Source organism: Camelus dromedarius, chromosome 7, assembly GCF_036321535.1.
Source record: "Camelus dromedarius isolate mCamDro1 chromosome 7, mCamDro1.pat, whole genome shotgun sequence".
Lineage (NCBI taxonomy): Eukaryota > Metazoa > Chordata > Mammalia > Artiodactyla > Camelidae > Camelus > Camelus dromedarius.
This window is the reverse complement of record NC_087442.1, coordinates 26,187,836-27,341,268: the sequence shown is the minus strand read 5'-3', so window position 1 is coordinate 27,341,268 and position 1,153,433 is coordinate 26,187,836. Positions and strand designations below refer to the sequence as shown.

At 37.3% G+C, this 1,153,433-nt stretch overlaps 4 protein-coding genes and 1 non-coding gene across 11 annotated transcripts; 4 read left to right on the top strand and 1 right to left on the bottom strand.

The window, feature by feature from the left end:
- The first annotated feature begins 139,780 nt into the window (after positions 1-139,780).
- Positions 139,781-139,855, top strand: TRNAP-AGG (transfer RNA proline (anticodon AGG)). The gene has a single exon. It is a non-coding gene; the product is annotated as a tRNA-Pro (tRNA).
- A 108,172-nt stretch (positions 139,856-248,027) lies between these two features.
- KCND2 (potassium voltage-gated channel subfamily D member 2) lies at positions 248,028-705,832 on the top strand. The gene is made up of 6 exons (XM_010975585.3): positions 248,028-250,304; positions 690,309-690,471; positions 696,723-696,818; positions 697,712-697,804; positions 700,717-700,964; positions 703,166-705,832. Exons 1-6 carry the CDS (start codon positions 249,190-249,192, stop codon positions 703,341-703,343), a joined length of 1,893 nt encoding a protein of 630 aa, XP_010973887.2. The 5' UTR covers positions 248,028-249,189; the 3' UTR covers positions 703,344-705,832.
- Positions 705,833-731,371: 25,539 nt separating this feature from the next.
- TSPAN12 (tetraspanin 12) lies at positions 731,372-794,210 on the bottom strand. 3 transcript variants are annotated; one of them, XM_064487400.1, is made up of 9 exons: positions 794,046-794,206; positions 792,954-793,089; positions 789,296-789,357; positions 780,197-780,279; positions 778,953-779,088; positions 756,905-756,979; positions 752,591-752,698; positions 748,272-748,415; positions 731,372-732,966 (listed from the first exon to the last, which is right to left on the bottom strand). In XM_064487400.1, the coding sequence occupies exons 2-9, from the start codon at positions 793,045-793,047 to the stop codon at positions 732,661-732,663; spliced, it is 1,008 nt and encodes a 335-aa protein (XP_064343470.1). In that variant the 5' UTR covers positions 793,048-793,089; positions 794,046-794,206; the 3' UTR covers positions 731,372-732,660. The 3 variants fall into 3 exon arrangements, with proteins under 3 accessions (XP_064343470.1, XP_064343471.1, XP_031311122.1); XM_064487401.1 differs by lacking the exon at positions 794,046-794,206 and adding an exon at positions 793,255-793,542; XM_031455262.2 differs by lacking the exon at positions 789,296-789,357 and having other exon boundaries at positions 794,046-794,210.
- A 64,401-nt stretch (positions 794,211-858,611) lies between these two features.
- ING3 (inhibitor of growth family member 3) lies at positions 858,612-880,425 on the top strand. Of its 2 annotated transcripts, XM_010975588.3 has the most exons (12): positions 858,612-858,774; positions 859,030-859,101; positions 861,861-861,961; positions 863,134-863,199; positions 869,524-869,620; positions 871,395-871,466; positions 872,300-872,419; positions 872,677-872,834; positions 873,446-873,639; positions 874,963-875,155; positions 876,379-876,417; positions 877,945-880,425. In XM_010975588.3, exons 1-12 carry the CDS (start codon positions 858,747-858,749, stop codon positions 878,059-878,061), a joined length of 1,257 nt encoding a protein of 418 aa, XP_010973890.2. In that variant the 5' UTR covers positions 858,612-858,746; the 3' UTR covers positions 878,062-880,425. The 2 variants fall into 2 exon arrangements, 1 of the variants encoding a protein (XP_010973890.2); XR_004137903.2 differs by lacking the exons at positions 869,524-869,620; positions 872,677-872,834; positions 873,446-873,639; ... (1 more) ...; positions 876,379-876,417; positions 877,945-880,425 and having other exon boundaries at positions 858,621-858,774.
- An 8,970-nt stretch (positions 880,426-889,395) lies between these two features.
- On the top strand, positions 889,396-1,139,748 carry CPED1 (cadherin like and PC-esterase domain containing 1). 4 transcript variants are annotated; one of them, XR_004137904.2, is made up of 23 exons: positions 889,396-890,514; positions 913,177-913,360; positions 940,910-941,016; positions 946,964-947,039; positions 975,826-975,958; positions 977,270-977,438; positions 1,004,745-1,004,887; positions 1,005,659-1,005,731; positions 1,006,917-1,007,084; positions 1,008,312-1,008,416; positions 1,010,032-1,010,201; positions 1,013,879-1,013,949; positions 1,015,425-1,015,475; positions 1,019,610-1,019,796; positions 1,020,822-1,020,990; positions 1,100,482-1,100,599; positions 1,105,878-1,106,014; positions 1,117,098-1,117,318; positions 1,117,576-1,117,677; positions 1,118,084-1,118,171; positions 1,122,121-1,122,267; positions 1,125,652-1,125,800; positions 1,137,759-1,137,816. XR_004137904.2 is itself a non-coding variant. In XM_031455263.2 (23 exons), exons 2-23 carry the CDS (start codon positions 890,266-890,268, stop codon positions 1,137,978-1,137,980), a joined length of 3,090 nt encoding a protein of 1,029 aa, XP_031311123.1. In that variant the 5' UTR covers positions 889,396-889,562; positions 890,034-890,265; the 3' UTR covers positions 1,137,981-1,139,748. The 4 variants fall into 4 exon arrangements, 3 of the variants coding, with proteins under 3 accessions (XP_031311123.1, XP_064343468.1, XP_064343469.1); XM_031455263.2 differs by lacking the exon at positions 1,125,652-1,125,800 and having other exon boundaries at positions 889,396-889,562; positions 890,034-890,514; positions 1,137,759-1,139,748; XM_064487398.1 differs by lacking the exons at positions 1,125,652-1,125,800; positions 1,137,759-1,137,816 and adding an exon at positions 1,122,836-1,123,993.
- Positions 1,139,749-1,153,433: the final 13,685 nt, after the last annotated feature.

Genomic DNA, 1,153,433 nt, shown 5'->3' with positions numbered 1-1,153,433 from the left:
AAACCTTAAAAAAATTGTACATTGTCTATATTGAAGGATACACATTTGTTAAATTAATATTGCTCGTGTAAATGTACATTTACAGATAAGAATGAGTTATCTATTGCTTGAGCACCACAGCAGTTAAACATCATTATCTTGTGTTTATCTTAAAAATTGTTACTTTCCATTAAAGGTGTTTTAAGTCTTAGGTGAGGAAAAGAAAATAACCTCCGTTTTAAAAAATTACAGATTTAAAGTAAAAATAGACCTCCTTCCCTTCTATTCCTCTTCCCAGATGTTAGATGTTTCAAAGACTCAGTAGTTTTTTTTTTTATTAACAGTCATTACCTTGAATGATCAGTTACCTTAAAACACAGATTATTACAATTAAAAAGACATTCTGATAATCCCAATGTAATACAGCAACACTTTTCCAGTTTCTTAAATAGATTTTTCTTTCTTTGCTAGTATCCAATTAAATTCTTTTTACTCGCACTACTTTATCATACCCATATTTTGACTGTAGAAGCAGTTCACCTCTTATATATATGCCCTAGACAACAAGATGCCAATTTCTTATAATTTTTTATACTTTTGCTTGAATTTTCCCAAAAATCATTTATACCAAAAGTATGTGTATCTTGTTAAATATATGTCTTTATTTCAAAATTGCCTTTTCTGATGTTTTTTCTGCTTTTAAAGATTTCATTTTCTTCACCTTTCACTCCCCAGTTTGTAGAGTCAGAGATTTGAATGTAAATTTAAGGCACTTCAGATGGAATTTTAGAAGGTTATTAGTAAGCCTGACTTGTCCTAGAATGAGGCATTTACCTTATGATATCAACTGTCCTTGAATGGTAGAGTTATTTTTGTTAATATCCTGAGGTTGATGGCGACAAGGCTTTAAAGCATAATTCCAGAAGGAAGATGTATTAATTTATAATGAGAGATACAGTCAAGCTGATCACATGACAGGTCCTGCACATTCTCCCCTCATAGGCAGAGTACATGGGAAACCAAATCATGAGAGTTTTGCTTGACTTATATTGACTCATAACATTATAATTCTATGTAGGACATATTAAATATGCCTTTATAAGTGCCTCTTTTTATACATTGTTAAACACTCCCTCACCTCGTGCAAACATACACAATTTGATGTACACATATATATACACATGCAACATACATATAACATACACATACAATTTGATTTAGTTCTTAAGGTGATGATAGCCTTAGCCTGGAAGTTATTCAAGTTCTGTAAGACGTATTTCTTGCTATAGGCTGAATATTTCTGTGTTCAAAGAATTCATATGTTCAAATCCTAAATCCTAATGTGATGATATTAGAAAGTGGGGCCTTTGGGAGGTGTTTAGGTTGTGAGTATGGAGCCCTCATGAATGGAATTGGTGCTCTTGTAAAAGAGACTGCAGATTTCCCTCAGTCCTCCCCCAGGTGACAATAAAATGAGAATTATGCTGCCTGAAAGAGGGCCTCATATGAACGTGCTGGCCCCCGATCTCAGACTTTTAGCCTCTAGAACCGTGTGAAATAAATTTGTTTTGTGTGTAAGCCACCCAGTTAGTGGTATTTTGTCATAGCAGCCCAAGCAGACTGAGACATTTGCCTCTTTTTGTCTTTAATGCATAAGTATTTTCTCTTGGTCCCAAGATCACGGGGAGTAGCCACCTTAAGGTCACCTCCTCATGACTGCAACAGTTTTTTTGTTTGTTTTTAGATTTTCATTATATTTCAAGTATTGTTTTTTCTCTGTCTACCTTTTTATTTAATTTAATTTATTTACATTGTATTTGTTTATATATATTGTTAATATAACGGTACAATAATATCAGCAACTAAACTGATTTCATGACATTAACTTAATAAAAGCCAAGTACATCTAAATTCTAACTCAGTGACATTCCACCTTCTTAATTGTTATTATTAATTTATCCTAATATTTAGTATTTTAATAGGAGAGAATTTCATAGTGTCCTTTCTCCTTCTACATTTAAAAAATCTATTTAAGGGAAATTTATTTTTCAACCTATTATTATGGGGATAAATGACTATAATTTGGCACAAGGGAGGATTCTCTGGCAGTGGTAATGTTCTATTTCTTTATCTGGAGGATTGCTATGTAGGGGATATTCTTTCAAATTTGCAAATACTCGTGAAGGTTTATAATTAAGATTTGTACATTTTATGCAAATAAGTTATTCTTTAATAAAAAATTATTTGAAAACATTTTGGGGATTATCTGTAATTTATACAGTGAAATCTGCTTGCATGACTAAAGTTTATGAACAGCTTTGTTAATCATGTTTAAAATGTAATTTTTTTCTGGATATTAATAGAAGCAATTATATTTAGACCCATATATTTGCAAAAATTTTAAAGATGGAAAGCAGTGGAATCATCTATTTCAACCCTCAAATTATATAAAAGAGCAAAGGGGACTTATAAAAATTATAGAGTTAATTAGTAGAAGAACTAGAATTAGAAACTAGCTCACTGGATAATATTCTCTTTTGATGTATTTAAAAATAACATCTGGGTCATTCTGTAATTTAACTTTCTCAGGGAAAGAGTAAAAGAGCCATTCCAAAGAGGATAAATAAAAGGTTAGATATGATACAAAGTCTGAAACATCTGTAGTTGTCTAAACCTCATTTTAATTTGTATTTCATAATTACTATATTCTCTATGATGTGGAATTTTTATATCATGGGCTATCATGAGGTATTTATAAACAGTTATGAAGGGGTGCAATGTCATGTTATCAATGTCATGATTATAAATGATATTCTAAAGTTTAGATGACTACCAATTTACTAGGCTTGCTGAAAGGAAATGTACCTTGTGTTGAAAGTACATTTTTGTATGTATATTGGTTATATGTAATCTAATTTTATGTTCATTCCATTGATAAATTTACAGATTTAATTCCCATTCTACTGTCTCGTCTTCTATTATAAGCCATAATCTCTATAATAGGATTAGGAAAACTCAGGCTGACATAAGCTAGCATTTTTTCTTCTGGGACACTCAGAGGTCACTATAATATTGTGATCTTTTATAAAGCAATATATAATTAAACTGAAACTTTTTCCAAAAGGATATTATAAGAGATAAAATACTTAGTAAGTTTCCAAAAATGATTAAACATTTATGAAAGAATAGCATATGCTGAGCTAAAAATAAAGACTATTAATAAAACCTTTTATTCAGTATTACTGTCATCAAATCCATCTGTCCCTGTGAGGACTCAGCATGTTCTTTCTAGTGCCAAGAGAGGTGTCCTGTGTTGCAAGGACTTTGAATGACCTACCACCCATGAATACAGTCATACCTCTATATTCTTTCAGTTGAATGACGAAGGGCAAACAAAAAGGATACTGTTCTTTGAGTCCTGTGATTTTTATTCAGTACCATTTTGCCCCAGTGATTTTTATTGAGGTATAATTAATTTTTAATGTTGTGTTAATTTCTGCTGTACAGCATAGTGATTCAGTTATACATACATATATATATATATATTATATATATGACTTTTCATATTCTTTCTCAATATAGGCTATTACAAGGTATTGAATATAGTTCCCTGTGCTTTGTTAACTTCAATATGTCATCTAATCAGCAAATGCTACCACTTACTCATGTTTATTCATACATGATATATATATGGTCATTTGGAACTCATCCTCCAAAGTGTATTCTATTATTAGCTGCAACTATTAGAAAGGTTGTCTAATATTAAATCAAGATGTGCTTTGTTAATGTTTATATCCAGTAAATAAAATAAAATAAAACAAAAAACAAACAAAAAACCCATGTGTACACATAAACTCTAGGCCACTAGGAAGTAAATATGAGTTGACTTTTTTACAGGTAAAAAGTGATGTATTAAAATTTCTAGCTTATTACCATTTTGACTCAAAAAATTATATTTCTTCCCCATCCTTCTAACATTAAAATTAAAGAGGCTTTTTAATATGAAATAAATTACATAGTAAACATTGTAATTAATTTTAGGAGATTGACTTTATTTTATTGGAGAGACGATTTGTGAGTATTTGATGAATATAAGCCAGTGAAGAATCTGGCATCCAAGTTTCATGCAGAAGTATATGACTGAATGTTCTAACTATCCATCAAATGTGAACTACTTTAAAAAAATAGTGTGAAAGCCACACAATGGAACACCAAGAAACTAATAAAATGAGTAAGGGAATTATGTAAGTTGAAACAGGAAGAATTCCTGGGTGTGAGTCTAGATTTAGAGTTAGAAGAATGCAGAACAATGTGTACTCTTAAGCTCCTGTTTATGTAAGTTTACTGTGTTATGTATTCATATAAATGGTTGTTTGCATTTGGCCAATTTAGAAGTAATGTACAATGTGTTCATGATGGTTTGCTTCTTCTGGTAGGGTAGATGGTGAATTATTTTTTCATTGGATATTATGGTGCCATCAGTCTAATGGCATCTTTTCTACTGCTTACATTTTTACTATGTTAATGTACCCTTTCTGTTTTGTTTTGCTTCTTAATAATATCTTCAGAGAAAACTAATAAAAAAGGCAGAGAGGAGAGAGAAGGAACTGAACTTTTCCATAGGGAACAAATGTGATGGCTGGAGGAACTTGAAGAAGGGTATTTCATGAGAATTTCAGAGTTGCATCATGTTCAATATTATTTCTCTATTTGGACCCACAGACATTGGAAAAATTACCAAAGATTGGATAGCATTGGTATGATTTTATTTCTTTGGAATTTGGACAAACAGCTAATGTTTTGCCTAGATTGATGAGTGAGTGGTGACAGAAACGGGTCCAGTCATGCAAACCAGGGCTACAACAGCTATCTCTATCTCCACAGTGTTTGACTGTTAAAGCCTTAACATCCCAATGCCACCTCCTGCTCAATCACCATTAGAGATGATGGTCACTAGAATATGGTATCAAAAACAGTGTATGTATACTAATAAAAGATAGTTTTCCCTTGATGTCTCTAACATACATTCTATAATGTTTTAGCTTTAAAGAATTATTGGCTGTAATTGACCTTCTCTACTATGTTATTCCATTTTCATTATGCAGAGATGATATTCTCCTAGGTTTTAAATACACTACAACCCTTCCCATAGCTACGTTATTGGAGAAACAAAAGATAAGCAAGAATATGTATAAAGAGAGCATGGCAGAAGGAAGGCTACAAGGGAGAGATAAAGTAACAGAAAATAATTTATAAAATAATACAATTAAATAGATTCTTTATGGGCTCAGTTCACTGTTTTGCAATAATACACGTATGTGCATTTCTTCCCTAGCAGATGATAAAATTCTCCTAGAAGGCGGCACCCTTATCTTAATAGTGTTTGTGTCCTCAGTGTCTGGTAATATTGATACATTCAATTTGTTCAACAAATATTTGTGGAATGGATTCATATAACTTAATATGGACCTTTAAGGAGACATTTTTCAAGACTGTGATAGGTGATTATAGTAGTCTATTTCAGTCAAACTGACTTGGCACATATAGCGCCAAAAAATATAGTAAGATTAGATATTTGGAAATCTAAAGGAAAATCCAATTGCCCAATATATTCCAGATCAATAATATTAGAATAAAGCAAATCATGATATCAATTTTGATTTAGGTTTGAATATGGTTCTACAACTGTTTTGTGTTGCACTTAAGTTGTTATTTTACAGAAATGAAAAATATGTAGATTTGATGAAATGCTTTTTTTTTTTTTAAGAACAAAAGAGTAAGAACAGAGTGGCAGTTCCAGTTAGTACCTTAATTAAAATCCCAAGATAAACCAAAAATAAAATAAGAACCATTGAGAAAAAAATTTTTTTACCCCTTTCTTGTTTCATGTACTTTTTAATCCTGTAGGAATCTGAAAGAACTTAAAGAAACAATGATGTGAAATATCATGTCTTTTGCCATTGGGTGAGGCTAAGATTTGGAGTCAAAGAACTCACAAGAGCCATAAAGATCTGGCTACTCACTTTCTCTCCAGCCTCATCACTCAGCTTTTCCCTTGTGAGTCCTGTTCTCATTTTAGGCTGAATTCCCTACTGCTCCCAGGATGTACCAGGCATTCATCTTGCGTACTGTTCTCTCTAACTTTAATATTCTCCCATTTATCCGCTCTGTGCCCCCAGTTCGAACCCCTATCATTCCCAAACCCCATACATACTTCCCTCTCACGTTCATACTCTTCTTTGCCAAGTGAAATCTGTATTCCCTCTGTAGGTTCAGTTTAAGTGAAACCTTTCATAAAAGCCTCAAGCAGGAGTCATTTACCCACTCTCTGAGCCTGTCCTTTCTATTTAGCACTTATGCTAAATACCGTGATTATTAGCCTGCATCTCCTTCTCATCCACAAGACTTGGACTTAAGAATAAAGAGTGCTGTGTTACTCATCAGTGCTTTCCAGGCCCCGCACAGCATCTGGAACATTGCGGGCATTCGATCAATCGTGAATGACTATGTGAATGACTAAACGGCTAAGCTGAAAACAGGATAGATAAACCTGAAACCTAGATTTAAACAGCATGTAAGCAGTTTAGTAATACAGATATTGCAGCATGTGAAAAGAAAGGGCTTTTAGAAAATGATTGAAAGAAAAACATTAAGAATCACCTAATAGATATTACTAGATTTGCCAGTTGTTAGTGCTTAAGGGAATTGGTATGTGCAGATGAGAGTCAACACATCTGTATTACTCATTTAGTATGTATCTTTATATACCTTCTATTATTAAATGATGTTCTAAGGGCTTTTCTGAAAACATTTTGTAAACTCTTTGAAATCAGTGGATGTTTCTCATCTCGTCCTTCATTTCTGTACTTTCTTAGAATGTGGCTGAACATACGAAAAGTCCTCAGGTCATAATTTTAAGTTCAAGAATGGGCCTGTTTTTCTGAGGAAGTCACTTCAAAATTTTACTGCATTCTAGGAAGTATTATGGGTTGAATTATGTCCCCTCCCCTACTAGATTTATATGCTGAAGTCCGAACCCCAGGTACCTCAGGATATGACCTTATTTAAACATAGGGTCTTTACAGAGGAAATCAAGTTAAAATGAGATCATTAAGGTAGGCCCTAATCCAGTGCGACCAATATCCTTATAAAAGGGAAATCTGGACAGATTTGGAGAGATATGAATGTACAGGAAATAATATGAAGAGACTAGGGAGAAGACAGCTGTCTATAAGCCAGACAGAGAAGGCAGGTTAGGATCTTCCCCTACAGCCCTCAGAGCAACCACTGCTACCTGCACCACGATTGCAGACTTCTGGCTCTCAGAACGGTGACACAAAACACTCCTATTTTTGAAGCTGCCCAGTCTGAGGTAGTTTGTTAAGGTGGCCTTCAAAAGCTGATACAATGAACAATTAGTTAAACATCAAAATGACATAATAAATCCCAAATCTTGTGTCTTGCTTTGTTTTGGTAATGACCTCCCCCTTTAAGTCATCCAGAGTGTACTCTCTTGCATAAATTAAATATCATATAAAGATATTTTTCCTTTGTTTGGGGAATTTTTTTCTCATTTTTCGTGTATAACATGTTGTAAGATTTGATTTGTTGAAACTGTTTCCTATTTAGAAACATGAACTGAATGACCCTGAAACAGCAATGTTTGCAACAAACTTTGTTGAAGATTCTTAAGAAGAAAGGCACTTGAAGAAATCAAGTAGAAGTCAGATATTTGGAGTCCTCAGGGATACTCTGGTGCCTTGTGAAAGCCCAATTATTTCTCCCTCTTTATACTCAGAAAATGGTGAGTTTTATTTTTCCTTTAAATCACATCAATTATTAATTGCAGTGGCATGATGAGTATCTCAAAATTATGACACTGCAAAATTCATTAAAAGAAATTTCTCTGCTTAGTATAGGAGTTGGATTGATAATGAAATAATAAGTTGTATAATGGGATTTACTATAATTGTTACCTAACTTTCACATTTTCCCCAGATACTGAAAAGATACCATGGCAACGATTTATTTATACAGAAACAAAATACAGCAAGTTGAAAATGGCTTTAGATAAAGCAGTTATTTTTGGAAACATCATAAAGTGAGGTAGTAAAGGAGATGAAGTACAAACAATTATTTTTTTCTGAAATCTCTTAAACTTTTAATAATCTATTGATATTACTCCTAAGAATATATATTTCTAAGCTAAAACTTATCTGCAAAAATATAAAAATATACCATCAAGTCAGTTTATTGTCTTTTTAAATTTTTTTTTAGTTTTATTGAGTATTTTATTGAAGAATACAAATCTCATGCCAAAGCACCTGTCTTCATTCCAGATATATGTACAATATGTACAATATAGATCGGTTGAGACAGATTATTGATCTTGAATAAAGTTGATAAACCTCATTAATTTGGCTTTCCATTTTAATGAAAAGGCTGAGAATAGGCAGTGAGTAATTAAAAAAATTAGTCTGAGATATGGTGGTTGTGTTAGTTTGCTAGGGCTGCCATCACAAAATGCCACACACTGGGTAACTTAAACCATATACATTAATTTTCTTCCACTTCTGGAGGCCAGACATCCAAGATGAAGGTGCTAGCATGTTTGGTTTCTTTTAAGGTGTCTTTCCTCGGCTTGCCTGCATTTTAACTGTGTCCTCACATAGCTTTTCCCTGGTATCTCTCTGTGTTCAAATTTCCTCTTCTTATAAAGAAACCAGTCAGATTGGATTAGGGCCCACTCTAATGGCTTTCTTTCAACCTAGTCATCTCTTTAAAGGTCCTATCTCCAAAACAGTCACATTCTGATGTACTTGGTGTTAGGGTTTCAACATATGAATTTGGAGGGTAGACAGTTCAGCTCATAACAGTGGTGAAAGGGATTCTGGATCCTTTCAAATCCTCCTTCTCTCAGATAAAAGGCTGAGTTACTTCTTTAGAAATTCAGGTAGCAATTTACCTGCACATTTAGGTAGAAGGTGCTCAATAACTGAGAAACAAAGTTGTATTAGACTATCATAGTCTTTAGAAAATTCTTCTTACATTCTGGTTCACTACAACTTCTTTTTTTTCCCCATCAGTGAAATTAGGAAGTATTTATCTTCTTCAGTTCTACGCTTCTAACATCTCCTCTTCTCTAAAATCTTTCCTCAGTAGTTCCCTTATACTGAACCATTGTTTCTATAGAATGAAAATGGCCGTTTCTTCATTTATTCATATAAATTAATGAATCTCATATCTGTGACTTATGACAGTTCTTATTAATGAGATTGTATCCCAGATAGACACAGTCTCTGACCTGAGTGCACAGCCTTCTGTAACAGAAAGGCATTATGCAAATTACCAAACAAGCATATCGTTAAAATATATAATAAATGCTATGAAGTAAGCATGCAGGCTGATATGAGAATTATGAGTCAAATGTGCTGAAATTAAAGAATGCTATTTAAAGATATTTATGTAGAAAAAGCATGAAAGACTATTCTAGGTCAAAAGGAATTCAGACACAAATGATTAGGATGGATTAGATGGTGAGACATTAAAGGAAATACTAGATGGTTAGCATGGCTGAAACTGAGAGAGTGTAGAAGAAAGGGTGTAATACGAGGCAGATCGTTTAAAACATGGCAAGGTAATTAATACACACTTGGATAATTCATTAAAGACTCTTTGGAAGATGATGGTCTGTAGGAGTAAGTTGTTTCTGTAAATGATCAGAGATGAACAGACTCAAGACATACTTAGAAGGTAAAATTGATTTGACTAGTTGATTTGACAATTGGACTTATGGTGTGATTATTGTGGATATTTCAAGGGGGACTCTTAGAATTTTGATTTATGAAATGAATAGTATTTAATTCCATTCATTGAGAAAGGAAAGTCCTGAAGAAGATTTATTTTAAAGGGGAAATATTTATGAGTGCTGCTTTGGGTATGCTAAAATTGAGGTGTTCATTAGATATTTAAATATGGAGCTCAAGTAGATAGTTATATAAGTAATTCTTAAGCTCAGAAGAAATGGCTAGGCCCTGAAAGTATAAATTTGGAAACCATTAGCTTGTTGTTAAAGTATATAGTTTGTTGTATGTATGTGTATATATATATAATATATATAAAGTTTAGTGTGTGTGTGTGTGTGTGTATAATCCTCATATAGTTTCTTACATTACACATAGGTGCAAGAAAAAATATTTAAAGATATGGATTGAAAAACTCAACAAGAAAAGTGAACTAGAATGAATTCCAGTAGACCAATAGTTAAAGTACTTTAAAATGATAACTTGAGCTCAATATATCAACATAGTCAAAAAATCATCTTGTTTCATCTGTAAGCTTTTAGGTGGGCAAAGTATTTTTATTCACATTTTACATACAAGTTAATAAAAATCTACATAGATGCTGTGACCTGCCCAAAACCAGATATAATCAGTGGGAAGGGCCTGAAGGAGCAAATAGTGGTTCCAAACCTAAGAACTTCAGCTTCTAATTATCCGCCATGTAAGTAAATTGTAGATTATTATAAATAATAGGATATATCTACTGGTATTATTTTTGCTTGTGGCTAATTCTAATTTATGTAATAAAATTGAATTAATAGATTTAAAACAATTTTAAAACAGGTATTTAATTGCACAGGTGAAAAGGAAAGAATAATAAAAGTGGTCCTGGTTTTGAAAATATTGGAAACATGTTACTGAATTTTTTACATTCTATTTTTATGGAACATTGTAATTTCCTTGGGGACTTAGAAATGGTTCATTTAGTGAGGGTCTTACCAAAAATATAATTATAGTATAGTAAAGAAAACAATGAATTACAATAAACAAAATGTACAATAAAATGGATAGATAAAATAATGTAATGGGAATTTTGAAGGGTTTGTAATTAGAAGAATAAACATAAAAGGATTCACTGTGATTGGCCAATGTATATATTATTGACACCCAACTTTCACATTTCCCTGAGATACTCTGCATCTTAGGAAGGCAAAATAGCTCATACAAAGACATGGAAATGGGAAAGAGCATGATGTTTTCATTAAGAGTAAAGGCAGTAAGATGTGAAATTAAGGAAGTGAGCAGTGGAAAAGTAGCTGGTGATTTCAATTGCAATGAGGCCATATTTTGAAAATTATTTCCATGTGATTTGATACTGAATACTTGGCATCAAGCTTAATTACTTGAAGTAACTGAAGATTCAAATTATGGTTGATTCTATGAAGTTAGTCAGATAAGGGTTTGATGCAGTCACGCTGGTTGCACGTGATGGCCTTGGTCAGACACTTGTTTCCCAGCAACAGTCACCCTTCTCTCCACCCCTCTTTCCACCCCCACCTTCTTTACTCTCAGAACCATAGTATGATTCAGATGTCCCATGGGAAATGCTCATGAAAGGTGAATACAGCCATGGGGTAAATTGTTTTTACTATGAACTAATCATTGTAATAACACACCTGGTTCTCAATGATTAAAGCGATCCAGATTTTAAAGGAAAATGCAGAGGAAAGCATGATCATGAATTTTGGGGGTAAGTTTTTCTCTTTAATTTTGCTAATAAGAGGATCAGATGCACAGTGTGGTACTGCCCTTCCCTTTCTGCTTTTGGGTGTGACTCAGTACAGACATGATGTTGGAGCAGTTATAACCCTCTTGTGATCATGACAAAAGAGTCACTGCCACAATGAGAGAATGGCAGAACAGAAAAAGGGGTCCTGCCTGGGTCCTTGATGACATCACCGAGCCTCTGAACAAAACCTTGAACATATGCTTTCTAATTTATGGCAAATGATTTTAGAAAGGAACTATTATTTAGCGACTTAGAGTATGGGACCTGAAGCCATGTTATTTGAATTTGAAACATAACTCTGACATTTACTAGCTGTATAACCTTAGGTAAGTTACTTAAGCACTCTGCGCTATTGAGAGGAAATAACACAGCCGGTCTGTTTACCTCAGTTCTTGCTCATCTGTTACTGTCATGATGGCCTTGGTCAGACATTGAAAACTAAATTTATGTAATGTTCTCATAATTGCTTAGTAATGATGTGTTTTCTACCCAGTGCTCAGAGCAGTGGGTCATGAAGAACCAGGTTGTTAGCATGTTTAAAGTGAAACATGAAGTTTCATTACATGTACGTATTGGCTGGTTTGGGAGCTTACATAATGGCTGGTGTTGAACTACAAGACTCAAGTAGACTTCCCTGGCAAGGATACCTCACACGTTTTGCTGCAATTAGCAGCTGGAGAGAAAGATGTGTCCATGCAATCCCCAGAGAAAGATAGGAAAGCTCTCTTTTGCCCTGTCTAGCCTCAACCTATGTATATATTTGCCCTGTCTTTCCTATACTCTATTCTTTGCTGTAATAAATCTTAGCCATGAGAATTATTTTATGCTGAGCCATGTGGTTCTTTCCCGTGATTCACTGAGTGGACAGTTGTAGGACTGTGGATGCAGCCCTTGATTCCAACCCTACCGCAGAGCTTTATCTTAATAACTGAAATAATTAATATATTTGAGATGCTTATTAAACAAGTATCAGGCAAATACAGGATAAATAAATGGGTTATTTATCGTTACTTTTCAAAAACTTTTAAAGTGAAATTTAGTGGCCATTCACTTTCTCAGATAGGAAGAATCCTACTGTTTAAGGCTTCCTATTAAAAAATAACAAAAATCTGAGCTTTCTAGATTATTGGCTTAAAAATGTATGGGAAATGGATCCGTTGATGAGAGATGAGCACAAAGGGAAAGAGCTTCAAAGTGTGTTTATAATTACTAGATTTATGTCAGAACTAATTTTTTTTTTAGTGTAGGTTCATTATTGGTTGACAATGTATCAGTGGTTTCACTGTATGCTGCCTACACATGGAGATATATTGCTCCATTAACATTGATAAATTCTGGGTTTGGCCTTATAGCTGTTAGACTGTAACAGTGTATTTTTAATCATTTAATTAAAGAGTAGGAAAAAGTGACATTAACCCTAAAGAAATGAGCAAGTTTATCTTATACCATAGCTAAAAATGCAACTGTTGTAGTGCTGACAAGAGCTGCCTCAATGGAATGAAAACACCATCTGTGCTGAGAAGGCATATACCTGTTTGTATGATTTTCTTCTCAACAGCCCCTTGTTTACAGTGTAAGTGAATTTTATATCGATGTAAAGTGTGAGTTTACTGCTGCAGAAGTCTGTAATGTGGGAAATAGACGTAGTGAAAAACCTAAGATTGATGGTCCTTGTAAAAAGCTTCAACACAGCACGCACCAGTGAATATGCTGAAAAGGACAGAAGAGGTGGAGGCTTACTTACACTCACCAGAGGGTAACTCTTGCGTTATGTGTTCTGGGGGACCTTGTTCAATCACCCTCTATATTAGAAAAGCATAAAGGGCAAAATCTAATAACTGAAGATAAAAATGAGCATTCAATTTTCAAATCTCTGGTAAGACATGAGCCGTCACCCGAAATTAAGTGGATGGCACTTGATCATACAGTGAGAGGAAGCAGTATCTGCATGCAGGTTTACAGTGTATTTTCACTTCCCATGCTTCATTTCAGGGAGATTAAAAATACTACAGTGAGTGGGGTTTTACTACCTACCAGGCACTGCATATTGTACTGGGAGCTTTTCATGATGGTGTTAGTAATGATGATGGTAACAACGAAAACAATAAGCACAGACTCCGACCTGGCACTGGGAGGCATTTAAATACGTTCAGTTGATGACTGTATCATTTCATATTCATAATGTTCCGGAGGACTAGGAAGAATGAGTGTTCCCCAGCTTTGTGGGGTTCCTCTAAGCTCTAGGTTCTGTTAATCCCTACCTCTGCCTCATAGCTCCCCACGCCCTAGAAAGGCTAGCTGCTTCCTGGCGTTATTATCTCTCTACGCTTTCAGCTCTCCAACACCTTGGTACCTAATTTCCTATATGGAATTCCCTCCCTTGACTTCCTAGTGTGGTTTCTGTTTTCCTGCCTGGCCTTTGACCGTCACAATCACACATGATTGAAATCACATATTCCTTCTTCAAATTAAACTCAATTCCATTCAAGAAATATTTATTTGGGGCATAAATTGTCAGGCACTATTACAAAGAAACCACAGTCCTCAAATTCGACAAACTGAAAGCAGGCTCTCCTTGGGAGCCCAGGCAGTCTGCCTGCTCCTCTGTTTATACTTCAAGCTGCACCCCTGGATCATCAGTACCTATAGGAATCCTTTACACCGTTCTGAAGCATAACCGCTAATTATCATCACCCAATGAAAATATTTTAATACTGTTTCTTCTAACCTCATAATCTAATTTTATTCTCTGCTTTTTGAAGATAGATACATGCTTTTCACCTCAACTCCTTTAAGAAAACTATTAAATCTATTTTAGTTGAGAGGTTATCTGTACAAAACAAAAGTAATAAAGGAGTATTAATGGAAGACTTAACAGTCTTTAACCAGGCATAATTAGGGTAAACATATATGTAGATTTAAATAGTTTAGAACTATGGTTCCAACTTAGCATTTGTTAAGATTTCATTATCATTATTAACACTGTATTAAAATAAGTTTCTTTCCCCTGCCATGGTCTGTTCTAATAATAAGTGGAACTATGTGCAGTAAAAGAATTCTTACTTTAATATGTGTGCAAATCTGAAAGATGGCCAGCAAAAGGTACCTCTTTTCTGATTCTCTTCAAGCACAGTTTACTGATAATTACTTTTCAAGTTCAGTGTGCACAGTGCTTGTTGGAAAATGAATTATCTTGGATTCAAATGGCTAGAAACAGCTGTTTCCAGTGTTAGGTGTTAGTAGGTCTATTTGATATTACTTCCCTTCCTGGTTCCTTAGAGTACCAACCACGTGCATCGTGTCATGGCTGGCCAGCTAAGGTTCCATGCAGGCTATTGACATTGTCAATAGGAAACATGGTAAATTATAGGTTGGATCTATTAAAAAATTGTAGGAAATAAATTGATGGTTGTCTGCATGTCCTTGGTACAATGATTTTGTACTTTTGTGTAGAATAAGTCTACTGTTTATTTATGTTATTGTTTGTAAACACTTTAATTTTGCAAGAATACTTTTTTGTAGCAATTACCTCAAAAACAGGAAAGGCATAATTCAATGTAAATTTAAACACCAAGTTCAAATATTCAAGGAGTTTGGTGATGTCCATATGACTTGCACTTATTGGTGTTTACCGTTCTACATGGGCACAGATGATATCATTTATTCATGAAAACCAAATGTCACAAGTCTTCCTGAAAAGCATCACTATTTATTTCATAAGCTTGTAGTCATGTTAAGAAGATAATTTAGCACATGCAGTTGCAGAAGGTTCAATGACATATCACTCTGTGAAGCATTACTTTTCATTTAGATCAAATGGCTTTTCTTCTAAATCAATTTCACTCCTTTCTGATTCCACATTTTCTTGTATATGTAGAAAAGCTGTAAATGTTTTGGCTCCATTAGCTGAGAACCTCATACACAGTTGAATCATGCATTGGATACTTTGAAAAGGAAATAGTTTCTTTGAATAATGTTTTTTCTCTGATGTAATGTAGGCCATAGGATAGAAAAATCCCTGAAGTATAAGCGGGAAGAGAAAAGGGGTGGAAAATACAAACTAGATTATTATTCCAATATATACCTCTCCACATCAAGAATCTTTGGTTTCTCCATTTCACTACTTCTGTCTCAGTTTCCTGATGTTTTATTAACTGCTCAATCCTCTCTGTGTTGTTTCCATTTCAGTATAACTTATGACTTTCACTACCTTAGGCATATGCTATTACAATATCATTCAAACATTCATTCACTATAAATAAAATGGATATAATGTCAAATAAATATGAAGTCAGTGCTTAGAACTGTGCCTGACTCATAATAGATGCTGAGTAAATATTTGGTGAATGAATAAAAGGAGAAGACAGAATGTTGGAGGAAATTAGACTTAAGGACATGCAATCAAGATAAAGCACTTTAGAAAGCACAGTAAGAATCATTGACTTTAGGGCTGAAAGAGATTGTAAATCAATGGAGAAATTTCATATGTGTGCATCACTTTAGGATGACTATAAACCTCAGTTTTCATGAAACAGTTTGAAAACAGGGGCCCATTTTCATATTACAGAACCTGAAATATTGTTCATTGAAATAGTTATTTGCTTCCTATCACATTCATTTTACATTGCTCTAGATTTAGTTCACATAAATATAGTTCAGTTGCTGATTCTCCCTCAGTCTGGTGAGAGAGCTCCTGCTGAAGCTGGGAAGATGGTCTCCTGACACAGCTCCTAAAGTTTTAATAATCCTGTACCAGGTACTAAATCTCACCTCTCACCCTCCATGTTCTAATTAGCAATCCATTATTACTACATATGGCTTTTAATCTTTATGGCCATGCATTGTATTTATTTTCACTGTTAAAACTGATAGCAATGTAAGCTCTTTTGATAGAAGCAATTCATTTAAGTGAACATACACATTCTTGTGCTCTACAATCCCATGCAATAAATTCTGATTCCCTTTGCTTCCCTTTATGTCTGTGGATCTTACAGCAGCATAAAATCACAACCACAGTATCTACTGGCAAGAATAAAGAGAGAGTTGCCAATTTTTCATGATCACAGAGGGAAGGTTATATCCTTCTATTAACTGTTTTGAAATGATCTGGGGGAGGGTCATTATTTCCATAAAGTTTTTACTGACCCCCTAAATCATGAGTAGTATACCCCTTCAAACTTACATGTCTTCCTTTTTCTTTCTGTCTTGAAGAAATATTTTGTATATGTCTCTTTTAAAACAAATTGTAAGTGCTTATTCAATAATTTTAATTAAGTATAGAATACATATATGAAATCCCTTTATTTTCAATTCAGTTGAAAAATAGATGCCTTTAGGACTGAAACTAGGCCCATATATTTATGTTCCTCTCTCCCAACATCTATCAAATAACTTTCACGTGCTAGCTACTGAAAATCTTTCTTGAATTAATAAAGAAATGGGTGAATCTATACTTAAGAAAGACATCTCAGTTTAACAGTATCTATATTACGTAGTAGTTACAACCTGATATGTATTTTTATGGTGCTGTTTATTCTTTCAGCTATCAAGTATGTACTTATTACCTAGTATGTGTTGATTCTGTGGCATTGGTGGTTAAAATACTGAAGAATAACACCAACATTTATTTGATTCAGGCACAGCGAATTCTTCCTGGTTCAGTGACAGCAGTTGTGTGCTGCATTTTAGAGTTCTGTTGATGTAAGACACACTTTGTTTAAATTATTGGGACATATTATTTTTTCTCTTCCTGTCTCATGGTTGTGTCAAACCCTTGTGCAGCTTTTGTGGTGTACCCTGCAACTTGGATCACCAGAACTAATTCCAAACTCCTTCTTTCCTTTTTTTACCCCCTGCTTGGAAGCTGACACTTAAGTACACAATTTCTCAGCATCCCTATGTATCTAAGAGTAGACATGTGACAAAATTTTGAGCAATGGGATATAAACAAATGACTTCGGTGGTAAGTTCTGGGCAAAGTTTCCTTTCCCAACAAAAAGGTAGAGATGCAGCTTAGGTTATCATTTTGACTGTCCATTTTTTAGCCATAAAATGGGATTTCATGATTGAAACTACAAAAGCATCTTGTGACGGTGCAGTCACAGACAGTCATCAGATGGAACTAAAATCCGCAAAAAGCTTCCGTCTCCGATGGCATCATTGAACAGCTGATCCAACATCAACAGCTGCCTCCTTCAGATATCTTGTGATATCTGATAAGGAAAATAAAATCCAATTTAGTTAAGAAGTGAAGGTTAGGTTTTCTTTGACTTGCAGCTCAGTACATTCCTGATTGATTCACAGTATAATTGTATAACTCTTTGTTCTTTTTAATCATTTCACACAGCATTGCACAACCGAAAAGAAATCACTAATTCACTTTGGTAGAAACGATAATTTTGTTCTCTAAGGTGTCTTAGAATTTATAGAGAAGAATTATGTTTTGCATTTTAGATTTATTAGAAATAATTTGGGTCAGAAATATGTTAGTTACAGGCAGCATCCTATAAATAAACTAAAGATACTTTAACTTGGTATTTTTAATGGGGAAGGGGCCAGAAACTTTTTTCTCCTTTAAAAGTACAACACTTATTGAAAAATCACAGGATGTGCAAATACAAAGTGGCTGGTAATACTATTCTCTCCCCCTATAAGCGAAGATGTATGAAGCTGGAAGCCAATTTTTCTTCTGTGCTGAGAAATTGAGACTGGATAGCTAGAGAGGACTGAGCACATTCAGGCAGAATAAAAATGCGATGCCATCAAAAGACTCCCAAATAAAACCTTAGCAAAAGAAAGTGTGCTACAGGCCCAGGGATTTTCAGTACTTAGAGAATTATAAAGAAGCAAAGTGTTAAAATTTATTTTTGGTAGAAGAAGTGGAAAAACAGGAAATAGGAGAAAGATTACATTGTTATCAAGGAATGATATTTGAAATAGTGAAAAGGGACAAGGTTATACCTTGCTATCTGTTCTAATTTAAAACAATTATATGTAATAATTTTTTAAAATATGCTGTTTGCAATTTTGAATACAGTAGACCTCTGATTATGTAGTGACTAGAAATTGGTCATTTAACTTAAAAATTATGTCCCTGTAGTAACTAATAAATACCCATACCTTAAATATTTTTAAACATAAAATATAAAAATACAGGTATCCCCATCTAACATAGGCATATATACCAATTTTTAGAATTAAAAATATATTTTACAGTTTTTACTCATGTTTAATTGGGTAGCAATAGGAGCAAATTATTATTATGAAGTTTTACAAATTATTCAACCCAGTTTTAATATAAAAACTTTTTTCTTTATTCATATTTATCAGTTTGTATGTTCTTTAATTAAAGTACATGACTGCAGTAATAAGTATAACTAGCATAGATAGTGTGGCATGAAAAAGATAGCATTCTAAGTATGTAACTCAACCAGCGGGAGCACTGAGTACATGGACATTAGTAAAGTTATCATTATAAATCATTGTCCCAATTACAAAAGTGAAAGAGGGTATTAATTGGATGGGGCAATGGAAAGCAGATTTAAACTGTGGCAGTCCCAGGCAAACCTGGAGGTATATTCATCCTATTAATTCTGAATCTTTGATGTAGTGAACATCCATTAATCTATTATGGGAGAATGGGGCTGTAGGTCTGTTACAGAAATTAAGAGATGCAGATAAACTGTAATTCATTTTTGGATGTTGTTATTTACTTTCACGTTCATAGACGAAGTTAAATCGAATTACATACTACATTTATATATAGTATGTATTCTGTTCACTCATATGAAGAATTTATGGTGAAATATGAGAAACACAGTCATTTGAATTAGACCACCCTTTTTATTTAATGGCATTGACCTGAAATAAAAACATGTAATTCATACTTCTAAAATGCTACAAAGACCTTTTTAATCACGAAACTCATTCTATCCAGGAGAAGGATCTTGTACCAGATGTTTATCTCTGTCCATCTCTCTAAAAGGCCAGCACAACTGTTACCTAGTCCAGACTTGTTCTGCTCACCATACGGCAGGCCAGTAAATCGGGAGACGAGGTGTTGGTGCAAGGAATAGCGACTTTATTCAGAAAGCCTGCAGACCAAGACGATGGCAGACTAATGTCTTGGAGAACCATCCCCCTTCTCTCCCCCAGTCAGAATACAGGCTCCTTTTATACAAAAAAACATGGGAGGGGGTGTGGTTGATTGTTGCAAACTTCTTGGTGTAGGAACTCTTTGTTCTTGCAGCTGTCCACGTGGGCCAGCTCATGGTGCTCCTGCAAAATCTCCAACAAAACAAATGTTATTCTCAATTCTGCAACTTGTTATCTTTACTTTGAGTGCAGAGCGAGCAAGACCAAGCCTAGAAAACAGGGAAAAGGGTTAAAGCCAAAGGAACAGATCTAATATGGAGTCAGATTTGTTCTTTTCTATTACACAACCATGTTCTTGAACACTATATATGATAGATTAGGTAGACTAGACCAGATTTGTTGGAGTCCATACACAAGCTATAAAACAATTTTATTTTCAGTTGGAGAGAAACACTTCTCTTAGGACTGACTCAAATCAATTTCCCTTGTTTGCCATTTTCATCTACTTTCCACATTTTCACTATTATAGATGTTAAGGTTGATGTATTATAAAATGTAAATTGCACTCTATCAGCTACTACTTTATGTTTCTTTTGGTTCTCACTTGAATAGTGAATGGTTATGAAATGCATGGAAAGTGAATTAAAGATTCATAGAGATAAGAGAAAGATAAAGCAAACTTACTTAATCATCTAATTCTTTCTCCCTAAAAGAATGAAGTTTTCTCCTTAAGGTGTCCTTTAGATTCCCATTTGTGACAATTTAGAGACAAAAATAGGTATACTTTTAGAAATGCACCATTCCAGATTCTTTTCATGTTTTTCCTCCTTCTTATTAAGATTGCATGTCGTTTTCTGGAGAAATCAAAGTATTTAACTTCTCTTCTCTATTTCTTAGATGATGTTTTAGCTGTTCACTATTGCTGTGACAGATAATTCAGAAGAATCATTTTCTTTATAGTTAAATTCCAGTTCTAAAAGAAAGGAGGCATTTGTGTTTTAATTATTTCCATTTTCTTCTCTTAGATTTAATTAGAAGACCCAAAGTACATTTCAAATTTCTTTGTGTAAACTTGACTAGTAATAATTACCCAGACTCCATCTTGTAGAAATATTCCTCTAGAACTAATGAAGCTAGAATATAACATTCTGCAGAATAATTTCAATTAAAAAAAATCAAATATATAATAACCTTCACCTAGATACACCAGTTAAATATGTCTCCCTCTCCCTTCTCTCTCCCTTTCACATTCTTCCCACCTTTTCTTCCTCTTAATGATCACCACTGGAAATTTAACCATGTCACTATTAGTACTTAATATATAGCACAGATTCAAATTTCTAGAAATTGACCCAGAATTCAAAGATTTGTCTCCTTTATTCCAGACCCTCATTTCTTGATATTTCATGGTATTGATATATTTGAAGAACCAAGGCTAGTTGTTTTGCCGAGTGAATCTAAATTAGTGAATCTAAATCTAAATTGTTTCTTCATTATTATATTTGGGTTAAACACTTTTGGCAGGGATTCTACATAAATGGTACAATGTCTTCAATACATCATATTAGAAAAAAAAATTTTTTTGTAGTGGGAACGGTGTTTCCAAAAAATACCAGCATATTAACCAACTTGCTTATTCAAATAGCTTGGTTAAAAAATAGTTTTGTTATTATCAGTCCAATGCTACTAACAACAGCAAAGCTAGTAACTAACTTCAAGATTTAGACTACATCTAGCTAAGAATCTCTAAATTACCATGTTCAAATATATTTGGTTTAATTCTTTTTTCCTTCTTCCACGTGGTTATCAATTTTATATAAGGTTATATTCATTGTTCGGCATGTCTATTCAGTTTTAGTTTTTTTTTTTCCATCCTGTGCATTTAATTTTCCTTTTTAAATATGGAAAATGTTAATATAATTCAGAAGGCAAAAATGATATAGAAAAATATCCTCAAAGGGATTTCATACCCTTTACTGTCCATTACTTATTCCCACCTCCCCATTTGTTGGTAATCATTTATTTCTGTTTCCTTTTTTTCCCCAAAATATCCTTTCTGTTATATAAAATTGTATTATATATATATACATTTTCATTAAAATGTTATTAATTTGTCTGAAGCATCAGACACTAAGGATGACTGAAAAAATTTGAAACAGGTTGCTGTATGAATTTGTGATATTGGTCTTTTTAATCTCTCATAAATTATTCAATGAGGGCTGATGATAAAAATGTTTGCTAAAGAAAATGCAGCATTCTAGTTTTTGTCTATCTGCTAAATAATTTACCAGCAAATTAACTTTCAACTGACATTTGCAGATACCTTAATTGAGGCAACTGTTTTTACTTTTCTGTTTAATGGATTCAGTAATCTGGGCAACTGCATAATCCACTTTTACTTTGCACATTCATATTCAGCACATGTTTGCATACCTACCATGTGCCAAGTTGGAACTGTTTCTACACTATTTTCCTCGTTTAATCTTTCAACGATTCTGGATTTTTCCGATTTCGTAGTTAAGAAAAATAAGTCTCACCTTGGGATGGAGGATTTTATTTTTAGTCAGTGAGTCCTTCTCAATTTTGCCTTTTTTGTACACTGTAAGAAATATTTAAAAAACATGAATATTTGAGGTCGGCTTGTTTTTAAAATGACAATAAAGAAGTTGAACTATGAGTAGTGGGTTCGTGGTAACAAAGTAGTAGTTTGCAAAATAACTGTAAATTGAGATATGGTTCTAAGTGCAATCATAGAAGGAGGGACCTTGAGATGCAGTGCTCCTCACTCAGTTTGTCTTTCTTTTATTTAACTCTGCCAGCGGACTAGCCAAATGAAATGCAAGGGAAGTAATCTCATTAAGACAATACTCCCTTTGATACATAGTCCCATGAAATATATTCTGTGATCAATTAAACTTAAAATGCATTAGAACATATTTTATTCAACTTATACACAAGGAAAAAAATTTGGGGTGGGATTGGAGAGTGAGAAATATTATTTTCTTGTTAGGGAAATTTTTCATTTAAAATGGAGGGAAGAAATATGTAATATCCTACAACTATGATACAGAGATTCCCCTTTTAAGAATCTATCCTCTAGAAGTATATGTGAGCAAAAGTGTTTACTATAAGCTCTCTTTCCATTAAGTTAAGGCAGCCATCATTATTATGTGAATATTCTACTTTTTTAAAACTTTTTTTCTCATTTTCATAAGTGCATATCTTGGGGCATTTTTTTTTCCTGTTTTCATTCTACTACTCCTGCTTCCAAATTATTTCTCCTGTAACTTTTCACTCTGCATGTATGATTTAATTGTTATAAAGTGACTGCTGTGGGTTGATTATGTTTCCCAAAATGATAGGTTGAAGTCCTAACCCCAGGTACCTGGAAATGTGACCTTATTAGGAAATATGGGCTTTGCAGATGTAATCAAGTTAAAATGAGGTCATACTACATTTGGATGCGCCATAAATCGAATGACAGATGCTTTTTTAGGAGAGGGAAACTTGCAGGCCCACAGACGCTCACAGAGGAGAGATGGTTATGTGAAGACAGAATCAGAAATTGGACTGATGCAGCTTAAAGCCAAGGAAAGCCAAGGATGGCCAGCAACCACCAGAAGCCGGGAGATACAAGGAATGATTCTTCCTCAGAGAATTTGAAGGGAGCATGGCCCTTTGCCTTAGGACTTCTAGGCTTCAGAACTGTGAGAGAATCAGTTTCTGTTTTCTGTTGTTTTCATCCACCCAGTATGTGGTACTTTATTACAACAGCCCTAGGAAACTAATACAATGACTAATAGCTTGCTCTTTCTTGCTATCAGATTTTCATATGCACATTCGAAGCACAGCCCAGAATCTCTCTGTTTCTCACACCCCAGGCAGTATTCCCTGTCTGTCCAATCAGGACAGTCTTGGCCAAAAACATTCCTTCCAGAATAACTGACTTAAGTACTGAACTCAGATGAACCAAAAGCATGAAGTTGAATTTTCTTACAGCTTTTCCTCCGGATTCATGGTTCTTGCCTGTACTTCCTGAATTAAACCTTTTTTTAACAGCTTTTTTTAAGGTATAGTTGATATATAAAGAACAGCATATGTATACAATTTTGAAGAGTTTGGATATATGCAAACACCCCTGATACCATTCCAATGATCAAGGTAAAAGATATACTGAACACTTCCCAAAGTTTCCTTGCATCCTTTGTTTTTGTTTTTATTTTTATTTATTTATTTTTTTAGCAGATAAAACTCTCTTTTATTTTGATTTCACCCTGAGACTCTCATTGCATTGAAGGCTCCCCAGAGTTCACAGTCACCAGCATGGAACCCAGGGCCTTTCAGATCCTGTGGGCCTCATTACAGAAAGGTCTTGCCTTCCTGTCAGTGTCAGACTGTGGAATATTGACCCTAAAATCAAAGTGTCTGTCCCACTCAATGCTTTTTGACCATCCTACACACCCAGTGCTAATGAAAATGTTGATTTTCTATTCCTCCTTCCATAATGTGAAATTATAATACAACAGGAATGATCCTTAATTAATAAGTGCATTTTTAAAGTCAGCGCAAATACTGTCCTTACAAGTGCAGTATGTTTAAGGGAAAGATGGATAACTTTCTCTACCAGGGGAAAGCTAAAATTTATAGCACAAAGATAAAATTGAATTAGGTTGACACTATTACAGAGAGAGTATCGGGGCATTGTTTGTCAGTTTCTAAATTATTTTTGCGTGGTGCATTCCTTCAAACATTGGACAACAGCAAATAGGTATGATTCATGACACACCCGAAGGGGCTAGCTATTTTCTACTAAATTAGCCACAACAAATGGAAACGGCAGCAGACTTTCTTCCTACACTGATTCAGGTTTAGAATTAATATCAGTGACACTCATTAAACATACAAAATAAGGTGACTAAGAATGAGAATCTTCTTCGGAAAATTAGCACACTAGACTCATATTTACCGAACCAATTAAAATATTTACCTGGTGTAATTAGGAACACATTTATATTTATATCATTGAATTATGAACCCCACTGGCACTTTATATTTTTCCATTTGTTTCTTTATTTTAGGTGATTATTCTTCTGTATCTCTGTTAGTGAACTTAGATTTCAAGTATACCACAAAAATAACAGACACCACCATTTTAAATGCATCTATCAAATATCATAATACTATGTAAAATAATCAAAGTTAAACTATGATTAGAATTAGGAGACACGCTAAATAGGAGCATTTTGAAAATGAGTGTTCTTAGGGGAGTGCAGTACTCACTGCTTTATTGTTAGTAGCAAACTTCATTCATGACAGATTCATGACAGTCAGCTTCCCCTAGGTTTGTTTCTTACAACAATTTCAGTACATTAGTACCCTACATCCTGTCATAAGAAATGTAATAACATACTGAAATCTCTTCAGTCCCAAATGCATATGGTGACCAGAAACTTTGTGTATATTGAGCAGCACAACTAGCTCTGTGTTCCTGAAAATTGATGAATCAAATGCTGCTTTCTCCAATGCCTTAGCATGTCACTGGGTTTTGAAAAAATTAATATTTTTATTCTATGTGTAAGTGAGGGATGGGGGAGGAGGAAAGTATTTGAATTAATGAAAGCTATGCATTATTAATTATTTAGGGAAGATTAAATTATTTTTCGCTTAATATCATTTAGTAATAGATTGATTATTAACCAGATAAGGTTAAGTAGGGGTCCTGTTGGGTGTACATTAATGGGTAAAATTACTTGTGTTTATTATTATGCAAAATTATATAAAGGAAAGCATTTCGACTATAATATATTTTGTGCATATATTTTTATTTTCACCTTAGAATTATATAAATAAAGTTTGGCTTGTCTCAGTAAAATACACACAGATTCCTCATAACCATGGTTCAATTAATATTAATTTCAAGAATGTTCAGTATATAGTCACTGGAGGCAAAAATTTCTACAAACAACAGTGAGAATATATAGAACATCTAATAAATTAAGGATTAACTTCTTATAGTTTTAGTAAATTTTTCAAAGTTGTAGCAGAAATTAACTTGATTCAAATTTTGGTTAAATTTTTAAGGAGTAATAGAACAATGTTAACTCTTTTATGCCAGAAAACTCTTTCAAATAAATTGTAACTATGTGATAACTCTCTTAAAGTGACATACGGAGAATATTTATGGCCTTTTATTTTATCAGCCAAGTTCATGAGTGCATAGCAAATTATATCACAGTTTGAATTGTTGACCTTCAACTGGCTGGGAAGAAATATTTGAAATGTGATAACAGTCTAGTCAAGACAGAGAAATCAGCATGCAGAGAGACATGGGAAAGAAAAAGGAAATGAATCATTTACAGTCTTTCTAGTCATTTGAGATGGCTATATTGTAGAATGCATGGACAATGTTTTTAAGAAGTGAGCTCAGATTTTGCAAGATCTTAAATGCCAGAGAATTGGCACTTTGTCAAAGTACCTTTATTAAAAGGCTATGAAGAGACTCAAAGCAATTTAAGGAGAAGTAACAGAATCATATTTGCATTTCAGAAACATTATTAAGAGATCTTGATAAGAATGGATGTGAGGAGGGCTTGCTGGTAGGAAGAGGTGGTTTGCAAGTTTGGGGAGGGCAAAACACTTTTTCTCGAGTTATTTTCCCTCCTTGAAAGAATTTGAATCTGGAATAATACTCTCAACTGCTTATTCCCGTATCACAAGTTTCCATGGACTGATTGGATGTTTTCAAGGCTATAGTCAAAGTCTGAAGTCTGAATAAGTATATGATTCACCCGTGTTTTATATACATTCAGGAAACATGGGAGCAAGCATGACTCTATCACTGTCTAGGATCCAAAAAATAAAACTATCATCATCAATTTAGTAAGATTTTAGGAAGAATCACTCAGTTCAAGGGTCTTAAAGTAGCAAGGAAAGTGAATTTGAAGAGATCCACAATTCTGTGACCATCAAAGCTTTGAGGGACCCATTATTGGAGGTTCAGGGACCACTGTCTTTAACCCTAGGCCATGACAGCCGTCCACAGTGCATGCCAAATAAGGCTCGTTGAACTTTTGATATTCTCATACCAATACATGCACACATATATTTATAGTTATTAGTTATATTCCACCTTGGAGTGCAGGAAAAATGGCTGTAAATTTAGGGTGAGGGAAAAAATAGTATTTACTCCAGAAACAAGTTATTGGAAGTCATATAGTGTAATCCAGACCAGGAACAACAAAAGCAGGGAACAAAGATGCTCTCTGAGGAACAGTTTATATACTTTTTTTATACTGTGCTCTTCACATTTTCAATTTCCTGAATATCCCTCTCTCTCTTTTTTATTTTTAACCTTTAGTGTTTAATGATTCTGCCTATGAAAGAAGGATAAACACACGACAAGCAGATATCGTGCTGGTGCCAGGTCTTAGGATGTACACATCACAAATATATGAAAACTCCTGTTGTAAATTAATACCAAAGAGTTAAATCCTAATTCTGTAAGAAAGGAGCAAACCTCTTCTTGATCCCTGCATGAAAGAGAGTAGGATGTCCAGAGGCCAGGGTGTGAGATTCTTCTGTTTCCCGACTTTTGTTAAGGAGTTGTGCTGTGCCACTGGCGTGACCTATAAAGAAAGTTCTGGCAGGACTAGGTTTAGCAGCATGAGAGCTTGCACACGGCACTAACATGAGCAGCGGCAGAAAATACCAGAGTGCCTTGTAGGTTAAATGCTAATTATTCTATGTATGTTTTCTTTCTTTCGCTTAAAGAAAGAAAGAAAGAAAAAAGTGGCATCTGCTGTCATGCAGGATGCCAGAGAATATGATCCTGAGTTCACCCGGCTTCTCAAACCTACATCCAGTGTAGTCTCATTATGGGCTGAATTGTGACCCCTAAAAATTCATGTGTTGACACCCTAACTCCCAGTACATCAGATTATGACTTATTTGGCTATTTTACAGAGATAATCTAATTAAAATGAGATTATTAGCTTGGGCCCTAATCCAGTCAAATTTGTGTCCTTTTTATAAAGAGGGAGAACTTGGACAGAGACGTGCATGGAGAGAACAACAGGAAGGGACATAGGGAGAAGTCAGCCAACAACAAGCAGTGTTTGAACAGAAGCCTGGAGCAGATCCTTCCCTCAAAGCCCTCAGAAGGCGCCCACCCTGTCAAACGCTGATTTTGGACTTCTAGCCTTCAAAGGGTTAGGATTTCTGTTCAAGCCACACAGTCTAAAGTACTTTGTTACAGCAGCTCTAGGAAATAAGTGTAATACCTTTTTTCCTTCTGTTTCATAAGTACCTCCTGGCCTTAGAGGGATTGAACTTAGTCATGACCAATGAGGCTCTAATATCTGAATGCATTTATATATCCTTCTTCATGATTCACTTCATGGCATGCGTATTCGTAAAGGTCTCAGTCAAAACAGACATGGGGATGCACAGAGAAAGGTTAAGATACCTGTGAGTATGCAGTCTAAGAGAGAAAAGACAACAGGTGAATGAGAATCAGGTTGAAAACAAAGAATTTTCCACAATAAAGATTAAACTCTGAGATCAGAGTGACAAATAGTGCATCAGGAAATATATATATATGCACTGAATTTACACAGGACCTATACATATATTTTTATCATTAATCCTTTATTGCAAATCATGCTCTTACAGAGTTATATGTGGATTTATGTGAAAAAAATCAAATGTATTGAAGAATAAAAAATAGACCACAAAAATATAGTACTGTGTTCTAGTATTTGCACTAGAAACAGTGGGATCCCAGGAAAAAGCTCTTCTAAAACAACCTGGCTTGCAAGCTTTTAGAAGCATCATTTAATTATTTGGTTATATAAGCAAATAGTCATGAACTCAAGTATGTAGCTAGTTGTATTTACATATAGAGAGAACAAGGACAGAGGAGAGGAGGGTTAGCATTCATAGCTCAAACCAAATCCTTTTTTTTTTCTTAATGTCAAATGTCCCAGGGAAGTGACTGACCATGAGTAATCGTTAAAAAAAAACTGTATGTTTGAGGGTAATTGTAGATTTTAAACTTGAAATAACAGAATTGCTCCTTAGCACAAGGAGAGCAGAAAGCAGAGGGCAAAACTGCTAATGTATTAGTGAGCAGATTGTGCATGATTATCTACATTTCGTGAAATCTTTTGTGGTTTAAGTGGTTTATTGTAATTATTTTGAACCTTCTCATTTTTTATTCATTTTCTTATTTCACATGTTTTATGTATTGTACTGAACTAGCTGAAAGTACAGAATTATGCAAATAACTTGTAGTATATATCTGTGTTTTCCAAGTATGAGATTTTTATTCCAACCAATTCAACATGTATATTGGCAGTCCACTTCATATCAGAAAATATTGTTGGAGATTGGAATATGGCAGTTGACAAAAAAGACGAAGACCTGTTTCCAAAAAAATAAATATGAAAAGAATTATGTGTCAGAAACTGAATTGAAAAGAGAAACATGTATTTGCTCCCTTTCACTCCAGAGTTTTTAATATTCGTAGAAAACTTATGGATGTTATAAATTCATAGATTAAAATGCAAAACCCAGATGGAACCTGCGACCTGCGTGCCGGGACTGCAGGGTACCAGGCTGTGTTGGGAATTAAGGCCTGGCAGATGACGGATGTTGACAGCATTGTTTCACTTAATGAAGTGGCTATGGAAGCTGAAAAGGGGAAAGATGACAAGGGGGAACTGAGTGCTTTTGTCTGTGGAAGAAATAAAAGCTTTACAACATTATACCAAGAAGAACTGAACTCACTACTTTTTGAACTTCATTAGTCTTTTCTGTGAAAATCTCTCTCTCATTGTCAAGCAGCTCAATAGCTACTTTGGGAAAATGCTTTGCTTCTTCGTAACAGAACCAGTGCCTTCATTGTCCAGAGGCTCCAGGGATGTTCCACCTTCATAGAAATACTAAAGAGATGTGCAGTGCTCTGGAGAGGCCAGTGAAGATGCCAAAATGGTACATCAGAACAGGCAAAACTTGTGCCCCTTGGAGCAGTTTTTCTCTATTAATTTGTTTCTGAGAACAACAACGCAAAGAGGGAAATAGTGTTACTAAGTATCTTCATGCAGAAATGTTTATTCTTAAGTAAAAGAGAGACACTTTTGAAATTATTCTAGTGAATCTTTCCTGTCGGTTGATCTTAAAGATTTAATAGCAGAAACTCGTAACTGTACTCAAAAGGCTGAACTAAATGTCACAAGAAAAAATACATCATGAAAACGTACACTCCTAAAAGCAGTCAAATCATTTTTCAGCCCCAATCCCCAAAGCTTTGCACAGCCCCAATTAGTATATATTTTTATACAATGAAAGCAGGAAAACAGCACATGTGAATTACCCAAGACTCCTTCCTTTGGAAATGCTCAAAGTCCAGCACTATTTCCCCTCTTTTAATATTAAAATATGGACTTTGATTAATAGATAGGCATTTTTCAGATAAGAATATATATACTAGCAATAAAAATATGTTTAAATGAATACTTCATTATTAACCATTGTTTTTCTTCTGAAAACCATTAGGCAGAGTTTTTAGTTGTGAGATGTGGCCAATTAAACCATTCTGGTGTTCTAACATAGCTCACTTGGATCATACTTTGCCTTCACAATGCCTTGATGTTTTGCCTTGAAGACAACTCTATTTCCTTTTTAATCACAGGTACCTATTTTCAGCCTCATTTTCCCCCACTGGTTCCTGCATCTGTGCGGTGGATGGAACTGGCTCTGTATCAGTTCCAACCCTTTAATGATAGGGATCACAGACTAAAAAAACATAGCCTCGAATGCCAGAGGCAGTGTCGGGGAGGCAGAAAATGAAGACAAAGTCTGCTGCTGGCCTAATACTTCGTCTTAAAAAAATGTAGCATGGTGTTCCTGGGGGTTCTTATTCTTCCAGCATTCAAAAGAAAATTTAGAAAATCTGACTTACCATTGCCTTTATTATTTTGATTTCAACTCATACAAAGAATAAGCCAAAATAGAAGCACTACTCACATCGGATTGTAAATGTGAACATACTGAATAAATAAACTAGTAAAATAGATGTTACAAATAAGAAAACAAAAGGAAGAAATGTGTTTTTTAAAAAAAATTTTAACTGTTAGCCATATTTTTCCCCCAAATGTTCTTTGAAATGTAACTGGCAGCAAGAGTAATCCAGGATTTAGTTCTTCGGCTAGTCACACAAGGAAAAAAATTAATCATTAATTACAGAATTTCAATCACAAAGTCATTTGAATCTGATTTTTCTTCAGCTTTCGTCGTTTTACTAAATCAACATGAAAGTACAAGTAACCATACTGTTGACCCAAAGATTCAGGGACTTAAAATTAAGCAGATCTAACATGGGAAATAGATAAAAGTAATTTATAAAAATTTCTTCTTTTATGTCATTTGTCCTTAAAATTTTATTATTTACAAATTTTAAAATCTCTTTGGGGTTTCATTTTCAGCTCTGACATGTTAAGACCTTGGAAATTGTTACTCCCCTCCTTAAACAAGAAAAAAAAAAAAAATCAATGACTCTTCTTGGGCCAGAGAAGAAGTTTCCATAGGCAAATCCAGAAAGGTACAGCTGAGACTTTTTACCTGGAGCAAAAGCTTCTGGAGCTGGAACCATAAACTGGTAAGTACTCTTAAATGGTGATGTTGATGAATTACTAGAGGCTGAACTGCTAGCACGCAACACTTCCCTGGACTTTTTCACCAGGAATCCTACCAGATTCTCAAGGTAAAAATTCAAGAAAGCTCACCCCGTGGCTCTAGCAGGGGAAGAGTGACTACTGTGAAATACCCCTGGAGTCTTCTCTATAACAAAGGTTTATGTCCTGGAAGTGGGTGAGCTGTCATTATCAGAGCCTTGTCCCAGAGCAGTGGAGGAAGGGCATTCTTCCCACTCTTGCCCACTCTGGCCTTCTGTTCTTCCTGAGAGAGGGGAAGCTGCCTAAGAAGAAAACATAGAAGCCTTCTCTCTTAGGCATCTTACCACCATACCAGAGCTCCTGTGCATTAGTGGGTTATAGATACAAGAGCTTCAAGACACAGACTCTGTCTTAGGAGGAGTACTTAGGGAAGCCCTAAACCAAAAGAATTGATGAAGCAAGAATATTAGAATATATATATAGCTATTGCAAACATTGAAGAGTGCCCAAATCCTAGACAGATTAACATAATCATCACACTAATGGCTCATTTACTGCAATTACTCTGACTAAAAAAAATGCCTGGTTTTCAATGTATTACAAGGCAAAAAGGCAAGAAAAGACAAAACTTGTAAAGCCAAACAATCATCAAAACAAGACTTAGATATGACATAGAAGTTGGAATTATCAGAGTGGGAACTTAAAACAACAATCAATATGTTAAGAGCTCTAATGGAGAAAGTAGACAATATGCAAAAACAGATGGGTAATGTAAGCATACACACAGAAATTCAGGAAAAGACTCAAAAAGAAATGATAGAAATAAAAAAAAAAACTCTATTAACAAAGAAAGAATGCTTTTGATAAGCTCACTAACAGACTCAACATGGCCAAGGAAAACAAAGCTTGAAGATATTGCTAATAGAAATTTCACAAATAGAAATGCAAAGAAAAAAAGAATAAAACAGAATATCCAAGTTATCTTCAACAGATAATGTCAAAGTGTAACATATGCACCATTAGAGTACCAGTAGGAGGAGAATGATAGAATGAAGCAGAAGAAATCTTTAAAATAATAATGGCCAAAACATTTAAGGCAGAAATTATACCAGTTCTTAGGGGACAGGGTATAGCTCAAATGGTAGAGCGCATGCTTAACATGCCTGAGGTTCTGGGTTCAATACACAGTGCTCCTCTAAGAATAAATAAATAGTAAATAAACCTAATTATCTCCCCCAACAAAAAAAATTTTTTTTAAAGAAATTATACCAATTCTTTACAATCTCTTTTAGAAAACAGAAGCAGAAAGAGTACTTCCCAGCACATTCCATGAGGCAAGATTTACCCTAATACCGTAATTGGACAAAGACACTACAAGAAAAGAAAACTACAAACCAGTATTTCTCACGAACATAGATACAAAACTGTCAACAAAATATTAGCAAATTGAATTCAACAATGTGTAAAAAGAATTGTACACTATTCCTAATGGGATTTATCCTAAGGTTGGTACAATATTAAAAAAAATCAATTAGTGTAATCCATCAGTCACATCAAATAGATATAAAAAAGGCATCTGACAAAAATCCAACACCCATCATGATTTTAAAAACTCTCAATTAACTATGAATAGAGGAAAACTTTTTCAACTTGATAAAAGACTGTCTGCAACAACCCTACAGCTAACATCATACTTAACGGTGAGAAACTCAAAGCTTTCCCACTAGGAACAGGTACAAGGCAAGGATCTCCACTCTCACAACTCCTTTAAAGCATCAAACTGGAAGTACTAGCTAGCCAAATAAGCCAAGAAAAGGAAATAAAAAGTATTCAGATAGGGAAGGAAGAAATAAATGTCTTTGTTCACAGATGACATTATTGTCTGGGCTGAAAATCTGAAAGAAATGTAAAATGAATTAATTAAAAGGCGTACATACAGAAAAGGAAGAAATGAAACTGCCTTTATTCAAAGATGACATGTTTGGCTATGTATAAAATCCCAAAGAATCAATAAAAAAGGCTTTCTGAAACTAATAAACAATTATAGCAACATTACAGAATACAAGGTTAATATAAAAATTAAATTGCTTTCCAGTATACCAGCAATAAACACTTAGGATTTGAAATTAATAAAATAATATCATCTATAATAACAGAAAACATGAAAGATTTCTAAAGAACCTATATATGAAAAACTACAAAACACTGATTTTAAAAAATCAGTGAAGATCTAAATAAACAGAGAGATGTTCTGTGTTCATGGATTGGGAGACTCAATATTGTTAAGATGCTAATTCTTCCCAATTCGATCTGTAACTTTAATGCAATCTCAATCAAAATCCCAAGAAGCTATTTTATAGATTATCAACAAATTGATTCTCACGTTTACATGGAAAAGCAAAAGACCTAAAATAGCTAATGCAATACTGAAGATGAAGAACATGGATAGAAAACTCACACGATCTAATTTTTAGACATATTGTATGTCTACAGAAATCAAGGCAGCATAATATTATTGAAAATATAGGTAGAAGGCATGGGAAGGAGGCTAGATTTATCTATAGAATATATTAGAGAGCTCAGAAATAGAGACTCACAGAAATATAGTCAAATGATACTTGAATGAGGCAACAATTCAATGTGGAAGGGCTATTCATTTAAAGAAATGGTGCTGAAACTACTGGACACTAATGTGCAAAATAGTGAACCCAGCCACAGACCTCACCCCTTACAGAAATATTAACCAAAATGGGTCTTAGACTGAAACATAAAATGCAAAACTATAAAACCTCTTGAAGAAATTATATGAACTTGAGATTAGTAATGAGCTTTTAAATACAACACCAATAGCACAATTACTGAAAAAAAAAGTTTGACATTATTAAAATGTAATTTTTCTGACACTGTTAAGAGAATGGAAAGACAAGCCACATATTGGGAGAAAATATTTTTAAAACACATATCTGATGAAGTATTGTATCCAAAATATATGAAATACTCTTACAACTGAACAATAAGGAAACACCTGAACTTAAAAATGGAGGCAAGATACAACATTGTAAAATGATTATAAATCAATAAAAAAAATGTTAAAAAAAAATGGGGGCAAGACCTGAACAGACACCTCACCAAAGACAATAAATATACAGATTGCAAATAAATATATAAAAAGATGCTCAACATTGCTTGTTATTAAATTAACTTGTTTGCAAATTTAAACAACAGAGATATTTCCCACACGCCTATAAGAATGGTTGAAGTCCAAAAAAAAAAAAAATTGATAATACCAAGTGCTGGTGAGGATGTGGAGTGTCAGAAAATCTTCAATTGCTGGTAGGAACGCAAAGTGAGATGGCTTCTTTGGAAGACAGTTCAGCAATCTTATAAAACTAAACCATCTTTCCACACACTCATTTTTTTTTTATTTTATTTTTTTAAGCAAATAACAAAGATTCAGTTTAACAGCTTTACATTTTTAAATCTAAGCTTAACATTACATATTTAAACAATTTTCAAAACTTACTAAGTTGCCAGCACTCATGCACAACTAGAAAATATTACCATTAATGTATTAATTACCATTAATGCAATCATGTCTTTCACTACTGAAAATACTGAAAAACACTAAAATTACTTTTGTGGAAGATTCATCCTGGCAATGTCCAGTCATCATGCTCCTAGGTATTTACCCAATTAATTAAAAAAAGTATTATCCATACCTGCATATGGGTATTAAAAGCAGCTTTATACATATTTGCTAAACACTTGAAGCAACCAAGATTTCTTTCAGTGGATTGGAAAATGTGGCACGTATTCAACACAATATTATTAATCAATAAAAAAATGGATTCTTAAGCCACAGAAAGACATTGATTAATCTTAAATGCATGTTGCTATGTGAAAAAGCAACCAGTCTGAAAAAACTAGATACTGTGCAGTTGGATTGCATAATATTGTGGAAAAGGCAAATACTAAAGATGCCCAAGAGATCATTGGTTTCCAGGAGTTGTGTTGGGGGCACTGCAGAGGTTAAGTACAGGAAATTTTAGTGCAGTGAAATCATTCTGTCAAATACTGTGATGGTGAATTTAAGACATTTGTCAAAGTGCTCACAGTGAATAGAACTTTACAGCAAAAATTAAATTTTAATATGTACAATTTAAAAAAATTTACATGTAGAGAATTTCCAGATGCAAAGGAGAACGTGACAAACAAATCTAAATGTACTATAAGAAATGAATCTGTCAGCTTCTGCTCACCTGAAAATATCATTTGTTTTACTTTCTGTCTTGAGAATAGTTTGATCGGTCCACAGCTTTAGACTGATTGAAATTTCTCAACATCATCTTCTGATTTTCAGTATAATACTAAGAATTATAATATCAGCCTACTTATCTCTTTTTGGTACATGATCTTCCCTTATTATTGAATGTCAAAATATCTTATTTGACTTCTGAATTATTGAGCAATTATATATTGTTAACATTAAACATAATTTCTATAACTATCAGTTTACACTTTTGATTAGTTTTTGAAAATTCTTACCATTATGTTTTTAGTTATTGCCTCTTCTCCACACTGTGCTTTTTCTTTCAGGACCTCAGATAATTTGCACATTGATTTTTCTTCTTTCATCTCTTGGTCACTTGTTCACTTAACTTCTCTTTCATATTTTCAACCTCTTTGCACTCTGGTGGTTGCAAGAAAAGACTTAAATCAATTCCAGAGAGAAATAAACAATTTACGTCTGTTAGCCCCGTCCAGTCCTAAATAGATGAGGCTGGCTTTTTATATATAGCAGACAAAGGAGAAGCCTGGCCAGGTTAGTGGGAATGGTCAAGGAAAAGGAGAAACTGATGAAGACATTAATGGTGGTATGGTTCAGCAGAATGTGGAAGAGCATCAAATGTAAAAATGAGTGATTAGGCCTGAAGAGTTGACTCATACAAGGGAGAAAAAAAACAAAAGAATTGCAGGACCCTATACCTTTTTACCTCTCCTTTAATTCTAGGTTCTTGCTGGAAATGAATCCTTAAATGTACTAAAAATGTCTGAATCCTGCAGCTCAGATCTCTTACTTTGAATGCTTACAAGGTCAAAAAGCTTTTGAGGGCATAGAATATTGAAAGTTGGTCTAATCACAGGTGAACTCAATCTAATTGTAGCTCTGGGCGACCACCTGCTTAACACAACTCTAGGAAGAATATGAATAACTAGCCCTTCTCTTCCATCACAATAAATAGGGAAGTGCTTCCAATCTTGAGGAAATCAGCAGAACAAAACCACATAATTATAATTCCTTATTATTGAAAAACCGATATCTGGAATAAAAATTTGAAAATGTTTAAAATGTGCTAAGAAGCATGAACAAGGAAACCTTAATCAACAAAAATAGTAACACTAGAAGCAGACTTACAGACGGACTTTACTTTTGAGCTTATTAGGATTAGCAGACAAGGATATTTAATATACTTATTATAAATTGTATAAAATAACTTAAGGGAAAAGAGAAAAGTAGATGAAGATATGGAGAGGAATAGAAATTCTAAATACAAAAGGGATGGCAATTAAAAACATCAAAACTTAATTGAGTGGTTTAACTACACATTGAACACAACAAAGGAAAGACCAATTTATGAAGATGTAACTTACTTCCAAGGGGAGAGGAGCGAGATGATGGGAAATCACTGGACATTAATGACCCGTATTTTAAAAATTTGATGTAAAACACCAAGCAAAATATCTAAGAAGCTCTACATATCTACAATAGAATGAATACAAAGCAAAAGACATCCAGGCACATCATACTCAAATAGCTGAAAACCAAAATTAAACACACCTGGAGAAAAAAATTATGTAAAAGGTTAACAATAATGATGATGATGACTGACTTTTCTGTAGAAATAATAGAAGCCAACATAAAATGCAGTGAAAGCTTTGAAATGCTAGAAGAAGAATTAAAAGGTCAAATAGAATTAATTGAAAGTTATCTATATTCAGTGAAAATATCCATCAAAAATATGTTTTATTCATCAAAAAGAGGAAGTAGATAAGGCTGTAAATAAGGAAATGGGAAGCCATAGACTAGGAGAAAATATTTTATGAATACTGAAAATATTCACAATTTATATATGTCCATAAAAAATGAAAATATATGGATATGACAAAGAAATTATATTATGAGTATATACACAATTCTTATAACTAATAAACAGTCCCCACATGAGCAAAAACTTGAACAGACATTTCACAAAGGAAGATATGAAAATGGCCATTATTGGCAGAGGAGGTTGCGTATAGTACTAATTAGTAGAGAAATTGAAAATGAAACCATAAGGAGCTACCACTATATACTCCTTGAGAATTAAAATATCCCTAGAATATTAAAAAGCCTGACACACAAAATTGTAGCAGAAGTGTAGAGCCACTGAAACTCTCCAACATAAATGGTAGAAGTATAAAATAATACCACTTTGTAAGACAGCAGTTTCCTTGTAAGACAGCACTTATAGTATAATATGAAAATAATTATAATTTTCTCAAAGTAATCTAAACTTACATATAAAAGAATTTTTCAAAACAGTTTTTCCCTGGATCAACAGGTTGACTTACATGGCACATGAGCTAACAACTGCCAACGCTATTTGAAAAATAGAATAGCACATGCTACCACTCAAAGCAAGATTTTATATAAAGCTGTAATAATTAAGTCATTGTGATATGGTTCCTAGATCAACACATATGTCTAATCAATAAAATATAGGACCTAAAAAGCTACTCCCATGAAAAAACTTATGTGACAGAGACCAGGGAAGAAAATACAGACTTTCCAATAAGTTGTTCAGAGTCACTTGTTTTTCCATGATAAATAAATAGAATCTGATTAAGCAGAAAATATTTTCGGTTGGCAAGTAATTCTAAATTTCAAAAATAAAACTTCACCATTTTTGAAGAAAATGATGTAGAATATCTTTATGACCTAAATGTTTAAAAACATTTAAAAACACAAAATATACAAACCACTTAGAAAAAGACTGATAAATTTAGCCATATTAGTTGTATGAAAAATCTCACGATAAACAATGCACAAATCAAACAGTATACATATGGAAGTTAATTTGCAGTGCATAATTAACTAGCAAAAATTATAGCCGGTATACAAATATACTAATTAATAAAGAAAATATGTTACCTAATAGGAAAATGAAGGAAAACCATGAATCAGCAATTCACAAAAGGAAAACAGAAAGTCAAAATCTATGAGTGATGCTCATAGTCTTCTTATAATCAGTGAAATACAAAATAAATTTTAAATTAAAAATATTTGCAAAAATTTGAGTATGTGACAATAACAAATGAGGCTGAGGTATCAAACAGTGCAAACTTCACATAGCTGTGGAGGAAGTGTAATTTGGTAGAGCCACTTTTGAGAGTAATCTCAACAATAATTAAAAAAACACATAACACCCTAAAATTCTACCTATAATTCTACCTATAGAAATTTAACACCAATGAACAGAAAAAAATTGCAAGAATATTTATTACACTTGTTTGTAAGAGCAGTCACTTGGAAACAACCTAGATTTCTGTCAGTAGGAGTATAGACAAATATTTTGTGGTTTTTACAATGAAATGACAAATAGCAATGAATATGAATGAACTTGAGCTACATACGTGTATCAATGTGAATAAACTGATACAGAATCAAATGTCAGTGAAGCACAGTTCAGAATGATGGCAACACCACAGTATGTGTGTTTTATGGGTATATATATGGTATGTTATGAAAATATTTTGGAACAATGGAATTCAAATTTGGGGGAAATTGATATTTTTATACATAGGTGAAGAAGGGTAAACAGGACTCTTCATATGTATCTGCAATGCATAAATAATACATCAAAATCAGCCATATATAGCAGTAAATGTTAAAGTTAAGTCTGGGTGGGGGGTCTGAGGTGGTTTGTTTTATTTTCTCCAATGGCTCAATGGCTGGTATGTTTAAAATGAGAGGTAGACAGAAACAGAGGGGAAGTGAGGAGGGAGAGAGAGAGTGAGAGGAGAGGAGGAAGAAAAGGAAGAGAAGTAGATATTGATAAAGAGGGATGTGTTGGTAAAATGCATTACGCCACAATACATGTTTTAACTTAAGTCTGTGACAAATATATTGAACAGCTACTTTTGAATCTGGTTTAATCAATTTTTGTTATAAAGTTGATATATCATATTACGTGCGGGAAGTGCCTGTTTTATGTCCAGGTAATCGATTCCAGTGGAAATCTAGCCATGCAATATATTGTTTAGGCTACTTATACCTGAATTTCAATTATCTTACTTTGTCACCCAGCACATTCTCGAGACTTGTTCCCAGTCCGTTCAGCGTTTTTGTTTTCCTAAATTTAACCTTAAATAATTTATATCCTTAATGTTCCCTGGAGTTTGGGGATACAGTATTCTGTGTGTCTCTTGGAACTAAATTAAATATTACTCTGTTCTCAGAATTCTTTGCAAACCTCATCGTTTGGAATTAATATCCAACATAGCATTGCGTTTGTACTTTTATCAAAGCACTTACAATATGTCTGGCATTTAGACACATGTCTATCTCTTGAATTAGTTTATGAACTCATGGAGGACAAAAGCTGCACTTTTTAATTTTACGTCCTCTGTTTTACTTTGCAAGGTGCTTTGTCATGCTGTCTTTACTGGCTTACTGAATAGAGGTCAGGTGTGAAAGTGTTCTGTGCTACCACAAAGGTTTCATTGGTGGTGTATGTGTGTGTGTGTGTGTGTGTGTGTGTTTGTGTTGTTTTTTTTCTTATACACAAAATAGACACATGATAAAACCGAGATTCCATTTTTACATGTGCAAGGGAAAGAATATGTTAAAATAATTTCGTAGAGGAGTAAGTTTGATGTACCGAGACTTTTTCCCCCTCAATTTTTTGTATTCTTAGCTTTTCCTTTACCATTTAGGAAGAAGTGATAACTTTCTATATTCACTTCTTTGAGAGGCAGGGCATATATACTTGAAGTTAAATAACTGGCATCTTAAAAGAAATATATGAAACTTAGAGATAATTGTCTTGAAGGCAACAGTTTTTTTTCTCTATCGAGAGAAATTTTTAAAAAGTGTTTTCCGAGGTCTAAAATTCTGTTCCAAATGTTAAATGCTGAAGTTTAATAAAACAAAAAACTGCACTTTTTAAATAAAAAAATAGTGGGTAATAATATAAAGTGATAAAAGAGCTAGTTCCTGATCACCAAAGGTATATAAGTCACCTGTTGGAGAGAAGCGAAAACGCAAGAAAGGAGAGAGGAACCAGGAAGTGTGAAAGATGTGGCCCGTGTACAGGTGAAGATGATTTCACCAGATAATGACACCGAAACCCCAACTGGATTAAGGGATCTTAGGAAGGTAAAAACATGTACCTCAAGTTCTGGAAGTCATACAATGTGAAACACATTTTTATATTGTTTTAAGTTTTGGATTATCAAGATTCTTTTTGCACATTGCTGCCAAAATCCTTCCAATTATTGGTAACTATGTCCCCCTCCCCTTTCTTCCCCCCAAGAATACAAATTCAAGCCATTAAGAAAGCAGGAAAGGCTGTGAAATGGATTGAAAATGGTTTGGAAAAAATAAACTCCAAACTGTTTTTAGAAACTAATTGTGACATGCTCTGCACTTAAAATTCTGAATGCACGAAATTTTAATTCCCAGAAGTTTTTGAATAGGCTCTTAAGACATTAAGAAAGAAACAAGATCTTGATCAATTTGTTGGATTTGTTACTGACAAATTCAGAAAAAAAGGCAAGTTTGCTATGTGATGAATTTGTTTTTAGTGAAATAATTAGACTGACAGGGCCTTCAGGGAATTGTTATTGGACACTTTATTTTCAGCACATCCGCTGACTTTCACTGATGGAGGATAGGTATGTTGCTGAGTTTCAACATGAATATGGAGCCTCTGTCTGGTGTGGAGTTGAATCTCAATGACAGCCGCAGGAGGCTGGAGAGGGATCTGAGGCGGTGAGCTGCCCAGCTGGAAGAAGGCTCCAGGAGTCGACATAGAGCAAAACAGCACTCTATTGCAGTACAAGTGGGTGGTGCACCCCTCAGGTGTATGCACTTGTCCTTGTATAATGCCCCCTCAGGCGTATTGTTCATAATGCTTAGTCATGCTATTGGCGCATGCGTATTGTTTATAATGCGTACTCATGCGACTAGCGCAGGCATACCCTTTACTTCCTACCTCATATACAAGCCAGTTAGGGTGAACTTTGACCTGGGTCCCACGGCCTAGACTGTCGACACTCATTCTTGTTTTAGTATAAATCTCTCTCATTATTAGCTAAGTTCAGTATCTTAATAATCTCTTTGCCATTTGCTATTTTCTTGGTATGATGAGTGATTTTCAAGTGAAATGCGGACATTTTGGGAATTAGGCTACGAGATGCTTGATCCTATTTAAACATCGTATTAGCTGGTTTGTTTTGACACCACACCGACAGAGAAAGAGGAAGGAATGTGGTCTTTTTGCTGCTGAGTTGGGTAGAAGTCCAGGTTCCCCATCCCGCCTCCAGTAACACTGGTGAGGGAAGAACTCCTCATTACTCCTGGCTGGGAGTGGTTCCAGCTGGTGGTGTCAGGGATGCACTGACAGCACGGGCAAGGCTGCGAGGAAGTGGTGAAAGTCCTATCTCCCCACTAGGCTCCCTCTGGTACCAGCCACAGTGCGGAGGAGGAGGGTTGCTTCATTACTGACAGGTGAGCGTAGAAGGGTACCCACGCCTTGAAGTCAGCACTGACACTTTACTAAAATTCAGTTAGACACTGACATCTATTTTGTGCACCTCTCTATGCATATAGTGCTTTAGTAAGATACGTTATTTTCTTACTACCTGGTGGGCTGAAATTCCCAACTCCTTACTCAGCCTCTGAAAGTTCCACAGAGTGGAAGCCTAGACAACTGTGATGGTTAATTTTATGTGTCAAGGTGGCTGGGCCATGAAATCCAGACCCTTAGTTAAACATTCTGAATGTTTCTGTGAAACAGTTCTGTTGTGTTTTTTAATATGTAAATAGTCGGACTTTGAGTAAAGTAATTCGCCCTTAAGACTGTGGGAGGGCCTCAGCCAATCAGGTGAGGCCTTACTGGAACAAACGCTCATCTCACCCAAGCACGCCGGGATTCTGCCTGCAGACTTGCTTTGGGCTGGAGCTCTTTCCAGCGTCTCCGGCCTGCCAGCCTGCTCCATCAGATTTTGGATGCACCAAGCCTCCACCATTAGGTGAGCCAATTTTTTAAAAAATAAATCTTTCTCTCTCTATATATGTGTGCATCCTGTTGGTTGCGTTTTTCTGGAGAACCCTAGAACAGCGTCCTACCTGCCTTTGCTGGATTGGGTAGGGATGAGGGTATCAACTTTTTTCTATGGTGTTTGGGTGAAGTAGAGTGGTTATTTTCTAAAAGTTTTCTGGCTTACTCCTTGCTCCTTTAATGGTCCTGGCTATAGAGAACAGACTTTGTCGGGAGAGGAAGGTGCTTTTGTTTGTTTGTTTGTTTGTTTTGCCTCTGGGTAAAAAAAAAAAAAAAAAAAGGACACACCTGTGCCGTTTCTGGGTCACTCCGGCCCTCAAGTCAGGGATATAGGAGACAACAGGAAAATGCAGGGAAGTCACCACTGTGTAGTTCCTCTGTTCCCCAGTATCCTGTATTTTGGGTATTTGTCTTTTTTTTTATGATAATTATGATTTTCACCTATTATATTTTCTCTACCCCTTTTTCATTTTTTTTAAATAGTTTTTTAGATTTCTCAGTAGTCTTTATTCTCCGAGTTGGATTTAATCTCCCTTGCACACCTTGTCATGTAATCTTAATTACTGACCATGAGTCTTTCTGGTGTTTTTCTGTTTACTTGGAAATTTCAGTAACCCCTTTCATAATATTTTCCTTTGAGTAGCCATTCATATACTGAGTAATATTTGTTTTGAGATCTTAATGTCACCCAATGCTTGTTTCAGAATATTATGTTGAAGTTTTGCGTTAGTTTTCCTCTGTGATTCAAAGGGATTTTTTCATCACCTCTAGTGCTTTATCATTTTCTGTTTTCTTCCTCTAGTAGCATTTTATGATATTGAATGTTTTTTTATTTTTAAACTTCTAATAAGTTCCTGAAACATCAGTAATAGGTATTTCTGTGTTAGCAGTATGGAAGAATTTGGTCAGCTTCTCAGGTTTCTTAAATCGGTGTGGTGGTTTTCTGTTGTTATAAGTAAGTGCAGTTTCTCTAATGGATGGCATATTTTTGGAGAGAATACTGTTTTCTGATTTTGAGGTACTCTTTTGTTCCTATAGAACTTTAATAGAACCTTAAATGCTCTCCTTCTTGCTTTCTTTCTCTTCACTACCTCCCCCTTCAAAGAAGTTTTTCTTTCCCTGTAACCACTGTCTTCCTTAGATACTGCTTCTGGTCTTTAATTCCCTGAACCCAGTTCTCTCATTCACCAAGATTCAGAGTTTTCCCATTCAAAATAGAACTGTCTCTTACAAGAGTGCTTTTTTTTTAATTGAAGCATAGTTGATTTACAATATATTAGTTTCAGGTGTACAGCAGAGTGATTCAGTTATACATAGATATACATTCTTTTTCAGATTCTTTTCCATCTTAGTTTATTACAAGACACTGATGAATCACAAGAGTGATTTTTATGTTTATCTCCACTTGGCCCCCTTTCCCATCTCTTGTAGTCCAGGCTCCTCCCAGTTGCTTTGGTAAGCTGGAACTCATTTTACAGTTTTGGACATTTATTTACCTGCATCTGTATAGGTTTAATTTCATGGTATTCTTGTAGGTGTGAGTTCTGTGTAATTTTACTTGTTCCCTTTCTTAGTTAATGGTTTAAATATATTAAGAGTTTAATATTTAGGTGCTCATTATGGTTAAAAAAAAAAAAAAAGGAAACCCGGAAGTAAAATGGTTTAAACTGAAGTTGGTAATACTCATTTGGGACATTTTTAAAGGCTTTCTAAAAGCCTAAATTATTCCTTGCCTCCTTCTCAAAAACTAAACAAGCACTGAGACATAATATTTTAAAATATTTCTGGTATCTTTTCCATGGTAAAGTTTAATGCTGTGTACCCCGGTCTGTTGGACCACTTGTAAGAACCAGAGACGCATTTCATCTCTCAGTCTCCTGTCCTTGTAGTTAATTCTGTTCGTACCTTTTCTCGTGGCTTGTATTAGTTTTCTATTGCTGCCATATTTTCTAGAAATTTAGCAGTTTAACATAACTTAATATTAATAGTTCTGTAGGCTCTGGATTGGATAAGCTGTTGGCAGTCTTAAGTGAGTAGGCCGTGGGACTCAGGTCAAAGTTCATAATAACTTGCATGTGTATGAGGTAAGAAGTAAATGTATGCAAGCACGAGTAGCATGAGTGCGCATTTTGAACAGTACGCATGCGCCACTAGCATGAGTAAGCATTTTGAACAGTACGCATGCGCGGGCATAATAAAAGGCCAAGTGCGTGCAGCTGAGCTTGCGCCACCCGCTTGTACTGCAATAAAGTGCTGTTTTGCTCAATGTGGCGGCTCCTCACGCATCTTTCCAGTTGGGCAGCTCACCTCCTCGAACCCCTCTCCATCCTCCCACGGCTGACACTGGTTTCTCTGCTTTGGGTGTCACAAGACCAGCATCATGATGTTGGCCAGTTTCACCATTATGGGGAAGCTGCAAGAGAATTTGTTTGCAAGTTCGTTCAGATTGTTCGTCAAGTCCGATTCTTGGAGGTCTTAGAACTGAAATCCTCATTCTCTTGCTAGCTAGTAGCTGAGTACTGCATTTAGTTTCTAGAGGCCTGTTTTCTTCATTAAACCTAGAACCCTGCATCTCAGAATAGCAGTCATACAACAAATCCTTTTAAGGGTAGGAACCTTCTGACTTGGGCTGCAGCTCTCTTCTGCTTCCAGCTGGAGGCAATTCTGTTCTTAAGGATCAGGCATTATTGGGTCCACCTGGATAATGCAGGCTACTCTCCCTGTTTTAAGGTCTGTAATGGTAAGTATATATGTAAATTCTCTGGCCTTACAGTATAACATTCACCGGCTCCAGGAGACATCTTTGGAGGCCATCTGCCTACCATATAATTACTTTAATTTTAGGCTGCCCATTTAGATAAACATCTTCCCAGTTTCATCATTGAAATCCTTCACTATCCTCTAATAGATACTATTTGATTATACTAAATATTGCCCCAAAAGTCATACATTATCTCCAATCAAGTAGTAGATAATTGCATTCAGAAAATCGTTAGAAAAGTACTTTTTCCATAGTTCAAAAATATTCCTTAAGCTTGTCTCCTTTTTTTCTGGGCAGTGCATTTGAAACTTTAGCTTCTGTAATTACCTAGGTTACTCTTTCCTTATATATAGAAGAAATTTTTTTCAGGGATTTTTACATTCTCATGTGATTTTTATCAAAGTCTTTTCACCTGCCATGTTTCAGTTGATAACCTAATCAGCTCTAATAACACTATTTGTGTAATGCTTTATACTTCATGGGTGCTTAAAATATACAGCCTATTTCAATTCTTAAATTGCTGTTTGCTGGTAAAGAATATTCGGAGATTCAGAGAACTTAATTCTTAACTAAAATCACATGACTCTTAAATACAGCTGAGGCTTAGCCACATATTTGATTTTGCCAAGTTAATTTCTTTAAATTAAAGTGTTACCAAAAATACTTTGCTTCTCTGTCCACTGAAGCCAAATCATCCTTTTGAAGCCAAATCCTTTTTTGCAAAACTTTTTTGTGCTTACTACATTTTATGAAAACTCTGATGCCCATGTATATATTTTACTTAAGATTTCAAATGATTCTTATAGTTCCTGTTGATTATTACTAATTTTACTTTTATGAAAGTACTTACCACAGCTCTTTTCTAAAATTAAATATAGGTGAGGCTGTTATTTGCATCCCCAGTATTATGCACTACTTACAAATTAAGTGAAGTCCAGGATATTTCCCCACTGGGAAGTTTCTTGAACAAATGAAAGTCTTATATCAAGTCAGTTCAATAGCTGTTTATCAACTACCAAGTTCTGTTAAGTCTAAAAACTGGAAGAATTAAAGATGATAGGCATGATCACTGCCTTCAAAAAATGATCTTTGAAGAAACAGATAATTGTAATTCTACCAAAACTTTTTCAAATAGCGGAAAAAGAAGGAACAATTACCATTTCATTCTATTAAGGCCTAATTAGGAAACAAAATTTAATCAAGACACTAAAGGACTATGATAAGTCAATTTTCTTCATGAAATACTGATGCAAAAACCCTAAGCAAAATAATAAAGTTATACCAAGATTAATATATCATGACTCTGTAGGGTTGAGAACAGAAATACAAGGTTGATTTACATTACTGATTATGTAATAAGATTTCCTCTTCCTTACTTTCCAGTAACAATTTCCTCACTTCCTTCTGAAGGCTGTCCAGCAGTATCCTCCAAGTTCAGATTTCTGCTAACAGTCCGTTCAAGGCTGTCTTCTTTATCATGCTCCTCAACATCTGCCAGCCTCTATCCTGTGCATAATTGCAAAGCCATTTTAGATATTTATTACAGTAGCAACCTCACTTCCTGGTATCAGAATTTCCAGTTGGCTTTCTTTTGCTGCTTAACAAATTGCTACCAGCATAGTGGTTTAAAATAGTACACACTGTTTCATTTATTCTGAGAGTCAAGGGTCCCTGCTCAGCTTAGCTGAGTCCTCTGTGTGGGAGTCTCACAAGGGCCACAGCTTCTTGATGACTGTTCATAGAAGCTGCATCCATTTCCTTGCATGTGTCTACCTTCCTAACATGATCTCATCATACCAGCCATGAGAGTTTCTAGCTAGTTGGGTAGCAAAATAAAGCCCTATAGAGTGTAACATAATCTTGAAAGTGACAGCCCATCACCATTGCCCTATTGCGGTTAGAAAGAAATCACAGGTCCTACCTACACTCAAGATAAGGGGATTTCATAACACCTGCACACAGGAATTATCTGGAATCACCTTTTTGTCTGACTGCCATACTCTGTAAAAGGCAATTTTCTGAGAATTTTTAGCTTGAAAAGATATGTTGAATTTTGTCAAAGGCTTTTTGGTACATTTCCTGAATCTTATAATTTTTCTTCTTACTATTAATGTGGAAAATTACATTGATAACTACTGATGTTGAGCAAACTTTACATCGTATGGAAAAGCTCACTTGATCAAGATGTATTTTTATATTTTTAGGGTCTGTTTTGAAAATTTTGTTGAAGCTCTTTGTGTGTTAGCTTCTGAAAATTACTTTTCTCTTATAATATCTTTGTTAGGTTTTAATAACAGTTATGCTCACCTTATAAAATTAAAGTGAGTCAGGATATGTTTCCTTTTTCTCTATATTTAAAAAATTCTATAGGTTTTGCATTAATTCTTATTTTAATTGTTATTGGAATTGACTACTGAAACCCTCCAGTCCTGGAGTTTTCTTAGCGGGAGACTCTTTAAATAGTTTTACATGTATATAAAACTATGCAGGGGTTTGGTTTTTTTTTTTTTTTTTTTTTTTGAGATTCGGAAAGTTGTGCATTTAAAGGAAGTTTTTCATTTCGTCTAGTTGAATTTATTGACATAACATTTCATAATATTCTCTTATTCTTTTCATGTCTGTGAGAATTGCCATGATAAACCCTACTTTCACTTCAAATATTGCTAATTTCTATCTTATTTCTGTTATGGACTGAATGTGTGCCCCCAAAATTCATATGTAAAGCCCTGACTCTCCATCTGTTGATATTAGGATGAGGCCTTTGGGAGGTAATTAGGTTAAGATGAGGGTGGAGCCCCTATAGTGGGCTTAGTTCCTTTAAAGGAAGAGGAAGAAATATCAGAGTACTCTCTCCTCTATATGAGGGCACAGTGCTAAAGGCAGCCCAGCCAAGAAGAGGCTCTTACCAGAACCCAGCTGTGTTTTTTGTTATGGCAGCCCAAGGAGACTAATACAGTTTCTTCTTTTAAGTAGTAGTTCTGTGGTTTTATCAATTTTACTAATCTGTTCACATAACCAATTTCAGCTTTGCCTTTCCCTAATGGTTGTCACTTTTATTTTGGATTTCGCTCTTACCGTATTTTCTACAACTTTCTTTAGGGTTAGTTTTCATTTACTAGCTTAATAGGGTGGACATTTAAACCAGTAGTTTTAAGACTTTCACCCTTGGCAATATTGATGTTTAATTTTATGCATTTTCCTCTAGTCACTGCTTTACTGGGCTCAAATTTTCTTTAGAAATAATGTATTTAAAATCATTTCAAAATTTCTTGTGATTCCTTCTTGCCTCACGTTTCTTTAGATAAGCATTATTTCCCGTGTGTATGGGAGTTTCCATATGTGTAGGGATTATTTTTTTACATGACTTACTGTTACTGGTTTTTAATTTGTATGATTGTGTTCTGGCCAAAAACCCTTTTGAAATCTACTGAGATTTATTTTATACCCCCTGAAAATAGTTTTTGTGAACGTTCCAAGTATACTTAAAAATAACATGTATTCAACAGGCATTGAATATAGTATTTGACAGGTATTGAATATAACAATCAGTAGAAGTCAGTTCAAGGGATTGATAATGGGTTTTTAGAATTTTTGTATAGTTAATCTTTATGGACCAATTAGTGATTAAAAAAGGACTGTGAAATCTTCCATATTATTGTGAATTTGTCTTTTTTCCCTTAGTTCTATCAATTTATGCTTCATGAATTTTTATATTTTAAGAAATACTTAGTCTTCCTAGAAATCGCTCCTATTGTATAATGTTCCTCTTAAGTCTTATAATACATTTTGCTCTGAGGTCACATATATCTGATATTAAAATAGTCTTTTATGCTTGCTTGCTTGTTTGCTAGATGTTTTATGTTCCATTCAGTTATTTTCAACATCTGTGTTTTTACTTTAAACGCTTATTGTATAAATGGCATCTAGTTATGTTTTTTTCATCTAGTTCACAGACTGTAAAATAGGATGTTCAGTCCACTTATGGTTAATTCTTGATTTGTTATTTTAGATTTAACTTTACCATCTTGCTAATTGCTTTTTAATTTTCATTCTGTTTCTGGTCTCTGCTCTTCCATTTCCTGCCTTCTTTTGGGTTATTGAAAATTTTTAGAGTTCCATTTTGTTTCCCCCACAATCTCCTTAGTTGCACTTTTTATTATTTTTAGTTGCTTAGATCTAACAATATGCATCCTTAGCTTCTCAGGTTCAATTTTTGATCAAGTCTTCAAACTTTACACTCCACATCTGGCACTCCACGCTTTTCCACTACACTCTTCCTGTTTCCCACTTCCACTGTCTGTTTCCTGCTTCCACCTTTCCACTTCACAAATTCCATAGTAATTCTGTTTCCATGTCCCACATCCTTTTAGGTATTCTTAACCTCCACATATATTGTAATACCATTTTATTGGGCTTTTACTTCAAATTCTTAATTTTCAAGAAAATTATAAGAAAGTATATTCTTATATAATTGACCAAATATTTATCATTTCTTGTGTTCATTTTTTTTTTCACAGATGAGATTTTTCTGTATGGTGTCGTTAGTCTTTAGCCTGAAAGGCACCCTGTAGGTTTCATCATAGTGTGTTATCTGTGCTTGCAAGGAGTATTCTTACCTTGTGTTGTTTCGATATTTGTTTACAGTCTCACTTTCTTTAAAAAGACTTAATATTGATATATTAGAATTATAGTTAATTTTTTCTTTAAGTCGTTTAAGAGTTTCACTCAGTTGATTTCCCAGGGAAGTCAGCTGTCGTTGTTATCCTCCTTTCCTGGTAGATGATGTCTCTTTCATCTCTGACTGAATTTTTTTTTTCTTTACATTTGGTGTCCAGCTGTATGATTCTGATATGCCTAGATATGATTCTGTTTATACATTTATCCTGTTTAGATAGATAAATCAGTGATAGTCATAAAATTTTGGAAGTGATATGTGATAATATCTTAAAATGATTTTCTAACATTGTTCTTCTTCTGACACTCCAGTTGTATGCAGAACAGACAACTTATTTTGTCCCATGGTTTACAAAGGCACTGTTAACTAATTGGTATGCCTCCTAGTTCTTTGATTATCTTTTACTATTTTCAATCTGATGGTAAGCCCATTGAATACATTTTTCATTTCTGAGATTATATCTTTTGGGTCTAAAATGTCCTGTTGACTTTTTTTTTTTTTTTTTACAATTTTTATTACTCTGCAGATATTCTCTATTTTACTCATTAAGAAGCTATTTTTGTTTTAATACATTTTATATAATCCTTAAAATAAACTTAAAAAATCTTTATCTGCTATATTCACCATCATCTGGTACATCTTATATTCAGTTTCCATTGCCTGTTTATCTTCTTGATTATGAATCATATTTTTGTTTAAATCTATTTTTCGTGAAACATTGGACATATTGGATAAGATAGAAACTGAGTTTTATTCCTTTCATCTGAAGAATCTTAGTTCTTAGAATAGCAAGCAGTTGAAATCGTGGGTGATCAGTTTGGACTTCGGTGGTTTGTTGTAGTTTGTTTCCCAAGCCCCTCTTCGCTCTTGGACCCAACACCACTGTGAGTTTTGTCAGGGCTTTGTTAGGCCTTGTTAGTGCAGGTCTAAAATTTGTTGCTTATTCTTAAGGTTCCTCAGAAGGAAGATAGAGATACTAAGAACATTTACTGTGTTTACTATGATGCCAAATTCTGATTTCTGCATCCTCAGTTCAGTGGTACAGCTGTGCTCTGCTTGGGTTCTATTTCTCTGTGCCACACTGGGAAATTGCCTCAAGCCATGGAACTGTGGTTGTGGGCCCACCTCATTAGTGTCTCTTCTTTCAGACATCACTGTCTCATGCTGCCTATTGTCCATTCTTCTGAACTAATTTCATTAATTTTGAACATTATAGCTGTTGACAGTACATATAACAGTTTTCCCTTCCTCGTTGAAAGCAGAGTTCTTGTTAATCTTGTATACTTACTTGATGAGTCAAAAAAAGTATTACTGTTTTCAGTGACATAAATAAATATTTTAAATTAGTGACAGTAATTATTAATATACTTATCATTTTGTGCCATAGCAGATAGAGAATCACAGTAAAATAGGAAAGATTTTCAAGTATCCCAGTAAGGTCATGATTTTTCTAAGTTGAGAACTGAAAATCTGCTCCCATGACCTACTTCTTAAGACTAACCCAGACCTTAGTTCAGAGAGAGTAAATTGGATTAAATGGCAATTAATTGGCAGTACATGCTGGAGTGCTGTATTGAGGTCACTGAAGAAACATCCAGTGTTATGAGAAGAGTTCATGACTCATTAGCATGAGCCCCAAAGAAAGGTGTTAATACAGAGTAGTAGCATAATTCTTGCATTGCTTATCTACATAAATTATATAGACAAGTCTCAATCATGCTAAGAATACTTAGGGCATATTTTTTTGTAGGAAGATGTGCACCGTTCTATTACTGGATACTATGAACCAATTGTAGAGTACATAATTCTCCCAGTTACAGAAAATCATCTTAAAAGACTGGGAGAATAATCCTTCTTAGAAATAAAAAGGCATCTCAAGCAACATTAAATACAAGCTAATTTCAGGACCTTGGGTTCTGACGAGCGTTATCTCTACCCAACAAAACTCACAGTGTGTTGCATGAATCTTCTTTGCTGCTTTTGTTTGAATCCCGTTAATGCGAATTTGTGTTGGCAGTTACTCATTGGTATGTACACTGATTTTGAACATTGTCAACTACCACACATTTGATGAAATGAGACTAGGATTAGAAAATACTTAGTTTCACAGCTTGTCTAGAACATTTGGTTGACCATGAGAGCCAGCTTAACAGTAAATGTAGCAAAGAACAGAAGAGTCTGATGTTTGTACAGCTTTGTCATTTAAAAATGTATTAATACATATTAATATATTTCAGTTTACATTAATTCTGAGGATAAGTTAGTCAAGAATGATTATTTCCCTTTTACAACTGAAGAGAAGCGAAGTAATTTGCAACAGGTCTCACAGGTGGTAGAGTTCATAGTCAAGATTTCTGAATCCAAATGCAGTGCTCTTTCCTTTCTACTATACCACCCTTTTACTCTAGCGAGTATTTCCTTGCATAGAGAGAGGAAAAAAATCCCTCTGCTATTCAGGTTTATATGGTACTTAACTTTATTTTAGCTGCCATTTTTTTTTTCCTGTTGATTGAAATTTCAACTTGAATGACACTTATGGTCCTACCTTGGTATATTAGAAGAATGCATGATGCCTTACTTCTATTGGATACAGTCTCTGAAAATTGCTCCAACTAAAAAGTTCAATATAAATGTAAAATATCATTACTAGTAGTATTGTGTAATTACTCAATGGTTAATAAACACTTTAAATATTTTTCTCTCTCACGAAGCAGCTCTTATTTGTAACCTATAAGATATTTAAATAGAAGCTATTCCACCTAGTTTCACATTGCAGAGGAAAGCCCTTCCTATCCAAATGTTTGTAGTGTGTTAGGAAATAAGACACTGGTTTAGGGAACAGGCAAGAGAAACGTGATTCCATTAATTATTGTTTAATGGTTGCATCTCCGTGTTGTGATCTGAAGGTTGGTATAAAATACACATTTTTCAGTACTTAAAAAAATTGCAATTAGAGTAACGGCAATTATGTTTACTAAGCTTCTTGAAAAGACAAAACTTTCCTTATGTATACTTTACAGTATTTGGAAACCACAGTATGAAATTTTTCATTATTACTTAAATTACCAAGATTCTAAATGGAAGCATTTTATTACTGTGGTTACTATGTAAATTGAAAGGGATAAAATTTCTCTTTCTTTAAAAATACTATATAGCAGACCCACCAGTATGGTACCTCCCATTAGTAAACTTCCATAGTGCCTCTCTTAGCATTCACAGCATAATTTAACTCTCAAGAATATAAACAATTATTTGAAAGGGCAAAATTAGCCAGTTTGGGGGGCATAGGCATCTATTAAAATCTCAGCTTTGTCACTTAGTATGAGGTGAGGCAAATTATCAAGTCTCTCTGAGGCTCAGTTTCATAATTTTCATTAAAGAAAAATAAGGTTAGCATTTCAGAGTTTAAAATAATACATCACAATGTACAACATAAGCTAAGTACCTCATACAGAGGCACCCAGTTAAACCATGGACATTATAACATTTGTCACCGCTGACTAGTTGTATGACCCTTGGGAAACAAACAAGGTTATGTTTTGCTTGCATTTTCCTGACTATTCAATAAAAGTTGAAACACCACCCACCTCTTTTCTACCTTGAAAAAATGAAAAGATTAGACAAGGTTGCTGGCTTGATGCTTAAACCCTTCACTTTAGTTCACTTGGGAATTAACAACCTTGATATGAAAAGAAAAAAGAAACTATTTTTTTTTACTCTGAAAGAAAGACACTCTAAAACATACAACAGTATACCCTATTCTCTTTACCTGCTATCTGCAGGTAGCTTTTTAACCATGAAGAGTATGCTTTTTATGAAAGAATTTATAACATGTATGCACTACACACATGCAGAAACGCTTTCTTTATGTTACTTTCCTTGAGTTTTCAAAGCAACTACTCATGGGAAAATTAATTGAATGTAGAAATTATTTTTATCTTTTGACAAAAAAACGCACTTTGCTAGCTAAAAGTTAACAAATGCCAAGGCTGATTGAGGAATTCATGTAAAATACCTGCTCAGCTGTATTTTAAATAATATATGTTGTCTTATGTTCCCAAGCAGTGTTTTTATCCAGAGACAAAAAAGTTCTAGAATGCATTCTACAGTTATGACACACATGGGCAATCTGTGTGTTTAACGTAATCTACTCTTTTAAAAATAGTTTATATGAAATATTTTCTTTTCAGCATTCAACTCATTTTTCCCTTGGCTTTATTGATACACAATTTTTAGTCATTAATTATGTATATTTAGGGTGTGCATTTTGATGATTTAATGTATATTTTGTGAAGTAATCCCTATAATAAGGTTATTTAACACTTCCATCACCTCAGTTACCTCTTTTGTGTGTGTGTGATGAGAACCCTTAAGATCTACTCTTAGCATATTTCAAGTATACAATACAGTATTACTAAATATGGTAATCATGATATACATTAGATTCCCCAGAACTTATTAATCTTATAACTGAAATTTTGTACCCTTGGGCCAACATCTCCAATTTCCCACACCCTCCAGCCCATGACAGCTGTATTCTTCACTCTGATTCTATGAGTTCGATGTTTTAGATTCTACATACTAACTAGATCAAGCAGTATTTGTCTTTTTGTGTCTAGCTTATTTCATCGAGCATAGTATTTTCCAGGTTCACTCATGTTCTTGCAAAGGCAGGCTTTCATTTTTTATGGCTGAGTAAGATTTCATTGCATGTAAATATACCTGTACACACACACACACACACACACACACACACACACACACACACCACAATTTCTTTATCCATTCATCCACCTATGGACACTTAAGTTGCTTCCATGTCTTGGCTACTGTAATAAAATGTTACACTGAACATGGAGGTACAGATATCTTTTCTAGTTTATTTCCTATGGATAAATATCCAGAAATGGAATTGCTGAATCATATAGGAGTTCTGTTTTTAGATTTGTGAGGAATCTCCATACTGTTAACCATAGTGGCTGTGCCAAGTTACATTTCCACCAACAGTTCACAAGGATTCCCTATTCTCCACATCCTCCCCAACACTTGTTTGTTTTTTGATGATAGCCATTCTAACAAGTGTGGGATGATCTCTCATTGTGGTTTTGGTTTGTATTTTCCTAATGATCAGTGATGCTGAGCGACTTATGTACCTATTGCCATCTGTTCAGAAAATGGTTTACTTCTTTTGTCCATTTTAAAAATTGGATTGCTTTTTATTCTCTTGAGTTGTATGAGTTTTTAATATGTTTTGGATATTAATCCTTTACCAGATAAATAATTTAGAGGTATTTTCTCCCATTCTATAGGTTGCCTTCTCATGTTGCTGATGATTTTCTTTGGTGTTCAGGAGCTTTTTAGTTTGATGTCATCCCACTTTTTTTGGTTGTTGTTGATTTTGGGGTCAAATCCAGTATATCATCAGCAAGACTGATGTCAGGGAGCTTACTGCCTACGTTTTATTCTAGGAATTTTATTGTATCAGGTCTTATGCCCAAGTCTTTAATTCATTTTGAGTTGATTTTTGTATATAGTGTAACATAGTGGTCCAGTTTCATTCTTCTGTATGTGGCTGTCCATTTTTCCCAACACCATTTGTTGAAGAGAATGTCTTTTCTCCATTGTATATTCTTGGCACCTTTATCATAAATTAATTGACTCTACCTGCATGGGCTAATTTATGGGCTCTTGATTTTATTCCATTGATCTATGTGTCTGTTTTTATGCCAGTATCACACTGTTTTTATTACTATAGCTTTGTAATATAGTTTGAAATCAGGAAGCATGATGCCTCCAGCTTTGTTTTTCTTTCTTAAGATTGCTTTGGATATTTGGGGTCTTTTGTGGTTCTCTACAACTGTAGGATTGTTTGTTCTATTTCTGTGAAAAATGCCATTGGAATTTTGATAGGGATTGCACTCAATCTGTAAACTGCTTTCAGTAGTGTGGAAATTTTAACAATGTTCTTCCAACCCATGAACATGAAATACCTTTCCAATTATTTATGTCTGATTTTTTTCATTAATGTCACAGTTTTCATTGTACAGTTTTTCCCCTCTCTGTGGAGCTGCTTGACTTTGAATTCTTTTCCCCAAGCCAAAAGCTTTTCTGTGCTTCTAAATGCATTGTTTCTGGGGGCCTTACAAGGGATGTGCTTGTTTATAAGAGTCACTGAAAGTCATTGCACTTACATAGTCCCAGACAGTACTGTCCTCCTCAGACTTTTTATTTCATATGTGCTTCCTCCCGTTCCTGATAAAATTGACCAGTCAGGAATCATTCTTATGAAAAGCAATATCGCCTAGTAATTTTGTTCTTAATATTGCCCTTTTGATGGTAAAGAAATAGACATTTAACTGAAGGTCAAATTCTCACACAGAAGGGAAAAGAGACTTTACTAATCCTTGGTTTATAGATTCCCTGTAGATCATATAACAGCTGAGGAAAAAGGATTCCAAGTAGAGACAACAGGCAATGCCAAGAATCTAATTCAAAAATATGTCTGCAATGTTTGAACAGCAGCGAGAAGCCAAGAAGTCAGAACATTAATAAAATGTGGATAGAACTATGATGATATTGTGCCTTATAGAAATTATAAGACTTTGACTTTGACTTTAGAGTGTAAGAAGATAGCAAAAAGGTTAAAAGTATGAGCTGGTATTTGCCATATTCCAAGTAAGATTGTCATGAAGGTAAAAATACAAGGAAATTTTTCTTAAAGGAAAAATGTCTGTTATTTTGCTCTCACCTTAATCATCAGGTGTTGGAATGTTTAGAATTTCTTCAAGTTCCTTCCTGGGTATCTTACTAGCTTCTTTGTTTTATTGTGGTATAATTGATTTACAGTATTATATTAGTTTCAGGTGTACAGCATACTAATTAAATATTTTTATAGATTATACTTTATTTAAAGTTGTTGTAAACTAATGGCTACATATCTCTGTGCTGTGTAATGCATCCTTGTCACTTATTTTATACATAGTTGTTTGTGCTTCTTAATCTCATATACCAATCTCTCTCCTCCCTTTCCCCATCCCCTCCAGGACCCAGTAGATTGTATTCTATATCTGAGTCTGTTTTCTTATATACATTCATTTATTTTATTTTTTAGATTACACACCTTAGTAATAGAGTTGTGATCTTTGTCTGACTTATGTAACTAAGCATAATACCCTCTAGGTTCATCCACGTTGTTGCAAATTGAAGAATTTCATCTTTTATGGCTTAGTAATATTTCATTATATAGATGTATGCCACATCTTTATCCATTGATCTGTTGATGGGCACTTGGGTTGCTTCCATATCTTGGCTATTGTAAATACTGCTATTACGAACTTGCACATTTCTTCACAAATTAGTGGTTTTGTTTTCTTCATGTACATACCCAGCAATGGAATTGCTAGATCATATGGTAGTTTATTTTTAGTTTTTGAGGAATCTCCATACTATTTTCCAGATTGGCTGCAGCAATTTACAATCCTATCATCAGTGTACTGAGGTTCCCTTTTCTCCACATCCTCGCCAACATTTGTTTTTAGACTTTTTGACAATAACGATTTTGATAGATGTGAGGTGATATCTCATGGTTTTGATTTGCATATCTCTGATTAGCAGTGTTGAGCATTTTTCATGTGCCTGTTGGCTAATATATATATCTTCTTTAGGGGAAGAAAGTCTATTCAGGTTGTGTACCCATTTTTTGATTGATTTTTTTGATACTGAGTTGCATGAGCTATATATTGAGTCATATGAGCTGTTTATGTAGTTTGAATATTAACCCCTTTCAGGCCGTATCATTTGCAAAATGTTTTCTCCCATTCAGTAGGTTGTCTTGGTATCTTATTAGCTTTTATTGTCACACTTACTACTTGTTCACATTTGGGCTTTGAGCACCCAAAATTGGTGATTAAGGTTTAGTCACAAACTTTTTTCTTTTTGAAAAGTGGTTTGTTTGGTAATATAGTAGAATCTAGTAACACAGCAAATGTAGTAAAAGCTTAGCAGCCTTCTGATCTATTTGCTTCTGTGAAGATCCATGTTACAATAACATTATTCTCATATCTAAATTATTTACTTGTTGACTGATACCAATTTATCTATTTTATCTTAAATATGCCTCTGTACACAAACTAAAAAAATGTAAAACTATGTAAGCTTGGTGGGGAAGCCACATTAAATTTCAGTCTTTGCCTTAGTTCACAATAACTTTGCCTAACTGAACAGTCTTCATTGGCCTTGGTTGCATAGATATTTTCAGTCTTATTTCCAGAAGTATTGGGGCCAGAAGCAAATTATCTAGAATCTGTTATTTTTGCATATCTGCTTATAACCTTGCCAAATTTTTCTTGAGCTCTTTTTTATTGTAATAATTGCCAGACTTAGTGGGGAACAGTTAACACCCATTAAATTTTTAGATTTTGCCACAAATACTATCACTGGAAGTAAATGCTCAGGAAGAATTTTAAAGTTATCACAGATGACAGTTTACCAAATACATTATGAAAGCCAACAGGGATTACCACCATTTTAGCCTTTACTACATTCTTCCAGGCTGCTTATTTAATATTGTATATTTTAGTATTAGAGGGGTATTTTTTCCAGCAGCTACCCAGAATGCATGTCAAATTCTGAATAATTAAATGTAAAATTCAGCGGATGGGCTATAATAAAATTAGAGCAGGTTAAAGCCAGCAGGAGAAAGTAACATCAAGTAAGTGAAGTAAGTGAGGACACATCATTATTAATTATCCAATCTGGAAAAAAAGAAAGCAAAGGATAAAAAATAAAGAGGATCAGTGAACTGTGGGATATTATTACATGATTCAAAATATGCATAATGGGAGTTCCAGAATAAGAAAAAAAAAAAAAAAGAAGAAAATTCAGCCTACAGTTTTGAGAAGTCTGAAACCCAAGCAGGATAGATGAATGGCAGGTCCAACAGCCAAAAACATGTACAGAGAAAATATCTTAAGCATTGCTAGAGAAAAGAAATACAGATGGGTGGTGAGGGTCGGGGGGAAGACAGCACAAATAATGGATGACTTAAGAACTAAATGGAGCTGGAAGACAGTGGGATGACATGTTTAACTTGCTGAAAGGAGTAAAAATAATCTTTCAGTTCAGCTACCTATAAGCAGCCAACACAGTTCTTCAAAGAAATGAAAGTAAAATATTTTAAAATAACCAAAAGCTGTAAAAAAAAAAAAAATTAAACAGCAGTATATTAAATCCTAAAGATAATACTTTATAGTGAAGGGAAATGATACCATAAGGAAACTGGGATCCTGCAGGAGCCGGGGGAGGGCACCAGAAATAGTAAATACGTGAGTAGTACAAAGGAAGATAGTACTTTCTTTAGTATCTTCTCCTAAACTGACTTGGTCTAGGGCTCATAATGTATATGACATCACTTGCTCTTCGGATGCATGAAACTAAATTAACTTGTTGAAATATTCTCATATTTTGCAGAATATAATAAAGTAAAAGAGCAATATCACTCATTGACATAAAAGCCAAATTTCTTAGCCAATATTAGCAAATTTAATCCACCAATATATAAAAATGATATAGAATGAAGGGGATTATTCCACCAATCTGAGGGTTAATTTTACGTGTTGTTTTGTTTTTTATATTTGAAAATACTTCATATGAACAGGATAAATAATAAAATCCTCAATTAATTTCAATGCATTAGTAACAGCATTTGAAAAAAATCTAACATATACCCATAATAGCTCTAAACTGTCTACCAACAGCAGGGATCTTCATTTAATAAAGAGCAATTACCAAAAGCTCAGGTAACATCATACCTAATGGTGGAATACTGAATTTTTTTCCCATAAATTGTGTTCAAGGCAAGGATGAAACCACTATTCTATTCAGCATTTTAGTCAATACGTCCATTGAAATAGTGATTCTCGTTTTAATAAGATAGAGAATAAGTCAAGGATGTCAGTTCTCATTTCTATTTAATATTTTACTTGAATTCTAGCCAGTGAAGTAATTGAAGATAAAATTAATAAATGACTATTAATTAGGAAGGTACAAGTAAAATTGTCTCTGTGTGATGATAATGTGATTATTTCTTTAGAAATACTAGGTGGCTTTTATATATGTCTGTGTGTATGGATGTATATAATAGATAATCCCTAGAACTAATAAATTTAATTGCTTGATTCAAGGCCAGTGTACCAGTATGTATTGTATGTTTATACATAATTATGGGAGACAATTGGAATATAAAATTATAAATCAATTCCACTGATAATATTTAAAAACCTTTAGAAATACATTTAAGGAAGGTCATGTGAATTATGAAAAAACTTCTGAAATCCTGAAACACTGATAATCTCAAAACATTTAGTAAAATGAAAAACTAAATAAATGGATATTTGCTATGTAATAGATTCAAAAACTCAGTGATGATGATACCATTTCTTCTTTTTGTATGTTGAATGTGGATGTGGACAAAATATCTGCAGAACTCTTTGTGGAAATTAGCAAGCTCATTCTAAAAACAATTTAAACATATAGAAGATCTGGAATAGGAAGCATCAAGGCCTTTCTGATAAACTGACCTTGAGTCCTGATACCAAGAGACGAGTGAACATATCCTCCAACCATTAATTTCCAGTTTTCTTTAACATGCGTGACCTAATAAGTCCTAGTAACATTCCAGTGAGGAATGCATAAACTTGATCTAAATAAGAAAAACTGACCTTTCAACTATATTTGAGGTTTCTGTTGATTATTTTGACAGAGATAGGGACATGTCTTCATTTTCTGTCTTGGAAATTGTAATATCACATTCCTGCACATCTTATTGGACATAAATTAGTGTTCATATCTACCTAAAAAAAAAAAACAAAAACCGGGAAATGTAGTCTTTACATGAGTGTAAGAACTAGTTAATGTAAAGGCTTTATTGCTATAGAAGAGAACAAGAGATATTAGGGGACAAAATCTCTGTTTTTTGTCACATGAACACACAGATAAATTAAAAAATATTAAGTAAACTTCCCAGCCTCCATACTAAAAAGGAGTATAAAAAGTAGCATATTTTTAATTAACTCTATAAAAATTGTTAGGAAATAGTACAACTGAACTTTTGATCTTAAACAAATAAAATACAATTTTATAAAATAAAATACTTAGTAGGCACATGTGTTTTCTTGCCCCTAGAGAAAGAAAGATAAAATTAGTATAATAAGGAAAATTTTCTACAAATTAGACTGGCTGTGTTCACAAAGTCTGAACCAATTTCAGGCCATCAGTTTGGGTCCACCAGAAGCAGCAGTTGAGATGGAGTTTAGGGTACAGGATATTAAATAGGGATCAACATCTCTGAAGAGAAGGGAGCAGAAGCAGAAGGGATCAGAGGATGAAGCCAAGCTATGGTGTGAGCTTGTCAGAGCTTTGACCAGTTGGGTGGAAGATCTGGGCAAGTATTGCCTCCAGAGTTGTCTTGTGTTGATCTGAAATGCCAGGCCTTTCTAGCTCACCTCTCTGTTGCTGGATGTGATCAGCCCTGAGGAAGGGATGACTTGGGCAAAGCCACTTTTGTAGTTGAGGTGCTGGTCATCACATCTGTTGTGTTCTTCCTGTTTCTTTCTCTAGCACCCAGGTGACTGGTCCATGTGACTAATCCTGATCAATCCTTCATGAGATCACTCACTGTGTGTCACTTCTAGGCTGGAGCCATGCATTATGTCAGACCCTCCAGAGCTCTTTTTCTTTCCTCTAGCATAGGATCAGCAGCTTATGAGAGAGTAGTTGCTCAGTAGTCTGGGTATCTGAAGGACCATGCCGAGCAGAGCCCTCTTGCTGATCCATGTTATTCATGCGAATGAACAAGTATACCTTCCACTAGGGCTTTCTTACCCCAACAGAGCTCAGTCCATCCTCACAGATACCCTCATGTTTTCTCTGATAATAGAATTCTTACATTTAGGTAGGCATATTCATATACTTTCTTGCTAAAGTTTATGTCCAGATAGAAGTCATACATGCATAATACATTTTATGCATGTCTAACAAGCAGTGTATACTCTTAAAAATCTAGTCTGATTTTTTTTGGATTTAAAGAAAATTGAGGTATAATTGACATAACATGTTAGTTTCAGACATACAACAATGATTCAATATTTGTATATATTGCAAAACAGTCACTAGTTAACATCTGTAACCATACATAGTTATAATGTTTTTCCTGTGATTCAGACTTTTAAGATTTATTATCTTACCAACTTTTAAATATGCAAAACAGCATTATTGACTATAGTCACCACACTGTATATTACATCTATGTAATATATGACTTACTTATTTTTGAATTGGAAGTTTGTAACGTTTTACCCTCTTCACGTACTCCTACCCCCACTTCTGGCAACTACCAGTCTATTTCCCATATCTATAAACTTGGTTTATGGTTTTTGGTTTAGATTCTACATATAAGTGAGATCATATAGTATTTGTCTGACTTATTTCATTTAGCATAATGCTGTAAATGGTAAAATTTTCTTTTTGTGGCTGAATAATATTCCATTGTATATAGATATATAGATGTCTGTATGTATATAGATAATCAGTTTCTTTGTCCATTCATATGTGGACACTGGTGTTTTCTATATCTTGGCTGTTGTAATTAATGCTGTAATGAACATGAGGTACATACATCCTTTGGAATTAGTGTTGATATTTTCTTTGGGTGAATACTCAGAAGTGGAATTGCTGGATCATATGGTAGTTTTACTTTTAATTTTTTGAGGAACCTCCAAACTGTTTTCCACAGTGGCTACACCAATTTATATTCCTGCCAACAATGCACAGGGATTTCCTTTTCTCCACATCTTCGCCAACACTTGCAATTTCTTGTCTTTTTGATAATGGTTGTTCTGACACATGTGAGGTGATAGATGTTTCCTTGTGGTTTTGATTTGTTTCCCTGATGATCAGTGACGCTGAGCTTCTCTTGATGTGCCTCTTGGCCGTCTGTATGTCTTCCATGAGAAAATACCTAAGTCCTTTGCCCCCTTTTAAAGTGGATTATTTGTTTGTTCTTGAGATGTATGAGTTATTTGTATATTTTGGATATTAACCCCTCATCAGATAAGTCATTTGCAAATGTTTTCTCCCATTCTGTAGGTTGCCTTGGTTTTTGTTTTTGTTTTTTTTTTTTTTTTGGTTTCCTTTTTTTTTAAAGTTTTTCAGTTTGATTTAGTTCTACTTGTTCATTTTTGCTTCTGTTGACTTTGCTTTTGGAGTCAGATTTTTTAAAAATCATCACTAAGACTAATGTCAAGGAGCTTACCACCTATACTTCCTTCTAGGAGTTTCATGGTTTCCGGTGTTATAGTCAAATATTCAAACCATTTTGAGTTGATTTTTGTGTGTGGTGCCAGATAGTGGTCCATTCTCATTGTTTTGCAAGTGACTGTCCAGTTTCCCCAATACCATTTATTGAAAAGACTATATTTTCCCTATTATAAATTCTTGCCTACTTTGCTGTAAATTATTTGACCCTGTATGCTTGGGTTTATTTCTGGACTCCTTTTTCAGTTTCATTGATGTGTCTCTTCTTAGACCAATAATACCATCCTGTGTTGATTATTATTGCATGTAATATTGTTTGAAATCAGGGAGTGTGCTTTCAGCTTTGCTCTTCTTTCTCAAGATTGTTTTGGCTATTTGGGTTGTTTGGTTTTGCTGTGTGTGTGTGTGTGTGTGTGTCTGTGTGTGATTCTCCACAAATACAGGATTATTTGTACTATTTCTATGAATAGTGCTATCACTGGAATTTTGATAGGGATTGCATTGAATCTGTAGATTGCTTTGGATGGTATGGACATTTTAACAATATTAATTTGTCCAAGTCATGAGCATGGAACATCCTTCTATTTATCTGTGTGTTCTTCAGTTTATCAAAGTCTAGTAGATTTCAGTGTAAGGGTCTTTCCCCTCCTTCGTTAAATTTATCCTAGTTATCTTTTTCTTTTGAATGCAACTGTATAAAGGGTTGTTTTCTTAATTTCTGTTTCTGATAGTTTTTGCTTATTTTAGTGTATTAGTCTGATAAACATTTAAGCCAAGTCCTATCTGATTCAAGTGTCAAAGAGTATTAGGAAGCCAATCAGTACAATTCTGAATATATATGATAGTGCACACAGGTCAGCCAGTGACTATATTCATTGTCAGAATGTTTCTGAGAGGAAAGGGGATGGACATTGACACAGCATAGGTACAACAAAATGTACTGGATCTACTGCACAGCACATAATAGACACTGAAATCTGAAACAATTCATTTAACTTTAAAAGCAGAGGAAAAATTGTCAAAGGGAGAGGTAGAAGTTAATAGCTTATATGAGAAGTTAAACCTGGATAGGAAACTGGCGTGAGCATATCAAACCTGCCGTTCCAACTGTTAGCAGAGTTGCCAGAAGCAAGACAGACAGATTTTTCCCTCATTTAAATTCCTACCGTGTATATTGTCTACACCATTCACTTGTCACCCAATCCTGTGCTTTCTGTGAGTTTTCATACTGTCTTTATATGTCATTTATAACATGGATGGCACATTTGTTTTTATTGTCCTTATCTCTTTTTCCTAAATAGGCAGCCATTTAAAAGCAGAAACTCTGTGCATAGTTTGTGTTGCCAAAATGTCCAATATAAAATAACACAGAACCTAGTGATGTATTAGAAACAATTTACTATTGTAAGTCAGTCTTTTTTCTACATTCAGATACTGGCTCCAGTACTCACTCTCTCTGTGATCAGAAGTTACTTAGTCATGTTAACAAGCTGTGTAGACAAAAATGATTAAAATAATGTGCTTTTCCCAGTTACCTTAACAAATGGAGAAGTAGAAATTATCTCATGCCCAAAATTTATCCATAAAGCATGTGTTGTCTTTATCAATATAATCAGATGGCCATTATGTCTAAATATTCATCAGTATGAGTATCTTGATTCTTATATTACCACTGACTTGGATGTACCTGGAAAAGTCACTTAAATTCTGATTCTTATGCATGTGAAAATGACAGGAAACAATATTTTAAGTTTGTACTTTATCATGTCTCCAGTTATTCCTCAGAACAAACCAAAAAGATAAATATACTAAATTTAGTACTACTTTTATTTTTAAGATGAAAAACAAAGGCACTGAAGGTTGTCACCTGCTTATAATAAGTGAGGAAAATGGAATTTGAATTTAGGCTAAATTTTGAATGTCTTGAGTCCTTAAGTTGAATTGTTGTAATGAATGAAATCATCTATAGGCATAAACATAACAGATCAGAAAGTAGAGAAAGGGCCAACATTTAAACAATAATGCCCAAAATAAATTAATTCACTTTTCTCTTTGAAGTTGGGCTAAATCTAAACTTCCTTGTTATAATGCCACCAAGAAAATAGTTCTGTTGGGGCCTAGGGTAGGCTGCCTCAAATGTGCCTCAATGGCGCTTAATTATTTTGAATTAGAGATATGGAATTCACCCGTAGAAGTCTATTTAAACAAACCTGTTACTTCTTGAATTTACTCCCCCAAGCCCAAGCTGTTTAGATTCTTCACTAATTGGGAACCCAAAACCTAAGTTTCTTTGTCTTGTCAATTCCTCACAGATCTATTTCTTTGTCTATAAAGTATAAAAGCTGCCTACTTTGGCCACTTTTTAGGTCCCATAGGGATCTTTAGGGACCTCCATGCACATAAAATTCTTTCTTCTTTTTCTCCTGTTAACTCTTGTGTCAGTTTTGTTATTAGTTCAGCCACAAGAACTCAGGAGTACCACTCTTGAGGATATTTCCCTCTCTCCGACAGTTACCATACAAAATAAGTGTATAGCATTATCTGACTTTAATATGAACTATTTTGAAGAAGCTGACATAATCTAAACTAATGTAATAGAACATAAATCAATCAGTTATATGAAATGAGGTAAGTGATGAAAGATAATCAGAAAAATTCATGATTGGGACTTAAAATAAGCAGTATTATGAATATTTCTAGTTAGCATGCATTCTGTGTTCCAAAAACTTGAACTATGAGGTAATTATAATTCCAACTTGAATTTCTGTTTGAGAATTGCTGGTACTTGAGTGGAGAATAAGAACAGAGCTCGTGTCTTCCTTTATATTGATCCTTATTTTTATATGTAGCTTTGACTTTTTAAAAAACAACTGCCTTTCTTCTTGAGATAAAAATCTGAAATAATGTTCCACTAATTGAAAAAAAAATCTTTATGAATTACTTATTTGGCATAGCTAGCATATGCATATAGGTAATGTGCATAATTTACATGAAAATGCTAAGGATGGTTCATGTCCCGTAAAATATGAGCTTATCTTGGTAGTGTTTTCACCTTACTTTGCAAAGGGAAAACATGTTGTTCTTAGAAAAATGTGATAAATATATTTATTTATTTAAAACTTGTTTTTGAACACATTGTTTTTGAGAAAAAATTAAAAAGTGGAAAACATGTTTTTACCTGGAAAGAGTATAATGTAAATAAGATGTTTGCCTGAGAAAGAAAGCACAGGGAAGCAGTAACAAGGATCTATGCTATGCCCCGCTTTCCCCCAGACCCTTAGTGGAAGTTTTAATATTAAGGCCTGTCCTCTTATACTGCCATTGAGCTTTCAGAAGTAAACATTAACCCCACATGTCTCTCATGGAGAATGAGATATTCTGCAGATAGTGACACTAACTGTGAAGCAATCTCAATGTCCTTTACAGGACAAAAAAAAAAAAAAAAAATCTTGCTAGAACAGTTCTGATTCAAAGGTCACTGTGATTCAAAGGCAATGAGAGGCTGACCATTTCTGATGATGTAGCGTGTCCCTAATACCCTTCCTTCTCCTATGTTAACTACAGCTAGTTGAACAAAAATATATATAAATCTTAAACTAAACAAGTCTGTGCTTGTCATCAGTGACATCTCTGCATGTCATCTGCATTTTTGTGTCCTACGTTTAAGCCTAGAGATTCTATGCAGTGTTGAGAGACAGAAAGGTAGGGAAGAAAATGTGGTAAAATGTAAATGCTTAACTGTCTGCCAGATGATGACCCATATGATCCTAGTTCTATAGATTGCCTGGTATAAAGGATGATGATGATAATGGGTCTCTGACAGCTAGAGCAGTGATTTAAAGAAAAGATTTTAAAACGGAAAGAGTAACATGAATAAATGTCGTAGAAACCAGCTCATAAGTTAGGGGGGACCCACAAAATGAAAGGATTCTGCTGTGAGTCAGGAGCATCAGAAGCTCCATGGTTCCTCCTTATATAAAGGAAGAAGATACTTGCTTCTAGCAGATCAAGAAGTAAAGCAAGAGATGTTAGATATTTTAAAAAATTAAAAGCAATAGTCATGCATAAAAATATTACCAAGTCTTTACTGAGGAATACAAAGAGTGGAATAAATATACTAAGTCTTTACTGAGGAATTACAAAGAATGCAAACTTCAATGGCCTGAACCTAATAAAGCTATGAAAACCCATAATAGCCTGAATTAGTAACCATATTGGAAGAATTAAATGGATATACTGATCACAACCAGAATGGTATAGAGGACTGACCTCTATATATAGAAGGAATAGAATAAACTAAAAAGATAGTATTGAGATCTGCACCACCAACAGAACAAAACTAAATTAAGTATAATTAGAGCTGCTATAGAAAAAAAAAATAGAAGGATTGATAGATGCTTTGAGAATGAGAGAATGTACAGTGTAAATATTATGCTTTAAAAATTAAATATAAAAAATGCATACCCATACACATGTGCACACATGTATGTTCAACCATTATCTATGAGTAAATGTAGAGGGAAAAAAACCCTGAAATTAATAATGGATAGAAACATCCCTAAAGACAAAATATGTTTATTACCTATAGATAGCATGAAAGAGTAAACATTTATCACATTTTCCAATAAAAAAAATAATAATTCAGTGGCAAAAGGGGAATGAAAACAAGAAAATACCCTTAACTGAAAACATTTTATGCCAGTAATACATAAACATTAGTAGAATCCAGATAATTAGAAAAAAACTATGAAAGCCCTGGTAGAAGAACAAAGGATCTCATATTGGAACCAAGACTTGAATTAAAAAACAAAACAAAAACACAGAGGGAAAAAGAAAAAAAAATACTCTAGGCTTCAGAGCTGTAAGTCGCCTAAACCCTTAATTAGGAAATAAATGAGCTTTAGTTATAGTGGTCCCGGATTTTGGTCAGGTCAGTGGAATTGCCTCTACACAACCATAACCATTGCACATAAGTCCCAAAATGATAAAATCAGTGTGATGGGCAGATATGTATAGACCCACAAGTAACAATAATTGTAGGGTATGTTGGTCATTGGGAATGAAAAGAAGAGGTGACAATAAGATTTCCTGAAGAACAATAACCAAATGACAGGAAAGTGAACAATGAAGCCAGTTTTCAAGATATCTATTAAAAAAAAAAAGTTGTAAAAGGACCAATATACCGAAGAATAATAGAAATGGATACTACTGGGAGGAAAGGCTGTGAAGATCAGTGGAAGTTACCCTTTTGTAAGAGAAATTTACATTTATTAGGGAACTCTCCATTTGTATGGGTGTCTCCCTCCCTGTACCAGGAGGAGAAGGATGACTACATCTCTAGAAACTCTTTATCAGTGGAGAAGGGGATGACTTAAGTGTCCACGACTTTATTTACCCTTTGTTTACTACGTTTTTCCTGATTGCCCCCCAATAACTTGCTCCTCTACCCCTAACATTTTCTTTTATCCTTAGCTGGAAATAATATTTAAGGTGGTGGCCTGGGCCATTTCAGCGAGTTACTCTGTCTTCCTAGGTTTCTCTCACGTATAGAGGAGGTATTTATGTTATGAAACTTCTGTTTGTTTTTCTGTTAATCTGTTTGTTTGTTTTTTTATTATTACACAGGGGTCTCAGCCAAGAGACCAGAAGGGTGTAGGGAAAATGATCACCTACCTTTAAATTATGACTTAAATGCTCTCTCTCTAGATTGTTTGCTACTGCCAGACTATTACATATCCTTATGTTAACCTAGTAATTGTATTTAAGTCCCCTTCCTTTGTGAAGGCAAAGTGGGCATGATTTTCTTATGCTACTATTATTGCAAAATCTATACCGTTCAAATGTATGATTGACATGCATTTTTAGGGGCTGTTTGAAGTCTTGTCTAATAATTATATGTGATCCCTGGAAAGATGAGAGCCAGAGTAGTTATCCTCCCAGCCTTGTAAATCTCATTTCTATCTTTTTTAACAATGGAAAAATATAATTTTCTATGAGAAGATGTGAAATAGTCTATATTTTCCAGACAGGTATTTTCTTTTCATTTAAACTGTATTTTCTTTTACAAGCAATAATTTGAAGTTTTATAAGAGTAGTTACAGTAAAAAAAGCTTGCTGTTTCCTAATTGTGAACAGTTGAAAAGTATAAATGATACAGTTAATGTGTAATTGCTAATTTCTGTTTTTTGTTCTAAAACTGGTTATTAAACAATCATGCAGAAGTAAAATACAATGGATGTTTTATTCAAATGAGGTATGTTTTCAAACAATTTTAAATATATGGTTATAGTCAGAAACCAATGTGTAAGCAATTATGAGATTTATGAATCTCCTGATGATCTTTAGCATCAGTTCATGTGTATGGTGATGAAGCTTACTAATGTCTCGGTACAAGTGATTGTGACATTACTTAACGGAAACAACTTGTTTATTACTAAACAGACATCCTGGTATTATTAATTTTTAATCACTTTAGTGATGACTTAAAGTATTTTTAGTCTCTAAAAATGTAGCCAAATACATTACATTATTTCAGGTACTATGTAGAAATGATTGCTCTCTCCCTGGATTAATTTCTGAAATACTGCCATCTTCTGGTGTTCTTCACAGAACCTCGAAGAGTCATAAGGACTTCTGGTGAAAACAAAAATTGTCTTCTAATGAGATAAATATGTAGACCCAAGTGAATAGCCTAGAAACCTGGGGAGTGAAAATAATCTTTATCTTATCAATAATGAAATATTTTAGTATTCATCTAGGTGGGGAATTCTAGTACAGTATTTCAGAAGCAGAAGAGATAGTTTATCATATTTGCCTATGAAAGTCTTAACAGGAAATAATTCAAGGAGAAATTTAATCAAATGCTAACTAATATTCTCTTCAGAGAAAACCTTCTGTTTTTTTCCCAGTCCCATTTACTTCAGTACAACTACTACTTACCGAGTATATATTATATAAGTTTTACCCTTTACTTGGCATACAATCACGGGACAGTGGCTGCTTTCTGATTTCCTTTCGGCTCTGGGTGGCGCTCAGCTTTATTTGCATTGCGATTTGGACTGTCAAGTTCCAGGGGGTGTATTTACATTTTGACGTGGTTGAACTGTTTTGTGCTCCAAGACCATTTAAATTTTCTTTACTCTGTCTAGCCACACCATATAGAAATAAAACTAATACAGAGAAGTAAGTTTTAGCTTACAGTCGAATTTTCCATCTTATCAGTGAAATATAATTATTTTAGTTTAATTGTTCCCTTATTGTTTGACTCTAAACTGAAGCTCAACTGTTTCCAGAAAGCAAAGTTCAAAATTTACCTCCAGTAAAAGCAGGTAAAAAGATCCTCAACATGATTGAAGACCACTCCAAAACTTTTGCATAAGGTCTTAGCAAAATCACGATCTCCAGTGGAGTCTATAAACTCTTAACATGTTAATTCAAATGATCAATTATGTTCGTTTATAGCTTATTTTGTAAGAGTTCTTTGTTACCTAAATATTAAATAAAAATAATAAAAATATTATGAAAATTTAGCTTGAGGAAGGAGAATTTCCCTGGTCTTTTGTACCAAGAAAGTGCCTAGACCTGTAATAATGTACCAATAGCATTTGCTAAATTGAGAGCATAAGAACAATGTCTGTAAACACATTCAAGATCAGATTAGGCTTCCTCCAATAACTAAGCAGAAGGAAGCATCTTCAGAGTAAGGCCAGAGTAAAATGCCCTTAAGTTTTGAGTATTGAGCAGTTTTCGCACAATAAAAGGAAAACTCCTTATGAGGCAACTTTGCCCTTGCTCTCAAGACACTCGTTTATTTTCTGCAGTGCAAATTAATGTGAGCACTATCAATGAACTCAACCTTGTAATAAGCTCTGCTTATGTCTTTGCCAATGTTTTGTGGATCTCTGCAGCCCGTCCGAAAAATTCAAGTGCTTTTACTTTCCACTATGAAACATTAACTTATGGAGAAACCCCAGTATTTTCTTTCAGGATTGAACCTTTGACCCTGAAACATAATCAAGAATATTACTGCTCTTACTTTTCATGTCTTCAAATGCTCGATTTCAAAGTAATCAATTAGGAGGAGAAATCTTACTGGTTTTTAAATAAGTACCACTGCCAATATGGCAAGACCAAAATAATCTATTTTCATATGAATAATGCAGCCTCCACTAATGCTCATTATTGTTAATATTTTAGTTCAAAATAACATTTAGCTATTATCCATGTGAAAGAAAAGCAATGTTTATAGATAAAAATTCAAGCATTATTAGAAATGACAAAATGAATGAGAATCTTGGCAAAATGCCACTTGATAAAAACATAGAATTATTCCAGTTTTACTGAGATATATAATTGACATACAGCACTGTAAAAGTTTAAGGTCTGCAGCATAATGATTTGATATACATACATAATGAAATGATTATCCCAGTAAGTTTAGTGAACATTTGTCATCTCATAGGTACAAAATGAAATAAATGGAAAAGTTTTGTGATCTGAATTCTTGAGATCGACTCTTACCAGCTTCCATATAAATATACAGCAGTGTTAATTATATTTTCATGTTGTACAATTACATCCTTAGTACCTACTTATAACTGCAAGTTTGTACTTTATGACTGTCTTCATCCAGTTCCCCCATCCCTATCCTATGCCTCTGGTAACCACAGATCTGATCTTTCTCTTTGACTTAGTTTTATTTTGAAGTATAATTGACCTACAACAATATGTTAGTTCCTGCTACACAACATAGTGATTGCATATTCCTATACATTTCAAAATGATCACCATGATATGGCTAGTCATAGTTTGTCACCATTCAAAGATATTACATAGTTATTGACTATTCTTCATACTGTACATTTCATGCCTGTGACTCATTTGTTTTGCAGCTGAAAGTTTGTACCTCTTGGTCTCCCTTACCTATTTCTCCTCACCCTCTACCCCAGCCCTCTCCCCTCTGGTAGAGACCTGTTTATTCTCTAATCTATAACTGTGTTTTGTTATGTTTATTCATTTATTTTGATTTTTAGATTCCATATATAAGTGCAATCATACAGTATTTGTCTTATCTCTGACTTATTTCATTGAGCACAAGTGAAATAGGTTCATCCATGTTGTTGCAAATGGCAATATTTCATTCATGTATATGGCTGAGTAATATTCAATTGTATGTGTTTGTGTGTCTTTAGCCATTCATCTATCAATGGGCACTTAGATTGCTTCCATACCTTGGCAGTTGTAAATAATGCTGCTTTTCGGGTGCATATGTATCTTTTCTAATTAGTGTTTTTGTTTTTCTTTGGATAAATACCCAGGAGGGAAATTCTGGATCGTACGGTAGTTCTATTTCTAATTTTTTGAACAATCTCCATACTGTTTTCCATAGTGGCTGCACCAACACCATTTCCACCAGCAGTGCACAGGGGTTCCCTTTTCTCTACATCCTCTCCAATACTTATTATTATTTATTGTCTTTTTGATAATAGCTGTTCTGACAGATGATATCTCATTATTGTGATTTTGATTTGCATTTCCCTGATGATTATTGATGTTGATGATTATTGATGTTGAGCATCTTTCGTGTGCCTGTTAGTCATCCATATGCATCTTTGGAAAAATGTGTATTCAGGGACTCTGCCCATTTTTTTAATCAGGTTTTTTTTTTCATGTTGAGTTCTCTTAATTCTTTGTGTATTTTGAACATTAACCTCTTATTGGGTATATCATTTGTAATATAAAAATGTAATTATTTTTGGAATAGAAAATAATGTGGACACGATATTAAGTATGTATCTTGTGTACCTGATATGACATAAAGAAGGTGCTTTATTATAGTTTGTGTAATGTAAAGGCACATCATACCAGAAAATTGTCTATATTAATTACATTACTATAAAAATATTACAGATTAAGGATAATCAGTATTTTTAGAAAACATGAAAATTTTTAAATAATTGAAACCTCTTCAGTGCAAGTCTTTTTGTAGTAAAGAATACGTATAATTAATACATTGATATTTGAACACAGATGTTGTTATAACTTCTTTAAAAGATACATATGCATATTTTAAACAAGCATTTTGTAGAAGAGAAATCTTCTGAACATAAAACCAAAAAATGCCCCCAAATCACAGGTATTTATTTAAGTCCTTGGACTCAAATGTTCTCTGTTAAAAGATAAACTGAGGCACGTAAAATTTCAAGAGTTCAGCTGTGCGTGCATGGGCTGGAATCCCGCAGTGCCAAACCAAAGATGGTTAAGGTAGCGCCACAGAAGCTAGGAGAGTGGTTTAAATAGAGAAGATCAGGAATTAAAGCCAGGAAATTGATTGGCTGTAGCGTAAACAGTTGGCTTATTTAGTAGAGCCTAGTTGGTTGGTTGTGATTATCCTTAAGTTTTATTTTCTTGGATTCAAGTACATTAACTCTGACATAGGCTTTGTTTTGCTTGGAAAGGCAGTAGAGCCACCTCAGTCTAATGGCCTCTTTGTTTAAATACTTTAACAGAACTTAAATAATTAGGTTGTATTTTATCTTTTCAGACAGGATGGAAAAGTTTTGCTGAAATCTGTCCTTACACTTGTTACTGTTTTGTTTTGTTTTTGGTGTTTTTGTTTTTCATCAACCGAATAGTGAGAAGGAAAATTCTAGTAATTATCCTTGTTCAGAATAAATATGAACATGACCTTCAGTTGTCCCTTCAAGCATACTTACAAAGACATGTAATGATTAATAATCATTTGCAAACAAGTCACTATAGAAAAATAATTGATTCTTTACAAATAATTAGAACTAATCTAAAATAAAATTAATTCGGATTATATAATTATGGAGAAAATATCCACAGTACAAACATAGATTTGTTCAGCCATATTATGTAGTATCAAAGGAAACATTTGAAACCAAAACAAGTTAAACTTTGAGACTGGAAAACCATTCATTGAAGTTCTCTGTATATGGGACCTTTGTTGAGATACTTTTATTACAATATTTTCCAAGTTATTATTTACCCTTGTGAAGGTAAGTTTCAAATGCAGAAGAATTTTTGAAATTTAAGAAATTAGATCAGACTTAGTGAAACTGGCCCACTATTTTAACTTACGCAGTGTTCTAGCCCGCATTTAAGTTTTCAAGTTTCAAATCTTCAGCCTCCTCTCTGGACTGGGATATGTGGAGGTGACAACTGCTTAAAACTATGCTGAGCAGGACGACACATGTTAAATGAGCAATAAATAGTGAAAGAACAGAATTCTAGGAGTTTTTCCTCTACTTGGAATAGTTATTAAGCAAGAATTAAGGATAAAGTCCATAAGAAGAGAAAAATAGTGGTGAATTTGGCAGCGATGTGTTCAGTCAGTCAACTTTTACCTAGTGTCTACTGTGTGCTATGTATTCAGCATTTAGAGAGTTTTGTATCTGGGAGTTTAAATAACATTTAGAGTGTAACTGGAATATATTTTCCCCTCTCTCAAAAATACAAACACTACATTCAGGTCATCAGTATCAATATAATCTTTGGTAAGAACCACAAGCGTGTCCCTGAAATAGAGCAGTAATAATCCTGTTTCCTCATTACGCTTGTTTCAGGGTTTAACAGGATATGAAGGTGGATACAAATGGAGACTAAATTAATTGAAAAAAGAAACATTTTTCTAAAATTCCCTCTATACTTTCCCTGATCTCTGATTTATGACGTTATTATTTGAATTTGCAAATCCTTCTTGTAAATTTAAGAAGCATAAATTAAAAGTGGGGATGGAGACAAGGGATTTAGTTTTTCATGTATTTTTTTTTCACTGTTAACCTGTGTGAAGATTGCTTTAAAGAAAAATATTAATATGCTTGGAAAATTTTCAGCTTTACAGACTATCTCACTTCATATAAATTCAGACTTGTCTAATAAAAGAGTGAAGGAGAAGGAATATAACCATTAATTTCAAAAATTGGGTACTACACAATTTTTCTAAGACCTTCTGATGTAACTATCATTTTCTCTAAAGTATATGTCCAGTCATATTTAATAAATTGTTTTGTAAAGAAAGCTTTATTTCCTAATGCTCATTTAAGTTTGTTAAACTGTTCATTTTCTTTCATTTTGTTCAAGAGACGTATTTTAGAATAATTTATTTTAATGTAATACTTACTCCCATTATTTTATGTATTAGTGATTCCATCTCTTAACACTTTTTTCTCCAAGTACTACCATTAAATATAGCAGGAATATATGGGAGAAGGGAACGTTAGGAAGGCCAGGGAAGACTGCTCATGAGATACAGCTTTTGATCAATATGTTGTGTTTGTTCCTGGCTTGATTTAAATAGTGTTCAATTTTTGTTTGGTAAGGTGTTTTTAGGTGTTAACTTCCATATCTTTTTTCCCCCCACCATCCTAATCTTACCTAAAATAGTATTTTTCAAATGTTGGATTTCTCATTGCCTATAAATCTTTTTTGGACTATTTATTTTTGGCATTTTTGCTTTTTCAGCATACTGATTTTAGTATCGAACTGGGAAGCATGTTGATGTTTCAAATCACAAGTATTTTATTAAACAGATAGTTTGGCATGTGTAATTAATATGGTATACATTTAATTTAACATCATTAATGATGAATTCTAGGTTTCATAATGGTCTTCCATAAGTAAGAAAGAGTTTTTGCATGTTCTGATTATTTATAAGAAAAATGACTATTCTGTTAATGATTCAAAATGTTAACGTTTGTATAAAATTTGCTGTATAGCATAGATTATATTGCACAAAATATAAGTTCATTCACTCATGAATCTAGAAGAATTGCCATTGGAAATTCATCATTATATTGTGCATAAAGAGTGGCTATCATCAGGCATCTGATAAAATTTTTTCACTAATACACTTCACCGCATTTTATTACTTAACAGCAAATAGAACAACCTTGCAAACTTAGTTGAATTTTTGAAGATTTAATCAATTTGAACACATTTGATTTTTGCCTATTCTTTTATTCTGAGTTTCCTTTACTATCCCCCTCAGTTGTTTATTTTTTTCCATCTGCTTGGTGAATGGCCTAGAATATGTTGAAATTTACAATAATTCTATAAACCAATGTATATGACAAGATGTGACATTTTTATTTTAATCTGCCCCAGCAAGAATGACTCATACATGCATGTATATGTTTTTGTTTGTATTTTGTAGTTTTCTGATTATAAGATATCTGGATGAGTTAAAATTGGCTCTCAGCATTATTCGTATAATGAATTTCCATAAAACCAAAATATAGGAGACTTGGGATGTTATAACAAAAGAGTCTTAAATGGATTGCAAAGTACCTGAAACCTAGACCATTCTTAAAATTATCAGAAGCAAATTTAAGGTAAGATTATAAACTAATAAATGAGATTAAAAATTTTTTTAAATCTAAGAAGTGATCTGAAATAAAAAAGATAGATGAGACAATAAACATATGGTTTGAAATAACCCAATGCTTTTAAATAATAAATGGCAGATTTTACATTTTTGAAAACAACCACTAATATTGAAGGCAAAACTGAGAAAGTTTCCTAGAATGAAAAGGCAGAGCAAAATTTAAAAAGTTATAACAGAGATTCAACACATACCAGTACAATGAATAATTGGAACTTTATAGAATAAACATCTTTATTTTTCACCCCTTCAAACAAACTTCCTTGAATATTCATTTCCTGTCTCTTGTCGACACCTTGAGCTTATTCTGCAGCTGTCTATCCATGTTCACTAATAAGAACACTATCCCTCTGGTAATTAAGACTGACTTTGTAATTAAAATGAGTGTACTGCAGTCTAAACCATCACTTCAGTTTATACCAGCTCAGTGCTTTGTCCCTCACTTGATCAGAGACTTGATTTGTGGCCAGTGTACCAGCAATGAGGAGGAGGGTTCATTTCTTCTGTTAGTTCTTTTTTTCACTCCATTTCACACAACCTCTACCTTGTCTTGTTCTTCATTCAGCAAAGAAAAAAACAAGGTGAAAGGAGGTTAAAGAGGCTGATTCCTTTTTTCTGGCAGGCATTCCAGTATTGTCCCCTCAAGGAGCACAGATGTGTTTTTGTCCTGGAGGTTTTCCCCATTGAAGAGTGCTCTGGTATGAAAAATCTTCCCTGGCTATGACTGCTTTCTATGCACAGCCTCCGGGTGTCACTCTCCATGGTACATACCACAGCTTCTGGATACAAGGGACCTTGGCCTAGTGACCAGACTTTGGGATGGAGCATTAACAAGAGAACTCAATCCCAGCTCCTTTCTGTGGCATCCACGTGGTCTGTGGTAAGGTCACATCCATTTGAACTAGGGAGTCCACCTTTGGACCACCATTTCATCCTCTACATTACCCAGGCTCCCAGGGATGTACGTTGGGCTCTTTCCAGAAATCTGTTACCACACTTACCTCCCATGGCAGCTCCACAGGGCCCTATGGGCCAGAGTGAGATGCCTGAAGTTTTGTGGGTATCCTCAGAGCCCATGAACAATTGTTGTGGACTTCTCATGACCTTGCTTAGGAAGGTAAGACCCATTCCTTCATTTAATGATAGGGGATGGGAAGGAAAGCAGAAAAAGAAAAAAAAAAAAAAAAAAAAAGAATCCTAAGTGGAATTAATATTCCTATTCCAGTGTATGAAGTAGAATCTAATTAATGAGCAAATAATGTTCTGGGGGCTTACTAATGCCTAGTACTTATTGCCAAGTATGGTATTGTGTCCGCTGTTCGCACCCCACATTTATATGCTGTTTTCAGTTGATCAAGTACAGTGAGTTATCCCTTGGTATCCACAGGGAATTGGTTCCAGGATTCCTGAGGTTACCAGAACCTGCAGATGCTTTAGTCCCTTGTATAAATTGGCATAGTATTTACATAAAACCTACACACATCCTCCTGCATACTTTAAATCATCTTTAGAATACTTATAATAGCTAATGCGATGTAAGTGCTGTGTAAATAGTCACTGACATGTTGCAAATTCCAGTTCTGTTTTGAGGAGTTTTCTGAAAATTTTTTTTATATTTTGACCCATGGTTGGCTGGATGTGGAACCTACAGCAGTAGAGCACTAATGGTATACTCACTCTCGTGGCTTCATACAAGCTTCAAATAAAACTCTCAGAAGAGGTGTGGAGGTATGGAAGAGGTTTTAAATTTCAGATTTTCAAGTGAGGAAATGGAGGATCAGAGAAGTTAAGTGATTTGCCATGGCTAAACAGCTACTGAGTCAGAAAGCAGGTCTTCTTAAATCATGTCTGCTATCAGTTCCAATTCTCTCTCAGCCCAAATTAGTTATAAATGTGGTTCATATAAAAATAAAGCAATTGGTTATTTTGATCATATTTGGTGAACTTTTGTAATGTTAAGTATTCCAACATTTATGCCATGTATTAATATATAATTTAAGGTGCAGAAGAAAACCAAAAACATTACATACCCATGCTTGATAAATAAGAGACTTGAGGAAGCTTCCTGCTTTATGCAAGCAAAGTTTCATTGCCCCAGCTAAATAGATGCGCTTGACCAAAGGGTTGGAAGCAAGTGGCTCACTTGCTCTTTGCTCGGCATGCTTATGTATATAAGCATGTTTCTCTGCGTGTGGATAGGTAATATTATATTGAAATTCATTTTATTAACATGTAAAAAAACTACATTTGGAAATAGTTATTTTATGTTAATTTAAAATTCTGTCCTTTCAGACAACATTAAAAGAAAAATAATCTGTCACTAAGGACTACAGCCCACTCCTGATGTACAAATCCCATTCCATTTAATTATACTTAAGGGAATCTCAAATATATTTACTAAGTTAATGTAACAAAGAGAAATTCCACTGTTTTTAAAATTCTTAAATCATTGGTAAAACTTAAGTAGAACAAAGCAGAAGTTCAGATTTTCGTAATTCCTGAAGAATATCATCTGGAATGTGTGTTACGTGAATGTCATGTATTTGTAGATCTCAACAGGAAGCTTTATTTAACTATCTGCACATAGCCAGTTTTAAGCAGAAATATAAAATCCATTAGATATTGAATAAGTAAAGCTTAGGAAGGAATAATTAGTTTGCAGTAGAGAGAAGAATTAAATACACTGCCTGCTTTGGCAATCGATGTGTCTCCCCCACCCCATAAGTTAAAGGACAGCTACAACCAAATAGCATATAGGGATTTGTCCATTCATGTAGTAAGTCTGTATGTACTTCTTATGCTTCAGAACAAATGTCCTCAAGTAGTACGTGATAATCAGTTCTTGATCTCTTGCCTGATGAGTTTCTGTGTTAGTTGCCAGAGTAGGACTCTTGGTTTCTTGATACTTAGTCACCTACTGCCTTGCCAGATTTTCCAGTCAACAAAAGCAACCTTGCCATGGGCTTATACCCAGTATGCAGTCTAAGGTTCACGCAGATAAAATAAAGTCCTCACAGTACATCATAAGGAGATGAGTTTTAGTAAAACTAGTAAAGTGAGAAACTTTTGTAAACAAAAGTCTGTGTGTGTGCATGTGTGTGATAGCAAATGCAGTGGAAGTGCTCAAAAACCAAAAATCAAATTTGTGTTCTGCTAGCTGTTCTAGAGAAGGCAAATGAGACAAGCAAGTCAATTAAATTCCTGGACTTTCTCATCCTACAGTTCTATATTCTCTCAAACCATTTCTTATTTAGCTATAGTCCCAGGGGCTGGAAGACTGCCAAAAAGTATGGTTTTTCTTGCTCATGGACCCAGAAAAATTCCCAAATTTTAGAATGTATTGCAAGTTTTTTTATTGTAAACATGAAATTTCATTCACTGTAAAACAAATGGAAATCCAATGAGTTTGAGGGTAAGCATTACTGTTTCCACAGTAGCCATTCGTCAGCTGGAGAGGACATAGTTGTAAGATGAAAGTTAATCATTTGAATATATTGAATAATATTCAAGTAAGCACACAATTTTCATTATGTCCCCTATGAAAATTACAGGAAAAATATATTTTGCCCTCATAGAATATTTATTCTATGTAATAAGAGGAGAACAAGACATCCTTTGTGATTTTTACAGTGTCATTAAGAATTAATATCTTAATCATATATTTTGGGGCTTTGTTATATGGTTGTGTATCGCTGGAGTGAATGGTGAGACCACAGGTAAACGAGCCTATTTCTAGATTATTGTAATTTATTGCTCTTTAGAAGTCTCAGTGACTAAAGAGATTAATCACCAAAAAAGCAAATTAAATTATATATCAAATCATTTTTCTTGCTATTTTAAATTATATTTCCCTAGTAGCTAATCCTGGACATCCAATTCACACTAGTTAGGTCAATAACAGAATTTGATTTCTTCTTACCTAAGAAATGTACAGGTAATGCTGCTTCAAGTAGAGCTGAGTTCTTTGCTTAAACAATACTTGAGAACAGTTTTCTTAATCCTTTAACGTTTCTGTTCAACTGGCTGTACTCTCAGATTCTCCAAAACAGCCTCCATTTTACATCCTGCAATGCAACCAGTAAAAATAAAGGACACTTTAAATAACAGAAGCAAAGAACTACTTAGTTTACACTTTTGATTAACCACATTCATATGCATATATGTATATATCAACATGTATTTCCAGAAGAACATAATAATCTCATATTATCAAAACATCCAGCTTCAAATCCAGGATTTTGAGGGGTTGTTAAGCTCAACTGTAAGTCACCAACATCTGATAATTTATAGTTAAGTTGTATATTTATTCAGTCACAAATGTAATAAACACCCAAAAGAAACAGATAAGGGTAATTTTTTAATTTGAGAGGAGAGCATGGAAAACTTCGTATCACTGTTATTTATTCATAGCACGTGTATCCTAAAATACGGAAGAGGAGGGACTCCCCAAACTGGCAGTGAACTAAGTTTTGTTTTTGTTGCTGTTATTTTGTTTTCTATTTTTACATCCTCTGTACTCCCCTGTTTCTTACCCATCTTGAAAATAAATCTGAGATAAACACGCAGATGGCCTTCCATTCTGCAAAGTGTATTCCTTAGCGGCCAGCATCTTATAAGCATGGCTTAGACGGGCGGGCAGAGAGTAGACTAAGGGTTTTGCTAATACAGATATTTTGTAGATCTTCAAAATATAATTTTCCTAAACTTTTGTCAAAATATAAGTAAGCTTTTTTTTTAAATGATGTTCTTAGATTTGTGGGGTTTTTTTTTTTTTTGAGCCTTTGAAGATTTTTTAAAGAAATTTTTATTGAAATGTAGTTGATTTACAGTGTTAGTTTCAGGTGTACAGCAAAGTGATTCAGTTATACATATACATACATATTTTTTCCTGTCAAATTCTTTTCCATTATATGTTATTATAAGAAATTTAATAGAGTTCCCTGTGCTATACAGTAGGTTCTTGTTGGTTTTTTATATATAGTAATATGTGTCTATTAATCCCCAACCCCTAATTTATCCTACCCCACCCTTTTCCCTTTGGTAACCATAGTTTGTTTTCCATGTCCATGAGTCTGTTTTTGGTTTATATGTAGAATTTGTATGTTTTTTTATTCCACATATAAGTGATATCATATGATATGTGTCTATGTGGTCTATATGTATATATATATATACAGTAGACTATTACTCAGCCATAAAAACAATGAAATAATGCCATTTGCAACAACATGGATAGATCTAGAGATTATCATATTAAGTGAAGAAAGTTAGACAGAGAAAGCTTCTTAGTTTATTTTTATTAAAATCCAGGGTCTATTAAGCAGCACTGGAGATATTGCCCACTTACACTTTCCTGTCTGGAAAGCTCTCTCTATCCAACAGGCACTTGTGCCCTGTTTATCCTGTTAGGATTTAGGTTATAGTTTCCATTTGGACCATTGGCTCCTTCTTGGCCTCTACACTCATCTTAACCTCTGACTTGGGAAATTCAAAATAATGACTGGGTGGGTAATGAGGTACTGGCTGTGCCTCTCCCACAGTGTTAGGCAGAGAGTTTATGAGAGGAGTTATATTAAATAAGTCCAGGAAAATCCAGCTTTTTTCATATTATTATCTTATTATCTTCCCAGACTTGTCTTTTAGTATTATCTTGGTGCCCAGTGTTAGTCTTCTCTAACCCTACCAGTTTCCAGGTTGAATTAAGTAATCTTGGATTGTAGGACACAAGAATAAATGCTCTCTTCTTTTATCTTCTTTATATATTCAGAAAGTTTATTTTCTTAGCTCTGGTCTTCTAAGAAGCAGAATTTGGGAAAAGAATTAAGGTGATAGTATTTCATTAGAGGGGAGTAAGTCCAAAACTATGAGTACAGTGATGAAAAATTGCTTCTCCTCTTTTCTGATACTTTCTTATGTGCACTGTTTTTTATTCTTCAGTAGAAATTTTTTAAAAACAAATCTTTGTAAGATCATCTGATAGATTTGTTTCTTTTTTGACATATAAAGTTTATTGTTCTAATTATTACCCATTATGAGCCTATCCTTAAAGCCTGTACTTAATGCATCACTGTTTTTAATGGTTGCAGTCACAAGAAGGTATAGTCCATTTCCAAAAAGAAGAGCTAAAAGCCAAGTTATAAAGCCAAAATATGAAGTCGAGAAGATGGTTAAGAGTGGCTGTTTGTTTCTTTCTCAATTTGCTTATCAGCACTAACTTTGATGTCCGCCTTCCTTTCTATTTTGCTGCCTTAAAATACTTCAGGTCTTCTAGCCTTCATCTTCCATTGATAAGAAGAGTTGCAAAAATGTATGGTAGTTATTTTTAATCTACCATAGTCTCAAACTAAACTACTCCAAGACAAACTTAATGTGACGATAATGACTTCCCCTTAAAACAGTTTTCTGCTTAAATCTTTTATTTCTTTTGACATCAAAACTCTCATGATTATCTTTGTATTTCAGGTTTTTGCAAGGGTATTGTAATAATTTATGTTACACACGATGATTTCTTTTATTGGAGTAATGACAGTACAGATGGAAGATTTAAGACTTGTTTGGGGTTTAGAATTGATAGGGCTTTATAGTAAGTATGCTAGAGGAATAAAGTTATTAGCTTAAGCTAATTAAAGGGATGGCAGTTTTTTAATTTCCTATGGTATAATCTTATCTGCACACACAGACATCTGTTCCACCATTTCAGTTCTTGATTGTAATGTATTTAGGTTCAATTAATATAGTTGAGTATTTTTATATCAAATAATAATACCCTACATTATCACAACGATTTATTAACATTTTGAAATTTGTTAAAACCTGAGTATTTTTATAGATATTTCTTAGAATGGCATTAACTAACTTGATTAAAAAAATCGTATTAAGATACTTAGTGAATGATGCTAAACCTATAAATTAATACTTGTAAGCAAGAGATATGATTTCCATCTCTAAATTGCTAAAACATTTTTTACATTTCTCAATAATAATTATGTATAAGTCACATACATTTTTTGTTCCTTTAAGAAAAATTGGTACCCCAAGTATTTTCTCTAGTTTATTGTTGAGATAAAGGACTTCTTAAGGAAAAGTGCTAATTTTATTCATTTATAATTTCACAATTTTTTGTACTTTATATTTTCCTCCCCAATAGATATTTTTAATCTGAATCGTCATCTAACTTTTCATGCTTCTAGAAAAATTATTAAATGATAATGATAGTGATAGTTTGTTACCTGTGTTTTTATGTTGAATGAGAATACTTCAGGTATTTCTTAAATTTTTTTGCTATAATCCTTCCTCATTTATGACTGCTCCTAGGGTAGATTTTCAGAAACAATTGAGTTCTCCAAAGGATGAGTACCATTTTGAAGAATATCATTCAAATAAATTTTGTATCATTCAAATACAAGTATTTAACTTTCTCAAATAGTCTCTAGTCTTCCCCAATCTCAGTGCCCAAGTATAGTTGGTATAGTTTGGCCACTGTTTTCAAGGTATGTACCACACCAGATTCTGCATCTGATTGTGCCAGAACCAGAGAACAATTTATCTGGCAGCTGAAACCATTTCAGGCCACACAGATACTTCAGATTACTGGCTGGGAATAAAGAAAAAATAAAGGAGGAATATGGAGTGAGGAATATAAACTACTGAAGTGTGATAATTTAAGTGATGGAGAGGAGTATGTTTACAGACCCACTGAAGTATATTTTCAGGTGTGTTGAAGGAACTCATTTTTGGCTGAGAAGGTTGAAAGAATAGCAATAGAATAGCAAAGGGAATTATTTACAAGATCCCGGAAAGCTAGTGGTTATTCATTTACAAAGCCCAGCAACCTGAAGCAAATAATACAGAATCTCAGCTACAATAGTACTGGAGCTTTTGAATAGAAAAAGAGAAATGTGTGGTGACTTTGCACAGGAATATAAGCTTGGACATTTATAAAAATCATCAGAAGTCAGTGAAATCAGTCATGTGATACCCTTAATTCTTATGGAAAAGATTATATTTGTGAAGGAGGCCTAGATACAGAGAAGGTAGAATTGGTTCTGTGCTTCAGAGCATCATTTTTGTTGCTTAAAAATGATATGATTAAATCGATAAGGATATTTCTATATAAATCCTGAGGGAATTTCCAAAAAAGTATTGAGAAAATCCTTGTATATTTAATTTCATAAATTTGATAATTTTATTTTTCACAAACCTATGTCAAACTCGTTGTTGACTCTATAATAATAAAAAAGATCCATCTTTCATTGCTTCAAACAAGAGGATATTAAAGGACAGAAGTAACATTTTCAAGGTGAAAGGACACCAGAGACTTACCCAAGATCACAAAAAAAGATTTAGAAACTAAAGAAGATACCTTGAAATTTTCCTGGGGTTTGAAATGGAGTAGGAAGAGAGGAAACTGAGTTAAATGTGATATAGTTTTAATTGAGGCAAAATACCAAACACATAAAAACCTTGAAATTAGAATGGCTATACATTTAAAATTGCCAGTGTTTACCTGTGTTTCACATGCTGGCAGTGGTGATCCTAAGTTTTGTGGGAGCTTAAAATAGGCAGTTTGGGAGACATCTTTAGGTAAAAAATAAATACAAAATAATTATTTTTAATCATGTATGGTAAAGAACATTTATTTCAATAGAAAAAATAGATCATAACACTATAAACTTTAAATAGCTGACACATGACACAAACATAATAAAATCCAGAAAAATATTTGTGTTAATTACATAACATACCATACATTGTTTTGTTGGTCATCTTTTAGATACCAGTATTCTATAAACTACCTTTAAAAAGACTATAGAGAGCTTATTCTGTTTCCCCCCTATTTCTTTAGTTAGAATTTGTTTATTAATCATTGTTAAATTTTATTTATCTTCAAAGTTTGTTAATACACTGGTGACCTCAACTTCTGGCCATCATGGAGTAACAGACTTACTCTGTCATCTTAAACGACTAAAGGAGCAGGAAAAAACAGATGAAAAGAATTTTCAAACAGTCGAACATAGTTGGTAAAGACAGTAGTTTCTGAGAGAAAGCAAGCTAACGAGGTTAGCTGTGGATTGTCTCCAGCAGATCACCTGGAGAGAATGTTTAGGCCACAACAAAGGAAGTAGTTTACTGAGTTGTGGAAATGGTCCAGAGTTTAGGGCAACCAAGGTGGCAAGAATTCACAAGGAAGAGCACTGAAGAGAAGAAATCTACACACTCAATCTGGTTGAGTCTTTTGCCAGATACCAAGCAGTGTACACTTGTGAAGAAACCGTCTAAAGCCAAGGCAAGCATTCACACCAACAGCAGGACAAGATTCCCAGAGGTCCGTAGGATTGCCAGAGTGGAGAAACCTACCGAGATGCTGCAAATCATGTAAAGTACACAGAAGCAATTTTGCTTTATCGGTGGGGCCAGCTTACCCCTGGAAAGATTATTCTACTCCCTGGGAGTTGAAACATAGCAAAAGCTAAAATCACACATTGAAAGGATCAGATCATTTTCAAGTAATGTAACTAAATGAAAGAAAAATGCTAAAAATATTTCAAAGAATATTACAATGCTCTCCAATAAATCTAGCACCCAAGTATATAAAAGTTCAAATGCATGATACTTAGTTATTAAACTTATTTGAATTTATGTTTATTTTTTCACAAGAAGCAGAAAAAATAATTGATAATTAGGAGGCAAATCAGTGAATAATTCTACCACTCTTCGTTTTTAAATGGAGGTGCTGGGGATTGAACCCTGGCTATATGATCATACAAAGTAAATTTTAAACTAAAGAATAAAGTCAGGGATTAAGAAGAAAATTTTATAGTGACACAGGAGTTGATTCATCAAAAGAGCATACTTCCATTTCCCCTTATTTTGTGCTTGTCACTGTATTTTACGTCAGTGTATGCTCACATGTCTGTTGTGTAAATACACTGAAATATATGCCTGAATAATGAAATAGATATATGTCTTACTTTTTAGGAAACTTCTTCTGTTTTCCCAATGAATTGTACCATTTTACCTTCTCACCAGAAGCTTACGAGAATTCTAGTTGCTCCAAATCCTTACCAATTCTTGGTATGGTCACTTTTGTTGCTTAATTTTAGCTTTCCTAGTATACATATAGTAGCATACCATGATGTTAAAGTTTTGCATTTCCCAAATAAATAATAATGTTAAGCACCTTGCCATGTGATTATTGCTATCCAATATGAACTACTAGGAATGATAGTGAATTTAGCATAGTCACTGCACATAAAATTGGTATAAAAAATGCAATTGCACTTCTATGTATCAGCAAAAACACACAGGAAAAAATACCATATACAGTGGTATCAAACAAAGAAATAATATTCCATGACAAATAGCTGTAGAATAAGTGTAGGGAAATATATGCAGGGGCTCACTGAAAACTGCAAAAAGTTGACGAGTGAAATTAAAAACAGTAGTTGATTGGATATACTGTGTTCATGGATTAAAATATTGTGGATATGTTAATTATCTCAATTCAATACATTTAGTTAGCACATTCTGAAAATCTCAGCAGATTTTTTTGGGGGGGATGCAAAATTGACAATAGCCATTTGTAAAATTCATATGGAAAGGCCCCAAATTATCCAATAATTTGTCTCCTCTTTTTTCACCTCCAACTTTTCTTACCTCAGCTGAAACATAATGTATTTATGCAGTACAGAAGGAGATGTAATTTGATTCCTTACGGAGTGTTTGGAGATGAGGCACATTGTCTCGAGGTTGATCAGTTCGGTGGTAGTGGACTGTCTGTCCGTCCCTTGGGATATCAGCTGTAATTGTCTTACGTAATTCAGCCCTTTCTCAGAATCACTGCTTTGATTAGTGACTCGAGATTCAAAAATGGTTATTAGAAGGAGAGGAGCTATTTTAAAGTTCTCAGTTATTATCAGCATTTCTCAGCTGTCTGGGATTAAATCTCTTACTTTGTTAAGTGTATTTCTTCCAGGTAGTTCATTGCAAAGTAACTGTATCATAAAACAATCAAAATTATGACTGAATATGTGTCAAAATGAAGTCTAAGGCATTCAGGCACTTACCTGTCAAACAGTTATCACCATTTTTAAATTACTGTTTTTAGAACAAATTTTAATTATCCCTGGTAATTAAAAATTATGCTATCCAGATAAAAAGATGGAAAAAAATTCTGTGGCCTCTGTTTTATGGAAAGCTCCCCCATACCTCCGTTTCATACTAGGTTTGTAGTGATGCACGCATTTCAGCATCATTCCTTGTTATTCTTTGAAGTGCTCCTGGATGTTGATTAATTTTGAGCATTCAGTAAATTTAATAAATAAAAAATATTGAGAGACATAACGCTGTGGTAAGGAAATTTCCTATTTATATACCCATTAACTTGAGTTATGGAGTAATGGACTTTAGTTGGGTTCAAAGGCAAATCAATGTCATACAGAATGGGGTAATAAAATTTTGCCCCGTAAAATCCTTCTTGAATATCATCCAAATCATGGAATATTTGGCAGAATTCCTAGAGTTTTCTTGCAGAATATAATTTTAGAATTTCTTAAAATGCTTATAAGCACGTTTAATGTATATTTTGCTAGTAAACTAGAAAAATGTAATAACTTTTCATTACTTTTATACTCAGAAGCCAGTTGTTATATGTGCCAGTAGCTCAAAATGTTTAAATCAGAAAACAAGCTGAATCTCTTAAAAAACGAAATTATCCATGTCAAGTGAGTGAACTGATGACAATAGAGCCCCAGTGGCCCCTTGAGAAGTTTGAATGGAACATGGGGGTTACTCAAAGCAGTGAGTGGCTAAAACTGAAAAGAAGTGACAAATGGAGTGACAAATGGACATTGAATGGGTATATGTTTAGAACTTGAATCCACGTTTTGCAAATACATTAGACAGGGGAGTGTAGATGAATAGAAGATTCTCACAGGGCATAAAAATCAAAGACATTAAAAAAAGCTTTCAAGAATTTTGAAGAAGACTAGAACAGATACTGCATAGTTGTGCTTAGAGAAAATTACAGGTTTCAAAAATGGAGTCAGGCGGAGCAAATTTCCATGTTCGGAAATGTGGAATTTTAAATTCCACATTTTCCTAGTCAGTTGGAGATACTATCATGATACATCTAGATGTTGTGTGTCTTCATTTAGTCATGCTGCTAAGTGCTAAGCTGACCCTGTTTTTTTTTTTCTTTTTACAGTTTGCCCATTTGATTTTCTGCATTCTCTTTCATTTTTAAAAATACTTCTATTTCTAAGAGTTCCTATTAGGAAAAAAAAAGGTTCGAAATTCTGTACCTCTATATCCATGCCCTGTGCCCCTGGAATGTATCTTCCTTGCCATATATTGATTGACTTTCATACTACCTGTTAGTTAGAAGCAGTCTGTTGCCAAGTGGCAAGTAATTCACTCAGTGCGTCAATCTAAAAAAGAATTTTTGAGCTCATCTAAATGGAAAGTTAAGAGTAGCTCTGACTACAAAATGGACCCGATGCAGCTTCAAAATCCCAGAATGTGTTCTCAAGTGTCTCTTATCTCAGCTAAGCTCTTCTAAGTGTGTCATCTTCCTTCTCAGAAAATATTTCTCCTTGTGATCTCAAGAGGGCAGCAGCAGCAGCTGCTCCAGACCTCCAGGAGACCCAGGAACTGAGAGTGAAGCAGAGGTAGATTTTCAAAAGCAAAGTAAGATGTTATCACAAGATCTAGAGGATACGGGTGCTGGTTTGCAAAGAACAGCCGAACAGCAATAGAAATCACACTGTAATTTGAATGAATTCTTGGGCTCGGGTTTTGCACTTCAGCTCGTGTTGCTAGGCTGCCTGCGGCAGTAACTATTCTCTGGTTTAGGAGGCTTCTCCATACTCCTGAATTTCCTCTGCCACTCGGTCCCCAGTCCCGCTTTTCCTCGAAGTCTCACACTCACTGATCCTGCTACCCCGCTCACAATTTTTAACAAAATGTTAATGTGCCTGGTGGATTCCATTCCAACACTAAACATTGATCCAGATGTTGGCTTGATGATAACTCTCGTACCCGTATCCAGTGTCTTTTGCGTTAGTCTGTTCCTGCTCCTTTGAAGTTGTGCTTTCCTTTTTCATTCAAATCCATGTGTCTTTTCATAAAAATACACCTTTTTTTTTTTAAACATCTTTCAGTTATTTCTAGGGATTTAGGCCAAGATAAAGAGGCTATAGTTCTATCTGCTACTCGGTTTTCACATTTTGCTTCTATCCCTAGGATTAAAATTAACACCATACTCCATTATCATCCATTTCTCCCAAACTGTAGATACTTGATTTTTTTCCCAAAATACCATGGATTTTCCTTTGTTGAGATGAAACTTCTGTTTTCACTTTCTGGTAAGGACCAGTGTTACTAATGGTGAAACTATCTTATCATAACATTCAGCTTATTACCTTAGCATGTGCATTTACTGTTTTTACATCTGTATTTCACTTTGGAATATGGCTTTCATTTATATTGTGGGCTAAAATTATTTCTGTGGGACATTTTAAATTATGGCAAATGTCAAGAAATGTTATTAGATTTAAATTGATATATTTACAAGTTTTCATGAAAGTAGCCATTTTTACAATAAGGAAAATAGTTATATAAATAAAATTGAATTTTTTTCTACTTCGTTATTACTTAAAATATTTCTGTATTAATTGTCATAGATAACACTGAATAATTGCATTTAAACTTTCTGGAAAAAGAGCAGTGTGCTTCCTTCAGTTCTTTTGTAGTCGGTGTTCTATATTCTTTCCATGTTTGTTCAGCTTTAGAATTCCGGAACAGTCTTTATATCTAGTATTGCGCTCGCACAGCAGGTGGGAGTTCACCCTACTCATAGGCTACATTGTATAGCATTTAAAGTCAGCTGGTATAATTTACAGTGTCCTACAGTGCAGTTTCTCTTCGTATGTGTATCGTGTATCGTGTATCATGCAGGAGGTACTTGCCAGAGAGACTTCATAAGCATATGAATTCTAAAAAGCATGAGCAGCTAACAATACCGGCAAGGAATTATACAGTTACCACACACTGAATAATCCACCTCTGGCAAATCACCAGAGACCCAAAAACAAATAATAAGTAAGTTAAGTAATGAATGGAGGGTCTATTGCACTATTTTCAATTCAGGTAGGAGAAAATTTAACAAGAGGTATTACATTAATGACATGTATAATCACAACCAAAATACATACTTATGTAATCTTTTTAAATTATTAAAATTGGATAAACTGTTCACCATTTTATTTACTGAAGCTATTAGTTAATTCAGAATAAAAACATTTTTAAAATATTTTCCCTAAACACTATGTGGAAAATATTAAGAGATTTACTGAACTCTAATTTCTATCTGGTGCTCAGATATCAGATTTCAGAGCAGAGTATGCCTACAGTTTATCTGCATGGTGTATGTACTTGTTACAACAGTTATAGAATCATGTCAAGTTTTCTCTCTCCTGAGTAAAATAATCACTATTTCCTGATTTTGTAAAGAGTAAGTATGTCCACAATCCATAGTCCATCTATGGTGGAACAGATACATTGTTCTGCTCTAAAAGACATGTGACAATCATAAGTGGCTCTTAATTGTCTTCTAAAACTGTACTGTATAAGCCTTTAGGAAGTTTAATGTTTGTTAATAAAAATCCAATTTTCTAAGAGTGATTTTTGAGAGACTTTTGGCACCAAATCCCCATCTGCCCAATTGAGACCACCAGACTTTTATTGTATTCAGCAAGGTTGACTCAGCCCAGCAAGGGTGCTTACTTAAGGGTTAGAATAAATAGCACTCTTTTCCCTGCTGCCCTATGAGAACGGCAGTGTCAGAACAAGTGAATTGGACTATGATAGAATGAAGTGCCCCGATAAATTTTGCCTTTGTCGTGCCGTGTGTGTGTGTGTGTGTGTGTGTATGGTCCATGTAAAGTGTGAATCACATCACTATTTTGATACATGCCAGGAAACAGCTCGTTTGAATTGCTTTGATTTTCTTATTTGTGTTTTTGGAAAAGACAACTTCAGAGGAGCGACCCATTGACCTAAAATATTTTATTTTTCTGAATAGAAAAGGAAAATGGGAGGCAAGGAAATTTTAAAAACTGAACAAAAATAAAATTTTGTGACCCTTCCTAGGGAGAAAATGCAGAGCCATAGAAGGAAGTACTGGTAAAACATCATGTACAAACAGTAATTCATTTTGCTTGACAAACATCTTAGAGCAGCAGATGAAAATCTCTAAGTCTCTAAGTCCTTATATGTATTTACTCATTTTAAGTGAAAACATATTATTCCCATAGAAACCAGTAGCAGCAGAGTTACTGTCAAATATTCTGTGAATAAAGACCAAAGAAACGAAAGAACTGTCTGTACCTTTCCAGGCTACTTCCAGAGCTTTTATGGAAACGAGATGAAAGACATGATAATCTAAAACCAATTAGACCCTGTGAAAATGCATCTCTTTATTACCGGTTAATGAAAGATAGACAATTACAGCTGATTTGACTATGAAATGGAACCCCTTGCAGTCTTTTTGAAATGTTTGTCAACACTTCAGTGTGAACTCCTCCCAATAAACCATCTGCTTATAATTTACTTGAATCCCATTACCAGCAACTTGTACCAAATTGGTGCAACAAGCAAGAGGATTTATGTGATCTGCCTACTGAGCTATTGTACCTAATATTTCTTAAACAAATCACCTCTTAATAGTCGCATACCTTGTTTTTATTAACGATATAGCTGTGTCTTTCTTATCTAGGAAATAAATAACAGCACTGTGAAATCATGATTTCCCAAATCATGTGGAAAAAAAAAAGTATATTCGTTTCCTCTGTTTCACTGTGTGGTCCCCAAATGCATTGGAGCTTTGTCAGCTGGCCCATTGTAAACTAGAATGGCAATCCTTCTGCCCATCTCCTTTAAAAAAAAATTCAGTCTTCTATGTTAGTTGTCATATTCAAATACAGTGACTCACTGGGTAATGGCCTAATCATCTGATACTGAGTTTTGAAAGCAAGATACTGTTCTGGTTGTAGCTGTCCTTTTAGTCAGTGACTGCAGTGGAAATGTGTTTCTTTTGTCTTCGTGAGTCCATTGTTTCTGTAGGACTCGTATTGCTCATACCTTACAAATTGAGCATGTGGGAAAGTGATGGCAGCTGTATACAGTGATTTCAACTTGGTTGTTCTTGAACCATTAAGGATGTAGTGAACCACATAGATGAAGCAAGGAAAGCATCATTTAAGTTTTTTGATGCTAATACTTGGCCATCGATTCACACATTGACTCACACTCCTACGTAAAACAATGATAGAAGGAAATATTTGAGAGTCTTTAAGAGATCTTTTAGTCAGAGGTTCCTACGTGTGCTTATTATAATTACAACATCTGGAGAGGGTTTTCTTCATTTGTTTTGTTTTATTTTGCTTTTTTAAAGAAGAGGGATTCTAGGGTCCCAACCCTAGTGACCTAGAGATTCAGGATCACTGAACTGTGGCAGCGTCTGAATATCTACGTTTATAAAGTTCTTCATAGGATGGTTGTGACTATCTAGGTTTGGAGCCATCTTTTAAAGCCGATTCGTAACCAGTTAACCTGATACTTTAGTTCATCTAGTATATATGGATATTTAGAATATGCTAGATTTCTCTTATTTGACAGAAATTTTCCAGCAGCATGGGTTTATCATGCTGTTACTCTAACATGAGATGGGAAGATGGCTGTTTAATTTTATAAAGACACGTGGAAATAAATGTATGTGTGTTTCCATTCAGTATCTACTTTTGAAAAATGAATGTCTCAAAAATGTAAAATTTGTGACTGGAAGTGGACTGGAGAAAAAGGTTGACTGTGTCTAAAATAACATTGCTGGGCAAACTCTTTTCCTAGTAATTCATATTTAATTGATTGATTTAACAAATACTTTATATAGTATTTACTATCTGCCAGGATCTTTTCCGAGCAGTTTACAAATAGTGCTTAATTTAATTTCCAGAATAACCCTATAAATTGCTGTTTTTCATTCCTGTTCACAAATGAGTAAACTGAAGCATACAGATATGTTACCAGTGGTTTTTACAAACCACACAGCTGATAAATATTAGCACTATGAAAGATTTTTTTCTTTTTTTTTTCTTTTTATTGAAGTGTAGTCAGTTTACAATGTCATGTCAATTTCTGGTGTGCAGCATAATAATTCAGTCGTACATATACATACTCATTTAATTTCAGGTACTCTCTGGCTCCTGAATCTGAGTTTAAACTCTGTGTTCTACACTTAGATTTAGCTTCAAAACATAGATGAGGCCACTTTATAACGTTGCAGTGATTGATACAATTTTAATTAGAAATGTCTAGAACATTTCTCTTTTCAAATAAAAATTGTCACCTTGTATTTAATTAATGGAATGTAAACATACCTGATGGCCTTATCAAATGATCAAAGCTGTTCTCCTAATTCCTGTATAGAGATTCAAGATTATAGGAAGTACTGCCCAGGGGGTCAGTGCAGAAGGTAAGATCTGACCTACTGTCCTCACCTCTTTAGAGATTCTAAATGAAAGATAGATAGGTTTTCATTCCTCAGTGGTCAGTAATTGATGTCACTGAAAATGATCAACTTGATGTCAGTTAATGGAGGCTCCATGACTTTATTCCAGCATCAAAAGAAAAACAGCTTTTTATCCTCCAAAATGAGGGCATCCTTACACTGTGATTCAAAAATTTCTCAGAAACCTCTTATTTCTAGAATTCTTACTGGCTATCAAAACTTATTAGTTAAGAATATCATTATTTGAGTAAATCATGCTCATGATTTTTAGGGTCCAACTTGAAAACAGATTTTCCTTTCCCTTCCTCAGTTCAATCCAATACCCAAATACATGTATTTAGAATTTAATACATATTTTTCCACAGCTGGAATTTTTTCACATAATGATATCTTGGAACATCTTTCTCTGTCAAAATGTATGGATTTATCTTATTCTATGTAATTGCGTCCTTATATTCCTTTGATGAAATATACTGTAATTTGTTACCATAAGAAAGTTCTTTTTTCCTAATACAGTGATGATGTATACAGGTGGTGACAGGTTTCAAATGGCCCAGAAGAACATAGAATTCAAAATAAAAGCGTTCATCTGTGTCCCTCACAAAGGCAATCAGGACTAAAAGTTTGTTTTTCGCTCTTCTGATATTTATACTTACCATGTATATAAAGTATAGCTTTCTTGAGCCTATTTGCTTATTTGTTTATTTTAAGAATATTTGTTGATGTACTGTCATGAATTAAGACCCTTACCGTAATCATTATTCCTTACTCTACTCTTATGTATTATTAGGGATATTTTTATAATTACCTATTGTAAGTGTTGTTTTCGTGATTTAATTTTTGTATTAAAACATTATTTCTTGATTTGTGAACTGTAAGTAGGCCCTGTTCCCTATGTAAAGTATTGCTCTAGCAATTACCATATTTTTCCTCCATCCTCAGTTTTTTTCACTTTTTACTACATCATTTCCATGAACACACAATCCTAGCCCTTTTTTTTTCTTAAAAAGCACTGCTTTTACCAGCTACTGTGGTACTTGTTTTCTCTACTTTGCAGCAAAACCCCTTTGAAGAATTTGTTGATTATAATTTCTCTCTTTCAATTCAGCTTATCCATAGTCATTTTAAAACATTTGATCTGTTTCTAAGGATTTTGTTTTAATCAAAAGGAATTAGTGCTTACCGAAAGGTTATATGTTCATGTTTTTTATGATTACTGATTTCTTTGGAAATCCTTGATAGATTTTATTTTTTCTTGATCCATAAAAAAAAATCACTGCTTTTTAAAGAAATGTTTTTGTTTAATCTATTCATATCCATTATAATTGCTGATTTATTTGAAATTACTTGAGCTGTATCATTCTGTGTTTGTATTTAACATTACTCTTCTGTGCTTCCTTCACTAACTTTCCCTGACTTGTCTTACACTGACTGGACTTTGATTTTTCTTAATTCTGTTGGTTTGGATGATATATACCTCTACACATAATTTTAGGATTTTTTTCCTTAAGTTTTAACAAAAAATACATACATGTGCATATTTTCAGTAAATTAAAAGCTTGCTGTAATTTTCTTTTCAATTTTCACATTGCTAATTTCTATTGCCAGTATCTAAACTTTTCATTTTAAATATATCAAATTGGATTATTCTAACTACTGTTTTAAAAATACAGTTACATGAGTAAGCAATATAGTGCTCTACTTGCTTACCTGTTCTTCTTGAGGCTCATTACTTTTTTCTGTGGTGATTTTTAATTTTCTTTCTGAAATATATTCATCCTCAGAGCTATGTATTCTCAGATAAATCAAAATATATTTATTTTCCTAATGAGTAACAAGCTATTATTCCCTTGTAGGTAATCTAATCCTTGAAGGTTATTTTTTCTTTTTTTCTTCTGTTTTTGAGTATTTTTGTTTGCAGATCGTTCCTTTTCTAATCCCTAAAGACTTTCCTTCCTTGTTTTCAAGATGCAATATGGCTTTATTCCAGTAGTTAATCATAAATGTTTCCCTTTTTACAGAAGTTGTCTTCTCATTTGAAGTCAGCTAAAGTATTTTAGAATATTTCAGTTAAGTATTTCAGCATACATAGTTCGGAAAATATTCAGAGAAGGTAGTATTGCATCATTTACCATGATAAAATCCTACATCATCAAACACACTCAACATACTGAATTAATTTCCCTCATAATGTACAGTTTACTGAACTGTTTCTCTTTGTACAAGAAGTGCTAGAAAATGCATTTCTTCTGAAGGAGTTAAAGCGCCAGGAGACTTTTTTTTTCAGATACCAGTGCCCTTTCTGGAAAGATAACTTCTTTGTCTTCATCCTCTAAAAAACTAGAACAGAGGAAGCTGAAATCACCTCCTCATTCCCAGTCTCATCATCAATACCACTTCTCAGTTTCCTGTGTCTGCAAAAGTCAGTCCGTTAATCACTGTCGCCTGTCTGCCTGGTTCAACAAATGCAGGACGTTGACCTTGTTGCAATCACCTGAATCACCAGTTTATCTTGTGTCTCCTGGAAATGCCTGCAACTACTATAAGACTTTTCTTGGCCTAGGGCAAGCGTGTTCCTCAGTTCTTTCCTTGCTTCTCTTATTTCATATGGTGTCTTCTACGTTCTCTTCATACTGAGTCTCGCTGGGTGCACTGACATGTATGACTGAGCCTGTCAGTGTTCCACATGATCACATTTTAGAGATAACTGTGTGTGCAGAAAATATTATACATATCCTGAAAGTCCCAAGTTCTGTTCTGACTCAAAGATTAGCTTAATTTCTTCTCCTTAAGTAGAAATCGCCCCCTCAGAGAAAACATGTAAGTTGAATTATTAGTCACTGTACCTTTTTAACTTTGAAATACTGTGATTCTTTAAATTTCCTACCTCCTCCTTTTTTCCAGAACATCCTTCCTATTGTTAACTTTTTTAAATTTAAGGCATGTTTTTCTTTCTTCCGTCTTTCATAACATTAATACAGGAAACCTGTGTGCTAATCAATATCTCAACTGCACTTCAGCTCTTCTTTCTGTGGCTGGACTTACCCTTGCAGTTTTTCTATATTGGAAAAGACAGTAGCAGCCATGTGATCCTCCACATCCCTGTTTAAACTATTCTGTTTTTACTTAACATAATAAAATCATTGAAAATATTGTGGCAGCTTCTGGATTATGCAAAACTACCCAAAAAAGTGATTTATTGACATCTTCATGATGAGGGAAAAGATTAAGTATTGAAAGAAGCATTGTTTTAATTTTCACGAACAATTCTTTAGGTGAATAGAACAGATAGAATAAGTATGTTTAAATACTTGAAATACAGTGCTCAGAAAATAATTAGTACAGTAACAACTTCATTAAAAATAAAAATGAGCTCATTTAATTGAATTATTTGTAATTACTAATCAATTAGAAACACATCCAGAAATGTTATGGCATTCTCGGTCTTCAAGTTAGATAACTCTTGGGGGAGAAGGCCCGTTAAAGACTCCCTATTTAAAGATGAAATAAATTAAGACCTGGGATTGTAAAGATTTAGACAGTTTCTTAGAACATTTTAAATAAAATACTAAGAAAGGGAATGAGAACATGAAGCAAATTTCTGTAGTATCCAAGGTTGAAATACAGTTCATATCCAAATACTACATAGTTATGTAGTGTAATTCCTAATAAAATTATTTAAATTGTATGCAGTGAGGGTTTTTTCTTTCTTTTTGTCAAGTCATATCTTCTGTCAGTCATCCAGGACTGTCCTGCAGGTCAAGCTCTGCAACAAACTTAAGCCCTGTATACCACGTTAACACCTCAAATACTGTTTACCAGTTGTGTGACGCTGGTGAATTAATTTTAACACTGTATCTCTGTTTCCTGATCTGTAAAATGAGGTTCATAACAGTAACTGTTTCTTGGTTATTTTGAAAATTAAATAATACAATATATGCAAAGTCCAAATTGAAGAATATTTACTAATTTTAGTGGTTGCTGCTGTTATTATAATAATAGCTAATAGTTGTTAGCAATTACTAATAATTACTATTACCACACTTTGCTTTCTGCCCAGTTGTACATTTCCCTTTTTGGTTTATATACAAAGGGCAGTTTGTCATCTAGAGCTCCAAGCACAACCCACGATTTCCCTCCAATTTTTAGCTTGTGCATCTCTCCTCTAATGAGGCAGCATCCTCTTGTGACTGTCCTATTTATCTGTGCCTGACATGAGGAAGATTTTTCCTCTCCACTACTTCTTTCTCACGCCTTATTTGTGGGGACTGTACAGTTGAGATTTTTAAAATGTCATCGTTAGCAACCCCCTAACACACACACATGCACACACCCTTCGCTTAGCTTCCATGATTTTTTCTCTCTCCTGAGATTTGCTACCTTTGAATGCAAGTGAAAAATGGTTGGTAGCTGAAAGGTCAATACTTTGTCTAAAAGAAAAAGCACCAGCAAACAGCCCACACCAGTTTGGATTGCTTAGTTTTCATGTCTCAAAAAAGCCTGATTTTTGACTCATCAGCTAGGCTATAAGAAAAATTTAAGGCATCTTCAGCTGTTTCCCAAGCAGCCTTTTGTATTATGAGAAAGAGAGAGATGGAGAGAGAAGTGGAAATAAACAAAAAACCATGCTATCTAATAAAGGGAAGCTCAGTGAACTCTTCACCATACAATGGCTGGGCCTTGGATAGGGGAGCACATGACAAGATTCTGACATTATATTCTTCTGTTGATTCTGATTTTTAGAATTGCGGATTTTCATTATTATGCGTGTACGTATAAGTATTTTAGTGGAGTGGTAGAAGATAATATATTGGAAGTTGCATGTTCTTAAATACTATTAATCCACAAGATTCAATAATTCTGCATATTTCTGGACTCCAGGAAAATGTCTAAGCTTGAAGTGTGTGTGAGAGAGAGACTCTTAAGTTTTGAGTTCTGTGTGTGCATGTTTGAGGACTAGAAAAAAGAATGAGAGAAATTTAAACAAAATTGTAGTTTTTTTGGCTGGATCTCTGTTAGCAGGCCTTTCCCTGTTAATGCATATATTTATTTTCTCTAATATTTTTATACACCATACATCAATTCAAGACTTATGGCACTTAAGTCAAATTTTTCCTGTAAATGAAAACAACTGTGACTTATCCCAAGCAGGATGCATGATTTTATGGACTGAAAAACACCTAAGGTAAGACAACCTTTTACAGAAACATAATCTTGTTAACCAGCTTATATTATACAATTGTGCTTTCATTAACTTGTTACAGTAGCAATGTCAGGAAAGTGTCAGTGGTATACTGGTAGAAATATTCCAACTTGGAAAGGACCTGGTACTTCTAATACCACAGACTAATAATTAGACAAAAATAGTGCCAACGTATTTTGAAAAGTACCGACAACATGCAGTAATCATAAAGTGGATTTACAGGTTAAGCAGCTGGATTGTTTTAGAAGAAAAGACATTTGAAGAGAATGTGTTAATGTAGCTACATGCAGTCTTGGGTTTTCCCAAACCCTAAGAAACCCGCATATGTGTTTGTGTGTCAAATACACTATGTTGTAGGGAAAATCCTTGTAAGTCTAATTCTATGCTTTAGATAAGAAAGTTTTATGATACATAAACCTTCTTAAAATTTTTCAGTGTTTTCGCCATTTACATTTTCAACATCTAAGCTTAAAGATACAAAAGAAAGTACAGTAGATACTTCATGAAGGAGAAATGCACTGAATTGTTTGTACATTATGTCTTTCTTTCAGAAAGGTTTTGTCAGTTTGTAGTCATTGATAAACTATAGCACTATAAAATATATTTAAATGTTTTATAAAATAAAATTAATTTTAGCTATATAGGATGGACTCAGGAGAACAGCTACACACAGTATCATGAAATTATAATTTCTAAAATTGGATCTTTATTTTTTAAAAAACACATTTTATGTAAGTTAAATTCTTTTAGTAAAGCATTAATGGAGAAACATTTCTCCAAATCTACGATCCAGCTATTCCCATCATTAATTTTCTTCTAAAGAGGCTTAATTGTTTAGAGCAGTTTTAGATTTACAGAAAAACTGAGATGATGTAATAGAGGTTTCCCATATCCCATACTCAGTTTCCCCTATTATTAGTATGACTCATTTCTTAAATTTAATGAATGAATTCTGATGAATCATTATTAACTAAAGTCTGTTTTATTTAGCTGTCCTGAGTTGTTACCTAACGTCTCTTTTCTGGTCCAGGACCTCATCTTGGATAACATATTATAATTAGTTTCCATGTCTCCTTAAGGTTCTCTTGACTCTGATAGTTTCTCACATTTTCTTTGCCTTTGATGATCTTAACAGTTTTGATAATTACTGATCATATGTTTCATACAATGTCCCTTTGTTGGGGCCTGTCTTGTTATTAAACTATGATTATGTCTTTTGGGAGGAAGATCACAGAGGTAAAGTACCATTTTCCTTATGTCACGTTAAGGGTGCATACTATCAATATTAATTATAATTAATTATAATTGACATTGACCTCTGTCACCTTGCTGAGGTGTAGTGTAGATCAGGTTTCTCCACTGTTACTTATTCCCGCTTTACATATTACATTATTAAGAAGAAAGTCACTCTAGAAATCCCACATTTAAGGAGTGGAGAATTATGCTGCAGTTCCTTAAGAATGTGGTATGGACATAAATTACTTTGAATTCTGCAGGGGGAATTTTTTTCTTCACTGTATTTTAAATTTAGTCATTCATATACATCAGTATGTACTCATTTAATTTGGCACTTTTTCTCCTTTAATTGATATGTTCATGTGGTAGATTCCATTATTTGATTTTCAAATGCTGAACCAGTGTTAGCTCACCTTCAGTAAACCTCACTTGTTTGTTACGTATAATTTTCTGTATATTGATAGAATCAACTTACTAATATTCTGTTATTTATTTTTAAAAACATCAGCCCTGGTATATTTTATGCATATACATTGATAATAGATTGACTTATATAAATTGTTACTAAAATAGTTAAAAATCCTTATGCTGTAAAGAAACTCGTTAATCTTTAACATTAAAAAATAAGCTAAAGTAAAAATAAAGAACTTGTGGACGTTTTAATTTAAAAATATTCACAACAAAACATATTGATCTCAAAAAGGTTATTCTAAGGATAAGAAAAGTAGTTATGGGGCACCTTAAGACTGGAATCTTTTGGTAATTTTTAACTGTTTTTATTTTAAAATTCACCAACTTACTAAGTCAATGGGATTCTTAAACATCTTCTAAATAATCTTCTTTCTCATTTTTAAATTATTGTTAGTATTATTATAACATTATTATAACATAATGTGAAGGAAAAGCTGGGCTGGTCTAACAAGATAACTCACAAATCTAAGTATTGGAATACTGATCTGAGTTCTGCTAGACTAACTTGTAAATCTAGGTTAATTAGTGTTGGTTTGCTGTTTATGTGTTTTTGCTAGCCAGCTGGATTTTCAAAGATTCATACCTGGCTTTGGAATGTTGGTTTGCTGCCTCCCCACCTCCACTTTTGTGATGATAATGCTGCTAAAGCTGTTCCATGCCTATTGGCTGAATACCCCAAGCTTGTACTTTACCCTATAAAACCTCATGTGCACATCTTGAAGGTGCTCAGAGCTTCGGAGCAGAAGCCCCTCTGAGCCCGCCGGCGTAATACATCTGAGTACTCCAACCCTCCGAGTGGTGCTTGTTTCTTGACTGGCCTGTCGTTTCCGTAACAATAACATTTTCAATCTGTTAGGTAAATATTTATATTAGTCTTATTTCAACTGGACTCATCTTCCGGGCTTTTTTCTTCTTGAATTCTTTGTTTAGACCACTTCTTAATCAGTTGGATTTTTGTCTTCAAGTAGAGATACCAAGGAACGCTCATGCATGTTGTCATCCCTGAGTTCTTCCATAGTTGACACTGCCTACTCGTTTATATCCTAAACTTGGAAAACGTCTAAACTGAATGCAGTATTCTTAAGTTATACCTTCCATCATTCAGAGCTTTTCAGTCATCACTGCATTGTTTTTAAGCATTTCACGGTATTAAGAGATGTTTGAGGCTATGCTGACTGGTTTCCCTTTATACAAGTTTTTTGCCTCATTTGGTGACTAAGATAATCTTTTCTCAAACTTGAAGTTCTGTAATGTTTCTCTGTAATATAAAGGACCATAAAGAGCTCTACGATTATGTCGTTTCTACCTTGTGCATTCTGTTTCTTGCTGGTTTGAATTTTATTTTCTCAAATGCTGTTTTTTTCATTGATCTGACTTTTAAAGTCTGCAAAGCTACATTTATATCCCATTCTTCCCTTTACATTGTCCTAGAGGCATTTTTTTTACTAAAATATTGTTACATTATTTTAAGCATTTAAATCATTTGTAGGAAATTTTGTTCTGTTTCAGCATTATACAAACTAGTCTGTGTTGTACATAATATAATTGTGGCCTTTATTCATGAATTAGTTTGCATTGCTACCATTCCGTGTCTTTTCACATGGTCCAGATCTTTTCTTCACTCTTTGTCATGTCCACACTATGATACCACAATATCTATATTGTTTGTTTATTTTCTGCTTTTTTTTTTTTTTTTTTTTTGCTGTGTAATACTAAGTTATTTCCTTTTTTAACCGCATCTCTGTAACATGAGAGCATGACAGATGAAGGAGAAAGCTCCAATTAGGCAGTGTGTGCAGTCCTTGTCAGAAAACGCAAGCTCTACTTTGGTTTCTGCAACAATGTTGAATGCCGCCCATATGTATGTCAGTGCCTGCCGTGGAATCTGGCACATTGTAGATGCTCAATAAATGGTTATTAGTGAAAGAGGGAATAACTATCTTAGACCAGAATACCTGTCTTGTAACTGAATGGTTACTGCTCTTCTGCTGTGGGTGGTTTTCCCTATTCATTGTGTTTGAAATTCACACTTCAGGTAGAAATAGCAGACTCATATAATGCTACATAAAACTGGAATTGACACACTGTTGCATTCATTCATAATTTATTAGCCCAAACAGGACACACTGTTGAGCCTGATACTGGGGAAAAAATACATCTGCTATCCTCAGGGAGGCACTAAAAATACCAATGGGAAGAAGTGTATACTTCTCTTCAAGTGAAGGGAATAAATATTCAGGAACAAAAATACAATGGATCTTAAATTGTTCCACTCCTTTCATGTAGACAGCCCTTTATAGATTTCACCAATCTTAATAAACGTAAGATAAGGACACAGTCTCAGATTTTTACTCTTCATTTTTGAGGCTAGTATTAAGAATTTTCTGTCCTCTGCCTATCTGTGGGCTTCAATAATCTTGACTGCCAATACTTTTGGCGTTTTTCCAGTTTCTAGAATCATATGTTACTTTGCCTAGCAGACATTTTAAAGGGTTTTCTTTATAATGTTCATTTATTTTAATATTTACAGAAAATGGTAATGTGATACAGTTCAGTTCTGCCGTTTTTACATCATCTGTTCAGGCTCAAATTTTGACCAAGCTCTCTAAAGCAGTTACATGTTCTCTAGTATCTTACGTATCATCTCTTAACATTACGACACTATGCGTAAGACAGTTTTATCTGTATATGCTTTCAGATATTTAATATATGATACATTCTGATGGTTAGTCTGATGTTAATGTCTCTGCTAATATCTTCTTTATTATCTGCTTATATTCATATCAGAGATTGAGAATTTTATTTAGTTAATAATTTGATTTATACCGTTCTTTTAAAGGTTCAGGAACAAAGACGCTTTCTAAAACTTGCCAGTGTTTTAAATTTTATGTTAATTTCTTCATCTAGTAAACTAGTTTTTGAAAGCTATTCAACCTTTTTTTTTTTTTTTTTAATGTGCCCTTCAACTTAAACACACTGAGCAATATGGTGTTCTGCACATCTTTGCGACGTTCTGTTAGGATCTGTAGGAAAACTGCTGGACAGTAGGTCAGATTTTTTTGTATCAGAGAGCAGCTGCAGAACTTGTACATAACCAGAAGCTACATCCTCACCGTCATTTGTTATCACTGGTCTTTTTGATGATAGCCTTTCTTACAGAAGCTGTGAGGTGATATCTCTTTGTGGTTTTGATTTGCGTTTGTCTAGTAATTAATGATGTTAAGTACCTCGTTGTGTATATGTCGGCCATTTGAATTTCCTCTTTGGAAAATCATCTCTTCAGATCATGCCAATTGTTTAATTAGATGATGATGATGATGATTTGCTATTGGATTGTATGAATTCCTTACATATTTTGGTTATCAACCGCTTCTCAGATGTGTGGTTTGCAAATATTTTCTCCCATTCCTCAGGCTACGCTTTCATCTCTTTTGCTCTGCAGAAGCTTTTTAGTTTGATCATCCCACTTGCTTAATTTTCATTTGATTTCTTTTGTCTTAGGTGTCAGATCATAAAATCTATTGCCAAGATCGAGGTCAAGAAACTTTGTTTTATTCCAGGAACTTTATAGTTTCAGATCTTAACATTTAAGTCTTTAATCCATTTTGAGTTCATTTTGTGAATAGTATAAAATGTTTTCTTTCTTTTTTATGTTTGTTTTCATTCTTACTCTGTTTTCATTATTTTGCATGTGAGTGTCCCATTTTTTTAAATTAAAGAGACTGCCTTTTCTCCATTGGGCATTCTTAGATTTCTTGTCAAATATTTTTATAGCATTTTGCCCCCTTAGCTATCTCTCTCTCTTTCACATTACAGGATATGAATATATGTAGATACTGTTCTTTCTTTCCAGTTTAGTGTGTAATATATTTTTTCACTGTAAGGCATTTGAGTTTTATAATAGCTTACAAAAGTGTGGAGGTGTTTGATATGTGAAAATATGTCGGCATTGTTAAAGCTAATTGCCCAAAGATTTGCAAGTGAAGACACATTTAAAGGCACAATCATTACAGTAATTGCTGCAATGAATGCTGTGAAATTCCAGTATATTATTAAGCAATGCCCTGGAGAGGTGTCATTTCTAACACATTGTTTTGGATATGCAACTTAGACATTAGCCAGCAAATGCTGTATTTATTATTGAGTATATATTTCTACTATTACTTATTAAATTATCTGTAATCAATGAAAAATTATTGTTCCAACCAACAGATCGAATCTACATTCTAGTTAAAAAGTATGGAGAGTTAGATTTTAATATCTGTGACAATGAAATAGCTTAAAATAAAATCAAAGAGCTTTACTTGGTTGAAAAACAATTTTAAGGAAAAAATAGATGAAGATTATTAAAAGTACAATACACATCCACCTAGTTTTTTAAAGTAAATACAAATGACAGAGTTTGCATAGTGTTGAAAACCAAATGCCTTGAAGAAGGATAAATTATTAATTTTACAGTTTTGTACAGGATAAAAATAACTTAGGATAAATTATCTTTAGAAGGATGAATTATTTAATTTAGAAGGATAAATTATGTTTTTTTACTATTTAGTTTCACGCTCTGTGTAAGGTGAATTGTAACAAAATAAATTTTTACTCAATCCAAAAAGAACTACACTCTTCTAATTACTAAAATTTGTCAACTGAAATAAATGCACAACCTAGAAGTTGAGAGTTATGTTTTATTCAGTGGACAATTTTGAGGACTCAACCTGGGATGACAGCCTTTCAGACTGCTCCAAAGAGGTAGGGGAGGAGCTAGGGTATATAGGAGTTTTACAACAAAGATCAGGTAGCTGGAACATAAAAAGATTACTTGTTAACTAAAGCAAAGCAGGCATCTCAAGTTGGAGAATTTAGCGCTTTTCTATGTATGGGAGGAAGCAAACATTTGCATTTGGGCTCATTGAATTCATTCCTTTGACAAGCATCTAGCAATCTAGGGTGAGTATCCTGTCCTTTCTTATTCTGAGTCCCCTCTGAGTGCACCATTGTGAGTGGCTGCAGAGGCTGGGCTGCAGGCTTGTCTTCCCTAGGGGGTGGCGGCCGCTGCTGACTTGATGGTTTCAGCACTCTTTGTTTACTGATATGGCTTGCAGTATTTTTCATTCACAAATTCAATACATATATCTCTGAATGTAATGGAAACTTAAATATCACTCAAAGGGGCTTGAGTCTCATGCTCAGGTTACAAGTGGCATCATTTGAAAGATCTACATTTAGTTTGAGATTTTCAGTTTTTATTCATCAAGATGGCCTTAATGTTCCTGCCAGCTTCCCTAAGCTTTAGACAAGCTTCTTCGCAACTGCAGGCCCCTGACCTCCCTTTACTTAGAGCACTTACTTGTAATTGTAAATTTCTCTGCCCTTTTGAGATGTAAAACTTTTTAAAAGCCTCTTGGAAGTTTTACAACCTAGGAATGAATGTTCTTCTCAAGGATTTGAGAACCATTTATTTGAAAGATAATCATCAAAGGTGATAGTACAGGCGTACCTCCCTAGTTTTATTGTACTTCATTTTATTGTGCTTTGTAGATACTGCGTTTTTTATAAATCGAAGATTTGAGGCAACCCTGCATTGAGAAAGTCTGTCAGCACCATTTTTCCAGCAGTTTGCTCACTTCACCTCTCTTGTGTCGCATTTTGGTAATTCTCAAAATATTTAAAACTTTTTCATTATTGTTTGTTTTGGTGATCTGTAATCAATGATCTTTGATGCCAGTGCTGTAATTGTTTTGGGGGTGTCACGAACCACGCCATGTAAGATGGCAAACGTTATCAGTAGAAGTTGTGTGTGTTCTAACTGCTCTGGCCACCAGCTGTTCCCATCTCTCTCCTTCTCCGTGGGTCCCTCTATTCCCTGAGACACACAATATTGAAATTAGGCCAGTGAGTAACCCTACAATGTTCAAGTGAAAAAAAAAAGTGCCAGATCTCTAACTTTAAATCAGAAGCTGGAAATGATTAAGCTTTATAAGGGAGCCATATCAAAAGCACAGACAGGCTGAAAAGTAAGCCTCTGGTGCCAGTTAGCCAAGTTGTGAATGCAAAGGAAATGTTCTTGAAGGAAATTAAACATGCTACTCCAGTGAATACAGGAATGGTAAGAGGGGAGGCTATAGCTCAGTGGTAGAGTATATGCCTAGCATGCACAAGGTCCTGGGTTCAATCCCCAGTACCTCCATTTTTATTTATACATACATACATACATACATACATACTTACATACGTACATACCTAATTACCTCCCTCACAATGAAATGGCCTTGTTGCTGTGATATGGAGAAAGTTTGAGTGGCCTGGATAGAAGATCAAACCAGCCATAACATTCCCTTAAGCCAAAGCCTAATCCAGAGCAAAACCCTAATTCTCTTCAGTTCTATGAAGGCTGAGAAAGGTGAGGAGGCTGCAGGAGAAAAGTTTGAAGCTAGCAGAGGTTGGAATATGAGATTTAAGGAAAGCACCTATCTCCATTATTACCTAAAAGTGCAAGGTGAAGCAGCAAGTTATCCAGAAGATTTAGCTAAGATAATGAGTGAAAGGGGCTGCACTAAACAGCGGTTTTCCAGTGTAGACGAAGCAGCCTTCTGTTGGGAGAAGATGCCATCTAGGACGTTCATAGCTGGAGAGAAGTCAATGCCTGGCTCCAAAGCTTCAGAGGACAGCTGACTCTCCTGTTAGGGACTAAGGCAGCTGATGACTTTAAGTTGAAACCATTGTTCATGCACCAGTCTAAAAATCCTTGGTTCTTATAAATTATACTAAATACTCTGCCTGTTCTGTGTAAATGAAACAACAAAGCCTCAGTAAAAGCACATCTGTTAATAACATGGTTTACTGAATATTTTAAGTGCAATGTTGAGACCTGCTCAGAAAAATAGATTCCTTTCAAAAATACTACTTCTCATTGGCAATGCACCTTGTCACCCAAGAGCTCTCATGGCAGTGCACAACAACATTCATGTTGGTTTCGTGCCTGCTAACACAGCATCCATTTTGCATGGACCAAGAAGTCATTTTAACTTTCAAGTCTTATTATTTAAGAAATATATTTCTAAGGCTGTTGCTGCCATAAATGATGATTCCTCTGAGGAATCTGGGCAGTCAATTGAAACCCTTCTGGAAAGGATTCAGCATTCTAGATGTCATTAAGAACATTTGTGATTCCTGGGAAAAGGTCAAAATAGCAACATTAACAGGAATCTGGAAGAAATTGATTCCAACCCTCATAGATGACTTTGAGAGGTTAAAGGCTTCAGTGGAGGAAGTAACTGCAGATGTGGTGGAAACAGCAAGAGAATAAGAATGAGAAGTAGTGCCTGAAGTTGTGCCTGAATTGCTGCCATCTCATGAGAAACTTCAATGGATGAGGAGTTGCATCTTACGGACGAGCAGAGAAAGTGATTTCTTGATGGGAAATCTACTCTTGGTGAAGATGTTGCAATGACAACAATATTTAGAATATTACGTAAAACTAGCTATTAAAGCAGTGGCAGGTTTTGAGAGGAATGACTCCAATTTAGAAAGAAGTTTGTGGGTAAAATAATATCCCATAGCATCACATGCTACTGAGAAAGTGTTCATGAAATTAAGAATCAATCAGTGTGGCAAACTTCATTGTTGTCTTATTTTAAGAAATTGCCACAGGCACGCCACCCTTCAGCAACCACCACTCTGATCAGTCAGCAGCCATCAACATCACGGCAGGACCCTCCACCAGCAAAAAGATAACTCAATGAAGGCTAAGATGGTGGTTGATATTTTTAAGCAATAAAGAATTTTTTTAAATTAAGGTATGTACATTGTTTTTTAGACATAATATTTTGCACACTTACTAGACTGCAGCATAGTGCAAACATAAAACTTTTGTATGCACTGTAAAACAAAAAAAATTTGTATAACTTGCTTTATTTCAGTCTTCACATTATACAGTGGTTTGGAACTGAACCTGCAGTACCTCTAAGTTATGCCTGTCCTCTTACCTCTCAGTTGCTGTGGGAGAGTAGGAACCTAACTTCTGCAGGCACCTTGCTCCTGTACTTCATTGGAGTTGAGTTTAAACTTAGTTCTAGCCTCTCTCTCCTGTTCAAATATCCTTGAATAATGTCTTCATTGCCTGATTAACTTTGTCCAGTGTAATGTTTGCTTTCAAAGAATAAATATTTGAATTATTTTAGTAATGTTTGAAGAGGCCTTTAACTTATTTAATTGCACGGTGGAAAACAAAGCAAAATAAAATATCTGACCTTGGATAACAAAAATCTGGATTTGAGTTCATTTCCTCCATTTGCAAACTATTGAATAATGTAGTTCATATTTTTCCTGTAATCACCAAGTGAACACTAGCCACACACTGAAGATGGGATACGTATTTTTTTTAGCACTTGTTATCTACTGGATATTTGTGTCCCCTCAAAAAGTCATGGGTTGAAGCCTAATCTTCACTGTGAAGGTATTTGGAGGTGAGACCTTTGGGAGGTATTTAGGTCATGAGGGTGGAGCCCTTTTGAATGAGATTAATGCCCTTATAAAAGAGACTCCATCACTTCTGCTACATAAAGACGCAGTAAGAAGACAGTGTCTGTGAACTAGGCAGTGAGCTCTCACCAGATACTGAATCTGCTGGTACAGTAATCTTGGACTTCTCAGCCACCAGAACTGTGAGAAATAAATTTCTCACTCAGTTTTAGGTGTTTTTGTGATAGCAGCCCAAATGGTCTGAACCCCTTATACTTCTGTACCATTACCAGATTCATTTTTGTTTTCCTTTTAGTATATCGACTTAGTGATGGCATAATGTATGAATAATTAACCAGGGCCATGATTAAATTTGCTATGAACATTATTTTTCAATATTTTTAAATCAGTATCTCCTAGAAAAAAGTACAGATTTTCTTAATATAGTGTGATTGTAGTTCTGGCCACCATTAGCATATCTAAAGATGAATCAATTTAAATAAGAAGGAACACAACAAGTTTTATGTAAGAAGCATATGCTTATTCTAAAATGGTAAAGTGGAGATGTTATGAGATTTGCATAGACGTATCATCAAATGACAGCCTGTGATCAGCAGTGACAACATGCCTTTGCATATCCTTCTTGGTTGTGTGATATGCCTTTGATATAATACTGATGTTACGATAATTATAATCACATTCACTAATTTACAGTTGCTTTGTAAAAAAGTATTCTCTGAGTTGAATTATTTCATCCAGAGCTCCTGCTGCTTAACTTGATTTTGGTTAGGAAAAGATGACAAGAGAAAATCAGAAGCTATCAGGAAAAAAGGCCAGCAGTTTTGCCTACACAAAATGAAGATCTTCTTTATTAAAAATATCATAAATATAGTTAATAGACAACATTTAGGGAGGAATATTCTGAACAAAGAGAGAAGGCTAATGATTAATATGTAAAGATTTCCTATAATAATTGTGGTTTTGATTTGTCTTTCCCTGATGATTAAGGACGGTGAGCATCTTTTTACGTGCCTGTTGGTCTTCTGCATTTCCTCTTTGGAAAAATGTCTATTCAGGTCTTCTCTCCATTTTTTAACTGGGTTTTTTTTGTTTTTTGTTGTTTTTTTTTTTTTGATGTTGAGTTGTGTGATCTGTTTACATATGAATTATCAATGGTAATTAACTGGTGTCCCAGGGACCCCGTGATGATTTAGTCAAAACCAGGTAAACTCACAGGTTATTTCTGATCATTTCATTCTTACCAGATAACCTTTACTTCTGACAATAACTTCTTAAGTGGAACTCGAATTACTCTTCCAAAGGATATCACATCTAAGGGAGTGGACTGTCAATGATTGCTGAGCTAACCATAATTTTCAGAGCCAGCCTAACTGGCATAGGAGTTGGACATAAGCCTTCACCTACCTTTTAGGGTTTGGCTTCTCTACTTCACAGAGACAGTGCCTTAGTTTGTCACTCATGTAACTTGTTTCTACTGATACTTATTCCTTTGTTTTCAATTAATATAATTAAATCACATACTTTTTTATTTTTTTGTTTCATAAGCACTGTCAGAAATTTTTTTATGTTTGTCCATACTCAAGTAGAGAGAAAGCACTTCTAGCGGGGGTTGCAGTCCATATTTTTTGCAAACCATATGCTAAAACCTGAGAAGCCTGCAATGAAAAGTAGCCCGTTATGTCCCCTGGTTTCTGAATAGACTGAGTGGCAATAATAGCTAATACTTGTACACTTCTTAACATGTACCAGATATGATTCTGAGTTACACTCTTCATGATTCCTCACAGCTGTATGAGGTGACTGGACTTTTATTCTCACTTTACAGATGAGGAAAGTGAGGAAGAAAGAAGAGACATAAGTTATCCAAGATCGTATGTCTGGTAAGTAGACGGGCTCTGATTTGAATTACGGTTATTAGCCTTCAAATGTTGTTTCTTCTTTCTTCCTTTTTGTTTTGTTTCTTGTGATTATTTCAGCCTTTAGACTGCATTTCAGGTAAGATACCAAATCAATTTGTTAATGAAAAAATTCACAGAGCTGAGATTCAAACCCAGTTTGACTTGGAAGCCAAGCTCTGAACCACTGTTCTGTACTATGTTTCTGTATCTCTGTGCCTGTGTATACCTATCCGTTTATATTTATGTGGCGTATATATGGGTGTATATGCTTAATTTGCATTGCGTGCACAAACACAGTATCGTATTTCAGGGAAAATATACATGTACCTTATAACTTAAGGTTTTCCTGAAAACTAACTCATCAAGCCTAACAGAGACTGATATGTGGAGCTCCTCTTGTTTGTGGTGCGGGAACTATGTGTGGGATTAGTCCCTTTGCTGTGAACCAGAGACCACTGACTATGGCCATCTGAGATGGAAAACTAAGAGAGGTCCCTTGTTTCCCAAACAGAAACAGAGAATCTTTATGAAACACTGTAGTCACCCATGCACCACTTCTAGGGAGTAAAGTGAGAGTTTTGCCTCTAAGGATTAAACATAGCTCTTCTGCCTTGTCATCTGTGGCCGCTGGTCATTCACGGGTTGGGGTTTGTGGTGAAAAGAGAGGCTGTGTGGACAGTGGATGAAGTTATTCAATTTCACGAAGCTTAAATTTTCCCCTAACACACTACTGTTTGTAACAAGCTTCTGGTAAACATTAAGTCCCCAGTGAACACAAAAATTCCCACAAAATAAAAAAAAGTGCAAACCATGTAGGTTAGGGGCATGATCTGAGGGTCGTCCTGAGGAAATATGTCCCTGGGGATGCAGAATTAAAGAATAAGAGCCCAGGAATGGAAGGGAGACCCAAGGACCCCATTCATTCTACACCTACGTTAAAAGAACCTGAAGAGAAATGCTGAAATTTAAAGAACTACCTCCATTTTTAAATTCAGCATGTTTTGGAAAGGTTCAAAGGAGTTTAACAATTCTCTAAAACTGTTTAAAAATTCTTAAAACTAGTTCTTAATTCTTTTATAAAAGAATGTTTACATTGAAATCTGGGCATTCTCAGAAAAAAAAAAGTTTATAATTGCAAACAGATCATTATGAACCCTTATGAAGAAATCTGTTAAAGCTGTAAAAAAAATCATAATATAGATATGGTATTGTTATTTAAAATTTCCTCTTGTTTCAATGCAATAAACAGGTAGAGTGGTGTCCACTCAGGGATAAGTATGAATATTAATGAGAAGTTTAATGACTTACCTTTTATAAGCTGAAAGCAATCAAGCAAAGACATCTCTTACAAGGCAGTGAGAAATACCAGATACAAAAAAAGCTGAGGATTAAAAACATCTATGCAGAAGTCCTAATGAATTTATGAGGAGTGAATTACTACTAATTTTGCCAGTGTTTATACTGACTCAAGTGCATTAGAAGATTGACATATATATGCTTTTTGTTGCATTGTTCTTAGTAGCAAAACTGGAATGAATGTAAAAATCAATAGGCGTGCTGAATTAATTGTGATAATCTGATGCAAAAGCTATCACTTACTAAAGAATAAGGTAGATCAAGGTATACAGACATGAAAAAGACAATCTAAGGTGAAATAGAGTGAGTTACAGATTTGTGTGTGTATATGTGTGAGTATCTGTGTGTATATGTGTGAGTATCTGTGTATGTGTGAGTATCTGTGTGTATGTCTCTGTACACGTACGGGTGTGTGTGTGTATAAATACATATAAAACTATTTGTATGGAAGGTGTGCATATGAAAGTGTATGCTTACATACACTTGTGTTCAGAATATTTCTGGAAATGTATAAGAAAAATGTTGTAAGTGGCTACCCATATGAATTTGGAAGGTGAGAGTGAGAAATCAGAAGATTTTAAATTTTACTATGTATCAGTTTAATAGCTTTTAAATTTTTTTGCCATGCATGCACATATTTTCTCACAATGTCCTAAGGTTATTTGAAAACTCTGTGGCTGTTATTTACTTCCTTGAGAACTTTCTATACACCTTTCCTCCCTATCACGTACAACAGTAGACTTCTCGTTTCTGATGGAGAAAAGGACTGGGTATTTCCCTCAGTCCTGTTCAGCGTAGGCCAAATAAAGTAGTGAGAACAAGGTGGGAAACAATACACAATGGAAAAGCAAACAGTTGAAATTTAAAACTTCCTGAGTCTTCTTCCTTCATGGTATTATTTGCTGAAATCTCAAAGGACTACACTGGGGAAGACTGATAACTGTAACTATAAAAGGAAATAATAGAAATGTAAGTGGAAAAAGAGGGCAATTATCCTTAGTACCAGAAAAAGGGATTTTAAAAAGAATAAACTTGGAGGAAAAAAAAAGAAACAACTATATAATGGCTATCATGGCCATCAACGGCCAGCCCTGAGGACAGCAGCAGCGAGTGGCAAAGCCTAATACTGGTGTTCTCATCAGGTTGATGAGAAAATTCACATTTCTAGGAAGAAATGTAACCCGCAGCTCTAATGTCTACTTCCATAACTGCTCCATTTTGGACGGAATGGAAAAGAGTGGCTGTTGGACCCATTCAGATCATTCCTTCCCTGCCTAAGGGCCCTATAATGCGGGAAAGCAACGTAAAAGAAATTGTGCCTGTGTCTCCAGTAAACCACTAAACCTCTCAAAGTATTAAGTTTAAGAAGCAGGTTGCAAAGAAATTTATATGAACAAATACAAAGCAAAACTGCATATTTCTATGCATGCATGTGAATATGAATATGTCAGTGCACACAAACGAGTCTGGAAGTTTAGCCATTAAATTCACCTGGGTTACCTCTTAACGTGGGAAAACAAGTTTGTGTATTTGACATGGAGCAATATTAATTTCTCTGGTTTTTGAGTTTTTAACGGTAAGGTTTTATTAGGATTTCGTGTATTTTAAAAGTGAATAAAAGGATAGATGAATAAGTTAATGATAGACAGATACACTACAGGAAGAAAATTATATGATCTACCAAACTTAAGAGTTTTTTCTGATGTTTTTCATCTAGATTTGAATTTTGAAGAATTCTTACCCCTTTGAGAGGCTAAATAAAATGTGTTATGTTTTTATACTCAATGCCAGTAATAGATACTTTATTCCTTAAAGACAGAGACATAGGTAAGTTTTTCTGCTCTGCAGATTCAAATTCCATCGTGCTGATCTAGAGTCTACACTTCAGGGAAAGAAATGGCAAGTAAATCATTGGGTGTGTAGTAACTTACGTCTTCCAACCCATTCTCTATTGTTAATAAAATTAGTATTTTTTCTCTATCTGCTGACTGGCTAAGTTCTCAATTAGCTCAAAGCTCAGAGAGGAAGAGGGGTGTTATTTATTAAGCCCCTTTCAAATATCTCACATTTCATAAAGTATAAGGGTGCATGTCTACCTCCATGGGAAATAAGCCACAGTTGTTTCTATTTTGAATAACAAATATAACCTCATAGAATTCCCCAAAATAAGATATCAGTCATTCATATTCTGACTAAAATAAAATAACTCTAGAAATTAAGATCGAGTTTAAAATGAAAACCTACCAATCAAAGAGAATTTGGAAGGAAAATATTTTTCCTAAGTAAGAAAAATATTTTCTGAAAAACAAATGTGTTTGTCATAGCTGAATAAAATGTGGAATGTTTGAATCAATGAATAAAAATATTTTTAAAAACAGCAAACATTATTGCCAGACCAATCCATGCATCCTGAGTATTCAGAATGAATGTTAATAAGCTTTTCAGACAATTCATGTAACAGTGTATCCTAAACTTGGCATCCTAAAGAAGAAAGCGAAGGAGGGCTTACCTTAAAGTTGTTCCTTTTAAGGTCACTTCCAAAGTTGCTCAGAATTAGCAAGGCAATAGAATATCAAACAATGATATTAAAAATTAAACTGGCTAAGCTGTTTACCTCACCAAATAGTATTCTGGTCTCTCTGTTCCTCATTGCACTTCCTTAAACCTAGTTTATATGTGTTGTACATGTGTGAAAACATTCTTCCCTCATAGTCAAGTGGATACTCCTGGGGGAAAGTTAAAATGGGAAACGGTCCTTTGAAGCTCTGTGGCAGGCACAGGGCTTGTCTTTTACTTCTCCCCATGATTTCTCTAACCTTGGATGATGTATCAGTCCCAACATGACCCTCAAATTAAGTAATTGGAGGAGAGTTTAATAAATACACTGCTTTACAGAGATGTGGGCAGGAAACCAAATGAGGAAAACACAGGGAGCCGTGGAGTATCCCCGTGCCAGCAACAGTGCATGAATTTGTGGAATGACCCAGAGAGAGAGCTGTCATTATTACCCCAAAAGTAAAGACCCCCAGTTCTTGTCATACCTGAAAGATAAGTAAATAGTCAGGAGATGGTGTGTTGTGTAGCGAAAGATTTTAAAGGATTTATTTTAAAAAGGAAGAGCACCCCTCCAAGAACAGGAGGCGGGCTGATCTAGGGAGGGGAAGCGGCAGGTTTTGTCTCCCCTTCTCTCACACCCTCGCTTAGAGGTGGTTTCTTGGTTGATTGACAGCTCTTGTCCCTGGAGTGCTTAGTCATGCTCGGCCCCCTTGCGCATGTCCTTGCCCATGGTGCACACAGAAAAACCAATGGGCGAGGGAGCCTAAACCTCAGTGTTAATTATAATACAATGAATATTGGGTTGTGTCCGATTAAGTCCTTTCTACTACTGTGCAGTCGTGGCTGTTGGGTTCCAACCAGTTTCGTCATCTTCGAGTCCATCCTCCCTCTCCTCCACTAGCTGCCCGGTGCCCCCGCTTATGTAACTACCTAACAGTGGGATGTAATCAGCCAAAGAGCCCACAGAAGAGAGCCAGGATCTATCTTACCCTCCTCCCTCTTTTGGTGCCTCAACCAGTGAGTGCTCTTCATTCTCTATTCTTAACTGGAGCACAAAGGATCACATGGGTAAATCCACAGATTTCAGTCTCCCAGGGCATAAAGCTGGTTGGAGAAGGCAGAACATGTATGTGGAGGGACAACCAAAATAAACCCGACTCAGATCTCATGAAAGAGAGATGGGGAACATGGAAAATGGCATTGGGTATCAATGCTAAGCCTCAGAACTGACAGACCTCTGGAATAGTGAAATGTTTCATCTTTGAAAGAGCAATTTCTCAGCAAGATAAAGGAATGAGGACACTGATAATATCGAACCAGAGGTAAAGTTCAAGGTTTTGCGTTGTGCTCATTTTTCTAGGTAAGCCACCCTGAGAAATATGTTAGCCTCTTAATAAAGTAGATTCACAATTGAGTCAGACAATTTAAGCATGCCTGTTTCCTTACCCAAGAGAAAACCTTCAAGAAACACAGTGTGAAAACAAAACTATGACATCCCGCAGAGATCTTACAGCACACTCTTCACTGGAGAGGTAGTCGTCTATTTCATGTGCCTCAGGCTAACCGCCTCCCCTACAGCTACAGGAACCACTGTGTCTGTCAGAACGGTTGCAGTATCCTCCTTTTTAAAGGAGAGTGCCACATAGACTTCATCAGTTTCGATTTGAGTATGACATTGCTTAGATTATGCAGTGAGTTTGAGATACCATTGTGTAAATTGGCTTAAGGGATTAAGAAGTATTTTAATTGCTAAGTATCAGTAGATTTCTTCACTCTCAATAAGTTGAGCATTATGCCAATAGTAATATAATTTCCTGCTTCTTGGAGCATATCTGAGAAGGGCAGGAGCCAAGAGAATGACTCCCCATTCCTGATCTAAGCAGAGATGTGATCCAGTTGAAAGTTGTTCTACTTTGCCAGACAGAGTTGGAGATGTCATTAAATAGGGCTGGTGTGGTGGATGTTTTAGACAAAAATAAGGGGGAAACTGGAGAAACGGAGAACTAGGTGTGGTGTACATTTTGCTTGTTGAGGTGATATTTGAGATCCAACTGGAAATCCATAATTTTCTACAACAAACACTTGAGAATGAATATAATTAAAATGAGATGATAGTCAAGTAATAGTCCAAGAGAAGACATTAATAATAGACATCAGTATGAATAGATCAGAGCCACATCCACGTCAAGAGATAAAGCCTGGACCATAAGTATATTCTGACATGATACTATGAAGGAGGACCCCTCAACCCTATACCTCCACCCTTAAAGGACCTGGTGTATTTAAATGAGCTAAACTTTAATTACTCTATCTACTTTAAAACCACCTGGGTACCTTAACAGTAATATAATATAAAGATATCTTTATTCATTTTTACTTAATGGGATATTTATTGAGTGCTGTTATATGCTAGGCACTGTTTTAGGCACTGAAGATACAAAATAAACAAAAGACAGACAAGAATCTGACCTAGTGGAGTTCAGATTCTAGTTCCTTCCTTCCTTCCTTCCTTCCTTCCTTCCTTCCTTCCTTCCTTCCTTCCTTCCTTCCTTCCTTCCTTCCTTCCTTTCTAGTATATTAGTAAATTTCTTTCTTTGGATGTTTCTAGTTGAAAGCATCATCCCCAACAATCCACCAGGTTCCCAGCACAATGTTGAATGAACCAAAAATTATCCCACTGATCAGGTGGTTTTGATTTGAACTCATAGGGAACACACAGTTGTGCCCTCTTGTTGATGCTCTGATACTATTATTTTTACAAAAGGACCAAATCATTTTTGTCCAAAGCAACCAAATTAAATCTATAGAATACAGAATAGATTCTAGTTTCTAAGACAGATAATGAGTAAATAAAGCAAACAGATGGATAACAAAATACAAGCAATGATAAGTAAAGTAAAGAAAAATAAAGCAGGATAAGCATATAGAGTCACTATAAATTCTATTTCAGATAAGGGGGCAAGAAGGTGTGACATTTGAACATAAACCTGAATGAAGTTTGAGAGCCAATTATGCACGTCTTGAGGAATATTCCAGATGAAGGAAACATCAAGGACTAAGATCTTTTTTAATTTTTTAAAATTAAGAAAAAATTTTATTGTTGTTATTTTTAATGGAGGTACTGGGGATTGAACCCATGACCTCAAGCATGCTAAGCATCCGGTCTACTGTTGAACCATCCCCTCCTCCCAACGGCAAGAATCTTGAAATGGATTGATAATTCACATGTTTGATAAACAGCAAGATGTCTACTGTGTTTTCAGCATGGGATAGAAACACGGGCTGAGAGAGAAATAGGAGCCAAAACATACAGAGCTATTCAGGCAAAGGGGAAGGGTTTGAATTTTATTCTAAACATGGTAAAAGACCTTGGAGGATTTGGGGTGGAATAATGAGATGACCTGAGTCAAAAAAAAAAAAAATGTCACTCTGTATTCCCTAGAAATAATTGTCTAAGGGAGGAAGATTTATTCAGGGAGACCAGGTAAGGAGTGATTATAGTAGTTTAGGTGAGAGATGATGATCTTATGCCTGTAGAACTTGTGACCTTTCCTTTTAATATTCCTTTCATGTATAGTTTTATGCTTGTTTTGAAATCAGAACTCTGTTCCTTTCTGTATTTCTGAAATAATCATACAGCTTTTTCACTTAGAGGTAAGAGAGTCAATGGAACTTTGGGTCTGGAAGACATACTTAACCTAAATGCAGTTTGACACCTGCAATAAGTCTCTGATGGTTTCTCTTATTACTTGCCAAAACATTCCCCAATTACTGCGTTGCATTTGCTTCGTGAGACTCAGCCTCGTCTTCTGTCATCTCTGGACCAGCTGTTCTGGTTGTGAAACTTCAGATAGTTTCTCTAATCGCCAACCTCCCATGACTGTGTTTTAAGTTCTTAAAACCTGGGATAAGTTTAGAAATCAAGAACAAAGCACATATGAGACTCTAGATTTAACAGTTTGTGGCTTTTAATGGCATCTGTCGTCGTGTCTTTGAAAAGCTGTTTATCACCACGATTCCCTCCTATATTGTTTTGAAATGGTGGCCTTTTTATCTTCTTTACCCAAACATTTCATGTGAGCAAAATCACGAAGATGAGAATAGAATATCATATTTGATAAATAACTGGTTTCTGTGTGCTTTGGAAAAACTTAAAGGTTTCTGGCATCAGATATTCAGAAAAAAAAATGAAATATGAGATTTCCTCTAGTATTGTAAAATATTTATTTCCGGTATTACCAAGTCACATGGCATCAAGTTAGACTTTTTCAGCTTCACACAAGCAAGGACAACATGCGATACAGCAGAACAGAGTGGCAGATGAGAGTAAGAGGGTTCATATTAATGGTTTGTTCTGTGCCATTGGGCATGTGCATTGTCCGTATGGGCTACAGTTACCTCCTCTGAAAAACTAGAAATTTCAATTAAATATATGTAAGTTCCATTTGGGGTATGAACATGTACATATTTTTGAGCAATCAGATCTTCCAGGTTTGGTTCCCAAACGAAATGGTAGCATGAATCACTAAGAAAAAGGATAGATTAGATCTCTAAGTTTACTTGTTCAATCCATTATCAAGATAGATTTTTACTCCTAAGGTGCTTGTTAAATTAGTAACACACGATACAGACTAATTTAGCTTGTAGTAATTTTTAGTTGCACAGTAGGATTCTCTACTATGCTTTTAGAAAAGTAAATTATTTTTACACATCTTAAGAACATAGATCTGGTAAGATTTTCTTTACAATAAATGGCAGGCTTTTTTTTTTTTTCCCTCTTCCATCTGTAGTAATTCATAATTAATTCATGTTTTCCTCTGCTCTTTTTTTTTTTTTTTTCCTTTTATCATCTCCCTAGTATTATTCTCTGAGAGTGTCAGAGTTAGTCTGGTAGATTATAAAACAAGCTAATGTCATCTGCATGAGGATGTCATTGGGCTCAAAATCTTGCCTGTCTGTGGACAGATTTTCCATCAGGGTCCTGCCATTTCTCTTTCTCCAAATTCTCTTCTACAGGTTCTTTATCTGAAATGAACAAGGCAACTTTGTGAAATGGAACATGCTGTTACTTACTACCTTTTCCCATTATATTCACTTTGCAGGAACTCTGCAGGTCACATCAGTTTAAACTATGAATAAACGCCATATTATCTTGGAATAATAACTCAAGATAATTTTTATTTTATAGGCAATTTCTCATCTACAGAAAATTAATATTTAATTTCACAGGGAATGGTTTGGTGTAAGTATGTGTCAGTTTGCTATTGTGGTGTTCCTGTCAGTTTCCTATCCCCCTGTTTTCTGAGTAAGAGTGAGTGATGCATCAGTAGCACAAAGTGCTCCATTCAGCCCTTCAGGCAGCTCAGCTGGCATCTTCCTGCAGTGAGATAACAGCCAGTATAGGCGTGAGCATTAGCAGAGAACTGGGTTAGTTTTACAACCTTAGAAATAGTGAGCTCAGGTTTTTCAAAGAAAAGACAAATCATCTGTTAGTCAGTTATAAACATGTGCAGAGCAAAATTCACTTTCTAAAGCTTCAACCTACCCTCCCCCCCTGCAAAAAAAAAAGAGAGGACCAGTTGAGGCAGCATGAATGCTAGATGTGTTACCATCAGTTTCCAATGACAAGATGTATCAGTAAGTTACCTGGATAGTGATCTCTCTTCACTTTCTTTTATCTGGTTAAATACAGCGTTGTATGCTTTGTAAAAATAAGGTTTTGTTTCATTTTTTCTTAATCAAGAAGACTTTCTTCTAATTCTTCGTTATACTTGGACACTGTCATGTCCTGAGACAAGAATACAACAAATACCCTTATTAAACTTGTTCACACATTGGAGAGGTAGATACGTAATAACATAGGGAATATCACCCGTAGCAGTTTCCTTGATTTAGAGTTGGTAGGTTTGATGGTGATTCCTATGTTAACTTCACATTTCAGCTGTCAGTTTTACATTACCTTTCTTCCCTATACACATTATTTCTATCTGTTACAGCAAAGTGCCAATATTTTTGTACTATAGCTTGTTAGAATTTAATAAACCTTTAGTATAGATGAAACTAAACAAGGAGAAATGAGGATCCATGTGACTTATCACTGGGTTTTAAGAAAAATGTACCTAGACATTTATAAAGCTAAATTAATCTGCCTACATATCTCATTTGAAGTGATGAGTATTGTCATACAGACTACAGAAACCCCTGAAATTGGTTTATTGGGTCCTGTGGCTCTTGAAATCATTTGAAACCGTGATAAAATGCATGCTCTATTTGCTGTCTCTGATTTCTAAGTGTGTGTGTTTTTAATTGGCTGAATTTTTAATTGGAAATTTATTTGATACGTATTTATATTCTGTTGATACTTGTTTTGAATATTTGTGATATTTATTTTAATAATATTTAACCAGAATTGTAATTCAATTATATCTGATAAATATACATTTATCCCTTGATTCATATGGATTATTGATGCATCTATGTGACTTTTTAAAAATTTCTGCAAATTAGTTTGTTCTGCCAGCTGCTGTGCTACGCAGAATTGTTTTTTTTTTCAGTGTTCATCTTGTTTCAAGAGTAAAAGGAGTCTGAAACAAATGTCTTAAATGTTAACTATACATTTAGCCTAGCAAACATTCATTTCCAAATCAGTGAGGATTGTTCTACAGTTCAGTATTAAGTGTTCACTACTAAACTGTTAGTTTTGATAATTTATAAAATGTTTTATATGTATCTAAATTAAAAGAATCATTTAAAAAATATATATGCATGGAATGAAATGTTAGTTTAGGGATTCATTTTCAAAATATTCTTTACCCTAGAGTGGCCTCAAGTGTGCCACTCCTGTTTTATAACCCTTGATATATGTATTTAACTGCTTACCTATCCTCTTTTTTATTATACTCTCAGGTGGCTCAGCTCTCTGGAGCTTCCCATGATTTATGTTGTCACCAACAGTTATCTCCATAGGTACTGCTATATATAGACCCTCTCAATCCTTAACCACAGTGCCAAACCGCAGCTTTATATTGGATTTAAACACAATACTAAAGGCTCCTGTATGTGTAACTTCATGTGACCATAGCTTCAGAACCAAACAGCAATATGTGTTCTTACAAATATATAGAAGATTTCTAGATATGTAAAAGCATATTTAACATTAGGATCATCTTTGAATATCCAGTAGAGAAAAGATTTGAATGAATACTAGATTGGATACAAATTAGGTTCCAGGGTCCCATCTGGGAAATATTTAGTTTCCAAAAGCAGAAATACAAACTCAATTCTAAGTCTTTCATTACATTATCATACCACTCAGACTCAGAGTGAATTATCAGACCTTTAAAAGGCTTTTTATAAGAGTAGCTTTTTAACTTAACTTTGCTATAGATTTTTAATGAATCATTAACTTGTTTTTTATATCTCAAGTCATAACTAGAATCCTTAGATATACAATGTTCTAAAAATGATTAGGCACCCATCACCACCCATGGCCTCGCATTTCAGGATGATCATCATTAGATAAATTAGGTTCCCAATTGCCATAAACTAGAGATAAATTAGAACTCAGAAACCATTTTATTTTTAACATAATTTGATCTCAAAAGGGTAATCTTAATGAGAGCTTCAAAGTGATTCTTAAGATTCCAATTAATTTACCATGTGAGCTGGAGGGGAATGAGTTACACTAAAATGAAGCAAAAAAAAATTTAAGATTAATATAGCAAAAATTGTCATACTAAAAGCAATTACACTTATATTTTCAACAGAAAAATATTAGAAAACCTCAAGTGCCTTATTAGTGGGTATGACTATGGGACACATTCTTAATAATCAGAAATATAAGCCAGATTGCTTTTTAAAATTAGTATTTATTTGCAATAAATGTATTAGATGAATTAAAGAAAAACTATCTCTGAAATGATTATTTTAAAAAAATTATTCCTTGACACTTTGAGACCAATCCTACACCTCAAAGGCAAACACATTTAATATTTAACTCTTTTGTTTGGTAATTATTTTCATATGTCTAAAGAATCTGAATACACTGTTGTATCTCACTTAATCAATTTAAACCTTAAATGACAGATTCTTATTGTAAGATTTTATCATTTTGACTGTTTTCCTCTCAATATAATTATGCCTCAGTTTTCGCTTAAAAAACCTTTAGTGTTTCCATGATGACTTTAAATATTCTTTACTGCTGAGCCAAGAAATATGCTCCTCTACTTTTGTTTTTCTTTTTACTGGAGTTAAAAATTGTCCCCCTTTTGATTTTGTTTACTTGCAGATTATGAGTGTCACCCCAGAAAAGCTCTGTAAAGTGCTTCATTAATTTTTTCATATGATCGCAGCTTTTAGCTCATTTTCAAGCGTATTTTATTTTTCCGAACACCTGCCCAGTGGAGACACCTGACTTCCTACTGAAACAGGACTTTGGTGCGCTCCAGGCCTACAGTACAGCTATCGCGTGAATACTTCCCTTTTGCCATGCTCTTGAGAATTTTTGTCATCTCTCTGCAGTACTACATCTCCTGTTCCCTGGATCACAGTTCTGGGTTGGTTTATTTCCTCGTTTTGATAGAAGTCATCCTCAGAGAGCTTCCTGATTCAAGGTACAGGAGAGTCAAATTTTCTATACTTTGAAAGTCTAAAAATACTTTTATCATTCTCTGTATTTGAGAATCTGATGGGATGAAGAATTTTAGGTTGCAAATATATTTTTCCTCAGAATTTTGAAAACATTGTTCAAAATTTTTCCTGCTCCTGCAGCTGGATTTGAGAATCCATCATTCCGATTCACCATCCTTTGTACTTGACTTTACCTGTTCTTTGAAATATTTTAGTGTTTTGTCTTTTAGTCACCCTGTTAGGGAGGGGCTTACACTCTAGGGTTACAGGGATGTCTGCACATGTGACCTCTGACCCTGAGCAGAGGAGATTAACAGTTCTATTAGTCACATGTCCTTACAGCCCAGGGGAGGAGAATAGTTCAGAGAGGTGACCTTGGGTAAATCACAAGGGGTCGTGGGAGGCAGGCTTTGTAACACCAGGAGGTTGGACTGCCCCTCATTCCTGTAGGAGAATGACTGGCTTGTTTAATCCATGGGCTGACAGAAAACTGAACCCCAGGGATAAGCAGGAACTCTTGGTATCTCTTTGATAAGAAGCCTTGTTTGTCTGGGGAACCTCTTCAGCAGGTGCAGAGTGGGGTGGGGAGCAGGCCATCTGAGGAGGTATGGATTTTCCCAAATATCAAAGCAGTGAACAGTACTGATCTTGGGACTTACGCCCCATTTAGGAACTTCCTCTTACTTTCTATGTTCTAAAATGTCATGGTAAAATGTTTTAGTAAGAGTCTATTTTTCATCCTCTGTGCCAAGCATTTTTTGGACCCTGTCACTCTGAAAATCCAGGCATCTATTTCTGAGATTTTTTTTTTTTTTAATAATTGCTTTCCAAAGTTCACTTCCTTTAGTTTCACTTTTCTCCTTTTGTTGAAGTTCTTGTAGCCAGATTTTGGATGACTTCAATTTCTCTACGAATTTTCTCATCTATTTCCTCCTATTGAACATCATCTTGTCTTCTTTTTATTTTCCCTGAGAGAGAAGATTCGACTTTTCTTCCAATCATTTTACCGTTTTTTTTATAGCTGTTATATTTAAAATGTCCAAGACCTCTTTTCTTTTTCTCTAAATGATTGTTAAGTATTGTTCAATACTTCTCCAATATCTCTGAAGACATTACTAATATATACATTTTTTTCTTCACTGTCACCATTTCCTTTTTTCTCTCTGCTTGCTTTCTCTAAATCATTCATCCTTAAGTGTTGGCAGCTCATTTATATTTACAAATGAGGTACTAAAAATTGATTGGAAGCTCTCTGTGCATTGAATTTACTGTAAGGCCGTCAGGTGTCCTGCCTGGGTGCCATAAATTCGGCTGCTGTTTTTCTGGATCTGCTTAGGCAAAACAGGCAGGTAGTCAGAGACTAACTTAATACAAAAAAGGTATTTCCACATTGGGCACCTACACTGGGTATAGGACTTAGGGGCCAAATATAGACTGCCCCCCACCTTTAACCACTTTTCCACCATGCTCTCATTTTTTGTACCACTACCCATACACGCACGGTACCAAGTATGTCTGATCCTTAGTTTTCCAAAGGTTACACTGGGTTTCCGTTAGTACTCCCATCCCTTCATCCTGGCTCCAACTTGAAGGCTGTTAGATGACTTCTTCCTCTTGCTCAGTCTTTCATCATTTATTCTTCTGCCTGGTGTATTCAAATACTGGGACAGGTTTGCAAATTTATCCTACTTCCATTGAAAGTAGATTTTGTGGGTGTATAGTCTTGAATTTTTCTCCTTTTTTGATTTTCTTCTTATTAAGGGAAGTATTCTTTAGGTTAAGATCGAGGTTCCTTAAGTTCAGAAATGCCTTTTTTGAATCCTGAGGTTGTCCCTTCCTTTTAACTCTCTGGGTGTCATTTTCCCCATATTTAAACAAACAAAAAAGGAAAAATAATAATATAGGCATCAGATACATGTTCTAGGGATTAAATCTGAAAATCATTAAAAATAATTGGCAGAGTGGTTAGCACATAGAAGAAGCTAAAGGTCATACTATTCCGTTTTCATCACCAGCAACATCAACTGAACCATTTTCATCATCAGTCCAAGTATCTCTGCTCTTCAGTCTGACTTACCTATTTACTTCGCTTACCTTCTTTCATTTAAATGTAGTAACTTCCTTGAAAGTCTCTTTGTAGTTTCTATGCTTTGAGCGATACTCACTTCCATTGTTTTAATCATTTCTGTGTTGTTGATTTTTGGCAAAACCTCACCCCTAGAAATTACCTCTTTCTAGAAATCTTGCCCTATGATTATGACTTTACTCTACCTAATTCACCTCAGTCTTTCATTTGCAGTTGAAATTTGCTGTTCCCAAACACCAGTGCCCCCACTGTTTTTAAACTCGTCTTTTAACACCTGTAGGTTGATGACTTGCTGTCCATTCTTTTAAGTCTTCCAGATCAAAACCTTGGAATCAACTTTGACTCCCTCCTCCCCCCCCCCACCATTTTTTTGCCCCTTAAAACTCTTTCTTTGAATTCATTACCACTGCCCTGTCCTGTCTCATGCCTTAGTTCTACTTGATTAGATGATTAGTCTTCAAACTCATTTAGTCATCTCTGTGCGTTTTATTCTTTCAGTCATTCAGAAAAGCTTTTTTGCTTCCCTTTTTGGGTGTCAGATACTGTACAAACTTCTGTAAATGAGTGCCTTGGAGGTGCTATGTGAGGTGTGCATGTGAAGTGATGGACTCAGATTTAGGGTCAGTACTCTTTAATTTACATAACAGCCTTTGAAAAATAAACGAGTTGGGAAAGTGGTTCTCACAAGTCATTGTGTATACAGTTACTAAGTTAAACTTTCTTATTCAGAGAGACATTTAATCAAGAAGCTTCAGTTTCTCTACTTCCTAGTCTGTAAAATCTAGCATCTCTTCAGCTTGACACTCAGCCTTTGGACAGTATGACCCAATCATACTTTTCAGCCTTCATATCCCAGTTCCTGCTAAGGGTCTTAAACTATTTGCTGAAGTACCTGAATTACTCACAGTGTCTTCTTACACTACCCCTCTTACTTTTGCAAAATTTCTTTTTCCTCATTTGGGGTGTCTCAGGCTTTCTCCTCTGACATTTCGGTGTGTGAAGCCCTGTTCACTTTCACACGGAAGCATTTTCTGATATTTTCCCCTGTATTATCCTTTTCTCCACTACCTTTCCCCACTGCATGTTTTAATGTCTTTTGCAGTATCGGTGGTATTCAGCTTTTTATTCTGTCTGTGCTGGATTGCAAACTGCTCGAGAGCAGTCCCTGTTACTTACTGTCTGTGTATTTCATCACAGACTGTGCTGTACTTACTTAAGAGGCATTCAAATAGTTGTTGATTTACATTTGATTTTTAATACCAAGTTAATAATATAATCTTCTTCCCCCAAACCAAAACTTTGCTGGAAGTTTTCATTTTCATAAATATTATGTCTTCAGCAATTATGCTGAGTTTAACATCTAATTTTTTCCCCAAGTAAGAGTATATTAAAATAACAATGATTCCTCCAGTGCATGTGCCATTACTGAGTTTCTTCAGAGGTAGGAATTATGATAAGATGTTTGCTATATAAATTTCAACATAAGCTGAACTGCCAGCAGGCAGAGAACACAAGTTGTCTTCAGAGCTAAGAAGAGCCTCGCATTTTCAATGCTGCTTAGAATTCATAAAAGTATATGGTCTGTTGTCTTATGCTAGTTTTGTCCTATTAGGCATATATAATTAATGCAGTTTGTGGTTTGGTGTGTGCATACATATGTGTACAACTCATGCCCATACTACATTTTTTTAATCCTACATAATACAGCACAAAATTCATATTAATACAAAGTTTAATAAGAAACACTATAATTTTCACAACTTTTTGTGAATAACAGTTATGTAACAGGTAATGGTTACAAGGAATGTTTAAAAATATCACCTATTTGAAACTATTTATAGAATATTTACATTTATGTGTAATTCTTCTCAAGTTCCTATACTGCATCAATTTAACAAGGTGCAAAATAATTCTTAATTGACCTTCTTAGTTATTATATTATTTCTATATTTTGTTAAGCTTACTATTTGCTATTCTTTAATGCGTTTGCCTTTTTCTATCAGAGATGTTATTTTGAACGTCATGGGTACGTATTTGTCAATTTGAGTGTTTCTTGTGGAAAAAGTATCTGAGTACATAGAGGATGGCTTGAGTGGGAACTCCAGATCCTACAAAAGAAAGAAATGAATCCATATTATTTTCTTCCAGTTAGCACCTCTCATGAGATTAGATTTATGCCATTCCGTTTTCAGCATAATAGCTATTTTAGTCATAAGAATGGACGAATATTGTGTCTTTTTCAGTCCCCAGCATAATCTCTGTGATGAGAATATGGTATGGAAATGTTCATGTTTTATATATTTCTGACAGTAATAATGTACAATTCTATTTTGACCTTTCCAATATGATACGGATCAATTAGCTGGCCACTTTATATATTCCTTTGCCGACTATAATAGTCTATTAAGAAAAAGGACAAAGTGATCAATCAATCAAACTTTCTAATGTATTAGATCGTAGTCCTTCAGTTTTGCCTGGTTAAGGCAGACATATGTTCCTTGTTGAAACATACCCATAAATATATTCATGTCAGCATAGTTTTCTAGTGTGTTGAGTATATCATTATAAAGTTTTTCTTATGAATTTTAGTTTTATTTAATATCTAATCTCATGCTTTCCATTGCCAGTTAACAGATTTTGGAAAAAAAAAAAAAGATGGCTTTTAGCTTCTAATCTCTAAGCGTTTGAGGTGCTTTATTTGACAAAATGGAATGAGAATTCTAGGCATATTCAACAAGGTAACGGGGTCCCTCAGTGTTATTTCAAAATAATAAAAGGTCTGGAGGTTTCTGCACACACAAGCGACACGGCTGAACTGAGTATCTGAATGCACACTTTCAAGTTATTTACTTACGATAATGCAGGCAGAGGAAGGAAGAGCCAGTCTCTCTCATTCATGGAGTCAGCATATTACTATATAGTTTAAACTGATTGGTTCTTATTTGTTCCATACAAAGTTATCTCTTTTCTGAAAACCAAACATTTCACTCCAAAAACTGTATAAGCAGCATCAAAATCACTGCATTACAAGTGGGAAAGAGGTCTAATAAGTGGTGTCCTGCTGGGTCTGGCTCACTCCTAAGGAAATCAATTAATAGCAATATGGTGATTAACAGCACTGTAGGCCAGGCTCCCAGAGTCAATAATTTCCATTTTCGCCACTGCAGGGATATCATAAAAGAAATACAATATGTTATCTTGAAGTTAAAATTAGTGTTTTTGCCACCTATTTGGCAGCCTTCAAAGCAGTGAGGATTATTGAGGGTCACTGCTTATAGAGTCCAGGTGACTGTTACGCTTTTGATTTCCAGTAGGAACATATTATTTGAATATTTGGAAGAAAAAGTGTAGTGTGCACCTCTTTCCAAAGTGAAATAAAAATGTAATACAATCTTACTCTTTTTGGAGGACATAGCGTGGGTTAAGATGCTATGACTCAAAAGAACTGGCATTGCCTATCTTTCCCCTGGTGATCTTTGATGTCCACTCAAGTTTTCCAACACAAGGTGGGTTATAAAATTTCATTAAAGAAAGGAGAAAGTGAAGAAACAAAGTTACAGGCTAACATTTATTTGTGTTTATGTGGAGATAAATGGTACGATTAAACACGTTAACACTCATACCTGTAACCCTTGAGCAATCCCTTCCTGAATTATCTCAAGAAGAAATCTAGGAGTCAGTTAGATAACTTCACCTGCCTCCCCATCTGTATCCAGTGGATGTCAAAGCTCTGCATCCCCTCCTCACCATCTCAGCTACCACTGTCTTCTTTAACGTTCAACCAATATTTGTCCGGGTCCCAGTTTGTGACAGGCACTCTGTCTTGAACTTCACCCATATTTGCACACCTGTTTATGTTGCTCTTAACTCCAGTCTAGCCTCATCTGTGATATTGACCACACTGCTGTTAGGTCATTTTAATGTCTCTGGGTACAGGATTGAAAGGGAGTCACACATCTTTTAAGGTTTTTAATCCATAAACATTGATGTAGTCACATACTCCCTAAAGACTGGCCACTAACTCCCTGTCCAGTACAATCTCTCTTCTCTCACCTGGAGAGTACTTAAAATTACCTAATACTCCTCAGAAATAATGTTTTAGACTAAACTACATTGTTTGCAGAAACTAATCTTTGTGCCTGGACTTCTTTGACTGACTTGCTAATTGCCTGATTTCATTCTACTGAATCTCTTTAAACTACCAGTCTAGATTATGTAGCCCTGCTGTGTGCTCCCATAACAACTTGCGTTTCCTTTTATCTTAGCACTTGCCACATTGCATTTCAGTTTTGCTTTAATTAAACCTTTTAGTCTGAGATCGTTGTAGGTTCACATGCAGTGGGAAGAAATAATGCAGAGAGATTCGTGTGCTGTTTACACAGTTTCCCTCTCTGGTAACATCTTGCAAAGCATAATATTACAGCTGGGATATTGACAGTGATATAATTCAGTGATCTTACTCAGATTTATTGGACTGTGTGTGTTTGTGTTGTGTGTGTGTGTGTGTGTGTGTTATTTAGCTCTATGCATTTTTAGCACAAGGATAGGTTTATCACCGCCTCTGTCAAAATACAGAACAGTTCCAAAACCACAAGGATTCCTCAGGTTGACCTTTCTTGTGCTTAATTTTCCCAGTGTTCTAACCTGGCCTGATTGCGTAAGAAATTCCATGAGATTGGGCTTACTGATGTTTAGTAAATACTGGATATTTTCTGGTTGTGTGTGTGTGTATGGATGGATAAATAGATACATATATACATACAAGCATATATATAGTTCTTTGAATTGGTATTCTGTTAAATTTCTGTTGATGAAAGTTCTTGTCAGTATATTTGATTCACACATCCAATTGTTTATTTCTCCTAACATGATAATTGCTATATAATGCTATAACAGAACACGCTGTTGAGAAGAGTGTGTGTGTGTGGTGTAACTCTAGAAGTCTGACCCCACAGAGCTTAGTAGAACTTCTGGCGCACAGAAACTAGTGTTTTGGGAAGCTTGGATAAATCATGAAATGTGTGATTTAGCACTTCACATGATTACTGTGATTCACACATATTTGAATTCATGCTGATGCTCTGTGCTAAATTCAGTTAGGTGCCAAGATTTGGAATTTGGGCGCATCCACAATATTTCCCCCTTTTCTGTTTAGCCGCTTATTGTGACTGGTGATTACCGGCAGCTGCTGTGCATATTTGCTGATAATAAGAAATGTTTAGAGTTCTGTATCCAGTTTTTCTTGCTTCAAACCTTCCATGATAATCAGCTTATCTACATTTGGCTTTGATTCGATAAGATTATCTTTCCCCTCTCAGTTTAGTCCTTCCATCGTGGATATAAATCACTGTGATTGGACACACGGAGATGTTGGCTAGAGAGCAGGCGAGAATATGGCTCATTCTGGCTCAGTAATTGGAATCAGCCCCCACCCCTTACAGAAAAGATTTAGATTTGGTCATGTAAAATGCTTGTCTGCATATCCTCTGGTTGTTAACTGGTCCCTGGTGATGGAAGACTGTTTCTTAACAGTGCTTCTGCGAAGAAGACCCAACCAACAGCCAGAACTCTGCAAATAGATGCTCAGAGATTCCTCATATTTGGATGTTAATGTGAGTGTGAGGTTGCCAGAGGAAAGTTCCAGAGATGGTCAGCAGGCATTCTTTTCTTCTATTTGCATACTTCAGTCCTGACAAGTGATCCAGAAGGGTACATCTGGAAGCAGAGTAAAAGCCCACATTCTCTGATTCAGTTCATGTCCTTGTCAGTATCTTTTTTCCAGAGTAGATAATACAAGAGAGGGTAACACAGAATGAGACAAGTCCATTGACTGAGAGGAAGTGGTGGTCTTTACTCATCTCAAGATACGTCGTTTTAGCAAAGATCTTATTATTAGTTAAGTAGCATGAAAAGATGGCTCCCCATGCTCAGCTTTTAACAGGTTGTGTATTAAAAACATTTATCTATGTCAACATTATGTACCCAGTAATATGAAATACTTTAAATGCTTCTAAAGCCGTTTTTGTTTAACCTTAGGTAAATGAGTTTCATTCTGTTAGCTTCAGCTAAAGAAAGGATATTAATGTATGTATCCAGTCTGCCACCTGGAAGCAGAGTCCCTGTTTTGCTTCCAGGAATCGCAGCTCACTCACATATTTTCAGTGACTGTGATCAACCCACAGTATGGAAGTAGTATCTCCTTGCATTGTTACTCTCTTCTTGAAGCTAGTAATCATCATATTATGTTGTTCACTGTTCTTTGTGTTTAACACAAACAATGGAGACACATGTCAAAAGAAAAAAGTAATATTATTTGACTTAAACTATTTGCTAGTATCAGTTTATTCTTAATACCTGAGCCTTTTTGGTTGGTTGGTTGTTTGTATGTGCATGAATCTGTGTGCAGATGGGTATTTGTTGGAGTTCAGGAGCAGTTTCAAATTGAGATAATCCTTGACTCAGAGTTATTGATGAAGAGGGCATAGTGGGTGCTTGATTCCATAAACAGATTATGAGAACCCACGCTGCCTTCGCTGCTATTCTGAGATTCCTGTTACTGCCTTTCCTGAATTAAAAATAAATAAATCCCAGATTCTCAGAATCTATAGACACCAAGATACTTCTGTTCCTAATCACAGTCTAAGATAATGAGAAGAAATTGGGCAGCATTAAAACTGGTTTGGAAGAGTTGTAACAAGTTACACTAAGAACACAAGAAGCCACTGACTTAAGAGAAAAGCACTGGAATTTAGTTCATACTGAAGGCCTGTTTCCCTTTTTTAAATTGTATGTTAAGATCACTATTGCACAAACTCTACTGGCAGAAAAGTGAGCTGCAGTAAAAGTCCTCTTTGATACAAGGTCCCTCTAGGTATTTTAGTATTTTGATCATGGCTCACGGAAGAAAGAATTTTTGTGAGGGGTGTGTGTGTTTTATTGGGTTTTTTTTTGCTTATCTATACAAAAAGTAAGATAATGGCATAGGAAGAAATTTGCCTTGGCTTATATAGTGGAAACCCTTAGGACTCCTTCATATTCATAGCTCTAGCCCAGAGGCTGCCAGAGACCTTGACCTTGAATATTCCTGGCATAATATATACAGCTTGATAAGTCACAGCCCTTCCAGAGCATCTTGGGAAATTTTAGTAACTTCAGGATCATGACCAGGATTAATACTTTCCCAACTAGGTGCAAATATATTTTAATAATATACAGAACTGTGGCTTATTAATATGTTTTACATTTTTAAAATGTTTAAGAGTTTATGTGGAAAAGTTTGAGAACTGTGCTTCAGAAGAGCCAACTAAAGTTAAGCATACTTACATAATGTATGTTGAAATAGAGAAAATTTCAGATCCAAATTAGGATTTTATCATTCTGAATCTTTATGTTAAGAGTTATAGAGAAGTATTATAAGAACTTAATTTCACGTATCTGAAATACATGATTAAGAGTATTAGGGCACTTCAGCCAAAAAGTGGTACTTTTAAGAGAACTCTCCATTAAAATAAAACATTTTTCTTGGGTTAATAATGGTATTCCTAATACTTCTAGGTTTTGCTTGTAAAGTGCAAAATGTAATTAGCTATAAAGCAATAATAGCTATACAGTGGGTTAATTTTTGATCTTATCAAATGACTTTATTTGATCAAGAAGTAGGTGAATCATATTAACTGGCTCCAAAGTTTTGTTTACCTGTAGAATGAGAATTTAGAGATTCTGTGCCATTTAAGCTGCAGTAACAAATGTACACAGAATGGTAAAGGCTTAAGTAGAAAACAATGTATTTCTCTCTTACCTCAGTGAGAAAAGATGTGTGTGTGTGTGGCAGTTGTAGGGATTGGGGGGGTGGGGGGTTCCTGCTCCAAGCATTCATTTAGAGTCCCAGACTAATGGGGACTCTTCCACCTTCAACACTTGACTATTTAATTTCCTCATAAACATTATCCTTATTTTAGAATACTATAAAGCATGACTTAAGCAGAGAGAGCCTTTTCACTCTCATGCGTGTGTGCGCACACACGCCACACACACACAGATTGATTCTGTACTTGGAACAAACCAAAAGAAGAATTTGAAATCTAAATTTGCTGACCCTTGGGTACCAGCTTGGTTTCCTCTTGAACAATCAGCCATGCTACATCATGCCAGGAAAAGACTTGGGGTCAGGGAAGGTCTTAGGGGTGGGAGAGGCAGCAGGGTGTGGCCACAGAAAGCGGCAGCCCGTTCCTCAGACTCTTGTGCTGTAAGTAGTTGTCACAGCTCCAGCAGCTTCCCCTCTTAGGAAGAAGGGTGCTGCCCCACAGTAGGAACCAGGGAATTCCGGGGAATTAGGAGCCCAAGGCAGTAAAAGCAGGCAAGAGGACTTCTGTCATCTTACAACCACGGCCTTCTTCAGACCTGCTTCTAAAACCTCCCCATCCTTTGCAGAAGGGTCTATGAAGCACAGAGTTTTCTGACTAAACAGTTAGATTTCAAGCACGTAACCATCTAGTCCTGGATTATCTTTCCAGAATCCTCAGACACTTGGAAGAATCTTCCTTCCATACTGTTCTGACAGTTCTTTTTCTACCTCTAACACCCCCTCAAATCTTTTTAGCTGATAATTGCTTTCTTCAGACCCCAGTACTCTTGATTCCCTGAACATCCTAGACTGAATTAACTCTCCCAAGTAGGGGTTGCTCCTTTACCCAATCTGTACATTACCTGACAGATGCTACACTTCCTTTGATCTGTTAAATGCTTTGCACTCCCCTATTAAACTGTAAATTCCCTGAGGACAAGGCATATCCACATCGCCACCCAGGGCAGAGCACAGCCTTTGGCAATTATAGGTGCCAGTAAATAGGGTGAAAAAGGTTTTTTTGTAGTCGTCAAATATATAGCATGCATCGGTCATCACTTACCATAGACCACTCACTTATATGAAGTACTTAGTTTAACTTTAGAGTCCCTATATTAATTCCAGAAAATCATAAAGGCTCAGAATTAAAGATATCCCGCTTTGTTCTAAAACCAAGTGCTTCCCGTGTTTATTTCAGTTGACCAAGCACATAAGCGATCAAGACTTTAGGACACCCATAGATTATCTTGCTAACACATGTTTTCACCATAAAGGATTGCAAGCCTGTGAATGGTCATTGCATTTCCATCATTATAACCAAAAAAATTATTTAAAACAAATATTGCACCCCGAGGCAGTAGATTCTTGTGTTCAGAAGAGTTCAGAGAACTCTTAAAGGTGTTAGGAAAGCAGTATTATCCAAAGTTATAGAAAGGTGACATATCATAGTGGTTAAGAACATTGATTCTGGAGCCAGATCATGAGAGTTCAGATGTCCGTTTCACTGCCTGTGTGACTTTAGGGGAGTTACGTAACTTCTCTGTGTACCTTGTTCCCCACTGGTGGTAAAATGGGATGAAAATAATGTCTTTTATATAGGTTATGTCATATCTATTTTGTTCCTTCTCTAATATCTCCTCCTCCTTTTTCTTTTTCATTTTTGCTTATTAATTTTCAGAAGCATCAGACATAAATGTAATTTTTATTTTGGGAAGCAGCAATAGAACGTGATTTCTGGAATTGTGCAGTAAATCGGCCAGTGAAATAAGAACTACTGACTTGTTAATTCAATATTATTTTGTTAGATTATACTTGAATAATGGTTGTATAAATGGCAAAGCTTAAATCAATACCATGATTGTATTTTTTTTTTAAAGGTACCCTAGAGAAACTAAAATTTAGGCCCAAGTTACTTTATCAAGACTTTATCCTTACTCTCAAATAGAGTAATGTTGAAAAATACTAGTTATACCTAATAATAGCTTTAGGATCTCAAATTAAGAAAGTTGTATCCCCAAGCAACATTTTGCTTTGTGAATGAATTTAGGTTTTTCCTAATAAATGCTGATCCATTCTACTGGAATCAACCTGTAGATACTACTTATAAAATATAATATTTTTCAAAGAGGCTTTTAAAAATGAAAGGGAAAAAATTAGGTAGCACACAAGAAAGGCCACTTTTAATACTAACCAGAAAATGTTATGTGTGAGATGATATGTGTTAACAAGTAAGAGACTGTGTTGCAACCAGAATGAACCAGCTTTGGGTACCAACCATAGTACAGTAGCTCTGCTCTCATATGCTGACACACAGACTGGCTCCATAATTTGCCCTGATTGCCATAATATTGCCTCTTGGATTACAATTGTATGATGCACTCTTCTGTGGAAGCATTTAGTATTGTTTCTAATGCTCTAGAGTTTTTCTGTAAGATTCATATGTATTGCATAGAATTTGGCTATTGTAATTATAACCTGAAACTCAATTGCAATGTACTTTAAACTTAGCTATCAGTAGCCTAAAATTTTTTAGCTCACACTGTGTAGAATATCATTCTGACTATATTTTTTAGTCTAGATGACCAGTTACAGTTATTCAACAGCATCCTATCACTGTCATCAATTTACCCATGTCTGCTCATGGAAGAAATATGTGATCATCTATGACAGAAAAGGTGGGAAGGATTTTACACTGTAAATCTGGAGGATGTTCCTTTCTGGGAACCTAAGAACAGAGATTTGGCGTAATAATACATACATAACGTTGGAAATGTAATTACTAAGATAAAATATCAGTATTATATTTTTCCCAAATTTATCAGCCCTTTTACAATGCAAACACTGTCACCTGTGTCTTAGAGTCCCTACCCCAAACTTCCTTATCAAATATTGCAAACCAAATTCATATTTTCACAGCTTTAAATCCATTGGCCGCAGGGAAGTAGAACTATCCGTGCTCTCTAATATATTCCGGTGACTGAAATGCCTCATGGACTCCATCCACTTAGCAAGACACAATCCAGTACTATGTTCAAAGCCCAGATCTGCCTTTACTTGCGGTAGCTTGGGGTAAATTACATTTTTACTTTGTGCCTGTTCCCCCAAATGCATACATATAATAATGCTAACTAGAGTACAGTGCCCATGTCACAGAACCCTGTGAGGGTTAAATGAGCAGATACTTAGAAAGCATTTACCATGTGTCTAATAAGAGTTTATTCCCTAATAAATATTAAGTATTAGTGTTAATATTTTAAATAAGAAATATATTAACTCATCTTTACTAGTATTCTTTCCAGTATTCATACTCCTGACTAATAGTCCCAAGTAATAGTCTCTTAAAATAATAGATACATATGTGCAAATGTTGTACCTAAATTAATGATGAAATAAGAATGAATGTAGGCAGGATAAAATTTGAGGTGAAATATTTCAAAAGGAGCAATTCTGTGATATATTTTAAGTAATTTCACTTTTACGCAAAAAATCAATTTACTTTTCTATTTTTAAGTGCAACACTTAAAACATTAACAATTCTCTTTTTAGAGGATTGGATTAGCTCATAATAAGCATTTAGAATTCCCTGTAAACTATTTAATTAGTATTTAATAAAATGATCCCAGCCTTATTACATTGTAACTAAGTGAACATGCACATTCCCTAGAGTTCATATGTTTACAGAGCATGCAGTTGTCAAGTATTTTTGAAGAGGCAATCAAAATACTGAGAAACTATTTTTTATGGATGACATAATTCAAAAGCTGAAATTCATTAGAACGTTCTCTGCATATTCCAGAGTTTAATGACCAACCTCATCTTCATTCGCCATTTTTCATCTACTTATGCTTAAAAGGATAGAAGTAATTCTAAAATCATCTCTCATACACAGTATAACCTCTACAAATTGCAAGAGCGTTAGGAAATGCAAATGTAATATGTTACCTGAGCAAAACATTAGCCCCTTACCTCTGATGTTTCTTCACAGCTTTACCTTTGAAAGTCCTTGCCAATTGCAAATCAGGAAAATGTGTGAAATCTCTTTATAGTGGAAGTGCACGAAATCGAGCGGTTACTAAAGTTAGATAAAGTCAAGTACAACAAAGCTGCATGATAAACAGAATGAGACATCTTTCTTATAAGTACATTTATTGGATGCAGATAACATACTGAAATTCTTTTGGCCCTTTCTATTTGGGGTAAAGACCATCACTGAGTTTGGGATACTGAATGATCAGATGTTACCACGCCAAATGAAAATGATCAAAGTGATCTCCTTATCCAGCAATTAAAAGGCTCATCTAACACACAAAAAAATTTTACTGGAATGAAAAACCTCAGTTTCATATTTTTATTTATAGATAATGAAATCCTTTGTTGACAATGTTAGCATTGTTCTTTATGTTAGATTTTAAAATATGTTGTATTTCATAAGCAAACATCTCAATTCATTTCAGAAGACTGAGTTTTGAGTCATTTTTCTGGAGCCATAATTTTTCACTAGTTGATTTGTGTATATCTAACTTTCATCTAATCATCCCAGTTACAAACATCTTCATGGACTAGGTTTGACTAGGGTTTTTTTTGTTTGTTTGTTTTGTTTTGTTTTGTTTTGGTGATTTTGAATATAGTGCTTTCAGGCTAAGGAAATTGTTGACCAAGCATATTTTTAATTTATTATCAGAGAGCATTCATATGTTAAACTGGGTAAAGGGGTGAAATGTTTTACCCCAATCTCAGGATTTGGGGTTCCTTCTCTTAGCAGTCCCCGCTCATTCCCAGCCCTTTTCCTACTCCTCTGAGTAAGGTAATGCACTGAAAGCAATCCAGTTGGCAGCTTACTCCCTTCCGATTAGTTCGAAATGGTTTCCCCATCATTATTTTCCCTGTTCAACAATCTGTTCACTTCCAGGATAGTGATAATGATGTTTTCTCTTACAGAGCTATTGTGTACTTAATTAATGTTTGTTACATACTTGGAGATCCTTGGATGGTAGATGATATTCTGGTGCCAAGTACATTATTATTTCATTAAAATTAATGCCAAGATGAAACATAATGTGGAAGGTGATGGCCTGGAAATTATTTCCTGTTACTAAGTGGAAAGGATGTATTTGTTTGGCAGCTTTCTAAGTATAGTGTAAGCAGGTGGCCACCAGCAAACGGATATGTAGAAGAGAAATATTTCATCTAGATGATTTAGATTTTAATTGGATTATTTACAAAGTATACAAAGTCTGGGTTTTGTTTGCAAAGTGGAGATTTAGATCAATTACTTTGTGAAAGGACAAATAGAAACCTGTAAGAGAAAAAAAAAACAAAAGTTTCAAATTGAACTCACCAAAAAATGCTTATTACTTTAGTGTAGCGCAAGAGTATGAGCTTGGAGTCAAAGGAGATGGGCCTGAATCCAGGGGGTGTCAATGTTGGAGTTCCCTGGGCACATACCAGGGACTCAGCATCTATTTGTAAATTAATAAATGTGCTTGACTTTGGAGAAGACATATAATAATACTAACATTTACTTCAAAGTCTTGTGAAAACTCAGCTTAGATAGTGGATGTAAATGCTTTGTAAGTATCATATGGCATCAGTGTTGATGAAATATTCTGTTGATCTAAAACCTTTCTGTATAACATCACATAAAATTAAAAATAAGCCAGCCTAGGGGGAAGGGTATAGCTCAAGTGGTAGAGTGCATGCTTAGGATGCATGAGGTCCTGGGTTCAATCCTCGGTACCTCCTCTAAAAATAAATAAATAACCCTAATTACCTCCCCCTACCAAAAAAAAAAAAAAATCAATCTACTGACTTTCAGATGCTTTTTGTTTACCCTGCCCAGTTTCAGTTTCCTCCTTTCTGTTTTAAGTCCTGACCTGGTCATTACCATATGTTTCTGACATAACAAACATGAAACAACATAGCTTAATCTGTAAAATACTGATTATAAAATTCTGAAGCCCACAAATGTATATCTTATAAGACATGTAAAATATAGCAAAGGATAAAGAATACATTTGAAATATACTCTGGTCCCACCTCTTGGAGATCATAATCATTGGCCCTTTCAATGTGTTTCCTTACTCTGGTGCACACACGCACACGCGCTCACACACACTCATATACATATAATAAATAAATAAACGTGCATTCTGCATTTTGAATTCATATTCTGAATCATTAAATATTCCTCAAAATGTTATTCTGAATGACTACTAAATATACTTTATATCACTATTTAAAAATCAGAAATTTATCTCACCAGTGTTTAATTAGCATAAATAATAGTGTGATAAAATGAGTATGTGTCAAACTTCACAATCATAGCATTTTATTTCCTTAGCACATGTCATTTGATGAGGAATTGTTTAAAAGAGCATTAATAGTACATGTCCCTGATACAAAATGTACAATAGCCCTCAAGAGTAAGAATTACACTGCCGACTGCAGTTCCCTTGTACATATGCTTTATTGCTCATTTATATTTCATATTCTGACATATGTGTCCACATTCTTTGCCAGTTTTTAGCATCACATGTGATGGTTTGCATTTGGTTGATAATGAATTATATGTAAAATGTAGAACTTTTTATGTAATAAAAACATTAATTATTTGTCATATATTTTCCCATTTGGAACAAAGTTTCACAAGCAGGAACACGCCCAGAATGTTAGAGGGAAGGGAAAGTGGCCACCTGAATGGAAGGGAGTGGAGCAGATCATTTTAAAAGATGATGTCTGAAGTGGGGCACTGAGAGTGTGCGGCCCTTGCAGGATATGTAAGATCAGTAGCATTAACTTGGGGAAAGTGGCGAGCTGTGGCAGGATTTTGAGGCGAGGAGTCACTTAGCTTTCTAAGCTTTAACTCTGCTCTGGCAGCTGCTCTCTTAAGAAGAGCCAATGAAGGAGGCAAAGTAAAAGCAGAAAGACAAGTTAGCAAGTGTTATAGAAATCTGGGGAGAGAGAATGTAGCCGTTAGACTGAGAAGCAGTGAAGGTGGTGAGAAAAGGTCTGATTCTGGAAATATTTTAAAGATACTGCTAAAAGGATCATTAATTAGAAGTTCATTCTGATAAGGATATCAGCAATTATATACATACAGGTCTGGATGTTAGGAGGGAAAATCGGCCTTGGGTATGTAAATCTTTCAACTGCTGGTGCAGAAACAGTCCTTCCAGCACCAGATATGAGTGAGATCTCAAAGGGAAAACAGATGAAGAGGAATGTGCAGTGAGCTCTGGGCTACCTCAACGCTTAGAGCAAAGAAAGGAGAGCAGAAACAGCGAAGGAAGCTGCGAAGGGGTGAAAAGTGAGCTCTGAAAAAATTAGGAAAAATGGAAGAACGTGAATGAAAGAGAAGAGCATGGTCAGCCGTGACAAATGCTAGTTCTAAGTGCGCCAGTGGTGTCACACCGTGAAAGTCATGAGCACAGTGTCTGTGGGGCAAAAGCCTAATTGGATTGGGCTTAAGTGAGAATTACAGTGAAGGAGAGGAGGATAGAAAAGTCATTTAAGGACTGGTGCCATGAAAGAGAAGCAAAACAATGAGTAAATAGCAGGCAGGGAAAATGGGTTCAGGAGAAACTTTGCATATCACGTCATACTTAGAATGGGAGAAATCCAGTCTACTTGTAAACTAATGAGCATTATCTCGTAGAAAGCAAACATTTGAATGTATAGGTTAAGCAGGAAGGAATTACTAGAGCAGTATTCTTGATACAAAAGAGGCTATGGAAGTTAGCACATAGGTATGGGGCTCGGTTGCACACGGGAGCAAGAACAGGCTAACTCTGAGCCGTGAAGTCACGTGCTGTAGGTGTGCGCAGATGCTCGTGGCAGTCGGTGGAAACGGTTCTCACAGTTTCTGATCCTCATTCCTTACCCTGTTTATATATTTTTTCTTGATTAAACGTTCTAAGTTTTGGTGTAGTCAGTTTATACTAATCTTTTCCTGTAGGCTTTATAGTTTTCATACCTTTCATTAAAAAGTCTTCCTTGACTTGACTTGATTAAAATGCGTTCCTATACAGTCTACCCTTGAACAACACGGTTTAAACCACCTGGGTCTGTTTCATGCAGATTTCTTTCAGTAAACCCACACTGCAGTTCTGCACCCTCCACAGCTGGCTCAGTTCGAGGCTGTGGACCCAGGGGTACAGAGGGCTATGTGTAAAGTTACACGCGGATTTCCGACTGCACGAGGTGTCAGCGCCCCCAAACCCCATGTTGTTCAAGAGTCAACTATTTTATAAATTTTGCTTTTTACATTTAATCTACCTGGATTGCATTTGTTAGACTAAAAATGATGAAAGGTAGGAGAAACATTAGTAGTCTAATTTGGATTTTTAAAATTAGAAATTTATTTGGGGATATATGTAATATACTAATACTTTGTCTCCTAATAAATTATATTATACCTTTTCATTGTGGCTTACTGTTTTTGTTTTTTTGTTTGTTTTTTTCCAATAAAGTCCTACACATATTTTGTCAGAGTTATTTAAAGTAATTAATTGTGTTAATATTATAAGTGATATACTTCTTACAAGTTATTTAAATATCTTATTAAAATACTGAACTTGGATGAATACCTCAAGAAATATCTGTATTTTTATCCAACTGCCCTTAAATAAACTGTTTAATCTCCTTCCCCTAATCCGTGTCTCTTGAGTAACTCCTAAGACAAAAGCCAGCACTTTCAGAACACTTTGTTACAGTTACGGAACAAATTTTATCTCAGTAATTATTACTCACTTTTAGGTATTAAAATGATAGTTCCAGTCAATTTCACTTTAAAATTTAAATCTCACTCCCAGCTCAGATTTTCCCTTTCTTACACCTTGGAGACCTGGAGTAGAAGTTCTTTTATGTTCCTCCCTTGCTCATTACTTTTCCAAGCTCTTTGCAATTTCTGGGTTTCCCTTCTCAAATGTAAGTGTGGTGTCAAAGCAAAGATTTCATTGGACAAAATTAAACAGGCAGGGAAGATTTATTCAAAACTATTGCAATAGGGGAAGAGAGGCCAGAGCTCAGTCTGAGACCAACACTGCTGAAACAGAGTTGGAGAGTTTCTTAGTTCACCTGTGTTTGCTAATTGGCTTTAGCTAAGGGAAGAGTAAACTTTGTCTTCTCTTCCTAAGTGGAAGCAGTTTTGCAACTTGGGGCGAGGCTCCAGTAGAGTCAGGCTCCTGTCCTCCCACAGAGGCAGGGAGGAAGGCGCTCTGTATTCCTTAATGATACTTTTTTTCTGAAGTAAATGCCCTACATAAAGGGAGGTCAGGGCCTTGAGTCAGGAAGAAGCTTGTCTAAGGAGATGAGGGGGAGATTAAGGCCATCTCATCAGTGGGCGCACATCACTGTTCCCTGTCTTGTGCGTTAGCCAAAATTTAGAGACAACAGGAAAATCCCCGTTTTTCATCTGTAACTTTTTCTAAGCATTTGTGCTGGTGTTCAGGAATACAATTGATTTGTGTAAGCTGACTTTCGTATTATTCCAGAAAACTTACAGAACTCTTTTTTTTTATTATAATAATTTCTTACAAAGTCTCTTAGCTTTGTATGTAAGTGATAATCTCGCCAGCAAATTTTGACAGTTTTGTTTCTTTGGGATGAATCTCTTTTACCTTTTGATTTTTTACTTTTGGTACCCACTAGTACCGCCCTTACGATGTTCAGTATATGCAGTGATGGAAGGCAGGTATTAAATGAGATGCAAAGTGACTGTTACCAAGCTACTCCTATATTGTTTCATTCACCCAAATCAGATCTTATTTAGTATAGTGTTAGAGTACACATTAATATCTGGTATAAATGTGCTCACGTTACTTTTCTTTTTAAATATATTCTTAGATATCCTTACTCATTTGTCCTTATTCTGTCAAATTTAAATCAGCATTATATTTATTAGAAATATTTTAACATTTATTACATTTGATTCTACTTTTTTTTTATATTTTATTTATTCTTGTATTATATATTTTATTTTGGCAGAAGGCTAGGTAATTAGGCTTATTTATTTTTAGAGGAGGTACCGGGGATTGAACCCAGGACCTCGTGCATGCTAAGCATGTGCTCTACCACTTGAGCTATACACTCCCATGTATATTTGATTTTATTGATAAAAGTAATAGATTTCATAACCAGACAATTGTTATTGAGTATGATTATTATGTTTGTGCTCCCTTAAGAACTACTTTTGCTATTTCTCTTACTCGTATCCATTTTTATGTTACCTTAGATTGGCTTTTCTTTCATTTTCAAGGATTCATGTTATATTTTGTTGCATTCTCTGCCCTTCATATCTGTAATTTACTGTTGTCACATTATATTAATACCCCATATTTAATATATAATGTCCTCTGATTTTAATTCTTTATCTTCTCTAGAATATGAGACAGACTTACATTTTTCTTTACAATACTGATTCTAATTTATATAGTTTGCATTCAAAACAGGTCAAGTTTTAAGAATTTGTTAATTTTCCTTATAATATTTTTATATCTCAGTGAGATCCCCCTTCATTTCTCCCTCTCTCTGCACTTAATTTTTATCAAAACTTTTCATTTGAATTTATTGTGTTATCATCTCAACTTTTACCTATTTTTTATCTTTTTTCTTGAATTTTAAAGAGTACACAATTATAATTCTCATATTTATCTTCACTGCTATTTTAGTTTTTATTTTGCCTTTTTAAAAATTGGTTTTATTATAAAATGCAGGTGCTTTTTGTCTTCTCGTGTTAAATGGAGTGAGCTCCAGTCTAGCTTAGGTCTTGACATGAATAGAATAGGTAAATTGTTTCTGCTCTCCTAAATCTCTGAGTTAGAAAATAATCTGGATTATAAAACATGTGTCCCCAACTGTCTGCTGTTTAAGGTTCATTTATCTAAAATGATTCTTCTGAAATTAAAGGGTTTTCCTTGACTCAGGGAGAGGAATTTATTACTGGGAGATTTGAAGCAGGATGTAGTTCTTTCCTTTTCAGAGACAGGACATGAACCACCGTAACCCTAACATACCAACACTCCAGCTTTTTCCATCTCTGTCCTTCCCTGTGATGGACTTGATGTCCTAGGGTCCATCCAGGTCACTGGGTGCCAGACTCAGCCCTGAAATGGAAACAAGTGAAAACAAGAGCATCCAATGTAGTCACATTCTTGGGGGAAAGAAAAACCAGAAAGCTAATCCTGTAAGGTGCATACATGTATATTTTGGGTGGAGAAAGGAATAGAAAAGTTTCCTTTTTCTAATCTGAGAAGATTTTGCCTTCTTTGTGATTGGACAGAAATCTGCTGTCACCTTCCTAACTTTTTATTTCTTGCTTTAGGGTCTTATTTCTGATGTGGTTGGTAATGGTTTCTTCAGGGACTTGGCAAATCTTTGATCAGTGTTCACAGGTTTTAGCTGCTTTATGACTTTGTATCTCTTGTCGTGTTTTCATGGGTATTTCACTGGAATTCAGTAGCTTCAGCTAGCAGTCATCATTTCAAGTGGTAGCCAAATCTTCCTTATTTTCACTATACATTTCATAAACCAGTTAGTAGCAGAAAATCATGTAAGATTTTGGCAATAGATTGACTGTTGACCTTTCCTTGCAAGGCTGAAATTTAGGGTACTATTTTGTATCTTTACAGGTATTTCAAATAATTTATGAAAACTGGGCAGTGCAATGTCTGGTGAAGTCTTAAATTCTGAATTGCAGTTTCATTTTTCTTAATCATCATTTTTTCATTTTTATAATTATCAAATCAGCCAACTAATCTTTCCACGTATTTTCAAGTTATTCGGTCATGAAAAGATATTTTTGAAATACTGTCGAGTTTAGCCACACTTTTCAGCGGAGGAGTTTTTTACAGTTACATGTCAGTAATACACCAGCATGACCTGGCGGTGGTGATGTGAACATCCACAGGCTGTGTGTTATTCTGGTGCTGTTCTGCCAGAGCAGTGCGACCACATGATGAGATTCTGTGTGGACGCAGACTGGGAGACTACATGTTATTAAACTACTTTTAAACAGTTGACATCACAAAGTCTGAAATGTTTTGACCTGTTTTAAGTAAGTCACAAAGGTATCTCTCACCCAACTTCTCAGTCTCTATTATTGTTTTTCTGTCTTATTCTTTTGAAAATAATTGATTTCCATGCGTCCTTTCATCTTTTTAAAAGCTGAAAAAGGGCCTTTAAAAGAAGCAGACTGAGCAAAAAAAAAAAAAAAAAGAAAAGAAAAGAAAAAAAAATGCTTCAAAGGAAAACTGAAGCCCAATTTGAAACTGTCATAGAACTAGGAGCTGCTAAAACCAGAAAATGTGCTCAGACTTATGGAGAGCTGCCTGGGTGGACCGTGATTTCTTCAATAACTCTTACAAGCAGCAGTGCATTCACTAAATCACAGCTTTGAACCCAGGTCATAGAAGTGTCTCTCCTTTTGTGCAGCACTGCGGGTATTTGGCATCAACTAGGCTAGCTCTTGGCCCTTTCCTCTAAGACAGACCTCTTATTTATGTTGTACTCTTCTGTCTTAGCTCTGTTTCTCTCTAAAATCACAAACACATGAAGGGAAAACGGAAATATATCAGGGTATTTGATGGGAGAAACCGTTCAGTGCCCTCTCCTTCTCTTTCTTCCACTCGTACCCACTCCAAGTCATGACCACAGGATATTGTCATGAAATGGAAAATATGCAGAAGCCGTAGAAATAATCAGAAGACTAAGTAGATTTTTCTCATGCCTGCAGAGCATGATCTTTTGATCTACAGATAAGTGGCCGACAACAACATGCCGGACTTTAAATAACCACCGCTTAATATGTCTCACTGTCTGGTGCGGCAGCAGTATGGGCACTAGCTCGGGGTGATTCTTCTGTTCCATATGCGTCAACTCCTCAGTCACGGTATTTTGTTGGCACCTACACTGATCTGGATGGTTCGAGGTGGCTTCACTCATCTGGTATCTTGGGAAGGAAAGAAAGGCTGACGGCTGAGCTCAGCTAGACCCGTCTGTGATGTAATTTCAGGGTCTCTCCAGATAGTCTCCACAGCAAAGTCGCTGGACATCATTCATGGGAACTCAGAGTTCCAAAAGGCTAAGACAGAACTTGCTAGATGTTTTAGAGCTGAAGCACAGAATGTTGCTTTTATTCATCAAAGGAGTCTTGAGCCAGCCCAGATTTAGGGAGAATAAGAACATACTCCAACTCTCAGTGAAAGGGGAATTAAAGAATTTGTGGCTCTTGTGGCATACCTCAGGACACTATGTTTTCAGGGCTTAATAATAACATGTAGAGTATTTGTTATCCTTCAGTTTAGTTCCATGTGTGCGTTGAGCTCAATGGTGATTAACGCAATGCTGTGTGTGGCAGACAGGACTTCACATTTTAGTATAGTCACTGTGTGTTCCCTATCCTGTGTGTGTGAGTGCATGTGCGTGTGCACGCTTACACATGCACAGTCACACCCACGTGCACGCAAGCAAGTCTCCCTTCCCCCACTCCTCCTCAATATCATCTATGTTACAGAGTGAATTTGAGGCAGTTAGCTTGTGTTCCAAAGCATTTTAAAGTGGTATACAGTAAGAGCCAAAGATAGTGTCTCTCTAGGAAACAAATACGGCATAAGCACCATACTAGTCAGCAGTGGGTTAACCAAGTATTATTTTAGAATAAGAAGTGAAAAACAAGTTGCCAGTGGTTGATGAACGGAGGCGTAACCTCTCTGAACTCTTCATCTGCCTTCTCCTCAGCCAAAGACATTGGTGGGAAAGGCAGCGTAACAAGAGCTAGTGAAGTTGAAAGTGGTAAATCAAGGTAAAGAGGAGGCTAGCGGGGATATTCTTATTACCCTGTCTGACTATAACAGAATGGAATTCAGAGGAAAGGAGAGAGGGAAACATGCAAGGGAAAGATGAAAACAAGGGGAGATGGAAGGAGGAAAAATACAAGAAAAAAGAAAAAGGTGGAGAAAGGAAACACTACATCTCAGATGCTAATAATTTGTGTCCTGCCAAGTATCCATCAACGCAAGATAAGCTTTATTGCCATGATGACTATCTCCAGGTAAATTTTGAGCTGTTATTCACTAAAAGGGAAGAATTATTCATTTTGTTAATTTGATGGCCTTTCAGGTACTTGATATAACGCTAGGAACTGTACATACATTAATCCCAGGTTACATGAAAGAAAGATAATTCAGTCTAAACAGTTGACCAGGTTGAGGAATAATGAACGGATCACAGGTACTGGCTTTATTGTTACATTAAGTGTGCCATTTTATATCACTTCTGTCACTTTATATGGAGCTATCATCTAAGTAAAGAGATTAAAGAAATACAAAAATTAGATATTTTGTCTTAATAATTAGGTAATTATTTTCACTTCCTTGATAAATGGTTGCAAACTTGGTTCAGGATATGTCTAAGACAGGAATGTAAGTATTAACATGTATCTAAAGAATATCGCACTTATATTTAGAATTAGTCTTTTTTGTCCATAAGGCAGTTTCCCATACTCATCGCAGTGCTTATGAAAAAAGCCACCATTGCCTTGTAGCGTAACACAACCCATTTTTCGTAGCAAAATTGTGACTTGCTTCCAGACCTCTGTTCTAGGAATCTGGAGGGAGTTTGCCATCTTAAGAAGGGCTATTCAGGTCATTAAGAATAAATCTACACAAATCTATATTGGAGATCCAAAGGTATCTTCAGTTGAACATAACACCTTGTGGGTGTAGATTTAAAAATGCATCATCTCTAATTATGTATTTCTCTTTTATAATGTATCATATAAATATATAAAGTTTAGGAACATACACATCAAACTCTTATGCAAATCTAAAAGTGCAGCTTGACAAGTATTATTGTGAAATTATATGTCTAATAGAAATGATTCCTGGAAAGTAGTTATCATGTTTATATGACCATAATTTTGGACTTGTTTTGTCAGTTTCTGGAATCAATTATAATATGTATATAAATATTTTAAATACCCCTCATTTGAAACTATCAAATTATAATGGTTTTATACAAAGATTATTAACTGCTGTAGAATTTAGCTAGAGCCTCTACTTGGTGTGTCTGAGTGTGTGTCTATGTGTATGTGTGTGTGTATATAGTACATGTAGTAATTTCCTTGAAATGCCTGGAACTTTATTAGTGCTGTAATATTATGCACCTCATTATTGGTTTAAAATGTTTATCTAAGGCAATCTGTATCATATTTTTCAAAGAACAAACAAGAGAGACTACCTAACATTGTTGTTCTGATATAAAGCCAGGAGGAGGCAAGGGTCTCCACTGTTTGGAAGCTTATGATTTTTCAACATTTGTTTTTGGTTCAGAGAAAAATAATCAAAAGACAGAAACTTCTTTACCTTATTATACATACTTCTCATAAATTACTCTTCTCCAAAATTTCCTGGGTTTTGTATACAAGAAATACACTTTACATAGACATTTCAGAAACCAGGTGTTTGGGGCATGCTTATTCCTACCAATGACAAATTTCAAAAGAAATATCACTGTGTTCAAAGCTTAAACAGTTTCAAGTGCAGAACATTGTCTTAAATTTTAGAATAATTGAAAATTTTTTTCTCCTCTCTAAACTCTGCAGCCAACTCACTACCAGATTTTATATATATGTAGGAGATAATGTATGCAGGAATGGCTTTGATAACAAATGTGAAAATTAAAATACTAATATAATTTCAAGGTATTTAAATTAATGCTTAAATTGTTTGTGCATATATCCTTTGGACAGATAGTGTAGTGCCCAGTGCATACCAGGTGTTATGATGGTGCTGGGGGTTTAAAACTTACACACATGCTCTGTACACAGTTGATGAAATTCCCTGAGAGAAAAGATATATCCAACTTGAAGTATATTCTTTGGTGACATGAAAATATTTCAGATACTCTTTAATTCTAAAAGAGGCAAAGAAGTTTTGAAGAATCAGAACAAATTTTGAAATTAAATCACTAATCAAAGTCAGAAAAGAGTTTACTTATTTAATCAAATAGCTCATGTAATCCACAAATTCTACATTATCTTTAACATATAAAAATTCAACTATTTAATTCAGGAGGCAGTCTGTTTCATTGTTTTCAGATACCTAGAGGGCAGAGTTTTTACTTAAAATGAACAAAAAACTTCTGGTTGTCATTCCCAGGTTCTTGGGGGAGTGAGGAAGGGAGATGTAGACAATTTATCTAAATCCTAAATATTTTCCTCTGTCTCTTAAATATATAATCATTTGCTTTTTTTAAACACCTGTCTTTCTCGCTGGAATAAAATTTCCATAGGAGTTAAGGATTCTGTTTTGTTGACCGCAGTTTTCCAGACATTTAGAACAGATCATTCCCAATGAAAGGTGTTCCATAAATATTAGATGAATAGATAAACAGAGGATCATAGGTAGAAAATAGAGTGTGGCAGGTGAGGTCGATGAGGCAGCGCATGGCCTTGAGCCATTTGAGTTCACCTGTAGCTGCAATTTCCAACATGCTCACTGCTTCTATACTCAGGCAGGCCCTGCACCTGTCCCCCTTCCCTGCCTGAGGGCTTTCTCCGACACCAGGGCTCTTACTCCGCACCGCTAGATGCAGTTCTGCAGGGTGGACTTAGCACCCTTGAGAGTGGTGCTCCACCAGTGCAGAGTGAGAGTTAGTAGATGAACACTACCTTCCCGCTGGTCAGACAATCCTGGGGTTTGTTCTACAGTGTTTTTCAGATGTCCCCCACACCCCTGAAAGGTTGAGCCTTAGTTGTCCTTAGGAGCAACTCCCTCATTAACATATTCTTTATTAGCTTTTCTCTGTCCCACTTTCCCCAGCCCTTTCCCTGTGCTCCTCAGGACTGCACTTGGGAGAACCTAAACTGTGGAAGTGTTAAGTCGTCAATGATGACATTTGCTCTGGGCAGTGTTTGTTATTACATCAAGTTGCAAATACTGAGTGAGTGCAGGAGAATTAACTTGGCTTATTTTGCTCTGTGTCTGAAATAGGAAAAAAACAAACTTGGGAATCACCAAAATTATATATTAAAATAACTTGGTCAATAGTTAAATTAAAAGTACTTACAGATTTCAGATATGCTTTGTGTAGAAATGTGTATTCATCCTTATGCTTTATGTCAGTGCCTAGCACCATGCTACTCCGGAGAGTCCCTCTGGGTTTAAATTGTAGAAGAGAACCCATTTTCTCTGTATCTTTTCATATAGAGTATATCATTTTACAATTAACAATTATCTTTCCTAAAGTTTAAATAACTACATTTCAAGACAAATATAAAACCCTGAATTCTTTATTCTTGTACATTTCTTATCCACAAGGATTTCAGACTTGGTATATAAACAATCCAGATATCATTTTGCATATTACTTGTTTTCAGTGAGTTTTCAATTACATTTGATTTTTGAAACGTCTCTTCTTTAAAGGATAATCTCTAAAAAAGAAATGTGGAATAACTCATTTTAACTTTAAATGAGAAATATCAAAACTGACATGTTTTTGCATATGGATAACTTAGCAGTGGTCCTTTTTGATCTTTGGTGTGTTAATTTTGTGTGATGTAAAATAATGTAAAACAAGGTCCATCTTTTCCATTATCAAAAACATACTAACTAACCCATTTGATGAAAAGTGATAAAAAGAGGAACTCGACATTTGGTGAGAGATTCGATCTTAACATCTCCCTGTGTATGTACTATATAAGAAGGTAATACTAAAATTACTATGCCTTGTTGCTAAATCAAATGACTATAATGAGTTCATTAGTGTTAATGTAAGCCCCATAACACAGTTGTTTGAAAAAACAAACAAGTTAATTTCACTTTTATGTACTAGTTATAAATTAATAGTTAATATTTACAAGACAGTTCTGTTCACATGGACATTCGGAGACTCAGATGTCTTCCATCATGTTGCAGTCACATCCCACAACCCATTTTCACTGTCTCAAAGCTGAATCACTGAGTTCTAACTGTTCTGTTCATGGAAAGGATAAGGCCACCTTCTTGTGGACTAAACACCAAAGTGATAAACGTCACTTCTGCTCACATTCCATTACCAACCACTTAGTCATATAGACACCCTTCACTGAAATGGAAGTGGGACATATAGTCTCACCATGTTACCAGAAAAAAGAGAGGACACATTTTGGACAATAACTTGCTATTCCCTAAGTACAGGGTTAGGGCTGAATCACTTGTCGATATAAAAACATTTTATACAGTTTTAGAATTCTTGAGATTGGTATAAGGTTAAAAGACAATATATATTGTATTCACCCCCACTGTGTTTGCTTAATAAGTCTTGTTTGACCAGCTCTTGTGAACAAGGATTTATAATTTTTAATATACAAGTCAAATCGAGTTTATGACATATTTTAATAAAATATTGATGTAAAGCATTAGCAACCTGTCACGTTCAAAGAACTTTAGAAGCAAAACGTCTCATGTAGGCATGTCTAACTGCTTGAATGTATATATATTTCAGAATTATTAAAGAATCATTCTGATTCATATCATTGCTAGATTTTTTGCAAAAGCTGAAATACAGAAACTGCAGTTATTGTACACATTCTTCCCTGGTGATAAAATTAATGGCACTGAGCAAGGAGACAAAGACAGCTTCACTTTTCAGTGAGCTTATGTGGACATTAATAACCTAACAAATAAAATTCTCAGAACCTCTCCTATTACTACTCCTTAGAGAGCTGAAATCTCAGTAATTTCATCTTTCAATACAGCATACTACAAAGTTGAAGAAATTGACTGGCCAGTATTGGTGGAAACATTTACCTCATCTGGGTATTGTCATAAACTTTATCAGTATATTATAATTGTTATTTAATAATTATTGTATTGGCCTTTAGTTTCAGAAACATCATTTCTTCACCTTGTTCTATTATGTGGAGATTGAAAACTATATAAAATTGATGATTTGTATACAAAACTCTAGCATTAATTTTATAAATAGCCAAATGAGTCAGCTGGATAATGATTTCATCTAACAGTGAAATATTTTTGAATATTATGTATTTTTGAAATGAAGTAGGCCAATGGCAGAGACATAAAAATGCTAGGGTATTTATCTAGTTTATCAGGTATGTAGATTGTCTTATTTAATCATGAGTCTTCCTTTCTCACTCCTGCCATGGTCTAATGTGGGGAAAAAATTATTTTCCCACTGACTTTTGCCTTGGCCAGGTAACTTTTGTGACCAAGGGAAGATGGGCAGAGCAAAATTTGCAGGTGCCAGGCAGAGGTTTTCAGAGATGTTACATGTGTGCATTCACCACTTAATTTCCTCTGTCTTCTACTATGAGAACATGTCTCCTATAAGATTTGCTCCTTCATCCTGGTCTTGTTCCCAAAGCAAGGAGACACGTGAAGCAGTGTTTCACCGAATTTACATCCTACATCCAAGTCCAGCAGACGTAAGTCCAGTAGAGTTCTGAAGAATCATAGTAAATTGTTAAACACTAAAAAATGCAGGGCATTGTAAATGTCAGAATTGTCAGCTGAATATTATGCATAATTATAACAAAACCAGACCAACACAGAAATTGATACCAGATGTAGAATACTGCCATAACACAACCTAAGGTATGTGGCATTGACACTGGAGATACATGGTAATCAGCCATTAGGCTATTATAGACAAAATTTTCAAGCCATGTCTAATAGTGGAACTAAATTTGGCAAAGCATATCTTGAAATAACTTGGGGTAGACATATTCCTAATGAACTCCTGAATGAGGGGACAGAAGTTCCTTGAGCAGAAGTGATGTGTGCTAGTTCTGAGCAGAAAACTTAAGAGGCACTGCATGTTTGTTTACTCCTCTTGCATTTTTTCCTTTCATGAAACCCCACGTCCCAGATGAGAAATGCTCTTCCAGTGTGTGTCCCACACTGATGAGATGGGTGGAACAGATTTCATCCGAACACTCACCCTGTGGTCCGTCCCAGGGGACCCTAGCAGAGGTAATCTCAGCAAATCACAACATATAAAACTAAGCAGAGAAGCAGCCAAAAATGCATGGATCTGTGAGCAATTAATAATGTTAATTGTTGTAACCCCCTGCTTCCTGTGCAGCGCTATCACAGTGATGCTGCTGAATTACACTAAGATGCCATCCCTCGTTTGCTTCTCTGTCATTATTAGATTAGCTTTGTGAACGTAAAGAAAAACGAACAACATAAGAGTTGTGAATTTAAGTTTTATTCAGGATCTTACTGAGAAGTATAGCCTGGGAGGACAGCCTGTCAGCTCTGAGAGAACTGCTCTGAACAGGCAAGAGAGAGGTTAGTTTATATATGATTTTTTGGCTGAGGAATGCGTGCAAACATTCATTTTAGTAAAAGACTACTGCTAGTCACAAAGAACAGATATCTCAAGTTAATGATTTTAGTGATTTTCTATGTATGGGAAGATGCAGGGATCTGGGTTCATGAAAATTCATCCTGAGAGACACATCTAACTATCAGTGGGCCTGTTTTCCCAAAGCACAAAGTGCTTCGTCCGGGTTTTCATCCTGAATTCCTCTGATGATTCACTGTCTGTCAGCACCTGCCATGGGTTACAGCTCAGTCCTTGTAGAACTGGGAGGTGGGCAACGTTCTTTGTCCTTCTTTGTTTACCCCTAGGTCATCACTTTTACTTTAGTTTGACCATTTTTTCTTAGAAAGTACATGATTTCCTGACGGTATTTACTCTTACACAAAAATAATTGCAAATACTATTTATGGGCAGGGCCTTTTAACATAAACAGGAGTATTTCCTAGGAGGAAGAGAGTGTATGATACATTGTATATGAGGGAAGAGATCTACTGCACAACTTTATATCAGAACACTGCCTTGTGCAGTCTTGGGTCATAGCAGCACACACAAACCTAGGAAAAACCTGAGGTTCACCTTCAACTCAAAACTTACCACCATTATAGAAATTTTATTACACAGATACGGCATGGCAGATATAATCAGATAATAAAATTTCACTTTTACTGCCAGAAATGTATTAATGTTGTTATTAAAGTATTTTGAAAACAAAATTTCTTTTTCTACAATATTTCAAATTTATTGATTATATTTGTAATGTTTAAATGTTCAGACTTTTATAATTTGTCTTTATATTGCTGTCCTATATGTTAGAGAGTTTTGTTATAGATAAGTAAAAAAAATTTTAAGTACTGTTTCACCTAATAGATGTGTGTCTGGGATGTGACTAGCTTCTTATAAGGAAAAAAATTAGTTGTTGGTTTCAATTAGTGGTTGAGGCACTTTTTAAAAAATAATTTCTGCTAAGTTAGCTGGTGTTTGAATTGCACGTACTATAATCTCATTAAAGGCACATAGCAGTAATTTACCTAGAGATAATATTTTAACAGGCAGTGCTGAAAATGGTTTAATGAATTACAAAAATCATTCACAAAATCACTCATCATCTGTGAAAGATTCCTTCAATAATTTGCCTAATTTCAAATTTTATATTAGTAATTACAAGGTTTTAAACCTACCTACTACAATCAGCCATGTGCCTCAGTATCTTTCCAAAGGCAAATACTGTATACTAAATCAGACTTTCCACAATGCTTAAGAAGGTAAATCTGTTTCAAAAATGGCTGTATTAGTAGCTGATATTTTATATTTTAATCTAAATTTCAGGCTATAAAAATATGGTAGCAAGGAGATGAAAATATACTAATAGTTTCAACTCTTTCTTGTCAAATGATCCCTAAGTAACTTGTATATCCATTTAACCTGGTTTTCTTGAAGGTGGCTTTGTCCCTGTGTCATCTTTATATTGGGTCAATTCAGTAACTCCTTCAAACAGAATATTACATTTAAAACTCAAATTATTACCAATTATGCAAAGTGAAAGTAATTCACTTTTGTCTCTTCCTTCATTTAAATGTGGATAATAATATCTCACTCATTTAGTTACTATGAGTAAAATGTGCTTTTCCATTTCCCTGGGAAATCCTCATTCCATCCCTATGTGATCACCAGCGTTGTTTCCAACAGTTTTATTTCTTAGTAAAAATAATTTTCATACTTACCACTGACTCTGAAGAGTAGACAAAAATATTCTGATGCTACCTTATACAAAGGAAACCATTTATCTGTACACATATACGTTATAATTCTCAGTATGTATACATACAGCTGTATAGGGAAATGTATACAGATGTGTGTGTATTTATGTATAAACACTGTGAAGGAGGGAAAAGGATATGTTTATAATAGATGACACAGGCTCTTGTTGGAGTACATCTCCAGTATTAGTTTCCCCGCTTCCTTCCATCCAGCTGCTAAGTCCATGCCATATATTTTTGATTCTCACTAAGGCAGAATCTTACTTCAAAAAGTCACTTTTTATATTAGTTAGGAAACTTTCTGTATTAGTTAGAAGCTGTATTTGATAATGAGAAAGAAAAATTATTTATCAAATAGCCTCCACCCTGGTATTTAAATGAAGTCAAAGAGGCTGTTCCTTAAACCAGTAACTTTATGGTAAATATGCAGATAATGCAAAATATGAAAGGGTGCTCGAGAAGTGTAATGAGAATGAAATATAATGAAGGTGACATTCTCCCCTGCCCCCCCCCAAACCCAGAAATACAAAAAATACAAAATACTTCTATGGCACTTTTAAAAATTGTGAACTAGGGGTTATGTATACATAACTTAATCTTTCTCCAGGTATCAAGGAGACAGATTTTTTTTTAAAAAGTCTTCAAATAGAACAAAAGAAATTGTTTCCTTACTACTTAGCCAACATCTTCATATAATCCTGACTTTTTAGATGAATAATACATAACAAGTTGTTTAGAAATGGCTACTGATACCTTTCCCCCTAAGTCTAATAAGGATATATCAACAGCTACAGAAGAGAAATATATGCAACAAGGGATTAAAGTCGCCCACCTCATTTTATTCAAGGGTAGAGAGGGAGGTAAGTTTGAATGAGGATTTCCTAAATATAAACAGAGGGAAAAAGGAAATTACTTTGTTAAAGAGATGAGCCTCAAGAAATTGATTTTTACTAATGATAATAAATAGAAATGTTCTCAGGAAAGCAAGTTCAAAAGGTAAATGAGTCCAGGAAATCACAGTGCCACTTTTGGAAATTATTCCAGCTATGTTTTCCACACGTATAAAGAGAAGAGGAAAAGGAACAAAAATAAACCATCTAAACTGAGAGCTACATACTAATGTGAAATTTAAATCCACCAACATGGAAATAGAAGAACAATCAGGATAAAGGTAGTTCAAAGGTACACTTCTAGAATATAAAACAGAGGAACATTTTTTAAGATATACTCTGCATTTATGAGGAGATAAACAAAATAAAGCATCAATACTTTATTTGAAGGTCAATGGAATAGATTAGATACTAATGGTAGCAATTAATGTGTATAATTCTTTTTAATGTTCTGTTTACATTTTTATCTGTTCTTCCATTGGGAACAGTACCACACGACGGAGAAATGAACCTCTACTTTAACCCTGCCCTGGCTTCTCATTATCCTCCCAGAGGCGGCCATTGTTCTCAGTCCTTGTTTGTGCTTTGAAAGGTAGTCTCAGAAATCAACACATTGTAACTGACTATACTTCAATAAAAAAAGAAAAACAAAGACAGTCTCAAAGATACTTTAGGTAACAGAAGCATACATGCATATACAATTATCCACATACGCACATTTAGACACCAAAGTTTAGCCCACTCTACACAGCATTCTGAATACTGATTTATTTAATTAGCAGTATATCTTGAAATTTTTATATAAGTAGATAAGCAGCTTCTGTATTCGTTCTAACAGCCACATATGTAGGCATATATACGCATACCTGTGTATGCCTGTATCATAGTTATTGTCAGCCGTATACAAATCAAATAATACCATTGCTATGTCAGAACGCATGTGAAATCTCAATTTTGATAAATATTCCTAACTGCCTGATAGTTGAACTCCAAGGAGCAGCATCTGCATGGCCGCTCCCCTGCAGTCATCACCCCTGCGCCTTTCTGCCTAACTGACAGGTTGATAGCTTCAAAATTCCTTGTCTTCGTAATTCCTCAGTGAACATCATCTTTTTGCTTATCTTTAGAAACATCCCAGACCATGCACAGATATAGCTGTTGCTTCAGATAAGACATGATAGGTTTTTTCAGACAAGGCTTACTCCATTCATTGGAGTAGGGGAGATCTTATTGGTTCTATAGGATTGTCCAACACCCAGAATGGTAAGTAGGCCAACATACTGTGAGTCAGGTATTTCCAAGAGTTTGTCAGGCAGGGCCACTTACATAAGAACTGTTTGATATTACTCTAATAAGAGTATATCTTCTAAAGAGCATTCTAAAGTAAAATACTTGAAAAAATTATATTTTTAATAGCATAACTGTGTGCTATATGTATAAAATAAAAGTTTGGTAAAATATGTTGATAAACTGCAGAGGGCAGAATAAATAAGTAGAAAAGCTTTATTCAAAAATTAAGTAAACACTTTATAATAATCTACTAATTGTAAAACCAATATTTGAAATCGCCCATTATATGTTTTGTATGAAACGTTTGTTATAAGGAGTGTAATCTAAGAGAAACAGAGACACTGAGGATGTAATGGAGCTTAAATGATCTCAGTATTTTTTCTCTTAAGCAAGTGTGTGCAACAATTATTTACAGTATGCACATCAACCTCTTAGAAGCCGAACCATGACAGAAAACTATAAATGGGTAGAATTCAAGCAGTTGGTTGGAAAAAAAAAAAAAAAAAGATGTCTTTAGTATTTACATAATTTTCTATTACTGGTGTATGTTTTAAATGAGGGTTATTTACTTAATAATCTGTAAAAGCCATCTGATTCCTCCATAGATTTTTCTCATGCCAAAGCCTATTAGAGTCTTTGCAGTGAAATATTAAACCCCTAGGTTATAAAACTTACAAATGAGCCATTACTGTCTATTAGGTCAGTGCAGGTGCTATGTATGGGCCATCTTCTGGTTAAAATGGCTTATAATATTTCAGAGATTAAAATACCAAACCTGTATTGCAGTGATTTACTATCATTTTCAAGAAAAATCTTGGAAGATGTTTGAAAAAGTTAATTCTTAAACATTTTAGAAGCATTATATTTCAAAAAATATTCTACAGCTGTAAATTTTTGGAAAAGTATATAGAAGTGTTATTCTGATCTGTTCCCAGTCATATGGGAATAAAACTGGAGGAAATGTCCTAATTTATACATAAGGCTAGAGGAATATAAGATAAGGGTGGAAATTTAGCAGTGTTGGGAAGAGGAAAAGACCCAGAACTCAGAATCCAGAAATCTGTACTGTAACCTGAGCTCTGACACTAACTAGCTCTGTTGTCCTGGAAAAGCATTTCACTTGTATCTTCAAGCTGACTATCTCTAAAACAAGGAGCTTAGAGTGTAATTTCTAAGGAAAATCTCTATGTTAAATTAAGTTCTCAGTTATAAGTACCTTATTAAAAAGAAGTTAAATTTCAAAATCACATGTAATTTTTAAGAAAACAGTAAACGTGGATGCTTAAAATATCTAAATCTACCAGCTTTCTCAAACTAAGACCTCTACATAGTATAGAGAATATATCAAAACAAGTATACGTTTCTAGGGAATATATCAAAACAAGTATACGTTTCTAGGGAATTCAAAAATTATGTCAGTTAATCAAAAGTGAGGTTGACATTGAATTTGAGAAGTAGAACAATTACTTCCTAAATGCTTCTTTTAAACAAATGTGGTATTCTGGATTGAATTCTGGAACAAGGAAAGGACCTTGTTGAAACAAAAAAATACTAATATAAGCATGAACTTTAGTTAATAATAATGGATCTATATTGTTTCACTAATTGTGATATATGTTATTAATATAAGATGTTAACTGGGCATAGGGCATACGAAAATTTTACTGTCTTCAAAACTTCCTTATAAATCTATTCTAATTTTTTCTAAATGAAAATTTCTTGTTAGCCAGACTAGTTGATCAATTTTATTGAAATTTTCAAAAACTAGTTTTAGGGTTTGTTAATTTTTTAAATTCTTTTGTTTTACATTTCACTGATTTCTACTGTAATTTTTACTGCTTTTTTTCTTCTACTTGCTTTGGACTTAAATTATTCTCATTTCTCTAATTTCCTAATGTGAAAGCTTAGATTATTGATTTTAGATCAACCTTCTTTTCCAATACATGCATTTCATGCTATAACATTCCTTTTAACCACTGCTCTTGCTGCACCCCACAGATTTTTATATATTGTATTTTTACATTCACAAACTTCAAAGTATTTTAAGTTTATTATACCTTTTTCTTTGGCCCATGTAGTATTAGCAGTATTTTGGTTAATTCCCAATTATCTGGAAATTTTTCAGTTATCCTGTTTTTGAGCTCTAGTTTAATTCCACTCTTTCCTGAGAACATAATTTACATAAGTTCTATTTTAAAATGTTTTCAAGTATATTTAACGGCTCTGAAGTTAGTAAATTGTGACGAACGCATGTGAACTTGAGAATAATGTGAATAGTGTACAGTCTGCTGCTGTTGGAGGGAGCATTCTCTAAACGTCACTTAGAACAAGTATATTTATATTGCTGTTTGGGTCAACTGTATCCTACTGATTTCCTGGTTGACTTGTCAGTTCCTAAATGAAAGATGCTGAAGCCTCCAACTAAAATAGCAGATTTGCCTGTTTTTAATTCTCAGTTTTTTCCTCATGTGTTTTACACTGTATTGTGGAGTGCATATACATTGTGGGTTTTGGGGGGGTTTTTTTGTTTGTTTTTTTGAGGATTGAACCCTTTTTTCATTATTAAAATCACCTCTTTAACCCTGATCATCTTTCTTGTTCATAATTGGGCTTGACATTAATACAGCTTATTCATTTATTTTGATTACTGTTAGCATAATATTTTTCTCCATCTCTGCTCTCCTTACATCTGTTTCTTTGTATTTAAAGTAAGTTATTTTTAGACAACACACAGTTGTATCTTGGTGGGTTTTTTTTTTTAATCAATTCTAATTGGTGTACTTAGACCATTCATAAATAAAGTAATTATTGCTATAGTTGGATCAATATATGCCATATTTGAAACTTTCCTATCTGTTGCATTTGTTCTTTATTTCCCCTATCTGCTTTTTCTGTTTTTTTAATTGAGCATTTTACAAGATTCTCTTAGTACATCAACACTGATTTTTAAAAAATTTTAGTAACTGCTCTAGAGTTTAATACACATTTTAAACTATTCTGTTCACTTTCAAATATTATACTGCTTTATATGCAGTACAAATACTTAAAACAGAATTCCCAGTTCTTTTCTCTCATTCTTTGTAACATCATTGTCATTTATTTTACTTATTCATGATACAATGCCCCAAACACTTACTACTATTAAAGTAAGCAGATACCTTTAAGATCAATTAATAATTTAAAACAAAATATTTTATTTTTCCTTCGTTTTCTTCTTTGTTCTCTTTCTCTTTATTCTGATCTAAGTTTCTGAATCTGTATTCTTTTCTTTCTGCTTTGAGAACATCTTCTAAGATTTGTAGTGTAGGGCAGTTCTGGTTAGCAATAAATTCCCTCAGCTTTTTTGGCTGAGGAACTTTGTATTTCTTCTTCACATCTGAAGATGGTTTCAATAGATGTTTTTCAAAATTTTATATATATTTACATATATATATATAAATATATTTACTCCATTCTATTCTCTCTTACGGTTTCTGATAAGTTCACTGTAATCTTATATTTGTTCATCAGTAAATTAAGATGATACTGTTCTTTGGCTGATTTTAATATTTATCTTTGAGGTTGAAAATGATATATGTAGCTGTAATGAGTTGGGTTTTTTTGTTATTGTTTGTTCATGTTTCTAGTATTTTGTTCGGTGTTGTCTGAACTTGGTTCTGTAGTTTAATGTCTGTCATCAATTTTGGAAACCTCTCAAGCCATTATTACTTCAAATATTCTTATACTTTCTTTACTCTGGAATTTATTACACATATTTTACACTTCTGAAATTGTCCCAAAGTTCCTGGATATTCTGTTCTGCCTTTCCTTATTCTTTTTTCTTTGTGTTTCATTTTGTTGTATTATAAGGTATGAGGAAAGGCAGCATTCTCTCATCTTCCAGTTAAATCTCTTTATTGTTGTAGTGGCCTGTTTTTCAGACCCGTGACCTTCATGTGTGTTTGTCCCCTGGTACAGCTGTGTTTTGGTTTTTTTTTTTCCCTTCCTCTGCCACCTATTTCTTCTCTAGTTACTGGGTTCCGGAGCACCATTGGCTCTGTTTTCCCCTCTTACTTAAAACAGAAGCCTTTATGAAATTAGACTTAGAACTATGCTCTGCTAAAGTTCTTTCCCCTGGACGGTGTATCTTTATTATGGTGAAGGCTCTGGACGTATTGCATACAGATTACTCCTCCCTTCTCCCTGCCAGCGCCACCAGGCATCTTTTCAGATCCTCACTGCAAGAAATTGGTAGGATTCCTAGAGGTATTGGAGTCTTCCAAGATGGTAATCCTGAGGACTTTCTTACACTAATTACATTCAGCAATCCATCAAAATTGTCCAGCAAGTGTTCCTACTACGTAAGGGCTCCAGTGCCAGCTACTCCAGGTAAGCAGATCCCAGTTGTTAGAGCTCTCTGGATATACCGGTTTCTACAGATTTGGGGCTATGCAACCTCAGGTTTTTGATGTGGCTTAGAAATCATTAATTTTTAGTTTTCCCAGCTGTTTTTAAATGTAGGGACAGTGTGATTTCCAAGCTTTTTACATGTAAGAAATGAGATGCAAAGTTTAATTGCTTTTAAGCATAAAATTCTTAACTAGTGATTCCCAGATGCCTGTTTTGTTTTTTGCTTTTTGTTTTTTTTTAAACATATGGTTGTATAAGTACCATGCAGGAAAATTTTTAGAAAAACAGATCCCTAGAGATTTTCTTTCAGAAATTTTATGATCCAGACACCAGTATTATTAAAAACTACCCTTAGTGGTTCTTTTGTACAACCTGGTTATAGAAACTAACCTCAAAAATAAAGGTTATCTTGGACTAGAGCTATCAATTTATTCCCTATTTTCCACCTCTTTTAAGTGTCTGACCTACGGTTTAAATTGTTTTAAAGTGGTTACTATGATTGTAGTATATTCTCCATTTTCCTTTAAGAATCTGGCCCCCCAAAATACTATATAATTAAACTTCTGGTTATCATGAATATGTCTCAAGCTTGACTGGAACCAAGGTACTTATACTAAAATTCTAGAAAGCCCTTCAAAAGATGACACATGGAAGTACTAATCAGTTTCCTTAAAACGATAGAGAAGTCTATTCAAAGCATTGGCAGGAAGGGACTACCCAAAGACATGTTTAAAATTCTGCAGTAGAAAGTGATTAAAATTAATTAGGAAGATATAATTAGAGAGGTGGAAAATTTGATATGTAAATTAAAGTTGAGGACCATGTTTAATATTCTAGTAATAAAAAAATTAATTCAGATTCCAGACACTCTTGGCCTGTCTCTATATGAAGTGAAACTAAACATAAATAGAACCCTGGAATGGAGGTGAGTATAGCTCAGTGGCAGAGTGCCTGCTTAGCCTTCATGAGGTTCTGGGTTCAATCCCTAGTACCTCCATTTAAAAAAATTAAAAGAAAGAACTCTGGAGTGTCTGATGAAAAATTCTCATAATTTGGATGGTATATTTATTGTTATAAGCAGTATGTGAATATGTATTTATATGTCAACATACGTTTCTCATATTAAAGTGACAGAAGATTTCGGGGGGGCCAAAGGAAGAAACGAGAAAGGGCTAGAAAGCTATGTATGAGAAAAGTTCTGATTTTATTTTCCTCCAGGTAGAGCTGAGTGGGAGAGCTAAACTTGGAGGATGCTGTTCCTTTGAGCTCTGAAGTTATTAGTCCTGCAGAGAATGTTATCTATCCCAACACTTTGATATGGATAAAGGAAAATTTTAAATCAAAAAGTTTTGTGCATCTAAATTATTAGTTCTCCAAGTTTCAGAAGGCTGAGCTACAGATGTCACAAGGCTACAGTCTGTGAAAACTCAGGCTCACCAAAGCATCCACAATGGTAATAATTTCTTTTATCCAAATACTAAGGATATAATGGTAGTAGCCTTGACTAAAACGTTTAGAGACTCATGCCCTCTACAAAGGGTACTGACGCTACCACATTGAATCCCTTCCTAGCCAGTATTCCTCAAAGTAGGAGTTAGGATACAGTGCAGTCAGGTGTCAGAAACAGCAAGCTAACACGGTAATTTCTCCTTTTCTCCTCCCACAAATTTCAATTCAGATATTTAAGTTTCTTGAACACTAGACAAATCTGAATTTACTCCTTCAATCTTTGATCCTCCTTGTCTAAATTAAGTGTATCTTGCCTTTGGGGGAGAAACGAGGTAGTTGGCTTTGTGTGGTTTGCTGCCTGCCAGTTGCAGTATTAAGAAAGTAAAACAAGATGTGGAATCCAGAAGCATGCTCATGATTATAAACTAACTGCAGTGAGAAGATGCTTCATTTGGTCCCATAGGGTGGGTACAAGCTCATTTAAAGTCAGCTTAGCTAGCACGTTGTCTTCATGGTAGATAATACAATTTCCAGTACCCTGTATAAGAATGAGGAGCTCAGACTTAAATCATTGTACATGACACTTCAAAAGGTTTTTTATCTCACCTAATTTAAGATTCATAACTAAAGCCAGGCTATGATTTTATTCTGACATTTCATCTGCTTAGCATAAGGAAGAGTCATCATGACCTCAGAATTGGAGCCAGCCACCGTCTTCCAGCATCTAATTTTATACTCAGTAGGCTGGAATACTTTTCATCATTCTGGAAATGTTCGGGTTCATCTAGGAAACACTGGTTCTTGTATTCTGTCTTCTTAAATAGATAATGGAGTAGTAGCGATCATGCAGATTTAGCTCATTTGATGGTTTTAAAACGTAGATTTTAAAAATCTTGTTCATAAGAATAATCCTCTTTAGGTATTTTGCCAGATGCTCAGTAACAACTGTTCTATGGTGCAGTTTATCCCGAGATATTTGCTTCTTGAAGTTTTCCTGATTAAGTGAATCAGAAGTACTTAGAAGGCAATTTGTACTCCTCTCAGTTCCAAACTGAGCTGCACCACAAATTGAATTAGTGTTAACTGCTAAAAATTTTCATTTTCATGCTTGCTTTTTCAAATTCTTGTGTACTGAATACTTTCCCTCTGTAACTTTAATCTGATTCAGTTCTATTCAGCATGTATAAAACTGGCCACATAAGAATAATCTAACATTTTTAAAGAATTATATTTCAAGATTCTGCCTCTTCTGCAGGTAGATGAGTAACATATCTTTGAAGGTGTTATTAATCCTATTAAAGTCCAGATTGAAATTTAGGACCATTCATGATTAAAGCATCAGCACTGAGGGCTTTACGCAGATGAAAATGACTCAGCAAGTTGGGTGTTTGTGGGTAAGATTTTTTGATTAAATGAAAATACTTCTAACAATGACATAGATCTGAACTCGTATACTCTTAAAATATATATATTTAAACTCCCCACCACAAACCTCCAAAAAGTAGAATACTGTGGCTGAAGCAGAAACTCAAGAAAGGGAGGAATATCCTTCCAGCCAATTATCTATATCCTCTGTCCCCTTGCAGTAGCCCCAGAAGTATCTCCAAATAACCCAAGGGTTATGAGTAACAGAATTGAAAAACTGCTATTCAGATTTTTTTTCACATTCTTACACACTTATCTTCAGCAGTTTTTCAAAATTATTTTTTAATATTATGTCTCTCAGCAATGCTTTTAGAAATGTCTTTTAAAGATGATGAGGTCAAAGAGAGTTATGACATTTATTAATAATGTTTAAAAGGTCAAAACCATTGAGCATGTGAAGCATGAAATAAAATAGCATTCTATGGGCAGATCTATTAATACCTTACAGTTAACAGCTGAGTTGGCTTGAAGCATGTTATCACTGAGACTACAGGTATAAAAGGACATGGAACCTCACAGACATGCACACAATAAGATTAATGGTTCTCCAGATGTGACTTACTTACAGGAAACTGGTTCTCCTCAAGGACATTGCTGGTTGTCTGCCAGCCCAGGTCTCTCTGTTGAATTAATGTTTATATTAATTTATATCCTGCCTAATTCCAAAGGTGATTTGGACTTAAAATACTAACTAGAGGAAAATCGAGTAAATGAGTAAATTAGCTAAGATCCAAAGTATGATATAATCCATGGAGATATTACTTAATACAGGAGGTCCTACATCATTGTCAGAATTGAAATAAACAAATTAGAATGAGTTTATAGATGTCTAACATAAGGAAAAATAATCATGTTAATTATAGTGTCCATGACATAGTACCTATCTTCTCAGTGTTTACAGTCCAGTCTGTGAAACAAATGCATAAATATCTGATTTCAACCGACTTCCTAAATATTATGATAAATTGGCCAAAGCACATGGCCTAGTAGAGTACAAGATAGGACACCCAATGACACACATTGGAATGATGTTCTAGTATTCCAGGCTACTAAGGTAGTCATAGTGGGAACAGAGACATATAAAAGAGGTAAATTTACAAAATTTAGTGATTGCTTACATACGGAACATGAATAACGAGGAAGAACCAAGAAAGAACAGCACTGTATCTTTGGCTGATTGCACCATTCTTCAAGACAAAGAAACAGGAGGAGGAATGTGTTTTGAGGAAGGAGAGGTGAGTTTCATTTTGGACAAACAGGGTTTTCAGCTGCTTAAGAGAAGTAGAATTATTTCTAGAACTAAGGTCAGAGTGAATTTTTCCCCACAGGTCTTCTTTGGGAGAAGACAGCATAACACAGTGAGCCACTTCCTCAAAAACGTCTTTATAATAAACATAAAAATTTCCTAGGTCATTTCTTATATATTCCTCTACATAGTCCAAAAATAGTATTTAAATACAGTTAAGTGAAAGCAAGTTTAAAAGCATGTATCATCCAGGTGGGTACCTTAACATGTTGGACTGTGGATGGATAATTTTCCCAAATTCTTGGAGTTATTACAGTGGAAGTGTCAGCGCTTTGGGGATTATTGGGAAAACTATTTTTGCCTCTCCCTTCACCCTTCTCTTTCTTTTCAGGAGGAGCCATTTATCTGACGGGTGGAATGACAAGATTCTCACAGCTGTCGGTACTCCTCTGTTACCTAGGGTTCAGGTGTTAGAGACTGGAGGTGCTTTTCCCTTTTCACTTCTAAGCTAGCTTCTAGCAAAAGGTCATTCCTTCCGGGAATCCAGGTTTCGTAAATTAAGCACATCTGGGTACATGTCTGGGTCTGCGGTTTAGAAGCAGGTTTGAAGGGCAGCCTAATTTATCTCCCCCTCTCAGGATTAGTATAAAACAGTGATTTTTCTTAGGCCACCTTAGTAAACGTTCAGCTGCAGACCAAATCTTGTGCGTGGGGCTCAGATCTGGATTTGGGAAGAAGTGGCAAAATCTTAGATAAAAAGTTGCAAAAATAATTTGGTTTTCCGAGAAAGAAAACTGATAGTTTGATGCCAGTCTGCTTTTTTGTGTTTTTCAAATCTTAACGAATCTGTCGTAGTAGAGGGTACAATTTTACCTCTAAACGAACTCAAGAAGGTCTCTCAGTGGTATGAATTTTGGAGTATTTAGAAGAATGGAGGGTATATATTGCAGTTAAAAAGTTCTAATGTAGCATTTGGTTAGTGTTTCTTTGGAAGTGTTTGTAAGTATTCTGATACTTAGATTTACTGGAGAAATAGTGAAAAATGCATATTTCCCAACTATAACTCCAGATTCTAGATAAAACAGATCTGGAGTGGAACCCAGTTTGTGTATTTTTAACAAGAACCACAGAATAGTCTAATTTCTATGAACCATACTTTCCTTTGTGTATGTTTTCATTTTAAGACTAACAAAAAATATAAAAAATTATCAGTCAAATAAATCAGTTACCACCCTGAATGTAGAATGACTCTTGAACACAGGATATTTTATGACTATTCAACTTGTAGGTCCATGAAATGTTTCATCCCTTCTTCTTTTCCAATATTTACATTTAATGCTGTGTCTCTATGTGCTGTGCTTCCATTGCGTCTCTCAAGTTTTTAATAAGCCATGTTATTTTCTCAGTTCAAAGTATTTTATAATTATCTTTGCAATTTTTTTTGACCCATGGGTTGTTTTAAACCTTATACTTAATTTCCTTTTCTAATTTTTCCATTGTTGTTTTCCAATTTAATTCCACTTTGATCAGAAAACATCCTGTGTATTATTTCAGTACTTTGAAATTTGTTCATACTTGCTTAAGTGTCTAGCATATAAATTCGTTTTGGAAAAAATGATGTACATTTTTCTTGTCTTGGGTGTAGGACTCTGTAAGTGTCAAATAGGACAGGTCAATTAATTGTGTTGTTCCTTTTACAGTTTTGTGCTAGCCTTTTCTAACAGTTACCAAGATTTGTGTTCAAATATCCAAATGTGATTGTGGCTATTTTTCTTATATCTTTAAATTTTGGCTTTTTGCATTTTGAAGCAACTTAAGATTGTTATATCCCCATTTTTTTTTCTCTTTTTTTAATTGAAGTACAGTCAGCTACAATGTGCCAGTTTCTGGTGTACAGCATAATGTCCCAGTTATCTCCATTTTACAATACCATTCTATTCTCAAACTGTTTTTACTTGCCTCTAATAATATTTCCTATATTAAGATTTTTCATATTATACTTACATCAAATTTATTTTGGTTAGTATTTGAATATTTTCACAGTATATATATATATTTTTTTAAGTCCCTCTGTGTTCACATCTGAAGTGTGACATTGTAAAGAGAAAACGTTTGGCTCTTCTATATTTTTATTCCATCCAATAGTTTTATCCTTGTCATTTAATTGAACCATTGATATGGGTAGATTTAAATCATCATTTTGCTATTTACTTTCTAATTGTTTCATGTTTATTTTTCTTTTCTAGCCTCCCTTTGAATAATTATCTTTACTATTTTATCTCTTCTATCCACTTATTTCTTATATACTGTTATGTATTATTCTTTTAGTGGTTAGCTAGTAATTAATGTAGAGATTATTGCTGCCTCTAGTCTACCCTGAATATGTATTTTTACTACATCTCAAACATGAGAACCTTACAGCAGTTCAATTCCATTTACCCCTTTTCTAAAATTGTGCCATTATCGAAGGTTTTGGTTTCCTTATTTACTTTAAAACTCAAACATTTTGTTACTTTTTTTTCTTTTAAATGTAAAGATACTTTTAAATTTTTCCTACGTATTTTTCACACATGCTGCCATTCATTCCCTTCTGCATTATGAAGCATCCATTGGGATCATTTCCCTTCTGCGTTAAGACGCACTTAAGTAATTAGCAAAAGCAGTGTCTCAGGTGAATGTTAATTTTCAAGGGGAATAGGAAGGCCCACCCGGAAGTTACCTGCAGATCTTGTCTCTGTGCATCCCTCCCCACCCTCCTCTTCATGAACAACAGGCAGTGTAAAAGCCTGTTTCTAGAACTGCAGCACCCTCCAAAGAAACTAGGCAATCGGACCAGAAGAGTATCTAACAGAAAATCTCAAATGCAAAGAAAGTACAAACATACTAGGAAAGCCAGCACCATAGAAGTTTTACAGCTCAAACCGAGCAGGACCCTGCAGGGCCTCCTGGCACAAGCCCCTCTGTGTCCCCAGCCTCTTGTCTGTGGGAAAATCTTTAGTCTCCTAGGTATCCCTGAGTTCCAAAGGACAGGCTCAAGCAGTTAATCATTTAAGAAGGGGCAGAAATGGGAGCAAAGAAAAGGCAGTTGAACAAGGAAAGAGGTAACTTAAGCAATAAGTCAAACTGTGAGGATCAGAGGACCTTAGTTCTCCTCGAGGAAAACAGGTAACAATGTCAGAAACACATTCTCAAGTTGTTTTTTTCAGAAACCAGACCCCCACGAGGTAGAAGCTGCTGAATTCAAATCATTGACCCTAGACTGGTTGGAGTTAGAAGGTTGATGGTCGAAAATCTGGAACCACCACCCTGCTTCTTCACCACCAGTCAACCAGAAAATTGTCCATGAGCTGATGACACATCCTACAATACTTTCTCCTAACCCTGTCTTTAAAACTCCTTGCCAAAGAACAACAAAACCTTGCTTTAAAGCCACTGGGGAGTTCAGATCTTTCGCACACTAATCGCCCATTCTCCTTGCTTAGTGCCCTGCAGTAAATGCAGTCTCCTTCACCACAACCTGGTGTCATTAGATTGCCTTTGGTATGCATGGGGCAAGCAGACCCAAGTTCAGTTCAATACCAATTTTGGCGACCATGGAGGGACCACCACCCTGAGAGGGCAGCTTGCCCATGGCACATAGGCCCCCGGCTAGTGGCAGCTCTCAGGTCCTGTTGAGCAGTTCCCTGAGTGCCTCTTGTCTCATGGACAGCCCTGAGCACTTGCCATCGACAGGGTGTCATGGGTCCACAGCACATTTGATGTGGTGTCGAAAGAAAGAAGGCACTGGCTGATTGAGATGTCTCTGGTGAGAAGCAGAGCTCGCTTGAGAGGACTGCAGGGTGTTCTCTGTTGCACTGCATTGACTGCATTGTGCTTTGAGACCTGGTCATCTGGCTCCATCCCCAACGTGGAGCATTGCACTGATGGATTTTCTCTTTTGGACTGAGGAGCCTGTGGGTCATTTGGCACTATCTGTAGTGATGGCTGGGAATCTCCTGCTCTAGTCAGAGAACTGTGACCCTCAAAGACCCATTTCCTTGCATCGATTTGATTGTTCACTATCTGACAACACTGGCCATGAATAATTAACAGTGGGTAAGCAGAGCTCTGTTGTACCCTGTAGTCCCCCTAGGGTCTATTTTGCAAAATTGGGAACTTTTTAGTTATGCTGCTGTAACAAAAAGAAAATGGCACTTTAAATGGGCTGAAATTCCTTTTGTATAAGCTTTTATTGCTGTCATATCAAAATGAGCCTTTTCGAATTGGTTTGGCTTGGATCGTGTGTGTGAGAGCATATATTTATATGTGCACCATTTTAATTGGCAGGCATGGAAAACAAAAGTTCATTTCCTAAAAATAGTCCTTTAGGATGCATCCTACAAAACTGGACAACCTTCAGTTCTAGTTCCATGACTAAAGCCAAAAAGGTATTTTTTATACTGTGTGGCCACAATATTCTTTAGACTCCAGAAAAAAATGGTCAAGATGGAGCTCTTTTGACATTCTAAAAGTGGTTTTTCATGCAGTTAAAGAAAGCCAGTATGATAAATGTATCTTTTCAGAATCCTGACCCTAAGGAACAGGTCCTTATAGGAGGAAATTGAATTTTTCTCCCCATGCCTTTAAGACATAAATACTCTACCTGAGCTCTCAGGAACTTTTATCTGCTCATCTAATTCCTGGCACTGAAGAGAAAAAAAGGTGGGGAGGGAAGGAGATGCCTTTTTAAACTCAAGCAGGAAAACTATTAGATATCTGTGTCTATATGAATATATATATGTATGTCTGTGTACATTATAGATAGGACATGTCTTTACCTTCATATGGTATTATCAAAATTAATTTGTAAATAATCTTTACTCCAATTAAATAAAGGAAATTAAGGACTTATATAAATTTACAGAAACATAAAAGAAGCTAACCCAAATGAATTTTAGGTTCACATGACCTGGGAAATATTTAATATTAATGTCTAGTGTTAAAGTTAGTTTAAACTTTAACACAGACATGTCTTTAGAGTTGACATTAAATATAATATTTTTACTGTACCTAGCCTTACTAGAAGTCAAATATGATCTTATAGATGTTGCAAAAAAGAAAAATAACTTGATATGATGAAAATTTAGATACAAATGAGAAAAGTTATTGAGTGAAGTCTTTGAGAATAATTATGTTTTAGGAGTGTCTACTTAAAAATAGTCTCTAGATTTTGGTAACTTGAAACTTTAGAGTTTTGCTAAATTAAGTGAAATCATGGAGGTTTATAAACTACCTAGATCATTCACAAATAAGGTGTTGAAGCATTAATTACTAAAAATAGTCCTAAATATCTTGAATTTCTCTGTAAATGGAAGCCTATTTATAAACGGCACCAGACATTTTCTATAAGGAAATGCATGATTTTAGAAATAGTATTTATACATTTTCCAAGCTACAGAATGCAAGTATGAGACAGTTCATAATTTTTTACTTAATAGTTTTTACTAGAAATGAAGGTTTTTAAGTGTTGAGAATTCTATCATATAATTAAAACTAAAAATTAATAAAGAACATTTTATGTGCAAGGGGAAAAAGTATAAGGAATAGAAATCCTTTTTTTTAGGGGAAAATAAAGTGATATTGTCTTAAAGCTGATTATTTCTCAATGGAAAAGAAAATAGGGGGTAAACTGGTATATAGATAAAGAAAATTATAGAAGATTTATGGAAAAGGAACCCTAAGAGTTTTGTGCATGCTTAGGTTGCAAGTGGATTAAATTAAATTAGGTAAATACAGTTTATTATTAAATGTAGGCTGGTACAGGATTGGAATTTGGTTTTGTTCTGCCTATTAAGATAACAAAATTTTCTTGGAATGTTGACCTGCTTTTGATAAAAGGCAAACTCACAATCTGTTAAGTCCCCTGTTGTAACTTTCTGTATTGCCTTTAAAATCTTCTATTGTCACTTTGGTTAAGTAGGCAAGTATTATTTCACAATGACTTATAATCCTATTTGCCCAAGTGTTTTGAAGCCTTTGGGTATTTTTGACAAAATCTTAATTCAATTCCCTTTGACCTCTAAGCTAACTCTGAGTCTTCCAAATGGCCCCTGAAGCATCTCAGAAAGAGATATTAAACCAATCAGGATTATTTGGTATCAAATTATATGGGATACCTTGGTCAAATGAGTGGTGACAAACCTTCTTAGGTTATATTATCTGAGTAAATGTCATAAATAAAAATGTCCTGGAAATTACACAGAAGTCCTAAAAATTTGTTATGAAATGATAAAATGTTAGTCATGATTCTAGTTATCTTAAAATGTATGTCATAGCAGTAACCACGTTTCTTTACCAATTGCATTGTAATCGGACCTTTAACAATGCCTTTGAAAGTCTTTCATCGTTCATAGACAGTTACTATTGTACCCTGATGCTCTTGCAAAAATGCTTCATTTTCAAGATTCATAGAAAGGACTTTTTGACAGGTACTGGTTTCTGATACCTTTCATAATACCACTGAACTGGATAAGAAATTAAAGAATCCTAGTGAAAAATAGGAAGTGTTCATAAAACTATTAGCAGAAAGGATTAGTTAGGTATGACTGAATGAACTAGTGAATGTGATTAATTTTATAGTTTTTGTCTGAAATATTACTGGCTTTTAATCTGTTTTTAAGATATGAGGTAACCTTTCCACCCTCCCAAGCTAATTTTGACTTCCAGCAACTTGATAAATTATACTTTGTAAGCAGAATTGAAACCCTTTTATCTTTTCTTTTCTTGATCCCTCCAGAAATTGGAAACTCCTATGTTCACAGCATTACCAGGGGAATAAAGTCAAGTCACCGCCTGACAGGTGCAGGAATCACAGGATATTTTGGAGACCTTGGGAAGAGAAGAATTCCCTAAAATCTATAGATATCATAGGCAGAATCTGTGACAAGCCTTTGGCATGGCTTTCCTGGCCTTGAGAGGCCTTTTAAAAGATCAGTCTGATGTAAATCAGACAGAGAAAGACAAATATTTTATGATATCACTTATATGTGGAATCAAAAAGAAAATTTACAAGCCAAAAATAGACTCATGGACATAGAAAACAAACTATGGCTACCAAAGGGGGAAGGGTGGAGGAGGGAGTTTGGGGTTAACAGACACACATTACTATATATAAAATAGATAAGCAACAAGGACCTCCTGTATAGCATGGGGAACTATACTCAATTTCTTATAATAACATATAATGGAAAAGAATCTGAAAAACTGTGTGTGTGTGTGTGTGTCTGAATTGCTTTGCTGTACACCTGAAACTAACATTGTAAATCAACTACACTTCAATAAAAAATAAAATTTAAAAAAAGTTCAGTCTGAGATTTCTTATGAAAAATTCAAGCACAGCCAATTTAAGAGAGCCTATGTGATCAATTAACCATAATTATTTTGCAAACAAATCAGTCTTAATTTAGTAAACTTGGAAGAAATGAGGCTAATTTCAGAGAGAAAAAGATGTTTTACTGGGTATTCTAGTTTTGCTAACTGAGGTCTATATGTACTGCTTATGACTCAATTACCAGATAGTACCTTGTTGCTGTGTTAATTATTATAAAGTTTAATTGAATTATTAGAAGAATACTCTGATTCTGAAGCTTACAGCAGCAGTCTATCTGTGAGTGAAGATCAAATGCCCGATGATGACTTGTAAAGCCAGCAGATTACACATACTATAAAAGGCAACATTTAAAGAACTGTCTCCAATCTAGATAAAAGGACTCTTTCAGGTGCACTTAACTAGCTCATACACAGTGAAAGAAAAGGAAATTACCTCTTGAATTAAGAAAGTCCCTTAAGAAGGGCCCCAGCACTGGACTGGCCTACAGAAAGAACTGCTGACCTCAAAGGACAGCCACACCAAGACGAAAAGATGTCTGTCTCCCTATCACAACTGAAAGTCACTCTGTTACTTCTAACCATACTGTTGAACTCAATGTTCAGGGTAGAAAGAAAATTCTCTAATGAAGCTGTCACAGAATAACTACTCTTAATATGTATCACTTTGGGTTAACTCCACTGCTAAAAGCACATGTACAATGTTTCTGTGACAATGTGGTATAAATGATAAAATGTGTAGCCTATAAAGTATTTCCCCATTAGCATACCTCTGAGTTTGTTAACTATGTCTGTTTAGCTTTCCCCTAGCATGGAACACTAAGCAAATATGTTTGTGTGTATGTTATACACAGACAGACACACAGACATACATACAAGAGTGGACCTAAAACCAAAGGAAAGGCAGCAATCATCCTGTCACTGAAGGATAAGTATTTTGATTATCAATACTTTCTATCAAAAGATTTGCAAACAAAAAGAGGAAATGATGGAAGGAAATTTCACATATTGAGGTAGGGGAAGTCATTCTGGCTTACACATGATTTAACTTAAACTAGAACAGCCTATTTTTGGCTATCAAACATGCACTGTCTATCTATATGCATTCTTAACCATTAAGGAAAAGAGTTCATTTAAAAATCAAAATAGAATAACTGTGGTTCAGGCATCTTACTGAGAGCTTGAATTTTCTGAACTGTAGCAGACTCAAGGACACCACCGACCATTCTCAGAACAGTACCTGCCAGCAGCTGACAACTGAAACCTTGTATCTCAAGGTCTCCTCTTGTAACTATGAAGTCTTTCTCTTACTCTAGGGATGGTAGTGGCAAATGAAACAATTCAAGCCTTAGCCTCCCAGCAGAAGGCAGATTCTTGAGACAGAACAGTACTAGACAATAAATTTGCTTTGGATTAATTTTAGCAGAAAATGGAGACATATGTGTAATGGCCAATAGCGCCCATTATGTTTATGTTAATACCACATCAGAAGTTAATACCTTCTTAGATAAAATTAAACTGGCTACTTTGCTACAAGAAGTCTCCCCAGAAGTGCCAGGTTCAGACTGGTTTTCAGGCTTATTCTCCTGAATTCCTCGGGATGAGATCTATTTCCAATGTTCATTAAAAGTTCAGATTATCACTCCTCCTCCTGTTGGGTCTGTTGCACCAAAATGGTAGATCAAGGGACTGAGATCTAAATTATGCAAGACTTAGATCCAAGATTGTGTCCATTCCCAAACTGAGGCAAGACTATGCCCTTTCTCAGCAGGAAGTACCCAGAGCAGCACTGTCCTACTTCCTCAAAGATTTGGGAAAGTTAAAACAGGCGTGAGGATTGAAATTGAGTCCCCCCAAAACCGAATTCCCCTGCCCAGTTTAACTTCTATCCGAAACTTTATTCCCTTCCTCGTTATGCCCTGGTTCCCCTTAGGATTGAGAAGTATCAAACAAAAGAGGGGACAGAAACCAGGCAGGATCCGGGGGCACCTCCCAGCACAGTTCCCCTCTGTGTCCCCCACCTCTTATTTGTGGAAAATGCTTTAGTCTCCCAGGTATCCCTGAGTTCCAAAGGACAGGCTCAAGCAGTTAATCATTTAAGAAGGGGAGAAATGGGAGCAAAGGCGAAACAGTTGAACAAGGAAAGAGCAACCTAAGCAGTAATTCAGACTGTGATTTAGGATCATAGGACCTTAGTTCTCCTTGAGGAAAACAGGTAACAGTATCGGACACACATTCTTAAGTTGTTACAGAAACCAGATCCCCACTGGGTGGAAAACTGCAGACCTCAAACTGTTGATCCTAGACTGGTTAGAGTCAAAAGGTTGATGGCAGAGAATCCTGAACCACCACCCTGCTACCTCACCACCAATCAACCAGAAAATTGTCCACAAGCTGATGACACATCCTACAACCTTTCCCCCCTTAACTCTGGCCTTTAAAAACCTTTGCCTGAAAGCCACTGGGGAGTACAGGTCTTTTGAGCATTAACTGTCCATTCTCCTTGCTTAGTGCCCTGCAGTAAATGTTGTACCTTCCCCCACCACAGCCTGGCGTCAGTCATTGGCTTTGCTGCACACTGGGCGAGCAGACCCAAGCTCCATTAAGTATCATAGCAACAAACCAGATTAATTACAATTGCATAGAGTATTATAAGAGTCTACCATGAGCAAAGAGTTAAATCAATCCCTATGTATTATAATCCCAAACTTTCAATTTGTACCTTTTATGCTGACTCAACCTTAGAACTTTCCTATACGGTTTTTCATTATCATTTCATATTATATCTATTTCTGTCTTCCAGAGTAGAGGCAGAGAAAAAAGCATTTGTGCATTTACTTGGCCTCTCCAGGGGCTTAGATAAATTTTGATTTTTAATAAATAAGTGTTCATAACATTAAAGTCTGCAATAAAAGTGACCTGTGGGATTCTAAAATGAACATAATTTTAAAAGAAGTACAACAATATAATCAGTAAGACAGAAGAGATAGTTTATCAAAGAAAATATAGAGAAACAGTTGAACATTTTAAATGGCTGTTGAAATATTTTTTAAACATTAAATATTAAAATGGTAGTTGGGCTGGCTTTATTTTTTTAAAGAGTTAAACAGCATATTACTTTCCTCAAGGATCTAGCCATGGAACCTATTCAGAATGCAGCACAAAGAATTGACAGTGAAATTATGGGAGGAAAAGGCAAAAGAAACAGAAAAGGGAAGTAGACATTTTTAAATCCCTCTAAAGGAGACTGAAGGAGAAAAGAGAATCGAAGAAAAATTCTCTTTAAAGAAATAGAAGAATACACCAAGGCTGAGGAAAGATGTGCATGCACAGATTGAAAGGCCAGGAAATACTGGGTGGAAAAGTAAACAAATACATAAATATTTACAAATAAATACGTGTAGTAGAATTGTTAACATCAAAAAAGAAAAATCAACGCTTTCAAACGGAAGAATATTAGATCTATAAAAAAATCAGATTCAAAGTGACATCTGACATCAAAACCTAGTAAACAACATTTTTAAAAGGAGAATTAACAGATTCTATAAGCAAGTATGAGGTGGGAGGAAAACAGTGAAACATGAAAATTCTCAAAGTATATCACCTATAAATTTTTAATGGAAAAATTCCTAGAGTATACCTTACTTTAATCCAAGAGAGAAGGTTGCAGGAAGAAAATATGAGCAATGAAATTAGGCAAGCTAAATTTTTATGTACAAATACATATAAATGGGGCAAATCAATACATCTGGAAATAAACTGACAAAATCAACAGGGATGCTAAGGAATGACAAAGACTCTTTGATCAAATTTGACAGACGATAGCTAAGAGAATCAACAGAATGATTACTCAGGGTCTTTTTTGTTCTAAGATACAGAATATAGATGCTGAATAGTTCTATACATACTTGGAAAACATAAGTTTAAACACATGTGCTAAATATTGAATGCTAAAAGAATTCTGATTCCTGACAACTATGTATAGAAAAAGACTCTTCTACTAAAATATAAATAGCCTTGAATTGCCACAAACATACTTTTTAAAGCATTCCTGGGCTCACAGGGGGGAAAAAATCACCAAATAGAACAAAATAAATAAGCAAAAATTCAGCTAAAACCAGATTGGTTTAATCAGTGCAAACACTTGTTTTACATTGGGTCAAATGTCAAAAAGAAAGCTAAGATCTGGAACTAAAGCCTGAGTCCACACCAAGGTGTGAGCATATTAGGGTGGAAATTTCAAAGGTAATGTAGTTGATCCAGATAAGTAATACCTTTGTTTCCTAGAAAAAGCAAATGTAAATTTCATCTAAGCTCAAACTAAATCTATCTCCAACTCCACTTTCTTAGGTCCCAAAAGTCTCGGTAGAGACAACAATGCCATTTGACAAGAGGGAAAGTCTGGAGAAGTGGAGACCAGATTGGAAAGAGGTAGTGATTAAGGATCACATATTTTTTACTTGAAAAATTGACAGGAAGAGCTGATCAGCAAAACACTGTGAAAACTCCTATTGCAAGGAAAAACATTTTTCCTGCAAAGGTCCGGCCAAGCTAGGGACCCTAAAATGTCAGCTTCTCTAGCTTCATAGTTCGTCTGTTGCCCTGCCTTCATTCCTCCCAGCATGTATTTTCCACCCATGTACCCTTGAAGGTAACTAGCTTTGCAGTGGCACTGGAAGGAGACTAGGCATATTAATCATCACTTTGTCAGAGTATGTACAGAAATATTCCAGTTCAGACGCTGCTTCTTTAAGTTTACTGTCCACGGCTTGTAATTGCTTTGGCTTCTGGAACAGAATAGCAAGACCAAGCTCTGGAAAGAATACAAAATTGTGGAATAAAACCTAGACCAGGAAACAAAGAGGCTTAGGCTCTCACATCATTCTACATACTGGCTTTCTAAAACAACTTACCTGATTTTTCTGAGATTTTTCTTTTTGGCAAAGAAAAGATGCAAAACTGAATGAAGAACACATTAAAAAAACAAGTATATTTAATGGAGCAAAAAACCTATACTACAAAACTCTCTCAGATATGTCACAAAGAGAACAAAGGAACATGTTACCAACTAGAATGATACACTAGTTTATCTAATAAAATCAGCCACAGCAAGAAGTTATTGCTGAAATCTATATTCCCACTTAAAACACTGAGGAAAAGGACAAAGAGATGAAAATGCTAAGAATGAGATAACAGACACAAAGAGACTGATGATCCCACAGAAGTGTCCCAAAATGGAGACTGCATCAAAGGAGATCTTAGAAATGAATTCAGAGAAATGACACAGCAAAACTTCCCTGAAATGAAAAATTGTCTAAGTAGATTAAACATGCCAATTATACAAAAATGAATTAAAAGATAAAAATCAACACTGAGTTCTATACTGGATGTTAAAAAGGTCATGTATTTTAGAAGTATACTTCATCTAGGTAGAAAAAGAAAGTCACCCACAAAGGGAAAAAAATCAGACTGGACTCAGACTTATTTACAAAACCAGAAATAAAACAGCAAAATTTTGCAATTAACTAGGAAATAACTGTTACCAGGAAAATTATACGCACTCCAATTTTCGTTCAAGTATGAAAACAAAAGGAATATATTGTCAGATGCAAGGAAACCCAAAGACAACAGCATTCATGAATGAGCCCTTCAGGGAAAACCACGTATTGGGATTTGGCTAACCAAGAGACAGTCAAAGCACGCAACTCAGAAATGGAGCAGCCACTTCGAAGGACTGGTCGTGTTTACTGAAATCATAAAAATACGGAACTAAGATTGTGAAACATGGAGGACTGAAGAGACAGACTAGGAACGTAAGTGCTCCAGACTCTGACCAGGTCCAAATATATTCTAAAAAAAAAAAAACCGTAAGTTGTAGAGAAGGAGAAATTGGAGTCAAAGTTATAGTGATAATAACTTCATCTCTCAAAGTGGAGAATTAATAATAAACTATTATGAAATAGAAATATAGAATGATCATAAAGAAATAGTAGTGCATTAATGAGAAAATAGGAATAGTTTAAGAAGAAATGATTTCAGCATCCCCCATACCCATTAGAGCAAAAACTCTGAACATTTTGTTTTCTCTCCTGAACCTGATACAATCAGTCCTTCACTCCTTCCCCACAGAAGCCACTCTTGTTAGCATCACCAGTGAACTCCACGTTGCCATACCCAATAGCAGTTTCTCAGCCTGCATCTTACTTGCCTTGTCTGTAGCATTTGACACTTAGATGACACCCTTCTTCTGGCAAGACTGACTTTCTTTGTATCACAGAACATCTCCTAATTCTTCTTAGACCTCATGGCTTACAATCTTTTAACATTTCAATGAATCTTTCTCATACTAGCAGCTGTAAAGATTATAGTCCTCCTAGAGTATGTCCTTGAACAACTTCCTCTGTCTATTCTGACTTCTTCAGGGATTATATGTAATTTCCTCAATACATGAAATGAATTGACTGTCCATTTTTTACAATTTTGTATTGCGCCTAAACCTGTCCCTGAATTCTAGACTCAAATATTCAACCACTTCCTTCACATCTAAATTTGAGTATCTAATAGACATCTCAAACTTAGCATGTCAAAAGTGGAACTCCCAATACCACATCCCACCCCACTCCCCTTTTCTCATCCTCCTGCTCATCCAGTCTTCCCCACAGTAGTAACTGGCAACGTGATCTTTTCCATCGGCTCCTGGGCTTTCATATCTCATCTCCAATTACTCACCAAATCCTGTCTGCTCTACCTTCAAAAGATAGCCATCTCCACTGCAGCTTTTACAAGTTATTATTATCTGTCACTGTCATCAGTCTGATCGACTCCTTACTGGCCTCCCTGCTTTTATCCTTGTTCCTGTCATCTACTTTCAGCAGCGCATATAGGAGGAACTTATTAAAATTAAAATCATTTTATTTCCTCTTGTGCTCAAAACCAAATATATTCCTACGTGTCCCATAGTAAAACATGGTAATTAGTAGTAGTAGTAGTAATAGTAATAGCTTTCATTGGTTTTTTTTTTACCAACGTGAGTCTGACCTCCATTACATCTTGGCATTATAAGTGATAACTTCTGGACATCTGGAATGAAGGACTTACTGAAGGCAAGGCTTTGAATGACCAATAATGCTACTGTCATAGGAAAATTATATAAGTAAGCAAGCCAAGAAGGTGCTGGTTTGCTGATTGCTTCTAACCTACTGAATTTTTTTAAAGAAAATCAATTAGAAATTTGAGGTCCAAAATTCTTGGCTCAAAATCTAACCAGGAGATGAGGGATTCCTCTGATTTTGTGTAAGAATTAATTGTAGCAATTTCATTTAATCTACATTTTTACCAAATTATAAAAGCTGAATTCACAGCTTTGAGCAGACTTATATGTGAAAAGAAAAGGCCCTATAAAGAGGCATAACAGAGGAATCAGAGTCTCCCTTGGAAAAAGAAAAAATTCCTGTTCTATTTTATGAGTCTTGATACTTTCCCCGAAGACATTGTGATGGTGTCTCTAAGGCACTTTATTGGCAAAGGGAAGCACATTTATTTCACTAGTTCCTTCCAAATGTCCTCCAGGCTTCTAGAATCAGAGTCCAGTATTCCTCTAAGGAACAATATAAATTTAAGCCCCCAAAAAGTATAAACTCAAATCTCAAGATAGCCATCATCTTACATAATTACTTTTGTGTGTGTGTGTGTGTGTGGTGAGAAACTCTCCAGTATGTTATCGTGAACTACAGTCCTCATACTATACATCAGATCCCCAGATATTATTCATCTTATAACTGGAAGTTCATACTGTTTGACCATCATCTCCCCATTTTCCAGCCCTTGGCAGCCACAACTTTACTGTTTCTATGAGTTGGGCTTCTTTAGATTCCAGGTATAAAGGAGATCATGCAATATTTGTCTGCCTGACTTATTTCAATTATTAAAATGTCCCCAAGGTCCATACATGTCACAAATGACAGGATTTCCTTCTTTTTTATGGCTGAATAACATACCTGTGTGTGTGTCTGTAATATGCATGTGTATGTATATACACATACATACATACACACACACACACATTTCTTTTTCCGTTCATCTGTCACTGGGCACTTAGGCAGTTTCCATTTCTTGGCTATTGCGAACAACAGTGAGTGAACATGGGCGTATAGGTATCTCCTCGAGGTAGTGATTGCATGTTCTTCACATATATACCCAGATGTGGGATTGCTGGGTCATATGGTAGTTCTGGTTGTAAGATTTTTGAGCAATCTCCAGATTCTCTTCCATAGCAGCTGCACCAATTTCCATTCCCACCAACAGTGTACAACAGTTCTGTTTTTTCCACATCCTTGCCAGCATTTGTTACCTCTTGACTTTTTTTTTCCAGTAACAGCCATTCTAATAGGTATGCAGTGATATGGCACAGCGGTTTTGATTTGCATTTCTCTGATGATTAGTGATGTTGAGCATCATTTCCTGCGCCTGTAGGTCATCTGAATCTTCCTTGGAAAAATGTTTATTCAGTTCCTGTGCCTATTTTTAATCAGATTTTTTGGTTTTTGCTATTGAGTTGTTTGAGTTCTTTACATATTTTGGTTAATAATTTATCAGATATATGATTTGCAAGTCTCTTCTCTCATCCTGTAGGATGCCTCTTCATTTTATTTTTGCTGTGAATAAGCTTCTTATTTGATGTAGTCCCACTTACTTATTTTTGCTTTGGTTGCTTGCACTTGTGGTGTCATATCCAAAAACTGTTGCCAAGACTGATGCCAAGGAGCTTCTCTGTGTTCAAGTGGCTGTTGCCGGGAGGGGATGAGCGTTAGAAACTCCTGTACCACCATCTTGCTAATGTCACTCCCTCATGGTAGCCTTTTTGGTATAAATTGTCAAGCCATTTCTAAAATGTATATAAAAATTCACAGAACATAGAATAGCCAAAATTGTCTTGAAAAAGAAGAACAAATTTGGAGGATTTGCACTATCTGATCTCAGCACTTCCTATAAAATCAAGATAGTGTGGAAAAAGAGGAAATACAGACAAACAGATCAATACCAAGAACAGAATTACTAGAAATAGACCCCCCTACACACAGTCAATTGCTTTTTAACTCAAAGCAAGTTGATAGGGAACGGAAAGTCTTTTCAAGATGGTGTTGAAATAGATAAGTACATAGGAAATAAATTAAGCCTCATACCATAACAAAAATTAACTTGAGCAGTATCATAGACCAAAGTGTAAAAGATAAAATAATGCTTTGGAAGAAAACAAAGATTATCTGCAAGCCTGAGGTATGCAAATAGTTCTTAGACACAAAAAGCACTGACCATATAAGAAATAACTATTAAATATGATCTCATCAAAATTAAGAAAATCTGCTTATCAAAATAAATCATTAAGAAATGAGCAAGCCACAAATTAAGAGAAAATATTCCCATCTCGTGTCTGACAACCAACTTGTATGCAGAATATATTTAAACAACCCTAAAACGTAAGGAAAAAATAAGTTTGGGGCCATTTGAACAGGTGAAATTTCTGCATTGAGTTACAATTAAGTGTAAAGTGAATATGGGTAATTGTAGTAGATTTTATAAAACAGCCTTCAGTCTTATCCTTTGCAGTATGACTTTAGAACGTCCCCCACTGAGAGAGGCTGGAACTGTGACTTCCACTGGCCAATAAAATGCAGGGTAATTATGATGTGCCATTTCCAAGCTCACGTACCAGGGAACCTTGCATGTTTCTCCTCTGATGTAATTTTGCCTAGATTTCATACAAACAAGCCCAGGAGCTCCTGCTGGGGATTGAAAGTCTAGAAAGAGAAGAGATGAGCTTCCTCACTTTAGACCCTCCTAGGCCAGCCCACTCACTCAGCAGCTGACTACAGATTCATGTGTGAGCTCAGCCAAGACCAAGAAAAGCACGCACCTATCAGAGCACAGCATACATTGTTTACTCACAGAATTATAAGCTGAATAAATGATTGTTGTTTTAAACCATCTTTTGTAAAACTCCCTCTTTACTTATTAAAGATCTATTCATATTTTTTGTTTTTCTTCTTTAAATATTTGCTAGAATTGACCAGTGAAGCCATCTGGGCCTGGGCTTTTCTTTGTGGGAGCAATCACTCTTCCATTGTGTTGCATTTCACTCCCCCCACACCCCGCTGTATTCCCAGCAGTTAAAGCAGTGTTTAGCAATTAAAATGCTCTTGGATCAGTTCCCCAGTAGAAAATGGGTGGCACACTCAGCCTGGGGTCATTCAAGGAATGTTTAACAAAGGACAGACTAAATAGATGTGACCGGGTAGAGGGGATCAGAAAGGATATTTTAGTTCCCTAGGTCTTGCTGCACGAATACTCTTATAACAGTGATACCCAAAGAATCAAAATAGTGATTACTGGGCTCAGGAAGAAGAAAGGAGATGTGCCCTCCGTGTGAGGGATACACTCAGCCCAAAGATGCCAGTCAGACTGAGCTTCAGCTTTACTTTCCTCCCTCTCTCTGCTCTTTTGTCACATATCTGAGGTTGAACCCAGTTGGAAACCAGACCATTTATACAGTTAAGTAGAAGATCCTTCTGGGGCAAAGAACAGGGCACAAAAATGGGTATATAATGATCTGGGAAAGAAAAATGACTACAACTGCTGTAATGCTCAAGGAAATACACATTTTTTAATTTATATTTTTTGATGAATTAATGAATGGATGGATGTCACTGTATATAAATTGTTGGAGTCTCCCTGAAGGCAATTTGGAAACATTTACTGGCCTTGAAAATATTTGATTTCATATTTTAGAAACTATAAAGTAGAACAAATGCACCAAGAGGTAAGTTCTGGAACGATAACTAAAGGAAACTTTGGTTGCCATCTGGGATTAGCATAAACTTTAAAGAGAATCTTTATTTTTATCTGTGATTTTTTTAATTAAAAGGATATTTTGTACATGTACTGCTTGGATAATTAAAAATTTTAATTTTAGGAAAACAAATATAGTAATTGTACTATAGCCAAGATAAAATAATTCTTGCCATTAATCATTCTGTCTATTGGCTTTTTGGTTCCTGACTGCCAAAGGAAAATGAAAATAAAAGATTACATAGTGTTGTCTGATGAAATGAAGCAGACCAATTGAGATGTTTTATTTCTACTAAGCTCCTCCCAATATTAAATACTATGCTTCCATAAATTTTTTGTATAAACTATCATATAAATGAAAGAAATAATATTCAGGGTACTATCTTATTAGAAGTTTTAAACAAATTACAAAACCATTCTTCTTCATGAAACACTTTCTTTCACCAAGTAGTTAAAAATGATAAGACATTACTGTTTGAAGGCTCAGGGAAGCAATTACTGTAATCCAGACACCACACTATATTCAAGTGATATAATCTGAATAAGGATAAAGATACCATGTTTTCATTACTTTTATATATTATTTACATTAAAATGTTTTGATAATGATGGTTACCATTTTTATTAAATATTCTCACCAAAAAGTGGCAGTTCAACAATAAATGCACACTAAGATACAGTAGATAATCTGCTTCTATTTTTCAATTATTCGTCTTTTGTGTATGGGTAGAAAAAGTAATTAATAAAATAATACATCAGCCACAAAAACATGGTTTATAACAATGAGATTGTATGATTTTTTAAATGTATGCACCTCTTCTCACCTTGATCAGCTCACACTTAAGCACTCCTTTATAGAGTGCATTTCTAATGTTTATAGGAGAGATTTTACATTCATTATACATATTTTGGAAACTCACCATAGCCAAACTAGCTTTGGCATGACATACAAAGGCAGTTATATTTTGATGGTTTTCAAGGGTTTTATTACTGAAAGCACCAGATGGAATTGTTGTTGTACTTATAACATTACTGAGGCATGACTTCTTGTAAAGGGTTGTATTTAATCTGCTTACAGATACCAAAAACACAAGTTAAGTCTAAAAAACACAAATAGCAGAATATAAAAACAGGATTTTCTCTTCTGAATAAAAAACAGTAAGATTATGAATATTTAAGCCACATCTCTTGGATTTCCTACAAAAAAATGTAACTTCTTTGTATCTATAGTTATTTGATTATATATTTTGGTAATAGAATAGTGATAGTTTATTTTCCATGTAAGCAAACATCTGCAAAAATTTCAAAGTTGGATAACATGCATTAAATATTTTTAAAATTGTCATGTATTATAGCCCACTCTCACCCCCATAAGCGACTTTAGAAATTGGAAAATTTTTATTTGTAACTCTTGCCTCTCTGGGGCAACTCCTGCCTCTCCAGATGGCAATGAAATCTATGTGTATTTTTATCAGACTTCTAAAAAACAGAACTCAGGGAATACAGTCAAGTTTAAAGGAATTTTTAAAAGTAAAGTAACACTGAAGGTTTTCTACTAAGTCAAATAAACCATTATTTTAATATTCACATGGAGCAATCAGCAAAAGACCAAATCAGTTAGGTAACTCAGCTATTGCAGTTTCTAAAGGTATAATGAAAGGACCGAAAATTCCTTGCTGAGTCTTGGTACTGCACCACCAGGAATGGAAAGACAAGAAGATGGTCAGAATCAAAGGTGTTAAATTTGACTACATGGTATCAGAAAACTGCACTAGGTCTGGTGAAACTGGTAAGAGAGGGGAACCGAGAATCTTCATCCATGCAGTATAATGAGGGCTGACTAGATTGACGGGGGCATTTTGGTCAGGATGTGCTATTAAAAAAGAGAGAGAGAGAGAACGGATAGGGTAACAACTGTTCCAAGTCAGAGGCCACATAAGGTTTCGAGTCCAGTAGGCTGTTACACAAGGAGACCTACAAGCAATGTTGAGTTCCATTAGCAATCACTTGCAGTTTCTTTAAAAATCCCTTTCCAGATCACGCCATGTCTTTATTCCAGATAAATAAATAATGAATATTAACTGCATTATTGATGCTTGATTCACCTCTGGAGGATGAGGTCAAAGTCAGTGAGGAGTTTGAACGGGGTCCTTACAACTTAGTCTTAGGCCAATGCTTAAAGGAGCAAGACTTTTCTGCATGGCAATTGTTTTCTCCCTCTAAAGGTAGAGAATTTCCTTAAAGATTATTTTCCTCATAGAAAATGTGTCATCTACCTTTTCTTAGTACTTGAACTCAGTCCAAATGACTATAATGTTGCATTATCTTTCCCAGCTTGACCAAGTGATTTGTTACAGTCTCTCTTCCTTTGGAAATACAGATATAGAGAGGAAGGAGATGGCATCTACTTGCATTGCTTGGTTTTAAATGAATCCATGTGTCTGACATCACCTGAGATAGTTTTCAATCCATATTTTACAAAGGACAGTGGATCACTAACTGGCCCAAGGTGAAAAAGAAGAAAGAAATTTGAATCTAGGTCTGTCTGATTCCAAAGTTTATTTTTTTACTAATAAATGTCAATTTCTGCTGAAGTACACAGTAAACCTCCTAGAAGAAAACATAGGCAAAACATTATCTCACACACATCTCAGCTATGTTCTCCTAGGCAGTCTACCCAAGAAATAGAAATAAAAGCAAAAATAAACAAATGGAACCTAATTAAACTTACAAGCTTTTGCACAGCAAAGGAAACCATAAGCAAAACAAAATGACAAACTACAGAATGGGAAAAAATATTTGCAAAAGATGAAACTGACAAAGGCTTGATCTCCAGAATACATCAACAGCTCATATGACTTAATAAGAAAACAAACAACCCAATTCAAAAATGGGCAGAAAATCTAAACATACAATTCTCCAATGAAGACATACAAATGACCAACAGGCACATGAAAAAATGCTCAATATCACTAAGTATCAGAGAAATGCAAATCAAAACTACAATGAGGTATTACCTCACACCAGTCAGAATGGCCATCATTCAAAAATCCACAAATGGTAAGTGCTGGAGAAGGTGGGGAGAAAAGGGAACCTTCCTACACTGCTGGTGGGAATGCAGTTTGGTGCAGCCATTGTGGAAAACAGTATGGAGATACCTCAAAAGACCAAAAATAGATTTATCATATGACCCAACAATCCCACTCCTGGGCATATATCCAGAAGGAACCCTAATTTGAAAAGACACCCACACCCCAATATTCATAGCAGCACTATTTACAATAGCCAAGACATGGAGACAACCTAAATGTCCATCAACAGATGACTGGATAAAGATGTGGTATATTTATACAATGGAATACTATTCAGCCATAAACAATGACAACATAATGCCATTTGCAGCAACATGGATGTCCCGTGAGAATGTCATTCTAAGTGAAGTAAGCCAGAAAGAGAAAGAAAAATACCATATGATATCACTCATATGTGGAATATTAAAAAAAAAAAGATAACAAATGAACTTAAATATAAAACAGACTCACAGACATGGAACACAAACTTGTGGTTGCCGGGGGGAGGGCACAGGAAGGGACAGACTGGGAGTTTGAGATTTGTAGATACTGACAAGTATATATTAAATAGATAAACAAGTTTATAACTGTATAGAAGAGGGAAATATATACAAGATCTTGTAGTAGCCCATGGTGAAAAAGAATATATGTATATTCATGTATGACTAAAAAATTGTGCTGTACACCAGAAATTGACAGCACATTGTAAACTGACTATAACTCAATAAAAATTTTTTAAAATTTTTCAACTGAAGCAAAGCATTGAATTTAGTACTCTAAGCTGTAAATAATGTTATACTAGATTAAACAGTGTCCCATAAAAATCCACATCTACCCAGAATCTCAGAATGTGACCTTACTTAGAATTAGGGCCATTGCAGATACAATTAGTTAAGATGAGGTCATATGGATCAGAGTTGACCCTAATACAAATTCGGATATCCTTCTGAGAAGGTCATGTGAAGACACAGAAACACAGACACACACAGCACAGGGGGAAGAGACAGAAACTGGAGTGATGCAGCTACAATCCAAGGCATGCCAAAGATTCCCAACCACTCCCAGAAGCTAGGAACAAGCAAGGAAAGATTCTTCCTGGAACGTTCAAAGGAAGCATGGCGTGGCTGGTGCCTTGATTACAGACTTCTGGCATTGAGAATGCAAGAAAATAAATTTGTTATTTTAAGCCACCAAGTTTGTGGTATTTTGCAGCCAGCCCTAGGAAACTAATACAAAGGCATGTAAGGAGCAAGGTATGACTTGCTTGTCACAGTGCTGCTAGAAATGTTCTTTAATGACTTAAAGGAGGCTTTAGAATCTAGTGTTTCCTCAAAATCATAATTAAAATCACTTATTACCAATCACAATTTTATTTTTTTTTAATTTGTTTTTGCCTATCACCTCATTTGATTACCACATTTCCCCGTGTGGCTAAACCCAAGCATTTAACCTAGCATATTCTCGATGCTCAAATGTTTGTTGGAGAAATGATTTAATGAGAGGTTGGCAGAATTCATCACTGAAACTCTCAAGAGTTGATGTATGGAAAAGCTGACTAGCTGAAAATCTTAATAAAATTTTTGGCAAAACATTGAAAGCAAATATGGGACCAACGTCACTGACTTTTCCTCTTACATATACAAAAAACATATAAAGGTGATGAAATGGCTAAAAAAAAAAAAAACATAACTCCATCATTTTTACTCACAGCTACTGCCACTTGAAGGAATACTTGCCCAAGTGGCAGATGAAGTATGAATGGAATACATGGTTTGAAAAAAATAACTCAGATTGCCCCATCTCAGTAAAAGAGAGGTTATTACCAGAAATATCTGCATACAGGAGTCATGTCTAAAAACAAAAACTGGAAAACTGAAGCTATTCAAATACAGTTTGATAAAGTTTCTGCAAATAAATATCTAAACTTTAAACAATTGCAAAAAATCCCCAGAATTCATTGCAGTTATGAAATTATCTTTATCCAAGGATCCACCTGGAAAAATGTGAAAGGATTTATAACTGGCTTCTTAGAAGAGAAGCCAATTTCAAGAATAGAAAAGGAGCTCTAGACAGGACCGAGATAGAAGAGATCTCCACTGCCCTTAGTTCAGTAATTAATTCCACAACCGCACATTTAGATATATTTATATGCTATGTTTCTTGTCTTTTGTATTTATGCTTAAGTCCTCCGTTTAAACATTGTGTCTTTCACAGCATGTCTTTTCTGTAGTCAGTAACTCTTTTCTTACCAGGCAAGAGGAAACAAAACTCACAACCCTGAAAACGGAGACGAGATCAGCTCAATCTCCTCCTTATGCTTTCTGTTTCCTTGGTTCTGCTCTTCTGTAAAAAAGAGAAATCTTCTCTTCCATTCATGTATTGAACTCATGCAGTCGCTATCAGCTCTGCACCCCACAATTAATCACTTTTAATCAAGCTTGAGGAAAAAAAACTGTGACATAATTGGACATCTGATCCAAGAGTCTAAATTGTCTTTTGTTTGGCTCACTGGTTTCCATAGCTTCTCTGAATCCTCGGTGTCGCTGAGTGTGGTGGACATACATGTCGTAGGTATTCAGAGCTTCCTTGATGTGAACAAGGCAGGACAAGAGAGATCTATCCTTGTACACAGTGCAGAGTTCCACAAGGACAGCCCATTTCCTTTTGTTTTCTAATGCTGTAAAATATATATATATATATTTTTTTTCCTACAGCTCAGTGTTAAAAAACAAGATGAAGTTGTCTGAAGTTGAAAATTAAGAAAAATTCTATTTATAAATTCATTGAACTTGGTTAGATGCTCTCAAGAATCTCAGTGCTTTTGATAATTTAAATAATTACTAAATGGATACATTTTTTTCATCTGTTTTCACATCATATACCAATACTTTCATAATGGAAATAAAGCACTGTGTTTAGACTTTTCCAGTAAAATATATCCTTGTGTAGAAAGCATATTAAACTTGCAACCAAAATCTGAATTAATAGCAATGTGTAAAAATAGAACACTAACCTGGAAAGGGACTCAAGTTATACCCCTTGCACCACTTAGGAAAATGTAAACCTAGGCATGTTACTTCATCCCTTTGAGGTTCAAATTCCTATCTGAAAACTCTGAGTAAGAACATATGCCCTACCAAACTTTATGGACTAACAACTAAAAACTAATAACATATGAAATAAATGCATCCTTAAAATATGTAGATTATTGATATTTTACTTTTAAAAATTGTTCATTATTTTTTAAATAGTGTATTTTTAAAAACTGACTAGTGATGAAAAGTATATATCAAAAATAATCTCCAGACTTCTCTTACCCTAAGTCTCACTTCTGAGAGTCAGCAACTTGCAGTACCCTTGAATATTTCCTTTGCCATTAATCTCCAGATTTCTAAATAATGTGCTTATATAATTTTCGTATTTATAAATTTCATAGAATATCAACATTCTGTTATGAGATAGTTCTTTCAAATCTTCTGTTCTACCCTGTATTCCAAACTCCTTACTCTGTCCATTCAGTCAAATATTTGATGAAATTTTTGATGGTTGCATTACTGTTGACTGTGTAATATACACGGATTAAGTTTCCATTCCCATAGCTTTGTCTAGAACTATTACTCATTTTATCTATGACTCTGTAGCTAGTTTTTAACATGCTTTAACAGATCTGTAAAAGCACAATAATTGTCCCAAATGCCCAGTTACCTCAGGCTCCTTTTTTCCCCTTGGACACCACCCTTCCATACCTATCTTCCTACTCTGATTTCGCCCGGGCAGCTGTCATTAATGGGAATTCCTGCCATGATTCACCTTTGGGAATCTCTTGTTTCACGAATGCCATTTCATTCATGTTTCCTCTTTAACATTTTCTCTTCTAAAAGAGCAGATTACAGGAGACATACTGTTTTCTGACTCCTTGCATATTTAAAAATGTTATATTACATCCTGTCACTTGAGTCAACTTGGCCAACCACAGACATTTCTCTCTCCACCCTCCCTGTGTGGTCTCCTTCCTGAGAGGCCGTAGGCAACATTCAGCTGTTGTGTGCTACGGTCTTGATTCGACTGATAAGCGCACCCAACAGCATGAACCCTAGTGCGTCCCAGCCTAAACTCTGTCCTTGCAGGGATACAGGTAAGTAGCAGACAAAGCAATGTTGACCTGCTAACACTGAAAAACGTTAAGTCCACCAGCCTCCACGCCTGTGAGAGAAAAAGGAGATTTCCGGAACCCATCAAGCTCCCAATGCACAGGTTGGCATTTACCTATACACATCATTCTCTCTGTCTCAGATTTTGACATTACCTAACTTTCCATCTAATGTCTCACCCAGGGTAGGGCCACAGGTAGGCTTGCTTCTCTCCCCAAATCAGCCCGCTTACATACAATGTCATAATATCCTGAGTGAGCTGAGGTTTTAGGCTCTATGTTTCACGCCTCCACAGTCATTTTTTCTTTTATTGTGTATCTCTTTAAAATCTTCACAGAGGAGAACATCCTTTCCTTAATATCTTATAGACAACAGTTGGTATTAAATTGAATCCATCTGTTTTTTCCTACTCAGTACTTTGGGTTCCATTTTTTTTTTTTAAACGCAAACCACATTTTTCCCCTTCAGATAATTAGCATACTTCTAAAATGCTATGTTAAGTTGAATCTGCTTAGTGTATGTATGTGTGTGTGTGTGTGTGTGTATATATATATATATATATGTACATATATATATACATACATACATATATATACTTTTTTTGTGTGTCAATTTTACTCCTCTTCAATTTCCACTCCAAGGTAGAAAATGCAATACCTTCAGGGATTTGAAGTCATTTCTCCACTGACTTCAAAGACCCAGTACTGCCGTCTCACTCTGACTCCTATCTGGATGTTTGCTTGTTTTACCAGAGTGGACTTCACTAATGGGCAGGCAAATAGTAAGCTGAGCTTTTTTGAGGGTGTCCAGAAACTTCAAGGTAAGAGGGTGAAATAAGCCATTCATAAGCAGAAATAACTTTGCAAGAAGACCCAGGGTTTCAATTACTTCCCCTATTTTTGCAGTCTCAAACTTTAATATTTTATAAGTGTACTAAGAAAATTTTAAACCAAACACACAGATATAGAGACGCTTACCAAAAAAAAAAAATCTCTTTAGTAGCTAAAGGAGTCTGCATTATTCGCTAACTTAAAGAGATACATGTGATTCTTTAGCATAATTCTTACTGTTTATCATTAAAACGTAAAATGCCAATAATTCCAGCTAAATTGCAGAAAATATATCAAGTTCTGCTTGTTGGTCTGTTTTCCTGCTTCATGACAATTGTCTCTGCTTAGCCTTTATTTCTGTTTCTCATAAATCCAACTCAAAGTTACCTATGATCTTAAGACTACTTTAAACAATTGAGGAAAATTGATACCTGTCAAATAGAACTAAATATAAATATATAATCAAGAAAAGCTGCCAAATTAAAGAAGTATATAAAAGTACATGTCCAAAATCTTATATATTGACCATCTGCACAATCTTAACTCACCAGACAACTGGTCAGATTTTAACCTCATTTTTCAATGCATTTTCATTGAGTAATAGTGAGGGTAAAAGAAATTTCCAAGTTCCTGTCCTTTCTGATCCATTGATTTGCTCTATGACCTTCTGTCTTGACACTGTTGGACCCCAATTTCACAATCTATAAAACCATTCCTGTTAGATTTACTATGGGACCAATTACCTTAGTCTTCAGATACTTTAGGGAAAAGAAAAAGACGACACAATCCATCCTATCTCTTTATAGTATGCAGTTCAAAATAATGCATGATTTCTGTATTACTTATATTACTCCATAATCTAAATTTTTCAGATTAATTTTTACTTTTGTGTATTTATATCAGTTTAAAAATTTTTATTCGTGGTGATTGAAAAAAGAATCTTCAATCTAAATTTAAATAATTTAAAATACAATTGGAAAACTACAGAAAATAGCATGAAAGATTTAATGGCCAAAAATTAGCTTTCTACGATAAATTTTTCTTCTTCTCCTTGGAAGAATAGAGTTTTCTTCTAATAGCACTGAAGAAAAAGATACCTAGACTTCTCAGTACAAAATGCAGCCTCCAGGGATCCTATACAAAGACTCGAGGTCCTAGTCTCCTCTTTGCAGATATGAACATTCTTAGTTCTCTAATGTATGTGTTATAAAGTGGAGAAACTGAAAAGAAAGTTTAATGATAATGAAGATTGGACTTTTCCTCCCAAGATGCATATGCAGAATATACATTATACATCAATTTGGTGCAAAATATATCCAAGCTGAGATGTGTTATCATCTCAACTTCTTCAGTTTTTATGCCTTTACATGGCCTTTGCAAACACTGTGATGGAGACTTAGCATCTTCTCCAAACAGTCTTTGTTTGCCCTTCTTCAACCTTAAATACTGTAACATGAATACAGCAATACCATGAGAGGAGTTAATAGTCATTTCATTCATAATTCAGGACTGTTAGTCATGAGATCGGTGTAATTGAACATTTAAGTATTAGCCACTTAATATCTTCATAATGAAAAAGTTACTTTCAATTTTGTTAAAAATGAAAACTTTACATTTATTTTAATTATCAATACGTATGTTCCTTGAGTGTAAGTCAATAAAACTGGTTAAGTGGGACTGGTAAACTAAGAGAGCAAAAAGCAAGCACATATACCCCTGGTATAACCACCACTCCACTTTCAGGGTACTTTTGAGAAAGACTTCCTCACTAACCACAGAAATAGGATTAAGACAGGCTGAACTCAGATTTCCTTACCCCATGCCTAAGCTTCTGGAATCCTTGCCCCCTTCCCTCCTAAGGTCACTAACAGTAAATCACATTTCTTCTTAAAATATTTATAGGCCATTTTTGAAAAACCCAGAAAATTCTAGCAAGAAGACACAAAGTCAAAAGATACTTTATTAATGTTAAATACCTAATTTGTAACTTAGCAAGAATAAACTGGATTTCATAAAATAGATATTGGATGGGATATTCATTTTATAGTTACTGTGTAATTAGTAGTATATATTTGTATACAGTATATTTGTACTAATACAAATACAATGTAATTGGTACAGTTGAAAATGTTGAAATGCAACTGAATCAAACAATTGAAATAATATATATATAATTAATATACTTAGTAAAAGGAATTTGGGAGCACAACTTTCTTTCCACTGATAGAAATATCTCTGGGTTTAAAGACCTAAATTTTCCTAAAGCATTGCTCTCAAAGTATCTAATTGCAATTTTGTAACCCTAAGCATAAAAAAAATATATAAAATCATTTTTATGTAAATATGACCCAACTTAGTTTGAGTCTTATACATTCAGGTACAGTACTCCCAGATTCTATATTAAAGGGTTGTTTGAAGGGTTATCAAAAGTAACAACTATTTCTCTATAATACAGACATTTTAGGTTGTTTGATAATTGTTCAAAATGCTATGCTTTATTTTCTCCTCACAGATATTTTGCAAATCTCATTTCTTAGATTGACTAAAGCTTAAACATGCTTAGGTACAACTGTTACACTACAAAATATATATATTTATTTTGCTTTATTTGTATGAGAAAATTGCTATGAACAATGTAACATTTCATCACAGTTTATTGATCCAAGATTCACAGTCCCTTGATTAAATGGTCAGGAATGCCTCAGTTAAGCAAAATGCCTCATACCTCAGGTTACTGATTTACCGCTATGTTCAGTATTGGGATGTTGTTTCAAGAATATGAGTAAAAAGACAGCTTCTGGTAAATGAAATTCCAATTTCAAATTGTGTAGTTTGAGGCTAAATTATCATGTTGCCTTATTTGACCAAGCAATTAAGTTAAGATACATATTTTAAGTGTGTTGGACGCTTGCCCTCTTGCCATTATATAAAATGTCCTCAATGCTGCCTACGTGGTTTTATCATCTTAATTGTTAATAACCTCAGGAATGAACTTAACCATCTATCACCTCTATATTGTAGTTCTAGGTTGCCCTATTGTGCACCCCCACCACATTTGGGACATTTCTGATGAAGGGGACAACACAGTGACTTTCTTTTCTAGGCACCTCTCTATAAGCAATTTGATGTGCTACTTAGGCCCTCATACCTCTGCATGGTGTATTTTAATGAGTACAAGAGAGAATAAATTGTCCAGGATTTGTGTGTTCTGCTACTGTATAACATAAGGGCAACAGAAGGCTAAGCAGATTCCAGTTTTATATGATGTATGGCTAGCAATCAAGATTTTTTGAATTGACATGAGTCTACATTAGCTCCAGATTGCAATGCTCATGTCTATTGCATATGATGGCAGTTTTGTTGAAAATGTGGCAATAGTTTGGAATTTAATCTTTAATTTTGAGTGTTTTAATTTTGATGACTCTTCATGGATACTTTAGAGGCAAAATAAAATACCACAGAAGCAAAACCCTATTATGGTCACAAAGCTGTCAAAAGGAGATATGATTCCTCTTCCTTATTGACTGCCGCTGACATCAAGATTCAAGTACTATATTGATATAAAATTGAGTGATAATCTGTAGGGTAATATTGAAATAGAGAGCTATGTATTGTCTAGAGTATAAGGCAGACATTTCTTTGAAAACATTCACATACATTCACTCTCACACACACATATCCACACACAATGTTCTGTTTTATATGCACTACATCTGAAATCTACATTGGAAATAGTAAATAATAAAAGTTTTATCTGAATCAGCAGTTGTCTTGAAGGACAAATTTGTGGGTTTATTATGGAAAGGAAAATGAAAAATAATTTAAAATAAATGTGAGGATAGCATAAGATAGATCAAACAAAAAACTTCCAAATAATTATAGTTATTTCTTAGGAAGAATCATAATAAATTCCTAGAAATGTACCATCTACCCAAACTGTATCATAAAGAAATATAAAATCTGAAAATACCATTTATGAGTAAGGAAATTGAATTGGTAATTAAACATCTCCCAACAGAGAGATGTCTAGGACCAGATGGCTTCCCTGGGGAATTCTATCAACTATTTCAAGAAGACCTAATGTCAGTCCTTTTCAAACTCCCAAAAACTGAAGGGTAAGGAACACATCCAAACTCATTTTACTAGGCTGGCATTACCCTGATACCAAACCTAGACAAGGACACTGTAACAATAGAAAATTACAGGCCAATATCCTTGATGAACTTAGATGCAAAATTCCTCATCAAAATATTAGCAAGCTGAAATCCTAGAGGACACTGAAAGGATCATATATCATGGTCAAGTGAGATTTATTCCTGGATTGCAAAGATGGTTCAACTTTCACAAATTCATATCCTGACCTAATACAAGGTGGCAGAGTTAGAAGACACTGAGCTCACCTCATCTCAGGGGCACACCAAAATTACAACTATTCACAGAGCAACTATTGACACGAAAGACAATCTATGAGAAAAGATCTTCTAAAAACTAAAGATATAAAGAAGGAACCATAAGTAGACAGATAGGAGCAGAGTCACAGTATAGTCAAGGCCCACACCCCTGGGTGGGTGGCCCACAAACTGGAGGATAATTACAATTGTAGAGGTTCTTCTCAAGGAGTGAGGAGGCTGAACCCCACCTCGGGCTCCCCAGCCTGAGTGTCCTGCACTGGGAAGATAAGCCCCAAGAATGTTTGGTTTCGAAGGCTAACAGGGCTTACTTAGGGCTTACAGAGGACTGCGGGAAATAGAGACAACTCCTAAAGGGGACACATATATTCCAGGACCCAGGACAGAGGCAGTAATTGGAAAGAAGCTTGGGTCAGACCCACCCTGCTTAGAGAGCCTCCTAGAGAGGCAGGAGACAACTAGAACTCACTATGGGGACAAAAAGACACTGGAGGCTGCCGTTTTGGGGAGCTTGTTCTAGCATGGAGACATTGGTGCTGGAAGGTGACATTTTGGAATCCTCCCTCTGGATTATTAACATCAGGACACATCCACAGCCCAACCAACCAGCCTGCATTGTTATCAGGACACTTCAGGCCAAGCAACTAGTCAGGCAGAGACAGAGCCCCACCAACAGGAAGGCTGGCTTAACACCCTCTGAGCTCTCAGCCATCCCTAGACACAACATGGCCCTGTACTCCAGAGGGCTCATGACCCAGGCCTGCACACCAGCATGCAGGGCCTCGACCCTGCTCACCAGCAGGTAGACACCAGCCCCAGGACCACAGCAGCACTACAGCCTGCCTTGTCAAGACTCAGCCCTCCCACCAGCCAGCTGGCACCAGCCCCTGAACCAACTGAGCCCCAACAGCAGACCAACACCAGCTCTGAGACAATTTGGGACCCTCAGACAGCTGTCCCAGGATCTGGCCACCCTCATAAGAGGATGGCACGAGCTTTGGTAAGCCCTGGACCCTGTGGCCAGCTGTCAGGAACCAGCTCTACCTACCAGCAGTTCAGCACCAGCTCTGGGGGCCCTGGACCCTCCAGTCAGAGATCCCAGGACCCAGGCCTGCCCACCAGTGAACTGGCACTAGCCCCAGGACTCAGCTTTACATACCAGTGGGTGGCACCAGCCCCAGGATCTCCTTGAACCTGACCCCACCCAACACTGGATACAAATCAGTCCCAAGATAACCTGCACTGTCAGAACCCAGCCAACACACCAGCAGGCCGGTACCAGCCCTGAGGCCTTCCAGGCTCCAGCCCACCAGCAGGTGAACTTCAGCTCTGGAACACCTTGGGTCCCTAACCCAGTGGCCCCTGGATCCAGTGCCACCCACAGCATGCTGACACCAGCTGCAGGACACATCAGCGCCCTGTAACCAGAGACTCTAAGACTTGGCTCCGCCAACCAGCAGGCCAACACCAGTCCCAGGACCACCCACCAGCTCTGAAATACCTTCAACTCCTCAGCCAGCCAGCCTGGGATGCAGCCTCTCTCACCAGCTTGTCAGCATAAGCTTTAGGACACACCAGAACCTATAGCCAGCCATGTCAGGAACCAGCCCTACACAAAAGCAGGCCAACACTAGAATTCTAGGAACACTGCTCCCCAACTACCCACCCCAAATCCTGGTTATCCCCACCAGTAAGCCAGAACTAGTCCCAGGACCCCCTGGGGTTCTGCCATCCAGATGCCTCATGACCCAGGACTACCAAACACTGGCTGTCAGCCTCCACACAAAGCAGGGCTTGGCAACCAATTGGACAGGAGCCAGCCATGCCTACAAGATAAGCCACACCAGTCAGACCATGTGGGACCCATGCAGCCACATAAGGAGAACCACTAGAGCATATAGCTCTGGTGACCAGAAGAGAGTGTGCTGCTAGGACATAAGAGCTTCTGTAAAGGGCAATTTCTCAAAGACAGGGAAATTTAACCAGCCTACAATATACATAGAAATAAAAGCAGCAAATTAGGAAAAATGAGGAAACAGAGAAACATGTTCCAATGAAGGAAAAAGATTAATCCCAGAAAGAAAATTAAGTGAAGTGGAGATAGGCAATCTACTCAATAAAGGGTTCAAAGTAAGAATCATAAAGACAATCAAAAAAACTTGGGAGAAGAATGAATGAACAGAGTGAGAAGTCAGATGCTTTTAACAAAGAGTTACAAAATATAAAGAAAAACCAAACAGAGAGGAAGAATACAATAACTGAAATGAAATATACATTGGAAAGAATCAATAGTAGATTAAGTGATGCAGAGGAATAGATCAGCTAGCTGAAAGACAGTAGTGGACATCAAGGAACGTGAACAGAAAAAAGAAAAATTTATGAGGATAGTTTAAGAGACTTCTGGGAACACTAAGCATGGTAATATTCACATTATAGGTGTCCCAGAAGGAGAAAAGAAAAAGGGGCTGAGAACATATTTGAAGACATGATAGCTAAAAACTTCCCTAACCTGGAAAAGGAAAGAGATATCCAGGTCCACAATGCACAAAAACTCCAAAACAGGATCAACTCAAAGAGGGCCACACCAAGAAAGACACATTGTAATTAAATTGGAAAAAATTAAAGATAAAGAGAAAATACTAAAAAGCCACAAGTTACATACAAGGAAACTCCACAAATGATTAACTGACGTTTCAGCAGAAACTTTGCAGTACAGAAGAGAGTGGTATGATACATGTAAAGTGATGAAAGAGGAAAACCTAAAACCAAGGATACTCTATCCAGCAAGACTTTCATTCAGGTTTGACAGAGAGATCAAAAGTTTCACTGACAGGCAAAAACTAAAAGTTCAGCACCATCAAATTATCTTTAAGAAATGTTAAATAGAATTATCTAAGCCAAAAAGGAAAGTATACAACTGGAAACATGAAAATTATGAAAGGAAAAAGCTCACTGATAAAGGCAAATATACAGTAAATATAATAAATCAACCACAAATAAATTTAGTTAGAAGGTTAAAAGATAAAAGTAGTAAAATCATCTATATCCACAAAAAGTAGTTAAGGGACACACAAAACAAAAAGATGAACAATAGGATTTCAAAAACAGTAAATGAGGGGGGAGGGAAGGAGAGTAAAAATTCAGGGTAGTTTAAATGCACTTGAAATTAAAAGATCAGCAACATAAAATAATCCTCAATATAGACTGCGATATATAAACCACATGTTAACCACAAACCAAAAATCTATGAAAGATACACATACAAAAGTGAAAATAATCTAAACAATATAGTCATCAAATAACAAAGGAAGGGAACAAAAGAACAAAAAGAACTACAGCAGCCCCCAATTAACAAAATATCAATACATACGTATCAATAATTACTTTAAATGTAAATGGACTAAATACTCCAATCAAAAGACACAGAGTGGTTGAGTGGATACAAAGGCAAGATCCATATACATGCTGCCTACAAGGGACTCACTTCAGATATAAGGAAAGATAGACTGAAAGTGAGGGGACCGAAAAAGGTATTACATCAAATGGAAATCAAAAGAAAGCCAGGGTAGCAATACTTATATTAGACAAAATAGACTTTAAAACATAGATGGTAACAAAAGACAAAGAAGGACATTATATAATCAAGGAATCAATGCAAGAAGATAAAACAATTGAAATATATATGCTCCACAAATAGGAGCACCTAAATACATAAAGCAAATATTAACAGACATAAAGGGAGAAATTGAAAGTAACACAATAATAGTAACACGATAATACTAAAGGAATTTAAAACCCCACTTACATCAATAGACAGATCATTCAGATAGAAAATTAATAAGGAAACACTGGCCCTAAATGACACATCAGATGAAACTGATGTAAAAGATCTATCTATCTATATAGAACATCCCATCCAAAAGCAGCCAAATACACATTCTTTTCAAGGGCACATGGAACCTTCTCCAGGATTGATTATATGCCAGGCCACAAGACAAGTATCATGGTAAATTTAAGAAAGCTGAAATCCTATCAGTCGTTTTTTTCCTGACCAAAATGCTATCAGACTAGAAATCAACTACAAGGAAAAACCGCAAAAACAAACAAGCAAAACCACATAAACGCTAAATAATATGCTAATAAACAACCAATGGATTACTGAAGAAATCAAAGAAGAAATCAAATAATACCTTCAGGCAAATTAAAATGAAAATATAGCAATCCAAACTGTGAGAAACACAAAAGCAATTCTAAGAGGGAAGCTTGAAGTGGTACAAGCCTACCTCAGAAAACAAGAATAATCTCAGATAAACAACCTAACCTCACACCTAAAGGAACTAGAAAAAGAACAACAAACAAAACTCCAAATTAGTAAAAGGAAAAAAATCATAAAGATCAGAGTATAAATAAGTGAAACTGAGACTAAGAAAACAATAGAAAAGATTAATGAAACTAAGAGCTGGTTCTTTGAAAAGATAAAAAAAAAAAAAATTGATAAACTTTTAGCCAGACTCATTGAGAAAAAAAGAGGGCCCAAATCAAATGCAAAAGCAACTTACCATATGATCCAGTAATCTCACTCCTGGACATATATCCAGAGGGAACTATAATTTGAAAAGATGCATGTACCCCAAGTGTTCATAGCAGCACTATATACAATAGTCAACACATGGAAGTAACCTAAATGTCCATCAACAGATGACTGGATAAAGAAGTTGTGGTGTATTTATACAATGGAATACTATTCAGCCATAAAAAACGACAACATAATGCCATTTGCAGCAACATGGATGGACCTAGAGATCATCATTCTAAGTGCAGTAAGCCAGAAGGAGAAAGAAAAATACCATATGATATTACTAATATGTGGAATCTAAAAAAAGAAAAAAAGAGGACACTGATAAACCCATCTACAAAACAGAAACATACTCACAGACATAGCAAGCAATCTTATGGGTACCAGGGAAAGGGGGTGGGAAAGGATAAATGTGGGAGTTTGAGATTTTCAAATGTTAGCCACTATATATAAAAATAGATTTTAAAACCCACATTCTTTCTGTATAACACAGGGAACTATATTTAATATATTGTAATAACCTTTAATGAAAAGGAATATGAAAATGAATATATGTATGTATATGCATGACTGGGACATTGTGCTGTACACCAGAAACTGACACATTGGAACTGACTATACTTCAATTTAAAAATTAAAAAATAAATCATAAAAAAAGTAATGGAAAAGCAGAAGTTACAACCAACACCACAGAAATACAAAGGATCATAAGAGACTATTACCAACAACTATATACTAATAAAATGGACAACCTAGAAGAAATGGACAAATTCTTAGAAAGGTACAATCTCTCAGGACTAAACCAGGAAGAAATAGAAACTATGAACAGACCCACTGCCCATAATGAAAGAGAATCAATAGTTAAAAACTCCCAACAAACAAAAGTCCAGCAGCAGATGGCTTTACAGGTGAATTCTAACAAACATTTAGAGTAGAGTTAACAGTCCTTCTCACATTATTCTAAAGAATTGCAGAGAACAGAACACTTCTGAACTCATTCTATGAGGTCAGCATCACCCTGATAGCAAAACCAAAGATATCACAAAAAAGAAAATTATAGGCCAGTATCACTGATGAGCATAGAATCCCCAAACTATTAGCAAACCAAATCCAGATTACATTAAAAGAATCATACAGCATGATCAAGTGGGATTTATCCCAGTGATGCATGGATGGTCCGATATCCACAAATTAATGTGATACACCATATTAACAAACTGAATAAAAATCATGAGCCTCTTAATAGATGCAGAAAAGGCTTTTGATAAAATTCAACATCCACTTATGATAAAAACTCTCCAAAAAGTTGGTATAGAGGGAACATACATCAACATATTAAAGGCCACATATCACAAACAGGTAACAGCATACTCAGTAGTACTATTCAAAATACTACTAGAAATTCTAGCCTGAGCAATTAGGAAAGAAAGACAAGACATCCAAATTGGAAAGGAAAGAGTACAATTGTTTTCAGATGATATGATCTTATATGCAGACATCTCCAAAGACTCCACCAAAAAACTATTAGAATGAATAAATTCAGGAACATTGCAGGATAAAAAAATCAATTTACAAAAATCTGTTGCATTTCAACAGTGTGATGAGAAAAAAAATGTATCAAATATCAATTAATTATTGATAGTAAATTCAGGGGCTGGGGGCACTCTTGTCCTATAAACTGTATATGGACATGACTGAATTCAAACTGTTCCCATCTTCTCCCTTTTATCTTGTCTTCCACGTATATTTGCACAACAATAGTTTAGATTTTAATGGGGAGGATGACTGATTCTTTTTCCCCTTTACAAACTTGAGTCAAGAAAAGGGAATCCATTCAGGGAAAACATCCAGGAAAACCACTCATATAGGATGGGGTTGGGGGGTCTACAGGAAAGGTGTCTTATTCCCCAGCTGACCTTTTTGTCTGTATATATAGCAGATTGTGCTGTCCCTCCTGTGCTCATCTGAGCCAAGGCTGAAGAGACTTGGAGAAAAATAAGCTCAGACAGGCAGCCACAGAATGGGCTGCATTATTCTCATTGATAAGACACGTATACGTGGGTTTCATGTGGGTCAAGTGTAGGATATTGTGGTAGTGGCAGGGATGGAATGTAGGATGAAGAAAGCTGATCACAGACAACTTCCAAAAACAGTGAACTGTGCAGCTGGAGGTTTCCTGTGGCCCTCCCATAATCACTCAAAAGCTCAGCATTTGGAAACTTGCCCCCCAGAGTGCCTTGTTAGATGACCATTGTTACTGAAAAATCATCTCCGTTTCCTCTTCTCCATCCTAACCTGCTGGAGGAGTAAATTAAAAGAAGAGGAAAAGAGGAGGGGCATTTAATGTCAAGGAGGGGGAATTTGCCTTCCAGGCCAAGTGAACACAAGTTAAACAAGTATGGACGGGAAACAAGGAGGCTACAAAGCTTTAAACTGGGTATGGGATTGGAAGTTTCAAATAGACTAGACAGAAGTTCATGAAAATTGAAAGATTTAAAACCTAAGTGTAACCCTGTGGGATTTTCCAAAGATGTCATTTAGGAAGGAAAGAAAAAAAAAAAGGAAATTCACCGGCATGATAAAAGGCAGTGACTTAAAACTAAAACCATTTCTTTTTTGTAGTTCACAGATTACTTTAATACTTGGTTAAAGTAACTGCTTGACAAGAAAATAAATAATGGGAAAATAGCCTAACATTAACAGTTGTACCAAAACTCCACATCATTCTGGCTGCAGTCTACGAAAGGACTATGCTAAATAATTCCATTCAGATAGGTCAGTTACTTAATAACCTAGTTATGGACGGTGTAATTTTTCACGACTAACATTTCATAACAGGCCCTAATCTGGTAGGATTAATTGACTTCTCTTTCAATTAAAGTAGTTAATTTCTAATACCTAGCTTTAGAATTTTAAATACTAAATTATCTATTATTAATCTATGACATGGAAATTGAGGTTTCCAACCAATTATCTGGATAAATAGAAAGGTACTTCCCTAGGACAGTGTTAGCTACAGGCCTCCTTGAAATGGTTTTGTAGGTTGAAGGGTGATAACAATGCCTGGAAACAATTCCTGGAAGCAAATGCAGGCTGATGACTTTATGACTTCATTTACTTTGTTAAAGCGCAGGGATCACCCATCAGTCAGTAACCAGAACATGCATTTACCCAGATCCTAATGATTCCTGATAGCACAGTAGATGCCCTGAGGCAACAGTCCTAGAGCCAGACTGAGACCAAACTGCTTTGCCTCTTCATGTTTATTCCTTTGGGCAAGTTACTTAACACAACCCTGTGCCTCAATTTCCTCATTTTTACAAAAGGAGCTAATAGCTTTTTCATAGGCTCCTCATAAAAGAGAAAATCCAATAACATTCAAAAGTCAGAATATTAATACTATCCAAGACACTGATTTTGAGTTTGTTATAAGCAGCTCTTGCCAAAACCCAAATAACCATTATTTAAGACAAATAAAGAAAAAGGATAAGTATATATGGTCCTACCTTCCCCTAAATTTTATTCTTGTTTTCAGCCTCATACCTGAACCATATTATTTTTAACATCCTGACATTTTTTTCTGGATTATATTTCAATATTCAGCCACCTCAATGTAAGAAATAGGTAATAAGGGTTGCATAGTCATGCCCTTTTATTAACAATATACATACTTCTATAATTAAATAGCAGCAAAATTATTTTTCTTCTCCTAATGAAAGGATATACACTGCCTTTCAACAAGCAATAAGATTATGTCCTTTTTTTTCACTCTGATAAATGGGAAACAAGATATATTGATTAACTGAAACCATATTAGACTTTATCATTTCTTTTTTTTTAATGGAGGTACTGAGGGTTGAACTGAGGACCTCGTGCATGGTAAGCATGCCCTCTACCACTGAGCTATACCCAACCCATAGACCAGAATTTTTGTATAATAATCTCTTCCCTTCTTCAAACACATTACATTTTAGTATTACAATTATAAGAGTTCAAATTAATTCAAATCCTATTGTTGAAGCAGGAGTAATTTAAATTATAAAAATAATTTAGAGGACTATGTGTAAACTACTATTGAGGTAACTTTCTCATCCTATAGAACTATCATTTGTTTGTAGCATGAAATGTAGTCAATTAACATTTACCAGTCATCTAATACAAGCAGTATGGATCTGTATCTAATGCAATTTGCCTATGATAAAAAGTCCAGCTAAATCCTCTACTTCTGGTGGCCTAGACAGAGACTAAAATAAAGACAGACTGAGGGGGAGGAAGAGGAGAGAAGGAAAAGATAGGGGGGAGAGAGGAAATTTAATGATTAGGTGCAAACATCATAGATCACAGCTTCCATAGTCAGTCATGGGCTAGAGGTTAGTGGGGATAAGTTATCTGTGTCTCATTACTAACTTCCTCCGGAACAAAGCCCTTGGGATTATTTTTAAATGGGAAAATAGCATGCAATTACACATGGACTTGTTAATTTCTGGTGATTATTTTCCATAAGGAAAAAGACTCACATACATGATTTTTTTTTTAATTTTGTTAAATACATTAAATAAGCCTTGGGTGTTACACAACTGCTGACTCAATTTCAATTTGTCCTCGGTTGGGAATCTGAAAGAAGATTCACAGGACACAAAATATGCCCAGCTCACGTAAATTCAAAGTACACAGACAGTAGTATAGCATTCAGCCAAACAGCAATTGCATCAGGAGTTCTTGAAACATCTCAGGTGCAGATTCTAGGTCCTCTGCCTCAGAAGGAACATTTCATTTCAAGAGATGAAACTGAACTTTACGGAAACCACTTCAATTTAGGAATGGAGCCTAACTCTCATTCCTCACCTAACTTTTATACTGTACAAATAACCGTTCTTGGAGACTATGCTGATTCAGTACAGCTGAAACCCACCAATCAGAGACTTAACAATGAACACCTTTGATACCTGAGTACAGTCTGCTTGATACAGTATGAACCAGTCAACATCCTACATTCCTTAGCTCAATACTTTTCAGAAGACAGAGTTGCAAGAAGGTAAATTCAGTCATATTGCCCAATCATCCTGGAGTTCAGAACAAATGAAGGAAACATTGAAAACTAAATTCTTAAGTATTACCTATAGATTTGATTGATTAAAAACCCCTAGACAATTTAAATTGAATACAATTTTTTAAATTGTGGGTGGGTGCCTTTCAACATTTCAATCATCCTAAACAGCAGATAAAACATATTGCAAAAACAATTAATATAAAAATTTAAAGTATTATTTACATATAACCATCATAGTAAGTATATGTCTCATTATATCTAATATTTTATTCATAACGTTGTTTATAACTTTAATTGCTTTAGTATCTTTTATGGTTCTAGTAATATAAAGTAGGTACTTTATAAAATGTTTGCAATATTTTTACTAGAAGTCAAGGTAAAAGGGTATCAAATCAAACTAGCCAAGAATCAGAGTTTATCCATCTACTCTTTGTTGATCAAAATACAGGATTAGGATTATTTTCTTTTGGAGATTCAAACCTAAGACACTTGCCATCAGGGTGACATTTCTTTTAATAATTAAACTTATTAAAATGTAGAATGTAGGCACCCATATCCCAAACATGGAGAACAAAGTCTAAAAATTAGTGAGTGCTCAATAAATAAACAAGTATTTGTTAAATTAACATGTTAGCTTTTTTGTTCATTCTTATCAGTTTTTTGAAACCTAGTTTGAATCTCAACATGTATTTCATCCACTCCCAATTTTAACAGTATTACAAAATCCATTGCCCTAATATCATGTTATATTGACCTGTTCTGCCAGCACTATTAAAATTTTATGCATGACTCATTAATATTTTATGATAATTAATAGTATCATTTAGAAAATTCATCTCCTGGGAGGTGAGAACTTTGTGTCTTCTTTATCGATTCTCCTTTTTTGAGACATTTGGCCAGGGAAACACTTAGATCACAGTATTTAAACATGTTTGTATTTGCTCATTATGACAACCAATGCTGATAAACTGTTGGCCCCAGTAAAACCTGTCCTAATATTACCATTACTTATCAAGTTCATCATTTACCTGGAACAGCTGTGATTGCATCTGAACTACCTAAGTGTTACACTCCATTCCCAGTCTTTACTGGGTCCTGCCTACATCCTACATTTTTTTGTATCACTATTGCCTTTTGTAATCACAATTACTATTACCTCTTTCTATTTGAGTATGTGCTAGTTAGAGTAAGTAATATTAGCTGTTTAATAAACAAAGCTCAAATTTTGAAAGACTGACAATATAAATGTTAATTGCTGGCTCCTGCCAAAGTACAAGATGGCCCCCCAGGAGTGGGAAGAAAAGGTTTAATGTGTGGAGAATTTCAGAGAGCCAGTACAACCAACACTTGGCCATTTCTAGTTCACGGCCTCAAATTCACATCCAGTCAACAGAACAGGGAGATTGTAAAGCAGTTTGTAACTGCCATACACGAGAAGTGACATCACTTCTGTTCACATTTCATTGGTGGCAACCACTCTTATGACTCCACCTATAATCAAAAGGACTAAAAAACAGTTTGTACAGAAGAAAAGGGAAAGTCTAATAAGCATCTGGCCAATCTTTGACACTAATTTCACATAAACTCATGGATCTTACAGATTCAACTTGTTCCAAATAATTGTTTTTCACCATTATCATCTTGATACAAAAATTGCCGTGACATTTCTAATGTAAGCTTTCACACTACTTTCTGAAAGGATGTCAAGTCTGGAAAAAAATTCTTTCATTCTAGGCCATGATAGATATAAAAGAACCCTACTGATCTTTTCTTTACTCAAGACAGGGATTCAGCTAAGCTCCCAATTCCTTTCAAAAGAAGAATAGTAGTAAAATCCAACATAAAAGTACTAGGGATAGACATGGGCCAAGAATGCTGTAACTAGTGGGTCAGTTTCAGCAGTGACATAATGGAAGACATGTTTAAGACTATAAATTGAAATTTATTTTTTGATGTAATGTAGTATGTCACTGTACTTTTTAAAAATATTAGTGGGGTTTTATTGACAACTGAGAAATTCTACAACTTTAACAGTAGTTATTTTGGATTTCAGTTAAAGCCTTTCCAGGCTCCTTTGGGAGCCTAATCAAAGTATTTCCAGGTGAATGATGCCTTGGTCCAATCATTTTTTAAATATACATTTTCACTGATGATTAATAATCAGACAGTTGGCCTGACTTCAATAAGCCAAACTGTGTCAAAATTTTCCTTATAAGATAAATGGTAAATTATACTAAAGATATACTATATTCTCTTAAAGGGAGAATTCAGCTTACAATTCTGTCACAAATTGTTATAAAATTCTAAAACTTTATGTAACTAAGCTTCAGGTTTCCTTTTTCCCTTCACACTTTGAACGGAAAAGCATCATCACTTATTTTTATTACTGAGGCCTGAAATTCTAAGTTATTTCATATATTTCATTTGCTGGGCCTTTTCTGTTCCAAAATTCATTCATATGCAGAATTACGCATGATATTCTGAAGAAAACAGGATGTCATTCTCTAAATGAAACACTTGGAAGGAGGATTATGTCTATTTCAAGCCTCCAGTTTATTTTAATTTATTTGCTGATGGAGCCAAGTTCTGCAAGAACAGTCCCACATTCTCATGCTGATTCTAAGTGCAAAAATCTACATCATGACCTTTGTATTAACAGACACAATATACCTTTAAAAATAGAGTATTCCAGCTGTAGGTGCCAGGGCCCTAGTGGCTTCAAATATAAACAGACAACATTACTATAGAAAAGCTTCTATCTTGAGAAGAGTGGCTTTCACACAATTGAATTGAGAATTTTTTTTAAATGAATGCTGAGCTTAAAATGCATTGTCAAAGTACCAGCATCCAAAATAGAGTGAAAATGTATGCCTCAACTTAAGCAGTTTTTGTCTGTCACTCATTGCATGGTTTATGATCATGTGAATATTCAAGTGAATATTATTAAGAAGGTGCTTTGTCTCCATCTCCCTTGGGTACCCCTCTTTATCTCTATGAACAAACCTCGGAGGAGCCTTAGAGGGAGACAGTTGCTATTCACATTTAGATTGCATGAGCTCCTGGGATGGGGTCAAATCAGTGATTTAGCAGCCTTTCTTTCTGCTCATGCTCAGTCTCCTCACTCTTCTAGGACCAAAGAATATAAATAACGACTAGCACATTTAGAGTAAGCTATATGATGTCAACATAATTGAATACCTGGTTTTTGTCAAGATATATATATTGTCACTGACTAAATATATACTTGGAGGCCAAAGTAATTATTTTAAAGAAGGGGCTGTTGATACAGAGATTCCTCAAAAGACTAGGAATAGACTTACCATATGACCCAGGAATCCCACTCCTGGGCATATATCCAGAAGGAACCCTACTTCAGGATGACACCTGCACCCCAATGTTCACAGCAGCACTATTTACAATAGTCAAGACATGGAAACAGCCTAAATGTCCATCAACGGATGACTGGATAAAGAAGATGTGGTATATTTATACAATGGAATACTACTCAGCCATAAAAACCGACAACATAACACCATTTGCAGCAACATGGATGCTCCTGGAGAATGTCATTCTAAGTGAAGTAAGCCAGAAAGAGAAAGAAAAATACCATATGAGATCACTCATATGTGGAATCTAAAACAAACAAACAAACAAAGCATAAATACAAAACAGAAATAGACTCACAGACATAGAATACAAACTTGTGGTTGCCAAGGGGGCAGGGGGTGGGAAGAGATAGACTGGGATTTCAAAATTGTAGAATAGATAAACAAGATTATACTGTATAGCACAGGGAAATATATACAAGATCTTATGGTAGCTCACAGAGAAAAAAATGTGATAATGAATATATATATATATGTTCATGTATAACTGAAAAATTGTTCTCTACACTGGAATTTGACACAACATTGTAAAATGATTATAAATCAATAAAAAATGTTTAAAAAAAAAAAAAAAAAAAAGAAGGGGCTGTTGAAATCGTTGAGCATGTGGTCAACGGGGACCAGAGAGGACCTTAAAGGAACTAGCAGTTTGGATGTATTCCTAGGAAGGTGGGGAAGTAGGTGCCAATTACAGTATCAACTAACAGTGTATAGCATTGTAGAGTTTCCTGTGGATGACTTATGTCATGAATAAGTTAGTGGTATAGGTATTACTTATAGTTCTCAGCTGAAGAAATGAAGATTTTGAGAATTTAGATGATTTTGCCTGTCTCCAAGTTAGCATGTGCCAGAGTTAGCATTTTATAAAACTAATCCTTTGATTCAAAATCCTATGCACACTTTTTTTTTTTTCTTTTTACTACACTAGTGATTTTCAGATTGTATTCTGCAATGATATGGGTCTCTGGAAAGAAACTTCAAAGGTCAACTGTAAGGGGAAAGGAGAAAATCCAAGCAAGTAGGAATGCCAATAGCATCTTTTCTTACTTCAATCAAAGCAACTCCATTTCTATTAGTTAAGTTGGAATTTGATGTTAAGATTACATCTGATCATGTTCTCTGACTTCAGGCTATACTACAAAGCTACAGTAATCAAAACAGTATTGTTCTGGCACAGAAACAGACATATAACAATGGTACAGGACAGAAAGTCCAGAAATAAACCCACACACTTATAGTCAATTAATCTACGACAAAGGAGCCGATAACATCCAAAGGAGAAAAGACAGTCTCTTCAATAACTGGTGCTGGGAAAACTGGACAGCTACATGTAAAAGAATAAAATTACAACATTCTCTAACACCATATACAAAGATGAACTCAAAGCGAATTAAAGACCTACATGTAAGATGGTATACTCACACTCCTAAAGGAAAATATAGGCAGAATACACTTTAACATAGAACCAAAAAAAAAAAAAAATCACTGTGATTTATCTCCTAGACTAATGTAAATGAAAACAAAAATAAACAAATGGGATCTAATTAAACTTAAAACTTTTGCACAGCAAAGGAAACCATAAACAAAAAGACAACCTATGGACCGGGAGAAAAATATTTGAAATGATGTGACTGACAAGTGTTTAATTTCCAAAATATACAAACAGCTCATACAGCTTAGTATCAAAAAACAACCCAATCAAAAAATGGGCAGAAGCCCTAAACAGACATTTCTCAGAAGAAGACATACACAGCCAATAGGTATACAAAGAAATTCAAACCAAAACTACAATGAGGTAACACCTCACACCAGTCAGAACGGCCATCATCAAACTATCTACAAACAATAAATGTTGGAGAAGATGTGGGGGAAAAGGAACCCTCCTACACTGTTGATGTGAATGTAAATTGGTGCAGGCACTGTGGAGAGCAGTATGGAGGTTTCTTAAACTAAAAACAGTTACCATATGATCCAACAATCCCATTCTTGGGCATATATTTGGAGAAAACTCTAATTCAAAAAGATACATGCACACCAGTGTTCATAGCAACACTATTTACAATAGCCGAGACATGGAAGCAACCTAAATGTCCACTGACAGATGAATGGATGAAGAAGTTGTGGAATATGTATACAACGGAATATTACTCAGCCATAAAAAATGAAATAATGCCATTTGCAGCAACATGGATGGACCTAGAGATTGTCATATTAAGTGAAGTAAGTCAGACAGAGAAAGACAAATATATAACACTTGTATGTGGACTCTAAAAAAAAAAGATACAGATGAACTTATTTACAAAACAGAAACAGATTCATAGACATAGAAAACAAACTTATGGTTACCAAAGGGAAAGGGGGAGGGATAAATTAGGAGTTTGATATTAACAGATACACATTACTTAACATAAAATAAACAAGGACCTACATATAGCACAGGGAACTATATTCAATATCTTATAATAACCTATAATGCAAAAGAATCTGAAAAAGAATATGTATGTATGTATGTGTGTATATATATAGCTGAATCACTTTGCTGTACACCAGAAAGTAAACACATTATAAATCAACTATACAACAGTTTAAAAAGATTACATTTGAAATTTTTAAAACAGTTTCAATAATTAAACAACAGCAGAGACACTACAAAACACTGTATGTTTTTCCCTTTTCCAAACAGAAAAGGCTCAGAGTGATTCCTAGGTAAAAAGTTCATCGATCAAGCTTACCTGGAACTCAGGACGTTCAGATTGTGTGACTGATGCATTGCTGACTACCCCCAGGATGGCAACTCTAAGTTAACCTAGAGAAACACAGGAATTGTAAAATTAGGGTATTTTTAAGGCTAGCAAATTTATGTATATCTTCTCTCTGCTATCCCTGTTTAAAGATCAAATTCTAGTTAATTTGTTAGATGGAGCAAATGTACTTGTCACCTACTGCGGGTCTGCACACTAGCTCTTCTAAGAGAAGGGCAACGGATCCTTCTATGTCGGGATCCTGAAACTTGGCCACAGCGGATTGAATTAAGGTTGACGTATAGTCCAAGTTAGGCCGATTTTATCACCTTCCACATAGAAGAAACAGGCAGGCAGGTACAGCCAGCTGAAGTGGTCACATTAATAGTGTAGCTTCACCAACTACAAAACCGCCCAGGTTTCTTCTGTTCCTGCAACATTTGTTTTTTGAAGTTTACTTTCATTCCTTGACATTCTCTTTTATTGTTTCTTGGCTCAAGCTTTTGTTTTTCGAATCTTTTGCAACCAAAAATATTCTACCTAAAAGAGCAGTGATTTAAAAAACTATTTGTGGAGGCAGTTGTGTTCCGTAAATCGGAAGTATATTCTTGCTTTTTATCCTGTGCCATTAATGAGCTTAAGAAAAATACTTAATTACTAGTATATTTTAAGTCTTCAGTCATAAATCCATCAATAAGTATAAGAATTTTCTTAATTTGCTTTTAGCATATTTTTATAACAATACTAACACTCAAATATAGGTAAAATTATATCTCTGTAAAGCCTATTAAACAAACCACCATTAAACACAAATAAATGACCATGTTTTTCAGATATTAAATTCAATTTCTCTTTTCTTAATTTCTACCACTAATCCCAGAAATCCATTTCTGTATTTGAGGACTCTTTGGTTTTTGTATGGTATTACTCTAAGATTTTGAAAATAGATAAAATGCCATATATAATAATCATATTTGAGACAACACTAAATTTAAATAGTCTAAATACATACTCTAAATTAGGATTATTCTTAAATGATACCCATATGATATAAAACTCCTATTTTATATCACACTCTTAGCAGAAATGTGGACTATACAAAATGAGTAATTGTAAATAGGGAAGATTTTACTGATGATTACATTTCTGCAATTTTATTATATCTCACAGCATGTTATTTTATTAACCTGGGGAAAAGAGGACCTTACACATCTTTTAGCACCCATCATTATTCAATTAAACAACTATTTGAAAATTAAATTCTCATGGTAAACTGCTGAATTGGACCATTCTGAAAGTCTTCTAATCATTTTTATGGTTTAGTTCTTAACAGTTGTACATTACTGCCTTACGTTTCCTTGGTTCGGATACCTATCAATTCACAATTGATTCCAATAACCTCTCCACTGCCCTCCGTATCTCTGGCTCCTTTGTCACCTCAAATCCAATTCAACCTATACCCAACTCATAAGGTAATCCTCGTAAACACCATATTCACCTCTCAGTTTGTTAAATGCCAAAAAACATTTTTTTTTTTTTGGTATCACTGTATTTGCCTATAATAAGCTTGAATCATATTACTATTTAGCTCATTAAGACAACCTTGTCTTAGATCAAATTCTCTAGAAGCTTAGTCCCTGGATAAGGATTCTTGAGCCAGTGACTTATTGAGATACTGTTCTCAGATGAAACATATAAGGGAGTGAGAAAAACAGAAGAAAGCAGCCTACAGACAGGTACCTCCAGATAAAACGCAGCCTCAGTCTAACCCCATGGGGAGTTCTAGCACAGGAATGTCCACAGAGCCAGCCTACCCTGAAGCAAAGCATCTCCCACACTCTAAGGGCAATTCTAGGGAGAAGAGTTTAACCGCAGCGGTTAGCAGCCAACATACAGAAACTGGGGAACAGGTGATCTCAAGCTAGTAAAAGTGATCTCGGCAAGGCAACAGCAGTCTACCACAACCACCAGCTGCCTTTCAGACACACTTGATCTGCACAGTATGATCTAGAACTCAGTCATTACAATCAGATTAATCTAGGTTAAATTCCAACTCTGGAATTTAATTTCTAGGTTCACTTGAACAAGTTATTTCACATCTGTTGGCCTAGAAATATCCCTTTGTCATGGCTAGAGGTAATATTTGAAACTTTTGTTACATGGTGGCTACTCAGTAGCTGGTAATTGTTAATACACATAGAAATCGAGCACTTGGTGGCTTTTCTAATCTCTACCAAGTCAAAGAACACTTATTTGATATACAAAAATAATTTAAAATAACTTGAAATTTTTGCTGCAACCTCTCCCTCAAAAAAAAAAAAAAAAAAAAAAAAAAAGAGGCCAGTAGGGATTATTCCTAATGTCAAACTGCTTTACCATCTTCATTCTTAAACTCTGTTCTGTCCTGAATTCCAAACCACAAGGCACCTTCACCTAAAGTTTCAGTCTTTCTTCCTGGAATAGTCCAACCTACGTCCCAGAACACAATCTTTATTTGGCCATTTCAGATTTTTCCTTTTGTGTTAGTTTGCAAGGGCTACCGTAAGAAAGTACTACAAACTGGGTAGATGAAACAATGAAGTTTATCTTCTCAATTCTGGAGGATGAATGTCTGACAGTGTGTTAGCAGGGTTAATTTCTTCTGAAGCCTGTGTTCTTGGCTCATAGATGGCTATCTTCTGTGTTTCTTCACATGGTCTTCCTTCTAAGGAGGTGTCCATGTCCTAATCTCTTCTTATAAGGACACCAGTCATATAAGGGACCAGCCTAATAACCTCATTTTAACTTAATTACCTTCTTAAAGGCCTTATTTCCAAATATGGTCACATTCTGAAGTACTAGGACTGAGACTTCAACATCTGAATTTGGAGAGGACACAAGTTAGGCCTTAACACAGTCACCTGTCCTACGGCAATCTGCCTCTTCTCAACTGCACCTATTTTTCCAGTGTAAACCCTACTGGCCTTTCTGGCTTCATGACATTGCAGGAAAACGCTGTTGGGTACTTTTTGGGCAGGTAAGAGTAATATGAATGGTCACAAATTAACATCTTTTGTCATATTTTAATAATAAAAATAGATTAAAAATTTAAAAATAGATCTTATAGGAAAACACTGAGATTCACCATTGGTAGTAGTAATATTAAAACAAGGCTGTGGGAGGTCATCTTCTCAGGAATATGAGGAAGAGCTGAAAAAAAAACTTATTTTGTGAACCTGAGAATATTAGTTGAAGACAGTATGACTACTTCACCTTTTTCTCAGGCAGGGTTTTGTTTTACTTTAATTTCAAATCCAGAGTGGAAAACAGACTGAACTCTTACAGAGACGGTGTTCACTTTATAAAATGTACAGCTCTTGCAAACAGGTATGATTACTGGAAAGAAAACGACTAGATCAAGATTATTTTGTTTACATATCTATCATGTCATAGTTTGAGAGAGCTTAGTGCTAATGTTTGCCTGTAACTTCTGCCTGAAGGCACTGCCACGGCCTGACAAGCGCAGTCATCAAAGAGGATCACTGACATTTTTGTAGTGGGAGCGTCAGCTGGTGGGCTGCCTAGCAGGCAGAAGTCACCAGGCTGGGGAGAGCAGTGTATCCTCCAACTCAGAGGGATGGAAATCACTGCTGAAATTGCCTAAGGACCAAAATCAAGAGCCAAATAGTGAGGAGATGAGAGGTAGAGGCTATAACTTCACGAATAATTTAAAAGAGAGAGAAACCTAAGACCAGTTATTAATATTTTTATTTAATTTTTTTCTATAAAAGGTGATAGTCACCATATTTTCTTATCATTTAGTAATTTTCCAAGATCTGCCTGATTATTGATAAATAATCCAAAGCTTTCATTCCTTTATTTCTTTCCAGTATGAATTTTTAAAAATGAGCTCAATAGCTCAGAACCTTCAGAATCATCATTAACTTACCAGCCTTTATTTATTAATGTTCCTTCCTTACATCTCATGCTCCCTTTCCTCCAAAGTATTTGTAAAATTCTATTCTCTTCAAACCCTTTGGCTACCATGAATTATTCCTGCCTTTTTCTTGTACTGAAAACTACAAATAATGTAACATGTCTTTAAGTTTCTTCTTTTCCTTTTTTTCCACTGTCAGTGTCAGCTTTTTATAATAAAAAAAGGGACAGTAATCAGATTTTTATAAAATACTAATGATTTACTAGTATACTTTGTTATAATTATCTATATATTTCCAGGCTGTTTGAAAAATATAAACATATAAGACCCGTATAATTCATGATAGATATATCTGTACACAAATAAACTTATATATAATGGTATATTTACATGTTGTTGGTGACATAATACTAGCAATATGTGCTAGGAATATTTGACGAAGTATTTTAAATAGATCTTCTGCCAACCTCACTTAAAATACAGCATATTTCTGGAGTAGTGGTGTGTGCCACCTAGGGACTCCTTCTAAAGTAAGGAACACCCTCCCCCAGCCGCTGGGAGTACTAGCTACTGATGGCTCTTAGCTGATTCCATCTCAGGAAACTGTTCTCAGCTGAAAAGAATACACTTGTCTGAGGTCACATCTCCCTCCTGAAGGTCAGCATGAAGACAATGACTGGTTGATATCTGGATATAAACAGCTGGTGCCCTTGCCTCGAGTTGGAGCAATTCTGAAGTGGTTTTCCATCTCCAGAGCTCCCAAAGGATAAACTGAGACCTCTAGGTCTGCATCACATTTCAGTTCTTCCCTCTGCTTAACCTCGATTCCTTTACCCTTCCACAGATGTTGACCCTAAGGGTAGTCCCTTATAAATTTTCATCATGAAAAGCTCTGCCTCATAGTCTGTTTCCCAGGCAAAATCACCATAAAACTGTTGGCACCAGGAATAGTCCAAGGAAGCAGGCTCTAAAACAGAATTTTAGAGCTGGACCACCTGACACTCAGGTGCAAAATAAGACCCCACTGGCTGCAGGCTGTTGCAATACAACTGCTAAATTTTGCCAATAGTTAATATCTTATTTTTGAGATAAGATAGATACACATTGGCGTGTGTGTAACATTTAAGTTCCCTGGAAGCACAAGTTATAAGAACGGTCATAGCTTGACAACTCTTACTAGGTGCCATTTATGTACTGAAGGAAGACATTAAAAAGCAGGTGATTAATCACCGAATAAAAGGAAGTGTGCAAGGCATAAGTCCTCCTTGGCAGAATAAAAAACTCATCTCCTATAGCCAGAGGGCAGTAAAGCTAAGGAAGAAGCCCAGACTTAATTATAAAGGGCAGTAGAGTTCCTGGGAAGAGGGGAAGAGAAATCTAATGAATTGGGCCAGCAATTCAATTTAATTCAATAAGTAGCAAAGTTCAGGGAAGGTTAACTTTTAGCTTCATCTATAGGCCCCACGTTTGTTATGCCAAGCGTGGTTGGGAAAGAGTAAAGTTATCAAGACCTGGCTTGAGGGCATACGTTTCACTGAACTCAAAAGCCTTGAGACACCAGAGTCCAGAGAACTCTCTCTGGACCTGCCAAAGTAGCCCACGCCTTGCTGTTACATGGTAAAGCTACTTTCTAGCTTAAACATATAACTGAAGCCTCTGCCTTTCAAGACAACACATGCACCTTTTTTCACACTTCGCCTCATGGCCAGTCACCAATTACCAAAGCCACAATATGCCTGGGGAAGTGCTGGGCATTCTTCTATGATACGGGACATAATGCTTTGGCAAGGATCTCTGGAAACAGTATTAACATGCAGCTCTTGGACTAAGGAGAGAGTAATGGTCCACATTAACGTAAACAGGAACACCTGTGTAGATGCTGAGAGGATCAAAAGCCTCAGAGAGGTAGGCATGTTAGAGTGGATAGAATGTAAGACTAGAAGATCCTCTAGCTTCCTAGGTTCTGCAGAAGGACCTGAAAGGCACCCCATGTACCAAAGTGATACAGAATGCACTAGTGAGAAGAACACAGCGTTACTGCAAAGTTCAGTAGTTGCTGTCCCATAACAGGGGTGGTGGTAATACTGTTATAGGACCAAGCTCACTGATCACAATGAGGATTGCCTACTCCCCCTCCCTCCATAACAGAGGCCAGGTGGACGTATTTAACCAGAAGCAAGTAGAGTTACAATTATCCTAACAGAGACAAGTTGAAGTAAAAGCCAAGAAAGCCTGACTGCAATGAGGTATGCATGTGGTTAATAAAAGTCAGTCTCTAGGGTCAAGAGAGTTGGATAGCCAATGACGTTTTGCTCAATTTACAAAATGGACGGGGGGGGGGGAGGGAGAGGAGCGAGGGAAGAGACAGCGAGGAAGAGGAAGAATAGGGGAGGAAAGGGAGAGATTTATCAGGACGTCTCAAAGGCATGATCCTTTGCCAAGTTTATGGGCCTGAGCCTATTTCCAAACCCCGATCCCACTGACAAAAGGAGATGCCTGCAATACCACATCAGAAACACACAGCCCAGATCCCCGTGGCATTTACCACTGCTGCTGTCGCTATCTTTCACCTGGGGCTACACAGGGGTAGAGCGCAGTCTCCAATCACCAGACCACAGAGGAAGGAAAGTAGCCCGCTTTGTTCACAGGCAGATTAGCTCAGTTTGGGGATGCAGGCTAAAATGACCTGCTGCTGTCCTTCTGCCCCACTGAAGACAGCAGTGAGGGGAATCCTCTTACTGAGCAAAGCTCCAGGTAGTGTGCTTTGTGATGGAGCCCAAGGTAAAAATACTTAAAGACACATGCAGCAACAAAAGACTTGGCTAATCGGTCCAGGCCTGGGAAGAGAAAACTCTGAAGATCAGGCATGGGGAGTGTCAATGAAAAGTTAATCAGTCAATCTAAGAAAGGAATGTAAAATTTTATTTGAGCCAAATTGGGGGATTATAACCCGGGAAGATCACTTTGGAAAGCTCTGAGAACAGTTCTGCATGGCAGAAGTCAAGACACAGTTACGTAAGGTTTTTGAGACACAGGACTGTACTGTACATGATGTATTATGACAGTTTCCACAATCCAGATCTAAGCACCACGTGACCCCTTATAAAGAAAGAACATCATTTTTAAGGAGCCTCTCGTTGATACTAGGAGAATGTTGCTCTTTATAGCTGAGCAGGTATTTCTGCCGATGGGGGAGGTATGGTGGATGCACAGTGCAGATACACAGTGCAAGGTAAGGGGAAGAGAGGAGGCCAAAGGACAGAGGAAATTTGTTTAAATTTTTCTTGCCTTGCCATAAAACATGAATTTTATGTCACAGAAGGGACATGTTGATGGTATTATTGAAGTGGGTGCAGAGGGCGAGGTTCTTTGTATTTCTAACTAACCCCACCAGAGAGTATCCTCTACAGAAAGGGCACTATGACAACCAAGACGACAGAATTATTGGATTAGTAACTCTGATTTGATCAGCCGGCCTGTGTCTTCATCCACCCCAGAGTAGACACAATAGTTTCAAAAAAGACTCCTCGTGTTAAGGATGGAAGATATACATGGGACCAACGGCATTAAGTTCCCACACAGCCAAACTAGTTCAGCCACCGAAACGTCCAACCTGCCAGCCACAGACACCAACACAATATCCCGATACAGCTTCCTACCTAAACGAAACAGATCAGCTACTTGGTGGTGGGACCGAACCCAGTTCCTCTTGCTCGAGCACAGCAAGCCGGAGCGCCAAAACCTCAACGTTTGCAGCATAGTGAGGGTTTACTTACCAGGCAGCCAGGCTTGGAGACGGAAGAACAAATCTCAAATCCACCTCCGTGAAAGCAAGAGAGCTGGACCTGAGTTCTAGGATAACAAAGAAGCAGGGCGGTGTGAGGCACGAGCGCGTGGGCAGCGTGGCGAGCGTGGCGAAAGGCGTTCTGCGCAGGCGTAACTAAGCTATGGGCCTCCCACGCTTCCAAAAGGGCATGCGCGGACACTTGCGCATGCCCAGTTGGAGGGTCAGGGGTCCTATCCAGTCTTAACCAGCTCAGCTGGAACCAGGTGCAGCTGATTCCAAGTTCATAAGAAACGACTCAGGCAAACATCTTATTGTTTAGGCTACTTGCCATTTGGAGGACAAGCAAGTTTAAAAGAACCTTGATTAGTGAAGGCAGGTGAAATGGATTTAACCTACGGTTTCAGTGACACATTGATTACATGCAACTCCTTCTACCCTGAAAAAGCCAACGGTTAATTTTGAACAGAAAGAATACGTATCTAGGGCATAGGTTTGCCTTTTCTGCTCCACTATTTAAAAAACGTAAAAAGCATTTAACCCACTGGCAGACTCAGCATGACACTGCCCTGGACTTGGACAAAGGCACCACTTTTTAGCAAAGGGGTGCAGTACGATGCTCATGACCCTCGACTCCTCTGGTCTTATCAGTTATCACGACTCCCAGTAGCTGTGTCCCCAAGGGGTAGAGTATATACATCTAGCAGCCATGCATGGAAGGAGAAAAAAGAAAAAAAAAAAAAAAAGAAACTATACATAATCTCATCAAATAGTTGCATTATTTTAAGAAAGATTAAGTAAATTCCCAGTGTTGAGATAGCTAGAGTGAGAATTTCAACCTTGAGCTCTTTGACTTATCATTTGTCTCTCCCCTGTGCATCGCCGCCTTTCCATATTTACACCAAAATCAAAGGAGTGAACAAAGAGGCAGGACAGCAGAGAAACAGCACGTAAAACATCGACCAGCTTAAACTGGTTTTGCTTCCTTAAAACAGGCTGTTGATTAATCAAACCTGGAGTTACTTTACACCCACAGCACTGCGCATGTGCAAGGCGGGGACCCAGGCCTCCAGGGTGACACGGGGAACAAGAATCTTCAGAATGTGAAACTCAGGGGTGTTGCCACCTGAGCCCTTTATAAAGCGGGAAGTCCCTCAGTAAGGAAAATCCAGTTCCCAGCAGCTTGATACCCACACAGGGGCTGATTTGAGACTACCCAGTCAGCTTCTGCTAAGTTTGAAACTCCCTTAGCCCCTTAAATTTTACCTCAACCCTGGATGAAGGAGATAGATTTGAATCCCGCCTCCCGCCTCCCGACTAGCTGACCTCACAATAAAGCTCTTTCTTTTCTCAAAAGCCTGTGCCATAGAATTGGGCTTCCGGCAGAGAGTCCTTTCTCGGTATCAGCAGAACTAGCCTCTCAGGGATAGATGACCCATGTTGCACGTTAGGGCCTCATTTATATACAACAATGTTCACACTTGTTTTAATATTGATAAACTGGAATCAACATAAACATCCATCGATAGGGACATTCGTTATATAAAACATGGTCTATACATATGATGGATGAGCATGCAACCATTTAAAATCGTATTTTTTTATTGATTGATTTACCCAGATTGTAATTAGTGGTCGCACCTTGCCTAGAATACAGGATGTTTTGGGTCTAATCCAGTGAGCTATTGATCGCATATTATTGGATTGGTCTTGATTTCCTTAGACATAACACACGAGTACCATCTCTCTGCCATCCCCAATCCATTACCCATCCTTCCAAATTATATGTTTTAGGTTGGCAAATGTAATCAAGTCCTGATTCGTAATTATTATGTGTGTCTATAAGTCACAAATAAATTTCACATCTGCTATTATTAAAAACTAATATATTTTATTTTGTTTTTTAAGTACATAATGGTATAATTATCACTATGTAACATTTTAAAAATAAGAATAAATATAAAATGTATAGCATGATCTCATAAACATTGGTTATTAACCATAATATAAAATTTGGTGCAAATGTATTTCCTTCTTGTACTTTTCCATATTTTTCAAATAAATGTACAATTTTGTAATCTGAAAATGAGAGCTATATTAAGGCAAAAATACAGAAAAGTAAGCAAGAAAAAAGCAAAAAGAACATGTTAAATGATCTAAATCTCTACCCAGGATCTCTTGTGTACCTGATTTGAAACAGTTCAAAAATATTTTTGGAAGCAGTGTTTCTTTGTTGAGCATATTTTCATAATCTCTAACTACATTGAAGTAAATAACATTTCTCTTAAGTGAATGCTAGCAAAGTTGCTCTCCAGAGAACAAAATTTGCTTGAAGAAAAACAGGGTCCATTAGGATTTAGGAAGAACACAGAAGTTAGTACCCAAGGTCAAATGTGAGCAGGAATGGCTTCTAAGGTCTGGTATTGCCTCCTTCAATCTCATTCCTCCTAATTCTTCAATATTAGTTTACCAGTGAAGTGGCGGTGAATATTTTCACATTCTTTCTCAGTTAACAAGAATTAAAGCTCCACCCTGATGTATATAAAAAAGAAATAAGGATAAATCAGGCAATTTATTACTTAGAAAGCCACTTTCCACCGTTTTGTCTGTGTTCTCTCCAAGTGATACAGTTACATTGAAGACAGCTATTCTCTCCAGTTTTATAACAATTGACATAAAGAAATAAATAAAGCCTTGGACATGATGCATGGTATTAAATGCCTCCTCTTTTCATGCAATGATACTTTGTAGTGGCTGTATCAGAGTCCAATCATTTCTTTTATTTTTTTTTTAATTGAAGTATAGTCAGTTACAATGTATCAGCTTCTGGTGTACAGCATAATGTCCCAGTCAATCATTTCCTATTTTACTTCACCACTTACAGGCGGTAAACTATTATGGTTTCTTTGTTCATTGGTATGGTTGACAAATTAATAGATACTGTTTGTTACCTGAATAGCCACATTAAAGTTCAAAATCGCTTTGAAATTACTACCCATACTAAAGTAAGCCGTATCATCAGAAGGCAAGGAAGGGGTTATTTAATGTCTAGCACATTTAACCATATTTGAAATGATTAAATTCCCAACAGGAATCCATTTGCACACTCAAAATAGGATCTACTTCAAGGACTGTTTGTTTATAGAGGGGTTATTTACAAAGAGTGGGAGTAGGGTAGAAAAGCATAGTGCAGCAAGCTGGAGTGACCTGAAGATCAAAGGGAAAAGAACAGACTAGTTCCTAGAATCTGAGAGGGAAGTGTCCTAAAGAATCGATAGTCTTGGGAGAAGCAGGAATCTTCAGTTGGGAGGCACAGCCAACCCAAGGCATCCTAGCAGGGGCAAAGCTGGGTTAAGCCCCCCAATCTCACTTTCCCCCTTCCCTCTGACTTCCTGCTTTGCTTGCCCATTTTCAAAATCCGATCTGATACAGAAGGCAGGGACACTCCAAAATACAACCTATAAATTTCAGCTTCTCAGGAGGGCAGAGAGCAGGGGAACAGCATAAAATGTGTAACTGGAGGGACAAAAAGAAAACATCCCACGCCATCAGTGATTTTTTTCTCTTTCAACTTGAACATTAAAAAAAAAATAACAATAATGATAATGGTTTATACTTGGGTAGATCTTTAGTTAATATTTTTGTAATTTTAGAGAGTCAGACTAACTTGGTATGATTTCTTCATCTAATACAATCTGAGATGATATCCAGAGGAGAATTTTGCTATCTGAGGGCTCCTAGATATCCAATAATAGAAGTCTGAAAAAAAAAAATTGGCCGGTTAACATTGGTTAACCAGTGAAGAAAAGTCTCTATTTTTAAGGTGTAGTTTGAATTGCTGTCAAAATTATTCATGTTCCTATTGAACAAGTCAGTTCTGTAAAGTTTGCTGTGAGAAATAATAGTTCCCACCTCCACTGTGCTCAATTATCCCTCTCTTTTAGAATTTTATTTATCTCCCTTGCTCTACATAACATTCTTGTGACTTCTTGATTGTCCAATTTCAGGTATTTATTAGTTTGCTAGGGCTGCCGTAACAAAATATCACAGGCCTGGTAGTGTCAACAAAGAAATTTATTTTCTCACAGTCCAGAGGGCAGAAGCCTGACTGTAGGGATTATAGGAGACAGATTATAGGAGTTGGGGGGAGGACAGGATGAGGACTGGTTTGTTATGTAGGTATTTGCTTAGCTCTCTTGTTCTCATTTATCCCCATGTGCTCTATCCCAAAGGCCCTGCTATTATATCTGCTCTCTTGCTCTTTTGGGGGGCTGGGAAGTCGCCCCAGCTGTGATGAGAGGGGAGGAGGTCTATGGATCTGACTGCTTGTGAAACAGATTTAAAGTCATCCTCCTTTCAAGCTCCTCCCACCTTCAGAGACGCCTGATCTGACAACTCCCAGGAGTTTGGGGGGATTATGTGATATAAATGGGATTACTTTTTGGTATTTCCCCATTGCTGGATTAATTCTCACTTTTGACAGTATGCTGAGTAATTTACCACTTGTCTTTCAGCATTTCAGCTTTGAAAATTGTGTTGCTCAAGTTTCTTTTCCTTTTCTCCTGACTTTATGAATCTGCATCTTAACAAATATTTCCTTTTATTGTTTTAATGGGTTCTCTGGAGAAGGCAAAAGTGTATGAGATTTATCTGCCAACTTTAACTGAGTGTCCAATTTTTTTGCTGTTTTTTAAAGAACTAAATAAAGTCATAGTTGGCAAAAATTCTAAAACAGTATTGCAGTCCACTCAGCAACTACCATCAATGTTTTATTTTATTACTAATGTAACAAAGACCTTTTTTAAAAGGGGGGTTAAAATACTCTCAAGCTCATCCTGCCTCTTTTTCTTACTTCATTCTTAATATGGGGCAACTCTTATATTTCCTAATAAAGTAACCAAACCATTCAGAATTATTGACCTAAAGCTTAGTAAACTGTGACTCAGTTCTTTTTTGCTAGTACCCCTTCGTCCTTCCCTCTGCAAAAATAAACCTCCACCCTGACCTCTGCCTTATAGGATCTCAGTTTTTTAGTCTCATTATAGTTATTTCTTTGAAAACTTGCCACTTCCTTGTGTTTGATTTTCACTTAAGTACTGATGATGTCATCACATATATACGCTTGCCTGCTCATTGGTCAGTCAACTTTATATTCACAAGGCTTACGTGGTATGGTGTTGCCATATTCAAAATAAGCTATTGAACATGCTATTTCAGAATAAGCATGTCTATACGTTAACTCCTCTTCCTCCCAGGATATGTATCTTTTCCGTACTCCTCAATTTTCTTTTAAGAAAGTATCATTCTTCTGATGACTGATGTTAGACAGTAGACATTTTCCTGTCTCCATCATCTTGCTACATCTAATATGCCAATCAATCCTACCGTATCTTTCTTTAAATAATCTCTCAAAATTTCCACTTCCTCTGCTTTCCTGGTATCTCTATTCTAGCTCATCTTCATGTCGCTGAAATCCCCACTCAGTAAGCACGAGACTATTCAACAAATTTGTGTTATATTATCGAAATGATAGATTTTGCACACATCTTAATCTGAAATGAATGTTGGAAATGTTTCAACCCCAAATTAAGGTAAAACTTGCTTCTATTAATTTAATCCACATGAGTATCACAATTTATTGATATCTGAAAGTGGAAGGAGAATAAACAAGAACGAAGTGAATAAGTAGTCAGTGTTTTATTATTATTACATCATCGATTTAATTCATGTGGACTTTGGAAAACACTTTCCCCCATATCTATTAAGGTAAAAGCATATTAATATTTATTAAACATTGACTGGTTTATTCACTACCTACTATGTGTCAATTATTGTGCTGGGGTTTGGTTGTACTTGGTTAAGGATACACATTTAAATAATGAAATTGGAATGTGACCTCCCATGTTCCAAGACTAGCAGGAATGACAAGCTTTTATACAACAGGATGTGATATGATGTGCTAAGTGCTAAAATAGAGGTAGGGAAAAGGCAGATGGGGACAGAAAGAGTGTTATTTTAAACTCCAACCAACAAATTCCTGCTGTTAAGGAAGGCTTCTCAGAGGAGGAAGCACTTGGAATGAGCATGGATTATTGTGGGGGATGGCATTCCAAAGTGAGGGCATCAAAGAGACAGGATGATGTGTTCAAGCAACAGTGTATTAATTATATTTTCACAATTCATCTTTGTATTTCTATCACCTCGGATATATCATGCCTCATACTATGTACTGATTAAAATGGTTTTGAAAATTCATTACATTTTATTAACTTAAATGGATGCACCATACATATTAATTAAAAAAAAATACACCACAGGGTAATGCCCTTGGTTTTTTAATAGGTATAATTTTTCTGTGCTCCTGGAACTATGTTCTATATGCCTTGGTTCCTTCCTTCTGAGTGATGAATAGCTGTGTTGAAAATGGCTGAGATTCATGCAAACAGCACAAAATGAACAATCTGTACAGTATGTATGCAAAGTAGGAGGTTTTGTAGAAAGAGCGCTGAACCAGAAATCAAGAAACCAAGGTTCTATTCCCAGACTTGTCTCTAATTAGCTGTGTGACCTTTTTAGAATCAATTATCATTCCTGTGTCCCATGTTCTTAATTTAAAGAGTGACTGCACTAGATAGCGACCGTGTTTCTTTTCAGTTCCTAAGTTATATATGTCAGTAAAATGACAAATGAACAATTTCCCTTGCCTCTATTCCTTCATACTTGTGTCTGGCAAGATTTGACCTTTGTTTCTAAGGTCAGCACAGAAGCTGGCGTGTCTCTTTTCTGAACTCCCAAAGAATTGGATTTCTAGCTCTCAGGCTTTAGTGTAGAATGAGATTTAGAGAATGAGCTCTGGTGTCAGACTGCCTGGTTTTACAATCCAGCTTTGCCACTTACTTGCTGTATGATCTTGAAAAGTTTTCTTAATCTCTCTGATTGTCTTCTCAACTATTTATGGGGATTCCGATAATACCTAGCTCATAAAGATGTGACTGAAATGGGTTAATGCTCTCAAAGGGTTTAGAAGAGGAATTGGCACAGAGTTCAACAGGTAATAAATTATTATTTCTTAAGATATTTACATTCCCAATGACACCTAGAACATGCCCTGCAGAAAGAATTGGGAAGATACAGGATGGATAAATAGCTGAACTCTTTTGCAGGTGTATATTTTTGAATGCTATTGTTAAGTGTTTTTAAAAAGTTTTTCAATCTTACAATTTTTATAATTGTTCCTTGTCAGCTATAGGAACACAATCTGACTAGCATTGACTTTGTGTCATGCAACCTTGCGAAGCTAATTAGTCTAGTGGCTTTTTTGTAGCTTGCTTACTGGACTGATTGGATGACTGTTTCAGGTTTTCAATGCACGTGTAGCTGTGGTCTGCATAGAAAGGTGACTTGAATTCTCTTCCAATTGGCAAGGCTGTTTTTCTTACCTTACTGCAGTGGCATGGGTCTCTAACACGATGTTCAGTTGAAGTGGTAAAAATGAACACTCTTGCCTTGATGCTGATCTTAGAGAAAAAGCAGTCAATCTTTTACCTTGATGGATATGTTAGCAGTGTATTTTTCCTAGATTACTATTACCATGGAATACTTGCAACACCCCAAAATGTTTTCTAAATATAATTAGGCATGAATTCACAAAATACAAGTTATAAAACACTGCTAAGAGAAATTAAAGGAGGCCTAAATCAATGGAGAGCTATACTATATTCATATATTATAAATTGACAATTATTCTCAATTGACCTATAAATTCATTGCAAATTCAATAAAACTTCCACAGGCTTTTTAATGTAGAAATTGACAAGATGATTCTAAAATTTATGCCAATATACAACAAATCTGGTAGAGGCAAAACAATTTTGAAATTATGAACACAGTAGGAGGACTGTGACTACCTACTTTTGAGACTTATAAACTACCTATTATAAAGCTACTACCACAGTCAAAGAAATATAGTGCTGATGTAAGGAGGCAGTTATAGGTAAGTGGAACAGAACACAGAATCCAGAGACAGACTCACACAGTTATGACCAATTAATTTTCAAAAGTTACCAAGGTGCTTCAATGGGAAAAAAACAAGTCTTCAAAAATAGTCCTGAACAAACTACATATTCGTATAGAAAATAATAAACTTGGACCATTATTTTATGTAACACACACAAATTGACTCAAAATGAGTCACACACCTAAATATAAAAGCTAAAACTAAACTAAACTAAAATCTTTAGAACAAAATATAGGAGAAAAGTACAAGGGTTCCTGATAGGCAAAAATTTTTAGGGCACAAAAAGCAGTAACATGAAAAATAATTGGTAAATTGAACCGCAACAAAATGACAAACCCTTCAGAACAGTCTACAAAGAAAATGAAAAGGCAAGTCACAGAGGAGAAAATATGTACAATACCTGTATCAGACTTTGAATCTGCATAATTAATTTTTTTAACTGTTAAACTCAAAAATGAGGAAATAATCCAATTAAAATAGGCAAAAGATTTAAACAGATGCCTTGCAAAAAAAAGTGATATAAGTGGACACAAAATGTACATGAACATGCTCTACATCATTTGTTGTTAGAGAAATGCAAATTAAATCCAAAATTAGATAGCGGCTGGTTAAAATGGCCAAAATTCAAAAGATTTACCGTGCCTCCTGTTGGTGAGGCTATGGAGCAACTAGAACTCTCATTCCTCACTGAAGGGAATCTGAATTCTATCACCCCTTTGCAAAATAATTTTGGTGGTTTATTAAATAAATAAACATATGTATAATAAAACCTAGCAATTCCTATCCTAGGTATTTATGCAAGAGAAATGAAAATACATGTCCCCAAAATACTTAAAAACAAATCTTCCTTGAGCATTTATTCAGACATCAGGGGCATACCCTATGACTGCTTTTATATGAACCTTTAGAAAAGAGAAATTTAATTTATAGTGGAAAAAAAGCAGATTAGTGATTTCCTGGCATTGATTGTAGGGGTTTGAATTGACTGAGAAGGGACATGGGAAACATTTTTGCGTGATGCAAGTGTTCAAAGTTTAATTGTGGTTACTCATTAAAATATACACTTAAATGGGAAATTTTATTGTATGTAAATCAAACTGAGTTCATTTTATTGCAAAAAGGCTTCAGGGTGTGTTTTTTTTTTTGCATAGGATCTTTAATGAAGGGAACTATTCATCTGCAGATTTATCACATCCTTTCATATCCTGTGGTGCGAATTACCTAGGCAAGCCCCGAAGCTAAGCTAGTCTTCTTAACCTCATTCTCAAGTAATCCTTCTCTTTACTAAGATTCTAACGTGCCTAGTTGTGGGAGCTTCAAACTTGTGGAGGAAAATAAACCCATGTCCTCACACGTAGCAGCATTTCTGCTGTCATATCTCCTCTGGAAATAAATTTGCTGATGTTAAAGTTTGTATTTAGAAGATATACTCTGTTTAAGCCCTTCATGCACTCCACTGTATTTCAAATGAGAATTGTCTGATTGAACATTAAAAAAATTTAAAGTGCCTACAACTCTAGAAATAACCTATGATTATATTCTATACAACCTGACATATATTTTCAAGGGGATTTAGAGAGATTTAGAAAGAAATTCTATCAAAAATATGAATTTAAATTAGAATTATTTCCAAATGTTTGCCCTTCCTTCTTTCTGTTCCCAGAAATTACCCCCTTTGCTGGGTCCATAAGCATAGAATTAATCACGATGCAGTGAGTATGGCAGTATAGTTTAGAATAGACAAGTCATATAATCATTCATCAATTTCCTGTAGAAAACATTAACTTTTACTTTATTTCCATCAAGTTAAAATTATCATAGTACTTTTTTAAATGATCACATTTGCCCTTATTACAAGTGTGTGCACTTTACTGTAAAAGTCAAAACTCAGGCAAAGTTTACTGATACTCCATCAGAAAATGATGTAGGGATTAAAGTAGAATATATCCAGTTTTCCATCCCATAAAAGTGAGAACCTCTTGATACAGGATGCCGGCTGACTTGACTCTTCAACATGTTATCTAGACAATTTATTTGGTGCCCAGCTGAATGATACACATATTAAAGTGACCTTGTTGGACTGGATGGCTTACAATCTACTGTATCTGTTTATATATCCACTTAAAAACCTTTGGTAAATTAAGCATTGATTATGATTTTCTTGCCACATATTCTTAAAATCTACGTTTATGACTTAGTATAACATCCTTTTGTTCAATTATTCAAACTCTAACATTGCTATTTTGGGTGTTGCAAATTGTCTGCAGATTTTTATTTTATTCAAATAAGTATAAAATCGCATGTAGCTGGAGATATCCCTATTGACTATACATATGAACAAGCTCAAAAGCTTGATGTAATCCCTCCGAAGATTATAAGACTCTGCCTAGACATAAGAATTCAATAATGAGCATGTTTTATGAACTGAAATTGATGAGAGAATAGTTCTATGTAGAGTCTAGATACTTTGCAGCTTGTGACTTGAAGTCAAATTGTTTTTCCTTTCATAAAATATATTTCCTGACTACAAGTGTCTATCCACTAACGATATTCTATTCATGGATAAGAATAATGCCACCAAAGTTTTGAGGGAAGAGAAGTACGTAACAGTCTAATGAATTTGGGAGCATACACCATCACTATTTACCATCCCTAATTCCATGTCCAAGTAATACAGCTCATTATATAGCAGAAATCCATATACAAGCAATGTTTTAAATTTATACTGGTAAACTATTTTTATAGTGCCATTTGGGTCTCTCAATCAATTCTGAAATCTTTCATTAATATCTATGCCTATAAACATGCCTCTAAAATGATGGATAAAGTCAAAGTTCTTTTAAGATGATGTTTTATTACCTTTCTGTAACTTAGCTTGTTTTAAATTATGTTTAGTCACTTGATAAATGTTTCTCGTGTATTCCTTTTCTCAAGGAGTAATGCAGGACGGAGCAGTAAAAGGCATTGTATTTAGGGGCAGAAGATGGCGCCTACTATGGATCTATGAAGTGAGATGCAAAGGGAAATTGAATACTATTCCATCTTTGCAGAATTTGAAACATGGTGAATACTATTATACAGGTATCAGGTTCTGTGGGAGTAAAGAGGAGAAAGCATGGTGCTTACGGTTCTGAAGAAAACTATTCAAGAGTAGGGTGCGTTTGAGCAAGGAGTTGCCAGGTAGAGAAGGGGAGGAATGGCATTTAGATCAGAGGATAAGGACACAACAAGAGAGAAATACAAAGAAAATTAGGAAATATTCTGACAACACAGATGTATGTTGGTGGTCGTTTTGTGGTTATGGGGAGGGAAGGGATGTGCGAAGACTGGAGGAAATGAAGTGGAACCACTGCAGGGAGCATTGTAATGTTATGTTCCAGATAATGATGAACTCTTTAAGAAACCAGCAGAGGAGTGAAGTAAATCTGTATTTTGAAAATCTTTTCATTCCTAATATATCCCCATGCACTGTAGACTTTATCCTGGTGGAAAGAGAACTTGTTGCAGGGAGGCCAGTTAGGAGACCACAGCCTTGGGCCACATGGAAAAAGAGAGTATTTAGAAAGAAGAGGAAGGAAAAGGAATGCATAGATTTGAGAGTCACTTTATACCTTGTTACAAACACTTTACCTTTGCTTACAAAAGGAGTTAGTCAACTTTTCATTGACGCAACACAGAGACGCTACAAGTATTTCACTTCAAATTCTTACTTTACCCTATTCAATTAAACGTTCTCCTGCAGCCAAGGGCCATACTGTTACTTCAGGAAGAACTGTCATATTTTTTCCTCATCCAGGCGTTCCACCTCATTATCTAAAAAATGACTCATCTTGTTAGGAACACTCACATCCTAATATATCATTATGCTTCTCTGCATTTTCCTACCTACGGCAGACTTCATTTCTCTTTTTTCTTTGCTCCCATGTTAGATTACTTAAACCTTCTGTTCTATCTTTTTTTTTTTCTCTCTCTCTCTTCTACCTTTACTATCTTATAGGATCCTTGAGGGTGGGGATCCTCCTGTGTTTGATAGTCTGTGAGACATTTCTTTGATCATAAACACTCGATAAATGTATGCTGAAAAGAAAGATAATTGACTCAAACTCAACACTAGTTAATTTCACAATATTATCTTCAAGTGATAAGAAACTGCCAGCTGATATCTGTCACAACACAGAATCTCTACTGTATGATTTTTATGGGTATATTTATCTTTATTCATGCTTATATGCAAAAGATAAGCATACCTTTAAATTCCATCCGTAAATGTGAGAGTTAACTCATGTTCTCAAAGATATTGTGCAATCTTTCATATTTATTACAATTTTGATTATGAAGAGGTTTATCATAATATCTAAGCTTTGGATTGACTTATTCAGGATACCATTGTTACTAATAGCAACCTATTGGTCATATCGAGTTTTACTAGATTTAAACAACATCATTTCAATGATTAAAACAGAACACTAGATGGAAGTTTATACTTAATTGCACCATAGTTTATTAATAAGACTTTGAGTAATGAGTCTTGACAAGTTACTCTAACTGTACCTTCATTATAAAGGCTATTTTGATATGAGAACTTGACTGTAAAAAAACCCCCAAAATTAAGTCTTTAACGCATGGTTACCCATTACTTCATGAACACTACACCACTTTGTACTCAAAAATATGGTAATATTTTCCCATACATTACAGTTGTGATAGATTGTACTTTTCAAAAATGGCTACAACAGTATTTTTAACCCCATATGATCTTCTAAAATCTTGCCCTCCTCCATCAAAGGTTGGAGGCTATGTCTCCTCCCCTTGACCTTGGAAGAGCCTGCTGAGGCAATGATAAAGTGGAAGTAGCACTATGTGACAGCCAAGGTTAGACACAAAAACAATAAAGCTTCTGTCTGGGTCTTGTTCTGGATGTCTGCCCGGCGAATCCAGCCATCATGCTGTGAGGAAGACCTGGCCACATGGGGAGGCCTGCATGTCTGAGCCCCACCCAACAACTGGCACCGACTGTCAGCTACACGAGTTTATGTCACACGGCTCAGAGGCAAGCCTTCCTCGCCAAACCCTAACCATGTTACAGATTAATGAGCAAAATAAAATGACTGTTATTGTTTGAGGCCATGCGGGATTGATAAAAAGCAATAGTAACATGAACAAAAGTAAATAAAATGTTCATAAGAGGTCCAGCTTGCATTTTAGAGCATCTCCTTGTAATGTGAATGTGACCTCCAGAACAGCAGTGCTCGCTCTGTTTGGTTGGCTTCTATATTCTTGGTGCTTAGAACAGGACTTGGCTCAGCATACCCAGTACATAAAGTAATAATAAATTTATGATGAGATCGATATAAATCAAGGATGATAAAGGCTTTTGAAAAAACATGCAATCAAAAATATTTGCAAAGTGACATTTGTCAGAATGTTCCTCAAATTTATGAAAGTGGTAGTATGCTTAAGTATTAGCAAAAAAAATTTTTGTACATTTAGAGCTATCAGAATCTCAAACTATAGCACATACCCCCTTTTTCACATTCAATTCATATTTTGTTTCAAATATACATTACTTATGTTGACCCTCAACAGTACTTCTAGTTTGCACACCAATTTTTGATTTAGTTGTCCATATTTGTTCATTTAATATTTTACTAGTACCTGAGATACAGGAATTTATTTAAATATCTCAAAAGTGTATATTCATGCATTCTTTCAAATATTGCATAATACTTGTAATTTTTATTCAAAATGTGTTATCTTCCCCAAAGCAACTATATTTCTGAGTTCTTGATTTTTAATGTAGGTTGCAAAGTAGGTGTGTCTTTCTTAATGTTTTCTCCTAGATGAAAAAGTCCCTACAGACATTATCCAGACAAAGATTCAGATTCAGTCATGTGTTTTTCGCTTTACTGCCCCTTTTTTGATGCAAAACATATCTTCTCTAAGCAACACATAAGGTTTTAGGGAAAAATTCCATAACTATGAAAAATGTTTTATTATTTACTCTGCATTGTGATGCAGAACTCATTCCAAGTGTGACTGACAAGGAGGAACATTAACTAAATAGGCAGAGGCACATAAAAATCAGTGTGAGAAAAATGGAGTAAAAAGTCACTGAGTATGATATTATTAGCCAATTCATATTTCTGTAATATAAATTTATCTATGATGAATCTTAAAAACTTCCCACAAAGATAGTCAACATGTTCTCAAAAACAGCAAAACCAGTCATTGACAAGTCAGAGGAAATTTTGAAATTTAAACATTTTTAAACGGAAATTTATTAAAATATCAGAAACACCATCCTACTTATGGAAATTCTATGTGGGACAGAAAATTATGAAATAAAATAAAATATCTTATTAAAATATTTTTATTTATTTTACTCAAATAATTATCTAGCTATAGTAAGTCCCTTAACATTTGTCAAATGACAAGATTCGTGTTTTAAAAACGAGAAATACTCTATGGTTAATGTTAAATTGCAGAGTTCACACTGTTTCACTTTGAAATTATCTCCTTTGGGAAGCTTTTGGAATTAAAAAAAAAACAAAAACGAAATAAAATAACAACATCAGAAACCTACCGAGAATGGATTTTGTTCTAACCTGCTGCACTTTTTATTTTTTCCCAAGGTGGTCTAGCAAAGAATGAAGATGAACAGCCCTGTTTTTCAAAGGCAAATGTTTAAGAGCCTTACCCATGCAGACACTCTATTTTACAGACACTATATTTTAAGTTGTTGACACAGTATTTCACACTGCATACAATACATAAGTGATAAACTTCATTTTGTAGATGCATTACATTCTGAAACTTATAGGGTGGTTCTTAAACTGACAAACACCCCAAAACATATAGAACAAAATGTTAATATCACTGAATAAAAAATGCCAAATTCATTGTCTCTTCTAATATTTATCAGAATTTATGAACAGGATAAAATTGTACCACAGTCTATTTCAAGGAGCTATTAAACTGAAGAGAATTTCAATATGATTCTCTTCTAGAAAATGAAGAATGCCAAATAGCTAATTTTCTACTTTCCAGACTAACTTTCCAGACTAACAATTTACAATAATGTAAATAATGTTACTCCAAAGGGTGAATAATGAGGATAAAAATCTATCTTATTTTTTCACGGTCCCAAATATCTATTGAATCCTTCAATTTTATTTAATCTTCTTCTTGAACACTTCCTAAAGTAGTAAGAAGTGATACTTAATAGAAGGGCTTCTGAGATCTGCCCTCTACTTCTATGTTCTGACTTTGCTTAGGAAACAATGAATGGGTTGTAGATCCCCATTTGATTCCCATTTCCATACTTTTTTTTTTTTTTTTTGCTGCTGTACCTTCTGTCCAGAAATGGTCTGAATGCCATCTTCACTTGACAGAATCTGGCTTGAAGAACTTAAAACTCAGTTCAGGAGTCTGCTGGGTGACCCCAAGACTGCCCTCACTTTCAGGGCTTGGCTCGAGAGACTCACGGGATACACCACAGAGATTTACTACAGCAAAAGAGTGAGACTACGTACGTGGCTGGATCACCTGAGGAAAAGGCATAGTGCTTGGAGGAATCCACTTGGTGGTCTTCTTATGTCTCTCCATCCCATCCAGTGTCACACAGAGTCCACTTCCTCCAGGCACAAAATATAGCAACGTGTGTCGATGCTTCTGCCCAGAGAAGCCCATGAGAGACCTAACTGGGAGCTGGTCAGGCAGGCACCCTCTGCCCAGCACCTACTAACATTCCAGACGCCCAGAAGGAAAAGAAGCGTTCAGCATAAACCATACTGGTTGTGCCGTCTGGGCTGAGGGAACCTTCATCTGCTAAGTATTGACTGGGGGCCAGGTTTCCAGGTGCCAATCAAGGGCCAGTCTTTCAAGCAGGCCTTTCTAAAGAGAGCAATGTCAGGCCGGCTATAGTAACTCTTTTCTGCATAGGAAGTAATCCCCTAAGGATTTAACTCTGGTTCCTAGAGAGGGAGATGCTGCTCTTCAGTGCTCCCAGGCCTGGATATCTCCTCGTATTTCCTACTTTGGCACCAACACTAGTACCTTGAGCCTTTTCTCCCACGTTGCTCCTGATATATATATAGGAGTTTAGCAAATAGTAATTTAGCAGATAGTAAGCACTTAGAAAAAGCTTGTTGAAATTGTAAATAATAGATTATCAAGTCTCTTTACTTTAAGGTTTAAAATCTGTAGAGTTCATCCCCTTTCTGTCCTGAACAATTCGTTCCTCATATCACTGAAGTGGCTGAACAAATATATGTCCACGTGAGACCTATTTTGGAAAGGTGGGAAGGAGGCTGGTTGAGCTGTGATGACCCCATGCAGGGTGTTGGAGCTGCATGAGGTAATGAGGGATTCCATAGGGTAGGGGAACCTGCATAGGATGTTGGAGCCCAAATATGATGAGGAAGGTGTCCCGATGGGGAGATAAACCAGAATGTTGTGTCACAGCCTAAGGGGTGAGGAGGGCAGCCAAGCAGGAGGAGGTCGAAGGGAAGATTTGGGATCTTGGGGCAGGGAGGGGAGGGGGACCACACAGTGGTGGGCAGTGTCTGGTGGAGAGTACTGGAAGCGAAGTATGGGGAAGAGTGGCAGCAATGAGTGACTGGCTCCACAAAGGAGGATCAACGAAACAAATAAACATATGTAGGGTGATGAGAGATAGGACTCTCGTTGTCAGAGAAAGGCTCTCCAACCATGCGAAGCTTGGGCTGGGAGTACTGGGGTGAACTAGTGGTTTTTAAGATGGAGAGAGACAGAGACAGAGATGAGACAGAGAGAGACAGAGATGAGATGGAGAGAGGCAGAGACAGACAACAATTTACATGTATATATTTAAATTATTTATAACTTAACAGGCTACATATTTGTTGCTATTCTCTGTGATCCTACTGTATGAATATGAGAGAATTTTAAATACTCTTTAATGTTCTTTAACCAAATAGCCCACTGGTTATTTTCATGAAAATATATTCCACTGTTAGGGAGAGAGAAGTCATTAAGGAAACAGAATATGAGCACCAGTGAAATGTATTATGCCTCTTGATCGCTAATAGGTTCTTAAAGTGTTTCATTTTCCCCATTTCAGTATGTATTCACTGCATCTAAGAGAACTAGAAGTGGAACCGGAGATCTCGAACAGGATACTAATGTCCAAGTGTTTAACATCAAAAAATAAATCTGGAGAACGGGAACCATAAACTCAGGTCTTCCATTAAGCCATGCTGGCCTCTGCGTATAAAGCGTACTGCAACCTCTGTCTTAACATGCCAGTATGGAAGACAGTTCTTATTTCCCTAAAGAATTTTTCCTTCTGTTTTCCCGTTTCTCATATTTACTCTCCAGTCGCTGGGCTCACCATCAGTGTCCCATATCTTTTTCTACTTAGTCTTCCATGCCCAACATTCAAACAATCATACACGCTACATTTTTTTCTCATAATTTGTCTGAAGTCCATCCTTCATGTACTTTTTTATTGTACCCTTTATTTGGAGTAGCTGGGTTGGTTGGTTGGTTTTTTCTCAGTCTCCTCTCTTTTAGCTTTCTCCTGTATGTGGCTATAATCAAATAAACATAGTTATTTTCTCTTTAAATCAGTTACAGAAATAGACACAACTGAAAAGTGTTGAGATATCTTTTTGAATTCTTTTCTCCTCTAACTTCGCAGTTTCTTTTCCTTGGAAGCCACACCTGCTTCCCCTACAGTACACTCACCTCACATCATGCATCACCCACCTTCCTGTTTCCATACTGCATTTTGGAATGTGTTTATACATTGTAAAGTATGGTTTAAATATTTATTAAATGCTTTATGTTTCCTTCTCACTGTGAAATCTGTTGCTAGGTTAGAAAAGCTGAGCTTTCCAAATTTTGCTATTCAGGATACAATTCATGCTTCCGAAAAATGGTGTTGAAAAGTAGACACCTATAGACCAAAACATCAAAGACAATTACTTAATGCGGATTCCACACTTGCTGCTTTCCCCAAATCTATATGCACAGAACTTTTTTTAAAGTCAGTAGGAGTTCTGCCCCAACAAAGGCTTCACACAAGGGGAAAAGGAAAAGAATTCAAATATACATAAGTAGAACAAAGCTTAATAAGCTCTCTCAGTAAGTATTTACCTGAGGGACTAGAACAGCTGCAATATAAAAACCTGTTTAATAACCCTCGATTAAGCAATTTTCTCTATTTAAATTAAAATCCAATGCAGGCTAGGCTGTAAACAAACAACATTTACATAATATCAATTTCTAAAAGTACAGCAAGGCAAGGATTTTCTATGAACCAAATATTTTTAAGCATTGCATTGTTCTGCTTTTATTTACACACTACTATTTCGAGTGATTTATTAAAACCAACTACTATAATTGTGTATAGAAATAATGAAGCAAATATACTTTTGTGTAGCAAAGTGGCTTTGCTAGAGCATGTCAAGTAGTTTTAAAGAAAGTAAACCAATTAATTGTCAGTTTTCTCACAGAATGTGGCTTCGTAAATGATGAAAACCTTATAAAACTTCTTGAAGGTTTTCCACAGCCATAAACTACTGAGGAGTAATTTATCTGCTTTGCCAACGCTAGTAACATATGCAAGAGTTCACTTTTCTCCGGTTTCAGAAAAATAAGGCTTTTGTTTCTTCAGAACTCTCGCTGCTTCTTTCTCATTGGTAGTTAGAATTCTCAGTTTATGGCACTGGAATTATTCCACAGCAATTAATCCCAAAGTTATAGATATGATAATGAGTCCAAGAAGCAAATTTATACGTTCCCTCTTATCTTTCCTCTTTCCCCATCTTCAACAAATAAACAGTTTCTCAGAATAAAACACTTAGGGAAAATATTCTGAAGTGAAACGCACAAGCAAGGTTACCTTTCAGTTGAAAGAGATTTCCATGCTTTTTTTTTTGTTTTTTCCATCCCAGATGTCAAGCTCCCTTAGGACAGGTTGACCTTGAACACCTTGGGCCATGCTAATGTCCAACTTGGTGCCACATCATAAGTGATCAATAATAACAATACGTTAAAAACTGACTTTGCCCTCGAATTTGCCCCTGCTTTCTTAGATCGTAGCACCAACATGTGCATCACCATTCATGAGGTCATGAATATTTTAACAACTAAAGTGCATATTAAAACAACCACTGTGATTTCTCCTAATGACAGCCAGTCATGGGGCAGAATTGAAGCTGTAACACGAGGGTAAGACTGTACATCTATTTACAAAACTTGCTCGCCTTTACAGAGCTCCAATCACACATAGAATGTGACAGGGTCTCCGAGTAGCACTGTGGGAACTTTCAAAGTCTAGTCCATTTCATTATATAAAATATATTTAAGATTTTCTGTATATGAGAAATAAAGCTCCTGGAAATGGGTTATTTTTAACAGGAGATGTTCAAAGTCTAAAACCTAAAAAGGGGATGATCCTTTGAAAAGGACTTTGAAAAGAACTTTGACAGCACTAATAAAGGGAAAAAGAAGTTAAGCTCAGGTTGCCAACTTATCTTTTTATTAGTGGCCCAAAAAAAGACACAGGGTCACTGCCCTTTTCCTTGATGACCGTATTCTAGGGACACTGTGAGGTATTTGAAATCTCAAGTATATTTTAGGCATTTAACTAGCCTTACCTGTGACTTTCTCATGTCCCCTGTATCTTACTGGTATGTCAGATTTTATTTCTCTTGGGAACAAAGGCCAAAAAAAAAAAAAAAAAAAAGAAAAGAAAAGAAAAGAAAAGAAAAGAAAAAAGACAGCTTCTGTATATCTTCCAATGAATGAAGAATCTAAACCAAAATTAACATTGTATAAAGTCCATTTATTAAACACAAAATAATATGGGACCTAAAATGTTAAAGAAAATAAGCTATATGTTTTCCTATAGAATCACAGCTTTTGTGAAATGTTTGCAATTTACGATCAAATATTTGAGGGTAAAAATGTTGATTTCTTTTCTTGAAACTTAACACTAAACAAATGTGTTATTTTAAGAAAATGTCAATGTATAAAATTTGAAGTTGCTGGACCTTAAGATTTAACTCATGGAATTTCAATTGCTGACTAAAGCTTTTGCTTATTTTACCTGTTGATTGAATTTCTTTATTTAATTCAAGATTTGTCTTTCTAATGAGATAATACTATGTTAAAATAACCTAATACAGGGTTATTAGGAAATGGGTGAAGGTAGTCAAAAGGTACAAACTTCCAATTATAAATAAGTCCTGGGGATATAATGTATGTATGATGACTATAATTAACAACCCTGTATTGTATATTTGAAAGCTGCAAAACTACAAATACTGTCTATTCCAGAGTAGATCTTAAATGTTCTCATCACAAGAAAAAAAATTATAACTACATGTGGTGATAGATGTTAACTAAACTTACAAATTTATCATGGAGATCATTTCATAATATATATAGATATCATATTACATATCAATCATGTTGTACACTTAAAACTAATGCAATGTTATGTCAATTGTATCTCAATTAAAAAAATAAAATAAAGTAAAATAACCTAATATAGACTATTAAAAATTGTAGTCTAAGAAGAGGTTCTAAGAATGTGGTCAGAAATACTAAATGTATACATTTATAATCTATCTATATAAAAATACATATATATATAAAATCTAGGCATTAAAATTTGCTCATCCTTCTGGAAAGTTAGCAACCCTGGGTAAAATATGGGATGAAAAGTCGTAGTGCTCCCCTTCTACATGGTCACAGACTGATCTCCTGTCCTGCCCAGAGATCTCACAGAGATGAGCCATGGAGGATGGATAAGACAGTATGTGCCTGTCTGTGCAAATTCATCATCAGTACTAAAAACAACAACAAATTGGCAAAGAGAATTAATTCTTGCATATATCGGTGTGTTTATCGACCTAAAGGGATATGTGATTTAGGGTCAGAAGTCCTTGGGATGAGTCAGCTTCTGTGACTTAATGTACCATATAATCTTGGAAAATCATTTAACCTCCTTGAGCTTTGTTCTCTTTTGGCTAAAATAAACATACAAAAAAACACCCACCTCCCAAGGCCTTTTTGAGAATCAACTGTAGTAAGCACATTGAGAAAGTACTTTTTACATAGCTGTACGCATGTTCATTTGTCTCACTGCTAATTTGTTTTCCTTTGTACATCTTGGTATTAGATCGGCTTGATTCTTTATGAATTGCTTGGAGAGTTATTATAATAATCTAAAATGAAAAAAGTACATATTAATTATCCAATTATTCATTCACTCACTCAACAAACATCCAGTGTATTTCTACTGTGTGGTAAATACGATGGCAGATACAGAGGACACAAAGATAAAAGACAATTGTCTTCCTTCAAGAGGTTAGAGTCTAGTGGCTGAGAAAAAGAAGGAAGGACACAAGTCTCATCTAAGCTCTTACAGTCGCTGATGGAGCACTTGAGGTGGGCATCATTTTGAAGAGATTAGGAAATGGTTCCTGGAGGATGTGACTCTTGAGCTGAGTCCTTGAGATCTGTGGGAAAGAGATGCATGAATCAAGACGCAGAATCAAGATAAAATACACCCAGTTCTGAAAACTAAAAATAGCTGAGCAAGACTATGACTAAGCTAATATTAAGATAGCATGAGATGAGGCTTAAAGGGTAGAGGAGGTTGACATCCTGAAGGGTTCTATATTCTCTGCTAAGGACTGGTTTCTGAACAAGATGGAAGACTATTGAAAGGGGTACTGACATGATCACAAGTGCATTGAAAAAACACTCTAAATAAAAGTCATAGAAGACTGCAAAGGAAGAAATTAAATTGACCCTATCTTCAGGTGGCATGATTGTCCAAATAGAAAACCCTAGAACTAATAAGGAAGTGCAACAAAATTACAGCTACAAGATCAATACACGAAGACCAACTACATTTCTATATACTAACAATGAACATATAGAAACCAAAATTTTAAAAAATGTACAATACTATTTACAGTTGCTACAAAGAAAGTGAAATACTTAGTTATAAATATAATAAAACATGTATAGGCTCTGAATATGCTGATGAAATAAATTTTAAAGAGACCTAAATAGAGAGACATTCTGTGCTTATGGATTGAAAGATTCAACATAGTGAACACGTCCATGCTCCCAAATTGATTTATAGTTGTAATGCAACACCTATTAAAATCCCAGAAAGGTTTTTTGTAAACTTAGACAAGTTAATTCTAAAATTTATATAGAAAAGCAGGGACTGAGAATAGTTAAATCAATTTTGAAAAAGTATAATTACATGGAGGGAATAACTTTACTTGATGTTAAGAGTTATGATACAGCTGCAGTAATCAAGAAAGTGTGGTATTAGTGACGGGATAGATACATATCAATGGAAGAAAATAAAGAACCTAAAAATAGACTACTCACAAAAATATATCCAACTGATTTTTGACCAAGTTGCAAAAGCCATTTGATACAGGAAGGACAGACTTTTCAAGAAATGGTGCTGAGTAAACCTGATATACATAGGCAAAAAACCCCAAAAAACAAAAAACCAAAACTGTCCTAAACTTTATATTGTATACAAAAATTAACTCAAAACAGATCATGGACTTAAATTTAAAATGTAAAATTATAAAGACATTTAAGGAAAAAAACAGAGAAAATCTTTGGAACATAGTTCTGGGCAGAATTGTTACACTTGATACCAATAGCATGATCCACAAAAGAAAAACTCATTTTACCATTCTCTCTGTTGTTTATGTATGTTCCCAATTTTCCATAATTTTTGCTGTTTTTTGTTTGTTTTTAGAAAAGGAAAATTGGATAAATTGGACTTCAACAGAGTTTAAAAACGTTTTGCTTTGCAAAAACATCATGTGAGGAAGATAAAAAGGCAAGCTATGGACTAGGAGGTAATATTTGCAAACAACACATGTGATGAAGAACAATCATTTAGAATACATAAGGACCTCTCAAAAATAAACAGTAAAAACAAACAAACAACCAACCAAAACAAATCAAAACAAGTAATCTAATTAAAAAATGGGCAAAACCCAGGAACAGTTTGCTGACGAATATACAGATGGTAAATATGCAAATACAAATATGTTCAACAAAATTAGCCATTAGAGAAATGCAAATTAAAACCACAATAAGATGTCCCTACACACTATCAGAATGGCTAAAACAAAAAATAGTGATAATACCAAATGTTGGTGAAAATGCTGAGAAACCTTACTAGTGGGATATACAATGGTACAGCCACTTTAGAAAAGATTACGGCAGCTTCTTACAAACTAAACAAATACTTACCATACCACCCAGCAATTGCACTCTTGTGCATATACCCCAAAGAAATGAAAACTTATGTTCACACAATAACTTGCACATGAATGTTCACAGAAGCTTTATTCATAATAGCCCAAAACTGGAACCAACCCAAGTGTCCTCCAGTGGGTAAATGTTTCATAGAAGTGTGGTACTAGTCAGCAATAAAAAAAGAATGAGCTATTGATACATGCAACAACTTGGATGGATCTCAACATACCTCTACTGAGTAAAAGATAATCTCAAAAGATTACATATTGCATGATTTCTTGCATATAACATTCTTGAATTGATACATTACAGAGGAGAACAGATTGACAAGCAGGAAGAGGGAGTGAGGGAGAGAGTTGTGGCTATAAAAGGGATTCTTGTAATGGAAATCTTCTATATGTTTACTGTGATGGGGGTCACACAAATCTACACGGATGACACTTAGACAGAACTAAGTATAAACACACAAAAATTAGTGTATGCAAACCGGGCAAAATCTTAGTAAGTTCAGTGGATTCTATCAATGTCAATTTCCTGGTTGTGAAATTGTACTATAATAAGCAAGAGGTCACCTCTGGGGGAAACAAGGTGATAGACATAAGGGATCCTTGTTATTTCTCACAACTGCACGTGCATCTATCTCAAAGTAGTTTTTAGGTGCAGTATAAGGATAGAATGGTAATGAGGGTGGAATATACAAGGACCATTGGACTAGTGTGTGCGTTTGTTGGGGGGAAGCAGAGAAGAACAGGACATGGTCTATACGACCACCAATTTTCTTCCTTGGGCTTTATTCATCCTAAGGAGAGAAAACAGAATTGATAGATAATTGGAGAAGAGACGGGATGACTTCAACCTTGATTCTGCTGAGTTTGTTTTCTGTCAGCCAAGCAGAGTATATAAAATGATAATACAAGAAGGAAAAACAGGAATTTCTGGACAAGGGAAGGATATAGTGTTCTGCTGGATTTTGTATGCATACTCTTCACGGAGCATTTCAACACATGAAAGAATATTAAAATATCAGGTACCTGCATATCACCACAGGAGAATTTTTGAACTGAGAGGCAAGAGTAAATGTATAAAAATATCTACGGCAATTTCAAATACAGCTGGATCAGTGAATTGCATTTCCGTTTTGCATTAAAATAAAAAGAAATTGAGTTACCTTCCCTGTGTGCCAAGCTCTACATTACTGTTTAGAAGTATTATTCTGCTTAAGGCTCACAATAGACCTAAAAAGTTAAGTTTTATTATCTCTAACTTCTAAACAGAGAAGTTAAGTAATTTGCCAAATGAAACAAAGCCAATGAGTAAGTAAGTTAGTGGGCTAGAATCTCTATCTAAATGTATAATTTCTAAGCCCATATCTTCCCCTTATCTCAAGAAGTTTGTGGAGAGTGGGGGAGAGCAGACCATAAAGACTTCTTAAAAATTGTGGACTCTATATTCTTGCTTATTTAGGGGTTTGTGGGCTTAAACATCTATGCTTATATTTGTAAGTGTTCAGTTTCCTACTGGGAAATTTTAAAGGTTCTGTTTAGGTCACTTGTCTCATCTCTACAAGATGTCATACTAGTTTGGCATCAACTTGATTACTCATGGCTTTCCATTCTCTGGATGCACCTGTCATGTCTGGGTTAGGAAGGAGTTAATTTTCTTACACTGATTTGTAAGTAGTCCCCTTCTTTTTATTTTCCAGCTAACAGGTTGTTGTTGTTTTCAGGTATGCAGGCTACATAGATTCGTTAACAAGCATGTTTCAGTTCAACTAACACAAACGTATAAACAGCAGGTGTCTTCAGTTCTGTGTTCCTAAACTTACATGGTGCATTAGCTCTGACTTCATTAACTATTAACTTGGGATTCCCTAAGCCTCTACATCAGGAAACAAGAAAACAAAAAATATCTTTATCTCTACAGAAATTCTGTGCTTTATAAGGTTTGTTTTCCTCCTTCTTTTGTGATTTTCTGTATACTCAGTTTTTTAGTTCACATCTCTTCTTTGAGGTATTCTATTTCAAAATTTTAAGGTTGACACATCATGCCTAACATCTCTAGGGCTTGAAAGTTGATTCATTTTAAGACTATACATCACAGTTCACTTATTTTACAAACCAAGAACAGTTAAACCTTGAAAAGGTTTCAAGCCTTGAACAGGTAGTTTTCAGGTAGAAATTGGGCTTCTCTCCTTAATTAACATAGGTGAAGCATCACTGTTTCCTTATTATTTATTATTATTATTATTATTATTATTATTATTATTATTATTATTATTATTATTATTATTATTATTATTATTATTATTATTATTATTATTCCTCCTCCTCAGTAATCTAGATTTAATTTTGAAAGGCATTTCAACAGGAAACTTTCCACATCTCATATCAAAATACAGACTCAGGTGTGAGTGGTATACCTCCTATAAACACAAAAAAGGTGGGTGGGGACTGGATTTGAAGATATTTATATGACCTGATGCTCCGTTGGGGTCAGTTCATTTTGATCCTTCACCTTTGCAAAGCATCCAAACCTGAGGTGACGATTTAACTTCTCGCCACTCACGCCATCTAGTGGTTATGAACGTTCTATGTTTGGTTTTAAGGAAGATTCCTAATGACTGGGGGGCGGGGTACACGAAAAACAAAACGGTTGGCCGCGACAATTTCCTAGTCTCTCACATCATTTAGCCCTCACAGGGACACCTTTATCCACTTTAACCATTTAAGATGCGCGAAGAGATGCGCGGAGAGAATGAAGGGGACGCACACTTAGAGAGACGCACGCCCCTCGACGCTGACATTTAGAAAACGGTTTTAAATCCTTCCTGTCATTTGCAAAGGACGGGAAAAGGAGTTGTGGCAAGACCCAGACCGAGGAGACTGACTTTTCGGCAAGTTGGACAGATGACATATTAACTCCTGCAACGTTAGCATCTGGGTTGAACAAATAAAAAGAAAGAGAAACAGGAAAAAAACACTTAAAAATTCCGCCGCGGGGCTTTGCAGGTCTTGCCACCCGGTGGCCCCCAGAAGACAGCCAATTCCTGCGCGTTCCGCTCCGTTCACCCTCCTTCCCAGCTTCTCTCTTTCTCTCCCCCTCCCCCCTTTTTTCCCACGCTCGCCTTGAACCGGGACCCAGGGAGGCAGAAGCAAGACATCGGTCCCCTTCCTCCTCTCCTCCACCGAAACCACCGGAGCCGAGCGCGTGAAGCTTCCCTTTGTTCAACGAGGCTCGCTCTCCTCCCCGGCAGATCCACCTGGATGCTCTCCCTCGGTGACATTTTGCGCCGGGGCTGGTGGGTGGCTGGGGTGGAGCGAGAGGAGCCCGAGGGGGCGGGGGTGGAGAAAGGTCAAGCCGAGGGAAAGGCAGGAGACGCCTTTCATAACCTGCGTGGCGGGGCGTGCGCGCGGTTATTTATTTATTTTCTCCTTATTTATTGATCGCACGGGCAGAGCGGCGCGGGGAGCCCGGGGAGATGCAGGACCACCCACTGGCGGGGAAGCAGCCAGAAGCCCTCCCGCGCCCCCGCCCTGCCGAGCGCCTCTTGCCTCAGCGCTCCGGCGACTGCCCGCGTCGGCCCCAGCCCCAGCCCCGGCCCCGCCGCGCCGCCACCGCCGCCCGCCCGGCCACCCCGCAGCCCCGCCGCCCCGCAGCCCCGCACCGCGCCGCTCCGGCCACGGCGACAGCCGCGGCGCAGTAAGTTGGCAGGAGCGAGTCCCCCGGGTGCTCGCCTCCCCCGCACCTTTTGAACTTGTTGCTGCTGCTCGGCTCGCCTGCGCCTGGCTTTTGGAAGGTGAAAAGGAGGAGGGAGGCACGGAGGGATGGGGGAAGGGGAAGAAGAGCTCGCTTGAGCTTTATTTATGCTCCCTCGGCGCATCGGATTCGGCTGCTCGCGAGCTGCTGTCTCGGCTTTTCCCTTTCCGGGTGCACGGCGAGGAGAAAGTCTCTATGCAACTCAGCCCTGGCGCGCACTCTGCCAGGTATGTACCGCGGGCGAGGCGCGTTCTGCGCGGAAGCAGATGCCGCGGCGGCGGCGGCGGCTGCCAGCTCCTGGGCTCTGTAACTGTCACACTGTACTCGAGCTGAACTTGAAAAGAGAGTGACGGGGCGATTGGGCGAACGCTTTTGGCAGACACAGGGGTTGCTGGTAGACGTGGGGGAGGAGGGTCTGTATTAACGCCCCCCACCCCCGCCCCCAGCCGTTCCCGTCGCTCAGCACCTCAGTCTCCGCAAATACGGCGGGAGGAGTGGAGGCGGCGACCGGACTCCCCAAGAGACGCGGGGCAGCGGCTGTGACCGCATTTCGGAAGCTACTACAACAGGTCGCCTTTTTGAGACTCCTTTGGCGGGAAGGGCCACTTGGAAAGGGAAGGTTTGAAAGAGCTAAAAGGGAAGGTGGAAGGATTCCCTAATTCATCAAAAGAATACCACTGAGTGACTGTCCTTCCTCTCCTCTACCCTACACGTCACCTACTGACCCCACAGTATCCAGACTATGTCAGGGGAGAACTCAAAGACACCTGTTTGAAGAAGCTGCAGCATCTAAAGTCACCTGTATACTTATTTGTGCCAGGGGTGGCCTGGTCCCACTGCTGGAGGAGGTTTGGTTCGGTTCTGTTGGGTGTGATTGTTAGGACATTGTATTTTTTTCCCTTCATACTCCAAATACCTGCCTGGGAGGGAAACTTGCCCTTTTGAGAACTGTGACTTAACCAGGAGTCCTACCTTGGAATAAGGGCGATACCTCTGGACCACGTTTCCCAGTTGTCTTTTGTGGACGGAGCGAAGTGGGTGATTGTGGCTATTCTGACTGACCCACTGTAGAGTCACTGACTTGCCCTTCTCGCCCTCACTTCAAGGAACCATGGCGGCGGGTGTAGCAGCATGGCTGCCCTTTGCAAGGGCAGCAGCCATTGGGTGGATGCCTGTGGCCTCGGGGCCCATGCCAGCCCCCCCGAGGCAGGAGAGAAAAAGGACTCAAGATGCCCTTATTGTGCTGAATGTGAGTGGCACCCGTTTCCAGACGTGGCAGGACACCTTGGAACGTTACCCAGACACTCTGCTGGGCAGTTCTGAGAGGGACTTTTTCTACCATCCAGAGACTCAGCAGTATTTCTTTGACCGTGACCCGGACATCTTCCGCCACATCCTGAATTTCTACCGCACTGGGAAGCTCCACTATCCTCGCCATGAGTGCATCTCCGCTTATGATGAAGAATTGGCCTTCTTTGGCCTCATCCCAGAAATTATTGGTGACTGCTGTTATGAGGAGTACAAGGATCGCCGGCGAGAGAACGCGGAGCGTCTTCAGGACGATGCCGACACCGACAACACCGGTGAGAGCGCGCTGCCCACCATGACCGCTCGGCAGCGGGTCTGGCGGGCCTTTGAGAACCCCCACACCAGCACCATGGCCCTTGTGTTCTACTATGTTACGGGGTTCTTCATTGCCGTCTCAGTCATCGCTAATGTGGTGGAAACAGTGCCATGTGGGTCTAGCCCGGGTCACATTAAAGAACTGCCCTGTGGCGAGCGGTACGCCGTGGCCTTCTTTTGCTTGGACACAGCCTGCGTCATGATCTTCACAGTTGAGTATTTGCTCCGCCTGGCGGCGGCACCCAGTCGCTACCGTTTTGTGCGTAGTGTCATGAGTATCATCGACGTGGTGGCCATCCTGCCTTATTACATTGGGCTGGTGATGACAGACAATGAGGATGTCAGCGGAGCCTTTGTCACGCTCCGAGTCTTCCGGGTCTTCCGGATCTTTAAGTTTTCCCGCCACTCGCAAGGCCTGCGCATCCTGGGCTACACGCTGAAGAGCTGTGCCTCGGAATTGGGCTTCTTGCTCTTCTCGCTCACCATGGCTATCATCATTTTCGCTACAGTTATGTTCTACGCAGAGAAGGGGTCTTCGGCCAGCAAGTTCACCAGCATCCCTGCTGCCTTCTGGTACACCATCGTCACCATGACAACACTAGGGTAGGTGCCAACAAGGGAAAGGGGATGGAGGTTGAATATGTATGAAGTGGTTGTGGATCCATTAAAGTCACATAATTAATCAGAGGAAATAATGTTTCTCTTTCCTAAATGAGTTTAGGAGAGTATTATCTAAATGGTTTTGAACAACTCTTTTGATCTATGAAATGGGTATGATACAGTGAGTGAAGTATTTAGGGAGTTGCCAGCAGATGTTGAGTATTGGTGCCTGAAAGTAATAAATACACAAAGAAATTTTAGAATTCTTGAATATTGGGAAAGATCATCGGTATTATATATCTGAATACATACAATTATAACGACAATGAAAACCACAAAATTTGTGTCCAAGTAAAGGTATGAAAATGCATACTCTATTCTGAAATGCCTAGAAAGTGCTTCAGTGTGTTGAAATGAAAAGTTTCCATGTGTCTTTGAAGTATTATTTTCAGATGAACACTTTTGGCATGCATTTTCCCTCTAAGAACCATAATTCTCATTTTACAACATTATAAAACATAGATTATAGATATTATCAAAGGATTTTGTAATATATATGCACATATTCATATATGCATTTTCATTTTGGCTGGTAAGTTATGCAGTGTTTTAGATTATCAGGGCTGAAACTGATCAACTCTACAAAATGCAGTGGAATGATAATTAAGATTCTAGGTTCATAGTTTCAAATAAAGAAGCAAATGACTGTCATCCACACTTGTTTTTTTTTTTAAAAGGAACTACAGATCCCATCAGGCAATGGGCCTATAACCATTAATTAAATAGAAGATACAGCAGTATCTGGTGAGATTGATGGTCACCAAGGGCTGATTGCATTATAGAATTTGGGGTCCTGATTTCCTTGTTGAATTCTTTTCTTCCTTATTTTATTTGATGGTAATGGTATTTTGCAAGCACAGGGACATATTCTGAATTAATAGGTTTTTAAAATAAAATCTAAGCTAGAGTTAAGACTTTTTGGATGACTGAAGAAAGGTATGAATTTATTAATACTGTTAATCAAACTGCAGGAAAGTAGAAGCATTTATATATTAGAGAATCTAATAAAATGAAATGGGAAGAACCTTTTAGTTTTATGAGTTCTTAGATAAGCCAAGTGGTGATGTTAGTGTCCTTTCTTCAGCTTTATACTGCTTTTCTTGCATAGTTAATCAGTTCAGTAAGGATTTGTTAATGGCTGTAAGAAAAAAGTTATTCCCAAGGCTGCTTTTTAAATTCTGTGTTTCTGGCTAATTTAATTGCCTTCTTTAAATGACAGTGTGGTTAAAGTCAACTTAAGTTTATTAGACGTATTGTGTTGAACAGAATTTCTCATGTTGTCATATGGCCAACTAATGGAGTATTTTATATGTGAAGAATTTCAGGCTGATTAAGAAATGAAGGTAAAGTAAAATATAATGATTTGTTATTTTGATTTAGTCTCACATACTTTTGAAGACGTACTGGTGGGTTTTCCAAAATGAATTAGTGAAAATCCTGTATCCTACTGGTTATATTTTCCTTTTATCCTGTTGGTAATTTTGTGACTCGTTTTGAAGAAGATGCAGACTACCTTAGCAGCATAGGTGCTTAGTTCTAACCAAGAGGTTTGTGTATATATATTTGGTCTTGTTGCCTTTATGTCATTTGAAGTCTTTGTTGAGGACAATTAGATAGTACAAGTCACTAGACTTCAGATTAGCAGTACACACGAATAAAAAGAGGACTCTGTGTTAAAAGTAAATAAAGGAAGCAATATTTAAAGGAAATGTATTTCAACAAATGTGGTGTCTGTGGCAGTGTTTTTCACAAAGTATCAGTAAGTCATTTCAAAACTATATACCGTCTATAATAATCTGAATATAGGCATTATAATGAATGTTGATGAGTTGCTGGTTCCATCTGACTAGAAAGTTCTATTCTAGACATGAGAAGTTAGTATTATTTTAAAACTTGTTTTCTGAAATGACTTTCAATTTTTTATTTTATTTTGAAATTTATTTTTGTTTTTGGGAAAAAGATGAGGAAATGTTAATCATTGACAATTTTTATTACATAAACAAAATACTTAGAAACACCTACTTTTTGAAATGAGTTAAGAAACGGAATCATAATGCTTGAGTAAAATCTATGAAATGGTTTTAGTTTACATGTTCTGTATATAAGCATGTAAGAAAAATTAAATACTCACACTTTCTCAGAACTTGGAAGCAAAATAGAAGTTACTCTTAAGACTTAAGTTCCACTAAGGTGGGAAATGTTAATTTTCAGTAAATTGAGCTAATTAATAATCTTGATGAAAAATAGCAGTCATACTTTTAAGATGTAGAAATGTTAATGCAATCAAGATACAATCCATTTATTGGGGAATATATATGAACATTTAACAAAGCACAAGTTGTATGATACAGTAAGATTTCTTTGGAAAATGTCTTCTGTTTCTCATCCAAATATAGTTATAAAGTATTTTACTTTTCTGAAGAAATAAGAGTTTTTAAAAATCCTGCCTTTTTGTGCCTTAACTTTGGTTATATTGTGACTCAAGAGCTTTATTTAAGAATAGGAAATTTTCAACAAAAGCCATGGCTTGAATTTATGTTTTACACTGTAGTCTTATATGAAGAAGTATAAGATAGAAACTTTCTGGAAATTATGCCATAGTTGAAGCTAAAACCAAGCTGTGTCTGATAGATGACCAGGAATTTCCCATTACACCCTCTGAGTTCTTTTTATGTGGCTATTATTTTTAATGGAGCCGATGTTCATCAATTAATGATAATAGAAGTGAAAATGGAATCCTAGACAGTGGTTATCACAGAAGTTCCAGCTCATACAAACATTATCTACATGAGAAGAAAGAGTCAAGAATTTTGTAATTTAGGACTGGCGGAATTATCTGCTACCTCGCAGGTCATTTTAGACAGTATTCATTGGCTTTCTAGTCTGAAGAAATGAGTGAGTTTGTCTCTGCCTTACTGTTGCCTATTTATCTAATTATTTTTGTGCTCCCTGAAATAGCGAATATATCATTATTCTATATCTTAACCATGCTTGTTATGTAAGTCATTATTTAATTTGCCAGTAAAATGAAGGCTTTAAAATATACCTTTCAGGCTACCCTTTCCTATTAATTAAAGTAGGAAATGTCAAAAGCACAACTTAAAAAATCAGTGAAAGAATGTCAGAAAGATTTTTTAAAACAATGTTTACAGTGAGTGGGTCATATCTGTCCCTCCATTCCATCCTTTCTTTCTGGGCAGATTTATTGACCTGCACAGGTCCCTGATTATCCTTTCTACACCCCTGCCTCCCTCCTTACCATGATACATACTTTGATTACCACCTTAAACTGCCTTGGGAGAACAAGAACCTGGAACTTCTCTTTTGGTTAATGACCTCTGGACGATAACATCATGTCATTATTTTTCATTCAGGTGGTAGTACTTAAATGTTGTCAAATTTAGGAAATTTCTAAATTTTCACCAATCAAAAACGATTTTACAAACATATTTAATAAGGTCTCACTTACGTTTACCATCGTACCTTAGGCTCATGACTTGTATGTTAGAAGTGGTACCAGGTGGCACATTAAATATTTTGAGGAGCTATTATTTTAGGCAATACCTGCATTCTTGGTTGTGATCACTAACCATTTCGACCCTTTTAAAAATAGAGATTGTGTTGTTAGACGTAAAACTTGAGAACTTGAGATGTATTATTTCGGTGGTCCACACCACTTCTTTAATTTTAAAATGAAGTTGCTTTCATCAAGGTTTTCCAAATAGGGAAGAAAGCTACTACATGGCATTCTGTAAAGTTTCATGTTCAGAATGAAACTTTATGATTTAGACTATGTGACTCATATTCTGATTTCTGAACAAATCTAGGAAAACAAAAAATTTGTAGTGTACATTCATCAGAAACAAATATGGTAGAATTACATCTGTGTTCTTAGAAAAGTTAGTGTGGTTGTCTAGTTGTAAGACTTCTCAGACTAAATTAATATTTTAATTTTAACATGTTTGGTAAATTGCTATTTTAAGAAACAAAAAGCAAGTTAGTTTATCATTGTAATTTTCCTAACAAAGTCTCAGGGAAATGCCTCTTTTTAGAATGGCATAATTGGAGGGAGATTATATATTTATATAAAATATGTCATATATATTCTATTTTATATAACAGAATTATGTTATATATCATATATCGTAGGCATATGTTAACCATGTTATATATGTTATCTATTTTATATAGCATATGTTGCAAAGTATGTATTATTAAAAGAAGAACAAACTTGTAAATATCTTCCTGCTATTCATCACTGTTCTGACTACATAGCTTCAGGGAATGCTGGGAGTACAATCTTGCAGAATCATTTTGTAGAGACTTCTGGTTTGCCTAGCAATACCGATAATAGATGGAATTATACTTTGGTCTGTGCCAGCATCTGTGCATAAATGTGGCTTAGGTGTCAATCCAATACGCCTTTACAAGGTGGGAAGTACCAAAATTTATCTTTTTGGTGAACAGCCACACTACGAGTAACGTCTGTTTTTATTTTGGCGTACTACAATGTATTTTTACGAAGTTCTTTATAGAGCATGTCAATTGATGGGAGTTGAAATGAATTTGAAAGAGGTGTAGAAAATGTGATGTGTATTCCTCTTTTAGTATTACAGGTGACCAAATCTTCATTTTGTTGTTGTTACCATTTAAATTAGACAGAATATTTGGTGCGACAATTTTTTGGAAATGTGTATTTTTTTCTACAAGTGTTTGCTTGGTTGCCCAGCAGGTATGTCAGGAAGGGATAGTAGGTGTTCTCTTGGCACAGAACCCTGGAAGAGGGGGCATTTTCCAATATTCAGTGGGTCTGCTATGATTTTTTTTTTCTTTCCAGGGTTTCCCTTTAGACTACAGATTGATGTGGCCTTATACATGTTTATTTCATTTAATTCTCAGGTCATGTATTTTGTATTTGTGTAGCATTCTGTCCCCGTTAACTCATCTTTAAAAATGAATTAATGAAGTTCAAATTTTGTATTACCTAATTTCTTAATTCCTGGTGGAAGGAAACTTACCTGTTGTTTATTCAAAATCCATCAGTTTACACATACAAGATTTTTTTGTGGCTTGCTCACAGTCACACAGTTAAATATCAGCAGTACTTTTTTTGTGAAGTTTTATTTATTTTTTACTAATTTTTTTGAAAACCTTAAAACATCTAGGAATGTTCAATAATAATTATGTGAGGATTACTGCTGATGCTGTAGGGATAAGAAAAGGAATACATTTGTCCTTTATTCTGTTATTATAATGCATTTCTCTCCCAGTTCTACTCTCTGTGACTCACTCTTCCCACATTCCTCAACATCACTGCTAGCTCTGCACTTGTTCACACAGTACTGGGGTTTATTATGAGGTGCCCAGTTGCTGTAACACAGTCATGTGTTCTCATACAGCGAACTGTTTGGTTCCGCAAACTACTTGATGGTGATGGTGAATGTTGTACCTGGCCTGATGGAGAAGAAAGTAAATCAATTATTTTGTCAGAATTACCTAAAAAAGGGATCATTAGAACTGTACAATTTAACCTCTCTTTCATGGAAAGAATGGGAATGGTGAAAAGAACTTTCACTGAAAAGGAGGTTTTATTCTTCCTTCAGAGCTGTAGCAATGAGTTCAGTCTTTTTTTCCTCTCGACTCTCCATATGGCTTATATTGTTTTCTGAGCACGACCGTATATATAGAAGCAGGCATTGTTCTCCCACAAGCTTCAGCAGCAAGATTTGACGGTGTGGGATATGATCTGGTATTGAAAAGAAACCCAGGAATGAAACGCTGTCTCTGTATTTCTGTGCACATTTGCATTTCTCCTTTTGCGTTAGTAGACGCCATGGAATTTTTTGCTCTTTAGTTTTCTCCTTTGAGAGCCAGTCTTTACACTAACCTTCTCCATGAAGCCCTCCCAACTCCCAAGCCTTCATCATCTGTAATTGGAATTACCTTGACATTAGTTAAGTGCTATTTTTCATATAATTTATGGTTTTACTTCTTGTCTGCCTAACTAGATTGAAAGGCTTTTGAGTTTTGAGTCTATACTTCTGGGGGACTTATTACCTAGTTAATGTGTTGCTGCTCATGGTGTGAGAAGATAGTGCATACCATGGAGAGCTCCTTAGCCATGGACCAAGTGCCATCTCAACATTAGCAAGAATTGAATAATCTAATCTTATGCTTTGTTCAATGTTTAAAAAAAAATGAAATTTATTATTTGAACACTTTATCTTTGAATGTATTCCAATCCATCCTTTTTAATTTTTCTCTTTTAATTAAGGAGGGCTGTAACTAATTCTTCTCTGCAAAGGTTAGAATTAATGGCTGTCGATGGCTACTTCCTTAATCAGTTTGCTTTTTGGTGAAGGCTGGGTAAATTGCAGATGCTTCTGGGAAGCATATGGAGATATCTTATGATGTAAGTGAATCTGCACAGGAATATACTGCCTTCTCTTTCAGGCTCCTTCCCCCATCTAAATATGAGTAACTCAAGGGGCCTGTGGGTCAAAAAGATACTAGAATGACACTTAGTCTCTGGAAAGGTGTTCTGTCTCTTACCCAGTAAACACAAATTGGCACTTTTCCCTTTTATTCAGGTCCACTCATTTATGCATAACATAGAACTGTTTAAAAATAGAGAACTATGATATGTTAATGACATGAGATAAGTGTATTCTCTGTTCAGGAAGAAGTGCTCATTCTGATCAATTAAAAGACAGGTATAGAAAATGTAAATATACACATAGACCCATCTTCTGGCATGGTGCAGTCCATTTTGCATTGGAAATTTTGGCAAGTTGTTATGTGAAGAAGATCCGAATCATAAAAAGTGTGGGGAGAATAGGGAGTGAGTAATCAGAAGTTAATAATGAGAAAAAAAATGCCATAAAAGAGTAGGATGACAGTTGAAATGATGTCGAATAGAAAAGGAAGGTTTTGTTCTAAGAGCAAAAGGTCTTGTCCTTTTTGCTCTTATGTGGGCCTGATTCTTCCACCTTCCTCATTTTCTTCACTTTTAAGAATACCAGTAATAGTGCTTTTGGAAACCCAAAGTCTTACCAGCAGCTTAAACTACCAGGAAATCAAAACGTGACTCATAGAGTTCAATTCAATTTAGCAGACGTTTGTCGATCACTTGCTGGCTGTCATTGACCATAGCAGTAAACATAACTCTCAACGTCTAGACCTTAAGCACTGTGTATTCTGGTAAGAGAGGCAGCAAATGAACATGAATACGTAATATAATTCCAGGTAGCAGTGCATGCTATGAACAAAATAAATCAGGGTAAGAAGTGTGCTATTTTGGATAGGGAACAGACAAAGCCTTTCCAAGGGAAATATTTGAGCTGGTGGCTAACTGAAGGAGTGAAGGGAGTCCTGTAAATATCTGAGTAAAGAGTTTAGAAGAGAGAAAAGAAGTACCAAGACTGCAAGGTGAGAGGGGGCTTGGTGTAGTCCCCCTAAGACAACTGTAATTGAAGCAAAGTGAGGGAGGGGCTTAGGAGCACCTGTTATCTGAAAGATGATTGGGATGAGATGATGCAGGACATTGTAGACCAAAGTAAAGACCTTTGGTTTCATTTGAGACAGAATGGGGAGACATGAGAGAGTTGTGAGCATGGTAGGGACAGGATATCATTTCTGTGTTAAAATGAGCACAAGCCTTGAAACATTTAAATTTTTAAATACTCATTTTAACATTAATTTCTTTACCATGTATAAATTCTCATTCTTTGCTAGATTTATTATACTTACCTTAACTTAAAATTTGTATCCAATTATTCATGAGATTTTCCAGAAAAATAGAGTATTTTATAAGAGTACAAGATTAAATTCTTCCCAGCTGACAAAAATAAATCTAGTTCAAATGAAAAAGTTGAATTCCACATCTTAGCTGAAAAGGCAAAACTGGTTCTCAGTAGAAATGGAGCTATCTGGGAAATGACTGAGGATAATTCTTTATTTTGAATATGGATTTGCAGACTTACAATTGTCAATTCTAATGTCAGTGTTCAAGGATATCAGTGTTCAAAGCATATCAATGATATGCTTTGGATTCTATTTAAAGAAATTTGATTCCTTTTCCCCCCTCATTTTACAGTAGGCACATATATATCTTCTTCAGGTGTGTTGTTATTTCAGTGAGTTTGAAAGTAAAATGGATTTACATGTCTTGAAATCTGTGAAAATTGCTAGAGGATCTATATTTTTAAACCCAAATTAAATAGAGACCATGCATATAACAAATGTATAATGAAAAGTAACAGAGGCGTTACTTTGGTAATAATCACTGTGCTAGAGAGTAAAACATATTCATGATAATTGGAGAAAACTTGAGTTTGGAAGAACAAGATTGGATAAACAGCATAAAAGTAAAAAAAAAAAAAAAAAAGTTATATAAGTTTCCCAGATGAGCAACTTGTGAAAATAATTCCTATTTCTAAGGGAAATCAGTGTGGCATCTCGCGTAGTCATGCTGTTGTCATGAAAGAATCTACCCGCAGATAATTCTGCATCCTGCCTGAAAGTTCAGTTCAGAGGCTTGATTCCTGATGGAATCATCTAGGATTCATGGGGCCATCAGAAAGGAAAAAGCCCCTGTATTCCCTGTCCTTTGCATGTGATGAATTTGATAATGACAGTCACACTCTCATAATTACCATCTTTTGTATGTTTTGGATGGGGAAGTGGTTTCATTTCATTGTGCTACAGAAATTAAGCTATTTAACCCTACCCTAATATTAATGCATTTGGGGCAAAAATCCTTATGCATATTGTTTAGTTAACACTTTGGAACTTACAAAAATGTTTCCAGTTATTACCAAAGGTGGCGTTTTTGGAATGAAATAAGAGCACATGTGTTTGTATTCTTCTTAAATTAGATGAACCCAGTAATGCACGTTAGACACTTTATGGAGGTCAGAAAAGAATTATTGTGGACTATCCCTAATGGCTGATTTTTCTTAGTCTAATGGTACTAAAATCGTGGAATTTTGATGTGCAGGGCTATTTAGGAATTATCTTATAGAAACTTCTTAATTTATACTTGGAGAAACAGGAAACATAAAATCACACAGCTAGTTAGTGGAAGGACATAAGCTAGATTTCTGGGGGATCTTTTGAGGTCTAATGCTCTGTCAAGCTCAATACACCAGAATTCTGTGTTCCTCCATATTTCTTTCTGTACTTTGCATCTATTTTTAACATTAAACAAAATATTACAAACAAAACCAAGCACTGTATATGCAGGCCTAAAAAGGTCTGTAGATGATTATGGAGTTTCCTTATAATATAAATAAAACTCTATAATGACTTCATATTTTATATGTGTATATACATATATTAATATTTATAGATATTTCATAGTCCCCCATTAGATTATACATTATATATGTAACTACGTGTATATATATATATATATAATATGAGTGAAGGGATAGTGAACTAGTAACATAGGTAAACAAATTTGTATATAAATAATTCTTCCTTTTTTACTCTGGTAATTGTTAAATCTTGTTGAAACTAAAGAGATTTCATTATTGAAGTTTCAACTCTGTATTTTAGACCATTATCTAAAGTTATGATTTTATTGTTTTTAATATCAACAATTTTGAAAGCAGGCTGTGAAATCAGTGTCAAATAATTTGTTTGACTTGTTTTGGCCTGAAAAGCAGAAATTCAAAACCTGGGCTATCAGATACATTCATATTTCTCTCCCAAAATATTATGTTGTGTTTTATTCATTAAATGAAAAAATACATATTAAGGTTCAAATAAAGTATATTTTAAAATGTTTTTCAATTAAACATTATAACATGGAATATATTGTGAGGTGATATTCTCAAGCGTGTTTAAATAGTACATTTCTACTCTGAAAAACATACACAATTTTGTTTTAATCCTAGAAATATTAAGCAGAAAACAACTCCTTTAATTCCCTCAAATTTTTTGGAAGTTAATATTCTGGAAAATTAGATGGTGGGCAGATACTTCTGACTCTTTATGGGAAATCTTCAAGATGAAGCTAAATTTGATAAGTTATAAGGGAAGATCTTACATTGCAATAGAATATATTTAAAAGAGCTAAGCCTTCGATACTAACAATTTAAAAAGCTAAGCCAAGATACATTGCTTTTATTTTACTGCAGGTACACAGAATTTAGCTAATTATTATCCGTTTTCATGACACACTTCTATCATTCATCCATTCATGGTCCTCTTTATCATTTTATTTATTTAGTTACTTTTAATAATGCACAGGTGAACCCACCACCAAACTAAAGCTATGGCACTGATATTTACCTATAGCTAACTGTCAGCACCTCCTCTCCCCATTTTGTCCCGCTGTCTTTCTGTGCTATATAGATAGCCATCACCCTGGATCCTGTATTTATCATTCTGAAAGCTGTAGCTTTAGTTGGGGGATTTTGTTAGCTTTATAAAAAGATATCATGCTGCATGCAATCTTTTTTGCCCTTACATGTAATATTATATTACCAAGGTTCAGCCATATAATTGCCATGCACTGTGATTCAGTTTTTTTTGGCTGCTATATAATACTTCATTCCATTATGTGAATATACCACAATTTTTTCAACCACTCTCTTGATGACATTCAGTTTGATTCTAGTTGTCTCAGAAGAAGGCTGGTATGCAAATTGTTGACATGTGCAGAGGCTTCCTCTTGTGTATGTAACTTGGAGTGAAATTGGTAGGTCACAGATCTGAATATTCAACTTTGGGGGTAAAGCCAGATTTTTCCAAAGTTGCTGCATCAATTGATATTTGAACTAGCTAAGGATAAACAAACAAACAAACCAATAAAATTTTCAAAAAGATGATTTCTATGAGGCAGTGGGATGCATTGAGAAGAGGAAGGGCATATGGTTAGATGTAGGTTAAAAGGAAGACATTAAGCCTCTTTTTTCCATTGGTATTGCTTTTACCTTGATCTTCTTGAGATGAGAAATTAATATAATTGTAGCAATTGTCTCTTGCATTTTATTCAACTCCATGACTTGTATTTGGAGTCTTCATATTTTTCCAGCCCCAAATGATTTACTCTGATATATATTGCATTCATATTTTCAAGTGTGAAAATATTTTGTTAAGTTCAACTATATATCTGAACTCAAGGCCAATCCTATCCAAGTCAGTGATATGAAAAACATCAAACCTGAATATATCTCACTTGACTTTGGTTTACTAATTCTTGTGAAATTAAAAAATGAGGATTGAACTTGATATTCAGTTGGTTTTTCTGATATTTCATAGTGTTTTGTAAAATGTTACATGTTATTTTTTGCAAGCATGTACAACCAAGAAAGTATTCACATCTCCATTCATATTGTTTAATTTATCAGAACATTACTGTAATAAGAAAAAATGTGCTAATTTCAAGGCATCTCATGGGCATTCAGAGGGGATACATCACTGTGAAATAGGATATAAGGATAAATGTCAAGAGGAAATTACTTCCACTCCAGGAAATTCTTAATTATGGAAATCAAAATGAACATTATTTCCAATCCTTCATAGGTAACCTTGCAATTTTTTTCATGTTTGCAATAAAAGGCAATTGTTTTGAAAAGTATAATGAATTTACAGTGTATACATGTTGATCTGTTATCGTTTTTAAATATAGCATTGTGCTTTTGTCTTTAAAAATTACATGAATTTGATATAAAATGTCAGAAGACGTTACAGTAAATATTCTAATTAAAGAAGAATGTAATTTAGAAAACGAGTATAAACTCTTCTTCATGGAAATAGGGTACTTTATTCAGGATGGGCATGGTCCAAGAGTAGTAAAAAGCACCTATTAATTTTGCAAAGAACTTTATTATTTTTGTACAGAGTACAAATAACTTTATAATCACCTAAATGAAAAGTAAGATAAGTTTATTTAAAAACAATTAAAAGGAGGTTTAAATCTTTTAGTCAAGTAACAAATTTTGGCACTGTGTTCTGAAATATACTATATTAAGCCAAACTTTGAATAAATTAAGAAATCATTTTACAGACCACTCATCTCTTTTACTTTGTCTCTTCATTATTACCCACATTATTCAGTGCCCAGTTTTTGGATCTATACCTGTTGTTCTAAATATTGGTAAAATATATGTGAATACATAATACTCTTGTATACATGTAAGAAAACAAACATATACATCAATACAAAATGTATAAGATATGTAAGTAAGTATTATACACACATGCATATGTTGATATACACGTACCTTCTCCTTTTATTTTTCTGGGAGGACACAGAATGAACTATTGATAATACTTTTAAGAAGTCTGGACATGTAGGATATGGCAAGAATTATTTTATATTTCAGTTTGTGCCTTTTTGTGTTAAAAATATTTTTCCATTAGGCTATAGAATTTCTTTTAGAAGAAGGCTCTCTGGTGATGTTTGGAGCCTTTTATTTTCATATTTTTCTATATAAAAACATTATCATTGTTATTTAAAGTTAAGTCCCTTCTCTTACAATGACCCTTTGATAATTCACTCAAAAATGATCTTAAATATATACAGTGATAGATTAGAGATAGCCTGGATTTAAGTACCAGCTCAGAGTGGGAGGGGATAGCTCAAATAGTAAAGCGCATACTTAGCATGCATGAGGTCCTGGGTTCAATCCCCAGTACTTCTAAAAAATAAATAAGCCTGACTTACTTTCTCCCCAGGAAAGAAAAAAAAAATTAAAAAAAACCCAAACAAATAAATACCAGCTTAGTGACATTGGTCAATTTACTTAAACTCTACCTGAGATTCCCCATCTATAAAAATAGGTTAGTAATGCCTACCTCATAGGACTTTTGCAGAAATTAAATGTAAGTACATACAGTTCTTAAAACATTACATTCTACATAGGTGCTATACAGGAGTTGCAATTATATTATTATTAATAATATGATATTAAATGTAAGATTAAATATGGTACATATTTTTCTTGCATAAGAAAAAGTAGAAAAGGAGCAGGAGGAAACTGTGGGAGGTTTTGGATGTGTCTGTGGCCTTGACGTTGGTGATGGTTTCATGGGTGTGGGCTTATCCCCCAGACCCATCAGATTGTATACATGAAATATGTACAGCTGTAAAGAGAGAGAGAGAGAGAAAAGAGAGAGAGAGAGGAAGAAAGGAAGGAAGAAAGAAACAAGGAAAGAAAGAAAAAGTCAATGAAAGTAAAGGAAAAGTCTCTAGTGGGTTACCCAATACACAATTAGGCAGGAAATGATTGTTGAATATGAGGAGTCACTGATTGAGGACTTACATTAAATCCTATTCAGAAGCTGGAATTTTGAGTCACCATAGAAAACTTTTTGTTGTTGAAAATTCAACAGCCAATAAATTTGAGTTATCAAAGTATAAAAATGCTATGTTTCCGGCAAACTGGTTTTGAAATTATATACTGAGTCAATCATACCTGTATAATTTTTTTACACTGCCAATTTTTGAAGATGATTTGAAACAATTTACTGTCAAATGAACAAAAAAGATTAGATAAATAAGTGAGAAGGATTAAAGATGAAGGGGAAGTGATGGAGAACAAAAAACTATGTTAAATAAAACTTTACTAAGCATAAATACAGTGCTGAATTTCCTGGCAGCCAAAGAGAAGAAGGAAACTATAGCATGTTTTAGAGCTCTATTTAGCCAAAAAAGGAAAGTATTTCACTGCATGAAGAGCTTTTTTTTTTTTTTTGATGACTAGAGTCTAAGAGGGATTTATCATGTGAATCTTTATAAACAGAATATATAACAACATACTGGACAGTCTCTGCACCAGTAGTTTCACAAAATATTTAGAACTGTCTTTAAGGACTATTTTTGATTTGATCATATAGTATACACATTTTATAATGCAAAGTATATAATAATATTGTAAGAATATAAAGGTATTTTCATAGGAAAAATTAATTATTTGATCAAAATATATAACTTCCAGATAACTACAGGAGTCACATGTAGAATTTAGAAAATTCTGAGTGATGTTACTTAGTGTGGATGGGAGACCATCAGAATTAGGACCACATGGGACACATACTAAAAATGTGGATCCTTAGCATTCACCTAAAACAATTTACATAGTGTCTGGAGGTGGGAACCATGACAACTACATTTTTCCTTCTCACATAAAATTTTAAGAACCACTGATCTGGAAGAATATATGCTGAGGATATCTCTAACATTCTCCTCCTGGAATATTAGTGACCTTGAACTGGTATTTGGAAAGGAGGTAAAAAACACACCATTTAAAACAATGATCTAGGCAAAATAGCAAAAGTGCTAGTTTTCAATACTACTTAATGAATATATATAGAAATATAGATAGAAATTCAGTAATCTTGAATATAGGTGATAAACTGATTCTTGATTGCAAAAGCCCTATCCTATCTTGTGCTAAGAAACAAGGTTTCATGGATAATGGCCATTGGTCCTAGTGTTCTGCAGAGCAGCTGGAATACTGTTTTCCTAAACGGCCAGTCAGGAGAGGGCTGAGCTTTCCTTAGCAGGGGCACAAATTAACTGATGAGTTGACTGCGATGAAAAATAAAGAACATGAAGTCTTCGATCGGAGTCTTGGAGGAAGAGTTTATGAGAAGCAGAGCAGCACCAAGTAGGAAGTCAGTCTAAATCTCGTGGGACCAGAATCTTTTTAGGTACATTTTTTTCTCCTTTTCCTCTTTGTTTCTTTCTTTTATACAAGTAGAAGATTGATTGGAAAGGATTTACTTTCCAAAGAGGATAGTTTTTAATCACATGTTAGGGATTTTAACTTTGGAAGACCTAAAGATAGAAAACAAATTACTAGTGCATTCTTAGATTATACCGGAGCATAAGGGAAGTTTTATGTAGACATCTACAGAATGGCTGATTTGATGTTGAGCTTTTTAATTGGCTTTCCGTGGTTGTTAGTCTGTCCAAAATGCCTCCATAGTCTTTCCTGGTAAATATAGAGAAGCGTGTAGTAAACCTTTTCCCATGAGGTCTAGGTGCAAAGAGAGAACGGTCTTGTGAAAAGTTGATTGAAGATTCATAGGGCCAGAAATTGAAATTCGCTTCCTGCCTTAGAGGATGCTGCCTGATCAGCTGTGGTTACAGGGTTTCTGGCTATTAACTTTGGTAAAAGGAGGAAACCTATGGTCAAAAGTTATGTTATTCAATCATAAAAGTCCTGATAAATGTAATCTCATGGACACTTAACTGTTCCTTAGTGTCCAGGTCAAGAGACCTGACATGACATTTTGAAATCTTGGTTTGAAGTGAGATTAGTTAGATGATGCAGGTTTATTCCAAGTCAGATAAATAGGAAAGACAATCTTATAAACCCTCTGTAATGCCTCCTTTCCTGAATACAATAAATAGGGAGAGAGAGAGGAAGAGCGAGGGAGAGGGAGAGAAAGAGATGGGGAAGGAGGGAATATGAATGAATGAATGAATGAATGTGTGTGTAAGGAGATAATCTGACTTTTATAATGGGGCAGAAGAGCCTAAGTTTACGGGTCTCCTAGTCCGTGGCAGGCACCACCTCCATAGACATAAGCAATGATATTTTTCATACCAGGCATCAGCTGTCTTCCTTGTTTTGCGACATTAATAATAATTATTCATAAAGCTAAATATTCAAAAAGCTAAATAATTATTCAGTAAAATGGAAGAGATGAAACCAAAATAAGGCCACTCTTTTAAAAACATGTTGAAGTTCAAACAGCTAGAACTAATATTAAAAAAAAAAATCAGACATATTCTTTTAGTTAAAATAGGAAGCTAGAAGCAACAGCAGCAGAATGTGTTCTGGGAAGCAAGTCTGAGTTTGATTATGAACTTCTAGGAAAATGTCAGAGAATATTCAACAAAAAAGTTCATGTTCCTGATTGGGTATCGCAGTAGAAGAACCTTGTGCTTCTACCAAAGATTTGAGGCTGGAGCCACAAAATGAACAAGGCCTCTTCTCTTCCTGCAGAAAAGATTGGTGGGTTGGCTAAAAGCAGCAGCTGTCCTTTCTCTGCACCTTAGGCCAGACGTAAACATCAGCCACACACCATACACACCATGCTTCAAATTTCTGACCTGCTATGGAAATCTGAAACACATGCATATGTGTATATATATATATATATGTATAACGGAATTGCTTTGCTGTACACCTAAAACTAACATTGTAAATCAATGACACTTCAATAAAAAAACAAACAAAAAAAATAATGGATTTTTAAACTTTTGATCGAGAATATATTTTAATTGGGTCTATAACTTTTGTTCACCTTTATTTCAGGTAATTTAGAAGAATCTGTTTTATTGAAGAGCCACACACAAAATTTATTTTTAGTATTTTTTTCCTAAGCTCACATTGTATTTCTGTTTATTTGCAGTATCCCTAGGAACCAATTAAGAAAAAAAAAATCCATGGATTTATAATGGTCTACCTGTAGCCTTGTGGTGTTTAAGATGCCTTAATATGCCTGCTGACAAAAGCTCTCTCTTCAAAGAACCTCAAACTTTAGTTGAAATCTCCCCTGCAGGTTTTATAGCAATGCCTAGAACATTGCTTTGCAGGCCATAGATGCTGAATGCAGACTCTTTTTTTTTTTCCCTTCTTACTGTGGAATTAAATGTCCAACCCACTTTAGATACTTACATCACTCATAGTACTTTCTAGCTACTTCTCTCTCAGCTACGCTTTCTCTGACGCACACGTCTACGTACAGAAATAAAATTCCCGCAGATGCGAAGTCTTCGGCTCAATGTACGTTTAAAAATTATACATGAAATAAATGTCTAGAGTTTTAACACTTTTTATCATGCTCATTTATTCCTCTGTAAAACTATTTTCAAAATCCTTATTCATTTTCCTTAACCTTTTAAGGAAATCCTCTACATTTCTGTTCTATGTCTTTCCTCTCTGTGCTGTTGGTTCATTGCTATATGTATCCATGCTGGGCCATTCTTCTGCACTTCAGACAACGATTTTCAGATTCATGCCATCAGGAGATAGTATAGCCTTGGCTTTTGTAGACAGTCAGCATAAGAAATGGCCATATAGAGATTATTTCCAAATCTAATGGAAACCATTAGACATAGAGTATTGTCTAGCTTGCATATTACCCACTATCCCATATACTAAGAGCTAAGGAAAAAAGATATTTTTCTTGTATGCTAACTCCATTAGAATTTGGGTGTTTCCTGTGTGACCGATGAGAAGAATTCTCAGGCATATCCAGGGTCCAGTAATGGTGCCATGGCCAGTCAGTTATATCAGCCATAGATGGGGAACAGGGGAGAGTTTCCTTACTTGGCGTAAGCAAAGTCTCAGTGGCAGAAAAATGCAGAGTGTATTCTGGGCACAGTGCATAGATTCATTTGGCAGTCAGATATCTGTTGAATGTTGACTGAACAAAAATCTGGAATCACTTGTCACTTTTTGAATCTTAATAAATTCTGCTGTGAATGTATTTGAAAATAATTATTGTAACACAAATAACAATCCCCTCACATCAGTTATACTTGTTTTCACATTTGTATTTTGATTTTTCTTATGTGCTTTGACCCTTGTAAGTGATCAGTAAATATCTATGGAATAAATGAATGAATAAATTAAAAATGTATTTATGAATGCATGAAAATTCAGCTCATATTTATGAAATCGGAGAAATAGTTCTAGCAGGAGGATGGAATAGAGATTGAATTAAATGACATTTGAATTTTACGGTCTTAACATTTGAGCCCCCCAAATAATCTGTGATACATGACATATTACTTGACCTCTCTGTAATATTGTTCTCTATAACTATCTCTCAGCATCACCTTAAGATTGGTATTTGATAATAATCTGTGAAATTGATGTTCATCAGGTGTTGCATGTACATCATAGTGCATGTACAGTTGAACGTGCTGGAACATTACTGTCTAACAGAAACAAATATGATGCCCAGAAACACAGAAAAACAAATGCACAGTCATTTACAAAACCTAGCAAATAAAGGCAGAATTCAGATTTCATTTAACTCAGCTTATTGACTATTCCTATGTGCCAGACAATATACTTGGCACTATGAAGAAAAGATCAAGGTATGAGAAAATAATTTCTGTGCAGAACTAGGATTTTAAATCCTGGCTCTTCTCACTGGCTGGCTCACCTACAGAGCCTGGATGCAGTTTAAAGATATATTTGTGTTTGCACGATATAAAATGTGTAAGGAACTTTTAATGCTCTGAAATGAGCGACTGTTTGCCTGGGTCGGAAAGAACAAGAGTCAGCCATCAATTCTTGTAGTCACGTTAGTCTGGAGCATATGAAATTGCTAGGACATTTGAACATGGTCTTTCTCCTATCAGTGCCTCCCTTCCTACTTGGAGGGCTGTCCTAGTAAATAGGAAAGGATGACGAGAATGCATGTAACATAACTTCTGAGCTGATTTCTATAGCTGTTGTTTTTCTCGTAAATTTTTGGTGATAAAACGTAATTGATATTTGCCTCTTCTCAAATAGTTTATGATTGCCTACATCCATTGTAGTTTTAAATGATGCAAAATGTAAATTGATAAATAATGCAGTATTACCGTCAAGAGTATTACTCTTACTACATTTGCTCTCTTCTATAAATATGTTGTTTCAGAGATCAGAATGCTGAAATATACTAAATGTCTTTACTGTAATTGTTCCAGTTATATTTTGAAAGATGCATTTCTATGATAAGAAAGCAATTCATTTAAATGTTAAATATTCTCAGTTTTCTTAGTGCTTCTGCTCTCTTTGTCCTAATTAACTTTCACTCATTTGCAGTGGTATCCAAATCCCGTTTGACTTCATACTGGTTGTTTAAGCCGTCATATTCCCTGATACTTACATAAATTCAGTGACATATTCATAGATATAGACATTTACGTCAGATTTTTTCAAATAGTAGTTCTTCGTAATTCTTAGAATCATAGAAACTTGAAACAAAATCTCCTTGTAGGTCACCGGGCTCAAACTTCTGCCAATTGAAAGCCTTTCTATCTAATATATTCTGTATATCTATATAGTATTCTATGAATTTTTTGAATATTCTGGGTAATTGGAAGCTAATGGCAGCCCGTTTCTTTGGAGCACAACTCAAATTTTTTACCAGGTTTTTGGAAATTGAGCTGACTTGCAGCACCTTCCTCTATCACTCATTTGTCCAAGTTAGGTTTTAGAGATGGAGCAGGTTACGTTTTCTTTTTCACATTCTTTCCAGGGCTGTATTTGAAGAAATATACCATAATTACCTCCTTCGACTTTTCTCTGCTGGGGTGAACTTCCTTAAGCCATTCAAACTTTGTCATGTAATGTAGTTTCCAGACCCCCTCATTGCCTTGATCTCAGATCCTCTGAAGTTGGTCTCACTGGAAGGAAGTACACCGAGATGGTGACCCACAGTGACACTAACACTGAGTCTCTCTGAATAGGTCCCACATGTGATGACTTGTACTGATCTTGCGGTAAAATGACAGGTCTTTTATTTTTCCTTGAAATACTATAAACCTTCCTTTCTTCTCTTTCCTTCTACTGTTTACTACTTGAGGATAAATTCTACCAGATTCCTTTTTTAATCCTTGCTAAATTTCATTCTGTGAGCTAATAAAAAAAGCGTTGTTTGAGCGTTACCTAGCTACATGGCTCAAACTTCTCTGTGAGTCTGTTTAATTGTATTATAAAAGTGAAACAGAACACACAATAGACAGTGTTCTTCTGGAAAAGCTATAAAGGAGCCCTTCTCGTCAATGGGAAGTGCTTATCCATATCATGGTATCCGAAAGCATCTGTCCAGTGCAAACAGACATTTAAAATCTGGTAGTGGAGGGAGAAGAGGAGACAGTGTATTAAAACCCCTAATTGAATTGTTGCTGCACCCACGGGCTATTGTGGTTTTGTTTGACCAGAGGCTTAGGTTCATTCAGGTTTCTGATGATTTCTCCTTTCACTCCCTAAGAGGATCATTAATAATGAGCCTAGTAAGACAATTGGGATGGAGAGAGGAAAAGGGTCAGACATGTGCAGTTTTCCTGTTCCTTCTTATTTGATCAAATTCATTCCAGGGGATTAAAAAAATGGTGATCATCCATCATCATTATCATCTTCATCATCATCTTCATCATCATCATCATGACAGAAGCTCTCATTTAATGAGTAGTCACCCTGGGTCAGGTCCTACACTCAGCTCTGCTTTACACACATTGTTTCTTATTACACGTGATGCTGCAACATAGACTTTACTTTTATTTCACAGGTAAACAAAATGTGACTTGATATTAGTCCTGTCTCCAAAACGTGTACACTATCCACAGAAACACGTAGGTCTAGGAATTATTTATACTTGTCAAATAAATAGTAGTAGGAATGTAAATTCTTTTTCTAGAAGTGGAAATGCTGTAGAAAAGGCTTGGTTCAAGGTGTGTCAGGACCAGCAGTGACAAAACGAAATTTCCTGCTCCAGAAGTGTATTTACAAAGACTCTTGTAATGGAATGCTCTAGGCATTTGTGATTTGCAGTTTTCCTAATTGAAGTAACTCAAGATGAAACACCATGCTTAAAAGAGCCATTCGAAAATACTGAAGTGAGAAGATGGATTGGCTGTGGGAGTCTTGTTTATTTTGTCTTAATTGCAGAAGGAAAAAACTTCTGGGACGTTTTCACACATCTTCCGTTTGAAGTTATCATCCAAGCATCTTTGAAATAATACATGACTGGATAAAATATACGTTCAGGATAGCAGAGGATTGATTGTGTCACTGCTTTAGAAATAGACTTTATATTGACTACAAGGAGAATTTAGTTGTACAGTCTCACCTGACTTGCCTATTAGTCTGTCATATCAACAATAGTGAATGTATATTAAGTCAGAAAATGATGTCAGCTCACCCTTGATAAATGGGCAAACAATATTTTTAACAATCTGAATCTTTTGGAAGTAATTTTATTTATTACATTATCTCTCATTTATAAAATCAGTGGATAATTTGCCATATAAAATAAGATATGATTACAAAGTATATATTTATGAAGACATTTTCATGTAACTTAAAATTTAGAGACAACATACATTTAGGTTATAATAGGTATCTTAAGATGGTTTCAAAGTTTACTAAAAATTAATTAGGACTTGATTAAAAGCCATTCCTGTGATAAAGAATTTTTAAAAATAATGAATGTGGTAAAGATTTGCAAGTAATGTATGCTTGTTAGGGAAACACTTTGGCCTGTACATTTAACTTCTTTACATTTCTATTCTATACATTGTAGCTATATACATAGATATGCACATACATATAAAATATATTTGAAAGTATCTATGTTTATTTATCTTCTACTCTCTCTGTCTTGTATTAAAACTCTTAGAGGTTGGGACCTGTATCTAACTTAATTTGATCTAATATTCCAGGCATGGAATACATTCTTTTCCTGATTTTTATGTTGGTTTTGATTAAAATATGCAGTATACTATTTATAAAGGGAAATTATCTCAGCTTGGAGATAAAGATTTTCAATATGTAACACTAAGAATTCCTATTGATGCCAAGGAAGCATACTTGATAAAACATCAGTTTAGTTTGGCTTTGGCTGCAAGAATAGTAAAATGTTCTGTTTCAGTAGCTATTAGAAAATATCAAGATTCTATCCTTTCCTTTATTCAGCAAATATTTGAGTGCCTGCTCTGGGCATGCTCATACCGTGTTAAAGATACAAAGATTAATAAGGCATAGTTTCTACCTTGAAGCCATATGCCATAGTGTAGTCTCTCTCTCTCACACACACACACACACACACACACACACACACACACACACACACACACACACACACGCATGTGTGCATACAACTCTCCCCCCCAGAAGATAATTATACATTACAGTCTGAAGAGTACAGTAATAAAATTATGCCAGGGAACTGTAGGAGCCTTGGAGAGGGACACCTAATCTAGCTGGGAGTCTCATAGGAGGCTTGCTGCTAGTGAGTCTTGAATTAAATATTTAAGGATGAATATGGGCAATTAAATGAGGATGGAGAATGGGAAGATCATTGTAGATGGAGGGAATAACAGAAGCAAAGGCATAGGTAGGGTATTTTAGAAATAATACGAACATTGGAGGTAATGTGTTTAATATTTACCATATACTAGTAACTGTGGTGACAGTTTTACATGGATCCTCTAGTTTTTGTCTTACTATAGCTTTATAGAAATTTGCAGTTTTTAATCACTGTTTTACAGATGAGGTCATGCAAACTCAAAAGAGTCCAAATGTAGGAAAGCTAGGATTCAAATGCAGGCATTCTTGTTCCAAAATCCGTGCTAGCAAGCACCTTCATACAATCTGGACTTCTGTGTTGGGACACTCCCAAAGATGTAGAGTGGCTATAAACTGTTTCCCAAGGAAGGATTTACAATAGGTGGGCCAGACCCCCCCCCCAACCCCCATAGCAAGTGTTCATGGACATTTTCGAGATAAACACTGAATTCTTGAGTAGAACACAAAACAATTTGACTTTTTTCTAAAGTATAGTACTAAAGATTTAATTTAATTCTGTTTTTCACACACTGAAAAAGTTGGCATAACTCTTTCTAGTGCTGGAGTATTTATATATAGTCATTTGGTCTCCTTTTGGCAGGTCAGGATTGCATTCATGTACAGGATTTAAGAAGTTTAAGTGTTGCGTTTGAGGCTGACATTTCTTCCAGTCGTGGTAAGCCATGTTCTGCAAACCATGTTCTCCCAACTGAAGTGTTTGAGGTCGTACATCTAATTGTGACTTTTGTCCCACAAATTTTCAAAAAGATTCAAAGTGCTTGATCTCATTAAGTTTAATTCCTAGGACCATAGGGACAGGCAATCTCTATCTCATTTTAATCTCTTAAAAGTGAGTATCTGATTTCAAACAATTCTCCTGAGAAACACTTTATCCTAATAACTAGCTCAATATTATCCTTCAATTTTACAGAAGCAGAACTCAGTATGTGCCTACAGTGTGATCATACGGGAATATTAATTGTTTATTTGAAAAAGCCTCTTTGGGTCCATTGCAGTCCAAGAATGAATTCTGTGTAGCCATCCTAATTATCTGAGTGGTGCTCATCACATAAATTTAGAAGAATACTTTAAACGCAACACTTTAAATACACAGTTACTGAGAGAAGCAGTTTTCTAATACTTAAAAAAACGAAGACTCAAACATGTGAAGGAGTATAGATCGGTTGGCTAAGGTAGAAGAAACTAGAGCCAGAACTGGAAAGGAGACTTCAAACAAGGAGCCAAGAAAGGACGATTAGAATTCCCAAACACTAAACCTTTCATCCAGTTAGCAGTTTTTTCTAACAATTTTTTTAAGCTGTTGGTTTTTAAGAATTATAATTTTGGTATGATAAGGAGACATGATGCCATTGTTCTTTGTATTAGTTGAAAGCTCTTACTTGACATTTATATTTTCACGATGCCTCTTTTAAATCAGGTTAATAGCTTCTCAGTATCAATGTTATTTTTCAGAAACTCTATTTTTTAAACATTTCTACTCACAGCTGTTTTTATGAATAGCTATCATTTCTCATGGAATTTCAAGCCTCCTGTTCTCTAACTGAAACATTTTGGAGACTTAATTTTTTTTGATATTTTCTGTTTGCTCTGTTGAGCGAAAGCCACTGTAAGCATGCTAACTTTCAGTTTTTCAATTAATACTCCTATCTAGTTCAGCACTGTCCAGTAGAACTTTCTGTGATGATTTAAATGTCCTATATCTTTTCTGTTTAATACAGTAGCCACTAACCACATGAGGCTGTTAGACACGTGCCGTGTGGCTAGGGTGACCGAGGAATTCAACTTTTAATATTATTTAATATTAATTATTTAAAATTTAAATAGTCACATGTGGCTAGTAGTGACCTTGTTGTGCAGAGCAGTTCTAGTTATTATATTTTTAACTGTGTGGCTAGTGAAATTTTGTATTTCCAATGATGCGTAGTTGAGATATTAATTTAGACAGGCAAGCACATCATAAAAGATCTCTACACATCACATAGGTGTTACTGGCTTCTGCAAGGGCTGTCCTCTCCTTAGGTAATTTCATTGTAAGATTGGAACGATCAGCAAAAAAGGAAACTCATTTAACTAGAACACCCCAATCAAGCCACTGTGCTACGTTGTTAATGAAAACAAAAATAAGCTTTCACATTGAGGACAACCAGAAGTGTAAAATAGACCTGTCCACTGACTAAAATTTTCTGGCCATTTAGACTTTGCAGTCTAGCTATTTAGTGATTGATGAGTTCGTGATTTTAAATTGAATATTCAGTGTGATTCAGATGATGGATGAGAGCACTTTCTCATTCAGCCATACATCCCTGGTGCTCCTGCTAATAAACTCTAAAAATAAGTGTTCAAAACCTGTCACAAGAAAGTTTTCTGAGATGAAGACATTGATTTAAGCATTTCTTTTAATGTCTGCTTTAATGAATTCAAAACAACATATGTTAGAGCTAAGTAAGAAATGTTTCTCTCAAAGCCTTGGAGATACCACACAGAACATTAAGATCCATTTTTATTCTGCTCATGCACATCAATAATAATTGAACACTGCTATTAGAAAGTGTAGCTCTTAATATGTGTCCGATATGGCTGTTGGCTCTTGATCCAAGTAAAAGGGTTGAGGACAGGTTTGCCGGTTACTGCAGTATGTTTTGTTTAGCCTTCCTTGTTACTACGGTTTGGTTCTGTTTCATCTTGTTTTCTTAGTAATAATTTGTGAAGATGGTAAAAGACACAGTCAGGCAAATGCGATTCATAAACATAAATAAATAAATGAGTCACAGTCAGTGAGTTAAGAGCTTGGTAAGGAGTGAGACTGTCATCGCTATTATACTTTCACTCTTCTCTGTATATGTGTGTGTGTGTGTGTGTGTGTGAGAGAGAGAGAGAGAGACAGAGAGAGGGCGAGAGAGAGAAACTGGTGTGTGATAATTCTCCTGGATACCTGAGGATTTCAGTATCTTGTTATTTTATTAATATTCACTCATTTTCAAGCACCACATTTATGTAGTTGAGACTTAGATTTAACTATGAGTAACAGAAATCCTGAAATAAAAACGGCTTAAACAAGAATGACATTTCCTTATTTCTCAAATAAATGAAGTCAATATTCCAGAGCTGTTTTGGCTATTTCTTCATCAGAGACACAAGCTTCTTATATCAAGTTCTCTACCAAATTCAACACGTGGCTTCTACCTTATGGTCAGGATGGTTAATTGAACTCAAGATACCACATCTGCATTCCAGAGAGTAAGAAGACAAGGGGGGAAAAAAAGGAGGCAAAGTCCTTACATTACATGTCTTTGAAGAGATTTCCTGGCAGTTTCCACAGGTAATTTTTGTTTCCAGGGCTGAATATGGCCATGCCTGCCTGGGAGGTAACAGATCCCAGGGGTTTTTGACAGAACAGATGAAACATTTAGGTCTGATAATAAGATTCTCTTCTGAAGATTAATGTTGAGCTAGAATGATTTTGCTGCCTTACTGTGGCAATAGATGATTATTCTGGCACATACTAGAACTACTTAGAATACATACAAAGCTCTGCAGGTGAAAAAACAGAACTGGCCCTCTGTCGTAGCAAAGTTGACATTAAGAAAGAACCACATAAAAGGGGTTGGTCCCACTGAAGGAAACAATAAGCCCAGGCCCTGATGAAAATATAATGATAAGGGACCAACTTTTTTTCAGAACAATTGGAAAAGATTCACTACTCTAGATTTAATTAACTTAGAATGGGCTGATTCATGTTAGTAGGATATTTGTAATTTTATAATTCCATTGTGATTTGTCCAGAAAATAAGAGGCAGGTGATGGAAGTTAGTGATGAACTCCTCGTAACAAATAAATAAAAGAACTAAATTGTGTTTGCACAACAAGGAATCATATATTCATGTAATATCCTTGAATACATAAGGCAGAAAACCTTAGAGCATAAACTAAGAGCATTTGGCTTGCTATTTAAGAATCCTAGTATATGTTGTTTTCCTGTCAAAATTATCTGAAGCATATTGTTTATCTTTAAAATATATAATGAACGTGGATATTACTCAGTGAAAAAAAAACACTGAGTGGTAAACATATGCTAAAATTCTGTTTTCTTTTTGATTATTTGTATAGGGGCTAATGTATTGTAAAATATTCTAATAAGTTTAACAGAACAATTATGGTTAAGGAAAGTCCTCACTATCATCCAGAAACTTAACAATTAAAAACTATTCTCCCCCATAAACTCCAAGTTCACTAGGATTCCGGTATCCACAGGCCAACTTCACATTAAGCACAGTAGACGGTTTCTATGGCCCACATTATTTTTAGAGGGTCCATGAGAATGGTTTACTTTTAAAATGAGAAGGAAAAATAAATGTTAGGTCAAAATTTAGTATTTAATATTATTATATTCATATTTATAACAACACAGTGGTAAAATAGAAAAAAATTTCTGGGGCCCAGGGAAGTTACAATGTCCCCTTGGATGGCCAAATAAGAATTTGAAGAAATACTTCCCTTCGACATGATGAATTGCATGTAACGATCACATAGTAACACATAACAGACAATAACTAAAGCTTCTATAATATTAACCATGGAGCAAATGCTGTTGTGTTTTCTATTAATTAAGTCATTCAATCCTTAGAACAAGCTTCTGAAGCAAGTATTGTTATTATAATCATTCCCATTTCATGTGGTCCACACCACTTGCCACTCTTTTACGTCTAGCTGAGATCTGGAAATATCTGCTTCCGAGCAGTAAGCATAAAAATGCTGCAACCACCGCGTTGTTATCTGCTCAGTAAAGCAATGAAGCAGAGTTAGTCATCGGCTGAACGTTGAATTTCTCCTGCCACATTTACCAAAGAGCTCCTCATTTTGGGGGTACATCGCCGTCCCAAAGCTTAAACAGGCTTTAAAGTTTTTTTTTTCTGCTGTTGTTGTTTCTAAGCTTAATGAAATGTTAGAATTATCTCTGCCAATTTGTTAAATCCTGGAATCCCTTACTTTCTTTATAAATAAGTACTATGAAAGGGTTCAGATAAGTACTATGTTGGGTTCAGATCCATGGCAGCCCAGTTTCTTCAGAGGAATAAAATACGGCAAAACCTCTGAAAATTTATCATTCTGCTCTTATCTTTACTGACTACCTTATATGAGGTTTCTCAAGTTAGAAATTTTGCTTGAGTTAGGCACCTAAAGGTAGCATTTGTATAAGCTAAAATTCAAACAGATTACAAATTGAATGCATTTTAATTAATTAACAAAAGTGACAAAAATTGTGCTGCCATCGTATTCTGCAGAACTCCCATAATGCTTACTTGAATAAGAAAACACAGTGAATTGAAACAGGTAACCAGATTTTTTACTAAATTTTTGCCTAAAATGCATATTTGCTAGAATCATACTTATAATTTCAGTGTCCCTGCATTACTTGTTTCATCTCCATATACAGCTTTCATTTACTTGTTGGGAGAACAAGCTCCATGGGTTAGTATTTTGGCAGGTTGCTGTAAGAGTCCACCCATCTCTTACATATTTATATATATGATATTTATGATACAGAGAACTAGTTAATTCATCTGCAATAAACCCGGATCACTAGTGAAGACTCCCTGAAAGTTCAAACCAATTCTCTAACAACTTATCTAGCTGCATTATTACTGTAATAGAATGAATGAATTATTGCATATACTGTGCACTTTAAATAATATTGATACACTAAACACACTATTGAAAAGGATCTTAAAATGTTTTATGTATGGTGGAAATGTTTGAATCTGAAAGAGTGATACAAAACCAGCTAATTAATTTTATTCTACCAGAGACGATTATGTCTGCTTGTTAGACCTCATGTACAAACTGTATTTAGAAGCAGTTTTCTGAACTAAGAACTTTACCTATGATCTTATCTGGAATGCCTTTTAACCGGAAACCATTCCAGGACCACGGCCAGTTTATCAGAATAAATCTTATATTTGGAGAGCTTGAGTAGATTTTAGAGGTTATCAAGACTAACACTCTCATTTTACAAGGGAGAAAAATGAGATGCATAAAGATGAAGTGATCTTTACAAGGTTGCACAGCTGTTTGGAGGCAGAGAATGGAAGAAGTAAAAACAAGATATTAGAATTTGTCTCTTCAGTCCCATCCTTTACCATATACTTTGTTACCTCTGCTGCATGTTACACAATTCAAAGTTCTGTTGCTAATATATTTTACATTGTTTGGCAACAACGTGTTATAAAGAAAAGATAGGAGGTGGGTATTACAAGTCAAAATGACATAAGCGCTGTCTTGTAGCAGTAAGATTTCCATAGATTATAGCAAGGAGAAATGGCAGTTACTTCATAAAAGGAGACACTGTAGTTTTCAAGAAAGTGTAGATAATGAGGTTTATTCCCATGATCTGTGATCAAACTCACCTGTAATTGTAAAAAACAGAGCCAGTCTTATCTCTATGGATTATCAAACAACAAAATTCGTTATCTTTTCCTCTATGAATAGAGAACTGCATTTCCAAACAAAGCTATTATTTACTCTTTTGGAAGAACAGATTTTAGAGGTTAAAGAAAAGATCATTAAATACTTGTCCTTGAAAACTCAGAAAAGACATTGCAGTCAGGCTTTCATATCCATGGGTTCCCCATCTGACTGTACTACACCTTTTTATATAAGGGACTTGAGCATCCTGGGATTTCAGTATCCGCTGGGGTCCTGGAACAAGTTCCCCAAGGATACTGAATATAAGTTTGCTTATTGCTTCTCAATATTCTGCCAAGGACAAAGTTTTGATTTTGGCAGGATTAGAGGAAATGCCTTTTATGACTTCAGCCTTTCTTTGGACATTCCAAGATTTAGAACTGTTTTCATGAAATTCCCCTGGAGCAAGAGAAAATTAGTCCCTGTCCTCCTAACCATCTGGAGATGGGTGAAATCATAGAGTATGCACCTTTCTCCTCTCATTCCGAATAATTATACACATACATCTTTCTTCTGTGTGTCAATGTATCTTTTAAAATAATGCCTGCACAAGTGAATATAACCATGAAAAATTGATCTGACCAAGAAAAAGCACAGTGGGATCCTTTTTTTTTTTTTTTTTTCCTCTTAGGGCTGTTGGGAGGATTAAATACCATAATGTATGTAAAGCACTTAGTCAAATGCCTGGCACAGAATAAGTGCTCAATTACTGTTATTAATTGTGGTTGCAATGGTACCTTTAGCTGTTGAGTTAATAAGGCTCTTTTCATATGGCACCAAAAGATATTCTGAAACAACTGGGTCAGATTATACTTGCACCAGCAATGAATGAGAATGCTCGTTTTACCTGTCACTACTCCCCATGGGCATAATTGTGCACTGCTTTCTTGGGCTTTTTTTTTTTTTCCACATCTGATATATAGTGAAATATAAATTAAATTCATTTAATCATAGCACAAACATAAGCAATAATGATTCTATCATATGCATAGGTAGAAGTTCAATGTCTTGAAACAAAAATAATACAATACATAGAAAGAATAATGACTTTGAGAAAGATGGTTATGGAGACAAATTTTCTTAATAATGTAAAGTGCAAACTGAATTCCTCCTGTTTTTTTCTTGGTAAGACTCCTTATAGATGGAGAACTAAAATAGTGTTCTCCAGTGTGGTCCCCAGACCGCACTGGCATCACCTGGGAACGTTTTAGAAATGCAAAGTCAGTGCCTCTCCCCAGGCAGCATGCTTTAAAAACTCTAGGGGTGGGGCCCATCAATCTGTGTTTTAAAAAGCCCTCCAGCTTATTCTGATGCCCGTTAAAGTCAAGAACCACTAATACATAAACTGGCCTCTCTCTCTTCTTCTTTCCCTGTCTCCCTTTCAGTCTTTCTTCCCTTTACTGCCATCTCTTCTCTCTCTACCCATCTCCCCCTTTCTCTCTCCATTTTTCCCTTTCTTTTCTTCCTGTCCTTCACTGTGAACTGGTGATTGAAACGAGGCAGTGTATTATTGTTAAACTAGAGAAGTTGACTAATTTGACCTAAATAATCAGTTGATAATTAAAAATGCCTGGGGAGGAGTGCCTGCCTCCTTGCCTTCAGCCTGACATTCTTTTCTCTGCACCACAGTTTGCTAATAGGGTGAAATGTTCTTGAAGAAACCTCCTTCTATTGTCAATATTATTGTCCTTGGAGACATTGTCTCTCGGAATGTAATAGGATTTCAAAGCTTACTGATTTAATCTTTCATGCTTCAGATCCAGACACTGTGCTATACTCTAGGTGAAAGATTGCTATTTCTTTATTATTAAAGGAGGAATTGTGTCTTCCTAGCTATAATTAGTTACATCAGCCTTCACATCAAAAGGGTAGTAATTTTCTGAACCAGAGCTTTGAAAAGTAGCAAGAAAATAATTTTACAAGTGTCTTTTTCAAGAGCATGAAAATTATGAGGCTGTAGGTTCAAACCATTCAGTTGAAAATGTGTCCAAGTTAAGCCAGACATAAATTTATATTCTTTCTATCTTTTCTTTTCTTGTGGTCCTTACTATGTTGCTATGACATTTTATCTTACCCTGAAGGCATCATGAGGAGTTGGCTGGATAATCAAAAAGGTAGACAACCTGTAATAAAGGAAGTTAAGTAGGTGACATCCTCAACCCAGAGACAAAAGGAATATTTTTTCTCAAATCTTAATGAAGCAATAATGAAGCATTACCAGATTTTTTGCTTCCTACTTTAGTCTTCTTTATACTCAACCATGAGCTCGTTTTTCTCAAAACAGTTCCACTTACATTTTCCTGCTCAAAATCCTCAGTGGCTTTTCGGGTTCAAGACTACGGGTTCATCACTCTGTCCTCAACTCTCCAAAATATTTCCTCCCTAGATTTCTATCTTTAAATTCTGTTCCTCTAAATGAAGCCAAACTTGTCCATATCAAGTTTAGCCCAGGTTTTCCTGGAGGCGTCCCAAAGAATTAAACGCATTAAAAGCTCTTAGTAATAAATGTTGTTCCTGATAACGTTGATTTCGTGAGCAGGGTCTTCAATTCTGAATGTGAATGCTGTTTAAGGACCTGACCGCGGGCGGCAGACCAGTTTCTCAGACTGTTCAAACTTACCTGGCTTCCACCTTTAGCAAGTTTCTTAACATCTGTAAAAATGGTACCAATCTTAATAAGGCAACAAACATGCTTTTAGGGTAGAGAAATTTGAGGATTTGTTGACGTGACGTAGGAAAAGTGACTGGCCAGACTTGTTCCTCCACCAAGAATCTTGTAACCCTTCCCTTAGCATTAGAAATCCTGTGTTGCTTTATGGTCCATCTCAAATGCCTCTCCATAAAATATCCCTTAGACATTGCCTCACAAAAATTACAGATCTTTTATAACCATACTACACTCTATTTATTAGCAGTCAACTATGTTCTGTTCTCAAACCCAACCATGATTTTTTGTTAGAAATTAATATTTTTGAACAGTTGTTTAGTCATTGTTTTGAGCTCTTTGTGGTACCCTGTTTATAGAAAATGTTCAGTAAGATTTGATGAACTGAGTTTTAAATTTTAAAAAAGTAAAAATTATATAACAAAGTTTAGAAGATGGTGAAACAAAACAAATTGGAACATGACTTCTCGCACTGTATATAAATAATATGAAGCTTAAGTCCATTACTTATGTTTCTTACTGCTATTATAACAAACAAATGTTTTTGCAAAAAAGCATCCCTAACTTTATGAAGCCATGTTCTTCATCCACTAATAATTGCCAGATTCCTCAAAAACTTCTATAAAATTCCAGGTTTCTGTATGTGAATGTAGGGGAGGGGGTTGCGTGACAGAACTTTTCCAAATACTGACTTCTATGTCTTCTGCATATTTCCTCTTTCCTTCAACCCAAATATTTTATATTTCCTATAACTTAAAAAAATATGGTAAGACATGCAAACTCATCAGGGCTAGCTAGAGACTGGGGAAAGAAGAGATACGTGTAGGAGTAGGATAAAGCAGAGAAATAGAGAATATTTACACCACTTTTAAGATTAGTAGCTTGACACTTTACCTTCCAGGATACTGTATTATCATAGAGTAATCTTTGGTTTAATAAAAGTGACTAGAAAGTGAAAATTGCAAAGACTGATAAAAATAGTAAATCGCAAATCATACATGAGTAAAAACTATTAAAATTAGGGATGTATATATATATATACACATACACACATTTTTAAATAATCCTATTTTATGAACTTAATTTTTTTGTATAAAATTGGTAATAACTCCAGGAAATGGGAAAGACTAAATATTCACAGTAGAAAGCGCCGGTTTTCCTCCCAGGCAAGTGCACGCTGGAGTAGTTGCAGGTGATTCCTGGCCTTGGAATACCTCTCAGGTGTTTCTGCCCTAAACTAAGCCCTTAAGGCCCCTGGTATTTCTGGGTATCTGAAATAGAGTACACAGAAGAGAATTTTGTAAAACAGCAACTTCAGCAATAATTTTTAAATGTATTAAGGGAATTTAATTGTGCTTAACTATCAATGATTTAAATTGGGGACACTCTGAAGAGCATACTGTAATGTAACATGTTGTAATATATAAGCCATTCTATATTAAATTGTTAGGCAATTTAGCTGATTTTTGAAATGAGTTAGGTAGAATGTTACTAGCCAGTTTCATGCTAGAGACTGTACAATAATATTAATTACCACCCTGATGAAAGTCTTAGTCAAAACAATCTTTTATGTTAAGGGCTGTTATATCCACTGGTAAGAAGTACCTATTTTTAACAATTGCCTAAATGTGTGTCTACTACTATTTAAATAAAGGTGGTAAATAGACATTTCTTATATAATTGAAGTTTTTTTTAGAGGTTTGAACATTACCTAACTACATGTTAATACAATTGAATATTTAGAAAAATCCAAGGTAATGTTATTAGTTTACAAATAATATTTAGGATCAAAATTATTGAAACATGGATGTACTGAGTATCTGCCACAGTTTTGCACTGTGGTCTTTCCTACGAATTGTGAATCTGGGCCAATACCCTATCCTAACCCTTGAAAAAATAAGATATTTATTCTTAGGGGAAACTAAACTGCAGTTTAGATAGATAGTGAAAAATATTCAGACCTAAACAGCATTTGGTCACTCTAAGGTTTTGATTAAAGTCAAAGTTTATTCAAAGTTTCACTTTATAAGTTCATGGTGTGTTTAAGATTAGAAATTTTCATTTCTTACATGTTTCTTTCCTCCACTAGACCGCCCCCCCCATCTGATGTCATCAGATAAACAGGCATCTATCCTTTTTGGGCAGCTTCATTTTTACAGGGAAAGTAAAACTTCCACAGCAAATAAGGGATTTGTACATTACATAACTAGTCTTTTCCTTGTCTTTAGTTCTTCGTTCAACACGGGGAATTGTCATTTTTAGAAGATAGCGTGTGAGAACTTCTGCTGTTGCTCTTTTACAAGGTTGTAAAGAAATGCATATGGGAGTCGTGATGTAGCTACGTACTCCATGCCTCTCTCTCAGGTTCCCTGTAACTTGTACCAAAATAGTATTATGTCTTGAACATAATACATTCATAACGTCATGGTATTTGGATAAAACTACAATAAGCATGATTTCTTTCTCTCCTTTTCTTGAAAATTGTTCCAAGAACCAGGAATTCTACATCTACCTCATTTCTGAAGTGAGACAGTCTTCCCAGTAATAGAAGAAGGTTGAACAGGGAGAGAGAAATGCTTAAACATGCCTGTGTGGTCAGATACCTGTTGTATCACAGCACGCACGACTCGTGTTGCATAATTGACTCAGGAAGCATGCCTCAGCCGTCTGAGTGCAGCATATCAATGTGTAAAAATTGGAGTTACTCTGTAGAATCGAAGCAAGCTTTAATAGACGCTGCACAAGCTTCTGAGACTAGACACCATGAAGATTCTCTGGGCTATTTCATTAACAAATTGTATCTCAGCAGCCTGCATTTCTCTACTTATTTATTGAAGAGATAATAGGAAATAACTACTTTCTTTGTGAAGTCGTAAATAATATGGCAGAAGGATATTAAGTGCACTGAGATGTGACAGAAGAGCTAAAACTTGTGGGTTTTAGAATTTTATGATGCAAGCCTTTTTTTTTTTCCATGAGTACATGTAAAGTAAACAGATATATTTGAGTTGTTTATGTGGGCAATTACCAACCTAACATTGCAGCTGCTGAAATGCAACTACTTCAAACCCAGAACTTCTTCTTAGACTTTTTTCCTGGAATCCCACTTGCTGAAGGGTTTTACTAAAGAGTAAAAAGAGAAGTTATCTCTTAGACTTATTCATAGTCCAGCTTCAAATGATGGCAAACCTTTTATGATTATAAAGGTGATTTTATGTCCATGCTTCTCATAATCACTGTATGGCTCCTACAAAGGTGATAGGAGGGCACCAGCTCTTCTGGTCTAACATGGCTTTATCCTGTTTACTGAAATAGTTCCAAGCAGTACCACGCCGAGATGATACATTACCATTCTTACTGCTATCAGCACGAGAGCGCTTTTGGTTTGTCTTTTGAGGGCTTGGTAGGATTTTACAATTATTTTTTTAACAGTAAGTGAACAAAACCCCAAATAAAGATAAATTATAGAATTAAGGTTTCCTGGGGCATAGACACTGTATATTTTTATCATCAGAATTATCTCAGATTATATTGATCCATGTAATTTGTGGACCCAAGCATTGGTTTCAGTTGTTTCTGATTACTGAAATATGTGTTTTAAATATAATCATTTAGGGTTCCTTATCAAGAAGTCATATTTGTTCTGTTCAAAGAAGTGGGAGGTAGGAGAAAGTGACCTTGGAGGCAGGTACATCTAGAATTAATTCTGGGCCAGTTATCAGCTGTGTAAATGACTTCCCCGAGCCTCAGTTTCCCTACCTGAATACAGCAAATAAAGGTTTCTAGTTCACAAGTTAACCTGAACATGTTTATCACTATTCCTTTCTGAGACCTCGTTAAACTGCAAGTAAAGACTAGAAGAGGAGATGACGACAAATGAATGTTTATGGTAAGTTTTTAAGGGATGGGAGAAGTACGGACCTTGGTAAATGACTCAGTAGATCAGATAAGCTAAGACCCAAGTGTTTTCTACAGGGAGCACCAGCAGGAAACAAGCCTGTGTGTGCTTTAGGAAACTCTGCAGCTCAGGAGGTGGAAGAAATGGTTGGGGAGTGAGTTAAAGGTCTTTATTGGGAAGAGTTGTGAAGTACTTAGAACAGAGCTTGAGACATAATGAGCTGTGTAATAAACAAACAAACAAATATTTAGTATTATAGTTTAACTTTTCACTAGGGACACTCTCTTATTCATGTGCATGTTACTTTCTTTTTTCCCTGGGACTCTATCCAGGTGCATATAGCAGAGTATGTCGACCTTCCGTAAATTCTCTCATTAATGTGGTGCATCGCCTCTATTCTCTGTTGCACCATACTTCTCTTTCTAAGAGTTTTCTGGTAGAATTTCCATGAAGAATAATTATCTTACCTTTTACCAGGGTCAGGGAAGAGTAGCAGCTTGGATGCACAGAGTGAAACACTGGGATCCTGTAATCCCCAGTTCAGCCCTGTGGGGTGGTGTGACTAATTGATCCCCGGCATTCAGATCAACCCAGCCCGTCTAATCCAGTCTCTGAGCTTGTCGCTCTCGAACTTCAAATTGGTGAATAACAAATCTCCGGAGATAAAAATCCAAATTTTTAGTTTAGCCTCCAAGAAAGGCTCTTCATTGTCTGCACACCAGTCAGGGGGAATTACAAGCAAAATTCTCATACTTTTTTTACCTTTACACATGCTATCCTTTCTGCCTTTCACTCTTTAAACCCTTGTGTCTTTGAAGGATTTCTACAATTTCTTCAAACTTTATTTCAGTTGTTACTTCTTCTGTGACTCCTTTCCCGACTTTCCTAAGAGGAACTCCTGGATACTCCCCCTCCAGCATGTTTGCAGAACACATAGAACATGTCAGGGCAAGGGAGAGAGAGAAAATGAGAAAAGGAATAACACTAACAATGCACAGTGTTGACTTTAGGATTAAGAAGAGCTTTAAAATGTGTAAATAAAGAATAAACGATCCATCAGAAGCTAGGTCACCTGCGTTAACCTAAAATTTTAAAAATTACTTATCTTTTATCATAACAAATAAATAAATTCATAGAACTTGCAATTATTTTTAGGTAGTAGCACATTGTATACTATTTACAGTTTCTAAGGACAATGAAGAACAATGTAACTTGATGTATCCGCCATTATATTTGCCTTTAAAAGAAAAGGTTCTCTTATATATGGATAATTGACTGCTGTCAACTATTATTTGCAAAACGTTCACGTTGATCTGTGGCTTAAAACATGCAGAATGACACAATCAGAGGACTGAGTCTGTTTCTGTGTCTTTATTTCCCACTATAGAATTACTAGTAAATATAATTGTGTTTAAATACTGTGAGTGAAGAAATACCAAAGTATATTATATGAAGTAAAAGTACATATGCTGCAGTTGATATTTTGCTTGGTAGGTGGGTATCTTAGATTCATTGCATTCTTCCTTTCATAACATGTACAGTTTTTTCCTTTTTCTCTTCTTTATTTAGGTTTCTGAGATACAGAGCATAGAGGCATGCCACATCCTCTTGCTAGAATAACTGTGCTCTTTGGGAATTTTTGCCAACATACCCATAACTTTTAGTAGAAGTTTCAAGAAACTGAGATGAGAATGCACATTTTAAAGATCTTTTCAGGGTTTTGTAGATAATTATTCAAGTGGCCTTTCTTATAAGAAAAAAAATCAGAGAGAATAATATAAATGTTTTAAATATGTCAGAATTTCCCATTACAATGATAGTAGGGATTTTAATTAATTATAGAGACAATTGGGATAGAACGGGACATTTTAATGTAAGGAAGACTTGGGAATGAGCCCAACATTTCTAAACTGCCTTTTTTTTAGTAATAGCAACACTAATGTTAGTGGAGCACCTACAGTATTACAGTAACTATCCTGAATGGATTCTCTCCCTATATTCTTAGACCTCTTAAGTGGCAGGGAATTCTTTTACCCACATTTTTTTAGATGAGTAAACTGGTACAGAATTGTAAAAAAATTCTAAGTTCATGCAGGTAGAACATGACTGTGTAGAAGATATTTAATTGTGGATATTTAAAAAGTGACTTCCCCACGTATGGCAACAAACATCTTTACATTCAACTTCAAAGAATTACAGAAAAGCTTAGCTAATTTCCCCAGGTATCGTCGTGTATTACCTAATTATTAAATGATAGTTCTAGCTTAGTCTTGAATGGATGAGCTTGAAGAAGCATTATCATTATTGGAATTACAGAAAATACACTCAAATAAATGGATGTTAATAGCAGTAAGAATAATAATCACAGAGCAAAGTTGGATAAGTGGATATACAAATGGTAAATGGGTAGGTGGATGGATCTCCATCAACTGTTTCAAGAAGATCCAAAAGGAGATCTTTTGGTATTTTTTTGAAGTCTGATGGGATCCTTCCCAACATTTTTTCTCAAATGTTGGGCTTCCACCTCGGACAGCATTACCTGGTCTAGAAGGAACTAACATGACACAAGGCATTTGAAGACATTCTGAGGGCTTTACCATGCAGGAATTTGAAAAAGGGAATTTACTGATGGTAGTTGGTTGATCTATATGGAACTTAAAACCAACTTTGCACCCATGAAGCCAGGAATTATCTGCTTACCCACACATTTCTATTTTTCTTTGTGATCACATGAGAAATATTCAGTATCTGATTCAGCAGAAGGTTGGATTGAAGCATACATAGATAGAGCTACTTGTAGAATAGAAATTTAACCTCTGTTACAGCTGACTAGGAGAATTATCTTAAACGAATCAATAAAGATAGTTGTTCATCTTATGATTCTAATGGGTACAGTATTTCTATTGTATGTATATGTAAATATATGCATGAAAATTAGATAGTGGATAGCTTATTTCATTATTAAGGTAAGGGCTTTTGGGGACTGAATGCATTGTTGTTAAATGTTTTCTTGTGAAAAGAAATGATGTTACTAAAATTTTAAAAAGTACATTGTAATAATATTAAATATAAAAAGCATAGCTATAGTTGACTGAACTCAAACCACATTTTCTGTCCCTTCTGTTTTTTTCTTGCAGTAGTAATTGCAAGATGTGGATGGCAAAGATAGCAAGACTTCTTGAAGTGGTAGCAGCTGGGGCTTTGTTGAATGTCTTGTTGGCTTCCAAATTGCTTCTAGATCTGTCCCTGCTGGTGGATTGCCTAAGCTTTGTTGTTTTTTAGAAAACTCTGCTCAAGATGTCTCCAGGGAATTTTTTTTTTTTTTTTTTTTTTTTTTTGGTAAATTTAAAGAACAGTGTCCTTCTTTGGAAACATGCAATATTTTTAGAATCCTGTGATATTATACTGTAAGACATAAGCCAACAGTTTACACATCCCTGTCCAGGAAGCTGAATAATAAGTAATCCTGGGAATTTAAATCTCTATTTTAAGCCTCTGTAAGGACACCCTCATTTCTTTTGTATAAATACAAAAAAAGCATAGTCTGATCTTTGACTCACTTCTAAAAGAGCCCTATACTAAGGGTAGAAAAAATGAACAAATGTAGGTCAAAAGAGCACTGTCTAGATTGAGTGAATTTACTTCCTATTTTTTTAATTGAAGTATTGTCAGTTTACAATGTGTCAGTTTCTGGTGTACAGCATAATGCTTCAGTCATACATATACATACATATATTTGTTCTCATATTTTTTTCATTACAGGTTACTACAATATAGTGAATATAGTTCCTTGTACTGTTCAGAAGAAACTTGTTTATTTATCCATTTTATATATAGTAGTTAATATTTGCAAACCTTGAACTCCTAGTGATCTCTTCCCAATACCCTTGCCGCATCCCCAGTAACCATAAAATTGTTTACTATGTCTGTGAGTCTGTTTCTATTTTGAAAATAAGTTCATTAGTGTCTTCTTTTTTCTTTTTTTTAGATTTCATATATGAGTGATATCATATGGTATTTTTCTTTCTCTTTCTGGCTTACTTCATTTAGAATGATGATCTCCAGATCCATCCATGTTGCTGCGAAGGGCATTATTTTATTATTTTTAATGGCTAAGTAGTATTCCATTGCATATATATATACCACAGTTTCCTTATCCTCTGTCCTCTGTCAATGAACATGTAGGTTGTTTCCATGTCTTGGCTATTGTATATAGTGCTGCTATGAACATTGAGGTACATGCATCTTTTGGAATTAGAGTTCCCTCCAGATATATGCCCAAGAGTGGGATTGCCGGATCATATGGTAAGTCTATTTTTAGTTTTTTGAGGCATCTCCATGCTGTTTTCCATAATGGCTGCACCAAACTGTATTTCCAGCAGCAGTGTAGGAGGGTTCATTTTTCTCCACACCCTCTCCAGCATTTATCACTTAGGGACTTTTTATGATGGCCATTCTGACTGGTGTGAGGTGATACCTCATTGTAGTTTTGATTTGCATTTCTCCAATAATTAGTGATATTGAGCACTTTTTCATGTGTGTATTGGCCATTTGTATGTCTTAATTGGAAAATTGCTTGTTTAGGTCTTCTGCCCATTTTTGGATTAGGTTGTTTTCTTTTTTATGATTAAGTTGTATAAGTATTTATATAGTCTAGAAATTTAACCTTTGTCCGTTGCATCATTTGCAAAGATTTTCTCCCATTCTGTAGGTTGTCATTTTGTTCTGCTTATGGTTTCCTTTGCTGTGCAAAAGCTTGTAAGTTTAATTAGGTCCCATTTGTTTATTTTGGAGATGTTATGAAGGAGAACATTGCTGAGATTTATGTAAGAAAATCTTCTGCCTATGCTTTCTTCCAGGAGGATTATAGTGTCTTGTCCTATATTTAAGTCTTTAAGCCATTTTGAGTTTATTTTTGTGTGAGGTATGAGGAAGCGTTCTGACTTCATTGGTTTACATGCTGCTGCCAGTTTTCCCATCACCACTTGCTGAAGAGACTGTCTTTTTTCCACTGCATATTCTTGCCTCCTTTGTCAAAGATTAATTGACTGTAAGTCTGTGGGTTTATTTCCAGGCTCTCTATTCTGTTCCATTGATCCATATGTCTGTTTTTGTATTTCCTGTTTTTTGAAATTACTTTTGTGAAAGCAGATTATGGATAATGTGGGAGATAGATTGATTGATTGATTGATTGATTGATTGATTGATTGATTGATTGATTTATTTATTTATTTATTTATTTATTTATTTATTTTGCAAATGCATTTTTTGCGTTATTTGATTATTTAAGGTCAGACAAATAAGAACAACAACCGTCTGGACCTCTTTTTTTCCCTAACTCTTGGTTTAAAATGCTGATTAGTAAGATGGGTAATTTATAGACAGTATGAGGGAATAAATGCATAATCAAATTAGTACTTAGTAATTCTTTGGCATTTCACATATTTTATTCTTATTATCCCACAGTACCATAAAGAAGAAATTATAAATCCCATTTTATGCATAAGGAAACAGACTTTAGAGGCTTGACTGGTCATTCATTCAGCCAATATGTGTCAGAGCTGGGATAAGCAATAGATTTATAAATAACATAAAGAAAGCCAGAATAATTACAAATTTGTTGCCTGTATACATTACAATGCAAACCAGTACATAATTATAGCCCATCACTAAGATATATGTTTTATGGCTTGAAATTCATAATAGTTTCTACATAGAACACAAGCAGAGAAATCTACACTAAATATGGAAAAAAATGAAATGTTATTAAAAAAAGTTGTGTATTAAAATTGCATCTACCCATTAGCTACAGTAGAAGCTTAAGTCATAGAGTTCTTTCCTAAAATACCTACAGTATCATCACTGATAATCACCACTTGAAGGGAAACACACACATACACACACACACACACACAATGTGCAGAAAATATGAAAAGTATGATTATTGAAAGATACATTTAAATTATCAACCCACTAATTGATTAAATCTTAGTTCAATGTGAATTGCTTTGTAAAGGGGGGATAAAGCATCAATAAGTTTTATTTCGGATCCATGCAAGCTTGAAAGACTTGAACCTTGCTCAGCATTTCATTAGGGCTTCTGCCACTACCTCCCCTCCTGTCCCCCACAATCCATACATACTTGACTTCCACTCACAAAACTGGAGTTGAGCAGATCCAGAATTTTCAGTGGAAATTGGTGCATTCACAGGAAACAGTGTTTGAGTTAATAATTATCATGCTTTAATCTGAAAAATCCTGGTTATGTGTGGCATGGGATGCTTCTCAGGGTCTCTCGGTTATTTTAGGGTGACACAGGAAAACCAGAAACAGTGGAAACCTGTGATACTTGAATTTTCCACAACAGAATGGAAGACTCAGAACCCAAATGGTACCTAAAATTGTCTACTCCTGCAATGAAGCTTGGTATCAATTACTTAGCTAGACATAGAAAATAGCCCACTTATTGACAATGATATATTTGACACAGTCTGCTGACACTCTTCTGGCACATTCTATTCTGCAATAGTCCCAAAGCCCCAGAGTGTGGGAGTCACTCTGACTCTGATAATGTCCTCTAGATCACCTTGTTGTAAACGTCATGGTCCTCAACCACTTTTGCAAATGTAGGGAAAGTCAAGCAGTGAGACATCGAGTACCTTGTGGTTTTTCCTTGAACTGTTTTTTTTTGTTGTTGTTCTTTTCTAATACTTAATATTTTTAGAATTAGTGACTGGCTTCAACTCTGGAGTAAGCAGATTACTAAGATCCAGTGATGGTATACAGTTTAGAGTGCACAGATCTTTAAATCAAAGGCAAATGCGTGCAATAAACAATGGGTCTTTAGCATCTCTTGACTGTTTAGTTTATACTGAACCAACAGCTTTTGTATATTTGTTATATACATGTTTACACATACTGTGTTTAACTCTGGAAGGAGTATTTCTAGACATGAAGGTCCAATTATAAGATGTAATTTTGATGATATTTTAAATGGCAGTGACTATATTTTACATAATATTTATAATTCCCTTTTCCCTTACATATTCACATAAACTACCTTGTTAGGTAAATTATTAGGTAAAATTTAAAATTACATTATACTCACCTTAAAATTAGATAATTATCATTTTATTAGGTGTTTTAGGTGAATAAACAAGTTTAAACTAAGACCTTTGGGGTAAATTTCCAAGACTAAGTGATCTTATCAATGACTGCTTAAAAATTATGTTTCAATAGTGATTAAAAGTATAAATGAATGGAACTTCAGTTTTCTTCCAAAATAATAGTTGTTGGGCTTATTATCATCAGTAACATGTGGGTTCTAGCACTGCCCAATTTAAGAGGTATAGCAGTAAGTTCTGATTATGTGATGTAGTACCTAAACGGAAAACAAATGGATTTGTCAGTCAAAACTAACTTTTTAAAAAATCTTCCAGACTCTGAGAATTCTTACACTTTACCTTCTTTGAGTTTTTTCACCACTAAGTGGCATTTATAACCAATAAGAGCCTATTCTAACTTGTAACTAAATGAGAAATGGCAAATTTTGGTGAAGAGCTCAGAAGTAAATATGTTACTGAGTTCCCTGTGACCAATGAATTTCATGACGCTGTCTCCCCAATTAATTAGGAGAAAAAGATTCTCCAGATGGTAACTTAGATATTGTTATCTGGGCTTTTGTATCTAAGAAGAATGAATATGGAGATAGGTGATGCTGGGACATACTCTTAGATAAGACTTTTCCCTGAAAATACACATCAAATCAATAGGAGAAAGAGAAGGTGTCAGGACAAATGTAGTTTTAAAAATAAAACACAGGTAAGTTACTTTCTCTGGATGTTACATCATTGTACTTCTTTATAATGGCAACAATTTTGATCTATTTTTGACTTTTGATGTTATAAAAAGTGGTTTCGATGGGACTGCAAAACGTGTGTCAGAGCTCAAGACATTGTTACTAAAACTTCCTAGTTTGAAGACTAGCAATTTATTACTGAGAAATGACCATAGCATAGATGAAATTTTGACCTCTCATAGTTGGAGAAAGTGAATTTTGCGAATTAGTGTCACACTTAAAAATTTTATATAGCAATTTTTTTTTTTACCCTTAGGGGAACTTTAGCAGTAGTGTTTGCTAGGCTCTACCTGTTAATGTAGAATTCAGGAGGGATGATAGATTAGCAAATGTTGGGATTTTATTATTGTGGATTTCTGAAGCTTTCCTCAACATATTGGGAATTAGATGGTTCAACAAGACCTGGAAAATTAGTAAGATTTAGGGCTGCAAAATCAATAGTAGATGAGATGAAGAAAGCCAACTAGAGAAGTCAGCAGACTGCTTGATAATCAAAGACGAAGAAAGTGCATTAGGGTGTGAACAGATTTCAGCAGCCATGAGACTTCCTCGCAAACTATTAATCAGAAGAGAATGTATGCATTTGCCTAATTCTGGGCAGGTTCATTATAGGAAGAGGGGCAGCCCAAGTACATAGCACAGAATCTGTTAAAAAGATCTTCTAGAATAGTTCGGAAGAAATAATAGCAACATAGATTTTTTTCCAGAACTGTCCAGAGTTCTGGCCGCTACTTGAGCCCTTTAGACTTTCAGTCTTTCACGTCATCATGCATAATGCATGTGTGCTTGATGACATGAGCAAAGCCAATTTTTCTAGTCAATTACTCTCTCTGTCTCTTTTTCTTAAGTACTTTTCACTTAAGCTCCAATGACAACACTAAATGCTTATATTAGCTTTCTTAAACCCAAGGAAACCTAGAAGGCATCACACAGCCTTGCTGATGTTTCGTGTCACTTTATACACACAGTAACTGTGTCCACTGCTGCTACAGTTATTATAGTTGGTGTCCGATCAGTTGTTCAGCAGCAGATTAAGAAATGCATCCTTTGCAAACGGATGAAAATTGAAGATGATTAAATTGTTAGGTAAAAAAGCAGAGTTTTCATAGATGTATCAAAATCCCAGACATCAAAATCAATACATTGTAACTGACTGTACTTCAGTTTAAAAAATAATATTTTATGGAATCAATAAAAGGAATTATCAAAAAATAAATAAACTATATGTAAGTACAAAAAAAAAAAAAATCCCAGACATCTGGAAGGAGTAGGCACACCTTGAAACACAAAGAAGAAAAATATAAAGAAATAAATGCATAAATACATCAGTAATCGATTTATGCAGCTCTGAGGGGGAAAAGTTGGAAATATTATTTGTTTACTCCAAAAACTTAAATATATCCATGGTTGATAAAGTCCTAGCACATTATAAAAGACAACTAAAAGTATCTCTGGTTTTAGAAATTTAAAGGATAAAATCATATTCTTTTTCTTCCACCTTAATGTGTCTCACAAGAGATGGAAATTCAGATGCTCCTGGTTTCTATACCACTTTTCTTTGCACCTATTAAAATTCCAATTTTGCTTTGAGAGAAAGAAAAATGATTCCACTTCTAGGATTATTTAGCTCTCTATGTGATGCAAAGGCAATTTTCAGATTTACATTCTTATCACTGCTTCTGTAAGCTCAATTATTTTAACAAGGTCTTTCCAATTTCCCCTAATGTTTTCCATAACTACCTCAAGCTTACATTTAAATCAAAACTCATTTTTGAAATATAACTTATTTCTCCTAGACTTCTGAAGCTTTCAGAGTTGTATTGGTATGAAGTTTCTGCTTCTGCATGTGAAGTCTGGTATAAAGATTCTTTATTCTTTAACTCAATGGGTTTATTGAGCTATAGTCAAAGTTATTAATGTAAATTTTAGCTTTACATTTAACAGGATATTTTTAAATCATGTTGCCTGTGGGTAAAGCTTTTTATTTGGCAAAGAAATGGTATAGCTTTTTATTGTACTGAATTATTGTGCTTTATGTCCAAGATTTAAAAAATCAAATTATGACATACAAATTGCAGATCATTTTTGTAAATCATTTGTATATCCGATGCTTTATTGAGCAGAAATAGTATAGATCTCAAACTTCTGAAAGAAACTTAGGAATATTTTTACATCAATCTGTTCTATGATGAATGGTAAATGTTCTGAGAAAAATAAAACCATCAAAACAAGGCATCACATCCTCTAAAAAAATGCATTAATTGTAAATTAGATTACTTTTACACTATTTCACTAACCTTTAAGATACTTCACCCACAGTGTGTATATGTCATGCCTACCTAGCACAGAGCAAGTTTGTGTCCATACTTGTAATTACATTCTTCTCCAAAAAAAGGGATGTGTTATGTTTTCTGCATTCAGCTGTGCACAGTGTGAATTAGGTGTCTTTTATTGAGAACATCTCACCCTAATTAAAAATACTCATTTATGATATTTGGTCTTAATATGACTTGCAAGTTATAAGTTACCAGAGATTTCAAGATAGGTTTCAAGTACTGCAAAGTGAGACAGATTGGTTTCCATCCTTAAACTTCATCCCAATTGGATTTGTGAGAATGTATGATTTGGCTGAGATTACAGTACATGGCTTAGAAATAAAATTGCCTTTGCAGATTCTTGCCGCTGTGCATGTGTAATTAAGTGTTCTCATTATTGTCTATAAAGCTGTACAAACCTGCAGTTTTATGGGAAGAATGTAAAGCCAACGACTTCAAATCAATCAGCTGGAGAGAGTTCTGAGATGTTCCAACCATTAGTTTTGTGAAAAACTTTAAGAAACACAATCTTGCTGCAGTAAGCCTAGATGGATAAAGTAATAAAAGCTATGCTATATTAATTAAACAAGCATTCATTAAGGACCTGCTATGTGTTTGCCACTGTTTACTCTAAGGTGCAAGGGCTGTGGTGAGGGATGTAAGACAGGGAACGTTAGATCTGGGAAGAACTTTAGAGAAAATCTTGGCCCGGTTTTCCTATTTTATTGTTGAGACCTGGAAAATGTGAGTGACTTAAGTTCTCATCGCTAAAATTAGTGCCAGTACTAGAATTGGATAGGACATGCAAGAGAGAACACCTAAAACAAGTGTACCTAAGAACTCAGTGGGTGTTGACTAAGGATGGTGAAGTGAAACTGTACAAATTACACAGTGATGCCATAGGAAAGTTAAGGAATGATTCAATATAAAATTTGATTTTATTGTTATATCTAGATCATAATCCTCATCTTTTTCAGAAATAATGTCATTCATGACCACTGATTCCAGATGAATCTCTGTTGATTACGGTCATTCATAATGACCGAGACGTGCTGAATTCATTAACACTTTTATGATGCTTTAAATTTCATCATAGCATCAACACAGTTCTTACATGTTTCTGCAGCATATCTATTTGTTCTAACGACTGTGCTCACTGCCCAGTTGGTTTGAAAATACCTTGAACTCACTCCCTTGTGGTGTAAATCCAGAGGTTGGGAGGCAAATAAAAGCTGATGAGGAAGTTCTTCCTTCAGGGATGTGTGCAATACCAGGGCTCTCTTCCAAGCCTCACATCATGAAGAGCAAGGAAACACTTTTTATCAGTCTGAACAAGTAAAATTCATAGTCCATACTAAACTGCCAGATTCAAAAGATGGCTTTCAAAAATTTGTATTGCTCTTTGAGAAAATGCTTTAGATGTTTAGAAACAGATCACCATTAATATAGCTCAGGGCAATCTGGAAATTAACAAACTAGCATTATGTCAACAAATGGTAGACTTCGAATTTTGTAAAGATTATTTGTATTTTAAATTGTTCACTTATAATTTAGAGGCAGTTTAATGCTATTATCATCTCTGTTAGATAGCTTAACTCAGTTTTCCTTTCACCTACTATTTTTTACCCTTTGTGTTCCCCATGGCGTTACCACATGGAAGCAGCAGAGCATTTAGTTTTATATTTTCTGAGCCATGATTCCCTTCCATTAACCTAGTTAATAGAGATGATTCGAATTCCTTCCTTCCTGAATGGACCCTAAGTTTGCTGTTTTGTATTTTTCTTCTTTTTTATGGGGCTCTAATGATAAGCTTTGGCATTCCTCCAAGATCACCATAGAGTACAAGGGACTGGCTTTAGAGCTATTCTTATTTTTAAAGGATACATTGTAGAATAGTAATACACTGTAACCAAATTACACTTTTCTCAAACAAAAATCTAAGCCAAAAATAGGACACGGACCTTACATTCCCTATTCTATAAACTTCATATATTACAATAGACTTTTTTTTTTTTTTTATTAATGTCAGGCACAGGTTCTGGGCATTTAAATTTCTTTGTAAGGTAGAAAAGCTTTTCAAAATATTGGTTATGAAATTGAAGGAGAATGGAATATAGAAGCAAATTCCTTCTTTGCTTCTAAAAGTAGGTCACAATACGTAACACTATAGTTAATTCACCGAAGTGTGCCATGTTTTTGTACCTTCTCACTTTAAGCCATTGAAACAGCAAAATCGTGTCAAAATCACTTTGTAATCATTTAAAAAATATCCATTAGATAACTGTATTGCTAAGTCAATACTTTAACTATTTCAAGGAACTAGAGGTAAGATTTAGGATAATTATATTCTTTATTCCATGAAGTCTTACTGTATAAGCATTCTTGCCTTCCATTTAATGTAGAAGTCATATAGTCAATATTATACTTCGTGTTTCTATCTTATATTCTAATTAGTATCATGTTATGCTTTAAGCAATGAAATATTTCCCTCACATTCAGGTTTTAGTTGGTCAGCATTTAAGTGGTCCTGACACCGATTCGAATGTGTGGGGAGGGGGTTTTCCCCACCTGTGCATCAAACAATGCTCCAGACTCCAGCCGGGTGTCCTACAGTCAAATTCCACAGGTTCAGGGAGAAATCGTTCAGGACCTGCCCCACCCCCTACTTCTTTTGATGCCAGGTGCAAGCGTAGATTGCTTCCTGTATTTCTGTTCAGCTAGCTTTAAATCAGAGGTTTTCACAACCTGTTCTTTAGGTTTGATTAATTTCCTGGAATGGGTCACAGAACTTTGAGAACTTAGGGAAACATTTTACTTACTAGATCACCAGTTTATTATAAAAGAATATAATTCAAGAACAGGCAGAGGGAAGAGATGCATAGGGCAAGGTGTGGGGAGAGGACACTGAGCTTCCAAGCCCTCTCCAGGTGCACCACTCTCCCTACATCTCCTCTGGCTTACCACCTGGGAAGCTCTTCAACCCTAGTCCTTTTGGGGTTTTGTGGAGGCTTCATTACAGAGTTATAATTGATTAAATCATTGGCCATTAGTGATAGAACTCAATCTCCAGCCACTCTCCCTTCCTGGGAGATCAGAGAGTAGGACTGAAAGTTCCAACTCTCCAATCACAAGGTTGGCTCCACTGACAACCAGCCCCCATCCTTGGCTGCTTTCCAAAAGTCATCTTATCAACACGACAAACAAAAAAATACACCTTTATCACTCTCAGCACTTAGGAGATTCCAAGGGTTTGGGGAGCTAGGAGCTAGGGACCACAGAGGAAGACCAAAAATATATATGAGAGATGTATTTTTGTCACCTGAATGACCAAATGTATATTTTTTCTTATGTCACACTATTACAGTATTAAATATCAAAGTGCATATATTACTTTAGGCTATGCAAATATAAAAATCGCTTTTAATTTTAACATGAAATATACTGAAATTAAAATTTGTCAAGTCCGTCAGCCTGCCTGAGTGATTCTGTCTCACGTAAAAGCTCCTTCGTTGGTTGGTATCACTCGCATAATAGCAGACATTGAGTATCTTGGACCTGAATGTGCCAGGCACAAGAGGTACACAGATGCTGAGTAGCTGCGGATATGTAACACAGTAAGTGTAATAATGGATTACATAGAGAAGCAGGGGTATTAAAAAGGGAAGAGTGATCATATCTGCAGAAGGGAATCAAGGAAAGTTTCACAAAGGAAGTGTCACTTTAGTCTGGCCAGGTACAGTGCATATGACCCTTCCTGGTGTTCAAGATTGGAAAGAACATCCAAGGACTATCAGATACAAAACCTAGAAGTCTGAGAATTTGGTATGTCTGTGTGGTTCGGTGCGTGTGTGAAGCTTACAGTGCAGCCAGGGTGAGGTCATGCAGACTGCAAATTAAGGAAATGCCTCTCCACTCTACGAAAGGACGTGCACATTATCCTGTGAAAGACAGGGGCTCACTAAGGAATTTCAAGTCAAGAAGTAACAATGCGGCTGCACTTTGGAAAATTGATTGAATTGGGTGGAAGCTGAAAGCAGAAAAGCCAATTAAGAGTTTATTGTAATAGCTGAAAAGGAAGAAAATGAGAGTGAGAACTGTAGTAAAGGAGAGAGACGCGTTCAGAACGTAGAAGCAAAGGGATAAAGTGACAACCTGAAAACCGGAGTTGGAAGGAGGGAGGTGCTTGCTTTGCCTCTAACTTGGGGGAGAACTAGACAAAGAATGCAAGGGCAGCAGGTTTGTTGAGGAAGAGAAGTTCAGTTTGGGATATATTAAGGCCAGGGGTTGTGGAGATGTTTGGTACCTACGACAAAATACTTAATGAATAAATGAAGGATTGTTCAGTGAGCTTGTGTTGCTGTGCTTAGAATCTATGTCCAAAGTGTAGTGTTTGGGAGTGTCCAATCCACACCACCTTATAGTGTTAATTACTGTCATTTCCATCCATATATTCATACGTTCATTAGTTAGCTCATTCAAGAGGTATCAGTAGATTTCACTAGGTTGGCATGTGGATGCGTCATTAAAGACCACCATCCAGCCTTCCACTATTTTAATTAATCAGGAAATACCAATAGGTAAACTAACAATCACAGTACTGTGTGACGTACTACATTGGAAAATGATAGTTTGTTGTTTAATTTGCCTTTAAGTGATTGTTAGAACAAACATTCGAATAATTATTATGTAGCTGTGTTTCTATCTATGGCTTTTCTGTGTACATTTTTGGACCATCTATTTGTTAAAAAGTAATGAGTTTTAACATAATATGTCTAAGGCCTTTATTTTCTGTAATGTTAATAAGCTTTGCTTATTAAACATTTTACTGTCCACATTTTAATATTTGATTATTATTTGTTCATATTATTCTATTTATTAAAACTACAAGAATGTGTTTAAACTTCAGATTAAAAAGTATTTCAGATAGAGATGGAGATTACATATGTGAAAGCACGTTGCATTGTGCTTTGCAGAGAATATACATGTCAACATACTTTCTTCCATTCTCTGACTTTTCTTCTTAATCTCCTCCTTCACGTATACTGTCTAATGTTCCGGTTGTGCCCAACACTCTTGCTCTTCCATACTTCATTATTCAGTCTTTGAAAGAAGACACCAAATTTTGGGTGTCTTTCTGTGCTCACCAATCCCTGACACAACTAATCACTCACACAGTAAGCATTTACTGAGTCCCCAGAGTATAACATTCTGGAGATGTTAAGACACGTGAAGTATGCCTGAAGTGCAGGAAAGAAGCTCCAAAGAGGTGACGTTTACAGTAATGAGAAAATGTGAGTAGGAAATAGCCCCCAAAATACCCAGAAAAAATAGGTCAGGCTATTACAAGTAGACAGAATACGTTCAAAGATTCATAGGCATTAAATGATAAGTACATTGAAGGCAATAGATGGTTCTGTTTGGCCAGAGAACCGTACACATAGAATAAAGTCACATAGGGTGGGGAAGGTAACCTGTTTTTTATGCCTAAGAAACTTAAGGTTCTTTGAGATTTTTGTTTGTTTGTTAGACATTGAGAGATGCCACTCATTTAAATCAGGAGAGTGATGTGGATACACATGAAATATTAAAAAAGGTGCCTCTTTTCATATTAGAGAGGATGACTGAAGAGGAGGATGCTGAACATAGTAATACATAGTGATTTTACTGCTCAATGGAGTTTTTAACTATTTGTGCAAGTATTTTGTGTGTGTGTGTGTGATGCTCATGTGCTGGTGTGTGATTTTTTTGAAAAATGCATGTTGACTATGTGTGTTTTGTAGGGAGGCCTAAAGGGTGTACGGTAAAAATACAGAGCTTTTTATAGAAAGTATATTGAATTTAGACAGTTTAGTGTCCATCCATGTTGATGAAAAATGATTGTTGAGTATTGAGCCTGGAACATCTGCTGGAGGAAAGGGAAGATTAGAGTCATTTTTCTCCTCCAAAATTCTATCCTTGATTCTAACAACCATGTTTTGTTTTGTTTTGTTTTTCAGTATTATCAGTACTGTCAAGAGATAATTACTAGTAACAGGGAAAAGTTTGTGTAAAGTAGGTCATTGAAGTGTAGGTTTCAAAAATTGAAAACATACTAAAGTTAATAAAATGCACACTGGCTAGAAATCTAAAAATGAACAATGATTAAAATTAAAAAACCCCAGTATTTGTCAAGCAACACAACTGTAGGATTTTATATTTTCATTTTGGGCATGCCAAATATGCTTTTTTTATGAGATTTTTATAGTTTCAGAACTACAAATGACAAGTTGAGTTTGAACAAATGAGTACAAGAGACATTTTAAGAATATCTTTTGAGCTGAAGAAAGATACAGATATGGGGCAAGAGAGTAAAAAATAGAAAAAGGCAATTTGGACAATAAAACAGGAAGAAAAAAGGATGGCTGATGGAATAATTTAATCCACACTATAAAGATTTGGGGACCTAATTTATTATATGACATTTCTAAAAGGTCCTAAAGAGAAGCTATCATAAAACATCTTGAGTATCTGCGAGGTAATCATTTACTGGAAGGGAACTGGAAGTGGGAGGAGGTGGTTCATGGTTAAGGTTGATGCTCTGATTAATTGTTCTTATTTTATTTATTTGGTCATTCTTAAATTTTGTTTCATAATAACTTGGCAAAGAATCTTTACTTCTTTGAGAACCAACTCCAGTTTTTATTGTAAACCTAGGTGAAAATCTAAAATCTCCATTTTACCATTAATTGGTTTTCATTACTAAGTAAAGAAATCTCAATTTTCAGTGAAATGAATCAGTATTGCAGGAAAAAAATTGTTTTAAAAAAGCTTAATTGAAATCAGTGAGGTATATAAATGGGTCTAGTTTGTAACACATTTTATGTCAAATATAAGCTACCTTTATAGGCTTATAAGTTTTGGACGTATAAGAAAATTCAACACTGAATTGTTCTAGATACCTTACTTTGTAGGCAAGGAAACTAAGACCCAGGGATATTTTAACAGCACCTCCAGTGACAGGATTAGGAGAAAGTCCAAGTCCCTTCCCCTGTCCATGGCTCTTCTGCTGAACATCATGGATATGTATATCATACATTAAAGTTTAGAGCATTTTATTTATTAAGAATTTTTAAATTGTTAATAAATAAAATTGTAGTATAGTCATTTTACAATGTTGTGTCAATTTCTGGTATGCAGCGTAATGTTTCCATCATACATGTACATACATATATTCCTTTTCATTTTCTTTTTCACCATAGATTACTACAAGATACTGAGTGTGGTTCCCTGTGCTATACAGAAGAAACATTTTGTTTGTCTACTTTATATATTGTAGTATGTGCAAATCTTGGACTCCCAGTTTGTTCCGTCCCACCCTCTTCCCCCACTGGTAACCATAAGTTTGTTTTCAATGCCTGTGAATCTATTTCTGTTTTGTAAATAAGTTCATTTGTGTCTTTCTTTTTTTTTTAAGATTCCACATATGAATGATATCATATGGTATTTTTCTTTCTCTCTCTGGCTTCACTTTGAATGACCATCTCCAGGTCCATCCATGTTGCTGCAAAGGGCATTATTTTATTATTTTTTATGGCTGAGCAGTATTCCATTGTGTGAATATACCACAACTTCTTTATCCAGTCATCTGTCTATGGACATTTAGGCTGTTTCCACATGGAGTGGAAAGGAGACAGTTCATAAGGCATACAAAATTATTTCTAGTTATTATAATGTAACTTACTGGTCTTGAGATTGTTGGTCTAGTCTTACACAGCTTAAATAAGATGTGTATACTTCAATTTCCCATTTGAGGAAAATATTTATTTTTAATTTTGCCACTGACTTCATCTAACATTTAGAAAGTAACACAACATTGTAAACTGACTATACTTCAGTTAAAAAAAGAGAAAATTTCCATATCCTGTTCTCTGGGTATTAGGTCTCTGTAAGAATGAAAAATGGCATTTTCTTCACTTGGAGTATAAATGCTTTATTGTCACCTTAGGGTCCCAGGCAGTTGAGGCTGTTGCATGTCATGGGTGGGCAGGTACATTGAGTTGATTGACCAGCCCTCAGTGCGCCCTCTGTCCTCCCAACCATCCCCGCCTTCTGTGGCTGGATAGGGTGCAAGTAGTCATTCATAGGCTGACCTCTCTTTGTTGGTTAGTTAGTTGTTATTATTTTCTATGACTCAAGTAGAACTCAGTATTATTGGCAAGATGTATAATGGCTTTCTCTTTTGATGGCAGATAATTTGTTCCAATAAATGACTCTTAGGTGTTGGATCAATAAATACTTGGCTTTTTATCTTGTGCCATTAAACTGAAAGTTTTAAGCTAAAACTAGATATTACTAAAAGTAATTTTTACTATAAATGTAATTTTCTGATTTATAATTAAAAAACAGTCCTGAAGCAAAGTCATTGATCAGCACAATGGCTTTAATTAGTAGGTTCAAATAACAACCTGGAGGGAAAATTGTTAGTATTTAAAAGTAGAGTGTCAGTCCTTTGAGAATAACAGTGTCAGCTGGGAGGGAGGTCATTGGAGATTAGTATCAACGTGATGGGGTTGACATGTGCTGCGATGTGGTTGACCCTTGATCATAAAGGAGCCCAGTACTCACAGCAGAAAAAGAAAGCTGACATCAAAGGGAAAACAGGAGAATAATAGTTCAATTACCAGTGAAATTAGGAAGTTGGTTTTCAAAGTTTTTCTTAATTGCACAAACTGATTTCTTTAAAAACACAAGTTTGATGAATGACACGTGGTTGGGCCCATATAAAAACTTATTAATGAAAGCCTATCAGGGCACATTCTATTCTCTTAATATACTACTAAAATATTATTTTTGTATAATTGAAATAGTTTCACAGAGTAAATATATGATGGTTTATTCATATGTTACATATGTGCTTCCTTGATTGGGAGAGGCTGACACAGCACATCTGTGCACAGCTGCTACCTTCTCTCTGAGCTGTCTGAGAGGAGCACTCTGATACACTGAATGTAGCCTTTTTAGGATGGTTCATTAGTAAATGTTTCATTACTTTATGACAGGGGGGAATAGAAAAATGACACTTGCTTTATACTTTGATCATGGCCATCTGATCAAGAAAAAAAAAGAGTGGAAATTTCTGACAGAAACTAAAAGGTTCAAAAGGAAAGTGGTTACATGGAGTGTTCCCATTAATTTGTTCCTTTAACTAACTTGTTCAGTCACAATACACAAAGATGTGCCTAAACATCCATGCCTATATTTATAGATATGGAAGCAAAATTAAGAATCATTGGTTGCCTACTCTTGTCAGAAAAATGTGTTTTATTCTGTGAATTAAATGGTGAATTAGAAGAATTCTTAAAGAATGTTTTACAGATAATTATAATCAGATGCCACCAGAATAGGACTGTGAAATCATAAATCAAAATAAATATTTATTCATTTTGTTCTTTTCACATGTTCTACAAATATGTACTCAGAGCCTGTTTGCTCATCGTCTGTCTTGCCCACAGGGTGTAATCTGCAGGAGAGCAGTGACATGGTCTGGATTATGCCGCTCCCCTAACTACCTAGACAGGAATAGGCATTCAGGAAACATAGATGAGTGGATGAGTGCTGGATACTGAGCTGCATGACAGACGTATACTGGTGACCAAAACAGGCAGAGTCGGGTCAGCTGCCCCAATGTCTAGCTGAGGGAGTGAGGTCAGATAAAAATATCAAATACTTACATCAATAAATGTTTAGTGACAATTGTGCTAAACACTATGAAGAAACAAATGACATTTTTTTCAGATTTGAAAATGTTACTTTGTTGATAATAAATGTCTCTTTGTTGTCATAAAATACTCAATCTACAAGGATCGCTAAATTAAGTTCAGGCTCAAAAGGAGAAGAGAGAAAGTAAACGGAATCCATGATTTTTCCTGCAACAGTTTACATTCTAGAATTAAGGGTGTGAATCTGAATGTTGTTACCGTGGTGACCTATTAGCATAAAAGGTCTTCAGAGGTTGCAGGTGGTATTACACGGGAGCTACATCAAACCTTTAAGATGTAGACGTCCCAGTGTGAGTTTTCACACTCTGGGAGGAAACGTTAATGATCACTAAATTCAGAATGTGTTGGTAAACATTTTTTTCTCCACATTTATCTAAAATGTTTCTTATCTAGACTAGTTAATGTTTAGAACTCTATCTCCGTCTCTTTTCTATATCAAGAGTTACTCCCCTAAAACTTCCAATAAGAGGATTTACTATTTCAAGACTATAGACAAAACTTTACTAGAATGAATCCCAAATTACAGCAACTAAATAAATGCATAAATTAGTTAGAATATAGGAATAATCAGTTTTAAGATGAGGCACATAATACACTATTTGACACCTTTATAGCCTTCCTTGATGTTGACTGAAAAAAAATGCACAGCCTGAAAGTTGAGGATTCTGTTTTTCAGTAGACTTGTTGAGGACTTAAGCCTGAGGGACAGCCTCTCAGATAGCTCAGAGGGATTGTTCCCGAGGGGTAAAGGAAGAGCCAGAATATATAGGAGTTTAACAACAACAAAAAAACCCAGGTAATCAGGACATCAAAAGATTACTGTTAATTAAAGAAAAATCAGACATCTCAAGTTAATGAATTTAGCACTTTTCCATGTATGGGAAGATACAAGGGTCTGGGCTCCTTGAAATCATCCCTTTGATATGCACCTTAACGATCTAGCACCAGTATCCTGTTTTTTACTGAATCCTGAATCCCCTCAGGGTGCACAGTGGGAGGTGTCTGCAGTGGCTGATGGCTTGATGGCTGCAACATCCTTTGTTTCCAGGTATGGCAGGTGACTTTCTCCCTCCACATTGCAATTATTCAACTCTGTTTCATCATAAAGAAATGGAAAATAAGCAAGCTCAGATTTTTGAAAAAAATAAAATTGCAGAAATGTCCCCTCTTGTTGTAGAAGATGTCCTTGTTTAGAAAGTTTTAAGCATAACCTTTTAGGTTTTTTTTTAAATCGAATCTTCCTATTTAAGAATGTGGTGTAAGTCTTCAGTTATTGAAGTCTTTATTATTCTGAATGAAGTTTATAGATTCCATAAAAAAAAAAACAACTAAGAGCTAGACATGTGTTGCTATTTCCTAATTATATTTGTTATTATTAATGTAGGATTTTTAATTATCTTGTACATAATCCCTTCAAAAGCAAACTGTCCCAGGCCATTTTAAAGTTTCTGGCATTTATTTTTAATTAAGTTATATATAAAACTTTCTGAAAATATCTATAACATGATCGAATTCCCACTGAGTCCTTTCTTCGATGGTTGAGTTTGAGAGAATGCCACAGGAACCACGTCCCTAAATCTTCAGATTCAATGTTGTTCCCGATCTCACTGAGCACCAACTAAGATCTATAACACATTAACCACCTACTAAGATATACATCTTAATTTTGCCTAACTACTTCCTATAATTATTCTGCCTGCTACAGTCCTTGTATTATATTTGTATTTCATGATGTAATATTATGGCATTCCCAGCTGGACCTGGTGGTACCATCTTGTGATAGCTCAGTCTCTGTTGATAGAGTTTTCATTGTTTAGTTCCATGGAATACTACACAGCTCTTATGAGGTGTTGTTATAAAAAGATTTCCTAAGTTCTTTGGTAGTCAAATTCATTATCAACTTTTTACTCAATATTTGATTTTTTTTTAATATTAACTTTTTGCTAGGCTCTGTACATTATCTCCTTTAATTTTGATAACCACCCTATTGAGTAGATACTATCATTATTCTCATTTTCTAGGTGAGAAAGCTGGTGCTTGAAGAGAGAAAGTGATTTGCAGGAATCTTTAGGATTGTCTGTTTCCTAAGTTAAGTGTGCGAAGGACTGTGCTAGACATAGACGGATCTGTTCAATTACAATATTAAGAGGAGACATTTTATCTTAAATAGTGAATGAATGAATGAATGAGTCAGTGAGAATTAGTGCTTAAAATGTATCTCAACACTAAAGAAAGGCAGGAAAATATCAAGAAATGTGGTAAAATTTTAATCCATAGATAGCTTACCCTCATTTTCAGATTTTGGTTCTTAACTTCAAAATAGGAAAATAATTTTCTGAGCTTTTATGTAAGATGCATAGGCATACTGTAGTCTTAATTTTCCCTCAAGTACTGAGTCTAATACATTCAAATGTGTTTCAGTTATATATTATCATTTAAATTACGTGGGTTAACAGATGATATTTCAGTAAGTATGTACTTAATGTTTGTGAAACTCAGCTTTCAGTACATTTAAACGCATCATGTTTTTATCTCACTAAAGTCATCTAGGAAATACCATAAAAATATCTCACTATAAATTGTTCAATTGGTTGCTTATTTGTCCTGTCTTAATTCAGTTATGAATCCCCTTAATCTTGCTAACGGGCAGCTACTGCAATCTGCTGTCATGGAAATAAAATAATATCACGTGCTAAGATGAAACTACAAGATAATGAAAATATAACTAGCTTAGTATGTCTTTATACCCACGCATACTTTCTGATTCAGAACCTTAATATGAATTTTCCTTGCCATTTCAAAATTAAGTTAAATCTCCCAAGAGTTCATTTCTGATGCTATTTTTATGAAAATTTCCAAAAAAATTAATGAATTTTAAAGGAAAAATTCTTGCTTTTCCCAGTAGAAAATGGAGGATTTTTGTCTAATAAAATGAGGACATGTATCTCTTAATTGTCATTTTGTCTGTTCTGAACTAACCTCCTACTTTCTCAAGTCCCTTTTAACAATGACAATTATTCTGAGCTCCAGAATTTGCAGTGATTTGATAGAATCTTTCAAATTATCCTTAAACTGGCCACTCTGGGTGCCAAATAACTGATTCTGTGTAGGGAGTGAAGAAGTTCCGTCTGCTATTATCCACACAATTAAGAATTTTTTTTTTAAAAAGTCCAGAGAATTGCAGAATTTAGAAAAATGTGGAAAATGCTTGCTGATTGTGTTGCAAGTTGCTGATTAAACAGCAAGCTGAACTCATGCTGTTTAATTATTCGTAACTTTAAAAGTAGTATATATTACAATTTACTTTACATCCTAAATTACTAAATAGAGCACTCTGTTAATATTCACCACTGAGAAGTGCTTTTCATTTGTTAGTTTCTTTTGTTTTACTATAACTAAAACAAGAGCTGCAGAGGGAGTATATTGAACCAGTCTCTAGAAACCCCGGCTCCCCACTCACCAGATGTGTAAATCTCCGTCAAGCTGCTTAAACTTTGTACATATTACTTTCTTCTTTAAAGTGAGCATCACAAAATACCTACTCTGGATGGATGTTGAAAGGACAAAATGAGTCCATTTCAAATATGCTGAAGGGTGCCTGGCATATTGAAAAAAAATCTGTAAGCATTCGCTAATATGACTATCCTCCATATAGACTTTTTCATTAAACTCAAACACAAAAGATGTTGAAATAAGAAAAAAGGCATGAGAAGCTGTGGTCGTACACTCGTATCAAAAATGATGGATGAGTCCCATTTTAGAACATGAAAAATGACAGAACAATCATGCAGGTGCAGAGAAATTAATGTATGTAGATGTTTGGCTATTGCATTATTTCTATGCTGCTATTTCTAAATAAAGCATGAGACTTTCAGCACCTCAGAAAGGATCTTAAAAATAGATTATAAAGCATCAGTGTTGTTAGCTATGTAAAATCCACATACGAACCTAACTGAAATTGAAGGGAGGAATGAAACAGGTTCCAAACTGATCTGAAGATTTAAAAAAAAAAGAATATTAAATTGAAAATAACTTTTTAATGAAAACTACATTGTGTGACTGTTTTTCTTCTTTCTTAATCAGTTTTTTAACATTTCAAAACAATATTTTTTTTGTGTTTTAGCTTTTTACACTATTAAACAGCCACATAGCATGAAACATTTAAGGAAATAACATTTTTCCTGATTTAAATTTTAATCACGTCTTATTGAACTTTCTCCTTTAGTATTAGAGATAGATGATAATATTCAAGTAAATTAATGTTTTAATTATAATTTATTTTTTACGATTCAAATTTTTAATGAAAGAGGATCACGGTAAAGCCCCTTTGCTTTTCCTTTTTTTATGTTATCCTTTTTTTAAAAAATCTATTTTAATGGTTGAATACTTTTATCTTTGTAGTTTTCAAAATTGTTTTGTCCTTGTCCTCAGACCTCGGGAATGCTTTTTTATTGTGAAAAAGAAAAAAATAGAGAAGGAGAAAAATCTGTGTGTAGTTGAGGGAGGGATTAAAAAGGTAGATTTTGCTGGTGTTTACCATAATCGCAGAAATAACAGAAAAGTGTTTTTGCTTTGTTTTAGCTTTTATAACACTGCAAGTAATTGAATACATTAACAATGATTATAAAGTAGAAACTATGCTTATAATTTATCTTCTGGGACAACATGTACGAATTTGTCCTATTAAAAGAAAAATAAAAAGCCACCATAATAGATTATCTTGTGGTTCTTCTCAAGTAAGTGAAAGAATCCATAGAACTCAACGGTCATCCTGAGGCTTTGGCTGCACGATCACGCACTGTATTCTAAGATTTTAAAATACCTTGCTTTTATCCCACTCTCTCCATCTGTAGCCCCCTCTTCTGTCATGTCCCTGTTTTTCAATTTTGTTTGTGTCCCAGTCTCCTCCTCTGCTTGCAGTCTTCCCCCGCTATCGCCCCCTCTTTGGGGCGGCGACGTTGTGAAGGCTTTCTTCTGTGTCTTCCTCCTACCTGATCCTTCTGTTGCTTTTTAACATTTTAGGAACCAACACCCCCTCCACCTGCAGTCCTATTCAGTTAAAATTGATAGCATTGTCTCCAAAACCTACTGCAGTAGTATCAGTAAAATGTAAAACAGTAAGCAAGTTATATTTGATATACCTGATATTTCAGAAGCAGCTCTTTATCTTCTACCAAATTAAAACAATAATAATATAATTACCCTTTAAAATACCAGAGAAAGGCAAATATCCGCTGTGGAATCATCTTTAAAACGTTCCTATGGCTACCAGGGGGCAAAAAGAGTGGGAGGAATAAACTGGGAGTTTGGGATTTGTAGATACTAACAACTATATATAAATAGATAAACCACAAGGCACAGGGAACTATATTCAATACCTTGTAATGGCCCATAGTGAAAAAGAATATGAAAAGGAATGTGCGTGTGTGTGTGTGTGTGTGTGTGTGTGTGTTTATCTATATATATCTGAATCAGTATGCTGTACACCAGAAATTAACGCAACATTGTAAATGGACTATACTTCAATTAAAAAAAGAAGAAAAAACCCACAAATTCCCCACAGGCTATTAAAAAAAAGGTTCCTGACTTTCAGCCAATTATCAACTCCTATTGCAGTGTGTCAAAACTGAGTTTTCAGCACTGCCTAATGTGAGACATAAGGCGATTTGCACGTATATTTTATTCATGCTTAAAAATCAGTGATACATTTATGAAACAAGTTTGAGGGGACTCATTATGTCAAGGAAGGAAAGTAGGTAGATGTGGCTGACATTTCTTAGAAGGTTCTTTATTAAATGTAAGGAACCCAAATGCAGTTAGCTTTTCATTTAATCAAGTGGCGTTTCCAGTGTAAATGAATGGCTATTGAAACCTTTACATCCCGTACTTTTTCTTAAATGCTTCACTGAATGTTTAATACCCTGGCATCCCAGTTTGGAGCTTCTTTTAAAGGAGTCTTTCATAAAACTTGGGACAGAAACCTGCTCTAGCCGCCCACATGGAGAGTTGTACAAAAGAGAGACAAATTATAAAAGCTCAGTGTTACTTGGTTGCTTAAAATTTCACTCTACCCTCTTTCGTTTTACCAAAAAAAAAAAAAAAAAAAAAAAAAAGATACTAATCACTGACCTACTTTAGTTTATAGAGCCTAAATATTTCACAACTTTATATAAAGGTTCACAGAAAATTATTTTATAAGTAAAAAGAGAACTAGACAAGTCTTTTGAAGTTAAGCAAAAAAATTTAGCCAAGATAATAAAGACAACTGATTTAGCAGATTCAAAATCATTTCACTTCACATAGTATTTTTAAATGATGTAAACCAGTACACCCATCCAGGTTTGTGATGAATAGTCTTTGGTGTTTTTGGTGTCTTCTAGACTTTATCTTCATAACAAGCATTCCATACACTATTGTCTTGACAGTTGAGAAGAGCGTGGGACTGGAGAACAGATACCTGGGTCTGATTCTGTTCCAGTCACTTACTTATGTTATTCTGACGTGTTCGGAAAATTGAGGTTCAGCAGGATTAAGTTATCTGTAAAAGAGGGTTATTAATAATTCATTCCTTGAATTCTTCATAGGCTTATTGCAAGAATTAATTGAAATATTATTTATTTTCAAATTATAAAGCACTTATAGTAATCAGAGATTTATAAGCTACCAAGTAATTGATGTAATTATGTTCAACTGTATTCTCACTGTTTGGCTGGGTCACATGATGGCTGAGTTTCTTTCTATACTCAGACCAGCCACCCTGCAGATGGCTGCTGTCAATCACCAGAAGAAAAAGATGATAAAACATGGACAGATTCTTAGAAATTCAAACCCACTTGTTGAAAAGCAGCCCAAACTTTACTCAAACCAACAAATGAAGTTTCTAATAAAGCACTTTGGGACCTTTGCCATAATGACATGGTTTGCAGGCTAAGAAACATACAATTTAAAAGTTGTGGAAAGAATTTAAATATACATTCTTTCCAGGATACAATCCACTCATTGCATAAATTTTGACTGTAAAATTTAACTGATTATATTGCAATTATTCTTTTATTTTGATCAATATACGTATTTTAACTAGTCAGTTCCATCCATAATAACCTTTGGTACTGGATTCAATAGAATAGCTATTAGCATTAATAAAAATAAATTCTTGTTGCCAAAATTCTACATCATTTCATGTATTTGTGGACAACTTTGAGGATCATTTTCCAAAATACTTCTCAGAACATCTCTTAACAACTTGTTAGTAAGTTTAAAAATTTTCAGTTTAAAATGTCATCTAAATATAATTATTTTTATTTTATGTAAATTAATTATAATCAGAATTTTTGTCTGCTGCAGTACAAGGGTGGAAAGAAGGTAGATTCTTGAGATAATATATCTGTTTAACATTTTAAGCTACTTTTATTTTGGTTTTCTGTTGCGATGGACAGTTCTTTAAGAGGAGCAGAGGAAAACTTAAGTTTAGAAGGAGAAACAGGAGGTCTTGAATCCATATCACACTAGCACTGAAAGAGGTAAAGCAGCCATGGCAGATTAGCCTGAAGAGTAGAGTATTTAAGCATCAAAATGGAAGTTTTGGCGTAGTTGAGTGGACGCCATTTTGAAGACTGATTGTATGTATTCAACCTATTTACAAAGGCTGGAACCAACAGTACTTCGTGGTGGCCCCAGGGTCCCTTATTTCATGTTGTCTCTTTGACAAAATGATGGATTTTTCTAATCATTTTAATCTGTAGAATTGGTTTCGTTATGCTTCTGACCGTTCTTACTTGTTTGAACTGGGTCCACTAAGTTTCTGCCGTAACTTACGTGTCCTCATCAGAGTAGAAGTTAACCTTCTGAGAGCCTGCAAACAAACCAATCAGCGACATGCAGTAAAACTGTACTTCCCACATTTTAGCGTTTGTCCTAAGAGTCCAGGCAGCGTAACTCAGGTGTAAAAGGTGGGCAGAGGTTCCACTGTGAAAACTGTCCTTCCAGTAGTGAAAACAGAATATGCATCTCACTTCATTTTCAAATTCTGACAGGTCCTAGGGTCAGCGAGGGTCAGTGAGGGTCAGCGGTAGAAGCAGTTTGTTTGTGTCACCCCCAGAGTCCACTGTGCTAAAATATCAGGAGTTTTTCTAGTAAGTAAGTTTTTTAGGAATAAGATCTTAATCTGTACTGCAGTAAGTAAACAAAGACTGGCTTTTCCCCTTTCCCCAACTCTTTTCCCCAGAGTAGGATACAGTCGTGGTTCAGGAACCTATTCTCCTGGATGGATGTGATGAGCACCAGACCTGGCGATGACTCCTTGAAGACTACAGCTTGACTGGGCTACCGTCCTCTCAAGTCACAGCCTTCCTTCCCCTGAGGAGGCGCAGGCTGGGAGAGTAGGGTTGGGTTTCAAGAAGTCGTACAGATAGGACACATAAATAACCCTGACAGCAAGCCAGGATGTGTCTGTGCCTTTTTTTGCCCCTTTAATTTACTTCTTTCTTCCTATCCCTGTGGCAGCAATAGTATGGGGATTGCCATTTAATAGTAAAACTTCCCTAAAGTTACTGCATTAGAAGCGCAATTTAATTACTACATTCATTTTAATCATGGGTATTTCCTACTTGGCTCAAATACTTAGTCAAACTTAGGGAAGCACAGAGAAACTATATTGCTTAGAAGTAAAAACTTACCCAAATGTAAAAATTCAAAACCATATATTCTAATTATTTTTTTGCTAACCTTATTGTTTAAGATGGAATAAACATAGTTACTTTTAAAAAAAATCTCCATCTTATGTGTTTATCACAGGAAATCTTCAATAGGAAACCATCAAAAACTTTGTCAAGAATTTATATGATTTATTTAAGGACAGGCTGGATAACTGTACTGGTTAGTGGCTATAGGTATTTCAAAACCAGGTTCGATGTGTGGTAAAGGTTTATATATCTATTTCCTACAGTTTAGTTGCAAAGGGGTATACTTAGTGGCAATAATATTCATGTTAGAATGGACACATGGTTACACAGGTCACTTGGATTCTGAGTTTTGATCAAGTCAATAAAATCCTCTCTCTATATAAAATGCCCCTATATAGAGGCATTTAGCGTTATTCCAGTTCTCAGATTAAGTACTTTCCTGAAACAGTCAATGTGCTAACAGTAGAACACAGGCAAGATGAGAAGAATGTTTCTCCTAAATGTACAGATACACCCAGGGCATTAGTATCAGACAGGGTGCTTGTTAAAATAAGTAAGTGGAAGTAGAGGTAGGATTGACAAGACAGCCCAGTTAAATATATTTTTTTAAAAGGATTACTGGACAATTCCCTTGGACACTAAAGTAGGAAAAAATAAAACAAACACTGATCTAAAAAATTATTTTTTCTCCAGCAAGGATTTTCTTACAATCTCAAATTCTGTGTTCCCACATGAACAGGCATGACTGACTATGCATCTCAAGTAATTTTGTCAGCACTAGTTTGGTCTGCTTTTTTGTTGTTGTTTTCTTTGTGAAACTTAGATGATAAGGGAAAGAAAGAAAAATAATAGATGTCCTCACAAATGTACATACTTACCACACTGCAGGGTGTGACCCATATGTTTAAAATAGTATCTTTAGAAAGGGAAGGGCAAGTATATAATATGATATTTCTTCACCTGGCAAATCAACTACAGTTCTTTTATTTATTTAACCTTTGCAGGTAGGTAATTTAAAACATGAAGGATATTGTGAATAAATTTCCATGCAGGTAGTAATTTTTGCAATTGAAGTTCTTTTTTTTTTTTTTTTTTTCTTTTTGCAGGGCAGGGGTAGATGGTTTGGCTTATATATTTATTTAATATTTTTTTTGATGGAGGTACTGTGGATTGAACCCAGGATCTCCTGCATGCTAAGCATGTGCTCTACCACTGAGCTATACCCTCCCTCTGATGTTAGTTTTTAATCTATTCAAGCAAAGATCTTCAAGCCTAATATGCATAGGACATAAAGCACAAGGGTCTATCAGTGATTCTCTTTAGTGTGGCTCTGTCAGCTTCATGTATATAGTGAAGCAGGTAGAGTACTAGAAAGAACACTGCAGTGAGAGTCAGGAGACTTGGGTTCTGTCAGTGAGTTGGTTTTGTAATTTCCTTCACTTCTTTTTCTCCATCAGTAAAATCAGCAGGTTGGAATAGCTTCCCAGTAAATTCCCTTCCCTTTCTAAAGTTGTATTTCCATAACGTTAACCTTCTAGACCCAAGAAACTAACATGTATATGTGTATAAACTATGGATAAGCAAATACGTGTGTATTAAGTATGAGTAGAATGACCAAAACTAGAGCACAGGTAGGTGTAGAGAGTCTTCAGAGGAAAAATACTCGAGAGAATCAGTTTACAAAAATTTTAATGAGGTGTGTTTTTCGTTTTGAAAGCAGTGTTTCTGTTTTCTAACATGGTATCAAGAACGTGCTCCTTCTGAGAAGTGATTCTGAGACACTGTGTTCTTCTGAAGTTTTTGTTGAGCTGCGCAGAATAAAGTCTATTTGAACATGATATGCTGTGACATGGTACATCAAAAATGTCAAGCTGTTTTACATTTCAGAGTCTCACGGTCATAAAAATTGGCCTTTTATCCATTAAATATAACATCTTTGCAGAAGGTCTTTAGAAATTTGAACAGTTTAACGATACCACTGAGCACTTTGAGTTTGTTTTTCATGACGGTGGTGTTGTCTTTAGGCACCCTAGTGAGGACTATTTCATTTTCTCTTGTATCAGTCGTTTGTATCATAGTGTGCTAGAGTGAGCAGAAGTCCAAAACATAACTAAAACATGAAGAACTTTCACAATCCAGACATATTGTGTGTGGGTTTTGTTTCTTTTTAGTACCTCTTTCTACTCACCTACTAGTAGAAAGTACAGGACTTTTCTAAACAGTCAGCCTTTGCTTGAATTATTTTGGGAGGGAAACTTTCACAGGCTTTATTTTATCTACATTATGTCTGTTCTTGTTTTCGTTCTTGTCTTCATCTTTCCACTGTGAAGGTGGATTTCTTAGAGTGTGGTATAATAGTGTTTTCCAGTTACCAGTGGAATTCTCTACCTCAGATTTTTTTGTGAATTCTTTTTCTCTAGGCTTAGTATCTTTTGATGGTACTATGTTATCAACCTCATTGCCTTAGTATGAAAAAAAACTGACAAAATTCAGTTTTAAAGTAATGAGTGTTTTTCAATTTTTTGAGGGTTGTCTACATATACAGACTCTTGATAATGTTTTTAAATTGACTTAGTTATATAAATATGTCATAACTCAGTTTTAAAGAAGTCATTTGGTTTATTCAGCAAACATATATTTAAATGCACTAAAGGTTTTCTATACAAAGTCGAGTGTGGTGAAGGGCACTGATCTATTAGGCAAGAGACCTGGTTTCTGATTCTGACATTCCTACTTTCTTTAATTGTTGTAAAATATTAGGCAACATTAACTAACCTTGACTTTCAATTTTCTCATTGCAAACTATGTAAAAGGTCCTTCATTACTGTGGTATTCAGGACTAGACTAGAAAACTACATGGGAAAACATATAGAAGAAACATAAACATCCTATGCATGGTTGGATTATATGACTTTTAAGGTTCTTCACAATTCTGAGTCTATAATTCTATATACAGAATTATTAATTATCCTTTAGCTATAGATTATCATCATACTTCTATTATCAGATATAAGTTTCCAATTCTCTTTAGAGCTGTATGTGTGTGTGTGTGTGTAGGTTTGACCAAGCTTATACTTCATTATTTGATACATTTATTATTGTATATATTTATTGAGCATATACCATGTGTCTGCACTGTTCTAGGCACTAGGGTTACATCATTAGGGGAACACACATACACACACTGAATATTTAGATAACAGTAAGTGGTAAGTGCTATGGAAAATATGAAGCAGAGGTACGGAGAAGTGGGTCAGGTTGCATTTTTCACTTAAATGGTCAAAGTTGGTGTCAGTGAGAAGGTGTTATCTGAGCAAAGACCTGAAGTAGTTCAGGGGACTAGGCAAGCAGAGATCTGGAGGACAGCATCCCAAGAAAGGGTTATACTAGTGCAAGCCTTTAAAGCATTAAGTACGTCCAGTGTGTTCATTGAATAGTAAGGAGGTCAGGTAGCTGGAGGTGAATGAGTGAGGGAACAATTAGATCAGAAAGGAAGTGAAGCCTGATCTTGTAGTCACTGCAGTGCCTTGTTGGTGCTTGTATTGACTTGAGTTTCGCTCTAAGCAGAAGAACTAGTAGAGGGTTTGGAGCAGCGAAAAGATTTGCTCTGATTTAGATTTTACAAGGATCACTCTGGCTGTTGCATTGAAATCATGTGCATATAGGTAGAAGCCGTAAAACCAGTTAAGAGATGATTACAGTAATTATTGGAGTAATAATGATGGCTTGGTATCAAGGTGGTAAGCAATGAAAAATTTGAGAAGTGATTGGGTTCTGGGTATATTTTAAGATATTACAACAGGATTTCCAAAAATATTGGATATGGATGTGAGAAGGGAAAAATCTGGAATGAGGCCAAGATTTTTGTCTGGGCAACTGAAAGGATGAGCTGTCCATTTAAACAACAAATAATAAAACTGAGTGGAATAGGTTTGCAATGGCAAGGGAGTGAGAACCTTAGTTTTGGACATGTCAGTTTGGAGATATCTCTTTGACAACTCAGTGGATCTGTCAGGTAGGCAGCTGCACATATGAGTTTGAAGTTTAGAAGACATATTTGAGCAAGAAGTATAAAGTTGGGTGACGTGGACATCTTGCTGTTATTCAAAGTTACATGCTGATTGAGGTCACAGTGTGTAATGGGTGCAGACAGAACAGGATGAAGCACTGAGATTTAGGGAACTCCAACATGAAGAGGTCTGGGGGAGGAGAAACCAACAAAGAAGTCTGAGATGTAAAAATGATATTGTCAGAAGAGAGCCACGAGTGTGTTATCATGGAAGCTAAGTGAAGAAAATGTGTCAAGGGCAATATACTTGATAAGTATGATAAGAACTGAGAAGTGACCACTGAATTTAGCAACTTGGAGGTAACTGGTGATCTTGACAAGAACAGTTTTAATGTAATGATCGGGGGAATATCTGACTGGAGAGGATTAAGGAGGATTAGGTGAAATGGAATTGGTATTACTGAGTATTATGAAATATCTCAAGATATTTTGCTGTAAAAGGGAGAAGATAATCTGTTATAGCTGGTAGGTGAAATAAGGTTTAAAGGAGGATTCTTTTAAAATGGGAGAAAAATACCATTTTTGCTGGTGGTGATTTTTCTCTACTACATAAGAAAAAATTAATAATGCAGACAAAAAGGAATCAACTTCATTGTACAGTTCTTGAATAGATGATGGGAATTGTATTTAGTGCACAAGGGACAGCTTTAGAGAGGAGTAAATATCATTTATCTCCAGAAACTTGAGAGAGTGCAAAGTATTTGAGTTCAATTCTGGATGGGTATCTACAATTGGCTGTGAGAGTTTCTTGAGGTTCTTTCTAGTTGCTACAATGTCCTCAGTGGAGAAAGAAGCAAAACCATCAACTGGAGTGAGTATTAGGATGGAGGTGTTGGAAATTTAAGAACAAAAGGGGAGGTATGATATAGTCCTCTAGGAGAGTAGAAAGTACATGTACTGGTTAAATATAATACAATTATGGGTAGCCTTCAGGGCCTACGACCCTTTTTCAAATTGAATTTAAAGTGAGATCATTTAGAGTTGTATGTTTCTGCATGCGTATTTAGCTGCACAGGTATAGGTTCTGAAGAGGCAGAGAGTTAAATTCAGGCAGGATTGTTATTTTGCCTAGTGGAGGGAATTGAGGGACATTGAGAGATACGTGTAGTTCAACTGATTGAAGGTCCCAGGGGGATCAGATGACAGCGTTGAGATACTAGAGTAAATGAGCTGGAAAGATAGGAGATAATGGTCAGAGAACTGGATGCGTGAAACAGAGAGTGAGAGTATGGACATTACTTGTAATGACTAGGTCTAGAAATGGCCAGGGAGTGAACTGGCTGAGATAACAGGGAGGACAGGATATTTAGAGGAAAGAAGATTAAGCAATCAAGAGGCCAGATTTCAGGAAGGATCGTATATGTTTATGTTCAAGTTGTCCATAAATCAAGAGTCATGTTGGAGAGAGTGACGGGCAGGCAGGAGCTAAAATGGTTGGGAGACAGGGAGGAGTTAACGGCTAGGTCATTAAGTGACTACAACCATGAAGGGGATGAGCAACATAATCTGATGACAGGAGATTGAAAACTAGGATTTGCCGGGAGGAGGGGAAAAAATGGTATAGAAATTGTCATCATAATGGAAGTGACCATCTTTTAATGTGACCTCTCATAAAAGGCAATTGCTGGTGTGATGTTTAAAACTTTATTCTGCCTAGCATTTTGTTTAAGTGCATTAAATAATTATAATTATTTGACATATGCGTTGATATTTACGATAGAGAAGTAAAGTACTTCAGACAAAAAGTGTCATGAAAAAATATGTAGATGAGAGACGCTAGAGGGAATTCTGTGTTAGAGGGAAAAAATATGAGAGAATAAGGTGGATGTGGGTTCCAGTCATGGCTCTGCCATTTGTGAACCAAGTTCTTCATTAAGGTGTTTCATCTCTGCAAGGGGGATAAAGATAACTACCTCACAGGGTTGTTGTGAGGGGTAAGTTCAATGATTTATGTAAAGCACCTGGCCAGGATAAGTATTCAATTAATGTTAGTTTCCTCCCTCAAAGTAGAGATTCAAATATTGAACATATTTACAGGGTACTGTAACAAAGATAGACTTCTGAGGGAAATAATTTCTATTTCTCTCACGACTGATAAATGATTCATGAACTCATTCATACACCAACTGTGTGTTATTTCAGTGACTTGAGAATGTGTTCATGGACTCTGAGGTTTTCTTTTTTCAATTTCTAGCTTTCTATTACTTATTATAGCACCTACAGAGAACAACAATCAGAGGAAAATCTGGCCACTATCATTCTCTTTTATTGTGAATGCTAAAGAAAATGTTAATCTTTCTTTTACTTTGTAAAATTATGTGGATATATAATTAGCATAATCATTGGACAGCATATGAATATAAAAAATAATTAAATTTTATAATATTTTATGAATAATAGCTTGCATGTAATTGAATGAAGATAATGTAAGTTTAAAGACAATTGTATTTTCTATTAAAAGTATGCTCATGTTGAATGAATGTTATTAAATAATTGTAGTTGTTTATATACAGGATTGTAAAAAGCATTGAGATAGATTCCCAGTCTTTTATGATCAACGAGGGAAGTAAAAAAATGACCCAAGAAAAGCAAGGATACCATATAAAGTTGTATATTGGGGCGGGGAGGAGCTTCATTTGGAGCCTTCATTCATGAAGTACATAGGACCTTTGTCATCGCCTAGAAGCTTATCGTCCTTGTTAAATCCTCTGCATGAAGCCAGTAGAAAAGTACAAAGAAGGAGAGCGAATGAAAGATTTTAAGAGCTTTATAGGTCAGACTTCAAAGTCATTGAACATCATTTTTGTCCACATGGTGTTGGCCACCACTAGTCTACGGTCCACCCAGATTCAAAGAGGTTGGGCAATGTGGTCTACATGTGTGCGGAGAAGAATAGGTGCTTATAGAGGGACTAGCAAGTCTATTCCAGAGTTGATGTATTGCTAGATGTTAAATTAGAAGTTAGGTATGAACTCTGTGGTACTACTAAAATGTAGAAAATGGATAGATCATTTTAAGCTATCTGGGCACTAGATAGCCAGGTAATGCTTTGCAGAAGATATGGACGACAGGTAGGCTTTGCAAAACACAGGAAATTTGGTTTGTCAGGAAAGAGTCTGGTATGTTTTTCAAGGAGCAAATAAGTGAGAGTAGGAATGAACCTGCAGTGTATTTCAGCAGTGAAATTAGTCTGAGGGGGAGATTGACTTTAATGACTAATGCATAAAAAATTGTCAGATATGGATAGGATAGGTAAATTGGACCAGACTATTGTCTATATTGGACACCAGGTTGAGAAATTGTGTGATATTGAGAAGCTATATTTGCAGCGATGTTATTTAAAACCATAAGTAATATAATGTTGACAATACATTTAATTAAGAAGTCTATATTAAATGCAAGTATAATCCTGAGTTCTACAGTTTGAATTTTTTATTTTGTATTAATCTGAATGGAGAACTACTTTAACATCATATTCAGGGCAGCTTTAATTACATAGAAGACAATGTATAAACATGTGCATGTGCACATGCAAATGAGTATTTGTGCTTATTGCCAGGCGAGGGTTTAGCACCTCAGCTATCATTCTAGATGTTACTGATAGATGCATAATTTTAGACTTGGAAAGAACTTTGGAGGTAATCTAGTCCTAAGGACTCAAATGACTTTTCTAAAGAATCAGTTTATCCTAGATCTAAATCTATATATAGGTCTCCTAAATTCTGCAGTTTTAGGTTGTTATAATGGAAAACATATTCTCTATTGTCTTAATTATACCAGTGAAAGTGTGCATGTCTTACATAGAAAGGGTCTTGACTAGATTGTCTTATTACTTTGAAAAATAGCTTAATTTAGCTGCAGTTTAAGGAAAAATTGAATAACTAATAGGACACACAAGTGGATATCCATTAGAAAACAAATTATGGAGAACAGACTACACCGCCTACTCGGAACTGAACCAGACAAGATAAAGCGTAGAAGAACAGATATTGCAGTAATGAGAGCACAGCTGTTTAGGATTCTGCGGAAATGTAGGAGACATTATTCATGGAACAAAGGAAAGAAACTAGAGAACAGCTTTAAAGCAGTATCTTCATATTTTGCCTCGTATTGCATATTTTACATATTTTAATCATATCTCGCTTCCTTCCAAAATAGACTTGAGATTGTTTATAACAAGATAATGTTGCAATGGCATGGATTCAAGGGTAAGACAGGATGGGCTGTTGGTGTACTAATACCAGATTACTCTTACTAGACTACTAACACTAGGGATGAGCTTGTATTTAGGACAAACTTTTGGCATCCAGCTTTTTGACATTCAAATCAAAAAAGAAATTTTTGTATTTTTTGGTAAAATAATATATTATTTAGCAAAAGAAAGAACAAGTGAGCTTTTATCCACCCATAGTTTTGATCTCTAACAGGAACTTATTTTGCAGTTACTTAATAAGACAGTTTTACAAGAGATAGCTTGAACATCATCTCATAAATAAGTACTAAACGTCTATTTCTCACCTAGTTCTCTGCTGGGTTCGTGGGACACAGATGAGCATGAAGCTTTCTTAGGCTTGAGAACCTCACAGCTACTATAAAGGTAATTGAGCAGTAAACACAATAAATGAGTTACTTGTAAGACGTAATGGTGGCACAGAGGAAGGAGTGGTCAGCACAGTCAGAGGAGACCTCCTGGGGAAGAGATGTTGAATCAGTCTTAAAGTGTGAATAGGTCAAAGATTAAGGGAGAAATGAGCAGAACTTTCTCTTACCTTAAAAAATGAATAATTTTAGGCAAATATTTGTGAGAGAATCTTTGGAGAACCAAAACAATATAGCTCAAAATTTAGGAAAATTTAGGAGATGCCTTGGATAAAAAGTACTAAAATTTGAAGAATGAGTGTTTGATTGGTCCCTTCAGCCCTATTTGGACATAATTGCTTCTATATTTTTCACTGGACAGTATGCTTTTCCGCCACATAAGTAGTAAGACTGATTCATTTCAAAAATTTTTATTTACTAAAAGCTGTATTATTTTTAATTGCAGTAAAATAATGTTAATTAAATTTCTTCTTAACCATTTTAAGTGTATAATTCAGTGTTGTTAAATATATTTATATTGTTGTGTAGCCAATATCTAGAGCCTTTTCATCTTGCAAAACAAACTCTATACCCAATTTAAACAACTCCGCATTCCCCCCTCCCCCACCCCTGGCAACCACCTTTCTACTTTCTGTTTCTATGAGATTGACTACTGTAGATCTCTCATATGAGTGGAACCATACAATACTTTTTTGATTGGCTTATTTCACTTAGTGTAATGTCCTCAACGTTCAGCCATATGGTCAGAATGTCCTTCCTTTTAAGGGCTGAATAATATTCTGTTGTATGTGTATACCACAATTTATTTAACCATTCATCCACTGATGGATATTTCCACCTTTTAACTATTGTGAATAGTGCTGCTGTAAGCATAGGTGTACAAATATCCCTTTCAGACCCTACTTTCAGTTCATTTGGATTTATACCCAGAAGTGGAATTGTTAAATATATGGTACATCTATTTTTAATTTTTGGAAGAAATCACTTCACAGTTTTCCATAGCAGCTGCACCATTTTACGTTTCAGAGGAGTTTCAATTTCTCCACATTCTCCCTAGCACTGGTTATTTTATGTTTTTCTGTTAGTAGCTGGTTATTTTATGTTTTTCTGTTAATAGGGTATAAGTGATATCTCATTGTGGTGTTGATGTGAACTTACCTGATAATTAGAGATGTTGAGCATCTTTTCATATGCTTCTTGGCTGTTCGTAATCTTCTATGAAAAAATATCTATTCAAGTTCTTTGCCCATTTTTAATTAAGTTATTTGAGTTGTTTGGTTGTTGAGTTTTAGTTCTCTATATAGTCTAGATATTAACAGCTTATTAGATATGTGATTTGTAAATATTTCCCCTCATTCTTTAGGTCAGCATTTTACTCTGTTGATTGTGTCACTCAAAATGCTCTTTGAATAATCTCAAAGGAAATCCAGCAGTTGAGATTTGTGAAATAGGGAAAATAAATCTTTGTCCTGGAAGGATAATTAGAGCATGAGTTACGAATTATTTTTATTTAAAATATTAGTTGTTAATGCTCAGCTTAACAAGGATGAGGTTCTGACAGTTAAGTCCCTACACCCAGAACAGGTTACGTTGCCCCAAGCCATATTTAATACAAATAAAAAGACAATTTAAACTGTAAATTTTTAACTTTTCCAAAGATGAGAAAAATGTATTTATTATGAAAGGAAGTAGTTTCTTAAAAATTTCTGCTTTTATCTCCCTTTTTCTCTTCTCTCTCTCCTGCTTTGTTTTTGTCTCTCTCTAGATTGCTTTGTATTGCGCCTGCCTTAGTGGTGCCTTGGTCTCTGTATTATGTAATCTAGCACCCCATCTTAAAAATGTGAGAGAAGCTTCTTTTAGATATTTCATTGACTGATATGAGCAGTATTATTAACGAGAGCTGTCATTTCTGCAGTACATACTAAGTGCTACTTTGTGCTCTGCTCTGAGAAGGAAGAGGATATGAGAGGTTATTTCCCACATAGTTCTTTCCCTCTTAAGGCTTATTAGTTCAATGGGGAAGTGTGAGGCCATCAAACTGGGTGAAATGTGTTTGTGGCCTTCAATGTCCCACAGCTGTTTTAGCATAAAGCTACAGTATGAGCGATATTCACCCTAATCGTTAAGTCCAGATCTTTACACTGTTTTGAGTAAGTTGTTTCTAACAGGGTTTTAGTTAAAAAATGTTAACTTGCACCTGCATGGTATGTTGCTTGGATGATTTTCCAAGTCTTTTTTTTTTGTCTTCTGGTGAATAGTTATTAAACTTATAATTGGGGTCTCTAGCTCTTAAAGACTCAAGTAGTCGTAACAGGTTTTGGGCTGTTATGTATACAGTTATGAGAACAAGGAGGCCTTATTGTCACCCAGCTTTTTAACTTCTGCATCTGGGCCCTTTACTTATGTGGATTTGCAAACTCAGTGGCAACTGCCTTAAGGAGCTGAGTAACCTCAAAAAGAAGCACTCATATTTGACACTGAAAGGTCACTTTCTAGATGAAGATAAATAGGCAGTTTTTGAACACTGTAACGTTGCCTCTTTGATTTCAAATATGGTGAAGATTTCTCTTAAGTGTCCCACAAACCACCATTTAACAGAGTGAAGTGATTGTTGTAGGTGAGTCTGGCCACAGTTCTCCTGTCATAACAGGAGGAGGACTGAATGTTTGTGTCCCCACAGAATCCCTACCTTGAATTCTTAACTCCTGATGGGATGATATGAGTAGGTGATTAGCATTTGGGAGGTGATTAGGTCATGACGGCAGGACCCTCATGATTGATATTAGTGCCCTTATAAAAAGCTGCTCCGAAGAGCTAGTTCAGCCCTTACACCTTGTGAGGTCACATCCACAATGTGCCATCTATAACCAGGAAGCAGGCTCTCACCCGACTAGTGTGCCTAGACCTTGATCTTGGATTTTCCAGCCTTCAGAACAGTGAGAAATAAATTTTGTTATTATAAGCCAACCAGTCTGCGGTATTTTGCTGTAGCAGCCCGAACAGACTAAGACGCTTCCCCAAGAAGGCCAGCGGGGACCTGGCTTCCTGGGACGCTGGCTTCCTTTGGAGGTCTTTCTCCATCGTACTTTAGGAAGCTGTTTCTGATCCTGTTACTAAAGCCTCTCATGATTATTTTATTGTTCAAAAGATAGTAAAAGACTGAAAAGGCTGTCCTTTAAAACCCAACAAGGTGGATCCTGTGCCTTGACAAAGACAACATATGCTTTGCGAGGTCAAGGTCAGGTCTTCTTACTGGAGTCAGGACGTTAGCGCTAACCATTTTTGTACCTGCAAGGGAACTGAGAAATAGGGCTTCTGATATGAACAGAGATCAGGGCAGCCAGCCTGCTCTCTCCTCCTTAAAACATGATCAGAACATACCTTATAACCTCACTGTGAGTAAATGCACTCTCCTAGATCCACTCTCCTAGATTCCTTCTAACAGGGAGTATGAAAGACCAAAGTGAAAGGGTCCTATCTCGCTACACCTTAAGCGACGCTGCTTCAGCCATTACCAAAGACGTGTTTAGGGATTAATCATATCTCTACTTCTAGAAATATAAAATTTTATATTTATAATTTTAATATGTATTTATTTAACTTCTGCTACTTAATTCCCACAGTTTAATATGATGTCCTTTGTGGAACAGAGCACGATTTGAACATGAAGAGCCTACCTAGACAGCCCATAATTATATACCAGATGCTCTATAAATATTTGTTGAATATGTAAACAAACATGTTGACACGTGTATTTGTGCTATAGGTGCCAAAGAATAATTTTAACTGACCCTGTCTAGAATGGGTGTCATTTCACTCTGTTAACACCTCACCATATCTCCTGTTTATGAGAGACTTACACTATTCACCCAGTCCTCTCTCTCAATCCTCTTAAGAAATTTAATTTTGTTCCTTGACCTCCACCATGCTTTCCTGATGCCTCTCATGTGTTACTTAGATGAACATCTCAAGTAGTGTGAGAAATATGAGATCATCACCATCACCACCCCCAGTACCGCCACCAGCACCACCATCATCACTGTATCTGAGCTACCACACGTGCGCGTGGGCAAACATACATGATGGTTTCCTAGGGAAGATGGACATTAAAAAAATGTCCTTCTATAATTAATGCATCCATCTTTTGATGTTTAGCCCAGTAAGGTAACTATGACTAAAGTAGCCTAAAGAGCAACCAGTAGCCTCAGATAATATCCTTGGATGGATTTTCATTGCAGAAATACTTAATTTTTTTTTTTTTCTGGACTGTGTAGTTACTATGCTGGTTACTCAAATTTGCCCTGTGCTAATCCTTTCTCAGAAAATCTCAGTATCGATAAAGAGAAGCTTTTGAACATCTATATTATTGAAAATAACCATGCCAGTTCATTTATTCAACAGATGTTTTTGAGTAGCTGTTATAGCTCAGATACTGTTTTATGTACTTTTAATGGACCACTAAACAAAACGTACAAAGACTCTGGCCCCCTTGCGGCTTTAATTTTACTTATATTTATCATTTATGTTGTTGTTTTGCTATCTTTTACTTCTTTTAGTGTGTTGTTCCTTACATATGTTGTAAGAACAATGGAATCTTAATAGTATTTATTATTTCTACCATACAGTGCTTTTTCAGTTCCTTTACAAATGCAGTAGACAGTAACTGAATTAATTGTATATTTGACATGTAGATACACTATATAGTATATGAATTTGTCTCCATTATTTAATGGATAAGAATTTTGATAACATGATATAACATTATATGAATGTTGTACAGATTTTGCAGGCATATATAATAAAATCATTTTATGAAATAGCTTTATCAGTGTTTATAAAAACTACTAAATTATTAATGTTTTCATCTGTTGCCTTTACTGCACAGGTACTCTAAGTATTCCATTCAAGAAAACAGACATCATTTTTACTGAGTGTAGTTCATTTTCTCAACCAGTTTATCTAATTAAATTGCAGAATCCCATGCTAATATAATGTTAGAATTGGGGATTTCAACAGTCATAACTCAGGAAAGTGAAAAGTTAGAGTTTTCATAACAGCATTAATTTCCTTACATTTCTTATGCCTTACAATAAAATGTACATTTAGAACACTAACCAGCAATTCAGGAATTATATATAATCAGTGTTGGACAAGTTAATGTTACTAAGAGGATCTTAAGTTTCATATTCTCTGATTTGTTTTTAAATTTACAGCTTTCACAGTGCACTAATGGAAAGATTTCGCATTTAATTTTCTAATTTTTATGAAGCAGACAAGAATAGATAATAAAGGTAGAAAAGTTGATAATGACTATTGCAGCATGATGACTATTTTATTAGATAATTTAGAGGCAACCCTGTGAATTTTTAATCAGTGTGTCTGATTTCAGAACGTTTATACTTATAACATATCCATATTTTTTTCTACCTCATCTTCTTAGAAAATCTCAGCTGAGGGACGGATTTCTATTCACATGATAGCCTGTAACTGAACACCTTTTAATATGTACTGCAGGTAAAATTAATTGCCAAGTCTTAAATTATGGTTCCAATCACACTTCTGTTTTGACAAAGATTGATTTAACTGATATATATCTAGGTCCACTATATATATTTAAATGTTAAACCACTGATACGCTGCAACAACAGAAATATGAATCCAAAGAAATATCCACCTTAAACTATTAAATGTTGTTGTTAAGATATTCAAATATAGTTATTAAAATACAAAGAGCTTTTAATTATTGATAGAGTAGTGGCTTCAATTAAATTAATATTTCTTAAAAAATTTTGTAGAACTACCTACATTAAATATGCAAATTATTCTACTATAGTGGAAAAGCCATAATTTTATGAGAACATTTTTATGTATTATAAATTATATATAGCCTATAAACTTTATTTTATATCACATATTACAGTTTACATTTTATATTACATATGTTGTTTATGCTGTATATTTATAGTACATATCATGTCGTATGTTATGTATCATATGTATCATATGTATGCTTTTTAAAGTTTACTCTTTCTTTTAAATTGGATCCCCTAAAAATATCTGGGAGAATTCACACACCGACACCCACACACACACGCGCGCGCACACATACACAAACACACACACAGAAACAAAATCCAAGATTAAAATCATCTCAGACTCTCTCTAAGCCCCCAGCAGTGTTGCAACAAACACAAGGTACATGGTGAAAAAGCATACAGCAAAATTGACACCGTGATTTAATGAGTTTGTTTATTGGCTTTTGTTCAGAAGTCAGATGCTTGGATTCAGGGTTGTGGTTTTGATATGGTTTTTATTTTTAAATGAAGTTCAGATAAATGTAAACCTGGTAGACTGTTGCCTTAATTATGTGATTTGACATATTCCAAAAAGTTTCATGCTGAAAAATTTATCTACACCTGTTCGCCGTGGACCCTGCCAATTCCTGGTACCAAATTCTTGGCCTTCTTCTGTAACACAGGTTATTAACCTTGTCTGGGTCACAGACTTCTTTTGAGAATATGAAGAAAACAATAGACATTATTCTATCCAAAACATACATGACATTCACTAAAAATTACATGTAGTTTAATGAGTTTTACAGACCCACCTAACCTTCCTCAGGCCAACCCATGGACCTGTTAAGACTTTTGCTCTTACGAGTCTTCAGAAGAAATGTGTTTTAAAAATGGCTTAGAATTTTGCCAATTGGGAAGAATATGTTAACAGGTTAATCCTAGCATATGGTTTAGCGTATAGGTGTTTGTATATTACAGTATACTTTCTAGTAATTAGGTAGAATCTTCAAGCATTGAGGCATATGACAAAAAAATCAAAGTCTACCTTTGTAGATAATCCAGAGAATCATTAACTGATAATTATTAACCATCAGCTGTGTTTCAAATGCTGTTCTGTGCCTTGGGATAAAGTGAAGAGAAGTAAAAATCTCTAACTTCAAGGAGATCATAGTCTAGGAGTCAGAAAGATGTGTCAGATAGTGTTTACAATAAAATAGGGAGAATTCTAAGGAGAGAATTGACATAATAATAATCCTTAACATTTATTAACAGCTTGCTGGATGTCAGACTATGTGATAACACTCTTACGAATTCATCTGGGTAACACTCTGTATGAATTTTCTCATTCTGTCTTTGCAACCATATGTGATAAATACTTCTACTCGTTTTTTTCTTTTCTAAAGGCAAAAGTATAACACAGAGAGCCTGAGTAATTCGCCAGGATCACTCAGCTGAGAAGCGGCAGAAGAGGGAATTGAGGCCAGTGTGTGTCACACAGAGCCTCTTTTTTCTAAATTTGCTTTTTCAAAAGCTAACTTTAGTAGGGGAGTAGAGGGTGAATAGGAAGAGAAGGATATTATGGGAAGAAAACTAGTTATGGGGCAGTTTTTTTGAGATGTTGAAGGCTTGACCTAACCCAATCTTAATAGTGTTGGACAGAAATCAGTAAATGTAAGAGATTGGACTTAGTGACTAATTAGATATAAGAAGTCAAGGAGAAAAAAAAAAAAAAAGAATGACTCCTAGGTTTCTGTCCTGAGTGACTTGTGTAATGATGGTGTCAAAGATAAGAAGTGAAAGAAACAGCTTGGGGGAAAGGGAAGAAATATGACCAATAATCAATTAAGATTCTTGAAATAGCAGAGCTCATAGATATCCAGTAGACCCTTGAATGTACACGTTTACAGCTCAAGAAAGGGTTTTGACCTTGTGCTGGAGGCTCAAATTGTGCTCCACATCCCCCTGGGGGTCTCTTGAGACATGGGGTCAAATCTTCTAAATAATGTTCTAAGACTTTGCTTTTTTCATTGATTTCACATTTGCACTGATGCTGCAAAAGCAGTAATGAGTAGAGATGCCTTAACACAAATGAAGGCAGGGTCACCACATTTTCATATTATTCTTCATCACCACCTTTTCATGGTTAAAAATAAAAAGCCAGTTTCACTTAAGAATTTGGAAGCAACGAAAGTTATTAATTTTTATTAAATTTCAACCTTTGGTGTTTGTAATATTTAAATATTTTGTGTGATGAAATGGTAGGTATTCATAGAGCTCTTCTGCTTCGAACAAAATGTTCTGCTTGTCTCAGCAAGAATCACTTGTGCACTTGTTCAAGTGGCAAACTGAAGTAACCACTTTTTTCATGTAGTATTATTATTTTTTTCAAAAGAGCAATGGACATGCCTCCCCTGGGTACTCAGATGTGGGTATTTGGGAGACATTTTCTCCATAGTAAGTGAGGTGAGCCTGTCGTAACCACTGCCATGAGTTTTACAGCTTCCTGGTACTTAAAGACTTTTCTGATAAGGTTGGTGGTGACGTTGAAAATGTGGTTTTGAAAATAGATATTACATAATCAAATGTGGCAACATTTGAAAAATGAGTGCAACTCAGGAAACTAATGTTTTACAAATGTCCAGTGCAAGAGGTTACAAAATTATGCATGGGCAGATTGTTCAGAGTGCAAGGTAGAAGAATGGATTTTAATGTAAGAGAATATGGAAAGTTCATTGACAGGCTTTCAGATTCCATCTTGCACCTGCTCTTTTGGAAGCTGCTGCTTGTCCAGATTGGTATGGTATCAAAGAAGACTAGCCAGAGTTATCTGAGAATGCTAGTAACATGCACCACCCTTTCCCAAATATGTATCTTTGTGAGTCAGAATTGTCTTCATATATTTCAATCAAAAGAACATATCTGAACAGATTGAATACAGAGGCAGATATGAGAATCCAGCTGTCTTCTTTCTTTCTTTTTCCAGCTGTCTTCTATGGTTGATTTGAAAGTGGCTTCACTCTCAATTCTAAGGGAAAAAGGTAAAGCTTAGCTACTCACCCTTCACTAAGGTTTATTTCAGATAATCTTGTGGTCCTTTGCATACGATGTCCAGTGCATAAATGTGTGCACACACACATATACACATAAAGAATCAGATGACTGAGGAGATGCTTGATAGAGGCTAATAAGGTTTAGGAGACTTTTTATTTTGCTTTAGTAACTTTAATTTAGAAATGCTCTAGAGGGAACTCAAACATTTCATATGGGAGCCATACTTATGTAAACTATAATATACTTCAGTTTTTTTAAATATCCAAAAATATGTTCAAACAAATAATATCAAGACAGATTTTTAGAAGGAATGGAGAAATCATCAAGTCAATATCCTGGTAAACAGTCATTCTTTTTAAACTTTATCCATCAGAACAACCAAGAAGGGACCCTCTCTGCCTTGCTTGCTTGTCTTTTGAAGCTCCCTAGCACACATGCATCTTCTAGGAGGAAATTCATGCCGTAGGAACCACATCTTCATCAATTTTTATCGTTACTCATAATTTCTGAGGAATTTCTACTTGATAGTATTTCTAAATTCTCCATGAAAATTCCTTAGAGTAAATTAAAATATCTCTATCACTTGAGCAGATTTACATGATTTGTACTTAGATACTCAAAGAGCATTGCGTTTTTGTTTTTCCTGAATTCTCATAATAAGGAGCATTTAAAGTGCTATATTTCAGAGGTAAGAGCTTCTAGGATATCAAATAACTCATTTAGATGAGGAAGATACTAAGGAAGGGCAAACCAGTCTCATTGGGGGTATGAATTCTGTAATTCCTATGTGTTAACCTTGAACTGAGAGAGGGCACCTAATTCTTTGTCAGTAATGCTCTAATGGAAAACTACTGAGATGTTATACACTCCCTGAACAGACGGAATGTCATCCCTGGTGATTATATAATTACAACATTTTTTACAAAGTCATGAAATAATATGTGCTCCTGGAGGTATGCTGTTAGCATCATATAAAGTATAATTACACGGCTGAGAGTGTAGCTTCTTTAAGGGGTAACAGCTTCTTTAAGGGTAATTCTGTGTTTATAAACATAAAATCGTAGGATATTATAATGGGCATTCTAAATCATAGATGAGTGTTTTGAAGGACCACTGGTCCTACAGCAGTGAATCGTAACAATAGGTAAGAAATGAAATGATCATAGAATTAACACCAGGTTGCATGACATAATTGAAAACGTAGGTGATCAGCATAAAGGATCCCAGTTTGGTTCCCCGTTTGTGTGTAACCAAGTGTGGAATTTTGAAAAGCCATAGTGTAGGTAAAGTCAAGAAATAACTGAAATGGGAGCAGGAAAAAAAAATCCCGATTTCCATTTCACGGCCCTCCCTTGCTGTCAGCTCCTTCTTGACGTACCATATTTTCTTATCCAGCGTGGACTGAGACTAATGTTTCACAGTGCTCCCATTCTCTCTGTGGACTCTCTTATTTTGGCCACACTCTCCAGACTGATCTCAAGCCCCAGGTGAATCCAGTCTGTCTCTTTTATGTTATTTCCAGGCTCGTTAGCATTTCTGGAAAGAACTACATGGACCTGTGGATGGATATCTTTAAAAAGTTAGGGTAACAGACTAAGCTGTACTTTTCAGTCCTGCTTTGACCCTCATTAGCTCTTTATTTATTGATTTTTTTGTTCTTTCTATTTCAGCAGCATCTATCAGACCTCTTATAATACGTTTACCCCTTTTTGTCAGGTTTATTGTTTCCCTAAGTTATTCTTTTTCCAGTTGTACTATGTGAAATTGTCAAAATAGCCAACATTTATTAAGCGAGTGTCACCAGAAATTAGTCAGTACTTAACAATTTCTTTTAATTCTGTTATTGCTGAAAGTTAAGTGTTATTATTATCCAAATTTTTAAATGATGAAACCTACACAGTTACTAATTGGAGGAGCCAGGATTCAAAGGTAGGGTTTTATGACTCCCAAGTCACAGTCATTTCCATTACAATGTGCTCTTCCTGTTTGATACTGGGATTCTTAAGTGATTTTCACTCTCCTATCCTAGCAGTAGTTTAAATCTTCCTTCAAGAGTATTTTCCTCTGTAAGATTCTGAAATTCACTCATTCGTGTGTGCAAACATTTAATCATCTGACATTATTGCGACAAATCAAATACCCCAAGTAGTATGAGATTTTTTGAAAAATTGAATCATTTTATTTCCTGCCCTGCAGAGGATCAAAGTCAAATAAGGGAGATATGAAAAGTATTCAGTAAATACAAGCAGTATATTAGGTTTTCAGGGCTGCCATAACAAAATACCGCAAATTGGGTGCCTTGAACAACAGAGATTTCTCGCTCACAGTTCTGCGGGTTATTGTCCAAGATCAAGGCATATGTGGGTTTGGTTTCACCTGAGGCCTGTCTCCTTGGCTTGCAGACAGTCAGTTGCCTTCTTGCCGGGTCCTCACAGGGACTTGCTTCTATGCCTGTGCACTCTTGGTGTCTCTTACTCTTGAAGGACACAAGTTCTAGGACTCGGGCCCCACCCTTTGGACCTCATTTAACTTTAATTACCTTTTTAAAGGCCCTGTGTCTAAATTACAGTCACACTGTTGGGAAGGGACTTCAACACAGGGATTTGGGGAGGATGTAATTCAGAGTATAACAGGCAACAAATAGAGTCATTGTCTCCAGTGAGTTTTAGGAAACATCCTATGGATGTTTAGAAGATTGAGAGTTAAGTATAGTAGAGGTGGAGGTGATTCTGAAGCATCTCCTGGAGAAAAGGAGACAAAAACTAGAATTTAATGGATAATTATAATCTGAAGAAAATTTGGCACAGGAGAAACAAAACTTCTTATGATGGAAACTGACTCTAAGAGCAAAGGTACTTCTATAGGAGTTAGCAAGGGATGTATACCTGGTGTGTGCAACAGGCTTTAGAAGACGTGCTATTTCAGATGGTGACGGCTTTGAAAAATCCTCTCCAAGTTGGTGTTAGGATAGTCCTTCATCCATAGCAAAATCTAGCTGAGATTTAAGCTGCTTTGTTTCAAATATGAATGCATAATCTAAATTGGATTGATTCAAAGCTAAAATGATCTGTTGGTGGTAGATGAGGTAAATGATTACCATTATTGCACTGAGTTCAAGCTTTGCATTTTAGGGCTGGAATGCCGGCAATGTAAGGTTTCATCTTTCCTACATTATCTTTTTCCCGTCACGAGCCGTGCGTTTCCACTAGCTCGATATCGGCAGTATCCATAGTGTATCTAAGTCTACCCTGATGCATTTGCTCATGAATTTATCTTGCCTGAAGTGCTCCACCCAACTCCTCTTCATTGTTTGGATTGTTTCGTAAAGGCTGCCTTTAAGTTCAGCTTCCATATGGGTAAGCCTTGCCTGAGGTTTGTAATCGGTGAATTCCTAAACTATATGTAGCGAAGTATTTGATAATATGCTATTTTGTGTATGTCTTTGGATATTCCACGCAGGTAAATGTTGTCTCCCAATTAGAAGCAAAGATCTCATTTGCTCCCTCTATGTTCTGTTGTACCTACAATAGATATACTGTAAACTTTTTTGCTTGCTATAGCAGGGGCTATTCTGTGGCAAAGGTCAGATACTTAAAAAGAGAGAAAAAGAGACCCTCGCAAGCCACAGATGGCATTCAGTCTTGTTGCATAGTGTTTTATCTTTCCCATGGTGCTTCATAAAGGATTAGTAGGGGTGGAATAAATTGTACAAACTGGAATTGATCAGGTTATGATATTCGGTGGTTTCTTATAATGGAATAGACTGAGCTCTGTCTGAAGCCTGCCTTATAAATGGCAACTTTGAAAAAGATTTTATACTCTGTGCTTAAGTAATTTCTTGGGCTTTCTGCCAATAAAGGTACCCCTCCTCTCTTCATAATCACATACATTCTATATATTACAAGGAAAGGTATGCAGACCATATGTGGTAGGAAGGGAAACTGTTTTATATTTGCCTCTCTGGTGACCTTGTGAACACACCATGTAAGCCACAAAATGCGTGACATCTCCAAACATTTCAGATATTCTAAGATCTCATGATATTTCAAGATCTTATGTATCTTCACCTTGTTGAGTACCCAAACAACAAAAACAAAAACAAAAACAGAAACAAGAACAAAAACAAAAACAAAACCAATGAGTCACATCTATTTTGTATAAATGGTAAGGTAAATTTTAATTCTCATTGTTCCTGTCTCTTTTCCATAAAAATAATTGCTAGTGTAAATAAGAGGGGTAGACTTTAAGAACATCTCCTTTGATGATGAAAAGTGTTTAATTTGGGAAAAGTTCAGCATCATCAAAGCTTTAACCAGAGGATCCGAGAGCAGAAATTATGTCAGTATGGCCTTTCCCTTTGCGGGCAGTTCTGCTCCCCAAGCAAAATGCTGGTTAGGTTACTGAGGGAGAGGGTACCAATTCTTATCACAAACTCATTTTCCCTATGTCAGTTCGATACCATGTATTTTTACTGACCTTTATTGTGTATCAAATCTCTGATAGGTTTTGCAGGGAGAGGGCAAAGAGGTACCTGTCTTGATTTCAAAGAGCTATGTAAGGTTATTGTTTGACCTAATAATTTTTCTGACCAAAGATTTCCAGGTATCTTTTAATAGTGATAAGTTCTTATCAAAGCCACCTCCATCTGCCCTTCATCTTACTGCACCTGCCATACTCTTTTCACATCATATCATACTTTAACCTCTGATCCGGAAGCCTTGGAAAGGTATCAGGTTTAAAAGCTACAAGCATTTAACAGAATATCCTCAAACTCTGTACAGAGATGATGCTTTGTGCCAATATCATTTGGCTCTATATGACATTCACTTTGAAAGTAGACTGAGTGGCTCTAAATAAATTTTTAATTAAACATCTGATTTAGATGATTTGGGACAGAGTGAAGCTTAATTTCTTTTCCCTGTCTCATTAACCTTTTTTCCCATATCCTTTCTTCATTAAAGGAAATGTGATTTGGTCTTTACCTCTAAATACTGATGCTTTTATTGCATATATATTAATTTAAACAAAACTTAAGTTTTAGATCCAAGAAGACAATGAATGGAAGTTTTAAATAAATTCACAGCTTTCAAAAAAATGGAAATGGCCTTTTGTCCATTTTACTTCATCAGACTTAAAATGATGTGCTCATTTTTGTTTTCTTTCTCTTTTTCTACTTTGCATTATTTATGAGCCTGTTGCCTGTAAACAACAGGTAAGATTCTTCTAAAACATTTGTGTAGGCAATATCATGTATCTTTATTTAAATAAAATTAAGTTCAGTTCAAATATTCACCTTTCCCTATAGACACACATATCTATGGTAGGACTTTCAATACTGGTCATTCACTGTGGCAGGAAAATCCATGCTTGTCTGTGTGACTACATACAGGCTTGGCAGTGCTTACACAGTCCCCAAAGTGGTCCCTCTGTGTTGACTGTCACAGCAGCCTTTATTCCAATACAGTAACCCAAGTCTACAGTGAATACCTGACCTAAACCTTGAAACCAAGGGCTGCTTAATGAGTTGCCTTTAGCCCATTCTATCCTAAAAATTTTCCTTTCTAGCTCTGGAAAAACAAAATAAAAATCAATTTCTCACCCCTTAGTATATGCAGAGCTTAGTCTCTGGAAATAATTTCTTACTGCATTCTTGAAGATGAGACAGTTTCCCTTCTTTTTTCTTTCCCTAATGAATATAGCTTAGGAATAAAACATAAGTTAATTTCTCAGTAGATTATCTGCCTACATTAAATTTTCAATAAATCACCTTCCTGTGCTTAAAAGGACAATTTGTAAAAGCCATTGATTCAGGGCTGGAGACTTGGGATTTGCGGCGTTCAGGACAGATGAGAAGAATGAGAAACACCACTGCATGGTGAGTGAGTTGCATGTTAAGCATGTGTGTGAAAAGGAGACAGTCATGATCGAAGACTGAAAAGCAGAAAGGCAAAAGTAAAAGTGCTTGATAACACAGCTTCGACAATTGCACATGCTGATTTGCTCTAATCACATTAATCCCTATTTGGCTCATTAATGTAATGAGAGGACCTGGTTGAAAGGAAGTTCCAAAGTAAGTTCTAATTCTATTGTAAACATTATTGGGCAGCTGACTATTCAATTACCTTAAAGAAGTCTAGTCCATTTCTATACTGTCAGAAGTAAGTAGAAGGTATACAGTTCCCGAAAAATCTAGTACCTTCTTTGTGAATCCAGTAAATGTTGCGGCTGTGTGAGGGTTTCCTGAAAAAGATATAGCAAGTACAGCTAGAAAATGATAACCAAACCAATAACCTTCCATTGTATGTAACTACAGAAGGTTGTAATTAAAGCCTACCTGGGTAGGTATTGAATCTATCATTTATTTTCATTTGATCTCAAATTCTTCAGTATGAAATTGCAACTCAACCTGTAGTAGAAGAAGGTGCTGCTATAAAATCTTAAGAAAAAAATTTTTTTTTTCGAAATTATGATAGTCCAGCACTCTCTCCATAAATAATTTTTTGGAACTATTGTAATGTCATGGTTTTTATACAGCCCAACTCTACTCATTTAAATGTCTTAAACGTTAAAAGTTACATTTTCTCTGGTTTAAATCCCAGACCATCTTATTGGTGCAAATCATTTATCTGCTTGATGTTTTACAGTCCGTAGCCCTATTCATCCTGAGGTTAACTGAAGGTCTCAAAAGGCATTTAATTAGAAAAGGAAGGAAAAGAAAAAGTTTTGTTTTCAAGGCCAGGAAAGTGGTGACCCTATGCTAATAGCCTGGTATTTAATTATATTTCCAAATAAAAATATGTAAATAGAATGTGAATGCTGCAGCATATGAATAATGGCAAAAGCAGGAAGTCAGCTGAGAGGCTGTGTGCTCTAATAGCTTGCAGGATCTCTGGGTGCTCGCTCTAGCTCTGTAATAACTAGATGACTGACCTTTTGAAAGTCATTTATCCTCCCTGGGCTTCAGTTTCCTCAAGTATAAAATAAGAGGTTGCTGTAGATTCTGTGTAAGTTTCCTAAAAGTCTTTAATTCTCTGACATAGGCTGTATATTATGGCTTCCTGTTAGAATCAGTTCAACAATGAAATATATTTTATCTTTGGAAATTATATGGTATATTTCCAGCTTTTCTGTCGAACACTACTATAGGTTGGACCAATGGTGACCAGAAGCAGGAAAGGTCCAGGCAGAATGTTTTCCCAATAAATGATTAATTCAGAGATAAGAAGGGGAGGAGTGAAAGGGGAGAAGAGAGAGAGTTGTCTTTCAGGGTGACTCTGGTATAAATCCTTGGGTGCCTACTAAATCTCTCAAACTACATAAGCCCAAACTTAAACTTCTTATCTTCTGCGCAAAATCTCCTCTAACTATATCTTAGCTATCTCAGGTGATGGAAAGCATGTCCTTCCAATTTCCAGGTGAGACACCTTGGAGTCCTTCGTGATTCCAAGCTCTTTCTCACAAGCCACGTGTACACCCAGAAAGCAACCGCTTCAAATTGCTACCACACTGGTCAGAGCCATTGCCCTCACTTACCTGCATCATTGCACCATCCACTTCACCAGCATCTCTGCTCAATCCTTGCCCCATTTCAGCGGCCAGAGTTATCTGGTCAAAACCTGAGTCTGGTCATTTTGTTTCTCTACTCAAATTTGTGCAATAGCTTCCCGTCTGACATCTCGGCCATCCCTGCCATAGTCTTCTCTGACATCCCCTTCCTTTTCTGCTGTTTTTAGGTCTCCTCCAGCTGTTCCTCTTGCTCCCTATGCCCAGCCTCACTGGCCTTCTTACTGCTTTTCTTAACTCTGAAGCACGTGAGCGGCCTTTGTACTCACTGTTCCTATGTCTGGAACACCTTTTCCCAGGTATCCACTTGGCTGACTGCATCCCCGCCTTCAAGATTCTCCAGTATCGTGTGATTGAATCCTGCACTTCTGTCTGGTTTGTTCACTGAGCATCCCAAGCATCTAGAACAGTGGCCGGCACAGAGTAGATACTCAGTGAATATTTGTTGAACATGTTAATCTTAGGTGCTATGTTTCTACCACGTGGACTTGTCTTCCTTTCTCAGTTGCTAATCTCATCCAGTGTCTAGTTTATAAACTCAACCCTGACATCAGCTTTGTACTTTGTGCTGCCAAGTTCTCTTGGGGGCACTTTACCATTGTCCAGTGTGCCTTCTGCAACTAAATGCACTGAATGTTCTCCAGAAGGAAGCTTGGTTTAGTAAATGCGCGTTTTTGATACCCAGATTTCTCTGGAGAAAAACAGGGAGGAGAGTAGATCAACTTGCAGTACGGAACCATCCACAGACTAGGAGACACACCTGAAGGGTGAGATCAGCTGAGATGATGACAGGAGGTGAACAAAGACTGTAAGAAGCAAAGTAGAAAAGTTAGAAACTACTCAAAGACTGTCTTGGAATACACAATTGATATTGTGGACAAAGGTAGAAAAAGAGGCATTTAAAGATATAGCAAGATAGTGATGTTATGACTAAGCTAAGGAAAAATTCACAACTGTTAACTTCCCTCTTCTGTATTTTACTTTGAGATAGGGAGGAGGGAGGGAGGGAGGAATGGAAGGAAGGAAGAAAGGAAGGAAAGAAGGAGGGTGTTAATTCAAGAGTACTAATTGACAGTGCCTGCTTTTGAGAGGTATCCTGAGTCAAGGAGTCACTTTTAGACGTGAGTAGTAAGAGCTCAAGGCCAGGTCGATGAGTCAAGACCAGGTGTCATGTCAGACAGTCACAATCCAGCGTCTTTCATATTTGATCAACTCAAGGGACCAAGAAGACTGAAAGGCCAGTACAACACAGGCTGAAGTTCAGTGTGTCTGCTGGAGAGCCTGCTCCTCTTTTCAATCTCTGCTCAGAGAGCACAGAAGATGCAGATATGTGTTTGCCTTTATTGCAGCCATGGGTTCAGTCAGTGCCCTCAACAATCCTACCTTCTCCTGAAGAAGGTAAGGGCAGAGGTGCTGGGAGCATGGTGGATGAATGCAGAGATGAGAAAAATACTGTGGCATGTCAGTTGTGTGATTATGTAATACCTTTCGATGTGCATGGTTAAGGCTACAGAAAAAGAGGGAAATGGAAAATACACCTGCAAGAAAAGATAAATGAGTTTTTTTTCAAACTGAATGCACATGTTCTAAATAGAAGCTCTGTGTATTAATGTAAATTTCTGTAGGTATGAAAAACAGATATTTAGGTAAAGCATCATATATGTGTTAAAAATAACTTGTAACTAAGACAGTCATGTGATCATCACTGTGCTAGTTAACATCTCCTTCTAAAGTGCCTCTGGGAGAATTTGCAGGCTGCAGGCAGATCCTCACATGGCTGCCTGGCGAGTGGCGCATCAGGAACCCAGGCAGGCAGGGCAGAAAGGACTGAACTAACCACTGTTACCAAGCCGCAGACAGGGCAGACTGCGAAAAGCTGCCTTTGGCCCTATAACCAGGGCTGAAAAGAAATCAGGCCGCAGACATGGGGGAATTCAATAGTGGACCTGTTGTCAAAAGGGTTATCACCTGGGCTGCTTCTCTCAGTCTGTTTTGGTTGGCTTTCCTGGCAGATAACTGTGCGAAGAGGATGAGTCGTGAGGGTGGCCTCACCTGCTTCTCCCTGCAGCCAGCCCCTCGGCACCTTGCACAGGTTCTGGACGCCATCTCCATCCTAATGGAACACAGTCCTTAAAGCACGCACTGGCATCCGTGCAGATTCCAGATGCCTCCCAGGGGAGGCAGGCCGGCTCTGCTTGATTCTATATGACCTCGTGTCTACATGAAAGAGGAAGTGTCAGAGAGTCCAGAAACCCGTCCTGGCTCCTCACATCTTTTAGATGGTAAACTAAGTCAGTGAAGGCCAGCCAGTGGAGGGGGTAACCCTTAGAAATATTGGTAGCTTTTGGGCTCATACTATAGCCTGGGCAGAACTTCATTGATTTAATTTCCATGCAAACTGGTCCTCAGACTCTGCCTATTGAGATGGACTGATGGATCCTCATGGAACATTTCTCCTAGGACTCTCTACCATCATCTATCTGCTGAATTCTTCCGTCCTTGAAAGTCCAGCTCAGTTCTCACCTATCTAGTTAAGCCTCCTCCAAAACCCATTTCATTCTAGAGACCATAGCTGTCCCATTCCCTTGGCAATCGTCACATACGCTTTCAGAAGAAATATTATGACCTTTGTTCTTTCTCCCAGTACAATGCACTGCACATAGTAGGGGCTCAAGAAGTATCTGTTAAACTATTTATTTTTGTTTTGGGGGTATTTTTGGGTTTTGGCATTAATACTCAATAATACCACATTGATTTAGCTCCTAAAATGTCAGAAAAGTCAGATGTGGTTTGTGGTATAAAGTGATTGCTATTTGATACAAATTAGTTTTGTTCTAATTCCAGTAAATAGGGCTTGTGTGTTTAAAAAAAAATTTTTAGCCTGCAATGTGTGATTACATAATGGGGGCCTAGTAATTTTTCTTTTCCATTAACATTCATTTCACTTAGCAGTTCCTTTTTGTGCCTTGGTTTTTGGTTCAGGCTGTGGTTCAGTGTGTTAAAATGACATTTCTTAAAAAGAAGATCTATAGCAGACTTTTAAACTGATATTCCCCACCCCTGTATTTCTGACTGGCCTGTGCCTGGGGCAGCTCACCTGGTGTGGAGTCAGTGGATTGGTCTCTCGTTTTATAGGTGTGTTAACAAAGCTCTGTTATCAAGCAGATGCCACATCCCAAGGCGTCAGCCCTTCGTAGGGAGCCAGTCAGCTACAGAAGGATCAACAGCATGAGTGAGGTGTCTGTGATGAAGGTGTCTGTGCCAGAACTAGAGATGTGAACTCAGACAATTTAACCTCCCCTGAGCCTCAGTTTCCTCATCTGTAAAATGGGAATGCTAAGTCCTAGATTAGAAACAGCACCTGGCAATGTGGCAGGCGCTCAGTAAATCATCTTACCATGCATGGGGGCCCATGTGAAAATCTGTTCAATGCTTTGCTGCTTCTTCAGCTGACTTCATTCCGAGCGCTAAGCCATATCTATCAAAGCCAGAACCCCAAGCTCTGAGCAAGGACAAGCCCCCAAAATATGAGTCCAGGGAGACACAGCAGGAGCTAGTGCAGTCCACAGAGAAGGTAATGACAAACAATAGGAAATGCACCAGAGGGACACATTGCGAAAGGTGAAAATGCTAGAAAGAATGCCTGCTGGGGAAACGGTGAATACGCTCAGCCATATTTGTGGCCAGAACAACTGCACCCTAGAAATAAATGACCCAGTCCTTAGTAAATGCGGAGTCAAGCTACAGCAAGATACCAAGAGGGAACAGAAAAGCCCAATTGATCATGAACAAGAACAAGAAATCACATGGTGACCAAGCCCCTGCCAGCCAGAGAAGATTTGCCGTCTCTGTCTCTGGGGAGGGACCCATGGTCAAAGGTAAACTTGCATTTTTACAGTATATGTGCAATTAGTTGAAAAGCTTAATTCAGCAGATTGGTAAATTCCATTAGCAGCTTATTGATGGTATGCATTTAAGCTATTTTCAAGCAAATCCTTTTTGGCTAGAGGCTCTAGTTGAGAATCCTGATGGAAGATGGTTCATATAATACATACCCCAATCCATGCAGATTCTAGAAACTTGCTAGAGCAGACACTAGTGTAAGCGTCAGGGCTGGCTGTACTTGATTCTGTAGGACGTTCCTATCTAGATGAAGGAGGAAAGATCAGAGGGCCCAGAATCAAATCCTGGCTCTGAAATTACTATGACCTTGGGTATGTTACATCTCTAGTGCTGCTTCCTCCTCTGGAAAGGGTGGACGATAATCACTGCCTTATAGGACCTTTGGGAGAAACAGACGAGGTGCTGTATAAATGGCTTAGCATGGAGTCCTGTCCAGAGGAGTGCGGTCTCACAGAAGCTCGTTGGCTGAAATAGAGAATTAAACCAGAAAAGAATAAGAAACAGCAGCAGAAATGCTGCCCAAGTGGAGAGGGCATCTGATGGCAAGGCCACTGCGAAACCTGGACAGAGCAAGACCATGGGACTCTCTGGAGCCAAAGTTAATACCAAACCCTGTCAGTTGGGCAGATGAAAAAGTCCGGGTGGTGGGGGTGGTTGCACAGCACTGTGACTGTTCTTAACCGCCACTGAACTCTACACTGAAACATGGTTAAAACTGTAAATTTTGTATCGTGTCTCTTTTACTCTAATCAAAAAAAAAATGTAGAACTTTATACTAATTTAAGTTGAAGTAAAATAAGAATGTTTAATGGAAGTTTAAAATTATTTTTCCAATACACATTTAAAATGTTCAAGTGGAGGAAGAATGATGATCTCGAAAAAGGCTGGTAGGGCTTGACAACTGTGCCCTTACTCGTAAGTGATTTTAGACAACTGTTAATTAAAGCAGAGATGATTCCAATTAGCAAACAGCGTCACAGTGAATCACACAGTCCCATGGAAAAGCAAGCTGTGTCTTGACAGATGGGAAAACCTTGAGTTGTGATGACTAAACAGAAGCAGGGAGATGTGTACGAGGAACAGTAGGTTAGGCGCCAAGGAGATTTCCATTTGGTGTCCACAATTTTTGAGGGAGGAAGGCCAGGGATGATGATCTACTGAATGTATCTCCATCTAACTGACTTTTATATTCCTTTCTCATGGCATTTTCCTGCACCGCATCCAAACTTCCAAAACCAAGAGTTCACTTGGTGTCCTGAAGTTCATCTTTGCTACTGAGGATTTACACTATAATAACTCCAATAACTCAGACATGATATTTCGATGCACTATAGATAACTTCATGCCTTTGAGATTTTTATCTTTCGAAATCCTCTTTCCATGAGGCAGCAAGTTCATCAAGCTGGATATAGGCCTGGGACTGGAAGGGTGAGGAGTCTTTATCTCCGTGGAATCAGAGGCAGAAAGTGTAAATGGAACAAATAGCGGGGCTAAAGAAAGCAAAGGTAGAAGAGAAGGGACTTAGCTCTAGTCCGCACTGCATGGCCTGGGTGCTCAGGGTGTTCAGGAGGACAAATGTGTGGGCAGTGCTGGATTGTCCAGATGGCCAACTGGGTGTGTGATTAGGGCACCAGTAAGGCAGAGATTATTAGAAAAAACTAAATTAATTTTGTATTTAAAATTTCTAAATAAGTGTTAAAAGGGTCCCATGGGTAGAGTTCTAACTGTGTTGGGCTTCTTGGCTTAATTTTAGGGCTTAGTACTGTTTTGTCACGTTGAATTATGTAACATAATTATGTGTGTTGGGGGATTATTCACGTAATCGTTTTTTCAGTTCTTAGGGCTGGGTAATACAGCTCTGGGTGTGGACATGGAAAGTAAAAAGGCCTTGGGATTTGGGGAGAATCTCCTGACTACTCCAGAATAATGTACCTACTTTTTTGTGCCAAGCTCATGCTTCCTCCTTCCCTGCTCCTTGGCTGGAACCCAACACATGAGCAAACGGTGGGCTGTAGGTAGAAGACAGCTGTCCTAGGAAACAGCACACCAGTTGGGTTCTAAGCTTCTCATTTGAAGTTCTCTAAACTTTAATCTATACATTTGTTAAAAGCACAGATTGAGCCAAATTATTTCCAGAATCTGAATCGTTGTCATAACTGTGTGACCTTGGGTAGATTACCAAGTTTTTGGTCATGTTTGCTCTTCATAAAACTAAGCAGGATACTAGTTGTTAGCCTCATCCATCGCTTCCTCCCTCCCTCCCTTCTTTCTTTCTTCTAAGAAGTGAATGAGACAATACATGGGAAAGCACTTTAAGAATTCAAAATGTGGTATATAACCTCAAGGCATTGTTTCAGTTTGTAAGGGAGTCTAGGTTAACAGCTATTGAATGCATGTTCTGTGCCTGGCACATAACATGTGCTTATAATACATGTGCTTATGGCATTATATGCTGTAATAAATAATTTGTAATATATTATCTCATCCAAGCTTACTAAATTGACAAGGTGGTTTTGCTACCTGGGGTTCATGGCAGTAAAAGGATATATTTAAGGTCAAAACATAAACAGCAGAATAAATAGCAAACCCAGGTCTGCCTGACGCCGCTCTGCCAAGCTTGTGGCCTGTGGCTTTCAGAGAAGGAGATTCATGAAGTGAACCAAAGGGATCAAGGCAGCTGGGGTTTTCCTGTTCTGTTCTGACTGAATATAATGGCTACTCTTCTGTTTCTTTTGAAAATAGACAAAGGGGGACTGAATAGCTTCTTCTGTGGGATAGAGCTGGGAGATAGTTTTGAAAATTGGTTCTTTCCCCTTATGATATTGGCATCACTGCAACACCTTACCACTAGAATCCTGAAGTTTTAATAATTGTTCTAAAGTAGGTGCTAAAGAGGATGTGCCTCTATGGGGGATTTCAGGACATGCGTAACTTTTAAAAGCCCCAAAGATGATTCAAACAGACCTTCTTTCCAATGAGAACTTCTATTCAATGGTTTAAAGCACTTAGATAAAGCAGGAGGGGCAGCAAGTCCTTACAAAATTTTAGGAGTGTTATTCTAATTACAAAATAGCTAGAGGTTTGCTTCTCAGAAGAAAGCCAGAGACTCAGCTTGTGGGGTCAATGAGTTTCAGAAAATAGCGACCAATTAATTTTATAATCATTTTGAAAAGGAACACGTAGCAGTAAGGACACAGCTGTTAACAGCTAAATCTTTCTCATTCACTGTCCTATCAAGGTGACCAGGAAAGGTCTGCATCAATCCTGACAAATATCTGCTTTAAAGGTTTAAGTTCCTTTGGGATCTTTGTTGCCAGAGTATAAAAAGGCCTGGGATAGTTGTTTTATACGATACTAATTCAGCCCGGCAAGCCATAACCAGGAATGTCACATCTAAACGTCTGAACACACCGCATCTTCCACCGTGATTGGTCCCAGATTATAGTACTATGTCAAGGTTCATTTTATCCAAAGCATTTCAGCTTTGGCTTTTGCCTCTCACTGGCTTCAAAGAAAGAAATTTTCCAGAATGTAAAGGTCAAGGGTTTCTTAACCTTTAGTAATTTTATTATATTACTCCTCAGATTCTTCTTGTAGATCCAGAGAGAATTTTTTCTTGTTAGTGGTGAAACTGCTAATTGCTAGTTGAGAATAGGGTAAGGAATTTTTATTTTTAGTGCAAATTTCTTGGGTTTCTAGGAATTTCCTGACAGTTTAAGTGTGTGTGTGTATTTCTTTTTTTTTTTTTTTTGGTATGGACACCAAACTACTATATTGAAAGAAACCAATTCATGTATCCTTGATGTAAATTTTAAAAGTCTACTTAAAGTGCTTCTTAGTAAACATGGAAATGACCAATTATCTTTGTCATTCTAAAAGTTAACTTTGTCTGCTAGAGGAAATCTGATTGTAACGTAAGAATATTTGACAGCATTTTTATTTCTAATAAAATTTACAAATTTTGTTTATCCCAAAGTGCTTAAGCTCTCTATCCATTCCATTTACATTTTCAGGAGCAATCATTTTGGCTGATTCTCCTTTATCATTTTTATTTTGGTTAATAATATGAAGGTGGTTATAGGAAATCTGACTCTAAGTCAAATCTCTTGGAAGTAATTATTGGTTTTCATTGAAAATTGAAAAGGGGAAGAAGACAATAATGAAGACATAGAATGCTTTCCTGGAAGATAGGGGACAGGACTGAATTAAAGAAGGCATTGAAGAGAAACTGAACCACTAAATTTCTCCTCAAATATTTTTACTTCATCAGATTTCAGTTATTCATTGTCCTCATGTTGCTGGAGAATAGGTTCTTGTCTTGTGCAGGAAAGAATTCAAGAGCAAGGCATAGTTAAGGAAAAGTAAGTTTATTCAGGGAGATACATACCCCACAGACAGAGTGTGGTCCATCTCACTCAGAAAGGAGAGCGGCTTAGGAGATACACATTCCATAGACAGAGTGCAGGCCATCTCAGAAGGCAAGAGAGAGAGCAACCGTGAGGTGTGGAGTTGTTCATTTTTATGGGCTCAGTAATCTCATATGCTAATGAGTAAGTGGACTATTCCAACTATTTGGGGGAAGGGGTGGGATTTCCAGGAATTGGACCTTTCTGACCTTTTATGGTCAGTCTAGGAACTGTCATGGTGCCTGTGGGTGTGCCATGAGGCTCAAGGTCCACTGGAAGTTGCTCTTCCACCGTCTTGGTTCTAACCAGTTCGTCTTGTCCTCAATTGCTGTGTCATTCCTTCAGTGGTTGTGCCCTGCCCCCTTCCCTTCTGTCTACCTTAAAAGATTATACTTTCTGTGAATAACCTGCAGCTGCTTATTGCCCAGACAAAACTGGAGTTACTGATTGGACACACCTGCCTATGTTGATGGGCTGCTGCGGTAGAGATGGTATTTGGTGATGGTTTTATTGTTTTTGATCCTTCTTCTTTAATGAATGTACATGAGCTCGAGTTTCAGAGTTGACAGTATTTTGGGGGTTGAGGTAAACTGATTAAAATAGAAAGGAATTTTGAAAAGCATAATAATTTCCAATTAATATTTCATTAAGTTCAACTCAGACTCTCCAAATGTGCTGCAATCCACTTCGTTGTTTTCTCGAGAAAAAAGAAAAACCCCCATAAACAACCTGCAAAGCATGTGGTTAATTAGTTATCTCATATTTTGCTTCAGTTTATTTTCAGCTCTGTGAAGTTAGAAAGATGTCACACCAGTGACTTGTTTTATAAGAAAAAAGGCCCTATTTTGATCTTCAAAACACAGCAGCTTGCGGGGGTCAGTCTTTTAAAGTATATGCTTCCCTGGTTGCAATTATTAATCAGTTTCCTTCAGGAAGTATATGAAATTAAATATCAAAGTACAGATCTAAACAGGGCTGCCGTCTCAGGGCTTCTGAGAGCATGGTTTTCTTATTAGCCTGAAATAACTGGCCTCCCTCAATCTAAATGTAGAATCTGCATGAATATGAAATCCCTTATTCTGTCTCGATACCTCGTCATTTGGGCTTTGTTTACCTGGTAGCGCTTCCTCTCTTTGAACAGGCACAGTTTTCTTAGAAGTTAACTTTCCATGATGGCATAGTTAACTGCTAAATAAAGGTTTTGTTTACAAAAAGGAAGCTTTCACATGATGCCCACCTCGTTGTTGGTTCACTCAGCTAACAGGATTTATTTACCACCTATCCTGTGCCAGGCCCTACTCTGACTGCTTAGAATTGGTGGATGGAACAAAGGAGCCTACCCTCATGAAGCTTCCATTTTTATGGAAGATAAAATGTGTGAATAATAAACACACATCATCAGCAAATCACATGATGTGGTAGGAGGTGGTAAGTGCTGTGGCAAAACTGAAAAAGAAAATGTAGGTAGGAATAAGCGGAGTCATGAGTGCCAAGTGCACGTGGGGGTGGGGAGGAGAGTTGCAGTTTTAAAAAAGGGTGCTCCGTTTGCCTTATTAGGAAGGTGGCATTTGGGCAAAGACTTGAAGGAAGTGGGGCAACTTGAGGAAGAACTTCCAAGCAGAAGGAGGAGCTAGAGCAAAGACTCAAGAGCAGGAAGTGTTTCCTAGAGTGTTTAAGGATGAGCAGAAGACTGTTTGCCTGGAGCAGAGTGAATGGGGGGCAGGCAGCAGTAGGAGATGAGATTGGGGAGGGCTGGAGGGCTGTGACCCTATGCAGATCTTGGAGGGCATCACTAGCTTTGTGAGGACCCAGTGTTTACTCTGAGAAAAATGGGCAGCTCCTGCCAAGTTTTGAGCATAGAGTAATATCATCTGATTTATTTGGATTCTGGATACATTTTGAATGTTGAGTCAACAGGAATTTCTGTGGATTAGAACTGAGTTCAGAAAGATGCACAATTACATGCATTACCTATGGAAACTGTAGATTTCTTGGTAACTAATAGTAATGGCAAATAATAACAGTCATTGTCATAGTAAATATTAATATCCAAAGCATTGCTGGATGTCAGATACTTCCTCTGTTCTCCATGTGCAAACTCCATCAGTTCTCATGACATCCCACTGGGGATAGAGTATTATTCCCATTTTACAGAAGAAGACTGTGAGGGACAGAAAACCTTGCCCAAAACCACACAGCCAGAAAGGGACAGAGTTGGATTACATAGGGCATTACACAGGGCCCTGCTGATAACCTGAACTATTTATATGTTAAAGCAAAGATTATTTATGAGAAACGCCCCAAATAGGAAAAGGTAATGAATACCTCTTATTTTAGAATGAATATTCTTTTGCTTCTTTACAAGGAAAAGATTACAAAGCTGGAAAGTATTGACAGCGCTGAAGAGGAGTGATTACATGACTTCAGATAGTAATATCTTGTCTATGTTGTGGGAACAACCTCAGTCTCTCAACAAAGGCTTATTTCTCCCTGTTGTTATAAGTCTCTCAAGAGCCTGCTCCAGCTTCACTTCTTAGTATCTTCACTCTGGGAGTCAGGCTGAAGGAGCAGCCCTTAATCCGGTACGTGTCTGTATCACAAATGATGGCAAATAGAATGTACCAGGCCATAGGCTGCCTCTTAAATCTGTCGGGTAGAGACACACATGGCCTCGCCCACTTTTCATTGGCTAAAGCAAGTCACATGACTACTCCTAAGCACAGCAGAGCAGTGTTATACACACATCCTATGGGGACAGGCCCCACAGAGAGGGACAAGGAATTACGAGTAGATTGCAATCTACAACAGTGGCACTGCCTTCATTTAACCACACTTACAAACTTTGTAGCTGCTTATCTGCCGGTGTTTTTCAAGGCTGGACTAGTCTATAAATAAGGCAACACACTGCACAGCTAATGGATTCCTTGGGTTGGGCAATCTCTTAGACTAAATCAGTGCCTAGGCAGAGAACCCTTGTGAAGAACTTTGACAGATTTCCTGATTGAAGCTCAGTGGGGGAAAGGAGGGAAGAGGTGTTCTTGACTTTTCTCAGCAAATGGATTATAAGATTCCATTCTTCAGAAGAGACTCATTTCTTCTGAAGAAAAATAAAAATATCATTTTCTAAAATGTTGGTGGTTAATGTGAACTTTAGCCAGCTGTATATATCTCATGAAGGGAGAGAATTAGTAGGACTTAGGTAAACTATTATTTCACTATCGTATCTTTTGGGTTTTATTTAGAAGACATGTAATATCATAATGTTTCACTATGTGCATTTCTCCCATGAAATGTGAACTCCTTGAAAACAAGTCCTGTGTTATGATCAGCTTTCTCTCTGAAGAGAAAAAGCTGTGTGTACTGTCTGTCATAGCACTTGGAAAAGAGAAAATTGTCAGAATTCATGGAATGGATGAGTGAATGAATGAATGAAAGGTCTAACTTGAAGCCAGATGACTTTTTTTGATCAAAGTTGTCCTGAAAGAAAGTGGTCTGCCAGTGGTTTTAACAGTTTGACTTTTGCTCTTTGTGTTTCACTCCATGAAATCTTTTTCTTTAAATTTTTTTCCCATTGAATGAAAGATTCTTTAAATTCTATAGTATTTTACAATTTTTAAAAGTTTCACACTCATGACTTCATATAATCCCATAATAACCCTCTTCTCTCCCCACTGCTATATTGCCTCTCCCCACTTCCCTCCAGCCACTAGTTTGTTCTCTGTATCTGTGAGTCGGCTTCTTTTTTTATTTTATTCACTAGTTTGTTGTATTTTTAAAATTCTACATATAAATAATATCATATAGTATTTTTCTTTCTCTGTCTGACATAGTTCACTTAGCATAATGCCCTTGTCCAAGTCCATCCATGTTGCTGCAGATGGTTAAATTGTATTTTTTATGGCTGAGTAGTATTCCATTGTATATGTCTTTATCCAGTCATCTGTTGATGGACACTAAAGTTCCTTCCATACTTGGCTATTGTAAATAGTGCTGCTGTGAACATGAGGGTACATGTATCTTTTCAAATTAGTGTCTTTCTTCTTTTTTTGGAGGGGGGTATACACCCAGGAGTAGAATTGCTGGGTCATATGGTAGTTCTGCTTTTAGTTTTTTGAGAAACATCCATAATGTTTTCCACAGTGGCTGCACCAATTTACATTTCTAACAACAGGGTAGGAGGGTTCCTTTTTCTTCAATTCCTCACCAGCATTTGTTATTTGTGTTCTTTTTGATGATAGCCATTCTTACAAATGTCAGGTGATATCTCATTGTGGTTTTGATTTGAATTTCCTTAATGATTAGTAATGTTAAGCATACAACTAAACAACAAATAAACAAGCCGATTAAAAAATGGGCAGAAGAACTGAATAGATATTTTTCCAAAGAGGAAATACAGACAGCCACTCCATGAAATCTTTATGAATGGCTCTACAGGATTGATTTTTCTCCACTGAGTTGGACTGTGCGCTAGGCCTTCCATAGCAATGGGCTGTTCAAGGGGGAAGTGGCCACTCTTGAATGTCATTAAAAAAAGGTCTTTTTTATGTCAGAGAACATGTGTTTTTTTGTTTGTTTGTTTTGCTTTGTTTTCTCTTCAATCTCTGGTGTTGTTTTAGATAGGAATTACAAGCTGTTTCATAGCAATTTTCTTGAGATTGAGGATAATTTTATGATCCTTTTAGGGACTAACTTACCCTGTTTATTTCTTGAAGTACTTGTTTTGCTAAAGATTCTTCAGTGTCCAAGGTATTCCATCTAATTTCTCTTTAAACTTCATGCTTCCCCACCCCTTCATTTCTTATACATCTAGAATTGCTCTAAATCACATTGATCTGAAAAGGGAAAATTGTGGAATTCTCTCAGGAAAAGTTACTTTCAAAATCTAATACACTATTATTATTCCACTATGCAATGAATAAAGGCTAATATTTAAAAATTTGAATTTATTTTAATTCTGTAAAATAACTTACTTCAGTGTATATGAACTAAATTGATTTGCTTTGTTTTATTTCCTTTTTTAAGATGAAAACATCCTCTTAATTTGTAGACCTAGGGGAAAAAACTGGAAAATTTGCAATGGTTTTCTATTTTTTACAAAGCAAAACTATCTTATTGAATTGTAGACCCATTATATAACAACCCTCATTTCTTTTCCTTTTTTGAAATTATAATTCTAGAACTTTTGCCCAAATAGTCAAAACTATGAATAGAAATTTATTGAACATTTAGATCCATGGATAGATTAGGTAGTAGACAAAATTAAAATGTCTGTATGTTAACAAACCTGTTTGGCTTTTTCTTTAAACGTTTATTTTATTCGTGTGGGTATTGGAGGGAAGAAAAAAAAATTTTTCTTTCTATATTCTAGGTTCTTGGCTGGGAACCCCCCCCCTGCCTCCCATAATAAAAGACAGATTAACAGGACAAAAACCAACAGAATTTTAATAATATGTATACCTCCTATGTATACATGGGAGATATTCAGGAAAACCAAGTAGCTCTCCAAATGGTCTAAGCCAACACCTAAAAGGCTAAAGACAAAAGAAGATGGTTGGGGGATGGAGAGCCATTTATGGGAGGTTTTCAGGCCTTAGTACAGTAAACAAGGGTATGGTTGTTATGTAGATTTAAGTCTATGCCTTTTTCACTGATAAATTTCTAGACATGTAGTCATCTTCCTCTTCCAGTATAGAAAGGAAGACACCCTTATACACTGAGATTTCCCTTATAAACTTGCATGTCTTTTACAAAAGTGTTACTTCTACTTGGTGTTCAGAGTGTCTTCTGTCTTCTGTTTCTTAAGAAATAACCAGCTCAAAGAGGCATATTTTGAGGTGGCAGATTCTGCTCCCGTTCAATAGCAAGTCTGAGCTCGGAAAAATACCAGGAGAAATTTGCTGACGAATTTTCCTACCCACTATTGAAAAATTAAGGCCGTCTCATTCAACTTAAACAACTCTGAAGTTTTTCTCCCTCAAATATGAATTTTTCAGAAAATTTGAAATCACATGAAAATTAAATATAGGCAGTAATTTTGTATTCTATAGCTCTATGTTCTGGTTAGTTAGTAAACCCAGAAAGATAAATAATTGAAATCGTTGATCCTACTACTAGTTTTTTTGTGCTTAAAAAAGTTTGTTTCATAATTAGCATAATTTTGTTGAAAATGCAGATTGAAAGTATTTTAAAAGGTTGCCCAAAATTGCCTTTTTAAGTAGGTTTTTACCTTATTTCATCTATTCTGAGGAGAAGCTTGTCTGTTTTAGCCTGGGATGGCATTGTTTATACTTTGAATAAGTATAATTTTTGCAGTTATCTTCATGATTATCATATACTTGTTTAAACTTTATATTTGTTTATTCGTACTGCAATGGTTACTCCTTAGTAGATATTCAAGTAGCAAATGTTTAAACAAAAGTTTAAAGGAAACTTGAAGTTATGCATTTGTGACCAAAGATTTTTTTTTTGATTGAAGTATAGTCAGTTACAGTGTGTTAATTTCTGGTGTACAGCATAATGTCCCAGTCATGCATATATAGACACATATTTGTTTTCATATTTTTTTATTAAAGATTGTTATAAGATACCGAATACAGTTCCTTGTGCTATACAGAAGAAATTTGTTTTTTTTAAAATCTATTTTTATATATAGTGGCTAACATTTGCAAATCTCAAACTCCGAAATTTGTCCCTTCTCACCCCCTTTCCCCTGGTAACCATAAGATTGTTTACTATGTCTGCGAGTCTGTTTCTGTTGTGTAGATGAGTTCACTAGTGTCCTCTTTTTCCTTTTTTTTTTTTTTTTTGATTCCACATACAGGTGCTATCATATGGTCTTTTTCTTTCTCTTTCTGTCTTACTTCAGTTAGAATGATGATATCTAGGTCCATCCATGTTGCTGCAAATGACATTATTCTTTTTTATGGCTGAGTAGTGTTCTGTTGTATAAATATATCACAACTTCTTTATCCAGTCATCTGTAGAATATACAATGAAGAAAAGACACTCTCTTCAGCAAATGGTGTTGGAAAAACTGGACAGCAGCATGTAAACCAATGAAGTTAGAACACTCCCTCACACCATACACAAAAATAAACTCAAAATGGCTTAAACACTTAAATATAAGATAAGACATGATAAACCTCCTAGGAGAAAACATAGACAAAACATTCTCTGACATAAATCTTAGCAGTGTTCTCCTAGGGCAGTCTACCCAAGCAATAGAAATAAAAGCAAAAATAAACAAATGGACCTAATTAAACTTATAAACTTTTGCACAGCAAAGGAAACCATAAGCAAAACAAAATGACAACCTAGGGAATGGGAGAAAATATTTGCAAACGATGCAACTGACAGAGGTTTAATTTCTAGAATATATAAACAGCTCATACAAGTTAACAACAAAAAACAAACAGCCCTATCCAAAAGTGGGCAGAAGACCCAAACAAGCAATTCCTCAGTGAAGACATACAAATGGCCAATAGGCACATGAAAAAATGCTCAATATCACTAATTATCAGAGAAATGTGAATCAAAACTACAATGAAGTATCACCTCACACCAGTCAGAATGGCCATCATTCAGAAGTCTACAAAGGAGAAATGCTGGAGAGAGTGAGGAGAAAAGGGAACCCTCCTACACTGTTGGTGGGAATGTAGTTTGGTAAAGCCGTTATGGAAAACAGTATGGAGATTCCTCAAAGGACTGAAAATAGACATACCATATGATCCAGCAATCCCACTCCTGGGCATATATCCAGAGGGAACTCTAATTCGAAAAGATATGTGCACCCTGGTGTTCATAGCAGCACTATATACAATACCCAAGACATGGAAAGATATTGTTTTAAATGATCATTTTATAATTCTTCTTAGCTACTTTATTTCCTTCTACAATACAGTTTGGTGTGGGTGGTGAAAAGAATGTAGCTTTAGACTAAAGGTTAGTATAATTAATTATATTTTCTATTACTATTTTGAGATACTTCTTTGTTGAATTACTGCAAGTTCCTCCATATAGTTTTGTCTCTGCTTTGCCCTGTGTCAGTTTCATTTTCCAAATTGCCAACAAGTTAAGCTTCTTAATATAAACTCTGATCTTAATTAAGAGACTTTCTTTAAAGATCACACACTGCTTTTCAGATAAAATTTAGAATGTTTAATGAGCAACCTCAGTCCTTTCTCACATGGCCCTACCTTATCTTTCAGCCTCAAAACCTGTAGGGCATGTTTTAAATTACTGAAGCACTTTTCCCAAAAGCACTTTGCCCTTTGACATTTTAGTTCCTTTACATGTTGTGTTTCTTTTGCCTGAGTGAACACCTTTCCTTTCACCGGCCTTAGTATATTTTAGTAGTCCTTTAAGATACAAGTCCGATAGTTGAGTCTGCACTCCATATCCCCAGATGAGAAACCCGTGGATAAGGAGAGTCAACTATACTGTGCCATTTAAACAAGGGATTTGAGCATCCTTGAATTTTGGTATCCATGGGGATCCTGGAATGCTCTTTGGGGTCCAGGAGCCAATTACCTACCTCCACTGTCTTTGTTCTGATGAGCTTCAACAATCCGTATCTATTCAGGCAAGAATAATAGCCCTTTTCAGTCTTTATGGAGCCTTGGCCTTCCTGGAAAAGGAACTTACATCTCTGCCTTATAATCACCTCTCACTGTGATAAAGAACCTGAGCTTCTTTAGAAGAGAGGTCACTTCTGTAACAGTTGGCATAGTGCTGGGAACCTATGAGATGTATAATACATGGCTTTGTTGTTGTTTTTTGAATATCCACAACCTCTAAATTAGAATCTCAGAAGTCTCTTGGACTGTGGTGTTTATGATTTGTGTAGATATTGTTCCAGTGGAACATACATTTTTGAAGGAATACATAAAACAGCTATCTTTTTCTTCACAAACACTATTAAAAATAACAGCTTATTAAGAATTATTAACTGAGGACTCTGTCCATGCCATTCTAATCAATATTCTTGGAAATTCAGATTCCTTTCAGTCTCCTATATGTAGGTGCTGTGTGGTGCAATGCTTATCACATATCATAGGAAGTCTTTTCAGATTGAAGAATCATTGTTCAGTTCCATTCCTTGTCAGCTTAAATGTACCATAACAACAGAAATATGCATTTTCAATATGCTATGTGAATTTATATCAAGGCTTGATAGCTGAACTGTCAGAAATCCTAAATTCATCAGAGACTACATTATTTTTACACAGATAAAAAGATACGGTTCTCCATTCTATTACATGAATTGTCATCGTAATATTACAGTTAAAGCTAATGAACCATTCTCTGGCATTTGAATAGCCAGTTAACGTGGAGTTTTCCTGACGAAGCTCAAGTTTATAAATGAATTAAGTCTGTTTGTGTGGGTGTTGTAATGATCATGAAATTATTTCTTAACATTATAAAATAACCCCTTTCTGCCTTCAGTTAAGGCTGGCATGACCTACAAAAAGTAACAAGTCATATTTATTTAATCAAAATAAGACATGCAGGGCTTTAAAGGAAAAATAATTCTGTAAGAAAAATTAATTGTCATAGCAAATGTTTTGTATTGAAATCTGAGTATTTGGCTTAAAACAAAGTTTTGTTTTGTATTGTTTTGTTTCTAATTATTCAGTTCCAACCAATTACTACCACACCCTTGTATATTTCTACTTTAAGTAGAAATACATTCACATTTGATATGCCTTTCTTTCTCTCAAACAAGAAACTATTTTTTAAAGTATCAAATAAAAATTCCCACTGAGTTTTTATCTGTATTCTGCTCCCTCTTGAAATTCCATTGAGTTTTACATGAATTTAAATTATCACAGGAAGGGTGCTATTGACTAGGGGAGAGGTCACACTTACGTTCTGAGCCAAGAACCCACTTACAAATAGACAATCCTTTGCAAAAATCTTTTAACAACTTTTGAGGAAATAATTTCAGATTTTCTTTGCCTTATGAAAGAGAAAGTTATAAAAACTCTCACCAAAGTGGATATAGAGGGAATATATCTCAACGTCACAAAAGCTATATATGACAAACCTACAGCCAGCATGGTACTCAATGGTGAAAAACTCAAAAGCTTCCCAATAAAATCTGGGACAAGACAAGGATGCCCACTATCACCACTCCTATTCAACATAGTCTTAGAAGTCCTAGCCACAGCAATCAGACAAGAGAGAGAAATAAAAGGGATCCAAATTGGAAAAGAAGAGGTAAAAGTGTCACTATATGCCGATGACATGTTACTATATATAGAAAACCCCAAAAGGTCCACACAAAAACTACTAGAGCTGATCGAAGAATTCAGCAAGGTAGCAGGTTACAAGATTAACGTTCAAAACTCAGTGGCATTTCTGTACACTAATGATGAATCAACAGAAAAAGAAAGTAAAGAAACAATCCCCTTTAAAATAGCACCCAAAGTAATAAAATACCTAGGAATAAATCTAACCAAGGAGGTGAAAGAATTATACACAGAAAACTATAAACCATTGATGAAGGAAATTAAAGAAGACTTTAAAAAATGGAAAGATATCCCATGCTCTTGGATTGGAAGAATCAATATTGTTAAAATGGTCACACTGCCCAAGGCAATCTACAGATTTAATGCAATCCCTATCAAATTACCCAGGACATATTTCACAGAACCAGAACAAATCATAATAAAATTTATATGGAACCATCAAAGACCTAGAATTGCCAAAGCATTACTGAAGAGAAAGAAAGAGGCTGGTGGAATAACTCTCCCAGACTTCAGACAATACTATAGAGCTACAGTCATCAAGACAGCATGGTATTGGTACAAAAACAGATATATAGACCAATGGAACAGAATAGAAAGCCCAGAAATGAACCCACAAACTTTTGGTCAACTCATCTTCGACAAAGGAGGCAAGAATATACAATGGAATGAAGGCAGTCTCTTCAGCAAATGGTGTTGGGAAAACTGGACAGCAGCATCTAAAACAATGAAGCTAGAACACTCCCTTACACCATACACAAAAATCAACTCAAGATGGATCAAAGACTTAAACATAAGACAAGATACAATAAACCTCCTAGAGGAAAATATAGGGAAAACATTATCTGACATACATCTCAAAAATGTTCTCCTAGAAGAAATAAAAGCAAGAATAAACAAATGAGACCTAATGAAAATTACAAGCTTCTGCACAGCAAAGGAAACCATAAGTAAAACAAAAAGACAACCTACGGAATGGGAGAAAATTTTTGCAAATGAAACCGACAAAGGCTTGATCTACAGAATATATAAGCAGCTCATACGACTCAATAAGAAAAAAATAAACAACTCAGTCCAAAAATGAGTAGAAGACCCAAACAAGCAATTCTGCAAGGAAGACATACAAATGATCAATAGGCACATGAAAAAATGCTCAATATCACTAATTATCAGAGAAATGCAAATCAAAACTACAATGAGGTATCACCTCACACCAGTTAGAATGGCCATCATTAGAAAATCCACAAATGACAAATGCTGGAGAGGCTGTGGAGAAAAGGGAACCCTCCTTCACTGCTGGTGGGAATGCAGTTTGGTGCAGCCACTGTGGAAAACAGTATGGAGGTTCCTCAAAAGACTAGGAATAGACTTACCATATGACCCAGGAATCCCACTCCTGGGCATATATCCAGAAGGAACCCTATTTCAGGATGACACCTGCACCCCAATGTTCATAGCAGCATTATTTACAATAGCCAAGACATGGAAACAGCCTAGATGTCCATCAACAGATGACTGGATAAAGAAGTGTATATTTATACCATGGAATACTACTCAGCCATAAAAACCGACAGCATAACGCCATTTGCAGCAACATGGATGCTCTTGGAGAATGTCATTCTAAGTGAAGTAAGCCAGAAAGGGAGAGAAAAATACCATATGAGATTGCTTATATGTGGAATCTAAAACAAACAAACAAAGCATAAATACAAAACAGAAATAGACCCACAAATATAGAATATAAACTTGTGGTTGCCAAGGGGGCAGGGGGTGGGAAGAGATAGATTGGAATTTCAAAATTGCAGAATAGATAAACAAGATTATACTGTATAGCACAGGGAAATATACACAAGATCTTATGGTAGCTCACAGAGAAAAAAATGTGACAATGAATATATATAGGTTCCTGTATAACTGAAAAATTGTGCTCTACACTGGAATTTGACACAACATTGTAAAATGATTATAAATCAGTAAAAAAAAAAAGGTTAAAAAAAAGAAAGAGAAAGTTATTTGAAAACCTCACATATGTTCACTTAATGGTAATTGAGATCTCCTTACTGTTATTTTTTAAAAGACTTTCTCTCATTTTCTTTTTATATAAAAATTAAAAAATAAATATATTGAAATATAAATAGAAAATAATTTATAACATGAATATGAATATATGATATTATATATACACATACATGCATTCAATTAAAATCCCCAGATCTGAACTCACCCTCTTTGAAATACTGAGTTTTAGTTACTACCTGTTAACAGCATTTATTGAGTTCATTGGCTAATTCTACCTGTCAAGAATCATGAAAAATTGTAGGCTCTACCAGTTCTATCTCAACTGGATACTAAAAAAGCAGCATGAAAAAATTCATATATCCTGAGTTTTATTCAAATTTCTACATGCTTTTGTCTCTTTTAGAGCATTTAGATAATTCGCTAGTTTTTAAAAAAATTTCTGCTCTAGTAGATTTGGCAGAACCTACAGCTCAGGTGTTCTTCTCTCACATAGGACACGTCTATGTGTAGGTCTTCTGTTCAGACAGTGTCTCTCGATGTTTTGGCTCAAGTTGAAGTTAGGATGCTTTCAAATTAGAAAATTTTTTGAGTAACATTAGAATTGGTAATGAGGAAAGTGCTGAAATGGAAACCTGAAAAATTAAGTTCAAATTCTGGCTCAGCCATGTATCAGCTGTGTGATGTTAGGCTGCTTAACTTCTATAAGTTAACTTTGTCCTCCTAAGCCTGAAAGTAATCATATTGACTTAATTCCCTCTGAGAATTTTTAGAAGGCTCAGGGAAATGTGAGATCTAGATTTAATTTTGAAAGCAAAATTATGACATGTAAGTGAAGCATTTATCACAAAATATTATAGTTTATTCCTTAATTTGATGCATGGAAAATACATCCAGAGAAGGCAAACAATTAAAAGTGTGGTGGGCTCAAAGTTTCAAAGGAGTTTATGCTAGGATTTTTAAAATTTCACTTTCTCACCCCTTGACTAGTTTTCTAAAATATATCCTGTTTAATTTCCAAAATCAGTGAGTAGTATGTTAGCAGTTTTCCTAAACATGACAGGTTTTTCAGAGATAACAATTTTGTATACGTATCATTCCCTATTCCCTGACCCTAATAAAGAAAAGAATAGAGTCAAGGCGGTGTTTTAAGGAGTCTGACAAACATAAATTTATATTCAGTCTTGCCACTTATACTCTTAAACTCTGTCTTATCTTTATTTATGAGAATGGAAGCCAGTATATTTATTATGTACTATTTTAAAAAATTTGTCTTCAGCTTTTTTTTTTATAGAAGCGTACTTTTTTGTTTGCCATTTTTTTTTTTCTGTTTGTTTGTTTTAATGGCGGTACTAGGGATTGAACCCAGGACCTCGTGCATGCTAAGCATGCGCTCTACCACTGAGCTATATATACCCATCCTCCCTATTCTCTTAAATGGCAAATATCGTAGGAACTTACAGGGTTCTATCATATTTCCATGGGTTTGCATATGCTATCCTGCCTGGAATGCTCTTACCCTTCTATTCTCTAGAAGACCACCTCTGTATATCTTTTCAGTTTTATCTCAAAAGTTATGATATCCTCAGTAATGCCTTCTGTGATGCTGGGGATTGAATCTGTCAGCCAGCTTAGGTGGCACTCTTCATATGCTCACACTGCATATAAAATGTGACCCTCCAATAATACTGTTAAATTATTGATTCATTGTTTTTTTTCTCCTTTTTCTTTTCTTCTTTTGCCTACCCTTTCCCAACTAGACCCTATACTTTTAGAGGAAAGAAAATGATGCATAGGAAGTACTAGATAACTATTTAGTGAAGGAATGAAAATAGGAAACACATAAGCCTAACATTTAAGGCAAACAAAAAATGTTAGTTTATCTTTTCCCTCCCCTTTATTTAAAAAAAGTTATCTTATTGTTATGTTAAGTAACAGCCCCAAAATGCCAACATTTCAAAAATGTAGCAAGAAATATAAAAAGTTTCCTTGAATAATTTGCTTTTTGTTTGACTCTTACTTTTTAAAAAATACAGAATATCATATACTGGAACTAATCGAGGGACCAGGAGAGTGATAAAATCTTAGTTGTAATGTTACTTTTCTCAGTAGCAAATGGTTCATGTCTTCTTCTTTAATCTATGTGGGAAATCAATATGCATGTTTAGGAGGAGAACTCATTTGTTACTGAAAATACAATAAAACTGAAATAAGTGGCCAGGAAATTTTAATAGTTATTTAAAAGCAGGTAGATGTAAACCCATGTGAATTTTTGATGTAAGAAATGTTTAATGTGCTTTTTTCTTTATGGTTAACTCTTTCTTAAGAATGGAATAAGTTGATACTGACATATAGCATATTCCAGGAAAGCAAGACAGTATATGAACCATGGAATTTCTGATCTTGGTAATACAGTTGAGTTTGAAGATGCCACTGATAATATTTCAGTTATTGGCATGCAGCCATGGAAGAAGCCCCTCATTCATATGTAATAATATATGTCAGGGAAATAGAAATGATCACTGAATTAGTATTATTACTATTATTTGGTTGATAGGATGGTGACACAGAAAAATTAGATAAGGGGTTAGGCTTTAAGGTCACAACGGGTTGATTTCAGCTTAATATTCATGACCCTTGCTCCCTTGCCAGTGACTGTATCGCTTTGAAAAATGATATGTTAATATTGTTTATTTCAATAAACTAAAATACACACAAATGTCTTTGGGTGACTGCCAGAGGAATTTCAAATTGGCCTTTCTAGGAGTCATCCTTAAAATTTGCACACACATTCATTTCTATCTGTGACCTGAAAATCTTTCTAAAAGTTTTGTTTCTCATTTCTCCTTGTTGAGAACACTTGAAAGTGGACTTTCCAGAAGTCTTGAGTTAGTCAGACTACATAATGTTCTGGCCAATAAAATGTAATTGGAGGAAGTATGTGTGACATCTGGGCAGGGGTAGGGGGACACCACTACCCTGATATCCAGTCTCTCTCTGCCCTGAGGCTGCAAACTGCAAGCCTCCTGTCCAGATGGTAGAGGCACAAAGTCAAGTTGGCTTGGATCACCAGGTGCATCCCATGTAAAATAGCCCTCAAGTGCTGCGGAAAGTAACTTTATATCAACGAAGTATAAATTTCTCGTTGACACTAATTATGATGTTATGATATGATACTCTACTTTGGGGTTTGTTTGTTACCACAACAAAACCTATACTATCCTGACATGTATCTTTTTTTATTCTGAAGGAAATATAACAGATGATAACTGCAATAGATACGTTTATCTACTATGTGAAAATATGAATTTATGAGAAAAATATGGAAACATTGTAACGCCAATTCAAAGTGTAGATTGCTTTTAGAAGTACCTACTGCACAGGGAAAAGTCATTGATGGTCATAAATATTTTATACAGGAATATTATAAAACCTTACCAGAATTGCTTTACCAACACCATCATTAACAGCACTAGACAGAGAACCAATGAGGACTGCATTTATGTGACTATTTGTGTATTGGATGGTGGCATTGTCTTTGTCGATTCATGTATGTCTTTCCTCTTGCTGTTTATAAAGTACTGTATTTGTTCTGAAGTGAGCAGGGTCTCTAACTCAGGGGAATGTGTGGATGATGAATTGGTGCCTGACAGCTCAAGACCTGCAGTGGCTTCTGAGGCACCACAAACCCCTAAGTAGTATGACTTCAGGAAATGACAATAATAAAAGCACAAGACAATATGTAGGAATTGAAAGAGTTAATTAGTAGGTTTTCAAATCTAACTCATCCTTAGACGGAAAATATTTAATAAATTTTACTCCTTTTGTGGTTTCTCTATGAGCAAATTTTAGAGCTACAGACTTACTAATGATACCACATTAAATATTTTTGTAAGGAAGATATCCAGTTTTATATTGGCATTAACTACTTTACGGACAAATCATGGCTATAATGTATAGAAAAGGCTGACAAAAATAGGTCTAAGTCCCTTCAAACCCAAACGGAAACAGCATTCTGCCTTACGGTATATAAACAGGTTTGCAGAGTTTAGCTATACATATTTAAATATAATTAAAAATTGTTTTAAATGTAATTACCTCAAGAGCACTGAGAATTTACCAATAAAAGTGGGTTAATTAGATTATTTGAAAGTCACAAAAATGGTTTCTTAAAGAGTTTCTTAAAAACACCAAAGATTTAAAGATGTTAACTCACAGAAAGTTTGAAGATATGAAAAATTCTTAGAATACATTGCTAAAGAAATCAGGTAACAAAATATTACACATAATACAATTCTTATTCCATGAAGGCAATTATATACTGTAATTGGTTTTTGCTTGAGGGAAGTGATTTCTAGTTTTATTGTTAATAATATGATACACAATGAAAATAAGACATGGCAGATTTATTGGTGGCTACATTCTGCCAAATTCTTTATTATCTTTTTAATTTGACATAATGGGAGGGATGAAAGAAAGCCTTTTTTTAGTGCTAGTTGGAAAAATAAGTAGTAAATTAATGGGATAGAATAATACATGGAAATGTTGTTTATAATTTCAGATATAACTGAGGAAGTTTCCAGTATCCTCAGAGATAATATCTGCCCGAATATTAGCCAAAAATATACATAAAAATTATGAATAAACAAAGTATATCAAAAATTTGAGTAAATGGTTTCTAATGATGTGTAATTGTAAGGTTTTATTAGATTGAAATTTTATTTCTGGTAGAAAGTATTTTAGGTATGTAAAAACAATTTAAATGGAATTACAATCTGCCATTAAATTTTACAGAAGAGAAAGGAGGGGACCAGTACTTTCTCACTCAGTTTAACAGAACTATCTAAACAATGATGAGACTCAAAAGTCAAGTGCATAATTTTTGTATTTATAGGGGACAAGAGTATAGTCAGTGGTTTTATGTGATTTATTTACTTGACTTTATAGTTCGTCTAGAATCCAATCAACTTTGTCATGCTGAACACATTTTTATTTTTCCTCAAGGAGTTCGAAGATTATGTAGCTGATGATGAAGCATATTCCAACTAAGAGAAAGTGTTTTTTCTTTCTTTTTTAATTTAAGAAAATAAGGAACTGTTTTAGAATCTAAAAATACCCGATTTTCTTTTACTCTCTCTATATAATAAGCTTCTCATTGAATGAAGACTGAATATGAGACCAAGATCCTAACTGGTCAGATATTGATTAGGTCATTTAAGAGCACAAATGACAATTTTATGTAGCATAAATTTCCATGCTGGGAACAAGAACAAGGTAAATTTTGTTAAGCTACTGGAAGAGTGCAAGCATGGAAAAGCATTCTATTCGTCTTGGAGTATTTATAATACATTTTTTTGTCCCAAATGAAATAATCATGTTTATCATGATTAGAATTCAGACACAAGTGTAATGATGGCGATTTTTTTTTAAGTTCTACTGCCCCATGTTGCTAAAATTTCACTTTGGAACAGAAATGTCTGCTATGTTATTCCTGTTAACTTCTTACCTTTTGCTACTCTGAGTTAATGATCAACATTAACATGTAAAGATAAAGTATTAAGTATCTTTCTATGAATATATTTTTCTCATCTTTTTTTTCTTTTCCCACTTTTATTGAGATATAATTGACTTATACAGCACAGTATAAGTTTAAGGTGTATAGCATTATGATTTGACTTACAAACGTCATGAAATGATTACTACAAGTTTAGTGAACATTCATCCTCTCATACATTTTACAACATTTTAAAAAATATTTCCTTGTGATGAGAACTTCTAGGATTTACTCTCTTAACAACTTTGACATGCAACTTACGCAGAGTTAATTATATTTATCATCTTATACATTACATCCTGAATACTTGTTTATCTTATAGCTGGAAGTCTGTACCTTTTAACTACCTTCATTCAGCCTCCTCCACCCCACCTCCTGACACGCACACTCACCTCTGGTAACCACAGATCTTTTTTTCTATGAAATTGTGTGTTTGTTTGTTTGTTTTTGAATTATAATTGACCTACAACACGATGTTAGTTCCTGGTACATGACAAATGATTTGATATTTCTGTGCATTTCAGAATGATCACCATGATAAGTCTAGTTATCATTCATCTTGACTTTCATGTAACTAAGAAGTAGCTACAGCTAAGTAATAGTAAAACTGAATTATATCGTAGTATTGTGAAACTGTTGGTGGAATTTACAAAAAAAATCCTATGAAGATTATCTTTCTGTGTTACTAAAGAATATTTTTGGTTTTAATGACAGTGTGTTGTCCATAATCTTTCTTCCTTTCTCAGATTCAGAGTTTGAAAATTAGCAGTCAGGGTCACTTAGTGGATGTGTTTGCCAGTCACACCATGACCATCATCTTAAATGACATTACCCCTCTGACCACTAGTCACACCTAAGTTTACAACTTTGAATGCATGATACTAAGTCATGGGACTTCATTGTTTCTCTTGAAGAAAATATTTTAAAGTGAGTTCGAAGGTTTAGATATTGCAGAATTGTTCTGGAATCAATTTTGAATGATAACCTACCACTTCTTTTAATAAAATCATCTTCCTTTGGGTTCTTAATGCATTATTTAAACTTCTACTTCTCTTTCTTTTCCTTTCTCCCTTGTTTTCTCTGGCCAGATTTTTTTTTCTGTCTTGTCCAATTCTGTATCAGCCCAGAATCCAGACTGCAAAGATTGCTTTTATTTTTACATTTATTCTTTATTGTCTCATTAGACTTCCAGCACATTATGTTTATTTATTTTTTTGAACAGTTTACTTAATGCACACATGTGGAAAATATTAAAACTAAGTTTGTCTTCTTTTTGGTTAGCAAATAGTAATTATATAAAGTATTGGAGGGTATTAAATGTATACACAGCCCCACAGTGTACTCATCAAGTTAATAAGCACTAATATATTCTCAAATTTAGTCAAAAATCATCCACCTGTTGACATGATGGCTAAATAAGTAATGGGACTTGAATGAGTGAAGCATTATTGAATATACAAAAATAGACAAGCGGGGGAGGGTACAGCTCAGTGGTAGGGTGTGTGCTTAGCATGCATGAGGTCCTGGGTTCAATCCACAGTATTTTCATTAAAATAAATAAAATCCTAATTACCTCCCCCATGAAAATAAAAATGACTAAAATTTAAAAAGTAAATAAATAAAAATAGACTAGGAACATTTGACCTCGCATTTGATGTGTTTGTATAAAATATATATATGTAAATATATGTGCATGTATACATATGCACGTACACACAGAGATGTGTGTACCATATTATCCCTGAATATGTCAACTCAGAAGAAAAAGATAACAATGCAAAGCTTAATTAAAGGGATATTCTCTGGCAGCATTAAATAACATTTTGTTACAAGAAGACAGAGTGCATTTCACCTTTTATCTTATACTCCAAGTCATCTTAATTATATGATGGCTTATATGTAAATAAGGCCATATTAGTAAGGCAAGCCCTATCTACCTTACCGGTATGATTAAACTATATGTGGCAAAATGTGACAAAGTTCTTCTAACAGATCTTCTTGACTTATGATGGGGTTACTTCCCAGTAAATCCATTGTAAGTTGAAAATACTATAAGTGGAAAATGCTCTTAATACAAGTAACCTACAGAATGTCATAGCTTAGCCTAGCCTGTCTTAAAAGTGCTCAGAACACTTACCTTAGCCTAGAGTTGGGCAAAACCATCTAACACAGAGCCTACTCGTAATAAAGTGTTGAATACCTCTTGTAATTTATTGAGTACTGTACTGAAAGTGAAAAACAGAATGGTTATATGGTGAGGAATGGTTGTAAGTGTATGAGTTGTTGGGAGCTGCGGCTCACTGCTGCTTCCCAGAGTCATACCACACATTGCTAGCCTGGGAAAAGATCAAAATTCAAAAATCGAAGTATGGTTTCTACCTTACTGCTTTCGCACCATCATAAAGTCGAAAAATCATGTTAAACCATCATGAGTCGGAGACCATCTGTAATGCAGTCTGTCTTCTCAGTTATATACCCATTGGTAACTTTTATGAATATATATATATATATAAACAGGAAGCAAAAGACTGTCAACAAAGTTACTATTTAAATGACGTACATTATTATTTACTAGTAGGTCCATCAGCACAAATTACTCCCCTTCCCTCCATCCATGACACCTATTTTCAGTGTACATCTGCCTGCGTAATATGTTCTATAGTTTTACAATGAATTTTTGTGAGACTACTTTTTTGAAGTTGGACGTGTGTGTCACTTGTCTACTGCTGCATAACAAACCACCCCCAAAACTTCATAGCTCAAAACAACAGTCACTCTTCTTGCTTGGGAATCTTCTCTTTGGGCAGCATTCAGCAGGTACAGCTGGTCTACTCCATGCTGCACCAGCAGGGCATCTTCTCTGGGGGCGGAAGGGGCCATGTCTAAGACGGTGTACTCACATGCTTGGTGGGCTGGCTCAGGTATGCAGGATACTAAATACCACTTGAAACTATTCTCTATATGAGTTGGTCTAAGTCTCTTTTATATGGACATACAAAATCTTTTTAGAACTTTGATATCCTGCCTGGAAGGTATTAGACATGGTATAGGAATCGGGCTAAGTGAATCGTTGCTTTAAAATAACAATCCCAGCCATTTTGAGAGAAAAATTCAGAACTAGCTCAGATCACTGCCATTCACATTCAAAAGGTCAGAATTTAATCACCTTGCCATATCCAGTTGCAGAGAAAGCTAGTAATTCAGTCTTAAGTCTCTATTCTCACAGAAGGAAGTCTTAGCGTTCAGTCTCTATTCTTACAGAAAGAAGAAAGAATATTTAACAAAAAATAACAGCCTTTCATAACTTCCCAGACTGTTTAGTTATTCTTTCCTTTGTGGGAACAAAGACATTCGTACACAACTTCACTTAAAGCGTGGATCCTGCCATTTTGTGAGGATGAGTCTTTTGAATGCAGGCATTCCTTATGTGTCTCTGAACATCCCATGCCTAGATCCATGCCTGGCCCCCCCAGAACAGGTGTCTAGTAATTATTAGAGTGGAATTGATGAATTTCCCAACTTTAAAACATCCAGGTTATCACCAATCATATTTACCTACCCCCACCTTAAGGAGAATTAGCAAATAGATGAATACTGAAAAGGGACAAATTTAACTTCTAATTTGGCTAGAAAAAAAAGCTACTCAATTCTTCCAAATTCTTAGTCAGTAAAAAACAGCCACCAAAGCCAATAACTTATGCAGCAAAAAATTACACAGTTCCAAGGGAATATGATGTTTTCATTTGTAGACTCATTACTGTTCTAGAAATAGCTGAACTGTGAGCCATGCCTAGCCAAAGACAACATTAAAGGTTTTGAGGAAAGAAAAATGTTCTTCATATTACACAGTCACATACCAGTATTTTCATATGTTTCTCCTTTTCTTTACAATTATAGCTCAGTTGGCTTATGCACTGGTTTCCAGTCGCATTGAGCTATTTTGATTCCAGCACATAGTTATTTTCAGACTCAACTGGAAGCAAGTGCAGTGACCACCTGATGATACTGATTCCATCCAGCCTTCTTTGTATTCCAAGACTGGGAACACATTATTTTTGGTTTGACAGTCCTCTGTATTGATCCTCAGAATTCAGTGCAAGCCTCACCTTTTTTGTCCAGCCTCAGGAGTCTGTCAGAATGACACAGCCATTAAGATGTAGGCTTGACGGTTGGACAGACACAGTCAGAAGCGTTTGTACACTGTTTATGTCAGGAGTTGTTGCACTCTGATCTCAACTTGGAAGACGGTCCTGGAATAGTTCAGGATGTGGAACTATTTCACAAGGGTTAAATCATGTTCATTTTTGTGTTTCTTCCACATCCATTGGTGAGATGTGTTTTATATGATCATGTGTAATTGATGTATCTCTGGCCAGTACCCGTTTCCTCTGGCTCTTTGCTATCTCCTTACCTCTCCCTCCTCAGTCGCTCTTTGGAGCACAGAGTCACTTAGGATGTCACCAAGTATTTCAGGGCTGACTGAAAGCCACAGGAGGTGGCCCTGAGGAGTACAAATGGCCCATATAGTAAGAGTAAATACAGTTACAAATATTGCTTGGAAATCAATTAGCAATATTTCTTAAAAAGCCAATAGAGTTAGAATGAAGGCATCCCTTACTTGAATATTTAAGTAACCATTTATGGGAATCCCATCTTCTTGTTTAGGTTTTTTTTTTTTTTAACCTCAGAAATACAAACTGTTTATTTATATTCCTTTGACAAATGCTGACATTTCCGAAATTTCACTATTGAGTGATCATTCTTACCTCCTCATCAAGAGGTGTATCTTAGCATTCTTACCATTGTCTTAATGTTGCTCATATTAAACTACTTTCCTGAAATCCCTTGAAGGAAACGGAGGGGAAAATATTGAGGAACTGTATTCCACTTAACATTTTCATTAGTCTCTACAATCAAAGTATGACATCAGTTAAAAGATGTCTCTGTCCTTACCAACTTCAGTTCTTTATTCAATGTAATTTTTCCAGTGAGGCCATTCTGACTAAACTAAATCACCACGCCCATCACCACTTCTGGACACATTATTGTCTAACATACTGTCTACTTTATTTGTTGTCCTGTTTACCATCTCCCTTCCCCCACTGGAATGTAATCTCCTTGAAAATAAGGAATTTTATTCTGTTTTGATTACTGCTAAATTCCCAGCTGCTAAAACAGTGTCTGCCACATAGCACACTCTCAATAAATATTTGTTATATGAATAATTGAATGACACTTTGAATAAATAGACATGTGATATTTATTTAAAATGTCATGTTACTTGTGAGATTTTCCCAATTATTGTCAAAAATTTTGGTATTAATTGAAGCCTATGTTGATGACTTGGATAAATTGCCAAAATGGCAAAAATTGTCATTGTTTTCTTTTCTGATGAACAATTTAATGAAGAATATTTATTTTTTAACCAATTTTATACGTAAGTGGCTATATTTTTGCCTCTATGTCCTCGCAAAAGCCAAATGGGAACTTTTGCACTAAATTTCTAAGCACACGGTATTCCTTCTAACTATATCCTTGTCCCCTGGGTCTTCTCATTATGGAAGCTATTAAGAAAGCAGCATGAAACCCAAATCGTATTTTATAAATTGATCAGTAAAATAATTCTTCAAGATGTCCTTTTGTGAATGACAAATAGGGAAACCTTGATCACCAGAAGTTTGGAGTAAATGAATATTCTCTGTTAAGTGTTTTTCTTTACAGTTGAGGATTTATTTTTCCAGTAAGCAATGAAACTTCTATTTGTTTTAATTTTATAGTGCAAAAGTAACCTCTTATGAATGATTGTCTGTCCTTTCTTAATAGGATGCTGGTGATAATAAATTATTATTTTTACCAGTAGTATTATTGATATCCCTAATGAGAAATTTCCAATGTCTCTTGGTCATCATGACAGATGAATAACAGTCATCAACATATATTTATATAATCAAAGAAGGTATTTGAGATTCTTAGGCTAAAATTCTGATGTATTTGTGTTAACTGGCTATTGCCTGTTTTCAGAGAACTAGATTATTACAAATGTGCTTATATTTTTAAAGTTTTGATATGTTTAAATTTTTTATTGAGTGGCTATTGTTTAAGTGTTTACTAATTACTTCTGGAGAAAATGAAAGTTTAAAGCATCTGGTGTCTATTTCAAATTATTGGTAAAGGAGAAAACTTTACAGAGATGTAGAAGTTTACCCCTGCCCCCAGGAAAAGTAGTTTTATATAATTAATTAAAAACCAACTTCTAAATTCAACTATGTAGAGTTCTCTATAATCAGTGAACTATACCTGCTGATGCTAATGAGAGTTTAGTAAGAGACATTTTGACCTAACAGCGTCGGCATAATCCATCCCCTTCTCTCCAGGGCCAACGTGAGGCAGTGTACAAAGTAGATGCCCAATAAGCGTATACTGAATGGGTGCATTAGTTTGTGCATAAATTTCCATTTCTCAGCAAGCCAGAGGCCTGGTCTCTGTCTCAGGTTGGGATAAGAGAGCAGTGTGATAGGGTTGTGGGTAAAACCTCTTTGTAGTTTTAGGGAGGGGCTAAAGGAAACCAGAGTTAAAATCTCAAGTCAGGAAGTTTAGAAATAAAAGAGTTGGAAAGCTTTAAATCTGCGGGAGCTCACTAAGAGCAAAACCCACCCCAATGAAGGTTCTGCCTTAGTAACCAGTCCAGATGATCTAGAACAAATCTGTTCATAGGGGCTTCCATGGGCCTCTTCTCAGAGATGTGTAGATTCTCTGCAATAATTCTGTTTTAGAATGAATGACATCTCTTTGCTGGTCATCTAAAATAAATTAATATAAGCTTCTTTTGTGTTAAATACATGTATTTTGCTGCTAGATGTTACTCCTTGCTTTAGAATTTTTAGGTACAAACACTTTGCTGCCATGTTGTCCCATTTAATTGTCTAGGGCTACTTAGAAGAGAAGTAGACAATACACAAATAATGTATCTTCATTAAAGAGAGGTCAAATCCACACAGTAGAAACAAGAACTTACATTGTCCAATAGGGAATGTGATGGGAAAATGATCTCCCACATAGCCTGTTCAATGGAATAGGATTGCTGAGTTCAAAAGACCTGTACTATACTAGTTACTTATATTGCTATGTGTTGAAAATACTTTTATTTAAAATTATCCTTTACATTAACCTAACTTGTTAATTTAATTTAGAATATTAACCTGATTTGTATTGGTTTTTAGTTTTTTTGTATTTAAATTGTAACATTTAGTTACTTTAGGTTCATGACAGTTATAAGCTTAAGGAATGTTTAACATAGATTATTTTAAAATATAGTTATGCAGTATAGAAACAACTCAAACCTATCCTGGGTTGTTGAAACCTTCATATGAAGCCCTGGGCATTTCTCAGATTTCAGCTCGAGAAGTGGAATCATGAGAAATTCCTTTGGTCAGCGATTAAGGAGAGAGAGAGCTGCTTTGGACTTTTTATCTCATTATGAATTCATGTTCATGGTCCTTATTGGATAAATGGATGGAAATGATTATTTCCTATTAGAATCTTTAAGATTACATTAACTAATGAGGGGAAAATGAGCCCATTACTAATTTCTCAAAGCAAATACTTTCTGTATCATTTTCCTTTGATTTGGTTTCATAAGTATAAGATGTTGCATTAACTACTATTGAAAATATTGAAAAATACATGACACAGTTTCAAAAAGTGACATATTCCTTGTTTATAGGGATAAATTTTGTGATAATGATTCTGATCACAATGATGATGATAAATTCCATTAGTTAAGAGGAACTCAACCACCTGCCAGTGGTACGGCACATGGTACATGGTCAGCGCTTACATATTTTATCTAACTTAAGCCTCACAGTAGCCTTATGAGAAAGATGCAGTCATTATTCCTGTTTTACAGATAAGAAAGACTGAGTCACACAGTTACTGCAAAGTGGAGCTAGATGGGATTCAGTTTATTCCCTATGTTACATACTTCCCCTTCAAAGTTAAAAATATTAAACTTTTGATTAAATATTAAAGTATTTCTATGTTTAAGATAAAGTATTAAATAGTGTAATCAAAATTAATTTAAGATAAGCAATCAAATGATAATTATTTTTAGTTTTCATTTTATCAATAAATGTCTTTGTTTATAATTTTTCACTTGTTCAATAATAGATACCAATGAAACTTATGTATCATTCATCATTCCCTGGATAATTAACATTTAAAATTTGTATGGATTAGAGATGAAAGATGTTGTCCTTTTTTCTCCATGCATCCAAATGCATCCAAATACTCAAATATCAAAAACTTGGTTAAGGCAAACAGGATGTTTTAAAAGAGAGTCTCTCTTCAAAGTGAGACTTACAAATGGTTTCCAGACTCATTATGTGAAATGTTGTGAGTAATTTTGTCCTTCTATTTGCTAACTTGTTCTCCGGGCTATTTTATGTAAAAAGATATTTATCACAACAAAGCCTATTTTAATGACTTTCAAAATGATTTCCTTACTGGGGAGATCCTTTTGCTGCTCCATAATCACTTCGCCAGAAGTGTCATTAGCACCATCCTTGCTTTTGCAATGATTATGTTACAAGCAGTTAGTTCACAGGCACAGAGTTGATTGTTTTCATCAAGTATATAATCCTGTATATGACACAAAAATTGACAAACACAAATATCATAGGATTTAGAGATACCTTGTTAACCCCTAACTATTTACCAATCAAACCTCCCTGTCTAATACACAATCCAGTGGTAAGAACATATATTTTAAACAAATATTATTTACCATATAAAATTCCTCATTTACTGTCATGCTATGTTGCTTTCACTTTTTTCCTCCAAACACTGTAGAGGAGGTGTTTGACACTCACTATGAAGTATGAAAGTTAACAGGGTGAAATTTGATAGCTTCAGTTTCTCTTCTTTTGCTTTCTGAACTGTCCAAAATACTCAGACTTTTTGAATTAATAGACTTGAGTACATTTCCCACCTAATGGAACTTACTGTGTGACCTTGAAAAAATTTCTTTGAGGCTAAGTATACATATAGAGAAAATAGGGATAATAGTACAAAACTATGAGACTTGGAAGAAGAGAAATCGGATACCAATATGTTAATTGCCTAGAATAGTACAAGGCTCGGAGACAGACCAAGAATATTAGTTCCTTTTATCTAATAAAGTCCTGAAAAATAATTTAAAAGTTCTTTACCTTTAACTCTTAATCTTAGATACTCTCAGAAAGAAATTTCTTAGTATCATCTAGAAATAAATTGACTTCTCACATCTCTTTAAGCAGGTGAAATGCACTTTATGTACTGTTCAAAAAGTTTTCCATGAAACAGTGTGGAGATTCCTCAAAAGACTAGGAATAGACTTACCATATGACCCAGGAATCCCACTCCTGGGCTTGTATCCAGAAGGAAATCTACTTCAGGATGACACCTGCACCCCAATGTTCATAGCAGCACTATTTACAATAGCCAAAACATGGAAACAGCCTAAATGTCCATCAACAGGTGACTGGATAAAGAAGATGTGGTATATTTATACAATGGAATACTACTCAGCCATAAAAACCGACAACATAATGCCATTTGCAGAAACATGGATGCTCCTGGAGAATGTCATTCTAAGTGAAGTAAGCCAGAAAGAGAAAGAAAAATACCATATGAGATCGCTCATAGGTGGAATCTAAAAAACAAAAACAAAAACAAACAAACAAACAAAAACAAAGCGTAAATACAGGACAGAAATAGACTCACAGACAGAGAATACAGACTTGTGGTTACCAGGGGGGTGGAGGGTGGGAAGGGATAGACTGGGATTTCAAAATTGTAGAATAGATAAACAAGATTACACTGTATAGCACAGGGAAATATACACAAAATGTTATGATAACTCACAGAGAAAAAAATTTGCCAATGAGTGTGTATATGTCCATGAATGACTGAAAAATTGTGCTGAACACTGGAATTTGACACAACATTGTAAAATGATTATAAATCAATAAAAAATGTTAAAAAAAAAGAGATTTACAAAAAAAAAAACAAACCCAAAAAGTTTTCCATGATGTTTGCAGTGTTCTGTGTACTTTCTTTTCTCTTTATCATACATCAATATGTGTTTGGTAAACTCTAGTTTACTTAAACCATATCCTATGATATTTGATTATGGAAATTTTTGGAGATTTAAGACTTAGAAATTTCAGGCTGATGACTTTGTTTTGGGGCTTACGTTACTTAAATTTTTTTTCACGTGATGATTGTTTTCAGCACCTCACTGAACCATCTCCAGATAAACCATCAAGCAACAAGGCAAATAAGGTGCATCCCTTTCTATTTTTAATGTTTGAAATTTATTCTTAGAAATTTCTTGTCATTCTACTGTGTCTAGTAACCCAAACATATAAAATGATCTAATCACCATAAATTTCAAATGGTGAAATTTTTGGAAGGAAAGCAACTTTTTAAACTACTTTAAAAAACATAGGCCTTCATGAGAGAGAGAAATGTGATAAATTAATATAGGCAGATAGTATGTTTTAGGGTATAAATAATTGTTCTAAGTATATGCTGTAATGAATTTCTATGAGGAAAAATAATCAGGAACGGAAAGGACTTGTAGTGACTATCTGATTGATCTTCCTGCTGTCATCACTTAAACCATCTAAGTCAAATGAAATGTTCATGTATGTCTTAAGATTAATGTTGCTTTTACCTGCCTTTGGCTGAATAAGAAAAGGATTTTCTTTTAACTTTGCTGGAAGCAGATTCTTCTTTGGTTACTTGATTGTCAGGAACATGCTATTTTATGCCATTCAGATGAACAATGCTGAGTTTAGATACTATGTTATTGAAACTTTCTTACTTATAACTCTTCAGACTTTTATATACTAGTTGTTTAGCTATGCAGGAGTTTATTCCCAAAGATTTCTATTTTCCCGTACCAGTGGAGGTGACCTTATTTCTGCAAGAATTTGGCTTAATCTGTATTTTTAAAAAATCCCCACTGTATGGTAAACACTAAAAGATTATTCTATATTCTTTAGTTATAATTTTACATTGTATATAATAAACATATTTGAGATAATTTTCAGTAACTATTTTAATATTTAATTTCAAACTCAGTGTCACTCAATATAAGTCAATGTTAACCGGCAAAATAGCCCCAGTTGTTTGATTTCTTATTTAATTTTCAAGGTAGGAACATTAACATTGGCTTTGAGAATTGAGTAAGTAATTTTTCCAATGACATAGAATTGTATTTTTTTCCTCCCTCATCACAATCACTCAAAATTTTGTACTATCCGTGTAAGTAAACTCCCTATTTTACTTGAGACTACCTTTTATACTCATGTAGGACTTCCAACAGAGCAAATTCCAGAAGTTCAGGCATACATTGAGGTAAATAGATCGCCCAAATTTAATAGCTGAACGTCCAAACATAGATTAATAGGTACAAGTCCACAGTCTGATCTGGCCCCATGCTGGCAATTACTTGTTTAATTTGACCTATGTAGATAGTTAGGTTGGTCAATGTCAAACCCAATATTCACTCTTTGACCTAAATGTACATTGTGTTGGTCAAATTAATTGTAAGATCAATTGGTTTTTCTCTTGATTGTTGAGGACATTATGTGAGGCTCTGTGTAGAGCTTCACACAATCAACTAGTGTGCCTCAGCTAATAGTTTCCTGATTTATATCCTCAGGGTTAAGAAGTGTGTTTTAAGTAAAAAGTCCATGACACGCTGCTGACTTAGCCTGGAGCAACCCCAAATGATTTACTCTTTTGGACTGAGTATAATAGTTATATTTTAACATTAATAATAAGACTTTATTACATGATTTCTTTTTCAATAGTCAACTAACATTGGTCAACTAACTTGAATTTGTATTTTTCCTTGGGTTTGTATTTTTTAACTAGCTGGGTTGATTCTTATTTGTGAGTTCTTATTAGCATTAGGAAACAATGTGACTTACAGCCAACTCAGAGGATATGTGTTCAGGATTCCTGAGTTTAATTTTTGTGTGTGCATATGTGTATGTGTGTCCTAATATAATGCTCTAAGTAATTTCTGTATATTTAAAGAATTTTATCCATTGGTCATAGGGAGATTCAATGGCAAAAGCAAGAAACTGCAAGTTTATCTCTGACATACCATGGAATGCCATGAGCATATTACAAAACAGACCAGACAATAGAGGGTTTTTTTGTTATTGTTGTTATTTTATAGAATTACTTGTCTTGCTAAATGACTTTATTGTTCTGTTTTATCAGGATTTAGCATATCCCCTTAGGCTTTAGAAAGCCCAGCTATCCATAGTTAATTTTTTCCAATTTTCTTTGAGTTAATCTTCCTAAGTTATTCCTGCATTGCTTATCTGATTTTCTCTTATTTTATCTACATGTTCTAAGGAATGAAGGCTCTGTATCTAGGTACACATTTCATTCTCCATAGAATGAATAATGAAGTATTATCTTAATTCTTCGCTTTGATGAGAGAGATTATGTACCAGCCAGTGTAAAAGTGCCCATTTTGACAGCTAAAATTAGCAAAATTCAAGTTCAATTTGGAGTCTTCTCAATAAACTCACTCACCAAAGTAGAAAATATCATTTTAGTAAGATTCAAAATGTATCCGGAAATATTACTACAGCCCCTAGTAGGTATGACTGCGTGTTTTGAGCAGATTCTCTACCTATGCAGTGAGTAGTTGGTGCTTCTTTTGCTTATTCCACTATTAGATACAAGGTCTCTTGGCTACGACTACAACATAGAATACAAAGTTAGAAATCCTAGGGGATGCTTCTTCTCTTGCACAGTGGTTCTGCCAAGTCATGGACTTTAAAGCTCTCAGTTGTAAGTAGTTTCTACATTTGCTGATTTTAAGAGTGCTCCTTATTTTCTTTAAAATGTGCTAACTAACAACTAAGTCATAACTTTGGTCGGTCTATTCACTTGGTGACTGAGGCCAAAAGTCCAATGAAAAGCAATGGAACGAACATATTCAGGTTGCAGTTTTAGTATTTCTGTCAGATGGTTTTACTTAAATCATAATGTCCTGGTAATTTGTATCTTTACTAGTTTCAAATACGTATAAAGTGCTTTGTAGCTATTGCTTCTTTATTGTTTGTTGTTATTTAACTTGATATCAACAAACTTTGAATAGAAGTTGGTTTATAGAAAAATAGAAATAGAGATTAGAAATAGAAAAAGACATAGATTCAATTATTTAAACAATACTTTTACGTCAGAGAAATATCATTAAGGATAAATTAGTAACCAATTTCAGTATTAGAGGCAACTGTATTACTAAACTGAGTTTGAAAACCTTTGCTTACAAAAGGGGAATTTGTTGGCAGAAAAAGACATCACACAGAGAATATCTTAATGGCCTATTCAAATCATCATGGCAATTTATATAACATCCAGAGTCCTCACTATATTCTAAAAAGGCAAAGAAAAATAAACATTATTAATTAAGTGTTTAATTGATGTTCATAGCGATGACCATGGTAGTTTTGGTCAGTTCATCTTTGTTTCTGTTGGCCATCCTTCGAAAACTTCTGATTGCTTTACTTCCCTGCTAAAATTACCAAGCAAGCAGCCAACCAGTCAGCAGCCAGCCTACCTGCCTTCGTACCTACTTGCCTATCCCATAAGCAAACAACAAATGAAAACATTCTGTGGCAAACAGACTAACGAATGAAAACATCTCTGGCTCTTTGTTATACCAGACGAAATGAAAATTCATTAGTGTGTGTTTGTTCACTTTTGCACATCTTGCTTTTCCAGAGTTACCTTCTGTAGTTCTTGGGTCAACACAAAACCAGACACAAAGGACCTTTCACTCTTCCCATCCAGTACCTCCTTTGCACTCCCAGTGCCTCTGCCCTTGCTGCTCCTTTTGGGACACCAGTCTTCTTCTTTGTCAGCTCAGCCTAATTCAAACTTTAAAGTCCAATGCATCTCAGTTCTCTAATTCTTTCCCCTCCTACCTCCATAAATTTCCATAATACTCTGTAAATACATAGCGTTATTTTCTTAGGCACTGCTTAGTAGCTAGAATTTGAGATCCATGAAAGCAGTAAAACATCTTGGTCACTATGAATTTAGCATAGTATTGACATGTATTAGAGCCTTATCCATAGGTTATTGAATGAATAAATGGAGGAATAAAATGGTATAAGTGTATTTTTATTAATATTTTTAAGTCACCTGGAGGCTCTCATAAAAATCGGCATTTATCATACATCTGTAATTATTTCATGGCGTGTGGGGCTTATTTTCATCAAAGTTTTATACACACACACATACAAACACATGATTCTACCACCATTTCTTGAGAAAATAATAACCACTTTTAAATCTCTTACATTAAAAGATATGATTTTCTTTGCAGCATAAAAAGAAACATATTTTGGCAAGCATGGGGCCACTTTTACGTCTTCCCAGTGCTTAAGACTCTTTGTAATGATTCCTAAATATTTGTCCATAGTGCCTCCATTTATTAAGTGCTAGGTGTATTTTGACCTTAAAATAGGATGCCTGGGAAGGAAGATAATGGTTCTTTTACCCTTCATTTTTTTCCTTTTATTAAATTATTCATTTGAGATTAGGGAAAATGTGAAGCATGACCTGATTTCTAAGAGCATTTATGTGGTAGAAGTTGTGTAGGCGATCCTGCACTTCTATAGATCCTTGCAATGTAACATCTACTTTAAGTGATAGCAGATTGATTTTAGTATCAAACATATGAGTGCTGTCTAACACCATTTTAATTATTTGATATATTTTAACTTTAAAAGGTTTCTTTCCTTTTCCTTTTATTTTTAAAATTTATTTTCCAGTGTTGTTTTCTTTTAAATGTCTTCCTAGACTCCCACAATGTATATTTTAGTCAAGTGTCTAGTACAAGTAATTGTCTACTTAACAATATGTAATTACTATTTCCCTGTATGATTTAAATATTCTTATATATTATCATGCTGATTAGAAATTTCAAATATCTCAAGTTTTTAACCTATTGAAAATATTGCTGTACTGAACAAGATTAGAGTTAAATAATTAAATAGCATTACTTTTGGTGAACAGATTTCTAAAAACTCAATTGCTGCTTCCAAGAGCTTAAACAGTTTTGAAATATATATATATACATGTGTGAGTGTATATACACACAGACACATATATGTATATTGCTCTTTTGTCTGCCAAATATATTTCAAGTAATTATATCTCACCCAGCTGGTTGTAAACTTGGCCAATTTCTGAATGCATAGCAATACTGGGATAAATGTGTGTGTGTGTGTGTGTGTGTGTGTGTGTGTGTGTGTGTGTTTGTACAATTTCCTTTAACAATAAAATAATGAGAATGACCTGGTAGAAGTAATAATTGAAAGTGAACACCAATAAATTTTGTAAAAACAAACTAGAAAAAAATATACATTGAGAACTGTCTTGGAAATAATATGAAACTTCTATTCAATGACCATTCATTCACTTTTGTAAAAAATTATTTACTGAACACACACTGTATTCCAGGCACTGCACTGGATGACTGGGATACAAGGATTAATGACCTTGACCTTAGCCTTGTACTTCTGCACAGTATATACTTGCATAAAACAGGTCCATTTCTGTAAAACATGGCTGCAAGGAATGCCTGAACAAAGTGTTCTGGGAGTGAGTGGGGAAGTGGGGGAGGCTTCACAGAGAAGCTATTAGAGCTAGCTCTAGTAGTATGAGGAGGAGTTTATCAAAAGGTAAAAGAAAAATAAACACGTGCAAATGTATATAGTACAGATATTTGTTTGTTTTTCAAATGAATGAGAAATGTGATTTGGGCCCACATTGTGGAATACAGAGTGGCCCATACCTTGCTAAGAAGTTCCATAATTAGTGTATAAAGCAAGCAAAACAGTTTTTTTTTAAATTTTGATACATTTATATATTGTGGTATGATTGTCATTGAAGTAGTATTTATCACATTATATTATTATGGTACAGTGTTATTGGCTATATGTATTATACTGTGCATTAGATCTCTGTGGCTTATTTACTAGTCGTTAGAAGTTTGTACCCTTAAACATCATCAACCTATCCCCACCACCGCATCCCCTGGAAACCACCTTTTCACTCCATGTTTTTTTCAGGTTTGACTTTTTTTAGATCTACATATAAGTGATATTGTACAATACTTGTCTTTCTCTGACTTATCTGGCTTAACACTAAGTGCTAAAGATCTATTCATGTTGTAGCAAATGGCAGGGTATCTTCCTTTCTCATGCCTGAATAATATTCAATTGTGTATATATACCACATTAAAAAAATCCATTTATCCATTGAAAGGCATTTGGGTTGTTTACATACCTTGGCTATTGTGAATAATTCTTCAGTAAACATGGATGTGCATATATCTTGTCAAAATCCTGTTTTCATTTCCTTTGGGTATTTACCCAGAAGTGGAATTCTGGATCATATGGTAGATCTCTTTTTAATTTTTTGAGGAACCTCCAAATTGTTTTCCATAGTGGTTGGACCGATTTACATTCCCACCAATAGTGTGTGTGTGTGTTCCCTTTTCACCACATCCTTACCAGCATCTCTTGTATCTTGCCTTTTTGATACTAGCCATCCTAAGAGGTGTGAGGTGATATCTCATTGTAGTTTGATTTGTATTTCCCTGATGATTAGTGATGTTGAGCATCTTTTCATGCACCTGTAGGCCATTTTGATGTCCTCTTTGGACAAATGTCTAATTAGTTCACGCATTTTAAAATCAGATTTTTTTAATCATTAAGATATGTTAATTCTTTATATAATTTGGATATTAACTCCTTATTCAACATATGGTGTGCAGAAATTTCCCCCATTCCATAGGCTGCTGTTTCATTTTGTTGTCTGTTTCTTTTGCTTTTGAATTTGATATAGTCCCATTTGTTGATTTTTACTTTTGCTGTTTGTGCTAGCAAAAGAAGTTTTTTAAATAAGAGAATGACAAACTGTTTATATAAGAAAAATACTCTAAGACAATTTAGAGAAGAGACCAGAGTGGAGGAGAAACTGGTGGCAAGGAAATAATGAGAAAACTACCAGAACAGGCCACATGACAGAGGCTGTGTCTTGATGGTCATGGCAGCGGAGAGAAGCTGAATTATGGTATCCACTGGATGTGTTAGTTGAAGAGGAGGGAAGAAGTAAAGACATGAGGTTGCAAAGAAATCTTATTACAGAATAGACTCCTTTACCTTTTTACTAACTGTGCTGTAGTGTACCATCTTCTACTGGGATCCCTATCCTGCGGTAAAAGGATCCCAGAGACATGAGAGGGCCAGTGCCTGCCCTGAATTTATGGACAACAATTCGGAGAGATGAGTATCCATAGCTTTATTAGATTCTCATCTCAGATTCTTGGGTAAACTTCTAAAACTAGTTAGTTGATGTGTTTAATAGGTACTTTTCTAGGGAGAAATTTCATGCTTTTTATCAGATCCTTTTATAAGATTATAACACCAAATAGCTGAAAACCACTGATCTATCTGAATACCCTTTTATTTTCACAGATTTTTTTTTTTTTTGTATTTAGATCCAGTGGTTAGGGCAGGGGTACAGAGCAATATGGCAGAAAATGCATGTGGTTAAGTCAGAGAGAGGCATCCAGGCTCTTCAGTGATGCTGTGTGACCTTGGCAAAACTGCTTAAACTCAAATAACTGCATTTTCTTCATTTGTAAACTGGGGAGAGTAACATCTAACTCAAATATGAGGATTCAATAAGAACTTATTATCCCAGCTCTTAGGTGAGTGGCTGGTCAATAGAAAGCATGCAGTAAGTGATAGCAATAATGAACACTGTTGTTATTATCATTATGTCTAATAATGTCAGTGCTAAAGCTCATCTCAGTTCTCTCCCCTCCATGAACGCTTTATTTCTCACTACGTCTAAAGTCAGTCTCACCCTTTTCTAAGCTCTTTGTTTGTACTTCCTCTTGACATTTATCTATACTTTTACTGAGATTACGATGTACATGTCCTTGTCACATCCAGTTTACTGGATACTAGGGCTTTATTCATCTTGTATTCCTTTTCATGTTGGCTATCGTACATTCTACATAGTAGAGGCACAAACTTTAAATATTTTATATATGACACAATATTTAATACTTTCACAGTGTATCTGGTTCAGTGGTAACTGTTACAGCATTTGTCACACTGTGTTATCTTTTTGATAACACTGGATTCTGTGGTCAGAGTCTATGTATATTCATGGTGCCTACACTGCATTAGAGAAAAGAAAAAGTTTGACCATGGGCTTCTTCCACTTGAAAAAACTTGGGTTTTAGTTTTGCTCTTTAAAATAAATATTAGATGTCCTGTCACTTATGCGATATGATATAAAACCTTAAATCTTTATATAGTGTTGAAAGTATTGTATTAAAATGTCTCATGTTTGCTAAAATCTCACATATAACACAAATATCTGGAAAAATCCAGCAACAAATAATGTATAGATAGTTCAAAGATTTGGTTTTCATACTGTCGTCCTTCATAATAATTTTCATATTTATTTTTCCAATAGGTAATTATCCCAACTAATTATGTAAATTAAAATTTCAGTAAGTCTGTGCCTGTGAAACACTAACAATTCAATTCTATTATCTCAAAACATTATATAGCAGCTCACTGAGTAGCAGCAAAAATAGAAGTCAAAGCACTTTGATTGTCTTATCGTGGCTCTTCTGTTTTGATTTTTTTTTAAAGTTACATCTGAAAACAATAATTTTCTATGTCAACAATTATGCCATTTTAAAATATCTAAATGCCAAAGGGCTATACAATAAGGAAGACATTGGAAAAGTTTTAAAGAAACGTTTTATGATTTTTTTAAGTGTATCAACAGCAAGCAGCTGACACTCCAATAGAGCAAACTCATGTTATCATAGTGCACAGCTGTCACACAACAAGTTTGCAGACTCCTCTAACCCTCCTGTGTGCTTAGAGGGCTCTGCATTTATTTATCATAGCACCTGTCATGAACTGTTTCAATCATCCATTGACTTGTCTGTCTTCCCCACTGGAATGTAGTTCATTCTTTTCAAACCATCTTTATGCTCCCAGAGCCTATCCAGTACTTTGCACATGGAAGACAAAAAAAAAAAAAAAAAAAAAAAAAAAAAAAAAGAATTTTTTTTTTTATGGAATCAGTGGATGGAGTAAATAATTATTTAATTAATTAAATGGCCGCTGTGTTTTCCAGTGAGTTTCAAACTTTAATGTACAGAAAAATTACCCGGAAACTTAGTTGTAAAATGCAAATTGCTAACTCCTGCACGCATGGATTCTAATTCAGTAGGTTACGCAGCCGGAGAGCACGCATCTTAACTAGGCCACCGATGTTTCTGATTTAGGAGCGGAGATCACTCTTTTAAAACATTGATGGAATATCATTCATGTGATTAAGAACACTTCCTGATTCAGGTAAACTTCAGCAAAATCATTGGGCCTTTGTCCGCTATTCTGAATTGAGAGATCCAAAGTGAGTGAGGACTGACAGGGTGTCAGAAGAGGCCTGAGGGGCTCCTGGGGCACACTGGTGACAGCCTTTGCTCAGACTTACCCGGATCCTGTGTCTGTTAGATTTGTGACGTTGGAATGAATAAAAGGTAAAACTAAAGACAAACGAGATAATATGAGCCAACGACAGGATGACCCTAAGGGTCCAGATAAAGTCTAGTCTTCCAGCTGGGCTGCACTGGGGGGTCACTATCCAATGTTCAAATAAAAAAATAAGCTGGGAGCAAAATCTAGACCGGATAACAGAAGAACATCTCAAGACAGAGACCACGTTAGCCCACTGACACTAGAAACTAGTCTGACTTCTGATACCCGGACAGACCCGTCCTTCTTCTGTTCCTATTTAAAGTTGACTTTCCCTGTGTTAGTGGGTGGGAGCTGACGAAGCATGCGCTGCTCCGAGTTGGATGTGCTTTCTTAGGTACTGACCATGGTGGAAGGTTACATCTTCTAAAGCATGTGTATTTTCTGATTCACCAGAATCTCTGAAAAATATTGGTCAAATTCTTGGACTCTAAGCCAGATCTAATAAACCAGCATCTCCAGGGAGCACACAGTGGGAATTGATGTATGAACATTCTTTAAGTGGTTCTGATGATTGCCCTGTTGTGGGAGCCATGACTTTGAAAAGCCTTCATAGATAGTTCATTGATGAAAAAATTGTATTATATTTATAAGGAGTCATATTCCCCCACCCCCATGTTTAGCCACAGGTTTCTGCCTCTTGCACACAATTCCTCTCCTAATCTGTCTTTTAGTTACCTCCTGTCCAAAATTACTTTGTGATAGACTCGGTTTTTCAGATACTCTAATCTTCTAACCATAAAAGTAATTTCCTCTATTAGCTTTCCATCAATTTTCAGTCTAAAGGCTTGTTTTTCTCTTCTTTTTTTTCCTCTGCACAATTTATATCCTGAAGCACATTCAAATTGCATGTCATAATGCCATACACTCTTCCCCACCCACTTTTTCACGCATGCCCACATAGGTAGTAAATTAGCTGGCTTACATTTCTAAAAAAAATCAGGGGCCGATGACTCTGTGGGAACAAGTGAGCAAGGTCATTATTAATCTACAAATGTAAGAGAAAAGTTACAAAATAAAGCTGCTTAAAAAAAATGGAAGATGAGTTCAGAATTGAGCAGGACACCTAAGACATTTTACATTCTGACTTGTTTAACAAGATTCTGCTGCTTTGTAATTCGCTTACAGAATGGTTATAGCCTCCCATTGGCTCAGTGCTCCCATTTATTCAGCAATTGTAAATAATAGCCATCAGCAAAGCTTTTGAAATCTTCAGGTGACAGGAACTAAATTAAGGAAGCTTCCCGTGTGCATCCTTTTCCCACAAAATGGTTGCAGACCAGAACACAGAAAGCAAGGAACCGTGAGCCCAGTGTTGTGATCTTAGCAACCTAATGCAGTCCAGCTTTTGAAAACCATGAATGCTTATTTTCTATGTACTGAAGTTTTTTTTTAATAAATTTTTTCTCAATTGAAACATGGTATAGTGGGTTTTATCTTATGATGTGAGAGATACTGGAGAAGGCAATATCAAGTCAGTTACATTATGTGGATTAATGCTGTGGTAGTTTCTTTCTTTGGTCATTGCAAGCTGATTGCTATTTTAAGATTATTAGTTACATCCTAGTGTACCTGAGAGTGAAATTTTTTCATTACTGTCCAAAGATGCTTCATTTTGTTGCTTAACAGGGGAAACTTTGATAAATGTATTCCAGCATTTTTTTTTTATGTTGCCAGGGACTTGAATTGCACCCATGACTTTTAAATTTTTGTACAGATTATCTTTTTAGTTTGGTTTACTTATATAATCTACATATTTTGAATTATCAGACTGTTGAACTTGCAATGGATGAGGTTATGATTTTAATGAAGTGCCTTGTAAAACCTTCTCATGATATTGAGGTTGAGTTTTGGAACCAATACCCACTACTCTGGGCCAATGGTGTTTAATTAGATCAGTGTGATAAAATTGAGAAGCATTACTTGAAATATAGAATATGCATAGAATATACCTAATTTAGATAACAGTGGATTAGCAGTTAAAAATTTTGTATTAGAGCTCTTTATCATTTAATCACTTTATTATATCTGATGTCAATATTCAGTACTGCAGAGTGCAGTTAACAAAAAAACGCTACCTACTAAGATCAACTTATTGCTGGGCATTGCATGGGATATGCGGAATGTAGACATGTTCTCAGCCTTCCAGGACCTCAAAATGCTTTTGGTCAGATCAGGGATGGATGGATGGATGGATAGATAGATAGATAGATAGATAGATAGATAGATAGATAGATAAAAGGATAGATAAGATACATGGTATTTATTTTCAGGAGCACACATCTCACACGCCTTATTTTTCTTGCAATTCAGCTGACAATTATTTATACCATATTTCATCTCCTATTCTGTAGCTTTAAATAGTTATTTAAATTCATGAACTTTTTGTACCTCAGAGGAGATTCATTTACTTGGTTTTTTATGTTTGCTTTCTAGAATAATTTAGGTATCATAGATAAAGGAAAACCCTTTTAAGTGCTAAAGTGTTCATTTTATTACTCATCATCATTTTGTTATTATAGGATGTAAGCATTTAAAATCCATTGTTTATTTCCTTGATGTCTTAAAAAAAACACATCGAGTATGTATATATATATTTCTATTTAGGGGCATCATTATGTGTGTCAGGGTTTGTGATAATATCAAAGTGAAATCATCAATATATAATGGATATGATGGAAATCTCTTCGTTTCCTGGAAAAAAATACATTATTGATCTACTGTTATGTCATTTTTATTTTTTCTCCTAAAAATGTCTGAGGCCTTTAGGTGATTTCCTGCACCCTTTGTACTCAATTGCTACTAAATTAATAAGTGAATCAAAGGCTAAAGCATACTTCTTCCAAAGGGTAATTTCATTCTGTAGAAAACTATCAACTTCCTTATTGATATCAGTGGTCCTGAGGCTGTCACTATCTTTGAAATGTCATCACAGAGGTCCTCACCGCCCATGTGAAGGGTCATCTACAACACTGCAGTATTCACCCTGTCCTCTACAGTACTTGCTTTGATTTGGTTTCCAATGTAGGAAGGAGGAGTATTTTTAACTTTCGTAGTTTTTGATAGAGAATTCCATTTTTAGGAGTGAAGAGCCAGAGTGTGGGCAGGGTTTTTGTGACATATCAGAAGATTAATAAAATGAAAAATCCATGCTTAATTTTATGGCAGTAATAAAATTAATAACTATTTGATAATGTCATGCTAGCCTGAGATTCCTTCACTCCTAGATTACAATTTCATTTGTTTTGAGAACATTCCAGGAGTTAGGCTGTATTAAGAAATGAATCTTCTAATAGAATCGTGAAATTCTTCTAAAGCCTCAAGGTTTTACTTAACTATCTTTGTTTAAATGTCTGATGCAATTACTCCCTTTCAAAAGCCAAAGCTCGATTCTGTGATTTACTTATTTGTAAAGTGCATTTTTAATGAATGTGGTAGCAATGAAAATGGTCCCCCCAAAGATGCCTACATCCTTATCCCCAGAATCTGTGAATATGTTGTGTTACATGGCAAAGCCCTAACCTTGGATAAGTAGATTATCTGTATTATCTTGTTGGATCAAGGGTCCTTGCTTAGAGCGGGAAGAGTCAAAACTAGAGAGATGGCTTTAGAAAGACTCAAATCATTGCTGGTTTTGATGCTAGAAAGGGGGTCATGGCCCAAGGAATAGGGGAAACCTCTAGAACCTGGGAAGTGAAAGAAGACGGTTTCTCTCCTAGAGCCCCAGAAAGGAGTGTAGCTCAGTGGGACCCATTTCAGAGTTCTGCCCTCCAGAAGTGTAAGATGATAAATTTGTGTTTCTGTCAGCCACTGGGGTTTGGTAATTTGTTGCAGCAGCAATAGGAAACTAAAACAGCGAGAACTGGAGTCAAAGACAGAAGCATTCCTACGATGTGTCATGGAGAGTCGGTCAAACAAAATTGCTGAATTCCCACATTTGGGAGATTGTGTGGAAGGGCGCTTCTCTGAAACTCCTCAGCATTCAGTATCTTTGTACAGCAAAGTAGCTACAGGTCCTGAGGCTTCATGCAGAGGCAGGATAGATTAAACGCTTCTGCACCGACGCAGCCACATTTTCCTGTAGTTCTTTTTAAAAGTAGAGTTATACAATGCTGTCTTTTTTGTTTACCATGTTAACCCTTCATGTTATTAGACATCAAATTCAAAGTCATAAACCTTTTCTCTTTCTATAATATTCTTGTTATAAAATAGTATGATGCTCTTAGCTTAGTATTTCTGCGCTGGCATAACAAACAGGTCATGGTGCCAATTGGCTTTGTCTTGATGGAACTGCTCTAAGCCTTTGAGAACTGCAATACTGACGAGACTCTGGGGCGACTGAGATGCAGTTAGGTTGGGTGCTACATATGCAGGCTAGACATATGCTGAGAAAAATAATACGTAAAAAATAGCTGCAGTGACTAAATGAGCCAGTTGGGAAATGGACCTCGACTCGATTAAGGATAAGCTCCTCTCACCACAACCCTTATTCAGTATCTGAAACTAATTTAACTCCACAGATGAGAACCATGACTCTGAACTTGGAGGTTGGAGATTCTCTATGAAGTAGGTTAAAATTCCACTCTGAGTTCATTTATTGGTTAAGCAGGGTTTCTCAAACTCAGCACTATTGACATCTGGGTCAGTTAACTCGTTACTATGGGAAGGGTGCTGTCCTGTGATGTGCAGGATGTTTGGAAGTATCCATGGCCTCTGCCCACTAGATGTCACTAACAAACCCCTACTCTGGTTGGAACAGCCAACAAGGTGTCCAGATGTCCCCCAGGGGGCAAAATCACATTTAATGGGGAATCTCTGGGTTGCAGTACTTGAACACTTATTTAACCTTCTTTTCTGCGACCAGCCTCCATCTTGTAACCCACTTTTGGTAGCTGTGCTCTATACTTAACCTTCCAAGGCACCTCTACTTATAGCCACAAACGGGACAGCCCCAAACGTAAACACTGCGCTCTTCTTAGCTTTCAGTCACCACAAGCAGTCAGATTCTCAGCTATGAGATTACGCACCATCCTTCCTCCCTCCTCTTTTCCCATGAACCATGTGTCTGTAAAACCTCAGTGATTAAATAAATATTCTACCCTGCTAGACTTTATCCATTGACTTCTGAAGGCATCTTCCCTGATGGACCCAGTCTGATGGATATCCATAGTTTTTTTTCATCTGTAATCTGTACTTTGTCCCATTCTTCTACCAGAGCCTTACTTCTGGCAGTCTAATTAATTACAAAACAAAGCAAAACAGAACTAATCTATCCTCATCACATTTTCACACATACACCACCACCACCAACAACAGTTGAGGCCGGGGTACAATATAAGACTCTATTTACGGGTAGCAGAAACCAAACTGAGAAAGTTTAAGTAGAAAAGCAATGCAAAGGAAAACAAAACAAAAACGGGGGACTGATGAAATATGAATTGCCTCAGAATATCAAAGCATGCAGAATGGCCTCAGGATTGCATGTAAGAACTGGGAAGTGGTCAGGACCTCAGGGGATGGTGTGCATCTTTTTCTGTCTCTGTCTATTTTGCATTTCCATAATTTCCTTTTTTCTGCAGACTGGCTTTCTCTCTTGCACTGTCCACATGACAAGATGGCTGAGCCAAAGTCCCCAAGAGTTTATAAGCTTTCCTTTCCAGAGATTGACCCAAACTGAGCTATAAGATCTAAATCCCAACTCCCTGGGAGAGAGTATTGGTGACCATGGTGTGTGAAGGACACTTCTCACTGCCCGGTAAGAAGATGCCCCCAGAGAGGACAGTTACAGAGAGATGCAGAAATTTAGCCACATTACCTGCTCACCAACACCATTCTCCCTTTCTTAAATATAAAGTTTATGATTGAAAACAATTACACATGCAGAATTTCAACTGTGTGAAAGCAGTTAAAATAAGAACGTGTCATCTTTGTGAAAAACACACACTAGGATAATTATGTATCAACACTCATATTTCACATTTTATTTATCAAAGAGACATTTTAGAAGCAGTTTTGCCCAGATACAAAAAATGACTGTTTTCTGTGTAGGGAAATAGAAATTTAGATTTTCTTCTGCATATAGACAAAATAAATAAAAGACATTAAGATATTTAAAGGAATTTCTAAAAGGTTTTGCACATGATTGAAACTAACATAAAAATAAAATCTATTTTCAAGTTAAAAAAAGGATAATACAACCTTTGTGCCAAACTACAAAGATTATTTTTTTTTGTAAAGACTGCTTGTTCAGACTATGCTTGAAAATTAATATTTCAGCAGAGCATGTAGGAAATTTCAATATATTAAGACAAAAGACGGAAATTTAGACCTTTGTGTTTTCCTAGTAAGGAGGCTCTGTTTTATCTTCTGACAAGTTCACTGCCAGAGCTTTGGAGGTAACATAACAGTATTTGCACTAACCTGTCAGCCAGGAATGAGCCACTCCTGAACTTACTAAAAATGACATGACCAACACAGCATAGCAGTGACCCCTGGGGAGGGTTTTAAGATGCTGTGTGGCACCAGCCCCTCTCGTTAGTGCCATGGTCTTATTAGTGCATGCCATTTTTCTCACCTCCACAGCATCCCTGGTAGAACACAACACACACTGAGCAGTTCTACATTTGTGACATCTCTTAATGTCACATCTCTTTAGAAAAAAAAAAACCTGTTAATAGCTTGTTGAATTTTTTAAACATGTTCTAAAGATGAGGAAATAGTGTAAAGCAAGGAAAATGAGAAAAAATCCATAGACTTTGTAAAACAAAAAAGTATGCCAATACACTGAGTGGGAAGAATGCTTGTTCCCTGTTCCCTTATATCCTAGGGACACAACACCCCATAGGGGCAGAGCCTGTGATTCAGGCTAGGGTTCTAGACCCAGCTCTGCCAGTAAGAACTTGTGTTTCTCTTAACCTCTGGCATGCATGATACAGGAGAAGAGTCCTAAGGTTCTTTTTTCTTACATTGATTTTTCCCAGGGCTCTTTGTGAATGTTTCCTCTTATACCCCACTCTCTCCTTTCCTTTGTCCATTCCTCCCTTCCTTCTTCTCTTTCATGAATGTTGAGGGATCAAGTAACAAATGCCTACAGCTCATAGGCACTGCGGATAAAATCAGGGACTTTATTCCTTATATGGAATATTGGAATATTGGAATATGCAAGTGGATTCATTCACCCCAAGTTCATATGTGTATTAAGAAAAAATCTTGGGGAATGAATTTAGCAAAGTTTGAATGCTGTTTATTTGCAGTTAACAAGTTGATGGAGAGAAGCAGCAGAATATGAGCTTTAAATGCCTCCTTCTGAATTTCATAAATTACCTCGAGAAAGCGAAGGATCCACATTTTTTAAAAAGACCAGAAATAAAAATATCCAGTATAGCTTTCGTATTTTAAAGGCCAAAGCACGTAATAAAGATTGTGTTAAAGTAAGTCCAGTACGTCATTTGTTATTTTCAATTTTAAAGTTAACATATAGCATGTGCTACTTCAAGCCAACTTTGCACAGCCTGTCACTGCTGGTCTTTAGTGTGGTGAGTCCTGGGGGAGCCAGAGTGTCTTCTCCTGACGTTTCCTCAAGGGTGACTGATGGTTGGGTGGGTTCAGGTGTGCTGAGTGGTGCTTATCCAGATGGGTACAACTAAGGTTTAGAAGCAAGAAAGGGGGATGAAAAATACATCTTGCTAAAAGATGGCATCTTATTCTGATGACTTGTCAAAAATACAGAATAAATTTTATGTAAGTTTAAAGAAAAACCACACTTCTGTGTAGATTTACATAAATATTTCAAGTAAAAATGCACAAATAAGCACTAAAAGATATCATTTACGTGCACACCATTATAAGGTTATAACTGCCAAATTCATAACAATACATGTCACCTCAAAATCAAAATTAAGAAAATAGATTTAAAAAAAAAATCTGATTTGTCAGACAATTACTGAACTGCCTGTCATCATATGACTAATTTGTCTTTCTGAAGGCAGAATCATGACAGATACTAATGCAGAAGGGAATGGGGGAAGGAATATTCAGTACTTCTCAAGGTAGTGGTTTAGACATTAGGAGAGCTCCTGGGGAAACACCATATGCTAGTGAGACTATAAATTGCGTTGAGTGTTTATTGGTTTCTGTCATGGTGGTAGGTATTGGTTAGTGATAAAAGTGAGGGAAAATTCATTTGTTTGTCGCTTTCATTTTTCACTTATGTGCTTTCTGGTAGGTGTATTTGTCTTGTGCATGAAGCAGAAAGGTGCTACTTTAGAATTCAATTCTAATCACAGACAAACTATTTTAATGTAATTTATTTTTCTCCAGTGGAACAGGAGAGGTATAATACATCTGGTGAAGTAACTATGATGCATCAGTAGTTAATCATAATGGATGAAATTTGCTTTTACTTCTTGAATACAGCAATATCTTTAATACATGCATTATTGCTAGGAATCTCAGAGTCAACTTAGTTGGTGCAACACAAAATATGTAAATTCCCCATCATTTGAAATTCTCTTTCACTGCATTAATATAAAAGCTTGTGACTTTAGCAAAGCCCTTCTGCTGTTTTTAAAGCAGCAACAAAAGATCAGCCTTTTATGGTGTGCCTGCTATATGTACTGGACTGGCTGAATGGGGAGAGAATTCAGGTAGAGGTCAAGGAGTTTAAAGAGATTTTTTGAAAAGCAAAACATATGCACCCTAAAAATTTAAATACCTTTCTAAGCAAGAATAGAAATAGGCGATGAAGTAATTCATGATTAATTGGAAAAGTAATGGCTATCCAATGATTGTTAAAGGAGTTCAAAGAAGAAGGTTGCTTCATTGAAGAGGTGAGCCACATGTTAATCCAAAGGTAGGAACCGAGCCGAGTCACGAAGGATGGGTCAGGGCCAGAGAGGCATTCTAGCCTGAAGAAGTACCCAGAGCTCAGACAGAGACATAAGAAATTAAAATGACTTTTTTTAGGTAAGAGTGAGTATCGATAGATGAAGCATATTTGTGTGGAGTATAAAGACTAGAAAATTAGCTTAGAGTCAGAGTATAATGTCTTTTGAATGTCTGGCTAAGTGATTTTGACTTTTATCCTTTAAATAAGTATTTCCCAGATCATGGTCTTCAAAACTTCAAAAAGTTCTAGGTCATATGATAACTACTCCTGGGGATGGCATAAAGGTTGGTGTGAAATTTAGAAGTTAAATATATTTGGGAAATTCTCAATTAAAAAAAAGATTAAACAAGTTCCCATATAACGGTTCTGTATAGAACCCTTAATACATTAATGTGCATCGTGATACTGCAAGAGAATAATACAGGCTAAATGATCCCCAAACATGTTTGACTGTGAGAGTCTTTTCCAGTGGAGCATCTCACAGCATCGGTGTGCATGGAACAACATTTAGGAAACACCAATGTTGGTCATTGTTGAACAGGATGACTGAAAATATTTCATTAATTCCAAGTTCATTCAACTCTACTGTGTGCCAACCCTATATTAGGGAGTAAGAAGGTAGATGTAAGTTATACGTAGATTATCTTCAAAGAGCTCAGAGTGTGGTCATGAATCAAAAAAGCAGTGTGACATCACTCAATGAATGCAACATGAAAAGGGAGAGACAAGATAAAGTAGTGTTTATGCACAGGGACTTTGGATCAAAATCACTAGATTTTTAATTTTGGTTTCACTTCTAACCAGTTTGTGTGTTTGGATATAATACTGGCCTTTCCTGTGGTTCAGTTTTTTTCATCTGTAGAATGGAGAAAATAATACCAACTTCAGATAGTTACTGTGAGGACTAAATGGTAATGCACATAAAGCATTTTGACAGTACTTGTTATGTAAAACAGTGCTTGCTATGAATATGTAAATATTCATATAATTACCATATAATATCAAAGCATAAAGGAGCAATGACATCTAAGCTACCTACCTTTGGGTGGTGGAATAAAAGGTCATGAAGTGAGAGGTAGAGAAGGAAGTGTCAGGGCTAAGGTATTCCAGAAAGAAGACTACATCTATAGAGGCACAGGCATGTGAAACATTTTCATGTATTCTAGAAATTTTAAATAATTTGATATTCTTGGTGGGTACCATATGAAGAAGCAAGAAGTGAAAGATGAGGCTGCAGAGTTACACTGAAGAGTCTTCACTTGATGATGCAGATTCTTGCTTATCTAGGTGATGAGGATCCAAGAAAAAGTTATAGGAAGATTGTCATATCCAGATTTATAGTTTTGAAAAGTCACCCTGGTGACAAGTCAGGGGGCTCCTGTAATCACTCATTAAAGTAATGAGGGCCTAAACCAAGGCAGTGGCAGCAGAAATGGATTAAAAAAAAGGTCTAGTTCAAAAATATTTAAAGACTGTAATCCTAAACTCTTGATGATTAAGGGTTGTGAAGGACAGGAAGGGGTTGAGAATGAATGTTGATCATGGAGCTCAGGACACTGAAAAGCAGTATCACTAATCAATTTAGGGAACAAAAGAAGAGCCGAAAGGGTAGGAATAGTGCAGGAAGACAAATAATGAGATGAATCTGTGGTGAGTGTTGGGTTTGAGGTCCCGGTTGTACATACAGAGGAGTCTATCTAAGAGATGTTCCGACTTATATATCTGGAATCCAGGAGAGTGATCTGATTTAGAGATAAAGGTTTGCAAGTCACTACATGACACAATACAACATATAAGACATAGGAGAGGATGAGAACACTTGCACAGACCATATAGTGAAGACAGAAGGATCACCAAGGACATCACCTGAGAAAAATGCAGAATATACAGCAAAAAGAGATCAAGACTATTATTATCCAAATTCAGTATTAGAAATTGTTTTATATGCTATTACTGTTCAACCCTAAATGGGACTTCCTCATTCTTTCATGAGTTACGAGTGACCAATGCCTTCTCTGCCTACACACACACACACACACACACACACACACACACACACACATATGAACTTTGGTATTCTTACTCACTGAGGAACAGAATCAGATACAGATTGCACTCTTTTTCCTTTCCCGACGTTGTTATATGGGTTTGTTTTCCCAATAAATTCCATAGTATGTATTTGAAAACTGTTGTCCACCAGACACACTTGTCTTTGTTGTACAACATGTGAATTCTTTAAATTCCATGACCTGAGCACAAAAACAATAGAGCAAAAGGCATTAGAAAAAAAAAAGAGACAATGACATGCCAGAACTACTTGACACATTTTCCTAAGAGGGAGAGAGCCTGGGAGGCCATGCTGAGAGCAAATGCATATACTCCTTTTTTTATGTATGTCTTTTAATCAAGACCAAGGCAATAACATGATTTATTCCAATTTAGAAAGCAGTGAGCTGCTGGGAGACAGTGCGAGATGGTGGAATGAGATGTTGGAGTTAGACAGGTCTGAGTTGGATTTATAGCATGGCCCCATTCTTGGTAAGGAAATTTAGACAAGATATTTAAGCTCTATGAGTCTCTGTTTCCTCATTTGAAATATCTTATGAAATAATAGCTCCCTTATGGGGTAATTAGGATGATTAAGTGAGACAGATAAAACACCTAAAACAGAAAAACCCATGATGTTAAACAATTGTTGACCTGCCAGTGTGTGGTAGTCCAGGGTACAGATGTGCTGAGGAAGGAACTTCTAAGCCTTTGAGCTAATCCATGTGGAGATTGGAGTGTCTGGAACCCACAAACCCATTACCACCAAATTGAGCAGCTTTATCCCATGGGAACATAAAAATATTGTTATTTCCTATTAGTGCTATGACATAAAAAGGCTAAAAGAATTAGATTAATCAAAAGACACAATTTTTTAAAATTATGATAACTTAAACGGTGCACTACCAGAATTGAGTAGGTATTTGATAAATGTATTTTCTATCCATGTTCAATTTTGCTATTTTTAGAGAAACTACTGACATGAGTTCTTCTGGTGGTTAAGACTACAGACCTTATTAGAATTAATTTTCTTGCTCTAGATCCTGCCCTGTAGATCTGAGGGAAAAAAAACCTTTATTGAGGTATAATTTACATACAATAAAATTTATTAATTTTAAGAATAACTTTGTTGAGGTTTGACAAAAGGATACAATCCTTTAACCACTACTCCTGTCATGCATGATAGAGAGCATTTCTGTCACCTCCCGAAGTTCCCTTGTACTCCTTCCACCACACAAAGCCAGGTGACCACTGATTGGCTTTCTATCATTATAGAATTATTGTAGAATTTTCTGGAATTTCACATAAATGGAATCATATAGTATGTAGTCATCTATGCTTGGCTTCTTCAACTTAGAATAACATTTTTAAGGTTCAAACCACATTGTTGTGTCAGTAGTTTGTTCCCATTGTAAGGATGTACCACAATTTGTTTATCCATTCATCAGCTAATGGTCAGTTGGCTATCATTAATAACATACTATGCTGCTTTGAACATTTGTAAACACACTCTTTGTGAATATGTTTTCATTTCCTTTCAAAAAATATCTAAGTTTAACTATATAAGAAGCTGCCAAACTGCTTTCCCAATAGTTTGCCCCATTTTGCATTTCTACCAACAGTGTATGAGAGTTCCATTTGTCGTAACATCGTTACCTTTACCCAAACTTGACATTGTCAACCTTTGTAATTTGAGCCTTTCTGGTAGATGTGTAGCAGTATTTTATTGTGGTTTTAATTTTTATCTCCCTAACGATTATTAATTTTAAACATCTTTTCATGTATTTTTTTGTATGTATAGTTTGTTTTGTTGAAATAGTGTTCATATTTTTGCCCATTAATTTGATTGGTTTGTTTGTCTTCTAGTTATTTAATTGAAAGATTAATGCATATATATACTAGATACAAGTTTTTTTTTAACCAAATACATATTCTGAAAATTCTCCCCCAGTCTACAGCTTGTCTTCTTTCTAAGGGCAAAGTTTTGCAATTTTATTCAATTCAGTTTATCATTTTTTCTCTGAATTTTTTTTCTTTTTATGCTATTTTAGAAATATTTACCTAACACAAAGTTACATAGATCTCATATATGTTTCTAGAAGTACTATGCTTTGGGCTCTTATGTTTAATTTTATAATCCATTTCTCATTATTTTTATATTGTATGAGATTGAAAGTCAAAGTTTATTTCTTTATTTTTTTGAACATGGCTGTCTAGGTCTAGTTTTTACAGTGCCATTTGTTGTAAATACTACTCTTTTTCATTCAATTACATTTGCTCTTTGTTGAAAATCATCTGACCACATGTGCAAATCAACTTTATTTTTATAGGACTATACTATAGCATTATAGTAAGTATTCAAATGAAATAGTGTATTTCTTCCAATTATGGTTACTAAAATTCTTTTGACAATGATAGACACTTTGTAACTCCATGTAAATTTAGGTCAAGTTTGTCACTTTCTACAAAAATCCCTCCTGAATTTTGATTGATATTACATTAAATATGTAGATTAATTTGGCAAATATTGGCACCTTAATATCGTGCTTTCTATTCCATGAACATGGTATATCCCAACACTTACTATGTCTTTTATACTTTCTCTCAGCAATGTTCTGTAGTTTTCAATGTAAATATCTTGAGCATATTTTTATAAGTTTATTCCTATGCTTTTCAAGTTTTTAGATGCTATCATAAATGGCACTTTTTCATTTAAATGTTTACTTGTCCATTATCCTTGAACACTGAGATGGAAGCTATGGGGGAAAACACACATCTTTTTGCTCTTAACTTTACTTGATACCTGGTTATGTACTGTCTTGCTTAACTTCTTTTCTTGCCATCATCATTTTGAACACCTTTGCCTTAGATGCAGATATTGGTGACCGTAATACATTCGTTACAATTCAAATTTAACAATGCTAGAAGAAGTAAAAAAGAAGAAAGATTTTTGTTCTAACTACAGATATTTATCAAGTTAGCCTGGTAAGGTCCATTCTGGGTGTGACAATGTGTATGTGTTTAAAAAAAAAAAAAATAAGAGGTGGGGAGGTTTACACAGAAAGAAAAGACCCTGTAAGAAGAGGAAGAAATAGCACCAGACCCTGAGTATTGGAAAATATACTAGCAAGAAAATTACATCTAATGTTTGTTTTTTACTTCAATATTTTCATAGTACATGCTCAAGAATCACATAATGTATAGGTTATATTACTCATTATTTTACGGAAGAAGAAATTGACGATTGGAAATTTAGTGTCTTTCCCAGTATTATAGAAACAGTAGGTAGCAAATGATGAATCAGTGCTTGGGTCTTGCAAATCCTGTATCTTTTGATTGTACTGTTTTCCTCTCAGGTTACCTAGTTAGGGCTTTTGCAACTCATGTAACCAATTGCATCTTTCAAGAGAAATACATAAAAATAGTTATCCCTGCCTGAGTACCATCTACTTCTAACTATATCATACTACACTTTATTTTTTATTTATGTTCTGCCTGGTCCAAGAGAATCTTAAAAAGAATGCTTCATTGGGATTGCTCAGTCAAAAGATAAGCAAAAAAGGATTGATTTATAATAATTTAATATCATTGTGGATAAACTTTAAAGTTGAGTCACTGAGAAGTTATACATTTAAATCAAATAAATACATAAATAAATACTAAATTCAGAATGACTGAACTGGCATGAGCATAGTTTTAACACCATCTCTGTTTCTAGTAAATCGATAATGGTTGTCTTATGATTGGGCTATTCTCAGTTCTGTTCTTCTCTTTTAAAGTCTTGGTTCCTTATGATCTGTGTTGCAGAGAATGCTTAAAAATCCCACTCTGCTAAGTTTGCAGCTAATCTGTTACCAAGGCTTTATTTTTTTTTAATTTGGATTCCCCTTGGTTCTTTATCTTTTCTTACTCCTTTTCAAAAAATTTACATATAGTACATGCACTACACCACTCACTCCTCCTGGTCTTCTGTGTAGTTTCCTTTTCTGTAGTTTCTGTTTTTCTCCTCTGAGCCTGAAAATAACTGTGTGGCTGATGTCACTCTATTCTGAGCTCCCCACCTTGTGTGGTCACCAAGGATCTGTGTATTGCTAGCCTTTTCTAAGACAATGCATTCAGTGAAGCTGTAGTATCTGAAATATATTCTAAATGCTCTCTGAGCTATTAATTTCCTCAGGAAACTGTCAGCCTTGCTTTCTGGTAGAATGTCATCCTGGAATATCAGCCCAACCTCCTAATGCTTTCATTTAAGATTCTTCAGGCCACACGAAAAGAGCAGCCCTTTGAAACCTATTACTTCCGCAGAAGCTCTGTCCGTGCTCCTTTACAAAACCAGATCACGTGCTCTGCATTCATATGTTAAACATAAATTCCCTGCTTCCATTTAGTTCTGTTGAAATCCTAGCCAATGAAAAAGCACGAAAATTCCCTGCAGTCGAAGTTTGATATGATGTGTGTAGAGTAGGAATTGTGACTACTAGCACCTTTCTCCCAAGACTGTAATTAAGAATGTTTATTTAAGAAGTAGGATATTTAAAGGAAGATTCATCATTCACAACATCACTGTTGATAATGTTGATAGTGGCTAATTGATGGAAATCTGCTAATAATCCAATGCAATGGTAAAGTACTATTTGAGTACAATGAAAATTTCAAGAATCATTGAAGACTACTATTGAGCTATCTACAGTATCAAACAATAATATTTTATCAAGATAAGTTAGTTTTCAACTAGAAAATAACTAACAGTATAAGAATCATCAGGTACTAAATAAACCATAATTTCTTCTGGGTTATTTTGATCAGCTATGCCTGTATTCGCATATTATTAGAGAAGAATGTGTGGTTAATTTTGGACCTTTCCTTGATGTATAATGTTCAATTTTCCCAAATATGTACACATACATCTACATATACACACATATATCTAGAAATATTTCAAACTACTCAGTACTACATACTGAAATATTATTTTAGTTGTAATTTGATCATTTTCATGTAAGTTATCCTTGAAATTCTGAAGAAGCGTTACACTATGCTTAATAATAAAACACCAGGAAAAGTCCTTTAAGTTGATAAGAAAAGAGAAGTTCATGTTATTGCTTGTCAGTTGACGTTTCCTATCTGAATATTTTAAATAAATGCTTCATGTGAGGTGATTAACATTGGCGAGCAAGGGTCTTTTTTTCCTGGGGAAGACTTAGATAAATCAGTGCTTCCAGGATGACTTTTTGGCATTACAATATATATTACTGTTTTATTCCTTAAACTGATTTATTATGTTTCAGATATTTCCTAAGGCAATTTCCTTTTTTTCAGAACATGTAGAGTAAATTAATCTATTAGACTGAAGTTCAATTTTTCCCTCTTGTACTAAATCTGATGATGAGGTTATAATTCTCTCCTGCTGGAGAAAAAAAATAGACAATACAGAATAAAATTCTCTCTTTGGAAAACTTCTTCATCCTTTATCATTATTGACATTTTTTATTTCAAATTGAGAATAGTCCAGTTGTGCCATGCTTTAAAAATAATCACAAAGACTCACTCTAATAGTTAATTTGTATACAAAATATGGTTCCAGAGGCAGAAACAAGACATTATACTTTAAAACAGTTTAAACAGATTATTCTACTTCACCTAGATCAAAAGCCACTTGGGATTATTCCAGAAAGTTTCCAGACAACAGTCACAAAATAATTACCAATTTTTCAGTTACCATTACCCCCATTGGACTGTTTTGCCATTGTGGATCTTTTAATTAATATTTATTTCACACACATTTTGGTTTTTTCTGCAGCCCACTTCCTGTAGTGGTGGTTGGTGCATGTTGATGTGAATGACCTTCAAGATACCCTAGTTACTAGAGTCTAGTGCCTCATTTTGACCGTCTCATCTCCCATAAACTTTTGTGCTGTAATTCAGGCAGTTGGTCTCACAGCTGTGCCATATGTTTTTCCCTCAAAACCATATCACCACTGCTAATTTAAGCATCTTACTTTGGGAATACACCTTTAATGATTGACATAACTCCCATGTGATGATTTTCCACTTCATCGTCGCCTTAGTTTCCTTGATGCTACTGTACTTGACCTGTCTTCATCATCAGCTTGATTGTTGAATGACCATTATTCTGCTCCATCAGGACGCCTGGCTCCTTCTTATCACCAACAGAGACTTCTCTTTACGCATTAGCTGCTCCCACTCTTTCCTGATGTTTTGATTTTTCTTCTTAACCAGTTCAAATTGCATGGATCATCATGTCAATACACAGAATTCCCTTGCTCTGCTGGCTTTGACCTTCTGATCATGAAAACTACCAGCCCCTGGATGAAGTCAGCTTTCTCTTTTATCTGGCCTGTATCTGTGCAGCTGGGCTCAGCGAGAGACAATAGCAATGCACATCAAATTCGTGCCACTGTAATTAGTGCATATTTATTAACCTCAACTGCACTGTCATTGCCATGTAATCCTGCTACATTTTGTCACTCTGACCTTCTGAAAAGATTATTTCAAGCCTGCTCTATTCTCTACAAAACCCCAACATCCCTTTTACTCTGTTCATTCCCTGTACATAACCTAGCCTAAACAAGAATAGACAAAATGAAACAAAACCTGCTTGGTAGCAACTTTTACAAAGCCTCACTCTCTTACCCCACCTGGATTTACAACGTCCACTTCTTTATCTGAGCATGTTTTTGGGTCTTCTTCTTAGCTGGTCACACCTTCCTTCTTGCAACACAGTTGTTGCGGTTGTTGCCTTCCTCCTACCTCTCCGTACCCACCTTCTCAATAAACTTAGTCCATTTTCCTCTACTTTTCTGTTAAATCCTGGGATCTTGTAGGCTCAGTCTGAGCCCTGCCCTTCCCTTTCCATTCTATATTTCACCCCAGGCCAGTTAACCCTGTGAATGGCTTCAGCTCAAAACCAGTCACTCATGCCAATGACTGATTATATTTCCAGCCCAGTCCTCTCCTGACCTCCAGAGTGTGTCACCTGTCTTCTAGATGTCACCACTTAGATGTTCAGAAGTACATCAAATTCAGTGTGTTCACAGTTATACGGTATTGCCCCCCTGCCTTCTTGTTGCGTTGCGTTCCTTAACGGAACAGACAGCCGTCTACTTGTTACAAAACTAAAAACTTGAGAGTTATTCTGAACATCTTTCTTTCTTTCACCTCTTACTCAGTTTGTTAGCAAGCCTTGTTAATATAGCCTCCAGATATGTTTGAGTCACTCCATGTCTCAACATCACCTTCATTATCACACGCAAGTACAAGTTACTCTTTTCTGTTGCCTGGTCTGCTTCAGTAGTGTCCTGTCTGACCTGCTGACATCTTTTCTTAGAGCTCTCTCTTTTTATATAACAGCCAGAAATAGTTTGAATTATTATTCATCTTTCTTTGCTTAAAACTATTCCACCTAAGCTTGTGCACCAGTGACACTGGCTTTTCTCAGTTTATTTAATGTGTCAACCCCATATCTACCTCAGGGCCTTTGCACATACCCTTGCAAAGGTACCTCCTCCCTGCTCCCACCTTTCTCCCCCCCCACCAACCTTGCCTACTTGTTTTTATGATCTTGGCTCAAATATTACTTCTTCATAGAAATCTCCTTTGACACTCCAGATAATATTCGTCTCCTGCAATTGACTTTCACAGTATCTCATTAAGTATTTTCCCTGAAAGCTTATCAATAAGTATGTATTGAAATAATGATACCATCTCATGAGAAACAATCAGTTCCACTCAGCAACCATTTACTGAGTGCCTCCTTTAGCACCAGACCCAGTATTTGCTCTTGAAAATTGCATAAATCTATCAGAGAAGTCATCCACATTTTCAAAAAAGTAAGCAAAATTATACTTTCAAAGAATAATGCAGCCCTCACTTCAAATGAATGAATGTTTTCCAAGCACCTACCATATGCCAGGCACAAAGGAAAGACATAAACCTTGCATTAAAGAGATTCAGGCTAGCAGGGAAGACATTTTAAAAAATTATAATATAATGAGCTATATATAGTGCAGGTATTAAGAAAGCTTTCTTATGAGGGAAACGTTGGGCAAGCCTGATAAGTAATTTAAAGTAAATACCCTCGTAATAGGACATCTGGTTCCTAAATCCATGTTATCACAGGAAACGCTTGTGCCCCTCAGGTAGGAAAAAGGTTAGTCTGGAGAAATGAAATTTCAGAGAGACTTACACGAAATCATACATTTGCTTTTCTTGGTTGTTAGAATAAATCTGAGCTAATCGGGCCCCATCCCCCTCATCCTTCCGAGCTTTTCATTTTTTCAGATGACTGAAAAGATTTATTGAGACCTTACAGCTGTTCACTCCCTAATAAAGTTCTCCCTCAGTCATCCTGCTAATTTGGTTGACTGGTCTATTTTTAAAAATTAGCAGTTTTCAGAAGCAGCCTCCAGTATTGTGGCTGTGAAAAATCTGTTGAGAAGAAATAAAAGGCTAAAACAAAATCTAATACTGTAAGCAAGTATAAATTTTTTGGAATGATACACAATCCTGTGTTGTGCCAGTTTGGTCCCTGAGGCAGGAAAAAAAGCAATCTGGTTTTCTGAAGCATTCAAATTTCTCACCTAAGCTCAGCTAAGAATACATCATTATGGGAAGCAGCGTGGAAAGTCACCATTTTATCCTTTAATTTACAGTGTCAGTGGGAACAGCACAACACAGAATCTGAAGTTCAAAGAAAGAAAAAGATCTGGCTTATGGTGGATATAAACTTAATTTCTTTGAACCAGGTATTTAGGGCCTGATGTGTAGATTTAACATTGGGCATTCTTGACATCTTTTAATGGCCTTTTATAAATTTCAGAAATATAATAAAATATTCTCTTAAAAGAAACCACTAAATAGCCACTTGGTAAAAGCTGATCCAAGAAAAGAGTTCAGTTGGATTATGAAGTATTTTACTTGTTTTAAGATAGAACAACTTTTTTTTAGGTTGTCCTTCATTTAATACAAAAGGTCAGTTCTACTTTCTACCTCAGTTGTGATATTAATCTCTCCTTTTCTCTCTAAATCCTATTAAGAGAGTGCAGAAGCTTAACTTTATCATCTTAATGCCAAGATCTCAGCAAGCATTTATCTAGATATAAACAAGGATGCCTTTCAGAAGGTTATATTCTCATTGTGATAATGAAGAAAGGGGCTCAGACATTAATTACCATTTCACAAAATGGAGTGTTTGGCAAGATTTATAAGCACCTTTTCTATTATTTTCCCAACCTGGTAAGCAAGAAAAGTTAAGGAGAATTTATCTTGTGATGGAAAAAGTATAGCTCAAGACAGACTACTTTCAACAACCAGGTTCAACCTTGAACTGGACTTAATATGTATCCAGGTCTCAGCGCAGGCAGCTTGTTAGAATCACCCCGGACAGAAAGGGGGTGGCTTTTAGGCATACCCATTCCTCAGATGCCTGACACACAGATTCTAATGAAATTGGTCTTGAGTGGGGCCCCAACATAGGATTTCTCTGATTAGTTTCCACCTGATGATCGTATTCAGCCAGGCTTGAGACTTCGCTGGTGAGATGCTTGACCTCAACCCACCACTCCCTGAATCGACAGAGGAGCAGCATTCGTGTGAAAGGAAGAGCTTTGAGTCACTGAAACTCCGCTCCAGCAATGCCATATAACCCACCCCTAACCCCCATCCCCTTCGAGAAGCTGGACTCTTTTTTTTCACTAAATTGTTCCACCGAGGGATCCATTTGATATTCTAACCATTGCTAAAATGAGGCATTAATTTATTCAGGCAGGCAGGCAGGACATTTGGTTAAAAAAAAAATCATGAGTTAAATCGCTTGCTTAGCTAAATTGCCACAGGTTCTCTACTGAATATTCAGTCAGATAGCCCTTCCCCAAATCCTGTGTTGGTAAAATAATTTGTCGCTGTACCACTGGATTCCTCTGCCTTTTTAAAAATATATAATTGAATGTGAGTGACTCCCTGCATTATATTTTCTTCTAAAAAACTACTGTTCCTGTTGTCAGATCGGAACATATTGTACTTCATATATATATATATATCTCACCCACAAGTCATTTTTAAACCTGGATCGCTGTCTATCCTGAAATAAAAGGTCTACTACTAGGGAGGGGCAGCTTTATCCTCCTGCTTCTCTTAAAGCTCCGAATTCCCATCTGCTAAGCATTGCTGAAAGGGCTGCTAATGAATTTCTCATGGGTTCTGCATTTTTTTAGGAAGCACAATTAAAGTGATTGGTCAAAGAAAAGAAAACCCTTTATTTATAAGTGATTTCTGTTAAATTTAAGCATATTTAGAATACAGCTGAATCCCATTTGTCCTGGCAATGTGTTACAGGCATTTGTATGTACAAAGGGATCTCCTTTGCATGCAGTTGCCTAAGCAGTAGGACCCAGTGTGAAGCCTCTCTTGAAGCTGATCCCACATGGGTCCTTGACTATTGGAGCATCTCACTTGACAATATGGAAAATGGCAGTGGGTGGGAGTCTGTGTATACAGTTGACCCTTGAACAACATGGGTTTGTACTGGGTGGGTCCATTTATATGTGGATTTTTAAAAATAGCAAATACTGCAGTACTACACAGCGGCAGTTGCTTGACTCCAAGGTGCTGAAACTTGGTTACAGAGGAACCACATTATGTGGATTTTTGACTGTGTGTGGGACAGCTTCCCATAACCCCTTCATTGTTCAAGGTTCAAGTGTGTGTGTGTGTGTGTGTGTGTGTGTGTATATTCTTGTAAGGACACAGGAGAAGTTAAAACCAAAAACACTATCAGAAGCTGATGTCCATAACCTATAATCAGGATCTAAAAGTTAATTCCACTAATTGTCAGGTTTTTGGAAATGAATTAGAAACAATAAACATGGCTGGCCTAAATAAACTTCACTCCCAGTGACTCTCACTGCCTGAAAAACAGATTGTAGAAAGATACTTTTATTTTCCTCCATGACTCCTCCTGTCTAGACCCTGGGCAGAGAATCAAGAACTGAAGGTCATCAGTTTTGTGTAAAAGTGCAGTTCTCTGAATCTGAGTCCTGGCTTTGCCAAGTTCTTGCAGTTTGACCTTAAGGAATTTTCTAATCTCTCTAAACATCAGTTTCTTTTTTTTTAAATTTGTGACACAAGATAAAATTTGTAACGGAAGAGATCTACACTAGTGTTGTTATGAGAACTATGCAGACTTAATCCATGCAAAGCCTTTAGTTAGTGCCTAGCATAGAATAATTACTCCATAATTAGTAAAGATTGATACTGCACAGCAAGAAGGGTATTTTTATAAGCAGATATTATGCCCGTTATAGTTTTACATCTATTCAGAGATGAAAAATGACAGAAAACAGAGAGAAACAAAGCATTTATAAACAGGAACCCACCATCTCCTGCAGTCAGTGGGCCAATAGAAGAGACTCAGTGTAAGACTGCTTTGTAGGTTGGAGGTGCCCAACAATTACTTGCAGAATTAATGAAAATAGTTCTTTATGGGAGACGAAGGGGAAAGGAAGAGTTTGGCAATGGTGATTCTTGAAAGCCAGTTTCCCGGGTACCTAATGAGATCAGCTTCAGATAACCAGTTGGGAGACAGTCGTACCTCAGAACAGCTGCGTGCTCAATAGTCGAGGGCAACTTCAGTGGAAAGGTACATACCCATCTGGAGTGGAGAGAGAAGTGTCTGAACAAGGTGTCCGATCAGCCTGTGAGTAGACAGTGAAACAAAATCCGTAATCTTGTCATCCTGTCTCTTGATGACTGAGGAGGCCGGATACATTTCATTATCTAAGTATAGGTAAGAGGGAAAAAATTCAAATATGAAAAAAAAAACCACACATATATAAAGACCAAAGGAAGAAAACAACATCTTCAAATGATTGCTGGCAGATATGTCTCTGAAAACTATTAACATAGGAGTCAAGCATTTACTATGTAATTTGGCATACGTAAAACCATGAGCTACTTGAGACAGAAATTTATGAGAGCAAATTGGAGTGCTGAGTGATACTGTTACAACAATAACCCATATATTCTACTTTTACAATAGCAACTATGATTATTATTAATGTGACAGGTATTCAATCCTATCAAAAATAAAATATGTCTGTAACAAGAATGAGTTATCACTGAAATACATTTTAAGTTATATGTTTATACCTGACATTGTTAGATTTCCTAATCATTGCACATGCAATCGAGTGTCTGCCACTTTAGTTAGTGACAAGTGTGGCTAACTGAGAGGTGATGCTCAGCCACCAAGAACAACAGTAATGTCAGTGTCCTTTATGTAAGAATTGAGCACTGTTCTCACTATTGTCATGGTAATTCTAGATGTAGGTAATTACCTCTGCTCTAGAGATGATGAAACTGTGACCCAGAGAGGTTAGACAGTTTACTTTGAGGTGGAAGCACAGGACAGTATCCTTGGCCAAGATACTTCAATCTTTTCAGTCAGGTGACCTGCGTACAAGACATCTGCACTGAAACTCAGATTTCTACCTTAACAGTGGAGAACTGGTAAGAAAAACAACGTGAAAGTGCTTTAAACATTTTACCATGTTATTGGGTCAAACTGTCTGTGAAGACAATAGGAATCTTTTTCTCCAAAGACCCATTGGTGATCGCTCATTTTCAGCCAGGTTTGGAGCTCACCATTTGGAAATGCTATTTTGATGAGAATCTGGCATGAGCCACTCAATCTCACGTACTCCTTGATCTCAGTTTATCCAGCCTTCCCGTTTTTAGTTATGGCTGTATGAATTCCAGTCATCATTTCAGGCTGCTTATTGAGGTACCACACTTTGAATTGCTAGGCTCTTCCACTTACACCCTCGATACCAAGACAGAACTTCTCCATCCACAATCCCGGTACCAACCAGCCCAGTACAGCAGCTCCTCACAAGAAAATTGGTGGGGAGTGGTGGACTCATGAACATGTTTTAAGGAGTTGTAAAGGGTGCAAGGATCACCTGTCAGAAGCGTGGCTGCTGGGAGATTTAGTGTCGCGATTCAGCAGGGTCGCAGAATGGTGGAGGGCTGTTCGGTACATCCTCCTCATGCAATCTTTAGGAAAATTACTAAGTTCATGAAATGCTAAATGTGGAAAAAGAGTGAAGGGGTGGATCCTCTCATCTGGGCCTGACATATGTACCATGGTTGAAATTTTGCATACTCTAATGCAGATATGCCAAAATCTGTACCGTCTTTATGTTCTGTAAGTGATCTGAATCAGAAGCCTTACCATTCTGGCTGGTAGAAAATAAATATACGGTTCTCAAGCTTTCCTTATTTAAAACCTTTTGTTGTTCTTCAAAACCTTTGGAAATGGTCTCGAGAGAATACTCAATCAATTCAAATCCCACTCAGTGCTGTTTTTCCCATTTCCCCCTCCTTCGTCAATGCAGTGATCCTGATGAGACTGGAAAGGGACCCATTTCCCTTGGGCTAACTTCTAGGCTTGGACTGGTCCCCACCTCATGTGGTACGGTGGGTCAGGTGGTATGGGGTGCCCTTTTCTGAGAGTATGTCGTTTTGCTGACGGTTGAGGCATTTTCGACCCCTCTTTGGTTCTCACGTGCTCCTTGTTAGTAGCCCCTCTAGCTGAAACTGTCCACTGGGGAGATGACCATGGTGTTCCTATGCTTCCCACCTGGTTCTCTGGACTCTCTGTCTTCTTTCACAGATGCTGTGAAACCTGAGGCTCAGACCCTTCCTCCATCCAATCCTCTGCTTTGGGTTCCCCAGTCGGTAGCCTCAGCTCCTTGTTCCTCCACTTGCTGTGAAGGTAGCTTCATGGCAGCCCTCTGGCCCTCAACCTAGGTTTTTCCCTCTGTCCTCATTGGGACCCTGTGAGAGTTGGGGATTTTTTTTTCTACTCCAGGGGTCAAGATAGAATATCAGAGTCAATCTACCTCATTGCCATTTTGTATCTGCTCGTCGTGCCTCATGTCTGCAAGGGAGCGTGCTGCTCGGCAGTCTGTCCCAGCCCTCCCTCTGCACCGACACAGCCCACGGACATTTCTGAACTGCTGCCATGTAGCTTCAGTGCCCTCCAGCATCTGAGACCAGGACTCCTCTCAGAAGCTGGCAGTTGTTGGGTTTCCACCTTGAGAAGAAAGAAGCAAATTCCTGCAAAAGGACTTTCCCAAACTCTCTGGTCAGTTTTCACCACTTTACTATTTTGTCCCTAAATGGAGACCTTGGGGTCAGACCTCTAACTCAACTTCTTCTCTACCCCCAACTACCTCCCTTAGACCACAGGGCATTCATTCACTTAACTTCCTGTTTTACAAAATTCTCCCCATTAGTCTCATTGTCTCCTCTCGAAGAAGCATTATTACTGAGTCCAAACTCGTTCTGCTCACCGCACAATAGGCCAATAAATCATGAGATGAGGTGTTGGGGCAAGGAATAACTACATTATTCGGAAAGCCGGCAGACGGAGAAGAGGCAGACTAATGTCCTAGAGAACCATCTTCCCCAAGTCAGAATTCAGGCTCCTTTTATACTAAAAAGGGGAGGGAGGCGTGGTTGTTGCAAACTTCTTGGTGTGGAATCCTTTGTTCTTGCAGCTGTCCATGTAGGTCAGACAAGCTCTAACAAGACAAAGGTTATTTTCTATTCTGCAACTTTTTATCTTTATATGAATGGAAAAGTGTTAACACCCTTAAAGATCAGAGCCTTGAGAATAGGCTATCCTGTATATTCAGGCTATAGGCAACATTCTTTTACAAAAGGCACAGAACCAGCAGGACGAAGCACAAGAGCACAGGGTTAGAGCCAAAGGAGCAGACCTAATATGGAGTCAGATTTGTTCTTTTCTATCACAGCATGTGCCCTTCTCTCTAACCTGGTGTCGTGCAGTTGGAAGGGTTGCTGTTGAAGATGATTTATTCATCAGCTCAATACTATTTAAAAAGATTTTCCTTTTACATTAGATTTAATACAAGAATCTGCGGGGAGCAGTTCTTTGGAGATACCAGAAGTAAATTGTCAGATTAAACCTTAAGCTTAACCCTAAACGTAAGAGCACACCGCCCTCTTAGACATCAGTCTTACATACCACAACTAAACTGATGCCTGCGTTGGTTTGTGCATCTGTTTGTTTTTCTCCCATAAAGCTGCTTACAGAGTCTCCGTATGGTCTGAGCAAAATAACCTCCCCTCATTTAAGACGGGACACAGTTGAAACTGGACTAACTTGTCTTCCTTTACCCTCCATCACAGACAGGAAATATTTCTCTCTCTGGAAGAACCCATTACACTCATGCTGCATTACAGGCTTTTATAACAAAATGATACATTTTATTGCCTTGTTTACTAACCCTTCCTGCTCTGGTACACACTGCTGGCATTTAAAATTTTGGCTTTCTATCAAAACCAAACTGCTTCTTTTAGTGACTTTACTCTTTATTTTCTATCAGAGTATTCTAATTCAACTTGAACAAAATAAGGTGTAATAATTTAGGGATATATAAATCCCCACAGCCTTTTAAGACAAACTTGGCTAGTTTCACATTAGGTTTAACTATAAGGCACTTTTCTTAATTCTTCTCATTTGATAGAAACATTAAAAAGGTATGTTATCCTACAGGCTACTCAGCAAATGGTTAATTGCTCTGTATGTCCTTTAAGTCCTGGCTGTAGCTGTGCTGTTGACAAACTGTTAGAGATTGTGTTAATATGGATGACAAAGTTAATATTGTTTCACCATGAACTTGACTCTCAAGCTGGTGGAGCCTAGTGGCTAAGAAGAGGAACTTGGGGATCAGGACCTTGGGAATTCAGGTCCTAACACAGCCACCATTGGGTTCGTGACCCTGTGTGCATTAATAATGTCTCTAAGGTTGTCATCTCCAGATTGCAGATGATATTTGCTACTTGATAGAACTGGATGAAGCCTACCTGAGACAGAGTACGTAAAGAATCTGGTTCAGCACAAGACCGCTATAGAAAGAGTGAATATGTTATCTAATGATGTGTCAGATACAGTTTGCAGTAACTAATTAAGATGGTGATTTCAATATTACCATGTAAATCAATCACAACAAATTAAAGTGGTGGGATATTTTGGTCACGTTCACGTCTATTTATGGCATGAGCCTAACTCTGCAAACTAAGAACAGATTCCATAGAAAGAAAGATGTATTTGATCTGGAGCTATGCAGTTTCTTGCAGCATCTCCTGAAATAGATCCCCTGTTTAGTAAACATTGTGTTCGTGCAGATCAATTTGACCTCACCTTCCGCGTCACAAGCAGAGACCACAAATCAGCCCTGTGTAAACAATCTGAACCTACCTACTAAAGAAAATAATAGGAGGTAGAAAAGTGAATGAAGTTACAAATAAACTGCCAGCTTACTTGACAATAGATGTGAAGTCAAGTATTTCTACCCATTAATCTAAAGGCAAATTAGTGAAGGACGTTTTTTTCTACACAGCTTTTAAGACAGAGCTAAGTATATTTGCACTTTCGTGTGACATGCATTTTGCTAGTTTACTTCCACAGTTAATATCTCCTGCTATCATAGTTTTGACCTGGAAAAAAAAAAAGGAAACATTTCAAGGCAGATTTTGCTAAAAGGGGAAACAAATCGATTCCATTTTTTTCTAGTAAACCTTCAGAATCATTTCTCTCTCCCTGTTCTTTTTCAAAAGTGTATATAATTAGTTTTCCTTGTATTGCTTATTTGCATATTCTTTTTCCTCTTCCTTATGCTCTTCTCTGCTATGTTTATATTTATATAACAGGTGCAAACTGAGCATATAATGGAGTGAAAAATGCAGTAATAAACAGTCATTGCTTGGCTCACCCCCTCCATCTAGGTTACTAGAAATGCACGTTGCCCTACCCACTCCCATTATATAGAACATTCTGCCACTTCCCAAGGTGATATTGGAATGAAAGCATGGGATATAGCTCACACACCTAAACACACAAACACACATAATCCCCAAACAAACAACACTGCCAAGGCCACAGATAAGTGATGCTGGCCTGAGACAGTGCTCCTCAACATTTGTTCAATCAACAACTATTTTTTGAGGAGTTAATATGCTAAGGAATATGACAAAGAGTGATGAAATCATTGAAATGAATACATGAATTCTGCCTTCATGGTGACCCCATGGTGGTCAACATCCCCTGTGTGAATTGCAGCCAGCAGTGCTGTACAGTCTACCTACTTTTACACTGTAGACATTTTCCGTTCTCTGTCACAGGGTTTTCTCTGTAACTCAACTCCTCTCGAATTCTCCCTTTGTTATTTAGCAGAGCAGCGTCTTGCTGTGAGTGTGCTGCAGAGTCCCATTCTCTGATTCTAGGCGGCACCATTCACGGACGTCACGTGATTCTTTTCCTCGATGCACTGGAAGCACATTAATCCTGGCCCTGGCCGTGCTAGATCATGTTTCCACCTGCCTCGTGCAGAACAGGCAAATCAACCTTCTCGATCACTTTGACTGCAGCACTGTTCTTTTTGTATTTCTGAAAAATTCCTTCCTAAATTTCAGCGACTTTCTTTTATTTCCCTTTCTTTCTCCCTTACGTTCTTTTCCCATTCCTGTGCTCTTTTTATTTTTTATAACTTGCCAATTTTATTTTGGGAGTAAGAGAATGGCCTGGAAATAGTCCTTAACTTCTCTGCTTATATAGAAATTATCTTAGGTGTATCAATAATTGATCATATTTTTTAAAAATGAATAAGAAAATATCTCTCAGATCTAAATTGAAAAGGGCACATAATTCAGTTTATATGCAACTATAATGCTTCACTAATTGAAGGGAAAAAATAAAATAAAAATTAAACTATATTGCTTATACATATAACATTTCCTTAAACTGAAATATATTCTTTACATGTTACCCTCTCGAAACTATCAAATCCTATCCAAATGTTACTTCCATGACACTTTCATGTCTCAAAGACAAGGATGTTCATGTAATAGAAATCAAATGGAAGAAAGAATTTAGGATATCTCCATGTTCTAAGAGACATATAACATTGGAAAGTGATTTACACTTTTGTGTTTTAAAGATGTGGATAATCAGTTTAATTTGTGGGTTGGCTCTTAAAAGTTAAATTTAAATGTAAGGAGCAAAGCTAAATTTAAATGTAGTAATCGTATTGACTGCTACTTTGGAATATACAGTACTCTCTTTGGAGAATATTGTGAAAGGCTATGTACTCTTTATTTGAAGGTCTCCCTTGCATTTATAATATTACTTCTGGAAAGTAGAAGCATCTCCATGGGAAATGTCTTCATTGTCAAATGTACGTGACAAATACAGAAAAACCCTAGATTGGCATTTTAAGCTAGTCATGTTTTCCTGTTTGCTTTGATGTAGAGTGTGGTCTCAGAACAAATCCCCCAGTGTTTCCCAGTGCCTTTGCCGCAATTTGCTTCATGTTTGCTTTCCCTAAGTCAGTGTCATTTTTACTGTTTTGATCATAAACCGGCATCTGCCAATATTTCACACAAATTTAAATTACATGAAGACTCCAAATTCCTAGGGCATAGCACACAGTCCTTTCCCCCAGCCCTTTTCCCACATTCCTTGCCACCACTCAGGAATGTCCCTTGTAAGCAGAGTCTTGTCACTCTGCCCCTGTGCACTGCACACTCGAACATAATTCAGGGGACCCGTCATCTAGTTGACTTTTAGCCTCAGCCTTGGACTGATCATTTTTGGTCTCCACATGAGAATGCTCTCAGACCATTAACATCCACAAATGGGAAGGACTTAGCTGGCATATCAACATTCCACCCACTACTCTAGCCATGCCAAAGCTCTATTATCAAGTACAGTGAATTGTGAATGGACTATTAAAAGCTGGCAACTGTGGTTACCAAAGGGGAAAGGAGGGGGAGGGATAAATTAAGAGTTGAGATTAACAGATATACACTACTATATGTAAAAATAGATGAACAACAAAGACCTACTGTATAGCACAGGGAACTGTATTCAATTTCTTCTAATAAGCTATAATGAAAAAGAATTTGAAAATATATATGTCTGACAGACACACACACACACATATACACATGTAACTGAATCACTTCGCTGTACACCTGAAACTAATGTTGTAAATCTACTACACTGCAATTAAAAAATAAAATTAAAAAGGGGGAAAAAAATCTGGCAGCCAATGTCTATTTTTAACATGTGAAACAAATATACAAATCTAAGAATATGAAAATATGTGAGAAAATGTTTATCCAATTTTATAGGAAACTTTGTATCAAGGAATCCTTTAACTCTAGTAAAAAGATAATATTGATATATTTTAATTAAAAAGTTGAGATTCTTGTTTAGTGTGCCACTAGAGTAATTTTTCACTCCAGTGCTGCCATGTCTCTTTTCACAATAGAGATAACACAGTTACCTAATAATTGAAAAAGACACCTGTATCTCTCTCTCCCTCCTTTTACTTTTAGTCTTTGGCATGTCTGAAAATCTTTCAGGATTATACATTTTTGTGGTAAGAGTGGCCTTCCGTATGATCATAAAATTGCCCCTGTTTCCATTTTGTATAACAGTGAATCGCTGCATTATAAGGTACATCTGACAAGTTCTAGGTAATTCAGTTGGTTTATGTCTTATTAATGGAAACAGTGTATAAATATAAAGCAATTCCTATTAAATTCTCAGAGCTATGCTTTTCAATTTGAATATTACAAAGAGTTGAACATTGGGTGTTAAAATGAAGCACACTTATCATATTCAACTTGATGTTTTATATTAACTATATCAGCCCAACCTCTAAACATCTGCTCTACAGTTAAAATTCTGTAAAACCAAGTCAACAGGTAACTGTCTTAGTTGATTGTGTGAGTACTTGCTCTCATATTGCTTAGTATCTAAAAGGGGCTGCATGCAATGGAGCAATTAATTCCAACATATGTAATAAATGTTATGATGAAGGAGGTGCAGATGCTGGAAGCAGGACTGGACAATGAGGAAGTGTTGAAACCACAGCGTAGAAAAGGCAGGCGTAGGAAATGAGTATCAGGAGAAAACAAAGAATGGTCCACTCGAAGAGGATAACACATGTGATTACTAGGAACCTGGAGAGAAAGAATGTCATATTTAAGAAACTGAAGATGTGTTTGACTTTACCATGAAGTTTGATGTAGACGTGGTAAATGACAAAAGAAGAAACAGTTAAGCAGGGTCAAATTAGAAAGCATTAAACTATGGGAAAGCATTTGGGACTTTATACTGAGGGAAATGGAGAACTACTAAAGAATTGTAAGTGAATCAGTGGGTTCTGGCTCTAGGAGGAGGAATAAATCAGAGGGAGGCAAGGCTGGTACAGTACATAACATCTAGACACATCTTGAGATAATTTGACTGAGGGATGTTTTCTGAATCAAGTAAGCTCAGTGGTGATAGATTTTCAATGAAAAGAAAAGATTAAAATTAATTTCTAACTTAACTCAGTTTCTTGCCTTTAATTCTGGACTGTGAAAAGAACACATAAAACCCTTTAATATTTTTTTAGAAGGCCTCTGTTTTGCCTCTAAAATTGTTAACCTCCATTTCTCCTGATTCTCCATCATAAAATCCAAGAACAGGGGATTGAGAGGACTCTAGATTGCAGTCTTAAGAAAATATGTACCTGGCGGTACCGACCCATGAGAGAGGAAGAATGGAGAGGCTCAGTCCTAGAGGGAAGGAAATGAGGCCAGTGTTGGGTCTTTTGAATGTTAGGTTTCTGGGGAAGAGCCAAACTCCAGGTGAGGTTCAGTGACCTCTTGGGTTCCCCAGGATGTTTCTGGGAATTCACAAGATCAAATCTAATTTCATAACATTACTAAGACACTTCTTTTTTTCCCACCATGTTGGGTTTTTTTTAACTAATGGTGCAAAAGCAGTGGTGGGTAAAACTCTTGATAGTTTTGCAGTGTCACTTGTAGTCATTTTATTCTTCACAGGCAAAAGAAATTTTAAAAGCCACTAAATTACTGATTTTAATAAATGTCAACTCTTGGATACTGATCTTTTTAATAACCTTGTGACCAAATGGCAGGTATGCGAAAAGAACTTGTACTACATACAGATTATCTGCGGGGACGAGTAGAAAAAAAAAAAAACTAGTGGGATTGTTTCAGTTGTGAGCTGAACTAGCCAGTTTTTTCATGGAGTACCATTTTTATCTGAAAGAACAAATGATAGGCCATCTCTTTTCAGATTTGGGCATCTGGCTGACATATGATAATTGAATAAAATTAGCCCTTCACTTCAAGGAAAACTACTGACAGTATTTGTCAATAATAAAATTCAGATTTTCTGGTGAAATTCAGAAAGTTGGAAGCCTAGTGCCTGCCACTGTAAGCTTGGTATCTAATAAAGACATTCTAGATGGCACTGGAATAATAGTTTTTTAAAATATGACTTATTTTATTTGATATAATGAAATATGTCAACATTTGGAAAATCTGTGTATCTCAATGAATGAATATTTTTCAAACGAGCTATGCATGATTTTACAAAATTATGCATAGATAACAGAGCCATTCAAAGTGTAAGCTATCCCAATGAATTTTATTGTATTTAATTAATTAATTAATTTTTATTGAAGTATAGTTAGTTTACAATATTGTGTCAATTTCTGGTGTTCAGTCATACATATACATGGATATTTTCATTTTCATAAGAGGTTATTGCAAGATATTGAATATAGTTCCTTGTAGAAACTTCTTGTGTATGTATTTTATAGATAGTAGTTAGTATCTGCAAATCTGGGACTCCCAATTTATTCCTTCCCATTCCCTTCCCCCCTTGGTAACTATAAGTTTGTTTTCTATGTCTTTGAGTCTGTTTTGTAAATAAGTTCATTTGTCTTTTTTTTTTTATTAGATTCCATATATAAGTGGTATCATATGGTATTTTTCTTTTTCTTTCTGGCTTACTTCACTTAGAGTGACATTCTCCAGGAACATCCATGTTGCTGCAAATGGCATTATTTCATTCTTTTTTCTGGCTGAGTAACATTCCATTATATAAATATACCACAGCTTCTTTGTTCAGTCATCTTGATGGACTTCTAGGTTGTTTCCATGTCTTGGCTATTGTAAATAGTGCTGCAGTGAACACTGGGGTGCATGTATCTTTTTGAATTAAAGTTCCCTCTAGATACATACCCAGAAGTGGGATTGCTGGATCACTTAGTAAGTCTATTTTTATTTAGTCTTTTGAGGAATCTCCATACTGTTTTCCACAATGGCTGCACCAAACTACATTCCCATCAACAGTGTAGGAGTGTTCCCTTTTCTTCACACCCTCTCCAGCATTTATCATTTGTAGAGAAATGAATTTTAATGTTACAAGATTCTAAATTTTCGTTGATCTGTGTATTAGTTTGTAGGTTTGCCATAAAAAAAAAGCACAGGCAGGATCTCTCAAGCAACAGAAATTTGTTTTCTCACAGTTCTGAAGGCTGGATGTTCAAGATCAAGGTGCCAGCAGATTTGGTTTCTACTGAGGCCTCTTTCCTTGACTTGCAGATAGCTGTCCTCTTGCTGTGTCCTCACATGGCCTTCCCTCTGTGCACATGCATTCCTGGTGTCTCTCCCCTTCTTACAAGGATAGCAGTCATTTCTGATTAGGACCTCACACTTATAATCTCATTTAGCCTTAACTGCTTCTTTGAAAGCCCTATCTTCAAAAATAGTCACATTGAGGGTTAGGGCTTCAACACATAAATTTTGGGGGACATAATTCAGTCCATAAGAGTCTGTTTTCAGTTTCCACATTGAAATCGACTTGTAAACATCTACCACTCGCCAAGTTTTGGTGTAGTAGGTGTAGTAACAAAGAATATCCATAATTACCTGATAGTGCTGTTGAAGTACTACTGCCTTATTTTTTCTGAAGTCAGATTTTTTTCACATACATCAACCAAAACTGCATATCATAAAAGATTGAATGCAGATATCCAGCTGCCTTCTATTAAATCACATTTTTGCAAAAATGTACAAAAATGGCACTATTCCACTGAAGTTTTACTTTCAAAGATATTTATCTTGAAAACATGCTTTAAAAATATGCATTGGAATTTTTACTATCATTTTTAGTGAATCAATAAATTTGTATCTTAATATCTGACATGGTAAATACCAATGAACACAACACATATAAACAAAAGCTCTTTGGGGGTCTTCATTAATTTCTAAGTGTCCAAGAGTTTCCTGAGCCCCAAAAGTTTAGCATCTGCAGCTTTAGAGTATCAGTATGGATGTGGGCTAGGAGGGTTTAGAACTTGTGGTTATCCTGAAAATGATTCATCAAAGTCAAAGAACAAGTAAGAAGCAATCAGTAAGTGATTCAAAAAACAAATGCCTGAGAAATACCCATATTTAAAGGCCAGATAGAGAAGAATGAACTGGCAAAGAAGAATGACAAGGAAGATTTACTTTTTGATAGGCACTGTGCTGAGATCTGGGTACACAGAAATAAGCAAAACAAAGATGGCTCATGCTTTCACTGAGCTTATAGTCCCATAGAAAAAGAGAGAACATCTTTTCTTTGAAGGGCTGGGAAAACTAGCTTCAAGGGGGGAGTGGTGAGTGTCCATGACTGCAGAGAATTCAGTTAGGTCAGGACAGAGGAGTACTCCCTGTGGCATCAGGTAGGTTGGTTATGATGAGCTTGTTGAAAGCAGAGTCAGTGGGTGAGGAGTGGGTGCAGGATGCTGAAGGTTCTGCCTCGTCAGCACTCAAGGATGGGTCATCTTCTGGTCCTGTCTCAGATGAGAAAGAAAAGTGTCCAGAGTCTTTGGTGCCCATAATCTTAGTTTTCTGTCACTTTAACCATCTTTCTCCATTCTCTCTCTCTCTCTCACACGCACGTGCGCGCGCACACACACACAGTCTTCCATTCCCAACTGTTCCTGAGAGCTTAGATTAGTATGCAGTGGTAGGAGGGTTATTACTCCATTCATTGGCATAAATCCCTGTTGATCAGTTCTAATTCCTAAAATATATGGCCTCAAGATGAATCTACAGTTAACTCCACTAAATGTATGCTCGTTCATCCTAGATGAATCCTAGAAGACATCTAAATCAATCAAAACATTAATATTTTCACTATGACAGACCTTCAAATATTTAAAGACAATCATTACTTATTCCTTTAGTATTTTGCTCCCTAATGTAAATATCCAATTCTTTCAAGCAATTCTCAGATGACAAGATTTTTATTACGTCATCCATCCTGATAGCTTCCCTCAAGGCATATCTTGGAATATTAATACCTCTATAAAGATTGCCCAGAATTGCATTTTGTGTTTTCAGGTGTGTTTAAAAATACACATGTACATTGGAACTATTGTCCCTTTTGACATAGACACACATTTTCTCTTAATAAGTTAAGAAAACATCATATCAATGTACATTTATTTATCTAGCATGGTGAGAATAATAGTTTTGTAGAGACAAGTTGAAATGGAATCCTATTCTACTTCTTATTTATGTGTGTGTACATATTGTATATATATACATGCATGTGCATACATTCACCATTTTTAGAAAGCAACTTGAAAATATCTTCTAAGAGAAATGAAAAATAGTTATCACGTTTTACCAAGTAATACCATTCCAGATAATTAATTTTATAGTGATAATTTTTAAAAAGGAAAATCCCTCTGCAGTTGTCTTAGCTTGAATATTATTGTCTCTCCACTGGAGAATTATTTGTCTCAACTGTACTCCCTTCCTCAGTCTGTCCACTAGATCATTCTCAGACTTGGTAATGTAAGTTCAGATTTAATCCACTGTGCTACTTCCCCCAAACCCTAAATATTACCTCTTCTCTGAAGCCCTGTCTGTCTTCTATCATCCGGGGTTTTATACACATTATATTCAGTTGGACGATATCAAATGGCTATTATTTGGTCATTCTTAGCCCTCAGGAAACTCACTGTAATATAATTCAGTCTACTAGCAGACCTCTGAACACACATCTCACTGCATTTAAACCTTTGTTTATAAATAAATCTGTCTCCCACTTGTACTGTTACCTCTGAAGCATAGAAACCACATTGTGTCCCTGATAACCAGCACTATTATCTGACATGTAGTAACTGCTCAGTAAATGAGTATTGAATCAAATGATGCTTAGTAAGAAATAATTTAACGTCATATTCAACAGTAGAAGAAATATGACATTTTATAGTCATCAAATAATTAGTTCAGTATTGAGAATATGAGCAAACATGAAGTAGTACTTACAGTATATTAACAAGATTAAATATAAGAGGATGTTTTATGCAAGTGGACAAAATTTGTAAAGAAACATCAAGTGTTAGGGTAAGTGATGAGATTATGGTTATTTCCTAATTAAAAAATTTTTTTTTCTTAATATTTTTTTAACAAATACTTTTATTGTTGAGTATAGTTGACTTACAATGTTGTGTTAGTTTCTTGTGTACAGCAGAGTGATTCATACATGTTTATTTTCCTTTTCATATTCTTTTCCAATATGGTTTATTGCAAGATATTGAATATAGTTTCCTGTGCTATCCAGTAGGACCTTGTTGTTTATCTCTTTTATATATGGTAGTTTGTATCTGCTAATCTCACACTCCTAATGTATTCCTCCCCGACCCCTTTCCCCTTTGGTAACCGTAAGTTTGTTTTCTGTGTCTGTGAGTCTGTTTCTGTTTTGTAAATAAGTTCATTTGTATCATATTTTAGATTCCACATATACGTAATATCATGTGATATTTGTGTTTCTCTGTCTGGCTTACTTAACTTAGTATGATAATCTCCAGGTCCATCCATGTTGCTGTAAATGGCATTATTTCATTCTTTTTTTATGGCGGAGTAGTATTTCATTGTGTGTGTTTATATGTATACCCACACACATGTGCAACATCATCTATATCCAGTCATCTATAGATGGACATTTAGGTTGCTTTTATGTTTTGGCTATTGTAAATAGTGCTGCTGTGAACATTAAGGTGCAAACATCTTTTCAAATTCGTTTCCTCCAGATATATGACCAGGAGTGGGATTGTTGGATCATATGGTAAGTCTATTTTTAGTCTTTTAAGGAAATTCCATACTGTTTTCCATAGTGGCTGCACCAATTTACATTCCCACCAACAGTGTAGGAGGGTTCCCTTTTCTCCATACCTTCTCCAGCGTTTAGAAAATATGTTTTTAAGCTTGCTTTAAATACAGGTTATGCATGTGTCATACTGTTTATTCACTGTTGAGGGCCTAGAATGTTTTAAATCTTTGCGTCACCTTACATTTTGCATAATGCAGGTAGTTATGGATGACCAATAACCATCTGTTAAGTGAATGGAAAATTTAAGTGCCTTGAAAGATATGTAAGGGGAGCGATAGCTAGACAATCTTTTGTTAAGGGATTCCACTGAGTCAGAGCTAAACTTGCTTCCTTGCGTTTTGAAGCACTGATGAAACAGGTAAAGATAAGTCTCATGCTGTTGGATGTCTTGCTCTTTTAGAGCCCCCACCTGTACGCTAAGGGTGGTTGTGAGGTTAAGGTTCCTGGAAGAGTTTGACTAAACCACAGGAGAGATCTACCAGAGGAAAGATGGCAAGATTGTGCTGGCTTTGCTTTTTGACTCTTTTTTTCCTTTTGTACAGTGGGTAAAATTATTAAAGGAAGAGAAGCAGTTTTGTCCATGCCTGGAATTTCCATCTTCTTGAGTGCTGCCAGTGTAGAACTTTCACAGAATCCCGGGGCAGCTGAGGAATAACATTCCTGACCCCTGGTTTGAACACTGTTTCTTACAGGCCTTGTAGTGCTTGGGTCTGAGCAGAGGTTATGGTTCTAGAAAACACCATTTCTTCCTTGTTTCACTTTCCTTTCTTGCATCTTCTTCATCCGTTTTTTTTTTACCAGTTTTCTCCTCTGTGAACAATGCCGAAATTCATATGCAATGAAACACAATGGCAGCTACACTAAAAGGAGAAATGGGTAAACCAAGAGTGCCTGTTCTGGCTGGAGTTTATTACTTATTTGCCTTTGGACAGTGGTCTCTTTTGGGGACACAAACTAGAGAGACTATCGAAGCTCATGGGTCCCAGTGTGATGCTTTGACCTAATTAGTTTATTTTCACTGCTGTGTAAAAAGAGCTTGGAGAAAAAATAGACCTTTCCAGGTGTGAGCTATTACCCTGAAATAGCATTTCCCACCTGCACTAGTCTGTGATCATTGTCCATTAGTAGATGTCAGAGGACACATTGTCTTCTATTTAAGACTCAGACTTTTTCACTGCCAGATTTTGTTTTTGAAGGAATGTGATATATTTGCATGGTAGAAAACTATTCATATCTAATCTGTATGGGGAAAACATGAATAATTTATCTTGCAAATATTAACATTCATATGTAGAATATAAAAAATATATTTTAGACTAGCTACCCTCCCATTCCTTCTAGTTTACATTATGTTTTAGAAAGCCAGTGTTTCTTGAACTTTAAGAGTAACTGGTTACACGGGAAGGAAATTATCTCATTTTTATAAGAAATGGTATAGAGCACAGTGTGATGATGGTTATAACAAATGAAGAACCTTATTAAAAATTAATTGTACATTCATACACTTTAGAACCAATCAACCTAGATTGGACATAAATAATAACAATAATAACTAACAACAACAGCAGAACTGAAAGGGGGTCTAAATCACGAAGCTGAACTACCATTCCTTCTGGAATATATAACCATTGTATGCATGTTATCGCTGCCCTCAGTGGAGCCCAGCGTTTCTGTCTTTTCGCTTTTTCCCTTTCTCCATAGAGTATGTCTATTTGAGGATTTGATCAATGCAAGTGTTTTCTCAGCTCCACTAGCAGAGTTTGCTGCACCATTAAGGCACTGTGTACTATATTAAGGAAAATTAAGATTCAGAATTTAGATCTACAGCCACCTGGTCTAATCAGATGAAAATGTTAGGAAATTGGTCTTAAAGTATGGAGGATGAAGTGTTGACCATAATGAATTATAATATGACTGCAGATATGAGAATACAGTGCTTGAAACCAAAATAAAGACACACACAAACAATAAGAGAAGGGAAAACCATAGAACTTTATTATACTTCTGAGACTGATAAACTACTACTGTTGTTATATATAAAAAGATTACATTATTTGTGGTAGAAATTGGCCATAATTACTGTTGACAAGCTTAAGGGGAATATTAAAAAAAAAAAAAGTAGGGGGGAAACACAGGGTAGAGTAGACACATATTCTCATGGTAGATTTTAATATGTACCATGATTAAGGAATGAAGGGTAATCTATACATAAAATAATGATGATATGTAGTTCAGTTAGGAAATAGAGAGTAGTAGGTAAATAAAATAATGAGGTATATTATGTAAATACAATAATTAGAATGCAATGTCTGATTAATAAGAATTGTCCTGTGTGTCATTCAAACTTGTAGCAGAGAGAAATCTCAGTGTATAAGCTCAGGTGTTCAAGTAGGCAAGAAACACAGTTTTCTATATTTTTCTCTAGCTGAACTTAATTTGTATTCTGGGCCCCAGTTCCACCAAGTGGCAGAAGCTCAATCTCAATCAGTCTTAACTGACTTTCCTCCAGGACTGTGTCTACAAAATGCCAGGTGGGGGGCCATCTGGCCCTCGGTGTCATCAGCTATCCCTGCTGGCACCCACTGAGACGTCCTTCTTTCAGTCTGGTCTGTGGTCACTGGTCCTTGCAGGTTGCCACTGCAGCCTCCTTGTCCTCATTCCAAGGACACATTAAGCCTGCTGGCTTTCTGTGTATTTTCCACTGGAGAAATTTTGCTTCTCCTGTACTGCTCTAGGCTAAGGAAAACTCTTAGCGCACATGCCTACTCAGATCTTGCTGTTAGAGAGCCCCAATTCATCTGAAGTTTTTGTCATTATTCTCCCAACCTTGGGCTTGTTCTGTGGGCATTGGGAAAGCAAACACCCTTTCTCAGTGATGTCACCAACACCTTGACTCTTCTTTTTTTTTTGCCTCTGACATTCTTTTTCTTCCTAGCCTGTGGAATTTTGTCCTAGAGAGGGAGCTCATATTGGAAGAACAACTTTTCTTTACTTACTCTGCATCCTTCCAAATCTTTTGGATTTTGACACTCAAAAATCTAGTAGCTAAGTGTGATTTCCTTTTATTTCTAATATGTTGATCAATAATTGACACAATGAGAAAGGAATATTTTAACTGAGTTAGGGGAAAGGGCATAAGATAAAAAACCAATACCAAGAACAGAAGTCACATCAGTAATATAATAATATTCTAACCATCAAGAGATAATTTTCAAATAATCAGATACAATTAATTAAACCTAGATTATGTATTTGCATATATGCTACTGAACAATTTTAGTGATATATTTATTTCACCTATTTTAATATCAGATACTGAATAATACAGCAAATATGTTTCTAGATTTGAAACTTTTTTCTTGTAATTGCTGGAAACAAACTGAAGGCATCACATTAGAATGCAGCTCTGTGTAGTCAAATTCCAAATGGCTAAACAAATGTGATCCATCTTTATCCAATAATAAATTTTGGATGCCTCTGGGGAACGCATGCCTCTTAGATAATTCTCACTAAAAAAATCACTTTTCTGACTTTCTGAATCAGAAGTAGAAGAGCAGGAGTTTGGGATTGTGCTACATACAAAGCCTGGAAGATTCGGCTTTCATTGCTCATAGAAAGTAAGGTATGTGCTTTGGAAACCAGATGAGCAGCTGTTATGCTTGGCGAGTTATTTTGGAACTGAAGAGACTTTACAGAGCACCAGCTCACATCCAATCAGAAGTGTCCATAGGCAGCCTCATTTTCTCCAGTAACAATCCGGGATGTGTGGCAGCATGGGATCAGTGCCTGATTTAGTAGCCAGACTCTCACAACATAGATAACAGCAGTAAGTGGGGAAAATTAAAAATCAATCAATCTAGGTGTTATCAGGAGTTGGCCATAGTGATGGAACAATTCCCTGAAGCTCTCCTGGAACATCTTAGACTCATTGGTAAGATTCTTGGTGTATGCATTTGATAATAAGTGTTCAGTTTTAAATGGAACCATTTCATGTAAGTCAATTTGAATGGTTTTTACCAAAGATAAAGACAATAACTGTGTAGAATATTTATGCAAGATAAATGATAGATAGATAGATAGATAGATAGATAGATAGATAGATAAACTAGCTAGTGACTGAAGGAAGGAAGGGAAGAAGGAAGGAAAGGAAAGAAAGAAAAAGAAGGAAGGAAGGAAAGGAAAGAAAGAAAAAGAAAAGAAAGAAAGGAAGGAGGAAAGGAGGAAGAAAGAAAGATGGATGGATGCTTGGAAGTAGATAAATATTTAGACCTTCAGGAAAGAACTTGATAGGCACTAAGACTAGTGTGTTTGTTTTCATTGTGGCCACTTCATGATCAAAATAGTAATAAAACCATATAACATGCATTGCAAAAATTACAACAGCCCAGTTAAATCTAAAATGATTTGAAATCATAAAGTCATACGTTACAAAATATATTGTGAGACTGGGAAGCGGTCTGCCAGGGCATCTCTCTGTCTGCCTTGATTCTGGTGGCATTAGAAGTCAGATTTTATTATGTACATTCAGTCTGACTCATAGCTTGTTTTTGTTCATTTTTCAATTCATTTATATACAGCTATGGAAATTATGAACCACATGATATTGTTTTAAACAGCTTTTTTCCCACAGCATTCATGCAATTTGTCAATTCGCAGGTATTTATTAACTTTCTTATTCATGTCAGAACCCTTGTTCTAGTAACTTAAACCCTGTTCAGGGTGGCTGGGTCTTAGTTCAAAAAGGCCAGGAGTGCATAGCCACGTCTGACGCCTCTTTGATCCATATATGAAATATTGGGAGAGAATCAAACCTCCACTTAATTAAGAAAGCAGACATATTTTGAAAGAGATTGAACTTTGAATTGCCTTTTAAAGGAAATTAGGGTGTACTGTGCTTCAAATATATGTTATAGGTAGCACATTTAAGGAAATAATTGAAATAGATTTTTTCTCAGGATCTAGAGCCTACCAATTAGAATAGGATTTAAGTTAGTTTTGAGTCAAAGGATCTTCACCTTGTGTTTTGTTTTGAAATATTTAGTCAAAATAGTAGTTTTAGGAGGAATAATTGAGTTCCAAACTCAGATGCTTCTTGACTCTATAAAAGTAGACACATTAATATAGAACTCTGAGAAATACTTGAATTTCCATTCTCCACCAACAGTTTCATCATTTATTCATCATCACCAAATAAATACTGAATATTAAGTGAATCCCCGTTCTGTGTCGGTCAGGGTGGTAGACCAGCAGTACTGACAAGGCTTCCTTTTTAGAGTTATTCGTCTTATTTTATGTATGCATCTGTGTTTCCCACAGCCTCTCTCCTGAAATTATAACATAAAAACTTACCTTCATCATTAGTTCATCAGCTATTTCCTATACTACAAATTTTTAGGGAAAATAGAAACCTAATAATGAGATCTGAATGTACACAGCTCCTGCGTGGCCTTTCCCGGGTTCTCTTCTCGCATGCTACCTTGCCAAAAAGGAATGTGTGTGCGTATATCAGGGTGCTTTTATTTACCTCTTAGAATCTCTACTCAAACCAGAAATTGGAAGGGCATATGTAACATTCATAATTCAAGCTATTTTAAATATAACCCTATGTTTGAAGATTCAGAATGCACAGAGGATTTTAAGTGATGCTTTCATTGTTATGAAACATTATTTTTCAATCTCCTGTAGATGTACTGAATGTTAGATAGTAAGGAGTTCCATTTGCTCTGTCATCAAATACACCAAGCCAAATTGGAATGGAATTCTAGGATTCCTTGAATTGTGTTTCCTTTCAGTATAGAATTTTATTCATTGGGACCCAGTATAGAAAAAGGAATGCTGAAGCTAACTCTGCAGTCTTTGTTAGCCCTCTTTAAAGGATTGTTGAAAACAAATATTTTCTTTCAAGCTCATGTTCTAGGGAAGGACGAGTAACAGGAAAAAGATATAATTTAATCTTTGACTTTTAGATGAGGCCGTTTACAAAATTAAAACAGATGGCTAGTGATTTCAGATGAGGGATGATGAACAGTTTTCAAAAACGTGAGAATTTATGTCATTTCATTCATTCAGATAGAAAGCAAGATTTTCTTTAGTTACTTGTTAAGCTTCTGAATGCACTTTTCTTTACGGAAATTGAGGGAATAAAGGCAGGTAATGAAATACTAACAAACTATTTTAAAAGCAGAGTAGTTAACCCAAAATGTGTACTTAGAACTTCTATTTCTCATTTATTTTCTTTCATAGCCCTCCCAGAGAGGCATGCCAGAACTTCTTTGTATAACCAGCTTCCTACCTGAACCTCTGACACACTGAAATGTGCACACATATGTCTCCTCCTGAAATGGATGCATAAATATTTTCTGAATCTCAGGGTTCCTATGATCCTGGTGAGCTTTTTTATATTCCTGAGTTATATCTTTCCAGGATTGCTCTTCTCTGAAGATATCTCTAATTATTCCATCTTTGTAAAAAAAAAAAAATCTCTTTAGTATCAAGGGCAGTTTTTCAATAAGCAAGCAACCAAAACGCTCAGGTTTTGAGGGTATCCTTTTCCTGTGTCTGTAGTAATCCTTCAGTTGAGTGAGAAGCAGTCAGAACCTCTGTGCCATTGGTTTAGCTCCCGGTACCCACATTGATGGTTACATGAAAATAAAGTAATACAAGAGCACCTCACCTTACATCACAACTAGTGATTTCCTGGAGGACAAGGTAAATGAAACCAATTGCCTGGTTTTGGGAAGGCAAAACTAGTTAATGAGGGAGTGGATAAGTTTACAGATATTTTAAAATTGAACAATGAACAGAGGGACCTGTATTTGAATCCTGAGTCTTTTCTTTGTAGTTGTGTGAGATTGTCCAAGTTATATAACTTTTCTATTACAAGTTTGATCACCTATTTTAACAAAATATGTCTAAAAGTTTTTAGGAGAATTAAGTTAGTATGAAATTTAACACTATGATTAACATGAGAGGTATGTGAGTACATGGCACACCGTAGGACCTTAATATATATTTCTTTAATTTGTTGCACAACAGGTGGGCACAGTCCTATTCATTTTATTCTTTAGGAGACAGCTCTTCGATTTTGAGGCTTGTTTATCCAAGTCAGGGTTTACTTTTAATACTGGGAACAAATGGCAGGGTGGGCTTTGTTTACTTTTTCTTTGTGGAAAGAATGAGTATTAGCTTTGTAATAGTCTGTAAAATAATAAATCAACTTGTGAAACTATATGGATACCTAACAGGCAACCCAGAGAATGAGACATAGAAAATTCTCTGTTATTCAACATGCATTTAATCTATAAAAGATTTTCCTATAGCTAGCTAGACAACAGCTGATTGCTGAGTGAGTTTAACAAATGGCTAAGTATGCAACTAAAGTTAATTAGGGGACGTAGCATTGTGCTTCAAGGAAGAAGCTTATCTGAAGATAATGTGTGTGCTCAAGATGTTTGGTTACCACACTCTGTCCGTGGCTGCACCTTTCTTTCTGGCACCGTGGCTATTGTGGGGTTTGTGTAAACTACTAGCAAATTGGCAGCTAGATGATATCCAAGAAAGTCCTTCCTAGTTTCCACTTCTTATCTTTTCTCTTTGGTTAACTGACAGCCAGGGAAGCCCATTCAGAATTGGGGACAAGACCCAGTTCTTTGTAAAAAGCACCACAAACACTGGCATATACTTCCTTCTGATTGAAACAGGGACTGCATTACCACAGCTCCTTTCCAGATTCCACAGAAGTTCAGAAGTTCATGCATCAGGGGACACTGCCTATTACCAACAAAGAGAATCTTCTACACAACTGTACTGTGTGGAGCCCCCATTAACAATGAAAGAATTGAAGGAAGGAAGCATTATGGTTCCATGGGTCTAATGCAGCCAGCACATCCATTGTGTTCATCCAACATGGTGATTGCTAAGAAAACTGAATGCGAATGCCTTTAGTCAGGTGCTCTCTGCCTAGTCTACTACAGCCCCCTCTGCAACCTATTTATTACTTTAAGGTTGTAGATTTGAGTTTGCAACTCGATATAGAACCAAGAGTTGCAAACCCAACTCCTTCTTTTATTGAGTTAAAGAATTAAACCTTTCTTTATCTGAGAAGGAAAATAATAAGTAGAAACTACAGAATTTTAGAAAATACAAAATGCTATGCAAAAAATAAGTGGGAATCTTAAAGTCAGTAGAGTGAGAAAAGAAAATAGCAAATCCTTTTTGAAGCCACATGTAATTAACCTATTGAACATTATGATTTACATAGTTGGAGAGGAATTAATTGCTGGGTGGGTTTAACATAACACACATCAAATAATTTTTTAAAGACACTCATCTAAGAAGTCACAGAAGAACATTTTCAAGAACATGAAATGGCTTTGTGACTGGTTCCAACAGCATACTGTAGAGAGCCATCCACATCCTCTGTACAGAGCTGGCCAGTGTGGTTTGCTGTATGTGTCCATCATTTCCAGCTTTTGCTTTAAATAAGCAGACTCAAGAAGAATTAGTCTTAAGCTATTTGAATTTTTAGTTAAAGATAAATTAAAGGAAGAAATTTTAGGTCCATAAATGTTTTCGGGATTATTCATTGTCATTTTCGTTTTGTTCTGGGAGAGAAAGAGTGTGTATGCTTGTGTGTGTGTGTGTGTGACTCACTCTGTCACTTCCAAGTATTTCTGGGCTCGTAGCTCTGAGTCAGGAAGAACTGAGCTGTGTCAGGTTTGACAGACAACCTCAGGTGTGTAGTCCCGGAGCAGCAGCCCCTGTGCTTGCTTTTTACAGCTAATCAGGGTGAGCTGTGCCGCTGAAATTGCATTTCTGACGCTTGCTTTCCTGCTATCTCCCTCAAGGCAACGTTATTGTGACAGACTAAAGAGTAAGATAGAAGAAATTCTGGCTTTGAAAGACTAGATAGGATTTTCATCTCCTTCTCAGGTCCTACGCCCTCAGAAAAACCTGAATGTTTCGCTGGTGGGGAAAGTGAGTTGTCCTACAGAGGAAAGATATTGGGGTCTCAGTCTCTTTTTCATGGAGAAGTTGACATTGCCATCAGTTCTCTCCTATTCCTCCTCATTGCCTATAAACTCCACCTGACTCCCCTCCCCATTGCCAGTTTTCTCCCCAACTCAGTCACCTGGCCAATGAATGCCAGATTCATCTTGTTAAATCATAATATTCCTTATTCTCAACACTTTCAAAGACTCACCATATCATTCCTCAATTAACAAAACTTTCAAAGCCTCCCTGTTGTCTACCAGTTAAGACCCACTGATTTGCATGGCATTTGATCTCCTGTACGTGATATTGGAGCCCACTTTCCGACTTCGTTTCTCATTACTTCCTTTCATAAACCCTATCCCTTAGTTTTTCTCAACTGGAATGCTTTTGGCATTCTTGCAGGGACATTTTGTTGTGTGGCTGAATCTTTAGCCTCCTTGGCTTCAGCACAGTCAATGCCAACAGCACGTCTCAATCGTGGTGACAAGCAGTGAAAAGTGTCCCACCCATTTCTGAAACATCAGATCTGTCCTTGAACTTCATTTGCCTTCCTGCCTTCATTCCTTACTTATGCTGCTGCTTTGGCTTGAAATGTCCCTCCCTCATGTCTTCATGTCCTAACTAATGATGCCTTAATGAAATTACCTCAAACTCTAGTTCAAAGAGTTTTTGAAAACCTTCCCTCTGAATTCCCGAGGCAATTCATATTCATTGAGTGTCTACACATGCCAGGCAGTCTTGCTACTTGCTTTATATTTATTATTTCCACTTATCATTGTCCTTCCTTCCTCATAGTGAGTGGTATTGAAATGAACTGACTTTGCAAAAGCCACCCCTTCCTACCGCTTCATCTCCTTCCCATCAGGGGGCAAGTTAGAGGTTAAATCTAAGTTCTCTCATCTTATTGGACCTTGAACATTCAGCTTTTTCTATCCTAGGTACAAGGCACCTTTTACTAATTTTCACAAAGGCAACATATTGACTTAGTTATTGCCTAGACTTCCTATTTGCATATCTTACCTTCTGTACCAGATAGTAGCTCCTTAAAGTCAAAGCATGTGATTTTTCTTACATCCTAAGGACCCCAACAGAGTACACTGGAATCTCAAATAGGTCTCAAAAAATGTTTGCTTTAAAAATACTGGATACTGAGAAAATGACTAATGTATTCCAATTTTAAGTGCTTATTTTAAAACCCAGGGCAGTTCAAAAGAGTCAAGATTTAGAATATCAGATTATTGGTTAGGGGGTTGAGGAGGTGTGGACAGTTGGGTGAGAACAGCCTCAAGAATTAAAATTGAAGAAACTTAATGAAGTTGGCTTCAGTTTCTCAAACAAATACATAATAACAATGTCATCCTATGAAACCAACATAAAATGCCAGGAAAAATTTGATATTTTGAGGATGTTAGGGGTAACGATTCGGAACACATTAAGAAGGGCAATTGCACAATCACCATTACCATCGATGAAACTCGTATGGTAAAATTCACACATACTTCAGTGGAAGCATGACCTCAACTGTCACTGAACACGTTACTTTTCGTGGTGTGTGATTTTCTCTTCTAATTTGAGGCAATTTAATTTTCTGCCCACTTCACAAAGAGATGTCAGGCTGGATGACTGGAGCATTGATGTTGAACATCTTTCTTCACACATTGTATTTACCATAAAATTGATTCTGTTATCCTTGATAACACCAAATAAAAAGCAAAAACTGCAATATTATTTAATATGTACTCACTTTTGAAAATCAGAATCTGGACACAAAATACCGTCTTACTTAGAGAACACTTTTGTAAAGATTTGAAATTGTAAAACAAATTTGAGTAAACAGATAAGAAAAGCCATTACTGAAGAACTCTAAAATTTCAGGATGAACTACACATGTTGGAAAAGATTTAATGCTAAGATTCTGTGTTCATTTTAGAGGTCATAAATTAAATATGGAATAGTAGTTAAAAGGACATTCTCTGGAACCAGACTGTTCACAGATTGGCTCTGGTGGTTACCAGTTCTGTCCTTAGATGAGTTATTTAACATTGCTGGTCCTCAGTCTCCTCATTGATTAATTGAAAGTGCTAGAATTCCTATCTCATAAGGGTGTGAGGTTGAAATGAATTAATACATTTAAAACACTTGTTCTTAGCTCATGGTGCTGTCATTATTAATATTGTTATTTTGTCATAAATGTGATTATATTCTGTTGGAAGAAACATAAGGTAAACCAAATCACACATTTGTTTCATTATGCTCTTAAAATTATTTATGATTATTCTATTTCATTATATATTAGGGAAAAGGATATTAATGTAAGATATGTTATATAATTATTTTAGAGGACTCTTAATTCATTAATATCAATGAATAATCAAGAATGAGACTTACTGACTAATCCATATCAATTTTTGTATGTATCTCCCACTCTCTTAATTCAACACAGCCGTTCAATCTAATTGCTTGAGTATCGGGAACATTTCTTACTGGATTCTTCATTTTTATCATTTAGCTCTGGTTTGGCATATAGTAGGCACTCAGTAAATGTTAATTTAATTCAGTATTTCTCCCCCCTAAATTCTACTTTATTTCTGTACTTCTCCAGGTAGCGTTTACACCCAACCAATCTTAACTGTGAAGGAAAAGCTGGGCTGGTCTAACAAGATAACTCACAAGTCTAGGAATGTGAAGGAGAGGCTGGGCTGGGCTAACAAGATAACTCACAAATCTAAGTATTGGAATACTGATCTGAGTTCTGCTGGACTAACTTGTAAATCTAGGTTAATTAGTGTTGGTTTGCTGTTCATGTTTTTTGCTAGCCAGCTGGGTTTTCAAAGATATATATCTGGCTTTGGAATGTTGGTTTGCTGCCTCCCCGCCTCCACTTTATGTTGATGCTGCTGCTAAAGCTGTTCCATGCCTATTGGCTGAATACCCCAAGCTTGTACTTTACCCTATAAAACCTCATGTGCACATCTTGAAGGTGCTCAGAGCTTTGGAGCAGAAGCCCCTCTGAACCCGCCGGAGTAATACATCTGAGTACTCCAACCCTCCGAGTGGTGCTTGTTTCTTGACTGGCCTGTCATTTCTGTAACATAACGACACCCTGTGGCTTTTGAGCTTTTGTCTTTCCCATCCAAGGAAGGGTTTGAGTGCCATGACCTCCTGATTCCTATAGGCTGCTTCTAATCCACCCCTATCTCTGCCTTCCCAACTCTCTCACAACTAGGTTCAGTGCAATACAATTTAGCACTATGTTTATTTAGTTTCACGTTGAATCTGAGTCTTCAACTAGATCGTGTGCAACTTAAGGGCAGAGATGAATTTGATGCTTTTTGGTAACATCTCACAATTGGCCCTCAACAAATAATTATTAACTGTAGGATTTCTTTTTACCTGCCAAATTAATCTCTCTACTCGAATTGTTCACTTTTTGTTCCAGTGTTGGAGTGTAATTGTTCCAATGTTAAAGGAAGGAAGAGTTGCAATATTGCATTTGTATATCTTATATGCAGAAATACAAGCACATATATTATCATATGAAGTTGGGGAGTTAGGGCAGGATTCCAGCTTCTAACTCAGAGAGACTAAGTGGGTACATATTTCCCTTATACTCACAGGCTAACTATGAGTTGACCCCGTACTCAGTTTCTACTGTTGTGGGAGATGGGGGATGGCAAAGCAAATACCATGGAGTTTGCTATGAGTCTGATACAGCTATTAATCAGTTACAGAGGCTATTATAATTGAATTAATGTAATTCACTTGCCATTCTTTTGTGTTCTGCATCTCTCAAAAACTGGCGTAGCTGGTTCTAATTCTGTAAAGAATCAGTTAAAAAGATTCATAGCTTTAGCACAGTTAATCAAATAATACAGTTTTACTATATAAATTATAAGCAAATATTTTACAAATAATAGCTCTCCTTAACTGAGGAAGACACTATTTTATCCCCATTTTTATATCGATGAGGAAACTGAAATTCCAAGAGGTTAAATAATGACTCAAGGTCACACAGGCTGGAAACGGATGAGGATGGATTCAAAGCTAGGAAGTCTGGCCCCACAGCCCACGTACCATACTGCTGGCAGGCCTCATAGGTTGACTACACAGAGCCTCCGCCACCCACTTCCTTTCTGAGAAGGCCTTCTGTGTGATTGTCTCTTTCCTGGTCTCCCTGAAGGCAAGGGTGGATTAGATAACCTAGTTCTGCCCAACAAGATTAGAAGAAATGCCTTCTGGGTCTTTAATTTTCTACACTGGTGCAAAAAAAAAAAAAAAGAATAGAAAGATGTGTTAAAAGAGGCCCAGTTTTTTCCCTAATTTTAGATATTGATGTGTGAGGAGGCAATGCTTGGAGCTTCTGTACCCATCTTGCAACTGAAAAGAAGGTCAAGAGAATCACAGAATCATTCAGCGGCTGCACATATTTGAGCTTGTGAGCCAACCCTGTACCTCCTTTCTTATGAATGTCTTGTACTGTCTTTTTTTTTTGCTTAAGCTCCTTTCTGTTGAATATTGTTACCTGCGGCTCAAAACTTCCTAATAGATGAAACTATATGAAACTCTGTCATTTCTTCTACTCTTAGATCTTGTCATAAAATACGACATTTACTTCTAATCAGCAAGCCTAGTACTCCCATCTGAATATTTATGAGCATCTTAATTTCGTTCAGGTTTTCATATGGGTATGATTGTATTTGTAAGGCTGTTTTTTTCCCTCTCTCTCTATATATATATCTATTTTTTCTTCTTAGCCAGACATGAAATAAATACAATAGTTTTACTTTTTCAAGCTTAGTTTTTACTAATTATTAGATTAGATCACCACCTTGATTCCTGAATGCTTAGTTATAACAAATGTTATAAATTATACTGGCAAATTTTACAAAGGAAACCTTAATTTTTAAAATGTGGATTCATTTGAAATATTTGTCCTTTTCATATCATATAATAATCACTGTTAGGAAAATGAAAGTGTATTTCAGTTTCTCCCTTCTTTATATTTAAATTGAACTTAAATTAAATATATAAATACATCAGCGTCTGTCATATGGGTTTCACCAGCCCCCTCTCACCTAAACAAACAATCATACATAAAGGAATAGAAATCTTTCCTTCAAATTTCAAAACATTGTACCAGTCCACATTGCCCTACAGGCCTTTCCCTGATCAGATTGAAGATAAGAATTAATCACCATTTAAGGCGACTTTAGATTCTCTGTAAGAAAAACTAATATATACCCAGTTTGTTTTAGTTTTTGCTTGTTTTTATAAAACACTGATTCATTAGCAGCTAAACATTTTTAACATTTGAAAGATACATCTTCATTTAGAGCTAAAAGTTTAATTTCATTGTGATAAGCTAGGCTGTGAAGACTTAGATTTATTAACATTAATAAAAGCAAATGCATAATTTTTAAACAATTTAGATAAGAAAATCATCCCTTGGGGAGAATTTCAACTGAAGGAAGCAAAAAAAAAAAAACAGAAAAAGTCCTTAAATAAGTCTGCCATCATTCTATACTTTATCTGCAATGCCTGACAACTGTGACGTCAAAGTACATTACACTACAGCTTACTGAGCCCATTTCAGATCTGAATCTGTAGTGACAAAGTGCCTTTTGTGGGAAAAAAAAATTGAGTGAAACTCAGAGGTTTAGAGATACCACTGCAATCACTATCTATAATGAAATTTTGAAAAAACAAATCCAAATCGGTAAGAATTCCTACAGTAAGACATCATAATAATGTCCTTTGAAGATTTCATTACATGTATGACTTAAATACATGTGTTTGACTCAAGTGAAGAAAGTACCCATTCTCCACCTAAGTACACAATGGGGACTCAATTCAAGTTTGCTGATTGGAATGCGTGATCCACTTTCCAGGTACTACGAAGAGAGACAAAGGAAATACAGTTTGGATCAGGGTAAGTATAAAAGCATCTAAAGCCGTAGGGATAGTAATGTTTCAGATAGAGCACATTTCCTTCACCTCATATTTTCGTAAAGATATTGAGACTTCAGATCCACTGCCAAGGAGAGAAGATAGTAAAGTGAATGTTTCTCAAAGTCCCAATTTATCCCTTCCCATTTCGAGATTTACAGATACTAACTGCTATATGTAAAACAGATAAACAAGTTTCAATTGTATAATATAGGGAACTATATTCATTATCTTATAGTAACCTATAATGAAAAAGAATATGAAAAGGAATGTATGTATGTATATGTATGACTGAAGCATTATGCTGTACACCAGAAATTGATCCAGCATTGTAAACAGACTATAGTTTAATTAAAAAAATAAATAAATAATGAAGTGAATGTTTCTGATACCTCTCCCTACTCAGCCTTCCCTGAAGAGGAGATGGAGGGATTTACCTGTTTGAGATTGAGGAACCTAACCCCCACTAGGCCATGCTCCAAGAAAGGGTGGCATTTCCTTTAACTAAAAGTAGAAAGCAGTTCTCTGTAACACTCACCTCATTCTCACTCTTCTCCCTTCTTTTCTCAGTCCCTCTTTCTGTCTTTCTCTTGCTTCTTTCTCAAGCAAAGCATTTCTCCTCACTTTTGCTTCCTGTCTGCCTGTGGCTCAAGGCAGAACTTTCCCATTGCAATGGTCCACTTGGTTTAAAATAGGAAGCCTGAGTTTTCTGTTGTTGCATGTAATAACAAAGCCAGTACTGTATCAGACTGTCACGTGGCTCTCTGTGTTTGCTCGCAGTTGGTTAAAATCTATAGGAAGAAACAGGTCGACTGCTTGGCTTAGCTCAGCAACCAATAAATTACTAAATTCTAGGGAGCATCAGCTTTCAAGAAGAGTACATATTTAGAAGAACTCTGTGGACAGAGTGGGGAATTTAAATGGCAGATATTTTTGTTACATAATTCTGTGCTGAAGCAAGAAATTATCTTATTTAGATGTTTCTTATAAAAAATAAAGTAATAAAGATAATACTGGGTGTCATTGATTGAATATATTATTATAAGCCAAGTGCTGTACTATGTGTTACATATTTTTATATTCCCAACACCTTCAAACTACAGATCGACAAACTCCTAATACTACGTAGTAATGATTACAGTGTTTCTGTAGACTGGTAAAGCCCAAATGAATGACATAAACGGGTTTGTACAAGAAAACCAAACACATGACTCTGGTGATACCGCCTCCCCTCCGTGACCATTTCAGACTTTGCCGATGGATCACAACGTAATCACTACTGTTCCATCTGCACTGACGCAGAAAGGTGAAATTTTTTTGCCCTCTTGGTGTTATCATAACCCCAGATGGTTCTAAACTCTTGATTTGCTCTGCTTAGTTATCACATAGGATTCTAGACATCTCGATAGCTTAGAAGAATTTTCCAAATAGCAAGTCACAGGCTAAGCCCACAAGTACTGACGAATCAAGAGAATCATCTTTCGTACCCTTCCTATTTTGTGAACTGTCTGGATGGTATCCGCATCTATGATTATCCAAACTATAGGAGAAATCGCTGAGATTTTTTTTCTTTTACTAATAACATACTTCTAAATTTGATTGTTTAATTCCTACTTAAGAGCTCATTTTGTAGACTATGAAAGGCAAGAAAAATGTGAATATAGAACAGACTCATAAAGTCTATGAAAATGCATAACATATTTTAAATTTAAGGGCTTTTGAGCATAGTGACTTAGAGCACAGACTTTGGTGTCAAGTAGCTGTGAGTTCAGGTTCTGGCTCTGTCACTCTATCTCCTTGTGCAGTGACTTCACAGCTCTACTCCTTGATTTCTTCTTTTGTAAGATGGAGTTAAGAAATCGTATTCACTGCATAGGCTTGACGGAAAGATGAGTGTGACAAGATCTCCAACAGCACTTAGCATGGGGCCTGCCCACACATAGGCTGTTATTTTTTATCTGTTACTGCATATTAATGCCAAAGGGCAGAGGTGGTACTGTACAGAGCCTTCAAACCATGCTCCTCACGGAGAAGACTGGCAGGCCCCTCAGTGTCTCCCTCTTCAACTCTGCTTCCATCTAATTCATGTGCATGCGCTTGGCTACAAAACTTCCTTTGAACAAAGAATGATACGATGCTTTTTGTTTAAAATGATGGTCTAATGAAAGGACATTTCTTTGTAAGTAGTGACTAGTGGGTAACGTTGGGCAATTTGCCTAACTTCCCTGAAACCCATTACTGTAAAATAATGGCACTGGTTTGGATGATCTTTAATAATCTGTGTGACTCTCAAAATCTATTCTTTGATTGGTAGTAATGTTTTAGTATTGATTTAGCATTTCAAACTTTAATTCATTTACCCTTTAGTTTTCACAATATTAACATCTTTATATCAATATGGTACCTGGAGAAATTCAACTATTTATATCGGCTTTCCTGGCTTACTTTCTCTTGGGGAATATCACAGTAAGTAAATGCAATTTCATTACTATGAAACTGATTATCTTATTAACTACGAACTTGAAATTATCATCATGTTAATAATGTGTGTAAATCAGCATAGTAAGGATAGAGTTATTCTGGTATCTCATCTTTCAGAATGCGTTATTGAAAACTATATAAAATTTTATCAAAGACAGAAGATGGCAAAGCATTAGATCTCATTAAAATTTTATGAAAAAACTCTGCACTTTAGCTCAGGCGAAATACTGTATGGAAAGAATCCATACTATCTATCAGGTTCCTGAATTATCAGTGACCCAAACATGAGAAACTATTTCCGTTACTTCTGACCTGCTTCCTGTCAAATCCCACCTGAGCTGTGTTCTTTCCCTTTAACATGCTCCTCCATATTTGGCAAGCGGCAAATAGGAAGACTAAAGTGGGGGTTGCAAACCACTGTCTTCTATTTCATCTCAAGGTAATGCATATACATTAATGCATTTAAAAAGTAGGATGTGATGTTCATTCTTTCATTAAATGATTGTTTATTAAGCACTACATTGGTGAAGATTCTTTATTCCAAGTAACAAAGCCAAGGATGGCTATTTAAGCAGAAGTAGGTTATAAAGGGATATTGGGTAATTCATAGTATAGTTGAGGAGTTAAGAGAACCAAGCATAGGCCTAAGGAGTCAAAAATTACATCCAAAATCATACCTCAGAACCAGTCTGATAAGGAAAGGGCAGTTGAGAAAAGGACATGCTAACTGTCCCCTGCATCCTGTGTGCTAACTCTCCGGGCTGTGTTCTCCATGGCTGTCTCTGCCAGGAGAACCCCGTGTCACAAGTCTGGGCCCAGGAGAAGGGAGGCCAGGGAAGCAAATATTTAACAGGTTTACCTTCTGCAACTCACACAGTTTTGATTATCATCCGAGACTCATTAGACAAAGGAGTTCCCACAACCTAGAAATGGATTCAGATGCTAGGAGGCCAAAATGAATAGAAGTGTGCATTATTCTATGCCCACCATAACCACACGGTGTACCAGCCCTGAGAAAGTGAAAATGAATAATTCATGTTCTTTGTTTTCAAGAGGAACAGAGTTTAGTTAGGGTGATGGCAAATGGAAAATTTGAATCTTAAGTGATAGGAGCAAGGGGACTGTAAAAATGAGAACTGCAGACTGACAAGATGAAACTATATGCGAGAATTATTTGTGAATTGTCCTGTTATTAACTTTAAAGCAAGAAAATGAATGCAGCATTCTTTCTACATAGAAAACCCTTGGATTTTCATCGATTCTTCTCTTTCTCTCACACCTTGTACCTGATCCATCAGCAAATCCTGTTGACTCTTCCTTCAGTTAGTACCCAGAAAAATATTATTTTATTATTATTATTATTATTATTATTATTATTATTATTATTATTATTATTAATTTCCTAACTCATATTGTCTTTGCAAAACAAAGCAGCCAAATATGAACCAATGAAAATGGAAGTCAGATCATGTCCCTCAGAACCTCCCAGTGGCTCTCAATCTCTCCCAGAAGAAAATTCCTGATACTTAGAGTGGCCTACACAGTGGCCTATAAGACATGGCCTGTCAACTTCACCACTGCTGCTCTGGCTACTTTCTCCCTCATTCCTGTACTCTAACCCTACTTCCTCCTGGCTGTTCTCCCAGTGAAGGAGGTATGTTCCTGCCTTGGGTGCTTGATCTCACATTCTTCTTGTTTGTTCCCTCTTCTTAGAGTGCTCTCCTCTAAATTGTCTGCTTAGCATGTTCTTTTACTTCCTTTTGTCTTCCCTCACTTATCTCTTGTTAGTGAATGGTTCTCTGAACACCCTGTTTAAAAATTCAGTGACTATGCCCACCCTTAACGTGTCACTCCCCATCTCATTTCCTTGCTTTACAGTTTTTCTATAGCAGTTATCGCTGTCTAATGTTTTATGTAGTTTGTTTCTTTATTTTGTATACAATTTGTATGCCTCCTAACCAAGAATGTAAGCTCCATGAGAGCAAGTACTTTTGTCTATCTGGTTAGTACTCCATCTGTAGTGCCTAAAAAACAAAAAGTAAATACTCAAAAATATTTGTCAAATAGATGATTGAGTAAAGACCCCAGTTGAAGGGTAAAAACACATACACATTTCCCTTTCTGCCATAACTTTTTCTTTTTGTGTCTTAGAATTCATATACCTAGTAATTTAATTTTAGATTTATTTGAACATCAACTCACGGTCCAAGAATCCTCCTGCTCTCCCAGATAAATGCCAGCTTTTCTTGTCCTCCAAATATCAAAGATAAAAGAGCAAGGAAATAGTGCAATTAATAAACTGAGACTGTGTTTTCTACTTGTTTCTCTTTCAATGCCTCCTTCCTTTTGCTTCTCTCTGATAATGCTTCTTATCCTAGAAGTTAATCTGGGCAGAAACATAAATGCTCCTCATTAGAAGAGAATGTTTCCCTTGTTCAAACTCAGGAAGAGGGAAATCCTTTTCCTAAGTTTGTCCGAGGCCACCAACTTCCTCCATAACTAAGCATAAAATTGTTATCTCTGCGTAGATTTAGTTGAGCTCTCCTTAGAGAATTTTATTAAATGAGGACTATAGACCAGGCACCCTTTAGGAGCTTTCAAAGCTGTAATGTAATTTAATTCGAACAACAATATTAGAGCTCTACATTATTATCCCCATACTACAGTCTAGAAAACTGAAGTTGGACAAAAATAGGCAGTGTGCCCACAGTCAGCTATCTAGTGATGGAGCTTACATCCAACCTCATATCAGCCTGACTCCAGAAATGATTCTTTTTCCACTTTCCTGCATCCGATTGCAAATGTCTCTTCATGCATCCTGTCTCCTCTTTCATCATTCCAGTTTTATTCTCAGCCCCCAAAGGCATCCTTAACTTACTGAAAAACTTAAGAGAATTTGTTTCATCACCAAGATCTTTTGTTTTTTATTTTAACATTTGTAATTAGAATCTAGAATATAAACCACAGAAGCAATTACCCATTTTGAGCACACGAAGGGAGGTAAGTTACAAAAAATAAAAGCTAAGAACAGCCTGTGGAAGTATCAGGGGCATTTATATACTGATGCTGATTGTATTTTACAGGCTAAGGAGAAACTCGAGGCAATCACCCTAATTTGAGGGTTCAGCCTTCCCCTGACCACTTTCTTTCAGTCTAAACAAAAACAAGCACATAGAATACTAAAAGATTTAAGAGGCTTGACACTCTTCTTTACAAATTCAACCAAGACAAGTAATTCTTTTTCTTATAGACTATTAGAAAAAATTAATACCTTCCCAGATAGTTAAGGGACATGTTTTTCTTTTAAACTGCTTTGATATATTGCTTGGAAAAAAGTTCTACTTCATGCTTTATTGTTAAACCTAACGTCTGACTTTTGTTCTGCTGTCACCCAGCACCTTCCTTGTTTCTGGATGCCAAAATCCACAGGAGTCAGTGCGCTGCCGCAAGCCTCCTTGGTTGTGGTTATGGCATCATTAGCACCTTCTGCCCCTCCAGCCCCTACGATGACTTGTACCTATTGACAGGATAGCAGCTAATTAGCCTCCGTGGTTTGTCAGCTGCCACTGAGGTCACTCACTTCTGTCCTCTTCGTGGAAAACATTCACAAAAGCGGATGCTTTTTCACTAGGGCTCCTAGAGTAAATTATAATTACATTTTTTTTCTCAGATTAAAAAAAAACCAAACAACATTTCTTCCATTACTGCTGTTATCTTCAAGCAGCTGGGTGTTTCAGATATTTTGCTACTGTGCCCTGCCCGCCAACACCTGGTACTCCTGTTTCACTTTTAAGATGTACAGATTCTTTCATCAATGCCCTGTTTAAACCCACTTGGCTCTGTTTCTTTGTTCCCTTTCCATTCATGTTATTCTTTTTGCCACGTGTATGGTTTTAGATATTTGGGGAGACTGCTAAATACTTGTGTTGCCATTTGAAGTGAGATAATTGACAGAGACTTCTACTAACTGTCAAGAGTTTTCTAAGAGGTTCAGGATGCTTTTTCAACGAAGACTATAAATATGTATGTAGATTAATGGAAATTGTGTTATTTCTGCAATATAGAGTGCTATTTTTGTTTTTTTAAAAAAAAAACAGATTTCTGCCCTCATTTAATTCTGCTTTTGTCACCTTTCTAAAATCATAATCTTCCCACTCCTGTACTTGTAGCTTTCCACTGCAGATCTAACAAATCAGTGGATATGCTTAGTAAATTCAAGACATGTTAAAATGTACTCAAGAAATGTACTTGGATCCTTACTTGTATTCCTCTTTAAAAACAACCAAAAAAGGCAATTATTTTCATCAATCCAAATGGAAATTAAGGCATTTAGGATATTTCAAACATCAGAAATAAAATATAAAGTTAGGTTCTTCTCATAATGGCATAGGATGTGTAAGAAGATGCTAATAGATTTTTAGTATTAATTACTCTCTTTACAAGTAATTTCATTAATATCATTTCCTTAGCACACTCAAAAATGTAATGGACCAAAAATATCAAGGAAAAAAAAGTGGAGTTTTTTTGTTTGTTTTTTTGTTTTTGTATGCAGTGATCTAGAGAGTTAAGATCTTTAGCAGATACTTAAAATTTGCTATCTGGAGTGAAATCCTATAAACAAAGTTATTAAATCTGATAAAATTAGTACAAATAGAGTATCATCCTCTTAAAAGAGGAAAGCCTGATACGAATGCTTACTATTCTTCTCTTGAATAAATTCTAGATTTCGAGATTCATTCTGCTTTGCCTGGTTGAGAATAAATTTGCAGGTAACTGAGCATTTTAAAGAACACAGACAGTAAAGACCCTAACTGTAATGGGTGTCTGGCCAGGAAGAAATATTTCTATTTCTAATAATGCTGTTTTAATAGAATAATGCTTATGACTATATTAAACCCCTAAAATGCTTTTGAAAATATACCGTTATAGAAAAATAGGAGAGTGTGTACTCTCTGCCTTGAGCCCTTTCTCTTGTTGGCTTAAATAACCGTCTACCTTGTTACTTTATTCTGTATTAAGTGATAATAATTCCTATTTTATCATACCATGTATTGCCCTTTTCCAAGAAAAAAATAAAACAAGAATATAGTTAGAATAAACTGTAATATAGTATAGAATATAGTAGAAAGGCACAAGAGAGGAAAAAGTGAACTTTTCAAATAAAAATCATAATACAAGACCATACCACTATAATTGATTTTCAGTTCTTCAGTGGAGTGGACACCTATTGAAACTAAAAATAAATAACTGGGTACACTTGTTTGTTGCTCTGCTTTAATCCTGTTTTCTATTTATCTATTCTTCACCCATACTTACTTTCTTACCGTCTGGATGTCAACCAAGATAGGTCATGTTGCTACTAGCTACAAATCACAGAATCTCAAAGCTTAGCCCATAAGCTTATTTGTTCGCCTGTGAAGTCCTGTGATCAGTGAAAGGAGCATGTAACTTACTACTTTGTTCTGGTATCCACTTTTTTAATGTAATCTTCCCCCAGACAGGTCAAGATAATTAAATCATGACTTAATTTTAACCTTTGGCAATATATTGTATGCTTCAAGACAGAGGATTCATTATATCCTTCTTTTTCAATTGTAACGGTATAATCTGGAAGGATATATTAAATAAATCTCTCAAAGTAAATGCAAGTGATATTTCTTAACTTAAAGTGCTCTCCTTTAAGTTTATTTTAGGGTTTTATTTTTCACATTTGTAATCTATAAAGTCAGATACATAGGTGTGTAAATGAGTATTAATTGTTTATTTTTATTCTTCAAGTTACTTTGTATTGCGAAGTATTACAGGTAGTAAGTATGCTGTGTTAAGCAGAATTCCTCTACATTTCTGGGTCACTCTATCTAGTTCTTTCCCATTTTGCTAAGACCTAGTCTGAAATGAGAGACACATTCTTTAAAGTGGCTATTCTATATCGTTTAAACAAAATCACTCAGCTGTCAGTCTTCTCTCTTTACTCCTGGGTTGTAAATTATAGGTTGAATTTACCAGGAGCCACAGTATTTGATTTGCAGAAAGAAACAAAGGAGTCATCTTTGATTGCAACCTCTGTTACCATTTGTATCTTGGTTTATCAAAAATTGAAGGTGACCCTGCTGATTATATTACTCCAAGAAAAGGACTGCTGGTCATGGGCAGGACTTTTTACCACATGAGTGGAATCTTTGCATGTAGAAAATAATGCCAGTCTATTCTTGAAGTGTAAGAATTGAAGCATGTATACTGTAGTGGTGTACCCTGACTTAATGCCTTAGGTAATGCAAAGTTTATCATTTCTTTCCCTTGCAGTTGAGCCTTTTCCTTTCAAAAAGAGTATGTACTGAGCCACCCTCATAGCATGTCACAGAACTGCCTGGTTTTCCCCAAGCTGTCAGTTAGACCACACTGCTGTATCAAATTGGGTTGTCAGGGGTCCTGGCACTGGCTGAGTCCATTCCTGCAAGGTAGTTGGATGGTTTGATTTGCCTAGTTAAGGTTATAAAACACTCACTTCCACAGAGCCAAACCAATAGTGTGACTAATTATTTGTCACATAAAATTTTTTCTCTCATTTGTTTATTTATTCCTTAGATAGTATGTGAATCATATACAATGCCTGCCTTTAGGAGACTTAAAAGCTAGTGGTTGAGGAAGCAGATACGTGTAGGAATCGTAAGAGTTGTTTGAACTGTAGTATAGAAGGAGTGATTCATTCACTGAGATCAAGGGAGAGCTGGGGCTTGCTTAGGGCGTTAGTTTTTTATTGCTGGCTAGAAAATTGCCACGAAATTAGCAGCTTAAAACAACTGTTTATTATCTTACAGTTCTGTACGTTTGAAGTTCAAATGGGTTTACCTGGGTTTTCTGCTCTGGATCTCACAAGGCTGAAATCAAGATGTCAGCTAAGTTCAGCTCTTACCTAGGGGCTCTGGGAAGGAATCTGCCTCCAAGCTCACTCAGGTTGTTGGCTGCACCCAGTTGGCTGTGGGCCAGGGGGACACTGTCTGCTCCTGGAGGCCACCTGCCTACTTCCTCATGGGGTTTCATCCATCTTCAAACCCAGAGATGGCATTTGAAGATCTCATGCTTCAGGTATTTCTGATTTTCCCTTCTGCTCCCAGCACGAGAAAACTCATTGCTTTTCCACAACTCACATAATTAGATTAAACCTATCTACAAAATCTCTTTATTTTAAAATTAACTGGTTAGTAATCTTAATTAGAAGGGCAAAATCCCTCTTGCCATGTAAGGTAAATATAATCACTAGAGTAACATCAGGGAGCAAAGGTCACGGGGGCCATTCTGGAATTCTGCACACTGACTTAGAGTCTTTTTTTTTTACAGATCTAAGGTTGAACACGAGCATTTGGGAGAGAAAGGACAGAGACACAGGACATTAAAGTTTAGCTCATGTTGTGAAGGAAGCTGGGACAGTCCAGTGTAGTTGTATCAAAACAGTCAAGTAATACCCATCTTGGATTCTTCTGGGGAAATATTAAGCAGTTTCACAGACTTTAATTCCTTTGTAGCTAAAGGCTAATGCTGTATGCAAAACTGTGTAATTGATGTATCAAAAGGAAGATACTATGAGATGTAGAGAATTAGTGCAGAGGAAGGGCCTCTGACTCAGCTCTCAGCAGCTGGAGGTATCAAGAAAGATTTCCATGAAGAAACTTGAACAGATTACAGACATATTTGCCAGGTAAGTGGATGGGGCTCATGAGAGGACCAGGAAGAGAGAAACAAAATATCAAAGAGGGGAAGAAAGAGGTATATGCAAGAGAAAGAGTAAGTGTCCGTGTTGAACTGATGAGATCAGTTTGTATGTGTTCAGTTTGATGTGTTTGCAGGGAAGAAGTGGAGATGCCTAGCAGTTCGTTAGACCTATTTGTCTGAGGTTTGGAGCTAGAACTGACTAAATATAAGGACGTGAGCATCAGTTGTGAGTTGGTGGTATTTCCAGTCAGCGATTTGAAGGAGGCATCCCAAAAGAGAGCATGAGGGCGCAGGAGTTGAACACAACGTGCTGTAGCAAAGGAGTAATGGGAAGTAAACAGCAGAGAAAATATGAGTGGAGACGCCGCTTCCAAGAAGCTTGGCTCAGAGGAGAGTGAGTGTTATAACATGAGTTAAAGATGTATCTTCTCAAACAGGGTTTCTCTACAGCCAGTAGACATTTGGGGATGTGTAACTTTGCTATGGGGAGCTGGTCTGTGCATCATAAGATATTTAGTAGCCATCCCTGAGCTTACTCACTGGTTGCCAGCAAGTTGTGACAAGCTGACTATCTCCAAGCCTTGCCAAATGCCTCCCAGGGCCAAATCCATCCGCAGTTGAGAACCATTGCTCTAGAAGGCATTCATTCTAATTAAGCAATCAATAAGCATATCTGCAGTTAGAAGAGGAGGAGACTGCATACTGAGAGATCCAGTGGGGAAGGAGAAGCTGTCAGTTGATGGGATCACTGGGCATAAGACCATTCAGTGATGGAGGAAAACAAACCAAGGAAACAATGAAGAGTAATACTTACTGTGCACAGAGTTTGGAGAAACACTGCAATGTTCTTAGCATTAGATATGTTAAAAATGAAGCCAGTTATCTTTGTTTCTAGCTGAAGACAATCCCTCCACTTGTGTCCTGGATTCCAGCCATTCTCACCTTCTCAAGACCATTGTTATAGCAAAGCTTCCTTACTCTTCCTCAGTCACAAATTGCCCCTCTCTGCAGATTATTTTGGTAGTGAAGTAATTCAAGATTCTGTGAAAACAGTTCTTGAGCCCACAGACACAAAGGTCATGTGCATTGCTCTCTTATCACTGCTGTAAGGAATTGCTCCATACTCTGTGCTTAAAACAACACTAATTTACCTCCTTACAGTTTTCAAGGCCAGGAGCCTCGAATGAGCAACGAGCATTATGGGGCTAAAATCAAGGTGCCTGTAGGTGCTGTGTTCTTCTGGAGGCTCCAGGGCGGAATCCGTTCCCTTGTCTTTTCTTGCTTCTAGAGTCTGCTTCCATCCATTGGCTCCTGATCCCTTGTCTGTCTTTAAAGCGCATCATTTCAGCCTCTGCTTCCATCATCCCATCCCCTTCTTTTGACTTTGACTTTTTTGCCTCCATCTTAGAAGGATCTTTGTGGTGACACTGTGCCCACACGGATAATCCAGGATAATCTTCCCATCTCGGCATCTTACCCTTGATCACATCCCCAAATTCCCTTTTGCCATGTAAGGTAACGTATTAAGAAGTACCAAGGATTAGGACGTGGACATATTTGGGGGGTCTGCTACTGTACGGTGGGAAGAAGATGATGACAATGTGATGCGAATAACATAGATTAGCTACATGGGACTGAGGAGGAAGAATTACATCTGGAAGACATTTCAGCTGAAAGTAAGTCAAACCTTGGTCGTGATATGTGGCAGAAAAGAGATTGGCCTATCCGTCTGTTGCTTGATCCTCAAGACTGAACTAGAATAGGCCCAGTGTCCCTAAGAAAAGGGTTACACACTATGGTAGTTAATGTTCACTCCATTTCATTCTCATTTCTATCAATCTACTAGAAAATTTAGCAGTTTAATTTCCGGTGCATTTGGAGGCCATCAGGTGTTCTTTAAATGCATCCTCTCAAGAAAATAAAGTTTCATCAGAACCATCTGGCAAGTCTACATTCACCAGGGAACAAGGTGGCAGACCCAGGCTGCTTAGGGTGCGCAGTTCAGGCAAATACGTCAGGGCACAAATGCTGCTGATCTCACGTCTGAAGCGGTCAATGGAGGTCGCCTTCTTTCTGTGCGTTCTATTATTAGCAGAATGAAATTCGCAATCTGTTTCCTTCATTTTGTCACCTGAGATCAGTTTCATAATAAGCTGTACACAACACAGGGTACTAAGCTCTGACTCAGGAAAGAGAATGATTGTAACCAGAAGTGGATGTTGATGCCTAATACATGTAAATGTAGCAAAAAAAAAAAAAATTAGACAATGAAAGTTAGCTCCCAGATGGTACTACCATCTGGAGCATAAATCCATAAAGGTACTTCTGTAGTATTTTTGTAATGAAAAATCAGGCCTTACTGAGAACTTTTAATAGCCACTTAACGAAGCTCACTGTTAACATTAGTGTTGATAAATGACAATTATGCATATATATACAAACTGGCATTCATCAAGGGAGGACCTGGAAGCTTCGGGCCTCTGTTAAAGAAAAAGTGTGTTGTAAACTAATTGGTCTCTGGGAGAATGGAGCAGGTTTAGTAACTGGGATGTGAAAAATGTTAATTCCGCGTGAGTGCAGAAAGACAGCATCCTCTGTTAGGACTTTTCCCTTTGTTTTCCCACTTAAATCCCTTGCAAATAGTAACTAAGTACTTTCCTTAATTCTCTCTTACATTCTCATTTCACAGATAGATAAATAAGAGAAAGACAGTAATTTCTTTGCAGCTTTAAGGAAAATAACAAATGGAGTCTCCCTACTGTAATACAATTTTCTCTGAAGCAGATAGGGAAACGAGCATGGCTTTATCTGAACACTGTTTAAGGAGTGTTCTTCCTAATAACATTACCTTATCCGTGATATACGTCTGTCACATCCGCCAGACAGTAGTGCAGTAATGGTTCTTCCTACTGATTATCTGCATGAAAACTCCCTAATTTATACTTGTAACATTCCTTTTTGGGGAAAAAAAAAATTCAGCTGACTTCTACTTAGAAACTTAATTTTCTACAGGATATTTTTAGGAAATTGTATGCTTTTATGGATATTTAAAAGTCCGTCGCAACCACAAGCCTATCTCTATGCTACAGTTTTATTTACATATTTATGTAGTTTTGAACATTGAATTGGTTCCACTGTTGCTGTTTTCTATGGGATGAGAGTTGAGGAACTTTAGGGCTGAATTTCAATGTGATCTATCTGAGAAATGTGCAATAAACAGCCGCCAGATTGATTTCCTCGAAACCTGTCATAATGAGATTGCATAGGATACAGGCCCAGCTTCAGGCTTATTCTTCATTGATTCCCTGGCTGGAAGCGGGGATGCTGCTGACCATGAAATCCCACTTGTTTCCGTATTAGAACCTACTTAGGAAACATGGCCCCTCGATGATAATGGCAGATTCTGGGAAGATCTGTATGTATATAGTGTGCAGACACACACACACACACACACACACACAGACACACACACACAGACACACACACACACACACACACACAAAGCTCCTCTCAACCTCAAAGGACCCCTCCCCAGCTGAAGCCCCTATATTTGAAAATTAAATTGAAAACTTAGTAACTTTTGATCCATGATGCGTTTTATTGGTCTAAATTCCTCAAATGTCAAGCATGAGTAACTCACAAAACATAGATGAATTGGATCCTCTCGTTAGTGAGGCTCCGCACTTCATCTTTGTCATACCTCTGTAATGGAATCGGCTTAGTTATTAGCTGACTATAATCTTACAAAGATGTGTATTTGAAAGTAAAATGGAATTCATGTTTTCATCCATGAGTGGCATATTTAAATTCGGTTCACAGTGAAGTGCTACGTATAATTTCATTCTGGAATTTGAAATGTCTTTAGTGGATGCACAGCTTTTTAGCATTAAATACGTCCTCCATGTTCATTCTTGGCTCCCTGGTGCCAGAAAACTTCAACAAAAGGATATGGGAGAGTCTAACAACACTAATATTGTTAGGGAAATCATCATTAGTCAGCGCTCTGTTTCAGCAGTAGAGGATTGGGAGCTCAAGTCCCATTTCTGTTTCTGTCTGTTTTTAACAGCCAGGTGCATAGGATATTTCCCCAGAAAGGTTCAGTGGAATATGACAAGAGTCAAAAACCAAATTAGCAGCCGCGGACTGTGGCCATGAGCCGGGGTGAAATATAGATCAGAACACATTTCTCCTATCCTCTCTATTAGACCAATTGTGAGTGTATTTCTGACTGAAACGATTAGATGTCTGATAGGAGTCTGCTAAATTGAAATGTAATTAACTGTGTGATGCTAGCTAGCTTCGGTATTACTTACATCAAAGGCTGAAAATCTATCTACTCATTCATAAAGAAAGAAAAAGTAAGAACACTGAATATTTAGGTCCTTTTAGTAGTGTAAAAATGTCACACTTAGATTTGGGTTCATTATACAGATTAAGAATATTGGTTGAGCAGTACTCTGAGATCCAAGATTGTGGCTAGTAATTTATCTTTGAGTAGGGAGTTGTAGTCAAATTGCATTTCATTTACTTACTTAGTATTGAGCATAGATTCCTAGAATGACATGGTATCTGAAATTGTTTTCCTTTTAACAATAGCAAAATTAATATTCCTTGCATACTTGTGCATAATTGTAATACATAATGCCTCTCTTCCCTAAGAAACATTCATGCTGTAACAAATTAATAAAGCTCAAACCTTACATAACACCATTTCACCACTACCACTGCCAGCTCAAAAGAAAGAGATAAAATTTGTTTACTTTGTTAGGTGAGTTGTGCACTGCTAAATTTTTGCCAACTAGTAATATCCCTAAGTCTGGGACATTTATCCCTGAGAGCTCCCACTCCATTTTCCACTCAACTGTCAAGCACTTTACCATAAGTGCATTGCACGTGCTGGCCTACTTGTCTCTTCTCTAAGTGAGCTAATGTCAACCTTTTTTTAATGCAGATTAAAAGGTTTTATATCCTAAATCTAAACATTTTTTTCATACTTAACTATGCAAAGGCTATTCTTTCCTTCATAGACTCTTCCTCCCGCAGTTCTCATGCAATTCCTATGAACTTTTAAATGATGTGGTTGTTTTTGTTGGTGGTGGCGGTAGTTTGTTTTTGCTTTCAGAGAAAATAGTGAATAGAAACAAGAAGGAACTGGGTGACTTTTAACTTCACTTCCAAAGCTTAGAGAGTTTAGGAGTTTATGATTCTGTAAGAATGAATAACTTGTCTAGAAAAGGCATAGAATGAGAACTATTATAGCAGACAAGGAGGAGTGGAAAGGGATGGATGTTATGGTAATGCAATACATTTGTAATAATATCATACATGTACTATCATATGACATTATTTATGTAATATAGAATATAGTTCAAATGCAGCCAGTCTTTATTTATGGAATGAATAAATGTTCTTGCTAATGCCTCACAGTTAAGCCAACGTGGGAGTTGGTCACAGAGCTTAATAACTTCCTGCATGCGTTCCATTAACTTAAATAAGAAAACAGAAAAATGTGTATGTGTAATATTAAAACCATTAGAAATGATAAGTGAGCCGTCAATTAATAGACATGGAAGACACCGGAGTTGGTTAATATGCTGATCAAAATTCCATATAATTAGTGTCACACCAAATTATAGGCAAACCATACTTAACTCTCTCTCTCTCTACACACACACACACACATATGTATCATGTAAATAAAGAAATTTTTGAGTGAGCTACTATGTTTTAATATGATAGGAAATACTATATTTCTTCATTTAATGGTAGTACTTCTTGAGAATCTGCTGGAAAGTTGCTAACTTTTTTGCCTACCTGTCCTCAAATTGAAGATACCATTATTTTCTTCATATTATAAACCTTCAAAATAAAGATAAATCATTGTGGCAGATATACAAATAGAGCAACTTATGTTGTCTTGACTGAAATTATACGTTCCTCCAAATGTTTAATTGGAGGAAAAGACTCTTTTAAAAATATCTCCAAATTATCCCTAAATAAAAAATACATGCATGAAATATTAACACCATGGATATGGAATCACTTACATTTGACACTGTGAGGTACACCTTTTTTGACTCGGGTAGGATTCTAATAATGAGTGTCCAGAAATTTGAGCTCTTTACTGCCACTGTCTGTCCACTTCACTCATAGTCAAGCTATTTAATCTCCCTGAGACTTTAATTCACTATCATCTCACAATCACCGTCCTCAGGGATTGTCATGAGGAGACTAATGATGACATGATAACAATATTCTTTGAAAATTCACCCCATTGGATGGGATACTGAACCCTATTGTCAATTACAGAATATCAGCGTGTACGTCAATTATTCTTTGCAGTACTTTTTCATACTGAGTAATGCCAAGTGTTGGAGAGAGCTGTAATAGCACGGTAACATTCAGTGAAGTAAAATGTAGGGAAAGAGATCACATACCTTCAGCGGGGTTGGGGGAGTCATGAATGGTAAAAGGCTCAAAGAACATGTGGCCAATAGCAAAACAACAATTAGACTAGAATAAACATTCATCGTGTGTCATGTATTACCTCAGTTAACCTTCACTATGTAAGTATTATCCCCATTTTAGAAATAAGGAAAGCAGGGTTTAGGAAAGTGATATAATTTACCTGAGGTTATATTGCTACCGAGTGGCAAGTGGGTGGGGGTCTTGCTAAAAGGAATATGCGAGGATAGTGTGACCTCAGGAATGCATGAACAGCAGGCCAGGGAAAATGACAGAAGAGAGAGTACCTGGGGTCAAGTCCATCGTGTCACAGTGGAAAGTGCATGGGCTTAGAATAACATTGTGCAAACAGCAAATCCCTGTCATCGTAGGGTCATGGGATCATGGGCAATTTGCTTTATCAAGCCTCAAGTTCTTGTAAAATAGCAGTAATAATATATTTTCTCATTAGATTGCTGTGAGGCTTGAAATACATATACACACAGACAGACACACACATAGTTTGTTTCTTGTCTGTTTATTGGTTGGTTGGTAGGTTAGTTGATTGGTTGGTTAGTTTTTTATTTTTTAACTTTATAGGGGAGGCTTGGAGTCTTGTGAAAAGTTCAAGGTTAAAACAGCTGTAACTAGATTCTGTGAACTAGACTCTTAAAGCTTAGGAACCTCAAGGATACAGAAATGCTATGAACAACAGGAAATCCAACACTGGCCGTAACTGTCAGTTTGTGAAGACAGCTGGTGACTGTAGGAAAGCTCCCGCCCTGGACCTGGGAATCGGCATGAGGCTGAAATGCACAAAGTAAGGGTTGACAAAGAATCATTAACAGTCAATGAAACTCAGAAACAAAGCCAAAAAGAAATTCATCTGTGAAAATGTAGACAGTGCCAGTTACAAGTGCCCCGAAGGCAGGAGTGGCTAGAGCCTAAACCAGAATGTGGAGCTTTCTGGTCACAGCCAGCCCTCGAGCCTGCACGGGGCCAGCACGCAGCCCCTGTGCTGCAGGTAGGCTGTACTGAGGCTCAGATGCATAGCTCAGGGGTGGAGGAAACTGTGGCTCTGAGGTACATGTGAGAGCTGGGTGGGGAGCTTGTGATTGAGCTGGTGGTTGATGGAATGTGATCTGAAGCAACAATGGGTTGTGCTTAATTTAGGACTGAACCTTGCACGGCCACTCTCATAGGGAGTAATGTGTCTGGCGAAAACAACAAAACACATCATTATCGGAAGTTATCGAGGTCAGGTTTCATGACTCAGAGGCTGTGCATGTTCTCTGACAGAAAGACTCTCCACCACGAAGATTTTGGCTGAGTCTTTCTAACCATTCAGTGTGCTGCTTAAGTGCTCTCTCCTCCAAAGGGCCTCCTTTGATCCCCACAGCTGAGTTCCTCTTCCCCCACCCTCACTTAATTTTGTATCAGGATAGCAAATGGCACTAAACACCAGCGCACGCTTAGAGGTCATGTAATTTCTTTTCATCTCTGTAATTACCCTCACGTCCTTTATGCTTGCCCTTGCACTGGTTAACAAGAAGAGAGAGAGAGAGAAAAAAAAAACCTTTTTAATCCAATCAGAAGTTTTTTGTTTTTTTTAAAAAATTCAGTAAGTTTAACAGTGTGGAGGAATATTCAGCTTTTATGGATAAAAATGCTCAGTCTTTTGGCTATTCTCCCCTAGCCCTGCTCCCTTCCCTAAGCTAGTCACTAGGTATACAGGGAGAAGGAGGAGGCTTGGTGACCTTATGGTGAAAAGGGAGCTTCAGAATCCCTGAGAGGAGTCCTCAGGTCCTTGGGACTTCAAGGTAACAACATTTATTCAACTACTTGATACTTGTCCTGTGGTCATTCTTGACTGAAATCTGTGGTCATATCTCTTGGGACGTGGCTTGATGAGGCCCCTTTCCCATGTCCCACTCGTCTCAGTTGTCCCTTCACTCTGGCACTCTGTGATCTTGCTGCGCTTTCTTGTCAGCGCCAGCTTGGGCGATGCCCAGTCCTTTCTACAAAGGCGCCCGGCCCCACACTTTTCCATGCTGTTCTCCACCCACAAATCCCCTGGCCACACCTTCCGAGTGGGTGCTATGGATTCCACACAGGGACTCAGGTCTCCCAGTGCCTGACCATTGTGCTCTGCCAAGTTCATGCATTGGTGGTGCACGGGGTGGGGGGGGGGGTGTCATCTGAGTGGTGGCTGCTTCTCAGAGTTCTTAATGAGGAGTAGAAGCAGGAGTGTTCTCTGCCCTTGCTGCTTTCCTCGACTCTCTGACTTCCCCTAACCACCACTTCCCCACCTCAGCACTAGTGACCTTCATCTGGCTTCTCTAGGGAAGGAGGGCAGGGGATGCCAAGGTCATTTCCTTCTCTACAGACTCTCATCCTAGTCTTTGCCAAGCAGGACCTCCACCATTTGCTCACCTCAGGGCCTTCACGTTTGACCGTAAAGGACCTGATTTTAGATACCCCAAACGGAGCACAGTACATTTCACTCTATGAGAATTATTGCTACAAGAAATGCTAATTTATTCCAGACATTTTTACTCAGAAAATTGTAATGTTCAGAAAGACAAAAGAGAAAAAAAAAGGGATTAAGAGTTTCTAAACAATATGCCCTTAAGAAACCAGAGATAATTAAATTTTTATTTTCTTTAATCTGGTTCTTAAAGTTGTACATAAATACATAGAAATATATTCCAGTGTTTATCAGGGGAAAAGATAAAGAAAGTAAACTGACCATTTTTCAAGGGTCTGCCGTGTACAGGGTGCGGCTCTGTCATTTCATTTCCTCCTCCCTGAAGTAGGTTCTTTGTAACGAGCTCATATACTACTTGCTACAGAGTATGCTAAATGCATTGTCCCTTTCTTTAAAATTGTTCGTAACTGAAAATTTGAATACTTTTTAAAAAATGTCACAGCCTTTTAAATTACATTTTCCAAGTGAGATCCTTGCAGCAGTCCATTTGGTGTGGAAGAAGGTTGTTAGTAGCTCTATTTTAGGGGTGGGAGCTGAGGTCACAGAATGTATTGTTTGTTTGTTTTCCTTAATGGAGGTACTGGGAATTGAACCCAGGACCTTGTGCATGCTAAGCATGCACTCTACCACCAAGCTATACCGACTGCCCACCCCTTGCCCAGAGTTTAAATGACTAGTTCCAGTGCCAAATTAGAGTGTGGTGGACGATTATAGTAAGCGATAGAATATTTAATGTGCTGTTACATAAATTGTGTAATTCAGTGGCAATATAACACTGCTGAATGCTAATCTTAACACAGATCTGGCCAACTTACTTACATTTGGTTAAAATTAAAGACAGAAGAAACAAAATATAATAAAGTCCCCACTAAATCAAATCCCCATACTTCACATCATATGCTGACAACCGCCAGAAAATGGTTATGGGACGATGGCAAATGCCACAAGTTTCAAAGGTGAACGTTCATTATCATAACCAACCTAAGAACTGCTTCTTAATCCCATTATAAAAGAAGGTAGGAGTTTCCAGAAAACAGCTGCTTTATGAATATTGATCTTTATTTCTATGAAGTCCTCGGGTTAAGTGCATACAACCCGAGGAGAAATTAATCCTGGTGCCTCACTCATTTTTCTCATTGGTGTTAGTAGTTCCTGTCTGATGAGGTTGCTGTGAAGTTTAAAACACATTAAACTCACTTAAACGGTTCCTGGCACAGAGCAAGAAATATTTAGCTATCACTAGAGTGTAAGCTCCTGAAAGCAGACATTCTTTTTAATTGATTATTATAATTCCAGTGTCTATAACAGTCCTTAACTTAGAAAGATACTTTCAAATGTATGTCAGTTAATTGAACAATTACCATTTAGTCAAGTAAGCAAACTAGACAGTGTGGAGCTAACCAGCCCATCCCATTCTGTTCATAGCATGAACCCTCTAAGTCAATACATTAGAGCTGACTTGCCCTTCATATGAATTTGCTCTTCTGGTGTGTGGTTGTGTATATGTGTGGAAGGGCGAGTGGGGGTAGGTGGGAGATAGTGCTTTTATATATGACCTTGCTAATTGCATTCTTACTCCTTTCAAAATATCCATTACACTCTTTCTCTTTTCAGAGTTTTGCACTGACTTATGTTAGAGGACAACACACAATAAAATAGAAATAGGAAAATTTCCATCAATAAAAGGAAAAGCAAGAAATATCTAAATCGTAAGAGTAGTTGCTGTGTTTGAGCATCACAGTGGACTCTAAACATTTGCACAGCCTTTACAAATGCCAACCCGCAGAGCTGGCCTCATCGCATGACCAAAGTGGTAAATTAGGCAGCCATCACCACAGGACGTTTTGGAGTAGTTAGATTGTTCTGTAACATCAGCATATTTCTCCTTTTAACCTAACATCAGCGTATGAATGTTAAGAAACAGATACATAAGAGAATACTTACTTGATAGTTTGAATTTGTTTAGAAGTACCTCACTCTGTACTACTACTTTGCTATAAGCTATCCAGCTTACTCTTTGTTATCTTACTGTGTATTAAGTAACTTAGAGAAGCATTCTGAACATTAAAATTTAATTTTAAGAGAAGAGAGAGAGAATTACACAGAACTATTTACTAAGGCTGACTAAGGCACTGCAGGCAAGCATGCTGCACAAATTGGGGTGGCATTTACCTAGAGTTGAGTAAATTAGAATAATACAGGTCCAACTGAATATTTCAGCAACATTTGCTGGATAATCCTCGTTTGGACGCCCTCACTTGTAAGGTGAGATCAGCGTGAGCATCCATAATTATTAAAGACACATAAATTGGAGCCAGAACTAGTAGTGACTTGCTTTTCTTCAAAATTCTGGTCACAAACCTCTCCATTTATCTCTCATCACTAACTTTTCCCTTCAGAATGCTCAGGGTGGATTCCGTACCTTTTGTATGCTAAGAATATAATAGTTATTATTATTATTATTACTAATTTTAATCATTTATTTATCATACATTACACATTAATTTATCAACAAGTTGTAATAAAAATAAACAAGAAATTGACCTTATAAAGTCAATTACATTTATAATACCTATACTTTTAGGATCGCCCCTAAATGTAGCCCAAATGGGAAATATGTCCTACAACATTTGCACTAGTTAAAATGCACTACAAACATAAAAGATATTGTAGTGTCATAGTATATATGACACTTTTAAATTGTGCTTTTATCATTCATAAATTTTTACTATGTCATAGATTCAAATTTACCTTACATCACCCATAAATTATCACTTAGTAATACTAGCTACCCCATTGATACCAACAATAAGTTCTGCTGATTTTCAGGTAAAAAAACAACTTGTCAATGAAGTAACATTTTCGCTTTACTGTTAGGATGTTACTGGAAGCAAGTTCTGCTACTGTCTTCATTTTTTTCTTTAAGCCAGAATCCCATGGAAAGAGTGGAAATTAATTTATCTTGCAACTTAGACAATGAATCATGAAAACAAAGTCTTTTCCTGATGTAATATGAAAAATAAAGAACTTAAAAAATGTTTAAATCTCTGATGATCTGGGTAAAGATTTGCATAAATATTTTTGAATAATGCAATTGTAGCTATAAGAAAAAAACTGAGTTGGAAAAAAAGCCCTACTAACAATTCATATTTCTGACTCTATAACAATTTCTTGTACTGGCCTCTGGCTATAATGTTTTCTATCAGACTCCAGAGATAGGATCTTTTATCTCTTTCTTAGACAAGCCAGGAAAATAACCATACAGGAGATTTTATAATTATATCCAAGTAAAATAGAAGGAAACCTGATCCTCTGTAAGTTAATAATGTATTAAACCATTAATATTTTTCTCTCTCATTATGCATTTTTATAAGAAAGATAGTACCTTTGAGTCTTCTCCTTGGTTCAAATGATAAAATTCATTTGAATTTGATACTAACCAGGGAAATAAGTATTTTCTGCATCTGTGCTGTAGGGAACGATTGAAACAAATGTATTGAAATTCATGACTCACACTTGACTACAGGCAATATCAACTTAAAATTCAAGGTTGTAGTGCTGAGATGTGTTGTGAGGCTTTGTGCATACAATTTCATCAATGAGAAACAAAGAAAAGCAAAACATAATTTTTTCCCTAAGAAGCTTAAAAGGCAGCTTTTTAATGCACAAGTGCATTGGTATTTATTTATTAGAAAAAGTCTAAATACGTGTTACAGATTTCTGTTTGTTTTCATTTCAAATACAGAACGTAGAGTTAAAGTAATGTTTAATTTCAGATTTAGTAGATCATTGTTATCCACTCAGATTTCACCTTTATATGCATTTTAATAGAATGTTGATCCTGTATATCTGTATAACATTAGGTTAAGATGATAATTATACTGGTGTTTATAAGATTTCAGCTTTCTTATGTAATAAAATTAACCTAATATTTTAGAAAGAGATAGACTATCGAACATCCAAATCTATTTTTATCAACCCATGGAGATGAAATGGTATTTCTTTAGCTTGATTCTGAAATACTGTTTAATTTAGTGAGTTTGTGAACCTCAAAGACAAGAAAGAAGTATAAGCGTATAGAGTTACAAAAGAACCAGGAAAATGCATTTAACTACAAAGGACTTTTTACTCCTTAAAGCTAACCTGTAATGAACCTCAAAACACGCGTCATTATTTTCAACAGTAGTTACGTTTTATGGAAGAGGAATTTCAAGAAATATTTAAAAAATACATTCTGATGTTTTTCCAGGGATTTCAAAAGGATTTATTCTGGAAATTCTTAGCATGAATTTTCTATCTGATTTGTATAAATACCCCACTAAAAGGAGAAAGAATCAGAATGCTCAAATACAGAAAAGATATACAGACCTTTATTACATGGTAGTGATGGGATGGTGATGAAGGCTGATACCTGACCAAAGCAGAAACTTCTGTGCTCAATTCAGAATTTTAGTCATAAAAAAGGCTTAAGTTTAAACTGATAAAATTACAATAGACTATTTTTGACCATATAGATCAGCTTTCATGTGGTGATTAAATGAGTAAATTTAATATTGTCTGTAATTAAGTCTGTGCATATGCTAAATTTTCTTTTACCATTCAGAAGGTATTTTCACGCTAAGATTTTCACAGTAAGATCTGTGGACGATTGCAATACAGGGAAAAAAATACCTAATAGAAATCACAGAGCATTTGCAAAGTGTTCTTCCTTTTTGATAAAGGCATCATTTGAGAGATTTTAACATATATTGTTGCCAAACCTCTAGACAGACAGATGGTAGAGACACATTGTCGATTAATGATTGAATATTATTTTTTAAAGATATCATTTTGGTAAAATGATACTATATAGGGCTTTGTTTTAAAATACTTAAGGAAAATTGAAGAGAGAGTAGTTAAAGCAAAGGGGGCAAATTCATGAAAATTATTGAATCTGTTTCATGATTTTATAAGGATTTTATTTGTTTTTCTCTCTACATTTCTGTTTTAAATTTTTCTTTATAAAATTTTTAAAAAACATCTTCTAAGTTGACCATTAAAAATTATAAATTTGATAATTTACAGACATTCATCACATTTGAAATCAGACTTAATTCTGTTACCTCTGTGTTAATTTTAACATTCCAAATTTTAGAAATATGTGGGGAAAATATGTCTTGAGTTCCTTTTGGTCATTAAAATAAATGTTTTGTGACACTTTTTTGATACCTAAAAATCTATGTCTGGAAAGCTTTTGGAAAGCTATAAGCCAAAATCTTTTCTTCTTACTTTTAAAGGCCAAATTGATTTTTTTCCACATTCACATACATTTGCCATTTCACATAGCATCTAAACTTGCAGTCCATACACAACTCAGATTAGTTCTAAGTGTGACTCTAAGGAGCCTTGAAGTAAGACCCTCATGATATTTCTTGAGTTTATCTATAAACTTATTTATAAATGCTTTTTTTTTTTTTTACAAGTAATCACTGGATAACTTAATTGCATTAATTAAGCTATACAGCTGTTATAATCAATTCTAATTGGCTAATCTTGCTGAACTTGAAACTACCATAGTCCTTGGGTCAGTGAAGTGCCTACCTGAAATCCATTCTTCTTTCTCCTTACTTTATTCACAATAGCTCTGCACCCAACTAAAGGAGGTATTTCACAGATTCCCTTGCAGCTATATTTTGAGATACAAAAGTTAGGCAACTTCCAGGAAATATTTTTAGAAAGAAACAGAGTGCCCTTCTCTTTATTTTACTGCTAAAGATAGGCAAGATGCCTCCAGCTCAGACTGCCATTTGGGAATATACCCATATACTCTAATAATTATATTTTATTTTTAATAATAATAATAACCATTACTATCATTTATTGAGTATTTATGTTCTGAGGACAGTGATAAATTGCTTATGATTACTCATAATCTTCTAAATTAGGTTCTGGTATTATCTTCATTTAATGTGTGAGTAAACCAAGGCTTGGCAAGATCAAATGGTTTGAGAAAGTTCACAGCATTACTAAGAGGTACAGCTGAGAATAAACCTGGGACTGTTTGACTTGAAAGCTTAGGTTCTCAACCACTGTGCTGTAGGGCTTTTTGAAATAAAGGCCTTATATTTTATTTAAGGATTGACCTAAAAAGAATACTTCAATTAGCCTTTTTCACTGACACGTCTCAGAGACTTTAATAAGAATGTTATATTTGCACCAGATCTTGAAAAGTCTGTGGCTTTCAACAAGGGGAATGTTGAGGACAGAACACAAGAAGAGAAACCGTGATGGTTTTAGAATTTGTGCAGGTTGAGTTTGAAGCACCAGAGTGACAAGCAGGAGGAAATATTCAACAGGCAACTGAAATATGAATCTGGAGCCTTCTGTGGTTTCAAAGGTCAGAGCTAGACACATGGATCTGAGAGTTACTTGCATGGAAGTGGTATTTCTCAATAGAAATATCTGAGATTATCTGAAACAAGTAGTAGAAAGCTTAAAAAAAAAATAGAAGAAGAAGACTGCTGAAGGATTCTTGAAAATACCTGCATTTGGAGAAAGGAGAATAAAGAATGTAGCAGTGGTAACTGAGAGGATTCATAGAAGTGGGAGAAGCACAGTCAGGAACTGTGCAGTGTCAAAGCAACCAACGAGAGAAACAGTGCAAGAAAGAACCAGGAGCAGAAAATGTTACAGGGCATTCAACAGGGCAGGGATTCAGAAGCTGGAAATGAGAAAGGTGCCAGTAACCTTGAAGAAAGCAGTTTTACCCAACTCGTAAAATGAAAGGCTGATTGTGTTACTGTTAAGTAAATATCAGTTGAAGAATTAGACACACCAAGTACAGAATATTGTTCCTAGCAGTTTGACAAGAGAGGGAAGCATGGGTCTGAGCAGGTATCTGAGTAAGAAGAGGAATCCAGAGGTGACTGTTTTATTATTGTTTTATTTTGCTTTTTAAAATTTGTTTTACCGTGGAGAAATTTGAATATGTGATAGCTGAAAAAAAAAAAAAAGTCCAAACATGTTTTAATATGAAGATAAAAAAAAAGACAAGGGAAAAATTCACAAAGAACAAGGCAATTCATTAACGAGGAAGTGAGGGCAAGGCAGGTGTGGATAAAGGACACTCCAGTGTGACTATTGTGAATCTGTTTTTTTTAAGTAGTTATTACCATCTGATCCTTTGTTTCTGCCTCTAGATTTGGAAAGGGGTTATAACTATCCTAAGATTTCAGGCAGATGGACAGGTGTCTTTTGTCCTCTTAAGGCCACCAATTGTGGAGTTATTTTCTGTTGTTCTATAAAAGGTTTACACCTATTTTTATGCAGATATGGAATATAGTTTATTACATAGGAGGAGGAATATATATCTCCAAAAATTCTAATGTGGAATGCACTTCTGTTGAAATACATCCCAACAAATATGTCTTTACCCTAAAATTAAAATGGTCCTTTTCAACATTCCCAGCTAAATTTGCTTACTATTTCTTTTAATACTTTCCCACTCTAAGTAGTTTCATTTTTTCTAATTTATTTTTATATAACATATCAAATATATAATATAAAACTACTTCAGAACCTCCAATAAGAGATGGACACTACCGTTTATGTGACCCCCCGATTATATTTTGCAAACTTGTCAAGGTTTTAGTGTTTTAAAAAAAGCTATGAATATGAGAGTTTTATACTTTTGGGGAGTTTTTTCTTCATAATGAAATAAATTAAACACACATACCCTGTTTCTAAGATCTGGCTTATGTGTTATACACACACACAATTTATGTACATGTATAATAAACATACATATGTAGAGAAAAATTAAAACAAGTTTAAAATGTTTTAGAGTCATTTCAATCAACATTGTGTAAACTTTTAATGTTTATGTTTTTGTTTTTAATTTGGGATGACCTAGAAAATAATCTTTAATTTAATGTAATTCTTGCACCCATTAACATTTCCTTACACTAACTGGTGTGTTTAGTGTTACATTAATGATGAAATTACCGAGGTTGTATTCTGGATGTTATTTCTGCAACTTATAAAACTCTCATCTAAATCTCAAGTCTCAAAATGCCCAGGCTGAATTACCCTGGAATGAGAAAAATCTCCATTATCCCTTCAGATAATGCCCAGGAAGAGTTGACTCCATGGCAACATGAAATATCAAAGTGTAGGAATGGAAATACAGTGCCTGCCTAGGAACCTGGACCATGGCCTGTGACCACAGCTTTTCACAAAGCACAAAAGAGAACAGTAGTGCTTGGTTTGCTCAGACAGAAGAGTGACCTCCAGGTGTTTCCCAAAAGACTTGCCTCCACTGGATTCCTTGTGACGAAAGACAAGTACTCTATGTGTGGGAGACACTAGATAATTTTTTTAAAAATCAAGTAGGGAATATGAAAAAGAAAATTGATAACAATTGCTACCTCCTCAGAGATGACATCATTTCCATTCTTTATAAAATAGTAACTTGTAGGTCCCTCACAATGTTTTATTATTCTTCCTAGCATATGTTACTACCACACACTGTGTTTCTTTGTTTTTGTGTTTTCCATTTCCCTTCTCTAGAAAGTAAGCTACATAAGAGAAGGGACCTCGCTGGTGTTATTCACTGCTGTATTAGCAGCACCTAATATATATAATGTTTTCAGTAAATATTGTAAGTGCACGAATGAGTGAATGAACAGATCTGAACTGCTAGAATTCATTCACCCATGAGTTGATATATTTTTATGTGTATTTATCATAATGCAATAATTTGTGACATGACTTTAATTACAAGCCATATGATAATGAAAATTATGTGACTCAGTTATCATACCTGAGACAATGCAAAGGGAATTTGTAAAATACTGCTACCTATCAGTGCTGTCCTTTTGAACATATATATAATAAGCCCCAAATATATGGGACTAGAATTTGAGGAATGCTAGACATTAAAAAGCAAAATCAATGTTAACTTTCAACCGCAATTTAAATGAATTGAACTGTTAAAAAAATCAGAGCTACCAAGGAAACATGCTACCACAGAAGAATTTCAGTGTTCTTGACTGCCGTAAGCAAATTGGAGCTCTGTGAAGGATCTGGGTTGCAAATGGCTTTGAAAGCCATAAATTGTGAAATCAGTATGGTTAGCTCCTGGAAGCCAGCGTGGAAAGCACAGGACGGGAGCACTCTAGTGATCAGCCTGGCTCCCCCCGACGCCTGGCATCCACAGTCTGTAAATTATGTTTCAACAGGTTTGGCTTTCTTGCCAAGTAGGCGTATGGCTCTTACTAGAAATAAGGAATCAGAAACTGAGCTAAATCACTCTTCTATGTACAACTAAGCATCAAGGTCCAAACAGGAGAAAATGGACAACTATTGAAAAAATAGAATATCAAGAAAAATAAAAGAACTGGAAGAGATGAGACAGAATGAGAAAAAGAGAGAGAGAGAGAGAAATAGTATGTCTTCATCTGTCTCTATTGTCACTAAATTTCACAGAACCTAAACAGTGGGTCCAACTGCATGGGTCATGCGTGGTCTCCCCCAGCATTCCCCGTCTATGGGTCGTGTGCAAGAACTCCGTGTTTGGACAGCCTCACCATCGTTATGCTGAGTATTCTTGGAAGGTGAACGTAATGAAATACTGAAGCTGCATCTCACCTCAACTGCCTAGACTTCACCTCTGCAAAGACTTTTTTTCACTTAATATAGAAACGATCTGAAAATTTTGCATATCAAGTACAAAAGCAGATTCAAAACTAGTTATCTTCTCTAGAGACACCCATTCAAGTGAAAAAGGGGGCCTGGAAAGTAGTACCAGTGGCTTTATTTTCATAGAAGGATTAAGAGTATATTTTATAGCTTAAAATATTTGTAAATATTATAATTATATATTTAAATTATAATGTATTTAAATATTTTTAAAATATTGTTTGTAAAATATTATGTTATTTAAACATTAAAATAACATTTGTTAATGTAAAATAAAGTTGATTTCTTCATTTGGAAAAATATATTACCCTCATTCTTTTTATTTAATTTACTTCATATTTATTTACTAATTCTGTGTTCTCTTTTACAAATTGTCTTTTTTGGTCCATTCTGTGTTTGCAAAAAATAAACAAATTATAAAAATGTTATTGTCCTTTAAATAGAAGTGATATTCATAAGAAAGCCAACATAATCACCTGTGGCTTATTTTAGGTATCTAGCATGCTAATTAAAGCCAAAGTATATTTTGCAAGACTTTTAAAAAAATAAGCACATATTCCGTAAGTTACTCTAAATAGTCTGTCCAATTTTCCCCAACCATTTAAAAGTATAGAATGTTAGATCATTAGGGTAAATCAATAATTACAACTAAATTTTAACAAGTATCCTGATTAAAATTACCACTCTGCTAGAAATAAATTCAATCTTTCTGCATATATACATTAATATTCTGTATATTAAACACAAGCCAAAATAATCTTATATTCCCATCTAGAATACTTTATGTTTGTGTAATTAATATGTTATATCTAAAACACTTAGCATAAATAGGAATTAATTTATATAATCATACAAATGTCCTATATATCTGTAGATCATTATAACTATGTTGTAAGTTCTCTTTAACTGATATATGAATGAGTCAGATATGGGGATAAGTTATAAATGTAAGCATCACATACAGTATACATATACATTACAGAAATTAAAGATTAATAACTTTAGTAGAATAGTAGTTCTATTATTTGATTAGTGAATTTCTTTTTGTTTTTCTTTTGAAAGATAGGCATTTATAAAATTGATAGTTATACAAGTTAAGCTGCAAACCTCCAACTGAAATAAAAGTCCTCATAACGTGCTCTGAATAAGCAGAATTTTTTTCACAGAAATTCCACATCCGGTATGAAGATCTCCTCCCCCTACCCCTGCTAGATCACCCAACTTGCTGACAGAGGCATATTCTATAAAGTTATTTTTCCATGTTGCATTAACAGCGATTTCAACGGAGATGAAAATACTTTTATTTCCATTGCTACTACTTGCTCAGTCACACCCTTATCAGAAACAGTGTTAATCTCAGAAGTGGTGGTATTTCATGTAGTTAAAGAAGGCACTAGGCTTCTTGTCCTATCTCAAAGGAACATAGAAGGAGTATTTGAGATTTAAAGTAGTAAACATTTTGGATCCTGTAAATTTAAGAAATTAGCAAAGCTTACCTAAATTTCCGTTGTGTGTGCTCTATGATAATTGTGGCAGAAATACAGATGATCTCTGAAAGCGTTTTAGATGGCAACTGAGTCTAAGACCCACCCTTAAATGTGGCCCAGCCAGGTGAGCAAAAAGAACGAAAAACCAGGCAAATTGTCATGTCATTCTGTAAACAAAGAAGCGTCCTTATTAAACTCCACTTAAAACCTAGGCTTTGTCAGGGTGACCTGGAAGCCTGAACCCTAGGAGAGATACCAGAATTCTCTGTCAGCACAGCTCTCCTGGGCAGAGGACCATCTGGCTTGGAGCACATTACTCCCCCAAATCAGAGATTTCAGTAATACTCTAGTGTTCATAAACTTGGGTGGAAACAAAATTATAATTTCACTTTTCCCCAAATCCATTGATATTTAGCATTTCCCTCAAATATGAGTATATGCCACAAACACAGTGGTATCCCTCTACTACCCCCTCATCACGCCGTATTGCATTATGGTAGTAGCACTCAGAGTTAAAAACTCATCACCACCATGTGATCTAGGTAGTTGTTAGAACCCAATCCTAGATATCATCTTATATGATTCATTGGGAACAAAGCATATCATGATTTTAGTGTTTAATAGATTTATAACTGAACTTCAGTATCACTGGTTTTTGCTGTCATCCTATGTATTTATTTTATACATTTTAGAACTCGGTTCAGAAAAGGTACCCATATACTTCATCAAAATTCCAAAGGAGTGCATGGCAATAAACAGTGAAGATGCTCAAAATGCAGACCATCAGATCACATCAAGTCTAAGCTGTAGAGTGATTTTTATGCCATACCTGTGTGGCTCTGATCTGTACCTTAAGCACTCCCTAGGAGATTGCAGAAGTGCTAAATAGCCACAAAGGGATTTGGAGTGATTGGATGAAAGAGTTATTTACAAAAAACAAATATGGATAGCTCAGGAAATAATATTTCTCTCTGTAGTCAGCATTAGTCATCACCATCTGGCATAAAACTGCTAAAGCAAGTAAATCTGTCATCTCATTGCTCAAATTATACTGAGGTTCAGAGAACGATTGGACAAAGTACATATTCAAATAGGTCACATCTACAAACCAAAATGAGGGACTTAGTGATTGCTTAGGGAATGCTAAGGACCAAACGACCAAAGGACTTCTGTTGTGCTTTCACACTGACAAGACATAGGAGAGAAAGCCTGCCACTCATGCTTTCAACATAGGAGTAAAGAAACACCTCTACGTCCTTGAAAATAAGCAGAGACTTTCCCATGTGTTCATCACGATAAGATTCTGCATCATGTTTAAGACACATCAACGCATATCACATTCCTAGTGCTGAGTTCACTAAGTTGACGAGACCAAGGAGAAGCAAAAAAACTTTCTTATTGGGTAAGACTAGGTTCTCTGAAATGTAAATGTATCAATTAATTATGGGACAAGTAGCAATTGGGTGCTCACTATGGGCAAGGCACTAATGTGTAATTCCTACAGAAACAATACAGATGCATGATTACAGACATCCTAGAATCATAAAAAGAGATTTTTTAGTATTATAGAAAAGTTTTTCTTTATTTTGAGGAGATAGCATACTATGGTAGCTCATCATTCATAATTAAAGGTAACTTCTTTTTATCTTTCATGCAACTGCAGTAAAAAGTCTCACCTCAGGTATATAAGAATAATAGTCTAGATTCTTAGTATAGAATATATAGAATATATATAGTATAGAACTTGCTCTCAAGTTCCATGCAGATTTGCAGGAAATAATCATATCTTTAAGTGCTAAAGGCATAAGAATAATATCAAATCTTAGCAAAATATTTGTGGGTTTATTTTAAGTACTATAAAGACATTAACTCATTTTAAAAATGAATTCTCAGAATTCTGTGATTAACCATTTTAATTTTAGTTTTAATTCTCATTTTATATATTTGAAGTTTTGGAAGCAGTTAGGAAATGTTTAACAGTGCTACTGCCTATTTTTGCAATTAGTGCAATTATGTAATTAATGTAAATAATTACAACCTAGCACTTAACAGTTTGCTATGTTTTAGTGAAATACCTGTAACGCTAAGGGATTTCATATAACAGCAGGAATTTTAATTTAACTCTTTGTTGTTTAAATCATGTCTAATCAAACTTTTCATTAATAGTGCCATGCAAAATGGCAGTTACAATTTCATGTTTTCAGATGGGAAAAAAATTTCTTTATGCCTTGCCTAAGTCGATTCCAGACATCCCTATTTTCCTGACCACACTATTTCATGGTCATCAATCAAATAAGAAGTAATTTATTTCTCTAGATCTTGGAACACTTCTCTACTTGTTCTTGTGGAATAAGAATCTACTGAAAAGTAAGACAAACATGTACAAAGAAGATTATATATTCTCTGTAGTAGCAAAATCATAACATAATGTGTGATTTAGAAAGAAGGTCTTAAGGTAGGTAGATTTCTTGAAGTCACTTTGTAGACAAACTGGTATGTTCCATACCAAAGTTTGATAGCATCTTTCTACTACAACAGTGCTTCACATATATATATGTGTATGTGTGTATGTATATGTAAGTATATATATATTTAGAAGGAAGCTGCTGTTTCCTTCCCACCCCCTTCCTAGACCATCATCCCATAAGAATCCTATAGAACAATGATTAATATTTTCCTTCTTTTCTTAATTATTTAAGAAGAAATTTTAGCAAAAGAATCATGCTATCTGCAAAAGAGAGAACTATATAATTGAATTACAATGATGATCATTGAGGATATAACAATAAAGAAGGTACAGTCTTTCCTTCCAAGGAATTTAAAATTTAATAGGATTGAGCCAGACATCTGAAGAAATAATATATGATTTCATAAAGAATTCATGAAGATACCAAAGGAAAAAGGCAGATAAGCAAATAGAAAAGTTGACAAAAGACATAAATAGGCATTTCCTTTTCACAGAAAAGCAAACACAGAAACACTATAAACCTATAAAAGGATTCTCAATACCATCAAAAATAAGAGAATACAAATTAAGACCATAAAAGAATAGTATTTGACACCGTCTGTTATTTACAAAATTAAGATCTTTAACAAGGCTAAGCGTTGGTGAAGATATAAAACAAGGCAAACTCGTATGTTGTGCATGAGAGTAGAAATTGGTACCACCACTTTTGAAACTCTTGAATATTTGTATCAGGAGTTATGATTTAGAGTGCTCATAGGTGTATAGCCAAAATAGTGTTGAAAAGAAACATCTCAAATATCCAAGTGGTAAATAAATCACCATGTATTTATACAATGGTATCTTAAGTAAGCCATAAAAATTACTAACCTACAAATAATTACATTCAAAATGAATGGATCATAAAATAGTAAAAATACAAATAAGTAAAAGGTGCCATTTGATTGTGTATGGGACAGTATCATTTTTAGAAAGTTTAAAAATCAGCAAACAAAACAATATACTGTTTAGGGGAAGATATGTGGAGTAAAAGCTAAATTTTAAAGCAGTAAAATCGTATGATAAAGCTTAGCATAGCGCTTTCTTTTGGTGGGGAAGATGGATGATGGTATCCAGAAGGGGCAATCAGGTAGCGTCAAGTAGCAATAATGTCTAGACATTAATTGATGAGTTTTCAAGTGTACATTATCATTATGCTGTTTAGTTTAGTATACATTACAAATTTTTTTTTATATATTATGAGATCATGTTTAAAAGGAATGAGTTTAAATGAGTTTAAATGGAAACATGTCTCTAAAAAAGAGCAATATTTAGAAAGCATCATAGAGGAATTGCAATTGTAGTGGAAAGAGAAATCACCTGGAAAAACTATATTTAGGTCAGACTAACATAAAAAATAAAAATTAGATAAGGCATGGATCTGTACAGGGAAGACATCTTATGGTTTATGGACAATTTTTGTTAACCTTAAAAATACATTAATGCTACAAGGAAAAGCCCATTTAAACAATTCTAAAAATATCCAAATTTCCTATGAATTAGCCGTGCCGTGAAAGCCAAATGATATTTTAATCTTCTAAAATATGGTTGGGGATGTATTCTAGTGTAATTTTAACTCTGCAGAAATTTGTGTGCATGGCATGCTGTTTTATTTTTCAGTGCTCCAGACTAATGCATCCTAATAGGAAATGATTATATCACTGCATGTTAACGTGGATAACATGTCTGGAAATAGTCAAAATATATGTAAATCAGTATTTCAAGGAGGACCTAATGGAACCATTTAAACAGGCTTGTTGAAGTTTGACCCATAATTGTGATTGTACCAGTGTGTTGTCAATTTCACTTCCTACTGCTAGTTGATCACCAGAGGACATAAATAGCCATGGAGTGTATAATTGGTGCTGTTGTTGCCACAAGTGGTTATTTAAATTCAGCTTCTCTCTACGCCCCTGAAATCATGTGCATTAGTAATAATAAAGCTGCTAAAATAAGTAGATGCTTGGAAATATAATCAAACCTTTAAAACATGTTAGTTCTATTTATTTTTTTCTCCCTTAGTATACTAACCTGGAAACTCTTCATGTTTACATTCTATAAAAGCTAAGATTAAAGTGCATTCTACAAGCAGTAAAAAATGCGGGTTGTTTTTAAGCACAGTGTTGTTTTGAAAATTAATGAGATCAAACATTCCATTTCAAAAACAAAAATATTAGCCACCCACTCTTGGATATTTTAAAGCAGGATAGAATGACAGCTGTCCTTTTTTAACCAATTCAATATGATCTAGCTCATCAGTGAGACCCACTTTATCATTGGGAGATAAGAAAGAAGCCTGTCAAACCAATTTGCCCAGGTCACTGTGTCCCTTTCAATTAGGAAAGTTTGGGCTATAATGTTGCTGACCCAGAACCATGCAGATTGTTCGTTAGCATAATGGCTGATCAACCTAATGCATTTTAATGTCATTAACTTTTCCCTATCCCCAGAAAGGAAAAGAAAATTTAGAGTTACAATTTTAGATTTGTCATAGGTAGACCTTTGGTTGAGATTCTCTGTTTCCCTGAATTTCATAGACAAAAAGTTATTCATAGAAACTACTTCACTTCTTCTGGTTGAGGTCAAGACTGAGAGGTGGATTACTAGAAAGAAAGGTGAGGGTAATAGTCCAACATACCCCACCCATGTCCTGCTCCACCCACCTTAGGAGTGATGTCTACCTTAGTTTAGGCAAAAGCAAAGTTTCCAATCAGTAACTGTCTGTAAGGCAGCAAGAAGGCTAAGAACTTTGTAGACTCTGAGGAAGTGAAATATTCATTTACCCTGTTGTTTAACAGGCAGCCTACCAGGGACAGGAAGCAGGCATATGACATAGCCAAAGAAATGCTAGAAGGGGGTGAATTAACACAAGAGACAGCCAAAATCAAATAAAGAAAAGATCCATGCAGACAGGTAGCTTCAGAACTAATTGCAAGAGGAGTCATTTTCAAAGGTTGTAGAAATCAAGAAGGCAAGACCAGTGACTGTTGGAAGAGGTAGTTTAATAATAAGAAGAAAACAGGTCTTCTCTGGCTTAGAGATCTCTTTGGGCAAAAGCTGTTCTGTAAACCATATCACTCTCCCTGAGATATTTCCTTGATAGACGTTGGAAGACTTGGATCTCTATTCTCAGATTCAGTTGGTAGTGCCACTCTTGGTCGGAGTTGAGGCCACAGGTAGTGTCAGCTGAGAAGGCCATGTATTCTAAACTGACTCACAGTGGGAAAATGTGTTACTGCCAATTCTTGAAGCTTTTCCTATGTGGAAGAGCTTTGACCTTTCTTTTCTCCAGCTCTCTGTTGTACTTTGTAGCAGGTTTTTTACTTGGGTTTGTATTTTAATTATTTTTGTCTTACCTTTCCTGTAAGATGTCAACCTCCCTAACAATTGGAATTATAGGTAATTTGTATACACACCCTGTACTGCTTAGTACAGTCAGTTGCAGAGCTGAATAAAATTCAGTACTCAACCGTATGAAAAGCTATTAATCTGGCTTTAATGATGATGATGATAGCATTTGAATTTGTCCAAGTTCTTTTTAAGATAAAGATAATTTACAGGAACTGTCATATATCTGAAGTTATAATAATATCCCTTCTCTGCTAAGTGTTATGTGTGGCATGTAAAAATACTGATTAATTATTCTCTTTGTTACCTAGACTGAAATGTGAAGTGAAAATAAAGGATACTGCTAACATTTAGAGGTAAAAATAGTAAGCACATAAGAGCATCCAATTCTATCAAGATCTCTTTAGTTGTATTAGTATTAATTGCCAGCGAGCTCCCATGGTTCCTTTCATGTGATACATGTTTTAAGAGATCATCTTGCCCTGAAGGTCCCTTTGGAAGATCAACATAGCCATGACTGGAAAATGAAAGGGCATGATACTGGTCAATCTTGAAAGACATTCTGAAAGAGATGAGTCCTCAGCATATTTAAATGATAAGAGTTAACAAGTTGTATTTCATAAGATTAGGGTCACATGTTTATTTCAGTTAGGATTGTGTTGATAGGTTTTAAAAATTTGAGATTTATCTTTTTCTTGTGCTCCACAAAGTCCTCAGGGACCCAGGCACCTTCCAGCCATCCCAGGGTGTAACCATCCTTCCTGTGTTCCAGAATGGCAGGTGTAGCTCCATCCATTACACTCAACATCCATGGACAATGTGAAAAGTGGCAACGGTTGTAATGCTACCATGTTCTAAGGAATGGTCCCAGGAGCACAGGATACTTCCAACTAGATTTTATTGACCTGAATTTATTATGTAGTTCAATATTAACACAAAAGAGCTTGGGAAGGTAGTTTTATTTCAAATAATTACAGGCACTCAGGTAAAACTCAGAGGTCTGACTTTGGTGGAAGAGGAAGAGTGTGGATAGCGGAGGACATCTGACAGCCTCTGCCACAAAACAGTAGCCATTAAAAAGGAGGTTTCTAGAGAAATACAAATTAATAAAGGAATAGGGGAAGCAACAAGGTCTTAAGAATTTTTTGCAGTTTGCCATAGTTTCTTATTTAATAATCATTCCAAAGAGCTATCCATTTACCAACATTTTGTAAGTATCAGATACCACTGTCGCTGAGACAGGCACATTATAAGGCGCAGCTCCCAGTGGGGTGACCGAAAGAGCATTTAATAAACCAAATGAGAACAATGTATTAAAAGGCACTGTGGAAGCCAGAGCATGTGAGTGTCTGCTCACGGGAAATAAATTTTGTCCCTAAGGCTTAGGCTGACCAGTGTATAAAGCTTTTGTGTTTTTAATTGCTTTTAAAGAGGCCAAATGGATTGCACTAGATAACATTTTCCAGCATGGTCACTTGAAGATATGAGTAAAACTATTAATATATTATACTATTCGCTTCTTAGGAAGGATTTTCTTTGGGACTAGCATAAGAGATCTGTGATTTGACGTGCATTCAGAATTATGGGCAGGAAGCAGTTCGTCCACATAGCCATGTACCATAAATTATATTCTAATTGCCTAACCTGTCAAATTCCTATACTGCTAAATATTCAGCTGAAGCAAAGGGAAGAAAACCTCATTAGATACTGAGCTGTATTTAAATGGATTCTCTGATAAGGGGAATTTTACACAGTAGCTCCGACAGACTTATAGAAACTAATGAATGTTCAAATAGATTCATGTATTTTATTGCAAGTAAATTATAACTCAATTAAAAACAAATAATAATCTGTATTACTCTGTTAATTTTATTTTATATTTAAAGTTCCAAAATAAAGGAGAAAACTGTATTTCCTTATTTTTATCATCAGTAGCAAAAAGACATTTTTTCTGATTTTGCACGCTGTCTTTGGGATCCATACAAAGTACATTTTAAAAAGTGTGGCCTTATTTTTCAAGAATGTAAAGCCCCTTTCAGGTAATCATTTTCATCACAGAAATTCTCATACATAGTGTGCAGCTTTTAATCACTTTGTTCTCTTTATCTGGAATGCCCTTCAGTTTGCTCCAGTCCCCTCTGCCCGTGTCCCATCCCACACCCTTCTGTTGGAGCAGATCCTCCGTAATTTCCAGGACCCAGCTTACATGCTCTTGTGAAGCTGTTTCATGCTGTCCCCGCTGAAAGCCATGCCAGCCTCTTTTGCCTTCCACAGGAACTTGTCTGATCTATCATACAGCACGTGCTCTTTTAGTATAGAATCCTGACTTCATCTTATCTCTTCTATTAGACCACTTATTTCTGGAGCACCAAATCCCTAGCTGATTAATGCTGGTACCACACTGCCTCCATGTAACACAGAGTCCTGGGCACGTGGTGAATGCTCAAAAAATGCAATAGTCGTTGATGCAAAAGCTAGCAACACTTAAATAAATCCTGGATTATATTGGCATTTTCATTACATTAATGTTTTGCATGTGGGCTTTTTAAGTTCCAAAGAATTGATTCCCTCTGAGTGTTTTCTTCTAATTGTTTTACTAAATTAGATACTGTCTTCAGAGATCAGAGAAGGTCTCTAACCAGCATTTTTGGCAGTCTGGTGTACGTTAAGAAGGTTTTATTTGGATTAACAATGAAGTGCAGAGATGGAAATGACTGATTACTCTGTGGTTCAGAGTAATCCCCTGGTGAGGAAGGGCCCTATTTAACACATCATCTTCACCAATCTTCTTAAACGTAAATCAGTGCTCTTGTACCTTAAGCACTTTGCTCTTCCATAGCTATTTTAACAGTGCTAATTATCTTCTTCTCCTATCGAGTAATAACGTACAGTGTGTCTTCGGGGGTATCTAACTTGATGTTAAGCCCTTACCCTGGGAACGTTCTTACCAAATTTGTGAGGAATGTCATAATTCCCAGTGTTAAAAGTTCTCAGGTGCTTGTATTTCTTTGAAGTTCTTCCAAATAAATATTTTCTGGATCAGAGGTTTAAAAAAACCTTTTTTCTTAATGTCCTAGGGTAATTCAATCAAAAACCAAAACAAAACAAAACTGAATAAACCAAAACCTCTAACAAACAGCAGTACCCATAGCAAAATAAAACCAAAACTCTCTAGGCTATGCTGCTTCCCAAAGGAAAACAGAACTTCATGGTTACATAACTTAAAATTTTACCTCATTTCACAGATAAACTTTGCTTTTTTAAAACATGTGTGTCTACGAGTTATGATGAATATTGGTTTAAGTATCATTACTGAGAATATTCCTCCTATAATACCAAAGCCTGTGAATAAATAATGTGACTTTTGAGTCACTTTTCATTCTGTTGTACCACAAATAATGGTTAAATTTGTATTTGACTTCTGGCTAGAATTTGTTCTTTCTGTGTTAAAAAAAATGCAATGCTGAATTCTCTAGGCTTTGTAAGAACTCATCAAATGTTAGCTTAATACCTTAAGCCATATTTTCAGTATTTTTTTTTTTCAAGCAAGATTAGTTACTCCAGAATCTGTTAGTCCAAGTTCTTTGCTTCTCAGTTGCACCAGTCTTTCTACTTTGACATATCTCATCTAGGGGAACGGACTCACAGCACAGTAATGACCTTGCCAAGGACCAAGAGGTGCGTCTTAAAGAATTATAATCTCTTGTAACTCGATTTATGTGATTACTGTGTGAAACAGAACTTGTTCAGCAATGATGGATGGCAGGGCTGCAGGTATTGACTGATCTTTAGAAATGTTTATATGACAGGTCCCTTAAGGTTTTGTACATTATAGGCGAGAATAACTGCATACAGAAAAGGAATGAGTTGTGATTCAGGTTCTGGAGCAATGCACTTAATTATCATATTTCTTCCATACACAGTCTAAAAACTGAACATTTGCCGGTGCAGTAGAAACAAGTGGCATGTAAATCAGTGCCCTCTGCCCTTTCAGAGCATCACCTTTGTAAAAAAAAAAAAAATCTATGAGTTTGAAAAAAAACCCAGAATTATTTGCATAGGTGAAGAATTTATTTAAATTCAAAATCTACTTGAATTATTTAGCTTCTCAACCCAACATGTTCTCTGATACATTTCCGGGCTGGGAATTGCAGCCAGACATACATACACGAACATGAGAATTTCAGCCTATGCTGACAGTGCTGCTCTGTTTAGGGAATTCCAACTCTTGTCCATGAGATCATGTATTTCCTCCTGTGGCTTTCTAGATTTCCTTGGGTGTTTCAGATCTTTAAACATCTTCATTTTTAAAATTTAATTTTCCATTAAATACTCACTTTGGGTAACTGGAAGAAACATGTCCTGACAAAGTTTAAGTTTTTCAGAACATAAACTTTAAAAATGCTCCATTGAATCCATTAAACAAAGGACATTCACAGAAAAACAATCTGTAAAAATTATAAAATATTTGTTAGCAGTGCTTTGAATAAACCAGGTGAATGCAATGTAATCGAAAAGCATCTTTATTTTAGTACCTACTGTCCTATTAAAATTTACTCAGCTGGGAGAGGTATCTAGCCAATGGTTGAAATGTTAGAAGCCCATAACTGGTACCTTGTTTAATAGCAAACTCATAACATTCAGTTTCATATGATAATCAAAACACCGATTTAAGGGTACATTTTTTCACCTCCCCCTCTCCAAAGTTGAGGCCTGGTAAAGGCTGGCTACTAGCGTGGAGAATTTCAGATGTTGCCTTTCTTATCTCCTTACCCTCTCCCAAGCTTTCACTCCTTCCACCGTCTTGTGAACTAAAATTTCTGACCTCACCAGAGTCATAGAAGAATGGAGAGAGACAGACAGGAGAGCTCCTGACCGGCTTTGCCTGCCCTGGGCCTAGGGGATGTTTAGGCTCTGATGGGCCACTTATCCTGAGGTCTGTGATCTAAATGAAATTCAGTCTGGATAAAAGTTTCTCTGTTCTAGCTGCTTGCTTCCTGCTTCAGCAGCAACTGGAATCCACCAATCCATTTCCAGCTTTGGCTGGCTGAGTGTTCGCTGCCCCTTCAGATGGTTCTTTCAACCAGGACTCTACATTCCTTTTCTTGAACAAACCACAGGAATCCAAGCTCATTCCAACACAACAGCCATTGCAGCACCAAAGCAGTCAGTGAGCTTCTTTCCTGTTAGGTCTGTTGGGTAGAATTTGGACTCTGGTTCTTTGTATCTCCCAACTGCAGGGAAATATGCAACGATTTTCCAAGTGGTCCCATGAAATGCTGTCTCTCCTGACATGCACCTTCTCTTCCCCCGTGTTGGAAACAGGCTCACAGCACAGCTCTCTCCAGGAAATCTGTTATATAAACACCCCCCACTTCGTATCTACTTTCTAACCATGTTCTATGCTTGAAGTAGGTAAGGTAAAACTGTTTTTTCAGTTTTTATTTATCTATTTTGAATTTCTTGCAGGGTACGTCCTTACTTATCTGCCACCTATTGCCTTAGAGTCTAGGCTATAATCTATTTTAACATCTTGTTGAAGTAAATGTAATCTGCTGCCCTTCGGCCATTTAGCAGTTCCTTTGCAAGCATCCTAAAAGGGATCTGATTCAAAGAGGGAAAGAGGGAGGAATAAGAGGAGGTTCCTGTGTTGAACAGGTATCATGTGATTTTTCTCCAACTCGTGTTTTATTCATGAAATAAAAAGTAAATGGCATAGCCAAGATAAAAGTAACAATAATCTATACTAATATTGCCAAGTTGGTGTTTTCAAACTTGAGGTTACAAATTCATTTTGAAAAGTGAGAATTGAAAGCCGTGGCCGAGAAAGCACGTGAGACTTGTGTGTACTCTTTCCGTCTGTAAGACACAAATGATTTCCCACGTGAGTTTTTCAAACTTTCCACTCTTTCTTGTACCTTCCTCCCTCAGAGTCCTCCATTCCTCCACCTTTCCTCCCTCTCTTTTCTTCCCTTTTCTGCATGCTGTCCTTTGCTCCTCTTCTTTATTTGCTTCTGAAGATGATGAAAACTTGACCACAGTTCTGCTCACAAGTCTTCCGTCTCCTCTACTTTTAGCCCCTTATCAATCTTGAGGTCCCCTGCTATTTAAAACTGAAGAGACGTCCAGATGTTCATACTTACACACAGGTGGGTTTGCTTTGTATGAAGCCTGCAGCCTTATACAATTTGGGGTTTGGGAGGAAACCACAGTAAGCAATAGAAATAAAATACAAAATAAGGAATAGAAAATTAAGTTCAGGACCTTGGAAAGGACCCTTGAGAGAGAGGGGCCCTGAAGCTTTGTGAGCTTCGCAGCAAATCCGCGTCTGCATCCATATATAAAAAGCCTTGAAAAACTTTTGCTCCCTTCTTATGTCTTTCTAAAACAGTCATAATTAGATAGCTGCTTCCCTGTGTCTTTCCCCTAGGTTATATAAGAATAAATAATGAAAGAAACTTCTTAGTTCAGATCTTCAAGATATGATTCTTAAGTGGATGTTAAATATAAAAGCTACATCACAGTAATTAAGTAACTTTTCGGTACGCACAAATATATTATAGTGTACAAAAATATAATTTTGGCTCATTTCAACACCCTCACACTTACATAACTCATCGTGATGCCGAAGTAATACTACTACGACTCTCTTAAAATAATTCTTTAGTTCAAAACATGCAATCAACAGAATAATTTTTGAGTTCTTAGACAGTTCCTTATTATGCTAACAAAGTCACCTCAACGCAATGAAATATGGAACAGGTTAGCTTTCTGTTGCTTCATTATTATTTCATGTAAACCTTAAAATAGAACCCCAAGGCTATGACTCTATTTTTATCATTCATTGAAAAAAAAAGCCTTTTATGTTGCTTCTTATTGTAAATAACTAGATTTACAACGCTTGTCCCTCATGTTATATTTGATGGCAGTTAATTGTTAGTTGGTTTTAATTATACATCATAGTCTTTGTTCTGGAGACAATCCAAAGAGTAGATCATCTTGGTGTGTAATTTACTGAAACAGTTTCTAGGCAGCCTGCCATACTAAAGACCATGTGGTACAATTGTCATTAAAATTAGAAAAATATTGGTATACATGTTTGAATTAAGGATTAGGAGGTGGTTCTTTAAATTATGGAGAGCTCTGCAAAGTATTATGAAGATTTGAGTTCAGCCAAAGGCCTGATTTCTAAGTATCAGTACCATCCACAGATGTACTTCTTGTACTTGTGGTAAGTTTCTGATGATCGCTGCTTCTGCTGGTAGAATTTTGGATCACTCATGAATATTGATAGACTCTTTTTTTAGCAGGTGAGTAGGTGGGTAAATATTGTTAGCATCTGGATATTGAAGAAGACACTAAGAAATATTGTCCCATTACAAAATATAGAGCACTTTAGCTTTTTAAAATAAGGGGTCCAAATTCTGGTTAATATTGTCTCCTGTTAAAGATACTATTTTACCCAATTTAAACAATTGTAAAAATGCTCAGGCAGTATTTAATGTCATAAATTTATTCTCATGAAGTATAAAACAACGGCTCTGCCAGCTACCATTGAAGAACATCGTTAAGCCTTATTTTATTTTTACTATTTTATTTTTGCAACTCAGTAAAAATATGTCAGGCAGAGACTAGCACAAGCTGGCTGAAGATGAAAACACTACGTACTCTCTGGAAATAAAAGACATGTCTTCCCTCTCCTTTTTCCTCTTGACATCTATCTTAGGAATCTTCAAAAACAAATCTCGGGGCAGAGAGCAAAAGAAACAAAACAAGATACAGAAACAGAACTCATGTTTGCTGAAGGAAAGCAGTGAGCTGCAAATACAAGTGAAAAATCTCAGTTGTCTTTATTTTAGTATTCTGACAAAACATTATTCTTTTGTAGTAAAACTTAGGAAAATATAGAGAGACTGCAGGTTTGTAATACAATAACAGAAAACATATACGTATATTTTTTTTTAATGCAATTTTATCATGTCAATCAACAATCTAAGTTTCTGTAAGTTCTCTTGCCCCTGGACCTGTATCATCTTACACATTCTCCAGCTTTGACAGTTCCCCCACCGGGCCGACCTAAAGCCAGGGCGATATATAAATGATATATGTGTTCATATAGCATATACCACTAGCGTAGTGGTAAGAATTCTGGACTCAGAGTTGATATAATAGTTAAATGAGAAAAACATAGTGATGGAGAAGGATCATTAAGACTGACCTGCTTCCTCGCATCTAATTTTACCCACCATTCAGTATCTAGGTGCTGCCTGCCCTTTTAACATCTAATTCCTAGTTTGACCTTGTATGAATAAAAGCACATTTGACGTTAAAATCTGTTTTCTTATCAAAGAAGGTAAATTATTTCCTTTTAATGGTTTTTCTTCTTTGAATTCAATAAAAGAATTTTAGAACTCATTTCTACGTTACATGTACCTCCAATACTGTAAACTAACTATTGATTTGAATCCGTCAAGAGGAAAAATGACAATCTTGCCTTCTCTTTCAAAATTCTGGGTTTTAAAAAAATGTTTTTTTCCCCTGCAAAATTTGGAAGAAAGAAGAAATATATAAGGCAAGCAGGTATTTTTAAAAGTGAATAGTATGGGATTATAGTTTTGTTTCATAAATATTGAACTCAATTCATGTACCACGAAAAGTGCTAGATGCAGGGTACACAAAAATACCTATGATTCCTGCCCTTGAGCAGCATATAGAAGAGGGCAGTGTGGCTGGTTAATTGGATTAGAGAAGCATACTAAATGATGCCAAGATCATAGATCCCACTTATGGACCAATTAGCTCGTCTTTGTTCTATGGCCACAGATTGCATACAGATTAGATACTTTCATGGGTCTGTGCGTTTGTGCTCTCTCTCTTGCCAAAGGGAACTTGAAAGAGAACACAGCGAAGATATACAGAGTACCGTGAAAGAATACAAAGGGTTTTTGAGACCGTATTTCGTAAGGCTATTCAAACGTACACACAATTTATTTCTGTTTTAGCCTATGAAACACACTGAAACCAAAACGTACTGAATAATTGAGTAACCTGGAAAAATGTTTAAAAACTGTAAAATGGTCTTAATAAAGAAATTTAACAATTCCCTAGTTCACTTACTAGAAGCCAAGCCTTAAATGTAGACTCTAGATTTAGGATAACAGATACAATCCAAAGATGATAATTTGCACAATGAGAGATTTCTCAGTTGGAAATAAACTATCTGAAGACAAATGTTCCACAGTAGAATCATCAGTTAAGTCCTTTTTAATTTCTTATTTAATTGCTATCCACATTATTTGTCTTTCATTGTTGTCAGAATCACAACCATCATCATTTTATTTATTCATTTTTTGAGGAAGCCCACAAACAAGAAGAAACTGAGGATGGAATTTCTGACTAAATATCAGAGGTTCTATTTCTGTGCACATTACATATTATGTATATGCTGTTTTATAATAATAAATTAACCAGTTGACCTAATAGGTTCGGTTAGACATTTATTCAAACTGGTTACTTGACATTATTTGGTAAGACCGTACATGATCATGGACCTTATTCTTCATCTTGTAATAAAGTGCATTAAGGATCTTAGGAAATTAGTTTTTCTTAGTCTTCCAGAGCAGGGACCTAGGAGAAAAGGAGAGCAGGATTTAGATGCTGGATCTATAACAGGTCCTTTTGTGAATAGGATTTCTGCTTATTTACCAAATTTGTGTTGAATGGGGACATCTCTTGATTTTTCTGACAGAGTATTCTGGTTATCTTCAATATTTTCCTCATTTTATTCTTTACTAATACTGCCCTGATTTTTAGCTGGGCGTGTGACCACATGGAATAAAGACTACATCTTTCAGCCTTCCTGCAGTTGGGTGGGACCAAGAGATGAAGTTCTGCAAGCCAATGGGACGTCTTAAGTATGGGAAGTCTTAAGTATGCAATTTATAAGAAATATCCCATGTGTCCATTCCCCTTCCTCCTCTTTGTTAGTTGAAATGTACATCTGGTGACTAACATCTAAACAGTTACCTTGAAATAGGAGGTGACCTTGAGAAGGGGAGCCTGTGTGTCATGGAATTTCATGACAGAAGGTGTCTGCATCCCTCTTATCTTGGGGTTCCTGTTAGCCCTACACCTCTTAACTGCGGACTTTCAGGTGGAAAAAAATACATTGTTATCATACCTAAGGCACTGTTTTTGTTTGTTGGGGTTTTTTAGATTTTTTTTCAAACCTGCATTTCAAACTAATTATGCTTAACATAAAAAAGCATTTTTGACATAACATGAGTGTTTTTATATAATGTGTTTAAGTTGATTTTCATAGCAGCATTTCATAAACATAAGCTCACTGGAGGGAAATGTTAAATATTTAAAAGTTTATTTTGAAGCTACATTGTCCTTAATTTAGTGATAAGCTTGTTCTCCATAGAATTGTTATGAGGTATTGATTCTATTTTGGTACTTTGATTATTTTAATGAATTCAGAGTTTTATTTCCTTATTAGCCACAATGTAAAACAAGGTACATTTATAAGATTTTAATTAGTCTTTTAGAAAAAAATATAAAAATCATCAACAGAAAGAAGCAGTCTTTTCCTATTTTTAAAACATTTTATTAATAGTTTTTAGAACAAGTCAAACTTGTTTCTTATAATTAAAAAGATCACTTTTTCTATTATGAATATTGCGTCTTTTGCTGATATCCACCATTTTACATTCTATTAAAAAGTAGTTTAAAAAATCAATTGTAATATATTTCTGTTCTCTGGGGAGCTGAGGTTTCCAATCAGAAATGAGTATTTGACATTATCTGAAACTCTAAACAAGAATTCCATTATTTTTTATAACATCCAAAATGAACTGATAGATTTTGAAGATTTCATACTCAAAGGAGGTTGCTAGAAAGATGGTTTCAAGGAAGGTAGCAGTGATGTAATTCTTCCATTCATTCTGCCCTCTGGTTGTGATACACTACTTAGTCTCACAGTAAGATGGAAAGAAAGAAAGTAGTGTTTCAAAAATTAAATTGTATCTTCCAAACTGACTGCTCTAGCAATCTTATTCTAATAGTCTCTCACTAATGGTCTTAAAGGAAGCCAAGGTGATAGATGTTAACTAGACTTATCGTGGTGATCATTTCACAGTGTGTACAAATATTGAATCATTGTGCTGTACATCTGAAATGAATATAAGGTTGCATGTTTATACCTCAATAAAAATCAATTTAGAAAAATAAATAAAAGGAAACCAAAGTCCAAATCAGTGTGTTGAAACACAAATGCCTCAAGTTCCAAAAATGCCAATTTTGACTGTTCCCTAGATTCTGTAAATTACTCTAAAAATTGTCCCGAGTAGTGTCTAAAATCCTTGATCCAAACTATAAGCCTGTTGTGCCGCAGGGATTATATATCTTTTCTGCCTGCTTTGTGGCATCCACCAGTGCTATCACCGTGGCAAAACAGATGAATCCACTTTTACCCTCTTCCAAATACACATTCTCAGATTGCAAGTTAGTTTCCATGATTTACTTTTTCTTTCAAGAGTCCCTTTTAAAGATAGGAGTGAACACGTTGTGGTCTACTCGCAGCTCCACTGTTTCCAGAGACTGGCACTAATAGTAGATAAAATCTTGGAAACTGATAAAATACTAGACATTGATAAAATATTAGAAACAAAACATATCTGTGAATATGCATGTGTCATAAACTGGCAAAACATGAAAGATGTTTCTGCCAAGAAGTTTTCAAATCAGCATAAGGAATGCATCAATTAATTTTTTAGTTTTACTTGTAGTTATATTTATAATGTAAAAATATTGCAATCACTGTCACAGCTAAGAGGAGTCTAAGGAAAAATGACTATTAAATATCATGTGGCTTCTGAAATGGAATCCTGAAACAGGAAAAGGAATTAGGTAAAAACTAAGGAAATCTGAAGAAATTATAGGCATTAGTTAATATTAATGTATCAATATTGCTTCATTAATTAAAATAAATGTGCCACACTAAGGTAAGATGTTAATAATAGGGGAAATTGAGTGTGGGGTATATATGGGAACTCTATACTCTGCAGTTTTTCTGTAAATGTGAAACAGTTCTAAAATGAAAGGTGCATTTAAAAATACATTAAAATATTATGTTGTCTAGAAATAGACATTCAAAAAGAATCTCTTACTTAAGGTTGGAATTCTCACTTCAGTTTACAGACTTGACAAACACCAAACATTTTTACCTCTGTTGGCAACACACTGGAGGGGCCTTAGGGCTTGTTAACGGTCAAATGGCATCTTAATTTTTTGGGTGTTGTTTATTGACATTTAATAGATTTGTGCATAGAATGGCAGGTGTACTCAATGTATTAATAAGTGACTCAATGGCATGTTTTATGTTATTTTGATCCAATGTAAAAATGATTCTCAGTTGCAAAATTATTTGCCAACTTTTGTTCATGTACTTAAAATAGATTTTGCCTCTCATTCCGGAAATAATTCCCACAGTTCCTTCAATAAGGTTTACCATACCTGCCCGGGACTCGATATGTTGACATCTAAGATAACCTTTGGTCAGTAGCGGGAGCTGGGGGGTAGCTGTTGCGGGAGAATTCTCTGCTGCATCGCCCACATCTCTGACATTGTATATGACCATCTCGTCATAAAACCCCACAGACAGCCAGTCCCTTTCTTCCCTATCATTTCTTGTGCTTCGATGTTGACGTTTAATGTTTATGCTTTCCTGCATGACAAAAATTCCCTAGTATGCATGTCACTAGCACTAACATTCAGGCTGAGAGGCCTTGAATCTTTCCTGACCTCAAAGACCCCCTTGTTAGCCAAATAGGTTGATGTCAACATATAAAATACAGCATGTCCCAGCCATCAGAGGCAGCCAGCAACAGCGTAAGCCCCCCAGATGTTCCCGCTTAACAAACTCTTTGAGATTGACTGAAATTATTAGTTTACTATTAAAATTAACTATCCTTGACTAATTTTAGGGGAAGAGAAAGCTGAGCCCATTTTAATTCACTTGTCCCAGATCACCAACTATTAAATGTTGGAACCAGGTTTCTAACCCAGGTAGCCTGGATCCAAACTCTCATTATACACTGCCTTCCAGAATCTTGTCAGTTCATGAAACAATTGCAGAAAGCATTGTTTGGGGGAACTTAAGGACATAAATCCAAGTCCAACCTTAGCTGAAAGTCCTTAAGGCACTTTATTTCAATGTAGTCATTGATAAACGTATGCAATTTGAGATGCCAGTTTCCCAAAGATTGGTTGAGGGACGCTATTTCACATCGTATCTTTTAACAGTCGTCTCCATGAGTTTTGAAAATTCTCTACCTAATGAGCACCAAATTATTTCCCAGATTCAAGGTTAGTTGAAAGCTACTGACTCCCTTACACACTCCTTAACAATCACTCTCATCTCCTCACTATTTCTTGTCACCACATCAAGAACCCTCCAGGGCAGGGCATCATAGTTCCTCTCTCTGGAGCATTTTTTTTTTTTTTTTTTTGACCCAGGGAGCTCTATGGCTCATTCTCACTTTTCACATCTCATCTCAAGGAGTCTTTCCCAAATCTTTCCTTACACTATGCATGTCAATCTTTGTTACCATGCGGTGCCTTTTCCCAAAAGTCTTATCACCATCCAACATCATTACTCACTTAATATCTTATTTGCTTTTTATTTGTCCTGACCCCAAGTGTGTAATCTTCTTGAGGGTGGAGATGAGTTTCGTTTACTGGATTATCTCCAGCACTTGGTCTATCATAGGCATTCAGTTGATACTTGTTGAGTGAATAAATGAATGAATGGATCTAAAAAGTGTTATGTATACCTTATGTAGTATGTCAGGAGATACACTTTTCAATAATATTTCTTTTCTTCCTTAGTGATTTATACAACCCAAGAATGATTTTCTGCAACCCAAGAATGATTTCTACATTGCTTGAATACAGTAAATTGTTAGTATCTCAATTTCTGCATGGCAGAGACATACAGCTTTAAATCTGATAGTGTCATTTTTATCAGTGGGGTGGTGTGTGAATTTTTTGAACTTTTTGAGATTGTGTTCTCAACTGTAATATGGGGATAATAACACCCGTCCTGCAGATTTCAATGAGGAGACAATACCTAGAAGATGTTAAGTGAGAGTTACGTGGAAATGCCAGGCTAATATACAACTGTTCACCACTGAGAGCATTTACTTCCCTAACAGAAGAGGATCCCAGACCAACCCATTTGTATTATATGATAGCAGCCCCTCCTCCCCACCACTTCCCAAACGTGGCACAAACTGAATCTCTTAGTTATGCTTCCTTTTCGTTCAGAGGATTGGAGCAGCCTGAGATAAATTGCCTTTGCCTTAACCCAGATGTTTGAATTACCAACTAATACTATTTATTCATACCAATGCCTCCCTTCATTGACATTGAATAATTGAGAATTGATTGTGTTTAGGAAGATCAACAATCCCACAGTACATTTCGCTTTTCAAAGCAGAGAATTTGCCAACCTTCAGAAGAGTAAAGCAGAATTAATGCATTTCGAGAACAATGTAAGTGCAAAATATCTACACTGAAAATTGGTAATGATATTAAAAAACGAAAATACAGATTAAGGATAAGGACTGATAGAACAGTAAGAAATATTTGTGAATGTATGTGGTTATTTTGCTATTAATGTTAGACACTAAATGTTAATTCAATAGAAATTTTAAACGATTTAAAATATGGTCAGTTTTTTTAATTTGTTGTAAGTTTGCTAGTAAATAGAAAAAAATTTATTGAGTCAGTTGGGCTACATTAGCGTCACATTAACTTCTTCTAACCTTCAGAAATTAGGATAAGGTAGCAATTATACTCTTAACAATTCACTTTAGAATCAACCAATTAATCAGTCATTGCACTAATAAGTCATTAGTCTTGTGGGGTCTTATTATAAGGAACAATATGTAGATAGGTTCATTTAGGTAATCCTTTCTGAATGTTGATGAGGTTATTTGCAGATGATACATGCATGTTAGGATCAATTATAACAGATTAGTGAGGGGTTTCTATCTCCCTTTTTATAAAGTCAGGAAGGACAGAGACTGTCTATACCAACATGAATTATAGTTTTGAGATGTCGTTGAATTTTCTGTAAAGTGGATGAATGGAGCAATTTTCTAGTGAAACCCAGTTTTTATATCTTAATCTATTAACTTGAACAGCTCGCAAAATTCTAAAGATTGTACACACACATTCTGAAGTATGTTTTGAGAAATGCACATTTGGAAGGTTTGAACTGTAGAAGGCTTTGAAGTCAACCAGTACAGGCATTCAACAGTGACATTGTGTCACTATTTCTCTTACACACAGACGCACATATACGTTTTCCATTAATTCATTTAACTTTTGAATTTTCTTTGCTACTTATGATTCAGATTTAGTTTATATCTATATGAGATTAAATAATTTAACATTTTATAGACTCAGATACTCCATTTTTAAAAACAAGTTATCAGACTAATTTATGTCACTGAAGTGACCCTCCAGTTTCATTAAGTTAATAGAATTAACCAGTTGCTTTGGTTGATGGCTATAAGGTAAGCAGCTGGGAAACCTTATCCTATTTTAAGTAGTTACAACACTTAGGTGTTACTTTTCCTTGTTGTCAGTTCTTTGTTATTCTTTTTGTATATGTAAATATAGAAAAATGCATCCTTAAGATAAAAATTACATTTAATGTGAACATTTTTATTTTAAGAAACCAATAAAGTGACTTAAAATATCCATCCAAAGGTCTTAATGAAAACTACTGTAAAATTCGGGAATTGTTTTGAAGACAAATTGATTTAAACCATGCCGATATTCTAGGAAAACACTGAGACTACCATTTAATGTGTTGTTACCAACAATTTAAACTCACTAATGAGCATTTAAATGTGAATTCATGAATAATACTGGCCCAAACTCTGCCCTTGGATGCTCAAAATGTTGCTTCCTTTGAGGTCAATGGGGTATATGTTGGAAGGAGTAGGCAACTGATAAAAGGATTTATTTTTTTGTCTATAGCATACTCATCCTAGTGGGGGTATAGTTTCTTTGAAAAGATGTTGCAAATATAAACAATGTAAGTTAAATCCGATTTTCACATTCAAAAACTGGTGTGATTGATGGTTTTGCTCACGACCGATGACCTGCTCATATTCTTACCTGTCCACACCAAAAACCCAGAAGGCAAAATATGCTTTGTAACTGTCAGAAATATGAAAAAACTGTCAAAAGAACATGAAATCAGTTGTGAGGCGGAAGTCTTGGTTTGGTTTTCTCAAAGACAATACATAAATTGCAAATGTCCAAATTATAAGCTCCCCACTAATACATGTCACAGGATGCCCAGGGGACGGACACCTAGTTCCTGTGGATTATATCAAACATTACATTGAGTCAGTTATAATTTATAGTCCTACTGTAAATATTTATAAAGTATGTTTAAATAGCACATTTCAGTTCCCAATTGTTTAAATTTTTAACTTAATTACAATTTATTTTTATGGCAACAAATTAGATAGTGAGTGTGTATTTCCACATTAATTATTGAAGTCAGGAAGTTCACTCCTCCTTAAAATGTATTCTTATTTTGTTCCATTTTTGAACCCTATTGTTCTCTCATTGTATTGTTTTATGAGATCAGAAGGCCTCCAAGCTGTCCTGTGTGGATTTTTGCATGGAAAAGGGACAGGTATTTCTGAGTTGGCCTCATTCTTCCTGTTCTCTTACCCTCCCCCTCAGCCGGGATGACCTATTCATCTGCCCTGTATAGGTTCCTGCTTTCCTGCCTCTGCCTCTTCCTTCCACTTTCCTGACCATCAGTCTCAACTCACGTCAGAGCTCTCGTTCACGACCCAGCGGACATACATGTGTTTTGTGAAGCCTCCCCTGAACACTGCGTCTGGAAGTGCTTACTTCTTTGTCTGAGTTTTTATTGCTGTATCAGTTGGTATCCAGTCGGTAAAAGAAAAAAACTTAAAAAAGCATATCAGTTGTTTTACCAGAGAGAATTTAATTAAGAATTTGTTTAAGCAGGTATGGGAGGGCAAAAGGAGAGGGGGACCCTGAGGTTATGAAAAGTCAGTGATTACGGGAAGAAGGTATCACCCTTAGGGCTGGGAGAACTGAGCCCTGGACATTGGGATTATGAGAGCCTAGAATTTTAGAGGAAGTTCTCATGGGGCTGGGACCCACACCTTCCAGAGGGGACATGTTCTGCCACAGCTGGTGTCTCGGGAACTCAGAGGAGGTCCTTGCACAGAATTGGGACTTGGAATTCTGAGAATGAGGCATCCCAGCAAGCTTCACGGGTTGTGAGGGAGATGGAATAGGGAATAAACTGATGCTGTGAAGATGAAGAGTCAGCAGGTGAGGTGATGGTGACAGGAGCAGGAAGCAGCGCAGGGAAGTGGTGTATCTCTTCTCCCTCCTTCGACCATCTTCTCCTTTGATTGAAAGCTGACTCCAGCATCCCAAAACAGCATAGAGTGGTGAATTTGACACTGAGAGGTAGTAACTTAATAACCAGCACCGTAGCATTTTAATTATACCTCTTTCAGACTTAGCATTTTCTTCCTTCTGATGCAGTGTTCTGTAGTATCGTATCTCCTATCAGTCCCTAAGATCCTTGAGAATAGTATCTGGAAATGATTCATATTTTGATTTTCCAAATTTCAATTAATATTGTTAAATAAATGAATATGTGAATTTCCCCAAATCAAAGGCCTTTCTTTTCTTTTTAGTTTTAAGTACTGAATGTTTCTTTATAAAAGATCATAAAAATAAGTTTTTCTTTTCCTTGATACTTCAAATAATTTTTCTAGGGTTTTATGGAGTATGCTTACGATAATCCATGTAACCAAACAAATGCAGACAAGAGAGTGTTCTTTTTAAAATGAATATTTTAGTAGTCTATCTAATTATATAAATATTGCTTCCATTTTTCAAAAGATATATTGTTTCTCAGTCCAGCCTTACCCTTTTCTCCTTTCTCTACTAAGAGAAAGAGGGAGCAGAACCCAAGAAAGAGACCCTGATGGTGTTGCAAAGATGAGCCAACTGAGAGAGGAGGCTGGGCATCAAAAAGCTGGAGAAGAATCTGAGGTTTAGGATGAAGATCTTTGCACTACTCACATCTGGAAATGATTTACTGACAGAAGTCTATGTCTATACTGCCTGACTCTCCAAGTACTATAAATAGAGCTCATGAGGGTGAATTGGCTGAACTCTCCTTTTTTAAAATTGATGTATAGTCAGTTATAGTGTGTCAGTTTCTAGTGTACAGCATAATGTTTCAGTCATACATATACATACATATAATTGTTTTCATATTATTTTTCAAAAAAAAAGAAAAGAAAAAGAAGACACTAATGAACTTATTGGATGAACTGTTATTAATAGTCTGTATTTAACTCGAGGGAAAGTGGGATCCCTGCTGTTGACCACGAATACATATACACATATACAGAATACACTTATGTAGACTCAGACACGGGGGCTGTTACATGATACACTTCAGAGCTTTGAGAAGACTTTTTAAGGATAGAAAGGTTTTACAATGCGGTCTTTTTTCAACAACTAATTTCGACAGACCCTAAAGAAGTGTTGCATAAAATTCTACATAAAACTCTAGGAGTTCTGAGGTTATTCTGTGAGGTATGAAATCAGCATTGTAACTTGTTATCAACATTTTATTGTCTCCAAAGGAACCCATTTGTTCCAGTGAAATAATTTTATGTATAGTTTGTCAGATTCTGACCTACCGAACAATAGTAAACAAGGAATTGATTATTCATTTTACAAATTATTGACTACACAATTACTTTCATTAAGGTAACCCCATTGCATATTAAAAAGCAATTCCATTTATCAAAATTGGATTTGCACACAATTCTAAAGATAATGATTTTCTGTGAATTGGTCTGTATTGCAGGAAGCAAAATCATAGTTAAATCTGATGAGAGTTAGACCTCGTTAATGATATACTCAATATCCTTTTTGAAGAAAATAAGGAAAATGTTATTCTCAGTAGAGTTGATGAGTCAGAATCGTATCTTCTGTAACTATTTCTGTAACTGCTATTCACAAATATTATCCATAGCTGAAGTTCAAGTTGTAATTAATATCACTAAGCTGTGAAGTGTCAGCAGAATCGGTATCTAGTATCTGATTTCTAAAAGAAAGAGCACAGCGTAACATAAAAAAGTCCAGGATTTGGGTTAAAATACAGTCTCCTTCACTTACTAGCTCTGTGATCTTAGACAAATTACTTGACTTATCTGAGCTCTTCAGTGTACAAAATAAGGAGACTAACATTCATCGGTTTAAATTTGTTATGCAGATTGAAAAAAAGTTTAGGAGCCCAAGTGTTTAGCACACAGCTTCAATAAAGGGTGCCTTTTATGAACACACTACTATTGCCAAGTTTAACCATTTTTCCATCTATCTTCATTGCATATTTATGCATGAATAACTCATAAGATTTCATTTCAGGCGTGCATTTAAATTTAAATTCTCTTGTATTTCGTAATCAGTTTTTTAATAGGATACAGCTCTCCTTCCCTGAAATCTCAGTGTGTTAGTTAAGTAGCTCATCTTAAAAAAAAATTTACACGAGTATGAGCGATAGGGCTTTTAGAAGAGTCAAGCATGCGTTTTGCTCCCTGCATCTCTTCCACGGTGCTCCTTGGGCGCTACTTTCAGCCACTTATTAGCTGCGTGGCTGAAGAGTATGAAGTCAGCTCTGCTTAAGGAAAGAGCTTGATAAATAGGAATCTGTGGTCCTGTCTCTGCAAAAGAGCATCAGGTCCAGGGGTTAGAAAATGGACAGCAAATTCTCCTCATGTAGCATTATATGAGACCCTTTATGTGTGTTATCTCATGATCAGAATTTATTATTCTGCTGTAACATTTTTCCAAGGCAAATCTATACTGTCACTTCCATCCAAGGATTCTTTCCTAGCAGAAGAAAATTAACTGACTACATAGTGATAAGTGACAACAAATTTCATTATAAAAACATTTTTTAAAAAATTCAGTTGAGACAGTGAGGTAAATGTTCACCACTTAAAAATAAAGTAACCTAAAGGAAAAATAAAAAATGAAGCCAATAGCTTAGGCTTCATTTAAGGAATAAAGTATTAAATCAACAATTTCTTACAGTTTTTCCCTCATCATCTGGAAAATTGTCACAGTTCTTAACTTCATCTCAATTCAGTAGAGTTTCCCTAAAACTCATCAATACAATAAACCATCTGCTAGAATAAAGTTCAGGAATGAAGTTGTATGTACAGATTATATTCATTTACTCTACATACATGTTGGATATGAAGTGGAAAAATATTGTTAGAGGGGATCTAAATTTCATTATATCTGTTATATATATGTGAGAAATGTGGAAACTAGGCTAAGTAAATAATCGAAGAGTTGGAACAACAATTTGTTTCAATATGATAGCACTTTGCTATAGGATGGATCATGGCTTCCAAGATGTCCACGCTCTAACTTTTGGACCTGATATGGACCTGATTTTGGATATGATACTTTATGTGGCAAAAAAGACTTCGTACATGTCGTTAAAATTAAGGATATTATTGTGAATTATCCAGGTAGGCCCAGTTTAATCACACAAGCTTTTAAAAGCAAAGTACTTTCTTTGGCTGGAAGAGGAAAGAATGCCACAGAAGAGAAAGTCTGAGAGATTAGAAGTATGGGATGCACTGGACAGGCCACTGCCAGTTTGAAAATGGAGGGGCCAACATGGCAAGGAACACAGGTGGCCTTTAGGAGCTGAGAGTGGTCTTGGCTGACAGCCAGCGAGGAAAGAAGGACCACATTTCCTACAAGGAACTGAATTCTACCCACACCCTGGGTGAGCTTGGAAATGCTCTTCTCCAGAATTATACCTCATGGTTTCATATAAGAGCCTAGGCCAACTAGCACCTTGATTTCAGTTTTGTGAGATCAGGAGCAGAGAAACCAGCTGATCCCACCTGGACTTCTGACCTAAGAGAACTGAGATAATAAATTTATGTCCTGAGATAATAAATTTATGTGGTTTTAAGTCACTAACTTCATGATAATTTGTTATAGCAGAAATAGAAAACTAGTATATATTTTCCCCAATTCTCTTTCATATGAAAGTGTTATTGCTTTAACAGAGACATCAGACAAAATTAAAAATTTTTAAATAATAAAATCTATTCTTATATAGCTGGGGTTTTTACACTCAAACCTGATTCATCACCTTCATATTTATTTAAAAGTTTCTAAAATTCTTATGTGATTGAAGTTAATGTAATATTTATGCAATCAGAGTTAGTGTTAAGACATATAATGATTTTATCAGGTAAGCCATGAATATAAATTACAAATTATCATAATTATTTAAGATCATAATATTTTCCTGGTGAAAATATTTTTTCAAAAGTAATGTTTGTTCTTACTAATTTTGCAAGTACACTTTCACAATGAATATATTAATAATGGTTCTCTGTAATGAATAAGTAATAACATCCATTTAAGAATAAAAATAATAACAACATGAGTGGAAAGTCCTTGTTTAAATGATTTTGTCTGCCATTTATTAATAATATGAGTTAGCAGAGGATTGGTGTTTAACTAATGGTGTCATTTCAATAATCTCAGTTCTAATAGTTTAATGAAATACTTCTGAACGTGGGAAAGTTACGCATATGGGTATTCGTTATAGTATCATTTATGATAACAAAAATGTTGACGTGAGCTAGGTGATAGGGAACTGGTTTTCCAAATTCTGGGGTACAAACTCAATGAAAAATGATGCACCTAGTTAAGAGCATACAGCAACTCATAAGATTATGATTTGAAGTGAAAATATACAAAACCCATGTTAAGATTATAATTACTTAAAACTTTCAATATTTGAAAAGGAAGAGAATACATACAAATGTTAATAGTTTTGGAATAATGGAATTATGGTAATAGCTCTTTTGTTTGTATTTTCAGACAATTTGTGGTTGTATAATTTATGTGATTTTATTTAAACGCACTAAAATAGATACCATGCGTATTTTTTAAACACTATGAGTCTGATGGTAATCTTTCTTCTCACATAATTCCATAGCTTGATGGAGTCTGAACTTAGACAGGATTGGGTGTTTGCCTTACGCTTACAAAAGTATCAGGAAAAAAAAAAACTTGAAACTGAAGGAGAAAAAAACACCCTTAACATTTTGCTCATGGAAATCAACAAGTGAGCTGTTCTCTCAGCTCCTCTTCACCCGTCCTGGTCCAGGCGACAGCGAGTCACCCTGTCTTCCTTTAATCTCTCACATCCCACTGCAGCCAGAGTGACGGATTTCAGGAGGAGATCCGCTCATGCCAACTTGCTTAAACTTTCTAATAGCTCTCCTTAGCTCTGAGGTTAAAGGACAAAATTCTTACTTTGTCTAACAAGGCTAAGCATGGCCTACCCCCACCAGACCGTCCGGCCGCTGTTCAAGGCCCTCACGTTCTCACTCTCTGCTCTTCAGCTGCATCGTCCTTCAGACGACGTCCCAGACACGGCAGGCCCCTGCTCAGGCTGCTCCCTCTGCACCGCTTCCCAGTCAACTTGTGATATTAATACCCAGTTATTCTTCAGCTATCAGCTCCCATATCTTCTTTATAGTTCAGGATCTGTCCGTGTTGTACATGCACTTATCTAATGCCCATTCCTTTGGAGTTCTTATTTGTATAAGTTTATAATTATATTTCATTTTTGTGGTTTTTTGATCCCCTGTCTGTGTGAACATAATGGGAACACTAGGAGGATTAGGTCTGTCTTTGTTACCTGATGCTTAAAACAGTGACATTTAATAAGTGCTCAATAAATATTTTTGAATGAATAAATGAATGGGTGAGTGAGTGATGGAATGTGATGCTATAAATTAGCTCACACATAAAATCAAAAGCACCTTTAAGTAAAAATCAAATTGCTAGTACAATATGGCAAATGAAGGTGCCAGTGGACTTCAAGTGTTACAGTTTCATTGGAAAGGTTAGCATTATTGCATAAATGGGTCCATCAGTCTACCTTAGGCTAATCCAGTAAACGTTTGAGTCAACAAGTTGTTAAGTCTTTATGCTCTTTTTCCAATAAACCTTTTGATTCCAAGTTGGTTTTCGAAGTGATTAGGTCTACAGGAAGAAATGGGATGGCAATGAAAGCATGACGGTGCTGGCTCAGTTGTAAATTTTGCTCATCTAAGTTAAAATAGTATTCTGATTTTATATCAACTCTTATATATTGGTTAATATGACTATATCCCTAAGAAGTGGGTCTCTTTTAACATGGTAACAAAATTAAGTTTTGGGGTTTGCTGTATTTACCTCTAACCCTGAACTGTGAAAAATTTACTAAACAAATTATAATTTCTCATTGAGGGTGGTCAACTGGCCTTTTCCAGACAATGTACAGTCATTTTTAAAGTACCTTTTAATTTGATATTTCAATACTCATTGGCTTCTGTAACAAGATGAAAAAAAAACAACTCCATGTGTCTTTATGTATGAAAATAGAAGTATGCATTTAACAAATGTTTCCTAAATGGGATAGAAAGATAAAGAGAGTTCTTGACCTTGAGAAGGTTAGAGAGAATAAACATGGATCAGTGAAATAAAAGAAAATGCAATGAAAAAAAAAAAAGCAACAACAGAGTATGTGCTCAACCAAGCTTCTAAAAAAGAATAGAGAATATATACTTTCTAAACAAAGACATGATAGTGTGATAGTAACAAGATGATTATGTGACAGACAGGAAGCTAAAATTATTTGATTAAATTAGTCAAATGATCAGCCAAGCCAACTATAAATTTTTATTGGCAATTAAGATGCCAGTAAATAAAGGAAGGATGAAAATGTAGGATTCAGAACAGTTTTTTTTAAGCAGATGAGAGTTTGGATATGTATATTAGATAAGGTAACTGTAGATGCTATTACAAATAATCTCCAAATTTGTAATGGATGAACATTATGCAAGTTTATTTGGCCCTCACATGTCAAGCTGTGTGGCTTTAATATATGTATATGCCTCACCTACCTTATAGGATTGTTACAAGATTCAAATGAAAAGTATGTGAAAGTTGTTAAGACATTAAAAGCACTTTATAAATACAATATCTATCTATCTATCTGTCTGTCTGTCTATCTATCTATCTATCTATCTATCTATCTATCTATCTATCTATCTATGTGTGTTTGTGTGTGTGTGTAGTTTGTATAAACATATACACACATACACACACAAGCAGATCTAAAGCGTACCTGTGTGGTAGTGGAACAGCAGGATCATCTATTAGGTAAATGGAAGAAAGATCTATTTTCTTAGGTGAGTCTTGACATCCTTCTGTCCTCTGTATCATCAGCTAATTAGTTGCCTGAACGCAAGTATTGCACCCAATGACCCCTCAAGGTGCCATCCATTTCTATTATTCTATGAAAAAGTAAAATCCTAATGATATGGAATTGCATTTCACACACAAAGTTACAGCTCCACCTTTCTAGTCACAGCTTCCACTTTGATGTTTTTTTCAGCTTTCTTTCTGGACCTCTACTTCCAGTGTTCCTGTCACTCTTCTCAATCGCTCTCTTCTGTAGCTCCATCTGCCCTTCTTATCCTCAGCCTGTTGTTGGGAAGTGAAATTATTTTCTGCTGTAGTCCTCCATGTTAGCTTTCAGTTGGACTTTTCAGAATAGGTTTTGTGTAAGCACTATTCAAAAATCCAAGTTCATCTGGCCAGTTGGACACAGGGCACAGTATTAGAACAGAATTTACACAAAGACTGACTCCTCAACCAAGGACTTATGGTGTGACAGGAGTGAATCTCTTAATCTTGGCAGGCTTTAGCTAAGGACATTAGTTACTCCAGGATGGAGATATTAAAAGATCAGTGGGATAATATATGTAAAATGGTCTTTGGAACGAAGTAGAGGGGTAAACAAGACTTCTTTGCATCCTCTTCTTGATTTTAGAAATGAGTTGCTCTAATGTGCTTGGTTACGATTGCCATGTAAGCTGTTGACTTTCAAATATGCTACAAATCCTAGGAAAAGTGATTGTTCAGCATAAGACATAATAACAGTTCTAAGAATCGCTCCTGATGGACCAGAGAAGGTAAATAAAAGTCATGAATATTCAAGTTCTTTATGTTCTAAATCCCAATTTGACAGAGCTGCTTTACGACATTAGGCAAATCACATTGTGTTAAGTCTCAGGTTCTGTGTCTCTAAAATCTGGTAAATTTAGTGCTGGTTTCATGAATAATAAAGCAAATCTCTATAAAGTACTCATTTTGTAGAAATACTAAATAATAAAGGAATTCTGTGTATTCTGTTATTTTCAGTAATGCTTCTTGCCTATGTTACTTGTCTGTCTTTTTTATTTTTATTCTGAATTTATATTTTGCACTAGATTCTGCCTAAATTGAAGCAATCAGAGATAGAAAACACCCAGAGCCTGCGTAGGTGAACCATACAGATAAGGAATATAAAAGAGTCTTCAATCCACCAGGTTCTGCAGTACCAGGAAAGGCCTTTTAAATGCAGGTTGTGTGCGTAAATGGTTTTAAAACACAAACCCGCATACCAAGCTGAGGGAAGCCAAAAAGCCTCTGCCCTAAACTGGCCAGGCTTCGAGTCATGATGCTACAAACTATCAGATAGACCTGGAAGATTTTCCTAAATTACTATGTTAGGCTGGACCATGAAAAGATAATTTGTTGTCAGGGACAATTCAAAGGGTGGAGAACAACCCTGATTGCCAAGAGCACTTGTAAATCTCTCAATAGATGCACAGTTCAAAAGGTTTACTACCGTCTCTTTCTCCCCTCTTCATCAGCTCGGTTGGTAGGATCATAGACCTAATCATTTATGCTAATTTATTTTCCTGCTTGCACAGCTGCACTTTTCTGTCTTGACACAGAAAGTGATTTGAGGATGTATGGATTTCACCAATCTGTCTAATCAGGAATACTATGGCGTAAACTGTAGCTTTAAATGTCTCCTTGAATCTCCATTTTCAACACTTACATCTCTAAAGATACCAATTTATTGTGTGCTTTCTAATATAATACTGGCTTTTAAATTCTTATGATAGTTATGTATAACCCTTATAGTGAACCAGATTAGTAAATTATTCCTATATGTAAATTTGAGCTATCTGGACCACTGGATGCAAAGAAAATGTAGGTCCAAACCCCTTATTCTCTTTCAAGGTCATGTCAAATGCCACATCTTGCATAGAGTCTTCCTGATTCATGTAGGGGGAAGCTTGGAACTGCCATGGTTCTCCTATGACACAAACTACTTCCCATCTCATTTTACAGTTGTGTGTACATATTTGATCTTTTTCACTGGTCTATAAAGTTCTAAAAGTTCGAGGCTATGAGTTATGCATCCCTGATGCTTTAGAGAAAACAGAATTTTGCTTCCTCCTGCGTATAGGATAGCAACCTAACCTTCACTATCGCCTCTAAGTAGAGTGGACACAAGCATTTATCTCATGTTTTTGAGTGAAAGGAGGCATTGCTTCTAACTATTTTTGTGGCAGTAGACATAAACTGCTATTGTCCAGGGAAAACTGGGATGTATGGTTGCTGTACTTACATGAGTTCTTCGTGATTTAGATGTTGCCTCGATTTCCAGACTCATTCTCCGTCTCGCTCTTGTACCCACTCGGAATGAGGGCCATGTTGAATTATGTGCAGTTCCCCACAGGTGTGATGATCCCTCTCGTGTCTAGACCTCTGCAGAAGACTTAGCTGAAGTGGCAGTTCTCTGTAATCCGTTTTTCACCTCTCAGAAGGAGCATCAGCTCAGTGGGACCACGTGCAGATTCTGATCATCTTCCTTTTTCTTCTCCCAAAAGAGTTTTTGACTTATTGTAAGTCATCATTAATGATGATGTTCAGAGAAATAATTATTTTAAAAAATTAACTATAATCCACACTGGACCCAAATATTGCAATCTGGTCTGACTCTTAAACTGGAACATAAAATTATGTGGCATCATACCTGGCTTCAAATTTTATATCTCTTAAGTGACCAATGCATGACCTTTACACCCTGACTCACCAATAATGTTTAATAAATTGTTAAAAGATAAGCAGTGAAATACTTGTAGAAGGTCATTATCTGTCCTTTAAGTTGAGCCCATAACATTTCAGCTGTGATTAACCCTACTGTGATTGTACCGTTTCCACTATCCACGTTACATACTAACTTCAGTTACTGGAAGCTATGTTCTTCAACGTTCCAGCTTTATTTTAACTGTGCTTGGTTTTCTGCCATTAAAGTGTTGTGCACAAATCCAGGGAGACAAAATTGTATGTGTGCTTTGAATAATCAAACAGAGTTCCTGACATTTCAGAGCAAATGAGTCTTATTTTGTTAAGTAAATAAGTATTTTAAATGCTAATGATTTTATTTAAGTAGGTAGTAGTTCTGTGCATGTATGTTTGCATATCTTTCCATGGACAAACCATTCAAGGTTTATACAGATTCTTTTGAGCTGACATAATTTTTACATAAAAATAATCGTAAGCAAGAGTGTAACAATTCAACATTTCGAAATGTCTCAGTGAGAAGTGAAAATACCGTTATTCTTGGTAAGACAAAAAAAAATGTTGCATCAAGAGGAGTGACGAACAAAAAGTATAGACACTTCATCAGAAAATTTTTGAAAATCAATATTTTTTTTTAAAAATTACAGAAATTAGAGTCAGCTAATGTCCTGAAAGACCACAGTCAGAACTAAGAAAAGGTTCCAAGAACAATGAGCCGGTGGGAGCCTGGTAGTCAACTAAGACATGCAACATTGCTTTTAAAAGTCTTTGTTACCTCAGTTCCATGCTAGCTTTTAAGCTATATCCTATTTTAAGCTTTTTCTTTGACACGAAGTCTTCATGCTGGACTCAATAAGAGCATAACCTTCATTTGTTTAGAAATGTAACTTCATTTTCCATGCTTACCATCCTAACTGCTATTACAGTAGGGCTTTGTTAATTCACACAAATGACAAGGGAGACAGTTGCTGAATTTTTACAAATTACTAAGTATGTGAACACATGTAATAAAAGTCATGGATATTTCATCTCAGGATGTACGTTATTCATTTATTTTGACAATTCTAGTACGGCTCTTTATTATTCTAATAATAATAGGACTAGTCAATACCCTGATGCATAGTCTATGTAACTTAAAATATAAAAGATGCTTTCTTGCCAACAAATTGCTTGGGATCGCTGGCTTAGGATGCCAAATTATCCTAAGAGATAATTAATAAGGTTAATTTCTCTGGAGTGTATTCACAGCTGTTACATACTTTACCTGTCTTTGAGGGCTTCAGACTCTCGTGTGACTTGGAACTTGTATTTCTTTTTAAATACTTAATAATCTTCATTTATTTATGATATCCTTCTTTAGTCATTCTAAAATAATGAGATATAATTATAATTTAGCTTGAATTACGTTTTAGGCTAAATGGCATGTATTTTATATTAGTTACTCTTGGTGTTACTGTTGGTTTTAAGTAAGATAAATTCCCAGAGTCTGAGATACCTCCTAAAACTTTCTCTAAATGTTTATTTGCTGTTCTGTACAAATTCAAGTTATCACTTGGAAAAAACTTTAAAATTATATCTGTAAACTATGACTTGGAGAATAAGTTTTAAAGTTTCGAGCTTCAGAATGGAAATTGAGATTTTTAGATTCTAAGCCTGAGTCATAAAATGTACCAAGGCCTGAGACTTTCCCCCTTTGAGTCTCCAGAATTTTAATTAGTTCCTGAGTTCTTACCTTACTTTCTGCAAATGCTTTTATTTTATTTCAGGGCACACTGACTTGTATTTGGAATGCTAGAATGTATAGTCCTAAATCAGCATAATAGAAGCCAGTATAAGTGAAATAAATTCAAAATTCCTGCTTACAATTCTGAGGGCACAATTAAGTATCTGGCAGGAAATCCCAGTCTTTTCCCTAGGGGCCACACACTTGGAGAATTCATGCTTTTGCAAGATTTGAACTGAGTCACAAATCTCTCTACACCCTTCATGCTGTTTTTCAACATGAACATTATGCCATCTTGACTCACTAATGCAAGCAAACACCTTGTGCTTTGTGTAAGGCCATTTGTTCATTCAGTAATTATTTTCTAAATTAATGAGAGAAAAAAAGGAAACCTATCAGAAATGCCTGTTGACTGCTACTACCCTAGCAAAGCCAAACTGAGACTTCTTATCCGCGTTTCCGTGCGCGCAGTCCTGTCTGATGTCTCCTTTGGAAATATTTTCAGTTCTCCTGTGTCAATGACCTCATTATAACCTAATTGCATTTACTGTGTTATTCTAATACTCATCGTCTAGACAAGCCTGTTTGCTTCCTCATCTCTGTCTTTTCTTCTCCCTTAATAAATGACAATGTCCCCTAATAATCCTGGGATTTCCCAAGGTCTCTAAAGCCTTCCCCACAGGAGAACAAAAGCCACCCACCGCCTTTCTCTTGACTCGAGACATTTTCACTAAGTCGTGTTCTTTCCCATGCTGACGTGAGTGTGATCTATATATTGTCTTCTATGAATTTTTACGTACAGTTCACCAGACATGACTTTCTGATTCTGGTTCAATTCAGAATTAAACACATCAATGTTGATCGCACATTTTAAAAACATGGTAGAGTGTAGAAGAAGAAATGGAACTTAAATCAAAAGGTTTGGGATGAATCCCAACCGTGAAATTTATGTGGCTTTGGGGGAAAATAATTCCGTTAAGCTCTCCTGAGGTTGTCTCCTCATATATGGAAGGAAGATTATACTTGAAGGTAAAAATGCAAGGATGTAAATGTTACCTTAGAAGAAACTTTTAAAGGAAGTTTCCTATCTTTTGTTCTGATCATACCTAACAGAGGACTCCAAATATGGTATTCAGTTAACACCCCTCCAGATCCCCCCAAAGAAAACAGATTTAGTTTGAAAAATTGGACAAAAACAGCCTTATATTTTGTTGATTTTTTTTCCAGTTTTTCAAATTATCATGTGCCCAATAAGCCAATAAAATAAATGACTTAGAAATTAAAACTATAGTAGGAGGAAACATTTGATTTAATCCTTAAATATCAAGCATTGATAGTTACTATTTTTTATTGAAGTATAGTTAATTTACAATGTTGTGTTAGTTTCTGGTGTATTTATTGTAGAAAAATGTTTATCTAAATTTATAATCGTTAATTCTTGGTTTTTAAATGCCACAATGTTCCTGCTGGGCAAGCTTTTTTTTTGTTCGAAACAGGGATCTGATTCTTTTTTCAGTTTTTCAATTTCTATTGACATGTTATTCATTATCAGGACAGTTGGCAGAATCCCCAGATGGCCCTCAGAATCAATTCTGAGAAGGTGATGTCTCTTTCCTATACCTAAAAGCATATAAAATATTTGACTTTAATTCAATAACAAGAGGGGTTCATTTTAACTTTCGTAACCTAGGGAACTCGTGATACTGTAATGAAGCACATCTTATTCACTGAGTGATTATCGTGGCCCTGCATCAGGTCTGCACAATGTGCTGGCTGAGGCGTCACACCGATATATTTACCCTAATATACATTGTTACACGGTATGCAATAAATTCTCTATTTTATGGCCTTCTGGGAACTGAGGGAAATGATTCAATTAGCAAGAACACGTGAGCTGGGGGAAATTAAATCAACTTTAATAAAAACATCTATAAAACATGTTGCAAGCAAAGTATAGTGGTCATTAGGGGCCTCATTCCTGGAAATCAATAAAACATTTCAAGGGTCATATTTTTATAACTTCCTCTTGCGTGTTAGCTGGACTCGGCTCAAGGGCATCCCGGGAACTGCCAAAAACCTGAAGACGCCTGTCTTCAGGGACCCCACATCTCTAAGGAGGTCGCAGGGTCTGCATTAGCTCTCTATATGGACCTGGGCCTGAGAAACCCTCACAGCAAGTGTGAATGTGACACAACGTTTGCAGGAAACACATGTAAGAAAGGTGGAACTCATGAGTTTTTGTTTTCCCTAAAAACTCAAGGTTTCCTTGACCAGAAATGAGTTTTACTCATTTTTGTCTATTCAGATCCTGCTCCTTATTCATGATTGTGGGCGTGTGGATGGTTTCTATTCCCTCTGTATACATTTATGTAGTCTTTCAACTTTCCTAAAATACTTACATATTTTTAATCGCCATTACAAAATAAGTAAATTAATGCAAGCATATTTTAAACAAAGCAAAAATACAAGTATATGCATGTCTTCCTGCTTTCTCCCTTCCCCCACCTCTATCCCAGTTCTACCACTATCCTTAAATAATTGCTGTTTACAGTCTAGTATATGTTCTAGAAATATGACTAATAGAGAGAATATATGCATATTCTTTGCCACCACATATATATTCTCCATATATTGTCCATAAGTGGGATCACATTATACATAGTTATCTGATTTTTTCACTTAATAATGTATATACACATTCTTATAACAGCTCCATTTTCTTTGCCCAGAATAAATTTACTATAATTTATTCAACCACTGTTTTGGGTGCATGATTTGATTATTTTTTGAACCTAAGATTATACCTAATTTCCCTGTAATTCCCTACTATATTTATAGGTTATTCTTCTAAGTTGACATTTTTTAATGAGCAGACTTTTTTTTTTTTTTTTTGTATGCAATGAGATTACCTCCCTATGAACCCAGTTCAGTATTCTAACACATTCTGATTTGTAATTCAGAAACAAAAGACCACAGACCTTTCCCTTTTTCTCTGCCAACTGCCCCCACTCCGTCCTCCAGGTTACTGAGGTTTGTGCAAGGGAACCCAATAACACTGGGAGTCATGCCTTTCTTCTGTGTCAAGTTGCGGGTTTCTCAGCACTGATGGGCTTTGTAGTCAGTATGTTCTCAGCTGAGTGATGTCTTCTAGGAACCCTTCACAGTCTCCTATGTTGAGAGAGCATCCTTTCCACCCAACCAGAAAGCAGAAAGAAATTGGCTAACCCGATAGAGATAAACTGTAACAGTCCTTTTGTACACTTATTCTTATATTTCTTCTGCTACTTCTGAGATTTTGAGAGGAAAGGTAGTCAATCCATTTTAAACCAGTCGTTGTATTACCTTTATGAGCAATACGAGTTGTAAAAAAATTTTAAAGCTCTATGCATCTTTCAGGGCCCAATTCAGGGAGCCACCTGCCCCTAAAGAATTTTTTGATCTTCCTCCTGCTCAAATTGACTTCTTTTTTTATGTTTCTATAGTTCTTTCCTTAAACTGCTGCTTATTTGCATTATTTGCGTTATTTGCATTATTTGCAGTCTGCATTGTCTTATTATAGTTTGTATATGTGCCTTTCTTCCACATGGGACCCTTGGTTAATTAAAGATCAGGGCAAAGACTAATACATCTTTACATTAAGAGCCACAGTCACAGTAAATATAAAGACATATTTATTAAATGAATAAATGGATGAATGTATGACATATCTGTGAAATAGGGTAAGTAGTGGATGCGAAGAAGCAGACAGGCTTGTGGAACAAGGATATTTATCCATGTGTTTTGATCACAGAGTTGCTGTGACCTAATTGTGGAAAGTGATCAAATAAATACATTTTAAAAATGTAGCTGCAGCTTTTATTATCGTGCTACACAATAACATATTACAGTGATTCAGGTGTACTTACATTTTCTCTGTGATTTTATTACTTTTCTGCTACAAAGGCAAACATTGTTCCAATACTCTCAGACCCTCAGGGAAGGAAGAATGATTTTCACAGTAGTTTATACAAACATGGCTCTTTAAATTGGATCAGGACAGCTTCTTTATAAATGACAGCAGTCATAGAATTTAGACTTTCAATTGTAATATAAAATTAAATTTTCGAGTCTTTTTTTTTCTTCACTAGCTGTGGAGAATGATTTAGAGGTTAGATTGGAAGAGAGAACTTGTTACATATGTAGAAGAGATTTTAAAAGTGATTCATTATGAAAAACAAATTGATGACATTTTAGAAGGTCACTTAGCAATGAGCTTTTCTAATGTGGGGTCCTTGAATCAATCTAAATATACAATTTGGACGAAATATTAATTCAGTGTCATGTAAGGTATTACACATCATTTAAAAATAAATGAACTTGTGATAGGAGTCAATATCTTCTGAGTTTTTTTTTTTTTTTCCCTCTTAATATACTCAGACTTGCCAGCACCTTCCAGAATATGGGACAGAAATTGGCTCACCTTGTTGAGATAATCTGCAAGTCAATGAGACAAAGATGATGCAAACTTCCCTGAAATGACAGCACTCTTCTCTGCAGTGGCTACAGGATTACAAAATGGCTACAGCCTAACAAAAATTTTCAACTCTATACTGGAGTCAATTCTTCCATCGCAATACATGGTGATAACCCCTGTTCCAATTTGGTCACTATTCTCAGCATCGCTGTTCCATGACATTGACCTATGTCGCACACAAGAGAGTAAAGCTAGAGGATTTGGGGGGTCTTCCAATTAACAAAAATGTTTATAAACATCTGTAACTAATTACTTCCTATGATTTCCCCCACCCCGCCTACTAGCAGCTAATACAGAATTCAATGCAGGAAATGTAGGTGGTGTGAGTCAATGTCTCCTAAAAGCAATACTTGGACCATCCCTCTGCTTAATATCTTTCCTTCTTGGCTATTGGTAGCTTTCAAAAACAAGGGACTTCAGGAAAGGTGATGTCCAGCAAATGTGTGCAGTGAATTCCTGTCTGGGAGTACACGGACCCATTTTGAAACACAGTCTGGGGTAGGCTTTCGGTCTCATTTCTTACCTGCCTCTCTTAGGTTCCCACAAGTGCCAGTTGTATTAAAATTTGAGATTAAACAGTGTCTACATATGAGCTTAAGTGAGGAAGATGTTCTTCTAGTGGCTTGTTCAGCAATGAAACTGAGTATCTGAATTATTGGGATGTAAAAGATGCCGGGCCATTTCACCTACACCCTGTTCTTCTCTTCTAGAAAGCTTTTCATGGCAGCCCTCCAGCTGCTTTTCTTCCAGTTGAATTTGAAATGCTCTATTACCTTGGCTAAATTTCAACTATGTCAGTAAAATCCCCAAAGAGCAAATCGAGCTAGCAGCAAAAGTGCCTTTCCTAAATAAATAGACTGCTGACCCCCAAATATGAGAAGAGACACCATCACCCTACTATCAGGATTATTATATAGTCAGTGTTAATAAAGTCTGTCATTTTCTGAGACAGGGCTTTCCATTGTTTAACTCAAGTTGGAACTCAGTTTAAAGAGGCCGCCTCTCTCCTTGGACTGAACACTTGAGGAGGGTACCCCTTGTCCTGCCAGTACGGCCAACACAACCCCATTCACCAATGTAAAATGCCAGAGACTGGCCTCAAAAGGGAGGCTATCCATGTTCCCTAAAAAGCAATTAGGACTAAGTCCCTCATGCCCTACATCCTCCATTACCTCAGCTTCTATAAAAAAACTCATTTCTTTCTCTTCTGAAACAGGTTAATCAAAGCATGTGGTTTCTGATTATCACATCCAACACCCCTCTCCATAGTAGCTAGGTAACATTGTCTTCGCTCCCAAAGACATCACTCTCTGAAAACACCGACTCCACACTTTCATCACTCTTGGTGAGTCCACGAAGGTCTCCTACCTGACGGTCATCTCCTCGAATGAGGTGGTCTTCTCTCTCACCTTAGGCACCCATTTCCAGGGTCTCCCTAGACCTGGTCCATACCAATCATTATAGGCAATGTCTCTAAAATCTCAATTTCAAATATTCACTGTCTGACCACTACTTATCACCTCTCCACCTCACTTATTCAGTTAGCCCCAATTTAGCCATTATTCAATCCCACCTTACCTGCAATTCCTTGACACTGCTAATTTTTTCTGCCTCTCACCCCCACTTAACCTTACTCACTGCCCTTGTACCTAGCTTAGGTTACGTGACTCATCATTATAATTGTGACTCCCTTGCATACTCCCTCATGTTCTTTGCCTGTTTTTTTTCCCCTTATCAAACTCACCTGTCAAACCTGCACTTTAGTTAAAAATCCTTCTCTCCTACTACCAGCCTACACCTGAGCAGCTGAGTATGATTGAAGAAAACTAACAGTTGTACTGACTGGTGTTGAATTTATGGCCACAGATTTATGACTCAGCACTGCCCAGAAATTCTGCTGCATTTCTATAGTCAATCCCTGCTCCCACACTCTGAAATGACTATTTGATGCCTTCTCTTCTCTCCTCGAACCTCGTGTCTCCTCCCCCATTCTAAATCTTTCAGCTGATTACTTAGATTTTTATATCCTTTAAAGAAATGCAATCAGGTGCTAGCTTTCTGATTCTTACACCACAAATCTACCAACCTGCCTTTACGTTACCCGTATACTTCTGCTTACTCCTGTTTCAAAGGATGACCTGTCCCTGATAATATTGAAATCCAGCAGTTTGAACTGTATGCTACCCCTTCTCATGCATCAAAGTCCTTGCTCTTGTAATGAATTCCATTTCCTCCTGGACCAATGGACTGATTATTCTCGTCAGTATATAAACTTTCAGTAATATCCCCAGTTTAGGGAAAAAACTCCCTTGACCAATCAATCATCCCTCTCCAGTTGCCACCCTTCATAGAAAACTCCTCAAAAGGTTTGTTTCTGTTACTCTCCCTCTCGATATTTTTACAACCAGGCTTTCAAACCCACTTTCCTCTAGAAAGTTGTCTTTTCGGGTCAGGAGTAAAATCAACCCTGCTTACTTCTGGGGTCATTTCTCAGACTCCATTTGATTTGATGGTTGCCTTTGACACAGTTAATTACTGCCTCCTTTACAAAAGACTTTACATACTCAGCTTCTATGCTGCAACGTTTATCCTCTTTGATAGCTACTGTTTTAATCTCGTGTCTTGATTCTTCTTTCCCTTGCTAAGAAATGCGGGGTTCTGCAGCTGTTTGACCTTCGGCATCATCTCTCTTTAATCCGCATTTACTCCCCAGGTGATCTTATCCAGCCTTGGCTTTAAATATCACACAAACTCTCAGGCCTCAAGCTTCAGATTTTCCTCTGAGTTCTGCATGGCCAATGGGCATGTCTGACAGAACCCCTTGATGTTTGTGATGTGGGAATTAAGTCATATTTTTCAAGTTTATTTTTAAAAACCAGGGGGAAGATGAGGAAAATGGTGATTCTTGCTAAATCTATGTAGCGACTGTCCAATATCAATTATTTTCTGAAATTTCCTCTATGATATCAATGCATCATTCTTTCTTTTAAATTAAAAAATAAAAACTATGTCATCACTCTTTAAGAAAATATCAAATATCAATACTTGTGAACATGTGACATGGCTACAGAGAAATAAATGAATGGGCTCACATCTAAGCAAGTTATAAAATACAGACAATAAATCTTTAAATCACTGAATACTAAGCTAAGTAGCTATTTTTAATATCCTAGTACAATCGATGATATAGTATTAAAATTGCTATAATATTCTGGTTCTAAAATCCTTTATTCTTTTAATAAAAACCCATAAGTCACAAAGTTAGTTGTGACATCAATTTGAGAAAAATCAGGATTAATACCAACAAAAAATGAAAATTTCCTCTAGCTGAAATAAAAAGATCATGTATTCCTTTCATATTACTACAAAAACAGAAGATGCATAAAAGTACTGAAATTTAGTGGGAGGATAATGCAGAAAAGCATAAAATAATAAGACAAACATTAAAAAGTAAGATGAAATGTATCATTTATGAAAATAAACAAAAGGAACAAAATGCCCGTTTAAATATATGTGTATTTTTTACATGTCATATCTAAGACATTATTTGAATAAATTATCACCCGTCTTTAAAACGTTTAGTCTACACCCATTTACACATTATTTCACCTTGAATACAAGGACTTTCAAAGTCTATTCCACTTGCCAACTTTCCAATCATTTTTCTGATCTATTATGCAAAAACTGCTCCAGCTAAAGAGGTCTGCCTTTTGATCTTCAGGCATCGTGCAGGTTTTCACCTTTCGCCAAACTTGGGATGCCTTCAAGGTCCAGCTCACATTTTATTTCCTCCGTGAGCCGTTTGAGACCATCATAACCTTTGGAGATTGTTCTCTGCGAAGATTCTCAGAGCATTTTCTCTACTGTTCACCTGATACTTGACAAAGGATTTTTGGCATAGTTTTGTTTTTTTAATTCCAGTAGTTATATTCCCTAAGTGTTAGATGTGACTAAAGAACACAGAGTAAATAACCTGCAGAGCTTTACCTACAAAGTTCCTTAAGAGAATTTGGTATTATTCCAAATGATGACATGTATGTGAGCTAACATAAATCCATGACTAATATTTGAAAAATAATTTCTGCTAAACCAAGACGGGTATTTGTTTAACCTCTGATAAGTGTAAAATATGTCAGTTTTATGAAAAACTAGGATAGGTCATATTAATTGGACAACTGGATCTATTCTTACTTCTTCTTGTCCAGAGCTGTCCATGGTCCCTTCTAGCTTGACATAGACGTGTTTCCACAGACCTCTCTTTGCAGTCCTTTAGCCAACGTTAAGTATGGGGAGTGAAGAGCTTGAATATCAATCACATAATAAGCTGATACAGAATAATTAGCGGTCTCTTTTTGCAAGTCCTTTTATAAAAGGACTGAAAAATTCCAGTCATAAAAATGGAGTGGTAGGGCCCAGGAAAATTCTCCACCTCCTTGATGCACTGTCATTCATAGCACAAAGATTTTGAAAAAAAAAAAAAAAGGTTGTTTGACAACATTCCATGGTAGTCTAGAAAATGAATATTAAAATATCTCTTGTATGAATCTCCTATATAGAAGATGTCCAAATAATTTACTTAGATACTCCTCACTCAAGGAGGTGAAGTGTAACAACTTCCCCTTGAGTTTAGGCTGGGTTTGGTGACTTGCTTCGTAACAGTAAATTATAGAAGGAGCAGGGAATGACTTCACGTTAGAGAAACGTGAAAAGCACTACCTTGGCCATGTGATCAAGGTTATCATCACTATAAGCCCTACTGACAGCTCGCACGTACCATTATACGATGCGATAAGAATGGCATTGTATCTCTGTGGCTGTCCTCCCAGAAGCCCTAACTTCAGTCTAACCCCAAGAAGAGTAACAGACAAACCCAAATTGAAAGACACTCTACCAAATACCAATTAATATTCCTCAAAACTGTCGAGGTCATCTAAACAAGGAAAATCTGAGAAACAACCCCCGTCTAGAGGATCCTAGGATGGATATAGGATAACTAAATGGAAGGTGGTATCCTGGATGGGATCCTGGAACAGGGAATAGACATTAGGGGAAAAACTAATTAATCTGAGCAAAGTGTGGATTTTAGTTAATAGCATATAACCAGTGTTGATTTCTTAATTGTAACAATGTGCTCTAGTAAGGTTAAGATGTTAGCAGTAGTCAAAACTGAGGGACTCTCTATTTTTGCAACTTTTCTCTAAATCTATCCTAAAATAAAAAGGTTATTTAAATTTTAAAAAGACTCTTGTACCGCCTCCTCTTAAATCACATATAATGTTTGCAGGAAATACCCCACATACCGCATCAAGGGGAGTGATAAAAGAAATGACTTTGGATCTTTGGTATGTAATATTCTTTAACTGAAAAGTGTGCAGGTTAAAGAAGGATGTATTCTAGAAAGTCATTCTATCACTCCAGCAAGACTGTGGTTTATGTATAGTCTTTGGTTTTAAAGAGTTGTAGCTGCTACAAATACAGTTGAAATACATGTCTCAATAAATGAGAAGGAAAGTGGATGGATCCCAGTAAAACCCGGCTAGTATGGGAATCATCTGGGGAATTACGGGCTGTTCTGTATCCTTTGGATGTCTCCATCCTGCGGGAGCTAAGGCATGACTTACTTCCGTCATTCTTCCCTTTCACAAACAGTGATATATATACACATTCTGTGTGCTTGTCTCGTCTGGCATACATAGTTCAACAATGCAAGTTTATTCTGCTGATTTGTATAATCTGAGTCATAAATGGTTTAACAGCATTTTCCTCTCTGCTGTTTCATTACAGTTTCTGGTTTCTTTGAAAAAAAGTATTAGTAGGTTATCTTAAAAACTCTTCTTTAATAGGTGTTTTGTGCAACATTTAGATGAGAACATGTCATTTCTAATAGGGTTTATTTTGGAGGTGGAAGGTACACAGAGTTTACTTGCTACAAAGCCTTTATTCTTTAAAAGAAGAAACTGAGGCACATGGGTAAATACTTCCCTAAGGGTACAAAGTTTATTGCAAAGCATGTACTGGAAACCCGACTAACTGACACACTTCTCACAAAGTAGTATTCACAACAATTATTTTCCCAATATTTTGAATTTCAACAAAGTTATTTAAACTTCTAGTTAATCGCAGTCTCTGACTGAATATGTTGTTATCGGTGTTTGTGACAAATGGAACAACCACTCTAAAATTGTACTGTGTCATTTGTGGATGATAGTAGCGTATAAATGAATGTGCTATGAAGGCTCCAGCTGGAGAAAGTCCATCATCCCCAGAAAATCCGTCAGCATGGTCCGTAATGCTGAGTTACTTGTGTGTGCATGTAAATATGACTCAGCTGAAAGATCATTGAAAAGAAAATACAGTCCACTATTTTTTGTTATTTATTTTTGTGCTAGAAATTCCCAGGTAATGTGTCCACTAGTTAAGCTAGTCATCCATTGAAATCATTTTGTGAAACAGACAATAATTATATATAATATATTAATTATAAGTAATATATAATAATTATAAGTAATATGTATCAATTATATATATACATATTATGGGTAGGTAAATCCACACATATAGCCAAGAACAGAAGGGGAGAGTATTACAGAAAGTCAAATAGCTAGATATTACAGAATGCACATTCATATATCTTTAACTTCATTCTTTTCTCATAAGCAGTTAATTTGCATATTTGCTTTGGGAGTTCAGGGACATCCATGGCAACTATCCGGATTTGGTTGCCAAAAGCCTCTAAACTTACGAAACCGAAGTCACCTCTGAAGAGAGCTTTGGGGCTTATGATCAATTTACTGATTCCTTACAGGGTATCAATGTCTGCGAAGCATTAGATAGACAATCCTACCATTTGGTAGAAAACAGGGAACAGTGAGCACAGGGCAGCTGAACCACAGAAAGAAGATGGGAAAACGGGGCTCTCGGAGGCACTAACCGGCATCCCCTGTGTAATTTCCTGAGGATATGAGTCAAAAGCATCACCCAAAATAGAGCCCACTGATGGGGATGCAGAAACAAGCTTTGGCTGTTTAGCCTTAACTTGAGCTGGCATACAGCACAGCTAGGCATCCCTGTTAACTCCGAAGTCTTAATATCACCACTCAATGATGTGTGACACATCCAGAGATGAAAATAAGAAAATTTCCTCAACAAGAGCAAGCCCCCATCACAGTGAACCCAATAGAATGAGAGTTAGGAAACAAAATAGCTAAGGCACCAAGTGAAATAAGATATACTTGTAAAATGTTTCAACAGCAAGTGTTATGTAACAAATAAAATGCTATGTAAGCTTACCTTGTGATACAAAATTGTCAATCTTTTTAAAGCTGTTTTTATAAATTTGTGCTATTTTAATACGAGTATATAGGCATAGATCTACACAATAATGATGTACTTTTTAGATAGGCTTTAAGTTTTATGTCCTAATATAGTTACTTCAGTATTCTCCAGCTGGTTTGAGAAGACCCATATATAGCAGCTTTTTGTCACACCTTGTTGATATATTAGTTTTGACTGTGTTTTTAAAACATGTCAAAATTTAGGTGTGATATTACAATTTTTCTTAATTAGAGCCTCAGACATTTGGATGATGCCAAAGGCTTAGATAAATATTCATATATAAAGTAATAATTGAATTTTACACAGTTCTTAAGGAGGCCAACTGCAAGAGAACTTGTGCCCGGTAAAGCTAGCTCCTAGAGGATGTCTGTGTCTATGCAGACAACTTTCAACCACCACAGTAGATAAGTCAATCAAAATAATTATCAGATTATTCAAAATAATATGTTGACTTTCTTGACTGATTTCCTTGAACAAGATTGACTCTGCTTCACTAAAAAAAGAACAGATTTCATTGATCAATGACCGAATGGGTTCGTGTCTGCCTACATAGCTAATGTCTTGTAAGAGCAAAATAGTTAACTGAATTGATCTTTTCTAATTCATTTGAAATCATTTTATTCTTTTATTAAAAATAATTGGAAGTGATAAAACTCAAAACAATATTGTTCATTTATTCTCTCTCCGTGCCAGCTTATATTTCACTTCCCCGAATTTTTTTAAAATGTAGTGAAAAAGGATTAATAGGTAGCACTTTATGCATCTTTATTTTCCTATCGTTAGATTCAAATGCTGTAAAAGTACTCATCACATTGCTGTTAAATTTCTAAAAGCCGGTACTCTCAATTTCTGTCCTTATCTCAACTTAAATGCTGGGGCAGGGGAGAACCCTAGCTCCTTTGAGAACTGCTGCTTCTAGAGTAGATCTGTTGTTCCCAAACCTGGCTGACCATTAGGACCACCACTGGGAAGGCTTTACAAAAGGGAGGTGTCCCGATTGAAATCATTTGTTCAGACGATGTAAGAGGTAAGAATAGTCCCATTTAGACAAGTGCGGAACGCATCATCACCCACACAGAAACTAGCTGCCATAGGACCTCATGAAATATAGAAGCACTGGATAGCTTACAAGCCCACATCCCAGCATCCTTAATCTGGAGGAGGATTTTCTGAGCCCATGCAAGAAGCTTGTGTGCTCAAAGCACATATGGCCCTTCGGGTTGGCAGCCACCAGGACAGGCCATAGTTGGCTTACTTTCCAGCTGCCTCTGGCCACAAGCCTGGAAGCACAAGATGATCTGAGAGCAGGAGGAGGATCTTGGCCTCTGTGGTTTGTGTAAACATGGTATGATAACTCTTCTGGTCAGGAGGAAAGAGAAATGGGCCATCTTATGTCATTAATCATCAAAATTGTATGTACATGTGTAGACTTGATAATAAATTCACAGGCATCCAGTGCAATTCACTTGAAAGTATTTTATAACCAATGTCATTTGGGTCTTCTATTTAGCATTCTTCTTTATGATGAGGGAATAGATCATTATAATATTCTGAATGTTTACCTTAAAACACATGTACCATTTTACAATCATTTATTGGTTTAATGAGATGTTTCTGTGCCCTTTTTAATTGAATATTTTAAATGCTTTGATATCAGGAACACAGGTCAATTATTTGCTTACTATAACCTGATACATTAATGGAGCTAGAAATAGAAACTGAAATTTCAGATTCTTGGAATTCGGCACTCCAGTTTGAAAGGCCATAAATAAATCAGACAGTGTCAGTGTCAGCCATCAAACAATAATGTCAATATAGTAGATTAGGTTCCAGTTCACCGCAGTAAGCACTTATTGTATGTTGGGTAGTTTGATTTCATTTTCAAGTGTCAACACCTTTTAGGAGTTTTACCATCAGTTTTATGGCTTTGGGAGAAACAGGCATGGCGCTTGACACCGTTCACTTGGCCAGTTATCGGGCTGTGTTATTAGAACGAAGCAGTTTTGAAAGAAACTGACTCATTTTATCCCTCTCCAAACAGCACAGGATTTCTAAGGTATTGGTTCCCCATAACTGTGAGAAAAATAATAAAATTACCCTGAGAAGTGTCCCAACTTCTAGCACATCAACTGCATTAAGTGATTGCGACCCGATGCTAACATTATTCTAGGGGAAGTGCCCTAACCAACCCTCCGTGTTCTTTTCAGTTCACTTGAGCTTGTTTCCCAGATTTTTTTTAATGAAATGTGTCCTGTCTGCGTCTGACCCCTCGGGAGCCAGTGGAACACTTTTATTCCTAAATAACAGTACAGATATCTTTTCCAGTAATCTATTGATAGCATCTGATACAATTTGGAAGCCTGAGCACACGGCTTGGGCAGCATGACTAATGTTGAAATGTTATCTGTCGTAACAACTCTTTGCATTAGGATGCAGCAAACGGCTTCCATTTATGGCTCACTTGCTGTGTGTCGGGCAGTGCAATAAATAATTCCAGCTGTTACAGCTGTCCAGCGGGACTATCCCTGTTAACCTGGCCATTTGACCCTACTTGCTCTTTACCAAAGTCAATTTTGATAAATTTGCATCTAGAAAAAGATAACACACACACACACACAGATACACACTGAACTCACACTGGCTTTTAAAGTTATTGATAAATATCATAGCTATTCACCAAAGATTTCCTGCAAAGTATAGGTGGTCTCCATTGCATTCGTTAATGGAAATTCTTCTGTAAAAAATCTAAGCAACGATATCTCCAAAACTTCTCTTTCTTTATTCTTCCAACATCAGTTCCTCTGGCCTTGCCCTGCTCTGTCCACTCCCCTCTCTGGCCACTTCTCCTGTCTCCTGTTCAGTTCAGCTTGATATTCTCTGGGAGTTCTTCATTCTCCTCTAGTAGAACAAGACTTTCTTCGTCTTCTTCAGTTGTCCTCTTATAGCATATCATTTTCCAGTTCAACAAACACAAGCAACTGTCTGCTTTGGGAGACAGGGGAAGAAGAGGGTGTGTAAGCTCATATTCTAGAATTCTGTGTCACATTCCCATTTCACAGATGGGAAAAAATGCGATTCTGATAGGTAAAGTCACTTGTTCAGCTGCTTAAGCAGTTAAAATAATGCTAAGTATTTTCATAAGAATTTGAATAAAGTGGTTAGATTTTTTTAAATTTATGTTTTTTTCCACTATGTAACACTGTCCTGTTGAGATAGAAATTATATCTAAATGTATGAATTTTAAAAAACAAAGGCAGTTGTCTGGAATATAGCATGTGTCTTTTATATGAAACTCCTCTTGGTTCTCAAAGATCTGTCAGTCCATTTTATTTTATCTTTCTCTATAAGCCAAGGTTGCATAGCCCATTTTAAGAGTCTAATTTGCAAAGAAGGCTGGGAAGTTTTTCTCAACCAGTCTGCCTTCTGAATGATAGATATCACTGAACACAATTGACTCTCATGCACTTCTGACAAGAACCTGCGTTTTAGATAATTATTATCTCCTTAAAAGGGGTCACCTTGAATGAGCATTTCGGTGCCATGTTTGGTTAGCATAGACCATTATTCTAACCTACTAATCTGAAAAATGACAGGCAATAGACAATGCAGTGATGGTCACATTACTTCTTAGAAAGCAAATATTAGTGATTACTGTCTACTTCCATGACCTATTTGAATTGTAGGTTTTGATAGGTAAATACATTAGGATTCCTTTAGAAATGTTTATTCCTCCCTGAACTGGCTACCTCCAAAAACTAAGTTTTGAATGAGATAAGAGAATATTGTGAAAGATAAATTTCTTAAAAAGGATGCTATTCTATGTTAAGGCAAATTAGTATTACCCTTATAATAGGTTAAGAGCAGTAGGAAACAGGAAACCAAGCACCTACAGCCGGGATGATTGGCAGAAATTGTAAGGAATGGTTGGTGCTTGGATTCTGTCATGTAATAGACACAACCTTATCTTACAATGTGAGCAAAATGTCATTTAATTTGGATGTGTTCTTTAATATTTCTTCCCCAAAACTGAATTATAAAAAGGAAGTCTCATTAAAATAGTTTGTTTCATTCTATTTTGAAATTTATCTAAGGAAAGATTTTAAAATTAGTACATTCGTAAATTAATAATCTCTATACAACCACAAGATTTTATACATGTATTCATAAAGGATTAGAATCAATCTAAAATTAGCAATTGTCCTTTGACCTTGGCTCTGCAACTGGTTGCTCCTTAAAAAAAGAAAAAAATCTATGAATCATGGCTCCACCTGAAGCATCAATTTCACAATGCCAGGCACAAATTCTCAGGACAAATTTTGCTCTCTTCATTCCTGTCCTTGATAATAATTACACAGGTTCCCACAAACTCATTCTCAATGACTTTTGTGCATTTCTTTAATTCCTCAGTGACTGAAAAAGTTGGAGTTCAAAATCACCTGATTTTCTTGGGAAGTCAAGTGATAAGAGATGTTAAGAGCTATAATGTGTAAGTCTGCTGAGAATTCCCCAAGTTACCTTGGAAATAAGAACACGTTTGAATATCAAAAAACGGAGATAACTCCTACTTACAGAAAACCTCTGAGAATATTCAATACTAGTAGTTCCTTCATGGTTCTGGAAACTACTTTAGAGATCTTTTCATATTTCTATAAACTCTTTCCCACTTTCCTATCCAATCAAGCATTGCCATGGGTGTAAATATTTAGATTCTAATCCAAGACATGTCTTTGAAAGGAAGAATGTCTTACAAAAGTAACTTGATTCATGCTGTCATTATGTGCAGAAATTACTTCTACTTTCCACCCATCCATCTCTGCATTTCTATGCGCCTCCTTCTGCAGGAGTCAGGCACTGAGAATGAGATAGCAGAATCAAACAACAAGGTGGATATCCATCTTCCTAGCCAACCCTCATTGAAGTTAAACTGGATCTCATAGAAAAGATTGGGAAACCTCGACTGATACAGAATTAGTTGAACATTTGAGTATTAAACTATGTCTTCCAGGTGTTATATAAATAACAAAATAGGGATTAAATATCTGGAGAAAGATTTTAATTGTGTAAATTACATGCCAAACAAAGCTTCCTTTCCTGATTCTGTAAAGCTTTGCTCTTTAAAACAAACTATTTACCGAGTCAAAGATAAGGGAAAGAATCAGAACAATTCTTATGATAAATTAGCTTTATAAACAGAAATATCTTTCTCTGGTTTTAATTTTTTCTCATTGATCTGATTTAAATTTCAGGTAAATTCTGTGCAATCTCTTTGCACCTCTAGTTAGCAGATGACAGGTCAGCCAGCATAGGACTGATACCCTAGCAAATGAAATGCAGGGTTTAGCAAGCATGATTTTGAAAGCAAGATAGAAGTTAGTGGTATTGAGGCCATTTAAAGAAAATACTCAGAGTTACAGAAAAAAAAATGTTTCTGAAAATTAATGAATGTGTTCTAACCTCTTATTTAGCAATTGTTACCAAAAAATAAATATATAAAATTTGAAATAAACCTTTCTTTGACTAGCAAGATATTAGAGCTTAAAAGTCATTAATTTCAGAATCCAGGATTATTAGCTTCTTGACTCTGAGCTGACCATATACCAAGAAATACACTTAAGGAAGGGAAAAAATTATAATCTACAAGAAGGTATTGCTCAAGAAATTAAGATAAAAACATGCAAAATGAAAATATGCAATAGCTTTCATAATGCATAAAAATGTTTAATTTTTCCCCTAAATTTGACAAGCTAAGTATCAAATGGCAATTTTCTGGCCTCTGTCTCTGCCTCCCAGTGGGACCAAACAATTCAGGAAAGTTATAATGTCTGTTTTGAAAATAAATGTATCAGTGGGTCTCAATATATGTTTCTTGAGCACAGTTCTAACCCTGTAATGCAACAGTGTCATGGGATGGGAAGGAGGAGACATGTAAAATGGACACATCAGCAGGAATACTCTTCTTCCTTTGAATTTCAGAGACAGATCTACTCAGCGGTCTGAGAGAGAAACCATTTTACATGCAATTTTCAAAGTGGTTCACATCCATTCTCTCACGTCCTCTTAATAACCCTGTGAATTAAGAGGAGGACGATTTACCTATTTCCGGTTTTGAAGTTAGAAATCCAAGACTCAAACCATCAAAGTTGTTTTTCCTAAATCACATGACTACTAATTCATAGATGCAAAAGCAGAAGCCACCAGGTCCTTCTGACTGTAAGTTCAGGTCATTTTCTTTTAAATTCTTCTGACCCCTGGAAAACATCTCCTCCTACAAGTTCACCCTGACGATATCCAAATCGTGAGTTGGGCAGCTGGGTTGATAAACTCTTGGACAATAAATGGTTCACTGAGTACTCAAAAAATAATTGTCCACATGGATAGGAATGCAGTACACAACACAGACTTAAGTTACATTTAACACAATAAGAGAAATTATCTATTCTATATAAGTGTCTAGTATAATGTGTATTTCATGCTATCTACAATGTAATCTTAAATGTAAATCTCATGACGTTAAACAATGTTTATGCTCTTATGTGGTAGATTCTCAGTCATTATAAAATAATATTCATATTTTTTCCATTTTATCCTCTAGCTCATTCTTCCCATGCAATCTAGATTGGTTATCAAAATCAGAACGGATAGCAGTCATCTTACAACCAGTGTTCTTCAGTGATTATAAACTGCAAGCACTGGCACTAGAATCAAAACAATTAATTGAAAATAAAATACATAAAATACATGGAGTTATAAGAAATCCATCTGAGTGCTCAGTACTGATTTATATTTAAGTCTTCATTCTGTTAAATTAAAATGAGACTTAAAAGACCAAAGATAGAGAGGCAAGTTGAGAATGAATCCCATTTAGCCAGCCTTGAATTTGGCCCAAATCCCTTGGTCTTTCATTGTGAATTTCGGCAAGATGGCAGTGACTGAAATCATGGTCCATTTTACTCTAATGGTATCTGGAGACATTCTGCCTCCGATTTCACTTTCTAGGAAAGTGTTTTTTTGTGGGTCATGTTGTCCCTGAGCCTCCATTTTCTTTTCAGTTTTTACTGTGAAAGAATCTTCCCTTTCCCTATTGCTCTGGCAAGATGACAAGCAGAGATTCGGGGACAGGCCTGTTGCAGCCCCGTGGAGGCTGTTAGAACTCTCGGTTGCCTCTGCTTTTTCCTTCTGTAGCTGCTGTTAAGGCGTCCAGTACATCCAGGGGTGACATGGATTTCAAAGTCAGCCTGAGGATGTGGATAAATTATTCACTCACCTTAAAAAAGTACTTTACTTAAAATAACTCTAGGCAACTAAGAACTATGCTGTTCTTCTACGTTTAATTTTTAAGTGCAACAAAAGACTAACAGGTACTTCCTGAACGTTCTTTGTATTGTCAGTGGTATAGAATGTCATCACATGATGGACGCCACATTAATACTGACCTGAGATTTGAGAAGTATGTTAAGAGTGTGAGGCAGTCAGCTTTGTTCACCTCTACGTGTCCTACAGATTTTCAGATACAGCCTTTTCAAGGATGGAGAGAAGCAGCAGTATTTCAGACAGCAATAGTTCAGGTCACAGGATCTGTCACAAAAAAGTTGCATGACAGTGACCAAGAGGCCTCAGTTCTTAGGGCCTCAGTTTCCATGTTTCTCTATCGAAGCAGCTGTTCCAACTTTATGACCTTGAAAGAGTTGTCCAGTTTCCTCAGTTCTGTCAAGAAAACATGTTTCTCTAGCCAGCAGCTGGGCGGTCCAGAGTGTTGGCTGAAAGGAGTGGCTGGTGGGATTTCCAACAGAGCTTGCGTTTACCTGGGTAATCACGACCCAGTTCAGGAACCACAGGAGGAGGAGTCTGGACAGCCTTCAAAAGAACCAAGCTCTGGCTTTTGTGGAAGCCTGTGACATTTTCGTAGTGTGAACTTTCATGTCAGAGTGAAAGTGTGCCAAGTCACCGTGTCAGGTGTAGGTGAAGGCCTGGAAGGAGGAGGCAAAAACTTACTTCTGACTAGATGAACCAATCAAAAGCACTAACTACGAGGGGGGTGGTGTTACCGGTGTCTGTGTGGGTGAGTTAGGAGAAGCGGGAAGCCCAGCCTCCTGCAGGACGGCTTCCCTTCCCACCTGCCTTCCTCCTCCCGGCCAGCACCTATCCCCCAAAGAGACTCATTTCTTTGAGATCAAACAAGGGAGCACTTGCCTCTATAAAGCTCTTAGTGGGGAAGGAAGGTTCCACATCAGTACCTTCGCAGTTCATGCTCATTAAATATTTGTTGAATGAATGAATTAAAAAGAAATGAAGGAATGGGGCTTTTGTAGTTTTTCCCTTGGGAAGGATGCTGTCAGACTCCGTCATTTCACCAGAGCCTGCTGAAGGGGAACTGATAGAGTTACATTTCAGCGAGAAAGGAAGAGGGGAGCGCTACCAGTGGCAAGTTCCAGGGCTCCACGTTGCAGATGAAGACTAAACACGGGAGGCAGAGCGAGGGGCACACCCTGGAGGGCTGACCGCAGAGGGACGTCTAGCTCACTGACATCGCCACAGTGTTTCCTTTCAGTGACCATTTCTGTTTGGTTAGATGACATCTTTTCACCAGACTCGGGATTCGACAGAAGCACTGGGTGGCGGGGATTGCATTTTAACAAGGCTGGTTTCTCAGGGAAAACTGACCCCACATCCATTAAGATGCCAAAAGCCAGGGAGACAAGGGCTGACCCTTTTGCAGTGACAGCAGAAGCGGCACATCAGCTTCAGACTAAATGGACCTTCTGAAGGGAAGGCGCGTTCGAGCTGTATTGTAATCGAGCTGTGTTGGAAATGAGGAGGCATGCCATTTAAAAAGGGGCCTCTGATTTAATAAAACACCCCTTTCTGTTCTAGAGATCAGTCACGGTGCATAGAAATTAGCCATTTTCTACTGAGGACGCAGGGGGAATGTATAGGAAAGTTACATGGGAAGAGGACCAAGAGAAAGCAGAGAAGGAGAAGTCGTTTTCTCCAGGCATCACAGCACAGCCCCGCCGAGGCTGCCGTCTTTGCGCACTCGAGGTTTGTGTGTTGATTAACACCGCTATCGTGTGTCTGTTATCACTTAACTGACATGTTGTTCCAAATTATAGCCGGAGCACGGTAGTAGGTTACAGATACAAGTAACATTTAAAATAATTTCCTTCCTTTATACCTGGAGGAATTGTGCACTCAGCAGCAGGTTTTCCCTTTACTCTAAAAGCATCCATCCTGCTAACTGAGTAAAATAGCTGTTTTCTGGCTCATGCTGAGTTTTAAATGTAATGTGTTGTAAGGTGTTTATTCTCTCACCCATTATCATTAATGGGAGATGCCTGAACAAGTGCTCCACGAAGGAGTGAAAATACCATCTTCTCAGGATTCTTTTGTGGGGAGTGCTTTCTTTGAATGAATTCTTTTCTTCCCCTTAGCTCTCGTAAGTGTGACATCCTCTGTTGTCCTATCAAGTTGTGTTTTGTTTGTTTTTCTATAGTATTGGCAAATAAAGTAGAGCCATATCAAAAATGATTATAATAAAGGGCATAAAGATAATAAAGAGTAGTTGGGGTAATAGATTGAATCATGGATAATTTAGCAATCTCCCCTGAGTGCACAGCTAATCGCACACATAGCTGAAGTTAGCAGCTGCCTCTGCAGAGGGATTTTAGGCTTGCAAAGCACTGTCTTCTCACCCTCCGTAACCAGCTCTCACTGGTTCTGCCTGTTCTATTGCCCTCCAAGTGTGGGGGTTGGGGGAGGCGGGAGGGGGTGGTATTAAAATTAGAGTTAGTTTTCTTTTCTTTTTTAAAGTTTAGATGTCCTAAAAAGCAAGCTATATTAACAAGATGGTTTAGTGAGGCATGCAGTAAATAGAGTTATTATTTCCATTTTCCAAATGGAGAACAATGAGACAACATAGGATTCAATGATATGTCCCAAACTGGCCACGAGTGATTATCTCTTAGCCCAGGTCCTCAGAATAATATAAAATTGTCCCCTCACTTCATTTCATGTTTTGTTTGAAGCAGAGAGACCCGCAAGATGTGGCTGAACTAAAGAGGCAGAATTAACAATATCCAGTTGGTCAGATCTCATTGTGGGCTGATGGATCTGCAGATTTGCCAAATGGTATTGGACTGCACTTGATTCCATTTTATGTTAAGAAACAGGAAATGGTTTTGCAACCAAGCACTTTGTAGTCAACCACAGGAAGCCAGCGCTGTTTGTATTCACACATGCTCTTCAAGGTCTCCAGGGAGCCGTTTCAGGATAAAACATGCCTTCATAACTCTCTGCCTCTAGAGTGAGAAGAATTTGCCTTTATGTTTGTGGAATCTTCCTTTCAGTTTGAGAGAAAGCAAATTCTGGGGAAGAAAGCAAAGTAATAAGTCCCTTGCCTGTGGACTTTTCCAGTCAAATAAACAGATGAATGGAGTTGGAAAAAAACAACCTTGAAATAGCACTTCTCAAATGGAAATTTTAAAAAATTAAATTGGGGTGTTATGATCAGCAGCGGACCAGCCCTGAGGGAAAAAATTGGGTTTTGGTGGAAGCCCTCAAGAAAAAAGGAGTAAAGAATAAAGAGAATTTGCAATTATTTATTGTAGAGAACTGAAGATTGAAAAATGCTAATCAATATCCAAGTACAATAAAAGCTCGTAAGTTTCTTTTCTATTCATTCAGAATTTTTAATACACTTGCAGGACTCTTAATAGAGGTCCTCTTGATGCTGTGTTCAAGAGAAAGACTTTAGGAAAGAATGGGAACAGAATAGTTACTTGGAAATACGTGAACAATTTAAGAAAGAATGATTTCCACTATCAGTAGGTGTATAAAAGTTCCAATGAAATAAATTATGACACAGTTATGAACCATTCCTATCCAAAGCAGTTCCCCCAGAACCCCTAGAAGTGAGAAGCTCAACACAGGACTCCGTATCTCCTAAATTCCCTTCACTTGTTCATCTTTACGTACTCCTTCATTGATCAGTTGTGTCGGGCCCTGCTCGAGGTATTGCAGTTAGAAAGTTGAATCATTCAAGGTATGTGGAGAAAATTTGAAATTGCGTTTCTATCTAGTGATAACATTGTACCTGTGAGTCAGTTTTTTTTTTAAGTGCTAGAACTTATCAAATTTTCTCAATACACAGGAAGACGTGCCATCACGCTTGTTTCACTGTAAGTTAGCTTTCACACTTAAAAAAAAATTGTGCAGAATACTATTGTGAAGGCCAAATGATTTCTCAGTAGCTAAACCAGGAGAGGTCTAGATTTGTTAAGGCACTCTGACTTTTCCTCCTATCAAACTGCTTCTGCCCTAAAAAAGACAGCAATGTCTGATCTCCGCAGCCTGTAATCTGGGTAGCCAGTCTTTCATCATCTAATATTCACTGGATGTTTGTTATGTGCCGGGCACTCGCTGTGCTCAGCTACTGAAGAAATGAAGATGAATGAAACAAAATCCTTGCCCTCAAGTAGCCTCTGGACTTAATCGCACTTTCTGGAGGATATCAGATAACCAGGAGGCAGGATGCTGGCACTGGTTACAATGCACTTCTCTTCAACCGTTTTCAGGGATCGTAACAGCCCAGTTTGATACGAGAAGCCAGATGAGTAATAGACTCCAAGAGAGTAGACTGCAGTCACTCTCTGCCCTCAAGGGAAATAAAAGTTTTATATAAGTAGATGCAAATCCTAGAATGGAATGTTTCTTATAATCCTAAATATGTGAATTATAGTGAGATCCAAATGTATTAAAATTTCAGTTGTACTGCACTAGAAGAATTCACAAAAGTTCCTTTTGATTGGATTAAGGGACCCGGCAGTGTGTTTATTTGCTGGATATGAAGGAGTAACTAATTGTGAGAGATTTTTTAAATCGACATTTTTTACAATGCATACTACCTAATCTTGCCATGAGCCACCCCTTTGAACACCTTACCCTTTTGTCTATTTTTTTTTTTAAAGCTCTAGTTTGTTTTCACAACTGGGTTGTAGGTTCCTTGATTTTGTGGCTCCTGCACCTCCTGCAGTGCACTCAGTACCCTGCATACACAGGATGCCGCGTCTGCTGCCACAGCTGCTGATGGGGCTGATAAATCACCATCTCAATCCATCGCTAAATAGAGAGACGGCCTACATCTGTTGGGGATGATTTTAGACCATCCTGTGAACACAGAGATTAGATCACTCAGCAAAGGAAAATGACTCTCATCATATTTATTGGCTGAAGTGAGATGTTTAAAGAGATGGTCTGGAATTAAGTACAGGAGAAAAAGAGATTCTAGCAGCTTTTGACACCACGTGATATGGCTCAGAGAATGGTGTCATTGGGGGCTCCCTAATTTTCGTTCTCTCCCTCAATAAAAGTTTATTGTGCAGATTGTTCAGGCAAACACCGAAGGTCTTCTGGGTCATCTCATCCTGTGACTCATTGGCCTTGATAAGTAGCTCACACCCTCATGGGTCTTCACATTTAATGTGTTTCATGTGAGAATTACAAGTGTTTTGTTATTACTCCCGACAGGGTTAACCTACTTTCCGGCTGCGCTGGAAAAAAATTCAGAAATCAGCCTTGGCCACAAGTACACACCACAGAGTAAAGGGTAGCTTAGGGCCCAAGAAGCAGTAACTCACAAAGCAATTCAGAGGATTAACTCCATTTGATCTTTTAGAGTAAATACAGTCTGTCCATCTGCTACTGTTACTGACCCAAACTTGGGCCCCCTTGCCAATCTACTGACCCCGAGTTGTGGTGAAGGGAAGTGCAGTGTTTATTGCAGGTGCCAGACGAGCAGTACAGGGCAGCTAAGCTCAAAAAACCCAAACTCCCCCGACGGGTTTCAGGAAAGAGTTTTTAAGGGCAAGGTGAGGGAGGGGCGTCACAGGTGAAGTGTGTGCATGATTCTCGGACTGGTTGATGGTGAGGTGACAGCGGAGCGTGTCACAGGGGTTAACCGTTCTTAGGCTCCTGCTGGTCTGAGGGCTCACTTGCTCATGGTCATCAAGTAGCTGACTTCTTCCATTGGGTGGGGATTTTAGTATCTGTAAAACAACTCAGGAATGGAGATCAGATACTCTTATCTGTGTACTTCAGGGATGGACTAAAGACTGTGACTGCTGTATGGCAGTCGTTACCAGTTCTCAGGGCCCAGCTGCTGCTTTTGTCACTACCTTGTCACATCCTTTCAATCATTAATTCTTGAGCCAGGCTTGTTGACTCAGGGAGACCTGGGAAATACAGCTTTTCTACATACAAGAGGGAGGCAGAGACCACTGGAGTGGGGTGGGGGCTCCGTCGCGGAAAGGACCCTCAGGGTCCTGCTCGGTTAGACTACTTCTGGCCGGTTTCACGTCATCTCCACTATCAGCCAGAGCCATGGTTCTCAAACATTAACTGGTATCAGAGTCTTTGGAGGGCTTCTAAAACAGTCTCTGCTGGCATCTACCCCCAGAGTTTCTGGTTTACTAGTTCCAGGGTGATGCCAAGAGCTTACATTTCTAGCATTCCCAGGAGATGCTGATGCTTCCAGTCTTGGGACCACACATTGAGAACCCCTGCATTACAGACAGAAGTCTCACAGGTCTTTGGAGTTAGACACAGAATGAAAGCTGAAAGCTGCTAGCTGCTGCTTCTTACATGACAGGTTCCATCCTCTCTCCTCTGCAGCTGCCTGCCTCTCTTGACTTCTAACCTCCTCCCTCCATGCATTCATTTACATACTCAAAGGCAGCAGTGGATCTCAGAAGGAAGCACTAGGAATCTATGAAGTCCTGATTGCTCCCACACTTAGATGTATGGTGCTCTTCTCTTACTATAATCTGAATTAAAATTTTAAGTGTGTGCCAGGGGACAACGTTGCTGTACATCCACCCAGAGATCTGCACCTCCTTTATCTTCTGATTCCCTCATGGGGACAGTGATGCCACACAGTCCCGGTGTCTGCTGACCCCTAGTGGCTTGAGATGCCATCCCCTACTCCTACTCCTATATTGTTTTTTTTTACCAACTGTAAATTAGGGGAGGATTACAGTTTGGGGTGATGGTAATAATAATGTTGACCAATCGTTTTCAATTTGGGGAAAAATATAGGCATGTTAATTATTTTTTACCTGCTTTGTATTTTCTTAGAAGAAAGTAACAGTGATTGGCAAAGTCTTCTACTGCATGAAAACCCAATCGGTCAGGTCAACTTCTTACAAATTCAAGGCAGTGAGCTTTCTACAAAACCCAGCTGTTTGCTCAGGATTTAGCTTCTTATAATTGTAGAGATTAAAATCTCAGTGTGAAGGAGGCTTTGTGTGGTTCCAAAGAAATGTAGTTTAAAGACATATTTTAATAAGTATACAATGTAAATCAAATATGAAAAAAATGATACTTATTTCAGGGAACATTTAAGTCAGATTAAGTTTCCAATGAATTGCTCAATATTCCTGAATATGACCATATCCATCAGAATATTTGCTGCTTTTAGTATAGTACATGTTTTTTCAATGATTATGCCCATAAACAAACTTTAGAGATATTTGTCCTTATGTTTACAGAAAATAGCTTAAAATGCACTAAACATATTATACTGTTTGTCTTAAAGAATTATCACTTTTATTGTTTAAACAAGGGGGAGTTTAAGACTGAAAAGAACAGTATTAGAACTTACTGGCACTTCAGCAATTCTTGAATCAAAGGCAAAATTGAATTGACACCTGTGAGGTACAAATAGAGCGATGACTTACACACAGCCTTGCACACCATCATCTTGTAGATGACTTCACAGGGATTGATCTTAAGTGAAAGATAGTAACCCCCCAAATCTTCCAACACTGTTTGTTGTCCTCCTATCCCTCAGAGCCTCCAAAGTGAAGGGTACAGTGAACCCTAAACTGAATAAATTCTCCAGGCGAACCCCAGAGAAGGAATCTTCTTTACAATGAATGATCTTGAAATCAAATGCTGGCTTGACTCTGCCAGAGCACATGCACAGAGAGCCTTCGATTTTGACTCAGTTAAGGTGACCCATTGTTCTCTAAGTGTCATTAAAAAGAAGAGAACAGAAATCAGTGAGGAGGCTCTCCTCAAAGAGCTCTGGAGAAGCCTGCCCGGGGAGCAGGGGGGTCTGGTTATCTGGACACTGTTGCCACCTTGAAGGCTGTCCCCTTAGAACAGCCAGATCACTAGCCAGGAATTTGCTTCCGTTGTATCGCTATTTCAACGTCTTTTTCTGGCAGGTTCTTTTAGGATCTCATCAGATATGTGGCTGCGGTGCTTTATTCACTATGACATTTTACTTTATTGGGATGCAGAATGAGGACTTGCTACTAAAGTGCAGATTTGGAAGAGAGAGGATTTATTGCACACATGCACAGAGAAACCATGTTACCTGAAAAAATATGTGCTGGCAAACGATCTAGACTTACAATATTAATAAAACAGATTTACCTGGATAATAGACATGAAATATAAATCACTCTAAGGAATTGGTGACATATTAATATTGCATCAAACAGAGTTATGTTGGGTAGAGGTCTGTCTCTCCATTATCTTCGTCCCAGTTGGAGATTGTTGCAGTGCTGTTCACTAACGTTTTACAAGTACTACTGTGCATATTGGTAAATCCACAAATATCTTCATCTATAAGAGTTCCCAGCTCTTGAAGTTTGTAACCCAGGATTTTATTTCTGAATCTTGCAGGCTGGCCGCTCGTGTTTCGTTTCTCCTGTGTATGATAATATATTGCTTTTTCCTACCAATGAGAAATACTTTCCAGAATGTTTTGTGTCCTTTTTTTTAATTGCATATAGATATCTTTAAAAGCATATATAAAATGATGGTAGAAAACAATGTGTATAAGTAATAGCTCAAGTTCTCGTCCATGCCTTTAATCCTGCTGCTGGTTTTACTTGAAATGTCCTTTCATTTCCTTCTTCCAAGGACAAAGTCCATCTTCTCCAAGAAATACTGCTAAACCTCTCAACACTTACATTTTTCTTGCTCTTATTACTAATAACGTGCTTACTGTACTGATAACACACTTACAACCTTTTTACTAAAGTACATCCGTATTTTTAGTTGATTTGCACATCTCTCTACGTATAGCCTAAGCTCCTTCAGAGGTTCAGAACTTAGTTTTCTGTTGTTCCTGAATTCCAGCTAACAGAACATTAACATTTAATAAGTGCTCAGGGGAGGGTATAGCTCAGTGGTAGAGTGAGTGGTTAGCATGTATGAGGTCCTAGGTTCAATCCCCAGTCCCTCCATTAAAATAAATAAATAAACCAAATTACCTCCCACCCCCCAAAAAAGAAATTCAAAAAAAAGTACTCAGTAAAAATCCTTTGCACTAAATTTCATGCCAGCACCCAGCCTTATCCTAGTTTATGTGGCAGTTGTAGAGGCAACTAAGAAATAATGAGCAATTAAAAAAGAGTAATTCTTGTTCTGTGGTTTTTTTAAGTCCCAAACTCCTGAAGAAATATAAGATTCGAATATCTGCAATTGCCCTAATTGGCTAACTTCCTGCGACCTGGCTGAGATAATTAACAATATCAGCCTCTTAAATTATTACTAATGTTTCCCCCTGATGCTTTTACTATTAATATTTTTTTCATAGCTCTACAAAATATTCAGAGGCCTTTAGAAAATTATCATATAGATTTTCATGGCATGTTTCATTATAGTTTCATACAGTTTGGAACTCAACTAAGGGGGACATCTCTAAAACAAAGTGATCTGATTCTTATTAGGAAAGATTTTATTCCAGGCTTAAATAATAAAAATAACTAGAAAACTGTGCGAGGGAGAGAATATAAATGGCCCTGATGAATCACAGAAGGAGAGGCATTGCCATCATAGGTAGTGGGATAAGGCAGGCAGAGAAGGGCAACCATCACACCCTTAAGTTACAGCATGCTTGGTGCCTGACATTCATGCCTCTGAAAACCTTTTCCTCCTACACACAGACACATCCTCACCCTAACTGCTCACGCCCAGAAACGGAGGGGGACATTAACACCTTATTTTCAGCTTGGAATTCAATTAATTTTATCTGTACATAACTTGGAAGTCTAGGAAGAACTAAATGGGATCTGTGGGATATATGTGAACAACTAATTAGCCACTCTGTTTCTTATAATATCTTCACTTGACTGATTCTTTCATTGAAAATAATGGTCTGTATCCTATGGTGAAACAGATTGAGTCAGCTGTTCCCTGAGCTTTCCAAGTGATGAGCTGATGAATTTGTCCTTTATTTGCAGGATAATTTGGGCCTTAACTTTCTATTTTTTTTATAATTGTCTGTTCCCCCAAAATATCTACTCCCTACGTCTATGTAGAGTCAGCCTAGTCTGGTGCGAAGCAAAAGCAAATATTTAGGAAATCATTATATCCAACAGGGCACAATAATATAACAGGAGGGAAGTAGTCCAAAACATTGTGCCAAGTCCCTTTGGCTTATGAATGATCTGAATAGATAGATGATTGGTAAGTGAGATAATCGGAGGTCACAGAGTCAACACTCCTTTTTTTCTTTTGAATTACTGACATGTAGAACTAAATACTGGTTAAAAATATTGAAAATATTACAGCATCCCTCAGAGGTTGTCACCTTTTATGAGAATACGATTGGCTTTCAACATGTAACTTTATTCTTTGATGAAATGATAATCCTTGTGCTATAGTAAGCACAATTATATAAAAGAAACTTCTTGAATTCCATTTGACGATGATAACCATACAAATACTACTTCTACTACTACTACCACCACCACCACTGCTACTACGACCACCACCATGACCATGACCACTACCACCACCACCACGACCACTACCACCACCACCATGACCACTACTATCACCACCACTACTGCTACTACCACTACCACCACTTCTACTACCACCACCACCACCACTACCACTACTACTACTATCACCATTACTACCACCACCACCACCACCACCACTGCTACTACGACCACCACCATGACCATGACCACTACCACCACCACCACGACCACTACCACCACCACCATGACCACTACTATCACCACCACTACTGCTACTACCACTACCACCACTTCTACTACCACCACCACCACCACTACCACTACTACTACTATCACCATTACTACCACCACCACCACCACCACTACTACTACTGGTGATTGTTAGAATTAGCTGAGTACTGTCTATGTGCCTGGTATCGTGTACACACCATCTCACTCCGATCTGACAATTTCAGGTGGTCAGCACTACTCCTGATGAGTACTCGTCCCATTCTACAGATGAGAACCCAGAGGCTTAGGCAGATTAGAAAATCTCCTTAAGCTCATGCAGGTAGAAAGGAGAAGACCAGGAACTCCAGGCTAAACACCAGCCACCATCCTTAAAGGAAAGATTGACCCTGGGGGCTGTCATTTTATTATTTTATATCTAATCATGGCAATATTTTCTAAATGAAAAAAAAAATAGGCAAATGGTCCGATAGGAACCAAAAAGTATACTCGTAAGAAAGTGGGACAATATGTTTGAACTTGAGACTCCATTGGGCAGTTATTACTGTAAGATAGCTGTGCTTCAGAGCATGTGGCGGTACCGTGAGCTGCTGTACACTGGCGACTGGCTTTAGTTCACTGTGATCTTTGAAACTCGGTATGTCAATCTTCCAAATTTGAGTTCATGAGTTAATTTCCTAATAATATTAATCAAGGCCTTAATAAATTATAACTCTGGTCTCCTAAGGAGGTATTGTGAAATAGCCACAGTTCTTTGGAGCAGGAGGTTCTCAGACGAAGGACAGTGCCAGCAAAAGTAGACAATTTAATGTCGTCTTCAGAACACCTTTCTGTGGACTCTGATAGGACTGGAATGACTTTCCTGCTTCTCTACTGAAACCATAACGTTACTGTCTTTCGTAAAATAAATACTTTTAAGCAAACAGTGCGTGTGGGCCAAAATTGTTGGCTTGTTCTCAGTTAAAATTTAGCATTAACGTGGCTGACTCATAAATAATTCAGCACTGATAGAAACACTCCCGATTTCCACAGGAAAATCTTTTCCCCAGGTCCCAGAAATCACTTTTGCAGTCCATTTTTATTACACAAAAGCTTGCCATAGATTAATCAGAAGAAGAAATTTTAGGTATTGAGTAGTTTTAAAAGGCTACATTTTAAAGACTTGCTACTTGAAGTGGAATGATGAATCGAATTTGATTTAAAATATTTTGCCTCTTAAAAAACCTCCAATCAGATAACCGGTGGGAAACGTGACAATAAAATATTGAAACTCGTCATTTTTAAAAGCCAATATCATCTTAAATAATAGGGATTCAGTTTCTATAGAGTACTTCCTGGGCTCAAGGTCAAAACTTTCATGTGGCAACCAGCTTAAGCTAAAATCTTTTGCATTTTTTGGAGAGAAGGGTTTGGTGTTTGAAACAGATGCAAATGAATGCAAAGACGGGGGAAATCTTGCAGAATTAAAGTTAAAAAGCTGTCTCTTAGAAAGTTCTGTCTACCAGTCTATCTCACTGAACTAAGCAACATGGTGGGAGAAATCAAGATCATTCGGTTAATATCCCCCTGCCTGAAATTTTCTACTTGATGTGTCTCTCTCGATGTCTCATATGTGAACTCTTGAATAATTGCTCAACTCTACTGAAACCATGAAAGTTAGAGGATCATTGGGATAATTCTTGTCCAACTTACTAATTTTAGTGGAGAAAAAAATGGAACTCGGAGAAGCTGTATATGACTTGCCCAATGCTCCAAAAATAGTAGGGGGCAACACGGCCAATTACTAAACTAAATGTTGACTAGCCTGTAAGCTAGTCCCTGGTGTTGTCATGTCACAGCGGCTTTACAAAGTTGCAAGACTGATTCACAAATACATCAATATGTTTGTACCCAAATGACCAATCTTTCAAAGCGATTACCTTAAGAGGATATACAAACATTCTGGTGATTGTTTTGAAGTTTTGGAGACTTCTTTTCAGAGCCAGATTTTACATTTATGCACATATTTAGTTATTACTTAACAGTATCTGAGAGCCTACTATGTATTGGGCACTACAAATCAAGAGGTAAAAGTCCACTGTGTCCTTTGTCTTGAGGACAGCAGTAAAAGTGAAGATGGGCAAAAAGAGACATGAGGAGGAAGCATAATTCGTAAAATCAGAAAATTGATTGGATTTAAGGCAAGAAGGGAAGGCAGAGAGGGTGAAGGTTCAAATAACTTACATACACTGTATCAGGCACTGTTCTAATGATTTATGAAAACTAACCCTCAAACCAACATCCAAGCTATTACTAATCTCATCTTCCTTTTACAGATGAGGAAACTGAGACTCAGAAAGGACTTTCCCAAAGTCGCAGAGCTGGGATATGAACCCAGGCAGCTCAGCTATGGATAGAGCCACATCCTTAATCACTCTGGCTTTTACAGAATGGTTTTGATGGCTTGAGTGCCTAAGCAGATGGAAGTGTCTCTATAGTAAATTGGGCATGAAGAAGTACAAATAGGCTTGTGATGTAGGAAGAAAGATGGTCCGTTTTTTTATTTGGATGGACTCAGGGAACTCTTATGGAGTCAAGCATTTTTACACAGTGGTCAGGGCTGCAAGTATCTCTTTGGGAGTTATCAGCACACAGGTAGCAGTTGATAACGGGTGTGGCCAAGTTTGCTCAGAGATGGTATCTTGAGTGATAAGTAAGGTTCTCTGAAGTACCAACACCCACATTTAAGGAAATAGAGCAGAAAATAAACCGGCAAAATTGATTGAGATGGAAAAGTCAGAAAGAAAAAGAATAAAACATGAGAACGTTATATTAAAAATTCAAAGATCAGAACATGTTCCACAGTATCGGCTTCAAAGGCAAGTCAAGAAATTGAAGGACTAAAATATATCGACTGAAACTGATAAGAAGGAGGTATCGAGGGAAAGAGTAGAAAACCATTGTGCGGTATGCTGAACCATGAATCTGAGGTGGTCAGGAATTAGTGATGAGAAGGACTCCTTGTTGAAAAAAAAAATTATTGTGAAGTGGAGAAATAGTTGTGGTTGAGAGAAGCAAAAAAAGGATTTTTCCCCTGGATAAAACATCTTGATTTTTATAAAAGAGAGACTTAAGTTGTTCTCTCACTTATAAAAGACAGGCTCTTAATTACATTCAGAAATAAAATAGTCTCTTAAAGGACAATTGTTTGCCATCATTTGAGACATTAAGAAAATGAATTGCAAACTCAAAGATTAATGCCATAAAATAAAACTCAGATGGATTTTAGTAAATGTACATAACAACGAGTACTGCCTGCCCTTGACTCTAAAATCAGTAATGAGCAAAAATGAGCACAATCAGAAATGATTTGGTGAACAAAAGTAAATATGTCGTAAATTACTACAAGATAATGAAAGATACTACATACCATTAATAGAGGCAATGAAATGAAGTATCTTTGTGAAAAAGTATTTGGAACTATACTAATATTCAGGAAAAAAACTTCAGCCTGTCTGCAAAACGAACAAATCTGAATTTGAAATGTTGGGCAATATGAAATGTGTATCTTCTTGGTTTACCTTAGACCCCCATCCAGTTGTTTATATCTACCACAGTATAGAGATTCTAATGTTACAGATGTTTCTTCTAAAATGGAACCCTGGCATGTCTATTAGAGGAACGCTCAATCTAATTACTTTCCTTAGTGATCAAAGAATTCTCCTTCATGAGAAAATGCTGTCTCTTAGAAGTGGAAAGTTCTGTAAGGACACACGTGCTGTGAAAAAGAAAGAAAGAAAAGGAGTTCCTGTCTAGATGCATGAGCTCAATCAAGAGCTGGTTGAAAAATACTACGACATGTTACAGCCAGATTGCCTTCAGAAATACAAAGAAACATTCTTCCCTTTCCACTATTAGGAAGAATATGTGTTTAGTAAGTTCAAGGTTAATATAAAAGAAAAATATTGAAGTCGTGAAGGGCTTTTCTCATACCATAAAAGCCTTTCCTCCTGAATCTCCTTTCTCAGATTGCAGCACTGTTCCCTGAATTGCCCAGCATGTGAGATACTCTTCTGCACTCATTATTTCCCCATCACCCACATCAATCACTCAGTCCTGTCAATTCCACTCCCCTTCCATAGGCTGAGCCAATCTATCAGCTGTTGCTCCAGTGTCCCAACCTAGACTTGAATGATCTTTTTTTTTTTTTTTTTTTTTAAAGCCTTCAAACTGGTCACACTGCCTTCAATCCTGCTCCTTCCTAATCCATTCTCCAGACGGGTAGGGAACATTTGGAAATGTAAATGTAATTTCTTCAGTGTCTTGCCATCACCAAAAGATTGAAGTCCTCAGCGTGATGTACAAAATCCTTAATGATCTGACTCATGTTTTCTTTTCCACTACATTCTGGCCAGACTTAATTAACCACATGCTTTCACATAGTCCAGGCACGCTCTTAGAGTCCAAGCCTTTGCCGAAACTGTTCTCTCTGCCTGGAATACCCTAACTTCAGCTTTCCCAGATCCTTACCGGGCTAACTCTTACTCTTTCATTTGTCCACATAGGTGTCTTCTCTTTCAGAAATCCCCTAGTAATATCCCAAAGCTGAGTTAAGGATCTCTTATATGCCCCTCATGCAGTATGCACTAACCTTTTTGGAACATTTATAAAACTACATTAAATCATCTGTTTACATATTTATGTTTCCACTTGAAGCTCCTCAAGGATAAAGTCTGTCTTCTTTACTTTTAGACGTATCTAACAGGGAAAAAAGTGAATAAATGAATGAATATACCCTCATTTCTATATATAATATACTAAAACATTTGGACAAATATCTTTCTGTCTGCAAGCCTCTGTTTTCTCATCCATAAAAACACAGGATTACTGAAAAAGATCTAAAGAAATAATTAAGCTGGAACTCATTAATAATAACAAGACAAATATATAATCTATATTATATTGTAATTTTTCTGCTTGTTAATGATTCCTAGTGAAATTGATACCATGGTTACAGCTGTTTTGATGATCAGCTTGAGACAGCACTCTTGATTCTTCTTGTTCAAAACTCCATCTTGCAGATCTGAGCTCTCTCGTCCACATTTTGACAGCCCATCAGTCAAAGGATTCCCTGGAGAAACCTGCAATGGTAGCCCATAGATTATTGACTGGTTACTAAGAGTTTGCATCAATAAATTAGAGCTGATTGATGAATAAAGATGTTACTCGACAAGGATATAGATAGATACATATCCTTCTTCAGTGCAGTGCTTAATAGATAGAATGTAATGGAATTAGACCTAACCTCAAACACATCAGAACTAGTTTAACTCTTTGGTGTTTTCTCCATAAAATCACTTGTGGGTTGGAAGTTTTAACTCACGAGGTTTTACATGCATTCCAGGAAAACATAAATAAAAACCAAGGGAATAAATGTACATTTTATAAAGCATGAGAAATGTCAAAATCAGCTCTAACAATCCTTATGTAGTTGTGTAAGGCCTTAACATCTGATTCTCAATTTTTCCATGCCTAATTATTACCTAAGATTTATAATAAAATATATAATTAATGTTCCCACTGCTAGAAATTCTGATTCAGTATTCTGGTTCTGGGCTGGGGAATTTGCATTTTCATGAGATGTAGGTTTTAATCAGTTCGTCCTTTAGAATCCTCTCTACAAAATGTGCCTGTCTTCATTCTTATTTTTATTTTCACAAAAGCATTTTTAATCATCTTAATACATTGCCGAACAGGCCTGTTCACATAGAGTGATATTTGTAGATGCTTGCAATGGCAGTGATGTTCCCATTTTCAAAAATTGTATTTACTCATACTCCATTTGAATTCCAGTAATACAAATAATATATTTCTCTTACATTTTAAGTAGGACTCTATATATTATGAATAGGTACCCACAGAATAGATAAAGATAAAATCATTTCCATATGACTATTATCCTCTTACTGACATTATATTAGAAAAGAGAATGGAGAGACCTGAACTGGACATGAGAAAGTCCTTTTTGCCACTACTTCTGTGACCTTGGGCGAGGCAGCTTGTGGCTGTAGACCTCAAGCCCATATTTGGGCAAAAAGATTGTCCTAAATACTCTTTAAAATGCTTTTCAGATTGAAGGTTATGACATTCTCATTTTAATTTGTAAGAAAAAAGTGTTTACATCTGACAATGGTTGCTAATCTGAATTTAAGGACGAACTATGAGATATTTTCAAAAGCATCATTACATTATGTATCTTATGTGTTACTTATACTCTATCCATCATAGAAAAGAGAGCGAATAAGACAGTAAAAATAGATCATCTAGGACTGCAGCCAGAGAGATGCCCCTCTGGTTGCGTCTCCAGGAAAGGGAACGATGGCAAAGCCATATTCAGTATCCCTCCAATGGATACAATTATCAGTTCACAATATAGTTGTGTTGACAGCTTTTTGGTGAAAAGTCTGTTTAGGATCCAGCCAGTTCTAACATAGTTGGTTTAGAGAATTCTGTTTTAAGAATCACTCCGCATAGGTGTGAAGACATAGATCATTTTCTAGACAAGAATGAGGGTTCCTGTGACTCCATGACTTTTAAAAAGAAATGTGTGTCTGCTAAGTCAGGAAAAAAGGTGCTTGAGTGTCTCTTCCTACAATTTTCCTGCTTTGAATGATAAAAATTATGACTATACATCCTTGCAGGATACCTGAGAAGGAATTTACAAGACTCTGTTTCTGCTCTACTTAGGAAATCCAAGTCTGCATTTTTAACAAATACTTTAACTTTCAGAAATTCTGTCAAGGTGAGAATGATTAGTTAACTTTCCAGTGATCTAACAGAAGGATTACAGAATTATTCTCTAATTCCTGAGTGTACAAGCCATCCTATTCATCAAAGGAAACATAAGGGACTTAGTATGGAAGAATCCTCAATATAACATAACACCTGTCCACGGAGGGTAGCTGACGGTTGTCATGGATAGAAAGAGCCCCTGGAAATTTTTAATACTAAAGAAAAAAAACGCTCTTGCTCAGGGACTTGTGATCTTTTTCTTTTTTCTTACTGATGTGTATGTTGGGAATGCCACTTTGGCATTTGTGTTCTTCCACTCTGAAACAGCAGAGCATTGCATAGATTAGGGGAAAGGGAAATAATTATTTGGGAAAAGAGAGAGAGTTTTCCTCATTGCTCTAAATTACTTGATGTAATATAGTCTAGATATCAATACATCTTTTAAAGTACTTGTGTCACCTCTTTAGCAAGAATTTCCATTACTATTTATGACTCATTGAGGCTCAGGAAAGTTTAACAAATCAACAGAACAGAATATCTATATATTATATATGTATATTATATGTGTACACATGTGTATAGAAAATTATGGTTTCCAAGTCTCATTTCCATAATCTTTTTGTTTTTAAGACATTGCTTCTTTTTTAGTGAAGTATAGTTGGTTTACAATGTTGTGTTAATTTCTGGTGTACAGCACAGTGATTCAGTTCTGTATTCCTTTTCATATTCTTTTTCATTATAAGCTATGACAAGGTATTGAATGTAGTCCCCTTGCTATGCAGTAGGACTTTGCTGTTTATCTGTTTTGCATATAGTCTTTGCTTCTTCTGAACGTTTAAGTTAATCATTTTTCTTCACGCATGATTTTCATAGAGAACTTTATACAAATACATTTCAATACCTTTACATCTATACCTAAAACCCTGGCAGTGGGCTAAGATGCTGGCTCATCTACAAAGTTTATGATCACGCTTTACTTATGAGTTCATTGAATGACACTAAACATTTTGTTTGTATATAAGCCCATTTTGCATTTTTTTAGAAATAGAAAATTATTTTTCTTCCGAGCATCTATTATCAGATATTTCTCTGAAGGAAAAAAAAACTATCCTATAAGCCAGCCCTCACGTTCTTGCTCATGTTGGGCTTTATCTACATTCAAAGGCCATTGGAACCAATCCTTTTGCTAGCACTTCAGCAATCACAGTGATTGCTATGCTATTGCATAGACTTTCAAGATTCTTCTCTATAATAACTCTGTAATAAATATAACCATATTCTGCTACCTGATCTGTGGACAGCCATATATAATTGTATGTACTTAATGTAATTCCTTAGTAATCCAAAATTTCAGTTTCTATTTGTTTTATCACTCCCTTCACTTGATACAAATGACTGCCTCAGGTATGCTCATTGCTTTGAAATCCAAGTGTCTGTCACCTGAAAAATAGCCCAGGATCTGAGAAGAAAATGGATTTGTCACAATTTTGAACTCAGAAGTTGATTTTCTTTCAGCTATACCTAGGAAGCTTGAGCTACAATTTTCGGTTTCAGGAAGCCAATATGGTAGAGTACGTTCAGAATTTCAGCTACCAAGCTGAGGACATCCCATAAATTTCTGCAACCACTTGTCTTTATAAGCAAATATTTTCAAAGAAACACAAATATCTGAAATGATTAAATGCTTTTCTCCTCCCGGTATAAAGCATTGCTCATAATTGCTTCCTGACACGATAATTATGCAGTATAACATTTTCACTAAGGTTTATAAATCTGCATAGCTGGTTGCAGATTTTAAATCTTGCACACCAACATCATGCGTGCCATCGTGCTGATAAGGAAAACCAACGCTCAGGGAGTAATTTTAGATGTTTGTAGATACGATCACAATCTGTATCATCAAACCAAGTAAGCACTCATCTCCTTCATCTTCCAGTTACATAAAGGTTGCCTCGATGATGCATGCAGTGCCCTTGAATTTAACCAATATATGCATGAAGGATTAATTTAGCACTTCCCTGTGTATGTTCCTGGTAATAGACCTACATGAAAAATAGTTGATACAAATCAGTTTCCAATTTAAAACACTGCAAAAATATCCAGGAACATTTACATAAGCCTTTTCTCAACATAAGTGGAGGAACTAAGTTTAATGACTTTGAGGCAGGCAGCAAATAAACCCTTTTCTAACCCTGAAGATTAATATTGTAGAAAATTCAGTGGGGTTACATGAAGACTGTTCTATATTAAACTAAAAATCTCAGGCTTAGCTCTCCGTTAAGTATTTTGTGGTGAATTAAAAATTTGACTCTAGAAGTACTGAGTTTCTAATAAGACTGATCAGATTCCTATTTATCCATGGCAAAATATGCATTCCCATTATTAGGATAAAAGACTAATCAAAAAAAAAAAGTTTTACTGAACATCAAATAATTCAAATGGCTATAAATAAATGGGAAGTTAAGGGATTGCAATTCCTTTCAGAATGCATTTGTATCTTACTTCAGGGCAAAGGTTTTATTAAATCCAAGCCCCAGGACTTCCAAAAGAGTTACTTAAGAAATGTGGCAAATGTCCCAATCACAGAAATATTGCTTTAAAGTACAGTTAACAATCAGTATTAGAACACGTAGAATTCGTGTTGAGATGTGGATTGGAGCATGGATTACGGGCCAGGCTGTCTGGTCTCTAACATTCTTTGATTTGTTATCTTCGGCAAGTTACTAAGCCTCTCTATGTCTTCAATTTCCTTACCAGTAAGATGGAAGTAATAAGAGAATTTACCTCTTTGGGTTGTTATGAGGATAAAATGAGTTAATTCAGTAAGTGTTACATAAGTGTTGTGATGGTCAAGATGACAAGAATTTTTATGAACTTTTTAGCATTTTGGAATTGATTATTCATCAGCTCCATCAAGGCAGGGCGTGTCTGGTTTTTAAAATCTTTGTTTCCCCTGGCACCTCCTAGTTAAATGCTAAATGACTTTGGCTGGATGAGTGAGTGAATCTTGCACTTCCATTCACTCTGTTTCTCACCAGCACCACCAGCCATTAGGAAGGGTAATCAAAGAAAAGACTAGAGTGGAAAATAAAAATGTTAACTTTTTTATTGGGGCATTGTTCTGACTTCAAGTTGATCCAAGGGGAAGTTTGCATTAATAAATATATTTATTTTTCAATGTATTCATGCTACACTCATTTATTTCATAGAAAGGTATCTCTGAGGTGCCCATATTGTGTGTTCCAGTTAGCATCTTTCTTAATGTAGTATTACTTAAGAATCTTTACAAATAGGTGGATGCTCTAATTCCAGACTTGATTCCTTGATTAATCTAGTTCCTGGATTAATGGAAAGCGAAGGAAAATACCCTCCAGTGCTGTGTTCCTAACAATACAATTTCTAGTTGTTAATTGTGGCCTCTGAAAAGTATTTATCTAATTATTTCCTGATTGCATACCCTCATTTATAAATAAAACCTAATATCCCAAATCATTTCCTTCATCCCCCTTTGGAGGATGTTATTATTAGTACAAATCAAAATTAAGAACTCAGGCTGGAATAAAGAAGTCTTTCGTCTTCTGCTCGTTTCCAAGCCTGTCTGCCACCACTGCCCCCCCAACACAGAATGCTCCTGCATCACCAAAGAGAAACACAGTCAATATTTAAAAAAAAAAAACAACTGACTTTGCATCAATAAATACAAAATACTATCATAATGGAAAATTTTCTTATGTTGGCCAATTATATACCTCACAGGTCTAGTTTGGAGAATAGAAAAAATGTGTATTTTTAGTTTAAACGATCTTTCTAGAAAAACATAGTATAATATCTCTCTGAGGTGATTTCGTTAACTTGTTTATGAACTGTGACTCTAAGCTAGAGTCACAGTTGTGTAATTGGAGGATGTGTAATTGGAGGGCAGCCTGCACTGGGCCACAAGATTGACAGGTTGATTGAGCTGTAATGGAGACAAGGGACCTTTCAGACGGGAGATTGATTTTTATTTGACAAATGCTAATGATAGTTGAATAAAGATAACTGAAACACTGCAAGCACTGTTTCTGTTAGGAAATACATTGAGGATATTTAGAGACGTGTCTGTCTCCCTTTTTGTGTAAATACTTGTTTTAATTGATGTTCCTCCTACCTCTTAATCTTTTTGCTAATCATTTGTGAACATCATTTCAGAATATCTGCATAATATGAGGAAATTAGATGTTTGGAAATTGGCAGTTGAATTCTAGAATGTGATGTATTTGAATTTCCCCCTTTTCCTGATTGTTCTATATTTCAGATAATCTTGGTGTTATCTTTGCATTTTTCTCTTGTGCTCTCTCAAAAACAATTTAGGATGAACTCTCATAATGCTCTCTTCTACGTCTATGTATACATAACCTATTATCTTTCTCACTGAAGATGCTTCTCGATGAAGGATTTCACTATTCCTATATTCACCATAGTTTTTTTCTGTTATAGTTTCCTCACATTGTTCATCTTCCGATTTCCTTAAATTCCCATCACCAAGCAATATTTCTTTCACAAATATAACACCAGTCCTATTCTTAACACTCATTGTAACTTTTCCTTTCCTGCCTAATAGCCAAAGTGGTATAAACAGTTGGTATCTCTTAAATATGTCTGGCGTTAGTAATGTTTAATAAGGTTTGAGAGATGGAAGTGCCATTGTGATACAAACTCTGCTGCACCTTGGCTGATTCTAAGAACTTCCGTGCCACTGCGCCTGCCCCTGCTTCCGGAGTGTTTCTGGAACCAGACCCACTCCCATTCCTCCGCCACTGACACCTCACCCCACCTAACAGCTTCACCAGAGCAGAGCTTATGAGTTCCTTTGCATTGCCACTCGCATTCGGATGTTTATGGTCTGGTTAATACATGGGCTGTGTGTCCCCAGGCATCTTTGCCCACCTCAGCGCTTACTACATTCAGCCTTTATCTGAGACTAATAAATCTACCTAGCTTTACAGCTTTGAATTGAAGAGAGAAGCTGAAATCTGAATAAAATGGGGGAAAATAAGATTTAGAAAGAAAACATTATTAGACTTACTAAATGGATTAAAACTGAAATCAGATGAAGAATATGGCATCTTGGCTCAACTTGGGCACAGTTCTTCAAGCTTTTTGCAGGGCAGAGCCCTGATTCAGTATGGGTTTGTGGGAGGGAGGGAGGGAGGTAGGGAGAGAAAGGAAAACATCAAAAAGGTAAGGCAGCCTGGGTTTTCATGGAATCAGTTCCTAGACTGAAGACACACTAGCTGCCCGTGCCTCTCTCAGTCTGTCCTAGAAAAATGGACAGAAAACAAGTCTGGTTTAGGTTTTTATTTTACATAAAGCATCTTGGCAAGAAACGACTCCTTAGGAGTCCTTGGCATGTTCAACATCTGTCTTTTCTTTAAAAGCTACGTAACTCTTTCTCAATGAACCGTCCTCCACAGTATGCATCACCTGAACATCTGGCTAAATGAAACCAATTATCCTATTAAAAATAAACCTGGATTTGCCAGCAGCGTGATGCACTAGCCTAGTGTTCCTCAGAGGCACACATTTGTGCTCCGAATCCAGTTGTTTGGATTTGCTGCTTATGGTTTCCACCTAGAATATTTTTCCTCTTTCTTTTCCCTGATGTCATCTTACTCTGAATCTTCACTCTCAGAAACTGGCTTAGAATGGTAAAACTAGGGAATCGTGACCGAAAGGGGAACAAGAGTGAATGGAACTGCTTAGCTTCCTCCCTGGGATCTTCCCCGCTTTGTCTTGCAGACCCGTTCCTTGTTGGTGGTGTTTATCTGCTTTACCTTCATCCGGGTGGCGCTTGGGGTAAATGAAAAGAATGATTTCCCTAATTCTTACCATAGAGGCTTAGGAGGGTGGAGCTGTTGCTTGATTTTCCCCATAACAATGTCTGCTTTTTTTTAAAGGAAATTAAAATACAGTTCATTGATTGCTTAAACAATGTACAAAGGCCATCTGTTCAAAAAACGTTTTTTACATTAGTATAAGAGTAGGTGCATAGTTCGTGGTATTGGACTGGAGAGTGGATTTCAAACACAATTCACTCGACACTATTACTGTTTGTTGAGGTGTATGGTCTCTAAGTACAGATCCTCTTCAACTTACAGTGGGCTTAATGTCTGGATAAACCCATCATACGTAGAAAATATCATTAAGTCAAAAATGCATTTAATGCACCTAACCTACTGAACATCATACCCCAGCCTCGCTGACCTTAAACGTGCTCAGAGCACTTAACATTAGCCTACAGTTGGGCAAAATCATCTAACACAAATTCTATTTTATAATAAAGTGTTTAATATCTCATGCAATTTATTGAGTATTGTAATGAAAGTGAAAAGCAGAATGGTTGTCAAGTGTATTGGTTGTTCATCCTTGTGATCACGTGGCTGGCTGGAGCTGCTGGGAGCTACCAGTGCCCAGCATCACGAGAGAGGATTTTACCACACATCACTAGCCTGGGAAAAGATAAAAACTGAATATTTGGAGTATCTTCTGAATTAGTATTGCTTTTGCGGTGCCATCACAAAGTTGAAAAATCTTAAGTGAAAACCTTGTAAGTCTGGGAGCCCCTTTGCATATGGTTTGCATATGGTTAATTACTTGTACAAACGGTTAAGTACTTGTACAAATGGTTAAATCAGACAACACGTCGCCTTATGCAATATGACCAATTGTCATGATCTGTTACAGTTTGGCAGTTTGGGAAAAAGTATGAATGTAATCTATTCAGCCAATCAAATAAAATAGTTTGAAATGAGAACTAAAGAGACATTAATAATTATGTATACACACATGCATACACATATGCACACACATTGACAAAAAAATACAAGAGCTCCTTTTTCAAAATGCTATCATCCTTTTGGTTTATAGAGCATTTACATGTTTAACATGAAATCCTTCTTGGTTTTGATGAGAAATGATTTGTTAGTCTGAAAGAATTCTTTTTAGATTATGAGCCCCTCAAAATAAAGAATTCTACATGAAATATTCTCCATTATAATTCTTTAAATTCTATCTATAAAAACTCTGATAAAGCAGCAAAACTTGATGACTTTAATCTCCCCCAACAGGTAAATTTACACAAACAAGAAAAATAATGGTATCGTTCATGTTGTAATGCTTTTTTCTCTCCATTTTTTGTTTTATGTTACACATTAGCAATCAGACTTGACAATGGTAAAATGCTCATTGTTTAAATGAGCTCATTTTTTAAATTGTAAAAATCTCAAGGTTGGACTGAAATTTTGAAAGTCTACCAGAAGTGCAAGAAGAAACAAACTTCCAAGATTAGCGCATCTGAAGTTCCCACAGCACTACAAACCGAAGTGAGGACTTCTCCCCAAACAGTTGTTCTGCCAGTCAAGCTTTTCCCCCTTAGTTTATTTGACAATTGCTGCCCTCTGCTCATCTACTATGGGCTGCTTCTCCCAGGAGTCCAGGGTACCTAAAGACATTTTCATAACAAATGAAGGGAAAGGGTTCAGAAAATATATCTTCAGTTGGCATTTCGAGAGAGTCTTTATTTAAAAAAAAAAAAAAAGCTTTTTGGTGCTATCAATTTGAGAGTTATGTAAATGCAAGAAGCCTGCAAGTGCAAATAATTATCTGTCAGAAAAAGCGCCCTTTGCATACCAGATACAGTCACACGTCCCAAAGCTTAATATGTCATCTAGTGGGATACCAGACGTTGAGCAAGGTACCAGTTTTTTAATGGTCCACTTTGATAGAGATGAAAAGTTATTCTGAAATTAAATCAAGAAAAGAAAATTTACAATCCTGTGAGAACTCCTATCTTCACCTCTCTATATACCATTATTATCTTAAAGAACTTAAAGTCAGTCATTAAAAATAAGTGTATGTTCCTTTACCGCTTAAATCTCTGCACTTTTGTCTCTGTGCTAGTATCAGGCATTTCAAGAAGGGCCAAGGTAAGGATGCTCTTGGAATGGAAAAAATAAAAATGGTACTGATCTCAGTGAAACCTAGGAAATACTAAGGTTTAAGATTCCCTGACTTTTTCTTGTTTTTTCACTAGACAGAAAATAATGTTTATATTTTTTCCATCACAAAATTTAATCTAGAATGTGAATTTAAATGACCCTGTTGAGAATTGTATGCAGTTAAGTGTATTCAGTTTTAAATCTGAAGGACTCCCTTTTAACTGCCTCCAAAAGGAATCGATTTTGGGAGCACATTGACCAAGGTAGCTTGGACTCAGTCACGGTCAAGTGTCTTGTGACCGTGTAAATGAAGAGAAATACTTGACAACAGCCAAATTCCACATATCATATGTGAAAATGAAAATGAAGAATGATTAAAAATAGCAATGACAATACTTGAGAAGGAGCAAATGACAGCAAAAATGGCACTTAATGTGCTCAGTAAGGCCTTTGGCTACAATATCTGATAAATGAGTCAAACACTTAAAAGAAAGAGAGAACCTGGACATTGAGTAAAAAGGCTATTGCAGCAAATGACAAAGTATCAAAGAACTAAAATAAATTATCAAAACCTTCTAGACTGGTGGTTCCCAAACTCAGCTACGTTTTAAAGTCACCTGGGGAGCATTAAAAAATACCAAATCCCAATGCCCGAGTCCCACCCTCGGAGATTGTTTATCGTGGGCTGGGGTGCAGCCTGCGTGTTGGGATTTTTATAGCTTCTAGGTGATTCTAATGTGGTGCCAGGGTTAAAAACCACTTCTCTAGACTGTTTCTCTCAGGCGTGCTCGCTCACTCCCTCTCTCTCATATTCTCACTCTTTCTGTTCAGATCAGCTTTTGAAACGTCAGCAAAACAAAGAGTAACAGTTTGATCTTTGGGGGGACTATGTATGGTAGTTTTCTGGAGCTGTTGTTCTTTGAGTTATCCAAAATTTCCTGCTTATAAATAGATCTGACCCTAACTCCAAAGTGGTTTCCATTCTTCACTTTTACAGAGAGATATATTAAATATGTAACTCCTTATAAATTATAGCATCTCCTTACAAAATGATTCTGATGATGACTTAAAATCTGTGCACCCGGCCATATGGTACTCAGAGCTTTGGGAAGCCACCATCAGGAGAGTATACTCTTATTCAGCCTTGAATCCCAGGTTGTGTTTGGATCAGAAGCAAGCTGGTGACTCTGGCGTCACAATATGGGCAAGCATGCTCCTAACTCACATGTCCTCGGAAGGATCTTTTTCCATCTCTTACAAGATAAATGAGTTCGACCAAGTCATGTCTATCATTCTCAACAGTTTTCAGATGTCCACTTCATTTTTTCACGTCTTAGTGAATTTCTTTTCCTTCAGTTATGCACATGGACACTGCTCACCTACACAACAGGGTTCACGATGTATGCAGATTTACACCCTGCTTCTGTCACAGCTTTATGTCATGGCTGATTGTGAACACATCATGCTTATCATGGAAAATAGAAAACGTTAGAACAAAACTATTTTCAAATATCATGCAGTTTTAAAGTACAATATTTTAATCACTGCATAGTGTTACATCTTACCAATGTATTCACTCTTATCCTACTGTTAAACAGTTAGGTTACTTCCATTGTTTTTGTATTCATAAATAATGTAATGAGGAAGAACTTTGTGCCTTTGATTACCTCTAATTGTTTCCTTGGGCTGGATTGTGTGGGCTGGCAAGTTCAAAGGGTAGGGATATTTTTGGAGTTCTTTATTCGTATTCCCAAACCAGATGTCAAAAATTGTGTTTGCAGATGTAAGTTTCCTCTAGCAGCCTGTGAAAAAGCCTCAGACACCACACTGTCACTAAAATGAAGTATTTTTTGGTTGTTGTTCAATTGTATAAATGAAGGAAAGATTTACTTCTAACCTGTTTTCTTCATTCTCCCGAGAGAGACTACTCCATCATTAGGCCAGTAGCAGAAGGTGAGAAGAATGCAGATGATTCCAGCCTCATAAAGACTGACAGGCTTATTGCATAATGTCTTACTGTTTAAGAAATAAAAAGGACCTTGATCCCAGTATCCTTAGGAAGAATATATTAAAATGCAGTCATGATTCATTTTATTTTAACAATGGGAGATTTTAAATGATCACTTTCATATCTTAAGAAAAACTAAACGATGAATCGGGGAAGATGGAAAAGAACAGTAATAGTGTAGCTGGGAGGTCATTTTGATTTTTCCCTTTTAATTTTTTGTTCATAACTTATTATGAATGTGCCAACTGTGGTGTATGTCCTTCCTGGAACGTACATCATTCATACAATTCTGTGAAGTGACTTTCTCCTGGCTGCAGGGATAAGAATGTAGACCTACTTGCCTTCCATTCCAGTGTGTGCTGAGTAACACTTAGTTAACTGTGCCTTCCTGGATTCTTAAAAAAAAAAAAATTAGTATTTTTAAGGAAAAAACCTTTCAGATTTTATTCATTCAAAAAATATCCTCTTGTGAAGCAATGAAACACCAACTTAAAATTCAACTCATTTTATATTGCCATAAAAAATGCTAATCTAGCACATTAAATCTTATCACTTACGGTTACCCCACGAGCCTACGGTTAGCCAATAATTGCTTTGTAATTATTTTCTATCCTCAGCAAGGTGAGTCATAAGATATTCCATTCAAGAAATGAAGTTTATAAAATCTACATTTGGTCTTACAGAATAAAAACCATCCCTGGAGACCCACTCCGAAATGAGTACTTTAATAAAGGTGCTCTACCAAAGATGTACAGAGTCCACACAGCTGTAATTTTGCATCAAGTTAAATAAAGAGCATTTGTTTTAACCCTAATAAGACAGAAATAAACTATAGAAAGAGTATCGTATAAAATTAGGGAATTTCCCACTGTGTTGAGGGTGCTAGCGTGGAAGAAAAGTTCAGCATTGAGAGATTGGTGAAGGGGACCGAGATCTGGGAAATGCCAGCTAATCTGGGCATGCATTCAGTGTCCCAGGCCTGGACATCCTGGCTCCATCTTTGGTCCTGAGAAGCATGTGGTTGAGGACTGAGTCTTAGAAACCCAAAGAGCCCCCTTGATGATACCTATACCCATAGATAACATTTCACAGGAAAACCCCACTGTCTCAACCCCTTTTCTCACAGATGTTACTCAGTCCTACTATTTCCGTCAGGGTTTGCATATCAGTAGACCATAACCCTTCTCAACAAGGCAAGGTAAACCTAGAGAAAAAGAGTAAGAGAAGGTGAGATGGTACAGAAAACAGGTGAACTGTCCCTCCTCCTCTTCCCAATTCTCCCCTTTCCTCCTCCCTGGACCCCTTTCCCCTTCTCTCCAGGCAGTGAGCAAAGCAGACCTGAAACTTGAGAACCAGTGGAATCCACAAATCAGAATTAGGATGCCACATCCCCTAAGTGATAATTATTCAGACAGTCTCTCATGGTTTACCAACACCTGCCCCTGATCCAAATGTCTAATGTTTTCCTTTGATTCTTGAACACATTCACAATTCACCTTTTCTTAGAACTTGTGTTCTATTAATAACAAAGGCATGGTTTTCTTTTACTTTATTAGAAGCCATTTTTTATGTTTGACAAACTGCTTTAATATCTTATGCGCTGTGCTTTGTAATTTGCAGCCAGACTCGGAAAATAACTTTCATAACTTTAGTACATGGGCTTGCTTTTATTCTAACACAATGATTAACCTGAAAAGGTACAGAGCTCCTCATCTCTAAAAGCACTCAAGGAAAGGCCCAATGACCTTCAGGTAAGGTTAGCTAAGCATGGAGTCCTAAATTCAGTAGAAAACTGGACTAAATAATTTCTACAATTTACGTCAACTCCAATAACGCATGTATGACACCTATTTTCAAGACTGTTTGAGACAACATACAGTAAAATATGTACTGAAAGTCTGCTAAACTGGAATCTGAAACTAAAACTTCTGAGAACTCAAGACAAATGATCCCTAATGTCATGCCTTATTAGAAGGCGTAATAATGCCCCTCACTGGGAAGAGTTTTCTAAGCCTATTCGCACTGTTCTGGACAAATTTGCTAAGTGTGATAGTGTCAACAGATTGTAGTTTTTAGAGTCAATTTAAGTTCCTCTTCCTAAAGCAGGTTTATAGTTTGTTTCTCACTTGCCTGTAGAAGCCCTGTCGAAAATGCCTTCTGAGTCTGGTGAAGTTTAGAGCGTAGGCAGCCCTTGCACACAGTAGGCACTACATAAACGTGTGTGGATTGGATTGAAGAGCCCAGGGCAGAAAGTCCTTCTCCAGTCCTACGTAACATCATCTTATCTCTAGATAAAGAGTGAAATATATATCCTGATGGAGGTCTAACTGGATTATAAAAGAGGAATAAAATACAACAGTAAGGAGCAGAAATAGTAACAATTCAGTTCCTCTCTGTGTGGAGCGAAGCAGCCCTCCATCTACGTTTTCTCCTCGCAGAAGGAGAATGTGGCTTACGGCTTTAGCATTCGGCTCAAATAGCGAGTAGGCAGGATGAGCCAACAGCAAGCTATTTGCCTGGAATCCAAAAGGGATAGATCTTAGCAATTTATCAAAGTGTAAGACAAAAAAAAGAAAAGAAAGCCCTCAATCCCCTAAATAGTTAAGGATAACACAGATCACTCTTCACCGAGAAGAAGCAGTGTAATTGCTCCCCACCTTTCCTCGCCGGATGTTTCAGAACCTGGTCCACAGCCTCTGGTCACCCCAGTCCTGTAGCAAAGTTAATCCCTCCCTCCTTGCTGCCCCTCAGAGATCGGACACCTCTCCACCATGAGAAAAAAAGTCATGTGACCCTCTCCTGCTAGCTCCTCTGCAGTTTTCAGAAGTTATTTCTAGCGAATATAAACATTTCAATTAACTTTTTTTTTTTTTTTTTGCTGTCCTACTTACCCTCCTCGTTCTCATGTTCTACAGTTAAGCTTCTGTCATCATCTGTACTGACATTGTTGCAAGGACCCAAATGATCATCTGCTCATTAACTTGGTCTGTGTTTTCCTTCACCTTTCTGTTGCCTTTTCTCTTATTGGCCACGCCCTGCTTCTCCCACAGGTTAGATTCTGCCACACTGCAAGGTCTTGTGTCTCTTCCAAGCCCTCTGACTCCTCCTCCTCCACCTCTTCTGCTGGTATTTTCTCTATCCATCTGTTCTATAAAGTGCACTTTTCCTTCAAGATATTTATCTTTATCGTCATTTTTTTTCTTTACCTCTTCATCCTCAGAAAACTTATCCACTCCTAAATTTCCAAGGATTAAGTCAATATCCCAGCAAATCTTTGAAAATAATAAAAACATAAAAACATAGAAGGAAGGAAGGAAGGAAAGAAAGAAAAAGAAAGAGAGAAAGAGAGAAAGGAAGGAAGGAAGGAAGGAAGGAAGGAAGGAAGGAAGGAAGGAAGGAGAGAGAGAAACTTCCCCTGAAAACATCTCTGCATCGTTTGTCAATTTTGTACTTACCCCGGCCCCAATCCTAGCCCACCGAGAGTTTTATTTTTCATATTGTTCATTTTCTTTCCTTTCTTTCCTTTCTTTCTAGGCTCACTGACAGTTCTTCTATAACCCACAGAACTTTCAAAATGGCTTCCTACCATTTTCTTGGACTTTACATCTAGTCTCTTGTCCTCTCTGGTTTTCAGTGCTTTCTCTTGGCACGTGAGCGTGTGTTTTATGTGTACATGTCTTCTTTCTCAACCTCACTGTAAGCTCCTGGAGGGCAAAAAGCGTATTATGTATTCACAGTATAACCTACAGAGCTAGCAGAGTGTCTTACTCATAGTTCATGCTGGATACGTACTTGTCACCATGATGATAATTGGTAAGAACTCAGTCACTGTTAGGAGCATGGTTACGGAATACAGTGTACCCACTCCTCCCTTACTTCAGATTTCTCTTCTCATCAATATGCAGGACCACTCCACCTTCATCAGCATTTCCCCTAATTCTTCTTGATGTCAATTTTTATTTCCTAAATTTTTATTTAAAATACGATTTTTTTCCAATGTGTTTTATATTATTGATATAATGTTATTCAGGTTTTGAAATTGAACTACAAACTGTTGAACTGGAGCAAATTTGTACATACACACACACACACACACACACACACACACACACACGCACACACAGCTGTGTTTATACACACAAGCCCACAAAGATATATGTATATGTGAAGTGTGTGTGTATTATATAGAGTACTATTTTGCTAGCACTGCTGTAATAAAGACTGAGTGGCTTAAACACCAGAAATTTAACTTTTCATAGTTTGGGAGGCTGGAAGTCCAAGATCAAGGTGTTGGCAGCATTGGTTTCTTAAGTCCACTCCTTGGTTTGTAGATGACAGTCTTCTCCCTGCACTTCCGCGCGGTCTTCCCTCTGTACCTCACCGTGTCCAAATTTCCTCTTCTTATAGGACAACAGTCTATTGGATTACAGCCTCCAAAATGGCCTCCTTTTAACTTATTAACCTCTTTAAGGATCGTGTCTCCAAATAGTCACATTCTGAGATATTGGGGATTAGGACTTCAACCTATGAATTTCAAGAGAATAAAATTCAGCCATAACCACTGTATGTGTGTGTGGTGGGGTCGCATGCGTGCATGTAGTGAAAGAAATTCAAGTTAAAAAAAAAGAAATCGTGACAAGAATGTATAGAAAGACATTAAGCTTTGAAGAAAAAAAAAGAACCACACAAGAATTTAATCAACCCTCCAGGCTAATGTCTGAAGAATTCATCTGGGGAAGGCGTAACCACAGAACACCAGGGAGGTCATCAGATTCAACATCGTCCTCTTAGTAAGAAAAGGAAGTGGCTAATATATTCAGTGGAATTTCAGAGGGTGTTAATCATAGCCATTTTTAGTCCCTTGAGAAATTCTCGTGAAACTGGAGTAAATATCTGGAATGCAGAGTTGACAGAGACATATGGAGCGCATGCTTTAGTAATATAAATAAGCTTTCTATCCTCTTCCGGGGCATAAGTTACAGTTTAAATTACCTCAGAGCACATATGCTGCCCTTGTATATCAACAGTTTAGCGTTCCATGCTGTTCCTTTCCCCAAAACCATCCCTAGACCTGGGTCATGTACTGACTGTGTTCGGTCATGGCTTTTATGGACCACTCTTTGCCTCGTGTTCAGATGGCTCTTTACAGCACATTTTAAAGTTTCCTTGCCGACATCCCCACTGGTATTTCTCAGGTGACTCCTGTTGCAATTTTCCAAACTGAGTCTTTTAATAGTAAGAAGAAAAGCATTCCCTCAGCTGAGATGGATTTTATATTCAACGCCATTCTAAACTATCAGTGAAAAAAAAAAAATGAACATGTTAGTATTTGAAACAAGTGCATTGGGAGCTATAAAGGGGCCCGCTTAGGACTTAGCTCCCTGCAGAACACCATCATGTCCGAAAGACCCACCCAAACTCCCACCAAACGCTCGGAGAAACAAAATGACTCTCAGCAGTACTGATCCTCACTGCTCATCCTGCAAACATGAGCCCAGCTTCTCCCACATCTCCGTGCATGACATTGTGTTCACGCACAGGCACACTTTGGGTGAAAGATAAAATCTGCGCTAAAATAGGATAAAAGGTGAAAATGTGCGATTGTATTGGGCTTGCTAAAAAATACTTTCTTAGTTCTCATAAACAGTATTGAAATAAAGAAAAAATTCTATGGTAGAAAAAGAAGGGAACCATAGGAACTTACGGTTACCAAAGAGAAAAGGGGGGCAGGCGGTAGGGATAAATTAGGGGTTTGGGATTAACACATACACACTACTATGTATTGGCTAGATAAACAACAAGGTCCTACTGTATAGCACAGGGAAGTACATTCAGTATTTTGTAATAACCTACAATGAAAAAGAATATGAAAAAGAACGTATATATGTACGTATAACTGAATCACTTGGCTGTACACCAGGATCTAACACAACATTGTAAATCAACTATACCTCAATTTAAAAAAATAAAATTAAAAAAAAAGAAGGGAACAGTAGGAAGATAGAAATTTTTCGGTGTATTTGTATAACTTAGAGCTGACTTTTTTACCTGGGTGAGCAGACCCCTTTTAGGATAGCAGGATATGAGAACATTTGGGTTCGGCTAGCTGTTTCAAACTGTGTATCTACCTCAAGGTTCCTTCTCCTTCTTGGGAATGACCAAGTATAGCAGTGACATGACTAATGCTTGCTTTTTGTGCCCACGAAGTGCTGGGAAATATTAGAGTAATAAAAATTCATCTCATTGAGGACATGTCTAGCCCTTGGATGACTTACAAGGAAACTCGGAGGGAAGATCATAGGCAGAGACAGGGGGAAGACAGGGGAAAGTAAGGAACCAGAGCTGACCAAGGTTTAACATGGTCCAATTTGAAACTCTTAAAATATATGAGAAGGAGGAGGCTTGTGAGTGTGCTCGCTCTGTAGGCAGGACATGGGCAGACAGAATAAATAGAGGAAAGAATGTGGATAAACATTGTGCCAGGGCTTTGTAGAGGACGCCGGGGTCTGAAGTTCAGGGAGACTGAACAAGGGGTAGTTTGTAACATAGATTTACAGAGGTAAGAGATCACAGGGTAGGCAAGAGGGAGGGAAAGGGTGGGAGGACATAAGCAGCGGGCAGGTGCCTGTATAAGCAGGTAAAGACTGAACTCCAGGAAGCAGGGCAGGGAATCCAGAGAGAAAGTCAGCAATAGAGATCAATGCTTAGCTGCTTGAACCAGGGTCCTCTACCGAAAGTGATGCTTGATGGCACTGGGAATGAATCTTAATCCCTTAAATGTTCAGCTCTAGTAAATTAGATGATCTTTCCTGATGTCTCTGAGCCATCACTGCCTATTCATTTAGTCCACATTAATGAGAAAACCCTCAAGTCTGACCGGGTTGAATTGTCAGCTTTTAAAGATTGATCCTTTATCAGTCATGGCTCCGTTCAGCTGAATCTATAAATTCAGAGCTCATTCTTACAATCCTCTCTCAAGAAAAATACAACAAGCTACTCTCCTTGATGTCTGTATGAGCTTTTTTTCCCCAGTGTAAGGATTATACGATCAGATTCCTAAATATCTTAGATAGCAAACAGTATAAAACATGCAGTGGCTGTAAACACACACAAATGTGTGTGTGCACATAAAAACCAGGTAGTTACAAGATAATGACATTGTAACTTCTTCCTATGAAAATCCCACCTCTGTATTCTGAAGTTAAACTAGAGATGTTGGCTCTTACTTATTTTTTGCTGAAGGTTTTTCCCTCCTCATTTTCTCTATTTAAATACTGAAATTCTTATCATTATTTTTTTTTTGTCTTTGTTCTTGTTAAAGGACAAAAGGAATCTTTGGTTACACTTAGTGTTCCCCAAAATCTTTATTTGGAATTAAACTTGTAAGAAATGGTGGTGTGATTAAAATTACTATAAATTGAACCTGTATCAGAAATTGCCAAGTACAAATAAAGGATGTCCTGTCACTTTTAAGCAATTAAGTCTCCCTTTTCTCCACCGTATACGTCCATACAATTGTGCATTTTGTAGACTAACTGTCAAAGAGCCGAAGATATATTGCTAGTGATTTGCAGTATTTTATTGTTTAAGATTTTCACTGCTTTTTCAATGGTTTCCTGACTTTTAGAGGATTTTTTTTTTTCTCCTTCTTCTTCCCCTTTCCTACCAGGGTAGCATTTTAAGTAGATGTTGTAAATCTCTGCCAAAGGCACATTCATAGCCTTGTTTGAATGGTTTCATTTAGACGAAGACTACCCTTACTTTTCAAGTCTCTTCAAGATCTTTATAACGATGAAATAACACTTTGTTTTCATTAAAGAATAGACCACATCTTCCCAAAAGGCCTCCAAAGTAACTAAATATAGATGACTTCTTCAGTTTTGGAATAGATTCAATATTAAGTATACTACATTATTAAATTAATTTCAAGTTTCTACTTGAAATCCAAACATGGCTTTTTAGTTAGTTTTTTTTTTAAGCAGAGGGGGACCCTCTCTGAATATATACGTTTTAATACACCCACTATTTTAGCACTATAAATCAAACATTTGATGCCTAAATGCTATAAATGTTTTCTGTAAAGGCAAACAGAATTCTAGTATCTTGTTGATCAATTTTAGTCAAACAATTTCTAAAACACTAGAGATGAGTATGATATGTTTTTTCTTAAAGCTTCTAAGACTTCTAGGCCACAATTATTATTATTATTTTTAATGTACCAAATCTAGCAGAGAAATGTATTGAGTCACAGATTCAAAAGGGGAAGCGGGAAATAGAGATCTTTCCCAAATTCCATTCCTAACCTTGCCAAGTAGACACCAAGAATACTAGTTTTTTGAAAGGTGTCATAAATTTTCAAAATTTTAGCCTCAAGGCAGTGATATACTGTTCTTCTTGATCTGTTTCACAGTGAGTAAGCATGGTTTATTCATGTGGTCGTAAGTGACAGGGGAATGCATCTCATAATGACTTATACAGATTTTTTTTTTTCCAGGAGAATAGATCTTCTAACAGATATATCTATCTTTTGGGAAAGAAAAAGAAATCAAGTGAATCACAAATGAGATAACCTTTCTCTTCAACATTTCCTTTGTAATATCAGTCACTCTGTTCTCTCTCTATAATGATGAAAAACAACCACTTTCAGCGTTATGAAAGCTCCTTTTTTTCATGAAGTATCCCAGTGTCCCATTTTCATGAAGTATTACGCTGCCTTTATAACTATGCGTACGATCCCTATGACAGCTCCTACTGTGTGCGGTTCCATTTATTCTTGTCCTTTTAGTTTTTTTGCATTTCAAATAATAGGAAAAAATAATTAGCAGCATTCACAAATGCTAATCTCCAGACAGTGCCTATAGATTTTGGCGCAGACTCAAAGACCCCCTCAAGTCTGAGACCGGTAGTTAGAATCCAAGTGTATGTTACACATATTATAAAAATACGTCGCATTCATGTTTGTTCTTGAGAACTGAAATGCCAGTCAGAGAAAGGGTACCCTCTCCACCTATTAAACAATAAAATTATCTGTTTTTATTTTAACACATGTTCTCTTCTCCTTAGCTGAATGTTTAAACAGTTGTAGGACATGAATCTATGGTTCTTACGTAATAAAAACTCACATTACATTTAATGAGACTTTTACCAATTGAAGTGAAGTGAGGAATTAGTGATGTCTCTGATTTTAAGTGCTATACTTACTATTTCATTATATTCAAACAGATGTATGGATGGTAATTTAAAGTTGGTCTCCCACTGTAACTTGCATTTTGTAGTCCTAAATTCCAGAATGAAAACGATAGAAATGATAGTGTGTCCCTTTGAAGGGCATATACAGTAATCATTGATTTTTATTGTAGTTAGGGATAATAGGGGGAGGTAACTATGTAAAAATTATGTATACATATATAAATGTATATAAACTTTATATATATACATATATGTATATATAAGATAAATACATACAAACGTAGACACGATTCCTTATCGCCATTAAATATGTTAAAAGTGACGTGTCCAGATGAAGTCCAATAGACAGGAGACTAAATTCTATTGCTAGGAACAAACGCCCTCAGGGGCCAGTTAAGTTCTCCGATGTCTCAGGATTTGCACCCGGGGCTCTTGTGGCAATAATGTTGAACATGTTTCTCCTGAGCGGGCCCCTCAGACTAGAATCTAGGATCAGAACCTCCGAGCCCACCTAGTTTGGGCCCATCATCTTAAAACTGAGTCTAGAAGGAAGCCGCCTATCGAAAGCAGAGCAGAGCACTCTTCACCCCACTGTTTATCTGGGCGGATGCAACTTGATTCTGTTTCACAGCTGCAGTCACCACCCCCCTCCTCTTGACATCTGTGGGCTTCAGAAACACAAGCTGGTGAAGAAAACGACATTCACTCACCAGTTACGATGGAAACTTTAAAAGGGGGTAGAGGACGGAATGGCAAAATAGACAGGAACTGGAAGAGGACTGAATTTATTTTATACCATCATCAAATGTATATTTTTAAATTATCCTTATCTGATTTCTTTAGGTTTGAGACATAATTACTCGTCTGCCTGTCTTGGCAGTATTTTATTTAACAATGCTTCTACATAGCAATGTTGTGGGGTTTCAGAATATTACCTCTCAGGCTAAGTTTGAAAAACCCAAATCAAAATGTCATAGAACAAAACAAAATACATCTTGTCATAAAGCAAGACAGTTACACATTCATTAAAAACACCTTTCTCATAAGCCAGACCAGAAGCATTCTTCTGAGGACACAGGCTAAAGCTACCAACTGATTAACCCTAAAATTAGGAGCCAGCTCACAGACGTAGGCAATGTTTATTTGCACAAATGGAACTCAGCCATGCCATAGCTCAGGAATCCTTCCTTTCTCAGATGAAAATTTAAGTTAACATAAATAATGGATAAAAGATTTTCAATGCATACTAGGCTAAATGTGTGATAGGATATGATAAATTCATAGTGTGAAATAAATATCTGAGGTGAATAATTAGTATGCATAACACAAGAATAAATAGAAATTTAGACTTTAAAACTTTGTTGTTACCACTCTTACCAAAATGTACATTTAATATGTAATATAATATACATAAATATATTGAAGAATCTAGTAGGCTATTTTGGGAGGTGAGGTTGCAGATTTTTTAAGCCATTGGACCAAGAACATTTGACAACCATTTACAAGTGAAAGCATTTGCAAGAGGACAGACAGTAACTATTGAAGTGCTTTGCAGCTCACTGAGCCTAGCATCCTCAAATGCTAGAACAAGCAGGCAGTAAAATAAAGTTTATGATTGTTACTTTTTTATTTTAATGTCTGTTTTAATACACAAAGTTTGCCCTTTATGAGTTCAACTTATTTTTACAAAAATTTATTCTCTGGGAAAAATCAATGCCACAATTTTGTTTTTTTTTTTCCAGTGGAGAACTGAAAACTTTACAAGTGAATTCTATTTATTCAGGGGTCTTGTCTGGAGTCAGAACTTGGGGCAAGTTACTGAGTCTCACTGTGCCTCAGTTTATTCCTATGTAGAATGCATCGTCAGTCACCAGAAGCATCAGATGCTTATCAGAGATTTCAGCCTTGCCGTCCTTGCTGTTAATCCTGATCAAAGGCCTGATCGTGGCAAATATTCACAGAACATTGAAACTACCCATTCCTTTCTGGGAGGGATTCTGAATGTGAGGAATGAGCTTCTGGGAATATAGGATGTGTAAACAGAATGGAGGAAGAGTATTTCCAATCACAGCTTTCATCTAATTCTCAAAAGGCCAGGTGGCCCCAAAGCCATATTTTTTGTGAGATTTTCTGAATATTCTGATTTTACCCTTGGATCAATTCATGACCCCATAAAATTATATATGTGGACTGTAGTGGTTTGCTCTTTTGTAGAATTTTTTACTGAATTAAATTTTGGTGTTTTGTCATTGTCATCTAGTTTCAATGGTATTTTTATGTAGATCATTTTTGGGGACGATCTTTACAATACCCTTCAGAATAATCTTGTTATGCGAACTTTGATAAGAGAAATATTACTTATGTCTCAGTGTCAGGGAAAGTTTTGAAAAACTGTCTCTGTCTATCTCATAAGAAAAGTAATTATTTTTTTTCTTGGACTGTTAGAAAATCTCCACTGTGATTTGTGTACAGGTTTCCATGTAAATTAATAATGGATTGATTATTTTCCTACCATGATACTTCTCCATCTGAATTTCCCACACATTTTTCTTTGAAAAAGTTAAAAATGAGTAGCCCTTTCCCCAGTATATACTACCAACTTTGCTTTTCAGTAAAATTATGTCTCAGATTTCCATATAGTTATGATTGCAAATGAAATACTTCTTTGCAAGTTTGGTGAATGCTTATGAGATATTTGTAGATTTTAGGTTAAAAACATTAAATCAGACTTTTTAATAGCAATAGTAAAGCACACTCTTGTGTAACTTGCTTTATTCTGAATTATTGCTCAGTGACTATCATAGTTAGCAAAAGGATGGGTTGGCCTAGAGTGGGAGACAGTATGGTTCCCTGGGAAGGGCCCCACTCTTGGAGTTGGAAAGCTGATTCTAGTCCAGGTTCTGTAGCTTCATGCAGAAGTTTACCTCTCCATGAGAAGAAGATGGTACCACTACGTCTCATAAGACTGTGTTAGGATAAAGAAAATAAGACCACGGAAAGCATTGTGAAAAACTCTAAAGAAATACAAAGTATTGATACAGACCATAATCCGAAGAAGTAGAGTTACCCAACTTTCTTGATTCTAATAAAGAATCATCACCACACTCAACCTTACACTTTTAAGCTGTGTTTAAAGGGCTCTCAAGCAATATAAGTCTAGTCAGTCTTTCATTTTGCCTTCACCATCTAAGTCATGTGATTTAGGGCAAGGTTCTGAGCCTACCTGTCCCTCAGTCTTCTCACAGCTGATAGAGAGGAATTAATGAGATAATGCCCGGAAAACCCTCTGTGTAATGTTTTCTTTTGTGATGAAGTTCAATAAATCTTAGCTATTGTTATTAAAATGTAATTCCATTGCCTAAAGTTAATAGGCATTGCAAAATGAAAGTTCATTTGGTTAAGCTGAAATACATTCACCAATGGTAAATACATACACTAATGGTTTCATACACTAGCAACTGGTAGCTGACAAAATTTTATAAACGATAATTAATGAGATTCTAGGCACTGGTTAAAATTTAATGGAAAAAGTTTTGATTTAAATATAGCTATTCATAGTGGTAGAGTACATGCCTAGCATGCATGAGGTCCTGGGTTCAATCCCCAGTACCTCCACCAGAAGTAATAAATAGATAAACCTAAATACCTCCCCTCTCAAAAGAAACAAAATAAATAAATAAATAAAAAATTTTAAAAACAAAAAAAATACTTAAAAAAATAGCTATTCAGAATATCCTCATCACCTAATTTTAGTTTAAGGGCAGTGGGTGTAGCTGAAGGGCTTTGATGAGGCAGCTGCTACCATGGTTGCACTGGCAGGTGTGTTCAGTCACCAAGCACAGAGTCCAGCTGCATCCATGACTCCGACGAACACAGTCCTGCACCAGCAGAGCCATGGTCCCCTTCCTCCATAGAGAAGCAAATGGAGTGGAAGGCTTTATTGTAGTTTTAATTCCATACACAATTTTAGAGAAAGTGGACAAAATTTCATATAAAATCACAAACTAACATCTTCAGTATGCCTGCCACAGCCTTTATTCACCATCTCTTTATTGCAGCTTTCATGTAGTTGGAAACAGTTATGTAAATTGTAAAGACTAGAAAATATTAGTGTGTCTAGGTCTAATAAAAGTAAGTTCATTTTGATCTGAAGAAAATTAAGATGCACAGTCATCAGAGTGCTTTTAGTGTTACTCAGGATTTCTTCAGCAGAATTCATTTCTTATGAAAGTATTTTATGGAGATATTTATGAATTTTTAAAGGAGACAAAAGTGTCTAGTGGGATTGCCATGTGATCCTGATAAATACTCTTGATACTAATATTTTCAGGGGGAATAGACAGCTATCTGTGGTCAATATGTATTGAGAAACAGCAAATACTACAAGCAAACGTTCTTTGTTAAAGTGTCTGTAGGAAATAGCCGTGTCAAATACCAGCAAAAGCAGTTAGACTGTATAGGAACAAATATAAAATTCTTTCAGAAAGATTCTGTGCAAACTTTATTAGGTTTAGCTGAGTACTAAGATGAAATGGAAGAAAAGCTCCTTGCCTATCAAATATTCCTTCCCAGACCAGGCACTGGAACCCAAATAAGATGCAATATGTGACAACTGATCCAATCACATACTCATTTATCTCCTTATTGTTCCTAAAGAAAATACCTGATTTGGCATAGAAAGCCTCCTGATTGATTCTCCAAACAGAATTAACTTCAAAAAGCACAAGCCAGGAGCTAAGTAAATTTCCCTACCAGATGAGGCGCATCGGCGTTGCCCTTTTATATATCGGAGTAGAATGTCACAGAATCCTTTCAAATATAAACTTCCTGTCACTTGCCACTGTTATTAAGACCAGGTCAAACGGTTGATTGTGATAGGAAAACCACACCCTAGCCGCAAGTATCCTTGCCAGTAGCTGGGGAAGAAAAATTCATCCAGTTTTGGCAGCAAAAGACCTTCCTACCCCAGGCCCTATTACTGACAGCAATAGATTTACTGAATCACAAAATGAAAGGACTCTAACATGTATGTCAAATATATGTATAGGTATATTATCATGTATCTCTATATCTATGGTTATCTATCTGTCTGTCTGTCTATCTGTCTATCAATGACCAGACATAAATAAGCAAAAGATGTAACTGGACCGTTCTCTACACCCAAAGTACAAATGTGACACCACAGAAACCAAACGTTGGTTCTCTGATCTCTTCCCCATTGCATCAGAAGGAAATCAAGACTTTTGCCTGAAGTCTTGCCCCTCCACCCAATTGTTCAATAAGGAGTGTAAGGGAGGGTTCCCTCACATGTCACTAGAGCAGTCCCTCTACTTGAATGCTCCGCTGACCACTGTCGCCTGCTGTCTCTGGACAGCTGCCGGTACAGGCCTCCAGCAAACAGCCAGCCTTGTCACTCTTCTCTGTGACTCATGGGGATCCTCCACTTCTCATAACCAGATAATTCAAAGGGCAGGGGCTGGAGAACTCCAGTACATCGGGTGTGCTCCGAGGGGGCACCAAACTTTACTGAGCATCAGGATCAACTTACAAACCCTTTACAAGTAGATTTGGAGATCTCACCTCCAACCAACCTAGCCTGAAACTCTAGCAGTAGATCTCATGACATCTGTGTTTGCAACAGTTTCCCCATGATAAAGGCATTTGGTAAGGGCGCAAAAAATAGCTGTTGAATTAGTTCCTAAGCAGGTAATACAACCCCAGTACACAGACTGGCATTTGGAAATCACAGTGTACACCACAGCCCTTCTCTTCCTGCGGTGGAACACCTACTTCATTGCCCCAAACTCACAGAGTTAAAGAAGCCCTCAAACATCCAATCACAAGCTGAGGGTCTGAGTGTTGGAAGTGCACAGTGTACCTCCAGGGAGAGGTGAGGCCCAGACCCCTGCGTACCAAGCGTAGCAATCTCGCTTCAGTTCCTGCCAAACCCATAATCAGTACTTTAAAATCAGTGCTTTGAAAACCTCCATTAGAGAAACTGTTCCGTCCTTGCTGGTATCTCAAAGAATACATTTGGGCTTAGAGCTGGCTAAGTCAAAACAATCTCAGTGATATTTCTAACCTTGTTTCTGAGAGGCCATAGAGTAAAAACAACTGAACTTTAAAATGATCCATTGAGTTTCCATTAAAACTGCGCTTCCTCAAAAGTTAGAACTTTGCACCCATAGCACCCAACACGTAGAAGGCACTCAAATATATGATCTGGAAGGAAGGAATTAAGGAATCAAGGAGTTGGAAGGAAGGAAGGAAGAAAGGAAGGAAGGAAGAAGGAAAGGGAGGAAGAGAGGAGGAGGAGAGGAAGGCAGAGGGACTAAGGAACAGAGGGAGTAATTGCTGAGTGAATGAATGAATGAATGACTCTTGTTAACACAGGCCTTATGTTTGCCTTTTTAATAATCTTTATGAGACCAGAAGGCAAAGAGAATCTCACCTTCTTCTTTATAATGATATTCAATGAATTTTTCCAGATAGTCTTTTTTTTGATAAGTGCAACCTTGTCTGTCTTTTATTTACTTTGGTTCACTGTATTTGTCAACAACGTAAGGTAAGAGAAATCCAGTTTTCCCTGAAGGACTCTTTCATAATTATGTTAACTTTGGGGCTTTTTAATGAATTAAACATCAGCCAAACTATTGCCAGATTGTTATCCATGTATGAAAGTATGATACCAGCCAATATGTGCTTCGAAAGTAATAAAGCAGAGATATATTTGTTCCAAATTATGACAGATCCGTATGCATGTTTGTAGTAGAGAGTTATACATTCAGTGAGAAGCTAACGTTTTATGTTATTAAAAGTTACAAAAAAACTGTTACAGACACTGTTGTGCCAGTTTTTCAGGTAAAGAAAGAAGGCACAGAAAGGGTCTGAATCCCCATCAGGTGCCACCAATCATGTGTCAAAGCCAAATTTTGAACTCTGTGTGTTTAACTTCAAAGCTTAGAGTTTTGTTTTGTTTTGTTTTGCTTTTCAAATGAATATTATTAGAATCTGGATCAGGACTGAAAAGAGTATTCACATATGGCTGATAAATAAAATCCATATAATGCTGCCCAGTAAATACTGATCGCATCAGACTATGTTTAATATGTGTTAGTTCCTATGCAGTTACTACATAATCAAAAATCAGTAAGATCCAGTGTCCACCCTGAAGAAGCCCATGGTCTTCACGAAGGTTAAAACAATGTTCATGTGATTAGACTGCAGTTTGTTAAGGCCTGAGGGGAAAGTAAATAACCAAAGTTAGCCTGTGTCCAGCAATTCTACATGCCAGGCACTGTACCAAGGACTATATGTCAACTTCACAGGAAACTCAGAAAACTGAGACTTAGAGACACAAAGTAATTTCTCCAAGACTGAAGTTCAAACGCAGATAGTCTGTTGCTGGCACTTTTGCACTTAACTACTGTATTTCTTCCCAGGATAGAAAGCAAAGGAGAGTCTGGCATAGGGGAAGTCAGTCAGGTTACTGCAATAATCCACGTGAAAGATGATGAGGACTTGAACTAGCATGGTAGCAGTGGGCTTGGAAAGGAATTAGACAAGAGACCCTCGAGAGAGAGAAGTGAGGGCCCTTGATGCCTGATTGGATGTGGAGGAAGTATTGATAAGAGAGAGGGAGGAGTTAAAGATCAAGGTCTTCAGCCCAGATGACGAGAAGAACGATATATCCTTAAGAAAAATAGAAAATAAAAGATCAAGAAAGATTTGTGGGGAGGAGAAATGGGTTTAGCTTTTGACATTTAGTTTAAATTAAAAATTTCATAGATGCAATAAGATTTCTAATCATTTGACTCAAGAATAAAATAACCCCCAAAACAGATTGAGCAGGAAAGTCTGCTGTTAAAGGTGCTGTCTATCATGTATGGAAGGACACACATTTTGTTTAGCTTCCTTTAATGAAACTCTGTATCACCAGATAAAGTGTATTCCTCATCGGGGTCTTAGACCCTTGGAGTGGCCCTTAAAGGGCTTTGCAAGTCTCATTATACAATGACTGACCAAGACCTGACAACCATCTTTTAGGAAAGTGAGACAACCTAAATAATTTCCATCCTAAAGATCCTCGGAGAGGATCCCCGCACCTAGCCATTCTTTCTATTTAAAAGTTTCATGCTGAGGAAGGTTACTTGGGAACTATAAACACTTTTAAATTTCAAGAGAGTCAAAGTTTGGTCAGTCTAGTTTCATAAGTTGCCATGTTCTTCTTAGAAGACAGCCAGTACTAAGTTGCCAGAGCTATGATTTAGACACAGGAACGTCAGTCAGCCTCTGTCCCTAGGAGACTATTCTTAAAGTTAGCAGGACCGTCTGGGCTTGGTGTGGGAGATTTATATGCAGATACTAAAAACTGCCTCCCCAAAAGCATTGGCCTCCTGTGAACAGCAGGTAAATTTTCCTCCATAGAGAGCACTTCAACCCCAAACCACTGGCATGTCCAGTTCTGCAGTAAGAGGCTTTATTCATTTATGTTTCATTTTTCTTCATAACTATCTAAATTCAGTTGTTCCACTGGGGGAGAAGGTTGATCTTTCCTTTATGACTTAAAGTTTAATATGACTGAACTTCGGGTAGAAACTCAGAACATTGGTAGGAATATTTATTAACTCTAACCCTAAAAGGCAGTTCCTTTCACTATTGAATCATTGTCTTAGTGCTCAATAAGTTTAATGCACGTCTGTGGTAGCTCCGTATTCTTATTGTTAAAGTATCATTTCATACAGGGAAGAAGCATGGTTTGTGTAGTTTTTTTCTATATGAGATTGCTGGGTCATTTGATATTGGTATATTTAAGTTAAGAAACTGATACTGTGGTTTCTCTTCAGATTGTATAAATCTTTCCCCTAGGTTAAGAAAATGACAAGCTTTTCCAAAGAGGTTCTGTATTTTACAGGCTAACAAGCCATGGATGAGTGTTCCTGTTGATTCACTCCCTTGTCAGTACCTGGTATTGTCAGGTCTCTTGTTCATTTTTAAAAATTGGGTTGTGTGTTTTATGATTATTGAGACTTGAGAGCTCTCCATATATTCTGGATAAAATTCCTTTATAATGTTATTTTCCTGCAAATATTTTCTCCAAGGCTGTTGGTTGCCTTTTAATTTTCTTAAATATCTTTTAAATAGCGGGAGTTTTTAATTTTTATGAACACCACTTTATGTAAGTTTTTATCCCCTTAATGATCATGCTTTTAGTGTCATGTTAATGAAATCTTTCACTTACTCAAAGTTACGAAGTTTTTCCTGTGTTTTGTTGTACAAATTTTGTTGTTTCTTGTTACAAATTTTGGAATTGTTTACACATAGGTCTCTGATCCATTTGAGTTATTTTTTGTATATGGTGTGAGGTATAGATCAAAGATACTTTTTTTTGAAATGTGGGTGTCCAATTGTTCTAGCACCATTTGTTCAAAAGATTATCATTTTTCCATTAAATTGCTTTTGCCCCTTCATAGAAAACAGATTGACCATGTATGTGTGGGTCTATTTCTAAACTCACTATTTGGTTCCATTGGTATATTTGTCTGTCCTTTTGCCAATAGCACACAGTCTTGTTTACTGTAGCTTCACAATAGGTCTTGAAATCAGACAATGAGTCCTCTAAAGTTGCTTTCCTTCTTAGAAATAATTTTGGCTGTTCTGGGTTCTTTACATATCCACATACATTTTGGAATACACTTATTTACTCCTATAAAAACATTCTGCAGAAATGTTTCCCAGGATTACACTGAATCTCTAGACAAGTTCTGGGGAGAATTGACATTTTAACAATACTGAGTCTTCCTCAGTATATTTCTCCGCTTATTTAGGTCTCTCATTTCTTTCATCAATGTTTTGTGGTTTTTGGCATACAAATATCACACATTTTGCTTGATACACACTTATGTATCCTATGGTTTTGGTACTATCTTAAGTGGTATTTTTAAAATTTTTTAATTGCTAGTGTATAAAAATTAATTTTTGTTTGTTGACTTTGCATCCTGCCACCTTTCTGAACTCACATATTAGTTCTAGTATCTTTTATGAAGATGTGTTGACATTGTCTTTGTAGATAATCATAACTCTACGAATAGAAATTTTACTTCTGTGTTTCTGATCTGTATGCCTTTTTTTTTTTTTTCTTGCTTCATACACTGGCCACCTGCAAAATGATGAACTGAGTGACTGGAGTGGGCTTTTTTACCTTGTTTCTGGTTATAGGGGAAAAGCACATAGTCCTTCACAATTAAGTGTAATGCTGCCTCTAGGCTTTCAATAGACACCCTTCCAAATGTTGAGAAAATTATCTTCTATTCCTGCATTCTGAGGGCTTTTATCATGGAATGATGTGAACCGTGTCAACCTTTTTTCCTGCATATGTTGCAGATTATCATATGGTTTTTATTTTTCTATCGATACTGTATTTCATTACTTAAAGAGCTTTGTAAGAGTCCATATTGGATAATCACAGGATGAAAGCTTTGTGTCAGAGGATGGAACCTCTCTCCGGAAGTTTACACACCGCATATTTATGAGATTAAATCAGACTTCAAACATCCAGTGCCACCACCCTTCTGTGTGCACTGAGCTGTTACTGAAAAGCCTTCTTAGCCTCAGTAAATCCTAAAGAAATCTTCCAAATGTTAATTTTTTAAATAATTTATTTCTACTCTTTCAAGTTCAAAATCTAGTATAACTAAAATTAAATGTAACTCCATTGACTCAGAGTTTTATGGGATGTATAAAATATTCAAATGTATCTCATTGGAATGGGTTCTACTGAAACCTTCTGTGGACAGAATATAGATATTTAAGAATGCCAGCATTTCCAAATGGAGCTCAAACTTCATTAGCTTTTAATTTCAGATAATCTATTAAGGGTTCATTCAAAAGAAAACCAGCAGACTGTGAAAGTAAATTGTAAATTGATTTTTTTTTTAAATAGAGGGGACTAACAGTGATGTGTCTAATTACCAGATGAGCATCATTGCTTATATTAAGACATCATTTGCCATCACTTATTAGAGATTTGGGGAAAATGATTATAGATATTCTTTGTTCCTAATTCTAAATAACTTCATATGTGATTTTCAAAATTTAATATAATATTCAGAAATGGGAAAACATCTTAATGTGGTTTCTGCATTATCTCAATGAATGTTCTTTAACTGAATAACTGAGTCAATGAATCCTCTATCATTTTTCCTGAAAAAATGTAAATAGTCCATTGTGAATAATTCCCTAACCTCTGTCCATTTTTATTTTTAAGTTTTTATATTTGTATATTTTTATTGGGTCACCTTTTATCTGATAAATCATATATATAGTTTTTAGAACTCTATAGTCAATCAGTAAGTACTTAAACAGTTATTATTTTTCCTGTGCAAATCTTTGTGCTAGGTGCTGTAAAAGCAAAGATAAATGAAACACTGTGTCTACTTTCTTGGAATGAATTTATATGCTAGTCTACTGAGTGAATCAGATGCATAAATAGTTACAATATTGTAAATCCCTTCAGAGTAGGGACTGCATTATATTTACTCCTATTTGTGGCCACTGTGTTAAAACAATGCATGCCGCATAGCATGCACTTAAATGCCTGATGCTGCAGTAGCAGAAGTCTAAAAAAACTGTGGAGGGGACACAGAGGACCCAATAATCAGCTCTTCCTAGAGAAGTCTGTTTAGAGGAGATGACATTTGAACTGAATCCCATAGATGGGGGAAAGAGAGAGTGGCTGAACAGGAGAACGGTGCAAGCAAAGATCCTTTAGTGCTTGTAAAGTGGTTTCCAAGACTCAGCTGACTCGACCACGTAAGGCAGTGGTTGCAGAAATCGGCTGCTAACGAGAGCTTGTCTGTGGACAGGGAATGGAGATACAGGCTTCCTGCAGGATGGAATGGAAGATGAAGGCTTCCACTTCTCTGCAGGAAATGCAGATGGCAGCTAAAGAAATCTAACTATATGTTTGGTTATGTATTATAAAGCATGTTAAGCTAGTAACATATGATTCAAGAGTTGTACATTACAACAGCCTTTTAGTACTGCAAACCCACCCTGATCAACGTTTCTGCCTCTTCTCTCAGAAGGTCCCTGTTGGTAGTTCCTACTACAAGCCCTGAAACGTCTCACTACACTGAACCATAGTACCCCTTGGAATATATAACCCCTTCTCACTTTGCTAATTTACAGGTCCACCTGCTCACGTGTGAGGCCAATATAGAAGACCATTCAGTGATTTTTGCAATTTGATCACCTTGAAGAGGTAGATAAGGAAAATTTTCCAATGTAAAACTGTCCAGTGAAGATAAGAGCATGTAATTTAGGACACTGAGCAGCAGACAGCATTAGTTATTGCCGTTCCCTATGCACTGAACAAAAGCTGCGGCGCTCCATTCCTACTGACAGAATTATGACCTCCACTTCACGCCTTTTTGGTACAGATGTAAATAATATAGTCGTGTAAACAGCAATAAGGGAAAATTTCAACATCCTCTATATTTATCAGATTCTCTCATTTTAGAGAATTCATGGGTGTTAAATGTATTATCATGGACAAATGTTGGACCTTAATGATCATCTAAATGTGTCAGAATTCCTGGTGCTGGGATTCATCTATGTTACATCTTTTTTCCTATAAGGACACCACCAAGATTTTACGTACATTTTTCTTGTTTGTTTTCTTCTTTTTCTTTTTCTTTTTCTTTTTTAATGGAAGTACCAGGGATTGAACCCAGGACCTCGCACACGCTAAGCACATGCTGTACCACTGAGCTCTACCCCACCGCCCTTGTTTGTTTTCTTCTTGGTCATCCACCTGCAACCACATGTGCTTCCTGCAGTCCTCTATCCACTATGCCCAGACTGAGCTGTGTGGTTTCCAGGATCCTATGACCCAGCCCCAGCCGTAGGAAGCTGTGGAGATGCTGAGCAGAAACAGGGACTGATGTAGGTAACATAGATGAGGGTGCCCCCCTCAAGCTACCAAAATGAAATTTGAATATTTTCCAGTTTTTGGAATAGTTCCTTAAAATTATGGAGTATGAGTTTATAACCTAAAATTCAGAGGATACGTGAAGAGAATCCACTTTAGAAATTTATCCTGCCCCCCAAAACAACCATCTCAAATCTTTTGAGGAATGAATGTCCAAAAGCAGAAAGACATCCACTGAGAATGTTACATAGCTCATCATTTTCTTCTCCAGTTGTTTCTATGGAAACGTTTTACAAGAGTTCTTGAAATAAAGTAGAGAAGATAGAAATAAAGACTCAGATTCAGAAACAGATTGTGAGAGTAAATATTGCTCTTAGAAATCTATTGAAATGTTCCCCTCTACTCCTGAGAGAAAGATGAAAAGGAACTCAACACAAATGTGTGAAGGATTCAATTATTAATAACATACAAAGAAATATTTTAATAGAGCAAAACATTTCCTAAAAAAAATTACGTTTACATATGAGCCTGGTATAGTAGAGAGAACACTACATACACAGGAATTAAAGGACCTTCGTTTTCTCACTGACATGTGACCTACTTGAATTCACCTAAGTTCTCTGAATCTCCATCTCTTTGTTTACGAAATTAAAGCATAAAAGAATCTGGATTACTATTTAATGGGTTCCTATGAGTTCAAATATAATAACAAATATGGAAGCCCCTTTTACAGCTCCTCGACCCAGAAGGAATCTATGACGGGTGTTCCTTCTAAGAACGACTTCTCATGTAGCCCAGGTGGCCTGTGAATGTGTCAAAGCCCCAGAGCAGACCATTTCCAGCAGCCAGGCTTCGTGCGTTTCTACACCGCACTCTGTGGACACAGGGTCTGGGGGCTGGTGCCGAGTCCTGTATTTGGTGTGCGTTATCCGTTTGGCAGGAGTGGGAGAAGCTACAGAGGTGCTTTAGAAAGAGCAGGAGGTCAGCAGTGAGATAGGCGTAGGTCGGTCTTGGCGCCATACCTATTAAGCGTCTCTTTTACCTCCTGCACTGACTTTTTGGATAGACCCAGACATTATATCCCTGCCTTCCGTAGACCCACCATAAAGTCCCATGTCGAAAGTTTCTCTGGTCCCAGTCATGTGAAAACCTCTTTGCAAAATGTGCATCATAGAGATTTTTATCCCTACTCGCAAAGATGGCATTGAAAATTCAGCTCTATGTAATAGGAGTCATACCCTTTGTCCTACATGGATTCTTAAGATTTAAGAACTTTTTAAAAAATTTAGTGGAAGGTTGGTAGAGTAGATAGGCTTTGTAAATTAAATAAGCCTGAATTCAGGACCCAGTCTTATCCCTCAGTGCCTGCTTGTCTTATTAAACCTCAGTTTCCATAGCTATCAAATGGGAGTGTTGCCTAAAGCCATACCTAATAAGATTGTGTAATTAAACACAATTTAAAGCGGGCAGTGCAAGGCCTGATACGTTTAATGAATTCTAACATGTCAGTGGTTACTATTATCCTGTAAGTATTATGTTCTATTATTCTGTTAGTGATTGCCGTTATTCTCCACTATTACTCTTATTAAGTGAGCCTTGATAAGGATGCTTTGTCTTTTTCGTCCTTTTACCTTGGTATTTTTAAACTAAGGCAGTGTCTCTACTTTTAGAGGATCCAATTTAGATTCAGTGTTCTCTCTGGCAATTAAAGCAGAAACAGGTGCTCCTTGCAGTCTCTTGTCTCAAATATGCAAGAATTTGATTTATTTTTATTTATATAATTATGCTTTAATCATTGTGGGAAACAGACTGAATACTTTTCAGTACTGTGTTAAGTACAGAATGTAACAGGAAAAATCTCTTTTTTTTATGGTGCATCATCTTTCGTCTAACAATTATAAAAAGAAAAACGTTCACAAATGTGACCTCGTCATCACTCTAGCACACCTTTGACATGGGTAGACTATTACTGCTTATTATTCATGTAAGAAAATTATTTTGCAGATTCTTCCTACTCTGTCCATTTGAAATTTGCTCCTCTCCTGAGCGGCAAGCATTTTTTTTTTTTTTTTGAAATGACATTAATGCAATTTTTGCTTTACATTTTTATTATCATAATCATTTAATAATACATCCTTAAGATCTGTCCACTTCAATACATACAGTTCTATATCAGTGGTTCTCAGCAGGACAGTTTTGGCCCCAGTGCAACACTTGTCAATGGCTAGAGCAGTTGCACGCCCATTACCGTGTTCTAGAACATCTTTATCACCCCCTAAAGAAACCCCACACCTATTAGCAGTCACTCCCCGCTCTCCCCTCCCTCAAGACCCTGGCAACCAGAGCTCTACCTTCTGTCTCTATGGATTTGCCTATTCTAGACATTTCATGTAAATGAGGTCATATCATTTGTGGCCTTTTGTATCTAGCATCTTTCACCTAGCATAGGGTTTTCAAGGTTTATCCACATTATAGTATATATTTGTACATCATTAAGTCTTATGGCTGAATGATACAACATTATATGGGTATACCACATTTGTTTGTCCATTCATCAACTGATAGACATTTGGCTTGTTTCCACCTTTTGGCTTTTATGATTAATTCCAGTATTAACATTCATATACAAGATTTTGCGTGGACATATCTTTTCTGTTCTCCTGAGTATATAATCAAGAGTGGAATTGATTTGTCATATAGTAACTCAATGTCAGGTTTTTTGAGGGACTGCCAAATTGTTTTCCAAACTGGCTGCAACATTTTACATCTCAACTAGCAATGTGTAAGGAGGGTTCCATTTCCACAAAACCACACCAACACTTATTACTTATCTTGTTTATTAGAACCATCCTACTAGGTGTGAAGTATTGACTTTCATTTTCCTCGTGGTGATTGATGTTGAGTATCTTTTCACGTGCTCGTTGGCCCTTTGTGTATCTTCTTTGGAGAAATGATTATTCTAATCCTTTGCCCATTTTTAATTGAGTTTTTTGTCTTTACATTATTGCATTGTAAGTGTTATTTACATATTCTGGATATAAGTTCCTTATCAGGTAAATGATTTACAAATGTGTTCTCCCATTCCATGGGCTGTCTTTTCACTTTCTCAATAGGGCCTTTGAAGCACAATATTTTAAATTTTGATGAATCCAATTTATCTATTTTTCTCTTTTGTTGTCTGTGTTTTGGTGATGTATCTACGAAACCATTGCCTAATCTAAGATCGTGAAGGTTTATTTACACCGGTATTTTCTTCTGTGAATTTCACTGTTTTAACGCTTTGTTGGTTGGTTGGTTGGTTGGTTGGTTGGTTTTGAGGGGAGGCAATTATGTTTATTTATTTTCATGGAGGTACTGGGGCTTGTACCAGGACCTTGTGCATATTACGCATGTACTCTACCACTGAGCTACACCCTCCCACTTAACTCTTAAGTTGAGATATTTGATCCACATTGAGTTAAATTTTGTATATAATGTGCAGAGGGGCCCGTCTGCATTCTTCATCTACATGTGAATATCCAGCTGTCCCACTCCTCAGGAAAAGACCCTCCATTCCCAGTTGAATTGTCATGACGTTCTTGTGGAAAGTCAATTGGCTCTAAGTGTGAGGGTTTATTTCTGGACTCTTAATTCTGTTCCATTGATCTACATATATTTATCTCTATGCCAGTACCTCACTGAATTGATTATTGCAGATCTGTAGTGAGCTTTGAAATGAGAGTGTGTGAGACCTACATCTTGTTCTTCATTTTCAAGATTGTTTTCACTATCTTAGGTCTCTTGAAATTCCATATGACTTTTAGGACAGCTCATCAACTTCTGCAAAGCTGCCGGCTGGGATTCTGATAGGTCTGGTGCTGAATCTGTAGGTTGATTTGGAGAATTTCGCCATTTTAATAATCCAGGAAAGACAGGCGGCCTTTCCACTCACTTAGGTGTTTCACGTCTTGCTATGACATTTTGGAATTTGCGGGGTACAAGTCTCATGCTTCTTTTGTTAAATCTATTCCTAAGTATTTTATTCTTTTTGGAGCTGTTATAAGTGGAATTGTTTTCCTATTGCTTTGTACTGTTTATTGCTAGTGTATAGAAACACAGTTGATTTTTACGTATTAATCTTGTTTCCTTCAATCATCAGAACTCATTTATTGGTTCTAATAGATGTGTGTGTGTGTGTGTGTGTTTCTTAGGGTTTTCTATATACAGAATCATGTCATCTAAAAATACAGATGGATTTACTTCCTCATTTCTAATCTGATGCCTTTTATTGCTTCTCCTTGTCTAATTGCCCTGACTAGAAGCTCCAGTAAAATGTCTTTTTCCTGATCTTGGGGGAAGCATTTAATATCTCACCATTAAGGATGATATTGGCTGTAGGTTTTCATAGATTCCCTTTGTTAGGTTGAATAAGTTCCCTTCTATTCCTAGTTTGAGGGGTGTGTTGATCATGAAAGGGTGTTGGATCTTTCCCAAATGTTTTTCTGCTTCTATTGAAATGACCATGTGTTCTGCTCCCTTATTTATTGATATTGTGTATTAAAGTGATTAATTTTCAAATGGTAAACTAACCGTGCATTCCTGTCAGGCTGCTAGCTTTCACTATGATTGCAGGGCCGTTGGGTTTAAAGACTCCTATGGAGCTGGGAAAACAGAATGGGAATAGATGAGTTAAAAACATGATCATGCTCACTTTTCTTATGGAGATTCAGCCATGTTTTTTCTTGAATAAATGCTCTCCAGATTGTTGTAAGCCTGTGGTTAATTTCCAGACTTCTCTGAAAGTGTATTTTGACAATTCTTGTCAGGGGTGTCCTTGCTTTTATGAAGGTGAAGTTTTCAAAGGTTCTCCCTTGACACCCTCATTGTCATCACTCCATTAATGCAATCTTTTAAAAAATTTTTTTTCTTCCAGTTTTATTGGGAAATTAATGCAATCTTCAGGATAACATTAAATATTCCTGAATATTCAATTTAAAATATCTGTAGGGTAAGAAATCTACAGACTCTCAATTTTATTTTCTAATTCTATCCGCTCTCTCAGAAACCATGTTACTATTTATCTCTCTTTATCCTTTTACCCCAGGTAAATATTCATTCATTATATTCATTCATTCAGATGTTTATTCAGTGAATTCTATGCTTAAGGCACTGTGATAGACTTTTTAGTGTATACAAGATTATTCTCAATGTGATAAATAATATGTGTGTAACTAAAACATAAGTCAAACATGTTAAATTTTTAAAAATGAATACAGATAATGGGATTTCAAAATAAGGGTGAAGGAGCCGTGCCATTTGTTTTGGACAAAGCATGAATCAGGGTGAAATATGCAAGATGGACCAAGAGGATATCAGACAAAGGCAACAGGAGAAACAACGGTGTGGACGTTAAAAAAAACACTAGTTCTAACCAGGAAAGGGGAAGTCAGTTTGTTTGCTGCTTACAGTATCTGAAAGAAAGCAGTGACAAATAAGTTTAAAGAAAGATTAAGCCTAGATGGAGGACTGCATTTAATAGGGTATTTTTTTTTTCCGTAGGAGGCATAGAGCTGTTGAAGATTACATGATTAAATCTACATTCAGAAAACTTAACATTTGTACGTTTATAATACTTGAGAAATCTAATTGAAAAATACACTGTGATCAAATATTAATTCAGCATCAAAATAAAAGATAGCAGTATAGAAAGATGGAAAATTAAAAGTAAAATCTAAAATCACATAGAATGCTGGGTAAAGAGGAGATGGAGGCACTAGCCTCCCAATTATTTCACAAGTTAGTTGTTTTAGGTTTATTTGCTTTTCAGAGGTTCTGAGAACCAGTGACCTTTCCTTACATGCCTAAGCATGACTGAAAGTCCCAGGCAACAGGATACCAGACAGAGATAAAATCATCCAGGCATTTCTTCCACTTGCAAGTATATAGAAAGGTTTTTAATGACGTTGCCACATTTTCTATTCACAGGGCCCTTGGTTATTGCACTTTTTCTAGGTTTTCCAGCCTAATTTATAGCACTTCTGATCCCAGCACAGCAGATTAATCCGTCTCTCACCTTTTGTTCGCAGTAGTCCAAAACCGAGCTCTAGTATCATCTTTTAATTCCTTTTTTGTTTGTTTATTTTCTTCTGCTGTTTCACTTTAGCTGTTTGGGCTTCCTGTGATTTCCCGTTCTTTACTCCCATGCCTCCACACACATGGCTTGCAACACTTACTTCACTCAGTCACATCATCCGGGAGACTAGTGACTGCAACAGTTAACGCTAAATATGGCCGCCAACTCCTCAAAACACCTAAAGCTGAAAAACGCCTTTACAGTTTGAACTAGTGGTGGATACTGTCCATCTGCTTGGCTTTCATGATTAAATTGCCTTCTTTAAAACAAAACAAAACAATAACAACAATAAACAACACTGACCAGTTGGACGGTGTGGATGCACCTCTAAGGAGCTGCATGCCCACAGGTCAGCTGTCTGTTACACTGAGGCAGTCCAGCTCTGGGTGGGAATCTTTACTTAGGCTCAGAGATGACCTTGGTTTTCAGCAGGTTCACCCCCTCAAAACACTACATTGCTGGTGCAAAGCAATTCATAATATTCTGAATGTTTTCCTTGCACAGTTAAGAATGCAGTAGGACAACAGCTACTGAATCCCTGTCCGGAGGACGTTGACAATGGCCATGGCAATTTAAGCTGAGGGAGACTAAGATGCTGTCATAAAAAGTCTCCATATCCCCTGTGATATCTCGGGGCATAGATTGACTGACTGTTAGCCAACATTTTTCACTCTCATTGATGAGAAGGAGAGGGTTGCACAGCACTCTGTCAACCCTGACGTATCTGTTCACGCTATTTTGAAGGAGCCTTGGGAACTGACTAAGCATTTCTTGGTCGTCAGATTTACTGAGACTTTGCCAGAGACAGATCCACTGCTGTGGTCGGACCAACGCTGGGGAAGACTGATGCATGCAGTATGGATATCTGCCCACTATTTTTCTGTAGTTGCTGTGCCACAGAAACTTCCGTGCTTGAGTTTTGTGAACTTCAAACTTGAAGACACTGCGGATTTTGTAATACAAGCCATTCTGAAGGCTGCTCCCATCTGCTGTGTTTGCCGTGGAAGAACTTAAGGCCAGGATTTTTAGTTAAGGTTGAAGGGATTTGCTGACCACTAGATCTCATCCACATGGGGCCAGCTACATGATTTTCAAAATGAAAATGTGAGGCCCTCTTTTACAAAAATTATTTCTAAATTTCAAGGCAGCCATTGCTGAGCTTCAAACCAAGTGTAAGACTATTCTAAGCACAGGGCCCTGTAGGATGGTTCAGGTCCCGGGCCCATGAAGCCACCCTTCCTCCACCGACTATAAATGAAGGACAGTATGAAAATCATCCGCCTGGGACTTATGAAGTCCACATCCTGCTCATAGAAATGCTGAGTGTTTAAATATGCAATGTGGTTTTGCAATAATTTGGAAAGAGTATAGTAGTTATCCCCAAAATAACACATATGTATTTGAGTGCATATTGTGTGCTGAATGCTTCCAGGTATGTTATTGTATTTACTTCTTAAAAAACCCCAAATACTCGATGGCATGTGTAACTAAACTATAGAACATGTCTGACTATTGTGCCCTTAGCTCAAAGCCATAGAAAGGATGATGAAGGTATGAAGCCAGCTCTATAGCACCACTTAGATGAACCAGCTGGACTTCTCATTCAGCCTGAGGATTACAGAATCATCCTTGAAACATCTTCAGAATGAGAAGCCAGTGCCTTTCTCAATGACTCAAAAGCTCACAGTGCTAGAACCCAGTGTTGCATGCAAGGCAGTTGGGTTTAACCACCTCCATCCCCAAACGAAAGGGAGATAAAGGATTCCCTGGACTAGAGTTTGTCCCACTCTGATGTGCACCTGAGTCATCAGGGATATCAGTGAAAACACGGAGTCTGTTTCCACTGTGGAGTGGGGCCTGCGGTTCGGAATTTTCAACAAGGTTTCCAGAGATGCCTGTGCTGCTGGTCTTTGGACTGTGCTTGAGAAGCAAAGCCTTGGAGGAAAGAAATCAATCGCCCGTCTTGAAATAAACGCAGGACAGATGTACTACTATGTCATCACTATTTGTGGGGAAACTAATTACTTTCTGAGAGTCATTCCAAGGTTTCATCATTTTAAAGAAAGCTGCTTTCTCTCTTTTTAAAAAATGCCTGTCTTCATACTGCAGGGAGACAAAGTAGCGTGCTGTCCATCTGCTCACCTTGTTTGTCTCGCTGGGTTATGTAGATAAATGTGTATTTTCAGGATTATAAACCAGCCTGTCCTTTTATTCTCTTCACCCACTCAGCTGTTGTTCTTAGAACAACTCCAGCCTCCCATCTCTCGAAAGCCATTTCTCACATCAGTTCTGAAAACGCCCATCTTGCCATCCCAAAGAAGTCACAAATGATCTAAGTTTTACTTCTATCATTAAGGGAGGATAATTGCTGCCTAAGTACCACGTCCGCCAGCCCACAGCAGCCCTCTGGAAGTGCGGAACCATACCATTAAACGAAATTCAGGAGTAGACAAGGCAGCCCTGATGACGAGTATCTGGGCTCCTCTGTGCTTTACTGCTTAATAGATCCCAGAGAGTTTTCAGAGAGTGTTTAATTATTGCACACCTGATTTGTCACTGTATCTTTAAGGAGGCTTTTCTAAAATGGGAAGCTGCAAACAGTTTTGTTATAAATTCGAAACTTCATATTAAGACAAGAGAATCTTAAAGAAAACCGAGGTAGTCGGTGATGGCCTTTCAAGGGAACCCACAGAAGTTCGTAGACTGCCTCTGGCCCAGCGATGGGAGATTTGTGACTTGGTGCCCTGTATTTGCAGGGGGTGTAAGTTAGCATTGAAGTGAATTTTTGCTGAAGGGCTGTGAGTGGGTTTGTGATATTTATTTGGTTCGAGTTGGGGTGAAAGGGCAGTGGAGAGAATTGTTCTTAAAATTCTGGCCTGTATCCAGAAAACCCTGATTGAATTTTTCAGATTAGAAAGGAACAGATGAATAAAGATGCAGAGATTAAAACCCAAGAGGCAGCATAGAGAGAGATTAACTTTTCTGTTCTCCACAGTAAAGTGAAATGCGGACTTTGTTCCAAGATGAGTCTCCAGATAAGATGACCTTTTAAGACTTCCTCGTGACGATATTTAAAACATCATCAAAGGCGACAGAACCCTGGAATCACCACAGGGCTCTTCCTGTGCTTCCTTGAGAAAGCCACCAACCAAGAGTAGAAAAGAAAAGGATGTTTCCTGGGAAGAGGTCTTCAGCCCATGGCATTGAGACTGCATGGCTGGGGCTCAACAGTAACAGCTCTCACCAAAAAGACGGTTTACGCACAACCGATCCGGGTTCTCCAGACCCTGAAATGTGCCTACCGACATGAGTGTGGGGACTTGGTCCTCCGGCTCTCCCAGTCCACCCTCCAGACCATTTCATCAGTAGCTCTCTCCACCTAAGATGTGTCTTTTGTGACTTGCCAGCTACCAATGAGCAGACTGAGAGCTATTGCTCCGTTGCTATCTTGTCCCTGAATTAGTATCTACAGAGTTGGTGAACAGCTCAGGCTGAATTTGAACAAGCAACTATATCAGAAAAAACACCACAATTCGTCTTTCAAATCTCTTCTGCCCAAACAGACTTCTAATTCAAGAAATAGAGAGCTAATGTTACACTTTAGTTCCATCGCCCCGTCTCCTCAGGACACTCATTTCGTGTTCAGTGGTTTTTTCCCACTAAATAAAGTAATTAAGAGTCCTTCACTAGTGATGGAAATCACACATAAGGTGTGCTGCTAAGGTTCTCAATAAATTTTGAAGGAATATGTTGAAAGATAAAATAGTCATGTCTGTTTTATTGTACTTCATATGAGACACGTATATTTGTTCTATAAACTTTTTCATATTATTCTTCAAATGATTAACTTTTGCCCCTTTCATTAATGTTGCGTGGAATACTCAGACCCATTACTACATGCAGACATTAAGACCCCAGGCCTTGATAATTTACTGGCAAAATGTAAGTCCTAAGAAACATGCATTTCAATCATGGAGGTTAATTCCTAAAAGAATGAGGCCCTTCTTATTGTGTATGTAACAATTTTTGGTTACTGGCCTTCATAACTTTTCAGTCTATAAGAAACTTGATAAACTCATGAGAACTATGATCACATGTGTCTCATTCAGTTACTTCTTCAGATGTTTGAAGAAAGATGTTAAAATAATTGAATTTCCACTGATAAATTAGAAAAGGGTTGCATGTTATTCCCAGACCTTGTTTCACAAATTGCTTTATAAATTCAAATTGTAAAATAAGTTGAGATTTCAAGCAAACTGCTCGTTATAGAAGAGTGTACTTATGAATCTAGGAAAAGCACAAAGATAGCCACCGAAATTGAGAGGAATTCAGCACGTTGTAGAGTAGAAAACTGGAATATTTACCTTAATTTTCAGTTCCTTTTCTGGAGCCACGATCTGGGTTTTGGGGACATCTACCAGCTATTACACAGTGATTCAGAAAAACAGCACACCCCAGAAACTTCAAAGGTCAACTGCAGATAGCTGGATAACCAAGACCTCAAGAAAGAAAATTGCAGCCACGTACACAATTAAAGACAGTTATGATTCAGCATTGGTTTTTCTTTTTTTCCCCTCCAGAATGAGTAAGTTCCCATTCCTTGAATTTCTCCTTGTGTTGTACCATGACGTCATTCATCCCTGAGGTCGGGGTCAGGGAGGTATCCTAGCTGGGGAGGCAGGGGTTTCATTTTCTTACGAGATCTTTTGTTATTTTCAGGCATAGAATTACAGTCCTCTCTTGATTTTTTGGTGGTCAAAATTCCTAAAAGGCAGCTCCTACTTCCCTATAAAGATCCTAACCAAAGTTGATAGGAAATTATTTGGATATAAAATACATTTTAGATAAACAAATCTCTAATAACCTTTGTTGGAATCATTTTAACAGACTATACTCAAAGCTCAGTGCCTCAAACAGTTGATACAAAGGGCTCCAGTGGAGAGTCATTCTGAGGTCTGCTTGATTCGAACCTCAGGGCCCTTTCATCAGTAATGACGTCCCCAGAACTAAACCTGCACCTCATCTAGTTTTATTTGCAGCTGTAGGCTCTGCTGCTTCGTTCAATTCCTTAGCCAAAAATCTTCCAGATTTCACCTCCCAACACCCTCTCCCCGTACGCACATATTCTTTCCCACTTATATTTATATGTTCCCCAGCTAAACTCTGTTAAAATGCAATGAACACTGGATTAAAACTTCATTTACTAACCTGATGTGTGCCAGGAGATACTCAACATCACAGGACGAGTATGGTAAAATGTTTTTTGTGTTGATTTTCTTTCTAATGTTAATTATATTCAGCACTTTGTACTAAAATGAACAATACCTTATGGAATAAAATACAATGTTGGCATAATTTTTAAAATAAAACCAGAGACTACAAAGAAACTTGCAGGGGGAGATATTTGCCATTCTCTGCCTAGGAGAAAATGTAGTGGGAAAGTTTAATAAGTACTAAGCTTACTGTGTTATCCTGGACCTTTCTTTTTCAAGCAACAGGCACTAACAATTTAAATAAATGCATTTATCGTAGACTCATAGAGTTCAGAGTAAGAAGAGACATATAAGATTATCTAAACAAATCCTCATGTACAGATGAAGAAACGGAGGCCGTGAAAATTTGAAGGATCTTTTTGAAATCAAACTCACACAACTAGATAGTTCCAGTAGCCACGGGAGGATTTATAACCTGGACTCTAATTCCTGTTCTCCCAGCTACTCAGTAATGCTTCGTGGGCACGTTTGTTATTCTTGGCTTTTGCTTCAGAAATCTGCAAACAGAAGGCTGCCTTAGTCAAATCATCAGGGACAGAAAGTGGCCTTGTCATTGATAATCCTTCACTGAAATCTGGCTTCAAGATCATTTACAAACAGAATTTGGGTTGGCAGATAATTTGTAAACCCCACTGAGAGTGGCTCCATTTCTGAAGGCCAGTGTTCTAATCATAAGATATTCTTATGTAGAAATTGTTTGGAGAAATAACAGTAGTGATGAAGTCCAACGTATTATTGTCTTAAAGGGGGAACAGGTATCAAGACACACTCTCCCTTTCGAGGCGCTATGCCCGTTGTCTTCCTGGGGGCTGACACTCGTCACTTCCCTGGGTGATAAGGGGGCAGCCCCGACTCAGTGCGACAGGACGCCACTCTGCGGCGAAGTGCTGCTGTTTCTCTCCAACAGCCACGATCTTCTCCATGCTGTTTGTTGTTCCTTTAGCATTTCTTCTGTAAATCCTCCCTGTGATTATCAGAATTTAGTTCTGTAAGTCACCCTTTTGACTGCCCTGCTATTGTACTAGAAAATAGGAGAGAATACAGTGCAACAAGTAATTGCTTCTCCGGGGCCAGGCGGTTTCCTAGTATTATAGTTTCATGGCACGGTCTGAAACTGTGTCAGACCGGATGGCTCCTCTTCTAAAGAAGTCATTTCCTTCTTTCAAGACTGAATCCTTTGCCTTGAAACTACTTGCTGTTCAGGGATGACATGTTAAAATGACTGGAACTGCACTGACTTGAAAAGTTCAGGGAGTTCTTACTTCTTGGAATTTGATTCTAAATCGATCACGCAGGTTGAGTTTTTCAGTGCGTTGACGTAAACACATTTTCAGGGCTAATGGCGAGAAATACCTGGGGTGTTATTATACTGGATAACAAGTTGGTTCAATGGGTCAGTATGGCTGGGACATGAGGCCCAACAGAACACTGTTGAAGAGGTGTAACTGAACAGAGATAATCCTGGGTAATTCTGGAGGGCCTTGAATGTCACTCTTATCTGAGTAGGCTATTCTATAGGTTAGGGAAACATAAATAGTTCAGAGACAATAAAATGATAATATGCTCGAGTCAGTTTTGTGAAGACAAACCTGGTGACAGGAAAAGGGTGGGAGGTAGCAACAGCACAGACTAGGAGAGAATTTACCCTTCACTATAATATAGATAAGAAACAGTGATACTCATTCAACAAACGTTTCAGTATCAAATATGTGCCATATTCTGTGCTTTGGTTCTATGATGATAAAAAGACTAACATGACTCTTATCCTTAGGGAGTTGACTTTGTAGTCTCCAGAGATAGACAAGAAAGAAAATCTAATAAATGCTGGGAAGAAAATAAACAAGTAAACAAAATAGAAAGTAACTTAGAAGAATATACTTTAAACATGATGATGAAGAATGGGCTTTTCACTGAGTTGGCATGTCAGCTAATGTGAAGAGTGGGAATCTCAACACAACCAATGAGAAAAACACATTCAGAGGAAGGAGAAAAAGCTTTGCTTGTTCAAAGTACTCATAGAGGATCAGTGCAGTTGGAGCTCAAATGATTCTGAAGAGAACAACAAGGAGGGGAGGGGATTAATCATTCAGAGCGCGAGGACACAACAAAGATTTGGAATTTCGTTCTAAGTGAAATGAACTGCAATGAAAGGATCGTTGCAAGAGGAGCTTAGGCTTAGAGGGCGAGTTTGCCTGGTAAGAGGATCCCTCTGCGGCTATGTAAATACTGCTTTTTGGAAAGGAGGTGGAAAAGGAGAAATAAGTTAGGTGGTAACTGTTGCAGTGATCTGAAGTAGACTCCTAAAGATAGACATGAAAAGAAGGTGTTGGATTTGAGATTTGTATTATGTCAGTATACTGCTGATGACTCAGAGTTGTATGTTTAGAAAAAGGGGATAACCCCACATATCTGGCTTCAGCCACTGGGTATATTTATTCAGAAGAAAAAAAAAATGGGAAGGAAAAGTTGAAGATTATGTTTTGCCCGTATTAAGCTTGAGAGTTCATAGGGCCTCATCCAACCCTACATCCAAACAGTTCTCTCTGTTCCTCTGTGTGTGTGTCAGAAGTATTCACCTGGAGACCCCTCAAGATATTTAGATACTATTTTTAAAGTCAGATCAACTTACTAAAATGAACATTACAGCAGCATTAGGGATACATCCCAATGGAGATGAAGGCTTTTTAATATCCTTTGTTTATTGTCAAGTGTTTTACAATGTGATGTTGCCATAGCAGAAATTTTATCAACATTATCAGAACTTACATATCCAAACAAGTGCTTTCCCTTCAAAGCAATCTCTTTAGGAGGCTGCGTATTTAAGAGGCTGCATATTTTCTCCAGGAATGCTGGCTTTATTGACATTATTTTCTGGAAACTTCCTTTGAAATTGCCTTTAGAGTTTTTAGAAAGAATATTTTTAAATGATAATTTTTCTTCTCTAAAGATTACTTAATTCTCAGAAACAACCACATTTTCAATAAGCAAAGTATGGTATATAAATTGAGGATCAAAATTAGACAAAGGTTATAAAGGGACTATAAAAGAAGTAGACCCATTTTCCCATGTGGCTCATAACCGGCTAAAAAGACAATTACAAAAGAATTACAGAATCATTGAAAGTAGTTATAGCTTCCCACATTGACTCTTGGTTGCTACATAATAGTTTGACATTTTCTTAAAACTTCCTAAAATCACAACAAACATTTTAACTAGAATCAGAGGTTCTTTACCTTCTTTCCATGTGTTCCTAATAATTACAACCAGTGTTAGCCACCATCAATTGCAAAGATGTTTCTATTTAAGTTTATGTAAAATGGAAAAAAAAAAAGTAAGCCCTTAGCTAATAGGCTAATAGTTCTGTTAGCCACTGTAAAAAGCAGTTTAGCTTTGAATGAGTCTGTAAAGATTTCTCTGCTTTGTTGTAATTCTGAATCTTTATTATGCATATTGTTAGGGAAGATGACAGGCGCATTGTCAATTTCATGAGTTACACCCAGACCTGGAGATTTTGACCTTTGCTAAAATTAGTTTTGCTGTAGAGGATTGCAGCTCTGCACCATCTGAGCCCTTTTCCCAAAGCCAGTATACTGCCAGAGACTGTGCAGATTTGTCAACGGGTTGCAACAACCAGAATTTAATCTCATTACTGCAAACAGTAACCCTAGTGTTAACATGTGAACATTCAAGGGAATGCACCTTAGCCCCAATCAAGAACTTTTCAGGGTGACCCAATGTGTGGTTTACCAGTCTACACCAAGAATTTCTAAATTTGCTAAGTGTGGTAGATTCCTAGATTACAGATTTTGAACCTGTCAAATCTGGCATTGTTCCTTGCTCTATCATAAAACTTATAAAGGACATATTATCTAAAGAAGAAGTTGCCTGAGTTTCATGGTGAATTTGTGTCTATTTCTGCTTTTCTGACTCTTATGGTGGCTTTGAAATGTCCCTCAACCTTGACTACTTTTTACTAGACTATATAGGGTTTCAGGGACTTATTAGTTAATTTTATTTTCTCAGTGTATGGTGCAAAGCAGGTCATGGATAAACCTTTTTGTAGGAAGGAAGGAAGGAAGGCAAGAAGGAAGGAAGGAAGGCAAGAAGGAAGGAAGGAAAGAAAGAAAGAAGGAAGGGAGTGAGCAGATTTCACAGGCTTGAGGAAGTTATGGCCTGGAGTCACACTGCCTGTATTAAAATCCAATTTACCCATTTACTAAGTAAGTAATCTAAGGAACAATTATTGTCTCCCATTGAGCACTAATTTCTGCAACTAAAAATTTTGGATACAATTTGAACCAATCTAAAAAGGCTGTTTTAAGGATTAAATGAGATAATGCATATAAAGTTGTTAGTATAATACATGTGTACTATGCACTGTTCTAACTGTAAATGGCTCTATATATTTTAGTTTTTATGTTGAGTGGATGTCATGAATCTATTTCAGCATGTGATGGATATGGACCATCTCCTCAAATAATTTCATGGTTTTAATAAGCTCTTCAGACCTGTCCATGTACTTTATATTAAGAACCATTTATTAAAATTAGTCACTTTTTTTCAGCTACACCTCACGACTCATTAGTGAAGTGAAATCTACCTATTTTGTAGGGACCGGTAATATTTTTTTAGCAGAAGGGAATAGAATAAAAAATAAAATAGAATATCTCTTGTATCTCATTTAAATAGGGTAAACAAAAGTAAAAGTGAAGCTTTGTTTCAGGTGCGTGTGTGTCAGATTATACTCTAGCTTACATTTCTCAAGATGAGTCACACTTGAGTGTCCTTCGGACCCCAGTGCCTCATCATCTTCTTAGCCCTTCTTGTTCTTAGTTCCACCCAGTGTCCTTGATTCTCAGCCCTTTCTGTTTTTAATTCCACCTTGTCTCTTGCTTCCCAAACATTGGCGTACAGCATGCACATGCAACTGCCCGTAGGGTTAATCATTAAAACAATGAATCAACTAACCTCAATGGTCACATTAATTACGGTGTATTAAGCCCATCAGCAACACACATTTTATGTTCAGAAGACAAGACGTATGCATCTAAATTCCAGATGTGCCACATGGATGACGTATATTCCAGAGTCTCGCTGTTGTATTACCCTTAGGCTATGCCCTGGGAGTGTGCTATACATGAAACAGGTATAGCAAGATGCTTCTAGCAGTTGCATTCTTCTGGATAGCATCCAAGTACCACCTGTGTGCCACACTTCGTGTTACAGCTTGATGCCTCATGGTGAAATTGTAATGAATGTGTGTTCCAGATTTTTGTAATGTAATTGCTTTAAGCTAGGTTATCCCCTTTCTCAACTTGGAACCAGAATCAAAATCTGAGCCAAATATGAGTCAAGTGACTCTTCCATAAAACATAATTCCATACCAACACTTAAAATATTTTCTATGTAAATTTTAGATTTGAATAGATAACATTGTGTTCACAAAAGCGTAAAAAGTTTTTAGATGATGTAGACATCATGCACATTCTCTGTCTCAGTGATCAGTAATCTAATTGTCTTCTTCCTAAAATGTTGTCTCATTCCAAAGGGTAATTTCTCACTGAGTCTAAACTGAATTATAGCTACATTAACTTTATGGTCTCTAGTTATAAATATGTCTTATTTATTAAAGAAGTTTATCAATTATTAACACAATTAACATTTAGTATTTTAAGACTCATTGCTTCACAAGGAAAATATTAATTAGTTGATTATTTTGTGAAAAATGCAAGCTTTTATTACCTTCCTCCTGGTGTATATTTTATGTAATTATCACATTAGTGATTGATTTACACTGAACTAGGATAGGCCTTTCCAGTTACAGTTTAATTTAGCGTAGATGAACTTAGATCAGCAACATTTTGCTGAATTTCAGGCTAGAGACATCAGTTAAAAGACACATAAACAAAGTATTTCTGTCTGATGTCCTCTGTTCTCACATTAGAGATTTTAGAATGATTTGCCAGAGGGATCTCAAAAGTTGGAAGTTATTATTTATTTACTTTCTCATATCTTAGATGTTTGTTGTATGAAGAATGAGTTATCACATTAGGAAATGAAAACATGATTAAACTTTTTACTCTGTCCTCATCTGGCCTGTGGACTAAGGCTATGGATGTGTCATGAAGTTAAACATCTTCAATAAGCTTTAAAACATAAGGGTTCAAGGTGTGTGTCTTCATATATATTATATAAATAGTTGAAACAAAGCAGCTACCTGTTCGTGCATGAATTTAAGAAATCAGAAAACCAAACAGTGGTGTAATAAATAATATTTGGTGCATGCAAACTTAGAAAATATAATTTACAGGCATGAAATAGAATTTGTAACAATGGCAACGGAAACTAAATAACCAGAATATAGTAGATGATATGGTTCCTTAAAGAACATTAGCCCAACAGTCAGGAAGCCATAATTTTATTTCACTTATTGTCATGACTATTCTTGGCTTGTTGTAATCTTTTGAAAACTGAACATCAAATTATGAATTTGTGAAACAGAGCTGCAAAAGCAAGATTTATATCTACCCTATTCAAGATGGTGTGTAGGAAAGAGGAGGCTGAAAAGGATTTGTTTTGTAAATAAATATACTCAAACTCTGGCTTTATTCATAAAGCTAATATTTAGGCAATATTCTTCTAACGTCTTAAAAATGAACATTTTCCATCTAATTACATTGAAAAAGTTTATGTTACCTCAAATGATGATATTCTTGAGAATAATTTTTAAGTACAGTAATAATTCTATTAATTATGAAAAGAAATGATAATTAAGTAGCATTTAAAAATTGTTATCTTGAGTTTTTCATTTAAATGCTGTCATTCATTCCCTTATATGAAAAATTGGCAGAATTTGAACTGCAAAAAACTCTCTTACTCCTGAGAGGCATCTGGGCAGTTTCATTCATTTACAGTCCACAAGTTCTCGTCCATGAAGGAATATAACCTGGAGATCAGAGGAAACGTTGAGGGCAGGGATGTTTATCTTGCTCACTGCTGTTTCTCTAGCACAGTTCCTACTAATCAGAATTCAGCTAATATGTCTTGTTCATATTGGAATAAATGAAGGAACAAAACTGAAGCTAAGAAATCTAAACATGATGAAATTGTTTATAGTTCTAATACAGAAGAAGGGAGTTTCCAAACCAGGTATTTTTCCTTGAAACGTTCTATTAAGTTTAAAAGACTTTAAATTTCTTGAAAAATACTAAGTGAATGTGTATCAATGTGTTGCTCAGGAATTTGTAAAAATTCATAATTTTAAGAGTTATGTTACTTCTCTCCACTGATAGAAAGGTGCAAAATTGATATTCTAAGTCATAAGGTCTTGATCCAAATAAGTTGAATGATACTGGCAGGTAAAAACCCTCTTTGTAAAGGTCTAGATCCTTGGAAAACCCAGACTCATCCTTGGTAAAATAAAAAAAAAGAGATTTTTTTTTTACTATATCGTATGGTATCTTGTCACCTTGGGCCTCTCTCTCATTCTGCCAAGGCAACCCCTGACCTTTCATTTGTGCTTCTGTTAAACACATTGAAGGATGAGGTGCCAATTTTTGCAGTGATTCTGGGGACAATGCACCAGCCTGTACTGCTTACCCCAGAGACTCCCTAATACAGGTTAATACACTCTGAAGTCTGTGATAAATATTTTAGTTATCATGGAAGCAAAATTAAACAATATGGACAGCAAAGTGAGCTTTTTATTAAAGTACTCTTTTTTTCAATTTTAAGACCTGCTTTTCATTACAAGATGTAATTTCTTTTACAAAATAATGGTGATATTAAATGTTAGTTTTTTTTTCTAAAAGAAGATAATAAAGTTGGTAAAATTTGTTGTCACCAAATACAAATAATTCAAAACACGTAGACAGTAATAGAAAAACACTTTCTGATATAGAATAAAAAGAAGAAAAGAGAAAATGTCGCATAGCTCAGTGCAGGAAGGAAACAAGATGAAAGGGATAAATTTCAGCATCTCCATCTACAACTACCAGTGACTGATGAAGGCAGAGGGGTGAGGAGTGCTGTGAATGGAGTTCCTTCCTTTTTGTTCATCTTTTCTAAGAGAATCCTCCTAACTCTGATACTTCTGTGAAGAATGGCATTCAACTGTGTGAAAAATGAAGGAATGTCCTTTTTTGTAGAATGGAACTAGCCTTCTTTCTCAAAGACTTTCTTCCTTTCATTAACTCATTATGACCTGACCAAGTTATAAAGGAAACTCTTACAATACACTCTATATGATGTACTAGACTATAAGAAAAAGAAAAATAGCACTTATTCCTAAATAAATAATCCACTACTTAAGCAAATGGCTTGTTGCCATGTTATACTGGATTTTAAACAGTCCAGAACTGATGTGCCTGAGTTTGTTTAAACATATGTCAAGCCTGCTTAGAAGAATGGTTTAATTATTAAGACATCAACTTTAAAATTAAGAGATCATGAGAACCAATAGATGTGCATTTACAGAATTCTTTTTTAAGAAAAGGAGCCTAATGCTACTCCAAAACAGATAGGACAGGATTTTTATGGGACCAGTAAATTGGAGTTTTTACCCAAAGGTTATTTACCAGGGATTATTAGGTAATTGATTGATTGATTGATTGATAAAATAATTTATGCCAAATTGCTATATGTAAAGTCTCATCATTTCTGTTAATAATTAAACAAATAAATACATTAACAAAACATATCCTAAGTTCCCACTGTATTCAGCGGATTATAGCAAAATCACAGAATGAATACTCAAACTGATGTCCTTATTCGATTCTCTCAGGCTTTAAAAATAACCCTTCCTTTTATACACACACACACACACACACTCACACATTTTAGACCCTCTTCCTTTATATCTAGACATTTTTGGCTAAAGCCTACTGGGACATGCCCTATATTGTCAAAACTGAAAAAATTCTTTTTTGGAGAATGGTTCATTTTCAGGTATCAGTGAAATATTTACTTCAATTAGTTCTAAAGCAGAATTAAAGAAGCATAAAGGTAGAGACTTAAAAAGTCTTTGAAATCAAGTTCAAGAAAACACATATTCAACAGAGAAGTAATATAGGTGTAATGACATAAGTGATAAGTTTAGGCGAGGGAATGTCAAAACGAAAGAGCAGAGAAGATAGACGTGGATTTAAATCCTGACCTGGGCAGTAGCTGGCTAGGATGTAATCTTTCTGAACCCTCTTTTTTCACGTGTGAGTTGAGGATACTAATAGCCACACAGCCTGATCATCGTGGAGACTGGAAACAAGGCATCTTAATGCCTAGTGTTGGCCCACGTGTATGACCAGCATCAGCAAGTAAGTCTTTATTGTTATTCACGGTACTTCACGGCAGAAGTAGTTATCACTGTATTTGGTTGTGATCGCCTCTTCCTTCAACATGTCCCCACCCTGGAAACTTGGTTAATATTTCTCTCCAGACCCTTACTTTCATTCTGCCTTGGTTATTCAATGCTCTGTGATTAGTCCGTGAACTCTCTGAGGGCAAGTGTGATTTGTTCATGTTGATATCCTCCTCCTCCAACTTTAATCACCAAGGGCTCTTATTATCATGAAGACTCAGCCCTGGCTTAGTAGGTCCTGGTGGGGTTCTGAGATTCTGCGTTTTCAGCAATGCTTCTGGTTCCTCTGATCACACTTTGGCTGCCAAGGCCCTCCAGCCCTCGTATCACGGCCTTGCATATGGGAGACATTTAAGAGTGTTTCTTGAATTAAAAAGATAATAGAAAACACATGATTTAAATCATCACAGTAATTACAGAAACAATCATTTTTAAGATGTTCAGAGGAAGGCACTGAACAAAGCTTTATGAGTATTAGCCCAGGCCCTGAAGAATTACAAGAGTAGGAATAGGTCAGTGCGGAGGGCAAGCAATTCTGGGCTTGGAGGAGAATGTGAGCCAAACTGTGGAGGGAGCGAGGCACAGTGGGTGCTCAGGGGTAACATAGCCGGGTGCACAAAGCAACAGGTTTAGGGTAGGGTGAAAATAACTTGGAACATGTTGGTTAATGCAGATGTTTGACTACCATTTGATGAACAAATGTAGAGTTTTTGAACAGCCTGTAGAGTGATCATTATGTTTTTAGGAAACTGATTTCTTGGCAGTGGTGTGTAAAATGGTTGATGAAAGGAACATGGAAGATGGGAGGTTCAAGAAGCCCTTAACTTTAGCTTCTAATTGTATATTCAGTGAAGTTCCAGGATTTCAGTTTGACATCAAAGACAGCCTTACGTATCATTCTCTTTGCTATGTTAAATCACATTTTAACTAAGCTTGAACAAAACTAGACAGAAGTTTTCGATATGTTTCAAGTCTTGAGATATATCTGTTTCATGGATCTTTCTACCAATAGAAGACATTAATTATGGTGCAGTTTTCCTGAATGTGAGCATCTCTAGACTTTTGAGATCTCTGGCAACTTTACCACCAGAGAGAAAAACAACAAAAATAACATACTGCATTCTATCGGGAGAGTCATGTTTGGCACATACTGTCCTTATTCTCTCATATTTAATAATATTGCTATTAAACAATTAATGCATGGGATTATTAATAATCCAAGGGGTAAGCCAATCAGATATCTTCTGTAAAAAAATTAAAATGTAAAAAGAAAACAGGGTATTGTCTAATAATAGAGTTCATGATAGGAGTAGTCATGTATTTGGAAAGCAGTTTTATTATAATGTAAAAGAATCAGCACAAGTTTTGATCAAATCTCTTATGAAGTTCACAGCTGATAAAATCATTCACTAACGTATATCTCAAAGCATCTAATTGCGATTTTGCATATTACATGAATCATTATTGGAGTGGGGGGGAGTAGAATGATACTTGGCCATATTAAATGGTCTTAACATCTAACTGTGGTATATAGCTGCTATAAAATTAACTGCAAAGTAGCTCTCATAGGTGATGTCTAAGATCAAGTGATTTAGTGCATTGCATCACTTAGAACCAATGAAGCATAGTAAGTAATTGGCAGGAAAAAATATTGAAAAAACATAGTAACATAGCAAAGCAAGGCAACTGTCATTAACAGAAAAATGTAATGATCTCATTAAAGACATTGCATGCAGTCCCCATTCCAATTTTCACATCTCGGGATTTTTCTCTAAGCTTTGCAAAAGTATTGTCTCCTAGCACGTCATGTTAACTTTAATTCGAATGTTGAATAATAATGTATTTATTAAGAACTTTTATAGGTTTCACACTGACGTTGCAGTGTTCCATTTACAGTATCAGTATTTCCATTGATTTCTTGCCTCCCCACTTTTCTAATCGGAGATAGAATCATTCATTTAATTTAAACTGAGAAGTCTCAGGGTAAGGGTTCATTAGTCCGTACTACATATGAGGGAGAAAAATTTACTTTACCTGTGGGAAACTCAATAGAAGTCATGGAGAAAGTCAAAGATGATTGGAATCAGGCATGTCCAGAAGCATATCTGAGCTTTTCGAACTGTGAAGTCTGCCTGAAAAATTCATGAGAATAACGTTTTTATGAGGAAGTTGAGGGAATCATGAATGTGTCAGACAAAAACAAGAAGAAACAAGAAACTTGAAAACTGTGGATTCGTTGGTGATTTCAGTTTCACAATTCACCATCAGTGATTATGATAAATCCTCAATAGTTTGTCCTAACTGCAAACTGAAAAAAGAGAAGTTTTAAACCACCTTTGTAAAATTTCTTTGGGAGAATGTAATTTTAAATACGTAAGTAAGGACATATGAAAGGACAACGGTATGCTTTAAATTTTGTGATGCTTTGCAATCTAAAACGAGAACCTATTTTCAATTGTTGTGGCAATGTTTATACCTTCTGCAGCTTTTGTTTTCAGTTTAATATCACTATTAAGACTGTGTGGCCTACATTAATATTTAATCATTTACTTTTCTTGCGTTTTCTGTTTTACTGCTTCATAAATAGTTTGTAAATTTGCCTGATCCATTTCTGTTTCTACAGAAAAAACACTGGACTCTAAGAAGAGTAAGTTTATGTTGACATTAAGTATCACAGTGGAGAATCTATAAAATAAAGGGCGTAGCTTCTTTTTTGAAGTATCATCTAATCCTTTTGAGATGTCATAAGCATTCACAAAAGTAAATGCCAGTTATCATTCTGTGTATTAGTGTGTGGATTCCTAATGAAGCGTGGGTTAGGAGAGTCATCCTAGCTAGGTGGTACTAACCAGCGTGATGCTGAGGTGAATGAGTGTTGCAGAGAGTGCGTGGATGTGGAGGGGGCTGATAGGATGATTGCTGCCGTCATCAATGAATCAATGCCGTTTGATTCCACCAACAATAGCCAAAAGTGGCATAGCTCCAAATCAGTCCATAATAAATGGCACCAGTCTCCTCTGGAATACTGGAATTTATTTTAAAATATGTATTATAGGAGTCTCCCATTAAGATGCCATCATGTTCAAGATTTGAAGGCTGATTCACTGTGGGACCTCGGGCAAATCATTGCCTTTCAATTTGCAGTATTTTCTTCCTATTTTTCCTAAAAGGGGATTATAGTGTCTGCCCTATGCAATCCATGGTGTTGGTTGGAAGTTCAAATGAAGCTCACAGTCAATAAGCTTTGAAAAGTGGAGCACACAAAAGAAATCTATCACTGTAAGAATCTCCTGAAGAAAACCTCATACTTGTTTTCTCATCATCCCCAAGTTCCCGTCCAGTGCTGTGATACACACTACACAGAGTCTCATGGTCTTTGAGTTTGTCCGAAACTGTATCTAGAGCTGGTGAACATTGACTCCCACTTGTGCACAGTGCGATTCTCATCATACACCACAAGGCTATTATATTCCAGTACAACTTCATGTGAGCACTTAGCACAGCAGGAGTCTAAACGGAACGGGAAATTGAATCCACTGTTTCCACAAACCCTCATGAAACATCTGCAGCGTGTCCAGCTTTGTGCTTATCAGGAGACACAGAGAAGACAGACAGCGCCTGCCTTTCTGGGGCTTTTCAACCAGTTGAAGAGGAAGGCAAATGAGCATAAAATGACATCCTACTTTCAATATGATTATTTTAAAAAATGGATAAATGAGAAATGTTTATTCATTTTAGCAAAGAGGCATTTGATTTAAAAATTTACAATATGATTCTTAACGTTGATTTATGTCAGCTTTCTCAAATAAATGCCTATTTGAAAAGTAAAGTTCCTGTTAAATGTTACCCATTATAGTTTATTCCAGCTCTAGAAGAATTGTTCTTTAGTTGGATTCACTTGTCAGTGTCTCTCTAGCAGTCACATTTATAAGCTTCTCAGTGAGCTTACCCCTTCTCTTAAATTAAAGTAATGATATGTTTTGGTCTACACTACAGTTTAAAGTGGGAAGTTTATGGCAATGTCCCTAGTTTAATCAAAGATTTTCATGCATAGATAATTCTGTATACCACTATGTAGGTGTATTTATACTAGACTACATGTACTATTAAAACTATCCATTTATTGCAAATAAAGAAACCATCCATTTATTTGCAGAAGCCTAATAATTGCAGTTTCCATCACCTTTGCTAGGGAGGCCTTAAGGAATCCAGAGTTAAAACTTTAATTAACCTATACTATTAGTAATTTGAGAAATTAGAGAAAAAAATTGTTAGGCTGGAAAGTTTTCTATAAAAAAATGCAGTGCACACTCTGGTTCCAGGTATCTTTGACACTGAGTAGATACACACACACACACACACACACACACACACACACACACACACACACACACATATATATGCTCCAAGAAGCACTGATAACAGCAAATGTACAAATATATGGAAAGAAGAAAAACCAGCTTATAAGACACTCATGCATTATAATTAAGTAAAGATCCCAAATAGTTAAGACAGAGGTTTTGATCATCTCCTTTTATGAGAACAGTGTAAGGAAGCTAACCAAAAATTCACGCTATTTTCTGAACAGCAGGGTCACCTTAGAGGTGGAGCTCAGGTACTCCTAGAGTCACTGCATCAAACACAGAGCAAATCAGTACAGACATTCCACAGTCTAAGGATCAAGGGACTACGTACCTCACCAGACACGGAGGCAATGTAGGCTATGGTACTGCCAACCAGCTGTGACTGTCCTCACAGAAAATCTCTGGCAATTTTTAATGAATGTTTCTCCAGCTGAATAAGTCAGATTTTGAAGCAGGGTACACATGCATACCGGTCATTGAGGGGACTAAGAATGTCATTTCCCTTGGCATCTATAGGTCATAAATGAGACTACATTAATGAAATCAGAACTAACCATGTCCCTGGGGGGAAAATTCTTTTCCTTCTGTGCCTAGGAATTCTAGAGGCTATGGAAGAAGCATATTTCTTACGCCCAAGTGCCCAGATCCAGCCACTACATAAATGGGGAGCACCTCAGGAAACCTCTGTAATTAAATCCATATTTACCACAGTCTCCACATCATCACTTCATGCAGCTTTTCTGAATTAATTCAATAAATTTTTGTTGTGTTCCTTCATTGTGCTGGGCATTGTTCTTATGTGCTGATGAAACTATAGTGAAAAACCAAAGTCCCAGAACCCAAGGACTTACATTCGAGTCAGAAGATTAATATTACCCATATGTGATGAATATGATGAAGCTTTTAAGAAGCACAGGCAGGGTAAGGGAGCACAGGATCCAGGAGCTCATGGAAGAGTGTCTGACAAGGTGTCATTTCAGGAATAATTCAGGCAAAAGAAAGAGAAGTGCACATATCTGTGAGAAGAATTTTCAAGGCAGGATAAATTAGTTCAAGTGTCCTGACTCCAGAAACTGCTCAGCTGTATGAGTATGAGAAAGAAAGCTCAGGTGGTTGGTCTAGGGTGAGCAAAGAGAACAGGATGAATTGGGATTGGAGGAGACGGTGCAGAACAAATGACGTAGACCTTGTGAGCCATGAATGAAACTTTTGATTGTACTTGGAGTGAGGTGGAAATTAACTAATCAGACTTGTATTGTAAAGAAATAGCTCTGCCTGTTGAATGATGAACAGAGTGTAAGGGATCAAGCTGGAAGCTACAAGTTAGAAGATTGTTACGATAGTCCAGGTGAGCACCATGTGGCTTACATTGGGAAGGCCGTTCGCATAGTTGGACTAGACAAGATTCTAGATATACTTGGAGGCTGGTTGGATAGACAGTGGTATATGTGAGAGAGGAGGAGTAAGAGATGATTCTAAAGTTTTTTTAGTCTGAACAACTGAAATAATGGAGCTGTGTTGGAACAGATGTGTGGAAATTAAGGTTGGTTTTGAACATATGAACTTTACAGTGTCAATGGAGTGTCTAAATGGAGATGTTAATTAGGCTGTTGGATATGTGAGTCTGGAGTTCAAGGGGAAAAGTTGGGACTGAAGTTATAAATGTGGGAGCCATCGATCTAGATCGCATCATTAACACAGGAGTGAGTGCACCAAAGGAGAGAGGTCCTAGCACTGACATTTAAGGGAGACCAAGTAGATGAGCACATGATCTTGGCATGTCTCTCATGACGGAGGACATTCTCCAAAGACAGTAAACCAGTGGTTTTGCCATGCTCAGCACTGACCCTTGTGCAGATAGGCTATCAGCAAGTCACGTTCACAGTGACGTGGCAGACTCCTGCGTCATTGACCCCAGCACACTGAGACGGTTACTCTTTGGCCAATACAGATTCATTAACATTTTGGAAATGATCAAGGCACTGTAGTGTCTTAAAAAAATGAGACAGAATCTCAGTGCACAGACAATGACGTGAAGAGTCAATGCTGCTGCTGCGTTTCTTTCTTGTACAAAAATGTTTTCTTTTTATCTAAACTATCCAAACTTTTAGGTGTCAGTTTCCATTGCACTAGTTACAGACATACCCAGCTATGATTCGACCAAGTTCGTTCCTTCAGATATGAGTGGTAGAGAAACTCTTATACCAAAAGCTCAGATATTTTTATTTCATAAAAACTTGCTTTAAATATTTTTTTATGTTATTTTCAGAGTCTAACGTGAATCCAGACTGAACAATCAAGCAGAAAAGTGAGAAAGCTAACTGTCCCAGCAGATACAAATGTACCAAGTGTAAAACAATGGGTTATTAACAGAACTATTTACGTGCATGCTAACAAGCGATCCTTCTGTACATTGTTTTACTTAAAGTTAGTTGGAAAAAGATTTGACATTAGGTAAAAATATTACTTAGATAGAGCTGAGGTGGTACCACATTATTGTACAAGATGTACAGGTATAAATGTTTTTATAAAGGAACTATTAGGAAAACATAGTAAAGAAAAATATCCATATAATAACTAAAAAAATTACTTCTTATTGCTTATATCACTAGGGAAATCCCAAAATGCTAGAAGAATGAGAATTGTGAAATCTCTCTTAAAGGCTATTGAGTCTCGTGCTTTTCACAGTTTGGTTTTCTAGGATAAACGGCATGAATTTTAAAATATTTAAGTTAAAACTTTGCATTTTCATTTCTTGTTGTGTTAATATGAAACTTATTCTTGCCAGAAGCAGACTACAACAATATTTTTAGGAAGAAATTGAAATTAGGTGTACGCGCCTGCTAATGTTATGAGAATCGTGCTAACTACATCTGCTAACTAAATCTGTAAATTAGAAAAATCCTTGGTTTATGATCACAGCAGCCTTAAGGATCTGCCGTTTAAAAGAGATTAGATCTATTTCTAACAACTGCTTCAGAAACTGTTGATAGAAAAGGAGATGAACGCCTATTATCTTGAGAAATGTCTAAAAATTTTATCAGGGTAATATTTTGATCCTTTTTTTCATTCAGATGACATTAAATCAAACATAGGGCATCATAAAGTACTGCTTTTTGCAAGTTTGAATAATATATTCTTGCAATCTTTATCTACGGAATCACTATCTGTCCAGCTCTTTTTTTCTGAGATGTCTAGAACTAAAAACAAGAATATACTATGCGAAGTAGCCCAGTGTTCAGACAGCCTCATCATTGCCACTTGACGCCTAGTGATTTTTAAAATCAAAACTAGTGTCTAAAGTTATTGAAACTCATTACTTTGCAAAGGCTTAAAATAATGTAAATGTGAAAGACCACATTAAAAATGCAAGCTTTTATATGAGTTTTTTTTTTCACTTTTTAGGAGGATACACAGTGAAATCAACATTAGAGTTTTCCTCTGGCAAGAAATAAAATTGCATAGTCTACATGATGCAGTGCTTTCTAAAACAGCATACTTAACTAGTTTATGGAGTTAGAATTCTGGATGATATTGGAAAGGGATGACTGTTGTTTGGACTACATATTACTGTGCACAGACTGGCTTTTATATCTATAAATAGAAAAGATGGAAAAATAACTATGCATAATTCATTTTATCGGTTCATAATAAAAGCATCAAGTATGAATAGTTCATTATTTTCAATTTAACCTAGACATGGGGATAGTAAACTCTTCACTATACAAATGTATAAATTCTCTTCTGAAAAATTCTTACTAAGGAGTAACAGAGGAAAATGAAAGTGATAAATACCCTGTGTGATAAGTATTGTTCTTGTTTTATTCATCTAGTCAGTAGGTTGTGGATTCACAAAATGAAATCATTAGGATCCTGTCTCAGTTCATGACGCCAGGGCTCCCAACTCAATTTCAGGGTCTTGTCATTACCCTAAGACCTCGATTTTCTTGGAGGATAAATGGATTTCTGTATATTTTTATAACCTCCCTGGGACATAACATGGTTTCTATACAATTTGAGAAGAGCAATGCCAGTAAACTGAATTCATAATGCAGCATCTGCCATTAAAGTCTTCCAATTTTCTGTTAAAAAAAAAAGGGATGATACAGAATATCTCATAATTCTGCAATTTGCTATCATTAGTATATAATTTCAGTAATATATATGCACAGTGGAAACAAGGGCATCCTTCCAGGAAGCAAGTAACTCTGTCTTGCCTTTGTATACACCTTGCATCTAAGAAATTTGATAGTAGTTCAAGAACATGAGATTTGAAAGCCAGAGACAACAACCTGTAACTTACAGTTACTGCTTTCTTTGGAGAGGTGAAGCACGTCATGCACAGACCAGGAACTGGCTCTTTCTGGAATTCCTTGAAGAATAAGAGGGACCTTCTGAATACATGTATCTTTTTACTACCAACATATGGAAGTCTTTCCTTTTCATTACATGATGAGAAAAAAAGTTATACTTGACCAAAACTTCCCGCACTGTTTTATTTTATTCATTTGATTAAACAATATTAACCATGATTTATTGATTGCCTTCTGTATAATATGCGTGCTACATTAATTAACCCACTAAATCCTTACAACATCACAAGATGTTATTTGCCATCTCACAAATGAGGAGATGGCCGTGGAAATTTAGACAATTTGCCACAGATCACACTGAAGAGCTGGGGTTAATATTCTGCCTTGCTACCTTTAGAGGTGGCCTTTGAACTTAGAAAGACTCTCTGTTAGGCTGCCATCTATCTGATTGGCCGTCTAGAGGCTATTTGCAAAGAGACACCAATATTCTCCTGTGACTGACCTGGACGCACTTTCTTTCGCTGAATTAGGGTGAATCTCCAATCTTGGTATAAGGAGAGACTTTAAAACCTGCGATGACTCTTACACTGTTAGTCAAGCTACAAGAAAAAGAATTCTGTTGGTAACAGCAATAGTTACAGGCTCGATTGTCCAATCGTAAATCACACAAATAAAACCTTGATTTATTGCCATTTCAAGTATTGAGAGAAATGTCTTTTTTCCTTCTCAGAGAAGAGAGAAAAGGTAGGGTTAAGGATGTCTGTCTTTCATTTTTAATTAATTGTCAATTTGCTCACTGTTGCTCTTGTAAGCGGCTGCTCTTCCACTAGAGCTGTTGAAAGAACAGTGCTACTGGTTCTAAAGTTTCTGTTTTTTGCAAACTTGGCAGGTAAGTTCAAAGAGATTAGGCTACTTGGGGGAGCTATTTATCAATGCAGGAAAAAATCACTTTTGCAGCATATTGACACACGACCTGAATCTACAAGGCATTTATATAAAGAGAAACCAACTCTAATGCTGGCATTTAATGGATAGTCAAAAAAGGGCAATAAATGTTTGGAGGAGAAAAGACCTGTTATTTATTACGACAGTGCTGGCTGTCCAGGTAGACATGAGAGCCAAACTTAAGTAAGCACAGGTTTATCAGGATTATCTCATTTAATTCACCAAACATTAATGAGTATTATTACCTGTCTTTTTACATATGAGTAAACTGGAGTTTAAGAAAGGTCAGGTGCTTTATCAAAATTGCTTGAAGACTGTGGGCCTAAGTTTGGAACTCAGAGCATTTAATTCTATAGCCCATGTTCTCAACCATTTTGCCACTCTGAATCCATCACTAAGAAAGCTTAGTGGTCTCTTACAACATGGCAATGTTTGCATTATGGTTAAGTAAATTTATAAGCCTGGCTATGTTGACCATATGTTGCTTAGAGAATACATCAAGTTTTAAATTGTGTAAGACAGCAAGGATTTCAAATCTGAGCATTGGGCAAGTATTTTGAAGCTACTTGAGTATAAGGAAAATGAATTCTATTAAATGCATGAAAAGAAATGATTATGAAGATAAGGTCAACTTTCTAAATACTAGCTAATATCACCATGATCCTTGACTAGAATCTTTTCATTTTAGACAATGTAATATTGATCTCACAGAGGGACCGTAAAATTTGAAGCTACAAATTCTAGGTTTATAATCCAACCTTGGGCAAGAAACACTTTTCACCTCTTTGAGCCTTGGTTGCTTTATTCAAATGGAAGTATTCAACAAGCAACAAATATTAATTAAATATTAATTACATCAGAATTGTGTTTATAGGTTTAAATGAGAAACCATGCTGTGAACATGCTAAAATTCTATCCAAGGATTGGATGATATTAGTTGACAATTCCAGAGTCTGCGTCCTTGTCAAATGTCTCAAATGTATCTACTCAAATGTCTCAAACACATTTCGTACTTAATAAGACCAGCACTGAACTGCTCCACTCAGCATGTTCTCTGGCATGGAAATTGGTGCTACATGCACTGGATACTCACTCCAGAACCCTGGGTGTTAAGCTTGTGATCTCACTCAATTCATTTGCCACACCTGTTTGTCACCTCATCTGTTAAATGAACCCCCGTGAGCTCCCAAAGCCACCCATTTCTCAGCATAACTACTGCCACTATCTTTTCTCATCTGACACATGCACTAACTCCTAAGAGACCTGTCATGTTTTTTCCTGCTCACTTCCTTTCTACTTTTCTCTTTGCATCCAAAATGAGATTTCAGAATTACAGAAGTGACCATGTTCCTGCCCTACCTAAAGCCCTGTAATCGCTTCCCACTGGCCTCAGGGTAAAGTCCAGTCATGATGAGATGCCCATGACTATCTGCATCCCCTCCCCGCTACCCATCCTCAACTCAGGCTGCTCCCCCACCTCCAGGTCTACATGTCAGTGGTGTGGGGATTGCCGCAGAACTACCTCATAGCGCCTCCTCCTCGCATCGCAGCCACATCATGCTGCTCCCTTTTCTTGAAATATTCTTACCTCTTCTCTACCCGGATGATTCTTATTGATCCTCAAAATCTACATACTGACATTATTTCCTTAGCAAGAACTTTCCCAATCGCTCCTGCTAGTAAAGATCTAACACCTCCTATTTCCCTTCTGAAAATAGTCATGATATTTAAGTTTCTTGTTTTATAAGCTTGTCTGTCTTGTTCACAACTATAATCCTAGAGTCTATCATAAATATATTGATATTCAAAAATTGACTGTCTGATGAAACAGACAAATAAATAAATGAAATAACAATACTAAATATTAATGCCATCATTAAAAAGTCCACAAATAATAAATGCTGGAGAGGGTGTGGAGAAAGTGGGACCCTCCTATGTTGTTGGTGGGAATGAAGTTTGGTGCAGTCACTATGGGAAACAGTATGGAGATTCCTTAAAAAACTAAGAATAGACTTACTGTATGACCCAACAATCCCACTCCTGGGTATACAGCCAGAGGAAACTCTAATTCAAAAAGACACATGCATCCCAATGTTCAGAGAAGCACACTTTACAATAGACAAGACAAAGAAGCAACTTAAATGTCCATCAACAGATGAATGGATAGAGAAGTTGTGGTGTACATATACAAAGGAGTACTATTCAGCCATAAAAAAGAATAAAATAATGCTATTTGCAGCAACATGGATGGACCCGGAGATCATCATACTAAGTGAAGTAAGCCCGAAAGAGAAAGGAAAATGCCATATTATATCACTTATATGTGGAATAGAAGAAAGTGACACTAATGAACTCTTTTACAAAACAGAAACAGATTCACAGATATAGAAAACAAACTTATGGCCACCAGAGGGGAAAGGTGGAGAATGGAGTGGTAAATTGGGATTTGTAGATACTAACTACTACATATAAAATAGATAAACAAGATCCTACTACATAGCACAGGGAACTATATTCAATATCTTATAACAGCCTATACTGAAAAAGAATAAGAAAAGGGATACACATACATATGTATAACTGAGTCATTATGCTGTACACCAGAAACTAACACAACATTGTAAATGGACTATACTTCATTTAAAAAAAGACAAAGAAGGAATTGAATTAAAAAATGTCAAAATAACAAGAAGTTAATAACCAGTGTTTATATTTCTCAGGTCTGTCTGGCTTCCCAGTCCCTAAAATAGAAAATATAAGACATGTGCAAGGAAAACAGCAAAAGACCAGATTAAACTCAGACTTAAATAAAGTATTAAATAGGGGAGGGTATAGCTCAAGTGGTAGTGCACATGCTTAGCATGGATGAGGTCCTGGGTTCAATCCCCAGCATCTCCTCTAAAAATAAACCTAATTACCTCCTCCCCCCAAAATAAAAAATTATAATAATAAAATAATATAATAAACCTAGAGTATTTTTTTGAAAAGTACTAAACATTCAGATGGCTAGGATAGGAATCAACATATTTCATCTTGAGACCCATTGGGAGGACTAAGCATTGGCTGTGGGAGCTACTCTGACTTGTCAAGATGAGTATTTCGTATATAGTTTGAGGGCAAGATAGTCCTTGTCCCCTTTATCCTAAGACCCAGAAAAATGTTGAGAATGTTATAACAACTACACAAATATTGGCGGATGTAAAGGAAGGGTTGAGGTTGTTTGCTAAAACATGAAGGATTGGAAATACAACAGAGATCTTATAATCAGATGAGTGTTTGTTACCTCCTTCTGAATAGACACCTTGGAGCACATTTGTTTAATCCAAGGATGCTTCCACTTTTTATGATACTTGAGACTTGTTTTAAAAAATTATATTCAGGGTGATAAAAACTTTATTCATAATGTCTTCAACAACTGCAAGTATTTCACCTTCACGTGTATCTTTGAATTTTTAAACCACCCAAATTTAAGAGCAACAAACGACAGTGACTATAATTGCAGAGGCAAAATATTGTTTATGAGTTTGAGGGGGAAAAAAGGAGAGAAATAATGAAACTGGATTTCTTGGATGAGTCTTAAACTCTCCAAGAACCATTCTTTTAAAAGTTTCAAAAGCATTTAAAGCAATTAAAGAGGAAGATTTCAAATGACACTATTCATTTGTTTGCACAGGGATAGGTATGTTTACTTAAAAATCAGTCTCTGAACCAAAGACACATTTTTAAGCTCTAAAAAAATTCCAGAAGCTGCTATCTTTTGTCTGAGTAAAGTGGTCCCTAAGCCTCAGCTCTAATTCCACAGCTATTCTCTTGATGGCTGGCTTTAGTTATTCGCTGGTTAATTCACTTGCTTATTTATTTATTATTTTATTTAACAAACACAATGATCAGAAATTACCTGTCAGAAAAGTACATAAAAGAATACTCTAAAAAAAAAAAATCTTACTTTGTTGGATGGCAGGTCAGGGCAAGATCCAAGGTTATAACCACAGACAGCAGAAGTCAAGACGCACAATAGCATATGGAGGTTTAGTGAGAGGAAGAACTCAAGCTAGCTGCAAAATCTTCATTAATTATATAATAAACACTCTTCCTCATTATGAAATATTTATGCTTGCACTAAAGAGTCTTGAGCATATTTCTTTGTATCTTAATAATGCTTCATGGGCTATGTTTGCTATGAATGCTGTTATTTTTTGCATAATTAAGTAATGAAGCAATTAGCACAGCGGGCACATGTCAACTAGATAGTGGTTAAAATTTGTGATTAACTGGATTTTTTTTTCTTTTTTCTTTTTTTGCTGTGTTTGCCAATATTCTCCTTTTTACCAAATGAAGCTGCACTTTTCTCACTAAGAAGAGATCAAGTTCCCACATACTTGAAGCTTTGCCTGTATAATCATGTAACTAGAGGAGTTTTAGCAGAATGTCTTGATGACATGATAGAACGTACCAAAACGCTGTCGGTGAAGATATGTGAAGTAAACTACTGAGAACATCATTTGGGTTAAAAAAAAAAATGTTGAGGAATAAGCATTTTGCAAGATACCTAAATTGACAGAGTACTTCTCTATAATCCACCAAGTAATAGCATGGCCCTTCAACTCTTACACAATGTCTGTACACCCTCTGGCAAATTGACAACCAAATTCTCTACATGTGAAGGACCTGCAGAACTATGAGCAGGAAAACTGGCGCTTGTAAATTCCATTTTTGTGGCTCCGTTATGTAAACTAACTGGAGGGTGAAGGTGATTCATCCAGAATCAAGGTCAGCTGTGTAATTTCATTCAACGGGCATCTTTTGTGAGCCATTTCATGCCAGCACTTTGCTTTCTGAGCCAAAGATGAATAAGAAGTAGTGTCTGCCCTTGAAGAACATCCAGTCTAGACCAAGTGTGTAAGTAGACTTGATTCATAGTTAAGTCATGTGTCAAAACACGTAATAAGTGCCAGAAATGTTTGCTGAATTTTAATGAGTCTTAGGAGTCTCCCTAACCTGCAATCTAGCTTCTTTTTTTCTTTCCATAGAGTTTCAAAAAAGAGTAGAATTAAGTAAGAAATTGATGAGAGTAATAAAAAGAGTCCAGGCATGAAGTCTGAAAAATCAAGTTTCTCCTCTACTTCTGTTGGATAAATCCAAAACATTTTTGAGTCCAAAATACATACATGGTAGTAGTACCTGTCCTGCCAAAGTTCAGGGAGTTGTAACCAGACTCAAAATAGATAAAGGGTTTGAAATGGATTCTTTTTTCCTTCCAGTTTTATTGAGATGTAATTGGCATACAGCTCTGTATAAGCTCAAGGTGTACAACATAACGATTTGATTTATATACATCATGAAATGATTACCACAGGAGATTTAGTGAACATTCATCACCTCATATAGATATGACATTAAAGAATAAATTATTTCCCTTGTGATGAGAACTCTTAGGATTTGCTCTCTTAACAACTTTCATTTATAACGTACAGCAGTGTTAATTATCTTTATCATGTTGTACATTACACCCCTGGTACTTAATTGTCTTATAACTGGAAGTTTGTACTTTTTGACTGTCTTCATCTAATTCCCCTTCTCCCCAGCCCTGCCTATTGTAACTTTTTCCATGAGTTTGTTTGTTTCTTTGATTTTGAAGTGTAATTTAATAACACTCTGTTAGTTCCTGGTACACAGCCTAGTGATTTGATATTTCTATACATTGCAAAATGATCACCACGGTAAGTCTAGTTGTCATCTGTCACCATACAAAGATGTTACATAATCATTGACTATATTCCCCATACTGTACTTTTCATAGCTGTGACTCATTTATTTTGTAACTAAAAGTTTGTACCTCTTAATCTCTCTCATCTGTCTCTCTCTGAAAAGTACTATTCATATTCAAATTTTTTCTTTAAAATGTTTGCAGTGCTCGACTATTTGAGGGCAACCATCTACTTAAGGAGTAAGAAACAACTCTGGTGTGATTCCTTCATTAGGCATCAGCAATATTATACAAACAAAGAAAAGATTTTGTTTCTCTCCATTTCTGATATAAGCATTAACCTAAAACCACACTTGAGCCATTTCAGTGCCTATTTTGTATGTGGATAAGTAGATTAACTTGATGCAATCACTGATTAGGTGAACAAATCCATTTTTGGTGACTTTTTACTAAGTCAGAGTTGGGAACTATGTTCTCTAAATTTCTTGAGATAATTGAAGTGCTTGAAGTATCTTTATCCCTGTCAGTAGTCCAGAGAGTGTGACAGTCATCACAGAGTTCTGGGATCAGGCTGGATGAGATTAGCTTCTGGGTGGCTTTGCTGAGAGTGTGAAAATGAAGACCCAGTAGAAGACCTTCCTCAAAGCTAAAGTATAAAGGAGCAGACACCGGAAGATAACCATTCCTCAAAACTACAAACAACTGATACAGGAAACAGTAAAATGGGATATTAGATTATATTGGTTTAAGAGGTAGAGGAGAAGTAGAGTGGCTGCTGTAAACTTAAGGTCAGAGCAGAAAGTCTGGCAGGTAAATTTAGGATTAGGGTCTTCTCTCAATTTCTTAGACATGTACTGTTAAAGAGAATCTTTCCTTCAAGCTCATGAGCTGATTTTATCTTTCCCATTTTATCATTGAAGTCCAAAGCAAAGCAACGGAGGGTTGTAAAACATCTCCAGTGTGGATTCCCTGTGACTAGCGCTCTATCTGACCTTCCAGAGATTTGGGGTCTCTAAGACCCACTGACCTGCAAGCCGACTGAGGGACAGACATAGTTGGGATTGTAAGTTTAAGATAACTCCTAAGTGCACCTCTAGGGGTATGTCAGTTCCATAGTAGGTACAGTAGAAAACTTATTTGCAAAAAAAAAAAAAAAAAAAGAGAGAGAGAATTTTCTCTGACTCTAAGGGAGGGATTTAGATTTTCTACCTAATAACTAGGTATTTCCTTTAAACGTTCAAGTTTATTCTCTCGAGCTTTAAGTTTCACATAGATCCTAAGAGAGTCCTTTGACAGAACAGGACATTACCCCCTAGGAGAGGGGTAGTGATGATATGTGTATAGTTCTCAGTGTGATGACAAATCATTTCCTCCCTAAGATTTTGAGAATAATAGGTCTCATTTGTAAACAGAGCTTTAACATTGAAGAAGCTTGCCCGCTTCCCTTGGCTTCAAAATGGCAAGTTCTCTCTGGAAATCAGAAGTACTTGCACCCAGCAGGTGCTTCATACATGCTTTAGGCTTGTATAGAAATGAAAGGAACCATGAAAAGTACCAAAGATGTATAGATTATTTACAGTCATGGTCCTCGTTGAGAGAGGGCTTGTAGTGTTCTTGTGTGTGTGTGTGTGTGTGTGTGTGTGTGTAGAGAAGGGGGAAGGGAGAGAGAGAGAGAGAGATTTATAAACATGAGAAACAGAAATACATAGGTTGTCACCTCTCCAGATTCCTCTGTAGAGATATTCTGCTGTGAGTGTTTTTAAGGTCATCTTCCCAGAATGAATTTTATAGAATAATTTTCCTTTGCTGCCTCATTTATACTCAGAAGAACTTCAAATGCTAGCCTGCACACACACCTTGGTATTACTGACTAAAGCCTGGAGAAAGAGCTACTTCAACAGCTTTGATGGCATTGATTTGGGGGAGAGATCTTCTTCTCGGCAGTAGAGGATAGAAAATTCTATCAATTTTCCTGACTTTATTCGCAGAGCAAATGCAAGTGAAAAAGAACTCTGGAAGATGGCAGAATCAGGAGGTCTGGTTCTACTGTGGGATTTTAGAAGACTTCTCCTTTCAGTATAATACATTTCTAAGTACCAGAGAACAAAGCTTAAAAAAACAGTAATGCTGGTCTTTTTATAGTGCGTAAAAGGATTCCTCTCAATGGGAGAAGAGGCACAGCTATGGGTCTCTGTCCCTTTGCTTTAAATACGCTACTCTCAGCTCTAGCAGGCAGCAATGCAGCTCCCCCCCGGGGGAAAAAAAAAGCTGTGTTTCCCCCATTCTTTCCCATTGTGCTGATCCTTTACAACAGCATGCACGTAGTGGGTCTTTTAAGGATTCATGTCAATACTTGTTTATCGTGCTGAAATACCAGACACATAATGTCAGTCCAAACTCAGAACTGGGGAGATATAAGCCAACTTCACTCCAGTCTTGAGTAGCAGATACAAAGTAATGGACGTATCTAATCCAACTCCCCCCTCCTTAAAACTGCAAACTGTGTCTGCCCGTTTGGTTATGTGTTTGAGACATGGGGGGAGTTCTTCTGTGCCCGTTGGCAAGTGTGGTTTCTGGAAACTAACAAATGCTGCACACAAAGTGGTTATTCTACCTCCAGGGGTGGGGTTTGTATCAGAAGCTTAGCATCACTAATGCCCCATTGTATTTTTAATATATTTTTGCTTACCTAATAATCTTAATACTAAAAAAATAGAAAGAAGTAATTCTAAAACATAGAAAAAAAACAGAAAGAAAGCTTCCATGTAATTCTCATACCCACGCATTAGCGTCACACCCCTTCATTTTTCAGACCTATGGATATTTTAAATGTAGCTTTTTTAATAACATTGAATGCTTTCAAAGATTGATTATTCAGCAGTATTTCTTCCTTCCCTCTGTGGTTTTAGCCTACCCTGTGGAGTATGTTGATGAAAAGTCTTGTAATATATTGAGCCTTCACTGAAATTTATTGTCCCTTTTAGATGACACATATAAATATCTTAAATGAAATGTTGGCACCACCATCAAAGTACTAAAATATGTCATCATTCCTCTCCAGCAATTTCATATTTTACGTGTGTTTGATGTTAATGTGAATGTTATATTCGGGCTTAATAAATATACAGTAAGAAGAAAAGTAAATGTCAATAGGATTCTTGAACCCTTGCATTAAATGGTTGTGTTGCATAAAAATACATCATAAACATAAGAGGCACTGTAAATCTTATTTGTCAATGGTATATAGTTCCATATATTTAAAGGATTTATACTTGTATAAATGTATATTTCCATGGAGAACAGGCTGAAGTTATAATGCAATTTCATAAGAACATGGCTTACAAGAAGGATAGTCTTATGTTAGTTGTTTCGTGAATTCGGTCATTACTAATAGCTCATGGTGTAAATCCTTCCTCTGGCAATTGCTCTGCAAGGTATAGCCCAGTCTTTGGAGGGATCTAGCTGAGAACCAGGTTGCTGATATAATCTGCCTTTTTTTTGTTTTTTGTTTTTTGTTGTTGTTGCTGCATGGGATACATTTCTCATCAGAGGATTGTAGAGTGAAGGCAAGGGAAAGAGAGATAGCTGAGAGATGCTACTTTTCCCACCAATGTGGGATATCTAATTATCCAGAGAATTAAAATGGAATCTGATTGAAGTCCTCAGGGCTTCGTTTAAGCCAATTGTTTAGTTAACCTAGCAGATCCAATTACCTAGACTCTGTGTAGGCCTGGCCGCAGCTCATCCCGGGGCAGTCATTTGGCAGCCCCCACCTAATGCTGTCACTTGAACCCAATGAAAGCACATGGGGAAAATGAAAGGAGATAGTCTCTCTGGAATGGGGATTCCAAAAGGCCCTGTGCCATCCAGAGTCCCTGGAGTCAAGCAGGCAAGACTTTCAGCCGCGCTCTCCCTCCACTGGCATGCTTTTAGAGACCAAACTAATCTGTGACCTTGCGTAGATCACATTGATAATGGACATTTTCTCCTAGTATCTGCCCCTCCTTTCCGCTGGGTACCTGACTCCCACTGACTTTAATTGAGCTTCTGCATGGGCATCCCAGGGGAAGTGCCCCTCAGATGCAATGGGCTGATGGATAAAACTTCAAAGTGCTAATATCCATGCGATGACATGAAATGAATTAAGACGTTATTAATGTCATCATTACATCACTGAATTAGATATTCCTTTTAAAGTGAGAATCTTATTAAAACTTTTCCAAGCATTTTTCTTTTCTTTTTTTTTTTTTTTTTTCATTTGATGCTTCAAAGTCCAATTATAAAAATTTCCTGGAAAGACTAACCAGTGTTCTGTGTTAGGATAAAAGATAATGGGGAAAAAAGTGAGGAAAAAAAAGCACAGCACTCTCTTGTTCACCTACTAACATGTAACCTGAAAAGTCAGCCATGGTCATTCTCTAATGAGATAAGAGCTCAAAAAGCTTCCTCGTCCTTGTGGTTGCTGGGATTCTGGTGCCTAGTTTAAGTTTATATAACAAAAATTATTGAATCAGAATTTAATTAAAATATTTCTGAATATTTGCTGTTGAGAACATCTGCCCGAAGGGCTTCATTTTCTCTTTATATTTATGAGAGATGACTATTGCCAGGTTTTTTTGTTTGTTTCTCAATTTGCATCCCCAAAATATCCCAGTATCAGAGATCTTGATCTTGCCCTCAAAGAGAGGCTGCAACCAGATCTGTCTATGCATATAATAAAAAATGCAATGTTTATTGCATAAAACTTTAGTATCCATACAATATATAATAAATATAATTCATATGTGATATTTTGTATATTAAATGTTTATTTTTATAAAATGTATATTTATGTAAATTTGTATTATCTAAAAATACTACATGGCTTTCATTAAATGCTTTAAGGAGAAATAAAGATGTTTCAGTGCATTTTAACAGGCTTTTTTTTCCCTCTTCGGTTAGATATTCCACCTCTTTAAGTCAGGAATCAAGTTTTATTATAATGATGAATATTTACAACCTCAGAATTTATGAAACATTTTCATATGCATTATCTATTTAAATCTAACTATCACTCTATGAAGCAGTCATAGATAGAAAAAAAACTGGATCTCAAAGAGATTAATAAAATGTTAAGACTTAGTCATGTTTTGTGATATCAAAATTGTATGTTTTTCCATAATATGTATCAAAGTTTCTGTAGTAAAATGTTCCACTCTGTGATAATGGGAACTTCCATTCTATGACCCTTTCCAGCTTCCAAAGCATTTGCTTCCACAACATCCGCTGTAAACATCCTTCCAAATGCAACTGCATCAAGCTTTGCACATAGTAAGTGTGAAAAAAAATTTACTCATTAAAAGATTGACAAATTAAGAACAGTATATATTGGAATTTTTTACTGAATAAGGCATCATCTTTTAAAGCCACTCTGTATTCCATATATAAATAATATTTTATGTCTAAGGAAGGAACTAAGATTATTAGCCATGGGAAATGCAATTTTAATCTCATGGGTGACATTAGCATAAGAATAAATTGTAAAAGTAGGCATCATATGACAGGCTGATTTCTGAATGTTAACATAGAATGAGAAGTATTCTGATTTGTAAAGTTAACTTTATCATACAGTATTGAAATTTCCATATTTTTCTCAAAACTATTAACTTAGAAATATATCATACTCAATTGTAAAAGCAAGATCTGTTGCCACAAGTGTGTATGATTTGATCAAAGTAATAGATGTAAATATATTTAACTATGTAGTGTTTTATTTTAAATGTCTACAAGGGGTTTTAGGAAATTAAATGACTCACGCTGTTTCAGGATTTGGGGAAATCATTTCAACACATTAGAAGCCAAAGCCCTTTTAAAGACCAAACATGCTTGCAAGACTGGCCAATAATGATCACGGTAACTTTTTTTCAAAAATGGATTTCAGTGGGGAGGATATAGCTCACTGGTAGAGTGCATGCTTAGTTTGCATAAATTCCTGAGTTCAATCACCGGTACCTCCATTAGTAATAAATAAATGAATAAACCTAATTACTCCCCAAAATAACAAAAAAAGGATTTTAAATACAGTTCTTATTATACATTATATACACACAGTGCACTACAAAATAATTGTGTAAGGTTGCCTTAGACAGAAAAATTTTAAATGCTTTAGTCATGAAAGTAACAGAAAAATAATTACTATTTACTCTCAAAAATAGAGAAGGTTTACATGGCATATTCCCTTTGAATGACATAATTCAAGCAATATTTAAAGTAAAATAATTATTTTCTCATGTATTACTACTGTAATATTTGTTTTATATGTGACTTTTTATTAGCTATTTTCAGGGCATATTATTAGGAAAACATAAGCAATTGAGGCTTATTTCCTCATGTTATCTCACTAAAAACCATCTCAAAATGAACTTTAGTGAAAGTATATATTTTTTAATTGAATTATAGTCAATTTACAGTATTACATCAATTTCTGGTTTACAGTGTAATGTTTCAGTCACACATAGACATACATATATATATATATTCCTTTTCATATTCTTTTTCATTATGGGTTACTACAAGATATTGAATATAGTTCCCTGTGCCATACAGTACAAACTTATTGTCAATCTATTTTATAAACAGTAGTTAGTTTCTGTAAATCTCAAACTCCCATTTTATCCCTTCCCACTCCTTTCCCCTCTGGTAACCATGAGTTTGTTTTCTATGTCTGTGAGTTTGTTTCTGTTTTGTAAATAAGTTCATTTGTGTCTTTTATTTTTAGATTCCATGTATAAGTATATATGTCTTTAGCGTGAGATATATTTAAATATTCACTAGCTTATATCCTAGCTAATAAGAAACTGAATGAAGTCTCTGTAGGTACACAACCTATCACATTCAAGAGTTCAGAATAGTATTAAAGGACTAGGACAGGAATTTCTGAATATTATACAGAGAGAAGGAGACTATGATAAGAGTATCAGATGACCATTATATATGGGAAAACCATCCATTTCAAGGACATTCTTGTTTTTGGCTCTACTGGGAAATGTATTAGTCACGTACTAGAAATTAGTTCCATTTCTGAGGCTCAGAGATTCCAGCCAAGCTCTATTACCAAATAAAATTTGATGATTCTTGAAAGGTAGATGCCATAAATGATAGAACTGTTAGACTTACCAAGGAAGCTGCTAGGATAAATGATTTAAAAATCAATTTCTAAACCCCTGAAAAAGAACAAAGTGCCAGGAAGTGGCCCTATTGAATTTCTATAATACTAAATAATGTTAGCATAAAATATATCAAAGCAAAGAAATCATTAGGAATTTTATTTCTGGTCAAGATGACAGCATCCAGTTTTGTCTCAACTAGATTAAGTGTTCCTTGTGGGCAGAAATGTTTGTCTTTCTCACAAAGATAGGGATGTGTACGTCATAGAAGTTCATCATAATTTCATGATGGCTTTGGGTTCTGTTTACTGGTAAATGCTCATTGCTACCAGAAGCCGGGTCCTATCTTGGGAGTTAATTAAGAACACTTTTACTTAAGAGTAAGACCTACAGAAATTATTTGTGTGTCTGATACCTACCCCCTCACCTGGTACATCCTAGACTGGAAGTAACTGTTGCTGGTAATTCTTCTAAACCCTCACAATGTTTGTGTTTGCTCACTGGCATTAGGTCCTCTGTGTATAGGCTAAACTCTGAATCTATTTTGGCCACATTTGTATCGATAGAACAATATCTGGACCTGATAGACAATGAATATTTGTTGAATGGATTCATCACCGTTATTCTGTTTTATGTGTTGCTAGTTTGCTTTTTCTCCGTGAAGTTGTTCTGCCTCTCTGTAAACTCTGTGTATGTCCTATATCTGCCTTTAATCTCTCTTTGTGCCTACTACAGTGATCTGCGTTCAGGAAGGCATTCGTTGTATGTTGTTAAATGACTTAGGAAATTGGCTTAGTAAAGCAGATACAAGTCCAGAAGTAGTTCTAATCCTCCCAGCTAAATGGAGAGATTGAACAGAACTGCAGCCCTGGGTCCCACTCCTGTAAAACTCTGCCTATCAGCTGGGGACACGATGAATGTCACACTAATACAGGGTTTTGTGTCCAGTGACCAGATATCTTACATTCATTTGTAAAAAGGCATAAACTCAAGGGATCTTAGGTCCATTTTCTGTCTCTTATAGGAAGAACTGGAAGCCCTCACATTCAGTGGGGTGAGAAAATAGATACTGTCTTGCAAGTATCCACCACCAGGAGGTAGCTTTGTGATCTTGTGTGCGGATCTGGACCATGAAATCACTTCCCTTTAGAAAAAAGGAAAATGGGGCAGTGGGAAATTCAACTGAGATCTGCTGGAATTGTTTTGCAATCCAGACATTTCCTCGTGACCATCTGACCCAAGATTTTCTTCCTGAAACCACATGTGACACACTTAACACAGCCCAGTGAGTGACTCTCTTTTTCTGTAAGAGCAATGAAAACAAACTTGAAACTCATTCCCCTCGACAGCAACAGTGCTGTGGCCTTGGTGTCCGTGAGCTACAGGACCTGACTCCTGCCTCATTCCTGTCCTTCTAAAACGAGAGCTTCTTCTTTTCCCTTCTCCCAACAGCTCAAACTTGTTTCATTGTTAGATTCAGCCACGGCCAAAGACATCTTTTTAAAAAATTATTTCTCTATTAGTAATTTTATTGATTGTAATTTACTTAAAATTATATACCTGTTTTTTGGATTTGTTTATTGTGATTTCTTTTCTGTCTCAACTCTCATATTTACATTTGTTTTGTATGTAGTCGGATCTTTCATCAACCTGCTTTCTGATTTCTGTCCATAACAACTGCAGCAGAAGAACATTTAGAACATCTAGAACATTTCCCACTCCAAGACTATTTGAATAGCTTCCATTTTAGGGGGAGAAAAAAGGAAGGGAAAAAGAAAAAAACAACTAGTGCTCAGTTTCTAAATGAGGAAGCTATTTAAAACAAAATGCAAGGGAACATACAGATATTCTACCAGCAGGAAAAAGAATTAAATGATTTTGTTTTTGTCTCAGCAAAAGGATTCAAAACTGAATTAGTGCAAATCATATTCCTATAGACAACAGTAAGAAAAGTGCATTTTCTGCTAACCAAAATACAAACCTTTCATTGTTTTTCTTAAATTTCCCCCGTGATTTTATTTCTCCCATGATTTCATTAGTTTTTTAATTTTCCCCCATGATTTATTTGATACTATGGAAAGTAACTCGAAGAGCCATTTTTTTCCTTAGCCTTTCACATTTATTTCTCAGATACACAGAGTTTTAAGAAACAGTCTAAATGATAAAGTATTCACTGACAATGATTTTAGGTTGAGAGTATTTCTTTTATCTGAAGCATTGTGAAGTAAGAATCTCTATACTACCAGGTCGTGAACTTGACTTCCTGCATGATTTAATTGTTTTTCTGTTTTCAACCCTACCCTTGTACAGTGACGCTCCCCATTGATTGAATAATCTGAAATCAAAGGCTTGTGAGCTTAATTTGCCTTCAGTTAAACATCATATCAACCTTCAGGGTACAGAGTTTGCTTTCACTGTATCAGCCCCAGGCTGCCTGACTGCCAATGAACCCAGCTCTCTGTGACTGGCTAGAGGTGTGAGGACAGTACCTTCAAAGAATTAAATCGCAGCTGTCATGGCTTTTAGGGAGAGAGGAGGATGTATCGCCATAGACAGTTCCTGTGTATACTACCATTCCAACCACCCATGAACCACACGCCGTCATTTTTAGTTCTGCTGATAGAACTGTCTTCTGTGTATCCCACACACCAAGATTCCTCTTACCTTTCCCCCTCCTTTTACAAACACATTAATATTTGGTTAGGAAAGCTATCTAGTTAAATTAATTTGTTAGCATTTTGCAAACAAAGCTCTTTTTATTTCTAGTTGTTAAGAAGGCAAAAGTTTGTTGAAAGAAAGACTAATTATTTTCATTTACATGAATGGCTTGCCATTCATGCCTAATTGCTGTTTAGTACAATTCTATGAATATACATCACCAGATATTTGTCGGATTAACTTTGTTGCATGTTTCCATTAGCTTCAGTATTCAATTCTGTCTACATGTGTGTATCCTACCTGCTATTTATACTTTTATGTTCACTTAATATGGAAATCTACTCACAACTTTCAATAAATTCAGTGGAAATGTTGACAAGAATATACAGATTTTATTCCCATATACAAGCTAAATATAGACTTAGGTCTGCTCATAGATACAGTTCTGGTTCTTTTATGTGTATATAGAGTGATGTATACAAGACTCTTACCTTGCTTCTGCAATCGTGTCTGGGTACCGTCATATTAGCAATGGTAGTTGTGTCTTATTTTTTATTGAATGAATAAGTGATGAATGATTTTATACTTCCAACAAGGGATATGATTAAAATCTCTTTCTTTTCTCCTAGATCACCTATTTTGTTGTCTAATATTTCATCCCCATGGAGATAGACAGAAAACCTGATGGTTCACATAGTAGACACCCAATAAATATTTATGATTAAAAGGATGAATAATTAAGGTAATAATAATCACAGATTGGGATGAATGCATTTGTCTGGTGCAGATTTTTTAAAAAATAGACTGAAGAGAGATTTTAAAGCCAATAAAGAGAAATGGGGGCTCAATTATGAAGTACCATGGAAATGGAAGTGAAAACTAAATGCAGATTAGAAAGTAGAAGGTGGAAAGAGAAAAAATTAAGGAATATATTTTAATAGGATACGAACATAGAGAAGAGTGGGGAGACAGACAAGAAGGTAAAAAGCAAGAACACAGTCACTGCAAGATGGAAAGAGAAAAAAGAGGGATCTGGAAAGTTTCAAATTTAATATTTTCTTTGACCTTTTAAAAACAACAAAAATCCATGGTCATTAGAAAGCCTAAAAGCCCTAAAGAATCAGACTTTTATGTTCACTATGTATACAGTCCACTGTGACAACCCTAAGGCATAAGTTACCTATGTATTCCAACAGGAATAGCATCTCCTAAAAATGGCTACTGTGTTTCTTATAACTTAACTTAGATCTCTTGCTAATACTATAAAGACCGTGTAAGCTGTATTTTAATTTCTTAAAAGTCAATTTTTATTAGGAGGTTATATTAATGTAATTAAAAATTAATGTTATCTAATCACGTTAGTGAAGTTTTTGCTTAGCAAATTGAAATGCAGCTCTTGTAAAAACAAGTAGTTTCACAGACTCATTGGCTCATTTCAAAAACATCTTAAAGACAGACTAATCTTAACCCCTCATTTAAATGTTGAGGAAAGTAAGCCTACAATTGTTAAGCAATCCTCCCAAGGACATATAACTAATTAGTGGCAGAATAATTGAAGAACTCAAAATAAGACTTCTTTTCTCAGTTATAATCAAGATACGTAGTCTTGTGATTTTTTTTAAATGCAGATCTATGTTATTATCTAAGAACTGCATCATTACTCTCACATTAGCACTGATAGGATTTTTTTTTAATCCTATGGCACTTTTTGTAATATGGAGGTAGTCAAAAATTCAAATTCGTTACAGAGAAGAAAAAGAAATATTCTAAGATAAGTAAGTCAATAATGTTCAATGGATAAACAATAGGATATTCCAAGAATGCCTACTTTAAATAAATAGAGAGGGTCAGGGATGGTGGGGGGTGGCAGAGAGCAAGATAAACCCCTAATAAACTCTCTTTTCTCCAAAATTTCTCAGTATTTCATTGAGAAATAAAGGCAATTAATCACCATTGGACTTAGACTGAATTGTTTCATATTTATAAATTCATAAGAATTAAAGAAAAATGGATCACCAGAATTCCACTTGACTAAGGTTGCATATATTGAGTGTGAACTTTTAAAAGAGTAAGGAAAACCATTAGAACCTGGGGGGGATCATAAATATTTTTAAAAGTTTCTTGGTCTATAGAAATTATTCAAGATTTTTTTTTCTAACTGTGCTATTCTGATCTAGCTCGCCTAGCCGTGTCATACTCCTATGGGGCAAAGGGGAATGCCAGTATATTTCATAGTCGATCTGGCCTCTTGGCTATTTTGATGGGCACTCAACTAGATTTTTTAATCTAATTGTATTAACATGGTTTTCCAATGTGGGTAAGAATTCAGGATCGACAGTTGATTCAGAAATCTCATAGGGCTGTGACGTACTGACCTATAATGAATAATACAAAATAAATATCATTCTGTTACTTTGGTATAGTTTGATAGGCTTTGTATAGTGATTTCACATTCACTATATTTTATTGAAGTATATTCAATTTACAATGTTGTGTTAGTTTCTGATGTACAGCATAGTGATTTATTTACATATATATATGTATATATATATGCCATTACAAGGTATTGAGTATAGTTCCCTGTGCTATACAGTAAGACCTTGTTGTTTAACTATTTTATATATAATAGTTAGTATCTATAAATCCCAAACTCCCAATTTATCCCTCCTCATCCCCTTTCCCCCTGTAACCATAAGTTTGTTTTCTATGTCTGTGAGTCTGTTTCCATTTTGTAAATAAGTTCATTTGTACCTTTTTTTTTTTAAGATTCCATGTATACATGATATCATATGGTATTTTTCTTTCTCCTTCCGACTCACTTCATTTAGCATGACAGTCTTTTATAATCACCCTGTATAAGATAAGTAAGTAGATTCTCCGTTTGAAAATGAGGTTAGACCTAGATGAAGTGATTTGCCTATATTAGTATAGTGAGTCTGTTTTGAAGTTATGATTAGAATCCAGTTCACCTAATTCCTAGCTTAGAGCCTCTTCCATCCAGTAGAAGATAAGCCCCAAGAAGGCAAGAAATTTTATCTGATTTGTTTTTTGCTGTATCTCCACCAAACTGCTGGGCCATTGTGGGTATTCAAAAAGCTCATGTTAAGTTAATGAGTAATAAATCTACATCATTCTGCTTCTCATTGGTATCCTGTTTCCTTTTTCTAAATTTTAAATTTGAGGTCATGAATCATTTTAAGACAATCAATTATTCAAAGCACCTCTTCCTCCACCTTAAAATTAGTATCTTTTTTTGAGTATTCCCAAAAGGAAAACATTCAGTCCCCATGAACACCCTGTCCATTTCTGATTTTATCAATATTGTAATGACTCTGCCTATTTTTGGTAAATAATATGTTTCAATCCAACTTATCAAAGCTGTCAGAAATCTGTTACTTTTAATGTAAGAGAAACTGCCTCTTTATATCACCCCCCAAATTATCCAAAAGCCCTTCTGTCACAGATAATGCTATCTAATGAGACATGGATCAAAGTAGGAAAAAGAAGAACCAAAAGAGTAGAAAGACAGTGTTCTTCTGCTTTAGATGCCCTCATGCCTCTTGACTTCAGCTGTCCATATTTCTCAGGGATTTTAAAAACAAAACCAAAAAAACATTGGAGAAACCCATTGTTAGCTCATAAATTAGAGACTATTGTAGTAGAGATAACTGATCAGAAGCCCGGATTTCCTAATGTAGCCCAGGAGAATGGACCTTGAGAACTAAGAAGACATTTCTGAAAATGATCTTAATTAAATTACTTTTGGGGTAAATGGAGATGTGTTATCTCTGTGTGGTTCCATGAGCTACCTCTTAAGGTTGGTGTTTGTAAGGCTCACCACTTCAAAACCATTGTCCAGCTCAACTTTAATTTTGGTTCTTTCTGCTAGAGAGAGGAAACAAGGCATAGCTTAAGTTTGGAGAGAAGAAGAGACTAAGATATTGTACCACAGAACAACTTTTTAAGTTTTCCAGAACCTTTGTAATTTCCTCATCTTGTAATTTTTACACTATCTTCTTTCTCCCAGTGATTAGCAGGAAAATTTTTAGTATTTAGGGGATGTATTTTTGGTGACAGCAAGAACAGAGATGACTGGAGAAACTCGCCCTCTGTACAAACATTCTTCATGGAAAAGCAGCCCCAAGGACAGCCAAATAGTTAAAGCTCAATAAAGAAAAGATTTGAGACCAAATCTCGGTTTCTCTGCAGGACTTGGATGAAGGGCCATTAGGTGATCTAAATTGGACCTGAAAAATGCCTTCGTTAGTTCAGTTGTTCCCTAGCAGGGATTATCTCATCTTTCATCCAAAGCTTGAATTTGGTGTCTGAAAGTCTTAAGACATGAATTCTGCCTTGGCAACTAACTAGCCATGTGACCTACAATGAGCTCTCTCTTATAGAAGCCAATTAGCTCATCTAAAACAATAATATTATTTACATCCTAGATTTATTGTTAAGATTAAAAAAGATGTTGCTCTGTATCTATTTATTCATAAAACAAGCAACAGGTAACACACGTGCTATGTAGCAAGCGTTATGCTAAATACTGAGGATAAGCAAAAACTTAAGGTCCTGACCTGAAGGTCTCGCAGTCCAGAAACGTTGCTGAGAGGTTAATAGATACACAGTGAGAAGGGGCACAACAGAAATGGAGCACTATGGGAATTATCTGTGGGAAGAGGGAGCCATTAACTTTGCTTGGGGAAGGTTAACAAGCCATAGACTTAAAAAAGGCATGTATTTGTCTACCCAGCTTTTAACTGTGGCTCAAATGTACTCAGACTATGTCCAATTCTGAGTTATCTGGACAGTGCTTCTTATATTGTTAGTGCTCAAAAATGTTTACTATTAGCAATTACTTTAATGACCTTTTCCATTAAGTTGTATTGTTTTATTACAGAGAAGACAGTGGTAGTTGAAATCTCTCACGTGGTTTTCCAGCCAGTTTTAATAGAAAGTTGTACTTGACTCTTTCTTCAAATCATAGGACGACTCCAAGAATGCAGATTATTTGATACTTTCAATGAGAAAAAAATGTTTTTTAACAGAATGCAAAATATGATATTCATATTTAATTAATCAGATATTGACTGGAGATACAGTAATTTCAGCATAAAACACTGTGACCGGGAGGAGTAAAAGACATTTGTATCCATTGCAGGTTGGCATGTTAAATGGTATAATTTATATGGAGAGTGATTTGGAAATATCCATCATAATTTATACTTCACAAAATTTTTGACTGATTCTAAAAATGTATCTTGCAGACATATTGGCCATTTATGAAGTAACATACATATAAGGATATTTATTGTTGTGGCTATAATAGCAAAAGATTTGAAACCACATGAATATGCAACACAGTTAAGGGACTGGGTTATTGAATTATTAGGTAAATTTCAGATATTATATGTAATGTACATTCAAGCAGTTACATACAATAGAATATTATGCAATGGTTAAAAAGAATTAGACAGCACAATATGTACTAATATAATGTCAAGCAAATTGGCAGAGTACACAGCTGTGTGTGTGCTATAAAATAATTAGTACAGAAAGAAATAGCTGTATGAATATACAGATACAGCTTTAAATATCAATATGGATACACACACATACATTCACATTTTTACATATTAATAACTATCCCTAAAAAGATACATAAAAAATAGTCACATTAGTACAGGGGAAGAAGAGAAAATTGAAATATTCACATATCATTATATACATTTTTGTTCTTTTTGAACATGACATTATGTATTTGTGTTACCTATTCAAAAAGCATTAAATGAGTTAACAAAAGAAATAACCTAAAACACAAGAATGTCTCTCTAACCATCCTTATAAAAAATATCATGGTGGGAAGTTTTCCTGTAAATTCATAAGAGTTATACATATTAATCCATTTTTATATTTATGTAGAAGAAAGTTTGAATTTTTTCTAGAGGGAGACTATTTTAAAAATTCTTTAAATTACTTTTTCCCCGAGGAAGTCAATAAACTTCCATTACTTTACTCAAAACAAGCAGCATCAGCTATAAAAAAGGGATGAATCCTGTATTTGATAGCATAAATGAAGCATAATAATCAAAGAAAAAAATTTTTGAAAAGAAGAATGTGTGAGCTACTGGATCCTTGGGACACCAGCAGTAATTTACACACCATTACTTATTCAGGGTTGCATTCCTAATTACTCCTTGGGAAAAAAAAAGGTAATTATTATACTGTAGTGATTACTCCTTTCATCATACAAGAGAAATAATGCTGATATAGGCACATCTTGAAGAAATATAACTCTAGTTGGTTGATAAAATTAGTTATATACAATATTTTAAGGGGAATATATTAATAGCAAAAACACATTTCTTAAAGGAACATTGAGCTTCCAGTAAACTCTTGTGCTCAAGTTTTTCTAGAAAAAGTACATAAAGTCAGTTTAATACTAGATTCTTTTTCATTCTTTTTTTGTTTTTTTATTTTATTTTTTTATTGAAGTATAGTCCGTTTACAATATTGTGTCAGTTTCTGGTGTACAGAACATTGCTTCAGTCATACATGAATATATATGCATTCATTTTCATATTCTTTTTCACCATAAGCTAGTACAAGATATCGAATATAGTTCCCTGTGCTATACAGTATAAACTTGTTTATCTATTTTATATATACCAGTCAGTATCTGCAAATCTCGAACTCCCAACATATCCCTTCCCACCCCTTTCCCCCCTGGTGACCATAAGTTTGTTTTCTATGTCTGTAGATTCTAATTGTTCATGAGCTACTAGCTTTCTCACAGACATTTGTTAAAGCAACATTACTGAACCATGCACTTAAAAATGATTAAGATGGTCAGTTTTACCCTGTTTTTTTTAACCACAATATAAAGAAAAACTAATGGAGGGTTGGAAGAATAAAAAGGAGAGGGAAAATGTGCCTCTTTATTGTGAATAATGATCTATATCTTAGTTACAAAAAGCCTGTAACACAAGATTAATATTTGCCTGCAATTACAAGTGCAATTATCAGTCTATATATCTATGTCTATATATTTAATCTAAACAATTTAATTATATAGAGCAAAATCAAAGAAAGACTATGCTTTGATTGCACACAAACCAAAAACTTTGCAGCTGGTTTTCTAGCTATTGAGAATTATATTTAGTTCACAATTTTGCAGAAGTATTTTAACAAAGAGGGGAAACTTTTCATGTTCCATTAAGTCTTCTTGATCCACTTACAGATTATCTATATTATGTATTTAGTACTAAATGGTGTTCTTTACTAGTATGTATCTCTTTACATGGCTGATCTGGCTTTCCTGGGCATCAGTTGGGGTGTATTTATAAATACAAATTTTATTAATATCCTAAGCCAAACAAACTTCAGAAGGTGAGCATACGGAAAATACTTAAGTTAATATTCTAGAAGGCAAAATGCATTCATGCTTTTTAGATTATGCACATCACTGCTTCTTTACATTACTATGGGCTAGACTTGACTTATAGGTATTTAACCAAATGAACCATAGAAAACTATTTCCTTTCATAATTTGTCACTGGAAAGCAAATGTCTAAATCTGGAATGGTAGAAATGAAGCTTTCATTATATTTTTAAATACACAGAGTCTGCTGAGATTAAGTATTTAGAATTCATATCCAAGTGTATCTATAACGTATTCAATAAGGTCATGAATAATGAAGTAATTTTATACAATATGGAAAAGCTGTGAAGTGTAGCCTTCAAGTGATATTTATCTATGAGGTGGATCCATTTTATGGCCCCTTTTTCATAAATTTCATTTCCACTTGTGGAGTCGTGTCATACGCCGACTAATTAATATGACTTATCCTGTGGCTAAGCAGGGATGTTTTTCACTTTTCCTTTATCCTTTCACCTTCTGCAAAATTATTATTCCCCTCAGCCCCTCATTTATCGCTCCCATTCACCCTAGGGAGTCCTTCATGCAGAACAACTGGGAGGTGTGTGTAGGGGAACAACAATCTGGCAGCCTCATCATAAAATGTGATATGTTAGCTATTTACCTTTCCAAGGGACCTATCCAGCTGAGACTGTACGAGGCCTCTGGGCCACACATGCAAATGCAGCAAACTCACATCCCAAGAAAACATTTTGCCAAAAAGGCGGAGGGAAATACCCCTTTAACAGAGCTTGCATAGAGGGGAAATCAATATTCTGTTTTCTGGAAGTTTGTCATGTCAGAGAAATAAACATTTATAGCCATGTGGCAAGAGGAGATATTTTTACTGGACCAGATAGGTATAGAAATGCAACTCAGTTCCATGCATTCTTACTGCAAATTCTGGGAAGATTATTCATCTCTAATATACAAAGACCATTTGGAAAAATTGAGTAGAAAAATTCCAGTCTTCCAAGTGGAAAAATTGTTTTACTTGTCACAAACAGTAAAATAATTTGAGCATATGGCATTAGAAGCAGATTGTTTTTGCCCCTAACAGATGTGAAAAGAAGCATTGATATACAACATATATCAAATTTTCTCTGATTTTATGATACTGGCCCTCCTTTGAGCCTATAGCTGGGTCTTGGTAGGTAAGACGATTTGGCTCTTAATTTATATTCATTAGGCATGTGCTTTGCCTTGTGACTGATTTTCAATATTTGATCGATTTATGTAGGCTTCTGTAACCTGCTTTTAGTCTTGATCAGTAAAACACATTCTGAAGGGTCTTGCTAATATTCATGCTTAAGCTTATTATGGAAATAAGAGACGCGAACTGGCCTGGACACCATTTAACCTAATACCTAATCCATTTTCCACCAGAATTTGATCAATACCCCTGATCAAGCTTGTATGATATTTTAGACAAGAGGCTATTTTTTTTTTCCCGAGAGGAAGAGCTATCAGTACAGTTGTAAGCCCCAGACAAGCAAGAAATTGGATCTGCTTTGTTCCCGCTCTATCTCCAACATTGAGAATGGTTTGTGCATTTGTACCCGTTTATGATTTCTGCAGACCTCTATGCAGAATGATCCCCAAAACATGAGATCAGATGAGTGATTTCATTGTTTTAATCAAACAGAGCTATTCTGGCAAGTACTTATGACACACATGCCTACGGGGTGATGTGGCATGAATGACAAGCGGTTCAGCACATTATGTGACTGAAATTGGCATTATTTTAAACAACCAAATCAGTTTTTTTAAATGTTATTCTCTCTTCATTTGACCAGTTTTCGGAGATTTATTTTTCAACCGTGGCTCTTTTCCCTGATATTATGTGAAAATTAAGTCATTATTGGTATCAGCAGCACCATCATGTACTCTTAAGAAAATAAGGGGCCCTGATACTTTTCCTCCAAACAGCAAGTGATTATTTAGCAGAGTGCAAGCCCCAGCACACCAAGATGTTTCCTTTGCTCCAGTATCCACTCTCTTAATCATTCCCATAATCCTCCCACTGCCTTACATTAAAATACTATGTGACACGTCATTAACATGCTTTAATGAGTGTGCTCCTTACACATTCAGTCAACAGTTGTCCTGTACAGTACGTTATAGGCAGTGGGGGGATGGGACGATAGTAGCAGGAATGTACTGAATACTGAAAAAATATGAAGATGAACAAAAACTGAATCCTTCCTTCAGACTTAAACACCAGTAAGAGAGGTGAAAAAATATACAGGGATTGGAACCTTCCTGACTTTGTATGAAATAATCCTCAATATATGGCTGCTGGAATGAGTAATGGCTTAGTCCATTGGGCTGCTATAATAAAAATAGAATAAAATGAGTGGCTCATAAAAAACAGAAATTTATCTCTCAGTTTTGGAGGCTGAAAAGTTCAAGATCAAGGCACCAGCAGATGCGATGTTTGGTGAGAGCTCCTTCCTGGTCATAGATGACCATCTTTTCCCTGTGTCTTCATGTGGCAGAATGGATTAGGGAGCTCTCTGGGGCATCTTTTATAAGGGTACTAACCCCATCCGTGAAGGTTCTGCTCACCTGACCTAATCACCTCCCCAAAGCCACACTTCAAAATACCATCACATTGGAGATTAAGTTTCAACATATGAATTTGGAGGGGCCGGGCATGAACAGTCAGTCAATAGCAGTAAATTTTTGCTAATATTGGGGATTTATAAAACAGGGAAGCATTGGGTGCCTAAAGGTAAATGGTGGAAAAGAAAAGCTGGGATGCCACCAATGGAGAGAAGAGAGCAAAGAAAGGTTATCCAAACTCGAGAGGCTTCCCGGTTTCTCTCTGACCCTGCTATGTCTTTATCTGTGTGAAGGCATTTCTGTACCTCTAGGGTGAGTGGATCTGAGCTTGCACATATCCTATAATGGAGCCCGTAGGAGACAGCTCCCTCTTTCAAACTCTTTACTAACCCTGACTCTTGAGTTATAACTACAACTGTAGGTGACACAACCACATGGACTCCGTGATCAGAGACCTTAATCCAACAGACATGACCATAATATCAAAGTCACCACCTGCAAAGAAGTATTTGTGTGTCAAATTATGTGACGCATTTAAATTCTGTATATACGAGGGTGGAAAATGACTGACAAATGCATGGCTGCCTCAGACATTTAAATGATGATTGTGAAACTTCTCTTTGATTAAGATGTTGCAGTGCTGATTGCATACCATGAGGAGAAAATGGTAAGTGAATTGGCAACTGTCCTTGTACGTCAATCCGATGAGTCATTTATATTTAAACAGAAAGCTCATTTCCACAAGGCAAATGTAGTGGAAAAGATTACTTTTGGGTTTTCTGGTTGCCTCAGAGATCAGTGGGAAAGATTATCACCCCCTAGAGGTTCTGTGGGTTCCTTGTGGGTGAAATATTATAAGTGGTCATGGTTGACATAGTATGTTACAAGGAAGTCAACTTGTTGTTGTAGACATTTCCCCCTACTGCAACATATGGACATAGCATATCTTTAATTATATTATTCATGTTCTACTATTTTTTTAAGTTGATAACTAGCGTCCAAGACAAAAGCAAGTTTTGACTTTCATCGGCCCTGAAGTCTTTCTTCCAATTAAAAGCAGTGAGAAATTGTACATCCAGTCTTCTGATTAAAATGCATACATTCTATATTTTTTAATTTTCAAAAGAGAAATGATGACTGTTCATGTGAAGAAAGCTTCCTAATCAAAAAGAATATCTCTTCTCTAACTAAAACAAAAATAGGTATAAAACGGAATCTTCAATTAAGTACAGATCGTTTCTTTTCCCTATATATCATGACCTCTTATTTCTTTCCAGTTGGTTGGATTTCAATAGAAATAACTTTTATGTTAGGTTTGTTTAGCCTTAGTTTGCTATAAAAACTCGAGCCATGCCATTATTATTGATTAGGATAATAAGGCCAGCATGGCCTTGAAAAACCATTATATGCAAATATGCAAGCGCAGATTATTATAATATGAACTGAGGCTTGCTTGCATACAAAAATATCAACGGTATTAGTATAGCATTAAAGTTCTTAGGAAGAATGTGTTCTAACAGCTCTGATTTTGATCAAGAATACAATACTCTTCTGTATACCACAGGGAACTATATTCAATGTCTTGTAATAACCTTTAATGAAAAAGAATATGAAAACAAATATATGTATGTATATGCATGACTGGGACACTGTGCTGTACACCAGAAATTGACACATTGTAACTGACTGTACTTCAATTTAAAAAAAGAGACAAGCATTAAAAGAAAAGAATACAATATTCTTGGATTTGATTGAATGATGTATTTGTAGAAATGCATTCTTATCATATAGCTTTTTTCCTACCCACCGCTTAAAAAGGAACCATCCAATAGGCCTTTTTTAATAGAAACTGAGAGGGTAAGAGAAGGAGTGTTAAGTATCACTTCCTCTCAATCCTATTCTATATGGGAAACTTCCTCGAACGACATTTAGGTGAAGCTCTTTAACGTCAGTTCAGTTTACAAGCCAAGTGGGTTCAAAATATCTGAAGCTAAATGGTAACGTTGGGGAGTGGTGAGCAGAAAGAACTGACCTCCTAAATCTCTAAATGGGTGATCTGCATGGCTCCTTGAAGCAGAAACAAACACCTCAATTTGTCTAAAGATTGGGTTTCAAGATGCAATTTATTATTATTTTTGAACACAGAATATCCTAAGGTGGGTTAGGAACGATACTTCTGGACACAGGCTCCTGGGGCTTAGATCGAGGGACACCACGTCAGAGAAGAAAGGAGAGCAGCTGGTCTACAAGACCCACACAAGCTGGTGGTGGGTGGTGCTTCAGATGATTACACGGATGATACCTGAGTAAATGAAATGACATGATGCAGGGTTTCTTAAGGATGACCTGCTCTGTGATGGGACTTTAATAAGCTTTTACCTATGGTTCCAGCAGTATCTGCAGAGTGTTCATCCTGTGTTACTACACAGTGTTCGCCATAAAGAAAATTGGTAGACGCTCTATACATTTTTTGTAAGATTCAATAAGCATTAAAATCTTCTTCTAAATCCTTTAAGCATTTAGAATAGTGTTGCTTTTCTTCAGGTAAAAGTTTGGGTGTGACAATGACTATTTCGGTTATGAGGAAATTCTGTGTAACCTCTCTGTATCTACATCCCAGCATATTTCCCAGATAAACAGTGTTTCAGTGACCTGATTATATTTCTTTCTTTACCACACAGTTCTGTACGATGGCTTTTTCTATTGCTTGTGCCTGTAATGGCCATACTTTACCAAAAGAAATCAAATAAATTTTGTGTGCTGTTTATAACATGTGAAGGGAGGCAAACTGAGCTTCCATATCAAGTAGAAATACCTATTCTTCATTTTCATCTTTCCTTAATGAGATGAAGTTATACTTCAAATTCTCTTAACCTTTCTTACTCCAAATCACTCAACCACCTAAATAAAATTGACCTATGTAACAAATCCACTAAAACGAAAGAAATGCAAAAGAAATTTATAAAGTTAGAAGGTAAGGGTACAATAAAGATCTGGACCTAATCCTGTTTTCTGACATCTATTCATTTCCTTTAATGGATTCCAAAGACTTTTAACTTACTAAATGACTGCCAACACATTGACTGATTTATCTGACTCCTTTCAGACTAGAGAGAAGTCTTAACACATGCCCCAGCTTTGTTTATTAGGGTGACTAACCAGGTATACAACTGAAACTATTTTACTGATAATCAGGAGTCCTGTGACGCTCTCCAAACCATCTGGGTCTGACCTCTCTGATATATAATGTGACTTGGAAGGACACATTTGTAACATATGCTGGTGTATGATAGGTGGGAAGGAATTTCATTTTTTTCTCTTCTAATTACTTGGGGTATTTTCTAAGTACTCGTCTTAAAGAAATAATCACTTAATACTTTTACCACTGGGATCTACTTTCACTCCATCTCAATTAACCACATTAACAAAAAGGAAAGGTTACAAATGAGATCAGTTTATGATCAAATTTTATGAATAAGTCATAGAGCAAAATGACAATGTTTTGATTTTTCATAAAGTGATTTATACCCTACAACTTGTATTAACTTTAATTTTTATTTTATCAAATGGGACAACTAAAAAGATGACAACCCCATGATAATCCTCTGATTTTATGATGATTTTGCTAACCTATGATAAAGAAAAACTTACAGAACAACAGCAAAAATTTTTAAACAATTAATTTTTAAATTTACTAAATTGTTCAACTATAAGAGCAAAATAGCAAGATATGACAAGAAAAATACAGTGAATAAAGAAAAAATTAGTCATTTATCCTCACTTTTCTCCAGTCTCATCTTTCTGAGTTAACTAATACTAACCTATCTATGTTTATATTTTCTCTCTTTTCTTTATGCTCATAAAAATGTGTTTACATACGTATATATGATTACAAGTACATGCTTACTTCTCTGTAATGTGACACATGTTTCCCACTTAATACTACATCATGGATTAAATTTAAATTCCAGTTGCAGTTCTGAGAGATGGTCATGAGAACACACACTTTGTAACATCTCGTAACCTTCGGGTGCAGCTTCATCCCTATCTTTCAAGATTCAGCGATTTGTGGTACATGTATACAAAAGAATACTACACAGCCATAAAAAGAATGAAATAATGCCATTTGCAACAACATGGATGGATGTAGAGATTATTATACTAAGAGAAGTAAGTCAAACAGAGAAAGAAAAATTTCATCTGATATCACTTAAATGTGGAACCTTAAAAAAATGCCACAAATGAACTTATTTACAAAGCAGAAACAGACTCACAGACAGAGAAAAAAAACTTATGGTTACCAAAGGGGGAAGGAGGAGGAGGGATAAATTAGGAGTTTGGAATTAGCAGAGATAAGCTATGAATAGATAAACAACAAGGTACTACCATATAGCACAGGGAACTATATTCAATAGCTTGTTATAACCTATAATGAAAAAATATTTATGTATAACTGAAACTCTATGTGAAACTAATAAAACATTGTAAAGCAACTGTACATCAGTTTTTAAAAAAAGATTCAGCAATTAGTTTCCTTTTCATTATGTACCACAATTTAAACTTTCAGAGCACTTTACAGCATTTGGGCTCAGTGACCCAGTTACAGTTCTAGAGTACTTGTGTAGGAGGACAAAAGTCTAGGCACGTGACTTAATGTCTCTATGACCTTTGATGACGTAGTGTAATGACCTTCCTTTCAATACTAAACCCCTTTCCACTTACAAGCACCTACTTGCAGGCATATACACGCACACTTGCACACATACTACCATGTTCACCACCACCCTGCTCCAACACACACATTCTGAGTCCTGGATACATGATTTTAGGCTTTTGGGTTTTTTTTTTTTTTGGTATTAGTGTTTTAGTTTTTTTGTTGGTTGGTTGGTTGATTCTTCAGCCTTCTTATCATCATAAACCATTTTGCTTTCAAAACAACTGCTTTTACTTTTTACACATACCAACCTATTTAGTCTCCTGCCTTGATCAAAATAGTTTATTAATCATCAAAGCTTTGTATATAATCATCATACAGATGCCTTAAGTCTTCATCAGACTGACCCAAATGTGTATCTTTGTATTTTGAATTTAATACACTGCTGTATTAGTGGTAAGATTTCCATGATAACTTATTGAAGGAAGGAAAAGAGGGAGGGAAAGAAGGAGGGAGGGAGGGAGGGATGGTTGGAAGGGAAATGAGAGAGGAAGATATAAGTCATAAGAAATGCATATTCAGCATCAGCTTTTAGAAGCTGTCACTGTAGGTTTTCAAGTAGAAATACAACCACCATGTGACAAGGACAACTATGCTGATGAGAAAATAGAATTCATGAACCTTTGTTTGTAGCCCTAAAGGTTAGTTTCCATTTCATCTGTGATTTTCCAGGTGCCTTGGCTAGCACTTCAGTGATTCAGTGATTATTTTCAGCCAGAGAGCCTTGAAAGAGAGATATTTGGAGGCAGGTAAACTGCAATGACTGTCAAACCAAACAGTAGCAGAATATTTACCAACTTAGCATTTTAAAGTCCCATCCCTCATACCCTGAAAAAAAATGTTTGTCTTCAGAGATACTGAATATAATATTTAATTTATCATTTGTTCTGGATTGCTACTTTTTATTTGCCAAGATTCTTGAAGCCATGTTTTAAGTAGCCAGAATTTAAAACCCAGAGACCCCAAATGCTAATGTTTCCAGAAAAGTTGAGTTTCGTGTGGATGGCAGTGGCACTCCAGTTCATAAACTTAATTACTTTTTGCCACTCAGGACAGTGCAAATAAGTGGATATTTAAGGGAATGATGGACTGGAGGGAAATAAGGTTTGTGTATCGCTCTAACAGAACAGTCTTTTGAGTAATTACTGAAATAATCTGATTTTGTTTATGAGTTGGCTGGGTGATGAGTTGATCATTGTTTGTCTTTTTGTAGTTCTACATTTGAAAAAGACACTGGATACTTAGGTTGAGTGTGATACACCCACCACTCTCCTAGGCATAGCCAAGCTCAATCTGTTTTACACGTACAACTTTACATGATATGTCAATGCACTTTTCATTATCTTAAATTGGGTTAATTCCTCATTAACCAGTTTATTGAGTTGCATGCCTCTATAGCACAAAAACCGATTCAAAGTCCCTTATTTTCTTCTAAGTATTGTCAACAGCTTTTATTCCTTCAGGGTATGGAGGAAAGGTGTTGTGTTTGCCTGCGGACTTGCTGGCAATAAAGCCAACGTAAAATTAGTTAAGGAGGAAGAAGGGGAATTGGGAGGTTTTTCTGTGCTGCTTTTACTAATCTAAAAGAAATCACTGGAGTCATTTGCTTTCCATTCTCTTTACGATAATTGAGTCCTACAGCCCATCTCTTTTTCTTCAAATAGTTCTGCAATGATCAAACTAGATTGGATCTTTCTATGGTTGTGTCTTATTTTACAAGCACAATTATTCAGATAACAAATGGGAAAATCATCCACAAGCATGCATACCCAATCAAGTATAAAGCTGCAATTGCTCTATTAGTAATTACAGATAGTATTTCAAATACGGTCCATATTTCTCCAAGTAACTGAATATGCTAAATATTAAGTTCTTGATTAGACAAATAAAATTTCAAATCAACCAGAAAATAGTACTGGAGGGGAGGACAGATTTTTTCAGAAAACTATTAATGGGTACAAGTCTCTCAGCAATTTGAAAGGAGTTTATTTTAAAACATCAAGCAGGTTTGACAGTTATTCACATGCGACGGCATGATGCCAGCCTAGCATTGCATCACAAAATATTTTTAATACTGGATTAATCTGGTAAATTGTTAATCATACATCTAAATATGCCACGGTGGGGAGAGGGAGGGAGGGAACATTAAAGAACACTGTATTGTGGCATTAAAAAGCAGGAATGATTTAAAAAAAAAAAAAAAGACCACAGTCAGCAAGGAGAAAAAGTGAATCCCTGCCCGTTAGGATTGAGAACCGTAGTTGGTCAATTTTGAATCCCTACTATGTTCCAGGTACCCAACTAGATGTCTAAAAACACTAAGGTAAAAGATGCAGTTAATTTACCTGAAGAATGTACAATCCGGTACTTACTAGAAGAATGCAATTCTGATAAAACAGAGCCTCAAAATGTAAAAGATACCTTAGGTCATCCTTGGGAATTTCAGATACGAGTTTTACCTCCCTGTTCACTCAAGGTTGAGTTCGCCCATGTGCAAGTGAAGATGTCTTCATTGTCCTGCTCGTTGTCCGACGTGAGATGTGTGAGGCTTTGCAGGAGCATCTCCAATGCCTGCCGCCTGGACCCATCCCGAAGTTGCCAGGCTACGTCAGGATGATTACCTAACTCTTAACCTCTAGGTCCCTCCACTCCATCCAAGAACAAACTCCATCAAAGGACGATGTTTCAACCTGTCTCTTTTTATTTACCACTTATACGTAGTTCTCTGAGGAATAATTCAAAGGAGGCAAAAAGCGCCAATACTTAGGAAATTAACAGTAAAGAAATTTTAGGCTCAGATTTACTCAAGAGGTCTCTCATTTGTTCTTTTTAGCTATACAGAGAGAGAGTGACAAAGACAAACTAAGGAAGGAGTAGGAGGAGAAAGAACAAGAGGCAGAAAGACATAGAGAAACACTATGTAAGTCCTGCAGAAGACTTCGTAAGAAGGAAATACATCACAAGGTGAATTCCGATCAACTGTCTACTACTTAGGCATAAAGTGGCAGACTCATTTTAAGCTTAGCCTCTTTCCCTTAGAAGAACAAGACTCTTACTGTAGTGAAGACCATAGGCTTTGATTTCTTATTTTTAATTTGATAAGGTAAACCTGTATGGTAGCTAATTAGAGCAATGTGGTCCATTTACAAAAATTCCTAACTTTGAGGGACATGCAAGATTCTCCTAAAAGCTGTGACTCCCCAGAAAAGTGTGGATGCACATATGTATAAAGTCATCTGCATATAGTTTCAAAGTGGTCTCCGAATCCACGCAGTCATCCGCAGACCTAGGTCTGGGTTAACATGTTATCTATCTTAGTTGCATTCCAGCTAATTCAGTACAGTAATGAGAAAAAAGTGAACTCTATCCTGTAAGTGTATAAAAATCTAAGAAGTAGCATACTGGGTCGGATGAATGCGTGTATGTAATAGGAGTCTGAGAAACACCACACTGGATGAGATGAATGGGCCTCCAGCCCCATACTCATTTTCTAAGAATGGTCTTAAGAAAAAAAATTGGAAAGCATGAGAAATACCTCCTGATTCCCATTTTATCTAAAATCTTAGAGTTCTTCAACCAAATATATCTAACCTTCTCAGTTATCCAATTTCTGTCTCTACTCCGCAGACATGAACATGCCCGAACTTGTTTCTTCATTGAACTTCAGAAAAAGGAGAAAGAAATAAACAGGGAACAAGGAGACAGCTGGGCCAGACACATCACTTCACTTTGACCTCAGCTTCTTTCCCTCACAAAAAACACAAATCCTCTTCTCAGGTGTGAGAGGATGACACAGAATACCAAAGATGACATGTAATACCAGAGTAAACTTATCCTACACTGACATCCCTGAATGGAGGCAGAAAGAAAGTGCCCTTAAACATCTTAGTAACTAACAAGTTTATTACTATGTCCAAGTGAACCAGAGGAAGAAAATACTCATTAAAATATGTGTATCTAATATCCTCCAAATAAAATCAAAATTCACTGAAGCACTCTTAAATAATGGCTTACTAGGGAAAAAAGTGTGTTAAGAATAAATTTTTCATGGGACAAAGTTGCACATTTAACCAGTGTACCTATATTATCAAAATGAATGGATTTTCTTCCTTGAAAAATTTCACACATCGATGGTAACATAAAGTTCAGTAATTATCTTCTATCTTCCATCTTTCTAATGCTGTATGGTGCAGTAATTCTTCTATGTCAAGATGTAAAGCAGCTGGGAATTGAACAAAAATTAACACACATTTCACGTAGATCATGATCTGAGAATATCTTTTTTGCCCAAGTGAAAAGAACTGGGGAGAAAAAAGAAGAGAAATTTCCTGAGAAAGGAAAGTTATTATTTCATTAGGGCTTTAAAATAATTATCTCTGCATCGAAGATGCAAAAAAATAAAATTCTAATGAATTCTAGTAGTTCTTTTAGAAAGTGTTTCTGATTTTTAAAATGTTTCTTAACATAAAGCAATCAAGGTGTCTGGTTGAATAGTAACATCACATTGTATCAGTTTCAGGATATTAGTTCAAGTCCAATAAAATTTTAATAGAAATATGCTCGACGACTTTAACTTACTGCTGAATGAATGGTACTCTGCAGGATTTGATAGTGTATGTCTCGAGAAAAGATTATTAAGAAGACACATAATGTACTTTTATAGAAGATATTTGCAGGAAACCATTAGATGATACAGAAGATCAATAATGCCCTAGTGCCAATTTCAGCAACATTAAAATTACAGTGCTTCTTGATATTTATGATGATAGAACTACCAAATCATTTCATTTTTGCTTTTCACTACATTGGCATTTCTCTTTGTTATTTAGGACTGGTTGCAAAATTTGATCAGTTCCTTTTAAAAGTGTTTTATAGACGATCCTGTTTCTAAACAGCTCTTCTCAGGGAACTTTCACAGTCCATTCTTCCTAGTTTGTCATATAAATAGATTGGTAAAGCTCTTTCCTTTTAGGGAAGCCATAATAATTGTAAAATATTAAGACGTTCCGAATGGATCTTAGCAGAACCAACTAAATAGGATTTAATAAACAGAGTTACTCGGCTTTTTTTACTTCCCAGAGGAAAAAAATAATGATAGTCTAGCCTCCTTATCTCCCATGTGTAAAACAGAGGTGATAGTAACAGTAATGAATTTTCCAAGAGGAGAATTCTTTGTAGGCTACAAATGAATCTCTTGAGTTTCATCCATGTCCTTCTCCAGGGTCACTCAAATAGTCATCCAAACAGAAATAGAGAGCTAATATCTATTTGACTTCTGAAGTAACCCTATGAGTTTCTCTCTCTTGCAAGAATATTATCACCAATGGAATTTAGATACATTTATGGAACTAAAAGAGAAAAAAGTGAATATGGAGAAACATTCTTTTCACCATTTGCTAATTGGTGCTCTGGTTATAGGAAAACAGAAGCTATTCGACCACATACCTTAGTTACTAGGCTTTTCCTCGGGTAAGGAGATACAGAGATAACCCACTGGAAGGCTATCTGGAATTCCTCTCTCTTACTTGAAAAGGACAGGAAAAACTTTAATGATTCTCTAAACTCTGAGCCATTCTGGTTGTGGAATATAGACGTAGCAACTGCTGTAGGCAGCCTTCCCACTGGTGCTTCCATGAACTTTGAAGCCTTTGGGACTCATAAGAAGCTGGGAGAAACCTTTCAGATCTCATCCTGTAAAAAAATTTTGTGAATCATCCCTTTTTCATAGTAACAGTAACTAGTAACTAATCAAACTGATACAGGATCCTTCTCTTCAGCTCCAGATCCATAAATACACAGCATTCTTGTTGTTTGCAGCTGGATATTTCAGAAGTTTCCCAAAACTAACTTATTCAAAATTAAATTCACTTTATTTCCCACAAAATCTGTGTCCCTTGTTTTATTCCTGTACTGATGGGAGGCATCTACCTCTAACCAGTTGCCCAGATAGAAATCTGGGAGTCATCACTGATATCTTCATTTTCTGCAGCCAACCTTTCCATTCGGGTTAAGTTTACAAATCTTAGAGTCATCCTTCTTCCGCACCATTATGTCTCACTCAAGTGCTTCGCCAACCTCCTTACTGGTCTCCTGTCTTGTCTTGCCCTGCTCTTATCAGTTCTTTGCTCTGCCGCCAAAAGGAGCTTACCAAGATGCAAATCTTATTATGTTATTCCCTTGCTATAAAGCCTTCAATGGTTCCTCACAGCCTACAAAATACAATCCAGGTCCTCATTATGGCATCAAATGCCCTCCATGACATCCAACATCATCTGCCTTCCCCAGTCTATATGCCAAGAGTCTTGAATTGCATGTGTTTTTGAATGTTTCTCACTCATTCCTTCTGCCTTTATACAGCCTTCCCTTCTTTACCTGCCTAACTCTTAATTTTGCCTTCAAAGGCAATACAGATAACAGGTGTAAAAGCCTTGCTTAAATGACTAGATTAGGCCAGCCTAGTCTAGGTGCCCCTCTAATGAGAGCCAAAAGCATTTTATTTATATCAGTCCGATAATAGTATCTACCTGTGAATACAAAGCACTAGATTTAAAGTCTTTGAGAAACTTTGAATTTGTATCCTAGGGTCTCATATGAGTTTGGTCCATGTAAATTGATAGAATAATAAATTAGGGAATGAATGTATGAGTGCAGGTTTGGGCATGTTCAGTTTTATCTAGAATTTTCTGAGGGAAAGCCATTAGTAGGCCTGGTTATATTCAAGAGAATTAACTAGGTCTGAGAATTTTTTAGACAAATGTTTTTAGATAAACAAGCTAATCCCTCCAGTTATTAAATTTTCCCTTTTCCTATTAAAAAAAAATATAGCCACATCCTAAAGGTATTTATTGGTATATCTTCTTGGTTCTACAATTCCACAAACTTCTAGCTTCCTGGTCAACCACATGAGCACGCAAGGCCCAGGGCCCTCAAATTTAATATTACGGCTGTTTACTCGTATTGTACCAGGGGTATGTTTGGGGAGGAGGCCTCTTCTCTCCTCAAAAAAATAAACTAGTCAAGTGTGGCTTTATAATAAAATTGATTTCAAAATAAATATGACTTCGATATACATCACTTTAAAAAGCAATGTCTAGATTTTTACAGAATTTTTAGGACTATTTACTAACTTGATCTTATCCCAGACTTGAATAGAAGTTAAAAAAAAACTTTTCCAACCTTCAGCTTTTTTTTTGAAATATGACTTTCTTTTCTTCTTTTCTTACAAATCTTTCATCAAATCACAACTTTTTCAGCTATCTAGTTAATTAGAATTAATACGAATTTTCAACTCTGCTCATGCTACAGAAGCTTGCTATCTCCTATGGTTTTTAACGTGATGATTCTTTATTGAGTTGGTACTGTTTTTCTTTGGTGAACACATACTTCTGTGCAGCATATGTCTGAGTCTCTGGAATATGTATAAGAATGAATTGTAGAGAGAATTCCCATCTGCCATATACCTATTTCCGTCTCAGAGCTGTCTGGGTGCACCTAGAACTGTAGATGTCAGGAGTGGGAACGACCTCAAAGGTCATTGTGCTCTCATAACACTTTGTCTATTCCTCTGTGATCTCATTTATTATGGTATTACAGTGAGTTATATAGCTGTCGCCCCCTGAGTGTAGCATCCACTTAATTTTCTGTTCTCAGCACCAAAAACAACCTAACATTTAGAGATGCTCAATAAACGGTGGTTGTATTCAATTATTTTGACCAGTGGCTTTTCTGTTGTCAATGTTGAAAGGATTGCCTTTGATTTTTTTCTGGAGTCTTATCTTTCGTTTTTGCAATTAAATGGAATCTTATCATTAACTGAACGTGTAGTTCGGATGTATTTTACTTTGTTTAATTGCAGCTTGGGCATCACTTAGTCCCAGTGTGCTCAGCTCTGCATCACTGAATTTAACACATTGACTCGGTTTCTAGATGTCTTTAAATTGTACAGGCTGTTAGTCTTTCTTGGTTGTAGAGTTACCTGTAGCATTTTCTGTCTTTGGCTTAACACTAGATTCATTCTTTTTAGATTATAAGAATTCTCCATTGGCCACAAACTCATATTTCTTTAATAATGTCTTGAATATTATAATCTGAATCATTTGAAGGTAAATATAGTTCAAGATATACAGATGAATTAAGAAGTGAGCAAAATTCCTGATCAGTTATTTGCATTTCTCTTGGGAAATACAGTGCATATATTTGCCATGGTAAGCAGGCTTATTTTTCTAGTTTTCTTCCAACATTTCCTTCCCCTGTGTCTCTGGCAATTTCAAAATACAATGACTAAAATGGTTACCAATCCAACCGTTTGATGATGCCGGATAGAAAGCAGAGAAGAGGAATCTGGGTGACCTCAATCTACATAAGAACTAAGCATGACCTTCTTTTAATGGACTTATCTGTAGTAATCAAGTTTGCTCAGTTGTTGGACAGAAACCTGAAGTCACAAAATCGTAACTAGTTAAGTTGTGTCCTTATTACATAAGCATTCTGTTAGTCCAGTGGGTAATCACTATGGAAAAAAATCGAGCATTGTGATTGCAGCAAGTCGAAAACTGCTGTTCTTATCTTGGAGACCCCAACAGTGATCAGGCTGCCAGAATTTAAGAGCAAGAGAGGGTGACTGTATAACAGCCTTTGGAGATGAATAAAGGCAAAAATCACAGCTTCAGGGCCTGATAAAAAAACATTTTTAAAGACTTGATATTTAGTGGCAATAGAGACAGTGCAACAAGGAGACTTCTGTGAGTAAACAGAAATATACAGCATTTACACGATTGACAACAGAGGGTCTATGAGTAGCCAGTCACCTTGGAAAATATCAGTTCCAGGGAAGAATAAGCCAATAAGCCAAGAACTGATAAGATCCAAGAAAGGTGATGAAACAGACCAGGTGTGAGTCCCAGAGACTCCCTGTCCAGCTCATTTTTGTGAAATAGTTAAGGACAGAGGTGAGTGCGCTACCGAGTTGAGTTTCCTTGACCATCTGTAATTGATGGTGAGAACTCAAGTGTAGATAAAAGATCCAACACTGATCTAAATACTACTTTAAATTATAGAAATTTGAATATCCAGAAGACGGATCATAAGAACCCCTAATTCCAGAAACACCAAGAGCATAAATTAAATGAAGTCTGTCAGTCTTTGGGAAATCATGTCTAGTCATTTCCAAATGCTAAGCTAGTCCAAGCTTGTGTAGGAAAAGATGGCAACGTGAGTGCATTCTTTAATTCCTAATGTAGGCTTATGTTTCAAAAGGAGATTCAAGCTCATTTCTAGGTCAGCAAGAATACGTACAGCAAGTGTTATTTTAGGGTTCATGAAACGAATCAGTAGTCCATGTAGTTTAATCAGTGTTCCAGCTATATATTTTATTGGAAACATAATCATTAATTTGTGAACCATTTCGTTGAATTGTTAGTGCAATAGATGGCTTTAATGAATTGAGACCAAGGTTGATCCTTCACTCCATTTATTGAAAATAAGCCTTATCTGAACAGAACACATGCACTGTGTTAGCATGGGTTATGTTTAAACTTCATTGTGATTCTTCAATATTAGCTCTAAGATGGTTAAGGGAATCTGACCTTAGCAAGAACATCACTTAGGTTTATAACAACAGCTAAATAAATATTGTGCATTTCCAGTGCCCTGTTACATCTGATTAACATAGGACCTAGTTTTATAAATACATATTTATATATATGGTTTTTATTCCCTTGAACTCTTGTACCGTATATTCATATAATGCAACATGCATATATATGTGTGTACATATATATGCATAAATATACAGATGTTGAAGTATTTTATATGTATAGTTTTTAATATGTACATATATTCCCTCTCAATAAGGGTATATCGTGAATGTAAAAGTCCAGTTTTTGGTGTTTGTGTGTGTGTGTGTTAATTCACAACATAAAACCTTTTGAGACTTGATGCAGTTGTTCTTGACTTTAAAGTTACACTTATAAGACAACAACACTTTCTAAAAAAACTGATACCACTGTTAAAACATAAGCCCTTCAAAAGCACTGCATTTGGTAGAGGATGTACACAGACGCCGTGACTAGGCAGTTACACAGCTTACATAAACAGCGAAGTTTCCCAACTGAAGTTCTCGTATTTACTTCCATCCTGTATGTATTATTCCATCTGGCAGCCTACCCCGAGGCTTCATTTTATCACCCTACTTGTCCTGTAAAGTTTCTTGAGACTTTTATAGAAAGACACAATGAAAATGCTAATTAGTTAGATTTTTCATCGGAATCTTTCTCGTATACCAAAGGAGCCCTCTCCCTTTTCCGTTCCCGCTTCTGCCCTCCACTTCCACTGAGTTTCATTGCCCCATAGCTATCGTTTTTAGGCTTCTAATATTGTTTCCTGTTCACAGGGCTTAATAACTACTTTTTAATGGATTTTGTTTACCTTAGAGGCAGGCATCTTGGAGAATTCAGCTTATATCAGGGCAGGATTAAAACCTTCTATGTGGCTTTGGGGGCTTCTTCCCTCAGAAAATTAAACTGGTTTAATCTTTTGACTGAAAGAGGAACTGAAATGATTCCGTTTAAAATGAGACACTTGGGATTTGAAAGGGATCACAAAAGAAGACAACCCTGCACATAGTTAAATGCATTAGACAGCAGATTTTATGCACATAATTAATTTAGTTCTTTTATTTTTTTATTTTTTTTACCTGCTTAAAGAAATTGCTGCCTCACCAAGCACTAGACGTGGGGGTTCTGTTGCTTCACTAGGAATAACCATGGAGTCCAAGCTGTACATTCCTTTTAAAAGCTTTTATTTTTAAACTTAAAATCTTCATTTCTCTGCTCCCTTTTATCATGAAAAAGTCCATTTCATAAGTGATTTAAATAAGGCCAAATTCAATACCCAGAAGGAGTCCTATCATTTATTCATTTGCTCACTTAAACATACATTGCTCACGTGCCCCTAATACCTACATAAATGGATGCAAAGAAAGACCCTTTATTACGTGGCTACTGATAGATTAAGATAGAGGAAGAAGTTGGAGATGGCTTAAATTGGGGTAGGTAGGTGCAGGAATTAAAAGAGAAAACTGAATTTGGTTTTAGACTTGGTTCATTTACATGTAAATAGTGGTCTCCTACAGGACAATTTAAAGGACAGCAGTCACTAACTGACAGAAAAAATATTCAGAGAACAAGTCATCATCTACAACAAATGTCCATAGTCCAAGCAAAGCCCAAACAGGAAGACGCTGTGCTAGGAAGCTGGAAGACGAAGAAGATGTATGTCTCCTCCCCACCTCCTTAATATGTGTTTGGGAAGACAAGATTAATAGAAATGACTATTTCCTTCATTGTTTTTCATCTTCTGAACTCTTCAGTACATTGCCAATATTTATCTTCCGCATGTACCTCTATCTGCCTTGTTTTAGCTGTTACTATGTCTACATGTTCTATCTCTGACCCTAGACTGTGAGCCCCATGAGGGCAACAACTTGGGATGGTTTCATCCACGTGCAGTACCAGGCAGCATGCCTTACGGCAGAAGGCACATAGCAAGTACTTAAGGAATCAACAGAACTAATTATAAGGCAAAGTAACACATGCTAAGTGCCACATACATGGGATCTGTGACTAAACACATTACAAAGGACTTCTCTGGCCACCACTCCATCCATATCTTTCCTCAGTCCACCTCTTCTCTAACCACTCAATCTGCAAAGTTCGTATTGCTGCCTTTCGTTATAGGAAATATTCATTTATTTTCAGTCTAATCCTATCCTATGTAAGCTCCTTGAGAGAAGTGCATTTGTTTTCTCCACAGCTGTGAAAATCCCTTCATTTTAGAGCATTGCCTGGCACAAAGAAGCATTCAGTAAATATTTGTTGAGTAAAGAAACGAAGGAATCAGGTTGTAGGGAATCATGACAAGCTTAATTTGAGATGAAATGGATTTAAGGCACTGACAAGCCATCCGGATATAGTTAATCAACTCTGCAACTCTAGATCGAAAAAAGAAAGTCCCCTATGGTCTTGAGGCCCCTGCGTGATACGCCAGCATGCTCCTCTGTGTTGGCATAGCTGTTGGACTGTCGGTATATACCATGCCGGTTACGGCTTTAAGGTGACATCCCATAGTTCACATTCAAGGACTGAGATTAGTTTCACACTGTGAGCAATGTATTCATGGATAGTGCATCTCAGGTTGCATAAACAAGCAGTTGTCCAAGGGAGACTTAAAAGTGGCATTTGGATGGCATGCATGGCCCCAAATCCATTCACTGCCCAGGACCCATTTCCAAATACTGGACTGAAGGCACTTCCGGGACTGCTGCGGCTACGCAGTAAGGGAGGAGCCTTGGAGTTCTGTGTGTCAGGCTCCTCCTCTCCAGATGGAGGCGTGGAGGGCCCAGAAGTGGCACACGTGGATTATAGAATCCCTTCCACCTGCAGTGCTCCCAGATTCTTTTATCATCAGTGAGGAAGATTTTCATAGAGAAATGGGGGAGGTGAGGGAAAGAAGCTGTCCGATCATGTTCTAACAAAACACATTCACTCCTTGAGCACAATTCTTCACCTGTCCCGACATCTGGTGACATTTCTGTTAGAAATATTTAAAATGCATCAGTAAGACATGAATTTCTATATCCACCTCTATAAAATGTAAGAGTAAGCATTATGATTTTAGTTGAAAGTTACCAAACTTCTTTCTACTCAGTTTTTATCAAACTATCCTGTGCACATAAATGAGTTTGGGGCTACATAATTCCTATCTCTTGGTTATCACTATTTACATTTTTATTGTTGAATATCAAAAAGCCTGTTTGTCAGCAGTATTGCTAAGAAAAAAAAAAAAAACAGGTAGAAAATGAGAATGCTGGTTTTGTATCAGAGATTGGGGATTATTTTTAATACTATATGTGGAAATGTCCTTTACTGAATGTCCATAAGGGTTTTATTTATCTCATAATAACATAATTAGGCTAACTAAGCAGATAATACTAACTTAGAGATAATTAAACGAAACTCCCAAAAAGCCACAGTTAAACTTTAAGCAGATAATAGTGCAATGGAAAAGATACTGTTTTCTTAAGTGATAAAATTCTACCTAATGTAGATGAATATAAATTAGCTTTAATTGTAGTAATGTAATGAATATAAATTAGCTTTAATTGTAGTTTATGGTCTCATTTTCAAAAATATAATCTCAGCCCTGCTAGAATGTAAGTTATGATAACTTGAACCATCCATTTCATCAATGCAATAGTAACCGTCCCTTGCTTTCCTTTTTCCAAGTCAAAGAGCATAAACATAATTCCACACGATGTCTTTATGTTTTCTCTAAGTGTAGGCTGTTTTCATTACATCAATCATTTCCCTCAGAGATATGTGGAGGAATAAAAGATAATAGTCACAAATATGAGAGCCATAATACATCTGTTGCTGCACACAATAAATTGTATTATCAAGACGTTTAAAAATTAAAAGCCAGCAATCTTTCCTTTTCAGTCATGGTCACTTTTCCTAATTGACAGAATACAGAGTCAATTAAAATCCAGGACAGTGAATTGAAATAGAAAGTAAAATGGGTTAGGGTTCCTATGATGTGCTGCTCCTTCTGTAAGACACTGATCTCCACAAAAAGCACAACCCTCCATGGAGCCAACCAAAAATGACCCCAGTCCTCCACTAATGGTATGAAGACTGGTCCTACTGATTAGCCATTTTAATGATTATTGGAAAACAAAGCACTCTCCTTGCTACCAACACTATACAGTTAAAGCTGAGGGAAGACTTCATAAATGAAGCAGTGTCTCAGGATGATGTGACCGGGGAACACGGTTGTAACATATGTCAGTTAAAACTTTTTCACTGTATGTAACAGAGTAGCCGGCTAAATGTGCTTTAGGAAATAGTCATTTATTGTCTCTCTCTTAACAAGAACTCTGGGGTTAGGCAGCCCCATGTTTGATTTAGTAGCTTAATAATGTTCGTTCCACCTTTCTGCCCTGTCTTCATTTGGTGTTGGTGATTTCCCTACTCAGGGTTTTAAGATAACTGTAGCAGCTGTAAATACCATGTCTTCATAGAATAACTTCCAAATGAATAAAGACGGGCCGGTCTCCCCGTGTGTCAGGGACGGGACTGCCATGGCTGGCTCAGACAGCCTATCGCCTTATCTCATGAAGCCCTGGTAGGATGCTGCTTTTTCAGAGAAAAACATTATCCCATACCTGAGCAAAATCTGACATCTTTAAAAAAGAAGAAAGAGGCATGGCTGTGGAAGAAAAAAAAAACACTGATATCTGCCATGAAAACTGATGACGAATGCAGTTTTTCACCTGAAAAATATAATTAAATTCTGACTTTTAGTCAATCCTGAAAGTAGAGAAGCTAACGGAGAAAATTACTTCCTCCCCCTGGCCATCTTAGCCAGGTGTTATATCAAACACCAAACATAGTGCCTGTCATTCAGTGCATGTTTGATGAATAAGTGAGAAAGTCGTATGGTGGTTGGTTTGCTTCCTCTGATGATGACACTGCAAATGGAGATGGAAGAGGAACTGTGGTCCACTATCAACATACTAGCCGGCATTTCTTAAACAAGTCAGCAAAACGACACACTAATGATGATGAGTGTCCGAGACACTGAAGGGTATTATGGTGTTGAAAGATGCTGGGGGAGCTCGGAAGTGCTTTATTGTCAGTGAAAAGGGACAAAAACCGAGAGAACTCATTGGCAAGATGCTGGTAGCATTCTTAGAGTCAGTGCAAGAAGCCAATTCTCAACACAAATGGGAAACGTTCTGTTTTCTAAGATAATTAGCAAGAGGGATCATTTAAATAGTGTTATAACTGGCATTTCATATACGTACAGTTGGAACCTGTTCGACACAATTAGGACCTTCTATGCTTCGAGTAAAAAGATGAGTAAGGAGCGTGTAAATGTGAGGAGAGCGGTGGCACCGGTGACCAGATTGGATTAGCGTAGCTGTGACAAAAGCAAGTTCTAGGACAGAAACTTAAGTAAAATAGAGGGCAAGACTCTGAATGATCAAAACGTTAAATCCCTTTGATTTTTCTTTAAGAAGAAAAAGAAATTAGAAGTGGAGATAGCAATTCAGAGATTCAGCAGACTTGAGTGTTGAGGCCTTAAATGCAGATGGAGTAATGGGAGGAACGGTGAAGTAAATATAGATGATTCCATTGCAACTTGTATAAGATAACCTTGTGCCTTTTTTTTTTTTTTTAACTGTTTCTCTGGCTTCTTACTTGGGAGTCCACTGAGATATTAAGGGCCATTTCCAAACAGAGCCTTTATTTAGTAAAATAGTTAGAATAAGAAAATGGAGTACTTTATCAGCACCTAAAAGCAACAGGGATATTGTTATTAACTAGAAAGCCTCTGTCAAAACAAGGCCGGTTTTTATATGAAGGATTGAACTCTTCGTGCACGTGCGGGAGCATGGAGGAGCTCGCCCCTGGGATCTTCAACTATAGCAAGTTCATCTTTGCTAAAATACATTTCATGAAGTTCAAGTTAGCATGCTACACTTCAGTGCCTCGGGTCTCGTGGCTTATACAACTACATGTAAGTAGAAGTTATTATTTTAAGGAGTTAAGAGATTAATCCCCCAAATTCAAAGAATTTACTTCTGGAATATTATAACAGGATATGTGAATTTCCCTCCTAGGTGATGAGAGTTGTAGCAGATTGGTTAACAGTTTTCATCTGATTCCGATTAAGAGGTCAGAGGTTTTGCAATTCAAGCCAAATTTCAGGCACACAGGAAGTTAGTTACATACTCTGGGTAGAACTTAAGTCTCTGAGTAGTTACTCTGAGCAGTTAACTCGGGTAGAACTTAAGGCTCAGAAGCAATGTACAGTGAGGCTCAGAGGTAACAACATAGATGAGTGCTGAGAAAGGTGGAGTCTCTGTGTGTGTCTGAACCAAAACCAGGAGAAAGGTGAGACTCGCTCCCTCCCCTGTAGGGAACGTCACCCTTACTGATTTGCTTGTTAAAAATTGGGCCGTTAACTAAGCACTAAGAGCATGCAAGCTCTGAGGATTCTTCATTACACACATCCTGGTCCAAAGCAGACACTGATGGAGGAGTCTGTCCAAGTTCTCACAAACCCTTCCTTCCCATCGTATTACGTACGGGGAAATTATCTGACAATATTCATGGAGCACTAGGAAATTGATGTGATGGTATTGGATGCCACAGTGTCAGCTGACAGAATTTGAAGCTCTGAGATAAATGCATGGTCACACAGCTGAACACAGAAATGTCCAAATTCAAGCGTAACCAACTCCTGCTCTAGGAGCTATTCGTCACTGCAGTATCTGGTCTCATTCGGCACTGCAGGGTCGACTCTGTATCTGCTGTGACAAGAGCAGTTAAATGTCTACTCCACAGCTTTGTTTGAATCCTGATAAAATATGTTTTGCTCTCTATAAGGAAGAGAGCTCTTTGAAAAAGGCAGCACTTCTAAGGCGCATTCTGACCGTGCGAGTTTCTTTAGATTTCTCTCATACTAAGAAAAAGTAAAAAGTGATACTACTCTGATGGGAAGAGAACCTTTCTTCTCCACTCCCCTGGTCATCAAGTGTTGTCCTGTTAGAGTCTGTTTCTGCCATTCCTTTGAGTCTTTTATAGGCAAAAGAAGCCAGAATTCCTGGATCTCAGAAAGCATATTCAAGAGATTGAAGAGATTAGCCATCCCCTTTCTCCCTGCAGAAACTCCTGTACGTTCAACAAAAAGTGTTAAACTTTCTCTCTACTAACTACTATATATAATATAGATAAACGACAAGTTTATACTGTATAGTACAAGGAACTATTTTCAATATCTTGCAGTAACCTACAATGAAAAATAATACGGTAACGAATATAAGTATTTATATGTATGACTCAAACATTATGCTGTACACGAGGAACTGACACAACATTGCAAACTGACTATACTTCAATTAAAAAAAAAAAGTACTTTCTCTCTAGCAAAGGTCAAGACCTTAGTCCCTGACAGACATAGCCTGGAGGGCCTTTACATTAAGCATGTTTGCATTTCTAGAGCCCCACTTAAGAATTTCTGGGTTCTAAACAAGATGAAATGGTAAATCATTATAAGCAATTATTCTAATCAAGTGTTCTCATAAGATAAAGGGCACATAGACACATAATCCTTGTAGTTAGTGAAATAGGGATTGAAGTTTATCTTTTAAAATACTTCACCTTTTTAGAACAGCTTATTTCTTTCAGAAGTATCTTTTGTTATTCAGGTTCGGCTACTCAGCTGTACTTTAAATATAAAATAAGGCTAGACAAATCAATGTTGTAGGTATGGAAAGCATTCAGGATCTAGTCTGGACGATGGGGCTGAATCCCTACTGCAAGCTGGAAAAAGCATTCCTGAATCTCAGGTTCAGACAAGTACACAGAGGAATGTGGCTTTCTCAGAACGCAGGGTTGCAAAAACCAGAGATGTATTCTATGGCAGATATATTTATCCCTGAGTTTATATCTAACTTAAGACATTGCCAATGGCCTATGTGTCAATTTAGGAAAGAGTTGTTTAAACTATACCAGGAGCCCACAGACTTTTTCTGTAAAGCACCAGAGAGTATTTCCAGCTTTAAGACCATACACACTCTGTCAGATCTACTCAACTCTGCTGCTGTAGCATGAAACAATCAGAGAAAATAGACAGAAGAACATGTGTGAGTTGCAAAAGAATGTTATAAGCCCTGAAATTTGAATTTCATACCATTTTCTTGTGTCATGAAATTTTTTTTATTTTTTTCCCCAGCCATTTAACATTTTAAGAACCATCCTTAGGTTGCAAGCTGTGCAAGAACATGGTGGAGACGGAATTCTCCATGGGTTGTAACTTTCCAAACCTCGCTCCATAGATGGAGGTCTTCCCAGGCCCTGGAGAGCCAACATAGAGCAATGAGTAGTTCCTTGTTCTCATCTTTGAACTTCTGAAAACCATGTCTGTCATTCTCAGTCTTTGTTTCATTCTGAGACTCCATGTTGATTCTACACATCATCCTTAAAGAAAAAAAAAATTAAAGAATAGTATTCAAGCCTGGTTATGATTTTTAAAATAGAACTACCTACTCCACTCTCAAAATATTTTTGTCTGTATTTCCTGGTTTAAAACTCTTAAAATAGATCTCTTTTTATAAGATAAGACAGAGCACGGCGAAGGGAAGTCTTACCTCCTGTATGCGAATAGCTTGATCCTGAATATGAAAAACAAAAAGGTTTTTTGCAGATGGGACAACTCAGTGACGGATTCAAAAGCAAGCTCCTCATAGTCAGTCTTCTCTCCCAACTGGGGCCCCTCTGCTTTACCATTCTTCCAGATGCTAGAGGAACCTTACCATGGTTATAATCCATACATAGTGTCAGTATATTACAGAGTCTCATTTTATGAGAAGTGGACCTGTGAGCTGAAAAATGCACAATATTGGGCTTAACTCAGATATTTACACTGCATTTTCACTTTCTGTATGAGAAAAATGCAAAACAGGATGCAAAATTTAAGAAAATTCAACAACCCATACAGAAAACCATGAAACGTTGGTATCATTTTCTATTTATCATCAATTTTGAGTCATAGTAAATAATACTGCAAAAAATTCAATTCTCCTCTTTAAAATGTTTTTACCTTAAATACATACCCTGAAATCGGTACTTGATTTTGTCTTTGAACTAAAATATTTCCAGTGCAATAATCTGATTTCATAGTTTGCTGTATTTTTTGTTTATAACGAGTGTGAGTCTAAACTCACCATCTGTATAATTTAGACCTAATATTTACTTGAAATATATATAATAAATCCCAAATCATAAAATTTATGGTGTAGGTTGTCCTTCATTTTATTTTTGTATCAATATTTGGGTTTAGTAATTATGATTTATATGAAAACTTGGTCATAAATCATCACTATCCCTCTCTCTAAAACTACTTGGATAATGTACTTGAAGGTTGCAATAATGTGCTGCTTTGTAGCATGGAATTTGTACAAGTCAGCTTCATTTTACAGTCCTTTTCTGTTTTTCTCCTTAGAGGCAAATAAATGAATGAGAGTAGGAGATTAAGCAAGTGTTTATCTTGGGAATATTCTCCATTAAGTAATTCCCCAGAGCATCCTTCAGCTTAGCAGCAGGATTCCTGGTCCTCTGTGCCAGTGTAGGGGAGTGGAAGAGCTTGAAGGTTACTTACTAGTGACCATCTCTTAAACTCTTTTACCATCACCAAGGGGTGGTCAGAAGTCCCACTCAAATCAGCAATACTGCTAGATACTTCCTGTTCTTCTCCTTGGCACCTTGTAAATCACAGTACAAATTTCTCTATGTAACTCCAGCATTAGAAAAGATTTGTTTCTTTAACAGTAATTTTTCTAACAACAAAAAAGAAAATATTATTTATTTTCAGTGATAAACATTTAATAGACAAGTGTGTACCCTGGTACTTGTCCATGAAGAACTAATATATTACACAAGCGTGAGGCACGCAGAAAAATACTTTCTTTAGAATGGCTTTTAAATTGGCTTTATTCTTTTTTAAAATAAAAACACCACGGATACACAGAAAGATGGTTGTATTACCTTTTCATGTGACACTTCTTATGAAGGAAAGAAATTCACAAATAACTTCCAGAGAGGTCTTGAGGACATTTAAATAAAGACTTAAAGGCTTTGGCTATCTAGGGAGAGAGAATTCCAGGCAAGCTCAGAAGCACAGAGGCAAGAGCATGTCTGGGCTCCGTGAAGGACAGCAAGGAGGCCAGTGGGTAGCACTAGCTTGGAGTGAGGTCAGGGAGTTAGCTGGGTATCAGATAGGGTATGGCCTTGTAGACTCTCTCAGTGACTTTGGTTTCATCCACAGAGAAGTCAGAAGGCAATGCAGGGCTTCAGAGGGGAGACATAGGAGCCAAAAGACATTTCTAACATCTGCTTTATCAGGTTCTCTCTGGCTTCTAGGCTAAACTGGACTATAAGGGACAAAGCACAAGCAGGGAGACCAATGGAGAGACTCTTAGAAAAATCGAGGAGAGAAAAGATGGTGGCTTCAACCAGGGTGTTGGCAGAGAAAATGTAGAGAAAAGAATGGACAGTAAATGTCTTTCAGATGCTGATCTGGCATGGTTTTCTAGAAGACTGGACAGTGAGTGTGAGAGAAAGACGTTCAGGATGTCTCTGAGGTTTTTGGTCTGAGCAACTTGAGGAACGATGGATGCTAACTTTCATTACACTGGGAGAGACAGGGAGCAACAACAGAACCGGAGAGGAAGATTAGGAGTGCGGTTTGGGACGTGTTAATGTTGAGATGCTTACTGGACATCAAGTACTTGACACAGGCAGTTTTGCATGTGTGACTCTGGGATTCAAGGACAAGTTCTAGTTTGGCTGTCATCTGAGTGTAAATGTTAGAAAGCTGGTCACTGGATTTGATCCTCAAGGGAGTGCGTATGAATATAAAAGAGAGGTGGTGCTGGTGCTCAGAGCTGGGTGACTCCAGGGCAAAGGGGTCAATGCAACATGGAGGCTGAGAAGTAGACATCAGGTAGGGGGAAACCCAGCAGAATGCAGGGACCTAAGCTGAGCAAAGACAGTGTTCTGAGGAGGCGTATGTGCTCATCTGTGTCAAATGCTGTGAATGGCTCAAGTGAAATCAACATCGTGACTTGACCTTCAGATTTAGCAACTTACATGGCATTCAAAGGGGCAGTTTGGGTGCAGCGGTGGGGAAGAAAGTCTAATTGGAAGGCAATCGAGAGACAATGCAAGGAGATGCACTGAGGATGGCAATGCTTTCAAGGAATGAAGGAGAGAAAAGAGGGAAGGAGAAGAAAGAGTGAAAGAAGGGGAAGGAGAGAAAAGAGGAGGCAGTCAGAGGGGGAAGTGGGGTCAAGAGAGGTTTTTCTTTTGTTTGATGATGGAGGAGATATAACAAGTCTGTGTGTGTGTGTGTGTGTGTGTGTGTGTAGTATATTAGATGAAGCCAACTCCTGGTACAACAAAGATGCCACAGCTCAATAATCTGCATCAAGGGTGACTTCTGAAATGATGTTCCTTGACTCTGGTGCTTTGTGAATCACTTAACTCCAAATTTTCTATTCAAGATCTTTGGACATCATCTTTTATTTTTCTCTTCCAGTTTCGTCCATCAAATAGCCACTTGTTGCAATGAGAGTGAACGTTACACTAGATTATGTTCATGTGACTGACAGGACCCAAATTCCCCAGCCTTGGCAGACAGGATGAGTGAGGAAAAGAGATAACCCAGGCACAGTCCTTTCATGAAAAGTTAATTTTACCCCAGACTCCAAGACTGCCTGCACGAAGCCCATCCCTTCTAGGATTAACAAGAAGAGAATTATTATCCAATAAGAGAGTGTCTTGCTGCTTCAGACTGCTGACTTTTGTCATGTCGTGGCAGGAGTTTTTATGTAGATGGGAGACTTTGATTTCTCTATTCTGTCCACGCCACAGGGCCTGGGAGAGGCTTCAGCGCCCACAGGGCGTTCCATACTGTGAAGCTGCCTCAACTCTATTCATTATGATGAAGCTCCAAGGAGGGAGGAAGCTTTATTTTCTGTTGAGTGGTTGTAATGTGATTGAACAGAGGGTTTCTAGGGAACCCACTGTTTTGAACTCCAAAGTACATTTTTTCCCCCAAAGGAAGAAAGGACTTTCTCTTCATTTAATCAAAGGAAGAGTAAACCTATGAAAGCCTATCAAAACAACTACTGTCAAAAAAAAAAAAAAAGCCAAAGAAACATAAGATACAAACATGAAACAGAAATACGCTTGGCTGTGATGTGTCTTATTCAGGTTCCTGATATGGGAATCAGGAAGTAGCCACATTAATACGTTTTCAAGATCAGTTCCCCAGAACAGAAACATTTACAATTTCTATCAACTATTGGGGTTCTATTCTAGGACAGTTCGTTTTTCTGTTTCTACTTACAGAAAGGGGAAAAGGAAAAGGAATTAGCAGGCCTCTCATTGCCTCTCATCACACACCTACTGCCTTAGACTTAATAGTCATCATTTTCACATTTACTGTGTCCCACTTTGATCAATGGTTTCTTTATTAGGTGGCAAACTGATGAGGGCAGAGGTCATTTTCCCACTTTGAGGCACCAACTTCTCCTCAGTGACAAACATAGTACTTAGCAAATGGGAAGTGGTTTTAAAATGTTTTTCAATAGGCAATGAAAAAAGAATGAGAGGAAGGAGGCAAAGAAAGGAGGGAGAAGGAAGCGATATAAAAGGGTGGGGAGAGGGGAGGAAGAAAAGAAGTAGGGAAGTAAAATAGCTTCCCGTGTGAGTTATTGCATGTCTAGCTCTGTGTTCGCTATTTTGTGTGTGCTACCCCAAAAAGGAATCCCCATAAAAAAGTAAGTATTATTATTCTCATTTTAAAGTAGAGAAAACTGAGACTCAGAGAAATTAAGGTCCCACAACAGGCAGCCAGAACGTCATCCTGTCTAAATTTCCAGTGCATCTGTCTCTTTCCTTCCTCCTGTCCTGGGACAACAGGGGTAGCAATAAGACAGAGAAAAGCCAGAAAGGAGATCAAACATCAGAACATTTGAAAATGGGTAAGAGTGATCTTCTCTGTCTACTTTCTAGGAATTAGACTCAGAACCAGCTCTGGCAACCCGTGCTGATGCCTCCTTTCCCAAACCCATTTGTGCCAGTGCCTGCAGCTTGATGCAATTAATGTCGACATTTCCCCAGACTTTAGCACCTGGCCTCTGTTTCCTAGCTGCATTTTGGAGGGGCAGACCCATCCCTGCTTGATATTTCAGAGGCTTGTCCTTCGTGTTGGACGCCTATACCTGGATATGACCCTCACAGGTGGTCTTTAGAAGGTATTTTATGTTCATGTGAACTGTACAGCCTGGTGCTAGGGATTAATTAAGACAGATACAATCTATAAATAAATATGACTTTGAAATCCTTTCTTCTGTTGGAAATGGCCAGATACAGACTCAGGTTGGAGGACAACTATTTCTTTCTATGTAAACCAGACCATGGATAATGTCCAGTCCAAATTCAGCTGCCCTCTGTTTCAGTAGAAGTGTTACCTCAAAAGGGGAAGGAAAAGACCCCAGTTCTTGTCATACCTGAAAGATAAGAATTCAGATGGGAGATGGAAGCATAGTGAAAGATTTTAAAAGATTTATTAGCAAAGGGAAAGTACACCTCCAAGAATGGGAGGTGGGCTGATCCAAGGGCAGATTGCAGTGGTCTTTGCCCCCTTCTCTCATACCTTTGCTTAGAGACGGTCTTTTGACTGATTGACAGCTCTTGCCCCTGGAGTGCTTAGTCATGCTTGTCCCCTTTTCTGCGCGTCCTTACCCATGATGCACACAGAAAAACCTGTGGTGGGGGGCGCCTAAACCACAGTGCTAATTTTATTACAATGAGCATTGGGTCATTTCCAGTTAGGTCCTTGTCGGTACCACGCAGTGCAGCTGATGGGTTCTAACCAGCTTCTTGCTGGCACTCATTTAGGGGAAGTAAAACCTCTTTATGCTGAAGGCGGGCATCCTGCCATCTGCCAATCCATCCTCCCTCTCCTCCACTTTATCTGCCTGCTGCCCCCACTTATCTAACTACCTAACAGAACTATAGGTAATTTTTTCAAAATAATGCTGTGAGGCCTTCAATTATGAAAAAGACTAAGACTAAAATGAGTCAGAAGGACTCATTTCTATTTCTTGTTGATATTACTACCCATCATGATGCCTAGAGTGCTCTGAGATGTTTGCCCTTACCCTGTGCTGGTTAGCTGATGACTGTAAATTAAACCTCAACATCAGGCAAGTGTGCAGACGCCGCATGACTTACTGTTCTAAGTAAGAAAATCTCTGTAACATACAGATTTAATATATGACCTAGATTACCAATGCTCCCCAAACCACCTGCTTTTGCAATTATACCAAACAGCCCATGTTCTAGCACATTTCTCTACCTTTGCTCAAGAGTTTCCTCCAGCCTGGAATGCCACTTAGGGTCCCTGTCATCCTTCTCAAACCCACCTAACCTTCCAGGTCTACTTTAAATCTCATCTCTTTCCACTGAATTTCTATAGCACTTTTGGTCTCCCCATCACTTTTTAGCACTTACTGTAAACCGGATTGATGGCTGGATGCTTTTTTCCCCAACAAATTTTCAAATTCTACAGGGATTTATTTCTTAATTTATCGTCGAATACCGTGATGCTAAACACATGATGAAGCATAATTTTGTTCTATAACAATAAAAACAGAAGAAAAGAGCAGCTCAGAAGTTTCCTGCTTTACTGATTCACTTGCATTTTAAGAACCAACAACCAGATACAGAAAAAAGTATGTTTCACTCTAATTATAAAGACATAAATATTTGACAATAGAAATAAACTTAATGTTTGAATGTAATGTTCTCTGTTGATGGAACAGGAAGATTTCCCAGTTTAAATCAGACAGATTTTGTGAGAGAATGCCAGTGTAGTACACCACGCTATCTTTTCAAGGATTGCTTTTTAAGAAGAATAGGCTAGATTTAAATTAGGACATTTTTTTTTCCCAGTGAGATTATTAAATTAAAATTTGTTGCTTAGAAATTCAAATCTCAAAAATTCATACATAGATATCAGAGTGATAACAACAAAAACTAGTGAAGAAGGTACAGACTCATTTATAGATGGAAATAATTAGAAAGGGGTGAAATGCAACACTCTTGAGAACTTACATTTAAAAGTATTATTTGTAAAAAAAAAGAGAATATTTCTCTTTTTCCAGTTTTATTGAGATAAAATTGACCTATAACCTTGTCTTCATTTTAAGATATAAGTAGAATGATTGGATATATGTATGTATTGTGAAATGATTACTACAGTAAGTTTAGTTAATATCCATCATCTCATATAGTTACAAATTTCTTTCCTTGTGATGAGAAATTTTAAGATTTACTCTTAACAACTTTCAAATATATAATAGAGCATTGTTAACTATAACCATCATGCTGTACATTATAACCCCAGAACTTAATTATATTATAACTGGAAGTTTGTACCTTTTGATCACCTTCATTCAAATCTCATACCCCTTCCACCCTGCCTCTGGCAACCACCAATCCAATCTCTGTTTCTGAGAGTTTTATTTTTTTAGATTCCACATATAAGTGAAATTATACAATATTTATCTTTCTTTATCTGACTTGGCATAATACCTTCAAAGCTTTTCCATGTTGTCACATATGGCAGGATTTCCTCCTTTTTGCCACTGAATTTTATACACACACACACACACACACACATTTTCTTTATCCATTCATCCGTCAGTGGACATATGGACACAGATTATTTCTCTGTCCTGCCTTGTAAATAATGCTGCAATGAACACAGACAGCTCTCTGACATAAGGAATTCATTTCCTTTGGTTATATACCTGGAAGTGGAATTGCTTGATCATATGGTAGTTCTATTTTAATTTTTGGAGGAACCTCCATCCTCTTTTCCACAGTGGCTGTACCAATTTACATTCCCACCAACAATGCACAAGAATTTCCTTTTGTCTACGGTCTTGCCAACACTTATGTTATCTCTTTTCCCTTTGATGATAGCCATTCTAATAGTTGTGAAGTGATATATTTTGGTTTAAATTTGTATTTCCCTACTGATTAGTGATGTTGCGTACTTTTTCATGTACCTGTTGGCCATTTGAATATCTTCGCTGGTAAAGATACCTATTTGGGTCCTTTGTCCATTTTTAATTGGATATTTTGCTATTGTTATTGTTTTGCTATTGAGTTATATGAGTTCCTTATATATTTTGGATCTGAACCCCTTATCAGAGGTGTGGTTTGCAAATATTTTTCTCCCATTCCATACATTGCTTTTTTGTTTTGTTGATTGTTTCTTTTGCTGTGCAGAAGCTTTTAAGTTTGATGTGGTCCCACTCATTTATTTTTTATTATGTTGTTTGTGTATCATGTCCAAAAAGTCATTGTTTAGACCCATGTCAAGGAGGTTTTCCCCTATGTTTTCTTCCAGGAGTTTTGTGGTTTCCAGTCTTACATTTAAGCCCTTAATTTATTTTGTATTAATTTTTGTGGGTGGTGTAAGATAAGGGTCTCATTTCATTCTTTTGCATGTGAATATTCAATTTCCCAGTACCATCTGTTGATGAAACTGCCTGAATTAGTATGTTTTTAATAATTCTCAAATGTGTATGCCTTCAAGTGAAACTATAATTAAAAAAAGCAGAAAATGGCAAGTGCATATGTGAACCTAATGACTGCATTTATTGATGATGTTGATACTGATGACAATGACAACAGTGAAAGTGGAAATTTTATTATTTTCTTCTGCTTATCCACAAAGCCCTCCAATTTCTCCCCTCTGCATTTAAAGGCCTTGATTTATTTATTTTAGTAAAGTTTGAGATAATACACAACTAATCAGATGCATATAAAGTATTTCAAAGCAAAATTTCACTTAGTAGTTTATAGATGGAAGTTGACTGACCACATTGCCATGAGTTGATTTCAAAAAGAGGTATAAAATGAAATGCCAGAATAAATCAAAAAGTCAACTAATGCTCACACAAGGAGGACCACTGACTGGAGTTCATATCATATCAGTTCTTTTACTTAATAGTCTCAATGGAAGCCACTTCTGGGAGCATCAAACAAGGTAACCAGCCAGAAATGTCATTATCCCAGGCAACATTTCTATTGTGCAAAGCTACCTAACTCCAACTGTAATTTACTTTCAGAAATATCTGCTTGTATTTTTCCTAGACAACCCAATACTATGCTGTTTTCCATATGGGTTGCAGACATTCTTGGTTAGTGCTGAATGAGGAAAAGGAAATCATTTCACTATGTATATCTTTTTCCCTCAGCAGAAAAAAAAAAAAAATGTTGGCTGAGCTAAAGGCTAAATTAGCATTTTGTTAAGAGTGCCAGGGCCAAGTCTAATTTAGCCATTCCCACTGCTAATTAGGAGTGGCCTGCAAAGACCCCACCCAACATGGAATACTCTAATTGGAAATATATTGTGAACTCTTGGGTCATTTTTCCATATTAAACTTGACCGTGTTACCAAACTGTGCGGACTGAACCTAAACCCTAAATTGTTTTGCTTGATCAGTAAGTGAAATGCTTGTAGATTATCAAGCAGAGAGAATTACTTAAATTTGTGAAAAATACATTTATGTACGTTTGCGAACAATGACATTATCCCTTTTTAAATCTTGCAGATATTCTGTTTTATAGAGCCTTGAAGTGCTGAATCAGGGAAGGTGTTATCATGTTCACTTAAAGAGAGAGTGTACTGAGGTGATCAGTCTTCCCTAAGAGCTGATAAATGAGTGAGTTTGCATTCTAATTACAGATATGCTTTACGTGTTTTCTCCTTTCAAATGAGATTACCGCGTGGTGAAGTAATCAGAGGAAAACTTTTTACACAGCACCTGATAATTTCTACATTACTTCACCAAGCATCTATCCAGTGTTAACTTTTAGAATGCCAACCTCAAAAAAGTTAAATTTTTCTGTCTAGATGGGAAAAATCATTCCCTTTTAGATTTATCTTCGGGTGAGAGGAATTTTTTATGATAATTATTTGTTTTAGAATCTAAAGAAGAGCTCCAGGACATTTTAAAAGAGCACTGAGATACCTCAGAAAAAACAATCCTTAGTCTGATACACTAAACAGGTTTCAACAGCTTTTGCAGAGTATAAATTTTTCCTGTGCACTCTACGATGTAAGTCATGCATGCGGCGATATACAGATTATCCTTTAGAGAGGTTTCATAAAAACGTGACAGCATGTAAAATGCAAAAGAGTAAGGAAGCAATAGATTTACCCCCGTGGACCAACTGCGAGAGAATGAAACGCAGAAGCTGAGAGGCTAATGACAGGATAATAGTAGGACCAACAATCAACAAAGTTGTGAAATGCAGTTAAAATGGAAGTGGCCTGACACCAAATAGTAAAATATAGTCAACACAGCCTGAGACCAAAGAAATATTTTTAACATCGTGAATTAATTACTCTTAAATAAAATTACTGGACATATTAGAAAATAACAAAGAGCTTTTATTTATAGTTCACCCAATTGTGGCTGTGGGTTATTAATTATCATTGTATTTGTACCCTGAAAAAATGTCGAGAAATAATTATTTAGATTACCCATAACACTAATATTTTAGGGAAGCACATTTGTTCCTATAAATTCACTTTAAATATTCATTTGGAGCCCCTTTGTCTATCACAGAGTGATTATTGCAGGTTACTTAAGAGCATGCAGACTGGAGCCAGGCTGCTGGATTTATGCTTCAGGTCTACTGCCTGCTAGTGGTGCTATGCTAGACAGTTTCCTAAACCTCTCTGTCATGCAGTTGTCCAATTTGTTAAATGATAATCCTCATCATTATCTACCTTATGAGGCTGTTATGAAGCTTAAATGAGATCACACATATAAACCTGTAAGAAACAGTGCCTGGCACATATTATGCCCTCAGTAAATGTTAGCTATTCATGTCCACTGTATCATGAACACATACTATCATATACTATCTTGACTTGAAATAATGGATGAAGTCATTCATGCATAAAATCATTCAACAAATATTTAATGAGTACCCTCTGGTACCAAGCTATAGATTAATTGACCAAACTTTAGAATAAATCCTAATGTCAGGCCCAATAAGTAGGCTAGGTTTCCAATCACAATCACCCTTCTAAAAGGAATTTGATATTGGAATCTGACATGTATTTCGCCCTCACCACCAAGAAAACCATTGTGTTTGGGGTTGAAAAGATGGGGAAATAAGAAAATATTCTTAAAATATTCTTCTGCGGTTGTTTCCTATACACTTAGGTATTTGTTCATGTAAAAAAAAGTCTCTTAAATGAATAGGAATTTTACTCATGAAGAAAGAAGACTGATTGAGATAGGAGATGATTAAAGTCTAGCAAATGAAAAATGGGATGAAATCAGTGACTCATGTCTCCAAACTCTGGCTTTGTTTGCAAAGGTTAAGGATACATTCGCTCATTTATTCCAAAGGATTTCTTGAATTCATTTGTATGAATCCCTGTAGCAGATGCCAAAGACACAGAGATAAAGAACCCAAAGCCCAGCTCAAAAGGAGCTAACAGTGGAGTGAAGATGATTTATAAGTAATTTAATAATGACAACACACGGTGAAAATGTGAAACAGAAGTAAGACCTTGATGATGGGGGCAAAGAACAGGAATCCAGAGAGGGGCAATCCCCCAATAAGGTCAAGAACATTTCCAAGCAGAGATGAAACTTGAAATTAATCTTAAAGGATGAATGAGTCTTCCAAGGCAAAGAGAGAGAGACAAAGAAAACGGCGATGCCATCAACCCAAAAGAGAGAATGCTGCTGGAGGAGAAGGTAGGGGCAACAAATTGGCATGTAGGTGGGTGAGTTGAGTCTTAGATTTGTGGATTTTTTTTAACGATTACAGAAATACAACTCTAAATTTCAGGAAATAGAATGTATAGTTACGAGTCATCAGAAAATAGGTGGTAAGTGAAATGAGAGAGACAGAAACTCAAGACAGAATCCCAAGAAAAACAGTATTTCAAGCATCGTGGGAGAGAAGACACAGCCAATGGGAATGAAGGGTGGCTCCCAAGTTGGGGGGTCCAGGACAAGAACTCTCACGGAAGCTGAGAGTTAAGAAAGCTTTGGGGATGGTGTTTCAAAAGAGTGGCAAATGCCAAAGTTTGGTCAAGAAAAATTACATTAGTAAAGCTTCATCAAAGTGAGGATATTAGTGAGTTTACATGAATCTTTCATGAAGTTTCTCTCTAAAGAAAAGGACAGTAAAGCTGATGGACACTGATTGGTGAGAAGTGCTGTTTTTTATGTTGATCACATGTATTTACTGCAAGCCAATAGAAAGGGAGGTGATTCATATGGCTGATTCACATAAGGCAAATTACATGTCAGAAAAGAACAGTTTTCTTTAAAAGGGTATTTTTTTTTTAAAGAACACTTACAACATTATCTATATCCAGACTAACTCGTCCCCTCCAGGTAGCATTGTGCCTTATTGAAGCTATGTAGGACATTGTCTCAGAGGGGTAGCCTGTTCAATTTACAAAGCCACATTTTTATTTGTGGCCATCATATGAAATAATGACATGATAAATAAGCTATCTCTTACTTTTCTTCTTTGTTTGAAGTCAATATTCTGTTTTGATATGATCTTATAACCATGACATAGATCATAATTAAGACATTATGTAATGCATATCTTATACATGCAAACTCTCAAACACTGAAAAAGTACAAAAATTAATTTTTCAAAAGTTGACAACAATTTTAATCAGATTGGCAAGGTTCTTAATGAAGCACACAAATTTTGAAATCAATTTTTTTTAGTTCTGTAGATGTAGCACAGAACTGTCCTAGGATGGTTAAGATTCATTTGCTCATTAAATATTTATTGAATGCAAAAAGTACACAGCCAAAAAATTAGGATTCTAGTCTATTACTAAGGAAAATATATATTAGCTATATTGGCTTTATAGCAATTTCTGCCATATGATTCCACTTGCAACGAAGATTTAAATCTTCCAAATCTCCCTGCCTGCAGAGCAAGGAGTGGGACAAGTGAAGGAGGCACTAGGTGAATTTAGGATAGAAATTAGGATGGCTGACTGGTCATGTTCTAAAGGAGAGAGCCCATCTTCCTAAATCTTATATTAGTTCACTTTGTGATTGTTCTTTGTCTTAGCTCTGTTTACACAATTCTGATATATCCATGAAAAGAATAGAAAACTTAGCCTCAAATGTAGGATGTGTAATCTAGATGTCCTAATTGGTCCAGTGATGGAGGCTAAATTGGCATTATTGAGAAACTCTTGAATGGCTGCTGTTAAAGAGAAAAACATCTGAACATGAGTCAAATGTTCACACATGCCAACTTGCACTGGAACATGCACGGGATACAGCCATCACCACCACCACCTGCCTGTTAAATTAACAACATGATAACTGCCTCTACCCGTCATCAGCAACTTCCTTCAGGAATTATCCGAGGTCAGTGATCTTCCATTCTTGCTACTTCGTGACAGGAGTCAGCATTGAGTCGTCACTCTCCAGATGGTGATATTCGGGACCTTGGCCAGCTGCCTTGCAAAGGTTGTGAACCCTAGTGGAGAATAATTACCTGGATATTGAATGACTTTTTTTCACCCTTTACAGTTTAAATAATTGGGAGCAATGTGGCTATGCTGACAGAAAGCTTGGCTGCCTATTTCTCCTTTCAGATAACATATGGAAAATGATGTGAGCCCCCTCATCTACTGTGACATTCAGAAGAACAGTTATCACACAGCACTTGAGCCTAAATTGGGGGCCCTAAGTTCACGAAGGAGAAAACAAAGTGCATTCCCAGAGCGAGAAGTTGGGTAATTGCTAGGGGCGTGTGAGACTTGTCCCCGGAAAAGTGCTGATACGTGGTAGGAGGCCCTGGCTGCACTGTGGTGTCAGCGATGTCACATCAGCAGGTCAGATCAAACTTTCGTGGTGATCGACAAGGGCTCTGACGTGGCTGGCAAAAAGCCAGGAGCAAACAGAATCCCATCTTGTAGCTACCAAAAACCGCTTTATTTCACCACTAGTCTAGCACACTTGAATGGCTCCTGAAACATTTAACAAAATGCTGTGTTCATTTTAGGGAGTCATCCACATCTCTGATGGTTTCCCTGGCACCTTTCTATACCCAATAATAAAAATTGCAATAGCTAACACTTACTGAGATTTTACTGTATACTGGGCTAAATATATTCATTTCATCTCACATAATTACGGCTATTGGCCAAATACTATCCAGGCCTGCCTGCTTTCCTTCTATTAGAATCCCATGTGAAAAAGTCTAGGTAAGGAATATTGCCTTTTTAACCTCTACCTGTTTATTCAAGAAGAACAAAAACCAGTATCTTTGTAATCAACCATAATATAGCCAAAGAACAATTTTTAGGAAAAAGAATTTCTAAAAGATCAGAATTTCATAATAAATTCTGGTTTATTTTTGGATGATGCATTATTCAGGATGGTAAATTCCCAAGGCGTCTTTTCCCCCCAGGGGCTTAAGAAAATCTAAATCCTTGAACTTCAGTTTGAAATACAGAAATGATTCTTAAATCTTAAAGCTCTGGTCAAGTGTGTTGTTTTTCTTATAATTCATCTTTTCTTCAAAGACTATTCCTGCTCAATGAGGAAATTCACAGCCTTGAGTGTTTATGTACCAAGGTTTCTGTTCAAGGAATATTTAAAGACTATTGACCAGATCATTGATTTCCATGGGAAGCCATAATCATTTCACAGACAGTAAGAAAAGAAACACACAAAAAACTAAGGGCATAACATGCCATGTCTAAATGCCCACATTTTGAATCTTCTGTATATTAACTTCAATAAAATAAAATAAAATAAAATAAAATAAAATAAAATAAAATATTTGCTATTTGTTGTCAACCAAGACTTGGGTTAAATCCCATTTTGCCCATTATCATTGGGATGACCATGTGTAGGTAACTTAATTTATATAAGTTTTATTATCCCTGTATGTACCATATTATATTATGTATGGATTGGAAATAATGTGTGTAAAACCCAGAAGGTGGTATTGGTAGCAAATTATCATTTTTCTAGTTTTTAAATAAACTAAATGACATAAAGAATAAATCCTTTAAAATGAAAAACATCTGAAATAAAATTTAAACTCCTTTTTAAAGGAATTAACGCTTCAATATTGCCTGTTAATGTATTCTTTTGGAATAAACAGGTGAATTTATTAGATGTGAATTTAGCAGAGGTAAATATTTTTCATTCAAGCAGAAACAGTATTAAGCAGAGAGTCTCATACACTATCAGAATAAGTAAAATTTATTGGAAGGAAGCCAGGAGACCCAAGTTCTTGGTTCTGCTTGAACATTTATTCTGAAACTTTGAGCCACATCACTTGTAAGACATCAGTGAACTTAATGTAAAAATGAGGGACTGAATTAGATCATCTCTATGGCGTCTAACATCCAACAGTCATGTGCTCAAAATCATGTACAAAACTCCATCAGCAGAAATCAATTCCTTTGCTTTTAGAAGACCTTGGCTGGCAGTGTAGTATAACAGAAAGAATGCACAGTTTGGAGTCAAACGAAGCTGAGTTCCAGTCCAGCTTTGCTTTCTGGTTACATGATCTTTAGCAAGTTACTCGTATTCTCTGAGGTCATTTTCTCACTTTTAAAAGGACGATAGCCACCTGCTGGGGATGTTTTGAAGATTAGAGATTGTGTGGGTATTCAAGTTTGGTGGCATTCAATTAATCATAGCTATTATTTCCCAGAGTCTGCCAATAGAATGCAAATTCATTGAGAAGGATGATTTTTCAGGGCTTTTTTGCTGCCAGGGACAAGGAACCACTCAAATCCCAATAACCGAGACATGAAGCAGGAGAGAGTTCCATGGATCCCAAGACAGAGTATCCAGGAACTGGGAATTGAAAAAGGAACAAAGGTCTTGCCCACCACCTCTCTCTCTCTCTCTGCCCTTCTGCTCAGTTTCTCTCTCCTCTCCTTACTCATTCCAGCCCTAGTACCCACAGCTTCCGAGTACCTGCTTCTGTGTCTCTTATCCCCATAAGATATAGAATAAATACAGAATTCTAGCCTTGTACCTTTGGGTCGAGTACAGGGAGACTGGCACTGAGGGTAGTAGGTGTATTTCTGGAAATAATTCCTACAGCAGGACAGCTATAACAGTAGTAACTATTCATGGACGTGGCTGTGAATCACGTAAGTGTAGCCCACTAAATTCAACTAAATTAGCCAGATCCCAAAATGCTCCAACACTCTCAGACCATAGGGGAAATATGAAGGTGGGAAAGTTAAAGTGGGAAGAGACAGCAGGGCTAGTCAATAGTGGATGTGATAATTTACTTTGGAAAATTCAACAGATATATACTCGACACTGTGAACCCACTGGTGGGCCCACCTCTCGGAGCCCTGGAGTTCATGTTTTGTTATCTGCCCCTGGTTCGGGTGAACAAGGGTTCATCAGCCTGCTGCTGAGGGACAAGGCAGACCAAAGTAGGAGGAAGACACTACTCCATCAGCTTCAGGGCTCTGGGTGACCCAGGAAAGAAGGCTGTAAGAGAGCTAGTGATGTGGCGGGCAAGTGACAGCAGAGACCACCATCACCTGTGACAGCATTTTCCTCAGGGATAGATCGACATTTGCTAGCCTTTCCCAGATGCTTCTGCTTTGGCAAGAAACTAGCTCACTTGACCTCCAACCTGAGATGTCATCAGGGAAGATGACAGGCTGTTCTCAGGTAAGAGGCATACCGGAGACACTAATTCCATGATTGGCAGAAAGGGAGAGACAAAAGTGACAACTTGAAGAGAAGAAAGACACCTTTTTTTTTTCGTTTTCATAACAGCTGCTAAAATCAATGACAAGTAAAAGAAAACTAAAGACAGGAAGCAAAGACCTTCTCGAGCTGTCTTTAATTGAAACGCTCTTGTGCCCAAAGGGAAGCGTACTATCACAGTACAATGACGGACGACGTAGAGATTCAGACCATGAACTACAGGCCTCCCAGGTAGATTCATTAGAAGCTGGTATGTGTGTATCGGAAAGAGCTGTGCCAAGGAGAGAGAATTAACAGCATGGAATTCTATTCCATACTTAAAGGTCAGCTAAATAGCATTAAATAAGTGACTCTGTTGATGATGAACCTTCTAGAAAAATATTTGCATACACATTGCCTAATGTGAATGGATAGTGAGGATGAGCCCAGCAGTCACCTTGTAGCCTGACTGGAACCAGCCTTCTCATGACGGCAAATCTATCACGTATTCACCGGTTACTATTTCCAGGACTGGCCTAGTGTTTTTCACGTGTATCAGACCATCTTCATAGATGCCTCATGAGTCGGGATTTTCCGTTCTCTCCTTACCCAACTCTTTTCCCAGTTATCCCCTTCTCATCTTCTGTGTCTCACTTAAATATTTCACTACCTCCCCAAAATTAGGCCTGAATACCCTCCTTAATTTTCCATTTCAAAATATCTCGGTGATAGACTGCATGTTTAGCATGCTGGAGATCCTGGGTTCAATCCCCAGTACCTCCATTAAAAAAAATTATTTAGAACAATTTTTAAAGCTTTAAAAATAAAATTTAAAAAAAATCCTAGTCATTCCTCATAGCCCTTATCATAATGTGTAACTATGAATTTACTTTTTGTTTATCGGGTTAATTTCTGTCTTCCTCTCTTTCATGTAAGTTCCATGAGGGTAAAGAGAGTCACTTGTATGCCTCACAGGACATCCAGTAAGCTCAACAAAGATAGGTTGATAAAATAATTAAATGATGAGAAAACTGAGGCTTTGAAAAGCAAGGCCATGACCAAGTGGCAGAACATGGCTTTAAATTAAGCCCTGGTGACTTCAAAGCCTTTGGAATTAACCACTATGTCACCCTGTTCCTGCCAGCTAGGTTACATAATTCACAGAACTGAGTACAGGATAAAAATTATGAGCCTCCATTCAAAAAGCTGGAAAAAGTGCCATTAAAAGTGTTAAAATATTAAGCTTTATCCCTGCTTCCAGTTTCCCTTCACTTGTCGTAATTTTTCTTTGCTATTTAATGTGGTTCTAAGTAAGGAAAACTTACAACTTTAAATTATTACTTTGAATTTTATTGTTCATCTGGATATTGTGCAATACCAAAATTAAGTGCAAATATGAATATTGACCTCGCATGCCTTCACCTTTCATATATTCACCTTTTGTAACTCAAATATGCGTGTGTATTTTGGTTTTGTAAGAACAGTGGAAACGCGTCACAAAAGTAACTGAGTTGTTTTATGTCACTTTGTGATTATGCTCACATTAGACCAACACTGTCTACCTTCAGCATATTGATGAGTAAGGGCTGAAGGGAAGATCTTTGGGCTGGACATCTGCCCTACCTCTCCCCTTTCCTTCTAGGTCATCATTTTCAGCACAAGTGGTTGGCTAATGGAGGGAAAAAACAGCAGTAAAAAGGGATGTGGTAGAGGTGCTTTGCTTGCTTACATTTCTTGGAGTGCCATTTCTTCTTTCTGTGTTCTGACCAAATTCTGGTTCAACAGGAAAGCGTGACTCTGCAGGGCGTCGGCACCCCCACCTCCTCAGGCGTGGATGTAACACTCATCTTGTACTTGCTTTGACTCTTGCTGGACTCCCACGTGCTGTGGATCCAGCAGGATTCTGTGCTCGGGGGACTGGCGCTATATCCAGATGGAGCAGCAAGGAGCGGCGGACGCTCATGCTGCCTGCATCTCCCGTGCTCTTGCACGTGCTCCGTTGCCCCGCAGGACTGCACCTACAGAACACAACATCAAAGATAGAATTATTAAGAATTCAAGAGGGCAGCTGCAGAGCATTAAACCAAGCAGGGGGCCTTTGTGAGCACGTCTGTGAATGTAAGGTCACACACCCATGAAGCTGGCTCTGTATACTCTCTGTATCTACACTGCGGCTTTGTACCTGATGGTGCTTTAATCTCACTCCAAATTCACAGTAATGAATCACATTATAATAAGGTACAGATCCTTAATTTCAGTACGCTGTGAGGACAGAGAAGGATGACAAATAGTCCCCAAGTCTCTTTTGAAACTTCTATTGTAACTGATAAGAAAGGCGGACACATGTTTGCGCACTAGGAATAAGGAATTATTTGTATTTGCAGACATTTATAATTGCTTTGCCATTGACTGGGCTATTAAATATTCAAGTCTGAGCAGGGAGCAGGTAATTTAGTGCAGCAATATTTTCTCCTCTGCCTCGTTATTAAAATTGAATAAAAGTTAAATTATACAATTACACAACTGCAAATATTTAAGCCAGGAGGACATTGTATTCTTCAGCCCCTTTGAAAAAAGAGACAATCATCAATAAGGCCAACTAGCCTCACAGCTCCTTGAGCAGGGGTTGATTTTGCATCCCCGCCCACCCCCACCCCCCCAAGTTTCTCCTTACACGAACTCCAGTTCTGAGGGCAAACGCTCTAGTAACCGTATCAAAAGCTCTGTTTGACAGATGAGAACTTTTTGTCTTGTAAAGGCTAATTAAGTCACTCACACAGAGGCTACGTGGCAGCAGTAGGATTTACACTCAGGGCTGGCGGAACAGGCATTCTTACCTGATTCAGTCTCAATACGCTCACTAAAGCAGACTTACAGTAATGATGATGTCTGTATGCTTTTACCAAACTAGAGCTCTGGACATTTTCCCCACCTTGGTCTGATTTTTTTAATTCACATCGGTCAGTTAGCTGTGTTATGTTTTTATGCACATTTTCAGTCTGCACTGTTTCTCACATCGTCTCTGCTCTTCTGCCACTGTTTATCTGAAGATATAAATACACAGTATCACATTACTGTATATAAAATAGATAAACAATGAGGCCCTCCTATGTAGCACAGGGAACTATATTCAGTTTCTTGTAATAACAAATAATGGAAAAGATGAATTGTATTAATTACATATAAAAATTAAATAAATAAATACACAGTATATTTCCTTAAACTACACTATGATTGGAAAATTTTGTACTAAACCTTTTCCTTAGTCTCTCATATATATGATACACAAAAATAAAATGCAGATTATGTATTAAATTTACGTACATTGTGATATACTGTATATAACATACAAATGATTGCATAAAAATGACAAAGTAGTTATCAGTTCTCTGAGAGATGTCATATTCTTTCATCAAAAATACTGATTTTAACATTTGGTTAAACATTCAAAAATACTGATTTTATCAATGTAGTGCCTATGTATATTTAGATCTCTAACTTCGTATTTATTCCACATGCTGTATAACATTTATTATTTATTCAGTAAAACTGAGGGTCCGTGTATGTTAAGCAGTGAACTTAACATTGTATTTGAATGACTTACGTTTACTTTACCATGTGCCTAAAACAGTTCAGTGGCTGTTAGCTATGAAGACATTCTTTTCCAAACTTATTTTAAGAAGTACCAAAGGCCCGTATGGAAAGTAATTATGTTTTCTTATGAAAACAGCTGGTACCAGATAGGCTGTGGAGAGGGTCATGCCAGAAAAAGAGACCCAACAGGGTTCCCTAAATTAAATCACATAAGTAAATAGCCTTTCTTGTCACTGAGGATTTGACACCACTTCTTCGTACTTCCAAAGGAAGAAGTAAGAGGTTTTAAATGGTTTTCGTGTTTTATACACGTTCTGTTCAGATTTAGCTCAGAGAATATGATTATTCTGATTCTATTCCTTGAGGCTTTGGTTTCTGGGCAAAAGAAGTTCATAACAGATTTTTAAGAGTGAGTTCATTTTTTTAAATTGTGGTTCATCGAATATGAGGGTTCACCAAGACCCATATTTATAGTTAGGACTACAATTAATTTTATTTCATCTCAGGCTCTAATCAGGCAACACAATAAATGAAAAAAATAAAAATACTCAAGCTAAAGTAAAAGACAGTAAAAGAGCTGGTAACAAAGACTCTAACTAGGGGTAAGGAAAATTAAAAAGACTTAAGTGTCTGTGCTCTGTGTGATTATTGATGTCTCAGGGGCTTCCTCCACATCTGGATATTAAAAGTTGACGTGATCAGGCTCAGCTGACGCTTCTTGTGCCACTTTTTGTCAGCGTGGACCTTGGAAGGGCTGAGGCAGACAGCTGCCTCTCGGTGGTCTGGTGGGTCTGATTTGTACTTGCGTCTGTGGGGCCTATTTAATTTTTTAAAACCTGACTTTTGTGGTTTTCCTTTGAATTTTGGATTTCTGAAGTGTATTTTTTAACTTAGTTTTATAGTCTAGGAAGAATAGAAATGAACAAAAGAATACTAGATAAGGAGAGCCAACAGAAGTCCATAATGAAAAGTGCGGAATATTCCCACCTAAGAAAATTAATTTTATTTGATTTTAAAAATAGAAAAATACTAAAAGAAATAGTCATCTTAAATTGGAAGTTCAGCAACCAGCTATGGGTCCCTGAAGTGATGGCTGAGCCGAAAGTTCCCAAGCAGATTCTCATCCACCCCTGTTCGCTTCTTGAAACACATTTATTTCACCTGCAAGGCCCAGAACGCCTGGGTTCAGATTCCAGCTCTGCCGTTGGTGAGCACACATGGCATCTGTATGCAAGGTGCCATTTGTAAAAAGGGTCCAAGAACTACATGGGAGCCCCTTGAAGAATGTGAGGTCAGGCCCACCTCGCCGTTCTCACCTCTCCTGTGATTGTCTGCAGGTGCTTAGCCCCTGTAAGCCTTCTTTCCTTTAACTATAAGGGTAATAATAGTACCTACCTCATGATGGGGTTATGAACATTTTTTAAGTATGTTTTTCCACTGGTCACCTAGCATAGTGTCCAATAGATGTTATGTACTCTTTCGTCGAGGTAGGGGGAAACCGTCCACGCTCATGAAAACTCGGCCGTTTACAAGAGAAAATCCTCCTTGAGAGTATTTGAGGTCTCCGTACATCAACTCACCTTCACAGCAGAGTCCACCTGGATGAGACAGTGCGGAGTAATAACCTCCATCACAAATTGGGAAGTCGGAAGAGTGGATACGCTCCTCCCACACTTTACAGCTAAGCAGTCTCAGAGAGGTTAGGTTATTCACTCCATGTCCGTTAGGTCTGGAAGGAGACAGAGCCGAACTTGACCACAGGTGTTCTGACTCCCTGTCTTGCCAAGATTAAAATGAAATTGCTCACAACCTTGTTGCTTCAAATAAAATGCCATCAACCGGCAAACAGTAATAAGGGACATAACATGCTAGTATTTGATAATCAGTAACAGTAGGCGCTTTTTTGCAAAATCCGTTCAGGTTACAAATCTGGGCAAATGTGCCATCAGAGATGGTCATGAACGGTGACAAGTGTCTCCACATAAAATCCTCATTCAAATGGTCCTGTCATCTCTTGCTAATCTGAAATTTAATTGCATCTAATTTTTCCTGAAGCAAACTAAAGTGCCAGCTGGGTCTCGTGGACCTTGTCATTCGGAGGGTTTTTTTTGTAATGTTATTAGTTATGTGAGCCTCACAGCTAAAATACGAGGGTAAGGACTGTGGAAGGTCTGGACTGTGATGGTACATTCTTCTTGTTTTGTTTTGGTTCAGCTTTTCTGGAATCTTAGAAGCACATTCAGGCATAGCACATTTGTAAAAGCCCAGGAACAGTACTGGCTTGACAGCAAGCACTTTGCTCTGCACAGTAGCTTATTCCAGGAAAGCTATAGACCGAACAGAGGGTTTTGCTCACGTCTGGATAGTAGCGTATCTTTTACAGTGCTTTCTTGAGCACATTGATTATTATTTAATCTCTAATGCTAATAGATAATTAAGAAAATCAAACATTTGGTATATAATTCTGAGCCCCATAGTCATTCAGTTTCCCTAAATAAGCTCACTTGTTTTCTTCCTAAAAACAATTTCCTTCCTACATGTTTCCAATGGAAATTAGTACTAATATGTTCCATCAACAAGAATTTTAATTTACCATCTAAAGGTAATCAGATAAATCTTCCTTTTCGACGATAAGGAAATTCTGACAAAGAAAATGAATTACAGTTTTCATCTGATTATGTAAGCAAAAACGTGTGTTGGTTAGAAACACAATAGAATTAACATACAAAAGGTGTTCAGCTATAATTCATAGATTTGTCTGTATTACAGCCCAGGATGAGCCAACTTTGTGCTTGCAAACAGCTATCCATGGAAACAACTAATCACATTGATGTAGCTTACCAGTTGTTATTTCTGATCTTTGAACTCTTGTTTACAGACTTGTATATTAATTGAGAATCATAGGAATTTAGCAATATTCAGATACATTTTATATGTCCTTCCTGTATCATCCAGTTTCTTACATTTAATATTTACGGCATTTACCTTCCCCTGGATGGTGGAGGGGGTATATTCTATAATGAAATAGAAGATAAAAGTGGAAAATCTCATCACAACGGCCATTCCTAACCTTTGGGAACTGAGATCGCTTTCTCTTCTTGTTCTGATTTCATAACATGCGTCCATTCTAAATTAGAGAGCAGAATGCCATATATACACTTCGCAAGTGAATTAAATATAAATTAAAGCACATGAAAACTTTTTGGGGATATTAAATTTAGCTCTTGAGATAATGAAGGACTTCATTGGTTGCAGGGAGAGGGGATAGCTCAAGTGGTAGAGCGCATGCTTAGCATGCATGGGGTCCTGGGCTCAGTCCCCAGTACCTGCTCTAAAAATAAATATATGAATAAACCTAACTGCCTACCCCCCCAAAAAAAAACTTAAAAAAAAAAAGACTTATTGGGATACCAGAAATCGATGATTGTGAATTAAGAATTTAGAGCCTGAAGATGGTGCTGGCCAAAAATACTAAATAGAACTCTCACTCATTTCTCTGGCTTTCCTTGGCGTTCACCTTCTGGGGCAGTAGAGACAGAGCCCTGCCAGTACTGCGTGAAGAGGATCCCGGCTGGTGGAGGTGGTTACTGTGGACAACTCATGCCTACACACGGCAGGGATGGGGCAGGCTGTTCAAAGTCAGGTTGTCTCTGTTGTCCCAGGGTTCATTCTTTTTTGTCTCTTGCTTTTGTTTTGTTTTACTTTTTTTTTTTTAAGAGTTGTTTAGTTGTGAAGGAAAAAAAAAAGAAAAAGAAAGATGATAGTTGTGTAACCAGGCAAAGTAAGAAAATTTTCAAGAGTGGTTCTGCCCCTCTAAAACGACTTGGACTTCACATACCCAACTAAGGGGAGAGTGGAAACTATTGCTGCACTTACCTCTTTGCTTCCAGTTAATCCACTCCTCCATGACAGTGAGATGCTTCTGCTCTCAGAAGAAGGCATGACCCTGTGAAGAGGGGATGTTCTGTATCCAAAGGCATGAAAACGGCTAAAACAAATTCATTAAAACTACCCTCCAAGTCACTATGTTAAGACCATGGACATGCAATGACTGCAAGGTTACTTCTGTTTCTGAGTAGAAAGTTGAGAGGAGGTGAAAACAGCACATCACAGAAGTCCTGAGAAAGATCACTGAGCTTAAAATGAACACACACCACCACGGCCCCACATCCTCTTCATAACAGCACCGTGTTCCCGTCGGGGCACAGTGTTGATTCTTCACAGGCCCCAAAATATTCTCCAACTAGACATTAAAGTCAACGTGTAGCTTTCCATGTGAGTTCTCTACTTGCTGTCTGTCCTGAAAACCACATGTACACTTGTTTGACTTTTGTCATTAATTAATAATTAGGGAGTTAAGCTTATATCCATACTTCTTCAGTTTGGTTTTTTAAAAAACAACTGCTTCATTTGATTTTAAATGTGAAATTTGTTTGACTTCACTCAGATAAATAATTCGCTAAGAGAATTCTCTTACTTTCCCTCTCACTTGGTGGGAGATTAAAAGCCTAACCAAAATTCCAGTCAAAATTGCATTTCTAGGCTAGCAGAAGTGCGTAATTAGCTAAATTCACTCTTCTTTCAAACCTTCTGTAATCTTTTGAAATGTTTCAGCAAGAAAGCCTCACTGAGGTGAAAACAACTTTTTTTTCACATCTTATACCTTCTAAAATATAAAATAATTAGCATCAAACTGTGTATAAACTGTAAATGAAAAACCATGAATGAAGTTACGAAGCTATATTAAACCTTTATTTTTTTCCTGATTTCATTTACTCGAGTTTCATTTTAGAAAAAATGAGACATGTTGGCCACATTCCCTTTTTGACTTCCCTACATTAATTTGTTTATTGGGTTCTCTGCTCTCTTCGCACAGAGCGAGGTTTCAAAATGCATATTGACATGCCCACCGTAGGCCTATGCGGAAGGGAGAATTAATCCTCCATTGTGTAGCAGTCAAGTCCTATTTAGTGGTTTGTCCGCAAAGATCAATACAGGGTCTCTAAGGCATAATGGCTGGCTCCGTTCACTCTTGCTAGACAAACAAATGCCCCTTTAAAAGTCAGTCCACGACAAAAGCGTTTTCTAGGCACAACCAGCCCTGGGTAAAACTTTTGAATAGTCCAAGTTTGGATTTCAGTGCTTCGGGCTTCATTGCTGGACCTGATTCCCTTCTTTGAATGTGACTTCCTTCCAACCTTTCCCCATTAAAACCTGCCTTCAAGAAACAATGTGATATATATTTAATCCTAGAGATACAAATGAGTTCAAAGGCTAAATGTGTTAACCACTCTCAAAAATCATTGTATTTTAGTTCAGATAAGAATTCCTAGGCAGAATAAGCATCTCATTGTGGAGCTGAAGCAACTGCAAGAGCATGAGAGACATGAAGTTGTCAGGAAGGTATCTTGGTATCATCATAGATTGGGACTTTCCACCTGCTCATAAAAACATCTCTGTTGCTAGGAGTTGCCTGGAAGTCTCCTAACAACACATCCTGTCTCTTTCTTGTTTGCCAAACTTCTTTTTATTCTTCAACATTCAGTTCAGAATTGCCTCCTTTCCAAATATGGATGGAAGTATTTCCCAAGGACACTCAACTCTCTTAGAGTCCCACAATCATTTCTGTAACGGTGGTAGCCACTGAATTGTTACTCCCTGCATAGCCGCTCTGCCTCCTACACATCAGTAAGGCCAAGGGCTGCTGCTTTTACTCTCTGCCTTCCCAGCCTTAGCACAGCGTTTGGAATATAATACATGATCCTTTCACCCCCATACCACTATGACACAAATAGTAGACAGCACCCAGGACAGTCAACCCCCCCCCTCCCTTTCAGCTGCTGTGCACTCACCGACACCAGGCGTCCCGTCTTGGTGGAGAGGGCCGTGATGGGAAAGGGACAGATAATCTGGGGTACAGATACTCTTCGAATCTCTTCCCCCCAGAAGGTATATTTCCTGAAGTCAAGAATTATCAAATGTTTGAAGACATAGGTTTCACAGTATTGTGGTAATGTTTAGTTGAATGGTTTCAAACTCATCGACAGGAAAACAACGCTTAACCTTTCCAAAGTAAGCTGATTACATGAAGAATGGCCCCTCTAAGTCAGAGACTGGTAAACTAGGACCCACAAGTCCAATACAGCCCATCTCCCGTTTTTTTACTGCTTGTGATTTCAGAAGAGTATATACATATTTAAATGGTTAGGGGAAAAAAAATCAAGACCAGAAGAATATTTCTTGACACATGAAAGTTTTTATTTATGGACAGTGAAATTTTTATTGGATTATAGTCACCTTCATTCATTTACGGATTATCTAGGGCTGTTTTTCAACTACAACAACAAAGCTGAGTAGTTGTGACAGAAGCCATTTGTCCTGCAAAGCCTCAAATCTCACCATCTCGACCTTTACAAAAAATGAGTAAATTAGGAACAATATAGGCAACCTAATGATGTTATTTACATCTCTTTAAAAAAAATTAGTTCAGGAACAGTTGAGAATGAGGAGAGGAGATTCACTGAGGGTGGAAGAGAGTAAACCATGTAAACAAGACAATTAACATGTTTCCAGTAGAAGTTAGATCAGTTGGGGAACAACACAAACAATAACCTTAGGCATCTTGGAGGTAGGAGAAAAAAATATGTAAACATTTAGAAACGTGAGACAGTGAGAGTTGGATGATTTGTTTATTGCTCTAGCTTTCTTAACTGTGAGATCTTTGGGGAGGAATTGAGGTGGGTGGGGTGGGAACCAAGTACTGAATTATTATCATTGTCAAAGTACCTCACTCATAGGAACTAGATACATTTTTGAGTAAGAAAAGAAGGGAAGGAGAAATGAAAGAAAATATATTGAAGAGGAATGCTTGTTTTAGCTTTTATCATTTACTTTAACTTATTTTTCTTTGTTACATGTGGATGCTTACTACTCTAAGTGCTTTTATCCAAGCAGACAGTTTTATTTGTATGTATAAAACCACTAGCAACTGTTTCGAGGTGTATTTCAAGGAATGTTCTGCTGTTTCAACTGCAAGCCTCATAGTGAAAACCAGGCACCACTGATGACATGGTGAATCCTCTCAGAGGCTAAGGCCCTGTGTCATAAAGGCTTGATTCTACAACTGTAAATAAACCGTATCATAAACTCTCATTAGTGGTAGAAACATCAAGTTGTCAAACAAATGTTAAAAGACTATTCCAGCTACCCACGTTAATGACATCTATAATGGAACCACTGCATTCTTTCTTGTTTTTAATTTAAAGCACACATCATCTGTTACAATTTTATTGCCAAAACAAAACCCTCATCCACCATCTTAGAGTCTCCTTTAAAAATAAGAAATTTTTTTGTTCACTCCAATTTATAACTAACAGCCAGGCTCTGACATGTTTAACTGTGGCCTTTCATTACGATAATAAAAAACAACAACAAAAATAACAACAACCAAAGCAGATACTTCTGCAACCAACAGGCTCACGAGCAACTAAACTAACTGTGGGACTCTATTCATTTTTGAAGACAACTTGGTTTTACGTGTATTCGCCGCCCCCCCCCCCTTAAAATTTGCTTTAATATATTACTAATGGAATTCTCAATGATATGTTGTGGGATACCACTCTGAAATGACTTATTTTAATTAAGAGCCTCTTGTCAACACTTAGTCACCAGGAGGCTTGTAAGCCCCAAGGGACCAACTTTTATTACACATTGTACCCAACTTCATACAAGTAGAACATTTTACAATTATCAGATCTAATTGAACATCTTTATAATGTTGCCTCATGCTTGGCATTTTTTTTCCCTCACTCTATCAAAACAGATATTTTGGTTCTTTAGCTTGTTCTTAATTTATGGTGGATTGAAACGCACATCTTTGACTGAAACTGAAATGCCTCAAACCTGCCCTAGAAGGATTTCCCAGCTATTCCTTTGTCCTTAAGGTGGGAAGTCTAATGCACTTGTGATGTTTCCAAAAACAGGATGGCGTGACGTATGGCACTGCTACCCGGGGAGGTCCTATCTGTCCATCTCACTGCCAGGGTTCTAATTCTGGTCAAATGTAATTTTCTGCTTTTAGGGGGAGGGCTGGGGTCAATCAACCAAATAACAGCTCTGCATCTGGGTCATAACATCTTGGAATCAGAATGGACCTTAGTGAGCTGTGGTGAGGTGAGCAGAGTCCTGCTTGGGGGAAAAAAGCTGTGGGTTCCAGTTGGATTATGCCTTTTACTAACTAAACCCCAGGGTGCAGCATTTCTCACGCTGCTTGTGATCTGATTTCCTACCAGTTTAGCCAATGGGAGCATTGGCGGGAGATTGGGAGGGGCCGGGGGAGGAACCAGGTTTCCTTCTTTGCATCCTCTGAGGCAGCAGCTAACCCTCCTCAGTGGCTGTCCCTTCTTCTCAAAGGTCTGGTAAGGATCCACCCCTCATCAGAGGCTCTGCTCTTGGGCTCAGCCAGCTTTCTTCCCTTTGTTCCCACAACCTCGTGGCGATGTGGCTTCCAGCTGCTGCCACCCGCTGGGTTTATCCTCCAGTCTTGTGTTAGAGCCTCAGCAATCCCATCCCTGTCTAAAGAATTTCCTTCATTAAGTCCATTCTGTTGTAAATACTTGAGGTGATTTCTGTTTTCTTGCCTAGAACTTGAATACAGGCAATACTAAAGTATTATGCCCATACTCTAATCTCATCTCCAGAAAAATGAAGTAGATACGAACGTGCAAAGAGATGTAAGAAAGTATGCATTTAATATGCTTGGAAAGTGGGACATAGTCTGGAATTTTTTTTTTTGAAATTTTAATTTCTAATTTCAACTTATTTTTACATAATTTGTTTCCTTGTTTTCCTTAAGATGAAATTTCAGGTAAATAATATTTTATAGACATTTCTTTTTAGTCAGTTTGTTTGAGCCGGTGTAATTTTTTTGTTTCATTTTAATTTTTTTAAGCAAGATCCCATCAGAATGCAAACACAGGAGCATGTTCATATAGAAATCTGACCAGTTAGAACTGGAGAGGTAGAGACATATATTTGTTTAAGACCCCTTTATTTATGTTTATTCAAGGTATGCCTTAACTTACATAGTTAACAGGAAAAAAAAAGGCCATTCAATCAATGCTTGTCTCCTAAGAAGCAAAAGAATCTAGACACAAAATGCAAACAGTATCTTCATTTAATTTTAAAAAATAACTTTGTCTCACATTGAACAGAATAGAGTTCTCCAAAAGCATCTCTAATGTCAACATAAGCCCTTGGATTCTCATCAGAATCAAAGTTTGTTTAAGGATATAGAAAGTTTCTAGGTTAAATCGAAGACCAGAATTTTAGTGGATACCCCTGGCTGTCTTGGGGAGGTTAAATCACAGCTTCTCCGATCTCACTTCCTTCTGTATTTAAACAGCTGTGACTATGTCCACGAAGCACAATCCTATTAAATTCTTTATGCTTAAAGACTTTTGGAAATTTTGGAATGAAAGCAGTGACTTTCCTGGTCAGGGAGTGGGCAGAGCGATGTGTAGATTAGGAAGTTGCAAGGCAGGCCCCGACCTGGCTGTGTGACTTGTGAGAAACTGCTCTGTGTTGATGAGCTTCCGTCTGGATTCTTGCCTTCACTTCAAGACAGGAGGAGCCAGCCCCTGCCAGGATGGTGAGCTGAGTGAGGGGCACCAGGCCATTCAGGGACTGCCATTAGATCATGCTGTAGACAGAAGGTTTGTGCCCCCCCCACCCCAAAATTCATGTTAAACCCTAACACTCGGTGTGAAGGTATTTGGAGGCGGGGCCTTTGGGAGGTGATTAGGTCATGAGGGTGGAGCTCTCATGAACGGGATTAGTGCCTCCAAAGAGCTCCCCCACCTCTGTCGCCATGTGAGCATGTGGCAGAAGGGCAGCCATGGACTTGACCTTGGACCTCCCAGCCTCGAGATCTGCAGAAGTGACACAACTTGTGTCGACAGCACCACCGTTTCATCCAGACACGGCTGCTGCCAAAGCAGAGCCGAAGTCCCTGCCCCGACAGGAAGTCAGGTCTTACCTCCGGTACAGCTAGAACTGTGTGCATTCTTTGTTTGGTCAAATTTAAGGAGTAGATAATAGGTGGCAAAATTATCAGGCCTTCCTGAGCGGAATTAGAAACAAGAGACGTGTTGGGTCATTACTGAATAAACCGTCAGTAATTTTAAGCAGTAACACTACAAAATAAAATAGGTATATACTCGAAGACATCTGAAAGGTGCCACGAGGCCTATAACAGCTAACAGGTTTCAGACTGTGTAAACTCAGGTGGAAAAAATAAAAATAAAAACTTTCACAGTAAATATTTCCACTTCATGCTTTTATTTTGCCCAACTGAATTATCCTCTAATCTAAGCCTGGAGCTGCAGGCATAGTCCTGGAGACCAGCTCATCCTTCTTCCCATGGCAAAGGCACTAAGGAGTCTTTAAGTGGATTGTAAACAGTGAATAATTTGGGTGGTGTTAGCCAATGAGATAGGTGGCTGCTTGTAAGACTTATAAACAGCACTGTTGAAATGGCACTGGGATTCAGCTCCTGGGAGACAGCCTGCAGTGCAGCAGCAGTGACTCGGAACCATGCACAGTGGGGCGCTTCCTCCAGCAGAGTTACCTTTCAAAGGACAGGAAGGGTCGGAAGCAACAGCAGCAGGTAACTGAAGAAAGCTCCCAGTGTGAGAGCAGCTCTGACAGTGTGGAAGATGGAAACTCCTTGGGATGCAAAACCAAACCATGTATCCTACAGAAAGAAGCCGGTGCCATCAGCCCAAAGCCAAAATGACCAGGTATTATTCACTGGGACCTTGAGCTTCTTGATGGAAGCTTGATGGAGCTTCTTCTGGTGGAAGACAAGCATGCCTCCTTCAATATACTCCCAGGGCATAACCAGAGAGGGTCTTGTTAAGAAAAACAGGTACCAAACAATGCAATTTTCAGAGAATTATTAATGCTCACAATCTAAGATTAGCAGCATCTGCGAGAAGACTGGAGAGGTGTGGAAAGACTCAGCCATTTCCCAAGATGATATGTGAGATTCAGAGAACCATGGGTCATACTTGTTCAAATTGTTGGGCACCTGAGGATGGCAAAATCTGTCAAATTTGAGGGGATTTGTATTTTGACATTATGGCTGGATACATGTTGGTTAAGCATGTGACAATGGAAAACAGGTAGGAAGTGAAAAGTGTTAGGTCTCTTGGCTTCTCTGTTCATTTAAAATCATGTATGCTAAAAATGCTTTCTCATTTTTTAACCTAGAGATTTAGCTCATTTAATCTAGAGGTTATCCCATATTAAGTGAAGTCAGTCAGACAGAGAAAGACAAATAGAGAAAGACAAATATATGATATCACTTAGATGTCGAGTCTAAAAAAAAATGATACAAATGAACTTATTTATAAACCAGAAATAGACTCGCAGACAGAAAACAAACTATGGTTACCAAAGGAGAAGGGGGAGGGGGAGGGATAAATTAGGAGTTTGGGATTAACAGATACACACTACTATATATAAAACAGATAAACAACAAGGACCTACTGTGTAGCACAGGGAACTATATTCAATACCTTGTAATAGCCTATAATGGAAAAGAATCTGAAAAAGAATATCTACCTGTGTATGTATAACTGAATCACTTTGCTGTACACCTGAAACTAACATAACGTTATACATCACTTATACTTCAATTAAAAAAAAATTACTCTAGGGTCTAAAAAGTAAGATTAACTGACAGTGTGGAACTAGGTTAGTCTGGATATGTCATCTAAGTATCCAAAGAGGAATTTAGACAAATTGAGGCGATGAGATGAGATGGTGCTGGGTCTGGAGAAGAAAAGGAAATCTGGTTAAGAGAAAAAGAACAATTGATGTGTACTCTCCTTCACTCCCTCCCATATTTATCGTTCACCATTAGACCTCTCCCTGGAGGATTTATTTAAGCAATAAACATTTATTGAGTTTCAACTATTTGCTCAGCACTTGGACAAGGTCTGCACTAGACTTGGGTTTATAATGATGACATGATCCTTGACCTCCTGGACCTCCTAGTTTAGTGGGAGAAAACAGACCTGCAAGAAACTAATTGTGCTCCATTAGTTGCAAGCAGCACTGGAGGCATGGACGGGGGAGGATATTACTTTTATTGGACAGAGATAAAAATTGTCAAGAAGTTCTCCAAATAAGAACTGATGGCTGCCCTTTACCACTGTAAATTAGGAGTTTACCCCAAGGATTTATGCGAAGGGGAGTATTCTAGAAAGAATAGTATATCCAAAGGCATGGAGGAATAGAAGGACATAGTACATTTCAGTAATGGAAAGTTATTTGCGCCAATTAGAACATATGGTGTGTGTGGGTGAGCAGTGGAGGATGGGATGGCCAAGTCATGAAGAGCTGTGTATATCATGCAAAGAAGCCAGAGCTTTTTCCTGCAGGTGATGGAGAGACAATGACGGCTTTCATGCCGGAGAGTAAGATCAGACTCTAAGATATGTGAGGGGGAAAGGAGCACTCCAGTCAACAAAGAATAGGATCCAGCAGCCAGGGAGAGTATTTCCGGTGGTCCCACAGCTGGGAAAGCCAGTTCCACGGGATTTTTTTTCTTTATTTTAATGCATGCCTCACAATAATCTATTGTACATAGATCTTTATAACTTTTTCAAAACTGAAGAATAAAGTAAATGTGAGAATACGGGCTCTGACAAGAATACTTTGAAAATAGCAAAACGTTCTTTTAAGAAGACTATAAAGGCATTTACTGATGAGATTCATTTAGGTAAAAAAACTCTTCTTAGGATCTGAGGTTATAATCCTATGTTTTAGTTGTAGCCTTTAAAGCCCCATTTGATCATACAGTACGCTGAAAAGCAAGAGGAAAGAGGAGGCAGAAAAAAAATTTGGTTTTGGAAAAGGCACAAACTAGAGAAACAGCAAGTAAACCCTACTGAAATCCCATGCTGAGAGCTTCGTGTGTAACTGGGAGTTAATGTGCTAAAAGCATCTCAGTTTTTTCCTCGACTTTTCCGTCTCCTGTACACAAACTCAATCCTTTAATTTGCCCTAATTTTCACACCAAGGGTCTTAGTTAAAGGGATTCTTATCTAGAATAACGCTTTAGTGATATCTCACATTACAGAAATTTACTTATCCTTCTACAAGAAATAGAAAATGCTGTCAGAATTCTGTTGCCTTTTTTGGGAAACACCTTGAAAATAGATAATCTATTAAATTGGTGAGGTTTTGTCCTGTTCAACTATTTCCAGAGGAATAAGATGCCCAAAATATATCCTAAATATTGAATGTGTGTAGGCAAAGATAAGGAATCGGTACAGGCAATTTACTGCAAATATTTCTCTCTCTCTCTCAGCTTGTGAAAACCAAAAAATGATCCTGGTTTGTTTCCAAACTTTCATTTAGGTTTTTATGCCCCCTAGTGGGCACTTGGTATTTCTGCAGTTGTTTAAAAAAAAAGCTGATATTTTTACAGCATTTCCTTTGTGCAGTGTGTGTTCAAACTCTTTATATTGATGATATATGACATAGATAGGCACCTATTAGAACTATAAATTTCAGGCATTATTTGGACCATTCCACTTTTGATAATTCAATACAAGCTCTGAAAACTCAGGAAAATGCCTGTGAAGACATAGACTATCATGGAGTTCTCTGACCCACCTGAATTTTATCCATGAATTCCTTCAGAATCCATGGTCTCCTGGCTAGAAACCCCTACTTAAGGGTTGGGGTTCCCCTAGCTGCCCCTTCCATTTAAGATTATTAATGCTGTGAACAGTGGAAAAAAGAAAAAAGAAAAATACACTTTATAAAATTAGCTCAGAATTTGTCTTAGACATAAATAAACAGGAGAGGACACAGAACAATTTAAATAACTATGTATGTGAGATCATTCCCCCCAAAATGTCAAGCTTTCACCATAGCTAGGCTAGTATAGTGACAGATCCTGCAGGCAAGAGAGATGGAAACAAAGTCAAGGCAGCTTTGTGAGCCAGCATTGATTTTATCATGTCAAAGAGAAATCTGTCTATTGTCAAGGTAATACCAGGGCCCCTCTGGCAAACAAGTTCTATACCGTAAGCAGGTGTTATATAGCAACACTTTAAAAAAAGTCGTTTGCTATTTGCAAACATTGCAGCTACTAGAAAAATTATCCATCCAACTGTGATCCTTCTAGAATACTAAGTTGATGGCAGAAAAATTCATGAATGACATAGCTACTGAGACCCTAAGGGGTCGAATTATTAGTTTGAGAAGTGATTCAGCTTCCAGGTCAGAAGAAATTATTTCTCAGACATTCTAACTAGCAGTCAGGTCTAGGAGGAAAATTCAAACACAAAATCAGTAATTAAAACATGCACATACACACACACCACACATACACACACGCACTCACACACAATCACCCAACTGCTTTCACCAGGGGGTTATTATACACATCCCTTACTTTCATCTAATTATTTCAGGATACTGCTGTCGTCCATGTGGGCTGCACTAACACAATATCACAGACTAGGGAGTTTATGAACAACAGAAATATATTTCTCAGAGTTCTGGAAGCTGAGAAGTCCAAGGCGAAGACACCAGCTAACAGATTCCATGTGGTGGCAGGTGAGGACCCATTTCCTGTGTCCTCACATGTTGAAAAGGGCTCAGAAGCTTAGTAGGTTTCTTTGTATAAGAGCACGAATCCCATTCAGGAGGGCTCTACCCTCGTGACCTAACCACCTCCCAAAGGCTCTCCCTCCTAACGTCATCACAGGGGGCGTTAGGGTTTCAACTTATGAATTATGTGGGGGGCTGGCGGGGACACTCAAACATACCATAATCATAGCTTATACCTATTTTTCAAACACTTCTATCCCCCAATACTGATTTCTGCCCCATGTGAAGTTGTTGGGGTTCTTCTACACTAACATAATAGTTGAAGTACAGCGTTTATCCAACTGGCATCTCCCCTAAACCACTTCCAGGAAGTCCTGGACTTCAGCGCAGCTGCACAGAGTCCATTCACTCTGCCCCTTTGCTACCGAGCAATGTAACACTTTTTCATTGTGAAGAAGAAAAAGGGAGAGCAGGAGATTCAATTACAGTGAACATCAAGGTTCATTTTCAAATCAGCATTTCCTTCCTGTTACACGAAGGTCTTTTCTACCTTCATAATTATTTATAAAATTCCTGGGTTTTGTTTTCTTTCTTAGTATCCACGGGAAATGGATTCACAGATGGAAAGTCATGCCTTAGCTGGGGAGGTTTGCCTTATGTAACATTTCTCCTTTATCCAATGAGCCTACATTTATCCTCTTCAAATAAAAAGAGAAGAAAAAAATAGAAATGATATGAATAGGACTAGGAAGCCAGCAGTGTTGTGTTCACACTGTGTAAAAGAATTCAAAGAAATAGTTTTCTGTTTGAGATCTAAATGTAGTTAGCCAGATGATTTCTGGAGAAATGCCAAAAAAGGAAAAAATTGAGAAGATATTAGTAAAATTTGGTATGCAGGTTATTATGTTTAAAAATGATCCACACTTTCCAACATATTTCAACATTATTTGATAAATTGGGAAGATGGGCAGGTAGATGGATGGATAGATAGATAGATAAACAATATATTCATTTTATTTGATTGTCTGAATTAACCAGACTACCACTTTTTTGGCATTGAGTGCATGCCGGAATCCCAGTCCTTAACATGAAACTTTTGAATAATATTTAAGATTAAAATCTTCAAAAACCAATAATTGAATCTCTTGTGAGGAAATGGTCCTCCACTCATTATGACCTTTACCATATGGCAAAATACATATTTAACCAAGTATTTTGAGGCAGTAAATGCAAATTTAGAATTAACAATTTTATGTGAATGACATCTCCAGATTGTACCTTTTTAACTGATGTAAGGAGGAAAGGGAGCAATAAAGGCAAGGTTTGGTAGAAGTTCAGGGTGAAGAGGGAGTAGAATGAAACTGCAGTGACTATGCGGTGAATGTAGGAGAAAGAGGGAAAGAAGAAGCAGAGGAACGTGGAAGTATGGGGAAAACCTCCCTTCAATTAACAAAGTTCAAGTTTGCTCATTTGTTACTATGTAGAACTTACTGGTAGTTATTCTCTTATGCTATCCATTCTACTGTTTTCTTGTCTTTTAAGAATTCAGTATTTATCTTATCTGCTCTTAGAGGCCCCTTACAGTCTTTGAATCAGTTTTATTTAAATATAGGGGGAAAAATGTCTGTAAGGAAATAAAACCGTGACTACGTAATGTTTTAGTGTAAATCCTTTTGGAAAATGGATTTTTGAAGACGTGAGACAATAATATTCAATTCTGAAGAAAAGCAGAAAGAATAGAATATATAATACTGCTGGGCTTAGAATACATTTAAGAATAAGGAGTCGGGAAAAGTGAGGTGATATAAAAAGTAAGATACCAACCAGTAAACAAGTTGCCCGGGATAAAGATAGTCATTGAAAGACGGCAGTACTGTGGGCAATACGTACACTGTACGTGATCACGGAGCCACGGTAAGTGTCACTTCTCATTATGAAGCTTTCTATTCCAAGCCTTTCTTTGACTGAATTTCAGAGATTTGATTTCTTGCTTCTTACTGAGTTGGAGTTGCAATACTAGTTCAAAGACCCTTTGTTAAACAAAGGAAAGTAGCTGGTTTTGCCAGAGAGCAGTTTCCCATCCCAGGCAGATTTTGTGCCCAATTTCAAGTCTGCAGATAAAAATTACCCATTTCGATTTTCAAGGTCATTTCTAAAGTGAGAAGAGAGACCGAATGGACAAAGTAAGAACAGATACAAACCACACTGCATTTTTCATGATTCTCCAGCTTCGTCAAACTAGTGAAATGTGCTTAAAATATTACAAATATCGACAGCAATTTAATCTTAAAAAGAGAGGGGGACAGAGGGAAGAGCAGACAGGGCAGTACATTCAGTACTGAGGGGTGGGTGGAAGGAGGTAGCAGGTGCTCCTCTGGATCAGCCAAGCCTTGGGCTGTCCTTACGTGAATAATCACAGGGCAGCCTGGGCTCTCTTAACATCCTGCCGTTCTGCTCCTTTGTACTCTCACCATCTCCCTCTGCCTCAGGGACCATCCTAATTCTCTATAATGTGGGAAAGATCTGTCTTTCTACCCAAGTGTAGAAAGATCAGAGATGTCCCCACCAATGAGCGTTTTGCTCTGCCCGCCTCTTCACTGTCGTGCTGGCCAATCTCAAGTGTTTACTGACGCTCTCTCTTCACTGTGAAGGAAATTTGGATTCCAAAACAAATACGACTGAGGTAAATAATAAATATAACTGTATTGGATGCAGATTTGCATAGCTTTATGACATTAAAACGCTCCTTTTGTATCTGTGATCTCTCTTCCCTCGCGGGTCCTTCTATGCTGGGAAGCTACTGCCTCTCAGCAAGCTGGTTCATGTCCTCACTTTCTATTATTTTGTTACCAAACGAACAAGATATTTCATTTTACCCACTTTTTTTTTTCCCGTTGAGTAACAAGTTCACTTGCTGCTTTATTTATTTAAATCATAATCTCTGTTGACATTCGAAAAGGATTTGCAATGGTTATTTTTCTAGCTTAATCCCAGGCACCTCATCAAAAATTGCTTTCCCTGGGAAACCTGCTTTATCAATTGGCCCAGAGTCCCTTTGACTGAATCCCTCAGAATCTACTTTCTCCCTTCTCATTGTGACTTTCCGAGGGCGTGACTACCCCCATTCCTATCACCACCGCCATCTGCCCTCTGAACTTACCGATCTCCTGTCTCCTTAAAGTCTTACTGAGCCTTGGGTTCAGTTTAGCCCTTAATTTTCCCCAATAATTACAAGCATGCTTGCCTTGCCAACACGAGGACATAGTGAGCCTAAAATACAAAAAGTGCTAGTCATTTAAAAAAAATCTCTTAGAGGCAGGAAAAACTATAGGATGGATTCACTTAGCTATTTCATTTCATGTTTTTATATGTAAAGGTTTTATTTTAATCGCATGGACTCAGTGCTTGTCTTCTCTGGATACAACAAACTGTTGAGTTTTATTTACTTTCCTTTTTGAGAAGCACTTTTTGGATCCTAATCATTAGACTTGAAAAATCAAATCTCTCTTAAAAAAATCAAACCCCTTTTTTGAAAAGCTGCTTGTATGTATGCATGTAAGGCAGGATGTGTGTGTCATAGACTTCTCCAGGGCCTGCCGCATAGTCAGTGCAAAGGGAAAGAAGGTGTTTATAAAAGATGGCCGGGCACTCACTGCCAACTGTCATGAACGTGGGAATTGTATTGTATAAAAAGTAGATGTTCCAATTCCACTGACATATCTTTATGGTAAGAAGGTCCTCAAGCCTTCTGTGCTCACCTTGTAAATTCCTTCAACTGTTTCCTCACTAACATAATCTTCAGATTATGATTTAGCTCCCCTGATGGACTATGGAGAGAGACCCTGTTCCATGTGGACCCAGCATCCCAGTTCTTGGGTTGTTTTGTTTTGTTTTTACTATAAATTAATACCGTCATTCTGATGCCCAAACTGTGTGGGAGTTTCAGTTACAGTGAATTAGCTCAACTTCTGATCACCCGCAAACACTGACAAGAATGAGTAACTGCGCCTTCAGAGCAGAGGACCAGAGCCTGGAAGGGGGTCCCCGAATGCGGTGCTGGTCAGCGTAGCCTGCTGTCACTCTCAGCAGCAGCTCCTGGGCCAGTTCTTCTGCAACTTCCATCTCCATATTGACACACAAATGTTTCCCCACAAAAACAGAGTTAATTAGCATGACCATGTCCTAGACCGCCCCTCAAGATACAGGGTATCCCCAAGTAAGCCTAAACTCCCCGAGTGTGGACTCCAGTATCTGAGTGCCCCTGAACCCTGTTTCTAAGGACTAAACTCTCAGCACGCTAAGCTCCCCACCACCCTGAAGTGAGCAGGGGGTGGTCAGAGCCCCGCAGGTGCAGCTGAGTAACTTCTGCAATAATACGACCAGAAGATCTCCTTGAAATGAATGTAATGTTATATGTCACTTACATCTCAAGAAAAATACGCGTATCAAATCAATATGTCTACACCTGAAACTGATATAATGTTCTATGTCACTTCTACTTCAATTAAAAAAAAAAAAAGACCTCCTCCTTGTCCTGCTCCCCAGGAATGAACTCTTAGAAGAACTCTGTCTCAGTAAGGTAGTGAAAAGATATTCATTTAACCAATATTTATCAAGGGCCTGCTTTGTGCTAGTGAGAAACAACAGTGAGCAGCTCCTGCTTCATCGAGGCCATGTTCTAATGTTGGCAGGGCATGTGGGAGACAAAGAATAGACCCACTGACAAATTAGGAGATAACATGTGTTAATACATAGTGTGAAGGTAACCAAATAGGAAGTTGCTATAGAGAAAGACCGGAGGAAAAGAATAATACCAATGTGGGTAAGATGGCCAGAGAATAACCTCTGGAATGGAGACGTTTCAGTCTCAACCTGAATAATGATGGTCTGGGGCTGCACAGTGAAAGAAAGCCAGATGGCCAGTGTGGCCAGAGGACAGGGGGTTTGGGAGAAGGGGGTGTGGAATAGAGCCAGAAACTAAATGCTGTAGGCTGTTGGAGGCAAAAGTGAGGAGTTTGGATTTATTTTCATTTCAAGTTTATTAGAAGGTTTAAGCAAAGTAGCAACAGCCCAATCTCCATTTTTAAAGCCATAACTCAGGCTGCTATGTTGGCATGAATTGTAAAATGGTAAATGCAGAAAAGAAAGTTCAAGTAAGAAGTGTTACCTGGGGGAGGGTATAGCTCAAGTGGTAGGGTGCATGCTTGGCATGCACAAGTTCCTGGGTTCAATCCCCAGTACCTCCTCTAAAAATAAATAAACCTAATTACCTCCCCGCTTCTGCCAAAATAAAATAATTAAATAATACAATAATAAGTAAGATTTTTTTTTAAAAAAAAGAAGCATTGTCTGTGGCTCTGGTAAGCAATGATGATGACTTACACTATTGTGGGGAAATGGAGGTTGAGGAGGGAAACCCAGATGGGATATGATTTGGTTTGGGCTGAGACAACAAGACTAGCTGAGAAATGAGATGCTTGGATTGAAGACTGAGTGTCTCTTTCAGTTTTGATAAGAGCAACTGAGCGGTTTGTGGTTCCATTAAATTCGAGGTGGCAGACTGTGAGAGGAGCACATCTGAGGGGGGTAAAGGAAGCTAGGGAAGTGAGTTCCTTTTTGACTAATTTAAGTTTTAATTGGCTCTTAAACCTCTAGTGGCTGGAATAATCAGAGCAGAAGTCACCGAAGAGATGAGTCTGATTTTCAAGATAGACATCAGTGCTGTCAATGTAAATGACTGAGCCAGCAGCTTATGGATAGTTTTAAGCTAGGGGATTGGATAAAATAACATAGGAAGAAGGTTTATATGGAGAAGAGAAAATCCTGAGACCTAAATCGCTCCAAGATTTAGAAGCCAGATAAGGGAGAAGGGGCCAGGAAAGAAGATGGAGAAGAAGCAGCCAGTGAGGTGGAGGGCCACTAAGGGAACGTGCTAACACTGAAACCAGCAGAAAGTGTTTGAAGGAGAGAGAGAACAATTCCAACACAAATAAGAGATTCAGTAGGATCATCATGGAGAAACGGCCATTGGGTTTCACAAGCAAGATTAATGGGACCTCAAGAAGTTCATTTTTTTCAAGAGATTATATCTGATGGAAGGAATGTGATGTATCTTTTTCTATTTAAATTTCATAACCAGTCCAATGTTGAAAAAAATTAAGTGGAAAAGAGTGTTATGTGGACTATACAATTTGGCATGGAAATATTGACTATAAATAAATGTAAAAAACCATGCCATGTCATATTTTTTTAAAAATTGAAGAGCTATCATTATATCATCTGGCTTAAAATATTTTCTAATCAAAGCAATCTCTAAATGTTAGAATCAATTTCTGCAAGGTTGAAAGGTAATTTTTATACTCAGATATTCACAATGTTTGGTTTATTAAAGTCTTAAGCCTTGTATATTTTAGCCATGAAGTAGAGATAGATTGGGTCCAAAAAAAAAAAGTCACTTGATTTAAAGATAGAAACTGTTTATAGCAGTTGGAAATAACTTTCTGTGACTTAAAACAACATATTTTTCTTTTCTCTAACCCAAGGTATGGTGACATGGTACCAAAAACCATAGCAGGGAAGATTTTTGGTTCCATCTGCTCGCTGAGTGGGGTCTTGGTCATTGCTCTGCCTGTCCCAGTGATTGTTTCCAACTTCAGTCGGATCTACCACCAAAATCAACGAGCAGACAAACGGAGAGCACAAAAGGTGTGTATTCAGTTCTGTGCAACCATGATTTAGCATCTCCCACTTTTTATAGTGAGCTTTAAAATCCCCTGCTGGCTATTCAGTGTTCTGGGTTTGGTCGATAGCTGCACCGGTCAGCACAAGCTAAGTTAATATCTTAGCGCCTTAATGAAAAAAAAGAGCCTTAATATCTTAGTGGCTTAAAACAACAAGGAATATTTCTTAATCATGCCACAGGTCCTTACTGGTCTAATGACAGAAACTCTGTCTTGACGGTGTACTTTTGCCATCATTCAGGCAGGGGTAGAAGGACATGATGAATCACACACTAACTCCTAAAACCTCCTCCTGGAAGTGGGCCAAGTCACTTCCCTCTCTGCTGCATTGGCAGATCTCATAGCCAGGTGTAACTTCAGAATGGGCAGGGAGGGGGAAAGGTATAGCTCCAGTGGTAGAGCGCATGCTCAGCACCCAAGAGGTGCCGGGTTCAATCCCCGGTACCTCCTCCAAGTGGAAACCAATGAAGAAACCTAATTACCTCCCCCACCAGAAAACAAACAATACAAGCAAAATGGCCAGGGAAATACAATCCTCTGATGCAACCAGAGGCAGGGAGAAAGAAATATTTGGTGAAAAGCACTAATGAGAATACTAAAATCAAAGGTAAATTCTTGGCAAATTGTATTAGAATCAGATTTCTAGATCTGATTCATTTAGTCTCTGTCCATCAGGGATCAAGCTGGTTCTAGTCGACCAGGGCAATCAAAGGGCACCAAAATATGTCTCAGCTATTCAGTGTAGTTGACACAGGAAGTAGGAGAAATCTGATCATTAGTAGCTGAGTTTTATTTTTGGCCCAGCAGTTTACGGTTTCTCTGAATGTCACATCAATTAACTCATCCCTGTCAGAGTAAACAGGCTGCATACTCATCTGTGAAATGGGGAAGACAATACCTACCTCACAATAAGATTAAGATTATATGTAAATGTATATAAATCTATATAAGCATGTCATAATATTAACAATATTTAACATTTAGTGGTGTCTATTTAACCAGCCAAATATTCAAGTAAATTTAACATTTACTACTATGTGCCAGGTATTGGTTTGATGTTTTTTAAAAAAATAATAATTCATATAATCTTCTTAACAAATCTAGGAGTTAGTTACCATTATTATTCCTATTTCATAGATGAGAACCCTAAAATTACCCAGAAATTGAGAAATTCTAAGATCACAGACTTAACAAACTGCAGAGCCATCACTCTATCCAAGGGATCTGGCTCCCAGGTTTAGACACTTAAACACGATGCCAGGCTGCATCTCAGAAAAACTGGCTAAACGTTAGCACACTTCCCCTCCCCATTCTTTGTTAAAATAGCCACCTTGCAAGTCAGGGCCCTTGTGGCTTAGAAGTAATTATGGAAATCTCTTTTATAGTTTCCTCGGGGTTATGGTGCTAGATTTCTAAGACTCTTCATGGATATTATATCATGTCCTTTAAGAATAGACTCATTTTTTAAATATCCAAAAACCATTCATAACCATGATTTAAGTGGATGCACAATCTGGGTAATGTGGTATAACTATAAAATATCATGATGGGTCTTGGTGCAATTCATAATTGGCTTTGTAGGTAGTCCTAGAACAAGATTTTAAACATGCTTTTGCACAATGTTGATCTCTTTAGTAAAATTAAAAGTATACTTTATACTTTGTACAGTATACAGTGTAAAATCTCATAAAGTAACTCATTAGAAAGTTCATATTAATCAGTATGGTCACATAGCATATTTGTCCAGAGAACTTGTTTATATCCATTGTCAGAGAATTGCTTTTTTTTTTTTTTAAGCAAAGAATCACTCTTTCAGACTTGTAGTTTCTTGTTTTGCCGAATCCCCCATTTTTGGACAAGCACCTAGCCTTGAATTATTACAAAGAATGGTAATGAATAGTCTAGTTAACATGAATACAATAAAACTGGTAATCCAATAAGAAGGAGGGGTAGAAAAAGGCACCCTCTGGACAGTTATAGTCTCATGTGGGGCACACCTTTCACAAGCAGAGATGGAGGAATTTGGGGCACAGTTGGCCCCCATCAGAGACTGCCACGCACTACCGCTGCGGCTCTGCCCACACACTGCAGTCCCTCTACTGGGCACACATGTGCATTGTTTAAAAGAACAGAAATCCTACAAAAAGCTTAGCTCCCCAGCATCCATCCAACTCCATTCTAGAAATTTCATCTTTAATACAAGCTACCTATAATTCATTTTCTCCATGCCAAAAAATGAGTGACCTGCATGAAAACTGTAGGAAGTACAAATCTGATTTTCAAATAAACCAACTTTCAAAATATCTGTATTTTTTTCAAACTTTGTCATCTGCAACAAGCAAATCAATAAAGGAAATCTTAGAATGTTTTTAGAAGGTTTTTTTTTTTTTTGGTCTAAATAAATTTAGAAATCAAAAGTACATAAATATGACATTTAAAAGTACACTAAATTGAAAAGCATGTTTTATGAATTTTTTGTATATTTAAAGTATCTCCTATATTCTAAGTTTCTGCCTTAATGCAATGAATTTTACATATCGTGATTACTAGAAAAATTGGCTTAATAAAGCCAAGTACAATAACCTAATGTGATATGTCCAGTGAATAGTCTATGACCAATAAACAGAATATAGACATTTAAGAAAGAATGGTGGGCATGGAACTAAATAAATTACCAAGGGATATTTTCTGTTTTCCTTCCCAGGAAATATTTTTAAAAAATAAACATTCGTTAGGCTAAGATAGTTTAGATTTATCTGGAACTGGGTGATTTGATAAATATCAAAGTTTTACCAAAAAAGCCCAACTAATTCCATCAAGCAAGATAGCCATTCAATAATAATACCAATCAAACTGAATAATGAATAACATTACAAAATATTTTTAAAGCAGAATTTTCGGTATTTAGTCTCATTGCCAGCACCAAGCTTAAGCAAAAATTTATACACAATTAGAAATATACACAATGCTATATTCAGAGGAAAGATTTAACCACTTTGTGGAGGGTTTAAGTGAAAAAAAAAAAAAGACAATCTTGCATATTGGCACTTGCTTGTTTCAATTAAAATAGCACATGTTCAGTATCTTAAGAAAATCCATTCCTATGCACACATACACACACACACACCACACACACCACACACACCACAGAATATAATGGCAGAATATGAAGAAACATTTAGTCTCTTTTCTTAACTCGCTTCAAATTTCTGAATCTTACTGTCCTCAGTCCTTCTTCCTCAATAAAACCTTCTCTTTACAGACCAACTAACAATCATTTCTTCCTTTCCCCCAAATCTTATGTTACTTGCTGTCTGAAGCCCCTGTTTGGCAATTCTGGTTGACTTATCTTTCATCTTAGCCAAATTTTAATGTATCTTGAGAGCAGGGGCCATGCCTCATATTTTTCAGGTCTTCTACTTATTTTTATTTATTAATCTAATATTGCTGGGATTCTGGTTGAAGGCTAGCCTTCAACAGACATTTGGCACAGCGCTCCACAAGACCAAGTAAACCCATTAACTTGTACAATTATTGTAGTAAAATGAAAGATAAGTCGTGAATGGAACTGAGATGGGAGGTTCTTTTTCCAACACAGTATATGACTTAGAAAAAAATGGCTATTCTGCCTCTAAAACAACTGTTTCTTTTTCCGTAAACTTAAAACTACTTCTGTGGTGGTGGTTGCCACAATATAGAGGTTTTCTATTCTGGGAAATATGTAATTTTCCTTTGTTGGACAGTACTTTCGGTTAATGTAAATGTCTCATTTAAGAAAGAAAATAATATTTCCTAATACTTGAGGCTAAATACTTGGAGAATGACATAGGTGAGACTGATAACTATGATATAGGCAATATAATTACATGCAGTGGTTGCAAAAAAAAAAAAAAAGAAAGAAAGACGGGGGGGAGGTGGAGAGGGGAGGACGGGGGGAGGACGGGAACCAAAGAAAGCACTGAATGTTCCAGGAGACTGATGAGACTTTAGGACTGAAGTTTCAACAATAACCCTTTTCTGGAAACCCAATGTATATTTACGTTACTTATTTCTGAATCATTATGTCAATTCTAAGTCATTTCCAAATGCTCTTGTCACTTCTCATTGTTGTGTTGAGTCTGTCCTGAATTCCTGACTGTACAGCGCAGCTTTTGAAGTTAAAACATTTTCTAACTTCCAACTTCATTCTCTAGTGTTGCCTCAATATGTTGAGTGATCTAAACACTACCCTGACAACAAAGAGTGAAATGTGTCTCTTTGTCCTATCACTTACAAATATGATCTCTGTACCGAGTATTATTTTAAGCTGGGATCAGCACACAGGAAAAAGAAATTCACGGAGGAAGAGAGAAGGTGTGCGGTTGAAGCCATATGATATCTTAATGCTATTTTGAGAGCTTCCAATGTCTCAGTGCTACTCTCAAACGCTGTGGGCAAAGGGGCACTTTGGTACAACTTTGGAGGGAAATCTGGTAAAACCTATCAAACAAAACACACACACACACACACACACACACACACACACACACACACCCTTTGATCTAGGAATAATTCTGCTTCTAGAAATGTGTCTTGCAGACCAGCTCATCATGGTGTTTAAAGCAGGCCGCATTGCTTATGGTAGCAAAAAAAATGCCTTAAAAATTAATTGTGATTGGCTTGCTAAATATATGAGGCTGCATTCCTACAGTGGCATATTACACATCCATAAATAAATGAAGTGGTTCTATATATGCAGCTATGGGAAGAGTCCCACCTGTGTTAAATGAAAAAGGCTGAGTGCACAAGTGTGTGCACCTTAGTCTCCCAACTGAGTAAAACTATATGTGATATATACATAAGAATTTATATATTTGCTTTTATATGCCTGGAATATTTCTGATAAGATTCTCTAGAAATATTGCTAGTGGTTGGCTCTGAAGGACAGTTAGGAGTAGGTAAGCCCAGAGAGACTTCCCTGGTTTTCATGTACTTTTGTAGTGTCAAAAATTTTATCATATGTATATATTCATTTTCCATTTAAAAATATAGATTATTAAAATTTTTTATTAACAAGAAGATTACAGGGCTAATGATGAAAGACAGTCTCTTGGGGTTGTTTAGAATGGGGAAAGGAGGAGTCACCGTAGCGGAATTTTACAAGGAGGTTCTTCCCCAAGCCATTCCAGTTGCTTCCTCACATACGCTTGCTAGACATGTGCCGTACAAGCAGCATGGCCACCCAAATCGTGCTCTCCAGGAACTGGAAAGCAGGCTCATACCATGGCAGTCTGGGGCAGATACACAGCAGCAGTTGGAAAGTGGAATGGAAAACCCAAAGTCCAGCCAGACACCCAGTTCACTCGGTAACACCACCTTGGCGATCTTGCTGTAACTGTGAACAGTTGCAGTGACCACCCTCAACCCTCTACACTGAAGAACATTCTCTGTGCATAAATGCTTTAAAATTTTTAAATAATGTTAGACGTCTTTCGGAGTGGCTCCCTATGTTCTTCATTTCAACAAATTCAAGAGAGAAGTAGGAATGAGGAGGGCGTGCTGCGGCGTGGATCTGTGCAGTAGACAAAGTGGATACATTTACGGATTTTTTTCCTAGAAAGCCCATAATGATCGGTACAGGATCCACATTGGCCAATCCAACAAAATAATTGCAAAAGCAAAATATGATGTTTAATGATACAGATACAATTTAATAGTTTTTTTTTTTTTTTTTTTTTCAGGAAGGAAGGAAGTGGGAGGAGGGGAGGAAGAGAGAAAGAAAGAATAGAAAGGCCATAGGTTTCTGGAACTTAATTACTAAATTTTAAAAAGTCATTAGTTTAAATGAAAAGAAGTTGGCAGCTGGTGTGCTGAGTCTCCATTTCATTAAGTTACTCAGATTGGGATCAGTGAAAAATTTAAGTAATACGACGATTTTTCTCTTGACACAATGGACCGAAACACCACTGAAATAACTTGATCTTACTGTAAGGACTTAATTACAATTCTTAAACCTATAACCCAACTCCAAAGCCATTCACTGAGCTCACTGATGAGTATTAACTAAAACCAAGCACTCAAATGGTGAAAGTTTACTTTTCAGCCGTTACATGTGAAAAGTGGCATGCTTTGAAAGATATGTATGCTGACATTAGGACAATATAAGAGTGCTCTCACTGTTTTAAGAAAACCAGTCATAAATCTTCAGAGGACACTTCTTTTTTTCCCCTCCTATAGAAAGCCAGACTGGCCAGGATCCGGGCAGCCAAAACTGGAAGTGCCAACGCTTACATGCAGAGCAAACGGAACGGCTTACTCAGTAACCAACTTCAGGTATGGTCCAAATGTTCCCCTCTTTTCATGTTCAATTTATTGGGGCAATATTGATTTAGTTCTGCTTAACCATGTAACTTTATTGTTGGTAATTACGAACATAGCTACGACACAACAAAATGGTCATTTTTTTTTTAATAACTTCGCCCTGCACTGTCTTACTGACTGTAGTCAGCTAGAAACTGGGCTCTGAAATATTGCAGGTGAATGGTGATTCTCAGTCACAATCGGGCGATATTTCTGCACGAGCTCATGTAAACATGGGGAAGATCAAAAATTCTCAACAACTCAAATACCTAGGCTTTTTTTCCCCAAAATTATGTATGAAAAGTTCATTTGGGTGGCAATAAGGGGGTGCCGTGATGTGTTGTTTTATTTTTACCAGAGGGGGAACACCATTCAGTGTTACACAGGTCGCACCGAGTGAAATGCAATTGGAGAAACTTTACTTTCACCTGAAAACTTTTCCTTTAATATTTAGGATTTCAATCATCTTTACTTACATAATAGCTTCTGTGTCGGTGAGCATTATGGTGGTTTCAGGATTATTATTATTATTATAAGTACTAGATTAAATATTATTATCCAAAAATAATGGCTCATAGGCTTTCAGAGGTAGTTGGTAGATGAATGAGTAAAAGGGAATTAAATTTTCAATTCGGGGAGACAAGTCTAAAAGGCCAGACTGCTAATTTGACGAAAATGTAAATGCTGATTATCAAACTCAAAAGCAACTCTACATTTGATCCTTTTCAGTTAAAAATAGATACATAAATAAAATGCTGCCATTTAATCTCGGGAATGAGGCCAGATCTCTCTGCAGAAATATGTGACTGAGGTTCTCATTGTTTGCCAATAAATAGAAAGCCCTCCTGTCTTCTCCTTGTTAACAGTCCTCCGAGGACGAGCAAGCCTTTGTTAGCAAATCCGGCTCCAGCTTTGAAACCCAGCACCACCACCTGCTTCACTGCCTGGAGAAAACCACGGTAAGGCAAAGGCAGGGCTGCCTGCCCCCGTAACTCAGACAGTAATCCCACTGGCTTTTGTGAGTACTTAATGCTTCCAAGCATGAGTTCACTGTCTGCATTACTGGAAAATACACTAAAAACAAAACAAGAAAAAATCGACAAGAATTGAAATTACTTTGAAAGACTGAAGTGATATGTCAACCTAAGAAGTATTTTAGAGACTTATTTACAATGTTTTTATCCTTAGTGATTGTCTTAACACTATCCGTTTAATGCAGATGGAAAGTTGTCTTCCAAGAGCTGACTGCAAGTCCTATAAAATATTTTTTTTCTCTTGATTCTTAAAATGCTGATTAAATAAGAGGAAAAAAATGAATTTCAAGTGTTCCTCACATCTGGATAAAGGCAACAGCAATAGCAATAACACAAAAAATAGAGAATAACTAGATATAAGAGTTTCTTTCATTCATGGGTATAATGAGCAGGGGCAGATAATAAAAACTATCTGTTCTCATAAGAAAAATGGCACATGTAACTAATGGCGTGCCCCATGGGGCTGAGGATTGAGTCTGCATTTCTCCACTTTGTAAGCTCCCTGTTGGACCTCCTCTTTAACAAAGGCATCTCTTCTCTGGATAACTTGTCAAAAGGGATCACAATCTATGACCACAGAGCAGAATAAAACTTTCACCATATTTGAATTAAGATTGCTGGTTCACTCGCTTGAGACACATATCTGTATTCTCAATTCCAACATACCGTCCATCCATTTATTCATGTACCTGTCTGTAGAGTCATTCAACAGAAATGTCTTACTTGCCTATATGTGCAGGACAGAGAGCCAAACCCAAGACACACCATGAATGAAGTCAGGTGTGGCCTCTGCCCCACTGGAGCCTCCAGGTATGGGACAAAACACTGGAAGTTACTGGAGAAGGATGAGGAGCCGGGGAAGCGACAGTGGGGCCATAGTAGACTAGGGGCTAAGATGGCAGAGCCAAAGGGTACAGGGTGAGGCCAGGCTTCCTGGAGAAGCGTGAGTTGAGACCCACTGGATGACTATGAGTTAAGCACAGAAATGAAGGGGCTAACAGGTGGTATAAGCACCTGAGGAAGGCTGGAACTTGGCTTAAGAGGAAGTAAAAGAACTTGAGGGTGGTCAGAAGGAGAGAGTGCTGCGTGGCACCAGTGGAGGTGCAGAGGAAGGCGGGGACCTGATAAAGGGGTTTGGGAGGCACCTGAAGAGTGTTGGTTCTTATCTTATTATATATGGCAGATTATTTCAGGGCTTTAAACAGGGTGGTTAACTAACTACATTTATATTTTAAATAATGAACTATACCTTATTAAGACAACTCTTTGAAAGTTAATTGATGACAATAATCAAATGTATTTATCCCTATTTTTTTCTTTCTCTTTATTTTCATTTTTTGACTATTTTACCTTTCAGGGCTTTTTAAATCAAAAATTATTTAGCTCCAATGAATATAGTTTAAATTGAGCTACCTACAAAAATATATGGTTACCAGCAGCAGAATGACTTCTTCCCTTCCAATCCCTGATGAGATAAATCAGACTCTCATGCGTTCTGACTTGTATCATGTGTGTGAAAGGTGCACTGTAAGAGAAGAAAATAGATTGTGAATCCTTTGTGAGCTCTACTTTTTTCTATAGAATTTAATATTTAACATGAAATTCTGTCGGGTCTGATCATATTGTCCTCTGGATTTAAAATAGAATGTTAAATTCCATTTACTTCAAAATGCTTGTCTCAGCAAAGAAATGGCAAAATGAGTACCTAAAGCAATCTATTTCCTATTAGCCAGTAAATTCCTTCAATTGTTTTCCTAATATTTTAGGATGAGAGATGGTTAAGTGGAATTTGGCATGGGTGAAGCCTTCCACTCTAAGATTGTTCCCACACACCCACCCACCCACACACACAAAAGAGTAATTGAAGTCATCCTTAGCAGTTCAGACCAAAAATGTTTTCCCTGATGTTTCTCTGGTAAAATCTTGCACAGGCAGCTTAGGGGGCAATTTATATTAAACATTTTAAAAGCAAAATTTGCACTGTGTTTCTCTAAGATGTGATATATGAAATGACATCCATCACTGTTGGCTTCTCAGTTAGAAGAACACAGGCAGACATCACAGGTCCAGCCGGTGATGTAAAACAGACATAAGAATGGAGACCACAAAAGTTCAGTGCTAACTCATTCAGGGTCAAATATAAAGTGATATATTTTGATAAATATATTTTACTTATTTAACTAAGAAGTCAAAGTTGTCTATACACTGGGAATTTTAGAGGAGCATCTAGAGGAATGGGAAGTGTCTTTTAAGCATCTGATTTTCTAATTAAAAGTATTTTCAATCCCATGTGAAAATATTTGCTAATTCAAAACAGATAATCTAACTTGGAACATTCTATTAAAATCGTCTCTTTTTCATAACTTCAGTCTGCCAATTTGTTTAAAAAATAAAGTACATGCGAATTTCCACATTCCCTGTGGGTATTATTTGTATTCATTTTTGAGGGTTTTTTATCTTTAGTTCCAGATTTTACTTTTAAATTAATAAATGATATTTCAAGATCAAGTTATTCTGTAAACGGATACTAAATTAGCCTGTGCAAATCAGCCTCAAGACCTAACTAGAGAGATTTTACTTTCACACAAATGCCAAAGAAAAGTGGCTTGGATATTCTAATTATTATGAAAATGGTTTTTTTACCCATTAGATAATCTAAATGTACGTGGGCATATTTGAATTCTAAGAAGAAAACTATTCAAATCTTTTTTTAGAGATAAAATGTGACAATATTGTCCATCAACTATAATATAAAATATAAAAAATAATAAACACATTTTTAAAAAGTGAAAGTGTGTTTCTGTGCTTTCTTCACATTTCTCGCCACTGTGGAACAGAATCACGAGTTTGTGGATGAGCAGGTCTTTGAAGAAAGCTGCATGGAAGTCGCAACAGTGAATCGTCCCTCGAGTCACAGTCCCTCTCTCTCTTCACAACAAGGAGTCACCAGCACTTGCTGTTCAAGACGACACAAAAAAACTTTCCGCATCCCTAATGCCAACGTATCAGGAAGCCACCGAGGCAGCGTGCAAGAGCTCAGTACGATTCAGATTAGATGCGTGGAGAGAACCCCGCTGTCGAACAGGTACCTGGGGTTGATCTATGTGCGTTCGCACACCTGTGCTGCTTCTCAGAGCACATCTCCTCCTGCTGTCATGTTGCTACCTGGGTGGCATCTACCTCCTAGCTCCTAGGGATTGAAATGAGGCAAAATTGCTCTGTAACAAGTGGGAAAATGGGTCGACGGTAGTTTTCATTGAGTCAAAGGCATTAGTCGTAACAGTACTACGAAGAGAGAAGGTAAGGGGTCAGGCACACAAATGTGTTTCTATCTCTTCAACCTCGCAACTGGTTCTCATCTGTACTCCCTATACTCAAGAGCCCCTTCAGTAAACACCAATGGCCTGAAATGATCGTCAATATGACCAAAAGGCACAAATTAAATTGACATTGATGTGATTGAAAAGTATTCAGTAGCCCCCAAAAATACATCAACGTAGGCAATGTAACTGTGAAAAACCAAACGATGCCCACACGAACCTTTTGAATCAGTATTTTTGACCCCAACAAACACAAAAATCAATCCAATACCAATAAAGGTAAGTGAAATGTTGAAACCGTTTACCCCCAGTTCGTTTACAGATAGTGTAAGTGAAGTGTTTCTATTGGCATTTCCCTCTTGTTCCTCTTTATGGGCTACTTGTTTTTACCAAAACCATACATGGGTAATAGTAAGTAGTACATTTAAACTAGACGAGTCACTGAAAAGATTAATTTCTGCCCAGGTAATTTTACTCTGTTCTTCAAATTAAATAGCTTGTATTTTTACATTGATAGCTATTAATTCAGTGCTACTATTACCCCAAAAGGGGAAGGGAAAAGACCCCACTTACCTCTCTCACCTGAAGATGAGAATTCAGACAGGAGATGGAAGTGTTGTGTAGCAAAAGATTTTAAAGGATTTATTAGCAAAGAGAAAGTCCACCTCCAAGAGCTGGAGGTCGGCTGATCCAAGGGCAGATAGCGGTGCCGGTCTTTGTTTGGTCCCGGGTCTTACACCCTCGCTGAGAGGCGGTCTCTTGATTGATTGGCGGCTCTTGACCCTGGAGCGCTTAGTCATGCTCATCCCCTTTTGCGCATGTCCTTACCCATGATGCACACAGAGAAGTCCATGGTGGGGGCCTAGTCTGCAATGCTAATTATATTACAATAAGCATCGGGTCATGTCCGGTTAGGTCTTCGTCGCTACCGTGCAGTTGCGGGTGTCGGTTTCTAACTAGTTTCCTGCTGGCACTCATTTAGAGGGAGTAAAGCCCCTTTATGCTGAAGGTGGGCATACCACCGTCTTCCAGCCATCCCCCTTCTCCTCCACCTTATCTACCTGGTGCCCCCGCTTATCTAACTGCCTAACACTACTTCTTTGTTGGCATCCAGCCATCTTTGTGGAAAACTTGGATGAGATTCTGCATTCAGGCTCTGTTGACTTACACAAACCAGATGTCTCTGGGACCAGAATATTAAATATTGGAGCAATGACAGATTTCTGTCTGTAAGATAGTCTACCTCTATGTTGTTTCACATATATTCCAAAACACAATAAAAAAAAAAACGGAGAAGAGCTTAGAAAGAAAATCTTAGAACATAAATATTTAAATTAAGTTTTCATGAGAAAATAGTTTTAAGTTCCTATGTCTAGCCTCTTTGCTCCTTTCCCTTGCCCACTTCACACACAGAGTATAAAACTCTTGCAAGAATACCAAGTAGGGAAAACCTTCAAATATTTGTAATGACTCACTTTTTTGAGTTCTTTTGGTTGTCGCTAAGTTGAGAGCTCTAAGGGCACCATAGGTCCCAAAGAGATAAGATAGAAAAATGATTCTGTGACCAAAAGAACTGTGGTCTAACCATACTTAAGTCCTTTTCATGATGGTATGCCAACCTCTCAGAGGTCCTGTCTTAAATAAAACTATTTTATTTTGCTCAACCTAGGCTTTCCAAAACTCATCCAATCCTCTTCCTTGTCTGTTTGTAGAAAACACTCTGAGACATGCTAACTGAACCACATTGAGCAGGCTTTTAACGTTTGTTTTCATGTTAATGAGCTGCCTAATGTTCACTTTAATCTATCTTAAGATTTAGTGTTTCATTTTTAAAATCTTGGTAATCATTCACAGACATTTAAAATCTTACCTATACACATGAAAGCGTGTATTCCTCACTTGGAGGAAAAAAAAAATTTTAAGCTTGAAACAACTTACTTTCTTAAATCTATTTTTTCCTCATCAGCCGATCCAGTTTAAACGCCAAAATGGAAGAGTGCGTTAAACTAAACTGTGAGCAACCTTACGTGACTACAGCAATAATTAGCATCCCAACACCTCCAGTCACCACCCCCGAGGGAGACGACAGGCCAGAGTCCCCTGAGTACTCAGGGGGGAGTGTTGTCAGAGTGTCTGCTTTGTAAGACAATTGGAATCAAGTCTAAGAGAATTTGAGCGCTGGCTGGGGAAAGAACCCCCACGTGGAAGGAAGAAGACACAATACACTTTGTGCAGACAAAAACGACAAAGCAAGAAGGTTGGTAGGGAAACAAAAACAAGGCTTCCAAACTTGAGGATGGAAGTAAAACCACCAAATGGCATTTCTAGACAGAGTCTGATCTGTTGTTATGCAGAGGAATGGTCTGTGGCCCTTCGACTTTGTGAATGAGCACAATGAAATGCCGCCTACTGATGCTTCTTATGACCAGAACTCTTTTTTAATAAAATAAACCTTTGAACATAATGTTCCAGTGGAATGCAAAACAAAACAAAACAAAAAAATATGGAAAACATTTTGATAAAAATTTTTCCTGTTAAACCCATGAACATTGGCTCTGATGAAGATGATTACGTATTAAAGAAGAAACTCCTATGACATATTTGTATTGACTGAAGGAAGCCATCCTAATGCATGCTAGAATTCTTTGGGACAGTGCTCTCAGTTTCCTTATGTTGTCTTCAGAATAGGCATGATAAACTATAACTGTAGAAAGAGGGAATTTCTGTGCACTTACAACAAACTGATCATTCATGTTCCATGGTGGGCTGTGCAAATAAACTCCTTTTAGAACTGCAGTGTTGCTCATGGGGATGCTCACTAGTAACTCTCAAGTGTTCAGATAATTCCGTATTAACTATTATTTTACCTTGCACCTAGATACTGTTACAACTGCAATAATTCATTGTACACACCTGTTGTACCAGGAATCAGGATTTTTTTGTTGTTGTATTTATTTCCAGATCTTCATAGATAACAGTCAGAGCCGCATTCCATAGAAAAACTTCTGGTGTGGCCAGGTTTTAGATAACTTTTTAATCCGAAACCCTTGTGCCATAAATGTTTTCCTGTAATATTCTTTGGTCCACTGTAGCCCTGTGACAGTGCATTATCTGTTCCTGTATTTCTATAGCGCCTTCTTTTGGATTTATCATCATCAACTGGACGAACATTTTCTAGTTCAAATGACTTTCCTACTTTTGTATTCCCCAACGAATTATCTTGTAAGTAGATTATCATCATCAATCCCCTTGTCAAAAATTAGAAAAGAAGGAATTGACATCTGTGAATTATCTCTCGCCTTTTTGCTGTTATGGAAAAGCCCAGATACTGGATATATCACTGTAAGTTTCATGAAAAGAACTGGCTGGGACTAATATCACAGGACCAGTGATCCCCGAATCTCCCTTGATGTACTATTTATTTTGCTTTAGATCTTGAATACACTATGAGAATAACTAATGTGAATTGAAATGCAGAGACAGACTGGAGCGCTTTATGTAGCGGTATTTGATGAAAGCACGCTTTTCTGTGCCACTGGGGAAGGCAGCACAAATTTATCTCAGAAAGGTTCCTGTATCTTGCAAGGAGCAATTTCCTCCTCTAAATCAGGAGGACGGGAGTTTGATGATGCAGAATTGGTCTCTATGTACATTTAAGTGAAAAGGCTTGATATCTTTTCACCTTTAAAATATTATCAGCAGACATGTCTGCACGTAGACAGTGTAAAAAAGTTTTATGTCAAATGAAAAGTTTTGTTCATTCCAAACCACCACTGTAAGGAGTAAAGTTTAGCTTCACTACATGGAAAGAGTTAGTAATTATCCCTCTACTATAGAGATTTGAAAATGCTTATCGTAAAATTATCATACAAGGAATTAATCCAACCATTTTCAAGTAAAGCCAGAAATTCTGGCTTCCCATTTCTAGCATAGCTTCTAGAACAAGGCTGTGCACACAGTAGATTTACAAACACGTGCTGAGTGGAAGTCAGATAAACTCTACTATCTCTCGGGGAGAACTGGCTTTATCCCTAGGGTGTCTTTTTAAAAGTTACTAATCTTCCTGAAGTGTGAATGTTAACAATTATATTAACACCTGCCTCATGTCACTTTATGCTTCTAGAGCAAATATATAGTGAAACTTCTTCGATGGCACTTGTTGAAAAACGTTTTAAAAAATAGAATAAAGGAAACACAATCAGGAACACTTAGGTCTCTTGATTCCCAATGAAAAATTCTATTTTCATGTTCTTAATACTACATTTTAAAAAACACAGTTAGATCCTTTCAGTTGACAGTTCTTTTCAACTTATCATTTATCCAAAACTATTCATTTCTTTGGCTTTTGGAAAAGAAAAAAAAAAACTTTTTGGTGTTTTAGGTGATTTAAAAATACACTGTGTTGGTGGTGAATGACTATTGATGCCTGTGTTAAGTGCATCTGTATTGTAAGTGAAATGTGATTATTTCTGTGTACCATATGGAGTAACCAAGGTCATGTGTTTTTGACAATTTTGTTTGAAATTCATATATCTTATTTCAGAGGATAGCATAATATCTGCATTATGCTGGAAAAAAAAATAGACCTTTGGAGAATACTTAAATAAAACATGTGCATGCTTGAACAGGACAACATGGTTGACCGGTGCCCTTTTTTCTTAGACTCCTGTCTAGAATCTAGGGTGTGCCGCACTCACCCTGCGTATTTGGGAGAACACTGTAACACGTTCAAACTCAAAAAACCCATTGATCGTGAGTGACATTTAAATCTAACCTCAATGGTGGAAATGGTAGCTTTCTGTCGACAATGGAAAATTAGGCAGAGGCTTTAACAGAAAAGTTAATATCATTTAAATATAAAAGAATGTCCCTGCTTTAAATGGTCGTTTTTGGAACTATCTTGGCAACAACACCTCCATAGCTACTAACTGTGATGATATGAGTGTATTGCAAGGTTTTGATGTTTATTTTAAAAAGATAGTATGGTTAAAATCAGGTTTTGATATAAGATTTTTTCAAGCAGAATGCTTTCTTCTGTGTGTGACCCCAGTTTACTAGCCTGTACCCTAAATTCCATTTGCTTCTTGCACGGTGTGGACCAGAGAGAAGTAAGGCTGATGCCTGAAACTTGCATACTTCTTGATCAGCACTGCGTGAGTTAAGCAAAAAGAAGCTCCGAGGTAATAACTTTGATCAGAACTCAGATTCTTCTTCCAACACTCCTTTCTGTCTATGGAAACAGGTGATTTATTTGCCTAGTTCTATGTCTCTCACTCTCTCCCTCCATATACATTTATGTGTTTATGTATTTATACACATACACACAGATTTTTATTCTTTTTTAAAAAATATACACACACCAGTGGTCTCTTTTCAGTAGGGGACCAAAAGCAAGAAACTGTTATGAGATCATTAGAAGAAGGAAAATGTGTGCATCATTCAGTACAGAGAGTGGTTTTCACTAGTGATAACTGGTGACCCTCTGGGTGGATAGTCTCCATTTTTTTCTTATTAATTATTGTCCTTTACAGTCCTTGATTTCCTGAGACCAATCTTATATTAAGATGCAAACTCCCTACTCCTTCAACTTAGGTGCAATATTTGCCTGGAAATAGCCCCCAGGGAGGTATATCAATGTCTGTGGACAACATCGCTCAAAAGAGTAAAGAGTCCTTGATCGATGGCTCCTCCGAGTTTCATAAGAAAGGCGTCCCCTCGCCCCTAGGGTTTTATTAAGGTGTCTGTTTTATTAACTCACAGGTACAAGAATGGTTATTGGTAGGCACTGTATAAACTTCATCAGAATTGTCGACGCAATGACGTAGGCACGCTGTAATTTTTTGAAAAACTAAAGAGTTTAAACTAGCCACCTGAGCTAGTCCTGTTTAGTGTGGTAAAATAGTCTCAAAAGAGTAAAAAGAGTAAGATTTTTCTTTTTTACCTGTCAGGAACTGTTACTTTTGAAAACCACATTTGCTTAAAACGATTATAAGATACACTTATTGCAAAAAAAGCTTTTAATGAAGATAATATTAGATCCAGGCTGTGCCGTCTAATCCTTCGCTCTTTACTGCCTGCCTTATCTTTTCCCTCCTTTCTCTTCAAGCACTCATCTTTCTTTTACTAGATTATTCTTCCTCTTTCCTTAATCATTTTCCTTCTGGAAGTTTCCTATGGAGATCTACCAGGTAACTACTGTTCATTCTACAAATAGCTCAAATTGTGGAGCACAGAGGATGGGCTGGACATTGTGATGGGAGCTGGAGAAACAGAGATTCAGAATTCGGACCAAATCCTCCTCGAGGAGTTGGATGGTGGGAAACGGCCTGAAGTCCTCTCTGCTTCACATTATTCTTCATAACCCTGCGCCACAAATGTCCTCCCTTCTCCCATATTGACAGTCATTTTTCTGCTTAATCTCCTGAAGAAATCTCTTCAACAGAGTTCACATCAAGATGGTGTTCTTTGAAGTACTTTCTCAAATCTTCCCATCACGTCATCGATAGCCTCTTTCTGTAGGCTATGGTCCTCTTTCTATAGGGAGAGGGTGAGCAGGAAGAGACACAGGAATATTTCTAAAGAAGAGAAAGCAAGACAAGACAAAGCAAACAGAAAAGGAGGCAGAACTTCATGCTTATGATTTGAGCATCATTAAAAAAAAAAAACAAAAAAACAGCCTTTTCCAAGTATCCACTCAGCTCTTCCTACCATATTTTGAGAGGATATGAAGAGAGCTATTGAAATCGTTTTGGAGGAGGAGTACCACACAGTGCTGCTGTGAATCCTAACACCACATCTGAAGTTAGTTCCTCTGACTAATCCATTGAGATGTGTGCGAGAATGGGACAACAGAGCAGGAAGTCTAGAAAGAATGGGGAGTTTATAATTAGCAACAAGCACCAAAAGGTGGGCCTAGGTGCCCTTTGTTAGTTCTGAAGCATGGGGCTGGCTGCAGAAGGGTGTGAAGGGTGGGTACCAAAGATATGAAGGGAGATTTGGAGGAAACCTGGAAGACAAGTATAAGGGCATTGACAAGGGCTACAAGGTGACAGAGAAGCATCCTTGGGCTTTGATCCTAATTGACAATCCAACGCTTTTTGACTTGATCAAATTAATTCATTTGTTAGAACTACACATTATAGCACCAAAAGGTATTTATTTTAACCTATTATCAGAGGCACTGAATATAAACATTTTTAAAGTAAAAATGTCACACACATCACAATTTTATATGCGGCTTAATCTGGACTTAATGTGCTTTATCTTTATTCCACAGCCAACATGAAAAGAAATCAATGCACAAACCACAGAAGTAAAATCCTAATGCATTCTTTTCAATATACAAATTCTTTCTTCAGTAGATTCATAATGAGCAATAAATCATGATGATTATAACCACCTTGAAAAGATAAGGACAATAATGAAGACTGCTAACTTTGATCTAGTCCTAAATGTATGCCAGTGACTGTGCAGATCACCTCACATGGATCAGTCTAGGAGGTAACTGGCCACATTTTTGGTGAGAAAAGTTTAACACTGAAAAGTGATGGGTCTTAATTTTCCTAATTCAGATAATAGAAAATTCTAAATTAAATCCTGTGTATCTGTGATAGAGTTCTGTTTTGTTGAACTATTGATGCTATGTCTTCTTTAAGAGTAAAAAAGAAACTAAAAGAAATAGGAGGTAGGAGGAAGCCTGCATGTATCCATGCTCTCTTGGCCGCAATGTCATTGTCAAAGATGATCAATTTTTCTTCCCGTTGTCTTTGATCTAAATTTTTTTTCTTACTTTGGAAAATGTGGTGCTTAGAACTATTCCTGATTGATTATTGGTAAATTAAAATAAAAATGGAACCTAGCCGGGAAATATATTGCCATCCTAATTGACAAAGATTTTCTAACAAATCCGCATCAGCACACACAATGAGTTAAGTTTCCAGTAACAGAGAAGTATGTGTTAGGGCATCCACCATCTCTTACTTGCTTTCCTTTTTGAACCAGGTCTACCTAAATTCTCAAGGTTGTTGACCAGGCCTGTATTTGGAGAGTGCAGCATCTAACTGGTCTATGGTCCAAATCCTAGAGGTTTATAATAACAGAACAGCAACCTTTTGGAATTAAGGTCAAAAACCACAGTTCCTGCGTTTCATTATCTTTTGTATCTTCCTCAAATTCTTGCAGGCAGAAATTCTGGAGAATGACAATTAAGCACCTATTGGCATTTAATAGCACATGCTAAATAAGATGCAGAAAGATTCAGATAGGTAAAGTGATAATTCAGTATCCCAAATTAATGTGATACAATGAAAGATATTCTTGGATTTTTCCATCCTCACAAAGAATTCCAAAGGTCTTCTGCAGGTAGTTAATGGTTTTTATTTTCTTCTAATAAAATAGGAAGCTTCAATAAAGGTGTAAACACAGACATTTGATTTATATGGAACCGTAGAAAATTTAATGTACCTTTTAAAATGGTACTTGGGATGTAACTGCTTGTCATAAAATTTCTTTGGGTTTCATCGTTTGCGTGTTTTATGTTCCAAAATAACACTGGCCTATTAATAATATCTCTTTACCTTCCACTTCAATCTTTCCTGTCCTACTTCTCAAAAGGTAAATGTGCTATTCATTGCAAGTATTACTTTTGTGCCCAAAACTTCCTTTACATGAAAAGTTAAGGTGCAATTATGATTAAAATGTATAGAAAAGTCAATACTATATGGTTATCATTTTCACTCTTACTAAATATGATAAATTATAAAAATTTGCATCAATGAAAAAAGTAAAACTTCTCCAAATTGTCTTACAGAAGGATTAAAAATTATCTTTTCTGTTTTTTCCAAAGTAGGAATATACAGCAGGTAAACTCTAATATAAAAATCACGCTATATTTTGTACAGGAGGCACATACACAACATCAGACAGCTCCACTAGTGCCTAAAACGAAATGCATATATTCATCCAAGTGTGCACAAGCCCACTGATAAGAGACTAAGAAAGAAGTGGGCCCATCAGTGACTGGAGGAACCTGAATCTGTGTATCGTTTGGAAGACACAGTGTTTGAAAGACCAGAAGAATTCAACATCATGTCAGTTTCTTTCTCTGCCTTATCCAGAATTCAATTCATTGGCAAAGATTCTGAGAATTTAGTTCAATTATGCTGCAATGATTCACTATTAGATATAGATTTTAAATTTTGTAGGATTATCTGAAATTAATTCAAGACATTTCCCCATCCCCTATAGCCTCAAATTATAATAAGTACCTCAACCTAAACTTAGAATGAATGCTGAAATGCTTATAATAAACTCAATTTAGGAGAACACAGTTAAGGCCATAAGTCAAAAAGTGAGGTTTTAGATGCCTCAGATTGTGGTGTCTGAGTATCCCTGATTCGGATTAAATATATTTTGATAATAACCCTGACCATAGTCAAAAATGAAGTACAAATGAACTTTAGGGTGACTACTGTTCAATTTAATTAGTTGTACTTCCCTTCTCCATTTCTTCTCAAAGCAGAGAAAAAAAATGTTCAACAAGCGAATGTATTATAAGAGCACAACCTCACACGGCTCTTCACAATATAAGAGAAAGTCAAATACGTTAACTTAGGCACCCAGTGCATTTCTTGTAACAGAAACGCAGGAAAATGTAAAGTAATATAAAATATTACTGTGAAAATATAAGTTCTTCAGAAATTCCTTGTATACACATTTCTACTTTTAATCACCATACAATGTATGTAGTAGTTTTCTTAGGAAGTCTTTTGTGTCTCAGATAAAACTCAGGAGAAAAAAAAAAATACCAGAGGCAGAGAGTGGACACACACTCACACACACACTGACACAAACACAGAGGCACAATGTGGAGTTCCATTTATTTTACTACCTGATGTATTTTAGTGAAATGTGGAAGGAAATTTTTTTCTTGCCAGTAATCGTATCTTCTGGCATGTTTTCTTTGTTGATTGTAGAAAATTATAATGTAGGAATGTCTAGACTTTTTAAATGAATCTCCCTGAAAAGGACTATCAGGATTACCAAACAACACTGTCTTTTTTCTAAAGCGTCAATGCATAGAATGCCCAAAATTGCAGGTTAGCTAGAACAGGGAAGAAATAAGATAGCAGTGATTTTGAGCGTACGCATGGAAAAGAGACACTCATTGCTTATTAACCTGTTTATTAATATTGAGAATATTAATATTGCTTATTAATATTGAGAATCTGTGCCTCTTTAGGTTACTTTTAATTTAAGCAACACTTAGTTTAAAAAAATTAATTCATCTCTTAGCTAAATCTGTTTTAAACTTTAAGGTAATTATATCCGATACTGGGGTTGTGAAAAGCAAACTGTACTTCCATTTTATTACCATGAAATTAAAAAGGACACTAAAAACTTCAAATTCTCGTTTTCAAAATGTATCTCTGAGCTTCTGCCCTATTCTTCCTACTTTTCAAGGGGCTAAGCCACTTTCTTTGGTCTTTGTAGTTTATAAGGTTCACATATGTCCATGTTAATGATTATATACGACACCATGTGGAGAAATGAGGGGCATACCCAGAGGAAGGAAGCAACGTCCCCTCAAAGGGAAAGCTGAATGCATCCTGAATATTAAACAGCATGCGATGCAACTCAAGAAAGTTGTTTTAAGCTCCCTTAATGGATAGCATAATGCCTGCATCTTCAAATTATGTAAATTTCAAGAGATTTTCTAAGAAGGAAGAGGGTTGTTTTAAGGAACGAGTCTTGCATCGTGCATTAGCTATGACAAAAGCAGTTCTACAAAGGGGCATAACGACACTCGCGCTATAGAGGTAGCCATTCTGACCATTCATTTTCTTTGCAAGCACGTTGTACGTTCCAAGCAGTGTGTTAGGGGCTGGGACAACACAGCAACAAGATCCCGCCCTTGTTGGTATTGGAGGGGAGGGAAAGTTATTTTCCCTCTACCCTTCTGAGCTCTTGGCGGAGACCCCTTGTAACAAAACAGACGAACAAGGGAAAAACAATGAAGTTTACTAATAACGTGAGTACCTCATGTGTATCTGGGAGATCCTCAGAGAAACAGAGTACGCCTGCCAGGTGGCCCGGGATGCAGGATTAAATACCATCTTACCAGGGAAGGAGGAGAGGGATGTGGGCGCCCGCTGGGAGAGTAAATGATTGCAGGGGAGATGAAGGGGCCAGGAGAACAGGCGGGAGGGCCGAGCGTTTATGACGAAGTTTGTCTGCGTGTGGTGTGCACTCCTAGCCTCCTCTCCCACAATGACGATCCGTCCCCCCAGGTGGTCACAACTCCCAGGGGAGGCACAGGTGATCACGGAGCTCCTTTGGATGGGACTATCTTTAGGCCGATAAGGGGAGTTTAGAGAACCTCCCTCCCCGCCTTTGCTGTTTTTCAAAATAATCAACATATCAAAGTGGCGTATTGGAGTGACAAGTGCCAAACCCTTGAGGTCGCATTTCCGGCTGGTATGTTCTGCTGCCCCTTAGTATCTACAGTCTCCTTGTTGACCTGGACCCATCACAGGTAGAAATATAATTAAGCAACTTAAGTTCATAGTGACATACATTCTAGGGGAAAAGTATAAAGGGTTTGGATCAGCAGTGGCGTGGTGGGGGCCGTCCTGGGGGCTGCCCAACAGGGTGCTGAAGAAAAGGCCTCTGGGAAGAAAGCTCTCTGCAGAGGAGAGTCGGCCACATACAGAAGCTGCATTCCAGGCCTGGGAGGCGCACAGACATTTGCCCGGGGAGGGTAAAGAACCAATCTGATTGATTTCAGTAAAATTCGTGGGTTTTAATTTTCCGCTTCCATTATCTGTTATTTCAGGGCTTTCTCTGATTTGGGGGCCACATTTTTCTGGATATTTTTAAAGAAATCAACAGTTTATCATTAATTCCTTTTTTTTTCCCCCTTTCACAGTTAAGGGCCAAAATAAAGATCTTTCAGTGACAATGACAGCTAATATTTATTCATTAAGCAACCAAAATGGACCATTCACTTCCTTTCAAGTCTCTGCAACCACTTTGGAGCTGTCATTAAGAAATCCATTTTCCAAGCAAGGGAGCTGAGCCAAAGGGCAGGTAAGCAACTTGCCGTAGGCCACACTGCAGATCAGGGATTACGATGGAATTCAACCCAGGTCTGCTGCAAAGCTCATACACTTCCCCCCTCACAGAGTCCCTCCTTTTGTTAACAATAAAATTAAATGGTATCAGATCTGCATACAACACACAATTCTGGGTTTTACCACTTAAGGCAACAAGGTGAGGAAGACCTTGTGGCCTGCTTGTATCTGTATTTCTGTGTTTTCATTACCGAAATGACTGAGCACTTGCATCGACCACAGTTCATTCATCCCCTTTATTAATTCAGCAAATATTGATTAGCCCTGATCTGCTAGACACTTGAATTTAAATAATGGGCAAAACAAATATGATTCCCGTCATTACAGGGTTTGCTTCTAGTTGAAAAGACTATCATTAAGCAAACAAACACACAGACGGTATAAAATTGCACATCGTGGGTAGAGCAATAACAGGGAATCAGAGATAACAGAGGGGCCCTTGTTAAGATTCAGGGTCCAGAAACGTTCTCTTGGAAGAAATGACGTCTCCTGGGGCTCAAAAGAGAGAAGTGGGAATTATCCCAAAAGGGGAGAAAAACATTCCCAGCAGCCGCTGGAAGCAAAATTGAAATCCACACGGTAGAAAAGCTCTTGAAACCTTTGAAAACTGGTGAGAAGGGCTGTGGGGTTGAGCCACAGTGAGTGACGGGAGGCGTGAACACAGGTTAGAAAGTGGACGGCGTGGCAGAGGACAGGTATGAATGGACAGGCCCTTCCACTTAAGGATCTGGGACTTAGTCCTCAGTTCCCTGGGCAGTCGTGAAGAATGTGGAGCAGAGGAGTAACCAGATCCAATTTGTGTTTCAAGATCACTCCAGTTGCTGCTAGCGAAAGAACCGGTTGTGACGCAGGAAAACAGATGTGGGGCGTGAGGAGCGCCGTGTCCCAGTCTTCGGTTGAGCCCCTGGGATGTGCCCTGCCAAGTGTGGGTCCTTGGCTTCTCGCAGGAAGACGGAGAGGGAGGGGTAGGTGGCCTCGAGGCATCAGGCGTTTTTCTGGGCCTAGTGGCTTCATATGCTAATAAGTGGGAGGACCAGTCTAACTAGCCTGGGGAAGGTTCTGGGATTCCCAGGAAGTTGGCCATTTCCCACTCTTTGACCTTTCGTGGCTAGCCTTGGGACTGCCATGGTGCCTGTGGGCATGTTATTCACCATGTTACTATATTACAGTGAGCGTATAATGAAGCTCAAGGTCTGATAGAAGTCAAATCTCCCACCGTCTTGAGCCTCAGGGCCTGCTGGGGGTTGAATCTTCCACCATTTTGATGTTAATTGCTGTACTCATTCCTTGAATGGCTGTGCCCTGCCCTCTTCCTGTCTCAATAAGAGGAAGAATTGATAAATATTTATTAAGTGTGTACTATATGCCAGGCACAGTTTTTAAGTGCTTTAAAAGTATTCATTTATCATCAGAAAAGCCCTATAAAATATATGCTATGAACTTCTCTAATTTATAGATGGAGAGGCACAGAATTGTCACATAACTTACCTAGAGTCACACAGCAAATAAACTGCAAGATGGGGATTGAACCCCAGCTTTCTGGCTCTGACTCTGAAGCCTGAACACTTGTCAACCCCAGGGATCTCTCACGCTGGTCTTTAAGTTAGATATTGTAGAATGCAGGGGAAAAAAGAGGCCTCCTTTGGGAATCAACATCACATGGGTGGTATTTAAATCCCAGAGGATGGAAGAACGTGTAGAATAGGCGAGGGATCCCTGGACCGATCCAGGAGGAGCTACAAAGCAGTCTGAGAAGGAGGAGCCAGAGAGGCAGGAGGAAGCCAGGGGAGCGCGGAGGGGAAAAAGGGTCAACTCGTTGAATGCAGCTGAAATGTCTAGTAAAGCGTGAACTGCAGGGGATTTGGCGATCTGGGACCAGAGTGGGCATCCTTCACCTGAACAAAAGTACATGATGTGACACAGTGAGAGCAAAACCTGGATTGCATTAGCGACTTGGACAGTGGAGCACATTCTGGAGCTGCTTGGCTCCATAGCACGACTCAGAGATGAGGAGATTCCTAAGAGGAATACGGGTGAAAGGAGGTGGGTGTTTTGTGTTTGCAACCTAATGGGATATAATATGACATGTTCCAATCTTGGTAAGACATATCTAGTCGACAGAAAAAATAAAGGTTGAAGTTGCAGGAAAGAGAGGACCGTAAAGAGAGAAGAAAGGGAGGTGTGGAGTCCGAGTGCAGGAGGAGGGAGATGCCCAGTGGGGTAGGGTCCTTCCTCTGGGGCACCAACAGGCGCTTCCCTGAAAGGTTCCCCACGTGGTCAGTGTGGCAGGCATGGCATAGTTACTGAAAATGCTCCCTTGCTGTCTTCTGCTCGTATTCCCTGAGGGACTGCTGTGTCTCTTGGGAACAAGCTGCCCTTCCACAAATAAAAGGAGAAATGACTTTACTCTAAAGAGCACCCAACATCTCTGAATCACGAAACCACACCAGGCATAGACGGCACTCTGAAAATTTGGGAATAACTGATTTCTTAATATTTTGTTTTGTTTTGTTTTTCTTCTATATTCCGTCTCTATATTTGTTCTCATTCCCCAGTGTTGCCCCATCCCACAGATGAGGAGTCCCTGTAATCCAGGGAGATAATTCAGGAGATGTCATCTCAGTTAGCCAGCCTCCCACCCACCACCTGAGCATCCCTGGGTCTCCCTTTCTGAGGCCCCTGCTCTCACTCGTTCTTATCTCTGGCTGTTGTCAGCAAGTGCTGGGAGGAACACAATCTAATTATCATAACTCACAGGAAGATACAGATGATGGATGCAATGCCAGGATATTTGCAATTGAAAAGAAACCACTTAAACTTAATGTATCTCTAGAGAAATATTAATATTGCGAGGGAAGATATCTGTGGTCCCTGAGTTTTCTCCAGGGAGCTGTCTAGTCTGCCTAATCTGCCTATCAATCCTGGCGGCCCTGTATACACGAGACACACCGCCTACACACGAGGGCACACACACAGACACACATGTACATATGCTCAGACACACAGACACATTTCTAGACACACTGTAATGCATCAAGACACACATACACTATACACACTCATATGGCATGCACATAAAATTATGTATACACACAAACACAGATACAGATGCCCACATAGCGTGGGCTAATATATCTAAGTACTGTGTAGGGTGAAGATCAGTGGGCTAGTGGGCAGGGACAAGAAAATGGAAAGATTTCCAAGTCAGAGAAAGGAGTTTGGGGTTATTATTCTAAGTGGAATAGGGAGCCATTGTAAGAGTTTTAAATGTGGGAGTGACAAGAACTGATCTCATTTTCAAAACACCACCATGGCTGGACTATGGAGAACACATGCAAGGACCAGAGAAGAAGGGCACCTCTTAGGAGGCAGTCGCCTTGGTCCAGGTGAGTAGAGCACTGACTCGGACTAGGCCGGGGACAGTGGAGATGGAGAAAGCTTGGTAGAGCCAGGAAAGACACTGCAGAAGGTGCTGGCAGGACTGGCTGAGGGATTAAACATGCGACGAGGAGGTGCTTAAACCACCTGGTGGATGTACTAAAAGCAGAACTGTGGACTCAAGGGTTCTGTTAACCGTGGTACCTTTTAAACTCTTGTGATCCTGGTGGAAATGTCAAGGAGCAGCTGGAAATACAAAATTGGAATTGCAAGGAGAGGTCAGGGCTGAAGATAGAAATATAAGAACTGTGAGAAGAGAGAAGGGGCAGGAAGGATGGTACTGGAGGATGTCTGTAGGGCGAGGGTGCACATGAAGAAGCAGCTCTGAGCAGCTGGGGACCCTCCAATACTTTAAGGCAGACAGAGAAGGAGGTGCAGCAGAGAAAATAGAACAAACTTTCAGTGAACGATGAGAAATAGCAAGAAAGTGCTTATCATTTTTTATCAGTTTTACTAGTATGTGAACCAGCTCAAAAGGAATAAATCTATTTTATGTGCTTTCCCCTGCAAAAGGTAAGAATTCAGGCAAGGCAGTGCGGTGGTTTTAAAGACACGTCCCAGAATTCTTTGATACTCCTCCCTCCAGGAAGTCGAGCTGAGTTTCCGTCTCCTTGGGTGTGAGCTGTATGTAACGAATCACTTCTAATTAATTGGATCTGGCGAGCGTGATGGGCTATTACTTCAAGATCAGATCATAAAGAGACTGCAGCTTTCATCTCAGGTGGTCTTTCCGGCTCTTTCTCTCCCTTGGATCGTTTGCTCTGAGGCAAGCTGGGTGCTGTGTTGTGAGGTGACCAGTGTGAAGAGAAGTTGAGAGCCCCAGGGAACAGCTAGACTCACCTTGCCATCCACTTAAGGGAACCAACTTGGAGGTGGAGACTTTGTTCCCAGTAGGACCTCCGGATCATTGCCCCCCCCCCCCCATGCAATGTCTTCACCAGAGACCCTGAGCTAGAACCACCAACCCAGCAGCTCTTAGAAACTGTGAGATAACAAATGTTTGTTGCTTTGATCCACTAAGTTTTGGAGCTGTATGTCGGGAAGCAATAGATAACTCATTCCTCAGCATAAGAAGACAGAAAATGCTGTGTGACTGTGTGTGATCAATGTGTCCCCTCTTCTGTTCTTACTGCCTTCCCCCAAGAGAAAAAAAAATCAGATCTGCTAAGTGCATTTGGAGAGACCAGATAGATACCGTTTCTTGCCCACATAGAAATGAGATCTTGTGGCATGGATCCACACGTGCTTAACAGCTTTCACCTTCAGTTTTGGTCACAGTCCTGCCTACCTGGATTGATATTTCTAGTGATGAAACACGAACCCATACTGTCAATACACTGTGTGTTTCATAAAGTATTCCTGAAAGGAATTACTTTAAGGGTTTCCCAATCTCCCTAAAATTGGAAGGTCAAGACCAAGAGAACCCAGAGAGAGTAAGGAGAATGGAGCATTGCTGAGATGGAAGGGAAAAGCCTGACAACCCAGGGTCTTGGCTGTGAGACCGGCGGAATTTATCCAGCCTTTGCTCCTCCATGTCTGTATCTCGGGAATGAATTTCCACCCATCTCACAGAGCAACGAGAGGGTTAAATAAAATGAAATATGTGCAAAACCCTTCTAAATGACAAGGTTTTAGGATGATCGCACACGCCATCCGCTCTACTCCCTCTGCAGTGTTACACTGACAGAAATAGCTGGATAGAGGTCAACAGTTTGTTTGCAGATAGAATACATTTATTCGGGTGACCCTGAATGATCCTATTTCAGATTGTTCATCCATTGTATGAGCTCAGCACATTTTACTCCAAAGCACACACTTCTGCTGAAGTATCTCCGTATAGCTTGATACACCTTGATATGCCTGATTCAGCTATCCTTCGGTTTTACTTTAATAAGTGATTATTAGAAGCTTGTTCTTTCTCCTCTTTGCTAATTGTTGGTATGAGCTATTTTATCGAATTAAAGACACAGAAAATCTCAGGGAAGAGCTGTGGGTTCCGAGTCAGGTTAGCTGGCACTTTCAGCATCAGTTTTTACTCTCATCTCTGTTAAAATCGTTAAATGGAATCACGGTAATCATAGCAGTCAGTGGTAAGCAGACGATCATATAAAAGGGCACTTACACATAAAACCCACACTTTGAGAAACCCCTTGGAGATGAGACATGCATAAACAAAATATATGTGCTCATGGTTGGTTATTGAGATAACTGTGGCATCAGACTTAAATTTTTCCTTTTTATTAGCTTCCTCCTTTCCTAACCTTCACTATAAAGGAGAAGGGCATTCCTAGGGGAAATTGCTGATCTCCAGGAATGAATGAGTAAAACCATCATAATGGCAAGATCCATCTAACTCATCAAAGAAACACGCAGAATTAGCGTCTCTTCATAAAAAACTTTAAATTAGAACATAAATTTCATCTATTTCTGTCTTTGTCTTCTTAGAAGTTAATTTTCCATAATTGATTCTTTTTAAGAGCCTTTATTTTAAGAATCACTTATCCAACCGCCTTGCAATGTGTTCTGTACTACAAACATGTTTACTTGCAACCATTGGCTTCATCTTGATTGTTTGAGGTTTTAAAATATTTTTAATAGGAAATGTTTTGAAAATACTGAAAAACAGGAAGAATAAACAAACACTTGTGTTCACACCACTCAGATTCAACAAATGTTCATGTTTGCCTTGTTTGTTTCAGACATTTTTATTATTTTTAAGAAATGAGGCATTAAAATTACAGGTGAAGTTTTTCAGATTCCAATTTCCTTCTTCCCTTTTCATGCACAAACCTTACCTTGAGATTTGTATGTTACACTGTCCATTTACATTTTAATTGTTGTTATAGATCTACAAATTAAATGAAGTTGAGATGCCAGAATGTCTTTTGTATATTGTAGGTGAACACATGCACAGGTTTAGAGAGGCAGAAATTTGAAGTTATTTTATCATGTGAGTCCCATTCACCAATCCAATAACCCTAGTCCAAGGGAGTGTTCAGAAAATACTAGGTTTACCAATGCATTGAGAAATATTCTGGTAAGAAAAGGACCAACATCCTAAAAAGCTCAGGGTACTTCAAGCCAGTGATGATGTTGAAAGATGCTCCCTTCAAAATCAGCTCCCTGATTCACACTCTGAAGGGACAGCTGGAGATGATTATCATCATGGGAGCAGGATTAGAGCAATAATCAAAATAGTTTAACTTACAAAGGTCTTTGGTAGTGGCTAATGGATCGTGGTGTTCCTAGAACAGATATATTTGGACTCTATTTAATATAAGAAAAAAATTTTAATCTTTAGTTCTTGTGAACAGAGTCTTGACTTTAACTGACACCATGGAGAGTCACAACTTGTCACTCAATTCCTGGATTTGAGCTAGTTTGTAAACACGGCCCCATAAATGAAAGGAGAACCGGATGCCCTTAAGGATCCCCCTCACCACGCTACCACAGAAAGGTGTAAATCTTCTCCCTTGAATTTACCAAAGGTGCCTGATGTCATTTACTAGTGTGGCTGTGCACTGGGGAAGGAGGAATACCAGACTCTTCCAGGATTATCGAACTGGCTCAGAGCTAACACGAATCCAGGTAGATCCTATACATCAGTGGTCCAGCACTCAGAGGAGGGACTTACGGAAGTCAATGACCTCCATTAAATGGAGTTGAGAAGGCAGAGGGTCTTTATTACAAAACAGGGAAAGGAATGCAGAGTCAGAGTCCTTCTCCCAGTGGACTTCTCACCTGTGCTTACCTATGCAGTTTCAGAATGTAAACCATGCATTCAACAACAGGAAATATATCCAGTGTAGCTCTTTGATCCATGGAGCAAGGACTGTAAAGCAGGGAGGAATAAATGAAAATGTTAGAATACCCTTTCCTTTAAAAATCACCAAAAATATTTCAGAGATTAGTGCCACTATTGAATTTGGAAAACAAGGGATGGAGATTTCTGTCGCCTCCATTTAATTCACCTACATGGTCTATGCCAAAGACACATGGATCTTGGCAGCCACACAGGGACTATCGTAAACATAATCAGGTAGGGTTGCTTCTTGTACAGTTGAACAAGAAGTGGTTAACAGCATGTCACTGTTGAACCTGCCAAATGCTTTTCCTCTAGACTAATTAGTAAAGGCCAGAGAAGCAATTTGCTTTGATGTGACAGAGACAGTTCTGTAGACGCCATTTGTTAATTCAGAGCTTTGAAGACGCTGGCTTTTCTACGGTAACCAGGTTCCAGGGATCTTGATCATTTGACCATCCCACTGAACACGACGCTGGTCTGCTCTTTTGGTACCATCGTTCCAGTTGACCCTGGCATTAAATGTGTGGGGCTGAGTTCCTGCACATTGTCCTTCACCTTGACAAACATGACACCATTTTCTCAGCATGCCATCTCCTTTTCTTGATTTTGTCCCTTTACCTGATATATATATATAAAATCATGTCTCTCCTCAGAAGTTTCCCTGAAGTAGCCTTGCTTACAAGAAGTGCTCAATTTTTTTCTTAATTTTCTGACCACTCCTTGTCTGTGTCTTTCTCTGGTTGTAGCTTGTCTTTCCCCAACACAAAAATATCACTCAGTCTCAGTCAATCATTGCTCAGTCTCAGTCAGTCATTGCTCGTAATCTCTTTTCAAGGAAAGTGTTTTTGCATCAGGATTCCTGAAAAAAGAGGACTCCAGCCTAGAAATTTTGAGTCAAAAGGGATTTAATACAGGGAATTAGAAGCAAACCCACTTTGAGGGCTGGAGGAAGCAAAAGTAAGGTCAGAAGGTGGCCAGAAGTCTCAGAGTGATTGCTGCCAGGCATGGGGCCACCAGTAAGAAAGGCTACAGCTGCCACAGGAACAGGACTGAGGATGGAGCTTCCTGAATGTCGTGAAGATGGCTCTCGTTGGAATAATCCACCCAGAAGCCATCCAAGAAGGCAATTCTGAGCTCCAGGTTCTTTCCTATGAAACAAAGGAGAATGAAGAACTATGGACGCTGCTGAGGTGACAGAAGACAATCCCATTGTTTCCAAGGATCTAGAGTCACCACCAGAAAACATCTGTCTCTAATCTGAGCTTCTCCTTTCGTAACCTGTGTCATCCTGCCTGTGCCGTGACAATCTCCAGCTTGAGTCCAACACCGCATCTCCTTTACAGCAGTTTCACCTCCGAGGTTTCTCTTCTGTCTCTGGGATTATATTCTCCTGAGTCTTTGACTTGTAAATCAGAGAGTCAAATTTTATTTCTTCTTCACAGTTTGTGACTTTCATGGTTTTCTATTTCCGTGATTGGTTTCTTTTTTCTTGACCACCCTGCAAACATAATACCTCAAGTTGTCTTGCCCCAGTTTCTCTGTTTCTACATTCAGGTCTTCCAACCTTCAATGTACTTTTTTTTTCCAGTCTCTCCTGCATGTTATGCAAATGCAGATTTCAAAACTAGGACTCTGCTGATAAAAACCCATGTGAGATTCTCCTGTCCTCAGAATTCTCAGAATAAAGTCCAAAATTCTTAAAAGGCCCCTTCATGATCTGACCCCAACCTGCCTCTGTGTTTTGATCTTCTCCAGTTGTAATGGGCTTCTCTCTGCGGTAGACACACATTACATGGACGCCCATCTCTTTGATTTATTGATAATGATCCTAAACTGAATTATCTCCATTTCTTTCCTCATTAAAATTTGTCTCACCACAAGTACAACTTTTCCATGATGTGTCAAAACTTCAGCTTAGTTTGATGGCTTGCTATTTCTGAAATCCTCTATCTGTGACCACACACTTCGCATTTGGCCTCACACTATTTTTAAGTATTTTTAACCCAATTCACACATTAATGAGTACTTTCAGTTGCCAGAAATTGCACCAGCCACTGGTGAACCCTTCCACGACCATTTGCCTGATCTCTCAATTAAACTGTGAATTCCTTGAGGCAGGGATTGTAAGTTACATTTTTTTCTGATCTTCGCTGTGTCCAGCCCATCTTACTCTTCATAGCAGATGTTCAGTGGATCTACTAAATTGAATTGAATTGGTCTCAGCCTTGGCAAGAGAAAAATAAGAAGACAGATTCCAAAGAAATAGAAGGGAATTAGGAACCGTCATTAGACACCTGATTGTCAGATTGATTCATATTGAACCTCAAGCAGAATGATAGCACATTATACCTTCATCACAGCAATTTTCTTCTCCAATTTTGCCAGAGCATAGCTTTTCAAAGGGAAGTAGATTTTTAAGCTATGCCTATATGGAGAACTTAACAACACAAGGGCAGTTAAATTCTCACACACTTAGTTCCCAATATATAAAAGGTAATAGCCCAAGGCTTAATTTTTAACTCTGGAAAATGCATCTATTTTTTCCCCTTTAACTGTTCTAGCAACAGGACCCTGCCCTTTGACAAGCATTAGGAAAATGAATTATAAAGCAGGGGGAACTTTCTCCTACCCCAGTAAGTTAATAGACACTTCCTGTTTCTCTTACTAGATCAATCAAAGATCATTATGTATAGGTCTGTCTTGTTAAACCTTATTTTAAGAATAAGAAAGGATATATTCTGAGGGCACAGTAGAGATGTCCTGGGTTGGAGCAGAATGCAATCCCTGAGAAATGGAGGTGCTGCTTCTGATTGCCAAGCTTGTGGCTGAATCACTGCAAGGCCCTGATGGATCAGCCTTAAGAGCAGGCTTGGCATTTGATTTGTTCCGCTCCATCCAGGCAACATTATCTTAGAGGAAAGCAGGAGAAATTGTGTCAAGCCCTAATAGACTATGAATGACTAGACACTAGGGTTCATTAATTGCTCAAGTGGCTAATCAAGAAAAGGTGTCAACAGAGCTCAGGCCAGGACTGGGAACATCCAGTTCAAGCAGAAACAGGGTAGGAAGTGAACCCCAGTCCGAACAAGAAAGTGGGGGCCACGCCTGTAGGGAATGGGGTTCAAACACTGTCAGAGCTTGAGATACCTCTTAATTTACGTAGCATCCTCGTGGCAGTTTCCTCATGCTCATTTTTATTCCCTCCTTCTTTTCCTACCAAAGGCACCCACCAATCTGCTTTTGCTACTGGAGATTAATTTCCTAGAGTTCTATATAAATTGAATCACATAGTATGCACTATTTATTGTTTGGCTTCTTTCATTCAGCATTATTCTTTTGATTTTTCCCCATGTTGTTGTCTATATCAATAGGTCATTCTTTTTGTTACTAAGTTTCTTTCACCGGGTATGATTACTTCGAGATTTATTCACTTTGTTGTATCATTAGGCCATTCCTTTTTATTACTGAGTAATATTCCATCATATGGATATAATGCAATTTGTTTATCCATTCACCTGTTCATGGACATTGGGTTTTTGAGGCTAGTGCTAATAAAACTGCCATAAACATTCACATACAAGACTTGGTGTGGAAATATGCTTTGCTTTTGCTTGCGTAAATAAGTACCTAGGAGAGGAACAGCTGACTCATGTGTTAGGCATATGTTTAACAATGTAAAAAAGTGTCAAACTGTTTTCTAAAGTGGTTGTGCCATTTTACTTTCACAGGAGCGTTCTGTGTGAGAGTTCTGGTTAATCTCCGCACCCTCGTCAACACTTGGTATTGTCAAACTTTTTAACTTTAGTCTTTCTAGCAGGTGCGTAGTGGCATGCTGTTGATTTTATCTGTCATATCTAATGAGAGCTAGAATTTTTTTCATGTGCTTATTTTCCATCTGCACATTATCTTTGCAAAATAGCTGTTCATATATTTTACCACTTTTAACTGGAATTTGTTTTCGTATTATTGAGTTTTTCATAGATTTTGGACATAAAATCTTTATCAGATGTATGCTTTCTAAACATTTTCTCTCAGTGTTTTGTCTTTTTATTCTCCCAAAGATGTCTTTCAATGAGTAGCTTTTAAATTTTGATAAAGCCCCATTTATCAATTTGTTATTTTACAGATTGTGCTTTGGTACTGTTATCTAAGAAATTGCTTGATCTGAGGTTAAAATTTTTTTCTATACTTTCTTCTAGAGGTATTGTTTGAGTTCTACATTTATGTCTGTGATCAGTTTTGAATTATTTTTGTTTATGGTGTGAGGTATGGAACAAAGTTTGGGGGAAGTTTTGTTTGTTTTGTATATAGATATCTAACTTTTCCAGTACTATCTGTTGAAAGAACTACCCTTTTACCACTAAATTATCTTTGCCATTGAATTGTCTTTGCACTCTACCATTAACTATCTTTGCACTTTTGTCAGAAACCAGTTTTCCTCATATATAGGGTTTATCTCTGGACTTTCCATTCTGTTTCGTTGCTCTATTTGTCCATTATAACATCAGTACCACACAGCCTGTAATATTATAATAATTTTTGAAATCAGTAGTATCCATCCTCCAACTTTGTTCTTCAGTTTCAACGTTTAAAAATATTTTAGTTTGTTTGCATTTTCATATGAGTATGAGAATTAGCTTGTCAATTTCTACAAAAACACCTGTTGGGATATTGATTGAGAATATATTGAATCAAAAGATCAGTTTGGGACAAATCATCATCTTAACATTAATAACTCTTCTGATCCATGAACATACTCTTTATCGTCATTTACTTAGATATGCCTTAATTTCTCTCAGCAACGTTTCATAGTTTTCAATGCACAAGTCTTGCAGATCTCTTTTTCCCCAAGAAATATCCTTAACTTTTAGTATTTTTCATGGAATTATAAATAGTACATTTTAATTTAAATTTCTGATGGTTAATTGTTAGTATATAAAAAACTTTATTTTTTTCAAACTGGCTTTGCAATTTGCATTCTTTTCTAGTCTAGCTGGCGAGAGCAGCACTACAGTCCTCTGTGGGCGCTGGGCACCGTTTCCTCTAATCCTTTTGAATATGCTGAGCAGTATCCTTCTGAATACTCAAGGGGAACATTTTACATCATTGAACTTTTTATCTGTGCATCTCTTTCCTCCGTTACTCTGTCCCCTAAACTCTAAATGCCCAGGTCTCCTGTATTCCCTGTATCAGCTCCACCTCTTCTAATTATTTAGGCCCTCCCTCCTTTCACCGCATCCTGGAAGCTCTCTCAAAGCAATGAAGTTGAGGAAAACATAGGGCCCACTGCGTTTGTGATCAGTCTCAGAAAGATCACTATCCTTTTTTGCCTGATGCCCAGTGTTTTTAAAACCATGTTTCAAGCGTTCTGTTATTGTTTATTTCAGGCAGGAGGGTAAATTTGGTCCCCATTATCCTACCTTGTGTTGGAAGTGGAAGTCTTATTTTGCATTCTTAATGTTGATAGAGATAGACAGACTCAAGAATTCTTTCTCTTACAGAATTAAAGACACATTGTATACCTTCCAAACCCTTAAACTAAAATAAAATTATAAGTAAATATATTTAAAGGATGCTAGCTTGTCCTTCGTATAATATCCATCACAGATGAATGTATCACTCACATACAAAACAAATGAATATAACTTTTGAATATACACCCAAAATTCCTGAGGAAGTACAAGTTAGTAAAATTCAGCAATATATTAAATTAACAATATACTATGACCAAGAAATTAAAAATTATTTATGAAATCCATTAACACAGTAGCTTGCTTATCAAGTGGTTAAGAGCATGGACTCTGAATTTAAACAAACCTGTAAAAATCTCAGCAAAATCATTTACTTGTCATATAATTCTGGGCATGTTCCTTAACATCACTGATCCATAGTTACATGCCTTTATTATAAAATGGACTTCACTGGGATTACAAGAAGAATAAATGAAACACTTTGATGCACTCAGCAAAGAAGCTTTGGATACCACATATATTTTTAAAAAGTTACTTTCTGGAATTTGCATGGAAATTGCAAAGTTAGTGGCGATTTGCTCCAACCTCCAACTCTCCAGAGATTTCTTCAGGGACGTGAACTCAGCTTTTACTTGGTACTCTCCCGGTGAAACAAATGTACATTTAAAAGTTAAAGGATTTGGGGTTAGGCATAAAAGCATTTCATAAATCTAAGACACTATTATATTATTAGACCACAAGTACAATTTGATAGTTCGCTCATACATTTATAGGACTAGGCTGAGCTCTGAACACATTCTGCAGATCCAATCTTCATCCATTTCTAGCTAAATACGTACTTAGCCTTTGATAACCCAGTGTCCTCTGTCACTCCAGAACAGATGACCTCCTTTGGAGCAGTTTATCCTTATTGGAATCATTTTGGACGATAGCTTTGGATTCATTTAAGTGACTCACAATTAATGCATATGTTAATTCATGTACACAGTAAATAGATGTATAACTGATACATAAGAAACACTATCTAGGCTTATGCAAAATGGGATACAATATAGCATAGGATTTTCTCTCAAGATAGAACAGATATACAAAGAGAAAATACTAATACTATAGATGAAAAATAATATTCTAAAATAGAAAATGCAAGGACCAAACCAGCAACAAATAAATACTGAGCTCTGAGGAGGAAAGAATGCTGTGGGGTGAAGCAGCCCGGGAAAGCTTCGCGTAAGAAGTGGCTGCTGAGCTGGGACTTACGGGTTGAGCAGAAGGTGAATTTATGGAGGTGAAAGTATGTCAGGCAAGCACCAGGATGTGTGCAAAATTGAGGAGGCACAGCATATGCCGAATGTTACAGGCAATGAGTGAACCATGGTTGGCTCATCTGCTGGTGTGTAGTGACCCGTGGGAAAGCATTAGGGGACAGGTTTAAAAACAAAATCAGTTCAAGTGGAAGATTTTATTCTTTTGGTACTTGGGAATGCAGCCAAGATTGCAAGTTGACACAAATACCCATTTGCCCCTCTTTCTGTGCTCATAGAAATTCCTGGTTTAACTGCATACATGGGTCTCCAGACCAGAGACTGTTTCCCACCCACCCCTCTCTGAGATGTGAATGAAGGTGATGTGTGCTTCTGTTTACGTCCTCAAAGAGAAGAGGAGGCCTGCCCCCTCCCCTTTCACTTCCCACTTCCTCCAGCCTGCCATGTGGAAGCAGGGTGTGCTGTTTGGGATCAGGTGACTCAGGGGAGCCCCTTGGCACCGCAGAGTGGCAGGAAGGAGGCGGGGTCCCTGACACCTTCAGGCAGCCAAGCCTTGGGCCACTCACCCAGGTACATTTTATGAAATACAGAGTCACTTCGATTTTGTTTAAGCCACTGTTGAGTGCAGCCAACCCTGTGTGCTGAGCCACTGCTCCTTCGTAGTCCTCATTTACCCAGGCAAGACGGAGGCTGGCCAGTCACCTCTGTCCTCCATTCCCCCAGCGTGCTATCTAAATGACATACACACTAATGAGCTGCGAAGCTCTGTCTTAGTTAAAACAGGGAACCCCCTGGAAACGTTTGAGTAAGGAAGTGACATGATAAGGATTGTGTTTTACAAGAATTCATTTGAATAACATACAGCAGATCAGGTGTTGCCCGAAGCTACAAGCGGGGATTGGAAGAATTTATAGCAAAAGGGCATGATGGGAAATTTTTTTTAATGAAATTGAATATTTATTGATCTTTTCTTTTTGGTTTAATGCTTTACCTGTGCTGTTTAAGACATTCTTTCCTATCTGAGTTTGTTTTTTGTTTTTAATCTGTGATTTTTTTTTAATTGAAGTATAGTCAGTTGGAACTTCTCGAGATGATGAAATGTTCTTTATCTTGATTGTGGTTTCAGTTATATGAATGACTATAGCTGTAGATATAGATAGATATTTGTCAGAACTAATACTTAAAATAGGTTATATATGTGTGTATATATATGTCCTCAATAAAATTTATTAAAGAAATTAAATTGGCTGTGTATGCAAAAATAGATCAATAGGAGGAGGTGAGAGGTGGGAGAACAGAACAACTGATGACTTCAGGCAAAGCTTTAGGTAATTTGGACTTGTTCTGGGGAAATCGTGGGAAGAGGAAATGAACAGACAAAAGTCCTTCTGAGGGAAGAATTAACAGATTTGGAGACAAATTGGGCCTGGAGATGTTGGTTCCCATGTAGGAGGATCTGACTTTTCTCTGTGAGGCATTAGCGGAGCTTCCCCACAGCCTGAGGAAGATGCCACTTCTGGAAATGGAGAGGGAGGGGAACTGAGCGCCCCCAACTCACTAGTTAAATCGATTTCCTCAGTCTCTCCAAGTCTCTCTTTTTCATTTGTAAAATGAGGTTAATGATGCTTATAGATTGCCAAAAAAAGCTGTGAAAGCAGAGAAAAAATGTGGAAAACACCTTGCACCCTCTGGCCAGGCACCTCGTAGGCAACCCTGAATGCATGAGGTAAAGAATGGTTGAAATCACTTGTTATAATAGAAAATGAATGAGCTTTCGTGATGATGTCAAAGACTCTGCCACATGTGTTTCTAGGAGGTGCTTGGACATGAGAAAATAAGAACTCAGTTAGTAGGAAAGAGAAATCTACTTGTAAATGACAGGATGACGGGAGTGGGGTTTGAGTGAAGCACGATGGCTGTTGGCAGTATTTTTTTAAAAAGGGGGTGCCCCCCTCTGCCACGGAAGATGCAGTGGTGTATTCATTTCTCTTTTCTTTGCCTCCCTTGCATCACCTCACCCGCAGGAGTGAGAGTTGAGACAAAAGAACGCTCTTGTAGCATGCTGTTTAAGATTCCCTTCATATAAGATTTGGTTCTCAGCTCATTTTCTGTCAGGCTTCCTGAGATGGGAAAGCAATGCATAAAAATTCTCATGCGCGACAGTGAACTCTCCTGAGCTCCAGACGGGAATTTACAGCTGCCTGTAGACACCTCCATCTGCACGTCCTGTAGGCATGCCCAACCCCGCGTGTCCCAAACCAAATTGCTCTCCCTCCCACACACCCGTTACCCCTCCAGTCTTCCATCTAGGTTAATGCCATTGCCAGCTTACCGGGTACAAAATCTAGAAAGTTCCGTTCTTTCACATTTCTTCTCATACTCCCGAGATCCATCTGCTGTCAATTTTTGTGGATTCAGCTTTCTGAAATCTGTTTTCTGCTCTGCGTGTTTTGACTTCCATTGTCCTGGCGAGGACTCATCTCTCTCCAGGACCGCTGTCCCCTTGTGAGGCTCCGGTGCTCGGCTGCTCCGGAGCGCTCCTTACCTAGAGTGGGTGAAGGACAGCCCACCCTGGGGAGGTGTGTGAAGGATGTACCTGTTCCCCCTGCCCCCATTTTCTCACATGGCTAATCCAGTTATGTTTCTGAAACACAAATCACTTCTCTTTCTGGAAATACCCCAATGACTCACCATTGAATTTACAGAATGAAGTCCCCAAACCTAAGTCCGTCCACTTTCTTTCCCATGGTGTCTCTTCAAGCATTCTGTGCTCTGCGTAACCATGCTGAATGACAGGCCCTACCCACCAAATATAATGTAACTTTTTAACCTCAGAGTTAGTGGCTCATGGAATATTCTGCCGAGTTAGCTAAGCTCCCCTCTTCCTTCCTGACTCAGCCTGAAGGCCATCTCCTTGGTGTAGCCACCTTAATTCCACTCTCCCCCGTCCCATATTCCTCAGCAGAGCCCCGCTCACTGACTATCACTGTATTAACTTTATCAGTGGATAGCATGAGTGTTTCTCAACCAGACTTTACAGTGCTGGAGGTCAGACATCATCTCATGGTCAGCTCTGAGTCTCCAGGGTACTCTGCGTTCACCAGTCTGAAAATAATCTTCTTAATTTCTTACTTTAAGAAAGGGTGATTTTTTTTTTTTAACAAAAGAAAGCTTTTAAAAATAGCAAAGAAACAGTTACTTGTTTTCAATGTACCCGAGCAGTGAATTCCCTCAGCTCTACTCTATTAAATACACTTTTTAAAGTCCCTTGCAGTTTTATTATTCCAGGTGCACGGCTACCACAAGAGGCCTTTGTAGTTCACTGCTATAGATGTCATTTGTTCCCATTAAGCAAGTATATAAGATGATTGTCTAAATTTACGTTGACCGTTCTAGAGGGTATTAAGTCAGGCAATAGATCAAAAATGTAGAAATTGACTATTTCTAATTTGAGAATTTTCTTTTAACTCAACACAATGTATCCGTGTTCTTTCTGTGACTGTAAGATATTTTAAAAGAGAAGCAGCCAGATTTGACTGTTATCCCAGTAATTCAAATAATACTCACAGCTGTCTCCATTACTTGGGTATTTAAGTGAAATTATAGGAAGTGGTGGTGTTACGGAAATTAGAAAAAGGGATGCTTCTGGTTCTGACTGAGCATGTTATCTACTAAAGTTTTATTTAACTTATGGAAAAGATGAAATCCAGGTGTTGATTTCAAATATTGTATTTCTTAGACCTGTTTTTTTTTTTAAACTTACTTTAAGAAACTAGGATACGAAAATACTGAGAAGATAAATTAACACAAATGGGCATACTTTATATTACATCAGACAACTCCATTATTTATCATTTAGCTCAAAAACAAACTTAAAATGTAAATAAGCATCTTTTTTTTTATCATCTCTCAGTGAAGATACATACTCTTATACATTAGTTCTGGATTTTGGAAACAGTTTTTATTACTTTTTTCAATCATTTTTTCTTATATTTTTCTCCCCTTGCTCATCTTTTTGAGTGGTGAAAGTGTGTCTAATGTATAAAAATCAGACACAGACAAATGTTCACTCTCTAGAAAATATCTGACATGTTTTAATTTTCTTTCCATTTTCTGAGAAATAAACATAATACACAAAATACAGTAAAATGCACTTTTCCCATTTCAAATAAATATAGTTTACTCTTGTAAAAAATTTAATAATCTGTGTCATTCACCACAGCATCTTAATCAGTGAAATAAGGCAAAGAAAATCTCTAGTTAAATCATCACTTACTTTTATGATTCCCACAGCTTCTTGCTGGAGAAAAGGAAAACTATTCTCTGTAGAATTACATCAAGACTTGAAGACTGCCGCTTCTGGTCTGGCGAAGGCAACGATAAGCTCCTTTAAAAAGTATTTAGTGTCAGTTTGGCAGAAAGAGAGCAACCAGATCTTTGCTGAATGAACTACGTTATGTGTAAACTTTTTTGTTCATACTTCCTAGAGACCAGACTGCATTCTGAATTATAATGATTCCTTTGTATCACACGAGTAATTTTTCAAAATTAGTGGTTAAGTATTTAAATTAACAGTTATGTATGTAATACAAACCCAAGACAGAATTTTAAAGCTCTATTAACAGGAAAGGTTAAAAATAATGGTGCTATACAGGACAAATTTATCCTTTTCACAATTGTTATTCTTAATGTTATAAGAACTGAAATCTACTGAATTATACAGACTTAACCCAGACTCTTATATACACATATATCCCTGATCAGTTTAAGACAATGTTTTCGTTTGCTCTTGTAAGTAGTAAAGATGTTTTCAGTAACCGGCAAAAATCACATTTAGGTAGTCACCAGTCTTCAGAGTGTACTTCTGTATAATCTGTTTACCCTCAAAAGAATATATCACCAAGTAATAAAAGTCATTAGTACTGTCTAACTTCCTATGTTAGCAGTTAATTGGAACTTTATATACTAGCAAGCTTATGGGAGTAAATCAAACTTTACTGTAGCTCCAATCCCACCATAGCCTGGCTCGTTTACATGGATGCAGAGATGCTGGCCAGACTATGCCAAACCATAAACCTCGAAGCATAACTGTGTTCCAGAAGAATCGTACGCAGGCTGTAAAGTGGGTGTTAGATCTGTCCTCACCATTAAAAAGGGCATCAATTACTGTCCAGGTGATGCCTTATAATATACGGAACTTCTTCCTCTTCCATTTAAAAGGTGGAAGATTATATGCCTGGGTATCCTTTTATAGCAACATTTTTATTTCTACACATTTCTGGAGCAGTTAAGCATGTGCTCAAAAATGCACAAGTCCCATAAAATACATTTGTGGTTTCCTTCTTTGACGTTCCCTATAATTCCTCCATCTCAAAGTGTGTGTTAAAGCTGTTGGCCATGGTTGTGTGTTCAAAGATCCTCGACAGGCTTGGTTTCAACAGTTCCACTGAGTGACAAGGCAGGTGCTGCGTGGTGTCGCTCTTCAGGGACATCATCTGTTCTGTCCCAGGCTCCCGTCTATCGTAGTAGAGAGCCCAGAGCAGAGTAATGGTGAGAATCATGGCCAGGATCTGCGTCACGCCAATGGAGATCCCCAGAAACCTGAGCACTTGCAGTTGTTTGGTTCCTCTCAAAAAGGAATACATTTTCTTCCCACAACCCTGTAAAAGAAATAACACGGTCAATATTACTTTGGATGGGTTACAGAGGGCCAAAATAGTGAAGACAAATCATCTGTGTCAGTTAGTGGAACCAAACAGCTTGGAGTTATCAACTTCAAGACACTGACTCTCAACAGGGAGCTCCTATGAACAGCCAGAGGAGAGATACAGGATGTGCACTCTTTGAAAAACCTGCCCATGTGATTCCGAGGAGCCTGCTCCTTCTTCCAGCGTCCTCACCACCTGAAATCGAGAGCCACTTGTATAAAACACAACATCTAGAGCAGGGGTTGGCAAACTTCTTTTTGTAAAGCACCGGACAGTAAATCTTTTCAGCTTTGTGGGTCACATGCTCTCTATTGCAACCACTCGTCTCTGCCACTGTTAACCTGACAGAAGCCATAGGCAGTAAATGAATGAATGTGGCTGTGTTTCAGTGAAACTACACAGACAGAAAAGACAGTAGCCCAGATGTGGGGCCCAGGCCATATAGATCGCTGACACCGGATAGAGACTGATCTGAAATTTTCAAAAATAAAATTCCATTGTTATTATTTATATTCACCCCTCAGATTATAGCTCATTTGGCCAGAAACTTTTCCCCAAAGGTTAAGAGCATTTCCCCAATGTGTTGCTGAAACACCCTGGTGGGGAGAAATCAATATACTCCTCCCCCCACCAAACATGCACATACACCTCTGTAGCAGAAATACACATGGGGGAAATTTCGGGCATGACACCCAGTTCTAATTCTACCAGGTAATGGGTTGAAAGGCATCTTTAGCTCCCCTACAGGCTAGAGACATCTGACTTTAAAAGATTAGCGAAGTTTGTGCTTGGTTTTAAGTACAGAAGGCTTAGAGTTGTCTGTGGTGCACACAGAAAAGAATTCTGAAAGAAAAGGAGAGGAGGGAAAAAATAGTAAGAGGGAGAAAAGCCATGACCAAGAAAAATGGGGGTTGGGGGGTGGCAGAGCAAAGAAAAGGAGGTAGAATGGGTCTAACAATTATCATAAATCACGTCCCCGGAGACCAAAGCACAGGCCAACCTGCCATGTCTCCAGTGAACCCACAGCGAAGAAATGCGAATCCACTCTTCTAGAGGGAAGCTGATTTCAAATTCCGGTGAAATAGAAAAGGATTTTATAACTAACAAATTCAAGAACTTTGCAGATTTTGAGATTCTATTCTGCTCGGATGCTAAGAAATTGGCCTGTCACAGTTTCATGCATGCTGGCAGCAGACACAGACCAAGGATGTTATTACTCACAGCAATAGCCAGAGTATGTGCCAGGGCCAAGGGCAGCGGGGGGAGGCCATGCACACACGGTAGACGGCATTATGGGAGAGGGACCCCAGGCCTAGGGAAGCCTAGTATTTTATAGTGGGAAGTCCCATCCTTTGCACTGGAGAGAGACATTATCTTCATTAGACTAGACAGCAAACAAACCTCCTTTTTCCTGGAGGGAGACACTATGTCTACCTTCAAGGCTGTTTTCTATGTAAATACCCTTGAAAAGATAGCCTAGAACAAAGGCAGCCAGGGTTTCTGCTGGTAAGATATTTAGAAATGCAAGCGACCCATGGAAAATCATGTCCCAACAAGAACTCGACTTTTCAGAGCTTTTATTCTGAGTCTGTGGTAAGATTGACTCCATGTTTACCCTATTGAGGCAGCTACTAGAATAAAAAGAAACTGAAAAGTATTGAAATAACTGCCTCCTAGTTTTTCCCCCAGATTCCATAAAGAACTCAGCTAAATCCAGGCAAGCAAGGCCACTGAATCAGTTGTTGGTTTGTGCATTATATTGCAGGAGAGGAGTGAATAATATATAATTCTTAAATTTCCAAAGCACTGATCAGAAAATGTACCCCAATAAGGCATTATTCTCAAGGAATTTTAAAAATCATGTAAAACTAGTCATAAACACATTTCAGTAACTTTTTTTCCTAGTATATCAAGTAATGCGAATTAATAGCAAAAGATTAGCAAAATGTCATCAATTTCACCAAAAGTGAAATGAAAATATTTAAAATGGCTTTGGATTATTTAGTTGATTTTTTACCAATGTTTTCAGTACTTATGACAAAGATGGATCTTTAACGAATTTAGAAAGAATAAGCATGGGCATATCAACATTTTGGTAATAATAATTACAGTAAATTTCACATTTAAAGGTAAACCTAAAAGTAAAGGTAAATCACTCAAGAAATACATATGCTAATGATTCAACCCTATGAAATGCTCTTAAGTCAATCAGCATTTGATTTTTTACCTTTTCAGTAGTCTCTGGTGTTTAAATTTTACCTATATAGTTCTTCTTATTGGCATAAAATTTCCCACCCCATGAGGCTAATCCATTCTAAGCTGAATAACTGTGCAGGAAAGCTAACATTTCTTTTTTAAATCTGTGAATAAAACAAAGCAGAGACTGATAACTAACCAGCAGTCTATTGTGTTTCACATTTTGGCATTGGGCAAAGTCTGTTTCAATTTTATTTTAAACAATTACATTTATTTTTTAAAATAAAAGGTATAGTAAACTCTATCATCCAGGGTGTTATGGGAATGTGATATATCAGATAACATTAAATGTTCTAGCGTGGGAAGGGAACTTAGAAGTCAGTAAGTTCAACTTTTTAACTTTTAAAAATATGGCAAAAAAGCACTTCTAGAGTACCATCCGCAAAACTGGCAGAGAAAGGACCCTCTAAATAGTCTCTCCCCCGTATAAGCAATGAAAGCTCTAGTAAAAATTGTCAGAATCAACTTTTTTAGAATTCTGGAAATTAACCAAAATGCTTGCAGCAATCTGAGGAGCGTTTATTCAAGAAAAGCACCTGAATCTCAGTAAGAACAGCAAGTTTTGTGGCATTTTAATTTGCTCTACTCTCCTCTCCCCTCCCAGCTCTGCAGGAGCCTTGAAAATAAACAGCCCACAATTATGGTAAAAGCCAGTGGTCTGGCAGCCACCAGAGGCAAAAGAATACGGCTGGAGTTCCTTCAAAACCCCCTTCTCAGAGAATTGTCATTATTTGTCCTATCTGGTGGTTCCCTGGAAGAGCTCACTTGCAAGGCTGTCTTACTTGATTTGACTTGCAGCTCAACCAGGGCAGCAGCCTTTCCCTCTGGGAATATTTGTCAAAAGCATTCAGAGGTAACTGTTCAGCACTGAGGCTGCCTGAGGCAGAGGATAACAGTTGCATACAATGGGTTAGTCAAAAGCTTAAAAGGAAAAACTGGAGAATGTGAAGTCCATACGGGGTTTGGCAAAGCTCTGACATATTTGTGGGGATCTAGAAAGTTAGACATGTGACTAGGACTGTGCTCAAGCCCAGAGCTGTGCACATGCTCAAGAAAGACTCTCACCTCTGGCTAAACTTGAGGTTTTGTGCACCCTTGGCAAAGGCTGGGAGACTTACTGATTCCAGGTGTCTAAGGAAATCTCTTTTCATTCATTAAGTGACCACTAAGCTAAGTGAGCAGAGACTTCAGGAGCCACACATGACAAAGAGTACGAATTTCACAGAATTAGTTCAGAAAAGTAATAATGAACAAACACAAACAACAACAAACTTTGGAGGGGGAGACAGAGAAATCAAATCTCCAGAGTTGCCACAGTATATTATTTAAAATGCCCAGTTATCAACAGCAATAAAAATTACAACACATGCAAAGAAACAAAAATGTATGGCTCATACACACACACACACACACACACACACACACACACACATACACATACAAGCACTTCTAAGGAGAATTCTCTGCTTCACTGGACAGCCCTTTCTACGCTTGGACAACACTAATTCTTAATAAACATTTTCTTGTTGAAAACTGTCTTCTTAATAAGGGTGCACCGGCCCTAGTTCTGCTCTTAACTGATTGCTTTGCCATAGGATGAAGAACCATGTCTGAAGCGTCCTCACTTTCTCTTTAGCCATTCTCTTCTCGGGGCTAAATCCTCCTAGTCCTTTCATGTTTTCCAGATGTAGTCACTTCGTCATCCTGATGATCTCTTCCTGGTTTGTGCCGATTTTTTCAATGTCTCTTTGAAAATCAAACTGATTTTTAACTTAAAAAAAACTAGAACATGCAAGAAAATCCAGGCTTTAATAAAAAGATACAAGATATAAATATAAAATAAAAGCACAAATCTCTCTATACTGCACACAATTTAATATTTCTCTGATGACTCAGAAGGCATTGTAGAAACTAGCCACATATTAGTTGTCATGCTGAATAACAGTGAATCATTCACACAGTTACTTAAAGTTGTGGGTCAACTTTTCAAAAGAATATTCCTCTTCTTGGGAAGACAGTATTTTTTCCAGAATTCTGTGTATAAAATAATTGTCTTCCTCAACCACTCTCTGAATTCTTAACAGAAACGGTTCCGGGGTTTATGGTGCTCCGCACCATCCTCTTTGAAGTAATTCAGTCTGAACATCAGTTGTGAGCTTGCTTTTGAGCCAGTCAAGTAACCATGCATGAAGCTTACACTTCTTACACAGTGTAAATTTGGACATTTTTATCAAAAAGCAAGACAGAGTCTAGAGAAGAAAAAATATAGACGTGTCTCTACATAATCTGTTGTACTATATTCATAGATGTTTTGTTGCATAAACAAACATTTCTGTTGAGTGAATCAAAAGAGGAAACAGGAATGTTAGAGCTCAGAACTGCATTCCGTTTCACAAAGGTTTTTTATTCAGAATAGGAAAGAACTGAATTGCACTCATTTGCTTTTCTCAAAATAAAACACTCTGAGTGGATTTACCTTGAATATGTTTTCTCCCTACATAAAGCTATGTTACCCCTGTGTTAGTAACCTCAGATATTTCAAAAGTATGAGTAAGACCAGTCGGCTAACCTACTTTATTTGCTGCAATATTAAAATTCTGTCTGACTGTAAATAACAACACTACCTTTTCATCAGAGAAAAACCACTAATCCCTAAATTTCCTGGAATCTATTTGAAGACCTGCCGGGATGACTCGTTTCACTTGAGGAAATTATACACTTGAAATTATTCTCTGATCTATCTCCAAAATGAGTTTCTAAAATTAGAAGAACCCCCATGGCTCTTCGGTACTCAATACTCATAGGCCACATCAAAAAATTAGGCAGACCTCTCATGTGTTTCTGAAGGTGAAGTACAAATACAATCTAGGTGCCGACATGTGCCAGTATTGATATTTTTGTAATTGATTTTTCGTAATAAGCATAACTTGCAAGTTTGAAATGACTGTGTTAATTATCAGGCACAAATGCGTAATATTCAGCCCTATGTATTTTAAAATTGAAAAAGTGACTGATAGCAGTTTATGAGTTCATGAACTTCAAAGAGGTTGGAGCAAAAGTTCTCCATTGATAATCACAAGCTCTGTAGGGAAATACATCCTTCCTTAGGAAAAAAAAAATTAAACTGCAAGTAATAAAATGCACTACAGGACTTCCTGTTCTCTTACGAGTAAGGTTAACCAAACCCACGCGTAGGAATTGCAGTAGAAAAAATCTTCGTAAATCTTAAAAATCGACAGGCCCTCATATCTCATTTAGTCCTCACAAGATCCCCATTAGAGAGGCAGAATCCTCCAGAGTCAAAGACTGCATTTACTGGCTATTTTTCATTTTTACCAAAAATACATGGTTACAAAGAGACGAGCATCAGAAAACGCAGAAGGTGATATTCCCCGGAGCCAGGCCAGGTCCTGGAGCAGAAGGGCACGGACAAACTGCTTGTTCAGACGCTGAGTACACCTACATGTCCGTCCCTAAGAAGAAGAGCCAAGTGGGAAGCCACACGAAGCTGGCAAAACCTTGACCTGAAAATCCACCTTCAGCCAGCACAAAAATATATATAACCAGAAAAATGCGTATTTTCCTGTCATTACTAGCAAAACTAGGGGCGATTTGTAAAGCTAGTTAAAAGTCTAATCATAGATCACCCATTTTTCTATTTACTTTAATCAATAGATTAATAAATTCCTGTTTTTATTGTCATTATTGTCATTAGCTACCACCATGCATGGAAGATGTGTGTTTATTAACGTTGTCTAGTGATTTGCTAAAGGTTTCCTATGAAGTAGCTCTATTTATTTCTGTAAAACTATAATGAGGTATAGGTTCTATTATCTCATTTAACAGATAAGGAAATTGAGATTTAGAAGTGGAAAAAAATCTACAAACCCTCAGCCTACTCCTCACCATGGATTCCACACCTTGAAATTTTAAAGTGTCTTAAAGTATGGGCTTTGGAATCAAATAGACCTGAGCTGGTCACAGACTAGCTCTACACAATTGGCCTCGGTCACTTGGCCTTTTTGTGCCTCCCTTTTCTCATCTGTAAAATGGAGATAATATAGTACCTTCATAGAAATGTTTTAAGGCTTAAATGAGGGAATGCATGTAAAATACTTGTTCAGAGAGCTATATATAAGTGTGTATCCTATTTGAAAAATCCAGTGTGTATTTTTCAATCCCTAAATTACTTTGACTCTTAGCTATTCCTGTAGTATATACTACCAACAGGCACTGTTCTAAGGGTTGTAAACATGCTAATTCATTCTCCAAACAGCCTGAGATGGGCACTCTGTTTATCCTCATTTTATGGGTGATAAAATGAAGCACAGAGAGGTTAACGACTTGCCCAAGGTCACACAGCTAGCAAGGAGTAGAGGGAAGATTTAAACCAAAGTGTCTAACTTTGGAACCTAGCCTTAACCTCTGAACCAGGCTTCCTCACTAAGGAAAACTCATTCCTAAAATCCTCTCCTTCCTTGACTTCCAGGACACTGCTTTCCACTCCTTCTCTGCCTACGATAGGTGTCCTCTCCTCTGCACTTCAGGGTTGCCATTCCCCAGCTGTTGTCCTCAGCTGCAGAAACTGCATAACTCTTTGCGTGGTCCCACCTCCTCCCATGCATTCATTGCCTCAGATGCACTGCTAACACCTATAAACTGTTAGTCACCTCATTTCCCCTACTCTGTCCTCCACGTCTTCACAGTAAGTAACATTTGCCATGGGAGCACAGCCTCCTAGCCAGAGACCACACTCCCCCACCTCCCTTGCAGCTAAACACAGCCATGGGAGGCAGCAGAATGTGGTGAAGGCGGAGCATCATGCATGGGTGTTCTCCCTCCTAACTCCTCCTTCTCCCCACGGCCTGGACCTGGAAGAGAACAGGAGTGACTTTGGACAGGTATTAAAAAATGCAAGGTGTCTCACCATCCTCGAGCCCTGGACGAATGTGTGCAGGAGGGCTGCCTGGCAGCCTGCACCAGCGGACTGGTGTGAGAGACAGAGTTAGTCTTACCTTACCCAAGCCATTGTATTTGGAGGTAGCTCTTTCCTCATCAGTACACACAAAATCCATATCTTTGGCTGAGTTCTGTTTCCTGAACTTCATCTTTCCTACTGGGTTTCTGCACATGGAGGACCTGAGAGGAACCTTCAACTCAGCATTCCCAAAATGGAACTAATCAAATCCAGCCACTCTCCTCAATAAACAGCCTTTCCATCGGTCCAGGGTCCAAGTCAATGTCAGACGTCCCTGCAGCTTCCACGTCACTCACTCCCCACACCCACCCCCATCATCATTCCTTTCATTCTCCCTCCTAAATATCTTTTACATGCATTCACTCCTCTCCCTCCGCAGTGATACTTAGAATCACCCCCATGAATTAACCTGCACCCGTTTCCTCCCTGATTTCCCAGCCTTAAGACCCAATTCTCACCTCAACTCACTCTCCACAATGCCAGCATGAGGATTTTTAAGCACAAATAAAATTGTTATTTTGAGAGGTACTTTTTCAGGTCAAAAATATTATAATGGCTTTTATATCAGTACCTTCTAAAGGCAAAATCTGCAAGTCTCTACCAATAAAGCACCAGGGGAAAAGCTGTCTGAATAGTGAATAGGTAACAGGAAACTCACAACTGAACAATGCCGAGAAAGACAGTGAAAGAAAAGACGAAGGCATTTGTACACCTGAAGCAAAACTGGCAGAACAGTTCCAGGCCTGATTAGATCAAGCAGAGCTTGAGGATAAAAGGGATGTTTCCCCCGACCAAGCCCAAACTGGTCCTGCAGGGCTCTGAATGATAAAACAGAGATCACCCCAAGTCCGCCGCCACCTGATCCCCGCCAGCAGTTACTGAGCAGATAATGAAGTCAGCAGAGAGGCAGGAGGGAGTGTCTTTGACTTCATATAAAAGAACCCTGAGAATGGAACTTTGTAGGGCTATTCCATCTAAACAACCACTGAGCTTGAAAGCTGCCTGCTGTTTACTATCTGGGCAGGATAGTGCTTATCTGAGACTGGAGCTTCATTATTAATGAATCAGAAACCCACGACTGCTCTGTCCTAAGCCTTCCTTTCATTAGATGCCCCAAATGTGTGAATGCGTTTCTCTTTTTCTTTGGCCACTGCTCACAGACTTCAGTCTAAATTGCGTGTGTTAGCAGGACACCCAGGGCTCTTCAGAAACCGGCGTCTTCCTTGTCCAGCCCCCCCGCCGCCGCTGCTCCAGCTGTGCTGTCTTGCTTCCAGTTCTGCTCTGCACCGTTGCCTTTTCGCTTGAAATGCCCTTTAGGACCCCATGCCACCCAAATGTTCTCTGCAACTGGCTAACATCTGCTTATCCTTTAAGATTGGAGGCCTGGTGAGGAGGGTATAGCTCAGTGGTAGAGTGCATGCTTAGCGTGCACGAGGTCCTGGGTTCCATCCCAGTGCCTCTATTCAACAATAAATAAATAAACCTGATTACCCTCCCCCCACCCCACACACACAAAAGACGGCCTAATGAATTACGATCCCCTCTGTGTGTTCTCACGGCACATCTCAATCATAAGGACAGTGGTAATTAAGGATTGTCTACCCAACATCAGGCTCCTTCTCGTGCCCCAGTTCAAGATCACCTCAGCCGCACTTCCTTCTAGCTGATGGGAGGATCATTTCTGTGCAGATCTGACCAACTTCATCACGTTAGTGCAACAGGACAGGACCTGGCCGGGGGCCTGAGCTGTTACCTCTTCCTTCCTATCTTGGACTTTTCTTTCAACACTTGCCCCTACTTTTGTTTGTTTGGGGTGTGGCAATTTACCTGTTCCTGAGATGAATCCTACTAGCAGCTTAAGAGCAGGATTACCTGGGAGAAGACGGATCAATCCCCTAACTAGGTAGAGCTTGCCAGAAGGCCACACCCTCACCCCCACCACCATGTCCTTTGGTACCCATAACACTGTCATGTTTCCTCCCTGGCTCAGAAGTGCTGGGATAATATTTATGCGTTTAGGATGTTGGGTGTAAAAATGATAAAATAAAAGCTGTTGCCGTCTACTAGTCAAAACAGACATAGGGTACTGACTTCCCTTTCTAATTCTAACAAAGACGTTAACAGAAGAGTGTTAACAAAAAATGTTAAGGGCTGAGACACTGCCCAGAAAAAAAAACGTACATAGATCATAAAATGAGTATCATTTGCCAAGGACAGCAGGGTGTAAGGGAGATGTGGGGGGGAGGCCAGGACCTCCAGTCTGGGTGAGGGCTGAAATCCTGACTCTCAGCTCACAGCGCAGATAACACACAACTGGCAGAAGACAGATCTCACACAAGCCATCCCACGTGGTCCACCATGAGCTGCCCCGCCTTTAACCTCGGGGAGGCCCCTGCATGTATGTTTGCCTTTATTTTCTGTGAGCACTGGAGACCTATACACACTCACCATCGTCTGGGTTCTTTGCCCTGCAAGTCAGACTCCGAGAGATCACGTCTCCCTTCACACCCACATCCCTTCCCTTCTCTGTCTCTGGATTTGTACAGGGTTTTCTGTTACTCGGAAAAGAAATAAACAACCGTCTAAAGAGGCAGAAATGGTCTGGGGCAAAATTATTTGCCACAGAGGAATTTTTTTTTTTTTTAATGGAGGTACTGGGGATTGAACCCAGGACCTCATGCATGCTAAGCATGTGTCCTACCACTGAGCTATACCCCCCCTGCCCCAAGGGAAATTATTAAGATTATATGATATTCAAACACAACATCACACAGAACATATAAAGACTAAAGGTTCAAAGAAAAGGAGTCCCAAAAGCACAGAGCTTCATGGGAACCAGCCCTCTGTCCAGCCCTTACATAACCTCTGTGAATAACTACTTTTTTTGGAGAAGCGGTCAGTACCTTTTAACTACAAAACAAAGAAATGTGTCTTTGGAAGTGTGTTTCACTGGACTCTCTCTTCTTCTTTGTTTTATGTTTTGAGTTGGAAGTAGGGCCTGTTGTGAGCTTGTTTACATCCATTTACTTTTCCTGAGGTGGCGCACAGAGGACGAAAATGGCATTTCAGTCCCTTTGAGGAGATGTTTCTGCTCCGTCTCCCACCTGAGACAGCAAGCACTGTTAACCATTCCCTGCCACTGAGCTTCTCCACACTTCTCTGTGTGGAGCCCCAAGAAAAACTGATGAGAGCTATGGACCCTAGTCACTGAAAAAAAAAAAAACTGCATCTAGAATATGAAAACGAAGTCAGAAGCATCACTTTCCTCTTGAAGCCCATCCGGGAAGAGCACAGGTTGGTCCCTGGGCAAGGGGTTGGCAGTCCCGACTCCACAAGACCTTTCTCTCCCCCAGCCTTCTTTACTCTCCTTTCTCTCTTTTCTTCTCCAGATCAAGTCCAGAACTTTAGTAACAGGTATGGTGGGAAAACAGCAGGTGAGAGAAGGGAGAGATGCATCTTACTTAGTCCTGTATCTCACCAACTTAAATTCCGAGTCTGAGGTTCTGCTGAGGCCAAGTCTCACACCCAGTATCTAGAGAGCGTGGTTACACAAACAAGCCCAAAGACCAGGGCCGGAATAGTCAAGGATCCCTGGCCCAGGGCCACCTGCAGAGGGGCGCTTTTGTACTCGCAGTTCCCCGTAGCTAAAAGAAAACTCCTCTTTGCTGGACCTTTGCGTGGCCGGCTCCTTCTCACCAACTGGTCTCAGTTCACATGTCACCTCCAAAGACAGCCTGCCCTGAACATCCTACCTTAAGTAGCTCCTTCACCAATAAAGCCATTCATCAGCGCACGACCCTGTTCAGTCTTCAAAGTGCTTACGGGCACCTGAAATCATTTTTCTTTTCTTTTCTTTTTTGTTAAATGTGTATATCCCTAACTAGAACCCTATATCTCCAGCATTTACAACAGCACTTGGAACCCAGTAGGTACTGAAAACATTTTGAATGAATGAATGGGATAGAACCAAATGGACGGTCAGAGATATTTTTGTCTGTGAATGTTTAAATTGATACTTTTCTACAAGTATATAGCTCATTACAGATATCTGAGAAGCTGTGTGCCAAACCCAACCATACCCCCTGATGCAAATATTTTTAAAAGGTGCGATTGTTGCTGTATTTCCGCTCTGTCATTTTTCACAGATTTCAAATATGTCATAAGGTATTATCGGGTCAGGGACCACGCAGGCCGCCAGATGGTTGAGAATGATTTATTTCCTTGATTTCAGACTACTGAAGAAAGACTGCAGGAAGAAAGCCAGCTCTTATCTCTACACTTACAGAATATGAAAGATAAAAGCGACCTTGAAGTTCATCTAGCCCCAATTCACTCTTAATTTAAAAACCCATTCTACTCACCAGTGACATAGTTATCTGACCTTGACTTTAATATTTTTAGTGATGAGACACTCACTATTTTATAAAAGAACCTTTATCACAACTTGGACGGATTTTGATGAGCAAGGTCTTCCTTCTATTGATTCAAAATTTCCTTCCTGGAACTTCTGGCCCTTGGAGCAACAATGAATAAGTCTAGTTCCTGTTCTGAGTGATAAACTTTGAAATCTTTGAAGACATCTATAAAAAAATCTCCTCTCAGTACTCGCTACCTCAGAATAAATATCCCAAATGCCTCTAGCTGTCCCCACCTTGTTTCCCCTTTGAGACCCCTCATCTTCCAGGTGGTTGATCTCTGGGCACACTGCAGTTAAGAAACATATGTTCCCCAGGGCAAAGTGGAATTAAATCTTATTTTTATTTAATCATCTTTTTGGGGGAGGGTAATTAGGTTTATTCATTTTTTTTAATGGATTTTTTTTTTTAATGGAGGTGCTAGGGATTGAACCCAGGACCTCAGGCATGCTAGGCATGCACTCTACCACTGAGCTATACCCTCACCCCAAGTCTTATTTTTAATGATGGATTTAATTGTACTTGTGCCATAAAGCTACTAGGTGATCACTTTTGTAAGTCAACTACGCATATAATTATGCACTATATCATCCCCAATACCCGTATCTGTCATCAACTGTAAAATACAAAAGCAGATTACTCTGATATAATCAACCCCTGTCTCATAACTGATAATGCCAGCTTGCTACCGAAAGTTTCTTGATGAATATATGAAAAAACTTTTAAAATAATGTGAGCCATCAACTTGCACATGCACAACAGTGTGGCTCCTTCTAATCTTAAAATTCACGTAACAAGCAATTCTAGACATCCTGAAACTAAAGCATCTCATTATAAATACTACTAGTAACAATGAACTGCATTTTTAAATTAAAAAATGTATTAAATGTTTAATTGACTGCTTTTCAATTAAATAATAAAACTGAAGTGAATGTGTCCATATTCAGACTTTGTGGGAAGATACGGTAGATTCATTCATGTTTTGTCATTCTCATGATCAATATTGGTTATAATCATATGAATGGTATTAATCACTAAAGAAGGCAGAAATTATTTTATGTGTAGCCCAATAATTTCTCATATTGACTTGCCACTCCTAAAAACTAACAGATGGATTAAGTTCACACTAGGAAAGCTGACAGGTTTCAATTCACATGTCTATACTTACATCTGTACTGCAATTATCTGGGGTTTTTTGGTTTTTGTTTCTTGTATTTTTTTCTGTAAAATGGTTTATTATCCCAGGAGGAGGCCCTCCCTGGGGCTCACATCCCAATAAATAAATGTCTGTCTGTAATCACCTGTTTTTTTTTTTTTTAATCTAGTGATGAGTTATAATGTAACTAAATATCCACAATTATGTCTGCTTTTGATATTATCTTAGAAATATTAAGCACCATTGCCTGTTTTATCAAATCAACAGGACTTTAACTGTTGAACTTGTTCGTTGATCATCCTTACTACGGACACCAACCAATATTCAGCCTTAACTCAGGAGAAAAAAAAAGTAGCATAATCACTGAAGAGCTCAGAAACACTGCCCCAATAATCCGTTGTTCAGTATACAATATCCTGTCAACTCATTTTCATTCAAAGCCAAGGTGTTACTAAATATAATGTTTAAAGTGATAGCATCCAAACACAATACTTCCCAGTAGTGTGAGGCGTGACTGCAAGTATTTTGATTATCTTTTAAAATAAAAAAACTGACTTCTTTAGCTGCTTCAACAATTCTTGCTATGAGTTAAATTTCACTCCCTCCAAATGCATATGTTGATCCTCGGTACCTGTGATGTGATCTTGTTTGGAACTTGAGTCTTTGCAGTTACAATTAATTAGGATGAGGTGTCCTTACGAAAAAGAGAAATTTGGAGACAGAGGCAAACAGGGAGATTGTCATGTAAAGGTAAAGGCAGAGATCTGGGTGATGCTTTTACAAGCCAAGGAATGCCAGTGATTGCCAGCACACCACCAGAAGCTGCAGGACAGGCCCAGAAGAGATTCTTCCCCACGTGCCTCAGGAGGAACCAACCTCGCTGGCACCTTGATCAAGACTTACAGCCTTTGGAACTGTGAGACAGTAAATATCTGTTGGAAGAATAACGCGATTCTGAATCTCTTAAAAATATTTGACACTCCTCTTTGTGGCATGCCTTCAGAGCCCGAAGCACGCTATTTTGGATATCCTTAAATGGTGTAGCCTTGTCTTCTAAGACGAATTTTTTTTTTTAACAGCCAAAATTTACTTATATCTAAGACATCAACAAGATGAAACATTTGTGTGGGCAATCCAGCACCTTCTTCAAATCCGTTAATTCACACTATAAATTAATAAAAACTGACTTGTGTGCACCTCTACAACTGACTTTGTACAGACAGCCTAAAAAGTATTTTGAACAGTAACAGTATTTCTGGGAAAAAAACATAAAACTTCCTAAGATAACCAACTTGAAATATATAAAAATGCATGTTTTATAAATCCTGATGGGTTTTGTTTTAATGTTTCATTTTTATAGCCATATAAATGTGTGTGTGTGCATTGTATTAAGAATGGTATAAATTGCTACCTTACGGTAAGATGATTTGTGGTACCCAGATACTTGATTGGCAATGTATCTGCGAAATGATTCCAACTCGTCAGCCTGAGCAGCTTCCCTTCCATCTGACTTACATTTTGAGCTTCCATTCTAGATCAAGACTACAATAAAACTTTCCGTAAAGATGGAAATGTCTTATATCTGTGTTGTCCTGTACAGAAGCTGCTAGTCCCAAGGGGCTGTCAAGCACCCAGAATGTGGATAGTGCAACCAAGGAAATGGAAATTTAATTTTATTTAATTTTAATTTAAATATCCGCATGTAGCTATTGGCTACTGGAACGGTGTAGTTCTAGATTTTAATTTGAAAATAGGGTTCCCCTGCTAACAAAGTGTGAAAATCACCTTCATTAAAAATGAAGGAATAGGAAAGCTTCTGCTAACAAAGGAATACCTGATGATTCTGAAACAGTCTCCCAGAAAACATGAATATGTAAGCTTCCTGGCCACTTGACAACTGATTTTAATGCCAGTGAGCATCTAACTTCATTAAATCAGCTAACTAAAACTAACACCGCTGATCGTTAGCCAGCAGGGGGACCTGAAGAGTTGAGGACAGCATTTTCTCCGCAGAGTGGAGCTTTGATTTTTTTTTTCCCTCTATATATATTTTAGTTTATGTAGAGGCCCTAAAATACATATTCTGCTCAGGAAGTCAAAATCTTGTCTTTCCAAACGTTCAGAGTTTGTCACACGCTCTGCATTGTGTCTGTTTGCAAAGCACCCCTAGGAGGTGGCCATGGAACTTGGTTCTAGATAGCACCATTCAAAATCCCAATTAATCCTAAAACCTAGTCTTTCCCACTTTTCTTTGTAAAATGTGATTAGTGTGCAGATGTCTATATTGATTTTTTTAGCTTTATCTTGTTTTTTCACATATTAGAGGAAGTATTTCGGGTTCTTCATAATTAGACAGAAGAGGAAAATTGCACTGGCATGTTGTTGATTCTTTACAGAAAAGTCATCTTAAGAAAACTTTTATGTACGATAAGCAAATGACACATGGCCTTACCTCTTGATAAAGGTCACTGAGATCTTCCTGGTGGGCCTGTTTGGAACATCCTGGGAATTCCCTAACACAACAGGAATCCGGGGGCCAGTCCATCTCTGTCATTTCCAGCCAGTCGGTGAAATACACAACTCCACAGCACTTAAACTGCGAAAGAATGACTGGTCAGGCTCAGGAACTATGAAAATATTTTCTTAACTTATAGGAGATTAAATGTTAGATTTCTTACAGTTTTGCACCCAGAGCTAAAGTCACTTCTGTCGTCGCCTAATGACATGTGCACATTCTGTGTTGATGACAGAAACAAAGGAAAGGACTCCATAATGGAACGATTCTGAACCATAATGCCCAAAACACGTAAAAACAGATCAGGCATGACAGAGTCTCGTTCCCCAAATGTAAGACCTTCCACGAGTGATCATACAGCAACAGAGTTACACACACTAACAAAACAAATAGCTGAAGTCTTATCTTTAATAGTAATCCTCCGGCCACTAAGGAACAATTGATCAATCTATTTGCATATTGCCTGGTTACCAGTTGAACTGCTTAACCAATTCAAATATTATATTAAAAGTTTCCGTAACCTCCATAGAAAGATTTGTTGGCCAACAAATTTTTATTCAACCAAGTGAGAATCTTGGAAAAACCTGTCATATTCTATTACCATAATCTCAGAAGAAATGATATATCTTTAGCTTGAATAAAGTTGAAGACAAACTATATTGTCTTTTTTTTTTTTTTTTTTTGGTCTCATTTGACCAAGTATTAACAAAAACTTTCTGTGGCCAAGGTTCAGAAACACTGCATAAGGATCTATGTAGATTAGATCCAGAATATTTAGCTATGACCACTTTCTGCCCTTGGGTAGAGTGGAGTTACTTTTCCATATAGTCAAAAACAAGGACTATGGGCAGTCACTGAGAAGAATTTTGCCTAGAGTGACTGGCCTTGCAAATTATGCAGACCAACAAATCAGTCTGTGTTCAGGATTAACACTGTATCATAAAATATCACAATCCACCTTCTAAAAATTCAACTACAATAAACTTTAAAGAATTCTGAATGTATAATGTAAAATGAAACAAGGAAAACACAAAAAAGTGATTTTCCATTTTTTTCATTTGCCTAAATATCTCATGTTTAAAGAGACAACAATCATTCTGAGTATTATAAATGATGAATTACTAATGCTATATGGATAATGCTAAAATTTTCCAAGAAACTTAAGAATATTTTTTAGTGTTTTCCTTTTATGAACTTGCTCTAAAAGCCACAAATACACCACAAACATTACAAATTCGGTCAAACATAATTTGACATCATATATTTTACATAAGTCATTGACTATCCATAAAAAACACATGTAGTAAAAAGACCACTTTATAAAAATCATAAACTACTACATTTCCAAGTCAGTCTTTTTAAATCCTTCCACACAGAGAAAACCTACTTCTCTCATTTCCTAAGGACATGTGTTTTCTACGTTGATGACAGAAGGCCAGTCCTTGGAAAGCTCCACAACAGAACAGCCCATTTATCCCACCTTGTCAGGAAATGAGGTGCTCCACAGAAATGACTTTTCCACATACCTTAAGCATATCACATTCAGGGCCAAAACCTTTTTTTTAAATTTTAATAGTCACTGAGATATTTTGTCTTTTTACACAGTTGGCTTTCTTCATCAATAGAAGATACTGTCTTGGTACTGAAATTTTTCCTAAAACCTCTTATGTTTACCCACTAAGCAAACCCATTCTTAGGGACACATGACTATGGTCTACCTCTCCTTGAAGTTCTCTTGCCTCCTTTAAAACCTCATTGTCAGATAGGGCCACTCTTGCTAGCATGGCATCAAACTGGAAAATTCCACCACTGTTTTACACATGAAGAACCTGAGCCTCTAATGAGTCGAGTGACTTGCCACGACCACAGACCAGTGAACAGCAGACCCTGTCTGTTCCCAAGACTAGACAGACCCCAATCACTATGCTAAAAATAAATAAATACATATGGGAGGAGGGTACAGCTCAGTGGCAGAGCACATGCTTAGCATGCATGAGGTCCTGGGTTCAATCCCCAGTACCTCCATTAAAAAAAATTTTTTTTAGGAAAAATAAATACATTTTTTAGTGTCAGGTTTTTTTTTTAATTTTTATTGAAGTGTAGTTGATTTAAATGTTAGTTTTAGGTGACTCAGACAGCAAAGTGATTCAGTTATACTTATACAAACATATATATTTTCTTTTCATATTCTTTTCCATCATATGATATTGCAAGAAATTGAACACAGCTCCCTGTGCTATACGGTAGGTCTTTATTGTTTATCTGTTTTATACGTAGTAGTGTGCGTCTGTTAATCCATCAGGTTTTTTTCTTTTTTTAAAGCATTAAATAAACATCACTAGGGCGTAAGTGAGAGGCCAGCAAAGTGAGGTACATGCCCAGAACTGCACCGAATGAGGAGTCGGGAAAACTGGAGCCTGACAAGGTCGCTTTCAGCCCCACAATTTATTCTGGGAGGGGGGAGTTATTAGCTGAATCGTATCCTCCCGCCCCCACCACCAAAATTCACGTTGAGGGGCTCACCCTCAGAATGTGACCCTATTTGGGACAAGGGTCTTTACAGAAGTAATTAAAATAAGGTCGTAAGAGTGGTCCTAATCCCGTATGTCTGATGTTCTTATCAGAAGAGGAAATTTAAACACGCAGAGGGAAGATGCCGAGAAGACACAGGGAGAAGACTGGCTGTCTACAAGCCCAGGAGAGAGGCCTCAGAAAAAGCAGCCCTGCCTGTGCTTGATCTCAGACGTCCAGCTTCCAGAACCGTGAGACAATAAATTTCCGTGCCTTGAGCCGCCCAGGCTGTGGCACTTTGTTATGACTGCAGCTCTAGCAAACTAACACAAGGGGCTTTTAAAAGCTCTTTCAGGATGCATGGAGGTCTTCACCACCTCCTTCTGGGTAACTCAGGCCTACGGTCTGGAGGCAGGAACTCACCATACAACGAATCTAAAAATACATATGTGCGGGCTGTTGTGCAACGCTGTCCACTGTCCACCTAGACTGGGCCCCTCTTTGTACCATTGGGAAAAAAAAACACAAAACTCAGTTTGTTTTTTAACCTGGATTATCATGGTCTACATGCAAATCTCAGAAAGTTAAGAGTTCTGGGAAGCTTCTGATCAGGGCAGGAGCTGAACACAGCTTACTATAAATTCCCTAAGCTTCGCTTCTTTCCCCTTTGCGTTGTTTTTAGTACAGATGAAGAGTAAACAAAGCCAGGAAACATTTAAGTAAACAGGAAATCTGTGTTGCAATGATAATTTTCACCATCTCAACAACTGTAACACAAAGAGCCAGATTTGGAGATTATCCTGGGCTTGAACCTCTGCCCGTATCCAAGACAGAGTAACCCACAGAGAGCTGGATCTCGGTGATACAAGACAGTGATTCTCAAATGCTCTGTGGCCCGGCTTTAAATGACATTAAAAAAAGAGATATACTGGGTCCTCTGGGGATGTCATTCCCATCCCAGGGAAGCTGCTTAGGAGAAGAACTTGGTTAGAATCAATGGTTAACTGCAAGTCACCAGATTTTAAACATCTAAATACAATTCCTGTATTTAGATAACAGGATGCAGTGCTATAGAGAAGTTAGGTAAGAAAAGCTGGAAGCATCCATACTTTGTAATGTAATGGTTAATAACATCAACTAAATGAGGTCAAACTTATGATCCCATTTAATCTTCTCAGCAACCTGAGGAGACAGCCCCATTTTACAGATGAGGAGACTAAGGCTTAAGGAAGTTAAGTAAATTATAGAAGCTCCCGTAATAGTAAGTAGCAGAGCCAGAATTTGAACCAAGGTCTTTCTGACTAGAAATCTTATGCTTTTAATGATACAGTGAGTCCTAATCCCCAAATGAGACCCGTTATTTAAAACTTTTAAATGACATTTAATTTACAGATAGCTCAAAAAGTCCTGAAAATTCATCCCTTCATATAGAGAGTTCTGAATAATTATTAAAGAATTCTCCTTAAAAAAGGAAAATTAACAGTAGTTTAGCAAAACGGCATTTTAAGAAATTCTAAAATATATGTGAACCACGTGAAATGAAGGGGAAAGGGTGCGCACAGGAAGAAAGGCAGGGCATGGTGCCGCTTAAAGTATTTCTCAATAAAGAACGACACCAGTGGTGACGGAATCATGGGCTTAACTTTATAGCACAGAGAAAATGACCAAAGCCAAAGCTTTGAACACTGGCTTTAAGAGCGTGCCATTTATTCCACACCCTCTGCCTCAGAAATTGTAGCACTTACCTCTCTCTGAAAAAAATTCCAAGCGTGAGTAAGCCACCGGTATCTTGGTAAGCCATAATTTGTCATTCTGGCTTTCAAAGTGACCATGTCTGACCACTGGACTGGAACCTGGAGACAAAAAAGCAAAATATCAACAACTGTAACATGCAAACACCCACATTCAGACTCACACATGTTCACATATTCACAAACACAATCACTCATAGACTCATCCACATAATCACACATCCACGGGATGTCTCACAATTGACAAATACTGTTATGAATTTATATCTATTTGGGGCATAAATTAAGCTTGGGGTAATTAAATATTTATTGACCAATCTCTACATGTAGATTTTTGTACTAAATAGTAAGCAAAATAATGTCATTTAGTGCTGACATCAAGTTCAGGGAAATCACAAAACAAGTCAACTGTCTAGCCGAAGAGCTCCTCATGGCCAGCGATCCCTGCTGCAGAATGTCCTTTGCCTTGATTTCATAATGTTATGAGCTTGTTCTTTGTAGTGACTGCAGATTGTGGTACGAAAATCAAGGAGAAAGAACGAAGAAGGGAAAGAGTTCAGCTCAAGTCAAACTTCACTCTAGGATAAGTTTGTAAATGCCCTTCCAAAATTTGGATTTTAGAGGCATGCTGGAATTCTAGAAAAGATAGTTGTGAAACGAAAGCACTTTTTGTGCTTCCCCTCTCAAGTCACCGCATCCCTTAATAGAGTATTCAGTCAGGACAGAGCTTCAGGTACACAATACAACAGCTGGCTAGAAATCTAGTCGGCACGTCACGCTGTGTTTTATCTACAGTGCCACAGGAGAAACTGGGTCATCCAAATCCTAATCTCTCCACACGCGTGGTATTAAAGTAACTCCAGGGAAAGCAGACAGACTTCTGCATCTGATCTATGGAGTAATACGGACCGAGCTTAGTCTGACAAGTTTGACAGTAACACAAGGTTAATACTATTTTCAAACCTTATTTTTTTAAAAAAAAGCCATTATCAGTAGAAGTATTTTAAAAACTCCCGGCCACAGAAAGTCTTCATTTTGTTCCTTTGTTAATTTTCATTTTTATTACCTGGAAATGCATGCTACAAAAGAAAACACCCCAACACTTGGGCACACAACTTTGTTCCCTAAATAATGGGCCGACTGGGTATACTTTGTGTTCATATGGTTTCAACAAACTTCAGATAACTAACCAAAGTTCAAGCTACTCACCATAAATTATTATTATCTCATATCCTTTTGAACGTAAAATAAGGGGAAGTGAAATAAATTCTCTGGAAATTTATAATCTGAAACGGTTAATATTATTGGCAGATTTTATCTAGAGTCAGAATGATGCACAGAAGGTGAACATGTATTAAAAAAAAAAAACCAAAAAACAGAAAAACAGAAATAGCCTGTCTGTTGTCAAACCTCCTCCTGATCTGGTTGTTAGAACACTCTTGTTTTAAATTTTGTTTTCCAGAATAAATTTAAGTTGCTTCCCCCTTGTGACCACAATTGATCTGAGACCAAATATAGCAAGAAACAGAAGAGATCACGGAGGTTCTGGCACAAAATACCACGATCGGGCCATAAAGGAAAACACACATGTATTGGCTCCTTGCATGGAACAGCTAAGAGCACAAAGCCCATTCTATGCAAAGCCTGGGTTCTGCGAAATTTGGCAGCTAATAAACTTTAACGACACTTTTCATTCACACTGCTATTAGTGCAAAAGTAATAAAAAAAATATTCTGACAAATGTTTTTCCTAAAGGACTACTTTCCACATTTCACTTTTAAACAGCCCTTGTTTTATCCTGGTGACTTAATGGGGGAAGATTTACCCAAGCAAAACAGTGATGTATGCCTTCAAGTGACACGGCTGCGTACACCCATCTGGTACCACTGTGACACTAAGAAAACACTTGCAGATCGCCCCTTAGCCAAACAGAAGAAAGTATCTAAAAAGCAGGAATTCCTTTCTGTTTCCTCAAGTTCCTTAGAGTTATAGGAAAGTCAAAATATTTCCTTTCAAATACCTTAAATTAATTCATTTCAAACTTGCTATAACTTAGGAGATTTATCAAACATTAGAATGACATAAACGCTATACAGACCATTTAAAAAATCCACTAGAAAGTAAACTCATTTCTAAAAACCCTTTAATTACCAAAAAGAACACAAAAGCTGAGATGAGGAGATCAGAATTAATTGTACAATTTACTATCGATTGCTTGAATGTTAAGGAGATCCACGTGTTTTCTGAAAACAGAAAAAAATTAATAAGACACAGAAACTGAGTCCCTGGAACCAATTACTTTTTCTCTTAATATACCAAATTTCTAGGGATGGTGTGAAAATATGATTTTCAAAGATGACAAAAGCATTCCGATTTTTTCCCCTAATCCAATTCCTTTATTTTATAAGCAAAGAAGCAAAAATAGCCAAAGAAGATAAATGATTTGTCCGAAGTCACAAAGCTACGAGAAGGCCTAAAACTTAGTTAGGTCCCCTGATTCCCTGCATAGTTTTCTTTTTACCACCCACCCCACCGACCTTCCTGGAATTGCCCAGTTTTGCAGCTCAGTGAAACACCGAAGAAGACATAGTAAGATTATAGATTTAAACTCAAATATAACCTATAATTACATTAAGTATAAATGGACTAATTATTCCAATTAAAGGCATAATTTCAATAGGATATTCTTTAAGTATAAGTTGTTTACAAAGGGGATATCTGAAAACAAGGATAAAGAAAGCTCAAAAAATGGGCAGAAAATAAACCATATAAACATTAAATTTTTACAAGGTGGTATAACTATATTAATATCAGATGAAGTAGACTTTAAAGCATAATAGTCTTAACCCAGCGATAGACTTTTCAATTCATCCTGAAGTAGAAATGTTTGTGTACCTAAAAACATAGCCTTGAAATATATAAAACAAAAATTGACAAAATGCAAAAGATACAAAAACACAATCACCATGGAAGATCTCCATAACAGCTTACAAAAGCATTCTTACTTTAATAGGAGGTTTCATTTTGAAGATAACCCTTAAGTTTAAATTAAACTAGTTAGACCCTGCCCTGATTTTTCAATTTTTAATAGAAAAAAAAACCCCATCCATTCTCTTCTTACTGAGAGTTGTCATACATTGAAAGCATGAGTGTTTTCGGAAGGGCTGAGCTGCATAGCAATGCCAAAGCATCGTTTACAAAACTGAAGTATGCAGGTACCCACTAGTCTGTAATTACCACTTAGTATACAAAACAGTGTCACAGACACAATAGCGGGTTCACCATAGAATCTTTAAGAACTGCATCAGTTCTAGAGACGTCTTCAATTTTCTTACACAACAGCTGAAATGCCGCTCAGAAACAAATGTAAAATAACATTCTCTTCCTAAGAGCTCTTAAATTTTAAAATGTTGAAGACTCACCTGGGATTTGTCACAAATGCCAATGCCCAGCCCTTGCCTTTCCCTCTATTCTGTTTTCACAGATCTGGCCTAGAGCCCTATAATGTGCAATTAAAAAAAAAAATTGCCCTGGGTGACTCCTGCTGTAGACAGTCCAAAGACTACATGTTGAAAAAACATCACCTTCCTGAAACAGAGTTACTCTACGAGGCTCCCCGTGGAACCATCTGACCTGCCACCATGAAAAGAGCCAGCCTTCGCAGACGTGCAAAGGTGCTGGACCTCGCTGATCATCAATGTGCCGATTTTCACCAGTGAAATGAGCAAACAGCAAATAAGTAATAATGCCCAATGGAACAGAGGCGAGGTGTAAGCGGGAAACCAAACATTACTGGTAAAATCTTAAGGTTAAGAAACATTTATTCTCATTCATTCTAACACACACTTCTTGATTTGGAGGATGGTTAAGCCCTGCTACAAACAGAAAGTGGCTGCTCCCTAGCCATCAGTGGACAGTCAGCATCTTAGAAGGCTGTCATGTAGATTTTCAAGCTTTCTCAAGTCCTATGGCTAATGCGAATATTTCCTATTACACAATCAAAAGTTGGTAAAATTATTTTGGAACATATATTGTGTTTAGTCTGTTATATCCATGTTTAAGCAAGGTCTGGAATTAAAGACATATATCAGAGCAGAGGAAAGAAATATTACAAATTATGCTTTGGCACTATGCTTTCGACACAGAAAAGGAAATGTTACGTTTCAGAAGTATTGAGAATATTCGTTGTTACCATATAGCATTAACACACAAACTTATAATCAGGTGCCTAACAACTCTAGAGTATCTGATTTAAAAGGCTGAACACATCTTGCTTCAGATTGTGATTATATTCCATTTTGAACTCACCATAATTTCCTGCTCGTATGTCCAAACGCCACAAGCCAGCTCTACGCAGAAAATGACAAGTAAGCTTCCAAAGTACTGCAGAAGAACAGAAAATGAATGCTGTTAGGATAGAATCAAAGTGAAATGTGGTCATTGGAGACAAGCTAAATATTCTTCAGTGCTGTTTATCCAACGGACAAGAAGACAGAGGCACATATTCAAGAAGCTCCTTCCTTTGGGAGCAGATGGGGAAAATTTCAGCAAACTTAGAAACATCTGCAGACAACATTTAATACCTACCTCAGTGGACCCTTGGGAGGTTCCGTCTTCAGTCCTCAGAACCTTGGATCCCCTAGGAGCCATTCGCGGTGTCTTCCCCGATTGTCTCCCAGTGCGGGCTGCCGGGGAAAGGCGGGGGTTGGGCTGGAAATGCAGATAGCATCTAGTGCGTCCCCCTGGTCATAGGAGGTAATTAGCGGACTTCCCCCTGCCAGGGAACACCTGTGACACCAGTCAGCCTCGTGGACGGCGGCCCCATTCCTCCCCCACACAGTCAGCCTTGTTCCGGAATTCTGAGTGTGGGGAGGTTCCGTCTTCTGTCTGCAGCACCCGGGATCTCCTAGGAGCCCTTCGCGTGTCTTCCCCGAGTGTATGCCTGTGCGGACTGCCGTGGGAAAGGCGGGGGTTGTGTTGGAAATGCAGGTAGCATCTAGTGCCTCCCCCTGGACAGGGCAGGCAATTAGCGGAATTCCTCCTGCCAGGGACTCCTTTGACACCACTCAGCTGCGAGGAGGGCGGACCCAAACCTCCCGCACACTGTCAGGCTTGTTCCGGAATACGCAGCGCTCGACTGTCATGAAATCGAAGCAGAGTGACATGATGGTGAGTGACGCAGGGCCGCCTTGGACCGGGTGACCAGGAAAGGTCTCTTTATGAAGGTGATCTTTAAGATGAGTCAGTAACGCCAAGGAGAGGGCAGTGCTGATAAGCTGTGCGGGAAAGCCATCCAGGAAGAGGAAAGGTCAGGAGCAAGGCCAGCTTTCCGGGGAGCTAGTTAGTTAAGAGCTCAGTGGTACCGAAACACAGGAGGGGCGGGGCTGGGTACAGTGAGGGCAGTAGGTGACCCTGAAAGGTACAAAGGGCCAGATCTCGGTGGGCCACAGAAAGGACTTTGAATTTTTTCCTATATATAACTGAAATTCATTAGCAGGTGACATGACCTGATATACATTATAAAAACATAATTCTGGCTGTTATATGAAAATGACCTGTAGGAAAGCAAAGGTGTGATTAGGAAAACTAAATAAAAGATCGCTGAACTAGGCTGGTAGCAGGGAAATGGGAAAAAAAAGGACTGATGCAGGACTGTGAGCCATCAAGGCCTGAATGGTGAGTTTCTTTGCTTCATAATTTTTGTCCCCCAAAAAGAGGGGAAAATAAAAGAGAAATTTGAGCTGATTTTCTACTACTTCCATGATATATCCTTTATGGTTTTAAAATATAAATCACTGTTATTAGTTGTAATTTAATAAAGAACATATAGCTATAAAAATCTCTTAGATAAAAGCATGTTTAAAAATAATAATTTGATTCAAGAGGTAAAGTAATATTTTCTTAAGGGGATCCCATTTTACAAGCACTTTTATTTATAGCCTGTGTAGTACTCCTGGTCAGCTTCAGTCTACTTAGATCTCATTTCCAAGTATTGCCTTACTTTGAAGATTTTAGCCTTAAAATAATTAGAAGAAATTTTGTGAACACATTACTCCAAGACATTTTTTTCTCCAAATTCTTCTTAATAATTCACTTAAGAGATGTCTAGACATGAACAATAATGTATTTTCACCTTATGTTACAATATGAAGACTAAATGTTCAATAATTATGTGCTAAATAAATTTTCTTTCTTTGATAAGAACCTAGGAAAGAGTGAGACTCCAGAAAAAATTTGCACTATGAGATACTTTTGTTTTCTCAGATCCCTAATCAAAATTCTTTTCAAAATTGACCTCTGGTGACAATGAAAACCAAAACAGTCTGAAGAGTCAAGATCCCTCTAAAGATGAAGCATGGACATGGACGAGAACTGTGTGCATTAATGGTAGAAAAAGACTAGGACACACCCTGGCTTTGCCTTGGGGATAACCATGCAGATCTCTAGAATGACTTTTTAATTGAAGTAGAGTCGATCTACAATGTTGTGTTAATTTCTAATGTTCAGCATAGTGATTCAGTTGTACATCTACATATATATATATATTCCTTTTCACATTCTTTCTCATCATAAGACTATTATAAGGTATTGAATGTAGTCCCCTGTGCTATACCTTGCTGTTTATCTATTTTATATATAGTAAGTTTCTATCTACGAATCTCAAACTCCCAATTTATCCCTCCACCCCCGCGACTCCCCCACCTGGTAACCACAAGTTTGTTTTCTATGTCTCTGAGTCTGTTTCTGTTTTGTAAGTAAGTTCATGTCTCATTTTTTTACATTTCACATAAAGTGATATCATATGGCATTTATCTTTCTCTTTCTGGCTCACTTCACTTAGTATGACAATCTCCAGATCCATCCATGTTGTTGCAACTGGCATTTTATTCTTTTTTTATGGGTGGGTAGTGTTCCATTATATATATACACCACATCTTCTTTATCCAGTCATCTGCTGATGGACATTTAGGTTGCTTCCATGTTTTGGATATTGTAAATAGTGCTGCTATGAACACTGGGGTGCATGTATCTTTTCGAATTATAGTTTTCTTTGGATATATGCCCAGGAGTGGGATTGCTGGACCCTAGAGTATGTCTATTTTTAGTTTTTTAATGACTCTCCATACTGTTTTCCATAATGGCTACACCAAACTACATTCCCACCAATAGTGTAGTTTCCTTTTCTCTACACCCTCTCCAACACTTATTGTTTCTGGAATTTTTAATGATGGCCATTCTGACCAGTGTGAGGTGTGGAAGACATACACAGAGAACTATAAAAACATTAAGGAAATTAAAGATAATTTAAAGAGCTGGATTGACTTTTAATCCCTTTAAATCCCATTTGAGTCATCGCTCTCATTTCTCGTCTTCTGGAGTCACTGACTAGCTTCCGATGCTGCCGATGTCTGTGCTGCATCAACAGAAAGTCCCCCAGCGCAGAGTTAAGGGCCCAGATGTACACAATGCGTGCAATACCTGGGTGGCTCTGCAAGCTAGGGGAGCCAAACAACAGTGTAATAACTACAGGCGCGACGTCATCTTGACTTTCTAAAGTGACCTTTACAATGATGGACTAGCAAAACTGTGTCTTAAGCATCCCCAAGGATGCATATGTAAAGCATATATATCTTAAACAATTTCTCATTACACACTCAAAACTGAGATCGGTAAGGTCCGCATGAGTGGGACACTCTTTAAACTGGGGAAAACTCTAAAATGATCGTATCTTTCAGATTCGATTGTTTCATTTGATGCAAGTTCTCTCATATAAGACAATTCCTCTGTCTTTATTCCACTTATACTCAGAGGCACAGATTTATTTGACCTTGATACTGAAAATACAAGTTTTGCCAACATGACAGAACTTTCTTAGAGCAAAGTAAATCTAAAATTTAATTCAAATAAAATATATTTTTATAGATGGTGCTACAGCTTCATGGTGGGCTGCCTTTTCTTGGTTGTCACTGTATTAGCCTCAGACATCCAGTCTTCCAATTGCAAGGAAAACTTTAAAAGTCAGTTCTATCCTTAATACAACAGAGACAAATCAACTGCATTCATGCCTACATTTTCTTTCTTGGTGAGCTCTGAGTCCTAGAGAAAGTCATCCTCATATTGATCATTGCACAGAGAATCTCTCTGTCACTATTTAGTTTAAGGGCTGGGTCTGAGTGAGGCATCTGTAAAACCTGGTGTTAATCTACAGATAGAATAGAACAAAACTAGCAAAGAATTAAGCAGTGGCTCCCATTGGGCTTGGTTATGGTAGGAAGCGTACACATATATCACATCTCTCTGCAAAACTGTCTGCTGTCCTCGACATTACTGGACCACGTGTACATCTCTCCTAGTGGCGTCAGCATGTGTTTCTCACGCTTTTACTTTCCCAACACACATGGTCTGAAGAGATCATCCGTACCAGTCTAGTTTGCAGAGCAAGTCGCCCGTCTCTCCATGAATGCTGTCCTAGAATGATGGAAAGAGCTCTGAATTTGGAGTCAGCAGACCGACGTTGCAACCCTGTGATCTCTGGAAAATCATTAAACTGCCCTGACTTCAGTTTGCGCACCTAAATGATGAAGATAAAAACAGAGCCTTCTTCACTGTTATCATCAAGTTTGATTTGACACATGGAAAGTGGTTTGGAAATTTTTTTAATTTGTAAAGCATCATACAAATGCTATTCTGAAATAGTTTGTGAGATACCATAGAATATAGACTTGTCCTTTCCTCCCGAATCTGACCTTCATTCCCTGCCCGGTGTCGCACTTTCTTCCTTATCATTGTTTCCCACTATTTCATCTCCTGTTCTTTCCCATTTGACTCCTCTTCTTCCCTTTGTGTATAAAGGTATCTCTGTCTCCTGATGTCAAGCCTCAGAGGCTTCAGCTTTTAAACCAGTCATCTGCCTCACTCACAAGTCACTGTGCTCCCTCACCTGCCAGACCACTGGTTCTGGCTAGCAGGGAACTTGTTCTTAAACATTATTTTATCCCAGCGCCGAAGCGGTATCTGTCACACAGCAGGTATTCAATAGATGTCAGTGGAAATAATGATCAGCTTACCAACTGAAAAAAAAACAATTTCAGGTTTCCTTGAATTTCTCTGACTAATTTGAGCTCAAGGTTTCTTGTTAACATTTGACTACCCTTGACTTCTGCTTACACAGTTTTGTTTTAAATGTTGCCTCTCTGTTTCACCATGTGTCTTTTTTGAAGTTTATACTATGATAATTTAGTGTGTCTTTAAATATTTAAGACAATTTACACAGGTAAAGAAAAGGAACAATATACAGACTCTCCCCATCTTTCCTGAGCTACTATCAACCAAACATTTTAAACAAATGAAGACTAGGAAAGTGTGTTTATACAAGGAAATTAGAAGGCAATTATTTGCGTTACAAACTATTTCATTTGCTTTAAAAATTATTCAATACAGACTTTCTTAAAATAGCTAAGTTCTTCTCTAGTAATTAAACTAAAATTTGTGTCATATGAATAAGTTTTATCCTTAAACGTATGTTCATGAAAAAACTGCAAGTAAGGCAAGCTGATAATAAGATATACTCCCAAAACCATGCAATTAATCAGTGATTTTTTTTTTCACCAAATCTCTCAAACTGAGAATAATTACCTTTCAGTTCAAAACTGAATGTCCTCCCTAGGCCAGATGACAGAAGACTAAATAAAATACTGTACGTGAAACTGCTTTGCTGACTTCTTTTAAGTTTACAAATGGAAGAACATGAGCTTTGAAACAAAACAGACCTGGCTTCAGATTCTGGCCCCTTTACATACCAGGTAGATGACCTTGGGCAAAGCACTAAGCCTCAGTTTCCTCATTTGTAAAATGAGAATGTTAAAATGAGCTTGCAGGACTGCACTCGTGATTCAGTCAGGTGAAATGCTGTCCCACGGTCAGTACTACCGAAACGGTAGCCGTTATTAACTGTATCATAGTACCTACTGGAATGTAAGCTCCGTGAGTACAGGAGGCATCACCATGTTTTAAATACTTGACACGCTGCCTGGCGCAGAACACATACTCAACACATATTTCTTTGAGTAGACGTAGCACTGATTGGAGGTTGACAGCGAGTAAAATTGTTCATTTCCTCCTAAAGACCATCAGTGTGACTCCCACTAAGGGACACGTAACCCCACAAGCTATTTGGTAAAATCTTTAGTAAAATCCTTGTCCAGTGAGCATATAGCTGGTATTTTTTCAAAATATCTTTATCAGGAGACTAAAGCAGGAAGGGTGTGGAGGGTGGGGAACTCACTTCTTTTTTTAAAAATGCTGATATCAGTTTGTCTGTTATTTTAAACTAAGGTTGGTCGCAGAATGGCAAGAATGGCAGAGTTTACTGGTCCCTTTCTCCACGGCACATATTTTGGGAGGAAGGTAAAGGCATGAAACCCCACCTTCCTATTTAACCTGTGGTCACTTATAAGGAGATGCACCTCCCAACAGAAATAAAGGGGATTCATTTCCCCTATTAAAGATGATTTAATTTCCTTATACATGTGCAGACAAGACAGTAGAACCTCAAGGAGGTCTTTTCTTAATTAATTTATTGATAAAAATGATCTGGTTCCCTGACACCTCTCCCACCCCCCCAGGATTTCCCCCTAAAGAAAGCAGATTAAATATGTGCCCTTATCTCCTCCTTCTTGAAGCTTCACTAAAACAGTAAAGGGACGTTTTAAAAGACGTAAACCCAGAGATAAAGGAAAAGAAGACAACAGCAGGTGTATTTCGGAAGGTACAAAGCAAACAGACAAGCAGCAAAGGTCTCAGCTGGCCCCTGAAAGCCGCATGCTTAATCGGTATTGAGTGGAGAAAGCTGGGAGCAACCTGATTCGCACTGCAGAGCACCCCCAGTGCTCAGGTACTGGCAGCCCTGGATACTTGTGGAAGTGGATGACGGCAGGGCTAAAAAGAGGGTGACCTGTGGAAAACCTGTATAGGGGAAGGTTAGAGCCCTCAGGTCCCCTTCCTCCACTACGTAGCTGGGTGACGACCCACCCCCACCAGTATAGAAGTTGGGGGTTTATTCTCTGGAAACAGTAAAACAGAGTCTCAGGACTGGGGACTCTTGAGGATAACGTACAGAGAATTGGAATTCAAATTTAAATACCTTTTCTACAAAGGTTCAAAACCGAGATAGCATCGGATTTCTCAATAGAATATTGGAAGCTAGAGGCAGCAGGGGAATATCTTCGAAATTCTCAGGAAAAAAATAAAATGACTTCCTACCTATAATTCCATAGCCATCAGAATTAACATGTGAGGGTATATGAAGTCATTTTTAGGCATGCAGCTTCTTTAAAAAATGTGTTTCCTAAGTATGTTTTTTCAGGAAACTACTGGAAGATGTGCTCCCTGAAATGACAGACTAAACAGAGTAGGACAATGACTTGGATTCCAGGAAACAAAGGATCTAAAACAAAAGGGAGGCAAAGGAAATTTCAGAATGCTAGCAAAGGGATATCCCATGACGGCAACGGCTTCAGCAGTCCAGACTGGAGTGGGTCTAGATGCTCTGAGAGATTTCCTTAAAAAAAAAAAAAAAAAAATCATGGCTAGAATACCCCCAAATATCTGAATATATGAAGAGAAAACTTACACCAGGGGGAGTCTAAAGCTGAATTAGACAGAAAAACATAGAAAAAAAAGGAGAGGTATTAATTCCAAGACAAACAAACCAAAAAAAACAAACAAAAACAAAGATTATTCCAGAAAGAAAAAGTAAAACCTGGTAATTTACCTGGCCCCAGCTGTGAGTAACATTTACATTGCCATGATCATGTGAAAAATGATGATACATCTGTGTTGAGGTGAGGCAGAAAGTATGCATGGGGGGAGGCAGGGGGGCCTGAGGGCAGAAAGGGCTATCAGTGCTTCACGTTCCATAGATGTCGATGGATTGGGCTTAAAACTAGAAGAATGAGAAGAGTTAGGTAAATATGTGATTTAGAGACACGGAAGTAAATTCCAAGGGAATCTGCTGAAACAAAAATTGAAAGCACTGCCTCTTTCTTAGGGGTGGAAAGTCATAAAGGCAAAGGACTACTGTTTTTCAGAAGAAGCATTTTAGAATTAAATTTAGTATAAATTTTGTGTAAGAAGCACTTTGATAAAAATTAAACAACAGCCCCGCCTCTGAAGACTTGATGCCTAAGAAAAAAAAACTTGGGAACTGCAGGATTTTGTATGTTTTACACGGAAAACATTATTCAAAAAGGCTGAAAATGGTAAGCAGCCCAATTATACTTCATGGTAATTGGGACAAAAGAGGGTGGGTGGCATTTGGAAAGTTTATGCTCAGGTGCTGTCATCCCAAATGTGCCTTCACCAGCTGAAAACAGAAACATATAACAAAATGTACACTGAGATGTGATTTACAGACCCTGCCCAGAGGTCTTCTCCACTAGACCCTGTTTGGAAGTTTGAATCTCTCCTGCGATATTGCTCATTGAAACCACGCGTACTGCTCAAGTCAGTGTGAGCTGGATTATTTTCCATGATAATTTATTTTAGTCACCAAATTTTGAAGCTTAGAACTCTGTTATAGGCAATTTCATTCAATGCGGGAGGCTTGGTTTTAGTTTATTTGCTCAAGAGACACGTGTTTGTATATATACAAACCAACCTGGATTCAGATCCCAGCTTAACCACTTAATAGTTGGGCAAAGCGCATAACCCTTCTGTGTCTCAGTGTCCTCATCTATAAAACGATGTAACAACAGTGGCAACCTTACAGTATAGTTGGGAGAATTTAATGAGCCAATACACCCAAAGCACATACAATAGTGGCCGGCATCTAGTACATATTCTACCAGGGTTGGTGGTGGTGGTGGTAGCAATGCCTCACAATCCATCATCCACAGATACCCCCAACTTCTGAACAAACATGCTCACAAGCACATGTTCACAGGAGTATATACAAAACACTTCTTGTCTTTGAACTAAAACCCCTATGTTCCTGTCTTTGACATTTTCCACTAGGAAAAAAAAACTACCAATAATATCAAAATTTTAAGGATGGCAAAAAAACTGCTTTCTCCCTCCACCTAATATTCCTAGTTAAAGGTACAAACGCTGCTTTAATTGTTCTGTCAAAGTCCTAACAAATTATATCAATAATTCCATCTTCTCTTTTTATGTTTTGAACTTATATTGAGTCAGTAAGATCAGCTTCTTTTAAAATTTATGGTAAAATTAATTTTTGTTCTTATTCACATGTTACAATTTTTATAGTGAAATATAGCCAATGAGTGCTAATAGTTTGTTAAATTGAACTGTTATAAAAACACTAATAAATGAAAGAGATTTATTTTCAAATTTTTTCATCTTTACTTCTTTACTGTTAATAATTGATTTAATAAAATTTCTAAGAAAGCAGTATTTGCTTTTGTATAAAATATTTCAAATAATTCTCACTTTGGGCAAAAGAGATATATTTAAAATTTTTCGTTTCTAATTTCTATCAACCTAACGAAAACCAAGAAACAATCTGCCGTAACAAAGTCCATCAATTTACTGAGTGCTTACATTCATTGAAAATATTAAACTTTATAAGCAATTGAGAAATACAGGAGAAGATACTTTCAATTACTAAGAGCCTTTCATAGAAAATATGTTCTATTAATATAAAATTTATCCTCATCTAATCCAGCTTTATGGAGACAGGATTCTGAGACGTATACCATCTAAGAAAAACAAAAAATCCTATATCCAACCCACCACAAATAGACCAAACAGTTATTCTCCAAACTATTTTTCTGTACAAAAGCCAAGTGGAAAATAATTTTTGCATTAAAACAAGACTGGGATATCTTCCTTGAACACTTTTATATAAATTTCTCTGTGCAAGCCAGCCGATAATCAACCACGTATCACAGAACCTCCTCAGTAAGAAAATGTTTCACTGAGAGAAAAGTAAAAATTATAAACACTGTAGAAGTTATTTTAATCTGCTACTCTCTTAATTTATGACTGAAAATTCAGGTTATTTTTTCATAAGTAACACTACATAATTTGAAACCACAAAAGTCAGATTCACTTATCTTGGAAAATTAATACAACCTGAGATTCACCATGCCACAAATAAAAACAACTTCAAAATATAACATATTCTATACTGGACGTTTTAATATCTTTAAAACATGATGCCTTTTGACTCCTACCTACATGCTACATAACCAACACTTTTAATAAACAAAAAGTTTGATGAAAGGCCTACACTCACTAAATGATAAATGATAAACTCCAGTCTCTACCCTGTCAAATGCTAAACTCTGCAAGCTTTCAGTGCTAAGTATCTCTATGTCAGCTGTTTATTTTTCCTTTCCCGGTGATTGGAGGTTTAAAAATATTATATTACTTATAGTTAGTAAATAAGAGAATTCCAGTGCCAAATATTTGTACAAGATAATGGAACAGCCGACATTCTGTTAGGAATCCACTGCGACTAAACTTCTAGCAGTCCAAGAGCACTTGCTGCTTAAAACGCACATCCAGACAAAAGCCTCTGTTTCAGTCTAGTCTCAGAGATGTCATAGCAGACACAGGACTGGCACTTTCTGAAGGCCAGTTATTCACCACGTTCTGTGTCTTCTTACAAAATTTTCAAAGAAAAAGCAACATTAGATTTCCTTTAAGAATCATTAAAAAAAAAAAGAATCGAAAATAGAATGAGTTCAGTCTAATTTAGAAAAAGCTAGAACAATAAACTAGTTTTGGAAGAAACAAAGTCTTGTAATTCCGGAGCCCATGTGGAAAGTCGAGCTAAAGGAAGAAAGGGTCGGTGCACTGTGCCCCTTTGCTCTTCCTTATATTTGAATAAATACAGAAGACGCCTTCTAATAATGTGTCTTAATTTACTCCCCTGTTCAATTTCATTTACACTGGCAATTAATTGTTGAGCAAATCTCTCTATCAAAGATGTTGGTGAAGTTCAGATTAGTATGTGCTTGCTTCACATACTGCCCAAATTATTAGACAAAGAAATGTGTTATGCCAAGAGCAGAGGGACTTGGCCCAGGGCTACGGGTTGCCAGGGTCAATGATGTATGTCATGACAGGTAAAGCATTAAGGCTGAGGCAATAAAGTAGCTGGACACGCTAGACAGGTCACCGTGTGTATAGTTTCTGTTGCTCTGTACGCTGGGTCAGCTAAAGTCTGCACGCCCAGCCCCCGCGCCGAAGATTTACAGAGTGTTACTGGTCTCGGAAGAGGCTGTCTCCGTGTATTATTGGGCCATTGCTCAGAATGCCAGACAGGGGGCCCCATCACCAGAACCTGGGCGGGAAAGGGCAAAGAGGAAGGAGCCTTACAAGGATCCTAAGCAACACAGCCAAAGAGCACCAGACTGGATTCCGAGCGAGATTGTGCCGCTCACGCAGACCCAACCAGACGTGGCCACATGCCTCCCAAACAGAAGGGGTGCAGGAGCTTGTTGTCACAGGCCCCTTTTTGGCAATATCATTTAAAGGACAACAGGGTAGGAAATTGGGATTTTTCAAAGATTTTATTGGGTAGAAGGGGAACTCATACTTTAACATCTGCGATAACCTCTGAATCTATCTTTAACTCTGTATTTGTGAAAGTATCTTCTAAATCACGTTTTTAAATTGCTTCACCTTTATTTTCAGACAAGCTATACATTTTCACTTACTTTGGAAATTCTCCAGAATAACCACAAACCTATTTGTTAAAAGAGTATTAAAGGGAAATGTTTCCTTTAAATTTTACAAATCAATGAATACAAATATTTATTACAAGTGAAGAGGTGTATTCTTTTTTCTTTTTTTTTTTTGATAAATCTATTCAAGCCAAAACACTTTCTTCCTGAACCAAAAATAAATATTTTCTTTCTTAAATAATAAATTATAAGAATACAACTTGATTCAGTCTGCTTAATGTTCAGGGAAAGAAAAATCATATGTAAATAATGATAAAAATCATTAACTTGTCCTCAAAGTTGTAATTCAGTCCATTTATTAGAAGGAAACATTTGACTTAAATAGCGTGAATTACAGATCAACTTTAAGGAAATGCAAGTTTATTACAGAAAAAATATTTTAGCTATAAGAATGCTATAAGCTATAAGAATGCTGAAAAGCAGAGATTCTTGAAGATCTGCTTTTAAAAACAGATTAATGATGATATGAAAGGACTATATCATTGTCTGTAAGTTACGTACTTCTAATACGCTTGAAAAGTTTGTTCACAAACAAGCTACAACAATTCTCTAATACTAGTCAATTGTTCACGGAACTTTTTCCCCTTGAGAAACTGCAGCAGCATTCCGAACTACTGTTCCAACCATTCCACAAGAGCCTTGGCTGGCTGGTCTCCCTAAGGGCATTCTAGCTGCACATTCAGTCTCCTGGTGCCTACTTTGTAGCTTGATTACCATATTTTTGCTATTAAGCCTGAGTTAAACACGTCCAGATTAATAAATGCTTTTTTTACTATGTACATCTAGGAAAAATTCTAAAACATTGGCTAGACTGCCCCACGTGAAAACCTTTATTCCTTCATCAGTAAAGGTACGTTGTTAGAATAAAAATACGTCTTCCATTCATTCTCTCGTCTGTCATTAAAAAAGAGTCTCTAAATGGGAAGCCCACTTAGCCCAGAGTGGCGGGACCAGGGAGCTCTTTTCTTACAGGTAAATGAGAAAAGGGCCCAGTGGAAAGCAGGAACAGGCAGTGACACCAGAATTATGGAGCAAAGGATAGATCAGATCACATCACTCTTCAGCTCACAGAACTCCACACTGCGGAGTATGTACTCACAGTATTCAAGCCCTCACCATAATTTGGCCCTGGGTCACATGGCCAGCTCTCAGCCCTGCATGCCTGGCACACGACCATCCTATGACCTACACATGCCCTTCGCCAAACACACCATGAGCTTCTGAGTCTTATCACAATTGCTCCCTCCACCAGCCTTTCAATTGCTCCCTCAAAAGCACCTTGCCTCCCCAGCAAAGGCCCTTCCATCAACCATCCCCCAGCCCCATGCATGAGTCAGCAATCACCCAAATTTTGCCTCCCCCCTCAGATCTCCACTCCTCATGTCCCTTTATTAAATGTTCTCAGCAGAACAAGAATATCCCTCCTTATAGTTCTTTTAAAGTACCTTTAATAACACAAAGTTTAGAATTAAAATATTTTCATTTTAAAAGGGAAACTTCTTGTGATCTCATCAGAAGTTATCAGTCCACGTCTTTAACTTCGCTGGGGAAATCCCACACAGAACTCGAATATTTTAAATATTTTTAAGTGCTTGTTTCCTAGGAGAGGCACCGAAAAGATTCACATTTTTACTTAATTGGAAACAATTCTTACATTGGCACGTATCATCTAATAAAGTTCCAGCTTTCTTAAGATAATGTTTCTAAAATGTCTTCACAGTGGTAACCATTTTGAAGAAATTTGTAGTTTCCCAATTTTAAATTTTTAAAACTAAAATAATGGTAAACGAAAGGAAATTCAGGGATAATCACTTAAGAATAATTCAAATGTATTGCTTAAGAGGAATACTGAGTGGTGAACTACAATGCTTATCCATTTTAAATAAAATTTAAATTAGTGTTTCTGTCAAGTGAGCTGCCAAGATTCATCTTAATCTGAGCACATAATCAGGACCTGTTACCACCTTTTATCTGTATAAAGAGGGAAATATATGGATCACAATTCTGAAAAAGTAAGGTTATTAAATTTATGAAATTTCATGAAAAAAAAACTTAACTTTTGATTTGTAAGCTATTATATAGTCATGAAATTCATTAGACACCACATACAAATATTAAACATCATTCTTCCAAAAAGATCTTCTGAAAGTTACTTTCATCATTGGCTGAAACGACTTAATTCTCTCATCTTCTGCATGTGTCATTTGCTTGTCTATTGTCTACTGACTCTGTTCCTGAGTCATCTAGACACCTAAATGATTTTTTATTTTTGTATATGTATTTTTTTATTGAAGTATAGTCAGTTTACAATGTTGTGTCAATTTCTGGTGTGCAGCATAATGCTTCAGTCATACATAAACATACATATATTCATTTTCATACATTTTCACCATAAGTTACTAAAAGGTATTGAATATAGTTTGCTTGCTATACAATATAAACTCGTTATTTATTTATTTTATGTGTATTAGTTAGTATCTGCAAATCTCAAGCTCCCAGTTGACACCTATATGATTCTAAATGACTGTCTACTGTTTTACTTTTGCCAGAGGAAGTCAGTAGACTGACAACGCAGGAAGCAGATGTGAAAGAAAAACTCTACACAATTGCTGAATTAGCCTCAAGGTAGCATTTGCTGAACCAGGTAACCAGCATTCATAGCTGGAACAACCCTTTCAAGAGCATGTGCTGCCAGAGAACTATCTGGCATTGAACTCTGCACAGACTAGGGACATTCACCAAATCAATGGGTATAGATTTACAGTGTTTATGTTTAACCAAAGCTATCACAGGTGTATATATTAAGAAACAATATATAACAAAGCTTAAAATGCTTACTTACTATGACAGAGTACACCTAAATCATACAAAGTCAGAACACAAAAAGTTGAACCATTCGTATGTCAAACCCTAAAGTAAGCAAAAAGTCCAAAGAACGCTCAAGATCCTGTCACAAAGACTCAACACAAAGGGCCTGTGTATCCTGACCTTTACTTTTAAAGACGTCTGCTTATGCGCTTTTCTGGGGTATAACTAGAGGCAGTCAAACCAACATTACTTCAGAAACAGGAAGGTTAATGGAACCCTGTCCCAGGCTTTCTGTGCACACGAAAACAAAAACAAGGTGGGCAGACTGAGCCTCTGGATCTAGAAATGCCTATATCATCTTCAGTTTCCTCTGCTTAGAGTTTTTGGGAGTTTAACAACTAAATATAGAAATGATAGCTTTGAGGGGAGGGTATAGCTCAATGGTAGAGTGCGTGCCTAGCATGCATGAGGTCCTGAGTTCAATCCCCAGTACCTCCATTAAATAAATAAATAAACCTAATTATTTCTCCCCAACGCCTCTCTCAGCCAAAACCTATAGCTTTAAAAGAGTTCTAGTTCACATGTGGAAATAAAATGTACATACTGAAGGGAAATGTTTCTATTATATGAAAAATGCATAAATATTAAAAAATACCTCATTTCCTGATGTCAGGTAATACAAACATTGCTATCATGTGCAAAAAGGTCTACTGAATTCAGCTGCCTTCCACCCAGTCCCCAACGCCTTAGTCCAGACCCCATCCATGATTCCCGAATATTATTGTATAACCACTAATTGGCCTTCGCAGCATCTCCAGCCCTAAGCATTATCATCTCATCCCATGCTGGAAACACCCATTGGCTCTCTATAGTCCAAGAGATAACATTAGACTCTCCTGCAAAGACCCTCACAGTTGGACTTCTTTGCCCACTTCTCACTGGTACCATAGCCACAAGAAATTGCTCAGTTTTGCCTCAACTTGCCATTTTCCTTCCTCCCTCCATATCTGCACACACTCTTCATGTGGCTTTCCTTCTCTACCAGAAAACTCTTACCCATTTTCAATATCCAGCTCAAATAAAGACTCTCCTGCAAAACCAACCAGAAGTCTCCAACTGCTCCTTATTCTGGGTTCCCCCACTAATTTATTTATAAATTTAATCCTGTATTTTGCTTTGTTATTTTCCTTGCATTCTCCCACTTCATCTTTGTATCTCAAGTGTCTTTCACAGACTGGCTACTCGATGTATGTTTAAAGATGGAAACAGGAAAGAAAGGGTGATGGGAAGGGAGAAAGGAGAAGAGAACCAGTTTGATTCTTTAACAGGATAAGGGAGAACTATGGTGGAATTTTCAGTGTTCCTTGCGTAAGAACATTAAGAGGTCATGTTTTTAAAAGTTAAGTGAGTACTGACTACCTTGGAATTATAATGAATCATATTAAGTCTTACAGAAATAGTGCCAGTAATTAATTAAATGTATTCTAATTGTAGGCTGGTGGAGTGAAACATGCTTAGACTTGGAGCCTAAACTGTATCAGGATGCTAATGAAAGCAACCAGCATCTGTGTACCTTGGGGCATCCCACATTCCTTCGGCTATAAAAGAAGTCTAACCATTTAAAGTTGCTTTAAGTATTTTCTGAGAAAACAGGGTAAAACTCTGGGCAGATGCTAGAAGTGCAGGCAAGGATATGATGGATCCTGATTTAGAAATAAAGGTGCTAGGCTATCAGCCAAAATTATAAATAGAAAATAATAAAGATATTTAACGTAATACTTTCGTTTTAACTTAAAGGGTTATGAGTAGCTGTATAATTCTTTGATTTATAACTCCTTAAAAGAAGGCCTTAGAGTCTGTAGAAAGTTAACCACTATTTACAGATATTCCAGCTTTGCATTATGATTTCAAACAACAGAAAACTGAGACTGGTTCATTTCTCCGCGGCCATTAAAAATGTACTTGATTTCCATTAGGAGAATCATTTTAAATCTGGTTCAATCACTGTATATTTTAAGAAAGCTTTAACAATGCTTCCAATCACTAGCTTTGTGCAAATTCTCTTGGATAATAAAAATGAAAAAAAGAAAGAAAGAAAGAAAGAAAGAAAGAAAAAGAAAGAAAGAAAGAAAGAAAGAAAGAAAGAAAGAAAGAAAGAAAGAAAGAAAGAAAGAAAGAAAGAAAGAAAGAAAGAAAGAAAACCTTCCCTTTTAAGTACAAGGTACTGATCTTACACATGTAAGGTGCGTGCAACTTAATTTCTGACCAGCGCCTGACAAGTTGTGGTTTGCTGGCAGTTGAGCATATATTAGCATCACACTCTGACAAATGGCGATCTCCTGATGGTGACATTCAGCTGTTGTCGATATTGTAAACATGTCTGTTCAATCTGTTTACATTGCCGCTGGGCTGGCACCGCTTTCCTAATGCCTCTGTTAGTAGCAAGGAAGAATTGCAATAACAAATGAATTTCATTTAGTCTACAGCTAAAAGCCTCGGGAAGCACCTATCTAAAGCTTAAAACCAATTTCCATTTAGCTTCAATTTCTCTTTTAAACAGAGGAGGAATTCCTGCTACTGAAACTGCTTTGATAGTCATGGCATATTTAAGTTTATCTTCCTGGCCATTTTGGTGTGTTTTCCCAATATAATTAGGATTTAACTACTCATAATCTCCTCCTATACATCTATTAAAGTTTCTGTTCCATGATAGTTTCAGATTTATTAAGAACAAATCTGGTTAGAGTAGGGTTGCCCAATTCAGCAAATAAAAATACAGGATGCCCATTTTAATTTGAGTTTCAGATAAAAAATAAATGTTTTAGTAATGTGCATCCTAAATATTGCATGGGACATACTTATACTAAAATATTATTGCTGTCTATCTGAAATCCAAATTTAATTGGATGTCCTGTATTTTATTTAGGAAACTTCAATTAGCGTGTTTTAACAATTTGTATCTCTAATTCAGTAGAAGGCTCAAGTACATGACCAAGATTCACCAGAAATGTTTTCCTCCAGGTAGCCTTTTGGCTTGCAGAGTTGTTTTGTTTGTTTGTTTGTTTGGAGGGAGGGAGGGAGGAGGGAAGGCGAGGTGAGAGAGCAAGGTCAGTTATTAAGAGATGTTTTGAGCCTCTCTCACTTTTTCTCAATCAGTTTGATGAATAATGGAATTCTGACTTTTGCTTAAGAAGCACCATGGCCCAGTTGCAGCTCTTTTTTTCAGTAATCATTCAAGAGATATGGCGGCTCTCAGAGATATTGACTGTCTTGAAAAAAAAAAAAGCTTCCTCTAATCTGGTTTATAGATCTTAAAAGTGAAGCAAGACTTTGAATACAGGAAAATGGACAAGTTGGATTGAATGCATTGGGCTTATTTAAACATTTACAACCAAAATTAAGGAACCTCCTACATTTTTTTTAAAATTAGGTTAAAAAGCTAAAGGACACAAAGGAAGAAACCATGAGAGTTGCCTTGCAAATATCTGCCAAAGATGTAATATCTCATCATGTCCCCCCCCCCCCCCCCCCGCTTTAGTTTCCCCTCCTTTAAGAAGTCATTCCTCTTGTTGTGTAAACCTATCTAACAGCCAGGCTCCTCCCTTAAAATTTCACTCTCTTCACTGCCTTCCAGACACCATCCTCCATCTGATGTGCTGGCCACTGTTACTCACACTGTTCTAACTTCCTGTCTGTTATTCAATTTCATAAACAGCTATTAAAGCAACAGGCAGGCTGAATGGTTCATATTATCAAGTTGTCCATCGTCTGGTAGTTTGGGCTGGTTACTAAAAAGAAGCAATTTTTAATAAGAGAAATGCACTAAACTTCAAAAGTTGATACACTTCTCTTAGAGACATCAGTAAAGGTCCAAAAAGAATGGGCTTGGCGGTCAGAAACACTGAGATCTGAATCCAAGCTTTGCCTCTCAGTGCTGAGTGACCTTGGGCATACTAGTGAACCTTTCTGAACCTCACTGATGATTATCTACCCTAGATGATTGTTGTCTGGTTTAAAATGAAGGACCACGGGGGGAAATATTTTATGCAATGTGAGACACTTAGTCATTAAGATACACTAAATATTAATAATTAAATAATACTAAGATACTTAAGCACTTAAGAAAAGACAGTAATTACAGAGGAAAATAGTGCAGTTGTTACAAATATGTAGTTGGAACTAGACTTGAATGGTCCAAATATCATATACTCTTTTTACCAGCCATGCAAACCTAGGCAAATCACTTGGCTGATCTGTGCCTCATTTCCTCACCTATATTATGGGAATAATAATAGTATCTATCCCCTTAGGACTATGGGGAGGGCAAAACTGACTAATTAATGTAAAACTCTTCATATAAAAATTTCATGGAAACCCCGACGGTCTGTAAGCCTTACAGTTGGTAAGCACCTGAGAAATGTTAACTTCTTGGATTATCATCAGCATCTTTGTCATTATTACCATTTTAGGAGGTAGTATTTCAAACGCTAATGGATGGGTAGTATTGAGACAAAGGTATTAAGAAGAAATTCCTAGTGAAAGGGACATCAAGAAAAAGAACAGGGCAAAAAAGATTTGTTCAAGGGTCAGAAAATACAGTTTGACCAGAGGACAGTGAAGTAGGTAAGAAAGCTGAACATGGCAGATGAAGGTTTGGCTGCAGAAGAGCTTGATGCAAGGTTGAGGTGTCTCTAAATTCTTCTTTACCCAACAGGAATCTTTCAAGGCTTTGGAAAAGAGGGGTAGTGTGATCACTTTTGCATTATATTAACCTGGCAGCACGAGTTTGGGGTATATGGGAAGGAGATAACAGAGGCGGGAATTTTAGTTAGAAGGCTCTGCATTGTTTCAGCAAGAAGTCAGGAGAGCTGAACCCGGGCATTTCAAATGAAAACAGAAAAGAAGGGATTCCTGAGATTGCAGACTAGAACCTACAGAGCTTGGCAACTGTTTAGAGAAGGAGGCTTTGGAAATGAAGCCACAGAAGAAACTGTTTGAAAAGCAGATCAGATGCAGATTGGTTATGAGCAATAGATAGTTGCAAGTTGAGACCACAGATCAAAGGAAGAGCTGTGCTGGGTCAAGAAACAGTAGCATCTAAAAAATTGCCAGGAGGAGAGAGGCAGCCCAGTGGGACTGAAGAATGAACTGCCACAGGCAGTCAATGGAAAGGAGCAACCAAAGTGAGAATGGCAGCCAGGAACAGCACAAGGAACAGCAATGCAGCAAAGGCTGCTCTGTGGACAACAGCACATCCATCAGGCAAAATGGGTGGGGATAGGGTAAAGCAGCATCAGTCTCTGCCAGTCATCCTCCTGGGGGAGGGGGTGCTGACCCCTTGGGCCTGAGCCTGGAGACCCTCTTCTCCAGCTTCAATACTCACAGTAGATTTTATTAAAGTTCTCATCAGAGAACAGTGGAATTATCTATCATACACACTGGTGGTCTGATGGCAAAAGCTAGCAGTGCCTAGACTCTCAATGAGTGTTGGAAGAATGAATGAATGAACTAATTACTGGCCCTTAGAACCTCAGTCCCTCTGTCACCTTTGCATCATAAAGCCCTTTCCAGCATCACAAACTAGCCCCGTGTGCACAAGTCTCTGTGGCTCCTCCTGCCCCAAGGAGGGCCCAGCTTACCCTGTTATTTGTTAGCTTGTTTTACTAGCATGCAAGCAGCCTAAATGGAATGCATAAACGGTTTTCAAAATACCTTTCTGAAAAGTGTATTTCCATGAAATACACTGTCCCACCCCACTCCATCCCATAGTCCAGGAACCATCCAGAATCATACAAGTTGGGGGGAAGAGGAAAAACAGCAGCCATAATTAAACTGGTTGTAGAAATGGGACATCACTGAAAGACTGTGGTTTTAAAAAAAAGGATTCTGAGATTTTTTTTTTTAAGTTTAAATACCACACCCATCTTTTCAACTGTAAGTTGCATATAAAGTAAGTCCTTTCGTTTATGGTTAAATCATTGTTCAGATATCTTAAATGGCAAAATAAGACTCCAAACCCTTCCATCTCCTCTCCATTGAAAGAAGAACAATGATGACACATTATAAATAAATACAGTCAAAATCATCGTACAGCAAAGTAGAGAGAAGTGAGGCAGTGGGCAGGTTCCCCTTTCTGAGAGTGGTTTGTTTTCTGCAGCATCTCCCCTTTTCCAGTCATGGACCTGAAGAGTTATCCTCCACGAAGCCAAGTAATAACATTAACACAGGTTGTTCCTGTGAAATGCAAAGTTTTCCTTCAGCTTCACACCAAGATTCCGTTTTAATTGGCATGGGACGGGGGCCAGTCCGACCCTGGAGTGCGGGAGCTGGCTCCTGAAAGCCAATTTATGCTCATCTCTCCCCAGCTCCGCACTCAGTGATACCATGTCGTTAGCTTGAACTCGACCATGCTGGGAGTACTCACTCCGCAGAAATCTTCTCGTGCTACAAATCAGGGCTTTTTTTCCTCTCACATATCCAGCACATCAGCACAAGGTTAAAAAAGTTCTTTTCAGTTTTCTACAAGAAATGGATGCACAGCTACCATTAAGAACTATTGCAAAAAAAAAAAAAAAAAGGAGTATACTCAATGAATTATTTTTTTGAGGCATCCGACATTTCTGCAATTACATGTTAGTAGCCTCAACTACCTCGTGCCACCAACAGTGAGATTTTATAGACTCAATGAGCTTCAAAAACCGCTATGTAAGCCGCATTTTTAATTGACTCAGATTTTTAATGTTAAAAGAGAGTTTGCTAAGTTTTGAATTAAAAATCTAATCACAGATTTTGTAATCATGGAATTTGAGTGCTGACGGGAATACAAGAAGTAATTTTTTAAAAGAATGAAATAACTCCATTTGCAGCAGCATGGGTGAACCTGGAGGTTATCGCACTAAGTGAAGTAAGACAGAGAAAGACAAATATCACATGGTATCAGTTATATGTGGAATCTGAAAAAATGAGACAAATGAACTTATTTACAAAACGGAAACAGACTCACAGACATAGAAAACAAACTTATGGTTACCAAAGGGGGAACAGCGAGGGTGAGGAGAGATAAATTAGAAGTTTGGGATTAGCAGATACTGACTACTATATCTAAAATAGATTTTTTTTTAAAAAAAGGTCCTACTGAATAGCACAGGGAACTGTATTCAATATAATAACCTATAATGAAAAAGAATATATGTATACATCTTTGACTATGCTATATGCCAGAAACTAACACAACATTGTAAATCAACCATACTTCAATTTAAAAAAAATTCTAAGTAATTTGGTCCAACTCTTCCAGAATCAAAAACAACAACAACACTAAGATTATAGAAACTGAGATTCACTTGTATCCACTAATTTAGGTAAAGGCAGTGTGGGGATTATGATGTCTGTCTGCCATCTCACCACCTGAATTTCCACATGGGTTTAAATGGTGGGTTTGTTTAAAACAAAAGAGAGAAAGAAAGAAAGAAAGTTCTATTATAACTTCTCAGTTCTAGTCCCGAGGGGCCTGTTTGGGTCATTAAAAAGGTCCATGACACCAGAAAAAACTCATACTTTCAAATGAAAATGTCAACACATAGCCTGGGTGAAAGAATTAAATAGCATCCGTATTTCTGTACCTCATCATCCGAGTACAGCAGATACTTGAACTGAAATCATCTCTGGTGGAAAGAACACTTCCCTTCTCACAGGATGTTAAACAATCACCACCGATTAGACTCCCTCCCGCTATCGCGGTTCCCTAAGCTTGTAATCGTGTGCACTGATGAAAAAATAATACACTTCTGGTTGGCCTTTTTAACCATAATAAAGAGAAGATATAAACACCGTACCCATGCAAGAAGCAACAGGTTTCTTTTCACTGTTCCACAGTATCCTAACATCCCCACAATGATAAGGAAACAGCAAACGGCAATCATGACTGGATGAACCACGGGAAAATAGGTCAAGATGACAGCCTCCTCGACCCTGAAAGAAGAACAGTAATGTCCTTTTATAAGTAAAATGTAATCAAAATGCACCCAAGACACAGTTATGATTTGTGTTCGTAATCCTCCCCATCAGCGTGCCTCAAAGCTGATGGCGTATTGCGATTTTCAAAACCACTGTGCCATCCCCCATTTGCTTTTTTGTTTTATTTTTTTGTTTTGTGTTGCTTAGATTTTTTTTTATACAAGTGGTAGCCTTCCTATCTCAGCTCATTTAAAATATATTAAAAGATAGGGGACCTCAGTAAGAAGTTGATCTCATATTAGCTCTGAAGCCTTAATGTGAGGAAACCACATGGGACCCTTCAGGATTTCCCAGCAGAGAAGACCCTCCCTCCTCCTCTCCGATCTGGGACTCCACCTGCAGCCCGCACTGTCTCCCTGACAACCGACATTCCCCAAAGATGTAAAGCACTGCTAAGGAAAGGGAACTTGGTCTATACTAAAAGAAAAAAGAAGGAGGGGAGATGCTTTTTGTTGGGAAACTATGAAAAAATAATTAACTAGAGCCATGATGGTAAGAGTAAGAATAAAGATAACAAAAAAGACCATTACTAACTGCTTATTAAGCTCCATTGTGTTAAGGACTTTACAAAAATGTATCTCAGTTGGTCCTTACAAAAGCTCAGAGTGGTATATAATATAATCCCCATTCAGAGGTGAAGAAATTGACGCTCAGAGAAGTTAAGTCATTTGCCCCTTGTGATGGCAGTGGATCAATCTTCAAAATTTGAGAAGAAAGTGACATTTTGGTGTTTGCTTTTCATTAGCTCAAGAATATGAAGAAGAAGTTGGCAGGAATTTTCTAAAGGAAAAAGGAGTTATGCTGTCCTTTATACACAAATACGACGGGGCTGATGCACTGTCAGGAGGACAGGCAACTGGTATCACTGTAACCAGAAATGTGCCCCAGGACCAGGGGCGCACCTTAAAGAGTATGCTAGAAAATGCAAGTGTTGCCACGGGCAGGAAAAACTTTCCAAACCTGGAAGAGCGCTACCATCTAAGCAACTGAGGGCTGATTTACTTAGAAACTAGAGTCTGAGGAAATCTGAGGAGAGAAATCAATCATTAACTACCAAGCCTACCTCGTTTCTGCAGTTAAAGTCAGCACATTATTTAGGTAGTCCCTCATCCACGCAGACACTGCCAGCACGCTGATGGACATTAACTGCGGAGAAAAAAAGTACAGATCGATTACCAAGAATTTATGCAACATTCTCTACAGGACTAATAATAAAAATTAAAAAAAAAAGGATTTTCTTCACATAACCATTATGCTTTTTCCTAATTACCATTTACCACCTGTTAAAATTTACTATCACCATCAATATCTGTCATTCTGTTTTGTTATCGTGTCATAGCCGTGAAACAGAATGCCACTAGTAGGATACAGAGAGCTAAACTATTGAACAGCTGATTCCAGGCTCAGGACGGGAACGGCACAACATGAAGAGGCCACAGAACAAGTAAGTTACCGGGTGTACAAGATGAGCCTAAAACATGTCACATGTGAAGGCAAGGAAGCAATCAAACGCTACTGATGTTGTCAAAAAAGTCACAGTGCTAGCTTGAAAGGGCTTACCATTGGCTAAAGACTGAACAATTTGAGCGTCCAAATAATAATAGTAGTAATAATAACATGAAGGCCAATATGCTAAAATTTATGAATTCATAATAATGATTAAACGAAACTGACGAACTAGCTTCGCAGGATGTTGGATATTCAACTCATTATTCAGAAAACTGATAAGAATCCAATGATTTTTTCACTCTTTCCCACACAAACTAAGGAAAGAACCGAAGACTTAATGAAAGCTTTTATAAAGAATATCTGCTAATACATGCAGCAAGCATGCTAGCGCATCACTATTTGATAACCCTTTCTAAAACAGTGGCTCTCTAGGCAAAGATCCTCAACAACTGCCAAAATGATCAGGTCAGCAGCTCTCCATCCTGTCTGTACATCAGAATCACCTAGGGCTCTTCAAAAACTTCCTGAGCCCAGATCCACCCCGGATCAATTCTTGGAAGTGACGCTTGGGCAAAAGCGCCACAGATGTTCTGATGGGTAGTCAGGGCTGAGAACGACTGCACTAAGGGGAAGGCTGATGGGGACCTCCAGAGTGGAGCCATCAGGCTGATGTAAAACACCAGACCCCTCCACCCCGATCAATCTTCGTATCATGAAGAGATAACCAGATATAATCTCTCCCAATATATGCAATCAGAAGCAGTCAGGGATACCTCCAAGGCATTTTTACCAAAAGGCAAACCCGAATCTAATCAAGCCTCCAGCTCTAACTATCAGTTTATAGGAAATACAGGGAATCAATATAATCTTGTTAAATGCCACCATGGGGGTGCAATCAGCAACACTGAGAATATGAGAAATTTTACAGAACAAATGATCTGGTTTCTTCAGTCAAAAAAAAAAAAAAAAGCTGGCAAGTGGAACACAAAAGAAAGAAGGAGAAACTGTTAGAAAGCAAAAGAGATTTAAGAGACTGTCCAAGGCAATACGTTGACCTGCTTTACATGAACCAACCACAAAGAGACACGTATGAGATGACTGAGGATTTTGTAACATGACTGGATAGTTGAAAATATTAAGAAATCATTGTTTATTATTTCAGATAGGACAATGGTATTAAGGCTCTTTTTTAAAGAAGCCTTATCTTTTAGAGATATATGCTGAATGGTTTAATAAATAATCATGATGCAAGGGGCTTATATGGGAAGGGTAGGCTATGTTGGTTACTGGGGACAGACAAATTATACTGTGCTTTCTACTTTTGTATATGTTCAAACCGTCAATAACTAAAAAAAATTTTTAAACAGCCAATATCTAGAACATGTTCAAAATGAGTCTTCCTGGGGGCTTTTCTAAAAGCTGAAGGTTAACCTGTAAGTTTTGAAGGTCTTTCCTACTTTGATGGAAATTCTTCTAAAATGTGCCTTATACTTACTTATCTTCCTAAGCACAACATAGTGAATTTCAGTGTAACTTGCTTGACTTGATTTTTTAACAATTTCTGGCATCTTAACATTAATTACCATTATACGTTACAGGTTAGCTTTAAATGCTGAAATAACGAACATACGAGGTAGGGATGAGTCTTTGCTGACTCAGTGACCACAAAATGTACTTCCTGGAGAAGGGCTCCCAGGAAAGCAGAACACGTGTTGTTCTGTGACCTCTTGCACAGTGAAGCATGGCTACCTGCCTGGAAAATCAGCTAGGGAATTCACCCGTCCTTCATCCAGTTGCAAATGCAGTAAATCCCCCCTTATCCGAGGGAGATATCTTCCAAGAACCCCAGTGGATGCCTGGAACCGCGGATAGTATTAAACCTTTTCTATACCATGCTTTTCCTGTAACACTGAGCAGGTGGCGTATACAGCATGGATACACTGGACAAAAGGATGATTCACATCCTGCGCCTGACGGCAGGATATTTAATCTCACACTTCTCAGAACCGCACACAATTTAAAACTTATGCATTGTTGATTTCTCAAAGCTTCCACTTAATATTTTCGGACCGCAGCTGACCGCAGGTAAATGAAGCTATGGAAAGTAGAACCAAGGATAAGGGGGACTGCCGTATTTATTCAACACCTACCATCGGCCTTGTACTGTCTGTACGAGAGTCAGAGACCCAACACTGCATAAAAGAAGCAAGGTCTCGGCCTTTGCGGAGCTTTGTGCAGGACACAAGGAATAAATCTGCAAACCCGACATGACAGACTGTCAAAAGCAGCATGAAGCACAGAGGAGTGAAGTAACCTGCTCGAGGTCTTGCAGACTTTAAGAGGCAGAGCTCGATTCAAATCCAGATCTTCACCTTTGGAGCTTCAGGCTAACTGCCTTCCAAGCTTAGAAACAAGCTTTCTGTTCTACAACCAGTGAGGAGAGGAGCCTGCAATGTATGCAGGGCTCCTTTTTAAAAAGGGACAGAGATACGGGGGTGAGGAGGTTATCTGCAGTGGTCAGGCTCCATCTGAATGTCTGAACTACATTCTTTGCTGAATAAGGGCTCAGCAGTCAATAGCCTAAAACAGGTTAAGAACCCTGGGACCCCAGGTCAGAGGAGAATTAGGCCAGTTAATACCATCCTCATTTCTGTTGGGAATGAAGAACAGGCTGTAAACCTAGTAAAAGTTACCGAGTGGAGCAGCCACAGTGTATTAATCACCCTTCTAGCTTCTGTAAACGTGATGCTTTAACATCTGTTCTACATGCTGATGCTGGACACGCCTTGGTCTGGACAAACTGACATTATGCCTGAGTCACCTTGCCTTGGCCGCCGCTTTCCACTGCCCTTGGGAGGAGTCCTTCTCCAGGGGACACAGTTTTCATTTGCAAATTCAGACCAACCAATCAGGAGCCCACACTCCCAACCACCCCCTTATTGAGCTGTCTCATTCCAGGCCACTCTGCGCCTGCTCTAATCACCCCAAGTCCAGGTGCCAGACAACCAGCGACAGAGGCTGCTGAAATTATTCAAACTTGCCAACCTAAAACCTACTCACCCTGCCTTGCCAGCTCCTTCTTGAAGCAGCCACAATAAAAGTACCTGCCCACCCCCTCTCCCTCCCTACCTCACGCTGGACCCCATTGCTTCCCCTCTTGGTCAGCCATGATGAGACATGGACTCTCCCTCCTGGGATCTGTGAGTGCAACAAGCTCTCTTCTTATTGGCAGTTGTCTCCTGATCTGCTGGCTTTACCACACCTAAATAATCACAGAATCTGTTTAAACACACAGGGCGAGAAGGGGACCATGGACTGCTTGATCAAACCTGAGGCTGTAAGGTCACCCTCTACTTGGCTGTATGTGGGCCTTTAAATATCTTGTATGTTTCAGCGGGACAGGAAAGCCTGTTAATGTGCCATTTGATTTGATTACCTTAAATTCTTTTGCAGGTATAAATACTCCCTCCTCTCTTGATCGTTCTTCAAAGTAATAGCTGATCTTGGTTTCTCCATCCTTTAATTCCTTACAGACTGTTTAGCCAATTTTCAATATCACAGCTCTAAGACAGGTGTCAGTAAGTTCCTGGATTCTTCATTTTGTGAGATACATCATCGGTGGTTGTCATTATATACACAGTTCTTCCATTCATAACAAAGAATATCAATTTTTCAATGGCATATTCCAAAACATTTCAAGTATGGTAGAATGATTAACAGCATGGGCTCTGAAGTCATTTTTTCCATTAAAAAAATGTGTATTGATCAGCTGCTCTTTGCCACGTGCAGTGCAATGCCCTGGAGACACACTGATTGGCAGTAACAGGCACCGTCTCGGTTCTATGAGTCAACTGATCAGAGATATAAATGTCTAACTGCAAACTGCGAGAAGCACTGGGAAGGAATACTACAGGCTGCCGTAAGAACTCCCTTTGGGGTGACTGACCTGTCCCATGGGGTCGAAGGGACTTCTCCAGACAGCTGAGATCTGAAGGATAATTATCAAGTTCTTTAGGGAAGGGAGGTTGAAAAGAACAGTCCTGTCGGAACGGGCAGCAACCCCCCGGGTGGAAGGGAGCAGGAGACGTTCAAGGGAAGGAAGCCGGCCCGTGGCAAGAATGCGAAGCCAGGCTGGGGCGAGATCTCAGAGGCCATTTTAAGGCCTGTGGTCTTGACCATGGTGACAGTGAGAAGCCATTGAATCAAAAGCCTTGGTTTGAATTCCAACTCTGTTCCTTTTCCTCTTCATGACTTTGGGTGTGTCCTTTCATCCTTCCTAAGCTTCAGTTTCCTCACATATAAAATGTGATAATAGCAAGTCCGACTTCAGAGAGGACTCATAGGATGAAAAAAGAGTAAGATTCTTGTACATATTACCTATTTCTGTCTCAGGTGGCTTCAGACCTCAGGGGTTTCTCTTAATCTTTCTCAGTTTAGGAGACAAGACAGCTCGTATATCAGTTCAGAAATGGAATGTCAGCTATTCCAAGGACTAGGAAGTGGATGGGAAAGGCAGCTCTGGGGCAGAACTACCTGTCGGGCTCCCACAGCCATGCTCAGCTGTGACATCTCTAAAACAACCCATTCCTCTGGAAACCTGTGTGTCCCTCCCACTGTGCTTCCTGTCTCAGTCAAGGGTATGATGGACACTTCAGTCACATCCACTGGCACCTTGGCAGGCGGCCTGAACCTCTCCCTCTTCCTCGGTCCTACATCTAATCACTTTCAAGTCCTACAGATTGTTCCTGCAACATGCCAGGGGAGTTCCTCCCCGTTTCCTGCCACTTCTGGCTAGTCCAGGCCCTCAGTCTCTTGCCAGGCAATTATAACCACCTTATCACGGCATGCCTCTGCTCACAGATTCCACCTCGAACTCACCCTTCAGTTAACTTTATAAAACATAGATCAAGTTCTTCCGCTTACAAGGCTCCTCCCCACCTCTCGCTTCCACTTCCCCCAACTCCCTCCTGGAGGATAAAGTTTAAACTCTCCAGCAGGACACACAGGCCCACTCCAGCCCCACTCTGACCTATCTCTTTAATTTGTTTCCTGCCAGCTCCTTCCCACACACGTTCTGTCCTCGGATGACAGAAATTCTGCTTGTGCTTCTCTGAGACGCACCGCACAGACCTCCCGAAGCTCTGTCTTTGTCCACATAGTTCCCTCTGTCTGGTCTGCTGTCCTGCCCCAGCCTTCCCATCTTCGTGAACAGAGCAGCCTTATCCTTAAAGACCATCTCAAACATCACCTAGAGTGTAAAGATTTCCGCCCACAGTCAAGGCTCTCGTCTAGATTTCCCAGAGCAATATCTCTTGTTTCCTCTGTTCACCCACCCATCTCACTCCACGAGAGGACACAGACCACTGCCCAGAGCCCCATCTCACAGCAGAGGACCAGGCCCCCTAGTGAGACCTGCTCCATATTCGATGAATGAATGAGAAAATAATATAATTAAAGGAAGATGATTTCAACTTGCCAGATAAAGCTAACTACCAGAGAACTTTAGCAAAATTAGGAGATGCTTTCAGCAGAACTGAGATTTCCGTCTCTGGAGGTTTTCCAGTAGAGAGACGCTTGCTGAATTACATGATCAAAGATTTATATATCAGGTCAGAAGCTGGCTTAAGTGTTCTCAAAAGTCCTTTCCACTACAAACGACTTGGCCCTACTGGTTTTTCTCACTGTAGTTACCCAAGCATCGTAGCTGTGCACAGAACATTAGTCGAAATACGTAGTATCAGCACAAAGCTTTACCTCCTAGTAAGCAAGCAATTCTGAAAATAAACTGCTTTTTATTATAACATGATTTCCAGGCACATTAAATGTCTGAGAACAGTTCTAATCTCAAAGAGTGATTTTACTTACTGGGGCTGAGAAAATAATAACAGTGACAACAAATATTAAAGTGCACGAGGTAGCAAGAAGCTAAGCTAAAATGGGACAAGGTCACCTCAACAACGAATCCTGGTTTTATTAAATCTAGAAGAACAAACTGTGTAAGAAATTCAGATCTCCTTCCTAATAATGTTATTTCGTGCTAATTTTCCAAATTAGAATAAGATAATTCGTCAATGGCCACTCACGATGGTTAAATCATCAGGAACGTTGTCGTTATCACATGTAACTAGGTCTGCAGCTCCCTGCATCTTCTCTAGTATTGCAAAATATTATTTCTAGTCCAAGGCAATATTTAGAAAATAACACAAATATTACATTAGAGAAATAAATTTAATAAACGACTTTGCAGGACATTTGCCCCATTCTGTCTTGCAAAAACATTTAGAAAATGCTAGCTTTCAACAAGTCTTTATAAAAATGAGATTTGCTGTGTTAGAGGTATATTCTGGTTTTGCTTGAATTGAATTACGTAAAAACAAATATTGAATCAAGTTGTTTTCTAAATCAGAATTTATTACGATAATGGATGCCTACAGAATCCACCCAATAGTAAGGTCACAGCCAAAAAACAGACATTTACACCCTCCAGTTGTCTGTATTATGTACGTAATATATATAATATCACATACCTTATCTTACGTAAGGTGATAGTAACACCAATCACTTCTGCTCAAGACTAACAGATGTCTCAAACCACCTACCTAGACTTTTCTTTTTATGTCAAAGCTGTTAGCAGAAGATAAAAAAGGAGAGAATACAGAAGAGAGATCGGGAATTTAGTTACAGTCCTGTTTGTACCTAGAAACTGGATAATTAATTCAAAATTTAGGAACCTCTGTTCGCTCACCTTGAAAATGGGGAAATCAGATGAGGTGCTTTAAAAATTCCCTTTTTTTCTTAAAAAAAGGGGGGGATTCAAATTGTTATTACTTAAAATGTGAAGGGAAATCAGTTTTGATTATTTGGAGGCTGGCGGCCCAGTGCAAGTACTTCCCCAGGACGTGTCTGCTTCACGTTCCCACGCCTGCACCCCTCTGCCTTTCCGTCAGGTCCTGCCTTCCCCGCCTCCCCCGGAGCAGGGGCTGAGCAGCAGAAAAGAAGGCCAACAGATAACACTATTTGCGAACGCTGTGAAAACACAGGCACTGTAAATGATGGCCGAAACAGGTTCCGGAGATTGCTTGTGGGTATCAGTTAAGCATGAACATCTACTAATTAGGGCTGGATAAATCAACAGCACTCTGGAGCTGTGCTGACTAATAGCTTTTATAGACCATGTTGCCCTGCAGACAGGACGACCATACATCCCGCTCTGACCAGGATGGTTCTACTTTCAGCTTCTGTTGTCCTGGCACAATGATGAGCAGAGACAATCCCTTTAACTTCACTCTCAAAATTGTCCTGATCTCCACAAGAAAGGATCTGGGCATCCTCGAGGCACTGCAGGTAAAAGAAGGCTAAAACGCTTCATTCTACACTGCAGTTAACTGTGCAGCTCAATGGCCCAGCTTGCAACTGTCCTGAGTGGGGACAGACAAATGCGGCAGCCTGCCACTCCAGTCTGCAGCAGGTCTGTGGCCCAAAGAATCCTCCATACCCTACTCCTCAAAATGCTTCCTTAAGAAGCTTGCACTGGCCTGGGTTTGCTCAGCTGAGCCACGCTGCACATACAAAAAAAAAAAAAAGAAAAAACTGTATCAGCTTTGTCCCTGAGACTAAAGTTTATTTAAAGTTTATTTTTAAAAAGCACTCACATTTGTCTGAGGGCGCTCCCCTCTTCTTAGGAAGAGTTACAGAAAACTGGAATGCCTTTCATAGTATAAAGTTGGGGGAGCATCAAATTTAAAAGTGGTATTTTCGTATGACTATATAAATGCCATGTGAATGCAAACGCTCACTTGCCAAGAATCCCTTTTGGGTCTGCGGAGGTCAAACACCTAGAGCTCACCACAGAAGGCTTGAGACATAGAAACAGAACACTGAGCCTTCTACTGCGCCTATCTCCCAGAGCGTGAAGAAGATTTCCTGTCCATTTTTTAGGCTTTCTAAGTTTGTTTTCATATTTAAGCAAGGGGAGTCCCTCTCTATTGCTACTATACTTAGTGATGCTAAGTGAAAAACAATGGCGCTCATCCGCTGGTGAGAAATGAGTTTAAAACTACAGATGGGATGTTATACTTTTAGAAAATAATAAGCAAACATATTGGATGACTGTTGTGTTCACCCATTTCAGAAATTTCCAAAGAGAACCATATGTAGCCGTATTTCTAATAGCAGAAAACCATCATCTAAGCACGGCAAACACTCATTTAAAGCCACAGAGGTTGTCTTTAGAATGGAGGGATGCTTTCATTTATGAAATAATATGGCATTTACATAGGAAAAGTAGGATACATCTGGGGTAAAAATAACTCATTTCCTTGCTCCATCGTGACCAGAATGGGAATCGTGGTCTTGCAAAAGTTCTCAGGGCAGTTCAGCAGCTCTCTCACGTGCACTGTGTCCCACGTGCCCTTTCCCATCACAAACCCACAAAACTCATGACAAACCTAGAAGGTCCAGTGTCTGTCTGCCAGCCCCAGGACAGCTGGACTGGGCTCACGCTTCTTGACAACTTGAAAGAGCCCCTCAACAGATGGCCCGTCAAGGTGACCGGATCCACAGCAATGAAGAGAACACAGAGCATTTGTGATCTTGACCACGCTGCGTGCTGTTTCGTCTTACACATGTCTGTCTATGCCTCCCGCTTAAAACAATTACATATGCAAGATATACTTTTTTTTACTGAAAACAAATTCAGTAATTTTCAACTCACAGAACAGAAAACAAGATTGTACAGGTCCTCAGTTGTTTTCCAATTACGATTTCTTTTTCTTTCTGTTGGGTAGAGAAGGGAGAAACAGAGCAGAAACAGACAGGGAAAAGTCTATTTTAAATACGAAGTGAAGAGTAAAATAAGCAACAGCTTTGGACCCACAGGTTGACGAGAGCAGGTTTCTCAACTCCACAAAACTAGAGGCCAGACAGTCACTCTCTCCACACTCGGGATGATCTCGGGTTCATGCCACGCTGCTTTGTTCTGCTTCTACTTCCAATGAGAAGGAAAAGCAAGAGCTAAAGCCTGGCTCCTCCACGCGTAGCACTCAGACCAGGGTCACAGAGGAGCTCTCTAGGCATGCAGAGTCTCAGGCCCACGCCCAGACTTACTGAATCAGAATCTGCATTTTAACAAGATGCGCAGGTGATTCGCGTGCGCGTGGGGGTTAGAGAAGTACCGCTCTAGAAGACTTGGAGGGAGCAGGTGGACAGTTAATCCTTTCCTCCTGAAGATGTTTACTTCTCTGCTGCAAATAAATTCATCACCATTTCCAACGTACAACTTCTACTGCACTTAGAGAAAAAACGTGGACTTTGAATCCCTGTTCTGCTGTTTTCTAGCAAGATACTGAACTTTTCTGAGTGACTTCTCTTTACCAAAAAAAAAAAAAAAAAAAACCAAAACTTAATTTCTAGGGCTGTCATGGGAATTAGATGAGAGAGTAGTCTAATGATGCCATGGAACGTGCGGGGCACAAGGCAGAAATCTGCTTCTGACTCAGTATGGAAATACAGGATCTGCAAACACTGCATGAGCCTTGAAAGAATCATGCCAAAGTCCCCCAGAGGTAGTATTTACATTTCATACAGTTCTAACAAAACTCCCAACATGTTTTTAATTGTATCAAATAACCTTAAAGTCCATATGAAAAAAGAAACCTTAAGCAAGACAAGAAAGGCAGGTGCTTTAAAAGAACAGAAGAATAAAGAAGAATACATAAAATCCTAGTGGAAAATTCTATTGAAAACAATACGTAAAAATTGTTTCTATAAAACGATTTCTTTATATAAAATGATGCTCACGCTCACTGTTAGTGGGGGAGGTAGAAAATAAAGTAACACAAAAATAACACTTTAAAACTTTCAAGTTGATAAAAATGTAAAAGTGTCGTGACACCAATGAGATGACAGCAAATATTTCTGTATATATTTTGGGGTTTATTGGTGCTTCTATTTCTAGGGGATAGATTCCCAGGACAGGGTTGCTGGGTCAAAGGAATGTAGGAGTGGTAGCAATAGTAGCAGTGTTCATCGTAACAATAACAATTGTTACTATTACTACTGCGAGGATCCCCTTGACTCAATCATCCATCTCCTGGTGATTTACTTATGACAGTAGATTGTTAGTGCGCATCGCTGTTGCGGTGGGAGTAACGACTGCAGGTACCACAGCTATGACCGCGGCTGCCACTACATGGAGGGCCTCCGGTACCGAGCTTCATCCACATTCATTCTAACCCCCATAACAGTTCTGAAAAATGGGAACCACCACTACCATTCTGCAGACTAGGAATCTGAGACAATAAATGAGCTTGGCAAACTTAGTGAGAACTATTTAAACATCAGCTATTTTGTTGTCATTGTTACATGTCCTCTGACATAGGAATCCCACTCCTGCAACTCTGTCTGAATGAGAAAAACAATCTAACCAAAAATATCATGAATGTATACATGAATGTCCATGAATGGGCGTATGTGGACAAGTGTGAGTAAACCTATCTTTGTACGAAATGAAGAAAAACACAGAGGGATGCACAGTAGGCAGTTAACATGGATTATTTTGTTGGAGGAGAGATGGCATTTGGAGAAGAGGAGGGCTGGAAGAAGGGGGAAGCAATTTCAATAAATCGGAAAACGCACACTGAACGTGAGAATGTTGAAGTGAGGACAACAACAAAGAAATAACATTTTACATTCCCTGGGGACACAAAGAGCCCTGGAGGAGTTTAAGGAATAGGTGTTTTTAGAGCAAATTTCATAGCTCAGAAGAGCAATATTTTTGTTAAACACACACACACAATGCAGAATATAAAGAAAATTTCCAAAGCACTATTCTTTGTTGAACAAGAAAAGCCTTGGTAATTCCAAGGTTCGAACACAGCGATCAGTCACGTACAGGCACTGTCACCAGTGGGCTATTTGACCTTTGGCCAGTCACTAACCTACACTGAGTTTTCTCAACCACAAAGTAAGAAAGTTCAACCAGGCCCTCTTTTAATCCCCTTTAAGTTATAAAAATGTGATAATTCTATAACTAAAAAGCATAAAGTAGAAAACTAAAAAGCAAGTAAACAGGAGTGACAATTCTTACACATTGTAATAGAGGACAGGTTTCTCAGCCCCACAAAACAATGTTCGAAATCTTCATACATTATAGCTAAGCAAGTAATTTAATGACCCACTTAAAAAATGTACATTTTTAGAATTAAAAACTGCAATAAGATCAATTAGGGATTTTACATTTCCAAGTGGTGGCTGTAACTACTCAATGCTTTAATTTTCATGTGGAGAAATAAAATGGTGGCAGTTTAGATACCTTTCAGATTACTCACTGAAGTGACGCTTAATTTGTCACCTTAAAATGGAGCCATACCTAAAGGGCAGTTCACCCAAAATGTCACCCTCTAGACACCACATGTCTCACATGTCCCGTGAAAAAAAGACGGTCAGTGCCCACCGGTCAGCCAAATAAATAAATTATGCATTAAGAATTCTAACAGAACATTTTGAATATAAATTATTAATAGAACACAAATTTGGCAAAAAAAAAAAACAAACTTATCTGGTTAAGCATGACAGCTCCCAGAAGCACAATCAAAGTTTCAATTTCTATAGTTTCCTCATAAGTTTCATAAATAACAATGTGATTATTAATAACACTTAATGAAAATTTATGCCTGGGTGCAAAACATAAAAAGTCACTAGCTCATAGGGCATAAAGATTTCCATGAGCTTGTTAAATTTTATGTATTTTATTTCCTTAAATGGTTATGGGATTTTCCAAAAGCATACACAAAATTCCTTAAAACTTTGCCAGCTTAGAAACAGTTACATGAAAGCCACCTTTTTAGACCGCACGGAATCTCCCAGAAGAATCTACTTAGTCTTTTTTTGATAGGGTATCTGGATATGAATTCCTACAAAAAACATGGCAAGACTTCTTGCCCCAACCAGATTTTATAGTATGACGTAAGGAAACAATTTATGGCTTACACAGTTATCTGAAATTCCTGAAAACAAGCAGTTCCCTAAGTAGTATGTCAGAATTGTCTTATCTGCAAGCACAAACACGTGCATTTATTTATATCCCGAGATTAACTTCAAGTCTAATTTTACTGCTACGAGTATCCAGGGATGGATTTCTTTTTCTTTTTCTTTTTCTTTTTCTTTTCCTTTTTCTTTTTTCTAATCACAAATGGAACTTGAGCTAGATCAAAGGCATTTTACGGTCAAAATTTACTTCTCTGAAACATAGAGGGTGTGATCCCATGTAATTAATTAATGCTTAGCCATGCCCTTCGGCGTATTATGCGGTGGCTGTAGGAAACCGAGTCCAGCCGTCCCCACCTGTTGGTGCAGTGGGCTGTTTGACTTACCCAAAAGAGCAGATTGAGCGCGTAGAGCAGGCAGCGCAAGCACTTCACAGAATCTTCTCTGGCCATTGTGAGCCCCGAAAGGGAGAAGCCCCATCCTGTCACCACATCCTACCCCCGCGGGCAAAACAGCAGCGATCTGCAGAGGGCGAGGGAGAACAGGGGACTTCGCACCGCCGCGCTCCCCGCCCCCAGCGCAGCCCTCCTCTACCGGCCCTCGGCTGGGTCCAGGGTCTGGTCCCAAGCCTAGTTCATTTGAGACATCGCTTCATCTAAAGTCATTTGTTAAAGTTATAATAGTAACCTAAACTCCTTCAAGTTCCAAACTGGCTTTGGATAACACCTGCTGGGTAGAGAAAAGATCGTCTCCCTGGATGACTGAAGGCGCGCAGTAAACTCGGGTTCTCAGGGGACACGCGGTGGTGTCCTCTGAATTCTGATGAGACGCTCTTTAAAACTTCCCTCAGTCCACGCCCCTCCTCGGGGACAGCTCTGCTCGGCACTGCCCCGAAGGCTGTGTCCCCACACTATCCCTCGGAGATGTCACAGGCGCCGGCGGTGACACCGAGGGTGCGAGTGTCCCTCTCATTAGGACAGTTCCTGGGCCGCCCAACTCCGCACCCCCTTCCCCAACCTCCCGCAGCTCGAATGTGAACGCGGGGCACTGGAGGGGGCGCAGCGCTGAGCTGGGATTCCGCCCGGCGACTAGGGTTTCTCTGGGAGAACGTGAGAAACGATGTTTCGGCCCCGGAATGATGGATTAGCCGGGGGCGGGGGGCGGGGAGGGGCGCAGGGGAATTAGGGCCGGTGCAGCTGTGCAGACGCCGGGTTAGTCATTCACGTCCCCCTCCCCCGGCCCCGGCCCGGGCCCCGGCCGCGACCCCGCGCTGCCAGCAGCCCGAGGAGCACAAAGCCGAGCGCGGCCACCGGCCCCGCCACCCGGCCGCGCGCCCCCGGCAGGGCGCAGGGGGAAGCGCCGGCGGCGGGGAGCCCCGAGGCCAGCCTCTAAGTAGTTTAGCACACAGCGCCCAGGGCAGCCGCCGGCGGGCAGGCGGGACAGCGGGCAGGAAAGACGAGAGACGCGCGGCCACTCACCGTCGGCGCTCGGCTCCGCGCCCCGATCCCTCCGGGGGACAGTCCGGGACGCACGGCGGGGGCTCATCGGGGCAGGGACGCTCCTCCCGTAGAGCCGCAGGGCTGCATTGACTCAAACTGGAGACGCTTCCTTCTCTTCCTCCCCCCGCCACCCCCGCCGCCGCCGCCTCCTGGGAAAAAGGAAAGGAAAAAAAAAAAAAAAAAAAAAAGTCCTGGGCAGCAGTTGCTGGAAAGTCTCGGCTAAGCCACCTCCCAGCGCCGCTGTCCCTCCCTAGTCCTCGCCAAGTCCGGACGAGGCAGCGGCGGCAGCCAGGGCCAGCTGCGCAAACTCTCAGCGCATGCTCGGGCCGCGGGCTGCCCGGCTGGATCCGACTGGGTGTTTCTTGTCCCCTCACGCGGCGGGAGCCCCCGAAGAGACGCGTCACCTCTGCAAGGGCCAGACAGAGATAAAGCCTAGGGACTTTGGAAAAGTCCGCGCAGTAAACCTCTTTAAAATGGTGGTGTCGGAGGAGGGGAGGCTGGGTTATAACCATAGGGAAACAGGCTTTTATTATATGAAAATATTTGTGTTTGAGAAGGGGGGTGAAGGGGTGGCCCAACCCAATTCCTGCAACGAGAAACTGGTTTTCACAACCTTTCTAGAACCACCTCCTGTGATTTGTCACTCACAGGGTGCCCTATGATCCTTCTTACTGCTTTGTTGCCTTCCCTGATTTTTTTTTTAAAAAACACTTCTTTCCCACTTTCATGGTGCACTAACACATTTACTTACACCCCAGAGTAGACTTGAACAGATCCGACACCCAGGATAGGAAGAGCACATTTAACCCTTTAGCAAGTAATCCAAAGTTTCCAAAATTTTCTCCCGATAGGACAGTTTGAGTTTTAACTGGGTGATTTCTCTTGCATTTTGTATATAATAATAGATTTGGATTTTTTTTAAACTGGAAATTCAAGAAGTATTAAAGTAATAGGAGACTCTCCTTCTGAAAGCACCTTCCCTTCTGGAAGTAAGAAGTTTCACACTTTAAAAAATTCACTTGATCATATTTCCCATATAAAATTTTGATGTTTTATGGCTCATGAGCCCCCACAGTTCTGTGATTATTCTGTGCTTATCATGTGGTAAATAAAACTTCACTAACAAATATGAATTACCTAAACTACAAGCAACATGTTTGAGAAAACCTAATAATAAGAGAGTCATCCTTAAATTTCCTTCCAGGAGACAAGAACAATGGAGTCTTACACCCATCACGGCCTGTCTACCATCTGTCAGTTGCTACACGACCAAGGTGACAAAGAGAAACACACTCCTGTTTTGATACAAGTAAAATTAAGATCAAAAGAGAATCTGAGTGTCCTGGGTTAGGGGAGGAAAGGTCTTGGTAAGCAAGTCACTAAGCTGGGTGTAAGGCAGTGAGCTCCAAAGAGCACAGATAGCCATCCACTCCAAACACTAAGAAAAATGTCCAGTCGTCCATCAGATGACACTAATGCTGGCAGCAAAGCATTTTTTGGAATCATAGAGAAGAGCCAAGAAACCCATTTTTATTCTCAGTCACTGCTCAAATTAGGTGTATGCCAGTTATAAGCAGAGGGAAGCTGGTACCACCATTTGAATGCTCTTGGTGCCACACATTCCTCTGAGTGACAGAAACACCCCCACATTGAGGAGAGTCTATGACTGCAGTTCAAGGTGAAAGTAAGGGTGCAAATAGCTCCCAGGTCTCTGTTCAGAGATCCTCTTCTATTTCTAGAAAACAATGAAATACCTTTTAATTCATAAACCAATAAGGGCCCTAGAATAACAAAATTTTAGCGGAAGATGCTTTAGAAGTACATATACCACTGACCCCCTTAGGAATATGAAACCAAGAGAAGTTAAAAGGAGTTGCTCAGTGTTAAATCTCTAGTTAAATCATATTCGAGTTGCTCAGTGTTAAATCTCTAGTTAAATCATATTCCAAACTAAAACCTAGAATCGTATTCTCTAATTAGTTCAGTGATTCTCAAAATCGCTGTATATTCGAACCTTTTAGGGAGTTTGGGACAAATCCTAATGCTCAGGCTGTATCCCACACCAGTTAAATTGGAATCTCTGCAGATATGGCCCAGGCATCCAGGTTTTTGGAAGTTCTCAAGGTAATTCAAATCTGCAGCAAAGTTTGAAAACCACTGCAACTAACACTTTACAGATGCCTGAAAACTAGCAAAGGAGTTTCTTCAGGTTTACATGGATCAAATCTCTCACTTGTGAATTGACAGACTGGCATTAACCCTATTTTATAAGTTAAGAAGAAAACAGAGCTGCAGTTATTGCTCTAATATTCCTAAAGAATGGCTATCAGAGTCCATGTATCAGCATTTTCAGAAAGGACTATGCCACGTTGGAGGCTTTGCAGACTGGGTGGTTTTGATTGCTTAAACCCGACCGTACCTCCCTTTAACTTGTGCCACTCAACTCTAGGCCTGCCTTTTGGAACCCACAGCGTGAACAATTCTCCTCCCATCTGACAGCTCTTCAACTCCTTGAGGGCAGCTGTCTTCCCTCTCCTCTCAATTCTCCTCTTCTCCAGGATTATAGAAGCACAGTAGGACTTGACATCACAGCTGTCCTTCCATCGCCTCTCCATGTTCCTCTGTGCAGATAATTTTTGGATGCACAAAGGTAAGATAGAAAAATCTCCAAGTGGGCATGGCAGTTTGAATGTAGAATAACACATTGGAGAGTTTGTGTGGTCTGTTCACTGCCCCATGAAGTAGGAACCCAGTCCCACGGCCACGTGGGCTTCGTTATGTACCTACCTTTGAGAGCGTAACAATTCCTGTGCCACGTGCTGAAGTTACAAAGAGTAAGATGGGTCCCTGCCCTTCAAGAAAAGGCAAAACTCTTCTTTTCAGTTAAGAAAACAACAGCAGCTACTACTTACGAGCAATCTCATGAGTGTGGCTCCTAGAGTCAGGAGCAGAACTCAGCTAGCTAAGCGAGCAGTAAGGTCACGCAAGTTCTTTCGCTGCACGAGGTGATTCATTTGTCCTTCTCTTACTGCACTCATTCTGCTCGAGTTGTGCAGAGGGAAGGAGCTGCATAGGTGTTTGGTAGGATGAGTGAGTTTCCATTGCTTCCTAGTATAACACCTTACAGTACACCTACAACAGTTAGTCACAATCAGTGCAGGAAACAGACCTAATACGTTTTGAACAAGTATTGTGTGCCTGACATAATAGGTGCTTCTCATAAAGTATCTTATTCATTCCTTGTAATGACACAGTTGGACATTGAGACTCAGAGAGTTGACTTCTCCAGGGCCATACAGGTAGTGAGTAGAGAAAGTGACATTCTAATCTGTCTGACTAATTCTGACTTATTCTAAGAGATCTGTCTGACTCTTTCCACTGTTAATCTGCATTACAATAATATTTCAAATCTGGGTGGGAATTCACTGACAAGCCTCAAGAAGAGAATTATTCTAGGCATTTTTTATTAGTTCTTGAACGTATGAGGCTGAATTTCAAGTATGTGTGCTCACACTATGACTGGTGAATCTACAGTCACCTTCTATTTCTGAAAGCAGATACCCAACAGGACCTGAGAAAAGCCTTTCATCACTGAATTAGGTGGACTCCTCTCAACTGCAAGATTAAGGCTGGCAAATAAAATACAGGTTGTCTAGTTTGATCTGAATTTCAAGGGGGATGACATAGTTCAAGTGGTAGAGCGCATGCTTAGCACATACAAGGTCCTGGTTTCAGTCCCCAGTACCTTCTCTAAAAATAAAACAAATAAGATTTGAATTTCAGATAAACAGTAATTTTTTTTTTTTTTTGGCATAAGGATGTCCCAAAGAACACATGAGACAAATACCACATTGGATATACACATAAGTTTTTTTTTCTGTTTATCTGAAATTCAGATTTAACTGTGTATCCTACATTTTTATTTGCTAATTCCAGCAACTCTATGTAAACTAGAAAATTCAACTCAAAGTGCTGCAATGATAAGGATATAAGCAAATATATTATTTCACATAATAGTAAGTCCCAAACTAGCAATCCATCCAGTCAGCAATGACATCAGGGAATCAGTTACTCTTCCACCTTACTCTTCTGATATACACAATGCGTCAACTAACATCGCTGGGCTACCTTGTCTCATGATCACAAGACGGCTGTGCAAATACCAGCATTACATACAGGTATCACCTCTTCTAGAGAAGGAAGAAACTGCTACCTCCTGTGGATTTCCCTGCTGGCCAAAGAGTCTTCTCACAGAAGTTTTGCAGCAGGTTATCGCTTAAGATCCATTAGCTGGAACCCCGCCACATCCTGATGTAGGCATGGATTATTGGCAAAGGTAGGGGTCTTCCATGACTGGTTTAAAGGAATAAGGATGCCTTCCCCGTGCCTGGGGGCAACTCTTCTCTGAAGCACATGGCCCAGCAGAGGAAGGTTGATAACTGAAAAGAATCAGATTTTTGTTTGAACTGCGGAGTGGAGAGAGGAATGGGTGCTGTCACCTTACCCCCGGTCACTGCTGAAACAACACACCTCTCAGCCAACAATTTCAGCGGCACTACTCACCAAACGCCCTTCGTTCCTGAGAGAACCACTGAAGCAGGAACCTCCCGGCAACAGCGAAGAACCCTTAAAAAACTCACATCACGTCATTTCCATCCCATGCCATAAGCTTACATCCTGTATCCACATTTGCCTTTGTCCACTGCACGACTGACTAAAGAATTGCCCAAATTAACACCCTCATATAAACCCGTAGAAGAATTTCCTCTTAAAGTTTATCTAAACCCAGCCTCTGCACAAAGTTCAGAGATTTGGACTCATTACACCAGTTGCTGTTGGTACAAATAATCCAGTCCTATTCCATAAATATTTATTGAATTATTACTACAAACTCAGAACTGTGCTAGGAGATACCAAAAGTTCTAACATCATTTTGACTCTCAAAGAGTTTATAACATCATCAGCATACTTCCTCTTCAGAGAGTGAAACTTATGGAACTGAAGAACTCTTTCCCTTTGTAAAAAGTCTTAATTGACAGTTCTTTGAAACAAACTATAAAGAAAAGGAAGGGATATAAGCTCCATTTACAAACAGCTGCCAAACCCTACTTTTCTTAGAAAGATCCCTCAGGAATTATTCCATTATACCACACTGTCAGCTTTTTGCCATCCCCATAATACAATAACCAGGAGAAAGATGAACAAATATTTACTGTGAATATTAGACATTTGTTTTCATTTGCTGCCCTTTCAATTCATTTGCTGTGTTTTAAAACTTTTAGGTTATTTCAACAGTGCGTGAAGAAAACATTTATGTATTTACACTAGATATAAATATTTTACTTAAAATCATTTCGTTAGCTGATCCAAACTCGCATGTCCTCAACCTACCACATAGAAACTCTTTTATGGAACAAAAAACAATTGTGATTTTGTGACGATCATTCAGCCTTCATGAAGTTTTATAATTGAAACTTGGACGTTCTATTTCTATGCTATTGTTTGTGTGTGTGTGTGTATCAGACTAGAGATGTAGTGAATTTCCGTTACGTATTTCACGATATGAATGCATGAATGATTGACTGATGAATGAGAGAAAAAGCTAGTCTTCCCGCTTTCTTTCAGAGATGAAGCTACTTTTTTTTTTCCATTGCAAAGAACTAACAATGGCCATGATGTTTTACTAACTTTGTATTGTCAATATTCTTTCTCAGAAAGCAGTATTAAATGATTGCTATTCACAATAATAAAGAAAAAGATATCATGTCAGGAACACACATCATCCATATGTAACTCATACAGGTAGTTTTAATAACTTACGAGCATTTCTGTTGTCTTAATACATTTCTTAACGTTATCAGTAATGTTACCCACTGTAACTGACTAAAAAAAAGAATTGGGATGTAATTGTTTGGTTTAGAAATCTTATATGTGTTTCCCAAAATGACTGGTAGGAATTAAATTGTGTTTTCTGGTTTGAGTTTTATGTTGATGGTGTTTTATGAGTCACTGTCACCTTAGCAACGGGTCACAGAGAGGAATCTGTCCAAGTCTGCCAGAGTGGTGGTGAGTTGGTTCTCACTTCAGGGAAGGTGGCTTAAAATGTGGCAGCGGCCAGCTTGGGCTGCAAGGTGGATCGTATGTTAACTTATTGACTAGGTCCCAACAGCCGTTCCTTAGATCAGACATAAAAATGAGACCATAACAACGAAAAGTTTCAGTTATTTAAGATTACTCTCAGTCTTGATCCTGCTTTTCTGGTCCCCGACTTGCACATGTACTGAGAACATTTGAAATCCTTTCCCCTCTTCCCTCTCCTCCGCAACCTTCCCTCTCCTCAGACCAGTGTTGCCAGCTATATCACACCTTCATCACGTTTGCTGCACGTCCAAAATTTCACAAACGTGCCTCATTCAGTTATGGGAGCGGACGGGGATGGCCAGACCCTAAAAACTAGACCAATCAGTTAGGGTGTGACTGGAACTTGCGTGAAGACCCACCAAAGGGCAGTGTAAATGCAGGCAGCCAAGCGGAACCAAGTATGAGGGGAATGCATTGGCAAAGGCGAGGTGGAAATTGCAGCGGGAAGACAGATGGCAGCATCAGAGAGGCCCAGCAAATGGTAACGGGCAGGTGCCGTGGCAGACGGACAGAAGTCGGGGGCACTGGAGCTAGACTGCAAAAACACAAAAACGTTCCCCAAGGCAAGAAGAAATCCACCCTCTCCCGCCCCCGCCGCCCGCCCATGTCAATGTCAAGGTGACTTAGCCACTGCCTGCCAAGGCCAAGTCAGTGAGTCTGGTCCACAGAGATGCACGCAGGCTCCTAGAAAAGCATGATTCAGAAACAAGAACCACAGTCCCAGAGAAATTCCTCTAGTTTCTACTTGAAAGAGTCATAGTGTTAAGATTAGAAAAGCTTGTGGTTTCCAGATTAAGGAAGCTCTGAGACGCCAGGCTGAGGACTTGGCCCTGTCTTCAGAGGCGAGGGCAGCCCCTGAAGGGTCTTGACATGGTGGGAAGAGTGACAGATCCACCAGCAGCAGGGGCTGTTGGGCCAGCCTGGGTGAGTGTGCGGGCTCCCCCCTTGCTGGTGGTGTGATGAGGAGCAAATGACTTCACCTCCATCAGCCTCAGTTTCCTGATCTGTGCACCTGCCTCCTAGAGTGGTCATGAGCCTTATGTCATGTGTAAGGGGCCTAAATTTAGCTGGGGTCACACTGTCCTTTGAGGTTTAAATAGAATTGGCTGAGCCTCTTTCCTGCGAGCAGTGAGGAAACTTGTTTTCCCCTCGCGGTCCCCCTGGAGATTCCTGGTATGGGAAAAGAAGGGGAAGCGGTCCTCCTAGAGTTCTTAATCAGTCTCTGGACGTCTCGTCATCCCATGCACGCTCCTCTTTTCTCTAAAGGGCAACAACCTTCAGAAAAAGATTCCTTCCCTCTCAAAGCATCGCCAGCACAAATCTCCATGAGTCGCTGCTTTGACTGAAGCCTTAAAGAATCGGAGAGGGTGTTTGTAGCAGCACCACGTACAGCTCAGAAGCAAATCGGAGAACTCCCGTGGCTGTTTTCCTCCCACTTGCCTCTCCCCGGTTCTTTGCCTCAGGTTTCCATGTTGACTGACCCCCTCGCCTCTGTTCTGCTCTCTCACTGCTTACACTCCAACCCCAAACTCCAGGAACCTCTCATGCAGACGGCAAAACTATTTTTTTTGTTTTATGGTCTTTGATCAAACTGTGCTGTCTAGAGGTCTCAGCTTTCCCTTCCTAAGAGAAATTCTGGTGCGAGGCCATCTGAACGAAAGAGATTGGCATGTCTGATGAAGATAACATCCTCAACAGCAGACAGCTCATTTTCCGAAGAAAGCCAGCAATTCAGAGAGCCAGGAGCAGCCATCCTGGGATCGGAACAAATAGCAAACCTTGGAAACTTCCTGCCAAGAAGCCACATTTTGATTGGATTAGATCGTAGAGGAATGTATGCCCAGCGCTATCATTGAAAACAATACAAGAGTCAGTAGCCAATGAGTGGAGTTTACCAGCTGGCTGTGGTCGAGGACAGGGTAAAGAGAGCCCTACTGGTCCCACTGTCACCCCCAGCTGCTTGGGGCACACCCGAGGCTGTGCCTCCCTGAGGATCGACATCAGAGGCTTAACACCATGGGGGACATAGACTTGACTCAAATAATCCAGCCAATCTCTAAACAAATAAACAAGCAAATAACCGTAGCAAGCCCCAAAGTGGGAGGGAGTGCCCAGTACCTAGAGTGGCTACAGTGTATTATCTAAAATGTCTAGTTCCCAACAACAAAAAAATTTGAGGTCTGAAAAGAAACAGGAAAGTCTGACTCATACCCGAGGCAAAAAAAGGAGACAACAGAAACTGCCTGACAGTAACCTGATGTTGGGTCTAACACAAAAAGATTTCAAAGTGGCCATTATAAAAAAATGTTCGCGGCACAAAAGGAAGTATGAGTAAAGAGGTACAGGAAGGCGTGAAGGCAATGTCACATCATATACAGTATCAATAAAAAGACATAAACCATAAAAAATAACCAAATGGTTTTATGTGTTCTAGCCTCAGTGATACACTTTATATTTATACATGTAAATACATTTTATATAAACAACAATCTAAGTATAAAACAATACATTATATCCATGAAATGTGTTGTTGGTCCTATAACATACAGAAATAGAATTGGAATATATTTAACAGCAACAGCAGAAAGGAAGTGAGCGGGAACAAAGCTATAATGAGCTAAGGAGATGACTCTAGGTGATCAAGCAATAATTTTATAAACTGGAAAGGAAAGAAGGAAGGAAAGGAGAAGAAGGGAGGAAGGAACACCCTGTCTGTCTCCTCAGAGATATTGGTACCAGCTCCCATCTTCCTTAGCAGTCACTTGCTAAGTTCCCAATGCCCTTCTGAGTGCTCAGACTCACTCTGGTGCTGAAACAAGCCTGAAGCTGCAGTGCAGGTGGTATAGCAGGGAGGCCAAGCCTATCTGCTCCCGGAGCTTCGGAGATTCCCTTTGTCCCCCTGCTGTGGCTGGTTCCCACGGGCCCTACACTGTCAGTCCAGCACTAAATATGGGCTCCTGCCTTCTTTCTCCACCTGACATTCCAATTTACATTCCTTCTTAGAATCAAAAATCCATCCCTCAACCTCATCTTCTTGGCTAGGTCGTAAAACTGTTCTTAATCTCTCTCTCTAGAGGCTGGATCTTTCTCCCTATACTTCGTTTGCTTTCTCGCTTTCCTAGGACCTGTTGGAAATGGGCTCTTCATAATCCACTACAGTGTTCTAGCCTGCTTCACTTGGAATTTCCTCAGTGTTCTTCAAGCTCTCCTGAAGCCTCTCCACCAACTCTCCACCATCAACTCTCCACCCATCAACTCCCACCAACTCTCCACCACCCCACACCCAACAACTCTCCACCACCAAGACGACCCTCCAACACCCACAATCACACACACACACACATGTTGGACCTCCTTGGATACTAAAACCTGCGAGAAGCAAGTCTGGATCTGCCTTGACCCTTCAGACATGTACCAGGCCTCTGAGAGCTGGGGCATTGTCCCCAGCTCCCTCCTATATTGACCTGTAGGGGTTCGATGGCTTTTTTATCTTTGTTTTTGGTTGGCCTAAACCTGCATGAGTTTAACAGTGAATAGGTTAAAGTCTCTTTGCAGGGTTGATCTCACAGTTTGTGGAAGTAAACACGTTATTTGCTTCTCTCCTGAGTGAATTTGGAACGTAACTGTCTCCTTACTGTTAGGCTGGGGTTTTTTTATTGGTTTGTCTGTTATTTTCGCTGGTCATAGTGTGATTGCAACAAACTCCATAGCTCCCCTCTTCCCCATGCCCTGCTCTCTTTCCTGTCAGAAGCAAAGGAAGAAGTCCTCTGATTTACTCTGGGCAGAAAATCGGAAGAAGCAAGATGAGCAAATGGAAATCAACGTCAGGGGAAATATACTCTAAAGAGAGTCCAGAAAAATGCACACGCTTTAGTGTAAGGGGTTTATGATGTCTGTTTTTGCATAAGGGTTGTGTGTGTGCATATGCGTGTGTGTGTGTTTCTCCCCATCTGTGCTCTGTGTAGTTAAGGTTCTAAAATAAGTAGACTCTGGCCGTGAAAGTATTACTATACTAACCTTTTGAAAAAAGACTCCAAGAAAATATTTGAAGGAAAATTTGCTTTCACAGATCATAATATTTCCAAATCTAATTTTGTTCTGAGCTACTTCAAGCCTGTCTGGTGAGTGAAATGACCAGTGAACTGGGAAGCTGAAGTTCTTATCCACATCTTTCTGAGCCAGGAAACCAACAATTATTTAATGGCTCTCCATCTGGAGAAACAGAAAGAGTTTTTCATCCCTAACATTCTATTAACTTCTTAATTTTAATGTTATAGTTACAACGTTGAACAATTAGATTGCATACTTTAAAATTCTGTCCTTTCAAGTTCTGAGAAAAATTACTACCCACAGCAGTTTTTTTAGAAGCAAAATATTCTGACCTAACATTCTTTTCTTAAATCTAAACACTATGTGCTGTCCTTCCATTCTATTGATAACAGTAGTTCAGTGTTTTTATATTATTATGACAAATCACAGCTCAATTGTTAAGGTTCAAAGATACGTTTACAATATTAGTCTACATGTCATCTTTACTTTAAAAAACAAACAAAAAAATCAATCTCCTGCTTCTAAGAGGCTTTAGAAATGGTCCTTGTGTTACATAAACCAAACACTCATGTCTCTTCTAGATGAATCTGGCATTGTGTGTTAAATTTGCTTTCTTCCTTATTCTTCTCTCATCATTCAAGTTTGAAGATGTCTGTGAATTAAAACATACAATTATATTCACCCACATTCATTCTTAGTCCGGTAATTTCTTGAACATTGGACATTCCTAGAAGGTATAATTGTAGTTTATTAATCTGCACTAGTTAGTAGCTGCTAATTTTCTCTCTTCATTCAGATTCAAGACCATAAATCATGATGCATTTAACCCGCTATTCTTTCATTTATGGAATGAAAATGACAGTATTATATGATTTTTATGACTTAGCAGTCACCACAAAAACAATTAGTGCATCAGCAATCAAAAATAGTTCAGTATAAGTTATAGTTGAGATTCTCACTTGAATAGAATGAGGGAAAGGTCTGATTTTCAAAAGATGTTTTCTGCTAAAACTAACGGTGGTGCCAAATGTTTTAGAATTTTTTGCCACGCCAATAATAAAATTGCAATGATTCGGACCAGAAATCTCAAACTCATTTCAATAACTGGCTCATTCTTAAGGCACACTTGCCACTTTGTGTTCTGTATCCTCTACGTGAACACTGAGAAAGAAACACTTAACACGCCCCGTTGAATACAACAGTTACAACACAAAAGAGACCGTTAATGCATCAGAACAGAAGAGTATGGTTAAAATTAGGCTTTTGCTGTAATTATCCCCCATCTGAGAAATTTTCTTAATGTAAAAATGATAAAACAAATCGTGAGTATTCACTTAGTTTAATTAGTTAGCAGCACTAAAGCACATTGAGTTTAATCTGTCCCCTTTTTTATATCCTTTGTTCTAATGATCTGAACTATAGAAAAGCTGCGTATTTTACCACTTTAAACCCCTGACAGTACCCACAGCATTAAATCTTTCTCGTACACCTTTATCTCCTATCCCCACAGAGCTCCCCCAGACCAGTTTCCCACTTTGCGCTTGGTCATTTGTGCTGAAGCACTAAGAGGAGGGAAAGGATTAAGGAAACATTGTGTGGCTGGAGTTAGAGCCAAAAGGGATTGAGGGAGGGAAGGAAACAGGAAAGAGGGTGGGACCGGGGAGGGAGAGGGAGGAGAGGAAGAGATACTGAGGGAGGAAGGAAGAGAAGGAGGAGAGGGGGGAGGAGGGAGGCAGGGAGGTTGAAATTAAAAAGGAAAGAGGAATGAGAAAAGGAAAGGTTAGTGATTAATGAGATGGCTGAGCTGGAGAGAAGCAGAAACACAGAGATTGTTTTACTTTGGTGACCCAAGCATATTTCTTTAAAAATTATCTATCTATCTATCTATCTATCTATCTATCTATCTATCTGTCCATCCATCTATCTACCTACCTACCTATTTATCTTCCCGGCAGTGGATTTTTTTTTAATCATCCTTTTTTTTCTCCAGGAAAAAGCACAAGAAGAGAAGACTAAATTCTGCCTATAATTCTCCAAAACAGAAAATGCTCCAAGTTCTCTAATAATTTTTTTCCTTCCTTCCCCAGCCAAGGAAACTCTGGGCAACCCAACTGGACTGAGAGAGTCCATCCTGTTTCTCAGGATCATGAGTTCTTGCTGCCCCCTGCAAATGTGGCCCTTAGTCAGCAGAGGGGTCAGAGGAGGGTAGAAACAAGCAGCCTGGGTGCTGGAAAGCAACTTAATGTGTGTACTCAATTCTGGATGATCAGGACATCTGTTCTGTTTGAACATGCTGGCAGAATTGAGTTATCCAAACCAGCTGTTACCCCCGTTTGCATCAATGGCAAAACATTTTTTTCAATCAATCTTTCCTATTAGTACATTTTAAAAATAATTTATGGTCTGCACAGTTTATTTGCTATTCTGATTACCTTTTTAAGAAACCATGCTTGGAAAGGCTGTACTAAAGTGCTTTCCAAATGTTTATGTGTAATGATCCTGAGATATGTCAAGTGAATGTGTACGTTAAAACATTGTTTCTAGAATCTGAAAAGAAAATATATACATACATATATGTATGTATGTGTATAACTGAATGCCTTTGCTACCTGAAACTAACATTATAAATCAATGACACTTTAATGAAATTTTTCTTAATTGTTTCTATATGTGAATGACATCTTGATTTGGACCTATAAAAGTCATTTTAATAATAATTCAAATTTGATTAGAGATCTGAGGTATAAAGTAAGTTTCAAAGTAAGTATTTTAAAATCTTTTTTGTCATCAAAATTAATGTATAGTAAATCAATAGCTGATGAAATATCAAGGAAGCATGCTCAGATTCATTACTGAATCAAAATACTTATATAAAAAAATGCTGCACACCGTTGATTCAGGTTTTTAAGAGGGAAGGTACATTTGGGAACTGCTATTTAATTTCATCAGAGTTTATATTCATCTGGAAAGCACTGATATGGCTATTCTGGTCATTAAAATATTAAATGCTTCTGAAATAGCTGTTGCTCTGAGCCCTTGACTGTCCGGCCAGCCTGTCTGCTCTCCCACAATCTTTCCACTACGTAGAAAATAAAGCATTAAGGTTGGGGCAGCACATGCCCTCCAGGATCTATGGAACATCCATTCTAGTTTGCTATTGTCTGGACCGTAATGGTATTAAACATTTTAAGTGTAACCTCTGAATGGAATACATGCTGCCATCTTTCACCAACACGAGGGAATATGTTTGCATGGGGAAGGGTTGATATAATAACCATAGTTTTCTGTTTGTTTGTTTTCAGACTACAAGCTTTTATAACCTTCTTTCCTTCATTGAGGTCCAGCCTATGTCACCCAGTCCCTGGACAGCATTAGAGCTTGGTCTGTAGACACAGGCGCCAAGGTGGTGACCCAACTTCCGTTGCTCCTGGTGATGGAGGCATGACTGCATTGGCATTGCGCCTTCTTCCTTCCCACTGTCTTTTCCACTCTGTCCTCGGTTGAAATGGAAGAAGGAGGTGCACACGGAGGGATGAGCTGGTCCTCCCAGCCAGTGTACCGATTGTTTTAATAGGTTCAGGATCAGAGCGGTTTGGGACACCAGTATTTCCCTGTACAAAATTTTTATGCGAATTCTTGATTTAGCTTCCTGAGGCTAGGTTCCTTCAGAACTGCGTTGAAGGTACCACTTCTAACAGAAATCATTAGCTCTCTTCACGAATAATTACACTGATAGGTCTAAAATGGGAGAGCTTTGATCTCCTCTTTTCAAATTGAGTTTGCTAGGATAAGGACCACTGTTGAGAGAAACCCCTCCCTGCTCCAGAGGCTCATCCCAAAGGCCTTGGTTCAGTTCCACCATGTCTAGGCATCACATCTCTTCCCGAAGGTAAATTAAAGCCTTCTCAACTCCATCTTGGTGCAAGATGGTATTCAGGAGATGGAAAGTGACCTCCACTGCACGCACACAGTGGGGCAGGGCAGGCTACAGGAAAGGACTTCCTTTCCCAATCTTCTTTAACACATTCAGCATCTTCTTTTCTATTCTTCTTAATCGCTCCATCCTAGTCAAAAACACATCCAAAATAATTGCCTGAGTTTCTATTTTATACAAAAAAGTTCAAAGGTGTTGAAGAAAAAGCACCACCTCTTCTTTCTGCATTTTGTGAGGGAAAAAAAAAATTGCTGATGTGAACTCTCCCCATTTCAAATCCATTATTTTGTTTTCTCCTCTTCTCTGAGGGTGAGAAGTGATCGAACATTGATGTGTCACATGAAACTTTCCCTTTTCCACTCAGCACTAATGAAAATATTTGCCTTCTTCTTAACTAACAGGTCTTTTCTTTAAAACTTGCTGAACCTGTTTTTTAACTTAGTAACTTCAGTGCAGACCATAGCAGGGATGCTTTAGATTTTCATCTGTTTCATTCCACAGGGGGGAAAAAAATAGTCCTCAAGCTTACAGACTGAATAAGGAGAATGAATAAAAGTTTCTTAGTTCATAAAATAATCATTTAAAACTCTCACTGGTTTATTAAATTACTGTTGTCCATTAAATGCCAAACAAAAAAGCACTTACTATCACAGACAAAATAGATGTAAATTGCCAATATAATTTTATTTTATTTTATAATAATGTGGAAAGCACAGAGAGAAATGACCAATCGTCATTGACAGGTCTATAGTGGTTTAGGATTTTAATAGTAATATTTGCTTATGGGGCTGACTCAAATTGAACCTATGGCATATCCAAGTTTTTTATGCCCTAACAATATCCCAATTCTACCTTGAAATGCCCTTCTGTAAATCTAGACACTCAATTTTTTAAAAATTGGTAAGACATGAAGGTATATACAGTCAGCCCAAGAATATTTTAAACTGTTCCTTCCACTTCACAAAATTATTCCACTGAAGCTAAATAAATCGTCATCAAATTACTACCCAGAACGGTCGGCAGCTGCTTCTGTTTAAGACTTTCATACATGTCTCTACTGTCCCCTCCGTACTCCGCTAAGTTAACCCTGGAAAGAGACAGCAGGATTAATTTCAAGAGTTCTTTCTCCCTGCAGGGTACTGGGGGAGGATGGGATGGGGAGCAGCTGCATTTCCTGAGCCCACTCTGTTCCTTCTTGCTGTTTTTCTTTCTTTTCTTTCTCTCCAGTCTCTCCCTTCCTTTGTACCATCTCAATTAGTTCTTAAACTTTAAATTACATTGATACCTTGATGACGCTCTTGAGTACATCTCTAGCCCAGAACTCCTCTGCTGGGAACTCCAGATTCTAGCATCCAGCCAGCTACAGTGCACCTCAGATTTCATGTGTGCAAAATGGAACTCTCAACAGTGGAATGCTACATCACTTCTGAATAAGTAGTAAGTTCAATCACTGTCGATTCAAACCACTATTCACCCAGAAACCCAGATTTTATCCTTGATTCACCCTTTTCTTTTATCCCTACTCTATGTTCACTCTCAAGGAACGTTCTCTCAATTCTGCTACAAGCGAGACCACAAACCCATCTCATTCTCTGTCCCCACTGCCCCCAACCTAGTCAAAAAAACTGCAGTCTCTCAACTGGGCTATATCCTCAGCCTTTGCCGCATTGATATTTACTCCCCTCAATCCTTTCTCCATTAAAAAGTAGTAGGAATTATTGTCCTACAGAAAAGGAAAGTGAGGTTCCTGATGGTAAATCAGTTTGCCCAAGGTTACATGGTGGTAAAGAATGGAGATGGAATTTCAAGCCAGGTGAACCACCTCAGAGGTTCAACAATTTATCCCATTTCTTAAAACTACACAATGGATCTGGCCAGTTCAGATTTTGAGTTCTTTTTTTTTACTAAACTATACTGCTCCTCTGTCTGTATAAAGGAGCAGTGAGCACTGGAATACTTTTCTTCCCTCCAAAAGTAAAATGGACCAGAAAACTCACACCCATGCACATCTGTGTCTGTGCATACGTACATTGAAGACAATATCAAAATGTTAAGAGATTGTGGAGGAGAGAGTAAAAGAGAGTTGAAATTGTGTATTTTCTTCCTCAGAATTTTCAATTTCTGTATTTTTCCAAACTTTTTGCTCTAATCAGAAGAATCACAATAAAGCTCTATATAGGTCTAAATATAACTTAGAGTACATATGTGAGTAAACTGAGTTAAACTGAAATTGTTCATCCTTTTATACTAGTTTGGTGACCAGATTTTATTATTTTCCTAATTCTTATAACTAGATTTTTATTAATTTTATAGATTGTGTTATAGGATTCATTAAAAGGTTCTTGGCAGCTGAGATTAGAAATCTAAGACTGCTTCCTCTCTATATTTTCCTGGCCAAATCTGTCATCAAAAGTTTTTTTTTATTAATTGCTAAGCCACCCTAAATAATATTTATGATTAAACTGTATTTTCATGTACACTTGATATTAATCATAAGGAATAGGACAACATTTGCACGTGAGCGACAAATGCTTCTCAGAGGCATTTGATTTTTTTCATAATTGTGAACAATCTCTAGAATTCCATCTACAAAATTGCTCCAAAATTGCAACACCATACATCCAGCCTCTGCTGAAACTTGCTGGCATTTTTAGCACAGTAGGCCTAAAGCTTAAATCTCTGACAGCCTCAGGGTGAATTAAGTGCCCTTCACTGATGCTCCCATAACACCCTATGTAACCTCTTTTGACAAATTGTGTTTATCATTATTCATTAGTCTACAGCTGCCACTAGACTGTAACTTCCTTAAAAAGTAGTTTCTATCGATCATCATGTCAGTGTCTAAAAATATGCTACAGGAATTCTGTAAATATATTTTTCAAATCAAAAAATTAACTTCTCTAAAATAATATAATAAAAAGTAATAGTTTTATGTTTACAATAGCCAAGATATGGAAACAACCTAAATGTCCATTGACAGATGACTGGATAAAGAAGTTGTGGTATATTTATACAATGGAATACTACTCAGCCATGAAAAAGGATAAACTAATGCCATTTGCAGAAACTTGAATGGACCTGGAGAATGTCATTCTAAGTGAAGTAAGTCAGAAAGAAAGAAAAATACCATATTATATCACATATATGTGGAATCTAAAAAAAAAAAAAAGACACAAATGCACTTATTTACAAAATAGAAACAGACTCACAGACAGAGAAAACAAATTTATGGTTACCCGGCAGGAAAGAGGATGGGAAGGGATAAACTGGGAATTCAAGATTTGCAGATACTACTGATACATACATATATATATATGTATATAAAATAGATAAACAACAAATTTCTGCAGTATAGCACAGGGAACTATATTCAATATCTTATAGTAACCTATAATGAAAAAGCATATGAAAAAAATATATGTATGTATACGTATGGCTGAACTATTATGCTGTACACCAGAAATTGACACATTGTAAACTAACGTACTTCAATAAAAACAAATAATAATAATAAAGTTAGTCAATCAACATAGATATATGTATATATTTAATGCCTAGAAGATTCAGTTTCCTCTAGGCCAGACTGGGAAGAGTACAGTGGAACAGTTTATCAGCTGGAAAAGTCTGACTTTTGGCAAACAAAGCAGAAAATATCACCAAAGTGCGTTCAGGATGATGGTAAAGTATTTGATTTCAATGCTCTTTATTTGATGGCAATGGTCTTCAGTTTTCTTCTGTTATTCACTAGATCCTATCTCTGTCATTCCATTTAAAAAGTGTCTTTAGACAAAGACTTCATTGAAAAATAATGAATTTCAGTAGGACTGTCAATGGAGACCATTCCCCTTTTATATAGCTCTCTTAAAAAACCTCACTCTTTTTGCATCCAAATACTGTCAGCATCTTTGAGATCTCTCTGTCTCCCCTAGATTATTCTATTTGATTTCTTTTTAACATTGTTTAGAGTTGGAGCCTAATGTAAAATGCCTCTTTCAGAATTTCAGCATCCAGAACAGTATGTAGAAGACAACTTTTAGTATAATTTTCACAAAAGTCTGACATTCTCCCTCCAGTAATCATGAGGTAAAAAATCAAAACAAAACAAAACAAAAACAAGCAAATAAACAAAAAACCAAGCATCTACTGGCTATATGAAAAAAAACTAACACTGGGGCAGTGCTTGGTGAATGAAGGAGATTTTAAGGAATTAAGTAGGCAGCCCAAAGTCTATGGGGACAATTGCTGGGCTTAGGGATTTTTCTTACTCCAGTGAGGTATAAGATATGTGATCTCTCGGAGATTGTGTGAGGCCAGAGCTTCAACCCCACGAAGTCTGAGGTTCGAGTTTTTGCCGAGTATCATTTACACTCTGCAGATCATAGCCCAACATTGTAGAAGGGTCTTTGGAGCCTCCGCTTGGCAGCCAGCCATGATTCACTGCAGCAGCATATTGTCAAGGCAGCTGGTCCTTCATCTGCACACACACAGACACGCATACACAACCCACGGCAGAAGTTAACCCTTTCCCACCTAACAACACATACACACCCTTGTTTTCACACTCCCTGTAAAAACCACATCTGTCACTCCTTTGAGGGCCAGGTGTACCAACTCTTCGTATAATATCTCTAAGCTTAGCAACAACCCTAGAAGGTAGATACTATCATTTTCAGTTTACAGATGAGAAAACTAAAAGAGTGAATATCTTGCCCAAGATACAAGGCTGAACTGTAATTCAGACCAAGATCTGTCTGGTTCCATAACCCTGTTGCCAATGATAACTAGTGATCTATTCATGTATCACACAACAGGACCTAGAAAAGGGGCACAAGCTCCTTTGAAGTGCAAACTCACCAAAAGTCATTAGGAAGTTCGGTGAATTCCATTATTAAAGTTTCAAGTCTGTCTTCTTTATTACCAGAGCTGACTTGCTTGAGAACCATAAGAACCGATGATTGCTTAAAGTATGTGCTTTAATCTCAAGGATATGTCATATTTTCTTTTAAATATTCAGTACTTTAAGAAAACAACTTATTTTAATAAAGCACTAAAAAAAAAAAGGTTGTAGAAGTTCCAGAAAAGGAAGGGAACTGCCAGTAATGTGGTCAGAATGTAATAGGTTCGAGGTCAGTTGCCTGACTCTCAAAGGGTCATCGTAGGTTGGCATCCTCTAGTGAATTTACCTAATCTAGACACTGACCTCAATTTTTTGATATCAGAAGTTTGATCTGTCTCCGATACTAAAAGTGATTCCTATTAAATGTGACTTTGTGGTCCTCCAGATTGGTTTTCATGTAGAGAAAATCATTAATAGATTGTTAATTGTCTAAAATATTCAATGTATTCAGTTATATATGAAAGAGGATTAGTTCTTCTTTAGTTTTCAGTTCATTTTATAAACCTGATTATTCCATGTAAAAGCTAGCAAAGTTTTAGTCTCTTTAAAGGAGGTCTTTAGTCACTATCCAGAACCAGTTATAAACTTTGCTAGTTAAACTCCTTTTAAACATTTTAAACTGCATTAATGCATTTAATGTACTTAGTTTTTTTCTATGCTTACATAAATTATCTGACAAACTGGCTCAAGTATTTAAGCAATACTTAGAAAATTAATAAGTGAAACTTGAAAAATGATTTCAAGTTTCTCAAATCTTCAAATATGATCATGAAATTAATTAATTAACTAATTCAGTCTAGACATACAATTCTGTATCAGCTCTAATTTAGACATTTTAAAACGGTGTCACAAATGTGGCCTGTTCTTCTAACAGGTTTAAGGTCACTTACACATTTCAGATACTTAATATAGCAAGTATGCGCACACCCATTAATTAATGGAAAAATACTAGTGTTACATTTTGATTCTCTTAAATATTTCTCCAGCTAATTCTAAATCTTCCAGATATGAAAAATTATTTTCCCCAAAGGAAAAGTACCAGCTCTCAAAATTTTAGGGGTTATATCCCCATGTGACTTCAGGAGCTGCCTTCCCATCTGCTCAATGACCTCAGGCGAATCGTGGGATAAAACCAGATCCTGTTTGTGACAGGGCTGGAGTGTGCCGGACCCTGTGGGTTATAGTGGCTGATACTAAGGACTTCCACAGCGAAAGAAGAAGGCTTCATGTGGCTCATATCCATTAGAAGTGAATCACGTCGTTACCTAATTTTCAAGTCAGGTTAGTCTCTAACTCTCAGTGGCTCTGCCTCTTGATTGGATTTTATTTCCCTGAGTTCTTAAGACAAGTGCATGTATTCACATCTAGGTGTAAAGACATTAGATTGTAAGGCAATCCTGCGTTTTCTCACATTCCTAGTACTAAAACCATGTGAAGTCAAATTCTGCAATGTCTTGGAGCCCTGTCTGACTATCTTACTCACAACTTCCAAGGTCATTCTATTGACAGACTCATCTCTTGAGGGCAGATGCACATTAACCAGGCTCATAAAAGTAAAGCGTCAAAACAAAATGCCAATGTATTAATTTACAAGGAGAAACAGAACCGAGTAAGGAAGCCAGGCACTTAAAATCCTCTGGTGCACACATTATTTTCCCATAAACAAGCCTCCTAAAGAGGCAAGCTTTTATCAGAAGGCTGCTTGGTGAGTATGGAATCAGAACAAGAGGAATTAAATATATGATTTGGATAATTAATGACATCAGCATGAGACAATCTGATACCTCTGCCAGGGTTAAGAGGAGCCCAAGAGATAGCATCCTTTCTACCCTGAAAGTTTGGTGCCAACTAACAGGCAAATATGGAGTCAAACAGATGAAGCTCAAGATGTCAGCTTCATTACTGACAAAGGCTAGAGCAGAGACACAGCTTTAGCAACTAAATGCACTTGATAAAATTTCTCCGTCAAACGAGAGCAACTGACACTGTTACTGGTACAGCTGTCCAGTCCCAGTGACCCCCACAGCCAGGCCCCCTGACCACAGGAAGCAGAGAGACCAAAATACGTGCACCCTATGGGAAGGATGGATTCCAAGTAGGGAACAGAGACAGAAAGAGAAGAGTGACATCTTTCTCTTCCAAATTTCACTTAGCAGGTCAGACATTTCTCTTCCTGTGGGGAGGAGGAAACGGGGGGAAGAAGAGGCAGGAGTGTTTCTCTTAGGGAGTCCTTCCACATGTGGAATGGAAAATAAGTGCCCTCGAGCGCTAGCGATGTCTCTCTCCACGTGAGGGATTGCTCTGCTCTGCCACCGGCTCAGCAAAGGGTTGTGTACCTGGATCAGAACTGCTGCTGCCCGGATGGAGTCAGGATGGGCACAGCCCATGGGAAAGATTCTCATCTTGCCATGCTTCTACTGCAGAGCAACCATCTTTCTCATTTGTAGGTTTTTTTTTTTTTTTAAAGTTTTGTTCGTATAATAAATCAGGTTGACATCATGTTTTGTGGCCCTTAAAGCTCTCCTGCCTTTCTAAACGCTCTTTGCATGTCTCTGCCCTGACCCATTATTATAATCTCCATCTTAATTCCCTCAATTCCAAATTCATGAAGGATAACTCAGTGTCCCCCCAAATCATAATATAAGCACGTTATAGACTCTGTGGAGAAAAAACTCCTCTATGAGATGGAGAGGCTCTTTTCTGTTTACATTCTCCTGGGAACCTTCATTTAATAGCAGTGTTTGCTTTCTCTTAAGCCTGGCTTGCTACTCAGTTTTTCAAAGCTAAAAAAAAAATTGGTTAGGAATAAATACTTGAGTACGAAATTTATTTTTTTAGGCAAAAGATTAATATAAAAGTCAAAAAAGTGGTTACTTCTGGGAGTAGAGGAGGGGAAATGTAATTGGTAAGGAGCACAGGGGACTTTACCAGGACAGTTAAATGCTACATTCCTTAACCTGAGTTATGAGTACAGAGGTGTTTCTTGTTATTATGCATATATCAGTTATTATATTCATATTTACGTATGAATAGTACATTTCAAAGTAAGAAATAATTTATCCATAATAAAACCAGCAAGTGGAATGAGTTCACTTATGTAAAATTTTATGTATATGTGTGTATGCATAAAAATAAAGGTGTGTGAATTGACGGTCATCAAAATATCACCAGATGGTGAGATTTTAGATGGTTTTTGGTTTTTGGTCTGTCTATGTTTGAATTTTTTCCTGAATTGTTCTTATATTATTAATATAATTAGAATAATCAATAAAGCCCACCTTTCATTGTGAATTTAAAAAGATACATAACTCCTGCACACAAAAATTATTAAATAAAATGGTATATGTAGCTTGGTTGTTTCACATTTGCTATTAAATTCCTAAACATTAATTTTTCTCCAGTTAAAGAAAAAAAATAATACCTAGAATATTATATGCTACATGGGTTCAAAACTCAATCCTGGTCCCCAAATCTGTGTTATTTTTTTATTGCTGCTATAACAAATCACCACAAACTTAGTGACTTAAAACAGCACCAATTTATTATCTCACAATTCTGGAACTCAGAAGTCCAACACAGACCTCACTGGGTTGAAATCAAGTTGTTTGCAGGGCTGCATGCCTTTCTCGAGGCTCTATGGGCTGATCATTTCTTTGTCTGTTTACAGCCCCTAACGGCCACCCACGCTTGGTGACTCCTAGCCCCCTTCCTCCATCTCCCTAATAGCTCTGCCCTTTGATTCTCCCTCAGCCTGAGAGGTTCTTACAAAGATTCAGATGATTAGGTTGGGCCCATCTGGACAATCCAGGCATTGGCCCCATCTCAAGAACTTTAAGATTAACTGTATCTTCAAAGTGGCTTTATCCATGTAAGGTAACAAGTATGTTCACTGGGTCTAAGACATCTTTGGGTGACCATCTTTCTACCTACTGTAGCTGGCTTGCAGATACAGATACGTGGTTCTGACAATTGTACGTTTATCTGTATGTAATTTTCCTCTAATTTTAAAAAAAGATATATATGTAGAGAGGTAAATTTATTTCAATCTTCAGAAAATACAGCATCAGATAGGAACATAATTTGAATTTACTTCTAAACGAAAAATAGAAAGCATTATGATAACGACTCAGTTGAAAAACAAGAACTTTTTTTAATTGTCAAAGAAAAATGCAGTCACATAAATACTGAAAACCCAAACTTTATAAATAATTTAGGGATTTAAAAACATAAAGTTTCTTCAACAGACTTTTAAAAAGACAATGTAACCAGAGTGCCACAAAGCTGGAGTAAGAATTATTGTACATATTGTATACATCCCTCAACTGGAGTTTGCGTTCCAAATGAGTGACAAGAATGCCAGTGGGAGCCAGTTGTTGTATCCTATTCAGACCGCTTCTTGTACCCCATCTATCACCTGTGTTGAAAATTCCTCAAAAACAGATTCATTCCTTTGGGTTCAAAACCTCTATTAAAATGCCAGTGCTCAGAATATAAGCTAAATATTAGCAAAAACCTTGGCCTGGATTTGTTAAAAACTAGAATAAAATCTGACATCTAAGGAGGGAAGTGCACCAGAGGAAATCTACCAGAAGCTAAGGGTGGGTCATTCAAATGGAAAATACAACAATCCAACTTTTCCTACTTTTTAATTTTTAACAAACCACTCTTTACCAATAATAAGACAAGTCATGTCAACCAGCCAGGGGAAGATAAAAATGTAAGAATATAGAGGGATTTTTATTAAATTTTTAAAAATTTCATGTCCTGGCCAGAGAGGAGATTGACAAGTGGTTCTTGATGAAATAATATAAAAGCTAGATGTAATTTTCAAGAAATGGGAACAAATATAGGCTACGTATCATAAATCATTGATCACATTTATGCCTAATGTTTTAGAACATTTTCCCAGCAGTGCCGTTGTTTATTCATGTTAATAAAAAATAACCTGAAATTCATGCCAAATGCCCTATGAAAATACTGCAAAGCAAGGACATTACTTACAAGATTACTTCTTCTTCTTCTGCTCTAAAGAGTTTGAAAGCTTCATATCACTCGGTGGCATAGTTCATTTTAAGCAGCCTCGTCTGCTTTCATCTCTGTGCTATGTATAGCATGCTAGACTATCTTCATAAGATCAAAGGCAAACTCACTGTACTTTATTTACAAAGGCAAATTTAATGGGTAACCAAGGTACTTATTTTACTAAACTGGCTAGTCCCTTTGAACTACTATCTTCACTGATCCATAGACCATGCTCAAATGTGGAGAAGGCTTCCTTGAATCTGGAAAATGTTCTTAGCCTAATTGATGCACTTTCTTTGAACTGCATGCCATGGATTTTCCTATGGTGCAAGTGCATGACAGAGGTTCCTTCAGGACACATGAGTGCTGAAATCCTTTTGGAAACAAAAACCAAAATAATTTTTAAAAAATACACCAACACTGCAAGATCAAAACTATTTTATCTCAGTATCAATAAAGGATATGAGTACCTCATTCCAAAGTTCGTGATTATGATATTAGTAGTTTTTTGCAATAATTGACACACCTATCTGTGTTTATCTGGCTCTGGAATAATATAAGGCTCACTTTTACATTGATTTAAGCAGAAAATATGTTTGTTCTGTGTGTGACATTACTATAAATGTGAACGTGAGTATGTAGGAAGCCAAGTGATGCAATGGAAAGAATACAGATTCAGGAATTTTGCATACCTAAACACCACATAGGAAGAGAGTGATTTTGCCTAAGTTGTTAATGAATCTGAATCTCTGATTTCTTACCTTCAAAATAGGAAGTCCCCTTTTGTGATCTGGCTCTCCTGCTTTGGGTTCTAAAGGAAATTGCATTCTGTTCTTTATTGGAGTGACACATGGTGCTGTAATTTGCTTTGGCCGATGAAATGAATGGAAGTAACATGTCTTTTCTGGGAAGAAGCATTAAAGTTATCTTTCTTTTCTGGAACAATCTTGAAAGCATATATTGATATGATATGGCGTTGCAAGTCTGAGCCATCACATGGGGAAGAGCTGCCTTTGAGAATTACCTGGATCTAGAATCTTGCTGTTTTAAACCACTGAGAGTTCTTATCACAGGATAGATAACCTACCTTATTCTGACTGAACATCTTTGTGAGATTAATGAAAGGATGAATTGAAATTACACACACACACACACACACACAAAGCACCTAGCTGAGTGCTTAGTACATATTAATTGATTAATAAATACTGGTTCTTTTCCTTCTCTTTTTCTTCAATCTTGTGCCTTTTATTTTTTTTTTTAAAAAGTGAATCTGCTGTTACAAGCTTACAGTACAAAGTTAATAAAGTTTTCCCCTCACCCCTTCCGTTTTTTCTTATTACCTTTTCACCTATCCTACCTCTTTTCCCTGGCTCACGGCAACCAGCTATTAGAGGCAGAGGTAAAAAAGTACTTCATAACAATTTCCTCACTCCTCATGGTGGCAGTTTCAAGAAAGAGAGTTTAAAGACTGGTTAAAATCACCTACAATTGCTATTTGTGTCCTCTGGAAGCTACTGGAGTAGTCCTGTCTGGGTTATTTTCCTTTGATGCTCTCACTTCGGACTGCTTCTTAAGAACCATGGCAGCTCTGAAGAGTATTTTCCATTATGTTTGCTTCAGGGTCACAATTTCCCTCAGTCTAATTGGTCTGAGAATTAGCTATAATTTTGTTTAAATTATCTTGGTCTTAAATTGATTTTCTTAAATTTACTGCTGGAGCTAGAAAATGGAAGCATACAGAAACAGAATAAACAATTTTTCTAGTTCAGTGGGTTCAAGAAATGGCCCTGAACATATTTTATGTCATTAATGGCCAACATATGTAGACCACTGACATTGTGCCAGGCACTTTGCAAAGGACTTTGCAAGCCACCCTTTATGTAATCTTCTTCACAATCCCATGAAGTAGGCACTGCAATCAAGGATGATGAAGTTGAGGGGAGAGTTATAGCTTAAATGGTAGAGCCCATGCTTAGCAGGCATGAGGTCCTGGGTTTAACCCCCAGTATCTCCTCTAAAAATAAATAAACTTAATTATCTACCCCCAACTGCCAAAAAAATAAATAAATAATACAATAATAAATAAATTAAATATTTTTAAAAGTTAAAAGAAAAGAATGATGAAGTTGAGTTTAGAGAAACTAACTCACCAACATCTCTATCCAGTAATGAGTGGAACAGAGACAGGCGTCCATGTGGTTAGAGTCTCCCATCAAACCATTCCATGTTACCAACCCCTGTGGTTGTAGATGCATGGAAGCAGATCATTCTAAATTGGTTTCTTTTAAAATTATTTTTTAATTAAAGTATAGTCAGTTTACAATGTTGTGTCAATTTCTGGTGTACAGCATAATGTTTCAGCCATACATACACATACATATATTCATTTTCATATGCTTTTTCATTATAGGTTGCTACAAGATATTGAATATAGTTCCCTGTGCTATACAGAAGATGCTTTTGTGTATCTATTTTCCATATAGTAGTTAGTATCTGCAAATCTCAAACTCCCAATTTATCCCTTCCCACCCCCTTTCCTCCCTGGTAACCATAAGCTTCTTTTCTCTGTAAGTCTGTTTCTGTTTTGTAAATAAGTTTATTTGTGTCTTTTTTAAAAACAGATTGCACATATGAGTGATTATGGAATATAAACTGGTTTCTTGTATACTAAATGCCACTTGATAACTCCACCACACTCCCCTCCTTCCATAATAAATGGGATGCCTACGTCTACATACAGGAACATCACATGCAGAGAATGTTCGTATCTGTAACTTTCCTGGCAAGCAGAGGGAAGAAGAGGGGGTACTTTTGTTTTCTCTTTGTCTTCCAGGGCTGAAGTTGCGGTTATTTATTTATTATACTAGGGTTATTTACAGAAAACATCTACAAGGAGATATTTTTTAACCCATATTTATTGAATTACTGAATATGGTTAGATAAAAGATATCTATGAATGAGAATATTTATGAATTGTGAATATCATGAATATGTATGAAACATAGAGGTCTGATCCTTGTCTCTCAGAGTTCAGTTCAGAAGGGGAAATGGTTGAAAGCTCAGTTCAAAGGGGGAAATGGTTGAAATATACACTAGATTTTTGTTGTTGTTGTGTAGTTGTGGTCACTAGTGTGAAGCGGAAGAGAATAATACAGCTATAGTTTTCTTTGCAGAATACCTCAATTTCATTCCACAGTTAAGTTAATGTAAATTGCCATGGTAAATTATCTCTAGTGCCTTTACTTCCTAACCTCGATCTAAGTATTTTTACTGTAAGTAAGCTGCTCACAGTACCTCGAATGTTTTGAGATAGAAAGAAAATATTACATATAATGAGCTGAGAGAGCACAGGGACCAAATCAAGGAGCAATTGAATTGTTTTTTAAATATAGTTTTCCAGATTAGCAAACAATATTGCTTTAAAATGACAGCTAGCTTCACTATTATCTCACATCATCTTTATTTCTACCTCAACTTGTGTGTATATATATATATACACTATATATATATATATATTTCTGCTATTTCTAGGTATGTGTATGAGGATTGAAGGATTCTCAGTTTATACATACATGCATTCACGGAAATTTTCTAGATCAAAATTTCTTGAAAGTCTGTCATTCAGTTGTTTCAATTGTAAAATACTAATTCTACAGAGACAGAGTTAAATGGAAGAAAAATATTAGGCTAAAAAATGCCTTATAATTCCATATAATTTAATATAGGTGAATAAATGTTCATATGAATATAAGTATGTACAAAATCAAAAAGGACTTGGGAGGACATCTAGTTCATACCATGCCTCTAGGTAGGGGAGTCTGTAAATTACTAAAGGCAGACGGTTACTAAGAACTTTTGCTTGATTAGCCATAAACTTGCTGCAGGGAGAAGAGCTAGAGATGGAGTGATGGGGAAGCTGATGTTTCCTCGGACAGCAATTTTAAACTTTAATTTTGTTAAATGTCAGTAAATTATAGCAGCAACACATCCTAATTATAGCAACTGAACCAAGCCAAAGTTATACAAAGATAAAGGAAGATACAGTACCCCATGTTTTAAATACCCTTCTGCCCACGTAACAGAGATAACCCCGGGGTCACAGAAACCACCGCACGTACTCTCAGCCTCTCTCTTTCTCATTCACACACACACTTACAGTTTTGCTTATTGTTTTACAAAAACAGATTAGTATTATATATGTTAATATGCAATCTGATTTTTCCTTTAAAAATACATCATATACATTCATTGGAGTCAATAAACATAAATAGAACTCATACTTTTGAATAGCTGCATTGTGTGGGTGTATTGAGATTTGGTTACCCATTTATTACCCATATATTAATAACTCTCAAATTTTTGTAGTCCTTGATCATTACAAATCTTTCAATAAATATTCTTATGCGCAAATATTTACAAACTGATTATCTTTCTGTTTATTTATTTCTATATAATAAATTCTTCAAGGTGATTTCTGCCTAATGGATATTTTTTGTAATAAATACTCCCAATATTAATCTCAAGTCTGTGGAATCCAGGCATCCATGGCTTTCTAAGTAACTGCCCTACAGCTATTTTGCTTACAAGCATTCCCCTAATGATCAATTTATCTAAAACCAAGTCATGTTAAGGCACATGGTGGACCATGCGAGCTCATCATTTGGCTCCCTTTCTTTAAATATTTGTTCAATATTAATCTTGTGGGAGATAATAATTTTCAATTAATGATAATTAAAGACCAACTTTAGGATCAAAAGAAAGGTTCATATTATTTATCTTAAAGAACAAAAAGCATCTTAGTTTTTTGTAACTGTCTTTCCTTTCCAAATTCCTTTCCCATAATTCTTTTAATTGTATTTTTTGTCACTGTGAAAGAATTTCTCCAAAGTGATCAACTCATCAGGAGGTATTTTAAACGTGTGTAAGCTTAGATAATAAAATATATCACCTATTTACTGGACGTAATATGTGTTTGTAGAATTAGTGTGGAGAATTAAAATAGAAAGAAGATAAAAATAAAATATACTTAGTAAAGCAAACTAATTGACTTATTAATGTGACTTATTAAAGTGAGAAATGAAATAGAGTGAAGAATAATACAGTACACTGATGTTTCTTCCTTGGGGTCCTGCAATATATATATATGCATAGTGATGAATAATTTTTTTCTATTCATTGAAACCATTATGCCTAAAGCACTATGCTAGGTGTTATGGAGTACTACATAGCTTAGAAGACATAGACCCTGTCCCTTATTTGACTTACACACATAGAGGTAAAACTCTCTTCCACCTCTTTTCCATTGCCTTACATAGCGTTCATTTATTTTGGTCTTGGTCAACTGCTCTCAGAAAAAGAACACACTATCCTTTGAGTTTATGAATCTCTGATCACTTTGTCATTAAATTCTTTTTTTCTTTTAAGTGAAGTACCATCAATTATAATGTGTCAATTTCTGGTGAAGAGCATAGTCATTAAATTCTATGTCACCTAGCCAAAGTTCTTCTGATTCCTATCCTATTGTTTGATTTTTTTTTAAAGATTAAGCATAGAATGATTGTAATAGTTTATGTACATGTTATGTAATCTGAGGGCAATTGCATCACAAACGGATCAGGCATAAGCCACAGTAGTAAAGAATTCCTAGATGACGAAGATATTAGACAAGATATACTTACCTATACCTTGATCATAGATAATATATTGTGTTGTCAGGAAGATATCTCCAAAAGGACTACACTGTAATGCTTTGATAGGAGTGGCCTGTTATACCATTCCCATTTCTATGAATTCATCCTCACTCTGAATGGAGATTGAAGAATACAGTTAGAGTAAACTAAACATTTATAGAAGCTTTATATAACTGCCAAAAATTGCAAACAAATTACATCACCTTCAGCTGATGACTAAATTAAAAAACTGGTACACCCATCAATGGAATACCACTCAGCTATTCAAAGGAATACATTTCTGATACCCAGAGAAAACATCGATGAATCTCAAATGTGTTATGCTAAATGAAAGAATCTGACCAAAAAAGTTATGTGTCCAATTCTATTTATATGGCATTTTTAAAATGGCAAAATGATAGGGACAGAAAACAAATCAGTCAAGGGTTTTGTATACCAGGGACTCAGTCTGGTAACAGAAGGTAATGAGAAAAGGAACAACAGTGAATTTAGAAGAAGTGTGGAACTGTACTATATCTTGATTGTCGTGCATTTTTCAAAATGCAAAAAGAATGACTTGCATTGTATGCAAATTATTCCTTAAAAAAAACAAAAACAACAAACTCCACCACCACCAAAAGGAAAATATTTTCTAGTAACTACAAAGCATACTGTCATTAAGTGGAATATATTAACTCTACCATAACCTAATGTAGTAATTTTTATGGAGTTCCCTTAGGTGAACGATATAGCTATGGTTTGGGAATTTAATTCACAAATGCCTACAATAAACATGATACAAAGCCCATATGTCTGCCTCTTTAAAATTGCATGTTTTGTACAGCATAAGCAGAAAGTTGATGGCTTGGCAGCTGTTAGCATTTGTTCAGTTTTCATTATTTGATGAAAATGGAAAATAAATTATTCTTTTGTCAGAAGTAGCAAAAAGGTTCCAATTTTATTAAATAACTAGTTTAAAAGATGTTTTTCAAATTGGAAAGACCAAGCAAACTTGTGTCATGGTTTTTAAAATAAGGGAATTAATCAATGATGGCATTTAAACTAAACATACATGACAATTTTAATGACAAAAAAATAGAATCTTTTAGGAGAAACTAATATACCATACAAATAATTACTTTAAGATACAAAAGACATATACCAAAAAGGCACTTGTTTTATAAATATGTTAGGGAAATAGAAATATCACTTTTGAAAGAAGAGGTAACATGGAATGAGACCACTGAGAATAGCCATTTATTAGATTTCTGGAATTTTTGACATGTTTCTCTCCTTCTTAAACTGACCATGTGATCCATTGCCAACCAGGGCCTCAACCTATACAAATACAGAGCAGATAGTATCAAATTCTATCCTGCATAATTTTTTTTTTCTAGCAAAGCACACTTAAAAATACTTTAATGACTTCTCACAGTGATATTATTAAAAAATAATGCCTTGGCATGCATTAATCTATTTTCTGAGCATGTTTTTAAGGAAATGCATCAATGAATTAACTTGATTCAATAAATATTTATACAGCCTGTAGATGTATTCATTGTTTATTTCCAATTGTGATTTTCCAAAATTTTACAATCTGTTTCAAATGAATATAGATCAAATTTAAGCATCACGCATCCATCTTTCCATTAGCAACTTGATTCCAGGGGAACTTCACCAACACCTAATATATGTGCTTAAAATAAAATTTCTTATATTAATTGAGCTAATCCATGAGATTTTTCAATTCTCTAAAAATGAATTTATAAAGAATGTTAATTCTTATTCTGTGATTTTTTTAAGCCTATATTTAGTTATCTCTGTTTAGTAATAGTCTTTTAATTGAGGAAAGAGAGCATAGTATATATTAGGGAATGATTCTTGAGACAGGGGAGCATGCGCTGATGCAGAGATTCTGTACTGTGTAACTGTTTTAAGCGAAAAATTAGATATATGTAAGCAACTCACCAATGCCATGTAACTCAAAAGCGAGAGGGTCAGTGGTGACTGAAGTGTAGACCTGAGTAACTCATGGATCCCATATGCAGGTGGACTCTGTGGAAAGTCTCAGTCTCTCATGCCTTACAAGTCTTAATTCTACAGCGAGAACGTGAAAACCTTTACCTCATCACAGGAAGTGAGGAGAAGATGCCTGTCCATCAGACTTAACCCTCGTATCAAACCCCACTCAACCTAAACAGAATGTGATGGTCTCAGATACTTGCAAGAGGTGGGAAATCTTGATGTGGGCCAGCAAAATTCAGTGTAAAGAAAACACTATGGACTTGTGAGTGGCATGGCTCCCTACTGAATAGAGGCATAGAAGTCAAAATTAAATGTCATGGTGGCATTTATTCTTCTTCCCAGAAAAATTACATACACAAGCAAATTGGAAACGAGGGATACAGGAAGACTGAAAGAAAGGCAAGTTGCCTTGGGAAGCAAAACTAGACAGACACACTCTTATTAAAAGAATGCCCAAAGAGTGAGAGATCAGCTTCTGGTTCAGCTGAACAAAAGTGTCCCCAACCCCACAAGTTTTCTTTTGGGAAAACCTGAAGACTCTGGGGTTTGAACAGTTTCTTCTCAGTAGGTAAGAAAAGGTGACACTCTATCTGTCCTTCACCAAAAGTTCCAAACACTGTGATGGTGCTGGAGTGACACCTTAACCAAAATGCAGGGGTCAGTTCCCTGCCTCTGCCCAAGGCTGGGAAAAGAACAAGAATTCTCTCTAAAGCTATCCCACAAGCTCTTAATTGTCGAGGTAGAAAATCACCTTCCTAAAAGTGATTTTTAATTACAATTAAGGCTGTGGCAAAGGATTGTGTGTTTGAGGGTATGTGGTGAGTAATATTGAACTGAACTGGTGGGGCGTACCTCAGGTGTACTTTCCAATGGGGGTACTGTGGGGCTTGCAGGGAGAACTAGGACTCTGAATGTAAAGAAAGGTTCTTGTTGGAGAGAGTAAAGACTTCATCTTGGTTGACTTGTCTACACTCATGAAAAAACAAAAACTTGCGGGTATAGGTTACTTTAGTATTTCTCATGATACAGATCAATTGGTCACACCATCATCAGGAAGATTTAACTGCATAAGAGAATTGCAGGGAGAAGAAATTTCCAGTGGCAAATTATGTGCTCATAAAATACTCTAGAGACAGAATTTGGGGAAACTTTTCTATCTATTATCGCTTTTCTATCCATTATCAAAAGGCCAAAGGAAACTTAATAGAGGTTGACTTCATATTTGGGACTACCTGAAAGGACAAACTCTGGACCTGCCTTTGATATTTACCCCTTTTGAACCATATCCTTGAGTCACAGAACGTGGGTGCAGATGCAGATAACTTGCCTGGTTTATACTGACAAAGATTCTTTTCATGACTGAAATTTAGTCAGGCTCCTCTGAGCTCTTTTTCGACTAGACCTCGACTTTTGGGCTTCTGTGTTCATCTCTGCATTGTTCAATTTTAGCAAGAATCTTGCTAAATTGGTTTAGCCAGAATTCCCCATCCTCAATATCTGATCGCCCTTAATATCTAGTCAGGTTGCAGACCCCACATCATCCCCCAAGTGACATTTAATTGCCCTGGCTGACTTTACTAAGAATATCATTGTCATTTCAGCCAGAGTCACCCTTTACTCCTAATATTTCTTCTTAGTAATTTTCCATCCACCACCCACCAGCCTGCTCCCTGGATAAAAATTCCCACTTTTCCTTGTTATATTCAGAATCAAGCCATTTCTTTACTGAGGTCTCTCTCCCCAATTGCAATAGTTTTTCTGAATAAAATCTGTATTTACTGCTGTAACTACAGTCCAGCTCTGTTTTTTCTTTGACTGTACCGCCTCTGGTAAGATCCCCTAGCTAATGGGAAGGCTGCTTGACACTATATATTACTGTGGAAAACAGACCTTGTAAATAACTCTAGGCTGGACCTGTTGGGGCGCTCCTCCAAAGAGCTGCTACCCCAGCAGGGCTCAACCCATACTTCTTCAATGTTGTGGTTCCCCTGAAGCATTCATAGCATGAGCAGTCTTTATATATTGAGATCCAAGTCAACATAAATACAGCCACTGGAAGCTAGCTAGGCTCTTTAGCTATAGCTAGGTCTCTTAGCTCAGACGGTGGCAATATTCAAGTTGCATTTTGCCAGGACATTCAAGCCTCCACTAATTATATTTTAAATGAAAGGATCCTTTTCAAAATGGCTGAAACTGTGAGGCTCAGATAATAACCTGCCATCAACTCTTCGGCTTTTGCCGAGGGAAATGCATTGTTGATCTTTCTTATCCCCTCCTTTTTTTTTTTTTTTTTTTTAGCTGTGCAAATAAATAGTGTGTGTGTGAGTGTAAGAGAAAGAGAAAAACAGACAGAAGGGGAGAGAGAGAGGGACTGGGGCAGGTGGGCATATCTGTACATATGTCTGGTTATTTGTGGCGTGATGTGTCTGTGTGTCTGAAATCTAGGTGTGCAAGGAAAGATGAAACTGCATGGTGGAGGTGAACAATAAAATTTATGAAAAATAAAAATTTCAAAAACTACACAATTAGCTCCCTGACTGTAGAGGTCATGTCTTTGAAAATTCCTGGGGTGGAGAATTTAGAGTTGAGAAAAACAGAATAGAGTAAGTGAAGTCAGAAATTAACCAATTAAAGCTGTTACACTTTTATGCTCATGACACAAAGCAGAAAAGAAACTGTTATCTCTAAGGAATAAGACCAGTAACGATTGATGAACCCAAGTAATAATTTGTCCTGTGCTGTTATTTTTGATTTACAACTCAAACCAGTATCAAGCCTCCATCTCTTCACTGCAGCTTCAGCAAGAAGCAGGCACAGCTGTTGCATTAAACTGGTGATTTTGTACAAGCTAATGCAATGTTTATAGAGCCATAGTCCATGAGGTTCAAGCTCAGATCAGCAATGCAGTCACAACCAAAGAGATAATTTTTAAATGATTTAAGCTCTTCCCATATATTTCTGAAAGCCCATGAAGGCAGTATATTTCTACTGCAACGCTTAAAATTCCCTTTTCCTCGCTCATCAGCGTGTTTCTCATGTAGTAACTTCTGTACCGCTCCCTCCAAAATTCCTCTGAAAAACTTCCATGAAAGCTTTAATCCTCAAACCAATCTAGTACTCAAATTGTTCTCTTTCAGCCCACATTCCTTCTTTTAATAGTTCATCATGAAAGCTCCAAAGACAAGTGGAACAAGACAGGACCTTTTTTGGAGATCAGTAGAAGTGTGGTGATGGGGCGGGGTGGTGGGGAACTGACTAGATAAAATCGGAATTTATTTTAATAGATAAGGGAGAGGAGAAAGGCTGTATCATTTATTGTTTAATAATTGATACTCTCACGTTGAGATTTGTTTCTTATCCAAATGCTTAATGCTTTTCTGATTTGATGGCTCAGGGGTGCTGACATCTAAATGCCAATCCCTTTCTTGCTTTCACGTCCCCATAACCTTACTTGGTCTCTATCACCTTTTTCTTATACATGACCCAGCTCACTCCTGCCTCTTCTAAAGACTTGGTTCTCTTCCCTTTAACATTCTTTATCTTTTCCAAGTCTTAATTGCAAAAGAAAGTGTTCTTTCTCAACTATTTGGCTCCTTTTTATCTCCCTAACCTTATTCTTCATTTTTTAATTGAAGTATAGTTGATTTATAAGATTATATTAATTTCAGGTGTACATCATAGTGACTCAATGTTTTTATAGATTATTTTCCATTTAAAGTTGCTACAAAATAATAGCTACAACTCCCTGCGCAGTAAAATATATCCTTGTTACTTACTTATTTTATACATGGTAGTTTGTGCCTCTTAACCCTATATTCTTATCTCGCCCCTCTCCCCTTCCTCTCTCACTGGTAACTGCTAGTTTGTTCTCTATATCTGAGAGTCTGTTTGTTTTGTTATATTCATTCATTTGTTTTACTTTTTAGATTCCACATGTCAGTGATAACATACAGTATTTGTCTTTCTCTGTCTGACTTATTTCATTAAGCATGATACTCCCAATACATTGAAAAAATACTCAGCCTAACCTTATTCTTTAATTCTTCAGCAAGAGTAATTCGAAAAATCACATATTAGGAAATGGACATAAATACATTTTAAAATTCTCATTTATTACCAAAGGAGAATTCTTACTGGGAAATGACAACTGTATTTCCGAGTCTGCCTTCATTTATTCAAGTAAACTCTTAACCAAGGAGATCATGTTTTGTTCAAGGCATTATTACATTACTTGAACTTGGTTTATACAATTGGCTACGTGTTTCTTCTGCTCCCTGATCGCCCATGTCCCCTTTCAGCTTACTGCAACAGCTGCTTCAACATCCTGTTCACAGTGGTGTTGGGTTGCATCAAGAATCACTGAAATGCCAGAAGCCTGGCTGTGGTCCAGGATCTTGGTAGCGGTGATATTATCTGGTCATTTTAGATAAAGTATGGCTTCAATTGATGGTGATGAAATATATGAAGTATAAGGTACAGTAATTATGACAAACGAGATCCCACAAATATGCAATAGGCCACAACACGTCACTGTTCTTTAGACCTTTAGTTTGGTTAAGAATCTGAAGTCAACATCACAGACTGCTCTGCCATCCAGCCCAGCTAATTCTGATGGCCTTTTTCAGTTAGTGCATTATTTCACAATGCGTTCTCCCTAGGCATGCATGTAGTGACAGCTTTAAATCTAATTTGGCTGATACAAATGTTCAGTGCATGCAATGTATCATTGTATCCAATGTATGCTAAATTAACTCTTCAAAGTGGTTGTTTTCATACTCAGTTAAATAGCCTGAACCAGTTTTTGCATAATCGTTGCCATGCTTTGTGTCTTATGTGTCTGGAAACCGGGCCAAGATATTGGATCTTGTGTAGATACGTGACTGACCCCAAGAAGACATGGCCCAACAACTTCTAAGAACTCTGCAAGTCAGAGAAGCTGTAGTTTGGATAGGGACTAGCTGTGATTATGTGACTCCCTTTTTGAGAATATGAATGCAACAAAGAGGCTGTAATTGGTAAAAACAAAAACGAAAACACTAGAAGCAAACATTGGTGCAATAGAAGTAATGGGGACAAGGCATTAAGGAGAACGGGACCACACAGTCAAAATCCAAATAAAGACCTTGTCCTTTACTAAGGCCACAAGTAGGAAGGAATAAGGAGGCAGCCACAGGCTGAGATTCCTTGACTGGCTTTCCTGGGGATTATGGTTTATATCCACCAACAAGACGATGGATTTTATGTCACAAAGGACATTGATCATAGCAACATCTGTGATGCTGACTTACAAAAAAAGTTTTCTCAAAATAATAGAGAAATTGAGAAAACTGCTAAAGCTGTTTAAAATAAAATATTTACATGCTACTTGTAAATCTTTGTGGCAAACATACATAACCTAAAATTGGCAATTTAACCATTTATAAGTGTACAATTCAGTACCATTCAGTGCATTCAAAATACTGTGTAAACTAAAGAGGAGCAGGGCAGAAAAGGGTAAGGTTGGTCTGAATAAACTTCTGCCCATAATTTTTCTTGTTTTGCAACTAGGGCTTTGCTATTAGGCAAGATCTAAAACTGCCATTTACAAAATGTATTTGTGATCACCAAACTGTTTGTTTATTATTTGGCCTGTGGCCTGTTCTTATCAAACCAAAAATTAAATTTATTTTTGAGCTCAAGACTATGCTGGAAAATACAGTTCTTGATCAAAACCATTTAGTTTATGTATATGCTAACTACATATAAATGCATATACATAGTCATTCAGAAAAAATTAAACTCACATTTTTTGCATTTTTACCAATATGTGTTTCATTTTTAAAAATCAAGTACTTTTTCATTGTTTGATTGGAGAATACCTTTTCAAACAATCACAATTAGAGAATTTCAGATATCTAAACCACCTTTTAATTTTAAAAACTATATTTCTATAAATCATAGTGTGAGGGGGCTCTTTGGAGAGAGAAAGTCCTGCAACTGTAAACCAAAGATAACTTCCTGTGTTAAAACAGAGCCGCGAACATTTACACATATTCAGATTTCAGTGTCTACTCAATACGTCATAGCCTAGGGGCGGGTGACACTGGAATCTGGAACACAGCCTCTGCAGTTTTTTGTTTTGTTTCTCTTTGTTCTGCATGATTTTGACAATTTTTGACGACTATAGGCCAGTTACTTTGTAGAACATCCTCAATTTGGGCTTGTCTGATGTTCTTCCACGATTAGATTCAGGTTCTACATTTTTGGCAAGAATGTTACAGAAGCAACGTTGGATTTTTCCAAAGCATCGTGTCAGGAGGCACATGATACTAATTTGCCTCATTTCCGTTGATATTAACATGAATCACATGTTTAGGAAATGTCTGTCTGCCAAACTTCTCAAAATTACAGTATCCCCTTTTTAACTAATAACTATTTAGGGGGAGATCCTTATATATCCTATTTCTCATCACACTGGTACACACTTGTTCCAGTATCCGCTGATGATTTTACTGCCTGAACTGATTATTGCCAAATGGTTACTTTCAAACTTCATTGTTCCTTCAACATTTACTAGTTGACACTTCTACTTAAGTTTTTCCTCCTTGGTCATCTATCCTTTCCAGATTTGGCTAGAGGCAACCCCTTTCAACTGGTTTCTGAGGATACCTTAAACTTTTTATGATGCCAAAAAGAAAGACATGAATGGATAGGTATGGTATATTAAAAAAAAATGTATTTGGTCTTTGCCTTTAGTTCCTGACACATAGGTCCTAAAACTTGGCTTTCCTGAGTTCCATGGGTACCTTTCATTATTCATCAGAAGCCTCTTTCAACTATACCTTTTGCTGAGATGACTTGGCAGGCCCATAGGTGGCTTCCTAATGGGGCCTAATCACAAGAAAGTCCAACCAGGTAATTAGAGGGTTAGGGCTTCCAGCATCACCCTTCATCCTCCAGGCAAGGGAGAGGGGCTTGAAATTGAGTTTAATCATCGATGGTTAATGATTTAATTAACCAGGTCTATGTAATGAAATCTCTAAAGCAAACAAACAAAAATAAATAGGATTTGGAGAGCTTCCAGGTTAGTGAAGAAATTAAGATGCTGGGAGGGTGATGTGCTCTAAGAAATTATGGACACTCCCTGCAACCCTGAACTTTTATATCTTGCCCTGTGGGTCTTTTCCATATGGATGTTCTGGAATTGTATCCCCTATAATAAGCCTATAAATGTAAGTAAAGTGTTTTCCTGAGTTTTGAGAGACATTCCAGTGAATCACTGAGCCTGAATGGGGTGGGGAGTTGTGACAATCTCACAGTTTGTAGCCAAGTCAGACGGAATTGTGGAAAGCCTGAGAGCTTGGGGCTTGGGGCTTGGGGCTTCGGGCTTGGGACTGACATCTGAGGTGAGGGCAGTCTTGTGGGACTGAACCCTTAAATCTGTGGAGTCTGACGCTAACTTTGGGTTATTAATGTCAGAATAAGATTGAATTGTAACACACCCAATTGGTGTCAGAGAATTGCAGAATGGCTTGATGTCTGAAAGACCAGAGTAGGGATTACCCAGTCTCCCAGGGGCTGGACACACTGAATTAGTTTATAATCTTTAGCTAAAATAACAAAGCCTTTGAATTAAAAAAAAAAAAACAAATCTAGGATGAAAATAACCTCAACAACCCTGGACAGTGAAGGGGAAACTAGGAGAAAGGAATGAAAGTAACACAGTGGGGAGTTTAACCTGTCACATCTGGTCCTCATCCTGCTGTCTGTCCCTCTGCTGTTCTCAGAAGCTGATGATCCTCCCAAGTCTTCACCAGACTGTCATAGAAAATGAGATGATGGACTCAAATTTTTAGAACTGGACTTTGTCATTCATAAGGAGGCAAGAATGAGAGAGACACATACAAGCTCAGTGTGATTCCCAGCCAAACCTCATTTCCTTAATTGGACTTGCTAGATATGAAATTCATATTCAAAAAAGGAGTCAAGGGATTTTCTTTATGTACATTACGTCATCAAGCAAACTGTTCATGGCATTTCTGCCAACTTACGATAGGTTAGCAAACTTGGAGAGTTATTTAAAAGTGTGCTGACCGTGCGTTTTTACAGTGGCCACAGTATGTTTGTCCAGGGGAAGTAAAACCAAGGATGTTATCAGCTTATTGAGCTCATAACCACATACACGACTGTGTAGTTTGGACTATTATGGAGGTTGACTTCTTCTTCTGGAAGAAAGAGAGGAGGCTGACTCTTAGAATGAGCATCATACAAAACAGAGATACTTTTAAGGGTAAAATTGCCATGGCTGTTCTTGAGACACGATGGCCTCTAGGGAAAGGGTTCTGGAATGGCAAGGACAGTGTCCCCAGTAATCCCCAAGTCTCCTGCTCCCAGAGTGACAGGTACACCCTTGCTAGGTTTGCAATAAGCCTACTGCGTTAGCAGAAGATTGAATGACGCCGCCTTGGTTGATCAAGTCTAAGGATGTGTTATTGGTTGCTGTACTCTCCTTTTTGCCATACCTGGCTCCTTGTTATTCCTAGAACACATCAGGCATGCTTTTCCCCTTGGGGCTTTTTACTCTCTGTGTCCTCTACCTAGAACATTCTACCCAGAGCTGTCTGCCTGTATTAGCTTGGGATGCTGTATATGCAAAATGCCACGTATGGGGTGGCTGAGACCACAGGTATTTACTTTTCACAGTTCGGGAACCTGGGAAGTCTGAGATCAGGTGCAGATTTGGTGTTTGGGGAGAACTCTCTTCCTGATATTCAGATGCTCACTTTCTCACTGAGTTCTCACTTCTGGGGGGGACACAAACATTCAGGCTATTATACAACTTCTAAGTGGGTTCTAACTGCTCTAAGTGAGCCTGTTGCCTTCTTCTTCATTTCTTCTTATTGTCCACATTTTCCTGTGACCTTCCTTTGATTGTCCCTTCCTACTCTAAACAACAAATGGGTAAAAGACCAGCAGGATCCAAAAGGCAAGCTTAGAACTAGGGAAAGGGAAGGGGGAAATATTTCAGTTCCTTTCTCCCAGCATTTTCAATTTTTACCTCTGTGAGCTTCAAGAGCAATTTACTAGAAATTACCAGAAGTAAACTTATATAGTTTGCCCAATGAGCTGTTACAGGAATTTTTAATGGGAAATGCCCTCTCCTGTGAATTTCACTGAGTCACTAATATGTGATTTAATAATATCCTCTAAGGATTCAAACTTTAAAGCAGGGAACTACTTCTTAAAGAATTTGTTTTAACATGTATTAATAGATTTTAATTAAAATTTCAGTAAATAAACTATCAGAACCAATTAATTTACACTAGCTTGTATGCATTTATTCCAAAATATACATTTAGAACAATTTTAAGTCATTAATTACTGTTTATTCAGGTTTTGAAATTTAATATCTGCAAATCTAAATCCAACATAATTCATTAACATAGTCTGCCTTTCATTGTAATTTTTGTTTTAGAGAATTAAAAAAACAATATTTTATAGTAAAAGTAGTCTATGAATTACCATATTCTTTGTATAAACATCCCTGCTTATAGAATTCTGTGTCATTACTCATGGCACTCTGGTTAAATCGGCCATATGATTATCATTTTACTGCATTCTTGGATAAGTACCTTGGCTTATAGAGCTATGTGCCATTGATTAGCCCCCTGTTATGTAAAACTGCTTCTTAAATCAATACGCCAAAAAATTCCTTATAAGAAAAGCAAACAATAACATCCTCCATGTAAAATTTGTTCTCTAGAGTAAACCTGGGGCAGAGTCTTAGCTTATAATATAAATAAATAATAATTTTAAGGAAAATGAGTCCAGAATTGCAGCTTGGAAAAACAAAAGTTCCATCATTATGGTTAACCATAACATATACATTTCCATGAAGTTAATATTCGATCTCATATTTTCATACGTATTTTATCCAAGGAAAGAGAAGTGCATAAAACGCCTGCTGACTCTGAGAAGGCTTGCACGGACCAGTGTAATGTTACTAAGCTTGAAAACGGACAAGGGATGCTCTGAGGTCACCGGCTAATGATTCACTGAGAGTCAAAACTGGTTACTAACTCCTGGATGATTTCATTGAGAAGTATATTCTGGTAGGACTTGCATTTCTTGGGTTCTAGCTTAACGGGATGGTGAAGATTGGGAGTAGCCAGAACCTGACTTTATAATAAATCACTAAGGCCAACAACGTAGGCACAGGCTCACCTACAGTTGTTAAAAAATAGAAAAGCCCTGACTGGGAGACAGGCAAAAAAGTGTCCAATATTGAAGAACAATCATACTCTTACACTGTGTGCTGGACAGCTTCCAAGATGGCCACCAACAATTCTAATCGCCCGGCAGTCATCCCCTTGTACATTCTCCTCCCGCATTGAATCAGTGCTGCTCTGCGTGACAGAGAATGGCTGAGGTGAGCGAGTGTGACTTCTGAGGTAGTTCAGAAAGGTCCTGTGGCCTTTGCTATGTTCTCTTGGGTTTCTTGTGCCGAGGGAAGCCAGCCACTGTGCAGTAGTGACACTCAAGAGATCCTCTGGAAAGATCCATGTGGAGAGACACTGAGACTTGCTGCCACAAATTGGCACCAATTTATTATCCACCTGAAAGAACTTTCTTGGAAGCAGATCCTCTAGCCCCAGTCAAGCCTTCAGGTGCTGCAGCCCTGGCAGACATCTTGACAGCCACCTGCTGAGAGACACTGAGCCAAAGTCACCGCCCATCCAGCAGCTCCCGAATTCCTGATGAAGAAACTGTGAGGGATAATAAATGCGTGTTTGTCTTTCAAGTCACTAAGTTTTAACTTGTTGTGAAACAGTAGATAAATAATGGATATTGCAATCATTATTAGGATAGTAAGGAGGCAGACAGCACAATAACAGCAAGTTAGAAAAACTCACTCTTGAAAGCACAAGCTTTCCTGTGACAGTGACTCAGGTCTGTGGCACAAGCTCAGAGTGACTTTATCAGCAAGAATTTTGAGAAGGAAATACCTAAATACATCCTATGGAACATGTTGTGCTTTGACTGCAGTACTATAAGAGAAGGCGGAATACAGATGAGAGAATGTCATTTACGGACAGAAACCTAAGGCTCTGAATTAGTCATAATCATAATAACCGTTCTAATATGTGTATAGTATAAATATGAATAAGAATTATTCCACTTGCTTTTTCCGATGAAAATTTAATGTGATTTCTATGAGTCATGCTCCTATTTGTACTGACCTCTAGTCCTGAATTTGGGCTTTTTTTCCAAGAGGTTATTTTTAGCTATTGTGAAGCAGAAACTATTTTAAAATTAATGACTTCTTGATCTGTAAATTAACAAAAACGTATAAGAATTCTAAAAGTGTGTTCAATTCTTTTTCTTCTTACTGTGTTCACAAAATACAAGTATTTACAAAAACAATCATTTCATTTTGTATTTTAAATTTAAAGGAAATTAGTTGTTCCTTTCTGAGCTTCTCAGGACCTACGAAGTGGACTGCACCCTCCAAAAATCATCTGGATTTTTTAAATGTTCTTCATTCTGTTTCTCATTCAAACTTTATAGTACCCTACTCCTCACTTAGCTGTTAAGGGCTAATGAATAAACCAATTCACAAAATACACTCATTTCTTACAACTTCAAGGAATAGGCATCTTTATAAAGAATAATACTTCTAATGGTGGCTTTTTTTGTGGAGAAATTACTTTTGGAAGGAAAGCCTTCCCACATAGACGTTTGCCAGTCTCGCATGAACACAGGCTTTGGTGTGAGGATCAGCATGGAATTAATATTTGGACAAAAGAGGACATTTAGACTAGTTAAGTCTGGAGTAAGGAAAGAGTGACACAGAATTGCGTTAATTCAAGTCAAAGAGATTTTCACCTCCGTTCCTCCACAGACTGGAACTTAAGGAAATTATAATCTTTATAGATCTAAAAAATACAATTGAATATAAACTAACTTCCTTCCTTCCTTCCTTCCTTCTATTCTTCCTCCTTCCCTCCCTCTTTCTTTTCTTTTCTTTTTCTTTCTCTTTCTTTCTTTCTTTCTTTTTTTCTTTTTCTTTCTCTCTTTCTTTCATTCTTTGCCTGCCTTCACTTTAACATAAAAACTTGCTCTTTGGTTTCTGTCAAAAAACATTTAAAAGCCTGTCTAAAACATATTTGGAGTTTCTGGGTACCATTAATTGAGTGCTTACCACATGGTAGGTATTATGCTAAACCTTTCTTCTAAGTTAGCCAAGTATATATTATTGCTCTCGCTTAACAAATAGGGAAATAGGAGCTTGAAAGAGAGAGCAGGTGCATGACTAGCCAATGCCACACTGACAATACAAGCTAGAACTGGGCCTGGTTCTCAGGTCTGCCCAGTTCCAGTGCCCGTGATTTCATTACTACACTATGTATTGGGGGAAAGTGTAGCTGTTGTATTGTCATGCCTACAGATGTCAGGCATTCTTCTGAAAACTTTACGTATATCTACTCTTTTGCTCCTCACAACAGCTTTGTGAAATAGGAACTATTATTATTATCCCCATTTTACAGATAAGTAAACTGAGGCAAGGAGAGGTTAAGTAACAGCCAGTGAGTTATGGGGAAGGCACTTAATCCTATGCTGCCCAACACCTAAGCACATATTTCAAATCAATACATCAACGAAAGTTAAGGGAAAAAAGCACATATTTTGAAGACACTGTAATATAAAAAGTTTTAAGAAACATTAAAGTTAGAATGTATCCCTAAATTTATTGTCATAGCAATAAAAGCAATAAATGATACTTTATCAAGAATGTCATACAAGAATCAGTCTTTGGAGACATTTCAATATTTTAATGATCTGGAAGTAATCCTTCAAAATTACATTATATTTTAATTCACTTAAAACTGTTAAAATATGGGCCTTCAAAACTTGCAGATTTTACTGCACACACAAATAAAATGTTAAGTTAAAATTGATCTTTTGAATACTAACTTGTCTAAGGGTTGATTACTTTTAAAGATCTTTAGGCTAACAGGAGTCGATAATGATAATGTAAATTAATTCAAACAAATTTTGGAGAAAATGAAAATTAAATGGTTAATAGCTGATGATGTTTTTGCAGACTACAAGGAAACAAAAGGAAATTATGACTAATTCACTGTAAGTGAAATTAACTAAAAGAGAAGGTGTGTATTTCTCTAAATCTGGGCTAAAAGCCAAGTTTGAAGATAGACGGAAATTCCATTTCCTGTTGGTGCACCAAGTAATTAATGATCTTGATTCTGAAACAGATAAGTTGCCACCCATAATTTTTTTCTTTGGTTAAAAATATATGCATAGTTTAAAGTAAATTTTTTCATAAGAATGACATATTCATGGTAATAAACTACTTATTCCGTATTTATCATCATCAAAGTGCATTTATTGACATAGCTATCTCTAAGAGTTTATAATGAAAATGGTTAACACTCGTGCTTACTATAGAGAAAAGAACGTATGATTGCATAATCCTAAAAACCAAATGGTACATGAACATGCTTCTATAATGTGGACCAGGAAGGGAAGGCGGGAGGAGAGAAAAAAGGCACAGTTCCTATTACAGGCAAGTTTGTGTAAGTGATTAGATTTTAAGAGAATTTAAAAGATTTTCTTAAATAATTTAATGAAACTTGGTTTTAAAGCTCTGAGCTTTAAAGAATGAGAAGGAGAATCCATTTCAATGAATAACTCATTATAAAAGAAAAAAAACTAGGGAAAGATAGCTCTAAAAGTTGTGGACACACATGAGTCATCATGAACTCAGTCCACCAGATTATACTACAAGGCGTTAATGTGGAAAGCACTGTGAATGCAAGAGAAAAAAAAGCAGTTCCTTCCATGCAGAACAGTTAATTGGGAGCACTCCTAAGAGAAAATATTATCTTGTATATGATATATCAGCAGAAATATACATAAAATGTTAAATCAAAAATTGGAGCTAGGACACCAGGGAGGTTATACATGACGGGGGATTTGGCACCAAGAAAGTTTCACGGTCAGTGTTCTCATTAATGTAGACAAGAAAGCCAGAGTTAAGTGGTTAATTGTTGCAACTCATGATGAGGGAGAAAACACTTTTTTCAATTTTTTGTGTTTCTTTAAATTATGCTCTAATTCTTTTTATCTTGGCAAATCATAAAAAATCAAAGAAAACACTAAAAACAGAAAACAAAAATGTGATCAGAACTGAATTTCAACATATGTTATATCATTGTAACATCATAAGTGGAACAGAATACATTCATCTATTAGATTGGGTGTAAAATGATAACTGATCAAATACAAGAGTTAAAATAAAATGACTCAAGAAAGATTGAAAGTAAAAAAGCAAAGAAATACTAATCACATGTGAAAAGTAAGATTTGCAATGTTAATATTAGGCAACTATTAAGTCAAAGCAAAAGGCATGAAAGAAACATATAGACACTTTAATAAAGAATGCAATCCACAGTAAATATCTCTCAAGGACCTTTATGCATCAAATAATAGCTTCAAAATCCATAAAGGCAAAGCTGTAGGAAATACGAGTAGACAGGAAAAAAACAAAAGTAACAATAACTCACTTAGCATATGATCAATTAAGTAGATAGAAAAATAAGTAGGTATATAAAGTCCTAAGTAACAATATAATACAACTTACAGATAGACATTGAATTCAATATCCTCAAGACAAAACCTTTCAGAAATTCCTTTAAGCATTTACAAACATTTCCCATATATTAAGCTACAAAAATTTAATAAATTCTAAAATGTAGAAACAACATAGAAAAAATTATCTAATCATAGGTAGCAAAATTAGAAGTCAACAAAAAAGGAAACAATGAAAACAATAAAACCAAATCCTCACAACCATGTAGAAATTCAGAATTCTCTGGTAAAACCATTTTGGGGTGAAAGAATATCAAAATCAAAATTTTATAATATTTGCAACATATAGTAATAATGAAAAATAAAACAATGCTTAAAGGAAATGTTAGCATCTTGCACAAACATTACTACACAAGAATGAATGAAAATAAATGTTTTAATTCCAAGAATTTGAAAAGGAGCAATCAAATGAAATGAAGAAAAAAAAAAAAGAATTGTTTCAGTAAGGTGTTTGGTTGAAATGAGTAGATACTAGTTCTGCTAAATTTAGGTGGTTAATAAATTTATCAGAGGAAACATTAGGTAGCTCACCAACTCTCTGGCAGAACCTAACAACAGGGCTTAAAACTTCACAGCTAAGAACAGTATAAAAAAATCACAGCACTGAACTGAACATGCAGTCACCACTGCTAAGTGTGGAAAGACTGTACCACCAGCTCTGCACACTGTAAGCACTGGATGTGGACACCACCAACCTTATCAGAATGGATTCTTCATAATGCTGGCTTCATCATCAATTTCCAATCAAGGATATGGTCCACTATGGGTCCCTCTTATTGGCAAAGCTGAGATCACATGCTGTAGGCAAATCTGGGAAAGCAATCATCTATGTGGCTTTTATTCCCGTAAGACAAAGAATGCCCCAAATATAGGCAGTACACCAATGACAGCTCAAAAATATGGCAAGTATCACCACAGCCCAATGCATTTGCTTCCCAACATTACACACACTCTTTGTACAAACCTGAACTTCTGAAAATGACATCAGTAAAAACAACCTAAGATCATGCAACATAATTACATTAGCCCCTCATATACATGAAAATAAGTTCACCCTCTACTTAAAGAGAGACCATCTAAAATCTTATAAACTGCTTCATCTAAACCAGCAGTGTCAGAAGGCTACAAATCAAATATTTGGGGAAGTGGGCCACTCCCACTTGAATTATATTCCAGGATTCATATACTGGAGAAGCAGCACTATATATGGGTCCCTGGTTTAGGGCAGACAGTATATCCTATAAGATAGTACGTGAAATCTGAATCTTCAACTGACCATTCTACCAATCTGTAAAGATAGATTCTTTTAGGATTATTATATGGTAAGACTTGTGATTCCTATGAATCAAAACTGACTATTATTCCCCAAGAAAAAAAAAATCATTGCCACTGCTATCTTGGAAGATTTCCAACATACTCACTTTATCACCAAGTTGACTGGGCCTCACAGGGTAAGATCTGGTTGCTGTTGCTGTCAAATTTGACCCACAGTAGTGGCAGTTACCTACTCAGTCTTGATAAGGAAATGTTCTTGTTGTTGCGCAAAATCTCTGTCTTCACCACAATGCCCATTAAGCAAGCCTTGGAACTGACTCCACAAAATGACTGACTGACATTCACAGAACTGAACATCTTGCTTATCTGATTATGGAAAGCTTGTTTTGCAGTGGAGGTTTTTTTTAAACATTTGTATGAGGCACAAATATTCTCCCATATTGGATCTATTACCCCAATCCCTTTGTTACTAATCTTTCAATCAGTCTTTTTCCAAGTCCCAGATCATTTAGTCAAACCATTAACCATATCCATGAATTGATATCTCTGATTCCTTACCTCAAGTTTTCCCACTCCACAATATTTTCATTAGCATTGCTTCCAATCTGTTCAGTCTCCATAGCCACGGCCCATCCTAATGTTTCACTCTCCATCTGACGTTATCACAGGAGAAAGTTTCACTAACACGATGATACTCCACCATGGGTTAATTACCACCCCACTCATTACCCTCTGACCAGTTAATAACCAACTCCAAAATTCTACATTAAGGACATGCTTTTTAGGGTTACTTCTGGTACCAACTGTCTCAGCTAGGGTTTCCCAGAAAGTGGAGCCTATGGCATAGATGGAATTAAACTATTAAGGAATAAAATCCAAGGGAGCAGAGATGAGAGAATTAAGGTCATGAGGGAAGGAAGGAGAGCCAGTGGGAGAATGAATTTCTCAACATGTGTATATAGTGCATTCCCAGATAATCGCTTGGTGGATTGGGAGGTGAAAAAAATCCAGTGGTTGCCATCCTTCAGTGGTCGAAGATTTTCCCCGTAGTGTGTAAAGTGCTCTGCCTTCCCAGGGTGTGCCTGCATAGGCAGGATCGCAGAGCAGAAGCTGGGAGTAAGAGTCACACAGCATGGGCTGGAGGTAAGAGCTGCAAGGTACGGGGGAAAGGGAAGAAGCACGTGCATGAGAAGGATGCAAGGCACCTGTCTGGTTGTGCATTGCTGAGGTCAGTCGGAGCTCAGGCAGCTGAGAACAAGAAACAGGTGATACCAGAGGCTTGGAAGTTGTTCATAAGTGGTGTCTGATACACAGGGACACTAAATATCTGTAAGTTCTTGATATTCAGGTCTTGGCAGCATTATCTTATTAATAGAGTGAGCCAGCATAATATCTAGTAAGATGTTGAGGTGATCAGTGTCCCTGTGGACCATGTGGTGGCATGGAGCTGAAGCAAGATAGGGAAGGTGCACTGCTACCCCTTCTGGATGAAAGATAACTTCTGATGTTCTTGCCTGAGATAGAGAAAAAAGCATTTCCCAGATCAACAGCTGCATATCAGGTGCTGGAGGATGGGCTGACTTTCTCCTGGAAATAGTTCACGTCTGAAACAACAATAGTAATTTGTATCACCATGTGATTAAACTTAAACAAACCTGCTTTCATTCTTGCAAACAAATTTGTCTTTGGCTAAATGACAATGTGACAAGAGTCACGACCACTAAGCCTCCAACTGTTTCTTAATAAATAATTATGAAACTGTTACTAGGTATCAGGTATTTTTTGAGTCATGGGAATACAATGGTGGCCCAAATCAGCAAAATTCCTGATTTCATGGAGTTTACATTCTTGTGAGGATGAAGACAAAACTCAAAATAAGTAAGTAAAAATATTTATATATATCAATATATTTCATATATACATACGTGAGAGAGTGAGAAAAAAAGAGAAAGAACTGGTTGGGGAAGGTGTTGGGGAGGAGGCTGACATTTTAAATAGAGCAGCAAGAAAAAATTTCTCTGAGAAGGGTGTGATTTGACGGACATCCACGGAGTTGGAGGTAAGGAAGGATATCATGCATATACCTAGGGAGACAGTAAACAGAAAGGTCCTTGGGTAGCTGCATGACAGGTGTACGTAAGGAACAGCAAGGAGGTCTTCATGACTATAGTGTAATGAGTGACTTGAAAATGCAGGGGGAAATGACAAGAGAAAGGTAACAGGACCCGTCATCTTGGACCTTGTGAGTCATTGTGAAGACTTTGGCTTTTACTGTGACTGAAATGGTAAACCACTGGAGGGTTTTGAGCAGAGAAGAAAAGCCATCTGTCTTATCTTAAGGATAACTCTGCCAGTCATGTAGAGACTGAACCCTAGGGAGGAAGGGGATGGGGGCCAGTTAACACTCTATTACAGTCACAAGGAGACATGATGGTAAATTTTCCCAGGCAGACATCTTTCCATTTTTTAATCGTAGAATTAATTTCTCTGATATTCCTGAAATGTAGTATCATTTTTGAGAATTGGGAGTTTTGGAGGGAGAGACAAAGTTTCCACTTGACCCTTCCTGCTACTGTTACAAAATGGGGATTTTTTCCAGTTGCTCAATGTATTTATTTCAACATTACATTACAGAACAGGGGAAATTATCTCAGATTGAATTCGGAGTAGCACTGGGCCCACTGTGAGGCAAAGTCAGTTGAAAACTCTACTAATCACATGAATTCTACAAGTATTTACTTTCATGTGGACCAGAGAATTCTCTGTACCTAAGGATTAACAACTAGTTGATAGAAATATCCAATAGTCCCAGAAAAGTTAGATGTATTCTTTTAAGTGCCTATTGTTTCTTTGTAGAAAGTTGGTAAGAAAATTGATGGCCTTGACTTATGATGCAAGCTCCCTTCTCAAGTGTACCAATCTCCTCTTCATTTAAAGGGATTGTAGAGATTCTAAACTGACTCAGGTCTTGGAACATAAAACGGTGGTTCAAATCAAGTTCCTGATCTCCAGGCCTTGAGATCTGGGGAGCTTAGGGCATTGCCCATCTATTTATTTAATTGGGAACTGACCAGCAATTAGCCATCGCCAAAGATCCTGTGGGTTACGTCATTCAGATTACCATTCAGGCCCTGGTGATTTAAAGATCAAGCCTGTTCTGCCCCTGGTAGTGAAATGCCCTATTTGAATTCTCACGCTGCTTTGGATCTTAGCATCCCCACAGCCATCAGCCAACTACACCATCTTTCACCAGCATTCTTTGCTTACGAAACATTCCCCTAGAGTATTTTTCAGAGTTAATGGTGCTCTCCTCATAAATATGTTTCTCAACATCTTGGTAAAGGAAAGGTCTTCTGGCCAGCTCAGCAGACACGATTAGGGGAAGAATGAGGAAATCACATCTGATAAGTCCACTCCAACTTTCCTGTGTCCTTCAGTTTTAGATTCTTCTCATCAAGGAGTTTGGGCATTTCAACTTCATTAAATGTAGGTCACTGTTAAATACACATTTAGCCAATCAGGCAGAGAACGACTCCCAACTGCTTGTCTACATGCACCGATATATATATATATAAATTCAGCCCTACCAACAATTGTTTCTTTTTTCCTACTTTAGCATCTTCACAATTTGTTTCCAATTCTGTTCTCTCTCTCTCTCTCTCCCTCTCTCTTTTGCCAATATAAATTAGCACAATGTTGCAGATGTGGGCACACTAACTTTCTCTCTTCTTGAGTTTGATTTTGTATTTGGCCTTCCATGAGTCAAGCTGGGATTTGATTCTAGTTATGAGTTTGAAGATAATCAGGATTGCCAGGGAGAGATGAGCAGAACTAGCTTCCCTTGAGAGGTAACAGTCTCAGAATGGTCAGTAAGGGATTTTCAAGTAAGGCAGGAAAGGCCTTATTTAACCACAAAAGGAGGGGTTTTTTTTTCTTTTTTTTTTTTTCTTTTTTCTGGCAGGGCAGATTCAGGAATTGAAGGTCTCTGAGTTACCTAAAAGATCCCACAAGACCCCCATTCTTATTCTTCATAATCTGCTCTTTCTTGAAAAAGTCATTGTACTCATGGAAGATGTGGTAGGATTGTGAATTTACCTGATGCTACAACCCTGTAATTGATAGAATCAAATTTGGGGTTTACTGATTACAAAAATAAAATTATTTTTATCACAATCCTAAATTTTTGAAATAGATTGAATATAACATAGGAGTTTTCTATTATTTTTAACTTCTCCAGCACAATGTTGAAGCAAATAGCATACCTGTCTTTGAATCACTCCCAGCCTTCACACTTGAGACTAACATAATCCTGATACCAAAATATGACATGGAAAAGATTAGAAAAGAAAACTTCAGATCAATAATCCTCATAACCTTAGATACAAAAAGGCCTCAAAATATTAACAAAATCCACCAATATATAGAAAATATTACTATAGTCTAATCAGGTGGGGTTTATCCCAGGAAGGCAAAGTTGGTTTATTTAACTTTTTTGGGGTGGTGGGGGTGGGGGGAGGTAACTAGGTTTACTTATTTATTTATTTATTTTTAGAGGAGGTACTGGGGATTGAACCCAAGAACTTGTGTATGCTAAGCATGCGCTCTACCGCTTGAGCTACACTCTCCCCCAAGGCAAAGTTGGTTTAGTCTTCAAAAATCTATCAGTGAAATTCACTATCTTATCAGAACAAAGAAAGAAAATCTTATATAATATCACTTGATTTAGGAAAAATATTTGACGAAAATCAGCATCAATTCATAGTTTTGAGAAACAACTTTCAACAAACTGGGAATGGAAGGAACGATCTTCCTCAATCAGATAAATGCTATCCTCAAAAATAGTATCGCTGTCATCACATTTATCACATCTAATGATGAGGTGTTGAACACTTACCTCCTATGACTAGAAATAAGGCAGGAACGTTTTCCTTACCAATGCCTTTCAACATTATTCTAGAGGTCCTACCCAGTGTAATTGAGGACAAAATAGAAAAGAAGAAGTAAAGTTTTCTGTATTAGTTTTCTAGGTCTGCTACAACAAAATGCCAGACTGGGTGGCTTAAACAAATGAATTTTTTTTTTTTCCACAGTTCTGGAGGCCAAAAGACCAAATTCAGGGTGTTGACTGGGCTGGTTCCTCCTGAGGGTGGTTTTCTCTCTGGATCTTCTTGCTGTCTGTGTCTGTGTCCAAACATCCTCTTCTTATAGAGACACTAGTCATACTGGATTAGGGCCCATCCTAATGACCTCATTTTAAATTAATTACTTCTGTAAGACCCTATCTCCAAATTTAGACACATCCTGGGAAGGTTAGGACTTAGAAATTTGGGGGAGACAATTCAACCCATAACATTGTCTTTATTCACAAATGATACAATAATATACATAGAAAATATTAAGAAATTTATGAGACAAAACCAAAAAAAAATAAAACCTTACTAAGACAAAGTAAATTTAGGAAGGTAATGGGATATACAATCAATACTTCAAAATTAACTACATGTCATATACCAGAGGATAAAGGCGTGTTTTAGGCTGATAACTCTGCAGTAAGCACAGGCAGCAACCAGTATAGAGTAGAATGTAAAAAGGGAGATAGATAATGCGCTGGAGAATTAAACATGCCTGAGGATATAGGATGAGAAAAGTGGAAAATAGCTAGAAACTACAGAGAGGGAGGGAGAGAGAGAAAGGAATGGCAATAACCAGTGGTCCAAATACAAAACAAAGAGTGCCATGACTGACTACTAGCACTTGATGGAGTGCTATAAAATGGTGTTGAAAGTGTTGGAAACATGTCTTTCAACTGTCGCCGCATTGGTAACATTGGACCCCAAAAGAAGAAAAGTTTCTTTGCCTAAGAACTAAAAATGCTTACACTGTGACAATGACGTAAATGTTGCTTAATTTTCATCTTTTAGAGTTATCCTAGAGACAATGCAAGAAAGATGTCTGTGGTTACAGGACAAAACATATTAACAAATATGACGATGTAACAATATAGCTGCAGGAGGTGGGAAATTGAAGGGGAGGAGGTAGGAGAGAAAGCAAGGTGGGCACTTCCAAGGGAGAAGACAAGAGGTGCTGCCTCTAGATGGCAGAGTTAGGATTAGTGTGAGAGTTAGGGTTAAGGTCACACACTCTAAGTGTAAATAATTATCATTCCAAATACAGCCAATGAAGCAACAACTATATATCAAACCCTGGGAGCAAGGACAGAGTATAAGTGTTGGATAGTCTCATCTTTCGTATTGAAGAAGTAATATATCTCATCCAAAATTAATAATTTAAGAACTTCATAAACAGGAAATTTTGAGTTCTGAAGGCAATTACTAGAAAAATTAAAAACAAAAACAGTAATTACCTCCACAGAATGGAAGGGGGCTGAAAAAGGGTAGGGCAGGAGTCTGCTGCATTGCACTTATAAGATGTTTAATACTATTAATTGGTCACCACATGCAGGCATTACTCTGAAAAAATCTATACCTATCACTTATCTCCTTTATTTCTATCTATAAAATTTGGGGATAAATGAATGATCATTTAGAAAATAATCATTTTAGATTACATCTTTTATATAATAATTCAAGGCCAAATTTCAGATTTTTTAAAAATATTAATAAAGGAATCAACAAATTCTACAATAACTGGAAAAAGTGGGATGGGCATTTAAAATCTTAAAATAGATAAGGCTTTTATTGCAACATGACATAAAATTCTGAAGCCCCAAATAAAAATATTGATAGTTTTGATTCATACTGGGAAGATTCCTGGTCTTTCATTTTATCATGATTTTTATTATTATGAATATAATAATAATAAATACTATTTTAATATAGTACAAGAAGAAGGGTAATAGTATTGACTATGAAAAATGGCCTATTGTAACTCTCTTTGACTTTTTGGGTTTTTGATGACTATTTATTAATTTGGAAAAAGACAAAGATATATTCTAAAGTTCCTTGAGCATATAAAGTATAATGAAAAGAGAATAAATGTCTCTGAACTTCATTAAATCAACTACAAAAGAACATATACTTCGGTAAAGCATGTTGGTTGGGCAATTCCCAGAAATAAGTTATTAAATACTTGAACAGTCTACCTCTCAAAAAAGTATCATCAATTATACGTTTCTATTAGATGATACATTTTACTTTATTAATATTTAGATGCCATTGGTATTTTTTTTAATCAGTAAAAAGTTGTGGATGTCCATGTTGAAGATATACACTAAGAAGATAAAAATGCAGTTCCTGTATCTGTAAAACTTCTATTCTAAATTTTTACTATATTTTTCTGTAAAATGTGGTGGTTTTATTTTCCTCAACAATATAAAATTATTTTATTTTTATGGCTCTGCTTCTGTTATTATTCCTGTTTCAGGGACTAGAGAAACAGAATGAGAAAGAAAACTCTGGAGGACAAATGACAGCATAACATAAAAGTTTGTTTATCACTGCCCTCTACTGTACGATTTTCTCAAACCTACACTTAAGTTTTGGTTAAGGAAACCACAATGTTACTGATAGGCACGGACCATTGACCCAAGAATGTTGGGAGCTCCTCAACTATGACTTCGATCTGCAGCAGGTTTTCTCAGCCTTGACATTTGGACCCGCTAACCATCTGTTGCAGGTGCTGTCCTGTGCCTTGCAGGATGTCCAGAAGCAGCCTTGGCCTCTACCCACCAGATGCCAGTAGTGCTACCCCAAGTCGTGGTGACTACAATGTCTCCAGACATTGCCAGATGTCCCCCGGCGGTGGGGGGAATCACTCCTGGTTGAGGACCACTGCTCTACAGTTTAGCAATCACATCTGTAACATTGTCTCCTTATGACTCAAGACCCTAGACATCCAATAATGTTATCCAATGTCTCCGAGGATCCACTTCTAATCCACGTGACACACAGACTTACTCGTTTATTCCATCAGTTCAGTCCTAGAAACACACGTGTTGAGCTAGGTGAGGCTGCGGCTCAAGCGATAGCGGGACACTGATGGCGCTATGCCTCTCAGCATCGTGCCCTCCAGCCGTCCCCACACAATCAACACAGTGGGAGAACTCTGTTATTACTCAGTTCCAAAACCTGAACAATGTTGTTCCTGCTACCTCAGCTGACCTTAACCTAGCATTTTGCACGTTGTCCAGTGTTCCAGGATTTCACTTGGCAAATAATCCCTTCCTCCTTGTGTTCTTGACCTCATTTCCTATTCATGTATCTGCTTCCCCCAGATCCTGACCTTGATGTGTCTGACCCAAGGTAATGGGACTAGGTAATGAGACTCCGAATCCTGAATGTTTCCTTTGCTTAGTGACTTGGTTTGGTATTTTTGACACTTGGGCAGCACTTTGACACTGGCAGCAATACAACTCAGCATGAAAGTTTTTTGAGAATAAAACTGATTATCCTAAAAAGTAGTTGAGATATGTTTGCTCCATTTTATAGAACTTGGAAAAATTTGGGGATGCAGACAAAACATATTACATAGGTTACGATCTGATTGTTCTCATTTCCCTCTATCTCTCTCCGTATGTATATTTCTGATTATAAAATAATTTGGAAGTCTGGAAAATATATAAATATATAGAGAAAATTCAGTCACTTATAATTCCACTGTTGTTCAGAAATAATGGCTGTTAGCTATCTAATGTAAATTAAGTCTAAATCTACATATTTCTCTAAGTATGTATGTGTGTAGCTATCCACATATGCTTTTTTTTTTTAAAAAAAGTACTATCAGATTCCACACAGTATTTGTAACCCATTTTTTACTTCATAATGTATTGGGTGTGACCTCCAAGATAATTAACAATCCACATACAGAGGTTGGCTCCACCAGAGCAGGGACCTGGGGTGCCCTGTGTTAACTTTACTGTAGTTTCAAAATAAGGGAGGCCCAGAGAGTCTCACAGGAGGGGCAGAGGCAGCCAGGGTGGTATGGGGTACTCTCGTGGCTCAGAGCAGCTGCTATATACCAGCCTGTAGAAAGATTTCAATTTTGAAATAATTTTTTAATTACAATTTTATTTATTTTTAGAGCATTGTGCAGTTAACAGCCAAATTAAGGGGAAGGTACAGGTATTTCCCACATACCCCTTCCCACACATTTACACAGTCTCTCTCATTATCAGCATCCTCCACCAAAGTGGTACACTTGTTACAACTGATGAACCTACATTGACACATTGTAATCACCCAAAGTCCATAATTTAAAATATGGTTCACTCTTGGTGTTGTAGATTCTATGGGTTTGGACAAATGTATAATGACACGTATCCATAATTATATTACACGGAGTATTGTCACTGCCCTAAAAATCCTTTGCTCCACTTATTCATCCTTCCAGTCCACTTCATCAACCCTTGGTAACCACCAGTCTTTTTACCGTCTCCATAGTTTTGCCTTTTCCAGAAAGTCACAGTTGGAAATCACAGTATCTAGCCATTGCATACTGTCTTCTTTCTCTTAGTAATATGCTTTTAAGTTTCCTTCATGTCTTTTCATGACTTGATAGCTCCACGTTACTTTCATTTTCCCTCTGCCCACTCTTCTAGGCAAGACTAATTAAAAGTCACTTTGGAAGTCCATCTACTCCTGTATCTGGGAATTTTTCAAAGCCTGCTACTTAGCAAATTTTCCTCAGCATTCCATTCCAGTTACTTGATTGACCACTGGAATCTGATTTTCTTCCCAGAGCTCAGTAGTTAGCAATCATGGTAACTTCATCTTGCCCTCTTTGGTCTTCACTTTGAAACTTATGAACTTGTGCTTGATACTTATGCATTTATTCATTCAATAATTCATTCCATCTTTATTAAAGTCATATTACCTTCAGATCTGTGGATTAGCAGATGAGTAAGACATGGTATTTGCCCTTGAGGAATTCCAAATTAGTCAAGGAGGGAGACTGTCTACTACAGTGTAAGAAGTCTCATAATATATTTATGTATAGAGTGTAAAAAAGCACTGTATGGTTGTATTTCCACATTCGATTCCCTCAGTGGTAGGAATGCTCTAACCATTTTAGAAAAAGTCTTGCCTCTACTAGCAAAATAAGACCTCCTAAGCCTTTAATGACTAAAAACAAGATTTAAATAAAAGTAAAAAAAAAAAAAACCCTTGAATTTTCCAAACAGCACTTCTTGTCAATATCATAGAGCTCCTGAGTGATCAAGGACACAAGAAAGGGAAAAGTAGAATCTTTGAAGGCTTCCCAGCAATATTAAAAATCCTCACAGTCACTGAAATGTTTTCACATTGTATCACAAAGAGAAGATGCTTGATAATTTATCTTTATATTACTAGTCTCATGAAAATGAATGTTAGAGAGCCCAAGGCTTTCAAAATCAAACACAGAAAAGTAGTTATAGACCACAATGCCACTGCGTATAAGTAAATTTATATTTTCCTTCCACGAGAAGCCTTTAAATAAGTATCCTTAGTGAATCTACTACTTGGAGCAGATTCATCTTCTTAATATACTCTTTCTCTTTCTTAATAATTAAAGAAAATTCTTTCCAAAGATGATCATTAAATGAAATAAATAATGATCAGGGCCAGAAGAGAAATTCAAACAGTATACATTTTCTTTTTATTAAACTTCATTATATAATCATGCTTGTAATGAATAATTAATTAATTAATTTTACAGTAACGAGAAAAAGAAAAAAGTAATGGATTAATGCCTTTTAATTACATTTGAGCAATTTTTGAAAAGGGAAAACATATTGCCTTTTGTGCTAATAACTAACTATATTAAAATGTAATAGCAATTAAACAAAAATAACAATTTTAAAAGAATACATTTTGATTTTCAAGATATTATTTAAATTCAGCAATGTTTCAAGTATGAACTAAAATTTGTATTTAATAAACAAAAATATTACCCCTAGTAGTTCATAGACCGTTTCACTGTTTTAAAATACTAATTAAAACTCCAAGTAATCATACAGAATTGTATACTTGAAATAACTTTAAGTTCTGTGTCTTTGTCTTTACAATCATTGTGCTTGCAATGTTTATTTCCAATCCACTATTTAACAGGACTGTGTGGTGCCAGTTATTAAAATTCAACCATAACTTCAGAGAATGTTTAGAACTTAGACCAACAAAACATTCTTTTCAGGGAGAAATATTTTATCCTTGACATTGTTTAGAATTGCTAGCACACTGTGACAGTAGAAGCAGACTGTAAAAATCAGTTTTATTATTTTTAATCCTCTAAAGACAACGCTCCCTCTTATTTGCCTGCTCCCATTGTAATGCCCTTGGAATAGCACTTACTGGACCATTCACCTAATGGTACTGTCACTTCTACAAATAATATTGTTTCATGATTACACTTCTGTGCCGGGCACTGTGCTAAGTACCCTTATACATTATCTACTTTGAGCTTCACCACAATCCGACAGGGCAAGTACCCCTCCTTATTCTCATTTCAAGGGTGAAGAAACAATCCTAAGGATATTGAGTAACTTGGTTCAGGTCATATGAGCAAATAACAGTGTTCAAATGCAGGTCTGTCTGATTCAAAAGCCCTAATACAGTCAATACTATTTCCATTTATTCATGCAACAAGTAGGAATTGAGCGCCTTCTGCAAGCTCATAATGGAGCAGTGCATAAGACGCAGTCCTTGTCAGCAAAGGGGTCTAAGGTTAGTCAAGCACCTCACTTTCCCCAGAGGTGGCCAGTCTCCTGTATCCACCACCCTAGGTTAGTTTTATCTATTCAGAAATTTCATCTCAATGTTGTCATAGAGTATATATACTTTAGTGTCTCCATTTCTTCTGTTCCCCCTGGAACTCCTAACAATCAGGTATTGAAACTTCATCCAATTTTTATATCTTTTCTCTTTTCTAGCTCTCTGTATTTTTCTTATTTGTTCTTCTTTCTGTGTTGATTTCATCAGTCATGACTTCCGATACTTGCATGTTTAGAATTTCCCTATTTTGCTATCTGCTGATAGTTTCTCACAGTCTTCATTTTCTTAAGTGATTTGTTACATCTTAACATAAGCTCATTTCTAACAGAAGCTTCTCTTCTTTGCATCCTAGCCTGAGGAGCAACCTTAATGGGTGTTATTATATTTGTCTCTGTATGGGCTCTGTCACATTTCACTGGGTCAGGCTCTTTATCTTGGTAAATAGTCCCTGCACCTTGAGAGGAGTCTAAACTTGGACTCCGCATTCATGCATAGGGCAGGACTAGGGCCTAAATTCCTCTGGGTTGCCTTTTCACTTACGATTTTAGGTGGATGTTTGGTAAGTTTCTTTGCTGTCTCTGGCATCAGTTTCACAGAAGGAGCAGCCCTTCGAGATTACTGGCTTTTTTGCAAGATGGTTAACTTGAGCTCATACAAATATATGACCTGAGGATTGTCTTTAACAAACGATTAAAGAAGACAATCTAGGTGATGCAAAAAAATGTTATTTAACACTTCAGGAAGTAGACAGACTCCATTTAGAGAACTGCAAAGTAGGGTGGAAGGCAGGAAGTTTTTTTTACAAGATGAAGAATACAGAACAAGGAAGAGAAAAATAGAAAATATCTAAGTAGGTGGGGCCACACAGTCAATTTTGTTTGGGGTAGCAAGGAAATAAGGAACAAGGAAGTAAGTGTAGAGTTCACAGTGGGCCTGGCATTTGGGGACTGGCTGACTGGGTACACTGTTTTTGGTCAAGTGGAGCATTTACAGGGGTATGAAAGTTACCTAAATTTCAATTTGCATACGTGGCACCCCGGGCAGGAGTGCCTCCATCTTGGGCCTAGAAATTTATTTCAGTACTTGTAATATTTGCGCCCTACTACAGTCAGAACTCCCAAGTCTACAAACTCTCCAGCTCTTCTTGTGCACTACTCTGACTTGGAGTTTATTCTTCAATCCTGGCACCTGGGGATTTCGTTTTTAGTTTCAAGGGTCTTTTCCCTTGTATTTGTGAAGAGTTTCCACTTATTTTGAGGGATTGGCTTTGTGACACTTCATAGCCCGTTATCCATCCTTCTATTCAGTATCTTCCCTCTCTCTGCACTGAACGCTCACACAGCAGTCCCCTCCCCTCTGCAAAACCTCCTTAACTCTCCTCCCGTGAGACCTTGTTGTCTTCTTCCTCTCTCTCCTCATCTCCAGATTCTCCCACCGCAAACACCCGGGAACCAGGCCAGGAAAGTAGCATCTTCCTTAAAGGTGTCTTTTTAGTGAGTACTGGGAGTGGGGAAAGCAGGAAACGTCAATAGACACGTAAAGTAAAGACATTGTCCTGCCGCTTACAACTGACTCAGCAAGTGGTTCAATGGATTTCAAAGATGTAAAATTAGGGAGGTCATGGAAAGGCAGCATCTGACTCTGCTTTCTTCCAATGTCACAAACGTCTGCCAGGGAGGACAGATCGCTTGGCACAAAGTGAAGAAAATATTTCATTTGAGTTTTTGGCATGTTTTCAAGATGGTAGTTTTCTTTGTAAGATAGGGAAGTATTAGAACCTTAAGACATGGGCACAGGTCTCCCTGAGGACATGCTATATGAAGGACTTAAATTTTCCTTTCTCTTGGACACCTGGTAACAGGTATATTTTGCATCCACTTCTGAATCTCTTCCCTATATTCTAATGCTTCTACTTAGCCTTCAGTGCAGTACCCTTACACAGACTTCCCTGAACCACTTCTCCTCTGAATTTAGGCCGGTCGTGCCAGTGTAACAGTTGAGTTCTAGGTGATATCCAACCTCAAAATAAGCAGGGATACAATCAAAGCTAAGAGCAGCACAAAAGAGCATCTGCAGCTTGGATAACCTAGGAGGGGACTTAATGATGATGTGTTAATGATGACAGTAATAGAAGCTGACGTTTATTGTATCATAACATTAATTAGGCATTAACCTAACTGCTTTGCACAGATGATATTATCTCAACGTAACATCCCTATAATTTAGCTACTACTGCGATTTCCAATTGATAGATCAGGAAACAGAGGCACAGAGTGTTAAAATAACTTTCTCAAGGTCACATGCAACTAGTGTTAGAAAGAATGATAGAGAAAGGGGGAGGGGAAGGCAAGGAGAAAACCAGAGCTGCTCTGGGGTATCTCAGCATCCGGCGCCTGTGGACCATGTATTTATTGTGCTGAAGTTAATGCAATTCTGCCACTCTGCCTTAAGTTTCCAAGTTTCTTCATTCGCAATTTCAAATTCCAACAGAATGCATCGAACAGCCCCAGCTTTGGTCTGCCCTGGTAAGTTAATGAGCTCTGATCAAGGAGCACAGATATGGTCATTCTTGTGTATGAGGGACACTGCCTAGCAATGCAGTATGGTTGTTAGTGGGGAGTTACTCCAAGCGGTATTTACTATATGACCTAATGATGTAAGAAGCTATCACATGTGTGTATGTACATATGCAATTTTATGTAACTGACACATGGTCCAAGAACAAGAATTACATTCATTAATTAAAATATGTAGACTGTAAGTATTATTACTTTTAAAAAATTTCTGTGTGTGTGTACATACATTCACTGAATTGGGAACCATCTATTATCTCATTTTCCTTAAGATGCAAAAATCCTTCAAGAAGCTCAGTTTACAGTGAAATGATGGGCTTCTATTTCTATTTTTTCTATTTCTGACAGCATGCTCTTTTAGCTACTCTGAACGAACCACCTGTTGAAAACAACAACAACAACAAAATGCCACGTTAAAAATTATTGAGTATATTGGTGAACTGGTAGGGAATGAGAAAATTCTCACAGGGGGACAAAAGAGGAAAAAAAATGAAGAAAAATGGAAATATCCTAAGAAATAAGTGAGGGCCAAAGTGGGCTTCATACTTTCCTTGACCTTGGAATCCAGGAAAGGAAGAAGAAGCCTCCCCAGAGAATCTATAACAAGCCACTTGGATTTGAGGCCAAAATTCAATCATCTGTGCAATCCAATAAACCTCAAGTGGAGAATTTAATCTGATACTAAGATTGATGTGCCTCCAAGCAATTTGCAGAAGCAAACTCTAATAATCTCTAGGAAAACTCAGTTTTAACTCTGGCCTCAACGAATTCCCAGTTACAACCCCGGAAACATGAGTACAGAGTCCAAAATAACAATCCACAAGAAATCAGGCACCAGGCGCGAAAGCTGGAAGAAACAAGAGACAACACAAAAGATCCATAAATTTTTCAGTGTTGGATTTAACAGATACAGACTACAGATTGTTTAATTAATTAATTACAGACTGTGTAAGAAATTAGAGAACAGCTCAAAAAGAGAAGCAAATAGAACTTCTAAAAAGTATTTAAAATTTTTGAGATGGATCATATAAACGAAAGACTAAAAGAAATAGAGAATAAAGTGAGAAAGTCTTAGCGATGTCCTACAGATATTCTAAAAGATAATGGAGAAAAATGAGAAATAAGCAACACTGAAGAGATAATGGTTGAGAATTTTCTACAATTGTTGCAAGACCTTATTCCTGAGATTCAGGAATCCTTTTAAATCCCAAGCATGGTTTAAAAAAATATTTTTTTTTTTTTTAAGGAAAATAAGGAAGGAAGGGAGGGAAGTAAGGAGAAGGAGGGAAGGAAAGAATTCATAGCTAGATTTGTCGCTGTGAAACTGCAAAAATATCTAAGAGATCTTAAAAGCAGCCAGAAGGGACGGAGGGAGCGAGGGAAGAAGGAAGACTGAATGTACTAGATTTTCAATAAAGTACACAAAATAAACTACATAATTCTTATTAGAATTGGGATAAATTTCCTTTGAGATTCATCAATATGACAGGTATGTATCTTATTAAGAGCTGTGAAAAAGTCTTGAGTGCAAGAAAATGTAAAGGAGAAAGCAGGAAACACAATTGGATAGTGTTTCAACTCCAATTTGAAACATAAATAGAACACTAAATTATGAACTAAAGAGACACTTCCCTGAAGAAGAAAAAAAAAAGGCGAGTAAAGACAAGTGGAAAGTAACAACAGACAATCTCTACTGAGTGCAAACGTTTTTAAGAAAAAGGAAACAAACTGAGCAGTGAAGGGCTAAATATATCACGGCTGAACATAAGCGGGGAGGAGTCGAAAGACAGAAAAAGTCTACGCCCAGGACTATAGACGTCTAATACAGGCTATTTACTCAATGAAACCTAGTTTTGCTAAAAGAGCTCATTAGATAGTAAGGCTTCATCCGTTATTTCTGGCTGCTCACTTTTTTTTCCTTCCGGATACAGGTATACAGATAGATCAATTACATTACAATGACGACGAGATGCACCGCAAAATAAAATGTCTAAGAGGTTATGAGAACTATTCGTGCATTTCTATATGGGAAATACATATTTACCCCATATTCTGAGTATAAACTATTTTAGTTACATGGCAGCCAACCAGACGTCCCATTTATATTTTTAGGATTGGATACTGAGAAACAAATTCCAGCGATGAGTTCTGTTCCAGACAATCGCCAATTGCCCGAACTTTGCTGACTATTCTAGCGTTAGAACCTTTGCCGTTAGCCTGGCACTACTTGAAATCCATGACTCACAAACGCCGGACCGTGGAATCACAGCAGCAAGGAACAGGTGAAAAGTTGTTCCTAGTTGTATTCTGCAGAGGCATACAACTCCCGTCATCCCCCGTGCAAAAATCAACAAATAAACAGCGGCACCGCATTTCGGATTCTGCTGGGGACGGCTCGCAGCGGCGCCTGGTTTTCGTAGTTTCCACGTGGAGGACTGCCCGGCGTGTCCATTCTCGCCCGGAAGGGCCGAAACTACACTTCCCACAAAGGCGCGGGGGCCGGCTCCGGCCGGCGCACGTCATTGCCTCAGCCAGCCAATGACCGCTCCGGGCGGCGGTGAGGCAAGCGCCGTCAGGCGCCAAAGTGGTTTTTTTTTTTCTTTTTTTTTTTTTTCCGCCGAAGCCGAGCGGGTGCTGCTAGCGGAGGCGCCATATTGGAAGGGACAAAACTCCGGCGACAGCGAGTGACACAAATAAACCCCTGGACCCCCTTGCTCCCCCAGCTCTAAGGGCCGCGATGTTGTACCTAGAAGACTATCTGGAAAGTGAGTGGGCGGCGCTGGCGGGCCCGTCCGGGGGACCTGCGGGCGGGCGAGAGCGGGAGTGGACGGGCAGGCGGGATGGCGGGAGGGAGGGGGAGGCGGGGGATGTTTCTTTCTCACGGTAACTGGCAGCCTCGCTGTGGGCTGCCGGCTCCCTGGACCCCCCCGACGCACGCACGCACGCACACACGCACGCAACGACGTAGCGCGTACTTTCGTTGTTGGCCCCGCCCCTCTGACGGACTCTCCCTTTGACAGTGATTGAGCAGCTTCCAATGGACCTGCGGGACCGCTTCACGGAGATGCGCGAGATGGACCTGCAGGTGCAGAGTAAGTGCAAGGGCACGTTTGCCCTTGTCCGCTGCGCGCGTTCAGTGCCAGGCTCACTTGCCATCGACGCCAGCGCCTCTGCTATTTGACTCTCCTCCAGCTCGCTCGCTAGTATATAAGGAGTTGTCGAAAAGAACCGGCAGTGCCGAATCTTGCCTCTTCTGTATCCCACGCTACTTTTCTCCAGGCTTTTTTTTTTTTTTTTTTTTAACAAGAGAAGGTGGCATTAGAGCACGTGTGTTCCTTTCTCGAATTTGAGACTTGCAATAAAAGTTTCAACACCTTCATTGAGAATGTAGATATACGTTTTAGTGCACGTTGGCATAAACGTTCCCAAGATTTTGACTTGAGACTTTATATATAGAACATAGATTTCAGCATTTAATGTTTTTGTTAGAGTTAATTGTGGTCAAAATTCAAGAGCGGAAAACACGTAGAAGCACAGGTTATATATAGTTCTTGAGAGACCCTGGTGAACTTGGAATGTCACATTTTGAGAAGTTACACATTATAGGATACATTCTCAATTGTCAACAGCATGATAGTTTCTCAACATGAAAAGGAAATAAGATTTTACTATAAAGCTTTTTGTCTGCTGTAACAAAAATTTTGACTTTTCTTCTTTTAGTTGTAACTTGGTAGTCAGGAGACTTTTCCCCAAAAATAACATTGTTCTTTCACAGAGCAGTATTTAGTTTAAGTGATCTTTTTTTTTTTTTCCTGTGAAGTTTTTTTAAAGAGTTTATGATTCAGAGAGGGTAAAAAATAAATACCTTTGGAGATAACGAGATAAATACAGCAAAATCACACTTGAAAGCAAGAAGACAGTGCTGAGTACCAAACGTATGTCCATCATACTCACACACCTTTTCCCTTTGTGAAATGAATATAATGTAGCTTTTCCAACTGTCTTGTTGAGATACTATATTAAAACTTAAGAATGTGAAATGATACATAATTAAAATGTGTAATCAAGTGTACCTTGATGACTGTGTATCACTCCTTTTGTTTGGAGAAATGTTAAGTACTCCTTAATTGCTTAAAAAATATTAATGGCTGGCCCTCATGGGGTATATCTGCTTGATCCCATGTATCTCACCTATGTTCAGACTATACATAGAATGTTTTTTGTGCTGACAGGTTTTCTTCTTATTAAAGTAGGGGTGAGGGGAAGATGTGGGTTTTGGGGTGTGTTGGGGGAAAGGAGTATCATGGAAAGAGATCAGAGAACAGAACATTCCAGACTGTGGAAGTCTTCAGGTAGCTAAGAACCTGTCTTTTTTCCCCTCTCTGGCTTCTTTGTCCCAGCACCACCACACATACTTCCATACCCATTGTTCATGAATATTATTTTTTCAGCCTCTTGTTAGTTTCATGTGGCACATAATACAAGATGATACATCATGGAAATCACCTTCTTCTGTTCAGTGGATTGTCGTGTGGCAGTGTCAGTTGTGTGTTTCTCCAGCTTGCTCACAAAATTCATTTTAACTTTAATGTGCTTGAAACACTAACGATTCGCTGAAGTAGTGTTTTCTATGGGATTAAGCATAGATTTTGTTGTCAGATAGATCTGAGTTCATTTTAGGGCTTTACTAACATACTCAGTGGTCTTGACCGCATTGCCATTTCTGGGGGATTTTTATTGTTTGTAAAATGAGAATGATCTTGAGGATTAAAAATAATACAGATGAATTAGAACGTATAGTACCTCATACAAAGTGGGCATTCAATGAAGGGTAGCTGTTACTTTTTTCTTTTTTTTTTTTTTTTTTTGCCTTTTTTTTGGGGGGGGGGAGTAATTAGGTTTATTTATTTGTTTTTAATTGAGATACTGGGGATTGAACCCAAGACCTCATGCATGCTAAGGCATGCGTTCTACCACTGAGCTATACCCTCCCCGGGTAGGTGTTACTTTGTACTTTTTCATTGTCATTGCACATTTTAGGTTCTCTAGCAACTTGGATTTTATATAAATTAGAGGGTTTTTTAAACTTGCATTTTTTATAGTAATTAGAATTGTCTAAAGTTAATAGGTATTATAGATTAATAAAAGAGACCTCTTTATCAAATAAGTTAGGGTGCTGCTATGCACTGAAAATCTCCAAAACAATATAGTAAAAAGGTTTTCCTCAACTTATAGAGGACCAAAATCCTTTTCATTTATTTTTCCTTTTTTTAGCAGATGTGGAATGAAATTACTGTTCGTTATGAATTCACTTCAGGAAAAACTTATCCAGAACAAATAATATTGTGCATTAAGTGAATAAATGATTGTACCTACCACTTTCAGTCATGTTAGATGGTGGGGTGCTTAATACTATATAGAGAGAGGTTACAATCTTTTTATCATATTTTATTATTTAAAGAAATGTAAGGATTATCTCATGCTTTCAGTAAGAAACTGTGTTTTGGCACATTTGGCTCATTTAATACCATTAGCTTTTGACCTCAAGGTTGTACTATTCAAAGACTGTGGTATAGAATCTCTCTACATTGTTGACTAGTTTGACTATCAGAAAAAGTTTTGAACTAAACAATAAAAATAAATTGCCAATAGGGAAAATTGTAACTTTTTTTTTTTTTACTAAGGTAATTAAAGCATCATATATTTACGTTATTAGAACATGACAGATTTAAGTTACAGACCAAGTGAAGGAGTGTATGTGGTCAGATATTTTTTTTCTTTCCCCACATCAAAGCATGTATATTCAGTATATGAGTTTGATCATCTATGGAATGTTTTTATTCTGTCCTAGACGCAATGGATCAACTTGAACAGAGAGTCAGTGAATTCTTCATGAATGCAAAGAAAAATAAACCAGAGTGGAGAGAAGAGCAAATGGCCTCCATCAAAAAGGTATGTTCAACACTCTGGATGATTTATCAGTAAATTTTGGGACCCGTTGAGAGAGAGATTTAAAAATTAGTTTTCAGGATATCAAAATGAGGGAATGTTATCAATGGCTCTTTAGAATTTAAACATGATTTATAAAATTAAAAATGATTTATTACATTTTAGAGCTTCAGGTGTAGGCATTTTTAATCATTGAAGCATTTTGGTAATTTAGAAAATGATTTCAATAATTAGTGACTTAGAGAATTATACGAATTAAAAAAAACATTTTTTCTTTTAATTTGTTTCATTCTGTTACAGGTAATTAAAGTTGCCTTGTCTTTAGAGATATGCTGTCTTCCAGTTTTGGCCACAAATTGGGGTGAAAATTAGCAGTCTTGAAGCATATTATATATATTGCTAGGTACCTAGGTTGGTGAAAGCACAAAAGAACAGATTCCTAAGAGTTGAAAGGATCCTTAAAAAGTCTTTTTTGTTTAAAACTCTAAATTTATATGTCTGTTGGTCCTAGAAATAAAGAATTTTTTGAGTTTTTGTTAGTTTTGTGGTACTTAGAGCTCTCTTCCAGATTAGAATGGGTACCAGATGTTCCCTCAAGGTTTTCTTTAAAGGTATGATTTAGTTTCTCTGGGGATACATTGGAAGAACCACTTAGAAGGCCAGAGTTTGGTCCTGACTTTGCCATTTGTGTATGTGACATGAGACCTTTAATATGACTGAGCAGTAAAGCTCCCTTACCCCGAACCGTTATAGGAGCAACTGTTCAAGGATCGACTGAGAAAGAAATTTGCAAACTATACATTTAATATCCTGTGGAGGGGATATTATTACTGTTAGGAGCAAAAATTTCAGAATCTATAATAGAATTAGTCCTGACTTAGAGGATACCTGGAGGCCCAGGTGTGTCCCAAAGTCATTCATTATCCCTTTATCCTATTAGGTTTTTGGTGTAGCACAGCTTGGGTGTACCCTGAAAAGTCTAAAACTCCATGGAAATTCATAGGACTTTTTAAAAAACACAATTTTCTTTATACTGAGGAGAAATCTAAGGGGTAAGTTGAGTCGTATGACTGACAGTAATAACGAGGTGTGATGATGAAAATGCAGTTATATGTTCTGGATGCACATATTTTTAAACTATTAATTTGTTCTTGAAACACAATGTTTTTATTCAGGATTACTATAAAGCTTTGGAAGATGCAGATGAGAAGGTACAGTTGGCAAACCAGATATATGACTTGGTAAGTAAGATTAATTTGTCTTCACCAAGAAGACAGATAAATGTAGTATTTCTCAAATTGGTATAATTATGGTGCTTTTTTTTTTTTTTTAAATAAAGCATCTTCTCCCAAAATATTTTAGGAAATACTCATTTCTGATTTGCCTTGAAGCAAGTTAAAGCTGAAGACAGTGCTCACTTTTGATTAACTTTAGCATATGGATTCATATCTTATTTTGTAGTCTTGTCTGGATACAATTTTATTGCTGAACAAGTACATGTTAATGTGAATGTTATTGCTGAACAAGGTGCAGGTAGAAGGTGCACACCACATGTGGTGCACATTGTGAATGCTCTGCCTAAACTAGGAAACATTTGTCATGCAAAGCCATAGAAAATGCGTAATCATTTTTACATAGCGAAAATATTTTAATGGCTCTTTTGTTCATGCAGTTATTCTAAAGACAGTTTCATAAAAGATACTGCCTAAAGGAAGGTAGAGTGGGCTGTAGCTTAATTTACTGGGGAGATGAAACCCTAAAGAAGTTCTTAATTGTTTTGGTCTTCAGTTAGGTCTGTAAACATAGAAAAAGGCATTTGTGTTTGAATCCACAATTTGTTTAGGAGCATTCTTGCTCATACGTAATCACTATGTGCCAGTCTTTATTTAGAAACTACCTGCTTTTTAAATCATGTAGCTCTTTGGTTGTAATCTTTTGTTTATATCTTATTTTACTACTTTCTACTCCTTAATTAAAAGTACTTCATGCATTTAGAAAAATATATATATAGCATAATGTATGCTTTCTGAACAAGTGTGTGTGTGTGTGTGTGTGTGTGGTTTATAAACCACACTGCTCATCCACTCTGCTTGGTGTAATGGCGCTTTCCGTGGGTGCAGCGGAGGAGTGAAATGCTGCAAGTGCTCCGTCCTCAGGGTGTCTGTAAACTGTTCGGGAAGACATGCCCGTGGAGTCAAGTGAATAGCCTGTATAGAAACATGTTAACAGATAGAGGTTCATACAGTTGGGTATTAAGGGGAATCTGGTAAAAGACTGAACTCAGTCAGGGAGTTGCTGTTGATTCCTTAGAGGGGATGAGGTGAGTTTTGTACAGAATTTATTCAGAGGCTCAGGCGCCTGGATTTGATGTTGTGCTGAGGGGAGAGCATTTCGCTCAGAGGTAATGAATGGACACAGACAGAAAATTAAAATTAGTAAATTCTTTGAGAGGAATAGATTATTTAGACTAGAGATTGAAGCCAATGAATAAATGTAATGCAGTGTAACAAATGTAATAAAAAGCAAGTGCCCATAATGGATCTTTGCAGATGTGAGTTCAGCTACTTCAGTGACAGCAGGACTTTGGAAGTTATTTAGTCTTGGAACCTGTTTCCTTATGTATAAAATAACAGTGTTAATTTGCAACTTATAGGAGAGAGAGAGAGATACAGAGACAGATACAGATGTATCTGTGTACATGTATCTATCACTTTATGTCTTATCTGTATCTACATGCACACACACACACACACAATGCTCGTAGCTTGGCAGGCAGTAGGCTCTCACTCCTTTAAAGACTCAATCTCATTTCTCTGACTGAAATTTTCTACTTTCCTGAAGCCACTGCTTCCCTTTCAGCTCTGCCAGGTTAAACCTATTTTTTTTTTTCCTTTGTTGCCCATTGTTTATTTCTAAGACTATCTTTTGTCTTTTCTTTGCTCTTTCCTATCTCCATCCCTTCTCTTCCCTCCCCTTTTCTTTTTGTTACATTTCCTCGCTCTGTGCATCCCTTCCTTCCTTTTTAAATACTCCATTGCTGTTCCAGGAGACCATGATATCCTTAATATAAAATCTATTCTTTTTTGAGACTTAATTTATTACCCTCCCCATTTTGTGGCCTTTCTCAGTCTCCTTGGGTACCACTCAGAATGGTTGCTGTTCCTCAGTGCTCACTGTTAACCTACGCTGTTTCTTACTCTCTCCAGTGGCTCTCCCGTGGAGGTACCTCTTCTCATCTATGGCCCCAGCTCCAGAGGCTGATGAGACCAGGTTCCACATGGTGAAGAACTGCTCTGTCAAATGCCAGATTTTAAGATGCAGCAATTGAGTATATAATCGTGTTTGACTTTGCCCCTCAGTGTTTTATATGTCATGGTATCTCATTATATTATTTTTCATTGAAATATTTTATTTACTTTTAAAATCAGGGTAAAAATTTTATTCCTGGGACCAGCACTGTACTGATTATGACTACATCAGTTCCTAAGGTGAAAAATTAGGTGGCATAAATATTCACAAATGAAGAAATTTGTGGACTTAGGAGTTTATTGAAACAAGTCAACACTTTATTTAAGTAGATTTAGTGAAATTTGAATAACAAACAAACGAAAAAATCTATCCTGTTAAAATAATTCCCTTCCAGAATTCTGACACTCATAGTCATTAAACACTTACTTGTGTTCCTCAGCCAGATGTCACTGTCATAGGCCATGTTAGGCTACAAGACCTAATAAAGTTGATTTAGATATACTCTGATACAGTTTGAGCTTTTAGTTAATGCTTGAATGATTTTAGCCGTTTCTTGCAGTGCTCAATACCCTTGAACTTGCTGCTTTGTTATATCCTGGCTTATTCCTGATATGATTATATTTCAGGCCCACATTTTACCTATGACTTTGAGAATTCTTCATCTCATTCTCTAATTAAGGAGTAGATTATGTGAGTTTGACCTTTGGATTTGTCTCCTATCCTTATTGCCTTTTAGGCGAATGATTAGATGTACTTTATGTGCTAAGGCTATAAGTATTTGATTTACCCTAAAGATGGATCAAATTTTCATCTAGTTTAAATATAATTCAAGATGTGAAGAATCATTTTCATGACTTACCAGAGATGTAATTTGCCATCATGTTTCCTTTTTCTTCCCCAGTTTACCCTCCTTATTCACTATTACCAGATCTTTTCACGAGTATAAATTTGTCTTTTATTGCCACAGTGAATTTCTACTGAGGACCTTATAGCCTGAGTGCTCATTCTGAAAGGGCGAGCTTGACATCTAAACTTTAGAATTTGACAGTGTTAGAAGCCATAAAATCGTGGAAGAACTTTTAAAAACCTGTATTTAGTTCAGTTTGAGTCCATCAAGTGACACATTTTAAAATTTGAATATTGGAAAACTAGAAGAGACAAAAGAGAAAAAATAAAGGATTACAACTCCATGTAAAAATAATTAAAGGGTGAGGCTTTTTTGTTTGTTTCACGTAAAGGGGCCAAGTGTGAAGTAAATGTTTTTCTGATTATGAATATGTGAACAAGTAATGTTGACAGAATTTTGTCTCTGAAAAGGTCAGAAAAAAGAAACTAGATATAAATTTAAAGAAGTTATGATTTGGGTTTGTAGAATAGGATTTGGGGTTGTAGAAAAAAGGCACTTTTGTGGTGAGCATTTGTTGACATTAAGGGGGGAACAAATCAATAATTAGACTCTGTGGTCAGCCTTGTGTTAGCCATCTATGGTTAATAGGAACCTCTCAGTTGAAGCAGTGCCCTCCTTATGACTATAAATCAGTCGTACAGTCTTACAGGGTCAGGTGTGTGTGGAGGGGTGGGAAACTTAGCTTCTTGCCTGGCCTGATCTCTGTGGGGCCACGATGGTGATCAGCTGGAACAGGTGCTTTGCACGTTCAGAATCACGTAGGAAGAGGGGATGCACTTAATAATAGGTTCAGCCACGTTCAGTTCAGTTCTTGCTACGGCTGTTTGGTACTCAGTATCCTGGTGATTTATAGCTTAAATTAAATCTTGTGGTCAGTTTCCTTTCCAACTTGTAATTTGATTTAGTACAGCAATGGTGAATCAAAGAAAAATAATTCTTATTGCCTGATAATTGCTTATAACATTAATCAGTTCATAATCTTTTTTTACCTATTAGGAAGTGGAAATAGTTGGAAACTGTCTTACAAAACTGCCCACCACACTGTGTGGTTAAGGCTCTTCTGTCTTCATTTTAATTATGAATTTGGTTTTTAGAGTTATGAATTCTTTGGGTCCCATTGCTTTTTCTGAGCTATCTAACATTGAAAATTCCATCATTTCCCTATTTTCAGGTATAATTAACCTTATCAGTTTTATCTTTAAGGTAATCCTTAAATGCCAGGTGGAGGAGTGAGTTAGCAGGTGTGTGTGGTTTCTTCATCTCACCCCAACTGCACCCTCCCACGGAGATTCTAACACCCTTCCTCTCTGCACTGTCTGTACCTGTGACAGTCCACTCCTTACTCCACTTCCCTTTTCTCTGACAATCCTGTTTGTAGTCCCGTCTCTATGTTTTCTTTAATTATTACTCCTTTCCATCTATTTGAAGACAATCTATTCTTCACTATCTTAACTCATTCATAACTCCTTAGTGTCTACGACAGCCTAATGTTATATTTTTTTCTTTATGTGCTACTTCTGACCCTTTTTCATTGTTTTTTTTTTAATTTGTTACATCTAGGAGATATTTATTTATTTACTTATATCTTTATTATGTTAAAAATCTGATATCAATCTTGACTTGTCAGCTAAATTTTAATTCCTATAGAAGGCAGGGGTTGTCTCTCATTCTTTAGCTGTTCTCTGCGTACCCAGCGCCAAGCACATAATAGGAACTCAGTATTTAGTAGTAGTATAATTGTAGGTGAGAAAGGTGATGGAGTATTTTTCACTGCATTAAATGGACTTGGAATTTAAATATGAGCATTTTTTCTGATTTCCCTTGAGATTAAATTTTGACATTGTAAGAGCTTTGTTGAATAACTGAGGTCTGTGTTCACACTTTTTATTGAAAGGGAGGTTCCATTAAAGGATGCTCAATTACCTGCAGGTTCTTTGAATAGGATCAAGGGTCTATAATATGCCACCCTATAGAATTTTAAATATTGTAGTTACAACTTCTACCAAGTTCTGAAAGACAACTTGTGTGTGAAGGTGGGAAAATCGGGCTTTAAATTATTGAAAAGTCACAAACCAACACCCCACTGATTGCTAATATATAAAATACGAATAATAAGGTAATATTTATTTTCAATTTTATTTATATTTGAGTTAAAAAGTTGGCTCTTGCATACAGAAGTTCAGAGGGCAATGTTAGGTATAAAGAGTGAAGCACAATTTATTACAAATAGATCAGAGTTAAGGCTTGTTTCTGTGATGCATTAGCTATTGAATTCGGGCCTGTTGCGTATCCCTTCTGAGCTTTAGTTTCTTCACTTAAGAAAGGGAGATAGTAATAGCTATCTCAAAAGATCAGGGCAAGGACTAGAGGCATAGACCATCTGATGCACCAAGCACGTTACCTGGCATCTAACACCCACAAATCGTCTTTTGCTTCTCTTCGACCCTACTCCCCTCCCCTCATTTTAGATACACATTATTTAATTGAAAGTCTTATTTAAAATTGTTGCCTTCTGTTGTATCATTGACATTTTGATATTTGTAAGAAAGTTACTCTTAATTATAACAGTGATTGAGGGAAAATGGAGTTTGAAAAAACTTGTCAGTAATATGACATGAGTATTTTTCCAGACTTTGTGTTTACTAGTTTTACTTAAAAGTTACAAATTGGAAAAAGTATTGAAAAAATTTAATATTCAGCGTAAAAAATATGTTAAGACTTGTTGCTAGTTTGAGGTGTCATACAGTTTTCTGAAATGAGTCCAAAGATCTCTAGGTGAATGAGAAACTACAATTTTGCCACCTTAACCAAGGGCAATAGTATTACAGTAAAACCATTTTAACCAGATTCTTTGTAGAATGTAGTTTTCTGGCTAAAAACCCCTTTTGTTTCAACCCTTTACATAAATATTTACAAGTATAATGGTCCACTTCCTGGTCTTAGAAAAATGTACGTATAGAATATAGGAGCCTCTTTGTCTGTAGACTGAGGATCTTTCATGCCTCAGTCTACGTAATAGTTACTCTGGGCTGGCAGTGCGAGTGGCCTTGTGACAAGCAAGAGAGGTCAGGCTGAACGTGACCCCAGGGCTCCTATATAAAGTCACCAGCTCTGCAGCGCCGCCCGGCCCCCATCCCTGATGTCAGTTTCGCTTTACTTTTCGTATCCTCCTCCTTCCAGTTTCTAACAAAGTGCGATTCTGGTTTCTTAAAACTTAAAATTTATTCAAGGAGATGTGGGAGATTGTTTAGGTCTTATAGATTAAAGACCTGCGGTGGAGGTTAACTGACTTGTTCGAGAACACAAAGCAGATTAATGAAACGAAATGAAGATTTAGGTTTCCTCATAAAACTGACACTTTAATAGTGTCCCAAATTGTGGTGGTTATCTTTGATCTTCTTTGAAACAGGTAGATCGACACTTGAGAAAGCTGGATCAGGAACTGGCTAAGTTTAAAATGGAGCTGGAAGCTGATAATGCTGGAATTACAGAAATTTTAGAGAGGCGTAAGTAAAATTTACAGTTTTCCATCAATGTTGGACAGTACATGCGCACATCATTGAGGAGACGCTCAATTGTGGCAACTGGGCGGGATAGCTTGGTCCCTAGCAGTTGGACTGTTTGGGTCATGGATCCTTGGAGAGATCAGATAGTGTATGATCCACTCACTCTTTATGAAAATAAAGTATCAAGTCATTCCATTTCTAATATATATATATGTGCTAGTAAGCTGAGTGTTAAGCACAAAGATTCAAAGAAATATAACCATGTAGAAACAGGTTAGCCATCTGTCATTAGATGTTTTGATTTTGCCCTGCCTGCTTACTGCACTTAAGCATTGAGGAAGGTTTTTATTTTTACTTCTTAAGAGCTACGTTAAAGCTTTTCCTCAACTGTTTACTAAGAAAGATATTAATGAGTTCTACAATACTTCCTCTTTTCTCAATGAAGTCTTTCCTAACTTTCTATCAGCAGAGGCCATTTTAGTACTTATTTGCAAGGCTTGATTTGATCTCCTGCTAAAATTTACCCTTATCACTTCTGGGGTTTAACTCAGGAGACTTCTCCAAAATGGAGACAAGAGTTCTGTTTCTTTAACTTAGCCTCTCCTCCAGCCTAAATAGGTAACGTCTGTAAAAGCAGATAGTGCGGTGCTAAGCCCAGAGTAGGCACTCACTAAATATTAGTTGAATCAGGACAGTATTATGACTGATCTCTACTCAAATTTAATTAAGGGTTCAAGCATTTCTTTTCTTGGTGCATTTCAACAGCAAGAACATGTACCTATTTCTACACACAGATGAAAGGTTTCTTTACAGCATTAGGTTATGTATCTCTGTTTATGTACTCACCAGAAGTCAACTAGAGAAGCAGCCAGACACGAATCCATCTTGGTACCCATAGTTGCACTTTTGTATTGAAGAAATAGAGCCATCACTTCAGATGATCATCTAACTTACTTGTGATACTTTTATTCCAAGGGAGCCCTATCTGAGGATAAGTGTTTTGAGACAAAATTAATATTTTATTTTAGTTTTTTGAAATGCCAATAGTAGCTTAGCTGTGAGTAATAATTCATGCCTATTCAGTACTGCAGGAAGGTTAATGAAGCATCCTCTGTAAGGACACAGACATATGAAACTAAATCATATCGATAAAAAACTGCTCCACCCTGTGCCCTGCCATAATTTCATCTCAAGGGATCAAAATATACCCAGGAAATTTCTTTAACAGTTTTCCAAAGCTTGGCAGTAGAGCTTCTGTGCATCACTTTTCACAAGCAAAATCCCTAACTTCTTTTAGGAAGTCTCTGCTATCTCATGTCATTTTAATGATCAAAGAATTTTCTTTCAACTAATACTGTCCCATCGCCTAACACTTGAGGATCTCCCATTAAGAGGTCTTCAACTCAGTAACGCTAGGTTGAGTTTTTCAGATCTTATCAGTAATGGAGTTATAATACTCATTTGTCCACTTATGTGGTACCAAAGGTCATGAATTCCCTAACTAGACGTTAGCATGCTTGAGCCATTTTGTACTCAAGGTAAATATCGAAAAATGAATTCGTTATTGTTGAGAAAGAGGATGAGACTGGCTCAGGGTGAAATTGGCAGTGGACCCTCTAATGTGTTTGGCTAAAATGACACCGGCATAGGCATCAGGGCTTGCCAGTCCTCTGCTGGGTGAGGGGATGCCGTGCCTCTAGTTGACTGATGTGTGAAATTCTGTGGTGGCACCTCATGGTGGTGTACCTCTATGCTCTCTTTTTTTATTTTTTAGGATCTCTGGAATTAGATACCCCTTCACAGCCAGTGAACAATCACCACGCTCACTCACATACTCCAGTGGAAAGTAAGTTGGATTTAGGGCAGCTAAAATTTTAAAGACAATTAAAAATTCATTACATTATGAATTCTCTTTCATTAGCTCTATACAACCGATTGAGAAACAGATATCCTCCCTTTTCTTTATTTTGTAAGGTGTATCTCTTCATTGCCATCACAGGCAGATTTGTCTTCTTCATTTGGGAACAGCGTATTTGATTTGGGAGCAGGGAGTCTGTTTTCCCTGGAATTCACAGAAGAAGGATGTTTGGTACTAACAGCAGCATATACTCACTCCATACAGACACCAGGGAGTTCTCCCCAGGGAGTGTTACAAATCAGCCAGACAGTGAACTGTTTGCTGTGGTCTCTGTGTCTCTGTCATCCTTGCTGCTCCAGTGCCTCGCCTACTGCGTGGCACGTGATAGAAGTCTCAAATGGTCCACGAGTTAGTGAGTGGATGACTGTTTGTCAGAACCTGGCTGGCTAGATGCCTCCTGTATTGGTCCTTTTTTTGACAAATCAGTTTGATATGAAAAAAAGGTTGATGGAAAACTATCCCAAGTTGTAGATAATGTTTTGAAAACGAAATTCCCTTCATATTCTATGTGAAACCCCAGTGCATCGTGGGTTATCTTCAGTTCTCTGCTACTGAAGTGTTTTTAAAGGTCTGAACAGTCTGCTCTTAATAAGACATGTGACACAGAGAGTTCTATTTGTCCTGTCTTCTAAGAAAATATGATGCTCTCTATTCCATGAGAAACTCAGATCATAACTGCATCAGTTTATAACCAGGTGAAAGTATTATGCCCTGTTCATTGTTCTCTAAAATCTAAAAACACGTGAATTCTTTACATTCAGAAAGGAAATACAATCCAACTTCTCATCATACGACAACAGATCACATACCTGAAAAGAAGTTTAAATCTGAAGCTCTTTTGTCTACCTTAACATCAGATGCTTCTAAGGAGAATACACTAGGTAAGTTTATTATCTTAACTCGAATTGTTTTCTTCTTTTGTTTGTATTAAAATGAGGGGAAATGAAAGCATTTAAGATTAATTATAAAGACTTTTTACCTGGTTAAAGTCTACGTAGGAAGAAAGAAAAAGAGGAGAAAATATGACTTGGAAATTTTAAATTTACTGATTGTATCTGTGCTGGAAAATAACACATTTTAAGTTCACTAACATTATGTTCTCGCCAACTGATTTTATTTCTTCTTTAATGCTACACAGGTTGTCGAAATAATAATTCCACGGCCTCTTCCAACAGTGCTTACAGTGTGAATTCCTCGCAGCCTCTGGCGTCCTATAACATTGGCTCGTTGGCTTCAGGAACCGGCGCGGGGGCAATTACCATGGCGGCGGCTCAGGCCGTCCAGGCCACAGCTCAGGTAAAAAAGGGAGGGGGTTGGAAACAGAACGGTAAATTCTGTCTGAGTCCTTGGCAAACCCTAATAGAAACAACTAGATGTGAACAGAAAGAGTTTTCTTGCAGGGTATAGTTTCTTTTTTAAATCATATTTTTATGATATCTGACATTTTGTTCCATGAAACGAATATGCAGAAATTGCCTGACCGATAATGAAAATCAAAAATAGGTTCGGTTCCCACAGCCGCGTGCAGGTCCCTTCTCGCAGGGGTGGCTCGTGAGGCTCGTGTTCTTGACTGTCAGCCGCAGCTCCTGCTGGGACAACTCTTCACCATTTCTGCCAGGCCCGGGGCTCACTCTCTCACCTCAGAACTTAAGTTGCCTTGAGGTTGTTCACTTCTGTACTGTTTGTCTGTGTCCCAAATTAAGTTACCCATCCTGTAGTGACTTCCTGACTGGGTGAAAACTGATCTGAAGTCTTTACATAAAATAGCTTAAATTACAATGATGAAAATAATGCCTTGAACAAAAATAATATTGGCTAAACCAAAATACTGCTGTAACTAGTAAGACTTGAAAAAGAAAATCTACGTATTTATATTTATTAACATGATCAATGAATGCCTTTTTAAGATGAAAGAGGGACGACGAACATCCAGCTTAAAAGCCAGTTACGAAGCGTTTAAGAACAACGACTTTCAGCTGGGAAAGGAGTTCTCCATGCCCAGGGAGGCAGCGGGCTACTCGTCGTCTTCAGCTCTCATGACCACACTAACCCAGAACGCCAGTTCATCTGCAGCCGACTCCCGGAGCGGGAGAAAGAGCAAGTAAGTTTGATCCTCACAGCGGCCTGTACCTTTACTAAGTGTGCATCTGCCTGGCGTCCAGCCAGGCTTCCATATGCTGAACCACGGCAGCGTGCGTACCATGGGTCAGGATGAACCTGGGGGGGTGGGAAGACGTGGTATTTCCTTCACACTGACATCCTTTGAAAGGGATAAAGTCTTTAAAAAGTGTTGAGACCAATTTTTCTAGAGTCTTAAATTGGGTTTGTTATAAAATGACTTCTGTTTACTTTCCTTTGTTGATTAAGATAAACCATCTTATGAAATTTTTCCGCTGACAGACCCTTATTTTGTCATGTGTTTCCTGGAAATTTTTTAAATAAGATTCTTCATTTTGATTAAGAGCAAGTTGTCTTAATTCTTGGTATTATGTCCTAAAAGTTGAAATTATGAAAATATCCCTGGATTTTGTGTATGATATTCTTAGGATGATTATAAGAACTTCACATTTGAAAACTTAACGGCTTTTGGCAGCTTTACCCAAAGTACCTGCATTTGCTAGGTATTCATACATAATGACAGTTTAAATGCTAGGCCGAATGAATTCATCACCTAATAATTGTATCATAGTTTATTTTTTGAATGTGTTGTATTTTCTGTAAGTGAATGTTGTATTTTCTGTGTTCCTGTATTTTCTGTGAGTAAATCTCTAAAAGAATGATCAATGTAGAATTACCCCAAAAGTGCTAGGTATCTTAAAAATTCATTTAGTGACCCAAATTTATTGTAACTGCTGATGATAAATTTTTGTATTTTTAAGATTCATTAGCATACAGATAATTGTAAATTACTTGTGAATTTTAACACTGTTTGTTTCCTGTCCTACACAGGTAAGTATTCACATGTCAGTTGATGGTCATGACCATTTTCATCAAATGTTTGTGTATATTTGTATTTTAGATTTTGATAAAGAGTATTCAGTTTGCTTAAAAATACAAAGACTTATGTGTAAGGTAGCTATGACTAGTACTAATTCTTTAAAGTATTGCCTACAATTTAAATCAATGGTAAGTAGTAACTGATTAAAAATGTATTTTAAAAACTTTAAAATATTTTGAAAGAATTTCCTTTGAATACTTTTATTCTCCAGAAAACAAAAAATTCAAACAAAAATAAACCATTATGAAAAATAGTGCTCTTTGTCACTATAAACAATTGTGCTTGTAAATCCACTTATCAATTACTTTCACTTAGTGTTGAATGTTAATTTATACATTTGATGTCATTTCATTGCATACAACAAATTTAGTTTTTATCAGGTAACTTCTGGATGCTGAGCAAATAAAACTGACACTGTTTTTTCAGAAACAACAACAAATCTTCAAGCCAGCAATCCTCCTCCTCCTCCTCCTCTTCTTCCTTATCATCCTGTTCTTCATCATCAACTGTTGTACAAGAAATTTCTCAACAAACAACAGTAGTACCAGAATCTGATTCAAACAGTCAGGTTGACTGGACTTACGACCCAAATGAACCACGATACTGCATTTGTAATCAGGTAAAAGTCTGACGTATGGCTCTAAAAGCATAATCTGAATAAATTAGAAAAAAAGAGGTATTTCATTTTTTTTTAGCATTTTTTACTCCAGTTAAAATACCTTTGCTTTTTAAATATATTTTCTCCTATTTCTTATAAAAATGACGTGTTTATTGTAAATACAGGGAGTACAAAGAAACACGTGTGAGTCGTCCATAATCTCAGCCCTCAGATATAACCTATACGAAACATTTCGATCTACTGCTACCGTAGACGCCGCGTGGACGCTGTCTTAGCCTGCTCAGGCTGCCATGGCAAAATACGACTAACTGGGTAGCTTAAGCAGCAGAAATATGTTTTCTCACAGTTTTGGAGACTGGATAGTCCAAGATTAAGGTGCTGACCAATTGTGTTTCTGGTGAGGGTTCTCTTCCTGGCTTAGAGATGGCCACCTTCTTGCTGAGTCCTTACACCAGAGCGCTCTGGTGTCCCTTCCTCTCACTATAAGGGTAACCAGCCCAGTTAGGGCTCCACCCTCGTGGCCTCGTTTAACCTTATCACCTCCTCACAGGCCCTGTCTCCAAGTGCAGTCACACTGTGGGTTAGGACTTTAGCACATGACTTCTGGGGAGGGGCGCATTCAGTTCATAACATGTGCACTTGACAGTGGGAGTCATGGTATTCTTTTATGTCACTGGCTTTTTTTGGTAAATCTTGGACACTGAACATGATCTTTCTATAAGAAGTTGTGCTATAAAGTGCTGGTGATGAACAGCAAAAAGAAAAATGAGAAAGGACATATAATAAATAGATAATAAATTTAGAGGTTTCAGTGAAATGGACTGTTGAATGCAAAAGTTTAAATGACCTAACATGACCCAAGAAAGAATTAAGAGCTGAAGTATGTAAATAACCAAGAAAGAAACTTAAAATCTTTACAAAAGGAACCACTTACAAAGTTGATTCCTTCGTTGAGCTGGTTTACAGAGCAAGTTCTTGTAGACTTTCAGAGAGCACGTAATTTCTGTGTGCCCCTCACATAATGCTTCTGTCCCCCTCAAAAAAATCTTTCAGAAAAAAATTATAAATTATAAAAAAAAAAACTATATACCCTGTTTTCTTAATGCAATTGTATATTCAGTGTATTTCCCTCTAGTTTCTTAACAGTGTTGTAAATAATTAATTTAGATTTAGGTGCTGGTTATATACTCATATTAAGAATATTTATTTTTTTTTTAAACTAGGTATCCTATGGTGAGATGGTGGGCTGTGATAACCAAGATGTAAGTATTACATTTTTTCATTTAGGAATGACAGATATTGTAGTTTATTATTACTTGAATTTATATATTTTTTCTGTGTCTCTCAGTCTCAGAAAACAGGTTTGCAGATGTGTTCATTACGTTATATTAATGCTAGAGCATTCCTCCCCCAAGTAGGATAGGTTCCCTTAATGTGTTCACTATTTTAACTTTTTTAAAGCTGATTTTATGGTTTTATGTGCAGATTATATTTCTCAAAAAGTGTTACTTGTATGAAAATTAGAAGCAGCCCCCCCCCTCCCGTTTTACCAAAGACTGCTGTGTTAGCTGGACTCCCGTTCACTTCTCCCAGTGGAGAACTGGAGCTTTGGGACAATGCACTGCTTCAGGAAGCACGGCGTTGGGGTGAAGGCTCCAACGTGCGTTGTTTTCCTCCCATTAGTGTAGTGTTTCCTACTGCACTGTGCAGGTGTCAGCTGATAAGAGCCACTTCTGATATATAAAATAAAGACGGTCTGAAAGAAAAGAATTCCTATTTCTTTTCTGTGAAGCTTACTTTGGGTTAGAGCTGTGTTAATTGAATGCTGCGAATATTTTTGTCCAGTGATTTCCGCTGCCTTCTTCCTGTCACACACTCAGCCCTCTTGTCCATCTCTTCCCCTGGAGGGGTAACAGAACCCGGGGCTCTAAAGTACTCATCAGTAATGTCAGGGTCCTAAGGTTAATAATAAAGATTTATATTTTTAAAACAATCTGGAGATTGAGCAGGGTTGGCTCATGAAGATGTGTTACTTTCCTGACCTGCCGGGTCCCAGCCACACGTTCACGTGGAGGAGGAGTCTCCTTCCGCCTCCCTCTTTAGAACCACTTTTTGGGGCTGTTTGTGATTGTGGCTGAACAGTAGCACCTAACCCTTTCAAGAAGACCACTGTAAACTGTCCTCTGGGGCAGTTGGTGAAAATGATGAATGAGATTTCTGTGAAACCCCCTCTCTCTGATCCCTCTCATTCCCAGTGGTGCTCCTCTAAGCGCTAAGGTTTGCTGTGGGATATATTGCACAGTGGGATTCTTTTTTCTACATACCTAGGAATAGATACACCCAGAAAGGGGACTCAGGGCGTCCCTTCATGTCTCATTATTCTGGCTATTCTACTAGCCTATTCTGCTTTATGAGGGAACAAATAAGGCTGAATATTAAATAAAGTCTTTAAAACACATGTATCTTCTATATAAGAGACCCATCTCACTTCTTGTCCTTATGAATAAGAGTCAAGGTACGCTCCAGCTTAATGAAAATTAGTGAATTTGTGTAAGATTGTGAGAGTAGATTACATGAACATCAGAGTTAACAAAGATACATAATTTTCTGTGCCTCCATTTCCTCATCTCTGAAACTTGGCAGTTGGACTAAATGATCTATAAACCAGCTTCTAGGTCTCAAAGTTCTATTTCCACGAATCGAATTATTAATATTCAGTCTGCGGGGCATATTTTAATATACTTCCTAATTTTTACTAAAAACTATTTCTCTGCGTTTTCGCTTTCAAGTGCCCCATAGAATGGTTCCATTATGGATGTGTTGGATTGACAGAAGCACCAAAAGGAAAATGGTACTGTCCACAGTGCACTGCTGCGATGAAGAGGAGAGGCAGTCGGCACAAATAAGGGTGGTCGCTCCCTTTGAGGAAATAAAAAACTTCAACATTTTATATAGGACTTTAAAAAAGACGAAAAGAAAAAGAAGAAACAATGCATTTCCGGGCAACCACTTAAAGGATTTACATAGACAATCCTATAAGATCTTGAACTTGAATTTTATGGGTTGTGTTTTAATAATGTAAGTAAATTATTTATGCACTCCTGGTGTGCTCTGAATATTATTCCAGTTAGCCTTGGATTATTTCAGTGGCCAACATATGCAGACATTTGTACTCCTCAACCATTTTCTCAAAGTAATGGGCATTCTATAATTTAGACTTCAAGGAATTCCAACGATGAAGATTTTAAGGAAAGTATTTTATATTCAAACAGGTATGTACTGCTGCATGTACTGTACTCCAGAGCTGTTATGTAACACTGTATATAAATGGTTGCAAAAAAAAAAAAAAGTCAGTGCTTCTAAAAAGAATATAAGATAATGGTTTTTTAAATACCTTTATAATAAGCTTTGTTTCTTTGTGAAACTAAATTCAGCGGGCTGAAGGAAATGGTTCATGTGACAAAGTGGGCTGGTGTCCTCTAGAGTACCTGGGTACATAAACAGAAACTCCTGTAGGTCAAAACTAATTTGTGCCATTAGTCTTTATATGTTTCTGCATCCAGATAGAGTGCAGTTCATTGGGGGGAGGGAGGGCCGAAGGGGAAAGGGTGTTAAAGTGATACATTTTTATACCAAATGTGTTTATTTTTTTGTGCAAGTAATCCTTAAAATTGGAATTGTATTAGGTGTTAAAATAAAGTTTTTAAAAAATTACCTGTATTTATACTTTACACACTTAATAATGAACATTTCTTAATTCCAATTAACTTCCAATTTTCATAATCTAAAAAGGACAAGAGGCCCAGGACACAGAATGCTGCGTAATCTGATATTTCTTTAGTAATGCTTGGAATTTGTGATATAAAAATAGGGAAAGACATTTTTTAATGTAAATTTGAAATGCAGATGTATTTTTCTAGAACATCTCCCTGGCTTTTCCTTCAGTCTAAGGGATGTGAAAGAAGCCTAATTATGGCAGATAAAATGAAAATAATGGTTGTAGTCGTTCTGACTTGAGGCAGCTTAAGTATAAGACCCCCAGGATTGGACCTTAAAATTCAGTTCTATTTTTTGATTCTACCACATGTTGGTATGACAGTTAATTCGCATTTTGATTCACTCTGGGCTTTATTAAACCAGAGTGATGCTGGCTTCAGAATGTCTGTAAAGCACTCCTAAGGTTTTAGTGTATAGGTGCTATTTAAATTATAAATTTTGCCTAGTGGAGGTTTTATTTAAGGTATAATATCGAGTCTGGTCGGTAGAAAAATCCTTAAAACTTTAGAAATACTTATTACATTATATTTCTTTTATATTGAAACTTACTGGGTCCATGAGATTTCTGCTTTAATCAAAGCCACTTATGAGCCTCTTAGAACTTAGAAAACTAAAATCTATGCAATGCTACCAAAAGGGTATGGATTAGATAGGTGATCTCAAAGGTCTCTCCTTCCATCTTCGCGATTCCACACTTCTGAGCTGCTGCAGTCTGATTTTATAACAGGACAGCCCGTCAAACTAAATTAGGTTCATTCGTGGGTACTCATGATTTCATGATACTCAGTGTTTTCATGGAGATTTTATAAATCTTTAAAAAGTAATATATAATGTAGTATTCAGTTAGCTTATTAGCATGTTGCCTGGAGATGCGCAGCGATATTGCTTAATTGTCTAATTACATATAAGGACTTCTCCAAACTCATTTGTTTTATAGGAATTGGTCAAAGGAAAAAGCCTTATGTACAGCCTTACTTCAAAGAGAAAGTTCCTTGTCAGAGTCAGGAACATCCCTATTTCCAGCTGCTACAGCCCCTTTCGGTGTGTGAATTCCACTGCTTAGCACATCACTCAGAAAAACATTTTGACAAATTTTAAGCTCAAACATTTGACTATTTTATGAAACGTGTAAAGAAGTAAACCAACATTTTGTGCAATTACTTAGTAATGGGCAGATCTGTTAATATCAGAGACCTATATAATAATGGGCCAAACGTGGAACTACCTCATTGGGGGAAAAAAATAGATGTGGCCAACTATTAATATTCTTTGTGACATTTACATCAAGGGATATTTTGGGTATTATAATATACACATTCAAAATCTTTGTTGTACAAAACTCGTGTGACAATTGGTGGCGCAAAAAAATCCGAATGTGGGTTCACAGTTTATAGGTGGTGAAAATTGAGGCCTTACTGCTATGGAGTGTATATTAAAATGTTCATGGTAACACATTTGAAGCAATAAATGGCTTAATTAAATGCCTAAATGAAGCTGAGTGTTTGATAAACATACAATCATTCTTTTTTAAGGGCAGTTCATTTTTTTTTTTTTGCTCTTTTCTCCTTTAAAGCAAATTCCACATATTTTAGATTTTTTAACCATTTTTGTTTTATGCAATGTTAGTGCCCTTTGTCCTTAAATCTCAGAAATATTCTTCTTGATCTTACTAATTCGTTAATTTAGTCTTAAAAGAATAAACATCTAGTATAGTTGGGTTGTAAGGGGTAAAATTCTCTTTGTGTAAACATTGCAGTGTTTTCCTTTAACTCACATTTTTTAAAAAGAAATCTTTCAACAGGTGGATTTTAAGAGAAAAAAATATCCTCAAGAAAGTTTATTTTTATAATTCTACAAACATGAAGCACCTAGATGTTAAGAATACATGGATAAAGATATTTGTGTATGTATGTATGTGGTGTGTGTGTTTGTGTGTGTGTGGTGCGTGCTGGTGTGGGGAGCAGGAAGGACAGACACGTTAACAAGCAATTGCTGTATTTTGATGTGTTACAATAGATGGATGCACAGAGTATTCTAGGAACACTGGGAAGCTTAACATAGAAATATCATTTGAACTGATTCCTAAAGATAAATGAAGTAGGGAAAGTTTTCCTGGCAGTGAAACTGTTCTGGAGCCACATGCATTCTGAGAACATAAAAGCAGTGTGGAGTAAATGCACGTGGGGTTGGGAGATGTGTTGTCAGGGGAACGGAACTTGAAAGCAAGAGTCTAGCCATGAACGTTTCACACTGTACCTGGAATTGTTTGTCAGTAGGAGTAGTGATAACATTTACATATTGTCAGCCAAGTACATTATTTTAACTGTTTAATGAAATCGTAACACTTTTCTTATTAAGATTATAAACTAGGGATGACAAAAATTGTCTGTAATTTGGAAATTGCGTAAAAATTCTAAATTTAAGGTGAATCTTTTCTCCCAATTTTTGAAACTACTAATCAGAATTGCTGATCAAGATTTTTAAATTTCCCTATTTAGATGGCAAAATCTGAGTTACTAAAACCGATTGTAACTTCTTCCCCAGAATCTTCATATCCATGATTTGATTATGCTACAGAGAAAAAGTTTGAAGTGAGATGAACTGACTTCAAAATTGTTTTGCTTTGTTTTGTGTATTAATTAAAGTTTGATATAAGGGAAAGATATGCCCACTTCTGGCCATTACCATTTTAAAGTAGTAGGTGATGTATAACTTATAAGTCAATATTTTAGCTTAATAAATAACTTCATTTAATGACAAGTTATTTGAAACCTAGGCATATTAAAATGTGTATTTTAAATAAATGTAATAATTTCTTAATAGGTTCTTCAAAGCCATATATTTTTACTTTTCTTCACTCCTGGCAAGGGAGACTATAAATAACATATTCATTTTTCTGCTGCTTGTTAAAAATTCAGATGCTCATGTGGGAGGTGAGGGTGGGGTATGTGTGTGGTTTGGGTGTTGCTTATTCCTGTTCCCCATTTCTACTGGCCTGTGTTAATGAATAAGAATACTTTTTCATAGGAAAGTGTATACCGGCTAGTCTTTAATGATGAACTGTTCACAAGTTGAATACTGCTTGTAGGAAAAAAACAGTGGTCCTATTTTAATTCTTTTTGCACTGTTAACTCTACTCCAGTAGATGGGCTCTCCATGCTATTACCTTAAAATGACAATTTTAATTGGTACCAAGTTATTTATTTATTTATTTTTAATTAAAGTTTTTATTGAAGTGTAGTCAGTTACATTGAGTTAGTTGTCGGTGTACAGCATAATGTTCCAGTCATGCATATTTATACGTATACTCATTTTCATATTCTTTTTCATGAAAGATTATTACAAGATACTGAATATAGTTCCCTGTGCTGTACAGAAGAAATTTGTTTTTTATAGGTTTTTACATATAGTGGTTAACATTTGCAAATCTCAAAACTCCCAAATGTATCTCTTCCCACCAGTACCAAGTTACTTGAAAAAGCTTTCAAGTGGAATACAAGAGGCCAGGCAAAATTATTTCTAAACAACCCCTGAGCATAAGAGTCAGTTCATTAGAATGATTTTGCTAATATAACTATCTAGTAGAAGCTTTTAATGTGATTTCCCTAGTATATCCCATTAGAATTCATCAATTTTATATTTGTATCCCTGAAGCATGTATCTATTTATCTTTAATATGACAAATGATTACTTGGCTTTAGTAGTTTGAGGAATTGATTATAAGGGTATTTTTTTCATGGGTTTCCCAAGTGTGTCAAAGATTTTTCATTTTGCCAATGGTTCTCATTTATAAACGCTTAAACCAGTCCACTTATCTGTTGGGAAAATTTTTTAAAAATAGAGATCATGTGGTTTAAATATAGAAATAATCTTTTGACTTTGTGTGGTATACATGTGACCCAAGAACCATACTCTGGGAAAGAATGTTACTTCTTGATTACCCAGATTGGCTAAATGGCTCCCAGCCTTCACTGGACTGATAAAACCAGACCGACCCTCCCCCCCCATTCCTCATTGCATACATCAGTCTTTCAGGGAGCAAATTTAATGCTGGGAAAATTTCAAAATACTTTATTTTCTGAGAATTAAAATGGATGATTGAACTGTGATTACATTTTTAAAAAGAAAACAAGCCAAGTTATGTGGCTATCTTGAGACAATTTCTTTTAATGTATTGTGGTTTCCAAGGAATATTATATTGTAGATCTACAGAGAAGAGGAATGAAATTTGTAATTAAGCTGAAGAATGTAATTTGATGCTATTATATAACAAATGAGAGCTAAATTTGTTCATGTTTTATATATTGAAAAAAAAAAGTAGGGATCCTGGCTCCATGCCAAGTTGTAAGTTTGCATACAAAAGAGAGTCAAGCACTGGGGATGTATAATTCATTGGATTAAATGTTTAATATTCTACCTGTGTGCTCACTGCTTGAAGGGATTCCATCTTCTATCTTTCTATCTATCTATCTATCTATCTATTTTCTATCATTTAGAATCATCTATCTACATTTAGAATGTGTGTATACACATATACCTAGCCATAGGCTTTTAGAGGATGCAAACCTTAAATGCAAATCTGAAAGGCTTAAAGGAAATTGTATGCCCATGTTGCGTTTTGAGGGGAGCGGTATAATTACACATTCAAGAAGTGGGTAAAATCCCAATGAAGCTAATCAGGTCATTGCCACAAGCTGCTCAGGGACTCCCTGTTCTAAATTAACAGATCATCTTGGGCCTCTTAAGTAACAGAACATCATGTTAAAATTGTGCAACGAACTTCTTTTGGTTAAATTTCAGGTTTCCAACCGTAGCACCATTGACATTTTATGCCAGATGATTCTTTGTTGTGGAGGTGCCGTTGTGTGCATCGTGGGGTGCTTAGCAGGTACCTGGCATCTACATATGAGATGTCAGTAGCACCCACCCTGGGCCCACAAGTTGTGACAACCAGAAATCTCTCTAGACATTGCCAAATGCCTCCTGGGGGACAAAATTGCCCCCACTGGGTTAAATGTTACCAAGATGTGAAGTATTTCTCGTGGGGAAAAAAATGGGAACAATATGGAAAATATTTGAATCTATGATGTATGAATCTCTACAAACAGGAATTTTTAAATCGCTTGCAAGTAGACACTGCTAGATACTGCAAGAATATGGAGATGAGTAAAATAAATTTCTGTCATAAAAGCAGTTTATACTGTAAAGAGATAGAAGCACACTGGTAACTAGAATACAGCACAGAATATGACAAAAGTAATTTTTGGTGCTGGTGCAAACAAATTCAAAATGCTTATGAAGAAAGCTGTGAAAAATAAGTAAGGTGACCAGTCGAGAGCTATGCAGCGCTGGTGAGGGTACGCCCAGTTTCAAAAAGACAGCACCAGGTCGTGTCGGGAGACTTCTATGCTCAGAAACACTGATCTAGTGGACAATTTAAAATGATAAGCATTTAGTTTGGAGGATTTAGTCTATCTGGACTGTTTTGTTCATCTAGAAACTTAGACACTATAAAATGTGTCTGTTCAAACAAACATCAAACAAGAAAAAGATAATAGAAAGTTGAAGACTTTCCACCGCAGCATTTTATTTCCATGTGTAAATTGAACAAATGCTGGGCCTTTAGGAAGTCCCTTTTACCATTTAACACAATTTCCAGACCTCTGCCAAATCCTCAGCTTACCATTCTGTCACCTAGAGTGGTTTTAGAACCACTACAAAGGCAGAGAAAAATCTCTCTCTCTCGTTTTTTTTTTTTTTAATGCACAAAATGCCCCAGAAAGTTTCTGGGATAGATTTGAACAGAAAGTGACTCCACGTAATAATAGGAGAGATTGGGAGAGAAGTAACATAATTGAGTTGAAAGGAAATTGATCAGGTTTAGATGTTGACTGCATTAGAAATTGCAGAAAAATTGCAAATACTGTTTTAGGATTTTTGTTCATACTCCTCTAGCATCTCAAGAACCAGATATAAGCCTGATGGCAGACTGAACTTTTCGTTTGTCTTTGTAGTGAGTGGTAGATGTGAAATTCTAAAGACAAGTGAAAAGATATAAGTAATATAAATTAATGTTCTGTGTTTGCATGACTTTGTGGGCTAATACATAATCAGGTGTATTTGCACGTACCTTGGACAAATACAGCATTTTCCTCCGAAGGGAGAGTGAGGGCTTTAAGGCAAGAATTTGACATTGCATATAGACTTAAATCTTGTGTATATTTTGCACCATGGAGAGTAGTCATATAAGCTTGACCCATGCTGTTCTTATGCTACCTTAAAAAAAAGAAAAAGAAAAAAAAAAGGAGAAAAAAAGTAATTTTTCTTTGTGAGTTTACAATGAAAGATAATGGTAATATAATAGTATTCTCAAAAAATTGAAAATAATGGTCTTCCTAGCCTGACATTTATCACAATCTCTTCATTAATAAATCATCTGGGGAAGAAACTTTTTGGATTCTCACTGTGTACAGGTAAAGGCTAGATATCTTTAACTTAGAAATTATAGCCAACCCTGATGTGGACCAAACTCTCCAGTTTTATCTTTAGTGGCCTCCCACTAAGACGTAAAACCTGTGGCATTTGAAATCTTTGTGACTTTTCAGAGCCCAGCTGAGAAATGACCACTTTCCTAAAGCTTTTTTATCACCTCCCAAAAGATGCGAACTCCCTATTATGATTCTCTGTGACACTTGACTTATCCCCATTTTAGTTGCAGCTGGGACTGCAATCTGTTTATCAGCTTCTTTTCCTTTCTCTCCTGGGCATGTTGCTAAACCTCAATTTCAAAGTGGGTCAATGTGACTGAGCTCTGACCAATAGAATATGGGCCAAAGGATACATGCCAATTTGAAACTTAGTCCCCAAAAAATCTCCCACGTACTTCTCCATGCCCTCTTCTCATTTCTTATCTGCTAGTGGGAGTCAGAGGATCCAAGGGATTCAGTGGGTATCCAACATTCTAGAGAATGGAAAGTCACCAGATAGACCTTGTGTACTCAATGTCTTAATGCAAACTGACACACACTGGAATATTATATGAGTGCAAAATGAGCTTTATTGTATCAAGCCACTGAGATATCGAGGTTATTTGTTAAAGAACTTACCCTACCCTGAGCATTTCATCATTGTGTTTATCATATTTTAGTCCTTTACGGTATTTGTCATTTGTCTTGTTTTCCACATTGCTTGGGATGATGCTCTTGCATAGTAAAGATTCAGTATGCAATTCATGATTTAAATTCATGAGCCTGTTATGCTCGGAGCTAATGGGGAAAGTTCCACAGTCAGTATCAGATGAGAGGTGGTGGGAGCTGGGAAGAGGCCAGTCAGGCTCTAGGGAAGAGATACTGGAAGGTGAGTACCCAGGCGTGGCTGACAGCACCCTTGGGACTTTGTTCACGACATCACCACCAGTGTCTACAGCTGGATTTTACATCATTACGGACAGGAGCCTTCTTGAAAGAGAGAGGCTCTTCCCTGCAGGAAATTCAGAGGGCCCGGAATCTGAAGATTTCCTCTTCTTATCAGGTTGCCACAGAAAGGAAATCCGTGTCAAAAACGTGTCCCTGAAAGCATAGCTCTGGAGCCTCGGGTGACATTTGAGATTACCTGGTGATAGCTGAAGCCCCTATTTTATGAGGAAGCTACACTCAAAGAGACAAATGACCTTCTCAAATTTCCTGATCTGATCCTAGAATCTTCTCTGTTATAGATAGCTTTATTTCTCTAGTTTAAAAAATAAAATAATTTTAAAAATACCTTTTTCAAACAACCATTTTCAAATTCAACATCTCCTTTCACCCCCACTTCATACGATACCAAAATGAAACATACGTGTGATGGAAGAGTGTGCTTTGTGTAGGAGACATTTGAGGAAGAAGATTGTTCTGTTTTGTCCAACCTTAAATTTACAGAATTCTAAAAGGTCTGTCATTCTATTGCCCAAGTGTGATGCTGCTTAAATACAGGCCCTTGAATACTGCAACGATTTAGTGGAAGGGGTGCTTTATGAAATTATATGCACGAAAGCAACCAGTCCGAAACACTGCCAGAATCCGCAGGTTCATGCAGTTCTGCTGTGTATCACCCTCCCACTCCTCTCACTGAACCAACCGACTCTGTCTTCATTGTTCCCCATTCTGACGCTTCCAGACTCTGACGCATGCTCCTTTTTAGCCTTCCATTCCAGCTGAGGCATAAATATCTCCCACTCACAGTCTCCACCTTCTACTCCCTCCCATCCTGCCCTTGCTCTCATTCCCCCAAACCAGCATCTGCCACCCACCCCCATCTCACAGAATGAAGAGGACTAGTACTATGTGCTCATGTTTGCTTTGAGGGCTTCCTCAAGAGGCCCATTGTTTGATACTTATCTGTTCATGTGTCTGACACCAGACCAGACTGAGCTCAGCCCCAGGATCAAAAACAACAGAGAGGCGTTCAGCATGCCTGTTTCCAACAACCGTGCAGAGTGCTTATCTCATACATTGTCTCTTCCAACCATGCCAGCAACACTTCAAGGGAGGCATAAGTGTCTTCATTCCACAAATCCCTTGTTTAAAATAGGTGATAAGAGGCAGCATCGTGATTGTACCCAGACTGGGTTAGCTCTGATGTCAGGCTTGTCTGTGGACTCTCTTAGTGATCACTCCACTTGGTGATCACTCCTGCTGTATCTTCTTCCCACCTTCCCACTCTCTTTTCTCACTTCTGCAGATATTCCTTTATTTACCATCTTCTCTCATTCCCTCAGATTCAACGGTTAAAATGGGAAACTGGGTTTTTCAACCTGTTCATTTCTAGAACACTACTTTGTCACCTTCCCCCCATTCCTGTTATTTGAAGTCTACCTATAAAATTACCTATGCTGTATTCTTTCACTTCTCCCAGCCTCAAAGCAGTATGATTTTTAGCTTCTGACATGCTTTCTTTCACATCTTGTACTCAATAATTTAATGATACATAAAAATGATGCTTCAGATTCCTCAAACTCTCCATTTCCAGACTTTCTGCCTTACTAGAAACACACATCCATTTCTTTTTCACCTCGTAAAGAACTTGATCTCACCTTGGATCACATCAGTACAGGGACGTTTCCAGTTTACAGGTCTCATAATTCCTATTATCTCTCAAATTACATTGTGTCTACCAAACCTGTATCTTCCAACACTACTGTTCAGCTATTTCCTCTTGAAATTCTATTTGCTTCTAAATGTCAGATGCCGTGTCATTTTTTTCTACTCCTTCATTTGTCATAGGATTGAGGATTCTGAATCTATAAATGAAATAATGTTAAGCACACTGGAGGGGACATGTGCAAGGGTTTCGGATAAATCCAGCATTCGTGTGAATACTTGTCCTTTAAAACTTTAATTCACCTGTTGAGGTGTTAATGTAGTTTCCTACAAGCGGGGACCTGCAGACGCCCATGCCTCTGACTCTATAATAGAGAGGCACCCCTAGGGGGCGCTCCGCCTCACAAAATTTACGTGACTGCCAGGAGCGTGCCTAACGGATGGGATCACTTTAGGGGTGTGGCCTCAGAGGAGAACTTCAGCGCGCAAGAGTTTGGGTCAGAAACAGGTCACAAAATCTATGTAGAAGAGCCTTTGAAGAATGTCTGCTGTGAGCCTGAGCCAGCCCCGGGTATCCAGCGTTCGCAAAGCAAAGGCTGGGAGAGGTGAGCAACATGCCCTTAGACGGTGTGCCTTTCTCCACGGCGTTCCCTCAGCTGACTCAGCAGGAGTGGATGGAGTTTGCAGACTTGCCCTTCTGAGGGTTCCTCCTGGCCGGCCCTCTGTATAGCTTTAGATTGAGTTGACTTCTGGACAAAGCCAGCTGTGTTCCCCTTAACGTCTGCGACAAGCCACTTAATGGAGGAGTGCGGTGCCAGGCAATTAGCCTTTGAAAGACTCAGCCTTAGACCGGGCAAGGATAATAACAACAACAGACGCCACCGGTGAGTTAGGTACTGAGCAGAAAAAAAAAAAAAAAAAAAAAAAAAAAATGATGCCTTCAGTTATTGCAGTGCATACAACAGACTTTCCCGTACTGAGGTCCAGACAGTACTCGTGACCTTCTCCAACAAGAGTGACCGCAATTCCCTGGAGTGAAGATCCTCTTAATTCACCCGCAGAGTCGCCTTTAGCCTCCTCGTCGACCTTTGCCATCAATTGATGAAGGGCCATGTGTTTTTGCAGTGCTGTATTAGGAAAAAGAAATGACAGAAAGGGCCTGACATCAAATAATGTACTTAAGATTCTGCAGCTCTGGGTGGCAGCCACATGTCAGGGGAAAGGAGAATTGTTTCCAGTCTGGGGAAGCTCCCAGTTTCTGACCCGGGCTGACAGCGGGCTCCGGCCGCCCCCGAGGACCGAGGAACCCCGGCCTTAGCCCCGCCCCTCGGCCGGCCCGCGGGGCTGCGCTGCCCGCCTGCCCCCCGCTCCCCGCCCGGAGTGCGGCCGGCGAGCGCCTGTGGGTCCGTGTGTCTGCGTGCGTGTGTCCCTGGGTGGGAGATGAATTGGAGTCATACGACTGGGAGTTTCCTTCCGAGTGGTTTTGATCAGCAATCCATTAGGGGATCATGGAAACTTTTTTTTTCTTTTCTGGCTAAAAGGATGAAAACTGAGTAAGTACATAGAACTTTGAACTTGAAACGGAATGAAACAAATGCAAGCAAAACCCTGCGGATGGTAACCAGGTCCATTCAGAGCGTGTTTTCCCTTTTCTGTTAAAAGCCGTGAAGGTTTACAGGAAAGTGGCAATTTAAACCGGAATGAAGGGAAGCAGTTAAGAAACATGAAAGGCTGAAAAGCAGGACTGCTTTAAAACGCGAGGAAAAATGAGGAACTGTTAAGGCCAGCTGGCCTGCGCCCAGCTGTGCAGCAGCGCTTTGGTTTAAACCTACTGCGTTCTCCAGTGCTGTTTTTAGGCTTCAGATTTACTTTGGTGCTGTTTCTCTTTTCCTGTGAAGCCCTTACTGTGAGTTTAAGGATGTTGTGAAAATAAGGCATCGCCGGAAGCCACAGTTTGGCAGCCTGGGCTACGCTTAGGTTATTAGTTACAACTATTATTATTTTGATGTCTTTTTTTAACCCAGGCCAGTCACTTTTCGCTGTCAGCCATGGAAGTGCTCTTATAAACCGCCTCAGACTTTTGGGACCTACGCTTCTTTGGCATGACACTTCGGAAAGTTCTGAACTGGGGATGGAGCTATCTTGATTTAAGTTGTGGAAAAAGAAGACAGATTTGTTATTTTTCATGCTGACAAAAAATAGCTGCTATGACTTTTCCGGTATCGTGGACGGCGGCCAAGTGAAGCTGGACTGGTCATGGTCTGTCGTCCAGTGTTCCTTTGTCGTCGGCGATTCTGCCCCCGGCCCTTCTTGGTGGGCTTGGTGGTGGCAATCTGTCTCTTCTACCAGACCCTGACACTCCGGGGGACGAGGAAGCTCACAGCAGCTGTCCCCGGGACTGCCCCAAACACACCCACCGAAATCCCAGACAGCAGATGCAAGAAAGGATTCTCCCAGGACAAGCAGTGCTTGCTTCTCTCCGGTGATGCACAGGAAATCAGAAAGGTAAGGCTGTCATAAGCTTAACCTTGACATTTTCTGCAAAGATAGCAGTCTGCCTCTCTGTCCCTTCTGTAAGACTAAAATTAACTTCTGTGAGGTCTGAAAGGGATCCAGGGTATTCATGGTCCAGAGAGTAACCTTACGACATGTTAGCTTCAACTCCTTATGTTTACTTCCAGAGAGCCCTGGCCATTATGTTCTCTCTCAGGATTTCGCTTCATTTCAGCTGAATGAAACAGACAATTTGGAGAAGTTGGAAGCGGATTCCTTCTAGAAATACTGGGATTCTAAAAAGTCTGAAGATTTACAGTGCAGGAACATAAATCAAAGATTCAGAAAATTTGGTAAACATGGAGGGTCTCTTTCATCCAGGCAGTTAGTACAAGTGGCCAGATCATTCCACACTCAGAGTTGTCCCCACATTACACTTTATAATTGATTAAGTTGATTTTTTTTTTATTGCTGAGCACGTTTCTAAAGCAATATATTTATTTCTCAAGCATTTAAAAATAGTATAATAGGTTTCTTCAAAAGAATTGACACACTGCACTTTATTGTTTGTAGAAATAGGAAAATACAGATTATCCTAACTTACACTATTCTGATTAACTTTACTTGTTGGAAAAAACACAAAGCACAGATAAACACACAGAATCTCCGTTTTAATATACCACTCTGTTCATGCCTGCTAGTGAAATGATGACCTTTAAAACAGCCCAGTCTAAAGAAGAAAAAGAAAAACACACACAGAAATTCCTGGTTGCAAAACCACTGATTTCTATGCTACAGTAAGTAGTGTAGCAAGGTAATTTGGGAATGTCTAAGTACTATCATATCTGCAATAGAGTTAGGTAGATCCTATGATCATGGTTATTTTTTGGAGCAGAGTTTCCTGTTGAATACCAATACTTACTGCTACCATTACTGCTAACACCACTACCATCTTGTTTTAAAGACTCTTTTATGTATTTCCTTTCAGGCTCATCGCCCTTGGAGATAGGTAAAGCAGATCTGATGACTCTAAGACGTTAGGCAGGCCACAGGGCTAACGTTATGACATGGTGCATTCATCTGGTTCCTACTGCAGGGCTGATGCACCAAAGGACAGTAAATTCAAAACTCTAATAACAACTTGTGAACCCACAGCTGTAAGAACTTACTGATACACAAGATGATATCAGATTTGAACAAAGACAATTTGAAGACTTTTGAGTGACTTATTTTACAGCAATGTCAAGAAATATCCCGACCAAGAAATATGACCAAAAAAAAAAAGCAGTTAATACAAGTAGAAACACCTCTAGATGAAACTTCAACTGCAAGTGTGAATCAAATGTTAAATGCTCTAAAGTAACTGAAGATATCACATTTTTCGTTGGCTTTAACTTAACTCTTACTTGCATTTTTTAATACATCATATTTATGATGAGTGTAAACTATGACCTGAAAGTCAGTTCTTGTTTGTTTCCAATGAGTATAATTTCCTTAAAAAATATTCAAGTACCTAAAATTTTCACTAAGAATTTTGGACAAAAAGGTCTTTGATGCATTAACTTACAGCCCTTCTCACTCACTACTAGACTTTACGTGACTCCTGCTCTTGCCTGTAACTTAGGCATATGTTAACTGTTATTTGTAGGCTGTCACAGAAAATTCCATTTCAGCTTTGGATCTCCTACCACTTGTAAACCATCTGAAACTTATTGGCTGCTCGTGTAAAACTTCACTCTAGAGTTTTCTTCACAAAAAGTGCCAAACACAGGATGATTTTTTTCCCACACTCTAATATTTTAACCATCAGCAAGGTTCTGAATTCACAATTATAGTTCAAAAGCTCAGTGGATATGAAAACTGACTTTCCAAACATTTGCCATATACCTCTATTTTCAGCTTAACTTGGACCAGCCGTTTGTTTATAGCCAGTCTTTATTAGACAGATAGCAAGCTAGAAGGAATCACGTGGAAGTTAGTTAAGATCAAATATAAATTAGTTCTCCTTGTAATATATGTTCCAGGAAAGAATCAAATAATCATCCCATTTTGAAGATGAAACAGCTAAAGAGAAAAAAGAAATATCTTTGGAGTCAATACTCAGATCTTCGAAAACAGTTGTGAAGTTCATTAAAAAAAAAATAACTGTTGAGGTGCTATATAGATTTTCCTCAAGACCTAAAATATAGCTGTTAGGCATTTTATAGAAGAAGCATTGTTTGTATCTATAAATTTCAGATTTTGTTATTACTTTTACTGGCAAACTAAAAATAGTCATGTTAGTAGGGCTTCCCCTTACTTGTAACCATTCATCTTTAGGTGATTTTTCAAGTTACCTAAAACAGCTGGTTTTGACCTAAGAGTCATGGATTCCAGGAAATATTTGGATGTATAAGATATCTACCAAACCCAGGCACTTTATGCAAAAAAAAAAAAAAAAAATTGTGGGTACATGTATGTGCAGTTCTCTGGGGGAAATTATGATCCTTTTCAGATATTCAGACCTCAAGAAATCATGGGAAATAAGAAAGTTTTAAAAGCCATACATTTAAACTTTAAATTAACAGCCTCTCCAGAAGTGTAAGTTGGGTCCAAGTTTATAAATCTGAAAAAGGAAAAAAAAAAAATTAATTAAATAATCCCATTGAGGACAGTTGAAAAAACACTGCAATGAATGCTGTAGTGTCTGCAGGGATAAACATTCAGAAACCAAAGTATATTCACAGAGTATTTCTCTAATCATAGTTTTCATACCTTCATGAATAAGCAGTAAGTATTTCTCCCTCGTTTTGTTTGTAGTTCTTTCTAAGAGAGGACCCTGTACTTTATCAGCCTAGTAACAGAGGGTTCTATAGTAGCAAATATTTAAAGGTAAGTGACTGTGCTCTGTCCACCTTTGCAGTTGGGATCTGGTTCAATGTCTAAAGCTGTCTTCAGTACAGATTGAGATCATGGTATAGCAGATGCCAACTTTCCATAGTGAGGAAGTGTTCTCCCTCTTCTGGCCAAATTTTAATTCTTTTTTCCATTCGAGCTTTCCAAAGGGCCTTGCTAAGCAGATGTGTGTTTGTCATTTCTTCTGGGTTTCCTCCCAGCATTAGTTGTCTGAATTTTGGCTGATAATCTGCTATGTCTTAAAATTACTTCAATTGAATATATACACTGAAGGCAATTTCAGTTATCTTCACTGAAGTAGGTCTCTCAAAAGATTTATTTATTTTTCTAAAATCTAACATCTAATATTTCATAACATAGGAAGTGCATTCAATTTTATAAACAGACACAATGGAAGAAAATCCCTTTGGTATATGCTCCTTTAATGGAAAATTTGCTATTTGGGGAATACATTGACACTCACCATAGCCATGTGTTTCTGATTACCTCCTGTTGATGCTCCAAGGAGCCTTACCATTTCTTTGTTTCTTGACTCTTCGTTTTCCAGTTCTCCCTGACTCTTTATTCTTCAGTGAGTGTTCCCTACAACTACTGTCCCAGTGTCAACCATAACCCAATGCAAATAAATGAATGTTTTCACTACAATTTTTATTTAATCTGTGTTTCTAATAATGCATATTATATTTAACATTTGAAAATGTCTGAAAGTTACTTGTTTAGCCTAGGTTTTCCAGAAACAGAACCTACGGCAAACACTTAGATGCTAACATTTTATTGATTGGTGCAATCCCAGGGGCATAAGAGAGGGGGAAATAAAGGAAGAAGGAGAACAAATACAAATAGGTGACTTGTTGGGAGACATTTCCAGAGAAGCTGTATTAGACCATCGCATCTCAGAACAGGCACTGGGGGAAAGGGGAGGAAAGGGCTAGCAATTTATCTCCTGGCTTTCCCCTTCCATCTTTCATTGATTAGAGTTGGTCCCACGCTACTTGCATGTAGTGTTACCTGGGCTCTCTGGACGGCCATGGGGGAGCCAGGGCATCAGTGGGTGCAGTCCTGCCAGGGCAAAGGTGAGGTGGTCCCTCCCTTTCAATCTGTACTGGGCATGGGAGCGCTCAGGTCTGTGGTGACCATGGTGGTGAAAATGGTGTCCATAGCTTTCTGATCACAATAATGGCATGAGTGATGCCCACTGGAGAGGTATGTGAGGCAGGGTGATATAGTAGTTGTGCTAATTTTGCTTTCTAAAATCCACAGACAATTTCTAAGTATGTTCCCACTCTTGGGAAATGGCATCACTTTCTTTCAATAAAATATATGTAATTATCTCATTAAGAATGCTCCTCTCCAACTGAAAAAAAAAAAAAAAGCTCTGGCTTCATCTTTACCCTTTCTTCCCCTCATCTCTTTCATTCATTCATTCAGTCATTCATTTGTTTTGTTCATTCATTTAGCAAATATTTATTAAGCAGTTTATACATGCCAGACACTGTGCTAGGTACTGGTGATATGGAAACAAAGGGCACTGTGAGGCAGACACATAAACAAATAGAATGCTAGGGAATCCACAACTTCAAGACGACATTTTAAAAGAGGAGGAGAAGGAGCTAGAAAGAGTAGAGAAAGAACAGGGTATTAAAAGCAGAAAACACCACATATGCAAAGAGGAAATTAAAAAGCCTGTGTGCGTGTTTGCGCGTGTGTGTGAGAAGTGTGAGGAGAGCAGAGCAAGAAGGCAAACAGAAGGCGGAGAGAGTTCGGCAGGGTCTAGATGTTGGAAATGTGGTCATGATGAGGAGTCCGGGTCCTGTCCTGAAGGTAACAGGGAACCCCCAAAGAATGGAAAGTAAAACATGCCATAAATAGATTTATGTTTGGAGAGAACATTCTGGAAGGCACATTGCAGAATGGACTGGGTGGGAGGGCTGAATTGAAGGCAAGCAGATCAGGTGGGCTGCTGTGTCAGAGATGGGAGCCATGCAGCTGCAAACCAGCACATCCTAACGATTGGCAGCAAATCACCGGACACTTGGAAGAGGCAAGGAAATATTCTACAGGTTCTGAGAGGGGGGAGCATGGCACTGCTCACACCTTGATTTCAGGCTTCTAGACTCCAGAATTGTGAGATGATGTACTTCTATTGCTTTAAGCTGCTCAATTTGTGGTACTTTGTAATAGTGGCTCTAGAAAACTATAAAGTTCGGGAGACACAATGTTCAGCATAGAAACTCACAAGTCACATCAATAGCACTTGTCACCTTGCTACGTTGGGAATGTTTCCTGATCGCTCGAGGATTTTGTTTTCTCACCTGAAAATGTGTATATTACCACCTACCTTACAAGGCTAACGTGAGGCTGAAATGAGAGAAATCATGTGATCATGTAAAGCACTTACAGCTTCTGGCAGCTAGAAAGCACTCAATAAGGATTAACTCTCAGAGTAATTATTATTTAATCTCCTTGAGGATTTACCCATCTCTGTAATTTCTTTAGACCCTAACACTTGCCCTTCATGAAGTAGGTGAGCAATAAGTCATTGCTACAATGAGCATAAGTACGTGGGTGAGGAGTGTCTGAGGTGATAGCCTTGTTGAGTTTCTCTCCCTGTTCTCCAGCCTCTAAGCCATTGCCTTTTCACAGAAAATGAGCCTTTAGAGTCAAGGAAGGCTGATATGGTCACTCAAAGTCACGCCTGCTTATCTGTAAGCAGGGTCTTCAGTTGGGGCTGAATCTGTTTTGTTTTGTTTTGTTTTTAAGTTTAAGATGCTAGCATTAAGTACATGTTATTGTTGAGAATGTGGAGAGATGAACTGGGTGTAGAGTAGGGGAAAGAGGTTAAGATTTTTGACCCTGAATAAATATCTGTTTGTTTACTGTCTGTCTCCCCACATAGACTATAAGCTCCTTAAGAGCAAGGACCTTATTTGACTTGTTTACGCTGCATCGCCAGTGCCAAAACAGTGTCTGACACATAGTGAGCACTGAAGGAATATCTAGTCAACGAGCGCACAAATAAATGAATGATTCATGCGTCTGAGGGTCAGAGAACATCCTCTTTAAAGCAGAGGCCAGGAAATGAGAGGAGCGCCTTTCCTCTCTTTTTCCCTGTGCCAGACCCGCAGGTCCTCCATTCCATCTTTTCCCTGTACCAGTATCCCTCGAAGTCCTTTCGGTCCCATTTCTTGCACTTTGGCCCGGTGCCCATGACCTTACCATTTTGTTACACTGAATTTGCTTCATTAGTTATCATCCATCTCTCCTGTCCTCTTCAGCTCATTTGTCTCTTTGGGGTTCTTATCCTGTAAACACCCTCAGGTATCCACCATAAAGTTTTAAAAACATCCTCTTCCAACCTATGTGCCTCGCTGCCTATTCCCATCTCTCTTGGCTTCTTTGTCCTAGCATCTAACCTCTCTTTGTAGCAAGCAATTTCCTTTTTTTTTTTTTAACAGACTGATTCTGCCAAAAATTGAGCTTTTCCGTTTACATGTTTTTATATTTTAACCAGATTTGGAGGTAAATATTTTAAGATCATGCTGATGGCATCCAAAGACAGAGGTCAATGTATAGGAGGCTCTCAAGAGATGTTGTCAGCATACCAACAGGTATGCGACTCTCATAGAATTAGTTAGGCTGCCTGATGAGCATTTAATGCTTGTGGATTTCTCTGACATAGTTGATTAGACCTATGTTTAAATTTTATAATGAAATATAAATATTTATATATTATATATATTTATAAATATAAATATAAATATTTCACTGCACATGGGTGAAAAATTGTTCACAGTGAGAGAATTTTAAACAAATCTGAATTTGCTGACGTTAGGCAAACTTTAATGAAGGCTTGGTGAAGCTCATATTTAAGCACGTTATGTTAAATTTCCTTTGAATCAAGGAATCAGTCAGTTTAGAGGTGTCATTCTCTCTTGTTTTTCCACAGTAGTGGCAATAGCTTCAGCCTCTTTCTCTCTGTAAGCAAATTTCTTTCTTGTTCTAATGAAACTCACATCAGATAAACCCTCTGAAATGGAAACCACTAGATACAGTAACATTATTAAAAGTGCTTCCTACACAGCATTGTAAACTGACTATATTTCAATTAAAAAAAAATATGTGTGTATATATATGTGCTTCCCATTATCAGCTTTGGGTCTGTGGCCTTTGGGGTGAAAGGAATGTTTTGGTTTTATTTTTCCCTTTGGTTTCCTTTGGACATTTTTTTCTAGGGAGCCATTCAACTAAAATGATGAGCTCATGCTCTAAAATAAGATTTGTGTTCTCTGATAGAAACTGTACCAAAGCTGGAAATCTGCAAGGTGAAAGTCTTTTGTCAGTCTTAGTACTTTACAGAGCCTTGTCCAATGCAAAACAAAACATCTTGGTTTATCAAGTACAGGGTTGAAAAAGGAATATAACAGTAAAAGATGCATTGGTTCTTGGTTATATATAAGGATCTTAATGAAAAAAAATTATTCAGCTTTCAATGAATCTCACTAAAGGAGGCTATGGGTACTTGGTAGATGAACCAAAATAATTATTTAGAAGATCACATGGATTTGAAAGAGCAGAGTGGGCCCTATCAGCATGTTCTGAAATATAATTATATATGGTTTCTCTAATCCTACCTGGGGATTCTAAATAGAACTGCTCACAAGTTTATTTATAGTGCAACCCCGTCAGAATGATTCTCTGAGGGAGAGGCTCAGAGATGCTGCATGTTGCAGGTAAGAACAGACCTGGCTATCCCCAGCAAGCCCTCTAACCCCTAACTTGTTAAGTATATTGAGTAAGCAGCCTAATAGAGCACAGGAACATTGTAGAACAAACATGGGCTTCCTTGCACGTTGGTTCAAATTCCAGCTGTGCCATTTACTAGCTAAAGGACAGAGACAAATTTTACCTAGATTTCTAAACTCTCAGTTTTCTCAGTGAAAAAATGGAGCTACCTAAGCCGCACTCGTGAAAACTGAATATGTGTTTGAAAACTGAGTATGTGTTTGAAAACACCAAAAAAAGTGGTGGCTGACCAGAGTTGGCATTCAATAAATGTTGGTGTCCTTCCTGCCCCAGAGAACCTGGGTTTAAGCTCTGACCTCAAAAGCAAGCACTTTAAATGGCTTCTATTAGGTTTGTTTCAAGAGTGCACATAGAGTACGTATTTTTGATCCTCAGCCTATGTGCATTCTTCATTATATTTTGCTTAGACAGATGTTTAAGGCGACATGTCCTGTGCGAGCAGTCTTGTGTCACTTACCTGTTTGACGCGGCTCAGTGCAGTCAAACGCAGGCACGTTGCACTGGTTTCCCAGGACTGAGCACAAGGCTTCCTTCCTCTCCCACTCAAGAAATGGTTTGACAGCGAGTAGTGTGAATACAGCCCATCTTCCCTGGTTTGCAAAGTATAAATTACTTACAAATTTTGATATTTTAATTCTTTTTATAACCGATTTCTTACCACACACCTCACAGCTGATCTTGACACAAAGAACCTGGGATGTGCTGCCCTATGTGTATTCTGACGAGGCCTAAGAGAGAGACCTGGGGAAGAGTGGGCGATTCAGGATGGGAGAGTCAGGCAAGGGGAAAGCCTGATGAAAGTGAATAGTCTGTGGGAGAAAAGAGAATTTATTTAAATAGTAATACTGCTCCAGGATCCTGGTGTTTCTTATTTGTTTCGACATAAGAAAAAGCGGATGGTATTGGGCTGGTGGTGCAGACTTGGAAACCGGCTGAACCACCTGTTAAATGTCCACGTATCTCAGGCAGATCCTGCTGTGCCCCACTCACGGTCTCCAGGCGAAAGAGGACACGCCCCGATGGGGACCCGGTGCCAGTGCTGAAAAGCTGAGCGAGCGTGGACAAGCGACTCTTTCGGGTTTCATTTGCCCGGACCCTGGCGTCGGGGTGGCAACGCCTGTCGCGGAGATGTTGCAGGATCGAATTACGCACTGTAGCTCAGAGCGCTGTGGGAAACACCGAGATGATTAAAGGCAGGAGAATGAACATTAGCACATTTGTTAAAAGATAAACTGAGGGGTACTGAAAATTTTAAGAGTTTATCTGAGCGCAAGTCGACTAGAATCAGGCAGTGCCAAACTGCCCTCCACCCTCAAGAGCGGCGGGAGAGACTTTTACGCAGCAAAGGTGGAAGCAGAGCAAGGAAGTTACTGATTGGCTGTAGCTTGAAGCCTCCTGCGCTGCTCCTGATTGGTTGTCCTTAAGTTTAAGTTTCAAAACCTGCACTTCGATTTACTTATATAGACCACCGCGGCGTTAGAGCCACCCCAGGCTCGTGGCGTCCTTGTTCAATTAATTTAACACATCCTAAAGGATAATTTCATGAAAATGTTCTCATGGCACTTGGCGCCTCTTGAGGGAAAAGGATGCATATATGCAACGTAACCGTGAGTACTAGGAAATACTCCTTTTTTCATTAAAAAATTATAGCGTGCTATACAAATGTCAAGTTATTCAGCTATGTTTCAGAATGCCACTCGGAGTCCAAAAACTGCCCTGTCACAATTGAGTTTCACTGTTTCTTTAACAAGCAATAGGAAGTATAATAGCATTCCCATGTTTCAGCCCCAAGCCTAGTCCTTTGCTAGTGGAAAATCTAGCATTAATTTAGACAAAGTGCACAGATGCTTCAGGAAAAATGGAACAGGAAATTAACTTTTCTGTAGCAGCGTAGGGACTGCCTGACCTTCGCAAAGTATCAGTCAGAAAGTCGACTTTCACACTGGACAGTAAACCTTCCCTAGTGGACACACCCAGAGGGCAGAAGTGATTTCAAATGTTTTTTTTTTTCCCCTCATGCTTCCTTTTATTATTCTCTCTCTCTCTCTTTTTTTTTTCTGAGTAGACAGTGAAAACATTCATAACACATCTGAAGCTTCCTACACACAAGCTAAACCTACTTGTCCCCGTATTTCAGTGCTACATAAGCTATTTTAAGAGCAGATAGATTTGGAGCAGAGTTAATTTTCTCTCTCTCTCTCTTTTTTTGTAGAAAAAGTAGATATAGAGGAAAAGGAGGTAAGCTGATTATTTTAAAGAAACAATGGTTAAAGTAATACTAGGTCTGCTTTAAACACACTTGTTTGCTGTAGAGCAGATAAAATGTATCTGTGAAAATAGATTCTGTGAAAATACAAACCTTAAGAAGCTGCTAGAATTATCTCCTGCTTTCAATATAAAATAATGACACTTTAAAAGGAAGCCCTTCTCTGTAATAGAAATGGGAGGATGTCACATCATTCAATGATGTGCATGTGATCTAAGCACACAATTCTTAGCAAAACCCTGAACAAAGTAACCAAGTATTTATAATAACGCAACCACTCCCTGTGAAGTCTAACATTTACACAGAACCTTCTACTAAATTACTGGCATTTGGATCAGGGCAGGGATCAAGTTCACACAATGCCTGGCACATAAGGCATTGAATGAATGGATGAATGGGAATTGTATAATTCATGCTGTGTGTCCAGTATAGGACTTCCTGTGGTGGCCAGCGGTCCTTAAATTCTCCCTTTGTACTTTCAATTGGATTCTTAAACACTGATCTCCCCTGGGTTCATTCAGAACTTCCTCTGTTTATAAGATGTCCTTACCGCCTGCTTTCCTGAGAAAACCAAAGCAGTCTGTCCTGTTAGAAGCCATGCTTTCTTCTTTAGGCCTGACCTATGAGACCATCTGCTGGACCCTTTAAGAATAAACTGGACTTGTAGAAAGGGAACTTACTTTTCTAGCCAGTCACAGAAAAAACAAAGCCAAATGCTATCCTGCAATACAATCCATCCCTTACGGAAAGGATTATAGAGGTTAGGGGTTTGAAAATTAGATAACAGTATTAGGTGATGTCTGACTCCTTCCTCTAGAGATAGTGCTTATGTTGTAGTATTGCTGAATATTGTCATTTCCTGCCAGGTTTTTTAATTTTTAAAGCAAAAATTTGGCCATCAAATACATACACGTTCTAGAATGCATGTGTAATTTGGAGAGCTCTAAAATTGGTTTTGAAAGGGGGTCGTGAGGTCGTGTTACGATGTGTTGGTGTGACAGTACAGCATCTGGAAATGGGAGGAGACTCGGGGTGGGCTGGGTGGAGGAGAAGCATGGGGAAGGGGGCCCTTAGGGCTTCGTCAGGCTGGGTAAAGCGTTGTCCCGCGTGGTCCCCGAGGTTGTGTATCGGTGCTGGCCAGCGAGCTGAAGGGCCACAGAGAGTGAACAGCCACAAAGGCGCTCAGAGTAAGCAAGAAAACCGAACGCGTGCCAAGGCATAAACGTGCACTTACGGAGGCTTGGTGGGAACATGTGGTAGAAGGCAGGATGTTTCTTCTGTGCAGAGCTTGGTGCCTGAGTATTTCACACTCATTCCCCGATGCGGGTAGGATGAGGCAGAGTTCCTCTGTTCTGTAGCCTTTCATTCAGAAACCAAGAACTGGAGCTGACCTCTGCTGCCCTGGAGATGCAGGGCCACCCGCATGGAGTGTGTTGGTTTTCCGTCCGTAACTATCTGTGCGGTGCGTGGGGACCCTGGATTTCTGGGGAGGATCCGAATCAAACTGGTTGCTACACGAATGTGAGTGCTGAGGGAGCCCGAGATACTATCTGCATTCACTGACAATATTGGACACTTGAAGTGGGCTTTGGAACCTCTCCAAGGGGTATGAATGTGGTGACTGGATAGGCAGTGGATGGAGAATCTTAATCCCCATCTCAGTGCCTGAAATCTCCCTTTACATCGGCAGGTGTTTCATTTAGGCTGGACCCTCTATCCAGGGTAGGGCGTATTCCCTGTGGTGCTGCAGGAGAATCTTGGCTGGCCACCACGAGGTTTTTCATGATGGCCTGATGCAGAGGCCTGGGACCTTTGTGTGTGCAACGATGAGATGCAGAGAGGACTGCGGGGCTAGGAGGAGAGTCGGGGTCACAAGCTGGGCAGGAGTGGGGTGGGAGGATGTGCAGCAAGCCTTGTAGTAGAGAGAGTGGGGAGAAGAGAACAAGGATTGAAGTGGAGAATGTAAGTGAGTTCAGGAACCTCGTGGGTGAGTCCTGAGGATGTGTAACTGAGCAGGTCCCTGGGGGAGCCTTTCAGGATCAGACCCCTCCCCTCGTCCTCTGGTGCAGCTCCTCTCTGAAGCACCCAGATAATAGTATCTCATGTATATTTCTTGAGTTTTTCGGATGCTCAAAATCACCACCTAAGGGAAGAAATTAACTACTTGACGATCGAGGGCACCTTGCCCCCAGACCTTCTGGCGCCTGGGGGTTGATGGTGTTGACCTCCCTGTTACCTCCACATCAACCAATCAGAGGACTGTGCACGAGCTGATCATGTACCCTGTGACTCCCCTTCCCTTACCTGGCCTTTAAATATGCTTTGCTGAAACCCTTCGGGGAGTTTGGGGTTTTCTTAGGCATGAGCCACCCTGTCCTTCTTGCTCGGGCCTGCAACAAACCTTTCTCTGCCTCAAACTTCGATGTTTCAGTTTGTTTGCCCTAGTGGTGCGGCGGGCATGCAAACTTGCCTTCGGTAACAGAAGGTTCTAAGACCAGCTAATGGTGACCATATTTTCTAAGCCCTGAAGAGGGAATGATATGTGATACAGAGCTTTTTATATCCTGCTTGTGAATTTATTTATGGAATATTATAACAAGATAAAACATTAAATCATATTTAGTGGTGAAGTTAACATACTTCCTAATTTTTGCCCAGCACCCAAATCTCAAAAGGATGCCCATTGTGTATATGGTATCAGTGGCCATACTTTTTTCATAATGATATGTTTGCTCTGACACTGGATTTTTTCAGAGAAGAATAGTAGAAATGGTGGACCACTGATTGTTTATTTTATTTAAATGCTTTAATGCCCCTAATATAGAAACACTACCTTGTCATAGTCTACTTGTGACAGAAACCTTTTGAAATCATATGATTGAAAAAATTCAGTTTTTCATTTTGTTAATTAAACAAGGAGGTATGTAGACTGAGATGGTGCCTATGGAAGAAACCAAAATCTAAGCCTGTGAATGGCTCCAGGTTACCAAATCAAAACGCCAGGGACAGCCGGTCACAGACAGCCAGCTAGGCTTTAGGTTGCAGTCCATCAATAATTTCTTTTCTCTGCTTCTGCACTTTCTCTGTAGAAGTCTTTCCCCAGCGCTGGTTGGCGGAGTGTTCCTAATCACTTTGGGTTTGGTGCTGTCCAGCTGGAATGGATTTTTGCTCAAATACACACTTAAAATGTTAGGTATGCCTCAGTTTATCTTTCAAGAATTTAAAATAATTTGTCAAGAGGTTTTTTTTTATGTGATCACTTTTTAAGAGATATTTAAATACACCTTACATGTATAAGGGGCTATACATTTTCGAAAGCTTTTATTTCACTGTTGGGGTCTCCTTTGATCCTTACAACGGCAGGAAATTTGCAGATGAGGAAAGTAAAGTGCACATAGTGGAGCTTAAGTGGTGTCAGCAGATGATGAATGCAGGGTAGGGGTGGGAAGCGGAGCGGAGACCCAGGATTCAGAAGGCCTTGCATTGGCTGTTGCTGGCAAAGCTTCGAACATAGATTCAGAATCTCTGGCATCCATGAACATGCTTGGTGGGTTGTATGATGCTTAGGTATCGATATTGTTGTCATGACCCCAGTGTTCTTTCCTTTCTGTTACGTTGCCTTTGCAGGGACTTCCTATTTTAAGACTGAATTGCTGAATTAACTCCTTGTTTTGGCATTAGGGGACAGAGACTTGCTATTAATTTAACATTTTTCAAGAGAACAAGGTCTCTCCTTGTCCTCTGCTTGGTGTTTCATAATTGGGAATTGTCAACTCTATATTTTCTTCATTACGGATGTCCTTGAACTATTGCCGACACTGAGATAAGATTCAGGGGGTTGGGGAGACGTTACTCCAAGACCAGCAAATGTGATCAGGGCTTGAGGACGGAAAGCAAATAACTTCTTCCTCCTCTGAAGCTCTGTGTGCTCTAAGTGTCTGGTTAAGAGAAGACTAAGGAGGGGGAAGGATTGTGGAGAAAGAGGAAAGCAGAAGGAAGAAGAGAAAGAGAGACCTTCAGAGTGGTTTTTATTTGATCCGGAATAGAAAGTAAAACTCGTTTGTGCCAAAAGAAAAAGCAATGTGCGTTCTCTCCTGATCTCATTGAAAGCTTTATCTTATTCTGGACGCTATCTTGAAGGAAGCTATCATGACCTCCATCTCCCAGCTAGTCCTGTGTTTTTGTAATCTCAGCTGGGTTTTGTTATGTCTGTAAAGTCACAGCAAATAGTAAACGGATGGCCCACAGCTGTGCATCGTGGGTGGCACTCCAAGGAGTCTTGAAGTCGTTGGAGAAACAGCCTCCAGAGGAGGCTGAAAAAGATGCTTAATATGACTTTCAGAGCAGCTAGGAAAGAAAAAACGGAAAACTTGGGAGAAGCAGAGAAGGGGATATAAATTCCTCCATGCTGGCTGAAATGGGCAAGCACGTTGGTGGAGGGTGGTACGCTCGGCTGCCGGCCACTGCCGGGGACGGGCAACACAGCGGGAGACGGCAGAGGGGGACTTGGGGAGAAACCCCTTTTCTTGTGCTCTTGGTTAGTTTTTCATTTCTCCCTGTTTCCAAGATTCCTGCTTCGTGTGAGGGTTGGCCTGGGGAAGGAGTGAGCAGCACCCAGTTGAAGCTACGCCCAGCATGACTATTTGCTGGAGTCTGAAGAGCTGAGACGTGGCTTCTTTCTTCTTTCTTTCTTTCTTTTCTTCCTTCCTTCCTTCCTTTCTTTCTTTTCTTTTTTCTTCTCCTTCTGCTCCTCCTCCCCCTCCTCCTCCTCCTCATCTTCTTCTTTTTTTTTTTTTTTTAACTGTTCTGCAAGTTGCTCTCCTCCGGTAGCTCCTCTTCTCCCTCCTCCGGTTACGTAAGCTCTGTACTGTGCACCTCTTTTAGAAAAGCACCCTGTGGTTCTGAGTTGTGCGGGAGGAGGGTGGCATTAAACAGAGATGACCCAGGTGTTCTCTGGGTTCACCATCACGTCTATGCTTCATATTTTGTACATGGGATGGGAAGTCTTTTCTGATAAGCAAAAACCATAATATATCTCAAGTCTCAGTGTTACAGATGTTCCCAGTGCACCAGGGCAGCTTGATGTTCTTTCTCATGAAATATTTTCCAGCTTAGGACGGCTGGGTCAGGCTCTGCCCTGCCCTTCTTTTGATTTCCTCTTTTGTGCCGGCCTCTCTTCTTCCAATGTGTCAGGCTAACAGACGCCCTGTTCAGTATCTTCACAGCAAATCCTTTCCTTTGACTTTTCTCCCCACTTCTGGGATGTTCTCATCCTCTGTTCCTTACCTCTCCCTCCCTCATGCTCTGAGGTTCCACTGTCTGGCCTCATTGGCACAGGGCACTTACTACCCGACCTTCATGCTGCCCACTGTGTGCCATTAGATGCCTCCTTAGGACAGTTCTCAGGTCTCCTTCTTGGAGCCTTGTCGTCCAGGTCACTGAATGCTTCCATTTAAACAAACAAGCTTATTCTCTGCATCGTGGGAATAATGACATATAGTTCTTAGAGAATCCTGTGATTTAGGTAGTAAAAGATTGGTTCTTTGAAACTTGATCAGGGTACCATCCATCCAGAAAACAAACTCAAACGAGAAAACATCCTGCCTCTATCTCTCTGTAGTGAGTCTAGTTTTCCTCAACCACTTCCTCCCTGCTATGGCTTTTAGTAAAAGGAATCGAAGTTCATCAAAGTTGTCCCCAGGTGCAAAGACCAGCATAAAGTTACCAGCTGTTAAATTCTCCACCACTTACTTTGGTTTCCTACGGGCTACTTAGCATGACAATGTCATGTTGCATCACCTCTACTTTCATCCTCATTCCCAGTTATTTCTTGTTGCCTACCTGACCGTGTTTACCATTCACGATACAAAGTGCCTGTTCTGCCGATCCTCAAGGACTTCTGTTGTAACACCTCTTCCCATCTTTTCTCTCCATCTAAGAATTACCTGTCTTCTCTCATTTTCTTTCATGTGCAAAATTTGTAACACACAGGAGCCTAGAACCATGCCTGACACATAGAATGTGCTCAAAAATATTAAATGGGTAAATGAAGAAGTGAATGAATAAACATTAAGAAAGAGCCAGTGGGAGAAAAAGGAGAGGGGATATTAAGGATCCAGGAGAAGGAATTGAAAGGATAAAGTTCTCAGGGATTTGACGATGGAAGTTGGGAGAGGGGTTATTGTCTAGGCGGAGGGGGAGTGTAGAGTCTGGAGAATAAGCAGTGATTAGTCTTCAGTAAGAAGAGGACAGGTTTCTTCCATGGAAATCAGAAGGAAAGAGGAAATGTTAGTTGTGCTGATAGGCGCTAGGTTTGCCGAAACAGACGCTGTGTAACTCAGTGTGTTTCCTTTTTTTTCTTTTTCAGTTTAATTAGGTAGAATTATTACAGTTCAACTGCACGTACACATTATATTGCGTGTAAATATGTATACACAGTACACTGTACTTTTTTTTTTAGTTTACATAGATGTACTGATTATTGTTTCTAAGAACAGATTAGAGCTTTAGCGTTTTAAACTTACATAGATATCAAAGGAATAAAGCCAACTACAAAATAAGAATGAACAGAATGTGGTAATCCAATCATAAAGGACAGTCAGATGTGCTTACACATATTCAAGAAATCAAGCATCTTAGTTATAAGTAAGAAGTAGTTCATTTGTGTCCTTATTATTACTGTTATTGTTTTTTAGATTCCTTTCCTTCTAAGATGGCTGATTTCCTCTGCCAGGGGGAGGCAGTTATCTGAAGAGCAGGAGGTAGCTGGAGAGTGGACACGTTTGTCACTTCGGAGAATGTGAGAGAACTGACCAAGGAAACACAGTGGGGTGGTCTGGGGAGCATGAAGACTGAATTGGCTTTGCCAGCCGGGATCTGGCCAGCTGGCCTCTCTCCTTCAGCAGCTCTCAGCAGCCCCAGCCCCGGGGCAGGTCAGGCAGGCGGTGGAGGTCTTGCTTCCTCGGGTCTCTCAGCTCAGAGATGCGACAGCAGCCTCTTCCTGCAGATTTACCTGGCATGTCGTAATTCATTCGAATGAGGTGCTTACGTCTGCTTTCCACGATGGGCTGTCAGCTCTGAGAGGGCAGGACTTGCTCAGTGCTGTAGCCCCAGCTCTTCCATGCTTAAGGTGTTGCTGTATGATCGTGATGCATGTACAGGGATCAAGGGAATTTGACACATTGGGTAGAGAGTATCGGGCCCTGGAATCTGAGAGGGAAGGTGAAAAGGAGGCTAGTAGAAAGTCGACATTGGGGGGAAGACTAGTGGTTGAAGAACCGCTGTAGTAAGAATAAATATAAAGAGCTGGAAGTATGTGAATGTGATCAGCGAATGGAGTGTCTCATTTTATAATTCCAGAGATGGGACTGTTTGGGGGACCACAGAGATCAAGATTTAGCCATTGGAGTGGGTGGTCACAGTGAAGTGGAGGAGACAGTCATTAGAGATGAGGAGGTCATGGATATTTTAGGATTTGAGATGCAGATGTCGAAGCCTCCACTGAGACTTCCTAGTGGGTTTTTTCACCTGATAGTAAGTAAAACAGTGAAAGGGCGTGCAAATATTTACAAGTAATGCACTCATCCTTTTCATTTTTGCATTGATTCATTTGCTCATCCATCCTTCCATTCACTCCATTTAGAACCTGCCAGGTTGTACAACAGTGTGTACAACAGTGACCAGAGAGCTGTGTGTACAACAGTGACCAGAGAGACAAGTCTAGGTCCTCATGAAACATGTAGAGTTGCAGGACAGGCAGGCAGTAAACAAGTAATATACAACTATAAATTGTGAAGGGTGCCAAAGGGAAGTGAGACTGAGCAACAGGTGAAGATGGGTTTTGCCAATAGCTGTTTAAGTGGGTGCCATTTCATCAAAGCTATATTGCAGGTACATTTTTTAATACTGAAACTTTATGGCTTTTGTTTCTGTCTTATTTGTTTAGAACCTACATAGAGACAGAGATGAGTAAACTTGCCTTACTTTGGATGTTGGGTGTTGGGATAGCCCCCAGGTACAGTTTGGGGGTGCAGTCAGAAGGTGCTGGGTATCATGGAGTAGTTCTGAAAAATGTGTGGTCATTCCATGGTGGGCTCCAGGTTCAGCTGAGTCAGCTGTGAGATGAAGGCAGAGGGTCACTATAGGTTTGTCTAGGGAGGGAACATTCTCCAAGGCTCCACTTACACATCCAGGGAACTCGTAGTTCCTAAGCTACCCTACAATTATAAATATTGTTTATGTAGAAAATGGATAGGGTATGCATCCTAGAAAGTGCCACCCATTTTATTTCTTGAATTCTCTAAAATAAGTGTACATTTTGCCAATGGGTGAAAAAAAAAACTCTATTCTTACAGTGGAAAAATTAAAATGTAATTCACCTTGATCCACTCAGTATTTCTAAAATGCCAAAAAATCCAGACAGCATGGCAATTTGGCTTTTAGTTATATATGACACACATCCGAGGCCTACTATGTGATTTGTACTTGAGCATCAAGAAATGTCATAAATACATGGCTACTTGAATAAATCCAGAAAAAAAATCTCTCTGTCATACGGAAAAAAAAAACCAAGTTTTATTTTTCATCTCTACTATATTTCCAAGAGCTGTATTTCTTGCTTTTTTGGTAAGTCTCAGTGAAGACTTTTGAATAGTAACTAAGAAATATAGTGCCTTTATATGATAGCTCTTCATTAAATTCTTTTTACTGTAAATTCATTACTTTTCTCAAACACTTTTGTCATTCTTGCCACTGTTCAAAATTGTACTGAAACAATTTTTTTAAACTGAAGGGTAGTCAGTTACGATGTGTCGGTCTCTGGTGCAAAGCATAATGTCCCAGTCATGCATATTCATACATATATTCATTTTCACTAAAGGTTATTACAAGATCCCAAACATTGTTCCCTATGTGAAACAAATTTCTTAATACAAATTTTCCCTTCTTTCTATCCCAATAGCCCATGGTCGTATTTACAAAAAAGACTTCCACATAGTGAAAAAAAAAAGTTGATTGTATTCATTCATTCAAAGAATATTTATTGTGTGCCCATTAGGTGCCAAATATTAATTCTTACATTGGGGAAACAGAAGTGAACAAAACAGACAAAAATACGTGCTTTAATTTACTTTCCTTTATGGTGCAAGGAAAATAAACATAATAAATAAATCATATTTTTCACCTTACGAGGTGATAAGTCCTACTGAGAAAAATATATATCAGGATATGCAGAAGCATATAGTTAATTGTAGAAATGCTTTTTATGACAGAGACCAAACTATTGGTCTCTTAAAGAATTTGTAATATAAGCACAGAGTTAACAATATGATATTGAGTTGTTTTCCATTTTATTCAGATATATTTAACATCATTTATTGGTGGGATGCTGTGTTGGACACTTTCATATAGAAAATTCATTTAATTCCCCATACAGTCTCACGAAGTAGGCTTCGTCACTTCAGCTCTACAGATGAGAAAGCCCCGATGTGAGGAGTTACGTGACTCTCCCCACAGTGGACGCGGTGAGCAAACGGCAGAGCCAGAATCCAACTCCAAACTTTTGATTCCCAGTCCTCCTGGGTTCTTCTGCTGCCTTGTTGCATCTAACCCTCCGACTACTTTATTACCACCCTTTATCCTGAGAGGGCATAAAGGTTTCAGATTTTGAAGTCCTTCCCATAAAGATAATAAGTGTTCCGTTATAAAACAACTTTCATGTAGTCTAGCGAAGTGACTTCTGCGGGAAAATTTCAGACCTGTCCAGAAGGAGGGAGACGGGGCAGTGACTCTGGGGCTCAGAGTGTCAGCGTCCCTCATTTTTCCCCCAAATTCTCCTTGGCAAGACCCACAAGTATCAAGTTCAGTCGCAGTGGTGGCCAGGTTAAATGTATTCTTCCGCTAAAAAGATACCCTCAAAATTGCAGGAGTAATCAGGAGCTCTCATTTCCAAAAGGGCTGCTCCGGGCATTTGATAATCCCGCATTTGCTGGTGCGGTTGACATAATTGTGTTTCACATGCGCAGGGTGTGCACCTGTTGTCGGATCGGCTGAAACTGTTCTCGCCCCTTGGTATTGGGTCATTCTGCTGATACAGTGTGTTATAAATATTACAAGGACAGGGGCAGTTTGTGTTACAGGGGAATACAACGTTATCTGACTGACAAGCTTATTTCCTATTTATTCTCTGTAGTCTGAGACATGAGTTGAAATTTCAGTTTGTGATAAAGGTTATTACAAAATATGGCCAGCAATTAATACTCTATTTAGAATATGCTGTCTATAAGATTTGCTGGTAAGAGCTACATGGCTCTTACTTAAACTGATCCTGGTTGGGGTGCGGGGCAAGAGAGGGATGGTATCTTTTAAAATAATAATAACTCAGAGTTTGAAAATACACTCTGCTCCTGTGAAATCACTGCTGTCCTGGAGCCAGCTGTAACTGAGAGGAGCATCCTGTGATTACGAAAGAAAATAATGTGAGAAGGGAATTCTGGGCTCTGTGCATTTTGCTTGAGTGACACTGATATATTTGGAAGCATCTGTCTTCCCCTTTTACCTAGACGCATGTTTGTTTATTTTGGCCTCTTGTGGGCTACTGGGTCCCTCTAACTCCTGAGTCCAAAGGCTCACCCCGGGTTTGCTTTCAAATACTCCTTCTTGAAAGTTTATCATTACAAACAATTACAATGTTTGCTGGGGAATTATGTCCCAATTTGCAGTTAAATTCTTGAGTTTACTAGTTTCATTATCAATAAAATGTGATATCCTTTAACAAGGGACGATATCTGATCATGTTTTCCCAAAGTTCCACCCACAGAAGGTGTGACTAGCTGGTGTTAGCTTCCTCTCTATTGTATTCACCACACACGTATGCAGCAGCTATGTTAGCATGTGCCTGGCAGAGCTCAGACTCAGAAATGCATTTCCTGACTCTTTGCTCTTTTTGACATATTATTATTTTAAAAACACTTATATAGATAGGACTTTCTATGTGCCAGGCACAGTTCTAAGCCCTTTACAGATATTAACTCCTTAATCCTTATGGCAGCCTTAGGAGGAAGGTATTGTCCAAGGTCACACAATTAGGGCTGGTGGAACCAGGGGATTCAAACCCTGCAGCCTGGCCCTGCACTACGCTATGCATTGTCTCTTAATTTTCAGATAGCAATAATTTGTATGCAATGAAAAATAAGATACGGTTCCTGCTCGCAAAAGGTTTACAAGCTCAATCTATTCCTTCTTTCTTTCCATACATATGTTCAAAGATCTTGACAGCTCTTTAATTTACTAGATACCTTCATTTATGAAGTATGTCCGATGTGTACGAGAGACACACAGACAGCACATGCTGCCTGTTAAGGAGCTCGCGTTAGGAAGAGATGCAATTTCATAAGTGCCGATGGATGGTTGTACTTCAATTAAAATTTTCCCAAGAGGTCATGTTTGATTTGGAGTTTGCTGAACAGACAGATGGAGAGAGAGGTAGGAATTGTTGGTGCAAGGCACCATGGAGTGCTCTGAAGGAGTGGGTGGGACCGGGATGGAAATGATTAAGAGTGTGACATGACTCAGAAGGAAGATCGGGTCTAAGTTCAAATGGCCTGCATTCCCTGATAAAAGGTGGAATTGATTCTATCAGTAATGAGATATAATGAAGAAATTTAAGGAAAGGAATACGTGGCATACAATGGGTTTGAGATCCATGAAATGGACAATTTAATTCAGAGCTGCCACTAAAAGTGAGGTGGAGTCCCAATTTCTTTTTTTTTTTTTTTTTTAACTTTTCCCACTCATCTTCCTCCTCTAGCTCCTTTGTCTCCTCTTCTTTGGCCTCTCCCGATTTTTGGTCCTAACCCCCACCCAATCTTAACACTCCTTCCGGTAGTAAAAATGTCTATTTTATCAAGGTTTAATCACAAGTTGTTAGGAAAACACACAGTATCTCCTAATACTTTCCATTAGTATTAAGCCCCCCATTAAGCCATATAATGAATTTAAATGTCAGCATTCTTTCTCCTTGCCGATTCAAAACTTCTCTTGTGTTAATGATATTTCAAACATCAATGTGAGAAAGAATATTCATTTGGAGGAGCAATAAACCATCGAAGGAAGAACCTAAAATGACGCTTCTCCAGTGATACCCTCCTCTTCTCACAGGAGAACCCATCCTGCCTCACTGAGATGCATTCAAACTCGCTGCATCCTAATGGAGAGAGACAGCAGCAGTGTGTCTCCCCAGAGCTCTGGGACTGCTTCTCAGGTTGGCTCCCTGAACGTGGCTTCTGGTACAAAATCCATCCTCCCTGAGTCTGTCTCCACTGCTGTGTTTACCAAAAAGAGCTGTTAACAGATAATGCAGCTGGAACTACTTTAGAAAAGCATGTTGCAGATGAAAAGCAGGGTTATTCATTTGTATTTGCAGCTAGAGTCGAGCTCTGTATTTCTAGGCCACTGTATTCCTCCAGGAACTCTATATTCGAATGGCCCTGAAATTGCCACCTTTCTGTAATGTGAGAAAAACACAGTTTGCCTTCAGTTCTTGTGGGTGAGGTTGCCGTTGTCCTTGTCAGCCTCTCAGAGAATCTTTCGTTTCTAGAGAAAAACTTAAAAGACAGCTCTCTGCATGGCCCCTGATTTGCACGAATGGTCTCCTTCAAGGGAAATGTTCTTTTTTTCCCTCTTGAATTTTTATGCCTTCTTTCCTTCTGTAGATCGAAGAATCAGTTGAGACCCACTTTGGCAGCCGTGGCAGAAGGGCCTTACTCTACGGGCCTCCTTCCTACAGCAAAAAGGAACTTCAGCTCCACCAGCGCGTTCTCACTCAGCATCGCTATCAGGTTGTCATCGCTGAAGGAAGGCTCGGTGCTGACCTTGGGCTGGAGCTCCTGGGAAAAGGTCAGACTGAGAAGTAATTAAGCCACTTACTATATAATGTTAAATACTTTCTGGAAAGCGCTACTCTCTTCCTCTAAAAAAATTCACAAGAGCAAATTTTTTATCCATGATCAGCTTTCTTGCATCATAGGAAACTTGGCTCCTTTTCTGCTTCCTCTCAGTTCTCCTTTAGCTGCATTTCTTTCTTCCTAAAATTATTTTGTTTATATTTTTGTAGCATTTTGGAGTTACATAGTTCATCTTTAAACGCTACATAAAAAATGTTTATGTTTACGAGCCTGAATATGCGTTCTGCCCAGCACCAAACTGCTCCATATTTTACGAAAATTGCCACTTCATCTGACGGCAAGGAGAATGTGCTGGAAATTGTTTCAAGAAGCCAGCTTAAATGTGATTCACAGATTGTCTCTAACTGTGAAAGAAGTATGGATATTTATCTCACATGCCATTACTAGTCAAGTACTTTTATTTCTATCATTTGAAGTGAAAAATAAGAGAAAGTTTTTAAAGAAGTTATTTGAAAAGAAAGTTGAGTAGATGATGAGGGTCAAAAAGGGCAATAATGTTAAGAGGTGGCATTTCTTGAGCCACTAACCGTGTGACATGTTATATTCTGTATTCATGCCTCATTTAATCCTCACTGAAGCCCCCTGAGTACCCTGAGATGAGGACATATTAATCCCTCCCCCGATTCCAGAAGAGGAAACTGAAGCTTGACGAGGTGAAGTGACTCACCTTATACCTTCAACCTGGGGGATGGAAGGGCAGGGTTTGAACCCCTGTGTCCCCGCCCTCACTTCTGTGCTTGCCCTCTTCACCTCCTCGTTACCCACTCCCTGTTTGGACCCCTTATCCTGCACTAATCTGTCATGATTAGAACTACCAGGATGTGGAGCTCTCATTCCGCATGAACCAATCTGATTTTTCTCTTTATGATGACACAGTGTATCTGTTTTCTTATGTATCAAAAGGGAGGGGAGGAAAAGCTGATTTGAAATAACTGCTAATCTCCAGGGTGGTTTCCTTTGGGAGAAAGCCATCAGATCCTGGTGCCACAGTAACTTTCATTTCTCGTTTCACTTTCAACCATCTTGCCATCCACATAGTGCTTGTTCTTCAGTTGGGTTCCCCCTTTGCTCTTTAAAGTGATAGTTTATAGATCAACTACACTCCAATAAAAAACAGAATTAAAAAAATAAAAAGATAATAAAGGAAAGTATCTTAAAGAGAGGGAAGAATTTCTTAAGACAAAAAAGGATCAACCATAAAAGAAACAATTGATAAACTTGACCGTATTAAAAATCAAGAATTTCTGTCCATCGAAGACAACCTAGGGTGAAGAGGAAAGCCATAGAGTGGGAGAAGCTATTTATGTTACATGCTACTTACAAAAGACTGGTGTCCAGAAAACCACTAGTACCCATAGTCACACCAGAATACGAAGCTAACACATGTTATGACCCAGCAAGTCTACTCCTCAATACCAACAGAAACCCACGGGCACCAGGAGATGTGGACAAGAATGCCCATGGCAGCATGAGCCAATGTATGGCAATGATCCAAATCTTCATAAATAGTAGAAGGGATAAGCAGTGCTGTTCCCACAGGACAGAGTGCCATTTGATGCTAATGAACTAACTACAGCTAAATGCAACAACACGGAGTAATCTCACACATCTAATGTTGAGCAAAAGAAACAAGATGGAAAAAGTTATAGGGTATGACTCTATTCTTATGAAGTTGAAAAATAAAGGCAAAACTGAAATGTACAGTCTAATGGTTTTAGAACCTAAATATTGCTAATTAAAAAATCAGGATCACGGAAGGCAGCGTGGTGGTTACGGACAGGGTTCTGCGTGGGGAGGGCATGCGGGACTCTTCCAGGGTGCTGGCCATGCTCTTTTCCTTGATCTAGGTCAGGGCTCAGCAAACTTTACGTGAAGGGCTAGACAGTGATTATTTTAGGCTTTGTGGGCCATATGGTTTTTGTCAGAACTACTCAACTCTGCCATTATAACCTGAAAGCGTTAGACAGAGACAGTACATGAAGGAAGGGCATAGATGTGGTCTAATAAAACTCCATGAACAAAAAAAGGCCAGAAAAAAAAGAAGTGCCAGTTTATGCTGGTCAGTGAAAGGCGCTGGGGACATTTAGCCACGATCACCCTTCACCATATTCACCTTTGCCATGTTGGCAGGTGAGTTGTAAGCTACTTAGCTAGCAAAGCTCCCAGGGAAGAGAGCCCCAAAAGAGTCACTCTGATGAAAAGAAAGGACTTCAAATGTGCAGAGTACAGCCATTTGGACAGATCTCCAGGAAGGCCATTTGCTGGTCCCTGCCCCAGGAGAGAAGTATGGAAATCTAGAGCCCTGGGCTTCTGGAAGCAAATAAGAAAAACAAGTTGAGGGAAGTTGAAAGGTCTGGAATACCAAAGAAGCTGGAAACAAAGTTTACACACCTCAGTGTGGTTGGTTCTATTAAGAAGAACCAATCTAAAGTTCTGGAACATCCATAAATGATACTGTCAGAAATCTGTTTATCAGAATAGCCACCAATGTTAAGGAAAAATATAAAAGATCCAGCCTTCCTCTCATCCCATGAAATATTTCAGCCCATTGCTGAACCGCGTGATTGACTGTGTAACCATGGCAGGAGCGCCATGTCAGCTGTGCTCCAGAAGTCCCGCAAAGCATCGGCCCTGCTCACACCCAAGTATTGTCTGAAACTCCCGTGTTCCTCTGCCTCCTGCGTGCTGCTGCTGTGTATGGGCACAGCATGTATTATCTGTGCATTTCCATTTCCATTTCAATTATTTTCTCCAGTTGCAAAACAAAGAACAGGTCTCTTCTCTCCCTTGATATTCTTGTCCTTGGGTCAGTGTTACAAGAAAAAGGAGGATTACTTTGCAGCTTCCAAATATCAAGAAAGTGCAAAGACAGCCTGGAGGCAATAGAATCTGGCAGCCAAAGGAGGCGCAAGGCTGAGTGGCACACGATAACGAGACGGTGTCACCAGAGTTTGTCAGTGTAAATACTGATTCTGCGCCCTTTCCCCACGTTCCCTCAGCTTTTAAAACATCCACTGCCTAACTCTTTCTTGCTGTTCTTTTACTCTGTATAATAAGGTATTATTCCTGGATAAGCCTCAAGAAAGGGTAGCAGTTTCACAAGGATGGGAAATTGATTTTCAGCTTTTCATTTGATTTGTAGTTTTCACTGTGAGAGCAATGTGCGTTGAATACCTGAGCTAAAGAAGTTCTGTGACCATAATCTAACGTGTCCCTGATGATTTAACCTACAGAAAAAAAGCTACCTTTAAAAAAAATTGCAGCTTATTTTCTACGGCCACAAATTTAACCTACAAATTATGTTTGAATTGAAGCATTTACTATCAACAATTATTTTCTAGTGATTTGATTCTTGTAAAGTTTGTTTTTCTTTAGTTGTGTATATTCACCTCCTGTATGTACAGGAGCAGAAAGCAGGGCTCTGTTGGGCACATTTAAACCTAATCCGCACCCCACCATGTTGAGCAGCTTGGGGGCAGTGGAAGCAATTTAGAATGACCTGGAGACCTACCCCACCTACCTTTCACTTTACCATTGCAGTTTCTGCTATTTGCTATCCTGAAATTTGAAAGTATTACATTAAAACAAAATAGGTTATTTCCACAAAAGTTATTAAGTATCCAGGTGCAGACTTGACACGTTTATAAAAATCCATTCTTGGTCACAGGAAAATAAATATAAAAATGCATTTTCCCTAGTCTACCCATCTATTCCACCTGCTTTCCTCTCCTTCGGGGGTACTGGGGAGGTACTGGGGAGGTACTGGGGATTGAACCCAGGACCTCCTGCATGCTAAGGATGCACTCTACCACTGAGCTATGCCCTCCCCCCACCTCTCCTCTTTCAGCTTGATCCCTGTCACTTCTGCTGACCTCTTTTTGTGCCTTCCTTTGACGCACAGGTGGTCTTTTCCAGTGTGGGGCCACTTTTCTTAACCTTTTCAGGCTGGAAATGGATAAAAATTAGAAAAAATAAAAGGGTGCAAGTCCAGGCTGGCAACATTCTATTGCTAAGTATAATCTATTCTTGCAGAGTAACCTCTGGGCTTTAGATTGTATTTAATTTTCCGACTACTTATTTATTAAGCATTTATTGAAAGGAAAAGTAAACAGTCTTGGGTTGTAAATTAGAATGCGGGCATTATCTTTTTCCCCGGGTTAATTCCATTCGATAAAATAACAGAACTTGGTGTTCTATCCAGAAGGACTGTAAGGCTGTGGAAATTTGACCTTAAGCAAGTTAAGTTCTCTGAGTCCTGGTTCTCTTATCTATTGAAGGCAGTGATGATATTTACTTCATAAGAGTATGTAGTGAGAATTTAATCACCTTGTCTACACCCATGCGAGTTCCGGGAAGAGGCAAAGTCCAGCCAATATTTTTCTCATTCAGTGGGAGTGGGGCCCAGAAATTTGTATGTTAAAAACAGACACAGATAATTCTCATGTGCAGCCCAGTTTGGGAAGCATTGTGCTAAGGGATATACTATTGGTTTAAGGAATAGACATCCTTAGAGTTGATTTTAGGAATAAAACGATACAAAAGTCTGCTTGCCACTGCACTACTTCAGATTTCCTTGTATAGTTATTTACAAGTGGTTCAACATCAAGAGTGATTTTGAGAGAAGTAAGAGGACAGTTGTCTTTACATACTTACACCTACAAAACTTAGCAGATTGTAAAATTTACACATTTATGTCCTTCAATCTCTTGCTTTGGAAAAATGTATCTTACGTCCCTGCATTTGTAAGAACGTGTCATTTCTTAAAGGCAAAGATTGAAGGACCAACAAATTATTCCTTTTCCTAGTATCTAGATACCACTTAGTAAAGCAGTGCTTTAGAACATGGAATAGTACAGAGGCCTAAAGAAGGGGAGATGTTTTCCAAAAGTTCTTAATCTATTCCCATGGCAACATACAAGGAGGCTGGGATCCAAGAGCCTCTGATTCAATAGACACCATCACTGGGTCAGAATCATTTATGTATACTTGAAGGGTAAAGCATATTTAGCAATCATCTGTCCACTCCTGAGGACATCCTACACTTTTATATTAAATGTTTTATACAGTTCATGTGAAAAGCAAACGCCAACTGCTATCAAAGCTGCAGAATTAGAGTCACTCTTAGGGTTTCAGATTGCTCGTATTTTTGTAACTTGGGGGTTTTACGTGGAATGCTTTTTGAAGAAATATGAAAAACGAACAACCATATAGATTTCCTTGCCAGGGGTTGGCTAACTATGGCCCACTGGCCAAATCTGGCCCCATGTCTGTTTCTGTAAACAAAGTTTTATTGGAACACAGCCACACATTTGTTTTTGTGCCGTCTTTGGCTGTTTTTGTTTTACAACAGCAGAGTTGAGTATTTGCAACAGGGACTATCTGGCTCTTAAGGCCTAAAATATTTATTGTTGAGCCCTTGACAGAAAGCGTTTGCTGACCCATGAATCTTAGACTAATTCTACGTTATTTGATCTCATACCGAGCTGATGGTTAAACTCTAGGACTGAGATAGTTTAGTTTTTTAACTTACGTCAAACCTCATTCAAAAAGGATCTGATGGTTTATAGTAAAACATGTAATAATAAGATTACTAAAATGGAATATAAAATTAGGGCTCGCACTGGATATTCCTCTTAGTCACCATAATTTTGGCTTAATTTTGGCTTGAGCCGCCAAGTACCCAAAGCAACAAGGGAAAAAATAGAAGTTTTGCTCTCAGGAAGAAGGGAACGCTACAGTTCCTTCCCCTAATCTCCAACATGCCCAGATAGTATATTTAAAACAACTTTTCAAAAGGATTTTTAAGTTGACGACATTGAGTTATGTAATGGGTCAAGGGCCAGAGCAGCATTTGTGTTGCAAATGGTGTGGATGTCATATCTTGGTTCACATAGCAACCTTCCAACAGGAGCTGAGAGTGTAACATCACAGCATGGTCAAGGGAAAGCATTTCTAGGAAGGGCTAGGGTTAACACTGCGATAAATAGTATTTATCAATATTTGTATTGATATTGCACTTGATATATTGTGTTATGAAGATGATATTTTAAATAATGTTGCTTCGCACCTTTCCCCCAGTAATAAGGACACTGTGATTTACCCAACTGTGTTCTTGGGGTGCACTATTAAAAGATACAGTTAACAGAGCAAGAGACACAGATGACTACTTAATGTTGTAGAAATACATGAAGAAAAGAAAAAGAAAGCTTTCCTTCCCTGTTATAATTTAATAGATTTCTATCTTCGCATATTTTTATTGACATTCACCTGCGCTCTTAAAAATGTTCAACACATCCACGTATCATTTGCAGTTTAGTCTAATTTTGCAGGTTTGTTGATAATGGCTATTTACCAAGAGCCATTTTGTTTGTATTCAGAAGGAAGCCATAAGAAAGTTGAGATTTCAACTACCCATAAGTAAGGAGAGCTTAACTGCACACAAGAAAAATGCTTTCTTGGGGAGGTAGTAGACTGCGGTAATTAAAAAGATTAAGCTGTAGAGTAAGACTGAATCTAGCTTGGGGTCCCTGGTCTTACTTTTCAATCGTTACACTGCCCTGGGCAAGTTATTTTGCCTCCTAAAGCCCTAGTTTTCTCTTCTGCAACTGATTGTTTTCACATAGTTCCGAGAATGGCACATGGCAGGCGCTTGAAAAATGGGAGTTAATATTGTGACTGCTGTCAAGAACTAGATACAGAAAAGGGATGGTGAAGATTGCTTTGTAAGGAGGTGCATTTCACATGGGCTCCATAAGAAGCAGCAGGTGGGTGCTGCTACTGGATATTTCAGGTTAAATGAACTTGGTAAGTGTTTTCAAGTCTCCCTCTCAGCATAACATGTTTTCATTGAAAGATCAGGGTTGTAAACCCTCCTGAAATTTCAACACACAGTCTCTTGGATCATTCCATTTGGAAAAAAAAAAATTCACTTCTAAGAAAATCTGTAAACTCCTTGAGGTCAGGAACTGTGTCTGCTCTGCTCATCACTTAAAACCATGCCTTCCACATAGGGTACATGATAAATATTTATTGAATACATGAATGAAAGAAGATAAAATCAAACACCAATAGTTAAGCCCCTTAAAGTGTGAAATGCCTCAGATTTTCACGTTAAAACTTTCTTCATCAACCTTTCATTTTTATGTAACTTTACAGGAACACTGCTATTCTACTCATGTTCAAATCTGCTCTTATAACAAAAATAATGCAACCACGAGTGCAGTAGTAGACAAGGCGAATGCTTTATACATCAAATGATTCTTGACTGTTGACATTTTTAACGCTGTGTCCATTTTTCAGTCTTCTTTGGCTTTCAAGACGCCTCTGTCCCGTTTAGCAGTGTTAGCCTGTTGGTTTTGTGGGGAGGGCTGATGAATTTAGTTCGGAGCATACTCAGGTGCCTTGAGCTTTACATATGGATGTGTTTAGCAGAGACTGGTGGTCAGGGCAGGAGATGTAGATTTGTGGGTTATCTGCTTAGAGGTGATAATTGATTCACTGAAGGTTTAATATTCCATAAAACAATGGAACTCTCAGTGTTACTTAAAAATGCTTTCCAGTAAAGGACATGGAAATAATAATCATATAGCTTTTACTGGTCATGAACATCGGCGAGCATTAAAGGTCAAAAGCCCCATCATGTCATTTAGGTCCTGTTTTGTGTCCTCTATCTTACGCTGTCTAGTTCTTTTCTTAGCCTAGTGTAAAATATTCACTTTTATGATCTTCTAATCCTTTGCTCTGGAAAAATCTATCATGTGAGCCAGGATTTTTACAACATATACTTCTCTAAAGAAAAAGAAAGAGGCGCCATCAAATTCTCTTTCATAACATCCAGGTACTATTTGGTAAATCATTGTTTTAGTTCATAGAATGAATAGTGGCCTAAGAGAGGATAAATATTTTCCAAAAGTTTTTAACTTGCTCCCAGGGTAGATTCTAAGTAATATGTAGTTCAAGAGACTCTGACGCGGAGTGTATTTTATCGTTGGGTTGGAATTATTTATGCATACTTGGAGAGGGCATATTTCAACAGTTGCAGCAGAAACCAGAACTGTAGCAAGAACAAGAAAATAGATTGTTCCGATTGGAAAGACCATTTCTGGGAGGCTCTGCAAGCAGTTGGGCCAGTATTTTTGTATTCCCACTGTTTAACGGGACGTTTGAGTACAAGATTTATTTGTAGTAACCCAAGAAGGCATAGCTAGGACCAGTTTAAGGATGAACATTGTATCAGAGTTATCCAGCAATGGGACAGCCCAACTCAAAGGGTAGGAAGTTTTGTTGGGATGGGAGCAGGTCAGGGATATTGCTCAGGGGTCGCTTTATTACTCGGGAGAATGAGTAAAGTCACCACCAAAGCATTTTTCAAAATCCGCAGTCCTGGGACGCACGGTAGCATTTATACACGCAGAATGAGAGAAAGCAAGACAAGATTTGAAACCTCTGACATTCTAGGATTCCTTTGCTTTAGTCTATGCTATTAGTCTCCTGTCCTCTGGGCAGAAGAGAAGAGTGGGAAGCAAAGAAGTGGAGAAACATGGATTTGGAGGCAAAATTGGAGGTTTATAGCATGTTTATAGCAGATGCTTCTACCGATCATCTAAAATGTGAAAGCCTAAAGAACTTCTCATTCCTTCTCCCCTCCAGCCCCACACCAGCACCCCGCCGCTTTCCTGAGTTTAATAAGCACTATGACTGTTTAGCAGGAAGACAAAGGAGTAAAGGTCACATTTAAAAGGCACAGTGTGTTTTGCCTTGTTGGTATTTCGCCTGGAACACGCTTGACATACGTTTTTTATTAGGCAAGTAATAGGTTTGGGACGGTGTCAGAAGTGCTTCTGTGCCTTTAGTTAATCAAACTGGGAAAGAAAAGAAATTGAGTCAGAGAAGCGCAGAGGGCCATGCATTCTATTTTATTGTATTATGACACATGGTAATTGTGTGTTCGGGTTTATTGTTATTTTTCTCATTGCTGATAGAGTTCCTGATGTATTTACAACCAGACAGAATTTGTTCTTTAATTGGCACATGAGAGCTCAAGGAATGTTTATTTAACTTTAACTCAGTTGGGTTGTTTGTACTATAGGGACCTGAGTTCAATTTACTTTAGTTTCTGGGAAAACAAAAAACAAAAAACAAAAAAACACTTTCTTCTTTATGAAAGTTGAGTTTTGAGTGACCTCCCCATTCTGATGTTTCTTTTACCCTCCGCTGTGCAAAGAGAACAGAAAGCCACTGTCTCATTTTTACTCCAAAGAAACTAAACTACTTCCTTAAGTGGGTTAGTTCTTTCAACTGAAAATGGTAACCAGATGTTTACTGAAATCCCTAGCATTTCGCCTTCAATTCTAGCTTCCTTCTAATTGTTTGATCTTTTTAAGTTTCATAGAAACCAGATTGGGTATTTGAGTTTTCCATAGCTGGGACATGTTTAATACAGCTTTGAAGATACTTTCTCCGTACTGTTTCTTTAAATGTACTTCCTTCTGCTTTTATTTTTTAAAAAGATGCACCATTGAAATTTTTTGTGAGTTTTTATTTATTTTTTTACAAATAATTTATTGCAGGTCGTTTTTCTTTTCATACTTCTTTAGAATTGAAAAGACTGGTTGTTTTGTTTGTTTTGTTTTGTTTTGTTTTGTTTTGTTTTGTTTTTTAGAAATTAGACTTTTTTGTTTGGTTTTTCCACAGACTAAACTGTGCTTTGAATGACAGATTTAACTTGTAAAAACAAATATTCATATTATATTTAAGTGAAGAAAGACTCTAGGAAAGAAAACAAACTCCTTCATATGGGACCTTTCAAGTGACAGTGTGTGGATTAATTTAAGGGAGTTTAGAGACTCCAGATTTAGTATGTTTACTATGCTATGTATTATCAGATTTAGCTGCTTGAAATATTTTAGACCTTGTCCTCTGGGAGGAGTCCAGGAGGGTCTAATCATATTTTTAAGACTGTGTCCTAATTTTTGCACTGCTTTTACTTTATACTCTCAGTGTTAACAAATATTGTTGAGACCTTCCGGATAACTTCCTTTTTAGACTTGACTTTCCTCAGTTAATAACTATTTCCCTCTGGGTATTCTTCATGGTTTTTATCTTATTTTTAGCTAACGTTGCTTCCTGTTAACAACACATCTCTTCATGGATGTCCAAACTGCAGTTTGGGAAACAAAGACTTAAGAAAAGTATACATTTTTCCTTGTTAATCTCTCTCTAATTAACCCTCAATAATCAGACTTCCACCCCACCACACCCACCTTCCAAAATTGTCCTGTGAAAACTTACCAAAAAACTCCTTTTTGTTACAAAATCCATTCACTGTATTTATGATTGCATTATTTTGGTAAAGAGCAGCTCCAAGCATGAGTAGAATATACATTAAGCTTTAATGTAAATTCACTGAGCTCATTTCTCAAGTTCCTCAATCTCACTCTAGCAGTGTTTCCCAAACTTGGTGAAGTGTATGAACCAGTGGAATAAACACCTATCCTAGTGCAGCATGGGGGGCTACAGGGTCTGGAATTTTCTTACAAACTCATTTCTCTCTTGACACCTCCTTAGTTGTGCCCTTTCCTGTGTCTCCCACCTTTCTGACCCCTCCTTTTTCATATTCTTCCTCTGAATGTGAGCATTCTCCAAGACATTTATTCCGAGTCATCTTTCCCCCAACTCTGTCTTGATACTCCCTCAAGAGATTTTTCTACTCTACAGATTCAATAATCTCCTCTGGAGAACAAATTAGTGATTACCAAAGGCAGGAGCAGGGTGGTCGAAAGGTACAATCTCCAGTCATAAATAAGTTCTGGAAATGTAATGTATAGCATGGTGACTACAGTTAACAATACTGTGTTGTATATTTGAAAATTGCTAAGACAGTAGATTGTTTTACAGTAGATTGTAAAGGTTCTTGTTACCAGAAAGAAAAAAATGTAACTATGTGTGGTGATGGATGTTAACTAGACTTATTGTGGTGATCATTTCACAACACAGGTATAGAGAGAGAATCATTATGTTGTACCCCTGAAACTAGTATCATGTTTGATGCCAGTTATAGCTCAAAAAATCCCTCCGGGGCTATAACCTCTAAATAACGTTGAATCCTAACATCGCCAATAGGCAGAATTTTGAGAAAGCATCCATTTTCCAGGTACCTGATAGATGTTCTGATCTGTGTGTCCCAGGAGCTCAACATGTATGAATAATGGCTAATGGATCCTGCTTCCATCCTGTGGTTCTGGCCCTCCGTGTTTCCCTGACTAGTACTACCTTCGCTCAGCATCTTAGTCTCGAAAGCTCCTCCTCAGGTCCTTTCTCTCCTTCAGCCACAGCACACATCAGGCACCGAGCCCTGTGAAGTGTGCCTTCTCTCAGCCCTGACTCCAGCTCCTTACAGTTACTCTGCCTCCCTGGTGCTATCTCAGTGGCTATTAGACGCTCCTGAGTGCCGGTCTCTTCCTTCTCCAATACATCCTCACCACGGCTGCCACAGCTCTGCTCACATCACTTTCCTGTGTGGCGTCTTCAGTGACTTCTCATTTCCTCCTAAACAGAATGCAGATTTCTTAGCCCTCCATTCAGAGTTTCCCCTGCCGTGTGTCGGGCACCTCTTCATCCCTGCTGTGTAGTAGGGCTCTCAGGTGTCCTCACACTTGAGTTACCCAGGGATGGAGAAATTAGAAAAGCAAATGCCCAGGCCCCACTTCATAAAATTATGTCAGAACTTTGGGGGGAGGGGGTTGGACCTGGGCATCACTATTTTGTAAAAGCTTCCTGGGTGATACTACTTTTTGCGCAGGATAGAGTACCACTTTGACGGGCCAGCTCACCTTTACCTGATCATATTTCAAAGCTTTCTACTTTGTGGCTCTATTGAGGTTTTTGTCTCCTAGAATTCCCTCCTTTCTGCTAGTTCTTAAAACCCAAATTGATATATAAATTCACCTATAAATTCTCCTCAAACTAGAAATGGTAAACAAGTTACCTAAGGCCTCATCATACATTATTCATACACCTCTGATGCCAAGACTATGCTTGCATTATACTTTTTATAATTTTTGTGTGTTCTTCTCATCTCCCCTTCTACATGATAAACTTCTTGCAGAGCAGGGAGTGTTTTATTCCTCTATTTATTCGTTATTCTGCGTAAGACTGTGCCTTGCACATACCAGCAATTGCAGGTACACAATTAAATGAAAAAGCAGTTGGAAAAATAAACCTGCAAATCTCCTAATAAAAAAGCTGAATCTTTCCTTCAGATATTCAAGCATCATTTGCTTCTTTGAAGCTTATAGAAAAACTAGTGAGTGCTTGATAGGAAATAGCTGTATGGTAGAGCTGAGTGAAATGTGTCCAGGGCTCGTATCTGAGCAAAACCAACTGAAGAACAGAACTCACATACCCACTGCCCCTAGCAAAAGTTCTCTGTAACCGTGTTTAGAGTTGGTCAAGCCAGTGGCCTCTGTTTTCAAAGAAGGAAGAATTCTGCCAATAAGTTAATAATAACCTTTAATAATAAGAACCCATTTCAGCTCTTTCTCTAAGGAAAAATATGAAAGTCATATGTGAATCTCATCATCTATGCAAAAAAATGGTCTATTTAGAGCAGGGAACTCTTGGAATTTAAAAAATCTGTTTAGCATTCCACCTCGTTATCAGAATGACCAAACAAGTGATGAAGGGCTGCAGAGGGCAGAGATGACTCTCGGGGGGCCCTGCTTCTCTAGTTGCTAGCTCTGTAGTTTGTACCTACCAGAAGGTAAAGGGAGTCCTTCCCTGAGTGCTTAAGGAATGCAGTTTTGGTAGGGCTCAACCATAATATCTGCAGGTCAGCTAGGACTTTGGTTCTCAAGCTTAGCACGCATCAGAACCGTCTGAACAGTTTGTGAAACCACAGATTGCTGAGCCCTGCTCTCAGCTGATCTGACTCAGTAAGAATGGGGCGTCAAGTTGAGATGTAACAAGTCCCCAGGTAATGCTAATGTGTTGTCCTGGGCTACTTGTTGAAAACTGTGGTCCTAGGGATCTCTTGGTCACGGATTTTCAGTGTTTCTTCCGGAAGCGGAGAGGAGTTCTGCCTGTTTGCTTTTTAAGCAGTTAGTGGCCAAACAATTTCCCATTTGCCTCACTAGGTTCCTGAATCAATCTTCCACCTTGGTGAGAAGCCCCCCTCCTAAATTTACATAGATGTGAAACCCATTAATTGTGAGTTGACACGCAAACCCTTGGAACATGTTGGCCTAATTCTTTACAGTCAAGACCAGTGATCCCATTTAAAATGAATAGCAACGAGCAGCTGAATTTAAATTGTCTTTGGACGTGTTGGGCTTGCTTGAAGACTGTGGGATCCAGGTGAAAATATGGACAGATGATTTATCCCAAATAATGTCTATATGCTCCCAGGGGAAGCAAGATGGTACCGTGGGAAAGAGGAATATTGGCTTGGGTCGCAATGTCTATGTGAAATCATGACTAAATTACTTAATTTCTTCAGATTCCTCCCATTTTACAGGAGATGAAGATTTATGGATTAGATGATATTTAAGATCTATTCCAAATGGAAAATGTATACAAACACTAATAAAAAATGGGAGAGACTACCTAAAATGCCACCAACAAAGGCAGTTAATTTGGGACATATTTCTTTACAAGTTTTTTTTTTTTTAATACATGTCATACAATTTTCTGGCTTTTTTCTAGCATACTGTTGTGTCAGAAATACATGTCATAAAAACTTTGTAAATGTTATTTCAAGGGCTACATAAAATTATATTACCTGGATTATTTAATATTGACTTAATTTCATGTGTTTCATCTTTCCCACATCGTTAGGTGTTTATGATATTTCCAACGCTCTGCTATTGTAAATAATGCGCTCACAAAATTGTCATTGTTCTCTGGAAGCAGGGCACAGAAATGCAAGCTCACAGCTGTAGTAGAATGCAGATTAAGTTTCTGCTGGAAATTGGTACTTGCATCGTAGTAGGAATGCTGGGAATGCCAGAGTGGCAGGCGCATTCCACGGTAATCTGAAGGCTCATCCGAGAGAGCCAGTGTCAAGAAGAGTGAGTGTTTGCCTTTCCATTGGTTTGTTTGCTCAAGAATTCCTGTTCATTATTTGTCCATTTTTGGAGAAACAGCATATTAAGATTTATCAGGAAGATCTGATTTTGTGCTGCCTGGAGTCTCTAACTCATAACTGTGCACAGCGTGACTACAGCATGCTGAGACTGATTTTGTTTCTTGTCTTATGGAGAGAAATCCTATTACTTCGTCACACTGAGTATTTTACATCAATTTACATCGGAGACATTTTGAATTTTAAAATGATTACGATCGAGGTTGATTTAATATGTATTTTCATTTCTGTATAGCAGTTGACTGGCATCTCACAGCCCTTTGAAAGGTATACAATGTTTGAAAAGGCTCAGTGTCTGCTCTTCTTAAAGAACAATATTTCTTTATTTGGATGCATATTCTAACTGCATTTTTTAGAACATAGTTTTCCCACTTACAAAGATGTTATATGTTTATGGTAAAATATGGAATCAAATATTTGCAGATACAAAGGTGAAGCTGAAAGTCACTCCAAATTCCACCATCCAGAGATACCGCAGTTAACAATATTGGGCATGTTTCCAGGCATCTCTCTAAGCATAACACACGCACACACGCACACACACCCACACACGCACGCGCACACACACACACACACACTTACATCCTGCCCTTTTGCCTCCTGCCTCTTTTCATAATAGTTTACCCCCCATATTTTAATAGATAAAATGTTAATATTTTGATAAAAATAAAGACTACGATCAAAGACTTGCCATCTCAATGTAGTTTTTAAGAATTGTAATACCTGTTTAAATCAATAGTTTTAAGTTAGCCTTTTTTGATCACTAACTAAAGGCACTGTGCTGTGTACTTTATGTACATTAACTTACTGAATTCTCACTCCTAGTCCACAAGGTCGCTCTTCCTACTTCGCAGGTGAGAAACTGAACAGTTGCAATCTCATAAGTAGTGGAGCTGAAGTTTGACCCAAGAACTGTCTCTCTCCAAACCTGAGACTTTAACCACAATCTCATACTAGTTTCTTGAAAGTGTATGAAAAAATATTTGCTTCTTTAATTTTAGTATTTTATTGTATTGGTGTACCATAGTTTTTTAACCAAGTTCTTCTTGACAGGTATTTAGAATATTTTCAACTTGTGAATATATAAAACACAACCTGACTATCATAGTCATTTATATTGTTTTTTTAGATTTGAGTGTAATGATGAATTATTATGTGAATGGGTGAAATATTAAAACTATGGTTCCTCCTACCACATTCCTCTACAGAAGGATGGTTCCTATTTTTACTTTCATCAGCAGAGCTAGTTCTCCATGGATCCTCAATATTAGATGTTACCATATTTTTTTAATCTGATGAGGTTAGAAATGTCACATCATTTAAATTTTTTAGTCAAGAAGGAAGTTTTACTTACACAGCAATTTAGAAATATTTTTATTTTTCCAAATAGTGTCTTTTAAACAATTTTTAATTTGTAGATCTTTTTTGTATAAAGAATATGAATAAGCAGTTTATAGTTTCACATCCAAAAGCCAAAACAATGAAGAAAAGATTATGAAATTCTTTTTAAAAATTACAGAAAGATGATTTGAAGTATAGCATACCATTTTACATTCACAGGACTAGCAAAACTCAAAATTGGTGATACCACCTACTGCTGGTGGGAATTCTGGGAAAAGAAGCTCTCATACATTGCTTGTGGAAATGTGAAATATTGTAGCCGTCTTGTGGAAAGCAATGTGGAAAATCTGCAACATTTAAAATACTTACATTTTTAGGCCAGTAATATTTTTCTTGGGAATCAATTTGATAGAAATTAAAGCATCAACACATAACAAAATATACATATAAATCTTTAAATTAACAATGTTAATGAAATAAACAAAACGATTTTAAATAAGGACAATCAAAATGAAAGAAATGAGATTGTTGTACAGATTTTGAGTAGTGCATAATTAGAGGAAAAAAACAGCAAATTATGTCCCAAGCGTCTCTGGAGAGGTGCAAAACTAATGTTAGGAGATTAGAGGAAACTATGATTTTGCAGAATTCTGTTAAAATATGTGGAATGAAATATGCTCCTTAGATGTGTAGGAGCAGTACACTTTAATAGCACTTGGCACAGTTTCACCTTGGCTTAAATATTTTTCATCTCATAGATGACAGAATTATTAGCCTCAGGAGACACTTCTGATACCCCTTTGGCTTCTGGGAGCAGGGCCAATTTTAAGAAAATTGTAAAGTGGATGAAACTTGTTTTAGGCACTAGCCCTGCTTACCTGGTACCCAGGTCCCTCCTTACCTGAAGCACACACTTTAGGGTTGGCCTCGCTAGTCAAGTCACACCCGCTGCTTGGGGCTTGTTGCCACTCATTCATGAAAATGTACTTTCCTTCATCATTAGTTTCAGGGCTTAAGATGTCACGTATTCTAGCAAATGCACTTGTACTGCCAATGAAAGAAAACTGTCAACCCCAGTGCCAGATAATGTGCATGAGTGTTAGCTGCAGCCCTCTGCTGATGCGGTCTTCTCTTCCCCTTAGATCAAAACCAGCAATGGGTGTTGAGTTCACATTTTTCTCTTCCTGTGGTAAGAAGGTCTGTTAAAGAAACATGAGGGGGTGGCACAGCTTTGAGAGAAAAGTTGTTGTCTGTGTCTTTTGAATTACATTTGTATCATTCTATTCTGAAGCCTTAAATAATAGGCTGCAAGACACACAGAAGATGTCACACTATGTTTCTAGAGAGTTTATCATCGAGATCTCAGATTGATCTGCCTGTATCGACATGGCCCCACCTGTCTATTCATTAACAACAAGCACTCATGTAAAGTTTACTGAGTACTAGGCACTGTCCTAAGCACTTTGCAAATACTAACTCGTTTAATTTTCATCATATGCCCCCAATATTGGTATCATTATTACTAGGAGATCTGAGTTTTATGCTTCACTGCCTTTTGGCATCTGCTTTTGGGAATGACCTTGAACAAGCTCATTAGACTATCTATTGCTTGGTTTGAAAAGGGAAGATAAGACTTGTTTCATAAACGTCTCACAGAAATACTATGATTGGTTTAAGTAAATCTCCAAAGATTGTTGGAAATAATGCTTTATGAATAGGAGCTGTGTAATCCTAAAATGCTTGTGGCATTAAGTAGTAAGCCATTGAGAGAACTGATTCTTTTTCTCATGTTAGTGAACTATATTTTCTCAAGCTTTATTTCTCATCTGTGCTGAATTAGTGTGGAATTATTCTTAGAATAAATTTTAAATCAATGACTCCCACCTCTCTCTCAGATCGCTCACAGTCCCCAGTGCATTATTATACAATGTTAAACCAGATATGATTAGGTTTTATTCACTGCATTCTAAAGAAGTCATGCAAAATGACTTTCAATAAAACAGGAAGAAGGAATAATATTTGGTTAAATGAAGTGTCACAGTGCTAATTACACACCAAAACCTCCTGTGCCATTCTGTGGAATTTTGGATAAGGAGTGTCTATCAAAAACTCATGTCAAGTACTCAAGTAGTAAAAGAACCCAGCTTAAAGCATCAGCCTCATAACAAGGATTATGAAAAGGACATTATAGCCAGGTATCAGAATATTTTATAATTGACACTAAACACACACGTTTTATTTAACACACAGTTACTAAACACGAGCTATGTGGAGGACACTGAAAATGGTATGGGTGGAGAGAGAGCATTATAGGTGTGAGTGGGATCTCTCAAGAAACTACAGGACAGAGGTGTAGAGCAGCGTTTCTCAAACTCACGTGTGCGTACAGGTCACCTGGGGGTTTTGTTATTGACAGATTTGACCTGGTAAGGTCCAAGTTGGGGACTGACATTTTTCATATTTGACAAGCTTTTAGTATATGAAAATGTTACAGGTCCAAGGACCATTTCTGAATAAGAAAGGTATACATGTTTGTAATATAAGGTACAATGGAAGCAGTATGAAGGGCAGAAATAAAATATTCTGAAAGAACAGAAAAAGAAGTGACCAATTCTGAATGCAGGGCTGTAGGAAGGTGTTACAAGTGGTCACTTGGTATGCAGCGATGATTTCTCAAGCAGGTTTTGGGGGGAAGAGCATTCCACGGCATGAGCGGCATGTTAGGACACACAGCTCTGAAAGTGTGTGGAGTCTCGGGGACCCACAAGGGCTGGGGAGACTGAGAGGAAGTGGGAGCAGGGGGTGTTACGTTGGGGGAGATGGACCAGAAGGCGAGGTTAGAGCAGGTGTGAAGGGCCTCTGTTGCTTTGCTAAGGGATTTGATCTGTGTGGTGCTGGCAGGGAAAAGATCTGTGTTTTCAGAGGAAGACTGTGGCTGTGAGGAGGAAGATGGCTTAGTGAAGGGAAAGGATTAAAAGTAGGGAGACTGATCAGGAGACTTTGCAGAGACAGTGAGACCTTAGATTTAGAAACTGGGATAGGACTTGGAAAGGTCAGGGTATATTTAAGAAATTCTAACGTAGAGTGGATGGGGATTGGAAATCAATGGAAACTGGAATGAGAGACAAGTTCTACTGCAGATGACGTTGTGCTTTGGAGCCTGCAGGAGAGAGAGTGGCCACACTTCTGACGGTAAGAAAAGTGGAGGGACGGACAGGTTTTTGGCAGGAGATACTAGGTTCTGATTTGTACGTGTTCAGCAGGGTGTCTGTTCTAGAGTGTAACTGGAAATCTGAAGCACAAGAAAAGCTGAGAAATGTAAATCTGAGAGGCAGTGGCAGGGAAGCAATAGCTAAAGCAATGAATGTAAATAAAATCACCAAAGCAGTTGGATATAAAGAGAAATAGCAACAAACATAAAGAAAGTTTAGAAATTTGGGCAGCTGCATATACTGAGGAGGGTCTCAAACCCCAGCCTGGATCTATTTTTCAGTCCTTTTGATATTTGAAATACCATTGGAGTATTTATTATCAGAGAATCTATCTTGTATAGAAAGGAACTGTTTTTCACTTTCTGCATTGTAGTGCTGGTTGGTTTTGTAATACAGCATTCTTAACATAAAATACTTGGTGAGATATGGAATGAATACGTGTCTAGCCACAGCCATATACTTAACAATCATCATCTTTTCTCTGGAGAGTATGTTTATTCTGATTTTTAAAAAAACTAAAGTCCATGCTTTATTCAAACTTTTGAAGTTTTTATGTGATGTCCTTTTTCTCTTCCGAGATTCCATCCAGGATACATTACATTTCATTCTCATGTTGCCTCAGGCCTCTCTTGGCTGTGATCATTTCTCAGGCTTTCTTTGTTTTTAATGACCTTGACAGTTTTGAGAAGGACTGGTCAGGTATTTTGAAGTCTCTCAATGGCGATGCCTGATGTTTTCCTGATGAGACCAGGATTATGGTTCGTGGGAGTAAGAACACAGAGGTAAAGCATCGTCCTCATCATATATCGTATCAAGGGGATACACCACCCGCGTGACATCACTGTGGGTGTTAACCTGGAGCCCCTGACTGAGGCAGTGTTTGTCAGGTTTTTCCACTGCAAATTATATTTTTATTTTCCCTTTCCACACTGGACTCTTTGGAAGGATCTTACTGTGCACAGTTCACGCCAAAGGACTAGGAAGTTGTGCTCCACCTCCTTGAGTTTGGAGTAGCCGTGGAAATTATTTTGGGATTTTTCTATACCAGAGATTTGTCTCTTCCATCCCATTTATTTTTTCATTCCATCATTTGTTTATATCAATATGGACCACTGGGTATTTGTTTTATACTTTGGGTTATAATTCAGCATTACTTTACTTACTTTGTTGCTCAAGTTGTTCCAGTTTTGACCATTGGCTCCTGTGCCCCCTGAATAGATGTCTGTCATTGCTTTTGTTTGTTGTCTGTTTGCTTGTTTGCTTTGGAGCTCTACCTTATTTTCTAGCACTACGTTGCTCTAGGCTCATCTTGTATATTTACTACCCCAGCCCATGAATCAGCCTGGTTCATTTTATTGGAGAATGATATTAAAAGCCAATATCTGAGCAATATCTGAGCATTATCTGATTTTTAAATTGCTGCAGAGTTCATTTCTTTTAAGGTCTTCTAAGCTTGTGAGGACCAGGCTTTTAGAAAGTTGGTAAAATGTGATAATGAGAGTTTTCTCCCAAACAAAAGTCTTGAAGCAGTAAAAGTTTAAATACACATGCATGCACATATAATCAGTTATACTTCAGTAGAAGACCACAGAAATAGCATGAAAATCTTTTAAAAGCCACTTAAAAAACCTAAAGAAGGAAGCTTCAGCAAGTCCGCTAAAGTAAACATTTCTTGAGTTTATTTCATAGCAATAAACTGATCTATTTCTTTTCATGCTCTTCTTAACGAAACGTTTCTTCAGAACAAGAGTCTTGAATTTTTGCAAAAGTTTAAGCATAATGTGGCTTTCTTGAGCTTGTGAGTAGATGAGAAGAATTTCAGGAGCACAAAACTCTTCACAGAAACAGTCTTTACAACCTCTCTTAGGACAGAAGGAGGGCAGCCATTAGGACAGCAGAGCTTTATCCCCAGTGTGGATTCAGAACATCAAGGGAGAGAATGGTTTAGAATTGCTCTGTGGCAAAACACAAAGTTTTCATCATCAGCTCTTAAAGGATAAGGAGCCCGAGGCATAACAAGCAAAAACTCATGGCCAGACTCTTCTGGGGCAAGAAACCAGATTTAATTAGATTTTGTGACTATGTTGTATAATGCATTGAAGTTCTCAAATTTCTGTACATGAGATTTCTTTTAAAGTGAATTCTGAAAATTGAAATATCCAATCCACCTACTAAGTGTTTACTGCAATCAGTGTCAGGTACAACAAGCTGAATGTTTTTTGTCCTTAAAGAAAAGCCATGCATAAAATTAATTAACTATGGGTGCTGTGTTACTGTTCTGCGGATCCATCATTTTAAGAACACAGTTAAGGAAACTAGGTTAATGCAACTTGATTCAGAAATGGCTAATTTATATCTGAACAATCTTGCAGTAGAATCAAATGTAGAACCCAATTTATTATCAATAAGTTGATAACGTATTCATGAATGTAAACCATTTACTAATTCTGGTAAAGGAAGGATACGGATAAAGGAAGATTTTTTTTATTCAATAAGAATCTTACAGGGGATAGGGAAATAGCTCAGTGGTAGAGCACATGCTTAGCATGCATGAGGTCCTGGATTCAATCCCCAGTACCTCCATCAAAAAAAAAAAAAAAAAAAGAATCTTACAGGTGTGAAAAAGAAGATATACAAATGGAACAATGAACATATGGAATATCCTCATGTTATATTATAAAGGAATATTATGTATTACTTAAAAATAAACCATTTTAATATTTCACAGTGAAATAAAACAAATTTTAGGAAATCAGACTTACTTACATCCTTATGGAATATAATATTATAATACTGTAAGTAAATGAGGCTTGGCTTTGGTAACTATGTATCTTGGAAGTTCCTGGACAAGTTTGTTTTCCAAGTCATACTTTATAAATCTTTTCTGCTTCAATCTAATGCATGTATTCACAGAAATGTTCTAAAATAAAGCACTTAGAATCTGGTATTAGTTTTTAAAATTAATATTGCAATTCTTTAAATGCAATGAGTGGTTGCTGTTGTTTTTTCTTATGTACTTCTCTTTCATTCTTACTAAGAACAAAAATGCATTTTTATATCCTTTTTAAAAAACTACATTTTTTTCTTCCTACCCACCCATTTTTAATTTTTACAAAAGTATTTCAATATAATAGCATTTGATTGAGTTTTAATTATTGATCTGCTTCTCGGATTCAGTTAGTCATTTATGCATTTAGCAAATAGGTAGCAAATCTTAAATTCCAGCCACTGTTGTAGATACTGAAATAAAGCAGTGAATACAGTAGACCGAGTTCTGCCCTCATGAAGCTCGCATTCAAATGGGGAGAGACAGACAATAAGCAAAGAGACAAGAAATATATACTCTGTCAGATGGTGATAAATGCTTTGGAGAAAAATAAAGCAGGAAGAGACTTGTCATTCCCTGAGAATAAACAGCGTTTGTAGGAACGATGCTGCCTCTGGATTGAACTACTGATCCAGTGGACTTTATCAATGAGGAGGTCATTTGAGAGCCAGGAAACGATTGTTTGCTTTATATGGCAGCCTGCCTAGGAGAGACTGGAAATATTCTAGAGGCAGCCTCCCTCCTTAGGGCAGATGCTTGATTAAAACAAAAACAAGAACAAAAAACCTTTAAAAATAGCTCATACTTCTAACCCTGAGGTGTTGGGTGGTTCCTGAGAACACTGAAAGAAGGATACAAACTACAATCAGGGCTGTACTGAGTCTGAATTAACAAGCTGGACCCTGACACCTTTAAATCGTCTGTGGAGTTTTCATGGCTTCCAGAGCCAACACTACGGAAGCATGATAATGAGCAATTCTATCAGCAATTTTGTTTCACAGTTTATGGGGAGAAATCCTGTAGGTTTTTCATGTTTTTGTAGTTTTGAGTTGGAGCATGGAACATCCTTGCCCTGTTCTCCTAGACCTGTGCCCTGTGACCTCCCTAGTTAAGGGCTTGGTGAGCCTGATCTGGGAGCCAGTTATGTTCCTGAGCACGTGTGCAGTTGAGTACTTCCTCCTTTCATGCAGGAAAAAAATGTTTCTGATTTCAATGACAGTGCTATCACTAATGATGTTTTAGGCTGCCATTGCTGGGTGAGGACCTAGGATACCTGAGGTACACCTGTTATCGTCTTTTTTTCCCTCCAAGGTCCCAGAGGAACATAGACACTGGAGAGTAGCTGGAAAAAAACCAAAGCTAGATAATTCCCCTGTGCCTCAGTGTCCTCTCTTGCAAAGTGTATGTAATCATTGTTTCTACTCCACAGTGCTGTTGGAAGTTCTGCATGAGTTAATACACATGAGGCATCAAAAGCTAAGTGTCTCTGTTGCCCCCCTGTTTTTGGAAGGCATAATGATGTAATGGTTACAAACATGGCCTCTAGAGCTGGACTCTTGTATTCAAAAAATTTTTTCCCACTATGAATTAGATGGCTGACCTTGGGCAATTTATTTAACCTTTCTGGGCTTAAAAAATTAAAAAAATCCTGTCCAGCATGGTATTGTGTGGAATCAATTAAGACAAATTCTTGGAATAATACCTAGCACACCGTAAGAGCTTGAGAACTATTCACTGCTGACAGCATTACTGCTACTGCTGGCACAATCCTTTGTATATCCGTGTGGCTTTGGCACCCAGATCCTGACGCAGTGTTCTGAAGAGCTAGGCTGAATCACATAAGGTTTCCTTTCCCTGTGCCAGGAAAACCTAAGAAGCCACTATCCTAATTGGCCAGGATCCACTTGGCCTGTTTTTTTTTTCCCCAAATCCAAATCTGACTTCTCAGCTTTTACCCCTGAATGTCAACCATCTGGGGACAAACAAAACACATCAAGTAAGGCCAGCAACAAAAACGTTTGCCTCAATGCCTGGAAGGAGCCGGTCCTAGGCCACTTACGACTTTGGCAACAGCCCTGAGGCAGGCTGATGTGGAGAAGAGTCCAAAGAGAGAGCGTGAGCAAGAAAGAGAAGAAGACAGGCCCACCTCTGTGTGGGACCTGGTCCACTTTAACATTCCGACTGGAGAGACATAAGTGAGAAAGATGACTACAAGCCAATCTTTGTTTTTCCAGGCTCCGTAGAGAAGGAATGACTCTCAGAGGCCACACTTCAGTCCTTTAGCGTAGCCAATGAAGTGTCTCCAGAGTTGAAGTGACCTTACTCAGCCTTGTGGAAGAGCATGTCCAAAGCTGGAGATCAAAGGGTATGTTCAAACATCCTTAAAAGACCCACTGACCGCGTATCCACGTGCCTACAGGCATCTCAGCAAAACCAATTTTCCTAGTGAGCAAGCCTAATTCATTAAAAGCTGAAACAAGGAACGCCAGCTTGCCGAACGAGCAGTTCATGGAAAACCCACACACCAGGGTTTCACATCAGCCCTCGGACTGCTGGCTGCTGCTCGAGGCTGAGCCCAGGCAGGGCTGGGAACAGGCGGGGCCCCTGTGGTTAACTTCAGAAGATGTGGGAAGCTGTCCTCAGCTGTCAGGAGCAGCCTTGTAGGACATGGACCCAAAACCTCTGCGTTTTCAAATGGAAGTTGAAATCTGGGTTTTTATGTGACTTGTGCTGACGTTTGCGTTTTGGCAGATACCTAAAATTAAAAACAAAAACAAAGCAAGATCTGTGCAGCCCAGTTGTACCCCAGGTGCGGGCGTGATGCCCCCTGTGGCCTGCAGTGTCTGCTCTACGCCCTGGGCTTTGTCCGCTCGAGGTCGTGCTTCCAGCTTGTCGAGTGTGGCCCCAGAGCTTCCCAGGATCCACTTGTCTGTCATCTTCTTGAGGCACAAATTTGTATCTTAAATGCTCCAAGGTTTTGACTTCTGTCTGTAATCTATTTCGCTGGTGAGTGTGCTTTTCTCTCTGCCCAGTTTCTAGATTTCAGTGTGGCTTTAGAGGATTTTTTAAACCAAGCTTGAATTCATAGCTCCACTCATAAAACAAATAAAGCTTTTTCATTAAAAAGGGGCTGTGGGATTCAGGGAAGGGAGTCGACTTCTACATAGAAATGAAGAGAAAGTGAAAAGGTCTGCTTTAACTAGAATTTTGTAGATACTGACAGGCATATGCAGAATAGATAAACAAGATTATATTGTATAGCACAGGGAAATGCATACAAGATCTTGTGGTAGCTCACAGCGAAAAAAAATGTGACAATGAATATATGTATGTTCATGTATAACTGAAAAATTGTGCTCTACACTGGAATTTGACACAACATTGTAAAATGACTGTAACGCAATAAAAATGTAAAAAAATTATAAGAATAAAAAAATAACTAAAAAATTTAACTAAGAAATAGAGCATTGGAAGTTTGACGTTAAATTCAGCGAGGGTAACAATAGGATTTCTAAGTAAGAACAACCAGTCTTTTTTCAGACCATGGTAGCAGGAATTAGGCAAGACTCATGTAAAGAGAGCACCTAAAATTTTTGATTATACTTTGCTTCATTTTAAGAGGAAATTGATGTACAATAAGGTATTTTTGAAATACTAATTTTTAATTTAAAATATTAATTAAATATTTTTGAGAGAAGGGGGGTAACCCTTATGAAAGTCAAGAAGCTGTGTGATGCTATACAAGTTGCCCTGAATTCTTTTTGATGTTTAGGTACCTGACAGATTTCTAGGGGCAGTGACTACATGGCCTTTTGTTTTGCTGTTTACTTTCATATTTCTAGTATAATGTCCTGCTCAGAGTAGGCTCTTAATAAATTGAATGCTTTGAATTATTTAAATGTGTTTCCAGTTTCAAACATTTATGACTTAAATATATATTTCTGTCTATTGGCTCTAGAAATCATGTGTATGCATTGGTTAGTGAAGGGGGCATGCTCCAGGCTTAAAGGAATATAAAACATACTCTGTTTTCAACACCCGAACAATGCAGTCCATAATTTGAAATCCCTCTCTCTCTCTCACTACATATTCTTATCTCCTTAAAATATCTAGTTGAGTATAGTATGACAGGAGGTTTCTCCTAGGATTTTGGTGTTTTCTGGGATAGAAGTAATATCAAATGAAAACAGTCTTTGTGTTTTTCTCTTATGAATCCATATCAAAAGGTTGTGGCTGACAATGCCAGGTGCACATTTAGAATAAAGCACTGGGATCATTACAGAGGTTTTGACTATAGGAATCTGTCAGTCGTTTCCTTCAAAGTGAAGGTGCATGGGGCAGGGTAAGCCTGTGATACCTAAAGCCTGATGGCTGTTACCTGGATGCGATTTCTCCCACCCCCTGGATTGCCAGCATCATTTCTCCTTGTTCTTTTGAACAGCTGTGTTATCTCCCAGCATCTTGGGATACATCAAACAGAGTTCTAGGACAAGAGCTCAACTGTTAACTTGAGTTCAGTTTTCCTGATCCTTCTGTTTGGCAGAGCAGTTTCCCTTCTAACAACAAGACTCCAGAAGAAACCAGTACCTCAAACAGCACAGAACTTGTCAAATGGAAAAAGATCTGATTCATGGAGAGAGATATTTCATTCCTAATTGTCATAGATCACTCTTCCTCATCAACTAGTTTTTTTTTTTTTTTTAACCGTAAAGCTCTTCTTTCAAAGCATTATGCTCTCAAGTGAGAAATTCTAGGAAATTTTAAGAAAACAGAATTTGGAGGCGTTGGATAATTTCTAGCTTTTTAGAAGCAACTGATACTTAATGCAGGAGGTGACTTGTAAGGTCTGGCGTACATAATTACTCGAAGAAACATTTATCTTAGGACTGGTCAACAAAAGATGCCATGTGTACAGAAATTGCTTAATTTTCTAAACTAGATTTCTATCCAAAATGGGGAAAGTTTCCCCAAGTAGTACCAATTCTTTTACACATTATTTCGTGTTCTTTTTTCTGGGCTCTGGGCTTTTTGTCTGTTTGTTTTTAAGATGCCTATTTCTATATTGTCTCTGAAGTAATGTATTTACTACTCTGTCATTGGCTAGTTATTCATTTATTTAACAAATATTTCTAAAGCATCAGTTATATATGCAAGGTGTGCTGATACGAATTTATGCAAATAGATCAAAAAAGAATAAGGGAAAATAAATCCATATCTACATAAATGTTCATTTTTAAATGGTCAAGTATTATGCAAAAATGTACTCTTCTGAGATTATTTTGGCAAGTTAACTATGATTTATTGGCAAAGAACTTTGTTCTTGGTGAAGTAGCTTGAATATCATTTGCTTTAGACCATGTAATACTTTATATTTTAAAGTCAACTCTGCTGTCTATAACTAGAACACAAATTCCTTGTAGACAAAACCTATCTTAAAATTCTCATTAAATTTTATTTTTCTACCTAGCACAGCTTTTTCTTTGTAAGAAATCTTATAAAAGCATTTTTGATTTAAGATCTTTGAAATGTAATGGTGATACAGAAGCCCAGGAAAAAACTTTCAGTGTTTTAACTTCTTATCATTATTTGATTTTACAACTCTGTCATCTCTTAGAGGACTTCATAATCTGCTTTCTTCTCAGTCTCAGTAAGTCCTTATTAATTTACAAAACTAGTGACTTGAAACATTCTAATTTTAGTCTTTAAAAGGAATGTTATAATATAGCTTCAAATAATTGCATTTTCCCCAGGATACAATATTAAATATAAAAATGTTAGTTCTGCTTAATTAGAAAAGTAGAATTTTAGTGACTCTGAATATTGACTTTTAAGTATTTTCAGAATCATTGTTACTTGTGTTTTAGGATTTAAATAATTATATTTGTTAATCTGAAGAAGTAAATGGTACCTTTAAAAATCTGATAAAAAATTGTTTGTTTTTGTATACTCTTTTGCTATTAGGTGATTCAGGCTCTTGGGATCTGCTCATTTGCCTGTCTTCCAGGAAAGCTGGTGGAAAACCCTGCATATCCAAGGAAGACGTGTGCCATTTAGGTCTGCATCAAAAGGTAAACATTCTTTTTCAAAGTGTGCACAGATTTTATCAGACCTATGGATGTTAATACCCATATTTCCTGGTCCATAATGTTAAAAAAAAAAAAGTCTTAAAAAACTGGAGCCATTGGATGGAGAAAGTTTCAATGGCCATGCCTTTTACACTTTACCATAAAGTGTTCACCGTTGTTTTGTTTGTTATGATCCCCTTCAACTTCAGCTGCTACCAATAAGGATCCAGTTTCCCCTAGCAGGACCCCAAACTTCCTGTAGATGTATGTAGCCTGTGGAGTGTTGCTTACCCTGGCCACGTGTTCATCCAAAGTAGTACAGATTTTATTCTCTAGACCTTTGTTTTGACTTTTTCAAATTTAAATTGATATTCTGAATTATAACAAAATGTATGCAGCTTTTCATTCACTTTTAAAATTGGCATCCAACATTTACTATTTTGTGTAGACTTTTACAAATGTTTTTTAGAAAAATTAACTAAAAATTATCAAATGTCTGCATTATGCTAGCCATTGTCCTGGAAAATTTGTGTATGCTCTATTTTTGATAACTTTCAAAAATCTGTGAGAAAAATGTCAAAACCAATAGCTGTTTTTCAGTAGTAAAATTGTACCATAGAAGCCACCCCGATCATTTGATATTTCCGCAGTTGACAAGTGCAATCCTCCTTCCTTCCTCTCTTGGGCTGAGCACATTCTTGTGGTTCTTCTTGTACATCTTTGGCCATCCTTTCTGTGTTCTTCAGAGCTGAGCCACCTTTCTTCTGTCAGTTCTTTAAACGCCTCTGTTCCCCAACACCACCCTGAAAGTTTCAACCACCACTTGTCCTTGATGACACCCAAATCAGCATCTAAAGTTCACAGCACTTTCCAGGCTTCAGCCTTGCAAGATATAACTGCCTGCTGAGCATCTCCAGTTCCACGTCACCCAGACACCTCACACTCAACCCAGAGAAATTGAATTCATTGTTTCCCCCGGTGAATTCACTTCTGCTCTTCCTGTTAGTAGCTCTGCAGGACCATTCTGTTGGTTGTAAGCATGATTAACCACTCTGTCACTTCCTAAGATAGCAGTCTGGCCTTCACCTTCGAGCCCTTCCTCTCCCATGTCATCTGCATCCTATCCATCACGAATACTAACTTGTAAATAGTTCTTTAATATCTTACCTACTTTCCACACTTACTACCTTTATTCTGGTCATTCCCCATATCTGGCCAGGGCAATTGCCGAATCCTCCCCACTGATTTTTCTGAAGCAAGTATTTTGCCCCTGAAATCCACCCGGCACACAGTAATCAGCATGAAAAATATAAAAAGCTGAATTACCCTGGCTACCCTTGTGCTTAAACTCTTGCATGGCTTCCCATCAGCTACAGAATAAAGTCGACAGTATTTGCTGTGTGTATCAGTCAACCTCCCAGCAGGAAACACATGCCGTACTCAAAAGGATTTAACTGAAGAGGAACTAATGAAAGAGCTATTTACAGAGCGTTTGGCAGGATAAGAGAAACAAAAAGATTAGAGGCCCCCAGGGATCAGCATCAGCACCAGATTTTACCATCCTTGGTCTGAAGAAGGCCATGTAGAAGGAGTGGTGTAGCAAAATTTGAGAGCCGGAGCCAAGAAAGAGCGATCCCTGGAAAGGAGCTCTACACATAGAGGAATGCAGCCATTGCCAAATCATGGCCCTGCAGAGAGGAAGCCAGGAAGATAAGTGCTCAGCTTCTCTCTATTCCCACCCTCCACTCTGCCAGGGGCTCCTGTGGGTGCCTTTCTGAGTGCTTACATATTTGTTTATATCCATCTTTACATAGGAGGAGACTGAAGCACAGAGAGATTAAGAAAATTGCTTGAGTCCTCCTGGGTAAAAGTGAAGCCCCTGGGATTCACACTCAGGCAGTCTGACTTTAAATCCTGTTTTCTTAACCATATCACTACAGCATCTTTCTAAATAAATATTTAGCCACTGCACTTACAGCCTATTCTAATGAATATTCCTAAGGAATACATAAATTCTAAATGGCGCATATTAGATAACTGTCAGTTTGGAGCATGAATAATTTGAAGTGTTTTGAGCCATGTACTTACTTATGTGAACGTAACTATTCAAAACAGAAGTTGCTTCAGATTTGTTGGGGATGTTGTAGAATTGTCAGTGACCTTGGAATGAACAGAGAAAGGGCACCTGCTCAAATAAGGATTACTGACCACTTCAGAGCTTTGGAATTTAAGTGTTTAATGAAAACGATCATGAGATCTGTTATAGAAGATGAAAGGCCCGGAGTCTCTCCAGTCAGGAGGAGAGTACCAGGAATTTAAAAGCGTGTTGGTCCATGGGGTGTAAAAGTGAAGTGAGGTCCATGAACGGGGTGCCACCAAGTTTAGTAAGAGGGGCTCTCTCTCACCTCTCACAGACAGGTCCTAGTGTTTCAAGAGCAGAGAGATTTCACTTCTAGTTCTAAATGTTTGTAGGATTAGCAGTCCCTGAATCCAGGATGCTGTTTTTAGCGCTTGGAGCACTGAGAAGGACTGAACTGGCTCATATTTTGGAGCGTGCGAGGCCATTGTCAGGTGAATATGATGGAGTGATAAATGCACATGAGAGACATAGGGGATAAAAATACTTTTTTTCTTTTAACTGGTTCTCTTCTTGCCATTAATTCTCTTCCCAATGGATGATACTAAACAGTTGTCAGAGATCTGATTTTTGATAAAATAAAAGATGTGAACATCTGTACAGACCTAATGAAGGAAAGTTCCCTATGATGCAATGTGAAGTGTGTGTCCCTCTCCATGTTCATGAGTAACAACAACAACAAAAAAATCCCTGGGTGCCCTCTTACACTTTATAAATAGCCCAAATTCAAATGTCTCCTCTCCTTAATGAGTTAATGGTATTACTGCCATCTTAGTTTTTTTGATTTATTACAACACTTTCTGAATGTTTATAAATAATATTTTTACTGTTGCTCTTATTGATTAACTATGTCTCAAAATAAGAATTATATGTAATGAAAACAGTTTAGATGCAGATTACCCCAGATTAGGATTCTAGAAAGTACGTTAGGATTGAAATCTTCCTAAATGCACGTTTCCTTTCTCCCAGTTTGATCTCAGAAATGTTCCGGGGCTCAAATGCCATTATCATTTTTTTCAGATGCATTCTAATCTTTTCAAAGATATGAAAGGTTTTATACCAAGAAAAACAGCGGTCTCTATAACACACACACATTTACAGACTCAATATACTCAATTCGATGCATTCAAACTTAATACAAATATATTATGTTACTATATTGGTATATATTTAAAAATGACTATTTGAGTGGTAATGATGTGTCAATGTGGGTTCATCAATTGTAACAAATGTACCCCTCTGCTGGGGGATAATGGAGGAGGGTGTGTGTGGTAGTAGGGGGGCAGTGGATAAATGGGAAATCTCTGTATCTTCCTCTCAATTTTGCTATGAGCCTAAAACTGCCTGGAATAAAATCCTAGTAAACAATAATTATTGCAGTATTAATCTGGAGAAGCTTATTGTATAAAAGTCAGCTAATTCTAGATAAAACTTCTTTGATTATTTTCTACTTGATAACAATGCAAATCTTACATATTTTATGAGGTATGTGAAAAATAAGAATAAAAACACTAAGATATTGAAGAATATTATTAGGGTTAATAATTAAAAATTTAAAACACGTATAATAAAGTTGATTTACCACAGCTGTAGGACCCATAGCCCTTGCATGTGTTTATTTCTTTGTGCCAAGTTATTCAGTTTAACTGCTTAGTTTGGTGCTCAGTTCCAGAGTAGAAGGGAGACAATATTTCTAGTGTCATGTGTCACCACGGTCATGTCATCTTCTTCAACTCTGTGAATTCCAAGGCTGTGCTTTGGAGGAAAGAGCAGGGGAAGAGGTCATTGGATGGCGGGTGGGAAAGGGAGAGCAGTTGCTTCCTTTGGCTTGGCTCTGGCCTTTTCAAGCAAGTGCTTTGTTGACCCTGAGTCAGTTCATCCTTCTGACCCAGGTCTCATGTGAAAACTCATCCATCTCTCTAATATGACACAGCAACTACCCGCCAATCTGGAATCTGTGCAAGCTGCACTCTGTCTTTGCAGCATCTACACAAATTCTTCTGGCCCTTTGGTTCAGTTACTGCTACCCATTTTACCAGGGCTCTGCTCTTCCTTTCAGTTTGTAGAGGTCAGGACGGCATAACAGGGATGCTCTAAGCATCTGCAATGGCGGCACGTTTGCTCTGAGCCCAAGAAGTCGGAGAGGGTTGTAAGCAGGACCTGGGTCAGTAGCCTCACCTGCTGCTCACCTAATGCTGGTTCTCTTTCTTGGTCCTCCTGTTGTTAGAGATTCTATTTCATCAACAGCAACTGAGTGATCTTGCCTTACGTGGTGGAAAATGGTTCCAGTTTATTGACCTTTAAAGCCTTTCACAATTTAATTTAGAGAAGTGCCCTGTGTGTTAATAATAATAGCAAAAAAACCCCCAAATCTCTATGGTGGGTTCCCCATAATTTTGCAGTGCTCTGTCCCCTCCCTCCAGCCTGTCTTAGGGATTCTGAATTTAAAACTTCAGGACTCTGTGAAAGGCCTTCTTCTTTTCCTACATTTAGTCTCTGAACTTTCTCACTTTTGAATCTGAGAAATGTAAACATCCCTAAAATCTAAAGTGTGCTATTTTTATAGCCTTTTCTCAATTCCCAGATTCACAAGAGTGGATTCTGCTAAAGCCTGGCTTTATTCATAGATGACCTGTGTTGAAAGTTTACAGTTTGCTGAATATATGGATAGAGTTAACAAGAGTGCCAGGGTTAGAGAATTTTTAATCCATGAACTGTTTCAAAGCACTTTAAATGAATCATTTTTTAAAAACTACTTCTGATTGAATTATTGAATTGATCAAAGCTCAGGGCAGAGGTGGAACTTAGAGACCGAAGTCTCCATTTTACAAATGGAGAAATTGAAAAAGAGAAGCAAAGTGACGTGCTCAAGGTTCTGATTCTGTTACGTACCAGAAGTGGGACTACAACCCATGTTTCTGGTTCCTTCTCTTTTCTCTAGCTGAGTTCTTTTTATCAAGTCGTGCCAGCAGGCCACAGTAAAGAAGCTCTAATATGGTATTAGTGTAGAGTGGATTGATTTGAAAATAATCAATAATTGCTCAAAAATGCATCTAATTTTCAAGCTGATTTACACTCATCTCTTTCTGTTGGTTTTAACAAGGCGTTACCATATTTGGCATTTTTTGAGGGAATTAGTTGAGAATTGCTGGCTTAATCTGTAGATTCAAAAAAGGAGAGAATCAAGCTTGTTTTGTATCTCTTCTTTATAAATGAAAAAATATATTTGAATTTATGATAACACTTATGAAGCTTCCTAAGAACAGATTTTTGTTCAAATAGAGTTTTGTGGTGACTGGGTTTTATATTTGGAAGGAATAATGCCCTCAGTATGACTTGAAAGCTATAAATGCTAACAGTTTTAGAACTAAATTACCACTTAGATGTTTGTGATTCAAGTCATTGAGGGGCTTTGGAACTTTGGAGTTTAGTTGACTTTGAGGTATGTTAAGTGCTATTTTTTTTGCCAAGGCAAAATTTGCAACTATCAAGTTAGTCGTCTTCCTCCATTTGCCATCGTGACATAAATTATTCCTTTTTTTTTCTAGCGAGTATCATGGCTTTGAAATATATCAAATTTTTAAAAAGTGTTCCCAAATATTTTGAAGATTTCTAAGAGCAAGTTTTTATTTTATGTTATCAAATAAGCCGCTTTATTATTCTGGATTTGAATGCTGACTTACAGAGATTTGAAGGTAGGGGGTGAATGGTGTGGACAGTGCCTCACACCTGTACCCTTCGGGCTGTTTGTGTTTTCTTTGCTGTAGCATTTATGAATGCATAACTCACTAGAATCTTTTTCATTCCTTTCAGGTAAACATATTACCAGAAATACAGCATCATCTTTGCAGAAAGGAAGGATTATGTCAAATAATTAGAAGATTTCCAGGTAATCTTCCGTTTGCGTCTTTATGCATAAACCTGTGAAATATGTAGGCTTCCTCAGTAGGCACCAAATAAGGAGATCTCAGCTCAGTCTACTAAGCTCCTTTGTTTATCACTTTCACAAATCTTCCAGAATCCACAAGCTTTTGCCAGTGGGAAGAAAGACCTTGATAATAAGGAATAACACGTAACACTGATATTCTTTCTTTAAGTCCTGCCTTCTCACTTTCTAGATGAATGTTCCTTTTCTTACTACGTATTTGTCTTCAGAAATAATTGCTGCTTTATTTTAAAAGCAATTATCCTAGTATTTCTTAATTAGATAAAACTCGAAGTTTTTAAAAAATGTATTTGTTTATGATTAAGTGATTCTGATCCCAGCAAACATGTTTCTTCTTTCTGAAATTCTCTCAGTTAGTCTTGATAGAAAGTTGGGACAAAAATTACCATCTCACTTCCTCATAGATTCCCACAGTGGAAAGAAAACATCAGATAGCGGATGTATCTTCATAGAGGAAATTATAGCCTACTTTAAAACCCATCAATGACAGGGTTCCTCACATTTCTAGTTCAAAACCCATTTAATGTTTAACAGCTTATGCCCCTGGAAAGTATTTCACTATATAATTAAAATTTAGACCCACATAGTTTTCATAATGTTTTTTAAAAAATTAATTTGTGTCCCAAGTTGAATCAGAAAACTGATATCTTAACCCGTTGGCTTTTCCATGGGGTTTCGGCTTCCCCACCAAATGTTAACCACATTGGTATGTCCCAGTGTTAAGACTATGGTCTTCTACTGTCATTTACCAAGGATTAAATTAAAATGAACATAAGTCAGCAATTAAAATTTCAGTTTAAGATACTTGTTTTAAATAAATAATAGCTGTTTATTCCTGGTTCTGTGGTTATTGTTTTACAGGACAGTTGTAACTGACTCCATAATCTTTGTTTTGTTTTTGTAAATCTTAGCTGGATAGTTTTTTATTTTATGAAAAAAGTAATGTTTTCATGAGAAGCAAGTAAATAATTATTTCCATTAAGGCATTATTCATAAGTATCTGGAAATCCTTTAATTAAGGCAATTTGGAAAATATTTGTTTAACATTTGGAATGGAGCCTGCCTACTTTTAAAGCATGTTTTTCTTTTTTGCTGTTTACATTTCAAAATGATTGATGAGCCTTGGAGTTTGCAGAATAAGATTGTAAGAATGAAAGCCTGTTTATAGCCAGAAATGGATTAGCAGTTTTAAAAAATTCCCGAAGCAACTTTTACCTAAATTTACGTTTTGCTTCCATAACCTTAAAAAGCTTTTTTTTCTGTCTTTTTTTTGCTTCAGGTATTTTTTATTCTCAAGAATATCTGCAAGTTCTAGACATACGTAGTCCCTTCCTAACTCTGCCCAGTTTGTTAATCTTCTATTCTTCTCTGTGATTAACAAGATAATTTCACAGAATACACAGCCTTTTAAGTGGAATTATTTCTCTTGTAATGTTATCTTTCTGCAGCTGAAGATAATTTTCTTAGATGTGTAGCTTTAAAGGAGTATGTCTACAACACTGTTTTCTGATATAAGCTTTATAAACAATCGCTTATGCTGTAGACTTTTGCTATGAAAACACAGCATATAATACAAACTCAGTATTCACAAGATTAAAAACATGTTATTTGTTGTGAATACTGAATATTTGGTATTGAATACAGATTAGATAGAATCATGCTGGTACCTAAATATTTTTTAAAAGGCAAGTTACTATTAAAAAGATAAGATAGTAAAACTAAACATAATACTATATACTTTATCCATTTCACTTCAAGTCAAAGTGGCCTATGGCATTTTGAGCTGGGTTGCATTTCGAGACAGGCAAAACATAAATTTTCAAGTCAGATTTTAGCTCCGCCACCTATTAGCTGTGTGAGTTAAATTCAGGTTGCTGTTGGTTTTTTTGTTTTGTTTTGTTTTACTTTTTTAATCCAAAAAACGAGGATGGTGAGACTCATTTCACAGATTTAATTTTAAACATAAAGTATATTCTACTGGTATGCATATGTGTGTGTATAATTTGAAGAATGATGCATATAAGATATTATACCAACATATAGTGCTCGAAAACTGGATCATCCTACTTTTGAAAAGTCAAGCAACAGGCTCGCAGTATTTTCTCTCTTTATATGATTGATTATCAGCACAATTTTATGTTTCTGTCAAAGGGTCTGAGATTTTACCTACTTCCAGGCTTACAAGTCAGCCTGCCACGGTTTCATAGGAGACGGCAGAAGACTCCTGGGTCAGAGACAAAGGACTTTATTATTTATAGCAATAGCAGCAGACAGATTATCAGCGTTCGCACTGGTTCACTGAATCCTGGCTCCCATGGGGTGATGTGAAGAGGGCTAGGTGACACTTGTATACTTTGGTTTGCGTTTCAGGAGAGGAACTCTGAGCCTCGGGAGTTTGAAAGTTTGTAATGGACAGCGAGCAGGCCTGCCCTTTGCCCCAGAGAGAGGCATTGTTTTTGTTATACTGGACAAAACCTCCTCTTTGCTCTGGAGTGAGAGACCATCTCTTTCAAGGCTATCTGCTGCATAAATATCTTTGAAAAGATAGTTCAGGACAGATTGTCAGTGCCTGTGTTTGCAGACGGTGCAAAAACATGGAAGATCCATGGAGAAGGGTCTCCTGGCTGTTTCGGAGAAGAGTGAATACCTGACAGATTCTAGCTCTGAAGCTTGATCAGTGTATAGTTCAGAGCAAGATTTAAAGCCTAGCTGTGCTTCAGGTTTTTTTAATCTGTGAAAATACAACATTTGGCAGTGACTAATAGTGCCAAGATTCCACCCTGCCTTGTTTCCATACAACATGCTGCCCCAGGCTTTATCCTGAGCAGTAAGTAGAGACAGGGATGCTAAGAAAGAGGGGATGATTGCCTGTCCTGCAAGTGTGGCAGGACAAACAGACTTAGGAGCCGATGCAGACAGAGGCGTGTTGAAGACAGCATATGAGACTAACACATTCTGTTCCGTTCCACAGCCACACAGAATGTACCTGCTGTTAGACTTGTGACTCACATCGAAAGGCACAAAGCCATGGCATTTTTATTGCCTCCCGCAGAGATTTATCTGTATCTTGCCATTTAATGCTTTGCTTTTTGAAAGAAAAAAAAATGTTTTATAATTTTTCATCGGCCAAAACTTTTTGCTAATGCTCTTGGTTGCTCTTTATTAAGTTTGGTTTTTTGAGAAGTTTTTTTCCCCATATTTGAAATATAACTATAAAACCAAATATGAGGGAACTGTTTTACTTGGATTGTGAGTTGTTGTTCTTGTTCTTTTTTATAGCAGGATCAACATCGAGAAGCCCTGGTTAGGAGTGTGCCAAAGTTTGGTCATTACTCATTTTCTCCAGTAGTTTTATCTTAGTTCTGGGCACTGGCTTTCATGTGAAGTTTGAAATGTACCCCGACTTGTACTCAAAGATAGCATTTTGGACATTTTAGAATCTATGTGCTCATCGTTTTAGTAACCCATGAGTACATAAAGAAAAAGGAACATGGTAAATAACATTTATACCTTTTGTTGTATCTAAACAAGACTGGACCTTAAAAAAATATAGATATTCACTACCGAGTATAAAATAGATCTTTAAAATAACATAATTAAACTTATTTTTAAATGTTGACCACAAATTAGTTATTTCTCTCACATGGAACTGATGATTGTTTTTTAATATGCCAGGTCTAAAAATTCCTGTGCAGCTTATGATATCAGTGAAATATTGTCAGGCCATCAGGTAGCCTAGCTTGAATTTAAACAAAGCCGCGTGGAAATTGTCAATGCTTAATGCATTTTGAGGATTTTTACTGATTTCATTTTTCCCTCCCCTCTGCTACAACTGGAAGGAATGTTCTCCTTCCAACAAGAGAACAAGAAATGGGATTCCCAGTATAAAAGAAGACTGGGAACTCATCTCTGTGAGGCAATCAGGCAAACTTTCAGAGAGGGCCAAGTTTGCTGGTTCTCTGGCTGTCAAATGCCGACACTCCTTCTGTGTGTCCTCTGCATGCTCCTTCCTGCTTCTGTCTTTCCAAAGATTCTCACCTCCTATCCCACACACAGTTATATCCCTTATGCAAAACATTTTCCCCCCAAGTAAAACTCTCTTCCTTTTAGTATGACTGACTTCAGTTAGGTGATAACAGAAAGAAAGCTGATGGAACTAATTCAAACTAAATTACACCCTCACCGCAGTCCTAAGCCTCTTAGATGTATTTGCATTTTTATAAAAGGAGTTTGCAAATGCAATGAATTTCTAATTGGTGGAATTTCTGGAAGGGCATTCAAATTCCTGTTCAGTTCCTCAGCCAGCCCTCCACACCCAAAGCTAACAGAATCCATCTGCTTTTCTCCATCTCTACCATGACCAGTTAGTCCAAGCCAATGTGCTGTCATAACTTCCCACTTCCCTTCTTGCCCCCAGATAATCCAGTCCATTATCGATGCTGGAGCTGGAGTGATCTTTTTCCCCTATCCCTTCCATAAATAAAACAAATTTCTTGGGCCTGCTCACAGCAGTCTGTCTAGGGACTAAACAGTGAGGACCCAGTAACTAGTTCTCTGATGTTCTGACTTGAGACAGGAAGAGACTTTTATCTAGACCAGAAGTCACACACCCAGATGTTCACAAGGGCTTGGTATGTGACATAAAAAATTTGTAACACATTCGGAAGTTTGAGAGACCAGAGAAACCAGCACATTTTCAGCAAATGTGTAGACCCTTTAACATGAGCCATTTGGGTTCCAAGAAGAGAAGAGGAGTTGAAGACATAGGAAAGCATAGGCAGCACCACGTGGCATCACCCAGCTGGACCTCGGCAGAGTGGCAGTGTCGGGAACTTAAAGTGCCCTCCTGTTTCTCATCCCTGTAAAATGTGGCTACCACTAAGATTCAGATCCCATCCCGTGGCCCCTCTTCTCCCACCTCCTTATCCCCTTACCTCTCTATGCTCTTCCCCCTTAGCATGTGTTTGCATTTCCCTAAACCCTTGGTAACTCTGGCTTTCATTTTCCTTCCCAAATGCTAACGTTGCTGGCCCCTCAGGACAGGGAAGCTGGGTCCTCTACTAAAATCTCAGTCTCTGGAGTTGGGCAGGGTCGTTGACATCTCTTTGCTACTTCTTCTTTCTCTCATCCACCAACATCCTGATCATTCAACAAATCCAGTAGGAGAACATCCCCCCGGGTTAACTTATTCCCGTCCACTTTGAATCTGCCATCATTTCTGTGGATTTTGATACCCACAATGACTCTTTTGTCATCTTAACCTCACAGCTCCTGGATCTCAGCAAATCCTTGACCTTATTTCTCGCTGACTTCAGCCTCCCACTCCTGTCGCCTTGCTCAGTAACTGGCATTGCAACAGTACTCCATCTTTGAGAGCTTAAGCTCATCCACCACTTTGCCTTCCTTCAGTGCCTCTGAGCCTGGAACCTCGGGTGACACTTCTGGTGCTCTTAATTCTGCTACTTTCTCCAAGTCCACCAGCCATTTTTGGGGGGCCATAATTTCTCTCCTACCAAACCTGGACCACCCAGTCTGCCACTTGTAGTATTTCCTTGCAGGCATCTGTATTTTCCTTCCACTCAAGCTCTTAAGCCATCAATTAAGAAAAATCACCACAGTCTAACTTCTCTGCTTCCACACAACAAACACTGGTGAACATCACACAAGTTTGCTGTTCTCTTTTCCGAGGATGTCTTCCTCGCTTGCTGAAATGGAAAAAAATCACAGTACTCCTGCAATTGTCAGCTCAACCACCACCACCAACAAACTGGCTGGTGACCCCTGAAGCAACCTCTCCTAATTTCCCACTAATATACTTAATAACTACTCCTAGCACTTGTAGTATAGAAAATACAGGCGGAATTTCCATGTATTCTAAGGCTGATGGAAGTAAATTGTAGTTCTTAATGCTGTTTTCAATTCAATACAGGTAGAGAAGACCCTCTCCTCCATGATCAGAATGTAGGTCAAAAGAAAAGCCTGCAGAGCGTGCTGATGGTTTGGGTGTGGTTTGTAAAAAGATTGTCTCCTGCAGTTTTCGGCAACTACCGGTTGGGCTAAACAAGTTAGATGCCAGGAGCTTAAATCTGTCATTCAGCTGTAGGTCTCAGAAAAGTCCAGTGGTGAGAAAAGGACACATTCCTTCCAAGTTGAGCATATTGTTTTTAAAATGAAGAAAATGCAAAGAAGAAACTAAATATCTTGAATTTATCAACCCAGGGATAATTACTAGGAATCTCTTTGCATGTGTATTTCATATTGAAAATCTAAACTGTTGTGACTCAGGAGTGTCAGCCAAGGGAGGTCTACCTGATTTGCTGGGATAGATTTGCACTTTCTTTCCTCTTTGTTCCTGTTGTACGTGTGAAAGTCTCCGTTACTGCCGAGTTGCCGTGTGTCTTAGTTGGATGTGTATGTGTTTGCCTTCCTTCAAGAACTGAGTCTCCCTGAGGTCAGGACATGATTTTTCACTTCTCAAGCTCAGCTCATGGTCACTACACTAACATTTTTAGATGAAAGACTGGAGAGGATGCATTTAATGGAGGGGGTTAGAGTTGTGGAAGGGGAGCCCTGCTGATCCTCAGGGGGTTTTGACAATGCTGGGGTGGATTTTTCCCCTTACCCACTGCAAGCTCAATGGTGAGTTGGTGCTATGGGGCAGAGAACGGGGCAGGAGAAGTGAAAAATACTGTTTCCTTCCTCCAAGATACAATTACCCATTTTGAGTAATAAGGTACTTGCTCTATTGAAAGGACTAGAGAACTTATCACGCTACACACACAGGCACAAAGATACCAATAGATGACATGATGCAGTACCATCTTCTAGGTGATGGCCGTTGCAGCCAAGAGACTGCTCACCTGACTGCTGTCTGAAAAGAACAAACTTCACACTATCTCACATTGTTGCTTATCCTCATTCACGCAGGCTGCAGATGGATGTGGACTTCTCATTGTCAGGCTTGCATTTTTCTACCATTTCAATAAAGCCTTTAAAATATGTGTTCACCATTTCTCTAGAGGAGGGGCTCAGGGCTGACCGCCAGAGGATGAAGTAGGGAGATAATGGTGAGAGGTGCCTCTCTTTACTTATGCCGTGATGTGTTCTGACTTCTTATAGATTAGCTCTCTGGGCAGTTTTCTTCATCTTAATGGTTCTGCATTCGGGACAGGGGAAATAAATCCAATACTTCTTGCTGACTGTTGTGCTTCCACGGTTTTTCTCCGTGGCTCCTGTGAAAGGAAGTGAAGGTGTCTGAGATGTGGCCAGAAAACCTAAATCAGAAAGGAAGAGCATTGATCCGACTGCAGAGGACATCAGGTGGATTACTTTTCTTCTTTAAACCCTTAAAAAAAAACCCAAAATCCTGAAAGTGAAAAAAAAACCAACCCAACCTCAGAAGCCCTATTTAATATAGGAAGAAATGAAATTGCTTTGATCGAAAAAGGGTAGGATCCTCCTCTCTTTGCCCTCTCCTTTGCCCTTTATTTTCTTCCTCCTGGTGGCCCTGGAAGCCCCTCCTGACACCTACTGGACCCTAAAAATCTGTCGAGAGCTCAGCCTGGGAATCGGGATTCTGGATAAGGAACTTTAGAATAGAAAGCATGAACAGCAGTCAGTGGTCAGTGGGGGTGGAAAAATACCTTTGTGATTCTATTTATCAAGCATGAGAGTTATCAGGATGTTCTCTTTCTTTCCTGTATCCTGTTTAGGTTTTTGGCCACCCATGAAAAGGAAGTTAATGAAAATAGAAATCAAAGTTTAAAATGACCACACATGCATTTTTCACTCTTTTTACCTTTCCCTTTTATTGTGCCTTTATTGCACTGATGAGATACATTTGTTATGAAAAGAATAGAAAATGGAGATAAACGAAAGGAAAGGAAAATGTGAACTTAGTGACATTATGTAATTTTCCATACTTCCCTGTTCATGTACAGTTTTTATATACAAAAGTGCTATGCAATTCCAAGTGTGAACAAGGCATGGTATATTTATTGTTGGAAAACTATCAAGACATCAAAAATAATGGAGATCTACATATATTGGCATAGAAAAATATTCACAACATACTGCTGAGCTAAAAATAAAAGGAAGAAGAGTAACCCCAATATACACATATATTATATATTTTATATTATTATGTATTTTACCCATTAATACAATATCTATGTAGAATATATATTAACAATAATGTGTTTTGTTTTAAAAATACATACTTACATATAGACCTACATATATTAATTCATTTAATACCCACAATGTCTCCATGAGGGAAGACATCATTATTATTCCTTATTTACTCAAGTGTAGAGGAATTAAGTAAAAAGTTCAGGGTCACATGTGTAACAAATGGTATCTGCTGACAGCCAGGAGGAGTCTGGAAACTACTTTCGTAACCACTTCGCTGCTCCAAATGCCTCTGGGTGGTATTCAGGGCCCCCTTACGGCGGAGGCCAGCCCCATTTCTCCCTGGTCTCTCACTGTTCCCCAACCTACCTCTTTGCTCAAGCCAAGCTCCTCCCTTCACTGTCCCTTCAAAGCCGTGTTTACTGCCCTCTCCTCTTCTGGCCTTTACCCTGATAACCTCATTTAGCTTAATCATCTCTTTAAAGACTTGTCCAAATACAGTCATATTCTAAGGTCTTGAGGGTGAGGGACTCAACATGAATTTTGAGGGGACACAATTCAGCCCATAACAGCCAAGGGTGGGTGGAAGAGGCGGGAAGCTGGGATTGGCAGCTCCACCGGATCTGTATGGAGACAGGAGAACAGATCCCCAAAGGAAGAGAGATTGGACAGACGGAAACAGTAGATGTCTATTATTACAGGTTTTGGATAAATATTGATTGGTTGGTTATAGTAAAGCTCATGGACTTCTTTATGCAGAACTAATGATTTTGCCTAAATGATTCATTTCAAAGTAAGGGAATATTCATGTTTCCTTGAATCCCAGTTCTCACAGTTTCTCCGATCTTTCTCTGCTCTCCAGAGATTGCTAACATGATCAATCAGTTAGCTCTGCTCTATTTTCCTCTCTCAAGTATACCTTTTTTTCACTTGAAATACTTCAACCCCAAATAGTAATTTTTTTGATAAGAATTTTAGACACCATTGTAGACCAGTCAGAACCTCGTGGAAACTGCTGAATCACGCAAATGCAGTGATAACCTGCTCAGTCTGACCAATCCATGAAATCGATCACTCTGCCGGCGAGCCATAAACCTCTGAATGAACTAACCACAGTCACAATCAAATGGAAGTTTTGGGAAAATGAAAGCACAGCCTTGCTTCATTTCCTTGAAAATGGGAAAAAAGATCTGCTGCTTATTATCGCCTGTTGGTTGGAAACTACGTAACTCTTCCTTCTACTTGGCGTATCTTGAAAACTAAGAAGTATGCTTATGGATGTGCCTGGGCTATAAACCGGGAAGTGCTTCCTGCCCGGCCAGGTCGTTGTAGGCTGGTAGCACTGGGGTATGAGGGTGAGTGTGAGCTCTGGGAGATTCACTTTTTCTTCTTGTCTTCGGGAGAATCTAGACCAAGCTCACTGACCCAATAGCATGTCCTGCTCTTGTGTTGTTTGCAGATTCGTACTTTGCCCTCTTGGCATCAGGCCCATTCGAAAGGGACAGCGTGTCCATTTTTCAGTGAACATTTGGCAACTCCTTGACATCTCTGAGGTTGTGCTAAAGACCAACTAGCTGAGGGAGCTGATTAATCACTCTGCTCTTTGGTTAAAAGGCCCTGACCTTTTAAACTTGAACTGGTTTGGTAAATCTTTATGCTTCTGGTTCATGACTTGTGTACCTCCTGCCATCACGCCGGTGAAAGCATTTATTTCGCTTAGAGAGTTTGTAATCTTGTGCCAGACACCGCGACACACAAGGGGAGGGCGGTGTGCACACTTAAAATACGTGTGATTCTGATTATTAATTCCGATTTTCAACACACTGTAAAGGAAGAGGTGATAAGAGAGATATTCACTTTTGGTGTCCAAATCTCTGCAGCAAGTCCTCATTTACTTCTTTCTATGCTAAACATAGGGGAGTAGCATTGCGTCTACATGGCACCAAAGCGACTTGTTAAAACATGGAGAACTTTAGACGACAAAACTGGGTTTCTTTGCATTACTTAATAGAAACTCAGTAAACTATGTTTGTACTTCATGGATTTGTTTATCCTGTTTGGCAGCCTGCAGTTATTAATCAATAGTTTATTCCTTGCCATGTGTAGATACGTTCCATGACTCAGTACATTGCCCTCTAAAATAAACTCTACCACATTTGTTTGTGCTTTCCTCAACAAATACATCATCCAAACAGTGATTGTGGTTATTTTCCCCATATCACTTCTTCCTGAGCCACTGTCCATGCAGTGGGAATAGTAGCAGTGAACTGAAATCTTAATAAGATGCCTAAAAAACATAACTTGATTCAAAACAGATGAAAAATGTCTTACGGAAGTGGCCAAACAATTTTAAGCCGTCAGGGGCTGCACTATCTAGGGATTACAAGAGCTAGGTTAAGAAGGTGTGAGGGACAAGATCGCATTCTAGGATTTAGCTGCTGACGTGGGGAAAACCCATCCTGAAACTTACATACTTGCCTTGTTTTGTGAGTTAACTCAGTAAGCAAAAGAAAACTATACCATAATTTTGATTCATTTTTTCTGTGTGTGTGTGTGTGTGTGTGTGTGTGTATGGAGGCAGGGGGAGAGAGAGAAGGAAAGAGAGATTTTGGTGTTGGAGGATACAGTCTGTTAAACTTGAAGACAGCCTCTTCTTGCCCAGTCTCCTGGTGGTGGAGGCAGATATTGAACAACAACAACAGCAAAATTACAAGTGTTATGAAAGAAAAAATTGTGTGAGTAGGTTTGCGGTGCTCATGGCTTTGTTCATTCATTTTCATGGAACTCCAGGGCCAGGACTGACTTTTGATTTGCAAGATATCATCCACATTAGAAAATGAAAACCCACTAAAATGATGCATTAGTTATAAGGCACACACTTCATAAAGTATATGTTATCCAGCACATTATTCATGGGAAGATGATGTCATGACTTGTCTCTTGAAGGTCTCATTGTAACTGTAATAATTAAATAATATAATTTATTAGGATTGATACGTTTTAATAGGCATTTAGTGTCTTCCAGGCCGACACATCCTGTTGAAACATATGTTGATAAAAACCCAAAATGAGAGTTGCAGCAAGCAAAGTGAAATTGTTTATTTCCCTACATAGAAACTTAGACTCCTTCATTTGTAGCTGGAGTTGTGATTAGAAAGGTTACGTATCGTGGCAGAAGTATAATTAACTGAATGGATGGGGTAGCTTTGGAAGATGCTTTAGTCTTTGATGATGGGTTGGGTGTTCTGTCTGGGAGCGACGCACGGACTCTATTGTGTAGTAAACACCACTCAAATCCTGTGATTCACTGCATCAATAACTCTTGAGGCTGTTTTTTTTTTTTTTAAACTTCCCTTAGCACCATCTAGTGGTAAAACAGGGAACGTTCTCTTTTCTTCTGAGTCATTCTGATGAATGACATCATAGAGTCATAGCAGCAGTGCAATCTCAGTGTTGACGATCATTGCACGAGGAAATGAGTAGCTTATCATAAGGGTCAACTTACTCCTAAATAGACAAAAGTAGGTAATTCAGCCACATTAACTGAGAAGGCCTTTTGAAGGCCTGTCTTGCCTCGTCCACTTTAGAGCATCTGTAAGATGTTCATGAGTGCTGGTAGGAATTCTAGCCTAAGAGGTCAGAAGAATTCTAATCTTCTACCTAGTGAAGGCAGAAGTCAGGAATCCTGTGGTCCGCATGTGAGGAGACCTGAGTTCTAGTTCTGCCCAGCTACCAACTATAGTTCCGTGCCTCTGGGGAAGCTACTTAGTCCGTTGGTGCCTCTTTCCTAGACTTGTAAAATGGGGACAATTACACTGGCCATTCTTTCCTCAGAGAGATGTCATGAAAATGCTACCTAAGAGAATAGGTGTTGTAAATCTATGGGCGTAATATATAAGGCACTATTTCTGTATTACTCAAGATATCCATGAATTGATTTGGAGAGGAAAATTGAACGAGGTTTTCGGTTTTCCACATTCACATAAAACTGTCACAAAAATATATAGTGTTCTTTCTGAAGGCATTCTGATACGGAAGGAAATAGGCAGGCATTTCTTAGAGTTGGAAGCTGAGTACAGGTAGTTATCAAACAGAATTAGGTCTAGTTTTTGGTTTATTAATTATAGTGGGGCTTCATGATTTAAACCACAGGGTTATTTCCTAGATAAATTACCCTAAAATAATAACAAGAGGTAACAGTAATTTCTTACTTGTATGTTACGTGCTGTGTCAAGCACTTTACAGACCTATTCTCTTAACCCTCTAAAGCCACCTGCGGGCAGATCCAGTTGTGTCTTTTTTGGGTAAAGGAATGGAAGCTCAGAGAACCTCTGAGCTCTACAGCTAGGAAGAAGCATGGTCATTGTCACAGGCACTGCCCTACACCTCTTATAATAAGCTTGAGCCACGACGCTGTGTTTTAAGCCTGTCTTATAATGAAAGAAAACAAGAAAGGAGCTATTTAAGAAAGCCTGATGTCTGGGCCTGATGAGAAAATGAACCTGTTTACCCACTCTGTTATTACTGTTGTTATTACTTGATCAAGGAAAATAATCCTTATAATTTCTTACTTATCATAATACTTACATAAAATGAGACGTTAAGTGACTCTGCTGCAGGCAGAAGATTGTTTTTGTTTTGTTTTGTTTTTGTCTTTTCCTAGGGAACTCAGTAACAGATATTTGAAGGCATTCTGATATGGGACATTGCCAGCCCTGGGAGAGTCAGAAGCTGAGGTCCTCCATGTTCACGGGCACTTTGTCCCTTGAGGGTCCTCTTTACCTTCCTTCTGTTACTTTTTTATTCGATGTGCCCACTCAGGCTCAGCTTCTAAGCCATCTGCAACCTTTTCAGGCAAAGGAGAAAATTTACTGTGACAAACCTCATGCTGCAGCCACAGACCTGGGGTTCGGGGAGACTCAGATGTGGGTGTAGCCCCCAGCCTGAGGTCGGGGCTTCTGGAATGAGAGTGACCCCCTAGGGCCACTTGAAGGACCGAATATTAGTTGTCCTGGCTCTTTAAAGCTGCTCTTCTGACCTTCTTGGGAAGGTTTTTAGAATTTACTGACTATGCTGCCAAAGGGTTTATAAAGCACCCAGTCTGGGGATGTGAACTAATAAATGTGAATAGAACCAAATTATGTTTTGTGGGACTGCAGGATTTCTATGGAATTAATGGTTCTCAAAAATGGTTTTCAGGACAAGTAATTGCTTCGACCTGATCGCACATCTGCTGTTGGATAGTGACAAGGTGCAGATTGAGCCCGGCTGCGCGTGGGAGGATCCCATCCTGGTGTCTTAACAGCCCACTGTCCTTGGGCAAGGTTCTTACTTTCTCTGTGCTTCAGTCTCCTGTCTGCAATGTGGGAACAATAATGACTCTGCTTCCTAGGATTGATAGGGAGTTAATACACTTAAAGTACTTGGAGCAATGCCTCACACAGAGCCCGTAACCCACAGATGTTAAGTATTTAATAAGCATTTCCGTAAATATTCATCGATGAGTGCTAACTACTACTTTTATCTGGTTTGGTGAGATCAGTGTTTTTTAGGGTTCACTAATCTGGGAATAAAAGTAGGATCTTAAAATGGTCATAAAAATGTTTCTTTGCCTCCACCCACTTCACTATCTTTAGGCCTGTTCATCTCAAAAATCCTACTTCCATTTACTTTCAGATCATCCTAAAGCAATCTTTTCACTCCTATCAGAGCTCACATTCTTTTTTGATAACAAGTCTATTTATAAACCTCTGGGTGGTCTGGAAGGAAATATCCGTAACTTACCTATAAGCATAATTTCTGCAAGTCAGTATAGTGCCCTAGCTTTGCTATAAAGGATGAACAAAAGGAAAGTACTTTATAGTGTAACAATTTGTAATCTAATATATAAACAATTAGGCATAATGACACCACAGGTGTCACGACTGTGTAATGAAATAGTCAAATGCTCCCGTTTTAATCTGAATCTCCAAGAAGGTGACAGGTACAAGTTCAGACTGGAAACAGAGTCCATGGGGTCCCCTTGCTGTTGGTAACCAATTCCTGAGGAAGTTACAAATAAAGCATAGTAATCCCTTGCTTGACTCTGAACTTACATTCCTGAAAACTTCAGTGTAGATTAAAACTGGGCAAAATCTTGGAGTTTCTGCATAAAATGGAGTCAAGCTCTAGGTTCAAATAATTGAACAGGCTTTTCATCTACATCACTGTCCAGTGAGACATTCAAAAGTGATATGGTTGCACAGGAAGAGAAACTATAAATAAAACAAAAAGACAACCTACAGAATAGGAGAAAATATTTGCAAATGATGTGACTGACAAGGGCTTAACTTCCAGAATATACAGATAGCTCATACCACTTAATAACAAAACCAAACCAAACCAAACAAAAAAGCAAACAAATCCAAAAATGGGCAGAAGACTTAAATATTTCTCCAGTGAGGACAAACAAATGGCCAATAGGCACATGAAAAAATGCTCAATATCACTAATAATCAGAGAAATAAAAAACTACAATGAGGTATCATCTCATGACAGTCAAAATGGATATCATTAAAAAATCCACAAATGATACATGCTGGAGAGAGTATGAAGAAAAGGGAACCCTCCTACATGGTTGATGGGAATGTAGTTTGGTGCAGCCATTATGGAAAACAGTATGGAGATTCCTTAAAAAAAACTAAAAATACACTTCCCATATGATTCAGCAATTCCATTCCTGGGCATATATCAGGAGGGAACTCTTAATTCAAAAAGATACATGCACCCCATTGCTCATAGCAACACTATTTACAATAGCCAAGATGTGGAAAGAACCCAAATGTCCATCGACAGAAGATTGAATAAAGAAGATGTGGTCTATTTATACAATGGAATACTACTCAGCTATAAAAATGATAAAATAATGTCATTTGCAGTAACATGAATGGACCTGGAGGTTGTCATACTCAGTGAAGTAAGCCAGAGAGAGAAAGACAAACACCACATGATACCACTTATATGTGGAATCTTAAAAAATGAGACAAATGAACTTATTTACAAAATAGGAATAGACATAGAAAACGAAATTATGATTACTGAGGGGATGGGGGAAGGGATAAATTGGGAATTTGAGATTTGCAGATACTAATGCTTATGTATAAAATAGATAAGCAAGTTTCTTCTGTGTAGCACAGGGAACTATATTCAATATCTTGCAGAAACCTATAATGAAAAAGAATATGAAAAGGAATATATGTATGTATATTTATGACTAAAACATTATGCTGTACATCAGAAATTGACACAACATTGTAAACTGACTATACTTCAATTAAAAAAAAAGTGATATGGGATGGGGGAGAATTGGCTGTTTTGCACAGAGTAATGTTCAACATAGTAACAGCTGTCGTGTTATGCACACTGGTCAATGAAAATGGACCTCTAACTCTTCAAACAGGTGCTGGATCTACACCTTACCAGTGCATTCCAAATAAACATCAGCTTTATCCTACACAAGGCAGAGATCTAGCGTTTATAACCCTCACCCATTAAATTTCAGTAGCATTCTTTATCATTGTGATGTTCCCTTTGTCTTAGAGGGTATATCCTATGAGCTCATGGAAGTAGTCCTCTTCTACTTGATACCACATCCACTATTTACTTCACTTCTGCTCTGGTGCCCTCTTGTCATCTGCTGCTGACCATACACCACTGGTCAAACCCACCAGTGCACTCTGTGCCCACCAAAGTTGCTCTGTAGCCTCCACCATGAGTCTGACATGGCAGAGGCTGCTGCTGCACCTGCTATTGCCTTTGCTGTCCCATCCCCAACTTCAGAGATATTGAGGTTCATGCTGTGCCTGCTTCTCCTCTGGCTGCTGTGGAAACTGTTGGTTCCATATCTTGTGTACCGGTCACTGTCTTGTCCATGGTCTGCAAGTCAACTGGTGTTATCAGAAGCCTGAATAAGTCAAAACTCAATTGATTTAGTAATTAAAAATCAATAGTCAAAAATTTTTTACACTGAAATTTTTTTCTTTTTCTTTTTTCTATTGCATATAATGTTATACTCTCAACTTTTCACAGATAATTTGGAAAAAAAATGCATTTTTTTAGTACTGTTTTCGCTTCTGACCTAAAAGCTGGAGTGGAAGTAAGGACCATGGAATATAGAAGCAACATAGCAAAAGCTGCCTTCCTCTTCCATGTCATCTTGTTATCCTTGGACTTTTCTTCTAGCCGCTCTTTTTTCTTTAGGACAGATTCCTTACTATCAGGCTTCATCCACAGTTCTTCCAATCAAGGTCAGACATAGTAAACTCCTAGCTGAGCACAGATCAGTGTCGCACTGAAACTCCATTACATTGGTCAATAACACCCAGCTAGCATTCTTGTCCTCACTCATGGAGCACAGGGTTTCCAAGAACGACAACAAAAAGCAAGTGTCTTTTCCTGTTTTGGGGGTGCTGGGATGGTTGTGTTTAATATCACTGAGCTCTAACAGTGTCTTAGCTGGACCTGAATTTTTTCTCTAGCACAGGGTGTGGAAATGGGGCTGTGTTTATCCTTCAAATGTAAAGCCATACATACGATTTCTATTGTTGTGTTCCAAATATTGCAGAAGCAGGAATGTTTACTTTGAATTAAAATACAGAACTAAGAAGGAGAAAGATTACATGGTGAAGTAAACCGATTCGGCCTAATTTATCTTTTCAGCCCAGTATTTTGTAATGTTTCTGTTTCGAGATTCCTCCTCCCAGCCCTGCGTAGGTCATTCCACAGCCAATTTTAGAAGAGCTTGTGTCATTTAAGGGAAAGAACTTTAAACTATATTCAGAGCCGGCTATAAAAAGCCAAGAATACCGCCCACAAAGTGATATTTAAAATTTTCCAGCTACATGATTTATTGGTAAATCTACACACATTGTGCTGAGAGCAAGATAAACAATGTGCCAGGTGTACTCTGAGTTTTTAATTAAGAGAAATTTTACCTTTTGGACAGCTTTTACTAGGGAATTTTGCTGTTTATATGCTATTGAAACAACGTTCTCAGCCTTTGGGGGTGAAAAGTCTTTCATTACGTGGAATACGGCTCACGGGGGAAGCAAAACTGAAAAACAGCCCCAAATTCTAGAGTCTCATGTCAGTTTTGAAAATTTCTAGTGAGAAACATGGGACCTACTGTCAGCTCAAGCTCCTGGGACTACTGGATATAATGGATATTGTGACTGTTTTAAGTGATTTGGTAAATAAAAGCCAGATTTGGGGGAGAGAAGAAAATGCTGAGCAAAGAGCATTTTTCTCTAAAAAATCAGCTGGAGCAGCAAGTTGGAGACCAGGTGTGAGCTGTGTAAAACTGAACTGCAAATTATCTGATGGGTGATGGCAGCCCTAAACCTTTTCACCTTTCACTCGAGAGCCAGGAAATTGAATGAACACTCTGAGTTCAGCCTTTCTCCTAACAGAAACGTCCTGTACTTTTTCTCAAAATCAGATTTTGCTTCCCCCTTCTCTCACAGTGGAAGCCCCAGTAGCCAACTGGGCCAAAGGGACCCGACCTTGGCCCTGGGGGGATTGAGCCAGGTGTGGTAGGGGACCTTGGCAGAAATGGCCCCTGCGAGACGATGCTGAGCATTCTGTTGTATTAAGCAAACAAACGAAAACACCGTCTCCAACAACAACTGGTCTGACTCCACAAGCCTTAAGGAGTAGTTTAAATTTTTTAATGTTTTTTTTTTTTTTGAGGGAAGGCAAGTTGGGGACAAAATGGCAGCGAAGCAGGGATTAACCTCACTCAACACACAATGGAATTTCTGCCAAATTCTGCTTTAACAACTCTCTCTTCTCCCTAGGCCACCCTATTAGCTCACCAAAACGCCATCCTGTGCATCCTCTCTCCTCACCGGTCTCTTTGTTCACTCTCTTATTACTCATTTATACAGATTAAAAAAAAATCGGTTTACTTCTTCCCATTACTTCAAACAACAGTACAAATACTTGGTTCCCAAAGAAACATCTATCATTCTTTCTTAAAGGGGAAAGAGAAACAGAAAACCTGTACTTTGATATTTTTTCACTGTTACCCAATATTTTCCCCTTTTGACTTAAAGGTAGCTTGAATTCTTTCTGCTACTTACCATCCAAGCTTTTGCTTCAGCTTCCACGGGCTGGGTCTAGGGAATTAAACTCTAGCAGATGGCTTGACTATTGACTCATGACTTTGAACGCCTGAGTGATGCCACAGCTCTCAGAATTTTTTAAGCAATGACAACACATCCCTAATTTATTGAAAATGACTGAGACACCATTGGGTGCCAGAAAATTCTTTTCCCTAAGACATTTAATGTGTTTCAGAAGAAATAGCAAGATATAAATGACTTTTATCCACCACCCGCCTTATTTTAAGGCATCTAAATAGCAGCTTAGAATAGGAAGTTCAGTCTGGAACTACTAAAAAGGGCATTTAATTGAGATAAAATGTTGATGTCAAAACTCTAAAGTCTGAGTTAGAGTGTATTAAATCTCTGGAAAATAATATATATGTATAATTATATTTTATATAATATATTTATATAATATATTCAATTATATATAAACTAGGTAATTTATATATATATATATATATATATATACACACACACACATACATACACACACATGCATGCTAAAAACATCTTGGCAGTACAAAAGATGAGAGATATGTGAAGAAAGTATGAAGAATATCCTTATAGAAAATAGTTATTTGAATTTAATGTCCTGGCCTAAATTCTACCCAGAGTAGAGAGTTCAGGAGAAAAGAGTCAAAATTTGAATCAGCTAATTAACATCTTTAAAACCAACAGTTATTCAGCACCCCAGATATGAAGACCCTCCATGTTTGGCTCAGTTAATTGGTTAATTCTTTCGTCATTTACAAGGTACAGAATAAGTCCAATGTACCTGGCTACTGATGGGCTTGCCCGGCTGAAGTTGAAACTGAGACCCCATTTCAGAAGCTCTTGCCAGGTTCTGCCTGGCTTCAGACTCTTGCCTTTTGTACCCTCACGTATCAGAAGTGGACTCCAGTGTTGTGAGGCTGCTCAGCCAATCCTGCCCTCCATGGACTCCAATCATATTACTGGTCAATTGAAGGGGAAGGACCTGGGGACAAAAATGATTCTGTAGGAACATGTTTGCCCAGTGTCACAACCAAAAATCTTTTCTGACATATTTCCATGTTCTTGACCTGTTTCTGGCATTTGAATCTCTGGCACTCATTAGATTTCATTTTGGCAGTTGGCTCTAGTCTCTGAATGTTCTATATTTTGTCTCACTCTTGGAGTCAGATATTATGAAAATGTTGTTTCTAAATATGTACTTGGTCTGCATATAATAAGTGTACTTGTAAATACTATGTTAGTAGAGAAGGACATTGGTGGTAATACCACAGACATTTTATTATACCAAAATACAGGGTGAAAATTAAAGACCGAGTTGAGCTGTGAAGTTGCCATTAATGAAGTGCTATGTTAATGCACGGTTTCTTTTAAAATCGGGACAATGACTCACTGTGTTTGTGTCTTACGTTGATTGAGATTGACTTCAATATACTTACAAAGGAACTCGGAATCACTGTGACAAATTTCTAGTAAGTCATTAATTATTCTGATGGAAATGATACCAATCATATTTTGCGGTTAACTCCAGGAAGTGTTCCTGAGAAAACGTTTAATATTAATAAAGTGATTACCCTGTTTTCACCGCAGGTGGGCTCAGACAGCTATCATATTATCATATTTGTTGCACACTAGGTTACTAATATTTGTTGGAGGTTGTGCTTCAAATTGTTATTAATGATGCTCGTTAACTTATTCCAAATTATTCATGTTTGGTCTTGCTGAAGTAGCCAAGTGTATTTTTTTCTCCTTTTCTTTTCCCCTCGAAAACTCATGTAGAAAAACATCAAAGCAAAATTAAGCTGCCATAAAGTAATAAAACAATCTTTCATGCTGTTTGGTCATTGCAGTGAAATCATAGGGGCAAGAAAATTGAAGTAGTAGTCTAGACATAGCTTTTATTACCAAGGACAATGAGCAGAATTCAAGGTTCTTATGTTGTCATGGTCAAAACAGAGAGCCATCCGTGGGGAAAATTGTTTTTGTAGAATTGCATGACTTTGACACTTCCACTGAAAAAAGAACAAGAAGGAAAGCATTTATGGCTTGCATTTACTGAGTGCTCAATAAGCAGTTGATTGATTGATTGATTGGTTAGTTGGTGGAAACTTCATGCAGTAACTGTCCCTTGAACACACATTGCTATGAAATTGATCTGGTCATTTTTATGACTCAGAATGTGTCTCCATTTACATCAGGATGCAGAATGCATCTCATTTCCTATAAAATAAAGTGGAAGTTATTCTTTTTCCCAAAAAGGTACTATATTGAATTACTGTGCAATTTGTGTTTGTGGTTTGATGAACCCTTATATGGTTACAGCATAGGAAAGATATTCTGAAACTATAGTGTGTAAACTGTTGGTATCAAAATCACATAGGTAATAATATAATAATGTCAGATCCTGAAAAAGAAATTTTTAGTTGCCCAGCTTAAGGCGTGAATTATGTATTAATAATGCTCTTATGTGTTTGGTAAGTCCATTCTCTTGAAAATCCTTGGCCAATGCCACTTGCATAAAATGAAAGTAAAATTGTGTTAAGGAATTGAGGAGCATATAAATTCTCAAATTATATCATTTAAGTTCAAGTGTAGGTCTGAAATAGTCCAAGAGTTTTATCTGTGTGTCATAAATAGTGCAGGGAGTTTTATTTGTGTGTTATGAATCTGTTGTCTAAGTGCTCGTTCTAAGAGCACTTGACTAAGAGCTAGTTGTGCCGATTGTTTGCGAAGTCTCGCCCTGAACAAAATAGAGAGGAACAGACTTAAATATTGCAGTAACTGGATCAGTCCCAGGCTTACCCCTCCTCTGGAAACCTAGCCTTAATGCAGAACTCCTTTGAGTAAATGAAACAGAGCAGGAAACGAGCTGCTTTTCCTGGGGCAGCACAGCGCCAACTTGAGGAAGGTCACTAAAAACCACGTGTGTCTTAGAGGCCTCCTACAGCGAAGTGCTATGTTTTATTTTGGTCTACACGTTTGTGTTTATTACACGTACTTCCTGCTTCGTTCCTCACTGACTAGTGTCAAATGTCAGGTTTTTAAGAATCACATAAAAGAGGATTTCATAGATTAGCCTTTATCTGATAATCAGCAGTGCTGAGAGTTCCTTAGCGCTGGATAAATTCAGAAGAAATAACATTTGAGTTACACTTTGAGGTTTCCAAAGTTAGAAACAGGTTTTCTCTGTCATAGAAAAGGATTATGCGAAACTACTACCAGTAGTAGCTTTTCAACATTTTTTGAGCATTTAACATATGCCCAGTGCTGCGTGCAAAGCACTTAAAAGGAAATTTCATATTTCATCCTGTCGGCATCCACATGAAGCAGGTTTGTCTTCTTATTTCTATTATTATCATTCTCATTTTCCACATAAAGACACAGGACTTAGATAAGTTAAGGAATTAGTTCCTGGTCATACCTAAGAATAGGAATCCACTTAAAGACAGGAATCAGGATTTTAAAAGTAAATGTTATTTGGAATATCATTTGTAAAATACAGTTTTGAAGAAAAACATTAGTTATCAACTAAATTACAATGAGCTGGACAAATCAGAGCTGCCCCAGTGTTGTTGCCGTGGCCTGATATGATCACAGCAAATCCCGTCGCTCTAATGAACACCACATTGAGGTGGAGAGAGGAAACCTATCCCTGCCCGTGTCACGGTCACCTCCTAGGTGGGGGAAAAAAATCACACCGTGTACCTGTAGTAAAACCACTTAGCACTTGGTTTGCTCATTCTCCACTTTGTAGTCGCGGTTTTCTCTGACCAACGCACGTAACTCTGATCACGTGGGGAAGAGGAAAGGGAGGTCACCCATCAAGCAGAGATTTATTGTGCTCCTGTATTTGGTGCCAGCCTGTGCTTGGCACTAGACGTGCAGCGGAGAGGAAAAGCGAGCAAGAACCCCTGCCCTCGGAGAGTTTACAGTCCAGGGACCAGAGGACCGACCCTGATGCACTGAAAATAATCCCCCTCGGTAGCTGCCGATGAGCGATCGAGTTTGTGAACTGGACTGTACCTTGGGTGTGTTTCCTCCCCATTTTGTACACTGCTCAGGAGACGAAAGGGTGGCTGATGTTCCCCAAATACTTTCTCGGACTGTGGGCGCCTACGGAGGGTCCAGCTGTGGTCTCTCCTATGAGGTTTATCAGGCTGCAAATAAAATGACAGCTGGTGGCCCCTGAGGAGCACTCATGATGGCTGGAACCCACCTGAGCTCCGAGGGACCGCGGGTCAGCTCTGACCCTTGATCCTTGTCGCTTGTATTCTTCATTCGGTCATAGGCAGCATATGTAAAAATTATAACTTTTCACCTAGGATTGCAGAGACTTGGAATTGTAAAGGAGCTTAGAAAGCATCCAGTTTATTCATTCAGCATATTAGCTCAGTGCCTCTGTTCTGGCTGCTCTGCTTTTTCATCACCATGCAAAGGAGAAAACAGTTAGAGGTGAGATTTCTTTTCTAGGGATTGGTAGAACTGGGACTGCACTTCTCTTGTCTTCAAGGCATGTGCTAAATACTCACTGAACACTCATCCCTTGCACTAGTCCGGATTCTCCCGAGAACAGGGGCCCCTTACCTGTGGTTTCACTTTCTGAGGCTTTAGTTACTTGTGATCAATCATGGTCCGAACATACTACGTGGAAAATCCCAGAAATAAAAATTCCACAAATAAACAATTCATGAGTTTTAAATTGTGCGCCTTTCTGAGCAGCGTGATGAGACCTCTCACCGTGCATCTCCATCCCACCTGGACCACGAATCATCCTTTCGCCCAGGGTCTCCCTCCCGTTAGTCACTTAGTATCGGTCTCGGTTATCAGATCCACTGTCTCAGCCAAGCAGTGCTTGTGTTCAAGCAACTCTTATTTTACTTAATAACAGCCACAAAGTGCCAGAGAAGTGATGCTGGCAATTTGGATATGCCAAAAAGAAGCCGTAAAGTGCCTCCTTGAAGTGAAAGGCAATAGAAGTTCTCGACTTCATAAGGAATGAAAAAAAAAAAAAAGTATGCTGAGGTTGTTAAGATCTACAGTAAGAATGAATCTTCTATTCGTGAAATTGTGAAGAAGGAAAAAGAAATTGGTGCTAATTTTGCCGAAGTACCTCAAACTGCAATACTAATGGCTGCAGTGTGTTGAGCAGTGTTTAGTTAAGTTGGAAAAGGCATTAAGTTTGTACAATAAGATTCTGTGAGAGGGAGAGAGACCACATTCACTTAACTTTTATTACAGTGTATTATAATAATTGCTCTATTTTATTACTAGGGATTGTTGTTCATCTCTCACTGTGCCTAACTGATGAAATGAATTTTATTATAGGTATTTATGTTTAGGAAAAAACATGGTATCTTTAGGGTTTGGTACTATCCGAGGTTTCAGGCATCCCCTGGGGGTCTTGGAATGGATAAAGGGAGAAGGATTACTCTATCTATCTATCTATCTATCTATCTATCTATCTATCTATCAATCATCTATCTATCTATCTATCTATCTATCTATCTATCTATCTGTCTATCTATCGAGAGAAGGAGAAAGAGAAAGACATTATGAAGTATTGGCTCACATGATTTTGGAGACTGAGAAGTCCCATATCTGCCATCAGCAAACTGGGGATGCTGGGAGACTGGTAGTATAGAGAGTCAATGGTGCAGATTCCAGTCGCTGGTTCTCTAAAGGCCCAAGAACCAGTCTGCTGAGGGCAGGAGGAAGTCAGTGTCCCCGTTCAATTGTTCTGACAGCAGATCCAACCTGCCTCTCCTTTTGGTTCTATTCAGGCCCCCGATGGGCGGGATGAGGCTCCCCCACCTTGCGGAGGCCACCTGCTTTACTCAGTCCACCGATTCAAATGCTAATCTCTTCCAGAAACACTCTGACCCACACACCCAGAAATAATGTGGAACCAGCCATCTGGGCATCCCTTGGCCCAGTCAAGTTGACATGTAAAATGAACTGTCACCCTTCTTTGTCACTCCTGCCTCCAGATAGGCACTGGAATCTTCTTCTGCAGATAGTATGTTTATGTGCTGTCTTGCGGCCTTTCAATAGACACCATAGTGCAGGAAGAGGAACCTTGTGAAATGGTTGATATTTAATTAATATTCAATCATTTTTGACCTAACAAAGGGCAGTTTCATATGGTTCAGCCTAAACCATCATCCCCTGCAGCCAAATACAGATGCTCTTGAGATCAAAGTGAATATTGTTTCTCTCTCACTCACTTTTTCTGTATGTGTGTACACACACACACATGCACACACGCATACACGCACATCATTGTTTCTCCAGGACGTGTGGCTGGTAAGAAGGAGACCAGGGCGTGGATTTACCAAGCGTAGGGCTGTATAGGCAGTTCAATCTCCTTTGGTCCCTCCGGAGTCCCTCTACTCCCTTCCCCAGGGAGCTGCCCTCCGCAGACGCATGAGCGGGGCTCCCTCTTCCACTGCTTTCTGGGAGGGGACCAGAGTGCAGGGGGAGGGAACTTGGGGACGTTTATCCCCTGGCTGCTTCCCTGCGAGGCCCTCTACCTGTGGCGGGAGCTCCCGCTCAGTGCCCTCTCCCACGGCGGCGCTGCCCTTTGCCTGGGTCTGTAATGGGCTCCCTCCCGGGCTTGGGGGGAGGGGGGTGGAGGGTAAGAGCTCCCTTTTCAGTCCTGGGGAGCTTCACCACCTGGTGGTGTTTTCCCTTCACCCCAACTGTGCGTTTGTTATCAGCCCCTTCTTCCATAGTCTCTCGGTTAGTAGTCACTCCAGTTACCCCTCTGACTCTGCCGTCCATCCGTTTTCTCCCGGGTTTTCTCCCGGGTTTTCTCCCGGGACCCTGCCTGCTAGAGTTATTTCCTGGCTGTGACCAGTTCGTGCATATGTTAACTTCTGCTTGCTCTGCCTGGAAGTCCTGTGGGTGCATCTTCAGGCTTAAGGAGTAAGACTTGGAAATGCCCTCGGGAAAGAAGAGCAATGGATACATCCGTAAACGATGCTTATTTTCACGTCTAATCTTAAAACCAGTTGTTAATTATTAATTAAGGGCTTTTATTTTCACTGGAAGTTTTAAAATAAGAAAAAAACTGGCCAAGTTTAGCTTCCTCATGAAATGCAAGACAATATTTAAACATTTGTGAAATATAATTATACTTTCACTATTACTTTCCCTTTAATTATTAGCCATGGGCAAAACATTAACTCAAATACAGTATAAATTTGGAAGCTAATCTTTGCTGGTACAAGTGTTTTCCAGTATTTAGTCTTTGCCTGTGATGTATATAATTAAGTGCCATGTAGAACGGAAAGAATAAATAACCAAATAAAATATTTTTAATACATTGGAATGCTCATTTCATTCTCTAACTGCATGTTAGCTTAACCTCCCAAAACTAATTCATTGCTAGAACAAACATTTACTGTACACTTGTATCAGCATTTGCTCAGTGATGTGGGAAGTTCAGAAGATTCGTGGGGAAACATATTCTGGATTCTAGAAGACTCCTTGACAGTGTCACAAGCCCATTAAGCATTGGTTGGTAAGAATCAAAATGAGAACTCAAGTTTAATTGTCCTTTACAGAAAACTGCACCACAGTCAGCAGGTACTCCTGACTCGGCCAACCAGATATCAGAAGGCACAAAAAGAGCAGTCTTTCTGCGTCCCTAACAAATTGTTCCTTTTCACTCTTGAGTGATCAGCCAAGTTATGGCTTCAGGACTCTTTAAAATAAGCTAAGAATAGTCAGCAAATAAAAGTACATATGATATTTCACATCTCTGTCTGCCATCCATTCAGTCCTCACAGTATGGTGTAGGAAAACCCTAAAGATGCACGCTGGGCCCTCCGTATTTAATTACTTTCTGAAAATATTCAGCCAGTGCACGTAAATGTATTACAAGGCCATTTAGAAAACTATCATGTAGCCTCATCTCCCAAATTCTTTCCAAAAACAGAAGCTAGTTTTGGTATTATTTGTGGGAGATTTCTAGGCTCTGTGTGCTTGGGGGTCAAGGGAGAAGGGGAGTGGAATATTAAAACAAGAAGATTGGACTGGTCTATCAAGACAGATATGCCCAATGAAATATACAAGGAACAGTGACTACTGACAAATCTTTGACTCTGCTAAGAACCTAGGGCACTTAAAGATTCCACAATTATTTATTAAAACTCCATGAAAGTGGTGGCTTTTTAAGATATTAGTGGAGCTTATTCTTAATTTTTGGCTGTAATCAAGGGAAATGGGAATAATTTTAGATGGTGAGGACATCTAATTAGAGTTGTATTTTTTGCTGTTGTTTTTTTGTTTGTTTGTTTGTTTGTTTTTTGCTTTTTTTTTTAAAAATTGTTCAAAGTAACTTACAAACCTGGAATAATATAATGGAAAGTTTGAGATTATATATTTATTATCACACAAAAGGTCAAAGTTAGTTTTAACAGTATTCAACTCCATTACTCAACCCCAGTTTCAGGGGCTGATGTAGAAATTTGACATATTCTTGGCAATTCCTAGATTGGATTCCTTCAACTACTGGCTCCTCCACTTGAACTAAACCAGAAAATGATGACATAAAATTGTGTATTCTTTTGACATTTTTGCTGACCACCTCCTCAAAACCGTTGAGCTACTACCTTGGAGAAACATTTAACACATCTAGTGTGTTCAAAATCAGCTCTCCCTGGGCTTCAAATAGGTGCTGTGCTTCCTGGCAGCAAAGGTAAAAGGGAAGTCACAGTAAATTACACAAATAACTCCTCTGGAGAGACAAAATTTCCCCTAGTAATAGATTCTAAAAAATGTCTATTTAGTGGGAAAAAACCCACTTATTTTCTTACTGCAAATGTTAAGGGTTTTATAAACACTTAAACTCTTGAAGTTGTGGTTCTCAAGGAACAAAATTACCTTAATGGTTCTTCATTTGTCACCTCCAGAAACCAGTGACTTGAATATTTCTTTTATTATGATGTATTAGAACTTCATGAATAGGGAATCCCTACAAATAGGCTATCCTTTGTGTTAAATAATGAGAGATGGGAATACATTGAACAGCTTGACTTCTGCTGACTTTTACTTAAGAGTGTGAAGTGTTTTAAATTAGACTGTGTTAGTATTGATGAAATGTGCACAAGAGGGAAGGATAATTTAAAGGCTTTGTTCCATTTGGGAAGCTAGATAAATTGTGTGAGTTAAAAAGAAAGCACTGTGACCTGGCAGTAAGGAAACAACAGCTCCCACAGGCTGTTGGAGAGCTTGAAATTGGAGCACCCCTTTTAGAAAGTGACGCAGTAAATGTTGATCACGTTCACAATGCATTTACCCATTGACCTGGCAGCTACACACGTAGATTAGCATTTGCCCCTAGATAAACTTGTAAGAGTATAGACCAAAGTAGATCTACACAAAATAGATGTATATGATTATGATAGTATTTTTGAAAAAGAAAAAGAAAAACATTACAAAAATAATCTAAATACACAACAATAAGGGAATCGTTGAATTAAATGTATGTTCATTTAATGGAACACTCTAAGCCATTAAGAAGTATAAGGTCGTTCTCTATGTGCTGATATGGAAAGGACTGCAGGGTGGATTAGTAAGTAAGCAGGTAAGCCAGACATAGGCCATTATAATGTCTCTTTAGGATAATTTTTTAAAAATCTACATATAGAAGTTTATATAGATATATTGATATTTATATCAATTTATATGTTGAAGAATCATATGCATCTTATCCATTGTGTACTTACTTCGACTTCAGAAGTAAACATGTAAGTATTGGTTTTGGTGGGGAGAAGTCCTAGATGGCTGTGGATTGCCGGATGTGGGTTTTTTTTTTTTTTTTTCATTTGATAGCTTTTTGTATACTTTGATTTTTCTAACCACGTACATACCTCTATCTTTTAAAAATATCAGTACGAGTGTTTGGAAATAAGCCATTATTGTTGGTTTGATTAGTAGTTTGATCCACTTCAAAAACCCAGTAAGTAATATCTTACAAAGTAAAAAAGCACTCGTGTTGAGGTTACCAAGGTCACGAAGCATGCCAGGTGAAGGAAGGACTGTATTGTCAAGAAATCAACTCAAGTTGTCTGTGTAATATTCTCATCACAAACAAACGTCAGCTCCTGCAGCCACCATCCCCTCACTGAGAGTGTGTCTCCTAGCCGTGTGGAGGATGGGTCCTCGTGGTGTGGGACAATTGGAGGCATCATATCTACTTCCCCTTCTGAGCAAGAAAATTTGAAATCTGTTATTACAATTGTTTTTCTAGTCTATGGTAAGAGAACATACTACAAAGCAAAGGTCTCTCTAAACATGCCTTTGTACTTGGTGGATCTAACCTTGACTCAGAATGGGGAGAAAATTTGTTGTATATTTCCCTTGGACCCAGTAGTTTAACACAGCAGACTCTACTTTGGAAGCTATTCCGAAAAAGAAACAGTAGAATGACTGTCTTTTGCTCTTCTGAATCTTTTCAGAATTGCGCCTTCTGGTGAGCCCCTCTGTGTGTCTGAATCAGAGCATACAATTAAAGCTGAGTACTTCAAGTCACCTTTTAAAAACAGCGAAGACACATATGTGGAAACCAGAGGACTGGAGACGTGAACAGCTGTAAGCTAATCATTTTGGATTGTTATATCAAGCATGCATTTTAAGAGAGAGATAAGAGAAAAGCACCAAACAGATCTAGGGGGTTTTACACGTTTGACTTATTAGGTTCCATTCTATAAATTTTCTGCTATCTCTTCTTAGTAAAGAATGCCATCATTGATTTTCTTCTAGACTAATTCAAGCCTGTCCTGCTGTAGAGTAAACATTTGGGTAAATAAGACCCTTATCTAGGAAGTTACATTAATGGAAATTGAATTTAAAACCTGGACAATGTGAAACTATAAAAATTTAACTTCCATTTTATACTCAGACGACATGCCTTAGGCTATGAGTATGACTGAATTTTTTTTTCTAGTTATTATTTTTTTATGGCTCCTAGGATCTAAGAGGTAGGGTACCAAGTTTATTCAAGTTATCTCCAGGGAAATGATTTTGCCATGTAGATAAAGAATAGTGAAAAATTAAGAGATTTTAATTCTCTTACCCAGGACACAAAATAGTTTGCCTCTTGTAATTTTATAATTATTAGGTACTATTTCCACAGTTAATGGTATTTATTGAAGAATCATATACATTTCTGCTTACCTAGACTTTAAAAGGTGAAATAGCACACTCTTAAATGATCAAACTTAGGTATTTGAAACAGAAATACGGTGCAGAAAATAAATATTCATTTTGACATTATTTATGATGCAAGCATATTTGTTTCACCATGAAATATTAAATTAGTGTTATTTTTACCTTTTTTAGACTGAAATGTTTCCTCATACTTCATTCCTCAAAATAACCCTTAATTTTCTGTGGTACAGGTTATTAGGTAGAATCAAGCTAGTAGGGAAAGTATTTTGGCATATTTTTGGCGACCTATCTACTTTAAAGAAACTTAGTATCTTTTCTTGTGGAGGAAAAGATACAGCAAAAGTAAGCGAGGGCAGAATTGGAAAATTTCAGGTGTTTCCTTAAGTATAATTCATAACACTTCTGTTGCAACGGTACCAGATGTGATTAATTTAAGTGTTTTTTTAGATCTTTGAACCTTATTTTAGGTACTATTTTCCTACTTTTCTTTCTTTTAAAGTTTTCTTGATTAAGTTTTTTTTTGCGAAGTGGAGAACTCATCAGTTCGATCACTTCTCTGTGCACCTTTGTATCTGGTCGTGATGCTAGTAAGTGACAATTTTTAAGGAAACCCACACACCGAATGCTGGGATCCAACAGAGGAGAGACAGGCTGCACACAGCTCTGAGGTAATTTACAGATTACATGCTCACTCGAAATTATGGAGCTTTAACTGTGTTGTTTATTTTTCAGGAACCAAACAACAGTCCTTGCTCCACAAGAAACAGTGTTGAGAGCCAAGGATCTGTCTGTGATTCTTAAAGCTTATGTGTTGGTGACATCCTTAACTCCTCTGCGTGCATTCATTCATTCAACTGGCACAGTTTGGAACCCACCAAAGAAAAAACGCTTCACTGTCAAGGTAAAATTCCCATTGAAGCCGTTGTTTCCCACAAAGTATACGGAAGTTGAGTCAAGTGAATTTCTCTGACGTTTATGATGATCAAACCCCATGGAACAAAGATTGTATCGTTCTACTGCTGCAAGCAAAGGTTTTCATTTAATAGTTGCCAGTTCAAAATTGAACTGGAAACAGCTTAATGCACTAAGGATAACAAAGGCTACCTCTTTTTTTTTCCCCCTCAGTTCATCGTTTAAGTTCTTTGACCCATTTTGGAGCTAGTTCTCAGCTCTAGTCTGTTTTTCTTGACTTGGTTTGATTTTCCACTTATTCAAGAAAAATATAGTCAGTGCAACAAAGAAAATACAATTTTGCCCTTACGTTTTTTGCTTCATTCTTAGGAAGCATAATACCTATTTCATTTCACCATTCAACATGGAATCTTTGCTGAGTGAAGAACAATGTTCTCAAGGGTGCTTAGTATAGTAAGCGGTAACACAAAGCATGATGAGAAAGTTTTCAGGGACGAACTTAATAATAACCTCCAAAAAGTTTAGTTATAAAAGGTAATTCAGGTTAGCTCAGTTGAAAATAAGGTCTAGTGAGAACATATTGCATCAATTTTAAGGAGTTTCTGATTCTACAGAAATAATTGTTTCACAGTACAGTTAAGAGGAACTGCACACACACACATTCTTCCAGTTTCCTTCCACTTCTTCCTATCTGTTTTCTGAACAATTATTTCTGTAACATCAAAGATGCTTTCAAAGAACAAATACCACATGATCCCACTTATTGAGGGTAATCTAAACTAGTCAGACTCACAGAAGCAGAGAATGCGATGGTGGTTACCAGGGGCTGGGGAAAGAGAGAAACGGGGAGGTGCTAGTCTAAGGGTAGAAAGTTTCAGTTGTGTCAGATGAGTAGGTCCTAGAGACCTGTTTATAGCATAGTGCCTGTGGTTAATGTTACTGAGGTTTGCTAAGAGGACAGATTTTAAGTGATTAATCAACCAATCAATCGAGGGGGAAGAAACTTTTGAAAGGACTAGATATGTTTCTGATTTGATTGTGGTGGTTTTCATGGGTGTATATTTATCTCTAAACTCACCAAATTGTATACATTAAGTATGTAAAGGTTTTTGTATTTTAATAATAAAATAGTTTTTTTTAAAAAAGAAGGCACAGGTGCCTTTCATAGTTTCAAAATATTTAAAACTGACTGAGCTTGATGCTTTTCAAACTGCCTTTGAAGTTCTGGAGAATCTCCCAATGGTGAAAAGTTTTTAAACTGCACTTTTAAATATTGTCAGTAAAAAAACAGATCAGTATGATAAAAGATGCAGGGGCTATATTACTAAGTAAAATAGATCGCTAATAGTTTAAGGAAATGGTGTTGATGACTTAGGTCTTAAGAGTGGTTTATTTTAAGGACAGTCATCTCAATTATATCAATATATATTGTTTTCAATTAATCATAAAACATGGAATCTAATTTGATTTGACTTTCATGTTATCTCCTACAAGTCTTTACCGTGGCTATGTATATTTTCCTAAGTACCTTTAATTACTCCCCAATTGCCTCTTTCTATTAAGTTGAATTGTATGAAATTGCTGACAATTGGCCATTTTTTGACCTACCGAAAATTGCAATTTCATATGATTCAACCAAATAATTGGAACTCAGGTATAGAGAGGTACAAAAATCATAATCCTCAATTCATGTCACATTCATACATTCAATACATGTTTGTTGAGCAGAGACCAAAATCCCTGTCCTTGTGGAACTTGCAACATCAGAGTGGGCAAGACTCCTCTCTTGCTTTATCCGTTTTCTTTTTTTTTCTTTTTAAAAAAATTAAAAAAAATTTTTATTGAAGTATAGTTAGTTTACAATGTTGTGTCAATTTCTGATGTACAGCATAATATTTCAGTCATATGCATTCATACATATATTCCTTTTCATATTCTTTTTCATTATAGGTTACTATAAGATATTGAATATAGCTCCCTGTGCTATACAGTAGAAACTTGTTGTTTATCTATTTTATATACAGTAGTTAGTATCTACAAATCTCGAACTCCCAATTCATCCCTTCCCATCCCCTTTCCCCTCTGGTAACCATAAGTTTGTTCCTATGTCTGGGAGTCTGTTTCTGTTTTGTAAATAAGTTCATTTGTGTCTTTTTTTTTAGATTCCACATATGGGTGATATCATATGGCATTTTTTCTTTCTTTTTCTGGCTTAATACATTTTATTCTCATTTCCCACTCAATTCTCCTTCCCTTCAAAGGCCATCATTATAATGATTTAATGTGTATCTTTTTGTGTCTATCCTTGTAAAATAAGCATTTTTATTTTGTTATGCATGCATGTATTTTTAGCATATAAATTGTATTATATTATTTTATATATTTTTTCTAGCTTTTTAAAATGCAGCATTACATATTTTTAAGAAGGAACCGTCCACATTGCTATGTGTACATCCTCTGTGTTTCTTCACTGATGTATAGTATTACTGATGTGTGTTCCATTATAGTTTACCAGTCCACTGCTTCAGTGATTATTCTAGTTCTTGGGTAAAGCAAACAATGCTTCAAACATACAAATCCTGGTATCTGACTTTTTATGAACATGCATGTGATTTTCTGGAGAATATATATTCAGCACTGGAATTACTGGATCATAAGATAAGGGTTCATTTGATAAAATTAAATAATGTCAGCTTGCCCTCCAGAATGCTTGGATCAGTTTCCATGCCACTGTTAGGTGTTCCATGACCCCACAGTTTGGCCAACATTTGACCTTTTCCAGCCTGTGACAGGTGAAAAGTATTATCTTGCCCTTGCAAAGAGCTCAACTTTTCATCTGTCTGTTATATTTATCAGTGTTCTTTGTTGATCAGAAATCTTCAGTTGATTAATCAAGTTAACTTTTCCTTATGGTTCCTGCTTTGGGGATGTAGTTCCAGAAATCCTTTCTTATCTCTAAGTCCCAAAGATGTGTTTCTCCATTTTTTTTCTATTATTTTTATAATAAAAAATTTATTTGTAAAATAAATATAAAATAATTATATCAAATATAAGATATATTTATATTTTATGAAATATAAAATAATAAAGAATATAAACTTATATTTAATAATAAATATAAAATAAATATAAAGATATTTTCCCCAGACATTTGAATATTTAATTCAACTAGAGTTTACCTTTGATCCAGCTATTTTTGCTGTATAATCCTTTCTCACAAGCTAAAAACTCATCATTTCCCAAGAGTCTGACATCACCTTTATTGTATAAATTTTCATGTGTATAGAGAGCTGCCTCTGAGGTCTCTATTCTGTTCCAGTTGGCCCATTTGTTTTCATTATTTTGCCTCTAAGTATGTCTTGATTCCTGGCGGGGGCGGTCCCTCCTGACTACTCTTATCTTTTCAAGATTAAGTTAACTATGTTGTAGGCATTTATTTACTCATAAACATTTTAGAATATCAAGTATATTTTAAAATCCTACTGGAATTTCAATATTTAATAACATTGAATTTATAGTTTAATTTTTGAAGAATTGATTATTCATAATATTAAGTATCCCCATTTATTGAGATCATTTTCTTTATCCTTTATTAGAGTTTAATCATTTTTTTCTCCACAGAGATCTTATGTGGTCCTGCTGAAGTTTATTTCTATATTTCCTGGAGTATTTTTTGATATTGCTTTTAAATTACATTGTCTAGTTGGTTATTACTAGGATAGAGATATACTATTGTTAAAGTTGAACTTCTATTTGATCAACTTGTTCCAATAATTTTACTATTAATATCATTGGTTTTTCTAGGTATTTTACCTGCACATAAATTACGTTAATCTCTTTCCTTTTAATTCTTGATATCTTGTTTCCTTCTTCCTCCCCCCACCCCCCTTTTCCTTTACTAATGTTGGCCAGAGTCTCCAATACTACCTTTAAAAGTAGAGCTCATGGTGAGTGTTAAAGGGGACATATCTCAAGTTTCTCCATTAAAAAAAAATTCTTGCAGTAGGTTTTTAGTATTTAATCTTTACAATCTCTGCCAAACTACTGAGAATAATATAATTAACTACAATGGATTTGTCATTACATTTCAGCCATTACAATTTTGGGGTAATCTTGTTTCATCTGTACCCTCTCTACTCCCTTTCCCTAACACTAATTTATCTTGAAGCAAATGCAAGACATCATATGATTTCACTTATAAACCTTTTTAGAGTGTAACTCTAAGAAATACGTACTTATAAACTTTACAAAGTCAAGGAAGTTCCCTTTCATTTTTAGTTTGCTGGGTGTCTTTGTTATGGAAAGATTTTGAACTTCACAAACACGTTTTTTCTGCATTGATTGAAATAATCATTTGATCTTTTTTCCTCCTCAAGTTTATGTGGTATATTATATTGCCAGATTTTCTTCTAATAAAATCTCCTTGCATAAATGAGACAAAACTTGCTTGATAATTTGGGGCTATTTTTAATACTCTGTTGGATTTTTTATTTACGATTTTATATCTATGTGCATAAGTGATATGGACATATATTCTTATATTTCTCAAACTTTGTTTTTACCGTTGACATTATTGTAGCCTCATTAAAAAAAGGTGAATAACTTTTACTCTTTTTCAAGTTTTGGAACAACTCATATAAGATAGAATTAGCTTATCCTCAAGAATATGGTACAAGTCTCTTGAAAAAAATAGATTTGGAGCTTTTTTGTAATAGCATTGACATTTCAATTTATTTAAAACATTTTGATTGATTTTAAGTTCTCAATTTCTTCTTGTACAATTTGGCATTTTGGGGGGTTGTCAATTTCATCAAATTTTCAAATTCTTTAGTGTATAGTTGTTTATAATGTTTTGATTTTTATATCTATTGTGTCTATAGCTGTTTCATCGTTTTCATTTGATATTTTGTGGATACACTTTTTCTCTTTATTTTTTGGTCAGAATTGCCAGAGGTCTTTATAGTTGGTTAAACCTTTTTAAAGAAGCTAGTTTTTTGTTTTGCTAATCTTTTCCATCATTTTGAAGTTGCTGTTGCCAGTTTCACAGATTGCTGCCCGTATCTGTGTCATTTTTTGCTTCCGGCATTTTGTTTGTTTGCTCTTTTGTTCCTTTTCAGTGTCTTCATTTGAATGCTTGCCTCCTTTATGTTTAACATTTTTGTTTCCTAGTAAAAATATCTAAAGCTATACGTTCCTTCTACACACTGCTTTAGTTGTGTCCCAAAGATTCTGAATTATTTAGTTCTAACTACTTTTTAATATTTTTTATGATTGCCTTGTTTAACTAAAGGTATTAAATAAAATATTCAGTTTCTAAACAAAGGAGTCTTTCTAAGCTATCCTTTTGTTATGAATTTCTAATTTATTGCATTCTTATCAAAGAGCAAATCCTGTATGCTACTGCTATTTTGGAATTTATCCAGTCTTTCTTTTATCGACTAATAATCTTTCTATTAAAAAAATCTTCCATGGGTACTTGAAAAGAAAAATTACATGGATATAGAATTCTATATATATTTAAAGGTTCACTTATTAATTGTATTTTGCAGATACCTGTTTTTGTTGCTGCTTGATCTGACAGTTGCTAAGTGGAATGTGTTACAATCTCCAGCTACAATTCTTGGTCTGTTTCTCCCTGCCATTCTGTCGGTTGAATATTTTGAAGCTATATTGTTTGTTACCTGTTTATTTGTGATGGCTGCATCTTCTTTCACCATAGTTCCTTTGACCACTGTATATTAGCTTTCTTTTGTCTTAGGATACTACTGCCTTAATATCTATTTTAGTCAGGTATTAAGATTGCTCTTTAGTTTTCTTTTGGTTCATATTTTTGTTTTCCCCTATATATTTAAAATTTTTACCCTTTCTACATGTCTTTGTAGTAAATGTATTTTTAATAGGCTATATAGTTCTTGAATTTACTGTTTTCATCCAATATGAGAATCTTCATTTTCTAGTTTATGATTTTTAACTGATTTGCATAGTTAGGACTTGTTCCTACCATCTTATGTTTTTTTCAATTTTCAATGCATTCTTTTTGTTTCATTTAAAGTATCTTTTCCTGCTTTTCACTGTAAAGCCCAAATTTCCTTCTGTAAGCTTAAAAGTTGTATATTCTTAACATAACATACAGTGAATATTTTCATTTTAGACACACACTCATGTTTGATTTATCCAACTAAGTTCTTACATTTTTAATATCTGTGCTCTATCCCTTCAGACTCATATCTTTTATTCTTGACACTCCTTCCTCTCATTCCATCATAATTCTGCTTGAAATAATTATGTTGTTGTTTGTTTTGTTTTCTTTAAAAAAAAAAACCCCGAAACCAAAACCATAGAGTTTATCAAGTAATTAATCACCTTCACTTCCCCTAACTGTTCACAACATCCTCCTAGATTTTTTTCTTTTTTCATTTGTGTTTTCAGTGTGGGCCTGAAGCCTTTACTCTTTAATTCTTAGCATTTGTTTTCATCATTTCTTGGAATATCTTTGCTTACTGTTTATTTCTTTTTTTCCTTCGGTTGTCCGGATTTTGACCCCTTCCTTTCATGTGCTGATTCACCTTGAGAACAATGCAAATTTTTACTTATATCCATTGATTTGTTACTATTTTTCCTCTTGGTTCTTTTTAACGGTCTTTTTTATATCTCATTTTGCTACTAGCTGCCATAATGCCCGATATGAGTGCATCAGTTATGCTGGTTTTAAATTCCTGGCCATTAGTTTTAGGAGTGCAAGGCGCTATCCATTGCACCACAGCCCATAGTCCATCGGCTTATGGCATTTAGTCTGTTGCTTTTCTTTTGAGGTAGCTATACTCCTCATGTGTCCTCTGTTTTGTCCTTTGAGCTTAAGTTCTTCTGCTGACGCTCTTTATTCTAGCCTACATGGTACTTGGGGAATACAGTCCTACAGGTACATCCAAGGAGAGGGATGAAGATGAGTTCCAGACTTTTTCAAACCACTTCAATCACTTCTCTCTGCAACCACTGTATCAGGTGACTTCCCTGGTCCATCTTGATGGGAAATGGAAGCACCTAGATATTCTGAGTAGTTGTCTAAGTGTTTTTTTTTCTTTTTTTCTTTATTTCTTTATTTAAACACCACATCCCTCAGCCCCAGTAGAAATGAGTGGTAGAAACGATGTGTGTTTTTGTGTGTGTGTGTGTGTGATCGTTTTTACATATTTCCTGAAGAAAAATCATGAAAAGAAAGCTCTTGGTGGCTTGGTTTTCTTTTGACGTTCACACTGTATTCACTACTCCATTTCTTGTTCATATTTTGCCGTGTGTGCAGGACAGATGCGAGCTGCAGGTGTAGCACGACGACGCGTGCGGCTCTTGTCCTTTTCACCCTCTCCTTGGCATTTGTCTTTTCAAGATCTTGCCTGATTATTCTGGACTGTTACCTGCCCTCAAAGGGAGGTGGTGCAGCTTCCTGGGTTAATATGCCAAAGAGCAATTATTTCCTTTTGGAGGCCAAAATATACTTGATGCAACAGAAAGATTTCAGAAAACAAAGGACTATTTATTTACCCTTCAACTGAAGTACTTAGTGCTTTGGTTATAAGAAATAGATTATACTTATTTGTTAAATCACTTAGCCATCCTCCAAAATATGGCTTCCTCGTGGTAATTTTAGATGTGAAAAAATAGATGGACATAGTTTTTAATGCCAGTGTGGAGGACAGGACCAAAACTCCCTTTAAAGACTAACCATGTGATACCAGTATTTTATTAAACACTGTTCTTAAAATTCCACAAAACATAATTTGTGTGTGTGTGGACCAAGTCCTTAATTCAAAGGCTAAATTACTCGGTTAAATCAGTAGTGATTTATGCACTGTGCAGTGAGGCAAGCCCACTAAACTGGTTATCAGTGGCTATTTATAGAACATTCTGGCAGCTAAAGGAGGTATGAAAGTAATAACAGATACAACTATGAGCTCATTTATTTCCAATTAGGTCTGCTGCTGAAATTCTTTATGTGCTAAGGCTTCGGAGAAAGTTGAAAAATATCATTAATGCAGATTTGAGAAATAATGGATGTATAGAAGCTTTATAAACTAAATTTTTATAAAATCCCCTTCTGGACAATCAACATAATTTAAAATGCAAGTGTTAGATGTTTCCAAAGAATGCTCAAATTTAAAGGGGGGAGGAACGGAAAGAAAATGAATAGCAAATGCAACATTTGATTATTATATCCTTTGATCTGGTTTTAAAGCAACCATTTTTTTTGCTGCTATTAAGGCAGTGTCATTTTCTTGGTGAATATAATAAATCCAACTTCAAGCTATATTTTAATTCAAAAATTGCTTCCCTAAAAAAGCTCTCAATTTAATTATAAAACACTCCAGTTATACCTGTGAGCTGAGCTGTAGGATTCTTTCACAGCCATTTTAACTATAACTTTCAGTCAAATACAGTTTTCAAACCTGTCTTTATACACATGTCATATAGATTAACTGCAAGAAATTTAAATTTGCTTCGTAGATTAAAAAAATCACAAGCTATCCCTTCATCCATTGTAAAGTTATCCAGCAGAGAGGGGAACTCTCATATCTGTTACTTCTTTATGATGCCTGGAGATTCTTTATACCTGTGATCATAGCAGACTGCTTTGATGAAAATGTATTGCTGGAGTGATTTGTGACTCCTGGCAGAAAGACCCGTCCAAAAACCTTATTTTGTCTCACTGAGACATAACTTAAATGAATTCATTGTTTTACCAACCATTCCATATTTGAAGAGGTTCTTTTTGTTGATATTTGGTATTCAAAAGTTATATGAAGATAATTTCTTGAATGTAATCAGCCCTTGATAAATGTCTTGGATTGAATTCAATTGAAGATCATTTAAAAAATTTTTAACCATGTGAAGAAATTGCCCATGTCTGTTTAATATCTCAGTGTTCTAACTTAGCCCCAGTGTTTTGCTATGATCTTCTACTGGCTTTCCAGGAAGTGTAATAGATAGATGTCATAATCTGAATGTCCAGGCAGGGCCATTTTGATAGAAAGGGGTTAACATGGGACACTGCAGAGTTTTCTCAAGTCAGTATCTATGAGAACCATCTCCAGTGGAAAGCAAAGTTAAAGCAAGCTTCTGCCCAGTCTCTAAATCACCAGCTCTCTGCCACCACCGCACTGGCCTTCGGGGAATCATTCCTCCATATCCAGTGCCTGCAGGTCCTTCTCATGTTCATGCAATCAGCCAGTGCACACAGAGGAGAGAGAGAACCTTGGCAAAGAGGGGAATGTTGTTATTTACAAGCCCCCTTTTTAAAGAATGCATATATTTCCTATTCAGCTTTGGAAGCATGGCAGTTGTGGGGATGAAGTTAGCCTCATTTGTCGTCCATATTTATACAGCACCTTTCATAATGGCAGGTGAAACAGCTCATATATTCCCAGGGTAAAGGTGAGTAATGTCTTTGGAAGCAGGTATAAAGTTACAATACGGTTTTTCAACTTGAGGAAGTGTTCTTCTCCTGATCTTCATTTTACGTGTGAAACTGCAGGCTGTGGAACAGACCTTGTAAAAGCCTTTTTCACCGACCATCTGGCCCTTCTGCAGGCCTGAGAGATTTATGTCAGCTATAGCAAGAATGTGAATAAAAGCCTGCTTCTGGGAGTTTGTAAAATGAGTTGATGTATTACTTAGTCTACTCTTGCTTGGATTAAATTTAAAAATTACATTGGGGTGTTCATTTTAAAGTATGATTTTATATAAACAGCAATTATAGATAGGCAGCATAAAATTAAATAAACATGTGATGAAAGCTGACTAACACTAAAAACCTGAATAATAATTGCAAAATAACACTCATCTAATCTGCCCACATTGTATTAAATATTATTTCAGATATATGTTTGCTCCAGAAAAAGAATGATTATTTTGCAACTGCACAGGATTTTAAAGTGCATAAATGCAAAATCATTTTATGCAGTTGATCACGACTTTGTTTCTTATGTTGAAAAATTTCATTTATCCACTCATTTTATTCACTCATTCATTTCCACCTTTGTTCCATAAAAGGATTGTCATGTAATTTTGTACTGTTCATTCATTCTGAATACTGAACCTGGACTATTATCTTGAATAGGAAGAAAATTAATCATGGCCATATTTACTTGATCAAAAATGGTAATTGAAACTCATGACTCTAAGCTTTCAGAAAGGCAGGGAAAACCTTGAGACTGCCAGGCACACAGAAGGCACTCAAAAAAATTCATCAGTGGATGGTTGTCTATCATTAACAGTTTTGTTAAAGGTATCTTATTCATTGTAACTTGGTGAAAATAGACATTTGGGGGAAATATTTAAGAGTGGGTTCTGCAGCAAAAAGATGAATGATGAATTTATAGATACCATCTTTGTCCATTATAGTGTATCTCCTGAACTAAAGTAGTGAAATGATGCAATTATCTGATATGGACACATATATGTGTATTGTAGCAAAAACGTTAAGGTGAAATTTAACCCTAGTAAATAAATTTGCTAATTATTGTTTCCTTTAATACCAGAAAACCAATGGACAAGTTTTAGTTATATACCCAGAAAAATGGAGGTTAGCAAATATTCAGGGACTTCAGGTGAGATCAGGTGAGGTAAGTGAATTCCTTCAGGACGCTGGAGAGCTGGAAAAGGGAAGGTTTCAGTGGTATTTTGGGATTGAAGATGTATATTGCCCGCTCCTTTGCTCCTCCCCCTTCACCTGTCATGTTCAACGCTTGCTTCTCTCTGGCGCCATCTAGTGGATGCCTCTGCGGGATGAGGAAGGTGTCCAGTTGAGGATTTGCAGTGTTCCTTCTTCAAGCTGAAGCCTAGGAGTCATAGGAGCTCTTAAAATTCTTCTTCTTTCTGTTGCTATCCTTCACAGGAATGTCGCTCTGATTTCTGTTACACCTCGCCGATCAGAAGTTTATAAAATAAACAAGTGTTTAGAGTAAAAAATGAGCATGGAAGAAGAGGACTCTTCTAAGCCATGTTCCAAAGCACTTTAAGCATCCATAGAGAACACGGTCTTAATTGTTGCATTCCTCATTATTTCTTCAGCAGATGAGCTAGCTAAGCCAGGAAGATGTTCAAGAACAGAGCAGCTATAATCTCTTCCTTCACTACCCTCCGTATGACAGAGACTTGTTAAGATGGATCTTTGGGTAATGGACCCCATGATTAAGGCAAAACTCCCTGAATTTTTCCCCTTCAGGGCAGGCACCAAGAGAGTTACTGAATTTGATTTCATAAATCTTGGTTCCTGGACTTTGACAGTAAGGTTCCCCTGAGTTTTGCAGCCCCGTGGTAATGTTAAAAATCTTCTGAGGACAGGAAAATTTATTGGGAGAAGGAACTCAGAAAAAGCAAGTAAAACATCAAGAGAACAGAAACCAAGCAGAAAAATTTACTTGCCTAAGTACATTTAAAATCCTTGAAAGAAGAGATTGTGTTGATTTTTTGTTTAAAAAAGGAAAAGTCTCCAGTGGCTGACGCAGGGAGAAATGGCTTGGCATAGAGATTCCACTCATCAAATTGCTGAAAAGAATAATCAGTAATAAAATCACCCCTTTACAGAGTGCTCTGTGAATGCAAAGTAATAACAGTGAAGGCAATGGCAGTAAGTGTCTCCAAAAATTAATTACTTTAATGCTTGAGTTTGTTCTAAAATATATGCCCAGTGGAGAAGACAGGTGATATTTCCATTTTCACTTTAGGTACAGAATAACTTTCCACCAGTACATTCTGAAGCCTATTACATGTTTGTCATTTTAAAATTTTTGTTAACAATATCCTCTACTATTTGAGATCTATCTCAAAGGCTGTGACAGATTCTAAATATAAAATATCCCCAAATGTGCCAACTAGGTAAAACTGATTTGTCTGCTAAAAGAAGACAGACTTTTGCTCCCTTCAGGAGAAAATCTGACTTGCATTTGTCTTATGTGATTTATGCATTGTAAGTTTAAAATGAAATACCACCTTTTCCCTCCCATATATTAAAATGGGGCTTCAAATTTGAAAGAAACAGCAATCTTCTGTGAAATCTACATAGCTATGTGATGAAACAAAACAAAAATACTGTATTGCCCCCAAGTGGTCTTTTTAGGTACTGCCTGCACTGTCCAATGGTGAAAGAGAAAAAAGAAAGCAAAAACGCTTGGACAGCAAAATTTTGACCGTCCACCCTCCCCCTGCACTAGATTATACATATTTAACTTAAAGAGTTATTTGATAATCCGTGTTGTGGTAGGAAGGCTATATTGCCAAGCTGAGATTCCAAATGGTGGTAAATCTTCAGTGCAATTTAAATTGCCTAGGTCACACAATTATTTGGAATATCAACGTTTGTAACTCACTGGGCTTTGTTTTTCCATGTAAAGAGATTTTTCAATACATAAGTTTTTGTTTTTAATTACCATAAAGTTAACATTAGGGCTTTATACTCAGCATCTGAGAATGCATCACTTTTCTTCATTTATCTTTTGTGTGCACTTCTATCTGATTTCAACCTGAACCTCAGTGTTAACCTGAATTCCTTTGAATTGTATAAATGACTTACCATTGTGAGGTGGAATTGAAAATTTGTCTTTCATTTCTCTGAATGTTACTAAGTCAGACGAAGGTGGATTCTTTCTCAGGATTCTGCACACCTGCATCACGCTGTATTCTCTACCTACTGCAATATGCAGACATAGTTCATTGCTTTTGTAAGTTCTGTCTCTTTGGAGCATCTTCCAGCAAGGCAGTCATCTCCGACTCCCTCATTTCCCAATAAGAAGCATTCCCATATTCCCCTCACTCTGTCCTCTGTCTCATAACAGCTTGTGTTCTCTCCCTTACCTTCATGCTTATAAAACTAGCTTAGAAGTTCCATGAAACGTTTTAACATTTGGAGAAAGAGACTGCAAACAGAAGAGGAGTTCCAAGTGCCGCTGTATTGACAGGTGTCGGTATATGGAACGTGTCTCCCTCTAAGCCAGCTTTCTGTTGCCTGGTGTCCAGCCTCCCAGACCCCAATATGCAGCTATCTCAGCCTCCCCTACCTGTTTAAAACACTGCTGCTCCAAAGGTGATTTCTGCCAGAAATTTTACTCCAGATATCTTTGAAAGGAGGCCTGAGAATTGTCCCATGTACCTCATTACCCAAATAATCTACACAAAGAGTACGTATTCAAGCCACGGAGAGTGAAATCATTACTCTAAACTCAGAAGTCACAGGAGAAAAGCATGAGGCTGAGGAAATACGTTACCTTCTCAGGCTTTCAAGGAGTTACTGTTAAAGTAAAAGGAAATGCGATTTTAAAATATGAATAGGACAATGGTGACATCCTTTCAGGCTGAGCGATAAGCAAATAGCCAGTTGCATTTTTACTCTAAAGGAGAAATAAATCCTTGGCACTGGATCTATAGGGCTGGGTCTACAGAAATAAAAAGAAAAATTCCGAAGCATGAGCTCCAGAGGTCTCAGTATACATGTGCAGTAGGAAATCTTTGTACCAGCTGATATGACCTCGGGCTAGTCTTTCAACCTCTCTGAACCATGTTTTCTACCGATAAAAAAAGACTAGTTTCCTGTGGGTTAAATGAGGTTTTTTTTTTGTTTTTTTTTTTTTTTTTTTTTTTATTCCTTCTGCAAATATTTCCTGGGCACTTCTCAGATGCTAGACATTGTGTTGGGTTCGGATGCTGTAGTAACAAAAGAGACAAAGTGCTTGCTTTGGTGGAGTTTACTGTCTTGAATGGCAGATGAAATACAGGCAAAGAACTAATTACACATAGATAGACAAATACAGATAATTACACATTTTTATACAATTTTGAAAGGTTACTTTTCATTTACGGTTGTTACAAAACATTGGCGATAGCCCCCGTGTTGTACAATACATCCTTGAACCTGTCTGACCCCCAGTAGTTTGTACCTCCCACACCCCCACCCCTATGTGGCCACCTCCTCCCCACTGGTAACCCCTGGTTTGTTCTCTGCATCTGTGAGTCTGCTTCTTGTTTGTTATATTCACTAGTTTTTTGTATTTTTTAGACTCCATGTATAAGTGATAGAACACAGTATTTGTCTTTTTCTCACTGTCTTGCTTCACTTAGCATAATGCAGAGCTTTGATATAGCTAAGAATGAAACAAGTAGGCTGATGTGGAGAACGTGACTGGGTTGCCCACTTTATGAGAGGTAGAAAGGTCTCCCTGACCGGGTGACATGTGGGCTGTCGTTCATGGAGACTAAGCATCGTTTGAAGAGCGAGTGGTGAGACGATCCCAGCAAACGGCCAGTTCCAATGCCGTGAGGTAGGAGGGGCCTGGCACCTTCACGGAACACCATGTCATAGCTTGAGCCGCCTGTCCAGGCCCCTCTGCTGCTGTGTGGAGGGCGGTGTGAACAGGGCTGTGAGTGGACGCAGAGCGATCGGTTACATGGCTCCCCAGGGGTCCAGACGAGGGGGATGGTGGCTTGGACTAGGTGGTGAGGTGGTGCCCAAAGAAGGGGAGAGAGGGCCACCTTTTGGAGGTAGAAACAAGAGTCGGTGATGATTTGAGAGAGAGGGGGACTGGAGAGCGGGGGCTCAAAAATGACTGTGCAGCCATTGTTTGAACGGTGGTGCCACTTCCTAGGTAGGTCAGGTGCCAGGGAGCAGGACAGAGAGACGTGAAATGAGGGCGTGGAGAGGAAGGCGTGCTCCTGATCTCACAGCTGATCCCCTGCTTCTGAGCTTCGTTCCTGTTTATCTAGTTCTTAGGCCTCCTTTGCTCCACACGCTGCCTGGGTGCCCTACACAGAAAAGTTCTCACCTTGGGAATTTGGTGGGTTTTTCCCACTCACTTTCCTCTTTGCCTTTCTCCTCCCCACTTCCCCATCCCTCTTGCCATTTCCAACAGAGGCATCCTGTCTCTTCTAAAACATGAAAGAATAACTGGTTGCTGGTCCTTCCCAGTGTGACAAGGCAGGTCCTTGTCCCCATTCCTGTGGAAAACAACCCAGCAGAAGCACCTGTTTCTCAGCCACCAAGGGTACCAGGATTATTTTCCAGTAGATGGGGCCTCAAATCACAGGTCAGGCCCCTTGGAGGACAGTAGGATGGTCGATTGCGATGTATCCTGATGAGAAGGTGAGAGGAGGATGCTTAGGGATCTGCTCACCCGAGAAATGGTTAAATGTACCCAGTAAACGGCCAGTTCTAATGCCGTGAGGTAGGAGGGGCCTGGCACCTTCACGGAACACCATGTCATAGCTTGAGCCGCCTGTCCAGGCCCCTCTGCTGCTGTGTGGAGCGCTGTGTGAAGAGGGCTGAGTGGACGCAGAGCAGTCGGTTACAGCTGGGGCTGGATGGTCTAGTCTGGCCTCACTCATATGCCCGGTTGTCGGCTGGGTGTGAGCTGAGGTCATGACTTGACCATGTATTTCTCATCATCCAGCATCTTTCATAAGGTGGCATTGTCTGGGTTCCTAACAATAGCAAGTGAGTTAGCCACGAAAGCCAAGTTCTTTTCAAGCTTTTGTTTGTCGTGGGTTAGATGGTTGCTCCCCAAAAGACATGTCCATGTCCTAACACCCAGAACCTATGATTCTGACCTTACGTGGAAAAAGGGTCCTGGCAGATGTAATTAAGTTAAGGATCTCAGGCTGAGATCCCCCTGGATTATCCAAGTGGACCCTAAATCCAGTGACATGTGCCCTTATACGAGAAAGGCAAAGGGAGATCTGACACAGGCAGACGAGGAGAAGGTTATGTGAAGATGGAGGCAGGGATAAGAGTTACACACCCACCAGCCAAGGAGTGCCTGGAGCCACCAGAAGTTGCAAGAGGCAAAGAGCAGATTGTCCCCTAGAGTGTTACGAGAGAATATGCCCCTGCTGACAGCTTGATTTTAGACTTTTGTCCTCCACTGTAAGAAGATAAGTTTCTATTGCTTTAAGTCACTGTGTTTGATGTAATTCGTTACATCAGCCTTAGGAAAAAGAAACAGCTTGCATCAGATGTGCTGATGCTCCATTGGCCAAAGAATATAACACGACTAAGCCGATTCAGTGAGTAAAGACATAGACTCCACCTCTGGTCGCACTGGGAAGGGGTCTGCCGACAGGAGCAGAGCGTTTGTGGACAGTCTTTGCGAACCCCCACATCAATGAAAAGAAAGATTTTGTAATAGATCAGTGGGAATCAGTGTGCTTATCTACATCTTCTTGCATGGATAAGGTTTTTGGGTTTCATCATGGCATCAAAAGCAACTCAAAGGAGAAGCAGTGTTGATGATTTTTGTAATCGTTCAGAGTCAGTTCAACTCAGTTGTGTTCCGAAATTGTTTAAAGGATGCCTATGTGCTGGGCAGTATGGAATGGGACTCAAGAGAAATGTTGGGTTTTGCCTTCAAGAAGTAGGGAAGAAAGTGAGTCAGGGAGAAAGACGTATTATAAGTAATTCTAAATCAGAGCAGAGTGCAGCAAACAGCTGGGTTGCAGGGATGGTCAAGAGGAGGAGAGAATTGTTCAGCCTGGAGAAAATGAGGTCGGCTTCACCAAAAAGGTAGGATCTTAGCTGAGCTTGGAAAACTGAGTAGGGTTTCTTCAGAAGCATGGAGGAGCTGTTTGCATTTACTTTGGAAAACGTGACGCATGCAGGCAGAAGGTGGGTTATAGGCTCAGAATTATGAGCTGCCTTCTTAAGCTGGAATATATATATATCAGGGTTGCCTGAAGCGGGAACAGTGGAGAAAGCAGGCAGGGAAAAGGCATCGGACTTGTGGAGTCGGGGAAACGAGAACAGCTGTTAGAGTCAGATCCTGAAGGTCCTGGATTTCATGCATAGTAGAATGAAAAATGACCCCACTGTCATTTTATACATCAGAGTATATTCTCTTCAGTGGTCTCATTTGATACTTTTAAGAACCCTGGGAGGTAGGGTGATACGATATGTTTCTCACCCATTCTATGGATGAGGAAATGAAGATTCATGATTTAGTAGAGATGACAGAGCTAATAGATGTGACTAGAATTAGGACTCAGATTGCTGGTGAATAAAATCCCTCCTAATTGTGCGACCTCACTGCCGGCAGCATTAGGCCGTGCGCTGGTTGCCCTCCGTAAAGCGCGCTGCCTGCTAAACACAAGAACTCAGGGCTCCAAGCAAGCGTCTATATGTTTACCTCGTCAGGCACTGATGAGCTGTAAGTGCAAAAAGAGACAGACTTGCTTCCATAAAAGCAAAGTTAGATGTTTATAAAAGAAGCAATCCAGGAAAGTTGCTTTAAAACATTGTAAGCAAATTAAATGTGGGGTAACAACTTCAAAGTTTGGGGGAGCATCATAAAACCTGGAAGGATTCTGCCCTGAGATGTCTTTGCCCGTGTCTTTATGTTCTAGCTTTCACTACAATTACAACCCACACATTATGGGTGGGGTTTCAGCTAAGATGGGTAGCTGACAATTCCATTTAGTTGACCCAGATGCAAATGAAAGAGATTGGCTTTGTGGGATTGACAAAGGAACGTGTATTCATGCTTTTTAAATTACAATAAAATTTTTAAGAATTGCATCTATCGCTTTTTGAGTTCTCACGTAAAAATAGCTGTCCCTTTGTGGCAAAAAGGGTCAAAGCGTTTCTACTGTGTGTTATACCACCTCCTTCTGTGAATGTTGGGGACTTCTACCCTTTATGATTTGAACTGTGCTTCATTTAGGTGACTCTGGCCGCACTAAAAGAGAAAGTGGTTTGGGGCAGGGAAATCAGAAGTCAGTAGTTGGGACCACCAGGAGAAGACATGGATTTGAGCTGTATAGAATTACATTGAATTAGAATACTAAATTATAATCTTTTAAGTTATGCATAATATTTAAATACTCATTTAAAATATCCCATATAAAAGAATGAGTTTTATTTGAACACTCATACGAGAGAGGTGTAAGGTAACTGATCTGAGAGAGGTGTAAGAAGACAGCTGAGGGTTGTGACAAATCCACCATGGAGACGACAAACTTTCACATGACAGCCCTCCTAAGTCAGGGCAGCCTGCTCTATCATTTTCTTTACTGTGTATCCCGACCCCTTTACTTTTATAATCCATTTCTTTTCCTTTTGTGATTGGTCATGAAACTTAATAAGACCTAAAATAGGGACCCTGCATAAAATATCCAGACCATTAATGGAAAATATTTTCCATTTTCCCATTCTTATTCATTCTGAGAATACTTATAGATATATAAGATAGGTATCTTTCTGCCAAATTTTGCGTCCCTGTTTGCAAATTTGGTACTGCATGTTGTAAACGTCGCCTGTTGTAAATATTACCAAATTTCAATGTCATTTTCTACTCAAGACAGTTAATAGAAGATGGAAGATTTTCCAAACAACTGTCAGACCTTATTTTACTGGAGGCTTGAAGAAGGTCTGTGTTTTAACTGTAACGGAAATAGTTGTGACCGACTTGAACAATGGCATTCATATAAAGAAAATGAGTAGACATATACCCACAGAGTCCAATGATAAAATCTTTACAGCTTTAACTTTTGCTCTTTACTGTTAAATCTCTCTGATCTTTTATATCCTACTGAGAGATTCCAGGAGGGGCAATAAAGATAACCTGCCAGTTCTCTGAAAAGGTTGAATATAATGCAATCAAGGCTCTACCATTCAAAGCAAATAATTACATTTTATGCTGCTCATAGCCTTTTGTATTTTGGTACCTGATAATTCTCTGATACACATATGAAAAGTTTATAAATTTTTAACCATGAAACTGATTAAAATCACACAGAATCTACTTTATAAATTCCCAATTTTATTAGAGGCTTTAAACCTTAGGGTTATTAAGAAGTACAAATGAATAAAATTATTCATGTCACTGGAAGCATGCAACTTATTTAAATATAGGCATATTCTAATTCCAGAGAATGAGTAAAACACTATCCTAATTTAGGTTCAGTCAATTAATTTAGTTTTTCTGTGGCTTACCCTAAAGCAAGCCAATTTTTAATGAGCTCAAACAAATGATGAGAATATTTATGTTCTTAAACCATTTGACTTAACACAAAATTTGTTCTTGATCCAGGCAATTTGATTTAAGTTACAAAGAAATGTTCCTAGTTTTTCCAGAAGGTAATTAGGCTACACAAATGCTCAAGTTGTTGACTTGACATTGCAGATGTGTGGGTGTTTGAGAATTGTGACAGTTTCAAACACATTTTCCGTGAAAGTAAAAACGTGGCTGATTTATTCTTCAGTATTTCAGGGTCCATCCTCATTCCTAAATCCAGTGTAAGCAAAACCACGACGGCAGAGGTAGTGCTGGGGCTTTGCCGCTGAGCAGATTGGCTTCAACACCCATATTGGTTACCTCTTAGCTGTATAACCTTAGGCAAATTACTTGTGTTCTTAACCCTCAGTTTCTTCATCTATAAAATGGGGATAATGTGTATCAACCTCACAGCATTGCTATGAATTTAAATGAAACCCTGCATGAGAAACGTGCAGTGTCTGGCACACGGTGTCAACTTGGCTGAGGGTAGTGAGTATTATTAAGTACAATATAGGGTTATATCCAAATACGACATGTGCATGAAATGAAAAATTACGTCACTGCTTAGGTTTGTAATTTAGTCATTTTTCCCCTCCCTTTCCCAAATCGTTTTTCCTCTTTTTCTTCTGTTTTTATATGTCTGATTTTCCCCCTAAATTATGCCCATTTAAAACACAGAGATTTCTTCCTGAGGTTCAGAATGCTTGCTTCTCAGCACTTCACCTCCTGCCACAGCCCTCTGATGTACAGCAGATGTGTGCTTGGGCCAGACACACCCAGAGCTGTGATCCTGAGATGGGGTGTCATGTTCCTCTGGGGAGCCATGAAGACTCTCCAAGGGGGTTCACGGGCCCATGGGTAGTTTCAAGAGAATCAATGCCTGTAACTTCATCTTTCATGTGAATACCTTCCTAGAATTTGATCTCGCTGAGACAGCGCCTCTGAAGCAGGAAGCAGGTACTTCTTTCCCCATCCACTTCGTAGACACCCCTCTGCTCTTCAAAAGATAGACCTAGCTCGCATCTATCCCTGACATTATGATGGTGACTGCCCCAGGGTGAAGCAATTCTGCAAGCCCCTGCTCCAAAACAGACACGTTTAAATATGGTCTTCGTTAGAGAAAGTGAAGGATGCTAATGACTAAGTAGCGAATCTTCCACAACTCAGGTTATTTTCAGTTTTTAATGAAATTAAATATTTCATGATAAATCACTATATGATTTTTTTTCCCTGTACTTTGGAGGGAGCTCAAGGAATTAAGTCATGTTGGTATAACTAGAAGTTTTCCATTCACATCTATGTATTTATGTGAAGAAATTTTATCCATGCTTACATTGAAAATAATATTAATACTAATGCTGAACCCTTCTCATTCTAACAATAAGTACTATTGTCTCAATGGAAATATGAATAAATTGAATAAAAAGAAATCATATCCATCTAAGGGGTGCATTGCCAATACAGTTATACTCTTTCATTTTACAAATTATTTATTTAGATTTATGATATATTTCTAGTGTTCTGACTAGTTGTGTACAGCAAATAGTTGTAATCATAACTCTTTGGAAGAAAAATATGTTAAAATTTAGAGCCATATGGTAACTAAAATTTTAAATTAAACTTATAAACATTTTTCTTATTGGTAATTATAGGCTGATAAAAAAATCCTTTTGTATATAAAATATTATTACATGGGGGTAATATTCTGGGATATTTAGATTCCTTCGGATACATTTTAAGAGTTCAGCAAGTGCTGGGGAGAGAGTCAGAGAAAGAGATCCCAGCTGAGTCTGTAAAAGGCAGAAAATAATACCGATCAAGAACAATAGGCTTAAGTTCCCACTGTATTAAAGATGGGTAAATCTGAATGCATACTCATTCCCCCTTTAATTTGGAAAAGAACAGAGACTCTTGGATTTCATATATTTGATTAAGTGCCTTTAGTTCTACCTATGGATGAAACTGAGTCTGAGCTCTTGTGGGATGCTCTAAGCCTTGACTGTCATCCGAAGTGATCATCTCTAGACTTTTGTGTCCCATCATTAATTCTTCCTCTCTTCTGGATCACTCCTAACAGCATTTGAACTTGCTGGGTGATATTTTTCATCCTAAACAAGGAAACAAAAAGTTCAAGGTTAAAAGAGTGTTTGTGGATGAAACAGTGACTAAAAGGAGATGAAATAGAGATGGAGACTATTTCCACTACTTGCAGGAGCTGAGAAATGGAGCAAGGGAGGGCTTATTTTTTGTTTAGTTTCTTTTGCAAAATTAAAGGCGTGCCCTTTTGGACTTTGGTGATAACAACATTAGCAAGCATTTAAACAGAGTTATTGGAGGGAGTGAGGCTATGAAACTGCAAAATTATTTCAAACACTTTTTAATTGTGGTAATAGAGACGTAATGTAAAATGATCATCTTAACCATTTTTTAAGTGCACAGTTCAAGAGTATTAACTGAATTTATATTGTTTTGCAACCAGTCTCCGGAATTTTTTGCTAAACCAAAATTATGTACTCATTAAACAACTTCACATTTTCCCCAGCCACTGGCAATTGCTGTTCTATTTTCTGTTTCTAGGAATCTGACTACTCTAGATACCTTATGTAAGTGGAATCATACAGGGTCTTTTGTGACTGGATTATTTCACTTAGCATAATATCCTCAAGGTTCATCCAAGTTGTAGCATGTGTCAGAATGTCCTTCATTTTTAAGGCTGAATAATATTCCATTGTATGTACAGACAACATTTTGTCTATCCATTCATCCATCGATGGATACTTGAGTTGCTTCCACCCTTAAGCTGCTGTAAATAATGCTACTATGAACATGGGTGTGCAACTATATCTTCAAGACCCTGTTTTCAATCCTTTTGACTCTGTACCCAGAAGCTGAATAACTGGATCATATGGTAATTCTATTTTTATTTCTTGAGGAACTTCCGTACTGTTTTGCATAGTGGCTGCACCATTTAACCTTCCCACCAACAGTGCTCAAGAGTTCTGATTTCTTCACATCCTTGCCCACACTTAATATTTTATGTTTTTTTGATAGTAGCTATCCTAATGAATGTAAGGTAATATCTCATTGTGGTTTTGATTTGCATTTCCCTTATGACTAGTGACACTGAACATCTTTTCATATGCTTGTTGTTGCAAAATGATTTAAATACTAATATTCTTTATTCTGAGAAGATGAAAGTCACACGATAATATTAGGAGAAATTCTGGTAAACTTTAGTAAGGTACAATGTTATTAGACATCACTGGAAGTTCAAAATATTGAAATATTAGTATTCTGCTCTAGTTTCTCAGTTAGCCAAGAACATGACTTAAAAAAAAAAAAACCTCTAAAATTGGTTAATCCTTCATCCTTTGTTTTAACTCTTATATTAAATTTTCTTATCTCAAAAATCCTCTCGAACAGCTGTGAGGTTCTATTTTTCAAAGGTTTTATTACAAGTAACCAGAAAAATGCGTATCCTCCCTATCTCATGAGATGGAAACGAGAGATAAACATGTTGTCCTAAGGAGAAAATTTATGTTATCCAGAAGCTCCAGTAAACTACTTCTCTTATCAAAGGCTCTGTGGTTTCTGTAATGTTATTACTTAGGTTTATTTATTCAGCAGAATTTACTCAATGCCTACTCTGCATTAGATACTGGCCACCCAAAGGTAAAATAGTTCAGTGTCTGCCCTAAGAGATCTCATGGTCTAGTGGTGCAAGCAAACAGGAAGTCAGCAAGTTTTACACAGAGCAACACGTGTTGCCTCTGAGAGTAATTTGCCCAAGGTCTCATGGGAGGATAAAGGAAATTAACCAGACGAAGCCCAGAATTTAGCATGGGAGGGGCTGTGAGAGGTGGGGTGGGGACGGAGGTGGATATAAGGGTGCCTTAGAAATATTTTAAGATATCAAAAGCATAACTGAAATTTTCCTACAAATACTTTGAAGTTTCTCATCAGTTCCAGTCGTCCTTCCATTTTTAATTATTTTGATTCTTTATGTATATTTCAATACGTTGCTTGAATGGATAGATGTAAAAATTATAAATACCTTACTGGCTTATTGCTTGAATTTTATACCAGTGCAAACAAATGATGATGCTTTTACCTGCCTGGTTTTTCAGCCAAGATCCTACAAGATCATTTTCTAGATAATTTATTTGGCAGTAAATTCGTATTTCATTTTTACACTGAAGGAGGACAACTTATAGTTCACAAAATAGTTTCATGTCCTTCTAAAAGTCTTCGATCTTCCTTTATTCATTTTACATCACTGCCAAGGCACTGATTCTCTTGGGATCTTATATTCTTTTGTTTAGGTAATTCAAAAGTAACAATTAAAAGTCTTCATCTAGAGAGGAAGAAGTCTCCTCGATATTTGAGTTCACGGTTTGTTTTAACTTAGCAACAAAAGTGAAGGTGTTCTTTCAGGTATTTGTGCTTGAGTTAAGAAAGCTCCCGAGTGAAAAGTGTTCTTCAGGTTCTGATAGCTTTGAATGGAATTAACATCAAACAAGTTCAGATTTGACGTTGTCTGATGAGATCACCAAGCACAGCTCTTTCTTCCTACATGTGAGCACATCAAGATGCACAGAACTCAAGATTTTGACAAAGCAAATACAATTAGTGTGACGAATGACAGTATGACCAGACACTCAAAGAAGTCTTTCACTTAGCCTAAGTGGATTAGTTTCAAAAATATGGTATGAATGTTCTGCCCTCTCTGGGTGACTTATTAAAAGTTGATGATTAAAAAAAAAATACCTAGTAAACGTTTGCATGGTTCTACTTCCATTTCTGGCATAGGTAGTTTGCTTGCCACTGTACTAAATAAATTAAAGACAGGTCACTCATCTAGAATTTTCTTTGACTTGAAGGACTTAAATAAATTGAAATGCATGCCGTGAGGTCGAAGGAAATGCATATAGAGACAAAGACGGGTAACAACTAACACAAAAATAAAAGAAGTCTCTCCTTTTTTGAGTTGTGCTTTTGGATGCCATTTCTCTCCCCTCTCTTCACCCTTAGGTACATAAAGGCAGCTATCTTATCTTCTGGTCTCCCTGCTTTCATGATTGGTGGTTGAGGTTCATTCTTCTCTTAGCAGGCTGAGTTTTAGGGAAACTCACAGTTATTTAGGTCCTTCAGTTCTGCTCTTTGACTTCTGCTGGGAGACATACCAGTGATGGGGTCTATTCAACCATCATGGCTCTTTATCCTCTCTTTTTAATTTATTTCTATTGAAAGATATATATACATATTTTTAATATATTTTTATTGAAGTACAGTCAGTTTACAATGTTGTGTCAATTTCTGATGTACAACACAATACTTCAGTCATACTAGAACATACATGTATTCATTTCCATATTCTTTTCCACCATAAGTTACTACCAGATATTGAATATAGTTCCCTGTGCTATACAATATAAACTTGGTGTTTACCTATTTTATATATGGTAGTTAGTATCTGCAAATCTCAAACTCCCAATGTAACCCTTCCCATCCCCTTCCCCCCTGGTAACCATAAGTTTGTTTTCTAGAAAGACATATATTTTTAAAATGTCTTCTTTTGTTGGTCACAAATGTTTGGATTCACAGAGGCAGTATTTTTTTTTAATTGACGTATAGTTGATTTACAATATCGTGTTAGTTTCAGGTGTACATCAGAGTGATTCAGATATATATATATGGGTTATTTTCCATTAAAGGTTATTACAAGATATTGGATGTAGTTCCTTGTGTTATACAGTAAATCCTTGTTGCTCATCTATTTTATGCATAGTTATTTGTATATGTTAGTCCCATACTCCTAGTTTATCCACCCACTCTTTCCCCTTTTGGAAATCATAAGTTCATTTTCTTATGTCTGTGAGTCTGTTTCTGTTTTATGTGTAGATTCATTTATATTATTTTTTAGATTTCACATTTAAATGATATCATATAATGTTTGTCTTTCTCTGCCTGACTTACTTCACTTAGGAAGATGTGGTATACACACACACGCACACGTATACATACATGTACACACAATGGAGTATTATTCAGACATGAAAAAGAATGAAATATTGCCATGTGATGGACCTAGAGAATACCAGAGGCAGCTTTGATTTTCCACATCATTGATGGCATTATGTGAATCTGGGTTCAGCAACCACTTTGAAATACCCAAAAATGGCTGTGGACTTGCTTTAATTAATAAAAGGAGCTAACGTGTTTGAGTATTGGTGTGTGGTGGGTTGTGACATTCCTTATGTACATTTTCTGATTGAATCCTAGCAGTACGTCTATAAAGTAGATACTGTTACTAATCTCATAAGGTCTCACGATTTAATAGTAACAGGCATAGAACCAGAGTTGAATCTGGGACTTTTTGCCTCTTAACTCTATAGAGTTTACCATTAAGCTATGTTCCTTGTCCTCAAAAGCCCAGCACACAGTGCTTTCCACATGGTGAAGTTCTCACTAAAAGTTCAATGGAAAGGGTCTGACAGAATTGATGTACTGAAAGCCTATAGCCATTGCTTACTGTTATCAGGAATTAAGAAACACTCATTTCTATGGTAGAAGAATAAATACAACCCTAAGACATTAATTTGCTAATTATTTTTTACCATGGAGGATGTAATCTAATAATCAATCTTATACGTCCTATGTGCTACATAAACATGTCCAGCTTTCTTAAATTATTAACCTTGACCTCTGCAATATTCTGAAAGCATTAAAATGTAAAAATGCAATAGTATTCTCAATAATCCTTTCTACATAATATGGTGAATTGAGTGAAATGTGATGAGTTACTTTTATTTGGAAAAACATATTCCTCTGTTTTGACTCAAGGGTGTTAATATTTTTAGTCTTAGCCTTAATTTGTTTTCTTTTGATCATACAATTATTACATTCATTTTCCTTAGTCCTTAGAGAGGGAAAAACATCTCAGTTGCCAAATGCTGATGGTGTGTTCATAGGGTCTTAAAGTGTGCATCTCATTAGGTTTTTGTTTTTCAGCTGGAAAAAAAGTTTATGAAGTCAGTATCTGTTTCTCTTGAGGGAATTTTGCTTGTATATTTTAAAGATACACTTACCATTTCCCTCAGGTGATTTATGCCAGTATCTGTCCTTCATTATCATAGCAACAAAAGGTTTTTCCCTTTGCAGTTTTATGCAGCTCAGATAAATTTAGTCTTTCCTTCCAAAAATATTAATAGAATACCTGCTGTATGTTTTTTCAAAAAATATTTTTTGTTCTTCATTTTTCAGAGTATGTTTATCCAGAGAAAACCTGTGAATCAATAGATTTGTTTTATACTTTTGGAAAAATTTGACTTGAACTTTGATGTTCAGCATCCACAAGAAATAATTTAGAAAAAGAATAGTTTCATTGTTGTGATTGTTTTAAGATTTAAGCAAATAAAAATAGCCATTTGTGATACCAACGGGAGTGTTTCTGGGATGACATAAACCTAACATCATTCCCGCTTTTGTAATACTGCCCTGTTCTCTCTAGCCATGTGAAGCCTGAAATTAAAGTGTTAGGAGGACACTGAGATTCTCTGAGTCTTCTCTGGTTGGCTAGATCTCCCACAGCAAAGTATCATGAACAAGAAGCAATTTTGATACAGTTATTTTTGTTCTGATACGCAAGGCATTGATAAAAATAAAAAGCTCACATTTGAATTTCATACTTTACAGTGGTTTTCAAATGCATTTTCTTCCAATTTGGCATCACAATTCTCTTGTTGGTAGTTATTAACCCATTTTGAAGAAAAGGACTCAAAAATCTGAAGAAGTGAGTTGCAAGTCCAAGTTTACCTAATTAGAAGAGTTCCAAATTAAACTTGGGAGTTCTGATCACAAGCTCTGTGAGAGTCCCACTTCACTTCCTATGATTAGGTGACATGAAATGAAAAAAAAAAATGAAGTAAGCACTTCTAAAGTAATTTGAATTACAAGATGTTTCAGCACCCTGTATTCAATTGAAAGGCTTACAATATATTTTTAAATGTATATAATATATTCACATTATATGTGTATGATATATACTCACTATATAGTATACCTTAGGTATATAATACAGTCTTTCAGTATATTGTATACATATATAAAATATATATATTATGTTTATATATCTTAGATTGTCCAATTTTCCTTATTAAGGAGTTTTTTGAGTGTGGCAGGAGAGATAACCCAAAGGGATCACTTTGGAAACGATGGACAAACTGAGATTGTAGTTTTAACATATGAATCCTTTACTTTGTTCACAGCTGCAAACATTTTTTGAGACGTTCCTGAGAGCCAGTTCACCTCTTCAGGCTTTTGATCATATGAAGGAAGCCATTAGCAAACTCCTGCTGGCAGCTGAAGTGTTCAGTGAAACAGCTGCTCTGGGACCAAAGGCCTTCGATAGGTAAAAACAAAGTTTACTGTTAAAAAAAAGAAAAAAAAAACATACTTTCTAAAAATTGTTAGTGAAAATATATCTTAATTATCATAAGTAGGTGCTCCTTGGAAAATTTTATGTCAGTAGAAAGTGTGAACTTCTAAACATCTGTTTTCAAATTTATAGATCCTAGAACTTCTGAGCAGTTTCCAGACTCACCAGTATCTAAATAGTGGTGACAAGAAATAAAGCCCAGTTGTTTGAATTATTTTTTTAATTGCAGCCCCTTTCAAGCTCAGCTATTTTTAATCATATATGCTTTCCATTGACTAGGTATATTTTTGTCTATAAAATTTTATTAACAAAATACAATAACTTTTATCCCCGTGCTTCGATTTACTTGAGTATAATTTAATGCCTTTTTTTTCTAGGGAACTGTTAAATAAAGTGTGTCAAAAAAAAAAAAAAAAGGTGATCCCTCAGTGTAAGCTTTATCATGCTTTCTGTGTGCAGAAGAATGTCTGGCAGGTAGAGTGGGAGAGCTCCCCTCTGTTTAGGTTTTCATGAAATTACTTCATGGTGTAGTTTAATGTGTTATGAATACTTTAGATATATTTGTGTTTTTTTTTGTAAGAAGCAAGGAGACTCCAAATCCAAAGATAAACTGTATTCAATTTTGGGTTCTCCAAGGTACTGTTCTTTCTAATTAGTACGACCTTGAAATTTAACTGCAGTGATTATTAACAATATAATACTAAATAATAGAGTAAATACAGCAACCTTGTGTTTTTGTTTCAGATGCAGATTATGTTTTCAACTTTTAACTTTTGACATTGGTTACGGCAGTTTCAGGTCCCCTGTCGTGCTCAAGGTGAGTATGCCAAAGTCCTCGTGTGAGCTCCTCCCCTGCCCTGCCGCTTTGCCGAAGGGTGTGTGTGTTTGTATGTTGTTACTGTTTCCATTTATAGTAACCAATCAATAAATAGCAACTTGCATCAAACTTACTGCAGACATATTTACTGTGGTTCAGAGAATTAACTAGGAAGTGGAGGATCTATAATTTAAGTTACAATACCCACTGTGCCTCCCAGTTGAACAAGCATGGAATTTTCTATGGTTCAGCCACTGTTTATGAAATAAATGTGGCATAAAGTTAAGTGTGTGTTAATACAGAAGAGCAGAAATTTAGATAATAGAAAATAGTAGATTGCTTAGCTTATTCACATGGATTTATTAAAAAGGTAACTCCTTTATTCTTGACATACAGATATTTAGTTTAAAATGGTTCTATATTTTAATTTTAAAAGCTGTAGGAATTTTTGAAACATTTGTGGTTTTTTTCTAGTATAAATATATGTAAGTTGAAGTGTTTTTTGTACACTTTGATTCTTTTATTTCCTCTTGGCTCAAATAAACTCATTCAGATCATCTCCTCCAACATATTTTTAATCTAAAATAGCACTTAGTCTCAAGAAGATTTCAAAATTGATTGCATCAGTCCACAGAAAGTTATCTTGGGATATGGGATGAGAAGAAGTGAAGAGAAACAAAATAAAATTATGTGCAACCAGAATTCAACTTCATATTGCATTGGTTGGTTTTCAAACTATTAGGCAAGGAAAATGGTTACATTATATGTGGCTCTGATACTTGGTTGAATAGCTCAAAGATTTATCCATAAAATTTTGAAATTTTATAAATCTACATCTTTTAATGGTCATTTTTCAGTATTTTATACATATATCTAATAGCTTGTATTACGATTTAAAAATTTTATTGTTCAGAAATATTATATATTATTTCCATAAACACAAATTCTTCAACAACAGGTTCAATATAAGCAAATGTGATGTTATAAAACGCTAATTAATTTCCCTGTAAAGAATTGTATCTTCAAAAGAATGCTAGACTTTATGAAACTGTTGACCTCCAAAAGGACCACTAGATGTCAGTTCTGATCTATAATCCAGCAGGAAATGACATGCTTTAGAAGTGGTTCCACTGTATTAAAAGTAAGTCAGTGAAAAGTATTTGCTGTGCTTTTACTTTTTCATAGGTGCATGAGCATTTAAATTTTCACGATGATGATGATATTGATTTTGAGGACCAAAACACAGAAGAACTCCTTTTGAAAGATACTTTCAATTTTCTCCTGTCTAATGAATCTTCACTTTCCATATTTTCTGAGATATTTCAGAGACTTTATAGATCAGGTGTATTTAAGGTAAGAGCAAATTTTTATACTGAAAAATATTTTTAATTCATTTTTAGAAGGTGCCATTTTCTTTATTGTGTGGTTAAGCAACCTGATAATTCATTTGAGATTGATTTCTATCCATTATATAAACCTCTTAATCTTTTTCTGACCTAAGGGCCAATGTTATTTTTATGTCTACTAAGTGTGTGAATGACTGGTTATGATGAAATGATGGGTTGAAAATGAAGTAAAGCAGTTCCTTATTCCCAGGGAAGTTTTGTGATTATAATGAACAGTACCTACCACATGCTGTGGAATACTTTAAAAGGAATACCTGAACATTTTGGAGGCAGTTGGAACCACAGTGAGTGCTCTAGATTAATATCAAAGGACATGAGTTATAATACTAGTTTTTTTTTTTTTTAAGCATTCACATCTGGTTAACATCTTTGGTTAGATGCGGATGATTAGAGAGTAGTGCTTCAGTGTAAGATTGGTTAATTTTTACAACACATTAGTACAAGTTTTTTTGATGCATCAAAAATCTGTACAGATTACTGGGTACAGTATTGTTCTCTATATGTCTTTCTGTTTTCAAACTATAACTGGAAAATTTGGAAAATTGGAATGTGAAAGGTTGTACCAACCAACAATGCTCCAAAGAGAGATGTTTTTGAGAGATATGACCTTGTAGACTGTTGTTCCCCTATGGTTTTATTGATTTGTTCCTAGAGTTCCTGATTTTCCTTCCTTAGTGAGTGGACTGTCATTAAAGCCATTAGAACCACTTGCCCCAGAGAGGATAGTCTGCTCTCAGGGATGCACTAGAAAAAATGAATATGGGAAAATGTGAGTGTCTGTTTAGTTGAATCCTTGAAACTCTGGAATGGTAAGGTCTCGTACATGGGGTTCATGTGTAAATTTGCTGCTCTGATCTCTAGTGCTCTGAAGACTGAAGGAGACTTTTCCTCCATTTCCAAACTGTCACATTCTGTGCTTTGGGCCCCAATTCCCAAAGCCTTGCTACTACCAAAGCACTGTTAAGCTATTTCAGGTCCTTTCTGTCGAATATGAAGTTTTCTTACATTCAGACACCATTGTGACAAGTTGAAGTTATTATGTATTATTTAGAATTAATTAGCTCAGCTGTTTATTTATAGAGTTCAAAATTTGATTGGTTTGTGAATTGGGCTAAACATGATTTGACTTTGTAACTATTGCTTAAGAGTTGTTTTTTTTCTCCTCCCATTACAGGGTGAAAACTATCAAAAAGAACTAAATCAATGCCTGTCTGTAGAGGAGATTAACTCAATTATGACTTTTACAAAGGAACTTGAGAGTTTGGGACAATTCCAACTGGTAAAACAAAAGTGATGTTTGATTCCTCTTGATTACTGAGATTATAGTAGATCAACCATAAGCTACTTGATTTTAACTTCACACTAGGTGAAGCTATTTCTTTAAGAAATAGAAATCTTTAGGAATCATACCATAATGAAAGTGTTAAAAAAAAAAGAAATAGAAATCTTTGTAAGTGTCTTCTTCTTTTCAGGGATATAAATATTAAGAGCAGAATGCATATTCTTTAAGAGTTTGTAAATAATACATGACTTGCTAAAAGTAAAAGAATGTGGGATTAGTAGAGCTGGCAGGATTTGATAGTTCTTGAGGGGAAAATGTTAACAATTTTCTAAAGAAGTTTTGCTTTTTAGCTTTGGGATATTTACATGTAACCAGTTTCCTTCTGCTTATTATGCCTTTTTTGTTTGTGTAAAAGTAAATATGACTGAATAAAATTACAAGATTTTAGAAAACTAACTAAACCTTAATTTGTGGTAACTCTATAGCAACTCCAAAGAAAGAAAATGTAAATAACTCTATAATAACTTTTACTGGTTTTAGCCTAAAAATATAAGTGTGTTTATTTTATTTTCTATGTATTTTCTTGGGTTCTGTTGAGTTATTGGTCAATATCAAAGGATAATTTATTACCTATATAGGTGCGTGCTCAGCACTTGCTTTGTTTCTAGTTCTGCCACTTATATGAGCAAACTATATTGGATTTGTGTTTTTCTACCTAAGATTTGTTTATACAAAACATCTCTGTAAAATAGCATTTTAAAAAATCTACTAATAATTTTTATTATTTATCTATTTGGGCCAAATATTTTTTTTTTTTTACTTTAAAAACTCTTATGTATTCATATGCTACTCGTATGAGTAATAACCAGCTTACTAATTAGTGAATGTTTGACACTTGTTTATAAAAATTATAAAATTTAGCTCCATATTTTAGTAGGTTCAAAGTAAGTTTATTACTCCAATTATAACTTAATTGATAGGTTATTTTAACTAATTTAAATATAGTAAGTATTATATTCATGACAGTTTGGCTCAATACTATACAAAGATAATCAAAGAGACCTGGCTTCATCCTTTAGGAATTTATAATTTAAGGTATTATGAAAGTGGAGAACATCTCTTAGCACAATGTGAGGAAGAATAGAAGAATTTTGCAGGAGAAAGGGCAAGCACTAGTTTTCTTACTCTCAGAGTAGAAACAGGATAACCATGAAATTTTTTTCTTGATAAAATTAATCTCTCCCATCCTGACATTTATAAGACACTTGTAACCCAAGAGGATTTCTCCTAATTTTTCCTGCTGCCTGACTCACTCTGTTAGTCATCTTTTTCCTGGTATCTTATAGAAAGGAATATCCATTCCCATTCTATTAAAAAAGAAAGAACGTTCACTCCACTTCGATATACAAACATCAACAAAATTAGTTCTTTATAAAATGTGGCATTTACCTTGACAGCAACACAGAAAATTGAATTATGGTACTAATAATGGATTTTTAATAAATATTTTATTTTCAAAATACCTGAATAAATATAAAGCCTTTCCTAGTAATACTACATTTTATTTTCCATAACTTACTCTGATATTGTGCTTTTGAAAATTCCTTTTCAGCTCTTCCCGTCTGCTACTCCCGGGTTTCAATCTTTGATGCATGAATTTTACAATATGGCAAATCCTATGGGAAAACCTGGTTCCATCCTGACCCACTACTGGTCTCTTTTAAATGTATTTGAACAATTTCAGCTCCTGAATGAAAAGGCACCGCTACATTCGCTGGAATGGTAAGAGAGCCACAAATTTGAATTGTGCAACCCCAAAAATCTCCAAAGATTGATTTCAAAAGGCATTGCTACATTAAAGAAAGCAACAAAAAGAAGTGTGTCCAAAAATTCATGCTCTGGAAAATAAGCTTCTTTAAAACATTGAAACCATAATGATTCTAGTGGTCTTCAAACACTAACAAAAATATATCCAACAGTTTTTCAAACCAGCAGGACTCGACTCCACTAAGAAGTCATGTTTAAAATTAAAACTTTCAAGCTAGTTTCATTCTGTGATATATATCCTTGAATTACAGGAGCATCAGACTGAAAGAATTAGGTGAGATTTGTTTTATGAACCATCAGTCAGAGTGGAGCCCTAGACGGTATGAGCTTTCAGAGTTTTTGAGACATGACTTTATTCTGGGCAAAACCTATCCACATTTATAAATATGTCTGTCTGTACCACAGATTAGAATTTTTTTTTTTTTTTAAGAAAATGGAATCTCAGAGAGAAGCATTTGGCCAGGAGAAAAGGTTCCTGGCCTCCCATGTCCACTTCATTCTAATGAGAGGAAGTCATGAAGGAGTAAGAGGGACAATGGGCCAGGGGAACATATTAACATTCCCAGATGCTGGTGGAAGGCGTAGCGCCCATGGGGCTAGCAAAGTCGGCCTCCCTTTTATAGGATGGAATTAAGCGAGTATTTGACTTTTCTACTGCCAGGAAAGCAGAAGTGAACCTAGCCTCCTAGGGAGATGAAAGACGAGGGGGCGGCGCCGTGGTCTCTGACGTCACCCTCAGGAACCGCCTCCGTTCGCCGGCCTCGCGCTGCGTTTCCTTCTGCCTCCGGGACAGCGAAAACCGTTCCTTAAGAAACGTTCTTTTATAGGTCAACAATGCAAATCGTCACATCTTCGAAGAATACTTGGGATGCCCGCCAGGACCAGAACTCACTTAATTGCCACCACTTTGTGCAGTTGGCCTTAGCCCCTCAGTACCAGAAGTAATCAGATTGATACATTCTGTTTGGTTGTTTGAAAATTAGGTTGTAATTAACAGAACTCGGTGCCGCCCCTTTGTTCTTTGCACTCACTTGAATAATCCGAGACTGTCTCGTTCTTCATTCCAATGGAGGAAGAGCAGACTTGATTTACCAAGGAGTCTATTTAAGTATGGTTTTTAACTTTGGGTAAAGTCTCTTGAGATATGCAAGCTTTGGAAAGTTTATTCCCCAGGTTTCTCTCAAGGTCTATGTATGTTACAAGGTTTAACAATTGACTTCGCTTAAATTCGGAATATTGACTTTAACCCTAGTCCTAACTCTAAGGGTTCCCTTCCAACAATGAAATTTACTAAAGGTCAATGTTTAGTTAGAAAAAATCAGAACTTTTTTGAATCAGACTTGGATTCAAAAACCCCAACTTTAGAGTTTATTAATGACAGCAGGTCAGGGTTTTCTCTGAGATTTAGTTTCCATACCTGTAAAATATGGATTATACTGCCTACCAAGTATTGTTTCAGGATTACGTAAGATAATTGCATATACCAATGCGTGGTGTCTGGTGTACTATAGCGCAGATAGGTAGCAAACATTAATGAACTGTCCTTTTCCTGTTTCTGTCCCATCCAAAGGTCACTTTAGCATACATAGTGGGGGAAAATTTTTTCTTTCATTTATAAGAAAAGTCAGACAAGTTAGAAAGATTTATGTAAGTTAACACTGAGATAAGTTAAAGTTAATTCTGTATCCAGAAGCAATTAAATTGTTTCTGGAACATTTTAAGACAGAATACTCAGTTCTAATTATCTTCAGGTTGGCCAGTGAGCGTATATATGCTTAATTATCATTCATGCTGTATTATAAGTAGGGTGCATATTATACACATTTTCTAGATGAGGAAACTGAGGTGCTGAGATGTCATTGGCTCAAGCCACACAGATAATAGAAACAGAGTTTTGACTGGGACCTTGGCCTCTTGTCCCTGGTCCAGTGCTTTATACCAGTATCTCGTGCAGACAGGGAGATCCCCTGTAGTCATCCAGAACTGCCCTTATCTTTACAACGGTCTCCTCCAGTTTTTTGTACAGAAGAAGCCAATTCTACATACCTACACTGTCTGTGGGGTTTAATGACTTTATCCTTCCTTTTAAATAAAGATCATCTGCTTATGGCAGCAACAAGGTGAGGAGAAATAAAGTCAAAAAAACAATATTTAGAAAAGGTGACACTTATGTCTGTGCCCTGAGGCTCAGAATCCGAGGTCCCGACAGAATTAGTGTATTTCTAAACAGAATGAAAATGCTAAAATCAATGTTTGTGTAATTTCCGCTCATTTTCACTTTATTGGAAATAAAGTAGCAAGAGTAATTTGCTCTAATCACATGCTTTCCGTGAAAATTCACATTTTCAAAACAAATGCATTATTCACAAAATCACACGACATCACTGTGCAATGCTTTAACATACAAAGCATCTCATTCTGTTAAGAGAGTAACATTTTTAAAATTCAGTTTCTGTGAATTTGTGGGTTGTATCTTTTACAACCTTCACTTAAAGTGCTTCATACAAATTTACATTTTTTTTTTCACCTTGGCCTGGCACCCAGATCTCAAGTAAATGTATCTCACCCCACGTTTGCTTTATCTGTTTCTTCGTTCCTTGGGAGGAGGAAAGTATTTTAAAATAAGTCCTACACAGTATTATTTTTCACCCATTGATTACTTCATTGTAAATACCAAAGGGGGAAAAAGACTTTAAAAATAAAACTGCAATAAAATGATCACACCTTCCAACATTAGCAATATTTTTAATTCCTTGTCTTCTGAATTTCCTATCTGATGTTTATATTTTGAGGGAACTGAAAATGCCTTATTCATCTCTACTGCAGTGCTCAGTACAATGTCTGGGACAATAAATATTTATAAATGTAATTTAACACAGAACGTTTGATTGAATTCTCAGAGCATCCCTGTGAAGTAAGGGCAGGATTGTTATCTATGTTTTGCTGGAGTAGAAATGGAGACTTGCAATATAGCACAGTAAAGTCACATTCTGCCCAGTATTCTCTGTCATCAGGACCAGCAATTTTTCTGTCTGCAACTTAGATTATTTTGGTCCCAAATTTGAGGATTTAAAGGGCAATCTGGCTGAGCATTTAGTTATACAACAGAAAAGTGAGGCAAACGCACCAAGATATAACTCACCCGTGCCATTCATTCCTTAATCAGAGTTTAGGTGTAGAAGAAGCCTTGGCAAGACTAGGTCGTTTTCTGTATGGTACACTTAAATTTCTCAGATTATATGTATGTTCTTCTCAGTCTGTGCCTCAGAGTTTCCAAGGCTTCCTGCTTCAAGACTTTGTAATTTTAGCCAAACAACTCCAATAAGAGTGTGTGTTCCTGAATCGTTTCTGTTGGACCTAGGCTATCAGAGTCTGTTCACTTTTGGCCTGAAGAGTGACGTTTTGCCCTGGTTTTCTTCAAATGTGCTTCTGCTGATTAGAGATGATGAGATTTCCAGTCACCTCGCTTGAGGCAAGATTGCCAGCTTTGAGGAATGAATTCCAGAAAGGTTTTTCTTGGTGTCCATCAAAATAACTGTGCTCACACAGGATAAAAGATAGTGTGTTCGATGTAATTTCCATGAATTTTGTTCAGCTCACTGATCCAGAGCCGTCTGACATTGCATTTGCAGGAATTCCTTCGCAGAAGATGAGAACCTTAAAAGACCGCAAGTGCCATTTGATGCAGTTGAAAAGAAAAAAGGTAAAGGATGTAGTCCTACTTACATCTACATGAAAGTAAATTTTGCGTGGCCAAAAAAACATTAAAAATGTTTAGCTTCATTAGCAATAAAATACGAAAATTAAACTGGAAAATGCTATTTTCCCCTCAAATTTGGGAAGATTTTTTTCCTCTTAAAGATAATAGAGTTGGGGTGAATGTAGGAAAATGAGTGTTCTCATGTTGCTGGCGGGGGTATAAATTGGAACTTAAGGGGCCATTTAACATGTAAGAAAGACTTTAAAAGATATTCTTACATACCAGAAATTTCACTTCCAGTTATTCATTTTTAAGGAAATAATTAAGAATGTACACAAAAATGTGATTACATAAATTATTAATAAATGAAAACAATAAGAAACTACTATTATTGCCATGATAGCGGACTGAATTAAGCTATAGTCATCCAACAAAATACTATAAAGACATTCTAATATTATGGGAAAATATTTGGGATATGAAAGTTGTGTATGCTATATCGTTAAATGAAACCACTGGCTATAAGCAACAGGGACCTCCAGGAAAATTAACGGTGGCTTTGATTTTCTCTCTTAGGCTTATCTCTTATTTTCTAATTTTTTCCCCCTAAAGAACATCTGAGCTTTTTGTCACACGAAGAGAAAATGTCTCTAATTTTAAGATGAAAAAAATAAAAAGGAGTTAGCATGTGTCTACAGTTTTTTAAAAAAATCCAAGTTTCCTATTACAAATCAAGGCTGAGTCCAGTACAGTGGTTCTCGGTGTGTGGCCCCTAGGCCGAGAGCATCATCCTCATCTAGGGAGCTTGGGAAATTCAGATCTGCTGCATTGGAATCCTGTGGTATACATACAACCCAGTATTCTGTGTTTTAACAAGTCCTCCAGATGATTCTAAGACACGTTAAAGTTTGAGGACCACTGATTTAGTAAAATAAATCAGTACACTCAGTGAAGAACTGATTTTAAACTGTTCATCTGATTGTCTTTCTCTCTCCTATCATTTTTTTTTTGCTTCTAAATGATTGCTTGAAGCATTTTTGTGTGTTTTAATTCATTTATTTGTCCCATCAATATTTACCAAGGAATTTTTTAGATAAATTGTATCCAGAAAGTTAAATACCAGTGGAACAGACTGGATGGAATCTATGTAATTCCAATGATTTAGGAAATTATAGTCACAAGATCATAGAACTGGAGGAATTTTGATGGATCACCTTTAGGCAATGGATGACATTTAGACCATTCATTTTTCTGCCTTAATATTTTCTTATTTGAAATAATCATTTTTCTGCAATTTGAACCAAGTAACTTCATCTTACAGTAGCTTTCAGTTTAACTTGTAAGTGCCTTTTGATGTAATAAAATTTAAATAATAAAATCTGTGCTTATTAAATCATCCTGTGTTTCAGAATACTGAATAAGTATCCTTTTTATTTTGATTAATAGCTTCCATTTTAAATGTACATTTCTTTTTGTAGCTGCGGTTCCACAAATTATGAACGCAACCAAAGAAATACATTGCAGTAATGGTGAGTTCCAATGAAAGCATTTCAGAATCATAATCAACAGTTAAGCACTGCCCTGTTCTGAATAAATCATCATTTTATCATATTTGGAGATTTTTAGGCTGCTAATGTATTTTATGTACATTTTCAGAAGTTACGAGATTTCTCAGTGAATTAATATTTATCACTGTTGCATAAGAAGATTTTTAATTTTCTATTTTGAAAGTGAAATACTATGTTTGTGTGTTTGCTTGTTTAAAGTCAGGAACTTCCAAACTCATTTTGAGGGACCCCCAGTGGTGCTAATGCTTTGCCTTGGGAGTGCTCAAATGGAAGTGTTTGGCATCCGGTCTGTATATTGATTTTTAGGGCTTTTTACCACCTAACTGTGGTTCTTTTCTGCCAGATGGTTGACATAATGGATAGTACCTGAGTTGAGTTTTCTTTAGAACAGTGGAGAGTTTTTAAGCCAAGTTTCAATTACTTTTTAAAAATTCATGAATTTTTTACCAAGGTATAATCAATAAAATATATATATACACACACATATATAATAGTAATACATTTTAAGTGCCATATAGATTTTTAAATTTTTAAGTAATTTTCTTCCCACTGTCTGGTCAGTATTATTCCAGTGGTCTTGCAAATACATCATTCTAGGGACTCTCACTGACTTTTCCAAGATCACAGTGCTATGAAATGCATACGCTGGATCATGAAGCTGGGTCTTCAGATTCTTTGTCCACAGTTCATGAATTACCTTAATAATGGAAAAATAAGAGTTCTACTTAACAGGTTTGTCTTTCGACCATGTATACCTTTTTAACATATATATGTGTGTATATATATATTTATATATAATTGGTGCTAAAACATACCCAGAAAATTTAGCCTTTCACACAAAAATCTATTCTGATAAAACATTAAAGCTGAAAAAATAAAATTTATGGACTAAGGTCTAATTTATTATGAATAAAAGTCTTCCAAGTTAATAAATCTAATCTGTCTCTTCTAAAATGCAATTTAATTCATTCAATCTGTTTTAACACTGTCTTTAAAATCAGCAGAGGCTGAGAGGTGATACAATAATGTGGTTGAACAGAATCAACAAATACATCCAATTAACAAAAATAGCATTTTCTTTTGCTCATCGGGATAAAGTAACAGATACTGCCCACACCATTCCCTCTCTACAGTTACCATCTAATCTCCCACCCCAGGAAAATATGTCATACTCAGTTCTTCTGTTTTCTCATTTATAAAATGAAAAAACTGTATGAGATAATCTCATTTTTTTTCAGTTCCCAGGTAACATAGGGTAGCGGGTGTGAACATGGTAAATAAGCTTCAACTTTGTTCATATTTTTATGTTGATAAAAACTAGTCCTACCTGGGTCTTCATAATTAATCTTCCAACTTTGATGGTATGATGTAAGATTTTAAAAATAACTTGATGTTGCCTAAGAACAGGTGGGATTACCCTTCAGCGTCTAGGCTTTTTTTGTGTTTAATGTGAGTTATGATTATCCCTCAAGAGGGCAACAAAATTCTGCGGTTAAAAGAAACCCATTAAAAGCAACCAGAACTGCAGACAGCTTTCCCACATATACTTGCCAAGTACGATAAGCAGCCTGCTACCACCTTACCTCACACTGGATTCTCCACAGACATAAGGTACACTGGCCTGAGACAAGTTGGGACTGGATTGGGAAGGATGCCAAGGAAACACCAGGTGTTTGCAGGCAGCAACACTGATGATTCAGTTGAAGATGATGTCAGGACTAAATCAGCTTTCAAGCAGGGGTCTAGGATGCAGCACTGAAGCCGGAGGTGAAGATTTTCTGATGAAACCAAAACCAAGCACTGGCGAAAATCTTGCTGGAGAGAATGATTACACATTTAGTCTCATTTAGAGCTGAGTTTCAGTGTTGTAATGGGCAAGCTCCACTGAAAATTTTTCACTGTTAAGTGAAAGTTTAAACTGCAGGGAAATGGACTCTCAGTGACTATTTTATAAAGATATGCTAAGTTCAAGTACATTTGCTATGATTACTCTTTTGAAAAAAAATCTTACACTTTGTTATTCATCTAACCGTGGCTCAAGTATTTATATTCCCTTTCTGCCTAGGAAATGGTCCGCTTGAAAGCACATTCCATATATCGGGACTCCACTGGTTCAAAGTGTTAGGTTGGATTCACAGCCTCCATTTGAATCAGAGCTTATGACCAACAACAGCCTGATTTTCCTGTGCTTATCTGGGTGCCTTGAACACAGACTATGCCAGAAAAAAAAATCTTTCATGAAAAAAAGAAAGTATTATTAATAAGTGGTCAAATTCAAATGAAAAGCTATGATCCTTTTCAAGTTGAAATCTAATAACAATCTAGCCTTTATTTTTAACTTTTTTCTCTTCTATTATAAAAAATTTTAGACGCTGATAGGATCATTGAAATTATATATGCAGTCCACCTACATCTATCAGCCAGATAAAATCTTTGGTAACAAGTAGAATCAATCAAGCAGGTAGTTTACCCAATTCACAGAGTTATTCAACCGATTGACTAGTTGTTTATTTTTTCATTGTCTTTTCCCTACAATGAAATTACAATCTGTGTGTTGTATTATTATTGTTCCTAATTTGTACCTGCATAGTCTTTTCTTCCACTGGCTGAGAAGACCATAGACTATGGGTTAGAAATACACATTTGTTCATTTTCATCTTTTTAGAGCATAATGGGAGTTAAACTGAGACCTAATTCACAGAACTGGAATAAAAAATCTATCAGGTTGGTGATATTCATTGCTGTGGATTTGGTGGTGCATCTCCACTCCATGTCTGTCCAAGAAATATAAAAAGTTTAATATTGTTGAATCACAAACTCCAGAATGTGATGAGAGATGTAAAGGAGAAGCTAAGGGAGAGATTATGTAATGTCTTGCCTGCTTTATTAGGAGCATGGCCTGGATTCTCGTGGATGAGAAATCATTAAAGAACGGAAGCCAAATCATTAGATTTGAGTTTAGAAAAGTCACTGTATAGCTGTCAACAACAGAGGAAGAGACCACAGCTAGCAGGACAATCTACTTCCTTTAATTTCAGTTGTATAGCTTCCTGCGGCAAATACAATGTTAGCTTTATGGTGGCTGTGTTAAACATCACTGGCCACTTTATTTAAAGGCAACAGAAAATGCTTTCATTTTACTGGTTTCTAGAGAATTTTCTATGTTTATCTTTACTGGAATTTTGTTGACTATTGAAAAGTATTTCTGGCACAAAATACTTGTTAATAGTTCTTTACAGAACATTTGCTTTTGAGTAGTTTGTTTATTTCAAATATGAACACAATATAATTTAGTAGTGGCTAGTCCATGTGCTTATGAATATGTTTTTCCTTTTTTGCTCACCAAGATACTTTTGTAAAAATTGTGCTACCAAACAGAAACTGTTTTTTTTTTTGTTTTGTTTTGTTTTGTTTTTTTGGTGTAGTAGAATCAATGATGTGAAGTAATATTCTAGGTTCTATAATAGTATTGAGCAGGATATAGCATTTCCTTCTTCTATTTTAGGGTACTTCCTTCGGGTGAGGTGACTGAGGTATGGAAGGGGGTCTCAAGAAGCCCTGCTGATGTTTTTGTATCTGAGTGTTTGGTATAATATTAGATTTCCCATTCTTTGCTCCACCCTACTGCCTGTAAGCTACATAGCAATCCAATGGTAGTTTAACGACACTCTCCATTAAGAAAATTTCTTTATTCCCTGCTGGTACCCTCTGTCACCACCCCACAGAGTCATCTCCTCCAGTCACACAGTTGCTTGATAATATGCAGTAAATGCTATGAAAATGTTACCAATCCACTGGAGAGAGATTTTGTGACCTCCTGTGCCTTTACACTTTTAAAGCCTGAGCAAAAATGATCATTTGTATAACACCAACTAAAATCAACAACTGTTATATGAGCAAAGTCTACAAAATTTGACAAATAGAAAATCCAGCTGAAGCCATAAATAATGACCAGAGTGCAGAATGGAAAATCAGCAACGATCATAAAAGTTATTCAAAAGAATTTCTTAAAACTTTAATCATGTATTATTTTTAAACATTTATTCATTTCACAGTTGTGTTTTGTCTTTGTTTTTCTTTTCTTTTTTAAAACAGATAAAGACACACAATGTCATATCAAGGAGATCTTCACACATCCACGTTTGGAACTAAATCCTGAATTTAACCCTAAGATCAAAAATTATTACTCTGAAGTCCCATTTGATGTGGTAACACTGACAATTGGAGTGGAGACTTCTAAGTGTCAGTGCAAGGTGTACCTGCATGAACGGGCAGGACTGAGGTATGAGGATGCTGGCAGGGAAACAGACACTGGAAGCAACCTTTGAAGGTGGTTCAGAAAACCCTAGGCACCAGATCAGCTGGAGGGGTTGCCAGGGTGTGAAATCCTTCTGCTTTTCAGATGCTGTGTGGTTAAAAAGAACACAAAAGTGCTCTACTGATCTGTTCACAATCTTTGTGTCAAATCTTTGTTACAATGTTATTGTAACAATAACAAGAGAGGATGTTATGGTAGGAAATATTACAGAGGACTCGTAAAGGACAATTTTCGTTTATTGTTGTCCTCCTGGTTTTAGATCGTTGAAGAGTTAATTCTTCTGGACAGCCTCCTCCTCCTACCCCCACCCATCTGTTCAAGTGTTTCAATATTCAGGTGTTAATTACTTAATAAAAATGTTGGTGACAATTTGTGGACATGGTAACACTAACTTTCCTAGTCTTGTGGGATTTTTTTCCTACTGACTCTTTTGAGAGTCACCAACTCTTTTGTTTACCATTTTGAATAGAAAATAGAACCTCAATACACGGTTTGTCCATGGCAAGGGAACTTGTGTTCCAATGTTGTGAGCGAAGAGATACACTTGGCGCTCCTGGGAGCTAAAAGAGTATAGAAGAAAGAAAAGAGGGCTTAAGCCAGACCAACCTGGGTCCCAACCCTGACTCTACCGTATGATTTTGGGCAATTTGTTCCCAAGTTATGTGTCATGGTCTTTATATTTAAAATGGGGACCATCATAGTTTTCATACAAAATTGTTGTATTAAATGAGGTAATGTGTAAACCTGACAGATGGTTAATAAATGTTCATTCCCTTCCCTGTAATTGGCTGGGGACACGGCTTGCTCTTCAGGATAACTCTTGGCACAGCAGAGTACAATGAAACACAAATTAACACTTTTTTCCCCCACATTTTAGGCTTCTCATGAAATTTTAGACCTTACCTGCTTTTTTATGCAAATTGCAGGCATTTGACAAATATTTGACAAGTATTAATCTGTTTGGGCTATTTCTCCCTCTCTCCCCCCAGCTTTGCCAACTACCCTCTGGGCTTAGGAATGAACAAAATCTCAGTGCTTGTGGTGGATGAATCTCCAGCCCAGGGTGAGACCCTGATCACGTACAAACTCACCATCTATAGAGAAGACCGTCCAAGTCTGCCCTTGTTTGAGGACTTCGTGGCGTGCGGTTTTGTGCAGGTAAGTGAATTTTACATTTGCACTTGGGTTGAATTGGGCCAAATGAAAATTGTTAGGAAAAAAAAGTACGCTTTCAAATCCAGATTGTGGCCTCATTTCAGAAAAGAGTTCAAGCCAGGCATCTAAGATACCTTGTTGTGAGCGCTTTTCTTTTTACTGTGGTGGCTGTTCCCTGCGCTTAGAGTGTGCAGTGGATTTATTGTAGTTAATATTGAAAAATAAAAGTCTGCATACTCACACTTGGTTACAAAATTGGTTTTACATTTCCTTTTTGAATTGTGCTGTGTTTCTTGGATTTGTCCCTGGAACTACTTTGAAATTTTAAATTGGATTCAGTGGAATTTGTTTCAAAGAATGAGAGGAAAATTTATGAAACTATTTTACGGAAGGGATACCAGATGAATGAAATCAAATTTCCTTGGACAGACACATTTCTCCTTTGCTTCTCATACCTTAATCGTTTCTAAAGACCGTAGCTTCTCCTGTGAGCAACACATACCATTCTGTAGTCCCATTGATTTTGGAGGAGGGTGAACATTACCCAGAGACTTTGTCTTATTTGGTGGTTCTTTCCTCTGTTTGTTTTTTTTCCCCCCTTTTTCAGGATTCTGTGTATGACCTTCTCCATGTGCTTACATCATATACCCTGGCTACAAGTGATTCCAAGGAAGTCGTGATTGATACTCTTACCATATCTACTAATCTATTTAGACAGAATAATTGCACATATGTCATGTCTCAGTGATTCATATGTTACTGGGGCACTGAAGCAAGATGATTAATAAAAGAGAAATGGCCTCAGCGAGTAGGACGGATACCATGTTTTCTTAAATGTGGTGGCCATGTAGAATATTCTCTCCCCCTTTACCTAGGGGTCTAAGTTTTAAATAGTATTGAACTTTTGAGAATGCTCAAAAGTTTAATACTATTGTGTAAGGGTACCCACTGCTGAGATTTTTGTTTTTTAAGAAAACATACACTTGTGATTTATGAACTACCCCCAACTCAAAGGGAATTTCACATTGGTGTAAAGGTTGGTCTAAAGCCGGACAGAACCATTATTCTGAGCGCTGTTCATAGGGGTACTTAAAGAAAAAGATGGAAAGGAGTAGTGTTGCGTGGTTACGGAGCAATGAGTTAAACAAAATGAACTAGGTTTCCTTATTGTAGGAACTTACCCAAACATTTCGTATAGTCATTTAAACGTTGGGCCTTCAAAAGATGAATATGACGTGTCCAGCGTTTCCAGACTTATTTGACATTCTTTTCATGGAATAGCTGTTAGTATTCTTTGGTGGGGACACAGTTGAGGAAACACTGGGCTGGACATTGGAGACGACTTCAGAATCTGATCCTCTTAGTTACCACTTTTCAGTTTGTTTTATTAAGATTGCTCTACTTCAGTGTTTTTCCAAGCTGGAAAACAAATAATAGAGCCACGCCAAAAATGTTCCTGAGGGCGGGGACCCAATCCTAGAGGGAAGTGTGTTTTTGTCTTAAGTGTGTGTATGCGTGTGTTTGTGTAATTATTTCCAAACTAAATATTCTCATCTTCCTTGGTGTGTGGCTATGTTTTTGTTTTTCTGTATCTCACTCTAATATTTTAGATATAAACTAACTCCTAGAATCAGTCATCTTTGAGGGAAAGATAATAGTATGAATGATTTTTTTCCCCCAGAATACTTATGGTTATCAACAAGTTATTTTTTACTTTACAAAAGCACTGGAGATTTAATTTTCATGTAGATTTTAATTTTTAAAAGTCTCTGTGAGTGACTTCATTTTTATTGGTCAATAAACTTGACTTTTGTATGGAGTAAATATATAGTAAGGGTTAAAGAAGAAAATAAAATTTCTATATTAGGGCATGGAAGAGTGTATTTTTACTTTTCATTTGTTACCAGTTAGGTTCGTACTGTTGAATTTTTGCTACATCTTTTGAAAAGTAATTGTGTTGCCCACAATTATTGGCGTAGGTATAGATTTTGGTTCCACTCTAAACTTAAATAGGGTAAATGACTTGTTCATTATTCTGGTATGTGCAAAACCCATTTAGTGGATATTAATAGTTTAATATGGAAAAGTTTTTCAATTTCTAAGTGTTCATAAAAATGTAAAATCCGTAGGCTGAATCTTTAAACACTGACATGTGTTTCAGGAATATATATTCCTTCCTGGGTGCCATTTGGAGAGACCTGTTACAGTTAACTGTAGTTATATACATGATGGCTAAACAGAGGGGTGTCAGTAGGAGTGGGACTGATCCATGAGTGGAAGGGACATTGCAGAGGTGGAATCTGCAGGATTTGCCCTCTTGTCTCTGATTTATCATTTCTTATCCTTCCTGTGACACTATTCTGGTTCAGTTCTTGTTGCTTGTTGACTCAGATACGAAAACAGTCCCCAGCTTTGTTTCCTCATATCTGTCTGACTCTTTTCCAGTTCAGTTTTGCAAGCTTGACCTTGATCAACTTAAAGCACCCTCTGTTGTAGACTTTGCCAAAAGTGCTCCAAGCTGCCCCGTGATGGTCATTCACTTCTCTCATGTTGGTCCATATGTTTTTTCAGCCTCATGTCCCATTATTTGTCAGTATATTTTATGCTTCTGCTAACCTGACCTGTTTACCCTTCCTCAGACACATTTCCCAATCATGTGACACTGTCTGATGCTGTCCCTCCCATGGGAAACTAAAAAGAGTTTATTTGATGTCACTTCCAGTATAGGAGTTTTGATCCAAATTGTATAAATGAGTTTTTTAAAGGTCAAAACTGCCCCCAAATAGGTACTTGGCACATCATTTATTGTGTGCCAAGCTCTGTCCTAAATACTTTACTTTTAGTTATAGTCTTTTTAATCCTTGCAGCATCCTTATAGATTGAATTCTACTCTCAGCCCTTGGTTTCAGAGGATAAACCCCAAAGATCAGAAAGGTTAAAGAAATTGCCCAAGGTCACACAGCTAGTGAGTGTTAGAGCGTGGATTCAGATCTAAGTGTGCTTAATTCCAAAGTCCATGGTGTATTACATTGCATCCTGGCAGAATGGGCTCTCCCACAAGTAGGGATTTTTCTGTCCCAGGAGGTGTTCAGGCATCAATGGAAAATACATCTCTCAAGGAGTAGAGGAGGAATTGGATTAGATGATTTTTAAGTTTCCTTGACGTTAATAAAATGAGAAGTCTCGTTGACCCTTGGTGTAGTGCAAAGTCCTGTGATTAAAATACACTGCTGCTGAGGTGGCCTCGTGCCAGGGTGGGCCAGCTGGGTGGGGACGGAGTGTGCGGCCTGCAGAAGGAGGGGTGGGCCCCCGCCCTTGCTTGCACCTGCTCAGCTCCGGGCTCCGTAGCTACAGGCCGCCATGTCTTCTGCTGGGGAGCAGACCTGCCCATGTGGACCCCAGCGAGGATCCAGGCTCCCGGAGCTCACCATCCCTGACTGCCTGATCCCAGCTGTCTGTCAAGCACTCTGTAAGCCCTGCTAACCTTGGCAGGAACCTGCCAGCTACGTACCCAAGATAAGGAAAGCCATATGCCCATCAAAAAGCATGTCCAAGAGATCTTTTTTTTTTTAACTTTTAAAAACCTTTACTTTTAAAGGCAGTTTCAAGTTTACAATAAGTGAGAGGAAGGTACAGAGTTTACCTGTATACCCCCGGCTCTACACATACGTACCTTCTTGTTATCAACATCACTCACCAGAATGGTACATTTTTTACTAAGGATGAACCTATGTTGACACATCATAGTCAACACAAGTCCATCATTTACCTCAGGGTTTACTCCTTGTGTTGTGCATTCTATGGGTTTGGACAAATGTCTGATGGCACGTATCCATCCACGCAGAGGATTTTCACTGCCCTAAAAATCTTCTGTGATCCACCAGTTCATCTCTCCCACTGCCCACCAAGCCCTCGGCAGCCACTGATGTTTTTCATTGTCTCCATAGTTTTACCTTTCCTAAAATGGCATGTTGTTGGACTCCTACAGTGTGTAGCCTTCTCAGATATGTTTCTTTCACTTAATAATATGCATTTAGGTTTCCTCCATGTCTTTTCATGACTTGTTAGCTCATTTCTTCTAAGCACAAGAAATCTTCATGTCAGTTCTATTTATAATAGCTAAAAGCTGGGAAAAGTTCAATAAGAAAAGAGATAAATAGATTCGTTGGCATACTATTGAGGCATTTAAAAATAAGTTAATTATTGATACACACAAACATGGATAAATCTCCAAAATATTATGTTGAGATAAAGAAGCCAGACATAAAAAGACATACTATATTTCATTTATGAAGTTTAAGAACAGGCAGCACTGATCTATAGTGATAGAAATCAAAACAGTGGTTACCTGGAAGGTCTAGGAGCTTCCAAGCATGAGGAAACTTTTTGGGCAAATGTCTTACGTCTTAACCTGGGTAGTGGTTACATATATGACCAAGTGGCATAGAGATGTATCAAAATTTAATTAACTGTGGACTTAAGATTTGTGCAATTTATGGTGTATAAAATACTTATAAATGTGTTTGGCTGTATATAAATTATGTTTACTGAATATAAATTGTACCTCCATACTATAAGAAAAATACACTAATAGAGAAGTGCATATTATCTTTCAAGACATACCTCCCTTCTCAAATATACTGATCAGAAATGAGTTCATTACCATACAATTACCTTAGGCAATAGCTTATAGTAGGTCTTTGTTTCTATAATATAAAAAAAAAATTAGAAAATTCTTGTGGGTTGTCTCCTCCAGATGATTGCAGAAAACTATTTCAGTCATTTATGAGACTCCTTTCCAGAAGTTCTTATTTAAATTTTCTGTGTGGTCCCACAGCGGTATTCTAGTTACATAACATGAAAAAGTGTCTAATAAGCACTAGTATTTTTTTAGCCTTCCCTTTTAGAAACTGTCAAATGAATGAACAGATAATGAATGAGTAATATGGATTGCTTTAGACACTTAACTAGGCACTCGCGGCCTCGGGAACGGAGAGGAGTCTATGGCAGAAGTAGGATTTTTTCACCACAGGCTCCAGTTAAAATTCTCATCAGAGACCTTTCCCTGGTTTCTCTTTTGTGCTTCGTCTCATGAGTCTTTGGGTTTCATGGGAAGCTGATGCTGCGATGAAGTTTAGAACAGAAGGAGTGAGGGATATGTGCTGTACACCAGAAATTGACACAACATTGTAAACTGACTATACTACAATAAAAAAAAATATATATATATATAAAAGAGTGAGGGATAACATTTTTAATCTCTTATCAATTCTCAAGTATTTTTGAATTCCCAAATTAAGTTAATAGCCAAACAGATATACATTATGAAACTTAACAAACTTTTTTTCTTCCAAATTGTTCTTTTTCTTGTCTGCTAACAATCGTAGTATTTTCAGTGTATTCTTAAGATGGGAAATCCAGAGTTGAACTAGCATATTAAATGATAGACTGTTCTATTTGAATCTCCAAAGCCTGTATGTGGCAAGCTAAAAGGAAATGGATTAAACGTTAATTATATTTTATTTGTTGGTTAAAGGGAAAATTATAATTCCTCTTCACATTTCAAATTAAATTTTGGCCTTATGTTTTCCATTATTAAATTTTTAGTAAACATAGAAGACCATCCACCTTCAAATAACCAAAAAAGGAGAATCCAATTTGCAGTTAATCAAGCCTTCTAATTTCTCCTTCCCCCGTTCTCTCCCCTTCTGGACATCAACTATTCATTTTCCTATTTCACCAAAAGACTAACAGTGAGGAGGAATGCAAATATAAAGCATACCAGTCAATTAAAAGATCAGTGACAATTTGGTGAACAATGAGATGATTTTAATTAATGGTGTTAATAGACATTTGGTATTATGTATGTGGCCAAGCATTGTTAAATACCTCCTTACCCATGACTGATTATTTGAGTTTAGCATCTGTTTCTAATTGTATTACCAACTGGAATTTTTCTGTGGTAGCCTCAGAGGCAACTTTTCGTTTAGTTTTTACCAGTGAGGGAGAAAGGGTTAATTTGCATGACTGATATAAAGCAACCAGATTTGGGCCAAGGCTTCTCAGCCCCAGCATTATTGGTATTGGGGCTGAATGAGTCTTTGTTTTGGGGAGCTGTCTTGTGCATTGCAGGATGTTTAGCAGTGTCTCTGACCTCCATCTACCAGATTCCGGTAGGACACCCCTCTCCAAGCTGGGACAACCAGAAATGTCTCCATGTGTTGCCAAATGTCCCCTGAGGGGCAAATTCGGCCCAGGTGAGGACCACTGATATTTATCAATAAGAGGCCCTGCTTTATCAATAAGAGATCCTGTTTATCAATAAGAAGTCTTGCTTTTCTCCTTTCTACCAGTAAAGCTGGTCAATCTGCAGGGGATTTACTAGAAGTATGAATAGTTTAGAGGTAATTCTTTAATTTGAATGTTGAAGAATTATTCTTATCTTTTTTCACCCTTGTGTTTTTAATCATTTCTGTAGTCAATGATACTACAGTGACAGCTCTTTATTCTACTCATTAATTTGCCATCTTTTCTGTCTAATGTAATTATAATCAGAAATATGCATTCAATTATAGAACACATGATTCTTAATGAAACATAAAAAAGTCAAATAACATACCCTAGACTACTTCATTTTGATTTATCCATAAATAGCATAACATTTTGCTGTTAGAAGGGAGGATTTAGAAAGTAATAAACTGTTAGTATTGCTGGAATATGTCATGCATAAGAATTGATAAAATATATTTATGTCCTAAGGAAATTTAAATACATATGGGAGAAATATTTCTTTTAGTATCTCTTTCCAAATCAAGATGTTTTGACATGGATAACCATATAGCACCCACAGAAATTGATTTGTATAGATGATCTATGGTCTCGTATACATTTTGCTCCCGAAGTGTTGTGCCAAGAGAGAACCGTAAAGTCTTCAGGAAGGTCATAGAGCAAAAGTGTAGGAGACTACGTTTCATGGACCCATTTGCTAGAAGCAGCTTTCATTTCAAAATAAATTACAATTAATAAAGGGAAAATACCAAGGAAAGAAAAAAAAATTTTAAAAAAAAGGTATGTTCAGCATTTAGCTACACACTTAAAAACTGGTACTTGCTGCTTTATTAAAAAAACTAGTTAGCAATCTAGATGCTCAGTCATTAAATGATGTGTGAAAGACTCCAGTGATAGCATTAGGGAATGCTTCATAATTTTCCCATTTATTTTTTGCATCTTTCCAACACCACAGAGGACTATCATAAAACGACTCAGGTGGCAGTTGTCAGTGTCTTACCAATAGCTATAATAAAAGAGCAGAACCCAATAAAAGCAGAGCTTAATAAAAACCTTTGTTTGTTTCCAAAGTTGCAATATCGATTAAATACTCATTTTAGTGGTTTTTGGTTACCTCGTTTACCTCAATATACCAGAGGAGGAGTGTGGTTTAATTTTTCAGCGGTCGAGTCTGTGTTGCAGTGAAATGGTCCCAACCAGCACCTGTGTGTTAAGTACCTGCTCTGCACTTTGTTCTTAGAAATTTGCCATGAGCTGTAGGGGGCGACACTAACAGCAGTGACAGCAGAGGGAGGAGTAGAGAAATGTGACATTTATAGAACCGTTATTATGTGCCAGGCATCATGTTAAGCATGTTAGCTGCCTACCTTACTTAACGTTCTCCACAGCCCTAAACGAGTGGTTTTTTTTAAAAAAAAAAAAAAAAAAGAACCCTCCTTCTTTTTTAACATATGGAGAAACTAAGACTTTAGAGTAGTGAGAACAGGTAGAAAGCTTGCCCAGGCTTTCTAGAACATATGTAATTAGGGGCAAAGGTGGGATTTGAATACAGGTCTGACTGACTTCAGACAGATGCCCTTAATCATTCCTCTGGACTGTGGACTCTAAAACCCTCCTCACACTTACAATCTCGTTGACCTTTTAGAGTTTAGAAAACTCTCATTCAGCCAGCATTCATCCTGTTAAAATTTATTTAGCTAAATTTGTTTCTGTGGTCATGTACAGTGATAATTTTTACAATGTCCTGGAATCACTGCAAAATTCTAAAGTCTTCCTAATCTTTACTTCGGTGGGTAATATCAGATATCATACTTGGATAGTATGAGGAAAGCTTTAGAGCTAATATCTAACATTTTACTACACACCATATATATCTTAACATCTGACTCTCTTTATTGGTATCCAATATTTAAATCAGGTTATAATATTTTACATTTTAGAGTTCTACTTAGCCAGAATAGAATTATTGCTACTAATTGTTAAAATGATTTCCAGCACATAGCTTTTTTTTTTAATGTTTCACTTGATTACACAATTACAGCAATTTCCAATGAATCATTTTCACAATTTAACACAACTCAATACTTGATTGTTTCCATTAAAAACATCTTTGATACATTTTTTCAAAACTTAAAAAAAATACTATGTTCATGCATACTTTGTCAGTGAGAAGGCTGTATTTAGGAGCTGACCATTGACAATACTTCAATGACACGTTCGTCAGTGTGAAAAAAAAAGCCCTACTTTTCCATACCCTTATTCATTATCTCCTCCTCCCCTCCCCCTTCTAAGAGGAAACCAAGTCTTAGGCTAAGTGTTTTATATTTTTATATTTATTTATACATTTATTGACTTGTTTCTATTTATATTAATTTATTTATATATTACTTTATAGCTCATGTTTAGATTTTCTATTGTTTCATATTTTGGTGGTAGTTCTCAAGTGCATCATGAACAGGTTCTTCAGTGTATATTTCCACCTTCGATGACTTACTGTGATATCTCTCTGCCTTTGATGAGAGAAAATTAAGTAGGCTCCTGAATGCCGTGATTGAATACTGCATTTAGCTTTTAAACATAGAGGAGAATGTCTCCTTTGTAAAATATTCTCTTGCTGTAGAAATAGGAGAGTTGGTTTTCTCTGTGGAAATCATTTTGAGCAAATTTTGCATCTTAGCAAAGTATCTCAGGCCATTTTCTTAACCTAGTGGTTAAGAGTCATGGACTCCAAAGCTCATAGTTGTAATTGCTTTCAGGGAAGCCAGTCCTGGCCAGTCCCACCTCTGCTTCTCACTGCCCTCACTGGCTGTGTCTCCTAGCACAGGGCATATAAGCTCCCTTAAGCTTCAGTTCCTTATTTTCAAGAATAGAACTAGTAATAGAACCTATCTTTCAGCAACATTCTGAGGATTTGATTAGGTAATAAATGCAAAGTTCTATCACACCCCTAGTGCAGGGCCAAGTGCTCAGTCACTGTTGAATTAGCATCATCGCCGTCGTTGTCGTCATCGTCATGAAGACTCTTGGTCCGGATGCCCCCGAGGGCGTACCTGCAGGTTTGAAGAGCAGGAGAAGAAAGGGGAAGAAAGGGAGCAGCAAGAGAAGTAGGCGCCAGTCATACTGCAAAATTGCTAGAATTATACAGGAATCGGGGCAGGAAGAACTAGCTGGGAGTGAGGCAGGACGGTGAGTGACCTGGGCTGTTCCACGAGGTTGCATTCCTGAGGTCCATGGGTCCTGGCACTTTGTCTTTATGGACTCTTTCTTTCATGAAAAAATATTTAAAATTATATTTTACGACTGTGTTGATATAAAGACATGTATATGGATATTCACCTTCATAGAGAATAGACTTTTCACTTTACCTAAAAGTTCATTTGTTTCTTCTACATGTGAAGGAGATTCAGACATTTTCCTGGGACACTGAAAGTACTGTGTGCTGTAAGTATGGTTCCCACTGTGCCTAATTGAGAAGCGCGCCCTCATCTTCCTCGTGCCTCTGCGGATCTGCAGCAGAGGCTTCCATTCATTTCATTAGCAATGACTCCAACAGTAGGCATTCGTTCAAGTCTTGTTAAATGCCCCTGACTTCACCATTTAACCTTCTGCAGTTGTTTCAAGTCCTGTGCGCAATGCCTGAGCAGTCCTGTGCCAGTGTGCTTGAAGAGCCCACGTTGCACCAAGGGGAATGATCTGTTATTTCCACGAGCAGTTTGCACACCCAGACATTCCGAACACAGACGCCTCCTCAGTGGCCAGTAAGCCTTCACAGACATCAAGGGCTTGAGAATTTTTGTGTAGCATTCAATTTTCTTAAAAAGCAAGCAAAGATGAGAGGGGTGCGTTCCTTCATTCATGATCTATTTTAGTGCTTCTCTAAGTTATCTTTCTGAGTTGGTGAAAAAGAGTTATGTTAAACAATGTTAAACACTCAACTCATGCGTTAATGTAACTTACGGTCAGATAGATTACCACTCAAATATGTTGGCTCAGCGCATCTGTTCTCCACGTTTCTCCAATTCACATCTGCTTCTTTTACAAGAAGAAACAGACTTTCACTACCGTTGGCGCAGCAGCACAATACAATGTGGAAGAGAGCTGGATCTTTCTGGCTTCCGACAGCACCCAGAGGTTTGCCTGAGCACCACCTTCTGCTGCATACGCTCTTTCTCATTTGAAGTTTACGTTTTGGCATTCTAAGAATTAGTCTTCTGATTTCAGGATTGGACAGGGAAATAGAAAAAAAAAAAAAAAAAAAAGAAAGAAAGCCTGGGAGGTTTTTAAATAAAATATTCTGTTAGAGTAACTGGAATTCAAATGTGACACTGGAAACTTTGAAGGAAGTTGTGGCTAAAAGAGAAGTGGGTAAAAGGAGATTCTTTTTGATCATTCCAGCTCCTAATCCCCACTCTTGTGGGGGCTCTAGTTGTTCCAGAGGATCCCTAGATCTTTTATCTCTCCTTCTCCATTTTTGTACCCATTTCTCAAGTCCAAATTAACTCTAGAAAAGGTACGTCCCAGAACAGCGAGGAGGGCGGTGAGAGAGGGGAGAGACCTTGGGGATGAGGGTAGGCAGTTTGACAAGTCCTCCTGCCACAACCAACTAAGTCTAGAACCGGACTTATTTTTAAAAAAGACTTTTTTGGCTTCATCTAACAACAGAGTTTGGCTCTCTGTAAGACAACTTAAAGGAAGTGATGCCTCCGGGTCAGTGGTTCATCTTTTTGGGGAAAGAACGTAGCCTTTTGAGTATCTCATGAAAGTTTTGACCCTTTGTCTCAAGGAATATTGTACAATCACACCTAATGCTGTGTACAACTTCAGAGTCATGAAAAGCCCCAGGTTAAACAAAAATTCTTGTCCTGGTAACTCATAATCTGAAGCAGAAGATGGCTAGCAGCAACCAGCATAATAAGGACAGTTTTATTTCTGGCATGAACGTACCTGATTGTAATTCAGTTTATTGGGTACCTTCTTTTCCCCAGCAACTCTGCCATTTACATACATTATTTTATTTGTAATTCTAATGTTAAAGAAATTAGCATCTATATATAACAATTCTGGAGTAACAGTATTTGGCGTTTCATTTGGAGTAACAGACAATATAACATCGTGGAGTTATGTGTGCTCTTACAGTGATCTCTGTTAGCACAGAGAATTATCACAGTTCTCAAAGCACAATGCCACCAAATGTAACATCGCCTTGGGATAAACATCCACGAGGAGCTGCCTCGGCACTGCTTTCTTCTCACAGACTCAGAAAGTGGTTATGAGTTGTCAGTCGTGGTGGTCCTGGGGGAAGGTTTAATAGTATGTCATCTGGGCAATTTGTATTGTCCTTATTAGTCAAAACTACTGATGTGCTTTCTTTCAGCAGGCTATAAGAAATTGTTTTTTTGTTCAAAGAAAGGTCGGCCCCGTGTTTCAATTAGGTAATGCTGAGAAAATTTCCATACGCAACAAACCAACTCTAACCTTTCTTGCAATAGGCATGTGTCGTAGGAACAAGAATGAGGGGTGGGGTATTTCTTGCATATGGTTTCAGCGATTGTAGAACTTCAAGCTGGTTTGACACATGTTCCCTCGAGGCAGAATTAGGACACCTGACTGCCTGACATATTTAACTCCTTTTGAAAATGCTGCTAACTTGTCTTTTTTTCTCTCTCACCTACATCCATCTTTTTAGATAGGACTAATGAGTTTAAAACATTGAACATGACCTCACTCTTGAAAGCAGATCGGGTATCTCCACCCCAGTGGCCCTCCAGCTCTTCGGAACCTCATTCTTCAGCAATGTGGTGTAGACTTTCACTGACTTTTTTTGAGTTTTTCACCTCCTCTGCCTCCCCTCCCTCTCACCTCTCAAAGGCTTTAGGATGGTCTTTCCAGATCTAGTGATTTGAAAAATAAATTTTGCATGTGGAATTCTTGACCTGATAGGTTATTTTAAAATTAAATTCCTGATAAAGTGAAGAGAGCCAGATTTCAAAGGTTTTAGAAATAATAGGGAGGGAAACATTTTCTTTAAGTGAAATAACCTCTCTTAAATATTTTCATCAGAACATTATTTATGCTGTCTGGATTTGAGTTGCAATTAGCCATATAGCAATTAGCCATGTTTGGAGACCTTATGCAAGTTTCTCATCTGTCAGGGATATCGTAGTACTAACCTCAGAGGGTGGTTTTAAGGAAAAACTGAGTTAATATTGTGAAGAACTTCAAATAGTGTTTGGGCACAGGAAGAGCTCAATATATGTGTTTGCAAAATATAAATAGGCAGATAATAAAATATGTCTTCAGGTTGGTTTATGAGGAAGTTTAAAACAGGCTTTGTTTTTTTCTATTGGGGTCTAACAAAATGAATTAGAGATTTAAAAATTGCTTGTATTTAAATTTAGATTTAATAAGATGTAAACATGGGAAAGGTTTTGCAGAACAAACCACCTGTGCTAAATCATACAGAAAATTTTGTAGTTATGTGCTGAAACAAAAAATCCAGATTTGAGTGTAAAATTTGCCCTGAACATGTGTTTCACTTTTGATAGTTACAAGATTAATTTTGTACGTCATCTTATTAGCAATCTTGACTGAGAGACAGAATTCAAGAGTTTTTAACAAAAAAAGGTGGGGGGGAGTATTTGCCTAACAAAGCAATGTTCTTCTGATGGATTCCATTAAAGGTAGGGAGATCAGCATTCCCTGTGCCATTTTTACAAATGAACAGAAAAGGACAAAGATCGTACCTTTGTGTCATCAGGCACAAGGTATAACCATGATGTAATTTAATCTTTTAGTATGTTGGTCATTTTTTTTCTATAAAAAAAGTTTGCATGTGAGGTTAGGTTACAGAGAACCTTCAGAAATTCTCTTTGTCAGTTATATCTCAATAAAACTTGGAAAAATATCTTAATAGATGATATCATTCATATAGTGGGAAGATCCTGAGGAGGATTAACCCTGCAGGTGACACGTGGGGAAGGGCTTGGGTGGCCAAAGCTGTAAATGGGACAGATGGCAGTGGAGGAGAGTGTGAGCAGTGGGGCATGTCTGTAGCTGTAAGACTGACCAGTAGCTCTGTGAGCAGCAGTTACAGTCATTTTTATGACATTTGTGAATCTTGTGTTCCAAAGTCACACTAAACTGAAGAGCTGAAGGGGTCTTGGGTGTCCAGCCCCTCACCGTGGATCCACGTGGACCTCAATAACTTGCCAAGGCTCTTTGTCAGGAATGTACAAAGGTTCATTGCCAGTCGGTGCAGAGGAAGGATGAGAACCCACTGGACTGGCTATCAAACCTCCTGGCAGTGAGCTGTTGTACTCTGCATGGAAGAGCTGTTGGAATCCAGACCTAGACACGGTTCCTGGGTTCCTCGAGCCAGCTCTCTATCCTTAAGAAAATGTCTAATGCAGAATTAGTATTTCTAATTTTATAAAATGAACAATCGACTGCAAATTTGCTGACCACTCTCCTTGAATAAAAAGAGATCTCTGTCTCGTCTTTAGAATATATACCCTGTTATTCCATACCCCTATTTGTTGAGTCTTAGTGGCATCCTCTTGATATAAAGAATATATCCTTTTGATGAATGGAAAGCGTCATATTTAGAGGTAGTTATAGATCATTACTTTTAAAAATCCTCCCAGAGGGATGGCTCCAAGGATGAGACTTATTTTGGTAATCGGTACATCTTCAATAGCCAATCAACAAATACATTCGTCTGCATCAATACTGGCATAGAATGAAAAAATAATGATTCTTGTAAAGCCCTGAAAATAGCCTGGGACTCTCTGGCATCCTCTTTCCCATGCTAAGTCCATCTGTGATCACACTAACCCCTCGGTCTGGCCCTCAGCCCTCCTGCCAACTGGCCACATGCCGCTAATGAACAGCCTCTCACCCCCTTTCATAACCAGAGTACAAATATTAGATGAATTTCCTTTGAACCTAGCTTCCCCTTGGCTCTTAACATAGTCTAGCTCCTTAGAAGAAACACTTAGGTTCTGGGAGCCACAGAATCCCTTATTAATCATCTTTTTTTTTCCTAGATAAGTGAATATGAAAAGAATTTTGATACATCTCCAAGGTATTTGTTACCTTGTATCATGATCAGAAACAACACCCCATTTCTTAAATAGTTAGAATCTGTCTCTGCAATATGTGAAATATTAACTGTTTAGCCCTTAAAAGGATAACTAAGGTTTGTCTGAATAATAATAATAATATTAATAGTAATAAACCACAGTCATTTTTCTGTTTGATGCTTCTGAGAACCGATTTCCTTGATACCTTCGTGTGTAACTGACCAGACAAAAGCCAATCCATGTTTAAATAACTCAACTTAATAAAATAATATTTGCTGCATATCACAAGGAACATTCCAGCAATATTATACTCTAACACCATTATCTAGTTAGAGCACTTTTGTCCATAATGATAATCATTTCCAGCTGCTTCAAATCCTAAAAGTAAAGTGCCACCCCCCCAAATATATTTTGTTACTGAAACATGTGTAAACAATTATGAATATCTAAACCATACTGGCATTGGTTTTCAGACTCTCTCCAAAACTGTAGGGGAAAAAAATGCCTCTAATAAGTATGTTGATAGATACATCCGACTTCAAAAGTTGCTTTTGCAGACCCACAGAATAAAGGTTTCACTTTTTATTGGGTATAATTAAAATTTTCAATTTTATATTCAAAAAAGAGCAGAAGACATCTATGAAGTTCATCCTTTTGAATAGTAAAACTCAGATTTTTCCAAATTGCCCTGAGGACCCATGGAAAGAGAAGGGTGGTCACTTTTCAGTAAGATCCTGCTTTGGGGGAGATCAGAGAGGGCCTCTGACTTGAGCAAAAGTTTGTGTTTGTTTGCTTGTTCATGTTTTGTTTTGTTGTGCCTTTTCAGAAAATCCATTAGGCCAAGTACATGGATGCATTACGCCAAGAAAGAATTTGAGGGGGTTCACATGTTTAAATCTTGAAATGCTTAGTTTAAATGTATTTTTACAATGAACCTAACTCTTATTTTTTTACCAGAAGAAGCATTCACAACCTCATTCAAGTCCTGTTTTAAACAGAGTGGATTCCCCTACCGATTAGCACAATATTATTCAGGCTGGTGAAATCTTTCTGAGTATCTGTACTATAACACTACACTTAACTAACAGCCTGTTCCTGAAACTTACTCTGTCTCTCTGCTACCTCTCTGCCTCTCTCTCTTTCTCATTTTCTCTCTTTATCTCTCTCTCTTGCACATGCACATATGTGCATGGGTGTGTTTGCACACACCCACACTTACACACACACAGACCGTTTCTCCAGGCCAAATTCTGGGTCTTTGATCACCCCTCTTAGTAGAATATCTAGAAAGTTTTTCATTAATATTTGTAAATTTAACTGATACTTCTAAGCTAAACACAAAACATATGTTCTATTTTTTTAAGTTAAGGTGCTCTAGGTCATGTGAATACAACCTTTCAAAAATGTTAAAATGTATCATTACATTTGTAGGAGAAGAGCATTAGCATCATTCCTGTTCCTGAGGGTAACCAAATACACAAAGTTTCTGAGTTCTTCACGTCTCAGTAGAAAGAAGGCCTCCTTCTTAGTCTCGGACTTTCATGTGCTCTACATCAAGAGAGATATGAGGGGACTGAGAAAGAGAAGAGTTGACTTTTGGGGAATGTATTGCTCAAGAAATAAGGCTCCCCACTCCCCTCCACTTCTAGTGAAGAAAGGGGTCCATGATTTCACCTCTCTGAAATAATCGCCTTCAAAGTTTGGAGATGGTTTCAAGAAGGAGAGAAAGGTGCTGGTTTACCGGGCTGGATGTCTGCTTAGTCACGTGGCTTGCAGGCTGGCCTTGCACTATTAGAGGGCCAGAGCTTTGGGGGACATGACAGTTGGTGAGGTTCACCAGGCTGAGAAAGGACAAGGACCTAGAAGTATATCTAGACCCAGAGGTGGAGATACAGCTGTCTCAAGCCATAGCCCCCAGTGTTGAAGCTGAAGAAGGTAGAAAAAACTAGGATCTGTAGGCTGTCAGGGACCCACAAGGGACAACAAGGGACCCAAGGCTGTGAATCAGGACCAGCTGGAAAACGTAGCTGAGACTCTCAATGGTCCAGGCAGCTGCTCCAGCAGCAGCGTTTAGTTGAAGCTACCTCCATCCGCATCAAGTGTAGGCTGTGGTGACCACTGAAAAGGAGATTTCCTTTCCCCTCTCCTTCTTCCTCACTCAGATCAAGAGGAGTGAGCTGAGGAAAGCTGTGAGAGAACAGGTTCCACCCACTGCCTCCCACCTGCTGGAACCAGTGTAATAAATGATCACAAATGTATCAGCTTAAAGCAACATCCATTTACTAGTTCACAGCTTGGTGGCTCAGAAATCCAGGGACAGTGTGACTGAGTTCTCTGTTCAGGGGCTCAAAGCAGAAACCAAGGTGTTGGTCAGGTTGAATTATTGGCTGAAGGTTCTGGGGAAGAACTGGCTTCCAAGTTCATTCAGGTTGTTGCAGAATTTGGCTCCTTGCAGCTGTAGGACTGAAGTTTCCGTTTCCTTGCTGCCTGTCGGCCAAGGGCTTCCCTCAGCTCCCGAGGCTGCCTGCATTCCTTGCCATGTGGTTCCCGCCCTCCACCTCCTGAGCCAGCAGTAGAGAATCTCCCGCACCTTGAATGCCTCTAAGGATTTGTCTCTCTCTGTCTTCCGTCTCTGATGTCTAAACTTAGATGTAATCTCCCTAATTTAAGGTCAGCTGATTTGGGACCTTAACTACATCTGCAAAAATCCCTTTATAGGAACACCCAGATTAGTGTGTTCTTGAATAATTGAAAGAACATGCAAATACACCAGGGGCCGGGAACCAGGGCCATCTTAGAATTAAGCCCATCATAAGGTGTGGGAGCTACAAGTCTAACCTTCCTTGGGGAAAGCTTTGGGTCTAGTATAAAATTAAAGTTTTCATGAATAGGCCTAAGTCTTTGTAATGAAAATGAGACATTTTATAACTGACCAATGTGTAATGATACAGAGCTTGGATATCATTAAGGAAGCCAGGCCCATTAAGACAGGGGGCAGATTAGGTAATGGAGCATGACAGTTGTAGTTACTGGAAAAAATAAAATTAGTTCTCATTTCTACCTCATAAGTTGAAATTACTCAGTCCGAACCGTGATACATTATTGGAATAAGATGATGCAGTAGAGGAGTCTATCATAATAAATGACTACATGTCACATTCTGTTCTTGGCATATTTGATCACTTTTTATAACATGGCAATCACACTGATGGGCACCATCATTGCAGCAAACAAGGGGCAGACCTGGGATTTAAATTCAGATCTCTCTGGGTTTCAAGCTCACGATATTAATTGTTATACAATTAGGTGATCTTAAGGTACTAAGGTATTTTTACCCTGGATGACAAATGAGGACACTGGTTTAGTGATGAAATAAAATGCCTATGATCAGACCTTTGGATTTTTCATAATCAAATCATGTTCTGCCCCAGATAAATACCTGTAAGTCTGATATGCAGAGGGTGACGAGGCTTCTAAGTGTGTGTGAGTTCCTCTTTCAAGATTAGCAGTTTTACCGCATTTTGTTTGCATTTCTTTGTTTGCCTTTTACTTAATGAAATAACTTCAGGGGCCTGGGACAGACCTCACTGACCATAAAGTGCTGCAAACACAAATCCTTTCAGAGGTGGGTAATGGACATGACAGAATTAGGCCAAGTGTGAGGCAGTAGGAAGCGGAAGAGACTGTGGAAAATGGAAAGCATATGCCTTGTTAAAAGTGAACAGCAACTACTCAGCTCAATGATTGTGCCATTTTGGAATTTTGGCTCCATAGTGTCAGATCTCCTGAGTCTTCAAAAGAACCCAAATATTTGGATTTAAATGGAAGACCTCCCAAGTTTTATATGTTGGTAATCATTTTTTAAAAGAAGCCCTCTGCAAGCCAGACAAATAAATAAAAATTCTGTGACCAGGTTCAACTTGCAGACCACCAGTTCGTGTCTGTCGATAGAACCCAATTCTCTCAGATTACAAAGGATAAACGTAATCAATGTGTGTGAGGAGGAAGGATGGGATGGAGAAGAACTGATCTAATGGTCAGGACAACTTATGTTGCTGATGTTAAATTCCCAACTTGGACTGAATTTTAAAATAAAGAGGATTTACTAGCTGATGTAATTGCAAAACCTAGAGATACTTTTTGGTTTCGGGTGATGTCTGATTCAGTGCTTCAGTGGTGTCACCTTTTTCCTCTTCAGCTCACTGGTGTACATTCTAGTTGCTGCTTCTCCCTCGGACTCCACCGGGGAACTTTTGGGCAACTGTGGGTCCTCTTAGATGTTTACACATGGCCAGGGCCATAATAGACTTCATATCCTCATGTCATATTCCCTGAAGTTCTCAAAAGATCTGCACAAATCTCATTATCTCTGATTTGGTTTTGTGCCCAACTATTTACTATTGATTGGCTTAAGCCAATGAGGTCTCTCTCTCTGTAGGACTGGTGAGAGGCCAGTTACCCAGAGCTCATAGCTGAGTATGGATAAGACACAAGTATCCAAGGAAATTAGGAATACTCTTTCAAGAGAGTTGGGGGAATTCTATGTAGCATTCGTCTGCTGTGAACACTTCTTCAGTGCCAGGACTCTGAAGATGGCTGCGAAACACCTGCCTCCAGTCTCTGCCCTCCTCGTGAGCTCCGCCCACGTCCTCAACTGCTGTGAACCACTTTCACTTAGACAACCCAGCTTACGTCACATTCAGTATCTTCACTGTCAAATTCATTATTTCTCCCCCTCCTCCCACCTTCCCACACCCTTCCATCATAGCTACTTTATTAGTCAAGGTTCTTGGGTGCAAGAAATAGAAATCAATTCTGGCTAAACTGAGTGGAGTTTATATATAAAAATCCAAAATATATCTGGTAACTTAGAGAACTGAGCTATTCTGGGGAGACTAAAGAACCAAAAAATAGACAGGAATTAAGGGAAGTAAAAGAAGTCACGGACAGTGGCACACAGGGAGAACCATCTGATCTGGATGCCACTCACGGCACCGCCATGCCTGCTATCACTGGACACACTCCCATTTCCAGATTTTACCTTTTCCAGGTCCTCCAGGCTGTTGCTTCTGCCACCACTGCTGAACATCAGGGTTGATAAATAATCTCAGCACTGTCTCTTCTTATGTATCATTTGCTCCAGACTCAAAGCCTTGGGGTGGGACATCCAGTTGGTCAAGTTTAGGTCACATGTCCTCATCCAGTTTATCAGACAGTTGGAACAGGAGTACCTGGATTTCATAGTAAAGGATCCCTTCTAGATAAAACGAGGTTGAGTAATGGGTAGTGAAAAAAGTGACGAATGTCGCCAGTTCTGATACTTTGCTGAGCCCCACAACAGCAAGACCAGCTCCGTGTAAGTGGGTATGTTATCACACCTATTGCTTTCCAATGACAGAATAAAATAGGTGCCCTCAAGAAGCAATCAATGTCTCCTCAAAGTAGCCAAAGCATAGACTAGTTGACCACTTGGTGTCAAAATTAAAGAAAGAATTCAGACATCACAGGGTTGGACAGACTAAATGACAGTTTAAAACCTCACTAATCTACACCTTTTAAATAAACGAGAAGTGAGGACATCCCAGTCTCAATTTACTGCTTGGCACTATTCTATTTTTTCACTGTGTGTGTGTTTGTAAATACCAAGGAACAAAAGTTTAGGACAGGACAGGTCTGATTCAAGGGGCCCACTAAGACCCTGTGATCACTCCCTTTCCCGGACGCCATGGGGCCTGTCCCACTGCTGGCTACTTGGCCCAGGGTTGAAAGGGGCTGTTTGCCAAAGCAGATTTGGAGGATTAGACCCACGGCTGGCCATCTCATTCCTCTCCTGTCTAGTGCACTTCTTCACTTCACTCCCATCTCAACCTTAGCGTCTTAAGTGTCACCGATTGCTTGTGTGGGCTTACAGTACCCTCTCCCAGAGACAGTTGGGCCATTTTACAGGGCCTCACTGTCCTTGCTAGAGTCAACTGCCGTCAGTCTTTTCATTCCTCTCCTGTCACTGCTTTTCCTTGTACTAGTAATTCTCAGACTCGAGCGTGCGTCGAAATCTCCCTGAAGATTGGTGAAAGCATAGATTGCTGGCCCGAGGCTCAGTTTCTGACCTGGTGGGGCTGGGGTCGGGTCCAGAATTTGCATGTCTAACAAGGTGCTGATCCCGGGCCTCTGGTGCAAGAACCACCCTTTGAGAACCCTTGCCTTGTACTGTCGCGAATGTGCGCTCTTCTTTCTCATAAAAAACACCCGCTTTTAGGCTTATGCGACTCAGGGGCATTCTCTCTTCAGTACAATTCTTCTGTAGTCTATTTAGTTGTTTGATAGGAAAGACAGTCCATTTCTCAAAAAACCCTGTTGAGGTGTGTGAAAAGACTGATTTCTAGATTCATGTCACCAGGAAGATAGTTTTCCTCAGGGAAACCCCTTCCCTGCTGCTTTCCGTAACTGACTTGCAGTCCTGTATTGATCACTCTGTATTCTTTACGGCACAAATGCGTTTTTCTTCATTCATTTTCTTAACATTTTCTAACCTTTCCTATAAGTGATTCTGAACAACAAAGATGTTTTCCTACGTGTTTTTCTTGAATTTTCCAAAATTGTCAAAGGCATTCATGCTTTGCTTTTGTAACATGTCAGAGCAAGCATTCCAGTGATTATTCTGATAACATAAACGATTATGTTTTTCAGTTTTATTTGCCCTTGCTAAACATAATTTGAATCCATGAAAACAAAAGGAACCAAAACAAAAAGGAAAACTTCAGCAAATATCAGATAAAAGGCATACCAAACAAGGTGGCATATTTTTGGATAAAAACTTCATTTAAGAATCCAATAAGTGTTTTTTCTTGTTTTCTTTTGTTTCGTTTGCTTTCATCTATTTTGGCAAAAGCGACTTTTAAAAGCAAAGGTCCACTTCTGTTTTGTTAACATTAAGAAGTTAAAACTTCTAAATTGACCAGTAATGAAAAAAATAAAGACTGTGCTCATTGGTGGACCAGACTCATGTTTGGTGATGTATTATTGTATGAATATATTCAATAATCTTTACCCTACTCCTCCTGCTGTTCAGCCATCAGAGAGCAGGGATGTGTTTAGTAATCATCTAACCAATCTGTACCTCATTAAAAAGTCCTTTTCTTAGAAATTAATGCCCTCCATACTCCAATGTCCTTCTCTTTCATTCTGTCCCCATCTTTAGAGACCTCACCCCAGAGTTCACAGTGCACCCCCTTCCTCCTGCAGTCCCCTGAATGATTAACCACCGCTGAGTCTAAAGTTTCTCAATTCTTCCTTTTTCTTCTTTTTGGTATGTGGGTGGATGGGGAGGTACAATTTTTACAATTTAGAAAAGGTCTTAAGATATTTTAAGATTGGCATTTATAAAAGTCCAACATTTCTTTTGATTCTGGTTTTCACTTAAATCATTCATATTCCATTTGTTGATTGAATTTGTACACAGTCTCTTCAGCACAGCATCAAACCAAAATATGGTTTCTTGCATTTGTGGCTTTTATAATCTTCATGCTATGCCGAGTCATCCCAGGTTTTAGAAACATTATCATGCAGGTAGCTATTCGGACAAATTAACATCCTTCGTATTAAATCAATTCAGTATATCTGATTTTTTCACTTTAGAATGCTAATTGGGTAAATCCAATTTACCTACCACTTCTGCCAAGAGGGCGTCATTGAATGAATTCCCTTAAAAAAAAAACCCAAAACCCACTAGTGCATTCCACCAGAAGGCCACATTTTATGAAATGTTACTCATTTATACACAAGGATTAGTGTGGCATCAGATGACCTGGGTTTTTGTGCTGGCTCCATCACTTACTACCTCAGTGACATTGAGATGCCACCTCTCAGAAAATTGCTGTGATCCTTAAAGTGGAGATAGTATTTGTCGCAACCCATTTCACTGGGTTGTTATTAAGAATAAAATAATGGATAGAAAAGCCTTTTTTAAATTATGAAGTATTATAGAGACAAGAGATACTGTATCACATTCGTTAATAAATTCAGCATATTGATTAATTTTGAAATGATTCCAGTTCATTTTTGGGGGGGGATGGGGTTTCAGTTAAGCATATATTCTAACACCGTACTCCATCAGAGGAAAGATTGCTATTTTCTCTGATAATAAACTGAAATTTGTAACCAAATTGGATGAGCCTGTATTATAAAAACAACTCGTGATGGTATTCCATCTGCCAGTTCCAAAAAGATGTTTGTCTTTGAATTTTAAGAGGCAAACTTATTTTGGTTCCTTTTATCTTTAGAGTACTTCCATGTTTCTTCTTCCCTTTAAAGTTAAGAATCATGCAGCAATAAAAAAAATATACAATAGGTTATGGCATTTTCCTCGATGCTGCAAGAAATCAATGTTAAAAAAAAAAAAGTTCTTTAATGTAAAAATTCCTAAGTGTTAACAGATCGTGAAAATCAGCAACAACTGTTGTTCCAGGATCATGATCTACAAGCAGAGGGCAGATAATTCCACCGAGATGAAAAGAGTGCGTCTGGTGTTTGAGCTGTGGCCACATTTGACTTTCATGTCCTTTTGGGACACGACACATTTTGTGGGAGAAGAAAGTTAATGCAGCTGCCTTCACAAATCAGTCAGTGCACCCCAGCCCCTCGGGGAGGAAGGCAAAGGCAGCTACACTCAGACCCACCAACCTGGCTGATTAACAGCAAATTTGCTGGTAAAGTCACCCTCTGAGTCTGTCTAGCCCATCAGACCTAGAAATGTAATTTAGATGATTATCTCTGTGCCCATTAAACCCTGTGACCTATTGCAGTTCGTTTGAAGTCGGCCTGCTTACACTTGCTAATAGGAAAAAAAGAAGGATTAACTCGAAGGTCATGAAATCAGAGTGCAGCCAAGATGATGGCAGAAGAGCGTAAGGAACCTTCCTCAGCCCCTGTAGGAAAAGGAAGGACCCTCAGAATAAGGGGCTGTCAACAGAATTCATTTCTTTACGGAAAAAGGAGTTCTTTGGAACAAGACCAAGACTGAATCCTTCATCCTCCACTAGTTTCAGCCTGTTTTGTTTGATTTATAAGCCTCATATTCTAGGAAGGTGGGATATCACATTTACGATCACGGGATTGTTGAAAGGGATCATAGCATAAATTCTGATGGGGATACTTAATGAAGATAATAGATGCATTATCTGCATCCTGCAACTATTTGAAGCAGAGGCCCTGACATATTTGGAATCTGATATAAACGTGAAATAATTTTGTGTGGATTTTATGGCATGAAAGAACATGTTTTTGTTCACCTCAGGAGTCTGTTGCTTTTAAACTTGCAAGAGCCGAGCTCAGTTTCTGAGGTCCGTACTCAACTCAGCTTCTCCATGTATGCAGAGTACTTAAATACTGGCACACTTTTTAGACACCGAAATAGCATGAGTATTTATTACTGATCAGAGTTGTAGTATGTAAAGACAGTTGTTCAGATAAAGGCTACTTATCAGCTGACCTCTCTACCCATGGGTACTTAAACTTTCACCTTATGCAAATCTGAAGTGATTTTTTTAAGTCTACAATTCTTAAAAAGTTAGAAGATACTAATATTTCAGAAGTAGTCTTCCCTAACCATAAAATCAAAATTCTGTTCTTTTCTTGAGTATCACATTAACTATGACTCATGATTTTATTAATCATAATTTTACTTGCTAAACCATGTTTCTGTATAATTTTTTTAGACACAAGACTATTTGTAAAGCCAGACACTTCCATATTGGCAGGCTCTATAAGTGTTTCGCGGTTATAAGAAGAGGGAAAATCAAGCTGAAGTTTAAAACTTCAATGAGTGGAATTGCTGGGTCATATGGTGGTTCTATTTTTAGATTTTTGAGAAACCTCCAGACTGTTTTCCACGGTGGCTTCACCAATTTACATTCCCACCAACAGTGTACAAGGGTTCCGTTTTCTCCACATCCTCGCCAACATTTGTTATTTGTATTCTTTTTGGTAATAGCCATTCTGACAGGTGTGAGGTGATATCTCATTGTAGTTTTAATTTGCATTTCCCTGATGATTAGTGATGTTGAGCATCTTTTCATATGGCTGTTGGCTATCTGCGTTTCCTCTTTGGAAAAATGTCTATTCACTTCTCCTGCCCATTTTTAAATCGGGTTGTTTATGTTTTTGATGTTGAGTTGTATGAATTGTTTATATATGTTAGGTATTAATCCCTTATCAGTCCTATCATTTGCAAATATTTTCTCCCATTCAGTAGATTGTCTTTTCATTTTGTTGGTAGTTTTATTTGTTTAATTTTGCTTTTATTTCCTTTACTTTAGGAGACAGATCCAAAAAAAAAATTGCTGTGATTTATGTCAAAGAATGTTCTGCCTATGTTTTCTTCAATGAGTTTTATAGTATCTGGTCTTATATTTAGGTCTTTAATCCATTTTGAGTTTATTTTTGTATATGGTGTGAGGAAATGTTCTAATTCCATTCTTTTACATGTAGCTGTCCAGTTTTCCCAGCACCACTTATTGAAGAGACTGTCTTTTCTCCAATGTATATTCTTGCCTTCTTTGTCATAGATTAATTTGCCATAAATGTGTGGATTTATTTCTGGGCTTTCTATCCTGTTCCAAGCTATGTGTCTGTTTTTGTGCTGGTACCATACTGCTTTGATTACTGTAGTTTTGTAGTATAGTCTGAAGTCAGAGAGCATGATTCCTCCACCTCTGTTCTTCTTTCTCAAGGTTGTTTTGATTATTTGGCGTCTTTTGTGTTTCCATACAAATTTTAAAATGATTTGTTCTAGTTCTGTGAAGAATGCCATTGGGATTTTTGATAGAAGTTGTACTGAATCTGTAGATTGCCTTGGGTAGTATGGTCATTTTAACAATATTGATTCTTCCAGTCTAAGAACACGTCTGTCTTTCCATCTGTTTGTGTCATCTTCAATTTCTTTCTTCAGCATCTTAATAGCTTTCAGAGTACAGGTCTTTTGCCTTAGTAGGTAGATTTATTCCTAGTTATTTTATTCTTTTTGATGTGATGGCAAATGGGATTATTTTTGTAATTTCTCTTTCTGATAGTTTGTTGTTAGTGTATAGAAATGCAACAGATTTCTATTTATTTATGATAAAGCTCTATATTAATGGTAAAAAAACGTTTATGATAAAAAATATTCTCCAGGAAGTGGACACAGAGGGAACATACCTCAACATAACAAAGGCCATATATGACAAACCCACAGCTTACATCATACTTAATAGTGAAAAGCTGAAAGTATTTCCTTTAAGATCAGAAACAAGACAAGGATGCCCACTCTTGCCACTTTTATTGAAGGTAAATCCTAGCCACAACAGTCAGAGGGGAAAAAGAAATAAAAGGAATCCAAATTGGAAAAGAAGAAGTAAAACTATCACTGTTTGCAGATGACATGATACTACACATAGAAAATCCTAAAGATGCCACCAGAAAACTATTAGAGCTCATCACTGAGTTCAGTAAAGTTGCAGGACACAAGTTTTTTTTTCTTTTTTTTCTTTTTAATATGAAATGCAGTTGATAAGTAGTTCAGAATGCAAGTGTGAATGAATATGTATACAAGTTTCAACATCAAACAGACTTCAAGTCATTATGTTCTATAAAACCATCAAACAAATTAACAAACATTTATAGATAAGTTAAATTTGTTTAAACCATATTCCTAAGAAAGTATTATAATGGCTGTAAAAAACAATTAAGTTCTATAAAGAATTTAATTAAGTAAAATTAACTTTAATAAAGCAACTTTATTGTTTATACTTTTGAAATTTTTGATCCTATTTATTTCCCCTTTTAAAGTGTATTTTTGTTTTTAAATGCAACTTTTTATATTAAGAACAGGATGACATTGAATTAGATTTAGTTTTTATTAGAATGTAACAGATATTCCAGACTTCTTTGTTTCCATGAAGCTTTGATCAAAATGTTTTCATTTTTGAATCAGCTGCCGAATTTAAACATTAAGAGGTTCACATAAAAATCTGAATTTCCGTTCCTGCTCAAGATCTGGCAACCCCAGGCCCTTAACCCCAGATGATAACCATTCCCATCGCCTGATTTACTCTCCATTGAAGTATAACCTGGACCAATTTATACTCTCATTTACATGTCGTATCCGTGGGCGATCCAAGCGGGCTTCTGACCTAAATAAAGCGCTTGTCAGGAAAGGGACTGGATTTTGTAGTAAGTGTGGTTGATCTAGGCAGTTGGCTTCAATCCAGTCATTTGTTTCCCTATTTCTAAATCAAATAATCATTTATCCCATTACTTTCGTCTCCCTTTGATAACTTCTCATACAGAACTCAATTAAGGGGAGGGATTTTCGTCTGTTTGGTTCATTCTTGAATCCAGAGCCTGAGTTGTAGTAGATGCTCAATAAACATTTTTTGGTTGAATGAAAATTAGATTCTCCACGAAGAGAAGTCATTTTCATGGAATTTTTCATTTAAACAAGAATATCAAATGTAGCTAGACCGCTGAGTAAACGGAGGCTGACTTTCTCAGTTTCTCATTCTTGTACCCCAGTGCCTGACACATGATGAGCATCCAGTAAATATTTGTTGAATAAATGAATGAATGACCTCACTGATCTGTGGCAAATATGTCAAGAGAGGAAGAGCAGCAGGAATTTTTTTCACTTTGCATTCAGGATGTAAGTGCTGAAATGTGGTTTCTCTCAGGCATTGATAAAACTGATTCTGAGTTACCATCCAAGGTTGATTCAATTTGTTTTACAACATTAAAGGAATTGTGTTTAAAAAATATTATCCCACTAGAGACGTTTCTACCAAAGCCAACAATTTTCTCAGTGTCTGTGGGAGGAAATCACTTCCTCTGTCCACCCCCATGACGTCTTACCCTTCTCTGCTTCACACTGACTGCACCTCAGTGACACTCTGGTTTACAATCTGCCTCCCCTATCATAACTCTTCCTTGTCTTGATCCCTGCCACCCTGCAATGCACGGTGGTGCAAACAAAGTACAAGTCCAGGGAATGTTTGTTGAATCAGTGTATGAGTGAGGAAGAATAAATCCATATAAAAAATAGTCATAGCTTTTAAAGTGACTTACTCAGTGTATAAAAGTTGCTAAGATGCCCTATATTCAGGAGAGTTAGAAGCATCATCAGAAAATTGACATTCTTCACATTCCTCTGTGACTTTATGCAGGTGGCTGTACCTCTCTGAGCGCTAGTTTTATCATTTATATAGAGTAGCTGATCTTTACAGGCGCTCTCACCCTGGGCTCCATTCTGCTTGGCAGAAGAGTCTTTTGCCAAGTGCTTCTTTCTATAGATCTAAGGTCTTTGATTCATTATCAATTTATGGACTTAGTAGCTCAACAAGTATAATTAAGCGAACTTTACAGTAATACATATAAAATGCTCAAAACAGAGCCTGACAAATAATAAGCACTCAATAAAAGTTAACACATTATTAGGATATTTCAAATAAGGTGCTGATTAAAATAGACATAATCTCTGGCCTCTTGGAGTTCACAGACTAGTAGAAAAAAAATCAAATGTTCAGTAAATAATGACACAAATAATAAATTAGTTATAATTGTCATATGTACTATGATGAGGAGTACAAAGTGTAATGAGAAAAGAGTTTTCATCCTTCATTAAAATTCAAAAGAAAGGATCTTTATGTCTTTCAATCTAATATTACCCACAAAGGAGTTTTTTTTTTTTTTTTGTCATCAGCAAATGATTTGTAAAGTGTTGGTTAAAGAATTTCTAACATACTCAGTAAAATGTTAATCCTCTTCTGCCGTTTAAATTTAGAAAAACTCCTGTGCCAACCATTAAAATTACTCAAATTTAAATGCCCCGTTTTTCTTCAATACATCCTTACATATTTTCTAATGGAGTATGTTTGTTTTAACTGATAATAGAAATAACATTTTAGATTATCAAATGAAAAAATGTAGCATCCAAATTTAATCAGAAACAGACTCAGATACACAGAACAAACTACTGGTTGCTGGGGTGGGGAGGGGAAGGGGGGGTGAGCGAAGTAGGTGAGGGGATTAAGAGATACAAATGACCAGTTATAAAATAAGTAAGTCACAAGGATGTACCATGCAGCACAGGGAGTAAAGTCAATAATATTGCAAAAAAAAAAAAAAATAATAAAAATAAATAAATTTAGAAAACTTCATCACTTTAGTTTAAGATCACTTATATGTCCATTAGCTAGTAAATTTTCCCTGATTAAAAATAACTATCTTTATTAGCAACATACGACATTTCAAATTCTGCTATTATTCACATGATTGCAGACTTCATTGGAAGCAAGAATTTAAAAAAACACACAGTGTTGTTGTGTCCACGCATGTATCCCCTGAGCCTGCCCTCACACTCATGTTTTCCTGCAACTTATACACATTATTAAATAATAGAACCGTTTGGACTTTCTTTGTAAATCTCATTCAATGCAATCAAATAATACTATGAAATTATCTGAAAAATCCTACTTGCTTTTCCAAATTTTTCCTAATATCCCACGAACACAGCCTGTTTATTCATGGTAAAATGGTGTTTCTTACTGTTTTTTAAATCTCTCAGTGCTTAAGAATTGAGAAATCTTTATTTATTATTTCTAATTAAAATGCATTCATTATAAAATTGATGACTATTTATCACTACATTGATTTCTAATGGACAGTAATATATTTGCAACCATCATCATGACCTTAGAATTTGGAATCAGGAAAAATCTAGGCTTAGGTGGCTTTTTCTTTGTAGAATCTGTTTATTTATATCTTTCTGTGAAAAGGAAGGCTTTGACGTGGCTTACAGGGCAAGCTACATAGAGCAGAGTGTCACAGAGCCTGAGGGAAAGTGGGTTAACTTGCCAGGATGAAACCACTTGTAGCTCACAGACCACATCCCCATGTGAGGCCCAGTCCCCTCTCTGCACTGAGGAGAATGGTTAGATCTGCCCTGGAAAGGATTGTCTCAGATGGGCAGAAATCAGTATCTTCCTGGCTGAATGTTTGCAGACATGTATTTGCAGATTTACAAATATTTTTACAGATTTGCTATAAATCCAGTGCTTAATTCACAGTGCTCAGCAAGCTTTGAAAGCCAAGGATATATTTCTTTTATCTCTTTTTCTTTTTCTTTTCTTTACTTTGCTATAGTGAATGTATCTCCTATTAAACTTAAAAATTATAGAAAGCAGCTTTCTCATAGAAAAGTAGAGTGGTGTTGGTGTCAATAAAATATTTTAACAAACGTTTATATATATATGCTATCAGAATTTTGATTTATGTGCCCGTCTGTTTAAAATATAAGGAAGAACTGTCATTAGTGGATAGACAGATAGACAGATAGCTTGGACCAAATACATGTAGATTTCAGGGTTTTATATGACATCTCACTCTGCTCAAAGGCAGGTCCCAAATAGAATATAATCAGGCATAACTTGGAGAAAATGCATGTCATTGATTTCTCAGTGCATAGACACATCCAGCTGGCCCTGCCTATCAGGCTAAGAAGAATCATCTAGATTTAGTATTGCAGGATTTGCAAGCCTTTAGTGATGAATAGTTTCAAACTTTATACAAATGAGTGTGAATCTGGGTAAAGTATATATACCACCCTACGTTTGTCTGTTTTCTTTGTGTGCGCCTACATGTTTTGAATTTCCAACCAGGAATCAGCGTCCTTGAGGCAGAGACCATTTTGCGGGGAGGCTGGGAGGGACTTGCCATCCTCTCTTATCTTTTAGCTCAATGACTTGCGGTTCTTCAGAGGCGCTGTGACTACTCACTCACAAATTAATAGTGTTTTAAGTATGGATCTTCATTGAATTACCACAGCAGCCCTTGAAATAGATACTACCATTAATCCCCCATTTTATAATTATGAAAACTGAAGCACAGAGAAGTTAATTATCTCACCAAGGTCACACAGGATAGTGGAAATGTGATTCAAATGCAAAGAGTCTGGTTTCAGAGTCTTGTATTCTCGACTACTCTTCCATTCTGCCTTAGCTAAAAGCCCTCAAGGTCACTACTGCAGAAATGTTTCTTGGACTCAAATATGAATATTTCAAGATGGCTACAAAATTGAAGATGGATTATCTTTAAAATGAAGGTCTAATTTTTAAGTTAAAATAAATTTTGAATTAACGACTATCATGTTTTGGAACTTGTCAGCAAGGCACGGCTATTTACCCACCATTGGAAGAGGGACAGAGGAAGGCGAAAGCTGGCACCAGATGAGCACTGATGTGAGATCGTAGCTGGGAAGCAGCTCTTGATAACAAGAGACGTGTCGGGCAAGGCAGCTGGACCGTGGGATATGGCGCATCTTTTTTCAGAGAAACAGTAGCCGTAAGGTTACAAGAAGCAGCATGTCAACTTGAGATGAGTGTCCTCCAACACCGAGTAGACTGGAATGAATGACACTTGGTGATTTAGGACAGGCAGCTTTGAAGCATACAAGGAATTAGCCCAGTGCCAGCAAGACTCTGTCCGCAGAGACAGGGTTAGAGTGATAAAGATTTCATGTGCTTAAAAAAATGGAAATAACTTGAATTTCATAACTATTTTTTATTTAAATAAGAACGAACAAAGCCTACCAAATCACCATGAAAGTGGAGAATTTCTATGAATATTTCATGAAGTTACAGCGGTCATGGAAGCCACCACTCTCTCTCACTGTTTCCTTTGGTTTTCCTTGGTTTTGTTTTTTGATCTTCCAAAATTGTTTTACAGGGAATCAATAGCTTTTGTAATATCACATTTGAAATACTACAAAAAAAAAATAGGACTCACAGTTGAAAGATTAAATTTAGTTTCAGTTTGCTCTTACTAAAAACATATAAACCAATTGGATGTAGTTCAGAGAAAAGCAAGAAAAACCATTAAGAGAATGAAAGGACTGATTTATTAGCCATGATTACAGGCACCAAGCATGTCCAAAAGGAGAGAAGGGGACCATGACAGCAGCTCACGAATATCTGAAAGGCGCAGTGGCTCCTGGAGGGAGACACATTTTTTTATCCGAATCACAGCATGTATATCTTGTCAAACAGATTAGATTTAGAAAGAAAAAGCGTTACTTTGTGCACTTATAGAAATAATGGAAAGAACCACTGAGATGTAACTTACTGTGCACTTTTGCAGCAGAGAGTTTCCCATTTGGAAAAAGATCAGAGAAACCTGAAGTAAAAGACAAGTTATTTATATCATTTCTATCATGGGAATTTCTGAAATCACTGGAAAGGAAGCATCTATGATTATATATGATTATAGTGACTAGAAGGGCTCCAAAGAGTAAGATGGAGAGCTTCAAGGTAAATCTGTCATGTTTTGACCTACAGTGACTTTATTTTACTACCTAGAGGGTAAGAGCACTCTGGCAACAGGATGCTTGCTTCTGAGTAGCAAGGGATGGTGGCAGCTCACATTTGGTATTTTGGTGTGTTGGTTGGTTTTCGTGGGAAGTACCACTGAGATTTAGGTGCATCGGGACCAAATTATTTTCTAGCTATTTCCCCTTCAGTCATGTGGCTTCTTACTGAGAGACACAGGCTCCTCTCTTGGCAGTGTCACTTACTAGCTTCTTAAGATGGGAATGATGGAATCTCACCTCCCTAACTGCAAGGAGTAGACAGAACAGTCAGGTGTGTCAAGTGGTCCAGCTCACAGGAGGTGCTGAGTTGATATTAGCTCTCTGTCCTTGGTGCCACCTCATCCTGTCTTCATCCTTGAAATCTCTAGTCAAGCCAGTTCTGTACAAATCCTTGCCATTGCCCATTTGTTTCCTAGAAAAATATTAGAAAATATTGATTTTATGTGAAAACTCTTAATTCATGAAAAAATTCCCAAAAAGCTTTAAAACTTTGAATGATCACCCCCCCCAAAAAAAAATCCCACATATATAAACCATATATTTACCTTAAACAATTCCTTCCTATAAGAGTTTTGGGAAAGCTGTGGTTGACATATATGGTGAGCTAATATCTTTGAAAATATATATATTTTTTAATTCTTAAGAAAAACAGGCATTGAATGTTTATGGAACTTAAACCTGTTCATAGAAAGGAACAAAGTTTAAAGAAAAAAAAGTACAGTGGGCAGTTCCTTCCAATGAACAGCCTATAGGAAAAGATGCCCTGCAGCTGGGCGGTTGTCCTGTCTGGAGGATAGATGTGCCAATGGTTTTTTAAGTTCTGCTGCTGGCATGTCATGAAACGATATTTTGTAATATTAACCTCGTCTTCTTCCCTCTTTTTCCTGCTATCCCTTCCTGCCTTCACTGCAGGAAGTAGCTTTTGCCCAGCGGGTAAGGCTGTTATAGCATGAACACAAGAAGATAAAGTCATTTCAATAAGCTGAATTCTGCCTTACAGAAAAGGTTTCTAGGAACCAGTCCCTCACCACCAACCTCAAGAGAGGATGGTTCTCTGAATTGTGGAAGTGAAAAGCAGCAGGGAAGAAAGAGATCTAGGTACAGGGAAGTGTCCCTGAGGAGGAGCCCAGGTCCCGGATTCTTTCTGTCACCAGAACCACAAAGATGTTGGAGAGCAAGTAGCACGGCAGCTCTCCCCGCTCCGCCCCCCTTCTGAATGCAGCCTCTAAGGGAGGGGCAGGTTGAGCCAGCAACTTGTGACAGCAGAAGTGACAGTGTGAATATTCAGGAGATAGCACCCGAGGCAGCCTCCTCAAAGGCCCGATGGCCCCATCACCAAATGCAGATGCGTCGAGAAGTTTCCCATCCTTGGACTGCTTTGAGGTATAGGCGTTTAGCTAGAAATTGGATGTCTTTTCAGAGAAAGAAAGTTACACTTCCACATACCACATGTGTTTGTGGTCTGTGAAACCTGTAGTGTGTATGCACGTGTGTGTGTTTTGGTCATGGTGAAGGGTGTTAACCTTATGCCTTCATGTCATGTTGGGGCAGAGAGGGAATCGGGGAGGTGCTCGATTTGAAGTATCCATTTGAAATTCATTTGAAGATGAATCTTAAACACCAAAAAGAAAGTTATGCAGCCAGGTGGTCAGGACTGTGTAAGATGCTGCAACTGAAACTACAGAGGTGATGGACAGGAAAGAACTGCTCAGAGTGAAGCAGCCAAAGGGGTGAAACGTGATAGAAGGATTTGAGCTTAGGTGACAGAGGATGAAGGATGGCCTTGATAAATATGCAGGGAGAGCAAGACTAGCTGACTTTGTGGCGGGTAAGAGGATGTTCACTGGACAAACTGAACTGAAGGCAGGTCATGTAGTCAAGATATCGAGCAAACCGAATAGAAATTTGAAGGAGAGGGTTGAGACTAGGGTTGGAGATATGGGTGTCATTGGTGTAAAGGTGGTAACAGTCTGTGAAGCCAGGGGAGATTCTCCAAGGAAGACAGCGGACTAAAGATACCCAGGGGGAGAGTTAGGGGACAGCCCTACCTGTACGGGGGGAGGAAAGGAAAGCCCCAGCACGTGCAGTAGACGAACAAGGTCAGAGATGTGGGAGGAGGGGCAGGGTGTACCATGCCTTGAAAAATCAAGAGAGAAATATGGTTCCAAAAGGAGTGATCTGGGGAATCAAACACTGGAAAGGAGCAAGAGTTCGAGCCGAGCTCCTAGCCTAGTCAGTTAGGAGGTTGGAGACCACAGGACGACCGATTTCTCTGGAATGGCGAGGGCAGACGCTAGGTTGCCAGGGGTCAGAAAGGAGTGAATGAAGGAGACATTAATAGCAGTAGATGTGTGTACTCCTTGGCAGTGAATGAAGTAAAGATTGATGGTTGGAGTAGGGTCAAATGAAGCTTGTTAGAAAGCGTCCAACTTAACATCACCCTCTACGTTTTAATGTACATGTGCGATAAATTTAAAGGATGAGGGAGATTATTATCTGAAGATGATTTTATGCCCCACATCCTGCTGGTGTATTATCACAATAGTGTTCATATTGGAAGAGCACCAGAAGACAGTTTTTTCATGACTCTGTATCTGCAAGCCTTTAATTTTGGAACTTGCTTTATTTGCTTCATATCCTTATTTGATTTTCTACTGTCTACCTGAATTTAAGAGTGTTCAGGTGCTTAAGACCTGAGATGAATAGTAGCTCAATGTCAGTGGCTTTAAAACTTAATCTAGAAGTTTATTTTTAGCTTTGTAATCACTGTGTGTTAAAGGTTACTGTTCAGCCCTGGTCCAAATAGTGAGGGAGAAGTACATTTTAATTAGTATAATAAGAAGTCAAATTAATCACATTCCTTTGATAGTCTGAAGTTTTGTTAATAAACGTGTAATGTTTTAAATTATTCAGTGTTTGTGAAGGAAACAAAGCATCTATTGCTGTGTTCTGTGATACACATTGCAATGAACAACCTCCCATTCGGAGCACAGAGCTGATTTGCAGTTGTGTTTTTCTTTTTACTGTATGATTTTGTCAAAGTTCACATCGCTTCCCTGTCCTCTCAATCAATGTTTCTTGGATTTCCAAAATCCTGGAATAATATCAGATGGGGCCCAGATGATGTCTAGCTTTCTTCCTGACATGTTTCAGACAGGAAGGGTTCCATCGCACTTGAGCAAACTGCACAAGACGTGTGTGGTGCGTCCTAAACTGACTCATTGTGTTTTCTCATGAGTAGATTATCGTCCTGCAGGAGAGGCAGCAGTGCTCAGCTGATGGCCTATTTTATTTTATTTTTTTTTTAATCAATACATGAATTGTTTCCTAAGATTTTCAGAAATTTATTTCTCTGGGAAAAAAGGACATTGAAATAGAAATAGTCTCTTTTTAAAAAAACACCCTTATTGTGGTAAGATTCCTATACAGTAAACTACACATATTTTAGATGTACAATTTGATAAATTTTGATAGATAAAGGCACCAATGAAATCACCACCACTATCAAGATAGCTAACATTTCCATCACCCCCCAAGAGGTGCAAATTTTGAATTCCTGATTTATCCCTTCCCACCCCCTTTACCCCCTAGTAACCATAACTTTATTCTCCCTGTCTGTGAGTCTGTTTCTGTTTTATAGATAAGTTCATTTGTGTCCTTTTTAAAAAATTCCACATATAGACAATATAATATAGTATTTTTCTTTCTCTTTCTGGCTTACTTCACTTAGAATGACAATCTACAGGTCCATCCATGTTGCTGCAAATGACATTATTTTATTCTTTATTATGGCTGAGCAGAATTCCATTATATATATATACCACATCTTCTTTATACAGTTATCTGTAGATGGACCAACAAGAGACTAATTTCCAAAATATACAAACAGATAATACAGCTTAATATCAAAAAAACAAGCAACCCAATAAAAAAATGGGCAGAAGACCTAAATGGATACCTCTCCAAAGGAGATATCCAGATGGCCAACAAGCACATGAAAAGACGCTCACCATCACTAATTGTTAGAGAAATGCAAATCAAAACTACAATGAGGTATCACCTCACTCCAGTCAGAATGGCCATCATTAAAAAGTCCACAAATGATAAACGTTGGAGAGGGTGTGGAGAAAAAAGAACCCTCCTACACTGCTGGTAGGAATGTAAATTGGTGCAGCCACTATGGAGGACAGAATGGAGGTTCCATTAAAAAATAATAAACATAAAAATAAACTTACCATTTGACCCACTCCTGGGAATATATTGAGAGGAAAATATAATTTGAAAAGACACATGTACCCCAGTGTTCGCAGCTGCACTAGTTATAATAGCCAAGACATGGAAACAACCCAAATGAACATCGAAATAGACTCTTAATATGCCAGTGACTTTGATTTTCTTTCAAGAATTCTGAGGCTCTTAATTTGCTTTTTTCCCATTATTCATGCACAGTTACAAAGATATACTATTTTCCTTTTCAATCAGAATACATCTTTATCTATTTTTTAAAGAACACTAGATTCTATATGTTTATCAATTTAATTGGTAGTTTAAACTCACCATTTATCTAATTCTTATTTTTTACAAAACACATAACAAAAGTTGGACTTTAGAAAAGTCAAAAATAGCAAAGTAAGCATTCCTTTTGATGAGCGGGAACTTAGTTATGATTAATATGATTAATAGTCATATTAATACTTTGAAGCCAATAGGATGGTAATATCCTAAAAATAATTATTTTAATACAACCACCTACAGTTCATACAAAAATCTAGAACTGTTTGGTATGTCTTCTGTATAGTGTCATTCTGCAGGTGTTTCCCGTCCTGCAGTCACTTTCCCCATAATTACACCTTGGTACACACTCTCCGTATTACTTACATCTGATATTATTGGCCCCAGTTTTTCAGCGCCCTGTAGGTATTTCTTTACTACACAATGGGGAAAGAAATGAAGAGAAAAAAGGAAAAGTGTTAAATCTACCCTCTGTGATAGGAACTGGCTACTACCACGATCAATCAGTAGTAGTTTTTTAAAATGGATACTTCATCTCTAATTTTTAGTCATTTTTAAAACTAATGTGGTGATCAGCAGGGATGTGTCTGAGCATTTAATTATCTCCAAACAAACCTGACTGATTTTTGCCAAATAACTTTTTATACATAACTTTTTATACTACTAATGTTTTTAAATCATTTTCAAGAAATACCCAACAGCAAGAGTCCTGTTGCAGTTAGGCATATGACATGAGATAGTGTGTAATGATTCTTAGGTTTTCATTGATTCATAATGAACTGTTTCATTGTGCTTTCGTGTGAGTGATTATCATACTGCAGGAGAGACATCTGTTTTCAGCTAATACCTGTTTCACATTTTTTAAAAAGGGCAAGTGTTTTCCCTCGCCTAATCAACATGGAGATGAGGTCTTCAGGTATCCATTTAAGAGTTAGGGTTATTCTATTCATCATGTAAGAGCAAAAGGATATTCCATACAGAGGGAGCAGTAGGAAAAATGAAAATTCTGGGTCATGAAGTTCCTGGTGACTCAGATACTTACATATTTACATGTTGGTTGGTAAAGAACCACTGTCCCCAGGTCCCAGCAATGACTAGATTATATTGGAATCTTCTTGGATGGAATTCAAGATAATTGTTTGAAATACAAAATTACGAAATATTGCTAAGATTCATATATAAATACATTATGGATTTTTAATGGTAATCAAAGTGTTTTGAAAATGTATGTTCAATATCAGAAACGTAACATTAAAAGTGCCTTCCAATTTCATCTCTAACTGAGAGATACTAGTCAGTCCTTAAAATGTCAACTTGGCTAATATTAAAAATTTGCAAGTATTGTGACTTGCATGAATAGATTTGTAATATTTTCATCAACCCTAGTAAAACTGTTAAAACCTATATCCTTCAAAAATGTGAGAAAGATGTAGTTTTAGGTCCAGTTTACAGATGAGAAAAATGAAACACAGAGTGGTTGAGTCACTTTCCAAAAGTCACACAGCTAGTTTATGGCAGGCCTGAGATATAATTATCAGACAACTCCAGATAAAAGAATATTGAATGCATATTAATTGAGTATGTTTCAGTCTCACAACTCTTAATATGGTTCTGAACTCGATATTTCTGGACAAAGCTGATCTGTGGAAATTCAAAAGCTGTATCTATTCCAAAATAAACATGGGAAACTATTTAGGGGGCCATTAATGTCTGTCTACATCAGCTGTGTCATACATGTTTACTTCCCTCCCAAAAATATTCTGCACTGGACTCATCCGACGTATTAAAATATTTGTTCTTTTAGACAATGAGAAACAATAAAAACCACCATAAAAACGATAGTAAAATTAGACCTGTCAGCCCACTCTAAACACTTCCACGAGAGCTTTTTAAAATTTTAACGATGTTACGTTTCCTGAAATAAAAATTCATATAAAATTCTGAAAAATATGCCAGATGAGTTAGGTAGACCGTGTTAAGGTATTTATTACCTCATTAAAAGCAGATCAACCCTTATCAAAATGAAAGAAATCCACTTAATGGAGAGAGTAACTGGTAACAGTTTAGCAAGTCATTTTTCTTCCTCCCCCTCCATTCCCTCCTTTTTCCCTTCCTTCCTTCCCTCCTTCCTTCCCCTTTCACTCCTCCCATCCTGCCTGCCTTCCTTCCCGCTTTCCTCCCTCCCTCCCCGCTTCCTTATCTTCTTGCATTATTGGCCTCGTGGCTGTGGAGTACGTTTCCAAAGCTAACTTCTCCTCCCTTTCACCTGATGTTCGGTGTAACTGGAAACAGCAGGCCACGGAGAATTCCCGCTGGTGAGAGCCAGCCAGCCAGCCCAGGGTTAAATGCCAGGGCTCCCCTTGCTGTTGGGACTGCTTTGGGCAAGTGACTTTACCTTGTCTCTAAGATGGGGATCCTGGTACGTACTTGGCTGTGTCATTGTGAACATTATTTAATTAAATAATTTAAATTAACTAGTTGATTTGATTATGAAGCCTGAGGACCACTGTGCCTGGGACATGAAAAGTGTTTCAAATATATTAGTTCCCTCTTTTTACCTTACTCCCCTTTATACTAGCATTTTTTTCTTCAAAGAATTATTTCTATTTATTATTCTAAGGTCCAACTTTTGTCCTTTCAAAGAAAAAAAAAACTCACTTAGTTTTTCTGCAAAGCCTTACAAAAATGTGAGAATCTGCCAAAAAATTGTAATTATTAATAGTCATAGATAATTCATAGTAATTATGTCCCATAGAACCCAGAAGCTTCCCCCAAGTGCCACAGGCTTGTCTAAACGTTTTGGGCCTAGAAATCATTTGGCTTTGACAACTCAGTAGGTTCTTGCCCTAAAGGTTTCCAGCAGCTCTTGCTTCCATTCAGCTTAGAATTTCTTCTTTTTGTAACTGTCAGCAGGAAATTTCTTCTTGTTGTAGTTGTCAGTGGTATATGGCAACAAAAATTTTTGAAATTTAAGTGATACTTGCTTCCAAGTTTTTAGAACTTTGGAAAGCTGGAGTTGGTGACAGTTGTCAGCCAGGAGGAATTTACTGGATATTAATTTGGACGTAGATTTGAGGACATGGAGGGCCATTACCCTCAAAGAGCTTCCCAAGGGAAGTTAGGAGGGCAATGTGGATGCTCAGGAATTCCAGATATCTGCAGAGCAGTTCAGAAGGCTGGGAGTCTCCTATCCATCACAGAAAGCCTGGGTTTTATCCTCATGGTCCCTCACAGGCCTTTGGCCCTAAAAGACAAAGCAACAAAGAGCGGGTAAGTGAATGAATAGCTGCAAACCCCTCCAGTAAATGCTTACCTGTTATGAAATACCCCACCTTGTAGTGGGGGTTAGAAGTGTGTATAGAACATAATTGATTATTTTTTCCCCAGGTGAATTTCAGTTTTACTTTTAAAGCTAGTTTATAATATATATGAAAAATAAGGCACAGAACATGTTCAAGTTTTGATAACTGAAGAGGTACCAGAGTGTTAATGATTAAAAATTCATGCAGCTCATTTGGGGTGGGGGAAAGACATTGTTTTCCACCCTTCTTAAAAATTATTTCTTTCCTGTGACTCTTCATCCAAAAGAAAGGAAGTGGAACCATAGTTACATTCTTTATTGGATGTTGAAGCATTTCAATTTAACCATCTTTCTTATTTTTTCAAATGATATGTAAATTGACAGTGTAAAAAGGAGAAGAAAGTACCTTTAGTCCACAGAGAAACGAAGGGCCAACAGACAGTTTTTGTGAACAGTCGAAATGTAAATGCAGTTGAGAATTTGGTCCAGTTTCAGATAAATATAAAATAAATAATGTGATTATTTTAATTTAATCTTAAAGCTGTTTTTCATTATTTCTGGGTTTTACTATACCCATCAAAAGCCATGCGATATATAACCTTTCTTGTTAAACTTTTAAGGGGACTCATATTTCTCCTTAATAAGTTTTGCATTGCATTTCATACAGAAAGCCAGTGGGTGGGTTTTCCATTTCTTCCAACTTTAACAATATTAAAGACAATTGTTAACCATTTTCTGAGTTATACTGAGTACACTTAACAACTGCCTGAATCAAAAACCTAGCAAAGAAATTACAGCAAGAACTGGAGGTGGGTGAACAGAAAATCGTTGCAAAATAGAAGTGTATTCAGTTCCCACTGATAGTAAATGACTGGGGGCAGAGGAGGGTAAATATGCTTTAAATAAAAGATAAACAGCTTCTTCTCTCTGAAAACAGTTATGTTTCTTTAGCAAAGTGACCCTTGCAAAGCCTAGACGAGGGAATAATATTCCATTGAGCATGCGGTTGAAAGCTTTAAAATAATTGTTGCTACGTCTGGAACTATTTAATTCTTACAGTTAAGTAAAGAGTGAAGGAGATGCCTTTCCGAGGAGATTAACCCCACTCTGCTCTGCAGTTAATACTGCACAGCAGCCTGCAGTGAAACACCAGTTTCAGAACTGGGTGCTGTTCATCGTAAGTGCTTGTGTAAAGTGTGCAGGCCTGGGTGTGACTCAGTCTTCACCCTCACCCTCCCGAGACCCGGAGCACCACAGAAGTTCTCTAGCAATGGCATCAGTTCTGTATGCCCCTGTATGTTCTTTGTGGAGAACAGTATTATTGTTTGTGGAAATTTTTCAATGATATATACAAATAATAGATATTTACTAGACCTAAAAATGCAGCATGTGATGTATCTCTGTTATAGAGGTGGAATTAGATACAAGGATCATCCATTCTCTTACTCGTTAGAAAGTAGACAGATACGTTTATAAATGGCTGTGATAAATAGTAGAGGAAAACATTTATGTGGAATTATTTCAGAGTATCCATTTTTATCTCAAAGAAGTTTACATTTTAATTCCAAAGTGTCTCTTAATTGACAGGAGATAAAATCGTTAATAGACAATGGTCAATAAAATAGAATAGCCAAGAGCTAAAAATAAAATTTATTTTATTGCCTGTAATTAAGCATGTAATTTTAAGCTGCGGAGTCAATAGCTAAGTAATAGTGGAAGTTTTGGTAGAAACTAGATAGAGGAAGATAAAGTTCAGTATGACTACCTTCTGCGCTTCATTCCCCATCACTGCAAAGCACCATAATTTGGAAGTGCAGAGCTCAGCAAGCAATTGCATTTGGTGAACACAGGCAGACTGCGTCTGCTGGGTGTTCTTGTGGTGAATTGCTGTTGCTGACGTGTGTCTGATTATCACAGTTTCCTTATGGATTTTTAGATCCACAGTATGCTGCTGGTAACTGAGGTTCTCTGCTCGAGCAATCCATAAGCCCCATCTCAGCAAGCAAAAAAGGAAGCAGTGCACTGGGAAAATTGCAGTGGGCAGGTAGTAATCTGACAAAGGACATTTCAAATGCTTCTCAAACAACTAATTAGCCATATACAATAGTGTGTTAAAGAGCGGAGAATAACATCCAATGAACCAGATACGACACCAATTATTATGGAATATATGTTTTTGCGAGTTACGCTGGTTGCCCTTCCACAGCATCATTAAGAAAACAGATCCAGGAGAAGAAAGGCATTCAGGTTCACAGGTTTTTATTTGCTTCCCTGCCCAAACTGTTACTGCATATTCAAGGCCTTGTTATTTATAATTTTGAGCAGACAGGGAAACACATTTGCAAATGTTGTCCAAATTTTTGTTGCGGCCTTTACTCTTTCTCTATCTTTGATAAAATATGCTTCAAATTTTGCTTCAAGACTTGCAAATTACCTAAAAATTACATACATGGGGATTCGTAGTAAGCTTCTTTTTCCATAAATTTAAAAGTTCATGAAATAGTGTTTGAATGTTGTAGGTGAGACATTAGCACTTTTCTGTATGGTTATTATAAAAGAGACTCATTATCGCTCTGTTTGGAATTCTTGAAATTTTATGCCTCCACAAAAACGCTATCCCTAGGCCGGTGTGAATTTTTTATTTCCTGGTGCCTGAAATGCTGAGCGTCAGCATAATATATGCTTCTTAGAAGATTCACGACATATAAGATATTGTGCACACTTCTAGCAAAATTATCAAAATAAGACATCAAGTGTTATAGGTGCCTAGAAGTTTTTCAAAGAAATAAACTAATTTATGAGACTCTAAGAAATGAAAGAATTATGTATTCTGTAAAATTGCTGGAAATATTTTTATCTCAAAATTATCTTACGTCTTTATAAGTCTAGTGGTACTTGTTTAATCAGCTAGTCAATGGCTGGATTTCTTACCCAGTGATTTAGTTTGGTTAAATTTGTCTTGTCTTTTCTAGAAGAGAAAAGAAATTCCCTACCCACTTTCTCAGACCGTCACAAAGGAGTCAAAAGCAAGGGTATGTGTTTAAACATATATCTCAATGAGCTAGGACATTGTGCTTCAAAGGATTCTGCACTTGGGTGCAGCCTACTCTGATGCTTCCTGCATCCCTGCAGCCTAGACTGTAGATCCAGCTGGGGTCCACTCGCTAGGATATCTGGTCAGTTCTGGGACAACACTCATTCATTCTTTTCATTGTAGATACAGTTTTCTAGGCACTAAGGTACAGTGGTCAACAAAATAGACATGGTTTTTCTCCTGCTCTTGTGGAGTTTACAATATACTGGAGGATCTAGACATTACATTTCCAAATAAAGGATACAGTAATTATGGATTATGCAAAGTGCTGTAAGGGAGATGGTGGACAACGACAAGGACCCCTGGAAGTAGGGTTGTCAGAGAATGTCTCACTGTGAAGGGGGCATTTCAAATAAGGGGGAACCAGTCTTAAGAAACGTTGGGTTAAGATAATTCCAGGTGTAGGAAGCTGGTTGTTTAAAGGTCTGTGGTCGAGAAGAGCTTGGCACTTTTGAAGGGAAAAAAAAAATGAAAAGGTCAGTTTGGAGAGAAAGTGATGAACAAGGGAGAAGGTGGTGCATGAAGAGAATGGAGAGGTACCCAGGGCCAGCATCAGCTCTTCGTAGGCTCTGGTAGCCGGTTTAGATCTCATGCTCATTGCCTCTAGAGGCACCCCAGACTCATCATGACCAAAGTTAAACTTGGGCTCTTCCTGTCGGGATCAGGTCAGCCAAGAACAGGAAGCACTCCAGGTCTTTTAAACAGAGTTAGTTGAGGGAGTTGCTTACACAGCTGATAGAAGAGCTGAGATGCAAAACAGAATGGTGAGGCAACCTAGAAATGCCAGAATCTCTATCACCCTGCAGGGACAAAGAGACAAGCTGGCTTTTCAGACCCTGATCTCATTCTATATTACAATGAGGCCATAAAGTCTGGAGCATAGATGGCTTCTTGCTTTTTACTTATGTACGTTAACTTCACAGATTGAACAACCAGACGCTGTATGCTTCTTGATAGGATGCAAAAGGGAAGGACACAGTACTACCCAGTCAGATGCAATGTTTAGATTTTGTTAGGCTTGTAATTCAAACCAATCAATGATTAAAAGACAAATATAAACAATAAACACCAAGACTAAGGCATTTTGATTTTTCCAAACTTGACAATGGTGTTTTGGTTACCTTAAATAGTGCTAATCATTTAGAGATACTTGTTGAAGAATTTACAGATGAAATGACATGGTGTCTGGAAACAGCTTTGCAATAATTCAATGAGAGTAGACGAAAGAGTAGGAGCTTCGATTAAATAAGATTGACCATATGTTGCTAATTGTTGAAGATGGGCATTCAGTATAGCAATTAATCTATTTTTGTTTTGTCTGAGCTTTTCTTCAGATAAAACATTGAAACTGAATAACTTTGCGGGAAAGGATGACACCTTCTAGAGGGAGTTTGTGAGGAAAAACAAAAAGATAAGAGATGCAAAAATTGAGCCTTGGAAACTTAATTTTTAGAGGTGGGGAAGGGGGAGAGCCAGAAAAGGAGACTGAAAAGGGGAAGGAGGAGGGCGAAGAAGGAGAAAGAAAATTAGGAGCAGGTGACATCACAAAGCCAAGAAAGAAGAGGAATAGTGGACAAAATCTGTGGAATGTGACCGCGAAACAGAGTAAGATGAGGGCAGTAAAGTCCCTCTCATCTCGAATGTGATCCAGGGCTCTGTTATCTCCTTGGGAATAGGGTAGAAAGATGAAGAGTTTGGGATTTGTTCTTGGGGTGGAGAGGTATTGCTCCTTGCACTTGAGTATGTGACCTGCCCAGTTTACTAACGAAAACTGGGACACAGACTCGAGCCTGAGTGACTTTGGTTCCCATTTGCCATTATCCCTTATATGATTATCTCAGGAATTTCTTTAAGAGAAATGGCTACACCTTATGGCAAGATTCAGGCATTCATCAGTCCTGAATGTACATCGTCACATAATAGTGTTCAGTGCTGCCCTCACATCCAACACCTGCCACGTTCCATGATAGCTCTTCTCATTTATGGGGGACAGTTTTGAAGTCTGTATGAAGTAGTCCCTTAAAAATCAAAGAAAGATTGTTAGCATACATAATTTAGCCATAACGCCTTTACATTTATGAAAAAAAAAGAGTTTGTCCATGGATAATTTTTTAAGTCCTCACAATTTTTTGAAAAGCAGTGAGGCTGGTTCTAGTCAAACCCTTATTCCGCTTTCTTAAGGTTTTTTCTTTCATATAAGTTGCATATAATTGCCTTTTTTAATCATCTTAACTCGGTGTCCATTTAGGATAGAGATGTAAAGATTTATTTATTCATTCTGCTGAGAAATCAGTAAGTATTTATTGAATGTCTGTTACATATCGGGCACCATTCCAGACACCACGCAGTAACAGTGGACGAGAACCAGACAATAAACAGAAACAGACAAAATCTCTGCTTTCATGACATTTACATTTGGGTTGAAGAGACATTTAAATTTTTTTAAAAAATAAATATATTGAATGTTAAGTAGTGACAAGTGCTATGAAGAAAGAGCAAGCAGAATAAAAGGACAAAATTTAAGACTACTTCTTAGAAATGGTCAAAGGGTGAACATCTTTTTATATCTTAGGAGTTCCACAAGGCCATGCAAAAAGTCCTAGAAAAGCTCACAAAGTAACTTGTGACAAATAAATGAAATACAGTGTTATAAACATGGCCAAGTTGCCTTCCTAAATATCAGGATATTAAATTCAGTATGTCCATATTGATTGACAGTAATTTCTAGCCCAGTTTCTCCCATCTCTTTCTGGTTTGTAGAAGAAGAAACTAAGATGAAGGGCAGTTAGTTTCTCTGTCCAGAACCACGTTATCTGAGTATTTTAAATAGGACAAAGGCCAAGATTTTCTCACTTCCAGTCATGCATTTTTCAGACACTAATCTGCTCCAACCCTGTATATTGTTTTGGTGACTAATTCCAACTCTAACTTAAAAAAAACTAGAGAGAGAAAGTTTTTCTTGACTCAGGAAAATAAGAAAATAAATCAATAACCAGGTGATATTTAATAAAATACTTTTTATTTACTCACTTTTGTTTACCATTATCAGAGAAATGTATATTCTTTACTGACTAACAAAAACTCTCTCAATACAGACTCTCAAACTCTGAAAAATGAAGTCAGCTCTGAATTATTCTACAACATTTAACAAATATCTGAAGTCAAAACCTGAATGTGATGACAGGATTTTATTAAATCTTGGTAAAGTCATCTGAGTTAAACTACAAATTAGTTTACAAAAGTCACACACATACAAATCAGATTTTCCCCATCCCTAAGTCTTTCCTGAGTTTAAATCCTGTCTGGCCAATCTTGACTGTTAAAGTGTTGGTTCCTTTAGCCTGTAAATGTCAAGGTCAGTTGGAGGTAAGGGCCATGTGGTATTAGGGAAAGAGATTAAAAGAATGAGGAAAATAGTCCCAAATCTCAGAGGCTAAGTACTTTCGGAAAAAGTAAAAGAACTGTATGATGCATGCTTTTTGCCACATTTTGAAATAGAAAACTTAAATCCAAAGTCTTCTAAAAGTACTGAGCACATGCAAAAGATAAGGTATTTAGAGATTAACAAATAGTTACAGATTTTGAGGGAAGTTCATGCCCTAGTGGGCAAAGGACACTGTAAGTCTATATCCTGCAGTCTACAATGCAAAGCATTGATTTCAGTGTTATCAGGGAAGACTTCTTGGAGGAGGTGGCATCTGAGATGATTTTGAAGGACTAGTAGATTGGAGGCTGTGGAGGTGCATATATTCTCAGCCTAGGGGACATCAGAAATAAAGATCAAAAGCAATGCAGTGTGTCTGAGAAATGACACATATTTCCCAGCAAAAACTCCCTTGGTACTTTTATCTGGTGGAATGGATACACTGAAACTCATTTACAATGTTGACAGAAAAGAGTTATTAAAAATTGTCAAAGAAAAGCTAATGTTAATTTTCTACATCCAAACAGTGCCTTTTAATGAAGGATTTTGGACAATCTAAGCAACCCTTCATTTTTGTCTCCCTCCCAGTTCCAGATGAGTTGAGTTTAGATCAAGCTGTAAAGTCAGGTAGCACAAATTCTTGCAGTTCTCAACAGAAAAAAGGAATACATTAAAAATATACTTAGGAAGATTTGTTTGAGGTTTTTAGTGGTATTCTGCCTGCGTGCCTCTACCTACACCTAATGGATCAACAAGTCCTAGCTTTTCCACACCTTTTGTATGTGTGTGTGTGTGTGTGTGTGTGTGTGTATGTATGCATGTATATATGTATAGTCAGTTACAACGTGTCAATTTCTGGTGTACAGCAATCATAATGTCCCAGTCATGCATATATATATACATATATTTGTTTTCATATTCTTTTTCATTAAAAATTATTACAAGATATTGAATGTAGTTCCCTGTGCTATGCAGAAGAAATTTATTTTTTAATCTATTTTTATATATAGTGGTTAACATTTGCAAATCTCAAACTCCCAAATTTACCCCTTCCCACCCACTTTCCCCCAGTAACCATAAGATCTTTAATATATTTTGAATTTTATCTTCATTATTTCTCACCTAGACTTCTGACAAACTTTCCTCTCTACTTCTAGCCTCATGCAATTTTAGGCAATGGAGTGATTTTTCTCAGATGCAAATATGATTTTATTCTGTCCCCATACCTCCAGGATAAAATCTAATCTCCTTATATAATGGCCCCCTCCCGGTTCCAATTTCCATTTTGTGCCTCATCTGCTGGGTTCTTCATTTTACCTCTATTTCCTCTAGTTTGCTGTTTGTTTACAAGTGCCACCCCTTTGCTTGAAATGCTTTTTTTCTCCTTTTCCTGGCAGATATGTTCAGTTCAAGTTTCTCTCTCCGCAGAACTCATTCTGAGGTTTTAGACCAAGTGTGGGAGAAAACATCAGGTTTCCTCAGATGACCTTCTCTTACCTGTCACAGAGTACAGATCACATTGTATTATACGGGTTTCTCTCACCAGCTGAGAACTTACTGGCTGGGGTTGTGTTTTTTATTTATGTATCTTTAGCACCCCATGAATTCGCTTGATTTAGTCAAATTTCTCAGTGCATTGTGTGAAATAAAATGAATGAGTGTGTTCTATCCCTGAAAGTCATCCACATATGTCTCTTTTTCAAATGTAAAAAATACAGAGGAAAAGTTAAAGGTTAACTTTTTAAATAAATTTACCTCCCTCTATCAAAAATATGAATTGTGTGCTTTAGATTGGATTTTTAAAGGCATATGTTTAAAAAACACTTGAGTGAAAAACTCAGTCAAAATTGTTATCAGAAAGGCTATTGTTTTTACAAGGGAGGCCTTTGAATTGAAATGTGGGGTTCTTTCTGCGCTTGTTGAAGTAAGAATGTAGCGGCACAATTATGTACAATCTGTGTTCATTTTTTATACTTTCCATCAATTCTCCAGATCCCCTTGGGGCGGTGGAATGCCTGTGGCTTTCTGACTAGTGTGGCAAAACAGAACAGTTCTAATTTGCTTAAATTTGGGTGGTTATTGGTCGCATGCCTCTGTGGTTCTTTTTCATTGAATTTTGAGTTTAAAATATCGGTTTCAGACTTCAATCAGAATGTCTTTTTAATTGGCAAGCTCATCACAGAAATTGAGAAAGATGGTATAAAGGAAAAAGGAAACACTTTTACTTGAACAATTCAAATTTATACACTTTCCTTCAGCATTATTTCCCTGGTGTCACAGCATAATGGCACTACAGTTAGGTCCACAATAAAAATTTTAGTCAATCTGTTGTTTGATCTCTTATCCAAATGGCAGCAACAGAAACACTCCCTAGATAATGAGTATATAAATGAGTCTATAAATAGACTTTTACATGCTTGAAAACACCTTGTAATAATGATCCTGTTTCTGGTGTTATGAGTAAATCTTAGCCAGAGGCAGAGAAGAAATGAGGGAGAAGAAATCTGTTTAAGCTTCAGCGTTATATTTGACTTTGTAGCTGCTAACTACCCCATCTATTGGCTGCTTCCTAAATATCCTTGGCACTCTTTGGTGTCGTCTTATTTTTTCCACCATTCTCCCCGACCCTTGCCTACAGCAGGGAGAATATATTGTGTACATGTTGTGTATGTGATGGATGATACACATGAGCTTACCTGCTGCTTTGTATGTATACTCTCTGAAATCAAGTGACAGCATCCTTGAGTACAAGAGCTGACCTCGTCTGACTGATTACCCTTCACGTAGCTTAATACTGTGCATTGGATGCTTGATACATTGTGCTCAAATCCGAGCAACTACAGTCAGACTTTGTAGGCGAAAGCAAGGCTAATACGTACCAGGAATCAGGGGATTAGAAGAAGGATGAAAGGATAAAGAAATTTTCAGAAAAACATACATTTTCTTCTAGGTCTGAATGTAAAACACATGCCTTAAAAGAAATAAATGTTCATCCCTGGTGACAAAGAGAGTGCACTTACACCAAAATTAAAGAATAAACAAAAAGATAAGATTTTTATGTTTTCGGCTGAGGAGAAGCAGAGCATTTCCTCCTGACTTTCTGACAATTTGTCGCCAGGCTCAGCCATGTATTTTCTGGGAACTTCCTCAAGTAAAATCATTCTAAGACACTACAGCTTTCAAAACTCAGATCAGATTTCCTTTTGGATCTGGGATCTGACCAAGAGCATATAGAACACTTAAAATGGATTAATTCTTACTCTGTTCATCTGATCTCTTTCATTTATCATTTAATGAGTTGACACAGGGACTGAAATACACAGAGACATGAAATTTTCGGTTACCCAAAATGACCTGCTCTGACTCAGTCAAATTTGTGGTTTATGTTTTAGCCATCACTATGGTTAATTTCTATTTGTTTTTACAATGCATACGAACAAATGTCTGATAAAAAAAAATTAAAAGAGAAAGAACCAACAGTGAAATATGAGAGCAGTTAGTCCAGCCAACATTGTATTAGAGATACCAAGCTAAACGATGGAAAATGTGAACAATCTGGGTTACTTTAGTTGAAAAAATAAGCAATTGATGGTACCCTAATACCTTTAAGGCTTGTTTGGTAGATATTAAAGCTTTTCTTTCTTTGGTGTGGAAGTTTCTATTGGATCATTGCAACTAATAAAATCGAAATCACATTAATTCAGTTTCTTCTTTAATTTCTTTGTCTTCTCATGGATCATCTGAAAATTTCAGCTATGTCGTGATGTGCTCCAGGAGTCTAATGAGTAGGCAGTAAGCAAATAGAGGGGAGGAGACTCAGAGCAGAGCAAAGACAGGGAAGATGGGGGGAACTGCCGTTTCCTGAGCCCCTACAATGAGTTCTGCTTCATTGGGTACCACTGTATGCATTGCTTCACAAAACTCCACTATGGATGTGTTATCAACTCTACTTTATAGATGAGGACTTAAAGGTTTTAAAGGGTCAATAACTTGCCCAGGGTTAGTTAAGATTTAATCCTACTTCAGATTTATGCCAAATGTTCACTGCTTCAAGAGGAAGAAATGCCTGATACAAAAATTCAGAAATAAGTCAAATGTATTTTCTTACTTGTGTATAGGGAAGTAAAAGTTAGAAATTAGTATCTGTGGATTTCATTGATCCATGAAAGCATGGCTTCCACTACGGAGGACAAGCAAGCCCAGACTATATTTCTAAATGATAGCAGTAACTAATGTTCATGGCACTGCCTGAGTAATACTGATTAAAAATAATTAATTCCCACAGATCAAACTATAAATTTATTTTACCAGTTTTCCAGGTCATTGAAGCAGAGCGTATATTGTCTCCACGTAGCAGAATGGTGACTTATGATCATTCCAATTACCAGCTGAACATGGTTTGGCTTTTTATTTTTTTTCCTTCTTAAATCTGTCAAGATTTTCAACTCAGTATGTCTCATTGCTTATTAGAAAATGTAACATAATGTGAAGAATAGAAATAGATCTGAATTGGTTTGTGTTTTGGGACTTATTAATGTCTCATGGACAAGGAGTTTTTAATTTTATAAATCCTACTAAAGAAGAACTAAAATGATCTGTTATGTCCCCTTTATTAATTTTTCTAGAAGAAATTATGCTTTTCTTCCTTAGTATACTACAATATACAAACCACCACTCTAAAGTCTCCTGTTTTGATTGATTCACCTATTAATTCATTCAAAATTAGGAGATACAAATATACACATATAAGACCCCAGACCCCTTAGTAGACCCGATAAAATGTCTGTGCAAATATCTACACCATTAACCCAGGAAATCCTTGTGTAGAATTAACCTGATTAGGAAGACATACAAGTTAAAAAATACTTTTTTCCTTTATTTCCTCATAAGTTGATTAATCTCTTTTTTCTTGGAGATAGTGGGGAATGCCTTTCACTCTATGATAGCCCTTATTTAAAACAAAGGACTGCTCTTTTGTCCAGTGATTGAAGGTACGTAGACATAACCGATGTTGATAATTCAAGTAAGGATTTAATGTTGTAAAGGTCATTTTAGGTCAGAGGAGAAGTAGATCTAACACACGTATGCTAAGCTGAGAATAGGAAGCACTGCTTTAAATGTTCACTCTAGAGCCAGATGGAGAAAAGTTGGGGTGAGTCATGGGCCAGTCATGACTAAATTCACCTCAAGAATGTTTCTATTCCTCTCCACCTGGTAATGACCATTAAAGGGACAGGGAAATGTGCATATGTATCTAAGAAATTTAAAGAACATCCAGACAGCTATGAATTTTGAAGAAAGTGTTTATCTTCTTCCTAAAACGAACAAATAAATATAAGGTGTCCCCCCGACTCCCCCCAAAAAACTCACTACTCACTGCTTATTCCTGGTGTCTTGACTTCTAACAAAACCTCAAGCCTGATTGGCGTTGGTCTGGATGTGTGTTCTCAGGAAGACGCTATAAATTGACTGTGGAGAAGTCGGGGTTTGCTGGAGTCCAGGAAGCCTCGTTGTGTTGTTTGGCAGTTGTGTTTGTGCCGTGAATGTAATGCGTGAAGCAACTGTTACCACTTTCCTAGAAGGCTGGGGGAGATGGTGTTCAGCGGGTCCGCTGGGCGAGTGGGCCAAAATAAACTGCTGCAAGCTCTGTCTCCTGGTAGAATACAGTCTCTTGCCAAGCCTGTCATTCAGTTTTCAGACATAATTTAGCTGCTTTGGGATGTGGAGAGCGAGGAGGAATTTTGCTTTTGCCTCCGGAATAGTCCTGGTGAATAAGATGGTGGGGAGATCGCTGTGAGCAATCTGTTGCTAAGAGCTGGGGAGAACTGAAACTTCAGTCTGCTCAGTTGGCACGAGCTGTATGCAGTCTGCTGTGGGCCTCGTGTGACAGCTACCTGCAGACTGATGCTCGGCCAGCAGTTTCCAGTGGACCTTCTGACTGCTTGCAACCAGAAGGCAAATGTGTAATCAGGAGCTTTTGAAAAAGAGCACGATGAATAAACCCATAAAATTCTCTTCTCTGATTAAAGCAGCAACTATGTGGCAAAATCTATTAGAGCTTAATTAGAGACCATTATGGTGGAGAAAATAAATTACTCTAGGGCGGATTTGTAGGAACTCTAGGAAAAATAGATTTGGCTGAGCTCATCCTGTCTCCCAGCTGTGAGGATTAAATAGGAGTCTGGGGACATGTTAAATTTAGTGCAGGACATCGTTATAAGACAGCAGGGGAAAATAGTGTAACTGAAAGGGGGCCGTTTCCCTTAGAAAATGCACATTGATTTTCAAAGGCCAAAAAGTGATTCTTCAGTCCCTGAGCTACTGTACGCGGATCAAGAAGAACAGACGTGGCCACATTTCAGATCACACTTCATTTTTTTTTAAGCTTTATTTTTAAACCTTTTGCCACAAGTCTAGCTCATTAGAGCAGGGAAGCTTTAATGAGACAATGGGCATAAAAGTCATCTGGAAACTTAAACAACTCCATTCAGTTGTCATTCAGCCTGAACTGAGCTCAGTTTTCATTTTTTGTAAGGTTATTGCAGTTGAAGGACATCAAATGTAAATTAAGATGAATGTTTGCTTCTCTAGACTTGCACACAGCAATATATATTTTCAAAAAGTAGTTCATTCAAACTAGTGGTTACCGGTGGGTGTGGGGGGTGATGCGAGGGGCAACGTGGGGGTGGAGGAGTGGGAGGTACTGGGCGTAAAACAGGCTCAGGGATGTATTGTACAACACAAGGAATACAGCCAATATTTTGTAATAACTGTAAATGGAGTGTAACCTTTAAAAACCGTATGAAAAATGAAATATTTTTTCAAAGTAAAGTAACAAAATATAACATCCCTCTAAATAGGATACTAGTACAATAACAATGCGTTGCACCAAGAATTAAAAAAAAAGTAGTTCATTCATAAATTGCCAGCAACAGAGCTTTGTGTTATTTCGGTTCTTCCTTTTTAAAAATTTATAATTTTTTTCCCAAAAAGTATCCAGTTAAGTCCTGATATTGTTAAGAGAGAATTCCTAAAGTGCTTTTTAAAAATAATGACAAATTAGTGCATTGAATCTCACTTTAAAATTTCTTGCTTTGTGTTTATTTACATATTTTTTTATTCTCTAAATGTTTATGGAGCCTGCATAATGGACAAGTTCGCACGAAGTGCCATCAGGGATACAAAACTAATCATAATACCACTAATTCTGTTACTTTGACAACTGGTACTAATAACAATCACTTCCAAAAGGCTTATTGTACATCACGCATTATTCTAAGCACTTTCTGGAAATTCATTGATCTCTCACAACAACTGTATAAGGTAGGTGCTATCATTATGCTGATTTTTACCTTTGAGGCAACTGAGACACCGAGAGGTTAAGTGACGGCCAAGGTCACACAGCTAGTAATTGGCAGGATTTAATTCAGGCAGGAAAATGAACTCATTACACTTGAGTGTGTGAGTGTGTGTGTGCATGCGTATGTAGAGGAAGGGGTAGAAGATGCTGGGGGGACCCAGAAGATGGAAAGTCCCAGCTATTGGGAGAACCGTGGCACTAAGCTGAACCTCAGATGCTGAGTGTGAGCTGGATGTGCAGAGTCAGAGGCTGGGCCTGCCAGGCCACAGGGGCGGAGGAGCGAGCTGCCCTAATTGCCTTGTCTGTAGAGTATACAACGCTGATTATGGGCAAAGCTAGACTAGTAGCTTGGGCCAAATTGTAAAAACTCTAAAGGCCAGGCTAGGGAATATGACCTTTGTTTAATACCCATAGAAAATCTTTGATTTTTTTTTTAACATTATGGACATGCATTCAGAAACGTGTTTCACAGTTTGTCTAATAACAAAAGGTTGCCAGTTGGATGGCGACGGAGAAACTCTGATACAACTAGTTGAGAATACGACTGCTGTAAAAAGAGTCAGAAAATAGCCTTTGGGGATGGCCGTTAATATGCAAAAGACAAGCTAGTTCCAGCGGAGTGTTTGACTATTTAAGACGAAAACCCCCTCATTTCCCCTCCATCTTGGAGTCCATGAACTAGAAAGTCTCAAAAAGACCCTGCAGGACCGGCCTGATGAAATGAGAAGTTCTGTTGTTCACATGAAACTCCTGACTGTCACGGGCATGCATCTTTCTTGATGGCTTTCTGTAGCTTCTTGAACGAAAGCTCCTCTTTGAGAGTGACCATCAGTATGGTTTCCTGTGTACATGCTACGCTTCTGCATGAAAGATGAGTGTGTATCAGATGCACTTTCATTATAATTCTCCTCGGATGGCGAGCGTGAGTGGCGAGGGCACACTTTCGTCTGACTGGAAGCATCTGCAGTTTATTTTCCTTGGTGGTGTTCCTCATTTCTTGACTCTGACTTATGCCTTAGAGAGCACTGCCCAGTCCTGCTTTTTCCCTCTCGACTCAATTTTCCAATCCGCTGTCTTCAAGGCTGTCTTCTCACCATTCTCTGGAATTCTCCGGGCCAGAAGCTGTTCTGTACGCTCAGGTGAAGTAGTCACCTCAACCCCCTTCACCTGGCTATAGATTCGGGTGGCATCTCACTGGCATAATTATGTTACAGATGTGGGATGACTTACCAATGCAGTGATTTTTATCTTAAATTTCGTTGCTATCAGTAACTGAAAACACAGCCTAAGTCAGTTCTTTCCCAGCTGTGTTGCATGGACCCTGAATGTTCGGTACACATCTGTGAGGAGTCCCCTAAAGCAAGTGTAGTAGTAAGGGAGATTTTTAATTTTTTTTTTCCTTGTACCCTCCAAGGAGTGGAGTAAGAGAGATTCTGAGAGACAGGAGTCATCCACTCAGCAAATACGGATTCAATGCCAAGGAATAACTCTACAGTTTGTAAATTCCTAAAATCTATGGAAATTTACTGAAATGCCATCAGAATGGTTGAGCTAAAGTAGGAATTTCAAGTGCACATTGGCACTCTGACCAGGGAGCTAAAAGAACTTAACAAGGGGCCTCAGATAGTCGATACCAGCTCGGCATTTCCGGACTTTGTTCTCTGAGATTTAGAGGCTGAAATAGAGAACAGGTAATAGGATAATAATAATAATAATGAGTCAGACTAGGAACACTTTGAAGAATAAGATTCAAGTCAGTGGCTCTCCTGACCTTGCCAACCAAATTAATTCAGCCAATGAGAGTACTTTAAGTATTTTCATTGGGTAAAGCATCCTTCTGCGTGCTACAGGAAAATATAAAATATGAGAAAAATGCAATGCCTATTTCCTTGGCCAGTGCCATCCAGTAGGAAGATGATGCGAGCCGTATATGTAATTTTAAATGTCCTGGTAGCCACATTTGAAAGAGTGAAAAGAAAGAGACAGAGTTAATTTTTCTAACTTTTTAATTTCAAGGAAAGGGAAGAAGCATATTCTCATAAACATGTCAGCAAAATAATTGAAATCCCGCTTGATTTATCTTAGAGTATTTGTCCATTATCTGTTGGTTATTTATTTTTTTGCTGATAGTAAGTTATATCTACCAATTTGTTCTTTTTTTAACCATAATTTTTAGTGAGATAAAAAAGGCAAAGTTCATTTTAATCATGTTTTTAAGTCAAATATACCCAAATTATTTCAATACATAATCAATAAAATATTTTAATGAGCTATTTTACATTTTTTTATATTATTTTCTAAATCTGGTATGTATTTTATACTTACAGTGCATGTCAAACTAAGACAAGCTTTACCATCTTGGATAGAACAATTCTAAACACTTAAAAATCCATTTGGTAGGAAAGCTAATAAAAATAAAACCTTTTCACATGGTGACAAAAATAAAATCCTGCAAACAAATGGGATTTTCATAATATTTTCATATTTATCATTTAGTGAATCAATTAGGGTAATGTTTCCAAGGGTGTGACCAGAGAAATGTGTCTTTTCCTATATGGCGTTTTGCAGAAAATGATGTGTCATTATATAGCATCGGAATATTCTGGGTTAAACACATTTCCTTCTGCTTCTCTGCTGGTAAAAACCTCAGATGTGCTGATGTACACTGCAGATTCCTGAGAAGAGAATGTGTATGTGATATTTCCTATTCTTAATTGATCATGAAATTGTTTTTTCACAGAAATGTCTCTTAGGTCTAGTGTTACAAGGAATATACTGTGGAAAATGCTGATTTAAGCCCAAAATAAGTGATGGAGGAATTTAGAAATCAGACTGGCAAGTGGAGAGGTCCTGGGAAGCCTTCATGGGGATGTGGGTGTACCTTCAGTTAATTCTTCTCCAGTGCGTCCAGCAGAATCTCTAGTATAGTATTTGGCCCATTCTGCACACGGCTGTCTCCCTCAAACATGTTTAACTTCCTTAAAATAAGAGGCAGAGTCTTATTCACATCTTGCTCCCACAGTGGACCAAGCACATTGACCAGTAAGTTTGTGGGGTTGAATTAAATAAAAAGTTCAGTAGAGGCCAGTGCAGAATTGAGAACTTAAGGAGACAGGGACTTGTAAAGTCTATGAAGAGAAACAAGTCACACCATCACCTTGAAGTCAGTGGGGAAATGGGAATGAGAAGACCAGTGTCATTGCTGACACAGCAGGGAGGCACTTCTCAGCTCCCCTCTGGCCTTCAGGGTCAGGGTCTCTCTCAGGAGAATATTCACATTCAAGCCCATCAGAGAACAGGAGGGGCCAGGAAAGCAGGAGCGTGAAGGAGGATCCAGGCCATGCGGGGACCACATACCAAAATGGAACCAACAAAAACCTACCTTCATTCTAACGCGTATGAGTGTGTCTGCCTTTATCAGGAAAATCTTTAGGTTTTTGGGAAAACCAGATCCGAGACAAAGGGCAGGAGGAGGTGTGTGTCAGTTGGGAAAGTCAAGCACCAGAGCTTGAGGAAGAAACTCTGGAAAAGATAACTTTTCTACCCAGATACCCTAAGAAGCACATGGTTTACTGAAGTCAGTTATTTAGAGATGACTGTTCAGGAAGTGACTTCCTTCCGGGCTTTTTGCTGCTTTTCTCACATCCAGAGATGGGGTGATTGGCCCCTGCCCCTACTGGGTAAGCTCTCAAGGAATCTAATTTCTGAATCCGCTTAGAGACACAGCCCTTCATGGAAGAAGACAGAAAGCAGAGAGAAAAGCAGTCTCAGCTTCATCTTCCTCCTCCCTTTCCTGTTCTCCTCATCTGCAGCCTCTATTTTTTCTTGTTTGAAAAATCCTGGTTTTAGGGATGGACTTCCTCCTTAGCCTGAAGGGAAAGAGTTCCGACTGCCTTCCGCCGCTGACAATATTTGAACATTAGAGAAAACAAAAATGTGAACTAAGATGTGGGATGCTAAAGAACGCTGGGGGTAGTATAAAGAAATTAAAACTGGCCATAACTCTAATGATAGCCTCTTCCCAGAACTCCTGGATACATTTCAGGGCTTTTTTTTTTTTTTTTTTTTTTTTTTTTTTTTCCATTCTAGACTTAGACATCAAAAAGAAAAGGCAGTTTCCTTAATTCTCCTCCCAGAAATCCTCCCCAGAACATTACCTTTGACCTGGCTTTCGATCACCAGACATAGCCTTTGAGCTTGTCCTTCCAAAGTTTTGACCATTCAAAGAATGCATCAGGCTGGAGATCAAAGAACTCTTCTGGTTTACACTTGGCTGCTGGGACGGCTCTGTGTTGTGCCCCTGCTGGAATTAGCACCAGTGTCTTCAGAGGAGCCAGCCACAGGGATAGGGCGACCAGTCACTGGAGACACGAGGAAGTGGTGAGGCTATCAAGAGCCCAGTGTAAAGCCAGGCACCCCACTTCCCAGTGAGTGACAGTGGCTGCCCTGCCTGGCTGGGTAGCTGTGAGGGAAAGAATTCTAAGCCCATGAGAACCAGGGGGCATCGTTTGGAGATAGAGTCTTCTATCCAGAAACTGTCATTGCTATGATTCTGATCACAACAGGACAGTTGTTTCAAGGAAAAAAAAATTGCTTGCTTATGAATATATTTTTCTCCAACTGGGCTCTAGAATTATCAAAACACATTCGGATGTATTAACTCATTTGATGCTCCTAGTAAAGGAAACGGTTGGGAGCCGCCAGATGGAGGGAAACTTGAGAAAAGAGTGTCTTGTTTACTATTGTGCCTGCAATCCCTAACAGAGCTCCTGGCATGTAGTAGGCAGTCAATCAATATTGAGTATATCAATGGATACCCATTTGCAAATGGAGAACCTGATTTGGAAATAATGATGATCTTTTCAAAGACAGCAAAGCTGTTAAGTAGCTGAGCTGGTGCTATAACCCAGATCTTCTGTTCCATTTTTCAAAGTGTCTCCAGAAAGACTTGTTTACTTAGTGAGTTTTCAAAACCTGCTTTATGCAAAATATGTTGGTCACATTTTCCCTAGAATTCTTTCCTCCTTTGGGCTTAGGCTTTTGTTAATTTCTGAAACCAGTGGCTCCTGTTTTAAGACACGCTGACCTGCAGTCCATCATAAACAAAGATGGCACACCTGTCCCACCACCAGAGGACAAGATTCATCCATTCCAGATCTTTTCCACTCTTCCCAAGCTTTCATCCTTACACCTGCAGTCTCAACAGATCATTAACAAGATCAAAGTCAGCTGGTATGAACCTACAGTGTCTCCCAAATTCTTCTATACCCTCTGAGATTCCTCCTCTCTCAAAGTCTAATCTCTCCACTTCCCTCAAACCTCACTACCTCCTATCTTCTGGAAGCCTTACTCCATCAGTTCATTATTTTTCAGACTCATCCTTTCTACTACCTCCTTCCTCTCTGTCAGCAAACATACAAGTCACCCCTATATTTAAAAATATATCCTTGTGACTCCATCTTGCCATCTCCAGCTTCCACTCTGCCAATAGACCTTTCTATACCATCTCAGAGGTCACATTTGGGTGTCCAAGGATAGAAGGATAGAATAAAGAATAGGAGGGAAATAAAAGAAAGGAAAAAAGATGGGAAGCTCCTTGCTAGTTGGGGATACAGGGCAGTGCTGTGCCCAGGTCTTGGAGATGTCAGTACATGAGTCAAAAAAGCCAAGACATCCCCCTCTCCACCAGGATCCCTCCATTTGCACCTGCTCTCATCTCTACCCTGTTCTCCGCTCTTAGGGAGGGGGCCACAGAAGGGTTCAGAAAAGAGAGATTTACTATAGTCTATATGTTCCAAAATGAGGTAGAAGGGGCTTTAAAGACAAATTAAAGTTCATTGACAGTTTAGTAAACAAAAATAGTAATATCCTTTGCTTCTTGCTGTGGTGACCGAGACACTTAGCAGGGCAGAAACTGGAAAGTCCGTAACAGGTTTACAAAGGAGAGGCCCCGGCAGCACAAAAAGGATCGGAAAAAGGCTGGAGACGCTGAAGGAAAACTTCTCTAAACTAAGTGTATTGGAAAAGTCCAGCCTTGTTCACTGTCATCTGGGAAAAGGCAGAAGGAAATTCTATACAGATACATTTCGAAGTCTGCCAGACAGCACACACCTACAAGGAGCCAGATCTCAGACCCCTCTCCTGTGGGAGAACATCCTCAGGTGCCCCACCTGGGGCAGGTCTGCCTGATGCCCCGGAGCGACGGGCAGGTCACAGTGCCTGAACCGCGTCCAGGTTGTGCTGCTTGTCCCTTCACAGCGGACTGGTCAGTAGCCCACTTGATCTAAAAAGGGGAGGCACATTATCTCATTTCCCCTGGATACAATACTAGTTAAAAGTGGAAAGAATTATAAACAGAAAGTTACAGCTTCATTAAGCCCGTGATGCAGGTCAAGTTTCCTGGCAGCCAGTTCTGCCCCAGGCTAGTGCGAGACATGTAGTCATTTACAGGCAGAAATAATAGCAGATTATACAGTCCTTTCTGTCCAACATGTGTGGAAGCTTTATATAGCTATTAATGTTCCTTTCCTGCAGAAAATGGTCAGATAAATACAACGAAAAAAGGGTCATTGCCTAATCTTGATGATTCAAATGGGGGTTTAAGCCACCTCCATAAAACATTGCTTTTCTTTTCTGAAATGCAGTTTCTTTTCATTATTGATGCCAAAAAAAAAAAAAAGCTGATTTAATTTCTACTCCGGAAAGTGAGGTTTCTTTTGTGGGTGAAGATTTCCAATGAATTTTAAATACGGAGAAAACTACATGACTGTACCCATTAATAGGTATAATAATTATTATCATTTTTCCTTTTTTTGAAGACTTGTTTAAAAATGCATATGTTATCAAACACAAAATGTCTTCTCATGTTTTATTAGACCATTAGAAACATTGCCCTTTATAAATTAGAAATAGAGAAATTGTATACATTTTTATAACTTGGGATTTCATAAATCCCACTTACCTGTCAATGAAGCAACAGTTCCATTTGGAGTAAGTTAATTATTTCACTCCTCTTTTGGTTTTCACCCTGTAAGTAATTCTGAATTCTCGGTTCACTTTTCACACTGTGGACAGATTTTCTGGACGCTCTTCAGTTGATATTTAGGAAAGTCCATTTCCAGGTGTTTTGGGATATAATCTTTCCTTCACACCTTCAGAGGTTTCTGATATTTTATTTTTGCTTTCTGAAAACTGAGCTCCAGTTAACATTGAGCTAATTTTCTTTTTGAGTAGTCCCGAATTGGAGAATGGAGTTATATATAATTTTATAAAAAGAAATAAAATTTAAACAATTCATTTTGCTTATTTATCTTGACTCTCTCAAAAGTATTCACCTTGTAGGGATTCCTGGGTTCAGGCTAACAATGCGCTCACTCTGAAGGCACAAGACGCTGTGACCTGTTGCGTTTCAATGTATTTTAACTATTCAGAAACTAAAAGACTCTTTAAAGCACGGGTATGAGGCAAGAGAATGCTGCAAGTGATCTGGCCAGTTAGTTTGTTATCGTAAAGGCTGATAAAGCCTGACTTCGGACCAAGCGTGGGCATCAGCGTCGTGCCCCTGAGGTAAAAACAGCTCAGCTCTCTGACAGGAAAGCTGCTGGACAGCTGTTGGATCAGATTTTTTTGTTGTTGTTTTAATTATTTTTATTGAAGTGTAGTCAATTTACAATGTTAATTTCATGTGTACAACAAGGTGACTCAGTTATACATGTGCTTATGTATAGATCTTATTTCAGATTCTTTTCCATTACAGCTCATTACAAGAAATTGAATAGAGTTCCCTGTGCTATACAGTAGGTCCTTGTTGTTTATCTATTTTATATGTAGTAGTGTGTATCTGTTAATCCCAAACTCCTAATCTATCCCGAGAAAATCCAGTCATCTGCTTTTTATATGGAAGTACAGGCAGCAGGAACTTTCCTTCTTCCATCTTGAAATGGATGCTAACTAATGCTAAAGGGAGCTTCAACTGCCAGAGACCCATACCCTCCCTCAGAAGAAAAGAGAGGGACCAAAACCTTAGAAGTGGAGCACGGAGCTTTCCCTGAGAGGGGTAATAAAGGCAAAATAATGACATCTTTCTCTGATAAGTTTTAAACAGATAATTAAGAACCCTTGACTTCTATGTCTCTGAAGGACAAGCATTAAATAGGCCAAAACGGGCAGCCGGGAGTCGTGAATATTAATATCACAAAAAAAGGGATAGTCACTTTACAGAAGGATATTTTTCATAATTGAAAACTCTACTGATCTAATTAAAATACAATTTTCCTTACTAAAATTTAATTTAGACAGAACTTTTAAAGAACATATCTAGGGTATAAAACAAACCATGATGATCTTTTGTTAATGGTTTTTTTTTAATTTCTCTATTTTTATAGCTTTTAATTTCAAACATTATGAACTGTATATAACAAACCTTGAACACTTTTTCTAATCCTGCCTCAAACATCACAGGCTTGTATATATACATCTGGCCTTTTAATGATTATACATCCTTACCAAAAAATGAGACAACTCAACATAAACTTTTATTTGTAACTTCCATTTTTTTCACTTGCAATATTATGGATATCTTTCTAGATCAATACATACCACTTTGCTTTATTCCTTTTATTATTTTTTCTTTTTATTGGTTTAGATAATACTGAGATTCGCTGAAGAAAGAAAAACCCATAATCCTACCACTTTAGAAAAAAGCTTAAAAAACAAACAGTTAACTTCAGGTGAAAATCTGCTATTTACTCATCCGATCCTACTCACTGACTCACTTGATCTGATAGTAAAATACTGTTAACAGTTGGGAGAAAATCCTTCCAGATTTTGACAACATTGGTACTGACGTATCTATCTACATACCTGCATATATATAGATTTTTGAATAAAAATGAAACTGTGTTGTTATAGTGGTCTGAAACTTTCTTTTTTTCCTCCAACCTTGATATGTATGTACATCTTTTCAGATCACTAGATATAAAATTACCTCTATCTTTTCAGTGGCTACATAACACTTCATTATGTGAATGTACTGTATTGGCTTATTTTGTCCTTCACTGACAGGCATTTAGATGGTTTCTTATGCTTTGCTATCAAAAATATATTGCAATAATGATCATCCTTTTGCATATGAATCTTAATATAGTCGCACCCTCATGTCTGTAGTAAAGATTCCTAGAAGTGGAATTAATAGATGAAAATGGATGAGAATTTTGAACTTTAGTATTACTGCCAAATTACTTTCCATAAATAATATATAAACATGCTTGTGTCCCCACACCCTCATCAACACTGTTGTTTGTTACCTTATATGTTACAGTGAAAAATGTCAATCAGATGGTCAGCCCGGGCCTCAGGCACACTGACAAAAACTTGCACAAAGAAATGCTCCATCAATTTATATAATCACTGAGAGATATTGATTCTTCTCTCCAATAGCACTGATTTCAGGTTTTCTTATTACAGAGGCGGATATCATTACATGCTGAGAAGCTGGATGAGAATTTAATTGATATTTAAAATTGATTAAATATATGGCTTAATATAAATCTTATATTGAATAAAGACCAAAGTGACTTAAAACTCGTATTTATTCAGTAGATGTTATAGTCTGTGTACTGTCTAGGTTGTCTAGTTCTTGAGGCAAATCTATATACATATGTGTGTGTGTATGTATTTGGGAGGGAGAGACAGGTGCATAAATCATATATGTGTATACCTATACATTACGTAAACAGAGATACATAGATACATAAATATCAATCTTGGAGGAAGCCTGAAGAGAGGGCTATACCTACCTATAGACAAGCAGTTACCATAAAATACAGTATGTCTGATAAAGGTGTTGTGTATGACATTAGAGCGAAGAGAACAAGTTCTTAAGGGCAGGAAGGAGAGTGGGAGCCAAGAGCGATTTCTCACAGGGCATAACGATTTTGTGTGGCCTCGGAGCATCCTAGGATGTCTAGACAGAGCGGACAGCACGGGGTGAGAGGCCAGCAAGGAGGTCGCGTGAGCAGCACGCAGGATAGTGACAGGAGCAGCAGGGAAAGGCGTGCAAGGGAGAGAAGCTGAGCTCAGTTGGGAAGAATTTTGGTTGTTAGGCCAAAAAATTTGGATCCGAGCCTTGTGCCCACTAGTGAGCTAGTGGATTTTTACAAAGTTGAGTGAGTGATGGTAGAACATCATCATTCCAGAAAGATGACACAGCATCACTAGGGTGGACATGTGCAACTTCTCATAACCCCCGTTGAGTGACTAGTCAAAGAAACATTACTCGGATTCTGAGAAACAGAATTTTGGTGCATACCACCATATTTGTCCTCCCCTCAGAATTCTACATTTAAACATTTCATCCCACTGTCTGCTGGACAGTCTGCCTGCATATTTCACGGACATTTCCTGTTGAATAGCTGAGCTGAGCACCTCTCCCTCCACCTCACTTTGTAAACAAACCACCCTCTTCCTTCTCATGTGTCTATCAAGTAGCCCAAAGATTTCCAAGTTATCCTTTTTCCCCCCTCTCTTTCACTGCCTATCATTTTCTCCTATACATCTCTCGTATCCTGGCCACTGCCTCACCATTCTAATTCAGACTCTCATCCCTTTCCCCAAACATTTATAATCGTCTCCTAACCCACCTTCCTGCCTCTGGAGTCAGCTGTTCCAGTCTAGTCTCTGTATTTTTTTTTTTTTAACATGGAGATCTAATTATGGTCCAAGATCCCACCTCACCACCATCACCATTAAAATCCTTCTATCATGTCCATGATATATTATCAAGGTAAAAAAGAAAAGGTTACAAAACATAATGAACAGTGTAATTTCACTTTTGTAATAAATGCTTTGTTTGTAGTACCGGAGCGGAACAGTGTGCCTCTATACAGGCATGGGGAAATCCAAAATGTTATCTGAACTTTCCATTTTCCTTCTTTTAATTCATTTTTTTATTTTCCAACTTCGTAGTGAACATAGGTGTATTACAAATAACTAAATAAAGTAAATAATAAGTAAACAAGGGAGTGGAAAGATAAAATTCAAGTCCCTTGGTGTAGTTTCCATCACACCATTCTTTGGTCCTTGCTCCGTACAGAACCTAAAGTTGAGCCACACCTGTGTCCTTGAGGTCCTTCAACTACACCACACCTCTCTGATTGCTGGATCTTGTATGTTTATTCCCTTTTCTTGAAGGCATTTGTCTCCTATTCTCTTCCTAGTCATCCTTCAAATCTCCCCCACGTCTAACACTATGCTCCTTGAAAACTAGGACTGTCCATCTCTGTATTCCTGACACATGGTGAGAGCATAACAGATGATCACCGAGTAGATGAATGTTGGCTACAAACTGAAGATATAGCCTCTCTCACTACTGACATTAATACTTTGTATACAACCTCATAAAAGAACTCCAGATGGCTTTCTCTGTGGTGTTAAAGTAGACCGTGGCTGCTCAGGGTGAGCACAGCTTCAGGAAACATGGACTTTTAACTGTATGAATCCTCTGTTTTTAAAAAAGGACCCATGTTTTAAGTTGCAGTTGAATTTTGTAGCTTTTTATTTTTATTTTATTTTGATTATTTTTACATACAATGCATTTTACTTCTTTAGTATGGAAAAGACCACAGTCGTTTTCAAAATCATTAGAAATGACTCATTTAACAACAGATACAGTTGTCTCCTGGTATCTGCTTCAAGGATGCTCAAGTCCCTTATGTAAAATGGCATAGTATTTGCATGTAATCTACACATATCCTCCCCTATACTTTAAATCATCTCTAGATTACTTATAATACTTAATACGATGTAAATACTATTTAAATAGTTGTAGATAACAGTGTAAATTCTATGTAAATAACATGGCAGATTCAAGTTTTACTTTTTGGAACTTCCTGGAATTTTTTTTTTTTGAATGTTTTTGATCAGTGGTTCTGTTGAATCCACAGATGAGGAATCACAGATATGGAGGGCCAACTGTACATTGCTATTTAAATTCACTGAGAGTTTAAAAAGCTAACACTTGGGTGATTTTAAAAGAGTTTAAGATTAATAAAAGCAAAAAGGAGCACAACAACTTCTTAATTCTCAAGCATGTAAATAGTCTTAGCTTACAGGTTAAATTAGTGAAACCGTTATGATTCAGTATTAAAAGTGAACTTTAAAAGCTGATTTTTAGAACATAGTGTTTTCTCTCCTATTCCATATTGAAGGGAATATTTTTGGATATGTGTTCTTATGTATATCCTAGGGGATACAATTTTATCAATAATTGTTTTTTCTAGCCTGCCATTTACTTTTACCATTTAGTACTGCTAAACAGTATCAAACTACCTTCTAATTTTTACTGATTTACAATACTTACAAAACTTAGAATGTGAGAAATGTTTGAATGTCTAATTTTCATTACAAGTAATAAATGATTTTTATTTGCAACCCCTTAACACTATAATAATTAAAATTATATATATATTTATACTTTTGTGTCTTGGTTTTTCATAAGACTTAGTTACAAATAAAAATAAATTTTCCTTCTATATATATGTTAGAAAATTTCCCAAGGGGGAAGACAATCCCTGAAAATGTTGGGCCAACTCAAAGGAAACTTAAATTATGCACGTATTTCATCGAGTTCACTCTGCCACCCTGTATATTCATCACAAACCAGGTGCTAAGTAACAGATTAGATGGTGGCCGTTAAGAACAAAAACAAAGCACCAGGTTGTGATTTACAGGCAACCATTGCCTTCTCACACACTATTATCTGAAAGACAGAAACAATGCTAAGGTGTACAAGAGCAATAAATGGCTGCACCCCCATTTTAAAGGTGAAAAAACTGAGGCTCAGCGAAAATAATTTACTTGTCCCATGTTACACAGCTAGCATGAACCCAGGTATTTTCATTTTAAATTCCAGAATGATATAAGGAAATGAGTATGGGTTTTAAAATCGTACACACTTGTGTCTAAATCCTGACCACACATGAGATAAATTACTTAACTCTGTAAGTGCCATATGTTTAGAATTTCTCTAAGTGGATCTAACACTATCTAACTATAGATATGTTGTATAATGTATCTAATGTGACTTTTGGCACATGTTCTAGTAATAGCCACATTTATTGGGATCTCATTGTGGGTCATTCATGGTTCTTCATTGTTTATGTGTGTTAATTTATTTAATCCTCTCAATAGTCGTGTAAGGCAGGCTTTCACAGAAGAGGAAACTACCCCAAGAAAGCGTTTCATTTGCCCAGGGTCACAGAGTGGTGGAGCTGAAATCTGAATTCTGCAGTCTAACACGATCACACTCCCCCATAAACCCTGTACTACTAATGATATTAGATCCAGACCCCTCTATTCCATTATCATGTGCTACCCTGGCCTCAATGTTTTCTAGTGCTCTGCAGTCAAGCAAATTTCAAAGGCAAGCTCTTTAGTATATAACCAATTTCAGAGGCAAAATAATGGATAGCATCTAACGTAGCAAAGAAAAATGACTGATATTTTTCAGAAAAGAAATCCCATTTCAAAAATTAAATTTAGTAGCATAGTGTACAGTCTGAATTATGGCTTTTGTTATTGATATACAGAAAAACAGCTATAAATGAACAAAGAAATGGGTGTATTCATAGAATATGATTGTATCATGTAAATAATATGTGACTTACTTGAAAAGGAAAACTTCCAGCTAACTTAAGAACTTATTTTTTCCCAGAAATGATTTCTTAGTTATGCCAGACAGATGCCTGTCATCAGAGAATATTTCTTTTGTTTATAATTTTAAAAAATAGTAAATGGATTTACTATTTTTAAAAAATGGTAAGTTGTAAATTGTTTCCATAAAGATTTGTGCTATTTTCTTTTATTTTGGTCTTTGCTGCCACATATGAGACTTTCACTCACAACCCCATCATAGAACAAGTGATCTCGCATGATTTCTTAGTTCAGTGTTTTTGACACAAACTAGTCATCAGAACAGCTAAGTTTATATAGAGTCTCCTGGTCATGGGTTCACTAAGAGATAGTTAAAGAGATTTAATAAAAAAATGACTTTCTCCTCAGGGAATTAAAATGCTGAGATAGCTGAATTTACTCTGGTATTAACAATGACAACTTGTTAAACATTTTTCAGAATCCACTTCATTAAACAATAAAAAAATTTGTTGGTAGAATACCTAATCACTGACAGTGAAAATAAGCAAAATCTATTTAAAGTTTTTTTTGCCAAAAATTAGTTTGGTTGATCTACACCATTGTGTTTTGACTTAACACCTGCTCACTAACCTCCCAGAAACCTGTATTTCATGGAACACACTTTGGAGAACATACAGCCCTTCTCTGAATCATTATACGGTTTTTATTTCAGTAAAATTTTTAGAGTACAATGAAAATAGGGTTTTGAAACTTTATGAAACACCGTAGGGAATGATAAAAAATAATGGCCAATCTATTGAACAACTTATTCTCCAAGATACGATTTTTTTCCCCAATTATCAGCCTTAGCTGTGAAACCATTCAGTCATGTGTACAGCTCCAATTACAAGGAATGCCTGGCATAAGGAAGGGGAGTCAGCGGGAACTAGCAGTGTCTAATGCTGTGTCCATTTTGGTTTTGACCTGAGTTAGTCAATACAGTGGAGCCTTAAGACACAGATGGTGTTTTAAAGATAAAACACTGAGGAGCAACCAAGTATCAGATCTGGGCAGGGTAACAACTGCAAAGTTCTAGAACAAAGACAGGACTCCGACTTTAAAGCCACGGTCCCTGTAACTTGGCTCTGTGAGGCCAAGCATGCATATCTGATTGGTGACGGCAAAATCCCACAACAGCTGTTGACTAATGCAGAGAAGTGACACATTGTGGTGATCAGCTTGAAATGCCACGTGGTTGTGGATTATCAGGAAGCAACAGAAGAAGGCAGGTCTGCGGAGCATCAGGCGGAGGAGACAAGGCCCAGAGATTGCAGCTGAGTGAAGGGAGGCAACCTGGGGCAGACTTTTGAGGCTAGTGCTGTGGAGACTTAGATGTGATCTATAAGGACTCACTCATCAGACTTGGCTTTGAATGAAAGAGTCACTTCATCCCACACAGCGAATTGTGACAACCACTTACCACTAATGATCAAATCACAGCACCGGCGTTCAAGTTCAGGAAATGACAAGCGGATTTAAAACCCCTGGGGAATTTAAGACAAGCTGAACGGCAATCTTATATCTTGAAATTTCCCCAGGACACCTTCTCTTAAGTTCCTTCGTTAAAACGGGCAACCCTTAATTCTGCATTGGATGCCAAGGAAGATAACACATTTTCCACAGGAAAATGCCAACTCCTCACTGGGCAAGCCTTCTGCTAACTGACACTATCAAAGCCTGAACTGATATGCCTGGGTTGGGTTCCGAGCAAACAGCTTCAGAGTTTTGTAACTGACACCACATGTTTTGCACAGCCCCCAAACACAAGTAGGCAAAATCCATCTCCAATCTGTTCCAGATTATGTTGTGTATTTTATGGCTAAGGACTGAATCCCAAGTTAACAGTCACAGCACAGGGGAGAAAAATAGAGATTTATAAATTAGGGTGCAGTTACTCTTCAGATATAAAGGACGCCCACTCCTGTGTAAGGACTGGCACAGAAGAAGTTCAGCTGCTTTGAGTGCCCACCCCCACCCCGCCTGCCTCCATTGTTTCTACTGCTTGGAAGCCCATCGGCCACCATCTGCCTGGTGAACTCCAGTACCTTTCAAGCTGTAATCTCCGTTGTAAAGCAGAGTAGATCATGTTCCTTTGTGCCAACACTGTGTCCAGGGCAATTTTCACGAGAGCAGTTTAGCACCGTCTACAGCAACTGTGTGTCTGCACACCTGTTTTCTCTGCTAGAGCTCCATGAGGGCAGGGGCTGTTGCTGGCTCATGGATATGCTGAACAAACGTCTGTTAAAGGAACCCACTGGAAAAAAAAAAAAAAAAAAAGAATAAATGTCATAAACTATAAACTTCTTTGGAGAACTGGAAACACATGACAAATGAGTGCTGATGATTTTGAAAATCATATGTTAAAACAAATCTATTCCTTGATGATAAGCAATAATATATAAATATTCATTGTCCACCATGGGAATCCCTGTTAAGTCTTTAGTTAATTTTTAATTTCCTAATGTGCCATTATTCAAAGTAAAAATTACTTGAGTAACAAGGCATAAGCTGGAAAGGTACTTTGAGGCTTTTTTGCACCAAAGGGAATAGATTTGGCCTGAATCGTTCGCACTCTTGCCGAGGCTTACTTTTGACCAACTGTAAGCATTTAAAGTGCAGCTGGTTATGTTTAGGGATGCCATCTGTGGCCATGAAAAAAAGAGTCTCCCCTGATGAAGAGTTAATTGGTCTAAATGTTTCATAAACATGATCTTCGTTCCTTAGTACAGTGTGTTTTATTTTATTTTGTTTTGTTTTTCAGTCTATGAAGCATGGGTTTGAAGTCAGATAGACTCGGAGTTCAAACTCTAGCTACTCTATATACTAAGTTGTTTGATTTAAGCAAAGCTTCTACAAAATTCTACAGATCTTTATTTTCTCATCCATTGAATGAGGATGAGACCCACTTCAAAGAGTTGAAAGATTCAGTGCAGCAGTGCATATGACGTGCCTACCCCAGTTCTTGGCATAAACCAGGTTCTCTATAAATGGCATTTTCTTGACCCTTGCCAACTCACCGGGAGATTGGTATCTCCCAAAAAGTTGGTTCATAAATACAGTGGATATTTCTTTAGCCTATGGATTGTCCTCCCACAATGACCACAGTTTTTCAGAGCAAGATGCTTGTAGATCACAATTTGGGGGATAACCAGGAATGCCAATAAGCTGTGACTACATGGAGCCATTGCTCTGCTGTATGAAAGAAACTCCAACAAAGCCTTTTTAAAGCCTTTGAATGATTAGAACATTCTTTTGTTGCCAATGTATTTTGCCTTCAAGAAAACTCTAAAACATGACTGTCAAAATGCGCTAACTTTTTAACTTGTAGCATTGCTTTTAGATTTACAGAAAGTTCCCAAATACCCTCACCCAGCTTCCCCTGATATTAACATTTTACATAAGGTTGTTCTTTATCAATACTATCAATACTAAGAAATTAATGTTGGGACAGTGTATTTACTTAACCAATAATTTCTATGATTTCACTAGTTTTTCCAGTAATAATCTTTTTCTGTTCCAGGGTCCCAAATTGCTTTTAGCTATCATATTTCTCAGTCATCTCTAATCGATAACACTTCCACAGTCTTTCCTTATTTTCATGACCTTGATCCTTCAGAAGAATGTGGGTCAGTTATTTTGCAGACTGCCTCTCATTTTGGAATCATGTCATGTTTCTTCCTCATTAAATGAAGTTCAACATTTGTGGCAAGAATACGGCAGAAGTGATGTGTTTCTCGTGGTCATTTGATGACGGTAGTATTGGCCGGGTTTCTCCATGATAAAGTTACATTTTCCTTGTGTAATTAATAAATATCTTAAGGCAATGACCTTTAGACTGCTCCTAGAGTATTTTTAGAGTATTTTTTTAGAAGTCTAATTAACATGCTTTAAAAATATGACTATACATAGAAAGGATTTGCCTGGCATAGACGATTATTTTCATAGTTATCTAGTTTTTGCATTGTTAGGATATGTTTATAGTAAAAAGTAGTATTAACCTTTGATCTTACAATGTCATGGTAGTTTGGATGTTCGGTTCTGAGTGCATCAGCATTTCCTTCTAAACAGAATTTAGCTACATTTAGCATGATTTGAGCTTAACTGTGAATGGAGAGGTTGCTGATTAGTGGATAATCTTAAAAAAAAATACTATTTAGTGCTAAACAATTACTATTAAAGCCTCAAAGGAGGCAGAGTTTATAATTTAAGACATGTAGTGAGAGAATTATTTTGTAGCATAACATATTTCAGGTCACTTTGGTTTAAATAAACTCCCTCCAAATTTTAAAATCTCACAATTCTAAGGATTGTGTGTATGTGTGTGTCCGTGTGTAGGTGTGTGGAGATGGAGGTGTGTTTGTGTAGCAGTTACCAAGATGAATGTAGGCAGGAAGTGCCCATGTGGTACCCAGAAGTAGTGTAACTGCATGTTTTATTAAAATATTCAACTCTGTTTGTGCCCCCCCTGCAAAGATTTCTGACCAGACCTACATTTTTAAATATCACAACCTCACATGCTTTATCAGTGGACTGTTTATAAGTGGAATGGTCCATGCTGAAATACTTATGACAGCAGTTATGTTCACTGTGGGTGATGAGTATCTCCTTGGCAGTCCTGCTTGCTGTTTTTTCTCAAATGTGGCCAACATTTCTTTTTTTTGGTGTCATGTCATTGATAAGTACACATCTTTTAAAATATCTCTCTAGCCTGCTGCCTAGTTCCACTCACTACTATTTCTGCTTCAAACTACAAATAATCGATTTGCTCCTTTGGAGTAGAAATAAACTTTTCTTTGTGTCATTGTTGTCACTTCCCAAACTGATCCGGCTTCTTCAAAGTCGCAGAGAGTCCATGGTGGTGTATTCCGTTCCAATTCCACACTTCTTTGTTCACAAATCAAAAAGAACTGCACTTTTTCAAATATCCAGATATCTAAATTCATTCGTTCTTTTCATTTGCGCTCACATCTACCCTTCTGGATACCATCTGGAACCAAAACCAAAAAGTACTGAAAGACCACAACAAAGGCTGCTTTCCTCAGAGTTTCTAGCTCACCGGAAGCGGGAAGCGTTAGTCATTGCATGGGCCCCATCTCACTAGATTTTCCCGTCCAAATTCTGCAAAGCCTAGGAACTCCAATGTATTTCTAAACTGAGAATTCAGGGTGCCTTTCAGAATGGACTCCAGCTAGCAGGATCACACTGGCCCTGTCCTAGTCAATTTGGAGACCAGCCAGGTTAAAAAAGAGAAAACCACATACTAGTTCAGGGATTTGGAATTTGGAATGCATGAGAAGTATAAAGGAGTATTCCAAATATTGATGTCATATTAATAAATTTAATTGAGTAGAACTAATTCATCTGCTTATAATTTGTTTCCATTTCCTTTGTTCCTGAGTTCACTGGGGACTAACTTAAAATTCTTAGGTAGTATAACATATGGCCACTTTTCAGTTGCTATTTATTTAAGGAAAGAAACCCACAATTGTATTTATTATATTGTGGTTTGTTACTACTTGGATTCCAACGTGTTATATATAAGAGTATATGAACTCCAAACACAAATAGCAATTCAAGCTGCAGTATGCAATTCTTCTTCCCAACACCAGGTTCCGTTATTTGAAACAAACAAACAAACAAAAAAACAAACAAACAAACAAAGTTGCAAGCTTCTTTGTAAACTCTCACTGAAACAGAATAACATCAAGCATTGAGACACATCCATTTTCAAAGTAATGTTGTTGGAGATCCCTTCTGCATGGAGTGACTTAGCTAGCTACTTAGTTGCATTAAAATTCAAAGTAAGGCAATTATATAGGTAAACCTTGTTCACTGCAAATATTTTATTAGAACAAACTATAAATAAAAGTCAAAATCTCTCCTCGGTAAAGACATTGAATTTTGTACTCTCCCTTAAAAGGGCAGCTGCTTCACAAAAATTTTTTATAAGTTTTATAAAAGGGGGTAGAGCTTATAGACTTGTAAGAATCTTTAAACAGAGCAAAATTAAAGAAGTTTAATTCATTGCCACAGCCCTAAACTTTGTGTCATTAGAATGAACCAAGGATGAATATTTTCCAAAATAATCACCGATTTCTGCCCACTTCTTATCTTGGTCTCCAAACACCATCCACCTTGAGCTTGAATGGCCGTGTTTACACACAGTTCTAGAATGATTCATTCTCCTCCTCCCGTCTGGAATATTTACTCGATTCCGTTTAGTTCTGTTTCCTGTGATAAACTGTGAACTCTGAGAACGCAGGGCGATATTAAATGACTGTGCAAGTCCACAGTCCTTCGCAGAGCTCAGGAGGAACCAAACCCGCCAACGTCGTGATTTCAGACGTCCAGCCTCCAGAGACGTGAAGCAATAAAAGTCAGTTGTTCAAAGTGCCTACAGCAGCCGTAGGAAACTGATATGTCTTCAAAGGGGGTATCAGTCCTTTTCTGGTTTTCCACTCTTTTACTTTACCATTTTAAATATTATCTTCTTCACTTAAATTTGTATCTTAAAAAAATATAAGCATGATTCCTACTAATGACAAAACCTACCAACACATAAGTAAAAAGTAAAAGTTCAGGTTTGATTCCCCATCTCCGGCTTACCATCTTTAATCTTACAAGAAAGCCACGGGTCAGTGTTTCCTGTGTATCATTCCGGAAGTTATGTATGCACGGTCAAGCATACATAATTTCCAGCACTTTATTTTACTAAATAAGATGAAGGTATATACAATGTCCTGCAACTTGCTTTATTGCTCGTAATAATATACCTTGTATACCTCTCCATATCTTCACTCTGCCTCCTTCTCTTCTAAGAATTACAGAATATTCCATTGTATGGATGTAGGACCTATTTAACCAGTTCCCTATTGATGGATACTTGGGTTGTGTGAAGTTTTCTGTTATTACAGAAAGAGCTCTAGTAAACTTTCTTGCACGTGAATCTTTGTAGACCTTGCCAAGTGTATCTGTAGGATAAAACCTTAGCAGTATAATTATATTTGTGAGATACTTCCCAATTGCCTTTTACAAAGGGTATAAATCTCTTCTCATATGAATTTATATGCATTGCATTCTTTTCTTCACAAAAAAACATTGAGTTTTAGAATCCCTGTGGTATGTTAAAGATGATTTCAGACGGATTACGCTGTAATGATTTATGGCTAACGTATATCTCAGCTAATTATTCTGTGAATGTTCGTTTGGTGTCTAATACTGTGAATCACACAATACCTATGATTTTACGGCTGGCTGACTATAGTGCAAGGAAAGCAGTCATTAAATTTAGAGACAGTGTGAAGACAGAAAATAATTCATCCCTTTGGAACAAGATAGTGAAATTAGCTCATCAGGAACTTCGTCTCTTGTGGGAAAAGGAACAGGCTTGATCTGGAAAAAGACTGCCTTCCTAGGGGGAGAGAGCCGTGCCAAGATTGTCAAGTTTGAGCGATCATGACTGACTTATTAGAAATAGCAGAAGCCCGAGGTGGGGGGGGGGTGGAATGGGTCCCTCTGGAAAGAGCTGGGTACCACAAGAAGTGAATGTGTATTTTTAAATTTAGGTGGGCATTGTTCACTATTTAATGGAAAAGGGGGAGAACTGTCTGATCCTAAAGGAATGATTCCAGGGCCAAATAAGAAGGTAAGGTTTAAAGATACCTACCAAATAAAATAATCCAATTTGGTATTGCTCTAAAAATACAGCAAAATCACATTTGAAATGAGAAATGCTACTAATTCCTTTGTGGCCAGACACTTCTGTAAAAAACTAAATGGGCTTCCAGAGGAATTGGTAACAAGACTATGGTTGTGTATTCATGGGTAGGGCAGGGGGCGAAAGCAAGGTCACCTTAATATCTTCTGTTAGTCACTGTGGCACTTCATGAAAGATTAAGTAAATTTTAAAATTATGTACTAAACATACGTACTCTGCACACATTTGAACAAGAAAATCCCTGTTAATTATCTTATTGCACTCTATTGAAAGCTATGACCATCCATTCAAGCATTTGTAAAATCTCCAGCAAAAGGAAAAACTCTAAATGTGGAACTTTCTGGGGTTAATGTCATTTTAAGCAACTCTGCTAAATATTACCTTTTCTGCATAACTAGACTCAAAGTCTCCAAGAGATCATGTAAGACCAGAGGAGCTGTTACTCATTTTCTTGAATATGCCTGAACCTGGCCAAATTATTAATCACACCAGGGAAGAAAGACATGAAGGAGGCTAATGAGTTTTTCCCTTTCAAAAATTGTTTAATTTTTTTTTTATTAGTGGGGTTTATCACTTTTAAGATCTAAAGGGATACTCAAAGATTCATATGGGCTGAGACTAGCTTTCACAGACTCTTAAGGAAGAGAGACGCCTGGCTGGATGTTACATTTCCATCGTGGTTTGACCAAGCAGATGTTTGTTTTTCTTCCATTGCAAGACGAGGAGAGGTGGGCAGCCCAAAGGAGGGGTGGTGGTCTGCAGCATCTTCTGTGTCCTGTTCTTTCTGTCTTTCCGCTCATGGTTGCCTCATGTCACAACATGGCTGCTCCTCCCTCAGGCTCACACCCACATTCCAAGCAGAAAGAGGGAACAGAGTGACAAAGAAAATGTGGCATCAGGGAAGGAAAACTTTCCCAAAAATTCAGAGCTGATTTCCACTTACATTTTTCTGGCTGGAAGTGTGTCACCTGCCCATGTCTAACTACAAAGGAGACTGGGAAAGAGAGGTTTCTTTGATTTCTTTTAATGCTAGACACATTGGTACTCCCAACAAAACAAAAGTCTTCTGCTAGAGAGGAAGAAGGGAGAATGAGTGTTGTGTAGGCACCTCACGTCATCTGCTGTGATATCCTCTCTCCATTTTTCACCATTTTATATTGAGAAAACTAGGTCAAGTGACTTACTCAGTAGCACACATGGCACAGTTGGAACTGAAATTCATGAGTGCAAATCCTAACACAGTGGTGCTTTTTCAATGCATTCCCCTGTTCTCTTATTCCATAAAATGTGTACAACCCCCTGCACCCCCCAAGCCTTACTGATACCACCTTTTCTTCCCCTAATTCCCTCAACTCGGTCAGCCAGTCTCTGGACATTGGTCTGGATTTGGCCATGTGGCTTGTTTCATTCAACTTTAAGGGTCGTATTGTTTGGCTGCAGCTAGAAAATAATTAATATCCACTCTGGGGCATGGAGGGTGAGGAGGGGCTGCCCTGGGTCCCAAAATAGTGAAGATTTGAATGTAAGGGTTACACTACACAAACTGCAAACAGAGATGAACTGCTAAGGGGCACTTCAAAAGGCAGCACAGACTACAGCAGAACATTCTTTGACCTAAACTACAGAGAGGAGGGTGTGACTTCAAATGTCTCTACCTGAAATTCCGATGTCTCTCTCCCACAAAGTGTTCCTTTCCCCTCTGCAGTAGCCCTTTGATTCCCATCCTGTGTTGGGATTTACTAGAGTCACGGCTGTTTGGTTAGTACCACGGAGCTGCCCTGCTGACTCTGGAAGAGCAGGTGCCTGCAGGAACCTCCATCAGAGGCAGAGGGAGCGCCATGCTGGCAGATGATTCAAACACAAAGACAAGGTCAAGGTTCCGGGCAGCAGGAGTGGGCACCCTGTCTGGCGCCCACTTACACTATGCTTTTCTCTGTTCTGCTTTATATTTATTATCATCGGATTACATGTGGGATCTCGAGTAGTCAGTAAGTGCAAACACTGAACATTTAACAATATTACCATGCTCTATTGCCAGTCAGATCAGAACATGCTTCTGTCATTATTACAGTAAACTTCTAAGCTGCACCCGAGAGGACAATTCAAATAAATGAGATGTAGATTTCAGTTCAGGATTAAGAAGGAATTTCTGATAATGAGCTAGGCTAGTCTCTGGAGGTCAGGGACAGGCCTTCTCAGTAAGGCACTTGTGGGTTCTAGGTATTAAATCAACCCCCTTTCCACTGGAACGCTGCGTCTGGGATTGCTCAGGACCACATTATGAATGGTCATCTTCCTCTCAGTAGGAGTGTGTAGCAGATCACCTTGGAGGGCCTATTTCAAGAACAGATTCCATGAGTTGATTATTAAATATGGATTGTCAGCATATCAGTTTTTTTTAATAACTTGATTCTTCTATTTTTGCTTAAGATGTCAGATAAATCCTTTTCCCACCTCATGACCTTTGACATGCGATTCCTTCTTTTTGGAATTCTCATTCCCCCCGTGTTTCACAGTCTTCAGTTCAGATGTCGTCTCCTCAGAAAGGCCACCTGTGACTGACATGTCTGAAATAGCCCACAGGTGTAGGGCTCAGAGACTGAGTTTGGTTCCCCAGAGGACAAGCCATCAGCACACCTAACAGTGCATCTTCCTGATTGATGGACATGGCCAGTGGCACGTCATGCTTCGACAGGGAGACCAGCTGGGACTTCGGCAGCTGGGATCTAGACTCCCTTTCTAATGCCTTCCTGATGAACATTAAGACAGGATTATACACACACACCCCAAAGAGACCCCAGTCATTTTTAGGCAAAGATTTATTAAAATCCAGACTTCTTGAAGTGTTCCAACATTATTTGCCGTATTAATAAATTGAACACATCTCAGTCCCAGGTACCTGAATTTAGGTGACTTTGTGGCATGCTCACAGTGTGTTTCACGTGAAATGTATCATTCTGGAACCAAACAAGGTCTTCAGTTTTCTTAATTATATGTCTTAGAAATCTTTCTCCGTCCATTTAGATCTCTCCTTACACATGTTCTTTATGTACTGCATGAAGGTTTCTCTGGAGCAGACTCTAAGAAGTCTCACTTTGGGGCTATGGATTCTGTGAATTTTTAATTTTAGTATAAACTGTCTTCCAAAGTAGCTGAACTAGTTTGCACTCTTTATCAGCAGTGTATAATGGTAATTATGCCTCCCTGCCCTCCCGAACATTTGATATAAAGATTTTTTTTCAGTCTGATAGATACATAATGCCATTTTCTTGGCCTTGAATAAAAGGTTTACTCTCCACCAAAAACAAATGGATGGATAGATGGATAAATAGATATCACACACGCACATTAATATATGTCATTTATAGATGTTTATTCAGACTAAATCTTCTCCTATCATTATGAACTTTGTTATTTTTCATTGTTATGCTGTAATGAACATTTGAATACAGATCACAATTCTAACCTTTAATCAGTTTCCTAAACTTCAATTTCTGTCATGAATTAAAAAATGAAAATACATATACTGAATCAGAATTTCAAAAAGTCCGCACACTAAGTACAAGGGAAGTGCGAGGGAAGGTGACCAGAAATTGCTCATTAGAGGTAGAGATACGGAGTGAACAAGAGGTCAAACCAATTATTTCTCTCCGTTACTGAGAATTTATGATCTATAAAGGGGGGCAATTAACTCTAACCTTTTGCACATTCAGAAAACATTTATTGTTGTCTGCTATACGCTAGAGACTGGGTACACACGTGAGTGAAATAATTATTTGTTCTCATGGAGTATTCGGTCTGGTGGAAAAGGCACAAAGGACAATGTAATTCCCAAGAGGTGCAGAGTATGAAAGAAACAAATGGTGCTGATACATAATTGTGCTACCGTTTCCAGAGACTTAAAACACAGAAGATGCTCTCCGTGCAAAATTGGGGAGAAAGCATTCCTGACAGAGATCATAGCATTTTCACCTGCCCTTTATTGTGATAGACTGAGAGAACACAGGTGAGGCCGGATAGAGGGACACAAGGCAGGTACAGGTACCACTAGCTTTGCAGAACATGCTAAGAGGAAATGAGAGTGGTCCGACCTGCTGGAACAGAGGAGAGATTTCCGAGCCAATGAAGTGCTGCTCTCCAGTGCTTCTGTAGACTGTGGAAGGCATTGCTTAGTACAGAACATGTCTCTGTAATGAGTTTCATTGCAGTGAGATGTTAGCTCCTTTCATAAATATGTGAAGATGTTTTGGATAAAATATCTGTATTTGATTCCATTTCTAGAATTTATATTAATCCCCTAGTGGAAATAGCTACTTGTAGCAAAAACAACTATTAATGAATCAATATCAAGAGAAGGGTAAACAAGAATTGCTCCCTTTTATCCATAAAGGTTACTTGGCACAGAAAGTCTTTATTTATTTCTTTATTTATTTGGGGGTGTGGTAATTGGGTTTGTTCGTTTGTTTGTTTGTTGTTTTTATAGGAGGTACTGGGGATTGAACCCAGGACCTTGTGCACGCTAAGCACGCACTCTACCACTTGAGCTATACCCTCCTCCCGGCACAGAAAGTCTTATTATTTAGATTTTATTATTACAGGTTAATTACTGTGACAGCTAATTTTTATCATTTTAATGCAGGATTGTGGTTTGCTGATTCAACCAGAGGAAGCCTGTGGGTTACAGCCCATTTCCTCTGACTACATTGAAGCCATTTCACAGCCCGAGCTGAAGACTTGTCCATCTGGGGACACAAAAGGTGACTGTTATGTTGGATATCACTTCTATGTTTTAAAAATCTCTTAATATAGATAAGTAGTAGATGCTTATCTAAACTATCCTTGTACATAAAATTGGGGTTGTATGATACTTTTTCATTAGTATAAATGGCAACACATGTAATTAATGTAAATGCGTTATTTAATGTGTGAAACATTTTGATTTATCAGCTGCTTTTCTTTTCACCCTCTGCTCTTCGCCTGGTTAATGTATACTCACCTACAGGTCTCAGCCAAGTTGTCACTTGTGCCACAGAGCCTTCCTTGAGCTTCTGACTTGTTTTCCTTATTATATATTATCATAGCACCTAGTGTTTTTCTCCCATGGCAGTTTCCCCAATTGTTTAAACGATTAAATGTGTAATTAATTGTTTGATGTCAGTCTTCCCAGGCTGCCGGCTGCCTGAGGACAGGGAGTCTGAGTTTTTCACACTGCACCACTTTACAGAGCACTCTAGTTTCTCCCACAAAATAAGTTGACCTTGAGAACTCAACGAACTGCAAAGGATACAAGTTCAGTTTTAAATCATTTCTTTTATTTAAAAACAAAACCAAAAAACTTTGGTTATGGTCACTAACATCTCCCATATATTGAGCATGAAGAGAGGCAGGAGAATTGTGATGTCAGGTTCAAATTACCATGTTCAGTCCTGCCTACGCCTAGGGCAGACCTGGAGTGAGACCCTTTGGTGCCACTGTCCACGTCCCCTGCGGCCCCCCTGCCCCAGCACGCCTCTCTCAGTGAGGACCAGGGCGGGTTAAAGTAAAGCTGGGACTAAGAATGCCTCCAAGGAAATAAGAGAAGCAGAGAGCATCTTCTCTGAGATTCCTGGTTACCACTCCAGCCTCCTGACCTCAAGTCTCCATCTAAAAAGTCTGAAAAAACACACAGGAGCTTCTCTACCCTTGCCATAAACTTCACACCCCAGCTTGAACGGGAAATGAGTTTCACAACCGGGCAGGACAGATTGCAATTTGGCATGAACAGTTAACAGACGTGGGCATTTCCCTGTTCTTGAACATGTGCCCTAAATAATAAATTACAGTCAGTGCACAGGGAGGGATTTACCCATTATAGCATGTCAGGTGGTATGATTTATGATTCTTGGCTAAATGAGACATATGCTCATATACAAAGGAGACACCAAAGTGTCTAGGTATTTTTTTTTAATCAGAGGACAATTTATGAGAATCATGATACAACTTAATTCTATTCCTCCTACTGAACCAAGTCAAAAGTTCTTCAACAAAAAGTTGAAGATGCATTACCAAGATTCCTGAAAAAGTGGAAGCTTCTTCTATCTGTTAAATTTGCAGTAACTTATGCCAGGCCCCTGTTATGAATTTGTCTCCATGTCTGGTCCTTACAGGAGAGGCCACCATAGAACAGGAGCCTTCTGATAACTTGAGCAGTTAGGCCTCTTTAAAGAAGCCCCCAGCATTGGCTCCCCAGTCAAGCCCATGCTCCTTCACCTGACAATCATCTGGCCCTTCCTGTCTCTCCCAGCTCCTCCCAGCCTCTTGGCCTCCCTTCATGCCGATACCTGCTTCAGGGCTCCAGGCTCTTGTCCAGGCTGTTTCCTGCTCCTAAGAGTCTTCTTCCCATCTTGACCTGACTCCTCCTGATGGTATCTTCCTCTCCAGGAAGTCTTTCTTTACTACCCAGCCCCCATATTAGCTTCTCTTCTCTGCACCCAGAATATCTTGAGCACATGTCTACAAATAGCACTTAACTCATTATGCTTCAGTTGTCTAATTTACATGTCTCTCTCTCTCTTTTTCTAATCAGTAGCCTTCAAAGCAAAGTAACCCCTAGTAGGGGAGGGAGTGGCATGGGCCAATCCACAGGGATGAAGGCAGTAAAGATAAACATATACGTACATTTACTTTTACCTAATTATGCTTATTTTTATGTTTTGTAATGGATGTAATATATGCATATAGGGGTATAGATACATGTAATGCAGGGCACGTGTATTACTTTGTCAGAGGCTTATCAGCAGTAAGCCTGTGCTGATGGCTGCCGTGGATTACAGTGTGTCCAGAGCAGAGATCGTCTCTTATTCATCTTCCAATGTCTAAGATACGATTTAAAAAATTGTTGTTGAACTAAAACCAAGGTCTAGGCCCTCCTCTCTCTCACAGATGACTGTGAGCAGCAGGGTACAATCAACCAGGGATAACTGCTCCGCCCTTGAGGTCCTGGACACCTAAAGATTCAAAGTAAATGAGTGAGATCAGGGACAGAAGTTTGCAAGAATGGATTTTGATTTTTTTTTTTTTCTGTCGGAGATCATTTCCTTCTTTGGTGGTAGGACTCCTGTTGAAAGAAGCTGTCATGCTAGATGACACCGGAAGCAGATTTATTTCGATGCTCTGGCTGTAGCTTTTAAGGCCATAGAATGGTTCCAAAATCTTATTTTTACAACATATTACAATTGTTTGGCAGAAATGGATCCTTGCCAACCTTAATAATGGTCATAATGCTTCTTCAATAACACTAGCTAATATAATTTTTGAGTGATTTTTTTTAATTTAGTTGATTTCTAGCCTTTAGAAAATAATTTAACTGTAAGACACAACTTAAGAATAAAAATCTGTTGCTCAGAAAAGAAAAAATAATTCTTCTAAATTGCAGAAAGAAGAAATCTATGCAATAATCACTGAATGAGAATTACCTTTAAAGAAAATAGTTCAGATTGCGTTTTACGACATACAAACAAAAGCTTTTATCTTATCTTTTTTGGGAAGGAAATGTGGCAACTTACACTCTAATACTTCTAATATTGAAAATATAGCTGGATTTTTTCTTCCTAAGTAAAACTGGCTTTATTTTATAGCATTATAGAATCAGGAATTAGTGCTATCATTTATATGATTTTACACTTCATCATGGCCCTAAATCACAGAGTTGAATTTCTTTTCTCCATTATATCACCCAGTCTGATTCACTTAAATAGCTGAAATCTAACTTGCATGAAATATAAAGCTATAATGATAAATCGAGTAACTTCTCCCCAAAGGCAGTTTCATTTCTCAAAATGTTATTCCCTAAAACATATGTCATACTTTATTTCAGAAATCACAGCTTTGATTCATTCATTGTTTAAATATATAGCATAGAATTTATGTCCTTCTTTTTGACAATTTTTGTTGAGCTGGTGTCATTTAAAATGTCAAGAAACCCCAGTCTTGCAGATGTTACACAGATGTCCATTTCAAGCAGTATTACTAACTCACAATAAAAAGGCATTGTTAACCAATACAAAAATGCAAAGAGTTATGACTATGAATATATAGTGTGATGAACCATTGGGGCTAAGTTTTCAGACACCCAGTTGGGCATCTTTTTTTTATGTGCCTGTGATTTTATGCCCACAAACTAATGGTACCCATATTTGTATCTTTGTGCATGCAGTTGGCCACTTTTTTCCTCAGCCTTAGCTAGGTTATGAGGGAAGAGAGTGTTTGGGGAGGGGATGTACATGCTGCTAGATACTCAAGGATCTGAGGAAAACTGAGCCCTTCAAAATATTATTAAATAATATCTCATTGGCAGAAACACATTTATGTCCCCAACATACCACCATCTTATTAAAAAGAAAAGCAATAATCTTTTTTTAAACCTAGTCTCTGAATACATAAACCCACTAAATAAATTCAGCTAGTAAAAAAAAGATGTGTTTATTATGACAACTGTTTGCGGGCTTTTCTGTCACCACTACCAGAGAGACTGCTGGGGCCATATTGCATTTTCAACCGATGATTTGTGATGACCTAACTTAACACGGTAAAAGATCAGCAAATCGGAGACTCTGAGACCGCGATTCTGGTCCAGCCCTGTTCTTAATGGCATGACCCCACTTCCATCATTTAACACCTTGGGCCTCAGTTTTCCTCACTGGAAAAGAAGAGGATGGAAAGGCGGAGATCTCAGGCCTCTTCCAGCGGCATCCAGAGGATTCTCTGTGCCCACAAAATCTCTATGAAGACTCTTCCAGAAGGAGGGTTTGTTGAGAAATTCATCAACAAAAGTTAAACTTAAGGCCGTGTCAAAATCAAATAATATTAGGACCCAAACAGGTGAACAAGGTGGATTATTGATTACAAGCCCTGGATCACAAATCAAAGCCAGAATGGATAAACTCATTTGGAACTTTTCTTTCTAACTCAAAAAGTAGCTGGGGATATTTAGCTCCTCAGTATTTTGAAGAAAAGCATAAAGCGGTGACATCACTGAGGCCTTTTGGGTAGAGCAGATGGTCATTGAAGACATCAGGGCATTCTCCACGAAGGAGACGAATAACCACCCCGTATTTAATATGCTGGTTCACACACCATTTCTGAAAAGATGGACAACAGATAAACAAAAATCAAAAATCATCTCTTGATTTTTTTTCCAATAAATTATTAACTTTTCCACTCACACTAAAAGTTTCAGTGTTTTGAGTATATGTTACTTATCCATAAAATAAGAAAGATCTTGAACGCAGCTTTCTGAGATTATTCATTTGTCTTATAAATATTTCCTAAAGCTTGTGACCTACTTTAGGCCTGAAATCTGCTGATAATGAGGGTCAGTATGACATTGTGACTGTGCTGGGTCCTTTAAAAGCACGTTGTCCCATGAAGTCCTCACACCAGTCAAGTGAGGAGAACAGTACACATCTCACCTAACAGATGAAGCAATTAAGGCGACAGAGCTAGAAAGAGATGGAGAGATACCTGGCAAAAAGGCCAACTGATCAAATTAAGGAACGATCGCTAGTCTTCAAAATAATAAATTATCAGTATAGGAAAGCCATTGTCTTATCTCTTGACTCTCTTAAAAGCAGAGAATATAGCGATCATTTGACCAGCAACCTAAGTATGTATTAATCTAATAAATATTTGTGGCCACCTACCTCAGCACCAGTGGCTCCCTGTGTACTTTGGTCCTATTAAGTGTCTAATGTACTGTGTACTGTTTGAAAAAAATAATATTTGGATAGCACCCAATCACCTTGATTTTTCATGAGCATGTGTTTCCACGGAACAGAACTCATACTTGATTTCAGCGTGAACTGTGTTATTTCAGAACATTAATTACTACGTGGTGTGAGTATTTGATTGGCAGGAAGCCATGTACTGTTCCACTGGATTTATACAAGAGCAGATCTTCTCAGCGTGATTTTGAAATGGTGTGCCACTCTGAATTCTCGAGTTACTGTAATTTCACCAGTAAAAATGGAACCAACAACGTCTGGCTGTCTCTTCCAGGCCAGTGGATCGTGCCTTGCCTTAGCTGTTCAGACAACAGGACCTGTGACTGGAGAGAAATAACATGGCAGCCCCACAACTGCCAATATGGTGTCTTAACTAAGCCTCAGCTCCAGCAGTGCCTGGGAGGGAGGAAGGTAGGTTCCGGCTCCCACAGGGGAGACCTTGAATTTACGCCACCTGCAGCCCCAAGAGCCATGCAGTTGTATCTACTAGACCCACCCCTGCTCGCTCCTTCTGCAGAGGACAGCTAACTGCATGCAGTTGGGCTTTTGCACTGTGTTATCATAGCGCAACCTTCACAACTCTTGCTCAGAATGCTCAGTTATTTTCCAACAAGTCTGCTTGACAGATTGAGAAGATTAAGATCGTGTCCCATGCTGACCCACTTGCACGCTGGTTTTCTCAGCACACGCGGGTGAGAGCTGGCCACCTCAGCTGACAGTTGGCGGTGCAGAGCAGCTGGCCTCGGCCACGGCAGCTCCAGCAAGCCCTTCAGTTAAAACAGACACCCGTAGCTCGCATGGGCAATGGAATGTTCCTGCATGTGAGACTTCGTTCCAGCTTTCCCCGTGCATGGTGTTGTTTCTACACACTAACCATCCTGATCTTCTCTCACGTTCCCCGGGCAGGTCTCACGTGGACCTCGCTAGGCTGCTTTTCCTTTAGTGCAGCTTCTAAGCTGATTTCTTGGACATGCAGTGTCTCCTTGCTAGGCGCGCTCTGACTGGGTAGATCCCGGCAGAGCTCGTGGACATGCGAACTGGGCGCATAGACTGAGATGCTTGGTTAACACAGAGTAAGTAATCCTTATCCAGATTTTGAAAGTACTCTTTATTAGCTGGCCATTTCCTTACAGGCTGTTTGTAAGCTCTCCCATACAGGCAAGACTGATTTCAAAAAAATAATAATAATTTTTTTTTAAGAAGTTCTGTGGATTCCCAGAGACCACTGGGCTGAATGTATGTTGATTTTTCAGATAAGACCTATGATCAGATTTTCTACTAGTAAATGATTTAAGAAGAATGATGGGGGGAGACGCAAGGCACAGGATTGGACAATCTTCTTCATGGAGATTCCAGTGTAAACACCCCAACGTTCATGACTCAGATCTCTGAAGATAGAGCAGCCATATTAGTTTCAAAAAAGGGAAGGGAAGAAAACAAACTTCTAGAAACTTCTGTTGCCATCAGTGTTATTAACTGAGCATTGATTCTATGCAAAGAACTGTGTGGCTTACTTTTTTATACCTTAAATTCTACCAGACTGTCAGCTACAGGAGGGCAGGTAATGTGTTTGATTCCCTGCCGTAATCTCCCTGCTTAGAACGATATTTGACACCTCATAGTCATTTAGTAAATATTTGCCGAGTAAATAAATACATTGAAATCTTGTTTATTCCTAGTCACAAGCCTGTGAGGTAAATATTCTTATGTCTGTTTTCTACTCAAGAATAGTAAAGGTCAGAAAGATCGAGAAGTTCACCTGTTATCACACATGCCTGTGAGTGACTGTTACTCAGACATTTGTAACCACCAATTTGGACAACTCAGCCTTAATATTCTAGAAATGTAGGACTGGAAGCAGTGGAAGTAGTGCCATTAGTAAGTCAGACTTCTCCAAGCTCTTTCAGAATATCGTTCTGACCTCAGAATTTAACGTGTTCAGGAAAATTCCAAGGTGTCCCTGTCTATTAACCTGAAAGTCAGTAGATGTTGAAGTTCATCACTCAGTTCCACGGCTTTGGACAGACACACTGTTTCTCAGGCTCATTGTCTTCACCTGCAGAATAAGAATAAATCTACCTGACCTAATCCGATGCTGTGGGTTAGTCAACTTTGTTGAAACCTAAAAGCCTTCCTTCCTGTCAGCCTGAAAATACCATAGACTGGATGGCTCAAAGAGATATTTATTTCTTATGGTTCTGGAGGCTGAGAAGTCCAGGATCAGGGTACCAGCACGGTTGGATACTGGTGAGAGCCCTCTTCCTGGCTTTGGTTGGCTGCCTTTTTTCTGTGTCCTCATAAGGCAGAGAGAGAGACAGAGACAAAGAGAGAGAGAAAGAAAGAGCTCTGATCTCTTCTTCTTATAAAGACATTAATCCCATCATGGGGCCACCACCCTCATGACCTCATCTGAACCTAAAAGCTCCACCTCTTAATACTGTCACATGGAGGGTTAGAGTTTCAACATGTGAATTTCGGGAGGACACCATGAAGTCCACCGTACTGTCATTGTCCATTTCAACTATTAGCAACTCTACAAAGCAATGGTAAAAGAAAGGGACGATCCTGTCTTCCTGCCTGTTAGAGAGATGATTTTAACAAAGTCTGAAAATAAAAGCCTGTGTTCAGATCAGGTGATCCCAGCAGAGACCAGCCAGCTGGCTGCTAGGCAGGGAGGGCTTCTCTTAGTGACTCTTTTGGTCCAGAAGCATCCTTCCGACCTGCAGGCTCAGAAACTCAGATCTGCCAGCACATTGGCAATGGTCCTGGAGAGTCTGTTTTGTTTACCAGGATGCTGATTTGTTCTGTACACCACAGGGAAGCATTGTGCATTTTTAGCAGGGGAGCGGCACAACCAGAATTAGAAAAACCATTGTGCAGCAGTATGGAGACTGCCTAGGGGGACAAGGACATGGGTATGGGTGCTGGGGAGGCGGAGGCTGTTCAATGGAAAAATTCCATCATGCAACGCTGAGGAGGCAAAGAAAGTAAAGCGTATGTATAGATTAATCCCATCGACGTAAAACCTAACACGTATATGCTTACATACACGGAAAATCCTGGGAGTTACAGGCCCTTCAGAGTGACGACATAAGTGGGGGGGGGGCACGTGGGGGAGGAGTGGGGTGGTGACAGAATTGGCTATATATTCTGCCTGGCCCAGGGCAAAATGAAAGGGCAGGACCCTGTGTTCACTAATTATTAAGAATTTTGAGGCCAAAGCAGAGCAGTAAATGAAGCACAGGATCCTTCTCCACCCAGACCCTGTATGAATGCCCAGGTCACCCGGCCACAAAGCCAGTTCAGGTAGTAAATTATGGCTGGCGAAGTGTGAAGGGAGATTTTCTAAATTCAGATTTGCCCCGCTATCCGCAAGTAGAGTGCTTCTTTGAAGCCTTTCGTAAATCGAAATGCAGGGAAATGAAGAGTCTCTCACATTTCCTGCAAGTTCAACTTACAATACTTCGTTTTTGGAGTCTAGCTGTCTCTGTTACCATGAATAGTAGTGAAATATGTTGTGCTACAAACAAACAAACAAACAAACAAAAACAGAACTTTATTTTAAATCCTAATCAAGGCAGCTTTTAAGCTTTTAAGGGAATGCATTAAACTGAGTTATCTTTCTCCAAAGAATCAGATTAAAAGGCAACAGAATTTGACTGGGCCAGTGAGAATTATTAGGAAGTCCGGACTTCAAACGACATTCTGCTTTCTTTAGAATCTCCAAGTAGTCATTTCTCTCTGTTGAATGTGCTTGTGTGGTTATTACGACCTTTTACATCTTTTTACTACCGTTTTACATTGATGAATGGAAGATTAAATGCAGGCGCCCCCTGTGGGGAGGGAACAAGACACAAATCAGTTGAGATTTAAAAAGAGGTTCAAGTTTCTGCTAACTGACCAGGAATGTCACTGAACTCAATGGCGCGTAAGCAGGACTGAACTTTTCCTACTTCGGTCATTTGCTTGTACTTCAGTGAACAGGAGGCTGATCTCTGAGGAAAAATGGTACAGGGTTTCTCCTCGGAGCGCTTGTATTGGTTTGTATGGCATACTTGTTCGTGTCTGGAGGGCGGGTATATGTGAGACTGCTTTTAAACTCTAAATTCATCCAAATATGAGTTACTTCATTTGTAGGTTTTTGTAGATATGTATGGGTTTTGTGATGTACGATTGTGTTGAATCAGAGCAAAATTCATTTTAAAAGGACAAGCTATGTTTTCAGTTATACTCTGACACATGTCTCTAGATACATGACTCTTACTTAATCAACTTTGAATGGAACATTTATAAAAATTTATCAGAGCGTAACTCTGAAATCACAGTGAGAAATACATGGGAAATAGTTTAGAAGTACGATAATGAAGTTTACAACGGAAAAAACTTAGGGGCCTGACCAAACCGAGTGAAACAGGCTTTTATTTTGTCTGTCAGCTGAAAACGCAGTTCGGAATTTAAACCAGTCATAAAATATCCGAGAGAAGAGTGCAATTAAGAAAGGGAAATATAAAAAGGCAGTATTTCCTGAGAGTATTTAAACTCAGCTGTGAAAACAGGAAATGTAACTTGAATTTCTCAGTGACGTTTGCAAGTTAAGCAGTATCTTGGACTTAAAGGTGTTTACGTATTTGAAGTACGCCCAGTTTATAATAATATGTTCTGACCGATATGTGAATTCCATTATGCTTATGCAATTCGTTGTTGCTTGTCAGTTTCAATAAAAAAGAGGTGAACAGAAGGAGAGGAGTGTGCCTCACTTTGACCAGGAAAGGATGGCTTGCACATCATGTCCACAATCCAGAGGGAGGAGCAATAGAGATAAATACTTCGTTCTAAGCAGCTAGAAGATCTGTGTCTCGGTGATATTGTTCAGTTGTTTGTTTCCTTTCTTTGCCGAATTTCCTGTGTTTGAGAATGTCAGTTTTCATTTCGTTCTTGACTCCAAAGAGCAATTTGGTTGGTCATCTATAACCAGTTTAATTAAAATGCATCGTTGAAAAACAGTCATTGCACTCATGTTACATTTCACGGAGAGATGCTTTGTTGAGTTGGATTTTCATCATGCCTTAAGTGTCATTAGCCATCGGGTCAGTCTCAGCTTCATCTTAGAGCTGAATCACCCCTACCTCACTTAGAAACGGGCATGTATCTAATGCGAACACTGGTGCTCAACCATGGGGTCATCAGAATCACTGCGGAGCTTTTTAAACATATGGGCTATGCTTGATCGTGGACTGGAGGGAATGAAAAAGACTCCTCCTCATCTCACTTTCGTTTCCTTTATTACCGTCATGAAAGCTCCTATTGCATTCCCATATAACCACCCCTCTTGGAAGGTCCCAGTGGGTTCCTGTTAGCTGACTGAGTCTTGTGTTGACATCTACATGCACTTTGCTGGTTCTGAAGACATATCCCACTTATGTGAATATTGAAGGCAGAACCTATGCAGGAGAAAAAAGAGAAAGATGGGAAATTATTCTAAATCAAGGGTTTGTTTTTTTTTTTTATTATCTACTGATTCTATAAATACTCAGTTCTTTCCCAGCTTCAACAGATCAGAAGAATCTGAGACGCTAACAAGCTGCCTTTGTGTTGACTCAACTCAGATAGCCACCAGTGTTTCTCTTCGTTGCTTTATGATTTGCTCTGCTAACTCTGTCCTTCTTACTTCTGGTGACTTTGCAAAAGGAGGTAAAGGAGTAAAGCACGTGCATGTTTAGGTGTCATCATTGCTCGTTCCCTTTATTCATGATGAAATAAAATGGAATGAAAATTGTTTAATTGTGTATTTCAATGAAACATTCCCAAAATCTTTGTTGCATTTTCACTAATAAATGATACTTCTTGCTATTATTTGTCCCAGGGAACCAATTTCCCTAAGAATAGAAGCCTTTTTAGGCCTCATGTGGATGATAAATTTAGCCTTTCATATACTTCATACTTTTGATAATTCACAGGTGGAAAATATGAATTTAGGGTTTAGTTTTGTTTTTTTTTTTTTTTCCAGAAAGACTTAACATGTAGGAGAATGTGGTAAAGACTACCTAAGTGTTCCTCAGACTCCTTTCCTTCTCTTCCTGGCACAGAGCTTGACTACATATCTCCATCTCCATTGAAATTAAGTGTGTGACTATATGACTGAGTTCCAAACAATGGGATGTGAGCAGCAGTGATGTGCACGGTGCCCAGGGTGGGCCCTTCGAACACCTGGCAGCTCTTTACTCCTTCCCCCAGGTAGATAGCAGTGCCTGGTGAGTTCTTGGAAACCATACATGAAGAAGGCACAGTCTACCATCCTGGGACCCTGACTGACCTCCCTGCTCCCACCCCCACACATACCCCCGGGAACCACCTGGACTGTTTTCCTGAGGGAGAAATAAACTTCACTTGTGTTTAGGCCATTGTACATTTGGGGGCTCTGTTTGCTAATAGCACTTAGCCTGTTCCATCTAACACAGGGACCATATAGTGTCGAGAAATTAGAAATGAAAAAAAAGGTAATTAAACCATCTCATGTTTTTTTTAAATAAGACTATTTTAAAATAAGCCCAAGCTTTAATAGAGCCTAAGAATGGGATGTGCTTCTAGGTCCCAAGGTCCATGATGGTGTGAAAAAAAGTAGAAAAAAACACCAGTCCTTATGTACTTTCTGGTGACACTTTGCATGCCAAGTTTTGGGACTGGAACAGATGCAAAACTCTTCTAAACACATCTTTGTCTCCCACTGGTGAGCTGTGATCCAGCCGCTCATGACACATGCAGACACAGATGTTTCTGCTCCTCTCCGGAGCCCACCTTAATAGAGCCCACACTTAGCTAGTGTTCCCTGCACCACGGGACCAGAAAAGAGATGCTGCATAGGAAAATGCAATTCAGTCTTTGGAATAAAACTGCAGCTGGGATCCAAAAATACGACTAACATCACTCCTGTGATGGGATTAATGCTTAATCCTGATTCTCTTCGGCCATTGTTCTATAAACGTAGACATAAAGTTTATTTAAGCTGATTATTTTTACGTGAATTTTCAAAATGTTTTTAAACAAACAGATTTATCGTTATGGCTGCCGCTGTTGCTGCTTTTGGTTTTTTTTTAAATTAATATATAAAGCCAATGTATGTTTGTTTAGAAAATACACATGAGAAAAAAAGGATAAACTGTCATGACATCATTACTTCAAAATTACCAGTTAACTTTCCAGGGCCTTTTCTATGAATCCACAGGCTTTATTTACTTTTACAGGAATGCAATAATTATGTATATTCTCACTGTAAACAGCTTTTTATAAAAGCTAGCTAACACGTTCCCATCACAATATATCCATATTACAATATATCATTGTTAAAAGATTAAAAGAATTCAAGTGTATGAGTATACCTTAATATAACCAATTTGATAGGTATTTATTTTCCTTTCAAAATGTCTTTTCATAGGCACCCTTAAATATTTCCTAGAAGTAGAAAACTGCCAGTTTATAAACACACCATCAAAGTTTCCATTCATCCGTTTAACAAATCAGGACTGATTTTACACCAGGCACTATTCTGGATACTTGGGAATCCAACAGTTAAAAAAAAAGAAATTAAAAAAACCTCTCCCTTGTGGTGCTTACACAGTAGTATAAGAGAGGGCCCATTTCCCTGAACTCATCATTGGAGCTTTAAAAATATTTTTGGGGGAAAAATAGTTATTTTAATGTGTTATTGCTAAAATTGATTATTTTTATAATTGCTTACTGGTTATTTGTACTTAGTGATCACCTTTTTTTTCCCCTTTGATTGCATCTTCCAACCAACACCTGTGCATGCTAGTATAAGGCAATAATTTTCACAGGAAAGAAGAGTTATTTACAAATTGTAGGGCTAGTTATAAATATTTCTTATGGTAATTTAAACCTTTTAAGGTAGAAGTTGACCTTTAAAATAATAATCTGCAAATTTCCTTTTTAAAAATTCACCGAGTTGAATGACCTAAAAGATATAAAAACTGAATATGAATCATATGATTTAAAAAAAGGAACCAGTCTAATTCCTGGTCTTCATTTTTAATTGTGTGCGTACACTTAAAAAAGCTGACATTTTGAAGCTAGAAATCTTTTAGTTAGGAATACCAATTATTTTTTCCCAAAACTGCTTCACCTACAGAACAAGCTAAGCCTTCTTAAATTCCCAAGTGCATTTTCATTCCAGTTATAGTTTATCATTTCTATCTTTTGTGAATAGAAAGGCACTGGGAGAAAATCATTCTGTAGAACACAGTCTTCCCAGAGCAGTGTCTACTAAACTCAAAAAATGCTACTAGATATTTGCAGTTTAGAAGAACTTGTTTTGCAGATGGTGGTGAGGACACCTTCTTCTCCCACCCCCGTAGCTCTCGTTAGTCACTGGTCAGCAGTGGGGACGTGAAGGACCCTTCAGAGATTGTTGGTTTGCCCAGTGATGGTCTCTCTTCCAGTCCTTGACCCACAGCCTCCGTTTCACCAGCAATCCTACAGGTGCTGCTGAGAGTCTGGTACAGGGTTGGTAGGACACGAGAGAGGCTGCTGGGATTTAGACGTATTTCCTGTCTTTGCCCACATTTTCTCTGAAAGAGCTAATGAATTTAAAGTGCCTAGGAATGCGTTGCAGGGCACACTGGAGGCATTCAGAATGCTCCTTGCCTTTGCTGTGCCTTCACGCTAGCTCCCATTTGTTGTGTGCTGTGCGCCAGGAATCAGAGAAGTCTTTTAAATCTCATTAAAGTCCTCTAAGGTGGTGCTGTGACTTTCCCCATTTTACACATAGGGGAACGAACCCCTGAAGAGGTCACATAATTTGTCTAGGTCATCTAGTTAAAATAACAGCACCTAAGAATTCTGAAACACAACTCCTTTGCCTCTGCCATGCGTGGGTGGGCTGCATCTTTGTACAACTCCACAGAAAAGACTGAAAATCTAGAAATTTATTTTTCTCTTGGTTACATACAGCTACTTGGATTTTCCTAAACCTCTGTGCCCCTCTCTGTAGCCCACGTTACAGACACCTGGTTGATCCTGCTGGCTGCCCAGAGATACACTGGGAGGGATTGCATCCTGATGCTGAGATGAAAAGAACCCGTAAGAAAAGCCTGTGGTGGCAATTTACTTCAAAAACTGGATCTCAAAGGTCCCTTACTGGTTTTAAGAGCTGAGTTGTATTCCTACCCAACCAAATTCATATGTTGATGGCCTAACTCCCAATCTCTCAGAATATGACTATATTTGGAGATGGGGCCTTTAAAGAGGTAATTAAGGTAAAATAAGGTCATTAGAGTGGGCCCTAATCCAGTGTGACTGATGTCCTTATGAGTAGAGGGCATTAGGACTCAAACACACACAGAAGAAAGGCCACATGGAGGCACAGGGAAGACAGCCGCCTACAAGTCAAGCAGAGATGTCGTCAGGAGAAAACGACCGTGCCAGTATCTTGATCTTGGACGTCTAGCCTCCAGAATCACGAGAAAATAAATTTCTGTTGTTTCTGTTGTTTAAGTCGCCCAGTCTGTGGTACTTTGTCATGGCAGCCCTAGCAAGCTAACACAAATGGGGTTGCATAATTACTAGACTCTGAAATTAAGAGCCTTCCTAATTATTCAAAGTTTACTTTTAAAACTCAGAAATAAAACAAACAGAAATAGTTACAGGTCAAATCTGGTAGGAAGAATTTCAAATGATTTCACAAATCATTTTCTCGTACTTGGATTTTATGGCCCCAAATGGAACTTGACTGGGGCATTGACATCTTCTGTTATTCAGTTGAGCCTGATGATACTTACAATAACAATATTTGATCTGAAGGCGAATTCTGAAGGATTTCTTCTCACAGCTACGTGAATACACTTATCGTGGGAAGAGTAAAGCTTTGCAGAGTCTCAGTAAATTCACTGTGGATGGACAGATGCAGTAGTGCCTGAGAAATGATGGCCGTGACTGCTGTTAAAATCAGAAGAAAGTATGTGCATGACTAATGGAAAGAGAAATCTCAACAGAAAGAGAGAGAGAGAAAACAAAAACCTGAAGAACAAATTAAACCTTATCCAAAGACATTAAAAGGAATTGTTTCTAACAAAAGTCCCTTTGACTTTCAATTCAATAAATATTTTTAAAATGCATGAAGAGTACTGTGGGGGAAATTAGAATTTAGAAATTAACCTTGACTCTGACCTCAAATACTTCTTGATATGATATGAGACAAAAGACACAGACACAAATAGCCATAATTTCATGTAGTCTTTGATAAAATCAGTAATGGAAAAAATATATATAATGAAATCACAAAGGACAGAGAAGGTCACTCGGGCTGGGGCGTTGGACACGACTCACTGGGAAAGACGTTTATGTCGAGTCTGGAGGCTGTGTAGCATTTATACAGGTGGGGCTGCGGAGGGAGGCGCTTTCTAGGCAGATGGATCAGCACAAGGGAAAACAGATGTTGTTGAGTGCAAATCACGTTCAATGAAAAAGTAGGAATCTGACCTGCATACATGAGGGGAAGCGTTGAGAGGATGGGGCCATTGACCCTGCACTTGGAGATAAAGGACCTGGATTTGAGTCCTGTGTTTTCCATTTACTAGATTTATAACCTCAGTCTCCCTGAGCTTCAAATTTTCTCATCTGTAAAACACAGATTATTACTCACACCTCATGATTATGAAAATTGAAAGTGAGTACCCTGTGTGAAATCTCCACCCAGCAAAACCTGATGTGCAATAAAAATCCAGCAAATGTTAACTGAACCTCAGGAGTTTAGGCTTCATTTTGTAGAATACGGGGAGCGAATAAGGTTTTTGAGCGTGAAAGTAAATTTACTAGAACGAGACTTTTGGTAATTTCCCCCAGTGTTACTGTGTGTAGAATGAATTAGAGGACAGCCATTGTGCAAGAGGAAGACCCCCCAGGCAAGTGTCGACCTTCGGTGGGATAGCAAGGAGGTGATGGTGAGAGACTTCCAGGGCAAATGACACTGGGATATGCACCCTGCGACATAGACTGCTCTTCAGAAAATCAGATTCTAGTCCTGTGACTCTGCTTTCAAGTAGTGGCTTGACCTCTACTGAGTTAGCTAACTTCTGTGATTCCCAGTTTTCTTACCTATGAAATAAAGGGATTGGAAAATATCTAAGTATTCTTACAGCACTAGAATACCTCATGCCTATTTGAATCAATAAAACTTGTTAAGCTGGTTCGATGAGAAAGTTAAGAGCTTAAGGCAGGTAGAGAAATTGAAGATAGCATAAAGAAAGCAAAAAGCTTTGAACATGAGTTAGTGGGTCAGGGATGATGTCATTACTAGGAATACAGAAAAGGAAAATGAACGGGTTTGGGGGAGAATATGACTAATGTCATTTCTAACAGTTTAAAGTGCTGTCTTTTAATTCAATTTGTAGCTTTTTGAGTTTTCAACAAATTACTTATTTTATATTGTCTCCTCTTCCATGAAAGGATCAGATTTGAAAGTAAATTTTTTTTTAACTTATAGATTCTTTTCATTGGAGATTCAACCAACAGAGGGATAATGTACTATCTGATCGAAAGATTGAATGAAACGTTGCAGGAATGGCAGAAGGTGCATGGCACTAAATTCTATCACAACGTCAATGGTGGGAAGACTTTGATCAGTTACTCCTACTATCCCCAGTTCTGGATAAGCCCTTCATTGAGACCGACATTTGAAAAAGCACTTGAACATCTCTTGCAAAGGTACAATAGAACTATTTTGAGTGAAACAATGCCACAAGGTACTGATGTTTTACTAGCAGTCATAATTGCTCACTCTATATCAAATGTGCTGAAAAGCTTAAATACCAAGTAATATGGCTGAAAACGAGTTGGAAATGACAAGGAGGTCCCTGTGATCAGGATGCCAGATATGGTTCAATGCAATGTGAGGCAATGCTGCTAAAATGTTTACCATCTGTTTCAAGGCAACATGTGTTGTATTTCTTTCTGGATTTCAGATCACGTCCCCTGGAGAATACCAGCCAGACTGTGTTGGTCGTTGGTGGTGTTCAGTGGCTTAATTCCAATCACCTGCAAATTATTCATAAGGTTTTGAAGAGGTAAATTTCTGCAACAAGAACTGTCATTGGTATTCTAGGTTTAAAAAAAGAGTTACTCTTGATGTGACTGAACTTTATCAATATTTTATTTAAAGAGCGACTTATAATTTAGAAGCTGGTACTTAAAGTCCAGTTTAAAATGTTTCAAGATGCTTTTGTGTCCAATCACAAGCTGACCCGTCAGCACCCAAATGTACATTTACTACAGATGAAAATGTGCCCAGTGACACGTAGAACTCTCCCCACAAAAAAAGACCTAATATACATCAAATTCGTAAAATGAGAATTGCGTCCTGTGTACCAATGATCACATTCTAAAAGAATTCCATTCCGTTTGCTTATGTAAACATGAAAGTCTAGAAATGTAATCAAAGTTTATGACTTTAGAATTCCGATTATTTCACAGGGAAGATTTACTCAATATCCTTGTGATCATCAAAACTTTGGGAATTGGATTTCATCTGCCAGTGGATGGAGTGCATTTCTTAACACAGGTAAGCCCATTCTCTCCAGGCTGTGTGAACTTCATGGCTCCTAGAAGGGTCCTTGCTGGTGTCTGAAAAAGGACCCAAAAGGCACTGCAAAATGTTCAGCAACCTTCACAAAAATTCAAAGATATTACACTTAATGATTATGATTTCAAATCAGTTATAATTATTCCTGGAAATAAGGAGACCATAGCCCATCGATACACTGTAAATAATGCTTTGAGTTCATAAAGGAAGAAAGGGACTGTCAAAGTCTGAAAAAGATAAAGACCTGAGGGGTAAATGAGAGGGGTTATGCTTGAAGTATCTCCTGACCTCACTAGTGTTTCGTGTACCTGTAAAGGCTCGTGCTGAAGCCACACGTGAAGTTGTCAGTATCAGTGAGTATCAATCACCCTTTGGAAAGGGTGGCTTTTTGAGGATGATTTCTGACTGACTGCTCTGGAAAATCATCTCTGAAGCGGTGTCATTCGTTTTCCCTCTGGTTGGATATTCATAAATGAAAGGAGTTAGAGGCCTCTGGCCAGTTCTTACAGAAGATAATAAATTGGTAGCTCAACTCTGAATAAAAGTCTCTGAAAAGGAAGGAAGGACAACATCTGTAGGTAAGAGAACCAGCTGCTCTTGGCTTAGCGAGGAGAGCTCACAGGCAGCCCGGTCTGTGTGTGGTCGCTTGAGGGGAGCTCAGGTTGCACTGGGAATCAGGGAGACAAGACGCTGTCCATTTAACATGTAAACCGAGGGAGATTTATTTCTGTGTCAATTCTGAGCGCTCCTGGCTTTCTCCAGCACAGATTACAGGGACCTCCTCTCCCATCTCAAAACTTCGCCTGCCTGGCCACCAGATCTGTGATGCAAAAGCAGAACTGGTAGAAAGTGCCCCAAGGAAAACTTCCGAATTCAGCCTCTGGGAGTCGGAAGGGGTTACGTTCATCTAAAGTGAGTTGAAGTGTTCAGCAGCTGGGGTAGCCGGAGGGTTTGAGGGTTTGAGACGGTTGAGGATTAGAAGAGGGGTCTTTTGTTCACCTTTTCTGTAGGATATGAGTTGAATGTCCTGTAATCGCATTTGAAGGCTGCAGGTCAAGATTGCATTTCCTTCTTGAGCAGCTGGTAGCTCCACTTTACTTCCGTGATTGTAGCGTCTCGCAGGGGCTGGAGTGCTTGAGAGGCCTGCTTCTATTTAGAATGAATTCACTTCAGCAGACGGTTCTCCGGCTACTGTTAACCACTGTACCTGCCACCAGGGCTTGGACAGTACTCATCGGTCTTTTCAGACTGGGTGAAGACCAAAGGAGGGAGGGAGAGGAGGGAGAACGACAGAAGAGAAAGGGGGAAGGGGGAGGGTAGAGCTCAGTGGTAGAGCATGTGCTCAGTATGCACGAGGTCCTGGGTTCAATCCCCAGTACCTCCATTAAGATAAATAAATAAACCTGATTACCTCCCCCCCCAACAAAAACAGAAGAGAAAGGGGGAATAGCAAGTGGAGGCAGAAAAGAAATCTGAACTCACCATCACCCTCATTGCAGCCATTCAAGACGTGGCCTCTGCCTTCTTTGGTAGACTTGCTTCCAATGCATATACACACGTGTACACACACCCACACATGCACACACACACTCGCTCCACCACTGAGTGTGCCATGCTCTCAGTCACCTCCAGGTCTTTGAAGTCACTGTTCCCTCTTCTTGGAGCCCACGTTCCCACCACATGGATGACTTCCAGGCACCTTTCAAGTGTTAGTTCAAATGTAGTTTCTTCTGGGAAGACTTAATGGACACCCTGCACTCAGTTGGCTACTCCTGCCAAGAGCTCCTGAAACAGCGTCTGGGGTCCCTGTTCACGTCACTTGGCAGGTTCAGTCCTTGGTTGTGTGTCTCCCCTGCTGGACTAATCCCCGTGAGAGCGGCATGGGGAGGGAGCTGTGCACTGCTCACTCTGGGACCCCAAATGCAAAACACAATTCTCAGCACACAGAAGACTCTCAAAAAACACCTCACGCATGAATGAGTGAGTGATATTTTGTGGGATTTGGATGCTCCCAGATCGCCCCTTCGGGACTGAGACACTCATTCCCCTGGGCTGCTGGGGTTGTGACCTGAGTCCCAGTAGGAACTGCCCTGGGCTACAGACACCCAGCCAAGTCTCAGCCCCCTTGCTTTCATTTGTCCCATCTCAGAAGGGCCATCCCAGCTCTAACACTCCTGGTGGGATCAGCAGAAGCCTGTGTTGCAAGGACGCTGCGATTCAACGTCTCTCTCTGCCCAGTGCATCTTCCCTCGCTCCCGTGCAAGTGTTGATCCCAAGGGCGCTCTTCTGTTCCCCCGTTGAATGCAAACTGCCGGTTCAGAGTCTGTTTCCCAGAGAACTGACCTTTCTCTAGCAACCACCTACTGGAAAGTTTCTTCTATCTTTTATAATTGGACCCTTTAACGTTGAGAGGGTACTTGCAACTGGACAAGAAAAAGCCTACAATCTTGAGCCCCTGGAGCATCATTTCCCAGGTGCTGGCACAGACTGAAGTCCCATCTCTCTCTTTTCCTCTGGGTTTCTTCTTATGAACCTTTTCTATTCACTACTATATTTGGGGGGAAAACACTCATCTTTGCACGTCATATAAAAATAGGTGTGCAAACACAGTGGGGAAGACAGGAAGTTAGGTGTCATGGTACTGCTTCTTTTACCTGGCAGCTGGATTTTTAAATGCAAGTGATTATTTACTTTTTTACCTGGATTATGAAAAAAAATTTTTTTTTTTTTTTTGCTCTTTGGAAAAGGAAAGGGGCATGCAGTTCCCTCCCTGTGTCCGTTTGGGTTCTCAAAGAGACAAACACCATGACAAGGTTACTTGAAGGGAATTTATTAGAAAGAATGCCTGAGAATCAAGGAAAGGATGCGGGAGCAGGCAGGAGGCGTTTCAGACCACGACACCCAATGCATATCACTCAGTCTAGCACCAGATATTTTTGTGTGTGTCTGCTGTGTGTTGGGGACTGTGTTTAGCTGTAATGTGTCTGATATGAAGGGAGTGGAAGAAGGATGGACTAGATAGGAAGAGTCTCAGACCACAGGTCGGTCTGAGAAAGTCTTGGCCAAGCCGATGATGAATCCTGGAGTCAGAGTAAGTTAGTGGAGGAGACCCTCTTCTCGGCAGTGGACCTGCACTCTCGCCGAGCTCCATCATTGCCTCAGACATGGCTGGGGAGGGAGGGAGGAATATGATTTAGAGAAGCAGCAGCTGGAGCCTTCGCTCAATTCCGGGGCTCCTGGATGCACACTCCCCGTCTGTTTCCCCAGCCCCACCCAACCAGCAACCCTCACCCTGCCCAGGAACCCCCTTTAGAAATCTCCCTGTCCAGCCGTCCCCCTGCCCCTGCAGAACTATTCCTTTTTCTCTCCTGGCTCACAGCCTGGAATATTTACCTCCAATAAAGGACTTAGTAAGTGTTCACATATCTGTTTCTCCTATTTGAATGCAATGTCTGAAGAGCAGGTACCACGATCAATTTTTCCTTATTTTCCCGTTGTCCCTCAGTGCAGGGGTAAGCGCAAAATAGATACTAATTAATATTCAAATGACTAAATGATTAAGAGTTCAAATAGATGGAGACAGAATTTGTGATTCTTAGTCTTGGCTTTTAAATTGAGGATTTTAGATACTTCCAAGGTTTCTTTGTGGCCAATAAACCTAACTACTTTTCATAGACAAGAACGTTGCAAACTGTGTGTCACTATAAATACTGATGTAAGGCTGTTTTGTGTATTCATAAATGTTTATATTTATATTTTGAAAAAAATTAGAGCACATCTTTATTTAAGAAATGCGTGGGAAATTAATTCTTTACCTCACAATTGAGACCAATCTGCAAAAAAAAATGACATATACATGATTTTACACAAGTGATTAAATCATGAAACAATCCTCCTAGTAAAAATCTCATTCTCCTTTACAACACAGAGTGAAGTTCAGAATTTATGGAAAGAAAATTTGGTTATTCTGGATGCTGCAAAAAAATATGGCTACGAAGTGGTTGACACATTCACCATAACAATGGGGCGACACAAGGAGTTTCTGCAGGGGGCGTGTGGATGTCATTTCCATGAGGTACCGATGCTGGCCATCTGATTTTTGTAGCTTTTGATTTTTTTTTTAAATTCCTCATTGTATCTTTGATTGCATTGCCAGTCTTATTTGGATTTAAAAACTACGTCCAGCGGAGATTAAATGACATATTCATTGCCACTCAGCCAAAGCAAGTAGCAGTCACAACTCGAGTCTCTACAAAATCGAAGTGTTAAAAGAAATTAATGTTTATGAAGACATTTGAAAACTAGAATCACTGGTCAACACAAACAGGAGGATGGCAACCTGGAGAGCACCTGTCTTTTCTAATAGACTCCAAGCCTCCCCATCAGGAATTGTGTCCAAAGACAGTGGCACGTGTCTTTAGTGGAGGCAGCTTAACAGTCGAAACAGCTGAATGTGCTAAACTGATGAATGACCTCCCTCCACTGGCTTATCCAATGTGTTCACAGGAAGGCCTGTGTTTTGAATAGTTTTCCCCTTCCTACTGGTGGAAGTGATTTTATTTGTAGCCAGTAATTGAATAGTCTTAGCTGATAAGGTGATAACTGAAAATACTTTTTTTTTCCTTTCCCTGCCGTCTTATCAGCTCTGTGGATTATTTCTTCCCTACACTGGAGTAGAATCTGCGGGTAGGTCCCATCATTTTAAAACCACTTTCAGATAAGAATAGGACTCTAATCACTGTCAGGCATAAGAAAAATCTCAGCTAAGCACTAAAATTGCCAGGTCTGTGTTGTAACCACGTGAAGTTATTTCCTCCCCCTAGCTCAGACTTGCCTCAGTCTCAAAAGCCCAGAGTGGGAGAGAGAGGGCAGGAGGCTTCTTTCCTACTCCTCCATCTTGCTTTGCTGGTCATCTGCTCAGGGTAGGACAAGAAGTCTTACTTGAGTGGCGTAAGTACAGCCCATCAATGTGCTTTCTGGGTGTAGCTTGCTAATTCTTCCTTTTTAGGATGCTCTTGTGGACTTCCTTGAGGAAACCCCTCACTGGGACCCTCTGATCATAGCTTCTCTGACACAGGCAATACCTCTCTTATAGCTGCCTTCTTTCCTTGGCCCCTGGGCTTCCAGTTGTCCAGCCCTCTGTTGGGAGTCGTGTTGCTTCCCCAAGCATCCTCTCGGAAAATATTCAACATGGCACTGGGCTTCCTATACTCAGTTGCCCACATTTGGTCCACAAGAAACACTCATGCATCCTTGCTCTGCTGTTGCTGCAAATACAGTTAGCTCCCAGTGCAGCCCTGTCTCTCTCTCCCTCTCGCTCTAACATCCACTCTCACTCTTGTTCTCTCACTCTCTCTGCCACCTTAAAGCCAACCTATAGCCACAGTGACACATAGAAGCTCCATTGCTCCCCAACCCCCAGAGGACACGTGTCCACCTCCTAAAGCTGGTCCCTTGAAGGCCCTTCCCACTTGACTTAGAACAAAGATAAAGCAACTGCCCAAGATCAAGGGAGACCACAAAGAATTGGAAGAACTTCCTTTATGGAAATTCTTTCTCTTTCTTATTCTCTTTTTCCTAACTTTCAATCAGACAAGAGTTTGCTAAACTGGATTTTGTCCACACTTTTGCAGGTTTTGCATACATCACCCTTACATTGCTTTTTAGAATGTGAGTTTACTTGGCTTCTGTTGTTGGCTCTAGATCTCAGGAGCTTCGGCCAAAACTGGGTTGGAAAATGTCTCATTTGATCATCCTGTCATATCTATTCATTCTTTCTTGTGTGGCTCCCTTTGTAAACCAGAGTACATTTATTAGTGGGTTGACTAGTGAGGAGACAACTAAAGGTTTTTTCTAACCCTGCTGTCAGCCCTATGGTAAGTATGAGAATCCATCTTGGTCCTCAGATTTTTACTAATATAAAAGTCATTGATGTGAATTGGTTCTTCTGTATGTTCTGCTAATGGATTCCCATTATATTTGTGTATGACAAATGGAACCGCATCTCAGAGAAGTGAGTCGGGAGTATGGCATTTTGAGTTTTGATTTAGCAACTTGAAGCTTGGCCATGCTGTTGCAGAACAGACTTTATGCTGTAGGATACTGTGTATCTCCTTACCTCTTCCATAAGATAATACCCTCCCAGTGCCTCTCCTACCTGCAAAAGGTCAAGACTTAGAACAAGAGCAGGTAGTTTGGAAGAGGAAGAAACAATGAACTTGCATTGGAGCCAGCCCAGTATCGTAGCTGGCTGCAAAAACACGCCAAAGATCGCTAAACTCACAGAAAATGAGGACTTTGCAAGACAGCATACAGGTTGGATTTTTTTTTTTTTTTGCCTCTTTTAGAAAAGGTTTATTTATTCATTTTTACGTAATGTATCTTCAGTTAGTATTTTGGGGAAGGGTGTGTTTTTCACTTTTCAGCTTTAGTGCTCTGGAAGTCTGAAAAAAGAGAAATCCACCAATGATTTCCCACATGGCTCCAATTAAAAACAGAAGTTGCCCTTCCCACATGACGGCATTGCATGTATCCTCTGCCACAGGATCAACCAGTTGTCAGTAAAAGTCATGGTATTTGAGAACTACAATAAATAATCTTTGAACCATCAGAACTGGAAGATTGGCTTATAATCATTACTAATAGAAACCATCCTTAATTTGCATAATCATGATTTAAGCATGTCAGATAAAATTATTTCACTTATTGGATTTTATAATTTTTTGTGCACAATTATTATGTACACATTGTTTTTTATTAAACCCTATTTCTAACGTGTGCCATCTTAATGGCAAGCTATACAGGTATCCCCCAAATTATCTGTTGATTCTGGAGCAGTGTTATCCATTTTGAAGTTTTCATGTTTGAGCTGAAATACTTCTGGGAGCGTTTGCCTCTCCAGTTACAACACAGAACTGATAAGATCATCTTTCTCAACTGACTCCCTTCATCACAAAGTCTCTAAACCCATTCATCTCTTAGGCACAACTGTTGCTTAATTCTTGAACAGTTTGTACCACTTGTACCTCAGGAGGTTTCCAGCACTGACACTGATGTTTGATAATCTTTCTAAACCATCACCCAACATCTTCAATCACTGTTAGCTTATTGTAAGCAATCAAGAAACTCCAAACCTTTTTGCAAAGGATGATTTGATGATGAATATAACAAGCCGGGAAAACATAGGTTGTTAGTCCCAAGCAAAACATATTAAAGGGCAGAAATTCATCAATAATAACCATTTTCCTCTGTGCTCGACTTATGAACTGGCAAAGGAATTTGTCAGACCGTAAAAGCAAGAACTAAGACCTACTGTACTAAAGCAATAAGAATTTGGGTTTGGGAGCCTTGTATCTTTTGGTGTTCAATTACACCATTCTCACAGTAGATTCACAGATACCTGAGAAGGACTGTTATAACCATCAGTGTGAGATCTTGATGCGTCCTCTTTGATTTGCAGTGAGAATTCTATCACAGACATAACAAACCTGCTGCGGTCGGCTCTGGCTGCCCTAGGTGAGATTAAGGTCTCGAGGCTTCTCTTTCATCTGTCAAGGCACTGAGAAAGGACATGTTGCCACCGTGAAACTATAAACAACTTCCCAACTGGTATGCATCAATTTTGACTAAAATGTTCCTACTGATTAGAGAAGCAGGTGTTTCTCTTTATGGGGAGAAATGGAATTTTGTTTTCCCGGTGTTTTTGCAGGACAACAAACAGGATCCAGGTAGCTCTTGCCCAACGGTGGTTTTGGATGGTGCCTTTAGTTGTGTGGCAAACATCTACTGTGAATGAGCTAAAACCTGGAAAGGATGCAAAAATATTACCAGCCTAAACCTGGCTACAGAAGGGGCAAATCCGCAGCCAGTTGTTACCTGATTATCAGGTAGTCTGACCAGCTGTACAGACCTTATATGATGTCTCTGTTTTCGGGCTGATGTAGCTGTAGCCTTTGACTCAGTCAAAAACAAAACATAACAAAACACAAAAATCCTCTGGCGTCACCACTCAGCTCTAATAGCAACAGATTTCCTTTGATTCTGGCACCTTGGAAAGAAGAGATTCTCAGTTCTTTGTCAGAGATGATTTCCTGTTATTACTTAATCTTAATTAAATTAGCAGAAGCTTATCTGGCCTAGAAATGTTTTCCTTCTGTATTTTGGGCCTAAACATTTTCTCCTTTTGACTTACTTTCAAAGTTTATCACAAACACAATAAGGAAAAAACCCTTTGAATTCACCTATCTAAAAAACTGAAGTAATGCCTTTTCGAGGGGGAAAAAAAAACCGATCCAAATGTAATTATCTTATATAGCAGATCCCAGAATTTAACTATCAGCATGGCTATTTTTAATAAATTAGTAACACCACTTTAACTCAACTAATTGTGAAGCGTCTATGTGAGCATTGCACTAGAAGTAAACAAATAAATAAACCTTTTCTAAAAGGGACAAAAAAATAAAAATAAAAAGCAACCAATCTGTATGCTGTCTTTCAAAGTCCCCATTTCCTGTGAGTTTAGCAACCTTTGGCTTGTCTTTGCAGCCAACTATGATACTGGGCTGGCTCAGAGGCCAGGTCATTGTTTTTTCCTCTTCCAAGCTACCTGCTCTTATATTTGTAAGTAAAATGAACTGAGAGGACATTTTGTAGGTGTCATAAGCATCTCCAACTCAATGTGTTCCCAGATTGAGAATGAATACTCCCGTTCATCTCTCTTCTTCCCTAGTACTCCTGAACTTACTCAGTTGCTCTGTCATTTACAAACTCAGGTCATCCTTGACTCCTCGTTATCTTTCTCCAGCTCCCCAACAACTTTCAACCAGCTAGTTACCAATTTCTGTTTACCTTCTAAATATTCTTTCAAGTCTTTCCCATGTACTCTGGTCCGTTTGCCTCGATCTTTCTTATTCTTTTACTTAATCATCCAAAATTTGTTTTTTGAGTCCAGTTCTTGAGATAAACAGTAGTAATGCAAAAATAAATAAGACAGACTTTCTACCTTCAACACATTGTACTCAGAGGGTTAGGCATAAAAATCCACATTATGAAACAATATGGTAAGTGGTGTGTTAGAGATATAAATAGTGTATTGTAGCAACACCAAGAAGGGGCACCTAATCCAATCTGAGAATGGACTGAACCTCTCCTTGAAAACTATCCAACTTTATTATTAAAGGATGAGTAGGCCCTAGTCAAGGTAATTAGGTGATGGCCATTCCAATCCCATAGAACAGTGTGCCTCAAAGTAGCTTTGAAATAACCTGATGTTCTCAGGAAATCACAAACAATTCTGTATCTTGTAGAACGTCAATTATAAAAGGGACCTGGGAAAACTTGGCTAGGGCCAGATCATGGTAAGAGCTCAGACTTTATCCTATAGGTGATGGAGAGTCAGTGAAAGATTTTAGAGAGAAGTGAGATGGTCACATCTCTTTGTTTCAAATAGGTAAGTCTGACAACAGTGAGGGGGAAAGATGTGAAGAGGATGAAGTCAGAGAGGGAAGTTAGGAGACTTTTTCAGATATCAGGGGAGCGATGATAAAGGCTGACCCAAACCTGGACAGAGACAACAATCATAAGAGAGAAGCAGGCAAACATAAGCCCTATTAAAAAAAATTAATGTCTCTAGATCTTATCAGTGACATGAGGGAGCAGGAAGAATCAAAAATTATGCCTAACTTGGGTGACAGATTAGAGAACCGAATTGGCAGTTGAGACAGGGAGTAACTGAGAAGGCATGGGCTTAGGGAAAAGATGAGGAATTCCATTCTGAACATGTTGTGTCTGGGATGCCTGTGGGACATCCAGGTGGAGAGATCCAACAGGCAGTTGGATACACAAGTCTGAAGCTTGAGGGACAGGGTGGGGCTGGAGACAAAAAGTTGGAAGTCATCATAAAATAGGTAAAAGTTGAAACCTTGGAAATAGATCATCCAAAGAAAGTGAGCAGAATATGAATTGCAAGGAAGGGACTCTTGGAAACACCAAGACTGAAGCAACGTTTGGAGAAATAGGAGCACTTGAATTTAGAGCAGAAACTTGGAGGAGAGCTCTAGTAGAGGGTGGTGCTGTGGAAAGGGGGAATTTGCAAGGAGAGATGAAAACAGGGTTAATGTTGTCAAATGCAATAGATACATCTATTAAGATAAGGATCTTTAAGTAGTCATTGATTTTTGGCATTGAGAAGATCCTTTCTGATCACGTGAAGAGGAATTTCAGTAAAACCTTGAGGGCAGGAAGTAAACTATAACAGATTGATGAGGTGTAAGAAATGAGAAAAGGGGTTGGGTAAAGCCTTTCAACAAGTAAAAATAAGAAGAGGGAAGAGATACTGGACTTAGAAAAGGAAGTGGCCTGGGGCAGTTTATAGGAGGAACAGTTTTGGCATGTTTCTGGGAAGAGGAAGAATTGTCAATGCTATTATAGAATACAGGAGCGGGTAGGACTGCTGGAGAAAGGCCCCTGATAATTTGGGACAGGATCAGGTCAAGGACACTGGTAAATAGTTGATAGGATGCTGGTAAATGAACAAGGTGAGAGGGAGGGTCTTCTTTCCTATCATTCGTTTGCCCTCGACTATTACAAGATCTTCATCCTGGAACCTTCACCTGCAACTACTTGAGTTCATCTTTCATGCCCCGACCAAGGGTAGTGTTTCTACAATTTAAATTGAATCGTGTCATTTAACATTTTTCAATGGCTCTGTACCTAAAACAGAATCACAGAAGCTTTCACTACCTACCATCCCTATACCCGCCCCCCCCTTAAAAGTAATTAAATACAGTCCTTCTGTGTAAAGTGATTCGTGTTCATTCCATCATCTGCAAGTGAATTATAACCTTTTCTAGTTGCTGATCAGATTAAAGGTCAGTCTCTGGTGAGAATGAACTCATTAGCCATAAGGGAGTCCAGCCTTCCCTGAGGTGGGTTGGAACAAAAATCCTCTTCCAAAGGGAGAGTCCTGTATTGAATGGTAATAACAGCTATAACATCAAGGAATCTCTCCTAAGAAGGGTAATGAAATGGAAGAGGAACAAAGAAAAGTGACTCTGTGTTGAACTAGTATTATGACCCGTAAGGTAGCCATTGAGTCGAACCTCTGCAGTCCCGGATCCTGGAATGTCTGTGTGCCTAAGAGAAGCGGACCGTCACTATTTCTATGCAGCGAACACTCATTTCCAGGGGTTTAACAACCAACCTTCAAGGGCCATGCTGAGATGGACTTTGAACTGCCTTGATTAGCATTTCTTAACTTTGTGTTTTAATATTCTAGCCTGGGGAAACCAGGATCTGTGGTTTGGGAAAGACTGTATGCCCCTCCACCTTCAGGACTCTCAGATAATACTAGTATATTAAATGATCCCATAAGCCCCTACAGCAAAGAAACTGTTTAGCTTAGTTTGACCCAGTTTTTCCAAAATTTTGACCACAGAACCATTTTTCTTTTTTTAAATAACAACTATTAACACCTCACTAAACACACTTTGGGAAAACTAGCATAGAGAATGAGCGTTAAAATTATGCATGGAGTACAGATTAAATGTGGCAGACTGACCACAAGCATTCATCTTCTCTTCCACTTGAAACTCCACTAAAGAGACTTTAAGACATAAATCTTCACCACCACCCAAAAAAAAAAAAAAAAAAAAGACAGAATAAGAAATAACTCATAACAGACAAGAAATCCAAATTCATTTTAAGAAGTCTGACTTAGCCTGTAGGAGAAGTACAATGTAAAGTGCCTAGAGGGGAGAAACACCAATTATAGGAGGGGTACCCTTGGCCCCAGACCCTCTGAATGGCTCAGACCTGAAGGAGCCACATGCCGAGGAAGGCAGGGCTCAGCACATGTCAGAAAATGATTAAAAGTCTGTATGCAAAACTGGTGGACCCTGAGTCCCTCACCCTAACCCGTGCAGTCAAGAACCTACACTCATACGTATGATTTCTTTTAAAATTGAACAGCAGAGGTTCTGGACTAAGAAACACAGGTCTAGCAAAGAGCAAATTAATATAGAGGCTGAAATCAGAAAACCCAAAAGTGAAAGTTAGCCCCTGAAGGGTGGAGCCCCTAAACCTCTCTCCAAGACCCCAAAATACCAGCAGTCAGTCATCCACCTCCTCAGACTGGAGGCTGGAGAGCTCTTCGGATAAGAAATGGCACGGCCGCATAGAAGACCTCTTTTTAAAAGGCCAGAATAGTGCTGAGCAAATCCCTACAATGAGGCCAGCAGTAGGAATTGTGGGTCTACACCCATTGTTTCTAAGTGACATTTGAGTGCCATATTCTTAAATATAAATTCCAGGTTCAAGAGAGATGAATGGAAGACCAAATACCTGAGAGTGAAGATCAAAATAGATTCCAAGAATCAATATGTACTTCTAAACAGAAGATGGTAGGAATTTAACGTGTTATCAGTTACACTAATGAAGGTCATCCAAGTAGTATCAGGAATTCAGTGACATGGAGAAAGGGTCTAGCTCAGCGGTAGAGCACATGCCTAGCATGCACGAGGTCCTGGGATCGATCCCCAGTGCCTCCATTTAAAAAATAAATAAATAAACCTAAGTACCTCCCCCCGCCCCCCACCACCACCACCAACAAAAATCCAGTGACAAGACTATTAAGCTGAGTTTAAGACTAAAGAGTCCGTCTCTGGGAAACTGCATAGAAGGGCCAGACAGAACCAAGAGTTAACATTAAATTGGTAAACTTCTAGTGAGTCTTCCCACCTCAGAGCAGAACTTGTTCCCAGAGCTGGGAACTAAGCTCTGTCGAGAGGCAGGGATTCAACAGGCTTAGCTCTCAGAATAAGAAGGGTCGAAGATTTGGTGGTAGGATGGAGACTGAGACATTGCATATCTGGCAATATCAAAAACAAACCAACAAACAAAAAAAGCCCATTCCTAAAGATAGCTTTAGTCTTGTTCTCTAATTCTCAGCATCTTTGACCCATTCAGCAGTTGGACTCCCTTCACTCAAAACAAAGCTTACTTCATGTGGTCGTAATTAAATATTGGGGGTAGGGGGGAGATGAAAGAATTCCTTATTATCTGTAAAAAGTGCATGATTTCCTGAAATGGAATTATAAGGACTGGCTTCGAGCTATTGTGTGTCACTCTATTTTTATTCGATTTCTGTGAATTCTTAAGCTACATTTTCAGCTGGTTATAAATTTTGTGGCTGGATCTGGATTGAACGTCCTGTCTGCAGAAGGACTATACCAAATAAAAAGTACTGCAATAGTACACATTTATCTTAAAAGACTACATTAGCAGGTTTTGCCTGCTTTTCCAACCTTAGAATGCCATTACCCTCATTTCTCAGACCCCACCCATGATTGTGAAACACGTTTGAAATCAGACTGTTCCCCCCTAATCTGGTCGAGAGATTTTGGAACACTTACACCACTGAAAATTGTTTTCTATTTTGTTCTTTGGATCTGGAACCACATCAGAAGTTCCCTGGGTGTTATTCAAGTCAAGATCAGTTTTAGAAAAGGTATTTGCTTATAATCTGCCTGACACTTTTCCAGTTCACCAAGCTTTCTCTTTTTATATCGGCTTTTTGAAAATCCAAAGTTATTTTAGAAGCAGCAATTAATTGACATGGTAATACACTCATTCTGAGAAATATTTGTGTGAAATCAGTTTTGAGTGTTGAAGTTACATGAATTTAAGAGTAAAAGTTGCAATACACTTTTGTTGTGTAATAATTCATAACAGTGTTTTCTTTGTTTGAGAAGTCTTACAGCAGCCATCGACCCAAACCAATGAAGCTGAATTGTGCCATTCGTATACCTTCTAAAATGCCTGTGTGCCCAAGTCTTTAACTATATAGAGACTTAGAAAGATCTAGTCATAAATTGGAAGATCTCTCACCATATAAGAAGCCTATGAGAAAGTAAAAATTACTTCTACCCACCAAAGCACAGAATTTCAATTTTTGTTACAAGGAGTCACAGAAAAATATGATCCTCTACATGTCTTTAAATTGTCATTGCAGCACTTGACTCCAGTTCTGACATTACTCCTTTCCGAGTTTCTATAGGTAATATATTAAAAATCTGTTTCTGATTTGAAACACTGTAATCTTTACTTGAAAGTCTATTCCTACCTGTAACTTAATCTAAATTTGAACATTGCTGTGAGAAAAGTAATTTTTAGTATTACACTTAAACACCTGTGATTACAGAACAATGCTGATCGAACAGGTCGTCATACTTTATGGAGACCAATTGTGCTTTACTATCTCTTCCTAATTTTAAATATAGTTTGACACAGTCAAGTCACCAAAAGAAAATAAAGATAAAACTAGAGACCAGGAGTTACAGAATTCAGGTTTTTCCAGTGGGAGCCGCCTGTCCTCCTTGCTTGGCCCTGCGGTAAACCTTTTCCTGCTCAAGAAAAAAAAAAAAAAAAAAAAAAAGATCAGGAGTTATTTTGGATTATTTTAAAGTGGCAAAAAAAAAATGCCATCCTTCACTCATGTTTAAAGTAATGTAAATATTTGGCAACTCACACGTCTGTGTTATTAAACACATGTAGTAGTTCCTTTTTCTCTAGGTAGGTATGTCTCTTTCTCAGTTGTCAAGTCTTATACTCCCAGATTTAGAGAAGCATTTGGAAGCGTAAAGCCATTAGTATTTGCTTCTGATTGAAGTAAGGACTGTACACAGACACCTCGAGTCCTTTGTCTCTGGTTCAAGGCCTAAATCTTTCACCATTGTTTTTTAATAGCTCACTTTTGTTGTTTACTACTATCATGCCCCAGAGGCAAACCTAACATTTGTATTGCTAACAGTTCTCTTTAAAAGCCACATCCCTGTTGCTACTCTAGTTGGATTTTAGAAACCCCAAATGACCTCTGATTTTGGGAAGGCCTCAAATGGGCACATTTCCACACAGAAGATCAAAGGAAAGAAGCAGTTTGCACTTTACCGTGCAGGTATCAAACATCCTTCACGTGTATAACATTTTCAAGACTTAAAAATGTAGTTAACTGCTTTTTCTCCACTTTCAAGCCCATAAGGGTAGGTAAAATAAGGTAATATTTTGAAACTCAAGAGATAGCAGTTTGACAGCAATGCCAGGCAATTTTACAAATAAGTTCAAAGAAATAATAGCCGTGTGAACAGATTATCATGGCCGCCATAAATTAGCACTGTCTGCTCGGTGTACTAAAGACCTATTCATTACATGGAAACAACATGGTGCCTGACCTTGGGGATCTCGCCTCAGACAATGTCTTTGAAGTCATTTCATTCTTGTTCTTACTTCAAGTATCTTAGACATGTGTCTTTATATAGTCCCCTTGAGGGTAGGGACCATATCTGAATTACTCCATGTGTTTCCTCACACAGAGAACTCTGACGATACTAGGTGGCTATTATATGGGAAAATCAATCAAGAATTTTAATTTTTAAGAAAGAGCATCATTTTGTTTCTCTTCTACTACTTTGCTATTGTAAAAGTTTACATGAATTCTTGCTAACTCTAGAAATTTTAAAATAAGTGTATACAATAAAAAAAAAAAAAAACCTTTTGTTTTTACACTACATACAGGCCCTCAGTTTTCACCCTCTTCTCCACTGGAGACTCAGCAGCATTTTAAAGACACACTCTTGATTTTAGTCCATGTAATTAAAACCATTAGGTGGTCAACACTTAGGGTCACTGGATTTATATGCCATTGGGCTCTACCTAGAACTACCTTATTTCTCCATGAGTATTTTTAGGGAACAGCAGCAGCTTATGAAATACATTTTAATCTACAGTATGAACATTCCTGTTTTTTCTATCTCACTATTGAATTTTGATTATGCTTGGCTTATACAGCCAACAAATCGAGTCTATGGTAGATTGGTGGTAGACTCAAGTCATATTGATGAATGAATATCTGGTATTGAAAGTCTCCTCTCATCATTGCCTTTTTTCCTTCCCAAATGGCCTTGGCTGTTTTCCTACATTTATTCTTTAAGATGTACTTTAGAATTTCTCTGCCATGCCCCCCACCACCCCCACCAAATCCTGCTGTGATTAAAATTGGAATCGCACTTTAATTAACTTGGGAGGATTTGACTTACTATGTCGCTCCATTTATTCATGTTTTCTTTTATGTCTCATTAAACTTTTCATGTAGTTTTCACTTGTGTCCTTTACATCATCATTGAATTTGATAAAGTTGTGTTAGTATTGTAATGGAATCTTTTCTCTAATGTATTTCTTATTAATTATTGAGAGAATATAGAAAAGCTATACAAGTTTTTAAAATATTAACTTCATAATATCTCATTATTTGATAGTAGATTCCTTTGAGTATTCAGAGCAAACAATCATATAGCTACCAATGATTCTTTGGTAATCTCCTATGACAAAATGTTTCATAATATTGAAGCTTAACATTCCTGAAATAAATTGTATGTGCTAGTGATACAGCACATAATACTGCTGGATTTTTTAAATGCTCCTCAGTTCAATTTACCATAGCATTTTGGGAGGATTTTTTACATTTATGTTTGACAAGTCAAAATTGAAATGATTCTTTGTCCGTAGGTTTGTCAGCTTTTAGCATTCACTATCAGGGTGATACTGGCTTAATGAAAGAATTAGGAAACTTATTATCTTTGATTAGTTCCTGAAAAAGTTTTCAAAGGAAACCAACTGAATTAATTGTTGCTGGGCCAAGCCCTGGCATGAATGTGTAGGCGTCAATCTTACATAGCATCGTGGGAGCACTGGCACTGCAGGAGGCGTTAGGCTGACCCTCAGAAGCTGGGGGAGACCCCGTCATCCCATCTTCCTTTCTCAGAGAGCACCTTAGTGATTTAAAAATAGAACTCTGGATGGACCTGGAGATTGTCATACTAAGTGAAGTCAGCTAGAAAGAGAAGGAAAAATACCGTGTATTACCCATATATGGACTCTTGAAAAAAAAGGTCACAAATGAACTAATTTACAAAACAGAGACAGACTCACAGGCATAGAAAACAAACTTATGGTTACCAGGGGGGGAAGGGGATGTGGAGGGATAAATTGGGAGTTTGGGATTTGTAGATACTAACTACTATATATGAAATAGATAAACAACAAGATCCTACTGTGTAGCACAGGGAACTATATTCAATACCTTGTAATGGTCTATAATGAAAAAGAATATGAAAAGGAATATATATAATATATACATATATGTATAAATGAATCACTAGGCTGTACACCAGAAATTAACACAACATTGTAAATCAACTATACTTCAATAAAAAAAATAGAAATATATTATCAACCTTCCCATTGTGATCTGGCAAAATATTGGCACTACTCCGAAGTAGAAGCTACATGCTTCAGCAAATAACACCGGAAATATGTACTTGTGTATATCCATTTCATGAATCATGTTCAAGATTGCTATAAGCATCTAAACTAGCATTATCCAGCATTTGTAATGCAACATTAAATGCAACCCTGAATTCACACAAAATATTAATTTTTAAAGAACTTATAACCTTTTGCATTGGGATGGACCTTTTTCTATTTTTCATGTAATTAGCATGCAGATCACCAGGCAATTGCAAAAGCCAGAACTTAGGACAATAGTACACAAACAAAATTAACCTTATTTTGGCTTCAGAACACTGGAATAATATTTTTTTAGAGTTGGATGTAATATTTATGCTTAAGTGTTTCCTTAAATAAAACTTCCTTAAAAATGTTGACTAATCTTGCTATAGGAGAATATAAACCGCCTCCAAAATGGACAAAACCTTCAGGAAAACACCAGTCCATCTCCCCAGCCTCTCATATTTACAGTCATAGTATAACCAAACAGAGGTGGACGGAGCGGTGCATAATAGAAACTTGCAACCTTGGGACCTGGAATATTAATCAGTGGTTAACTGCAAACTGAGCTGTAAATTATGGTCCGTAGGGATTCCCTACCACAACCCGCTGATTTCACTGGAATTCTTAAGAGTCACTTCATCTGAGGGCCTGATCATGAAAAGCCAAACCTCCCATAGTTACAGAAAAACAGTTCATTTCTTTGGGGTTAGCACAGTATAATTGGCTTTAAAACTTATGACTATTATATTTTTCTTCAAAATGGGAATAGCTTCAATGTTTTAATCATTATAAAGTAATGCACTTTCATTGTAGTAGAATTTAAAAGTCAAGACCAAAAAGTTATAAGGAATACATTTTAAATTGCCTCTGATTCCTCCCCCCAAAGATCATTGCTGTTCACCTTTTGGTGTAGATCTTTACAGGATTTCTCTTCAAATAACTCTTTGAAAATGGTTCATGCTCACTTGCAACATGACTAAAAATACTTACCTTCAAAATAGATATCGGGCTACTTTGGTCGAATAGTCTGCATTGTTGGAACAGTTTTCATTGCCTTCTTTTCAACGGGACCAAGAACTATGTACCTAAGTCACTATATAGCCCTGAAAAGAACAAAAAAATTAACATGAGCTGGTGTTGCTTTCAATAGTCATCAATAATACATAAATGGTTAATATTTCCATATTGACTGAAAACAATGTCTTAGGACTGCATTAATATGATGGAATTAAAGATTTGCTATTCGTTTGTAAACACACCCTCTTTTCCTTACTTATCAACCCTTCCTCTGTCTCCTTTATGGTCCCCACCTTGTGTTGCTGACCATTGTTGTTAACAGCTTGAGTCATATTAACCCAGTGATTAAAACTGACAGTTACAGGATTTCCAGATCAACTTTTTATATACTGTACAAATAGACAATAAATACGGCCTCTTTGTATGTGTATGTGTTGATATTCATAAAATATCTGTGAATAGAATCCCACGGAGATTGTAACATACGTTGCCTCCGGGGAAGGAACTGACTGACTGGTTGTGGAGAGCAGAGACGGGAAGGAAACGTTTCATTACATACTCTTTCATGTTTTATAAATGTTCATACTGCCTATTTAAAACAATTTTTAAGTTAAAAATATATCTCCATATGTACAAACATTTATCAGGTTATTAGCACAATAGATCACAGGCTGTTCCTTCAGGTTCCATAACTAAGTGCCCAGAGAAATGAATCCACTGTCTGTAACAGTGTCAGCTTATGGGTGTGCAATGGAAAAATATTTTCTCTTTTCTCTGAAAATAGTTTTAGTTATCATTCTATAAAAAGATGCCATGACAGGTGTAGAGTACTGTGCTTGAATCAGTGGCTCAGTAAAGACACGAGTGTCTTCTCTGTATGTTAGCATCTAGCCTAAATACACACACACACATATACACACACACACACATACACACACACACACACACACACAGCAGTGTGATGGAGAAACCATCTGAGACTACTCCTTAGTTGCATTAGAGACAGCTGCCCTGAGGTAAGAAAATGGCAGAAATTCTAACTTCAGTCTTGGTCCTTTTTGAAAGATAAGTTGCTCTGGATCTTGGTTATATCAGTTGTATCTGTGTCAAGAGATACTGTTCAAGTTTGTGAGTTAGTTGTCCTGCTCTAGGCAGGACTCGAATGTCTTTGATTTTGCCTCACTGTTTTTTTTTTCTCTTTATTTGCAGGTAGTGAAATCAAAGATATCCAAAGAATATCACTTCATTAAAATGAAACGATCAAGAAATCATGTTGTGGGAAGGTACTTCAGCAATCAAAGCAAACTACAGCAAAGACAACAAGATTCTGTGACAAATTTTCAATCACCGTATCATGTCAGAGGTCCAGTTAATCAGGTTTGCTCTGAAATTCTTCTCAGCAGGATGTGTGCGAGTGAAAGAACCGTGTAGACTCTGCAGAAGGACTGAATCTGGAATTGGAGATAAGCCACGCATCTGGATGATGGTCTAGGAACCAAATCCTGTACATCACGTGGGTTTTGGTTCCACTGCTCACGCTCAGGCACCCTGGCACACACATGTGCACCAAGGCACGCTTAGCTGAAAAAGTAATAACACTTTTTTTTCCCCTACAGCTTTATAAAGTCAGGATGTGCACTTGGAAATAAGTTGGTTTCAAGATGAAAGAAAGAGCTAAAAGAAGGTGACTTGAAGTCTAACCATAAACTAGAACCTCTGAGGGCCGGCTAGTGCATTGTGATAACAGAGACAAATAGACATTTAAATCGTGTGGGGAAAATAAGATAATGCTCTTGAGTATGTGTTATCTTTATCGGTACCTTAATATATGGAAAAGGGGGAAAAGTAGTTACATTCCACCTGCAGGTAGGGATCTCGCTTATGCCCTTTGCCAGGAGAAGACACAGCATTTATGGCGGTTTAGGCTTTGTGAATCTGTTTATGAAAACTGTTTCTTCCTGTCCTTTTAAAATCTTGTAACTGAAAGGAAAAGGACAGGAATGCTCCTCCAGGGGATTCTGAGAGATTCTACGAGAGAGATAGGAAATGTAATATTTTATAGTTAAAACACCAATATATTTAAAACTTTGCACTCTGTACTTTTCATAAACATTCCCTCCTAGCCTGTCTGTGAACTTGGATGGGTAAATGTAGTCTAAGTTGGTTAGTTATGTAATTTTCAAGTGAGAAACAAAATAGTTCCTTGTGGGTTATTTTCTTATGTTTCATTGATGATAATACTTAAGAAAGCTTTTGTTTGCAGTTAGAGCCCTATATAATTTAAGATTGCAATTATATTTTATGTAAATATTTTGCAAAGGATTAAGCATTCTCAAGTGCATAGGCATTTATTTCCATGAAGCATTTGTATATGTCCACAATACTACTATGTTACTAGTAACTATATTTTGATTTTCCTGAGCAACTGTAATCCAAATTTTAGAATAGACATAAAATTATTTTTTACAAACCTGTGGTATACATATAAAACATACCTAATCTTGGTATTGAGAACTTTCTCTTCTTTAAGTTCTTTGTTGTACAATTGCTCTGTTGTGAGATAACATATTACAGTTACAATGTCTTTTAAAGGATTATTTTTCTTTGGGGGGAAAAAAAGCTGAGGGTTAATTTAATACTTGACTGAAATTACCAAATGTACAAATACCTCAATTTCATTACCATACAAAAAAATAAAACTATTTTGATTGATCAGTTTCTTAGTATGAACATCCACCTCCTTTAAATCTCTATTTTTATACATATTTTATATGAAAGTAAACATGAATTTATATTTAACTGTCTTAAATTATATCTAAGCACACAAGTATGACTTGATATAAACAATTCATACCTGAATCTGACAATTTTTTTAAAGAATGGTACAGAATTAACTTTTAAAATGAAGGATTTTTCTAATATCTGCAGCTATATGCAAGCATCATTTTTAAGTTTTCAGTGATTTTTTTTAATGATATAAAAGTTTTCCAATTTATGTAGCTTATCCATCGTGTTAGAATATCACATACTCCAGAACAGAATTATAGTCAGTGGATGTTGCTTGTAACTTCCTGTCAACCTAACGTAATGCCCTTCTGACTGAGAGGTTAACCTGGCATTTACCTCTTTGCCATTGAAATAATAATGGATTTTAGAAACAACTGTAATAATACTGTTAATAAATGTCTTCCTGGTAATAGTCTGTGTTCAGAGAGTGTATTTTATTTTCCTTTTTACTGGAGGTATATACCATACAAACAATGATCACCTGGCAGGGATAGTATCCTGTGGATTCAACTACTAAAGTGTGGTTTTAATAAGGTAGCCATATAGTTCCTTCCAACCCTGACCCTCTCTAGATTTTGGTCAGATGAACTTCCTACGATACCAACACCTAAGCTTTTAAATGTAAGTGTAGTGACGAGGTTTGTTGTTGTTGTTGTTGTTGATTTTGGTGTTTGTTTGTTTAGACAAGGCACTGGAATGCTAGGAATCACTTTAGTTACTCCTTAATGGAAAAAACTACATTTTATGTTACACTGGGGAAAAAGGTGTGTGTGTGTATTTGCACGTGTATTTGTACATGCTTTAAAAGTTCCTAATTTGAGTGGGGAAAAAAATAGAGCAGGCATTTTAAAATATTTTTAGATGTTAAAGGAAGTGTATTATTTTGGGTAAGAACTGATCAGTATCCAATCTAAACTAAACTATTTATAATATTACAAGTCAGGAATAACTGCATAAGCATTCTCAAGCGTCACTGTTGACATTGTGGGTGTGAGTGTGGGTGTGGGTGGGTGTACGCATTTAAAGACACAGTGTACTACAACAGTGATTCCAACTTAGAAAGCGTTGAAAGAAATCACTGATTTTTGAGATGGAAATAATTCTGGTAATGTTTATGGGGAAAAAAATAATGCTGTTCCGTATCTGAAGTTTCTTCTTTTAGTTCCATTTCACTGAAGGACTCCAAGAAAAAAATACAGAAACTGGTTAAAAATTTTGTTTCTCAGTAAAAGTTAATTCAAAGCCGTAATGCTTTGGTGTGGTGGGAAGGGGGCGAACGGGGGTGGCTGGTGTCTAATAAGTAATAAGGTTAAGAGCCTAGAGAGATGATCAGGGTTAGGATCTTATTAAATATTATCTTATGGGCCCCTTAATTTGAGCAAATACCAAAAGAATGCCAGTATCTAAAATTTTCCTCTGTGCATTTTCATCTTATGAAAAGAAAAAGTCAAAACATGTCAACAAAATCAGTGGCTAGGATTACTGTATTTAAAATGAGCAAACATAACTTTGAGTAAGCTCATATGGGCTGATAACTTCAAAAACATGTGTCTAAGTACAAAATGATACTACACTGCCGCAGGTTCTGCCATGATGACTGCATCAAGGAGTGACTGCTCTGTCAAAGCTGCTGGAGTTGTTATTTTTTTTTTAAACTATGCATTTAAAGTACAAATTTTGATGCTCTTGGAAACAAAGGCATTTTGATTGATGACTTCAACCTAAGGAGATGAACCAGAAGTTGTCAGAAACCCCAAAGACCTGTTAAAGACAGCAGGATACTGCCAGTCCCTACAAACTCGATTTTGTATTTGGCACAGCTTCCAAGTTTTCATACTGTCAAAGAGCCTTTTATCATGTTTTTATTGCTGCGGTAACTGCTATTATCAACTTCCATATTTCTTTTATGGTTCAGTAGAACTCTTTTTTTTTTTCCCTGAGACAGATCATGCAATCTCCTCCTAAAATCATGCTCCATTTGTTTTCTTTCCATTCGTTGAAATACAAAGAATTTGTCTTACAGCGCTATTAAATGTCAGGCCACTATGCTTTAACGCACTCAGGACACAACCAAAATACTAATTCTTAAAGCTCATCAACAGTATTTACAATGTGTAAGTCTGTCTGCAACGTAAATGAAGATAATGACTTAAACCCAACTAATGGTAAGAACAAAATTAAAGCAGCCACTTTTAGAGAAAACACGGTAAAAGGGTTCCTATAGGGTCGTCATATTTAGGTAGATGAGGTTTTGAATTTGATTTATGCTGACTGGCATTTTCTCCCAAGTCCATAGCCCTTTCTGCAAAGAACTGTTTTCATTTAGTTTTTTAAAGCCTTTTTTCGAACTCTTTGTGTAATACATCCAGCGGGAAGAATTGCATTTTAGATTAGGTTGTGAGGAGACATTCAATATATCTAACCAAGTTATTTTCTTGGGAAATTTATGTGCAGCATCGTATTATTTTTTATTACACGGAAAAGTAATTCCAATAAAATTCGTTAGAATGTTTAGATTTTTTTTTTAAAAAAGCAATTACAATTAATCAGAATTCAGAAGTAACATGGTGTCATAAGCATAAAATGTATGCAACCAATTCTCAACTTCGGAGTGATTTTTCTTCTTTTATGGTTGGCTGGTGAAATACATCAATTTGATGCAGCTTGTAGTGCTAGCCTAAACGATTTAATGGTGATGGTATGTGATTTATTTATACATATATTTTCAATTGTACTTCCATTTCTTAAAAATAATAAAATCTGTTGAAAATCTATGGATTAAAATCTCAATAGATGGGATCAAGGTCGACATCTTAATTTCCTTTACAGTCTACAATTTAATTTTTTATTTGATCCAGAATTTATATGCTTTTAAAATTAAATTATGAAGTTGAATATTAGAAAAATTTTTTTCAGAACATTAAAATAAAATGGGCACATGTTGTGAAATACACTCAATCATATATCCACTAACCTCCACTTAGCTATGAGAGGTTGTTGGGTCCCCTGTACATCAGTAGCTGAGGGTTTGAGATTCAGAATTCCTGATGTCCCTTTGCAGTAAATATACGGAGGTGGGAGGATGGTACCAAATGCCTACACTGAAGCCAGCGTGGTGTAGTTTCTTCCACTAGACCCATCACGACCAGAACAGGATGGAAGGGGGGCTACACATTGGCCTTCACTCCAGGAGACAGCCTCTTCCCTGCACTGGGTTCTGGGATGGATAAAAATCATGAACACCCTCTCCAGCAGCGTTTGACAGATTCTGGACATCTCCTCAAACCTCTTCTTAACATACAAGTCATTTTGGAGGCGCTCATCCCTGGGGGAAAAAAATAATAATTTTCAAACTTTATTGGACCAAAAATTATAACTTAGATCTAACTAAATAGCAGCTGAATGTGCTTTTAATGGTACCTTCTTATTTATAATCAGGAAGAAGAGCAAATGACCTCTAACCACCAATATAGCATATCCTCTGGAGAACTTGAAATAACAACCCGTTTTTCACTTCATTTTGTTTGCACCCACGGGATCATTCGCCCTCCTGCTTGTCCTTACCTTTGCTTTTGAAATGGAACATATGAAGTATTTTCCACATGCACTTAATATGTAATACAAGATACATTTTAAAACTTACATTTTTAACTTTCTCCTCTTTGTCTTAATTACATGTAACACGAAGCTTATGTTTTAATGGGCATGAGCGCTCCAGTTTTACAGTATCGTAAAAAGAGTTTATGAGCTTTTGGTTAAAAATCGGTGCCCATGTCATTGGCAGGGCATGAAATTATTTGGAGCTACTTCTTCTACTTATAAGATAAAATTTGGTCTGAATTAAGAAGCACACAGAGGGAAATTGAAACAATGCTTTCGTAGCCTAAAACGAGTTTAGTCATCAAACGACACAGATTTGGGTTCACCAGTTTCGACCACATGTGCTTACCCCCGGGGAAAACCTGGTCTCTGTTCCTACTCGTCTCTAAAGAGTCCGCATTTCAGTGTTCACATTAGTTTGGCAAAACCAGCGGTATGTTTTTAAAAGGGTGTGGATACAACCCTAGCACAAGTTATTCCTGCCAAGAACAGGAGTCATTTCAATAGGATGGAGTTTCCAGGACCATGTTACTGGTAAACACCCGGAACTCTCTTGGCCACCTACCTTATAAATAAATTGATGTCTTCTATAAATTACTTATGGATTCTGAGATGAGGCTGATACAGACATTGTATCTCAAGCTTCTGTTTCCCAGAAGAACAGGCAGTCTCAAGTGAGTGATTGGCCTGAGTGGTGCTTTTCTGTTGACTGGTGCCATCATAAGTCTTTGAAGTACCGAGTTGCTGGAAGTCGATTTCTCATCCACCGGAAGGCCCCCCGAGCATCACCTTCAGTAAACTGTTATCAATTACAGTAAGAATAAACGCCTTCCCTTCACCACTGAGTGCTGACTTTTTATGCAGACACGAAAGCACAAACTGGGAGGCCAAAAGCGAGCCTTCTCTGGTTTGGGTCTGGGCAGAGTGCGGGTGTCAAATAAGGGATTCAGAAAAGGACTTCTGGATAATTTTAAAAATTCATGCTGACAAAAATCTGCATCCACACATATGTGTGTCAATATATGTCTTTGTGCACGTGTACGCATAACAAAATATATAATCGACAAGGACCAAATCATCTTCGATATATTGTTTTCGTTTCTTTAGAACATTCGTCTTATTTTTGATTTGCGGCCCCATGTAAAACCTTTAGAATAGCAGGCTCTCCATCTCTGGAGGCTCAGCCAGGTGCTGGTCTGGACATGTGGGGAATGCGGTTGGAGGCCTTCTGCCAAGCAGAGCCGGGAGCAGGTGCGAGGGGAGGGGTCTGGCAGATGCTTCTCTCGGGAGGTGATAAGCGACCGAACGGCAGACACCATCAGAATGAGAAGATGCTAGGAAAGGTGGGACGGCAAAGTCAGGAGGGCTCCCACCACTCGAATGGCAACGAGAACTTGGAAAAAGAAAGAGGACTGAGCCGTTCTGTGCCTTGTTGAAAATAAAAAGGGATGACTAGGGCCCCGTGGTGGGAATTACTCTGAGTAGGGATTCCTCCGCGTGCCCTGCCTCTTCACCCTCCGCTCCCCACCCTCCACCCCACTTTGCAGCTTTCCCGGGGGGCTCCCATCTCCCAGGGCTTCCGCACTGGCAGTGGCTGATGCGGACGAGGAGTGAGGAGGCGGCAGCCGCCCGGCTGAATCCTGTTAAGCCGTGGCCAGGGCCCCGTTGGTTGGAAGGCTGGCAAGATCACAGTTCTACAGCTCATGAAATTCAAAGGTTAATTGCCTCCCCCCAGTTTTTACTCAGCCTTCACCCGCTCGACTGGAATTATTTCCCCTTTTTCTTACTAGCGCAGTCCCTGTGTCCAACTCTGTCGATGCTCTACCACAATAGATCACGATTACCTATCGTCCCCTGTCTGTATCCCCCCACCGCCCGGAGCCCCTCCTGGTTTAGGACTGCGTCTTCCTTGTGTTTCTCCGGTACAGGACCTAACACGGAGCAGGAGCGCAGCAAATGTTTTTCTCTCCTGCTCCTTTGTTGGCCCTCTTCCTCTCAGCCTAGGTTTTCAGTATATTTACCCATGTTATGGTGATAGTCTACTTGAGGACATTTTTGTCACTCCAAAAAGAAACATAGCAGTCACTGTTCATCCTTCCCCTTCTCCATCCGCCAGCCTCAGGCAGCCACTGGTCTGCTTTCTGTTTCTACAGATGAACTCGCCCTGAACATTTCCTATAAATGGAGTCAGACAACACGTGGTCTTTTGCAGCTGGCTTTTTTCATTTAGTATCTTAATCTTCGCATTCTCAGTTTAGAAAGAACTTGCCTAGCACAGAAAAGACACTCAATGAATTCCTATAACATGAAAAAAAAAAAAAAAAAACCAGTGCTCTAACAAACTTTAGCGTTTTCTGGAGTTAGAAATTGGGCTCAAGAGACAACTCGTCCAAGACTTTGACACAGAGCATTCTGTTAGAAACAGCATTATCGCTTCCTAAAACCCTCTTTAGCAAGTGCCAATTGTTTGTTTCCATTGGGTCCCTTGGACTGAAGTGGGGCATGAAAAAGGTAGTGGGGGGAGGTGTGAGCCATATATGGAAGCTGCTTGCCTGGGCTCTGGGGAGGTTGCTGGGCGCTCGCGGAGCTCCTGACACAGGGTGCCATGCCTTAAGGCTGGCAGTCCCTGCAGTTCTAAGGTGCTCCTGGCCTCCTCTTCGCTGAAGCCCCTGTTGCTCATCTCAGCAGTTGCTGATGCTCCGTCTGCCCTGCCCCTATCAAAACTGGAAAAGGTCTCCATAAGTGATAGACGAGGGAGAAGGGTGTGGAGAAAAGGGAATACTCCTACGCTATTGGTGGGAAGAATGTAATCTGGTTCAATCACTATGGAAAACAGTATGGAAATTCCTTTAAAAACTAAGAATAGTTACCATACGACCCAGCAATCCCATCTTGGGCATATATCCAAAGAAAATTCTAATTCAAAAATATACATGCACCCCAATATTCATAGCAGCAACTGCTTACAATAGCCAAGACATGGAAGCAGCCTAAGTGTCCGTCGACAGACGACTGGATAAAGACATTGTGGTATATTTATACAGTGGAACACTACTCAGCCATAAAAGAGAATGAAATAATGCCATCTGCAGCAACATGGATGGACCTAGAGATTATCATACTAAGTGAAGTAAGTCAGATAGAGGAAGAAAATACCGTATGATATACATGAAATCTCAAAAATGATACAAGTGAATTTATTTATAAAACAGAAGCAGACTGACAGACACAGAAAACAAATTTATGGTTAACAAAGGGGAAATGGGGGGAGGGATAAATTAGGAGTTTGGGATTAGCAGATACAAACTACTGTATATAAAATAGACAGACAACAAGGTCCTAGTGCATAGAACAGGAAACCACATTCAATATCTTGTAATAACCTGTAATGAAAAAGGCTATGATACAGAATATATGTATGCATAACTGAATCACTATGCTGTACACCAGAAACTGACACTACACAACATTGTAAATCAACTACATTTCAATTGAAAATAAATAAATAATAAAAATAAAATTAAAAAAATAAAACTGGAAAAAGTCTGATGTAGTCACGCCCAGGGCTAATGAACAATCAGGCCCTTGCCTCAAGCCCTCACAAGGGTACTGACGTTTTACGAGAGGACAAAGTCAGAAATTTTTGTGGAATTTCAGATATCAGCTATCCAGAAATGGGGCTGCTGGAGAAAGTGAGGAGCACCACATAACTTACCTTAAAGATTCTGCCGCTCTGAAGAACAGAGGAGACAGGAGGGAAGCTGTAGTGATGGCCCCCTCCAGAGCCGTCCGCTCACCGGATGCTGCAGTGGTTGGGAAGATGCCTGCGCAGGCCCTGCCCTTCAGGCATGCACACCCGTGGGGCACGGCTTCTGATCTGTAGAAAGACTTCTATTAACTTTCCTTTTCTACCGTACTGTTGTCAAATGCAACATTAATACAGAACCCAAACTTATCATTTTTCTGTCATAAATCTTCCTTTAATTTTATACATAATAAGTGCTTACAGATGCAAATCATGTTTGAATGGAAGGACATAATGGTTAAAAGAAGTATTGGCCATATTGTAGTAATTTTGCAAACAGCTGTTTCAAGTTAACATATGTGTATTCCCAGTCTTGTGTATATGAGATACAAGTTAATGTCAACAGTACATTAACAATGCAACTGAATTTAATTATGGAACAGAAAGCGCTGTGGGTAGAGGGATCACATTTTCACTGAAAAGCATAGGTAGACATCTGTTTCTGGTGAGTTTCAAATAGGTACTTGCATCTTTTACACTCACCGATTCCATAATTTGTTGTAACACTGAATTAACTAAAAAATTTGCCTGCATATTTTTTTCTAAAACAAAATGGCAGATACATTTTTTGGCAATTTAATTCTGCAAGGGGCATTATGTCTACCTTTTAAATATGAATCTGGGAGCTGTAATGAGGACTGTGAGTGATACTTCTACTTTTGCACCAAGTTGTGACTGGAATTTAGGGCAAAAGGAAAGCTTTTCTGCTTTGTTACCAGATGGCTCCCCACTGTGTCCACAATTCCTTATTTTACTAGATTCTTCTGTTTGGAAAGTTTTTCAATTAGTGAAACCACTTGCATTAACCGTCAGGGTCTCTTAAGATATCCTTGGGAGGTTGGGGCTGTGACACATTTCAAATATGAGTGAATTTAATCACATTATTTTTCTCCTACTAGCTGGCTAAACTCAATGCACTAAGTATTGGGGAATAATTTTGAAGGGAACCTTGTTGCAAAGAAGAGTTCTCAGAGAGAAAGGGGAGCCCAAGAATCAAGGGGCATTGGTTGTCAATGGGCCATTGTGACCAAGTGCCATGCTGTGTGCCAAGCTCACTCCTAAAAGCTGAAATTTAAAATCATTTATCCTTGAGCAATGGGCTTGGAACATAGCATCTCTGCAGAACTGCTAACGAAATTCAAATGAGTCACCTGGAGAGGTGAAGATTTCAGAGATGGCCTGACCGGGCTACTCCCATTACCTACTGTTGTTTGGCATTTTATCAATTCAGCTTAGTCAGAAGACCTAACAAGAACCACATTTCTTCCTCTTCTAGCTTTTCACTTGCTAGTTTCCGCTGCCCAAAGCAACGAAAGACTGTGCTTTTTTTTTTGCACTGTACTTTTAAGTGGGAGCCCAATGCATCTAAAAGTAGGCCATTTAGACGGTTGCCAAAGATGTAAAACGTTGTTAAAAATGGAGACAGTCACTCATCTGCTTAACTGTTGATGGAAATAAAAAGTTTATGTTCATCCTTTATTGCTTAGAGGAATTGAATATCAGTACAATCTGGCTGTGATGCCAACTAGCTCAAGGTTTCCCAGGACCAGCCTGGCTGCTCTGTTGGGCTGAGTATCCGGAGTGTTTTATCCAGTCTCATGGCTCCATGAAGGTGCATTTTTCAGAGAGAAAACGAGTTAGTCAAGGGTCTGACAACACTGGTCTCCTCCCACTAGAGCTTCCAAACTAACTCGATCATTTACATAAGAACGTATGTTCATCAAGCTTCTAAGACATGAATGGTCACTGGTAAGCAAGGCAGATTAAAGAACACGGTAGTGAAATTCCATGGTTTAAAGGACTTTATAGGATTTTCAAAATTTGACGAAGTATGCCCATTGTCTTTGGCCTCCAGAGAGGTAAGGTAGTTTAGTGGCCTGAGGGTAAACTATAAAAACTTCGCTCCTTCTGTCCCTCTGTGCAAATACAAAGCATAATGGGTAACCCAAACAGAGTGTGTTCAACTTCACAGTGTTTATTTCTGTGTTGTACTGAAAGATGACTGCTGGCAAACGTTTTCTTGGGGGAACAGGATTCAAACACTTAAACCACCAATTCTTACAGTTCCAGAAAGATCAGTTTTTTGTTTTTTAGTTTTTTGTTTTTTTTTCTTCCTGGCTACCACACGAGTTGGGAAGGCAAGCCAGCTTTGGCCATCAGGTTACAAGGAGGAAAGAAGAAAAGAAAACCAAAAAGAGGAAGCAACAGAACATGAGAAGAATAAGGAAACGGAAGGAGGGAAGGAATGGGAGTGAGAGAAATTCAGGGGAGATAGAAATAGGGGGTTTAGAAACCTTAAGAAATGGTAGCAGATGTCATTTGGTGTCATGATTATCAGTCAAGCCAAAATGTCTTGAATTTAAACCACAAATTCAGCAAATGGAACTCAGAAGCCATGCCACAAACAGGCAACAATGGATCATAGTCTCCAGTTGAAAGCTAAAATTATCAATTACCCAGATGTGTGTTTGGTTTTATAGCCACTAGGTAACTGCACTGCTGACAAAGTACGAAGATGCTGCTCTTAATCAGAGAGAGGCTAACTGTCGTCACAAAAAGAAAATGTCTCATTTCATACGAACTAATCTGATTAGTGGTACTTTCAAAACTGCCTTTTGAAAAGGACTAATCCTTTTCTTATCCGAGACTTTAGAATCATGGGAGTTTTCTTGTTTTAGAAATAAATCTAACCCCTGTCACTCACTTGTTAATTGTATTTCTGACATTTCCCAGTAATAAAAGTTGTCCTTTACTTTGATTCAAGTATTCACGGTGTAGAAACTTAACCCTTTAAGTTATCAAGATATTTCAGTGAGGAATATATTAGATTTTCTGTACAAGGCTGGTCAAACTAAAACAAACAAACAAAACCCCACAATATTTAGACAGTGAATGCTTAGACCTCGCGTGTCCCCTCCTCTGCTAGACTGAAGACCATTGGCCAGTATCATCAAAACAGGAGACTGAAATCATCTTCTTTGGGGAACCTGACTAGTCTAAGGGATAAGACATAAATATACTGATTTACAAAGCAGAAACAGGCTTACAGACGTAGAAAACAAACTTATGGCTACCAAGGGAGAAGAGGGATGAGAAGGGATAAATTAGGAGTTGGAGATTTGCAGATATTAACTACTATATATGAAACAGATAAACAACAAGTTTCTTCTGTATAGCACAGGTAACTATATTCAATATCTTACAGTAACCTATAATGAAAAAGAATACGAAAAGAAATATATGTATGTACATTTATGACTGAAACATTATGCTGTACACCAGAAATTGACACAACATTGTAAACTGACTATACTTCAATAAAAAAATAAATAAAAATATATATACTGATATTAAAAATTCACTGATAAAATGACCCATTGAGATCACCTTACCCAGAGCTAGTTGACTTTTAAATACTCCAGACTGTAAAAAAATAAAAAAAAAAATTTTAATTAAAAAAAAAATACTCCAGACTGTATATGGAATTAGAGTATATTCTGATGTTTTGGTAGTAACAATGGAAGCTGGAAAACAATGGAGAAATGTCTTTAAAATTCTGAAAGAAAATTATTTCTAACCTAGAACTCAATACTAGTCAAACAACTAGAACAGGATAAAGCTGTTTTAAATAGGCAAGTTCTTTTAAAGTTTATCTCAAATCCACTTTTTCTCCGGAAGCTGTAGGAGCATGTGCCCCTCTAGAGCAGGGGACTAAACTGAAAATGGGAAATGTATGAGTCACAAAACGAGGTTTCTATGAAGACACAAGAAACATGTGATCTCTGGGATGATCACAGATCACAGGTGATACTGGGAACCAGATGTGGAGGCAACCATTCCAGACTGGAACAGGACAGGGGACATCAGGAGACACTGTGTCAAAGGGACAAAATCGATGGAACTTTTGATTCATCTGAGGTTTAGAAAATGGGTGAGGTTTGGGGTTGGATTCGTGATAAGCACACAGAAACCAGGCAAATAGGGGGAAAAGGCAAGTGAGGAAAAAGAAAATATTCACAGTTTACTATACAGCTTAACATGAATAACATTATGTGTCATAATAATATAGAAACTTACTGTTGATCTAACCACAATTTTAAGATATCCGTATTGGGAATGTAAAGGCTACCACAATACATATGTGTGGGGCTTAGAGACGGGGGGAGAGTGAAACAAAGCAAATCCTCAACTTCCACAGTGGAAAGTCACAGATAATGCCTAAAATTTTCAAAATTAAGAAGTAGCAGTATGATATTTAACAAGTTGGAGCAAAATATCAAAAGAATTCCACTAAAAGAACTGGAAGTTATTACTTCTGGGGAGGAGCATATGGCAAGCGGGCAAGCAGGAATATGCTGTTTTTCATTACAAGACTTAGAGAACTGTTTAACTATGTCATATATGTGATTTTTTAAAAACCTGTAATATTGTGAGAATTTTAGTAGGAGGATCATTTTATTTAAATTGTTTTGCAAAGTTCCATTGATTCGCTGTGATACCCCTTTGATTATATTACTGAATGATCAATATAGTTTAAATATAATCAAAAGAGGCACAGAAAGATTCCAAGACAGAAAGATCCCAAGAAGCTACTGCATAAAACTAAGTCAGAAAGATAAACAATGTTGCCTGAACTTAATCCTTCTAAGGGCTTCTTCTGTTCTCTCCAGCTATGAAACATATTTTTAACTTTCAACTCCTTTCGTTTGTTTTTGAATGCCGAGTCAAGACACAACTTTAAAGTAAGCAAATAACAAAAAAAAACCCACAATCAGAAGTGTTATTAAATAACTTAAATTATTCTGAAACAACATAGCCTATTTCTTTGTCTGCAATCACCAGCAGCACCGATACGTTTTGTCTGGTCTGAAAATTGATGCAACCGATTGACAAATAATTGCGCATAAGAAATGAATCAAAATATTTCTTCAGCATTTTTATGAACATCATATACATTGATATTACAAGATATTTCTCAAATTTAGCCTCCTGATGTTAAGCGGCCTGTTGATTACCTATTTTGTGACTTTATGTCTACATTTCTCAACTTGTATTGACCACTGTAGACCACTCAGCATGCTTCTGGGCCACTTGCCTGAGATGACAATGTGCAAGGGACCATGAATTAATTCTAATGTTACCAAAGAAAACTACAAGCAGAAAAATAAACCAAATAATGTGTTCTAAGATTTTTTAAAAATGGAGGAGGACGATATTATTTAGAGACACTGTGACCCGGGGGAAATCATCTCTGTGCTCCTCTGGGTTAATGTGTATAATCGAAGATGTTTTATCAGGGCTTCCAAGTGCACGGGCGGCTAGTGCCACAAGGGGCATGGCTGTGCCCTCTACAAACCACTCCCTGCACTGATGCTACTTAACACTGTGTGGCTCTTCTTTTCTCAGACTGCAGTCCCCAGCATTTGTGTCACAGGTATGCAGCCTATAGTTCCGTGAAGGTCCTTCATCTGCCTGCCCACCTATCTTGAGGGCTTGCAACGCTATGTTTTATAGTAGGTAGCAGACTGATTAACTTGTTCTCTGTACCCGAGGAGGTGAAAGCATCCTTCAACATTTCTGTAGTCTCATTTCTTTCTTCTATGGCGAGGAAATCTGTACTCTATTTCCCACCTCATTGGTTACTCCTCCCCAGCAGAGAAAGAGTGGCCAGTCCACTGGTCCCTGTCACCCGTGGGTACCTCCCAAGCAAGATGGCCCCACCTCCCCCTTTTCATAAGCCTGGGCATCTTCGGGCAGAGGGAGCTGTCCTGTCCACTTCCATGGCCTCATGCCTGCCTCTTCTCTCAGGTCCAGCTTCTCAGCATGAGGCTGGGTGGGTATCTTGGATCAGCTTTGCTGTCTTTAGTTCCAGGGTAGGAGTAGAGAACTTCACTTTGCATAATCCAGCTCGCCTAGGAAGCCTTCCACTGAATAAACCTGATACTTTCAGTTCTCTGTGTGCATGCTTTATTCATCAGAACCCCTGGGGCAGGGAGGGGAGTGGAGCATCAAGGGTAAGATTCCAGCACTGAACCCCACCCTGGACTGCCAACAATTACTGTAAGATTAAGATATGCTGAAGGCCAAATCAGTTCCTGAAGGGAAACTCCTTTCAGCCGAAGCCTACCATAACTCAGTTAACCTCTGAGGCAAATATTAGTTCTTCCCCAAAACAGCATTAAAAAGTGGCTCCACCGTGTTTGTCTGGTGCTGGTTTCATGAGTGTGCCCTGGGGACTCCAGACAATATGCTGGTGCTAAAGTAGCAACTGGAATCTTTTACCCAGTCGGCTGGACTCAGGCTCTGTTCTGGCATGTGGCCCAGTATATCAGTATCGTGGTTTTCAGCCCATTTTGGAAGCTGCTTCACTAAGCCATGTGACAACCCCAAAAGTTGGTCTGGCACCAGAAGACTTCATCAGATTGCGAACTCGAGAGCCCTCAAGTCGGCTGTTTTTCTGTTGATGCCTCCCTTCCAGTAATCTGTACCAGAGGGTGGGAGCCCTGCCGTTGGAACACACCTCACACCTTCCACGCCACTTGTGTTTATGTCTCTGAACCCTCGTAAATCTCCTGGGCTCTGAGCACTTGCCTACTCAAATAAAAGCATTCTCTGGAGGAAACTCCAGTAAGAGTTTGATTATTAGCAGAGCTCAACAAACATACCTGGAAGGAGCACATGGCATGGCTACA

Bases quoted from the DNA above. Each gene is read 5' to 3' on its own strand.
- KCND2 (XM_010975585.3), top strand. From the start codon at position 249,190: ATGGCGGCGGGTGTAGCAGCATGGCTGCCCTTTGCAAGGGCAGCAGCC. The intron at 696,819-697,711 runs GTATGGTCCAAA...CCTTGTTAACAG, and splicing joins TACTCAGTAACCAACTTCAG to TCCTCCGAGGACGAGCAAGC. The intron at 697,805-700,716 runs GTAAGGCAAAGG...ACTGTGGAACAG, and splicing joins ACTGCCTGGAGAAAACCACG to AATCACGAGTTTGTGGATGA.
- TSPAN12 (XM_064487400.1), bottom strand. From the start codon at position 793,047: ATGGGGCTTCTCCCTTTCGGGGCTCACAATGGCCAGAGAAGATTCTGT. The intron at 756,980-778,952 runs GTACGGTGTTTA...GTTCTTCTGCAG, and splicing joins ACCTGTTGCTTCTTGCATGG to TACTTTGGAAGCTTACTTGT. The intron at 732,967-748,271 runs GTAAGGCCATGT...TTTCTTTTACAG, and splicing joins TCAGTGACCTTTATCAAGAG to GGTTGTGGGAAGAAAATGTA.
- ING3 (XM_010975588.3), top strand. From the start codon at position 858,747: ATGTTGTACCTAGAAGACTATCTGGAAA. The intron at 872,835-873,445 runs GTAAAAAAGGGA...TGCCTTTTTAAG, and splicing joins CCGTCCAGGCCACAGCTCAG to ATGAAAGAGGGACGACGAAC. The intron at 873,640-874,962 runs GTAAGTTTGATC...CTGTTTTTTCAG, and splicing joins CGGAGCGGGAGAAAGAGCAA to AAACAACAACAAATCTTCAA.
- CPED1 (XM_031455263.2), top strand. From the start codon at position 890,266: ATGGTCTGTCGTCCAGTGTTCCTTTGTCGTCGGCGATTCTGCCCCCGG. The intron at 941,017-946,963 runs GTAAACATTCTT...CATTCCTTTCAG, and splicing joins ATTTAGGTCTGCATCAAAAG to GTAAACATATTACCAGAAAT. The intron at 1,015,476-1,019,609 runs GTGAGTTCCAAT...TTTTTAAAACAG, and splicing joins AGAAATACATTGCAGTAATG to ATAAAGACACACAATGTCAT.